General features: G+C 44.0%; 5 protein-coding genes and 2 long non-coding RNA genes across 13 annotated transcripts; 5 read left to right on the top strand and 2 right to left on the bottom strand.

The window, feature by feature from the left end:
- The first annotated feature begins 153,024 nt into the window (after positions 1-153,024).
- Positions 153,025-346,386, top strand: PRKAR2B (protein kinase cAMP-dependent type II regulatory subunit beta). Its single transcript, XM_069765068.1, has 11 exons — positions 153,025-153,903; positions 238,938-238,973; positions 300,633-300,685; positions 300,876-300,959; positions 302,792-302,898; positions 313,092-313,245; positions 341,226-341,327; positions 341,409-341,483; positions 341,808-341,873; positions 345,079-345,217; positions 345,440-346,386. Exons 1-11 carry the CDS (start codon positions 153,645-153,647, stop codon positions 345,571-345,573), a joined length of 1,209 nt encoding a protein of 402 aa, XP_069621169.1. The 5' UTR covers positions 153,025-153,644; the 3' UTR covers positions 345,574-346,386.
- Positions 346,387-405,380: 58,994 nt separating this feature from the next.
- HBP1 (HMG-box transcription factor 1) lies at positions 405,381-452,653 on the top strand. Its single transcript, XM_069765067.1, has 11 exons — positions 405,381-405,465; positions 433,835-434,018; positions 435,302-435,536; positions 438,788-438,920; positions 439,012-439,123; positions 440,339-440,451; positions 440,731-440,884; positions 444,022-444,166; positions 444,637-444,954; positions 448,234-448,375; positions 451,761-452,653. Exons 1-11 carry the CDS (start codon positions 405,451-405,453, stop codon positions 451,776-451,778), a joined length of 1,569 nt encoding a protein of 522 aa, XP_069621168.1. The 5' UTR covers positions 405,381-405,450; the 3' UTR covers positions 451,779-452,653.
- A 3,336-nt stretch (positions 452,654-455,989) lies between these two features.
- On the bottom strand, positions 455,990-933,031 carry COG5 (component of oligomeric golgi complex 5). The gene is made up of 22 exons (XM_069765057.1): positions 932,915-933,031; positions 919,746-919,885; positions 918,110-918,167; positions 898,104-898,158; positions 897,960-898,029; positions 878,935-879,055; positions 746,926-747,056; positions 644,486-644,651; positions 623,925-624,037; positions 623,775-623,852; positions 613,112-613,193; positions 609,947-610,151; positions 604,430-604,591; positions 590,709-590,808; positions 574,404-574,517; positions 567,181-567,243; positions 564,045-564,148; positions 547,075-547,312; positions 491,497-491,573; positions 477,019-477,145; positions 475,520-475,599; positions 455,990-456,859 (listed from the first exon to the last, which is right to left on the bottom strand). Exons 1-22 carry the CDS (start codon positions 932,979-932,981, stop codon positions 456,745-456,747), a joined length of 2,466 nt encoding a protein of 821 aa, XP_069621158.1. The 5' UTR covers positions 932,982-933,031; the 3' UTR covers positions 455,990-456,744.
- GPR22 (G protein-coupled receptor 22) lies at positions 823,748-842,446 on the top strand. 2 transcript variants are annotated; one of them, XM_069765056.1, is made up of 3 exons: positions 823,748-824,120; positions 832,247-833,605; positions 842,271-842,446. In XM_069765056.1, exon 2 carries the CDS (start codon positions 832,272-832,274, stop codon positions 833,571-833,573), a length of 1,302 nt encoding a protein of 433 aa, XP_069621157.1. In that variant the 5' UTR covers positions 823,748-824,120; positions 832,247-832,271; the 3' UTR covers positions 833,574-833,605; positions 842,271-842,446. The 2 variants fall into 2 exon arrangements, with proteins under 2 accessions (XP_069621157.1, XP_069621156.1); XM_069765055.1 differs by lacking the exon at positions 842,271-842,446 and having other exon boundaries at positions 832,247-833,912.
- A 9-nt stretch (positions 933,032-933,040) lies between the features above and the next one.
- Positions 933,041-977,102, top strand: DUS4L (dihydrouridine synthase 4 like). Of its 6 annotated transcripts, none has more exons than XM_069765063.1 (7): positions 933,041-933,102; positions 939,832-939,956; positions 946,023-946,144; positions 947,383-947,500; positions 962,347-962,469; positions 969,367-969,593; positions 975,383-977,102. In XM_069765063.1, the coding sequence occupies exons 2-7, from the start codon at positions 939,847-939,849 to the stop codon at positions 975,628-975,630; spliced, it is 948 nt and encodes a 315-aa protein (XP_069621164.1). In that variant the 5' UTR covers positions 933,041-933,102; positions 939,832-939,846; the 3' UTR covers positions 975,631-977,102. The 6 variants fall into 6 exon arrangements, with proteins under 6 accessions (XP_069621164.1, XP_069621165.1, XP_069621160.1 ...); XM_069765064.1 differs by having other exon boundaries at positions 933,065-933,419; XM_069765059.1 differs by lacking the exon at positions 933,041-933,102 and adding an exon at positions 933,129-933,394 and having other exon boundaries at positions 975,383-975,768.
- Positions 977,103-1,113,818: 136,716 nt separating this feature from the next.
- Positions 1,113,819-1,117,657, bottom strand: LOC138674123 (uncharacterized). The gene is made up of 4 exons (XR_011320496.1): positions 1,117,567-1,117,657; positions 1,115,160-1,115,207; positions 1,113,976-1,114,035; positions 1,113,819-1,113,864 (listed from the first exon to the last, which is right to left on the bottom strand). It is a non-coding gene; the product is annotated as an uncharacterized lncRNA (long non-coding RNA).
- Positions 1,117,658-1,117,803: 146 nt separating this feature from the next.
- On the top strand, positions 1,117,804-1,118,642 carry LOC138674122 (uncharacterized). The gene is made up of 3 exons (XR_011320495.1): positions 1,117,804-1,117,864; positions 1,118,171-1,118,230; positions 1,118,342-1,118,642. It is a non-coding gene; the product is annotated as an uncharacterized lncRNA (long non-coding RNA).
- Positions 1,118,643-1,148,537: the final 29,895 nt, after the last annotated feature.

Raw genomic sequence — 1,148,537 nt, 5'->3', positions numbered from 1 at the left:
AAAAATATTTAGCCCAGAATTTTTTATTTTCCCAAGGGTTACAGGAGAAATTGGACCCCAAAAGTTGTTGTCCAGTTTCTCCTGAGTACGTTGATACCCCATGAGTGGGGGTAAACCACTGTTTGGGCACACGTCGGGGCTCAGAAGGGAAGTAGTGACTTTTGAAATGCAGACTTTGATGGAATGGTCTGCGGGTGTCACGTTGCGTTTGCAGAGCCCCTGGTGTGCCTAAACAGTAGAAACCCCCACAAGTGACCCCATTTTAGAAACTAGACCCCCCAAGGAACTTATCTAGATATGTGGTGAGCACTTTGAACCCCCAAGTGCTTCACAGACGTTTACAACGCAGAGCCGTGAAAATAAAAAATCATTTTTCTTTCCTCAAAAATTATGTTTTAGCAAGCATTTTTTTAGATTCACAAGGGTAACAGGAGAAATTGGACCCCAGTAATTGTTGCGCAGTTTGTCCTGAGTATGCTGGTACCCCATATGTGGGGGTAAACCACTGTTTGGGCACACGTCAGGGCTCGGAAGTGAGGGAGCACCATTTGACTTTTTGAATACGAGATTGGCTGGAATCAATGGTGGCGCCATGTTGCGTTTGGAGACCCCTGATGTGCCTAAACAGTGGTAACCCCTCAATTCTAACTCCAACACTAACCCCCCCCACACCCCTAACCCTAATCCCAACTGTAGCCATAACCCTAATCACAACCCTAACCACAACCCTAATTCCAACCCTAACCCTAAGGCTATGTGCCCACGTTGCGGATTCGTGTGAGATATTTCCGCACCATTTTTGAAAAATCCGCGGGTAAAAGGCACTGCGTTTTACCTGCGGATTTTTCGCGGATTTCCAGTGTTTTTTGTGCGGATTTCACCTGCGGATTCCTATTGAGGAACAGGTGTAAAACGCTGCGGAATCCGCACAAAGAATTGACATGCTGCGGAAAATACAACGCAGCGTTTCCGTGCGGTATTTTCCGCACCATGGGCACAGCGGATTTGGTTTTTCATATGTTTACATGGTACTGTAAACCTGATGGAACACTGCTGCGGATCCGCAGCGGCCAATCCGCAGCCAAATCCGCACAGTGTGCACATGGCCTAATTCTAAAGGTATGTGCACACGCTGCGGAAAACGCTGCGGATCCGCAGCAGTTTCCCATGAGTTTACAGTTCAATGTAAACCTACGGGAAACAAAAATCGCTGTACACATGCTGCGGAAAAACTGCACGGAAACGCAGCGGTTTACATTCCGCAGCATGTCACTTCTTTGTGCGGATTCCGCAGCGGTTTTACAACTGCTCCAATAGAAAATCGCAGTTGTAAAACCGCAGTGAAATGCGCAGAAAAAAACGCGGTAAATCCGCCATAAATCCGCAGCGGTTTAGCACTGCGGATTTATCAAATCCGCAGCGGAAAAATCCGCAGAGGACCAGAATACGTGTGCACATACCGAAACCCTAACCCTAGCCCTAACCCTACCCCTAACCCTAACCCTAGCCCTAACCCTAACCCTACCCCTACCCCTAACCCTACCCCTACCCCTAACCCTATTCTAACATTAGTGGAAAAAAAAAATTTCTTTATTTTTTTATTGTCCCTACCTGTGGGGGTGACAAAGGGGGGGGGTCATTTATTATTTTTTTTTTTTTTTGATCACTGAGATATAATCTCTCAGTGATCAAAATGCACTTTGGAACGAATCTGCCGGCCGGCAGATTCGGCGGGCGCACTCCGCATGCGCCCGCCATTTTGGATGATGGCGGCGCCCAGGGAGAAGACGGACGGGACCCCGGCTGGATCGGTAAGTATGATGGGGTGATGGGGGACCACGGGGGGGGGGGATCGGAGCACGGGGGGGGGAATCGGAGCGCGGGAGGGGTGGAACGGAGCACGGGGGGCGTGGAACGGAGCACGGGGGGGCTGGAATGGAGCACGGGGGGTGAAACGGAGCACCGGGGGGGGTGGATCGGAGTGCAGGGGGGGTGATTGGAGCACGGGGGGGTGATTGGAGCACGGGGGGAGCGGACAAGAGCACGGGGGGGAGCGGAGCACTGGACGGAGGGGAGCCGGAGCAGTGTACCGGCCAGATCGGGGGGCTGGGGGGGAGATCGGTGGGGTGGGGTGGGGGCACATTAGTATTTCCAGCCATGGCCGATGATAGTTCAGCATCGGCCATGGCTGGATTGTAATATTTCACCAGTTATAATAGGTGAAATATTACAAATCGCTCTGATTGGCAGTTTCACTTTCAACAGCCAATCAGAGCGATCGTAGCCACGAGGGGGTGAAGCCACCCCCCCTGGGCTAAACTACCACTCCCCCTGTCCCTGCAGATCGGGTGAAATGGGAGTTAACCCTTTCACACCGATCTGCAGGGACGCGATCTTTCCATGACGCCACATAGGCGTCATGGGTCGGATTGGCACCGACTTTCATGACGCCTACGTGGCGTCATGGGTCGGGAAGGGGTTAATTTCCCACAGCCACAACCTCTTCCCCACACCGAAGGCCCTGCGATGCCATTTGTTGTGGTTGGGGATGAGGCATTCCAAATGTCTGCCAACCTATTGAAACCCTACTCCAGTCGGGGCTTGGACCATACAAAAAGGGTTTTCAATTACAGACTGTCCAGGGCCAGAAGGACTGTGGAATGCGCCTTTGGCATCCTTGTCTCCAAATGGCGGATATTAGGATCCGCCATTAATCTTAAAATTGAAACAGTGGATGAGGTGGTGAAGGCTTGTGTGGTTCTCCACAATTTCATTATGGCCAAAGAGAGACTGAATGTGGAACTCGATGAACCCATAGCCAACCCATTGCCCGATTACCATGATCATCCTCTGAGGACAAGTGTGGAAATTGCGCAGATGCGGGATCGTTTTGCGACCTATTTTGTGTCAGATGTTGGCCGTGTGTCATGGCAAGATCAAATGGTGTAGTAATGTTACTGTTGGACTGTATTCTGATTTTAACTACACCAATAAATACCTCTACTGTGACTGTGCTAAAAATATTATATGAAAATAAACTAATTCTCCAGTAAATGTGCAATAAATGTTCCGTTTAGGTTGGTTTGGTTATGTCAAATTTGGCATCTAACTATAGTTCACAAATTTAATGTGCCTTAGATAAAAAACTGGAACCCGTTGTTTTTAAAATGTTGTTGTTTAATAAAAAATTTTTCTAATTTTATACCAATTCAAATAACTTTTTTATACCATACCATGACATATTTATTTGTTTGTCTGATCGCCGTGTATCTTTGTGTTTGACAGCAAAAGCAACGATAACAGCGATGTTTTACAATGGTAACCAGGGTAAATATCGGAAGCGTGGCCCTGCGCTTAGCAACCTGATGTTTACCCTGGTAACCCGGGGACCTCTGCATCGTTGGTCGCTGGAGAGCGGTCTGTGTGACAGCTCTCCAGTGACCAAACAGCGACGCTGCAGTGATCTGCATCATTGTCTGTTTCGCTGCTGCATTGTTAAGTGTGAACACCTCATACACTTTAGTGTTTGTGAACACCTCATACAGCAATGAGAGACACCCAAAAAAAGGCAAAATAACAATTGTAAAAATAGTGTCTGACATTGCATATATGAGGTGTTTGAAGCACAAAATATGTGTAGACAGCACACGGCGTGACTTGCCGAGAAATATTCTGGAAAATAAGAACAAATATTGTTTTTTTAAACCAAACTTTTTTATTGGGGGGAAACAGAAAAAAAAAAGGGGGAAATAAACTTAGGGGGTTTCAACCTCTGCCACCATGGGGGAATGGTATGTGTCTTGTTTGGAATGGGGAGAGGAAGGGGAGGATGATGATGAACAGGAGGATGATGATGAAGAGGAGGATGATGTCCTATAGTCCAGGAGGCTCGATGGCAGGTCCAAACCCTCCGCAGGGTATACTGGGGAAGAAACCGCCACCTCTGTAGGGGAGGGAGGAGGCAACACAAGCCTTTGCGCTTTTCTTGGTTGGCCCTGGCTGCTCCTGCTGCGGCTAGAGCCCCGACGCGCACTTGGTGTCTGTACTGGAGCAGCCAGAGCCTCAGTGTGTGCCTGAGTGTGTGTCCTCTTTCTTTTTTTTCGTTTTTTCTCTCCCGCGGCAGCTCCCCCAGAATGACGCCTACGGGAGGATGAGGGCCTGGCAGGAGCAGGAGTCGGCGGCACTATGCTATGGTGCCTGTGGTGGCGTCGCTCGGCACGTGGACCACGGTGGGGTGGCTGGAGTGGCTCTCCAGCAGGAGTCGGAGTTATGCTTGCCAGTGACGGCACTACAGGCATTGTCGCTGACTGCATGACCCGAGCCTGCTGGAGAGCCCTCACGTAGGTAGTGTTGCAGGCCTGCATCACCGAAATCTGGAGTTCCGCCGTAAGGTGTTCCACCATGCCCTTAGCAATGGTACTAAAGAAATGTTTGGCCGGACTCGAGAGCTCGGATTCCATAGTTTCAAGGCGCCGGTCGATATTGGACAGACGAGTGTCCATTTTATCGCTCAACGCCTTGAAACAGTTCTGGAAAACCGTGCTCAAATGCAAAAATTCGGGCATGGCTGGCCTGTCCGAGGCCCGCTGGCGCTGTCGGGAATTCCCAAACGAAGGTGCGCCAGAGGCCTCGGGCAGGGGAACACCTGATGTACCGGCTGCCGGTTCTCCAGATGGCGGTGCAAGCCTGCTGTCGCTGTGGGAGGACTGTGATGGGTCAGATGGCGATTCATGAAGGTCCGCTCCTGCGGGGCGAGCTCTCTCGAGGGTGCTGCTGTGTGTCCTGTGAAAAGATAATGGAAAAATTAGTCTTCAATTAATAACCTATCCCATACGCCAACTCCTGGAATAAAAATAACATTACATTACACAACAATACAAATCCTCTGTCTCTCAGTCTGTGTGGCCTATAATAAATTGCTGATTGTTATCGCCAGCTGACCGTTATGGCTGACGATAACAATCATGGACATACCTACGGCAGAAAATAAATGTTCATTCCCGCTGCCAAAGCCTTTTGACCGCATACCACTGTAGGTAAAAAAAATTTTTGAATCTAAAACTCATTCTTGACGCTGCCTATGCCGCAAAAATAGTATTATAATTTAACGTCAAGATAAAAATTAAAAAAAAAAAAAAATACACAGTGACTTTGCTGATCTGATCGCAGGAACGGCCATGACGTTAGGATCATGTGATCGAGACTTCATCATTATTCCTGCGATCAGAACTACCCTGACTCAGAACTTAACCTGTCATGGACTACAAGGACTCACGCTTAACCAAAAAAATTACTAATGGCTTATATACCATTTCACTAGGGATAAATTTACGTGGATGGCCAATATGTTACGCTGACTACATGGATGGCCAATACACTATGTGCCTGGGAAATATACTATGTGAATACGTGGCTAGAACGTGTACTATGTGGCTGCGATATAGTGCCCTGGCAATATACTATGTGGATGCACAATGTACGTGGCTGGGCAATGTACTATGTGGCTGTGCAGTAGGCTATGTGGCTGGGCACTGTAATGTGGCTGTGCAATATGGTTTGTGGACAAAATACTTACTGTCGGCGGCCAAGGACCGGTCTTAAGAACTGTAAAGCCTTGCTGTATTTGTATGGCACAGACTTGGCCGCAGCAGCACCACTCTTCGATCGCTCCTCCTCTGCCCGGATCCCCTTATTGAAACGGTCCTTCATGGATCGCCATCTGATCCTCAACCTTTTAACTGTGAATGCAAAGAAAAAAAAAAGGTTACATATTTAGCATTTTAAAAACATAAAACAACCGTGTGCGACGCAAACTTTAGGCGTTGATCGCATCACACACGGTTGTGTTTATCCTGGAAAGATGGGTCATAGCAGCGTATCAGCACGGCGTATCAGCAATACTCACCAAAGTTGGCTTTGTCCTTGGCTGGAGCAATTTCAAAGCCATCCCACAACGACTTTGCCACCTCTACCCACAAACGCCTCAACACCACCTGGTCCATGTGCCGGGAGTCACGGCTGTCCCACAACGGGCCACGCTCCTGGATGCTGGAGATCAGGAGCTCCACGTCAATTACTGCATCTCCTTGGTCCCGTTGTGAAACCTAGAAAAATTACAAAACAAAAAGGTTACAAATATGCAAATATTAACAACCACCAGCACCTGTCATGATATGTACCTTGGCCCTATCCTTTGCCATTTGATATATGTATATTGATGGTTTCTACACCTGTATTTTGGAATGTTTTTGTTCTGAAAGTTTCAACTTTGTTACCTTCCCCCAATACTTGCTACCCTGAAAAGTTATAATGTAAGCTTACTAAACATCCCTAGTGAAAGCAGGATGCTACTCAAATGTAATGTTCCGCACAGCAGGATGCTACTCAAAAAAAAACAAAAATTGTTAAAAAAAATACTCACTCGCCGGCCTGATGCCACACCTTGGCCCCGACCTCGCTGCTCCCGCTGACTGCCTTCCCCCTCACTTGAAGAAGCCTGTAAAAATTGTATAAAGAAATTATTGTCAATGCTACAAATGACAGCGAATAGTAAGCAAATGGACATAATTACTCACCGCACTCCCCTGCGCCGATTGGCTATGTTCTGAATCACTCGCCATTCTTGCAAGTATGTTCTGCAATGAAAAAATGGAAAAAAAAAATCACATCCAAAGCTAACAATGCCACATACAATAAAATAGGCCCAAAAAATTTAAACAACCACAATTGACTGTTGACTGATAGGACAATGCAAAATCAAAAAGCGACACCACAACGCCATACATTGCAAGAGAAGACAATAGAAGAAACTATACAAGAATAGACCCAAACAAAATTAAGCAAAAATAGACACCTATGTCCAAATTTTTACATATAAAAACTTACAAAAAAAACATTACAGGCAAAAAAAAGCACAATGAAATAGCAAACTAATGAACGCCATACTTTACAATTACAACAAGACATGATCCAAAACACCATCTCGTGACATCTAACCACAGAAAGACATCAGAAAAAGGCAATTTTATTATTATTATTATACATTTTTATAGCGCCATTTATTCCATGGCGCTTTACATGTGAATACGGGGCAAATATAGACAAATACATTAAACATGAGCAGATAACAAGGCACACGAGTACATAAGGAGGGAGGACCCTGCCCGCGAGGGCTCACAGTCTGCAATAAATATCATTCTAGATAATAAGCAATAAACATTACGGGACAACCGCTGTAAAAATATACAGAAACCCAAAGATAAACCATAGTCAAATAGAAAAGAAAACACATGAAATTAAAAAAAAGGGCCCCAACAAAAAAAAAAAAACTCCATTATACTACACACTTGGCAATGCAAACAGTCAATGAAGGAAGATATATGCCATACGGAAAACGACGTAAAACCATCAGAGATTTTTTTTTTTAAATAAAGGGAAAGTACAATTGAAACTAGAATGGCATAGCAGCACGGAACTATACAATACAAATGAGACATCATAAATGTAGCCCCCCCACCAGCAAGAAAAGACACTCAAGGAAAGAAAAAATAAAGCCAACAGCATAATAAAAACACAGCAAGACATGAGCCAAGAAAATGCCACACAGTTACCACCAACAATAGAAACCAGAAAAACATGCACCAGAAATTTTACACGAAAAAATGAGCCAAAATCAAGACATTGAACAACCACATGACACCAGAACAACACAAAACCAATCCCAAACCAAGGTAAAAAACAAGCAAGGCCAAAGACAATAAACGCCATCATATAACGCCAGAAGAACATCAGAACCAGAAAAACAATTTTTCAATAACAACCCATAACCGTAAAATAGCACAGACCAAACATTGCACAAATAAATAAAAATCAAGAAATAAAACACAGAATACAAAATATGCAAAGAGAAATATATACTTACAAGTTTGGAAAGCAGATTCTCCTCTCAGTCTTGTCTTGTGTGATGACTTGTGAAAGACAATGGCAAACCCCTTTTTCTTTTATATATATAGGTTTTTTTTTTTGTGTCTAGACAAAGTCTAGACAATGTTTTGCATTTTTTATTGGAAAACGCATGCGTCGTACAACGCACCACGACGCAGGTACTTGCGTCGTCTACGTTGTCAATACAAGTCAATGGGGAAAAAGGCGCATCGACGACACAAACACGACGCAAACACGACGCATGCGTTTTTTAAAAGGTCGGCGCCGCCCGAAAAATGCAACATGTTGCGTTTGCCGCGCCCAGACAGGTGCGCCCTAACGCCGCATGCGGCGTAAAACGCAACAAAACGCAACACAACGCATACACATGCGGCCCCATGCGGCGCCAATATTAAAGATAGGGCCGCACGACGCATGCGTTTTGTTGCGGTGGAGACGCTGCGGCGCAAACCGCAAATGTGAACGTAGCCTAACCCTTTCTAAAAGATAGACTTTTAATAATTTAACAGACTTTACATTAACAAATCATTGTCAGAAAATGTCAGTCGTTATTAAATTGAATCTGTCAGCAGGTTTTTGCTACCTCATCTGAAAGCATGATGTAGGAAAAGAGACCCTGAATCTAATGATGTATCACTTAATGTATCACTTTGTGTCACAACTGCTGCACCCAGTGAACTATCAGAGTTTTATATTTAACAGGGCTCAAAAATCTTCCCCCACCCACCTCACAGCTTTATCTGTACATTGTCTATTGACAGTGAACTGCTTAGCACAAGAGGGGGCGTGGTCATGGGTGTCCAAGCAGTGATAATCTCCTGGTGATAAAGCATTCATTGTATTGAAACAACAGCACACAACCTAATAATTGACACATCTCTGAAATCTCTGTCTCAGCCGAAAACTCATACTGTCCTCAGATCACAGCAAACAGTTGTACAAACATGGTCCATGTGCAATTCCACAATGACAAAATTAATCCTACGTCAAACTTTGGCAAGTTATGCTAGTGCGGAGATGTTGGAGGAGACAAAGACACAAAGGCTAGAGCATTTAGAAAAGGAAGCAAAAAAGAGAGCGGGCTCCACAGGGAAAGTTCTCCGAGCTCTGAGTTTGCAGGTCCACAAGCATTAGTGAATACATTTTTAAGATACAGTATGATTTTCCCCAATGCTGTGTATGATTAATAGCTCTGTCATTCTTTCTGGTAGCTTCTGTTTATAAGTCACAGTACTGTTACAGATATGTAGCACAATGGAAATGAGCGGCACCCTACTGAGCCTATTGGTCTCAAATGTGGGCTCTGCAGATTCTGCCAAGGTGTCTGTGGTTTTCATGGGGTAAAAGGCAATCCTAGTTTTCCTATTAAGAACAGAATTAATTGCAAATGTGTGTTTTTTTATAATATTGTCCATTATTAATACTTTATGCAAGCCCCTAGATCTTTTGATACTAGGATGCAACAATGTAATCAGCTTATTTCAAGCCACCTAATTGTTCTATCAGTTAGATTGCATTGTTTAAGCACAATAGTGCTTTGATCGTTAACCCCTATTTTAGCAACCTTCATATTCCATTGAATAGAATTGCTTTACCCGGCTTTACCCGGTCATTTTATTGTTTTTTACCTTCCCTTGTTCCAGGAGCCATCATTTTCTTTCTATTTTTCCTTTGACATAGCAACATGAGGGCAAGTTTTATTTGCAAGCCAATATTTATTGTGAATGATGCAATTAATAACATCATATAATGGACTGAAAACTGAGAAGAAAAAAAATTCCAAGTGCTATAAATAGCAAAAAAATGCAATTCCTCCATTGTTTTTATTTTTTTTTATTTTACGGCATTCATGATGCAGTAAAAATAACCTGACAATATGATTCTTCAGGTCAGTACCTATACAGTAATACAAAACTTATACGGATTTTTTTTAGATATTAGTGGTTAAAAATTATTTCAGAAGTGGCGGCCGACATGTTGAAGACTTGGCAGCAGGATTTGAGAGATTTAAATGATGCAATTGGAGTTTGCTACTGTCTTGTACGCTGCATGTAAGTAAAAGGGTTAACCTGCACAACATATTCTCGAAGATCCCGTCACATCCATATTAGGTGTGATACTGGACAAAATAATGCTGTTGATTTCACCTTCATAAAAGTTCTGAAGCATATGTAGGCAATGTTCCAGTGTGATTTTGAGTTTCATTGTTGTTTTCATATGTGAGTTACAAATAGTGTCAAGGCAGTTTATTGTATAGTAGACAATGATTCTGTGCAACAGTACGGTAAGTGGTTTATAGCTTCTCCTTTAGATTCCTGCCAAGGTCTTTTAATTTTCGAAGCTGTTCTTAAATTGCGGTGCTAGGAATACAAATACATTGTCCTAAGTATCCACAACAGGGCGGACAACTTTTTTATTTTCTCATACTACTGTATTGTACAATAAGTCTATTAATCTTGAATAGCAGAGATATATAATAAAACAATCCAACAGGGACATGTTTGGACCTTATTCACTGTGTGTTTTACAGTAAGTCCAGGATCCCACAAGCATGTAAAAACACCGGTCCCATTCTCATGCAGGAGAGTGGGATGATTTTTCTTACTTATCATCTGTGTGCTGTCGTTTTTTTTTTTTACTCAGCAGCTATGAATCTTTAACCCCTTAGTGACAGAGCCAATTTGGTACTTAATGACCGAGCCAATTTTTGCAATTCTGACCACTGTCACTTTATGAGGTTATAACTCTGGAACGCTTCAACGGATCCCGCTGATTCTGAGATTGTTTTTTCATGACATATTGTACTTCATGTTAGTGGTAACATTTCTTCGATATTACTTGCGATTATTTATGAAAAAAACGGAAATATGGCGAAAATTTTTAAAATTTTGCAATTTTCAAACTTTGTATTTTTATGCCCTTAAATCAGAGAGATATGTCACGAAAAATAGTTAATAAATAACATTTCCCACATGTCTACTTTACATCAGCACAATTTTGGAAACAAAATTTTTTTTTGTTAGGGAGTTATAAGGGTTAAAAGTTGACCAGCAATTTCTCATTTTTACAACACCATTTTTTATTAGGGACCACATCACATTTGAAGTCATTTTGAGGGGTCTATATGATAGAAAATAATGAAGTGTGACACCATTCTAAAAACTACACCCCTCAAGGTTCTCAAAACCACATTCAAGAAGTTTATTAACCCTTTACGTGCTTCACAGGAACTGAAACAATGTGGAAGGAAAAAATGAACATTTAACTTTTTTTTGCAAACATCTTAATTCAGAACCATTTTTTTTATTTTCACAAGTGTAAAAACAGAAATGTAACCATAAATTTTGTTATGCAATTTCTCCTGAATACTCCAATACCCCATATGTGGGGGTAAACCACTGTTAGGGCGCACCGCAGAACTTAGAAGTGAAGGAGCGCCGTTTTACTTTTTCAATGTTGAATTGGCTGGAATTGAGATTGGATGCCATGTCGCGTTTGGAGAGCCCCTGATGTGCCTAAACAGTGGAAACCCCCCACAAGTGACACCATTTTGGAAACTAGACCCCTTAAGGAACTTATCTAGATGTGTGGTGAGCACTTTGAACCCCCAAGTGCTTCACAGAAGTTTATAACGTAGAGCCGTGAAAATAAAAAAATCGCTTTTGTTTACACAAAAATGATCTTTTTGCCCACAAATTCTTATTTTCACAAGGGTAACAGGAGAAATTAGACCACAAAAGTTGTTGTGCGATTTCTCCTGAATACGTCGATACCCCATATGTGAGGGTAAACCACTGTTTGGGCGCACCGCAGAGCTTGGAAGTGAAGGAGCGCCGTTTTACTTTTTCAATGTAGAATTGGCTGGAATTGAGATTGGACGCCATGTCGCGTTTGGAGAGCCCCTGATGTGCCTAAACAGTGGAAACCCCCCACAAGTGACACCATTTTGGAAACTAGACCCCTTAAGGAACTTATCTAGATGTGTGGCGAGCACTTTGAACCCCCATGTGCTTCACAGAAGTTTATAACGTAGAGCCGTGAAAAAAAAAAATCGCATTTTTTCTACAAAAATGATCTTTTTGCCCACAAATTTTTATTTTCACAAGGGTAACAGGAGAAATTAGACCACAAAAGTTGTTGTGCAATTTCTCCTGAGTACGCTGATACCCAATATGTGGGGGTAAACCACTGTTAGGGCGCACCGCAGAGCTTGGAAGAGAAGGAGTGCCGTTTTACTTTTTCAATGTAGAATTGGCTGGAATTGAGATCGGACGCCATGTCACGTTTGGAGAGCCCCTGATGTGCCTAAACAGTAGAAATCCCCCACAAGTGACCCCATTTTGGAAACTAGACCCCCCATGGAACTTATCTAGATGTGTGGTGAGAACCTTGAATGCCCAAGTGCTTCACAGAAGTTTATAATGCAGAGCCGTGAAAATAAAAAATATTTTTTTTTTCCACAAAAAAGATATTGTAGCCCCCAAGTTTTTATTTTTACAAGGGTAACAAGAGAAATTGGAACCCAAAAGTTGTTGTCCAATTTGTCTTGAGTATGCTGGTACCCCATATGTGGGGGTAAACCACTGTTTGGGCGCACGGCAGAGCTCGGAAGGAAGGAGCGCCGTTTTGGAATGCAGACTTTGATAGAATGGTCTGCGGGTATTATGTTGCATTTGCAGAGCCCCTGATGTGCCTAAACAGTAGAAACCCTCCACAAGTGACCCCATTTTGGAAACTAGACCCCCCAAGGAACTTATCTAGATGTGTGGTGAGAACTTTGAATGCCCAAGTGCTTCACAGAAGTTTAGAATGCAGAGTCGTGAAAATAAAAAATATTTTTTTTTTCACAAAAAAGATTTTGTAGCCCCCAAGTTTTTATTTTCACAAGGGTAACAGGAGAAATTGGACTGCAATAGTTGTTGTCCAATTTATCCCGAGTACGCTGATGTGCCATATGTGGGGGTAAACCACTGTTTAGGCGCACGGCAGAGCTCGGAAGGGAAGGAGCGCCTTTTTGGAATGCAGACTTTGATAGAATGGTCTGTGGGCATTATGTTGCGATTGCAGAGCCCCTGATATACCTAAACTGTAGTAACCCCCCACGAGTGACCCCATTTTGGAAACTAGACCCCCCAAGGAACTTATCTAGATGTGTGGTGAGAACTTTGAATGCCCAAGTGCTTCACAGAAGTTTAGAATGCAGAGTCGTGAAAATAAAAAATATTTTTTTTTTCACAAAAAAGATTTTGTAGCCCCCAAGTTTTTATTTTCACAAGGGTAACAAGAGAAATTGGACCCCAGAAGTTGTTGTCCAATTTATCCCGAGTACGCTGATGCCCCATATGTGGGGGTAACCCACTGTTTGGGCGCACGGCAGAGCTCAGAAGGGAGGGAGCACCATTTGACTTTTTGAGCGCAAAATTGGCTGTCGTGTTTGGAGACCCCCTGATGTACCTAAACAGTGGAAACCCCCCAATTCTAGCTCCAACCCCTAACCCTAATCCCAACCTGATCCATAATCCTAATCACTAACCCTAACCATAATCACAACCCTTACCCCAAAACAACCCTAATGTCAACCCTAACCATAACCCTAATCAAAACCCTAAATCCAACACACCCCTAATCCTAATCTCAACCCTAACCTCAAACCTAACCCTAATCCCAATACACCCCTAATCACAACCCTAACCTTAACCCTAATCCCAAACCTAACCCTAATCCCAAGCGTAACCCTAATGCCAACCCTAACCCTAATACCAACCCTAATCCAAACCCTAAACCTAATCCCAGCTCTAACCCTAACTTTAGCCCCAACCCTAGCCCTAACTTTAGCCCAAACCCTAACCCTAGCCCTAAGGCTACTTTCACACTTGCGTTGTTTGGCATTCCGTCGCAATCCGTCGTTTTGGACAAGAAACGGATCCTGCAAATGTGCCCGCAAGATGCGTTTTTTGCCCATAGTATTGCCGACGGATCGTGACGGATGGCCACACGTCGCGTCCGTCGTGCACTGGATCAGTTGTGTTTTGGCGGAGCGTCGGCACAAAAAAACGTTCAATGAAACGTTTTTTTGTACGTCGCATCCGCCATTTCTGACCGCGCATGCGTGGCCGTAACTCCGCCCCCTCCTCCCCAGGACATAGATTGGGCAGCGGATGCGTTGAAAAACTACAGCTGCTGCCCACGTTGTGCACAATTTTCACAACGTGCGTCGGTATGTCGGGCCGACGCATTGCGACGGCCCCGTACCGACGTAAGTGTGAAAGAAGCCTAACCCTAAATTTAGCCCCAACCCTAACCCTAAATTTAGCCCCAACCCTAACCCTAAATTTAGCCCCAACCCTAGCCCTAACCCTAGCCCTACCCCTAACCCTAGCCCTACCCCTAACCCTAACCTAACCCTACCCCTAACCTAACCCTACCCCTAACCCTAACCCTAACCTAACCCTAGCCGTAACCCTACCCCTAACCCTAACCTAACCCTACCCCTAACCTAACCCTAGCCGTAACCCTACCCCTAACCTAACCCTAGCCCTAACCCTACCCCTACCCTAACCCTAACCCTACCCCTAACCCTACCCCTACCCCTAACCCTACCCCTAACCCTAACCCTACCCCTAACCCTACCCCTAACCCTAACCCTACCCCTACCCTACCCCTACCCCTAACCCTACCCCTAACCCTAACCCTACCCCTACCCCTAACCCTACCCCTAACCCTAACCCTAATTTTAGCCCTAACCGCTGTTCTCCTGCCGGCCAGCAGATGGAGACAGATGGCGGGCGCACTGGGCATGCATCCGCCATGTTCTTCTGCCGGCGGCCAGGAGGAGCAGCAAGAGGATCCAGGGACCTAGGTGAGTATGCTAGGGTCCCCGAATCCCCCTATTTCTCTGTCCTCTGATGTGCGATCACATCAGAGGACAGAGAATTACACTTTACTTTTTTTTTTTTTTTTTGCGGTCGCCGGTAAACAGTTAATTACCGGCGATCGCAAAACAGGGGTCGCTAAAACCGACCCCCGATCATGCTCTTTGGGGTCTCGGCTACCCCAGGCAGCCGAGACCCCAAAGATTCTCCCGGTGCCGGCCGGCGGGCGCACTGCGCATGCGCCCGCCATTTTGAAGATGGCGGCGCCCACCGGGAGACACGAGGAGCATCGGGGGAGCTAGGTGAGTATTGGGGGGCCACCTGGGACCCCTTTTCTCTGTCCTCCGATGTGCGATCACATCGGAGGACAGAGAAATTAAAAAGAGATCGCTTTTTTTTTTTTTTTTTTTTTTTTTGCGATCGCCGGTAAACGGTTAATTACCAGCGATCGCAAATGCGGGGAGGGTTAAAAACCCCCCGAATCATGTTCTCTGGGGTCTCGGCTACCCTCGGCAGCCGAGACCCCGGAGAAAATCGGCCTGTGGGGGGCGCTATACACTTTTTCCACAGCGCCGTTAATTAACGGCGCTGTGGTTTAAGTACCCTTAGCGGCCGCCGTTAAAAGGCGTATCGGCGGTCGCTAAGGGGTTAAATGACCATTTATAGTTTCCTAAGGTGCAGAATTGTAATGTGTCTGTAAAAATCCGATGCCATAATGATGGTCTGTATGGCATGCAATTTTTTTTTTCTCGCACTCAGCCGAATACGGCACGCCAAAGCCTGTTTTCACCTTATTGACCAGGCCAATTTTTACAATACTGATCACTGTCAATTTATGAGGTAATAACTCTGGAACACTTCAAAATGCTTCAATGAATCCCACTGATTCTGAAACTATTTCCTCGTGACATGTTGTACTTTATGATCGTGGTCAAATTTATTTGATATGACGCGTTTATTTGTGAAAAAATGGAAATTTGGCGAAAATGTTAAAAATTTTGCAATTTTCAAACTTTTAATTTTTATGCCCTTAAATCAGAGACTCATATCACACAAAATAGTTAATAAATAACATTTCCCACATGTCTACTTTACATCTGCACAATTTTTGAAAAAATCATTTTTTTTAGGGGCCACCTCACATTTAAAGTGAATTTGGGGAGTCAAAATAACCGAAAATACCCAAAAGTGACGCCATTCTAAAAACTGGACTCATCAAGATACTCAAAACCACATTCAAGAAGTTTATTAACCCTTCTGGTGCTTCACAGGAATTTTTGGAACGTGGAAGAAAAGAATAAACATTTACTTTTCATTCATAAAAATTTTCCTTTAGACCAAATTTTTTTGCTTTCGCAAAGGTAAGGCCGGCGTCACACTGGCGTATTGCATCATCGGATGCGATATGCTAATGACACTCGGCTCCTGCTCGCAGCAGAGCAGGAGCCGAGTGTCATGCCTCTGTGCTCCAATTCTCTCGCACAGGGAGGATCGGAGCACAGCCGCGGAGGAGGCAGAGAAATGAATTTCTCCATCTCCTCCATTGCTGGGGTCTGCTTATAACGCACATCACTCGGATGATATCCGAGTGATGTGCGCTGTCTCACTCGCACCCATAGGCTTATATGGGTGCGAGTGAGCCGAGAGTTTTCCTGCGCATGCTGCGATTGTCTTGGACCGAGGAAAACGGGCGACAAAAAGTCGGCTGGTGGGAGCTGCCCCAAAGCTTAACATTGGTCCGAGTGCAATGCAATTTTTTTATCGCATTGCACTCGGCCGTTTAAAACGCAAGTGTGACGCCAGCCTAACAGGAGAAAATGGACCATACAAATTGTTGTGAAATTTCTCCTGAACATGCTAGTTCCCAAAATGTGGGGGAAATCTACTATGTGGGCACACAGCAGGACTTGGAAGGAGATCCAATTCACTTTTTGAATGCAAAATTTGCTGGCCTAATTAGCAGATGACATGTCATGTTTGGAGAGCCCCTAATGTGCCTAAACAGTGGAAACAAGTGACACCATTTTGAAAACTAGACCCCTTATGGAACTTATCTAGATGTGTATTGAGCACCTTGAACCCAACATGTGCTTTAAAGAAGTTTATAGCATAGAGCTGCGAAATAAAAAAAATCTCATTTTCCCAAATAAATATTTTTTATCTCCTTATTTTGCATTTTCATAAGAGTAACAGGAGAAATTTGCGCAATTTCTCCTGAGTACGCCGATACCCCATATGGGGGGGAATTTTACTGTTTGGGCGCACGGTAGGGCTTGGAAGGGAAGAAGCTCTTTTGACTTTATGAATGCAAAATTTGATGGAATAATTGGTGGACGCCGTGTTGTGTTTGGAGAGCCCCGATGTGCCTAAACAGTGGAAACTTCTCCACAAATGACACCATTTTGCAAAGTAGACCTTTTTGGGACCTTATCTAGATGTGTATGTGTTGAGCGCCTTGAAACCCTAGGTGCATCACAGAAGTTTATAATGTTAAGCCGTGAAAATAAAAAAAACACATTTTTCCCACAAGAATCTTTTTTAGCTACAAATTTTATATTTTCACAGGGGCAAAAGGAGAAAATGGACCGCTAAGTTTTGTTGTCCAATTTCTCCTGAGTTCACCGATACCCCATATGTGGTAGAAAACTACTTTTGAGGCGCAGTGCAAAGCTCAGAAGGGAACTAGCACAATATTACAGTGCTTATTTGACTGCACTTGTTTGAGGGTGCCATGTTACACTGGCAGAGTCCCTGAGGTGCCAGAAGAGACCTCATTTTACCAATTAAACTTATCAATGAATTCATCTAGGTGTGAAGTGATTATATTGACATCAATGGTGTGTGACAGACTGTTATACCACTGGGCAGTGAAGGAAAAATAATTTACATTTTTACCACCAAGATTGTGTGTTAGCCCCAAGTTTTACATTTTCACACTGGGAAATGGGTAAAAATGGCACCAAAATTTGTCCCACAATTTCTGCTGCATGCAGAAATACCCAATATGTGGATGTACATTACTACTTTGCCATATGGAGAGACTCAGGAGGAACGGAGCACTATTTGCCTCCTGGAGCACAGATTTTCCGAAACTAGTTTGCGGACGCCATATAAAGAGCCCCTAAGTGCTAGAAAAGTAGAACCCCCCTCAAGTGACAACATTTTGGAAATTATAACCCTTTGGGAATTTATCTGCAGATGCAGTGACGATTTTTACTCCATGGGTGTTTTCCAGAAACAGGCAGCAATGGATGTTGCTGAGTGAAAATTGCAAAATGCTTTTGTAGTGACCAGTACGCTGTAGGGACCAGTACGTTGCAGTCACCAGTACATTATGCTCATGCTTCTGGAGACACGCACCTGTAAATTAGGCGGGCTCTCATCACTACAGAAATGCCAAACATGTGGGCCCTAGATGTGGTTTAGGGCTTGTTTCCATTTGCGAGAAACACGTCCGTGTCTCGCATGTGGAAACGAAGCTCTGGTGCCGGCACTCCGGAGTTAAGCGTGCAGCTGCATGTGTTGCTATGCGGCCGCACGCTCCGCTCCGGAGTGCCGGCAACAGAGCTTCATTTCCACATGTGAGACACGGACGTGTTTCTCGCAAATGGAAACAAGCCCTTAGGCACACTGGAGCTCAGAAGGGAGGGTGGGGGCATTTGGATTTGGGAGCGGAGAATTAGCTGAATTTCTTTTGGGGAGTGAGGAGCGATTAAGTTTTTCCAGAGCCCTAGTGCTACCAGTAACATGGAATATTTCTGTTAACAGATGACAGATCTGACTGAGGGCTTGGTTCTTTTGTGGATTGAGTTGAAGCTTTTATTGGGAACATTTTACATACCATTTGGGATCACAGTTATCCGGCGCTCTACAATGACCACTTACTTTGGGGTTTCCATCTAAATCTCTGACTGATGTGATTCAGATGAAATTCCTGAGGGAGCCATTCAATATAACGAGGCAGCAGATTTACTCTGGATTCCGTCTGGCCTCTGTTAAGCGGTGTCCTTTTCAGAAGTTCACAAAACTGTGGCCGATGGCACTTGTATGCAATCCTAAAAAAACAGACCCTGCCGGATCACATGTCCACAGTGCCTCCATCTGCCTCATTATAGGGAATCTTCTGCTGAGGGTTCTGTATGAATCATGTATTTCAGAGATTTACACAGAAACCTCGGTGTAAGTGCTCAGCGCAGAGTACAGGATAAATGTGTGCTGAGCCTTACTGCGATCTTTGGGAGGCAGGATGAAAAAATTAGCAGCATGTGAAGAACTGGTTTTATTTATTTTTTACACCGTTCCTCATGCGGTATAAGTGAGTAAGCGACTTTATTTTTCGGGTCGGCGCGATTACAGCGATGCCAGATTTATATTGGGTTTTTATGTTTGGCTGCTGTCACACACTAAAAGACGTTTTTTATTGTGAAAACTAGTTTTTGCATCCCATATTTTGAGAGCTATAATTTTTTCATGTGAGAGCTTGTTTTTTGCGGGACGAGCTGACGTTTTTATTGGTACCATTTTCAGGCACATGACAGTTTTGATCGCTTTCTATTTTGATTTTTGGGAGACAGAATGAACAAAAAACAGCAATTCGGGAATTGCTTTTTGTTTTCTTTATACTGTTCTGCATGTGGTAAAATTGGTAAGACAGCTTTATTCTTTAGGCTTTTGCATCATTTTATTCTGAGAGCTATAGCTTTTTTTTATTTTCTGCTGATGGAGCTGTGGGTGGCTTGTTTTCTGCAGTTCAAGATGATGTTTTAAGCGGTACCATTTTTATTTATGTCCATCCTTTTGATCATGTTTTATTTCACTTTTTGTTCAGCGGTATGATGATAAGGCTGTGTGCACACGTTGCTGTTTTTTCGCGGTTTTTTTGCGGTTTTTCCCGATAAAAACGCTATAAAACCGCAAAAAAAACACATACAATAAGCATCCCATCATTTAGAATGAATTCTGCATGTTTTGTGCACATGATGTGTTTTTTTCCGCGAAAAAAATGCATCGCAGTAAAAAATGCAGCATGTTCATTAATTTTGCATTTTTTTTTGCGGATTTCCCACTACAAAATGCATTGGGAAATGTCCGGAAAAAAACGCATCAAAAACGCACAAAAAACGTGGCAAAAATGCATGCAGATTTCTTGCGGATTTCTTGCAGAAAATTTCAGGGTTTTCTCAGGAATTTTCTGTGAGAAATCCTGAACATGTGCACATAGCCTAAAGCATTGTTTTTGCTTTGTTTTTATTTTATAGAGCGGGTCGTTACGGACACGGTGATACCGACTATGTGTACTTTTATTGTTTGTTTTTTTGCTTACATAAATAAATGTATTTATTGGGGGAAAAAAACAATTTTTCTTTAGGGACTTAAAAAAATATATTTTTACACTTTTTAACATTTTTTTTTTACTTTCTTACATTGTTCCAGGATGGGACATCTCTGTATAGTGTCAGATCGCTGAGCTGATACTCTGCACTGCAGAGTATCACAACAGGATCTGATAGGAAGGGAAGGAGGCATGTCAGCATCTGCTCCCAGCAGGCGCTCACAAGCCACCTTCCCTGCAGGACCCGGAAGTACCCTGCGGCCATCTTGGGGCTGGGGGTCTCCATGGAAACCATCAGGACAACGCGATCGCATTGCGTTGTACTGATGGAAGCGTGCAGGGAACTGATTGCCTGCGCGATGCTCCTCTATGCCGCAGTCAGTAGTGACAGCGGCATTGCTGCGGGCTATCAGATCTCCCACAGAGTATATGTACAGCACATGTCGGGAACCGAATCACCAAACCACCACAAGACAGGAAATCACCAGAGATTACCACAACATTAGGATCAATAATATGCCTTTATTAAATATATTGGCAATACATATATCAAAGAATAATTTTAAAAAAACATATTTCTCTCAACTATATATAAAAAATTAATAACAAAACCGCAGGAATAATAATATATGGTACCCAGGGATCCCCAAATATACAGGTAGCAGCCTCCTAAGGAAAATAATGCCTTTACTCGCTGTGTTTCACAAAAAAATTTTTTTATCAGAACAAAAGATATACCCAAGATTATATATCCTGGGATTATATATGTTAAAAAAAGGTGAAACCAAGCACAGCACAAACTATATATATGTGATTTTTAAAATAGTGTCAAAACCATATAAAAATATATCAAATCCTTCGTAGACAACCGTGGTGCTAATTAATACAAAAATATATAAAAATATATATATAAAAGTTGTGAAAACATATATATAACAACAAAGTGATAGCAGCGTACTTTATACAAAGTGTCTGAGTGCATAAAGTGATAATAGCACAGCGAGGTAGATGGCACAGCGAGGTAGATGGAGTTTATATGAGCTAACTACATATAAAGTGTCCTGAGTGCGTAAAGTAATGACATCATAGCCACATTTTTTTAAAATTATTCTTTGATATATGTATTGCCAATATATTTAATAAAGGCATATTATTGATCCTAATGTTGTGGTAATCTCTGGTGATTTCCTGTCTTGTGGTGGTTTGGTGATTCGGTTCTCCTTTATCAGTGGTTTCCACTGAAGCTCTCACAGTGCACCTTGACTTTACAAGAAATATTACGTCATATTTTCTCCTATTCAGGTTTTGATTTATGGTGTTTTTAGGTGCTTACTGTGTTTTTTAATTAGCACATGTCGGGAAAGGGTTAAGCAACTGATGTTGGTCTGAGAATTAATTATCCTAAAACATCACTAAAAAATCTCCCAAAAGTATAGTTACTGTTTAAGGTTAATTTACACTATGACCAATAATTGGAAACTGATTTCAGTCTATCTAAACTGACTGTCAATCACCTGATGCATGACCAAAATGTTTGTTTGTTGGGTGAAATTATTGCCAGTTAAACTGCATACAAATTTACATATGGAATATTACCAGGTGTATGCAGTTAACCTAGCTTAATATTTCCTGAGAAATCTTATAATATGCAAATAAGGGTGGTTCAATGCAGCCTTAGCGTGAGCTATGCCTTGGTGCACCTAATAGGCCATAATATTTGCATATTAAAACCAGTCCCTGGTCTTGATTGACAGTGATCATTTGGTAAGAGGGAGCAATGTCTAAAATAAGTTTGCGTTCTGAACTTGCAATGTGAATTGATACTAGAGTGCTCCATATGTCAGTACGGGTGCACACAATTTGCCACTTGCCTGTGGCCATCACTTGATGCCTCTGTATGTGTTGCAAGCAAATGTCTTCGATGAGGAGGAGAGAGCCGTGAAACGTGCACATGCTGTCTGCTCACTTCAACACCTCTCATCTTCACTGAAGCTGCTGAAGTGGCAGCCAAAGACAGACAAAAACTAGGCAACCATCACCAACTCATTTGCAGCACACCAAGAGTAAAATCGGAGCAACATAACGCACCTGTCACCACACAGTGTGTGTGCCGACACTGACTGAAGTGTACAAGCACAGGCGTGCAAACTGATTTCATACAATGCTCACTCTTACCAATAGAGTGCTGTCAATCAAGACAAGGAACGGGCTTTAATATGCAAATAGGAGGGTGTAATGGTTCACCAAAATATTGGAGTGTACAGAAGCACCCTCATCTGCATATTAAATAAAAGTATTTTTTTCTGCAACTATTAAAGCGGAAATTATTTTCCATTAAACCTGTGTAAATTTTAGTGTAGTGTAGTGTCAGTGTGTTAATATACTCCTCTACTGCAGTGTTCTGAGCTCTATGTGTGAGCTGGAAGTGGCTTTTACAATGTAAGCCTGTAGAGAGTCTGAACAAGACTCCATAGATTTACACTGTAAAAGAGACTTACAGATTACACATAAAGTGTGATCCCAAGAGTCTCAGTCGCCATCAGGTGACTCAGAAGAGGAGCGGAGCGGCACTGGATACAGGAGGAGACAGCAGTAAGGGAGCATATTAAAACTAGTCGGTGCTTCATGGCGTGGCCAATCATTTAAATACACATTCCCACCTGCTTGGTTTACATCTATTTCCTCCTCCCCCCCATTTCCTTTAATAGTTCTGGTTTTATAGAGCCATAGAAAGGAGGAGATAGATAGAAACTTACTGCAAAGTCATAAGTTCACATATATTGCATCAGTATTTCGTACCATTGCCCTTAAACTGAATGACTTGGGTGACACATTTGGGATATCCTTCCACAAGCTTCTCACAATAATTGGTTGGAATTTGGGCCCTTTCCTCCTGACAAAACTGGTGTATCTGATCCAGATTTGTAGGTCGCATTGCTCGCACCTGCCTTTTCAGCTTTGCTCATAAATTTTCAATAGGATTGAGATCAGGGCTTTGTGATGGCCACTGCAAAACATTGACTTTGTTATCCTTAAATCACTTTGCTACCATTTTGACAGTATGCTTCTAGTCATTGTCAATTTGGAAGACCCATTTCCGCCCAAGCTTTAACTTCCTGACTGATGTCTTGAGAAGTTGCTTCAGTATTGCAACGTAATGTTCTTTTCTCATGATGCCATCTATTTTGTGGAGTGCATCAGTCCCACCTGCAGCAAAACAACCCCACAACATGATGCTGCCACCCCTGTGTGACACAGTTTCAATGGTGTTCTTAGGCTTCCAAGCTTCCAAGCTTCTCCCTTTTTCCTCCAAACATAATGATGGTCATTATGCCAAAAAAGTAAAATTTTAGTTTCATCAGACCACAGGACATGTCTCCAAAAATTAAGGTCTTTGTTCCTGTGTGCATTTGCAAACATTAATCTGGGTTTTTTATGTTTCTTTTGGAGTAATGGCTCCTTCCTGGCAGAGTGGCCTATCAGCCCATCTTGATACAGTACTCATTTCCCTGTGGGTATTGACACAGTCTTACCAGTTTCCGCCATCATCTTCACAAGATCTTTGCAAGATCTTTTGCTTTTGTCGTTGGGTTGATAAGCACATGTCAGATCAAAGCACGTTCATCTCTGGGACACAGAACTGGTCTCCTTCCTGAGTTCTATGATGGCTGGACATTCCCTGTTATGACCTGGTGGTAAGGACAATAATGGACCTGGTGGTTAAGAGCACACGGAATGACCTGATAGTTACAAATAATATAGGACGAGCTCTGAGACGTGGTAACTCTGCTGACCGCAATCCCTAATCCTATCACACACACTAGAAATAGCCGTGGATTGCTCCTAATGCTCCATATGCAACTCGGCACAGCCTAAGGAACTAGCTAGCCCTGAAGATAGAAAAATAAAGCCTACCTTGCCTCAGAGAAATTCCCCAAAGGAAAAGGCAGCCCCCCACATATAATGACTGTGAGTAAAGATGAAAATACAAACACAGAGTTGAAATAGATTTAGCAAAGTGAGGCCCGACTTACTGAACAGACTGAGGATAGGAAAGGTAACTTTGCGGTCAGCACAAAAAACTACAAAAAGACCACGCAGAGGGCGCAAAGACCCTCCGCACCGACTCACGGTGCGGAGGCGCTCCCTCTGCGTCCCAGAGCTTCCAGCAAGCAAGACAAAAATAAAAATAGCAAGCTGGACAGAAAAATAGCAAACAAAGAAAAACAAGCAGGAACTTAGCTGCTGCTGGGAAGACAGGTCACAAGAACGATCCAGGAGAGAACTAGACCAATACTGGAACATTGACAGGTGGCATGGAGCAATGATCTAAGTGGAGTTAAATAGAGCAGCCAGCTAACGAATTAACCTCGTCACCTACCATTCATGACCACAGGAGGGAGCTTGACAACAGAATTCACAACAGTACCCCCCCTTGAGGAGGGGTCACCGAACCCTCACCAGAGCCCCCAGGCCGACCAGGACAAGCCAAATGAAAGGCATGAACCACACAGCACCGGCGGTTAGCGAAACGTTGAGCCTTCTCCTGGGACAATGTTAAATTGTCCACCACATGAGTCCAAATCTGCTGCAACCTATCCACCACAGTATCCACACCAGGACAGTCCGAAGACTCAACCTGCCCTGAAGAGAAACGAGGATGGAAACCAGAATTGCAGAAAAATGGCGAAACCAAAGTAGCCGAGCTGGCCCGATTATTAAGGGCGAACTCAGCCAAAGGCAAAAAGGACACCCAATCATCCTGATCAGCAGAAACAAAGCATCTCAGATATGTTTCCAAAGTCTGATTAGTTCGTTCGGTTTGGCCATTTGTCTGAGGATGGAAAGCCGAGGAAAAAGACAAATCAATGCCCATCCTAGCACAAAAGGCACGCCAAAACCTCGAAACAAACTGGGAACTTCTGTCCGAAACGATGTTCTCCGGAATGCCATGTAAACGAACCACATGCTGGAAAAACAATGGCACCAAATGGAGGAAGGCAATTTAGACAAGGGTACCAAATGGACTATCTTAGAGAAGCGATCACAAACCACCCAAATGACCGACATCTTTTGAGAGACAGGGAGATCCGAAATAAAATCCATAGAGATATGCGTCCAGGGCCTCTTCGAGACCGGCAAGGGCAAAAGCAACCCACTGGCACGAGAACAGCAGGGCTTAGCCCGAGCACAAGTCCCACAGGACTGCACAAAAGAACGCACATCCCGCGACAAAGACGGCCACCAAAAGGATCTAGCCACCAAATCTCTGGTACCAAAGATTCCAGGATGACCAGCCAACACCAAACAATGAACCTCAGAGATAACTCTACTAGTCCATTTATCAGGGACAAACAGTTTCTCCGCTGGGCAACGGTCAGGTCTATCAGCCTGAAATTTTTGCAGCACCCGCCGCAAATCAGGGGAGATGGCAGACAAAATTACCCCCTCTTTGAGAATACCCGCCGGCTCAGGAACACCCGGAGAGTCGGACACAAAACTCCTTGACAGGGCATCAGCCTTCACATTCTTAGAGCCTGGAAGGTACGAAACCACAAAATCAAAGCGGGAGAAAAATAGCGACCAACGAGCCAGTCTAGGATTCAACCGTTTGGCAGACTCGAGATAAGTCAAATTCTTGTGATCCGTCAAGACCACCACGCGATGCTTGGCTCCTTCAAGCCAATGACGCCACTCCTCGAATGCCCACTTCATGGCCAACAACTCTCGATTGCCAACATCATAATTGTGCTCAGCAGGCGAAAACTTTCTAGAAAAGAAGGCACATGGTTTCATCACCGAGCCATCAGAACTTCTTTGCGACAAAACAGCCCCTGCTCCAATCTCAGAAGCATCAACCTCGACCTGAAACAGGAGTGAAACATCTGGCTGGCACAACACAGGGGCAGAAGAAAAACGACGCTTCAACTCCTGAAAAGCTTCCACAGCCGCAGAAGACCAATTGACCACATCAGCACCTTTCTTGGTCAAATCAGTCAACGGTTTAGCAACACTAGAAAAATTACTGATGAAGCGACGATAAAAATTAGCAAAGCCCAGGAACTTTTGCAGACTCTTCACAGATGTCGGCTGAGTCCAATCATAAATGGCCTGGACTTTAACAGGGTCCATCTCGATAGTAGAAGGGGAAAAAATGAAACCCAAAAATGAAACCTTCTGAACTCCAAAGAGACACTTTGATCCCTTCACAAACAAAGAATTCGCACGAAGGACCTGGAACACCATTCTGACCTGCTTCACGTGAGACTCCCAATCATCGGAAAAGACCAAAATATCATCCAAATATACAATCAGGAATTTATCCAGGTACTCTCGGAAGATGGCATGCATAAAGGACTGAAATACTGATGGAGCATTGGAAAGCCCGAATGGCATAACCAGGTACTCAAAATGGCCCTCGGGTGTATGAAATGCTGTTTTCCATTCATCGCCCTGTTTAATACGCACAAGATTATACGCACCACGAAGATCTATCTTGGTGAACCAACAAGCCCCCTTAATCCGAGCAAATAAATCAGACAGCAGCGGCAAAGGATACTGAAATTTGACTGTGATCTTATTAAGAAGGCGGTAATCAATACAAGGTCTCAAAGAACCATCCTTCTTGGCCACAAAAAAGAACCCTGCTCCCAATGGTGACGATGACGGGCGAATATGACCCTTCTCCAAGGATTCCTTTACTAACTCCGCATAGCGGCGTGCTCTGGCACAGATAAATTGAACAGTCGGCCCTTAGGAAACTTACTACCAGGAATCAAATTGATAGCACAATCGCAATCCCTATGAGGAGGTAGAGCACTTGATTTGGGCTCATCAAATACATCCCTGTAATCCGACAAAAACTCTGGGACTTCAGAAGGGGTGGATGACGAAATAGACAAAAATGGAACATCACCATGTACCCCCTGACAACCCCAGCTGGACACAGACATTGATTTCCAATCCAATACTGGATTATGGACCTGTAGCCATGGCAACCCCAAAACGACCATATCATGCAGATTATGCAACACCAAAAAGCGAATATCCTCCTGATGTGCAGGAGCCATGCACATGGTCAATTGGGTCCAGTACTGAGGCTTATTCTTGGCCAAAGGCGTAGCATCAATTCCTCTCAATGGAATAGGATACTGCAAGGGCTCCAAGAAAAAACCACAGCGCCTGGCAAACTCCAAGTCCATCAAATTCAGGGCAGCGCCTGAATTCACAAATGCCATAACAGAATAGGATGACAAAGAGCAAATCAGAGTAACGGACAAAAGAAATTTCGACTGTACCGTACCAATGGTGGCAGACCTAGCGAAACGCTTAGTGCGCTTAGGACAATCGGAGATAGCATGAGTGGAATCACCACAGTAAAAACACAGCCCATTCCGACGTCTGTGTTCTTGCCGTTCAGCTCTGGTCAAAGTCCTATCACATTGCATAGGCTCAGGTCTATGCTCAGATAATACCGCCAAATGGTGCACAGCTTTACGCTCACGCAAGCGTCGATCGATCTGAATGGCCAAAGACATAAACTCATTCAGACCAGCAGGCATGGGAAATCCCACCATGACATCCTTAACCCTCCGTCACATACAATATCGGTTCTAACGAGTTCACATACAATGTGACTGTCAGGCGCATGCTAGAAAAATACCTATAATATCTAATGTTTGCAATTTCAGTGCTCTAAAAGTGATCAGTGACCTTCATAGGGATGTAATAAAAGAGACTACACATAATCAGGTGCAAAAAAAAACCATTTACTCAATATAAACGTAATAACTTTGATATACACAAATTTCAAAACTCCTGAGAAGCACACTTTCATTTGTAAGAAAATCTGCCTTATTTATATGAAATATCCACAAACCTTTCTCTATCCATTCATAAAACAAGCTAAAGAAACAATAGTAATGACTAAAAACATTACATACCAACCTTATAAAGTGTGATGTGTTCGGGACCAATGAGCCTGAGAAGCCAGCACAGCTATATCTTCCTTCCTGAAGCTCTGCAGACCAACTGTGGTATCAGGTTTCACACAGCAGCTAGAGCCAGGAGACTATCTAGAGGGAGGGGGTTTCCTGAAAATCTGGTGAGAAGGGAGAAATGAAAGTAAAAGAGCTGCGCCTGTCAGGCCTATTGTATGTGACGGAGGGTTAAGGGCTTCAGAGAGACCCTTTCTGAAGATTGCTGCCAGGGCACATTGATTCCACTGAGTGAGCACAGACCACTTTCTAAACTTCTGACAATATATCTCCGCTTCATCCTGACCCTGACACAGAGCCAGCAAGATTTTCTCTGCCTGATCCACTGAATTTGGTTCTTCATAAAGCAATCCGAGCGCCAGAAAAAACGCATCAACAACACGCAATGCCGGATCTCCTGGCGCAAGGGAAAATGCCCAGTCTTGAGGGTCGCCCCGTAACAAAGAAATAATGATTTTCACTTGTTGAACAGGGTCACCTGAGGAGCGAGGTTTCAAAGCAAGAAACAATTTACAATTATTTTTGAAATTCAGAACCTTAGATCTATCCCCAAAAAACAAATCAGGAATTGGAATCCTAGGCTCTAACATTGGATTCTGAACCACAAAATCTTGAATGTTTTGTACCCTTGCAGTGAGATTATTCACACAAAAGGACAGACCTTGAATGTCCATATCTACACCTGTATCCTGAACCACCCAGAGGTAAAGGGGAAAAGAGAGACAAAACACACTGCAAAGAAAAAAAAATGGTCTCAGAACTTCTCTTATCCCTCTATTCAGATGCATTAATACTTTGGGCCACCTGTACTGTTATGACCTGGTGGTAAGGACAATAATGGACCTGGTGGTTAAGAGCACACGGAATGACCTGATAGTTACAAATAATATAGGATGAGCTCTGAGACGTGGGAATTCTGCTGACCGCATTCCCTAATCCTATCACACACACTAGAAATAGCCGTGGATTGCTCCTAACGCTCCCTATGCAACTCGGCACAGCCTAAGGAACTAGCTAGCCCTGAAGATAGAAAAATAAAGCCTACCTTGTCTCAGAGAAATTCCCCAAAGGAAAAGGCAGCCCCTGTTGTGAATTCTGTGGCAGAGCTCCCTCCTGTGGTCACAAGTGGTACTTCGGCTGGTTCTCTCTGTGAGCTTCCGTTGGTGGAAGAAAGTGGTACTGCGGCTTCTGAGTTTCCTTCCTCAGGTGATGTGGTGAAGTCGTTAGGTGCTGCTCTATTTAACTCCACCTAGTGCTTTGATCCTGGCCTCCAGTCAATGTTCTAGTATTGGACCTGTTTCCTCCTGGATCGTTCCTGTGGCCTGCTGCTCTGCATAGCTAAGTTACTCTTTGCTATTTGTTTGCTGTTTTTTTCTGTCCAGCTTGTCAATTTGTGTTTTTCTGTTTGCTGGAAGCTCTGGGATGCAGAGGGTGTACCTCCGTGCCGTTAGTTCGGTACGGAGGGTCTTTTTGCCCCTTTGCGTGGTTTTTGTAGGGTTTTGTGTTGACCACAAAGTTACCTTTCCTATCCTCGCTCTGTTAAGGAAGTTGGGCCTCACTTTGCTAAATCTATTTCATCTCTACGTTTGTCTTTTCATCTTACTCACAGTCATTATATGTGGGGGCTGCCTTTTCCTTTGGGGTGTTTCTCTGAGGCAAGGTAGGCTTATTTTCTATCTTCAGGCTAGCTAGTTTCTCAGGCCGTGCCGAGTTGCATAGGGAGCGTTAGGCGCAATCCACGGCTGCCTTTAGTGTGGTTGGAGAGGATTAGGGATTGCGGTCAACAGAGTTCCCACGTCTCAGAGCTCGTTCTTGTTTGTTGGGTTATTGCCAGGTCACTGTATGTGCGCTAACCTCTATGTCCATTGTGGTACTGAATTACCTTTCATAACATGCCCCCCACATATAATGACTGTGAGTAAAGATGAAAATACAAACACAGAGATGAAATAGATTTAGCAAAGTGAGGCCCGACTTACTGAACAGACTGAGGATAGGAAAGGTAACTTTGCGGTCAGCACAAAAAACTACAAAAAGACCACGCAGAGGGCGCAAAGACCCTCCGCACCGACTCACGGTGCGGAGGCGCTCCCTCTGCGTCCCAGAGCTTCCAGCAAGCAAGACAAAAATCAAAATAGGAAGCTGGACAGAAAAATAGCAAACAAAGAAAAACAAGCAGGAACTTAGCTTCTGCTGGGAAGACAGGTCACAAGAACGATCCAGGAGAGAACTAGACCAATATTGGAACAATGACAGGTGGCATGGAGCAATGATCTAAGTGGAGTTAAATAGAGCAGCCAGCTAACGAATTAACCTCGTCACCTGTGGAAGGAAACTCAGAAGCCGCAGCCGAAGTACCATTCATGACCACAGGAGCGAGCTTGACAACAGAATTCACAACAATTCCCATCTTGTTTGCACTTGCGTGTAATTGTTTGTACAGATGAACAAGGCACCTTCAGGTTTCCTGAAATTGTACCCAAGGATGAGTCAGACTTGTGCAAGTCCATACTTTTATTCCTGATATCATGGTTGATTTATTGAGACTTTCCCATGATGCTACACAAAGAAGCAGTGTGTTTCAGGTATGCATTAACCCCTCTCTGACCTTAGACGTACTATCCCGTCGAGGTGCCCTGGGCCTATCTGACCTGATGGGATAGTACATCATAGCGATCGGCCACGCTCACGGGGGAAGCGCGGCCGATCGCGGCCGGGTGTCAGCTGCCTATCGCAGCTGACATCCGGCACAATGTGCCAGTAGCGGTCACGGACCGCCCCTGGCACATTAACCCCCGGCACACCGCGATCAAACATGATCACGGTGTGCCGGCGGTATAGGGAAGCATCACGTAGGGAGGGGGCTCCCTGCGGGCTTCCCTGAGCCCCCCGCAGCAACACGATGTGATCGCGTTGCTGCGAGGGTCTCCTTACCTCCCTCCCTGTCTCCCTGCTCCAGGCCCGGATCCAAGATGGCCGCGGCATCCGGGTCCTGCAGGGAGGGAGGTGGCTTACCAAGAGCCTGCTCAGAGCAGGAGTGCTGTGCAAACTGAAAGATCACCGATCTGTGATGTCCCCCCCTGGGACAAAGTAAAAAAGAGAAAAAAAAAATTTCCAAATGTGTAAAAAAAAAAAATAAAATTCTTAAATATTGAAAGAAAAAATATATATTATTCCCATAAATACATTTCTTTATCTAAATAAAAAAAACAAAACAATAAAAGTACACACATTTAGTATCGCCGCGTCCGTAACGACCCCACCTATAAAATTATATCACTAGTTAACCCCTTCAGTGAACACCGTAAAAAAAAAAAAAAAAAAACCGAGGCAAAAAACAACGCTTTATTATCATACCGCCGAACAAAAAGTGGAATAACACGCGATCAAAAAGACGGATATAAATAACCATGATACTGCTGAAAATGTCATCTTGTCCCGCAAAAAATGAGCCACCACACAGCATCATCAATGAAAAATTTTAAAAGTTATAGTCCTCAGAATAAAGCGATGCAAAAATAATTATTTTTTCTGTAAAATAGTTTTTATCGTATAAAAGCGCCAAAACAGAAAAAAATGATATAAATGAGGTATCGCTGTAATTGTATTGACCCGAAGAATAAAACTGCTTTATCCATTTTACCAAACGCAGAACAGTATAAACGCCTCCCCCAAAAGAAGTTCATGAATAGCTGGTTTTCGGTCATTCTGCCTCACAAAAATCGGAATAAAAAGCGATCAAAAAATGTCATGTGCCCGAAAATGTTACCAATAAAAACGTCAACTCGTCCCGCAAAAAACAAGACCTCACATGACTCTGTGGACTCAAATATGGAAAAATTATAGCTCTCAAAATGTGGTAATGCAAAAAATATTTTTTTGCAATAAAATGCGTCTTTCAGTGTGTGACGGTTGCCAATCATAAAAATCCGCTAGAAAAAACACTATAAAAGTAAATCAAACACCCCTTCATCACCCCCTTAGTTAGGGAAAAATAAAAAAATAAAAAAAATGTATTTATTTCCATTTTCCCATTAGGGTTAGGGTTAGGGCTAGGGTTAGGGTTAAGGCTAGGGTTAGGGTTAGGGATAGGGCTAGGGTTAGGGCTAGGGTTAGGGCTAGGGTTAAGGCTACAGTTAGAGTTGGGGCTAAAGTTAGGGTTAGGGTTGGGGCTAAAGTTAGGGTTAGGGTTTGGATTACATTTACGGTTGGGAATAGGGTTGGGGTTAGGGGTGTGTCTGGGTTAGGGGTGTGGTTAGGGTTACCGTTGGGATTAGGGTTAGGGGTGTGTTTGGATTAGGGTTTCAGTTATAATTGGGGGGTTTCCACTGTTTAGGCACATCAGGGGCTCTCCAAACGCGACATGGCGTCGGATCTCAATTCCAGCCAATTCTGCGTTGAAAAAGTAAAACAGTGCTCCTTCCCTTCCGAGCTCTCCCGTGTGCCCAAACATGGGTTTACCCCAACATATGGGGTATCAGCGTACTCAGGACAAATTGGACAACTTTTGGGGTCCAATTTCTCCTGTTACCCTTAGGAAAATACAAAACTGCGGGCTAAAAAATAATTTTTGTGGGAAAAAAAAAGATTTTTTATTTTCTCGGCTCTGCGTTATAAACTGTAGTCAAACACTTGGGGGATAAAAGTTCTCACAACACATCTAGATAAGTTCCTTGGGGGTCTAGTTTCCAATATGGGGTCACTTGTGGGGGGTTTCTACTGTTTAGGTACATTAGGGGCTCTGCAAACGCAATGTGACGCCTGCAGACCAATCCATCTAAGTCTGCATTCCAAATGATGCTCCTTCTCTTCCGAGCTCTGCCATGCGCTCAAACGGTGGTGTCGTAGCTGTTTTTTGTTCTGACCCAAATGTCAGCTGACAGATCACCAGTGAGACCAAATTGTGGAGTTACGCCCGTCATTTTACAAGCGCGCTTGGAGACAAAAAGACATCTCACACATATCCTGTGAGCAAGTCACTTTTATCTGAAGTAATAGAGCAAGAAGCAATATTTTATACCATTTACACATAATGCATTTCAATGTAACTCATGTAGCCCCCACCATCACCCAGGGTCATACTTTATTTACCATAACCCAGAATATGTTGTACTGACTCTTGAGAACATACATGATAAGAAGTACAGTCTCCTTGAAGAGGAGACCGTCAGACTACTGAGTCAACAGATTCTAGTAATTCTAACACTTTAAGGCAAAAGGCACTTAAAGGCAAGGTAGTTAAAGGCAAACTATTAACCCTTCTATATCAATTTCCCCCTTTTGTAAATGGTATAACCTCTGCTACGGGGTCAGCTGATGTCCACAAAGGAGCTACTGTCTCATGGGTCTAGTACCCACAAGGGGACTTCCTACCTGCTTCTCCCATCCACCCTCAGTGTGGACACTCAACTTCCCCATCAGCAGTGGCCATACGGGGCCTATGATACACTACAGAAGGTTTAGCCTTAGATTTTTCTCTACACCTACATTATTCCATAGCTTAGGTAATATATACCTAAGCTATGGCCCCTCTGTCCATATCGGCCCCTCTGTCCTTGCCTCTCCTATGTATAGCACTCATGCTCTATTCACATTGCTTAACAGCACAGATCCATTCAGTCCCACCATCCAACACAAGAGACGCTCTCACAAATCACTTAACCATCTGCTCACTCTTTCGATCCTCCTTCTCCTAGTCGCTGGAGACATATCTCCAAACCCCGGCCCCCCATGTTATAGCCAGTCAAACCTCCCAATTGCTACACCCAGAAACCCCTCTAACCTTATTAATATTCCCTGCATGCCTGCTGTCTCTTTCAATTGTGCCCTTTGGAATTCTCGCTCTGTGTGTAATAAACTCTCCTTCATTCATGACTTCTTCCTTTCTAATTCTCTTAATCTCCTGGCTCTTACTGAAACCTGGATCCAGCAGTCAGACACCACTGCTGCTGCTGCTCTTTCATATGGTGGACTACACTTTTCTCATACCCCAAGATCAGACAACAGAGCAGGTGGAGGCGTTGGCCTGCTCCTTTCACCCAAATGTACTTTCCAAGTTATCCCCCAAGTACCCTCACTTGTCTTCCCTTCCTTTGAGGTCCATGTGGTCAGACTCTACGTCCCCTTCTCCATGCGAGTGGCGGTGGTGTATCGTCCTCCCGGCCCCTCTCATCAGTTCCTGGATCACTTTGCCACCTGGCTTCCACACTTTCTCTCCTGTGACACCCCCACCCTTGTCATGGGTGATTTCAACATCCCCATTGCCTCTCCCCTCTCCCCAGCTGCTTCTCACCTTTTATCTCTATCCTCCTCTTTTGGCCTCTCGCAGCATACTAACTCTCCAACACATGAAGATGGAAACTCCCTTGACTTGGTCTTCTCCCGACTTTGCTCAGTGGATGATTTCACAAACTCCCCTCTCCCGCTCTCTGACCACAACCTTCTTTCATTCTCTATTAAGAACTGCCATCCTGCTCAGGTCACCCCCACTTTCCACACTTATAGAAACATACAGGCCATTAACACCCAGAAACTTATGAAGAACTTGCAGTCCTCATTGGCCCTTATCTCCTCCATCTCATGTCCTGATTCTGCATTGAAGCATTACAATGAAACCCTGCAAAGTGCTCTGGATGAAGCTGCTCCTCCTATACATAAAACAACTCGGCACAGACGGCAACAACCGTGGCACACGCTGCAAACACGTTTCCTGCAGCGGTGCTCCAGGTGCGCAGAACGTCTGTGGAGAAAATCTAATCTACCTGAAGATTTCATCCATTATAAGTTCATGCTAAAGACATACAATTCTGCCCTTCACCTCTCCAAACAAACCTACTTCAACACCCTCATCACCTCTCTGTCCAATAACCCTAAACGTCTCTTTGACACGTTCCAGTCCCTACTCAACCCAAGAGAGCAGGCCCCAACCACGGATCTCCGTGCTGACGATCTGGCCAATTACTTCAAAGAAAAAATTGACCACATTCGACAGGAAATCATCTCCCAATCTCTTCATACCATGCACTGTCCTCCCTCCCCCACTGCATCTAGTTCACTCTCTGACTTTGAAGCAGTTACAGAAGAAGAAGTAAGCAGGCTCCTTGCATCTTCTCGCCCGACCACTTGCACCAGTGACCCCATTCCATCACATCTCCTCCAGTCCCTTTCCCCGGCTGTCACCTCTCACCTAACAAAAATATTCAACCTTTCCCTCACTTCCGGTATTGTTCCCTCCTCATTTAAGCATGCCATCATACATCCATTACTTAAAAAACCATCCCTCGATCAAAACTGTGCCGCTAATTATAGACCTGTCTCTAATCTTCCCTTCATCTCTAAACTCCTCGAACGCCTGGTCCACTCCCGTCTTACCCGCTATCTCTCAGATAACTCTCTTCTCGACCCTCTTCAATCTGGCTTCCGCTCTTTACACTCTACTGAAACTGCCCTCACTAAAGTCTCTAATGACCTACTAACAGCTAAATCTAATGGTCACTACTCCATGCTAATTCTCTTGGATCTCTCCGCAGCTTTCGATACGGTGGATCATCAGCTCCTCCTCACTATGCTCCGCTCCATCGGCCTCAAGGACACCGTTCTCTCCTGGTTCTCCTCCTATCTCTCTGACCGATCCTTCACTGTATGTTTTGCTGGTTCCTCCTCCTCTCACCTTCCCCTTACTGTTGGGGTTCCTCAAGGATCAGTCCTAGGCCCCCTCCTCTTCTCGTTGTATACTGCCCCTATTGGACAAACAATCAGTAGATTTGGTTTCCAGTACCATCTCTATGCTGACGACACCCAATTATACACTTCTTCTCCTGATATCACACCGACCTTTTTAGAAAACACCAGTGATTGTCTTACCGCTGTCTCTAACATCATGTCCTCCCTCTATCTGAAACTAAACCTGTCAAAAACTGAACTCCTCGTGTTCTCTCCCTCTACTAACCTACCTTTGCCTGACATTGCCATCTCCGTGTGCGGTTCCACCATTACTCCAAAGCAACATGCCCGCTGCCTTGGGGTCATCCTTGATTCTGACCTTTCATTCACCCCCTACATCCGATCACTGGCTCGCTCTTCTTATCTGCATCTCAAAAACATTTCTAGAATTCGCCCTTTTCTTACTTTCGACTCTGCAAAAACTCTGACTGTTTCACTTATTCATTCTCGTCTGGACTATTGTAACTCTCTACTAATCGGCCTCCCTCTTGCAAAACTCTCCCCGCTCCAATCTGTCCTGAATGCTGCAGCCAGGATCATATTCCTCACCAACCGTTACACCGATGCCTCTACCCTGTGCCAGTCATTACACTGGTTACCCATCCACTCCAGAATCCAGTACAAAACTACTACCCTCATCCACAAAGCACTCCATGGCTCAGCACCACCCTACATCTCCTCCCTGGTATCAGTCTACCACCCTACCCGTGCCCTCCGCTCCGCTAATGACCTCAGGTTAGCATCCTCAATAATCAGAACCTCCCACTCCCGTCTCCAAGACTTTACACGTGCTGCGCCGATTCTTTGGAATGCACTACCTAGGTTAATACGATTAATCCCCAATTCCCACAGTTTTAAGCGTGCCCTAAAAACTCATTTGTTCAGACTGGCCTACCGCCTCAATGCATTAACCTAACGATCCCTGTGTGGCCTATTTATAATAAAAAAAAAAAAGGTTCCTCGCATCATGTTCTCATACACTTTATGCAGTATTAGCCCTCTGTGTCTGTACTGCTACATACTTAGGCAGTTAACTGGTTCATGCAGCTTTACATGAACACCTGAGCCTTACACTATAGCTGGTCCGAATAACTAAAGCAATTGTTACCATCCACCTTTCGTGTCTCCCCTTTTCCCCATAGTTTGTAAGCTTGCGAGCAGGGCCCTCACTCCTCCTGGTATCTGTTTTGAACTGTATTTCTGTTATGCTGTAATGTCTATTGTCTGTACAAGTCCCCTCTATAATTTGTAAAGCGCTGCGGAATATGTTGGCGCTATATAAATAAAAATTATTATTATTATTATTATTATTATATATATATATATATATTAGCGCTTTTACGGCTACATAAAAGAATAAGTAAAGCAACAAAATTTGCATACAAGTCTGTAAAACACCAAAAATAATCCATCCCGCTAGGCCGCTAAGCCAATTGGCTGGAAAAAAAAGGAGTCTCTATATTGTATTAGTCTCATTAAGAGCCTTAAGGAACCACGAAAATCTGAGTCCAAGTCTCACTTGTGCATGCAGCGTGGTGTTAATACCTTCCTTGGGTCCTGGGGTAAGGCTAAGTACAGCATAGTCCTTGCAGATACTGGGCTGTGTGCACAGATCCAACAGTCCAGCAGTTTTTGTCCTTCCGCGTCTTTTATAAGAATAGCAAGATGTTGAATAAGTTTGTTTATCCAGTGTCTCTGTAAGGTGCAAACATCCTACCACAGCCAGCAAGGTGATTAGGACAACAGTCATTCTGCTGGTGAAAAGATCTTTTTGCAGTGACTGGCAAGGATCCAGGTGGGCTTTCCCTCAAGTTTCCCTGAGGTGAATGTGGTCAGCTGGACTTTAAAACGGGCCATCAAACCGTGGATCTAGGCTCCTTCTCACGTGTCTGTGTATGACCACCAATCACCTGGATTCAGCTGATGTACGTCTGTGTATGACCACCAATCACCTGGATTCAGCTGATGTACATCTGTGTATGACCACCAATCACCTGGATTCAGCTGATATACGTCTGCACTGGCATTAGGATCTGGAATGGATGAAAACACATGTTCATGCACCACATTAAGTATTTTCTGTAAGGCCTGGACATGGGCTGTCATAGCACCGTGTTGCTTTTGTAGCACCTGTGGGAAGTACAGACCAGCCTCTGGCAAACTACTAAACAGGACTTCAAAAGGACACAAGCCTGTCTTTCTATTTGGAGTGTGTGTGACTGAAAAGAGTGCAAGAGACAAACACTCTACCCCGCTCTTTCCTTTGTCTGCCATGGCCTTTGATTTTCCAGTTTAAGTGTCCCGTTTAGTCTCATCACTTTCCCACTACTTTGTGGTCTATATGGTGCATGATATGCTTGCTGTACTCCCAGGACCTGCATGACTTCCCTCATTATTTCTCCCGTGAAGTGTGTGTCCCTATCGCTGTCTATGGTTTCTAGGACACCCTACCTGCAGTTTTTTTATCAGTTTGTCTGCAGTCGCTTTAGTATTTGCACATTTTACCAGATAGGCTTCCAGCCAACCAGAGAAGAGATCTACACATACTAGGATATTTTTCACACACTCCTACCTTGGGTAGCTGTATGTAGCCAGTCTGCAGTCTCTGAAACGGGTAGAGAGGCCTGGGTGTCGCTTTCTTAGGGATTTTTACTGTTTTACCTGAGTTGTGCTGTGCACAGATGAGGCATGACTGTACGAGCTTTGCGGCTGCGTAACTGAAACCAGGAGCGATCCAGAAGCCATCTTGTGTTGCTTGCGCCATGATTGGGAGCAGGGATCTTGGTATATACGATTTATCCTGATTCTCCCATACTCTTTCTGAGTTCAGCTCAGCTCCCATTCTCTCAGTGTTCCTTCTCTGTTTGGGCAGCTGGAGGGATTTCAGGACATCTAGGCTCAGTGTGGCTGGAATACGCTGACTCCCCGCCACCGTCCACTGCTCCCTAGGCCGCATTGCTGCTACTTTAGCAGCCTCGTCTGTCCTCCTGTTGCCCTTTTCCTCCACAGAGTCACCGTCCGTGTGTGCTTTTACCTTGACGATGCCAACCTGGACTGATAACGTCAATGCCTCCACTAATTGTTTCACCAGCTCTACGTTTTTAATGGGCTTACCGGCTGATGTAAGAAACGCTCTGCTTCTCCAGATAGGGCAATAATCATGGGATATTCCCCATGCACAATTCGAATCTGTGTAACTGTTAGCGACTTTACCTGCAGCAACTCTACACGCCTCAGTGAGTGCCTTCAACTCTGCCTCCTGCACCGACATGTGAGGAGCGAGTGGTTCAGCTCGGATTACCTCATGTGAGGATACTACTGCATATCCAATGTAGAGTCGCTCATTCTGGTGGTATCTGGAGCCATCTACAAAAATAAAAAACCTCAAAATATGCATTAGGAACAGGTTTTTTTTTCTTCCCACGAACATATGTAAAACCCACTGTCTCCTGACTCATCAGTTCCTATGCAGTCATGTTCGTGCGTCATGTCAACGTCATGTCATGTTCTCTTTCCCACCTGCCAATGCTGTCACCAATTCCCCCTTTTCTGAATCCACAGGCAGATGAGTGGCTGGATTCAGAACATTATGTCTTTTGAGGGTGACATATTCAGGAATTAGTATTAGAGCACATTCAAGTCTGATCTGTCTATCCATAGACAGGTGTTTTGGTTGAACTTGTACGAGTATGGCATTAATGTCACGTTAGGAACAAATTGTCAAAAAGAAAAAGTCAGTGTGATTTCACATGCCTTTCAGTAATACAGCAGCTCTTACAGCACGTACACATGTACAAGACCCTCTAATTACGGGGTCTAATTGTGCTAAGTAGTAAGCTATCGATCTCTGTTTCTTTCCATGTTGTAGTGTCAGTACTGCGGTAGCATGTCCACCCTGCTCTGTGAAAAATAAGAAAAATGGCTGATCATAGTTTGGAATGTCTGACACAATGAGCAGCTTGAGAGAGTGGAAGGAGTCAATTGCTTCTTGAGTGAGATTGTAGGGTTCTGATGGCAAACAGTCATAGAGTGGGTGCATCATTTGTGAAGCAGACCTTATCCGAGGCCTACAGTAGGTCACCAAACCTAGAAAAGTGCGTAGATGCTGGTGTGACCTGGGTAAAGGGAGATTTGTATTGCCTGTTTTCTGTCTTCAGTCAGGTGTCTTGTACCTTCAGCAATACAATGTCCTAAAAATGTCACCTTTTGTTTGCAATACTGTAATTTGTCACGTGAGACTCTGCAACCCTTTTCTGCCAAAAAAAAACACAGCAAGGAAACTGTAGCTTCCGGACATCTGGTCCGGGCAGCAGAGCAAGAGGTCATCCACGTACGGTAATAGTGCAATCTGTGGATGAGGTGGTTGCCACTGCTCAAGAATCCCTGCCAATGCTGTTGAATAGATGGTTGGGGAGTTCTTTCCCCCTTTGTGGGAGGACCGTCCAACAGTATTGTTTACCTTCGTGAGTGAAAGAAAAAAAGATACTGACAGTCAGAGTGCAGTGGTACAGAGAAGAATGCATTTGCCAAATCAATAACGGTGAAACATTTTGACGTCGCGGGGATCTGTGACCGTACGGTGTGTGTATTAGGGACAGTTGAGATCACACTCACTGTAACATCATTAATAGCTCGTTAATCATGAACTATTCTGTAAGTGTCAGGGGAACCCTTGGGTCCTTTTTTTTTCTTAATGGGATTCAAAGGGGTGTTGCAGGGGGAATATCTTTGCACTAGAACCCCTGCCTTAACATACTCTTTAATATTCCTGCTCAGGGCCATTGATTTGACTAGACTTAAGGGGTATTGCCTTAACCAAAGAGGAGTGATTACTTCTCTTGATTTATCATGACAGGGGGAATGGGCAGCCGACCCATATCAGATTTTCCCCTTGCCCACACGGTGTCTGGTACCTGACTCTTTTCCCTGTCCTCAGACATTCTGGTGTCAGGTGTTACTTTCACTACTCTTGCCATATACACCATTTCTGCAATATTACACAAGTGTTTATATAAGTCACACATTAATGTCCAAATATTTATACCCGTATTTGATTGGGTAGAGTACCCCTTAAAAAAACTAAATTTAATTCACAAAATGTTACCAAAAGAAAATGATATATATATAATTACGAAAGATACTGAGTCATAAAACGGGGGAGCACAATGCCATAGGCCACAGCAAAGCACAAGCTTATTCTAAGAAAGTAACAGCCCTATATAAATCCATAACTAACAGTTCCAAATACAAAAAGAAGGGATTTGAAAAATGTCAAATATCAATGCCAGTTGCTTGCGATAAGGTATAAGAACTGGAAAAGACAAATAAACAGTGACTATGGTTTGAGCCAATATAATGAATGGCTAAAAAACTATATATCATATGAAGATAACCTAGAAATACACAGTAACTATACCATCTTTGTGTAAGGAAACTACTAAAACTGGCAAATGAATGGAATTAAGTGTAACTATAATAGGGCATGATTTACCTGTGGTACAATGTGCACGTGGAAGACCCTGGCATCCCTCTGCCCCAAGTGTTTATATGAAAAGTGGACTTGTGACTGTAATACCCTCAGGAGAGTACTCTATAGTGCCTAACAGCCCTCAACTCTGCTCCCAGCAAATTCATAGGAGTATTGTCACTAACAATAAGTTTGTAAGCACCTCTTGGCTGTCTCGTGACTCTAGTCTTTTCTTGTTTAGTCATAGGGGCTCCAGTCGCTTGTCCCCCTACCCTCACGTATTCCACAGTCTCGTCAGTAATCATGTCTGGCAGTATCAAGTCTTTGTGTACTAGTCCCAGCTGCCCCAGTGTCGGTCAAGAATTCTGTCTATTTCCCTCCCAGCATTGGTATGGTGGTCATCAAGGCAGGACCAGGTCCGGAGGGGACAAGAACAGGGCACACATTTGTCACTGGGTTGTCAATTTCCTAGTCTGAAGGTGAAGGAGGTGGAAGATTGGTCTGAGTGTCCATTTTCTCCACAATTCCAGCACTTCACTGTTTCTAAGTCCTTAGGTCCCTTACTACGTCTCTACTGTTTTCCTTGTGCTCCAGCATACATGACACGTCGTCTTATTGTCCTAGTTTCTTCAACTCCTGAGCAACCTACAGGAGGTCTTTGGATCTACATTTCTCCATTTAGGTCTGGCTGTCTGTACTGCGTCTCGTAAGCCTTTTGTCATACCGTCAATGAATGTATTTACCAATATTTTAACATCAAGTGGGTTTACTGGACTGTATCCCATGTCTGCCCATTTCAGCTGTAACCGTCCAGAGTACATCTCTACTCTCTCTCCTTTAGTCACATCTGTAAAAGTCTTAATTTGCATCCTAGTAGGTCACCTGCTTTTGTGCTCACCAACTCTCTAGGTCTGATCAGGTGCACTTATACGTCCATCATATTGTCTTTGTCTGTAAAATGGGAAAGGTTTGTTCTCAGGGTCAGCCAATTATTTTAGCGTAGCTAGCTAGTCAGAGGGCTTCCAGGGATAATACTCCTGTATCTGTCTTACACTACCTGATATGGTTGGTTCTCTGGTGGTGGGGGTGACTAGATGACCGGTTGGCGGTGACATGACATGCTGGTCTACAGCTCCTTCCCAAAAGGATTACTGTCAGCTTACTCCCTAAAGTTAATGTCCCCACTAACCACAATCCTGTGTCAGCTTCTTATGTCACTACATGTGATCTTGTCTAGAGAGGATTCAGTGTAATTCATTTAGGTTGGGTTACATCACAGATCATACAAGTATTTCTCCAGTCTGGGTTTGTCTGACCGCAATGTTTACAAGTCCATCTGTCTTGTCTTGTTCTCTGGTTATACAAAGGTATGACCGTAGCAGTAATGTGTCGGTCATAGTTGGATTTTTAAGCATCAAAACATTCATAATACACCTTACTTCCGTCCTGCTGCACTCTCTCAGATGCCATTTATTCACATGCTATTTTCCACATTTGTCTGTGCCTTTTTGAACATCCAAACATCCATCCACTCACTGGCATTTTTGCCTGTTTCAATATTGGTTTCACATCTTTCACTGCTTCCTTTTTCCAATCTGTACAGCGGTTTTTGGATCCAATTGGGGGCCCTGACTGCACACAGAATAAGTTGCCCATGGCTTCAACTTATCCGCTCAACAACACCGAGCAGGTTCCCTACCTACCACTCGGTGACACCGAGCAGGTGCACTACCTACCACTCGGTGGACTTAAAGGATTTTACCAAGCAGGTTCACTACCTACCACTCGGTAAATCAGCTGGCTAGCACAGCTCCATGGACGGCAAGGTTACACCACCTAATGCCGTAGACTGACTGTAGCAGGTTACTCCGTACACTACATCAGCCGTGCAGTTGGCTACCTCCTCTGTTGATCCTCAATTTGCTATATATCAATCACTCAACTTGAAGCAGGTGAATCTTTTACCAATCTTTTCAATCACTTACAAATTTTCCTCTATACTAGGCACAATTCTACCTTTTTCACTTTCAATTTCCAACTTCAATTGTACAACATTTCCTTTTTCTTCAATACCTACAGTACTTATTGCTTTAACCACAAATCTCTCAGCGTGTACTAAACCAAAGACAGAGAAACTTTAGAATGTGGCTATGTGGCCCCCCTTCCTCCGGCCCACAGCACAAAAGGGAGAAATGTCAAGCAAGTCGCGCAGGGGCTCAGCTTACCCCTCCCATCAGCTATTTCGCGCTGATAAGGGCTTGGTGAGTCTTACACACACAGAAACAGAATGCATCAGTTTTCAGACTTAATCTCTACAAAACATTCATTCTCTCGGAATTAAAAAGAGTTTCTCTATACAGGCAGATCACTGCATAACTTGAATAAGCTGATTCTGACCGTGTCCAGCCAAAACACATATAGAAACCTATCCAATGTCAAACCACACATAACACGGGTTTCACTGAATCTCAGATGTAAATTAAATGTACATTAAAAATATCCACAACTCATTCATCCTGGACAATTAACAACAGTTAGATAAGTAATTATACTTATGTGATCACTCATGCATACATGCTCATTCAGGGATGGTTGTTTCTTTTCCTTTCACTTTCAGTTGATTTTTACAAGAAGAAAATCCATTATCTCAATCACTCCACCTAATTCAGCTCAAACTGCGCTGAATAATGTCTTCTGTCACATACAGAGGACCACACCTAACGGAACCCCTAATCAATCAGGGATTTATGTTTATTCCTTATACTCATTTACTCACCTGTCATCTCATTCAGAGTTCTCATAGACATACATACATACAAGGTTCACACAGCCACAGCCTGCCTATTTTGCACTTTGGAATTAACACAACTCTATATAACAAAAACTGCAGCAGTGTCCACTGACACTCTGAAAGCACTTTAAGGCCAAACAACAAAAACCATGGCCTTATACAAAATACAGCTTCATATAATGTACTGCCAATCCAAAATGACCAAAATAACAACACTGCACAGAGTCTATCCGAGCTCTGTATTACACACTACGCAAATACACAACCAATTAGGATACTGACAAATGATACAGATAACAATTATCATCTTATAACTCTATTATTCAACTCTCATACGGACATAAATAGACAAAACACAAAACTCACTGGTGATGTGGATTCTTTGAACCATGCTCACAGCCTTTTACCCAGAGGTATGGAGAGATCCAGATGAGAGATTGCAGGTGCAAAACAGATTGTAAGAATAACATTTCTCACCTTGCTGCAGCTGGTGTTTTGCATGCCAATCTCCCAGAAGCTCCCCCATACGGATTCCGAATAGGCTGGATACACGGCCCCACGTTGGGCGCCAAAACTGTCGTAGCTGTTTTTCGTTCTGACCCAAATGTCAGCTGACAGATCACCAGTGAGACCAAATTGTGGAGTTATGCCCGTTATTTTACAAGCGCGCTTGGAGACAAAAAGACACCTCACACATATCCTGTGAGCAAGTCACTTTTATCTGAAGTAATAGAGCAAGAAGCAATATTTTATACCATTTACACATAATGCATTTCAATGTAACTCATGTAGCCCCCACCATCACCCAGGGTCATACTTTATTTACCATAACCCAGAATATGTTGTACTGACTCTTGAGAACATACATGATAAGAAGTACAGTCTCCTTGAAGAGGAGACCGTCAGACTACTGAGTCAACAGATTCTAGTAATTCTAACACTTTAAGGCAAAAGGCACTTAAAGGCAAGGTAGTTAAAGGCAAACTATTAACCCTTCTATATCTGGTTCCCCCCCACATATGGGGTATCAGCGTACTCAGAACAAATTGGACAACAACTTTTGGGGTCCAATTTCACCTGTTACCCTTGGGAAAATACAAAACTTGGGGCTAAAAATAATTTTTGTGGGAAAAAATTTTTGTTTTATTTTTACGGCTCTGCATTATAAACTTCTGTGAAGCCCTTGGTGGGTCAAAGTGCTCACCACACATCCAGATAAGTTCCTTAGGGGGTCTACTTTCCAAAATGGTGTCACTTGTGGGGGGTTTCTACTGTTTAGGTACATTATGGGCTCTGCAAATGCAATGTGACGCCTGCAGACCATTCCATCTAAGTCTGCATTCCAAATGGCGCTCCTTCCCTTCCGAGCCCTCCCATGCGCCCAAACGGTGGTTCCCCCCACATATGGGGTATCAGCGTACTCAGGACATATTGGACAACAACTTTTGGTGTCCAATTTCTCCTGTTACCCTTGGGAAAATACAAAACTGGGGGCTAAAAAATAATTTTTGTGGGAAAAAAAGATTTTTTATTTTCTTGGCTCTGCGTTATAAACTGTAGTGAAACACTTGGGGGTTCAAAGTTCTCACAACACATCTAGATAAGTTCCTTGGGGGGTCTAGTTTCCAATATGGGGTCACTTGTGGGGGTTTCTACTGTTTAGGTACATTAGGGGCTCTGCAAACGCAACGTGACGCCTGCAGACCAATCCATCTAAGTCTGCATTCCAAATGATGCTCCTTCTCTTCCGAGCTCTGCCATGCGCTCAAACCGTGGTTCCCCCCCACATATGGGGTATCAGCGTACTCAAAACAAATTGGACAACAACTTTTGGGGTCCAATTTCACCTGTTACCCTCGGGAAAATACAAAACTGGGGGCTAAAAAATAATTTTTGTGGGAAAAAATTTTTGTTTTATTTTTACGGCTCTGCATTACAAACTTCTGTGAAGCCCTTAGTGGGTCAAAGTGCTCACCACACATCCAGATAAATTCCTTAGGGGGTCTACTTTCCAAAATGGTGTCACTTGTGGGGGGTTTCAATGTTTAGGCACATCAGTGGCTCTCCAAATGCAACATGGCGTCCCATCTCAACTCCTGTCAATTTTGCATTGAAAAGTCAAACGGCGCTCCTTCCCTTCCGAGCTCTCCCATGCACCCAAACAGTGGTTTACCCCCACATATGGGGTATCAGTGTACTCAGGACAAATTGTACAACAACTTTTGGGGTCCAATTTCTTCACTTACCCTTGGGAAAATAAAAAAATTGGGGGCAAAAAAATGATTTTTGTGAAAAAATATGATTTTTTTTTTACGGTTCTGCCTTATAAACTTCTGTGAAGCACTTGGTGGGTCAAAGTGCTCACCACACCTCTAGATGAGTTCCTTAGGGGGTTTACTTTTATAAAATGGTGTCACTTGTGGGGGGTTTCAATGTTTAGGCACATCAGTGGCTCTCCAAACGCAACATCTCAATTCCTGTCAATTTTGCATTGAAAAGTCAAATTTCCCTCCTTCGCTTCCGAGCTCTGTCATGCGCCCAAACAGTGGTTTACCCCCACATATGGGGTATCGGCGTACTCAGGAGAAATTGTACAACAACTTTTGGGGTCCATTTTCTCCTCTTACCCTTGGTAAAGTAAAACAAATTGGAGCTGAAGTCAATTTTTCTGTGAAAAAAAGTTAAATGTTCATTTTTATTTAAACATTCCAAAAATTCCTGTGAAACACCTGAAGGGTTAATAAACTTCTTGAATGTGGTTTCGAGCACCTTGAGGGGTGCAGTTTTTAGAATGGTGTCATATTTGGGTATTTTCTATCATATAGACCCCTCAAAATGACTTCAAATGAGATGTGGTCCCTAAAAAAAAATGGTGTTGTAAAAATGAGAAATTGCTGGTCAAATTTTAACCCTTATAACTCCCTAACAAAGAAAAATGTTGGTTCCAAAATTGTGCTTATGTAAAGTAGACATGTGGGATATGTTACTTATTAAGTATTTTGTGTGACATATCTCTGTGATTTAATTGCATAAAAATTCAAAGTTGGAAAATTGCGAAATTTTCCACATTTTCGCCAAATTTCTGTTTTTTTCACAAATAAACGCAGGTAATATCAAAGAATTTTTACCACTATCATGAAGTACAATATGTCACGAGAAAACAATGTCAGAATCACCAGGATCTGTTGAAGCGTTCCAGAGTTATAACCTCATAAAGGGACAGTGGTCAGAATTGTAAAATTTGGCCTGGTCATTGACGTGCAAACCACCCTTGGGGGTAAAGGGGTTAAAATACATCCAGGAAAGGTTTATTCTGACTTCATGTCAGTAGTTGATAAAAACATGCATATCTGCCTTTTTATATAGTGTATGTAAACTTCTGATTTCAACTGTATTTATATATGTATATAATGCCCGTCTAATGTCCCCCAACATATATATATATATATATATATATATATTTACCCATATAATGTGACTGATATTCCCCCACCTGTATATAGTAATGCCACCACTGGTAAGATATGCTCATGACAAGAATGTGCAGTATGGGCATATCAAAGAAGATGAATAATTGTCATTGGCCATCTGCTGTCATGGTTAATTACCATGTCAGCAGATAATCATTGGCTACTAGTAAAAAAGATCAAAAGTGATCCTTTGTCCTTCCAGCAGCCCTGCCACTGGGATGTGCACTGGTGTGAGGGGGGATTCTCCTACAGAGCGGTGATATCATATCTCCGCACCAGCACTCATGCCCTAAAAGCACATGTGCAGGTGGGGGCTGGTCAACTCTTAACCCTTCTAACTTTCTAACAAAATTGTGTTTCCAAAATTGTGCTGATGTAAAGTAGACATGTGGGAAATGTTATTTATTAACTACCGTACTTTGTGTGATATGACTTTCAGGTTTAAGGGCATTAAAATTAAAAGTTTGTAAAAAGCTACCTTTTCAATTTTTTTTGCCAAATTTCAGTTTTTTTCATAAGTAAATGAAAGTCATGTTGCAGAAATGTTACTACTATCATGAAGTACAATATGTCACGATAAAACAATCTCAGAATCAGTGGGATTCGTTGAAGCATTCTAGAGTTGTAACCACAAAAAGTGACAGTGGTCAGACTTGTAAAATTTGCATTGGTCACAATCAATTCATTCTGAGACTTCTCTGATTTTGCCTAAACTGCAATTACTTTGTCTTTAACTGCAGGGTCTGCCACCAGCTGAGGGGGATGGCCATGGGCAGTCCCTGCACCCCGGCCTACGCCAACCTCTTCCTCGGCTGGTGGGAGGAGACTGTGGTTTGCAGTAATGATTTGGAAGAAAATGATCTCTCTATGTATCGTGTCTCGGAGATCTGGACACGATACATAGATGATATTTTGATCATTTGGAGGGGAACGAAGGATGAATTTAGCAAATTTGTGAATTTGTTGAGCCACAATGATATTGGCCCTTTCTTTACATCTGTGAGTGATTCCTCTACCTTACCTTTCCTGGACATCCTTATTGCTAAGGGCGATAATGGTTAATTGATTATATAAAAAACCAACAGCAACAAATGCTCTGCTCCATTGGAGTAGCCACCACCACCCGGAACATCTCAAAAGAGGTATCCCCAAGGGTCAGTACCTTAGGGAATTGTTCTAATAATGCTGTTTTTGAGACCCAAGCAAAAGAACTAAGGGATCAGTTTCAGGCTAGAGGTTATCCAAAGAATATTCTAAAAAAGGCATATCATGAGGCAAAAAGCAGGGACAGAACCGAACTGTTAAATCCTATACCAAAAAGACAAGATAGTAACTTTGTACATTTCATTACCACCTTTGACAATGGTGCCACACGCATAAGGGACATTTTAAAGAAATGTTGGCCTATTTTGCAGATGGATTCAGATATCTCCAACAATTTAAGTGAGACACCCATGAATACGTATAAGAAGGCTTGCTCATTAAATGAAAAACTTGTCCATAGTCATTTTACAGGTCCCCCAGCGGAAACGTGGTTGAGGAGTGACCTTACAAGCTGTTATAGATGTGGAAACTGCACAGCCTGTCAACATGTAGACACGGGTAACAACTTCATGAGTAATGTCACAGGCAAAAGTTATACCATCAAACAATTTATTAATTGTAGAACTAAAGGTGTCATATACAAAGCTTCTTGCACCTGTGGCATGGAATATGTAGGAAAAACTATCAGAGAATTTAAAAGGAGGGTTGGTGAGCATGTTGGAGACATTGAGCACAAGAGAGATACTTCTATCTCTCGACATATTAATATTCAGTAGTGATGAGCGAATATACTCGTTACTCGAGATTTCTCGAGCATGCTCGGGGGTCCTCCAAGTATTTTTTATTCCACACAGTTTTAGTTTTTATTGCTGCAACTCAATGATTTACATCTGTTAGCCAGCATAAGTACATGTGGGGAGTCCCTAGCAACCAGGCAACCCCCACATATACTTATGCTGGCTAACAGATGTAAATCATTCAGCTGCGGCAAGAAAAACTAAAACTCCGAGCACTAAAAAATACTCTGAGGACCCCCGAGCATGCTCGAGAAATCTCGAGTAACGAGTATATTCGCTCATCACTAATAATCAGCATAATGACCAAATTAAAAATTTGAGGTTCCTGGCAATAGAGAGGGTTTCTAAACCCACGCGGGGAGGTAACTTGGATCAGTTATTCTTACAGAAGGAGGCCAAGTGCATTTTTTAATTTTCTATTTAAATACGGTCTCACCTCATGGTCTTAATTACCAAATTAATTATGGATGCTTTATTTGATTCCCTTCTTTCTGAATTTGCCTTTTATATATTAGTTAGTTGTCAGTGTTACACAGATATTTTTCTGATTCCTAAATCCTTTCATTTGGTGTCATCCCTTTTTAGGATTTGCATATTTATATATTGTTATCTATATATTTTCCATATATCAAAAAAATATATATGGTATTGGGCGTTTCGCTTTGGATTATTCACTGGCAGTATTAACATTTGTTCATTGGTGTAATACAGTGTTGCATAGTCTGGTATTTCCTGGTAGTCAGCGCTACGTATTCATGACGCTTTAGTGCATGCCCCTTCGTTGTTGTACAGGGGCTCAGCTAGCGTTCCAGTAACCTAGTAACGATTACTTCCGGTCTGCGCTCCAAGCACCGGAAGTTCATTGCTCTTCGGTCAGGTGTGCACGCGGCTGGCCTCTCAGGGTTACCGCTCTCTGTCCTCAAGTGGTCGGGTGAGGCAATTTCCCCTGACTGTCAGCTGACAATGCATGTCAAACATTCGGAAATAAATTTAAAAAAACTGACCGTCACATCCAAACATAGACTAAGTGTGAACAGGTGCTGAACCTAGAGTCACCAACTCATATACAGTCAAATAAATAAGGCAGCACACTGCGGCGCTAAAACATGCAAACATGAAACATGAAAATTGAACTGCATTACTGCACTAGAAATATGAAAAAATGAGAGCGTTTAGCGCATAAATTGGCCAATTCATGTGTACCTAGTAGCCACATTAGGGCATCATTGGGTACGCAGGCCATGCGGATGCATGCGGATGCCTCCGCATGCATAGTTTTCACCCTGCGCCGAATGCAACATGTTGCATTTTGTTGCGGTCGGCGCAGCGTGAAAATGACACATGCGGAGGCATCTGCATACATCCGCATGGCCTGCATACCCAATGTTAAAGAATGTTAAAGATAGGGTACGCAGGACGCATGCAGCCATAGGCGGAGTTGAATGAAGAGGCGTGGCAGTGGGCTGTGCTTTATGGAGGAAGTCCACAGCCCTGCTGAACGCTAGTGTGAAACTAGCCTAAGGGGTTAAAAGTCATCAAGACATCTGGGCATCCTTTTGAGCATTTTGGCAGAGTTTTTGTTTAACCCCTTTGTTAGGAGTCGAGTTTCCTCTGCTGCACAGGGGGAATCTTGATCCGTGTCTGCTGCGGTCTCCCATTCTGCTTCGGCCACAGTGGGCTCTGCTCAGCAGAGGCGTCGCTCCCAGCGTCTTGCTGGGACTGATTCTGTGCAAAGGGTTACTGCTGCCTTTTCTGGCTCTCCTGTTGTACCCTGCACTGATCTGCGGCGAGCGGGCCTCTCTGGGACTAAGTCCTTATTTGCACACACTGAGCATGCCCAGGGCAAGATCTCCCGTTGGAGATAGAGGGTCACATGCTCAGGTACTGCAGCACATCCCATTGGTCCTTTTGGCAGGTCCTGAAAGGGCAAAACTTCTGTAGCTGTTTCCTGTGCTGCAGCTATATAAACTGCGCATGACCGCACGGCCATGCGCTAGTATTGTCTTGATATTATGTGTGTGTGTAGATGGATGTATGTCGATGGATGAAAGCTCCTAAGTATCCCTCCCTAGAGTTGTTGACTGCTCGCGGATGATGGTAGCTATCTAGCGCCCGACTAGCCATCTGCATGTAACACACATCACAGCGTCCTGTTGCTGCGCCCGCCAGTACGGCGCCGTGCGCTTCTTCTGTGCTTTCCTTACCCAAGCCTGGGTGGTTAGTGGCGTCCGTCAGTGCGGCACCGCACGCACTCTCGTGCCTATAGATTCTATTTTATAAGTTTCCTTACACACCCAGTTGCGGTGTTGTGCCAGCAAGTGTCTAATCGAACTGCAATCCTGTGTAGGGGTTGAGTTCGCTGACTTCTTGCTCGCGCTCTATGTGCGGTACTGCGGTCCTGTGACGCAACAGGATCGCTTCCTTCACGCAGGGTGAAGTTAACCCATGTGTGTATACTTAGTACCGCCATATTGTCCGTCTTACTAACAGCAGGGTCTTTTACCTGCACGGTGGACCTCGGACCGCGAACGCACCTAGTTTCATATTATCTATACTTGGTGCGTTCCGCCGGTCCTTAACATAATACTAGCGCCAAGGTCTGGCTTGTAATGACGGACGAACAGAGTTTACAGCGGTACATCCAGCAGCTGGAGGGAAGGTTGGCGGCTCTTGAGCGTTCAACCTCAGCTGTGGATGTTACTGCTGTCGCTGTTCAGGCTGCAAGTGTGGCTGCAGCTACCTTGTCCACTGCCGCCCCTGTACCGACGCTATCTCGCCTCCCGCTACCAGAGAAATTTTCTGGTGACAGTAAGTCCTGTAGGGGTTTTGTGAGTCAGTGCTCAATACATCTCGAGCTTCTGGCCTCTCGTTTCCCTACAGAGCGGGCTAAGGTGGGCTTTATCGTATCTTTACTGTCGGACAGGGCGTTGCAGTGGGCTACGCCGCTGTGGGAGCGTGGCGATCATGTGGTGCAGAGTGCTCCGTTATTCCTGAGCACTCTGAAACAGGTCTTTTTAGGACCTCGTGTCACCCATGATACGGCGCTCCAACTGTTGGCATTGACTCAGGGCTCGTCCTTGGTCAGCCATTTTGCCGTCCGCTTCCGCACTCTAGCATCTGAGCTGGAGTGGTCGGATAAACCTCTTATTCCTATATTTTGGAGGGGGCTGGCTGACCACGTTAAGGACGCCCTGGCCACTAGGGAGATTCCCGCCACACTGGAAGAATTAATAACAGTGTCTACTCGTATTGACCTCCGTTTTCACGAGCGGAGGTTAGAGCGAGCCCAATGTAGGCAGAGGTTTCAGCTGGCTCCCACCTTCGCCAAACCTTTGGAATCTCCAGTCCAGGCTCCTGATTCCCATGAACCTAAGGTAGTGTCTCGAGCGGGATCTAAGTCCCGTACCGCTCGTGCACTCCAGGTTTGCCATGTTTGCCAACAGTCAGGACATCTTGCCACCAGATGTCACCAGCGGTCGAGGAAACGTCAGCGTCTAGTGGTAGTAGGTGGAGGTGCACTAGACACGGCGACGTTTGCCTCCAAATTGTCCTTTAAGGGGACAATAACTTTTGGCTCATTCTCCCACTCGGTAGAGCTCTGCGTGGATTCTGGGGCGGAAGGCAATTTCATGTCTTCTGCCTTCGCCCAGCGTCACGCAATACCCCTGGTTATGCTATCTCAACCAGTAACGGTATGAGTGGTGAATGGGTCGACACTCCCCGCACAGATAACACATCAGACCATCCCTTTTACTCTGTCCATGTCACCATCCCATCAGGAGATTATATCTCTGCTCATCATTCCCGAGGGGATTGATGAGGTCCTGTTGGGGATACCTTGGTTACGGTTCCACTCTCCTCACATCGAGTGGTCCTCAGGCAGAATTCTGGGATGGGGTGAATCATGTGGGGGTAGGTGTTACCGAGAGTGTGTTCAGGTTGCTACTACTGAGGTACCCGCAGATCTTTCCTCTCTCCCCAAGCAATACTGGTCTTATGCAGACGTGTTCTCCAAAAAGGCGGCGGAGACCCTTCCGCCCCATCGCCCTTATGACTGTCCTATCGATCTCTTGCCTGGTGCAGAGCCTCCCCGGGGTCGAGTTTATCCATTATCTCTCCCGGAGACGGAGGCCATGTCTCAGTACATTCAAGAGAATCTGGCAAGAGGGTTCATCAGGAAGTCAGTGTCACCTGCTGGGGCAGGGTTCTTCTTCGTGCAGAAGAAGAATGGGGAACTACGTCCATGCATAGACTACAGGGGTCTTAACGCTATCACCGTTAAGAACAAGTATCCTTTGCCCTTGATATCCGAGCTCTTTGATAGGCTTCGGGGAGCTAGAGTGTTTACTAAATTAGATCTGCGGGGTGCTTACAACCTGATTCGCATCCGTGAGGGGGACGAATGGAAAACGGCGTTTAACACTAGAGATGGGCATTATGAGTATCTGGTGATGCCCTTCGTGCTCTGTAATGCCCCAGCCGTTTTCCAAGACTTTGTCAACGACATCTTCCGGGATATGCTTTCCACCTCGGTTGTAGTCTATCTGGATGATATTCTCATCTTTTCTCCAGATATTGACTCCCACCGGAGAGATGTTGGCAGAGTCTTCGACCTCTTACGGGCAAACTCTCTCTATGCAAAGTTGGAGAAGTGTATGTTTGAGCAGGAGTCTTTACCGTTCCTGGGCTATATCATCTCCGCCCAGGGATTGGCTATGGATCCTGCCAAACTACAGGCTGTGATGGACTGGCAAGAGCCCCATTCTCTTAAGGCGGTGCAGCGCTTTATGGGGTTCATTAATTATTACCGCCAGTTCATTCCCCACTTCTCAACTCTGGTAGCTCCCTTGGTGGCCCTCACCAAGAAGGGAGCGAATCCCAAATTGTGGTCGGAAGAGGTCTCCAAGGCCTTCACTTCTGTTAAGTCTCATTTTGCTAGCGCTCCCATCTTACATCGCCCTGATGTGGATAAGCCATTCCTAATGGAGGTGGATGCCTCATCCGTTGGTGCTGGAGCAGTCCTCTATCAAAAGGACGCTCAAGGTCGGAAGCATCCATGCTTCTTCTTCTCTAAGACCTTCACATCAGCGGAGAGAAATTACTCCATCGGGGATAGGGAGTTGCTAGCAATGAAGTTGGCCTTTTCAGAGTGGAGACATCTTCTGGAAGGTGCACGGTTTCCCTTCCAGGTTTTCACGGACCACAAAAATTTGGTGTATTTACACACAGCCCAGCGGCTGAATTCTCGTCAGGCCAGATGGTCCTTATTTTTCTCCCGGTTCCATTTTACTCTGCATTATCTCGCCGGGGAGAAGAATATTCGTGCCGACGCTCTCTCTCGCTCCCTTATGTCAACTGAGGAGGAGGAAGAGGAGCCTCGGCTTATTGTCCCTTCTGAGAGCCTGAGAACCGTCGCGCCGGTTTCGCTAGAGTCTGTGCCTCCGGGCAAGACTTTTGTGCCCATTAATTTGCGACTGGAGGTTCTCTCTTGGGCTCATTCGTCCAGGGTGAGTGGACACTTTGGGACAAAAAGGACATCTGAGCTACTGGCGAGGACATACTGGTGGCCGCATATGGTCCGGGATGTCAGGGATTATATTCTGGCGTGTGTCTCCTGCGTCAAAAATAAATCTCCGCGTCAAAGGCCAGCTGGGTTGCTCTATCCCTTGCCGGTGGCAGATAGACCCTGGGAGATGGTCGGGATGGACTTTGTCGTGGGTTTACCCAAGTCTCGCGGCTGTACCATCATTTGGGTCATCACCGATCATTTCTCAAAAATGGTGCATTTGGTGCCGCTACCACGGTTACCTTCTGCACGGGCCTTGGCAGCGTTGTTCATTAAACACATCTTCCGCCTACATGGTATGCCTGACAAAATTGTCAGTGACCGGGGTCCCCAGTTTGCGTCTCGGTTCTGGAGAGAGCTTTGTCGTCTTCTCAGTATCGAGTTGAATCTCTCTTCCGCTTATCATCCCGAGACGAATGGGTTGGTAGAGAGGGCCAACCAGACCTTGGTCACATACCTGCGACATTTTGTTTCAGCCAGGCAGGATGACTGGGCATCTTTGCTATCATGGGCAGAGTTTGCGCTGAACAACGCTGTAGCCGACTCCACTGGACAAACCCCATTCCTTCTCAACTATGGTCAGCATCCACGGGTACCTGTGCCTATGCCCGTGTCTTCCGCAGACTCCAGGGTGGCAGACTGGGCTGTGGAGGCATGGGATATTTGGGACCGCACTCAGGATGCCATTCGGGCCTCTAAGGAGAGAATGAGGTCCCCGCTCCGACCTTTGCTCCTGGCGACTTGGTGTGGCTCTCCGCCCGTAACATCAGGCTGCGAGTTGAGTCCACTAAGTTTGCTCCTCGCTGCTTGGGCCCCTTCAAGGTCCTCGAACAGGTTAATCCTGTGGTCTACCGTCTGGCCCTTCCTCCACGCCTTGGTATCACCGACACCTTTCATGTGTCCCTCCTTAAGCCCGTATACATGTCCCGGTTTTCTGAGTCATCTGCCGAGACATCGGGTTCGTCTACGGACGATTTCGAGGTGAACGCTATCTTGGGGTGCAAGGTGGTACGTGGTCCACAGTTTTTGTGGACTGGAAGGGTTACGGTCCTGAGGATAGGTCCTGGGAGCCTGCTGAGCACATTCGGGCTCCGCAGCTTATTGCTGCATTCGAACGTAGCGAGGCCCAAGGGGGGGGGCCTAGGAGGGGGGGTAATGTTAGGAGTCGAGTTTCCTCTGCTGCACAGGGGGAATCTCGATCCGTGTCTGCTGCGGTCTCCCATTCTGCTTCGGCCGCAGTGGGCTCTGCTCAGCGGAGGCGTCGCTCCCAGCGTCTTGCTGGGACTGATTCGGTGCAAAGGGTTACTGCTGCCTTTTCTGGCTCTCCTGTTGTACCCTGCACTGATCTGCGGCGAGCGGGCTTCTCTGGGACTAAGTCCTTATTTGCACACACTGAGCATGCCCAGGGCAAGATCTCCCGTTGGAGATCGAGGGTCACATGCTCAGGTACTGCAGCACATCCCATTGGTCCTTTTGGCAGGTCCTGAAAGGGCAAAACTTCTGCAGCTGTTTCCTGTGCTGCAGCTATATAAACTGCGCATGACCGCACGGCCATGCGCTAGTATTGTCTTGATATTATGTGTGTGTGTAGATGGATGTATGTCGATGGATGAAAGCTCCTAAGTATCCCTCCCTAGAGTTGTTGACTGCTCGCGGATGATGGTAGCTATCTAGCGCCCGACTAGCCATCTGCATGTAACACACATCACAGCGTCCTGTTACTGTGCCCACCAGTACGGCGCCGTGCGCTTCCTCTGCGCTTTCCTTACCCAAGCCTGGGTGGTTAGTGGCGTCCGTCAGTGCGGCACCGCACACACTCTCGTGCCTATAGATTCTATTTTATAAGTTTCCTTACACACCCAGTTGCGGTGTTGTGCCAGCAAGTGTCTAATCGGACTTCAATCCTGTGTAGGGGTTGAGTTCGCTGACTTTTTGCTCGCGCTCTATGTGCAGTACTGCGGTCCTGTGACGCAACAGGATCGCTTCCTTCACGCAGGGTGAAGTTAACCCATGTGTGCATACTTAGTACTGCCATATAGTCCGTCTTACTAGCAGCAGGGTCTTTTACCTGCACGGTGGACCTCGGACCGCGAACGCACCTAGTTTCATATTATCTATACTTGGTGCTTTCCGCCGGTCCTTAACACCCTTTCTGGCATCGGGAGTAAATTTACGCAGATATTGGATTCCCTCCCTTTGATGTGGCCTGCGGCAGTGAGCCCACATATTTCCTGGCACGTCAGCTGTTTTGAACAGCTGACATGTGCCCGGAACAGCCGCGAGTGGAATCGTGATCCACGCGTGGCAATTAACCCATTAAATGCCGCTGTCAAATGCTGACAGCGGCATTTAACTTGCACTTCCAGCCATAGGGCCAGAAATCCAGCCTCCGATGACCCCCATCAGGTGATCGCGGGTCACCGGTTTGTTGGCATGACAACCAGAGGTCTCCTGGAGACCTCTATGATTGTCACTGCCGGCTTGCTGTGAGCACCGCCTGGTGGACGGCGCTCATAGCAAGTGAGTAATTCTAATACATAAAGGCAATCTGATCATCGCCTATATGTAGCATAGCCAATCGGCTTGTGGCAGCTTCTAGTCTCCCATGGAGGCTTATTGAAGCATGGCAAAAGTAAAAAAAGAGAAGTTTCTAAAAATATTAAAAATATTAAAAAGACAAATCACCCCCTTTTCGCCCCATTCAAAATAAAAACAATAAAACAAATCAAACCTACACATATCTGGTATCGCTGCTTTCAGAATTGCCCAATCTATAAATAAAACAAAGGATTAACCTGATCACTAAATGGCGTAACGAGAAAAAAAGTCAAAACGCCAGAATTACGCTTTTTTGATCGCCACAACATTGCATTAAAATGGGATAACGGGTGATCAAAAGATCGTATCTGCACCAAAATGGTATCACTAAAAATGTCAGCTTGGCACGCAAAAAATAAGCCTTCACCTAACCCGAGATCATGAAAAATGGAGACGCTACAGGTCTCAGAATATGGCACAGTTTTTTTTTTCTAACAATGTTTGGAATTTTTTTTCACCACTTTGATAAAAAAGAAACTAGACATCTTTGGTGTCTGTAAACTCAAAATGACGTGGAGAATCATAATGGCAGGTCAATATTAGCATTAACGTGTGGGATTGCACTTATTTGCAATTCCACCGCACTTGGATTTTTTTTCCCGTTTTCTAGAAAACAACATGATAAAACCAATGTCTTTCTAACGTACAACTTGTCCCGCAAAAAAAAGCTCTCACATGGCCATATTGACTGAAAAATAAAAAGTTATGCCTCTGGGAAGAAGGGGAGCAAAAAATGAAAATGCAAAACCAAATATACCTCTGGTTGTTGAGGGGTTAAAGAAGTTTCCATTCAGTTTCTTAATTTTTGAATGCAGTTTAAAAAATGATCAGAACACGACAGTAAAAGAAAATGCCACAAAATGCTCTAAAATGTTGAAAAAGCACTTGGGAAGTGGTAAATATATGTTATAAAAAAAATGGTTCAGGATTAGTAATGAGCGAGTGTACTCGTTGCTCGGGTTTTCCGAGCACGCTCAGGTGATCTCCGAGTATTTGTTAGTGTTCGGAGATTAAGTTTTCATCACGGCAGCTGAATGATTTACAGCTACTAGCCAGGCTGACTACATGTGGGGGTTGCCTGGTTGCTAGGTAATCACCACATATAATCAAGCTGGCTAATAGCTGTAACTAATGCTGCTGAGGCGATGAAAACGTAATCTCCGAGCAGTCATAAATACTCGGAGACCACCCGAGCGTGCTCGGGAAAACCTGAGCAACGAGTATACTCACTCATCACTATTTAGGATTAAAAAATACTGGCATTTCTTGAAGCATCTTCATTTTGAAAAACTCTGTTTTTTCCCGCATGAAAAATATATCATGTGCAGATCCAAATAGTCTAGTCCTGGGATTGTCAAAGGATTTCTTTTATATATTCTGTCTGCAATTTGACTCCTATTTGCAATTGAAGCAGGAATGTACACAAGGGGAAGGTTACGGAGTCAAAAACCTCTACTCCTGCTCTGTAAATAGTGCTGCCTGTCATCTGCTGATAAAAGGTGATCATTGCATGGAAGATATTCATCTCATCTTCCACCAGCAGATGGCAAAAGATGTCAAACAGTATTCCTTAAAGACAACAGTGGAGTCAAATAGAGAAGGAAGGTGGAGGCGAGAGATTTTTCACTGCTACAGGGTCTGTCTTTTGTGAGAAGATATATGTGACACAGTCTGCATATACAGTTGGGTCTACTACATCTTAGTGTCCGCCTCCAGTAGTCATACACTCCCGAAAATGATGCACATCAGAGACCACACATTTCCTCTGGCGACACCTTTACAGTCTATGGCCCCGTCAGCGCGTATGCCTGAATCCTGTTTTGTGGGGGGTTCTGACGTATGCCCCGGCGGGGCGACTAAGTGTGTCCCTAATCACAATGTGAAAGCACCCTAAGGCCGGCGTCACACTAGCGAGTTTTACGGACGTATGAGCACATTAAATACGTCCGTAAAACACGCATTCCACACGGCCCAATTATTCTCTATGCCCCAGCTCCTATCTGCCGTATTTTACTGATCCATATTATACGGCTTTCTACAGCCGTAGAAAATCGCAGCTTGCTGCGTTTGTCACCGTATTGCGCAAAAAAAATCGCCAATGCAAGTCTATGGGGGCTCAAAAAATACGGATTACACACGGACCAGCAGTGTGACTTGCGAGAAATACGCAGCGGTGTTAGCGAGAAAAGCCGGCAATTCAGTGCGGTGTACAGTAAAATCACACTGACAGCTTACAATAGAATAGGTGGAATAAATGTGTACACATAGAATAGGTATATATATATATATGTCAGTGAGACACATATATGTATACAGTGGGGCAAAAAAGTATTTAGTCAGTCAGCAATAGTGCAAGTTCCACCACTTAAAAAGATGAGAGGCGTCTGTAATTTACATCATAGGTAGACCTCAACTATGGGAGACAAACTGAGAAAAAAAAATCCAGAAAATCACATTGTCTGTTTTTTAACATTTTATTTGCATATTATGGTGGAAAATAAGTATTTGGTCAGAAACAAACAATCAAGATTTCTGGCTCTCACAGACCTGTAACTTCTTCTTTAAGAGTCTCCTCTTTCCTCCACTCATTACCTGTAGTAATGGCACCTGTTTAAACTTGTTATCAGTATAAAAAAACACCTGTGCACACCCTCAAACAGTCTGACTCCAAACTCCACTATGGTGAAGACCAAAGAGCTGTCAAAGGACACCAGAAACAAAATTGTAGCCCTGTACCAGGCTGGGAAGACTGAATCTGCAATAGCCAACCAGCTTGGAGTAAAGAAATCAACAGTGGGAGCAATAATTAGAAAATGGAAGACATACAAGACCACTGATAATCTCCCTCCATCTGGGGCTCCACGCAAAATCCCACCCCGTGGGGTCAGAATGATCACAAGAACGGTGAGCAAAAATCCCAGAACCACGCGGGGGGACCTAGTGAATGAACTGCAGAGAGCTGGGACCAATGTAACAAGGCCTACCATAAGTAACACACCACGCCACCATGGACTCAGATCCTGCAGTGCCAGACGTGTCCCACTGCTTAAGCCAGTACATGTCCGGGCCCATCTGAAGCTTGCTAGAGAGCATTTGGATGATCCAGAGGAGTTTTGTCTTATGGTCTGATGAAACGAAACTGGAACTGTTTGGTAGAAACACAACTTGTCGTGTTTGGAGGAAAAAGAATACTGAGTTGCATCCATCAAACACCATACCTACTGTCAAGCATGGTGGTGGAAACATCATGCTTTGGGGCTGTTTCTCTGCAAAGGGGCCAGGACGACTGATCCGGGTACATGAAAAGAATGAATGGGGCCATGTATCGTGAGATTTTGAGTGCAAACCTCCTTCCATCAGCAAGGGCATTGAAGATGAAACGTGGCTGGGTCTTTCAACATGACAATGATCCAAAGCACACCGCCAGGGCAACGAAGGAGTGGCTTCGTAAGAAGCATTTCAAGGTCCTGGAGTGGCCTAGCCAGTCTCCAGATCTCAACCCTATAGAAAACCTTTGGAGGGAGTTGAAAGTCCGTGTTGCCAAGCGAAAAGCCAAAAACATCACTGCTCTAGAGGAGATCTGCATGGAGGAATGGGCCAACATACCAACAACAGTGTGTGGCAATCTTGTGAAGACTTACAGAAAACGTTTGACCTCTGTCATTGCCAACAAAGGATATATTACAAAGTATTGAGATGAAATTTTGTTTCTGACCAAATACTTATTTTCCACCATAATATGCAAATAAAATGTTAAAAAAACAGACAATGTGATTTTCTGGATTTTTTTTTTCTCAGTTTGTCTCCCATAGTTGAGGTCTACCTATGATGTAAATTACAGACGCCTATCATCTTTTTAAGTGGTGGAACTTGCACTATTGCTGACTGACTAAATACTTTTTTGCCCCACTGTATATTAATATTTCATCCAGCGCTAGATAGCTTAAAAGCCGGTAATTCAATTGCCGGCTTTTGCTATCTCCTTCCTAAACCCGACATGACATGAGACATGGTTTACATACAGTAAACCATGTCATATTCCCATTTTTTTTGCATATTCCACACTACTAATGTTAGTAGTGTGTATATGCAAAATTTGGCCGTTCTAGCTATTAAATTAAAGGGTTAAATGGCGGAAAAAATTGGCGTGGGCTCCCGCGCAATTTTCTCCGCCAGAGCAATAAAGCCAGTGACTGAGGGCAGATATTATTAGCCTGGAGAGGGTCCACGGTTATTGCCCCCCCCCCCCGGCTAAAAACATCTGCCCCCAGCCACCCCAGAAGATGCGCCTAATCTGGCACTTGGCCACTCTCTTCCCATTCCCGTGTAGCGGTGGGATATGGGGTAATGAATGCCACCTTGCTATTGTAAGGTGACATTAAGCCAGATTAATAATGGAGAGGCGTCAATTCTGACACCTATCCATTATTAATCCAATTGTATGAAAGAGTTAAAAAAAAACACACACACATTATTAAAAAGTCTTTTAATGAAATAAACACACCGTTTGTTGTAATATTTTATTGTACGCTCAATCCACTGGCTGAAGACCCTCGCTCTGTGACAAAGAAAAAATAATAAACCAACAATATATATACCTTCCGCAGATCTGTAACGTCCCACGTTGTAAATCCATCTGAAGGGGTTAATTTTTTTTACAGCCAGGAGCTCTGCTAATGCAGCGCTGCTCGTGGCTGTAAAACCCCAGCGAATGAATGGAAACTAGGTCAATGACCTGTAGTTACCTTCATTCGCGGTGAGGCGCCCTCTGCTGGTTGTCCTCATTTGAACTCGAGCCTGGGAACTTTTCTGATTTTTTCCCACGCTCGAAGGACATCCAGCAGAGGGCGCCTCACCGCGAATGAAGGCAACTACAGTTCATTGACCTAGTTTCCATTCATTCGCTGGAGTTTACAGCCACGAGCAGCGCTGCATTAGCAGAGCTCTCCTGGCTGTAAAAAAAATTAACCCTTTCAGATGGATTTACAACGTGGGACGTTACAGATCTACGGAAGGTATGTATATTGTTGGTTTATTATTTTTTCTTTGTCACAGAGCGAGGGTCTTCAGCCAGTGGATTGAGCGTACAATAAAATATTACAACAAACGGTGTGTTTATTTCATTAAAAGACTTTTTAATAATGTGTGTGGTTTTTTTTTAACTCGTTCATACAATTGGATTAATAATGGATAGGTGTCAGAATTGACACCTCTCCATTATTAATTTGGCTTAATGTCACCTTACAATAGCAAGGTGGCATTAACCCTTCATTACCCCATATCCCACCGTTACACGGGAATGGGAAGAGAGTGGCCAAGTGCCAGAATAGGCGCATCTTCCAGATGTGCCTTTTCTGGGGTGGCTGGGGGCAGATGTTTTTAGCCGGGGGGGGGGGGGGCAATAACTGTGGACCCTCTCCAGGCTATTAATATCTGCCCTCAGTCACTGGCTTTACTACTCTGGCTTCTCCGCCAGGAGCCCACGCCAATTTTTTCCGCCATTTAACCCTTTATTTAATAGCTAGGACGGCCAAATTTTGCATATACACACTACTAACATTAGTAGTGTGGAATATGCAAAAAAAGGGGGATATGACATGGTTTACTGTATGTAAACCATGTCTCATATCATGTCGGGTTTAGGAAGGAGATAGCAAAAGCCGGCAATTGAATTACCGGCTTTTAAGCTAACTCGCGCTGGATGATATATATATATATATATCTATATATATATATATTAGTGAGACATATATATATATATATATATATATATATATGTGTCTCACTAATATATATATATATAGATATATATATATATATATAGACAGTATATATGTTTTTATTATATTTTGAGCACATGGATCCCTTGTATATCCGTACGTTGGTTTTGCAAGCCTGCGAGAAAATCTCGCAGTACGGATGCCATACGGATTACATACGGAGGATGCCATGCGCAAAATACACTGACACACCCTTCCTACGGAGGAGATACGGACCACTATTTTGGGGACTTTTCAGCATATTACGGCCATAAATTACGGACCGTATTTTTATACGCCGAGTGTGACGCCGGCCTAAGTGTGATTATAAATGCTTCCACATCTCCTCTCAAGACAGTAACGGTGTGGGAAGAGGAGCAGAGCTAGTAGCACTGTGAGAGGAGAGTAGGAATTGCAGACCTGTTTGTAATGATACTAAACTCTGCTGTATTCTCCATCCCCCCACACTAACAGCCATAAGAGGGGATCTAGAAGTGTTTGTAATGACTGTCAGCTCTGCTTTATCCTGCACAGTAACTGGTGTGTTCTGTTTTCCCCTGCATGACGCTGGCTGCTTATGATTGGTCAACATCAATCATTGGCTATATACCTGAGAAAATGTACAGGACGTCCACGAAACATGGAGTTTTATAGCCCTGAATAAAGTATGCAACTTTTCTGAACTCTGTGGTTCCCTTGCCTGATTTTGGAGGAGCGTAGATTTGTAGGCATCTTGAATATCCTATCCAGAAATAATTATTGTTATAGGCAGCATATAACCCGGGGTAAACAGGACATGTGCTACTGTGACGCCCAGGAGACCGGGATACCCAGCACCGGACCAATGGGGTCTGTCTCTTGAGGGGGATGTCACAGGTGGCTTGACCCGGTGCTGTGGCCTCAGGCAATGCACAGTGTAAGGGGTATCGTGAGGGGACAGGCACTTACTTGATCAGCAGCAGGTTCTCCCAGCGGCGATGATCCCGATCCTGGATAGATGGCTATTGTCCAAATGAAAGACTGAGGCACTGAAACGTTTAACCAGTTTACTTTAACAAAAAAAAGGATTTACAACCAGTCCTGTCACCGGAGTCTGTATGGGAACTCTGAGTTACTTTGACCCTGCCGGGGTCTTCGCCTCTTATTGTGCGCAATTTCTGTGTGGTCCTGCTGCTGTATGTGAACTGGCTGCCGGCCCAATCTGTCCCCTCCGGGTCCTGGTTCGACGGGCAACCCGAGTCCTTTTATCGGCTTACCCCCTCCGGGAGTACCGCTGAACTCTGTGTCTGTTGCTGCGTCCGACCCTAGTGAAGCTGATATCACCTCACGTTTTTCCGGTTGCTGTATTATATGTAATGAATACAGCCACGGATCCGGTATCCGTCTTTGCGCCTGTTCTGGGTAGTGATTAATGCTACCCGGTTCTCACAATGTCCTTTTTCTCTATCCCTCTTCTCCTCAGGCCGGTGATTTGGGCCTGGAAACCGTCATAGGGCTGTTAGAAATTCAGCTGTATAACCTCTCACTTTCAGCTCCTTAGCCCAACTGCCATTTCTTCTCTCAGACCAGAATGGATCAAGGGGAGTCTCTGGAGCTCCCCCTTCTGGCCGGAGGTGGTAGTGCAGTCTTGCTATTTTAGTATTTGTACTTACTGTCAGTAACTATTTTTGTGGCAAATACCCCTAGGGGTGCCACATTCCCCCTTAGTTAAGAACAGTACTCCGGGACTGTGGGACAATAACATTTTGAAATAACAATTAATATGTACAGAGTCTTAAAAATGAAAAGTTACAAAAACCACTCAAGGAAACAAAAATAGAGTTCTGTAAAAAAGTCACTTCAAATAGCGTCCAATAATACAGTTCTATCCTTGAAGGTATTAGGAAAGGCACTGTACTTAGTGTCCAGGAATTTAGTTCCATTTTTCCAACGGAGTTATCAATATAAAGTCTAAAGAAAGTTCAAAAAGAGCAAAAAGCAAAGTTCAAAAAGCAGTCTTTCCGGAGCTTTGATTTAGTGCCTCCGGGCTGATAAAAAGTTCAAGAATATGCAATAAGTTCATACAGACAAGTCTCTGTAGGCACTGGGCTTAAACGTTGCAGACTGATAACAATGACTATACTACATTTTCTGTTTAACTATATACGGCATAACATATATACAATTCACATTATGAGCTTTATAGTTGGTAATCTGCATACCTGGCCGGTAATTGACCCTGGGTACTACGCTGTGATCTACGTAATAGCGGTGTCTCTTCATGTGGTGTACTACTGTCTACTGCGGATGTAGTATCTGCCCGCTCTGCTAAAGATAATTCCACGACTATGGAGTTGGCAAGTCCACCGTGAATGGGATTACTCTGACCAGGAATCTGTTCTTCCTGGCCTGGAACCTCCTGTAGTACGGGGTCAGCCTCTTCCTGTCTTGGGACTTCTGGTATTGGGTTCGGTGTTGGGTAAAAGGCCACCATGGGAACCACTACTGCACCATGGTATGTTAGTAGGGTTTTGGGAAAGTCTCCTATACAGGTGTGATACACTTCCTCTTCTTTTTCCTTTACTGGTTGAACCTGTATGGGTTGAATAACTTCTGGTTCTGGCTGGACAACGTCTGGCTCTTTCAATGCTTCCGGACACAATTTAAGATTGTCTCTTGACACTAGTACAGATGTTAAGCCTCCGTTTTTGCTAATGAGACACATTTTAGGATTATCCACTCTTGTTGGTAAAACTGTGTAGGGTACGGCTTCCCACTGATTGTCCAGTTTATTGGTTCGACGATTTCTCTTGAGCACTTGGTCACCCGGTCTTAATGGGGTCGCTAGAGCATTCTGGTTGAAAGTTCGCTCTTGTCTTTCTCTAGTTTGCTGAAGGCTTCTTTCCACACTCTCTTGCACTTGGCGATACTGCTTTTGCCGTATGATATCCCAATTGGAGTCTTGAACTTCTGCGTCTGGTTTCAGAATTCCCATTTCTAGATCGATTGGTAATTGGCCGGGTCTTGCACGCATAAGGTAAGCTGGGGTGCAGTTGGTGGAGCTCACCGGGACATGATTATACAGATCCACCAAGTCAGGCAATTTCTCTGGCCATTGATTCCTTTCTGTCTCAGGTAAAGTCTTTAGTAGGTCTATTACAATATGGTTCATCTTCTCGCATAAGCCATTTGTTTGTGGATGATAGGCCGTCGTCCGGATCTTTTTGCAACCATACATATTACAGAATTCTCTGAAGATCTCTGATTCAAAGGCTGTACCTTGGTCGGTGAGAACCTGTTCCGGATATCCATGGGGTCTACAAAAGTACGTTTGGAACGCTTTGGCTGCTGTTTTTGCTGTCAGATCTTTTACGGGTACTACTACCAAGAAACGTGAATAATGGTCCACGATGGTCAAGGCATAGACATAGCCGGACCGGCTTGGTGTCAACTTCACGTGGTCCATGGCTACAAGTTCAAGTGGTTGTTTGGTGATTATGGGCTGCAGTGGTGCTCTTTGGTTCTTTTGATCGTTTCTTCTGAGGTTGCACGGGCCACAATTTCTGCACCACTGTTCGATTGATTTTCTCATCCCGACCCAATAAAATCTTTCTCTTAGAAGTACTTCTAACTTTTTCCAACCGAAGTGACCAGCACCATTATGGTAAGCTTCGAGGACCATCTTCACATCTTGTTTAGGCACAATAATCTGCCAAACCAATTCATGTGTTTTCGGATTGGTGTATCTTCTACAGAGCTTCCCTTGATACAGGAACATTTTGCCTCTCTCTTTCCAGAGTTGATGCGTCTCTTCTGGGGCATCCTCATCGGGATATGCACTTTGCTCAGTCAACAGTTCCTTCACCAACTTCACAGCCGGATTGCTGTCTTCGGTGTCAGCCCATCTATGGTGTGCTAACGGATTAAAATTCACCTCTTGTTGTTTCTGATAGGTACTTGACTGATGATGTTTTGCCTTGGGACGATGGAAGGCTGGTAGTTCAATTTCTTCAAGCTCCCCCGTTTCCTCTTCTACATCTCTCAAGTGTGGCATCCGGGATAGGGCATCGGCATTTCCATTCTTGCGACCTGCTCGATACTTGATTATGAAGTTGTAATTAGATAACCGGGCTATCCATCGCTGTTCTAACGCACCTAATTTGGCTGTGTCCAGGTGGGTCAACGGATTGTTGTCAGTATAGACAATAAATTCTGCAGCGGCCAGATAGTGTTTGAAACGCTCCGTCACAGCCCAAACTACTGCCAGTAGTTCCAATTTGAAGGAGCTGTAATTTTCTGAATTTCTTTCAGTAGGCCGGAGCTTTCTACTTGCAAAGGCGATGACTTTCTCCCGACCTTCTTGCTTTTGTGACAGCACCGCTCCTAGTCCCACATTACTGGCATCGGTGTAGAGGATGAAAGGTTGATGGTAATCTGGGTATGCCAGAACCTCTTCTCCAGTTAGTGCCTTCTTTAGTTGTTCAAAGGAGTCTTCCCTTTCGTCGTTCCACTGAAAAGGAGGGTTTCGGTTTGAAGGTTTCTTCGTCTGCCCTACCAAGGTGTCTTGCAAGGGTGCTGCCAACTTGGTAAATCCTTTTATAAATCTGCGATAGTAACCCACCAATCCCAGGAATTGTCTCACTTCTTTTGCGCTGGTAGGTCTTGGCCAATCCCTTATGGCGCTTATTTTCTCGGGATCTGGTGCTACTCCCTCCGAACTCACGATGTGTCCCAGGTACTGTACCTTTGGCTTGAGAAGGTGACATTTGGATGGCTTGACTTTCATGCCATACCTGGATAAGGCTTCGAACACTTCTGCCAGGTCTATTAAGTGTTGTTCGTAAGTCTTTGAGTAGACGATCACATCATCTAGGTACAGGAGGACGGTCTCGAAGTTCTTGTGTCCGAGGCAGCATTCCATCAGCCGCTGGAAGGTACCGGATGCGTTGCAGAGTCCGAACGGCATGCGATTAAATTCACTTAGACCCATTGGTGTGGTGAATGCCGTCTTTTCCTTATCTCTCTCAGCCACAGGGACTTGCCAATACCCGCTTGTTAAGTCTAAGGTGGAAAAATAATTAGCAGATTTCAAAGCAGTTAAGGACTCTTCTATCCTAGGCAAGGGGTAGGCGTCTTTATGGGTGATGTTATTAATCTTCCGGTAGTCTACGCACATTCTCATGGTTCCGTCCTTTTTTTTGACAATCACTAGAGGGGCCGCCCAGGGGCTACAGCTGTCTCTTATTACCCCGGCCTGTTTCATTTCCCTCAGCATATCTTTTGCACATTGATAGTGAGCGGGCGGTATGGGTCTATATCTTTCTTTTATTGGGGGATGGTCACCTGTGGGGATTGTGTGTTCTACCCCTTCTATCCGTCCGAAGTCCAATGGGTGTTTACTGAAGACTTGTTCATATTCCGTCACTAGCCTATACACCCCTTGTTTTTGATGGGTAGGTGTTGAATTTATGCCCACGTGTAGCTGTTGGCACCAATCCTCCATTTCTCCATCTGAGCCATTGCCTTCCACCTGACAGGTTGGTTCTAAGGGCTCAATGGTTGTGATGGCATTGTTGTCAACAGTATATAGCTTTGCCATTGTAGCATACCTTGGCAAAGTGACCTCTTCCTCTCCACAGTTCAAAAGTCGTACCGGCACTCGTCCCCGGTGTACCTCGACTATCCCTCGTGCTGTGAGTATAGTGGGCCTGCTGTCGGTGTACACTGGTTCTATTAAGGCTTGATAATCTCGTCCCTTAGTACCAATGGCTGCTCTACACCATACCAGCATTTCTGTTTTTGGTGGGATTACAATAGACGTTGGATCACTTACCCTCACACTGCCGATTTCTCCACCTGCAACTTCTACCTGTTGCCTTAACATCAATACTTTTATTTCCCTCCGGAGAACTCTCTGCTGGCAGGATTGGGCAGTTTCAGCAATTTGCTGTAAGACAGAAATGACTTCGGAAAAGCAGTTCTCTAACACATTCATTCCTATCAATACAGTTGGTTCACAGTTCCGCCGGTCAACATCAACAACAATTATACCCTGTTTCTTCAGTTCTACTTTACCAATCTTTATGGTCATCTCCCTGAATCCTAGTTTCGGTACCAACTTACCATTACTGGCCCATATATCTAGTTCAACATCAGAGGGCCCTTTATCAATATCTGCATCAGCCCAGTACCTCTTATAAAGGATATACGGTATAGATGAAATTTGGGAACCTGTGTCCAGCAAAGCGTTGAGGGGAATTCCGTCCAGCACGATAGGGATAATGGGTCGTCCTCCGATGTACCTGTCGTGCCAGGGTGTTGGGCCTTGAAAGTTCATTCCTGCGAAGTGGCCCGCATTCCCAGGGGATTCCCGTTTAAATCACAATCTCGTGCAAAGTGGCCCGGCTGCTGGCAACGGCGGCAAATGGGCTGTCCATCCGGTTGGTAGCGGTCGCGGGGTCGTCCTCTCCATGTCGGGTATCTCCGGGGTCTCATCCATGGAACATCCTCTCTACAGTTTGCCAACTCCATCTTGTGTCCTCTCATCTCCTGCATGGTTTTAGCCATTGAAGCAACAACATCAGCTAAAGAGTCAAGCTTTTGTTGAAGAGCCTCATTAGTACTGGGCCCCAGGGGCTTAGCAATGGCCCCAGACATAGCTGATGTCACTGGCACTCCCTGTTGTTGAGGTGCCTCTGCCATGGGTTGCGCAGGATCCTGATCCCGAGGTGCCTCTGCCAGCTGGAGACGTATAGCGCTCTCCTTTAATTGGGCAAATGTCAATTCAGGGTTCTTAAAAACAAGCATGCTCACATGCCCCCGGTGAGAAGGGTTGTAGAGTCCCTCAATAAATTGATCTCTTAGCAGTTTATCCGCTCCGGTGTTAAAAATGGGTTCAGCCAGTGTAAGTGATTTAAGGGCTTCCTGCAGGTTTAAGGCAAAGTCTCTCACGCCCTCATTAGCTTTTTGTTTGCAATTAAAGAATCGTATTTTAGCTTTGCTGCTGGCCGTGGTTTCAAATGTAGCTTTTAATCCAGCAAATATGCGTTCAACAGTGCCTTTTAGATCAGCTGCCCATGCTGTGACTTCTCGCTTAGCATGGCCACTTAACTGCATCATCAGGAGACTAACACGCTGAACTTCACCCACAGGGAACATGTCAAAATGGGCCAGCATCTTTTCTCTGAAATCGTCAAGGGTATTAGGCTCACCTTCATACATTGGAAGCCATGGGCCACCCGGGGTATATGGCATCAGCACCGGCATGATGGGCGCCACTCCTTGCACCGCTGCGCTGCCGGACTCTCTATTGACACTCTGTCTTTTAGCTGCATTAGCGTTGCCGGGTGCTGCGGCGTCTCCGTGCTGCGACATACTGTGCCCCCTTAGTTAATCCGGACCCTTCCGGTCCTCCGCTTCCGTCGGGATAGTGTAGATTTGTTCCGCTGTGCAGCAGGATCGATTTTCCCCTTGCTCTGATGTCAGAGCGCTCAGCTTGGTGCCGCCCACAATGACACGCCCCCTGCTGCTCCCACCCACCGCGCTCTGTAATGGCGGATTCTGAAGTTTTTCAGTTAGACTGGGGCTCAGGTGATGGCGTAGCTCAATTAACAGTCTCGTGCCTAACGGTTATGAAGTGATTACCTCAGGGGATGGCGGCCATCTTTACTCCATTATAACCAATGGGGAAAAGTCACTTTCAATTGTTTTCAATGGGGAATGGATTTTTCTTTAATAAAGTCAATTTTCAAGATTTTTCATCCCAGTTTTCACAGTTTTGGGCTCCAATCACGGCACACAATACCCGGTATACGGGCTGGCTAGATCCTGTTCGTGACGCCAATTGTGACGCCCAGGAGACCGGGATACCCAGCACCGGACCAATGGGGTCTGTCTCTTGAGGGGGATGTCACAGGTGGCTTGACCCGGTGCTGTGGCCTCAGGCAATGCACAGTGTAAGGGGTATCGTGAGGGGACAGGCACTTACTTGATCAGCAGCAGGTTCTCCCAGCGGCGATGATCCCGATCCTGGATAGATGGCTATTGTCCAAATGAAAGACTGAGGCACTGAAACGTTTAACCAGTTTACTTTAACAAAAAAAAGGATTTACAACCAGTCCTGTCACCGGAGTCTGTATGGGAACTCTGAGTTACTTTGACCCTGCCGGGGTCTTCGCCTCTTATTGTGCGCAATTTCTGTGTGGTCCTGCTGCTGTATGTGAACTGGCTGCCGGCCCAATCTGTCCCCTCCGGGTCCTGGTTCGACGGGCAACCCGAGTCCTTTTATCGGCTTACCCCCTCCGGGAGTACCGCTGAACTCTGTGTCTGTTGCTGCGTCCGACCCTAGTGAAGCTGATATCACCTCACGTTTTTCCGGTTGCTGTATTATATGTAATGAATACAGCCACGGATCCGGTATCCGTCTTTGCGCCTGTTCTGGGTAGTGATTAATGCTACCCGGTTCTCACAATGTCTTTTTTCTCTATCCCTCTTCTCCTCAGGCCGGTGATTTGGGCCTGGAAACCGTCATAGGGCTGTTAAAAATTCAGCTGTATGACCTCTCACTTTCAGCTCCTTAGCCCAACTGCCATTTCTTCTCTCAGACCAGAATGGATCAAGGGGAGTCTCTGGAGCTCCCCCTTCTGGCCGGAGGTGGTAGTGCACTCTTGCTATTTTAGTATTTGTACTTACTGTCAGTAACTATTTTTGTGGCAAATACCCCTAGGGGTGCCACACTACCAACAATATGATACTGTATCGGGACAAAACTATAGAGTTAGTGATCATCCTCCCACCATTTTTCATCAGCTTGTGTAAATGCATTCTGTTTCAGTGAGATGGTGCACACAAAAATCAGACTCTTGGGGTGACACTTTGTCTGAAACCAACCAGTTTTCCGTGTCTATGGGTCCGTTAACTTGGATAAACTGGCGACACAATTTGACCTCTGATCGGTAAATCGTTTAATAGCCTGGTTACACAGGCTGCTGTGGTTCTCAGTAGTTTGAGTTCAATTTACACAGGTTGATTCACCGCCGAGATGCACAAAAGATCATTTCACCTGATGAGCAAGCATTTTTCTCATTCATCCGGTGATCAGACGCCAATTTATTCTGCAAGATAATCGTGAAATGAGCATTTTTAAAAACGCTCACTCATGATTCTTTATTGCAAATGCAGCTTCTAATGTCTATGTCTTCTCTTGCAGGAATCAACAGTTCCTGAGCAAGCATGGTGTAAATCCAGCTTCATTGAGCTGTTTTTGTGCTGTTTACATGGTATTTAGTATTTAATAATGGTAACATTTAAATAAATGCAAATGCTAAGCTATAATGGTACATTACAACCATTACGCTTGTTTGGGCCAGTTGCTAGTATTGTGCACTAATCTGTAATATCAGTGACCAGGATCAGTTGATGGAGGTCAGCTAAGGATAAGCTGCACAGGCTTTTTTATGTAATGAGTACTATCAAAGAACGGGGTACTACAGTAATAAATAGTCTCACCACGTAGACTAGATCAAGCAAAGTAAATGAGAGCATTTGTAATCCAATCAGGCATACATATATTGGTGTTTTTTTCTTTACTTTCCTTCTAGGTTGAATCCTATTATTATAAACTTCTGCACTGAAAAAAAACATAAAATGTAAGGGATTATGCCAAATAATGCTCTTCACCTTAAATAGTTCTACTTAGCAGGTGTCCCAACATATTATGATCTAACCAGTCACAGTATTAGCCATCAATCCCTTAGATAACTGTATGATTGTTGAGCTCATATATAGGATGCATCCTCAGGTAGTCCCAACTCAGCTACAATAACTTGTAATAAGAGTCCAGGAGAAAGAAAATTGATTTTCTCTGAAATCTTGTATTTAAGCACAATGCAGCAGGTGGAAAGAGTAAGGCCGACGTCACACTGGCGTTTTAAATGGCCGAGTGCAATGCGATAAAAAATCGCATTGCACTCGGATCAATGTTACCATATGGGGCTGCTCCCACCAGCCGACTTTTTGTCGGCCGTTCTCCTCGGTCCGAGACAATCGTAGCATGCTGCGATTGTCTCGGACCGAGGAAAACTCTCGGCTCACTCGCACCCATATAAGCCTATGGGTGCGAGTGAGACTGCGCACACCAGACGGATATCATCTGAGTGATGTGCGTTATAAGCGGACCCCAGCAATGGAGGAGATGGAGAAATTAGTTTCTCCGCCTCCTCCGCAGCTGTGCTCCGATCCTCCCTGTGCGAGAGAATTGGAGCACAAACGCATGACACTCTGCTCCCGCTCTGCTGCGAGCAGGAGCCGAGTGTCATTAGCATATCGCATCCAATTATCTCGCATCAGATGCAATACGCCACTGTGACGCCGGCCTAATCCAAATAGGAGTACACATGTACATCCAAAATGGCTACAGCAAACTGATAATGAGAAAGAAGGGAGGAGCAAAGGCTAAACATCATCAACTACAGAAGAGAAGAAGGGACAAACTTCAAAGGGCAGGGCTTCTCCCTAGCACCAGCAGAATGCAATGCATAACATAGAGAATACATAACAAGTTGTTCCCATTCATGGGACACAACACACAGGCTGGGTATGTTGTCTATTTTGCATAGATATTTACTGACAACTGAATTCAAGTATAAATGCCATATATGAATTAACCCTAAATATCATACCTACTTAACCCTTTTACCCCAAAGATAGTTTCCATGTTAATGACTAGGCCAATTTTTACAATTTTGACCACTGTCACTTTATGAGGTAATAACTCTGGAACGCTTCAATGGATCACGGTGATTCTCATATTTTTTTTTTCTGACATATTTTACTTTTTAACCCCTTCATGACCCAGCCTATTTTGACCTTAAAGACCTTGCAGTTTTTTGCAATTCTGACCAGTGTCCCTTTATGAGGTAATAACTCAGGAACGCTTCAATGGATACTAGCGGTTCTGAGATTGTTTTTTCGTGACATATTGGGCTTCATGTTAGTGGTAAATTTAGGTCAATAAATTCTGCGTTTATTTGTGATAAAAGCGGAAATTTGGTGAAAATTTTGAAAATTTCGCAATTTTCACATTTTGAATTTTTATTCTGTTAAACCAAAGAGTTATGTGACACAAAATAGTTAATAAATAACATTTCCCACACATCTACTTTACATCAGCACAATTTTGGAAACAAAATTTTTTTTTGCTAGGAAGTTATAAGGGTTAAAATTTGACCAGCGATTTCTCATTTTTACAACGAAATTTACAAAAGCATTTTTTTTAGGGACCACCTCACATTTGAAGTCAGTTTGAGGGGTCTATATGGCTGAAAATACCCAAAAGTGACACCATTCTAAAAACTGCACCCCTCAAGGTGCACAAAACCACATTCCACAAGTTTATTAACCCTTCAGGTGCTTCACAGCAGCAGAAGCAACATGGAAGGAAAAAATGAACATTTAACTTTTAGTCACAAAAATGATCTTTCAGCAACAATTTTTTTATTTTCCCAATGGTAAAAGGAGAAATTGAACCACGAAAGTTGTTGTCCAATTTGTCCTGAGTACGCTGATACCTCATATGTGGGGGTAAACCACTGTTTGGGCGCACGGCAGGGCTTGGAAGGGAAGGAGCGCCATTTGACTTTTTGAATGAAAAATTGGCTGCACTCTTTAGCGGACACCATGTCACATTTGGAGAGCCCCCGTGTGCCTAAAAATTGGAGCTCCCCCACAAGTGACCCCATTTTGGAAACTAGACGCCCCAAGGAACTTATCTAGATGCATAGTGAGCACTTTAAACCCCCAGGTGCTTCACAAATTGACCCGTAAAAATGAAAAAGTACTTTTTTTTCACAAAAAAATTCTTTTAGCCTCAATTTTTTCATTTTCACATGGGCAACAGGATAAAATGGATCCTAAAATTTGTTGGGCAATTTCTCCTGAGTACACCGATACCTCACATATGGGGGTAAACCACTGTTTGGGCACATGGTAAGGCTCGGAAGGAAAGGAGCGCCATTTGACTTTTTGAATGAAAAATTATCTCCATCGTTAGCGGACACCATGTCGCATTTGGAGAGACCCTGTGTGCCTAAACATTGGAGCTCCCCCACAAGTGACCCCATTTTGGAAACTAGACCCCCCAAGGAACTTATCTAGATGCCTAGTGAGCACTTTAAACCCTCAGGTGCTTCACAAATTGATCCATAAAAATGAAAAAGTACTTTTTTTCACAAAAAATTTCTTTTCGCCTCAATTTTTTCATTTTCACATGGGCAATAGGATAAAATGGATCCTAAAATTTGTTGGGCAATTTCCCCCGAGTATGCCGATACCTCATATGTGGGGGTAAACCACTGTTTGGGCACACGGCAGGGCTCGGAAGGGAAGGTGCGCCTTTTGACTTTTTGAATGGAAAATTAGCTCCAATTGTTAGCGGACACCATGTCGCGTTTGGAGAGCCCCTGTGTGCCAATGGTACTAGGAGAAATTGGACCACAAATGTTGTCCAGTTTGTCCTGAGTACGCAGATACCCCATATGTGGGGGTAAACCACTGTTTGGGCGCACGGCAGGGCTCAGAAGGGAAGGCACGCCATTTGGCTTTTTAAATTTAAAATTAGCTCCAATCATTAGCGGACACCATGTCGCGTTTGGAGAGCCCCTGTGTGCCTAAACATTGGAGATCCCCCACAAATGACCCCATTTTGGAAACTAGACCCCCAAAGGAACTAATCTAGATGTGTGGTGAGCACTTTGAACCCTCAAGTGCTTCACAGAAGTTTATGACGCAGAGCCATGAAAAAAAAAAAAAAAATTCTTTTCTCAAAAATGATTTTTTAGCCCGCAATTTTTTATTTTCCCAAGGGTAACAGGAGAAATTTGACCCCAAAAGTTGTTGTCCAATTTCTCCTGAGTACCCTGATACCCCATATGTGGGGGTAAACCACTGTTTGGGCACATGCTGGGGATCGGAAGTGAAGTAGTGACGTTTTGAAATGCAGACTTTGATGGAATGCTCTGCGGGCGTCACGTTGCGTTTGCAGAGCCCCTGATGTGGCTAAACAGTAGAAACCCCCCACAAGTGACCCCATTTTGGAAACTAGACCCCGAAAGGAACTTATCTAGATGTGAGGTGAGCACTTTGAACCCCCAAGTGCTTCACAGAAGTTTATAACACAGAGCAGTGAAAATAATAAATACGTTTTCTTTCCTCAAAAATAATTTTTTAGCCCAGAATTTTTTAATTTTCCCAAGGGTAACAGGAGAAATTTCACCCCAATATTTGTTGTCCAGTTTCTCCTGAGTACGTTGATACCCCATAAGTGGGGGTAAACTACTGTTTGGACCCATGCCGGGGCTCGGAAGTGAAGTAGTGACATTTTGAAATGCAGACTTTGATGGAATGCTCTACGGGCGTCACGTTGCGTTTGCAGAGCCCCTGATGTGGCTAAACAGTAGAAACCCCCCACAAGTGACCCCATTTTGGAAACTAGACTCCGAAATGAACTTATCTAGATATGTGGTGAGCACTTTCAACCCCCAAGTGCTTCACAGAAGTTTATAACGCAGAGCTGTGAAAATAATAAATACGTTTTCTTTCCTCAAAAATAATTTTTTAGCCCAGAATTTTTTATTTTCCCAAGGGTTACAGGAGAAATTGGACACCAAAAGTTGTTGTCCAGTTTCTCCTGAGTACGCTGATACCCCATGTGTGGGGGTAAACCACTGTTTGGGCACACGTCGGGGCTCGGAAGTGAGGGAGCACCATTTGACTTTTTGAATACAAGATTGGCTGGAATCAATGGTGGTGCCATGTTGCGTTTGGAGACCCCCTGATGTGCCTAAACAGTGGAAACCCCTCAATTCTAACTCCAAAACCCCTAACCCTTATCCCAACTGTAGCCGTAACCCTAATCACAACCCTAACCCCAACACACCCCTAACCACAACCCTAACCCCAACACACCCCTAACCCTAACCACAACCCTAATTCCAACCCAACCCTAAGGCTATGTGCCCACGTTGCGGATTCGTGTGAGATTTTTCAGCACCATTTTTGAAAAATCCACGGGTAAAAGGCACTGCGTTTTACCTGCGGATTTACCGCGGATTGCCAGTGTTTTTTGTGCGGATTTCACCTGCGGATTCCTATTGAGGAACAGGTGTAAAACGCTGCAGAATCCGCACAAAGAATTGACATGCTGCGAAAAATACAACGCAGCGTTTCCGCGTGGTATTTTCCGCACCATGGGCACAGCGGATTTGGTTTTCCATATGTATATGTTACATGGTACTGTAAACCTGATGGAACACTGCTGCGGATCCGCAGCCAAATCCGCACCGTGTGCACATAGCCTAATTCTAAAGGTATGTGCAAACGCTGCGGATAACGCTGCGGATCCGCAGCAGTTTCCCATGAGTTTACAGTTCAATGTAAACCTATGGGAAACAAAAATCGCTGTACACATGCTGCAGAAAAACTGCACGGAAACGCAGCGGTTTACATTCCGCAGCATGTCACTTCTTTCTGCGGATTCCGCAGCGGTTTTACAACTGCTCCAATAGAAAATCGCAGTTGTAAAACCGCAGTGAAATGTGCAGAAAAACCGCGGTAAATCTGCGATAAATCCACAGCGGTTTAGCACTGCGGATTTATCAAATCCGCTGCGGAAAAATCCGCAGAGGACCAGAATACGTGTGCACATCCCTAACCCTAACCCTAATTCTAACTCCAACCTTAGTGAAAAAAAAAAAAATTCTATATTTTATTATTGTCCCTACCTATGGGGGTGACAAAGGGCCCCCCCCCCCCCTTTGTCACCCCCATAGGTAGGGACAATAATAAAATAAAGAATTTTTTTTTTCAGTCATTTACTGTTTTTACTGTTTTTTTATTTTGATCACTGTGATAGGTTTTATCACAGTGATCAAAATTCACTCTGGAACGAATCTGCCAGACGGCAGATTCGGCGGGCGCACTGCGCATGCGCCTGCCATTTTGGAAGATGGCGGCGCCCAGGAAAGAAGACGGACGGTCCCCGGGAGGCTCGGTAAATATAAGGGGGGGGGGAGATCAGGGCACGGGTGGGGGGGCATCTGAGCACGGGGGGGTGGATCGGAGCATGGGGGGGTGTATCGTAACACGGGAAGGTGGATAGGAGCACGGGGGGTGGATTGGAGCACGGGGGGGTGGATCGGAGTGCGGGGGGGTGGATCGGAGTGCGGGGGTGGATCGAAGTGCAGGGGGGGTGGATTGGAGCACGGGGGGTGGGATTGGAGCACGGGGGAGCGGACAGGAGGACGGGGGAGCGGAGCACAGGACGGAGAGGAGCGGAGCACAGATCGGGGGGCTGGGGGGGTGATCGGTGGGGTTGGGTGGGTGCACATAAGTGTTTCCAGCCATGGCCGATGATATTGCAGCATCGGCCATGGCTGGATTGTAATATTTCACCAGTTTTTTAGGTGAAATATTACAAATCGCTCTGATTGGCAGTTTCACTTTCAACAGCCAATCAGAGCGATCGTAGCCACGGGGGGGGGGTGAAGCCACCCCCCCTGGGCTAAAGTACAACTCCTCCTGTCCCTGCAGGCCGGGTGAAATTGGAGTTACCCCTTTCACCCGGCCTGCAGGAGCCCAATCCGGCCATGAAGCTTATGCTGCGTCACAGGTCGGATTGGCACGGGTTTTCATGACGCATACGGTGCGTCAAAGGTCGGGAAGGGGTTAATTGTGTTAAAATTATGATTTGTTTATTTGTGAAATAAAACAGAAATTTGGCAAAAATGTAGCAATTTTCAAATTTGATTTTTCATGCCCTTAATCACAGAGATATGTCACACAAGATAGTTAAAGGGAACCTGTCACCCCGTTTTTTCAGATTGAGATAAAAATACTGTTAAATAGGGCCTGCGCTGTGCGTTACAATAGTGCATGTAGTGTACCCTGATTCCCCACCTATGCTGTGAAATACATTACCAAAGTCGCCGTTTTCGCCTGTCAATCATGCTGGTCAAAGATATAGTAATGGCGTGCACTCAGTCAAAATTACGAGGTGCTGGTGTAGTGGATCAGATGATCCTAGATACTAGTAGATATATTTACAACGCACACTCTAATGACAACGTGTGGTTTTTACTTGAATATTTATTAATCAAAATAGATTTAGATAAGGGAGCGAAACAGAAATATAATGCTAGAAGCGATATATAAAGCAAACGTTTCGGCTCACCCAGAGCCTTATTCATTGAATCGCTGAAAGAACAAAAAAATAAATAATGTATCACCAAAAGACAAAGTAACAGACTAATAAATAATAAATAAAATAATAATAGAGTACTGTAGAAAAGTTCCGTGAACCTGGAGATAAAGAACAATATAACCTGAACAAACAATATATAAAGTATATACAATGATAGGCTGACAGATAGTCTAGTTCCAATGAATGTAAATATACATATAAGAAACATATGATTACCTTATCCACAATAAGGGGTGATGTGAAGCGGAAAGGATAGAGATCCCTCAGTGCCAAGAAGCGGCTGTAAAGAATGGCATTATAATTAGAGAGTAGATCTAACTTGTTAGACAAAGAAAATAGGGCAGAATGGGATACCTATGGCTGAGATAATGATCCTAAGTCCTTGAGGGTGCTAACCCAGGAATAATATGGTAACCTATGGGGGAAGGAGAGGAGAAGCCCAAATGTAGCAAAATGTATGGAACCAAGTGGATGTAAGTTTATAGCGCTAGTAAGTCTTAGGTAGTGTGGAGGCGCACGTTACCTGCAGAGTGGTTGATGTGAGCGGCGCTCCCGCGCCTTGCTAAAGTCAGCAGCGTGCCTGTAGCCCCCCTGTCACAGCGTTATATGCGGCGAGGAGCGCCGAAACCGGAAGTACCGGACCGGAAGTGACGTAGCGCTGTCTGTGAGGGACGCACTGCGCAGGTGTGAGAGCCTCTGTGTAGCCTGGAGTCATGGTAACTGTGAGAGGAGTGTTAGCGCTGAAGGTGCGCTATGCAGTGACTCCAAAGAGCTGCAATATGTGAAAGAAACTACCTATATGGACTATAGAATAGAAATGAGAGCTAATAAAAGGGCTAGGTAACATTTACGATGAAAATTATAAAAGGACAAATATTAGGAGGAGGAGCTATAGGTACTAGAATCCCTGGTGGATATATATGGTGGCAAAAGTAATGGGGATATGAAATGATGGATATTGAGTACGGGAATATGTTTAACAGGAACAGGGAAGACAGAGAGACAGAAACCAGAGGGTGGAGGGGGAAGGGGGAAGGGAGGGGGGGGGGGGGGAAGGGAAAGGAGGGTACAATGATACATATGGGAAACTCACCTACACAGACAGTGGTCTAGCGGGTCAGGAATTACAAACCAGGGATTATGAAAAAGAAAGACGCAAGCTGATCTCCTACGATCTGCATTGTACAACTCTGGCCGAATATCACAGGCAGAGTAAAATTCCCAGAGGGCTGAGGAGTAACCTTCGCCCCACCCTTTTCTCTGACAACCCTGACTACTGTGAGAAATACAAAAGAATACTCAATAAGTGCTCTCTAGACATAATACTACTCACTATAGAGTACCTACAAAAATCTATTGTGGAGACCAAACAGAGTATACAGGCTATCGAAGCACAACTATCGACTGCTCTATCCTCTACGGAGTGGACCTTTCTCAAGAGCAAGACAGAGAAAATACTCACGGAACATCAGAAATCCCTACAGGAACGTAAGAGACAAAAATTCCAACGTGACACGGAGGACTACTCGTTGAATAAAGTCTACAAATGGAACGATACTTCCGCCAACACAGGACCTTGGCGCCGACCCCGAAACCAACGGAGATATGGATCCTTCAGCTCAGGGAGCGACTCCTCCACGACTTCCGGCAGACAGCATTTTTTATCGAAAGGCCGCAAGGGAGGACAACCAACTACAGACCCACCAGGAGATCAAGGGGAAAGAATGGCCACCCGCTCACAGGTGAGACACCGGACCTAGTTATCAACATCTCAGACTATCTCCTCTCCCCGGCTGAATTGACGGTCCTGCAGAAGGGTTTATCCTTCTGCCCCACCCCGGCGTGGGATTCCTTCCAACTGGAGAAAGACCTCGAACGTTTTTTTCGGACTATAAGACTTAAAACACATTTTGGGTTATCAGATAACAGGAGGGGGAAAATGGCACTTGGTCCTGCTAATACTGTGACTTCTAAACTTTCTATCACGTCTCTTGGCCTCCGTACTCCTAGTAAGTATAATCCTCCTCACATCTACCATGCAACAGAAACCTTTATTTCACTGGTGGACCGTGAGGTCAAACAATTTTCTCATGAACAACAACTAGGCCTCTATCCTGTCCACTCTAATCTTTCCTTGGTGGAGAAACAAGCTCTTTCATCTCTTCAAAACAATAAAAGTATTACAATTAAGCCAGCAGATAAAGGCGGTGCCATAGTGGTGATGAATCACTCAGACTACAATAAGGAAGTTATCAGACAACTGTCGGACTCCAACACCTATGGTGTTATTCAAAGGGACCCAGTTAGAGACATCACCACCAAAATCAAGAGCCTCCTAAATGGTTATCTTGATCGCCACACAATAGACCAGAAAACTGCTTCCTTTCTCATTAACCCCCACCCCATCACACCGGTGTTTTATGTTTTACCCAAAATCCATAAGTCCCTCCGTAATCCACCAGGAAGACCGATAGTCGCTTCCACCGACTCATTTTTGTCCCCACTCTCAGTCTTCCTTGAAAAAATACTGACACCTCTTGTGAAAAAAACCAAATCTTACCTCCTAGACACAGGACATTTTTTAAGGACCATACAACATCTAGGTACAGTACCCACAGAGAGTATCTTAGTGACCCTAGACGTCAACAGTCTGTATACCTCGATTACACACGATAAAGGGATTGAAGCTACAAAATTTCTCCTAGAATCATCGGATATGTCTATTGATTCTATACAATTCTGCCTAGACCTACTTGACATAGTGTTACGGGAAAATTATTTTCTATTTGAAGACACATTCTATGTCCAGAGATGCGGCACTGCGATGGGCGCGAACGTAGCGCCAGCCTACGCCAATGCTTATATGAATTTCTTTGAAATTAACCATGTTTTTCCCAATGTCCTCTTCTCACAATTTGCCTTGGGCTACCATCGATATATCGATGATATCTTCTTTATTTGGACAGGTACATCTAACTCCATGCTTGAATTTGTTTCACAACTGAACTCCATCCACCCGGAATTACAATTCACACTACATCACAGTACGGAATCTGTCCCCTTCCTGGATACACTAGTTATGAAGGACATTGAAGGCAACCTCTCTACAGATCTTTACTGTAAGCCCACCGACAGCAATAGTCTTTTACACTACTCAAGCTGCCACCCAAGGACCACAAAAAACAGCCTGCCACGCTCACAATTTGACAGAGTGTCACGTATCGTCTCCAATCCAGAAATTCGCCAAGAAAGACTGGATTCCACGGCCCATAAATTTGAACTAAGGCATTACCCACCCAAATTACTGGATTTTGAAAAGACCCGGGCTCTAACTCCGCTTTCTCCTCAACCACCTATGTACCCTAGGGAACGTATTCCCTTTGTACATACATTTCATTCGACAATGCCCAGGGTATACTCTATCATTAAGAAACACTGGCCGCTACTATCTAAAGCATACCCTGAAATAGACTCATTTAAGGCACCTACCCTGATCTGTACCAAACGACCCTCCAATATCCGCGACAAGTTAGTTAGAGCTGATGTGGGAAGTTCTAGGCCTACCTCAATACAAACGACTCTGACAACCCGCCGACAGGGGACATTCCCCTGTCTCAATTGTGCAGCTTGCTCAAATATCATTAAATCTGACAGCATAACCCATCCCAGGACAGGCAAATCTTTCCCAATCAAAGGTTTCCATACGTGCAATTCTAATTTTGTGGTATATCTGATAAAATGTCCTTGTGGTCTCCTCTATGTGGGGGAGACCACCCAACATGTGAGGGATCGGATTGCGAGCCATAAATCGACTATCCGTTGTAATAAGAATTGGCTCCCCATACCTGAACATTTCTTTTAATCCGGACATTCTGTGGCTCAGTTGCGCTTTCAGGTTATAGAACATGTCCCCCGCCCCCGTAGGGGTGGTAATCATATAAGACTACTCAAGTTGAGAGAGACATACTGGATCCATAAATTAGATACGTTAGCCCCTAAAGGGCTTAATAGAGACATAGATTGGCTCCTATAATTAATCTTTTTCCCATTGCTTTTACAGACCCGCTAGACCACTGTCTGTGTAGGTGAGTTTCCCATATGTATCATTGTACCCTCCTTTCCCTTTCTCCCCCCCCCTCCCCCTCCCTTCCCCCTTCCCCCTCCACCCTCTGGTTTCTGTCTCTCTGTCTTCCCTGTTCCTGTTAAACATATTCCCGTACTCAATATCCATCATTTCATATCCCAATTACTTTTGCCACCATATATATCCACCAGGGATTCTAGTACCTATAGCTCCTCCTCCTAATATTTGTCCTTTTATAATTTTCATCGTAAATGTTACCTAGCCCTTTTATTAGCTCTCATTTCTATTCTATAGTCCATATAGGTAGTTTCTTTCACATATTGCAGCTCTTTGGAGTCACTGCATAGCGCACCTTCAGCGCTAACACTCCTCTCACAGTTACCATGACTCCAGGCTACACAGAGGCTCTCACACCTGCGCAGTGCGTCCCTCACAGACAGCGCTACGTCACTTCCGGTCCGGTACTTCCGGTTTCGGCGCTCCTCGCCGCATATAACGCTGTGACAGGGGGGCTACAGGCACGCTGCTGACTTTAGCAAGGCGCGGGAGCGCCGCTCACATCAACCACTCTGCAGGTAACGTGCGCCTCCACACTACCTAAGACTTACTAGCGCTATAAACTTACATCCACTTGGTTCCATACATTTTGCTACATTTGGGCTTCTCCTCTCCTTCCCCCATAGGTTACCATATTATTCCTGGGTTAGCACCCTCAAGGACTTAGGATCATTATCTCAGCCATAGGTATCCCATTCTGCCCTATTTTCTTTGTCTAACAAGTTAGATCTACTCTCTAATTATAATGCCATTCTTTACAGCCGCTTCTTGGCACTGAGGGATCTCTATCCTTTCCGCTTCACATCACCCCTTATTGTGGATAAGGTAATCATATGTTTCTTATATGTATATTTACATTCATTGGAACTAGACTATCTGTCAGCCTATCATTGTATATACTGTATATATTGTTTGTTCAGGTTATATTGTTCTTTATCTCCAGGTTCACGGAACTTTTCTACAGTACTCTATTATTATTTTATTTATTATTTATTAGTCTGTTACTTTGTCTTTTGGTGATACATTTTTTATTTTTTTGTTCTTTCAGCGATTCAATGAATAAGGCTCTGGGTGAGCCGAAACGTTTGCTTTATATATCGCTTCTAGCATTATATTTCTGTTTCGCTCCCTTATCTAAATCTATTTTGATTAATAAATATTCAAGTAAAAACCACACGTTGTCATTAGAGTGTGCCGTGTAAATATATCTACTAGTATCTAGGATCATCTGATCCACTACACCAGCACCTCGTAATTTTGACTGAGTGCACGCCATTACTATATCTGTGACTTACCATTTTGGCGTTTTGCACCGGTCTTTCCGTTATTCCCCTAGTCCTCTCTACAGTATACATGTCTACTGACACGTTTGCCTACGATTTGGCAACCACCTCAAATATTCTATCCCAGGTAACTGGTTCTAATGAATTTTTGAGAACCCCCGCTCAGGAATTACGAACCAGGGATTATGAAAAAGAAAGACGCAAGCTGATCTCCTACGATCTGCATTGTACAACTCTGGCCGAATATCACAGGCAGAGTAAAATTCCCAGAGGGCTGAGGAGTAACCTTCGCCCCACCCTTTTCTCTGACAACCCTGACTACTGTGAGAAATACAAAAGAATACTCAATAAGTGCTCTCTAGACATAATACTACTCACTATAGAGTACCTACAAAAATCTATTGTGGAGACCAAACAGAGTATACAGGCTATCGAAGCACAACTGTCGACTGCTCTATCCTCTACGGAGTGGACCTCTCTCAAGAGCAAGACAGAGAAAATACTCACGGAACATCAGAAATCCCTACAGGAACGTAAGAGACAAAAATTCCAACGTGACACGGAGGACTACTCGTTGAATAAAGTCTACAAATGGAACGATACTTCCGCCAACACAGGACCTTGGCGCCGACCCCGAAACCAACGGAGATATGGATCCTTCAGCTCAGGGAGCGACTCCTCCACGACTTCCGGCAGACAGCATTTTTTATCGAAAGGCCGCAAGGGAGGACAACCAACTACAGACCCACCAGGAGATCAAGGGGAAAGAATGGCCACCCGCTCACAGGTGAGACACCGGACCTAGTTATCAACATCTTGGACTATCTCCTCTCCCCGGCTGAATTGACGGTCCTGCAGAAGGGTTTATCCTTCTGCCCCACCCCGGCGTGGGATTCCTTCCAATTGGAGAAAGACCTCAAACGTTTTTTTCGGACTATAAGACTTAAAACACATTTTGGGTTATCAGATAACAGGAGGGGGGAAATGGCACTTGGTCCTGCTAATACTGTGACTTCTAAACTTTCTATCACGTCTCTTGGCCTCCGTACTCCTAGTAAGTATAATCCTCCTCACATCTACCATGCAACAGAAACCTTTATTTCACTGGTGGACCGTGAGGTCAAACAATTTTCTCATGAACAACAACTAGGCCTCTATCCTGTCCACTCTAATCTTTCCTTGGTGGAGAAACAAGCTCTTTCATCTCTTCAAAACAATAAAAGTATTACAATTAAGCCAGCAGATAAAGGCGGTGCCATAGTGGTGATGAATCACTCAGACTACAATAAGGAAGTTATCAGACAACTGTCGGACTCCAACACCTATGGTGTTATTCAAAGGGACCCAGTTAGAGACATCACCACCAAAATCAAGAGCCTCCTAAATGGTTATCTTGATCGCCACACAATAGACCAGAAAACTGCTTCCTTTCTCATTAACCCCCACCCCATCACACCGGTGTTTTATGTTTTACCCAAAATCCATAAGTCCCTCCGTAATCCACCAGGAAGACCGATAGTCGCTTCCACCGACTCAGTTTTATCCCCACTCTCAGTCTTCCTTGAAAAAATACTGACACCTCTTGTGAAAAAAACCAAATCTTACCTCCTAGACACAGGACATTTTTTAAGGACCATACAACATCTAGGTACAGTACCCACAGAGAGTATCTTAGTGACCCTAGACGTCTACAGTCTGTATACCTCGATTACACACGATAAAGGGATTGAAGCTACAAAATTTCTCCTAGAATCATCGGATATGTCTATTGATTCTATACAATTCTGCCTAGACCTACTTGACATAGTGTTACGGGAAAATTATTTTCTATTTGAAGACACATTCTATGTCCAGAGATGCGGCACTGCGATGGGTGCGAACGTAGCGCCAGCCTACGCCAATGCTTATATGAATTTCTTTGAAATTAACCATGTTTTTCCCAATGTCCTCTTCTCACAATTTGCCTTGGGCTACCATCGATATATCGATGATATCTTCTTTATTTGGACAGGTACATCTAACTCCATGCTTGAATTTGTTTCACAACTGAACTCCATCGACCCGGAATTACAATTCACACTACATCACAGTACGGAATCTGTCCCCTTCCTGGATACACTAGTTATGAAGGACATTGAAGGCAACCTCTCTACAGATCTTTACTGTAAGCCCACCGACAGCAAGTCTTTTACACTACTCAAGCTGCCACCCAAGGACCACAAAAAACAGCCTGCCACGCTCACAATTTGACAGTGTCACGTATCGTCTCCAATCCAGAAATTCGCCAAGAAAGACTGGATTCCACGGCCCATAAATTTGAACTAAGGCATTACCCACCCAAATTACTGGATTTTGAAAAGACCCGGGCTCTAACTCCGCCTTCTCCTCAACCACCTATGTACCCTAGGGAACGTATTCCCTTTGTACATACATTTCATCCGACAATGCCCAGGGTATACTCTATCATTAAGAAACACTGGCCGCTACTATCTAAAGCATACCCTGAAATAGACTCATTTAAGGCACCTACCCTGATCTGTACCAAACGACCCTCCAATATCCGCGACAAGTTAGTTAGAGCTGATGTGGGAAGTTCTAGGCCTACCTCAATACAAACGACTCTGACAACCCGCCGACAGGGGACATTCCCCTGTCTCAATTGTGCAGCTTGCTCAAATATCATTAAATCTGACAGCATAACCCATCCCAGGACAGGCAAATCTTTCCCAATCAAAGGTTTCCATACGTGCAATTCTAATTTTGTGGTATATCTGATAAAATGTCCTTGTGGTCTCCTCTATGTGGGGGAGACCACCCAACATGTGAGGGATCGGATTGCGAGCCATAAATCGACTATCCGTTGTAATAAGAATTGGCTCCCCATACCTGAACATTTCTCTAAATCCGGACATTCTGTGGCTCAATTGCGCTTTCAGGTTATAGAACATGTCCCCCGCCCCCGTAGGGGTGGTAATCATATAAGACTACTCAAGTTGAGAGAGACATACTGGATCCATAAATTAGATACGTTAGCCCCTAAAGGGCTTAATAGAGACATAGATTGGCTCCTATAATTAATCTTTTTCCCATTGCTTTTACAGACCCGCTAGACCACTGTCTGTGTAGGTGAGTTTCCCATATGTATCATTGTACCCTCCTTTCCCTTTCCCCCCCCCCCTCCCCCTCCCTTCCCCCTTCCCCCTCCACCCTCTGGTTTCTGTCTCTCTGTCTTCCCTGTTCCTGTTAAACATATTCCCGTACTCAATATCCATCATTTCATATCCCCATTACTTTTGCCACCATATATATCCACCAGGGATTCTAGTACCTATAGCTCCTCCTCCTAATATTTGTCCTTTTATAATTTTCATCGTAAATGTTACCTAGCCCTTTTATTAGCTCTCATTTCTATTCTATAGTCCATATAGGTAGTTTCTTTCACATATTGCAGCTCTTTGGAGTCACTGCATAGCGCACCTTCAGCGCTAACACTCCTCTCACAGTTACCATGACTCCAGGATACACAGAGGCTCTCACACCTGCGCAGTGCGTCCCTCACAGACAGCGCTACGTCACTTCCGGTCTGGTACTTCCGGTTTCGGCGCTCCTCGCCGCATATAACGCTGTGACAGGGGGGCTACATGCACGCTGCTGACTTTAGCAAGGCGCGGGAGCGCCGCTCACATCAACCACTCTGCAGGTAACGTGCGCCTCCACACTACCTAAGACTTACTAGCGCTATAAACTTACATCCACTTGGTTCCATACATTTTGCTACATTTGGGCTTCTCCTCTCCTTCCCCCATAGGTTACCATATTATTCCTGGGTTAGCACCCTCAAGGACTTAGGATCATTATCTCAGCCATAGGTATCCCATTCTGCCCTATTTTCTTTGTCTAACAAGTTAGATCTACTCTCTAATTATAATGCCATTCTTTACAGCCGCTTCTTGGCACTGAGGGATCTCTATCCTTTCCGCTTCACATCACCCCTTATTGTGGATAAGGTAATCATATGTTTCTTATATGTATATTTACATTCATTGGAACTAGACTATCTGTCAGCCTATCATTGTATATACTGTATATATTGTTTGTTCAGGTTATATTGTTCTTTATCTCCAGGTTCACGGAACTTTTCTACAGTACTCTATTATTATTTTATTTATTATTTATTAGTCTGTTACTTTGTCTTTTGGTGATACATTTTTTATTTTTTTGTTCTTTCAGCGATTCAATGAATAAGGCTCTGGGTGAGCCGAAACGTTTGCTTTATATATCGCTTCTAGCATTATATTTCTGTTTCGCTCCCTTATCTAAATCTATTTTGATTAATAAATATTCAAGTAAAAACCACACGTTGTCATTAGAGTGTGCGGTGTAAATCATGCTGGTCAAGTCAGGTGGGCGTGGTGACATCGCTCTTTTCTTCCCCAGCTTTCCGTTGGTGGCGTAGTGGTGTGCGCATGTCCAAGTGCCGAATCCACTGCGCGCAGGTTAAGAAAAAGCGCGCAATCTGCGCTATTACCCTTGTCATCGGTGGGGGCGGCCATCTTCCTGAGGCCGCGCGTGCGCAGATGGAGTGCTCTGCTGCACGGGGCTTCAGGAAAATGGCCGCAGGATGCTGCGCGTGCGCAGATGGAGATCGCGGCGGCCATTTTCCCAAAGCCGAGTTAGCGATGGACATTAAAGGTCTGTCTTCATGTGTGGATCAGCTCACGGTAAGAGTACAAAATATTCAAGACTTTGTGGTTCAGAATTCTATGTTAGAACCAAGAATTCCTATTCCTGATTTGTTTTTTGGAGATAGAACTAAATTTCTGAGTTTCAAAAATAATTGTAAACTATTTCTGGCTTTGAAACCTCGCTCCTCTGGTGACCCAGTTCAACAAGTTAGTATCGTTATTTCTTTTTTACGTGGCGACCCTCAGGACTGGGCATTTTCTCTTGCGCCAGGAGATCCTGCATTAAGTAATATTGATGCGTTTTTCCTGGCACTCGGATTGCTGTACGATGAACCTAATTCAGTGGACCAGGCAGAGAAAAATTTGCTGGCTCTGTGTCAGGGTCAGGATGAGATAGAGGTATATTGTCAGAAATTTAGAAAGTGGTCCGTACTCACTCAATGGAATGAAGGTGCGCTCGCAGCTATTTTCAGAAAGGGTCTCTCTGAAACCCTTAAGGATGTCATGGTGGGATTTCCTATGCCTGCTGGTCTGAATGAGTCTATGTCTTTGGCCATTCAGATCGGCCGACGCTTGCGTGAGCGTACATCTGTGCACCATTTGGCGGTATTATCTGAGCATAAACCTGAGCCTATGCAGTGCAATAGGACTTTGACCAGAGTTGAACGGCAAGAACACAGACGTCAGAATGGGCTGTGTTTCTACTGTGGTGATTCCACTCATGCTATCTCTGATTGTCCTAAGCGCACTAAGCGGTTCGCTAGGTCTGCCACCATTGGTACGGTACAGTCAAAATTTCTTTTGTCCGTAACCTTGATCTGCTCTTTGTCATCTTATTCTGTCATGGCATTTGTGGATTCAGGCGCTGCCCTGAATTTGATGGACTTGGAGTATGCTAGGCGTTGTGGGTTTTTCTTGGAGCCCTTGCAGTGTCCTATTCCATTGAGAGGAATTGATGCTACGCCTTTGGCCAAGAATAAGCCTCAGTACTGGACCCAGCTGACCATGTGCATGGCTCCTGCACATCAGGAGGTTATTCGCTTTCTGGTGTTGCATAATCTGCATGATGTGGTCGTGTTGGGGTTGCCATGGCTACAAGTCCATAATCCAGTATTAGATTGGAAATCCATGTCTGTGTCCAGCTGGGGTTGTCAGGGGTTACATGGTGATGTCCCATTTCTGTCTATTTCGTCATCCACCCCTTCTGAGGTCCCAGAGTTCTTGTCTGATTACCGGGATGTATTTGATGAGCCCAAGTCCAATACCCTACCTCCGCATAGGGATTGTGATTGTGCTATCGATTTGATTCCTGGTAGTAAATTCCCAAAAGGTCGACTGTTTAATTTATCTGTGCCTGAGCACGCCGCTATGCGGAGTTACGTGAAGGAGTCCTTGGAGAAGGGGCATATTCGCCCGTCATCGTCGCCATTAGGAGCGGGGTTCTTTTTTGTGGCCAAGAAGGATGGTTCGCTGAGACCTTGTATAGATTACCGCCTTTTAAATAAGATCACGGTTAAATTTCAGTACCCCTTGCCGCTGTTATCTGATTTGTTTGCTCGAATTAAGGGGTCTAGTTGGTTCACCAAGATAGATCTTCGTGGTGCGTATAATCTAGTGCGTATTAAGCGAGGCGATGAATGGAAATCTGCATTTAATACGCCCGAGGGCCACTTTGAGTACCTAGTAATGCCATTCGGACTTGCCAATGCTCCATCAGTGTTTCAGTCCTTTATGCATGACATCTTCCGAGAGTACCTGGATAAATTCCTGATTGTATACTTGGATGATATTTTGGTCTTCTCGGATGATTGGGAGTCGCATGTGAAGCACGTCAGAACGGTGTTTCAGGTCCTGCGTGCTAATTCTTTGTTTGTGAAGGGATCAAAGTGTCTCTTTGGTGTTCAGAAGGTTTCATTTTTGGGGTTCATTTTTTCCCCTTCTACGATCGAGATGGACCCTGTTAAGGTCCAAGCCATCCATGATTGGACTCAGCCGACATCTCTGAAAAGTCTGCAAAAGTTCCTGGGCTTTGCTAATTTTTATCGTCGCTTCATCTGCAATTTTTCTAGTATTGCTAAACCATTGACCGATTTGACCAAGAAGGGTGCTGATGTGGTCAATTGGTCTTCTGCTGCTGTGGAAGCTTTTCAAGAGTTGAAGCGTCATTTTACTTCTGCCCCTGTGTTGTGTCAACCAGATGTTTCGCTTCCATTCCAGGTCGAGGTTGATGCTTCTGAGATTGGAGCAGGGGCTGTTTTGTCGCAGAGAAGTTCTGGTTGCTCGGTGATGAAACCATGCGCCTTCTTTTCCAGGAAGTTTTCGCCTGCTGAGCGAAATTATGATGTTGGCAATCGAGAGTTGTTGGCCATGAAGTGGGCATTCGAGGAGTGGCGTCATTGGCTTGAAGGAGCTAAGCATTGCGTGGTGGTCTTGACTGATCATAAGAACTTGACTTATCTCGAGTCTGCCAAGCGGTTGAATCCTAGACAGGCTCTTTGGTCGCTGTTTTTTGCCCGTTTTGACTTTGTGGTTTCGTACCTTCCGGGCTCTAAAAATGTGAAGGCGGATGCCCTGTCCATGAGTTTTGTGCCCGACTCTCTGGGTTTATCTGAGCCGGCGGGTATTCTCAAAGAGGGAGTAATTGTGTCTGCCATCTCCCCTGATTTGCGGCGGGTGCTGCAAAAATTTCAGGCTAATAAACCTGATCGTTGCCCAGCGGAGAAACTGTTTGTCCCTGATAGGTGGACGAATAAAGTTATCTCTGAGGTTCATTGTTCGGTGTTGGCTGGTCATCCTGGAATCTTTGGTACCAGAGAGTTAGTGGCTAGATCCTTTTGGTGGCTATCTCTGTCGCGGGATGTGCGTTCTTTTGTGCAGTCCTGTGGGATTTGTGCTCGGGCTAAGCCCTGCTGTTCTCGTGCCAGTGGGTTGCTTTTGCCCTTGCCGGTCCCGAAGAGGCCTTGGACACATATCTCTATGGATTTTATTTCTGATCTTCCCGTCTCTCAAAAGATGTCGGTCATTTGGGTGGTTTGTGATCGCTTCTCTAAGATGGTCCATTTGGTACCCTTGTCTAAATTACCTTCCTCCTCTGATTTGGTGCCATTGTTCTTCCAGCATGTGGTTCGTTTACATGGCATTCCAGAGAATATCGTTTCTGACAGAGGTTCTCAGTTTGTTTCGAGGTTTTGGCGAGCTTTTTGTGCAAGGATGGGCATTGACTTGTCTTTTTCCTCGGCTTTCCATCCTCAGACTAATGGCCAGACCGAACGAACTAATCAGACCTTGGAAACATATCTGAGATGCTTTGTTTCTGCTGATCAGGATGACTGGGTGTCCTTTTTGCCTTTGGCTGAGTTCGCTCTTAATAATCGGGCCAGCTCGGCTACCTTGGTTTTGCCGTTTTTCTGCAACTCTGGGTTCCATCCTCGTTTCTCTTCAGGGCAGGTTGAGTCTTCGGACTGTCCTGGTGTGGATACTGTGGTGGACAGGTTGCAGCAGATTTGGACTCATGTGGTGGACAATTTGACCTTGTCCCAGGAGAAGGCTCAACGTTTCGCTAATCGCAGACGCTGTGTGGGTCCCCGACTTCGTGTTGGGGATTTGGTTTGGTTGTCTTCTCGTTATATTCCTATGAAGGTTTCCTCTCCTAAGTTTAAACCTCGTTTCATTGGTCCGTATAGGATTTCTGAGGTTCTTAATCCTGTGTCTTTTCGTTTGACCCTTCCGGACTCTTTTTCCATCCATAACGTATTCCATAGGTCATTGTTGCGGAGATACGTGGCACCTATGGTTCCATCTGTTGATCCTCCTGCCCCGGTTTTGGTGGAGGGGGAGTTGGAGTATATTGTGGAGAAGATTTTGGATTCTCGTGTTTCAAGACGGAAACTCCAGTATCTGGTTAAGTGGAAGGGTTATGCTCAGGAAGATAATTCCTGGGTCTTTGCCTCTGATGTCCATGCTCCCGATCTTGTTCGTGCCTTTCATATGGCTCATCCTGGTCGTCCTGGGGGCTCTGGTGAGGGTTCGGTGACCCCTCCTCAAGGGGGGGTACTGTTGTGAATTCTGTGGCAGAGCTCCCTCCTGTGGTCACAAGTGGTACTTCGGCTGATTCTATGAGCTTCCGTTGGTGGAGGAGAGTGGTACTGCGACTTCTGAGTTTCCTTCCTCAGGTGATGTGGTGAAGTCGTTAGGTGCTGCTCTATTTAACTCCACCTAGTGCTTTGATCCTGGCCTCCAGTCAATGTTCTAGTATAGGACTTGCTTCCTCCTGGATCGTTCCTGTGGCCTGCTGCTCTGCATAGCTAAGTTCCGCTTTTGTTATTTTTGTTTGCTGTTTTTTCTGTCCAGCTTGCTTGTTTGTTTTTTTCTTGCTTGCTGGTAGCTCTGGGACGCAGAGGGTGTACCTCCGTGCCGTTAGTCAGTACGGAGGGTCTTTTTGCCCCCTTTGCGTGGTTATTTGTAGGGTTTTGTGTTGACCGCAAAGTTACCTTTCCTATCCTCGCTCTGTTCAGAAAGTCGGGCCTCACTTTGCTTAATCTATTTCATCTCTACGTTTGTCTTTTCATCTTATCTCACAGTCATTATATGTGGGGGCTGCCTTTTCCTTTGGGGTATTTCTCTGAGGCAAGGTAGGCTTATTTTCTATCTTCAGGCTAGCTAGTTTCTCAGGCTGTGCCGAGTTGCATAGGGAGCGTTAGGCGCAATCCACGGCTGCTTCTAGTGTGGTTGGAGAGGATTAGGGATTGCGGTCAGCAGAGTTCCCACGTCTCAGAGCTCGTTCTATGTTTTTGGGTTACTGTCAGGTCACTGTATGTGCTCTGACTTCTATGTCCATTGTGGTACTGAATTACCTTATCATAACAGTCATGTCACATTGGCAGAGCCCCTGATATTCCAGAACAACAGAAACCCTCTATATGTGAACTCATTTTACAAACTACACTCCCCAATGAATTCACCTAGGGGTGCAGTGATCATATTGACACCACATGTGCCTCACAGAATTTTTTACCATTGAGCAATGAAGAAAGAATAGATTACATTTTTGCCACTAAAATGTTGTTTTAGCCCCAAGTTTTAATTTTTCTAAGGGCCAATAGGAATTTTTTTTACAACAAACTGAGGTACATTTTTTCCAGAATGCGCCAATGCCCTACATGTAATTGGGAAACATTTTTCAGGCACAGTGTAAAGCTCAGAAAGCAAAGAGCGCCAGATTTTGCTGTTTTGGTTTGCAGGTGCCATGACCTACTGGGAAAGCCAATGAGGTGCCAGAACAGCAGAATGCCGCATAAGTGACCCCATTTTACAAACTACTCCTTAACTTGGCCATGGCCAAAGGTTTTAAGACTGACACACATTTCGTTTTCACAAAAGCTTACTGCTTCCAGACTGAACTGTGCTTCTGTACTTCCTGCAAAGTTATTCTCTCTGATGAAGCCCCGTCATACTGTTTAGGATATCTGGAAAAATGGTTGAGTGCTACCATGCTAATGGAAAAGGTGAGTGCTACCATGAGAACTGCAACATGCTAACAGTAAAGCATTTCAAGACAATGTATGTGTGTGGTTGCTGTCATGGGTTTACAGCGACAGAGATGAGCCAGAAGACTGCAGATTCTGAATTCTCATACTCCTGCAATGATTAGATCCACTTCACCTTCATATTAAAGTTTAATAATTAAACGGTGTAAACTTATTTTAGCAGTGCAGGGGTTAATCTGCTCAGTTGAGAGATCATGGAAGCTTTCCTGTGTTAAGGCTTAGGCTACGTTCAGACTAGCGTTGTGCTAGTGTGCGTCGGGCGACGCAGCGGCGACGCACGCGTCATGCTCCCCTATGTTTAACATGGGGGACGCATGCATTTTTGTTTGTTGCGTTTTGCGACGCATGCGTCTTTTTTGCCGCAAGCGTCGGACCAAGAAAACGCAACAAGTTGCATTTTTCTTGCGTCCCATTTTCGGCAAAAAACGACGCACGCATCGCAAAACGCAGCGTTTTTGCGTGCGTTGCGTCGCCGACGCAGCGGCGCACAACGCTAGTCTGAACGTAGCCATAGCTGTGCACTGTTAGCCACTCCCATCTCATATATAAACTGGGTCCTGGCTAGCACGCATTGTCAGAGAGAGGTTATGCTGCATGGCTGGAGGTTGTTGGTGGTTGTTGTTGGAGAAGGCGTTTGGTGGATTTAACTGTGACTGTTGCTAGGTTTTGAATATGTGATACTTCTATTTCTTCTCCTACTTTGGCTTAACCCCATCCTCCAATCCCTGGTGTTTACCTCTGCTATTTATGTGTGTGTATTTGTATGATTGGTATTTTCCTTTATCCCTGTTCATATTACATGGTTGGTCTAGTTGGTGTATTATGGTACACTACTACTCCCCTCTTCCCTGGGTGGGGGAAGGGTACAGACTGAGGGCAGATTCAGGAGTTAAGGCAAGGTATATGGCTCCCACATCTTCAGCATCAGAAGTAATTGAGGGAACAGGGTGAGCTAGGGCGTCCCCCCTAGCATTAGAGACAGGCAAGGAGCACCCGGTCCTGGTACACCTGACAACAGAGTTGTGACATTTCATTTTCATCCAGGGGAGTGGAATGGCTAACTCACAATTTTGCCTAAGAACACTGCCATGGGATCTAAACAACCTCCAAGAGCAACTTCTGCCAATGATTCATAAGAAATTAGACAACGTACAATGCTTTTTCCATCATGTTTCACTAGAAAAAAAGTAATAACTAAGTTGCTCAGTAAACAAAACATTAAAATTTTGGACCCATGGTACATAAAGGAAACTCCCAAGATCTCAATCCCATTGAGAGCATGTGGTCAAACCTCAAAAAGTGTATGAACAAGTAACAACACAGGCATTGATTAAACAAGAGTGAGTTGTCATTAGTCAGTATTTGTCAATAAAAGTTTAAAAACTTATTCAATGCTTATGATTATAAACATCTGATTAATAGATATAAAAAATACCGCAGCAGTTTTTGAAATCAAAATTTGTGTCAGTTTCAAAAACTGTTATATCCCCCACACTGTGCCAGTACGTCTGGGTGTCACAGTATACATATGATCCTCCTAGGCACCATGACACTCAGAAAGTCTCACCCCAACATGGGGTACACAAAGATTTCATGGTGAATGCCAGGGGATCTGAAGATGCAGCAAGTTCTGGAGAGGTGGCAGTGAGTAGCAGAGGGGTCAGAGAGGTTAGCGGTGAGGTGGGTATAATTATTTTTTTATGCTTATTTATGGGACTGGACAGACCCCATTGCATAATAAATTAAATTTGAGTAGAATTACTTCTCCACAAATCAAATTTCCAGGAAAAAACCCACAAACAGTCAAAATTAATTTTTTTCTCTGATCCACTCATCTCTAATTGCAATATTACTTCGTACCCATTTACATTTTGCTCCATGAAGGGCATTTAAATGCACTTGGTACATTTTTTAGTTCACCCTGAAGACTATTTAGTTTTGGTTTTAAAAATTAATATTTTAATCTTCATGCTTTAAACTGGAAGACAGTAATAAGCAAAAGTGGACAATGAAAAGAAAAGCCATTAAAATAATGACTGAATTGGTATTAAACTCTTATCAGGTAAGATTAAAGGATTGTAATAACATGCATAATCCCTGATACTGATCGCTTCATGTGTCATCATTCAAAGAATGACAGATACAGTATGTTAACCACATAACTCTTTTAGTCATTCATAAATATAATTTATGTGCTTACTGGTTATAAAACAAATATGCTTGACCTTTTTCACCTAAGTAATTTATGTGACAAAAATATATCTTCTTTATTACAGAGCATATAGTTAAAATTTTGAGAACACTTTAGAACTTTCCATAATTCTGCATCAATTTGACCTAAAACTACCGGTAAATCAGATTTTCATTCAAGTCCTAACATTAGATAAAAATAATCAAATCAAACAAATGACTAAAAATGTTACACTTTATTTTTCTGTTTTGAGGAAAATAATCCCAAATCATATGATTGTAAAGGGCAAATGTATGTGAACTTTTTAGATCAGCAGATAATTTGAAGATGGAATTAGAGTCTGGTGTTTTCAGTCAATGGGATGACAATTACATGTGAGTGGGTGACCTGCTTTAATTAAAGAACAGGGATCTATCAAAGTCTGATTTTCATAACACATGTTTGTGAATGTTTATCATAGCACAAACAAAGTAGATTTCTGAAGACTTCAGAAGAAGAGTTGTTGATGCTCATCATGTTGGAAAAGATTGCAAAAGCGTCTCCCATTAGTTTGGACTCCACTGATTCACACCGATTCACTGATTGTGCATATAATGACACTGCGTTTATTCTTAATTATGCCAGATGTATTGTTGAGTAGTGTTAAATATGCTTATTTTGCACATTTATTTAATCAGGACTATTCACCAGCTGCGTTACTCTTAAAGAAAAAATGTCATCATATTTTCATAAAAAATGTAGTGGTTTATTGAATTGTCCACAGAAAAAACACATTGCAGCAAAAAGTAAAAATAGATGAAATAGTTATGAACAGATTGTCCATTTGTTCCTATCAGCGCTTGTTCCTCTTCGTTTCTGAGAGAGAGTAGAAGTCCTATTTCTTTCATGAAGTAGAATCATGGCTACCAGCTGTTCATTCCTTGTGTGTGTTGTCTGACGTCCATGGAGAATGATGGTGAAGGCAGGAGGTGACCCCCACGTGACAGCCCCCCTAAGAGAAATAATATATATATATATACATATATATATATGTCCCACAGACCACGTGTTCTCTCTATATGGTGTTACTCTGAGCTATATATACATAAATAGCTTTTGTAATGTCAGCGAGAGGCAATGTGTTCAGTACTGAATTGAGAATATGAATAATTCAATTAATAATTAATATTTAACAAGTAGGTCAAGGCATGTTGAGCCATTGTTCATATAAGCCTGTAGGTTGACTCTTGTTGTATGTTAACTTGTTGTATGTTGATTTGTTGAAGGCCTGCTGATTACCTATTGTATCAGCCCTTACAGTTTATTATTCTACTAACCTTAAGGTACCTTCACACTCAGTGACGCTGCAGCGATACCGACAACAATGTTGATCGCTGCAGCGTTGCTGTTTGGTCGCTGGAGAGCTGTCACACAGACAGCTCTCCAGCGACCAACGATCCCGAAGTCCCCGGGTAACCAGGGTAAACATCGGGTTACTAAGCGCAGGGCCGCGCTTAGTAACCCGATGTTTACCCTGGTTACCAGCGTAAAAGTAAAAAAAACAAACACTACATACTTACCTACAGCTGTCTGTCCCCGGCGCTCTGCTTCTCTGCAGTCCTCTGCACTGACTGTGAGCACAGCGGCCGGAAAGCAGAGCGGTGACGTCACCGCTCTGCTTTCCAGCTGACCGACGCTCACAGCCAGTGCAGGAGGAGTGCAGAGAAGCAGAGCGCCGGAGACAGACAGCGGTAGGTAAGTATGTAGTGTTTGTTTTTTTTACTTTTACGCTGATAACCAGGGTAAACATCGGGTTACTAAGCGCGGCCCTGCGCTTAGTAACCCGATGTTTACCCTGGTTACCAGTGAAGACATCGCTGGATCGGTGTCACACACGCCGATCCAGCGATGTCTGCAGGGAGTCCAGCGACGAAATAAAGTTCTGGACTTTCCTCAGCGACCAAGGATCTCCCAGCAGGGGCCTGATCGTTGGTCGCTGTCACACATAACGATTTCCTTAACAATATCGTTGCTACGTCACAAAAAGCAACGATATCGTTAACGATATCGTTATGTGTGAAGGTACCTTTAGAGGACAAAGACGCATGTTAATTGAACTATCGCTGTTTGTTAAGTTGTTGTATGCCTGTTGCTTACCTATGATTTCAGTCCCTGCAGTTTATTATTCTACAGACCCTGGAGGACAAAATATGTAGGTTTATTGAGCACTTAAACAATTAGGGATTACTTCCTCCCACCTGCCCCCCAATCATGTGGAAAAATGCACTTAATAAGAGCTGTGGAATATAAAAGGGTGTTCTGTCTCTGTTTCCAGTGAAACCCTCCAGGACAGCAACCAAGGAACCATGGCATCAACTGGTGGAAAAGAGATCTGCATCATTGCCCATCACTGAACCCACAAAGATGTTTGGAGAACCCATGTTGGGACAATCAGGTCACCTGACTGACCACATACAGTGGGTAAGGAAAGTATTCAGACCCAGTGTTGGACTGGAGTAGTTTGGGCCCACCAGAGAAAATCATTCTAAGGGCCCACCATGCTTAAGGGGTACTAGCTGCAGAGTCTTCCCTTAGTTTCCATCTAGTTAAGCACCCTTATCGGCAGCAGATAATTTTGTGTAAAAAAAGACAAGTGCTGCCGAGAACAATGATATTCTATAAGCACAGAAAGACTTTCTTATTTAGACATGTGCCACATACACATAATAGACACGACACATACACACCAGTCACATGCTAGACACAGGATACATACACGTGACACACATACCTGTCACATGCTAGCCACATGACACATGCCATACAAACACCAGTCACACACTAGACACAGGATTAGAGATGAGCGGACCCCTAGATGTTCGGGTCCGGCTGAACAGTTAAAAATGAGTCCAGGTTCGGGTACCAGAACAGTACCTGTAGCCCATTCATTTGAATGGGGGGCCCATACATCCAGTGTTTACTGTTGTGAATTCTGTTGTCGAACTCCCTCCTGTGGTCGTGAATGGTACTTCGGCGAGTTCTGTCCATGGACTCCCTCTGGTGGCTATGAGTGAAGCTGCTGCTTCTGGGGTTCCTGACACAGGTGACGTGGTTTATCCTTTGGTTGGCTGCTCTATTTAACTCCACTCAGATCGTTACTCCATGCCAGCTGTCAATGTTCCTGCATTGGTTCAGTTCGCTCTTGGATCTTTCTGGTGACCTGTCTTCTCCAGCAGAAGCTAAGTTCCTGATAGTTATTATTTGTTCATTGTTTCCTTGTCCAGCTGGTTATCATGATTTTGTCTTGCTAGCTGGAAGCTCTGGGATGCAGAGTGGCATCTCCGCACCGTTAGTCGGTGCGGAGGTCTTTTTTGCACACTCTGCGTGGTCTTTTGTAGTTTTTTGTGCTGACCGCAAAGATACCTTTCCTATCCTCTGTCTGTTTAGTAAGTCTGGCCTCCCTTTGCTGAAACCTGTTTCATTTCTGCGTTTGTGACTTTCCTCTTTACTCACAGTCAATATATGTGGGGGGCTGCCTTTTCCTTTGGGGAATTTCTCTGAGGCAGGGTAGGCTTTATTTTCTATCTCTAGGGCTGGCTAGCTCTTAGGCTGTGAGGGGGCGTCTAGGGAGAGTCAGGAACGCTCCACGGCTATTTCTAGTTGATGTGATAGGATTAGGGCCTGCGGTCAGCAGAGCTCCCATATCCCAGAGCTTGTCCTGTATGAGTTTAACTATCAGGTCATACCGGGTGCTCCTAACCACCAGGTCATAACAGTTTACCACTCTGTCAGATGCAAGACAGAGCGGCAAACACTGCTTCTGATCGGCGGTAAAATCATTACCGGCGGTAAAATCATTACCGCTAGTCAGACAGCTGATGTTCACACGCTGTCAAATGATGTGAGCCCGCAGCTGTGATTGGAGGTATAAAGTTTACCTCCGGTCACTGACATCGGCTAACCTCATCGAGGTTACGGCAAGTCACTGAGGCTGTGTTCCCAGCCAGGACCCTGAACTGCGGTGACCTGGGTGAGATCCCCACTAGCACAGTGAGAAAGTCCCACGGAGCAGAGGCGGTGAACTCACCAATGGGCTTTTTCTCACTCCCGCCACTTCTCCACACAGCCCCTGACCACCCTCTTTTTCCACAAAGCTCATCATCCCCCCTTTTCCACACAGCCCATCATCATCCCTCCTTCTCCACATAGCCCCCTCATCATCCCTCCTTCTCCACACAGCCCCCTCATCATCCCTCCTTCTCCACAGCCCCTTCAGCATCCCTCCTTCTCCGCACAGCCCCTCATCATCCCTCCTCCACACAGCCCCCTCATTATCCCTCCTTCTCCACAGCCCCTTCAGCATCCCTCCTTCTCCGCACAGCCCCTCATCATCCCTCCTTCTCCACACAGCTCCTCATCATCTTTCCTTCTCCACACAGCCCCCTCATCATCCCTCCTTCATCACACAGCCCCTCATCATCTCTCCTCCACAAAGCCCCCTCATCATCTCTCCTTCTCCACACAGCCCCCTCATCATCCCTCCTTCATCACACAGCCCCTCATCATCTCTCCTTCTCCACACAGCCCCCTCATCATCTCTCCTCCACACAGCCCCCTCATCATCCCTCCTTCATCACACAGCCCCTCATCTCTCCTTCTCCACACAGCCCCCTCATCATCCCTCCTTCTCCACACAGCCCCCTCATAAACCCTACTTCATCACACAACCCCCTCATCATCCCTTCTTCTCCACACAGCCCCCTCATCATCCCTCCTTCTCCACACAGCCCCCTCATCATCCCTCCTTCTCCACAGCCCCTCATCATCCCTCCTTCTCTATACAGCCCCCTCATCATCCCTCCTTCTCCACACAGCCCCCTCATCATCTCTCCTTCTCCACACAGCCCCCTCATCATATCTCTCCTTCTCCACACTGCCCCTTATCATCCCTTCTTCTCCACCCAGCCCCTTTTAAGTTACATCAAATAAATACATCCTCTGACCACTCACACTGAATCCTGGGTCTTCATTCCTATCTGTGCAAGGGTCCATTGGGCAGACCCTCATTCCTCTCCTCACACAGTTCCATAGTGCAGCCCCCTCGGTGCTCTCCTCACAGGGCTCCAGCAGCCTCAGTCAGCACAGCACTGCTTCCTGCTATCAGGTCACTGGTCTGATGGAGGCCCTGCCCCTTCTGGTGACATCATGCCCTCAAAAAATCAACTCCGTTCTAGACGCTGGGTGCAGTGTCTCTCACCTCACATCACTTGTTACTGAGCAGTGCAGGCAGCCAGCACCGGGTATGGAATAACCCACTCACTGCTGGGTGCCTGCAATCATAATACACTAAAATACAGGACAGAGCAGGAGTCTGGTGAGGGGGACGGCCCTCTGGGAGGCGGGCCCACCGGAGGATTCTTTGATCTCCCGGTGGGCCAGTCCGACCTTGTTCAGAACCCTTTAAATTTTTCATTCTTGGTTTCATTGCAGCCATTTGGCAAATTCAAAAAAATTCATTTTTTTTCACATTAGTGTACTCTGCACCCCATCTTGACTGAAAAAAAAACCAGAAATGTAGAAATGTTGGCACATTTAATTAAGAAAAGAAAAACTGAAATATCACATGATCATAAGTATTCATACCCTTTGCACAGACACTCATACTTAAGTCACGTGCTGTCTATTTCCTTTTGATCCTCCTTGAGATGGTTCTACTCCTTGATTGGGGACCAGCTGTGTTTAATTAAATTGATAGGACTTGATTTGGAAAGGCACACACTGTGTGCAGTGTCGGTCTGCTGCCCGCTTTTACAGACTCTGTTTGATAAAACACATTGTACCTATACCAGTAGATGGCATGCCTCCCCAAACCATCACTGATTGTGGAAACTTCACACTAGACCTCAAGCAGCTTAAATTGTTTGTCTATCCACTCTTCTTCCAGACTCTGAGACCTTGATTTCCAAGGTCTAGTGTGAAGTACCCACAATCAATGATGGTTTCTGGGGCCATGTCATCTGCTGGTGTAGGTCCACTGTGTTTAATAAAAACCAAAGTCAGCGCAGCCGTCTACCTGGAAATTTTAGAGCACTTCATGATTCCTCTGCCGACAAGCTTTTTGGAGATAGAAATTTCATTCTCTAGCAGGACTTGGCACCTGTCCACATTGCCAAAAGTACCAATACCTGGTTTAACCCCTTTCTGACATATGACGTACTATCCCATCGAGGTGGGGTGGGCCCGTATGACCACCGATGGGATACCCCAACATATGGAGTATCAGCGTACTCAGGACAAATTGGACAACAACTTTTGGGGTCCAATTTCTCCTGTTACCCTTGGGAAAATACAAAACTGGGGGCTAAAAAATAACTTTTGTGGGAATTTTTTTTTTATTTTCACGGCTCTGCGTTATAAACTGTAGTGAAACACTTGGGGGTTCAAAGTTCTCACAACACATCTAGATAAGTTCCTTGGGGGGTCTAGTTTCCAATATGGGGTTACTTGTGGGGGGTTTCTATTGTTTAGATACATAAAGGGCTCTGCAAACGCAATGTGACGCCTGCATACCAATCCATTTAGGTCTGCATTCAAAATGCTGCTCCTTCCCTTCCGAGCTCTGCCATGTGCTCAAACGGTGTTTCCCCCCCCCACATATCGGGTATCAGCATACTCAGGACAAATTGGACAACAACTTTTAGGGTCCAATGTCAACTGATACCCTTGGAAAAATACAAAACTGGGGGCTAAAAAATAATTTTTGTGGAAAAATATATATTTTTCATTTGCACGGCTCTGCGTTATAAACTGTAGTGAAACACTTGGGGGTTCAAAGCTCTCACAACACATCTAGATGAGTTCCTTAGGGGTCTACTTTCCAAAATGGTGTTACTTGTGGGGTGTTTCTACTGTTTAGGTACATTAGGGGCTCTGCAAACGCAATGTGATGCCTGCAGACCATTCCATCTAAGGCTGCATTCCAAATGGCGCTCCTTCCCTTCCGAGCCCTCCCATGCACCCAAACGGTGGTTCCCCCCTACATATGGGGCATCAGCGTACTCAGGACAAATTGGACAACAACTTTTGGGGTCCAATTTCTCCTGTTACCCTTGGGAAAATACAAAACTGGGGGCTAAAAAATAATTTTTGTGGGAAAATGTTTATTTTTATGGCTCTGCATTATAAACTTCTGTGAAGCCCTAGGTGGGTCAAAGTGCTCACCACACATCTAGATAAGTTCCTTAGGGGGTCTACTTTCCAAAATGGTGTCACTTGTGGGGGGGTTTCAATGTTTAGGCACATCAGTGGCTCTCTAAACGCAACATGGCGTCCCATCTCAATTCCAGTAAATTTTACATTGAAAAGTCAAATGGCGCTCCTTCCCTTCCGAGCTCTGCCATGCGCCCAAACAGTGGTTTACCCCCACACATGGGGTATCAGCGTACTCAGGACAAATTGTACAACAACTTTTGGGGTCCAATTTCTTCTCTTACCCTTGGGAAAATGAAAAATTCGGGGCGAAAAAATCATTTTTGGGAAAAAATATGATTTTTTATTTTTATGGCTCTGCATTATAAACTTCTGTAAAGCACTTGGTGGGTCAAAGTGCTCACCACACATCTAGATAAATTCCTTAGGGGGTCTACTTTCCAATATGGTGTCACTTATGGGGGGTTTCAATGTTAGGCACATCAGTGGCTCTCCAAACACAACATGGCGTCCCATTTCAATTCCTGTCAAATTTGCATTGAAAAGTCAGACGGCGCTCCTTCGCTTCTGAGCTCTGCCATGCGCCCAAACAGTGGTTTACCCCCACATATTGGGTATCTGTGTACTCAGGACAAATTGTACAACAACTTTTGGGGTCCATTTTCTCCTGTTACCCTTGGTAAAATAAAGCAAATTGGAGCTGAAGTAAATTTTTTGTGAAAAAAAGTTAAATGTTCATTTTTATTTAAACATTCAAAAAATTCCTGTGAAACACCTGAAGGGTTAATAAACTTCTTGAATGTGGTTTTGATCAGTTTTTAGAATGGTGTCACACTTGGTTATTTTCTATCATGTAGATCCCTCAAAATGACTTCAAATGAGATGTGGTCCCTAAAAAAAAATGGTGTTGTAACAATGAGAAATTGCTGGTGAACTTTTAACCCTTATAACTCCCTAACAAAAAAAAATGTGGTTCCAAAATTGTGCTGATGTAAAGTAGACATGTGGGAAATGTTACTTATTAAGTATTTTGTGTGACATATGTCTGTGATTTAATTGCATAAAAATTCAAAGTTGGAAAATTGCAAAATTTTCAAAATTTTCGCCAAATTTCCATTTTTTCACAAATAAACGCAGGTAATATCAAAGAAGTTTTACCACTATCATGAATGCAATATGTCACGAGAAAACAATGTTAGAATTGCCAAGATCCGTTGAAGCGTTCCAGAGTTATAACCTCATAAAGGGACAGTGGTCAGAATTGTAAGAAATGGCCTGGTCATTAACGTGCAAACCACCCTTGGGGGTAAAGGGGTTAAAAACAACAGTATCACTGTGCTTGATTGGCCAGCAAACTCGTCTGACCTTAACCCAATAGAGAATCTATGGGGCATTGTCAAGAGGAAGATGAGAGACATCAGACCCAACAATGCAGATGAGCAGAAGGCTGCTATCAAAGCAACCTGGGCTTCCATAACACCTCATCTCCGTGCGCTCACCCAGCCGCCGCGTCTAACCCGTGCCTTCCTTTTCTTTTTTCATTTTTTTCACATCTCAGTGCGCTCACCCAGCTGCCGCGTCTAACCCGTGCCTTCCTTTTCTTTTTTTTTTTCACATCTCCGTGCGCTTACCCAGCTGCCGCGTCTAACCCGTGCCTTACTTTTCGGTTTTTTTCACATCTCCGTGCGCTCACCCAGCCGCCGCGTCTAACCCGTACCTTCCTTTTCTTTTTTTTCGCATCTCCGTGCGCGCACCCAGCCGCTGTGTCTAACCCGTGCCTTCCTTTTCTTTTTTTCACATCTCCGTGCGCTCACCCAGCCGCCGCGTCTAGCCCGTGCCTTACTTTTCTTTTTTTTTCACATCTCCGTGCTCTCACCCTGCCGCCGCGTCTAACCCGTGCCTTCCTTTTCTTTTTCTTTTTTCACATCTCCATGCGCTCATCCAATCGCCGTGTCTAACCTGTGCCTTCCTTTTCTTTTTTTTTTCTCACATCCCTAATGCACGCACCCAGCAGCCGCTGACCTTTGAAAAGTGACACGGTTCACTTATCAGAGCTCTCGTGCCTGCCATTTTTTTTTCACATCCCCGTTCGCACACCAAGTAGCCATCGAACTTTGATAAGTGACGTGGTTCACTTATCAGAGCTCTCGTGCCTGCCGGGTTTTTTTCACATCCCCGTTCGCACACTCAGCATCCGCCGAACTTTGATAAGTGACGCAGTTCACTTATCAGAGCTCTCGTGCCTGTCGTTTTTTTTTCACATCCCCATTCGCACACCCAGCAGCCGCCAAACTTTGATAAGTGACGCAGTTCACTTATCAGAACTAGGGCCTGCTGTTTTAGACTTTTCCTTTCACAGGTATTTTTTTTTCCCTATTTGCTTTTTTTCCTTTAGCTTTTTCTTTTCAGAGTAGTTTGCACCAAGCACTACCCCCCACACTTACACATAGTTACCAATAAAGTACACCCAAGCACCATACTCACAAAAAAAATGTCCCGCTCGTCCCGTTCTTCCCAACAGCGCTATTCAGCGGAGGAGGCATATTCTTTCCTTGCCTCCGACACTGATAGCGAAGGAGAGGATCCTACTTTTCTTTATTTTTCCGATTCTTCCTAATCCTCTTACCACTCCTCACCTTCTTCCTCCAGCCTCGCAGAACCGCCACGCAGACGCCGCAGAACAGAAGATGAGGCAGCGCCAATCATTGATAAAGAAGCGCCCATCATTGCCGAACACGAACCAGTGCACCCCACTGCGGACCCCATATGGACCTCGCCACCCGAAAATTACGAGCCACTGATTCCTGATTTTGTGGCAGAATCAGGAATCAAGTTTGACACCACCGGCCTCACAGAACTAGACTTTTTCAAAGTATTTTTCTCTGAGGCTTTCGTTATCCTCATGGTGGAGCAAACTAATTTGTATGCTCAGCAATTTTTGGACCAAAACTCGGGTTCATCATATTCTAACTGGTCTCCTGTAGACGCAGTTGAAATGATGCAGTTTTGGGGCCTGGTCCTCCACACGGGGATCCTGAAGAAGCCTGAACTTCGGCAATATTGGAGTGTTGATATTTTATATAATACTCCAGTGTTCTGAATGGTCATGACCCGGATGCGTTTTGAGGCCATCCATAAGTTCCTGCATTACAACGATAATGCACGGTGTCCCGCACGAGATGACCCCAACTTTGACCATCTGTTCAAAGTCATCGAACACTTCAACAAAAAGTTTGCTGAAGTGTACATGCCTCAAAGGGACATCTGCGTGGATGGGTCCTTAATTCATTTTAAGGGGCAGATTCCGTCAATACCTGCCCAGCAAGAGGGCCAGGTACGGAATCAAACTCTACAAGCTGTGTGAGAGTACCTCAGGGTACACCTACAGCTTTAGAGTGTACAAAGGGAAAGACAGAAGGATTGAACCGCCTGAGTGTCCTTTCATCCTGGGAGTGAGTGGGAAAATTGTGTGGGATTTGGTGCACGGACTGCTGGATAAAGGTTATCACCTATATACCGATAACTTTTACACCAGCATCCAACTCTACAAATCTCTCTCTGCACGAGGTACCACAGCCTGCGGTACTGTCCTCAAAAATCAGAGAGGCCTCCCGAAGACACTACTTGGGCAGACTCTCAGAAAAGGTGAGAGCAAAGCCCAATGTAGCGACCACCTGCTGGTGGACAAGTACAAGGACAAAAGGGATGTCCTTTTATTTACCACCATACACGGTGATGGCAGCGCCCTCAGCACTTGTACGGGGTACCTCTACAGAGGGTCAGCAAACCGACCTGTGTACTGGGGTACAACAAAAACATGGGGGGCGCTGATCTCTCTGATCAACTCCTTCAACCGTACAGTGCTTTGAGAAAGGCCAGGGTGTGGTACAAAAAGCTGTTCTTGCACATTGTACAAATGGCAATGCTCAACGCTTTCGTGCTGTCATGATGTGCATACAACACCGATACTTCGTACCTTCATTTCCAGGAGGTAGTGGTTAAGGCCCTGATGTTTGGCACGAGGGAAGGAGCGGGCCCCAGTACTTCTGGAACTGAAGGTGCACGTATCGTACCAGGTCAGCATTTTCCTGGGGTGGTCTCGCCAACTGGAAAAAAGGTAAGCCGCAAAAAGGTGCCGCGTGTGCTACAAAAGAGGAATACGCAAGGACACCATCTATCAATGCGACACCTGCCCCGAAAAACCTGGCCTGTGTATGAAGGATTGCTTTAAATTGTACCACACCTCCATGCACTACTAATTTACTTTACAGGAAACAGATTAATTCCAAAGGAGGCACATCTACGTAAGTTCTTTGGGGGTATACTTTCCAAAATGTTGTCACTTGTGGGTTTTTTCCTGTTTAGGCACATCAGGGGCTCTGCAAACGGAACGTGACGTGCACAGACGATTCCATCAAAGTCTGCATTCCAAAACGTCAGTACATCCCTTTCGAGCCCCAACGTGTGCCCAAACAGTAGTTTTCTGCCACATATGGGGTACCAGCGTACTCAGGACAAATTGGCCAACAACATTTGAGTTCCAATTTCTCCTGTTACCCTTGGGAAAATAAAAAATTGGGGACTAAAAGATCATTTTTGTGGGCAAAAATAGGATTTTTTATTTTCACACCCGGGCGTTATAAACTCTAGTGAAACACTTGGGGGTTCAAAGTTCTCACCACACAGCTAGACAATTCCTTAGGGGGTCTAGTTTCCAAATTGGGGTCACTTGTGGAGGGTTTCCACTGTTTAGGCACATCAGGGGCTCGTCAAACGGAACATGATGGTCACAGAACATTCCATCAAAGCCTGCATTCCAAAACGTAACTAATTCCCTTCCGAGCCCTGACGTGTGCCCAAACAGTAGTTTTCTGCCACATATGGGGTACCAACGTACTCAGGACAAATTGGAGAACAGCATTTAAGGTCCAATTTCTCCTGTTACCCTTGGGAAAATAAAAAAATGGGGACTAAAAGATCATTTTTGTGGGCAAAAAAATATGATTTTTTATTCTGACGCCCGGGCATTATAAACTTCTATGAAGCCCCTGGGGGTTCAAAGTGCTCATCACACATCTAGATAAGTTCCTCAGGGGGTCTAGTTTCCAAAATGGGGTCACTGTTTAGGCACATCAGGGGCTTGTCAATCACAACATGGCATCCGATCGCAATTCCAGCCAATTTTAGGTTGAAAAAAATCAAACGGCGCTCCTTCCCTTCCGAGCCCTGTCGTGCACCCAAACAGTGGTTCCCCCCATATATGGGGTATCATCGTACTCAGGACAAATTGGACAACAACTTTCGCGGTCCAATTTCTCCTGTTACTTTTGGGAAAATAAAAAATTGGGGATTAAACGATCATGTTTGTGGAAAAAATATTTTTTATTTTCACGCCCGGGCGTTATAAACTTCTGTGAAGCCCCTGGGGGTTCAAAGTGCTCATCACACATCTAGATAGGTTCCTTAGGGGGTCTAGTTTCTAAAATGGGGTCACTTGTGGGAGGTTTCCACTGTTTAGGCAAATCAGGGGCTCGTCAAATGCAACATGGTGTCCGATCGCAATTCCAGCCAATTTTAGGTTGAAAAAAATCAAACGGTGTTCCTCCCCTTCCGAGCCCTGCCGTGCGCCCAAACAGTGGTTCCCCCCCACATATGGGGTATCAGCGTACTCAGGACAAATTGGACAACGACTTTCACAGTTGTTACCCTTGGGAAAATAAAAAAATTGTTGCTAAAGATCATTTTTGTGACTAAAAAATTACATTTTAATTTTTTCCTTCCACATTGCCTCTGCTCCTGTGAAGCACCTGAAGGGTTAATAGACTTCTTGAATGTGGTTTTGATCAGTTTTTAGAATGGTGTCACTTTTGAGTATTGTTTGCTATATAGACCCCTAAATGTGACTTCAAATGTGAGGTGGTCCCTAAATAAAATGGTTTTGTAAATTTTGTTTTAAAAATGAGAAATCGCTGGTCAACTTTTAACTCTTATAACTCCCTAACAAAAAAAAAATTATTTCCAAAATTGTTCTGATGTAAATAGACTTGTGGGAAATGATATTTATTAACTATATTGTGTGACATACTTCTCTGTTTTAAGGGCACAAAAATTCAAAGTTAGAAAATTGCAAAATTTTCGCCAAATTTCCGTTTTTTACACAAATAAACGCAAGTTATATCAAAGAAATTTTACCACTATCATGAAGTAAAATATGTCACGAGAAAACAGTCTCAGAATCGCCAAGATCCGTTGAAGCTTTCCAGAGTTATAACCTCATAAAAGGACAGTGGTCAGAATTGTAAAAATTGGCCCCGTCATTACAAACCACCCTTGGGGCGTTAGTGGGTTAACTTTTCTATTTAAGAACTGAAATAAATTAACTTTTTGATGTTATTCTTATTTTGTGAGATGCGCCTGTATGTGTGACTAGACCTATAAAACTCTATGAGTTTGTGGGCCATCCGATAAAACAACCTGTAAGCACACGGACATTTCACACAAATGTGAGAATGTAGAATAAGTGATTTTACAAAGAAACATTATTAACACTCCACGTCACACAGTGCAGATATAGAATAATATCTACATCCAGGTACTTACCGCTGACGTCTCGTCTGATTAGAGCCGCTTTCTCCTGTTTCTTCTCCATCTGGTCAGACATTCATATCGACATCTCCCAGCCACAACTCGTCTTGTCACGATCATCTTTGCAGCCCTGAAAATAACAAGGTCATATACATTGTATACATACATGTGTCTCCCCAGAATACAGATATGTACCCAGGGGCGAATTTTAATGAGGTCAATCTGGGCGGTAGCCCAGGGCCCAGTGGTGTGGGGGGGCCCTGGGCAACCGCTCAGATTGACTGCTGCCATCAGGGCATTACTGCCCTGACTGGTGTATGGGCCCGGTGGGCAAAGGGGGCCCGCATCCACCCCTGTATGTACCCCACCATTAATATAACATTAGCCCTGCACCAATAAAAATATAAAGTGATAATCAGCTCTGTGTCCCCCATTAACTATAATCTTTGCCACCCAATAATATAAATTATACAGTCTGTGACTCCCCCCCAATTAACTGTAAGGCTATGTGCACATGGAAAATATGCAAGGTTTTACAGTACAGAAAAAGAGAATGAGATCCCTGAAGTCTCATGCAGCAGAATTTTCTCCTGCAAATCCTGAATGTATGCACATAGCCTTAGTCCATGTCTTGTGTCCAGGGGTGGATTAAAGGTAGCCAGGGTCCCGGGCTGTTCAGACACTGTGGGTCCCCCACTCATGCGACGGGGTCATCATATACCTGAACCAGATTATTCCAGAAAAATAGTTGCTGTGTGAAACTATAACCTGTCAAACATCCATTGATCTAGTCAATTTACCCTTCATTTAGGAAGAAAAAAAAAAAACAAGAAAAAAAACACAATACTATCACCATAAGTGCCAGTATGCACAGGAGATCTGTACTTAGTATGCAGTGTCTGTGTAGAGGTAATACAGTGATCACCGGTGACATTATACACAGGAGCTCTGTATATAGTATACAGTGTATAGTGTCAGTGTATAGGTAGCACACTTACTCACCAGTGACGTCTTTAGGTGAAGTCCTTCATCTTTCATCCAGCACAGACCGCCATCACTTCATCCTGCCAGGACTCGTCTCTGCAGGAAATAACACAGTTATCTCAAGCTCCGCTTGCAGAACACATTACTTAATTTTTCCCAACTTCTACATCACACCACACGAAGAAAAAGAGGCAACATAGTGTCACTCTACACAGTAACACGACCGCCCCCCCTCCCATTTAAAACAGTGTCCTCAAAAAATAAAATACATACATCACTGCAGTAATAATATCCCTTAATTAGCCCCTATGGTAATAATAATATCCCCCATCCTGGCCCTGTGTATCTCATTCATGGCGTCAGCCATATGTTCTCCCATCCTGCCCTCATGAGTATCCATCCTGCCCCATATGATCTCCCCATCCTGCCCCATCAGTCTCCATCGTATGCATCCTGCCCCATGATCCTGCACGATCTGTCTCCATGTCTTTCATTCTGCCCCGTGTCTCCAATCATGCCCCGTATCTACATTCTGCCCATGTCTCCAATCCTGCCCAATCTGTCTCCAGTCCTGCCCCCAGTGTGTCCAGCATTTCAGCCCCCAGTGTCCAGCATCTCTGCCCCCATTGTCCAGCATCCCCGCCCCCAGTGTCCAGCATCTCTGCCCCCAGTGTCCAGCATCTCTGCCCCCAGTGTCCAGCATCTCTGCCCCCAGTGTCCAGCATCCCTGCCCCAATGTGTCTAGCATCCTGCCCCCAGTGTGTCCAGCATTCTACCCCAGTGTGTCCAGCATATTGCCCCCAGTGTGTCCAGGAATCTGCCCCAGTTACTCCAGCATATTGCCCCTAGTGTGTCCAGCAATCTGCCCCAGTGTCTCCATTACATTGCCCCCAGTGTGTCCAGCATTCTGCCCCAGTGTCCAGCATATTGCCCCCAGTATGTCCAGCATTCTGACCCTAGTGTGTCCAGCATTCTGCCCCCAGTGTCTCCAGCATATTGCCCCCAGTGTCTCCAGCATATTGCCCCAGTGCCTCCAGCATATTGCCCCCAGTGTGTCCAGCATTCTGCCCCAGTGTGTCCAGCATTCTGCCCCAGTTTGTCCAGCATTCTGCCCCCAGTGTGTCCAGAATTCTGCCCCCAGTGTGTCCAGCATATTGCCCCCAGTGTGTCCAGCATATTGCCCCATTTGTCCAACATTCTGCCCCCAATGTGTCCAGCATATTGTCCCCAGTGTGTCCAGCAATCTGCCCCAGTGTCTCCAGCATATTACCCCCAGTGTGTCCAGCATTCTTCCCCAGTGTCTCCAGCATATTGCCCCCAGTGTGTCCAGCATTCTGCCTCAGTGTGTCCAGCATATTGCCACCAGTGTGCCCAGCAATCTGCCCCAGTGTCTCCAGCATATTGCCCCCAGTGTGTCCAGCAATCTGCCCTAGTGTCTCCAGCATATTGCCCCCAGTGTGTCCAGCATTCTGCCCCAGTGTGTCCAGCATATTGCCCACAGTGTGTCCAGCAATCTGCCCCAGTGTCTACAGCATATTGCCCCCAGTGTGTCCAGCAATCTTCCCCAGTGTCTCCAGCATATTGCCCCCAGTTTGTCCAGCAATCTGCCCAAGTGTCTCCAGCATTTTTCCCCCAGTGTGTCCAGCATATTGCCCCCAGTGTGTCCAGCATATTACCGCCAGTGTGTCCAGCATATTTCCCCCAGTTTGTCCAGCATGTTGCCCCCAGAGTGTCCAACAATCTGCCCCAGTGTCTCCAGCATATTGCCCCCAGTGTGTCCAACAATCTGCCTGTGTCTCCAGCATATTGCCTCCAGTGTGTCCACCAATCTGCCCCCAGTGTCTCCAGTATATTGCCCCCAGTGTCTCCAGCATATTGCCCCAGTGTCTCCAGCATATTGCCCCAGTGTCTCCAGCATATTGCCCCCAGTGTGTCCAGCAATCTGCCCCCAGTGTGTCCAGCATATTGCCCCCAGTGTCTCCAGCATAATGCTCCCAGTGTGTCCAGCAATCTGCCCCCAGTGTGTCCAGCATATTGCCCCCAGTGTGTCCAGCATATTGCCCCCAGTTTGTCCAGCATTCTGCCCCAGGTGTGTTCAGCATATTGCCCCCAGTGTGTCCAGCAATCTGCCCCAGTGTCTCCAGCATATTGCCCCCAGTGTGTCCAGCAATCTGCCCAAGTGTCTCCAGCATATTGCCCCCAGTGTGTCCAGCAATCTGCCCAAGTGTCTCCAGCATATTTCCCTCAGTTTGTCCAGCAATCTGCCCCAGTGTCTCCAGCTTATTGCCCCCAGTGTGTCCAGCAATCTGCCCCACTGTCTCCAGCTTATTGCCCCCAGTGTGTCCAGCAATCTGCCCCAGTGTCTCCAGCATATTGCCCCCAGTGTGTCCAGCAATCTGCCCAAGTGTCTCCAGCATATTGCCCCCAGTGTGTCCAGCAATCTGCCCAAGTGTCTCCAGCATATTTCCCCCAGTGTGTCCAGCAATCTGCCCCAGTGTGTCCAGCATATTGCCCCCAGTGTCTCCAGCATATTGCCCCCAGTGTGTCCAACAATCTGGCCCAGTGTCTCCAGCATATTGCCCCCAGTGTGTCCAGCAATCTGCCCCAGTGTCTCCAGCATATTGCCCCCAGTGTGTCCAGCAATCTGCCCCCAGTGTCTCCAGCATATTGCCCCCAGTGTGTCCAACATTCCGCCCCCAGTTTGTCCAGCATTCTGCCCCCAGTGTGTCCAGCAATCTGCCCCAGTGTGTCCAGCATATTGCCCCCAGTGTCTCCAGCATATTGCCCCCAGTGTGTCCAGCAATCTGCCCCCAGTTTGTCCAGCATATTGCCCCCAGTGTGTCCAGCATATTGCCCCCAGTTTGTCCAGCATTCTGCCCCAGGTGTTTTTAACATACTGCCCCCAGTGTGTCCAGCAATCTGCCCCAGTGTCTCCAGCATATTGCCCCCAGTGTGTCCAGCAATCTGCCCCAGTGTCTCCAGCATATTGCCCCAGTATGTCCAGCATATTGCCCCCAGTGTGTCCAGCATATTACTGCCAGTGGGTCCAGCATATTTCCCCCAGTTTGTCCAGCATTCTGCCCCCAGTGTGTCCAGCATATTGCCCCCAGTGAGTCAAACAATCTGCCCCAGTGTCTCCAGCATATTGCCCCCAGTGTGTCCAGCAATCTGCCCTCAGTGTCTCCAGTATATTGCCTCCAGTGTATCCAGCATATTGCCCCAGTGTCTCCAGCATATTGCCCCCAGTGTGTCCAGCATTCTGCCCCCAGTTTGTCCAGCTTTCTGCCCCCAGTGTGTCCAGCAATCTGCCCCCAGTGTGTCCAGCATATTGCCCCCAGTGTGTCCAGCATCTCTGCCCCCAGTGTCCAACATTCTGGCCCGGACCCCCCAGATTGCCATTCACAATAAAAAAAAAAACGAGTTCTCCTCACCTGTCCGCGCTCCTTCAGCGAAGCTCTCTCCTCGCAGCTGAAGCGCGCACTTGCCGGCGACTGACAATGACATCAGACGTCGGCAACGTGCATGCTGCGGCTGACGTCAGCTGCCAGCCTCCGATTGGCTGGCAGCTGTTAACCATTGACGTGTGCACGTCAATAGCGTTAAACTGCCGCAGCACCGGTAGGGCCCGGTGAGCAGATTAGACGGGGCCCGATACTGGCCCCCTCTGCCCACCGGGCCCATATGCCAGTCAGGGCAGTAATGCCCTGATGGCGGTGGTCAATCTGAGCGGTTGCCCAGGGCCCCCCCAAACCACTGGGCCATGGGCTCCCGCCCAGAGTGACCTCATTATAATCCACCCCTGCTTGTGTCCCCATCATTCACTATAAGTCCTTGATAGGATCAAACTGAATTTGGGGGTGGCAGAAGACGCTATCAGGTACTGAGCCTCCTCCTCCACCTCCCAATTCATTACAAGTCCCTAACAGCATCTTCTCCCACCTTTCAGTTCATTATAAAGTTTCCTATGCACCTTACCGCCTCCTCTCACACTCCCAAATTAATTTTAAGTCCCCGATAGCATCAGATTGAATTGTGAGATGGGAGAGGACGCTATCAGGGGCTCAGCATCCTCCTACAACACCCAATTTATTTTGTCCTCTTCCCTCCACATCCCATCATTGTCATCTCCCCCTCCTACATCATTATCCTCTCCATCACCTCCATCATTGCCTTCTACACCACCCACATCATTGCCCTCTTCACCACCCCAATCATTGCTCTCTCCATCACCCCAATCATTGCCCTCCCCATCACCTCCATCATTGCCCTCTCCCCACCTCTATCATTACCTTCTCCACCACCTCCATCATTGCCTTCTCCACCACCCCATCATTGCCCTTTCCACCACCTTCATCATTGCCTTCTTCCCCACCACCCTCATCATTGCCTTCTCCCCACTACCCCATCATTGCCTTTTCCACCACATCCACCATTGCCTTCTCCCCCACCACCCCATCATAGCCCTATCCACCACGTCCATCATTGCTTTCTCCCCCTCCACCCCATCATTCCCCTTTCCATCACCTCCATCATTGCCTTCTCCCCACCACCCTATCGTTGCCCTTTTCACCACCTCCATCATTGCCTTCTCCCCCACCAGTCCCATCATTGCCCTTTACATCATCTCCATCATTGTATCCTCACCCACTACCCCATCATTGCCCTTTCCACCACCACCATCATTGCTTTCTCAACTACCATCCCCATCATTGCCCTCTCTATCACCCCCATCATTGGCCTTTCCACGACCTCTATCGCTGCTTTATCCCTTGTCACACCATCATTGCCCATTCCACCACCTCCATCATTGCTTCCTTACCCACCACCCCCATCATTGCCCTTTCTACCACCACCATCATTGATTTCTCCACACCACCCCATCATTGCCCTCTCCATCTCCCCATTATTGCCCTCTCCACCTACACACACAAACAGCACCACTCAGCTCTTTGCATGTCCCCCGCAGCCACACACACACACACATCACATACATACACACACACACTCTCACCACCACTCACCTCCCCGCACGTTCCTCCCAGCTGCAGCATCTTTGTCGCTGCACCTTTCTGTCTGACAGAGATGCGCACTGAATGTTGACATCATCCAGCCGCACTGCTGTGTCATACAGCGGCTCTGCTCCGCTGCCATTTTCTCCTGTACGCTGCGGAGCTGCAGGGATCACTCCCTGCCCACCTCACATTAGGGCAATCTGGCCAGGGACCCCTGGAGCCTTGGGGCCAGATAAACAGGTCAGATTGCCCTCAGTGTTAGCTGAACTGCAAGGGCCTTCCTCCACTTCCAGGCCCCGATGCAGCCGCATCGGCTGCACATGTGATATGTTCGCCCCTGCCTTGTGGCTTTTTCAGGGCCCCTGATGTGCCTAAACAGTGGAAATTCCCTTCACAAGAGGTTCACATAATTTTATAATGTTGAGCGTAGAAATTAAAATATATTTTTTTCCCACAAAATTTTTTCTTTTTACAAGGGTAATTGGATAAATTGGACCCCAAAATATATTGTGCGATTTCTTTTGAGTACACCGCTACCCTACATGTGATGGATGTTCTGGAAATCCCAATGGCCCAATTCCTGTATCAAAACCGACTGAATGTCAGTTGCCCAGTATTCGGTCCATTGAAGCTGGTACAACTCCTGTAGTCGCGGTTTCTTGTTGCGGCTGCTTTTCTCCTTTGTCCTCTTCCTCAGGCCGAGCTGGGCGGATTGGACATGATGGTGTCTGAAACCTGCGGTGTATGCCTCACCTAAGCTCTGCTGGATCTTTCTATCTGCCTTCCTGGTTGTGGAGCCCCTTGGATGGTATCTACGAACACCAGTCCCTTGCAGTTTCTCATTATCTGTCGGGCTGATTAGTATCCTACCACTGCCACCAAGTGTGAAGACACCAGGGTCAGGGGTGCTATCATCCGCTGGCCTGGCTGTCATTAGAAACACTGCATGGACCAAGGCTCATCCCCCTGAATGCCGGTACTACTTCCCTGTGGGCATAATACTACTAGAACAAAAGCTTAGGGTAACACAGTGTGACAATACTTTATTGAATCACCCATAGACAATAACATATAGTACAGTCCCAGTAAGTACGCAAGATGGGGCAAATGACAGAGTCTCACCCTACTGTTGGCTGGCTGAGAATTAGAACATCTGTGACTTCTCAATTTCAGGGGCCAACTACCCCAACCAGTAGAACCCTGCTTTTGGCAGGCACCCACAGAAAGGAGGGAGCGACAAGCATAGGAAGCTGACACAGTCCATTGAGCTATGTGGCCAGATGAACTTACTGCCCCAACTTGGTTTCTCCAAATGTCTTTGAAGGTTCAGTAATGGTCAATGGAGCAGATCTGTATTCCTCCAGCTCAGGCCGTGGTCCTTTACGTTGACGTTCTGCAGATTGTCAAATCTGTATTCTTCCAGTTGGAGCCATGGTGCCTTGGCTACTGCCATGTAGAGTCTCACGAAACAGAGGCAGATCCTCCTTTTATAGTTTAGAGCTCTTATTCAGGCATTTTTTCACAGAATTTGGGTAATGTGGGAGGAGGTCATCTCTCATTGTTCCAGTGTTCAAATAACCTGCTTAGTTTGTCCTTCAATATTTGCAAAATAAAGGTACCTTCACACTGAGCAACTTTAGAACGAGAACAACAGAGATCCGTGACATTGCAGCGTCCTGGATAGCAATCTCGTTGTGTTTGACACGCAGCAGCGATCAGGATCCCGCTGTGACATCGCTGGTCGTAGCTAGAAGTCCGGAACTTTATTTGGTCGTGAGGTCGGCGTGATTCGTCATGTTTGACAGCAAAAGCAACGATGCCTGCAATGTTTTTTCATGGAGCTAACAACCAGCGAGAATGATAAGTACGTCACTGGATCGCTCCTGCATCGTTCTGCTGTTGCCGTGTTTGATGTCTCCTAGCGACCTAAACAGCGACGCTGCAGCGATCGGCTCGTTGTTTATATCGCTGCAGCGTCGCTTAGTGTAACGGTACCTTAACAAGCTGCACAGACTAATACAATGGGTTATCAACATATTAACAAACATTAATTGTTCAATTATCCTGTGGCTTTTTTTCACAATAATAGCAGAACAATAGGCTGCAAGGACTGATACAATAGGTAAACAGCAGCCATTCAATAAACATCAATTCAATCTGCAATAAGAGTGTCATGTCGGACGCTATTCACACTAGGGCATCCGACAGACAGCGGTAATTCCATTTACGACCACTATACGCTCACTGGCGCCGGCTAGACTTTAGCCAGGTTTGTGGTTGTTAATTTAGTTGGTAATCAGGTTGGAGGTTGGGTTACGCCCATGGCCTTTAAATAGTCTTGCTGGACTTTGGGCGTCGCCAATTATAGCTTGTGCCTCGTGCCTAGTGATTCCGGTCTGGAGTGGTGGTCTTGCAGAAGTAATATCGTATCTGGTGGTGTATTTCTCCTTCTTATATTTGTATTTGTTTTTCCCTGTGCACATTATCATATTTTCCTGTATGCTTGCGGCATGGTGCGTTTTTAGTTTTCCCTGTCTGTGCTTTCTGTGGGGGATTGGTGTGTGGTCTCTTCACTGGGTGGCGGGTGGTGGTTTCAGCATAGGGCTGAAACAGGAGTAAGGCCAGGCCTGGCGGCCCAGACAAGCACACCATCAGTGTAAATTCTGGGAGAGGGACAGACAGGGTTTCCCCTAGTCTGAGGGATAACACAGGGGCCCGGGTAACCAGCCTTAGTCTCTCTTGGCAGCCCCGTGACATTATAATCGGCCTAAATAAATTTTGGATGCCATGGATCCCATGACTTCCATAACCCGCCAGTTGGAGGCGCTGTCCTTACAGGTCACTGAGTTGAAGGGTGCAGTTCAGCAACATGGTCTTGTAGTATCTAATGTGCAAGCTAAAACTGCAGGTAGAGTCGCAGAGCCAAAGATCCCTTTACCTGAGAGGTTTGCTGGGGAAAGCAGTAAATTTGTTGTTTTTCGTGAAGCTTGCAAATTGTATTTTCGTATGCGCCCGGTTTCCTCAGGTAATGAGGCTCAGCGTGTGGGTCTGATATTGTCATTACTGAACGGAGACCCCCAAGCATGGGCGTTTTCACTACCATCTGATTCAGCTGCATTTAACTCAGTGGAGATTTTTTTTCTGCTCTTGGACTCATTTATGATGATCCTGACAGACTGGCTCTAGCAGAGTCTAAAATACGCGCTCTCCGCCAGGGGGAGCGAATGGTGAAGGATTACTGTTCTGAATTTCGCCGCTGGGCGGTGGACACACAATGGAATGACCCTGCGCTGCGGAGTAAATTTGTACATGGGGTTTCGAGAAGGGTTAAACAAGCCCTCCTTATGTATGAGACTCCTGCTTCTCTAGAGTCTGCCATGAATCTTGTTGTCCGCATTGATCGCCGTTTGCCTCAGGGGGCGTAGGTGTACGTGAGGTTGCTGCAGGTGAGCCCACGGAGCCTATGCAAATTGCAGAGGTGTCACATCATCTTGCCCCCTCACTCAGGAAGCAGGCAGCCTGTTTTTGCTGTGGTAAAAAAGGGTATTATGTAAATGCTTGTCCTCTGTTTTCTAAGAAAAGCGCAACGGCGGAAAACTTTTAAGCTCAGAGGGTGTGGAGGAGGCCAATCTGAGCTTATGCATATCCTCCATGGGGGTCTCTCAATGTATGCTCCCTGCCAGAGTTATGGTCGCTGGCAGAGAGCTGCCAATCACTGTTTTTGTGGATAGTGGGTCGGCCACTAATCTCATTGATGCGGAGTTTGCGCGCACGGCCGGCTTCATGGTCGATAAACTGCCTCATCCTATCCGGGTGGTCACCATCAATGCTACTCCACTCCCACAGGGGGAGATTACTGAGTTTGTGGCTGAGGTTAAACTCCACATTGGGGTCCTATATTCTGAGCAAGTTACATGTAGGGTGCTCAGTAATCTTCCTGCACAAATTGTTCTGGGTTTTCCATGGTTGTCTATGCACAACCCGGTGATTGACTGGAAAACTCAGGATATTATTCAGTGGAGCGGATTCTGCCAGAAGAATTGCCTGGCCACATGTGTGTCCGCTGTGTCTCCTAGCATTCCTGAGTCACTGCTGGATTTCGCAGATGTGTTCTCTGAGAAGGGTTGCTCTGAATTGCCACCACATCGACCCTTCGACTGTACTATTAGGTTTAAACCAGGGGCCAAATTGCCGAAAGCTAGGATGTTTAACATCTCTGGTCCTGAGAGACAAGCCCTAAAGGACTACATTGCTGAGAGTCTGAGTAAAGGGCACATCAGGCCTTCATCCTCGCCGGTGGCAGCGGGGTTCTTCTTTGTTAAGAAGAAAGATGGCGGACTACGCCCGTGTCTGGATTTCAGGGAGTTAAACCAGATAACGGTTCGTGATCCATACCCTATACCACTGATACCTGATTTGTTCAACCAGGTGGCTGGTGCTAAGTGGTTTTCCAAGCTTGACCTCAGGGGGGCGTACAACCTCATAAGAGTCCGTCAATTTGATGAGTGGAAGACGGCTTTTAATACTCCTGAGGGTCATTTTGAACATTTGGTGATGCCATTTGGGTTGACAAACGCGCCTGCTGTATTCCAACATTTCATAAATGATTTGTTCTCGCATGTACTGGGGAAATTCGTTATTGTGTACCTAGATGACATTCTCATTTATTCATGCGACCGTGATACTCATTTAGAGCATGTGAGGCAGGTGTTACAGCTACTCAGAGAAAATAAGCTCTATGCAAAACTTGAGAAATGTGTTTTTTTCGGTTCAGGAGTTGCCTTTCTTGGGTTATGTTGTGTCTGCTTCAGGGTTTAAAATGGACGCCGCTAAGGTGCAAGCGGTGCTGCATTGGGAACGGCCTGATAACCTAAAAGCAATGATCTTTTGTGGCTTACCCTCCTTGTGGAGTGTGTCAGTGACTGCATTCTGGACATCTGTCAAGTCAGCAGTCTTCCCCATGATTGTGGAGCCTTCTGAAACAGACTAAGGGAACTTTTTAAATGCTTAGGAAGCCTTTGCAGGTGTTTTTTGTTAATTATACTAATTTACTGAGATAATGACTTTTGGGTTTTCATTGGTTGTAAGCCATAATCATCAACATTAATAGAAATAAGCACTTGAAATAGATCACTCTGTTTGTAATGACTCTATATAATATATGAGTTTCACCTTTTGTATTGAAGAACTGAAATAAATTAAGTTTTTGATGATATACTAATTTTGTGAGAAGCACCTGTATTCTGAGAGCTATGAGTTTTTTATTTCTCCGCTGACAGAGCTGTATGGCAGCTTGATTTTGAATGACAAGATGCCGTTTTCAGCTATACTATTCTTATTTCCATTCCACACTTTTTGATTGCGTCTTATTCTACTTTTTGTTCGGCAGTATGATGAGAAAGCATACTTTTTTTGCCACATTTTTTTATTTAGGTTTTTACAGTGTTCACTGAAGGGGTTAACTAGTGGGACAGTTTTATAGGTCGGGTTGTTCCAGATGCGATGATACCAAATATATGTACTTTTGTAGCTTTTTTTTTTTTTACATAAAAATGTGAATTTATTGGTATAGTATTTTTGTTCCTTTTTTGTTGTTCTTTATTTTGTGATCTAAAAAAAATATATATTGCACATTTAGGCCGGAGTAACACTGGCGTATTGCATCCGATGCAAGAGCATCGGATGCAATATGCTAATGACACTCGGCTCCTGCTCGCAGCAGAGCAGGAGCCGAGTGTCATGCGTCTGTGCTCCGATTCTCTTGCACAGGGAGGATCGGAGCACAGCTGCGGAGGAGGCGGAGAAATGAATTTCTCCATCTCCTCCATTGCTGGGGTCCGCTTATAGCGCACATAGTAACATAGTAACATAGTTAGTAAGGCCGAAAAAAGACATTTGTCCATCCAGTTCAGCCTATATTCCATCATAATAAATACCCAGATCTACGTCCTTCTACAGAACCTAATAATTGTATGATACAATATTGTTCTGCTCCAGGAAGACATCCAGGCCTCTCTTGAACCCCTCAACTGAGTTCGCCATCACCACCTCCTCAGGCAAGCAATTCCAGATTCTCACTGCCCTAACAGTAAAGAATCCTCTTCTATGTTGGTGGAAAAACCTTCTCTCCTCCAGACGCAAAGAATGCCCCCTTGTGCCCGTCACCTTCCTTGGTATAAACAGATCCTCAGCGAGATATTTGTATTGTCCCCTTATATACTTATACATGGTTATTAGATCGCCCCTCAGTCGTCTTTTTTCTAGACTAAATAATCCTAATTTCGCTAATCTATCTGGGTATTGTAGTTCTCCCATCCCCTTTATTAATTTTGTTGCCCTCCTTTGTACTCTCTCTAGTTCCATTATATCCTTCCTGAGCACCGGTGCCCAAAACTGGACACAGTACTCCATGTGCGGTCTAACTAGGGATTTGTACAGAGGCAGTATAATGCTCTCATCATGTGTATCCAGACCTCTTTTAATGCACCCCATGATCCTGTTTGCCTTGGCAGCTGCTGCCTGGCACTGGCTGCTCCAGGTAAGTTTATCATTAACTAGGATCCCCAAGTCCTTCTCCCTGTCAGATTTACCCAGTGGTTTCCCGTTCAGTGTGTAATGGTGATATTGATTCCCTCTTCCCATGTGTATAACCTTACATTTATCATTGTTAAACCTCATCTGCCACCTTTCAGCCCAAGTTTCCAACTTATCCAGATCCATCTGTAGCAGAATACTATCTTCTCTTGTATTAACTGCTTTACATAGTTTTGTATCATCTGCAAATATCGATATTTTACTGTGTAAACCTTCTACCAGATCATTAATGAATATGTTGAAGAGAACAGGTCCCAATACTGACCCCTGCGGTACCCCACTGGTCACAGCGACCCAGTTAGAGACTATACCATTTATAACCACCCTCTGCTTTCTATCACTAAGCCAGTTACTAACCCATTTACACACATTTTCCCCCAGACCAAGCATTTTCATTTTGTGTACCAACCTCTTGTGCGGCACGGTATCAAACGCTTTGGAAAAATCGAGATATACCACGTCCAATGACTCACCGTGGTCCAGTCTATAGCTTACCTCTTCATAAAAACTGATTAGATTGGTTTGACAGGAGCGATTTCTCATAAACCCATGCTGATATGGAGTTAAACAGTTATTCTCATTGAGATAATCCAGAATAACATCCCTCAGAAACCCTTCAAATATTTTACCAACAATAGAGGTTAGACTTACTGGCCTATAATTTCCAGGTTCACTTTTAGAGCCCTTTTTGAATATTGGCACCACATTTGCTATGCGCCAGTCCTGCAGAACAGACCCTGTCACTATAGAGTCACTAAAAATAAGAAATAATGGTTTATCTATTACATTACTTAGTTCTCTTAGTACTCGTGGGTGTATGCCATCCGGACCCGGAGATTTATCTATTTTAATCTTATTTAGCCGGTTTCGCACCTCTTCTTGGGTTAGATTGGTGACCCTTAATATAGGGTTTTCATTGTTTCTTGGGATTTCACCTAGCATTTCATTTTCCACCGTGAATACCGTGGAGAAGAAGGTGTTTAATATGTTAGCTTTTTCCTCGTCATCTACAACCATTCTTTCCTCACTATTTTTTAAGGGGCCTACATTTTCAGTTTTTATTCTTTTACTATTGATATAGTTGAAGAACAGTTTGGGATTAGTTTTACTCTCCTTAGCAATGTGCTTCTCTGTTTCCTTTTTGGCAGCTTTAATTAGTTTTTTAGATAAAGTATTTTTCTCCCTATAGTTTTTTAGAGCTTCAATGGTGCCATCCTGCTTTAGTAGTGCAAATGCTTTCTTTTTACTGTTAATTGCCTGTCTTACTTCTTTGTTTAGCCACATTGGGTTTTTCCTATTTCTAGTCCTTTTATTCCCACAAGGTATAAACCGCTTACACTGCCTATTTAGGATGTTCTTAAAGATTTCCCATTTATTATCTGTATTCTCATTTCTGAGGATATTGTCCCAGTCTACCAGATTAAGGGCATCTCTAAGCTGTTCAAACTTTGCCTTCCTAAAGTTCAATGTTTTTGTGACTCCCTGACAAGTCCCCCTAGTGAAAGACAGGTTAAACTGCACAATATTGTGGTCGCTATTTCCTAAATGCCCAACCACCTGCAGATTTGTTATTCTGTCAGGTCTATTAGATAGTATTAGGTCTAAAAGTGCTGCTCCTCTGGTTGGATTCTGCACCAATTGTGAAAGATAATTTTTCTTGGTTATTAGCAGAAACCTGTTGCCTTTATACCAGCAAGCAAAAAAGAAAAGGGCACACAGCAACAAGTGACAGCAAAAAGTACAGCTAAGAAGCAACGAAGAGTGGTGGTGGTGGGAGACTCACTACTGAGAGGCACAGAAGCAGCCATCTGCAGACCGGACATAACTGCAAGAGAAGTATGCTGCCTTCCAGGTGCGATGATCAAGGATGTGACCGATAGGATACCAAAGCTCTTCAGCTCCAAGGACGTCCACCCATTTCTTCTGATACATGTTGGCACCAATGACACGGCAAGGAAGGACCTACCGACAATCTGCAAGGACTTTGAAGAGTTGGGGAAGAAAGTAAAGGAACTGGATGCACAGGTAGTTTTTTCTTCTATCCTTCCAGTAGACGGGCATGGCACCAGGAGATGGAACAGGATCCTTGATGCAAACAACTGGCTAAGACGATGGTGCAGACAACAAGGATTCGGATTCCTGGACCACGGTGTGAATTACTGGTATGATGGACTCCTCGCCAGAGACGGACTACACCTCAACAAACCTGGGAAACACACATTCGCCAGAAGACTCGCTACACTCATCAGGAGGGCGTTAAACTAGAAGAAGAGGGGACGGGAAGAAAAACATTAGACTCGAACAAAGACGACCCAGGAAAACATACTCTGAAGGGAGGTAAGAACATTTCTAAAACAATCCACAGTGAGGAGATTGGAACAAAACAAAATCCTCTAAACTGCATGCTCGCAAACGCCAGAAGCCTGACAAACAAGATGGAAGAACTAGAAGCAGAAATATCTACAGGTAACTTTGACATAGTGGGAATAACCGAGACATGGTTAGATGAAAGCTATGACTGGGCAGTCAACTTACAGGGTTACAGTCTGTTTAGAAAGGATCGTAAAAATCGGAGAGGAGGAGGGGTTTGTCTCTATGTAAAGTCTTGTCTAAAGTCCACTTTAAGGGAGGATATTAGCGAAGGGAATGAGGATGTCGAGTCCATATGGGTTGAAATTCATGGAGGGAAAAATGGTAACAAAATTCTCATTGGGGTCTGTTACAAACCCCCAAATATAACAGAAAGCATGGAAAGTCTACTTCTAAAGCAGATAGATGAAGCTGCAACCCATAATGAGGTCCTGGTTATGGGGGACTTTAACTACCCAGATATTAACTGGGAAACAGAAACCTGTGAAACCCATAAAGGCAACAGGTTTCTGCTAATAACCAAGAAAAATTATCTTTCACAATTGGTGCAGAATCCAACCAGAGGAGCAGCACTTTTAGACCTAATACTATCTAATAGACCTGACAGAATAACAAATCTGCAGGTGGTCGGGCATTTAGGAAATAGCGACCACAATATTGTGCAGTTTCACCTGTCTTTCACTAGGGGGACTTGTCAGGGAGTCACAAAAACATTGAACTTTAGGAAGGCAAAGTTTGAACAGCTTAGAGATGCCCTTAATCTGGTAGACTGGGACAATATCCTCAGAAATAAGAATACAGATAATAAATGGGAAATGTTTAAGAACATCCTAAATAGGCAGTGTAAGCGGTTTATACCTTGTGGGAATAAAAGGACTAGAAATAGGAAAAACCCAATGTGGCTAAACAAAGAAGTAAGACAGGCAATTAACAGTAAAAAGAAAGCATTTGCACTACTAAAGCAGGATGGCACCATTGAAGCTCTAAAAAACTATAGGGAGAAAAATACTTTATCTAAAAAACTAATTAAAGCTGCCAAAAAGGAAACAGAGAAGCACATTGCTAAGGAGAGTAAAACTAATCCCAAACTGTTCTTCAACTATATCAATAGTAAAAGAATAAAAACTGAAAATGTAGGCCCCTTAAAAAATAGTGAGGAAAGAATGGTTGTAGATGACGAGGAAAAAGCTAACATATTAAACACCTTCTTCTCCACGGTATTCACGGTGGAAAATGAAATGCTAGGTGAAATCCCAAGAAACAATGAAAACCCTATATTAAGGGTCACCAATCTAACCCAAGAAGAGGTGTGAAACCGGCTAAATAAGATTAAAATAGATAAATCTCTGGGTCCGGATGGCATACACCCACGAGTACTAAGAGAACTAAGTAATGTAATAGATAAACCATTATTTCTTATTTTTAGTGACTCTATAGCGACAGGGTCTGTTCCGCAGGACTGGCGCATAGCAAATGTGGTGCCAATATTCAAAAAGGGCTCTAAAAGTGAACCTGGAAATTATAGGCCAGTAAGTCTAACCTCTATTGTTGGTAAAATATTTGAAGGGTTTCTGAGGGATGTTATTCTGGATTATCTCAATGAGAATAACTGTTTAACTCCATATCAGCATGGGTTTATGAGAAATCGCTCCTGTCAAACCAATCTAATCAGTTTTTATGAAGAGGTAAGCTATAGGCTGGACCACGGTGAGTCATTGGACGTGGTATATCTCGATTTTTCCAAAGCGTTTGATACCGTGCCGCACAAGAGGTTGGTACACAAAATGAGAATGCTTGGTCTGGGGGAAAATGTGTGTAAATGGGTTAGTAACTGGCTTAGTGATAGAAAGCAGAGGGTGGTTATAAATGGTATAGTCTCTAACTGGGTCGCTGTGACCAGTGGGGTACCACAGGGGTCAGTATTGGGACCTGTTCTCTTCAACATATTCATTAATGATCTGGTAGAAGGTTTACACAGTAAAATATCGATATTTGCAGATGATACAAAACTATGTAAAGCAGTTAATACAAGAGAAGATAGTATTCTGCTACAGATGGATCTGGATAAGTTGGAAACTTGGGCTGAAAGGTGGCAGATGAGGTTTAACAATGATAAATGTAAGGTTATACACATGGGAAGAGGGAATCAATATCACCATTACACACTGAACGGGAAACCACTGGGTAAATCTGACAGGGAGAAGGACTTGGGGATCCTAGTTAATGATAAACTTACCTGGAGCAGCCAGTGCCAGGCAGCAGCTGCCAAGGCAAACAGGATCATGGGGTGCATTAAAAGAGGTCTGGATACACATGATGAGAGCATTATACTGCCTCTGTACAAATCCCTAGTTAGACCGCACATGGAGTACTGTGTCCAGTTTTGGGCACCGGTGCTCAGGAAGGATATAATGGAACTAGAGAGAGTACAAAGGAGGGCAACAAAATTAATAAAGGGGATGGGAGAACTACAATACCCAGATAGATTAGCGAAATTAGGATTATTTAGTCTAGAAAAAAGACGACTGAGGGGCGATCTAATAACCATGTATAAGTATATAAGGGGACAATACAAATATCTCGCTGAGGATCTGTTTATACCAAGGAAGGTGACGGGCACAAGGGGGCATTCTTTGCGTCTGGAGGAGAGAAGGTTTTTCCACCAACATAGAAGAGGATTCTTTACTGTTAGGGCAGTGAGAATCTGGAATTGCTTGCCTGAGGAGGTGGTGATGGCGAACTCAGTCGAGGGGTTCAAGAGAGGCCTGGATGTCTTCCTGGAGCAGAACAATATTGTATCATACAATTATTAGGTTCTGTAGAAGGACGTAGATCTGGGTATTTATTATGATGGAATATAGGCTGAACTGGATGGACAAATGTCTTTTTTCGGCCTTACTAACTATGTTACTATGTTACTATGTTTATGGGTTTCACAGGTTTCTGTTTCCCAGTTAATATCCGGGTAGTTAAAGTCCCCCATAACCAGGACCTCATTATGGGTTGCAGCTTCATCTATCTGCTTTAGAAGTAGACTTTCCATGCTTTCTGTTATATTTGGGGGTTTGTAACAGACCCCAATGAGAATTTTGTTACCATTTTTCCCTCCATGAATTTCAACCCATATGGACTCGACATCCTCATTCCCTTCGCTAATATCCTCCCTTAAAGTGGACTTTAGACAAGACTTTACATAGAGACAAACCCCTCCTCCTCTCCGATTTTTACGATCCTTTCTAAACAGACTGTAACCCTGTAAGTTAACTGCCCAGTCATAGCTTTCATCTAACCATGTCTCGGTTATTCCCACTATGTCAAAGTTACCTGTAGATATTTCTGCTTCTAGTTCTTCCATCTTGTTTGTCAGGCTTCTGGCGTTTGCGAGCATGCAGTTTAGAGGATTTTGTTTTGTTCCAATCTCCTCACTGTGGATTGTTTTAGAAATGTTCTTACCTCCCTTCTGAGTATGTTTTCCTGGGTCGTCTTTGTTCGAGTCTAATGTTTTTCTTCCCGTCCCCTCTTCTTCTAGTTTAACGCCCTCCTGATGAGTGTAGCGAGTCTTCTGGCGAATGTGTGTTTCCCAGGTTTGTTGAGGTGTAGTCCGTCTCTGGCGAGGAGTCCATCATACCAGTAATTCACACCGTGGTCCAGGAATCCAAATCCTTGTTGTCTGCACCATCGTCTTAGCCAGTTGTTTGCATCAAGGATCCTGTTCCATCTCCTGGTGCCATGCCCGTCTACTGGAAGGATAGAAGAAAAAACTACCTGTGCATCCAGTTCCTTTACTTTCTTCCCCAACTCTTCAAAGTCCTTGCAGATTGTCGGTAGGTCCTTCCTTGCCGTGTCATTGGTGCCAACATGTATCAGAAGAAATGGGTGGACGTCCTTGGAGCTGAAGAGCTTTGGTATCCTATCGGTCACATCCTTGATCATCGCACCTGGAAGGCAGCATACTTCTCTTGCAGTTATGTCCGGTCTGCAGATGGCTGCTTCGGTGCCTCTCAGTAGTGAGTCTCCCACCACCACCACTCTTCGTTGCTTCTTGGCTGTACTTTTTGCTGTCACTTGTTGCTGTGTTCCCTTTTCTTTTTTGCTTGCTGGTATTGCTTCATTCTTAGGTGTGCCATCTTCATCCTCTACAAAGATTTGATATCGGTTCTTCAGTTGTGTGGTTGGTGATTTCTCCATGGTCTTCTTGCTTCTTTTGGTCACATGCTTCCATTCATCTGCTTTTGGAGGTTCTCTGACACTTTTTGCACCTTCTGTGACCAGTAGAGATGCTTCTGTTCTGTCTAGAAAGTCTTCATTCTCTTTGATGAGTTTCAAAGTTGATATCCGAGTGGTGTGCGCTGTCTCACTCCGAGTGGTGTGCGCTGTCTCACTCGCACCCATAGGCTTATATGGGTGCAAGTGAGCCGAGAGTTTTTTTCGGTCCGAGACAATCGCAGCATGCTGCGAGTGTCTCGGACCGAGGAAAATGGCCGACAAAAAGTCGGCTGCTGGGAGCGGCCCCATATCTTAACATTGGTCCGAGTGCAATGCAATTTTTTATCGCATTGCACTCGGCCATATTACGGTCTAATGTGACCCCGGCCTTAATCACAGTGTGCTGACACATTGTATGTGTTTATATATTGGCCACATTGCGTATTTCTTGCACCTGTACATTAATCTAACACTTAAAGGGACTCTGTCACCTTGTGCAGGCATGTACTACGGAGGACAGAGAATGAACTTCAATCCAATATTGCAGCGAGCATGCAGCCAGCGGGTAAGGAAAGGGTGAATCAAACACCCCGCCCCTATGGCTGAAGATTGTTCCCTCCAAATTCAGGTGACAGAGTCCCTTTAAGGTGTGCCGCTCTTTTTTTGTACTTTGTATTGAGGTGTGTGACCCCCTTCCAGGACGAGCACCCTTATCTACCAATTCAAAAAAGGTTTCATTACAAGATAAACCTGGTTCCCATCTGTTTCCCACTTAATTTGAGGCCTGTCTGGTCACATGGAGAAGTGAGTCATAAATGATAGAAACCATCCAAAATGAGGACACCTTGTTGTAACTGGATGGCTTTTTCATCAAAAAATATTAACTAAGTGCCTCACGTTTTGAGGGCTCTTTCACAAGTTCTCATATTTCCGGTACAGCAAAACCCAGTACCAGAGCTATCTGTGCCCGTGTGTGAAATATGTGTGGCATCCATGTGCCGTATCAGTGTAACTTGTACCGGCGCCTGGGAAAAGCGATACAGTTTGTGCTGTTCCCAGGCACCGGGTGCTGGAGACAACTCTGATCATTGTTGATTGGTCTCTCTGAGATCAGCGCCACCAGGCGACAATGATGGGAGTTGTATTCAGTACCCGCTGTGTACATAGCGTATAAAATAAATAATCAATGTGAACGTGTCAACAGGATTTCAGTAAACTACAGAAAGGGTTAGCTCGCTGCCGTTATACTGATTAAAATGATACCTAGGTTGATGAAATTCGTCTTGTGGTTGTTGTTTATCCCCTTAGTGACAGAGCCAATTTGGTACTTAATGACCGAGCCAATTTTTACAATTCTGACCACTGTCACTTTATGAGGTTATAACTCTGGAACGCTTTAACGGATCCCGCTGATTCTGAGAATGTTTTTTCCTGACATATTGTACTTCATGTTAGCGGTAACATTTCTTCGATATTACTTGCGATTATTTATGAAAAAAACGGAAATATGGCAAAATTTTTTAACATTTTTCAATTTTCAAACTTTGTATTTTTATGCCCTTAAATCAGAGAGATATGTCACGAAAAATAGTTAATAAATAACAATTCCCACATGTCTACTTTACATCAGCACAATTTTGGAAACAAATTTTTTTTTTGTTAGGGAGATATAAGGGTTAAAATTTGACCAGCAATTTCTCATTTTTACAACACCATTTTTTTTAATGGACCACACCACATTTGAAGTCACTTTGAGGGGTCTATATGATAGAAAATAACCAAGTGTGACACCATTCTAAAAACTGCACCCCTCAAGGTGCTCAAAACCACATTCAAGAAGTTTATTAACCCTTTACGTGCTTCACAGAAACTGAAACAATGTGGAAGGAAAAAATGAACATTTAACTTTTTTTTGCAAACATTTTATTTCAGAACCATTTTTTTTATTTTCACAAGTGTAAAAACAGAAATTTAACCATAAATTTTGTTGTGCAATTTCTCTTGGATACGCCAATACCCCATATGTGGGGGTAAACCACTGTTTGGGTGCACCGCAGAGCTTGGAATTGAATGAGCACCGTTTGACTTTTTAAATGCAGAATTAGCTGGAATTGAGATTGGATGCCATGTCACGTTTAGAGAGCCCCTGATGTGCCTAAACAGTGGAAACTCCCCACAAGTGACACCATTTTGGAAACTAGACCCTTTAAGGAACTTATCTAGATGTGTGGTGAGCACTTTGAACCCCCAAGTGCTTCACAGAAGTTTATAACGTAGAGCCGTGAAAATAAAAAATTGCATTTGTTTGCACAAAAATGATCTTTTCACCCACAAATTCTTATTTTTCACAAGGGTAACAGGAGAAATTAGATGACAAAAGTTGTTATGCAATTTCTACTGAGTACGTCGATATCCCATATGTGGGGGTACACCACTGTTTGGGCGCACCGCTGAGCTTGGAAGAGAAGGAGTGCCGTTTTACTTTTTCAATGTAGAATTGGCTGGAATTGAGATCGGACGCCATGTCGCATTTGGAGAGCCCCTGATGTGCTTAAACAGTAGAAACCCCCCACAAGTGACCCCATTTTGGAAACTAAACCCCCCATGGAACTTATCTAGATGTGTGGTGAGAACTTTGAATGCCCAAGTGCTTCACAGAAGTTTATAATGCAGTCGTGAAAATAAAAAATATTTTTTTCCACAAAAAATATTTTTTAGCCCCCAAGTTTTTATTTTCACAAGGGTAACAAGAGAAATTGGACCCAAAATGTTGTTGTCCAATTTGTCCTGAGTATGCTGGTACCCCATATGTGGGGGTAAACCACTGTTTGGGTGCACAGCAGAGCTCGGAAGGGAAGGAGCGCCGTTTTGGAATGCAGACTTTGATAGAATGGTCTGCGGGCGTTATGTTGCGTTTGCAGAGCCCCTGATGTACCTAAACAGTAGAAACCCCCAAGAAGTGACCCCTTTTTGGAGACTAGACCCCCCCAAGGAACTTATCTACATGTGTGGTGAGAACTTTGAATGCCCAAGTGCTTCACAGAAGTTTATAATGCAGAGTCGTCTACACCTGGTCCAAAAATGGTTACAACCTGAATTTTCCTCCCCAGCACAGATGGTAGAGAGGGTCGTCATGGACAGGTTCATACATTCCCTTCCGAGGCCGGTGCAATCCTGGGTTGCCCAGGGAGTTCCCAGGAATGCCGATGAACTAGAGGGCCTGGTCGAAAGGTACCAGGCGGTCGAGAGTTCCTTGGGGAAGCAAGAGGACTTAGCATCTCCATATTGGGGTTCCCACAGAGGGGCAGACACCCAAAAGACGGGAAAGAGGGCCACGTCTTGGGGGCGTCCAAGAGCCCAGGAGGTGTCTGAGTTATTGTCAAAGGTCACATAGCCGCCCTATGCCCCATGCCCTATGACCACCGAGACAAAGGACTGCAGCATAGGAACATACTGAGAAAGACCTATACAAAAAATGGTGTGCACAACTGATATAATGCAATCAAAATTCATATAACTTTATTGATAACATGATCATAAATTTGTTAAAAACATCTAAAACCATGGAACCATAGTATAATACCCTTCAAACATTCCTGAAAATTGCATCAAGTAAATGGGTGTAACAGACATACTATAGGGAGCACTCAAGAGGTAAACTTACTGTTAATAGCACCTTCAACTAATATATGGAAAACCCAGATAGAAAATAATAACATTGCATGGTGTAAGGGTCACAGTAAAGCGTATACGCTGCAATTGGAGATGAGCTCCAGACAAAAGGACAAGTGATCAGCAAGTAAACAATTGTGCTTAAATAACGCCAGCAAGTAAAGGAATATGCGAAGGATATAAAAAATATATGCAGAATGTTTACCACATATGGTACTACCTCACGTGCATGGGAAATGCTCATAGAACACCACAAGATGCCATGATAAGCATAAGAAACAAAAGAGCCAGGGATGTGGAACCTAGCATAGGAAGGCGCTGCTCGTATTTTGCATATCCTGCCTGCAGCGCTGTCCCTCAACCAGGCGATGGGCCGCAGGCGTATCCCATATCAGTGAACGGAGTGCAAATAACTGGCCTTTTGAACTCATGTAGTTTGGGAACCCTAGTGAGGGCCACAACACCTCATTGGCTGATTCCTGGGAAGATGGTGGGCGTCTGCTGTATCCATGGGGATGCTATTAACTACCCTGTGGCCCGAGTAGTCATAAACACAAATTGTCGCACCGAGTCAAATGAGGTGGGCGTAGTCAAGGACATATTGCACCCTGTAATAATTGGGCGGGACTTTGCATTATTTTGGGATTTGACGGGAAAGGGAGTAGGCCTGGTTGCATGGACAACAGCCAGGTTGCTCCTAAAGAAACCTTGTTGTAGGCCGCAGCTGATAGGTTTCCATTTTGTGTGCTTGTTGGCAATGAAAATGAGGCAGCATCCCCAAAGGCCAACATCCCGAAGCTGGAGGTGTCCTGAGGAAACACTGGAACCTCCCAGCTCAGGGATTTATCTCTAAAAGGGTTTGATAATGTGATGGTACTTAATGGGGTTGCTCAAGAGTCGGGGGCTGACTCCCGATACCCTTACTTTGCTGCAAATGGGGAGTTACTATATCAGGTCACCAAGTGGAAAGGGGAGGTAATTGAGCAGTTACTGGTGCCAGGGCTATACAGACGCAAATTGTTAAACATGACCCATACACATGTGTTAGGTGGTCATCTGGACTTAGAAATCACCCAGGAACGGACCCCCCAGAGGTTCTATTGGCCCGGTTGTCACCGAGAAATCTTAAATTATTGTAGGTCATGTTCCACCTGCCAGCTGCCCTCCCCAGTGGCCCTCTTCTGTAGCCCCTTAGTGCCGTTGCCTATTATTGAATTGCCATTTGATCGCATAGCCATGGATCTAGTAGGACCCCTGGGCAAGTTCGCCAGAGAGCATCAGTATATCTTGGTGGTACTGGACTATGCTACACAGTACCTGGAGGCCATACCACTACGAAAATCCTCTGCCAGGTGTATAGCTCAGGAGTTGATCCACATATTTTCAAGAACAGGGTTGCCTACGGAGAGCTTAATGGAACAAGCGACCCCGTTCATGTCAAAGATGATGAGGGAATTGTGCTGAACCCTGCAAATCACCCAACTCCGGACTTCAGCCTATCATCCACAGACCGATGGCTTGGTAGAAAGGTTCAATAAAACCTTGAAGGCCATGTTGAGGAAGGTTGTGGAGGACGGCCGGGATTGGGACTGTCTACTTCTGTACCTTCTATTCTCCATCAGAGAAGTCCCACAGGTCTCTAGGAGGTTCTCCCCTTTTGAACTTTTCTATGGCTGACAACGCCAGAGGCTCCTTGACGTAGCAAAGGAGACATGGGAGGCGGAGTCGACACCCTACCGGAGTGTAACTGAGCATGTGACCCAGATGCAAGAGAGGATTGACAAGGTTCACAAGGTGATGCCCATCGAGAGACAACACCTCCTCAAAGCACAAGAGGCACAATTGAGACTGTATACAATAGGTTGGCGAGGGTGAGATACCTCATCCCTGGGGATCGAGTACTGGTGTTGGTACCTACGGTGGAGAGCAAATTCCTGGACAAGTGGCAGAGCCCCTATGAAAAAGGTTGGAAATGTCAACTATAAAGTTCACCAACACGGTGAAGCCATCTGAGCAAAGTCCAGTCAATACTCAATGCTCTATGGAAAGTGGGATTTTCCATGAACCCAAAGAAATGTGTCTTGGGAATGGAGATAGCTAAATACTTGGGCTATGTCATAGACATGGGAAAAATAAAGCCCCAAATAAATAAAGTTGAAGTGATCCAGAGTTGGCCACAACCCCTCTTAAAGAAGCAGGTCAGAGCGTTCCTGGGCATTGTGGGCTATTACTGCCGGTTTATCTCGAACTTTGCCATGATAGCTGCCTCTCTGATGGACCTCCATAAATGGACAAAGTCGGCTATGGCTAAGTGGTCTCCAGAAGCTGAGAAGGCCTTACAGGAACTGAAGCTAGCCCTGTGTAAACAGCCGATGCTTGTGGCACCGAATTTCTCCAAGGAGTTTGTGGTCCAGATGGACGAGTCAGATGTCGGGCTGGGCATTGTCTTATCACAAGAGATGAATGGGGAAGAGCACCCTATAATGTATCTAAGTCAGAAGTTGCCATTCTGTGAGAAGAATTACTCCATGGTGAAGGAATGTTTGGTCACCAAATGGGCGTTGGACAATCTAAAGGTACTACCTCTTAGGCAGAAAGTTCAGACTAGTGTCAGACCATTCCCCACTGAAGTGGATGAGGAAGAAGAAGAGTAACAATGCCCCAGTGACCAGGTGGTTCCTAGCACTTCAGGATTTTAACTTCCATGTGGAGCATAGGTCAGGGAAACTGCATGGCAATGCTGATGCTCTGTCGAGAGTCCACTGTTTGATGGCTGGTGCCAAGCCCCCCGGCATTGGGCAGAGGGGGGGTATGTAAGATGTCTGCCGGACGGGTCCTTGAAGGGATATATGTGTCATAGCAGTTGGTAGCTTCGGTGATGTGAGCTCGGAAAGCATGCTCCAGCACATATAGTGCTGAGAGCATTATTAGGCCATTTCAGGACCGAATTTTACAAGCCAAAAGAGATGGGTGGGAATGACTGCTCTCATATTCCCACCCCAGGGGCATGGTTTGGCAGATAAAATGGAGACTGAGTGTCTCATTCAGGGTCTGGAGTTATGATCTGGTGGTTTAGGAGCAACATGGAACGAGCTCTAAAGGAAATTGTATCTGTACTGACCGCAGTCCCTAAGCTCAACACAACACTAGAAGTAGCCGTGGGATGCTCCTAACTCTCCCTAGGCACCTCGTCACAGCCTAAGAGCTAACTACCCCAAAAGATAGAAACAGGAAAGTTATCTTGCCTCAGAGAAAATCCCCAAAGGATAGATTAGCCCCCCACAAATAATGACTGTGAGAGGAGAGGGAAAAAGACATACACAGAATGAAACCAGGATGAGCACAGGAGGCCAGTCTAGCTAGATAGAGAGGACAGGATGGAATACTGTGCGGTCAGTATAAAACACTACAAAAATCCACGCAGAGATTACAAAAATCTCCACACCTGACTAAAGGTGTGGAGGGTCACTCTGCTTCCCAGAGCTTCCAGCAACAGAATTAAATCATACTGACAAGCTGGACAAACATAGCAAGCACAGAACGGATAAGTCCACAACCTGTGGACAGAAAAGAGCAAGCAAGGACTTAGCTTTGCTGAACTGATCAGGATAACAGGGAAATCAAAAGAGATGTGAATCCAACCAGGAACCATTTACAAGTGGCACTGGCTGAAGAAAGAGCCAGGCATAAATAGCCGAGCAGAAAAGACAATCAATGGAAGCAGCTGAAGACAGCTAAATCCAAGGAGCAGCCATACCACTTGAAACCACAAGAGGGAGCCCAAGAACGGAATTCACAACAGTACCCCCCCTTGATGAGGGGTCACCGAACCCTCACCAGAGCCCCCAGGCCGATCAGGACGAGCCAAGTGAAAAGCACGAACCAAATCGGTGGCATGGACATTGGAGGCAACAACCCAAGAATTATCCTCCTGGCCATAACCCTTCCACTGGACAAGATACTGAAGCCTCCGCCTCGAAAAACGAGAATCCAAAATCTTCTCAACCTCATATTCCAACTCTCCCTCAACCAACACCGGGGCAGGAGGGTCAACCGAGGGAACAACGGGCACCACATATCTCCGCAACAAAGATTTATGGAAAACATTATGAATGGCAAAAGAGGCTGGAAGAGCCAAACGAAAAGACACCGGATTAATAATTTCAGAAATGTTATAAGGACCAATAAACCGAGGCTTAAACTTAGGGGAAGAAACCTTAATAGGAAGATGACGAGAAGACAACCAAACCAAATTCCCCACACGAAGCCGGGGACCAACACACCGACGGCGGTTAGCAAAACGTTGAGCCCTTTCCTGAGACAACGTCAAATTGTCCACCACATGAGTCCAAATCTGCTGCAGCCTGTCCACCACAGAATCAACACCAGGACAATCAGAAGGCTCAACCTGCCCAGAAGAAAAACGAGGATGAAAACCAAAATTACAAAAGAAAGGTGAAACCAAAGTAGCCGAACTAGCCCGATTATTAAGGGCAAACTCGGCCAACGGCAAGAAAGACACCCAATCATCCTGATCAGCAGACACAAAGCATCTCAAATAGGTCTCCAAGGTCTGATTAGTACGCTCAGTTTGGCCATTAGTCTGAGGATGAAACGCCGAAGAAAAAGACAAATCAATGCCCATCCTAGCACAAAAGGCCCGCCAAAACCTAGAGACAAACTGAGAACCTCTGTCAGACACAATATTCTTCGGAATGCCATGCAAACGAACCACATGCTGAAAAAACAACGGAACCAGATCTGAGGAGGAAGGCAACTTAGGCAAAGGTACCAGATGGACCATTTTAGAGAACCGGTCACAAACAACCCAGATAACAGACATCTTCTGGGAAACAGGAAGATCCGAAATAAAATCCATGGAAATATGCGTCCAGGGCCTCTCAGGGACCGGCAAAGGCAAAAGCAACCCACTGGCGCGGGAACAGCAAGGCTTGGCTCGGGCGCAAGTCCCACAGGACTGCACAAATGCACGGACATCGCGCGACAAGGAAGGCCACCAAAAGGACCTAGCAACCAAATCTCTGGTACCAAAAATCCCAGGATGACCAGCCAACACTGAACAATGAACCTCAGAAATCACCTTACTTGTCCATCCATCAGGAACAAACAGCTTCCCCACAGGACAGCGGTCAGGCCTATCAGCCTGAAATTCCTGAAGCACCTGTCGCAAATCAGGGGAGATGGCAGAAAGAATCACCCCTTCCTTAAGAATGCCAGCCGGCTCAAGGACTCCAGGAGAATCAGGCGAAAAACTCCTAGAGAGGGCATCAGCCTTAACATTCTTAGATCCCGGAAGATACGAGACCACAAAATCAAAACGGGAGAAAAACAGGGACCATCGAGCCTGTCTAGGATTCAGCCACTTGGCCGACTCGAGGTAAATCAGATTCTTATGATCAGTCAGGACCACAACGCGGTGCTTAGCTCCCTCAAGCCAATGTCGCCACTCCTCAAACGCCCACTTCATAGCCAACAACTCCCGATTGCCGACATCATAATTGCATCCCGCAGGCGAAAACTTTCTGGAAAAAAAAGCGCACGGTTTCATCAAAGAACCATCAGATTCCCTCTGAGACAAAACGGCCCCTGCCCCAATCTCAGAAGGGTCGACCTCAACCTGAAAAGGAAGAGAAACATCCGGCTGACGCAACACAGGGGCAGAAGTAAATCGGCGTTTAAGCTCCTGAAAGGCCTCAACAGCCGCAGAGGACCAATTCGTCACATCAGCGCCTTTCTTCGTCAAATCAGTAAGGGGCTTAACCATACTGGAAAAGTTGGCAATGAAACGGCGATAGAAATTAGCAAAGCCCAAAAATTTTTGAACGCCCTTCACAGATGTGGGTTGAATCCAATCATGAATAGCTTGGACCTTAACAGGATCCATTTCCATAGACGAGGGAGAAAAAATAAAACCCAAAAAAGAGACCTTCTTAACTCCGAATAGGCACTTAGACCCCTTCACAAACAAAGCATTATCACAAAGGATCTGGAACACCATCCTGACCTGCCTCACATGAGACTCCCAATCATCGGAAAAAATCAAAATATCATCCAAATATACAACCATGAATTTATCAAGATAATTGCGGAAAATATCATGCATAAAGGATTGGAACACAGATGGAGCATTAGAGAGCCCGAATGGCATCACAAGGTATTCAAAATGGCCTTTGGGCGTATTAAATGCAGTTTTCCATTCGTCACCCTGTTTAATACGAACAAGATTATATGCCCCTCGGAGGTCAATCTTAGTAAACCAACTAGCCCCCTTAATCTGAGCAAACAAATCAGAAAGCAAAGGCAAGGGGTATTGGAATTTGACCGTGATCTTATTAAGAAGACGATAATCTATACAGGGTCTCAAGGAGCCATCCTTCTTAGCAACAAAAAAGAAACCCGCTCCCAATGGTGACGAAGACGGCCGAATATGCCCTTTCTCCAAAGATTCCTTAACATAGCTCCGTATGGCGGCATGCTCTGGCACAGACAGATTGAAAAGTCGGCCCTTAGGGAACTTACAACCTGGAATCAAGTTAATAGCACAATCACAGTCCCTATGTGGAGGAAGGGAACTGGACTTGGGCTCATCAAATACATCCTGGAAATCCGACAAAAACTCAGGGACCTCAGAAGAGGGGGAAGAGGAAATTGACATCAAAGGAACATCACTATGTACCCCTTGACAACCCCAACTAGTCACAGACATAGTTTTCCAATCCAGCACCGGATTATGTTCCTGTAACCATGGAAAACCCAGTACAACAACATCATGCAGGTTATGCAACACCAGAAAACGGCAATTTTCCTGATGTGCAGGAGCCATGTACATGGTCATCTGCGTCCAGTACTGAGGTTTATCCTTGGCTAATGGAGTAGCATCAATGCCCCTCAAAGGAATAGGGCTCTGTAAAGGCTGCAAGGAAAAACCACAGTGCCTGGCGAATTCTAAGTCCATTAGGTTCAGGGCAGCACCTGAATCCACAAATGCCATGACAGAAAAGGACGACAATAAGCAAATCAGGGTCACAGATAAAAGAAATTTAGGCTGTACAGTACTAATGGTAACAGACCTAGCGACCCTCCTAGTATGTTTAGGGCAATCAGAAATAACATGAGCAGAATCACCACAGTAAAAACACAGCCCATTCTGACGTCTGAATTCCTGCCGTCCTGTTTTAGTCAAAATCCTATCACATTGCATAGGTTCAGGACTCTGCTCAGAGGACACTGCCATATGGTGCACAGCTTTGCGCTCGCGCAAACGCCGATCAATCTGAATGGCTAGAGACATAGATTCGCTCAAACCAGTAGGCGTAGGGAAGCCCACCATAACATCTTTAAGGGCTTCAGAAAGACCCTTTCTGAAAATAGCAGCCAGAGCATCCTCATTCCATTTAGTGAGCACAGACTATTTCCTAAATTTCTGGCAGTATAATTCTGCCGCTTCCTGACCCTGACACAAGGCCAACAGGGTTTTTTCTGCATGATCCACAGAGTTAGGTTCATCATACAATAATCCGAGCGCTTGAAAAAATGCGTCTACATTCAGCAATGCCGGATCCCCTGATTCAAGGGAGAATGCCCAGTCCTGAGGGTCACCACGCAGCAAGGATATGATGATTTTAACTTGCTGAATGGGATCACCAGAAGAACGGGGTTTCAAAGCAAAAAACAATTTGCAGTTATTTTTAAAGTTCAAAAACTTGGATCTGTCTCCAAAAAACAAATCAGGAGTAGGAATTTTAGGCTCCAAAGCCGGAGTCTGGACAACATAATCTTGGATACTCTGTACTCTTGCAGCAAGTTGATCCACACGAGAAAACAAACCCTGAACATCCATGCCAGAGCATAAATCCTGCACCACCCAAATGTCAAGAGGAAAAAAAAGACAAAAGAGTGCACAGAAAAAAAAATGGCTCAGAATTTTTTCCTTCTTTTGAGATGCATTTAATTCATTTTTGGCCACTTGTACAGTTATGATCTGGTGGTTTAGGAGCAACATGGAACGAGCTCTAAAGGAAGTGGTATCTGTACTGACCGCAGTCTCTAAGCTCAACACAACACTAGAAGTAGCCGTGGGATGCTCCTAACTCTCCCTAGGCACCTCGTCACAGCCTAAGAGCTAACTACCCCTAAAGATAGAAACAGGAAAGCTATCTTGCCTCAGAGAAAATCCCCAAAGGATAGATTAGCCCCCCACAAATAATGACTGTGAGAGGAGAGGGAAAAAGACATACACAGAATGAAACCAGGATGAGCACAGGAGGCCAGTCTAGCTAGATAGAGAGGGCAGGATGGAATACTGTGCAGTCAGTATAAAACACTACAAAAATCCACGCAGAGATTACAAAATCTCCACACCTGACTAAAGGTGTGGAGGGTAAATCTGCTTCCAAGAGCTTCCAGCAACAGAATTAAATCATACTGACAAGCTGGACAAACATAGCAAGCACAGAACGGATAAGTCCACAACCTGTGGACAGAAAAGAGCAAGCAAGGACTTAGCTTTGCTGAACTGGTCAGGATAACAGGGAAATCAAAAGAGATGTGAATCCAACCAGGAACCATTTACAAGTGGCACTGGCTGAAGAAAGAGCCAGGCATAAATAGCCGAGCAGAAAAGACAATCAGTGGAAGCAGCTGAAGACAGCTAAATCCAAGGAGCAGCCATACCACTTGAAACCACAAGAGGGAGCCCAAGAACGGAATTCACAACAGTCTGGGTCTGGAGATGTGAGGATCTCCTGTGTGTTGGTCTGTGCTAAGGCCTAAAGAACCAAACACTATCCTGAACTGGCGGACCCGCTGTAATATATGGACTTTTTACTTTGTGTTTTCACTATGCCGGAGAAGGCTGTTTTTTGTTTACTTCTCTGAGCGGTTTACAAAGTGTTAATAGACCTGTCAGGACGTTTCAGCAATACCGCTTCCTGTGCCTACCTCAACCACCACTTAGTGAGTAGAAACCTCTACAATGTGTATAGCAATAGTGGAGTTCATATACTCATTAATCACAGTGTGCTTACACATAGGCATCCCATATACATTATATTGCTGACGGCAAATGACGCTTCAATCACTCGGCCGATAGCTAGCTCAGCCGACTCTCCCATACACACAAGCTCATTCAGCTGAGTGCTCCTATGTTCTCTAGGAGAAAGCTGCCCACTGACATGGAGCGCCCCCAGACACAAGGCCACGCGTTCTCGGTACCGGGCCTCTCTGGTTCGGTTGTGAGGCTGTCACGGTGGCTAGACCCGGTCCGCGACCCTGCTAAGGGGCATCCAATAAAGGTGGTACAGTCTATCAGGGATTCGTGACGCCACCTGTGGTGTTCGGTCAGGGTGACCACGCTGCTGTGGGGTCCGCTGGGGTGATGGAATGGCAGCTGGATGGTATACCTTCCCACAGGAGAAGTATGTCCCCAGGGCTTCCCAGTAAGGTGGATGGTGATGGTGTGAGGTGCAGTCAATAACGAGGACACAAGGTTGCAGTCTATTTACCTTTTTATTGAAGACTTCCGGATCCTCAATCCAGAGCACGCTTAACAGGGCTATCTGAGACCGGCCGGTCCGATGGGCACATTCAGAATTCCCTTTGCAGGTGGAAATCATTGCCTACCAATAGCGCCTGTGTGTTGTAGTGCTACCCTGCTGAGCATTCGGAATAGTCCTCACAACTTCTGTTCTCGTTCATTCTTTCTAATGTGTTCCAGATGTTTCTAGTTCAACGTCCCCCAGGTATGTTATGGCTAGGACGCACCCGTATGACGCGAAGGCCTGGAGGTCTTCCGGGACCCTAGAGACGCCCCTCTCCCACTGTTGCCCCCTATGTCTTTGTAGGTGTCTAGGTGAGACAGCCAACCTATAATTAACTGTCCTGCGGAGTTTGAAGTAAGGCGTAGAGTCAGTTACTCCCTCGGTGTTCTGGCCACCGGCTACGCGCCTCAGTAGGATGTTGCCTCGGTCTCACGGCACGACTCCTGTTGTGAGTTCTGTTTTTGGGCTCCCTCTGGTGGTTACTGATGGTACTGGGTGACTTGTCTTTCCTGGGTTTCTGGGTTCCACCTGTTCCATCAGCATATGGGAGTTTCCTATTTAACCTGGCTTTGCTGGCATTTCCTCGCCGGTTATCAATGTATCCAGTGTGTCTTGTTACCTCTGCTCCCTGCTCCTAGAACCTTCTGGACAAGCTAAGTTTGGATTTTCCTGTTTTGTGTTTTGCTTAATTTGGTTTTTAGTCCAGCCTGCAGATATGTGATTCTCTGCTGCTGGTTGCTCTAGTGGGCTGAAATTGCTTTTCATGTACCATGAGTTGGCACATGAGTTCAAGTAATTTCAGGATGGTTTTTTGAAGGGTTTTTCGCTGACCGCGCAGTTCACTTTTGTATCCTCTGCTATCTAGCTTTAGCGGGCCTCATTTTGCTGAAACTGTTTTCATACTACGTATGTGCTTTCCTCTCATTTCACCGTCATTATATGTGGGGGGCTGCTATTTGCTGTGGGGTATTTCTCTGGAGGCAAGAGAGGTCTGTGTTTCTTCTGATAGGGGAAGTTAGATCTTCGGCTGGAGCGAGACGTCTAGGATCATCGTAGGCACGTTCCCCGGCTACTTTTATTTGTGTGTTAGGTTTAGGGTCGCGGTCAGCTCAGGTTCCATCGCCCTAGAGCTTGTTTGTATCTGTGCTTGTCATTTTTGTGATCCCCTGCCATTGGGATCATGACAGTATAACCGGCCCACAAAGTGTTAATTGTATTGGCTGAAGTAGGAGGATAAGTAGTCTGAGGAAGTTTTTTTTTTTTTTTTTTTTTTTCCCCTTTCCCTCAGAGTTTGCTGCCTAGCCTTATTGCAGCCTGGCTACTTCCTCCTCCTCTTAATCTTTGAATGGCTCTGATCTCAGCTGTTTATCATGGACGTCCAGAGTTTGGCTTTCAGCCTGAATAATCTTGCCGCTAAGGTTCAAGATATACAGGATTTAGTTGTACATGCTCCTATGTCTGAACCTAGAATTCCTGTCCCAGAGTTTTTTTCTGGAGATAGATCTCGTTTTCTGAATTTTAGGAACAATTGCAAGTTGTTTCTTTCTTTGAAATCTCGCTCCTCTGGAGACCCTGCTCAGCAGGTCAAGATAATTATATCTTTCCTGCGGGGTGACCCTCAGGATTGGGCATTTGCATTGGCACCAGGGGACCCTGCGTTGCTTAATGCGGATGCGTTTTTTCTGGCATTGGGTTTGCTCTATGAGGAACCTAACCAAGAGATTCAGGCTGAAAAAGCTTTGTTGGCCCTCTCTCAGGGGCAAGATGAAGCAGAAATTTATTGTCAAAAATTTCGGAAGTGGTCGGTACTTACTCAGTGGAATGAGTGCGCTCTGGCTGCAAAGTTTAGAGATGGCCTTTCTGAGGCCATTAAAGATGTTATGGTGGGGTTCCCTGCGCCTGCTGGTCTGAATGAGTCTATGACTATGGCTGTTCAGATTGATCGGCGTTTACGGGAGCGCAAACCTGTGCATCATTTGGCGGTGTCGTCTGAACCGTCACCTGAGATAATGCAATGTGATAGAATTCAGTCCAGAAGTGAACGGCAAAAGTATAGGCGGAAAAAAGGGTTGTGCTTTTATTGTGGTGATTCAGCTCATGTTATATCAGCATGCTCTAAACGCACAAAAAAGGTTGATAAGTCTGTTGCCATTAGTACTTTACAGTCTAAGTTCATTCTGTCTGTGACTCTGATTTGTTCATTATCATCCATTTCCGTCGATGCCTATGTGGATTCAGGCGCTGCCCTGAGTCTTATGGATTGGTCATTTGCCAATCGCTGTGGGTTTAGTCTGGAGCCTCTGGAAGTCCCTATTCCTTTGAAGGGAATTGACTCTACACCTTTGGCTATGAATAAACCTCAGTACTGGACACAAGTGACCATGCGTATGACTCCCGTTCATCAGGAGGTGATTCGCTTCCTGGTACTGTATAATTTGCATGATGTTCTAGTACTTGGTCTGCCATGGTTACAAACTCATAATCCAGTCCTTGACTGGAAACCAATGTCTGTGTTAAGCTGGGGTTGTCAGGGGGTTCATGATGATGCACCTCCGATTTCTATCGCTTCATCTACTCCTTCTGAGATTCCTGTGTTTTTGTCTGACTATCGGGATGTTTTTGAGGAGCCTAAGCTCAGTTCGCTTCCTCCTCACAGGGATTGCGATTGTGCTATAAATTTAATTCCAGGCAGTAAATTTCCTAAAGGTCGTTTGTTCAATCTGTCAGTGCCAGAGCATACTGCTATGCGGGATTATGTTAAGGAGTCCTTGGAAAAGGGACATATCCGTCCATCTTTGTCCCCTTTGGGAGCAGGTTTTTTTTTCGTGGCCAAAAAAGATGGTTCCTTGAGGCCTTGTATAGATTATCGTCTTTTGAATAAGATTACCGTAAAATATCAGTATCCTTTGCCATTGTTGACTGATTTGTTTGCTCGCATTAAGGGGGCTAAATGGTTCACTAAGATTGATCTTCGGGGTGCGTATAATCTTATACGAATAAAGCAAGGTGATGAGTGGAAAACCGCATTTAATACGCCTGAGGGCCATTTTGAGTATTTGGTAATGCCTTTTGGACTTTCTAATGCTCCTTCAGTCTTCCAGTCCTTTATGCACGATATTTTCCGTGAATATCTGGATAAATTTATGATTGTGTATTTGGATGATATTTTGGTTTTTTCTGATGACTGGGAGTCTCATGTTCAGCAGGTCAGGAAGGTGTTTCAGGTCCTGCGGGCCAATTCCTTGTTTGTAAAAGGCTCAAAGTGTCTCTTTGGAGTCCAGAAGATTTCTTTCTTGGGGTATATTTTTTCCCCTTCTACTATTGAGATGGATCCCGTCAAGGTTCAGGCTATTTGTGACTGGACGCAGCCTACATCTCTTAAGAGTCTACAGAAGTTCTTGGGTTTTGCTAATTTCTATCGTCGTTTTATAACTAATTTTTCTAGTGTTGTTAAGCCTTTGACGGATTTGACTAAGAAGGGTGCTGATGTTGCTAATTGGTCTCCTGCGGCTGTGGAGGCCTTTCAGGAACTTAAGCGCCGGTTTTCTTCTGCTCCTGTGTTGCGTCAGCCAGATGTTTCGCTCCCTTTTCAGGTTGAGGTTGATGCTTCCGAGATTGGAGCGGGGGCGGTTTTGTCACAGAGAAGCTCCGATGGCTCAGTGATGAAGCCATGCGCGTTTTTTTCTAGAAAGTTTTCGCCGGCTGAGCGGAATTATGATGTTGGTAATCGGGAACTTTTGGCCATGAAGTGGGCATTTGAGGAGTGGCGTCATTGGCTAGAGGGTGCTAGACATCGTGTGGTGGTCTTGACTGATCACAAAAATTTGATTTACCTTGAGTCTGCCAGGCGTCTGAATCCTAGACAGGCTCGTTGGTCACTGTTTTTCTCTCGTTTCAATTTTGTGGTTTCATACCTGCCAGGTTCAAAGAATGTGAAGGCGGATGCTCTTTCTAGGAGTTTTGTGCCTGACTCCCTTGGAAATTCTGAGCCCTCTGGTATCCTTAGGGATGGGGTGATTTTGTCTGCTGTCTCCCCAGACTTGCGACGTGCTTTGCAGGAGTTTCAGGCGGGTAAACCTGATCGTTGTCCGCCTGAGAGACTGTTTGTTCCGGATAATTGGACCAGTAGAGTCATCTCCGAGGTCCATTCTTCTGCGTTGGCAGGTCATCCTGGAATATTTGGTACTAGAGACTTGGTGGCCAGGTCTTTTTGGTGGCCTTCCTTGTCGAGGGATGTGCGTTCTTTTGTGCAGTCTTGTGAGGTTTGCGCTCGGGCTAAGCCTTGCTGTTCTCGGGCCAGTGGATTGTTGTCACCTTTGCCTATCCCGAAGAGGCCTTGGACGCACATTTCCATGGACTTTATTTCGGATCTCCCTGTCTCTCAAAAAATGTCCGTCATCTGGGTTGTGTGTGATCGCTTTTCTAAAATGGTTCATCTGGTACCCTTGCCCAAGTTGCCTTCCTCCTCTGAGTTGGTCCCTCTGTTTTTTCAGAATGTGGTTCGTTTGCATGGGATTCCTGAGAACATCGTTTCTGACAGGGGATCCCAGTTTGTGTCTAGATTTTGGCGGACGTTCTGTGCTAAGATGGGCATTGATTTGTCCTTTTCGTCTGCATTCCATCCTCAGACGAATGGCCAGACTGAACGAACTAATCAGACCTTGGATACTTATTTAAGGTGTTTTGTTTCTGCTGATCAGGATGACTGGGTTACCTTTTTGCCGCTGGCCGAGTTTGCCCTTAATAATCGGGCTAGTTCTGCTACCTTGGTTTCTCCTTTCTTTTGTAATTCGGGGTTTCATCCTCGTTTTTCCTCTGGTCAGGTGGAACCTTCTGATTGTCCTGGAGTGGACATGGTGGTGGATAGGTTGCATCGGATTTGGAGTCATGTGGTGGACAATTTGAAGTTGTCCCAGGAGAAGGCTCAGCAGTTTGCTAATCGCCGTCGCCGCGTGGGTCCTCGACTTCTTGTTGGTGACTTGGTGTGGTTGTCTTCTCGTTTTGTTCCTATGAAGGTCTCTTCTCCTAAGTTCAAGCCTCGGTTCATCGGTCCCTATAGGATCTTGGAAATTCTTAACCCTGTGTCGTTTCGTTTGGATCTCCCGGCATCGTTTGCTATTCATAATGTGTTCCATCGGTCGTTGTTGCGGAAGTATGAGGTACCTGTTGTTCCTTCGCTTGAGCCTCCTGCTCCAGTGCTGGTGGAGGGAGAATTGGAGTATGTTGTGGAGAAGATCTTGGATTCTCGTGTTTCCAGACGGAAACTCCAGTATTTGGTCAAGTGGAAGGGTTATGGTCAGGAGGATAATTCTTGGGTGGTTGCCTCGGATGTTCATGCTGATGATTTGGTTCGCGCTTTTCATAGGGCTCATCCTGGTCGCCCTGGTGGTTCTCGTGAGGGTTCGGTGACCCCTCCTCAAGGGGGGGGTACTGTTGTGAGTTCTGTTTTTGGACTCCCTCTGGTGGTTACTGATGGTACTGGGTGACTTGTCTTTCCTGGGTTTCTGGGTTCCATCTGTTCCATCAGCATATGGGAGTTTCCTATTTAACCTGGCTTTGCTGGCATTTCCTCGCCGGTTATCAATGTATCCAGTGTGTCTTGTTACCTCTGCTCCCTGCTCCTAGAACCTTCTGGACAAGCTAAGTTTGGATTTTTCTGTTTTGTGTTTTGCTTAATTTGGTTTTTAGTCCAGCCTGCAGATATGTGATTCTCTGCTGCTGGTTGCTCTAGTGGGCTGAAATTGCTTTTCATGTACCATGAGTTGGCACATGAGTTCAAGTAATTTCAGGATGGTTTTTTGAAGGGTTTTTCGCTGACCGCGCAGTTCACTTTTGTATCCTCTGCTATCTAGCTTTAGCGGGCCTCATTTTGCTGAAACTGTTTTCATACTACGTATGTGCTTTCCTCTCATTTCACCGTCATTATATGTGGGGGGCTGCTATTTGCTGTGGGGTATTTCTCTGGAGGCAAGAGAGGTCTGTGTTTCTTCTGATAGGGGAAGTTAGATCTTCGGCTGGAGCGAGACGTCTAGGATCATCGTAGGCACGTTCCCCGGCTACTTTTATTTGTGTGTTAGGTTTAGGGTCGCGGTCAGCTCAGGTTCCATCGCCCTAGAGCTTGTTTGTATCTGTGCTTGTCATTTTTGTGATCCCCTGCCATTGGGATCATGACAGACTCCTACTGGCTCTCCTTTGTGCTTGATCTCGTTTCTCACTGTCTCACAATATCCTTCGTTTCATGTCTCTTTCTTAGGATACCGCCGCGGGGTGTGCAGGCGCGGTTCCGTAACGTTCTATTCTGGTCGCTAGGTGCCTGACAGGGACCCCCCTGTGTCTTCTCCCTGCAACAACCCCTGCCACGGGATGTTGCCTGAATCCAACCCAGTCAGCTTCTGACTAATTTTCTATCCAACCCCTAGTTTTACCAGTGTGAGGCGTGGCCAAATAAATAAAGCCTTTGGCTCCCCCTAGTGGCCGGAGTGTGAAGTGTAATGTGTGCTGGTGATACCTGGTCAGTAGAATTCCTTCAGTGCCATCAGACGTACCATCACTCCCCTTAGTGGCAGAGTGTCATACTGCAACGACCAGATTTCTGGGGCGCTGCAGACACATCGGGCCCAGGCTTATCTCAGGGAAAACATGCCTGATCAACATCTACCCTGACCAGTTGGCCGGCACCTCATACATTAGACTGTTGGCCGAACCCAACGATATGGGCAGGTTCAACTAACATGCCTAATCTGTATGGGGGCCTATATTGTATGTATATGGTAGTGAAGTATGTGAACCACCTCCTGTCATGATATACCGGTAATAGAATATGTGACCCTCCTCCTGTCATGATATAATAAAGTATGACTATCCGCCTGTCATATGAAATAAAGTATGTGACTATCCTACTCTCCCTTCACTGGCTCCCAATTTCCCAGCGTATCCAGTTTAAACTACTAACACTGTCCTACAAAGCCATCCATAACCTTTCTCCTCTGTATATTTCCGATCTAACCTCTCAATATCTTCCCTCATGTAATCTCCGGACCTCCTCCTCTCCTCCACGCTTATTCGCTCCTCACCCAATCGCCTCCAAGACTTCTCCCGAATATCCCCCATCATATGGAATTCTGTCCCCTAACATGTCCGGTTATCCACCACATTTGGATCCTTCAAACGGAACCTGAAAACCCATCTCTTCAAAAAAGCTTACAGCCTGTAATGACCACATGACCACCTCAACACCATCGAAGCTACTGCAACCCTCGACCTACTGTCTCCTTCCCCATAATCCTGTAGAATGTAAGCCCGCAAGGGCAGGGTCCCCTTCCCTCTGTACCAGTCTGTCATTGCTAGTTTGCTTACTGTAAGTGATATTTGTATTTGTATGTAACCCCTTCTCATGTACAGCACCATGGAATTAATGGTGCTATATAAATAATAATATCATGATATCGTAATAAAGTATATGACCATCCGGGCAGCACGGTGGCTCAGTGGATAGCACAGCAGCCTTGCAGCGCTGGAGTCCTGGGTTCAAGCCCCACTAAGGACAACATCTGCAAAGAGTTTGTATGTTCTCTCCGTGTTTGCGTGGGTTTCCTCCTGGTACTCCGGTTTCCTCCCACATTCCAAAGACATACTGATAGGGAATTTAGATTGTGAGCCCCAACGGGGACAGCAACAATAATGTGTGCAACCTGTAAAGCGCTGCGGAATATGTTAGCGCTATATAAAAATAAAGATTATTAATAAAGATTATTATCCTCCTGACATGACATGGTAATAAAGTATGGGACAATCTCCTGACATATGCTAAAGTATGTGACCATCCTCCTGTCCTGATATGATAAAGTATGTGACCACCCTCCTGTCATGATATGCTAAAGTATGTGACCACCCTCCTGTCCTGATATGATAAACTATGCGACCACCCTCCTGTCATGATGTGATAAAGTATGTGACCACCCTCCTGTCATGATATGATAAAGTATGTGACCACCCTCCTGTCATGATATGATAAAGTATGTGACCACCCTCCTGTCATGATATGATAAACTATGTGACCACCCTCCTGTCATGATATGATAAACTATGCGACCACCTTCCTGTCATGCTATGATAAATTATGTGACCACCCTCCTGTCCTGATATGATAAACTATGTGACCACCCTCCTGTCATGATATGATAAACTATGCGACCACCCTCCTGTCAAGATATGATAAAGTATGTGACCACCCTCCTGTCATGATATGATAAAGTATGTGACCACCCTCCTGTCCTGATATGATAAACTATGTGACCACCCTCCTGTCATGATATGACAAAAGTATGTGACCACCCTCCTGTCATGATATAAGTATGTGACCACCCTCCTGTCATGATATAAGTATGTGACCACCCTCCTGTCATGATATAAGTATGTGACCACCCTCCTGTCATTATATGATAAAGTATGTGACCACCCTCCTGTCATGATATGATAAAGTATGTGACCACCCTCCTGTCATGATATGATAAAGTATGTGACCACCCTCCTGTCCTGATATGATAAACTATGTGACCACCCTCCTGTCATGATATGACAAAAGTATGTGACCACCCTCCTGTCATGATATAAGTATGTGACCACCCTCCTGTCATGATATGATAAAGTATGTGACCACCCTCCTGTCATTATATGATAAAGTATGTGACCACCCTCCTGTCATGATATGATAAAGTATGTGACCACCCTCCTGTCATGATATGATAAAGTATGTGACCACCCTCCTGTCATGATATGATAAAGTATGTGACCACCCTCCTGTCATTATATGATAAAGTATGTGACCACCCTCCTGTCCTGATATGATAAAGTATGTGACCACCCTCCTGTCCTGATATGATAAATTATGTGACCACCCTCCTGTCATGATATGCTAAAGTATGTGACCACCCTCCTGTCATGATATGCTAAAGTATGTGACCACCCTCCTGTCATGATATGCTAAAGTATGCGACCACCCTACTGTCATGATATGATAAAGTATGCGACCACCCTCCTGTCATGATATGATAAAGTATGCGACCACCCTCCTGTCATGATATGCTAAAGTATGCGACCACCCTCCTGTCATGATATGATAAAGTATGTGACCACCCTCCTGTCATTATATGATAAAGTATGTGACCACCCTCCTGTCATGATATGATAAAGTATGCGACCACCCTCCTGTCATGATATGATAAAGTATGCGACCACCCTCCTGTCATGGCATGGTAATGAACCAGTCACACAGCTATAAGGTGCTGCCACGTCCTCGCCCTTCTACCACCAGACCCCCGCGCTATGGCTTCTGGATAGTAGAAGCGACCACTTAGAGATGGTGGTTGTCATGGTTTCTGGGGGTCACATGTAGCTGCGGGCTCCTCTTTGGCTGACACAATACGGTGGCTGCGGTAGGCGGAGGACGCTCTTTTTCCCAGGGCTGTGCGGTGACTGCGGCCGGGCGGCCGGGCGGGCGGGCTGGTGTGCAGAGACCTCGTTATCGCCCCGCAGTACGATGCTGAGCTCTGAATACAGTTTGTGGTCTCCTCCCGCGGATTTTCTTTGACAGCGTCTCCTTGGGAAGTATGTGATCGGCGGCGTGCACTGATCATTAGCTGCTGCCCTCCTCGGTGCCGCTTGTGCCCGTTACTGCCCTCAGCTGCTGTATGGATAGAGCCGCTTCGGGCCTGCTTCTTCCACAACCTGGGGAACTTCAGCGCATCCATTGTATGTAGTGCTCCTGCCCGATGCCGTGCCGCAGGACATCACTCATCAGCTGATCTGTATACATTTGCTTATAGCTTGCCTGTAACAAAGGTGCATGTCCAGCAGGTAAAGCCAGCAGAGGCTCCATTGCAGTGGTGCCACACTCATCACCTGGACGCGCTGCCATTGTGCAGCAGCCTGGATTGCCTCTCTGTATAGCTCCATCCTTCCATTCCTCTGCTGGGGCCAGGCACACCTCTCTTCTCCCGGTGCCCCTGCAGTCCTCCTGTGAGCGGCCCCCAGGGATGAGTATAGAAATCCCAGAGGGGCTGACGGAGCTGCTGCAGCGCTTCACGGTGGAGGTGCTGAGGACACAGCCGGAGGACCTCCTGGAGTTCGCCCTGCAGTACTTTACCCAGCTGAAGGAGTCCCAGAGCCAGGGGGCTGCCCTCAGCCATGGCGCGGACTTCAGGCATCTTAAAGGGGTTAACTTTGCTGAGGAACCCATGCAAACCGACTCTGAGAACGGGGACGAGGAGGACGACGACGAAGAGGAATTTGTTGGTGAGTGTCACTGGTGATGGGCATGTTATGTGTGGGTGTATGTGCATATGTGTCATGTATATGTGTGATGTGTGTATACATGTGTGTATGTGGCCATAATATGTATCTATCTCATATATGTGTTCATTATGTGTGCACGGCTATAATATGTATGTGTCTATATGATATATGTGTGTATAATGTGTGTACAGCTATAATATGTATGTGTATATATCATATATATGTATGTCCGACTATAGGTACAGTATGTGTGTGATGTGTATATATGATATATGTGGGTATGGCTATAATATGTATGTGTCTATATGATATATCTGTGTATAATGTGTGTATGGCTATAATATGTATGTGTATATATCATATATATGTATGTCCGACTATAGGTACAGTATGTGTGTGATGTGTCTATATGATATATGTGGGTATGGCTATAATATGTATGTGTCTATATGATATATGTGTGTATAATGTGTGTACAGCTATAATATGTATGTGTATATATCATATATATGTATGTCCGACTATAGGTACAGTATGTGTGTGATGTGTCTATATGATATATGTGGGTATGGCTATAATATGTATGTGTCTATATGATATATCTGTGTATAATGTGTGTATGGCTATAATATGTATGTGTATATATCATATATATGTATGTCCGACTATAGGTACAGTATGTGTGTGATGTGTCTATATGATATATGTGGGTATGGCTATAATATGTTTGTGTGTCTATATGATATATGTGTGTATAGTGTGTGTATGGCTATAATATGTATGTGTATATATCATATATATGTATGTCCGACTATAGGTACAGTATGTGTGTGATGTGTCTATATGATATATGTGGGTATGGCTATAATATGTATGTGTCTATATGATATATGTGTGTATAATGTGTGTACGGCTATAATATGTATGTGTCTATATGATATATGTGTGTATAATGTGTGTACAGCTATAATATGTATGTGTATATATCATATATATGTATGTCCGACTATAGGTACAGTATGTGTGTGATGTGTATATATGATATATGTGGGTATGGCTATAATATGTATGTGTCTATATGATATATGTGTGTATAATGTGTGTATGGCTATAATATGTATGTGTATATATCATATGTATGTACGTCTATAGGTACAGTATGTGTGTGATGTGCATATATGATATATGTGGGTACGGCTATAATATGTATGTGTCTATATGATATATGTGTGTATAATGTGTGTACTACAGCTATAATATGTATGTGTATATATCATATATATATACGTCAATAGGTATGTGTTAATATGTCTATATGTGCATATTGTGTGTACAGCTATAAAATGTATCTGTGTATATAATATATGTATATATGACATAAAGATATATGTGTAATGTGTATATATGTGTAAAAGGAACCCATGCAAAATATATTATCGGAAGGATTTTTGTGACTTTGACAAGGGCCAAGTTTGGATTTCTAGTTGACAGGATTCGAATATTTCCCAAACCGCAGATCTTGTGGGGTGCTCCCATAATGCAATCTATAGTGCCTGCCAAGAAAGGACAATTGGTGAACTGGCAGCAGAGACATGCTTGCCAAAGTCCATTGATAAGTGTGAGGAGCTGTGGCTAGCCTGTCTGCTCAAACTGGTGAAAAAAATTCCAGAAAGATAGAAAGGTGTGAGAACAATTTGCACCTCTCAGTTGCCATTTTTGGGCTGTGGATCTGTAGACCAGGATGATGATCTCAGCCTTCAGTCAAAAACACCTACAATGGGCATGTACGCATCAGAAGTGGGACAACGGTGGCCTGTTCTGATGAATCAAGTTTTCATTCATAATTAGAGGATGTCTAGGTTCATTTTTGAAAGAAGATAATTCAAGAGAGGCCGAGTGAAGAACATGATAAGATGTTGACCTGGCCTCCATATTCCTCAGATTCAATCCGATTGAGCATCTTTGGAGAGTGGAATAGCGAGTCCAGTCATGTCTCATGACTTGCAGGACTTTACTAGACACCTCAGAAGAACTGTGGAGTCCAAAGTTCAGAGCTGTTTTGGTTGCATGTAGGTAGACCTACACAGTAAGGGCAGTCTCACACGTCCAGATAATTCCGGTACCGGAAAAATCGGTACTGGAATTATCCGTGTCCGTGTGCCCGTGCGTTTCTGTGGCACATCAGTGTGGCACACGGGCGGCACACGTGTGCCGCCCGTGTGCCCACTTGGTACCACACGCACCGGGCAGGAGACAGCGCTAAAGTTTAGCGCTGTCCCCTGCATCTGGTGCTGAAGCCGCGATTCATATCTTCCCTGCAGCAGCGTTTGCTGTAGAGAAGATATGAATAATCGTGTTTAAAATAAAGATCCATTACCCCACCCCCCTCCCACCCCCTGTGCGCCCCCCCGCTGTTATTAAAATACTCACCCGGCTCTCTCGCTGGTTGGCGCTGCTTCCTGTCCTGGCTGCACCTTCTACGGTATGAGCGGTCACGTGGGGCCGCTCATTTACAGTAATGAATATGCGGCTCCACCCCTATGGGATGTTGCCGCATATTCATGATTGTAATGGGCGGCCCCACGTGACCGCTCATACAGTAGAAGATGCGGCCAGGACAGGAAGCAGCGCCAGCCAGCGAAGGAGCGCTGTCTCCTGCACGGCACACAGACTTTAATGGGTCCGTGTAATCCGTGCGCTCCCACGAACACTGACATGTCTCCGTGTTTGGCACACGGAGACACGGTCCGCATAAAATCAATGACATCTGCACAGATGCATTGATTTCCCTGTGTCTACGTGTGTCAGTGGCTCCGGTACGTGAGGAAACTGTCACCTCACGTACCGGAGCCACTGACGTGTGAAACCGGCCTTAGACACTGTTCACTGGCTTGACTATTTTTAAGCTGATGTAAAAAAAAAGAGCAACATAAAACTCTCCCTCAATGATGCCCCACATGTCCAATTCCAATGCTTATACAGTCTCCATCATTTTCTATTTCCTGGTCCCGTCAATGGCTAAGCAGTATTTTTAGTATTTTCTGCCATCACCAGCGTGTCGAGATGGGACCAGAAAGTAGAGACCAGTAGGGACTGGGATAGTGTTGGGGCATGGGATGTGTGAGGGTGAATATTAGTTCATGATTTTTCTTTATCTAGTATATGCGTATGAAAGAGACTTGTATGATGTATGTATGTGATATGCATGTGCGTGTATGTACGTTTGTTTTTATGTACGTATCTCTGTATAGTGTGTGTATGATATATACGGTATGTGTATGTGTGTCTAATATGTGTGTATTTTCTATTGCCTTCAAAATGTCTACAGTAAACTGGGCAGCTAGTGTGATGTTTTATATATACAAGGAAAAGATAAGTGAGCAGCTTGTCATTCATCATCACCAGAGTCATCTACATTCACATCAGCCACAAGACGCCGAGTAGGATATTGGACAAAGATGGAGAACTGTCTTCTTGTTGAACAGTTACCGTAATTTTGTTAAATTCAGATTTCTAAAAATGTGAATACTATGAATGTCTAAAGTACAATGCATTGCAATGTATGTTATATGGATGGGATCATGACAGTGTGTTTTATTACATGGTGCCGTGCCCGTTACATTACAGTATGGCATATGGACTATCCTGTAATCCATGTATTAAAAATAAACAGGATGATGTGGTTCAGTGTGACCATGACAATATCTATCTATCTATGTATCTATCTGTCTGTACAATAATGTATTATTGCAGTGCTTTCAGTATAACAGTATGTGACACTGTGCTTCAGACTGTAGGCACAATGCTTTGAAATTTACCACTCCCAACTTTCCAAGAGATTCCCAGGGTCAAGAACAGTGTGTGGGCAGATATTGTCATTCACAGGAGCTCACTCTTGGAAAGCAATTTCCGCCACTTGCAATAAACAACCTCTCTGCATTTCCTTATAGGCATCTATTGTGAATACTACATACACATAAATGAATACACACATATTTGAGTTCCGCCTTATTGATAACTGGGCAGCGAATCATGCTCTTAATATGATGATCTCAGGCTTCTTGCTTGCCTATGCCATGAAGTATAAGAAAGAGTATAAGAAGGTGTTTCAGCCTGGCCTCCAGTATAGCTGGCATCTTCCTACAGAGCTATGCAGGAGGCAGACAAAAGATCCAAGAAGCGCGCACCAGCACATTATCCAGCACGCACCAGCACATTATCTGCACATACTACACATGCACTGTATTACATGTAACGCACGTCCGGGTCAGAATTCTTCTTCTACAGGTCGTTTTCTGCTGCAGATTATTTTCTGCACTGTGTGCATTAGAGTTGGAGTATGTGATGCAATAGTCTGCTACAGTCACCATTTTCGGATGATGTTTCTTTGTTATTAAAGTTTGATTTAATGCTACTTAAAGGGAGTCTGTCACCCCCAAAATCGTATGTGAGCTGCGGCCACTGGCATCAGGGGCTTATCTCCAGCATTCTGTAATGCTGTTGATAAGTCCCCGATGTATCCTGAAAGATGAGAAATAAAGGTTATATTATACTCACCCAGGGGCGTTCCCGCTGTGGTCCAGTCCGATGGTTGTCGCGGTGCCGTCCGGCGCCTCCTATCTTCATCAGACAATGTCCTCTTCTTGTCTTCTTGCCACGGCTCCGGCGCAGGCGTACTTTGTCTGCCCTGTTGAGGGCAGAGCAAAGTACTGCAGTGCGCAGGCGCCGGGCCTTTCTGACCTTTCCCGGCACCTGCGCACTGCAGTACTTTGCTCTGCCCTTAACAGGGCAGACAAAGTGCGCCTGCGCTGGAGCCGTGGTAAGAAAACAAGACAAGGACGTTGTCTGATGAAGATAGGAGGCGCCGGACCCGGACCAACACCCCTGGGTGAGTATAATCTAACCTCTTTGTCTCATCTTTTAGGATACATCGGGGGCTTATCTACAGCATTACAGAATGCTGTAGATAAGCCCCTGATGCTGGTGGGGTTACTTCACCCTCCATTTTGGGGGTGACAGGTTCCCTTTAATCACCTCACATTGATCATAGATCTAATAGGTGAATCTATATATCTAACGCACAAAATGTGTGATTGGCTCTCAGTCAGACTGTTCCAGTTGTTCAGAGCAACCAGTCAGAGCTCAGCTTTCGCTTTACCTCAGCAGCTTCAATGTTGAAAGCTGCTCTCTGGTTGCTCTAGGGCCAGGGGTCCCCAACTCCAGTCCTCAAGGCCCACCAACATGTCATGTTTTCAGGATTTCCTTAGTCTTGCCCAGGTAATAATTGCATCACCTGTGCAATGCAAAGGAAATCCTGAAAACATGACCTGTTGGTGGGCCTTGAGGACTGGAGTTGGGGACCCCTGCTCTAGGCAACCAGCACGATCTTACTGTGAGGCAATTTTCATAAATGAGGCCCCAGTTACAGAAGCCCTGCTATGTGTAACACAAGAGATCAGAAAAAAAAAGGTTTTAAAAAATAAATAAAAAAATAAACATTCAAATCACCCCCATTCAAAATAAAACAATAAAAAAGGAAAAATATTGCTGAGTTCAGAAATGCCCGATTTATCGAAATATAAAAATAATTAATCCGATCAGTAAGCAGCATAACAAGAAAAAAAAAATCAAAATACCAGAATTACAGCTTCTTGCTCGCCGCAACATTGCAATAAACTGGAATAACAGGTGATCAAAACATATCTACCCCAATATGGCATCAATAAAAACGTTAGCTTTGCACACAAAAAAATAGCCCTCAGTCAGCCCCAGATCCCGAAAAATGGAGACGCTATGGGTCTCGGAAAATGGCATTTCTTTTTTTTTTTTTTACTAACTTTGACATTTTTTTTCACCATTTAAATAAAAAAGCACCTATAAAGATTTTAATTGTAAATGTTTCACCCTTTGATGTTCTCGGTGCTCTTTTTTTCATTTATCTCACATATGATATGTATCATTGTCCTCTTTTTATATATACTCCATAATTGTAATATGTTACATCTACTAAGGCTACTTTCACACTAGCGTTGTTTGCTGTACGTCGCAAGGCGTCATTTTGGAGAAAAAACGCATCCTGCAAATGTGCCCGCAGGATGCGTTTTTTCTCCATAGACTTGCATTAGCGACGCATTGCGACGTATTGCCACACGTCGCATCCGTCGTGCGACGGATGCGTCGTGTTTTTGGCGGCCGCAACGCACAAACAACGTTCCATGTAACTTTTTTGTGTGTTGAGTCCGCCATTTTCGACCGTGCATGCGCAGCCGGAACTCCGCCTCCTCCTCCCCGGACCTTACAATGGGGCAGCGGATGCGTTGTAAAACTGCATCCGCTGCCCCCGTTGTTCTTTTTGTTCGCAGTTGGCGTCGGGCCGACGCATGGCGACGGCCCCGTACCGACGCTAGTGTGAAAGTAGCCTAAGTTTCCTTAAATGACACAACAGAACTATGTGTGTCTGAAAATGTTGTAATATTATCAATTTCTTCTTATATCCTAATGTTCAATTTACACATGATCTATGTTTTTCTCATAACTTCCACACTTAACCCAAAAGCATCGCTTAAAGCCAGCCAGGGAGCTTTCTAGGTAATTTCCCACGATCTATGAACAGCCAGCAGAGGGCGCCTCACCGCAAATGAAGCTAAATATAGATCATTGATCTATTTTTAGCCTCATTCCCTGGGGTTTTGCAGCGAGGAGCAGCCTGCATTAGCACAGCTCCTTGCTGCAAAATGTTTTAACCCCTTCAGAAGGATTTACATCGTTGGACGTTACAGATCTGCGGAGGGTAAGTATATTGTTGGTTTATTATGTTTTTTTACTCACAGAACGAGGGTCTTCAGTGACTGGATTGGGCGTTGAATAAAATACTGCAACAACCATTGTTTTTATTTCATTAAAATAATTTTAAAAAATGTGTTTGTGTTTTATTTAACCCTTTACTAGTATTGGATTAATAATGGATAGGTGTCATAATTGACGCCTCTCCATTATTAATTAGGCTTAATGTCACCTTACAATAGCAAGGTGGCATTAACCCTTCATTACCCCATATCCCACCGCTACACGGGAATGGGAAGAGAGTGGCCAAGTGCCAGAATAGGCGCATCTTCCAGATGTGCCTTTTCTGGGGTGGCTGGGGGCAGATATTTTTAGCCGGGGGGGGGCCAATAACCGTGGACCCTCTCCAGGCTATTAATATCTGCCCTCAGTCACTGGCTTTACTACTCTGGCGGAGAAAATTGCTCGGGAGCCCACGCCAATTTTTTCCGCCATTTAACCCTTTATTTTAAGAGCTAGAACGGCCAAATTTTGCAGATACACACTACTGACATTAGTAGTGTGGAATCTGCAAAAAAAATGGAGAGAAGACATGGTTTACTGTATCTAAACCATGTCTCAAATCATGTCGGGTTTTAGGAAGAAGGAAAAAGCCGGTAATTGAATTACCGGCTTTCAAGCTGTCTAGCGCTGGAATAAATATTAATATATATACATATATGTGTCTCACTGACATATATATATATATATACCTATTCTATGTGTACACATTTATTCTACCTATTCTACTGTAAGCTGTCAGTGTGATTTTACTGTACACCGCACTGAATTACCGGCTTTTCTCTCTAATATATGTGTCTACTGACATATATATATATATATATATATATATATATATATATACATATATATATATATAGACAGTATATATATATTTTCTTTTCTTTTTGGGACACATGGATCACTTCTATAGCGGTATGTTGGTTTTGCTAGCCTGCGAGAAAACCACGCAGTACGGATGCCATACGGATTACATACGGAGGATGCCATGCGCAAAAAACGCTGACACACCCTGCCTACGGAGGAGCTACGGACCACTTTTTTCGGGACTTTTCAGCGTATTACGGCCGTAATATACGGACCGTATTGTTTTACGCTGTGTGTGACGCCGGCCTTACCAGTAGTGAGAATGCAGCCCATGCAGCCTTTTCCTTGCCTGCAGCAAATGGAGAAATTCCCTTTCTTGAAGAAGCTTACGAATCCGAGGTCCAATAAAAGACTCCTTCCTTTTTCTTTGCTTCACTCAACCTTGGAAATGTATCAATGAGATGCTTGAATGCTTTATATTTTTATCCATTGCCTTTACCTAGTTCTTCATTAGGCCCAACTTGACATGCAATGGTGGTAACAAAATGTTATATTGGCCAACAAGTGCTGGATGCCACACTTTTTTCCTCCCTGGCTGAAGTGAATGACGGAGAGGGCAGTCTGTTTTATTGTAGTGATATTCTCTTACATGACTATCCCACTCACACAGAAAGCAGCAATATATTGTGTATCCCCCTGGAGACCAAGTAAGAGGGCAACCGCCTTTAGATCACCACAGAGTGGCCACAAATGTTGGTCATAGTTCAGGCACCTCAGCAGCTGTTTCATGTTGTCATAGGTTTTACCATATTCCTGTAAAAAAAAAAAAAAAGAATTAAAAGGTCCTTCGCGCAATGCATTCCTGGGAACGGAAGCCGCTGCGTGCACCGCTGAGAGCCGGGACGACTCCCTGGGCCATCAGATGGTAAGTATATCCCTATTTTTTATTTTAATTATTTTTTTTACAGGAATACGGTACCCAGGGCCTGGAGGAGAGTCTCCTCTCCTCCAGACCCTGTTTACCATCCGAGACTGCTCCCCGCACTATATGCGGCGACCGCAGAGCTCCGCACACGTCGTATAAGACGACACCCAGTGTATAAGACGACCCCCGACTTTTTAGAAGATTTTCAGGGGTTAAAAAGTTGTCTTATACACCTGAAATACGGTAAGTGCATTGCTGTTATGCAGCAAGACCTCTTTTAGAATTATTTTGGACAAATCGATGAAGAGCCTCCATTCCTCTGGATTATGACTTATCTTCAGGTCTTCCATTACACTGTTTATGTTGTTGCATGACACAAGATCGCCCTCCATGATGAAGCATTGGATAAGATCTTTATCACGGTTGTGGGTTATCTTTCTCAGCTCTGGTGCATGCCACATCTGAAAACTCTTATTGTATCACAACTGCTGCACCCAGTGAACTAAGGCCGGGTTCACATTAGCGTATCTGTGCGCAGCGTATGATCCGCATAGATCCGTATGCGTCATGCGTACATATCTTAAACATGGTGTATGCAGGGACATGCGTTTGCATGCGGATGCATACGCATTCGTTGTTTTGCGGTGTCCAGCCAACGCAACATGTTGCATTTTTTACTCGTCAAATATTGAGCACTCATGCGCATGCGGATGAGTGCGTAAAAAGACGCATTACTGTCTATTGGAGCGCATTGGTAAGCAAGGACATGCGTACACATGCGTTCGATACGCATGCGTACTTCAGACTGTTCATGTCCAGGAAACGTCACCACCTTCACCATGCGCATAAACAACACAAAAGCATTCCAAAATGCATTTAAACGCATACACATGCAGCAGGGTTTTTTTTTGCATCATGCGTAAGGTGATGCAGAGGTGTAAGCATGCGTTTTGGTATGCGTTTGCGCATGCAGATAATATGCTTTGCACAGAAACGCTAATGTGAACCTAGCCTTAGTGATACATCGTTGGATTCAAGGTCTCTTTTCTTACATTATGCTGCTCTCAGATGAGCTAGTAAAAACCTGGTGACAGGTTCCTTTAAAACTCCAGAGGTAACATATTAATATAGTAACATAGTTATCAAGGGCGAGAAAAGACATTTGTCCATCCAGTTCAGCCTATATTCAGTTAGAATAAATCCCCAGATCTACGTCCTTCTACAGAACCTAATAACTGTAAGATACAATATTGTTATGCTCCAAAAATATTTAGAATTGAGAGTCCTCAGTGGTTGATACCTCTTAATGGCTAACTGAAAAGATGGTAATAAATTGCAAGCTTTCGAGACTACACAGGTCTCTTCATCAGGCAAAGACTAAAACAAATTCTGAAGAATCACATATTTATGCACTACATAAATATACTACTATACTACACTACACAAAGCTTGCAATTTATTACCATCTTTTCAGTTAGCCATTAAAAGGTATCAACCACTGAGGACTCTCAATTGTAAATATTTTTCTATCTACTGGCTAACACGGTACCAAGATATATTTCTTTCCTGTTATGCTCCAGGAAGACATCCAGGCCTCTCTTGAGCCCCTCGACTGAGTTCGCCATCACCACCTCCTCAGGCAAAGGAATTCCAGATTCTCACTGCCCTAACAGTAAAGAATCCTCTTCTATGTTGGTGGAAAAACCTTCTCTCCCCCAGATGCAGAGAATGCCCCCTTGTGACGATCACCTTCATTGGTATAAACAGATCCTCGGAGAGATATTTGTATTGTGCCATTATATACTTATACATGGTTATTAGATTGCCCCTCAGTCGTATTTTTTCTAGACTAAATAATCCTAATTTTGCTAGTCTCTCTGGGTATTGCAGTTCCCCCATCCCCTTTATTAATTTTGTTTCCCTCCTTTATACTCACTCTAGTTCCATTATATCCTTCCTGAGCACCGGTGCCCAAAACTATACACAGTACTCTATGTGCGGTCTAACTAGGGATTTGTACAGAGGCAGTATAATGCTCTCATCATGTGTATCCAGACCTCTTTTAATGCACCCCATGATCCTGTTTGCCTTGGCAGCCGCTGCCTGGCACTGGCTGCTCCAGGTAAGTTTATCATTAACTAGGATCCCCAAGTCCTTCTCCATGTCAGATTTACCCAGTGGTTTCCCGTTCAGTGTGTAATGGTGATATTGATTCCTTCTTCCCATGTGTATAACCTTACATTTATCATTATTAGACCACATCTGCCACCTTTCAGCCCAAGTTTCCAACTTATCCAGATCCATGTGTAACAGAATACTATCTTCTCTTGTATTGACTGCTTTACATAGTTTTGTATCATCTGTAAATATTGATATTTTACTGTGTAAACCTTCTACCAGATCGTTACTAAATATGTTGAAGAGAACAGGTCCCAATACCGACCCCTGCGGTACCCCACTGGTCACAGCGACCCAGTTAGAGACTATACCATTTATAACCACCCTCTGCTTTCTATCACTAAGCCAGTTACTAACCCATTTACACACATTTTCCCCCAGACCAAGCATTCTCATTTTGTGTACCAACCTCTTGTGCGGCACGGTATCAAACGCTTTGAAAAAATCGAGATATACCACGTCCAATGACTCACCGTGGTCCAGTCTATAGCTTACCTCTTCATAAAAACTGATTAGATTGGTTTGACAGGAGCGATTTCTCATAAACCCATGCTGATATGGAGTTAAACAGTTATTCTCATTGAGATAATCCAGAATAACATCCCTCAGAAACCCTTCAAATATTTTACCAACAATAGAGGTTAGACTTACTGGCCTATAATTTCCAGGTTCACTTTTAGAGCCCTTTTTGAATATTGGTACCACATTTGCTATGCGCCAGTCCTGTGGAACAAACCCCGTCGCTATAGAGTCCCTAAAAATAAGAAATAATGGTTTATCTATTACATTACTTAGTACTTGTGGGTGTATGCCATCCAGACTCGGAGGTATTTGTCAGATCGGTAAACAGCGTAACAATAGAAAAAAGTCAAAGAGACAGAATTACCTTTTCTTTCCGGCCGTCGCAACATTGCAGTAAGAGGTGATCAGAGCATTGCATGTATTCCAAATGGTATCAATAAAAATGTCAGCTCGGTGTGCAAAAAAATCATCCCCAGCCCAAGATCACAAAAAATGGAGACATTGGCTACCTGTCTTGGAAAATGGCAAAATAAGCAATTTTTTTTTCCTTACAAATTTTGGATTTTTTCACCACTTAAATAAAAAAAAGAACCTAGACATATTTGGTGTCTACAAACTTGTAATGACCTGGAGAATCATATTGAAAGGTCAGTTTTAGCATTTGGTGAACATTGTAAAAAAACACAAAAAACAATTGTGGAATTGCAATTTTTTTTTTGCAATTTCACCGCACTTGGAATTTTTTTTACCATTTCCTAGTAAATTATATGGTAAAATCAATGGTGTCGTTCAAAAGTACTACTTGTTTCTCAAAACACAAACCCTCACATGGCCATATTGATGGAAAAACCAAAAAGTTATGGCTCTGGGAAGAAGAAGGATAAAAAACAAAAGCTTGGTAGGGTTTATGGGATTGCGCCCAATGCCTTTCTGAGTACTGACTATGCCTGTAGCCTGTTTATCAAATGTTATAGTCTGGTGTTATATGTACTATATCAGACTGTTTGTTGCATATTTTCATGTGATGTCTTTGCAGCATGGAATTAAAGGGAATCTGTGAGCAGGGTTTGCTATTTAATCTGACAGCAGCATAATATAGGGCAAGAGAGCCTGATTCCAGGGATGTATCACTTTTATGCTGTGTGCTGTTATTTCAATACAAACAGTATTTATCAACTGAAGTTATCACTGCCAGGCTAAAACTCATGTGCAGGTCAGTCTAGCTAATCTGTGTAACCCAGCCCTAACCACTGATTGGCACACAGAAAGCTTCCAATCCGTGACATTCTGACCATTTCTACATCTACAATAGAGAAAACAGGGATTCTATCAAAATGGCACCAAGAAGCCCAGTAAGTGATACATCCCTGGAATCAGGTTCACTGTCCTTATATGATAAATAAATGTGTTTCTCTGCCTTTTATTACATTAAATACATTACATCTTCATAACTCAATGGATATGGATGCCGACTGATTTATAGAACTGGAAACAGAGGGCTAGCACTCAGCTAAGGGAGTTGGACGGTGCTTGTAAAAGGGACTGATTGTCCCAATAGTCAATTAAAAATACTGCACTCGTCAAAATGAAGTTTTATGCTTAATAGTGTAATTTTATTTGCAACAAGTGATTTGTAGTGACATGCTCAGACACGGCAGTGTCAGCACCTGCAGCTGTACCACCACCGCTTGGCGGCTGCCTTGTACCTCACAGACTGGCAATACTTCTTATGCATCACTAGGGGACACAATAGCATAGGTTCCCCTGCACAGTGCGACTATGTGACCAAGGCTACTAAATTGGCTGAAACTTTTTTGCTTGTCGCTACAAATGACTTGTTGCAAATAAAAATTACTCTATTAAGCATAAAACTTCATTTTGACGAGTGCAGTATTTTTCGGAATCATTGATTTATAGAACTGTCTTTTTTCTAGGATACTGAACACTTAGGCAGGCGTCACACACAGCGTATGAAAATACGGTCCGTATATTATGGCCGTAATACGCTGAAAAGTCCCGAAAATAGTGGTCCGTAGCTCCTCCGCAGGCAGGGTGTGTCACCGTTTTTTGCGCATGGCATCCTCCGTATGTAATCCGTATGGCAGCCGTAATGCGTGTTTTTATCGCAGGCTTGCAAAACCGACATACGGCTATACAAGGGATCCATGTGTTAAAAAAAACAACATATATACTGTCTCTCTCTCTCTCTCTCTCTCTATATATATATATATGTCAGGGAGACACATATATGTATATATATTATTACTTCATACAGCGCTAGATAGCAGAAAGCCGGTAATTCAATTACCGGCTTTTGCTTTCTCCTTCCTAAACCCGACATGATATGAGACCTGGTTTACATACAGTAAACCATCTCATATCACCATTTTTTTGCATATTCCACACTACTAATGTTAGTAGTGTGTATGTGCAAAATTTGGCCGTTCTAGCTATTAAATTAAAGGGTTAAATGGCGGAAAAAATTGGCGTGGGCTCCCGCACAATTTTCTCCGCCAGAGTAGTAAAGCCAGTGACTGAGGGCAGATATTAATAGCCTGGAGAGGGTCCACGGTTATTGCCCCCCCCGGCTAAAAACACCTGCCCCCAGCCACCCCAGAAAAGGCACATCTGGAAGATGCGCCTATTCTGGCACTTGGCCACTCTCTTCCCATTCCCGTGTAGCAGTGGGATATGGGGTAATGAAGGGTTAATGCCACCTTGCTATTGTAAGGTGACATTAAGCCAAATTAATAATGGAGAGGTGTCAATTATGACACCTATCCATTATTAATCCAATAGTAGTAAAGGGTTAAACCCCCCTCCCCCCCCCCCTCCCCGCTGTTATTAAAATACTCACCCGGCTCCCTCGCTGGCTAGCGCAGCTTCCTGTCCTGGCCACATCTACTGTATGAACGGTCACGTGAGGCCGCCCATTACAATCATGAATATGCGGCTCCACCTCCCATAGGGGTGGAGCCGCATATTCATTACTGTAAATGAGCGGCCCCACGTGACCGCTCATACAGTAGAAGGTGCGGCCAGGACAGGAAGCAGCGCCAGCCAGCGAGGGAGACGGGTGAGTATTTTAATAACAGTGGGGGGGCGCACAGGGGGTGGGAGGGGGCTGGGCACATGGAGCTTTATTTTAAACACGATTATTCATATCTTCTCTACAGCAAACGCTGCTGCAGGGAAGATATGAATCGCGGCTTCAGCACCAGATGCACGGGACAGCGCTAAACTTTAGTGCTGTCTCCCGCATGGTGCGTGTGGTACCCAGTGGGCACACGGGCGGCACACGTGTGCCACACTGATGTGCCACAGAAACGCATCGGCACACGGACACGGATAATTCCGGTACCGATTTTTCCGGTACCGGAATTATCTGGACGTGTGAGACTGCCCTTAGGCCTGTCCCACAAGTCCAGATAATTCCGGTACCGGAAAAATCAGTACCGGAATTATCCGTGTCCGTGTGCTTACGTAGCACATGAGTGTGGCACACGAGCGGGGTCACAGCTTAGGCTACGTTCACATTAGCGTTGCGCGCCGGTGCGTCGGCGACACAACGGCGACGCAACGCACGACGCACCAAAAACGCGCGCAAAAACGCTGCGTTTTGCGACGCGTGCGTCGTTTTTTGACGAAAATCGGACGCACGAAAAATGCAACTTGTTGCATTTTCTTGCGTCCGATGCTAGCGTCGGAAACGACGCACGTGTCGAAAAACGCTAACAAAAAAACGCACGCGTCCCCTATGTTAAACATAGGGGCGCGTCACCGCTGCGTCGCCGACGCACCAGCGACGCACATTAGCGTAACGCTAATGTGAACGTAGCCTTAGCCATACTTGTGTAGCTGTTGGCCAGTCCTTTCAACCAGCAAATTAACATAATCAGTTGTTTTAGAGACAAATGACTTGAAAGCTAGACAAACCAGAGCTCTAACTAGTGATTTGTACCATTTTCATTTCCTTCTAGTCAGATCTAACAATTATGTGATCAAGTAATGTGTGTAAACTCTAGGCAGACTCGGGATTTGCTGGAGAAATTTCTGCATCATATCTACATCTTTTGGCAGAATTTTTTTTTGCCCACTCAATCTGCAGCAAAACCATGAAAAGAATCGATCAGACTCACCGTATTTTTCAGATTGTAAGACGCATTTTTTCCCCAAAAAATTTTGTGGGGAAATGGGGATGCGTCTTATAATCTGAATTGTAGCTGCGGTAGAGCTTACTGGCTGCGGTGGAGCGGGGTCCCAGGGTCGCTGCTGCAGGAAGCTTCTGGTGGTGGCAGGAGTGGGGTGATGCTGTGTGTCCCATGCTGGTAGGACGGGGTGTTCGGTGGTGCTGGGTTACGTGGACATTTTGTGAAAGTCCAGAGCCCCGCACTTTCCATTCTCTTCAATACAGTGGACTTTGCGAAAATGGCTGCTGGAGGCGACACATGCACAGGTTAAGATCTCGGCACCGAGAACTTGACTCTTGAGATCGTGACTCGTGAGATCTCAACTGCGCATGCACCGCCTCCAGCGGCCATTTTCCCCGGGGTCCACCACATTCAGAAGTATGTAAGGTGTGGGGCTCCGGACTTCCAAAAAATGTCGGCAGAGTACCCGCACCGCTGAACATCCTGTCCTACCAGCCTGGGGCCCGCAGCATCTCCGCCATCTTCCTGCAGCCGCGACCCTGCCATCTGAGACCTCGCTCCACCGCTGCTGTCCTCCCAGGTAATCTACTGTAAAAGCGGATTATGACACACACCACCATTTTATTATAAAAAATGTTTTCCCTGTTTTTTAATAATCCTGTGCGTTTTGTAATCCACAATATATGGTAAATCTGCAAGGAAATATTTATCAACATGTGCATGAGACTTCATGAATCTCATTCACTTTGCTGGTAATAGAAAACCTTCAGATTTTGTAATAAAACTGGTCAGAAAAAAAACGCCATAGAAACGCAACGTGTGCATAGATCCTAAAGATCTGTGTTCACTGTAGGAGTGCAGTAGCGGAAGTGCTCCCATTAGCGCTCGCTTTATCATGAACAAGCAGACTAAACAGGGTGTGTGCGACAGAGTGTACACACTATGGCCGTCCCTGTTCTCCCTCCTTCCTTTTTTTAATGCCGTTCGTTACTGTAATTAGATCCGGAAGTGCAGTGAGCAGGGTCAGAAGAATGGAGACAGAGAGGAGAATGTGTGCAGCCGCACACACGTCAGCAGCATTTAGACACCAATCGCTATGGGAAGCAAGTACTGTCGATCACAAGTGGAGGAAGGGCCCCAATATAAGGAGGAGTAACGGGGCGCAAAACTCTTGGCCACACCAAGGGTGCATGGAGGCTACCTCATTTTCATATGGATTAAAAGTTATTTTCTCAGACACTGTACCGTAAGGCCCCTTTCCCACGTCCGTTTTTCATGTCCATATGTGGTCATTTTTTTTTAGCACTGCAACTACGGGCACACGCAAACCCATTGTATTTAATGGCGGTACACACTTGTCAGGTTTTTCACACGGACCGTGTGTCTATGTGAAAAACCCACACATGTCCGTTTTCTATCAGCAGAACGGGTTGCAAAACGTCATGCACACTGATGACACACGAATAACACCCGTGCGTCATCAGTGTGATACCTACCGGCACCTGGGAAAAAGCCGTACAGTTTGCGCAGTTTCCAGGTGCTGCAGACAGCTGTGGTCATTGTCGCCTGTTCTCCCTGAGATCAACGCCACCAAGTGACAATGATGGGAGTTGTATTCAGCACCCACTGTGTACATCGTCTGTAACATTAAGAATTAAATTTAAAAAATTGATGTGGACTCCTTTGTAATTTTGATAACCAGCAGTGGGAAAGCCCATGGCTGAGGGCTGAGGTTACTAATCTGAGAAAGCGGACAATATCCCAAAAGGTTCCCAGGCTATAAATAACAGCTCACAGCTGTTTTCTTAGCCTTTACTGGTTAGTTTACAGGGAACCACAAAAAAAATGACATAGGGTGTAAATTCTAATCAGCAAACGCTAAGCAGACAGCTGTGGGCTGATATTAATAGCCAGGGAAGAGGCCTTGGATATTGGCCCCCCTCCCAGGCCACCAGCATCAGCCCTAGGGTTGGGGTTGATGAAAAGCTTTGTATTGACAGCTGACATCTAGCTCAGAGGTTAGTAATGGAGACATGTCTATAAGGCCGGCTTCACACTTGCGAGTTTTACGGACGTAAGAGCGCAGAAACTACGTCCGTAAAACTCGCAAAAAATACGGCACAATTATTCTCTATGCCCCTGCTCCTATCTGCCGTATTTTACTGATCAGTATTATACGGCTTTCTACGGCCGTACAAAATCGCAGCATGCTGCGTTTGTCACCGTACTGCGCAAGAAATACGCCAATGAAAGTCTATGGAAGCGTGAAAAATACGGATTACACACGGACAAGCAGTGTGACTTGCGAGAAATACGCAGCGCTGTTAGAGAGAAAAGCCGGTAATTCAGTGCGGTATACAGTAAAATCACACTGACAGCTTACAGTAGAATAGGTAGAATAAATGTGTACACATAGAATAGGTATATATATACAGTGGGGCAAAAAAGTATTTAGTCAGTCAGCAATAGTGCAAGTTCCACCACTTAAAAAGATGAGAGGCGTCTGTAATTTACATCATAGGTAGACCTCAACTATGGGGGACAAACTGAGAAAAAAAAATCCAGAAAATCACATTGTCTGTTTTTTTATCATTTTTTTTGCATATTATGGTGGAAAATAAGTATTTGGTCAGAAACAAAATTTCATCTCAATACTTTGTAATATATCCTTTGTTGGCAATGACAGAGGTCAAACGTTTTCTGTAAGTCTTCACAAGGTTGCCACACACTGTTGTTGGTATGTTGACCCATTCCTCCATGCAGATCTCCTCTAGAGCAGTGATGTTTTTGGCTTTTCGCTTGGCAACACGGACTTTCAACTCCCTCCAAAGGTTTTCTATAGGGTTGAGATCTGGAGACTGGCTAGGCCACTCCAGGACCTTGAAATGCTTCTTACGAAGCCACTCCTTCGTTGCCCTGGCGGTGTGCTTTGGATCATTGTCATGTTGAAAGACCCAGCCACGTTTCATCTTCAATGCCCTTGCTGATGGAAGGAGGTTTGCACTCAAAATCTCACGATACATGGCTCCATTCATTCTTTCATGTACCCGGATCAGTCGTCCTGGCCCCTTTGCAGAGAAACAGCCCCAAAGCATAATGTTTCCACCACCATGCTGTACAGTTGTAATAGTGTTTGATGGATGCAACTCAGTATTCTTTTTCCTCCAAACACGACAAGTTGTGTTTCTACCAAACAGTTCCAGTTTGGTTTCATCAGACCATAGGACAGTCTCCCAAAACTCCTCTGGATCATCCAAATGCTCTCTAGCAAACTTCAGACGGGCCCGGACATGTACTGGCTTAAGCAGTGGGACACGTCTGGTACTGCAGGATCTGAGTCCATGGTGGCGTAGTGTGTTACTTATGGTAGGCCTTGTTACATTGGTCCCAGCTCTCTGCAGTTCATTCACTAGGTCCCCCCGCATGGTTCTGGGATTTTTGCTCACCGTTCTTGTGATCATTCTGACCCCATGGGGTGGGATTTTGCGTGGAGCCCCAGATCGAGGGAGATTATCAGTGGTCTTGTATGTCTTCCATTTTCTAATTATTGCTCCCACTGTTGATTTCTTCACTCCAAGCTGGTTGGCTATTGCAGATTCAGTCTTCCCAGCCTGGTGCAGGGCTACAATTTTGTTTCTGGTGTCCTTTGACAGCTCTTTGGTCTTCACCATAGTGGAGTTTGGAATCAGACTGTTTGAGGGTGTGCACAGGTGTCTTTGTATACTGATAACAAGTTTAAACAGGTGCCATTACTACAGGTAATGAGTGGAGGAAAGAGGAGACTCTTAAAGAAGAAGTTACAGGTCTGTGAGAGCCAGAAATCTTGATTGTTTGTTTCTGACCAAATACTTATTTTCCACCATAATATGCAAAAAAAAATGATAAAAAAACAGACAATGTGATTTTCTGGATTTTTTTTTCTCAGTTTGTCTCCCATAGTTGAGGTCTACCTATGATGTAAATTACAGACGCCTCTCATCTTTTTAAGTGGTGGAACTTGCACTATTGCTGACTGACTAAATACTTTTTTGCCCCACTGTATATATATGTCAGTGAGACACATATATGTATATATATTAATATTTTTTCCAGAGCTATACCGCTTGAAAGCCGGTAATTCAATTACCGGCTTTTTCTTTCTCCTTCCTAAAACCCGACATGATTTGAGACATGGTTTACATACAGTAAACCATGTCTTCTCTCCATTTTTTTTGCAGATTCCACACTACTAATGTCAGTAGAGTGTATCTGCAAAATTTGGCCGTTCTAGCTCTTAAAATAAAGGGTTAAATGGCGGAAAAAATTGGCGTGGGCTCCCGAGCAATTTTCTCCGCCAGAGTAGTAAAGCCAGTGACTGAGGGCAGATATTAATAGCCTGGAGAGGGTCCATGGTTATTGGCCCCCCCCCTGGCTAAAAATATCTGCCCCCAGCCACCCCAGAAAAGGCACATCTGGAAGATGCGCCTATTCTGGCACTTGGCCACTCTCTTCCCATTCCCGTGTAGCGGTGGGATATGGGGTAATGAAGGGTTAATGCCACCTTGCTATTGTAAGGTGACATTAAGCCTAATTAATAATGGAGAGGCGTCAATTATGACACCTATCCATTATTAATCCAATTGTAGTAAAGGGTTAAATAAAACACAAACACATTATTTAAAATTATTTTAATGAAATAAAAACAATGGTTGTTGGAGTATTTTATTCTACGCCCAATCCAGTCACTGAAGACCCTCGTTCTGTGAAAGAAAAAACATAATAAACCAACAATATACTTACCCTCCGCAGATCTGTAACGTCCAACGATGTAAATCCTTCTGAAGGGGTTAAAACATTTTGCAGCAAGGAGCTTTGCTAATGCAATGCTGCTCCTCGCTGCAAAACCCCGGGGACAGTATATATATATTTTTTTTTCTTTTTGGGACACATGGATCATTTCTATAGCGGTATGTTGGTTTTGCAAGCCTGCGAGAAAACCACGCAGTACGGATGCCATACGGATTACATACGGAGGATGCCATGCGCAAAAAACGCTGACACACCCTGCCTACGGAGGAGCTACGGACCACTATTTTCGGGACATTTCAGCGTATTACGGCCGTAATATACGGACCGTATTTTCATACGCTGAGTGTGAAGCCGGCCTAAGACACCCCCATTACTGACCCCATAGTCATATTTTAAAAAAGACACAGCAAGAATAAAGTTCTTTAATTGAAATAAACAAGCTCTCCCGCATGGAAGATTTTTTGGCTCTTCTCTAAAATAATGCTCTTCAAATATCTCCTTTAAAAGACTTTATCCCGGATGAAACAGCAATGACTAAGATTCTGCTGTCTGTATCTTATTAAGTAAGGAAGATTTCATGGAAAGTGACACTTTGTCTACAGCTCTCCAACAAGTTACTGTTCTACATATGGGATTTCACCCACCCATGTTCACTTGAAGTTATTTATGGTAGTTTTTAATTTCAGAGGCCAGATGTACAGTGTTGGGGAAATGATGTCATGAATTTCCAGTAACAGTTTGTAATATTAAAAAATATATCTTTATATGCATAAATGGGCAAATTTACTAATCCAGTGAATGTAATAGTGTAAAATTAGACTAGACAATCTTAAAATGCACCAAAATAATCAGAGTGACTAAAGCTGGGTGATAAAAGTGGTTAAACTTTGTGACTATCTAGTCCAACTTTACTTCATCTCATAGTTGGCCTTTTTTCAGACCACTTTTTAAAGGGACCCTAATAGCATCCCCTGCTGACCAAGTCAACTGTATATTCTTATTGTTCATATGAGGTAGAAGGTGCCAAAACCAATTTTGTAGCTGTTGTGGTGATATGCTAATTAGTGGGTGACTTTTTGCGCTGGCGTTGTGTTTCACAGACTTAAGGTACCTTCACACTGAGCGACACTGCAGCGATACCGACAACGATGTCGATCGCTGCAGCATCGCTGTTTGGTCGCTGGAGAGCTGTCACACAGACAGCTCTCCAGCGACCAATGATGCCGGTACCAGGGTAAACATCGGGTTACTAAGCGCAGGGCTGCGCTTAGTAACCCGATGTTTACCCTGGTTACCATCGTAAAAGAAAAAAAACCAAACACTACATACTTACATTCCGCTGTCTGTCCCCCGCTGTGCTTCTCTGCACTGGCTGTGAACACAGCGGCCGGAAAGCAGAGCGGTGACGTCACCACTCTGCTTTCCGGCTGGCTGGCGCTCACAGCCAGTGCAGAGAAGCACAGCGGGGGACAGACAGCGGTAGGTAAGTATGTAGTGTTTGTTTTTTTTAACTTTTATGCTGGTAACCAGGGTAAACATCGGGTTACTAAGCGCGGCCCTGCGCTTAGTAACCCGATGTTTACCCTGGTTACCAGTGGAGACATCGCTGAATCGGCGTCACACACGCCGATTCAGCGATGTCTGCAGGGAGTCCAGCGACGAAATAAAGTGCTGGACTTTCTGCAGCGACCAACGACATCACAGCAGGATTCTGATCGCTGCTGCGTGTCAAACTGAACGATATCGCTAGCCAGGACGCTGCAACGTCACGGATCGCTAGCGATATCGTTCAGTGTGAAGGTACCTTTATTGTCCCACTAATCATGTTATAATGCCTTTGTGTGCATAGCATGATTTGCAAGATTGGCATCACTGCTGGCTCTTTGCAAATTTCTGCAAATCTCTCCTTGACTATGTGAAGTAAGCATATTGCCCCCACCCTACCCCCTATCTCATCGATACACTGCGCATGTCTAGGAGGGCTGCGGTGACACAGGGCTCAGACAGCCGTTAACCTCCAGCTCCGCAAATCTAGCAGCTGACTGTGTCCTACGTCAATGCTGCCTCCCTGCGATGAAGCCGGGGTGCGTACACTTGGCTTACTGCACACGGTCAGGGAGATGGTGGTGTCGTTGTTCTAGCAAATTATGTTACCCACTCCCATAGGGGCGTGATAACGTGATTAGTGGGATGATTAGCCTGGGGATAAGTAAGCCTCCACAAGGAGGTACCCACTATCTAGCATAATGCCACCGCGGTTGTAAAATAGTTTTTTTTGCATACGCAGTAATCAATAAATACATGGTGGTGGTTTGGGGTTGCTGGGGAAGCGGTCATGCTCCCTTTAAATGGAATCGGTCACCTTTTTGAGATTTTGAGTTATTACTATGGGCATGGGACTTCTAATGGCTTGCTTTCAACAATGGGTTTCTTCTTGCCACTCTTCCGCAAAGGCCAGAATTGTGGAGCATAGCAGTCCTGAGCTGTGATCTCTGCATCTCCTTCAGAGTGACCATGGGCCTTTTGACTGCCTGCTCTCCTTCCTTGTGATGTCAGTTAGATGGACAGCTATGTCCTGGTAGATTTTCAGCTGTGCCATACTCCTTCCATTTTTGGGTGATGGATTGAACAGTGCTCTGTGAGATGTTCAGAGCTTGGGCAATTTTTTTTAACCTATTCCTTGTTTACTCTTCTCCACAACTTTATCCCTGACCTGTCTGGTGTGTTTCTTGGTTTTCTTGATGCTGTTTGATCCCTAATATTCTCAAACAAATTTCTGAGGCCTTCACAGAACAGATGTAGTAAAACTGAGAACACATTTCACACAGGTAGACTAAATTTACCAATTATTTGACTTCTGGAGGTAATTTGTCACTCAGGATTTTATATAGTTATATCAGACTACAGGGAGCTGAGTACAAATGCACGGCATCATTTTCAGATGTATATTTATAAAACAATTAGAAAAACATGTATCATTTCCTTTACACTTCACAAATACTTGCTACTTTGTGTTGATATATCACATAAAATCCCAATAAAATACATTTACCGTAAATTTGTTGGTGAAAAAAAGGTGGAAAAGGTATGAAAATGTTTTCAAGGCACTGGAAATGTGTTTCAGCTGGTCACTTATATATAACAAGAACATCCTCTTTTCATATGGGAACGGCTTAAAATTGAAATGTAATTACGGTATATAAATATCTGCATCTGCCTTTAGAGAAGTTCACGTTGTGCATTTTTCTGCATACTGCTTACCCCCTGAGCGAAATGCATTGAAGGGGGTGCTGACAAAGAGAGCCCCTGTGTCCCCTGGTACAGCCTTGACCTCGAGCAGTGGTGCTTCAGCAGTGCCTTCCCGTGGCCTCTCCGAAGACATGTATGAATAGTGACTAAGCCCACGTCTCTTACTTTTGCCCAGGTTTTGCTCTGTGGTATCTTTTGAATAATGCATATAAAACATATGTTGGTACAATTTGCTCTTACAGCTTTTAGCCATAGTTTAAAGTAGTTGATAGGATTATTTATGCTTGGCTTTTATGGCTGTTACTGTAATTATACATTTATTTCCCAAACTTGCATCATATTGTCACATAGAAATAACTCATATTTTTATTGGCAGTAAAATAATAAGTTATAGTGGAAGAAGGGGCGGGATAAGGTTCTGTTCACCCCCAGTTTGGAGGTATAGATTGGCAAGATCTTCTATTGTCTGGGCTTACAATGGCATGTGGGCAGCATGGTGGCTCAGTGGTTAGGACTGCAGCCTTGCAGCGCTGGGTTCAAACCCCACCAAGTACAACATCTGCAAGGAGTTTGTATGTTCTGCTTGGTTTTCTCTGGGAACTATGGTTTACTCCAAAGACATATTAGTAAGGAATGTAGATTGTGAGCCCCAATGGTTATAGCGATGATAATGTCTGTAAAGCGCTGTGGAATATGATGGCGCTATATAAGCAAAACATAACAATATGTTTCTGATCTCCCATTATAAAAACTATACTTTTTATGGAAGTTCCTCTTTATCAACAGCAACATATATTCCGTTATTACATATACTGTGCAGATACATTTTTGGCCTCCACATGTTTAGCGTGCTGTGATAAATAACCATCATTTTATAGACTTTAGATCTGTAGCTTTATGTGATATTTGGCGCAGGTGGAATATTGTAGCAATTTTACAACCTCCATTTAGATCATATGATAATCCCTGTGAGAGGATACAAAATGTCCAGGCTTCACAAGATGTATCATCCTATTGTTATTGATGTGTAACCTGAGTTCTCCTTGGCTAAAAATACATTTAGTGCAGGAAATATTGAACAAGCCCCACTTGACAGTTTATGCTTCCCAGTGAGACAGATTCTTCGGGCTGCGATTTGCTCCTGTATTGTCATTGTGTTAGGTATCTAATTAATGAACATCCCTGTCCTTGGATTGGCCGGCAGATACGTGCCTGGTGGTTCTAGACACAGTTAGGTTTGACTACGTCACTCTACATGCAGTTGCAAACCTGATCCAGGCATTGATGTGAAATGAGTAATGATCATGCTGGCGACATCAATGCTATTGTACCATTCTACTATGAAAAATGACTTCAAAATCTGGAATTAACAGCATGAAAAAGGACACCCCATCAAATGGTGAGTGCAGAGTGAAACTCCAGACTGGCAGACTAAGGTTCTCTGGGGAATGTCGTTATTCTACATGCAGCATCTCAGTCAGTCTGACTCATTATCAATTTACACAATTCGACATTTTTAGTCTTGCATAAATATATGTGTGTCGGGAAGAAAGAATAGGAAACATTTTTGTTGTCTTTTTATGGTAAATGCCTCTGTTGTTATTATAATATTATTGATTTAATTAATCCGTAGCTTTACTTAAACTCCTTTGGTAATTTCTGGACATTATTATTATATATTATTATATATTATTATTATTAGGTTATTACCGTATTTTCCGGCATATAAGACGACTGGGCGTATAAGACGACCCCCAACTTTTCTAGTTAAAATATAGAGTTTGGGATATACTCACCGTATAAGACTACCCTTCTTCCAATGCACATAAGGAAAAAAATAAAAAAAACATCAGATTTGATTTCGATATGGTAATTTTAATTCGAATGCTTATGACATGCAGGTACTCAGGTACTTCGCAGGAAAACTGTCACTTATAAACAAGGCTGTTTATCATCAAACATGTACGGTATATTAAAGCAGTGCAAGTGGATTAAACTTTTCCTAATTCACTCTGGAAGGAAGGATAAAACAATAAACCCATGGGAGCTGCCATGCTGTTTGTTTTCTAAGCTGTCAACCAAACTGGAACTGATAATAAGAGGAAGATAACAAACAATAGAGAGAGAGCAAGTGTCGGGCAAGTCTCTATTAGCAATGCCCATCATAACTGCAAGCTACGGTATTTTTTCCCTTTAAAAGCCTTCAAAATCCTCCTGTTCGTCATCTGATTTCATAAATACATCAATGACATCTTGTGATACATTTGTAAGGCAGTCATCGTATGGATCGAATTCCGTATCAGATGGTGTGGGCTCAGCTTCAGCTTCCTCTTCATCTTGCCACAAGTAGTCGTCCTCCATACCATCTAATGAATTTGATATGCCACACTTCTTGAAAGACTTGATTACTGTTTCTGCATCAATATCATTCCAGGCTTTTATGACAAACTGGCACAGAACATCCAACTGTGGAGCACGCATGTTTCCTCCTTTTGTGAATGACTTTTCGCCGCTAACCATCCATTCATTCCACTGTTCTCGAATGCGATCTTTGAACGGCTTGTTTAGGCACACATCCAGTGGCTGTACCAACGATGTCAATCCTGCAGGAATGACAGCCGCATGAGTGTTTAGTCTTGCAAGTCTTTGCTTGGTGCTGGGAGTTAAACGAGCCCTGAACATATCCCACACCAGTAGACTACATTTTTGAAGAAGTCCACCTGGTCGCTTGCACCATACATTATCAAGCCATAGCTTTACACCTTCCTCATCCATCCAGCCTTTTTCATTCACATGTACAAAACAACCAACAGGGAACTTGAGTTTCGGCATTGTTTTTCTTTTAAAAATAATCATTGGTCTCAGTTTGCCGCCATCAGCCGTGCATCCTAACACCACTGTAAAACTGGACTTCTCATGCCCCGCTGTTTTAATTAAAATTGTTTTTTCACCTTTTTGATGGACAGTTTTTTATTTCCAACCATATCAAAATTCACTGGAGTTTCATCCATATTTCCAATACTACTTAACGGATAGCCATGTTTAGTGCGCTGTTGTATTACGTATCGATGGAAACTATTCACTTTGCTCTCAAGATCTGCAGGTAATTTTGGGGCAATTTTCGTCTTTTGCCTCAGTACCATATTATGCCTTGCCATGAATCTAGTACACCAGGATACAGTGGCCTCTGATCTGGGTTAGATTTGGCCCACTGAAGTGCAAACAAACGTATTTGATTTCGTGTCACTACATAACCGCTTTGGCGGTGCTCATTCACCATGTCTGCTACATGGTTTTCAAGTTCTGGCCAATGTGGGGTGCCTCTTCTTAATGCACGCTTACCCCTCGGCATACTCTTTAATGCGTTTTCATTTGCTTTCCAGTCCCAAACCATCTTTTCTGTTACAGCAAATTGTCTTGCAGCAGCGCAGTTATTATGTTCCATAACAAAGTTTACAACTTTAAGTTTAAAACTGGCTTCATATTTCTTTCTTCTTGCTGGTGGAGCCATGAGGTTTTGACGGCTGGCGATTTGTAATGTACTGTATGTACTGGTAAACAGGTACAGATACTGGTGATGTACTGGTATCCAGTATAACAACAACCATCCATTGTACCTTGCGATTGGCTGGTTGTTGTATACAAGCCCAGCTTGGATTGGTCCCTGTCTGCCCTGCCCTCCCTGTCAGAGTGCATCCCTCTGGCCCGCCTTTGTACCTATTACTGGTACCTCCAGAGAGCGCTGTGCCTGGGAAAACGTCCCGGGGTATGGAAAACAGTGAGTTGTGGTGCAAGTTGCGGTTATACGGCAAGCTGCAGGCGTCCCGGAGATCAGCGGGAGAGCGGCGTGACAGGTGAGGGTCATAAAGAACAGAACATACTCTAGAAAACTGTAACCCCAACACACGTGCAGCAGTATCTGAAGAAAAGGTGTACCAACTGTGGTAGAACTACAAGTCCAAGCAGGACATGCTGCAAACTGCAGTTCCACAGCTACTTGTTTGCAGCAGGAAGGTCACCTGTTCCACAGAGGAGCGCAGGTTAGAACAATGCACAGCGGTGGCAGGACCCACACCCTCACACATCCCGAGATCAGCGGGGGAGCTGTGCCCAGAAGACCCGCCTCTTTCACCTGTCTGGCCCGCCTTTGTATCTCTGCCGGAGCACAGCAGTGACGAGGCAGGTGCGCATGTGCGGGATCCTCCGGAGCGAGAGAGGCGAGATGCAGAGAGGCAAGAGCGGGCCAGACAGGTGAAAGAGGCGGGTCTTCTGGGCACAGCTCCCCCACTGATCTCGGGACGCCTGCAGCTTGCTTTACCATCCGGTAAGGTATTAGGATGCTTTCCCCCGCCATATGCGCCGCCGTATAACCATGCTTCACAACTCGCTGTTACCGCTGCCTCGTCACTGCAGTGAGAGGCGGGTCTCATGGGCAGGGGGCCGCTCTCCCGCTGATCTCGGGACGCCTGCAGCTTGCTTCACCTTCCAGTAAGGTGCCCCTCTTCATCAAGCTTTCCCCCGCCATATAAGACGGCTGTCGACCGCAGCATGCTCCACAGCCGCCGTATAAGGCGGTAGCGGCGTATAAGACGACCCCCAACTTTTCTGAAGTTTTTCAGGGGTTAAAAAGTCATCTTATACGCCGGAAAATACGGTATTATATACTGTATTATATATACATTATTATATTATATTATTATAATATATAAACACAATATTTCCTTTTATTATTTATTCTTGTCTTAATGAGAAAAGTCACCACAACATAACTAGAATATATGTTAAGTTTTACTAAAATGAAAAGAGCCAACCCTCTACCCTCTTACTACTAGCATTAGCTAAGTAAATATTATCTTTAATTCTTACTTTGGTGGAACACATAAAGTACCGTCTGGAGTCGCGATATGACTTTTTCAGAATGATCGCTGCCAGCTGCATTGTCTCTACAACATCAGTGGTATATACATTTACATCATACAGAAATAGATACTTATCCTAAACATATTTTTGTCAATTATCAGCAGAAATGAATGACTTTAGAGGCATGAATCCGGAATCCTATTTTTATAAACATCTATGCTATTTCACCTTATGGCAAATATTTGATTTGTCACAGCTGCTTCCACATGTGAAGTTGTGATCTGCGCGCACTGCAAATGCAGCTTTCAAAATACCAGTTGTACTTGTTTGGACTTGGACAAGAAGCTATAAAGCTAAGTCACTGTTCATTCATATCTGTTTTGGAGGCTACATCGCAGATTCCGTCATATTTCCAGATAAAATAGGCTAGAACGGAGCTTTTTTTCACGTTAAATGATGGACGCCTTTAAAGAACCTATTAACCACTTTTTTTTCAAACAGAATTCAAACGGAATGTTTCAACAGTGATACTGAGATTGTTGTTTTGTGACACATTGCACTTTATGTTATGAGTAAACTTATGTAGACACTTTCTGCGTTTATGTATAAAAAATCAGAAATTTATGAAAATGTAAAAATAAACAGCAATATTCAAACTGTAAACATTTATACCCTAAATTCACAACGTCTGTGCACACATTGTGGATTTGGCTGCAGATCCTCAGCAGATTTGACACTGCGGATTCGCAGCAGTTTTCCATGCGGATTACAGTACCATGTAAACCTATGGAAAACAAAATTGCAGTGCCCATGCTGCGGAAAATTCCACGCGGAAACGCTGTGGTTTATTTTCTGCAGCATGTCTATTCTTTGTGCGGATTCTGCAGCGTTTTACACCTGTTCCATAATTGGAATCCGCAGGTGCAAAAACGCAGGTGAAATCCGCACAAAAACCGCAGTAAATCCGCAGGTAAAACACAGGGCGTTTTACCTTCGGATTTTTCGGAATCTGCACAGAAAAATCCGCACACGAATCCGCAACGTGTGCACATACCCTAAGGCTGTGGGCACACATTGCAGATTTTTTGCGTTTTTTTCGCTATAAGGGTATGTTCACACGTCAGGATTTCTTGCAGAAATTTTCGCGTTTTTTGACGCATTTTTAAAACGTTTTTGTGCCTTTTTTCTCAAATGCATAGAATTGCGGGAAAAACGCAGAAAATCCGTAAAAATAATGAACATGCTCATTTTTTTACCGCGATGTGTTTTTTTCGCGGAAAAAAACGCATCCATGTGCACAAAACATGCAGAATGCATTCTAAATTATAGAATGCATAATGTACACGTTTTCAATTAGTTTTTACAGCGTTTTTAGCGTGAAAAAACGTGAAAAAACCTGAACGTGTGCACATAGCCTAAAAACGCTATATAACCGCAAAAAAAACAGCATACATTAAGCATCCCATAATTTAGAATGAATTCCGCAATTTTTGTGCACATGATGCATTTTTTTCCGGAAAAAAAATGCATTGCGGTAAAAAATGCAGCATGTTCATTAATTTTGCGGATTTTTTGCGGATTTCCCACTATATAATGCATTGGGAAATGTCCGGAAAAATCCGCAAGAAAAACGCACAAAAAAAGCATAATAAACGCATGCAGATTTCTTGCAGAAAATTTCAGGTTTTTCTCAGGAAATTTCTGCAAGAAATTCTGAACGTGTGCACATAGCCTAAAGCAGATTGCAGCACTGCACGAAAAATGTAATACCGTATATACTTTTGTATAAGCCGACCCGAGTATAAGCCGGGGCACCTAATTTTGCCTTGAAAAACTGGGAAAACGTATTGACTCTAGTATAAGCTGGATATGTATTGTCCCCTAATCCCTATTCTTGTATGCATCGTTCGTCATGCCCTCCTTGTCTGCATGGTTCCTCATCCCCATCCTTGTACGCATGGCTCCTTATTCCCATCCTTGTCTGCATGGCTCCTTATTCCCATCCTTGTATGCATGGTTCCTCATCCCCCTCCTTGTATGCATGACTCCTTATTCCCATCCTTGTCTGCATGGCTCCTTATTCCCATCCTTGTCTGCATGGCTCCTTATTCCCATCCTTGTCTGCATGGCTCCTTATTCCCATCCTTGTATGCATGACTCCTTATCCCCATCGTATGCATGGCTCCTTATTCCCATCCTTGTCTGCATGGCTCCTTATTCCCATCCTCGTATGCATGGCTCCTTATCCCCATCGTATGCATGGCTCCTTATTCCCATCCTTGTATGCATGGCTCCTTATTCCCATCCTTGTATGCATGGCTCCTTATTCCCATCCTTGTCTGCATGGCTCCTTATTCCCATCCTTGTATGCATGGCTCCCTATCCCTATCCTTGTATGCATGGCTCCTTATCCCTATCCTTGTATGCATGGCTCCTTATTCCCATCCTTGTCTGCATGGCTCCTTATTCCCACCCTTGTCTGCATGGCTCCTTATTCCCATCCTTGTCTGCATGGCTCCTTATTCCCATCCTTGTATGCATGGCTCCTTATCCCTATCCTTGTATGCATGGCTCCTTATCCCTATCTTTGTATGCATGGCTCCTTATTACCATCCTTGTCTGCATGGCTCCTTATTCCCATCCTTGTATGCATGGTTCCTCATCCCCCTCCTTGTATGCATGACTCCTTATTCCCATCCTTGTCTGCATGGCTCCTTATTCCCATCCTTGTCTGCATGGCTCCTTATTCCCATCCTTGTCTGCATGGCTCCTTATTCCCATCCTTGTATGCATGACTCCTTATCCCCATCGTATGCATGGCTCCTTATTCCCATCCTTGTCTGCATGGCTCCTTATTCCCATCCTCGTATGCATGGCTCCTTATCCCCATCGTATGCATGGCTCCTTATTCCCATCCTTGTATGCATGGCTCCTTATTCCCATCCTTGTATGCATGGCTCCTTATTCCAATCCTTGTCTGCATGGCTCCTTATTCCCATCCTTGTATGCATGGCTCCCTATCCCTATCCTTGTATGCATGGCTCCTTATCCCTATCCTTGTATGCATGGCTCCTTATTCCCATCCTTGTCTGCATGGCTCCTTATTCCCACCCTTGTCTGCATGGCTCCTTATTCCCATCCTTGTCTGCATGGCTCCTTATTCCCATCCTTGTATGCATGGCTCCTTATCCCTATCCTTGTATGCATGGTTCCTTATCCCTATCTTTGTATGCATGGCTCCTTATTACCATCCTTGTCTGCATGGCTCCTTATTCCCATCCTTGTCTGCATGGCTCCTTATTCCCATCCTTGTCTGCATGGCTCCTTATTCCCATCCTTGTATGCATGACTCCTTATTCCCATCCTTGTCTGCATGGCTCCTTATTCCCATCCTTGTCTGCATGGCTTCTTATTCCCATCCTTGTCTGCATGGTTCCTTATACCCATCCTTGTATGCATGGCTCTTTATTCCCATCCTTGTATGTATGGCTCCTTATTCCCATCCTTGTATGCATGGCTCCTTATTCCCATCCTTGTCTGCATGGTTCCTCATCCCCATCCTTGTCTGCATGGCTCCTTATTCCCATCCTTGTCTGCATGGTTCCTTATCCCCCTCCTTGTCTGCATGGCTCCTTATCCCCATCCTTGTATGCATGGCTCCTTATCCCCATCCTTGTATGCATGGCTCCTTATTCCCATCCTTGTATGCATGGCTCATTATTCCCATCCTTGTCTGCATGGCTCCTTATTCCCATCCTTGTATGCATGGCTCCTTATTCCCATCCTTGTCTGCATGGCTCCTTATCCCCATCCTTGTCTGCATGGCTCCTTATTCCCATGCTTGTATGCATGGCTCATTATTCCCATCCTTGTCTGCATGGCTCCTTATTCCCATGCTTGTATGCATGGCTCCTTATTCCCATCCTTGTCTGCATGGCTCCTTATTCCCATCCTTGTATGCATGACTCCTTATCCCCATCGTATGCATGGCTCCTTATTCCCATCCTTGTCTGCATGGCTCCTTATTCCCATCCTCGTATGCATGGCTCCTTATCCCCATCGTATGCATGGCTCCTTATTCCCATCCTTGTATGCATGGCTCCTTATTCCCATCCTTGTATGCATGGCTCCTTATTCCCATCCTTGTCTGCATGGCTCCTTATTCCCATCCTTGTATGCATGGCTCCCTATCCCTATCCTTGTATGCATGGCTCCTTATCCCTATCCTTGTATGCATGGCTCCTTATTCCCATCCTTGTCTGCATGGCTCCTTATTCCCACCCTTGTCTGCATGGCTCCTTATTCCCATCCTTGTCTGCATGGCTCCTTATTCCCATCCTTGTATGCATGGCTCCTTATCCCTATCCTTGTATGCATGGCTCCTTATCCCTATCTTTGTATGCATGGCTCCTTATTACCATCCTTGTCTGCATGGCTCCTTATTCCCATCCTTGTCTGCATGGCTCCTTATTCCCATCCTTGTCTGCATGGCTCCTTATTCCCATCCTTGTATGCATGACTCCTTATTCCCATCCTTGTCTGCATGGCTCCTTATTCCCATCCTTGTCTGCATGGCTTCTTATTCCCATCCTTGTCTGCATGGTTCCTTATACCCATCCTTGTATGCATGGCTCTTTATTCCCATCCTTGTATGTATGGCTCCTTATTCCCATCCTTGTATGCATGGCTCCTTATTCCCATCCTTGTCTGCATGGTTCCTCATCCCCATCCTTGTCTGCATGGCTCCTTATTCCCATCCTTGTCTGCATGGTTCCTTATCCCCCTCCTTGTCTGCATGGCTCCTTATCCCCATCCTTGTATGCATGGCTCCTTATCCCCATCCTTGTATGCATGGCTCCTTATTCCCATCCTTGTATGCATGGCTCATTATTCCCATCCTTGTCTGCATGGCTCCTTATTCCCATCCTTGTATGCATGGCTCCTTATTCCCATCCTTGTCTGCATGGCTCCTTATCCCCATCCTTGTCTGCATGGCTCCTTATTCCCATGCTTGTATGCATGGCTCATTATTCCCATCCTTGTCTGCATGGCTCATTATTCCCATCATTGTCTGCATGGCTCCTTATTCCCATCCTTGTATGCATGGCTCCTTATTCCCATCCTTGTCTGCATGGCTCCTTATTCCCATCCTTGTCTGCATGGCTCCTGATTCTCATCCTTGTATGCATGGCTCCTGATTCCCATCCTTGTATGCATGGCTCCTTATTCCCAGCCTTGTCTGCATGGTTCCTCACCCCTATCCTTGTATGTATGGACCTCATGACAAAAGCATTAAAAAAAAACAACAGCCTACTTCCCTTCCCTGTGCGCCCTCGCAGCATCTCGTTCCGGTGCCAGTAGCTCCTGGGGCAGGGCGATCACATGTCCCCGCTCATTAATGTAATGAATATTCACCTCTCTCCACACCTATGGGAGTGGAGAGAGGTGAATATTCATTATCTAAATAAGCGGGCACCCGTAATAGCCCAGCAGCTGCTGAAAGCATGAGGCTGTAACTGTGCACACTATAAGAGAAATGAGTATTCATTGCCAGTGCAGTGAATATTGATTTCTCTTTAGCAGCGAGCACAATCTTTACCACCGGCTCCTGCCTCCTGTGACCCTCTGCTCCACCGCTCCCCTGGCCGTCTTCTGGGACAATAAAATGTGCTGAAAAACTCGGCTTATTCACAATAATATACAGTATATATAATTTATGAACTGTCTACTTTACATCATAATCATGTCAAATGTCATTATATTTTGTTGGGATGTTAGAAGAGTTAAAAGTTTAGCAACATTTTTTTTTTGTTCAAGGAAATATATAAAACTTATTTTTTTTAATAGCTTAACTTTCAAAGTGGATTTGAGGGGTCTATATGTCCTAAAACAACTAGAAGTAATACTGTTTTAAAAAGGCACCCCCCCAAAGTATTCAAAATTGCTGTCACTTAATTGCTATTAGTTTGTTAACCTTTTAAGTGCTTCAGAAAATAAATACAAAGTGGCATGAATGGAATTAAAATTTAATTTTTTTCTACTAAAATGTTGCCAGTGGGGTTAATGATGGATTCCCCTCTTTCTGTTAACCATCTAAATCTTGGTGTCGCTATTGACAGCAGAATTTAGGGAGTTAAACAGCCACAATTGATACAAACACTGAACTTGGAGAAAAGCTGAAAGATGTCAGCTATAGTATACAGCTCACTCCTGCTGCATATTTTCCCAGTGGGGGGCAATTAAAAAGACATATTGGTGGTCGTTAAGGAGTTAAAAGTCAGTGGGGACTGCCACTACTGGTGTTCATCATTGTTCAAATTTTATTTGGGGGAGTTAGGGTGGGGCTAATGGTTTATGGAAGCAAAAAATATCATTCCTAATAGACATGTGATCTTAAAGGGGTTTTCCCACAAACAAAAGTTGATTATAATCAATAGATTTTGGAATAATAATAATTACCACAATTGGATATGATTAAATAAAATGTTCCTGTGCTGAGATAATCCTATAAATGTGCCCCTGCTGTGTGCTGTGTAATGGCTGTGTCTGACCATACAGGGACATGGTCTGATCATACCACAGCTTCTGGGCAGGGGGGAAGAGAGCAGGGCCGGCATCATCACCTGGCGCACCCTGGTAAGTGCTGGGTCCCTAGACAGATGGGGGGCCCACTCGCTGTCGGGGACATCAGTGTGCTTTGGGGCCCGTGAGTCGGGGGGTCTGGTGCCAGTGCTGGCACTAGGCCCCACACCGCACCTTAAACGATTTCAAATACTCATCTCTCCCTATTCCCCCTGCTCTGGTCTCCTCAGCGTCTTCTGACTTTCTGTGACGTCTCAGTGCAGAGAGCGCAATAACGTCACTGCCCTCTGTGCAGAGAGTCTAAAGATGCTGAGACAAGTGGAGCAGGAGAGGTGAGTATTTGATTATATTTTATGAATCGAGTATTATATGGGGCCCATTATACTGTATGGAGCACTATGTGGGGCCTTTATATTGTATGGAGCACTATATGGGGGACATTATACTGTATGGAGCAACATATGAGGCCATTATACTGTATGGAGAAATATATGAGGCCATTATACTGTATGGAGCACTATGTGGCCATTATACTGTATGGAGCAATATATGGGGTCCATTATATTGTATGGAGCAATATATGGGGCCTGTTATACTGCATGTAGCACTATGTGAGGCCATTATACTGTATGGAGCAATATACAGTTGTGCTCAAAAGTTTACATACCCCAGCAGGATTTTTACTTTCTTGGCCTTTTTTTCAGAGAATATGAATGATAACACCAAAACTTTTTCTCCACTCATGGTTAGTGATTGGGAGAAGCCATTTATTGTCAAACTACTGTGTTTTCTCTTTCTAAATCATAATGACAACCCAAAACATCCAAATGACCCTGATCAAAAGTTCACATACCCCATTTCTTAATACCGTGTATTGCCCCCACTAGCATTCAAGAAGCTTGAAGTCTTTTGTAGTAAAGCTGCCCACTCTTCTTGGCAAAAATAAGAATAAGAAAAAATATCTAAGGAGAGCAATAATGGTATTGTTCTCCTTAGATATTTTTTCTTATTTTTAAACATTATGGACAGGCATTGCCCTATGTCCCATTTTTATCATTTTTGCCAATATTGCAATTTATGTTATGGTAGTTTTAATAAAGTGTATAAATGTTTTAATATGTGTTACATATGCCAAATATTCACATAGATCCGGATTAACTGTTTGAACTCTACTCAGTCATGTGCTCAGTTTGGCTTTTTTTTTTAATGACCGCTTATAAAAGAGTGAACATTTCCAACAGCCTCCATAGGTTTTTGCCCTGATGAAAAGGTGCAGAACCTTGAAACGCGTTGACTTGTAAAACCTGTACTATTAAATTACTTTAATTTTATCTCAGCAATTGAGCTTTTATCAGCAGCGCAACTCAATGACACCCTTTTGCACAGCTGTTACATACCCTTTTCTCATGTTGCTAGTCTGCAAACCTAGGCTACTTTCACACCTGCATCGTGCACTGCACGTCCCAATGCGACGTTGTGGCGCACTGACGCATACTGTGGAAGCGCCGCACAATGGGGGCAGAGGATGCTGTTTTTCAACAGCATCCACTGCCCCATTGTGAGGTGCGGGGAGGAGGGGCGGAGTTCCGGCCGCGCATGCGTGGTCGGAAAAGACGGTAACGACGCACCAAAAAAGTTACATGCAACGTTTTTTGGTGGCGACGGTCCACCACAACACAACGCAACCGTCGCACGATGGTTGCGACGTGTGGCAAAGCGTTGCAATGCGTCGCTAATGTTAGTCAATGGAGAAAAACGCATCCTGCAAGCAATTTTGCAAATTTGCGTTTTTTCTCCAAAACGACACATTGCGATGTGCAGTGCACGACGCTAGTGTGAAAGTAGCCTTATCAGGTGAGTGGCCTCACATTTCTATTTTCTCCATACCATCGGATAAGACCCTATTCCACTTTTTGTCTCCTAGCCTTCTCTCCATTATTATACTGTGGAGTAATATATTGGTCCCATTTTACCAGGGCTGTGGAGTCGGTAAGCCACAGTTGCGACTCCGACTCCTGGATTTTATCAGGTTCCGAGAGTCGGCTCTGACTCCTTCATAAATGGCCAATTCGTAACAATAAATTTACAGTTGTCAAATATTAACATCGTGCTTATTCAGTTTCTCACCATCATATAAGTAATCAGACCACTTAGAGCAAAAATTATGTTTATTAGAATACAATTAGAATATAGCAAATAACTTTTCTAAACTTTTCTAAACTCTTGTAAGTAAATATGCAATAAACACGGTTATGCAGTTAATAAGAAGAAATCTATAAATTTGTCCTCAGAAAAAGTATTGCCTCTGTCAGATCCTCCTTCATGGATGCCTTCAAATCTGATCTAATTATTTTGAGAGCAGAGAACAACCTCAGGTTTTTAATTCTGCATTCACAATCCAAATGACAATTGTTTTTCCTAAAAACAATTGTACAAAATTATTGTCAGTTCGTACAACTGATATAGTGGTCAGTAATACTGTTATTCCTCATGTACTCACAGTTAACTGATGCAAAGTTTGTTGAAAGTATAATACTACTTACAGTCTTCCTCTTCTGAGTAGCAGCTGTGAGATGCTTGGAAGACGCACACCAAAGATCTAGTCTAGAGGAGGAGCTTTACTACTAAGAATTTGCAACACATTTTCACTTTCAGTTTCATATATTGTAAGTAGGGGGGGTTGGGGCAGCATGAGGTTAACCAAGTATAAGATTAGATAAGGGCACTGGAGAACAGTGACACACAAGAAGTAAAGGTACCGTCACACATAACGATATCGTTAACAAAATCGTTATGTGTGACAGCGACCAACGATCAGGCCCCTGCTGGGAGATCGTTGGTCGCTGGGGAAAGTCCAGCACTTTATTTTGTCGCTGGATCTCCCGCTGACATCGCTGAATCGGCGTGTGTGATGTCGATTCAGCGATGTCTTCACTGGTAACCAGGGTAAATATCGGGTTACTAAGCGCAGGGCCGCGCTTAGTAACCTGATGTTTACCCTGGTTACCAGTGTAAATGTAAAAAAATCCAAACACTACATACTTACATTCCGGTGTCTGGTCAGGTCCCTCGCCGTCAGCTTCCTGCACTGACTGGTGAGTGCCGGCCAGCCGTAAAGTACAGCACAGCGGTGACGTCACCGCTGTACTTTACAGCCGGCGCTCAGTCAGTGCGGGAAGCTGAAGGCGAGGGACATGACCAGACACCGGGAATGTAAGTATGTAGTGTTTGTTTTTTTTACATTTACAACGGTAACCAGGGTAAACATCGGGTTACTAAGCGCGGCCCTGCGCTTAGTAACCCGATGTTTACCCTGGTTACCCGGGGACTTCGGAATCGTTGGTCGCTGGAGAGCTGTCTGTGTGACAGCTCTCCAGAGACCAAACAGCGACGCTGCAGCGATCGACATCGTTGTCGGTATCGCTGCAGCATCGCTTAGTGTGACGGTACCTTAAGAAATGTCTCTATCTCCAGCAGAACTGCTTATCATTGTAGGTGAGAATATAATGATTTTTTATTTTTTTAAATTATTTTTAACATTATAAAGTTTTTACTATTGATGCTGCATAGGCGGCATCAATTGTAAAAAGTTGGTTACACAGGGTTAATAGCAGCATTAACGGACTGCGTTACACCGCGTTATGCCGCGGTGTAACGCAGTCCGTTTAATGGACTGCTAAAACGCTATGTTGGCGCTGACTGGAGGGGAGTATGGAGGTGGCACTGAGTGGAAGGGAGTAGGGAGGGGCCAATTCATGGCCGGACTGTGCGTGCCGGCCGCGACCAATCAGCGACCCCGGATTTCCGCGACAGACAGACGGAAGTACCTCTTAGACAATTATATAGTAGATGGAGCATTATATAGGGCCATTATACCGTATGGCAGACTATGTGGGGCCTGTAATAGTTTATGGAAGACCATGTGGCGCCCATAGTACTGTATGGAGCTTTATGTCGTGCCCATAATATTATATGAGGGACTATGTGGAGTGCTGTGAAGATTCACTGGTTTCATGTAATGTAAGAACTAAGTGAAATATTTGGCATTGTACTATACCTATATTTCTCTGCCTATTTCTTGATGAATCATGGTGTGTGTTAAAGAGCCCACTGAGACTCTTTCACCCTGGTCTCATGAAAACCTGGAACCAGCCCTGTAAAAGTATATACACACATTACAGGCACAGGTTTGCAGCTGATTCTTTTTGTGAGGTAAAGCATGTCCCTGTCTGTTTTTAAGCAGTGTTTTACCTTAAAGAAAGAATAATCTGTGATCCCCCTGCTGTCCTGTCTGTATACTCCCCTGCCCAGGAGCTGTGGTATGATCAGACCATGTCCCTGTACAATCAGACACGGCCATTACACAGTACACAGCAGGGGCACATTTATAAGATTATCTAGGCACAGGAACATTTTATTTAATCACATCCAATTATGGAAATGATTATTATTCCAAGATTTATTGATTAAAATTAACGTTGTTCTTGGGAAAACCCCTTTAAGTCTAACAATGTTGTTACTTCAGTTTGCATTCGCTAAACTGCCATTTTTTTAAACTTTTTCTATGCTTTTGAATGTAGAATTTTATAAAACATGACTCTAGCCAAAAAATTAAACTCTGACACTGCTGAAAAAAATCAAAATATGTATCAAGTATTAACCATTTATTGAATATATTGTGCTGTGCCTGTTGGGTGCCCCTATCCTCTATTTTTTTTTTGGTATTCTAGCACCTGTATAAACTTTGTAACATTTATTTTTCATTTCTTACACCTTATTGCATAGAGCCCTTCTGCATTGTTTTCAGCATTCACACTTTTTATTGTAAACCTTGGAACATTCTGTAACATGTTTAATTAAACTCTCAGTTAATTAAAAGATGAATTGCATTACCCATGCCACATATGCATATAAATAATATGATTTGCACAAGGCCATAAGTAGGTCTGCTTCAAAGCTGGATTATCACACCGTGGGTCTCACCCATGCTTGCTGTGACAATCTGTAAATGTCACTGGCCATATTTGCTCTTTAGCGCTTCTCTGCTATTATGTTCTGCGGCTTCCTGTGCTCCCTGCACAGAGGAAAGAGCTTTAAAGTAAAGGCTATTTTCTCTCTCTGTAAATAACCTGGTTTTGCTTCTGAACTAGGCCACATAATGTTCTAGCCTCTATGCAATTCTACCGGTGTGGAGAAGTGCCGGTTTTTCTTATATTTAATATCAGTAATTAAAGGGACATTTTTAGCAGGTTTTGCTATGTAATCGGAGAGCACCATGATGTAGGAAAAGAGACTCTGATTCCAGTGATGTGTCACTTACTGGGCTGTCTTGCTGTTAAAGTACAATCAGTGTTTTACCAGCAGGAGATTACCTGTACTCGGGCCTTGTAGTCCAAACACTCCCACAGAAATCTGCCAATCAGTGGTGGGGGCGGGGCTTCACAGGGCTCAGCAGTCCGAGCTCTGCTACATCTGCAGTAGAGAAAACGGCGATTCTATCAAAACTACTGCAACCAGTAAACGAAGTGATACATTGCTGGAATCAGGGTTTCCGTCCCTACATCATGCTGCTGTCATATTTCCTTTAAAATTAATTATGCAATTTAAGGCTTAAATATAATAGCTAGTCTGTGGCCTTTTTATGATGGAAGAATGAAAAGATGTGTTAAATCTTGAAAATTATCTTTCTTCTTGTTATTTCTTCCTAAAACTGTGCAAATTGATGATTGTTTAGGCTCTGATGCTGTTTGTTATGCTATTTTGTAATGTTTTAATATCACAGCATTTTTAAATAATATGTATCTGTAAAAAGACGTCTGCCAGCAGTTGTGACAGTGTAAGCTAGATAAGCGACCTGGAAAGCGCTGGAGCACACCTTTGTGATATTCTTGTTCTCATTCATGCTGATGAATGGAACCTTTAATCCCCCTTATGTCACGATGGCATGTCCCTCGATGTTTGGCCCTTAGTGTGAGGTGCCATGGGCTCTCCTTACATTGATCACTTTTCGGCTCTGCTGTGAGTGACGTCTCTAGCTGTCTCCCAGTTTGGTGCTAGAGATGACACTCGAGAGCAGAAATGAGGAGTTTGCAGGATGAGTTATAGTTTTGAATGGAATAGCACTATTCATTAAAAAAATAAAAAACAGTTATACTTCCCAATAACATTGCACAATACCAATGCAATGCAAGATGCAGCAGGCCCCCATAATAAAAGGCAGAGACAGCACAGGTGCTAAGTACTGATAAAACAATCACCCACACAACTACAAATCATGGGTGGGTTGATTGCCTAGTATCATAAATTCATACAGAAGCTTGTATAAGATGTCATCCACACATACTGTATGTGTGTAGTACACCATGCTGGCTTACAGTCTATTGGTAACTATTAGCCCTAGCATTCTATAAGTGCACCCAACAGGGGCAGACATCCAAATTCCCTCACCAACACTAGAGCACCGTGCTGCATTTTCCAAAAAAATACATGGCATATTAGTTGCTATTTTGGCCAGAATTCCCAAGATCGCAATGCTTATTAAGGTTCTTCATAAGGTTTTGTATGTATACAGCAAAGTGTGTATATATATATATATATATTGTGATGCAGTGACCCCTGTGACAGCTAGGGGGCGCTGCGGGTGCTCTTTGGGATGTGCACGGAGGCATATCTATTGTGATAATCGTGGTGAAACAGTGACTGGCTGTGTTGTGAATGGCCGATATGTGTCGCAGAGGGAGTCTGCGTAGTAAGTCTGATGCAACGTTGTTGTTCTGGGACCTGTAGTCCCTCAAGTGTGTATATGTATGGTGTAGCTGTTAGGGAGACTTACTAGGCTAGTTGTGTGAGATGGGTGGGACAAACTAGCCACACATCCACACTCCCATCCAGGGGGGTGGTTAAGGGTATATAATGTGACCAGGGTGTGGGTCACATGGTTCCTGTGTATGGTCGCTGTGAGTGACCTGTGTGGTTCCAGTGGAAGGTCCTGGAGAGCCTGTGTGTTGGGAGGTTCTGGGAGTAGGACCGAATCCCTGAATAGCACACTGAACCATCTGTGTTGGATTTCCTGGGAGTAGGAGTCCTGATCAGCACATGGTGGGGCTTTGGACCTGGTGGCCTGGGGTGTTGGACAGTGGTCCTGAATAGCACCTGGACAGGTCACATGCTGGAAGTATGTGTTGGATTTCCTGGGAGTAGGAGTCCTGAATAGCACACGCTTGTGTGTTGGGAGGTTCTGGGAGTAGGACCGGATCCCTGAAAAGCACACAGTGGAACTGTTGGGGAAGCTACCGTCCTTTGGTGGCTCTGGACTGACTGATGTGTGCCGGCCAGGCAAGTTGGTGAACCCCGTAAGGCAGCTTTCCCGGAGGAGTGGACTGACGAGGAGTCAGCAGGTGGAGCAGGAGCTCCCGTCAGGTACCTATACAGACTGTTGGTGCTTGTGATGTTCCATGAACTGTGTGGTCTCCCACGATGACTGAATGGAGTGAGGTTCGGCGTGTTTAGAGACTGCGTGTTGTGAATTCTGTTGTCAAGCTCCCTCCTGTGGTCATGAATGGTACTTCGGCTGGTTCTGTCCATGGGCTTCCTCTGGTAGTTGTGAGTGGGGCTGCGGCTTCTGAGGTTCCTTCCACAGGTGACGAGGTTAATTCGTTAGCTGGCTGCTCTATTTAACTCCACTTAGATCTTTGCTCCATGCCACCTGTCAATGTTCCAGTATTGGTCTTGTTCACTCCTGGATCGTTCTTGTGACCTGTCTTCCCAGCAGAAGCTAAGTTACTGCTTGTTTTTCTCTGGTTTGCTATTTTCCTGTCCAGCTTGCTATTTTGATTGTTGTCTTGCTTGCTGGAAGCTCTGGGACGCAGAGGGAGCGCCTCCGCACCGTGAGTCGGTGCAGAGGGTCTTTTTGTGCCCTCTGCGTGGTCTTTTTGTAGTTTTTTGTGCTGACCGCAAAGCTGCCTTTCCTATCCTCTGTCTGTTCAGTAAGTCGGGCCTCACTTTGCTAAATCTATTTCATCTCTGTGTTTGTAATTTTCATCTTTACTCACAGTCATTATATGTGGGGGGCTGCCTGTTCCTTTGAGGAATTTCTCTGAGGCAAGGTAGGCTTTATTTTTCTATCTTTAGGGCTAGCTAGTTCCTTAGGCTGTGACGAGGCGCCTAGGGAGCGTCAGGAGCGCTCCACGGCTATTTCTAGTATGTGTGATAGGATTAGGGATTGCGGTCAGCAGAGTTCCCACGTCTCAGAGCTCGTCCTATATTATTAGTAACTATCAGGTCATTCCGTGTGCTCTTAACCACCAGGTCCATTATTGTCCTGACCACCTGGTCATAACAACTGCGACCCAGTGTCATATGCTCTGTATGTGACTTGGGACATTGGTGAAGTGTACGGCGTACAGACACCCATGGTAACTGGGCGGAGTGAGAGGTCCAGCATGTTTAGTGTCTGTGAGACAAAGCCGTAAACGTGAGTTAAAGCCGTAAATGAAGTAAGACAAAGCTGCAAGTTAATATCACCAGTTGGTGCCCATTGTGTTCTATGGAATGTATATTATGAACTGCATAACCCGGTTTATGACACTTTAATAAACCGTATGGACTGTTTTGTGCTCAAAAATCGTGCCTGACTACGTTGATCCCGTGCCAAGCGAGTGTCCCCCAATACACTTAGTGAGAGCAATCTTACTATATATATATATATATATATATATATATATATATACAGTATATATATATATATATATATAAACAAAGCAGGAGGTGAAGTCTTGGATGGCAGGTATGTGGTACCAAGATGATTTAGCTTCGCTTCCATTTTATTTCCGATACTTAGGAGTAACCAAAAGAGCCAGAATGGGAAAGGTTGCTCTCATACTCCAGTCCATGTATTGGCCTAATAAAATGCACCTGGTCTAGCTCAGGTGGGAGTAGTGTGCTGGTGTTGGAGAAAGACTGAGCTTGTGGAAGGCCTGTACTGCCGCCTGAAAGATTCCTGTAATACCAACTTGGTGAGATTGTTTGATGGACTTTGCCTTAGGCCGGGATCACACTGGCGAGTGTGATGCGAGAAACTCACATCAATACCCGGCACTGCCGCCGACAATTGGGACCGGAGCGTGCGACTGCGTGTATTTCTATGTAGCCGCACGCGCCGATCCGGAGTGCCAGCGGCAGTGCCGGGTATTGATGCGAGAGACTCCTGCGAGTTTCTCGCATCACACTCGCAAGTGTGACCCCGGTCTAAGGGCATGTGCACACGATGTGGATTTTGCCGCGGATCCGCAGCGAATTTGACCGCTGCGGATCCGCAGCAGTTTTCCATGCGTTGTACAGTACAATGTAGCCCTATGGAAAACAAAATCCGCAGTGCACACGATGCATAAAAATCCGCGCGGATTCTCTGCGGAAAAAAAGAAGGAGCATGTCACTTCTTTCTGCGGATTCCGCACCGGATTTCAACTTGAACCAATAGGAAAGTGCAGTTGAAAACCCGCAGAGGAATCTGCAGAAGAAACCGCAGTAAAATCCGCACTGAAAACCGCAGCGGTTTTGCACTGCGGATTTTCCAAATCCGCGGCGGAAAAATCCGCGGCAAAATCCGCATCGTGTGCACATACCCTAACCCAGAGAAAAGGAAGGTTTTGTTATTCTTTTGTGCTGAAGAAAGGCTGTTTTCATTTTGGAGCTGTAAAGTTTATTCTGTTTTGATATAAAAACCCTGTGCATGTGAGTATGTATCTACACAGCTATCAGAGAGCTGAAACCATCACTATATACACGATTTGTCAGTGTGGAGGAGCAGGTGGAAATCTTTATTGCCAGGGATGATTTTTTTGATACTTTGTCTTACTTCTATGGGGCCATAATCAACCTCTGGTTAGCATTATATGGGGCATATTTTTGTATGAAGCATCTTATGGGGCCAATCATAAACTTTATGGAGCATTATATGGGGCATATTTATTATGGAGCATCTTATGGGGCCCATCATGAACTTTATGTAGCATTATATGGGGCGTATTTTGTATAGAGCATCTTATGGGGCCCATCATGAACTTTATGGAGCATTATATGGGGCTCCTGATTCAATATGGATATTCAAAAACACTTAACCTACTGATGTCTCAATTAATTTTACTTTTATTGGTATCTATTTTTATTTTTGACATTTACCGGTAGCTGCTGCATTTTCCACCCTAGGCTTATACTTGAGTCATTAAGTTTTCCAAGTTTTTTTGTGGCAAAATTAGGGGCCTTGGCTTATACTCGGGTTGGCTTATACTTGAGTATATGCGGTAGATAAAAACCAGGCATCCTAGGCAGTTTCACACTTAGACAGTTTTGGATCTTATCAGAGATTATACCGTCAACTACATAATCAGAAATAAAACTATTACCGTAATTCCTTTTTTTAAACTGTAAATTGGTATCTGAGGGCAATCTTCTGAAGATATTTTTATTGGACAATTATGTTTAGCTTCAGATGGTGTGTCAGTATATACATACACTGTACCTTTTTTGAAAGGCCACAGAGGCTGCAATACCATTGAACAAGAGACACCAATAGCCAAACACCATGAAGACCAAGTAGGTCTCCAAACAAGTCAGGGACAAAGTTGGTGAGAAGTACAAGTCAGGGTTGTTTTTTTTTATTTTACAGATCCCAATCCTCTGGCTTTCCGGTGGGCCAATCTGACCCTGCCTGTAGTTAGAAAAAGGCCACAAAACTAATAAGGCGCTTAGAACATCTTAGCTATGAGGAAAGATTGAAAGAGTTACATTTATTTAGTCTTGAAAAGAGACCCCTAATGTGGGAAATGATTATCATATACAAGTACATAAATGACAGTCAAAAGCTGTTTCATGTAGAACCCCATCAATAGAGAAGGGCGTCTGGGGAAGAAAAGTTCAATCTCCAGAGGAGGCAAGGCTTCATTACCATGAGTTCTATTAATCTGTGGACCATCATGCCTCAAGAGCTGGTCACAGCTCAAAGGATATGATCCCCGATTCATCAAGACCAGAGGGGACTGGAGTAAGATTCCTGGAATGCCGCTGCTTATCATAAATTTGATAAGTGATGCTTGACACACCTCAGCTTCCCCACTTTGTCTTAGCTGGGCAAAAATGGTGTGAGATTGCCATAAGTTGCAAAATTTTAGCGCAGAATCGCATTGCAGCAAAATTTTGATTTTGAAAACTTTCTCCGCCTTAAAGCTTTGAATTGGGCCTTAATACGGAAAAAAAATCTTGTTCTGAATTTTTCTTCCCGCTCTTCGACACTTGGGATGGGAAGGGAAAATTTGCGCCTGATTCTATCATGTACTGCAGCTGTACTTCCTTCCCGTTACCCTCTCCCAGCCCTATTTTGAACTTGTTGGAAACAAGTCTTTTTTCAAGCATACTATGTAGCTATGTGACTATGCTTGTAATAATACCACAATACTGTGACAAATAAGGCCATATGGTGACCAAATTATACTACTTTCTAGTGATTAAATATAGTGCCAACCTAAACGCATTAATAATGCCGAAGCAGTGTATGAAAAATATCTCAACACAATGAAAAATACTGTTATACTTTTCAGCACATATACATACAAATGATTTAGTTGTCATAGTAACCCTTTAGACTTAATGTCGGTTGTAATATTTTTCCAAGTACTAAAAATAGTTGACATAAATTATGCTACTTTGTCAGTGAGCTTTCCTCTGTAATAATTCTAATGGCATTGAGCTTGCCATGAAGCTCAGCTGTACTTTCAGTGAGATGGCCAACAGGGTTCCCAACCAATCTCTGCGAACACATGCAGGCATGACCTAGAAGGCACATTGGGGTGTGAGTCGGTTTTGACATATCTGGTGATATTTTAATCTAATGTATTTAAGGGCTTATTCACACGTCAGTACGTGGTCAGTATTTTGCATCACTTTATTAGCTAAAACCAGGAGTGGTACTTACAGAAAAACTATAACTCAAAGATTGACACCTGGTTTGTGTTTTGGAGATACTCCTGGTTGTGACATAGAAATTCTGATGTGTGGATAAAGCCTTAAAGGGCCACTGTCACCCCCTCCAGCCGTTATAAACTAAAAGAGCCACCTTGTGCAGCAGTAATGCTGCATTCTAACAAGGTGGCTCTTTTAGTTTTTGGTGCATTTATTCCAAAAATAAAGCGTTTTATAACTTGGCCAAAATACCTGTCTTTAGACAGGGAGGCAGACTGCGCCTGTGCGGCCAGTGCGGCCACCCACCTTGGGAATCCCAGCCCCGCAGTGTGTTATGCATTATGCACAGAGCGGGGCTGGGATTCATAGGCAGGGCGGCCGCACAGGCGCAGTCTGTAAGACTGCATGTGAGGTCAGACGGCCAGAGCTCACTTCGCCTGCCCCAGCCAGTACTAAACAGCGCAGGTGCCGGACTTCATGGGAAAACAGCGCGGAGGGGGCGGCGCCCGGCGCCCCTGAAGATTTTAGTGACGGCAGTGTGGCGTTTCCAGCAGGGTGGTTAAGACCTGCCTCCCTGTCTAAATTTTGGGAATAAATGCACCAAAAACTAAAAGAGCCACCTTGTTAGAATGCAGCATTACTGCTGCACAAGGTGGCTCTTTTAGTTTATAACGGCTGGAGGGGGTGACAGTGGCCCTTTAAGAGTATGTACTCAGTTGGGAGTCCTCAGTGGTTGATACCTTTTAATGGCTAACTGAAAAGATGGTAACAAATTGCAAGCTTTCGAGAATACTCAGGTCCCTTCATCAGGCTAGATAAGCTGAGTAGTCTCGAAAGTTTGCAATTTGTTACCATCTTTTCAGTTAGCCATTAAAAGGTATCAACCACTGAGGACTCTCAATTCTAAATATTTTTTTATCTACTGGCTAACACGGTAACAAAGATATATATCTTTCCTGTACTCGGTTGGAAAGTTACCCCCTATCCATAGTTGTTATGCTATCTTTGCTTACTATTTGCATTATCTGTCTCTTCAATTTTTCATCAGTTTTCCCTATGAGGCTACATACATGGCGGTTAACTACAGTCCTATGGACCTTGAAATTATGAATAACATCTGCAACAGCTTGATAGCTGTTTGGGGATGATCTTTTAGCCTTTACCTGGTTTCGCTGTGAGGGTGCGCTGGCTTCTGAGCCGGGACCGGAGGGTATATATTAAACATATTCCCAGCTGCTGGGCTTGGCCTTGCTCATACTCTTATATGGAGTGAAGAATACAAGTGTATGAAGAGAGTGACTTGAGATTTATCAATTTGGACCGAAGAACCCCTTTAACATGTTTATCTATACATTTTCTTACTAATCTCCTGATAGTGTTGTATCTTTAGCTTTCTTTGGTCCATGCTCATTGTAGTACACACCATGATACCAAACAGCACAGTGACTACTTTTCACCTTTGACATAGGGAGACTGACTGATTACAAGTTTGTAGACACCTGTAATGCTTATTATATGTGCCTATGGTCAAACTATTTTTTTTTATGAAATATTTGTTATTATTAAAATTATCTTTTGTAACACAACAGTACAATACAATTACTCAACCATGAAAGGGACCGAGTCCCTCTTCTATCCCCCATAACATGTCACCCTTTTAAGTATAAGATAAATATTTCACAGTTCTGTCCACATCAGATTAGAAGTCTTGCAATATAAATAACCACAATCATAACCATATTAATGGGGAATCTAGATCTTGGTTTGGCACAGTTATATAGGTGAGTAAAGCTGCCCAATGTGGAATATAGCATCTATCTTGCATTTACAATGATTCTATACAGAAATCAAAACAGACCTAGTCGAAATCGTTGCAGTTCTCTGGATGCTAGGCCAGAGCTGTCAATCCATGGAGCCCATATTTTTCGAATTTGTAGATGTCATTCCTTTTCAAATATATGCTTTGTTCCAGATTTAATAGCCAATTAATTTTATTTATAAGCTCTGTTACTGTGGGCACCTGCTCTGATAACCAATGCTGGGCTATCAATTTCCTGGCCATGTATAACATGCGTCCTACTACTATTTTGCCATGTTCATCAGTGCTCAGATCTGCTATATATCTCAGTATACATACTGATGGTGAGGGATCTGTATCGAGTGAGTATGTTCTATTAACGATCGTTAGTACATCCCTCCAGAAATGTTCCAAAGCGGAGCATGTCCACATTTTATGAAGCATGTTAGCCGGTTTTACATCTATCACATAGGGCGTCTGTTGGAAGCCCTATATCGTGGAGAAATTCGGGTGTTCTATATGACTGGTGTAATACATGTGGGAAAATCTATGGAATTCACTCAGACAACTGTGGAACTCTTTCCAGTATTTCAGACCATAGCCCCTCTTCAATAGGGCCTATCATGCCCTCCCATTTTTCTTTTGACCATATGGTGTTTTTTATTAATATAAGGTCTAACAGATACCTGCAAAGTAAAGAAATTAGTCCCCTAGAGTTATGTGAGCTGGCTACTCTCTGTATTACATCATTTTTGGTCACTCCGTTATTTAGGTAAGGACCCTCTGCTTGATATGTATGTCATAGCTGAAGATACTTATAAAATTCCGTGTTGGGTAGTCCATATTCATTTTTTATTTGTGAGAACTCCTGGAGTGTTATTTCCCTCTAAACCAGGTGTAAATCGTTCTACTCCTTTTAGACTCCAGTTTTTAAACCCTTCCAAATTATATAGAGTAGGGAGCCATGGCATTTCCCACAGTGATTTAAATTGTGAAATTCCTTGTATACCTTGTAGTTTCTTCACTGTCCCCCAAAGTTTGTGTATTAGCAGTGTATTGGAGGTTGTACGAGAGGGTATCTTAAATTTGTGAGCCTCCGATGCTTCATAGAGTCTGAGTGATTTAAAATATGATCGGAGTAGTAAACGTTGAACTCCCCCTCCAGGGTCGTCCCACCCACGAATGTGCTGGAGCTGAGCTGCCATATAATAAACCTACTGATTTGGGACTGCAAGGCCACCCATTGTTTTGTCTCTTTGCTGATTTTCCAGTTTAATTTTTGGACTTTGTCTTCCTCAGATTAAGTCTTTGAACATAACGTTAATTTTAAAGAAATATTTGGGGAAACCAAATGGGAGCATTATGCAACACATATAGCAATTGTGGCATCCAGGTCATCTTGACCAAGTTGGTGCGACCCACAACTGACAGTGGTAGTTTAGACCACGTGTCCAACTTGCATTTGAATCTCGCCAGTATTGGGTTAAGGTTAAGTTTCTCATAGTCAGTAATTTTAGATGTTAATAATAATAATGATAATAATAATAATAATAATAATTATTATTATTGATTATTATGGCGCCATTTATTCCATGGAGCTTTACATGTGAGGAGGGGTATACATAATATCTAAATATTTAAATTCAGTGGCCAATTGCAACCCCGAATCAGTATAGTTAAATGCTTTAATGCTCCCGTTATCCAGTGGAAGCAATACCAATTTAGTCCAATTAATCACCAAACCCGAATGTTTCCAAACTTCTCAATTGTCTCCAAAGCTACAGGTAATGTTTTGGAGGTTTCGGCCAAAAATAATAAAGCATCATCACCATAAATTGCAATTTTCTCCTCCATATTCCCCCTGCGAAATCCCACAACTCCAGGGTGTTTCCTAATAATCACTGCTAGTGGTTCAATGGCTAATGCGAACAGTAGGGGGACAGATGACAACCCTGCCGTGTACCCCTCCCCAGTTCAAAGACTGAAGTAAGATGCCCATTTACCCTTTATCGTGCCAATGGCCTCTCATGTAGTAATTTGATCCATGAAATAAATTCAGCACCCATACCAAATTTCTCCAAAACTACCCATAAATATTCCCATTCAATAGAGTCAAATACTTTAGCAGTGTCAAGCAAGCATATGACCCTATCTCCTGCATAATCCACTGGTAACTGGAGATTAAGAAATAATCTACGGATGTTAATGGCTGTAGACCTAGCAGGCATAGCCTGATTGATCACTATGTATGACATTAGATATTATGTTGTTTAACCTGGATGCCAGAACTTTTGCCATAATTTTAACATCTGTAGGTAGCAAAGATACAGGCCTATAGGAATCGGGAAGCAATGGATGCCTGGCTTGGGTATAACGACAATAACTGCTTTTCTCGTTGATAGGGGCAGATTGCGTTCCTTGGCTGCCTTCTGGAAGGTGCACAACAATTTAAGTAGTAATATATCCCTGAATTTCTTGTATATTTCCACAGGGAATTCATCCAACCCCATTGATTGATTATTGACAATTGATGCTGTGGCCATTTGCAACTCCTCTGCCTCAGAGATAGCTGGAAGATCAATCCCATCCAGATAAGTCAGGATTTGTTTGCTGCTAAACTGTATTTTGGTTTCGTATAAGTCCTGGTAAAATTCCCTGAAAATATTTGAGATTTGATCAGGCTGAATAACCATTGCACCTTCCTTTTCTTTTAAAGCTCCTATAAAGGATAACTCCGACAGGAGCTCGCCAAACTTGGTTAAGAGGGTGACCTATGTAGCTGGGTCTGATCTGAATCTATCCCAGTATGGGTGTATATTAAATACTAGATGGTGGTCCGATTCTAACGCATCGGGTATTCATGTCCACGTAGTATATTGCCCAGCCACGTAGTATATTGGCCAGCTACGTAGTATATTGGCCACTGACGTAGTATATTGCCCAGCCACGTAGTATATTGCCCAGCCACGTATATTGCCTAGTCACGTATATTGCCCAGCCACGTAGTATATTGCCTAGCTACGTAGTATACAGCATAGACACGTAGTAAATTGCCCAGTCACGTAGTATATTGCCCAGTTACGTAGTATATTGCCCAGTGACGTAGTATATTGCCCAGTGACGTAGTATATTGCCCAGTGACGTAGCATATTGCCCAGTCACGTAGCATATTGCCCAGTCACGTAGTATATTGCCCAGCCACGTAGTATATTGCCCAGCCACATAGTATATTGCCCAGCCACGACGTATACAGCACAGAGCCACGTAGTAAACAGCACAAAGCCACGTAGTATACAGCAGAGAGCCACGTAGTATACAGCACAGACACGTAGTATATTGGCCAGTCACGTAGTATATTGCCCAGCTACATAGTATATTGCCCAGCCACGTATGTAACAGGTTAAAAAATAAACATACTTACCTTCCGAGGGCCCCTTTGTAGTCCTGTCACCTGTGTGCGGTGCACGCGTCAGCTTCCGGTCCCAGGGTTGGTATGAGCGCAGGGCCTGTGATGACGTCGTGGTCACATGACCGGGACGTCATGGCAGGTCCTTGTCGCATAGCATCCTTAGCACCGGAACCTGCCGCTTGCACTGTCGAGGACAGCGCCACGTCGGAGGGTGAGAATAACATTTTTTTTTAAAGGGAACCCGTCACCCCCGTTTTTTCAGTAGGAGATAAAAATACCGTTAAATAGGGCCTGAGCTGTGCTTTAAAATAGGGTATTTTTTGTCCCCTGATTCCCTACCTATGCTGCCGAAAAACCTTACAAAAGTGGCCTTTTTCGCCTGTCAATCAGGCTGGTCAGGTCGGATGGGCGTGGTCACAGCGCTGTTTCTCCCCCACATCTTGCTTATGTTCCCGTTCGAATCTCGGCTTCAGGAAAATCGCCGCCGTGATGTCCATCTGCGCACGCGCGGCATCCCGCGGCCATTTTCCTGAAGCCCCGGGAAGCAGGAGACTCCATCTGCGCACGCGCGGCCTCAGGAAGATGGCCGCGCCCACCGAGAAACCGCTGAATAGCGGCGAGCGCGCTCTTTTTCTACAGCTGCGCAGTGCATTCGGCACTTGCGCATGCGAGAAGCACTACGCCACCAACGGGAACATAAGCAAGATGTGGGGGAGGAACAGCGCTGTGACCACGCCCATCCGACCTGACCAGCCTGATTGACAGGCGAAAAAGGCCACTTTTGTAAGGTTTTTCGGCAGCATAGGTAGGGAATCAGGGGACAAAAAATACCCTATTTTAAAGCACAGCTCAGGCCCTATTTAACGGTATTTTTATCTCCTACTGAAAAAACGGGGTGACAGGTTCCCTTTAATTATTATTTGTAACAGTAGATATTTTTACTATTGATGCTGCATATGCATCATCAATAGTAAAAAGTTGGTCACACAGGGTTAATAGCTGCGTAAACGGAGTGCGTTACACCGCGCTCCGGTAACGCTGGCATTAACCCTGTGTGAGCGCTGACTGGAGGGGAGTACGGAGCGGGCACTGACTGCGGGGAAGAAGGAGCGGCCATGTTGCCACTGGACTGCGTCCGTCGCTGATTGGTCGTGGCAATGGTCGTGGGCGTTTTGCCACGACCAATCAGTGAGTTGGATTTCCATGACAGACAGAGGCTTGTTATGCTGAGATAATTCAGTACCACAATGGACATAAAAGTCAGAGCACATACAGTGATCTGACAATAACCCAAAAAACATAGAACGAGCTCTGAGACGTGGGAACTCTGCTGACCGCAATCCCTAATCCTCTCAAACCACAATAGAGGCAGCCGTGGATTGCGCCTAACGCTCCCTATGCAACTCGGCACAGCCTGAGAAACTAGCTAGCCTGAAGATAGAAAATAAGCCTACCTTGCCTCAGAGAAATACCCCAAAGGAAAAGGCAGCCCCCACATATAATGACTGTGAGTTAGATGAAAAGACAAACGTAGAGATGAAATAGATTTAGCAAAGTGAGGCCCGACTTACTAAACAGAGCGAGGATAGGAAAGGTAACTTTGCGGTCAACACAAAACCCTACAAACAACCACGCAAAGGGGGCAAAAAGACCCTCTGTACCGAACTAACGGCACGGAGGTACACCCTCTGCGTCCCAGAGCTTCCAGCTAGCAAGGAAAAACAAAAAGACAAGCTGGACAGAAAAAAACAGCAAACAAAATAGCAAAGCAGAACTTAGCTATGCAGAGCAGCAGGCCACAGGAACGATCCAGGATGAAACAGGTCCAATACTAGAACATTGACTGGAGGCCAGGATCAAAGCACCAGGTGGAGTTAAATAGAGCAGCACCTAACGACTTCACCACATCACCTGAGGAAGGAAACTCAGAAGCCGCAGTACCACTCTCCTCCACTAACGGAAGCTCACAGAGAGAATCAGCCGAAGTACCACTTGTGACCACAGGAGGGAGCTCTGCCACAGAATTCACAACAGTACCCCCCCCTTGAGGAGGGGTCACCGAACCCTCACCAGAGCCCCCGGGACGACCAGGATGAGCCATATGAAAGGCACGAACAAGATCGGGAGCATGGACATCAGAGGCAAAGACCCAGGAACTATCTTCCTGAGCATAACCCTTCCACTTAACCAGATACTGGAGTTTCCATCTTGAAAGACGAGAATCCAAAATCTTCTCCACAATATACTCCAACTCCCCCTCCACCAAAACCGGGGCAGGAGGATCAACAGATGGAACCATAGGTGCCACGTATCTCCGCAACAATGACCTATGGAATACGTTATGTATGGAAAAAGAATCTGGAAGGGTCAGACGAAAAGACACAGGATTAAGAACCTCAGAAATCCTATACGGACCAATGAAATGAGGTTTAAACTTAGGAGAGGAAACCTTCATAGGAATATGACGAGAAGATAACCAAACCAAATCCCCAACACGAAGTCGGGGACCCACACAGCGTCTGCGATTAGCGAAACGTTGAGCCTTCTCCTGGGACAAGGTCAAATTGTCCACTACATGAGTCCAAATCTGCTGCAACCTGTCCACCACAGTATCCACACCAGGACAGTCCGAAGACTCAACCTGCCCTGAAGAGAAACGAGGATGGAACCCAGAGTTGCAGAAAAACGGCGAAACCAAGGTAGCCGAGCTGGCCCGATTATTAAGGGCGAACTCAGCCAAAGGCAAAAAGGACACCCAGTCATCCTGATCAGCAGAAACAAAGCATCTCAGATATGTTTCCAAGGTCTGATTGGTTCGTTCGGTCTGGCCATTAGTCTGAGGATGGAAAGCCGAGGAAAAAGACAAGTCAATGCCCATCCTACCACAAAAGGCTCGCCAAAACCTCGAAACAAACTGGGAACCTCTGTCAGAAACGATATTCTCTGGAATGCCATGTAAACGAACCACATGCTGGAAGAACAATGGCACCAAATCAGAGGAGGAAGGTAATTTAGACAAGGGTACCAAATGGACCATCTTAGAGAAGCGATCACAGACCACCCAAATGACTGACATCTTTTGAGAGACGGGAAGATCTGAAATAAAATCCATAGAGATATGTGTCCAAGGCCTCTTCGGGACCGGCAAGGGCAAAAGCAACCCACTGGCACGAGAACAGCAGGGCTTAGCCCGAGCACAAGTCCCACAGGACTGCACAAAAGAACGCACATCCCACGATAGAGATGGCCACCAAAAGGATCTAGCCACCAACTCTCTGGTACCAAAGATTCCAGGATGACCAGCCAACACCGAACAATGAACCTCAGAGATAACTTTATTCGTCCACCTATCAGGGACAAACAGTTTCTCCGCTGGGCAACGATCAGGTTTATTAGCCTGAAATTTTTGCAGCACCCGCCGCAAATCAGGGGAGATGGCAGACACAATTACTCCCTCTTTGAGGATACCCGCCGGCTCAGATAAACCCGGAGAGTCGGGCACAAAACTCCTAGACAGAGCATCCGCCTTCACATTTTTAGAGCCCGGAAGGTACGAAACCACAAAGTCAAAACGGGCAAAAAACAGCGACCAACGAGCCTGTCTAGGATTCAACCGCTTGGCAGACTCGAGATAAGTCAAGTTCTTATGATCAGTCAAGAACACCACGCGATGCTTAGCTCCTTCAAGCCAATGATGCCACTCCTCAAATGCCCACTTCATGGCCAGCAACTCTCGATTGCCCACATCATAATTTCGCTCAGCAGGCGAAAACTTCCTAGAAAAGAAGGCGCATGGTTTCATCACCGAGCAATCAGAACTTCTCTGCGACAAAACAGCCCCTGCTCCAATCTCAGAAGCATCAACCTCGACCTGGAATGGAAGCGAAACATCTGGTTGACAACACAGGGGCAGAAGAAAAACGACGCTTCAACTCTTGAAAAGCCTCCACAGCAGCAGAAGACCAATTGACCACATCAGCACCCTTCTTGGTCAAATCGGTCAATGGTTTAGCAATACTAGAAAAATTGCAGATGAAGCGACGATAAAAATTAGCAAAGCCCAGGAACTTTTGCAGACTTTTCAGGGATGTCGGCTGAGTCCAATCATGGATGGCTTGGACCTTAACAGGGTCCATCTCGATGGTAGAAGGGGAAAAGATGAACCCCAAAAATGAAACCTTCTGAACACCAAAGAGACACTTTGATCCCTTCACAAACAAAGAATTAGCACGCAGGACCTGAAACACCGTTCTGACCTGCTTCACATGAGATTCCCAATCATCCGAGAAGATCAAAATGTCATCCAAGTACACAGTCAGGAATTTATCCAGGTACTCTCGGAAGATGTCATGCATAAAGGACTGAAACACTGATGGAGCATTGGCAAGTCCGAATGGCATTACTAGATACTCAAAATGGCCCTCGGGCGTATTAAATGCAGTTTTCCATTCATCGCCTCGCTTAATACGCACAAGATTATACGCACCACGAAGATGTACAGGTCCTTCTGAAAAAATTAGCATATAGTGTTAAATTTCATTATTTACCATAATGTAATGATTACAATTAAACTTTCATATATTATAGATTCATTATCCACCAACTGAAATTTGTCAGGTCTTTTATTGTTTTAATACTGATGATTTTGGCATACAACTCCTGATAACCCAAAAAACCTGTCTCAATAAATTAGCATATCAAGAAAAGGTTCTCTAAACGACCTATTACCCTAATCTTCTGAATCAACTAATTAACTCTAAACACATGCAAAAGATACCTGAGGCTTTTATAAACTCCCTGCCTGGTTCATTACTCAAAACCCCCATCATGGGTAAAGGCCCCTTCACATTAAGCGACGCTGCAGCGATACCGACAACGATCCGGATCGCTGCAGCGTCGCTGTTTGGTCGCTGGAGAGCTGTCACACAGACCGCTCTCCAGCGACCAACGATGCCGGTAACCAGGGTAAACATCGGGTAACTAAGCGCAGGGCCGCGCTTAGTAACCCGATGTTTACCCTGGTTACCATGCTAAAAGTAAAAAAAAACAAACAGTACATACTTACCTACAGCCGTCCGTCCTCCAGCGCTGCGCTCTGCTTCTCTGCTCTCCTCCTGTACTGTCTGGGAGCCGGAAAGCAGAGCGGTGACGTCACCGCTCTGCTTTCCGGCTCACAGCCAGTACAGGAGGAGTGCAGAGCGCAGCGCTGGAGGACGGACGGCTGTAGGTAAGTATGTACTGTTTGTTTTTTTTTACTTTTAGCATGGTAACCAGGGTAAACATCGGGTTACTAAGCGCGGCCCTGCGCTTAGTTACCCGATGTTTACCCTGGTTACCAGTGAAGACATCGCTGGATCGGTGTCACACACGCCGATCCAGCGATGTCTCCAGGGAGTCCAGCGACCAAATAAAGTTCTGGACTTTATTCAGCGACCAACGATCTCCCAGCAGGGGCCTGATCGTTGGTCGCTGTCACACATAACGATTTCATTAACGATATCGTTGCTACGTCACAAATAGCAACGATATCGTTAACAATATCGTTATGTGTGAAGGTACCTTAAGACTAGCGACCTGACAGATCTCAAGAAGGCCATCATTGACACCCTCAAGCAAGAGGGTAAGACCCAGAAAGAAATTTCTCAACAAATAGGCTGTTCCCAGAGTGCTGTATCAAGGCACCTCAATGGTAAGTCTGTTGGAAGGAAACAATGTGGCAGAAAACGCTGTACAACGAGAAGAGGAGACTGGACCCTGAGGAAGATTGTGGAGAAGGACCGATTCCAGACCTTGGGGAACCTGAGGAAGCAGTGGACTGAGTCTGGTGTGGAAACATCCAGAGCCACCGTGCACAGGCGTGTGCAGGAAATGGGCTACAGGTGCCGCATTCCCCAGGTAAAGCCACTTTTGAACCATAAACAGCGGCAGAGGCGCCTGACCTGGGCTACAGAGAAGCAGCACTGGACTGTTGCTAAGTGGTCCCAAGTACTTTTTTCTGATGAAAGCAAATTTTGCATGTCATTCGGAAATCAAGGTGCCAGAGTCTGGAGGAAGACTGGGGAGAAGGAAATGCCAAAATGCCTGAAGTCCAGTGTCAAGTACCCACAGTCAGTGATGGTGTGGGGTGCCATGTCAGCTGCTGGTGTTGGTCCACTGTGTTTCATCAAGGGCAGGGTCAATGCAGCTAGCTATCAGGAGATTTTGGAGCACTTCATGCTTCCATCGGCTGAAATGCTTTATGGAGATGAAGATTTCATTTTTCAGCACGACCTGGCTCCTGCTCACAGTGCCAAAACCACTGGTAAATGGTTTACTGACCATGGTATTACTGTGCTCAATTGGCCTGCCAACTCTCCTGACCTGAACCCCATAGAGAATCTGTGGGATATTGTGAAGAGAAAGTTGAGAGACGCAAGACCCAACACTCTGGATGAGCTTAAGGCCGCTATTGAAGCATCCTGGGCCTCCATAACATCTCAGCAGTGTCACAGGCTGATTGCCTCCATGCCACGCCGCATTGAAGCAGTCATTTCTGCCAAAGGATTCCCGACCAAGTATTGAGTGCATAACTGAACATTATTATTTGATGGTTTTTTTGTTTGTTATTAAAAAACACTTTTATTTGATTGGATGGGTGAAATATGCTAATTTATTGAGACAGGTTTTTTGGGTTATCAGGAGTTGTATGCCGAAATCATCAGTATTAAAACAATAAAAGACCTGACAAATTTCAGTTGGTGGATAATGAATCTATAATATATGAAAGTTTAATTGTAATCATTACATTATGGTAAATAATGAAATTTAACACTATATGCTAATTTTTTGAGAAGGACCTGTATCTTGGTGAACCAACTGGCCCCCTTAATCCGAGCAAACAAATCAGATAACAACGGCAAGGGGTACTGAAATTTTACCGTGATCTTATTTAGAAGGCGGTAATCTATACAAGGTGTCAGCGAACCATCCTTCTTGGCTACAAAAAAGAACCCTGCTCCTAATGGCGACGATGATGGGCGAATATGCCCCTTCTCCAAGGACTCCTTCACATAACTCCGCATAGCGGCGTGCTCAGGCACAGACAAATTAAACAGTCGACCTTTTGGGAATTTACTACCAGGAATCAAATCGATAGCACAATCACAATCCCTATGCGGAGGTAGGGTATCGGACTTGGCTCATCAAATACATCCCGGTAATCAGACAAGAACTCTGGAACCTCAGAAGGGGTGGATGACGAAATAGTCAGAAATGGAACATCACCATGTACCCCCTGACAACCCCAGCTGGACACAGACATGGATTTCCAATCTAATACTGGATTATGGACTTGTAGCCATGGCAACCCCAACACGACCACATCATGCAGATTATGCAACACCAGAAAGCGAATAACCTCCTGATGTGCAGGAGCCATGCACATGGTCAGTTGGGTCCAGTACTGAGGCTTATTCTTGGCCAAAGGCGTAGCATCAATTCCTCTCAATGGAATAGGACACTGCAAGGGCTCCAAGAAAAACCCACAACGCCTAGCATACTCCAAGTCCATCAAATTCAGGGCAGCGCCTGAATCCACAAATGCCATGACAGAATACGATGACAAAGAGCAGATCAAGGTAACGGACAAAAGAAATTTAGACTGTACCGTACCAATGGTGGCAGACCTAGCGAACCGCTTAGTGCGCTTAGGACAATCAGAGATAGCATGAGTGGAATCACCACAGTAGAAACACAGCCCATTCAGACGTCTGTGTTCTTGCTGTTCAACTCTGGTCAAAGTCCTATCGCACTGCATAGGCTCAGGTTTAAGCTCAGGTAATACCGCCAAATGGTGCACAGGTTTACGCTCACGCAAGCGTCGACCGATCTGAATAGCCAAAGACATAGACTCATTTAAACCAGCAGGCACAGGAAATCGCACCATGACATCCTTAAGGGCTTCAGAGAGACCCTTTCTGAAAATAGCTGCGAGCGCACCTTCATTCCATTGAGTGAGTACGGACCACTTTCTAAATTTCTGACAATATACCTCTATATCATCCTGAGCCTGACACAGAGCCAGCAAATTCTTCTCTGCCTGATCCACTGAATTAGGTTCATCGTACAGCAATCCGAGCACCAGGAAAAACGCATCGATATTACTTAATGCAGGATCTCCTGGCGCAAGAGAAAATGCCCAGTCCTGAGGGTCGCCACGTAAAAAAGAAATAATGATCAAAACTTGTTGAACTGGGTCACCAGAGGAGCGAGGTTTCAAGGCCAGAAATAGTTTACAATTATTTTTGAAACTCAGAAATTTAGTTCTATCTCCAAAAAACAAATCAGGAATAGGAATTCTTGGTTCTAACATAGATTTCTGATCAATAGTGTCTTGAATCTTTTGTACTCTTGCTGAGAGCTGATCCACACATGAAGACAGACCTTTAATATCCATCGCTACACCTGTGTACTGAACCACCCAAATGTCTAGGGGAAAAAAAAGGCAAAACACAGTGCAGAGAAAAAAAAATGGTCTCAGAACTTCTTTTTTCCCTCTATTGAGAATCATTAGTACTTTTGGCCTCCAGTACTGTTATGCTGAGATAATTCAGTACCACAATCGACATAAAAGTCAGAGCACATACAGTGATCTGACAATAACCCAAAAAACATAGAACGAGCTCTGAGACGTGGGAACTCTGCTGACCGCAATCCCTAATCCTCTCAAACCACAATAGAGGCAGCCGTGGATTGCGCCTAACGCTCCCTATGCAACTCGGCACAGCCTGAGAAACTAGCTAGCCTGAAGATAGAAAATAAGCCTACCTTGCCTCAGAGAAATACCCCAAAGGAAAAGGCAGCCCCCACATATAATGACTGTGAGTTAGATGAAAAGACAAACGTAGAGATGAAATAGATTTAGCAAAGTGAGGCCCGAATTACTAAACAGAGCGAGGATAGGAAAGGTAACTTTGCAGTCAACACAAAACCCTACAAACAACCACGCAAAGGGGGCAAAAAGATCCTCTGTACTAACGGCACGGAGGTACACCCTCTGCGTCCCAGAGCTTCCAGCTAGCAAGGAAAAACAAAAAGACAAGCTGGACAGAAAAAAACAGCAAACAAAATAGCAAAGCAGAACTTAGCTATGCAGAGCAGCAGGCCACAGGAACGATCCAGGAGGAAACAGGTCCAATACTAGAACATTGACTGGAGGCCAGGATCAAAGCACCAGGTGGAGTTAAATAGAGCAGCACCTAACGACTTCACCACATCACCTGAGGAAGGAAACTCAGAAGCCGCAGTACCACTCTCCTCCACTAACGGAAGCTCACAGAGAGAATCAGCCGAAGTACCACTTGTGACCACAGGAGGGAGCTCTGCCACAGAATTCACAACAGAGGCTGCAACCAATGAATATCTGTGACAGAAAGACAGACAGAAAGACAGACGGAAGTGACCCTTAGACAATTGTATAGTAGATAGTTAAACTCTCCCATGCATAGCACAGGGAACCCGGGTACTTTATCTGTAAGCGACGTAATCTCCTTCATAATGGTATTATTAAGGGAGGTGGGATGTAAACTGCCACAAGTAGGATTTTATTTGCAAATATTCTGCAATGATGGTCAAACTATTTTAATTTATAGGAGTACCGTTATTTTTGTCCAGGCCATTTATTTTGTTTATTTCTTCTGTTGAACCACAATTTAAAAGCAATGTCTGATTTTCATTTGTTGATATTCAGAACATTTTAATTGAAAATCACTTTTGTCAGTTTCAGTTTATTTCATTGACCATTATAATTTTTTCTTCCTATAACAGAAGGATACCAACAGTTTTGGCCATGTGTGTGTAAATATAAATCTATTTTGCGAGGCTAGTATCAGTGACATACAACATTTAAATAATTTTTTCTTTACCTGATTTCACCTGTAACTGGGGCTGGTATATTGGCCCTGGTTATAGAGGAAATTCAGTAATTCTCCTAGGACCCTGCAGCTCCTACACTCTCCCTGCACCCAGTGATCACATAACCCCTGGGTCTAGAGGAGAAAGTACCATTGGTGCTTCCTATTACTGCATCCACGGGCTCTCAGCTGACTCTTCTACATGCCATGTCCGGCTGTGTCTGACAACTGGCTTCCCTCTTCCACAGCTGCACATACAGCTGCTTTACTAGGCAATGACCGTTTTAGAACGTTATTTTAGAGTAGAACATTGACTGCCCAGACATTTAGTGTCTATGGGCGGTCCGGAAGTAGTTAACATATGGATTGGCAGTGTACCAGGGCCCCTTCAAACATTTATTCATGGGGGAGTACCTGGAGTCAGACACCTGATATTATTACCCACTTTTAAGTAGTCATATTTAATTCCAAGCACTCATAATACTAATGGAACAAATTATGTCACTTTGTCAGTGAGCTTTCCTGTGCAAATAAGTATGTAATTACTGTAATGACTCCTTATTTATTTATATTACGTACTGCATCAGACTATTAGACTACTTGGAAGCTGTTATCATCAAGTTTAAAGACATTTATAGTTTATATGGCACCCATTTACAATGATAGTTCGCTGTTTGTTTTTGCTCTGCTTAAGGTCTCTTTCATATGTCCTGATATTACCGATACTCAGAGGCGTAGCTAGGGTTTTGGTTCAGGGGGGCGAAGTTTCTGAGTGGGCCCCTAACCAGGTAACCTTGATTACAACTGGGTGATGCCCCCTAATACTGGAGGAGAACCTCAGCAGATGACCGTGCTGTTACTGAAGATAATCTCTATATAAAGACCAACATGGATATTACCGCCATATGGTCAGTGGTAGATACCAGCTCTACAGAACATATAAGAGATCACAGCACAGTTACCGATAATGACTTATCGCTGACGTTCTTTATGATGGAGTTGTTCACTTTTCCGGTCTTTTCCATCTGGCCCAGACCGACATGACAACTTCTTTCAGCCAGGACTCGTCTGCAGAGAATACAAAGACACGTTTCACTTCCCACATTCCAGCCATCACCATCTATTCCCAACCTGCACAAACTCCTCATCCTACTGGTACCCTAATGCTGCTGCCGTATTTGTCCCTATTACTGCACCTGCTGTGAGGTTCTCTGTGCCCTCTAAATTCTAAAGCAGCCCTCTAGAATATAGTAATGCTGGGTGCAAGTGCCCCAGAATACAGTGCCCACATTTTGTCCCGAGTCTCACCCCTGTACAGCTCCCCTATAGACAGCATGATGCTCTCTTATACTTAAGTAGTGTGAGAGAACAAATAGACCGCACCACCGCCTACTAATCTTAGTGGAAACTGCTCACCTGCACTGGAAGTCAGATCTGCAGATCTCGGGTGCTGTGCCAGACATCCACGTAGACTTGTACATTTGCAAAGAAGAAAAAGGCAGCACTCACCGATCATCCGAGACAGGTAAATTTATTCACACATGGTTAAAATCTTCACGGCCGGGGGTGCTGTACAATGAGAGCGGCAAGCTCAGGCATACTGAACCAGCATGGCTACCACAGCATCTTGCAGTGGCATGCTATTCCATCCGGTTTGTGTTTAGTTGGACCATCATTTATTTTTCAACAGAACAATGACCCCAAACACACCTCCAGGCTGTGTAAGGGCTATTTGACCAAGAAGGAGAGTGATGGGGTGCTACGCCAGATGACCTGGCCTCCACAGTCACCAGACCTGAACCCAATCGAGATGGTTTGGGGTGAGCTGGACCGCAGAGTGCTAAGCATCTCTGGGAACTCCTTCAAGATTGTTGGAAGACCATTCCCGGTGACTACCTATTGAAGCTCATCAAGAGAATGCCAAGAGTGTGCAAAGCAGTCATCAAAGCAAAAGGTGGCTACTTTGAAGAACCTAGAATATAAGACATAATGTCAGTTGTTTCACGCTTTTTTTGTTAAGTATATAATTCCACATGTTAACGTTAATTCATAGTTTTAGTGCCTTCAGTGTGAATGTACAATTTTCATAGTCATGAAAATACAGAAAAATCTTTAAATGAGAAGGTGTGTCCAAACTTTTGGTCTGTACTGTATGTCACATAAAATTGAGGCGTTCCAGAGTTACTATCTTATAAAGTGACAGTGGTCAGAAATGTAAAAATTTGCTTTGGTCATTAAGGGGATAAATGTTAGTTTTTTTTCAATTTCAGCCTCTTTTCTGTGAGCCTTAGTTTAAAAAAACGGTGTGGACACATCTTAGGTGTAAGTGAATAGGGAATTAAAAGCCGCACTACAAACACTATTATTTTTATATTCTTTTTTTTTTTTACTTTTAGTGCTTTTTTTTTTTAAATCAAAATGTTGTTGGTATGGCATCTTATTATCATGTTTTCACATAGGCTTCTCAATAAGTCTGTGAAAAAATGCATGAAAATAAGTTTGCTAAAATTGTATGAATATAAGAAAACACCATAAATAAAAACACTTGGAAAAAACACATGGGGAAGATTAATCAATCAGAGTACAAGCCAAAAGTGGGGTTACACCACCCAAGCAGTGGCGTTATACGACTTCTGCTCGGTACATATTTGCCAATCGGTGGTTGGTTAATACACTGCTCAAAAAAAATAAAGGGAACACTGAAACAACAGAATATAACTCCAAGTATATCAGACTTCTGTGAAATCAAACTGTCCACTTTGGACGCAACACTGTTTGACCATCAATTTCAAATGCTGATGTGCAAATGGAATAGACAACAGATGGAAATTATTGGCAATTATCAAGACACACTCAATAAAGGAGTGGTTCTTGTTGTGAATTCTGTTGTTAAGCTCCCTCCTGTGGTCATGAATGGTACTTCGGCTGGTTCTGTCCATGGGCTTCCTCTGGTGGTTGTGAGTGGGGCTGCGGCTTCTGAGGTTCCCTCCACAGGTGACGAGGTTAATTCGTTAGCTGGCTGCTCTATTTAACTCCACCTAATGTTCCAGTATTGGTCTAGTTCGCTCCTGGATCGTTCTTGTGACCTGTCTGCCCAGCAGAAGCTAAGTTCCTGCTTGTTTTTCTCTGTTTGCTATTTTTTCTGTCCAGCTTGCTATTTTGATTTTTGTCTTGCTTGCTGGAAGCTCTTGGACGCAGAGGGAGCGCCTCCGCACCGTGAGTCGGTGCGGAGGGTCTTTTTGCGCCCTCTGCGTGGTCTTTTTGTAGTTTTTTGTACTGACCGCAAAGTTATCTTTCCTATCCTCTGTCTGTTCAGTAAGTCGGGCCTCACTTTGCTAAATCTATTTCATCTCTGTGTTTGTAATTTTCATCTTTACTCACAGTCATTATTTGTGGGGGGCTGCCTGTTCCTTTGGGGAATTTCTCTGAGGCAAGGTAGGCTTTATTTTTCTATCTTTAGGGCTAGCTAGTTCCTTAGGCTGTGACGAGGCGCCTAGGGAGCGTCAGGAGCGCTCCACGGCTATTTCTAGTGTGTGTGATAGGATTAGGGATTGCGGTCAGCAGAGTTCCCACGTCTCAGAGCTTGTCCTGTATTATTAGTAACTATCAGGTCATTCCGTGTGCTCTTAACCACCAGGTCCATTATTGTCCTCACCACCAGGTCATAACAGGTTCTGCAGATGGAGACCACAGACCACTTCTCAGTCCCAATCCTTTTTGGCTGATGTTTTGGTCAGTTTTGAATGTTGGTTGTGCTTTCACACTCGTGGTAGTATGAGACGGACTCTACAACCCACACAAGTGGCTCAGGTAGTGCAGCTCCTCCAGGATGGCACATCAATGCAAGCTGTGACAAGAAGGTTTGCGGTGTCTGTCTGCGTAGTGTCCAGAGTCTGGAGGCGCTGCCAGGAGACAGGCCAGTACACCAGGAGACATGAAGCGGGCAATAGGAGGGCAACAACCCAACAGCAGGACCGCTACCTCAGCCTTTGTGCAAGGAGGAACAGGAGGAGCACTGCCAGAGCCCTGCAAAATGACCTCCAGCAGGCCACACATGTGCATGTGTCTGCACAAACGGTTACAAAACGACTCCATGAGGATGGTTTGAGTGCCCGATGTCCACAGATGGGGTTGTGCTCACAGCCCAACACCGTGCAGGACGCTTGGCATTTGCCACAGAACACCAGGATTTGCAAATTCGCCACTGGCACCCTGTGCTCTTCACAGATGAAAGCAGGTTCACACTGAGCACATGTGACAGACGTGACAGAGTCTGGAGATGCAATAGAGAGTGATCTGCCTGCAACATCCTTCAGCATGACAGGTTTGGCAGTGGGTCACTAATGGTGTGAGGTGGCATTTCTTTGGCGGGCCGCACAGCCCTCCATGTGCTCGCCAGAGGTAGCCTGACTGCCATTAAGTACCATGATGAGATCCACAGACCCCTTCTGAGACCATATGCTGGTGTGGTTGGCCCTGAGTTCCTCCTAATGCAGGACAATGCCAGACCTCATGTGTCAGCCCTTCCTGCAAGATGAAGGCATTGAAGCTATGGACTGGCCCGCCCGTTCCCCAGACCTGACTCCAATTGAACACATCTGGGACATCATGTCTCGCACCATCCACCAGCGTCACGTTGCACCACAGACTGTCCAGGAGTTGGTGGATGCTTTAGTCCAGGTCTGGGAGGAGATCCCTCAGGAGACCATCTGCCACCTAGGGAGGTCATACAGGGACGTGGAGGCCACACACACTACTGAGCATCATTTTCTTGTCTTGAGGCATTTCCACTGAAGTTCAATCAGCCTGTAACTTCATTTTCCACTTTGATTTTGAGCATCATTCCAACTCCAGACCTCCGTGGGATATTAGTTGTGATTTTACGTTGATAATTTTTTTTGTTTTTTTTTGTTCTCAACACATTCCACTATGTAATGAATAAAGAATTACAACTGGAATATTTCATTCAGTGATATCTAGGATGTGGAATTTTAGTGTTCCCTTTATTTTTTTGAGTAGTGTATAGTTAGTATGTGCACATAGCAATTCAGAATAGATTGTTCTGTGCACGCAGGCTGCCATTGTTCTTGGCCACACAGGTCCTGTATACACAGGAGGAAGGAATCCGCCTAAAAAAGACGTGTGCACATAGCGCAAAACTGCTTAAAAAAGAAACACCTCCAAGATGGAAGAATTCCTGAAGCGTTTTTTCACTTGAAAACTTGTGGCTTTTGACTACCTTAAAAGATCTCCAGAGTGCTGTTACCCTTGGAATAGAAGTGGAAGAATTCATCCTTTGCTCTTTTTAGATATTTACTTCTGGATACTAAATGTTTGCAGAGCAGCTGTCATTGCCCCTTGGGCATCAGCTATGTTCTGCGCAGCAACAGGACGCTCTTTGACACTTCTTTCAGATAGTACTGGTCTTGACAAGATTTCTCTCACGTATCACCCCTACTCTGGAACCCTCTACCACAACACATCAGACTCTCGCCTACCATCGAAACCTTCAAAAAGAACCTGAAGACCTACCTCTTCAGACAAGCCTACAACCTGCAGTAACCACCGATCGACCAAACCGCTGCACGACCATCTCTACCCTCACCTACTGTATTCTCACCCATCCCTTGTAGATTGTGAGCCTTCGCAGGCAGGGTCCTCATTCCTCCTGTACCAGTTATGACTTGTATTGTTTAAGATTATTGTACTTGTTTTTATTATGTATACCCCTCCTCACATGTAAAGCGCCATGGAATAAATGGCGCTATAACAATAAATAATAATAATAATAATAATTAACACATTAGCACAGGCAGCTTTGTCTATCCAAGATGGTATTGGGTAATTACTGGACTACGCAATAACTCCAAATTTTCAGATATTTTATGTACATGATCGTAGCGATGCCAACACTTTATTGTTATGTCCTTTATAAGTTTGCATGGGTGGTATAGAGTATGAGAGGAAAGATTCATTACAGGATATGTTCCATTGCCTGCAATTTACAAGTCTTGTTGCAGTAAATAGGACATTTTAAGGGTAATTTATTATAAGAACAATTTTTGCTTCCTTTTCTACATAATTTGTCTAGATAAGGGGTGGGGAACTTTTTTTATGCCAGGGGCAATTTGGATATTTATACCATCTTTTGGGGGCCGTATAAATTTATCAACTTGAAAATTACCCTGCTATATTTGGTCAAACATTTGATTAACTGACCCCTAATGTGACGGCTGAAACAGCTTCCATTTGGTGATATGAATGATGTTACTGCTTTTTCATGTTTGCATAAGTCTGGAGTGCCGGCTACTCCATGTGATGATATATCTTATACAGAATGCATTCATTCAAAAGCCAAGTGGGGGACGTTCAGACATAATATCAGAGTGAACAAGTTGATAAATCACAAGGTCTATCAGTTCTGGCGCAACAAACACGGCAGTGAAATCAGACATCCATGTAAACACCATGCAACACATATTACATAAGTCTGGTTTGGTGGCCCGAAAAAATGTAAAGAAGCCTCGACTTCAATATTGTCATAAGAAGCGTCTGCTCAAGTTTGCATAAAATACGAAAAGTGAACAGCTGAAAATTCTAAACTGGTGATTTGGAGCAATGAGACAAAAGTCAATAGCCTAGGCTCTGATTGGTGCAAATGGGTCTGGAAAAAACAAGGGTAAAATGGGCTAACGGATTGGGAAATTGAAGGAACTGTCAAGTTCAGTGGAGGATGACATAGTGTCCCAGCAGGGCAACTACCCAAAGCATACTTTGTGAGTTTGGCAAAGAAATGATTCAATGACAATGAAGTAGAGGTGCTGGATTGGCCTCCACAATCACCAGACCTCAACCCAATCGAACACTTTTGGGTAGAGTTGGAAGAAAAGCTGTATATATACCCAAGTAAGTCGACCAATGTGTACCAACTTTGGGAACGTGCCGAAAAGACCTGGGATCAGATTTCGGTCAAGACCTGCTTGAATCTGATTGAGAACATGCCCAGAAGGATTCAAGCAATGTTGAAGCCAAAGGTGGGTTAACAAAATAGTAAAAAATTAAAATTTGGATTTTTAGGAGCAAAACAATAACAATGCAGTGATATAACAAGAATCTTCATACCTAATTATATACAAAATAGTTGCAAGCCAAATTTATGTATGAGATGTCCAAGATGATTGTCTATAAAATGATAATAGTCTCATGTTCGAAGCAGTAGTGGATGATGACATATGGAGCCTAAAAGTCAAAAGTTCAAAACATTGTTACTCTTTTGCTCGTCAGTGTATACATCACATAGGATACACTGGATCTGGAGTATATACATCACAGGAGGAGACATGGGGCTACAACCTGGAGCTGCGATGATACATCATAAAAGGAGACATGGGGCTGGCGGTGCGGTCTTCTGTGGATTGAAAGCACATCGCACACTAACTCCACAAACTACATCCTGACGCTGGTTAGCCGCTGATGTTTGTATTATGAGAGTCTGCAGCAGCATTAGTGCCTATAATGATGATCTGCAGCAGCTGTGGTGCCCAGAATGAGGATCAGAAGCAGCTGTGGTGCCTATAATGAGGATCTACGGTAGCTGTGATGCCTATAATGAGGATCTACGGTAGCTGTGGTGCCTATAATGAGGATCTGCGGCAGCTGAGGTGCCCATAATGAGGATCTAAGCAGCTGAGGTGCCTATAATGAGGATCTGCAGCAGCTGTGGTGCCTATATTGAGGATCTGCGGCAGCTGTGGTGCCTATAATGAGGATATGCAGTAGCTGTGGTGCCTATAATGAGGAACTGCGGTAGCTGTGGTGCCTATAATGAGGATCTGCGGCAGCTGAGATGCCTATAATGAGGATCTAAGCAGCTGAGGTGCCTATAATGAGGATCTACAGCAGCTGAGGTGCCTATAATGAAGATCTGTAGCAGCTGTGGTGCCTATTATTAGGTTCTGCGGCATATGAGGTGTTTGTCATGCTGTGACTGTGTTCTGTAATGGGGCCTCACACTGTCCCTGGAGCTGGGACCCTAACTATTCCTATCCTGGGGGTACTCCTAAGGGTAGAGAGGACCGGGTCTTGCTATTCTTTTAACCCTCTCAGCACTGAAGAAAAGGCAATCTATTTTAAAATAGGACATGAATCACACAATCTCTAAAGAAGAGTGCAAATCATTACTTGACGTGACCGTCTAACTCCAGGTTTTCCAGTGGACGTGACTCCCTCATGACAGTATTATGTACAACATATAGTATATTTTGCTGCTGATTTCAAAATCACTGATTTTTTTTTCTTATTTTCACTCAAGAAAATCAACAACAGCAAATCTACCCCAATATCCAGAGAAATAAGATTTTTCTTCAAATTGTTGGTTGGAATTGTTGAAAAATTATCTAAACTTGTGTGAAGCCACACTGATTAATGAGGAAGTTATTCAGGAATAACCAGTCTGTTTTCTCCCAGAAACAGCACAACACTTGTCTACAAGTTGTATATGTTGTGTACTGCACTTTTAACTTCTACAATATTTGATGCTTGGGTGAAGGTGGCTTTTAGTGGTTTGCTTTAGGCCGGCTTCACACTAATACGTATGAAAATACGGTCCGTATATTACGGCCGTAATACGCTGAAAATTCCCGAAAATAGTGGTCCGTAGCTCCTCCGTAGGCAGGGTGTTTCAGCGTTTTTTGCGCATGGCATCCTCCGTATGTAATCCGTATGTCATCCGTACTGCGTGTTTTTATCGCAGGCTTGCAAAACCGACATACGGCTATACAAGGGATCCATGTGTAAAAAAAAAAAAAACATATATACTGTCTATATATATATATATATATATATATATACAGTGGGGCAAAAAAGTATTTAGTCAGTCAGCGATAGTGCAAGTTACACCACTTAAAAAGATGAGAGGCGTCTGTAATTTACATCATAGGTAGACCTCAACTATGGGAGACAAACTGAGAAAAAAAAATCCAGAAAATCACATTGTCTGTTTTTTTAACATTTTATTTGCATATTATGGTGGAAAATAAGTATTTGGTCAGAAACAAAATTTCATCTCAATACTTTGTAATATATCCTTTGTTGGCAATGACAGAGGTCAAACGTTTTCTGTAAGTCTTCACAAGATTGCCACACACTGTTATTGGTATGTTGGCCCATTCCTCCATGCAGATCTCCTCTAGAGCAATGATGTTTTTGGCTTTTCGCTTGGCAACACGGACTTTCAACTCCCTCCAAAGGTTTTCTATAGGGTTGAGATCTGGAGACTGGCTAGGCCACTCCAGGACCTTGAAATGCTTCTTACGAAGCCACTCCTTCGTTGCCCTGGCGGTGTGCTTTGGATCATTGTCATGTTGAAAGACCCAGCCACGTTTCATCTTCAATGCCCTTGCTGATGGAAGGAGGTTTGCACTCAAAATCTCACGATACATGGCCCCATTTATTCTTTCATGTACCCGGATCAGTCGTCCTGGCCCCTTTGCAGAGAAACAGCCCCAAGCATGATGTTTCCACCACCATGCTTTACAGTAGGTATGGTGTTTGATGGATGCAACTCAGTATTCTTTTTCCTCCAAACATGACAAGTTGTGTTTCTACCAAACAGTTCCAGTTTGGTTTCATCAGACCATAGGACATTCTCCCAAAACTCCTCTGGATCATCCAAATGCTCTCTAGCAAACTTCAGACGGGCCCGGACATGTACTGGCTTAAGCAGTGGGACACGTCTGGCACTGCAGGATCTGAGTCCATGGTGGCGTAGTGTGTTACTTATGGTAGGCCTTGTTACATTGGTCCCAGCTCTCTGCAGTTCATTCACTAGGTCCCCCCGCGTGGTTCTGGGATTTTTGCTCACCGTTCATGTGATCATTCTGACCCCACGGGGTGGGATTTTGCGTGGAGCCCCAGATCGAGGGAGATTATCAGTGGTCTTGTATGTCTTCCATTTTCTAATTATTGCTCCCACTGTTGATTTCTTCACTCCAAGCTGGTTGGCTATTGCAGATTCAGTCTTCCCAGCCTGGTGCAGGGCTACAATTTTGTTTCTGGTGTCCTTTGACAGCTCTTTGGTCTTCACCATAGTGGAGTTTGGAGTCAGACTGTTTGAGGGTGTGCACAGGTGTCTTTTTATACTGATAACAAGTTTAAACAGGTGCCATTACTACAGGTAATGAGTGGAGGAAAGAGGAGACTCTTAAAGAAGAAGTTACAGGTCTGTGAGAGCCTGAAATCTTGATTGTTTGTTTCTGACCAAATACTTATTTTCCACCATAATATGCAAATAAAATGTTAAAAAAACAGACAATGTGATTTTCTGGATTTTTTTTCTCAGTTTGTCTCCCATAGTTGAGGTCTACCTATGATGTAAATTACAGACGCCTCTCATCTTTTTAAGTGGTGGAACTTGCACTATTGCTGACTGACTAAATACTTTTTTGCCCCACTGTATATATATATATATATATATATATATGTCAGTAGACACATTTATGTATATATATTAACATTTCATCCAGCGCGATGTAGCAGAAAGCCGGTAATTCAATTACCGGCTTTTGCTTTCTCCTTCCTAAACCCGACATGATATGAGACCTGGTTTACATACAGTAAACCATCTCATATCACCATTTTTTTTGCATATTCCACACTACTAATGTTAGTAGTGTGTCTATGCAAAATTTGGCCGTTCTAGCTAGTAAATAAAGGGGTTAAATGGCGGAAAAAATTGGCGTGGGCTCCCGCACAATTTTCTCCGCCAGAGTAGTAAAGCCAGTGACTGAGGGCAGATATTAATAACCTGGAGAGGGTCCATGGTTATTGGCCCCCCCTGGCTAAAAACACCTGCCCCCAGCCACCCCAGAAAAGGCACATCTGGAAGATGCGCCTATTCTGGCACTTGGCCACTCTCTTCCCATTCCCGTGTAGCGGTGGAATATGGGGTAATGAAGGGTTAATGCCACCTTGCTATTGTAAGGTGACATTAAGCCAAATTAATAATGGAGAGGCGTCAATTATGACACCTATCCATTATTAATCCAATACTAGTAAAGGGTTAAAAAAATACACAAACACATTTTTCAAAATTATTTTAATGAAATAAAAACAAAGGTTGTTTTAATATTTTATTGAACGCCCAATCCAATCACTGAAGACCCTCGTTCTGTAACAAAAAAAACATAATAAACCAACAATATCCTTACCGTCCGCAGATCTGTAAAGTCCAACGATGTAAATCCATCTGAAGGGGTTAAAATATTTTGCAGCCACGAGCTTTGCTAATGCAAGGTTGCTCATGTCTGCAAAACCCCGGAGAATGTAGGTAAAGTAGGTCAATGACCTATATTTACCTGAATTTGCGGTGAGGCGCCCTCTGCTGGCTGTTCCTAGATCGTGGGAACTTTCCTAGAAAGCTCCCTGGCTCGAGTTCATATGAGGACAACCAGCAGAGGGCGCCCCAGCCCTAGCTAGAACGGCCAAATTTTGCATATACACACTACTAACATTAGTTAGCCTTGAAAGGCTTGAAAAAGGCTCAGTGAGCCGAAACGTCGCGCAGTGATGTGGGTCGATTAAAACTACATCTTTTTTCACCTGAAACTTTTGGAGTGCTGCCTTCATTTTTACTATTTGGTATATATATATATATAATATATATATATATATATATACATACCTATTCTATGTGTACACATTTATTTTACCTATTTTATTCTAAGCTGTCAGTGTGATTTTACTGTACACCGCACTGAATTACCGGCTTTTCTCTCTAACAGCGCTGCGTATTCCTCGCAAGTCACACTGCTGGTCTGTGTGTGATCCGTATTTTTGAGGCTTCCATAGACTTTCATTGACGTTTTATTTGCGCAATACGGTGACAAACGCAGCATGCTGCGATTTTCTACGGCCGTAGAAAGCCGTATAATACTGATCAGTTTAATACGGCAGATAGGAGCAGGGGCATAGAGAATAATTGTGCCGTATGTTTTGCGAGTTTTACGGACGTAGTTTCTGCGCTCTTACGTCCGTAAAACTCGCAAGTGCGAAGCCGGCCTTAGTCTTGAGTAAATTCAGAGCAGGTCTACAAGAATAATATAAAAAATTGGAGTCTGGCTCAACAGGACTGGATTTTCTTTTTCTTTTTCTTTTTCAAAAGAAAATATGGTGCATACAAAAAAAAATGTACATGGTCGTAGTCCACAAGCCTACATGTATCAGGGGTATTCTCATCTTGCACATTTACGTCATATAGAGATGTGAATTCCACTAATCAGATCTGCGTGTATCTTTAGTACCAGGCCCTGATGTCCGCCGCTTATAGCCAAGAAATGGTATAATACCCAATAATTTCTGTAGAATTCCCTTAAAGGGAACCCAAACTCCATTAACCAGCAGACATAGGGTTAATCTGTCAGGTAATTGCGTTCTAGTGTTGTCCGACCACCTGACTGAAAGTGTGGCTAATGGGTGAAAAGGAACTTTATTTCTCCCAGCAGCCTCCGGCTATCAGTCATGGAGACACACATGGGGCAGCCACAGTCACCCTTTGCATACTGTGAGTGGCTGCTGTAAGAATGCCACAACATTGGAAAACACCACTCCAGTGTGTGTTTTTTTATTTCACCAGTGCTATCACTGTTCCCTGCCCCTAGTAATATTCTTAGGGCAGCACGGTGGCTTAGGCTACGTTCACATTAGCGTTCCGCTAATGTGCGTCGCTGTTGCGTCGGCGACGCAGCGGCGACGCGCCCCTATGTTTAACATGGGGGACGCGTGTGTTTTTTTTGTTGCATTTTCCGACACGTGCGTCGTTTCCGACGCTAGCGTCGGACGCAAGAAAATGCAACAAGTTGCATTTTTCGTGCGTCCGATTTTCATCAAAAAACGCAGCGTTTTTGCGTGCGTTTGCGCGCGTTGCGTCGCCGACGCAGCGGCGCGCAACGCTAATGTGAACGTAGCCTTAGTGGTTAGCACTGGAGTCCTGGGTTCAAATCCCACCAAGGACAACATCTGCAAGGAGTTTGTATGTTCTATCCGTGTTTGCATGTTTCCTCCCACATACCAAAGACATACTGATAGGGAATTTAGATTGTGAGTCCCATCGGGGACAGCGATGGTAATATGTGCAAACTGTAAAGCGCTGCAGAATATGTTAGCGCTATATAAAAATAAAGATTATTATTATTTACTTGCCAGCCTCTGTCTTTTTCTGTTATCGGCACGGCTCTAGACCTTATGACCTGCCGGATCGCTCCAGTGTTTGCTGTGAGCCAGAAAAAGGCCCCCATAGCCTTGTTTTGAGAGCTTGTGACCGTTACCTCTGGTTTCCCGTCAGTCAGAAGTTACAGTCACAAAATGGTGGATTGGGTCGGGAAGAGCAGAATACGGCGGCTGGTAAGTATATTACTAGAGGCAAGGAACTTAGATTAGTGCCATCATGCCAGTGCTAAGATGAAAAAAAATGCTGGAGCGGTACCACAACTGACAGCTCGCTTTGCAGTGCATCTGAGCATCTGAGAACCATTCTTGATATGCCGGTCCTATTGGTGCGATCCGCACCTACTACATATTTATGGCATATTATGTTGATATGTCATGACTATACGAGATAGAAATACTCCTTTGAGGGTGATTTTTTACTGATGGCAGATCTAGGTTCCACAGCAGTGTATAGTACAATATATGTGGGTGAGGTCAGTTCATGGCAGGAAAAGCAGCAGTTTGTGAAGGAAGCCTAAATCAATTTTCCTAGGAAATAAAAGGTAACTTTCTGCCAATACATGTGTCATAGGCGAACTGAGGAAAAAAATAATGAAATGGGGTCACTAAAGGGCAATTTTACACAGGACACCATTCATGGTAAGGCCGGCCCTGGCTAGGGAATGCAATAATCATTCCACAGATTGCGTCCATTGTGCGGACCACTGCATTCATGCCACAATGTTATACATTTGGTTAGAACTTGCCGTTTGATAACAATTTGGAAGATCGTCCCTAATCTTTGTCCACGTGCTCTTTCATATATAGATGATGAAAAGTGAAAATTGTTCTTATGGAAAGCGTCAGGCATCTGATCTGTCATTTTCTGAAAGGCATCTGTGTAGGGTTTCTTTTTAAAGAACCTGACGTCAGACCTTATGTTACTAGTTTACAACTTTGCATGTTTGACTTTGCTGCTATACAAATAATACTGTAGGAATTTATTGGACCAGATTTCTTCCACTAAAGCTAGGTTCACATTGCGTTAGGGCAATCTGTTAAGCGCATAGCGCTAGCGGATTGCGCTAACGCAATGTTTCTTTTTGGTCCGCGTTCGCCGACCCCGCTAGCGCAGATCCCCAATCTGCGCTAGTGAGGACCAGACCTCGGACGCGCCTCAGACGCTGCAAGCAGCGTCCGAGGTCCGTCACAAAAGAACGGCACATCGCTAGCGCGTGTCGAAAATGGCACGCGCTAGCGATGCACTACAGGCAGAAATAACATTGCTGTCAATGGGTGCGCTAACGAACCCGTTGCACAGCGTTAATTGCGACATTTTCGCTGTGCAACGCTGTCCGTTAGCGTTAACTCATTAACGCAATGTCAACCTAGCCTAATCCTGTTTACATTTTGTTTTGTTTTAAAAGAAAGTGTCATCCTTACTTACTCTACAATGTATGAAATGGTATTGGTTGCTATTGCTCCATTGCTCTACTTGTGGACTCATGTGTCCACTAGAAGACATTAGCTAGTCATCAGTGCCAAACAGCTTTTATAGTTTTCCAAATTGGTATATTTAAAGGGAATCTGTTACTAGGTTTTTGCTGTATAATTTGAGAGCAGTATAATGTAGAGGCCGAGAGCCTGATTCCAGCGATGTGTGATAATCTGCTCATAAAACAATGATTTTATTAAGACTATCACTTGAAGACTAGGTGTCTCCTGCCTACTAGTAAACTGCTCTTTATAATCCCGCCCTGTTTTTTTTAGATTGCTTTATAATTAAAATCTTTTTATTAACTGATTTTTTTTTGTGGTCCATTCATTCTGGTAAACTTTAGAAAACTGTGATTTTTTTTAATGTGAATTGGAACATGAGTCTACATAGATGCTTAGCAGGACAGTCATCAGAACAATATAGGAATGACCATGGCCAATTTGTTACATGTAAATGGCCAACACCTAACTTTCACCTGTCCTCCACCATTGCATGAGACATAATTTCACTTATGTTATTTAACAAGTGCAAATTATTAGTTAATTACATGGGACCCATCTATGTTGTCAATTTCTGCCACCCTTCTACTGTTGATCGGTTGACATGACTTACCAAATGTCCGTATTACAATTACGGCACAAAACCGGGGACTAGTCTTCGACTTTTTCAAGTGCAATGACCCGCCCCATTGTACCTCCAGCTTAATTTGCATATGGTTTCCATGGCATACAGTGCCTTGCGAAAGTATTTGGCTCCCTGGAACTTTTCAACCTCTTCCCACAATTTTTGCTGAAGAATCAACAACAAGTGGAACACAATTGTGAAGCTGAACGAAATGTATTGGTTATTTTAAATTTTTGTGGCAATTCAAAAACTGAAAAGTGGGGCGTGCAATATTATTCGGCCCCTTTACTTTCAGTGCAGCAAACTCACTCCAGAAGTTCATTGTGGATCTCTGAATGATCCAATGTTGTCCTAAATGCCTAATGATGATAAATATAATCCACCTGTGTGTAATCAAGTCTCCGTATAAATGCACCTGCTCTGTGATAGTCTCAGGGTTCTGTTTGAAGCACAGAGAGCATCATGAAGACCAAGGAACACAACAGGCAGGTCTGTGATACTGTTGTGGAGAAGTTTAAAGCCGGATTTGGATACAAAATGATTTCCAAAACTTTAAACATCCCAAGGAGCACTGTGCAAGTGATCATATTGAAATGGAAGGAGTATCATACCACTGCAAATCTACCAAGACCCGGCTGTCCCTCTAAACTTTCATTTCAAACAAGGAGAAGACTGATCAGAGATGCATCCAAGAGGCCCATGATCACTCTGGATGAATCGCAGAGATCTACAGCTGAGGTGGGACAGTCTGTCTATAGGACAACAATCAGTCATACACTGCACAAATCTGGCCTTTATGGAAGAGTGGCAAGAAGAAAGCCATTTCTCAAAGATATCCATAAAAAGTGTAATTTAAAGTTTGCAACAAGCCACCTGGGAGACACACCAAACATGTGGAAGAAGGTGCTTTGGTCAGATGAAACCAAAATCAAACTTTTTGGCAACAATGCCAAACGATATGTTTGGCATAAAGGCAACACAGTTCATCACCCTGAAAACACCATCCCCACTGTCAAATGTGGTGGCAGCATCATGGTTTGGGACTTCTTTTCTTCAGCAGGGACAGGGAAGATGGTTAAAATTGATGGGAAGATGGATGGAGCCAAATACAGGACCATTCTTGAAGAAAACCTGTTGGAGTCTGCAAAAGACCTGAGACTGGGATGGAGATTTGTCTTCCAACAAGATCCCAAACATAAAGCAAAATCTACAATGGAATGGTTTATAGATAAACGTATCCAGGTGTTAGAATGGCCAAGTCAAAGTCCAGACCTCAATCCAATCGAGAATCTGTGGAAAGAGCTGAAAACTGCTGTTCACAAACGATCTCCATCAAACCTCACTGAGCTCGAGCTGTTTGCCAAGGAAGAATGGGCAAGAATTTCAGTCTCTCAATGTACAAAACTGATAGAGACAAACCCCAAGCGACTTGCAGCTGTAATCGCTGGCGCAATAAAGTATTAAGTTAAAGGGGCCGAATAATATTGCACGCCCCACTTTTCAGTTTTTTAATTTCCACAAAAATGTAAAATAACCATTAAATTTTGTTCAACTTCACAATTGTGTTCCACTTGTTGTTGATTCTTCACAAAAAAATTACATTTGGTATCTTTATGTTTTAAGCATGATATGTGGGAAAAGGCTGAAAAGTTCCATGGGGCCAAATACTTTCTCAAGGCACTGTATCTCTCATGACTCACACATCATATCTCCACAAAAATATTTTTACTTGGGGACACACACCTAAACATGTACAATTACTTCCAAAAATGGAAAATTTGCTGACAGGTTCGCTTTAGAAAAAAAGACAAAACACACAAAAGAATAAAAACAAAAAACAGTGTTCATATGCAATTGGTAAACACCACAGAAAAAAACAGGCAAAGTGCTTACCTGTCCAGGCCTCAAATCCAATGCACTATCATGGTGCAGTGGGCCCAAGTAAAGATGGCGACTACACAGGTGCGGTAATACCAATCTGACAGCCAGCCTACAATCAGGGATACGCCGTTTGACACACCAGTGCAAATAAATAATCTGCAGCAGTGTTCACACAGAGTATGCACAGCATCTGGATCATAGCCTATTAATAACGCCCTGTGGCGGGCTGCCCAGTGCTAACTGTAATGCGTCCGTGTGAACAGAGGCCACAGTCCACAAAGCCATCAGGGCCCAACTGCACCCCGAAAAGTAAAAATAAATAAAGTGCACAACAAAAACATATCAAAATATGTAAGGTATTAGTTAATATTATGTAAGCTGGCAACCCACGTCACGGGTCCTTACGCTCGCCAGTCCTACTCTGCAATTGGTAGACAACATGCACCTTGGAATGCTGTGAAGCAGAATATTGTCATCTTTATTTTTTCTGTGTATTACCATTGGTCAAGGACATTATGTTATTTCCTTCTTTGAGGACTAGCAAATAATACTTGCTGGAGTATATGGTTTAATATCATATTTTTTATTAGGGAAAAAAAAGAAAGTTGTGCTCCTCATCAATCAGAATAATGAGACAAGATATTTAAAAATTTACTCTAACCTGTAAAATGTTTTACAAGCAGCTTAAAATGATCTAAAATAACAAAGCAATAATACGCACCTTTCTAATCCTTCCTGCCGTTCCTTATCTTCCTCTGGCCTCCTCCGTTACCTGGTTCTTACCCTGATATTCCCTTTCAGGACTACTTTGATTGTGCCTATCAGATCTCTTTAAATGGTTGTCTTTTTAATTATTTTGTGTGGTTTGATTTATTTTTTGGGTATGGTTTTATTAGAATAGTTAATAAATTACATCATTAGTTTACCGACCCAATGGTAAATCCAGTTTCGGGGCAGGAAAGGTGTTCATCTACTTTTCTTCCCCAGCTTGTGTACTATCTAAATTGCTGCTTTATAGCCACCCTTGAGCTTCCATCACATGCTGAGACTGAGCTCTGTGAAGTTATTGCTGATTACTATGACTAAAGGCCCCTTCACATTAAGCGACGCTGCAGCGATACCGACAACGATCCGGATCGCTGCAGCGTCGCTGTTTGGTCGCTGGAGAGCTGTCACACAGACCGCTCTCCAGCGACCAACGATGCCGGTAACCAGGGTAAACATCGGGTAACTAAGCGCAGGGCCGCGCTTAGTAACCCGATGTTTACCCTGGTTACCTTCCTAAAAGTAAAAAAAACAAACACTACATACTTACCTACCGCTGTCTGTCCCCGGCGCTGTGCTCTGCACTCCTCCTGTACTGTCTGTGTGAGCACAGCGGCCGGAAAGCAGAGCGGTGACGTCACCGCTCTGCTTTCCGGCTGACCGACGCTCACAGCCAGTACAGGAGGAGTGCAGAGCACAGCGCTGGAGGACAGACAGCATTAGGTAAGTATGTACTGTTTGTTTTTTTTACTTTTAGGAAGGTAACCAGGGTAAACATCGGGTTACTAAGCGCGGCCCTGCGCTTAGTTACCCGATGTTTACCCTGGTTACCAGTGAAGACATCGCTGGATCGGTGTCACACACGCCGATCCAGCGATGTCCACGGCAGATCCAGCGACGAAATAAAGTTCTGGACTTTCTTCAGCGACCAACGATCTCCCAGCAGGGGCCTGATCGTTGGTCGCTGTCACACATAACGATTTTATTAACGATATCGTTGCTACGTCACAAAAAGCAACGTTATCGTTAACAATATCGTTATGTGTGAAGGTACCTTAAGCTACACAGAGATCCTACATTTTGTCCTAGCAGCTGGAGTTGTTGATAGCATAGTAGTGCTTCTTAATGAAGAGCTGCTGTACTATAAGGAAGTGGTTTGTGGATGCGCTCATGTCCTAACCTTACCAGATACCCAGTTTTTAACATTGTGTAAATTAAATGGGAACTGTACTTTTAATAAACTTTGTATCAATCCATAGAACTGGGGAATATAGAAAACTTTGTAATACTTCTTAGCAGAGAAATCTCCTTTTTCGCCACTTATGAGCCTCTTCTTCCCCCATCTACTAAACTCATCACCCTCCCTGAATCTACTTGTATCCACTTTGCTTAGGTCAAGACAGACTGCCAACATAGTGAGGTGTCAGGTTACACCTTCTATTATACGCTATGAAGAGTGGAGGAGGAGTAAGCAGTACAGTGAGAAAACAAGCAGAGGGATACACAGAAAGACCATGTTGAGCTTTCTAACAATACTTTTACCTCCACCCAAAGCTGGATTTACATCTACACATAGTACTACATTGACATTTTCTCCATGCTGAAGCAAATTAAAAGACATAGTCTGCATGAGGAGAGACTTATGAGAATGCAAGGTACAATACATATAATAGCTAGAAATAGTGTTATTCCTCATGTACACACTTATGACAATAGGATAGCCTATTCTGAAAGGTTATATGAAAGTATTGTTCCCCTTTAAGTAACATATAATAGACCTATTGGGATATTTTCAGTATCACTTATACGGTGGAGTTTACTGATCATCAGCCAATATTCACAGTAAGGATGATATTCCAAAAGTGACACTGATATTAATGAGTTTGCCTCTTGAAGACCGCTCAAGCCCATATGAGCTATTGGGGCGTATAGATGTCATAGAGCCAGATCAGCAGAACTGATAGTCACTTTGTAAGACTGGCTTCCATTCTTGAGGACTTGAGATGTACTTGTAGTACATAGTTGCCCTTTCATCTAAAAGTCGGCCATGTGATAAAACATTCTTTTGCCATGGCTGTTCCCAGGAACCTCCGTTTACTGGCAGTGGGACGCAGGTTGATTAGGTGATTGCCCAGCTTGTTACATTTGGAATTGTATCTAATGAGATGAGACAACTGCTTTTGTACAAATATGACATTTTCTACAGAGCTGACAAACTAGTGCTCTCCCCTACTACCTGATGTAAGGATTTCTTTTCATGGCCTTGAATGACAGAAAAGACAATCAGCGCACAGATTGATATGGCCCAAATGAGAGACAAAAGTGCCAAACTGCAGATTTCCATGATTCAAAGCAAAAGCGTGCAATGTCTCTTTGTTTTTACCGTGCATTCACAGATAAGAAGGACAAGGTTAGAAGAATATATAATACCACCAGATACTTTATATTTAGAGAGGTTTTTACAGAAATACTGGCAAGAGTGACGCTCCAGCATTAGGAGACCATGTAATTACTAAGCTACCTAGAATCATACATCAAAAACACAAGAAAAATCTGATCTTATAACTGCTAAACCAGGGTCGTACCTAAAATCATAGGGCCCTATAGTAACAGGTCTGATTAGGCCTTCCCCCTAAGTTATTACCATATTTAGCGGGTCTTGGATCTGTTTATCTAGGCGGTCTTGTGCCTGTAGCTATGAAGTCAGCTCCAGGACATAGTATACCTGGCAGACGCCTTCCAACATGTGACTGCTCATCCCACCAGCTTTGCCAGTGCTTCTATTCACTACTTACTGCTCATTGAGTGCCAAGTAGATGGCAAAAGAGAAGACAAAGATGAACCGCTTCTCCTTAGGGTTCCCGTTGTATCAAACCAGACCTGTTCCTCTCCGCAAGAGCATTACAGATGTCACTCCAGACTCAGGACCCAAACTGCCAGGTGGCGGTCTCGGGAATGGGCCTGAGACGGTCGGACCAGTAAGATCTTAATGGGTCTCTTATCGGATCTGCATTTATCGGGGAACCCGGTCTGCATTGTGTGATAATTGTGGGATCTGCTGTTGTTTAGGGTCTATATTTATTCGGTGGTAAGTAGTAATTTAGGGTTTCTGATCTGAGTTCTGTTTTGATTTTGGGTTGTACTTGTGACTCAATGCCTTACGTTTGGGGGATGCCCTATAACGATGGGCAGAACTGAAAGAGGTATTCCCACCTCCAAGATCCTATCCCAATATGTATTTCTTCAGATTTGCTATGTTGCTTACCCCATATAGGGCATTTCAGTAGCTTAGGTATCCATGGTTATGACCACTAAGAGCTGTCTAAGGCCGGGGTCACACACAACGTATAAAAAAACGGTCCGTTTTTGACGGACGAGAATCGCACAAATGTTACCAAAACAGTGATCCGTGTGCAGTGCGAGGATGCGATTTTCTCGCATCCAATGATCCGTGTGACATCCGTGTGACATCCGTATGGCGTCCGTATGGTGAGATTTTCTCACACACTTGCAAAATGAGCAAATAATGGCTGAGCCTTTCCTGTCACCTGCCCAATGCCTGAGAATTTCTCGCAAGTCACACTGATGGTCCGTGTGCTGTTCTATTTTTTCTCACCCCCATAGACTTTCATTGGCGATTCTCGGCCGAGAAACGCTGACAATCGCAGCATGGTGCGATTTCACTCGGATCCTGAATACGGCCGAGAAAATATCGGATGATGGGAGCTGCCCCATAGATTAACATTGGGACGAGTGCTATGTGATTTTTTATCGCATTGCACTCGTCCGTATTACGGTCTAGTGTGACCCCGGCCTAACTGTCACTATATGAGTGGTCATAACCATGGATACCCAAGGTCCTGCAATGCCTGCACATGAGGAAAGAGACATAGCGAATCAGAAGAACTATACTACATTTTTAATTGGAAGCATTTGCTAATATTTTAATTATTATTATACCTACTACATATTGGGATAGGATCTTGGAGATGGGAATACCCCCTTTAAGGTCAAAATTGTTTGTGCTAAATGCGTTGATTTTCAGAATTGACATGAAATCCCAAATTCTCACTCCCATTTTGATAGAAGGATTACGTCACATTTAGCTAGAAAACTTTGTAGCATTCACTTGATGCAAGTAAACATATAATGGTATCCGTTTGCATACAGTTGACACAAGTTTAATAAATCCTTTTTTTTAAAAAAAAAAATTAATATATATTCTAAGGGGCACTAAATATTGCACTCATATTCTTCAATCATTCCTTATAACATCTTTTTTGAGATATTTTGATCGGCTCCACTTCTAAAGAATGCTTGAAAAAGCGATCACAAAGCATTAAAACGTATCTTCTTATTTATTTCTATGTGAAAAAAACAACTTGCTGTTCATAAGTTCAGGATTTTGGGTTTCTTTTTAAACACTTCAGGCTTTCAAAAACTTCTAGTGGGAGAAAGAAATTGGGCGTCAATTCTTTGAAGTGGTGTTTGATGGAAAACACTAAATACTAGGCCCTAAGTAAAAAGCTGCAGAAAAAATGCTTCAAGAAAAAAACTTCTCTCTTCTAAAAGACTTCAGGAAACGAAAACTCAGTCAAAAACTTGTCCAAAAAAGGAGTTTTCCTAAAGCGTTTTCAACTAGAAAACTCAGTTTTTGACCACCAGAGAAAACGTCAGTGTGAACGTGCCCAACTGTATGGAAAAACATAGCAACATCTACAACATGTCAATTTATGCGAAGATGCGAAGCAGATTTCACATTTTGCAATGTAAAGTAGAATTTCCTCAACAAAATCTCAGTGGTTTTTGTCACTGCAGATTTCATTACTGATTTTCCGTACTCCATTGGATGCATCCTTTAGAAAAATACCCAATGAGGGCTCACTGATACATTTTCAAATACCCATATTGTTACAGTGGTATAATGTATTTCTGAGATTTGGAAATAGACTGTTTATGCCATGTATTCTGTAAGTGCAGTACTGATATGTGTCACAAATTTTCCACACAAAAAATTTCCACTAGTACAAGTCATGCCTAATAAAGTATAGCTAAGCTTTTAGTTACATACAATTTTTAATATATATGTATATATTTTTTTTACAGCTCCAGTCATAAGCCGGTTTTCAAGGCGCGCATCTGGTAAGGACTAAGTACAATTTACATATGAAAAAATATATTTATGTGTGGAATATTTATTTTCTCGGTAGTTGATCTATTTTAATGGCTAACTGAAAACATGATTATAGCAAACTTACAAATGTATCATCTTCCCCATTACCCATTAATGGGAACCTATCTGCCCAAATCGTGGGTATGAAGAATGGCAGCCTCACACGATTTCAGCCAGGGATATTATTCTCTGAAACGATCCGGCAATGCAGAGAAGTATATTTTGAAGACCATAGGCAGATAGGACTTGCCCGGCTCTTACTCCAGCCGGCTCTTCTCAGCGGACCTGCAATTGATTGACAGGTTTCCCCCTCATGTGGACATAGGGAGGGACTTGACCTGTCAGTCACATCTAACAGTGCTGGGAAAAGCCAACCAGGGGTTGGATCTTCAAAGTATATTTTTTCTGACACTTATTTTCATGTTGTGTGTAGTTATATCACTATTTTGATATATGTGAATATGTATGTAGTGCTCGCCATAAAGTAAAAGTCAAAACTGTGTCTAAATAAGATTTCTAGATATCAGTTAGTGATTATATTCTCTGCCTTCAATAAAAATGTTATGCTGGTGGAAATGTTTCTCATATTGGATCCAGAATTAAATTAATACTGTCTCTCTTTTGTGCTTTAAGACATTTCAGTGACTATAATTGGACGCCTTGTGTTGCAGATTCTACTCACTATGTGTGATCCCCATTACTAAACAGAACCTCATTTAGGTGAGGCCTGTATTGAAACTTTATAACTAGTGTTGATCTAGCACTGAAATGCTCTAGTTCTCAGTACTTGAATCAAGCACATCGGAAGCTCAGACATGCTCGACTCAAGTAGTGAGCATAATAGAAGTGAATGATGGAGCATTTTTCCGGAGGACTCTTTCTGCTCTACGGCACCCAGCCCAGATAATTCAAATGAGACCCGAGCACTATGCGATACTCGACATTGCTTGGTACTCTAAGTGATACTCTGTGTTGCTTCATACTCTATGAGATACTCAATGTTTCTTGATACTCTACGTGATACTCTACCCGATACTCAGTGTTGCTTGATACTATACGTTTTACTCTGTGTTGCTTGATTCTCTGTGCGATACTCAATGTTGCTTTATACTCTACGTGATACTCTGTGTTGCTTGATACTCTACGCGATACTCAACGTTGCTTGATACTCTGTGTTGCTTGATACTCTGCGCGATAATCAACGTTGCTTGATACTCTACGTGATACTGTGTGTTGCTTGATACTAAACGTGATACTCTGTGTTGCTTGATACTCTGCGCGATAATTAACGTTGCTTGTTACTCTACGTGATACTCTGTGTTGCTTGATACTCTACATGATACTCTGTGTTGCTTGATACTCTACGTGATACTCTGTGTTGCTTGATACTCTACGCAATACTCAATGTTGCTTGATACTCTACGTGATACTCGGTGTTGCTTGATACTCTACGCGATACTCAGTGTTGCTCGATACTCTACATGATACTCGGTGTTGCTTGATACTTTACGTGATACTCAGTGTTGCTTCATACTCTACGTGATACTCGGTGTTGCTTGATACTCTACGCGATACTCAGTGTTGCTTGATACTCTATGTGATACTCGGTGTTGCTTGATACTCTACGCGATACTCAGTGTTGCTTGATACTCTATGTGATACTCGGTGTTGCTTGATACTCTACGCGATACTCAGTGTTGCTTGATACTCTACGTGATACTCTGTATTGCTTGATACTCTACATGATACTCAGTGTTGCTTGATACTCTACGTGATACTCGGTGTTGCTTGATACTCTACGCGATACTCAGTGTTGCTTGATACTCTATGTGATACTTAGTGTTGCTTGATACTCTACGCGATACTCAGTGTTGCTTGATACTCTATGTGATACTCGGTGTTGCTTGATACTCTATGTGATACTCAACATTGCTTGATACTCTACGTGATACTCGGTGTTGCTTGATACTCTACACGATACTCAGTGTTGCTTGATACTCTGTGTGATACTCGGTGATTCTTGATACTCTTTGCTCTATCGAGCATTGCAGAGCACACTCACCCATCACTATTTAAAGCTGAATTTGTAAAGAATTCACAATGATTGAAAAAAATATTTAAGAAGAAAGATAATATTTGTAAACGTTTTCATTTTTTTCACTAATTCCACTTTTTTTGGTGTCTTTGGATCTAACAAAAAAGAACATTTTTTTTAAGGCTGATTCCACTACAAAGAGTGAACATAATGCAGTAGTGTCAGAATGAGTTGCTGTGAATATGTTCCATTTTTGTCACTTCTTTTACCCACTTCATGGATTGAAATCCAGGAAGTGGTTGAAAAAATTAGCTTGTTCATTCTTTGGGTGTTACGGAAGTTGCTCATTGTTTATAGGTCAAAATAAACAAAAAGACATAGGGGGTGAAGGTGGTAAATAAAACAATGAAAATATGATGCAGAAGACCCTTCATGAAGAAGACCGCTCGCGTTTTCCTGAAGCTTCTTTGCATTGAAAACTTCAGCGGCTCCGACATTTTAAAGACATTGTGTGAACATACCCTGATTGTGAAAAATGTAGTCTTGTTTATCTATTGGTTTTTGTGATTGACAGGATGCTTTATGTAGTGTGTAAGAATAGATATAAGAATGGTAAAAAGGACATTTTTTAAAATTTTTACACTTCAGGTGTTTATGGTTTTTTTAAGCACTATTTATTAATATAGGCCATGTTTAAATTATATGAATTTTTATTCAACTTTTATGGTGAAGAAAAGGCAGAAAAAGATATCGATTGCCTATCATTTAGGCCTTCCTTACATACAGTTTTTTTCAGGGTTTCTAACCGCTGGGTCACAGGGTTTCTACAATTGTTACAACTTCGAGAGGTCTATGGGTGAACATCAGAGAAAAACACCATAACCAAAGTTTGCCGATTTTTTTTTAAGTGTTACAAACCCTACAAATGGCACAAAACGGCTAAATCAAAAACTTTCTATATAGTCCCCAATTCATTATTGCGTTAGTGCCCTTTTTTGGTATTTTAAGCCTATTTTTGAGTTGCACCAAATACCTCTTTTAATTTGTGTTTTATTTTTTAAGTCTATTTTATGTGGTACAGTTGCCTATTTTTATGTTAACCATTACGGACATGATTTTTCATTCCAGATGTTTGTAGCTGATTTATCAATTGGAACTTTATAAAATATCAGTAATATGTAGCCCAGTCACCCTCCCTTGGAGTAATTTTTTTGCTCGAAACATGGATGTGTGTGAGACATTTTAATGGAACAAGTCACTTTTTGCTTAAAAAAAAAGGCACAAAAAGAGTTTAAAGACAAAAATAAACAGCATCTAAGACATCTAACTGCAGTGATTTGACAGCGCAAAGGAGCATGCAATTTAAAGGAAAAATTAGATTTCTTTGCAGTTTGCCACAGATCTAACAGTGCACCAGTTTCTACCCTAATGCAGCATATACTTTATTAATCAATGGGATACATGTATCTCTAGAGAAATAAGTTGCATATTCTATAGCCTTGGTTACATTTTCAGACAACATTTAGTCTTGAGTAAAAAAAGAATGCTACAAGAAAAGGATTGTGATCTGTATCCATGATTCTGCCATTATAACCCATTCTGTGTGATTTTATGAACTTTTATTCATTTTGGTTAGAATAGTATATAGTGACTGCCAAAAAATGTAGGTACAAAACCCAGCCAAAGTGTGAACAGTAATTTAAAAGGCCAAATTTGTCAAAACACACATATAAGGCACAATTGCATCTTTATTTTTAAAGTCACTTTTCTTTTTTTGTCTTGTGGGTATTTGTTGACTTTTTTTGTGCCAAAATCTTTAAAATGGTGCATGTGGTTTATGAATTTTGTGTCTTTTTGGAGAAAAAAAAGTTGTATGTTGATCTAAAATGTCGCAAAATTTACCCAGAAATTTCAGACGTACAGTCATGGCCAAAAGTATTGACACCCCTGCAATTCTGTCAGATAATACTCATTTTCTTCCTGAAAATGATTGCAAACACAAATTATTTGGTATTATTATCTTCATTTCATTTGTCTTAAATGAAAAAACACAAAAAGAATTGTCCTAAAGCCAAATTGGATATAATTCCACACCACACATAAAAAAGGGGTGGACAAAAGTATTGGCACTGTTCGAAAAATCATGTGATGCTTCTCTAATTTGTGTAATTAACAGCACCTGTAACTTACCTGTGGCGCCTAACAGGTGTTGGCAATAACTAAATCACACTTACAGCCGGTTGACATGGAATAAAGTTGACTCAACCTCTGTCCTGTGTCCTTGTGTGTACCACATTGAGCATGGAGAAAAGAAAGAAGACCAAAGAACTGTCTGAGGACTTGAGAAACCAAATTGTGAGAAAGCATGAGCAATCTTAAGGTCTACAAGTCCATCTCCAAAGACCTGAATGTTCCTGTGTCTACCGTGCGCAGTGTCATCAAGAAGTTTAAAGCCCATGGCACTGTGGCTAACCTCCCTAGATGTGGACGGAAAAGAAAAATTGACAAGAGATTTCAATGCAAGATTGTGCGGATGTTGGATAAAGAACCTCGACTAACATCCAAACAAGTTCAAGCTGCCCTGCAGTCCGAGGGTACAACAGTGTCAACCCATACTATCCGTCGGCGTCTGAATTAAAAGGGACTGTATGGTAGGAGATCCAGGAAGACCCCACTTCTTACCCCGAGACATAAAAAAGCCAGGCTGGAGTTTGCCAAAACTTACCCGAAAAAACCTAAAACGTTTTGGAAGAATGTTCTCTGGTCAGATGAGACAAAAGTAGAGCTTTTTGGGCAAAGGCATCAACATAGAGTTTACAGGAGAAAAAATAGAGGTATTCAAAGAAAAGAATAAGATCCCTACAGTCAAACATGGCGGAGGTTCCCTGATGTTTTGGGGTTGCTTTGCTGCCTCTGGCACTGGACTGCTTGACCGTGTGCACGGCTTATGAAGTCTGAAGACTACCAACAAATTTTGCAGCCCAGTGTGAGAAAGCTGGGTCTCCCTCAGAGGTCATTGGTCTTCCAGCAGGACAATGACCCAAAACACACTTCAAAAAGCACTAGAAAATGGTTTGAGAGAAAGCACTGGAGACTTCTAAGGTGGCCAGCAATGAGTCCAGACCTGAATCCCATAGAACACCTGTGGAGAGATCTAAAAATGGCAGTTTGGAGAAGGCACCCTTCAAATATCAGGGACCTGGAGCAGTTTGCCAAAGAAGAATGGTCTAAAATTCCAGCAGAGCATTGTAAGAAACTCATTGATGGTTACCGGAAGTGGTTGGTCGCAGTTATTTTGGCTAAAGGTTGTGCAACCAAGTATTAGGCTGAGGGTGCCAATACTTTTGTCTGGCCCATTTTTGGAGTTTTGTGTGAAATGATCAATGTTTTGCTTTTTGCTTCATTCTCTTTTGTGTTTTTTCATTTAAGACAAATACTGTACATCAAACTACTGTACTTAAATGAAAGCTCAGAATATGTGCAAGCTTTTCAAAAGTCGCAATTGATGAATCAGTCACAGACATCTGGAAACCATGCCAACAATAACAAATGCTAAAAAAGAAAACAAAACAGGCGAACACATATAAAATTAACAGAAAAATAAGGTGCAAATGAAAAAGCACCAAAAACGAGACAAAAAAAGCACACACGCAATAATTAATTAGGGCCTACATATAGAGATTTTCTTGTTGTTTTGTGCCACCTGTAGGGTTGGCACAAATGCAATAATGAATTGAACCCTTAGGGCAACTCGTAACGTACCAGGCATTCCAAAGTGTTCATTCAGATGTCCATTTTTCTTATGTATGAGAAAAGCACACCTATTATTTTGATCAGAGTGTACAGTCATGGCCAAAAGTTTTGAGAAAGAGACAAATATTAATTTTTCCAAAGTTTACTGCTTCATTTTTTCTAATGGCAATTTGCATATACTCCTGAATGTCAGAGTGATCAGCTTAACAGCAATTACTGTACTTGCAAAGTCAATATTTGTCCAGAAAATGAACTTTAACCCCCAAAACACATTTCAACATCATTGCAATCCTGCCTTAAAAGGAGCAGCTAACATCGTTTTAGTGATTGATCCATTAACACAGGTGTGGGTGTTGATGAGGACAGGGCTGGCGATCAATCAGTCATGATTAAGTAAGAATGACATCACTGGAGACTTTAAAAGGAGGCTGGTGCTTAGTATCATTGTTTCCCTTCAGTTAACCATGGTTATCTCTAAAGAAACACGTGCAGCCATCATTGCACTGCACAAAAATGGCCTAACAGGGAAGAGTATCGCAGCTACAAAGATTGCACCTCAGTCAACAATCTATCGCATCATCAAGAACTTCAAGGAGAGAGCTTCCATTGTTGTCAAAAAGGCTCCAGGGCGCCCAAGAAAGACCAGCAAGCGCCAGGACCGTATCTTAAAACTGTTTTAGCTGCAGGATCGGACTACCAGCAGTGCCGAGCTTGCTCAGGAATGGCAGCAGGCTGGTGTGAGTGCTTCTGCACGCACTGTGAGGCGGAGACTCTTTGAGCAAGGCCTGGTTTCAAGGAGGGCAGCAAAGAAGCCACTTCTCTCCAGAAAAAACATCAGGGACCGACTGATATTCTGCAAAAGGTACAGGGAGTGGACTGCTGAGGACTGGGGCAAAGTCATTTTCTCTGATAAATCCCCTTTTCGATTGTTTGGGACATCTGTAAAACAGCTTATTCGGAGAAGAAGAGGTGAGCGCTACCACCAGTCTTGTCTCATGCCAACTGTAAAGCATCCTGAAACCATTCATGTGTGGGGTTGCTTCTCAGCCAAGGGAATCGGCTCACTCACAGTCTTGCCTAAAAACACAGCCATGAATAAAGAATGGTACCAGAATGTCCTCCAAAAGCAACTTCTCCCAACCGTCCAAGAGCAGTTTGGCGCCCAACAATGCCTTTTCCAGCATGATGGAGCACCTTGCCATAAAGCAAAGGTGATAACTAAATGGCTCATGGAACAAAACATAGAGATTTTGGGTCCATGGCCAGGAAACTCCCCAGATCTTAATCCCATTGAGAACTTGTGGTTAATCATCAAGAGACGGGTGGACAAGCAAAAACCAACAAATTCTGGCAAAATGCAAGCATTGATTATGCAAGAATGGACTGCTATCAGTCAGGATTTGGTCCAGAAGTTGATTGAGAGCATGCCAGGGAGAATTGCAGAGGTCTTGAAGAAGAAGGGTCAACACTGCAAATATTGACTTGCTGCATTAACTCATTCTAACTGTCAATATAACCTATTGGTACTCATAATATGATTGCAATTATATTTCTGTATGTGATATAAACATCAGACAAACACTAATAAAAACCAGAGGGCAGCAGATCATGTGAAAATATAATTTTGGTGTCATTCTCAAAACTTCTGGCCATGACTGTAGTTCAAGTCTCCGTTTTTCTCATACATGGAGTAAAAATAAAAAACTGTTATTTCACCTTCTATGTGACATTTCGCCCATTTGAGTACAGTCCAATTTTTTTTTTCATGAACCCATAAACTTGCAGTGGTGATTTTGATCTGACCCTTGCATCAAACTTGAACATGTTCCGTGATTTTCCGTGGACTACTTGGTTAGTCTATGGTGCTATTCAATTGTCTGATTTTTCACTATCACAGGTACAAGTGGTCTACATGAAAAGCACAGTTAGCGCTGATGCCTGAAAATCGGATGTCTGAATATGACCTTAGGCACCAAAAATGACCTGTCAATGACAAAGAGTAGGCTTGAGCGAAACGGATCGGACAAATTCAAAAGTCGCCGACTTTTGGCAAAGTCGGGTTTCATGAAACCCGACCCGATCCTAGTATGGGATCGGCCATGCGGTCGGCGATCTTCGCGCCAAAGTCGCGTTTCGTATGACGCGTTTGGCACCATTTTTTCAGCCAATGAAGGAGCGTGGGCAGAGTGATGACATAGGTCTTAGGGGCGTGGACGCCTATCGCCATCTTGTCGCTTGTGCGCTGTAGCGATTTGCAATGTGTAACACCAGCTTTTCTGTTCAGGGAAGGAGGAGAGAGAGAGAAAGAGAGAGAGAGAGAGAGAGAAAAAAAAAAAGAGTTAGATTTCCCATTGACTTTGCATTGGGTTTCGTGTTTCGGTCGATCCCCGACTTTTCACCATAATCGGCCGATTTCACTCGACTCGACTTTTGAGATAGTCGGGTTTCGCGAAACCCGACTCGACCCTAAAAAAGTAAAAGTCGCTCAACCCTAATAAAGAGACTTTTGCAAGTTTTTTTTTCTGTACTCTTTTAATGCATTTTCTCTGTTGTATATGTCACAAAGAAAAATTAGAAATTGCTCATGTCACTTCTCAATCTGCAGTTATCATTTGATGAATGTAAAATTAGTGTGCGCGCTATTCATGATCTGGTGTTCCAGAATGGCATGTTAGTAAACAGAGTTTTCCTCTTGACCTCTTAGAACGAAAAATACAAATATTTTGAATTCTTATTGCGGTTTTCCATTTGAAAACAAGTTAATTCTCTTCCAATAGAACATGTTTTGCTAATCAAGCCATCTGCACATTGCTTGTCTTCCAAGAGAGGCGCGCTAAGAAATTTCCTGAACTCCTCATTTAGCCTACTGTTCCATCATTCAAATGACTAAAAAGCGGACCTGTCACCAGGCTGCTTTCTAAAAATCTCATTTTATTGCATAAGTGCTGCATTGATATTATCACATCTTTTGGTCACAAAGAGAACAATAAGGTTATCTTCTGTAAACTTTTAAAACCTTCAAATGAAAGTGTTAAATTGGTAGCACATGAAAGTGTTAAAGTGGTGGCGGGACCAAAGTCTGAATTGCGATGCACACATATTATCAATAATTTAAGACTTCAATTATTTATAGACATCTAAGAAATAGTTGTTGACGTTTCCTTTCCAGTTATCTGTTTAATGTCGCAACATGATGGTACTGGCTAATAAATGTGAAATTGATGCTAATGATTGTTTCACTATATAGTAGCTAACATTTTTTTAATTCTTAAAGTCTACCTGTAATAAGCTGCCTTATGTGTATACTTGAGCAATAATACTATTTCTGGCTACTATATTACTTGTGCCTTGCCAGAAAGGAGATCCAGGGAATGGCACTGTCTTTGCCACCACGTCAGATCAACATGCAGGAACTTCAGATGGCTTGGAAGTAAAATTTATTCACACTGATATAAAACAATTAAAACAATATACACAATGCATCTCAGCTGTGAAGCCTTCTTTCTCTTTATAACACACAGAAGCAACAGCAGCATATAGGACATTAATTAGCAGGACTAAGTAGTGTACCTGTGAATCCAGCATTGGGAGAAGCTTAAATGGAACCTGTCACCCCGAAAATCGCGGGTGAGGTAATCCCACCGGCATCAGGGGCTTATCTGCAGCATTCTGTAATGCTGTAGATAAGCCCCCGATGTTACCTGAAAAAGGAGAAAAAGACGTTAGATTATACTCACCCAGGGGCGGTCCCGCTGCTGGTCAGGTCGGATGGGCGTCTCCGGTCCGCTGCGGCGCCTCCTATCTTCTTTCCATGACGTCCTCTTCTGATCTTCAGCCACGGCTCCGGCGCAGGCGTACTTTGCTCTGCCCTCTTGAGGGCCTCTGACCTTTCCGGCGCCTGCGCACTGCAGTACTATCCTCTGCCCTCAAGAGGGCAGAGCAAAGTACGCCTGCGCCGGAGCCGTGGCTGAAGATCAGAAGAGGACGTCATGGAAAGAAGATAGGAGGCGCCGCAGCGGACCGGAGACGCCCATCCGACCTGACCAGCAGCGGGACCGCCCCTGGGTGAGTATAATCTAACGTCTTTTTCTCCTTTTTCAGGTAACATCGGGGGCTTATCTACAGCATTACAGAATGCTGCAGATAAGCCCCTGATGCCGGTGGGATTACCTCACCCGCGATTTTCGGGGTGACAGGTTCCCTTTAATCATTTGCTGGGCAACTGCTCCACTAACTGTGTGTACATCCCTGCCTGTGTAGCAATATGCTTCTCATTTCTCCCCACTGCCAATCTGGGGTGAGTGTTTTCATGACACACTAGAGAGTACACTTTAGAGAAATGGCTTGCATGTGTGCCGTCCATGAAAAAAGCCTCTCCTACAGCCCATGCTCAAAAAAAGCAATCCTACAATTTGCCAGGGGCCCAGGCTGAAAAATATGAACACTACTAGGACTCTATACTCTGGAGTGATAAGACCAAGATAAATAGACTGGGACAATATCCTCAGAAATGAGAATACAGATAATAAATGGGAAATGTTTAAGAACATCCTAAATAGGCAGTGTAAGCGGTTTATACCTTGTGGGAATAAAAGGACTAGAAATAGGAAAAACCCAATGTGGCTAAACAAAGAAGTAAGACAGGCAATTAACAGTAAAAAGAAAGCATTTGCACTACTAAAGCAGGATGGCACCATTGAAGCTCTAAAAAACTATAGGGAGAAAAATACTTTATCTAAAAAACTAATTAAAGCTGCCAAAAAGGAAACAGAGAAGCACATTGCTAAGGAGAGTAAAACTAATCCCAAACTGTTCTTCAACTATATCAATAGTAAAAGAATAAAAACTGAAAATGTAGGCCCCTTAAAAAATAGTGAGGAAAGAATGGTTGTAGATGACGAGGAAAAAGCTAACATATTAAACACCTTCTTCTCCACGGTATTCACGGTGGAAAATGAAATGCTAGGTGAAATCCCAAGAAACAATGAAAACCCTATATTAAGGGTCACCAATCTAACCCAAGAAGAGGTGCGAAACCGGCTAAATAAGATTAAAATAGATAAATCTCCGGGTCCGGATGGCATACACCCACGAGTACTAAGAGAACTAAGTAATGTAATAGATAAACCATTATTTCTTATTTTTAGGGACTCTATAGCGACGGGGTCTGTTCCGCAGGACTGGCGCATAGCAAATGTGGTGCCAATATTCAAAAAGGGCTCTAAAAGTGAACCTGGAAATTATAGGCCAGTAAGTCTAACCTCTATTGTTGGTAAAATATTTGAAGGGTTTCTGAGGGATGTTATTCTGGATTATCTCAATGAGAATAACTGTTTAACTCCATATCAGCATGGGTTTATGAGAAATTGCTCCTGTCAAACCAATCTAATCAGTTTTTATGAAGAGGTAAGCTATAGACTGGACCACGGTGAGTCATTGGACGTGGTATATCTCGATTTTTCCAAAGCGTTTGATACCGTGCCGCACAAGAGGTTGGTACACAAAATGAGAATGCTTGGTCTGGGGGAAAATGTGTGTAAATGGGTTAGTAACTGGCTTAGTGATAGAAAGCAGAGGGTGGTTATAAATGGTATAGTCTCTAACTGGGTCGCTGTGGCCAGTGGGGTACCGCAGGGGTCGGTATTGGGACCTGTTCTCTTCAACATATTCATTAATGATCTGGTAGAAGGTTTACACAGTAAAATATCGATATTTGCAGATGATACAAAACTATGTAAAGCAGTTAATACAAGAGAAGATAGTATTCTGCTACAGATGGATCTGGATAAGTTGGAAACTTGGGCTGAAAGGTGGCAGATGAGGTTTAACAATGATAAATGTAAGGTTATACACATGGGAAGAGGGAATCAATATCACCATTACACACTGAACGGGAAACCACTGGGTAAATCTGACAGGGAGAAGGACTTGGGGATCCTAGTTAATGATAAACTTACCTGGAGCAGCCAGTGCCAGGCAGCAGCTGCCAAGGCAAACAGGATCATGGGGTGCATTAAAAGAGGTCTGGATACACATGATGAGAGCATTATACTGCCTCTGTACAAATCCCTAGTTAGACCGCACATGGAGTACTGTGTCCAGTTTTGGGCACCGGTGCTCAGGAAGGATATAATGGAACTAGAGAGAGTACAAAGGAGGGCAACAAAATTAATAAAGGGGATGGGAGAACTACAATACCCAGATAGATTAGCGAAATTAGGATTATTTAGTCTAGAAAAAAGACGACTGAGGGGCGATCTAATAACCATGTATAAGTATATAAGGGGACAATACAAATATCTCGCTGAGGATCTGTTTATACCAAGGAAGGTGACGGGCACAAGGGGGCATTCTTTGCGTCTGGAGGAGAGAAGGTTTTTCCACCAACATAGAAGAGGATTCTTTACTGTTAGGGCAGTGAGAATCTGGAATTGCTTGCCTGAGGAGGTGGTGATGGCGAACTCAGTCGAGGGGTTCAAGAGAGGCCTGGATGTCTTCCTGGAGCAGAACAATATTGTATCATACAATTATTAGGTTCTGTAGAAGGACGTAGATCTGGGGATTTATTATGATGGAATATAGGCTGAACTGGATGGACAAATGTCTTTTTTCGGCCTTACTAACTATGTTACTATGTTACTATGTAAATGTTTTTGGAACTGATGACTTCAAAACGTTATGTCCTTGCAAAGGTGAGAAGTACAAAAAAAAATGCACGATCCCTACAGTGAAACATAAAGATGGCAGTGTCCATATGTGGAGCTGCATGAGAGCTGCTAGTGTTGGTGAGCTACATTTAATTGATGGTTTCATGAATTCACAGATGTACTGCGCTATATTGAAAGAGAAGTTGCTACCATCTCTCTGTGGCCTCGGTAGACGTGCCCTTTTCCAACATGACAATGAAGCAAATCACACATCTAAGTCCCATGTTGCATTTCTGAAGAAGAACAGGGTGAAATGATTCATTGGCCAAGTCTGTCTCCTGATCTGAACCTAATCGAACACCTGTAGGGAATTCTGAAGAGACAAGTTGAGCATCACTCTCCATCCAGTACCCAGGCTCTGAAAGATATTGGTCTTGAAGAATGGAAAAAGAAAGATGTTGCCATATGTCACCAACTTGTTCATTCCATGCCAAGAAGACTTAGTGCTGTTCTTAAATCATGGAGGTCAAACAAAATACTAGATGTAATTAGAGAATAAAGAAGATTGAGAGCTTAATACCCTGAAATGAGATATATATAAATGTGACATCAAGTAGATTCTAAGTCTTCTTTTAACAAAAAGTCCAATATGTTATTTAAGGTCACACAAACATGACAAATTACAGTGTAAATATAACAATATAGAAAATAACAATCATAAAAACATGCGGGCAATAATAATATATACTAGATTGTGGCCCGATTCTAACGCATCGGGTATTCTAGAATATGCATGTCCCCGTAGTATATGGACAATGATGATTCCAGAATTCGCGGCAGACTGTGCCCGTCGCTGATTGGTCGAGGCACCCTTTATGACATCATCGTCGCCATGGCAACCATTATGACACCATCGTCGCTGTGCCCGTTGCTGATTGGTCGAGGCCTGGCGACCTCGACCAATCAGAGAAGCGGGATTTCTACGTCCTTTATGACATCATCGTCGCTGTGCCCATCGCTGATTGGTCGAGGCCTGGCGGCCTCGACCAATCAGAGACGTGGGATTTCCAGGACAGACAGACAGACAGAAAGACAGACAGACAGAAAGACAGACAGACGGAAAAACCCTTAGACAATTATATATATAGATATCTATATTATAACCCTGGGAGCGTCACTCTGTCCGAAGCCTTTATAGACTGCGCAAGCGCCAGCGCAGTCTGGACGCTCCCAGGAGATCGCGGTATGCGTAAACACTGAACGCACACCGCGATCTCCACTGGAGAGTCAGGGACCGCCAGGAGGGTAAGTATATTCACCTGTCCACCGTTCCAGCGCTGCGTGCGGCTCCGTCTCCCGGGTTCTCTGCTGTGACGTTCCCAGTTCAGAGGGCGCGATGACGCGCTTAATGCGCGCCGGCGCCGCCCTCTGACTGAACAGTCACAGCCAGAGGAGCCGGAAGATGGCGGCGCGCAGCGCTGGAATGGGACAGACAGGTGAGAATAGCAAGTGCTGGGGGCCTGAGCTAGCGGTGACTCCGGCACCTGACCCCCACAGCGCACCGGTGTCCCCGCCTGCTCAGGCCCCCAGCACTTGGCGCCCAGCGACGATAGGTGAGTATGGTTTTTTTTTTTATATATATGGCAGCAGCATACGGGGCATATATAATGGAGCATCTTATTTGGGGCATATAATACAATGGTGGCGCAGGATGGCAGCAGCACATGACAGAACGGGCGCAGGATGGCAGCAGCACATGACAGAACGGGCGCAGGATGGCAGCAGCACATGACAGAACGGGCGCAGGATGGCAGCAGCACATGACAGAACGGGCGCAGGATGGTAGCAGCACATGACAGAACGGGGGCGCAGGATGGCAGCAGCACATGACAGAACGGGGGCGCGGGATGGGAGCAGCACATGACAGAACAGGGGCGCAGGATGGGAGCAGCACATGACAGAACAGGGGCGCAGGATGGCAGCAGAACATGACAGAACGGGCGCAGGAAGGCAGCAGCACATGACAGAACGGGCGCAGGATGGCAGCAGCACATGACAGAACGGGCGCAGGATGGTAGCAGCACATGACAGAACGGGCGCAGGATGGTAGCAGCACATGACAGAACGGGGGCGCAGGATGGCAGCAGCACATGACAGAACGGGGGCGCAGGATGGGAGCAGCACATGACAGAACAGGAGCGCAGGATGGGAGCAGCACATGACAGAACAGGGGCGCAGGATGGCAGCAGCACATGACAGAACGGGCGCAGGATGGCAGCAGCACATGACAGAACGGGCGCAGGATGGCAGCAGCACATGACAGAACGGGCGCAGGATGGCAGCAGCACATGACAGAACGGGCGCAGGATAGCAGCAGCACATGACAGAACGGGCGCAGGATGGCAGCAGCACATGACAGAACGGGCGCAGGATGGGAGCAGCACATGACAGAACGGGCGCAGGATGGCAGCAGCACATGACAGAACGGGCGCAGGATGGTAGCAGCACATGACAGAACGGGCGCAGGATGGTAGCAGCACATGACAGAACGGGGGCGCAGGATGGGAGCAGCACATGACAGAACGGGGGCGCAGGATGGGAGCAGCACATGACAGAACAGGGGCGCAGGATGGGAGCAGCACATGACAGAACAGGGGCGCAGGATGGCAGCAGCACATGACAGAACGGGGGAGCAGCACATGACAGAACGGGGGCGCAGGATGGCAGCAGCACATGACAGAACGGGCGCAGGATGAGAGCAGCGCATGACAGAACAGGGGCGCAGGATGGGAGCAGCACATGACAGAACAGGGGCGCAGGATGGGAGCAGCACATGACAGAATGGGGGCGCAAGATGGGAGCATCACATGACAGAACGGGGGCAGGATGGCAGCAGCACATGACAGAACGGGCGCAGGATGGGAGCAGCACATGACAGAACGGGGGCGCAGGATGGCAGCAGCACACGACAGAACGAGCGCAGGATGGGAGCAGCACGTGACAGAACAGGGGCGCAGGATGGGAGCAGCACATGACAGAACGGGGGCGCAGGATGGCAGCAGCACATGACAGAACGGGGGCGCAGGAAGGGAGCAGCACATGACAGAACGGGCGCAGGATGGGAGCAGCACATGACAGAACAGGGGCGCAGGATGGGAGCAGCACATGAAAGAACGAGGGCACAGGATGGGAGCAGCACATGACAGAACGGGGGCGCAGGATGGGAACAGCACATGACAGAACGGGCGCACGATGGGAGCAGCACATGAAAGAACGAGGGCACAGGATGGGAGCAGCACATGACAGAACGGGGGCGCAGGATGGCAGCAGCACATGACAGAACGGGCGCAGGATGGGAGCAGCACATGACAGAACGGGGGCGCAGGATGGGAGCAGCACATGACAGAACGGGGGCGCAGGATGGCAGCAGCACATGACAGAACGGGCGCAGGATGGGAGCAGCACATGACAGAATAGGGGCGCAGGATGGGAGCAGCACATGAAAGAACGGGGGCACAGGATGGGAGCAGCACATGACAGAACGGGGGCACAGGACGGGAACAGCACATGACAGGATGGGAGCAGCAAATGACAGAATGGAGGCTCAGGATGGGTGTAGCACATGTCACAATGGGGGCGCAGGATGGGAGCAGCACATGACAGAATGGGGGCGCAGGATGGGTGCAACACATGACAGAATGGGGGCGCAAGATGGGTGCAGAACATGTCAGAATGGAGGCGCAGGATGGGTGCAGAACATGTCAGAATGAGGGCGCAGGATGGGAGCAGCACATGTCACAATGGGGGCGCAGGATAGAAGCAGCATATGACAGAATGGGGGCGCAGGATGGGTGCAACACATGACAGAATGGGGGTGCAAGATGGGTGCAACACATGGCAGGATGGGGGCGCAGGATGGGTGCAGCACATGACAGGATGGGGACGCAGGATGGAGCAGCACATGTCAGAATGGGGGTGCAGGATGGGAGCAGCACATGTCAGAATGGGGTGCAGGATGGGTGGAGCACATGTCAGGATGGGGACGCAGGATGGAGCAGCTCATGACAGGATGGGGACGCAGGATGGAGCAGCACATACCAGGATGGAGACCATATACCAATATAGATGCTAGCCACCCGGGCGTAGAACGGGTACAATAGCTAGAATATACAGTGGGGCAAAAAAGTATTTAGTCAGTCAGCAATAGTGCAAGTTCCACCACTTAAAAAGATGAGAGGCGTCTGTAATTTACATCATAGGTAGACCTCAACTATGGGAGACAAACTGAGAAAAAAAAATCCAGAAAATCACATTGTCTGTTTTTTTAACATTTTATTTGCATATTATGGTGGAAAATAAGTATTTGGTCAGAAACAAACAATCAAGATTTCTGGCTCTCACAGACCTGTAACTTCTTCTTTAAGAGTCTCCTCTTTCCTCCACTCATTACCTGTAGTAATGGCACCTGTTTAAACTTGTTATCAGTATAAAAAGACACCTGTGCACACACTCAAACATTCTGACTCCAAACTCCACTATGGTGAAGACCAAAGAGCTGTCAAAGGACACCAGAAACAAAATTGTAGCCCTGCACCAGGCTGGGAAGACTGAATCTGCAATAGCCAACCAGCTTGGAGTGAAGAAATCAACAGTGGGAGCAATAATTAGAAAATGGAAGACATACAAGACCACTGATAATCTCCCTCGATCTGGGGCTCCACGCAAAATCCCACCCCGTGGGGTCAGAATGATCACAAGAACGGTGAGAAAAAATCCCAGAACCACGCGGGGGACCTAGTGAATGAACTGCAGAGAGCTGGGACCAATGTAACAAGGCCTACCATAAGTAACACACTACGCCACCATGGACTCAGATCCTGCAGTGCCAGACGTGTCCCACTGCTTAAGCCAGTACATGTCCGGGCCCGTCTGAAGTTTGCTAGAGAGCATTTGGATGATCCAGAGGAGTTTTGGGAGAATGTCCTATGGTCTGATGAAACCAAATTGGAACTGTTTGGTAGAAACACAACTTGTGGTGTTTGGAGGAAAAAGAATACTGAGTTGCATCCATCAAACACCATACCTACTGTAAAGCATGGTGGTGGAAACATCATGCTTTGGGGCTGTTTCTCTGCAAAGGGGCCAGGACGACTGATCCGGGTACATGAAAGAATGAATGGGGCCATGTATCGTGAGATTTTGAGTGCAAACCTCCTTCCATCAGAAAGGGCATTGAAGATGAAACGTGGCTGGGTCTTTCAACATGACAATGATCCAAAGCACACCGCCAGGGCAATGAAGGAGTGGCTTCGTAAGAAGCATTTCAAGGTCCTGGAGTGGCCTAGCCAGTCTCCAGATCTCAACCCTATAGAAAACCTTTGGAGGGAGTTGAAAGTCCGTGTTGCCCAGCGAAAAGCCAAAAACATCACTGCTCTAGAGGAGATCTGCATGGAGGAATGGGCCAACATACCAACAACAGTGTGTGGCAACCTTGAGAAGACTTACAGAAAACGTTTGACCTCTGTCATTGCCAACAAAGGATATATTACAAAGTATTGAGATGAAATTTTGTTTCTGACCAAATACTTATTTTCCACCATAATATGCAAAAAAAATGATAAAAAAACAGACAATGTGATTTTCTGGATTTTTTTTTTCTCAGTTTGTCTCCCATAGTTGAGGTCTACCTATGATGTAAATTACAGACGCCTCTCATCTTTTTAAGTGGTGGAACTTGCACTATTGCTGACTGACTAAATACTTTTTTTCCCCACTGTATATACTAGATGTCGTAGTTTTTGATGTGGGGTGTATTCATTTTTGCATCAGCTAATTTTAGTAAAACTGAAGATTTTGTAATGAAAGTTATATGATTAACCTTACTTTCATGTTATGATTTAAAAAAATGTTTTATGAAACCAGTGTTATCAATATTTTGAAAATTGTTCTTGTGTTCAGTGAGAAATTGATTAAATCTTACTTTTCAAAGGGGGATGTGCACTGTACAAGGCAAACCCCAGAATGGACGGTTTATTGCTTATTTTCTATTTTTATAGAGGTAAAACTTGCACAGTCAGGGGTTAATTGTTGAATTGCCTGCTGACAGAAGAAAAGATCATGTATTATTCAGAAATCTGACTTACGCCTCATGCTGTGTCTATACTACTGTGTCTTTTAAGGGATTGTTATCATGAAGATGGAAATCCAATATTTAATGCTGCCACAATGTCTACTGTGTTACTCTATACGCACCATAGCTTGTGTTTGCACCATCGTAATTCAGGTACATTAATAAGGTACTAGATGTAGAAGAGTATATAAGGTTTACTGACACATTAAAATTATCATTGTATTAATCAGTAAAAAAAAAATCAGCAAGAGTAGACAAAAACATGAATAATTTGTGCATATAGAGTGGGGCAAAAAAGTATTTAGTCAGTCAGCAATAGTGCAAGTTCCACCACTTAAAAAGATGAGAGGCGTCTGTAATTTACATCATAGGTAGACCTCAACTATGGGAGACAAACTGAGAAAAAAAAATCCAGAAAATCACATTGTCTGTTTTTTTAACAATTTATTTGCATATTATGGTGGAAAATAAGTATTTGGTCAGAAACAAACAATCAAGATTTCTGGCTCTCACAGACCTGTAACTTCTTCTTTAAGAGTCTCCTCTTTCCTCCACTCATTACCTGTAGTAATAGCACCTGTTTAAACTTGTTATCAGTATAAAAAGACACCTGTGCACACCCTCAAACAGTCTGACTCCAAACTCCACTATGGTGAAGACCAAAGAGCTGTCAAAGGACACCAGAAACAAAATTGTATCCCTGCACCAGGCTGGGAAGACTGAATCTGCAATAGCCAACCAGCTTGGAGTGAAGAAATCAACAGTGGGAGCAATAATTAGAAAATGGAAGACATACAAGACCACTGATAATCTCCCTCGATCTGGGGCTCCACGCAAAATCCCACCCCGTGGGGTCAGAATGATCACAAGAACGGTGAGCAAAAATCCCAGAACCACGTGGAGGGACCTAGTGAATGAACTGCAGAGAGCTGGGACCAATGTAACAAGGCCTACCATAAGTAACACACTACGCCACCATGGACTCAGATCCTGCAGTGCCAGACGTGTCCCACTGCTTAAGCCAGTACATGTCCGGGCCCGTCTGAAGTTTGCTAGAGAGCATTTGGATGATCCAGAGGAGTTTTGGGAGAATGTCCTATGGTCTGATGAAACCAAATTGGAACTGTTTGGTAGAAACACAACTTGTGGTGTTTGGAGGAAAAAGAATACTGAGTTGCATCCATCAAACACCATACCTACTGTAAAGCATGGTGGTGGAAACATCATGCTTTGGGGCTGTTTCTCTGCAAAGGGGCCAGGACGACTGATCCGGGTACATGAAAGAATGAATGGGGCCATGTATCGTGAGATTTTGAGTGCAAACCTCCTTCCATCAGAAAGGGCATTGAAGATGAAACGTGGCTGGGTCTTTCAACATGACAATGATCCAAAGCACACCGCCAGGGCAATGAAGGAGTGGCTTCGTAAGAAGCATTTCAAGGTCCTGGAGTGGCCTAGCCAGTCTCCAGATCTCAACCCTATAGAAAACCTTTGGAGGGAGTTGAAAGTCCGTGTTGCCCAGCGAAAAGCCAAAAACATCACTGCTCTAGAGGAGATCTGCATGGAGGAATGGGCCAACATACCAACAACAGTGTGTGGCAACCTTGAGAAGACTTACAGAAAACGTTTGACCTCTGTCATTGCCAACAAAGGATATATTACAAAGTATTGAGATGAAATTTTGTTTCTGACCAAATACTTATTTTCCACCATAATATGCAAAAAAAATGATAAAAAAACAGACAATGTGATTTTCTGGATTTTTTTTTTCTCAGTTTGTCTCCCATAGTTGAGGTCTACCTATGATGTAAATTACAGACGCCTCTCATCTTTTTAAGTGGTGGAACTTGCACTATTGCTGACTGACTAAATACTTTTTTTCCCCACTGTATATACTAGATGTCGTAGTTTTTGATGTGGGGTGTATTCATTTTTGCATCAGCTAATTTTAGTAAAACTGAAGATTTTGTAATGAAAGTTATATGATTAACCTTACTTTCATGTTATGATTTAAAAAAATGTTTTATGAAACCAGTGTTATCAATATTTTGAAAATTGTTCTTGTGTTCAGTGAGAAATTGATTAAATCTTACTTTTCAAAGGGGGATGTGCACTGTACAAGGCAAACCCCAGAATGGACGGTTTATTGCTTATTTTCTATTTTTATAGAGGTAAAACTTGCACAGTCAGGGGTTAATTGTTGAATTGCCTGCTGACAGAAGAAAAGATCATGTATTATTCAGAAATCTGACTTACGCCTCATGCTGTGTCTATACTACTGTGTCTTTTAAGGGATTGTTATCATGAAGATGGAAATCCAATATTTAATGCTGCCACAATGTCTACTGTGTTACTCTATACGCACCATAGCTTGTGTTTGCACCATCGTAATTCAGGTACATTAATAAGGTACTAGATGTAGAAGAGTATATAAGGTTTACTGACACATTAAAATTATCATTGTATTAATCAGTAAAAAAAAAATCAGCAAGAGTAGACAAAAACATGAATAATTTGTGCATATAGAGTGGGGCAAAAAAGTATTTAGTCAGTCAGCAATAGTGCAAGTTCCACCACTTAAAAAGATGAGAGGCGTCTGTAATTTACATCATAGGTAGACCTCAACTATGGGAGACAAACTGAGAAAAAAAAATCCAGAAAATCACATTGTCTGTTTTTTTAACAATTTATTTGCATATTATGGTGGAAAATAAGTATTTGGTCAGAAACAAACAATCAAGATTTCTGGCTCTCACAGACCTGTAACTTCTTCTTTAAGAGTCTCCTCTTTCCTCCACTCATTACCTGTAGTAATAGCACCTGTTTAAACTTGTTATCAGTATAAAAAGACACCTGTGCACACCCTCAAACAGTCTGACTCCAAACTCCACTATGGTGAAGACCAAAGAGCTGTCAAAGGACACCAGAAACAAAATTGTAGCCCTGCACCAGGCTGGGAAGACTGAATCTGCAATAGCCAACCAGCTTGGAGTGAAGAAATCAACAGTGGGAGCAATAATTAGAAAATGGAAGACATACAAGACCACTGATAATCTTCCTCGATCTGGGGCTCCACGCAAAATCCCACCCCGTGGGGTCAGAATGATCACAAGAACGGTGAGCAAAAATCCCAGAACCACGTGGAGGGACCTAGTGAATGAACTGCAGAGAGCTGGGACCAATGTAACAAGGCCTACCATAAGTAACACACTACGCCACCATGGACTCAGATCCTGCAGTGCCAGACGTGTCCCACTGCTTAAGCCAGTACATGTCCGGGCCCGTCTGAAGTTTGCTAGAGAGCATTTGGATGATCCAGAGGAGTTTTGGGAGAATGTCCTATGGTCTGATGAAACCAAACTGGAACTGTTTGGTAGAAACACAACTTGTCGTGTTTGGAGGAAAAAGAATACTGAGTTGCATCCATCAAACACCATACCTACTGTAAAGCATGGTGGTGGAAACATCATGCTTTGGGGCTGTTTCTCTGCAAAGGGGCCAGGACGACTGATCCGGGTACATGAAAGAATGAATGGGGCCATGTATCGTGAGATTTTGAGTGCAAACCTCCTTCCATCAGCAAGGGCATTGAAGATGAAACGTGGCTGGGTCTTTCAACATGACAATGATCCAAAGCACACCGCCAGGGCAACGAAAGAGTGGCTTCGTAAGAAGCATTTCAAGGTCCTGGAGTGGCCTAGCCAGTCTCCAGATCTCAACCCTATAGAAAACCTTTGGAGGGAGTTGAAAGTCCGTGTTGCCAAGCGAAAAGCCAAAAACATCACTGCTCTAGAGGAGATGTGCATGGAGGAATGGGCCAACATACCAACAACAGTGTGTGGCAACCTTGTGAAGACTTACAGAAAACGTTTGACCTCTGTCATTGCCAACAAAGGATATATTACAAAGTATTGAGATGAAATTTTGTTTCTGACCAAATACTTATTTTCCACCATAATATGCAAATAAAATGTTAAAAAAACAGACAATGTGATTTTCTGGATTTTTTTTTTCTCAGTTTGTCTCCCATAGTTGAGGTCTACCTATGATGTAAATTACAGACGCCTCTCATCTTTTTAAGTGGTGGAACTTGCACTATTGCTGACTGACTAAATTCTTTTTTGCCCCACTGTATATATACACCTGTCCCCCTGCTATTCCCCGGCCTCTCCCCTCGGTCAATCCCTTCACTGGCTCCCCATTACCCAATGACTCCAGTACAAAAGCCTAACCATGACATACAAAGCCATCCACAACCTGTCTCCTCCATACATCTGGGACCTTGTCTCCCGGAACTTTCCTGCACGCAACCTCCGATCCTCACAAGATCTCCTTCTCTATTCCCCTCTAATCTCCTCTTCCCACAATCACATACAAGATTTCTCTCGCACATCACCCCTACTCTGGAACTCTCTACCACAACATATCAGACTCTCACCTACCATCGAAACCTTCAAAAAGAACCTGAAGACCCACCTCTTCCGACAAGCCTACAAGCTGCAGTAACCACCGATCGACCAAACCGCTACACGACCTGCTCTACCCTCGCCTACTGTATTCTCACCCATCCCTTGTAGATTGTGAGCCATCGTGGGCAGGGTCCTCTCTCCTCCTGTACCAGTTGTGACTTGTATTGTTCAAGATTATTGTACTTGTTTTTATTATGTATACCCCTCCTCACATGTAAAGCTCCATGGAATAAATGGCACTATAATAATTATATATATACAGTACAGACCAAAAGTTTGGACACACCTTCTCATTTAAAGATTTTTCCGTATTTTCATGACTATGAAAATTGTAAATTCACACTGAAGGCATCAAAACTATGAATTAACACATGTGGAATTATATACATAACAAAAAAGTGTGAAACAACTGAAAATATGTCTTATTTTCTAGGTACTTCAAAGTAGCCACTTTTTGCTTTGATGACTGCTTTGCACACTCTTGGCATTCTCTTGATGAGCTTCAAGAGGTAGTCACCGGAAATGGTTTTCACTTCACAGGTCTGCCCTGTCAGGTTTAATAAGTGGGATTTCCTGCCTTATAAATGGGGTTAGGACCACCAGTTGTGTTGTGCAGAAGTCTGGTGGATACACAGCTGATAGTCCTTCTGAATAGACTGTTTGAATTTGTATTATGGCAAGAAAAAAGCAGCTAAGGCTACGTTCACATTTGCGTTGTGCGATGTTGCGTCGGCGACGCAACGCAAAACGCAAACAAAAACGCACGCTAAAACGCATAGTTTTGCGACGCATGCGTCCTTTTTTGCTGAATTTTGGATGCAAAAAAAATGCATCTTGCTGCGTCCTCTGCGCCCTAACGCTTGCGGCAAAAAAACGCATGCATCGCAAAACGCATGCAAACGCATGTCCATGTGCCCCCATGTTAAATATAGGGGCGCATGGCACATGCGTCGCCGCGGCTGCGCCCGACGCTGCTCGGCAGAGCGGAAATGTGAACGTAGCCTTAGTAAAGAAAAACCAGTGGCCATCATTACTTTAAGAAATTAAGGTCAGTCAGTCCAAAAAATTGGGAAAACTTTGAAAGTGTCCCCAAGTGCAGTTGCAAAAACCATCAAGCGCTACAAAGAACCTTGCTCATATGAGGACAGCAGCAGGAAAGGAAGATCAAGAGTCACCTCTGCTTCGGAGGATAAGTTTATCCGAGTCACCAGACTCAGAAATCGCAGGTTAACAGCAGCTCAGATTAGAGACCAGGTCAATGCCACACAGAGTTCTAGCAGCAGACACATCTCTACAACAACTGTTAAGAGGAGACTTTGTGTAGCAGGCCTTAATGGTAAAATAGCTGCTAGGAAACCACTGTTACGGACAGGCAACAAGCAGAAGAGACTTGTTTGGGCTAAAGAACACAAGGAATGGACAATAGACCCGTGGAAATCTGTTCTTTGGTCTGATGAGTCCAAATTTGAGATCTTTGGTTCCAACCACCGTGTCTTTGTGTGATGCAGAGAAGGTGGACGGATGGACTCTACATGCCTGGTTCCCACCGTGAAGCATGGAGGAGGAGGTGTGATGGTGTGGGGGTGCTTTGCCGGTGACACTGTTGAGGATTTATTCAAAATTGAAGGCATACTGAACCAGCATGGCTACCACAGCATCTTGCAGCGGCATGCTATTCCATCCGGTTTGCGTTTAGTTGGACCATCATTTATTTTTCAACAGGACAATGACCCCAAACACACCTCCAGGCTGTGAAAGGGCTATTTGACCAAGAAGGAGAGTGATGGGGTGCTATGCCAGATGACCTGATGGTTTGGGGTGAGCTGGACCGCAGAGTGAAGGCAAAAGAGCCAACAAGTGGTAAGCATCTCTGGGAACTCCTTCAAGATTGTTGGAAGACCATTTCCGGTGACTACCTCTTGAAGCTCATCAAGAAAATGCCAAGAGTGTGCAATGCAGTAATCAAAGCAAAAGGTGGCTACTTTGAAGAACCTAGAATATAAGACATATTTTCAGTTGTTTCACACTGTTTTGTTAAGTATATAATTCTACATGTGTTAATTCACAGTTTTGATGCCTTCGGTGTGAATTTACAATTTTCATAGTCATGAAAATGCAGAAAAATCTTTAAATGAGAAGGTGTGTCCAAACTTTTTGTCTGTACTGTATATATATATATATATATATATATATATATATATATAGTTGAAACTAGAAGTTTACATACACTATATAAAGATACACATCTGCATGTTTTTCAAAAAATCTGAAATTAAACCAGAATAAACCTTTCCCATTTTAGGTCAATTAGGATTACCATAATTATTAATATTTGCCAAGTGCCAGAATAATGAAAGAGAGAGAGAGAATGTTTTAAGGCATTTTTATTGCAAAGTCAAAAGTGTACATACACTGAGATTACTATGCGTTTAAACAATTCTGGACTGCCCATCTGATGACATCATGTGTTTGGAAGGTTTTTTTTTGCCAACATCTGAGTTAATTAGAGACACACCTATGGATTTATTTTAATATATACCTGAAACACACTGTTTCTTTGTGTAGCATCATGGGAAAGTCTCAAGAAGTCAGCCAAGATATCAGGAAGAGAATTGTGGACTTGCACAAGTTTGGCTCGCAATTTCGAGATACCTGTAGGTGCCTCGTCCATCTGTACAAACAATTATAGGCAAGTGCAAACAAGATGTGAATGTCCAGCCATCATACCGCTCAGGAAGGAGATTGGCTCTGTGTCCCAGAGATGAATGTGCTTTGGTCTGACATGTATCAACCCAAGGAAAAAAGCAAAAGACCTTGTGAAGATGATGGCGGAAGCTGGTAAGATTTTGTCAATATCCACAGTGAAGTACTGTATCAACATGGGCTAAAAGGACACTGTGCCAGGGAGAAGCCATTACTCCAAATGAAATATAAAAAGTCAGATTAACCCCTTTCTACCATTGGACGTACTATTCCATCCATGTGGGGTGGGCCCTACTTCCCATGGACGGAATAGTACGTCCAGCGTGATCAGCCACGCTCACGGTAGGAGCGCGGCCGATCGCGACCGGGTGTCAGCTGACTATCGCAGCTGACATCCAGCACTATGTACCTGGAGCGGTCACAGTGCTCTGCAAAGTGTCAAATCAGCTGATCTGTCACTTTACTGTGATGTCCCCTCCTGGGGCAATGTAAAAAAGTTAAAAAAAAAACACTTACATGTGTAAAAAAAAAAATCCTAAATAAAGAAAAAATTCTTCCAATAAATACATTTCTTTATCTAATTTAAAAAAAAAGCAATAAAAGTACACATATTCAGTATCACCGTGTCTGTAACGACCCGACCTATAAAACTGTCCCACTATTTAACCCCTTCACTGAACACCGTAAAGGTACCGTCACACTTAGCGACGCTGCAGCGATACCGACAACGATCCGGATCTCTGCAGCGTCGCTGTTTGGTCGCTGGAGAGCTGTCACACAGACAGCTCTCCAGCGACCAACGATGCTGGTAACCAGGGTAAACATCGGGTAACTAAGCGCAGGGCCACGCTTAGTAACCCGATGTTTACCCTGGTTACCATCCTAAAAGTAAAAAAAAACAAACAGTACATACTTACCTACAGCCGTCTGTCCTCCAGCGCTGTGCTCTGCACTCCTCCTGTACTGGCTGTGAGCACAGCGGCCGGAAAGCAGAGCGGTGACGTCACCGCTCTGCTTTCCGGCTGACCGACGCTCACAGCCAGTACAGGAGGAGTGCAGAGCACAGCGCTGGAGGACAGACGGCTGTAGGTAAGTATGTACTGTTTGTTTTTTTTTACTTTTAGGATGGTAACCAGGGTAAACATCGGGTTACTAAGCGCGGCCCTGCGCTTAGTTACCCGATGTTTACCCTGGTTACCAGTGAAGACATCGCTGAATCGGTGTCACACACGCCGATTCAGCGATGTCTACGGGGAGTCCAGCGACCAAATAAAGTTCTGGACTTTCTTCCCCGACCAGCGACAGCACAGCAGGGGCCTGATCGCTGCTGCCTGTCACACTGGACGATATCGCTAGCGAGGACGCTGCAACGTCATGGATCGCTAGCGATATCGTCTAGTGTGACGGTACCTTAAGGCACGAGGCAAAAAACAACGTTTTATTATCATACCGCCAAGCAAAAAGTGGAATAACAGGCGATCAAAAAGACGGATATAAATAACCATGGTACCGCTGAAAACGTCATCTTGTCCCGCAAAAAACGAGCTGCCATACAGCGTCAATGAGAAAATAAAAAAAGTTATAGTCCTCAGAATAAAGCAATGCAAAAATAATTATTTTTTATATAAAATAGTCTTTATCGTATAAAAGCAGCAAAACATAAAAAATGATATAAATGAGGTATCGCTGTAATCGTTCTGACCCGAAGAATAAAACTGCTTTATCAATTTTACCAAATGCGGAATGGTAAAGCGCCCGCCCCCCCAAGAGAAATTCATGAATAGCTGGTTTTTGTTCATTCTACTTCTCAAAAATCGGAATAAAAAGCGATCAAAAAATGGTATGTGCCCGAAGATGGTACCAATAAAAACGTCAACTCGTCCCGCAAAAAACAAGACCTCACATGACTCTGTGGACCAAAATATGGAAAAATTATCTGAAAATGTGGAGACGCAAAAACTATTTTTTGCAATAAAAAGCGTCTTTCGTGTGTGACGGCTGCCAATCATAAAAATCCGCTAAAAGACCCCGCTATAAAAGTAAATCAAACTGCCCATCATCACCCCCTTAGTTAGGGAAAAATAATAAAATTTAAAAAAATGTATTTCCATTTTCCCATTAGGGTTAGGGTTGGGGCTAAAGTTAGAGTTTGGATTACATTTACAGTTGGGATTAGGGTTGGGATTAGGGTTAGGGTTGTGGTTAGGGTTGGGATTAGGGTTAGGGGTGTGTTTGGGTTAGGGTTTCAGTTAGAATTGGGGGGTTTCCACTGTTTAGGCACATCAGGGGCTCTCCAAACGCGACATGGTGTCCGATCTCAATTCCAGCCAATTCTGCATTGTAAAAGTAAAACAGTGCTCCTTCCCTTCCGAGCTCTCCCGTGCACCCAAACAGGGGTTTACCCCAACATATGGGGTATCAGCGTACTCAGGAAAAATTGGACAACAACATTTGGGGTCCAATTTCTCCTGTTACCCTTGGGAAAATACAAAACCGGGGGCTAAAATATAATTTGTGTGGAAAAAAAAGATTTTTTATTTTCACAGCTCTTTGTTATAAACTGTAGTGAAACACTTGGGGGTTCAAAGTTCTCACAACACATCTAGATAAGTTCCTTGGGGGGGTCTAGTTTCCAATATGGGGTCACTTGTGGGGGTTTCTACTGTTTAGGTACATCATGGGCTCTGCAAACGCAATATGATGCCTGCAGACCATTCCGTCTAAGTCTGCATTCCAAACGGAGCTCCTTCCCTTCCGAGCTCTGCCATGCGCCCAAACAGTGGTTCCCCCCCATACATGGGGTATCAGCGTACTTGGGGCAAATTGGACAACAACTTTTGGGTTCTAATTTTTTCTGTTACCCTTGGGAAAATACCAAACTGGGGACTAAAAAAATAATTTGTGTGAAAAAAAAATATTTTTTATTTTCACGGCTCTACATTATAAACTTCTGTGAAGCACTTGGTGGGTCATAGTGCTCACCACACATCTAGATAAGTTCTTTGGGTGGTCTACTTTCCAAAATGGTTTAACTTGTGGGGGGTTTCAATGTTCAGGCACATCAGGGGCTCTCCAAACGCGACATGGCGTCCCATCAATTCCAGTCAATTTTGCATTGGAAAGTCAAATGGCGCTCCTTCCCTTCCGAGCTCTGCCATGCGCCCAAACAGTGGTATACCCCCACATATGGGGTATCAACGTACTCAGGACAAATTGCACAACAAATTTTGGAGTCCAATTTCTTCTGTTACCCTTGGGAAAATAAAAAATTGGGGGCAAAAAGATTATTTTTGTGAAAAAATATTATTTTTTTTTTACGTCCCTACATTATAAACTTCTGTGAAGCACTTGGTGGGTCAAAGTGCTCACCACACATCTAGATAAGTTCCTTAGGTGGTCTACTTTCCAAAATGGTTTCTTTTGTGGGGGGGTTTCAATGTTTAGGCACATCAGGGCTCTCCAAACGCGACATGGCGTCCCATCTCAATTCCAGTCAATTTTGCATTGGAAAGTCAAATGGCGCTCCTTCCCTTCCGAGCTCTGCCATACGCCCAAACGCTGGTTTACCCCCACATATGGGGTATCAGCATACTCAGGACAAATTGCACAACAAATTTTGGGGTCCAATTTCTCCTGTTACTCTTGGTAAAATAAACAAATTGGAGCTAAAATAAATTTTTTGTGAAAAAAAGTTGTGTCCATTTTTTTTTAAACATTCCAAAAATTCCTGTGAAACACCTGAAGGGTCAATAAACCTCTTGAATGTGGTTTTGAGCACCTTGGGGGGTCCAGTTTTTAGAATGGTGTCACACTTGGGTATTTTCTATCATATAGACCCCTCAAAGTGACTTCAAATGTGTAGTCCCCCCCAAATAATGGTGGTGTAAAAATGAGAAATTGCTGGTCAACTTTTAGCCCTCATAACTCCTTAACAAAAAAAATTTGGTTCCAAAATTGTGCTGATGTAAAGTAGACAAGTGGGAAACGTTACTTATTAAGTATTTTGTGTGACATAACTCTGTGATTGTAGGGCATAAAACTTCAAAGTTGGAAAATTGCGAAATTTTCTAAATTTTCGCCAAATTTCCATTTTTTTCACAAATAAACGTAGGTAATATCAAAGCAATTTTACCACTAACATGAAGTACAATATGTCATGAGAATACAGTATGAAAATCACTGGGATCCGTTGAAGCGTTCCAGAGTTATAACCTCATAAACGGACAGTGGTCAGAATTGTAAAAATTGGCCCGGTCATTAACGTGCAAACCACCCTTGTGGGTAAAGGGGTTAATGCTTGCAAATGCAAACAGGAACAAAGACCTTAATTTTTGGAGACATGTTCTGTGGTCTGATGAAACTAAAATTGAACTTTTGTGGCATAATGAGCCTTGTAACGTTTGGAGGAAAAAGAGAGAAGCTTGGAAGCCTAAGAACACCATCCCAACTGTGCAACACGGGGGTGGCCACATCATGATGTGAGGTTGTTTTGCTGAAGGAGGGACTGTTGCACTTCACAAAACAGCTAGCATCATGAGAAAAGAAGATTATGTGGCAATACTGAAGCAACATCTCAAGACATCAGCCAGGAAGTTAAAGCTTGGGTGGAAATTGGTCTTCCAAATGACCAATGACCCGAAGCATACTGTACTGCCAAAATGGTAACAAATTGGTTTAAGGATAACAAAGTCAATGTTTTGGAGTGGCCATCACAAAGCCCTGATCTCAATCCAATTAAAAATTTATGGACAAAGCTGAAAAGGCAGGTACGAGAAAGACTGCCTACAAATCTGGATCAGTAACAGCAGTTTTGGCAGGAGGAATGGGCCCAAATTCCGACCAACTATTGTGAGAAGTTTGCGGAAGGTTTATTCTGATTTCATGTCAGATACTGAAAAAACATGCATATGTGTCTTTTTTTATAGTGCATATAAACTTCTAGTTTCAACTATATACAGTTGTGCTCAAAAGTTTACATACCCTTGCATAATTTTTGCTTTCTTGGCATTTTTATGAGAATATGGATGATAACACCAAAACTTTTTCTCCACTCAAGGTTAGAGGTTGGGTGAAGTCATTTATTGTCAAAGTACTGTGTTTTCTCTTTTTAAATCGTAATGACAACCCAAAACAACCAAATGACCCTGATCAAAACTTCACATACGCTGGTGATTTTGGCCTGATAACATGCACAGAAGTTGACACAAATGGGTTTGCATGGCTACTAAAGGTAACATCCTCACTTGTGACCTATTTCTAGTATCCAGACAAACTCTTGCATCTTTCATCCAGCCACTGACGTTTCTGGATTGTGAATCATGGGGAAAGCAAAAGAATTGTCAACGGATCTACGGGAAAAGGTAGTTGAATTGTATACAGCAGGAAAGGGATACAAAAAGATATCCAAGGAATTGATAATGCCAGTCAGCAGACTTCAGACTGTGATTAACAAATCAGGGGCTCTGTAAAAACAAAACTACAGTCAGGTAGACCATCAAAAATGTCGTCTCAGCTACCAGAAAAATTGTTCGGGATGCACAGAAAAACCCACAAATAGCATTAGCTCAAATACAGGACTCTATGATAACTAGCGGTGTGGCTGTTTCAAGATGCAGAATAAGGAGGCACTTGAGGAAAAATGGGCTGCATGGTCGAGTCGCCATAAGAAATCCATTACTGCGCAAATGCCACAAAGTATCTTGCTTGTTTTTCCAGGATAACCTTGTATGCGGCTTGATTCATACGTCCTTTGCAATGAACAACCTGCCCAATACAGCCTTGCTGAAGCATCCCCAGATCATCACCGATCCTCCACCAAATTTCACAGTCGGTGCAAGACACTGTGGCTTGTACACCTCTCCAGGTCTCTGTCTAACCATTAGATGACCGGGTTTTGTCATGCGGTGGATTCCGTGTCCGGTGGCACCTGTACACGACCTATCTTCTATCAGTCTCCATGTACCATTAAGTGCGAGCTCCCGCTAAAGTACCCAGCACATACAGACTCTTAACTAGGAACTACGTAATCTATATGCTCAGCACAAAACGTTACTGACGAAGGTTCTGTTTGGACCGAAACGTTTTTTCGTGTGCTACAATAAATTTGTCTTCACGCATTTAAGCTGAGTGCTAGGTTTATTTTTATTATACTGACAGTTTGGGAACCTAACCTTAGCACCACCCCATAGTTGTGCTCACGGTGTTTTCTGTAAACAGTACAGACCAAAAGTTTGGACACACCTCCTCATTTAAAGATTTTTCTGTATTTTCATGACTATGAAAATTGTAAATTCACACTGAAGGCATCAAAACTATGAATTAACACATGTGGAATTATATATCGAACAAAAAAGTGTGAAACAAATGATAATATGTCTTATATTTTAGGTTCTTCAAAGTAGCCACCTTTTGCTTTGATGACTGCTTTGCACACTTTTGGCATTCTCTTGTTGAGCTTCAAGAGGTAGTCACTGGAAATGGTTTTCACTTCACAGGTGTGCCCTGTTAGGTTTAATAAGTGGGATTTCTTGCCTTATAAATGGGGTTGGGACCATCAGTTGTGTTGAGCAGAAGTCTGGTGGATACACATTCTAACTAAAGAAAAACGAGTGGCCATCATTACTTTAAAAAATGAAAGTCAGTCAGTCCGAAAAATTGGGAAAACTTTGAAAGTGTTGCCAAGTGCAGTGGCAAAAATCATCAAGTGCTACAAAGAAACTGGCTCACATGAGGACCGCCCCAGGAATGGAAGACAAGGAGTCACCTCTGCTTCTGAGGATAAGTTTATCCGAGTTACCAGCCTCAGAAATCACAGGTTAAAAGCAGCTCAGATTAGAGACCAGGTCAATGCCACACAGAGTTCTAGCAGCAGACACATCTCTACAACAACTGTTAAAAGGAGACTTTGTGCAGCAAGCCTTCATGGTAAAATAGCTGCTAGGAAACCACTGCTAAGGACAGGCAACAAGCAGAAGAGACTTGTTTGAGGTAAAGAACACAAGGAATGACATAAGACCAGTGGAAATCTGTGCTTTGATCTGATGAGTCCAAATTTTAGGTCTTTGGTTCAAAGGGCCTTTTTGACCAAGGAGAGTGATGAGGTACTATGCCAGATGACCTGGCCTCCACAGTCACCAGACGTGAACCCAATTGAGATGGTTTGGGGTGAGCTGGACCACAGAGTGAAGGCAAAAGGGCCAACAAGTGCTAAGCATCTCTGGGAACTCCTTCAAGATTGTTGGAAGACCATTCCCGGTGACTACCTCTTGAAGCTCATCAACAGAATGCCAAGAGTGTGCAAAGCAGTCATCAAAGCAAAAGGTGGTTACTTTGAAGAACCTAGAATATAAGACATATTTTCAGTTGTTTCACACTTTTTTGTTCAGTATATAGTTCCACATGTGTTAGTTCATAGTTTTGATGCCTACAGAGTGAATGTACAATTTTCATAGTCATGAAAATATAGAAAAATCTTTAAATGAGAAGGTGTGTCCAAACTTTTGGTCTGTACTGTATGTATCTTGGCTAGTGGACATGCAACGATGGGGAACCACATGAATGTAATATCCAACTCAAAGTAAAGATAGGCCACACGTTTATATGCAGAAGGTGCAAACAAACTGGAAAAAAAGCCTAAATGATTAATTGGAAAAGAGTTGATACAGCTTGTAAGCCATGTTCTCACTGGCTACTACACAGAAAAAAACAAGATACAAATATAATAAGCAAATACCCTGCAGTATATAAATAAACAACAATAGTGCATGAAAATAATATAGAGTGCTTAGTTAACATAATTTTGAGCAAACAATAGTAAAAAGCCATCCCATAACTTCACGGTGACCCTATTCGGGACAGTCGTAACCTAACATTAGACAAGAATGGAATTCAACTGAGACAAACCAAGTGCATAGTTTCACTATGACATAAATTAGAAGTGGCAGAAAAACGACTGGCACATCCAAACTAGTGTGACTAGGTGCATACCAGGAGCAGCTACTTCCATATACAATAAAAGGTTGCACTTTATCGTGGCAAAGCATGTCGAATATGAAATACATGAAATATGAATAGCAAAATGGCTTTTTGAACATTAGGAAAAATATTTATGAGACGCTTTGCACAGAATTTGGCCAAATAGTGTGAGCCCATCAACCATCGTCAAGGTGGTCTCATTAATCTGATGGGTCCCTGAAATCCCTGTCCAAATGTGAACACTTGTCTGTATGCATGGGTGAATGTGGTTTTTAATTACATCTATTCACACTTGGTTCCGGCCAACCCATATGTAGGCTTTACTGAGAGAGGTGTCCACATTCACCCAGGCATACAGACATTGGCCTTCGGTAAGTGTTCACATTTGGACAGGGATTTCAGGGAGCCATCAGATTAATGAGGCCACCTTGACGATGGTTGATGGGCTCACACTATTTGGCCAAATTCTGTGCAAAGTGTCTCATAAATATTTTTCCTATTGTTCAAAAAGCCATTTTACTATTCATATTTCATGTATTTCATATTCGACATGCTTTGGCACGATAGAGTGCAACCTTTTTTTGTATATGTGTATAGTGTATAAATTAGAAGTGGAACATAGCTGTCTTATAAAAACTTTTATTTTTATTGGTATAATATCTTAAAAAACAATTAAAATCAGAAAAAGGTGTTAGATTGAATGAAGGGCTTAGGCTCAAATAGAATATTTAGCGAACAGGCAAAACTAATTTTGCATCTCAGTGCAGTCCGATTTCCACAGACAGAATAGAGAAGATGGAAAACATTTTTCCCCCATCTTCTCATGGGAGAGAATCCGATCACAGAATCACAGAGAGAATACACGGTCGTCTGCACCTAGCTTAACAGTGTGCATATTTATGCAACCACATTATTTTAGTTCTTTAGTTTTCTTTTTCTATCCAAACTATTTGTTTTTTTTTTATTGACTTATTCAGATAGGTGACATTTAAAGGTGGAACATTTTCAGAAATTATTATTTTTGGTAGTATTTTTTTATATGACAAAAACCTGGCATTTTAATAGGGGTGTGTAGACTTGTGCTCTTTTTTTTAAAGGAAAACTGAACATTTCTTTGTCTCTTTTCCTGTATTGTATCTTAAAAAGGATGGTCAATCTCTTAACTGAATTAATGGCTTCTGCTTGAGGAGGCTAAGAAGCTCAGAGCTTTAAAACTAATAACGTAGAGAATGTAACAATTATGTTTCTATCTGAAAGGCTTCATTTTACGTCACTTATTTTAGATAAAAAAGATAGAAATTATGTATAAGTACTTTGTGCAGGAATAGATGGATAAAAGAGCTGCAGACATATTCACACTGCCCAATAACAAATATGGATTTGTAATGGCTAGAATTCTTCTAGGGAGGAATATCTGTAAGCATGTGGAGCATGGCAGGTTTTATTTTGTAATCTAAGGCCAGGGTCACACTAGACCGTAATACGGCCGAGTGCAATGCGATAAAAAAAATCGCATTGCACTCGGGCCAATGTTACCATATGGGGCCGCTCCCACCAGCCGACTTTTTGTCGGCCGTTTTCCTCGCCAATGGGTGCGAGTGAGACAGCGCACACCACTCGGATATCATCCGAGTGATGTGAGCTATAAGCGGACCCCAGCAATGGAGGAGATGGAGAAATTCATTTCTCCGCCTCCTCCGCAGCTGTGCTCCGATCCTCCCTGTGCGAGAGAATCGGAGCACAGACGCATGACACTCGGCTCCTGCTCTGCTGCGAGCAGGAGCCGAGTGTCATTAGCATATTGCATCCGATGCTCTCGCATCAGATGCAATACGCTAGTGTGACCCCGGCCTAACTGGAAGTGTTCTGTATGCTGTATTCTTTTGCTGTTGGAGGTATGCAAGTAAGACTTCTTCCCCTTCAGGAATCTCTGCTCTGTGGCTACCAAACTTTGAGCGAGGAAAACACTTAGCCCAGAAGATTTGCAGTAGTCCTTTTAAAATTGGAGTCTGACCTCATTTCTGTAGTGCTGGAAAAAGCCCTGTCCCTCAAGGGAGTGGGAGCTATTAAATGGTTACTGGTTATGGTTATTTGTATTTTGAGCTACTAAAGGGGTTGACCGATACATAAAATGCCTTTTCTAAATACCGTATATACTCGAGTATAAGCCGACCCGAGTATAAGCCGCCCCCCCTAATTTTGCCACAAAAAACTGGGAAAACTTATTGACTCGAGTATAAGCCTAGGGTGGAAAATGCGGCAGCTACCGGTGAATTTCAAAAATAAAAATAGATGCTCCATACCGTTCATTATGGCCCCATAGCTGTGCCATATAGTGCTCTGCACCGTTCATTATTTCCCCATAGATGTACCATAGAAAGCTGTGCCATATAGTGCTCCGCACCGTTCATTATTGCCCCATAGCTGTGCCATATAGTGCTCTGCACCGTTCATTATTGCCCCATAGCTGTGCCATATAGTGCTCTGCGCCATTCATTATTGCCCCATAGCTGCCATATAGTGCTCTGCACCATTCATTATTGCCCCATAGCTTTGCCATATAGTGCTCTGCACCATTCATTATTGCCCCATAGCTGCCATATAGTGCTCTGCACCATTCATTATTGCCCCATAGCTGTGCCATATAGTGCTCTGCACCATTCATTATTGCCCCATAGCTGCCATATAGTGCTCTGCACCATTCATTATTGCCCCATAGCTGTGCCATATAGTGCTCTGCACCGTTCATTATTGCCCCATAGCTGCCATATAGTGCTCTGCGCAGTTCATTATTGCCCCATAGCTGTGCCATATAGTACTCTGCGCCGTTCATTATTGCCCCATAGCTGCCATATAGTGCTCTGCGCCGTTCATTATTGCCCCATAGCTGCCATATAGTGCTCTGCGCCGTTCATTATTGCCCCATAGCTGCCATATAGTGCTCTGCGCCGTTCATTATTGCCCCATAGCTGTGCCATATAAAGCTGTGCCATTGCTGCTGCAATAAAAAAAAAATGCCATACTCACCTCGCTGCTTGCAGCTCCTGGCGTCCCGTCCCGGCGTCTCTCCGCACTGACCGATCAGGCAGAGGGCGCCGCGCACACTATATGCGTCATCGCACCCTCTGACCTGAACAGTCAGAGCAAGAGGACGCGAAGACAGAGCGGCGCCCGGCGTGTGGAACGCGGACAGGTGAATATAACATACTTACCTGCTCCCGGCGTCCTGCTCCCGGCGTCCCGCTCCCTCTGCCTATCACACGGTCTTCGGTGCCGCAGCCTCTTCCTCTATCAGCGATCACCAGCACCGCTGATTAGAGAAATGAATATGCGGCTCCACCCCTATGGGAGGTGGAGCCGCATATTCATTTCTCTAATCAGCGATCACACGTGACCGCTAAACAGGGGAAGAGCTGCAGCACCGAAGACCCTGGGACGGTAGGGGGAGCGCCAGGATCGCCGGGACTAGGTGAGTATGCCTCAGCGACCTCTCCCCCTGACCCTGCCGCCCACCGTGATTCGAGTATAAGCCGAGAGGGGCACTTTCAGACCAAAATTTTGGGCTGAAAATCTCGGCTTATACTCGAGTATATATCTATTTTATTTTTAACTTCCACGCATATATGTATTTTGCTGTATTTTAAGATATCCTACTCTTTCTTTCTATGCAGTGAATGCATATATGTGCTTTTTTAACTTTACTTCCTGTGAAGTTTCATTTGAGGGGAGTCTTGATAGGTCATAAGAGGGATGGTTCTTTAGTCACCTCTCCCTTCTTTCACAGGACATCATCAGGGGGCGGCACTGCAATCACCACAGTTTTTTTTTTTTCATTCCTGCACTATGATACAATCCAGAATCAATCTTGTTAATAGAAGCTGTGGGAGAGGTAACTGCAGTGCCGAAATATTTCTTCTGGCACCCGCAGCTTGCCGATGTTTCTTTGAATGGAATCATAATGAGTGTGTGGTGATAGAAGCAATGTGTCACTCACAGTGCTTCTGTCACCGCCCCTTATTAATGTCCTGTCAGAGAAAACAGTTGTGTGCAGCTTCTATCAATGCTATTGATCTTTGATATCATCAGGGTTGGCAATGAAAGAAGCTGTGGTGAATGACCCAGTGACAACCTCTGATGATGTCCTGTTTCAAGAGGGATGATAGATCATGTAGAGAAGTGAGTGCAGGGCCATCCTCCCGATGATGTACCATTTAAGGCACCTCTCAAACAAAACATCACAGGAAGTAAAACATCATTTCCACATCTGCATTCAGAAGCAACAACTTACACATCACTACAAAAATGAAGAAAAAAACGTGGCAACACTCACCGATCCTGTCAAGCAGATTGTGTCTTTTATTGAAGCAAAAGTGAGACCGAATTCACGGCTCGGGGAAGAAAAACAAACATGAGGTGAGCGGGGAGAGGACAACAGCCGTTTCGCGCCTGCACCGGCGCTTCTACGGGTCCACGCTGGAATGAGACAACGCCAGGTGAGATAAGTGCAACAGCACCGCCCCCTATGACGCACATCCCATCCAGCGCAGGCAGAAATCAGGTGCACATCAGGAGGGTAAGTGAAATTACATGTACTTTAAAATCAAAATAGACCGACATAAGTATTACGATGTTATACATACACCTAGAGTAACAAAATTACCATAAAAAATGAATATAAACTCTATACAATATACAGTCATATTGCAAACAGGACGAGATCATAAGACTATGCGTTTTTTGTACCATTCTATAAATGAACAATTTAGGAAAGCTGGTATCATATTTCAATCGCATCTCCTTACTATTATCATTATTATCGAGTCAAAGTCAATTTTAGAGAAAAGAAAATAAATAATCGAAGCTAGATATTGCAATGCCCAATCATGCTGGTCTGATTATATATCCGACCCCAGGTTTATAAAAACACCGACATGTCAATTTTTTCGTTAAGTCCGGCCGGACCTGTCGCTTTAGTTCTCATTATCCATTTAGCCTCGCGCTGCAACAAAAGCTTTTGCAGGTCGCCTCCTTGTTGTGGTGGAAACACTTTCTCGATCCCTGCAAAAGTCAATACATTAGAATCTCCTGCATGACAATCTTTAATATGTTGGATAAGACGGGGAACCCCTTTCCCTGAATGAATGGATCTTTGGTGCTCCCTAAAACGTGTGAATAATTTGCTGATTGTCTTGCCTATATAAAATCTCCTGCAGGGACAGAAAATAACGTACACTACGTAATCTGTCCTACAGGTGATTAATTGTTGGACCCGATGTGTACAGGGACCAATGTGTAGCACAGGAGCCTGGATATGGAAGCGACAATATCGGCACTGTCCGCATCTATAATTTCCTTGTGGTGTCATTTGTTCTAACCACGTACTTTTACGTTCTGTTATGCGATTACGAACTAGAACATCTCTAATTCTTTTTCCCCGTCTGTTGGCAATAAGAGGACCTTCCACAGCAATATCAATCAATTCTTTATCTCTCTCCAATATGTGCCAGTGTTTCCTGATTATAGACTTAATGTCCCTATCCATGGAACTAAATTGAAAACAAAAATTGAAACGTCTGGGAGTTATATTTATGGGGTCTCTCATTTGTGTACAATTATTTACCCGTCTCATGGCATCTCCTATAATGTCTTCCGGGTACCCTCTATCTCTAAATCTTTGGCAAAGGTCCCTAGATTGATCTTCGAACCCTCTCACTGTATTATTTACTCTTTTTGTTCTTAATAATTGGCTATATGGCAGTGACCTTTTAACATGATGGGGATGAAAACTATCATGATGTAGTAGTGAATTGATAGCGGTTGGTTTACGATACACCGATGTACATAATTTCCCTTCCTGGATGCAAACATTAACATCCAAGAACTCCAATTTATCGCCGCCAAAATTAGAGGTGAAAGACATCCCCATTGTATTGCTGGTATTTAAAAGATTGACAAATTGATTGAATTCAGCCTCAGTTCCATCCCAAATAAGGAATACATCATCTATATATCTTAAATATGTCTTAATATGTTTCAAAAAGACATTTAAATTTGAGTATATGTAATCTTCCTCAAAGACAGCCATATATAGATTAGCGAATGTACATGCAGCCGGGGTCCCCATGGCAGTCCCGTTGATCTGCCTATACCACATATCAAGAAAGGTGAAAATGTTATGAGTAAGAATAAAATGGAGACTTTCACATACAAAATTAACGTAATTGGTACTCTTATCAGTAGTTTCTAGAATTCTCCTAATTGAGCTAATGCCCAACTCTTGTGGTATATTCGTATAAAGGCTGATCACGTCAAGGGAAGCCAATGAGAACCCCGGCTGCCATTCTACTGTCTGTACTTGTTTCAAGAAAGAATCTGTATCCTTAATATAAGATGGAACATCTGCAAGTAACGGGCGTAGGAGCCAATCCACATATTGTGACAGGGGTTCTGTCAAAGACCCCACCCCTGACACAATTGGTCTCCCAGGGGGGGATGTCACAGATTTGTGGATTTTAGGTAGGTAATACCAGTGAGGCTTTGTGGGACACATTGGTAGAAGTTTCTCCGCCTTACTCTCTGGAATGATTTTATTTTCTACTGCTCTCCTGAGCAGGGAGCGGAGATCGTCTTTGAATTTTGGTGTGTAATCTTTCTTCAAAGAGAGATAAATAGTGGTGTCTGACAATTGCCGCAAAGCCTCAGTGATATAAACCTCTCTGGGAATTAATACCACTTTGCCTCCTTTGTCTGCTGGACGTATTATAACATCTGTCCAGCTGGCCATGTCCTTCAACGCCTCCTTCTCTATGTCAGGCAAATTAATTGGTACTTTCTTATACAGTATCGCCTCCATATCCCTCAACACCAATGTCTCAAATAGGTCCACCATATTTCCAGGAGAAGAGGGAGGGATAAATGTGGAAGGGATCCCACCAAGAAAGGGACCTTGATCTGTTAAAATATTCGTGTTCGGTTCAGACGGACTATCAGTAATATCCAAAAGGAGAACAGCGTCCTCTCGTATGTCAGCCAGAGTTTCGCTTTCCCCACCCGCCATGAAACCCAAAACCCCCACTTGACAAGGCTGTTCACCTTCTTGTCTGGTGGGCACAAAGGTCTTAGAGGAAAAGAATTTGTGTAGATGCATTTTTCTTGTAGCTTTAAACAAGTCAATCTGGAACGTCGGGAAATCAAAATCCTCAGGAATGCAGAAGTTTAAACCTTTTGATAATAACGATAAATGCGCCGGGCTTAATTTGGCTGAAGTCAAATTTACCACATAATCATCTGGGATAAGCGTAGATGTTGCTTCTACCTCCAGGAGACGGATTTCCTTTTGTTCCGCCACCTTGGAGCGAGATTTACGTTTGCTTCTCCGTGTTTTTCTTCTTCTAAAGGGACAGAAGGATTAGAGGCGGTCTCTGCTTGAACATCTTCAGAGGAATCGAGTATATTAGTGCCGCTCTCACTGAGGCTTGAGTCTGACTCAGTGGTCAGATAATCTCTCCTCGTACCTTGGCTACGCTTTTGAAATTTCCGTTTGCGTTTTATTTGCCCGAATCCTCCATCCTGACTTTTTATTTCTCTATTCTCTCTACTTATATTCTGATTTTTGTTCCAGGTGAAGATCCTTCCTTGCTCATAATCGTTCTTATCCCGTAGGAATTTGTCATGTTTTTTAGCTTTAATGTCAACCTGCATCAGAGTTAATTTAGTGTCCAGTTTTTTATTAAACACTGACCATTGACTCTCAGATAATCTACTCTTGAGCTCCGAATGCGTCTTCATAATCTCAGTATTGACAGTCTCATAATTTTGTATGTTCGATTTTAGAACCAGTTTTAATAATTCTTGGGAGCATTTGATCATGATATTCTCCCATTCCAGTTTCAATGTAGTGTCATTATTGAAATGCGACATTTCCTTCCAAACGCGCAGTCCCCTAGGGACTCGACCACTGTCTACGTATGACTGTAAAGAATTATTCGTCCAGAATAATCTAATCTCTCTCTCGGAGAGACTGGTGAGTTTAAATTCCAGAGATTTTGTACTCAACATCTGCACCTCATCCACCCGCTCACACTCATTAAAATAATTACTGGCATCCTCCCGGCCGGCTTGCAGACTTGTCCGCACAGGAATAGGCTCAGGTTCCATAGATAAGTGTAATCAAACACTCCAACAATCCTGTATATGTGAATGTACCACTACTCTCAATTCAGGCGTGCGTGCTAAAAAAGGGGCAAACAGTCCGAAAATATCAGAAAATAGAAAAAGCAGCACAGCCTAAAAGCAAGAGACAATCGTGGAATCACTAGAGGAACTACTGAGCTCAGAAAATCCAGGGAGGTGCTCACGTTAGAAAACTCAGTCAAAGTGTATCGATACAAAAATGAAGAAAAAAACGTGGCAACACTCACCGATCCTGTCAAGCAGATTGTGTCTTTTATTGAAGCAAAAGTGAGACCGAATTCACGGCTCGGGGGAGAAAAACAAACATGAGGTGAGCGGGGAAAGGACAACAGCCGTTTCGCGCCTGCACCAGCGCTTCTACGGGTCCACGCTGGAATGAGACAACGCCAGGTGAGATAAGTGCAACAGCACCGCCCCCTATGACGCACATCCCATCCAGCGCAGGCAGAAATCAGGTGCACATCAGGAGGGTAAGTGAAATTACATGTACTTTAAAATCAAAATAGACCGACATAAGTATTACGATGTTATACATACACCTAGAGTAACAAAATTACCATAAAAAATGAATATAAACTCTATACAATATACAGTCATCTTGCAAACAGGACGAGATCATAAGACTATGCGTTTTTTGTACCATTCTATAAATGAACAAAAGGTCACTGCCATATAGCCAATTATTAAGAACAAAAAGAGTAAATAATACAGTGAGAGGGTTCGAAGATCAATCTAGGGACCTTTGCCAAAGATTTAGAGATAGAGGGTACCCGGAAGACATTATAGGAGATGCCATGAGACGGGTAAATAATTGTACACAAATGAGAGACCCCATAAATATAACTCCCAGACGTTTCAATTTTTGTTTTCAATTTAGTTCCATGGATAGGGACATTAGGTCTATAATCAGGAAACACTGGCACATATTGGAGAGAGATAAAGAATTGATTGATATTGGTGTGGAAGGTCCTCTTATTGCCAACAGACGGGGAAAAAGAATTAGAAATGTTCTAGTTCGTAATCGCATAACAGAACTTAAAAGTACGTGGTTAGAACAAATGACACCACAAGGAAATTATAGATGCGGACAGTGCCGATATTGTCGCTTCCATATCCAGGCTCCTGTGCTACACATTGGTCCCTGTACACATCGGGTCCAACAATTAATCACCTGTAGGACGGATTACGTAGTGTACGTTATTTTCTGTCCCTGCAGGAGATTTTATATAGGCAAGACAATCCGCAAATTATTCACACGTTTTAGGGAGCACCAAAGATCCATTCATTCAGGGAAAGGGGTTCCCCGTCTTATCCAACATATTAAAGATTGTCATGCAGGAGATTCTAATGTATTGACTTTTGCAGGGATCGAGAAAGTGTTTCCACCACAACAAGGAGGCGACCTGCAAAAGCTTTTGTTGCAGCGCGAGGCTAAATGGATAATGAGAACTAAAGCGACAGGTCCGGCCGGACTTAACGAAAAAATTGACATGTCGGTGTTTTTATAAAGCTGGGGTCAGATATATAATCAGACCAGCATGATTGGGCATTGCAATATCTAGCTTCGATTTTTTCTTTTCTTTTCTCTAAAATTGACTTTGACTCGATAATAATGATAATAGTAAGGAGATGCGATTGAAATATGATACCAGCTTTCCTAAATTGTTCATTTATAGAATGGTACAAAAAACGCATAGTCTTATGATCTCGTCCTGTTTGCAATATGACTGTATATTGTATAGAGTTTATATTCATTTTTTATGGTAATTTTGTTACTCTAGGTCAGTGTTCCCCAACTCCGGTCCTCGAGAGCCACCAACAGGTCATGGTTTCTGGATCTCCTTTGTATTGCACAGGTGATAATTGCATCACCTGGCCAGGCAAGCATTCAATCACCAGTGCAATACTAAGGAAATCCTGAAAACATGACCTGTTGGTGGCTCTCGAGGACCGGAGTTGGGGAACACTGCTCTAGGTGTATGTATAACATCGTAATACTTATGTCGGTCTATTTTGATTTTAAAGTACATGTAATTTCACTTACCCTCCTGATGTGCACCTGATTTCTGCCTGCGCTGGATGGGATGTGCGTCATAGGGGGCGGTGCTGTTGCACTTATCACACCTGGCGTTGTCTCATTCCAGCGTGTACCCGTAGAAGCGCCGATGCAGGCGCGAAACGGCTGTTGTCCTCTCCCCGCTCACCTCATGTTTGTTTTTCTCCCCCGAGCCGTGAATTCGGTCTCACTTTTGCTTCAATAAAAGACACAATCTGCTTGACAGGATCGGTGAGTGTTGCCACGTTTTTTTCTTCATTTTTGTATCGATACACTTTGACTGTGTTTTCTAACGTGAGCACCTCCCTGGATTTTCTGAGCTCAGTAGTTCCTCTAGTGATTCCACGATTGTCTCTTGGTTTTAGGCTGTGCTGCTTTTTCTATTTTCTGATATTTTCGGACTGTTTGCCCCTTTTTTAGCACGCACGCCTGAATTGAGAGTAGTGGTACATTCACATATACAGGATTGTTGGAGTGTTTGATTACACTTATCTATGGAACCTGAGCCTATTCCTGTGCGGACAAGTCTGCAAGCCGGCCGGGAGGATGCCAGTAATCATTTTAATGAGTGTGAGCGGGTGGATGAGGTGCAGATGTTGAGTACAAAATCTCTGGAATTTAAACTCACCAGTCTCTCCGAGAGAGAGATTAGATTATTCTGGACGAATAATTCTTTACAGTCATACGTAGACAGTGGTCGAGTCCCTAGGGGACTGCGCGTTTGGAAGGAAATGTCGCATTTCAATAATGACGCTACATTGAAACTGGAATGGGAGAATATCATGATCAAATGCTCCCAAGAATTATTAAAATTGGTTCTAAAATCGAACATACAAAATTATGAGACTGTCAATACTGAGATTATGAAGACGCATTCAGAGCTCAAGAGTAGATTATCTGAGAGTCAATGGCCAGTGTTTAATAAAAAACTGGACACTAAATTAACTCTGATGCAGGTTGACATTAAAGCTAAAAAACGTGACAAATTCCTACGGGATAAGAACGATTATGAGCAAGGAAGGATCTTCACCTGGAACAAAAATCAGAATATAAGTAGAGAGAATAGAGAAATAAAAAGTCAGGATGGAGGATTCGGGCAAATAAAACGCAAACGGAAATTTCAAAAGCGTAGCCAAGGTACGAGGAGAGATTATCTGACCACTGAGTCAGACTCAAGCCTCAGTGAGAGCGGCACTAATATACTCGATTCCTCTGAAGATGTTCAAGCAGAGACCGCCTCTAATCCTTCTGTCCCTTTAGAAGAAGAAAAACACGGAGAAGCAAACGTAAATCTCGCTCCAAGGTGGCGGAACAAAAGGAAATCCGTCTCCTGGAGGTAGAAGCAACATCTACGCTTATCCCAGATGATTATGTGGTAAATTTGACTTCAGCCAAATTAAGCCCGGCGCATTTATCGTTATTATCAAAAGGTTTAAACTTCTGCATTCCTGAGGATTTTGATTTCCCGACGTTCCAGATTGACTTGTTTAAAGCTACAAGAAAAATGCATCTACACAAATTCTTTTCCTCTAAGACCTTTGTGCCCACCAGACAAGAAGGTGAACAGCCTTGTCAAGTGGGGGTTTTGGGTTTCATGGCGGGTGGGGAAAGCGAAACTCTGGCTGACATACGAGAGGACGCTGTTCTCCTTTTGGATATTACTGATAGTCCGTCTGAACCGAACACGAATATTTTAACAGATCAAGGTCCCTTTCTTGGTGGGATCCCTTCCACATTTATCCCTCCCTCTTCTCCTGGAAATATGGTGGACCTATTTGAGACATTGGTGTTGAGGGATATGGAGGCGATACTGTATAAGAAAGTACCAATTAATTTGCCTGACATAGAGAAGGAGGCGTTGAAGGACATGGCCAGCTGGACAGATGTTATAATACGTCCAGCAGACAAAGGAGGCAAAGTGGTATTAATTCCCAGAGAGGTTTATATCACTGAGGCTTTGCGGCAATTGTCAGACACCACTATTTATCTCTCTTTGAAGAAAGATTACACACCAAAATTCAAAGACGATCTCCGCTCCCTGCTCAGGAGAGCAGTAGAAAATTAAATCATTCCAGAGAGTAAGGCGGAGAAACTTCTACCAATGTGTCCCACAAAGCCTCACTGGTATTACCTACCTAAAATCCACAAATCTGTGACATCCCCCCCTGGGAGACCAATTGTGTCAGGGGTGGGGTCTTTGACAGAACCCCTGTCACAATATGTGGATTGGCTCCTACGCCCGTTACTTGCAGATGTTCCATCTTATATTAAGGATACAGATTCTTTCTTGAAACAAGTACAGACAGTAGAATGGCAGCCGGGGTTCTCATTGGCTTCCCTTGACGTGATCAGCCTTTATACGAATATACCACAAGAGTTGGGCATTAGCTCAATTAGGAGAATTCTAGAAACTACTGATAAGAGTACCAATTACGTTAATTTTGTATGTGAAAGTCTCCATTTTATTCTTACTCATAACATTTTCACCTTTCTTGATATGTGGTATAGGCAGATCAACGGGACTGCCATGGGGACCCCGGCTGCATGTACATTCGCTAATCTATATATGGCTGTCTTTGAGGAAGATTACATATACTCAAATTTAAATGTCTTTTTGAAACATATTAAGACATATTTAAGATATATAGATGATGTATTCCTTATTTGGGATGGAACTGAGGCTGAATTCAATCAATTTGTCAATCTTTTAAATACCAGCAATACAATGGGGATGTCTTTCACCTCTAATTTTGGCGGCGATAAATTGGAGTTCTTGGATGTTAATGTTTGCATCCAGGAAGGGAAATTATGTACATCGGTGTATCGTAAACCAACCGCTATCAATTCACTACTACATCATGATAGTTTTCATCCCCATCATGTTAAAAGGTCACTGCCATATAGCCAATTATTAAGAACAAAAAGAGTAAATAATACAGTGAGAGGGTTCGAAGATCAATCTAGGGACCTTTGCCAAAGATTTAGAGATAGAGGGTACCCGGAAGACATTATAGGAGATGCCATGAGACGGGTAAATAATTGTACACAAATGAGAGACCCCATAAATATAACTCCCAGACGTTTCAATTTTTGTTTCCAATTTAGTTCCATGGATAGGGACATTAGGTCTATAATCAGGAAACACTGGCACATATTGGAGAGAGATAAAGAATTGATTGATATTGCTGTGGAAGGTCCTCTTATTGCCAACAGACGGGGAAAAAGAATTAGAGATGTTCTAGTTCGTAATCGCATAACAGAACGTAAAAGTACGTGGTTAGAACAAATGACACCACAAGGAAATTATAGATGCGGACAGTGCCGATATTGTCGCTTCCATATCCAGGCTCCTGTGCTACACATTGGTCCCTGTACACATCGGGTCCAACAATTAATCACCTGTAGGACGGATTACGTAGTGTACGTTATTTTCTGTCCCTGCAGGAGATTTTACATAGGCAAGACAATCCGCAAATTATTCACACGTTTTAGGGAGCACCAAAGATCCATTCATTCAGGGAAAGGGGTTCCCCGTCTTATCCAACATATTAAAGATTGTCATGCAGGAGATTCTAATGTATTGACTTTTGCAGGGATCGAGAAAGTGTTTCCACCACAACAAGGAGGCGACCTGCAAAAGCTTTTGTTGCAGCGCGAGGCTAAATGGATAATGAGAACTAAAGCGACAGGTCCGGCCGGACTTAACGAAAAAATTGACATGTCGGTGTTTTTATAAAGCTGGGGTCGGATATATAATCAGACCAGCATGATTGGGCATTGCAATATCTAGCTTCGATTATTTATTTTCTTTTCTCTAAAATTGACTTTGACTCGATAATAATGATAATAGTAAGGAGATGCGATTGAAATATGATACCAGCTTTCCTAAATTGTTCATTTATAGAATGGTACAAAAAACGCATAGTCTTATGATCTCGTCCTGTTTGCAATATGACTGTATATTGTATAGAGTTTATATTCATTTTTTATGGTAATTTTGTTACTCTAGGTGTATGTATAACATCGTAATACTTATGTCGGTCTATTTTGATTTTAAAGTACATGTAATTTCACTTACCCTCCTGATGTGCACCTGATTTCTGCCTGCGCTGGATGGGATGTGCGTCATAGGGGGCGGTGCTGTTGCACTTATCTCACCTGGCGTTGTCTCATTCCAGCGTGGACCCGTAGAAGCGCCGGTGCAGGCGCGAAACGGCTGTTGTCCTCTCCCCGCTCACCTCATGTTTGTTTTTCTCCCCCGAGCCGTGAATTCGGTCTCACTTTTGCTTCAATAAAAGACACAATCTGCTTGACAGGATCGGTGAGTGTTGCCACGTTTTTTTCTTCATTTTTGTATCGATACACTTTGACTGTGTTTTCTAATGTGAGCACCTCCCTGGATTTTCTGAGCTCAGTAGTTCCTCTAGTGATTCCACGATTGTCTCTTGCTTTTAGGCTGTGCTGCTTTTTCTATTTTCTGAACTTACACATCACTGCCACATCTGCCTAATGTATGCCTATAATATTCTTGGTACATGGTCTTCTATATATATGGACATAATAAGTGGGGCAAGTTCTGAGGTTCGTATGCAAATCTGGCACATTGCACTACCAGCCATACAGTACATACCACTGGCCATAATAGTGTCTCGTATAATATCAGTCCTATCAGAGTACAATCTATAGTGCTGATATCATATGTCCAGCCTGCCTAGTATTATTATATTACCATATCACAGTGCACATGTGAAAGTTTAATCCACATTGCTTCCGGTTGTACCTTCATTATATCGCCTCTATTATAACTATATGTTGAATGCAGCTCATGAATATCTCTATGCTCTGAATGCTGAATCACTTGATCTCTGAATCTATAGACACATTTAAATCACATTACGGTGATTTAAAAAAAAAAACACAGCAGAAAAATTCACGTCAGATTATTATATACTTTTTCAGCCAAAAAACAGAAAAAAGGTGAATTTGAAGAAAGTCTACAGCCTCATTTAGATTGCCCTAATGTGAAAACATAAAACCTTTGATTCCAGCAGGACTTTCAGCCATTAGGCCGGTGTCACACCTCAGTGCCTCTGGTACGTGTAGTGACAGTTTTCTCACATATCGGAGACCCTGACACACGTAGACCCATTCAAATGAATGGGTCTATGCACATCAGCGTGTTTTGACGGACCGTGTGTCCGTGTGCAAAACACGCAGACATGTCCGTTTTTACCAAGACACACGACCCACCAAACGTCCCGCACATGTGTATACGGAGAACAGAGTACACTGTCCTCCGTGCGCACGGATGGCCGCGGGGAAGCAGCGCTACTGTAAGCCGCTGTTCCCCTGCGTATGATGCTGAAGCCGGCTTTCATCCATTGTCCCCTGCTCTGGCGGCAGTAGCGCGAGCAGGGAGCAATGAATGAAAGAAAAAAACAACGTGGGGTCCCCCCTATATTTTACAACAACCCTGCAAAACTCACAGGTGCGGGCTGCTATTCTCTGGCTGGTAAGGGTCCATGGATGTGGGCCCCCCAGCCTAAAAAAAGCAGCCCGCAGCTGCCCAGAAAAGGGGCATCTATTCGATGCGCCAATTCTTGACTTTGCTCGGTTCTTCCCACTGCCCTGTAGTGGTGGCATATGGGGTAATGAGGGGTTAATGTCACCTTCCTATTGTAAGGTGACATTAACCCGGTTTAGTAATTTAGAGCTGTCAATAAGACACCTCTCCATTACTAATCCTACAGTTGTTAAAGGGTTTAAAAAAACTACACAGTAAGAAAAAGTATTTTCATGAAATAAAACAATATACACAGTTTTTCCATCATTATTCTTCTGCCATTCCAAGCAAAACCATCGATCTCCTGTAATAAATCATAAAAATAAAAAAACAACAATATACCCACTAGTCACCGAAACTCCGCTCCCATCATTTCATTCATTCCCCAGTTGTTTACAGCCAGGGGCAGTCACATTAGCAGCGCTCCCAGTACTGATGCGGCACATGGACACAGATATCTCCGATACCGTGTTTACCGGTACCGAAAATATCAGGATGTGTGAAACCGGCCTTACAGGCATTTGAACGAGACCTAAGACTGGGTTCCATCGTTGAGTATTTAGTGAGTTTTTAATCTGCATCGGAGGGTATGTTTCCACGGTCAGTAAAGACTGCGGGTTTGATGCAGCATCCAACTTGCAGCGGCCAGATGTTACAGCATAATGGAGGGGATTTCATGAAATCCCATTTCCACTATGCGTGCAGGGACGCCCGCGGCTTCCCTGAGTAGACGCACATGTGACGCGTCTTTCTAGACTGCAGCATGTCTATTTATTTTGCGGAGACGCTCTGTCTCCGCAAGATAAATATCACAGTCCAATGTATAGGATGCAATGATTCTGCATGGTTCAATTAACACATGCGGAATCACTGGCAGCGCTTTGTATGGAGCGGACATGTGCTGCGTCCAAAGCGCTGTCGGTTTCTGCCCATGGAAACATACCCTTACAGTCCTAACAAGGGATTTACCAAAATCTCTTCACCATTGTTCTTCTGTTTACAATGTGTAAACAGACTCTCAGTGTGTATTTTTAAATTTGGCAACACATCAATTTCTCTTGTTGTAAATATGCAGGAAATACCACAGATTAAACACACATGTAATCCGCACATTGCTTTAGCAATAAAGTTTTATCAAAGCTAAGTAACAGGAGCTATCCAAAACACAGCAATTTTATTTAAAATGTGACATACCAAAAAGAGATAAAAAACTGCCCCACCTAAAAAAAAATGCACGGAAAAAATAACTAAAAAACACGCAAGTAACCTAATTTAAGTAATTGGTGCAGAAATGCATTAAAAACGCACCAATACTGGGATCTTCACCTAAGGTGATGTACACGTTACAGGAGTTTTTCCCATGAACAAAAGTTGATTTTAGTCAATAAATCTTGGCATAATAATGACTTCCACAATTGGCTGTGTTTAAAATAAAATGTTCCTATGCTGAGATAATCTTATAAATGTGTCCCTGCTGTGTACTGTGTAATGGCCGTGTCTGACCATGCAGGGACATCAGCTAATCATACCACATCTTTTGGGCAAGGAAAGAAGGAAAAGACTATACACAGACATTAAAATAGGGGATGTGAATCGCGTTGTGCTGATGGTCTCCATAGTGACCCCCGGTCGCAAGATGCCCGCGGGGTCCTTCAGCGTCCTGCAGGGAAGGTGTCTGGTGTACAAAACACAATGGAGCAAACACCATCTCGCCGGGTTGAGAGATTCCTGGAATAAGGGGGCCGTGCATGAAGACTTCAGGCTGGTTTCCTGAGTGAGCAAACCATGAAAAGTGAAAAAAATTTGGAAAATCCAGCAACCGCAAAAGTAATAAAACATCACATTTATTGGTAGATTAAAACATGCTCATCATTAAGAGCTAGTGTAGCTCGAAACGCGTCGACCGTTATGTTATCATGGTTTTTTAATTTTTCTCTTTCATGTTTTAGTCTACTAATAAATGTGATGTTTTATTACTTTTGCAGTTGCTGAATTTTCCAATTTTTTTCCATGGTGTCTTGTGAACGCCTGCTAAGAGCAGGAGCTGACATGCCACCTCCCCAGCCTGTCAGAAGAATTGCAGAGTATCAGACCAGCGATCTGTCAGAATAAGGATGAAGTCTCATAGTGGGACAATGTAAAAAAGTTTTTTAAAAAGTTATTAAAAAATGTAAAAATATATATTAAAAAAATCCACAAATAAAGAACAAAAAAAAGAATAAATATTAATCCCAATAAATACATTTATTTATGTAAAAAAAAAAAAAAGTGCACATATTTGATATCACCGCATCCGGAACAACCTGCTCTAAAAAGCTGTTCCACTAAATAACCCCTTCAGTAAACACTGTAAAAAAATATTTTTTCTATAAAATAGTTTTTATTGTGTAAAAGCGCCAAAACATAAAAAAGATATAAATGGGGTATCGCTGTAATCGTACTGACCCGAAGGATAAAGCCACCTTGTCAATTTTATCACACAGTATAAAAAAAAAATTCCTGAATTGCTGTTTTAATTCATTATACCTCCCAAAAATCAGAATAGAAAGTGATAAAAAAAAGTCATTTTTTTTTTGTACTATTTTCGGGCACATCAACTCGACTTGCAAAAAAGAAGCTGTCGCATGACAAGCTGGTTAAATATGGGGATGCAAAAACTAGTTTATGCAATAAAAAGCATCTTTTAGTGTGTGACAGTAGCCAAACATAAAAACCCAATATAAATCTGGGATCGCTGAGTCACACTGACCTGAAGAATAAATTTGTCTAATCACTTATACCACATGAGGAACGGTGTAGAAAAAATAAAACCAAGTCTTCACCTGCTGTTGATTTGTCCATTCTACCTCCCAAAGATCGCAGTAAGGCTCGACACACATTTATCCTGCACTCTGCGCTGAGCACTTCCATCGGGATTTCTGTGTAAATCTCTGATATACTGTACGTGGTTTAGACGGAAGCCCTTGTGGAAGATTCTCTACAATGAGGCAGATGGAGGCGCTGTGGACACCATAGGATCTGTGATCTTGCGGTGTCAGTGTTTTTAGGCATGCATAAAAAGTGCGGTCGACCGTAGTTTTTGTGCACTTCTGAAAAGAAGTACAACGATGAACAGAGGCCAGACGGAGTCCAGAGTAACTCTGCTGCCTCATTATAGTGAATGGATCTCTTGGGGTTTCATCTGTCGCGCATCACTCAGAGATTTAGATGGAAACCCCAAAGTAAGTGCTCATAGTAGATGTCATGTAAAATTTTCCAAATAGAAGCTTCAACTCAATCCACAAAAAAAGCAAGTCTCCAATTAGGTCTGTCATCTGTTAACGGAAATATAGGGGGCTTCCACATCTGTCAAAGGAAAATTCTGCACTCCCAAATCCAAATGTCCTCCCTCCCTTCTGAGCCTTCCTGTGTCTATATCACATTTAGCACCCACATGTTTGGCACTTCTGTAGTGATGAGAGCCTGCCTAATTTACAGGTGCTGGTCTCCAGAAGCATGAGCTGGGTATAATGTACTGGTCACTACAAAGAGTACTGGTCACTACAATGGCAGTTTGCAATTTTCATTCAACAACATCCATTACTGGTTGTTTATAGAAAACACCCATGAAGTCAAAATTGTCACTACACCTGTAGAAAAAAACCCAAAGGGGTATAATTTCCAAAATGGGGTCACTTGAGGGGTGATTTTCTAGATCTGTATATGCAGTCTGCAACCTATTCTAGGAAAATCTGTGCTCCAGGAGGCAAACAGCGCTGTGTTCCTCCCGAGTCTTGCCGTGTGGGTAAGCAGAACTGTACAGCCATATATATAAGGTATTTCTACATTCAGCAGAAATTGTGGGACAAATTTGGGTGCCATTTTTACCCATTTACCAGTATGAAAATGTGAAATTTGGGGCTAACACATAATCTTGGTGGTAAAAATATAAATGATTTTTTCTTCACTGCCCAATGGAATTCTATGACACACCTGTGGTGTCATGATCGCTGCGCCCTTAGATGAATTCATTGAGAGGTGTAGGGATTCTGCTGTTGGGGCACCTCAGGAGCTCTGCCAATGTGACATGGTACCCTCAAACCAGTCCAGCAAATTATGGCATTCTTTGCCTTCTGATCTTTGCACTGTGCCTGTCACAATAGGACTGGCGAGTAAACTGGGACCAGGGGCATCTTTCCTGGCCCCAACACTAGAGGGTGCCCTAACTCGCCCTGTTCCCTGGGATATCTCAGATGGTGAGGATGCCGGGGCCTCCTCCCTTGCCCTGACTCCTAGCTGCAGCCCTGCGATAATCCCTTTCCCCCACCCAGGGAAGAGAGGCGCTACTGGATCGCCCCGTCAGGGCAGCGGGTTACTCGGTACCGGGTCTTGCGGTTCACAGGGGGATGTCATGGTGGCTGACCCGATCCATGGCCCTGGGACGTCCGTGTAAAAGGGAAAGGTCTTTAAAGCGATAAAGTTTGTGTTTGTGACGCCACCTGTGGTATTCGGTCAGGGTGACCGACGCTGCGTTAAGGGGTCCGCTGAGGTGATGTTATGGCAGCTAGATGTATACCTTCCCACAGGTGAAGTATGTCCCCAGGGCTTCCCAGTATGTAGATGGTGGATGGTGAGAGGCGCAGTGAAGAACGAGGACACAAGGTTGCAGTCTCTTTACCTTTACTGAAGGCTTCAGCATCCACAGTCCAGACCACCAGACCACAGGGCAGACATAGTCCGACCGGTTTGGAGGCAAGTCCAGGGTCCCCTTGTCCAGGTGGAAATCAGTAGCCTTCCTCTAGCGCTGCAGTGTTGTAGTCCCTTACTGCTAAGCTTCTCATAAGGTCCTCACAGATGTTGTAGATGTTATGTCTCTCTCTCTCTGTCCCCCGGATAGGATAGGACAAACCCGTATGACCGGTGGCTTGAGGTGGTTTATAGGGACTCTATCCTGCCCCAGCCTCTAAGGGGTGCCACCTTGCCTCCTGGGTGTAGGGCGGACAGGTAACATGAAATTAGCTGTCCTGCCGGTCTCTGGAGCAAGGCATAAAGGATTGTTGCTCCCTCGGTGTTCTGGCTACCGGGATCCTACGCCTCAGAAGGAGGCAGCCTGTGTAGGGCTGATCCCCTTCTGGTATTCACTCCTTTGCTACGACTTCTTTCACCCTCTCTGCAATGCAGTTCTCCTTCAGTGTCTCTTTCTGGAAGCTGCAGCTCTCAGGGCATGCACAGCTCCGTGTCCTTCTGTCTCAATCTCTGACAGGATCCCACCCCTGCCAGGGACCAACTACCTGAGCGAAGCTCAGCCAGCAACTAACTAACTTTCCCTACAGGTCAGCAAGAGCTCCCCCTGGTGGCCTGGAGTGTGAAATGTGTTGCATGTTTGTGATACCTGGATGCAGTTATCCTTCTTTGCCTCCAAGCGTAGCATCACTCTCCCCAAGAGGAAAGCAATGCCACTGCTATGACCAGGACCCTGGGGCGCCGCACTACCGTGTACCGCAGTACACCAACCCGACAAACGGGAACCAAGAGAAGGGTAAAAGAATACTCCACTCACACAAAATATACTCTCATAAATAACAGAGGTATTCACTAGGTGGTGTAGGAAGGGGGGAAGAAAATAAGGCAGGTAAGGATGAGGAATTTCCAAGCGAACGAACCAAGCAACAGTCGCAAAATAAACTCCCCCAGCTCTCCAAATACCAGCTTCTCTCAAGATCTTTGTAGCAAGTGCTAACTCAGACATGCACCTGCCTAGCAGGCCTAGCTTTTATAGGAGAGAGGAGTGGTTAACCGAACACAGCTGAATGCAGGGATTTCCACATGGCCGATTAACCCCTGTCCCGCTGAAAAAACACATTTAATATACCAGAGAAGTGCTTCTCAGCTGCGAAGCAGGAGCCAGCAGACGCCATAGCCTTCTGGCTCTGCTCTGTCGTGGTATCCCTGTGACAGTGCCTCAAAAGTAATTTTCGACCACATATCAGGTATCGGTGAAGTGAACAGAAATTGCACAACTTTTGGGGTTCTTTTTCTCCTGTTACCCTTGAAAATACAAAATTTGGGGACTAAAAAACCTTTTTTGTGGGAAAAATTAGATTTTTATTTTATTTTCATGGCTCGTTATAAACTTCTGTGAAGCACCTGGAGTTTCAAAGTGCTCCGCACAGATCTAGATAAGTTCCCCGAGGGGTCTAGTTTCCAAAATAGTGTCACTTGTGGGGGGTTTCCACTGTTTAAGGACATCAGCGGCTCTCCAAACGTGACATGGCGTCCACTAATTAGTCCAGCAAATTTTGCATTCAACAAGTCCTGCTGTGCACACAAAAAGTAATTTTCCTCTACAAATTGTATATCGGCATATTCAGAAGAAATTGTACAACAAATTGTATTTTTTCACAAATAAACGTAAGTCATATCAAAGAAATGTTACCACTATCATGAAGTACAATATGTCACGAAAAAACAGTCTCTGAATCAGTGGGATCCATTGAAGTTTTCCAGAGTTATGAACTCATAAAGTGACAGTGGTCAGAATTGAAAAAATTGGCCTGGTCAGGAAGGTGAATACAAGCTGCAGGGTGAAGGGGTTAAACCAGATTTGTGTCTCTTCTTGAACTGCGCAGATCAAGATCCCACTAAAACTGGTTCACACGTAAAATTTAAAAAAAACATTGACATCAAGCACTTCTAGTATAACATTTATTTTACTCACAAAGATCCAATAAAAAAAGCATCACTGACATAGTAAAAGAGAAGAGCATAAGCTTACATTTTTCGAGCACATTAGGACTTAAATAGCATACTAAGCAACTCCCACACAACTCTATGAAAGGGAAGCTGCCAGGAGATGATACATGCTGCCCACGGGCATCCTTATTCCAGCAGCTAGGTTTTTATTGCAACATTTGAGAGAAAACCTAGGCCCTAATTCATTATTTCATTGTGTTTAATATCTAGTTTCTGGTGTTTTTCATCTGTTTTTCATTTGTACTTTTAATTTGCGCCATTTTTAAAGTCTATTTTATGTGTTAATAATTTATATATTTGCCATCATCAATTGCAAAATTTATCACAAATGTACTCCAGTTCCCCCTCCCCGGATTGGTTTAACAAAATAAGTGATTTTTTTTTTTGCTCTAAAAAGTCGCAAGACAAATCAAAAGCAAAAATAAAGACTGAAAAATTCATGCACCGCATGCATCATTTTGAAGAATTTAGTCCAAGGACCAGCAACAAAAACCACAAGACAGAAAAGAAAAGTGACTATTAAAGTGCAATTGATGAATCGGGGCCATAGTTTGAAGGAGAGCAAGGAATGGAGAGAAGTGTCAACTGGGAAGCTTTTCTCCACCTTCTGCCTGCAAAGCTCCACTTCATTGACAGGTCTCTCTCTATACGCAAACAGCAAAACACATGTCAATAAAACCAGGACAGGGAGAAGCAGGCGGGAAGCCTTGTGACTCTGTGACTCTTCAAATTGTGTTTACTGTGAAACACTGCAGCTTTTCATTGTGAAAAACAATTCTTTATAAAGAGGGAGTCTGTCGAGATTTTATGATGCCTGTGGTTAGTGTAGCATAAATCTGCTGACAGGTTCTCTTAAAAATCTCATTAGTATAAAGGAATCAATGAAATGATTATGTAAATGACCAAAGCGATACAAAAAGTGTTACGCATGTGGTTGTGGAACCACTGTGCCACGGTACGGGGAGAGCCTGGAGGAGCATAACTAATACCTTGTTCTTCACTAGAGCCCTTGATAGTGTGGTTAGTCTTGAACCCAAGTGGATGCCAGGTGCTACTCCAGGACAGACCCTGAAACCGTGGCAGATGACCCCCAAAGGGACAGGGAATCAAGACTGGCCAGGAACTGGTTACCAGGAGGTGTGCGGCTGCTAAACAGATGCAGGATCAGGCACAAGGAACATAGGAACAGGAACATGGGATGGCCACAGGTATGAGATCACAGGTGCAGGTTCAAACAGATCAGGATCAGGAGTAAGCACGAGCAGAGCTGGATCGGGTATAGGTACAGCAGGACGGACAGGAATGGGAGCAGACTTGGTGGCCTGGGTCAGGTAAATGGGACGGACAGAATCAGATTCAGAGAGTATAGCTACAGGGACCTTACAACTAGGCATAACTGTTACTAATGTTGGTAAGGCACCTCCCATTTGGGGAAGGTGCCTTAAATACCTAATGTCTCCCAGCCATTGGAGAAACGGAGCGTGCGCACGCCCTAAGCATTCTCCCAGGGGACCTGCACACAGTTAGCAGGCCGTGGGAGGAGACAGACGGCGGGGACTGGAGCAGTGTGGCAAGGTGAGTGAACATGCCTGCATCCCTGCTGAGAGGTGGAAAGTGACACATGCAGGGATTCCAGCGCTGTTCTAACTCAAAGAAAATAAAATAAGTAATTTCTAATAACAGTTTGGCATGTGGGAATTTCCAAATAAATCAATATTGATACATCAGATCTGTTTTATAGGTCAGACTGTACAGATAATTTATATCTAATTAATTCTCTAAAATGTCTCCCTCTTCACAAGTTCAGTATCTTCATTCAGTGTGTGTACATTGTTTCTCATGATATACTTTCTATGTATAAACATGGTCCTCTTTGAATTGTTTACTATTGGATTGGACCTGATCTACATTTTCGAAACATGTCCTGGAAGAATTGTTTTATACACTTTGCATCAAAGATGCCCCAGACTCTTCTGGCTACGCATTCTAAGAACCCTATAGACCATTAGATAGAATTTGTCTTAACCCCCTGATTTTAGTGGGATCGGCTGACTTTTTAGTGGGTATTGGGATCTTCAGACTCTACTCCAACTGATGATGTTGGGGGAGAAAAATATCCAACTTAATGAATTTCAATGGCCAATCCTTTCATTCAGTGCTGAGATAAACCACTTCTATAGTAGTCTAGCAGTGTTTTTCTCATGGAGAACACAGGAAAGCTTGGCTAAGCTATCCGTTTCTATGTGTAGAGGAGTATGGAGAGATAGCTATCCTAAATGATTGTTTGGCTATTTATGTGTTTGGGGGCTTTTACTCCAGTTAATTTTCTGTGTACATATATTTAATGCCATGTCCCCTTTGTGGCATGTTAACTCTTAGTTGCAAAGAATCTGAATTTGAGAGAGGTCTCCCCTTATGTATACATTGAAAATGCTTAGCCACACATTTTCATTTGTGTTATCTCATGTAGAGCATTGCTTTAGGAGAAAATAGGGATTTTAATGCCACAATTTCTGCAGGAACTCAGTTTAATTGTCAGCCAAGCCTTTAGCAGCAGCCACGGTGCCAGCACTGTCCTTGGCTGTTTAATCCTCTAGAGTCTAGATGCTGCAGTCAATCATGACCGCAGCATCTAGAGGGTTGTGATTAGAGTTCAGTGAATTTTTCAAAATTCGATTTTGATTATGATCGGCGGCGAGTATTGTTTTTGCAATATTCACCAAACGTCATTGGAGTCAATGTGTGTAGAAATGAACGAATTTGTTCCGAAACAATCATCAAACATAAATTTTGCACGAATAGGGTACCAATATGACATGAATATAGCAAATTCAGATTCGGCGACCGATTCCAAACATATTCACTCAGCTCTAGTTGTGATAGGTTGGATGCTCCCTCTGTCATCTGGGTTTCCATCTAAATCTCGAAAAACAGGATTCAGATAAAACCATTCACTATATTCAAACAGATAGTGAGTTTTTACATAGTGTCTACTCTTTTGTACACCTCTAAAAAGACCGCCGCCGCCATACAAAGTACAATATGACTAACTGCCTCATTACAGTGAATGGTTTATCAGAGATTCAGACTGAAACCCCGATATACAGTAAGTGCTCAGCGTTAGCACAGGATAAATGTGAAACAACCCTTTAAAGTAAAATATCATATACGGTAAGTGTTACTCCAATTTAATATGAAATCAGATGTGTATACAGTACAGACCAAAAGTTTGGACACACCTTCCCATTTAAAGATTTTTCTGTATTTTCATGACTATGAAAATTGTAAATTCACACTGAAGGCATCAAAACTATGAATTAACACATGTGGAATTATATACTTAACAAAAAAGTGTGAAACTGAAAATATGTCTTATATTCTAGGTTCTTCAAAGTAGCCACCTTTTGCTTTGATGACTGCTTTGCACACTCTTGGCATTCTCTTGATGAGCTTCAAGAGGTAGTCACCGGAAATGGTTTTCACTTCACAGGTGTGCCCTGTCAGGTTTAATAAGTGGGATTTCTTGCCTTATAAAAGGGGTTAGGACCATCTGTTGTGTTGTGCAGAAGTCTGGTGGATACACAGCTGATAGTCCTACTGAACGCCTATCCTGCGTTACTTTTCAGCATTTTTTCTCTGCCATCCACATCCAGGGAGATTAGCTATAGTTGTAAACTTCTTGATTATGTTGTGCATCGTGGGCACAGAAACATCAAGATCTTTGGAGATGGGCTTGTAACCTTCAGTTTGTTGATATTTTTCAACAAATTTGGTTCTAAAGTCCTAAGACAGTTCTCTTTTTCTCCTTCTGTTCTCAATGCTTAGTGTGGTACACAAAGACACACAATGCAAAGACTGAGTCTACTTCTCCTTTTTATCTGGTTTCAGATATGATTTTCATATTGCCCACACCTGTTACTTGCCACATGTGAGTTTGAATGAGCATCACATGCTTGAAACAGAGTTGTTTATCCACAATTTTGAAAAGGTGTCAACAATTTTGTCCTGCCCATTAGGGTTTTTTGTGTGAAATTGTGTCCAATTTGCTTTTCTTTTTTTCTATTTTCTTCTGTTGTTTCAGTACCGACAAGGGAAATAAACATGTGTATAATAAAACATGCGGAATTGCAATAATTTCTGAGATAAATATTTCATTTTTTAGAACAAATTCAAGGGTGCCAACACTTCCATCCATGAGTGTAGTTGAACAGTTATAGGAGAAGTGAAAGCTCTGTTCCCAAGCTTACAATCTAATAGAAATGTGTCACCACATCTGCCTCAACCTCAGACCCTGACAATGTTTCAACCTTACTTCATCTGGGGGTTCACAATGAGCTCCTCCTAATCCTCCTGAAAAACATTTCCTGATTCTACTGAGTTTCTGCTACAACAACACAGCAAAAAGACTCATTGTTCACATACTCTAACAATCAAAGGAGAGGTGCACAAAGAGGCAGTCTCATTGATAACCATTTTGTGTGTTGGGGAATGGAAGGGACCTAATACTCTGGCATGTGTTGGTGCTTAGAAAGAGGTTTATGTATATGACCTATTATAGGCTGATGTGATGTCAGAGAGTGATTGTACAAGGAGATAGTACAGAACACTGATCACATGCATGTCGGCCACCAGTGACATGGGGTGGTGGTGCTGGTAGCAATCAATAGATGACTCTGGACACAAGAAGTTTCTGGCCAAACACTGGAAGTGTCAGACAATGTACAGTACTTAGTGCTTGGTGCTGTTTTATGCACAGTGCATTTCTGAAGCCAGTATTCTTCTTTTCTTCTGGACTGCCCTGTGTTTTCATTGGCAACTCATTAAAACTTTGTTTTCTATGTTATTCTAGCAGAATCCTCAGCTACATATTGCTACATTACAATGTTAGCAGATGGATGTGGTCAAAAGTGCTGACAGATTTCCTTTAAAAGCAGATTCATGACAGAGTGACTCTTACAGGAGTAACTGGGGAATCTCAAACTATATCCATTATAATTTATGTATTGTATAAACTATAGTATAGACAGCACATCACCGTCACAAACAATGAGGAGTTAGTACATACTATCATATATTTGCAAAAAAGTCATTGTCCATTCTATATATTATTTCTCACTTCAAAATCATATATACGGTAGTGTTGTTATGGACGGAAGAATTTCTCCTATTTACAAATCCTCATACTGTTCGTAGTATTTTGTAAAAACGAAAGAATTATGTATGGAAAACAGTAAAAAAAAATATGAAAAATATTCAAATGACTAAAAACCTGTTACATTTCTGTACCGCCTTTTAATGTAGCCAGATGCTACAGAACATCGGGGAATATGGAACTTTACGGTAATTTCTTCGGGTCCTTTTTTTGTATTACAGTGTGTGCAGAAGCCTATAATCCAGATGAAGAAGACGATGAAACAGAAAAAAGGGTAAAGTCCCCAGCATTATTTGCGTTTATTAGAAATAATTTACTTGCATATATTTAACGCTTGCTCAGTTGGGAGTATGAGAAAATGCCATTGCAGTTGTAGATGAAGTTCTTGGGCTAAAGTCGGTACTGCTGATATGTCTATTGGTCAAATAGCAATTGATTGTTATATATATTTACTGTTTATTTAGATTATCAACCCAAAAACAGATGATCAGCGACACAGATTGCAGGAAGCCTGCATAGACATCCTCTTGTTTAAGAGCTTGGATCAAGTAAGTATATTTATTCTCAAATAAATTGGACATAAAGCGGCTTTATCATGCAACCTAATTTTAAATGTCTCTTCATGTATGGAGAAACGCAAAGGTAATGCTATTGTCCTGGTGATTGGGGTGTAAAAAATGTGTTCCAATACTCACTGCTGTGGTCAAATGGTGAGAGTGCGAGAGGTCTTCTTACTACAGATACAAAAGAAGTGATACTTCCATTGAAGTCTTTTACAAAACCACATTATAGCTCCGTGTTGTACAAAACTACTACGGTATATGGCTCTTATACAGGTGCCTATGAATCTTTACCTGCATTTCCATATGCCATTTTCATACAATATTGTTTTGTCTGATTTTGTAAAATACCAACAGAAGAAAATCACGGTACTCTTATTTAGATGCCTTACATATGGAGATTTTCCACCCATCGTTGCGTCTACGGAATAACTCCATACATACAGCATTGAGAAGCATGGCTTGATGACAAATAGAGCCTTAAGGCTGGTTCAAGGCTGCATACTATTGTTAACCAGGTACTCCTTTGTAAATTTAGTCATGCAAAATGTACCTTTAAAGAATAAATTAAGGAAATTAAGGTCTCAATCTAACTTAATTTGGTAATGCAGAGTCATGGTTTTACAATTGGTGGAGAGTCATCCTATTACAGTGTTAAACCAAACAGTTTTTCTGTTTATCAGTCAAAAGAAGGCTAGTTTAGCAACAAACTGTTTCCTACCTGCCCCATATATTGTGGGCTTTTTAGTCCAGGAGAAGTGTCTGATCAGGACAGGGACCCATCTATAAGGTACGTGCATTGACGTTGCAGTTGGGCTCATATACCATATTTTTCGGTCAAGAAAACGCAACAGACCATAAGACGCACCCCAAATTTTCAGAAGGAAAATAGGGAAAAATAATGTGTCAACTGGGGTCCGGCTTACAGTCCGAATTCAGCTTACCAGGGAAGGGATCGGCACAGGTGGAGGAGTGGTCACAGGGGTCGTTCGGTGGTCCAGGCTGTGGCAGTGGCCGCCGGGAAATCCCATCCCAGGCTGGTGCGGTGGCGGTTCTCTGTGAGGTGGCGGTGCTCTGTGTTGCGGCAGTGCTCTGTGTTACGGTGGTGCTCTGTGTGGTGGTAGTGGTCTGTGCGGGGCAGTGCTTTGTGGGGTGGTGGTGCTCTGTGTTGCGGTGGTGCTCTGTGGGCGGCTGTGCTCTGTGGGGTGGCTGTGCTCTGTGGGCAGCTGTGCTCTGGGGGCAAGCAGCGCTCTGTGCTGGGGCGGCAGCGGGGCTCTGTGCTGCGTGGGGGGCTCCACCAGCATTTCGTCAAAGCCCGGAGGCCCCCATAGCTCCGTTGCTGCGATGCGGTGGCCTCTGAGAAAATGGCCGCCTGGGATTTCTTTTTTCTCCTGGTGGTGTCCTATGCACCTTGTACTCCCTGGTATCGTGTTCCACAAAGCTAAAGGAAGAAACAGAGAATGTTAATGTGGAAGAATCAAACCAACGGAACTTTTAAAATACCTTTATATAGTAAGTGCCATTAAATAATATTTGAAACCACTTTTAGTTCTGTTGGACAACCCCTTTATTGTATCGATTAGGGAGGTCTGGCATTGCCGTGCCCCACTTACCACTGACTATAGGATGCAGGGACTTTTTACCAAGATTTTTATTTTTGCTATAAACTATGTAGTCTAAAAAATATAGTCCCAAACTGAAATATAGGTAAAAATGATGTTCTAAATTTGAGTAAGATTGCATGGTGTGTACCATATGAATATTTCCTTGTTGTTGCACTGTATAGGTTTTTGATTTGTTTTTTTTTATTTATTTTTTAGGAACAGATGTCTCAAGTTTTAGATGCAATGTTCGAGAAGTTGGTCAAATGCGGAGACCACATAATTGATCAAGGTGATGACGGGGACAACTTTTATGTTATTGACAGGTACAACGTTCTTAACACTTCAGGAAAGGATCTGAGTATTAATACTGATGCCGTCACTCCAAACATACATGTATATGCATAGAGAGAAGCTACAGTTGCACATGCTTCTTAGTAGCAGGGTATTATTTATATATACACTACAGTACTGTGGAAAAGTTTTAGGCAAGTGTGGAAAAATGCCGCAATGTAAGAATACCCTCAAAAATAGAAATGTTGATAGTTAATTTTTATAAATTAACAAAATATAAAGTGAATGAATAAAAGAGAAATCTAAATCAAAGCAATAATTGATGTGACCTCCCTTTGGCTTCATATCAGCATCAATTCTTCTAGATACAGTTGCACACAGTTTTTGAAGTAACTCAGTAGGGAGGTTGTGCCAAACATATTGGAGAAGTAAACACAGGTATTCTCTATAACACCTGGCAAAAATTATGGAATCACCGGCTTTGGAAGATATTCATTCAGTTGTTTAATTTTGTAGAAAAAAAGCAGATCACAGACATGGCACAAAACTAAAGTCATTTCAAACGGCAACTTTCTGGCTTTAACCCCTTCCCGACCTTTGACGCCACGTAGGCGTCATGAAAGTCGGTGCCATTCCGACCCATGACGCCTATGCGGCGTCATGGAAAGATCGCGTCCCTGCAGATCGGGTGAAAGGGTTAACTCCCATTTCACCCGATCTGCAGGGACAGGGGGAGTGGTAGTTTAGCCCAGGGGGGGTGGCTTCACCCCCTCGTGGCTACGATCGCTCTGATTGGCTGTTGAAAGTGAAACTGCCAATCAGAGCGATTTGTAATATTTCACCCATTATAACGGGTGAAATATTACAATCCAGCCATGGCCGATGCTGAAATATCATCGGCCATGGCTGGAAATACTAGTGTGCCCCCACCCCACCCCTCCGATCGCCCCCCCAGCCCTCCGATCTGGCCGGTACACTGCTCCGGCTCCCCTCCGTCCAGTGCTCCGCTCCCCCCCGTGCTCTTGTCCGCTCCCCCCGTGCTCCAATCACCCCCCCGTGCTCCAATCACCCCCCCTGCACTCCGATCCACCCCCCCCGGTGCTCCGTTCCACCCCCCCGTGCTCCATTCCAGCCCCCCCGTGCTCCGTTCCACGCCCCCGTGCTCCGTTCCACCCCTCCCGCACTCCGATTCCCCCCCCGTGCTCCGATCCCCCCCCCCGTGGTCCCCCCCACCCCATCATACTTACCGATCCAGCCGGGGTCCCGTCCGTCTTCTCCCTGGGCGCCGCCATCTTCCAAAATGGCGGGCGCATGCGCAGTGCGCCCGCCGAATCTGCCGGCCGGCAGATTCGTTCCAAAGTGCATTTTGATCACTGAGATATAATCTATCTCAGTGATCAAAATAAAAAAAATAATAAATGACCCCCCCCTTTGTCACCCCCATAGGTAGGGACAATAAAAAAATAAAGAAATTTTTTTTTTTCCACTAATGTTAGAATAGGGTTAGGGTTAGGGTTAGGGGTAGGGTTAGGGTTAGGGGTAGGGTTAGGGCTAGGGTTAGGGTTAGGGCTAGGGGTAGGGTTAGGGCTAGGGGTAGGGGTAGGGTTAGGGCTAGGGGTAGGGTTAGGGCTAGGGTTAGGGTTTCGGTATGTGCACACGTATTCTGGTCCTCTGCGGATTTTTCCGCTGCGGATTTGATAAATCCGCAGTGCTAAACCGCTGCGGATTTATGGCGGATTTACCGCGGTTTTTCTGCGCATTTCACTGCGGTTTTACAACTGCGATTTTCTATTTGAGCAGTTGTAAAACCGCTGCGGAATCCGCACAAAGAAGTGACATGCTGCGGAATGTAAACCGCTGCGTTTCCGTGCAGTTTTTCCGCAGCATGGGCACAGCGATTTTTGTTTCCCGTAGGTTTACATTGAACTGTAAACTCATGGGAAACTGCTGCGGATCCGCAGCGTTTTCCGCAGCGTGTGCACATACCTTTAGAATTAGGCTATGTGCACACGGTGCGGATTTGGCTGCGGATTCGCAGCAGTGTTCCATCAGGTTTACAGTACCATGTAAACATATGGAAACCAAATCCGCTGTGCCCATGGTGCAGAAAATACCACGCGGAAACGCTGCGTTGTATTTTCCGCAGCATGTCAATTCTTTGTGCGGATTCCGCAGAGTTTTACACCTGTTCCTCAATAGGAATCCGCAGGTGAAATCCGCACAAAAAACACTGGAAATCCGCGGAAAATCCGCAGGTAAAACGCAGTGCCTTTTACCCGCGGATTTTTCAAAAATGGTGCGAAAATATCTCACACGAATCCGCAACGTGGGCACATAGCCTTAGGGTTAGGGTTGGAATTAGGGTTGTGGTTATGGTTAGGGGTGTGTTGGGGTTAGGGTTGTGGTTAGGGGTGTGTTGCGGTTAGGGTTGTGTTTAGGGTTATGGCTACAGTTGGGATTAGGGTTAGGGGTGTGTTGGGGTTAGTGTTGGAGGTAGAATTGAGGGGTTACCACTGTTTAGGCACATCAGGGGTCTCCAAACGCAACATGGCGCCACCATTGATTCCAGCCAATCTCGTATTCAAAAAGTCAAATGGTGCTCCCTCACTTCCGAGCCCTGACGTGTGCCCAAACAGTGGTTTACCCCCACATATGGGGTACCAGCATACTCAGGACAAACTGCGCAACAATTACTGGGGTCCAATTTCTCCTGTTACCCTTGTGAATCAAAAAAAATGCTTGCTAAAACATAATTTTTGAGGAAAGAAAAATGATTTTTTATTTTCACGGCTCTGCGTTGTAAACGTCTGTGAAGCACTTGGGGGTTCAAAGTGCTCACCACATATCTAGATAAGTTCCTTGGGGGGTCTAATTTCTAAAATGGGGTCACTTGTGGGGGTTTCTACTGTTTAGGCACACCAGGGGCTCTGCAAACGCAACGTGACACCCGCAGACCATTCCATCAAAGTCTGCATTTCAAAAGTCACTACTTCCCTTCTGAGCCCCGACGTGTGCCCAAACAGTGGTTTACCCCCACTCATGGGGTATCAGCGTACTCAGGAGAAACTGGACAACAACTTTTGGGGTCCAATTTCTCCTGTAACCCTTGGGAAAATAAAAAATTCTGGGCTAAATAATTATTTTTGAGGAAAGAAAACGTATTTATTATTTTCACGGCTCTGCATTATAAACTTCTATGAAGCACTTGGGGGTTCAAAGTGCTCACCACACATCTAGATAAGTTCCTTTCGGGGTCTAGTTTCCAAAATGGGGTCACTTGTGGGGGGTTTCTACTGTTTAGGCACATCAGGGGCTCTGCAAACGCAACGTGACACCCGCAGAGCATTCCATCAAAGTCTGCATTTCAAAACGTCACTACTTCAATTCCAAGCCCCGGCATGTGCCCAAACAGTAGTTTACCCCCACATATGGGGTATCACCATACTCAGGAGAAACTGGACAACAAATATTGGGGTCAAATTTCTCCTGTTACCCTTGGGAAAATTAAAAAATTCTGGGCTAAATAATTATTTTTGAGGAAAGAAAACGTATTTATTATTTTCACGGCTCTGCATTATAAACTTCTATGAAGCGCTTGGGGGTTCAAAGTGCTCACCACACATCTAGATAAGTTCCTTTCGGGGTCTAGTTTCCAAAATGCGGTCACTTGTGGGGGGTTTCTACTGGTAAGCCACATCAGGGGCTCTGCAAACGCAACGTGACGCCCACAGAGCATTCCATCAAAGTCTGCATTTCAAAACGTCACTACTTCACTTCCGAGCCTCGGCATGTGCCCAAACAGTGGTTTACCCCCACATATGGGGTATCAGCGTACTCAGGAGAAACTGGACAACAACTTTTGGGGTCCAGTTTCTTCTGTAACCCTTGGGAAAATAAAAAATTCTGGGCTAAATAATTATTTTTGAGGAAAGAAAACGTATTTATTATTTTCACGGCTCTGCATTATAAATTTCTATGAAGCACTTGGGGGTTCAAAGTGCTCACCACACATCTAGATAAGTTCCTTTGGGGGTCTAGTTTCCAAAATGGGGTCACTTGTGGGGGGTTTCTACTGTTAAGCCACATCAGGGGCTCTGCAAACGCAACGTGACGCCCACAGAGCATTCCATCAAAGTCTGCATTTCAAAACGTCACTACTTCACTTCCGAGCCCCGGCATGTGCCCAAACAGTGATTTACCCCCACATATGGGGTATCAGCGTACTCAGGAGAAACTGGACAACAACTTTTGGGGTCAAATTTCTCCTGTTACCCTTGGGAAAATAAAAAATTGCAGGCTAAAAGATCATTTTTGAGAAAATAATTTTTTTTTTTTTTCATGGCTCTGCGTTATAAACTTCTGTGAAGCACTTGGGGGTTCAAAGTCCTCACCACACATCTAGATAAGTTCCTTTGGGGGTCTAGTTTCCAAAATGGTGTCATTTCTGGGGGATCTCCAATGTTTAGGCACACAGGGGCTCTCCAAACGTGACATGGTGTCCGCTAATGATTGGAGCTAATTTTCCATTTAAAAAGCCAAATGGCGTGCCATCCCTTCCGAGCCCTGCCGTGCGCCCAAACAGTGGTTTACCCCCACATATTGGGTATCTGCGTACTCAGGACAAACAGGACAACAATATTTGGGGTCCAATTTCTCCTATTATCCTTGGCAAAATAGGAAATTCCAGGCTAAAAAATCATTTTTGAGGAAAGAAAAATTATTTTTTATTTTCATGGCTCTGCGTTATAAACTTCTGTGAAGCACCTGGGGGTTTAAAGTGCTCAATATGCATCTAGATAAGTTCCTTGGGGGGTCTAGTTTCCAAAATGGGGTCACTTGTGGGGGAGCTCCAATGTTTAGGCACACAGGGGCTCTCCAAACGCGACATGGTGTCCGCTAACAATTGGAGCTAATTTTCCATTCAAAAAGTCAAATGGCGCGCCTTCCCTTCCGAGCCCTGCCGAGTGCCCAAACAGTGGTTTACCCCCACATATGAGGTATCGACGTACTCGGGAGAAATTGCCCAACAAATTTTATGATCCATTTTACCCTACTGCCCATGTGAAAATGAAAAAATTGAGGCGAAAAGAATTTTTTTGTGAAAAAAAAGTACTTTTTCATTTTTACAGATCAATTTGTGAAGCACCTGAGGGTTTAAAGTGCTCACTAGGCATCTAAATAAGTTCCTTGGGGGGTCTAGTTTCCAAAATGGGGTCACTTGTGGGGGAGCGCCAATGTTTAGGCACACAGGAGCTCTCCAAACGCGACATGGTGTCCGCTAACGATGGAAATAATTTTTCATTCAAAAAGTCAAATGGCGCTCCTTCCCTTCCGAGCCTTACCATGTGCCCAAACAGTGGTTTACCCCCACATGTGAGGTATTGGTGTACTCAGGAGAAATTGCCCAACACATTTTAGGATCCATTTTATCCTGTTGCCCATGTGAAAATGAAAAAATTGAGGCTAAAAGAATTTTTTTGTGAAAAAAAAGTACTTTTTCATTTTTACGGATTAATTTGTGAAGCACCTGGGGGTTCAAAGTGCTCACTATGCATCTAGATAAGTTCCTTGGGGCGTCTAGTTTCCAAAATGGGGTCCCTTGTGGGGGAGCTCCAATTTTTAGGCACACGGGGGCTCTCCAAACGTGACATGGTGTCCGCTAAAGAGTGGAGCCAATTTTTGATTCAAAAAGTCAAATGGCGCTCCTTCCCTTCCAAGCCCTGCCGTGCGCCCAAACAGTGGTTTACCCCCACATATGAGGTATCAGCGTACTCAGGACAAATTGGACAACAACTTTCGTGGTTCAGTTTCTCCTTTTACCATTGGGAAAATAAAAAAATTGTTGCTAAAAGATAATTTTTGTGACTAAAAAGTTAAATGTTCATTTTTTCCTTCCATGTTGCTTCTGCTGCTGTGAAGCACCTGAAGGGTTAATAAACTTCTTGAATGTGGTTTTGAGTACCTTGAGGGGTGCAGTTTTTAGAATGGTGTCACTTTTGGGTATTTTCAGCCATATAGACCCCTCAAACTGACTTCAAATGTGAGGTGGTCCCTAAAAAAAATGGTTTTGTAAATTTCGTTGTAAAAATGACAAATCGCTGGTCAAATTTTAACCCTTATAACTTCCTAACAAAAAAAAATTTTGTTTCCAAAATTGTGCTGATGTAAAGTAAACATGTGGGAAATGTTATTTATTAACTATTTTGTGTCACATATCTCTCTGGTTTAACAGAATAAAAATTCAAAATGTGAAAATTGCGAAATTTTCAAAATTTTCGCCAAATTTCCGTTTTTATCACAAATAAACGCAAAATTTATTGACCTAAATTTACCACTAACATGAAGCCCAATATGTCACGAAAAAACAATCTCAGAACCGCTAGGATCCGTTGAAGCGTTCCTGAGTTATTACCTCATAAAGGGACACTGGTCAGAATTGCAAAAAACGGCAAGGTCTTTAAGGTCAAAATAGGCTGGGTCATGAAGGGGTTAAGAAACACTAAAAGAAATCAAGAACAAAAAATGTGGCAGTCAGTATTGGTTACTTTTTTTAACCAAGCATAGGGAAAAAATTATGGAATCATCAATTCTGAGGGAAAAAATTATGGAATCATGAAAACAAACAAAAAAACACTCCAACACATCACTAGTATTTTGTTGCACCACCTCTGGCTTTTATAACAGCTTGCAGTCTCTGGGGCATGGACTTAATGAGTGTCAAACAGTACTCTTCATCAATCTGGCTCCAACTTTCTCTGATTGCTGTTGCCAGATCAGCTTTGCAGGTTGGAGCCTTGTCATGGACCATTTTCTTCAACTTGCACCAAAGATTTTCAATTGGATTGAGATCTGGACTATTTGCAGGCCATGACATTGTCTTTATGTGTCTTTTTTTAAGGAATGTTTTCACAGTTTTTGCTCTATGGCAGGATGCATTATCTTGAAAAATGATTTCATCATCCCCAAACATCCTTTCAATTGATGGGATAAGAAAAGTTGCCAAAATATTAACATAAACTTGTGCATTTATTGAAGATGTAATGACAGCCATCTCCCCAGTGCCTTTACCTGACATGCAGTCCCTTATCATCAATGACTGTGGAAATTTGCATGTTCTATTCAGGCAGTCATCTGTATAAATCTCATTGGAACGGCACCAAACAAAAGTTCCAGCATCATCACCTTGCCCAATGCAGATTCGCGATTCATTATTGAATATGACTTTCATCCAGTCATCCACAGTCCACGATTGCTTTTCCTTAGCACATTGTAACCTTGTTTTTTTCTGTTTAGGTGTTAATGATGGCTTTTGTTTAGCTTTTCTGTATGTAAATCCCATTTCCTTTAGGCGGTTTCTTACAGTTCGGTCACAGACGTTGACTCCAGTTTCCACCCATTCGTTCCTCATTTGTTTTGATGTGTATTTCCTGTTTTGGAGACATATTGCTTTAAGTTTCCGATCTTGACTCTTTGATGTCTTCCTTGGTCTACCAGTATGTTTGCCTTTAACAACCTTCCCATGTTGTTTGTATTTGGTCCAGATTTTAGACACAGCTGACTGTGAACAACCAACATCTTTTGCAATATTGCGTGATGATTTACCCTCTTTTAAGAGTTTGACAATCCTCTCCTTTGTTTCAATTGACATCTCTCGTGTTGGAGCCATGATTCATGTCAGTCCACTTGGTTCAACAGCTCTCCAAGGTGTGATCACTCCTTTTTAGATGCAGACTAAGGAGCAGATCTAATTTGATGCAGGTGTTAGTTTTGGGAATGAAAATTTACAGGGTGATTCCACAGTTTTTTTCCCTCATAATTGAGTGACTCCATAATTTTTACCCTATGCTTGAATAAAAAAAGTAACCATTACTGACTACCACATTTTTTGTTCTTGATTTATTTTACTGTTTCTTAAAGCCAGAAAGTTGCTATATGAAATGACTTTAATTTTGTAGAAAAAAAGCAGATCACAGACATGGCACAAAACTAAACAACTGAATGAACATCCTTCAAGGCCAGTAATTTTTGCCAGGGATTGTAGATGTAGGCTTGCACAAATCCATCTGCTTCTTCATGTAATCCCAGAAAGACTTGATGATGTTGAGATAAGGGCCATATCACTTCCAGAACTCCTTGTTCTTCTTTATGTCTAATGACATGTTTGAAGATGTTGTCCTTGCAGAATACAATTTGCGACAATCATGTGCCTCCCTGATGGTATTGCATGAGGGATAAGCAACTACCTGTATTTCTCAGCTTTGAGGACATCATTAATCCTGACCAAATCCCCAAATCTCTTTGCTAAAACGTGACTCTGAACTTGAAGGAAACTCCAACATGCTTTGCTGGTCCTTGCAGACACTGTTGTACTGCTCTTGGGCCGTTGTTGAACAAACTTGCTTCTGTTCCCACCAATAAAGGTGGGCGAACCTGAACCGTAAAGTTCGGCTTCCGTACCAAACACCTACTGTTCGGGCATGAATACCGAACACGGACTTCACCAGGAAGTCCATGTTACTGTTCGAGTTCGGCCTCCTGAACACTTGGGGTTTGTCACGCTGTCATGTGCACACTGCTTCTGATCGACAGTAAAATCATTACCGCCGATCAGACAGCCGTGGTTCCCACACTATCAAATGACAGTGTGGGAGCGCAGCTGTGATCAGAGGTATAAAGTTTTTTTATGACATCTTATTCGAAATCCACAGGCCTTTTATATAGAGTTGGTCCTCCATTTTCAGTTAAAACAGCCTCCACTCATCTGGGAATGCTTTCTATCTACAAGATATTGGAATGTGTCTGTTTGCATTTGCAGCCACTCATCCAGAAGAGCATTTTGCCCATTCATCCAGAAGAACATTGATCTTGGGTGAGAGGGCCTTGACGACAATTCAATGAACTCTTTAGAAAGACCCATTCTTTCACAAAGATTAGTAAAATCAAACTGCACGGGTAGACGCTGGATTTTAAACACTAGTGGCAATGTTTCTAAATGAAAAAACTGAATTCAATGATTAAGAGGAGCATTCCAATACTTTTGTTCATAAAAGTGATATACCATTTTGAGTATATTGTTTGACAAAAACTAACCTACATTATGTAGTGTGACATTTTTCAAAAACGTTTTAATGTAAATGCACTTTTTCATAATAAAGTATTTTAAATGACTTCAAAATAAATTAAATAGTAAGTCAAAAATGAGTTAGCAAAATCTTAAAGGGGTTGTCTGGCCTTAGGCTAGGGTCACATTGCGTTAGGGCAGTCCGTTTAGCGCATAGCGTTACGGACTGCGCTAACGCAATGTTCCAAAAGGGATCGCGTTAGCCGATCCCGGTAGCGCAGATCCCCGATCTGCGCTAGCGAGGAATGGACCGCGAACGCTGCTCACTCAAATGACGGCACATCGCTAGCGCACGCCCAATGTGGGCATGCGCTAGCGATGCGTTTGCCATTACAATCAATGGCGGCGTTAACGGACTACATTACACCGCGTTATGCCGCAGTGTAACGTAGTCCGTTTAACGGGGTCACATAACGCAATGTGACCCTAGCCTTAGGCTACAAGTCTGCAGTTACTCTGTGTAAATAGACTTGTGAATGTCACAGTGTGCTCTTCATGCTGTCAGGATTCTCCAAAGCCTGCGGCTGGCACGTGACCGCAAGTATGCAATTTGCATACATGCAGTCATGTGCCGACTAGACATGCACGACCTCGTTCAATGCAAGTGTATTGACCAAGGCCAGACACGTCTAGTCAGAATGTGGCTGTATGTATGCAAATTGCTCCCGGCTCTGGAAAATAGTCACAGATCAGTGTGTGTGCTGTGAGTATTCACAAGTCTACAGTTACATTGAGTCACTGCAGACTTGTACTACAAGGCCGGACAACCCTTTTAAAGTACAATGACCTTGGGCTTAGGGCATTGAAGTCACCCATTTATACACTGATGGTTCTAAAGTAGCAGATAATGTCATTGTGTTTTACTGCCTTTATCAACTGTGGTAATGGGTCTGTCATGGCGATTATTGTACTTATAGGAACATATATTACATCCCTCTGCCACCTGCACTGTCAGTAAGATGGCGTGTATTTGACATTAGCACAGTCTGTCAGAAACTTTGAGAAATTATTGTTAAAATGATTTGGTTTTGCAAAACCACCACAATGCAGGAGTGTACTGTAAGATGTTATTAGTGTGACTAACAGTGAGTTGTATTTTTACAGGGGGACGTATGATATTTATGTAAAGGTAGATGGTGTGGGAAAATGCGTTGGTTGCTATGACAACCGAGGAAGTTTTGGGGAGCTGGCATTGATGTACAACACACCCAGAGCTGCTACAATTGTTGCTACATCTGTTGGATCAATATGGTGTCTGGTGAGTACCGCTTCCAAAAGTACATAGAAGGCTATTTTCACTTCAGAAGAAGAAACTAAATCATCTAAAATTTACTTTTTGTCGATAAAAAGTACCGCATATACTCAAGTATAAGCCGACCGAGTATAAGCCGACCCTTCCTAATTTTGCCACAAAAACTGGGAAAACTTAATGACTCGAGTATAAGCCTAGGGTGGGAAATGCAGCAGCTACGGTAAATTTCAAAAGTAAAAATAGATACCAATAAAAGTAAAATTAATTGAGACATCAGTAGGTTAAGTGTTTTTGAATATCCATATTGAATCAGGAGCCCCATATAATGCTCCATACACTTCATGATGGGCCCCATTAGATGCTCCATACAAAATACACCCCATCTAATGTTCCATAAAGTTTATGATGTGCCCCATAAGATGCTCCATATTAACATATGCCCCATATAATGCTGCACAAATGTTGATTATGACCCCATAAGATGCTCCATAGAGACATTTGCCCCATGTAATGCTGCACAAATGCTGATTATGGCCCCATAAGATGCTCCATACAGACATTTGCCCCATACCCTGCTGAACAAATGCTGATTATTGCCCAATAAGATGCTCAATAGACACATTTGCCCCATATAATGCTGCACAAATGTTCATTATGGCCCCATAAGATGCTCCATAGATATATTTGCCCCCATATAATGCTGCACAAATGCTGATTATGGCCCCATAAGATGCTCCATAGAGATATTTGCCCTCATATAACGCTGCACATGGCCCCATAAGATGCTCCATAGAGATATTTGCCCCCATATAATGCTGCACATGGCCCCATAAGATGCTCCAGAGATATTTTCCCCCATATAATGCTGCACATGGCCCCATAAGATGCTCCGTATAAATATTTGCCCCATATAATGCTGCACATGGCCCCATAAGATGCTCCATAGAGATATTTGCCCCCATATAATGCTGCACAAATGCTGATTATGGCCCGATAAGATGGTCCATAGAGATATTTGCCCCCATATAATGCTGCACATGAGCCCATAAGATGCTCCATAGAGATATTTGCCCCCATATAGTGCTGCACATGGCCCCATAAGATGCTCCATAGAGATATTTGCCCCCATATAACGCTGCACATGGCCCCATAAGATGCTCCATAGAGATATTTGCCCCCATATAATGCTGCACATGGCCCCATAAGATGCTCCATAGAGATATTTGCCCCATATGCTGTTGCTGCAATAAAAAAAAATCACATACCTCTCGTCGCTCAGGCTCCCGGCACTTGCTATACTCACATTTCCCGTTCCACCGCCGAGCGCCGCTGTGTCTTCCGCGTACTCTGCACTGACTGTTCAGGCAGAGGGCGGTGCGCACTTATCGCGTCATCGCTGGTTTCACACATCCATGATCTGGAGTCTGAGCAAGGATTGGCCACAGGTCTCCTGACCCAAACTCAGCTGTCTCATAAGCATAGGTTTGGGTCAGGAGACCTGGTCAAGTCCATGCATCAGGCCCCGAAACACGAAAAGAGAAACTGGCAAGGAGGGTTTGATTACAATTCCAGTAACGAAAGGTCGTGCTACATATGTCAAAGGGAAGGGTGTAAAAATGGTGGACAAAACCAAAGGGAATGGTTATTTTTGGAAAGGATGAAGTAGAGTATATGAGGCTGCGGCAGTGGTGATTGACGGGGGAGCGGTGGCCTGGACAGAGTTGAACACAGAGTATAATGTTGGGGCAAAGGGAGAGTTTCTATCTGACAGAAAAACAACTGACTAGGAAGGGGGAATAGAAGGCAGACCCCTCCCAGGTGTCCAGGGGGAAATTAAATATTAAATAAAAAGGGGAATTCTAGGAACATTTTTGCTATTCAGTTTAAACTTGGATTTGATGTGGAGTCAATTGTGACTTACCGGATGAGGCCATATGGAGAATGGAGAGGAGTTCCAAAGGCCCAAGGAGAGATGTCAATGTGTGTAGTAGGAATAAGAAATGTTAGGCTAACCAATCGATTTCTGTGTTCAGGCCTTCGGGAACTAGAGTTAGAAGTGCATGGATTGAGAAAGTTTCTCAGTTTTTCTATAACTGGATGTGATTACCTCACAGTCTAGGTCTTGGTACCTGTTCCAAGACCTGGAATTGCAGTTGTGAGAGTAGTTGATGATAAGAAATGTTTTGCCTGTCCTTGGGTTAGTGGCTTTACTGGCTTTGATTACATTAGAGCAGGATGCACAGTTGAGGCCAGGAAATGTATCTGTCCTTCTAGAATGAAGGAACAGTTGGGTCAGTAATGTCTGTGGGCTGCAAATGTCAGCTCTTACCAGCTGGCCATAGATGTTATGGGATCTTTTAGTGCACATGAGGGCTGAAAATGTGAAGGCTTCAATGTGGGGGTAAGGCCTTGCCAATGCTTACGGATAACTGTATTGATATTTGATGTCATAGGGTGTTAGGTGTGAACAAAAAGTATGCGTTCGGTTTGGTCATTTCGATTGGTGAAGGTTATGTTGATAGGGCTCTTCCTTCCTTCTGTTTAAGGAGTCCCATAGGGTAATCTCTTGTGCTGAATTTCTGGGACATAGCTCTGAGTCGGGTTGGAAGGGCGTTTTTATCAGGCACTATGCGAGCCATTCTATGATATTGTGATTTGTATAGGCTGTTCTTGGTTGATTTGGGGTGGCAGCTTGTGTAGTGTAGTAAGCTGTTGAAGTCTGTTGGTTTCAAGTAGAGGTCTATGGAGAGGCGGCCTTTTGGGTTTTTATGTACCATTGTTTCAAGAAAAAGCAATTTGTGTTGTGCTATGGTATGTATTTTGATATTGAAGATGCTAAGCACAGCCTAAATAGGGGATGTGCACAGTCATAGGTGCCCAAACCTGAACGTATACAATATAAAGTGACTAGCACACTCCAGGGTGTTGTGATGCAAAAAAGTGGGGATTTATTACATACAGTAAATCACAAACGTTTCGGTCGATACTGGACCTTCATCATTGTGCTAGGTATAATTGTATACTTGTATGGCCCCAACAACAATAGAATACTCTGATTTGCATCAACTGACGGTGAGTCAGAATAATAGGTGGCGCTGAGGCTTAAAAGAGCTGTCAGTACGCCGGGACACTAGGGATAAATGCGGTATCCACCGCTAATGGAGTGTGTCACAACACCCTGGAGTGTGCTAGTCACTTTATATGGTATGTATTTTGGCCCTAATAGAGAGGTGAAACTGGTTTCAAGAGAAGCTTGAGTGCCATTCCATATACAGAAAATGTCATCTATATATCTATGCCAACTGATGGCATGGTTAAGAAACTGGCCCTATGTAACATTTCTCTCCCTCCTCTTCTATATGCTATACTGTGTGTACTTAGATAGAAGCTGCAGTGGTTTTGTAGATGCAGTGTGTTGTAAAAAGTAATTTACATGGCTTTCCAGTGCATGTGAGCTTGTGGTGGGCAGCAGAGTACATTCTTACACACCTGCCCCTGTGTAACACTTTAATAACCAACCAAGAGCAGAAGTAACTCTGATCTAGACTATTCCTGCTCCTAGGTGCTATGGTCGATAGCAATCATGGCACCAGAAAGTTTGACGAATTCCAGGAGTTACTGCCTTGCAATTGCATGTGTTGAACCTTATGGCCATGTTCACACGTTGCGGTTTTTACCGCGGATCCGCATCGTTTTTGACGCAGTGGATCTGCAGCAGTTTTCCATGCGGTCTACAGTACCATGTAAACCTATGTAAAACCAAATCCGCAGTGCACATGCTGCGGAAAAAACGCGCGGAAACACAGCCTTGTTTTTTCCGCTGCATGTCAATTCTTTGTGCGGAACTGCAGCGTTTCTGCACCCATTGACTTGCATTGAGTCGGGCACTTCCGCAGCAAAACCGCAGATGTAAAAAAGATCTGCGGCTTAGCTGAGGAGGAAACGCTGCAGTTCGGGAGGGGGGAAGAGTGTGGGCAAAGTGTGGGCGTGTATGTGTGCGTGCGTGCGGGGTCTGTGAGCTCTCCGTGCCGGGTCTGTGGGCTGTCTGGGTGGTCTGCGGGCTGTCCGGGGGTCTGCTGTCTCTCCGTGCCGAGTCTGCAGGCTGTCCGGGTGGTCTGCGGGCTGTCCGGGGGTCTGCCGTCTCTCCGTGCCAGGTCTGCGGGCTCTCCGGGTGGTCTGCGGGCTGTCCGGGTGGTCTGCGTGCTGTCCGGGGGGGTCTGCGGCCTGTCCGGGGGGTCTGCGGCTTTTCCGGGGGGTCTGCTGGCTGTCCTGGTGTGTGTGGCACTGTGTGTGTGTGTTTTTGGTGTGTGCACGTGTGTGTGTGTGCAGGCATCGTCCAATGGGACTACATGTCCCATCGGGCTATGCCTGCTACAGTGACAGTGATTGACACATTAGCCAATGATGGGACAGTAGTAGTCCCATCATCCGGCTAATGTGTTGAATGTATAAAAAAAACCACAATCATACTACTTACATACATAAAACATACTACATACATACAACATACTACATACATGCAACATACTACATACATGCAGCATGCTACATACATGTAACATGCTACATACATGCAGCATGCTACATACATGCAACATACATACTACATGCATACAACATATTACATACATTCAACATGCAACATACATGCAACATACATCCAACATGCAACACACTACATACATCCAACATACTACATGCATACTACATGCATGCAGCATCCAACATAATACATACATCCAACATACTACATACATCCAACATACTACATACTGTACATACAACATACTACATACATACAACATTTTACATACAACATACATACAGCATATAGACATACAGTACATACAACATAGAGTACATACTCACCATCACTTGTCACTTTGATCCCCGAAGCGAGTGTCACCTGTAAAAAAATTTTAAAATAATAAACAAATACTATACACCCTGATCCGCAGAAATCCAATTAAAACGAGTGTCCCACGACGATCTCCTGTGGAGAGCAGCAGCATTAGCTGATGAGACCGCTCTCCAGGAGCTCCAGGAATACAATGACGGAAGGTATCCTTCCGCACTATATTCCTCCACCACTGTAAAAAATAGTCCCTAGTCTCACTTGTGGCACTGCTGTGTGAGAAAATTCCCACACAGCAATGGCATAAAGTGAGACCAGTGAACTAAGGTAAACTCTCAGTGATACACTGCAGGAGCCATTGTCTCCTGTCAGTGTGTAACTGAAGGTCTATAGAGCAGTGACATCACCCGATGTCACTGTTCTATAGGGGAGATCATCGTGGGACACTCGTTATTAATTGGACTGCGTCGGACAGGGAGTATACGGCGATTGAGTATGGTAAGTATGGTTAAATTAACCCCTTTCTGACCTCGGACGGGATAGTACGTCCGAGGTCAGATCCCCTGCTTTGATGCAGGGCTCCGCGGTGAGCCCGCATCAAAGCCGGGACATGTCAGCTGTTTTGAACAGCTGACATGTGCCCGCAATAGGTGCGGGCAGAATCGTGATCTGCCCGCACCTATTAACTAGTTAAATGCCGCTGTCAATCGCAGACAGCGGCATTTAACTACCGCATCCGGCCGGGCGGCCGGAAATGACGTCATCGCCGACCCCCGTCACATGATCGGGGGTCGGCGATGCGTCTCCATTGTAACCATAGAGGTCCTTGAGACCTCTATGGTTACTGATGAGCGGTGGCTGTGAGCGCTATGTAGCAGAGCCGATCGCGTTGTGCCTGCTTCTAGCCTCCCATGGAGGCTATTGAAGCATGGCAAAAGTTTAAAAAAAAAGTTAAAAAAAATGTGAAAAAAATAAAAAAAATATAAAAGTTTAAATCACCCCCCTTTCGCCCCAATCAAAATAAATCAATAAAAAAAAAATCAAATCTACACATATTTGGTATCGCCGCACTCACAATCGCCCGATCTATCAACTAAAAAAAGCATTAACCTGATCGCTAAACGGCGTAGCGAGAAAAAAATTCTAAACGCCAGAATTACGTTTTTTTGGTCGCCGCGACATTGCATTAAAATGCAATAACGGGCGATCAAAAGAACGTATCTGCACCAAAATGCTATCACTAAAAACGTCATCTCGGCACGCAAAAAATAAGCCCTCAACGGACCCCAGATCACGAAAAATGGAGACGCTACGAGTATCGGAAAATGGCGCAATTTTTTTTTTTTTTTTTTTAGCAAAGTTTGGAATTTTTTTTCACCACTTAGATAAAAAATAACCTAGTCATGTTAGGTGTCTATGAACTCGTACTGACCTGGAGAATCATAATGTCAAGTCAGTTTTAGCATTTAGTGAACCTAGCAAAAAAACCAAACAAAAAACTAGTGTGGGATTGCACTTTTTTTTGCAATTTCACCGCACTTGGAATTTTTTTCCCGTTTTCTAGTACACGACATGCTAAAACCAATGATGTCGTTCAAAAGTACAACTCGTCCTGCAAAAAATAAGCCCTCACATAGCCAAATTGACGGAAAAATAAAAAAGTTATGGCTCTGGGAAGGAGGGGAGTGAAAAACGAACACGGAAAAATGAAAAATCCCATGGTCATGAAGGGGTTAAGAATATTAAAATACTTTTTTCTGGCTGTGTCTACTCTAGGATTAATAATGGATAGGCGTCTTATTGACGCCTCTCCTGTTGTGAATTCTGCTCTTGGGTTCCCTCCAGTGGTGGTAGGTGGGAATGCAGTTGTCTCTGAGTCACAGTCCTGGCCAGGTGTATCTGCTAATTGCTGTTCTGACTGGGATATTTAAGTGTGCAGGATTCATTAGCCCTTTCCAGTTGTCAGTGTTTCTTTGGAAGTATTGGATCTCTGCCTGGCCTCACCTGCTTAGCTGCCAATTTCAGCAAAGATAAGTGTTTTGTTTTTTGTATCTGTGGCACACTGTTGTGTGCTTGTTTCAGTTTACTCCTGCTCTGTTTGTAGGATTCACTGGAGTTGCAGATATACGCTCCTACATCTTTACTTGGATGTAGGAAGTTTTTTGTATATTCTGCTGTGGATTTTTTGAAGGGTTTTAATACTGACCGCACAGAACTCTGTCCTATCCTGTCCTATCTAGCTAGAGTGGCCTCCTGTGCTAAATCCTGTTTTTTCTGCCTTTGTGTGTTTTTTCCTCTCCGACTCACCGCCAATATTTGTGGGGGGCTGTCTGTCCTTTGGGGGTTTTCTCTGAGGCAAGATAGTATTCCGATTTCCATCTTTAGGGGAATTTAGTCCTCCGGCTGTGACGAGGTGTCTAGGTGTGTTAGGTACACTCCACGGCTACTTCTAGTTGCGGTGTTAAGTTCAGGGTTGCGGTCAGTATAGTGGCCACTTTCTCCAGTGAAAGTTCTCATGCAGCTCCAAGGTCACCGGATCATAGCACTCTCCATTATTAACCCGGCTTAATGTCACCTTACAATAGAAAGGTGACATTAACCCCTTATTACCCCATATCCCACCGCTACTCGGGAGTGGGAAGAGGGGCTAAGTGCCGGAATTGGCGCATCTCACAGATGCGCCATTTCTGGGGCGGCTGTGGGCTGGTATTTGTAGCCAGGAGGGGGGGGGGCAATATCTATGGCCCCTCTCTAGGCTATGAATATCAGCCCGCAGCTGTCTGCGTAGCCTTTCTAGCTATAAAATATAGGGGGGACCCCACGTCATTTTTTTTGGGTGGGGGGTCCCCTATTTTATTTTTTTTAAATTTTATACAGTAAAGGCTACGCAGACAGCTGCAGGCTGATATTCATAGCCTGGGAGGGGCCATGAGTATTACCCCCTTCCCAGGCTACAAATATTGGCCCCCGGCCTTCGGCTTTCCCCCTCTGGTGCAGAAAATTGCGCGGAAGCCCACGCTATTTTTTTCCGTTTTTTTTTTTTTTTTTTTTAAATTAAACGTTCAGTAAGAAACATAGGCCTCGTTATTTTATATCTATGGATAATCTATAGATATATTCATAGATAAATCTATCTATACATGGATAACTATGGCTATATAGATATAGATAGATATATTTATAGATAGATAGATATATCTATGTATCTGCAGATATATCTATCTGGCTACTTTCACACATCAGGTTTTTGCCGTCAGGCACAATCCGGCGAGTTTTGAAAAAACTGATCCGTGTTTTTTTTCCGCCGGATCCGTTTTTTTCTCATAGAGTTGTATTTGCGCCGGATTATGCCTGATGGCCACACGTTTCATCCGTTTTTTGCCGGATCCGTCAGAACATCTTCCAGCGGACGGAGAAAACGTACAGAAAAACGTTTTTTTCTGTCCAGTGAAAAAACGCCCAGCGATGGATCCGGCGAAAAGCGTATGAAACTGAGATGTGAAATGATGAATCCGGACTTTGAATCCAGTTTTTCATGCATTTTTCTATTGAAATCATGTACATTTTCCGTTCTCTCTCTCTCAAAAAAAGGATCAGTTTTTCACTATTTGCAACGGATCCGTTTTTTCAAAAATTTTACTGATCCTGCCTGATGGATAGATGTAGATATATGGATAGTTAGGCTACTTTCACACATCAGTTTGTTTCGTCAGGCAGGATCGAGTGAATTTTTGAAAAAACGGATCCATTGCAAATAGTGAAAAACTGATGCAACTGATCCGTTTGTTTTTTTAGAGAGCGAGCGAGAGAGAGAACGGAAAATGTACATGATTTCAATGGAAAAATGCATGAAAAAACAGATTCGGAGGCCGGATTCATCATTTCACATCTCAGTTTCATACGTTTTTCGCCGGATCCTTCGCTGTGCGTTTTTTCGCCGGACAGAAAAAACTTTCCTCTGTACGTTTTCTCCGTCCGCCGGAAACAGTTTCTTTTGACGGATCCGGCAAAAAACGGATGAAACGTGAGGACATCAGGCGCAATCCGGCGCTAATACAACTCTATGAGGAAAAAAAACGGATCCGGCAGAAAAAATACGGATCTGTTTTTTACAAAACTCGCCAAATTATGCCTGACGGCAAAAACCTGATGTGTGAAAGTAGCCTAACTATCCATATACAGTTAGGGCCAGAAATATTTGGACAGTGACACAAGTTTTGTTATTTTAGCTGTTTACAAAAACATGTTCAGAAATACAATTATATATATAATATGGGCTGAAAGTGCACACTCCCAGCTGCAATATGATAGTTTCCACATCCAAATCGGAGAAAGGGTTTAGGAATCATAGCTCTGTAATGCATAGTGTCCTCTTTTTCAAGGGACCAAAAGTAATTGGACAATGGACTCTAAGGGCTGCAATTAACTCTGAAGGCGTCTCCCTCGTTAACCTGTAATCAATGAAGTAGTTAAAAGGTCAGGGGTGGATTCCAGGTGTGTGGTTTTGCATTTGGAAGCTGTTGCTGTGAGCAGACAACATGCGGTCAAAGGAACTCTCAATTGAGGTGAAGCAGAACATCCTGAGGCTGAAAAAAAAGAAAAAATCCATCAGAGAGATAGCAGACATGCTTGGAGTAGCAAAATCAACAGTTGGGTACATTCTGAGAAAAAAGGAATTGACTGGTGAGCTTGGGAACTCAAAAAGGCCTGGGCGTCCACGGATGACAACAGTGGTGGATGATCGCCACATACTTAATTTGGTGAAGAAGAACCCGTTCACAACAACAACTGAAGTCCAGAACACTCTCAGTGAAGTAGGTGTATCTGTCTCTAAGTCAACAGTAAAGAGAAGACTCCATGACAGTAAATACAAAGGGTTCACATCTAGATGCAAACCATTCATCAATACCAAAAATAGACAAATAAATAACTTGGCACTCAACTTGGTGAATAGTGGTAATCAAGAAAATCAAAATTTATTACTTAGAATAGCAGTCCAGTGAAATAGACGTTTCGGTCAAACATAAAGACCTTCTTCAGTAAACTGCATGAATATATAACAGTGCATTGCAATTACAATGTTGTAAAACAAGACATGAAAAAATAAAAGATAAATCTCAACATAAAATAAGTGATGGGAGGGAAGGAAGGAAGGAGAGGAAGGGAAGAAATAATTTTTACATACCCGACTGCTGTAAGGTGGAATGTATACAGCACTTGTATGTGTATATAGGACTGAGGGGTCCTAGGAAAGAATCCAGTAGGACCTAAATGATGACGGCAGAATAGCCTAGAACATTGGAGCTGTGTATTAGGAGAAGTGCCATATCAATAACAGGAATAGGAGAGAGAGATATATATGTACTAACCAAACTAAAGGTCATCAGTATAGATCCACATAGAATATGAAGTAGTATGATTTGGAAAACGGAGCTGTAAGAGTAGAATAATAGGTAATTAGTCACTAGTAGTGAGACTAAGTTATAGGGATAAATCAAGGAGTAGAGGTCTCACCTATTTAAGATGTCTGGGGAGATATGTGGCTAGGAGGGTAATGTCACATATATGGCAGAACGATGTGCCCAGCGGTTAACTGAGGGTGAGAGAGAGAGACACACTAAAGTCGAGCTAATGTGGCAGAGGAGAACTATAGAAATAATGTAGCTCACCTATGGGCAGAAAAGGTCCTAAAAGGAATACTGGGAGCAAAAAGAGCCTAAAACGGATAGGAAAATAAACAGGTATAACGCTCTGAAGAGAGGCCTCTGGAAAATGGAGGGACAAAGACTGCTCACCTCTTAGAAAACGTATACAGGAAACTATCGTGGGACGATAATCGAAAAAACAGCTCCTAAAATATACAGAACAGTAACTAGCAGGACACGGGAACCGACAAGTACGGGGCTGGAGTGGCAGGTATAGGGCTAGGATAGCGCAGGTAACTTACCGATATGCTGCGGACCGAAGGAGTACATCAACGCGGTGTCCACCGCTGGTTGAATACTCTCAATGGAACGGAGCCGGGATTACATAGCGGTGGGGCGGGACTACAGACCGGAAGTACGTCGGTCCGGAAGCAAGCGCATGGCACTGTGGGACATGTAGTCCCAAAAGGCGGCAATAGCCGGAACTACAAATGGAGGGGAGAACGCCGTGGACTACGCGGCTAGAGATAGGAGGCGTGTCATCAAATGAATGGTGACAATAGGGCTAGAGTAAGGCCGGATGCAGGCGCTAAGCATAATGGGAACTGTAGTCACAGGGAATGGCCGTAGCTAAACGCTGTAAATTTGTAGTAAGGAAGAATGAGCATATCGTCAAAGAGATGATATGCGTAGGATAGGGCAAAAGCGCTATCCATGTAACGACATATAATACCAAGGACCGCATGTGCTAGTCTAAAATATAAGATGTAAAATGTGTAAAGTAATAGAGCAGTAAATAAAAAGTGGATAAGAGTACAGACCAAGGAGAAGACAAGTAAATATGTATAATATAATGACAATAAATGCAGTCGGGTAGGGAATAGAGGAAGGGAAAATCCAGGGAGGGGGAGGGAGCAGGCAGTGATTTGCATGATGAGTGTCAATAGAGGCGACTCTGTAAAGAAGAACAGGCTAATTAGTACATAGCAAACTGTATAGATTATATATAACATATTACATATATACACAATGAGTGTCAATAAATGCGTCACTGTAAAGAAAGCATATGACATACTGTACAGATTGCATATACATCCTAATACATGGCATAAAGGAGAAATACCATTTGGCCATGGTCTAGCATTTAAATAAATGCCAGGGGGTCGTATTCTCTGTTGAGACCTTTAGGAGACAAAGTTTGTAGTTCATGGATCCAATATGCCTCCTTCTTTTTGAGGAGGTGGATCCTGTTCCCACCACGTCTCTGTGTCGGGATGTGTTCCAATACTTGAAATCTTAGTTGTGATATGTTATGGCCCTTGGATATAAAATGGGACGGAAGTGGCAATAGTAAATTCTGACAACGGATTGTGGACTTGTGCTTAGAAATACGAGATCTGATAGGTTGAGTAGTCTCGCCAATATACAGGAGGCCACATGGACATTTAATCACATAAATGACAAATGACGAGTCACAGGTAAAATACCCTTTGATATTGTATCTCTTACCGGAATGGGGATGATGGAACACGTCACCCTTGATAACACTGTTGCATTGGTTGCAATGTAAGCATGGAAAGGTGCCATACTTAGGTTGGGTAAGGAAGCGTTGAGTGCTGTCCTTATTGGTACCCAAGTCAGCTCTGACCAGTGTATCACGTATAATCATAGGGCGTTTGTAACAAGGCAAGAAATGGTCTTGGAATTCTGGGATTTGTGGATGAGCTGTGCGTAGTAGGTTCCAATGACGTCTAATCTTATGATGCAGGATGTGTACATACGGGTGATATACATGTACAAAGGGTACTCTTTTATTGTTAAGTGGACGTGCTGTAGCATGGGGATTGATCGCCTCTGTTAGGAGGTCCGAAGGATAGCCCCTTTCTCTAAATTTGAGAAACATCTCATCCGTTCTAGTCTTCAGTAAGACAGGATCGGTGACTATCCTCTGTACACGTTTGAATTGTGATCGAGGAATCGATTTTTTTGTGGCAGCTGGATGTAGGCTGCTGTAGTGTAACAAACTGTTTCTGTCAGTTGGCTTAGTGTACAGATCTGTCCTAAGGGTACCTAGCTCATCTCTGAAAATTAGTGTGTCTAAGAAACTTACTTTTTCTGTGCTGCTTGTCATGGTAAATGTTAGTCCTGGCCAGGCCATATTCAGTGTATGAAAGAATAGATCCAAAGTCTGTGGTGTGTCAGTCCATAGACAGAAGACATCGTCTATGTAGCGTCTCCAAAAGGGGCAGTAGGCTTGGAACAGGGGGTCTGGGTAAACAATCTCCTCCTCAAAGTGGGCCATGTAGCTGTTAGCGTATGGCGGAGCTACGTTCGACCCCATAGCGGTGCCTTTTGTTTGTAAGAAGAATTGATCCTCAAACATAAAAAAGTTCCTGGTGAGAAGTATTGTCAGTAGGTCTAAACAGAGATTTATTACATCCGGGTGAAGTGAGGAGTTAGTAAGAAGATGTCTTACGCTAAGAATCCCTTGTGCATGAGGAATGGATGTATAGAGATCTTTGACATCTAGAGAGACTAGTAGGAGATCAGTAGGAAGGGAATCTAAATTACGTAGTTGGCGTAAGAAATCCCCTGTGTCTAGGAGAAATGATGGAGATGCACGTATGAGAGGTGTCAAGATCTTTTCTAGGAAGATGGCTAGAGGAGAGAGTACGGACTCAGTAGAGGCTACTATTGGGCGGCCTGGTGGATGCTCAAGATTTTTGTGTATCTTGGGTAGTATGTAAAACACTGGAGTGATTGGGAAGTCCTTAGTTAGATACTCTTGCGTTTTGCCATCAATGACACCCTTTTCCACGTAGGGGTCAAGAGTCTCCTTGATGAGGTTCCTAGTCATGATGGCGGGGTCACCTGGTAGCGGACGATAAACAGTATCGTCCCTAAGCTGTCGGTGAATCTCTTTAGTATAATCGGATTTGTTCATGATCACTATAGCCCCGCCTTTATCGGCTGGCTTAATGATGATCTCCTTGTCGTTTCTCAGAGTCTGTAACGCTTGGAAATCAGGGGCACTGAGATTGGTAGACGTGTATAGCTTATGTGTCTCAACATCCTGGCGAAGCTTAGAGAAAGACTGCTCAATAATGCCTATGAAGGCTTCAACCGCATGGGAGGACCTAGGTGGTCTATATGTGCTCCTGTTACGTAGGCCTAGACTATGTGATGAAATCAGGGATCTAGGGGAATCTAAGGTAGTTACAGGAGATATCTCAGAGGAGTCGAAATGTGCCAGTAATCGCAAGCGACGGTAAAAACGATGTAAGTCCATGTCCATTGTAAATGTGTCGAACTTGTATGAGGGGCAGAACGAAAGGCCCTTCTGCAGGACACTATGTTCCAAGCCTACTGCCCCTTTTGGAGACGCTACATAGACGATGTCTTCTGTCTATGGACTGGCACACCACAGACTTTGGATCTATTCTTTCATACACTGAATATGGCCTGGCCAGGACTAACATTTACCATGACAAGCAGCACAGAAAAAGTAAGTTTCTTAGACACACTAATTTTCAGAGATGAGCTAGGTACCCTTAGGACAGATCTGTACACTAAGCCAACTGACAGAAACAGTTTGTTACACTACAGCAGCCTACATCCAGCTGCCACAAAAAAATCGATTCCTCGATCACAATTCAAACGTGTACAGAGGATAGTCACCGATCCTGTCTTACTGAAGACTAGAACGGATGAGATGTTTCTCAAATTTAGAGAAAGGGGCTATCCTTCGGACCTCCTAACAGAGGCGATCAATCCCCATGCTACAGCACGTCCACTTAACAATAAAAGAGTACCCTTTGTACATGTATATCACCCGTATGTACACATCCTGCATCATAAGATTAGACGTCATTGGAACCTACTACGCACAGCTCATCCACAAATCCCAGAATTCCAAGACCATTTCTTGCCTTGTTACAAACGCCCTACGAATATACGTGATACACTGGTCAGAGCTGACTTGGGTACCAATAAGGACAGCACTCAACGCTTCCTTACCCAACCTAAGTATGGCACCTTTCCATGCTTACATTGCAACCAATGCAACAGTGTTATCAAGGGTGACGTGTTCCATCATCCCTATTCCGGTAAGAGATACAATATCAAAGGGTATTTTACCTGTGACTCGTCATTTGTCATTTATGCGATTAAATGTCCATGTGGCCTCCTGTATATTGGCGAGACTACTCAACCTATCAGATCTCGTATTTCTAAGCACAAGTCCACAATCCGTTGTCAGAATTTACTATTGCCACTTCCGTCCCATTTTATATCCAAGGGCCATAACATATCACAACTAAGATTTCAAGTATTGGAGCACATCCCGACACAGAGACGTGGTGGGAACAGGATCCACCTCCTCAAAAAGAAGGAGGCATATTGGATCCATGAACTACAAACTTTGTCTCCTAAAGGTCTCAACAGAGAATACGACCCCCTGGCATTTATTTAAATGCTAGACCATGGCCAAATGGTATTTCTCCTTTATGCCATGTATTAGGATGTATATGCAATCTGTACAGTATGTCATATGCTTTCTTTACAGTGACGCATTTATTGACACTCATTGTGTATATATGTAATATGTTATATATAATCTATACAGTTTGCTATGTACTAATTAGCCTGTTCTTCTTTACAGAGTCGCCTCTATTGACACTCATCATGCAAATCACTGCCTGCTCCCTCCCCCTCCCTGGATTTTCCCTTCCTCTATTCCCTACCCGACTGCATTTATTGTCATTATATTATACATATTTACTTGTCTTCTCCTTGGTCTGTATTCTTATCCACTTTTTATTTACTGCTCTATTACTTTACACATTTTACATCTTATATTTTAGACTAGCACATGCGGTCCTTGGTATTATATGTCGTTACATGGATAGCGCTTTTGCCCTATCCTACGCATATCATCTCTTTGACGATATGCTCATTCTTCCTTACTACAAATTTACAGCGTTTAGCTACGGCCATTCCCTGTGACTACAGTTCCCATTATGCTTAGCGCCTGCATCCGGCCTTACTCTAGCCCTATTGTCACCATTCATTTGATGACACGCCTCCTATCTCTAGCCGCGTAGTCCACGGCGTTCTCCCCTCCATTTGTAGTTCCGGCTATTGCCGCCTTTTGGGACTACATGTCCCACAGTGCCATGCGCTTGCTTCCGGACCGACGTACTTCCGGTCTGTAGTCCCGCCCCACCGCTATGTAATCCCGGCTCCGTTCCATTGAGAGTATTCAACCAGCGGTGGACACCGCGTTGATGTACTCCTTCGGTCCGCAGCATATCGGTAAGTTACCTGCGCTATCCTAGCCCTATACCTGCCACTCCAGCCCCGTACTTGTCGGTTCCCGTGTCCTGCTAGTTACTGTTCTGTATATTTTAGGAGCTGTTTTTTCGATTATCGTCCCACGATAGTTTCCTGTATACGTTTTCTAAGAGGTGAGCAGTCTTTGTCCCTCCATTTTCCAGAGGCCTCTCTTCAGAGCGTTATACCTGTTTATTTTCCTATCCGTTTTAGGCTCTTTTTGCTCCCAGTATTCCTTTTAGGACCTTTTCTGCCCATAGGTGAGCTACATTATTTCTATAGTTCTCCTCTGCCACATTAGCTCGACTTTAGTGTGTCTCTCTCTCTCACCCTCAGTTAACCGCTGGGCACATCGTTCTGCCATATATGTGACATTACCCTCCTAGCCACATATCTCCCCAGACATCTTAAATAGGTGAGACCTCTACTCCTTGATTTATCCCTATAACTTAGTCTCACTACTAGTGACTAATTACCTATTATTCTACTCTTACAGCTCCGTTTTCCAAATCATACTACTTCATATTCTATGTGGATCTATACTGATGACCTTTAGTTTGGTTAGTACATATATATCTCTCTCTCCTATTCCTGTTATTGATATGGCACTTCTCCTAATACACAGCTCCAATGTTCTAGGCTATTCTGCCGTCATCATTTAGGTCCTACTGGATTCTTTCCTAGGACCCCTCAGTCCTATATACACATACAAGTGCTGTATACATTCCACCTTACAGCAGTCGGGTATGTAAAAATTATTTCTTCCCTTCCTCTCCTTCCTTCCTTCCCTCCCATCACTTATTTTATGTTGAGATTTATCTTTTATTTTTTCATGTCTTGTTTTACAACATTGTAATTGCAATGCACTGTTATATATTCATGCAGTTTACTGAAGAAGGTCTTTATGTTTGACCGAAACGTCTATTTCACTGGACTGCTATTCTAAGTAATAAATTTTGATTTTCTTGATTACCACTATTCACCAAGTTGAGTGCCAAGTTATTTATTTATCATATCTACTGGTGTGGGAAACCTCTCTTGAGCACCGACACAGCTGTGCCGCGCTATACTTCACTACCAAAAATAGACAGGCCAGAGTTAAATTTGCAGAAAAACACCTCAAGAAGCCAGCTCAGTTCTGGAAAAGTATTCTATGGACAGATGAGACAAAGATCAACCTGTACCAGAATGATGGGAAGAAAAAAGTTTGGAGAAGAAAGGGAACGGCACATGATCCAAGGCACACCACATCCTCTGTAAAACATGGTGGAGGCAACGTGATGGCATGGGCATGCATGGCTTTCAATGGCACTGGGTCACTTGTGTTTATTGATGACATAAGAGCAGACAAGAGTAGCCGGATGAATTCTGAAGTGTACCGGGATATACTTTCAGCCCAGATTCAGCCAAATGCTGCAAAGTTGATTGGACGGCGCTTCATAGTACAGATGGACAATGACCCCAAGCATACAGCCAAAGCTACCCAGGAGTTCATGAGTGCCAAAAAGTGGAACATTCTGCAATGGCCAAGTCAATCTCCAGATCTAAACCCAATTGAGCATGCATTTCACTTGCTCAAATCCAGACTTAAGACGGAAAGACCCACAAACAAGCAAGACCTGAAGGCTGCGGCTGTAAAGGCCTGGCAAAGCATTAAGAAGGAGGAAACCCAGCGTTTGGTGATGTCCATGGGTTCCAGACTTAAGGCAGTGATTGCCTCCAAAGGATTTGCAACAAAATATTGAAAATAAAAATATTTTGTTTGGGTTATGTTTATTTGTCCAATTACTTTTGACCTCCTAAAATGTGGAGTGTTTGTAAAGAAATGTGTACAATTCCTACATTTTCTATCAGATATTTTTGTTCAACCCTTCAAATTAAACGTTACAATCTGCACTTGAATTCTGTTGTAGAGGTTTCATTTCAAATCCAATGTGGTGGCATGCAGAGCCCAACTCGCGAAAATTGTGTCACTGTCCAAATATTTCTGGCCCTAACTGTATCTATCTACCGGTACATCTATCCATCTCATTCCATCTATCTGTCTGTCTGTCTCCCTATGTGTGTAATGGAGTGTGGGTTGGACAAAAGTAAAAGAGGAGGTTGGACAAGACATGACATCACAAATCTTTTTTTTTTGTTCAATAATACATCTTTATTTAGCTTTCATAAAACGCATACAAAACTGCATAAGAAAACCCATCAAAACAGCGCATAAAACGCATTAAAAACGCGTCTGTGTTTTCTGCCAAGAGCTGCGGATTTAGTGCAGAAAAATCCGCAGGCAAATCTGCAACGTGTGCACATAGTCTATAAACTTAGGTAGTTGCCATGGCTATTGACCACAGCATCTAAAGGGTTATAAGACTATGAAATAGCAATGACAGCAGAAGGCTGGAGCTCACTCACCACCAATTTTTCACACTTATCGCATGAAACTCTGTGATTACCATGATGGCTGCAGATAGCTCCAAGAACCTTTGGAGGCTGTCACTGCTGCCAGTTGTTGGCCAGCCAAGTATTAGGGAAGGTTCCTGTAATCCTGCCCATGTCGTAGTGTGTGCTTCATCCATGATACCCCAGCAGGTGAAAAGGAGCGATTTGTCAGTACACATGACGTGATAAGAGTATCTACTATCCCGTAAAGGTCGGCTGTGTAATGCTGTGAGTATTCTGAACAACCTAGAATTTTAAAACCAACTTTATAAAATGATATTTTTGCTGGACGTATAATATGTTTTGACCTTTGATCATTCACCTACAGATTGCCTATTCACAATGTCAACAGCTGGATTTGTTGTGGAATCTATTTTGCTTTGTATCAAAAAATCCAATAGAAAATCTATCGGGGTTACTTTGTAATGGTTTATTACATCGGCTGCAATTATGTAGGAAATTTCTGAACCAATTAGATGAATAATGAATTATTAATTTGCCATCAACTAGAATATAATATGCAGCATTTGGCAGCATGGGTATAAAGCATCTCAAAATGAGGGGTTTTATTAGTGTAATTACTGTGTGTGTGTGTGTGTGTGTGTGTGTGTGTGTGTGTGTGTGTGTGTGTGTGTGTGTGTGTGTGTGTGTGTGTGTGTGTGATATATATATGTGTGTGTGTGTGTGTGTGTGTGTGTAATATATATATATATTTATATATATATAATCATTGTGGTATACATACTGTCAATATACAGTACCTCTTCTGATAACTTTTTACAACCATTGTCTTTTCCTACATTTACATTGAATTGTGAGGTGATAATGAATACATTGTTAGGATTAGTGTTGCATGTAAATGACATATTCCAATACACACAGAATGTTGTTTGAGAATAGTATTAGGACGATTATTGAATGCCCCCTGGTGGTGGTTGTGTGTAACATTACATTGTCACCTGAGGTTAAAAAAATAAATGCACATAGCAAAGCATGGATGCAGCACTCCACAATATTTCTATCTCACAGATGTCTTGTAAAATAAACTCTGCTTACCTATGTAAAAAAATCAATTTTCATAACCATATCGCCCAAAGGGGCAAAAGAAACTTATCAAAGCCTGGATAAAACTTAGCTTTTATTGTATTCTATTTATATAATTAGTTCTAGCCTTCTACACCTGGCTCTACATAACACACAGAAATTCATCTGACATCTTTTCTTACCTAACTACATCCCGTTTTAACCCCTTCATGACCGGGGGGATTTTTCGTTTTTCCGTGTTCATTTTTCGCTCCCCTCCTTCCCAGAGCCATAACTTTTTTATTTTTCTGTCAATTTGGCCATGTGAGGGCTTATTTTTTGCGGGACGAGTTGTACTTTTGAACGACATCATTGGTTTTAGCATATCGTGTACTAGAAAACGGGAAAAAAATTCCAAGTGCGGTGAAATTGCAAAAAAAGTGCAATCCCACACTTGTTTTTTGTTTGGCTTTTTTGCTAGGTTCACTAAATGCTAAAATTGACCTGCCATTATGATTCTCCAGGTCAGTACGAGTTCATAGACACCAAACATGACTAGGTTATTTTTTATCTAAGTGGTGAAAAAAAATTCCAAACTTTGCTAAAAAAAAAAAAAAAAAAAAAAATTGCGCCATTTTCCGATACTCGTAGCGTCTCCATTTTTCATGATCTGGGGTCGGTTGAGGGCTTATTTTTTGCGTGCCGAGATGACGTTTTTAATGATAGTATTTCGGTGCAGATACGTTCTTTTGATCGCCCGTTATTGCATTTTAATGCAATGTCGCGGCGACCAAAAAAACGTAATTCTGGCGTTTCGAATTTTTTTCCCGCTACGCTGTTTAGCGATCAGGTTAATACTTTTTTTTAATTGATAGATCGGGCGATTCTGAGCGCGGCGATACCAAATATGCGTAGATTTGATTTTTTTTATTGATTTATTTTGATTGGGGCGAAAGGGGGGTGATTTAAACTTTTACGTTTTTTTTATTTTTTTCACATTTTTTTTAACTTTTTTTTTTAACTTTTGCCATGCTTCAATAGCCTCCATGGGAGGCTAGAAGCAGGCACAGCACGATCGCCTCTGCTACATAGCAGCGATCTGCTGATCGCTGCTATGTAGCAGAATTGCACGTGTGCTGTGAGCGCCGACCACAGGGTGGCGCTCACAGCGACGGGCGATCAGTAACAATAGAGGTCTCTAGGACCTCTATGGTTACCATCCAGACGCATTGCCGACCCCCGATCATGTGACGGGGGTCGGCGATGACGTCATTTCCGGCCGCCCGGCCGGAAGCGGTAGTTAAATGCCGCTGTCTGCGTTTGACAGCGGCATTTAACTAGTTAATAGGTGCGGGCAGATCGCGATTCTGCCCGCACCTATTACGGGCACATGTCAGCTGTTCAAAACAGCTGACATGTCCCGGCTTTGGTGCGGGCTCACCGCGGAGCCCTGCATCAAAGCAGGGGAGCCGGCATCGGACGGTATAGTACGTCCGATGCCGGTAAGGGGTTAAGATAACAGCACCTTCCCTGTGTATGAGGATAACAGCACCTCCCCTGTGTATGAGGATAACGGCACCTCCCCTGTGTATGAGGATAATGGCACCTTCCCTGTGTATGAGGATAACAGCACCTCCCCTGTGTATGAGGATAACGGCACCTCCCCTGTGTATGAGGATAACGGCACCTCCCCTGTGTATCATAACGGCATCTTCCCTGTGTATGAGGATAACGGCACCTCCCCTGTGTATGATAACGGCACCTCCCCTGTGTATGAGGATAACGGCATCTCCCCTGTGTATGAGGATAACGGCATCTTCCCTGTGTATGAGGATAACGGCACCTCCCCTGTGTATGATAACGGCACCTCCCCTGTGTATGAGGATAACGGCACCTCCCCTGTGTATGATAACGGCACCTTCCCTGTGTATGAGGATAACGGCACCTCCCCTGTGTATGAGGATAACGGCACCTCCCCTGTGTATGATAACGGCACCTTCCCTGTGTATGAGGATAACAGCACCTTCCCTGTGTATGAGGTTAACGGCACCTCCCCTGTGTATCATAACTGCATCTTCCCTGTGTATGAGGATAACGGCACCTCCCCTGTGTATGATAACGGCACCTTCCCTGTGTATGAGGATAACGGCACCTCCCCTGTGTATGAGGACGGCACCTCCCCTGTGTATGAGGAAAACAGCACCTCACCTGTGTATGAGGATAACGGCACCTCCCCTGTGTATGAGGATAACGGCACCTCCCCTGTGTATGAGGATAACAGCACCTCCCCTGTGTATGAGGATAACAGCACCTCCCCTGTGTATGAGGATAAGGGCACCTCCCCTGTGTATGAGGATAACGGCACCTCCCCTGTGTATGAGGATAACGGCACCTCCCCTGTGTATGGTAACGGCACCTTCCCTGTGTATGAGGATAACAGCACCTCCCCTGTGTATGAGGAAAACGGCACCTCCCCTGTGTATGAGGATAACGGCACCTCCCCTGTGTATGAGGATAACGGCACCTCCCCTGTGTATGATAACGGCACCTCCCCTGTGTATGAGGATAACAGCACCTCCCCTGTGTATGAGGAAAACGGCACCTCCCCTGTGTATGAGGATAACGGCACCTCCCCTGTGTATGATAACGGCACCTCCCCTGTGTATGAGGATAACAGCACCACCCCTGTGTATGAGGATAACGGCACCTCCCCTGTGTATGAGGATAACGGCACCTCCCCTGTGTATGATAACGGCACCTTCCCTGTATATGAGGATAACCGCACCTCCCCTGTGTATGAGGATAACGGCACCTCCCCTGTGTATGATAACGGCACCTTCCCTGTGTATGAGGATAACGGCACCTCCCCTGTGTATGAGGACGGCACCTCCCCTGTGTATGAGGATAACGGCATCTCCCCTGTGTATGAGGATGACGGCACCTCCCCTGTGTATGATGATAACGGCACCTCCCCTGTGTATGAGGATAAAGGCACCTCCCCTGTGTATGATAACGGCACCTCCCGTGTGTATGAGGATAACGGCATCTCCCCTGTGTATGAGGATAACAGCACCTCCTCTGTGTATGAGGATAACGGCACCTCCCCTGTGTATGATAACGGCACCTCCCGTGTGTATGAGGATAACGGCACCTCCCCTGTGTATGAGGATAACGGCACCTCCCCTGTGTATGAGGATAACGGCACCTCCTCTGTGTATGAGGATGACAGCACCTCCCCTGTGTATGAGGATAACGGCACCTCCCCTGTGTATGAGGATAACAGCACGTCCCCTGTGTATGAGGATAACGGCACCTCCCCTGTGTATGAGGATAACGGCACCTCCCCTGTGTATGAGGATAACGGCACCTCCCCTGTGTATGAGGATAACGGCACCTCCCCTGTGTATGAGGATAACGGCACCTCCCCTGTGTATGAGGATAACAGCACCTTCCCTGTGTATGAGGATAACAGCACCTCCCCTGTGTATGAGGATAATGGCACCTTCCCTGTGTATGAGGATAACGGCACCTCCCCTGTGTATGAGGACGGCACCTCCTCTGTGTATGAGGATAACGGCACCTCCCCTGTGTATGATAACGGCACCTCCCGTGTGTATGAGGATAACGGCACCTCCCCTGTGTATGAGGATAACGGCACCTCCCCTGTGTATGATAACGGCACCTTCCCTGTGTATGAGGATAACAGCACCTCCCCTGTGTATGAGGAAAACGGCACCTCCCCTGTGTATGAGGATAACGGCACCTCCCCTGTGTATGAGGATAACGGCACCTCCCCTGTGTATGATAACGGCACCTCCCCTGTGTATGAGGATAACAGCACCTCCCCTGTGTATGAGGAAAACGGCACCTCCCCTGTGTATGAGGATAACGGCACCTCCCCTGTGTATGATAACGGCACCTCCCCTGTGTATGAGGATAACAGCACCACCCCTGTGTATGAGGATAACGGCACCTCCCCTGTGTATGAGGATAACGGCACCTCCCCTGTGTATGATAACGGCACCTTCCCTGTATATGAGGATAACCGCACCTCCCCTGTGTATGAGGATAACGGCACCTCCCCTGTGTATGATAACGGCACCTTCCCTGTGTATGAGGATAACGGCACCTCCCCTGTGTATGAGGACGGCACCTCCCCTGTGTATGAGGATAACGGCATCTCCCCTGTGTATGAGGATGACGGCACCTCCCCTGTGTATGATGATAACGGCACCTCCCCTGTGTATGAGGATAAAGGCACCTCCCCTGTGTATGATAACGGCACCTCCCGTGTGTATGAGGATAACGGCACCTCCCCTGTGTATGAGGATAACAGCACCTCCTCTGTGTATGAGGATAACGGCACCTCCCCTGTGTATGATAACGGCACCTCCCGTGTGTATGAGGATAACGGCACCTCCCCTGTGTATGAGGATAACGGCACCTCCCCTGTGTATGAGGATAACGGCACCTCCTCTGTGTATGAGGATGACAGCACCTCCCCTGTGTATGAGGATAACGGCACCTCCCCTGTGTATGAGGATAACAGCACGTCCCCTGTGTATGAGGATAACGGCACCTCCCCTGTGTATGAGGATAACGGCACCTCCCCTGTGTATGAGGATAACGGCACCTCCCCTGTGTATGAGGATAACGGCACCTCCCCTGTGTATGAGGATAACGGCACCTCCCCTGTGTATGAGGATAACAGCACCTCCCCTGTGTATGAGGATAACAGCACCTCCCCTGTGTATGAGGATAATGGCACCTTCCCTGTGTATGAGGATAACGGCACCTCCCCTGTGTATGAGGATAACGGCACCTCCCCTGTGTATGAGGATAACAGCACCTCCCCTGTGTATGAGGATAGCAGCACGTCCCCTGTGTATGAGGATAACAGCACCTCCCCTGTGTATGAGGATAACGGCACCTCCCCTGTGTATGATAACGGCACCTCCCCTGTGTATGAGGACGGCACCTCCCCTGTGTATGAGGATAACGGCATCTCCCCTGTGTATGAGGATGACGGCACCTCCCCTGTGTATGAGGATAACGGCACCTCCCCTTTGTATGAGGATGACGGCACCTCCCCTGTGTATGATGATAACGGCACCTCCCCTGTGTATGAGGATAAAGGCACCTCCCCTGTGTATGATAACGGCACCTCCCGTGTGTATGAGGATAACGGCACCTCCCCTGTGTATGAGGATAACGGCACCTTCCCTGTGTATGAGGAAAACGGCACCTCCCCTGTGTATGAGGATAACAGCACCTCCCCTGTGTATGAGGATAACAGCACCTCCCCTGTGTATGAGGATAACGGCACCTTCCCTGTGTATGAGGATAACGGCACCTCCCCTGTGTATGAGGATAACAGCACCTCCCCTGTGTATGAGGAAAACGGCACCTCCCCTGTGTATGAGGATAACGGCACCTCCCCTGTGTATGAGGATAACGGCACCTCCCCTGTGTATGAGGATAACAGCACCTCCCCTGTGTATGAGGATAGCAGCACGTCCCCTGTGTATGAGGATAACAGCACCTCCCCTGTGTATGAGGATAACGGCACCTCCCCTGTGTATGATAACGGCACCTCCCCTGTGTATGAGGACGGCACCTCCCCTGTGTATGAGGATAACGGCATCTCCCCTGTGTATGAGGATGACGGCACCTCCCCTGTGTATGATGATAACGGCACCTCCCCTGTGTATGAGGATAAAGGCACCTCCCCTGTGTATGATAACGGCACCTCCCGTGTGTATGAGGATAACGGCACCTCCCCTGTGTATGAGGATAACGGCACCTCCCCTTTGTATGAGGATGACGGCACCTCCCCTGTGTATGATGATAACGGCACCTCCCCTGTGTATGAGGATAAAGGCACCTCCCCTGTGTATGATAACGGCACCTCCCGTGTGTATGAGGATAACGGCACCTCCCCTGTGTATGAGGATAACGGCACCTTCCCTGTGTATGAGGATAACGGCACCTCCCCTGTGTATGAGGATAACGGCACCTCCCCTGTGTATGAGGAAAACGGCACCTCCCCTGTGTATGAGGATAACGGCACCTCCCCTGTGTATGAGGATAACGGCACCTCCCCTGTGTATGAGGATAACAGCACCTCCCCTGTGTATGAGGATAACAGCACCTCCCCTGTGTATGAGGATAACGGCACCTCCCCTGTGTATGAGGATAACGGCACCTCCCCTGTGTATGAGGATAACGGCACCTCCCCTGTGTATGAGGATAACGGCACCTCCCCTGTGTATGAGGATAAGAGCACCTCCTCTGTGTATGAGGATAACAGCACCTCCCCTGTGTATGAGGAAAACGGCACCTCCCGTGTGTATGAGGATAACGGCACCTCCCCTGTGTATGAGGATAACGGCACCTCCCCTGTGTATGAGGATAACGGCACCTTCCCTGTGTATGAGGATAACAGCACCTCCCCTGTGTATGAGGAAAACGGCACCTCCCCTGTGTATGAGGAAAACGGCACCTCCCCTGTGTATGAGGATAACGGCACCTCCCCTGTGTATGAGGATAACGGCACCTCCCCTGTGTATGAGGAAAATGGCACCTCCCCTGTGTATGAGGATAACGGCACCTTCCCTGTGTATGAGGATAACGGCACCTCCCCTGTGTATGAGGATAACAGCACCTCCCCTGTGTATGAGGATAACGGCACCTCCCCTGTGTATGAGGAAAACGGCACCTCCCCTGTGTATGAGGATAACGGCACCTCCTCTGTGTATGAGGATAACGGCACCTCCCCTATGTATGAGGATAACGGCACCTCCTCTGTGTATGAGGATAAGAGCACCTCCTCTGTGTATGAGGATAACGGCACCTCCCCTGTGTATGAGGATAACGGCACCTCCCCTGTGTATGAGGATAACGGCACCTCCCCTGTGTATGAGGATAACGGCACCTCCCCTGTGTATGAGGATAACGGCACCTCCTCTGTGTATGAGGATAAGAGCACCTCTGTGTATGAGGATAACAGCACCTCCTCTGTGTATGAGGATAACGGCACCTCCTCTGTGTATGAGGATAACGGATAGAAGTAAAATTTCTTCGATATGACTTGCGTTTATTTGTGTAAAAAAATTGAAATTTAGCAAAAATTTAGAAAATTTTGCAATTTTTAAAGTTTGAATTTTTATGCCCTTAAATGAGAGAGATATGTCACACTAAATACTTGAATAACATTTCCCACATGTCTACTTTACATCAGCACAATTTCTGAAGCAATTTTTTTTCGTTAGGAAGTTATAAGGGTTAAAAGTTTGCCAGCAATTTCTCATTTTCAAAAAATTTACTTTGGAACCAAATTTTTTTACTTCCACAAGGATATCAGGAGAAAATGGATCACAAAATTTGTTGTGCAATTTCTCCTGATTACGCCGATATGGGGAAAAGCTACTGTTTGGGCGAATGGCAGGGCTCAAAAGGGAGGGAGCACCGTTTGACTTTTTAAGCCCAAAATTGGCTGGAATGAATGGCGGGCACCTTTTTGCGTTTGGATGTACTTAAACAGTGGAAACCCCCAATTCTATCTCCCACCTTAACACAGCCCTAACCCAAACACTAACCCCAACACACTCCTAACCTTAATCCCAACCCTAACCACAACCCTAACCCCAACACACCCTATCCCCAACACCACCCTATCCCCAACACCACAACCATAACCCCAACACCACAACCATAACCCCTAACCCTAGCTCTAACCCCAACCCTAACCCTAGCTCCAACCCTAACCCTAGCCCCAAACCTAACCCGAATGAAAAATGGAAATAAATATTTTTTTTATTTTATTATTTTTACCTAACTAAGGGGGTGATAAAGGGAGGTTTGATTTACTATTTAGTTTTTATTTTAATCACCGTGATAGGGTCTATCACAGTGATCAAAATGAACCAATAGGAAAAATCTCCTATAGTTGCCGGGTGCTTGACTGGCCAGCAGATCTCAGCAGGCGCACTTAGCATGCGCATGCCATTTTCTTCCCAGAAGAAGACACTGGGGGACAGAGCCGGAGGGTCCAGGGACACTGGAGGTACCGGGGGGGGGGGGGGAGCTCGGAAGACCACATTTCTCTCTCCTCTGGTATGCTAGATGATATCAGAGTAGAGAGAAATGAATGGGAAATCAGACTTTTTTTTGCGGTCGCCATTATTCGGTGAATAACGGCAATCGCAACACAGGGAACGGTAAAAACCGACCTGAATCCTGTTCTCCGGAGTCTCGGCTACCCCTGGTAGCCGAGACTCCGAAGATTTTCTGACCCTGGGGGACGCTATACCCTTGTTTCTCAGATCTGTTAAAAAGCAGCGCTGAGGAATAAGTACCCTTAACTGCCACCATTAAAAGGCATATTGGCGGTCGTTATTGGGTTAAAAACAAGTTTCACACAGCTGTCAAACAGTGAGACAGCGGAGAGCTCCACATCAGTTTCTCTTTTATTGTCACTATATTTGCAAAAAATGTTTTAGTTTTCATAATTATATATAGTATATTGGAGAAAACTTTTATATTTTAGTCTCCTTTTAGATAATGATTTTTTTCCCGGTGATAGGTCTCCTTTAATTTAGCTTATTTCTTAGTAAGCCAGCTTTCCCTATATTGTCATACAGATGTAATATTTAAGACTAAATCAATCGTCTTTATTTTCCTTTTTTGAATTGAAGGACAGAGTAACTTTCCGAAGAATTATTGTGAAAAACAATGCTAAGAAGAGAAGAACGTATGAAAACTTCATTGAATCCCTACCATTCTTGAAGTCTTTAGAAGTAAGTTTTTGGGGCAGGAAAAGAAAATCTGTCTGTAGAGTGACCTTACAACAATTATATATATATTTTTTTTATTTTCAGTTGTCAGAACGTTTAAAGGTGGTAGATGTCATAGACACCAAAGCCTACAGTGACGGAGAACAAATTATTGCTCAGGTATTTAACATTTTATTATCAGAATCAGATCTTATTACATAAGTGTCCGTTTCAAAGCAAAACAAGCTTTGCTGTAACACAGTGGTAGAATGTCTAACTATGAATGTTTGGGGATTTTATCATTGAGGCTAGCCCGTCATCAGTCACTGTGATGGGGGTGAGAAGAGGGGTACAGCTTCCTCTTGAATACACTGGACTCAGAAATATGTGGCATGTGTATTTTTTCAGTTCTTCTAGTGGTCAAAACGGCGCAACGTTTTTTGTTAATGATTGGTGGTGTTTCCGCCAGATGTTTGATCCACAGTGCATTATATTTTTCCACAGGGTGATGGAGCAGACAGTTTTTTTATTGTCGAGACTGGTGAAGTGAAAATAACAATGAAAAGCAAGGTATTGTTGATATAGCTTTGATGTATTTCTGTTAAAAACAAATCCAGTGAGTTACAAGTTTCCTATTATTATCTGTGAATTTTACAGTAAAATGTGATATTTTAAATGAACATCCATACATATTGTATATAGAACTACTAGCGCAAACATATTATCGCATCTGGCAGTTTCCATATCGCCCATGGTGTTCTATCGAGAGTGGGCGATCATGCATGGCAGACTTATGGCGAGGACAGGGCTCTTCAGGGTCAATGACTGGCCCCACTGAGTGCTTCGAAGATTAATGACATAGCTACTCAAATTGCCATATATTTTATAGTATATAGTAGAAAACTCCTATAGAGAATTTTAATGTTTGGAGCCATGTTTTACTAAATATTAATTACTAAAATAGCCATTTTTAATATGATCTCATTCCAATCACTTTGCTTAAGTGCAGTGGTCACCTAAATGAAGATAAAGTCTAATAAGGGATTTGAAACTAAAATCCATGTGTTTCTTTAGGATCTGTCAGAAGATTACAGATTGCAGTTTCTGCAGTTTGTGAATAGCATTCGGCTATGGTTGCTGAACCGGAGGGAGACATAATAGGGCAGGACACAGTGGTCACATAGCTGTAATATGTGGTTTGAAGTGTAAAGACAATAAGATGGAAAGGTTGGATGAGTTCACATTTGCAGTGTTAAAAGAATTATACACTAAGCCAGAGGCAAGGCGTGTCAACATTTCTGAGTTTTAGTTATCTTTTTTCAATAGAGACAATGGGGCAGAATTATTCATACTATTCTTAAGTTACACAATTAAAAGGAGAATAGATGCATTCATGTTGGATGATACATTTTGTGCATCAAGTAAAATAAATCACCTTTTCCATGAAATCACACTCCTTTGTAAAAACGAGAATCAAAAAGTGTCTACATAAAACTTGACAACCGTTGTGTATGACATATACTGAAGAATTCTGGCTCAATATAAATAGTAAATCTTTCCATTGTTCTCCAGTGATCTATTGTGGTTAAAGAGGTTGTCTCCTACTAGGACAACCACTTCTGAATTACTGTTTCGGCGGGAAAATAATAACACCTATACTCACCTCTGGTGCCAGCGCTGTTCCAGCAGTGTCTGCACTGGCTCTCCCAGGGCTCGCATGACATTATGTCACATGATCCCTACAACCAGTCGGCGTCCGCTTCACTCTCCCCTCCTTTGGACGTAATTTAGATCCAGAAGAAGTGAGAGCAGCCACAGTTCTGACTTCTTCTAGATCTCAATTAAGTCTGAATGAGAGGTTCAGTGAAACGGCCACTGATTGGCCACAGGGATTGCTTGACATAACGATGTGACACGAGCCATGAGAGAGCCAGTGCTGACACCGCTGGAACACCACCAGTGCCGGAGGTGAGAGTAGGTGTTATTATTTTACTGGGGAAACATAGTGATTGAGAATTGGTTGTCCAAGTAGTGGACAACCCCTTTAAGCAACATTTTTTTAAGCTGATCTTGAGGTTCTTAGTATATACTTTTTATTAAATCGTATAAGATTTCTTTAAGGACCAACTTACAGTGTAGGACAGTAATGTCACCTCCGCACCCACAAGAGGGGTAACCCAGCAGTTCAGCTGTAGCCATGAGGTCTGTCCGGTAAAATTATTCCTGCTCTATGACAATGTATTTCATACTATGCAAAATAGGGCTGTGATTAGTAAAATGGAAAGGACCTTACACAGCTCTAAAGCCGTGAAATCCACCATATACTATAAGGAAAATTAGTTATAGTACTTCCTTCCATTCAGCTCTGATAATATGGGGGTCCCAGGCATTGTCATCTAAAGCTCAAAATGTGCACACAGCTCATACTGCCTCATATTGCTACTGTGAGTCACTCATTACAATGTCTTGTATTTTCTGTGGGAGCTAGAGTTTAAAAATACATTCTAAAGTTTGCACCTCCCATATGCCTCTGTGTCACCTCGCGCTCATGGTAAAGGGCTGTTGTTCAAAGTGCACAGAAGGAAGTTGCATCAGAATGAAACATGAATGTTTGTTTTCCTCATATATTTTTGTGTATGTTGATAGACCATCTTCAATTTTGTTATATTTTAATCTTATAAAATGCATTCTGATACCTTCAACGATATATTAGACCATTGGGCTCAAATATTCTGGAACAAACAACCATAGGAACCTTCGTTCCCAAATTTCAATTAATTGGCAAACTCTTGGAGAATGAAAAAAATGCTTGTTCTTCTTTATTAGCCAGCTGCAAAATCATTCTTTCGCAGCAGCAATTTGGCCTGTGTAAACAGGACATATACTGCCAAGAACATTGGTATTCTATATTCTCAGAACAATTGTATTAGCAATCGTTCTGTGCGCACAGAAGTTGTCGACCGGATTAAAAAGTAAATTAATGGAATGCTGGTTATCTTTTATGATGGTCATTTGTAGTTAGCGAGATGAGTGTGCTCGTTACTTGAGATTTCCGAGCATGCTCGGGTGTTCGAGTATCTTGGGCGTGCTCGTAGATTGTGTCACCGCAGCTGCATGATTTGCTGCTGTTGGACAACCTGAACACATGCAGGGATTGCCTGTTTGTTAGGGAATCCCCACATGTGTTCAGGCTGTCTAGCAGCCGCAGATCATGCAGCTGTGGGGACACAAACAATCTACGAGCACGCCCAAGATACTCGGAGAACATCCACGCATGCTCGGAAATCTTGAGTAACGAGTACACTCGCTCATCACTAATGATAATCCTTCTTTGGTCATCTTAGATGATCTTTTTGTAAAATAATGACTAATACCGACTGTTTCTTGTGTTTGCCGTCCTAGTCCTACTGAAGAAATGTACCGTAAGTGGAATACTCACCCAGAAGGGGCAGAGAATTTACTTACGAGCTTGTCTGCTCCTTTTTCTAGCTGATTCTAGACACGAAAAAGAAAATGAGGCAGTACTCCAACAAACTGCAAAAAATTGTACCTTTAATTAGCCACACGGACTAATAAGAGGTCTATTTTTGCACAGTTTGTTGGAGTGCTGTATCCTTTTCTTTTTCCATATCGTGTTGGATGATTTAGGTTTATATCAAAGAGACCTTGCACCCATAACTAAATATGTTGCTGCATTGTATTTTCTACATGGATATAGATATTACATATATATATTTTTATATCTTTGGAATCTTTAATACTTTTTCTTTTTTAGAGTAAAGCAGATGTAGAACAGAACGAAGCGGTAGAAATTGCTCGGTATTCCAGGGGGCAGTATTTTGGAGAACTTGCCTTGGTGACCAACAAACCCCGAGCTGCCTCTGCGTACGCTGTTGGAAGTGTAAAATGCCTAGGTAACTTATATTATTATCTTCTCCCCGTGTTTGTGTGGGTTTCCTCAGGATTCTCCGATTCCTCCCATACTGATGAGGAATGTAGATTGTGAGCCCCAATGGGGACAGTTATGATGATGTCTGTAAAGCGCTGTGGAATATGATAGTACTATATAAGCAAAGCATAATAATGTCTAGACCGGACGAGAAAAATGAGCCACCGTGTCTTTTCCTCTCTCGCAGCCATGGACGTGCAAGCTTTTGAAAGGCTCTTGGGACCCTGTATGGAGATAATGAAAAGGAACATTGCAAATTATGAAGAACAGCTGGTTGCACTGTTCGGAACAAACATGGACATAACTGACCCAAGCTCCTGAGTAACAAAAACGACATTGGAGAAGATGGCAAGAGAAGAATAATAGCACAGTTGTGGTCAGTCCACAGAGAATGGGTCTGTTTTTTGTGTAGATGCCAAGCATATTCTGTGATTTACTTTCTTCTTTTTTTTTTAAACGTAAGCCCCTTAGTGGCAGAAGAGCTTGCAATCCATGACTGCTTTGCAGTAGCTTGCTGATCACACTTAACGTTGTGATATTTTAATTATTTTTTTAAGTTATTAAGCAGGTTTCTCTGTGAGGAGAGTTGTGATTTTATAGAAAATAGACTTCATTTGCAATTCTTCCTAAGTAAACAGTTATTCTTCAAAAACTCAGTATATTGATATAGATGGATCAGTGCTGTAGATGCTAAGCGTAAGGATCAAACACATCTGCTACTCGTAGGGTAATCATACGTAATGGCTTCCCTCCCACAAGGACCTCCGCAGTTCTAGAAATCGGGTAGGCTTAGCATGGTTTTCTGCACTGCCTAAATTAGAATGGAAGTAAATGAAACCATAAGCATGCCACCCCACCGACTACACAACATTTTCGAGAGTTTTTATACAGCGTGACTGTACTCTGCTTGATTTTTACATTGTTTATTTCCAGGACAGGATTAGTTTTTATAAGGGACTAATATGGCATCAACACCACAAAGAATAAACACTAAACTGATATTAGCATCCAAGACATGAACACAACTACACATACAAAGAGCAAAAAGGGAGTTGTATCTACAGTGATATGTATCAATGACACAGACAGGCATAAAGGGAATATCAGCTCCCCCAATAAAAGTGTTGCAATTAAGGGTCCTGTGCACCATTATGTCCAAGGTATAAAGTCCTAAAAAGAATAGTAGCTTAGACTTGATTTTATCTCTTCAGTATTAAATCCATAATTACATCATAAGACTGAAAACAGAGTATGCATGTCTTTCATACAGTGTCCATGCTATGATTAAGGGCTCTGTCCTACGTGGAAGCAGGCTCCTTTATGATGTCATTGGGTTTAGCTCGGATGCCATGTAAAAACTTAATTGACCTCCTACAATTGAGGATTTAGGGGACCACTCATTGTTATTATTTATTATTATAGCGCCATTTATTCCATGGCACTTTACATGTGAAAAATGGGTATACATAATAAAAAACATGTACAATAATGTTGAAAAAACGAGTCACGACTGGTACAGGAGGAGAGAGGACCCTGACCACGAGGGCTCACAGTCTACAAGGCATGGGTGAGGATACAGTAGGGAAGAGTAGAGCTGGTCTTATAGCGGTATGGGGGGGAACAAGGGCTACTGTAGGGTCACTAGTGATGAGCGAATATACTCGTTACTCAAGCTTTCTCGAGCATGCTCGGGTGTCCTCCGAGTATTTTTTAGTGCGCGGAGATTTAGTTTTTCTTGCCGCAGCTGAATGATTTACATCTGTTAGCCAGCATAAGTACATGTGGGGATTCCCTAGCAACCAGGCAACCCCCACATGTACTTATGCTGGCTAACAGATGTAAATCATTCAGCTGCTGTAAGAATAACTAAAACTCCGAGCACTAAAAAATGCTCAGAGGACCCCCGAGCGTGCTCGAGAAATCTCGAGTAACAAGTATATTCGCTCATCACTAAGGGTCACCCATCAAATTATTTTAACCAGAGTTCTGGGATAAAGCTGTTTCAAAAGTTGCAAACATTTTGCAATTTTTTCCATTTTTGTGCCAGTACTGGCCACCTCAGGTGACTTTTTGAGAAGTGGATGGCGCGTATAACGAGAAAGGGTGTGATCTAGCAGGAACAACACGTTAATCATAAAGTATGCAGAATAAATGACAGAAACGTTTCTTGTAGTTTTGCATGGCAGCTGAAAGATGTGCCAAATTTCTTAAGATATTCTTGCCTCTTAACAAACTTGGTGCATCTTACTCCAGCATACTCGTCATCAAGGCAGACATAAAAAACGCCAATCATGATGAATCGGAGCCAAAGTCAATAAAACTCACATGTGGAAGAAATTGCCACCTACTGTATCTGTAATACAAGGATGTGCTATCAGTCCCAGTGGGTTTTGATCTTTAAGTAGCTTAGTATTTTTGCGCCTATGTCTTAAAGTAATCATGGTATTTATGGCAAGTTACATTTACCTACTACTATGACCTTGTAATATAATTTTTTTTGCTAATTTATTAAGAGACCTATGGAAAAGTTTCAAGTTGCACATGGAAAAGTGACAAATTAATTTATTATTGAAAAACGGTCACAATCCATTTGTTTTTACAAAGTCGCCAGTGCTGCCCATAAAAGTATTTTGACAGTTCGCACATGACCTCTGTGATGAAACTCCCATTACGATGGAGGGCATCTGGCAAACTGTTCTTCCATTACTTATTTTGGTGGTAGAGGAAGAAAGTTTGTCGGACCAGAAAGCTGGTGTCAGCAGGAGTCTGGTAGGCCTCATATACACTATACTACCACCTTCCTTGTATACAGAACATGAGGATGTCTAATTTATCAACATTTCCATCTTTTTTCCTTTGATTGTTCAGGCAGGATATATCATCAGTAAGGTTTAAGAGGTTACTTGTGAATCAGTCTACGAGAAATGGGCTCCATTGGCAAGTGAATAGCTCCAAAGTGGGGTTGTCTTCTACTGTATCTTTGGAGTTCTCCTGTATCAGCGGTCCTTCGTTTGGTCAAAGTTGGACATTAAATACAAGTTGAATTTAAAATATTGCATAATCCAATAGTTTAGCTACTCAAAGCTGCACCCAAAAATACATAACCAGTCATGTAGGCAAGTATTGAATAAATCCCAATGTTTTAGCTCATAAAATGGCCATTAAGTTGCTTTCTCCGAACAAAACAAATGTGCTGAATACATAATTGCTATGAAGAAATGCAATAGAACTACATTAAAGAGAATCCGTCAGCAGGTTTTTGCTATGTGATCTGACCTCAGCATGATGCAGGGACAGAGACCCTAATTACAGCACTGTATCGCTTAAGTTTACTGGGTGCAACAGTTATGGAGTCACAGTTTTCTCTGCCAGAGGTCTAGCACAGCTCAAATGTTGAGCTGTGTATAACCGCGCACTTTAATACTGCCATGTTAAAGCCTGAAAGTTAAATTATTACAATGGGAGCAAGGTTACATCAGCTACTCTTAGGTGCCGTCCATGGAACATCCGGGAACCGCACTGTATGGAGCGAGCGACCATTGTCAAGAGGTTAAAAGTGGCATTTGGTGTTGAATTTGGAGAAGCCACTTGTAATATTAATTGTGTCCAGCTATTTAAATTATTCCTGTTTGACTGGTTAATTGCAAACAGCAAAAAGTTTGTAAATTTTGCTAGTAAATCTAATTTGCAATGGGGGTGGAATACTTTTGATTGCTGTTCTAGTTATATGGCATATGCATGGATTAGCAAGTGTTGCACAGAATAGAAGCAAAGCGCAGCACAGTGCAGAAGTGCAGGGAACACAACAGAGCTTCTATTCCTTCTCTGTCCGAAATAAATGAGTTCATTAGCATCATTTGAGAGACGTGGCAGCAGAACATCAGTAACAAGCTGCCGGCATCTTCCAGTGACCACATAGGAAAGTAACACCTTTTCTTTGTCTTAGTGTAATTAGTTTGCCAGTGGATGAATAGTCACGTTGCACAAGACTTATATTGTATTGAGCATGTGCCAGTTTTCTTTCCTATTTTTTTCCATCTCATTTGAGAAATGACCTAGTTCTGGCTTCACAACGTTCCCATATTATCACATCTGCGTTGTGTCCTAGTGAGCTCTATTCCAGATATATCCCATATATGCTTATTTTCAGGACTCTACCAAGCCACATAAAACCAGAACAGCTGGTCATCATGGCCCTTCACACATCACGCCAACCACATGAGCAGAATCCACCTGTTTCATGGCTTAGAGGGCCATATGGTGGTCATCCAAGACTTCTGCCCTTGGACCTCATGTGAAGATGTTCTGCAGGCCTTCTCTGGCGACATGTCTGATAACTAACTACAAGTAGGGCACTATAAATATTACAAGACATATTGAATAAATGGCATGTTGATTCTATACTTTTGTTTGGATTTAAACAAAACATTGATTCATAAAAGAGTGATGGAAAAAAAACCTTCACAAATTATGGAACACATCTTCACACAACCTTATAAATGACAAAGACCATTGTAAGTGATGAAAATCTCTGCACAGTGCTATCAAATTGGTCAGTGTTAAATAACCAAGAATTGATCGTTTAAATGGTAGTCCCCAACTACAGATGTGGGACCCATTCATGGGACTCCAGTACATTGCCAGGTCAGTAGGCTCTGGCCCCTGGACGGACGTCTCACAAATCTTTTACCTTCTGGGATCTCTGGCATGCTTTTTGATTAGTTGGGCTGGTGTGATTTGATCTGTGTGTCATGCCTCAATGATGACGTCACCCTAACCTAATCAAGAGCCTCACTGGAGATCACAGAAGTTAAGATTTGCGAGCTTCCAATCCAGCTGCCAAAGACAACTGACCTGGGAGGTAGACCAAAGCTTTGCGAATCGATCCTCCAATCTCTACCCCAACAAATGGCTTGTACTGATATGTTGCCATCCACAGATTCGGCTTATATACTCCAACAATGGCTTGTACTGATCTATTGTCATCTACAGATATTGTTATGCATCATTGACCAGCAGAGGCTTTGGAAACGCTCACATATGTGGAGGCTGAAGCCCACATACACATTAGACTCTTGTCGGCCAAGTCCACCGATATTATTGGGTGCAGACAACAGTCTAATGTATATAGGACTGCCAATCATATTGTTTCCTGGAGATAAACCATCATCAGACATGTCATAGAGGACACAGGTGCACTCAGAAGAATGAACGCTGCTGTATATTGGATAGCTGGCCGAGACGACTTGTGGTCGAACGATTATCTAGACCAGGGGTGGGGAATCTTTTTTCTGCCAAGGGCCATGTGGATATTTATACCATCCTTCGGGGGCCGCACAAACTCCGCCCACAAAGTACATCCTGACTCTGGCACTGGTGTCAGGACGTAATCTTTCATTGCCTGCCCTTCAGTGTTCAGTAGTGAACACTGTGTGTGTGCGCTAACAGAGCAAGAAAAAAATTAATGAGCTGGTGTCAATCAAACTACAGCTCCCTGCCCAAGAATGCGGTCCCTGAGAATCTGCCCGGGGGGCTGATAAAAGGTCATCGAGGGCCGTAAATGGCCCTGAGGTTCCCGACCCTTAAGCTAGACCATCGTTTGGCTCACAACCATCTTATGTGTTTGGGGGCCTCTACTGTCAGATTAACTATCTGCAGATGGCAGCATATGATACAAAGTACGTCACAAGTTTTTTTTTGTGCTTCTTATCTCTAATTGTGTGCAGATTTATAAGATGGGTTCATGGGAGAGAAGTCATTGGGACATTCTTACTACAGTAAACTATGGGCCAGAAATCACTGACCGGACATTGTACAATACATCATAGATTTCTATCTTCAGATCAAATACCAATTAAAGATGTGAGTGATTTTTAGTTTTGAGGTTCTACTCAATGCCACCTTTTTGATGCATTTTAGATCCTAAAATGGAAAAGTATTACAAGGTATGTAAGTCAACATATCAAATAAAAAGAGAAGTTATATATTACATTAATACTTGAAGGAAAGGTGAAGAGAAAAAAAAATGTATGTTTAACTGTCAAGGATGGGGTAATACGTAATGAATACATATACTCCTCAACATTTCAATTGCAACACCCAAGAAAAAAAAGTTGTTGGAATTATGGAAATCACAGGATGATAGACATGTTAAAAGGAATCTGTCAAATGGTTTTTGTTATGTAATCTGAGAACAGCATGAGAGGTAGGGGTTACAACATTGAACTCAACAATGTGTCACATGCGTGGTGTTATTTAATTGGACATTAAGGATTATTCCCATTTCAACGATCCTATCCCAATATGCAGTAGGTGTAATAATAAAATATTAGCAAATACCCTCAATTAGAAATGTAGTAGAGTTTTTCTGATTCATTATGTCTCTTTCCTCATGTGCATGCATTGCATAGTTACAACCATCAGCAACTAGCTAACTAACTGACTTCTGTGATAAGCAGCTCACTGTCAATAGACTATGTACACTGAGAGCCTGGTGTGGGTGGGGTTAGATGTTGTGTGGGCGGGGTTAGCTTTCTCAGCTCTGCTTCATTGCGAAGTCTAAAAGCTCTGATTGTGTCAGAATAGCTGCACTCAGTAATCTAAGTGATACATCATTGGATTCAAGGTCTCTTTGCCTACATCATGCTGTTTTCAGATGAGGTAGCAAAAACATGGTTACAGATTTTCTTTAATGATTTGCAAATGATGAAAATATGGAAACAACATTTTCTAAATATCTCGATTTATTCAGTATGAGCACTACACCCTGAAATACACCCACTTACATGCCTGGGCATGCTATTGATGAGGTTATTAATGGTTGTTCAAGGAGTGTTTTGCCATGATGACTGCACTTGGGCACATAAAATATCAAGATTGCTGCTGGCAGCTCTCTTTTACAATTTTCGACCAATAAAGTACCAGATGGGAGATAAATCTGGAGACATAGCAGACCATGGTAGCACGTTTCTGCCACGCATAATGCTCACAGTAGAATGAGCAAAATGCAGCCTGTGATTGTTTTAAAAAATGGTTCATGAGACACTTTGGAGAAATGGCTGCACCCCTGGTTACATGACCAAATCAATGTAAAAAAAAAAAGGGACTCCACTGAAGAGGATAGTCCCCCATCGCTCCATTCCAGACTTCAGCGTCCATTTGGAGACCACATGGGCAATGCCGTCAAGAGGCCTTCATGAGGCAATGTCACACCAGTGCTACTCTTGGGATTATGATGTGAAGTGGCATAATGTTCAGTAGCCGTCCCCATCTACTTTTTATTGCAGGTATACTAACACCTCGGCATTACATGGATTTGGTGGTAAAACCAGTGGTACGGCCATTTCTCCAAAGTGTCCGAGGAGTGGTATCAAGAGTGTGTATATATATATATATATATATATATATAATATAAGACATAATTTCAGTTGTTTCACACTTTTTTGTTAAGTATATAATTCCACGTGTTAATTTATAGCTTTGATGCCCTCGGTGAGAATGTACAATTTTCACAGTCATGATAATACAGAAAAATATTTAAATAAGGTGTGTCCAAACTTTTGGTCTGTACTGTATATATATATATACTATATATATATATATACATATATATATATATATATATATATATATATATATATATATATATATATATATATATATATATATATTGCAAAAAATGTGTGGATTTTTGGTTCAACCAATAGAGACTTCCATGTGCAATTTGGTATATAAAACTGATAGCTGGATTGGATGACATGTTATAAGTTTTGTGATTGTGCCACAGTAATCACTTATAAGTTAATATTGCACTAAAGTTTTCACACAAATAGTTATGGGTATAAGTATAATGTAGAGGAGGAATATCGTGATAAAGTTGATAATTCATTTAGACTGCTATTAGTAGGTGCATGGCGCTGCCACATATCGAGGGTGGAGCTGGTCTATGTGGCGGGACACAATCACGGTCATGATGTATAATGTAATAATCTCCCTTCAATGATTTAGTAAATCGTAGTTTTGCCCCATTTACCTATGATTTTTATTTCCAAACACTTATTTATCCTAAATATGATTTCTTGGCAAGTATATAATAAAACGAAATAAATACCAAAATCAAACGTTTACCTACTGGGCCTCATGGCAGTAGTTATTCAGCGTGAAGGTAACAAGGAATTATGGAAGTTGGTTTGCGATCATAAATGTAAGTTTTTTGACAAGTATATAAAGCCATTAGAAAACTTCTAAAATATGTGACTTGGCATCAGCCTCATGGAACTTTAACGGCAGCTACGTAATGTCAGGGTATCACTTAAGGTGGTAATTCAGTACTTTGAAACGGCTTCTATTTTAGCACACAAAGCATCAAATTGGTGTAAAGTACAGTACATTCCATTTTAATTCAATTTTTAAAATATCAGCAGCTATGTAAGTCTATGTGTCACATCCGTCCAGAGGTCCATATTGTATGGATGTGGGTGTCCATTGTGTTCTCATCCCAGGACGAGTGTAATCAAAGACTACAAATTGGGAACATTAACCACTTTCAGATGCTAAAAACAGTGCACTTTGAATTCATATCATGAAATATGATTTTTTTTTTCCATTGGTAAATTGCTTTTAGATCCACTTTTGAGGGAAGGAGTACATAATTCATTTGTAGACTTGAGATTTACTTGTCTACACAAGTACAAAGTGAAAGAAAGACCTTTGCCGGGTACCTAAAAGTATATGGTATAAAGCCACGTTCACACATTCAGTATTTGGTCAGTATTTTACCTCAGTATGTGAAAGCCAAAACCAGGAGTGGAACAATCAGAGGAAAAGTATAACAGAAACATATGCACCACTTCTGTATTTATCACCCACTCCTGGTTTTGGCTTACACATACTGAGGTAAAAACGTCACCAAATACTGAATGTATGTACGTGGCCTTAAAGTACAAGTCTATAGTATTCTCCATAAGGATTTTTGTTATATTCTGACTATGCTATAAAAAATAGTTTGCCTTAATCATTAGTACTAATAGTGAAGTTACCAACAGAAACAAATCAGATTGCTGAACTTTTTTCGTTTTGCAATCATTCACTGTGCACCTATGTTCTTTACATGTTGTATCTGTCCTGGAAAAAATGATAATAGTGTGCAGAATATTAGACCACACGAAACCAAGCAAGTGACAGAATAAGCATTGTTACAATTGTTAGCTTCTGTACACTAAGAGACTAGAAACATAATAACTGATCCATTGATTCATATGCCTATTAGAAATATTGTATATTATAGCACTCAGTTTCTGTTTATTATAGTTCATCTGTGCATTAAAGAAATTTGTGTACCGGATTACAGGAGTATTATGCCTCTCACCATAAAGAAGAATTTTCACTATCATCCAGAAATATCTATAAATAAACTGCACTTTTATTACAGAACCTTTTCTATTGTGTTTTCATCCATAAAAATGTCCTTTTTCTTTTCCCTGTTCACAAGGCAGATATTTCTTGTGTGGCTTCAGTCACCACTCCAGTCCAGTGGCGGACATACCATTGGGGAACCTGTGCAGCCGCACAGGGGCCCAAGAGGTGAGGGGGCCACTTCTACCTCAGAAGCAGGTGGAATTGTGCATTATGATGAGCTATTAGGCTGCCGTCACACTAGCAGTATTTGGTCAGTATTTTACATCAGTATTTGTAAGCCAAAACCAGGAGTGGAACAAATAGAGGAAAAGTATAATAGAAACATATGCACCACTTCTGCATTTATCACCCACTCCTGGTTTTGGCTACAAATACTGAGGTAAAATACTGACCAAATACTGATAGTGTGACGCCTTAGACTGCACACAACCTGTAGTATTTTTCTTGCACAGGGGCCTCTTTTGTTTGTGTCCACTTTTGCACAACTCAGTACATAGTAGGCCAGTCTCACACATCCAGATAATTCCGGTACCGGAAAAATCGGTACCGGAATTATCCGTGTCGGTGTGCTCACGTGGCACATCAGTGTGGCACATCAGTGTGGCACACGTGCGGCATCCGTGTGCCGACTGGGTACCACACGCACCGTGCAGGAGACAGCGCTACAGTTAAGCGCTGTCCCCTGCATCTGGTGCTGAAGCCGCCATTCATTTCTTCTCTCCAGCAGCGTTCGCTGGAGAGAAGATATGAAAAATCTTTTTTTTTTTGGTGTTTAAAAAAAAGATCCCTGTCCCCAACCCCCCCCCCACCCCCTGTGCTGTTAATAAAATACTTACCCGGCTCCCTCACTGGCGCTGCTTCCTCTCCTCGCCGCAGCTTCTCCTGTATGAGCGGTCACGTGGTGCCGCCCATTACAGTGATGAATATGCGGCTCCACCCCTATGCGGCTCCACCGCATATTCATCACTGTGATGGGCGGCACCACGTGACCGCTCATACAGGAGAAGCTGCGGTGAGGAGAGGAAGCAGCGAGGGAGCTGGGTAAGTATTTTATTAACAGCGGGGGGGGGGGGGGGGGGCGCACAGGGGGTGGGAGGGGGTTGGGGACAGGAATCTTTTCTTTAAACACCCAAAAAAAAAAAAAAAGATTTTTCATATCTTCTCTCCAGCAAACGCTGCTGGAGAGAGGAAATGAATGGCGGCTTCAGCACCACGCTGGGGGGACAGCGCTTACTGTAGCGCTGTCTCCTGCACGGCACATGGACTGCACACGGACAACATCCATGTGCGGTACTTGTTTTACACGGAACCATTGACTTTAATGGGTCCGTGTAATTCGTGCGCTCCCACGAACACTGACATGTCTCCGTGTTTTTCAAACGGACACACGGTCCGTGAAAACACGCTGACATGTGCAGAGACACATTGATTTTAATGTGTCTACGTGAGTCAGTGTCTCCGGTACGTGAGGAAACTGTCACCTCACGTACCGGAGCCACTGACGTGTCAAACCGGCCGTACATGGTACATGGATTTATTCACTGAAAGTATGTATTAATCAGTATGGCAGCACCATTATGGCAATGCCTGTAGTTTAATATGTATAACATTAATGGCAGGTTCTCTTTAATGCAGTGGACATTATACATTTTGGGGACTAATGCGGGGGCTATTATAAAGTTTGGGGGCTAGTGTGAAGGCATTCATACAGTTTGGTGCTTACTGTGGGGGACATTATACAGTTTGAAGGCTAGTGTGGTGACTACGGTGGGGCCCATTATACAGTGTGAGGGAATCTGTGGGGGTCATTATATTGTGTTGTGGGGGAGATAGTGAGGACTTCATACTGTGTATAATGGAGCTGTGGACCCATCATATTGTATATAGGGGAGCTGTGGGGGGGGACTCGGTGGATATTATTAAATGTTGAGTGAGCATTAAGAGGCAATATTGTTATAGGGGCACGCACAGTATTGTGGCCATCAAAGGGGCAAATTGTGAACACTTTTCTAGGGCATTTGCACATGGCATTAATATTTTATAGGGGGAAATTTTACCATCCAGAGGACACAATGGAGGCCTTATTACTATGTAAGGGGCACAGTGTTGGGCATGATTATATGGGACTGTAAGAAGAGCCGTTAGGGTATGTGCACACGTAGGTAGGATGTCTGCGTATTTTTCAACACCTGTTTTTGTAAATCCGCAGGTAAACCTCACTGCGGTTTTTGTGCGGATTTCACCTGCGGATTCCTATTATCGTGCAGGTGTAAACCGCAGCGGAATCCGCACAAAAAATTGACATGCTGCGGAATAAACAACGCAGCGTTTCCGCGCGTTTTTTTCTGCAGCATGTGCACTGTGGATTTTGTTTTCCATAGGTTTACATGGTACTGTAAACTCATGGAAAACAGCTTCAGATCCGCAGCGTCAAAACCGCTGCGGATCCGCAGCAAAATCCGCAACGTGTGCACATAGCCTTATGGTGCTAAACAGCAGGGCAGTAATAGAGACACACATGGCAACAGTGGTTCAGTATTAGAATATCAGCAGGAAGAGGAGGTTGTGCAGGTTGTGAATAGATGAAGACGGGGCTGGAAATGTGAGAAGTCAAATGTGAATTTGTTGTAATCTCTGCAACTGAGTCCAGGCTGGAAGAAGTCGTCATGTCAGTCTGGGCCAGATGGAAAACATGGGAAAAGTGAACGACTGTCAGAAAGAACATCCTCTGTAAGTTATTATCTGTAACTGTACTGTGATGTGTTCTGCAGCACTGGTATCTACCACTATATGGTCAGTATATGGCGGTAATATCAGTGTGCCACCATAGTTGTAGTCAAGGTTACTGAGTAGTCGCCCCCCTGAACACCTAGCTGTGTCCCTGCTCACCATCCATCTGTGGTGGAAGCCACAGTAATAACTGATATCTATAGAATGTTTGTTTCCCTAGATGCTCTTACTCCGTATTGTAAGGAAAGCTCCCAATGCGTGTCTGGTCAAGCACAGGTGAGACAACGAGGTCACGTGCAATATTACTAACGGTATATGTGCAACTATGTGCAACACAGATCTGAATCCTGGCGTGTGTTCCTGTGGAATAAAAGAATAGTAACATTGTAGTGTTTCATCATCAAATATGCAATCTAATTTTTTTAGTATTAAACATTTTGAACAAACAGGAAAATAAAATGTAAAAGAAGTCATGCTTAACCCCTTAGTGACCGAGCCAATTTTAGCCTCCATGACCGGGCCCCATTTTACAATTCTGACCACTGTCTCTTTATGAGGTAATAACTATATCACAGTTATTCTGAGAAAGCTTTTTCGTGACACATTGTTCTTTATGTTAGCAGTAAATTTAGGTTGATATGATTTTATTTTTTTTGTGAAAATATCTGAAATTTGATGAAAATGTGCGATTTTTAAGCTTTGAGTGCTTATATCCTTAAACCAGATCGTCGGACTACACAAAATAGTTAATAATAACATTTCTCATATGTCTACTTTATGTCATCATAATTTTTAAATGTGATTTTATTTTGTTGCAATGTTACACTATGTTCACATATTGCGTTTTTGCTGGGGGGTTTCCGCAGGAACCTGCTGGACGGGTGGCCTCGAGTCTCTTACCTTCCAGCGTCCCCGGCGTGGCTTTTTATTAGCCATGGCAGTGCAATGTTATCTGTGGGTCCTGCTCATCTCTAGTTGGGACCTGTGTGTTATTTTTTTGTTCCTTCATTCGCAGTCGGAACTTTCTCATCTTGATTTAGCTTCACTATATCACATCTGCTTTTCGTGTCTGTAAGGCCGCGTTCACACGTTGCAGAAATACTGTGTTTTTTGTTTTCTGTAGATGTTCACACCAAACTACACAATAACACTCCCTAATTTGATGCGGTTTTGGTGCAGACGTAAAGCCACGTTTTTAATGTGATTTTTAGAGTACAGAAAAGCTTTGATTCTGCAGTTAAAAGTAACTGCAGTTTGTTACATGCCCTTTTTTAGGCTCCACATAGAAGATAAGAGATAAAAAACACCAATACTGCACAGTTCAGTAGTGTCTTTGGGCGCACTGCAGATGCCTTTTTTGGTAAAGTAGTTTTTATTAAGGATTTTTTACATAAATGGGGTAAAGTAAAAGGGGAGAGACATATTATAAATACACAGGAATATAGATGCAAACAAGAACAAAATAAAAGGAATGGGAAAGAAAAGGGAAAAGGAAGAACACCTGTAAAACAGGAAGAGAGACAAGCATATAAATACTAACTATTACATAATGCAAAAAATAGCAGAAAATACGCCGTAATTTAGCTGTATGTGAACACAGTCTAAATTTCAAAGCAAAATGGATGCGATTCCATGAAATCTCTGTCCCCTGTGGTCTGAAGATGCAGCTGAACTCTGCCATTTTGGTGCATTTTTTCCTCTATAAGCTTCTTTGGGAAAAAAACACTATTGCATTTTTAAAAGCTGAATCAAAGCTTTTTTGTACCATTAAGGCCGGTTTCACACGTCAGTGGCTCCGGTACGTGAGGTGACAGTTTCCTCACGTCCTGGAGACACTGACTCACGTAGGCACATTGAAATCAATGTGTCTCTGCACATGTCAGCGTGTTTTCACGGACCGTGTGTACGTGTGCAAAACACGGAGACATGTCAGTGTTAGTGGGAGCACACGGATTACACGTACCCATTAAAGTCAATGGGTCCGTGTAAAACACGTACCACACACGGACGCTGTCAGTGTGCAGCCCGTGTGCCGTGCAGGAGACAGCGCTACAGTAAGCGCTGTCCCCCCCACGTGGTGCTGAAGTTGCCATTCATATCTTCTCTCCAGCAGCGTTCGCTGGATAGAAGATATGAAAAATCCTTTTTTTTTTTTTCGTGTTTAAAATAAAGATCCCTGTCCCCACCCCCCTCCTACCCCCTGTGCGCCCCCCCGCTGTTAATAAAATACTCACCCGGCTCCCTCACAGCGTCCTGTCCTCGCCGCAGCTTCTCCTGTATGAGCGGTCATGTGCTGCCGCCGATTACAGTCATGAATATGCGGCTCCACCTCCCATAGGGGTGGAGCCGCATATTCATCACTGTAATAAGGGACAGGGATCTTTATTTTAAACACGAAAAATAAAAGGGGGGGTTTTCATATCTTCTATCCAGCGAACGCTGCTGGAGAGAAGATATGAATGGCGGCTTCAGCACCACGTGGGGGGGACAGCGCTTATCTCTAGCGTTGTCTCCTGCACACTCCGTGTGGTACCCAGTCGGCACACGGGCGGCACACGTGTGCTGCACGTGTGCCACACGGATGGCCTACGTGAGCTCACGGACACGGATAATTCCGGTACCGATTTTTCCGGTACCAGAATTATCTGGACGTGTGGGACAGGCCTTAAAAAAGTGTTAGGCTGTCGTCACACTAGCAGTATTTGGTCAGTATTTTACATCAGTATTTGTAAGCCAAAACCAGGAGTGGGTGATAAATGCAGAAGTGGTGCATATGTTTCTATTATACTTTTCCTCTATTTGTTCCACTCCTGGTTTTAGCTTACAGATACTGATGTAAAATACTGACCAAATACTGCTAGCGTGACGGCAGCCTTACACATACTGATGTAAAACACTGACCAAATACTGCTAGTGTGACGGCAGCCTTAAAAAGGTGGCTTCATATCTGCCCAAAAATCGCATCAAATAAGGGGGAAAACGCATAAAAAACAGCAAAAATGCAATAATCAAAGAAGATTGTTACAATGTCATCTGGTGCGGACACCTGCCGAAATAAAGCAGCAGAAAGTACGTAGCATTTACGCGACGTGTGAGTGCAGCCTCAGCATGACAGAAGGGGTTGTCACTACTTGGACAACCCCTTCTTAAACTAAATGTTGCTGGTGCCGTTCCTGCGGTGTAGACATTTGCTCTCTGGGGCTGTTATGCAGTGTTGTGACGTCAGCATCACTGTCTCCACCAGTCAGGAATCAGCTCCAACTCATCCATGACTTGCCTCTTCATGTTCAGTGTGTCTGAAGGTGAGGACAGTGACCCCAGCACTGATTGGGCACTGGTGTCACATGTCAACACTGACTTAGAGCCCCAGGAAGAGCGAGTGCCAACACCACAGCAACGGCGGTGAGTATAAGCTTTATTATTTTATTTGGGCGAACATTTAGTTTAAAAGGGGGTTGTCCTAGTAGTGGACAATCCCTTTAAAACACCTCTCTGCAATTTTAATGTCATGGGTTCAAGACCTGGGAGACTCACAGAAAAAAAAATGATAAGCAATTACAATTAATACTTTTATAGGAACAAAAAATATATGTTTCTACACCTCAGTACACAGGCACCATAAATATACATTGTGATATACACATGTATTTCTATGGATATGTATACTCTGCTTCTGGGTTCATTGCCTGCAATATATAGGTCATGATAACCGAATTCTCCTCTCTCCAGCTCACTGATAAAGCAACAGCCTTTGGACACTGAGTTGTGAGTTCAATTCCAGTGGAAATGAATATAGAATTCAATTTATGCACTCAGTAGAGAGAAGCAGCCCCGCCCCCGAGGAGGAGGAGCTACAGGAGCAATTAAAACGTTGCAGAGGTGATTATAGAAATCGGGAGAACAGCTGAGATTGGACGGTTAGGAGCTATGCCTATGGGTGAAAAATGTTGAAAGAAGAAATGACATGCTGCAGTTTTCAAACACAGCAGCAGTTTTCCAAATAATCTTTGAAAAAAACTGTGCATGAGATTTCTGAAATCTCATAGGCTTTGTTGATACTGTATGCAGCTTAAAATTTGCATTAAAAAAAGCATCGTGTGAACATAGCCTTAGAAGGATTAAAATTTAGTAGCAATTTTTCAAAGACATTTTTCAAATCCAATTTTTAATGGACGTTTTCAGTTTTGAAAGGACTTTAAGGGGTCTATACATCAGGGAAAAAAATGCAGAAGTGATACCTTTTAAAAACGGAACCTCTCACTCTATTTTAACCCCTTCACGACCTTGCCCTTTTCCGTTTTTGCGTTCTCGTTTTTCGCTCCCCTCCTTCACAGAGCCATAATTTTTTTTATTTTTCCTTCAATATGGCCATGTGGGGGCTTGTTTTTTGCGGGACAAGTTTTCCTATGAGGGCCAACCACAGGGTGGCGCTCACAGCAGGCCGGCATCAGTAACCATAGAGGTCTCAAGGACCTCTATGGTTACCATCCTGACGCATCGCCGACCCCCGATCGTGTGACAGGATCAGCGATGCGATCTTTTCCGCAGGTTAAATGCTGCTGTGAGCGCTTGACAGCGGCATTTAACTGGTTAATAGCGGCAGGTGAATCGCGATTTCACCCGCCGCTATTGCGGGCACATGTCAGCTGTTCAAAACATCAAAGCAGGGGACCCGACCTCCGCAGTAATAGTACGGCGGAGGTCGGGAAGGGGTTAAACCACTGTTAGGAAATTTGTAAACTTTTCAGGTGCTACACAGGTATTAGTGAAAAGTGAATTAAATGAAAAATTACATTTTTTATACTAAAATATTGCTTTAGTTGCACATTTTTAATTTTCACAAGGAGTAATAAATATATATATATATATATATATATATATATATATATATATATAATGCAATTTCTCCCGAATGTGGCAATATCCCATGTATGGTCAAAAACTGCTGTTTAGTTGCAGGGCTCGGAAGGGAAGAAGCAGCTTTTGTTATATTTGGAGCGTAAATTTACCTGCAATACTGTAGATTGCAGACACCATGTTTCATTTGCAGAGTCGCAGAGGTATCAAAACAGCAGAAAGTCCCACAAGTGACCCCATTCTGTAAACGAAACCCCTCAAACTCATCTACGGCTGTGTTGAGCATTTTGAGCCTATAGATGCTTTACAGAACTTTATTTTTATCCCCAAATTTGTAATTTTTACAAGGCATATTGAAAGAAAATGGCCCCCATAACTTGTGATGCAATTTTTCCCAAGCGTGGTAATATCCCATGTTTGGTCAAACACTACTGTTTGGGCGCAGAGTCACGCTCGAAAGGGAAGACGGGCCATTTGGTATTTGGGGCATAAATTTGGTTGGAATAGATTGAATTTTGGAAACTAGACCCCCCCAAGGAAGTGATCTAGGGGTGCACTGAGCATTTTTACCCAACAAGTGATTCACTGAATTTTACAAGATTTACATGTGAAAACAAAAAAAATAATAAATTTCCACTAAAATACTGTTTTAGCATAATTTGTTATACAATTTCTCTTGAATATCGTGATACCCCATATATGGTCAAAAATTAATGTTTTGGCACATGGCAAACTTGGAAAGCAAGTAGCACTATTACATTTTTGGAATACAAATTTGGACAACATGTTGCATTTGCATAGTCACTGAGGCGCCAAAAAAGCAGAAGCACCCACAAGTGGTAAACTAAACCCCATAAGGAATTCATCTAGGGGTGTGGTGAGCATTTTTAACCTACAAACTATATCACAGAATTTTATAAGATTCGGCTGTGAAAGTGAAAAACTGAGGTATTTGTCTGCCAAAATGTTATTTTAGCCTGAAAGTGTTAATTCACACAAGGGGTAATAGGAGAAAATAGACAGGGCAATTTGCAATGCAATTTATACCGAACGTAGCAGTACACCATAAGTGGCTTCACACAACTGTTTGGGCTCACAGCAAGGATCAGATGGGAAGAAGCACTACTTGGCTTGTAGAACACAGATTCTGTTGAAATAGATTGTGGGCTCCATTCGCCGTGCCTCTGAGGCAGGGCCAGACTGGCCATCTGGCAAATGCCAGAAGGGCCTGTCTGATTGTGGGCCACCTTGTCTGCTACATGAACAGAATCGGTGTTCTCAAAACACCCATACTGTTAAGTGTTGTAACGGAGGTATCATTAGAAATACTGGTAAATCTTGCTTTCCTCCATGCGGATAAATATTAGTAATATATCCTATCTGGTGCTTGGGGACAGCATAGCATGGGCCTGTGTGATTTCAAATACCAGGCCCAGTCCGTACCTGCTCTGTGGTGCCAGAACAGCAGAAACCCCCACAATTTCTCCTGAACATGGTGCTGCCCCATATGTTGTCAGAAATTACTGTTAAAGGGACACTGTCACCTGGATTTGGAGGGAACAATCTTCAGCCATTGAGGCGGGGTTTTCAGGTTTTTGATTCACCCTTTCCTTACCCGCTGGCTGCATGCTGGCTGCAATATTGGATTGAAGTTCATTCTCTGTCCTCCATAGTACATGCCTGCACAAGGTAATCTTGCCTTGCGCAGGCGTGTACTATGGAGGACAGAGAATGAATTTCAGTCCAATATTGCAGCCAGCGGGTAAGGAAAGGGTGAATCAAACACTCGAAAACCCCGCCCCTATGGCTGAAAATTGTTCCCTCCAAATTCAGGTGACAGAGTCACTTTAAGCCACACGTCAGCACTGAGAAGAAGGGAGCACTATTTGGCTTTTGGAGCATAGAGTTGGCTGGGATAGTTTGCAGACGACATTTGCAGGTGCCAGAAAAGCAGAAAAAACCCCAAAGAGACCACATTTTAAAAGTTACACCTCTTAATGAATTAATTTATGCCTGCAGTGACTATTTTGGCCACAAAGATGCTTTGACTTTGTAACATCCATGCCATACTTTATTCTGGAGCATTGCAAATATGCCAGTTTAGTGACCATACATTGTGCCAAGCTTGTGCTTATAGAGACATGTACCCAGTAAATTGTTAAATGGTCTTCCCCCTGTGCAGTAATGCCATATACAGTGGGGCAAAAAAGTATTTAGTCAGTCAGCAATAGTGCAAGTTCCACCACTTAAAAAGATGAGAGGCGTCTGTAATTTACATCATAGGTAGACCTCAACTATGGGAGACAAACTGAGAACAAAAAATCCAGAAAATCACATTGTCTGTTTTTTTATCATTTTTTTTGCATATTATGGTGGAAAATAAGTATTTGGTCAGAAACAAACAATCAAGATTTCTGGCTCTCACAGACCTGTAACTTCTTCTTTAAGAGTCTCCTCTTTCCGCCACTCATTACCTGTAGTAATGGCACCTGTTTAAACTTGTTATCAGTATAAAAAGACACCTGTGCACACCCTCAAACAGTCTGACTCCAAACTCCACTATGGTGAAGACCAAAGAGCTGTCAAAGGACACCAGAAACAAAATTGTAGCCCTGCACCAGGCTGGGAAGACTGAATCTGCAATAGCCAACCAGCTTGGAGTGAAGAAATCAACAGTGGGAGCAATAATTAGAAAATGGAAGACATACAAGACCACTGATAATCTCCCTCGATCTGGAGCTCCACGCAAAATCCCACCCCGTGGGGTCAGAATGATCACAAGAACGGTGAGCAAAAATCCCAGAACCACGCGGGGGGACCTAGTGAATGAACTGCAGAGAGCTGGGACCAATGTAACAAGGCCTACCATAAGTAACACACTACGCCACCATGGACTCAGATCCTGCAGTGCCAGACGTGTCCCACTGCTTAAGCCAGTAGAGTCCGGGCCCGTCTGAAGTTTGCTAGAGAGCATTTGGATGATCCAGAGGAGTTTTGGGAGAATGTCCTATGGTCTGATGAAACCAAACTGGAACTGTTTGGTAGAAACACAACTTGTCGTGTTTGGAGGAAAAAGAATACTGAGTTGCATCCATCAAACACCATACCTACTGTAAAGCATGGTGGTGGAAACATCATGCTTTGGGGCTGTTTCTCTGCAAAGGGGCCAGGACGACTGATCCGGGTACATGAAAGAATGAATGGGGCCATGTATCGTGAGATTTTGAGTGCAAACCTCCTTCCATCAGCAAGGGCATTGAAGATGAAACATGGCTGGGTCTTTCAACATGACAATGATCCAAAGCACACCGCCAGGGCAACGAAGGAGTGGCTTCGTAAGAAGCATTTCAAGGTCCTGGAGTGGCCTAGCCAGTCTCCAGATCTCAACCCTATAGAAAACCTTTGGAGGGAGTTGAAAGTCCGTGTTGCCAAGCGAAAAGCCAAAAACATCACTGCTCTAGAGGAGATCTGCATGGAGGAATGGGCCAACATACCAACAACAGTGTGTGGCAACCTTGTGAAGACTTACAGAAAACGTTTGACCTCTGTCATTGCCAACAAAGGATATATTACAAAGTATTGAGATGAAATTTTGTTTCTGACCAAATACTTATTTTCCACCATAATATGCAAATAAAATGTTAAAAAAACAGACAATGTGATTTTCTGGATTTTTTTTTCTCAGTTTGTCTCCCATAGTTGAGGTCTACCTATGATGTAAATTACAGACGCCTCTCATCTTTTTAAGTGGTGGAACTTGCACTATTGCTGACTGACTAAATACTTTTTTGCCCCACTGTATGTGGTCGCTTACTGCTTAGAAGGATTGGGGGGATTTGGATTTGGCAGCACAGATTTCACTGGATTTTAAGTGAGGGGGTAGGAGCTGTCACTTTTTCAAAGTCTTTGTTGGAACCCACAATGACAGATGATGAACCTGATGAGCAGCTGGTTTTGTACGGGATCAGTTAAGGTTTTTATTGATATATATTTTTTTAATCGCTTTCAGTATAGAGCTGGGATTACATTCTTGTGTTCTACGCTGAGCTCTTATGTTGGAGTTTCAATGTAAAGCCCACAAAAATGCAATTCAGATGTGAATCCCAATGGAACCACCTGCTCTAATGAGGTGGAGGAGATGCTTTGGCCTGTGTTCTGGTGGTAGCCATCTTTTTTTAGGCCTATACAGAACTGTGGTCAACCACACTTGTGTGATCCCTTATGATTAGAGATGAGTGCATACCTTTGGATAAGTGCTTATCCGAATAGCTGCATGGGGAACCTGGATATCTGGAGGGCTCCCAATAATCGGCTGTTCAGCACCACAGCTGCATGTGTCACGGCTGTGTGACAGTCACAACATATGCATGGAGAGATCCCAACAAACATGCTCGCCATGTATGTGTTGTGACTGTCACACTGCCGCGACATATGCAGCTGCGGTGCTGAACAGCCGATTATCGGGAGCGCTCCGGGTATCTGGGTTACCAATGCAGCTATTCGGTAAGCGCTATAGCTATTCAGATAAGAAGTTATCCGAAGCTATTCGCTCATCCCTACTTATGATCCCTTATGATGAAGGCGCCGGTCCGGAGCCAAAATCCAGATGAAATTTTGAATCCTAAATAAAAGGTATTTAGTATTAATTACCGCATCCTCACTAACGTTATTGGCAGCGCACCAACATTACCTTTCTGTTTTTGCCTAAAATGACGGGATACAGCTGGAACAGAGACCAGACAGAGTCCAAAGTGACTATTGCCCTCATTATAGTAAGTGGTTTTGTCAAAAATCACAAATTTTGGGGTTTGCTACTATCACACAGTTTGTCACCATATTCTGAGAGGTGTAACTAAGGGTGGATTAAGGGTAGCCAGGGCCCCGGGCTGTTCAGACACTGTGGGCCCCCCGGTCATGTGACGGGGTCATCATATACCTGAACCAGATTATTCCAGAAAAATAGTTGCTGTGTGAAACTATAACCTGTCAAACATCCATTGATCTAGTTGATTTACCCTTCTGTTAGGAAGAAAAAAAACAAAAAACACAATACTATCACCATAAGTGCCAGTATTCACAGGAGATCTGTAGTATGCAGTGTCTGTAGAGGTAATACAGTGATCACCGGTGACACTGTACACAGGACCTCTGTATATAGTATACAGTGTATAGTGTCAGTGTATAGGTAACACTGACTCACCAGTGACGTCTCTAGGTGAAGTCCTTCATCTTTCATCCAGCACAGACCGCCATCACTTCTTCCAGCCAGGACTCATCTCTGCAGGAAATAATACAGTTATCTCGAGCTCAGCTTGCAGAACACTTTACTTAATTTTTCCCAACTTCTACATTACACCACATGAAGAAAAAGAGGTGACATAGTGTCACTCTACACAGTAACATCATCGCCCCCCCCCCATTTAAAACGGTGTCCTCAAAAAATAAAAAAAATACATCACTGCAGTAATAATATCCCTTAATTAGCCCCTATGGTAATAATAATATCCTCCATCCTGGCCCCCATGTGTCTCATTCCTGGCTCCAGCCATATGTTCTCCCATCCTGCCCTCTTGAGTATCCATTCTGCCCCATATGATCTCCCCATCCTGCCCCATCAGTCTCCATCGTATCCATCCTGCCCCATGATCCTGCACGATCTGTCTCCAATCCTGCCCCATGTCTTTCATTCTGCCCCGTGTCTCCAATCATGCCCTGTATCTACATTCTGCCCATGTCTCCAGTCCTGCCCCCAGTGTGTCCAGCATCTCTGCCCCCAGTGTCCAGCATCTCTGCCCCCCAGTGTCCAGCATCCCTGCCCCCCAGTGTCCAGCATCTCTGCCCCCAGTATCCAGCATCTCTGCCCCCAGTGTCCAGCATTTCTGCCCCCAGTGTCCAGCATCTCTGCCCCCGTGTCCAGCATCTCTGCCCCCAGTGTCCAGCATCTCTGCCCCCAGTGTCCAGCATCTCTGCCCCCAGTGTCCAGCATCTCTGCCCCCATGTGTGTCCAGCAATCTGCCCCAGTGTGTCCAGCATCTCTGCCCCCAGTGTCCAGCATCTCTGCCCCCAGAGTGTCCAGCAATCTGCCCCAGTGTGTCCAGCAATCTGCCCCAGTGTCTCCAGCATATTGCCCCCAGTGTGTCCAGCATATTGCCCCCAGTGTGTCCAGCATCTCTGCCCCCAGTGTCTCCAGCATATTGCCCCCAGTCTGTCCAGCAATCTGCTCCAGTGTGTCCAGCATATTGCCCACAGTGCGTCCAGCAATCTGCCCCAGTGTTTCCAGCATATTGCCCCCAGTGTGTCCAGCAATCTGCCCCAGTGTCTCCAGCATATTGCCCCCAGTGTGTCCAGCCATCTGCCCCAGTGTCTCCAGCATATTGCCCCCAGTGTGTCCAGCATATTGCCCCCAGTGTGTCCAGCATCTCTGCCCCCGTGTCCAGCATCTCTGCCCCCAGTGTCCAGCATCTCTGCCCCCCAGTGTCCAGCATCTCTGCCCCCCAGTGTCCAGCATCTCTGCCCCCCAGTGTCCAGCATCTCTGCCCCCAGTGTGTCCAGCAATCTGCCCCAGTGTGTCCAGCATCTCTGCCCCCAGTGTCCAGCATCTCTGCCCCCAGAGTGTCCAGCAATCTGCCCCCGTGTGTCCAGCAATCTGCCCCAGTGTCTCCAGCATATTGCCCCCAGTGTGTCCAGCATATTGCCCCCAGTGTGTCCAGCATCTCTGCCCCCAGTGTCTCCAGCATATTGCCCCCAGTGTGTCCAGCAATCTGCCCCAGTGTGTCCAGCATATTGCCTCCAGTGCGTCCAGCAATCTGCCCCAGTGTCTCCAGCATATTGCCCCCAGTGTGTCCAGCCATCTGCCCCAGTGTCTCCAGCATATTGCCCCCAGTGTGTCCAGCATATTGCCCCCAGTTGTGTCCAGCATCCTGCCCCCAGTGTGTCCAGCATCTCTGCCCCCAGTGTCTCCAGCATATTGCCCCCAGTGCGTCCAGCAATCTGCCCCAGTGTCTCCAGCATATTGCCCCCAGTGTGTCCAGGAATCTGCACCAGTGTCTCAGCATATTGCCCCCAGTGTGTCCAGCCATCTGCCCCGGTGTCTCCAGCATATTGCCCCTAGTGTGTCCAGCAATCTGCCCCAGTGTGTCCAGCATATTGCCCCCAGTGTGTCCAGCATATTGCCCCCAGTGTGTCCAGCATATTGCCCCCAGTGTGGCCAGCATATTGCCCCCAGTGTGGCCAGCATATTGCCCCGTTTGTCCAGCATTCTGCCCCAGTGTCTCCAGCATATTGTCCCCAGTGTCTCCAGCATATTGCCCCCAGTGTGTCCAGCATTCTGCCTCCAGTGCTCCAGCATATTGCCCCCAGTGTGTCCAGCATATTGCCCCCAGTGTGTCCAGCATATTGCCCCCAGTTTGTTCAGCATTCTGCCCCAGTGTCTCCAGCATATTGCCCCCAGTGTGTCCAGCATTCTGCCTCCAGTGCTCCAGCATATTGCCCCCAGTGTGTCCAGCATATTGCCCCCAGTGTGTCCAGCATATTGCCCCCAGTGTGTCCAGCATTCTGCCCCAGTGTCTCCAGCATATTGCCCCCAGTGTGTCCAGCAATCTGCCCCAGTGTGTCCAGCATATTGCTCCCAGTGTGTCCAGCATTCTGCCCCAGTGTCTCCAGCATATTGCCCCCAGTTTCTCCAGCATATTGCCCCCAGTGTGTCCAGCATATTGCCCCCAGTGAGTCCAGCAATCTGCCCCAGTATGTCCAGCAATCTGCCCCAGTGCGTCCAGCATCTCTGCCCCCAGTGTCCAGCATATTGCCCCCAGTGCATCCAGCATCTCTGCCCCCAGTGTCCAGCATACTGGCCCGGGCCCCCCGGATTGCCGTTCGCAATTTTAAAAAAAAGAGAGTTCTCCTCACCTGTCCGTGCTCCAGCGGCAAAGCAGCTCCCTCCAGCAGCGCGGACTCGCCGGCGACTGACAATGACATCAGACGCCGGCGACGTGCGCTCTGCGGCTGATGTCAGCCTCTGATTGGCTGGTGGCTGTTAACTATTGACGTGCGGGTGCGCGCCCGCACATCAATAGCGTTTAACTGCCGCAGCACCGGTAGGGGCCCAGTGAGCAGATGAGACGATGCCCACCGGGCCCATATGCCAGTCAGGGCAGTAATGCCCTGATGGCGGCGGTCAATCTGAGCGGTAGCCCAGGGCCCCCCCACACCACTGGGCCCTGGGCTACCGCCCAGATTGACCCTATTATAATTCCCCATGTTAGAGCTTGTTTTTCTGGGGGAGACCATTGGAGTTTCCATTTATTCCATGTTCTTTCTACATATGAATTTTGATCATTTGTATTCCATTTTTTGTGTCAGTTGGTTGACTAGCTCAGCTGCTCACAGAGATAGACACAGGAATGCTTCTTCCGCTGATTTATTTAAACCACGGCATAAACCAGCGTAGGGCTCAACAAAATAAACAAGACCCGGAAACAAAAAGATAACGTATAACACAGTCCTTATGCCTGCGGGAATCCGCCCGCTCAGGGTACAATCAACAGAGCCCAGCACAGTTAACCATAAGGCTATGTGCACACGTTGCAGATTTACCTGGGGAATTTTCTGTGCAGATTCTGTATCTCTTGGCAGAAAGCACTGGTAAAAATCCGTTTTTTATGTGTTTTTGATGTGGATTTTATGCATTTTTTTTCATGCGAATTTGTATGCGTTTTTGCAAGCTAAATAAAGATCTATTATTTAACCAAAAAAAAATAATTTTGATGTAATTTCTTGTCCAACCTCTTCATTTACATACTTCATTGAACAATAAAGTTTACAAAAACACAGAACGCAAACAGAAGAGCACCAAAAACGCAGTCAAAGACGTCCAATTAATGCAAATATGAAAAAACTTTATTATGTAATAAAACACAGGTATACAGCATGGCAGGCAAACAAATCCCCTACACAAGCCCGCACACACATCTCTCATAAAGGGACCGGACTAAAGTGCACTAATTTCTTTTATGGACCATAAAGGTAAAAGGTCGGTATATGATATCAATTTCTATGAAACATAGAGAATCATCTATCCGCAATACCTGTGACCCTATAGACGTGTGTCAGACATTCAATACATACCGCAGTGGTGAATCACAGTACCCGTGCACAGCAGTCCCGTCCTCCCCGACGCGCGTTTCGGCGATGAACCTTCCTCAGGGGGGGTCGTGAATGTCTGACACACGTCTATAGGGTCACAGGCATTGCGGATAGATGATTCTCTATGTTTCATAGAAATTGATATCATATACGGACCTTTTACCTTTATGGTCCATAAAAGAAATTAGTGCACTTTAGTCCGGTCCCTTTATGAGAGATGTGTGTGTGGGCTTGTGTAGGGGATTTGTTTGCCTGCCATGCTGTATACCTGTGTTTTATTACATAATAAAGTTTTTTCATATTTGCATTAATTGGACGTCTTTGACGGCGTTTTTGGTGCTCTTCTGTTTGATATATGTATATGCAGTTGTCCATTTATGGTCTGGATCTGCCTTGGTTAGTATGGCAGATATAATTAATGAATAATATGATAACCAAGACGGACCATGTATTCTACTGAATTGTGAAAAACACAGAAAGATAGATGATAGATATATCGATAGATAAATAGGGGATAGATAGATGATAGATTGATCTATCTATTGATCCATTTATCCCCTATCTATAGATCTATCATCTATCTATATACAGATGGACAGATATATCTATAGATAGAGAAATAATACCAAGCCCGATGTTTAGTAATAAACATAATAAAATGGTACATAAAGAGTTAAATAAAGACACAAACAAAAAATCTGCGTTAGGCTGGAGTCACACTTGTGAGACACTGGCACGAGTCTCACACCTCAATACCCGACACTGCCGCCGACACTCGGACTGGAGCATTCAGCTACATAGAAATACACCGTGTTCCATATTATTATGCAAATTGGATTTAAGTGTCATAAAGATTTAATTGTTTTGTTTTCCAAATAAACTCATGCATGGTATTGTGTCTCAGGGCTCAATGGATCACTGAAATCAATCTTAAACACATGTGATAATTAGTTTTCCAGGTGATTCTAATTAAAGGAAAACTACTGAAAAATGATTCCAACAAAGTGTTAATCTGCACAGTGGTGAAGCCCACTCAGTGCACAGGTAATTGCATGAACTGATACTGCCAGCATGTATACAGCAGTAAGTGCTCCGTGAGTCGGGGTGCCACTCCAAAGAAAATAGCCACAATGGATACAAAAATTGAAAGGAATGGAAGGCACTCGCAGGTTAAAAAACTTCTTTATTCCAATACTTTAAAACATCGGCGTCGGAAGGATGGGAACAGGAGTGGAATGGACGACAGCTGTTTCACGCTGCAGTGGCGCTTCTACTGGTCACAGTAGAAGCGCCACTGCAGCGCGAAACGGCTGTCGTCCATTCCACTCCTGCTCCCATCCTCCCGACGCCGATGTTTTAAAGTATTAGAATTAAGAAGTTTTTTAACTGGTGAGTGCCATCCGTTCCTTGCAATTTTTCTATCTACTTAAAAATGATGTTCCACATTATTAAGCAGGCCACAGTTTTCAAGTAACATGGGAAAGAAAAAGGATTTCTCTGCTGCCGAAAAGCATCAAATAGCGCAATGCCTTAGTCAAGGGATGAAAATATTAGATATTTCTCGAAAAGTTAAGCGTGATCATCGTACTGTTAAGAAATTTGTGGCTGAATCTGAGCACAGACGTGTTCGTGCTGATAAAGGCATAATGAATAAGGTTTCTGCCAGGCAACTTCGTAGGATTAAGAGAGCAGCTGCTAAAAAGCCATTTCAAGCCAGCAAACAGATATTTGAAGCTGCTGGTGCCTCTGGAGTCCCTCGAACCTCAAGGTGTAGGATCCTTCAAAGGCTTGCTGTGGCGCATAAACCTACTATTCGGCCACCCCTAATCAGTGTTCACAAGCAGAAACGGTTGCAGTGGGCCCAAACATACATGAAGACTAATTTTCAAACAGTCTTGTTTACTAATGAGTGTTGAGCAACCCTGGATGGCCCAGATGGATGGAGTAGTGGATGGTTGGTGGATGGCCACCATGTCCCAACAAGGCTGCGACGTCAGCAAGGAGGTGGAGGAGTCATGCTTTGGGCTGAAATCATGGCGAAACAGCTAGTAGGGCCCTTTAAGGTTCCTGAAGGTGTGAAAATGACCTCTGCAAAGTAGATAGAGTTTCTGACTGACAACTTTCTTCCATGGTATAAAAAGCAGAAACGTGCCTTTAGGAGCAAATCATCTTCATACATGAAAATGCACCATCTCATGCTGCAAAGAATACCTCTGAGTCATTTGCTGCTATTGGCATAAAAGGAGATAAACTCACACCATCTTCCCCTGACCTCAACCCTACAGAGAACCTTTGGAGTATCATCAAGCAATAGATCTATGAGGGTGGGAGGCAGTTCACATCAAAACAGCAGCTCTGGGAGGCTATTCTGACTTCATGCAAAGAAATACAAGCAGAAACTCTCCAAAAACTCACAAGTTCAATGGATGCAAGAATTGTGAAGGTGATCTCAAATAAGGGGTCCTATGTTAACATGTCACTTGGCCTATTAGGATGTTTTGTAGTTAAATAGCTTTTTTGTTCAGTGAATGTGACCTCCTAATGCTGCAAATTCAACAAATGAGCATTTTCAGTTCTTTAAAACCCCTTCATGACCCAGCCTATTTTGACTTTAAAGACCTTGCCGTTTTTTGCAATTCTGACCAGTGTCCCTTTATGAGGTAATAACTCAGGAACGCTTCAATGGATCCTAGCGGTTCTGAGACTGTTTTTTCGTGACATATTGGGCTTCGTGTTAGTGGCAAATTTAGGTCAATAAATTCTGTCTTTATTTGTGATAAAAACGGAAATTTGGCGAAAATTTTGAAAATTTCGCAATTTTCACATTTTGAATTTTTATTCTGTTAAACCAGAGAGTTATGTGACACAAAATAGTTAATAAATAACATTTCCCACATGTCTACTTTACATCAGCACAATTTTGGAAACAAAATTTTTTTTTGCTAGGAAGTTATAAGGGTTAAAATTTGACCAGCGATTTCTCATTTTTACAACAACCATTTTTTTGAGGGACCACCTCACATTTGAAGTCAGTTTGAGGGGTCTATATGGCTGAAAATACCCAAAAGTGACACCATTCTAAAAACTGCACCCCTCAAGGTGCACAAAACCACATTCAAGAAGTTTATTAACCCTTCAGGTGCTTCACAGCAGCAGAAGCAACATGGAAGGAAAAAATGAACATTTAACTTTTTAGTCACAAAAATGATTTTTCAGCAACAATTTTTTTATTTTCCCAATGGTAAAAGGAGAAATTGAACCACATAAGTTGTTGTCCAATTTGTCCTGAGTACGCTGATACCTCATATGTGGGGGTAAACCACTGTTTGGGCGCACGGCAGGGCTTGGAAGGGAAGGAGCGCCATTTGACTTTTTGAATGAAAAATTGGCTGCACTCTTTAGCGGACACCATGTCACGTTTGGAGAGACCCTGTGTGCCTAAACATTGGAGCTCCCCCACAAGTGACCCCATTTTGGAAACTAGACGCCCCAAGGAACTTATCTAGATGCATAGTGAGCCCTTTAAACCCCCAGGTGCTTCACAAATTGATCCGTAAAAATGAAAAAGTACTTTTTTTTCACAAAAAAATTCTTTTAGCCTCAATTTTTTCATTTTCACATGGACAACAGGATAAAATGGATCCTAAAATTTGTTGGGCAATTTCTCCTGAGTACACCGATACCTCACATGTGGGGGTAAACCACTGTTTGGGCACATGGTAAGGCTCGGAAGGGAAGGAGCGCAATTTGACTTTTTGAATGAAAAATTATCTCCATCGTTAGCGGACACCATGTCGCGTTTGGAGAGACCCTGTGTGCCTAAACATTGGAGCTCCCCCACAAGTGACCCCATTTTGGAAACTGGACCCCCCAAGGAACTTATCTAGATGCCTAGTGAGCCCTTTAAACCCCCAGGTGCTTCACAAATTGATCCGTAAAAATGAAAAAGTACTTTTTTTTCACAAAAAATTTCTTTTCGCCTCAATTTTTTCATTTTCACATGGGCAATAGGATAAAATGGATCCTAAAATTTGTTGAGCAATTTCTCCCGAGTACGCCGATACCTCACATGTGGGGGTAAACCACTGTTTGGGCACACGGCAGGGCTCGGAAGGGAAGGCGCGCCTTTTGACTTTTTGAATAGAAAATTAGCTCCAATTGTTAGCGGACACCATGTCGCGTTTGGAGAGCCCCTGTGTGCCTAAACATTGGAGCTCCCCCACAAGTGACCCCATTTTGGAAACTAGACCCCCCAAGGAACTTATCTAGATGCATATTGAGCACTTTAAACCCCCAGGTGCTTCACAGAAGTTTATAATGCAGAGCCATGAAAATCAAAAATAATTTTTCTTTTCTCAAAAATGATATTTTAGCCTGGAATTTCCTATTTTGCCAATGGTAATAGGAGAAATTGGACCACAAATGTTGTTGTCCAGTTTGTCCTGAGTACGCAGATACCCCATATGTGGGGGTAAACCACTGTTTGGGCGCACGGCAGGGCTCAGAAGGGAAGGCATGCCATTTGGCTTTTTAAATGGAAAATTAGCTCCAATCATTAGCGGACACCATGTCGCGTTTGGAGAGCCCCTGTGTGCCTAAACATTGGAGATCCCCCACAAATGACCCCATTTTGGAAACTAGACCCCCAAAGGAACTAATCTAGATGTGTGGTGAGCACTTTGAACCCTCAAGTGCTTCACAGAAGTTTATAACGCAGAGCCATGAAAATAAAAAAAAAATTCTTTTCTCAAAAATGATTTTTTAGCCCGCAATTTTTTATTTTCCCAAGGGTAACAGGAGAAATTTGACCCCAAAAGTTGTTGTCCAGTTTCTCCTGAGTACGCTGATACCCCATATGTGGGGGTAAACCACTGTTTAGGCACATGTTGGGGCTCGGAAGTGAAGTAGTGACGTTTTGAAATGCAGACTTTGATGGAATGCTCTGCGGGCGTCACGTTGCGTTTGCAGAGCCCCTGATGTGGCTAAACAGTAGAAACCCCCCACAAGTGACCCCATTTTGGAAACTAGACCCCCCAAGGAACTTATCTAGATATGTGGTGAGCACTTTCAACCCCCAAGTGCTTTACAGAAGTTTATAACGCAGAGCTGTGAAAATAATAAATACGTTTTCTTTCCTCAAAAATAATTTTTTAGCCCAGAATTTTTTATTTTCCCAAGGGTTACAGGAGAAATTGGACCCCAAAAGTTGTTGTCCAGTTTCTCCTGAGTACGCTGATACCCCATGTGTGGGGGTAAACCACTGTTTGGGCACACGTCGGGGCTCAGAAGGGAAGTAGTGACTTTTGAAATGCAGACTTTGATGGAATGGTCTGCGGGCGTCACATTGCGTTTGCAGAGCCCCTGGTGTGCCTAAACAGTAGAAACCCCCCACAAGTGACCCCATTTTGGAAACTAGACCCCCAAAGGAACTTATCTAGATATGTGGTGAGCACTTTCAACCCCCAAGTGCTTTACAGAAGTTTATAACGCAGAGCGGTGAAAATTATAAATACGTTTTCTTTCCTCAAAAATAATTTTTTAGCCCAGAATTTTTTATTTTCCCAAGGGTTACAGGAGAAATTGGACCCCAAAAGTTGTTGTCCAGTTTCTCCTGAGTACGCTGATACCCCATGTGTGGGGGTAAACCACTGTTTGGGCACACGTCCGGGCTCAGAAGGGAAGTAGTGACTTTTGAAATGCAGACTTTGATGGAATGGTCTGCGGACGTCACGTTGCGTTTGCAGAGCCCCTGGTGTGCCTAAACAGTAGAAACCCCCCACAATTTACGCCATTTTGGAAACTAGACCCCCCAAGGAACTTATCTAGATATGTGGTGAGCACTTTGAACCCCCAAGTGCTTCACAGACGTTTACAACGCAGAGCCGTGAAAATAAAAAATCATTTTTCTTTCCTCAAAAATGATGTTTTAGCAAGCAATTTTTTATTTTCTCAAGGGTAACAGGAGAAATTGGACCCCAATAATTGTTGCGCAGTTTGTCCTGAGTATGCTGGTACCCCACATGTGGGGGTAAACCACTGTTTGGGTGCACGTCGGGGCTCGGAAGTGAGGGAGCACCATTTGACCTTTTGAATACAAGATTGGCTGGAATCAATGGTGGCGCCATGTTGCGTTTGGAGACCCCCTGATGTGCCTAAACAGTGGAAACCCCTCAATTCTACCTCCAACACTAACCCCAACACACCCCTAACCCTAATCCCAACTGTAGCCGTAACCCTAATCACAACCCTAACCCCAACACACCCCTAACCACAACCCTAACCCCAACACACCCCTAACCCTAACCACAACCCTAATTCCAACCCTAACCCTAAGGCTATGTGCCAACGTTGCGGATTCGTATGAGATTTTTCAGCACCATTTTTGAAAAATCCGCGGGTAAAAGGCACTGCGTTTTACCTGCGGATTTACCGCGGATTGCCAGTGTTTTTTGTGCAGATTTCACCTGCGGATTCGTATTGAGGAACAGGTGTAAAACGCTGCGGAATCCGCACAAAGAATTGACATGCTGCGGAAAATACAACGCAGCGTTTCCGCGCGGTATTTTCCGCACCATGGGCACAGCGGATTTGGTTTTCCATATGTTTACATGGTACTGTAAACCTGATGGAACACTGCTGCGGATCCGCAGCCAAATCCGCACCGTGTGCACATAGCCTAATTCTAAAGGTATGTGCACACGCTGCGGAAAACGCTGCGGATCCGCAGCAGTTTCCCATAAGTTTGCAGTTCAATGTAAACCTATGGGAAACAAAAATCGCTGTACACATGCTGCAGAAAAACTGCACGGAAACGCAGCGGTTTACATTCCGCAGCATGTCACTTCTTTCTGCGGATTCCGCAGCGGTTTTACAACTGCTCCAATAGAAAATCGCAGTTGTAAAACCGCAGTGAAATGCGCAGAAAAACCGCGGTAAATCCGCGATAAATCCACAGCGGTTTAGCACTGCGGATTTATCAAATCCTCTGCGGAAAAATCCGCAGGGGACCAGAATACGTGTGCACATACCGAAACCCTAACCCTAACCCTAACCCTACCCCTAACCCTACCCCTAACCCTAACCCTAGTTCTTACCCCAACATTAGTGGAACAAAAAAAAAAAAAATTCTTTATTTTTTTTTATTGTCCCTACCTATGGGGGTGACAAAGGGGGGGGGTCATTTACTATTTTTTTTATTTTGATCACTGAGATAGGTTATATCTCAGTGATCAAAACTCACTTTGGAACGAATCTGCCGGCCGGCAGATTCGGCATGCGCACTGCACATGCGCCCGCCATTTTGGAAGATGGCGGCGCCCAGGAAAGAAGACAGACGGACCCCGGGAGGCTAGGTAAGTATAAGGGGGGAGATCAGGGCACGGGGGGGGGGGGGCGTCGGAGCACGGGGGGGTGGATCGGAACACGGGGGGTGGATTGGAGCACGGGGGGTGGATCGGAACACGGGGTGGGGGATTGGAGCACGGGGTGGGGGATCGCTGTGCGGGGGGGGAGATTGGAGCACGGGGGTGGGATCGCAGTGCGGGGGGGTGGATCAGAGTGCGGTGGGGTTTGATTGGAGCACGGGGGGTGTGATTGGAGCACAGGACGGAGGGGAGCGGACCACAGATCGGGGGGCTGGGGGGGCGATCGGTGGGGTGGGGTGGGTGCACATAAGTGTTTCCAGCCATGGCCGATGATATTGCAGCATCGGCCATGGCTGGATTGTAATATTTCACCAGTTTTTTAGGTGAAATATTACAAATCGCTCTGATTGGCAGTTTCACTTTCAACAGCCAATCAGAGCGATTGTAGCCACGGGGGGGGGGGGGGTGAAGCCACCCCCCCTGGGCTAAACTACCACTCCCCCTGTCCCTGCAGATCGGGTGAAATGGGAGTTAACCCTTTCACCCGATCTGCAGGGACGCGATCATTCTATGACACAGCATATGCGTCACAGGTCGGATTGGCACCGACTTTCATGACGCATACGCTGTGTCACAGGTCGGGAAGGGGTTAAAACATCAAATGTTTAGAAATTCTACTGTGCCTAATAATTTGGAACAGTGCATTTTGAGGTTTTATTCATTTTGGAGATTATACTGTTATCATTGGGAGATTTCTTCAATAAAATTCGATGTATACTCTAACGGGTGATGGCTTTTATTAGACTGATTGTCATTTGCACCGACCATTTAGAAAATCTGAGAAAAATATCATTTGCATAATAATTTGGAACATGGTGTATATGCAGCCACACACTCCGGTCCCGAGTGCCGGCATCAGTGCCGGGTATTGAGGTGCGAGACTCGTGTGAGTTTCTCGCAAGTGTGACCATGGCCTTAAACGCAATATCTGTTTAATAAAAAAAAAAAAATTGAAAGAAAAAAGGCTTGGGCTCCCGTGCAATTTTCTGTGCCAGAGAGGGAAAGCCAGTGACTGAGGGGCCAATGTTTATAGCCTGGGAAGGGGATAATACCTATGGCTCTTCCCAGGCTATGAATCTCAGCCTGCAGCTGAATATTTAGCCTTTACTGGCTATAAAAATAGGGGGATCCCCCCAAAATGACGTGGGGTCCTCCTATAATTATTAGCCAGAAAAGGCTATGCAGACAGCTGCAGGCTGATATTCATAGCCTAGGAAGGGGCCATGGATGTTGGCCCCCAATGACTACAAACACCAACACACAGCCGCCGCAATTCTGCAACGTGTGCACATAGCCTTAGAGTGATTGATATATACCTCCCACTTATTAAACCTGACAGGGCACACCTGTGAATTGAAAACCATTCCCAGTGACTACCTCTTGAAGCTCACCAAGAGAATGCCAAGAGTGTGCAAAGCAGTCATCAAAGCAAAAGGTGGCTACTTTGAAGAACCTAGAATAAGACAAAATTTCAGTTGTTTCACACTTTTTTGTTAAGTATATAATTCCACATGTGTTAATTCATAGTTTTGATGCCTTCAGTGTGAATGTACAATTTCCATAGTCATGAAAATACAGAAAAATCTTTAAATGAGAAGGTGTGTCCAAACCTTTGGTCTGTACTGTGTATATATATATATATATATATATATATATATATATATATATATATACACAGTGTGTATATATATATATATATATATATATATATATATACAGTGTATATATATATCTACTATATAATTGTCTAAGGGTCACTTCCGTCTTTCTGTCTTTCCTTCTTTCTGTTGCGGATATTCATTGGTCGCGGCCTCTGTCTGTCATGGAAATCCAAGTCGCTGATTGGTCTCGGCAAAACAGCCACGACCAATCAGCGAGAGGCACAGTCTGGAAGAAAATGGCCGCTCCTTACTCCCCGCAGTCAGTGCCCGGCGCCCGCATACTCCCCTCCAGTCACCGCTCACACAAGGGTTAATGCCGGCGGTAACAGACTGCGTTATGCCGCGGGAAACGCACTCCGTAACCGCTGCTATTAACCCTGTGTGTCTCTAACTTTTTACTATTGATGCTGCCTAAGCGGCATCAACAGTAAAAAAATCTAATGTTAAAAAGAATTAAAAAAAAAAAACCCTGCTATTCTCACCCTTCGTCGTCCGACGATGCGCTCGCGCCTGCCGCCATCTTCCGTTCCCGGCGATGCATTGCGAAATTACCCAGAAGACTTAGCGGTCTCCTCCGGAGGGGCTGTATGTATGTATATATATATATATATATATATATATAGTGTACAGACCAAAAGTTTGGACACACCCTCTCATTTAAAATTTTTCCTGTATTTTCACGACTATGAAAATTGTACATTCAAACTGAAGGCATCAAAATTATGAATTAACACATGTGGAATTATATACTTAACAAGAAAATGTGAAACAACTGAAACTATGTCTTATATTCCAGGTTCTTCAAAGTAGCCACCTTTTGCGTTGATGACTGCTTTGCACTCTCTTGGCATTTTCTTGATGAGCTTCAAGAGGTAGTCACCGGGAATGGTTTTCACTTCACAGGTGTGCCCTGTCAGGTTTAATAAGTGGGATTTCTTGCCTAATACATGGGGTTGGGACCATCAGTTGTGTTGTGCAGAAGTCTGGTGGATACACAGCTGATAGTCCTACTGAATGGACTGTTAGAATTTGTATTATGGCAAGAAAAAAGCAGCTAAGTAAAGGAAAACAAGTGGCCATCATTTACTTTAAGAAATGAAGGTCAGTCAGTCTGAAAAATTGGGAAAAAGTTTCATAATAAACTAATAAGCTTATCCGAGTCACCAGCCTCAGAAATCGCAGGTTAACAGCAGCTCAGATTAGAGACCAGGTCAATGCCACACAGAGTTCTAGCAGCAGACACATCTCTACAACAACTGTTAAGGGGAGACTTTGTGCAGCAGGCCTTCATGATAAAATAGCTGCTAGGAAACCACTGCTAAGGACAGGCAACAAGCAGAAGAGACTTGTTTTGGCTAAATAACACAAGGAATGGACATTAGACCAGTGGAAATCTGTGCTTTAGTCTGATGAGTCCAAATTTGAGATCTTTGGTTCCAACCACCGTGTCTTTGTGTGACGCAGAAAAGGTGAACGGATGGACTCTATATGCCTGGTTCCCACCGTGAAGCTTGGAGGAGGAGGTGTGATGGTGTGGGGGTGCTTTGCTGGTGACACTGTTGGGGATTTATTCAAAATTGAAGGCATACTGAACCAGCATGGCTACCACAGCATCTTGCAGCGACATGCTATTCCATCCGGTTTGCGTTTAGTTGGACCATTTCTTTTTCAACAGGACAATGACCCCAAACACACCTCCAGGCTGTGTAAGGGCTATTTGACCAAGAAGGAGAGTGATGGGGTGCTACGCCAGATGACCTGGCCTCCACAGTCACCAGACCTGAACCCAATCGAGATGGTTTGGGGTGAGCTGGACCGCAGAGAGAAGGCAAAAGAGCCAACAAGTGCCAAGCATCTCTGGGAACTTCTTCAAGATTGTTGGAAGAACATTCTCGGTGACTACCTCTTGAAGCTCATCAAGAGAATGCCAAGAGTGTGCAAAGCAGTCATCAAAGCAAAAGGTGGCTACTTTGAAGAACCTAGAATATAAGACATAATTTCAGTTGTTTTACACTTTTTTGTTAAGTATATAATTCCACATGTGTTAATTCATAGTTTTGATGCCTTCAGTGTGAATGTACAATTTTCATAGTCATAAAAATATAGAAAAATCTTTAAATGAGTAGGTGTGTCCAAACTTTCGGTCTGTAATGTATATATATATATGTGTATATATATATATATATATATATAAGCTAGAAGTACAGAAAACGAAAATGAATCCTATGTATTTTGCATGCAGCAAAAATCCTACCATATTGTTAGTAAAATGAAAGAAGAAATACATTTCAGTTTGGAAATACCAGAATGATTTAGCAATCACCAGTGCCTGGAAAACATGTGGACGAAGTCCAGTGTAGCAGATGATTTATGAAGTATAGCGGAAACCGGCATGATCCGGATAGTAATAATATTCTTAGCAAGCAGATACAACTCCGCTGCACTGCCACATCCACACCTCAGTATTCGGCCAGATCCATCAGTATTTGTAGCAGCCAAAACCAGGAGTGGGTGATAAATACAGAAGTGGTGCGTATGTTTCTATTATACTTTTCCTCAAATTGTTCCACTCCTGATTTTGACTGAGGTAAAAGGTAATGAACTACTAAACTTCACAAGACCAGTCAGTGAGCCCGGGGAGAACAGCAGTGTAAAGCAAGTGGCACAAGAAATAACACAAAATAGTGCAGTGTTGAAGTCCAAAGCTAAATTCTCATTGAGACGTCTGTACACATCGATCCAGAATGGCAATGGCTTTCTCGACCAGAGCGTGCCAGTTTCACGCATTACTATGAGGCTGTCCCATTTGGTTTGGGAGAGACGCAGCCAGTCAGTGCATTGCAGTCCAATCTTGGACGAATTTGCACGGACGTCTGAATGAGCCTTTATAAAGTGACAGGTGAATTCAGTCTGACAATAGTATTTCTACACTGTGTACACAATTATCAGTGTATTTTGACCATATCGTCATCTTTATGCATATTTTCTTGTTGGAGGAAGTAGATCAGGTGGGCGAGCTGCTGCTCCAACTCGCTCTGACACTCTACAGACAACAGGTGTCCCCATTCCAGCGTGCTGCTGTGTGTGGGGTTTATCACACTTCTGGCCTGCATTGACTCCAGGTTTTCCTGTTCTGGAACCTTGGCAGCAATCAATCCAGGGGACACAGGAGTCGTAAAAACAGTCAAACGTTTACTTGACAACAGGCAGTCTTTACAAACAGACAAAGGATAGAGCACAATGGGTTGTCGTCTTTTTCACAGGTACTGGATACAACTTCAGCCCTGGTTCTCGGTAAGGGTAGAATATTCCTCTTGTTATCTTCCCTAGCACTAGTCTAGGAATTCTCCTTCACCACTAGCAGTGCACCCAGATTGCATCACCTCCTGCCTCTTAGAGTTTGAGTCTATCTTTCCCTGTAGTTTCACAGGCTGATTACGCCCAAGTGTCCCGACGTCCATCTCGAGGCTCCCAGGATGGCAGATGGAATCATACGGAAGCGTTCTTTGCTGATCCACTGCCCCAATAGTGCCACATTGTCCCTAGCAGCCTATTGCCTGAGACTGCTGCAGTCATTTCTCACTACTTCTCTCTACTGAACTCTACTTCCTGTTTCTCACACTAACCACCGATTCCCAACCCTCCTCCCCACAATAGACTGGCCTTAACTCTTGCACTGTCTCTGTGCCTGCTGTGTTGCTGGCAGACTTCTCTTTTCACCTACATTCTAGACAGTGACATCTTGTGACCGTGAGTTAGTGTTACGGACTGACCTGAGTTGGAGTAGTGGTAATGCAACCACTAAGGGCAGCATCATCAGGTAGCGTCATCAGGATTTAGCCAGAGGTCGGTATACGGAGCAGCAGTGTAGTTGGGATGATAAGCAGGTAAGGTAGTCCGGATATAGCCAGAGGTCGGTACTCAGAGTAGCAGTAGGATCTTGAGGATAAGCAGCAGGTGGGAAGCAGCTAGACTAAAGGCTGGAGCTCAATAATATCGCAATGAAGGAAATGCAGTGTCAAGGTAAAGTAGGGTGCTCAAGCAGGAGATCACAGGGTGAGCCAGTCAGGAACTGAGGTGGAGACATCAGGAACTCAGGTTGCCAACATCAGGAACAACACAGGTGCTAGTATCTGTTTTAGTAAGGAACTGTCCAGCGCGCTGAATAGCTCAGAGGGACGTGCTGCGGCCTGGTGCACAAGAGCTGCTGGGTTTGAATCCTCACAGTACTGCAGCCTCCAAGGCAATTAACAATTGTTATCACAAGGAAACATATCAGGAACAAAACATTATTTCCATTCTATACCACAGCAGCACTGATGTCTTCAGGGGTAACACAGCAGCTGTCCCATCTCCTTTACATAAAGAGGAATGGTGTGCCCTAGAGTTAGAAAAATTATCTGAGGCCTCACTCTCACTGCAGAATAATGCGGCTGAGTGCTGTGTGATGTTTTATAGGATAGCACTCGGCCCACCATTATACTATGGGACAGTGCAGGTCAGCGTTTTTTTTCTCATACCCATTTGGCTTGAGAAAACAATCGCACCATGCTGTGTGTGGCTCCAAAATTCATATCGCGCACACCCATACAAGTCTATGTGTGTGTGTGAAACATCAGACTGCACTCAGATATCATCCAAGTGCAGTCTGACAGCCGTAGATTCAGAGGCTGGAGAAATTAAATTCTCTGTCTTCTCTGCTATTATCCCACGGGATATTAGTTGTGATTTACATTAATCATTTTTAGGTTTTATTGTTCTCAACACATTCCCCTATGTAATGAATAAAGATTTACAACTGGAATATTTCATTCAGTGATATCTAGGATGTGGGATTTTAGGGTTCCCTTTATTTTTTGAGCAGTGTATATTCCCCTATGCAGCTACTAAACACGTTGACTAAAGTCTCCACAGACATTCCAGCTGCTAGCTTTTCTGACATGTAATTTTGCTGAAAGCTATTTTGCCAGATCAGCTAGTTAAAACTAGGCCATGCTCTTGTGGAAATAGTTAAAGTATGTAACATGTAGGAAGAATGTCAGCAATGTTTCAGGTCTGCATTAGGATTTTTACTGTCCTGTTCATTCTGGACATTTTTAGTTGTATCTAAAACACACAAGAAAGAAATATTACTCCATGACAATTATCATTCCTCTTTTAACCCCTTTACGACATCGGGCGTAATAGTACGCCGATATCGGACACCCTCCCTTTGATGTGGACTCCGGCAGTGAGCCCACATCTTTCACAGCACATGTCAGCTGTTTTGAACAGCTGATATGTGCCTGAAACAGCCTCGGGTGGAATTGCGATACACCCGCGGCTATTCAAACGCTGACAGCAGCATTTAACATGCACATCCAGCAATCGTGCCGGAAATCCACCCATCGGTGACCCCCGTCATGTGATCTTGGGTCACCAATGGGATGGCATGACAAACAGAGGTCTCCTGGAGACATCTATGGTTGTCACTGCCGGATTGCTATGAGTGCTGCCCGGTGGTCGGTGCTCATAGCAAGTGAGTTATTCTGCTACATACAAGTGATCTGATCATCGCCTGTATGTAGCAGAGGCGATCAGGCTATGCCAGCTTCTAGCCTCCCATGGAGGCTATTGAAGCATGGCAAAAGTGAAAAAAAAGGTTTTAAAAATGTAAAAATAAAATAAAAAAAATATAAAAAGTTAAAATCACCTTCCTTTTGCCCCATTCAAAATTTAAAAAAATCAAACATACACATATTTGGTATCGCCGCATTCAGAATTGCCCCATTTATCAAAAAAAAGGATTAACCTGATCGCTAAACAGCGTAGTGAGAAAAAAAGTAAAAATGCTAGATTTACGTTTTTTTTGGTCGCCGTGACATTGCATTAAAATGCAATAACGGGCGATCAAAAGAACGTATCTGCACCAAAATGGTATAATTAAAAACAAATCACCAAATGTCCAAAAATCACAGAGGGCACTTCAACAATACTATAACATGCGATCCCACAATGATCTCAGTGGAACCAAGAAGAGATCCCACAAATAAAATATAAAATCATAATTTTATTAATAGATAAATATAAAAAAACAATGACTAAATTCAAAATAGCACAAAATACCGTACTAAGGGACGCCACAGAACATAGTACATACAGGTAAAAGATGTGCAGCAACCATCTGCATATAACACATGCTAGAGGGTGACCAAATGTGCCTAGGCCAATAACATGCTGACACCTATGCCCATGTAACAGAGCAGCTAAGCGGCATATTAACCTCCAAGACTCTAAAGTCTCAAAACACCATATTTAACCTCCCCACATCCTATGTACTTGCCACAATGGGCCAATATAAAGGGCACAAAGCCTCACTAGATAGGGGGAGATAAAAGTAATAAATAGCGGGTATATATTACCTGCCGCACAGCTTCTCCTGGACGTCCCTTCACCCTGACGCGCGTTTCGCCGCCAGCTTCTTCCGTCCGTTAGTACGATATTTTGTGCTATTTTGAATTTAGTCATTGTTTTTTTATATTTATCTATTAATAAAATTATGATTTTATATTTTATTTGTGGGATCTCTTCTTGGTTCCACTGAGATCATTGTGGGATTGCGTGTTATAATTAAAAACATCAGCTCGAAGCGCAAAAAATAAGCCCTCAGCCGACCCGAGATCACGAAAAATGGAGACGCTGCGGGTAGCTGAAAACGGCCCAATTTTTTTTTCTTTAACAAAGTTTGGAATTTTTTACACCACTTAGATAAAAAATAACCTAGACATGTTTGAACTTGTAATGACCTGGAGAATCATAATGGCAGGTCAGTTTTATCATTTAGTGAACCTAGTAAAAAAAACAAAATAAAAAAACAAGTGTGGGATTGCACTTTTTTTGCAATTTCACCGCACTTGAAATTTTTTTCCCGTTTTACAGTACATGATATGTTAAAACCAATGGCGTCGTTCAAAAGTACAACTCATCCTGCAAAAAACAAGCCCTTACATGGCCATATTGACTGAAAAATAAAAAGAGTTTTGACTCTGGGAAGAAGGGGGAGCAATAAACGAAAACGCAATAACCGAAAATACCTCCGGCCATGAAGGGGTTAGTGGGAATGGTATGATCTGAAAATTGTATATTATTTAAATCAAGTTTTAGCTATTATCAGAAATGGAGTGATTTATAGGGATTGTCCAGTCAGGACCTATGAAGACGCATGAACATCAGAGTAGGGTCCCCTCTATGAGCTATAGCAGAAACTGCTGATAGACAAGCAGCAACGTCTGCTCAGATCCCAAGCATTGGTGGACCTGCATATACATGCCCACCATGTAATACTAAATATCCTCTGCAGCTGATCTGGGATATACAATAGCCAATGAAAAAATATTTATTAAATGGACTTCTCCAACACTTCAATGTTTTTTGTTCTAGGCATGAGTGGTTTTAAATCAAACGATGGAGGCATACTCACCCTTCAGCACCCAAATGTAGCCAGCAGAGAGGAACCGGAGGTCTGTGCTGGCTCTAAAAGTGATGTCCGCTATGTTTGGAAGTTACCAGGACTGCTGCAGCCTGTGACTGGCTGCAGTGGTCAGGAGACTAGAAGAGAATATCATTAGCGAAACATCCAATGACGCACTCCTCTAGCCACCTGTGACTGGCTGCAGTGGTCAGGAGACTAGAAGAGAATATCATTAGCGAAACATCCAATGACGCACTCCTCTAGCCACCTGTGACTGGCTGCAGTGGTCAGGAGACTAGAAGAGAATATCATTAGCGAAACATCCAATGACGCACTCCTCTAGCCACCTGTGACTGGCTGCAGTGGTCAGGAGACTAGAAGAGAATATCATTAGCGAAACATCCAATGACGCACTCCTCTAGCCACCTGTGACTGGCTGCAGTGGTCAGGAGACTAGAAGAGAATATCATTAGCGAAACATCCAATGACGCACTCCTCTAGCCACCTGTGACTGGCTGCAGTGGTCAGGAGACTAGAAGAGAATATCATTAGCGAAACATCCAATGACGCACTCCTCTAGCCACCTGTGACTGGCTGCAGTGGTCAGGAGACTAGAAGAGAATATCATTAGCGAAACATCCAATGACGCACTCCTCTAGCCACCTGTGACTGGCTGCAGTGTTCCTGGTAATATCAGACGGAGCAGATATTGCTTTCACAGCTGGTACAGATCTCCACAGCTGCCAGCAGAGTACATTTTGATTATTTTAAAACCATTCATGCCTAGAAAAACATATGTTCACGTGTCAAACAACCCCTTTAAATAGGCTATACTGTACTTCAGCAAGGTTATTTAAAATAAAATGGCACAATAATTCTTAATGTGCACAGAATAACTGGTCGGAATTTTAAGACTCTCTTTTGGTGGTGAGTGAAACTGGAGACGTAACAGATAGGCATGAGAGTTCATGGAGACAGCCATAGATTCTCCCATCGAAGACGATCGGGCTGATTATACTGTGATCATAGTGTGATCTGATTCTCTCGGATAAAGACAACGAGATGGAGACAAAAAACTCTTCATCTTCTCAATTCTGTCAGTCCATGGTAATCAGACTGCACTCAGATGTCATCCGAGTGCAGTTCGATGACTTCCATACACTCATAGATTTGCATGGCTGAGTGCGATCTGAACATGGATCAAACTCAGACATGTTGTGATTATTTTTTTCTTGGACCCCCAAAAAATCGGACATGTGCATGGCCCAATAGAATAATATAAATTCGAAACGCGTTGATCGCTCGTTTTCTGCTAGTGTGTTGCAGTGATAGACACCATATGTTGGTTCATTTTACTCACATGGAATACAAGTTATTTTTTAGCAACCTTCACTATTCACTGGATTTTTTTCTAATAGAATAACATTGGTCTGAGTGTGATCTGATGTTTTGTCGGATCACACTCGGATGGAAAATATGGCCGTCTGCACATGGCCTAACACAGTGTATTTGTCCAGATTGTTACACTTTAAAATTCGAAATAGGAATAAATTACTGATTCTTTTTATGCCATTGTAGCGTTACTATTTTTTATACACACAGGTGCTTCTCACAAAATTAGAATATCATCAAAAAGTTAATTTATTTCAGTTCTTCAATACAAAAAGTGAAACTCATATTATCACTGGCTTTTTCCCACGGTCCTGAGGTCACTGCAGTTCAGCCCGGCCTCGATGATGTCACCGCTGGTGAATGATGCTGCGCTCTCAGCAACTCATTCACCAGTGGTCTTCAGCCGGGACGGTCACATCTTGGCACCGTCCAGGTTGAAAACTGTATATCCCCCAGACATGGATTACAGCATGGGACACAACGACGGACATGTATGGTATATTGTTGCTTTTTTATTCTATTTTTATTACAGTAGATCGAGGGCTTCGCTTGCATTAGGCGTGCTTGTAAGTATGGTTTAATTGAGATTAATAAAGGAGTGTGTCTTTTTTTCAAATAAAGGATTTTATTCTGGCTTTATTCTGTATTTATTTACAAACAATACAACTATAGGATTAGTAATGGATAGGGTCTTATTGACACCTCTCCATTACTAAGCTGTGGGCTTGATGACACCTGAAAGGTGACATCAACCCCACAAATATTACCCCACTTGCCACCGCTACAGGGCAAGTGGGAAGAGCCGGGTAAAGTGCCAGAAAAGGTGCATCTAACAGATGCGCCTTTTCTGGGCAGCTGTGGCTGCTGTTTTTAGGCTGGGGGCCTATATCAATGGCCCCTTATTAGCCTGAGAATAGCAGCCCCCAGCTGTGAGCTTTAGTAAGGCTGGTTGTCAAAAATGGGGGGACCCCACGCCGTTTTTTTAAATTATTTAAATAATTTAAAAAAACAGTGTGAGGACCCCTCTATTCTTAAAAACAACTTTGCAGAAGCTGACAGTTGCAGCCCCCAGCTGTGAGTTTTGTCTGGTTGGTTCAAGAAAATGGGGAACCCACGTCAGGTTTTTCATTCATTTATTTCATTAGATCGCAGGCGGCTATGGAATACCCCGATCACCCGCATCTACTGTCACTTGTTATTAGCAGCAGCCGGACCTGGATGATGGGGATAAGAGTCTCAAAAGCCCCCACCTGCTGTCGTTCGGACTTTATTATAATGCTTATCATTCTCCTCTGCTCGCCGTCAGAGCAGGGGAGAATGATGAGCGCCGGCTTCAGCACCTCCCGCCGGGGAACAGCACTTACTGTAACGCCTCTTCCCCAGCGGCCGCCTGTGTGATACTGATGCGGCACACGGACAGCATCAGTGTGCGGTACATGTTTACACGAACCCATTCTCTTGAATGAGTCTGTGTGATCCGTGCAGCTGCACAAAAACGGACATGTCTACGCTTGTGTCACTCGGACACACGGTCTGTGAAAAAACACAGATATGTGCACAGAACCATTCATTTGAATGAGTCTACATGTGTCAGTGTCTCCGGTATGTGTGAAAACTGTCACCAAACAAACTGGAGACACTGATGTGTGAAAGAGGCCTAAGCCCACGTTCATATGTTCAGTATTTGGTCAGTATTTTACATCAGTATTTGTTATCTAATCAACCAAATGATCCAACAATAATAATGTGCTACCAACAACATACAATTCCGTCCGTTTAACCATACATGCCCGTAGGAGGTAAACAGAAAAGCACAATATCTCCACTTCATAATAAAATCATTTTTATTAGAAAATTAAAGATATTAACATGACTACAATACAAACTAATTAACCAATACCTCAAATGTGAGGGACTATACGGCTACTGATCTCATTAAACACATTGGATGCCGGCAATCGATTAACAAATGGTAGCTGGTTCCCTTTTGTAATAATTAGTATCCCTAGCACCCCTAGATATTAATATTATCAAATAAAAGCCATAATACAAATTTATGCAGCATATGGACAACTCATAGTCCTCTTATTATAGACTCATAATGATCAAGTATACATATCTATAAGGTATCCATACATCTAACTCCTATTACCGGGAAGCAGAGAAACCCAGTATAGCCATTAAGGTAAATAAATGAACAAATCAATGCTTACAATGTGTGAGATGTGTGCCAAGTCCCTCGACCCCGACGCGCGTTTCTGGCTTTAAGAAACACTAAAAGAAATCAAGAAGAAAAAATGTGGTAGTCAGTAATGGTTACTTTTTCTAACCAAGCATAGGGAAAAAATTATGGAATCACTCAATTCTGAGGAAAAAAATTACGGAATCATGAAAAACAAACAAACAAAAAAACATTACAAAACATCACTAGTATTTTGTTGCACCACCTCTGGCTTTTATAACAGCTTGCAGTCTCTGAGGCATGGACTTAATAAGTGTCAAACATTACTCTTCATCAATCTGGCTCCAACTTTCTCTGATTGCTGTTGCCAGATCAGCTTTGCAGGTTGGAGCCTTGTCATGGACCATTTCTTTCAACTTCCACCAAAGATTTTCAATTGGATTGAGATCCAGACTATTTGCAGGCCATGACATTGTCTTTATGTGTCTTTTTTCAAGGAATGTTTTCACAGTTTTTGCTCTATGGCAGGATGCATTATCAGCTTGAAAAATGATTTCATCATCCCCAAACATCCTTTCAATTGATGGGATAAGAAAAATGTCCAAAATATCAACATAAACTTGTGCATTTATTGAAGATGTAATGACAGCCATCTCCCCAGTGCCTTTACCCGACATGCAATCCCATATCATCAATGACTGTGGGAATTTGCATGTTCTTTTCAGGCAGTCATTTTTATAAGGCTATGTGCACACATTGCGGATTAGCCTTAGGAATTTCTGGTGCGGATTTTGCCTCTCCTGGCAGAAAACGCAGCTGCGGATTTGTCGCGTTTTTTTGTGTGGATCCGCAATTTTGTGGATTTACTGCGTTTTTTACCCCTGCGGTTTTCTATAATGGAATGGGTACAAAAACGCTGCAGGTCCGCAAAAAAGAAGTGACATGCTACTTCTTTTAATCCGCAGTGTTTCCGCATCAGATTTTCTGCAACGTGTGCACAGCTTTTTTTTTCTCTCATTGATTTACATTGTACTGTAAATCAATTGCGGATCTGCAGCGTTTCTGCACTGCAAAAAATCAGCAACGTGTGCACATAGCCTAAATCTCATTTTAATGGCACAAAACAATCTCATTGGAACAGCACGATTGCTTTTCCTTAGCCGATTATAACCTTGTTTTTTTCTGTTTAGGTGTTAATGATGGGTTTCATTTAGCTTTTCTCTATGTAAATCCCATTTCCTTTAGGCGTTTTCTTACAGTTCGATCACAGATGTTGACACTAGTTTCCACTAATTCGCTCTTCATTTGTTTTGTTGTGTATTTCTTGTTTTGGAGACATATTGCTTTAAGTTTCCAGTCTTGACACTTTGTTGTCTTCCTTGGTCTACCAGTATGTTTGCCTTTAACCCCTTTACCCCCAATGGTGGTTTGCACGTTATGGATCGGGCCAATTTTTACAATTCTGACCATTGTCCCTTTATGAGGTTATAACTCTGGAACGCTTCAACGGATCCCGGTGATTCTGACAATGTTTTCTCGAGACATATTGTACTTCATGAGAGTGGTAAAATTTCTTTGATATTACCTGCGTTTATTTGTGAAAAAAATGGAAATTTGAATTTTGAAAATTTCGCAATTTTCCAACTTTGAATTTATATGCAATTAAATCACAGAGATATGTCACACAAAATACTTAATACGTAACATTTCCCACATGTCTACTTTACATCAGCACAATTTTGGAACCAAAATTTTTTTTTTGTTAGGGAGTTATAAGGGTTAAAAGTTGACCAGCAATTTCTCATTTTTACAACACCATTTTTTTTTAGGGACCACATCTCATTTGAAGTCATTTTGAGGGGTCTATATGATAGAAAATACCCAAGTGTGACACCATTCTAAAAACTGCACCCCTCAAGGTGCTCAAAACCACATTCAAGAAGTTTATTAACCCTTCAGGTGTTTCACAGGAATTTTTGGAATGTTTAAATAAAAATGAACATTTAACTTTTTTTCACAAAAAATTTACTTCAGCTCCAATTTGTTTTATTTTACCAAGGGTAGCAGGAGAAAATGGACCCAAAACATTGTTGTACAATTTGTCCTGAGTACGCCGATACCCCACATGTGGGGGTAAACCACTGTTTGGGTGCAAGACAGAGCTCGGAAGCGAAGGAGCACCATTTGACTTTTCAATGCAAAATTGACTGGAATTGAGATGGGACGCCATGTTGCGTTTGGAGAGCCACTGATGTGCCTAAACATTGAAACCCCCCACAAGTGACACCATTTTGGAAAGTAGACCCCCCCAAGGAACTTATCTAGAGGTGTGGTGAGCACTCTGACCCACCAAGTGCTTCACAGAAGTTTATAATGCAGAACCGTAAAAATAAAAAATAGTTTTTTTCACAAAAATTATCTTTTCGCCCCCAATTTTTTATTTTCCCAAGGGTAAGAGAAGAAAGTGGACCCCAAAAGTTGTTGCACAATTTGTCCTGGGTACGCTGATATCCCATATGTGGGAGTAAACCACTGTTTGGGCGCATGGGAGAGCTCGGAAGAGAAGGAGCGCCTTTTGACTTTTCAATGCATAATTGACAGGAATTGAGATGGGACACCATGTTGCATTTGGAGAGCCACTGATGTGCCTAAACACTGAAACCCCCCACAAGTGACACCATTTTGGAAAGTAGACCCCCTAAGGAACTTATCTAGAGGTGTGGTGAGCACTTTGACCCACCAAGTGCTTCACAGAAGTTTATAATGCAGAGCCGTAAAAATAAAACAAACATTTTTTCCCACAAAAATTATTTTTTAACCCCCAGTTTTGTATTTTCCCGAGGGTAACAGGAGAAAGTGGACCCCAAAAGTTGTTTTCCAATTTGCCCTGAGTGCGCTGATACCCCATATGTGGGGGGGAACCACAGTTTGGGCACATGGGAGGGTTCGGAAGGGAAGGAGCGCCATTTGGAATGCAGACTTAGATGGAATGGTCTGCAGGCGTCACATTGCGTTTGCAGAGCCCCTAATGTACCTAAACAGTAGAAACCCCCCACAAGTGACACCATTTTGGAATGTAGACCCCCTAAGGAACTCATCTAGATGTGATGTGAGAGCTTTGAACCCCCAAGTGTTTCACTACAGTTTATAACGCAGAGCCGCGCAAATAAAAAATATTTTTTTTTCCACAAAAATTAATTTTTTAGCCCCCAGTTTTGTATTTTTCCAAGGGTAACAGGACAAATTGGACCCTAAATATTGTTGTCCAATTTGTCCTGAGTACGCTGATACCCGATATGTGGGGGGGAACCACCGTTTGAGCGCATGGCAGAGCTTGGAAGGGAAGGAGCATCATTTGGAATGCAGACTTAGATGGATTGGTCTGCAGGCGTCACATTGCGTTTGCAGAGCCCCATATGTACCTAAACAGTAGAAACCCCCCACAAGTGACCCCATATTGGAAACTAGACCCCCCAAGGAACTTATCTAGATGTGTTGTGAGAACTTTGAACCCCCAAGTGTTTCACTACAGTTTATAACGCAGAGCCATGAAAATATAAATAAAAAATGTCCCCAAATAATTATTATTTAGCCCCTAGTTTTGTATTTTCCCGAGGGTAACAGGAGAAATTGGACCCCGAACGTTGTTGTCCAATTTGTCCTGAGTACACTGATACCACATATGTGGGGGGAACCACTGTTTGGGCGCATGGGAGGGCTCGGAAGGAAAGGAGCGCCATTTGGAATGCAGACTTAGATGGAATGGTCTGCAGGCCTCACATTGCGTTTGCAGAGCCCCTAATGTACCTAAACAGTAGAAACCCCCCACAAGTGACCCCATATTGGAAACTAGACCCCACAAGGAACTTATCTAGATATGTTGTGAGAACCTTGAACCCTCAAGTGTTTCACTACAGTTTATAACGCAGAGCTGTGATAATAAAAAATCCTTTTTTTTCCCACAAAAATTATTTTTTAGCCCCCAGTTTTGTATTTTCCCAAGGGTAACAGGAGAAATTGGACCCCAAATGTTGTTGTCCAATTTGTCCTGAGTACGCTGATACCCCATATGTTGGGGTAAACCCCTGTTTGGGCACACGGGAGAGCTCGGAAGGGAAGGAGCACTGTTTTACTTTTTCAACGCAGAATTGGCTGGAATTGCGATCGGACGCCATGTCGCATTTGGAGAGCCCCTGATGTGCCTAAACAGTGGAAACCCGCCAATTATAACTGAAACCCTAATCCAAACACACCCCTAACCCTAATCCCAACGGTAACCCTAACCACACCTCTAACCCAGACACACCCCTAATCCTAATCCCAACCCTATTCCCAACCGTAAATGTAATCCAAACCCTAACCCTAACTTTAGCCCCAACCCTAAACCTAACTTTAGCCCCAACCCTAACTGTAGCCTTAACCCTAGCCCCAACCCTAGCCCTAACCCTAGCCTTAACCCTAGCCCCAACCCTAACCCTAACCCTAGTCCTAACCCTAACCCTAGCCCTAACCCTAGCCCTAACCCTAGCCCTAGCCCTAGCCCTAACCCTAGCCCTAACCCTAACCCTAGCCTTAACCCTAGCCCTAACCCTAATGGGAGAATGGAAATAAATACATTTGTTAAATATTTTATTTTTTCCCTAACTAAGGGGGTGATGAAGGGGGGTTTGATTTACTTTTATAGCGGGTTTTATAGCGGATTTTTATGATTGGCAGCCGTCACACACTGAAACACGCTTTTTATTGCAAAAAATATTTTTTGCGTTACCACATTTTGAGAGCTATAATTTTTCCATATTTTGGTCCACAGAGTCATGTGAGGTCTTTTTTTTTTGCGGGATGAGTTGACGTTTTTATTGGTAACATTTTTGGGCACGTGACATTTTTTGATCGCTTTTTATTCCGATTTTTGTGAGGCAGAATGACCAAAAACCAGCTATTCATGAATTTCTTTTGGGGGAGGCGTTTCTACCGTTCCGCGTTTGGTAAAATTGATAAAGCAGTTTTATTCTTCGGGTCAGTACGATTACAGCGATACCTCATTTATATCATTTTTTAATGTTTTGGCGCTTTTATACGATAAAAACTATTTTATAGAAAAAATAATTATTTTTGCATCGCTTTATTCTGAGGACTATAACTTTTTCATTTTTTTGCTGATGATGCTGTATGGCGGCTATTTTTTTGCGGGACAAGATGACGCTTTCAGCGGTACCATGGTTATTTATATCTGTCTTTTTGATCGCGTGTTATTCCACTTTTTGTTCGGCAGTATGATAATAAAACGTTTTTTGCCTCGTTTTTTTTTTTCTTACGGTGTTTGCTGAAGGGGTTAACTAGTGATATAGTTTTATAGGTGGGGTCGTTACGGACGCGGCGATACTAAATATGTGTACTTTTATTGTTTGTTTTTTTGTTATTTAGATAAAGAAATGAATTTATGGGAATAATATATATTTTTTTTCATTATTTAGGAATTTTTTTTTTTATTTTTTTTTTACACGTGTGGATATTTTTTTTTTTACTATTTTACTTTGTCCCAGGGGGGGACATCACAGATCGGTGATCTGACAGTTTGCAAAGCATTCTGTCAGATCACCGATCTGCCTGAGAGCACTGCAGGCTTCACAGTGCCTGCTCTGAGCAGGCTCTATGAAGCCACCTCCCTCCCTGCAGGACCCAGATGCAGCGGCCATCTTGGATCCGGGTCTGGAGCAGGGAGGGAGGTAGGAAGACCCTCGCAGCAACGCGATCACATCGCGTTGCTGCGGGAGGCTCAGGGAAGCCCGCAGGGAGCCCCCTCCCTGCGCGATGCTTCCCTGTACCGCCAGCACACCGCGATCATGTTTGATCGCGGTGTGCCGGGGATTAATGTGCCGGGAGCGGTCCGTGACCGCTCCTAGCACATAGTGAGCGTGGCCGATCGCGCTGGATGTACTATTCCGTCCTTGGGAAGTAGGGCCCACCCCACATGGACGGAATAGTACGTCCATTGGCAGAAAGGGGTTAACCCCTTCATGACCCAGCCTATTTTGACCTTAATGACCTGGCTGTTTTTTGCAATTCTGACCAGTGTCCCTTTATGAGGTAATAACTCAGGAACGCTTCAACGAATCTTAGCGTTTCTGAGATTATTTTTTCATGACATATTGGGCTTCATGTTACTGGTAAATTTAGGTTGATAATTTTTGCGTTTATTTGTAAAAAAAATGGAAATTTGGCTAAAATTTTGAAAATTTTGCAATTTTCAAATTTTGATTTGACTTTAGTTTTGAGCCATGTCTGTGATCTGCTTTTTTTCTACAAAATTAAACAACTGAATGAACATCCTCCAAGGCCGGTGATTCCATAATTTTTACCAGGGGTTGTATAATGATCCCATAGTATTTACATACATTTTTCTTCTTTTAGTTAATTTGCTTTTAAGTACCGTTTTTTTTGTATTATAAGATGCACTCCCCCACCCAAATTTGGCAAGAAAATGGGGGTGCGTATTATAATCCAAATGTAGCTTACTGCGGTGGAGCTGGATCAGTGCTGCAGGAAGCTGGAGGTGGCGGCAGGAGTGGGGCAATGCTGCAGCCCCTTGGCTGGGAGGAGGGGGTGCAAGGGTGCGGCAAACTCTGGGCTTTCACAAAAATGGTGCCATACTATAAGATCAGATGAGCTGCCCAGCGCCTTGTAAGTGCACCCACAAGGACAGATACCCCGATAACCCCCGACTCATGCTACAGAGCTTGGCTGCACCCTGCAGGAGGTATTGGACTCAAATTCAAAAATATTTCCCGGATCCGCGAATTCCTTGACCGCGACACCACAAAAACACTAGTGTGTTTTTATCATCTCCCGCCTCGACTACTGCAACCTCCCATTCTCAGGCCTCCCCTCTAGCACTGTGGCACCACTCCAATCCATCCTACACTCTGCTGCCCGACTAATCTACCTGTCTCCCCGCTATTTCCAGCCTCTCCCCTATGCCAGGCCCTTCACTGGTTTCCTATCGTCCAGAGACTCCAGTTCAAAACCCTTACTATGACATACAAAGCCATCCACAACCTGTCCCCTCCATACATCTGTGACATGGTCTCCCGGTACTTTCCTGCACGCAACCTTCGATCCTCTCAAGATCTCCTCCTCTACTCCCCTCTTATCTCTTCTTCTCACAACCGCATCCAAGACTTCTTCTGTGCTTCGCTACTGGGGGGGGAGGCAGGGGGGGCCCACCTGGAACTAAACTATGTAACTGTGCACGCCGATACAGTTACATTCTGCGGCAGAGCAGGGAGACACATCTCCCTTCTCTGCCGCTCAGCGCTATGGGGCCCCTGAGGAGGCAGTGGGGGGCCCTGTGCCAACGGACGCTGCGTCTCTCTCCAGGCACGTGTGCACATCCAGGTCCCCTGGCTTGTTTACCATTGGGGTTTTTCCTCTTTAGACGCCCCATACTCTTGTAAAAGTGACCATACCGAGACGTGCCTCACTAAGATCCACAGGATTCCCACGAATCCCTGACACTCCTGTATAGTTTGTAATTGATAAAGGCCAGATGCGGCTGAAACGTTTTGCCTTGACTACATTAAAAGTAAAAAAAATTAATCCTTAAGTTGAGTGCCTAGTTTATTTTGTATTATTTCATGGTGTGGGATCCTACTACGGCACCTTCCTTAGTAGTGCACACAGTTCTCTATTAGTACCATTATACTATAGAGGCCTATGGGGAGAGCATTATACTATACAGGCCTATAGGGAGTGCATTATACTATACAGGCCTATAGGGAGTGCATTATACTATACAGGCCTGTGGGGAGTGTATTATACTATAGAGGCCTACGGGGAGAACATTATACTATGCAGGGCTATGGGGAGTGCATTATACTATACAGGCGTATAGGGAGTGCATTATACTATACAGGCCTATGGGGAGTGCATTATATTATACAGGCCTATAGGGAGTGCATTATACTATACAGGCCTGTGTGGAGTGCATTATACTATACAGGCCTATGGGGAATGTATTATACTTTATTGAGGACTATCTGGCACATTATACTATATGGAGGCTATCTAAGGAGCCATCATACAGTGTGGGGATTACAGTGAAGAGGCCATCATACAGTGTTGGGTCCATCAAGCAGTTTGGGGGCTACTAAGGGATTAGTATACTGTGTATACAGTGTATACATTACAGTGAGGAGGCATCATCTACTATATAATTGTCTAAGGGTCACTTCCGTCTTTCTGTCTGTCCTTCTGTCTGTTCTTCTTTCTGTCACGGATATTCATTAGTCGCGGCCTCTGTCTGTCATGGGATCCAAGTCGCTGATTGGTCTTGCCAGCTGCCTGTCATGGCTGCCACGACCAATCAGCGACGGCCACAGTCCGATTAGTCCCTCCCTACTCCCCTGCAGTCAGTGCCCGGCGTCCGCTCCATACTCCCCGCAGTCACCGCTCACACAGGGTTAATGCCAGCGGTTACGGACCGCGTTATGCTGCGGGTAACTCACTCCATTACCGCCGCTATTAACCCTGTGTGACCAAGTTTTTACTATTGATGCTGCCTATGCAGCGTCAATAGTAAAAGGATCTAATGTTAAAAATAATAAAAAAATAATTATATACTCACCTTCCGCTGCCTTTCCCGCTCCTCGCGACGCTCTGGTAACCGCTCCATGCAAGCGGCAGGTTCCGGTGGCAAGGATGGTATGCGACAAAGACCTGCCATGACATCACGGTCATGTGACCGCGACCTTATCACAGGTCCTGCGTGCCTGCGCGAGAAGGACCTGCCTTGACGTCACGGTCATGTGACTGCGACGTCATCACGGGTCCTGGACTACCAACCCTGGGACCGGAAGCTGCTGAGTGCACCGCACACACAGGCGACATGACTGCAAGGGCTCCCTCGGAAGGTGAGTATATGTTTATTTTTTATTTTTTAACCTGTGACATACGTGGCTGGGCAATATACTACGTAGCTCTGTGCTGTATACTACGTTGCTGTGCAATATACTACGTGGCTCTGTGCTGTATACTATGTCACTGGGCAATATACTACGTAACTGGGCAATATACTACGTGACTGGGCAATATACTACGTGGCTGGGCAATATACTACGTGACTGGGCAATATACTACGTGGCTGGGCAATATACTACGTGACTGGGCAATATACTACGTGACTGGGTAAAATACTACAGGACTGGGCAATGTACTACGTCACTGGGCAATATACTACGTGGCTGGGCAATATACTACGTGACTGGGCAATATACTACGTGGCTGGGCAATATACTACGTGACTGAGCAATATACTACGTGGCTGGGCAATATACTACGTGACTGGGCAATATACTACGTGACTGGGCAAAATACTACAGGACTGGGCAATATACTACGTCACTGGGCAATATATTAGAAAGCCGGCATTACTATATTATAGAGGGTTGCTTTAGAATTTAGAGGGCACAGAGAACCACACAGTGGGGGCAGTAATAGAGTCACATACGGCAGCAGCGGCTCAGTATTGGGCTATCAGCAGGATGAGCAGTTTGTGCAGGTTGGGAATAGATGGTGATGGGGCTGGAATATGAGAAGTGAAATGTGTCTTTGTTGTATTCTCTGCAGACAAGTCCTGGCTGGAAGAAGTTTTCATGTCGGTCTGGGCCAGATGGAAAAGACGGTAAAAGTGAACGATTCCATTATAAAGAACGTCAGCGGTAAGTCATTATCGGTAACTGTGCTGTGATCTCTTAGGCCGGCGTCACACTTGCGAGTTTTACGGACGTATGAGCGCAGAAATTACGTCTGTAAAACTCGCAAAACAAACGGCACAATAATTCTCAATGCCCCTGCTCCCATCTGCCGTATTTTACTGTTCCGTATAATACGGCTTTCTACGACCGTACAAAATCGCAGCATGCTGCGTTGGTCACCGTACTGTGCAAGAAATACGCCAATGAAAGTCTATGGAAGCGTGAAAAATACGGATTACACACGGACCAGCAGTGTGACTTGCGAGAAATACGCAGCGGTGTTAGAGAGAAAAGCCGGTAATTCAGTGCGGTGTACAGTAAAATCACACTGACAGCTTACAGTCCAATAGGTAGAATAAATGTGTACACATAGAATAGGTATATATATATATATATGTCAGTGAGACACACATATATGTATATATATTAATATTTATTCCAGCGCTAGATAGCTTTAAAGCCGGTAATTCAATTACCGGCTTTTGCTTTCTCCTTCACAAACCCGACATGATATGAGACCTGGTTTACATACAGTAAACCATCTCATATCCCCATTTTTTTTGCATATTCCACACTACTAATGTTAGTAGTGTGTATCTGCAAAATTTGGCTGTTCTATCTACTAAATTAAAGGGTTAAATGGCAGAAAAAATTGGCGAGGGCTCACGCGCAATTTTCTCCGCCAGAGTAGTAAAGCCAGTGACTGAGGGCAGATATTAATAGCCTGGAGAGGGTCCACGGTTATTGGCCCCCCCTGGCTAAAAACATCTGCCCCCAGCCACCCCAGAAAAGGCACATCTGGAAGATGCGCCTATTCTGGCACTTGGCCACTCTCTTCCCATTCCTGTGTAGCGGTGGGATATGGGGTAATGAAGGGTTAATGCCACCTTGCTATTGTAAGGTGACATTAAGCCAAATTAATAATGGAGAGGCGTCAATTATGACACCTATCCATTATTAATCCAATTGTAGTAAAGGGTTAAAAAATACACAAACACATTATTAAAAATGATTTTAATGAAATAAAAACAAAGGTTATTGTAATAATTTATTCTACGCCCAATCCAATCACTGAAGACCCTCGTTCTGTAATAAAAACAAAATAATAAACCAACAATATCCTTACCTACCGCAGATCTGTAAAGTCCAACGATGTAAATCCTTCTGAAGGGGTTAAAATATTTTGCAGCCACGAGCTTTGCTAAAGCAACCTTGCTGGTGGCTGCAAAACCCCGGGGAATGAAGGTACAGTAGGTCAATGACCTATATTTACCTTCATTTGCAGTGAGGCGCCCTCTGCTGGTTGTTCCTAGATCGTGGGAACTTTCCTAGAAAGCTCCCAGGCTCGAGTTCATAAGAGGCGCCCTCTGCTGGTTGTCCTCATATGAACTCGAGCCTGGGAGCTTTCTAGGAAAGTTCCCACGATCTAGGGACAACCAGCAGAGGGCGCCACACCGCAAATGAAGGTAAATATAGGTCATTGACCTACTTTACCTTCATTCCCCGGGGTTTTGCAGCCACGAGCAACGTTGCTTTAGCAGAGCTCGTGGCTGCAAAATATTTTAACCCTTTCAGAAGGATTTACATCGTTGGACTTTACAGATCTGCGGTAGGTAAGGATATTGTTGGTTTATTATTTTGTTTTTATTACAGAAAGAGGGTCTTCAGTGACTGGATTGGGCGTAGAATAAATTATTACAATAACCTTTGTTTTTATTTCATTAAAATAATTTTTAATAATGTGTTTGTGTATTTTTTAACCCTTTACTACAATTGGATTAATAATGGATAGGTGTCATAATTGACGCCTCTCCATTATTAATTTGCCTTAATGTCACCTTACAATAGCAAGGTGGCATTAACCCTTCATTACCCCATATCCCACCGCTACACGGGAATGGGAAGAGAGTGGTCAAGTGCCAGATTAGGCGCATCTTCCAGATGTGCCTTTTCTGGGGTGGCTGGGGGCAGATGTTTTTAGCAAGGGGGGGCCAATAACCGTGGACCTTCTCCAGGCTATTAATATCTGCCCTCAGTCACTGGCTTTACTACTTTGGCAGAGAAAATTGCGCGGGAGCCCACGCTAATTTTTTCCGCCATTTAACCCTTTAATTTAGTAGATAGAACGGCCAAATTTTGCAGATACACACTAACATTAGTAGTGTGGAATCTGCAAAAAAATGGGGAGAAGACATGGTTTACTGTATGTAAACCAGGTCTCATATCATGTCGGGTTTAGGAAGGAGAGAGCAAAAGCCGGAAATTGAATTACCGGCTTTAAAGCTATCTCGCGCTGGAAGAAATATTAATATATATATATACTAGATTGTGTCCCGATTCTAACGCATCGGGTATTCTAGAATATGCATGTCCCCGTAGTATATGGACAATGATGATTCCAGAATTCGCGGCAGACTGTGCCCATCGCTGATTGGTCGAGGCAACCTTTATGACATCATCATCGCCATGGCAACCATTATGACATCTACGTCGATACTGTGCCCGTCGCTGAATCAGAAACGTGGGATTTCTACGTCCTTTATGACATCATCGTCGCTGTGCTCGGCGGGATTTCCAGGACAGACAGACAGAAAGACAGACGGAAAAACCCTTAGACAATTATATATATAGATTTGTCTACTGATATATATATATATATATATATATATATATATACACAGTATAGATTTATATTTTTTTTTGGACACATGGATCACTTCTATAGCGGTATGTCGGTTTTGCAAGCCTGCGAGAAAAACACGCAGTACGGCTGCCATACGGATTACATACGGAGGATGCCATGCGCAAAAAACGCTGACACACCCTGCCTACGGAAGAGCTACGGACCACTATTTTCTGGACTTTTCAGCGTATTACGGCCGTAATATACGGAACGTATTGTTTTACGCTGGGTGTGACGCTGGCCTTATATGCTCTGTAGGGCTGGTATCTACCACTGACCATATGGCGGTAATATCCATGTTGGTCTTTATATAGAGATTATCTTCAGTAACAGCGCGGTCATCTGCTGAGGTTCTCCTCCACTATTAGGGTGCGTCACCCATTTGTAATCAAGGTTACCTGGTTAGGGGCCCACTCAGAAGCTTTGCCCCCCGAACCAAAACCCTAGTTACGCCTGTGCTTCCCCCCATACTCTGGAACTCTCTGCCCCAACACATCAGACTCACCTACCACGGAAACTTTCAAAAAGAACCTGAAGACTCACCTCTTCTGACAAGCCTACAACCTACAGTGATCCTCAGTCTGCTGAACCGCCGCACGACCAGCTCTACCCTCTCCTAGTGTATCCTCACCCACCCCCTGTAGACTGTGAGCCCTCGCGGGTTGTGTGTGCCTTGTTTTTTGCTCATGTTTATTGTACTTGTCTATAGTTGCCCCCTTTCACATGTAAAGCTCCATGGAATAAATGGCGCTATATAAACGTATAATAATAATTTTGGCCCAAACACGCAAGTTCCATAACCGCCACTTCTGTAGGTCCTCCGCCCTCGCTGGCAATGAGCCATAAGGGATTATACATTTCTCTGCAAGCCTTAACTCCATGAGACCACTGGTCACAGACAGGGATGGACACAGACCCTCAGCCTGACGTGGCGGATGAGGATGAATCACTGTGCACGTTCTCAGACTCTGGCTGTGTCCATGGACTACAGCTTTAAGTGGCTGCAGCACAGTGACAGCTGTTATTCCCTCGCTCAGTGACAGTGGAAACTATGAAGCACTGCACGCGCAGCGCCCCCTTCCAGCTCATTCTCAGAATCATAACAAGCACAATCTGATACACGTGTCCCAGTGACTCTTGTTTACAATCAGTAACCTCGGCCGCAATGCACCGTGGGACATGTAGGTCTCTCGCTTCATGAACATATACATGTGGAGCCCTTAACAGACTACAATTCCCATGAGCTCTGAGGCCCGAAAATTCTGATCAACATGACAAAACATTCCTAAGCGAACCAATCCCATGACGAGAATCCAGGTGACTGTCACGCAGCTCGGCCAATGAATGGACGTCTTCTCCTTCACACTGGTAGCCAATAGCTGACAGGCATAACTTTTCACCAATAAGAAGTGTCGTCTTCTTGAGTGATTTGCTGAGCAGCCAATGGGAGTTCGAGTTCTCGTGTAGCTCCTGCCCCCCAAGGCATTTTATGGGGGTAGCGATTAGGTAATGGCGACGGGTTTGGTAAGTAGATAAAGAAAGTTTGTGTGACAGTGGAGTAGGTGACATGTCACCAGGCGGGGGCCGGGCTGTGTACACCGCAGTGTGGCGCTGGGGGGACGGGGCAGGCGGCCGGCGGGGAGCGCTGGAGGCGCAGCCTGTGACGTTCATTGTTTTTGTCGGTGTTGTTGTCTCTGGCTGGGCAAGTTCATTCATTTCCGGCAGTGTCGGGCCGGCCCGGTGTACGGCAGTGTACGGCAGCGGCGACCCCTCCACACACGACGTGTTCTCCTCACAGCTGGCGGCTCATTCATCCCGTCCCGGCTGTCACCGCCTGTGTGCGCAGCCTCCAGGGCTGGCCGGGACCGCGGCTGCCGTCACCGTATACACTGGCTTTGGCCATTTTCTGCCTTTCGATGGCCTGGGCGCTGTAGTGCGCACACCTGCCATAGGGGGCGCTCAGTTCAGGCTTTCGCTTATGTAACGGTTATTAGTGAGTTATACAGTGGTGAGGACGCGGCCGGCGCAGGAATGACCCCATTGTGCTGGCGGCGGCGTTATACTGGCGCTGCCTCTCACTGACAGCGCTGTTTTCCAGTGAATGAATGAAGGCAGCGTGTGCGCATGCGCGGCCTGGTTCTAAACAGGGCGCTCACGTGACCAGGGGAGCTGGTTAGGGGGTTTCCTCCTCTCGGTGAAGGGTCTTGTTTCCTGACAGTCCACCTTCCAGCACTGCTGTGGTGCCCTGCACTGGCCGGAGCCGTGCGCTGGGGGGCACTAGTACGTGTCCCATATATTGTATGGGGGAGGGGTGCACAATTTTTTTTAATTTTTTTTTATGGAAAACAATTGTCAAAGTTATTTCTAGTCCCAATTACACGCACTTAAGTGAAAAAAAAAAAACAACCCCAAGTCACTTATCCGAATTCCTGATCAGGCATAGTTTGGGCTTTTCATGTATTTCTGTACATGTGGTTTAAAGCACTGTTAAAAAAACAAACCTTATTTGTATATCTTGCATTTATTTGGGGATACTTGGTGGGGGGCATCACAAATACTTCTAGTAGCTCCCCTCATTCAGATGCACTTTGTTAGAAGGAGCAACTACACATAGCATTACCAAAGCAAATGTAGCGCTGCCAACTCTGCTGTACCACCCCTCCCCCACACTGCTGGCGCAGACCGCTAATAATCACACTGGTGGCACAGGTAGTGAGCAGGGTCTCTCACACAATATGTTCTAAGCTACAGTTAGGGGCTTGTTCTGCTTCTCCTTGTATATGGATGCCCGCTTATGATTGGCAGAGCTGGCAACACAGAGAGGGGAGCTACTAGAAGTTTGTAACGAGACTCAACTTTGCAGCACAAGACCTCCCCATACGCTGACTTACAGAAAAATGCTCTACCAGGGCTGGAGTTAGGGCAGGCAACTAGGTATTTGCATAAGGGCCCCACTCCCCCAGGGGCCCCCAGCCAGTGGCATGCCGCTATGGGGCCCATGAGTCAGGAAGGGGCCGATGCCACCTTATGCTCTGGCCTTTTCATGGCGTATTCAACTGTATCAGCATCATAGATGCAGATAGTTGAAAGCAATGATGGGGGGAGCGTCCCTCTCCCATCTTTTCCCCCCTGACACAGCATGCACGATCACTTCATCGCTCGCTACCCTGCTGAGAAGTGCTGCAGAGACCAGAACAGTGGGGGAATGGGGAGATATAGGTGGTGGCATAATACTGGGAGAATATGGGGGCTACATCATACTATATGTACACTATGGGGAAAGCGTTATACTTTATTGGGTGGCATTATACTATATCAAGGACTGTAGGCCATGTATTATACTATGAGGGCGGCATTGTACTGTATGGAGGATGGTGGGGAGTGCATTATACTGTATGGAGGATGGTGGGGAGCGCATTGTACTGTATGGAGGATGGTGGGGAGCGCATTGTACTGTATGGAGGACGGTGGGGAGCGCATTGTACTGTATGGGATGGTGTGGAGCGCATTGGACTGTATGGGATGGTGAGGAGCGCATTGGACTGTATGAAGGACTGGGGAGCGCATTGGACTGTATGGAGGATGGTGGGGAGCGCATTGAACTGTATGGAGGATGGTGGGGAGCGCATTGTACTGTATGGAGGACGGTGGGGAGCGCATTGTACTGTATGGGATGGTGTGGAGCGCATTGGACTGTATGGGATGGTGAGGAGCGCATTGGACTGTATGAAGGACTGGGGAGCACATTGGACTGTATGAAGGACTGGAGAGCGCATTGGACTGTATGAAGGACTGGGGAGCGCATTGGACTGTATGGAGGACTGGGGAGCGCATTGGACTGTATGAAGGACTGGGGAGCGCATTGGACTGTATGAAGGACTGGGGAGCGCATTGGACTGTATGAAGGACTGGGGAGCGCATTGGACTGTATGAAGGACTGGGGAGCGCATTGGACTGTATGAAGGACTGGAGAGCGCATTGGACTGTATGAAGGACTGGGGAGCGCATTGGACTGTATGAAGGACTGGGGAGCGCATTGGACTGTATGAAGGACTGGGGAGCGCATTGGACTGTATGAAGGACTGGGGAGCGCATTGGACTGTATGAAGGACTGGGGAGCGCATTGGACTGTATGAAGGACTGGGGAGCGCATTGGACTGTATGAAGGACTGGGGAGCGCATTGGACTGTATGAAGGACTGGGGAGCGCATTGGACTGTATGAAGGACTGGGGAGCGCATTGGACTGTATGAAGGACTGGGGAGCGCATTGGACTGTATGAAGGACTGGGGAGCGCATTGGACTGTATGAAGGACTGGGGAGCGCATTGGACTGTATGAAGGACTGGGGAGCGCATTGGACTGTATGAAGGACTGGGGAGCGCATTGGACTGTATGAAGGACTGGGGAGCGCATTGGACTGTATGAAGGACTGGGGAGCGCATTGGACTGTATGAAGGACTGGGGAGCGCATTGGACTGTATGAAGGACTGGGGAGCGCATTGGACTGTATGAAGGACTGGGGAGCGCATTGGACTGTATGAAGGACTGGGGAGCGCATTGGACTGTATGAAGGACTGGGGAGCGCATTGGACTGTATGAAGGACTGGGGAGCGCATTGGACTGTATGAAGGACTGGGGAGCGCATTGGACTGTATGAAGGACTGGGGAGCGCATTGGACTGTATGAAGGACTGGGGAGCGCATTGGACTGTATGAAGGACTGGGGAGCGCATTGGACTGTATGAAGGACTGGGGAGCGCATTGGACTGTATGAAGGACTGGGGAGCGCATTGGACTGTATGAAGGACTGGGGAGCGCATTGGACTGTATGAAGGACTGGGGAGCGCATTGGACTGTATGAAGGACTGGGGAGCGCATTGGACTGTATGAAGGACTGGGGAGCGCATTGGACTGTATGAAGGACTGGGGAGCGCATTGGACTGTATGAAGGACTGGGGAGCGCATTGGACTGTATGAAGGACTGGGGAGCGCATTGGACTGTATGAAGGACTGGGGAGCGCATTGGACTGTATGAAGGACTGGAGAGCGCATTGGACTGTATGGAGGATGGTGGGGATCGTATTGGACTGTATGAAGGACTGGGGAGCGCATTGGACTGTATGAAGGACTGGAGAGCGCATTGGACTGTATGGAGGATGGTGGGGATCGCGTTGGACTGTATGAAGGACTGGGGAGCGCATTGGACTGTATGGAGGATGGTGGGGAGCGCATTGGACTGTATGAAGGACTGGGGAGCGCATTGGACTGTATGAAGGACTGGGGAGCGCATTGGACTGTATGAAGGACTGGGGAGCGCATTGGACTGTATGAAGGACTGGGGAGCGCATTGGACTGTATGGAGGACTGGGGAGCGCATTGGACTGTATGAAGGACTGGGGAGCGCATTGGACTGTATGAAGGACTGGGGAGCGCATTGGACTGTATGAAGGACTGGAGAGCGCATTGGACTGTATGGAGGATGGTGGGGATCGCGTTGGACTGTATGAAGGACTGGGGAGCGCATTGGACAGTATGGAGGATGGTGGGGAGCGCATTGGACTGTATGAAGGACTGGGGAGCGCATTGGACTGTATGAAGGACTGGGGAGCGCATTGGACTGTATGAAGGACTGGGGAGCGCATTGGACTGTATGAAGGACTGGAGAGCGCATTGGACTGTATGAAGGACTGGAGAGCGCATTGGACTGTATGGAGGATGGTGGGGATCGTATTGGACTGTATGAAGGACTGGGGAGCGCATTGGACTGTATGAAGGACTGAAGAGCGCGTTGGACTGTATGGAGGATGGTGGGGATCGCGTTGGACTGTATGAAGGACTGGGGAGCGCATTGGACTGTATGGAGGATGGTGGGGAGCGCATTGGACTGTATGAAGGACTGGGGAGCGCATTGGACTGTATGAAGGACTGGGGAGCGCATTGGACTGTATGAAGGACTGGGGAGCGCATTGGACTGTGTGAAGGACTGGGGAGCGCATTGGACTGTGTGAAGGACTGGGGAGCGCATTGGACTGTATGAAGGACTGGGGAGCGCATTGGACTGTATGAAGGACTGGGGAGCGCATTGGACTGTATGAAGGACTGGAGAGCGCATTGGACTGTATGGAGGATGGTGGGGATCGCGTTGGACTGTATGAAGGACTGGGGAGCGCATTGGACTGTATGAAGGACTGGGGAGCGCATTGGACAGTATGGAGGATGGTGGGGAGCGCATTGGACTGTATGAAGGACTGGGGAGCGCATTGGACTGTATGAAGGACTGGGGAGCGCATTGGACTGTATGAAGGACTGGGGAGCGCATTGGACTGTATGAAGGACTGGGGAGCGCATTGGACTGTATGAAGGACTGGGGAGCGCATTGGACTGTATGAAGGACTGGGGAGCGCATTGGACTGTATGAAGGACTGGAGAGCGCATTGGACTGTATGAAGGACTGGAGAGCGCATTGGACTGTATGGAGGATGGTGGGGAGCGCATTGGACTGTATGAAGGACTGGGGAGCGCATTGGACTGTATGAAGGACTGGGGAGCGCATTGGACTGTATGAAGGACTGGGGAGCGCATTGGACTGTATGAAGGACTGGGGAGCGCATTGGACTGTATGAAGTACTGGGGAGCGCATTGGACTGTATGAAGGACTGGAGAGCGCATTGGACTGTATGAAGGACTGGAGAGCGCATTGGACTGTATGGAGGATGGTGGGGATCGTATTGGACTGTATGAAGGACTGGGGAGCGCATTGGACTGTATGAAGGACTGGGGAGCGCATTGGACTGTATGGAGGATGGTGGGGAGCGCATTGGACTGTATGAAGGACTGGGGAGCGCATTGGACTGTATGAAGGACTAGGGAGCGCATTGGACTGTATGAAGGACTGGGGAGCGCATTGGACTGTATGAAGGACTGGAGAGCGCATTGGACTGTATGGAGGATGGTGGGGAGCGCATTGGACTGTATGGAGGATGGTGGGGAGCGCATTGGACTGTATGGAGGATGGTGGGGAGCGCATTGGACTGTATGGAGGACTGGGGAGCGCATTGGACTGTATGGAGGATGGTGGTGAGCGCATTGGACTGTATGAAGGACTGGGGAGCGCATTGGACTGTATGGAGGATGGTGGGGAGCGCATTGGACTGTATGGAGGATGGTGGGGAGCGCATTGGACTGTATGGAGGATGGTGGGGAGCGCATTGGACTGTATGGAGGATGGTGGGGAGCGCATTGGACTGTATGGAGGATGGTGGGGAGCGCATTGGACTGTATGGAGGACTGGGGAGCGCATTGGACTGTATGGAGGATGGTGGGGAGCGCATTGGACTGTATGAAGGACTGGGGAGCGCATTGGACTGTATGGAGGATGGTGGGGAGCGCATTGGACTGTATGGAGGATGGTGGGGAGCGCATTGGACTGTATGGAGGATGGTGGGGAGCGCATTGGACTGTATGGAGGATGGTGGGGAGCGCATTGGACTGTATGGAGGATGGTGGGGAGCGCATTGGACTGTATGGAGGATGGTGGGGAGCGCATTGGACTGTATGGAGGATGGTGGGGAGCGCATTGGACTGTATGGAGGATGGTGGGGAGCGCATTGGACTGTATGGAGGATGGTGGGGAGCGCATTGGACTGTATGGAGGATGGTGGGGAGCGCATTGGACTGTATGAAGGACTGGGGAGCGCATTGGACTGTATGGAGGATGGTGGGGAGCGCATTGGACTGTATGGAGGATGGTGGGGAGCGCATTGGACTGTATGGAGGATGGTGGGGAGCGCATTGGACTGTATGGAGGATGGTGGGGAGCGCATTGGACTGTATGGAGAACTACGGTAAACTGTTTAGGTGTCAAGTACTCTGATCGCTAACATCTCTGCAACTGGGAGGGGTGATAAAAAAAATACCGTAGTTATATTTTGCTCTGCAATGCCTGTTACATCTTGTAATTCAGTTCAACAGGAAACGTTAAGTGAAACGTTCTCGAACTGAACACTATGGAGTATTTGGGCTGCAGTTTTTCAGATTGCAATTTATTAAATCTGTTCCATAATGTATAAAATCCCTCTTACAATGGTTGTCCACCTCTGAATTGTTTTCTAAAACCCTTCCATCATGCAGTAATATAATAAATCGCATTACCGTACGGACTCCCCTCCTGTCCTAAACCTGCTGGAGCTGAATGTCTTTGAGTCCTCTCCTTGTCAGGCTGGCATGTGATTTCTGCAGCGGTGGCAACCCTGGTAATGGCGGCTGTTTCTTGTTGTTTTTGGATATAAATAAGGGATGGCTGAGTACTAGAGTAAAATGGTTATCAGGACCCTGGTCCAGTAGTCACATCGCTGCTCAGTGACTTCAGCCCACCTGCTGGCATTCGTGGCGCCTCTTGTTTGTATGTGGGCGCTATGTCAGTCTAATGTTCTGCAATGATGACACCAGGCCTACGTATCATAAGAAGTGTTGGGGCTGACTGCATGTAGGAGGAGGGACACGTGGCTTTGATCTGATACCACTGGACTAGGGTCCTGCAGATTTTTTTGCTTAACTTTGAGTACAGGGATGTCAGACATACTATTTCTAATAGTAATGTCATTGTTTATCTATCATAAACCCTGAAAATAAGTAGTGCCTTGCTGGATCCCCTCACATTGTACATGGGGAACATGATCGGGCTTCCTCTTACTCCTGATACTGGAATCCAGTTACTGACAGCGACGATTGAGCCCAAGTTCCTGTAGACCCCAGGGCTGTTTAGCAGTATTGCCTGTAGGGGTATGTCCTGAGAATTGCCCATGTTACTAATTTGCCCCAACTAAACACTTCTGCTTTCTTTAAGCATATAAGCACATATAACAAAGAGAGGTTGTTCTTAAATGTTTTGACCACTTTCTCTTATTAGTGCATCGTTTTCCATAAACTGATACAATGGCTGTGGGTGACCAAGAGTAAAACACATCACAGGGAAAAGTTGTGACAGGACTGGTCTGGTTACATGCTCCTCCACCAGCAGCCATTGTATGGACAGAAGTGCTGGTCAGTATGTGAAGAAAGCTGCATTAAAGGGAATCTGTCACCTAATTTTGCCCTTTCCCGGTGCCTGCGCACTGCAGTACTTTGCTCTGCCCTCAACAGGACAGATTAGTACACCTGTGCCGGAGCTGTAACAGGAAGCAAAGAGGAGGACGACATTTTATGAAGATAGGAGGCGCTGGACCCGGACCTGCGACACCCATCAGACCGGACCGCCCCTGGGGGAGTATAATATGACCTGTTTTTCTTATCTTTCAGGTTACATCGGGGGCTTATCTACAGCATTCCAGAACGCTGTAGATAAGCCCCTGATGGCGGTGGCCTTATCTCATTTACGATTTATAATATAAGAAAGTGGTCAATCCTTTAATGGATGGCATAAAAAAGGTAGACTCTAGCAATATCCCATGCGGTGTGTGACTGAGGTAACCGCTGCTCCTTTCATTTTAAATAAGCTCTGGAGGCAGATTCTCAGGGAGATCTATGTCCTGCCCATAGATCTTAACAGCTCATTTACATATTAAAATTTAATTTCACAGGAACCATTCTTCGGATTACAGATATCAAGGTATCATTTTATTCCGCTTCCTATGACCTACTTTCCCATAAAGATGGCTTTGAAGGATTGATGCTACAGACAGATTCCCTTTAAGGGGTTAATAAAATTCCCCTTCCTGTCTAGCTGCAGGCAATGCCATTGGCATCTGATCCGCAGGGTGTTTGGCTCATTGTGCTGCTGTGGTTCTGGGGGATGAAGCCCATCTTCTAGCTGTCACTCAGGTGAGGAGGTTAGCATGTGGATGCTCCCAATATGTAGGCAGTGGATGAGAATGGGGCCCATAGACACCGAGCAGAGACGTTCCTCTTCATCTCACACAACCAGTTTTAGTGCTCAGTCTTTGGTCACTGTATTGTTAGATTTTTGGCTCCTAAGGTTCTCCAGCTGGATCTTGCATGTCCAGACCTGTCATTACACAAACGCCAAATGGCACAAAAGCAATAATATACAAATCTTCTAATTATTAAGGGGGGTTGTCCAAGATATATTTATATAAAAAACTTGTCTCCTGCTGCTATATAAAAAAAAAAAATAACTTGTGACTGCTGGAGCCATTCAGTGTCCCTACAGCGGTGCCTGAATATTGTAGGAAAACCCGCAGCTAACACATCACACCAACTGCAGATTGTGGCTGTGCGCTTAGTTGAGAGTATATGCTGGAAAAACTACCAACACAAACTTCAGCATTGCCCCCCGTCACCAGACAGAGGCCAAGAGATTGTTTGGGTGGGAAATGTAGCAGTCTGGATTGGCTGAATGCCTAGGCGTCTATCCAGACTATGCCCACTGTTTATATCTCTTACCATCGGCTCAGGGGCTGTGGACACGTAGTAGAAATGACCTTTATTTCCATCTGACAGGTCTATACAGAGAGGTGGAGAATCTGTTTAAAGGGACTCTTGTCAGCATGGGATGAGTGTAGGAACCAAGTGCAAAAATATTTAGAATTGACAGTCCTCAGTGGTTGATACCTTTCAATGGCTAACTGAAAAGATGGTAACAAATTGTGACCGGAGCCACAAGACCTGATCTGGGCGGTGAAGAGCTGTAGTGCCAGATATTCTCTGTATGGCTTGTAGAAAAATATAGATTATTGTAGTCATAAGTGACCTGTGTAGCATTTAGTGATGATAAAGGTTAAGTTATATAAATGAATGTGTAAGGGAAAGAACTGCATGAGCACTGTAATGTGAATACACCTTTAATCACACTTTTCAAGCTTGCAGTATAAATGAGGTTCATTATAGAGTTACATGAAGATCAGCTATGTGCATTAATCCAAACTTGGTGGGGATTAAAAAAAATGCAGCATGTAATAATAAAAATGAACCACTAGAGGTAGCTATTGGCAAGGAAGTATTAGAATTGCAGAGGTTGTGTATTTTTACTGTATTTTTAAGCCCAGCCTATATATAGTGTAGTGGCCTGTAGGGTGAGGATTATTCCCATAACCTTGTATTGGCTCTTACAGCCAATACAATCAATAAATCTTCTCCCTGGGCTTAGTAAAGGTAAGCGAGTGCAAAGAAGCAACTCGTATTTGAGCAGCCTGTCACAAGGTGAATGTAGTGTCTTTTAGAGGCGATATTACTTTTTTTTCTGTCTACATTTTCTTTCGGAAGGATTTCAGGGTTTTTGTTGCAGTTCTTGGGGCCAAACCCAATAGTGGATTCTAGTGTAAGAAATCTCAGTCATTTATTTACAGATGTCTTCCTTCCATTTATGATCTATTTCTGGCTTTGGCTTCAAAACTGCCTCAGAGAGCCTGAATGTGGAGCCCAGAATTAGGCCAAATTCAGACATCCATGTGTCGCGGTCCAGGTACAGATCAGCAGAGGGGCTCTTTAACCGAATTGAACTCTACAGCCTCTTGGTGACCAGAAAATTGCCCACATGGAAAATTGCCCATTGCAGCATCACAAAGTTTCAGATTTATGGTATTTGAGGTGCAAGGTGAAAAATGGCCACAGAAAATTGCCCACAGACTGATTATACTATCCCCCTGCTCTGCAGGACAGGGGGATACTATATAGCATATGCATGTATACATAAGATGCTCTGCAGGGCAGAAGAATAAAATATAATTATAGGTGAGATGCTCTGCAGGACAGGGGGATAGTATGCAGGTTTACATGAGATGCTCTGCAGGGCAGAAGAATAATATATAGTTATAGGTGAGTGCTCTGCAGGACAGAGAATAGTATAGAATTATAGGTGAGATGCTCTGCAGGACAGAAAATAGCAAAGATCTATAGGTTAAATGCTCTGCAGAACAGGGGGGATAGTATGCAGGTATACGTGCGATGCTCTGCAGAACAGTCCTGATGAAGGAATTTAGTTCCGAAACGCACGTCGGGTGTGTGCGTGTACTCAGGATGGCGCGGTGCCCTAAGGTAATATCCACTAATATCCACTATTTTTCCCTGAAATCTGTTATAGTTCAGCACTTAGCACTTTGTCTCTATCAGCACTGTGCAGGGTCTGGAAATAACCCCGATGGTTAAAACAATTGTGTTCTTTGAATTTATTTGCACTTCAGCACTTTTTTGCATATATTGCACATCAATTTTGGAGTTTTTATTATTTTTTATTATTGTTTCCACATTGTGTCACTCAATTTTTCAGGGAACTAATATACCCTGATTGTGGGTAATACTTAACTTGCACGGATATATACGGTAAATAATAATTATTATTGTGCGGTTGGGTATCCGTATATTCATTTTTATATGCCGTCCCATGCTGCACACTTTTTTGTATGATTGTTTTGTATTTTTATCGTATATTTTTTAACGGTAGTTTTTATATATTGTATCGCTGCTTGATAATTAAATAATAAAAGAATATATCTTGATCCAGTCTGGTCTTCTTGGTGCATCCTTTGGTTTGGTGATTGGTTTTGGTTCTTAAGTGGTCTCCACTTTCTTTTTACTCAAAAGACACCTGGGTGAGCTAATATCACTATATTTATGATTGTGATACTGATTTATATATAGCCTTTATTTTATTTGGGTTGTTCTTTTGTAATTTTTCTAATACCTACAACCATACCTACAACCATACATACATACTACATACATACTATTTTTCATTCTTTCAACCTACAAGAGCCATAGAGTACAAAAGTCCCAATATAAAAAGTATCAAAATTTATTACAACAAATTAGGATAACAATAATAAACATTAAGTTACAAAAGGCATAAGACAGGTGGCGTACAGGGTCAAAAAGAAACCATTGTGCGGTTCCACACATATATAAATAGCAGGCACGGGATCAATTAAAGAGTCTTGCCAACAATGGTATCAGTATAGCATTAACAAATGGGCCTCCTTATATAAAGGTTCACTAGTCAGAATGTATATATATAATATGAAAGGAGTTGTGACGCCCATTCGCTTAGTCATACAGGTGAGCAAGACATAGTTGTTCAAACATTATCTCACAAAACTGTTATGCAACAAAAGTCAAACGCATAAACGCATTTAAAGGGAACCTGTCACCCCGTTTTTTCAGTACGAGATAAGAATACTGTTAAATAGGGCCTGAGCTGTGCGTTACTATAGTGTATTTTGTGTACCCTGATTCCCCACCTATGCTGCCGAAATACCTTACCAAAGTCGCAGTTTTCGCCTGTCAATCAGGCTGGCCAGGTCAGATGGGCGTGGCGACATCGCTGTTTCTTCCCCCAGATCTTGCATATCTTTCCGTTGGTGGCGTAGTGGTTTGTGCATGCCCAACAGGCGAATCCACTGGGCAGGAGAAGAAAAAAGGCGCGATCGGCGCTATTTCCCTGGTGATCTGTGGGGGCGGCCATCTTCCTGAGGCCGCACGTGCGCATATGGAGTCCTCTGCTGCCCGGGGCTTCAGGAAAATGGCTGCGGGATGCCGCGCGTGCGCAGATGGAGATCGCGGCGGCCATTTTCCTGAAGCCCCGGGCAGCAGAGGACTCCATATGCGCACGCGCGGCCTCAGGAAGATGGCCGCCCCCACAGATCACCAGGGAAATAGCGCCGATCGCGCCTTTTTTCTTCTCCTGCCCAGTGGATTCGCCTGTTGGGCATGCACAAACCACTACGCCACCAACGGAAAGATATGCAAGATCTGGGGGAAGAAACAGCGATGTCGCCACGCCCATATGACCTGACCAGCCTGATTGACAGGCGAAAACGGCGACTTTGGTAATGTATTTCTCAGCATAGGTGGGGAATCAGGGTACACAAAATACACTATAGTAACGCACAGCTTAGGCCCTATTTAACAGTATTCTTATCTCGTACTGAAAAAACGGGGTGACAGGTTCCCTTTAACAGGAGATAATTTCACCCATAGTAGCCTGTGTGTGGTCACGCCTAACAATGGACGACAGCCCCAATGCGCGTCTCGCAGTAACATGCATGCTACATACATACTACATGCCTACAACATACCTACAACATGCCTACGACATGCTACATACGACATGCTGTACATTCATACATTACATATGAGTACAACTTACATGCAACATACATACTACATACATACAACATATTACATACAACATGCAACATACATGCAACATACTACATACATGCAACATACTACATACATGCAACATATTACATACATGCAACATACATGCAACATACATCATGCATGCAACATACATACAACATATTACATACATACAACATATTACATACAACATACATACAACATATAGACATACAGTGCATACAACATAGAGTACATACTCACCATCACTTGTCACTTTGATCCCCGAAGCCAGTGTCACCTGTAAAACATTAAAATAATAAACAATCAATATACTCCCTGATCTGCAGAAATCCAATTAAAACGAGTGTCCCATGACGATCTACCGTGGAGAGCAGCAGCATCAGCTGATGCGACCGCTCTCTAGGGGCTCAGAAGTACAATGACGGAAGATATCCTTCCGCACTGTATTCCTCCGCCACTGTAAAAAATAGTCCCTAGTCTCACTTTTGGCATTGCTGTGTGAGAAAGTTCCTACACAGCAAATGCCATAAAGTGAGACCAGTGCACTGCAAGAGCCATTGTCCCCTGTCACTGAGGGTCCTATAGAGCAGTGACATCACCCGATGTCACTGTTCTATAGGGGAGTGTTGTGAATTCTGTGGCTGAGTTCACTTCTGTGGTCACAAGTGGTATTGCAGTCTCTGGGCTTCCTCCCTCAGGTGTTTTGGTGAGCTCCTTGGCTGCCTTGCTATTTAGCTCCACCTGAGTCTGTCTTCCTTGCTCCTTGTTAATGTTCCAGTGTTGGATCTGAGCTACTGCATCTTTCCTTGGGCCTGCTGCTCTGCTAGATAAGTTCTTCTAGTTTGTTTTCTGTTTTTTCTGTCCAGCTTGTTATTATCTTTTGCTGGAAGCTCTGAGAAGCAAAGGGGTGCACCGCCGTGCTGTTAGTTCGGCACGGTGGGTCTTTTTGCCCCTTTGCGTGGTTTTCGTTTTAGGGTTTTTGTAGACTGCATAGTTCTCTTTGCTATCCTCGCTCTGTCTAGAATATCGGGCCTCACTTTGCTGAATCTATTTCATTCCTACGTTTGTCTTTTCATCTTGCTAACAGTCATTATATGTGGGGGCTGCCTATTCCTTTGGGGTATTTCTCTGAGGTAAGTCAGGCTTGTATTTCTATCTTCAGGCTAGTCAGCTCCTCAGGCAGTGCCGAGTTGCATAGGTAGTGGATAGGCGCAATCCACTGCTGCTTCCAGTTGTGTGAGGATAGATCAGGTACTGCAGTCTACAGAGATTCCACGTCTCAGAGCTTGTCCTATTGTTTTGGGTTATTGCCAGATCTCTGTATGTGCGCTGATTACTGCACGCTGTGTTGCCTGATTGCTAGCCATAACAGTACAAGGAGCCATTCAATGATTTCCAATAGAGGGAAAAAAGAAATCCTGACATCATTTTTTTTTCTTAGCTCTGTCTTCAGTCTTTTTTTTCCCCTAGACATTAGAGTGCTTCAGGACACAGCTGTGGACATGGATATTCAGGCTCTGTGCTCCTCAATGGATAATCTCGTTGTAAATGTACAAAAGATTCAAGATACTATTGATCAGAAATCGATGCTAGAACCAAGAATTCCGATTCCTGATTTGTTTTTTGGTGACAGAACTAAGTTCCTGAGCTTCAGAAATAATTGTAAGCTATTTTTGGCCTTGAAACCTCATTCTTCTGGTAATCCTATTCAACAGGTTTTGATTATTATTTCTTTTTTGCGCGGCGACCCACAGGACTGGGCGTTTTCTCTTGCACCAGGAGATTCTGCATTGAGTAATGTTGATGCATTTTTCCAGGCGCTGGGATTGCTTTACGATGAGCCTAATTCAGTGGATCAAGCTGAGAAAAATCTGCTGGCTTTATGCCAGGGTCAGGATGATGTAGAAGTATATTGTCAGAAATTTAGAAAATGGTCAGTACTCACTCTGTGGAATGAATCTGCACTAGCGGCTTTGTTCAGAAAGGGTCTCTCTGAAGCTCTTAAGGATGTAATGGTGGGATTTCCTATGCCTGCTGGTTTGAATGAGTCTATGTCCTTGGCCATTCAGATCGGTCGTCGCTTGCGCGAGCGTAAATCTGTGCACCATCTGGCGGTATTGTCTGAGAGTAAACCTGAGCCTATGCAGTGCGACAGGACTATGACTAAAGTAGAACGGCACGAACACAGACGTCTGAACAGACTGTGTTTCTATTGTGGTGATTCTACTCATGCTATTTCTAATTGTCCTAAACGCACTAGGCGGTTCGATAGCTCTGCCGTTATTGGTACTGTACAGTCCAAATTCCTTTTGTCCATTACCTTAATGTGCTCTTTGTCATCATATTCTGTCATGGCGTTTGTGGATTCAGGCGCTGCCCTGAATCTGATGGATTTGGATTATGCTAAACGTTGTGGATTTTTCTTGGAGCCTTTGCGGTGTCCTATTCCGTTGAGAGGAATTGATGCTACACCTCTGGCCAAGAATAAGCCTCAGTACTGGGCCCAGCTGACCATGTGCATGGCTCCTGCACATCAGGAAGTTATTCGCTTTTTGGTACTGCATAATTTGCATGATGTGGTCGTGTTGGGGTTGCCATGGCTACAAACCCATAATCCAGTATTGGATTGGAACTCTATGTCGGTAACCAGCTGGGGTTGTCAGGGAGTACATGGTGATGTTCCATTTTTGTCTATTTCGTCATCCATTCCTTCTGACATCCCAGAGTTCTTGTCGGACTTTCAGGATGTATTTGAAGAGTCCAAGTCTGATGCTCTACCTCCGCATAGGAATTGTGATTGTGCTATCGATTTGATTCCTGGTAGTAAATTCCCTAAGGGTCGTTTATTTAATTTGTCCGTACCTGAACACACCGCTATGCGCAGTTATGTGAAGGAGTCCCTGGAGAAGGGACATATTCGCCCATCGTCGTCACCATTGGGAGCAGGGTTCTTTTTTGTAGCCAAGAAGGATGGTTCGCTAAGACCGTGTATTGATTACCGCCTTCTTAATAAGATCACTGTTAAGTTTCAGTATCCCTTGCCATTGATTTCTGACTTGTTTGCTCGGATTAAGGGGGCTAGTTGGTTTACTAAGATTGATCTTCGTGGTGCGTATAATCTGGTGAGAATCAGGCAGGGAGATGAATGGAAAACGGCATTTAATACGCCCGAGGGTCATTTTGAGTATCTGGTGATGCCGTTCGGACTTGCCAATGCTCCATCTGTTTTTCAGTCTTTTATGCATGACATTTTCCGTGAGTATCTGGATAAATTCTTGATTGTTTACTTGGATGACATTTTGATCTTCTCAGATGATTGGGAGTCTCATGTGAAGCAAGTCAGAATGGTTTTCCAGGTACTGCGTGCTAATTCCTTGTTCGTGAAGGGATCAAAGTGTCTCTTCGGTGTGCAGAAAGTTTCATTTTTGGGGTTCATCTTTTCCCCTTCTACTATCGAGATGGATCCGGTTAAGGTTCAGGCCATCCAGGATTGGACTCAGCCGACATCTCTAAAAAGTTTGCAGAAATTCCTGGGCTTTGCTAATTTTTATCGTCGCTTCATCTGTAATTTTTCTAGCATTGCCAGACCATTGACCGATTTGACCAAGAAGGGTGCTGATTTGGTTAATTGGTCTTCTGCTGCCGTGGAAGCTTTTCAGGAGTTGAAGCGTCGTTTTTGCTGTGCCCCTGTGTTGTCAACCTGATGTTTCTCTTCCGTTCCAGGTCGAGGTTGATGCTTCTGAGATTGGTGCAGGGGCGGTTTTGTCACAGAGAGGTTCTGGTTGCTCAGTGTTCAAACCATGTGCTTTCTTTTCCAGGAAATTTTCTGCTGCTGAGCGTAATTATGATGTGGGCAACCGAGAGTTGCTGGCCATGAAGTGGGCATTCGAGGAGTGGCGTCATTGGCTTGAGGGTGCTAAGCATCGCGTGGTGGTTTTGACTGATCATAAGAACCTTACTTATCTTGAGTCTGCCAAGCGCTTGAATCCTAGACAGGCCCGTTGGTCGTTGTTTTTTGCTCGTTTTGATTTTGTGATTTCATACCTTCCGGGCTCTAAAAATGTGAAGGCGGATGCTCTGTCTAGGAGTTTTGTGCCCGACTCTCCGGGGTTATCTGAGCCGGCGAGTATCCTCAAGGAAGGAGTCATTGTGTCTGCCATCTCCCCTGATTTGCGGAGAGTGTTGCAGAAATTTCAGGCTAATAAACCTGATCGTTGTCCGGCCGAGAAACTGTTCGTCCCTGATAGGTGGACTAGTAAAGTTATCTCTGAACTTCATTGTTCGGTGCTGGCCGGTCATCCAGGAATCTTTGGTACCAGGGAGTTGGTTGCTAGATCCTTCTGGTGGCCATCTCTGTCACGGGATGTGCGTGCTTTTGTGCAGTCCTGTGGAATTTGTGCTAGGGCTAAGCCCTGCTGTTCACGTGCCAGTGGGTTGCTTTTGCCCTTGCCGGTCCCGAAGAGGCCTTGGACACATATTTCGATGGATTTCATTTCTGACCTTCCCGTTTCTCAAAAGATGTCTGTCATTTGGGTGGTCTGTGATCGCTTTTCTAAAATGGTCCATCTGGTGCCCTTGGTTAAATTGCCTTCCTCCTCTGATTTGGTGCCTTTGTTCTTCCAGCATGTGGTTCGTTTACATGGCATTCCTGAGAATATTGTTTCTGACAGAGGTTCCCAGTTTGTCTCGAGGTTCTGGCGAGCCTTTTGTGGTAGGATGGGCATTGACCTATCTTTTTCCTCGGCCTTCCATCCTCAGACTAATGGCCAGACCGAACGAACCAATCAGACCTTGGAAACATATCTGAGATGTTTTGTTTCCGCTGACCAGGATGATTGGGTGTCATTTTTGCCGTTGGCTGAGTTCGCCCTTAATAATCGGGCCAGCTCGGCTACCTTGGTCTCTCCATTTTTCTGCAATTCTGGGTTCCATCCTCGTTTCTCTTCAGGACAGGTTGAGTCTTCGGACTGTCCTGGTGTGGATAATGTGGTGGACAGGTTGCAGCAGATCTGGACTCAGGTAGTGGACAATTTGACCTTGTCCCAGGAGAAGGCTCAGCTTTTCGCTAATCGCAGACGCCGTGTGGGACCCCGACTTCGTGTTGGGGATCTGGTTTGGTTATCTTCTCGTCATATACCTATGAAGGTTTCCTCTCCTAAATTTAAACCTCGTTTTATTGGTCCGTATAGGATTTCTGAGATTCTCAATCCGGTGTCTTTTCGTCTGACCCTCCCAGACTCCTTTTCCATACATAATGTATTCCATAGGTCGTTGTTGAGGAGATACGTGGCACCTATGGTTCCATCTGTGGAGCCTCCTGCCCCTGTTTTGGTGGAGGGGGAATTGGAGTATATTGTGGAGAAGATTTTGGATTCTCGTGTCTCTAGACGGAAACTCCAGTATCTGGTCAAATGGAAGGGTTATGCTCAGGAAGATAATTCCTGGGTTTTTGCCTCTGATGTCCATGCACCAGATCTTGTTCGTGCCTTTCATGTGGCTCATCCTGGTCGGCCTGGGGGTTCTGGTGAGGGTTCGGTGACCCCTCCTCAAGGGGGGGGTACTGTTGTGAATTCTGTGGCTGAGTTCACTTCTGTGGTCACAAGTGGTATTGCAGTCTCTGGGCTTCCTCCCTCAGGTGTTTTGGTGAGCTCGTTGGCTGCCTTGCTATTTAGCTCCACCTGAGTCTGTCTTCCTTGCTCCTTGTCAATGTTCCAGTGTTGGATCTGAGCTACTACATCTTTCCTTGGGCCTGCTGCTCTGCTAGATAAGTTCTTCTAGTTTGTTTTCTGTTTTTTCTGTCCAGCTTGTTATTATCTTTTGCTGGAAGCTCTGAGAAGCAAAGGGGTGCACCGCCGTGCTGTTAGTTCGGCACGGTGGGTCTTTTTGCCCCTTTGCGTGGTTTTCGTTTTAGGGTTTTTGTAGACTGCATAGTTCTCTTTGCTATCCTCGCTCTGTCTAGAATATCGGGCCTCACTTTGCTGAATCTATTTCATTCCTACGTTTGTCTTTTCATCTTGCTAACAGTCATTATATGTGGGGGCTGCCTATTCCTTTGGGGTATTTCTCTGAGGTAAGTCAGGCTTGTATTTCTATCTTCAGGCTAGTCAGCTCCTCAGGCAGTGCCGAGTTGCATAGGTAGTGGATAGGCGCAATCCACTGCTGCTTCCAGTTGTGTGAGGATAGATCAGGTACTGCAGTCTACAGAGATTCCACGTCTCAGAGCTTGTCCTATTGTTTTGGGTTATTGCCAGATCTCTGTATGTGCGCTGATTACTGCACGCTGTGTTGCCTGATTGCTAGCCATAACAGGGGAGATCGTCGTGAGATACTCGTTATTAATTGGACTGTGTCGGACAGGTAGTATACGGTTTATTATTTTACGTTTTTTGCAGGCGCTGAAGTATGGTAAGTATGGTTCAATTAAGAATATTAACCCCTTAACGACCGCCGATACGCCTTTTAACGTCGGCCGCTAAGGGTACTTAAACCACAGCGCTGTGGAAAAAGTAAATAGCGCCCCCCAGAGTCGGATTTTCTCCGGGGTCTCGGCTGCCGGGGGTAGCCGAGATTCCAGAGAACATGATTCGGGGGGTTTTTTACCGACCCCGCATTTGCGATCGCCGGTAATTAACAGTTTACCGGCGATCGCAAAAAAAAAAAGTGATTTCTTTTTAATTTCTCTGTCCTCCGATGTGATCACACATCAGAGGACAGAGAAATAGGGGGATTCGGGGACCCTATTATACTTACTGGTGTCCCTGGGTCCTCCTGCTGCTCCTCCTGGCCACCGGCGTCTTCTTGGCAAAAGAAAATGGCGGGCGCATGCGCAGTGCGCCCGCCATCTGTCGCCATCTGCCGGCCGGCAGGAGTAGAGCAGTTGGGGCTAAAATTAGGGTTCGGGCTAAATTCAGGGTTAGGGTTGGGGCTAAATTCAGGGTTAGGGTTGGGGCTAAATTCAGGGTTAGGGTTGGGGCTAAATTTAGGGTTAGGCTTCTTTCACACTTACGTCGGTACGGGGCCGTCGCAATGCGTCGGCCCGACATACCGACGCACGTTGTGAAAATTGTGCACAACGTGGGCAGCGGATGTAGTTTTTCAATGCATCCACTGTCTGATCTATGTCCTGGGGAGGAGGGGACGGAGTTACGGCCACGCATGCGCGGTCAGAAATGGCGGACGCGACGTACAAAAAAACGTTACATTGAACGTTTTTTGTGCCGATGGTCCGCCAAAACACAACTGATCCAGTGCACTACGGACGCGACGTGTGGCCATCCGTCACGATCCGTCGGCAATACAAGTCTATGGGCAAAAAACACATCCTGCGGGCACATTTGCAGGATCCGTTTTTTGTCCAAAACGACGGATTGCGACGGATGCCAAACGACGCAAGTATGAAAGTAGCCTTAGGGCTAGGGTTGCGGTTGGGGCTAAAGTTAGGGTTAGCGTTGGGATTAGGGTTGGCATTAGGGTTACGCTTGGGATTAGGGTTAGGTTTGGGATTAGGGTTAAGGTTAGGGTTGTGATTAGGGGTGTATTGGGATTAGGGTTAGGTTTGAGGTTAGGGTTGAGATTAGGATTAGGGGTGTGTTGGATTTAGGGTTTTGATTAGGGTTATGGTTAGGGTTGACATTAGGGCTGTTTTGGGGTAAGGGTTGTGATTATCGTTAGGGTTAGTGATTAGGATTATGGATTGGGTTGGGATTAGGGTTAGGGGTGTGTTGGGGTTAGGGTTGGAGCTAGAATTGGGGGGTCTAGTTTCCAAAACGGGGTCACTTGTGGGGGTTACTACTGTTTAGGTACATCAGGGGCTCTGCAAACGCAACATAACGCCCACAGACCATTCTATCTAAGTCTGCATTCCAAAACGGCGCTCCTTCCCTTCCGAGCTCTGCTGTGCGCCCAAACAGTGGTTTACCCCCACATATGGCACATCAGCGTACTCGGGATAAATTGGACAACAACTATTGCGGTCCAATTTCTCCTGTTACCCTTGTGAAAATAAAAACTTGGGGGCTACAATATCTTTTTTGTGGAAAAAAAAATATTTTTTTATTTTCACGACTCTGCATTCTAAACTTCTGTGAAGCACTTGGGCATTCAAAGTTCTCACCACACATCTAGATAAGTTCCTTGGGGGGTCTATTTTCCAAAACGGGGTCACTTGTGGGGGGTTACTACTGTTTAGGTACATCAGGGGCTCTGCAAACGCAACATAACGCCCACAGACCATTCTATCTAAGTCTGCATTCCAAAACGGCGCTCCTTCCCTTCCGAGCTCTGCCGTGCGCCCAAACAGTGGTTTACCCCCACATATTGGGTATCGACGTACTCAGGAGTAATTGCACTACAACTCTTGTGGTCTAATTTCTCCTGTTACCCTTGTGAAAATAAAATTTGGGGGCAAAAAGATAATTTTTGTCGAAAAAATGCGATTTTTTTTTTTTTTTTTTTTTTTTTTTTTTTTTTTAAATTTTTATTTTCACGGCTCAACGTTATAAACTTCTGTGAAGCACATGGGGGTTCAAAGTGCTCACCACACATCTAGATAAGTTCCTTGAGGGGTCTAGTTTTCAAAATCGTGTCACTTGTGGGGGGTTTCCACTGTTTAGGCACATCAGGGGCTCTCTAAACGTGACATGGTGTCCGATCTCAATTCCAGCCAATTCTGCATTGAAAAAGTCAAACGGCGCTCCTTCACTTCCAAGTTCTGCGGTGCGCCCAAACAGTGGTTTACCCCCACATATGGGGTATTGGCGTATTCAGGAGAAATTGCATAACAAAATTTATGGTTACATTTCTGTTTTTACACTTGTGAAAATAAAAAAAATGGTTCTGAATTAAAATGTTTTCAAAAAAAAGTTAGGCTACTTTCACACTAGCGTCGGAATCTCCCCGTCGCAATGCGTCGGGCAGAGATTCCGACGCTAGCGTTTAACGCACTGCACTATGGAGGCAGCGGATGCATTTCTCCGGCGCATCCGGTGCCCCATTGTGAGGTGCGGGGAGGTGGGGGCGGAGTTCCGGCCGCGCATGCGCGGTCGGAAAAAGCGGTCCGTCAGGAGCAAAAAACGTTACATGTAGCGTTTTTTGCTCCCGACTGTCTGCCAAAGCACGACGCATCCGTCGCACGACGGATGCGACGTGTGGCAATCCGTCGCAATGCGTCGTCAATACAAGTCTATGGGGAAAAAACGCATCCTGCAAGCACTTTTGCAGGATGCGGTTTTTCTGCAAAACGATGCATTGTGACGGATTGCAGTTAACGCTAGTGTGAAAGTAGCCTTAAATGTTCATTTTTTCCTTCCATATTGTTTCAGTTCCTGTGAAGCATGTAAAGGGTTAATAAACTTCTTGAATGTGGTTTTGAGAACCTTGAGGGGTGTAGTTTTTAGAATGGTGTCGCACTTCATTATTTTCTATCATATAGACCCCTCAAAATGACTTCAAATGTGATGTGGTCCCTAAAAAAAAAAAAAAGGTGTTGTAAAAATGAGAAATTGCTGGTCAACTTTTAACCCTTATAACTCCCTAACAAAAAAAATTTGGCTTCCAAAATTGTGCTGATGTAAAGTAGACTTGTGGGAAATGTTATTTATTAACTATTTTTCATGACATATCTCACTGATTTAAGGGCATAAAAATACAAAGTTTGAAAATTGCAAAATTTTAAATTTTTTTGCCATATTTCCGTTTTTTTCATAAATAATCGCAAGTAATATCGAAGAAATGTTACCACTAACATGAAGTACAATATGTCACGAAAAACCATCTCAGAATCAGCGGGATCCGTTGAAGCGTTCCAGAGTTATAACCTCATAAAGTGACAGTGGTCAGAATTGCAAAAATTGGCTCGGTCATTAAAGGGAACCTGTCACCCTGTTTTTTCAGTATGAGATAAAAATACTGTTAAATAGGGCCTGAGCTGTGTGTTACTATAGTGTATTTTGTGTACCCTGATTCCACCCCTAAGCTGCCGAAATAACTTACCAAAGTCGCCGTTTTCGCCTGTCAATCAGGCTGGTCAGGTCAGATGGGCGTGGCGACATCGCTGGTTCTTCCCCCAGATCTTGCATATATTTCAATATGCATATTGCGCATATGGAGTCCTCTGCTGCCCGGGGCTTCAGGAAAATGGCCGCGGGATGCCGCGCGTGCGCAGATGGAGATCGCGGCGGCCATTTTCCTGAAGTTGAAATGCGAACCCGGCTTAAGGAAAATGGCCGCCGCAATCTCCATCTGCGCACGCGCGGCATCCCGCGGCCATTTTCCTGAAGCCCCGGGCAGCAGAGGACTCCATATGCGCACGCGCGGCCTCAGGAAGATGGCCGCCCCCACAGATCACCAGGGAAATAGCGCCGATCGCGCGTTTTTTCTTCTCCTGCGCAGTGGATTCAGAAGATGGGCATGCGCAAACCACTACGCCACCAACGGAAATATATGCAAGATCTGGGGGAAGAACCAGCGATGTCGCCACGCCCATCTGACCTGACCAGCCTGATTGACAGGCGAAAACGGCGACTTTGGTAAGTTATTTCGGCAGCTTAGGGGTGGAATCAGGGTACACAAAATACACTATAGTAACGCACAGCTCAGGCCCTATTTAACAGTATTTTTATCTCGTACTGAAAAACCGGGCTGACAGGTTCCCTTTAAGTACCAAATTGGCTCTGTCACTAAGGGGTTAAAATACTTTTTTCTGGCTGTCTTTATTTTTGTTTACTCTTTCACTACTCTAGGATTAATAATGGATAGGTGTCTTATTGACGCCTCTCCATTATTAACCCGGTTAATGTCACCTTACAATAGCAAGGAGACATTAACCTCTTATTGCACCATATCCCACCGCTACTCGGGAGTGGGAAGAGAGGGGCTAAGTGCCAGAATTGGCACATCTTACAGATGTGCCATTTCTGGGGGGGCTGGGGGCTGGTATTTGTAGATGGGGGGCAATATCCATGGCCCCTCTGTAGGCTACGAATACCAGCCCGCTGCTGTCTGCATAGCTTTTCTGGCTATAAAATATAGGGGGACCCCACGTCATTTTTTTTGGGGGGGTGAGGTCCCCCCTATTTTAATAGCCAGTAATGGCTACGCAGACAGCTGCGGGCTGATATTCATAGCCTGGGAGGGGCCATGGGTATTACCCCCTTCCCAGGCTACACATATTGGCCCCCGGCTGTCGGCTTTCCCCCTCTGGCGCAGAGAATTGCACGGGAGCCCACGCCATTTTTTTCCATTTTTTTTTTTTATTAAATGCTCATTAAGAAACATCGGCCTTTCTATTGTATATCTATGGATATATCGTTCGATAGATATATTTATAGATATATCTATAGATACATAGATATATCTATCCATATATCTGGCTGCTTTCACACATCAGGTTTTTGCCGTCAGGCACAATCTGGTGAGTTTTGAAAAAAACAAATCCGTTTTTTCCCGCCGGATCCTTTTTTTCCTCATAGAGTTGTATTAGCGCCTGATGGCCACACGTTTCATCCGTTTTTTGCCGGATCCGTCAGAAAAGCTGTTTCTGGCAGATGGAGAAAACGTACAGAAGAACGGTTTTTCCGGCCTCCGAATCCGGTTTTTCATGCATTTTTTCCATTGAAATAATGCACATCTTCCGTTCTCTCTGTCTAAAAAACGGATCAGTTGCATCAGCTTTTCACTATTTGCAACGGATCAGTTTTTTAAAAATTTGCCGGATCCTGCCTGATGGATAGCTGTAGATAGATATATGGATAGTTGGGCTACTTTCACATATCTGTTTGTTTCAGTCAAGCAGGATCGAGTGAATTTGTGGAAAAATGGATCCATTGCAAATAGTGAAAAACTGATGCAACTGATCCATTTTTTAGAGAGAGAGAACGGAAAATTTACACGATTTCAATGGAAAAAATTCATGAAAAACCGGATTCGGAGGCCGGATTCATCATTTCACATCTGTTTCATACATTTTTTGCCGGATCCGTCGCTGCGTGTTTTGTCACCGGACAGAAAAAAACTTTCCTCTGTATGTTATCTCCGTCCGGCGGAAACAGTTTTTTTTTTTTTTTTTTTTACGGATCCGGCAAAAAACGGATGAAACATGTGGCCATCTGTCGCAATCCGATCGCTAAGGCTTCTTTCACAGTTGCGTCGGTACGGGTCCGTCGCTAAGTGTCGGCGCGACGTACCAACGCATGTTGTGAAAATTTGGCACAACGTGGGCGGCGGATGCAGTTTTTCAATTCATTCTGAAGTCCGGGGAGGAGGGGGCGGAGTTCCGGCGGCACATGCGCAGTAGGAAATGGCGGACGCGACGTACGTTCCCTTGAACGTTCTTTCGTGCCGAAGGTCCGCCAAAACACGACGCATCCAGTGCACGATGGACGCGATGTGTGGCGATACGTCGCGATCCATCGGCAATACAAGTCTACGGGAAAAAAACGCATCCTGTGGGCACATTTGCAGGATCCGTTTTTTCCCCAAAACGATGCATTGCGACGGGCGTCACATGACGCAAGTGTGAAAGAAGCCTAATATGACTCTGAGAAAAAAATGGATCCGGCGGAAAAAAAACACGGATCCGTTTTTTTCAAAACTCACCGGATTATGCCTGACGGAAAAAACCTGATGTGCGAAAGTAGTCTATCTATCTATCTAATGGAGTGTGGGTTGGACAAATGTAAAAGAGGAGGTTGGACAAGACATGACATCACAAATCTTTTTTTTTTGTTCAATAATACATCTTTATTTAGCTTTCAAAAATGCATACAAAGCTGCATAAAAAACGCATCAATAACCGCGCAAAAAACGCCTCATAAACGCACCTGCGTTTTCTGCCAAGACCTGCAGATTTAGTGCAGAAAAATCCGCAGGCAAATCTGCAACGTGTGCACATAGCCTTATTCAAATCCACTCTGCATTTCCTTCCATCCTGTGCCTGCCTGCACCTGCAGTATATGTGTATGATACATAACTAGGAGGATCTGTTCACTCGTACTCTTGGTAGTCATAAGTGGACAAGGAAGGAAGTGCAGGCCCCAGATTCACTGCCACTGAAGTCAATGGGAGAGCGGAGCTTCTATGGCACTTCTGCTCCTCTGACAGAATCTCACCTTTCTGCGGTGCTTTCTGGGCTTCCAGGACCATCTATCTCAGCCAGCAGCACCCTGCTTTTGGTGGGCACCCACTGAGATGATAATTAGATCTGGCCTGCAGTCCCATGTAACTCCACAGATAATACAGTGATTCTTTTGTGAGTACTGATAGCAGTGATGGCTCCTCTGGATCATACTGCTGCTGTTTCTGCATGTACTGCTGTTCTGGGCTGGTGGGAGGAGTAAAGCAGAATCAGTGAGAGATGAGAGCAGACTAGTGATGAGCGAATATACTCGTTACTCGAGATTTCCCGAGCACACTCGGGGGTCCACTGAGTATTTTTTTTAGTGCTCAGAGATTTAGTTTTTCTTGCTGCAGCTGAATGATTTACATCTGTTTGCCAGCATAAGTACATGTGGGGGTTGCCTGGTTGCTAGGGAATCCCCACATGTAATCAAGCTGGCTAACAGATGTAAATCATTCAGCTGAGGAAAACTAAATCTCCGAGCACTGAAAAATACTCGGAGGACCCCCAAGCATGCTCGAGAAATCTCTTGCTGATAATGGCAGACTGCTACAGACCACAGATCTTCAGCATTTTTGCAGTTTTGCACTAGGTCAACTGTAAATCACAAGTTGATCACATATCATGGGAACATCCTCACCTTGCACCTCAAATATCATAGATCTGAAACTTTGTGATGCTGCAATTGGCAATTTTCCATGTGGGCAATTTTGCTGTGGGCAATTTTCCTGTGGGCATTTTTCATGTGGGCAATTTTCAGGGAACCCAGCCTCGTATGTGCTGATGAGGCTGTTATAGGGGTTTCCCACCTTCAGGGGGAAAATATTAAAAATATTTTATTAACATAAAGAGTTTGTGAAAGCCATATGTAGCAAAATGATTAATGAAACCCAACTTCAAAAATTATTAATAGGGCTCTACTTCCATCAATGACTTAGAAGCGGAAAACCTACTTTGTTGCTCTGTAACCTTGTAGTAAGAAATTCAACAACACCCCCACACTGACAACAATAATGGGCAAACTGGCAGCAATGATGGCTTCTAAACAGTGAAAGTGCTATGTGTATATATAGAAAAATATTTAGAATTGAGAGTCCTCAGTGGTTGATACCTTTTAATGGCCAACTGAAAAGATTGTAACAAATTGCAAGCTTTCGAGACTACACAGGTCTCTTCATCAGGCAAAGACTAAAAGAAATTCTGAAGAATCACATATTTATGCACAACAGAAAAATAAAAAAGGAAAAACCATGGATAAGACAGGTGACATGAAGCAGAATTACCATGAGTGATAAACAGTTATGTCCATAAATATTGGGCCAGTTCTTAGATAAGGATTGTTTTATTGTCCTCTGATTATGACCCCTCATAGTCCGAGGGGCAAGTTCCTTAGTTGATGTAAAAAGACATAAATCCATGCAACACATTCATTCCTGCAGTGAGACTGTCAAAGGTCGTCATCAGTTTATATTCCCAGACTCTTCTGTCTCTCTTAGATTTGAAGCTACCTTTTAACACAAGTAATTTCATGTCTATAATGTTATGATTTGGGAGACAAAAATGTATTGCCACAGGTAGATCCATTCTTTTTTCTCTTATTGTGTGGCGGTGAGAATTTATTCTTGTTCTCAGTTTCTGCCCTGTCTCCCCCACATGCAGACCCCCCAGTTGGACATTTAGTACAAATAATTAGGTACACCACATTAGAAGTGTCACAGCTGAAAGTACCTGGGATCTTGTAGTCCTGATGTGAATTGGAGACCCTAATCAGAGGACCATAAAACAATCCTTCTCTAAGAACTGGTCCAATATTTATGGACATAACTGTTTATCACTCATGGTAATTCTGCTTCATGTCACCTGTCTTATCCATGGTTGTTTTTTTTTTCTCTGTGCTATGTTGTGTATAAATATGTGATTCTTTAGAATTTGTTTTAGTCTTTGCCTGATGAAGAGACCTGTGTAGTCTCGAAAGCTTGCAATTTGTTACCATCTTTTCAGTTAGCCATTAAAAGGTATCAACCACTGAGGACTCTCAATTCTAAATATTTTTCTATCTACTGGCTAACACGGTACCAAGATATATATCTTTCCAGTGTATGTATGTGTATATATATATATATATATATATATATATATATATATATATATATATATATATATATATATATATATATATACATATATATACATCTCTTTCAGTTGTTTTCTGACATCTCGGCATGCAGCCGTTCAGGAGTAACCTAGGTTGTTCACGGCTAGTAAATAACATACCCGGTTGTGATGGACACACAGGAGCTGTGGTGCCAGTGCTGTCTTCTCTGTGCCGGAAGGCTGGTAATATGAGTCTCGGTAGTGGTGTTATGGAGGAAGAGGCATCACAATGTCTGAATACATTGTGTAAAAATATCCTCATTGTGGATGCGACCAGTAATAGCCTGTAATGCTGCATGTCCCTAACATGACAGCCACCCTTAGCTGTCAGACTATGTGTACATGATCTGTGAGCATGTCTGTCCTTCCGAGTGTGTGATGGTTGTGTGGCACACTGTTGGGGGTTCTTCTTTGTAGGGACAAACCAGGCAAGATGCAATCTAGAATATGAAAGCACTGTACAGTCTGTGCCACGTAATGAATCAATCCGGTTAACGCTTGTGTTTGCTTGACTATGCTCTTTTCTAGATTAAGCGCTATAATATGGTGTGGGAAGTAAAGACTAAGGACATGCCCAATACTGTACAGAAAGTCCAGCTGGTAATGGACAATAGGCCTACGGCCATGAATGAATCCCTGGAAGTGCTCAAGTGTGATGAACGACTCCCGTCTTCTCCAGGATACGAGTCTTCTGATGACCACATGGAACTTGGTATGGGGTTTCGTACGTATGAATATGGCCTTTATTAAAAATACTTGTGACATGAGTCATTGAAGTTTCCATATTGCTTATAGAACATATGTTGTCATGATTTCCTAGGATATATTACTCTTCTCCTGACATAACTTGCTCATCAGAGTTTCCGCTTGCATCAGTGAACGGCTGAGCAATGGGATATACATTGTAATGTTTTCTTTGCCCTGCAAGAAACAAGCATTGAATGTAGGCTTCTCAGTTGCTAACAGTAGGTTGTGGGGGTCCTAGCATTGGAGCCCCCTAATCAGCTTGTCATTGGGGATCTGTGTTCCAAATGATCGACCGTCTTTTACATATTTCAACTCAGAAGTGAACCTGTCACTAAATACATGCCCAAACCATGGGCAACGTGAATCGGAGCCTCGTTACTTGACTTCAGCCAGGTATGTTTTTCTTGGAAATACTTCTGCACTTCAGAGAAAATATAATTTGAACATGAGGGACTATAAGGAAAGAGCAGATTAGTCCCGAGGCTTCTCCCTGCACAACTCCAGGTGATCGACAGGTGTTTCCTGTGTGTGCTCATAGCAAAGAGATGTCATTGAACTATAAGGATCTGTGCACACGTTGCAGATTGGCCGATGCGGATCCGCAGCAGTTTTCCATGAGTTTAGAGAACCATGTAAACCTATGGAAAACCAAATCCGCAGTGCACATGCTGCAGATAATACCGCGTGAAAACGCAGCATTGTTTATTCCGCAGCATGTCAATTCTTTATGCGGATTCCGCAGTGGTTTACGCCTGCTCCACAATAGGAATCCACAGGTGTAAAACCGCAGGTGAAATCCACACAAAAACCACAGGAAATCCGTGATAAATCCGTAGGTAAAACGCACTGCGTTTTACCTGCGGATTTTGCAAAAATGGTGCTGAAAAATCCGCACACGAATCCGCAACGTGGGCACATACCCTAACTGGGCAGGAAGAAGCCATTGGGGGCTGAGGGACAAAACTGGTCATGGCTATTCCTAGAATCGCTTGATGGATCTTCTCTGAGTGTTTCAGAGAAAAAACATGCCTGGCTGCATTTGACAGATTCCCTTTTGGCAGCTGGGTTAAACCAAGATGCTAATATTCAGCACTTCAGGTTAGCTAAACTTTTTATTAAACTTTTTTTATGATACACACCTAGTGATGAGTTACTCAAAAGTTTTCATTTGTGGGGCGTTGATCGTTTTCTATAATGATTGTCTAAGTTTGTGCTTGTGCATTAAGCTAAATGTTCACTCCTTTCTAGATGACCTTCCAGAACTACAGGCGGTTCACACTGACTCCACATCTTCACCTGACATTTTCCATCTTGAGGCAAATGTATCACATCAGGAATATTCAGTGCCTTCATGGAGTCAAAATACCTCAAATATGTCAGAAAGTGCCTACTCATGTGGAAGCGGGATGAACTGGTTAACTGAGCTGGCCAATATCGCCACAAGTCCGCAAAGCCCTTTAATGCAATGTTCATTCTACAATAGGTAAGGCCTTTATTCAGTCTTGTCCATTCTACCCATCATCTAAAATTCCCCGACATCAATATACAACCCTAGATAATTGGGATATTTAACCACTTTCTGCCCTTGGACGGAATAGTACGTCCGAGGGCAGAACCCCCACTTTGATGGGGGCTCAGACGGTGAGCCCACATCAAAGCTGGGACATGTCAGCTGTTTTGAACAGCTGACATAATGCCCGCAATAGGCACAGGTGGAATCGCGATCCACCTGCTGCTATTAACGAGTTAAATGCCGCAGTCAAACTTTTGCCAGCGACATTTACCAAATGCATGCTGCCGGAAATGCGCGCATCGGTGACCCCGTCACGTGATCGGGGGTCATCGGCGCATCGGCATAGCAACCAGAGGTCTCCTTGAGACCTCTATGGTTGTTGATGCCTAATTGCTTTGAGCACCACCTTGTGGTCGGCGCTCATAGCAGTGGTGTAATTCTTCTACATAGGAGCGATCTGAGCGTCGCCTCTATATAGCTGAGCTGTGGGAAAGTTGTGGCAGCTTCTAGCCTCCCATGAAGACTATTGAAGCATGGCAAAAGTTAAAAAAAAAAAACAACTAAATTTAAAAATATGAAAAAAAAATAAAATAAAAGTTTACATCACTCCCCTTTCGCCCCATTCAAAAAAAAAAAATCAAACCTACACGTATTTGGTATCGCCGTGTTCAGAATCGCCCGATCTATCAATAAAAAAAAAGGATTAACCTGATTGCTAAACGGCGTAGCGATAAAAAAGGTCAAAACTCCAGAATTATGTTTTTCTGGTCACTGCGACATTTCATTAAAATGCAAAAACGAGCGATCAAAAGAACATATCTGCACCAAAATGGTATCATTAAAAACTTCAGCTTGGCACGCAGAAAATAAGCCCTCACCCGACCCAAGGTCTCAAAAAGTGGAGACGCTGCGGCACAATTTTTTTTTTAAAGCAAACTTTGGAATTTTTTTTCACCACTTAGATAAAAAAGAACCTAGACATGTTAGGTGTCTATGAACTCGTAATGGCAGGTCAGTTTTAGCATTTAGTGAACCTAGCAAAAAAGCCAATCAAAAAACAAGTGTGGGATTGCACTTTTTTTTGCAATTTCACTGCACTTGGTATTTTTTTTCCGTTTTCAAGTACACGACATGGTAAATCCAATGACGTTGTTCAAAAGTACAACTCATCCTGCAAAACATAAGCCCTCACATGGCCATATTGACGGAAAAATAAAAAAAGTTATGGCTCTGGGAAGAAGGGGAGCAAAAAACCCGAAAAAAGTTGGGGTCATGAAGGGGTTAATGGTTGGGATTATATCTCATTTTCCTGTTTGTGAGTGGTTAACACAAGTGAAAGTTTAACTTAACTTTTTAGTAGTCCTTTACTTAATTTCTCCAGTAAATGGTTTACTGCCTAAATGTATATGTACACAATCTTATTAATATCAGAATAACGATGAAAGAAAATCCTGGTTCAAGTTGAAAGACCTGTAAAGATAGGTTTACATGGGTGGATTTCTGTATATAATGAGCGACAACATTATTTGGAGATGGGGACATATGATGGTTACATATTTCAGCAGTACATCCCATTTACACATTGATTTTAGGTCTTCTTCATTATCAATACAATCTACTGCCAAAAGATGTTTTTGCTTATTAGTAGTGATGAGCGAGCATACTCGGATAATGTGCTATCTGAGCACGCTCGGGTGTTATCAGAGTATCTTTGACATGCTGGAATAATATGATCGAGTCCCTGCGGCTGCATGATTCCCGGCTGTTAGACAACCACAACCATGAGAGGACTGCCTGAGGCCGGTTTCACACATCAGTGGCTCCGGTACGTGAGGTGACAGTTTCCTCATGTACCGGAGTCACTGACACACGTAGACACATTGAAATCAATGCATCTGTGCAGATGTCATTGATTTTTTGCGGACCGTGTCTCCGTGTGCCAAACACGGAGACATGTCAGTGTTCGTGGGAGCGCACGGATTACACTGACCCATTAAAGTCAATGGGCCCATGTGCAGTCCGTGTGCCGTGCAGGAGACAGCGCTACAGTAAGCGCTGTCACCCCCACTGGTGCTGAAGCCTCCATTCATATCTTCTCTACAGCAGCGTTTGCTGTAGAGAAGATATGAATATTCCTTTTTTTTTTTTTTTTTTTTGTTTCTCGTGTTTACAATAAATATCCATGTCCCCATCCCCCTCCCACCCCCTGTGCTTAAAATACTCACCCGGCTCCCTCGCTGGCTGGCGCTGCTTCCTGTCCTGTCCGCAGCTTCTACTGTATGAGCAGTCACCTGGGGCCGCCGATTACAGTCATGAATATGCGGCTCCACCCCTATGGGAGATTCATTACTGTAAATGAGCGGCCCCACGTGACCCCTCATACAGTAGAAGGTGCGGCCAGGACAGGAAGCAGCGCCAGCGAGGGAGCCGGGTGAGTATTTTAATAACAGGGGGTGGGGACATGGATATTTATTGTAAACACGAGAAACAAAAAAAAAAAAAAGGAATATTCAGATCTTCTCTACAGCAAACGCTGCTGCAGGGAAGATATGAATGGGGCTTCAGCACCAGTGGGGGGGACAGCGCTAAACTTTAGCGCTGTCTCCTGCACGGTGCGTGTGGTACCCAGTGGGCACTTGGGCGGCACACGTGTGCCGCACGTGTGCCACACTGATGTGCCACAGAAACGCACGGGCACACGGACACGGATAATTCCGGTACCGATTTTTCCGGTACCGGAATTATCTGGACGTTTGGGACTGCCCTAACAAACAGGCAATCCCCGGATGTGTTGAGGCTGTCCAACAGCGGAGAATCATGCAGCTGCGGGGACTTGAACATAATATCCGGGTACGCCCAGGATACTCAGATAATACCCGAGCATGCTCAGATAGCACGTTCACTCATCACTACTTATTAGTTAACTGATTGCTACCATGTTTTAACTTTCCATTGATCGAGAATGAAAACGTGTAAGTCCATGTGAAAGGGCCTTCATAGTGGATCACTCCTAGTGTACTAAAACCAAAGCAAACTACTGGCCCCTTTACACGATGTGGGATTTCCAGTAATACACTTCACTAAAAGGAAATTCGTTTTTAGGCAATTGTCTTTGCCTACATTGATTTAATATTAGAAATGCAGACTTTGCTCATTTCTATTTTCTAGATATTGTAATGTCCCTGCGTGACTTGTGTTATGTGGTTGCTTCCTTCTTGTAGATCATCACCTGTTCACATAATAGCCACCAGTAAAAGTTTACATTCCTATGCCCGCCCTCCACCGGTATCCACAGAAGATGAGCCCAGTGTATCCAAAAGCCATTGGAAAGAAGCACCAGTAAGACACGAGCGAGTGAGTTGTAATACCAGTTGTCATGAAAGGGTCACCTCTTCATATTTCGCATACGTGCTTTTTTACAGTATGAAATTATTAATTATTTCAGGCCAACAGTGAGTCAGAATCTGGCATTTTCTGCATGTCCTCCTTTTCGGATGATGATGATTTAGGCTGGTGTCATTCATGGCCTCATACGATTTGGCACTGTTTTTTAAAAGGTGAGTAATGTAACAAAGCCAGAAAGGTTGTGGGTTGTGATGAGGGAACACGTGTTACTTGTTCAGGCCTTGCATGGCCATTACAGGCAGCGTTTACAGCTGGTGTTTGATGTCGGATCACATCCTGCCCAACAAAACAACTAGAGTTCTGTGTTCTATTCATGGCACTTTAGGCACAGAGCGTCTACTCAAAGGGATACTGTCACCTCACACTCTATACCTGCAGATCTAGGGCTAAGTGAATAGCGTTGCAATGTTGCCAACCACTTAACTGAATATATGGCTGCCGGTGGGAACAAAATTCACTTATTTCCTTCAGGTTGCTGCCGACTTTCAGTCATGGAGGCATGTACAGAGCAATTGCAGTCATTGCTCTTAGCACGGCTCATTATATTGTGAGTGTACACTTTGATTGACAGCTTGTTGTGCACATACATTCTGCAGAGTGAGCTGTGAAAGTGCAAGGGTGTACTGCCACCGCTCCATGCATGTCTCCATGACTGAAAGCTGGCGGCTCCAGGAAAGAAATAAGTGAGCTGCACTTTCAGTATGGCGGCCGGGTAGCATTGTAGCGCTATTGTTGTGCAGTCCAATCCCATATCTGCAGGTATATAGCATTTTCTGAAGAGGCAGGTTCCTTTTAAGTAGCATTTACATTAGTTTCTCTTTTTGGTGGTTTTGGAACACGTCGTTTGCTTATATGCCTTTTTTATAGTTTTTGCACTATAATAAGGATAATTGACTAGAATATGATTCTAAGGGATAAACTAAATGCGTTGGCTTCATAGCAGTTCACCATTGACCATTGATAAAGACAAGAAGCCACCATGACATGTGTGATTCTGCAGTGGCCGGTAGGTGACTTGTTCTACCATCAGCCAGTCCTCACCGCAGAGCACTTGGGCTATAGCATATGTGAAATGCAGCCCTTAGCTGCCAATTAGACTAATCAGCCCATTATGTGCACATTTGCCAAGTGCAATTATTTGGAGAGATGCACTAGACAATCAAGTAATCACTATCAAGTACAACTCCCGCTTGATTGAACCAGCGCTGCCTCCATTTTGCTGTACTTGGTCAAATGAGAACATCACCAGCATGGGGTCATGATGAATGTGAAATCGCAGCACCAGAATGTCTCTGCAGGTGGCCCTGGATATGTTATTCTTCATTCTGCAGGAGCCTGACATTTTCCTTCTCTTGAATCTTATTCAGGAACACGTCTGTGTTTTCATAAAGGACGCAAGAAAGTATGGCAGGATGTGGAAGACTTCTCCAAAAGTGTGCGCTGCAGATCTGAGCGTGATGCCAGCATTGGCTCCCACAAGGTAGATTTATATACAACGCACCTGTTTGCTCAGATCCACTTTTACGGTTTTCTAAATTGAGTGTAAAATGTTACTATGATACGTGGCTGTCCTGTGTCCAGGCTGTGGACATAATGGTGCTATATAAGTGAGTAAATCCGTTCTCCAGCACTGAGGATTACCCGTCATTGACCACACTGAGTGCAGGGGGGCCGGATGTCATCCAATTACACTAGTTCATTGAATTAATAATGTGCTGGTGCAGTTCTTACATGACGTGTCGTTTTGTTGCATTTCTAGGGCTATGGATCAGATGGTCTGAAATTGATTTCTCACGAGGAGAGCGTGTCTTGTGGCGACTCTGTGCTCCAGCTGACATTTGACCCAGGCACACAAGAAGGCCTGCTGACAGTGGAGTGCAAATTGGATCACCCATTCTATGTAAAAAATAAAGGTAAAGCCACTACGAAGCGCTCCTTATTATTGGCACGTCACATACGGCCACCACTCCAAACCCTGCTGTGTCCTGCAGGCCTGCTTCTATGTGTTCACTGCATTTTAGTCCCTGTACAAGGTGATAAAGTGATTATTTAGGCCTGGTTCACACTAAAACATGGGCTAGTCATTTCTGCAAATTTTGGCTATGACTAGCCCTGTGTTCTCCTGAACATGTCGGATGACTACAGGAGCTGTCTGGTGTGGTCCGTAATTCAGACAAAGTAGTGCATGCTGCCATTCGTTTTTTTTTGTGCAGACTGTCTTTGTGGAAAATTGACCATGAGCACTGGCACATTGGCTGTAATAGGTGTGGGCTCTGCATGGCACACATCCATCAGCGAAGACTGATTTATCTTGTGGCACATTGTATTGTGAAGATTTTAATTGGTATTAATTTGTGTGCAATAGGCGGGTTGTTTTTTGTTTGTTTTTTTTTGCGTGGCTTTTTTTTTTTTTACATGATTTTCAATATAATTTTTTTTTTCCAGCACATTTTCTTTCTCTTTTCTAAAAAAGTTTTAATGGAGCATGGAATTGTCAAAAAATATTTTAACATCAGGCAATTTAATGACCCTCACCTGACAGATACCCCACAGATGCCAAGCTCCTTGGCAGTCTGTTAACTTCCTTCAGCAATGGCTGTACATCCGTGTGACCACTGCAGCCAGTCATCCGCTCAAAGGGAGGCTATTGTCACAAGAAGACTTATTGTTTAAATCAAGTTTTTGTGCAAAAACTTTTAATATTGGCAATTTTTTTTCATGTTATGTTATAAAAGATTCAAAAATAAAGAAATAAATAATTACACAATTAATGTTATTCGAGGCATTTTTAGACCTGTATGTCCTTTCAGATAAAGCTTACAGCAAGGTTCCATATCATCACAGGCAGAATGACAGTTGACAATGACAGAGATAAAGCTCCCAAAGGCAAACACCAAACTTTGTAAATAGAAGTCCAAAAACAGGATTAGCACTCCATGAACCTGCTTGAAAAAGTTTCATTTGTCCGAACCGAAATGTCGCTGTCATGAGCTAAATTAAAGGACTTCTATATGTGTGTGTATATCTATCATATATCTGTATATGATATTGAATTAAAACGTGGAATTATATACTTAACAAAAAAATGTGAAACAACAGACATTATGTCTTATATTCTAGGTTCTTCAAAGTAGCCACCTTTTGCTTTGATGACTGCTTTGCACACTCTTGGCATTCTCTTGATGAGCTTCAAGAGGTAGTCACCGGGAATGGTTTTCACTTCACAGGTGTGCCCTGTCAGGTTTAATAAGTGGGATTTCTTGCCTTATAAATGGGGTTGGGACCATCAGTTGTGCTGTGCAGAAGTCTGGTGGATACACAGCTGATAGTCCTACTGAATAGACTGCTAGAATTTGTATTATGGCAAGAAAAAAAGCAGCTAAGTAAAGAAAAACGAGTGGCCATCATTACTTTAAGAAATGAAGGTCAGCCCGAAAAATTGGGCAAACTTTGAAAGTGCCCCCAAGTGCAGTGGCAAAAACCATCAAGGGCTACAAAGAAACTGGCTCACATGAGGACACATCTCTACAACAACTGTTAAGAGGAGACTGTGCAGCAGGCCTTCATGGTAAAATAGCTGCTAGGAAACCACTGCTAAGGACAGGCAACAAGCAGTAGAGACTTGTTTGGGCTAAAGAACACAAGGAATGGACATTAGACCAGTGGAAATCTGTGCTTTAGTCTGATGAGTCCAAATTTGAGATCTTTGGTTCCAACCACTGTGTCTTTGTGCGATGCAGAAAAGGTGAATGGATGGACTCTACATACCTGGTTCCCACCGTGAAGCATGGAGGAGGAGGTGTGATGGTGTGGGGGTGCTTTGCTGGTGTCACTGTTGGGGATTAATTCAAAATTGAAGGCATACTGAACCAGCATGGCTACCACAGCATCTTGCAGCGGCATGCTATTCCATCCGGTTTGCGTTTAGTTGGACCATCATTTATTTTTCAACAGGACAATGACCCCAAACACACCTCCAGGCTGTGTAAGGGCTATTTGACCAAGAAGGAGAGTGATGGGGTGCTACTCCAGATGACCTGGCCTCCACAGTCACCAGACCTGAACCCAATCGAGATGGTTTGTGGTGATCTGGACCGCAGAGTGAAGGCAAAAGAGCCAACAAGCGCTAAACATCTCTGGGAACGCCTTCAAGATTATTGGAAGACCATTCCCGGTGACTACCTCTTGAAGCTCATCAAGAGAATGCCAAGAGTGTGCAAAGCAGTCATCAAAGCAAAAGGTGGCTACTTTGAAGAACCTAGAATATAAGACATAATTTCAGTTGTTTCACACTTTTTTGTTAAGTATATAATTCCACATGTGTTAATTCATAGTTTTGATGCCTTCAGTGTGAATGTACAATTTTCATAGTCATAAAAATATAGAAAAATCTTTAAATGAGGTGTGTCCAAACTTTTGGTCTGTACTGTATCTCAGCACCGTATCCACCAATCACTCACAATAGGTGGTGTCCTAGCTGACCTCGCCCCCTCCCTCCACAATGACCTTTGCGCATGCTCATCAGACACTTCAATACAAAGATAGAGTTGGAGTCCGACCATCATGCGTATGTGCATGTGGTGTTTCATGAAACTGCAGGAAGTCAGTGTGTAGAAAAAGAAAAAGTGGCCAGTTTCAATGTTACAAAATTGTATTTTTTTTTATACAGACTTGTATGTAAAAAATAAACTGCTTTTTTAATACATGTAACATCAAAACCTGATTTAACAATAAATCTTTCTGACAATGGCTTCCCTATAAGCAGTCTCATGTTGTACATGCTAGCATCATGGCAGAGGTCACATGGTTGTAAGACACATCCGTGTGTAAAATAAGCAGACACTGGCGGGGGCCACTGGGACATCAGCGCTGGAACAGAAGGGGATTTAACAGGTGGGAATTGGTTATGTTTGTCTACAATCCCTGTTAAGATCCCACACCGTCCCTTTAAGGTAATTGGTAATGAAACCACCCTATGCTGGTAATGTTGGTGAAGAAGCAGGTAATAGGAGTTTTGTAAGATTTCAACATGACTTTGTTCTATTTCCAGGCTGGGCGTCATTTTACCCAAGTCTAACAGTGGTTCAGCATGGCATTCCCTGCTATGAGATGCACATTGGTGATTTATGTCTACCTCCGGGACATCCTGATGCCATCAATTTTGATGATTCTGGTGTATTTGATACATTTAAAAGGTAAACTTCAATCATTGACTTCTTTATGTGTATGTCTATTAAAGGGAATTTGTCAGCAGGATTTTGCTATGTAATATGACATCAGCATGAGGTAGAGACCCTGATTCCAGTAATGTCACTTACCAGAATATATGCTGTTGTTACAATAAAATCAGTGTTTTATGAGCAGAAGATTATCACTACTGGACAAGGGGTCTTGTGCCTCCCAGTCCACTGATCTGTGTGACCCAGCCCCCCCACTGTTCACAGAACGCTGCCAATCGGTGGTGTGGGCGGGGTTATACAGGGCTCTGCATTCTGAGCTCTGCTAGATTTGTATCAGAATGATAGCATGCATACCCACAAGTGACATCACTGGAAGCAGCCCTTCCATCAGGCTGCTCGCTCATGGTGACAAATTCCCTTTAGTGGAATAGTCTAAGCCTATACTGTGCTATATACAACCTACTGTTTGCCTTGTTTCATTGCAGTTATGACTTCACGCCAATGGATTCCTCTGCTGTGTATGTGTTGAGCAGTATGGCACGTCAGCGCCGGGCTTCTTTATCCAATGGTGGCGCAAGCAGCCCAGACTCTGAGAGATCCGATTACAGCAAGGACTGTGCATCTCCGCAGACTTCTTACACGTCACTATACAATAAAACTGGCAGTAGTCACAGCTCAGGGACTGCAAACTCTGTGATGGCCACATCTCCCAATAAGTGCAAAAGACCAATGAACGCCTTCATGCTTTTTGCCAAAAAATATAGAGTTGAATACACACAGATGTACCCAGGAAAAGACAACCGGTAACTTGATAACTGATCTTTGTACCTACAGAATAGAGTTGTGTGTGTTTAATGCCGAAGGTTGTGATCAGAAAGTTTTAAAGCTGTTTGGGCATATTGGCCATACAACAGCGAGCTGTATCTATACCGTAGTAAGGAAGCCATATTAATAGGAGCTTACCGCTGCTTTTATTGTTTTAAGGTCTAGGACGTTGTCTATAGGGCTACCTTTCCTGGAATTCAATTAGGAAAACTGAGCCAAACGCAAACCAGCACTGACATTGCTTGTATTTTCCTACTTCTTGTGCATTGCGGCTTTACCTTTGTGCAGACATCTTAGCGGATTTCCCACTCTTGCACAATATGCAGACAATGAGGCCACAATCAGATGAGCCCTTCAAGATGTCCCAAACAGTCTGAAGGGGCTTGATCAGAGAAAATAACTTTGCAGGAACTATAGGGATTGTACCGTAGAGGACTCGGGGGGGGGGGGGGGGGGAAGTTATTTTCTCTAAAGCCCCCGTCAGACTCTTTAGGACATCTTGAAGAATGACTGTCCAGAGAAGAAAAGGTGAGTGCTACATGAGTCCTGTGTCATGCCAGCACTAACGCATCCTGAGACCATTCATGTCTGGAGTCGCTTATTAACACTGCAATGAATAAGGAATGGGAGCGAAACATCCTCCAAAAGCCACTTCTCCCAAAGGTCCAGGAGCAGTTTGGGGATGAACAATGTTTTTCCAGGCAAATGTGGTAACTAAGTGGCTCAGTGAATAAAACTGTGACAATTTGGGTTCATTGCCAGGAAACTTCCCGAGATCTCAAATCCATTGAGAACCTGTGGTCAACCCTTAAAAAAAAGAAGAGAATCAAAAACACAGAAATTGTGATAAACTCCAGCAGTAATTAGGCAAGCATGGGTTGTCCTCGGCCAGAATTTTGCCCAAAAGCTGTCAGACATCATGAAAAATGATGAACAGCACTGTAAATATTGAGTCTTTGCGTAACTTTTAGTGTTTGTCAATCAAAGTTGAAAAACATGTTATGCTTACATTTCTAACTTAAATATCTAAAAACTCTGAAGCAGCAAACTTTTTGAGAAAACCAAAATGTGTTCGTCTCAAAACTTTAGTCCACAACACACATTGTCGTTATTAGTCGCTATATCCATATCCTTTAGTAAGCTCCCTCTAGCAGTGACTTTGTGATGGGCAGTGGAGGATTTGACTCTAATTAGTAATAGTTACTAAGGTTGAAGGAAGACTTTTAAGTCCATCTAGTTCAACCCATAGCCTAGCCGAACACGCATTGTAGACTTTACTTATTGGGGTCATTCTGCTGGCACTCTTATAATGTGGTTAAAGGGAACTTGTCACCAGTTTTTTGGCTTATAAACCTTGCCCATCACCTTTGAGATCATAAGAATGGGGTTCCCCATTAAATCCTCAGCAAAGTGTTTCATACTGGTCCTGTGCTGTATGTAAATTAGGTGGTCCAGTGCCATGAGAGTCTCCACCCATCTCTTGTAAGTGGATATCGGTCATCCACATAGTGCCCGAAGTGTTGCGCCCGCACAGTGGGATCGGAGAGCTGCATGCTTCACTGTGCCCTACTAAACAGCCAGTGATTCCACTACGCAGGTGTCAGACTTCAGGCACTACGAGGATGGCGGAAAGATGTGCACTTAGAAGGGACCGAGGCAGGGCTGATCACAATCTGCAAACACCCATTGGACCGGACAGCACAATTTCCATGCAGCAAGGGACAAGTATAAAACACTGAGGTATACCGGGCACGTCTAAGGACACAAAGGGTTTGCAGGAACCCCTTAGGATCTTTAAAGGTGATGGGCAAGGATTATTTGCCAAAAAACTGCTGACAGGTTCCCTTTAAGGCCATGTGCAGAAGTTCAGTATTTTTCATCAGTATTTGTAAACCAAAATCCAGAAGTGGTGGCATGCCTCTATTCTACTTTTCCTCTGATTGTTCCACTCCTTACACATACTGATGTAAGATACTGACCACATACTGAAGGTGTGAATAAGCCCCACTGAAGACACTCGTATATGTATGCAGAAAGCTAGCTGGATCTTACCGCATACCATTTGTTTTAATTTTATAACTCATTAGTACACATGAAACCAAGAATCGTTGCAGTATATCTTGTATGTAATCAGATTAATCGGCTTCTTTCTCTGCCAGGACTGACTTTTCATTTTCAAAAATCTCTATCCAGAGGTAAAATCTGTATTCAGTGAAGACAGACTGTTGTATCACTGAGATAATTGCAGTGTTTGCGTCAAACGATACAGCCCACACCTGATCCATGCTGCCCGGCATGTAGACACGGTCAGGTTCCCCTTAAGAATAGATGTGCCCCACGCCCGTACATAGTGTATTGTCCTCCATATCATTTCACCTTATTACAGAGGAAGGAGGCAGAGCAGACCTTTTATTTATTTTTCTTTCCACATTTTTTTTTTTAAATTTAAGACAAATCATGAATTCACTTGGCCTACAATTTAAGGTTGAAGGACACGTTGACATCTTTTTAAATTGGAAAGGATGTGACAAATGTATGTTTCTGCCATAATTACCCAATGTAGCAAACGGTATCTGAAGGCTGGTTCCAAGTGATGCCTAATATGGAAGCTGCCCGGTGTGTGGTTATTAATGGCTACACTGCCGTCATGGCAGGCACAACAGAGCACTGTGCAGAGTACCATGCCTGGATCTGCCGCCACACAGCTGACAATCTAACGCTCCGTGAGGACTGGACATCGTCACAATATGGCAGCCAGTGGAGCAAATTACAGTCTTGAGTCCTGATAAACATCTTTCTTCTTAAATTGTGGGTTGCAGCACAGTTGTTCGTAACTAACATACAGTCCTTATATACAAGGGGTTTAATCCTGACTGTCCAGCATACGATGGGTTCATTGATGTGACCTTAAAGCAAGGTCATTATTAGCCAGCATCCTGGGGGGATTATAGAAATGGCCAATTGCATCAGGTCAGATAAATGTACTCGCCCGAGCTGAAGAAGTTACATAATGGAGTCTATTTAATTACTAGTTCTCTGAAAGTCTGCTCCGTGTCACCATGTGCGCGTCACTCCAACAAACAAGCTGGAGGCTGCAAATATGGCGATTTGAGTGAACTGTGATGTAAGATTTGCCCCATAGAGGATTTACAGTATCCAGTTTTCATAGATGGTTCTATCTCCGAAGCATCGTCCATCCATGCTCTGAGCACAGCCCTGGTCGCATCTAAAGTGTTCGGACATGCTTTCTCTTCCAGGGCCATAAGTGTGATCCTTGGCGACAGATGGAAAAAGATGAAGAACGAGGAAAGAAGAATATACACAATAGAAGCTAAAGCTCTGGCTGAAGAACAAAAACGTTTAAATCCTGACTGTTGGAAGAGGAAAAGAACAAATTCAGTACGTAGTCTGGTTTTATATCCTCTTCCCCCTGCATACGGGTCTGATTTCTGAATGGCCATTCTTTATGTATTGTAAGATAATGGTTCTATCTGCGAGGAGGTGGCTGTGCCGGCAGCAGTGTGAATATAATCTGTGACCTGGAGTACCGTACTCTTCATATCTCTGCCTATATATGTCACATGCCTCCAAATTATATACATAATAAACATTACTATGCAAACCCTGCCAGAATTGCAGCACATTTATTATGTGTTGAGGCTGCGCTCACATGGTCCTACTGTATGAAGCTGCTTTATACTCGAGCTGCAATGAAATGTATGAATGCTTGGCCGAGGCATATGTACGGGGAGCTGGGAGTCACACAAGCATTTGGCTGACAGCTAGTTAAGATAAGAGTACCTTTTAAAAGGGTTTTCCCACGAACAAACAATTTTCAAGTTGATTTTAATCAATAGATCTTGGAATAATAATAGTTTCCACAATTGGATGTGATTAAATAAAATGTTCCTGTGCTGAGATAATCTTATAAATGTGCCCCTGCTGTGTACAGTGTAATGGCCGTGTCTGACCGTACAGGGACATGGTCTGATCATACCACAGCTCCTGGGCAGGGGAGGAAGTAAAGGTACCATCACATTAAACGACGCTGCAGCGATATAGACAATGAGCCGATCGCTGCAGCGTCGCTGTTTAGGTCACTAGGAGACGTCAAACACAGCAACTCCAGAACGATGCAGGAGCGATCCAGTGACGTACTTCTCGTTCTTGCTGGTTGTTCGCTCCATGGAAAAACATTTCAGGCATCGTTGCTTTTGCTGTCAAACATGACGAATCACGCCGACCTGACAACCAAATAAAGTTCTGGCCTTCTAGCTCCGACCAGCGATGTCACAGCAGGATCCTGATCGCTGCTGCGTGTCAAACACAACAAGATCGCTATCCAGGACGCTGCAACGTCACGGATCGCTGTCGTTCTCGTTGGTAAGTTGCTCAGTGTGAAGGTACCTAAAGAGTCTACAGATAGGACACCAGGGAGTCACAAATGATTCTTTTTGTGAAGTAAAACATTTCCCTGACTGTTTTTTTTTTAAATGTTTTACTTCAAAGAAAGAATAATCTGTGATCTCATCTGTCTGTATACTCTTTTCCTTCCTCCCCTGCCCAGGAGCTGTGGTATGATCAGACCATGTCTCTGTACGGTCAGACACGACTATTACACAGTACACAGCAGGGGCACATTTATAAGATTATCTCAGCACAGGAACATTTTAATAAAAAAAAATCTAATTGTGGAAATATTATTATTCCAAGATCTATGGATTAATATGAACAATGTTCATGGGACAACTCCTTTAAGGGTATGTGCACACGTGGATTTTGCTGTGCATCCGCAGCAGTTTTCCCTGAGTTTACAGTACCATATAAATCTATGGAAAACAAAGTCTGCAGTGCACATGCTGCAGAAAATACCGCACGGAAACGCAGCGGTTTGTATTCCGCAGCATGTCCATTCTTTGTGCGGATTCTGCAGCGGTTTACACCTGCTCCACAATAGGAATCCGCAGGTGAAATCCGCACAAAAACTGCGGTAATTTTGCAGTGCGGTTTACCTGCGGATTTCCCAAAATCAGTGCTGAAAAATCCGCACACCATTCTGCAGCGTGTGCACATAGCCTAAAGGGAACCTGTCCTGTTGTACATGCAGTCTGATCTGTGGATAGCATAGCAGCATAGTATAGCGACTGAGAAGCTGAGTAGAGGATACATAGATTTGCCGGAAAAGATTCAGTATAACTTGCATGTGTAAAATGCCAGGGATTTCAATGAATAAGAGTCCAGTGGGCGGCCCTACTCAGTGATTGACAGTTATGTCTCTATATACGAGTACGTACATGCAAAGAGCAGCACAGCCAAGGAATTAAATCTAGTTGTGCTGCTGTTTTTCTCTAGTTTTTTGAAGTGGCCGGTCTGCTGGAGCACTGGCCAAGAAACACTGTATGGACTATGGATGTTGGGAGCCTTCATATCAAATCCTCTGCTATTTTGTTCATACATCAGTTTTTTTTTATCTGAGTGCGTAAGTGTTTGGTCAGAGTTTATGATCATAGTTTCATCAGTGATTTTCACAGTTGTTGGATCAATAAATTATGAAGCGTCTCCTATCCTTTGCAGTGTTATTCATAGATGGCACACTGATGCTGTTCGTCATTTTCATGTACCCATCGACTCATATTGGTAGTTTCCATCCAGGAGCATGGTAAAAAACGGATATGTATCTCCATGTTCTTAGTACAGACACATGGTCCACAAAAAGACAGACATTTGAACAGCCCCATAGACTGTAATGGGTACGTGTTCTAGTAATCTGATCAGCTCCTCCTCTACAGCTTCTTGACTGCAGATCAGATACCATTTTCAAAATTATAGGTTCCCTTAATCACTCAAATACTGTATTTTGCGGATTATAAGATACACCTAGGTTTTAGAGGAGGAAAATTGGGGGAAAAAAGTTGAAGCAAAAACATGTGGTCCTGATACACTTATGGGTGGGTGGGGGATCTGCTGCTGACACTGCTAAGGGGGTATTAATGTCCCCCATCCTGCCACACATATACAAGAATAAACTATTCTACTCACCTTTCCCTCGCAGCGCGGCGTCCACTTCTGAAGCCAGCAACTGACTTCAGCATGTAAGCAGCACAGAGCATGATGTCGCTGTCATGTGCCCCCACATGCCAACCTAAGCTGCTGGAATATTCACTGCTCCCCACGCCCGGGATTGTGGGCGTAGGGAGCAGTGCTTTATTCATCTTCTTTAATAGTGGACACACGTGATTGCCTGGCAGCTGTAGCTAACATGTGTGCCCACTATTAAAGAAAATGATTATGCACTGCTATAGTCCTTCCCTTCTCTTTGACGCTTCAGTTTAGAGAGGTGGGTGGAATTATGGGCTTGGTGAGCAGTGAATATTCATTTCCCTTAATAGTGGACAATCCTGCCTCCTGTGACATGCTTCGCTGCCGTCTCCTCTTCAGCCACAGTCAGGTACATGTGGACTGTGAGACGTACCAACCCCCTCCTCCCCCCCCCACTTTCGCCCAAACATTTTTGGAAAAAAAAGGTGTATTTTAAAGTCGGTAAATAAATACAGTACTTGGCATTTATTCAACATTTTATGGCTGGTATATTAAAATAAATATTATTAGTATGGTTAGGTTGTGTAACTAGAGGAATGATAAAAGACTTCAGTATTTTCACAAAACTTCCAAAAATATAGTTTGGAGATATTTCAGCAATAAACTTTTTTTGTGTTCTTATTATAGCACAGTCTGACAAGAGATACTAATTATGGGTGATTAATTCTGAAATTCTGATTTCCAGGGCTCACAGCAACATTAAATATGAATGTAGTGGGATATTGTGTCGGAACATGCTGTTCGACTGGATGGAAGAAGAAAGTCTGACATCACAATGTTGTGAATGTGCGATCAGACCGTACTAGCGGCAATGTCACAGAAATATCTGACATGACTAAAGGTTTTCTTGTTTTACGTATAGCATTACATATGCAAAAATATCAATATTTTAAACCAAATCGCCTTATTTTTGAAAAATTATATATCAGGTAATATAGGCTTGAAAAATCGATATCCTGTGGTGCTACATGAGGTGTGTATCAGCAACAACCAGGTTAATAAAAAAAAATTTGGGAATTTATAGAACATATAACTGCTGTTTATCGACCCTACTGCTTATTAATATGTATTGCACAAATGTAATTATCTCTACGTTAGACTGTGTATGTTTCTGACGTGATATTTTAATGCAAGGTGCATGAGCACTAATTGCCTACTCATTGCCACTGAGCTCCATTTATATTCTGGCAGGTGGATCATTCGCTTCCGTACAGACTGAGGGGCCAGCAATTTCCTACATCCCCCTCCAAATGCCAAGTTGTTGAAGCATAAGACTTAGTTTGCTACAGAATCTACAGATAGATTTTATTTTGCTATGAAAAATGTCATTTATGATGGGGGGAGGGGTGACTTTGCACTTAACTCTGGTGCAACACTTGCACTTTACTTTTTCTTGTGTCTGTCGGAATATTCAGATGCATATATTGTTGTTTTGTATTGCAGCTATATGACTGTGATGTGTGGAAATCATGGCTCCTGAATCACAGCTGTAATATACAGTTTGTCAGCATCATATTGCCCCAGTAATTTTTGCACACTATATTCTTGTATATTTCAAATAAATGTTGTTGAAATGGTCGTGTTTACAGTCCTTGAAGCACCAAATGACACACAACCCAAGTACAAAGGAAAACATTGTTTTATTAAATTCTTCTCATTGAACTATACATACATGCTAGCCACCTTAGGGAGAGACCCAAGTTGGGCTAAATGTAGCGGGACGAAAGAGACCGAAAAGCCCTCTACTTAAAGGAAATACATAGTGGATGCTTTCCTGAAACGGAAAGTACTTGCAAGCAGCATAATACAAAGAATAGCAGGTTTACCCAGAATCCTTTGCAGTAGGCGGAGCTATGCAAATCATCTCTTTCCACCCCTGTCTAATCCACAGCGCTTGGAACCGCCAAGCGTGCAATGCTGCGGATTAGTTTCTAAATTTACACAGCCAACCAATTCCTACCTGTGGACACGTGTTTCGGGCTTTAGGCCCTCATCAGCACAGGGCTGGAATTGGTTGGCTGTATGGAGTGGGGCTCGGTGAGCAAGCGATACATACATGCTAGCCACCTTAGGGAGAGACCCAAGTTGGGCTAAATGTAGCGGGACGAAAGAGACCGAAAAGCCCTCTACTTAAAGGAAATACATAGTGGATGCTTTCCTGAAACGGAAAGTACTTGCAAGCAGCATAATACAAAGAATAGCAGGTTTACCCAGAATCCTTTGCAGTAGGCGGAGCTATGCAAATCATCTCTTTCCACCCCTGTCTAATCCACAGCGCTTGGAACCGCCAAGCGTGCAATGCTGCGGATTAGTTTCTAAATTTACACAGCCAACCAATTCCTACCTGTGGACACGTGTTTCGGGCTTTAGGCCCTCATCAGCACAGGGCTGGAATTGGTTGGCTGTATGGAGTGGGGCTCGGTGAGCAAGCGATACATACATGCTAGCCACCTTAGGGAGAGACCCAAGTTGGGCTAAATGTAGCGGGACGAAAGAGACCGAAAAGCCCTCTACTTAAAGGAAATACATAGTGGATGCTTTCCTGAAACGGAAAGTACTTGCAAGCAGCATAATACAAAGAATAGCAGGTTTACCCAGAATCCTTTGCAGTAGGCGGAGCTATGCAAATCATCTCTTTCCACCCCTGTCTAATCCACAGCGCTTGGAACCGCCAAGCGTGCAATGCTGCGGATTAGTTTCTAAATTTACACAGCCAACCAATTCCTACCTGTGGACACGTGTTTCGGGCTTTAGGCCCTCATCAGCACAGGGCTGGAATTGGTTGGCTGTATGGAGTGGGGCTCGGTGAGCAAGCGATACATACATGCTAGCCACCTTAGGGAGAGACCCAAGTTGGGCTAAATGTAGCGGGACGAAAGAGACCGAAAAGCCCTCTACTTAAAGGAAATACATAGTGGATGCTTTCCTGAAACGGAAAGTACTTGCAAGCAGCATAATACAAAGAATAGCAGGTTTACCCAGAATCCTTTGCAGTAGGCGTAAGGTGGCTAGCATGTATGTATCGCTTGCTCACCGAGCCCCACTCCATACAGCCAACCAATTCCAGCCCTGTGCTGATGAGGGCCTAAAGCCCGAAACACGTGTCCACAGGTAGGAATTGGTTGGCTGTGTAAATTTAGAAACTAATCCGCAGCATTGCACGCTTGGCGGTTCCAAGCGCTGTGGATTAGACAGGGGTGGAAAGAGATGATTTGCATAGCTCCGCCTACTGCAAAGGATTCTGGGTAAACCTGCTATTCTTTGTATTATGCTGCTTGCAAGTACTTTCCGTTTCAGGAAAGCATCCACTATGTATTTCCTTTAAGTAGAGGGCTTTTCGGTCTCTTTCGTCCCGCTACATTTAGCCCAACTTGGGTCTCTCCCTAAGGTGGCTAGCATGTATGTATCGCTTGCTCACCGAGCCCCACTCCATACAGCCAACCAATTCCAGCCCTGTGCTGATGAGGGCCTAAAGCCCGAAACACGTGTCCACAGGTAGGAATTGGTTGGCTGTGTAAATTTAGAAACTAATCCGCAGCATTGCACGCTTGGCGGTTCCAAGCGCTGTGGATTAGACAGGGGTGGAAAGAGATGATTTGCATAGCTCCGCCTACTGCAAAGGATTCTGGGTAAACCTGCTATTCTTTGTATTATGCTGCTTGCAAGTACTTTCCGTTTCAGGAAAGCATCCACTATGTATTTCCTTTAAGTAGAGGGCTTTTCGGTCTCTTTCGTCCCGCTACATTTAGCCCAACTTGGGTCTCTCCCTAAGGTGGCTAGCATGTATGTATCGCTTGCTCACCGAGCCCCACTCCATACAGCCAACCAATTCCAGCCCTGTGCTGATGAGGGCCTAAAGCCCGAAACACGTGTCCACAGGTAGGAATTGGTTGGCTGTGTAAATTTAGAAACTAATCCGCAGCATTGCACGCTTGGCGGTTCCAAGCGCTGTGGATTAGACAGGGGTGGAAAGAGATGATTTGCATAGCTCCGCCTACTGCAAAGGATTCTGGGTAAACCTGCTATTCTTTGTATTATGCTGCTTGCAAGTACTTTCCGTTTCAGGAAAGCATCCACTCTCATTGAACTACAATTTTATTCAGCAGTAATTACAAATCTGCTAAGAGGATACTAGAACACCAGGGGGCGCCATAACATGTATGTAACAACAATAGCTAGACCATTGAAAAATGATGGTTTGATCTGTGAGATGATATTTGAAGGTGGCGTCCATTATTTTGATATTGATAACCTATTATTTATTACATAAAATTTAGAATGATTACTAAAATAATTAGAGCTGTTGAGTCATCATGAGTTATCTGGTTTACAACCAGCCAAGCAGAGCAGATGGTGAGATCACTGAGCAGCATGCATACACTCCATGGATTATACATTGGTGCATATTATTACAGTATGTGTGAGCCCCACCTAAGAAAGCATCAGGATAGCCCTTAGGGTATGTGCACAAGTAGAATGGTCCACTGCGGTTTTTCCTGCGGATTTATCGCGTTTTCTATTGCGGATTCCTCTGCGGATTTACATCTGCAGTTTTCTATTGGAGCAGATGTAATAACGCTGCGGATTCCGCAAACAGAATTGACATGCTGCGGAAAATAAACCGCTGCGTTTCCGCAGCATGGGCACAGCGTTTTTTTGTTTCCCATAGGTTTACATTGTACTGTAAACTCATGGGAAACTGCTGCGGATCCGCAGCCAAATCTGCAATGTGTGCACATAGCCTGACACTGCAGAGCTGAGCGCACAATACAGCTTTTAGAACAAGGAGTGGGTTTCTAGAACGTCCCCAGACCTCATTTCAAATGACACCATAGCAACCCGAGTCTGTGTTCACACAGGGTTTCTTTTCTTCTTTGGAGCAGAAACTCTACAAATCCTCTGCAAAAAACTCTTGTAAAAAAACACTTTCAATTTATTTCATTGGCAAATCTGTGCTGCTGTTTATATAAGGAGTTTGAGGTTTGTTTGTTTTTTCCTTTTCCCCTCCTGAAGAAGTTTAGAAAAACCGATGAGGGGGGGAAAAGAAAAGTGAATGTCACTTCTTTTAAGGATTTTAAGTAAACACTTCCAAAAAAAACTCTTCAAAACCACGTCAGTAAAAGAAAAGAGTTTTGTAAAGCGGTTTCTAATAAAAAACAAAAACACTCATGGTTTTCCAGCTCCTCAAAAAAACAGTGTGAATGTACCCTTAAAGGGTTCTTGCCATCTTCATAAATGGGTATTGTTGGATAGTGCTTATAATACAAGCCATCTTGGCAATTTACTGCTTATGAAACTTTTAGCCAGTCTCAAAACACTTTTCTTTTCAGCTTGTTGCCTTGGAGACAGACCACTACTTGTAGACAGCAGGATATGCGCAGTGCCTACAAACTATTTTCTTTTGAGCTTGTAAGCCCTGTTTTGCAGCTAGCCCTACTCCTAGAGCATGCTGTTACCTGCTAATCCCAGCGCTTATAAGCTAGACCATAATTGTGGCCTTATCTTCCGGGCAAGGAGCTGAAAACAAAAGGGTCATCAAGAAAGGCTGGAAATGTCAAAAGTGGTTGTTTTTATAAGCAACATCTACCTATGAAAATGGGAATAACTCTTTAATTGACTGGCTTGTAAACGAATCATTAGATTAATTGGGCAAAGTGTTCTTGTAGGAGCTATTGTAGAGATGACATTGCCTTCTGAAGAAGCTGGACCATTACTGGATACACAGGTGCAAATTCCTTCCCCTCTCTAGCATTCACTGACTGTACATAGGCTTCCAATGCACCCCTGTAAAAAGAAGAAAATAAAGTAGTGAAGAACAAGCAAAATGATCAGCACCATGTAGATCAGTAATCAAGGACAAGTGTCAAATATTTGTTTTATGTATGTGTATATATAACCCGAAGTTGGAGGGGATATTTTAATGCAACATTGTAAATGTGAGCTAGACTTACCAAGGCAAGTGCATTATTTATACCAAGGCAAGCCCACAACTTTTGCAATTTACACAAAATCACACCTCAACTCTGCAATTTTGCATAATCACTGTAGCAGTAGTTAGGAAAAAAAAAAGTGAAATGTTTAGCACCCCTGAATATTATTATACACGCTATGTAAAATATCTTCTGAAATAGCTGTTTGGAGATATATATATTTAGATGAAAGAAAAGAATGCAGCAGCAGTCTGTATGTGCTAAGGTGTACTGTATGCAAACATTGAATATATGAAATTTAAACTAATTTTTCTATAGAGAATATACTTAGATCAGGGGTGGGGAACCTCAGGTCCCAGGGCCATTTACAGCCCTTGATGACCTTTTATCAGGCCCCCGAGCAGATTTTCAGGGACCGCATACTTGGGAAGAGAGCTGTATTTCGATTGCCACAAGCTCATTAATTTCTTTTTGCTCTGTTATAACACACATGCAGTGTTCTCTACTAGTGATGAGCGAATATACTCGGTACTCGAGATTTCTCAAGCACGCTCGGGGGTCCTCCAAGTATTTTTTAGTGCTCGGATATTTAGTTTTCTTCGCTGCAGCTGAACGATTTACATCTCTTAGCCAGCTTAAGTACATGTGGGGATTCCCTAGCAACCAGGCAACCCCCACATGTACTTATGCTGGCTAATAGATGTAAGTTATTCAGCTGCGGCGAAGAAAAACAATCTCCGAGCACTAAAAAATACTCGGAAGACCCCCGAGCATGCTCGAGAAATCTTGAGTAACGAGTATATTTGCTCATCACTATTCACTACTGAACACTGAAGGGCAGGCAATGAAAGATTATGTCCTGACACCAGTGCCAGAGTCAGGATGTACTTTGTGGGTGGAGTTTGCACGGCCCCCGAAGGATGGTATAAATATCCAAATGGCCCTTGGCAGAAAAAAAGATTCCCCACCCCTGACTTAGGCTCACATGAATTGACCAATTTGTGCTCTATCAACTACGACAAGGTGCCCCATCTTTGATTGATAAATATTAGGTTTAGGGTCCAAACATGCTCTACAAAGCCAAAAGCTGGCAATTTAAATAGCAGTTAAACCAAAATAGTAGTCCAAAGTAGATGAAGCCACTTTGTCCAAGATACAACAACCAAAAACCCCACACATATGGTTACTGTGGAAGGCCAAAAGAAGCGATCCAACCAAGTAAAATTTAAAGATAAATTGTATTGAAAAATATTAAAACACTAGATGGTGGCCCGATGCTATCGCATCAGGAGAGCGGTAATGTCATGATGGGGGCAGGCATGCGGCGCTGTTGTTGCCTAATGGCATGCTGTGATAATCTAATGACTTTTTCATCAGGGGACTCATGTGCTTTACGCCTCCGCTTATATGCATTGTTTTTGTCCCAGCGATGCTGTTGCTCTTCAAGAGTCTCATTTGCCCTTTGTTGTCTTCGACGTTGTGCCTTTGCTGCTTTCCTCTCGTTGTCATTGGCGCACTTTTTAGGAGGAGCCATGTTGGCGTTGATATTTGGTTTTTAAAGGGGTTTTCCCACAAACAAAAGTTCATTTTAAAAATTGTCTGTGTCTGACCGTGTACCGAACATACCACAGCTCCTGGGCAGGGGAGGAAGCAAAAGACAATACTGACATAACAGCAGGAGATCGCAGAGGATACATTTTGTGAGGTAAAATATTTGTAAAAAAACCAGTCAGTTAAATATCTTACCACACAAAATGAATCCACTGTGATCCCCTGCTTTAATGTCAGTATTGTCTTTTGCTTGCTCCCCTGCCCAGGAGATGTGGTATGCTCCGTACAGTCAATTTAAAAAAATGAACTTTCGTTCATGGGAAAACCCCTTTAATGTGACCAGCTTCCTCTGCCTGTCAGAGACACGTCGCACATCTGCCGCCGGGATCAGCCGAATGATTCACTGCACCTGTGCATAATTCATGCAGGCGCAGTAAATCAGACAGCCACCATCTTTATGCAGACAGATAGCGGCGGTCACATTAAAACTGCGCGCACGCACTCCTCCTGTACAAAGATGGCAGCAGTCAGTGAATCATCATGGGCGGTACGGTGGCGCAGTGGATAGCACAGCAGCCTTGCAGCGCTGGAGTCCTGGGTTCAAACCCCACCAAGGACAACATCTGCAAAGAGTTTGTATGTTCTCCCCGTGTTTCTGTGGGTTTCCTCCGGGTACTCTGGTTTCCTCCCACATTCCAAAGACATACTGATAGGGAATTAGATTGTGAGCCCCACCAGGGATAGCGATGATAATGTCTGCAACTTGTAAAGTGCTGCGGAATATGTTAGCGCTATATAAAAATAAAATTATTATTATTAATCATTCGGCTGATCCCGGCGTTGGCGGCGTCTTCGTGACGGTGTTCCACTGGTGGTACCGTGCAAGAGGCTGCGTGAGAGTGTATGTGTGTGGTGCGACGGTGTTCCGCTGGTGGTACCGCGCAATAGGTTTATACCACCAGCAGTTTCCATATTGAGACACCCATCACTTGAGTGTCCCAATATGGCGGTTGGTGAACTTCCCCCGCTTGGAATTCTGGGATACGGTTACATCTGGACAGAACAGGAAATAAAATCATTACAAGGCAATTATATAAATAGAACATATAAAAATAGAACAATAAAAGCATGCTGTAAAAAAGGGATGCAGAGCAAATGTGGAGGAAGTAACTACCGTAATATACCAGGTAGAGTATAATAACAGTTCAGTAACTCCCCCTAGCTAGATGACCAGGTAACCAAACCATGTAGATAATACAGTGCATAGATAGAAATGTACAAAAAGGACCCTCACTAAATGGCGGTGGTCACATACAGGTAGACAATATTCAGGTGGATGAAAGGGGTATCAGGATCCACTACATATCCCCTAGTGCTATTAACAATGAATAGATAAGCCCTGAGGTTAAAATACTGCAAGGTCCAGAGTAATAAACTGCTGCCAAAAATAGGCTTAACATTCAGAGTGGAGGAAGGTAAACCTGTAGGATGCAACTGCCTCGAGGGATATGCTCGGCGTCCCCTCACCCCGTCGAGCGTTTTGCCGCCACCTTTCCCCCCCAGCACAGTTGAAAATGTTACATTTGCTACTTATCGAACATTCAAAAACATTACAGAACATGGTGGAAATAGGAAAAATAATAGAACCATACAAAAGTTGATTTGAAAAATGGCAAAGCAGCCAAATGCATCATCAAAACATCATCAAACGATCTCTAGAAGGTGCTGGAGACATCTAGACTACTGGGTTTAACAGGTACCATTAACCATGCACTGAACAAAACCGTGCTCCCTGGGCAAAATCCAAGGAGTAACAATGACAAACCTCAATCCTCTTGGTAAAGTAGTTGTATGGACAGAAGAAGCCAAACCTGGAGCTCTTTTGCAATGTGTACCAGAATTATAGTTATGGACATTGAAATTAAGCCTATGAAGAGTGCAGCCTACCAACAGTGAAATATGAAGGATTCATAATGTGAGGCTATATTGCTACCTCCAGGACTGGTAACCTTAAGACCTGTTTAAGCACTTTTGTTTTATTCATGATGCAGTCATTTATCCATTTTATCATAAACCTCATTAATCTATTCTCCACTAAAATCACACACAGATAAACACAATGTCACAGCTGTCATAACAAGTAGCATATACCAAGGCTAATCCCAGTTTAATACTGAAATTTAATAAAACAAAATCTAAGAAAGGCAGAGAAAATATAATTCTTAAATTCATAACCTTAAAAAGATATAGCAGAAATGAGAGGATCGTTTGCCGTAAGGACGTAGTCTGATCTCATTACATGTAAAAGCTGCTCTGAAAAAAAAGTACATTATTCTCCATTACTAAACCAAGTATATGCTGTAATGGTATATTTAAGATGGACACATTTCTGCCGCATACAGAAAATGACCTGTAAGATCACTAAACATAAAGTGCCGTTAAAGAGAAAATATCAACCACAACATGTACATTAGCCTTCCTTCATTACTTGCTGTTCTCTCCTTGAAGCAATGCGCAGTAATATGGAGAACATCACAGCTTTCCTAGGAGTTCTGTATGAATCAGAATCAACCTGAATGGACCGTGGATGAGCAAGGCTCCCCTGGCTCTCAGCTGTACTTCTTTTTTCATAAATTCTTTATTTTTGGTATATTGTAGGAAAATTACAAACATGTCGAAGTTGCAATCACAGCTTATAGCAGATTATGGTTGATTGACATGTTGGACAAAATGTGGGAAGGGAGGGGGGTAATTGGGTAAAGAGGGGCAGGAAAGAATAATAAGGTAAATAAGGGGAGGAAGGTTGGGTAATAACAAGATAAACATAAACAGGTACACATAGAAGTGCAAAAATCTCTGCTTACAGGATATCAAAGGACAATGTGAAAGGGTGAAATACATTTATATAGGCATTCTAAGAGAAGATTATTCAAAAGTGAAGATCTTCCATTTACCATATCACCTAATATGGATAGGTCTCTTGAACTACGGCATATAATTGTTTCCTACTTGCAGTTGTTTCCAGGGGGCCCAAATTTTAATATAAATCTCATGGTTATGGGTTTCCCAACTTGAGAGTTCTTCAAGGCGGGAAATCTGATTTACTTTAGAGGTCCATTCTCGTAAAGTGGGAGGAGACCCATCTTTCCAGTGCATAGCTATTAAATGTTTTGCCGCACTAATCAATAGTGGGAGAAGCCCATGTCTTAATGGTTTGAATCTCTTAGATAAACATGAAAGAAGGTCTTCAGCAGCCTGTAAGTCAGTATTACTTAGTTTTAATTTTTTAGGATTAAAACTTATGCCATCCCAAAATTCTTTAAGTATTGGGCATTCCCAAAAGATACAGTTGTGGCCAAAAGTATTGACACCCCTGCAATTCTGTCAGATAATACTCAGTTTCTTCCTGAAAATGATTGCAAACACAAATTCTTTTTTATTATTATCTTCATTTAATTTGTCTTAAATGAAAAAACACAAAAAGAATTGTCCTAAAGCCAAATTGGATATAATTCCACACCAAACATAAAAAAGGGGCTGGACAAAAGTATTGGCACTGTTCGAAAAATCATGTGATGCTTCTCTAATTTGTGTAATTAACAGCACCTGTAACTTACCTGTGGCACCTAAAGGTACCGTCACACTAGACGATATCGCTAGCGATCCGTGACGTTGCAGCGTCCTGGCTAGCGATATCGTCCAGTGTGACAGGCAGCAGTGATCAGGCCCCTGCTGTGATATCGCTGGTCGGGGAAGAAAGTCCAGAACTTTGTTTCGTCGCTGGATCTCCCGCTGACATCGCTGAATCGGCGTGTGTGACGCCGATTCAGCGATGCCTTCGCTGGTAACCAGGGTAAACATCGGGTTACTAAGCGCAGGGCCGCGCTTAGTAACCCGATGTTTACCCTGGATACCATTGTTAAAGTAAAAAAAACAACCACTACATACTTACCTACCGCTGTCTGTCCCCGACGCTGTGCTTCCTGCACTCCTCCTGCACTGGCTGTGAGCACAGCGGCCGGAAAGCAGAGCGGTGACGTCACCGCTCTGCTTTCCGGCTGCCCGGCGCTCACAGCCAGTGCAGAGAAGCACAGCGCCGGGGACAGACAGCGGTAGGTAAGTATGTAGTGGTTGTTTTTTTTACTTTAACGATGGTAACCAGGGTAAACATCGGGTTACTAAGCGCGGCCCTGCGCTTAGTAACCCGATGTTTACCCTGGTTACCGGCATCGTTGGTCGCTGGAGAGCTGTCTGTGTGACAGCTCCCCAGCGACCAAACAGCGACGCTGCAGCGATCCGGATCGTTGTCGGTATCGCTGCAGCGTCGCTTAGTGTGACGGTACCTTAACAGTTGTTGGCAATAACTAAATCACACTTGCAGCCAGTTGACATGGATTAAAGTTGACTCAACCTCTGTCTTGTGTCCTTGTGTGTACCACATTGAGCATGGAGAAAAGAAAGAAGACCAAAGAAATGTCTGAAGACTTGAGAAACCAAATTGTGAGGAAGCATGAGCAATCTAAAGGCTACAAGTCCATCTCCAAAGACCTGAATGTTCCTGTGTCTACCGTTCGCAGTGTCATCAAGAAGTTTAAAGCCCATGGCACTGTGGCTAACCTCCCTAGATGTGGACGGAAAAGAAAAATTGACAAGAGATTTCAACGCAAGATTGTGCGGATGTTGGATAAAGAACCTCGACTAACATCCAAACAAGTTCAAGCTGCCCTGCAGTCCAAGGGTACAACAGTGTCAACCCGTACTATCCGTCGGCGTCTGAATGAAAAGGGACTGCATGGCAGGAGACCCAGGAAGACCCCACTTCTTACCCCGAGACATAAAAAAGCCAGGCTGGAGTTTGCCAAAACTTACCTGAAAAAGCCTAAAACGTTTTGGAAGAATGTTCTCTGGTTAGATGAGACAAAAGTAGAGCTTTTTGGGCAAAGGCATCAACATAGAGTTTACAGGAGAAAAAAAAGAGGCATTCAAAGAAAAGAACAGGGTCCCTACAGTCAAGCATGGCGGAGGTTCCCTGATGTTTTGGGGTTGCTTTGCTGCCTCTGGCACTGGACTGCTTGACCGTTTGCATGGCATTATGAAGTCTGAAGACTACCAACAAATTTTGCAGCATAATGTAGGGCCCAGTGTGAGAAAGCTGGGTCTCCCTCAGAGATCATGGGTCTTCCAGCAGGACAATGACCCAAAACATACTTCAAAAAACACTAGAAAATGGTTTGAGAGAAAGCACTGGAGACTTCTAAGGTGGCCAGCAACGAGTCCAGACCTGAATCCCATAGAACACCTGTGGAGAGATCTAAAAATGGCAGTTTGGAGAAGGCACCCTTCAAATATCAGGGACCCGGAGCAGTTTGCCAAAGAAGAATGGTCTAAAATTCCAGCAGAGCATTGTAAGAAACTCATTGATGGTTACCGGAAGCGGTTGGTCGCAGTTATTTTGGCTAAAGGTTGTGCAACCAAGTATTAGGCTGAGGGTGCCAATACCTTTGTCTGGCCCATTTTTGGAGTTTTGTATGAAATGATCAATGTTTTGCTTTTTGTTTCATTCTCTTTTTTGTTCTTTCATTTAAGACATATTAAATGAATCTAATAATACCAAAGAATTTGTGATTGCAATCATTTTCAGGAAGAAACTGAGTATTATCTGACAGAATTGCAGGGGTGTCAATACTTTTGGCCCCAACTGTATGAGTATGTCCCGTCTGACCAAGGCATCTCCAGCAAGCAACGGTATCAGACAAGCCCAAATGATGGAGTTTGGCTGGGGTCATATGCCATCTGGCTGGTATTTTATAAGAATTCTCTTGAAGTAGGATGCATCTAGAAAAACCACGTGCATTAAGTAGAATTTTGGCAATCTGTTTTTCCGAGAAACTAACATTAAGTTCTGATTCCCAGGAGTATATGAATGAAGGTTTAAACTTTGGGGGAGGGATACTAAGGCAACAATACTGTATATGCGGGAGATAAGTTTTAATCTCCGGGGTGGCAATTTAGTCAGGCTGTCTAGCCAAGTTAGATTTAAATGGATATTGTTGTCTAAATTTACTAAGAGTTTGTCTAATATGTTGTACCTGAAGAAAATTCTTTGGTTGAGCCAGAGCATTATCAGGCCAAACGTCATTTTTCAAAACCTTATTATCATAGAAATTATTTAACCCCTTTACCCCCAAGGGTGGTTTGCACATTATGGACCGGGCCAATTTTTACAATTCTGACCACTGTCCCTTTATGAGGTTATAACTCTGGAACGCTTCAACGGATCCCGGTGATTCTGACATTGTTTTCTCGTGACATATTGTACTTCATGATAGTGGTAACATTTCTTTGATATTACCTGCGTTTATTTGTGAAAAAAACGGAAATATGGCGAAAATTTTGAAAATTTCGCAATTTTCCAACTTTGAATTTTTATGCAATTAAATCACAGAGATATGTCACACAAAATACTTAATAAGTAACATATCCCACATGTCTACTTTACATCAGCATAATTTTGGAACCAAAATTTTTTTTTGTTAGGGAGTTATAAGGGTTAAAAGTTGACCAGCAATTTTTCATTTTTACAACACCATTTTATTTTAGGGACCACATCTCATTTGAAGTCATTTTGAGGGGTCTATATGATAGAAAATACCCAAGTGTGACACCATTCTAAAAACTGCACCCCTCAAGGTTCTCAAAACCACATTCAAGAAGTTTATTAACCCTTCAGGTGTTTCACAGGAATTTTTGGAATGTTTAAATAAAAATTAACATTTAACTTTTTTTTCACAAAAAATTTACTTCAGCTCCAATTTGTTTTATTTTACCAAGGGTTACAGGAGAAAATGGACCCCAAACCTTGTTGTACAATTTGTCCTGAGTACGCCAATACCCCATAAGTGGAGGTAAACCACTGTTTGGGCGCATGACAGAGCTTGGAAGCGAAGGAGCGCCATTTGACTTTTTAATGCAAAATTGACTGGAATTGAGATGGGACGCCATGTTGCGTTTGGAGAGCCACTGATATGCCTAAACATTTAAACCCCCACAAATGACACCATTTTGGAAAGTAGACCCCCTAAGGAACTTATCTAGAGGTGTGGTGAGCACTTTGACCCACCAAGTGCTTCACAGAAGTTTATAATGCAGAACCGTAAAAATAAAAAATCATTTTTTTTCACAAATATTATCTTTTCGCCCCCAATTTTTTATTTTCCCAATGGTAAGAGAAGAAATTGGAACCAAAAAGTTGTTGCGCAATTTGTCCTGAGTACTCTGATACCCCATATGTGGGGGTAAACCACTGTTTGGGCGCATGGTAGAGCTCGGAAGGGAAGGAGCGCCGTTTGACCTTTCAATGCAAAATTGACAGGAATTGAGATGGGGCGCCATGTTGCGTTTGAAGAGCCACTGATGTGCCTAAACATTGAAACCCCCCACAAGTGACACCATTTTGGAAAGTAGACCCCCTAAGGAACTTATCTAGAGGTGTGGTGAGCACTTTGACCCACCAAGTGCTTCACAGAAGTTTATAATGCAGAACCGTAAAAATAAAAAATCATTTTTTTTTCACAAAAATTATCTTTTCGCCCCCAATTTTGTATTTTCTTAATGGTAAGAGAAGAAATTGGAACCAAAAAGTTGTTGTACAATTTGTCCTGAGTACGCTGATACCCCATATGTGGGGGTAAACCACTGCTTGGGTGCATGGGAGAGCTCGGAAGGGAAGGAGCGCCGTTTGACTTTTCAATGCAAAATTCACAGGAATTGAGATGAGACGCCATGTTGCGTTTGGAGAGCCACTGATGTGCCTAAACATTGAAACCCCCCACAAGTGACACCATTTTGGAAAGTAGACCCCCTAAGGAACTTATCTAGATGTGTGGTGAGCACTTTGACCCACCAAGAGCTTCACAGAAGTTTATAATGCAGAGCCGTAAAATAAAACAAAAATTTTTTCCCACAAAAATTATTTTTTAGCCCCCAGTTTTGTATTTTCCCGAGGGTAACAGGAGAAATTGGACCCCAAAAGTTGTTGTCCAATTTGTCCTGAGTATGCTGATACCCCATATGTTGGGGGGAACCACCGTTTGGGCGCATGGGAGGGCTCAGAAGGGAAGGAGCGCCATTTGGAATACAGACTTAGATGGAATGGTCTGCAGGCGTCACATTGCGTTTGCAGAGTCCCTAATGTACCTAAACAGTAGAAACCCCCAAGTGACCCCATATTGGAAACTAGACCCCCCCACAAACTTATGTAGATGTGTTGTGAGAACTTTGAGCCCCCAAGTGTTTCACTACAGTTTATAACGCAGAGCCGTGAAAATAAAAAATCTTTTTTTTCCCACAAAAATTATTTTGTAGCCCCCAGTTTTGTATTTTCCCAAGGGTAACAGGAGAAATTGGACCCCAGAAGTTGTTGTCCAATTTGTCCTGAGTACGCTGATACCCCATATGTTGGGGTAAACTCCTGTTTGGGCGCATGGGAGAGCTCGGAAGGGAAGGAGCGCTGTTTGACTTTTCAATGCAAAATTCACAGGAATTGAGATGAGACGCCATGTTGCGTTTGGAGAGCCACTGATGTGCCTAAACATTGAAACCCCCCACAAGTGACACCATTTTGGAAAGTAGACCCCCTAAGGAACTTATCTAGATGTGTGGTGAGCACTTTGACCCACCAAGAGCTTCACAGAAGTTTATAACGCAGAGCCGTGAAAATAAAAAATCTTTTTTTTTCCCACAAAAATTATTTTTAGCCCCCAGTTTTGTATTTTCCCAAGGGTAACAGGAGAAATTGGACCCCAAAAGTTGTTGTCCAATTTGTCCTGAGTACGCTGATACCCCATATGTTGGGGTAAACTCCTGTTTGGGCACACGGGAGAGCTCGGAAGGGAAGGAGCACTGTTTTACTTTTTCAACGCAGAATTGGCTGGAATTGAGATCGGACGCCATGTCGCGTTTGGAGAGCCCCTGATGTGTCTAAACAGTGGAAACCCCCCAATTATAACTGAAACGCTAATCCAAACACACCCCTAACCCTAATTCCAACGGTAACCCTAACCACACCCCTAACCTAATCCCAACCCTATTCCCAACCACAAATGTAATCCTAACCCTAACTTTAGCCCCAACCCTAACTGTAGCCTTAACCCTAACTGTAGCCTTAACCCTAGCCCTAAACCTAACCATAACTCTAGCCCTAACCCTAGCCCTAACCATAACTCTAGCCCTAACCCTAGCCCTAACGGGAAAATGGAAATAAATACATTTTTTTAATTTTTTTATTTTTCCCTAACTAAGGGGGTGATGAAGGGGGGTTTTATTTACTATTTATAGCTTTTTTTTAGCAGATTTTTATGATTGGCAGCCGTCAAACACTGAAAGACGCTTTTTATTGCAAAAAATATTTTTTGCGTTACCACATTTTGAGAGCTATAATTTTTCCATATTTGAGTCCACAGAGTCATGTGAGGTCTTGTTTTTTGCGGGACGAGTTGCCGTTTTTATTGTAACATTTTCGGGCACGTGACATTTTTTGATCGCTTTTTATTCCGATTTTTGTGAGGCAGAATTACCAAAAACCAGCTATTCATGAATTTCTTTTGGGGCAGGCGTTTATACCGTTCCGCATTTGGTAAAATTGATGAAGCAGTTTTATTCTTCGGGTCAGTACGATTACAGCGACACCTCATTTATTTTTTTTATGTTTTGGCGCTTTTATACGATAAAAACTTTTATAGAAAAAATAATTATTTTTGCATCGCTTTATTCTGAGGACTATAACTTTTTTATTTTTTTGCTGATGTTGCTGTATGGCAGCTCGTTTTTTGCGGGACAAGATGACGCTTTCAGCGGTACCATGGTTATTTATATCCGTCTTTTTGATCGCGTGTTATTCCACTTTTTGTACGGCGGTATAATAAAGCGTTGTTTTTTGTCTCGTTTTTTTTTTTTTTTCTTACAGTGTTTACTGAAGGGGTTAACTAGTGGGACAGTTTTATAGGTCGGGTCGTTACGGAAGCGGCGATACTAAATATGTGTACTTTTATTGTTTTGTTTTTTTTAATTTAGATTAAGAAATGTATTTATGGGAATAATATATATATATTTTTTTTCATTATTTAGGATTTTTTTTTTTTTTTTACACACTTGTAAAAAAATGTTTGAACTTTTTTACTTTGTCCCAGGGGGGGACAATACAGATCGGTGATCTGCCAGTTTGCACAGCACTCTGACAGATCACCGATCTGTCTCAGAGTGCTGCAGCGTTACCCAGTGCCTGCTCTGAGCAGGCACTTGGTAGGCCACCTCCCTCCCTGCAGGACCCGGATCCGCGGCCATCTTGGATCCAGGACTTGCTGCAGGGGGGAAGGTAGGAGACCCCCGGAGCAATGCGATCACATGCCCCCTCCCTGCGCGATGCTTCCCTGCACCACCGGCACATCGCGATCATGTTTGATCGCGGTGTGCCGGGGGTTAATGTGCCAGGGGCGGTCCGTGACCGCTCCTGGCACATAGTGCCGGATGTCAGCTGCGATAAGCAGCTGACACCCGGCCGCGATCGGCCGCGCTACCCCCGTGGGCGCGGCCGATCGCCTATGACGTACTATTCCATCCTTGGGAAGTAAAGCCCACCCCACATGGACGGAATAGTACGTCTAATGGCAGAAAGGGGTTAAAGTTTCTTTGGTTAGCGTAGACCAAAGATTGTAGGGGTCATTAAAGTCAGGATCATCGAGGAATGGTATGGTACCAATAGGCGTCATTGTAGACGGAAAGGAGTCTGGTGGGAGATCATTAATCGCTAAACGCTTGACTCGGAGACTAGCCGAGATGACCTTGTCTAATCTAAATGTGTCAGGGGGTTTTGCTTGGGACCAGAGGTCTGGTACTCCCCTTGACCCTAGTAAGGCTAAATCGACATCATCTCAATCTCCCCTCTCATGGCTGGAAACCATCTTCAGCCATCTACTCAGGTGTATAGCTTTATAGTAGATGTAGGGATCAGGGACTCCCAGACCTTCTGAAGAATTTGGGTATGAAAGGAATTTATAAGGTAACCTTGCTTTTTTCTGCTTCCATAGGAATCTAGATAGTAAAAGTTTTAAATTTTTGAAAAAGGTTTGGGGTACGTGTACAGGGATTATATTCATAGAATATAAAATTACTGGCATTATATATGCTTTGGCTACATTAACACGCCCCATCCAGGAGAGTGTAGGCAGATTGTAAGACTTCATTAGTGTTCCTACTTTCTTCAGTAAAGGAGTATAATTGGTTTGGAATAGGTCTACAGGATCTTAGGTGATGAATATCCCCAAATATTGTAAAGATTTTCTTCAATAGTGAAGTCATAAATTTACTGCCTTTATTGCCACAGAGATACAATTTCTGACAACTTCTCATATAGATCTTGGCCGACTGGACATTGAAAAGATCTTTTAAAGTTTGTCTAAGCACAGCCAACTTTTCCGGTACTTCCTTCGGCAGGGATCTTTTGTGTAATTTTTCAAAAGAATTAATCTGGTGGAGGATGGAAATAATTTCCAATGCCACAAATTCCCCTCTCATGACGGCCTTATGTGCCTCCCATATCATGGGTAGCGATGGGCCTGAATGAGAATTCTCCTGGAAAAAGAGAGAGAGTTGCATAGCTTAGAGATATGGGAACTAGAATCTATCAGTGTCTCATTTAACGTCCAAGAACGAAAAGATGAAGGCAGAGAGGAAATACTGATTTCAAGCAAAATCGGAGCATGATCTGAAAGGGAGATAACATATATTGTTGTAGAATTTACAAGTTGGAGGTGTGATGTTTGCGTCAAAAGATAATCCAATCTATGATCGCTATTATGGGGGGAAGAAAAGAAAGTGTAATCTTTAGTCGAGGGGTGTAAAGTTCTTCATGAGTCTATTAGATTGAATGATTGTGGATTAAGATGTAGTTTTCTTAGGGCTTTTTGTGAAATAGAGGATTTGACAGTTGAGGTGTCTATTAATGGGCTAAATGATACATTAAAATCTCCCCCCACTATTAGAAGTCCCTCAGTAAATAGGCGGAGGGTATGTAAGACTTTGACAAGCCAGTTAATTTGGTTATCATAAGGGGCGTATAGATTGCACATTGTAATTTTTGTATTAGCTAGTAGACCTTTTATCATAATATATCTCCCGCCCGGATCAGATATAGTGTATCAGCGTGAAGGGTAAATTCTTTTTAAAAGTTATGCTCACTCCCCTAGAAGCTGTAGTGCCTGTACTATGATACCAGGTCGGAAAGCGCGTCCTAGACACATTCGGCACCCGACCTCTCTTAAAATGTGTCTCTTGTAAGAACGCAATACTAGTGTTTTTTGAGTGTAGAAAATTCATTATTTGACAGGGCTTGCTCGGGGAGCACAAGCCCTTTACATTATATGAAGCCACTACAATAGTGGCTGACATAGTGTTATTAATCATATCCCAAAGATAGAATGATGCAAAGTGTCGCTGCATGTGTACCAAACAGTTGAGATATCTAAAACAGTGGGGATAACGAAATAACAAACATTTACAAAAAGTATCCTATCCGCGGCAGAGGCGGGGACCGTAACATCCTCCTATAGCAGATAAGACAGTCAATCATGAATGCACAAGTCGTAATCTAAGATTATCGAGATATAAGCAATTCCTAAACAAACATCTTAAAAGAGAAACAGGTAGCTTCCGCCAAAGAGTCATGGGATGTATAGCCTATGCAACAGAACTAATGATCTAGACAACATAATTTTCAAAAAATGCGGTCTACATGTGAGCTATTCACTATTAGGTCAAGAGCATGTAACTTGGGCAATTTGAGAGAACTAAATTCTCAAGGAGGCTGCTTCTTCTTTGCTCCGAGTTTTCCTTGTTTGGGAGATGAATGTCTCTTCGCCTGCGACCACTCTCCTTGGACTTCCAGTGGGGGAAGTAGCGAAGGGGGAGTTTGGAAATCCAGGTCAAGGGGTAACCAAGAGGGGACCTCCACCAGAGGAATGGTAAAAGTCTCCCATACTTTGGAGAGGTCTTCCGGATTTCGAACAATGGCCTGCTTTCCTCCGCCATATATTGCCAATCCAAATGGGAACAGCCACTTGTATAAAAGCTTATTAGAGCGAAGTACATCCAGAAGAGGCTTCAGGATCCGGCGTTTTGCATGGGTCGATGGAACTAGATCCTGACACAGTTGGATAGATGCTTCCTCATAAGTGATAGTTTTGCAGTCGCGAGAAGCAGACAATATGGCAGAAGTATCTAGGTAATTCAGTAAGCCAATTAACATCTCTAGGGGGGTCTGAGGCCCTTGGCTTAGGTCTGAGTGAACGATGAACTCTTTCTATAATAATTTGCTCACATCTCTCCTGCGGTAATAGCGCAAATATCTCTTTGGTTACTATTTCAAGTATATCTGATGACACACTTTCAGGTGTGCCCTTGATTATGATATTTTTCCTGCGGCTCCGGTTTTCTTGATCTTCAATAGCAAGAGATGTGTTATTTAGCTGGGTTCTGTGAAAGTCTAAGTGATCTTTTATATTATTTGAGTGATTTATTAGTGAAGCCTGTGCTGACTCCAAGGACTCCACCCTGTTGCCAATTTGTTGTATGTCAGCTCTCATACCAGTTATTTCAGTGACCAAAGGCTTCATTGCTTGCGCCAAAGACACACTCTTTTTGAGATTTGACCATTATATCTATATAAAGCGCGCACACTATGGATCACCACTTGTGCATAAGAGAATATTGGATTTACATGTTTATATCACATGTCCGCATCTTTTTTTCCAGCAGTGTAGTTTTTTTTTTTTTTTTTTAAATGATCAGTCACAGAGTTCCTATAACAGTCCTGCTGGTGAGGCAAAGCTAAAAAAAAACTGGCAAATATCACTGGGAAAATTAATATGGCAGTCTTTTATGTGAAAAGACCGAAGAAGGCTAATTTGCCTGAATACAAAACATCAGTTTGTGTGTAATTCCAGTTATTGAGGCAAGCAAGAGCTAGCTAAATGGTGGGGAAGGAGAGGGAAGGCTCCAGGACTCCAACAGTTAAAGCTGCTTATTCTCTCTGCAGTGCTCTTGGTTTCCAATATGGCGCCTGTCTTTTATAACAATGAGCCAAGGAGAGGGGGCAGGGCCAGAGTGAGCTCCGTTATCTCCCGTATTCCTCTGTCCCGGTAGTCCGCAGACAGATCACTCTGTGCTCACACTGGCACCACAACAGACGGACAGACCTGCTCCCCAGCCAGTTCTCCAGACCCTCCAACAGAGGCAGCCGCCCTCCTTGACCACAGCTCAGTACCCCCCAGAGCGGATACACACCGGAAAGACGTGCGCTAAGAGCCCGTAGTGTTGAGTGGACTTGTTGCCTTGGTGTGTGGGTGCCGCTGAGGTGACAGTCTGAGCAGCACGTACCGCAGCCAAAGGTTTCAGCATGCGTAGTGTGGGCAGCAATATAGCGCGCAGGTCCGGGTCTGTTATCTCCTTCACCACTCACCCGGCCACCGGCAAGCCTCAGCTTCCGCTCCGATGGGATTGCACGCTTACCCTGATGTCCAGAGGTTCTACATCGGAAAGTTCATCAGTGAATGTGAAATAGGCGATTATATTAGCCTGGAAGCAGGAGCTGTAGGTTCCTACGTCCTCCCTGTCTGGGATCCAGGCCATGCACCCCTCAGCTGTACTTTTTGGGAGAATGAGTGCTACACTTTAAAACTAAAACCAAGTGTATTATCACATAGAAGAGACTTTACTATCCGACTGATAGAAATTAGCATATTCCGCACAAGAGAACTATTATAGTGGATTGCTTTCGTTTAGGATGAAATCATAAAAAAGTTCAGAAACCTAGAAAAATAAGAATAAGAGACAATAATCTCCCTCTGATGAGGAGGCTGCAGATCTACAGGCAACACTTTTTAGGAGACATCAAACCGCCAATAAAGCAAAGCTTATCATGTATATCAAGCTTGTTTTTTAAGCCAAATCAAACAAAGGAGACTATATGTCACATCACTGAAAATAATTCACAAACAAAAATCTTATTACCAACATCAAGAGAAACCTAGAACTTAAAGAATCAGAATCAGAACCCGAATAAAAGCAAAGCAAAAGCCCATAGTAATTGAGAAGACCAACTTCTTATCCAAACCTAGAAAACCAAGAGTAGAAATGTAACTGGTTGCTATAGTAACACCTATACTTTACAAAGGACTCCACATTTGGAATGGCTGGCAGTAGAATTACATGAGGCTAGTGTTGCCAATCATAAGAAGAGCCACGGATGCCAGGAGGCTGTTCTCAGGGCTCCCATCTAGTGGCCACAGTTATGCAGCCGATGGATCGGGACTTTACAAAGACGTACAAAAGATATGTTCACAATGCGATTTTGCCACTTCACCGGGATTTCTATCTGAAAAAAAAAAACAGGATTCGGATGGCACATCTGACATGCCCATTGACTTTAATGAGGCAGACGGAGTGACTTTGTACTCTGTCTGGAATACATTTTGGTAGTGTCCACCTTCTAGAGGTGGGCACAAAAACGTGGTCAACTTGTGCTGTTGTGCTTACTTTAAGAAGATGAACACTGCCGAAGTGCAAGCCTGATGGCACAAGGTGACTCAGTAAGCCTCATTAAAGTCAATTGGTCTTTTTGGGTTTCCTCCTGAAACCATGTTTTTCAGGGCTTCAGGTTGAGGCCCCAATGGAGTTACTGACCTGAGGCCCAAATGCAATATGAACCATGGCTAAGTATAACTGTCATGAGGGGGAACCAACGCATATGGTAATGTCATAATTGGCACGGTCAGTGACTTTGCCTGGTGTGTACTCTTTATGGTCCCAGAATGGGTGATGATCTTAATAACAATATGGGTGTGGGAGTGGTGGGCAGCGACATCTATTGCCATACAATTGTGGCAGCTGTATCTGGAAACAGGGAAAGCCTACCCCATTGACATATTGCATCCCCTTTAAGACTCAATACTCAGTTTGATATGGGGCCCAACGTCATTACCAGTAATGTTATCAAGTGTGTATGGAGCACATGTATTTGTCAAAGAACACACTCTTGTTTTTACTCTATGAACACTGTAGGTTTCTGAATTTTTAGATATGTATACATTTGGAATAGTGTGAAAATTTTTCTGTTTAAAGGGATTCTGTCACCCCAAAAATCGTACATGAGCTGCGGCCACCGGCATCAGGGGCTTATCTACAGGATTCTGTAATGCTGTAGATAAGCCCCCGATGTATCCTGAAATGTAAGAAAAACAGGTTATATTATACTCACCCAGGGGCGGTCCGGTCTGATGGGCGTCGCGGTCCGGCTCCTCCTATCTTCATACAATGACATCCTCTTCTTGTCTTCTTGCCGCGGCTCCGGTGCAGGCGTACTTATCTGTCCTGTTGAGGGCAGAGCGAAGTACTGCAGTGCGCAGGTGCTGGGCCTCTCTGACCTTTCCCAACACCTGCGCACTGCAGTACTTTGCTCTGCCCTCAGCAAGACAAAGTACGCTTGCGCCGGAGCCGCGGCAGGAAGGCAGGAGCAGGACATCATCGTAAGAAGATGGGAGGCACTGGACCCGGACCGCGACACCCATCGGATTGGACCACCCCTGGGTGAGTATAATCTAACTCGTTTTTCTTATCTTGCAGGATACATCAGGGGCTTATCTACAGCATTCCAGAATGCTGTTGATAAGCCCCTATGCCGGTGGCCTTAGCTCATATACGTTTTTTGGGGTGACAGGTTCCCTTTAATGTCAAATTCTAGTTTAAAAATGTAATTGGCCTCTTTAGGGGAAGGTGCTGGTCTGTATGCTAGGCCATGTAATCTAGCTCTAATAACCATGTCCATAAAAAAATGCAAATTGTTGATTAATACAAGTGTCCATGTTAGACCAAGTTGGTTGTGATGAGCCAACTGCGCTATAGCATTTTTTACCTTATTAGAACCAGCCGGTCTTTTTCGGATGGGTGATCATCCAGCCACTGGGAATAGCGAGCAATCGACCATTCAGCCCTCTGGAGAACAGAACACACAAATGCAGCTCTATTAGAAGGACTTTGACCTCTGTGCCAAGCAAAACTTGTCATAAGTACCAATCTGGTCCTCAATTTTTTTTTACAACTCAAAAGGTAGATTAAACGGATTTCTTTTACAAAAAATCCCTTACCGTCACATGCCATACCTATTGGCATCACGGCGGAGGCCATTAAATGTTATCCACGGCATGCGCCAATGTTATGACATTATCATTCGCAGACCAACAGGTGACCACTGAAGCCTGGCTTTGGCTCAGTAGGAGATTTAATAGATTAGTGATGTTTTTGCTTTTTTTATTATTTGAGTGGCCACAAACACCGATACAGGTCATTTCCCTTTTATATCTCAGCTAGTAGTGGGGATAAGGGATATTAGACAGTAGGAACATCGGATTGTGATCCCAGGGTACAGATTCACTGCCTATTAGAAAGTGGATCATCCAAGACGGCAGTAATGTGACGGCTCGTGCTTAAAGCCTAAAATAAGATGCAGCTTAAAAAAATAACAATAAAAATATAACAGTAAGGAAAACTAAGGGTCCGTTCCAACAGATCGACCAGTGGCACAATATGATTGCTGATCAGTAAAATTTTACCGATCGGTGGTCATTTAAATGCCTGTTTACACAGACGGACCAAAGTAAATGATGCGCACGGAGCTATCTGTACCAGATCGCTGTAGATTTGTCATTGCATCTGAGGAACAAAGCAGCATTCCTTAGCTGAGGTGATGTGTGTAATGTGGGCCTTCCTTGTTATCTACTCAGCCATAAAGTTTACACCTGTACTGGTGGATCCGAAGTACAATGGTTACAGAAGACGCACAACTGGAATCCTTATCGATAAGGTGGCATACATATAAAATGACAGCAGCATTTGAGGAGTGTACAGTTTTGAGAATATGATATATCTCTTGTATGTCAGGAGACTATTGATGAACGAGCGTGCTCGGATAAGGTGTTATCTGGGCATGCTCGAGTGCTAATAGAGTATCTTCAGAGTGCTCAAATACTATGTCCGAGTCCCCGCGGCTGCATGTCTCGCTGCTGTACGACAGTCACAGCACCTGCAGGGATTTCCTGTTTGTTTGGCAATCCTTGCATGTGTTGTGGCTGCGAGACCTGCAGCCGCGGGGACCGGAACGTAGTATTCGAGCACGCCGAAGATCTCTATTGCCACACGAGCATGCTGGGATATCATCTGATCGAAGCTCGCTCATCACTGCAGGAGACCTATTTTGCTTAAAAATCTTATTTGCTAGAGCTCCTATGATTTCACCATGTATAAATTAGAGATGGATAGTAGGCACAGCATGAAAAAAATGGTAAACCTTTATCACCAGGCAGTTTGTCCTGCGAGGACAGTGGTCCACAGTGCCATATGGAACATTCATCTTACCTGATAGGGGGACTTCAATTCTTGGGGAGCCCTGGTGAAGAGAAACTGGAGGATGACACTGTAAGGAATGAGGTCTCCTACAGAAGCACTGCTGGCAATATGCTCGCTGGTCTGAAATAGTAAAGGCCTACAAGAAAATAAAAACACAAATAAATACAGATATAAATATATACACACATACAGAATATATCCATAGTCTTTATATAAAACCAGACTGCAGAATACTTGTATTTATGAGCGAGCTGTTGTACATCATATCACACCATTATTCATTATTTACTCTACATGTGGAATATAGCAGCAAAAATGATTTATGTATCCGGCTATTGGAAAAGCTTACAAAGACTATTCCATATGTATGTATTATTATTGTAGAAGGGATTTCATCACGCCATATGCAAATACCTATCATACAACCCCGACTATGCCTAGATCACATCTTTATTATAATGCGATGCTTGTGATCCCATCCACCCAAGAGTGAGCCGATGTGCCTCATGAACTACTGATTTCACGGAAGGGACCACAATAGAGGAGCTTTGCTGCAGCCGCTACCTAGCTGATGGTAGATGCCATTTTTGGACAAGTTAACTCTGTCATTTCTTCATAAATGAAAGCTGATCCTTGAAATAAATAATGTCTTGTCAAAGCAGCGTTGGCAAGAAGATTGCGACTAACAAAACAGACTAATTGTGCTATAATTGTACATTGCCTCCATTTTTAGCTTTTCTTCTAATACATCTAAGATTTCCATGCATCTAACTGAATATAATGAGTCAAAATGAATAAAAAATGTCTCAGAGACAGTCAGAACAGAAAAATCAAAAATGCTTAAAATAAGGTATTCAGTACTATCCCATGCCTAGTGTCCCAAATACTGAGCAGACTGTAGGCTTTACCGTGCAGCATTTGGAATATTATGGTAACAAGTTGGCTGCGAAATTTAGATTCACATAGAAGTAGTCACTATAACAGCCATCCTGGACCATGTAAGGCTGGTTTCACATTTGCGTCTGGTGCACAGCATTACCGTACATTCGCATGCGTCATGCGTACATATATTTAACATGGTGTATGCATGGACATGCTTTTGCATACGCATGCGTCATTTCACATGTGGCTGGGCACGGCGAATGCAACATGTTGCATTTTTGCAGGCGTCAAAAATCCGTTAAATATGCGCAGGCATACACATGTGGATGAGTGTGTTAAAAATGCATTACTGTCTATGGGAACACATGCGTACGTATGTCCTTGCGTACGCATGCGTTCGATGTGCTTGTGTACTTCGGACTGCGCATGTCCAGGAACTGTTTGAAGAGCTTAACCCACCTGATACCAGAACTGGACCAAGAAGCTCTGATAGCCTTACTCCTCGGAAGAGACAAATTCCAAGTTCATAAGACTAGAGGACAGATCAATGGCCTCAAAAACGCTTCATATGCACAAAGACTTGACCTAGGAGGGGATATTATAGGAGACGACTGGGAGGAGCACACAAGCCGACTTCAGTCAACAGTATGCTCACTGGTACACTTGAAAATGGACGTCAATCTTGAGTCATTACTTTAAGAGTCACCACACACAGACATATCCAGGACATGGGTTACAAGTGTCACATTCCATGTATCAAGCCACTCATGACCAATAGACAACACCAGAAGCGTCTTTTCTGGGCCAAGGAGAAAAATAACTGGACTGTTGCTCAGTGGTCAAAGGTGTTGTTTTCAGATGAAAGTAAATTTCGCATTTCATTTGGAAATCAAGGTCTCAGAGTCTGGAGGAAGAGTGGAGAGGCACAGAATCCAAGCTGCTTGAGGTCTAGTGTGAAGTTTCCACAATCAGTGATGGTTTGGGGAACCATGTCATCTGCTGGTGAAGGTCCACTGTGTTTTATCAAGACCAAAGTCACCGCAGCCGTCTATCAGGAAATTTTAGAGCACTTCATGCTTCCCTCTGCCGACAAGCCTTTTGGAGATGGAAATTTTATTCTACAGCGGGACTTGGCACCTGTCCACACTGCCAAAAGTACCAATATCTGGTTTAAAAACAGCATCACTGTGCTTGATTGACCAGCAAACTCGCCTGACCTTAATCCCATAGAGAATCTATGGGGTATTGTCAAGAGGAACATGAGAGACACCAGACCCAACAATGCAGATGAGCTGAAGGCTGCTATCAAAGCAACCTGGGCTTCCATAACACCTCAGTAATGCCACAGGCTGATCGCCTTAATGCCACGCCGCATTGATGTAGTAATTGAAGGAGCCCTGACCAAGTATTAAGTGCATTTACTGAACATACATTTCAGTAGGCCAACATTTTGGATTTTAAACTCATTTTTCAAGCTGGTGTTATAAAGTATTCTAACTTAATGAGACAATGATTTTTCAGTTTTCATTGGCTGTAAGCCATAATCATCAACATTAACAGAAATAAACACTTGAAATAGAGCACTCAGTTTGTAATGAATGTATATAATATATGAGTTTCACTTTTGTATTGAAGAACTGAAATAAATTAACTTTTTGATGATAGCTCAGTAGGTCAGTCTTGCAAGTTGACATGACCTGCCAGTCAGAAACCCTGGAAAAGTTGGCATTACTGCAAACGTACGATTACCGTTCCCAACCTAAAGAGAGAGAGCCAAGAACGTGATAATTCGTACCATATGTCACTGAATAGTGAAAGAAATAGAGAACCTCAACAAACCCAATTTATAGAGACGGTGCGTTGAAGAGGCTTGATCCAATCATTGACCAAGATGGGCTGTTAAAGAACTGGAGGTCGTCAGACTTTGAACAGATCCTCCGTTCACCAATGTCAGTTTGGATGTATCCGATCCATGGTCGGTGGTTACATAGTGCACTAGAGAAATCCATGCCAATGCGAAATACTGGGCGGTCATGTTTACCTGTATGTCAGTCAAGGCCGTACATACAGTTATATGAAAAAGTTTGGGCACCCCTACTAATCTTAAGCTTAATGTTTTATAAAAATAGGTTTTTTTTTTGCAACAGCTATTCCAGTTTCATATATCTAATAACTGATGGACACAGTAATGTTTCTGCCTTGAAATGAGGTTTATTGTACTAACAGAAAATGTGCAATCTGCATTCAAACAAAATTTGACAGGTGCATAAGTATGGGCACCCCACCAGAAAAGTGACATTAATATTTAGTGGATCCTCTTTTTGCAAAAATAACAGCCTCTAGTCGCTTCCTGTACATTTTAATGAGTTCCTGGATCCTGGATGAAGGTATTTTTGACCATTCCTCTTTACAAAACAATTCCAGTTCAGTTAAGTTTGATGGTCGCCGAGCATGGACAGCCCTCTTCAAATGATCCCACAGATGTTCAATGATATTCAGGTCTGGGGACTGGGATGGCTATTCCAGAAGTGTAATTGTTCCTCTGCATGAATGCCTGAGTAGATTTGGAGTGGTGTTTTGGATCATTGTCTTGCTGAAAGATCCATCCCCTGCGTAACTTCAACTTTGTCACTGATTCATGAACATTATTGTCAAGAATCTGCTGATACTGAGAGGAATCCATGCGTCCCTCAACTTTAACAAGATTCCTGGTGCCGGCATTGGCCACACAGCCCCAAAGCATGATGGAACCTCCACCAAATTTTACTGTGAGTAGTGTTATGATAAGGTAATTCAGTACCACAATGGACATAGAGGTCAGAGCACATACAGTGACCTGACAATAACCCAAAAACATAGAACGAGCTCTGAGACGTGGGAACTTTGCTGACCGCAATCCCTAATCCTCTCCAACCACAATAGAGGCAGCCGTGGATTGCGCCTAACGCTCCCTATGCAACTCGGCACAGCCTGAGAAACTAGCTAGCCTGAAGATAGAAAATAAGCCTACCTTGCCTCAGAGAAATACCCCAAAGGAAAAGGCAGCCCCCACATATAATGACTGTGAGTTAAGATGAAACGACAAACGTAGAGATGAAATAGATTTAGCAAAGTGAAGCCCGACTTTCTGAACAGAGCGAGGATAGGAAAGGTAACTTTGCGGTCAACACAAAACCCTACAAAAACCACGCAAAGGGGGCAAAAAGACCCTCCGTACCGAACTAACGGCACGGAGGTACACCCTCTGCGTCCCAGAGCTGCCAGCAAGCAAGAAAAAACAAATAGACAAGCTGGACAGAAAAAAACAGCAAACAAAATAGCAAAGCAGAACTTAGCTATGCAGAGCAGCAGGCCACAGGAACGATCCAGGAGGAAACAGGTCCAATACTAGAACATTGACTGGAAGCCAGGATCAAAGCACTAGGTGGAGTTAAATAGAGCAGCACCTAACGACTTCACCACATCACCTGAGGAAGGAAACTCAGAAGCCGCAGTACCACTCTCCTCCACCAACGGAAGCTCACAGAGAGAATCAGCCGAAGTACCACTTGTGACCACAGGAGGGAGCTCTGCCACAGAATTCACAACAGGGTAGCAAGTGTTTTTCTTGGAATGCTGTGTTTTTTGGCCGCCATGCATAATGCCTTTTTGTATGACCAAACAACTCAATCTTGGTTTCATCAGTCCACAGGACCTTCTTCCAAAAGGAAATTGGCTTCTCCAAATGTGCTTCTGCATACCTCAGCCGACTCTGTTTGTGGCGTGCTTGCAGAAACGGCTTCTTTCGCATCACTCTCCCATACAGCAGGGGTTTAAAAACTGCATTCCTCGAGGGCTGCGAACAGGTCATGTTTTCAGTATTTCCTTGTACTGCACAGGTGATAATTTAATCACCAACTCATTATTTGTGTAGGTGATTAAATTTTCACCTGTGCAGTACAAGGAAATCCTGAAAACATGACCTGTTTGCAGTCCTCGAGGAATGCAGTTTGACACCCCTGCCATACAGCTTCTTCTTGTGCAAAGTGCGTTGTATAGTTGACCGATGCACAGTGACACCATCTCCAGCAAGTTGATGCTGCAGCTCTCTGGAGGTGGTCTGAGGATTGTCCTTGACTGACCTCACCATTCTTCTTCTCTGCCTTTCTGATGTTTTTCTTGGCCTGCCACTTCTGGCTTTAACAAGAACTGTACCTGTGTTCTTCCATTTCCTTACTATGTTCCTCACAGTGGAAATTGACAGGTTAAATCTCTGAGAAAGATTTTTGTATCCTTCCCCTGAACAACTATGTTGAATAATCTTTGTTTTCAGATCATTAGACAGTTGTTTTGAGGAGCCCATGATGCCACTCTTCAGAGGCGATTCAAACAGGAGAACAACTTGCAAGTGGCCACTTTAAGTAGCTTTTCTCATGATTGCATACACCTGGCTATGAAGTTCAAAGCTCAATGAGGTTAGAAAACCAAAAAAAGTTCTTTAGTAAGTCAGTAAAAAGTAGGTAGGAGTATTTAAAACAAGAAAATGATAAGGGTGCCCATACTTATGCACCTGTCAAATTTTGTTTAAATGCAGATTGCACATTTTCTGTTAGTACAATAAACCTCATTTCAAGGCAGAAACATTACTGTGTCCAACAGTTATTAGATATATGAAACTGAAATAGCTGTTGCAAAAAAAAAAACAATTTTTATAAAACATTAAGCTTAAGATTAACCCCTTTCTGCCATTGGACGTAATATTCCGTCCATGTGGGGTGGGCCTTAATTCCCAAGGACGGAATATTACGTCCAGCGCGATCGGCCGCGCTCACGGGGGGAGCGCCGCCGATCGCGGCCGGGTGTCAGCTGCTTATCGCAGCTGACATCCGGCACTATGTGCCAGGAGCGGTCACGGACCGCCCCCGGCACATTAACCCCCGGCACACCGCGATCAAAGATGATCGCGATGTGCCGGCGGTGCAGGGAAGCATCGCGCAGGGAGGGGGCTCCCTGCGGGCTTCCCTGAGACCCCCGCAGCAACGCGATGTGATCGCGTTGCTCCGGGGGTCTCCTACCTCCCTCCCTGCAGTAAGTCCCGGATCCAAAATGGCCGCGGATCCGGGTCCTGCAGGGAGGGAGGTGGCTTACCAAGTGCCTGCTCAGAACAGGCACTTGGTAACGCTGCACTGCTCTCAGACAGATCGGTGATCTGTCAGAGTGCTGTGCAAACTGTCAGATCACCGATCTGTATTGTCCCCCCCTGGGGCAAAGTAAAAAAGTAAAAAAAAAAATTTCCAAGTGTGTAAAAAAAAATAAATAAATCCTAAATAATGAAAAAAAAATATATATATTATTCCCATAAATACATTTCTTTATCTAAATAAAAAAAACAAAACAATAAAAGTACACATATTTAGTATCTCCGCGTCCGTAACGACCCGACCTATAAAACTGGCCCACTAGTTAACCCCTTCAGTAAACACCGTAAGAAAAAAAAAAAAAAAATGAGGCAAAAAACAACGCTTTATTATCATACCGCCAAACATAAAGTGGAATAACACGCGATCAAAAAGACGGATATAAATAACCATGGTACCGCTGAAAGCGTCATATTGTCCCGCAAAAAAAGAGCCGCCATACAGCATCATCAGCAAAAAAATAAAAAAGTTATAGTCCTGAGAATAAAGCGATGCAAAAATAATTATTTTTTTCTATAAAATAGTTTTTATCGTATAAAAGCGCCAAACCATAAAAAAATGATATAAATGAGGTATCGCTGTAATCGTACTGACCTGAAGAATAAAACTGCTTTATCAATTTTACCAAACGCGGAACGGTATAAACGCCTCCCCCAAAAGAAATTCATGAATAGCTGGTTTTTGGTCATTCTGCCTCACAAAAATCGGAATAAAAAGCGATCAAAAAATGTCACGTGCCCGAAAATGTTACCAATAAAAACGTCAACTCGTCCCGCAAAAAACAAGACCTCACATGACTCTGTGGACTCAAATATGGAAAAATTATAGCTCTCAAAATGTGGTAACGCAAAAAATATTTTTTGCAATAAAAAGCGTCTTTCAGTGTGTGACGGCTGCCAATCATAAAAATCCGCTAAAAAACCCACTATAAAAGTAAATGAAAAAAATGTATTTATTTCCATTTTCCCATTAGGGTTAGGGCTAGGGTTAGGGTTAGGGCTAGGGTTAGGGTTAGGGTTAGGGCTAGGGCTAGGGTTAGGGCTAGGGTTAGGGCTAGGGTTAGGGCTAGGGTTAGGGTTAGGGCTAGGGTTAGGGCTAGGGCTAGGGTTAGGGCTAGGATTAGGGCTAGGGTTAGGGCTAGGGTTAGGGCTAGGGTTAGGGTTAGGGCTAGGGCTAGGGTTAGGGCTAGGGTTAGGGCTAGGGTTAGGGCTAGGGTTAGGGTTGGGATTAGGGTTAGGGTTAGGGCTAGGGCTAGGGTTAGGGTTAGGGTTGGGGCTAGGGTTAGGGCTAGGGTAAGGGCTAGGGTTAGGGTTAAGGCTACAGTTAGGGTTGGGGCTAAAGTTAGGGTTAGGGTTTGGATTACATTTGCGATTGGGATTAGGATTAGGGGTGTGTCTGGGTTAGAGGTGTGGTTAGGGTTACCGTTGGGATTAGGGTTAGGGGTGTGTTTGGATTAGGGTTTCAGTTATAATTGGGGGGTTTCCACTATTTAGGCACATCAGGGGGATCTCCAAACGCGACATGGCGACCGATCTCAATTCCATCCAATTCTGCATTGAAAAAGTAAAACAGTGCTCCTTCCCTTCCGAGCTCTCCCGTGTGCCCAAACAGGAGTTTACCCCAACATATGGGGTATCAGCGTACTCAGGACAAATTGGACAAAAACTTTTGGGGTCCAATTTCTCCTGTTACCCTTGGGAAAATACAAAACTGGGGGCTAAAAAATAATTTTTGTGGGAAAAAAAGAGATTTTTTATTTTCACGGCTCTGCGTTATAAACTGTAGTGAAACACTTGGGGGCTCAAAGTTCTCACAACACATCTAGATAAGTTCGTGGGGGGGTCTAGTTTCCAACATGGGGTCACTTGTGGGGGTTTCTACTGTTTAGGTATATTAGGGGCTCTGCAAACGCAATGTGACGCCTGCAGACCATTCCATTTAAGTCTGCATTCCAAATGGCGCTCCTTCCCTTCCGAGCCCTCCCATGCGCCCAAACGCTGGTTCACCCCACATATGGGGTATCAACGCACTCAGGACAAATTGGACAACAACTTTTGGGGTCCAATTTCTCCTTTTACCCTCGAGAAAATACAAAACTGGGGGCTAAAAAATAATTTTGAGGGGAAATTTTTTATTTTATTTTCACGGCTCTGCGTTATAAACTGTAGTGAAATACTTGGGGACTCAAAGTTCTCACAACACATCTAAATAAGTTCCTTGGGGGGTCTAGTTTCCAATATGGGGTCACTTGTGGGGGGTTTCTACTGTTTAGGTACATTAGGGGCTCTGCAAACACAATGTGACGCCTGCAGACCATTCCATCTAAGTCTGTATTCCAAATGGCTCTCCTTCCCTTCCGAGCCCTCCCATGCGCCCAAACGCTGGTTCTCCCCCACATATAGGGTATCAGCGCACTCAGGACAAATTGCACAACAACTTTTGGGGTCCAATTTCTCCTGTTACCCTCAGGAAAATACAAAACTGGGGGCTAAAAAATTATTTTTGTGGGAAAAAAAATTTGTTTTATTTTTACGGCTCTGCATTATAAACTTCTGTGAAGCTCTTATTGGGTCAAAGTGCTCACCACACATCTAGATAAGTTCCTTAGGGGGGTCTACTTTTCAAAATGGTGTCACTTGTGGGGGGTTTCAATGTTTAGGTACATCAGTGGCTCTCCAAACGCAACATGGCGTCCAATCTCAATTCCTGTCAATTTTGCATTGAAAGGTCAAACGGCGCTCCTTCCCTTCCGAGCTCTCCCATGCGCCCAAACAATGGTTTACCCCCACATATGGGGTATCAGAGTACTCAGGACAAATTGTGCCACAACTTTTGTGGTCCAATTTCTTCTCTTACCATTGGGAAAATAAAAAATTGGGGGCGAAAAGATAATTTTTGTGAAAAAAAAATGATTTCTTATTTTTACGGTTCTGCATTATAAACTTCTGTGAAGCACTTGGTGGGTCAAAGTGCTCACCACACCTCTAGATAAGTTCCTTAGGGGGTCTACTTTCCAAAATGGTGTCACTTGTGGGGGGTTTCAATGTTTAGGCACATCAGTGGCTCTCCAAACGCAACATGGCGTCTCATCTCAATTCCTGTCAATTTTGCATTGAAAGGTCAAACGGCGCTCCTTCCCTTCCGAGCTCTCCCATGCGCCCAAACAATGGTTTACCCCCACATATGGGGTATCAGAGTACTCAGGACAAATTGTGCCACAACTTTTGTGGTCCAATTTCTTCTCTTACCATTGGGAAAATAAAAAATTTGGGGCGAAAAGATAATGTTTGTGAAAAAAAATGATTTTTTATTTTTACGGTTCTGCATTATTAACTTCTGTGAAGCACTTGGTGGGTCAAAGTGCTCACCACACCTCTAGATAAGTTCCTTAGGGGGTCTACTTTCCAAAATGGTGTCACTTGTGGGGGGTTTCAATGTTTAGGCACATCAGTGGCTCTCCAAACGCAACATGGCGTCCCATCTCAATTCCAGTCAACTTTGCATTGAAAAGTCAAATGGCGCTCCTTCCCTTCCGAGCTCTGCCATGCGCACAAACTGTGGTTTACCCCCACATATGGGGTATCAGCGTACTCAGGACAAATTGTACAACAACTTTTGGGGTCCATTTTCTCCTGTTACCCTTGGCAAAATAAAACAAATTGGAGCTGAAGTAAATTTTTTGTGAAAAAAAGTTAAATGTTAATTTTTATTTAAACATTCCAAAAATTCCTGTGAAGCACCTGAAGGGTTAATAAACTTCTTGAATGTGGTTTTGAGAACCTTGAGGGGTGCAGTTTTTAGAATGGTGTCACACTTGGGTATTTTCTATCATATAGACCCCTCAAAATGACTTCAAATGAGATGTGGTCCCTAAAATAAAATGGTGTTGTAAAAATGAGAAATTGCTGGTCAACTTTTAACCCTTATAACTCCCTAACAAAAAAAAATTTTTGGTTCCAAAATTGTGCTGATGTAAAGTAGACATGTGGGAAATGTTACTTATTAAGTATTTTGTGTGACATATCTCTGTGATTTAATTGCATAAAAATTCAAAGTTGGAAAATTGCGAAATTTTCAAAATTTTCGCCAAATTTCCGTTTTTTTCACAAATAAACGCAGGTAATATCAAAGAAATTTTACCACTATCATGAAGTACAATATGTCACGAGAAAACAATGTCAGAATCACCGGGATCCGTTGAAGCGTTCCAGAGTTATAACCTCATAAAGGGACAGTGGTCAGAATTGTAAAAATTGACCCGGTCCATAACGTGCAAACCACCCTTGGGGGTAAAGGGGTTAATAGGGGTGCCCAAACTTTTTCATATAACTGTATATAAGTAATTGAATCCATTGACACTTCAAGTTTCATAAACGCACTTCGACATTTCATTGCCATCAGAGGCCCAGTGAAGCACATTCGCTCTTATAGAGGCACAAATTTTGTTGGCGCAGTACAGGAAACTTCAAATTCCTTCCAACTTAGACACTACCAACGTAGAAAGATACTTAAAGGGAACCTATCAGCAGGATTGTGCACAGTAACCTACACACAGTGTCAGGTCGGCGCCGTTATACTGAATAAAATGATACCTTGGTTGATGTAATCCGTCTTGTGGTTGTTCAATCTTTATCTTCAGTTTGTAGTTAATGATATGCCCGTGGTCTGGGGCGGCCTGTGGGGGGGTCTTCATGTGGTGCTCTGATTAGGTATTGATAATGCAGACTGCTGACAGGTCACTGATCCCTCACTGACCTGCCCCCTAGTTTGCATAATGAATACCAGCATATACTGAATTAAAAAAAAACCCTTCTGCAGGCAGGTGCCAGCCGTATCACCTGCGCTGCTGCATAATCGCATGTTTAGTGTCCAGTTAACCCCTTTAGCCTTGGAGCATTTTTTGGTTTTCGTTTTCCGCTCCCCTCCTTCCCAGAGGAATAACTTATTTTTCCATCAATATGGCCATGTGTGTGCTTGTTTTTTGCGCAACGAGTTATATTTTTGAATGACACCATTGGTTTTACCGTGTCATGTACTAGAAAACGGGAAAAAAAATCCAAGTGCAGTGAAATTGCAAAAAAAGTGCAATCCCACACTTGTTTTTGGTTTGGCTTTTTTGCTAGGTTCACTAAATGCTAAAACTGATCTGCCATTATGATTCTCAAGGTCATTACGAGTTTATAGACACCTAACATCACTAGGTTATTTTTTATCTTAGTGGCAAAAAAAAAAAATCCAAACTTTGCTTAAAAAAAAAAAAAAAAATTGCTCAATTTTCCGAGACCCGTAGCGTCTCCATTTGTCGGGATCTCGGGTCAAGTGAGGGCTTATTTTTTGCGTCCCGAGCTGATGTTTTTAATTTTACCATCTCGGTGCAGATACGTTTTTTTGATTGCCTGTTATTGCATTTTAATGCAATGTCACGACGACCAAAAACCGTAATTCTGGCGTTTTGATTTTTTTCTCGCTACGCCGTTTTTTGATTCAATAGCCTCCATGGGAGGCTAGAAGCTGGCATAGCCTGATTGGCTCTGCTACATAGAGGCGATGCTCAGATTCGCTCTTATGTAGCAGAATTACTGCATTGCCATGAGAGCCGACCATAGGGTGGCGCTCACAGCAATTTGGCATCAACAACCATAGAAGTCTTCATAGAAGACCTCTGGTTGTTATGCCAACACACCGATGACCCCCAATCACGTGACGGGAGTCAGCGGTGCGTGCATTTCCGGACGGATGGCCGGAAGCGCTTGTTAAATCCCGCTGTCAGCGTTTGACAGTGGCATTTACCTAGTTAATAGGCGTGGGCGGATCGCGATTCCACCAGCTGCGTCTATTGCGGGCACATGTCAGCTGTTCAAAACAGCTGATATGTCCCGGCTTTGATGCGGGCTCACCTCTGGAGCCTGCATTAAAGCAGGGGATCTGCCATCGGACGTACTATTCCGTACGATGGCAGAAAGGGGTTAATAACTGTTCTTGAGCAAGTAAAAAAATAAATAAAACTTCAATTTGAAAATGGTGACCGCGCAGTAGCAGCTATCGGTGTGTATAGAGATCCGATAGCTGCTATTGCACGTGTCGGCGGCGCCATCTTGCTGGAGAAGAAAAAATAACTCCTCCAAGATGGCGCTGCCTGCAACTGCACAGTAGCAGCTCTCAGCTGGCACCTGCCTGCAGAATGGTTTTTTTTCTTCAGTATGTACAGGTATTCATTATGGGGTGGGTCAGTGATGGATCAGTGACCTGTCAGAAGTTTGCATTATGAATACCTAATCAGAGCCCCACATGCAGACCCCCCACAGGCCCATCCTGGGGCACGAACATATCATTAACATAAAACTGAAAATAAAAATTAAGAAACAACCATAAGACGGATTTCATCACCCAGGTATCATTTTGATCAGTATAACGGCGCCAACCTGCCACTGTATGTAGGTTACTGTGCACAATCCTGCTGACAGGTTCCCTATAAAGCAAGCAAGGATGCACGTGGACATTTACCACATTCTTCTCACATAGGAGGTGCTTGGGAGAGAATGATAAGAATAGCATGCAGAATCCTGGACTCGATCTTCTTGCAAGCAGAAAGTGCAAAACTCACACATTAAAGTCCGATTACATTTTTGGCAGAAGTTCCAGCTATCATGAATGCCAGACCGGTGACTGCACTATCTTGTGACTCTGGAGATCGGACTATTCTCACTCCTACCATGTTACTCACTCCAAAAACCAGCCCTCCAAGTGCTCGGCTTGGATTCAGTCACAAAGACCTCTACAGACGGCAATGGAGGCAGGTGCAGAGTGTCTCTAATGTGTTCTGGGAGAGATGGAGACAGTAGTATCTCTCTACCTTACAACCAAGGAAGAGGAGGCTGACCGGCAAACTGAACATCAAACGCTGCTGATGTTGTACTCAAGAAAGACAGCCAGTCACACCGGAATGCGTGGCCACTAGGCCTCGTCACCAAAACCTTCCCAAGTAAGGATGGGAATGTACGCAAAGTCAAAGTGTGGAAGTCTGGTGAGGGCAAACTATTCCTCAGTCCGATGCCAAGCGGGGAGTGTTCTGCCCAATAGGGCAAAAGATTATTTTAAAATTCACTGTTCATTGTATTTATAGACCGCAATATGCTTACATATAGTTTAAAACGGCACGGCAGTGCACGTTTGACTTCTACTCCATTCATTCTTTATGGGGTTGCCAAGCATTGCACTTGGCTTTTTTGGTAACCCCATAAAACATGAATGAACCAGCAGTCTGCTGCTCACTGTAGGTCTTAGCAGTCAGACATCCACCAATCAACAAGTAACAACTATCCTGTGGATATACAATAATTTATTTTAACTGGGAATCTTTCTGATCAGAGAGAGCAGCAAGATGTAGGGCCAAAAACCCTGATTCCAATGATGTGTCATTTACTGGGCTGCTTGCTGTAGTTTTGATAAAAATCACGTTTTAATTTTTTTTTTTTAATCAGCAGGCGATTATTAATCAAAACTACAGCAAGCAGACCAGTAAGTGATTAGTGGAATCATTGTCTCTGCCCTTACATCATGCCACTCTTAAATGGAGTAGTACAAATCTGGTCACAGATACCCTTAAACTTTTTATATAGTATACTACAGCAAGATAAAATGTGTTCCATATAAAGTTCTGATTATTGTATTCTCACAAACAAAAGCTGAAACAGATAAAAGCTTTGACATAAATGTTTCTGCCTGGCAGCTTCTACCTATCTGTCATTGTCAAACAGGTGTGAAAAACAAAAATTATGGAAACAAAACAAAAAAATAAATAAGAGGCACCAAAATATTTCAATGATCTTAATATACCAAGCAGTAGTTATGTCCGCTGTTGTTTCTAATAGCAGTTCACCCTACATTATTCCATTTTTCAATGACTAATTTCAAGGAGACTGGTTTTTGGATTTGTAACGAAAAAATCTTAGAGTAATGCTATTAAAGGTAGCACATATACCGAACAGAAAAAAACTACAAAAATATAAATATCTAGGTAAAAAAGTAGCAGATCAACTGAGACTCCAAAAGATCCCAAAAATAGGAGTTTACACAGCTTCCTATTCAGAAGTGTGAGACAAACAAGATCATATTTACATTATTGGACTTTACTGGACTTTATTTTACATTATTGGACTTCATTAAATCATAATTTTTATTTAATAAATCAATATTAAGCAGGAAAACAAGAAACTTTGTAATGAAACCTATTAGAGAAATCGGCTTCTCTCTCTTCTTGGACTAAACTTTGTTTCTCAGGTCTAATTTGTCTTCAGTGAATACAGGCTTTCTCCTTACCGAGATAGGAGATGGCAGTTGCTGCTTATAAAAGTCTATGAATAGGGGAGGAGGAGCTGAGGCAGACACACACATTCTGCTGCAAGTTCTCTTCAAAGCAGATACTTACCTGAATGATCTCAAAAGCCTGTATGACCTTCCCAGGTCAGCAACTCTTCTGCAGAGTGGAGCCACAGCCAATTCCATCTATGAAAAGACAAACAGACATAGGTGTGTGCTATAACTCGATCTAACAATTACCGGTATTTTAAGAAATGGGATCTAGGCAGCAGTGGGGACCGCAGGGATCTGTGCTAGGACCGATTCATTTTAACCTCTTTATTAATGACCTTGTGGATGGGATTGAGAGTAAAGGTTTAGTCTTTGCTGACGACACCAAACTATGTAGGATATTATAATCTGACCTTGACATTACAATATTGCAAAACAATCGGAATAAGATGTCTGAATGGGCAAACACTTGGCAACCGAGGTTTAATATAAATAAATGTAGAGTAATGCACCTAGGACGGAGTAATCCTACTGCTGCACATACATTAAATGGGAGTATACTCTGGACTACACAACAGGAGAAGGACTTGGGCATTCTGGTTACCAGTATCCTACCTGTATGCTTCACAGCTGCGGTCTGGTTACTGAGAAATAGACTTTTAATTTGCCATGTGTGCGGTGTTAATTTGCGTGTCACCCCCTACCCATGCACGTCACAGTGCCCTGTGTCATGTATTAGTGGCCCCGGAGTCCCGAGCCATGTGACGTGCAGTTGTGGCGCTGGAATCCCACACTCATGCAATTATCTTTTCCCCCTGCTATAGGCATTGGCTTCATTGTTCTTTTGAGCAAGCGAGTCACTGCTACTGAAGTAGCTGTCAGTCAAAGGCGTCTGCGCAGAAGAACGGTGAAAACACTTTCCAAAAATGGGTGGAAAAGGTAAGTATTATCAGGGCGCAAGCACGGGATTCTGGCATGTCACAGTTAACACCAGAGGCAGAGTCTTCTCCAGGCACCGCACGCACCGGAGCCTGGAAGAAATCATTAAAAGACCGCAGATATGAAGCATTCGGGTAAGATTATTTGAACCATTCTATCACCCGTATGCCCATAGTAATAGCTTAAAAGCATCCAGGAGGTCACAGATTCCCTTTAGTGTGCATGTCTGGTGATTAGGGATGATCCAATAGCTTTGGATAACTCTTTAGCTCCCGATAATCAGCTGTGCATGGAGAGCCTGTTTGTTGGGCTGTCTCTATACATGTGTTGTGACTGTCACACAGCCGGGACACACGCAGCTGTTGCACTGAACAGCTGATTATCGGGAGCGCTCCGGGTATCCGGGTTACCGATGCAGCTATTCGAGAAGCGCTATAGCTATAAGCACTTATCCCAAGCTATTCGCTCATCCCTACTGGTGATTCTTGCCATGGGTGGACATGTGTTTTTTTATTCCAACACATACATGACATACAAGTAATTTATGAAGAAAATCACATAGCAATTTAGAAAACTTTAGAAAATGCTGAAGCCAGAGAATAAAGAATTAAAGGGAACCTGACAGGTGATACTTGCTGCCCAAACTGTGGGCAGAATGTACCAGTCACTGTCTATATGATCTCAGCCAGGTATGTTTGACTCTGAAACGCTGCAGCATCCAGAGAAAAACATAATTTTAATAGTGGCCTGGGACCGAGATGCATGGGTGACTAATCGCTCAGGCAGGTCCCTGTTGACTTCTCCCCACCAGCTAACAGTGACTGACAAGCCTCTGTTTATATGCATATATAGTCGTCAGAGGCATGCCAGTGAGCAGGGAGAAGCCAGGGATCTGCCTGTATGACTAGTCAATAGTGCTGCCCAGTCCACGGCTGTTATTGAAAGCTTTCATAGAATATAACTTAGCCCCCGTGGTGTATAACTTAGCTCCCAGAGAATATAAAGCAGCCCCCATAGAGTATAACGCAGCCCCCATAGAGTATACGCCACCTCCAGAGTATAACGCAACGCCCATAGAGTATAACACAACTCTCAGAATATAACACAGCCCCATAGAGTATAATGCAGCCCCCATAGAGTATAATGCAGCCCCCGTAAAGTATTATGCAGCCCCCATAGACTATAATGCAGCCCCCATAGAGTATATTGCAACCTCAAATAGTATAATGCACACCCCATATTACTGCAGTAATATGGCCACCACATACTCACTGATTTAAAAATAATACTCTTCTCTCCTCTCTCCCCGCTCTGGTCTATGCATTCTATGCAGCGTGGCTACTCATCACTGCTCAGCACAGCGTAGCGCACGATGATGTAATGTCATCGTGCCTGCTGCCTCAGAAGCAGAGGGGGAATGATGGGAGATGGAGCATCACCTGACGCGCTCTCCTCCATCTATGATGCTGATACCGTTGAGTGTGCGATGCAGGGACGGTGGGTCCGAGACGGTGCTGGGCCCCCCCTGACTAGTAGGCCCCATAGCGGCCATGTACTGTGAGGGGGTCCTAGCAAAATGCCTAGTTTGCATGCCTCCAATGCCAGCCCTGGGTTTAGGTAGCATGTATAACCTCACAGGTTCTCTTTAAATTTATTTGTTGGACATGAAGCCGCATCAGTTGTATCTAGAATATCCGTGATATCGCTAATTAATGTAATGTACAAACACCTTTACAAAATATTCAACTTTGACTGGAACACAGATCAATACCCAATTCACAAGGCATTCACAAGCGTACACATTTATAGGGAACTTGTCAGTAGATTTATGCTGCCAGATCCATAGGCAGCATGAATAGAAGCCTAAAAACACGATCATATTTACACATTTTATTCTGGGACACTACCGTATTTCAGAGAAAACATAGTTTTAAAAATTGGCGACTATAAAAAAGTTGTGACAGTTCCCCAGCGTTTGTCCTCCCCTGGCTCAGGAACAGGTCTCTCCCATGAGTGTACTATACATAGGGAGAAACCTGTTGTGGAGACACAGGATTGTATCTTAATTGACCAGATGTCTAGCAAATGTTTTAGCAAGCCAAGTGGATGGTTTCCACTGTTTAGGCACATCAGGGGTTCTCCAAAATGACATGGCGTTCATTAATTATGCCAGCAAATTTTACATTCAAAAAGGAATCCTTCCCTTCCGAGCCCTGCCATGCACCCAAACAGTAGATTTCCCCCACATATGGGGTATTAGGAGAAATTGCACAACAAATTGTACAGTCCATTTTCTCGTGTTACCCTTGCGAAAGTAAAAAAAAAAAAAAAATTATGCCTAAAGGAAATTTTTTGTGAAAAAAGTAAATGTATATTTATTCCTTCCATATTCCAAAAATTCCTGTGAAGCACCTGAAGGGTTAATAAACTTCTTGAATGTGGTTTTGAGTACCATGAGGGGTGCAGTTATTAGAATGGTGTCACTTTGGGGTATTTTCTATCATACAGACCCCTCAAACTCACTTCAAATGTGAGGTGATCCCTAAAAAAAATGGTTTTGCTAATTTTGTTGTAAAAACTAGAAATTGCTGGTCAACTTTTAACCCTTATAACTTCCAAGAAAAAAAAAAGTTTCAAAAATTGTGCTGGACAAGTAGACATGTGGGAAATGTTATTTATTAACTATTTTGTGTAATATGACTGTCTGATTTAAGGGCATAAAAAATAAAATTTTGAAAATTGTGAAATTTTCAAAATTTTTGCCAAATTTCTGTTTGTTTTTCAAATTTTTCCTACTATTATGAAGTACAATATATCATGAGGAAACATTCTCAGAATTAGTGGGATCCGTTGAAGCGTTCCAGAGTTATAACCTGATAAAGTGACAGTGGTCAGAATTGTAAAAATTGGCCTGGTCAGGAACGTGAAAACAGGTTTTGGGGTGAAGGGGTTAATAACTTCTACTTTTATACATGCTATTTTTTTTTAGATATTCTGGTAGCACAGTTCTGAAATTCTGGAACCTTATTAAAATGGTTCAAGTGATTTTTAAGGACATACTGACATTTCCTAACATTATTGCTGTCTGTCCATTAAGTGTCAGTCTGGGCAGCACAAGTGTAATTTCCGTAATTAGCCGCTATGGCACATCAGATCTGGCAATGATATCAATATTTAGATCTGGCAAACAGCAATAAGTGTGAGGCCATTATATGGTGTATCGGAGAAGCAATAAGTCAGTTGTGTTTATTTTTACCTAGATGTGAAATGCCAGCTCGCTGCTAATGAGAATGCTTTTGAAATATATTTCTAATTGGAAACACTGTTTAATCCAGTTACTCACTAATGCACTTCTTAAATGCTAATTACAGATGCCACCTCTCCAAATGGCATGATGCCACATTCTTTGTGCCCCTGATACAAAAGAATATTTCTATTAGCATAACATTATCAGTATTATCAGCATACTCAATTGGATTCCCTCAGATGTGAATTGAACAGACATTACCAAGTATCAGCACAAAGGAAGTCATGAAAGTATTGACTCGAAGGGCAGCTCTTATGCCATGAGCATGGCTAACCCTATGATTTTTGGAAGGTTGTATAATTGTCTATTAAGTCACCAATACTGGCACTGACAGATGGCTCCATAATGAACAGAAAAAAAAACATGTGCTTCATTTAGTGTCTATTAAAATGCCAGATAAATGTCACAGAATCTTTGATGGCCCCATAGAAGGCAGGTCAGACTGACTGCACAAAGTAAAAAGGTTACAGCTGAAAGCATACAGACCAGACAGACCGGGGTGTAAAGTATAGCAGAAAACACGGAGAAGAGCCTGGGGGTGAAGGCTAAACGTTGGTGATAATTACTCATAATACAGTATATTCAGGGTTTTTCCCACTTTTTAGTACTAGGTTTCCCATAAACACTCCCTGCACTGTAGTATCCTGTGAAATCATGTATTACATAGTAATTCCAGAACTGTAGGCTAATGAGATAAGGCGGAAAACGAAAGTCTATGCAGAATCCTTGTAGTCATCTGGTTCCCTTGTCAGTCCCTAGTCCTATAGGAGTTAATGTTCCTCTAAACGTCAGGTATACACACACTATAGTTACACTCTTCCTTGTGACTGACACGACATCGCAAAGGAGGAGATTCACACTGATTCACAAATCAGCCATATCATGTTTATTAACCCCAGAGCGCCCGTGGGCCAATCGACTAAATATTCTTGGGATACAAGCAGAGGCTAACAATTTCTTCTCATCCACCTAATTCACAGCATCCAATCTCCCAATATTCCCAGCAGACTCCATGCTACTTACATCCTTATTAAGAGCCATTTGTGATCCTAAAAAACACATGTATGATGTAGGGGAGATTACATACAGTTATATGAAAAAGTTTGGGCACCCCTATTAATCTTAAGCTTAATGTTTTATAAAAATTGTTTTTTTTGCAACAGCTATTTCAGTTTTATATATCTAATAACTGTTGGACACAGTAATGTTTCTGCCTTGAAATGAGGTTTATTGTCCTCAGGGCCGGCTCCAGGTTTACGAGGGCCCCCGGCGAAAGAGTCTCAGTGGGCCCCCCCCTTTAACACATAACCCGATTTATGATGCACAGAAAAGGCAGAGAAATGTATAGTACAATGCCAGATTTCACTTCTTACATGAGTGACAGCTATTGTAAATTCTGCAGTGAATACAAGGACAGGAGGAGTCGTACTGTGCAGTGTATATATACAGGAGGAAAGGTGCTGTGCAGTGTATATATACAGGAGAGGTGCTGTGCAGTGTATATATACAGGGGGAGAGATGCTGTGCAGTGTATATATACAGGAGGAAAGGTGCTGTGCAGTGTACATATACAGGAGGAGCGGTGCTGTGCAGTGTACATATACAGGAGGAGCGGTACTGTGCAGTGTATATATATAGGGGGAGAGGTGCTGTGCAGTGTATATATATATATAGGAGAGGTGCTGTGCAGTGTCGTGAGCAGGGCGTTGTATCAGAAAATCTTTTCTGTTTTGAGTTTTTCTATGAAACAAATACTTTTCTACATAAACAACGTTGTTTGGTTTGCGGCCCCAACAGATCTGTGCTACAAAGTAACAGGCGGCTCGGGCATTAATGAGGGACCTGATGCTGAATCCTTTCCACAAACCCTAATGACGCAATTAGTGCCCCGTCATTAGAAGCTCATTAAACGCCTCCCTGTCCCGAGCAGTCATGTACAGTATGGGGGGATCCTGTAGCCCACCCCCTGACTGCTCCATACCATACACTGCCCTCTGTCGCGCTCACTATTATCCTGTGCATTTCTCCGTCATCGTTACCCCATTTAACCCTTGTCACCCACCACTACAGAGTAGCAGGGCAGCCAATGTCACAGGTCACCCCCTCCCGGTCCCTAATGGCAGCAGGAAATGTCTGCTCCTCTATTGGGTTGGAACCTGATTTAATCAAGGAATAATGTGGATTTGTTGCCGGTGGCTGCAGGGGAAGGGTTAAGTGATGCCATGTCCGTGGTGGGAGCGGTGGCAGTTGCTGGGACCTGGACAGACACAACCAATGTTGCTGTGACTGCACAGTGTGATGTGGAGGAGAGAAGCTGAGACTCCGGAGCAGAAATCACCCACATGCCAGCACTGGGCAGAGTCCCTCCAGTCACCAGCCAGGGGCCACGGGGCCCCAACCTACAGCCCACAGCTCAGTTTTATCCATGGCAGCAGCTCCCCTTCCTCCTGGCATCTGGTTAACCCCATTTATGCGGGTCGGATTGTTATCTTTAAGGTTCAGCAATAACCTTCATACAGATGGGAAGGGGTTAAGCTTCTTCCTACCCCACTGGTGCAGGTTCGGGTGGGGCATGCATGTATTCTGGGGTTCTGGGTGAGCTGGGGGCTGCAGGTTGCAGGCTGCACCCCACCAGCTTCTCCTCCAGACATCACCCACATTTTTAGGCAGCGGAGACAGACAGCAGCAGACTGAGCCACAAGTCCAACTGCAACCACTGCTGGATACCTTTGCACTCACTCAGGCACTGGTAGGAGCTCCTCTGGAATCTGCCTCATAAGTTCAGCTCAGCACTGCAGCCAGCCAGGGGCGGAGAGCAGAGAATGTGCTCTCTCCGCCCACAAACAGTCACACTGGCTGCCTTCTCTTAACCCCTATGTGCCTGCCTGGCTGCACTGACTGAGTGAGAAGATGCTTGTGTCAGAGCTGGCACATAGGAGTTAAGAGAACGCAGCCAGCAGTGACTTTGTTGGCGGAGAGAGCATGTTTTCCTGCTCTGCTCTCCCAGCTGTATCTATGACAGCGTGAGTGGGCCCCCCTCTCTCCCCAGGGCCCCGGCATTTGCCCGGGTGCGCCGGGTGCTGACGCCGGCCCTGATTGTACTAACAGAAAATGTGCAATCTGCATTCAAATAAAATTTGACAGGTGCATAAGTATGGGCACCCACCCTTATCATTTTCTTGTTTTAAATACTCCTACCTACTTTTTACTGACTTACTAAAACACTTTTTTTTGTTTTTTAACCTCATTGAGCTTTGAACTTCATAGCCAGGTGTATGCAATCATGAGAAAAGCTACTTAAAGTGGCCACTTGGAAGTTGTTCTCCTGTTTGAATCTCCTCTGAAGAGTGGCATCATGGGCTCCTCAAAACAACTGTCTAATGATCTGAAAACAAAGATTATTCAACATAGTTGTTCAGGGGAAGGATACAAAAAGCTGTCTCAGAGATTTAACCTGTCAATTTCCACTGTGAGGAACATAGTAAGGAAATGGAAGAACACAGGTACAGTTCTTGTTAAGGCCAGAAGTGGCAGGCCAAGAAAAACATCAGAAAGGCAGAGAAGAAGAATGGTGAGATCAGTCAAGGACAATCCTCAGACCACCTCCAGAGAGCTGCAGCATCAACTTGGTGGAGATGGTGTCACTGTGCATCGGTCAACTATACAACGCACTTTGCACTAGGAGAAGTTGTATGGGAGAGTGATGCAAAAGAAGCCGTTTCTGCAAGCACGCCACAAACAGAGTCGGCTGAGGTATGCAAATGCACATTTGGAGAAGCTAATTTCTTTTTGGAACAAGGTCCTGTGGACTGATGAAACCAAGATTGAGTTGTTTGGTCATACAAAAAGGCGTTATGCATGGCGGCCAAAAAACACAGCATTCCAAGAAAAACACTTGCTACCCACAGTAAAATTTGGTGGAGGTTCCACCATGCTTTGGGGCTGTGTGGCCAATGCCGGCACTGGGAATCTTGCTAAAGTTGAGGGACGCATGGATTCCTCTCAGTATTAGCAGATTCTTGACAATAATGTTCATGAATCAGTGACAAAGTTAAAGTTACGCAGGGGATGGATCTTTCAGCAAGACAATGATCCAAAACACCGCTCCAAATCTACTCAGGCATTCATGCAGAGGAACAATTACACTGTTCTGGATGGTCATCCCAGTCCCCAGACCTGAATATCATTGATCATCTGTGGGATCATTTGAAGAGGGCTGTCCATGCTCGGCAACCATCAAACTTAACTGAACTGAAATTGTTTTGTAAAGAGGAATGGTCAAAAATACCTTCATCCAGGATCTCATTAAAAGCTACAGGAAGCGACTAGAGGCTGTTATTTTTGCAAAAGGAGGATCTACTAAATATTAATGTCACTTTTCTGGTGGGGTGCCCATAATTATGCACCTGTCAAATTTTGTTTGAATGCAGATTGCACATTTTCTGTTAGTACAATAAACCTTATTTCAAGACAGAAACATTACTGTGTCCAACAGTTATTCAAATACGTCCAACTATCTACCTCTAATGGTACTTCCTCAGTACATGCAAACAACCACAAGATGGCAGTAAGATAACTGTCACCTTAAAGAAGCCAACCATAAATAAAAAATAGAATAAATTTTACTTAAAGAAACAAAATGATAACGATACACAAATGTATTAAAAAGCTACTTTAAATTTTCCAGGTGCCTAGGGGTATGACCTGGAAAATTTAAAGTAGCTTTTTAATACATTTGTGTATCGTTATCATTTTGTTTCTTTAAATAAAATTTATTCTATTTTTTATTTATGGTTGGCTTCTTTAAGGTGACAGTTATCTTACTGCCATCTTGTGGTTGTTTGTGTCCAACAGTTATTAGATATATGAAACAAATAGCTGTTGCAAAAAAAACAATTTTTATAAAACATTAAGCTTAAGATTAACAGGGGGTGCCCAAACTTTTTCATATAACTGTATGCATAAATATACATTATGAGGTGGTAATGTGTTTTGTCCATTGACCCTTTTATTCAGAATTCACTGAATTCTATTACTTTTGACCCAATCATACACCAAAAGCATTTTTCATCAAAATTTACAAGTTTCAGTTTCCACTTGTGAACTCAACAAAGTGTCATGCCTGATGGGAACTACAGTCATGAGAAAAGCTGAATAGGCCCTCTTTGAATTTCATGTTTTTTGCCAGATTAGGTTAGAGATGGCAATAACCAATTTGCAGGACCTGTGTTATGTTAAGGTAATTCAGTACCACAATGGACATAGAGGTCAGAGCACATACAGTGATCTGACAATAACCCAAAAACATTGAACGAGCTCTGAGACGTGGGAACTCTGCTGACCGCAATCCCTAATCCTCTCCAACCACACTAGAGGCAGCCGTGGATTGCGCCTAACGCTCCCTATGCAACTCGGCACAGCCTGAGAAACTAGCTAGCCTGAAGATAGAAAATAAGCCTACCTTGCCTCAGAGAAATACCCCAAAGGAAAAGGCAGCCCCCACATATAATGACTGTGAGTTAAGATGAAAAGACAAACGTAGAGATGAAATAGATTTAGCAAAGTGAGGCCCGACTTTCTGAACAGAGCGAGGATAGGAAAGGTAACTTTGCGGTCAACACAAAACCCTACAAAAACCACGCAAAGGGGGCAAAAAGACCCTCCGTACCGAACTAACGGCACGGAGGTACACCCTCTGCGTCCCAGAGCTGCCAGCAAGCAGAAAAAAAACAAATATACAAGCTGGACAGAAAAAACAGCAAGCAAAATAGCAAAGTGGAACTTAGCTATGCAGAGCAGCAGGCCACAGGAACAATCCAGGAGGAAACAGGTCCAATACTAGAACATTGACTGGAGGCCAGGATGAAAGCACTAGGTGGAGTTAAATAGAGCAGCACCTAACGACTTCACCACATCACCTGAGGAAGGAAACTCGGAAGCCGCAGTACCACTTTCCTCCACCAACGGAAGCTCACAGAGAGAATCAGCCGAAGTACCACTTGTGACCACAGGAGGGAGCTCTGCCACAAAATTCACAACAGTACCCCCCCCTTGAGGAGGGGTCACCGAACCCTCACCAGAGCCCCCAGGACGACCAGGATGAGCCATATGAAAGGCACGAACAAGATTGGGAGCATGGACATCAGAGGCAAAGACCCAGGAATTATCTTCCTGAGCATAACCCTTCCACTTAACCAGATACTGGAGTTTCCGTCTTGAAACACGAGAATCCAAAATCTTCTCCACAATATACTCCAACTCCCCCTCCACGAAAACCGGGGCAGGAGGATCAACAGATGGAACCATAGGTGCCACGTATCTCCGCAACAATGACCTATGGAATACGTTATGTATGGAAAAAGAATCTGGAAGGGTCAGACGAAAAGACACAGGATTAAGAACCTCAGAAATCCTATACGGACCAATGAAATGAGGTTTAAACTTAGGAGAGGAAACCTTCATAGGAATATGACGAGAAGATAACCAAACCAAATCCCCAACACGAAGTCGGGGACCCACACAGCGTCTGCGATTAGCGAAACGTTGAGCCTTCTCCTGGGACAAGGTCAAATTGTCCACTACATGAGTCCAAATCTGCTGCAACCTGTCCACCACAGTATCCACACCAGGACAGTCCGAAGACTCAACCTGCCCTGAAGAGAAACGAGGATGGAACCCAGAGTTGCAGAAAAACGGCGAAACCAAGGTAGCCGAGCTGGCCCGATTATTAAGGGCGAACTCAGCCAAAGGCAAAAAGGACACCCAGTCATCCTGATCAGCAGAAACAAAGCATCTCAGATATGTTTCCAAGGTCTGATTGGTTCGTTCGGTCTGGCCATTAGTCTGAGGATGGAAAGCCGAGGAAAAAGACAAGTCAATGCCCATCCTACCACAAAAGGCTCGCCAAAACCTCTAAACAAACTGGGAACCTCTGTCAGAAACGATATTCTCTGGAATGCCATGCAAACGAACCACATGCTGGAAGAACAATGGCACCAAATCAGAGGAGGAAGGTAATTTAGACAAGGGTACCAAATGGACCATCTTAGAGAAGCGATCACAGACCACCCAAATAACTGACATCTTTTGAGAGACGGGAAGATCAGAAATAAAATCCATAGAGATATGTGTCCAAGGCCTCTTCGGGACCGGCAAGGGCAAAAGCAACCCACTGGCACGAGAACAGCAGGGCTTAGCCCGAGCACAAATCCCACAGGACTCCACAAAAGAACGCACATCCCGCGACAGAGATGGCCACCAAAAGGATCTAGCCACTAACTCTCTGGTACCAAAGATTCCAGGATGACCAGCCAACACCGAACAATGAACCTCAGAGATAATTTTATTCATCCACCTATCAGGGTCAAACAGTTTCTCCGCTGGGCAACGATCAGGTTTATTAGCCTGAAATTTTTGCAGCACCCGCCGCAAATCAGGGGAGATGGCAGACACAATTACTCCCTCTTTGAGGATACCCGCCGGCTCAGATAAACCCGGAGAGTCGGGCACAAAACTCCTAGACAGAGCATCCGCCTTCACATTTTTAGAGCCCGGAAGGTATGAAATCACAAAGTCAAAACGGGCAAAAAACAGCGACCAACGAGCCTGTCTAGGATTCAACCGCTTGGCAGACTCGAGATAAGTCAAGTTCTTATGATCAGTCAAGACCACCACGCGATGCTTAGCTCCTTCAAGCCAATGACGCCACTCCTCGAATGCCCACTTCATGGCCAGCAACTCTTGATTGCCCACATCATAATTTCGCTCAGCAGGCGAAAACTTCCTGGAAAAGAAGGCGCACGGTTTCATCACCGAGCAATCAGAACTTCTCTGCGACAAAACAGCCCCTGCTCCAATCTCAGAAGCATCAACCTCGACCTGGAATGGAAGCGAAACATCTGGTTGACAACACAGGGGCAGAAGAAAAACGACGCTTCAACTCTTGAAAAGCTTCCACAGCAGCAGAAGACCAATTGACCACATCAGCACCCTTCTTGGTCAAATCGGTCAATGGTTTAGCAATACTAGAAAAATTGCAGATGAAGCGACGATAAAAATTAGCAAAGCCCAGGAACTTTTGCAGACTTTTCAGAGATGTCGGCTGAGTCCAATCATGGATGGCTTGGACCTTAACTGGGTCCATCTCGATAGTAGAAGGGGAAAAGATGAACCCCAAAAATGAAACCTTCTGAACACCAAAGAGACACTTTGATCCCTTCACAAACAAAGAATTAGCACGCAGGACCTGAAACACCGTTCTGACCTGCTTCACATGAGACTCCTAATCATCCGAGAAGATCAAAATGTCATCCAAGTACACAATCAGGAATTTATCCAGGTACTCTCGGAAGATATCATGCATAAAGGACTGAAACACTGATGGAGCATTGGCAAGTCTGAATGGCATTACTAGATACTCAAAATGGCCCTCGGGCGTATTAAATGCAGTTTTCCATTCATCGCCTCGCTTAATACGCACAAGATTATACGCACCACGAAGATCTATCTTGGTGAACCAACTAGCCCCCTTAATCCGAGCAAACAAATCAGATAACAACGGCAAGGGGTACTGAAATTTAACCGTGATCTTATTTAGAAGGCGGTAATCTATACAAGGTCTCAGCGAACCATCCTTCTTGGCTACAAAAAAGAACCCTGCTCCTAATGGCGACGATGATGGGCGAATATGCCCCTTCTCCAAGGACTCCTTCACATAACTCCGCATAGCGGCGTGCTCAGGCACAGATAAATTAAACAGTCGACCTTTTGGGAATTTACTACCAGGAATCAAATCGATAGCACAATCACAATCCCTATGCAGAGGTAGGGTATCGGACTTGGGCTCATCAAATACATCCCGGTAATCAGACAAGAACTCTAGAACCTCAGAAGGGGTGGATGACGAAATAGTCAGAAATGGGACATCACCATGTACCCCCTGACAACCCCAGCTGGACACAGACATGGATTTCCAATCTAATACTGGATTATGGACTTGTAGCCATGGCAACCCCAACACGACCACATCATGCAGATTATGCAAAACCAGAAAGCGAATAACCTCCTGATGTGCAGGAGCCATGCACATGGTCAGCTGGGTCCAGTACTGAGGCTTATTCTTGGCCAAAGGCGTAGCATCAATTCCTCTCAATGGAATAGGACACTGCAAGGGCTCCAAGAAAAACCCACAACACCTAGCATACTCCAAGTCCATCAAATTCAGGGCAGCGCCTGAATCCACAAATGCCATGACAGAATACGATGACAAAGAGCAGATCAAGGTAACGGACAGAAGAAATTTTGACTGTACCGTACCAATGGTGGCAGACCTAGCGAACCGCTTAGCGCGCTTAGGACAATCAGAGATAGCATGAGTGGAATCACCACAGTAGAAACACAGCCCATTCAGACGTCTGTGTTCTTGCCGTTCAACTCTGGTCAAAGTCCTATCGCACTGCACAGGCTCAGGTTTAAGCTCAGGTAATACCGCCAAATGGTGCACAGATTTACGCTCACGCAAGCGTCGACCGATCTGAATGGCCAAAGACATAGACTCATTCAGACCAGCAGGCATAGGAAATCCCACCATGACATCCTTAAGGGCTTCAGAGAGACCCTTTCTGAAAATAGCTGCGAGCGCAACTTCATTCCATTGAGTGAGTACGGACCACTTTCTAAATTTCTGACAATATACCTCTATCTCATCCTGACCCTGACACAGAGCCAGCAAATTTTTATCTGCCTGATCCACTGAATTAGGTTCATCGTACAGCAATCCGAGCGCCAGGAAAAACGCATCGATATTACTTAATGCAGGATCTCCTGACGCAAGAGAAAATGCCCAGTCCTGAGGATCGCCACGTAAAAAAGAAATAATGATCCTAACTTGTTGAACTGGGTCACCAGAGGAGCGAGGTTTCAAAGCCAGAAATAGTTTACAATTATTTTTGAAACTCAGAAATTTAGTTCTATCTCCAAAAAACAAATCAGGAATAGGAATTCTCGGTTCTAACATAGAATTCTGAACCACAAAGTCTTGAATATTTTGTACTCTTGCCGTGAGCTGATCCACACATGAAGACAGACCTTTAATGTCCATCGCTACACCTGTGTCCTGAACCACCCAAATGTCTAGGGGAAAAAAAAGGCAAAACACAGTGCAGAGAAAAAAAAATGGTCTCAGAACTTCTTTTTTCCCTCTATTGAGAATCATTAGTACTTTTGGCCTCCAGTACTGTTATGTTAAGGTAATTCAGTACAACAATGGACATAGAGGTCAGAGCACATACAGTGATCTGACAATAACCCAAAAACATTGAACGAGCTCTGAGACGTGGGAACTCTGCTTACCGCAATCCCTAATCCTCTCCAACCACACTAGAGGCAGCCGTGGATTGCGCCTAACGCTCCCTATGCAACTCGGCACAGCCTGAGAAACTAGCTAGCCTGAAGATAGAAAATAAGCCTACCTTGCCTCAGAGAAATACCCCAAAGGAAAAGGCAGCCCCCCACATATAATGACTGTGAGTAAGATGAAAAGACAAACGTAGGGATGAAATAGATTCAGCAAAGTGAGGCCCGACTTTCTGAACAGAGCGAGGATAGGAAAGGTAACTTTGCGGTCAACACAAAACCCTACAAAAACCACGCAAAGGGGGCAAAAAGACCCTCCGTACCGAACTAACGGCACGGAGGTACACCCTCTGCATCCCAGAGCTTCCAGCAAGCAGAAAAAAAAACAAATATACAAGCTGGACAGAAAAAACAGCAAACAAAATAGCAAAGTGGAACTTAGCTATGCAGAGCAGCAGGCCACAGGAACGATCCAGGAGGAAACAGGTCCAATACTAGAACATTGATTGGAGGCCAGGATGAAAGCACTAGGTGGAGTTAAATAGAGCAGCACCTAACGACTTCACCACATCACCTGAGGAAGGAAACTCAGAAGCCGCAGTACCACTTTCTTCCACCAACGGAAGCTCACAGAGAGAATCAGCCGAAGTACCACTTGTGACCACAGGAGGGAGCTCTGCCACAGAATTCACAACAGACCTGGTCCACTGTTCACACAGGAAATGTTTGGCCACTAGACAGGAGCCCTGTGCACTGCCTCTACCGGAAAGCATTCCAGGCTAGTCTTTTGGTTAGCCGGCCCGATCCAATGGCATAGTTGTGGTGTGACGTACATGTGACAGTTTGATGGAATGGCTAAACAAATAAAGAACAGTGGATGCTGGCAGGCAGAAGGCAGTCCTCAGGTTACTGATGTGGCCACTGGATCGGATGCAACAAATCAATTTGCACCTGTTGGCTACAGGCTCTACGGTAGGGAAGGGCTGCACCTCAATGGGGAGGGTGCAGCTGTGCTTGGGGAAAAAAATGGTAAAACGGATGGAGGAGCTTTTAAACTAGGATCTGGGGGGAGGGGAGGGGAGTTGTGCTAATAAGGGGATAGATAGAGTAGACAGAGAGGGAGGCAGTATGGGTAAATGAGGATTTAGGGGGGCTGGGATATGCAGGGAAAGCAGGGAGCTGAGTAGGAGTAACAGATGTACTAATATTAAATGTCTATAGAACCAAAAACATATGGGCTACTTGCACAGTGAACAAGTCTGTAGAAACCTGTTCACACCACCAAGAAACTTGAAGACACAAAAGAGCACAGCGAGGTCAAAAATACTCTGTTGTAAAAAAAAAGTCACAGTAAATAAGCAAGTGCTAGTCACAAAATGAAAAAAATAGAGGGTATTTAGTTAATACTTTTTTTGCAAAAAAAAAATTTGTGTCTACAAGTTTATTGATCAGGTTTTTAAATACATCAAATAGGGATTATATACATTAGATTGGACTGCTCTATATGGGTATACCTTGACGATTGGTGGAGCAGCTTAATATACCTTTTTTTGCAAAAAAAATATAACTAAATACGCTGTATTTTTTTTTTCATTTTTTGACTAGCACTTGCTCATTTACTGTGACTTCTTTACAACAGAGTAGTTTTGACCTCGCTGTGTGCTTTTGTGTCTTTAATATTAAATGACTGCTGGCAAATGCAAGAAGTCTATGAAACAAAATGAATGAACTGGAGACTGTTATGATGGTCATAGATTACGATGTGCTGGGCATTACGGAAACCTGGCTTTACAACAGCCATGATTGGGTAACAGAGCATTACACTGCATTTAGAAAGAACAGGAAATATAAAAAAGATAGAGGGGTGTTTATCTTCATAAAATCCACAGTAAAACCTGTGCTCAATGAAGACATTGGGGGGAGTTACAGCAATGTAGAGGCAGTATGGGTAACTGTACATGGGATGGCAATAACGGAAAGCTGCTAATTGGAGTTTGCCACCAGCCTCCTAATATAGCTGAAAAGGTAGACGATTAAATGCTGCAGCAAATGAAAAAGGCAGCAATTAACAATAGGGTTGTAATTATGGGGGATTTTATGTATCCAGACATAACATGGGACATCGAATGTTCAGGTATTGCTAAAAGCTATAATTTCTTGTCCACAGTTCAGGACAACTATCTCTGTCAGGTGGTAGATGAACCGACAAGGGGAGGTGATCTGCTGGATCTGGTTCTGTCAAATAGACCAGTTTCAGATCCACAGGTCAGGGGGCATTTGGGAAGCAGTGACCATAACATGGTGAGTTTCAATGTAATTTTCAATCAAACATTCAAAAGGGGAAATGGAAAAGCCTGGAACTTTAAGAAAGCTGATTTTAACAAATTAAGGGAAGAGCTTAATTGTGTAGCCTAGGACCACGTCATGGCAACTGAGGATGCCGAACATAAATGGGGCGTTTTTTAATTAAATACTACTAGAATCCTGTAGAAAACCTATACCCTTTGGTAATAAAATGTCAAGGAATAAAAATAAACCATTATGGACAAAGTTTAATAAGACAAAAACAAGGGGCATTCAAAATCTTGAAAGCCAAGAATACTGAAATAGCATTCCAGAGTATAAAAATCTAAGTAAGAAATGTAAAAAAAAAAAAAGAAATCAAGCTAGCAAAGTTATCTACAGAGAAACAAATTGCCAATGACATTAACCCTTTCTCGCCAGAGCCCGTTTTCGCCTTTGTGACCAGGCCAATTTTTATAATTCTGACCACTGTCACTTTATGTGATAATAAATCGGGAATGCTTTAACGGATCCCACTGATTCTGAGACTGTTTTTTTGTGACATACTGTACTTAATGATATTGGTAAAATTTGTTTGATATGACTTATGTTTATTTTTTTAAATATTGGAAATTTAGCAAAACTTTTGAAAATTTTCACAATTTCTACACCTTTAATCTTTATGCCCTTAAACCAGAGAGTTATGTCACACAAAATAAAATTTCCCACATGTCTACTTTACATCAGCACAATTTTTGAAACAATGTTTTTTGTTACGAAGTTAGAAGGGTTAAAAGTTGTCCAGCAATTTCTCATTTTTCCATAAAATTTACAAAACTATTTTTTAGGGAATACATTACATTTGAAGTGACTTTGAGGAGCCCATATGACAGAAAATATCCAAAACTGACACCATTCTAAAAATTGCACTCTCAAGGTGCTCAAAATCACATTCAAGAAGTTTATTAACCCTTCAGGTGCTTCACAAGAATTAATGGAATGTGGAAGGAAAAAGTGAACATTTTACTTTTTCCTACAAAAGTGTTATTTTAGCCTCATTTTTTTTTTCTTTTACAAGGGTAGCAAGAAAAAATTGTTACACCCGGTTCTGGTCTTGTACCTTTGCGGGGTCCCTATCAGGACTGCTGCTCTTTGCTGGCTCCAAGCCGTTCTGCTGCAGCCTCAGCTTCCTCTCTTTCCCCTGCTTCCTGGCATGCGGCCAGCAGGTTCCCGGGGAGAGTGCTTAGGTCGCGCGCGCGAACGCTCCCGGTCTCCTAAAGAGACAGCACGCATTTTTCAAAAAGTACTTCTGAGCAATGGCGTCTTAGTGATTACTATTTCTAGCCCCTCCGCCATAGGGAGGGTGCCGGAGCAACAAGTATCCTCTATTGCTAGCTTCTGGTTACAGCTAGTGTGTGCTTTAGCTTCTGAAGTGTTTTGCCAGTGCTTCGCTTACACTGTTTGTCTCCGCAGACTGTCATCCGCCTCTCCACTCGGCTATCCTGGATGTCGTCCATTCTGTCAATGCCAGTTCCGCCACGTCCCGCCATTTAGCCATCCGTACCTCTGGACAACGCCTGTACCACCGGCAGGGCTGCCACTAGAAATTTCGGGGCCCCATACTGGCAAAATTTTCGGGGCCCCCTTGAGACTCCGCCCAGGCTCCACCCCAGCCCCGCCTCCAGGCTCCACCCCTCGAACTGTCCACAGTCCCACCGCTCTCTCTTGGAAAAACTCCACTTCTCACCAATCACACATTAACAGTTCCCATCACCAGATCACACATATAGCAGGCAGCTTTTGTTTTGGCCAAAAGATTTTTTAAGCCGCCACCATAACACGGTAGACACTTTTGGCCGGGCCCTACTCTGCTGTAACCTATTAAATATTTGTTAAAATATGCAATACAATTTAGGTATATTTTTATTTATTTTTCAATTTTTAAAATGCCCAATAATATCACATAGAAGGAACAAATACCACAACACCATGACCAGACCACATATTACCACCACAGTGATCGAATAATATCACATACAAGGAACAAATACCACAACACCATGACCAGACCACATATTACCACCACAGTGATCGAATAATATCACATACAAGGAACAAATACCACAACACCATGTCCAGACCACATATTACCACCACATAGTGACTGAATACTACAATTCTGATCAGTAATTTTTAAAAAAGCACCATACTATCACCATAAGTGCCATTATACACAGGAGATCTGTACTTAGTATGCAGTGTCTGTGTACAGATAATATAGTGATCACTAGTGAAATTATACACAGGAGCTCTGTATACAGTGTATAGTGTCAGTGTATAGGTAACACACTGACTCACCAGTGACGTCTCTAGGTGAAGTCCTTCATCTTTCATCCAGCACAGACCGCCATCATTTCATCCAGCCAGGACTTCTCTCTGCAGGAAATAACACAGTTATCTCGAGCTCCGCTTGCAGAACACATTACTTAATTTTTCACAACTTCTACATTACACCACATGAAGAAGGCGACATAGTATCACTCTATACAGTAACAGGACCGCCCCCCATTTAAAACAGTATACTCAAAAAATAAAATAAATACATCACTGCAGTAATAATATCCCTAAATTAGCCCCTATGGTATTAATAATATCACCCAGCCTGGCCCCGTGTGTCTCATTCCTGGCGTCAGCCAGATATTCTCCCATCCTGCCCTCATGAGTATCCATTCTGCCCCATATGATCTCCTTATCCTGCCCCATATGATCGCCCCATGTGATCTCTCCATCCTGCCCCATCTGTCTCCATCATATCCATCCTGCCCCATGATCCTGCATGATCTGTCTCCAATTCTGCCCCCAGTGTCTCCAATCATGCCCCATGTCTCCATTCTGCCCCCTATGTCTCCAACCATGCCCCCATGTCTGCAATCCTGACACTTGTCTCCAATCATGCCCCCTGTGTCTCCATTCTGCCCCATCTGTCTCCAATCCTGCCCCATCTGTCTCCAGTCATGCCCCCATGTCTTTCATCCTGCCCCGTGTCTCCAATCATGCCCCGTATCTCCATTCTGCCCCGTGTCTCGCATTCTGCCCCTGGGTCTCACAGTCTGCCCCTGTGTCCAGCATTCTGCACCTGTCACTGTGTCCAGCATTCTGCCCCTGTCACTGTGTCCAGCATTCTGCCCCAATGTCCAGCATTCTGCCCCTGTCACTGTGTCCAGCATTTCTGCCCCTGTCTCCAGCATTCTGCCCCACTGTGTGTCCAGCATTCTGCCCCACTGTGTGTCCAGCATTCTGCCCCACTGTGTGTCCAGCATTCTGCCCCACTGTGTGTCCAGCTTCTGCCCCACTGTGTGTCCAGCATTCTGCCCCACTGTGTGTCCAGCATTCTGCCCCACTGTGTCCAGCATTTCTGCCCCTGTGTCCAGCATTTCTGCCCCTGTGTCCAGCATTTCTGCCCCACTGTGTCCAGCATTCTGCCCCACTGTGTGTCCAGCATTTCTGCCCGTGTGTCCACCATTCTGTCCCACTGTGTCCAGCATTTCTGCCCCTGTGTCCAGCATTTTTGCCCCACTGTGTCCAGCATTTCTGCCCCACTGTGTCCAGCATTTCTGCCCCTGTGTGTCCAGCATTCTGCCCCACTGTGTCCAGCATTCTGCCCCACTGTGTGTCCAGCATTTCTGCCCGTCTCCAGCATTCTGCCCCACTGTGTCCAGCATTCTGCCCCACTGTGTCCAGCATTTCTGCCCGTGTCCAGCATTTCTGCCCCTGTGTCCAGCATTTCTGCCCATGTGTCCAGCATTCTGCCCCACTGTGTCCAGCATTCTGCCCCACTGTGTGTCCAGCATTTCTGCCCCTGTGTGTGTCCACCATTCTGTCCCACTGTGTCCAGCATTTCTGCCCCTGTGTCCAGCATATTTGCCCCACTGTGTCCAGCATTTCTGCCCCACTGTGTCCAGCATTTCTGCCCGTGTGTCCAGCATTTCTGCCCCACTGTGTCCAGCATTTCTGCCCCACTGTGTGCCCAGCATTTCTGCCCCTGTGTGTGTCCACCATTCTGTCCCACTGTGTCCAGCATTTCTGCCCCTGTGTCCAGCATTTCTGCCCCACTGTGTCCAGCATCCTGCCCCCATTGTGTCCAGCATCCTGCCCCACTGTGTCCAGCATTTCTGCCCCACTGTGTCCAGCATTTCTGCCCCACTGTGTCCAGCATTTCTGCCCCACTGTGTCCAGCATTTCTGCCCCACTGTGTCCAGCATTTCTGCCCCTGTGTGTCCACATTTCTGCCCCACTGTGTCCACCATTCTGCCCCACTGTGTCCACCATTCTGCCCCACTGTGTCCGGCATTTCTGCCCCTGTGTCACTGTGTCCAGCATTCTGCCCCACTGTGTCCACCATTCTGCCCCTGTGTGTCCACCATTCTGTCCCACTGTGTCCAGCATTTCTGCCCCACTGTGTCCAGCATTTCCGCCCCACTGTGTCCAGCATTCTGCCCCACTGTGTCCACCATTCTGCCCCACTGTGTCCGGCATTTCTGCCCCTGTGTCACTGTGTCCAGCATTCTGCCCCACTGTGTCCACCATTCTGCCCCTGTGTGTCCACCATTCTGTCCCACTGTGTCCAGCATTTCTGCCCCACTGTGTCCAGCATTTCCGCCCCACTGTGTCCAGCATTCTGCCCCACTGTGTCCACCATTCTGCCCCACTGTGTCCGGCATTTCTGCCCCTGTGTGTCCAGCATTCTGCCCCACTGTGTCCACCATTCTGCCCCTGTGTGTCCACCATTCTGCCCCTGTGTGTCCAGCATTTCTGCCCCACTGTGTCCAGCATTTCTGCCCCTGTGTGTCCAGCATTCTGCCCCACTGTGTCCACCATTCTGCCCCTGTGTGTCCACCATTCTGCCCCTGTGTGTCCACCATTCTGCCCCTGTGTGTCCACCATTCTGCCCCTGTGTGTCCACCATTCTGCCCCTGTGTGTCCACCATTCTGCCCCACTGTGTCCAGCATTTCTGCCCCTGTGTGTCCAGCATTTCTGCCCCTGTGTGTCCATCATCCTGCCCCCCGGGCCCCCCTGGATCGCAGCAGCTCTCAAAGAAAAAAAAAAACACAACTTCTTACCTGGCCAAGCTCCAGCGCCGGGTGAAGCTCCCTCTCCAGGCTCCACACAGACGCACTCGCCGCCGGGCCCGGCGGCTGACAATGACGTCAGACGCCGGCGGCGGCGAGTGCGCACTGCGGCCCTATTCAGCCGCCAGCCTCAGACTGGCTGGCGGCTGTTAACTATTGACGTGCGGGCGCGGGCCCGCACGTCAATAGTGTGCCGCTGCCGCAGCGCCTGCAGGGGGGGCCCGGTGACCAGATGAGACGGGGCCCGATGCGGGCCCCCTCTGCTCACCGGGCCCCATACGCCAGTCACGGCTGTCATGCCCTGATGGCGGCCCTGACCACCGGTGTCAGCTCCTACCTGTATACCCAGAACCCACCGGTCAGCTCCACGACATCTGCTAACCCCGCTTGTCCGTTTGTCCCGCTGGAACAGCTGCCACATGTCAGGGGTCTAACTGGAGGTAGCACCAGTGTCCTCCAGGCATTCCATTCTGACACGTTTGGAGAGCCTAAACAGTGGAAACCCCCACACAAATGACCCTACTGTGGAAACTAGATCCCTCAAAGACTTTATCTAGATGTATGATGAGCACTTTGAACTCTAAGGGTACCGTCACACAGTGGCATTTTGATTGCTACGACCGCACGATCCGTGACGCTCCAGCATCGTAACAATATCGCTCCAGCGTCGTAGACTGCAGTCACACTTTGCAATGTACGACGCTGGAGCGATAATTTCATGACGTATGTTCGATGTAGAAGCCGTTGGTTACTATGCGCACATCGTATACAATATCGTGCACACCTTTGTTACACCATGCGATCATGCCGCCACAGCGGGACACTAGACGACGAAAGAAAGTTTCAAACGATCTGCTACGACGTACGATTCTCAGCAGGGTCCCTGATCGCAATTTTAACAATGTTAACAGGAGAAAAGGGCTGCCTCAATCAATTTGTTATGCAATTTTTCCAAAGTTCGCAGGTACCCCATATTTGTTGAAAATCAAGTACTTGGGAGAATGGTAGGGCTGGAAAGGGAGTGAGCATTACTTTAGCTGCAATAAGTTGAGGATACCGTGTAATTTTTTCACTAAGAGAGAAGCTGGGCCTCTCTGACCTTTTCCGGCGCCTGCACACTGCAGTACTTTGCTCTGACATCAACAGGGCAAACAAAGTACGCCTGCGCAGGAGCCGCGACAGGAAGCAAATAAGAGGACGTCATCATATGAAGATGTGAGGCGCCTGACCCGGACCGCACTGGGACCGCCCCTGGGTGAGCATAATTTAACTTGTTGTTCTCATCTTTCAGGTTACATCCGGGGCTTATCTACAGCATTACAGAATGCTGAAGATAAGCCCCTGATGGCAGTGGCCAGAGCTTATAGGCCAAAAATGGGGTGACAGATTCCCTTTAAATTATCAATAAACTTTTTTGTTTTTGTAATTTTGGAAACAGTAGTGGACTTGCACTCCCTATCTATTGTAGGAACTATTAATTTAGGAGTGTCCATTTGGATGATTTGTTCTGGTCATTTTTGGGGGCTTCTGGCCATGTGATATACACTGCTAAAAAATTAAAGAGACCACTTAAACAACAGAATATAACTCCAAATAAATCAAACTTCTGTGAAATCAAACTGTCCACTTAGGAAGCAACACTGTTTGACAAATCAATACCACATGCTGTTGTGCAAATGGAATAGACAACAGATGGAAATAATTGGCAATTATCAAGACACCCTCAATAAAAAAGTGGTTCTGCAGGTGGGGACCAAACACCACATCTCAGTACCAATGCTTTTTGGCTGATGTTTTGGTCACTTTTGAATGTTGGTTGTGCTTTCACACTTGTAGTAGCATGAGACGAACTCTACAACCCACACAAGTGGCTCAGGTAGTGCAGCAGGAGATGTGTAGGAGTCCGTAGGAGGCAACAACCTAGCAGCAGGACCGCTACCTCAGCCTTTGTGCAAGGAGGAACAGGAGGAGCACCGCCAGAGCCCTGCAAAATGACCTCCAACAGGCCACAAATGTGCATGTGTCTGCACAAATGGTTAGAAACCGACTCCATCAGGATGGCCTGAATGCCTGACATCCACAGATGGGGGTTGTGCTCACAGGCCAACACCATGCAGGATGCTTGGCATTTGCCACAGAACACCAGGATTGGCAAATTCATCACTGGTGCCCTGTGCTCTTCACAGATAAAAGAAGGTTCACACTGAGCACATGTGACAGACGTGACAGAGTCTGGAGACGCCGTGGAGAGCGATCTGCTGCCTGCAACATCCTTCAGCATGACCAGTTTGGCAGTGGGTCAGTAATGGTGTGGGGTGGCATTTCTTTGGAGGGCCGCATAGCCCTCCATGTGCTCGCCAGAGGTAGCCTGACTGCCACTAGGTACCGAGATGGGATCCTCAGACCGCTTGTGAGACCATATGTTGGTGCGGTTGGCCCTGGGTACCTCCTAATGCAGGACAATGCCAGACCTCATGTGCAGTTCCTGCAAGATTAAGGCATTGAAGCTATGGACTGGCCCACCCGTTCCCCAGACCTGATTCCGATTGAACACATCTGGGACATCAAGTCTCGCACCATCCACCAACGTCACGTTGCACCACAGACTGTCCAGGAGTTGACGGATGCTTTAGAGTCTAGGTCTGGGAGGAGATCCCACAGGAGACCATCCGCCGCCTCATCAGGAGCATGCCCAGGTGTGTTAGGGAGGTCATACAGGCAAGAGGAGTCTGCACACACTACTGAGCATCATTTCCTTATCTTGAGGCATTTCCACTGAAGTTGGATCAGCCTGTAACTTCATTTTCCAATTTGATTTTGAGCATCATTACAACTCCAGACCTCCGTGGGATATTAGTTGTGATTTACGTTGATCATTCTTAGGTTTTATTGTTCTCAACACATTCCACTATGTAATGAATAAAGATTCACAAATGGAATATTTCATTCAGTGATCTCTAGCATGTGGGATTTTAGTGTTCCCTATATTTTTTTGAGTAGTGTATACGATATATATATATATATATGATAATTTGAATGATTTTGAGTAGGGCTAGAGGCCAGCGGGTGACAAGCATGAGTAGAGCACCTACCTGAGTAGAGCATGATCTGACACCAATTAAAATTTTCGCCCTAACAGTTTTGCAATGTGCTCACCCCCTACTTTATGGCCAAGCATTCGTTTTTTACTAAAGTTTTTCTTACATGCTGAGAGTTTCCTACTCAGGTAGAGAACAGGTTGAGCCTCTCCGTGTATCTCCTGAGAAGGAACTGCTCCTAATCTGACTTCTGAGGCGTCCGTCTAGAGTACAAATTCTTTCTTAAAGTCGGGGGCTACCAGGATCAGCTGCTTACACAAAACTACTTTCAGTTCTTGAAAGGCTGATTCAGCCTTTGACCTTTAAGGAGGTCAGTCAGGGGTGTGCCCATCATGGCAAAGTTTGAGAGGAATCTCCTGTAGTACTCTACGATATTCAGAAATGCCCTTAATTTGCTTCTTTGAGAAGGGTCTTGGCCAGTTCTGGATTGTGTCGACTTTACTGATCTGAGGTTTGATCTCACTTCTTCTTACTACATATCCAAGGAATTTGGCCTCTTTTTTCCCCAAGACACATTTTTGGGGGATTTATAGGGAATCCCGCCTTCCTGAGAGCATCAAACACCACCTTTTCCAGATGACTTCTCCAATCTGGGCTGAAGATTAAAATAGCGTCCAGGTAGGCCATGGCGTAACTCTTATGGGGTGCGAGGATCGGGTCCATGGCCCTCTGGAAGGTGACTGGAGCACTCTGCAGTTCGAACGGCATTTGGACATATTGGAAGCAACCGTCAGATGTAGTCACATTGTCTTCTTGTGACATGGGGATATACCAATATCTCTTTGCTAGATCTGAGGTGAAAATACCTTGCAGGCCCAAGTCTCTCAATCAATTTATCGACATGCGGCATTGGTTATGCATCGAACTTGTAGACTTTGTTCAGCTTACAATAATCATTACAAAATCTCCATTTGCTAAAGGGTTTTGGAACAAGGACAATCGGGTTAGACCACCCACTCTTAGATTCCTCAATGACTCGAGATTCAGCATACACTTCACTTTATTGGAGAACAGTTCTTGTTGGGCCTCGGGAATTCGGTAGGGCTTCAAGTTCACTTGCCATGGGGTTCCATCAGAACCTCGAGTTCTATGACATTCTTTTTAACATATTTATTAATGACCTTGTAGGGGGCAGACAGAGTAGAATTTCAATATTTGTAGATGACACTAAACTCTGCAGGGTAATCAATACAGAAGAGGCCAATTTTATATTACAGGAGGATTTATGTAAACTAGAAGCTTGGGCTGATAAATGGCAAATGAGCTTTAATGGGGATAAATGTAAGGTCATGCACTTGGGTAGAGCAAATAAGATGTATAATTATGTGCTTAATTGTAAAATACTGGGCAAAATGGTCAATGAAAAAGACCTGCGTGTATGGGTGGAAAACAAACTTACATTTAGTGGCCAGTGTCAGGCAGCTGCTGCAAAGGCAAATAAAATAATGGGATGCATTAAAAGAGGTATCGATGCTCATGAGGAGAACATAATTTTACCTCTATACAAGTCACTTGCGCGACCACACTTAGAATACTGTGTACAGTACTGGTCTCCGGTGTTCAAGAAAGACATAGCTGAACTAGAGCGGGTGCAGATAAGAGCGACCAAGGTTATTAGAGGACTGGGGGGTCTGCAATACCAATACAGGTTATTACACTTGGGGTTATTTAGCTTGGAAAAACAAAGGCTAAGGGGTGATCTTATTTTAATGTATAAATATATGAAGGGACAGTACAAAGACCTTTCTAATGATCTTTTTACTCTTAGCCCTGAGACGGGGACAAGGGGGCAACCTCTACGTCTGGAGTAAAGAAGGTTTAATCATAATCACAGACGCGATCCTTTACTGTAAAGGTATCTTCACACATAACGATATCGTTAACGATATCGTTGCTTTTTGTGACGTAGCAACGATATCATTAAGGAAATCGTTATGTGTGACAGCGACCAACGATCAGGCCCCTGCTGGGAGATCGTTGGTCGCTGAGGAAAGTCCAGAACTTTATTTTGTCACTGGACTCCCTGCAGACATCGCTGGATCGGCGTGTGTGACACCGATCCAACGATGTCTTCACTGGTAACCAGGGTAAACATCGGGTTACTAAACGCAGGGCCGCGCTTAGTAACCCGATGTTTACCCTGGTGACCAGCGTAAAAGTAAAAAAAAACAAACACTACATACTTACCTACCGCTGTCTGTCACCGCTCTGCTTTCCGGCCGCTGTGCTCACAGTCAGTGCAGAGGAGTGCAGAGAAGCACAGCGCCGGGGGACAGACAGCGGTAGGTAAGTATGTAGTGTTTGTTTTTTTTACTTTTAGGATGGTAACCAGGGTAAACATCGGGTTACTAAGCGCGGCCCTGCGCTTAGTAACCCGATGTTTACCCTGGTTACCGGCATCGTTGGTCGCTGGAGAGTGTTATGATAGGCAATTCAGGAACACAATGTACATAGCGATCAGAGCACACACAGTGATCTGACAACAACCCAAAATAACAGAACGAGCTCTGAGACGTGGGAACTCTGTAGACCGCAATTCCTAATCCTCTCCAAACACAACTAGAGGCAGCTGTGGATTGCGCCTAACGCTCCCTATGCAACTCGGCACAGCCTGAGAAACTAACTAGCCTGAAGATAGAAAATATGCCTACCTTGCCTCAGAGAAATACCCCAAAGGAAAAGGCAGCCCCCCACATATAATGACTGTGAGTAAGATGAAAAGACAAACGTAGGGATGAAATAGATTCAGCAAAGTGAGGCCCGATATTCTAGACAGAACGAGGATAGGAAAGATAACTTTGCGGTCTACACAAAACCCTAAAGAAAACCACGCAAAGGGGGCAAAAAGACCCTCCGTACCGAACTAACGGCACGGAGGTACACCCCTTGCGTCCCAGAGCTTCCAGCAAAACAAATAGACAAGCTGGACAGAAAAAATAGCAACAAATAGCAAAGAAGCACTTAGCTATGCAGAGCAGCAGGCCACAGGAATGATCCAGAGAAACACAAGTCCAACACTGGAACATTGACAGGAAGCATGAATCAAAGCATCAGGTGGAGTTAAGTAGAGAAGCAGCCAACGACCTCACCAGATCACCTGAGGGAGGAAACTCAGAAGCTGCAGTACCACTTTCCTCCACAAACGGAAGCTCCCAGAGAGAATCAGCCGAAGTACCACTTGTGACCACAGGAGTGAACTCTGCCACAGAATTCACAACAGTACCCCCCCCTTGAGGAGGGGTCACCGAACCCTCACCAGAGCCCCCAGGCCGACCAGGATGAGCCACATGAAAGGCACGAACAAGATCGGGAGCATGGACATCAGAGGCAAAAACCCAGGAATTATCTTCCTGAGCATAACCCTTCCATTTAACCAGATACTGGAGTTTCCGTCTTGAAACACGAGAATCCAAAATCTTCTCCACAATATACTCCAATTCCCCCTCCACCAAAACCGGGGCAGGAGGGTCAACAGATGGAACCATAGGTGCCACGTATCTCCGCAACAATGACCTATGGAATACGTTATGTATGGAAAAAGAATCTGGGAGGGTCAGACGAAAAGACACAGGATTAAGAACCTCAGAAATCCTATACGGACCAATAAAACGAGGTTTAAACTTAGGAGAGGAAACCTTCATAGGAATATGACGAGAAGATAACCAAACCAGATCCCCAACACGAAGTCGGGGACCCACACGGCGTCTGCGATTAGCGAAAAGTTGAGCCTTCTCCTGGGACAAGGTCAAATTGTCCACTACCTGAGTCCAAATCTGCTGCAACCTGTCCACCACAGTATCCACACCAGGACAGTCCGAAGACTCAACCTGTCCTGAAGAGAAACGAGGATGGAACCCAGAATTGCAGAAAAACGGTGAAACCAGGGTAGCCGAGCTGGCCCGATTATTAAGGGCGAACTCAGCCAAAGGCAAAAAGGACACCCAGTCATCCTGATCAGCAGAAACAAAGCATCTCAGATATGTTTCCAAGGTCTGATTGGTTCGTTCGGTCTGGCCATTAGTCTGAGGATGGAAAGCCGAGGAAAAAGACAAGTCAATGCCCATCCTACCACAAAAGGCTCGCCAAAACCTCGAAACAAACTGGGAACCTCTGTCAGAAACGATATTCTCTGGAATGCCATGTAAACGAACCACATGCTGGAAGAACAAAGGCACCAAATCAGAGGAGGAAGGCAATTTAGACAAGGGTACCAGATGGACCATCTTAGAAAAGCGATCACAGACCACCCAAATGACTGACATCTTTTGAGAAACGGGAAGGTCAGAAATAAAATCCATAGAGACATGTGTCCAAGGCCTCCTCGGGACCGGCAAGGGCAAAAGCAACCCACTGGCACGAGAACAGCAGGGCTTAGCCCGAGCACAAATCCCACAGGACTGCACAAAAGCACGCACATCCCGCGACAGAGACGGCCACCAAAAGGATCTAGCCACTAACTCTCTGGTACCAAAGATTCCAGGATGACCAGCCAACACCGAACAATGAAGTTCAGAGATAACTCTATTCGTCCACCTATCAGGGACAAACAGTTTCTCCGCTGGGCAACGATCAGGTTTATTAGCCTGAAATTTTTGCAGCACCCGCCGCAAATCAGGGGAGATGGCAGACACAATTACTCCTTCCTTGAGGATACCCGCCGGCTCAGATAAACCCGGAGAGTCGGGCACAAAACTCCTAGACAGAGCATCCGCCTTCACATTTTTAGAGCCCGGAAGGTACAAAATCACAAAGTCAAAACGGGCAAAAAACAACGACCAACGAGCTTGTCTAGGATTCAAGCGCTTGGCAGACTCGAGATAAGTCATGTTCTTATGATCAGTCAATACCACCACGCGATGCTTAGCTCCTTCAAGCTAATGACGCCACTCCTCGAATGCCCACTTCATGGCCAGCAACTCTCGGTTGCCCACATCATAATTTCGCTCAGCAGGCGAAAACTTCCTGGAAAAGAAAGCGCATGGTTTCATCACTGAGCAATCAGTACCTCTCTGCGACAAAACAGCCCCTGCTCCAATCTCAGAAGCATCAACCTCGACCTGGAACGGAAGAGAAACATCTGGTTGACACAACACAGGGGCAGAAGAAAAACGACGCTTCAACTCTTGAAAAGATTCCACAGCAGCAGAAGACCAATTGACCAAATCAGCACCCTTCTTGGTCAAATCGGTCAATGGTTTAGCAATACTAGAGAAATTGCAGATGAAGCGACGATAAAAATTAGCAAAGCCCAGGAACTTTTGCAGACTTTTCATAGATGTCGGCTGAGTCCAATCATGGATGGCCTGGACCTTAACAGGATCCATCTCGATAGTAGAAGGGGAAAAGATGAACCCCAAAAATGAAACCTTCTGCACACCAAAGAGACACTTTGATCCCTTCACAAACAAAGAATTAGCACGCAGGACCTGAAAAACCGTTCTGACCTGCTTCACATGAGACTCCCAATTATCCGAGAAGATCAAAATGTCATCCAAGTACACAATCAGGAATTTATCCAGGTACTCTCGGAAGATGTCATGCATAAAGGACTGAAACACTGATGGAGCATTGGCAAGTCCGAACGGCATCACTAGATACTCAAAATGACCCTCGGGCGTATTAAATGTAGTTTTCCATTCATCGCCTTGCTTAATTCGCACCAGATTATACGCACCACGAAGATCTATCTTTGTGAACCAACTAGCCCCCTTAATCCGAGCAAACAGGTCAGATAATGGCAAGGGGTACTGAAATTTAACCGTGATCTTATTAAGAAGGCAGTAATCTATACAAGGTCTCAGCGAACCATCCTTCTTGGCTACAAAAAAGAACCCTGCTCCTAATGGCGACGATGACGGGCGAATATGCCCCTTCTCCAGGGATTCCTTCACATAACTGCGCATAGCGGTGTGCTCAGGTACGGATAAATTAAACAATCGACCTTTTGGGAATTTACTACCAGGAATCAAATTGATAGCACAATCACAATCCCTATGCGGAGGTAGGGTATCGGACTTGGGCTCATCAAATACATCCCGGTAATCAGACAAGAACTCTGGGACCTCAGAAGGGGTGGATGACGAAATTGACAGAAATGGAACATCACCATGTACCCCCTGACAACCCCAGCTGGACACCGACATGGATTTCCAATCTAATACTGGATTATGGACTTGTAGCCATGGCAACCCCAACACGACCACATCATGCAGATTATGCAACACCAGAAAGCGAATATCCTCCTGATGTGCAGGAGCCATGCACATGGTCAGCTGGGTCCAGTACCGAGGCTTATTCTTGGCCAAAGGTGTAGCATCAATTCCTCTTAATGGAATAGGACACTGCAAGGGCTCCAAGAAAAACCCACAACGCTTAGCATAATCCAAGTCCATCAAATTCAGGGCAGCGCCCGAATCCACAAACGCCATGACAGAATATGATGACAAAGAGCATATCAAGGTAACGGACAGAAGAAATTTTGACTGTACTATACCAATGGTGGCAAACCTAGCGAACCGCTTAGAGCGCTTAGGACAATCAGAAATGGCATGAGTGGAATCACCACAATAGAAACACAGACCATTCAGACGTCTGTGTTCATGCCGTTCAACTCTGGACAAAGTCCTATCGCACTGCATAGGCTTAGGTTTAATCTCAGGTAATACCGCCAAATGGTGCACAGCTTTACGCTCACGCAAGCGTCGACCGATCTGAATGGCCAAAGACATAGATTCATTCAGACCATCAGGCATAGGAAATCCCACCATGACATCTTTAAGGGCTTCAGAGAGACCCTTTCTGAAAATCGCTGCGAGCGCAACTTCATTCCATTGAGTGAGTACAGACCACTTTCTAAATTTCTGACAGTATACCTCTATCTCATCCTGACCCTGACACAAAGCCAACAAATTTTTCTCTGCCTGATCCACTGAATTAGGCTCATCGTACAGCAATCCGAGGAAAAACGCATCAATATTACCCAATGCAGGATCTCCCGGCGCAAGGGAAAATGCCCAGTCTTGAGGGTCCCCACGCAAAAAAGAAATAATAATTCTCACTTGTTGAGCTGGGTCACCAGAGGAGTGAGGTTTCAAGGCCAAAAACAGCTTGCAATTATTTTTGAAATTCATAAACTTGACTCTATTACCAAAAAACAAATCAGGAATAGGAATTTTTGGTTCTAACATAGGCTTCTGAACCACCAAGTCTTGAATCTTTTGTACATTTATAACGAGATTATCCATTGAAGAGCACAGACCCTGAATATCCATGTTCACACCTGTGTCCTGAACCACCCAAATGTCTAGGGGAAAAAAAAGACAAAACACAGTACAAAGGAAAAAAAATGGTCTCAGAACTTCTTTTTTCCCTCTATTGAGAAACATTAGTACTTTTGGCTTCCTGTACTGTTATGATAGGCAATTCAGGAACACAATGTACATAGCGATCAGAGCACACACAGTGATCTGACAACAACCCAAAATAACAGAACGAGCTCTGAGACGTGGGAACTCTGTAGACCGCAATTCCTAATCCTCTCCAAACACAACTAGAGGCAGCTGTGGATTGCGCCTAACGCTCCCTATGCAACTCGGCACAGCCTGAGAAACTAACTAGCCTGAAGATAGAAAAATAAGCCTACCTTGCCTCAGAGAAATACCCCAAAGGAAAAGGCAGCCCCCCACATATAATGACTGTGAGTAAGATGAAAAGACAAACGTAGGGATGAAATAGATTCAGCAAAGTGAGGCCCGATATTCTAGACAGAACGAGGATAGGAAAGATAACTTTGCGGTCTACACAAAACCCTAAAGAAAACCACGCAAAGGGGGCAAAAAGACCCTCCGTACCGAACTAACGGCACGGAGGTACACCCCTTGCGTCCCAGAGCTTCCAGCAAAACAAATAGACAAGCTGGACAGAAAAAATAGCAACAAATAGCAAAGAAGCACTTAGCTATGCAGAGCAGCAGGCCACAGGAATGATCCAGAGAAACACAAGTCCAACACTGGAACATTGACAGGAAGCATGAATCAAAGCATCAGGTGGAGTTAAGTAGAGAAGCAGCCAACGACCTCACCAGATCACCTGAGGGAGGAAACTCAGAAGCTGCAGTACCACTTTCCTCCACAAACGGAAGCTCCCAGAGAGAATCAGCCGAAGTACCACTTGTGACCACAGGAGTGAACTCTGCCACAGAATTCACAACAGGAGAGCTGTCTGTGTGACAGCTCTCCAGCGACCAAACAGCGACGCTGCAGCGATCGACATCGTTGTCGGTATCACTGCAGCGTCGCTGAGTGTGAAGGTACCTTAAGAGCAGTGAGACTATGGAACTCTCTGCCATATGATGTTGTAATGAGTGATTCATTACTAAAATTTAAGAGGGGACTGGATGCCTTTCTTGAAAAGTATAATGTTACAGGGTATATACACTAGATTCCTTGATAGGGCGTTGATCCAGGGAACCAGTCTAATTCCCGTATGTGGAGTCGGGAAGGAATTTTTTTCCCCAATGTGGAGCTTACTGTTTGCCACATGGTTTTTTTTTGCATTCCTCTAGATTAACATGCATGTTAGGTTAAGATATGGGTTAAGCAAGATGGAATTAAAGTCTTCCTTCAACCTTCATAAAGGTACCTTCACACTGAACATCTTTCCAACGAGAACGACAACGATCCGTGATGTTGCAGTGTCCTGGATAGCAATCTCGTTGTGTTTGACATGCAGCAGCGATCAGGATCCTGCTGTGACATCGCTGGTCGTCGCTGAAAGTCCAGAACTTTATTTGGTCGTTAGGTCGGCGTGATTCCTCCTGTTTGACAGCAAAAGCAACGATGCCTGCAATGTTTTTTCATGGAGCAACGACCAGCGAGAACGATAAGTACGTCACTGGATCGCTCCTGCATCGTTCTGCTGTTGCAGTGTTTGACGTCTCCTAGCGACCTAAACAGCGACGCTGCAGCGATCTATATCGCTGTCTATATCGCTGCAGTGTCGCTAAATGTGACGGTACCTTTACTGTGTTACATCCTGGCAAACCTGAGAACAGGTCCTGGCTCTGCTGCAGCAATTCCCAACACTGCTGTTTTGGGGTCCTCAACAGCGTCTCGGCTACTGTGGCAGCTTCAATGTCCCCTTCTGGCTTAACCAGCAAACATGGTGTTTCAACGGGGTCCATATCTTGCCATGTCTAGATAAAATTGACGTGGTAGTGCACTACATCCATCTTTTCTACCATCCCATAGGGGTCTTGCCACTTGGCCAAAACTTACTCTTGTGAGAATGAGTATGAGAACTCAGTCCCTGAGGCGGAACTGCCTAACCCCAGCTGACCGGTTGTAGACCCGGGATTGGGATTCTTGTGTCTGGAGTAGATGTTCCTTTACGATAGGCAATGCCTTCAGAACTCTCTCCTGCATCTGGGTGACACGCTCTAAGACGGTTTGGTGGGGCGTGACTTTGGCTTCCCAGGTTTCCTTTGCTATATCATGTCAGCTATACAAGAGTTCATAAGGAGAAAATCCAGTAGAGGCTTGTTGAATCTCCCAGATAGAAAATAACTCTCGCTCTACCATCTGCGCTTGGGTATAGGACTATGGCTGCAACCATTTTTGGATGACGTGCAGTAGACCAAACATTTGTGATCGAGGGGGTTTGTTCCAGTAATATGCCTAGTAGTGGACCCATTGTGCCCTGACAGTCATTGTTAACCCCAAAAGTGCCAAAATTTCCGTTTTCAGTTTTCCATATTCTTTGGCATCCTGTAAGGCTAAATTATAGTAGGCCTTTTGTGGCTCCCCCGTTATAGTACCTCAGGGTATGAAAGCTGCTAGAACTACCATATTTATGACACATAGCTTTGCTGTACTCTACACAGTAGATGCAGCAGTCCTGGAGGAGAGAGGGCCTTTGTGACATTACATGTCTCACACAGAAAAAGCCTGTTCTAAGTTTTTCTGGGGATGTGCCCTTCTTCCCCCATGCATGACGTTTCCTGCTTATGATTAGTCACAGTCAAGCAGGTAAGAAATATACGCTCCCAGAGATAAATCTTTGCTCTTAGCAGAAATTAGAATTTCAATTTGGCAAGCTCATATCTCAGATTAGAAATTAAAAAAAATAAGTTTTACTCACCTCTGTAGCCACTATTCCTTGATGTAGCCAGTTTAACGTGGCAAAATTGGTGAAAAGTTCGCTTTAACCTCTTAATCCCTATGGAAGTAGTAAGGGTTTACTTAATTTTTCATAAATGGCCTTTGCATTTTGGCCTATTTTTCTTTAAATAAATAATTACAAGGTGTAATGTTTTATGTGTTATAATTAGACAATTCAATTGCACAAAATATTAACCTTTCGGAAGGACCGAAACATTAATATTTTGTGCAACTGGATTGTCTAATTAAAATATTTTCACTATTCTACTACTCAACCTCTGAGTGAGTGCTGAGTTTCTCCTCTATTCTGCTACAGTCTGGATCCCTACTGAGGCACCGCAACTCACATGGAGTGACAAATAGTAAGATATAGGAAAGACATGACTGTAATGGTGCCGTAATACTGATTAAATTGATATGTTTGGTAATGAAATGCACTTTGTGGTTCCTCTTTAATCACGCTTTGAACTTTTCAGCTAATTACATTTTGGGGCATGTGGGCTGGACTGTGCACGGGGGTCTCCTCCTCCCTGTCTGTGATTGCAGTCCCCTAAGCTTGCCTCTCGTCCTTGAATGACCTGCCTCCTCTGTCTGAAATCTGTCCCTCACAGACAAAAGGCAGGCGGAGGGGCCTGGGAATCATATACAGGTAGCAGAAGACAGTCCCACCACTGTGCACCAAAACTAATTAGCCGAAAACTTCAAATAGTGATTAAAGTCTTAGTTACTCACCGGTTAACGGTGTTTTTCGGAGTCCATGACAGCACCACGGAGAGAGGGGATCTGCCCTTCAGGAACAGGAAACCTACAGATACATAAGGGCGGCGCCTCTCCCACGCATCAGTTGGTTTACAGAGCCCAAGAGGACCACCAAGGTTAACAGGATAATATATATACAACGATACTACTGCTAACTATTCACCACGAGTGGATTATATAAAAAAGGGAAGAGGTGTACACTCAGAACTTAAGAAGACGGGAGGGTATGTACGGGTGCTGTCATGGACTCCGAAAAACACCGTTAACCGGTGAGTAACTAAAACTTTATCGGTCGTCCATAACAGCACCACAGAGAGAATTACAGAGAGTAACTGTTTAGGGAGGGACTACTGCTTGTGCAGCGCCCCAGAGACCTGGTCATTGCAGTATGACACTCTGCCACTAAGGGGAGTGATGGTACGTCTGATGGCACTAAGGAGTTCTCCTGACCAGGTATCACCAGAACACATTACACTTCACACTCCGGCCACTAGGGGGAGAAAAAGGCTTTATTTATTGGGCCACTCCTCACACTGGTAAAACTAGGGGTCGGGGAGGAAGTTGGTCAGAAGCTGACTGGGTTGGATTCAGGCAACATCCCGTGGCAGGGAGTGTTGCAGGGAGAAGACACAGGGGGGTCCCTGTCAGGTGTGGAACCTGGCAGGTGCCTAGCAAAAAGAGCAGAACGTAATGGAATAGCGCCTGCACACCCTGCGGCGGTATCCAAGAGAGAGACACGAAGGGAAGGATATTGTGGAACAGTGTAAACGACATCAAGCACAAAGTAGTACCAGTAGGAGACGTGCCGTGAGACCGAGGCAACATCCTACTGAGGCGCGTAGCCGGTGGCCAGAACACCGCGGGAGTAACTGACTCTAGGCCTTACTTCGAACTCCGCAGGACAGTTAATCATAGGTTGGCTGTCTACCTTACTACACCTACGAAGACATAGGGGGCAACAGTGGGAGACGGGCGTCTCTAGGGTCCCGGAAGACCTCCAGGCCTTCCCGTCAAACGGGTGCATCCTAGGCATAACATACCTGGGGGACGTTGAAACTAGAAACATCTGGAACCAAAACGAGAGAGAGAGCTGTAGAGAACGAATGAACGAGAACAGCAGTTGTGAGGACTATTCCGAATGCTCAGCAGGGCAGGACTACAACACACAGGCGCTAGTGGTAGTCAACGATTTCCATCTGCGAAGGAAACTCTGGATGTGCCCATCGGACCAGCCGGTCTCAGATAGCCCTGTTAAGCGTGCTCTGGATTGAGGATCCTGAAGTCTTCAGTAAAGAGGTAAAGAGACTGCAACCCTGTGTCCTCGTTATTGACTGCACCCTACACCATCACCATCTACCTTACTGGGAAGCCCTGGGGACATACTTCACCTGTGGGAAGGTATACCATCCAGCTGCCATTCCATCACCCCAGCGGACCCCACAGCAGTGTCGGTCAACCTGACCGAACACCACAGGTGTATTGGACGTCCCTTAGTAGGGTCGCGGACCGGGTCTAGCCACCGTGACAGCCTCAGAACCGAACCAGAGAGGCCCGGTACCGAGAACTCGTGGCCCTGTGTCTGGGGGCGCTCCACTTTCAGCACCCTTACACCAAAAGAGAGGTCCGAGGAAGCACCCAGGTTTAATCTATAATGGTTATAGAATGTGTTAGGAGAAGACCAAGTAACAGCCTTACATATTTGGTCGATCGACACCTCTAACCTCTCCGCCCACGAGGCACCCATAGCGCTAGTGGAATACGCTCTTAGACCTTCAGGCGCCGGCTTGCCCTTTGAGACGTATGCCAGCGAAGTAGCCTCCCTTAACCACCTAGCTAACGTATATTTTGAAGCTCTATGACCTTTCCTACTAACCTGATAGGGCATGAATAGGGCGTTATCTATCTTCCAAGGGTCAGTCACTGCTTGATAATCTAGGATACATCTTCTTACGTCTAAAGTGTGTAGTTTCCTTTCCTTATCATTAGTAGGATTAGGGAGGAAAGATGGAATAACTATCTCCTGTGTTCTATGGAACCTAGACACTACTTTAGGAAGATATGCTGGATCAGGGGAAAGTATCACTCTATCATCCCTAAGTTGCATGTAAGGGGGAAGCCTGGATAACGCCTGGATGTCGCCTATCCTAATAGCTGACGTTAGGGCCACCAGGAAGGCTACTTTAAGAGACAGATTTTTAATAGAGGCTGAAGAAATTGGCTCAAATGGGGCTTCTGTCATGGCCGAGAGGACTAAGTTTAAGTCCCACGGCATGACTCTATTCTTCACCATTGGTCTAGACCGCTTTGTCGCCTTGATGAATCTGCTGACCCAGTAATTTTCAGAAATGTTGCAGCCAAGGAGGGCCCCTAAGGCTGACACCTGTACTTTAAGAGTGTTTGGGGATAACCCCAAACAATACACTGTACTCCTCCTTCTAGACCTGTCCTCTGCTTTCGAAACAGTTGACCACTGCCTCCTACTACAGATCCTCTCCTCCTTTGGCATCAAAGACCTCGCTCTATCCTGGATCTCATCGTACCTTTCCAACCGCACATTCAGCGTCTCCCACTCCCACACTACCTCCTCATCCCACGCTCTCTCTTCGAGTCCCCCAATACTCTGTTCTAGGACCCCTACTCTTCTCAATCTATACACTTGGCTTGGGACAACTCATAAAGTCCCATGGATACCAGCACCACCTCTGTGCTGATGACACTCAGATTTACCTCTCTGGCCCAGACGTCACCGCTCTGCTGTCCAGAATCCCAGAGTGCCTATCAGCCATATCCTCCTTCTCCTCTCGCTTCCTCAAACTCAATGTGGACAAATCTGAACTCATCATCTTTCCTCCATCCCATAGATCTTCCTTACCTGACCTATCTATCGCAATCAATAACATCATGCTTTCCCCCGTACCAGAAGTCCGCTGCCTCGGAGTAACCTTTGACACTGCCCTGTCCTTCAAACCGCACATCCAGCGTATCCAGTTCAAATGACTAATACTGACTTACAAAGCCATCCATAACCTGTCTCCTCCATATATCTCTGAACTAATCTCCTGATATCTTCCCTCACGTAATCCCCGGTCCTCCCAAGACCTCCTTCTCTCCTCCACACTTATTCGCTCCTCATCCAATCGCCTCCAAGACTTCTCCCGAATATTCCCCATCCTCTGGAATTCTTTGTCCCAACACGTCCGACTATCAATCACATTCGGATCCTTCAGACGGAACCTGAAAACCCATCTCTTCATGAAAGCCTACAGCCTGCACTGACCCTGCTGCCGCCTCATCACTACCGAAGCTACCGCCTCACCAACACCGGAGCTCCTGCAACCTTCAACCTACTGTCTCCTTCCCCATAATCCTGAAGAATGTAAGCCCGCAAGGGCAGGGTCCTTGCCCCTCTGTATCAGTCTGTCATTGTTAGTTTGTTTACTGTAAGTGATATCTGTAACTTGTATGTAACCCCTTCTCATGTACAGCACCATGGAATCAATGGTGCTATATAAATAAATAATAATAATAAATAATAACCCCATATCCAACCCGTTTTGCAAGAACTCCAAAATCTGGTCTAGTGGTGTTGATTGACCAGCTACTACCCCTGAGTTTTGAAGAATTCTTTTCCAGATCCTGACATAAATTTTTGTGATTATTTTTCTGCTTTTTAGCAGAGTGTTAATCAGGCCCGGAGAGAAACCTCTGTCTCTTAACAGTGACCGCTCAAAATCCACGCAGTCAGATGAAGGCCAACCGCCCGAGGATGGTAGACTGGGCCCTGGGAGAGGAGATCTGGAATGTCTGGTAAGACCCATGGGTCGGATATTGACATGGTCCTGAGGCATCCTCACCACCAGAGGAAGTAGAGACAGGGGAGGAAAGGCGTAAGCTAGCCTGAAGTTCCAGTCTATGAGGAGGCCGTCTACTGACAGGATTTTCTGTGGGGTTCAGAGAGAATTGTGTCACCTTCCTGCTTTCCTTTGTGGCGAAAAGATCTACCTCTGGTTGACCCCACCTTTCCACAATGAGGTTGAAGATGGCGTTGTTTAGTGACCATTCTCCCTGCCTCAAGGTGTTGTGGCTTAAGAAATCCGCTGTAGTATTTTCTACTCCTCTTATATGAAGAGCTGTCAACAAGGGAAAGTGTTGCTCTGCCAGTTGGAATAGACGATCTGCCACATTCATCAGGGATTTGCAACGGGTTCCGCCTTGATAATTGATATATGCCACGGTGACCCGATTGTCGAAGAATATCCGAACGTGGTGGCCCTGTAGATAGGCAAGGAGTTTTTTAACTGCCTGCTCCACCGCCGTTAACTCCTTCAGGTTAGAGGACATTTCTGTCTGAAGCTGGTCCCAAAGTCCCTGAATTATAACTCCACCCATGTGAGCCCCCCAACCAGAAGGGCTAGCGTCTGTAGTGATTATACGAGTTACTGTACGTTATATTCCCAGGAGACCCCCGTGGACAGGTTATTTCGGTCTAGCCACCATTCGAGGGATACAATAGTGTTTTGGGACAAGGTCAGCTGGCTTTCTAGGTGACCCCCCCCCCCAATTTTTTTGTTGTAATAATACTTCACCCTGAAGTACCCTTTTATGATAATTGGCCCATCAGACAGCTGGAATGCAGGACGAGAGAAAGCCTAACAAAGACATCGCTTTCCTACGTGACATGGTGGGGTTTTTGGATGCGTTTAGCACCTGAAGATGCAGACGATCTATTTTTTCGTGAGGTAAATGGCATTCCTGATCCTGGGAATCCAAGGTCAGGCCTAAAAATCGCTTTTCTTTCATGGGCTGTAACCAGGACTTTTTGACATTTAGTAACTATCCCAGACGCTCCAGGGCAGACATTACTTTTTGTAATTGTTCTAAACAGTGATCCGCTGTTTTACCCATGATAAGGAGATTGTCAAGGTAGGGGATTACCAGAATGTCAGACTCATGTAGGTGGGCCATGACCTCAGCCATGACCTTAGTAAATACCCGGGGGGACGACCGATATACCAAAAGGGAGGGCCCTATACTGAAAATGTATCTGACCACCCCATCTAACCGGACCGCTACCCTCAGGAATCGTTGGTGTCTTGCATAAATGGGGATATGGTAATAGGCGTCCTTTAAATCCAACACCACCATAAAGCAGTTTTTAAACAGTAGTTTTATTGCGGTATTAATAGTCTCCATTTTAAACGGTTGTATGGTCAGAAAATTATAAAGAGCCCTAAGGCTGATAATAGTTCTGAAGTAGCCATCTGGTTTACATATTAGGAATAGAAGAGAGTAGAATCCTCAACCCCATTCTCCTTCTGGAACCTCCGATAGGACCTTCTTACTGAGCAGGTCGTGAATTTCCATTTCCAGGGCCATCTGTTCTGCTGGAGGACCTGAGCTGGGTAACCCTGAAGACATTATGAGGGACAGAAGTAAACTCTAGCTGTAGACCCGTAGCTGTTATTCCCAGAATCCATTTGCTACTGGAAATTTTGGACCAGGCTGGGTAGAAGGCAGCTAGTCGACCTCCCACCGGGGCGAATAGTCATTGGGGTGGCTTTTTGATCTCACGGGATGGCTCCTGACGTCCCCCACCTCCAAACATGAATCCAGTACCTTTTTTCTTATCATCCAATCTGCCCTGGTCCCTGGCCGGTGTTCTGTGAAAGAACCTTTTCCCTGTGAAGGGACACCTATAAGAAGTGGTCGGTAGACTGGGAAATGTCTTTTTCTCGTCTCCGGCCTTCTCCAGCAGTTCGTCTAGAACCGGACCGAACAGGTATTCTCCTTGCATGGAATAGAGCAAAGACGGGATCTGGCCTGAATGTCGCTGAGCCAACACTTCAGCCCTAGGGCCCTGTGTGCCGCATTTGATAACCCTGCAGCCCTAGCTGCCATCCTTGCAGAATCTGTTGACGCGTCAGCGAGAAAAGAAGCGGCATTCTGGTTTGTCAGCAAGGATTTTAACATGGATTCCCTAGAGGCTCCATCTTCTAACTTAGACTCTAGCTGGTCTAGCCAGACCATCATCGACCTGCCGCGCAAGTCGCAGCTACTGCAGGTCTTAGAGCACCAGCCGACATCTCCCAAGTCCCTTTAAGAAACGAATCTGCCTTCTTATCAAGAGGATCTTTTAAAGAAGCCATGTCATCGAAGGGAATGGAGGATTTTTTAGAAGCCTTAGCCACTGCTGCGTCTAATTTTAGCGCCTTATTCCACGTGCTCACCAAGGGGTCGTCAAAGGGATATCTCCGTTTAAAGGCCAGTGGTAGAGAGCCTTTTTTTCTGGCTTTTTCCATTCTCTTTTGATAAGGTTCTGAACTTTATCATTAAGTGGAAACGATTTACGTTTTTTCGGGTCTAGACCACCGAACATTAGGTCTTGCGCCGAAAGTTCTGGTTTTTCAGCAGCCACCCCTATGGTGGATCTGACTGATTTAATCAGCCTGTCCATCTGGTCTAGCGGGAAGCAAAATTGATTAGCATCCTCCTCTGAAGAGGATGCAGAGGAGATGGAGGCTTCCGAACCATATTCTTTCTTAGGGGCAGTAGACGAGTCTGAATCTGAAATGCTATGTTCCCTTCTCCTCTTGGAAGGCTCCCCTTGGGACAAGGATTTTAGGGAATCGTTTATTTCTCTCCTGATGATCTCTCTAAGGTTTGAAGTAAAATCAGGAGACTCTTCCGCCATCTATGGGAGCGGAAAAAACCCTATGTAATTTAGGCAATACTACCGCTATAAAATGTATAAATATTTTTCCTTTTCTCCCTACCGTCTGTCGCACACACGACTGACATAATCTTTTAGGGTAGGCGTCTTGGCAAAGGGCAAACACATAGTGCACACTCCTTATTCTTTACTTTACCAACGCATTTTTCCCCTAAGGAGAAAACATAGGAAAAGACTGCATCAGGGTACGTTCACGAAGGTCTCTTACCAAGGCAGCAGCAGCAGTAGGTACCGGATTACTGGGGGAGAGAACCGGATCCTTCAACCTAGATGAAGTCCTGCGACGGGGGCTGATCACTGCGTCCGTGGGTCTTCTTCTGGGGTGCATGGGACCTCTCCGAGGCCGAGTTCTGCTCCTGCTCCAGCAGACCGACAGGAGCTTCTGGCTCATCCATTGCTGCAAAATGGGTTCACAAGCAGCCCTGCAGCCTTCAATGTGGCCTTAAATAGGCCTTCCCCCGGATCCGGAATGTTGGCAGGGGTGTGGCCAGGGTTCTGCCCCCCCGTGCAGGTCACCGCCAGTATCCCCACCGCTTTCCCCACGCCGCCACTGCTACCCATGGCCGCAGCATAGCGGCGCCTGCAGCAGAAGCCGGCCGGCGTCCGACTTCCGGTCCCTGCCGTGTAATTTCTTGCACCGGAAGGAGCGCACAGGGACGCGCCAGGAGGCCTTGGCACGATGCCACCGCCCGACCCCACCACGTGCCCGAACAGGATGACCGATGGGACGCAGGGTGACCGAGGAAACTGGACAGACCCGGGGAGGGGAAATACTCACCGTCGCTGGCACCTGGAGATGGACATCCTCCGGACTCCACTCCACCTGCTCCGCTCACTGTTGTGGAGCCCTACCCGGACCCACCGTGGCGCTTTCAGGGACCCGCACTGACCGAGGTAGGAGACCCCCTCACTACCTGAGTCGGACAGCCGGCCTGGGTATTCTTAGATGAAATACGTATATCTGTAGGGCATCCTGTCCTCCAGGACCAGGAAGCCAATTGATGCGTGGGAGAGGTGCCGCCCTTATGTATCTGTAGGTTCCCTGTCCCTGAAGGGCGGATCCCCTCTCTCCGTGGTGCTGTCATGGACGGTCAATAAAGAAGAAACGCAAAGCGGATTTTTTCCCCAAAAGGTATCAAGTTAACCAGTATTTCAGCGCCATTACAACAATGTCTTTACTTTACATTACAAAATACTGATGACCGGTTCTCTTGAAATAATCCAAAATGGCATGTAACGGTTTTACTGGAAAACTGATCTAAATATCATTAAATATGGTATTTGAACCACAATGTGCCTCTGGAAATATACTACTTCTCTGCGTTTATTGTGCTACATATGATCCCAACCCCATGCCGAACAAATGTCCAGAATTCAGGAAGACATTGCTGGAGTCTTGTCTCTATCACTACTGCTAAACAAATTATTTGTGCTTGAAGGACTCTCTCCATTTGAATTTCTGGTAGCAGAGATTGGCACAGGAACAACAGCCACCTCTCAGTGTCTGCTGATTTGGCGTTCTGCATGTAGTATGTCTGTTCTTCATGTTTAGGTCAATTTCCTTCCACAACCTGCAGACTTATCATTCATCGTACAGCAATTTTCTAGTATAAAAAAAATGGCAAGCCACCTTTGTACAAAAATTGTGCAATAGTTTTCTATTTTGAGCATGTCTAACCATTTTTCTCAAAAGTGAATGTGAGTTAGCTATCGGACAGATCCAGACCCCGACAGAGCACCATAACTTATTAGAAGAAATATGGCTTAAATTATAGCAGACCTTTGTCTGCTCTGAGATTGGCAAAGACAGCGCTGCCCCAGGTAAACGCAAAGTGCAAAAACGCACTACATTTATTAAGAGTGTGGTGGAACGTAACGGTTCATTAGTATAGCCATTATCTTTTTACGGTTTTCTGTGCTTGATTCTATTAAGAACCATTGATATGTTATAAATTAAGCATAATAACATCAGTAAATATGTTATCGTAAAATGAAATCCAATGTGGATTACAGCCAAATTAAGTGGGGGAAAAAATCCTCACAAAATAACCACAAGACACTGCAGGCCGGCCAACCTAATAGGCACTTCGCTAGCCAAGCCATCCGCTTTACAATAAAAGCAATAATGCTAATTCAATTAGTAGGTGAGTTTCCTTTACCGCTAACCACCACAGGACATGCTGCCTGCAATAATCAATGTGGAAACGGAGTTTTCAAGGTGACATTCTCTGGTAATTGTGTCTGGATTAAGGGAATAGAACTAGATCAGGCCCAAACTATACCTCAGAGAATGTACTGGAGAGATGTATTGAAAGACCCTGCAGAAGATGGATGAGCGGGCGAATGTATTCATGCAGGTTTTTTACAGATGACTGCAAGATTCCAAATGTCACATAGACAGGATACAAATAAAACTGTCAGGCAAGGACAGATGGACTCACAAAAGTTTCGGATTAGGAGAACACAAGACAAAAACAAAAACTGAAATGATGGAAGTTATGGAAATGCTTTAGAGCCAGGAAAAACTACATACAATCAGGGCCGGGACAAGGCAAAAGTAGGCACTCATCTAATGTAATTGTGCAGTGTGTGCCTGGAGTGTATGCAAACGTACAATGTTTGGACATAAGTGTGCAGTGTGTATGCAGATGTGTACTGTGTCTGGAAAGCTTGTAGATGCAGAATGTATACCGGTGTGCCCGGAGTGAATGCAGGTGTGCAGTGTGTCTGAAAAGTATGCAGAATGTATACCGGTGTGCCCGGAGTGAATGAAGATGTGCAGTGTGTTTGGAATGTATACAGATGTAGTGTGTATAGAAGTCCACAGTGTGTACACAGGTATGCATTGTGTGCCTGTAGTGTATGCAATTGAATAGTGTGTCTCTACCGTAATTGCAGTGTGTGCCTAGAATGTATGATGATGTACAGTGTGTATACAGGTATGCAGTGTGTGCCTAGATTATATGCTGATGAAGTGTGTATATAAATGTACAGTGTGTATACAGGTTTGCAGTGTGTGCCTGGAGTGGATGCAAATGTACAGGGTGTGTATATATGCGTGCAGTGTGTATACAGGTTTGCAGTGTGTGCCTAGATTATATGCTAATGTACAGTGTGTATATAAGTGTGCATTTTATGTTGTTGTGAAGTGTATAGTGTGTAAGCCTGGAGTGTATGCAGATATAAGGCATGTGCATATACGTGTGCAGTGTATGCAGATATAAAGTATGTGTATATAAGTGTGCAGTGTGTGCAGATATAAAGCATGTGTATATAAGTGTGCAGTGTGTGCCTACAGTCAATGCAGATATAAGGCATCTACTATATAATTGTCTAAAGGTCACTTCCGTCTGTCTGTCTTTCTGTCTGTCACGGAAATCCCAAGTCGCTGATTGGTCGCGATCAAACGGCCACAACCAATCAGCGATGGGCACAGTGCAGCCGCGAAAAGGCCGCTCCCTACTCCCCTGCCGTCAGTGCCCACTCCATACTCCCTTCCAGTCAGCGCTCACACAGGGTTAATGGCAGCATTAACGGACCGCGTTATGCCGCGGTGTAACGCACTCAGTTAACGCTGCTATTAACCCTGTGTGACCAACTTTTTACTATTGATGCTGCCTATGCAGCTGTGTTAGATACTGTGTGGGCTGTGTTATATACTACATCTCTGTGCTATATACTATGTGGGCTGTGCTATATACTACGTGGCTGTGGTACATATTACGTGGCTGGGCAATATACTACATTGCTGTGCTCTACTCTACGTGGCCTGGGTTATATACTGCATGGGCAGTGTTATATACTACGTCTGTGCTATATACTACGTGGTTGTGCAATATTTTACGTGGCTGTGCAATATACTACGTGGCTGTACAATATATTACGTGGCTGGGCAATATACTACGTGTCTGTGCTATATACCACGTGGCTGGGCAATATACTACGTGACTGGGCAATATACTACGTGTCTGTGCTATATACTACGTGTCTGTGCTATATAATACGTGGCTGGGCAATATACTACGTTGCTGGGCAACATACTACGTGGCTGGGCAATATACTACGTGTCTGTGCTATATACTATGTGTCTGTGCTATATACTACGTGGCTGGGCAATATACTACGTGGCTGGGCAATATGCTACGTGGCTGGGCAATATACTATGTGTCTGTGTTATATAGTACGAGACTCTTTCGCCCGGGGCCCTCAAAAACCTGGAGCCGGCCCTGGCTTCACTGATTGGTCACACCCGGCCGCGAAAATCAGCGACAGTCGCAGGCCGCCCACGAATTGGCGTGGAATTTGAACCACGCTTCGCTAATTGGTCGCGGCCGGCCGAATCCTTTGTATAAATTGCATTATTCTGAAAACTTCATAAATAAACTACATACATATTCTAGAATACCAGATGCGTTAGAATCGGGCCACCATCTAGTGTGTATATATAGTACAGGCCAAAAGTTTGGACACACTCATTTAAAGATTTTTCTGTATTTTTAGGACTATGAAAATTGCAAATTCACACTCTAGGCATCAAAACTATGAATTAACACATGTGGAGTTGTATACTTATCAAAAAAGTGTGAAACAACTGATATTATGTCTTATATTCTAGGTTCTTCAAAGTAGCCACCTTTTTGCTTTGATGACTGCTTTGCACACTCTTGGCATTCTCTTGATGAGCTTCAAGGGGTAGTCACCGGGAATGGTCTTCCAACAATCTTGAAGGAGTTCCCAGAGATGCTTAGCACTTGTTGGCCCTTTTGCCTTCACTCTGCGGTCCAGATCACCACAAACCATCTCGACTGGGTTCAGGTCTGGTGACTGTGGAGGCTAGGTCATCTGGCGTAGCACCCCATCACTCTCCTTCTTGGTCAAATAGCCCTTACATAGCCTGGAGGTGTGTTTGGGGTCATTGTCCTGTTGAAAAATAAATGATGGTCCAACTAAACGCAAACCGGATGGAATAGCATGCCGCTGCAAGATGCTCTGGTAGCCTTGCTGGTTCAGTATGCCTTCAATTTTGAATAAATCCCCAACAGTGTCACCAGCAAAGCACCATCACTAGTGTTGAGCGATACCGTCCGATACTTGAAAGTATCGGTATCGGATAGTATCGGCCGATACCCGAAAAATATCGGATATCGCCGATACCGATATCCGATACCAATACAAGTCAATGGGACATCAAGTATCGGAATGTATCCTCATGGATCCCAGGGTCTGAAGGAGAGGAAACTCTCCTTCAGGCCCTGGGATCCATATTAAAGTGTAAAATAAAGAATTAAAATAAAAAATATTGTTATATTCACCTCTCCGGCGGCCCCTGGACATCAGCGGGAGGATCCGGCGTCCGGCACGGCTTCTTTCTTCAAAATGCGCGCCTTCAGGACCTGTGGAATGACGTCCCGGCTTCTGATTGGTCGCGTTCCGCCCATGTGACCGCCACGCGACCAATCAGAAGCCGCGACGTCATTCCTCAGGTCCTAAAAGGCGCTCATTCTAGGACTTTAGCTGAGGAATGACGTCGCGGCTTCTGATTGGTCGCGTGGCGGTCACATGGGCGGCACGCGACCAATCAGAAGCCGGGACGTCATACCACAGGTCCTAAAGGCGCGCATTTTGAAGAAAGAAGCCGTGCCGGACGCCGGATCCTCCCGCTGATGTCCAGGGGCCGCCGGAGAGGTGAATATAACAATATTTTTTATTTTAATTCTTTATTTTACACTTCCGATACCGATACCCGATATCACAAAAATATCGGATCTCGGTATCGGAATTCCGATACCGCAAGTATCGGCCGATACCCGATACTTGCGGTATCGGAATGCTCAACACTAACCATCACACCTCCTCCTCCATGCTTCTCGGTGGGAACCAGGCATGTAGAGTCCATCCATTCACCTTTTCTGCATCGCACAAACACACGGTGGTTGGAACCAAAGATCTCAAATTTGGACTCATCAGACCAAAGCAGATTTCCACTGGTCTAATATCCATTCCTTGTGTTCTTTAGCCCAAACAAGTCTCTTCTGCTTGTTGCCTGTCCTTAGTAGTGGTTTCCTAGCAGCTATTTTACCATGAAGGCCTGCTGCACAAAATCTCCTCTTAACAGTTGTTGTAGAGATGTGTCTGCTGCTGCTAGAACTCAGTGTGTCATTGGCCTGGTCTCTAATCTGAGCTGCTGCTTACCTGCGATTTCTGAGGCTGGTGACTCGGATAAACTTATCCTCAGAAGCAGAGGCGACTCTTGGTCTTCCTTTCCTGGGGCGGTCCTCATGTGAGACAGTTTCTTTGTAGCGCTTGATGGTTTCAAAACTTTCAAAGTTTTCTCAATTTTTCAGACTGACTGACCTTCATTTCTTAAAGTAATGATGGCCACTCGTTTTTCTTTACTTAGAATTTGTATTACGGCAAGAAAAAAGCAGCTAACAGTCTATTCAGTAGGACTATCAGCTGTGTATCCACCAGACTTCAGCACAACACAACTGATGGTCCTAACCCCATTTATATGCAATATCTTCATAGGTGTATAGAGGCCCATTTCCAACAACCATCACTCCAGTGTTCTTATGGTACTTTGTGATTGCTAACTGTGTAAGGCGGCTAATGGATGGTTAGAATACCCTTGAAAACCCTTGTGCAAGTATGTTAGCACAGCTGAACACAGTTTGGCTGATTAGAGAAGCTATAAACCTGACCTTCCTTTGAGCTAGTTGGGAATCGGGAGCATTACATTTGTTGGCTCCACTAAACTCACAAAATGGCCAGAAAAAAAGAACTTTCAGGTCAAATTTGAGGATGATCCTAATATACACTAACGTTTTCAGGTGAACTTAATGCGAACATCTCTAAACTTTTGAATGCACATGTCCAACTATTCAATGTTTCAGTACTTTTTGCACAACTTACTGTTCTCTAAAAAGAAGGTTAATTCCCAACAGGTGTTTGATCCATGAATTGGCCAATAAATTTCAGGCTGTAATTAGAATTGGTATTAAACAGCCCTCCTCATCATGCTGGTCACATTTTGACATCATGAGACCAAGACGACACCTAACAATTGATTAACAGTACCTCGCCATTGAGAGGCTTCAAGCAGGATGTTCTCAGGCAGAAGTGGCCACAGGACTTAGAATGTCACAGAGAGTTATCAGCAGGTTGCAACAGGGATACTGGAAGAGTCACAGAAAGACAGAGAATTGGACGTCCTTTGGCCACATGCCACACTAATGACTGTTCATTGTCAACAATGCCCTTCACAATCAGATGATGAATACTGCACAACTCCAGGCACATTTAAGGGATTTGAGAAGCACCCAAGTGTCACGTCAGACCATTCAAAACCATTTACATCAGCGTTGTTTACGCACTTGAGGACCTGCAAGGGTATCTGACCACACCACCAGACATAGACGTCATTGTCTCGTATAGGCCAGGGAGCGAGGGACCAGTGGGCCTCAGTGCTGTTCACTGATGAAAGTCAATTCACACTGAGCAGAAATTATAGCCTCAAATGATGTTGGAAACTTTTTTATTTTTCTGTAAATCCATAGAAGAACAAATGAAAGTGGCACTCACCCGGATATTGCTGAATAGTGATGTCCTTTATTCAAGAGAGCAGATGGACATACATGAAACGGAGCAGCGGCTGGTAGCAGTTAGGGTGCGGGAAGGAGGTGCTATATTACAGCTTGTTTTTCCCCTGACAAGTTGATGTTCCTATTTGTACTATTTTGGAGTATATACAAAATTTTGATCACTTTTTATTGCAATTTTCAGCTAAGCGAATTGACCGAAAAAATTGCACCTTTGGGGTTTTGTTTGTGTTCTTTTGCCTTCATGGGTTTTACTGTACAGGTTACCGTAAATCATTTTACATTTTGATAGATAGGACTTTCGTTTTTTATGACTTTGCTTTTAACTTTTTCTATGTTCCATGGTAGATAAAATAATGATCTCCTATGAAGCCCATTTGAAACATGTACAAAACTTGCAGTAACCTATCGGTATCCCGCGTAGACATCATGCTGGGTCCCATGGGCATCCAATTTGTCATGCTACCCTGATTGCACCACTTAATTGACAACTGCATTTAAATGGATAAACTCTAGTAATTGGAGCTAGCTCAGGTAGCTGCTGTTGCCTGTAATTGATGGCTGTATAAGCTGCCATTTACTGTTTGTGAAGCACCTGAATTGTCAGAACTAGCAGATGTTGGGAAGGACTGACCACTACCTAAAGCGTTAACTTGCATTGTCCATCTGCCTAGTAAATATATTAATTTACTACAGTAACTTTTTATCTTATTTCCTTTGAAGGATTTTGCACAGAATGATCAGCAGTATACATTTTACAAGTGAGGATAAACAGATAATGGAGCAGGAAAGGGAATCAATCACTAAACACAGACAGTCAGCATTCTGCTGAAAGATTCGCATGCATCATTGGGGAATCAGTCCTGCAATCCTATTTTTGGATCATGGCTTCTTGTAAAAAGAGTAATTCGGGTAATATATATGTATGGCTTACTCAATGATTAAGCAATTACTTAATATAGAAAAGTATTCTGAGATGGTAACGAGCTCTTCTCTTCTCTTATATTCATTCATTTGTGAATGCTGGCTTACTTGAGAAATATATCTTTGTACGGTGTTAGCCAGTAGATAGGAACATATTACCATTTGAGAGTCGTCAGTGGTCGATACATGAATGTCCAACTGAAAAGATAGAATAGAATGCCTATGCCTGATGAAGAGACCTGAGTAGTCTGGAAAGTTTGCAATTTGTTACCATCTATTCAGTTAGCCATTAAAAGATATCAACCACTGAGGACTCTTAAATTTTAATATTTTTAACGGTAGATATAACTCTTATTTTTTTGTGTATAGGCTTCTGTCCATTGCCAAAGAGTCATTTAGTCTGCAGCTAAAGCAACTATGGGCCAAATGCCCATGGGCTGTAATGCCAGATTCTAATCTACTATACAATTGTCTAAGCGTCTGTCCTTCTGTCTTGTCTGTCACGGTTATTCATTTGCTGATTGGTCTCGCAAGCTGCCTGTCATGGCTGCCGCGACCAATCAGCGACGGGCACAGTCCGGAAGAAAATGGCCTCTTCTTACTCCCCGCAGTCAGTGCCTGTCGCCCGCATACTCCACTCCAGTCACCGCTAATACAGGGTTAATGCCGGCGGTAATGGACCATGTTATGCCGCAGGTAACGCACTCCGTTACCGCCGCTATTAACCCTGTGTGTCCCCAACTTTTTACTATTGACGCTGCCTATGCGGCATCAATAGTAAAAAATGTAAAGTTAAAAATAATAATAACAAAAAAACTTGCTATACTCGCCCTCCGTAGTCGCTCGCGCCGGCCGCCATCTTCCGTTGCAGGTTCCGGTGGCAGAAGGACCTGCCATAACGTCACAGTCATGTGACCGCGACGTCATCACAGGCCCTGCGCGCCTGCGCTACAAAGACCTGCCATGACGTCACGGTCATGTGACCGCGACATCATCACAGGTCCTGTGCTAATACCAACCCTGGGACCGGAACCTGCCGTGGACTACAAGGGCTCCCTCGGAAAGGTGAGTATATGTTTATTTTTTATTTTTTCACCTGTGATAAACCTGGCTGGGCAATATACTACGTAGCTGGGCAATATACTACGTGACTGGCCAATATACTATGTGGCTCTGTGTTGTATACTACTTCGCTGTGCAATATACTGCGTGGCTGGGCAATAAACTACGTCACTGGGCAATATACTACGTGGCTCTGTGCTGTATACTACGTCACTGGGCAATATACTACGTCACTGGGCAATATACTAGGGCAATATACTACATGGCTGCGCAATATACTATGTAACTGGGCAATATACTACGTGGCTGGGCAACATACTACGTGGCTGGGCAATATACTACGTGGCTGGCCAATATATTACATCACTGGGCAATATACTACATGGGCTGTGAAATATACTACGTGGCTGGGCAATATACTACGTGGCTGGGCAATATACTACGTTGCTGGGCAATATACTACGTGGCTGGGCAATATACTATGTAGCTCGGCAATATACTACGTAACTGGGCAATATACTATGTGGCTGGCTGGGCAATATACTACGTGGCTGCGCAATATACTACGTCACTAGGCAATATACTACGTAACTGGGCAATATACTACGTGGCTGGGCAATATACTACGTGGCTGGGCAATATACTACGTGGCTGGCCAATATATTACGTCACTGGGCAATATACTACGTCGCTGGGCAATATACTACGTGGCTGCACAATATACTACATCACTGGGCAATATACTATGTGGCTCTGTGCTGTATACTACGTCACTGAGCAATATACCACATCACTAGGCAATATACTACGTGGCTGGGCAATATACTACGTCACTGGGCAATATACTACGTGTCTGGGCAATATACTACGTGGCTGGACAATATACTACGTGGCTGGACAATATACTACGTGGCAGGGCAATATACTACGTGGCAGGGCAATATACTACGTGGCTGGGCAATATACTACGTAGCTCGGCAATATACTACGTAACTGGGCAGTATACTATGTGGCTGGCTGGGCAATATACTACGTGGCTGCGCAATATACTACGTCATTAGGCAATATACTACGTAACTGGGCAATATAATACATGGCTGGCCAATATATTACGTCACTGGGCAAGATACTATGTCGCTGGGCAATATACTACGTGGCTGGGCAATATACTACGTGGCTGGGCAATATACTACGTGGGCTGTGCAATATACTACGTGGGCTGTGCAATATACTACGTGGCTGGGCAATATACTACGTGGCTGGGCAATATACTACGTGGGCTGTGCAATATACTACGCGGGCTGTGCAATATACTACGTTGCAGGGCAATATACTACGTGGGCTGTGCAATATACTACATGGACATGTATATTCTAGAATACCTAATGCGTTAGAATCGTGCCACCATCTAGTCTTATATATAATTGTCTAAGTGTCACTTCCGTCTGTCTGTCCTTCTGTCACGGTTATTCATTCGCTGATTGGTCTCGCCAGCTGCCTGTCATGGCTGCCGCGACCAATCAAAGACGGGCACAGTCCAGATGAAAATGGCCGCTCCTTACTCCCCGCAGTCAGTGCCTGTCGCCCGCATACTTCCCTCCGGTCACCGCTAACACAGGGTTAATGCCGGCGGTAACGGACCATGTTATGCCGTGGGTAACGCACTCCGTTACCACCGCTATTAACCCTGTGTGTCCACAACTTTTTCACTATTGACGCTGCCTATGCGGCATCAATAGTAAAAAATGTAATGTTAAAAATAATAAAAATAAAACAAAAACCTGCTATACTCACCCTCCGTAGTCGCTCGCGCCGGCCGCCATCTTCCGTTGCAGGTTCCGGTGGCAAAGATGGTATGGGAGAAGGACCTGCCATGACGTCACAGTCATGTGACCGCGACGTCATCACAGGCCCTGCGCGCCTGCGTGAGAAGGACCTGCCATGACGTGACGGTCATGTGACCGCGACGTCATCACAGGCCCTGTGCGCCTGCGCTAGAAAGATCTGCCATGACGTCACGGTCATGTGATCGTGACGTCATCATGTGTCCTGTGCTCATACCAACCCTGGGACCGGAAGCTGCCGTGGACTACAAGGGGCCCTCGGAAAGGTGAGTATATGTTTATTTTTTAACCTGTGACAAACCTGGCTGGGCAATATACTACGTGGCTCTGTGCTGTATACTACTTCGCTGTGCAATATACTACGTGGCTCTGTGCTGTATACTACGTCACTGGGCAATATACTACGTCACTGGGCAATATATTACGTAACTGGGCAATATACTACGTGGCTCTGTGCTGTATACTACGTCACTGGGCAATATACTACGTGGCTGCGCAATATACTACGTCACTGGGCAATATACTATGTGGCTCTGTGCTGTATACTACGTCACTGGGCAATATACCACGTCACTAGGCAATATACTACGCAACTGGGCAATATACTACTTTGCTGGGCAATATACTATGTCACTGGGCAATATACTACGTGGTTGGACAATATACTACGTCACTGGGCAATATACTATGTGGCTCTGTGCTGTATACTACGTCACTGGGCAATATACCACGTCACTAGGCAATATACTACGCAACTGGGCAATATACTACTTGGCTGGGCAATATACTACGTCACTGGGCAATATACTACGTGGTTGGACAATATACTACGTGGTTGGGCAATATACTACGTGGTTGGGCAATATACTACGTCACTGGGCAATATACTACGTAGCTGGGCAATATACTACGTGTCTGGGCAATATACTACGTGGCTGGACAATACACTATGTGGGCTGTGCAATATACTACGTGGACATGCATATTCTATAATACCCGATGCGTTAGAATCGGGCCACCATCTAGTATCTCATATTAGGCCTTTTACACTTTAAATCCTCCAAAAGACTTTTCAATTCCACATCAGCAATTTGGGTGTACAAAAACCTAGGCAATAATTTACTTGAAATATTATTACATATTTACATAAAGTAATAAAATCATATTTTAATTGGGGTTTCCAGTTTTAGAAACCTCCTGACCAGTTGGTTAAAAAAAAAAAGTACTTTACTCATCTTCATCAGGGCCTGTGCTGAGACTCCGCCACTGCTCCTGATGCAGCCAATCAGTGAGCTCAGCGCTTCTGCTAGAGTAGGCGCCATGAGATGCTGAGTTAGAGCCTTCGTGCTGACTGACGTGAGGTCAATGCTGAAGACTGGTAGCAGAGGAGGAGACTCAGCGCAGGACCTAGGGAGGCTGATGAGTAAAGCTCGTTTTGTTAGTTCCCTGTGCCAGGGAATAGGGCTTCTGCTAGCCAAAAAACCTCCAACGATCTAATGTTTATACTCTTACCTGAGCAAAGTCGGCTGCCAGTCTCATCTTGCCTCCTTCACCAAGCGGCCTCAATAGGCTTGCATTTCGTATGAACAGTTCTATCGCTCTTTGGGCAATGGCTTCAGTATTATCATACACAAAATCAGTGCAGTCAAAGTGGCGAAAATAGTCGTTCATGACTCTTGCAATAAAGCCCTGTAACTCTTTCATGTACAAGGAGCATGGCACGTCCGGCTTTCCTGAATTCATTGGGCTTCTGAAAAATAAGTATATATGGAAATTACTGGTGTATTCTTACAATGTGATATAGCTATCAGAAGTCATTTATAAGCTTAATTTAGGGAAATGCTTTTTAAAATCGAGTTTCACTTTAAACCTGATGCTTGACTACCAAAATAGATGGTAGGACCATATAGATATTACATAAAGAACAAGGAATATGCATATATGTATTATAATAACAGAGTCCATAGGGGGAAGTCAGCGTATATGAGAGTATTAGTCCCTCAGTCCTCCAGAGGGAAGTGACTGACACACAGTTCTGAGACAAATCAGCCCTAAATGTTGCACAAGAACAGTGTGATTAGTGTTCCATCATTGCCATAGCTATGACGATCTGAAAGGCCGGTTTGCAATGACTGTGTGTGAGAATCCATGATTCAGATTACCGGTCAGCTTTGTGTAATTGAGTGATGACACTACAGCAGAGCACTGTCAATCATGTTGTCAATCATTGGGAAATGACTGTTCATGCATGATGGCTCCATGAAGATATATGGTCTGGAAATCGATTAACCAGGTGTCATTCAATACTTTAGGAAACTAAATACAGACTCCCTTGTTATGTATATCATGCTGCCCGCAGCCTCTTCTAGAAAATCTAATGACAGGTCCACGTCAAGTGATACAAATCTACCAAGGGTGAAATTAATTAATTTTTACATGTAATGAATTGTAAATGTGTTTATTGATCTACAAGAGGGCGCAACCAAGCCCCAAATGGCCCATCAGCCAACGTGATTCCGGAGGAGTAAAGATTCTTCTTTCTGCCAAATATGAAAGACTACTTGTTGAGGAAAAAAACAAGCAAAAAACCCCAATCCAATACAGTATCATTTACAGCCACAAACACATATTGTGTCACATCAAGAACATCTGGCCACATATCTCTAGTTATGTATTATAGCTTTCTATCTGCTTCCATCAGATCTACAGATGTGATCTCCTAAGTAGAGATGAGCTGGTAAATCTGCAGAGGATGGAGTTCAAGTTGAATTTTCATAGATTTGTGGTTTCAAGTGAAGTCAAATATTTTCAGCGCACATGAAAAAAAAAAAATACTTGCCCGACAATTTCTCATAATGCTGACACATCAGAGAGTGAGTTAACATTGTTTTGCACTGCCGTGTAGATTTCCCTATAATGCCCTACAGGTCTGATATCTAGAGGATTATCATACCTTGTACAGTGGTGATCAGTACCTGGGCCATCAGAGAGCAGTGGTTCCCAGTAGAGCATAGTTTGTAAGGCACAGTCATGTTCCATCCCCATAGTCACTGGTAAGTCGCCCTCATCGCTAGTGTACACTATCATCATCACCAGGGTCCTCGCTCTCTGCTGTAGTGTGTAAACTCTTATGGACAGCGGGGTCATCTCTATCCCTCTCTTTTAATGTAAGTTCTTATCAGCAGGATCTTCTCTCCTGTAGAGTATAAGCTCTTATCGTCATTGGGGTCCTCTTTCTCCCTTTTCTGTAGAGGGTAAGCTCTTATGGTTGGCGGGGTCCTCTCTATAGCCTGGAGAATGTAAACTCTTATCAACGGGGTCCTCTCTTTCTTTCCTGTAGAGTATAAGCTCTCATAGTCAGTGGGGTCCTCTCTCTCCCTCTTTTGTGGAGGGTAAGCTCTTATGGTCAGCAGGGTCCTCTCTATAGCCTGAAGAATGCAAACTTTTATTATCAATGGAGTCCTCTCTCCTGTAGAGTAAAAGATCTGATCTCCAGCATGGTCCTCTCTCTCTCCTGTAGTGTGTAAAGGTACCTTCACACTGAGCAACTTTAGAACGAGAACGACAACGATCCGTGACGTTGCAGCGTCCTGGATAGCGATCTCGTTGAGTTTGACACGCAGCAGCGATCAGGATCCCGCTTGTGACATCGCTGGTCGGAGCTAGAAGGCCAGAACTTTATTTGGTCGGCGTGATTCGTCATGTTTGACAGCAAAAGCAATGATGCCTGAAATGTTTTTTTCATGGAGCTAACAACCAGCGAGAACGATAAGTACGTCACTGGATCGCTCCTGCATCGTTCTGCTGTTGCCGTGTTTGACGTCTCCTAGCGACCTAAACAGCGACGCTGCAGCGATCGGCTCGTTGTCTATATCGCTGCAGCGTCGCTTAGTGTAACGGTACCTTAAGCTTTTATGGTCAGCGGTCTTCTCTCTCATGTAGATTGTATGCTCTTATGATCAGAGGGGTCCCCTCTCTCTCCTATAGATTGTAAGGTCTTAAGTCAGTGAGATCCTCTCCTCTAACCCAAATGTTTATTTCTGGAAAATACAAGGTTTTCACTATGGAGAATCACAGAAATCTGCCATGAATAGAATATACTGAAAAATGAGAAATTATGGTATGTAATAGTAAAAAAAAGACTTTCTGCTATCATTTTTTGGGGGCTTTATTTTTTTTATAGAGTTCATTGTGCTGTAAAAATGACATGAAAAAATGACTGTCTAAGTCAGTACTACAACAGCAATACCAAACTTGAATCCATTGTTTTCTATTTAAGTGTTGTGAGGGATCGGCTCAGCTGTAGATGCGGATTCTCACACCGGTAGCAGTTCGTTGGTTAAAAACAAACAGGCGGTTTATTAAAAGAAGTTCATAAACTGTCAGGGTTACAAAAGTATAAAAGGTATAAAAGAGCAAAACAGAAAATAACAAGTCCATATACCACACTGGCTCAGTCATTTAAACTTGAGTCCTTCCCTCTCAGATTCCAGCAGCGTTTGAACAGCACATGCAAGGTTTCCTCACCTTGAAGAACACACAGACAAAAGTGACACAGCCCCATCTGCCTTAAATCAGACCATCCAAGATCTGGACTGGAGGTAGGTGAGCAGCCGATCCCACCCAGCTCTTTCAGCTGCTCATAAAACCTGTACCCATAATCTGGGCTCCTTAAAACACCTCTCAACACTAAGTGTGTGCTGGAGCTTGCTTCTCCGGGTCCTACATCATCACCAAGGCTTGGTACCTTGGGGACACATACCTCCCATCTAGCTGCCACCTTACATACTCCCCCCTCTGCCCAAAGACGGGGGGGCTTGGCACCTTCTGCGAACATACAGTAGACCCTTGAATCTGCATTCTATGCTGTTCCCCAGGCCAGTGCTCCACCTGCAAATTAAAATCTTGTAGGGCTAGGGACCACTTTGTTACTCGGGCATTGTTTCCCTTCTCCTCTCGCAACCACCTTAATGGAGCATAGTCTGACATTACCCTGAACCTTCTACTTAACCCCTTCAAGACCCAGCCTATTTTGACCTTAAAGACCTTGCCGTTTTTTGCAATTCTGACCAGTGTCCCTTTATGAGGTAATAACTCAGGAACGCTTCAACGGATCCTAGCGGTTCTGAGATTGTTTTTTCGTGACATATTGGGCTTCATGTTAGTGGTAAATTTAGGTCAATAAATTCTGCATTTATTTGTGATAAACACGGAAATTTGGCGAAAATTTTGAAAATTTCGCAATTTTCACATTTTGAATTTTTATTCTGTTAAACCAGAGAGATATGTGACACAAAATAGTTAATAAATAACATTTCCCACATGTTTACTTTACATCAGCACAATTTTGGAAACAAAATTTTTTTTTGTTAGGAAGTTATAAGGGTTAAAATTCGACCAGCGATTTGTCATTTTTACAACGAAATTTACAAAACCATTTTTTTTAGGGACCACCTCACATTTGAAGTCAGTTTGAGGGGTCTATTTGGCTGAAAATACCCAAAAGTGACACCATTCTAAAAACTGCACCCCTCAAGGTACTCAAAACCACATTCAAGAAGTTTATTAACCCTTCAGGTGCTTCACAGCAGCAGAAGCAACATGGAAGGAAAAAATGAACATTTAACTTTTTAGTCACAAAAATTATCTTTTAGCAACAATTTTTTTATTTTCCCAATGGTAAAAGGAGAAACTGAACCACGAAAGTTGTTGTCCAATTTGTCCTGAGTACGCTGATACCTCATATGTGGGGGTAAACCACTGTTTTGGCGCACGGCAGGGCTTGGAAGGGAAGGAGCGCCATTTGACTTTTTGAATCAAAAATTGGCTCCACTCTTTAGCGGACACCATGTCACGTTTGGAGAGCCCCCGTGTGCCTAAAAATTGGAGCTCCCCCACAAGTGACCCCATTTTGGAAACTAGACGCCCCAAGGAACTTATCTAGATGCATAGTGAGCACTTTGAACCCCCAGGTGCTTCACAAATTGATCCGTAAAAATGAAAAAGTACTTTTTTTTCACAAAAAAATTCTTTTAGCCTCAATTTTTTCATTTTCACATGGGCAACAGGATAAAATGGATCCTAAAATGTGTTGGGCAATTTCTCCTGAGTACGCCGATACCTCATATGTGGAGGTAAACCACTGTTTGGGCACATGGTAAGGCTCGGAAGGGAAGGAGCGCCATTTGACTTTTTGAATGAAAAATTATTTCCATCGTTAGCGGACACCATGTCGCGTTTGGATAGCTCCTGTGTGCCTAAACATTGGCGCTCCCCCACAAGTGACCCCATTTTGGAAACTAGACCCCCCAAGGAACTAATTTAGATGCCTAGTGAGCACTTTAAACCCTCAGGTGCTTCACAAATTGATCTGTAAAAATGAAAAAGTAATTTTTTTTCACAAAAAAATTATTTTCACCTCAATTTTTTCATTTTCACATGGGCAGTAGGATAAAATGGATCATAAAATTTGTTGGGCAATTTCTCCCAAGTACGCCGATACCTCATATGTGGGGGTAAACCACTGTTTGGGCACTCGGCAGGGCTCGGAAGAGAAGGCGCGCCATTTGACTTTTTGAATGGAAAATTAGCTCCAATTGTTAGCGGACACCATGTCGCGTTTGGAGAGCCCCTGTGTGCCTAAACATTGGAGCTCCCGCACAAGTGACCCCATTTTGGAAACTAGACCCCCCAGGGAACTTATCTAGATGCATATTGAGCACTTTAAACCCCCAGGTGCTTCACAGAAGTTTATAACGCAGAGCCATGAAAATAAAAAATAATTTTTCTTTCCTCAAAAATGATTTTTTAGCCTGGAATTTCCTATTTTGCCAAGGATAATAGGAGAAATTGGACCCCAAATATTGTTGTCCAGTTTGTCCTGAGTACGTTGATATCCCATATGTGGGGGTAAACCACTGTTTGGGCGCACGGCAGGGCTCGGAAGGGATGGCACGCCATTTGGCTTTTTAAATGGAAAATTAGCTCCAATCATTAGCGGACACCATGTCACGTTTGGAGAGCCCCTGTGTGCCTAAACATTGGAGATCCCCCAGAAATGACACCATTTTAGAAACTAGACCCCCAAAGGAACTAATCTAGATGTGTGGTGAGGACTTTGAACCCCCAAGTGCTTCACAGAAGTTTATAACGCAGAGCCATGAAAATAAAAAAAAAATTATTTTCTCAAAAATGATCTTTTAGCCTGCAATTTTTTATTTTCCCAAGGGTAACAGGAGAAATTTGACCCCAAAAGTTGTTGTCCAGTTTCTCCTGAGTACGCTGATACCCCATATGTGGGGGTAAATCACTGTTTGGGCACATGCCGGGGCTCGGAAGTGAAGTAGTGACGTTTTGAAATGCAGACTTTGATGGAATGCTCTGTGGGCGTCACGTTGCGTTTGCAGAGCCCCTGATGTGGCTTAACAGTAGAAACCCCCCACAAGTGACCCCATTTTGGAAACTAGACCCCCAAAGGAACTTATCTAGATGTGTGGTGAGCACTTTGAACCCCCAAGTGCTTCATAGAAGTTTATAATGCAGAGCCGTGAAAATAATAAATACGTTTTCTTTCCTCAAAAATAATTATTTAGTCCAGAATTTTTTAATTTTCCCAAGGGTAACAGGAGAAATTTGACCCCAATATTTGTTGTCCAGTTTCTCCTGAGTACGGTGATACCCCATATGTGGGGGTAAACTACTGTTTGGGCACATGCCGGGGCTTGGAATTGAAGTAGTGACGTTTTGAAATGCAGACTTTGATGGAATGCTCTGCGGGCGTCACGTTGCGTTTGCAGAGCCCCTGATGTGCCTAAACAGTAGAAACCCCCCACAAGTGACCCCATTTTGGAAACTAGACCCTGAAAGGAACTTATCTAGATGTGTGGTGAGCACTTTGAACCCCCAAGTGCTTCATAGAAGTTTATAATGCAGAGCCGTGAAAATAATAAATACGTTTTCTTTCCTCAAAAATAATTATTTAGCCCAGAATTTTTTATTTTCCCAAGGGTTACAGGAGAAATTGGACCCCAAAAGTTGTTGTCCAGTTTCTCCTGAGTACGCTGATACCCCATATGTGGGGGTAAACCACTGTTTGGGCACACGTCGGGGTTCAGAAGGGAAGTAGTGACTTTTGAAATGCAGACTTTGATGGAATGGTCTGCGGGTGTCACGTTGCGTTTGCAGAGCCCCTGGTGTGCCTAAACAGTAGAAACCCCCCACAAGTGACCCCATTTTAGAAACTAGACCCCGAAAGGAACTTATCTAGATGTGTGGTGAGCACTTTGAACCCCCAAGTGCTTCACAGACGTTTACAACGCAGAGCCGTGAAAATAAAAAATCATTTTTCTTTCCTCAAAAATTATGTTTTAGCAAGCATTTTTTTAGATTCACAAGGGTAACAGGAGAAATTGGACCCCAGTAATTGTTGCGCAGTTTGTCCTGAGTATGCTGGTACCCCATATGTGGGGGTAAACCACTGTTTGGGCACACGTCAGGGCTCGGAAGTGAGGGAGCACCATTTGACTTTTTGAATACGACATTGGCTGGAATCAATGGTGGCGCCATGTTGCGTTTGGAGACCCCTGATGTGCCTAAACAGTGGTAACCCCTCAATTCTACCTCCAACACTAACCCCAACACACCCCTAACCCTAATCCCAACTGTAGCCATAATCCTAATCACAACCCTAACCCCAACACACCCCTAACCACAACACTAACCCCAACACACCCCTAACCCTAACCACAACCCTAATTCCAACCCTAACCCTAACCCTAAGGCTATGTGCCCACGTTGCGGATTCGTGTGAGATATTTCCGCACCATTTTTGAAAAATCTGCGGGTAAAAGGCACTGTGTTTTACCTGCGGATTTTCCGCGGATTTCCAGTGTTTTTTGTGCGGATTTCACCTGCGGATTCCTATTGAGGAACAGGTGTAAAACGCCGCGGAATCCGCACAAAGAATTGACATGCTGCGGAAAATACAACGCAGCGTTCCCGCGCGGTATTTTCCGCACCATGGGCACAGCGGATTTGGTTTTTCATATGTTTACATGGTACTGTAAACCTGATGGAACACTGCTGCGAATCCGCAGCCAAATCAGCACCGTGTGCACATAGCCTAATTCTAAAGGTATGTGCACACGCTGCGGAAAACGCTGCGGATCCGCAGCAGTTTCCCATGAGTGTACAGTTCAATGTAAACCTATGGGAAACAAAAATCGCTGTACACATGCTGCGGAAAAACTGCACGGAAACGCAGCGGTTTACATTCCGCAGCATGTCACTTCTTTGTGCGGATTCCGCAGCGGTTTTACAACTGCTCCAATAGAAAATCGCAATTGTAAAACCGCAGTGAAATGCGCAGAAAAAAACGCGGTAAATCCGCCATAAATCCGCAGCGGTTTAGCACTGCGGATTTATCAAATCCGCAGCGGAAAAATCCGCAGAGGACCAGAATACGTGTGCACATTCCTAACCCTAACCCTAACCCTAGCCCTAACCCTACCCCTACCCCTACCCCTAACCCTACCCCTAACCCTAGCCCTACCCCTAACCCTACCCCTAACCCTACCCCTAACCCTAGCCCTACCCCTAACCCTAACCCTACCCCTAACCCTAACCCTATTCTAACATTAGTGGAAAAAAAAAATTTCTTTATTTTTTTATTGTCCCTACCTATGGGGGTGACAAAGGGGGGGGTCATTTATTATTTTTTTTATTTTGATCACTGAGATAGATTATATCTCAGTGATCAAAATGCACTTTGGAACGAATCTGCCGGCCGGCAGATTCGGCGGGCGCACTGCGCATGCGCCCGCCATTTTGGAAGATGGCGGCGCCCGGGAGAAGACGGACGGGACCACGGCTGGATCGGTAAGTATGATAGGGTGGGGGGGGACCACGGGGGGGGGGGGATCGGAGCACGGGGGGGGAATCGGAGCGCGGGAGGGGTGGAACGGAGCGCGGGGGGCGTGGAACGGAGCACGGGGGGGCTGGAATGGAGCACGGGGGGGGGTTGATCGGAGTGCAGGGGGGGGTGATTGGAGCACGGGGGGGTGATTGGAGCACGGGGGTGAGCGGACACGAGCACGGGGGGGAGCGGAGCACTGGACGGAGGGGAGCCGGAGCAGTGTACCGGCCAGATCGGGGGGTGGGGGGGCGATCGGAGGGGTGGTGTGGGGGCACACTAGTATTTCCAGCCATGGCCGATGATATTGCAGCATCGGCCATGGCTGGATTGTAATATTTCACCCGTTATAATGGGTGAAATATTACAAATCGCTCTGATTGGCAGTTTCACTTTCAACAGCCAATCAGAGCGATCGTAGCCACGAGGGGGTGAAGCCACCCCCCCTGGGCTAAACTACCACTCCCCCTGTCCCTGCAGATCGGGTGAAATGGGAGTTAACCCTTTCACCCGGTCTGCAGGGACGCGATCTTTCCATGACGCCGCATAGGCGTCATGGGTCGGATTGGCACCGACTTTCATGACGCCTACGTGGCGTCAAAGGTCGGGAAGGGGTTAATAGGTAATACCTCAGAGTGTCCAACACCCACTTGATGGCTAAACATTCTTTTTCTTTTTCCACTATGGAGTAGTTCTCACATGTGGACAGCTTCCAACTGAGGTACATTACAGGGTGTTCCTCCCCGTTAATCTCCTATGACAAAACTGCTCCCAGCCCGACATCCGATGCATCCGTCTGGATCATAAACTCTTTGGAGAAGTTGGGAGCCACCAAAACTGGCTGTTTAAAAAGGACCAGTTTCAGTTCCTGGAAGGCCGCCTCAGCTTCTGGGGACCACTTAGCCACTGCCTGCTTCGTCCCTTTCAGATTTCAGAAGATCCGTCAGCGGCGCTATCAGAGCAAAGTTAGGGACAAATCTTCTATAGTAGCCCACAATATCTAGAAATGCCTTGACATGCTTCTTTGAGAGGGGTTTCTTGCCAGCTCTGGATTGCTTCCACCTTATTGATTTGAGGTTTAATTTCACCTCTACCTACCACGTAGCCTAGATATTTGGCTTCCTCCATCCCCATATCACATTTTTTGGGGTTCATAGTTAAAGTCTGCCTTCCTTAGGGTGTCAAGTATGACCTGAACTTTGCCAAGATGACTTCCCCAGTCCTGGCTGAATATGACAATGTCATCTAGGTAGGCAGCTGCATACTTTTCGTGGAGTGCTAAAATCCGGTCCATGGCGCTCTGGAAAGTGGCCGGAGCTCCATGCAACCTAAACGGCATCCTGACGTACTGATAAAATCTGTCTAGTGTCGAGAAGACCGTCTTCTCCTTGGCCTCTTTGGACAGGGGAGTTTGCCAGCATCCTTTAGTGAGGTCCAGGGTGGTTATGTACCAAGCTGATCTTAGTCTTTCAGTAAGCTCATCTACCCTAGGCATTGGGTAGGTGCAGGGAGCTCGCAGACACATCCCTGGCTCTTTACGGGTAATGATATCAGCTATGTGGCTGTACTTTTGATATATAGTATATGAGCTAGGTTATTTATGGTCTAGGTTATGTGGGAATTGTGCAATATTTGTGATTACACTTTATAAGACTATATACGAGCCTTTTGCCTATGCTGCTAATATCGATTATGTCTTGTGAACATCCTATTTTTGGCATGTGTTAGTGGGCGTAACCCCCTTTTTTTCCTTTTGCCATCTGTACCTGGTCACTTAATAAAATTTATTTTTGTCTACTTAAATTATATTTGGGAATTTTTTGTCGCTGTTTTTCTTCGTTGCTATTGACTATTGCAACTGTCTTCCATTAATGTCCATACAATTATAATATTACAGTTTTTTCATATTAGATCTAATGATATTATTACTGTGATGTTTGTTGTTCTCATGAGGTGTTTTAATGTCATCTAGGTACACAGCTGCATACTTTTTGTGGAGTGCTAAAATCCGGTCTTTGGCTCTCTGGAAAGTGGCCGGAGCTCCATGCAACCTAAACGGCATCATGACGTACTGATAAAATCTGTCTAGTGTTGAGAAGGCCGTCTTCTCCTTGGCCTCTTTGGACAGGTGAGTTTGCCAGTATCCTTTAGTGAGGTCCAGGGTGGTTATGTACCAAGTTGATCTTAGTCTTTCAATAAGCTCATCTACCCTAGGCATTGGGTAGGTGTCAAACTTCAAGACCTCATTGAGCTTCATGTAGTCATTACAGAACCACCACTCCCCAACACTATGTGGCTGGACCAGCCAATCTTGGATTCTTCAATGATCCCTAGACTCAGCATCTGCTTCTCCTTTTTCAAGATCACCTCTCTGCAGGCCTCTGGAATCCGATACGGCTTCTGAGTGACGCAAACATGAGGCTCTCTGAGTACCTCATGCTCTATAACCTGAGTGAGGCCTGGCAACTCAGAAAACAGGTCTTTATTCCCCTGCAATAGTTCCCGACATTGCTGTTTCTGTGATAAGGCTGGATAAGGTGTCCACCTCTTTAAAATCTTCCACCCTGAAATCGGACTTGGCCACCAGACAAAAAGCTTCCACAGGTTCTCTGTCCTGCCACGGTTTAATCATACTAATACACACAACTCTTTCATGACCTTTGACATGAAGGGTATCCCTTGATCAGTTAGTATCTCCTTTGGCAGACCGGTTTGAGAGACGATATGGAGCAGCTCCTGAGATATACACTTTGCTGAGGAGTTTCTTAAAAGTACTGCCTCTGGGTACTGGGTAGCATAATGTAGAACCACCAATATATATTGATGTCCTCTTGAGAACTTCACCAGGGGCCCAACTAAATCCATCGCTATACATTTGACTAGAACCTTAATGATGAGCAATGGTACTAGAGAACTGCTGAAGTTGGCCAGAGGGGAGTTAGCTGGCACGTGGGGCAGGAACGACAATTCACCTCACTTCTTGGCTTGGTTACTCTATAAAGCAGATCCTCATTCATAGCAAAATGAAAAAAACAACTGTTGGCCCCTGGTTCCTGAGGTACCCCATTTAAAACTGTTACATTTTCAAATGTTCTTTTAAAAGTTTGGTCCCTGAATTAGGCAGTTACAAAGTTTCCCTCGGACACCTCCAGCTCAGGGATGTTGGCCTTAGGGGATGCTACCTCACCCTCATCACTGATAAGCACACACATGGTCAAATCGTCCACTAAGGCCTGTGGCGAGGTTTCTTTAGGGGTGATCTGGCTGTCCGAACAACCAGGCATCCCCATGGATACACCAGACTCTCACCACCTTTGCAGAGATCAGCCGAAATAGACGTGTGGCCCATATCAGAGTCACCAAACTTCCCGAATCCAACAGTCCAGTCATTCGCACCGCGTTTACAGACACTGAGCATGCCTGAAGGCCCTCGCCAAGTTGAGGAACCGCGCTGCAAGTGAGTTAGGCAAACTAGGAGCAAAAACGGCCTATGCTGCAATCTATTGGCTCAGAGTTCATTGGACACCGGACGGCTATATAGCCAGGGGCATGACACCTCCAACAGAGAACGGATAGGGACTGATTACTGTGATTCAGATCTCTCTTGGCACTTTGGGACGCCGGCCCCCCCCCCCAACCAAGTTCAGATTTAGTCCCCTTCTGTTGGAAGCCATTCCCTCTTTGCGAACGCCAGAAAGGCTTGACTATCAAGGGAACCATTGAATGCCTGGTACCTCTCCACTAGGCCTACCAGCTCATCTATATTTTGGATTTTGGGGATCTCCCAGTGCAACCCAGGACTGAATTGGCTTTGGCAGAGAGTTGATAGCTCCCTTAGAGGTCTTGAACCTTCAATCAGTATATCGCTTGTACTGTAATACTACAGGCCCCTGGAGTATCAAGATGGCTGTCATAATAACTCATCCATCCCTCTAATTTGGGTATGAGTTAAGAACAGGTTAATTATTCATTTTTGTTCTTTTGTTTTTCTTGCCAAATTCCAAGTGTCATACATTTTTATTTTTCTATCAACATAGCCAGATGAGGGCTTCTTTTATTAAAGGCATTGTAGTTGTGACACCATTCATTTGATCATACAATGTACTGAAAAACAGGAAAAAAACTTCCAGGTGGATGAAATGAAGAAAATGTATTTCCACCCCAGTGTTTTTTTTTCTTTTAATTCTTTATTTATAAATTTTAAACATACAATGAAAGTAAACTCACAGCTTGATAGATCACAGAGAACAATGTCTCCTGTATAAACATAGTTATACAAGTGAGCTTGTACAAACACCAAGGGGAATGTAAAACAAACAATAACAAACAGAATAAATGGAACAAGACACATACCAGGTGTATCCATAAACTTACAGTCTGCGTAGATTCATCGAGTAAACAATTATTTGTGATTAATATGTTAATATAATCAGGGCAGCACGGTGGCGCAGTGGTTAGCACAGCAGCCTTGCAGCGCTGGAGTCCTGGGTTCAAACCCCACCAAGGAAAGAGTTTGTATGTTCTCTCCGTGTTTGCGTGGGTTTCCTCCGGGTTCTCCGGTTTCCTCCCACATTCCAAAGACCTACTGATAGGGAATTTAGATTGTGAGCCCCATCGGGGATAGCGATGATAATGTGTGCAAACTGTAAAGCGCTGCGGAATATGTTAGCGCTATATAAAAATAAAGATTATTATTAAACTTGTAATCCTAGAAGAGATATTGTGGCTAAAATCAAGAGTCGAGTAAACTATAGAGGGAACCACCGGGTCACCCGAAGGGGCCCTTCCCTCAAGGGAGCTCATCCACCGCTGCATCCAGGAGGAAACTAGTGACCCCAATCCTTTCCAGACCATACCAGTCCAGGGAGCCCCGATCTTAAGAAAACGGTAGTGAGAGAAGGTCTCCCAACTTGAGGGTTCCTCCAGTCTGTAGATATCCTTAATTTTCTCTAACCATTCCCCTATAGTTGGTGGGGTTTGTTTTTTCCATTTTAAGGCTATTAGGTGTTTTGCGGCTCCTACCGTCAAAGGGAGAAGGTCATGTTTTGGGGGTTTGAAATTGGGTATGGGGAGGGACAGAAGTACTTCTGGGGCAGTTCCGATTTTATCACCCCTAGGGCTTTCAATGTATCATTATTGGTATTTTACAGACATTATTATTATCATTATTGGTATTTTACAGCGGTGACGTCACCGCTCTGCTTTCCGGCTCCCAGACAGTACAGGAGGAGAGCAGAGAAGCAGAGCACAGCGCTGGAGGACAGACAGCGGTAGGTAAGTATGTAGTGTTTGTTTTTTTTTTACTTTTAGCATGGTAACCAGGGTAAACATCGGGTTACTAAGCGCGGCCCTGCGCTTAGTTACCCGATGTTTACCCTGGTTACCGGCATAGTTGGTCGCTGGAGAGCGGTCTGTGTGACAGCTCTCCAGCGACCAAACAGCGACGCTGCAGCGATCCGGATCGTTGTCGGTATCGCTGCAGCGTCGCTTAATGTGAAGGGGCCTTTAAGATGACAGCCATACTGGCCGTCAACAGGTCTTAGCTGCTATGGCAACCTCTTGGTAATCCATGATGGTGTCCTAAAGGGTATGAGTGACCATCTATATATAAATGACCCTGTCATGAGTTGAAATGTCCATGTAAATGATTAGCAACAGCAACTGGTGCTTATCTTCAGCCGCTGTGGTTGGGGACAGATCCTGGATATGTAACACAGCCAGCATCTAATATGTGTGGAGTGGGCTCAGTATAGTATTAGAAATTTGAGTGTTTTGTAGCGGAGCTAGTGCAGGTGCATAAGATCAGCTGCAAGTATAATCCCAAACCACATCGGGAGAGTAAGGCTACAAGAAGATATATATAATAAAATATAATACCCGCGCTTTGAAATATGCACTAGTAGGATACCAATAAATGCAAAGATTATTGCAAATAATTACCTTTTAGGTAGTATACAGTGGGCTGTCTGACGCTGTATGTTGAGAGAGGCAATTTCAGGGGAATGTGTGTGAGTTCAACTAAAGTAAAAAAACAAACAAACAAACAAGGTATTTGGTATGCACACCTATTTAGCAGAAAATGTGCGGCAATTAAAGGTACTAGAATGGGTGTATCTAGACCTGATGCAGGACCTGATGAAGGAATCCGTTGTAATTCCGAAACGCGTTGGTTATTGGCTCCTCTCACACACCGTACTGCATAGAGGGGCACCACGTGATCGAGCTAGTCACGTGACCCGAACACCACACAGGTCCTGCATACTGCTGCTTAGTACAGCGAAGCACCACGAGCGCCTGTCACCGGCCGGGACAGTGCGCTCAGCAACTCTCCTACAAGCCGGACTCATAGGACTAAGGAGATAAGTACCACTCCATTATTTTATACAATAAGGACATTTCCTTTCGGAAACAACGTACCTTAGTTCACAAGTACTTTTTGTTTTCTTTTATTCACTAAAAGTCCTGCCGTTCTTATAATGCCAATCTAAGACTTCATTTTATTGTGCTCTATTTTTTATGTGTATCTGCAAGCAGCGGAGCATTATCTAGATACACCCACTCTAGTACCTTTAATTGCCGCACATTTTCTGCTAAATAGGTGTGCATACCAAATACCTTGTTTTTTTTTTTCTTTAGTTGAACTCACACACATTCCCCTGAAATTGCCTCTCTCAACATACAGCGTCAGACAGCCCACTGTATACTACCTAAAAGGTAATTATTCGCAATAATCTTTGCATTTATTGGTATCCTACTAGTGCATATTTCAAAGCGCGGGTATTATATTTTATTATATATCTTCTTGTAGTATTACAACTTGTATTTGAAGCATATTTTATGTTTATTTTGTTGTAAAATTATCTTCTAAATCCTCAGAAACATGGTGGATATGCCCTAATGAGTAAGAGATAATGCACTTGACTCTCTACAATAGACCATGGGTTTTTGTGTTTACTCCCTAATGCATCACAACTCCCATAAAACTACAGTGGAGGGAGCCACAGGTACAGGTCACCTGTTTAATTTCCACACTCAAAAAAAGGTCAAGAGACCCCACTGTCCTAATGTAATGTGGCATCCAGAGATGTATACAACGTGCATTTAGTACTTGCCAGTCCCTGCTCCTCAGCTGCATGACACTACTCTTCTGTGTGTGTCTCGTCACATGTGGTTGACCTGTCAGACTAGCATTTTTGAGTCCGTATGACTGGGGCTGCACAGAACGACATCATGGGCCAAAAGTTGTGCCCCCTGGTCTATATCAAACCTTTTTTCCCTGAATTAACCAAAAAACCTTGCTAATTGCTAATCTATATGTCTATCAATATTAGTTAAAGGGTTTTTTTTTTTTCAGGATTAGAATGAAAGTCTGCAGTCACTCTATGTGACTGCAGACAATTGAATCCTCACAGTATGTGCACTCTACGCAGTCAGAATTCTGCGGTGCAGGCGGCATGCGATTTTCATACTTCTGGTCACATTCTGACTAGACATGAATGATCTTACTCAATGCAAGTGAATTGAGCGAGGCCGAGCACATCTAGTCGGCACATTATCACATGTATGCAAATCACATACTTTTGGCAAAGTAACGGCCTACTCTCACAACTGGCCCCTGAGAATCCTAACAGCGTGCAGTGTATATACTGTGAGGATTCAATAGTTTACAGTCACAAAGAGTTAAACTGCAATTGTGACAAAATGTGTTAATGCAGCCTAAGGAATAGAAGAGTGTTGAAGTCAGCTCAATAATGGTTTAAGTTGCCTTTCTATATCAAGAAATCGTACACACTGTGCGAAGAACATATATACATATATATTATCTGAATAACTCTCTTTTTTTGTGATTCAAAAAATAAGACCGATGGATAGTGACGTAGTCAAATTTCTGAATGATGCCTGTGAATTTTTCTGCCGAACTTTGCTATTGATGGCGGCCATGGTGGAAGAACTTCTCTGTTCATGAACTGCCATTTCCTTATTTTCAGGAATATGTACGGATAGCTACATACATTGTATCCGCTGACAAACAAAAAGTCTGATTCCACCAAAGTCGGACATGAATAACTCCTTTGCTCATCTTGGTCTCACTGGCAGCTTGGTGTGCACATTGCTTTTTATTATATCCTCAATTTCCAAGGAACACACCGTTATATTTCCGTTTATATAACATGTGCAGCTTATATTTAGGCATTTTGTCCTGTGTCACCTCTATTTTAATTATTTCATCGTATTTAGTTTCCACCCTCTACCCCCACGAATGTGTTATCGGAGTGTGAAAAACTCTTAGATATGACTAGCTTATGACTTACCTTATGCTTCCTTTAACATTTAAATATTCAACTGTTGTCCTGGTGCAAAATTAGCAATCTTTAAAATAGAAAACTATGCTCATGTTTTACGGAAATATGATTGTGTATCGATTTGCTGTCTAAGGTGTTAACACGCTTTCCAAACTAGTACCATCACACCTCAATACAAATTCTACAAACACATAACAATACATAAAGTGCTAAAAAAAGAAATCCATAAATAAATAAAAAATCATAAAAAATAAACAGAAAAATCTTACCCTGAAAAGTCTTCTTGGTGCATAGTTATGATAATGGCTTCAACAGAATCACTCACGGAATTAATTAAAGGCTGAACAGCATTTCCCATAAGATTATCGATAGTCTGAGAAAGAAGCGAGAGCAGTATGGAAATTAGGACTGCCGATCAGAACACTGATGGACAGGTCAATTTTATTATAAATTTGAATGCCAGAGATAATCCTATGTAAAGGTACATTAGTCTTAGGACAGGTCTTTAATAAAACAAAACAAGGAGATGTTCCCAAAAAGTTCTTGGTATTATATGCAATTCGCTTTGAAAAGCAAAGAAGTACCGTAAGCAAGTTTATATAGAGCTAAGTAGAACGCGTGTGCAAGTCCTTCAAGTCCAATAAAAACAATTATTAAATACTAGATGGCAGCCCGATTCTAAAGAATCGGGAGTCTAGAATCCATATATACTTTATTTATTCAAATGTAAGAATAATACAATTAATAAATAATAGTAAGAAAGAACAAAAATAATAGGCAGTATATGGAGAAAACACCAAACAAAAGTTCAAAATTGGTGTGAAAATGTCACTGAACCACTTCACAACTAAATATATATAGTTTTGGTAAATGGTATTATCATTTTTTTGACGAAATTCGGCAGGAGCTTGAAGAGCAACGTCACTGGGCCCGCCTCCACGCAGTAGAAACTTGCTGTGAGGTAAAAATTCAAAAATCACACCAAAATGGCGGGCGGAGTGTGTCACAGTACGGCACGTTTCTGATTGGTCGCTCGCAGCAGGCGGCAACCAATCAGACACTGGACACTGTTGACGTCACTTATCTCCGGACATTAGCTCCGGACATTAGCTCCGGACATTATCTCCGCACATTAGCTCCGGACATTAGCTCCGGACATTAGCTCCGGACAAAGCCACGGAAGTTGGCACAAATTGCAGGAAGTAGTATTCTAGGCAATTAATCTCCGGACATTAGCTCCGGACATTAGCTCCGGACAAAGCCACGGAAGTTGGCACAAATTGCAGGAAGTAGTATTCTAGGCAATTATATATTAGATACTGTGATTTTATAGAGAGCGTCAAAAATGTTACTCTGTTATAACTAATAAGGAGCGCTCTAAAATCTCGAAAACATATAACAGAAAAACACAGATGCTGTATTCAAGAGTCATCTTCTGCTTGCAAATACTCATGAGTGTGCCAGCGTCTTAAAGGCATAAGACCATAATCTTAGGGTACCGTAATTAGTTTTATATAAAGGACTCTACTCCGTTGAGAAAAAGGAATGTAGACATAGGCTTAAGAGTTGTATTGTGATGTTTAAACTCAAACGTAGAAGATAAATCAGAGGTCTTAAGGTACCGTCTCACAGTGGCACTTTGCTCGCTACGACGGCACGATCCGTGACGCTCCAGCGTCGCTCCATTATCGCTCCAGCATCGTAGACTGCGGTCACACTTCGCAATGCACGGCGCTGGAGCGATAATTTCATGACGTATTTGCGATGTAGAATCAGCAGAGGAGGTGGAGAATATCGTGCACACCTTTGTTACACGATGCGATCATGCCGCCACAGCGGGACACTTGACGACGAAAGAAAGTTTCAAACGATCTGCTACGACGTACGATTCTCAGCGGGGTCCCTGATCGCAGTAGCGTGTCAGACACAGCGAGATCATAAGTATATCACTGGAACTTCACGGATCGTGCCGTCGTAGCGACCAAAGTGCCACTGTGAGACGGTACCCTTAGCGGCCTAAAGACCCCCATACACATTAGCATGCTGCCGGACACAAGACTGTTTGTCTCATCGCTAGCTAATGTCTCCTGTCTGACTGCCTAATACACAGGAACACTTGGTTTGTCAGGCTGTGTTGCCCATTTTGCCCATGAGAGAGCTGCCGTTGGAATCCTCTGGCAGTGGCTTATATCTTGGAGAACAAAATTATCAACCACTGAAATTCGGATAATAATACAGATTATAATCTTTATTTTTATATAGCGCTAACATATTCCGCAGCGCTTTACAGTTTGCACACATTATCATCACTGTCTCCTGTGGGGCTCACAATCCAAATTCCCTATCAGTATGTCTTTGGAATGTGGGAGGAAACCGGAGTGCCCGGAGGAAACCCACGCAAACACGGGGAGAACATACAAACTCTTTGCAGATGTTGTCCTGAGTGGGATTAGAACCCAGGACTCCAGCGCTGCAAGGCTGCTGTGCTAACCACTGCGCCACCGTGCTGCCCTTATGTCAAGGGATAATCAGAAGACCCCTATACACAGTCACTTGGCCAGTCTCAAGCACATAATAGTGAAGGGGTTGTCCGTTCTTAGCTACGAGTCTGCAGTCACCTTATGTTTATTCTCACATTGAGCACACTGAGCGCTGTGAGGAGTCGGCTCCAGGAGCAGGCGGTTATGTGACCGTAAGCGTGTGATTTGTATACGTCCGCTTAAATAGTATCCGGCCTCACTCAATACATTAACATTGAGCGAGGCCACGTCCATTGAGTCGGCACGTGACCACATGTATTTAAATAACATTCACGGTGACATGTCCGCCGCTCCCAGAACTGAAAAATCCTCACATGTCATGATTCACAAGTCTGCAGAAACAGAGTGACTGTAGACCTGTAGCTCAACACTGGACAACCCCTTTAACATGTCTATGGGGGCCTTAAGATCACACTTCTGATTGCATCTCAATCTAATCTGAAACATTTGTCTTATCTCTGTGTGCCTATTATACACAATTGCTCTCCGTGTCTAATAATATATGCCAAACATGCACATGTATCAATTAGTACAACGGTATAACTGTATGTGCGAATAAATGTTGCTTTTGACTTTTAAATGCAGTTCATAATCATTGGTAAATTGCTTGCTGATACAGCAAATGTCAGCTCTTGTCTGGATTAGTGAGGCATGGTTTTTATGTGCAGAAAAATCCGAGATTCTTTCAGAAATAAAATACCATGTAGCACCATTCATATGTCACATTCAGTCCCAGTATTTGCTCTCCGCCGCTCTTCTATGAGAGCCGAAGAGCAAAACAAACATTACCGTACTCTGTTTTGTTTTTTTTTATAATTTTTATTGAACTCATTCGTGATGACAAACACTCGAGAGACCATATTACCTTCATGGCAGCAGTTATATTCTGTTCTGCAGCTGCTGGAAGTGAACTCTGCCCTGATACAACCTTCAAATAGAAGAAAATGCAGAATCATTAGACATATCTATTGCTGTATCACAGGATGAAAATTGAGATACAAGATCCAAAAATAGCAACTTCCTAGAAAAAAAATAATGCTAGTAAATATTAATGAGTGCACAAGTACAAACAGGTTTCTACTCAAGGTCACACGATTTTAAGGTTTTTCACATGTATTCAGTGGTTAGACGGACTTATCTTGAGCCACTAATTTGATATTTGGAGAAAATAAAAAAAACTCATTCCCCTAAAAGTAATATAATGAACACAGTCAGCAAAGGGTGTTCTTTGGGCAGCAACTAAATTTCTCATTTCACCCTAAGTGACTACAAAAGTCCAAATCCTGACAGTGTGCATTGTGCACACTGTCAGGATTCCCCTCTATTTCCAGCTGTAGCAAATGGACACATTGCCCATAGTATGGGATTTGGATACTTGCGGTCATGGACTGACTAGCTTCTCATCAGCTTCGCTAAATAAAAGTTGGGAGATTACTAAGCATACAAACTTATAAATTGAAATCCACAGACTTATGTCTACCTTTAATCTTAAAACCATGAAACTGCATGGCTTGTAAAATAATTTACAAAAAGACAATAATGGCATTCACAGATTTGAGGATCCCTTTTAACTTGGCTTAATGTAACTCAAATACAGAAATTCGAACATCAGAACATGTATAAATTGGCCCCATCTGCACTGCAAATACTGGGCTTAATCACATTCGAAATAATTGGTTGAAAAAGATTAAACCAATTCGCACAATACAGAAAAAAAAAAAGAGTTGACATTGCAACTGAAAATAAAATTAAACAGCCTCTCTATAGGTATATTTCTCATTTCCACACCGTGGACTATAATTAACCCTTCATATGACCCACATTATCTACCAAACACTAATCTGTGCAAATGTAGCACGAAGTTCTTTGGTTAATTAAACTTGAGCCAAACAAGACAGTATCGGGATTGGTGACAATGGCAAGTTATGGCATTTTTAATTCCCCCAAAACGGAGAATGCATTGTACAGGAAAGCACAAATCTGTTGTTACAAGAATCTTAGTGCACTCCAATTTAATATTATTTTACCTTTGACATTTAGCAAAAATTAAATCTCAGAATCAGACTACATATGTTGGAATGACACCACTAAACCCTTTACAATTACTAAAAAAATCTTTCTGAATAGAAAAAAAACAAAATGTATTACACTAATGTTCACATAAGTTCTGCAGGATTTGGCCAGTGATATAGATGGACGTGGACCACACAAGATCTTTGTGGCAACAGTGAACACAAGGCAGGAATAAATCCATCTAGAGGCCGCAGGTCTGGGGGAATAGAATACCCTGTAGATCTGGAAATGTGTAATATTGGATAGTATCATTTTAGTTACTTTTCAAGAATGTTTTGCCAATTAATCTGGGATAGAATTAAAGAAAAATAAATCAGCTGTCTATGGAAATTAATCACTGAAATAATAGTATATGCCTTGTGCCTAACAGTTCAATATATATATATATATATATATATATATATATATATATATATATATATATATATATATATATATAATAATTCCTGCGTTTTCTTTTACTTTACATGATAAGCAATGGTGCAACTTGTTCTAAACGCCTTGATGCTTAAATGGCACCTTCCACCACTTCACAGCTTGGCGAGTGAAAATCCTAATGTGAAAACACTTCGACTCAAGAGTCTTTCCTGTAGGGCTTAGTCATGTATAAAAGAAACCCTGGAGATTCTAGTACAAGCTCATCCAGTGTACTAATGGACTATGAAGGATCAATGCAAACCTAAGACGTGGCAGGTGAACTGAACCATGGGATAAAAAAATTACTAGTACATTTTCTTTAGAAAGTAAATCAGGTTTTTTTTAATTATTACAATGAATTAACACAGATATGGGGAGCACTGGTTCTCAATGAGGAGCTCTAACTGAAGTATACAGTCATAGGCACCATCACACGTCTGTTTTGTTGAGTCCATGTTCGGGCTGTTTTTTTTTTTTTAAGTACCGCAAATAAGGACAAACGCACACCTATTGTATTCAATTGTGGTGCGCACGTCAGTTTTTTTTTATTTTTTACAAAGACTGTGTGTCCATGTGAAAAACTCATAGACATGAAAGTTTTTATCAACAGCACGGGCAAAATGCGTGCCACATACATGGACACTGATGACACATGGCTGACATCTGTGTGTTATCAGCGTGACATGTACCGGTATCGGGGAAGAAGTGGTAGAGTTCACGCTGTTCCCAGGAGCCGGCTGCTGAAGGCAGCTCTCATCATTGTAGCCTGGTCTCCCTGTGATCGGCGCAACCAGGTGACATTGATGGGAGTTCTATTCAGCACCTGTTTTGTACATAGTGTACAAAATTAAGAATAGATTTAAAAAGTGGCGTGGGCTCCCGTGTAATTTTCACTTTAAACCGTCTCAATTTTGTGACTTTTTGCAAAATCATTGCAACTATCTCCTGTCTCAGACTGATATACTATACTGGAGGCTTTATAAATGGGGGACTTCATTTTATATTTAGAAACCTAATGTTTTATATAGAAACCAGTCAGAAATAAGCAATTCTGCTGCTGCAGTTGACAAAGATTACGAGAAGCCCTACGGCATAATCCATACGTTATCAATGAGAGGTTATGGACAGGTACACATGGCACACCAGTAATGCTGTGCAGAAGCTACACAGGTATGCAAGGCATTAAAAGCCATGATGTGAGAATGTGAACACTGTACTGGTGAAACATCATTTCAGGAACAAAATGATCTTTGTTAATAGCGATAATAAACCGTGCCTAGTAACCGTGCATATAAGTGTTGCAAATGTTCATCTTTTGATTACATTTATTTATACTGATAATAAAGCATGGAGAAGAACCTCACTTATCAGAAGGCTCATATGGCTTGAATTTACAGACTTCATTTCAATGAGATCAGCGGTATAATTACATTTTCTCCAGCAGTAACTACTAAAAGCTGCATAATTAGATTTAGATTTGGAGCAGCCGAAGGTCAAGCCCTTCTTCTACCGTGTCAGCTACCAAGTATACAGGAACAACATTTCAACCAAAAAGCTTTGGACACCCGCAGCATCTTAAAATGAATGGGCTTGTCCTGTTGGTCTTAAATCTGTGTATGCTTCTCTTTTCTAGCTTGTTCTCACTGGATAAAAGGCTTTTAAAGCCAGAAAAGACATTTACAGGCAGAAGGCCAAATAGATCCTGACAGGTGATCATGATATGCACTCATCTGATGTCAACCGGTCTTATCAACAAGCACGGGCACCATTTGCAGTATTATGCCTTGTGATGGAGCACACAAAATTACCAAGTGAGGGAAAATATAGCAATATATTATAAATATAGGGGGACAGTTAACTATGATGTGTTGGCATCTCTGGCAGTACCCTTTTGGTCCGCTAATTATTGCCTACAAGTGTGGCACAGGAAGTTCTCTAGGTATTAATATTATAAGGTTTTTTCACTTATTTTTTTCAGGATTTTTTCAAATGCAGTGTCATCCCTATGTTTATTTTTCATGCTTAGGCTACTTCCACACTAGCGTCAGTACCGACGCAAACAGCGAAAACAAATGAACAACGGGGGCAGCGGATGCAGTTTTACAACGCATCCGCTGCCCCATTGTAAGGTCCGGGGAGGAGGGGGCGGAGTTTCGGCAGCGCATGCGCGGTCGGAAATGGCGGACACGACGCACAAAAAAAATGTTACATGCAACTTTTTTTGTGCCGACAGTCCGCCAAAACACGACGCATCCGTCGCATGACGGATGCGACGTGTGGCCATACGTCTAAATGCGTCGCTAATGCAAGTCTATGGAGAAAAAAAACGCATCCTGCGGGCACATTTGCAGAATGCATTTTTTCTCCAAAATGACGCATTGTGACGTACAGCAAACAACGCTCGTGTGAAAGTAGCCTTAGTTTGCTTTATTCTATTTGTTTAGATGTATTGCATTTTGTAGTGTTTTAATCTTAGTTCCATATTAACATACATGTTATACCTATTTGGTGTTTGGTTGCTGTGCACATTTGTGTGTTCACACACAGGGCAATCTGTAGATAATATAGCACCTTTTTAAAGAAACATTCTATGGACCTACATGCTCCAATCTTCCCTTCACATATGTGGCAATTTACCAGCCAGAGGCTCCACCTGAAAAATGGTAGCTACACCCTTTAGTTAAAGAGAATAGATTTTATTTATGTTATCCATGAATAAGGATTGAGTTACAGTCTGAAATGCGTAGTAAAGTCACAAATTATATGTTGAATGTACCCAGGGTTGGACTGGCCCAGCAGAGAACCGAAGCATCCTCCGGTGGGCCCTGGCTTCTCCTTCAGGAAAGTTCATAAGGCAAACCTTGCAGGTGCTAAGGGGCTCTTCAGTGGGGGAGAAAGGTGGGCCTTCAGAATCAAATCCTCTGGTGGTGGGCCCAATGTTCTTCAGTCTGACACTGAATGTACCTGAGGATATCATTCCTAACCTTGTTGGAATAAATTCTTCATTTTAATGGAAACCACGGCTGGAGGATTTTTTCTTACTTTTCACCCTTTTTGTGCTGGTAACAAGTTTTATCAATATACTAGTGGACTGGCTTTCTCTACATATACAAGAGACCTCTAAAAAAATCACCTAAAATGATGGAAGTCTGATAACTGTGATCCTAGGATCTCATGGGTGAAGCCTGTGACTAGAATATGTTTTCAGAGCAGATTCCATTCTACCCTACTGGAATCCCTAAACCACGGCACGGAGAAGTCATTTACTGGAAATCTTTGGTGAAAATTCTAAGTAAAGCACTAATCATTTGCGTGATCTTTTGTTTAGAATTTTGTGTCCGAGTTTTCTTGTGATGGAAATCGCAAAGTAGAGCGGACTCACAGACTCATCTAGTGTGATCTTCTAACACCTAGGAAGAAAATCAGGAAATGGACTGCTCAAGTATGAAGGTGCCATAGCTCACAGAGAAGCTGCTTTTTCGTTTCTGGTACCACAATGGCTGCTTCCATGAATTTATTATTCTGCCAAAAGATGTACATATTCCACAAATCAGCTGTGTTTTTATACTAATTTTAAAGGGACTGGCTTTAATATGCAAATAAAAGCGCATAATGGTGCTCCTAGGCACAGGCCATGCCAAGGATGCACCGAATCCCCCTCACTTGCTTATTAAAAGTAGATTTTTCAGCAAATATTAAACTGGAGATCCCTGGTATTTTTTTTTATAGAGGCTATGTCCCATATATAAATGTCTATGCAGTTTAATTGGCATTTTGCGGGTGACAGACTCCTTTTAGTTTAGTTCTGACATAGTTTGGAAGTATCGTAGTTTAAAATTGTTTCCAAATTCAACAATGCACTGTTTATTCTTACAGAAGAGACAATTGATTTCAATAGTTGCAAAAAATAAATTAGATTTTTTTGCAGAACAGAACAGTCTACTCGTGGGTGTGCAAGTAGCTATCCAACAATGTACCGTAATATTGATTTACATGCTACAGCTAACATATACAGCAGTAATTTCTTTACAAGTTTCGGACAATTTTCTGTCTTTTGTGGGACTATATTGTGTTCATATAATTTTTGTGTTAATTGGGTATTCTCATATTATTAAATTGCTATAGTTAGATACAATGGAAATAAGCAAGCTTGCAACTGACTTGATTTTTCTGTCTGCTTTCATTCTAATGCCATAAGAGCTTTTATCTTATATATTGTACAGCTGGTTTCCAAGGCGCTTGGCCACCAGAAACTGGACCAAGTATGCGCAGTAATTATAATCCAGGAAAAGAGTCATCTCCTAACATACCAGCCGCCTCTCACCAGCCCATTGATTTCTATGGAGCCGTTACTTGCTCAGAGTCCTGAATAATCACAGTCCCCCGCCACCCAGCATCAGCAGTTTCCAGAGCAGTTCTCATAAGGACTCTTACTTTCCTAAGTCGTGTACCTGTTTAAAGACCTTATTATCTCCACATGTAGATATATAGTTATAACAATGCACCCTTCAGAACAAACACTGACACGCCGTTAATGTGTTAATGTGTAGTAGCAAAATGAAGCTAACCACCAGAACTGTCGCGCAGAGAGGAGCATGTGCCCCCCAAGCAACCAGTTAATAAGTAGGGGGACTGCAGAGCTATGACATGTTCAATAGACAACTTGAGAATACCCCTTTAAGTTAGATTTACAATGGTAGTGTTCTGTTTCCAAGATGTCCTTTTTGCAGGGCAGAACAACTTACAATTTGGATCTGCATGTGGTGTTAGGCACACGATCTGCAGAGTTACCCATTCGGTGATATATAAGCTCTATGAGCCGATTTACATACAGTTTCGCAGTACATGGATTTTGCATTTTGTAAAGAAGTTTGGTGGCCAAAAAATTTTTGCAATTCTGTAGTTTTGATTTTTATTTTTTCTTTGCAGCATTTACCTTATGGGTAAGTTAATTTTATAATTTCATACATGAAACTTTTTCAAAAGTGGCCATACCAAATATAACTATTTTTTATTTCTTTAATCCTAACAAGAGAAACAGAGAATTATTCAAAATTGTTAAGACTTTTTATTAATTTATCTTTATAAAAACTTTTTTTCCACTTTATATTTAGTCAACTTGGGATAATTGAACCTGCAGTCATTTTATTGCCTGTTCTATATAGTATTGCAGTGACAAGCCAAATGACAGGACTAAGATGACACCTATGGGAGCCTTTAGCAAGTCCCCAGATGCTATGAAAACTCATTGATAACATGAAATCACCATCCTAAATACTAGATCATCAATTAAATCATAGAAAACATACCTTTTATTTCAATAAGTTATATGAAAAATATCCAAATATCAAATACATGTCAGGTTCCAATATTGCACTTCATGCCAGTGAATCAAAGGTTGTGCATACTCTCTAGTCACACACAAGACACTGCACACTAGCATCCAAGTATGGATATTCTCCACGTTTCCCTTCCAATCGGTTCATCAGGAGAACACACTGGCCTGATCTAGTTGTTATTTTAGAGCGTTTGCTGCCCACTTTCCCACTTTAACTACTCTAATCTACTGACTTATACTCACCCTTGCCGATATCTTACCATCTTATGAATGGAATGATGAAGTCTGTAAAGTGAATTGACCACAGCCACATTTCTTCGCTGACCTTCTGTGAGAGGTCCAATCACCTGACTTGCGTCTCCTTGAGTAGACAGCTAAAATAACAAAAAGAGATCAATCTTAAAACGTAGGACACCATTGTCAGGGTGAATTACATGTTGAATAGTTTGATTGGAGTAACTTTGGTTTTCGCAACGCAATTTATAAGACTGTATCACTACAAGAGTAAAACAGAAGAAGCACTTTAAACATTAAAATAAGAAAGAAGACAACAAATGTGTATTTCTGAAGGCACGTAGGATGTTCATGCTCTACACATGACTAATATAAGAAATTCAAATTATAGTGGCATTAGTCAGCAATACAAGAAGGCTTAATCCGTGCGGGATATGGATTTCAAACATGTTTATGAATTTTACAGCAGCAGAAAATCATTTTCGTGTAGAAATATGGAAAACAGCTGATTCCAAAATAAACCTGTACATACGGTATTTATAGACTATTTATCCTGCAGGAATTACATAAAGAGCATAATTTCTAAAAAGGTAAACCGAGTCAGCCAACACCAAGTAAAGACAAGTCTAAAGTCTAACACTTAAAGGGAACCTGTCAGCAGGATTGTGCATAATAACTACAGACAGGGTCAGGTCAGCGCCGTTATACTGATTACAATGATACCTTGGTTGATGAAATCCGTCTTGTGGTTGTGGTTTAATCTTTATTTTCAGCTTTGAGTTAATGATATGCTCGTGGTCCGGGGCGGCCTGTGGGTGGTCTTCATGTGGTGCTCTACCTAGGTATTCATACATAATGCAGACTGCTGACAGGTCACTGATCCCTCACTGACCTGCCCCCTAGTTTACATACTGAATATAATATGTGTTGGAAAAAAAAAATCACATTCTGCAGCATGATTTCATCTAGAATATGCATTAAATTGTTTTATTTAGCGATATACATTTATTCTGGAAAAAAAAATCTGTATTAAAATGGTGCCGGCAGCACCTGCGCATTAGTATCTATCGGCAATCCGATGATCCCATAGATGCTACTGCGCAGGCACAGCCATTTTACTAGAGGAAAAAAATGGTCTCTTCCAAGATGGCGCCAGTGCAGTAGCATCTGTCAGCGACTGATAGATGCTACTGTGCAGGCGCCTCTGGTGCCATTTTACTAGAGGAAAACAAAATTTGTCTACACCAAAACGCCTGCGCAGTAGCATCTATCCTATTGCTGATAGATGCTACTGCCCAGGCATGGCTGGTGCCATTTTGGGAAAGGTTTTTTTTCAGAATAAATGTATATGACTACATAAAACAATTTAGTGCATATTATGGATGCGATCATGCTGCAGCGCTGGCGCCTGCTGCTGAATTTGATTTTTATTTTAACCCATTCATGACCTTGGGATTTTCCATTTTTCCGTGTTCGTTTTTCTCTCCACTCCTTCCCAGAGCAATAACTTTTTTATTTTTCCGTCAATATGGCCATGTGAGGGCTTATTTTTTGCGGGACGAGTTGTACTTTTGAACAACATCATTGGTTTTACCATGTCATGTACTAGAAAACGGGAAAAAAATTCCAAATGAGGTGAAATTGCAAAAAAAAGTGCAATCCCACACTGGTTTTTTGTTTGGCTTTTTTGCTAGGTTCAATAAATGCTAAAACTGACCTGCCATTATGATTCTCCAGGTCAGTACGAGTTCATAGACACCAAACATGACTAGGTTAGTTTTTATCTAAGTGGTGAAAAAAAATTCCAAACTTTGCTAAAAAAAAAAAAAAAAAAAAAGAAATTGCGCCATTTTCCGATACTCGTAGCGTCTCCATTTTTCGTTATCTGGGGTCGGGTGAGGGCTAATGTTTTGCGATCCGAGCTGGCATTTTTAATTATACCATTTTGGTGCAGATACGTTCCTTTGATCGCCCGTTATTGCATTTTAATGCAATGTCGCAGCGACCAAAAAAACGTAATTCTGGCGTTTAAAATTTTTTTCTCGCTACGCCGTTTAGCGATCAGGTTAATTTTTTTTTATTGATAGATCGGGCGATTCTGAACGCGGCGATACCAAATATGTGTAAGTTTGATTTTTTTTTTTATTGATTTATTTTGACTGGGGTGAAAGGGGGGTGATTTAAACTTTTATATTTTTTTATTTTTTTCACAGTTTTTTTTAACTTTTTTTTTTAAACTTTTGCCATGCTTCAATAGCCTTCATGGGAGGCTAGAAGCTGGCACAACACGATCGCCTCTGCTACATAGCAGCGATCTGATGTTCGCTGCTATGTAGCAGAATTGCAGGTGTGCTGTGAGCGCCGACCACAGGGTGGCGCTCACAGCTACCGGCGATCAGTAACCATAGAGGTCTCAAGGACCTCTATGGTTACAATGGAGACACATCGCTGACCTCCGATCATGTGACGGGGGTCGGCGATGACGTCATTTCCGGCCGCCCGGCTGGAAGCGGTAGTTAAATGCCGCTGTCTGTGTTTGACAGCGGCATTTAACTAGTTAATAGGCGCGGGCACATCGCGATTCTGCCCGCGCCTATTATGGGCACATGTCGGCTGTTCAAAACAGCTGACATGTCCCGGATTTGATGCGGGCTCACCGCCGGAGCCCGCATCAAAGCAGGGCTTCTGACCTCAGACGTACTATCCCGTCCGAGGTCAGAAAGGGGTTAATATTCAGTAAAGGCCCCTTCACATTTAGCGACGCTGCAGCGATACCGACAACGATCCGAATCGCTGCAGCGTCGCTGTTTGGTCGCTGGAGAGCTGTCACACAGACCGCTCTCCAGCGACCAACGATGCCGGTAACCAGGGTAAACATCGGGTAACTAAGCGCAGGGCCGCGCTTAGTAACCCGATGTTTACACTGGTTACCATGCTAAAAGTAAAAAAAAACAAACAGTACATACTTACCTAACGCTGTCTGTCCTCCAGCGCTGCGCTCTGCTTCTCTGCTCTCCTCCTGTACTGTCTGGGAGCCGGAAAGCAGAGCGGTGACGTCACCGCTCTGCTTTCCGGCTCACAGCCAGTACAGGAGGAGTGCAGAGCGCAGCGCTGGAGGACAGACAGCTGTAGGTAAGTATGTACTGTTTGTTTTTTTTTACTTTTAGCATGGTAACCAGGGTAAACATCGGGTTACTAAGCGCGGCCCTGCGCTTAGTTACCCGATGTTTACCCTGGTTACCAGTGAAGACATCGCTGGATCGGTGTCACACACGCCGATCCAGCGATGTCTCCAGGGAGTCCAGCGACGAAATAAAGTTCTGGACTTTATTCAGCGACCAACGATCTCCCAGCAGGGGCCTGATCGTTGGTCGCTGTCACACATAACGATTTCATTAACGATATCGTTGCTACATCACAAATAGCAACGATATCGTTAACAATATCGTTATGTGTGAAGGTACCTTAAGTAAAATAGGGGGTAGATCACTGAGGGATCAGTGACCTGTCATAAGCTATCAGCATGAACCATCATTACCCAATCAGACCACATGAAGACCCCCCACAGGCCGCCCCGGACCATGGGCATATCATTAACTGAAAACTGAAAATAAAGATTAAATAGCAACCACAAGACGGATTTCATCAACCAAGGTATCATTGTAATCAGTATAACGCGCCGACCTGACACTGTGTGTAGGTTACTGTGCACAATCCTGCTGACAGGTTCCCTTTACAAGTGTTTGGCCACTAGTTTTTTTACTAATAGCCTATTCTTAAGACAGTCCATCAATATCTGATAGGTGGGGGTGCGAGACCCTGTACAAGCTGTTACCAGCGCCAGCAGGAAGGTTTCTAATGCTGCCATGAGTGCCGCAGCTACGACAAACCTATAGCGGCTGTGGCTCTGAACATTTGAATAGAGGTGGATCTGTAGCACCAGGCCGCAACCACTATAGAAATGACGAAGATGCTATGTTCCGGCAGCATCTGAGAACTTCTGGCTGGCAACAACTGATGAGCGGGGCTGATGGGTGTCCCACTCCAACTGATCAGATATTGATGGCCTATGCCATCAATAAATAAGTAGTGGCCAAACCCTTTAATAAGGCATAATTCACATAACCAGATTGAAAATTTGTGGTGTCCTGTCCAGTAGAATAGGAAGTGAAGTGGGGAGTTCTGTACTGCACCCTTGTGTCCTTCAGTCGAATTAAACCATCCATCTCACAGTCCATAGAATGGAGTCTGATGGTGCATACTGCAAATTTTTCGGCAGGAACAATATATGCGAAAAATGGCTCATGTGAATGGGGTCACTGATGACTGAGTGCATGTCCAGGCACATCTGTCAAGATTTGTTGCAAAATTTTGTTCAGTAGCTGAATTATGAATAGGGATTATATGGATGTTCTCAACATCACAATTTATCACCTATCCATACGACAGGGAACAGGTGTCCAATTGCTAGGACCATGGGGTGTAATGATTGAGGTCGTAGGGGGTGTGACCATGCCTGTTAAGTGGGGATAGTTTTAACCGAAGGTGTGCCTCAGGATCAGAATTGGGGGTATTTATTGTAATATGAGACCACATAGAGGGACATAATTAATTTATGGGGCCAGAATTGGGGGACATTACTACTATATAGAGGCCACATGGGGGGATTATTGATATATGTGGGCCACTTAGGGGGATATTTTTAATGTATGGGGGCCACTTAGGGGGATGTTGTTAATGTATGGGGCCACATGGGGGAATATCACTACTATATAGAGGTCATAAAAAGGGATGTTAGTATGTTGATATCGAGGTATAATAGGTGGAAAATAGTACCATATGGGTGCTACAAAGGAGGCAATTCTACAGTTTTACTGTAGTGTTTAAACAATTACATAGAAAATTATATTGTTTCCGTGTTTTTTTACAGCGGCATTTAACTCGCACTTCCGGCAAGATCGCCAGAAATCCCACCCATCGGTTACCCGGTCACGTGATCGCGAGTCACCGATGGGTTGGCATGACAACCAGAGGTCTCCAGCAGCAAGTGGGATATTCTGCTACATACAGGTGATCTGAACATCACCTGTATGTAGCAGAGCTGATCAAAGTACTACAGCTTCCAGTCTCCCATAAAGACTATTGAAGCATACAAAAAAATTTTAAAAAAAGTTTTTAAAAATATAAAAAAAATCTAAAAATCTAAAAGTTCAAATCCACCCCCTTTGCCCCATTCAAAATAAAACAATAAAAAAAATCAAATATACACATAATTGGTATCGCCGCGTTCAGAAACGCCCGATCTATCAATATAAAAAAAAAAATTAACGCGATCGTTAAAAAGCGTAACGAGAAAAAAAAAGTAAAAACGTCAAAATTATGTTTTTCTGTTCATCGCAACACTGCATTAAAATGCAATAATGGCCGATCAAACTGTCGCATCTGCACCAAAATGGTATAATTAAAAACCTCAACTCGGCGTGCAGAAAATAAGCCCTCATCTAACCCAAGATCACAAAAAATGGAGACTCTACGGGTATTGGAAAATGGCGCCTTTTGTTAAAATAAAATTTAGAAATTATTTTCATCACTTAAATAAAAGTAGAGGAAGCATTTGGGAAACGGCGCTGTCGGGGTGAGAACACTCTGTCCATTTGGGACCTCCACGCTGACTCACATCTAGGTATGACTCCTTTTGTTTCAGCGATCTTATTCACTGTTCGGATCTATGTTCATAGTAACATTTAGCACTTATGCTCTAGCTACTAATATTAGTGTTTGCGGGCCCCTGTATCATTTCTTGCTGACTTTTCCATACATATGCTGCTTATATTTTTGAACAATGCACTAGGCACTTTTTCACATGAAGTATTTGTCAGCCTTTTATTTAGTACAAGGCATTTAATTGCCTGTCATTTGTATCGTATATGACACTTTATACAGAGGGTACATTTTTCTTATTTCATTGAATTCAGACTCTTCTGGTCAGGCTGAAACATATTAATTGGTTACATGCATTTCAACTTTATGTAACATCTGAAAGTTTATTTGTGTCATACCTGTGGTGCAACATTTCATTGGCACTGACCACGTGTCCCTTTGCCATTGTGTTCTTCTTTTTTGTGTGGTTCCAGCAGCTTGATTCTGCATTCTATTTACTTTTTTTTAGAATATTCAGTAAAACCTATTATGTTTTAAATTTACATTTGCATTCATCGTCTTCTTCCACTCTATTTTAGTGGGAGTGTGTAGTGAAGTTGTTGTATAGACTTTTTTTGCAAAAATATTTTTTTGAGACCGTGTTAACAATTAAATAAAAAAGAACCTAAACATGTTTGGTGTCTATGAACTCATAACGTTACGTGGAAAAACGCGTGCACTATTAAGTGGTGGTGCAAAAAGGTAGGTTCCCACACCTTAACGTAAGTCAAATGATAAACCTTTGCACTCAACTTATAATGCTCAGGTGAAGTTTTATTGTAGTACTAGAAACGTTTCGGTCCCCAACATATAGGACCTTCATCAGTAACGTACTAGTGGAATAGTATAGGAGCAAGCAATATGTTAAGTAAGTACCAGGGCACAACGCAGGCAATGCCTGAAACAATCATCAGAAAAGCGCGCCAGATAGGCGGGGGATACTGCGTCTGACCCGTGTGCACTCCACTCCTATCCCGCAGCCTATCTGGCGCGCTTTTCTGATGATTGTTTCAGGCATTGCCTGCGTTGTGCCCTGGTACTTACTTAACATATTGCTTGCTCCTATACTATTCCACTAGTACGTTACTGATGAAGGTCCTATATGTTGCGGACCGAAACGTTTCTAGTACTACAATAAAACTTCACCTGAGCATTATAAGTTGAGTGCAAAGGTTTATCATTTGACCTATGAACTCATAACGACCTGGAGAAAGATAATGGCAGGTCAGCTTAAGCATTTAGTGAACAAGGTTAAAGAAACAAAAAAAACAAACAAAAACAAAACAAAAAAACAACTGTGGGATTATAGTTTTGTGCAATTTCAAAGCACTTGGAATTTTTTTCCATTTTTCCGGTACACAATATGTTAAAAACAAGCCCTCGCATGGCCATTTGACCAAAAAATAAAAAGGTTATGGCTCTGGGAAGAAGGGGAGCAAAAAAATGAAAATGCAAAAACATAAATACCTTTGGTCACTGTGGTTGTTAAGGGGTTAAAGAGGGTTTGACACAAAGCCTTACTATTTTGGAATCAACTAAATTTAAAAAAAAAATCAGAGCTACATCTAGCGGTTCATTTTTTCTTGGCATAGATGCTTTAAAACGCGGGCAAGAAGATAGAAGATAATATTTTGCTCTCACTGTAATTACTGTATATTTTACAATTTAAAAAGATCAAGAAGGGTTCATGGACCATGTATTATAAGTTTAGATATCTGCAAAGAGTTAAGCACTACAAATGCAGAAAAATCTGAAAAAAAAAATCGCTCATTTTGCAGCAAACACATTGCTGAAAAAAGTTAACATACTTTATGCTTAGAATTCTACATGTTTTAGTTAAAGTAAATATTAAAATGTTTTAAGAAATGTAAACAAACATATATATTCTAATTATGCGTTTCTGCACAGCAATACTCCTCTATGCAGCCAATTAGGCAGCTTTAGATTAAACTTCATTGCCTGTTTAATCCCCCTTAGCAAAGTCTAAGATGTATAATCCTAGCCAAGGAAGCAATGCTATTAAATGCAATTCTTTGCAATACAATTAGAGCTAGCATACAGTACAGTGCATAACAAAAACGGTTTTACCTAGGCAACCTTATCATTCATGGATAATACGTCAGTAGAACAACATGTCAAGCATTACGCCTGGTGACAATACTGCAGCTCCCTGCTCCCCAAAACAGCTCCCTGTAGATGGGTATCGGGCATGGTTAATACCCCTAGTCATATTACATGGCCTGTTAAAGAGTCAGATATCGGAATAGGATGTATGATATAGGGGGAAGGTAAAAATGAACACAGTTTATGAAAATGAGGAGGCAAATATATAAATATCAACATACAATATTTTAACCATCAAGCCTCCTATAACACGTTTCCTGAAAAGTCAATCAGCTGCAATCAGGGCCGACGTCAGCACCCGGCACACCTGGGCAAGTGCCAGGGCCCTGGGCAGGTGGCCCACTCACCATCAGGGACACCGGCGCGCTGTGGTGGCCCAGTGCCTGTGCCAGTGCCGACGCCGGCGAGTGGGTCCCTCAGCTTGCTCAGTGCCCTGGCACTTGCGATTCTCACCTCTCCCCGTTTCACCGTTGCGGCGTCTTCTACGTCTCCTGACTGTGACGTTCAGGACAGAGTGTGTGATGACGTCACGTGTGTACGCCCTCTGCCTGAACAGTCACAGTGCAGAGAGTCGGAAGACGGCAAGCAGAGCAGCGGCCAGTGAGGAGAGGTGAGTATTTCTTTTTTTTTTATGTTTGGAGCATTATATATGGGGACTATCATATATTGGAGCATTATATGGGGCCATCATATATGGAGTATTATATAGGGACTATTCTGTATGGAGCATTATACGGGGCCTACTCTGTATGGTGCAATATATGGGGCCCATTATACTGTATGGGGCAATATATGGGGCTCATTATACTCTATGGGGCCCATCCTATACTGTATGCAGCATTATATGGGGCCCATTATAAACACAAATTAAATCCCAAATTAGGTCTAAACACATTAGAAAGTAGAGTTAACACAAAAGATCAATACCACAATGTACCTCACTTAGTGCAAAAGAGCAAAACGAGGTCAAGAGTATTTTTAAACAAATATATCAATTTATTAAATAAATCACGAAAGATTATTATATCAGTTTAGAGTATCGCAAACCAAGTAGGAATATAGAGGAATTCTACCAGGATATAACAAAATAACAAAGATCTATAGATTATGCACTAAAAAATATCTTAGCAGAACAGCACCATAAAAATAGTAGATAATTATAAGGACCAGTTTAGATGGACCTATTGCTTATGCTCCGATTATTCCAAAGAGAACATCATATCCCCGTGAAAAGGAGCCTCAGTGCAATGGAACACTATACAAAGTGCTAGCGTGCATGTAGAGGTGCTATACAAAATGCTAGAGGATTCCTGATGAAGACACCTCGAAACGCACGTAGGGGCGGCAGGCTGGGGTCCAGGTCTTCATTACTATGTAAATTATAGCAAAGCACATGCACTTTACCTTTTATCTATTACCTATTTGCACTTTGTTATTTTGCGATATTCTGAATTGATATAATAATCTTTTGTGATTTATTTAACAAATTGATATATTTGCTTAAAAATACACTTGACCTTGTTTTGCTCTTTTGCACTAAAAGAGGTATGTTGTGGTAATGGCCCATTATATATGTAGCAATATATGGGGCTCATCGTATACTGGAGAATTATATGTAGCCCATCATATACTGCATGTATGGAGCAATATATGGGTCTCATTATTCATGGAGCATTATATGGAGCCCATCATACAGTATGAAGCAATATATGGGGCTCATTATACTGTATAGAGCAATATATGGGGCCTTTTATATACCGTATGGAGCAGTATATAGGGTCCATTATTCCGTATGGCACATTTTATGGGGCCCATTATTCCGTATGGAGCAATATATGGTGCCCATAGTACAGTATGGAGCAATATATGGGGCCTATTATATACTGTATGGGGCTCATTATTCTGAATGGAGCAATGTACAGTTATATGAAAAAGTTTGGGCACCCCTATTAATCTTAAGCTTAATGTTTTATAAAAATTGTTTTTTTTGCAACAGCTATTTCAGTTTCATATATCTAAAAACTGTTGGACACAGTAATGTTTCTGCCTTGAAATGAGGTTTACTGTACTTACAGAAAATGTGCAATCTGCATTCAAACAAAATTTGACAGGTGCATAAGTATGGGCACCCTTATCATTTTCTTGTTTTAAATACTCCAACCTACTTTTTACTGACTTACTAAAGCACTTTTTTTGGTTTTCTAATCTCCTTGAGCTTTGAACTTCATAGCCAGGTGTAAGCAATCATGAGAAAAGCTACGTGGCCACTTGCAAGTTGTTCTCCTGTTTGAATCTCCTCTGAAGAGTGGCATCATGGGCTCCTCAAAACAACTGTCTAATGATCTGAAAACAAAGATTATTCAACATAGTTGTTCAGGGGAAGGATACAAAAAGCTGTCTCAGAGATCTAACCTGTCAATTTCCACTGTGAGTAACATAGTAAGGAAATGGAAGAACACAGGTACAGTTCTTGTTAAGGCCAGAAGTGTCAGGCCAAGAAAAACATCAGAAAGGCAGAGAAGAAGAATGGTGAGATCAGTCAAGGACAATCCTCAGACCACCTCCAGAGAGCTGCAGCATCAACTTGCTGCAGATGGTGTGACTGTGCATCGGTCAACTATACAATGCACTTTGCACAAGGAGAAGCTGTATGGGAGAGTGATGCGAAAGAAGCCATTTCTGCAAGCACGCCACAAAGAGCCGGCTGCGGTATGCAAAAGCACATTTGGAGAAGTCAATTTCTTTTTGGAAGAAGGTCCTGTGGACTGATGAAGCCAAGATTGAGTTGTTTGGTCATACAAAAAGGCGTTATTCATGGCGGCCAAAAAACACAGCATTCCAAGAAAAACACTTGCTACCTACAGTAAAATTTGGTGGAGGTTCCATCATGCTTTGGGGCTGAGTGGCCAATGCCGGCACCGGGAATCTTGTTAAAGTTGAGGGACGCATGGATACCTCTAAGTATCAGCAGATTCTTGACAATAATGTTTATGAATCAGTGACAAAGTTGAAGTTACGCAGGGGATGGATCTTTCAGCAAGACAATGATCTAAAACACCGCTCCAAATCTACTCAGGCATTCATCCAGAGGAACAATTATATTGTCCTGGAATGGCCATCCCAGTCCCCAGACCTGAATATCATTGAACATCTGTGGGATCATTTGAAGAGGGCTGTCCATGCTCAGCGACCATCAAACTTAACTGAACTGGAATTGTTTTGTAAAGAGGAATGGTCAAAAATACCTTCATCCAGGAACTCATTAAAAGCTACAGGAAGCGACTAGAGGCTGTTATTTTTGCAAAAGGAGGATCTACTAAATATTAATGTCACTTTTCTGGTGGGGTGCCCATACTTATGCACCTGTCAAATTTAGTTTGAATGCAGATTGCACATTTTCTGATAGTACAATATACCTCATTTTAAGGCAGAAACATTACTGTGTCCAACAGTTATTAGATATATGAAACTGAAATAGCTGTTGCAAAAAAAACCAACAATTTTTATAAAACATTAAGTTTAAGATTAATAGGGGTGCCCAAACTTTTTCATATAACTGTATGTGGCTCATTATACTGTATGGAGCAATATATAAGGTCCATTATTCTGTATGGAGCAATATATGGAGCACATTATTTTGCATTGAGCATCATACGGGGCCCATTATTCTGTATGGAGCAATATATGGTGCTGATAATACTGTATGGAGCAATATATGTGGCTCATTATACTGTATGAAGCATTATATGGGCTCATTATAGTGTATGGAGCATTATATGTGGCTCATTATACTGTAAGAAACAACCCTAACAACCAATCAACCGAACAAAAGTGTTATGTGCAAAAAGAGGGATAAAAAGTACTCAATATCTACATGACGAAGGATAACAACCGAAACGCGCGTCGGGGTGCGCAAATACGGGATGTGGCGACTCCTTAATGTAGATATTGAGTACTTTTTATCCCTCTTTTTGCACATAACACTTTTGTTCTATTAATACACCTTGCTGTGAGATTAGGTCTTGATATGTGAATTGCTGCTTTGCACATTGCACTTTGGATAGTATATTATACTACATCTGGATTTGATATATTTTAACTATGAATATACAGTTATATATTTGCACCAGATTTTGATGTGAATTGCTGCTTTGCACATTGCACTTTTTTTAATATTTGTATTTGATACACTTTTTTATCCTTGTATTATTTGAGTACACAGGTGTATTATCGCACATTACTTTTCACCTTTCACTCTTGAAGGATTTATTTATATACAAATTGGGTCGGTCATTACTACCTAAGTTGTGAAGCAACTATATGCGTTGTTTCCTAGTCCTGCTATGCGCACAGATGTTTGTTTCTTTTACCTTGCCATTAATATTTACTAAAGGCATTTTATAATCTACTCCTGTGTGGTGCTTCCCTGGTAATCCATAGATTGGTTGTTTGGGTTGTTTCTCCTGGTTTGGTGGTATCCACTTCTTTCACAGAGCATCGGATTATTGAATCTGTATTTTTACACATACTCTATATTATTTTGATATATTTTTTTGAGCAATTTTCGGTGTTTCTGTGGTTTTAACTCATTATACTGTAAGTAGCATTGTATGGAGTCCATTATTCTGTATGGAGCAATATATGGGGCTTACTATCCTGTATGGAGCATTATATGGGGTCCATTATTCTGTATGGAGCAATATATGGGGCTTACTATCCTGTATGGAGCATTATATGGGGTCCATTATTCTGTATGGAGCAATATATGGGGCTTACTATCCTGTATGGAGCATTATATGGGGTCCATTATTCGGTATGAAGCAATATATGGGTCTCATTATTCTGTATGGAGCACTATGTGGTGCCCATAATACTGTATGGAGCAATATATGGGGCTCATTATTCTGTATGGAGCATTATGTGGTACCCATAATACTGTATGGAGCAATATATGGGGCTTATTATTCTGTATGGACCACTATTTGATGCCCATAATACTATATGGAGCAATATATGGGGCTCATTATTCTGTATGGAGTGCTATGTAATGCCCATAATACTGTATGGAGCAATATATAGGTGCCCAGAATACTGTATGAAGCGCTACGTAGTGCCTATAATTCTGTATGGAAGACTATGTGGTGTCCATAATACTGTAAGGAGGACTATACTGTCTGATTTATGAACTATTGTAGAATGTACAATAGTTATCACTCATGTAATCTAAGAAGCAAAATCTTTGGCATTGTACTATCCCTATATTTCTCTGCAGTATCTGTGCATCATGAATTGTGGTATGTGTTAAAGGGGCTCACTGAGACTCTTTTGCCCGGGGCCCACGAAAACCTGGAGAGGGCCCTGACTCATTTGCTTTCTCGTAATTATAATTATACCCATAAGATCCATAACATTTTCCTCTTTCTAAAAGCCCATTTTTGTTATTTAACAATCTTGTTAATATCATAATTTTTTTGGCATCAGCATAAAAATAAAGTTAAAAATAGTACATGAAACAGACTGATGGAAAAAAATCATGGCATACAGTGCCTTGCGAAAGTATTCGGCCTCCTGGAACTTTTCAACCTTTTCCCACATATCATGCTTCAAACATAAAGATACCAAATGTAAATTTTTGGTGACGAATCAACAACAAGTGGAACACAATTGTGAAGTTGAACTAAATTTATTGGTTATTTTAAATTTTTGTGGAAATTCAAAAACTGAAAAGTGGGGCGTGCAATATTATTCGGCCCCTTTACTTTCAGTGCAGCAAACTCACTCCAGAAGTTCATTGTGGATCTCTGAATAATCCAATGTTGTCCTAAATGCCTAATGATGATAAATATTATCCACCTGTATGTAATCAAGTCTCCGTATAAAAGCACCTGCTCTGTGATAGTCTCAGGGTTCTGTTTGAAGCACAGAGAGCATAATGAAGACCAAGGAACACAACAGGCAGGTCCGTGATACTGTTGTGGAGAAGTTTAAAGCCGGATTTGGATACAAAATGATTTCCAAAACTTTAAACATCCCAAGGAGCACTGTGCAAGTGATCATATTGAAATGGAAGGAGTATCATACCACTGCAAATCTACCAAGACCCGGCCGTCCCTCTAAACTTTCATCTCAAACAAGGAGAAGACTGATCAGCGATGCAGCCAAGAGGCCCATGATCACTCTGGATGAACTGCAGAGATCTACAGCTGAGGTGGGACAGTCTGTCCATAGGACAACAATCAGTCATACACTGCACAAATCTGGCTTTTATGGAAGAGTGGCAAGAAGATAGCCATTTCTCAAAGATATCCATAAAAAGTGTTGTTTAAAGTTTGCAACAAGCCACCTGGGAGACAAACCAAACATGTGGAAGAAGGTGATCTGGTCAGGTGAAACCAAAATCGAACTTTTTGGCAACAATGCCAAACGATATGTTTGGCGTAAAGGCAACACAGCTCATCACCCTGAACACACCATCCCTACTGTCAAACATGGTGGTGGCAGCATAATGGTTTGAGCCTGATTTTCTTCAGCAGGGACAGGGAAGATGGTTAAAACTGATGGGAAGATGGATGGAGCCAAATACAGAGCTATTCTTGAAGAAAACCTGTTGGGAGTCTGCAAAAGACCTGAGAATGGGACAGAGATTTGTCTTCTAACAAGACAATGATCCCAAGCATAAAGCAAAATCTACAATGGAATGGTTCACAAATAAACGTATTCAAGTGTTAGAATGGCCAAGTCAAAGTCCAGACCTCAATCCAATCGAGAATCTGTGGAAAGAGCTGAAAACTGCTGTTCACAAACAATCTCCAACAAACCTCACTGAAGAATGGGCAAGAATTTCAGCCTCTCGATGTACAAAACTGATAGACATACCCCAAGCGACGTGCAGCTGTAATTTCAGCAAAAGGCGCAACAAAGTATTAAGTTAAAGAGGCCGAATAATATTGCACGCCCCACTTTTCAGTTTTTGAATTTCCACAAAAATTTTAAATAACCAATATATTTCATTCAACTTCACAATTGTGTTCCACTTGTTGTTGATTCTTCACCAAAAATTTATATTTGGTATCTTTATGCTTTAAGCATGATATGTGGGAAAAGGTTGAATATTTCCAGGAGGCCGAATACTTTCACAAGGCACTGTATATCCTGGATCTCAAGGAAAATGGAAAAATGAAGACTTGCAAGTAATATTATAAATGGACCGTCCAAACCCATAGGTTTAAAAATCTGCCAATTGTCTGCCCATGATGAAGATTTCCTGGTCTAACACCAAGCTGGGTCAGTATGATATATGGGTGCTGCAGCTAGCCAATGGCTGTAGAAGTCATTTTTTGCACCACTGAGGTCAATGCTGTGGCAAGTAATTGGCTGCAGCGGTTGGCATAGACGGAGTTCGATGAAGAGACCAGAGGTGGTGTCAGGGAAGCATTGGCAAGTAACTAGTAGGTGATCCGTTTAGTTAGCATTGCTCCTTTTGTTATTTTGCACCTTTGACAGCTCTTTGTGATAAATTGTATCAATTTGAACTTCTCCATTAAATGTTATCTTTGGGGACATTTTATTTTCACTGAAATACATGTATTTTTGGCTAAAAATCATTTTCTCAATTATGGTTCATGACAGATTTTGCATCGTTTGACTTACAGACTCTTTGTTCCTGAACATTTAACTTTAATTACCATTCCTGGGGCGGCTGAGAGCTGATATTCTTATTCTGGCAAATATCCATGGCCCCTTCCTATGCTATCAATATCAGCCCACAGCTGTCTGCCTAGCCTGGTTTTTAAAAATATGGGGGACTCAACGCCATTTTTTTTTGTTTTACTCTATCTATATATCTATCCTATTCTGACTGTTCTTGCTGTGAATTTACTGTACTTGGCTGCTGAAATGTCAGTTTTCCTATGAGATGGGTGCCTAAATAAGGGATGCCACACAAATAGTCAGTGTGCCGTGCAATTTTTTCTCGCGTTCATTGACTTTCATTGGTGGGTCTCTGCCGCTTTAGGCAGCCATACGCAGCATGCTGCATATGTATGGAGCGAGGCAACACCCTCAAGTAGCTCATGTCCACTACCTAGGAGTATGTGTAAATGCATACATACGCTCTAGTCTCCGGATCTGAAACCGGCGAATCCCTGCAGCACACACAGTGTACACAGTGCATGTTCTGGGGGATTCAGAAGTCTGTATTCACACACAGAGACTGCAGACTTATCGGTTTAGACCGGACAACTACTTTAAGAGAAGGTAAGTTGGAGCTAGCCAGCATAGCGGACACCTCCTGCTCTTGAAAGAACTGTAAGAAGTGTTATCAGAGAATCAGGCAGCTTGGGGAGGCATAAGAACAATGAGGTGGCACAAAAAAGGGAAGAATAGAACGGACAACATTTTATATATAGGATTATGCATTTCTGCACATTTACCAACCAAATTACAGGAAAATGTGAAGTGTTCATTAGCCACTCCATAACTCAGAATTATAAAGTAAAATGACTTACAAGCTGTTCAGACTTGACACCAAAAAGCTGTATGGTCTTTGCAACATTTTTGGAGACAGCACTGCACAGGTTTGGGTCCACTGCAGCCACATTCATTTCACTGTAAAGTTACCAAGAGATGAAAAAAAAACCCTTTTAGTTTTTTAGAAAATTATCTTTCAAAAGTTTCAATCTAACTTTCACAATACTGAACAGAAGCTGGTCTTAGTGGATAACTTCACCATCTTCAACAGTTTTTGTTGCCAACAATTCCAATGTTAAAATGCATAGATAGATTACATGCAACCATGCAATAGGGTGTATTCAAAAAACAGCTCAACAAAACCCATTATGGTGGAGGCGGAATTCGAAACATACAACAGGCTTGTACATGTGTACCTGCACACGCTCAGAGCAATACTCTTAGGTGGGTCTATCTCCACAATATCGCAACTAATGTAATATTTTCTTCTGTAAGATTTCATATAAATGTGAAAAAAACCTTAATTGAAAATCAGATCAATGGGTGGCACCTTGGAGCTGTAACTTGCTCTATACTCTGGAGTGATGAGACCAGGATGACCCCCATCTGTGGATGTCGCTCTCCACGGTGTCTCCAGACTCTGTCGCATCTGTCACATGTGCTCAGTGTGAACCTGCTTTCATCTGTGAAGAGCACAGGGCGCCTGTGGCGACTTTGCCAATCCTGGTGTTCTGTGGCAAATGCCAAGCATCCTGAACGGTGTTGGGCTGTGAGCACAACCCCCATCTATGGACGTTGGGCATTCAGACTATCCTCATGGAGTCGGTTTCAAACCATGTGTGCAGACACATGCACTTTTGTGTCCTGCTGGAGGTCATTTTGCAGGGCTCTGGCAGTGCTCCTCCTGTTTTTCCTTGCACAAAGGCTAAGGTAGCGGTCCTGCTGCTGGGTTGTTGCCCTCCTACAGCCCCTTCCACGTCTCCTGGTGTACTGGCTTGTCTCCTGGTAGTGCCTCCAGCCTCTGGGCATTACGCTGACAGACACAGCAAACCTTCTTGCCACAGCTCGCTTTCATGTGCCATCCTGGATGAGCTGCACTACCTGAGCCACTTGCGCTGTAGACTCTGTCTCATGCTACCACGAGTGTGAAAGCACAACCAACATTCAAAAGTGACCAAAACATCAGCCAGAAAGCATTGGTACTGAGATGTGGTCTGTGGTCCCCACCTGCAGAACCACTCCTTTATGGAGTGTGTCTTGATAATTGCCAATAATTTCCATCTGTTGTCTATTCCATCTGCACAACAGCATGTGAAATTGATTGTCAAACAGTGTTGCTTCCTAAGTGGACAGTTTGATTTCACAGAAGTTTGATTTACTTGAAGTTATATTCTGTTGTTTAAGTGTTCCGTTTATTTTTTTGAGCAGTGTATATTTACAGTAAGGAAAGTATTCAGACCCCTTTAAATTTTTCACTCTGTTTCATTGCAGCCATTTGGTAAATTCAAAAAAATTTCATTTTTTTCTCATTAACCCCTCTGTGACCTTAGACGTACTATCCCGTCGAGGTGCCCTGGGCTTATCTGACCCTGGACGGGATAGTACGTCATAGCCGATCGGCCGCGCTCACGGGGGGAGCGCGGCCGATCGCGGCCGGGTGTCAGCTGCTTATCGCAGCTGACATCCGGCACTATGTGCCAGGAGCGGTCACGGACCGCCCCCGGCACATTAACCCCTGGCACACCGCGATCAAAGATGATCGCGATGTGCCGGCGGTGCAGGGAAGCACCGCGCAGGGAGGGGGCTCCCTGCGGGCTTCCCTGAGCCCCCCGCAGCAACGCGATGTGATCGCGTTGCTGCGAGGGTCTCCTCACCTCCCTCCCTGCTCGAGCCCCGGATCCAAGATGGCCGCGGATCCGGGTCCTGCAGGGAGGGAGGTGGCTTCACAGAGCCTGCTTAGAGCAGGCACTGTGAAGGCTGCAGCGCTGCATGTCAGATCAGTGATCTGACAGAGTGCTGTGCAAACTGTAAGATCACTGATCTGTGATGTCCCCCCCTGGGACAAAGTAAAAAAGTAAAAAAAAATTTTTCCAAATGTGTAAAAAAAATTAAAAAAAAAATTCCAAAATAATGAAAAAAAAAAAATATATATTATTCCCATAAATACATTTCTTCATCTAAATAAAAAAAAAACCAATAAAAGTACACATATTTAGTATCGCCGCGTCCGTAATGACCCGACCTATAAAACTGTCCCACTAGTTAACCCCTTCAGTAAACACCGTAAGAAAAAAAAAAAAAAAACGAGGCAAAAAACAACGCTTTATTATCATACCGCCGAACAAAAAGTGGAATAACACGCGATCAAAAGGACAGATATAAATAACCATGGTACCGCTGAAAGCGTCATATTGTCCCGCAAAAAAAGAGCCGCCATACAGCATCATCAGCAAAAAAATAAAAAAGTTATAGTCCTGAGAATAAAGCGATGCAAAAATAATTATTTTTTCTGTAAAATAGTTTTTATCGTATAAAAGCACCAAACCATAAAAAAATGATATAAATGAGGTATCGCTGTAATCGTACTGACCCGAAGAATAAAACTGATTTATCAATTTTACCAAACGCGGAACGGTATAAACGCCTCCCCCAATAGAAATTCATGAATAGCTGGCTTTTGGTCATTCTTCCTCACAAAAATCGGAATAAAAAGCGATAAAAAAATGTCACGTGCCCAAAAATGTTTTCAATAAAAACGTCAACTCGTCCCGCAAAAAACAAGACCTCACATGACTCTGTGGACCAAAATATGGAAAAATTATAGCTCTCAAAATGTGGTATTGCAAAAAATATTTTTTGCAATAAAAAGGGTCTTTCAGTGTGTGACGGCTGCCAATCATAAAAATCCGCTAAAAAACTCGCTATAAAAGTAAATCAAACCCCCCTTCATCACCCCCTTAGTTAGGGAAAAATAAAAAAAAATGTATTTATTTCCATTTTCCCATTAGGGCTAGGGCTAGGGTTAGGGCTAGGATTAGGGTTAGGGTTAGGGCTAGGGTTAGGGCTAGGGCTAGGGTTAGGGTTAGGGCTAGGGTTAGGGCTAGGGTTAAGGTTAGGGTTAGGGCTAGGGTTAGGGCTAGGGTTAGGGCTAGGGTTAGGGCTAGGGTTAGGGTTAGGGTTAGGGCTAGGGTTAGGGCTAGGGTTAGGGCTAGGGTTAGGGCTAGGGTTAGGGTTAGGGTTGGGGCTACAGTTAGGGTTGGGGCTAAAGTTAGGGTTAGGGTTTAGATTACATTTACAGTTGGGAATAGGGTTGGGATTAGGGTTAGGGGTGTGTCAGGGTTAGAGGTGTGGTTAGGGTTACCGTTGGAATTAGGGTTAGGGGTGTGTTTAGATTAGGGTTTCAGTTATAATTGGGGGGTTTCCACTGTTTCGGCACATCAGGGGCTCTCCAAACACGACATGGCGTCCGATCTCAATTCCAGCCAATTCTGCGTTGAAAAAGTAAAACAGTGCTCCTTCCCTTCCGAGCTCTCCTGTGTGCCCAAACAGGGGTTTACCCCAACATATGGGGTATCAGCGTACTCAGGACAAATTGGACAACAACTTTTGTGGACCAATTTCTCCTGTTACCCTTGGGAAAATACAAAACTGGGGGCTAAAAAATAATTTTTGTGGGAAAACAAAAAGATTTTTTATTTTCACGGCTCTGCGTTATAAACTGTAGTGAAACACTTGGGGGTTCAAAGTTCTCACAACACATCTAGATAAGTTCATTGAGGGGTCTAGTTTCCAATATGGGGTCACTTGTGGGGGGTTTCTACTGTTTAGGTACATTAGGGGCTCTGCAAACGCAATGTGACGCCTGCAGACCAATCCATCTAAGTCTGCATTCCAAATGATGCTCCTTCCCTTCCGAGCCCTCCCATGCGCCCAAACGGTGGTTCCCCCCCACATATCGGGTATCAGCGTACTCAGGACAAATTGGACAACAACATTTAGGGTCCAATTTCTCCTGCTAACCTTGGAAAAATACAAAACTGGGGGCTAAAATATAATTTTTGTGGAAAAAAAAATATTTTTTATTTGCATGGCTCTGCGTTATAAACTGTAGTGAAATACTTGGGGGTTCAAAGCTCTCACAACACATCAAGATGAGTTCCTTAGGGGGTCTACTTTCCAAAATGGTGTCACTTGTGGGGGGTTTCTACTGTTTAAGTACATTAGGGGCTCTGCAAACGCAATGTGACGCCTGCAGACCATTCCATCTAAGTCTGCATTCCAAATGGCGCTCCTTCCCTTCTGAACCCTCCCATGCGCCCAAACGGTGGTTCCCCCCCACATATGGGGTATCAGCGTACTCAGGACAAATTGGACAACAACTTTTGGGGTCCAATTTCTCCTGTTACCCTAGGGAAAATACAAAACTGGGGGCTAAAAAATAATTTTTGTGGGAAAAAAAATTTTGTTTTATTTTTATGGCTCTGCATTATAAACTTCTGTGAAGCCCTTGGTGGGTCAAAGTGCTCACCACACATCCAGATAAGTTCCTTAGGGGGTCTACTTTCCAAAATGGTGTCACTTGTGGGGGGTTTCAATGTTTAGGCACATCAGTGGCTCTCCAAACGCAACATGGCGTCCCATCTCAATTCCTGTCAATTTTGCATTGAAAAGTCAAATAGCGCTCCTTCCCTTCCGAGCTCTCCCATGCGCCCAAACAGTGGTTTACTGCCACATATGGGGTATCAGCGTACTCAGGACAAATTGGACAACAACTTTTTGGGTCCAATTTCTCCTGTTACCCTTGGTAAAATAAAACAAATTGGAGCTGAAGTAAATTTTTTGTGTAAAAAAGTTAAATGTTCATTTTTATTTAAACATTCCAAAAATTCCTATTAAACACCTGAAGGGTTAATAAACTTCTTGAATGTGGTTTTGAGCACCTTGAGGGGTGCAGTTTTTAGAATGGTGTCACACTTGGGCATTTTCTATCATATAGACCCCTCAAAATGACTTCAAATGAGACGTGGTCCCTAAAAAAAAATGGTGTTGTAAAAATGAGAAATTGCTGGTCAACTTTTAACCCTTATAACTCCCTAACAAAAAAAAAAATTGGTTCCAAAATTATGCTGATGTAAAGGAGACATGTGGGAAATGTTACTTATTAAGTATTTTGTGTGACATATCTCTGTGATTTAATTGCATAAAAATTCAAAGTTTGAAAATTGCGAAATTTTCAAACTTTTCGCCAAATTTCCGTTTTTTTCACAAATAAACGCAGGTACAATCAAAGAAATTTTACCACTATCATGAAGTACAATATGTCACGAGAAAACAATGTCAGAATCACCAGGATCCGTTGAAGCGTTTCGGAGTTATAACCTCATAAAGGGACAGTGGTCAGAATTGTAAAAATTGGCCTGGTCATTAACGTGCAAACCACCCTTGGGGGTAAAGGGGTTAATGCACACTCTGCACCCTATCTTGACTGGAAAAAAACAGAAATGTACAAATTTTTGCAAATTTATTAAAAAAGAAAAATTTAAATATCAAGGGTTTCATTTTTTGCTCAGTATTTTACATAAGTATTTGAAAGCCAAACTAGGAGTGGAACAAACCCCTGGTTTAGGCTTACAAATACTGATGTTAAATACTGACCAAATACTGATAGTGTGAATGTGGCCTAATGCTCAGCACTGATAGTGTCTTTCAAAAAGTGTAAGATGCCCAGGACATAGGCACTTATGTAACTCTATATCATCAGAGATGAAGGCTTTTCAACTGTGCTTATAACAAGTCTGACTCCGCAACACATGGTGTTTGTGGTTTCCATAAAGGATTTCAAGCTTTGATTCATCTGACCACAGAATAGTTTTCTATTTTACCTCAGTTCATTTTAAATGGGCATTGGCGAAGAGAAGATGACAGCGTTTTTGGATTGTGATGATATATGGCTTCTTTGCAAAATAGCTTTAACTTTCATTTGTAAATTGTACAGCAAACTGTGTTCACATGCAATTGCTTCTGAAAGTATTCCTGAGACCATACAGTGATCAAATTATGTGTGTAATAAATGCAGTGCTGCCTGAGGGCCCTTAGATTACGAGCATTTAATATTGACTGCAGGCCTTGTCCCTTTGGCCCTTTCTGCACGTTTTCTCCAGAATCTTTGAATCTTTTGATCATATTACTTATTGTGGATGCAGGGATATTCAATGTCTTTGCAATTTTATATTGAGGAATATTTTTCTGACATTGTTCAACAATTTTTAGACACAGTTCTTCTCAGATTGGTGAACCTCTGACCACCTTTGCTTCTGAGAGACTCTGCCTCTCTAACATGCTATTTTTATACACAGGCATGTTACTTAGTTGAAAAACAGTAGGAAGGTCAATTTTCATTAGTATCACTTACTTTACCAGCCTTTTGTTAACACTATCACAATTTCTTTCAGATCCGTTCCTGCCATAGTTTTTTTTAAATTAGATAATTTCTTCAAATTAAATGTAAAAGTGTCTCTCAACTACTTTTACGTGTTCTATGTTCAAGAAGTTTATATGTTCTCCCCGTGTTTGTATGGGTTTCCTAAACATCATCGAATTTGTGTGGTATTACATGAAGGCAAAATGATTTGTGCAAACCTACAACCAGAGAAGATCTGTGGTTAGTTCTCAAAGATATTTGCAACTTTGGCTGTGACCAGTTCATTCAAAAACGTTGTACATGCATACCTAGGGGGATTGAAGCGTTGACGCTGTTTTAAAGGCAAACAGTAGTCACACCAAATATTGATTGGATTTAGGTTTCACTTTTCATTTTGTTAACTGATAAAATAAACTATTAACAGTTCAATTTTTATACTATTTTTACAGGGCACCACGGTGGATCAGTGGTTAACACTGCAGCCTTGCAGCGCTGGGGACCTGTGTTCAAATCCCACCAAGGACAACATCTGCAAGTAGTATGTATGGTCTTGCGGTGTTTGCGCCGTTTCCTCCAAAGACATACAAAGAATCTAGATTGCGAGCCCCAATGGGGACAAGGATTTTAACCCCTATCTGACCTCGGACGGGATAGTACGTCCGAGGTCAGATCCCCTGCTTTGATGCAGGGCTCTGCGGTGAGCCTGCACCAAAGCCGGGACATGTCAGCTGTTTTGAAGAGCTGACATGTGCCCGTAATAGGCGCGGGCAGAATCGTGATCTGCCCGCATCTATTAACTAGTTAAATGCCGCTGTCAAACGCAGACAGCGGCATTTAACTACCGCATCCGGCCGGGCGGCTGGAAATGACGTCATCGCCGACCCCCGTCACCGCGCTGTGCCTGCTTCTAGCCTCCCATGGAGGCTATTGAAGCATGGAAAAAGTTAAAAAAAAAAAAGTTGAAAAAAATGTGAAAAAAATAAAATAAATATAAAAGTTTAAATCACCCCCCTTTCGCCCCAATCAAAATAAATCAATACAAAAAATATAAAATCTACGCATATTTGGTATCGCCGCGCTCAGAATCGTCCGATCTATCAACTAAAAAAAAGCAGTAACCTGATCGCTAAACAGCGTAGCGGGAAAAAAATTCAAAACGCCAGAATTACGTTTTTTTTGGTCGCCGCGACATTGCATTAAAATGCAATAATGGGCGATGAAAAGAACGTATCTGCCCCGAAATTCTATCATTAAAAACGTCATCTCGGCACGCAAAAAATAAGCCCTCAACCGACCCCAGATCACGAAAAATGGAGACGCTACGGGTATCGGAAAATGGCGCAATTTTTTTTTTTTTTTTAGCAAAGTTTGGAATTTTTTTTCACCACTTAGATAAAAAATAACCTAGTCATGTTAGGTGTCTACGAACTCGTACTGACCTGGAGAATCATAATGTCAAGTCAGTTTTAGCATTTAGTGAACCTAGCGAAAAAGCCAAACAAAAAACAAGTGTGGGATTGCACTTTTTTTGCAATTTCATCGCACTTGGAATTTTTTTCCTGTTTTCTAGTACACGACATGCTAAAACCAATGATGTCGTTCAAAAGTACAACTTGTCCCGCAAAAAATAAGCCCTCACATGGCCAATTTGACGGAAAAATAAAAAAGTTATCGCTCTGGGAAGGAGGGGAGTGAAAAATGAACACGGAAAAATGAAAAATCCCAAGGTCATGAAGGGGTTAATGACTGTAAAGTGCCACAGAATATGAAAGCACTATATAAGTGAGCAAAATAAATAAAAAATACTTTGCAGCATTTTTCCACATGTACCTAAATTATTTTTTACAATACTGTGTATACACATTCAGTATACCATACGCAGACATACACATAATGCTCTAGTATTATTTATATAGTTTTCAAAGAAAAATCCCAGAATGAATCAGTAATGGAAGAAGCAACCTTAAAAATACAGAATTATATGGTGGGTTTCTCTATGTCTACCCGACGATGGTAGTTTGCACTTAATAAAGAATGCAGAAAAAAAATCAGAATAAACCATTCTCTGCCTTGTAATGTCATGTACTGAGTCTCAGTTTTCTATTAGTGAATTCAAGAGTGCAAATAACAGATTTTTTTGTGGTTTACGGATTTTAGCTCAAATTTGTCTGCAAGATATTTCCTATAATCCATCGTTCTCTCTATTTTGGATTTAGCACATAAGTAGTAGTTTTCAGCCAGGGATTACCCAAAACGCTTCCAAGCTAAACAACATGGACAGTTCGCTTGGCATAAAATCATATGTGTGTGTGTGCCAGTAAGCGGTGCACCTGCATTATAATGCATAGGGCATACATGTAGACCTAGCTGTACAAGGCTTATATCCTATACATGGCCTTAAAGGGAATCTTTTGCAATACAAACTACTCTAGTTGGCTCATAAGACACATGTATAGCTCAGGATTATACAGTCATTATCACATGGGTGTTCAAAGCAAGTACACCAGCCTCATCAAGTCGAATTGTTCTTTGTAGTAAAGCATGTAGCTTGTAGTGTGAAATCTGATAATAAATTTGATTTAATGAAAATCAAAACCAGAATTTTTAGACTAAATTCACATATCCAAGTTTGTAATGGACAGCACACAGATGCAACACGGATTTTATCTGTATGTGGTCCTTTCACATTACCATTCATTGAAATGTATGATTTGCATACATGAATGGATGAATTGGACCAAACTTTTAAATGTCACCGCTTTTTAAAAATTTTTTTGCACATTAATGTTCCGCAAAAAATAGGGTGTTTAAAGCCTGCTATAGATGGAGGGTGCAGCTTGTCACAGGCACTAGTGTTCGAATTCTAGGTCTCCTCACATCATGGATTCATATGCTAAACCACTGGTCTTACTAGCAACATACAGTATGAGGTTGGATTTATTGCAATGGGTTTGTGGTGTATGCTCCATTATTACCATATACTTGTCTGCTGTACAGTTTAGAGATCATTACAGGACGCTAGGGATCCAGGTATTAACTAGATCTTTAGTGTAAGCACATAAATACACTATATTCTATCTGTAAAACAAAAAACCCTAGATAGCAAAACAAGACAAATCTGGCCTGGTGAATGAGGTCTTTAAATGGGTGGTCCGAAGTCCAAATTAATATTCATCCTAAATCCCTATCTGTTTAGTGCCATAATCTAAACTATTGTCAAATATACTTGAATTAAAAATTCACTATCCTTCCCTAACTACACTCTCTGCTTTCGTGCTGTGTACTGTGTAATGGCCGTGTCTGACCATACAGGGACATGGTCTGATCACACCACAGCTCCTGGGCAAAGGAGTATACAGACAGGACAGCAGGGGATCACATCTGATGCTTTATTTGGGATAAGTCATTTGCTGCTCGTTTTTAACCTGTTTTTTCATCTCACAGAAAAAAAATCAGCTGTGATCCCCTGCCGTCCTGTCTGTATACTTTCAGTCAGACACAGTACACAGCAGGGGCACATTTATAAGATTATCTCAGCACAGGATCTTTTTTTCCATCACATACAATTGTGGAAATGATTCCTATTCCAAGATCTATTAATTAAGATGCACTTTCTGGGAAAACCCCCTTGGGGTTACAGCACCTGTATTTTTTTTATTTTTGTACAACCCCTTTAATATCACAGCTATTTCTCATTTTTTGCACCTTCCCTCTTCTTCTAAGAGCTAAATCATTTTTTAGTTTTCCCATCAATTTTTTTTTTTTTTTAATCATTTTTCTTGTAGGAGGAATTGTTTCAAATAACACCATTCCCTTTACCATATAATGTGCAGGAAAGCAGTGAAAAAAACATTCAAGTGGGGTGTAATGGTGAGAAAAATGCAATTCTGTTTTGATTTTATTCTTGTAACAGCTTTTATTTTATTAGTTAATAACTTTTATGCTTTGAAAGACCAGACTATTGTAGAGGCAACGATATGAAATATGTTTTATGTTTCTGTTTTCATTACTTTTAAGAGGAGGAAAATGCGATGATTTGAATATACAGTGGGGCAAAAAAGTATTTAGTCAGTCAGCAATAGTGCAAGTTCCACCACTTAAAAAGATGAGAGGTGTCTGTAATTTACATCATAGGTATACCTCAACTATGGGAGACAAACTGAGAAAAAAAAATCCAGAAAATCACATTGTCTGTTTTTTTAACAATTTATTTGCATATTATGGTGGAAAATAAGTATTTGGTCAGAAACAAAATTTCATCTCAATACTTTGTAATATATCCTTTGTTGGCAATGACAGAGGTCAAACATTTTCTGTAAGTCTTCACAAGGTTGCCACACACTGTTGTTGGTATGTTGGCCCATTCCTCCATGCAGATCTCCTCTAGAGCAGTGATGTTTTTGGCTTTTCGCTTGGCAACACGGACTTTCAACTCCCTCCAAAGGTTTTCTATAGGGTTGAGATCTGGAGACTGGCTAGGCCACTCCAGGACCTTGAAATGCTTCTTACGAAGCCACTCCTTCGTTGCCCTGGCGGTGTGCTTTGGATCATTGTCATGTTGAAAGACCCAGCCACGTTTCATCTTCAATGCCCTTGCTGATGGAAGGAGGTTTGCACTCAAAATCTCACGATACATGGCCCCATTCATTCTTTCATGTACCCGGATCAGTCGTCCTGGCCCCTTTGCAGAGAAACAGCCCCAAAGCATGATGTTTCCACCACCATGCTTTACAGTAGGTATGGTGTTTGATGGATGCAACTCAGTATTCTTTTTCCTCCAAACACGACAAGTTGTGTTTCTACCAAACAGTTCCAGTTTGGTTTCATCAGACCATAGGACATTCTCCCAAAACTCCTCTGGATCATCCAAATGCTCTCTAGCAAACTTCAGATGGGCCCGGACATGTACTGGCTTAAGCAGTGGGACACGTCTGGCACTGCAGGATCTGAGTCCATGGTGGCGTAGTGTGTTACTTATGGTAGGCCTTGTTACATTGGTCCCAGCTCTCTGCAGTTCATTCACTAGGTCCCCCCGCGTGGTTCTGGGATTTTTGCTCACCGTTCTTGTGATCATTCTGACCCCACGGGGTGGGATTTTGCGTGGAGCCCCAGATCGAGGGAGATTATCAGTGGTCTTGTATGTCTTCCATTTTCTTATTATTGCTCCCACTGTTGATTTCTTCACTCCAAGCTGGTTGGCTATTGCAGATTCAGTCTTCCCAGCCTGGTGCAGGGCTACAATTTTGTTTCTGGTGTCCTTTGACAGCTCTTTGGTCTTCACCATAGTGGAGTTTGGAGTCAGACTGTTTGAGGGTGTGCACAGGTGTCTTTTTATACTGATAATAAGTTTAAACAGGTGCCATTACTACAGGTAATGAGTGGAGGAAAGAGGAGACTCTTAAAGAAGAAGTTACAGGTCTGTGAGAGCCAGAAATCTTGATTGTTTGTTTCTGACCAAATACTTATTTTCCACCATAATATGCAAATAAATTGTTAAAAAAACAGACAATGTGATTTTCTGGATTTTTTTTTCTCAGTTTGTCTCCCATAGTTGAGGTCTACCTATGATGTAAATTACAGACGCCTCTCATCTTTTTAAGTGGTGGAACTTGCACTATTGCTGACTGACTAAATACTTTTTTGCCCCACTGTATATATATATATATATCTTTCTATGGAATCGTCTAAGGGATACTTCCGTCTGTTTGTCTGTCTGTAACGGAAATCCCGCGTTGCTGATTGGTCGCGGCCGGCCACGACCAATCAACGACAGGCTTAGTCCGGCCGCGAATTGGCCCCTCCCTACTCTCCTCAAGTCACTGCCCCCTCCCTACTCCCTACTAATGTTTTAAAATGATAAAAACAAAATAAATGGTGCTATTCTCACCTTCCGCCGTCCACCAATGCGGGCGATGCTGCAGCCAGATTCCGTTCCCAGTGATGCATTGCAAAATTACTCAGATGACTTAGCGGTCTCGCGTGTTATATACTACGTTGCTGTGTTAGATACTGCGTGGGCTGTGTTATATACTACGTGGGCCGTGTTATATACTGCATGGGCTGTGCTATATACTGCGTGGCCTGTGTTATATACTACGTGGGCTGTGTTATATACTACGTGGGCTGTGCTATATATTATGTGGGCTGTGTTATATACTGCCTGGCTGCTATATACTATGTGGGCAGTGTTATATACTGCGTGGGCTATGTTATATACTGCGTGGGTTGTGCTATATATTATGTGGACTGTGCTATATATTACGTGGGCTGTGTTATATACTATGTGGCTGCTATATACTACGTGGCTGTGCTATATGCTACGCGGCTGTCTGTGTTACGTGGGCTGTGCTGTATACTATGTGGATGCTATATACTATGTGGCTGTGCTATATACTACGTGGCTGTGTTATATACTACGTGGCTGTGCTATATACTACGTGGCTGTGCTATATACTACGTGGCTGTGCTATATACTACGTGGCTGTGCTAAGCGCGACGTACATACATACATACATACATATTCTAGAATACCCGATGCGTTAGAATCAGGCCACCATCTAGTGTATATATATATATATATATATATATATATAATTATTATTTATATTTCTAAACATTTTTGTTATTATTTTACTTTAGTTTTTAGTACATTTCGGCATAAAAATACTGTGGTACTGCTTATAGTAAATTGCAATACTACAGTACTGCAGTATATAGTGAAAATCCTGGTATCCTATGAAGCTCAGCCTGTAGTTGTCCTTGTCAGGAATACAAAGATGGCAGCAATGGGGGACTTCATCAGGCTTGCAGAGGCCACCATTGGTGTCCAGCAATATTATTCTTATAATTTTTAAGTCCTGTTTTCAGCTTAGTAGAACTTGATATAGGCAAATATTGCTGCCTCCTTGTGCAAGCATTTATAATGTAGCAGGTGGCAAGCAACGGAACCAGAAAATAAATCTTAGAATCAGGTCTTCACTAAACTCATAGGTGCCACTTTGGATAGGAATATATCATCTAGTTGCGTGGAATTGTCACATTGTAACCGGAGGTCTACAATTACGGTACCTTTAGCTAATGTTAGGTCATAAGAATGGAGTTTATGTAGTACCACATATACATAACAAAATAGCTGTAACATATATCACTTTCAGTTAACACTATGGAAGATGTCTGCCATGAAATGTTTTCCCAAAAAGGGGAGCAAAGAGCAGTGCACAAGAAAATGTGGGTTTGGAAAAAAAAAAATAAAATAAAATGTGCTAAAAATTAAGAAATGTACACATATTGTCACAGTTTTGATCAAACATGGGCATAGCCTTCTGATATTCCACATACCTTGCTATAGTTTTGAGTATACTCTCCAGTTCATCAGCTGAAGGAGGATTCCGACCTCCTGGTGGGAAGACCAGATTGATAGGGTCAAAGAGCCTAGATAAGGATTTAGACAGGTAGGCACCTTCATATGGTTGCAGGGAGTCTTTCAGAGTTTTCTCTGGACTAAAGAAGAAATATATATCATTAGTCATGAACTGTAATAAATATGCCCCTATAAGGCTATATGCACACGTCAGGATTTCTTGCAGAAATATTCCTGACAAAAAACGGACATTTCTGCCAGAAATCCGCATGCGTTTTTTTTGCGTTTTTTCATGCGTTTTGACGCGTTTTTGGTGCGTTTTTTTCCAAATGCATAGAATAGCGGGAAAAACGCAGAAAATCCGCAAAATTAATGAACATGCTACTTTTTTTTACTGCGATGTGCAAAAAACATGCAAAATGCATTCTAAATGATAGGATGCATAATGTATGTGTTTTTATAGCGTTTTTATTGTGAAAAAACCGCGAAAAAACCTGAACGTGTGCACATACCCTAACACCTTACAGCAAGTTTCTCAGCCAGTGAGATGTAATGATATAAGTTCTGATCTCCTGGTCTAACCTCCTTTATGAGTGAGTGTGGAAGGAGGGACTCCACTGCGGAGTTTAGCTGTGTCACCTTACAAAGCCTCCTAGCACTCTCAGTTCTGCTGTACTGGCCCTCTCCCCCACATTTTCTGTCCAGAGATGTGCCAGTGTCACACTTTCATCTGTTGTGCATAACTTGTAATCATTCTGTAGTGAGGTCAGAGCTTGCTGCCATTATATGTCACACATAATGACAGCTCTGATCTCACTATAGAGTGAGTACAAGTTGCCTCAGCACAACAGAAATAAGTGTGATCATGAACACACTCAGTAATCAGGAGTTCTGATAGAAACGTTTGTAAAGTGACACATCTAAATTCTGCTGCACAGCCCCTCCCTCCACACTGACTCATGCAGGAGGTTAAAACAGATCAGGGATGTATCATTACATCACACAGACACTGATAAACTTGTGCCAAAATATGGTGAAGTGTCCTTTTTTTCTATGAGTGTTGCGGCCTGTTGAACCCCTTCCTGACATATGACGTATTTATACGGCGCTGTGAGGGCTGCGTTCCTGCAAACCACCGTACATATATTTATTCTCGATCGTGCGGGCTCACGGCGAGCACCGCCACGATCGAGTGTGGGTGTGGCGAGTGCTAGTACTGATCGTGAACGTTTAACCACTCTGATGTAGCTGTCAATAGTGACAGTGACATCGTGGAGCATTGCACAGGGAGTGAACTCACTGTCTGCTTCCATCAGCGCAATGTGATGTGATCGTATTGTGCTGATGGTCTCCATGGTGACCCCAGGCCGCAAGATGGCAGCGGGGTTCTTCAGGGAAGGTGGCCTGTGAGTGCCTGCTAACAGCAGGTACGGACATGTCTTCTCCCTGCTTGTCAGATGCTGCTCTGATGCCCTGCAGGGTAGAAAAAAAAATACATATATTTGGTATTACCGAGTCCAAAATGACTCAACCTATAAAACTGTCCCACTAGTTAACCTCTTCAGTTAATACCGTAAAACAAAATAAATAAAAAATGAGGCAAACTATGCTTTATCATTATACCAGCAAGCAAAAAGTAAAACGCGATCAAAAACACCAATGTAATCAAAAATAGAACTGCTGAGAACGTCATCTTGTCCCGCAAAATACAAGCCACGATACAGCTCTGTCAGCAGAAAAATAAAAAGGTTATAGCTCTCAGAATGAAGCAATGCAAAAATAATTACTTTTTCTGAAAAATAGTTTTTATGTATAAAAGCACCAAAACATAAAAAATTACATATATGGGGTATCACTGTAATCGTACTGACTCAAAGAATAAAGCTGCCTTATCAATTTTACCACACGTGGAACTGCATAAAAAAACAACAACAAAAAGACAAACAATTTTTGAGTTGCTGGTTTTTGTTCATTATGCCTCCCAAAAATCGGAATATAAAGAGATCAAAAAATGTCACGTGTCCTAAAATGAGCGTTTGCATCAGGTTTTCCATGTAAATCTCTGAAATACACAATTCAGATTTAACCCCCAGCAGAATATCCCTTAAATGAGGCAAAAGGAGCCACTGTGGACACCATAGGACCTGTGATCCGGTGTTGTCAGTCTTTTTAGTCGCGCATAAAAGCGCGGTCGACAACAGTTTTGTGCACTTCTGAAAAGAAGGGCACCGCTGATCAGAGGACAGACAGAGTCCAGAGTAACTCTGCTGCCTCACTATAGTGAATGGATCCATTGGGGTTTTCATTTGTCACGTCACTCGGAGATTTAGATGGAAGCCCCAAATTAAGTGCTCAGCGTAGAGGGCCAGATAAATGTGCTGCTAAATATTAAGCTTCAACTCAATCCACGAAAAAAAAAGTCTCCACCCAGGCCCGTCATCTCTTAACGCAAATATAAAGGGCTTCAATTTTACTGGTAGTACAAAGGCTTAGGAAAAGCGAAATGGCTCCTCACCCCCAAAAGAAATTCAGCAAATTCTGCGCTTCCAAATCCAAATGCCCCCCCTTTCCTTCTGAGCTCCAGTGCGTCTAAACCACATTTAGCGTCCATATGTTTCGCATCTCTGTAGCGATGAGAGCCCACCTAATTTACAGGTGCGTGCCTTCAGAAGCATGAGCTGGCCACTACAACGTACCAGGTACTACAACGTACTGGGACTACAGAGTACTGGTCAATACAACGGCAGTTTGCAATTTTTACTCAGCAACATCCACTACTGCTTGTTTCTGGAAAAACACCCATGGAGTCAAAATTGTCAATACAGCGTAAATAAATTCCCAATGGGGAACAATTTCCAAAATAGGGTCACTTGAGGGGGGAATTCTGCTTTTCTAGCAATTAGGACCTCTGTATATGGAGTCAGCAAACTATTCTAGGAAAATCTGCGCTCCAGGAGGCAAATAATCTCTCTGTTCAACCAGTCCAGCTACATCTGGACATCAATATGGCTTCCAAGCTTTACACTGTGCCTCAAAAGCAGTTTTCAACCACATATGGGGTATTTCTTTACGGAGGAGAAATTGCACAACAAATTTGGGGGTCCATTTTCTCCTGTTAAACTTATGAAAATGCAAAATTTGGAGCTGAAAACAGTTTTTTGTGGGGGGAAAAAATTCTCTTTGATTTCTTTTATATTACGGCTCGACGTTATAAACTTCTGTGAAGCACCTGGGGATTAAAGGTGCTCACCAACTCACTTTAGCCCAACTCGCTTTAGCCAATTCTAACTCTAATGGAAAAATGGAAATATATATTTTTTATTTCATTATTTTTACCTAACTAAGAGGGTGATAAAAGGGGGTTTTATTTACTTTTTTTTTAAATTTTGATCACTGTGATAGGGTCTATCACAGTGATCAAAATGAACCAATAAGAAAAATTTCCTATTGTTGCCGGGTGCCGACCAGCAGATCTCAGCGGGCACACTGCGCGTGCGCAGGCCATTTTCTCCTGGAAGAAGACGCCGGCAGCCCGGGTTCATCACAGGGCACGGACAACAGAGGTACCGGGGGGTGGGGTGGATCAGAGGCCCTATTTCTCTCTCCTCTGATGTGCGATCACATCGGAGGAGAGAGAAGTTAAATGGAAATTTTTTTTTTTGCGGTCACCATTATCTACTATATAATTGTCTAAGGGTCACTTCCGCCTTTCTGTCTGTCTTTCTGTCTGTCTGTAACGGAAATCCCAAGTCACTGATTGGTCGCTGGAAAACAGCCACGACCAATCAGCGATGGGCACAGTCCGGCGGCAAAATGGCAGCTCCTTACTCCCCGCAGTCAGTGCCCGCTCCGTACTCCCCTCCATTCAGCGCTCACACAGGGTTAATGGCAGCGCTAATGGACCGCGTTATGCCGCGGTGTAACGCACTCCATTAACGCTGCTATTAACCCTGTGTGACCAACTTTTTTACTATTGATGCTGCCTATGCATCATCAATAGTAAAAAGATCTAATGTTAAAAATAATTAAAAAAAATAAAAAATCGTTATATACCCACCGTCCGTCGGCCCCTCGGATCCAGAACAGGCCTTTCCCGCTCCTCGCGACGCTGCGGTGACCGCTCCATGCATTGCGATCTCGCGAGAGGATGACGTAGCGGTCTCGCGAGACCGCTACGTCATCCTCTCGCGAGACCACAATGCACTCTTCAGACTGGAGCGCGCGAGGAGCGTTGGTAACCGCTTCGATCCGGGGGCCAACGGAAGGTGAGTATATAACTATTTTTTATTTTAATTCTTTTTTTTTTAACAGGGATATGATGCCCACATTGCTATATACTACGTGTGCTGTGCAATATACTACATGGGCTGTGCAATATAAAACGTAGCTGTGCAATATACTACGTGGGCTGTGCAATATACTACGTGGGCTGGGCAATATACTACGTGGGCCGGGCAATATACTACGTGGGCCGGGCAATATACTACGTGGGCTGGGCAATATACTACGTGGGCTGGGCAATATACTACGTGGGCTGTGCAATATACTACGTGGGCTGTGCAATATACTACGTGGCTGTGCTATACACTACGTGGCCTGTGTTATACACTATGTGGCCTGTGTTATACACTACGTGGCCTGTGTTATATACTGCGTGCATGGGCTGTTATATACTATGTGGCTGTGTTATACACTTCGTGGGCTGTGCTGTATACTACGTGGCTGTGCTGTATACTACGTGGCTGTGCTATATACTACGTGGGCTGTTATATACTACGTGGCTGTGCTATATACTCCGTGGGCTGTGCTATATACTCCGTGGGCTGTGCTATATACTATGTGGCCGGCCGCGAACAATCAGCGACAGGCGCAGTCTGGCCGCGAATTGGCGCGGGATTTGAACCACGCTTCGCTAATTGGTCGCGGTCGGTCGAATCCTGTGTATTCAATGTATTGTAAAATCTTCATAAATAAACTACATACATATTCTAGAATACCCGATGTGTTAGAATCGGGCTACCATCTAGTTCTGTTAATAATCCTGTAGAATGTAAGTCCGCAAGGACAGGGTCCTCTCCCCTCTGTACCAGTCTGTCACTGTAAATTTGTTTACTGTTCACTTAATGTATAACCTGTATGTAACCCCTTTTCTCATGTACAGCACAATGGAATTAATGGTGCTATATATATAAATAATAACGGTGATCGCAACACTGGGGTCGGTAAAAACTGACCCGAATCATGTTTTCTGGTAGCCGAGACCCTGGATAAATTCTGACTCTGGGGAGCACAATAAACTTATTCCTCAACGCCACTGTGGTTTAAGTACCCGTTAAAAGGCGTATTGTTAAGGGGTTAAACATGTTGCTGACCCATCAGAAAACAAGCAGGATCATATGATAAAAATGTATCATATATCAAATAAATTCATTTAAATCCAATTTAACATAATTCGCAAAAAGCTATTTATTACTAATTATAACATGTTTACTTACTCGTGATCAGGCTTTTTCACTGTGAAAACATCTTGTGTGTCATCTTCAATTTGCTGCATCTCCGAGACAAACTCAGAGCTGCCACTACTTGTATAGGAACCCTGTAAGGTCTGACTGTACTGCTGGAGACGTTTCCACAAGTCATTGTAAAGTCTTAACAGTTTAGGATACTCTCCTTCAAAGGCCTGTTTCAGGAAGGTGGACGCTAGGAGAGAAGACGGAAATGTGGGCAATGTCAAAATGGGAAAGTGGTCTCTGAGGAACATGTACAATAAGTTAGAGCACAAAAGATTGTCTTCTATTCAATCACATCTTTATATCCATATTTTCATATGTTGAATATGATAAGATAAGGATAGGTTAATTTTCCAAGATGGGGTTTGTAGTGTTTCACAAAATCTGCATTTTATCAACCCCTTCACCCCCGGGCGATTTTCCTTTTTTGCATTTTTGTTTTTTCCTCCCCTTCTTCCAAGAACCATAACTTTTTAATTTTTTTCAGATAATACAGCCGTATTAAACCTTTTTTTTTCAGTATGGGTTGTACTTCTGAAAATCACCCTGTGCTGAAATTGTAAAAAAAAGTGTATATCCAGACTAGTTGTTTTGTTTTTTTTTTAAGTTCACCTTGTTAACTATATGGTAATACTTACGTGGCAATATGATTCACCAGGTCAGTATGAGTATGCAGATAACAAACGTATAGTTTTTTTTGGTTTTTTTTAACTTAAGTGGTGACAAAAAATTTGGAAATTTGTAAGAAATTTTTTTTTCTCTTATGTTCACATTTACCGACACCTGTAGCGTTTTCGTTTTTCGGTGTAAGGGGCAGTGTGAGGGCTTATTTTTTTGCACCCTAGGCTGACATTTTTACTGATACCATTTTGGGGTATACGATGCTTTGATCGGCTCTTATTACAATGTAGTGGCAGCCAAAAAAATCGTAGCTAGCATTTTGATCTCTTTTTCTTTACACCATTTACTGACTGGATTAATTTATTTTATCTTTTGATAAATTGGACTTTTGTAAACTTAACACTACCAAATATGTGCATTTTTAAATTTTTTTTTATTTTTAATTGGATAAAGGGGGATGATTTGAACTTGTGTCTTTTTTAATGGTCCTCTTGAAGCTGCTATCGTCTGAATGCCTGTGCTATTCACAGCAATGGATCAGAACTTCTATGTATAGTTAAAATCACAATCTTCTATGAAAGCCAGCTACGAACTGTCATGGCAAAACATCATCTCAATGAGATCACGACAGAGGCACGCCGATGCAAGCCATATCAAAGGCAAAGACACAACTTTTGATTCTAAACGAGACAATAGTCTTGTCGAGAAGATGAAGGCCACAAGTGACAATAGTTATTTTAACCACTGATTCAGGACGTAAATATTTTAAAGACAACTTTTTGTTATCTAGTACCTCTTTTTTTGTTAGGGGTAATGCTATATTTATGGGTTTTTTTTAATACTTCTGTTATGATTTGTTGGAGGTATAGTAATAGATTATAAGGGGCTATAGCTATACATTTTTTTTTAACTTATGTCCCCCCAGAGGTAATTTTGCTGTTTTCCACTGAAACTAGGGCATCAATAGGACCGCCAGTTACAGATGAAAGCAGCACCTTATTGTGAAGCCAGTCATTGGCAGAGTTGATTGGGTTTTAAAGACCCAGCAGCATGGCCAACATGGGGCCATCCAGTGATCACATGATATGATGGCTAAGCATAATAGGATATAGACTCTTGCATATCTTTCATTTGATAAGAACAAAAAAGATACAAAACACAATCTAAAACAACTCCCAGAGCCCTTTCTCCTAACTGCCCAGACCTCCTCCTCCAAAACCAACCTATCCACCATTACAGAAGATCGACTCTCCAATCTACTCTCAAGATCGCATCTCACCACCTGTGCACTTGACCCGATCCCTTCCCACTTCATCCCAAACCTCACCACAGTCTTCATCCCAACCCTAACCCATCTCTTCAACCTATCACTAACAACTGGTGTCTTCCCCTAAGGTTTGAAACATGCCTCAATCACACCTATCCTCAAAAAGCCCTCTCTTGACCCATCCTCTGTATCCCCTATATCACTTCTCCCCTATGCCTAAAAACTACTGGAACAACATGTCCATCTTGAACTGTCCTCCCACCTCTCTTCTTGCTCACTCTTCGACCGCTTACAATCTGGCTTCCGGTCACACCACTCCACGGAAACTGCCCTAACTAAGGTCACCAATGACCTATTAACGGCCAAGGCCAAGCGACACTACTCTGTCCTCCTCCTCCTGGACCTGTCCTCTGCCTTTGACACCGTGGACCATTCCCTATTATTACAGACCCTCTCATCCCTTGGCATCACAGACTTGGCCCTATCGTAGATATTGTCATACCTAACAGATCGGACATTCAGCATCTCCCATTCACACACCACCTCATCCCCTATCTGTCGGAATCCCGCAAGGTTCAGCCCTAGGGCCCCTGCTCTTCTCCATTCACACCTTCGGGAGAGCTCATAGAATCTCATGGCTTTCAGTATCATCTTTATACCGACGACACACAAATCTACCTCTCTGGACCAGATATCACTACCCCATTACCCTAAAACTCCAGTTCAAAACCCTAACCATGACATACAAAGCCATCCACAACCTGTCTCCTCCATACATCTGTGACCTTGTCTCCCGGTACTTACCTGCACGCAACCTCCGATCCTCACAAGCTCTTCTGTATTCCTCTCTTATCTCCTCTTCCCACAATCGCATACACGATTTCTCCCGCACATCCCCCATACTCTGGAACTCCCTACCCCAACATATCAGACTTACCTCTTCCGACAAGCCTACAATCTGCAGTAACCAACGATAGACCAAACCGCTTCACAACCAGCTCTACCCTCGCCTACTGTATTCTCACCCATCCCTTGTAGATTGTGAGCACTCACGGGCAGGGTCCTCTCTCCTCATGTACCAGTCGTGACTTGTATTGATTAAGATTATTCAACTTGTTTTTTATTATGTAAACCCCTTCTCACATTTAAAGTGCCATGGAATAAATGGCGCTATAATAATAATAATCATAATAAATAATAATAATTAAAAAAAATATTTGATCAAAATATGATAGATTGACAAAGCTGAAAATTAAACTTACAGGTTGTTGCCGTTTCAAAGTGAGATGAAAGTATCCGTGTAACCGAATTCCAGAATGTGTACAGAATATCTGTCTGACCATCCTAAAAGTATGAAAAAGCAATGGAAACATTGAAAGACAGACAAAATTGTTCAAAACTGAGACTTTTTTAATCCACAGAGAACTGCCACTTAAACTGTATGCGCACTTTTGCACTATTTTAATGCTCCAATGTAGACCACAAAGGACTTGTTTGTAGTCTGTTACCGTGGAGTCACATAGGTCTGCAGTGGAGCTGTAAAATATATATTTTAACTTGATCGTTTGAAAAATACCTTCATTTGTTTTACATTTTGGGGTGATATAAATTTTATGTAAAAGTGGACATATCCTTTAATTATTAATAAAAAACAAATAATGATGTACAATATGCATGTGCCTATCCAATGAGAGGTCGAGAAGGGAAGGGGTCCTTGCCTCCGAGGACTTACAATTTATGCAACAAAGGGGAAAATGAGTGAATGAACAAGAGAAAAGGGGCAGTAGAGGAGTGAGAATAGCAGTGCACTGGCTGAGTAGCCGGGCTGAGGATTTTTTGGAGGTGTGTAGAAGAGCTAAATGAAGGCTATATAGTAGGATGCTGCAATAGTAAGAACAGTTATGATGCTTTTGACATTACTCCCAACTACTCTGCTTTTAATTAAAGAAGAATAACTAAAAGTAAAAGATTAGTTATCATCAACTTGACAGATGATAAACATATTAAAAAAAAGGTATGTCGAGTCTAAACAGGAATAAAAAAAAACAACATCTAATGCAGATCTGTACTTTATCTACTATATAATTGTCTAAGGGTCACTTCCGTCTGTCTGTCACGGACATTCATTGGTTGCGGCCTCTGTCTGTCATAGAAATCCAAGTCGCTGATTGGTCGTGGCAAAACGCCCAAGACCATTGCCACGACTAATCAGCGACGGCCATAGTCTGGCAGCGAAATGGCTGCTGCTTTACTGCCCTGCAGTCAGCGCTGAGCGCTCACACAGGGTTAATGCCAGCGTTAACGGACCGCGGTGTAACGCACTCCGTTAACGCTTCTATTAACCCTGTGTGACCAACTTTTTACTATTGATGCTGCTTATGCAGCATCAATAGTAAAAAGATCTAATGTTACAAATAATAATAAAAAAAGGTTATTCTCATCTTCCGACGTCACGCTGTCCTCGGCAGTGCAAGCGGCAGGTTCTGGTGCCAAGGATGCTATGCGAGAAGGACCTGCCATGACGTCACGGTCATGTGACCGCGACGTCATCAAAGGTCCTGCGCTCATACCAACCCTGGGACCGGAAGCTGCCGCGTGCACCGCACACAGGTGCCAGGACTTCAAGGGTGATTAGGAAGGTGAGTATATGTTTATTTTTTATTTTAAGTCTTTTTTAACCACGCATATAGTGCCCACATTACTATATACTACGTGGGCTGTGTTACATACTACATCTGTGTGCTATATACTATGTAGCTGGGCAATATACAACGTAACTGTGCAATATACAACGTGACTGTCCAATATACTATGTGGCTGTGCAATATACTACGTGCTCTGTGTTATATACTATGTAGCTGTGCAATATACTATGTGGCTGTGTCGGTTCTGTTATATACTACGTCGACTGTGCAATATACTGTGTGGCTCTGTTATATACTACGTGGCTGTGCAATATACTACATAGCTATGCAATATACTATGTGCCTCTACAATATACTACGTGGCTATGTTATATACTATGTGGCTCTGCTATATACTACATAGCTGTGCAATACACTACGTGAATGTGTTATATTCTACGTGGCTGTGCAATATATTACGTGGCTCTACAATATACTACGTGGCTATGTTATATACTACGTGGCTCTGCTATATACTACGTGGCTGACCAATATACTACATACCTGTGCAATACATTACGTGGCTGTGTTATATACTACGTACGCTGTGTTATATACTATGTAGCTATGTTATATACTACGTCATTGTGCAATATAGTACGCAGCCTGTGCTATATACTACCTACATATTCTAGAATACCCGATACGTTAGAATCGGGCCACCATCTAGTTTACAATAAAGCTCTGGTCATTCAACTTGACCTCTGACGTATATTTAGGTCAAAGGTCATGTCCCTGCCTTTGATGTTGGCTTGTACGCCGAGCCCAAAACTTTGCCCGCACATGATTCATTTAATAAACCATCATGTGCTTTCAACAGCTGAATGTGGAGCAATGCTCTACCCACAGCAGTTAACCGGTTAAATCCCGCTGTCAAACATGTGTCAGCTGGAAGTACGTCATTCATCCTACTCATCAGTGCCTGTCATAAGTTTGCGGGATGTCAATGGACCGTCATGACAGCCAGGAGTCTGCTGATTACCCCCGTCCCTGTCATTATGATTCTTCTATGAACGCCAACACGGCATTCATAGGAGATTGCAGTTCTAATACACTGCTATGCATAGAAAAGGTGATTGGACAATCGCAACTTCAAGTCTCTTAAGGAGAGTATTAAATACAGTAAAAAGGGTTTTTATAAATCTGAAAAAAAAATGAAGTTCAAATCATCCCCCTTTAGCCCAATGAAAAAAATGATTAAATAGAAATACACATACAGTGGGGCAAAAAAGTATTTAGTCAGTCAGCAATAGTGCAATTCCACCACTTAAAAAGATGAGAGGCGTCTGTAATTTACATCATAGGTAGACCTCAACTATGGGAGACAAACTGAGAAAAAAAAATCCAGAAAATCACATTGTCTGTTTTTTTAACAATTTATTTGCATATTATGGTGGAAAATAAGTATTTGGTCAGAAACAAACAATCAAGATTTCTGGCTCTCACAGACCTGTAACTTCTTCTTTAAGAGTCTCCTCTTTCCTCCACTCATTACCTGTAGTAATGGCACCTGTTTAAACTTGTTATCAGTATAAAAAGACACCTGTGCACACCCTCAAACAGTCTGACTCCAAACTCCACTATGGTGAAGACCAAAGAGCTGTCAAAGGACACCAGAAACAAAATTGTAGCCCTGCACCAGGCTGGGAAGACTGAATCTGCAATAGCCAACCAGCTTGGAGTGAAGAAATCAACAGTGGGAGCAATAATTAGAAAATGGAAGACATACAAGACCACTGATCATCTCCCTCGATCTGGGGCTCCATGCAAAATCCCACCCCGTGGGGGTCAGAATGATCACAAGAACGGTGAGCAAAAATCTCAGAACCACGCGGGGGGACCTAGTGAATGAACTGCAGAGAGCTGGGACCAATGTAACAAGGCCTACCATAAGTAACACACTACGCCACCATGGACTCAGATCCTGCAGTGCCAGACGTGTCCCACTGCTTAAGCCAGTACATGTCCGGGCCCGTCTGAAGTTTGCTAGAGAGCATTTGGATGATCCAGAGGAGTTTTGGGAGAATGTCCTATGGTCTGATGAAACCAAACTGGAACGGTTTGGTAGAAACACAACTTGTCGTGTTTGGAGGAAAAAGAATACTGAGTTGCATCCATCAAACACAATACCTACTGTAAAGCATGGTGGTGGAAACATCATGCTTTGGGGCTGTTTCTCTGCAAAGGGGCCAGGACGACTGATCCGGGTACATGAAAGAATGAATGGGGCCATGTATCGTGAGATTTTGAGTGCAAACCTCCTTCCATCAGCAAGGGCATTGAAGATGAAACGTGGCTGGGTCTTTCAATATAGCAATGATCCAAAGCACACCGCCAGGGCAATGAAGGAGTGGCTTCGTAAGAAGCATTTCAAGGTCCTGGAGTGGCCTAGCCAGTCTCCAGATCTCAACCCTATAGAAAACCTTTGGAGGGAGTTGAAAGTCCGTGTTGCCAAAAAACATCACTGCTCTAGAGGAGATCTGCATGGAGGAATGGGCCAACATACCAACAACAGTGTGTGGCAACCTTGTGAAGACTTACAGAAAATGTACTGTACACCTGGCACCATGTATTTTTGTATCCGTAAATAAGACTTTTTTTAGGACTTCCAGCAAGTACTAAAAATCTACAATGCCAAAAAATCTTAATGGCATAGGCACCCACTTACATATTGGGGCGCAAAGCTACAAGTATGACAGACATTTACCCTACAAGGCAAGAAATAGGATTTAATCCTTACTGTGAAGCAATACTACTGCATCTGATTATGTTTTGATCCTCATCCTCCATGCTTACAGAGTGCCAAGCTCATTAATGGTGAATGGATTAAAAGTTGCAGTAATTGGTTTGGTTGTCTTAAGCAGACTTATACACTGGTTGCTGTACTTGTTAAAGGGATTTTGAAATTTAAATTATTTGATACTTATTTCATCATAAAATCCATATAGGTAAGAACATCCCCCTCCCCCCCCCCAAAAAAAAAAGCTTTTATTATGATGGTATCTATATTTTGCAGTAGCGGTCAATGAAGGTACCAAGGTTCATGTACGGTATATAAGCTATGTAGGGACACCAAGCCAAAAACGTCAACTCACTCTTATTTATAATATGAAGGAGGGCAATGGTTATCAATTCCAAAAAGAGGAAAGACTACAAAGCATTTAAGGAAACCAGGATGAATGAACACAGAACTTAAACACATGCTACAAAGGAAGAAAGAAATGTTTATCAAATGGAAAGAGGGAGGCATATCTAAGGAAGAATATAATGCTGTCTGCAGAACCTGCAGGGCACGAATTAGATTATCTAAAGCTGACAATGAATTAAGGCTTGCAAGAGATGTCAAAAGCAATAAAAAAGGATTTTTGGGATATGTCAAAAGTAAAAGAAAAGTCAAAGATGCTATAGGATTTTTACAGGATGAAAATGATGAAATGGTAAGAAAGAATGTTGAGAAGGCCGAACTTTTAAATTCCTATTTTGCATCTGTTTTTTCTCAGAAAGGAAATGTAACATCAACTGATCTTCACTGTCCTATTAAAGGAATAGAAGAATCCAGGATATCTATATCTATAAACAGAAAGATGGTGAGGAAACACTTAGCTAACATAAATAATTCAAGTCTCCAGGTCCAGATGAAATAAACCCCAGAGTACTGAAAGAGATAACAGAAGACATTTTTGAACCACTCTCCATAATCTTTGAAAATTCTTGGAGAACAGGAGAAGTCCCAGAAGACTGGAGAAGAGCAAATGTTGTTCCTATCTTCAAAAAGGGGAAGAAGGTGGACCCAGGGAACTATAGGCCGGTGAATCTGACTTCCATACGAGGAAAGAGCTTTGAACAAATTATTAAACAACATGTATGTAAGTACCTGGATAAGAATGAAGTGATTAACCAGAGTCAGCATGGGTTTGTAACTAACAAGTCATGTCAGACTAACTTAATTTCCTTCTATGACAAAATCACTGACTGGGTGGATCAGGGAAATGAGGTAGATATAGTATATCTTGATTTTAGCAAAGCATTTGACAAAGTATCTCACACCATCCTTATTGAAAAAATGACTAGGTATGAAATGGTCAAGGTAACTGTTAGGTGGATTCATATCTGGCTTAGTGATCGGACCCAAAGAGTGGGCGTAAATGGCTGCACATCCAGTTGGAAGAATGTCTCAAGTGGGGTACCATAGGGTTCTGTTTTGGGCCCTGTATTATTCAACATTTTTTCAATTATTTAGATGAAGGAATTGAGGGCACACTGATTAAATTTGCTGATGACACAAAGCTAGGAGGGATAGCTAAAACTAGAGACGAGGGAGAGGATTCAAAAAGATATAAATAAACTGGAGCAGAGGGCAGCAACTAACAGAATGGTTTTTAACAAGGGAAAATGCAAAGTACTACATCTGGGCAATAAAAATGAAAAAAGCATATACAGAATGGGAGGAATAGAGCTAAGCAACAGCACATGAGAAAAAGACTTGGGTATACTAATAGATCATAAACTGAACATGAGTCAACAGTGTGATGCAACAGAAAAAAAGCAAATGCAATTCTGGGATGTATTAACAGAAGCATACAGTCTACATCATGCGAAGTCATTATTGCCCTCTACTTCACTTTGGTCAGACCTCATCTGGAATACTGTTTTCAGTTTTGGGCACCACATTTTAAAAAAGACATAAAAAAACTGGAGCAAGTTCATAGAAGAGCGACCAGAATGGTGACCGGTCTGCAAACCATGTCCTATGAGGAATGGTTACAGGATTTGGGAATGTTTAGCTTGCAAAAAAGAAGACTGAGAGGAGACTTAATAGCTGGCTACAAATATCTCAAGGGCTGTCACATTGTAGAAGGATCATCTTTACACCATTTACACCTTTGGCCTGGGACAGCTCATAGAATCTCACGGCTTTCAGTATCACCTCTATGCTGATGACATGCTGAGATCTACATCTCTGGACCAGATATCACCACCCTACTAACCAGAATCCCTCAATGTCTGTCCGCTATTTCATCCATCTTCTCCGCTAGATTTCTAAAACTTAACATGGACAAAACAGAATTCATCATCTTTCCTCCATCTCACGCGACCCGCCCCCCCACACCCCACACAACGAACCTATCCATTACAGTAAACGGCTGCCCACTCTCCCTAGTCCCACAAGCTCACTGCCTCGGGGTAATCCTTGACACTGATCTCTCCTTCAAGCCCTTTCCACTTCCTGTCGCCTTCAACTCAAAAATATTTCACAGATCTGTAAGTTCCTAAACCAAGAATCTGCAAAAACCCTAGTCCACACACTCATCATCAGGGCTGTGGAGTCGGAGTCGTGGAGTCGGAGGTAGTTTTGGTTGGAGTCGGTAGAAATGTACCGACTCCAGCTTTAAAAAAAAATGTATTAATATTTCATAATTGAACTTTCATATGAATTTTATAAATGTTACTCAAATATACATGTTCTATCAAACTATGAACAACAGTGATAAGCAGTTCTGCTGGAGATAGAGACATTTCTTACTTCTTGTGTATCACTGTTCTCCACTGCCCTTATCTAATCTTATACTTGGTTAACCTCATGCTGCCCCAACCCCCCTACTTACAATGTATGAAACAAAGTGAAAATGGGTTGTAAATTCTTAGTAGTAAAGCTCCTCCTCTAGACTAGATGTTTGGTGTGCGTCTTCCAAGCATCTCACAGCTGCTACTCAGAAGAGGAAGACTGTAAGAAGTATTATATCATTTCAACAAACTCTGCATCAGTTAACCTTGAGTACATGAGGAATAACAGAATTTAATTTCGAAAAATATTTGGATCACAAGGACCGTGCAAAGCGTTCCCGCATAGAAGAGTTATCCCCATCAAAGAACACAGCCAGTACATTTCAGCAGAATTTTTCATGTGCACTAAAAGAAATTGAGAAATTTGACCGTTCATCAAAAATAACAGTGCAACAAGCGATTCCTCTGTATCCTGACATTGTCAGAGATGTTGCCCGAGTGGTTACTGCTTTGCCACCAACCCTAGTGTAGAGAGGTTGTTCTCTGCTCTCAAAATAATTAGATCAGATTTGAGGGCATCCATGAAGGAGGATCTGACAGAGGCAATACTTTTTCTGAGGACAAATGTATAGATTTCTTCTTATTAACTGCATAACCGTGTTTATTGCATATTTACTTACAAGAGTTTATAAAAGTTTATAAAAAAGTTATTTGTTATATTCTAATTGTATTCTAATAAATATAGTTTTTGCTCTAAGTGGTCTGATTACTTATATGATGGTGAGAAACTGAATAAGCACGATGTTAATATTTGACAACAGTAAATTTATTGTTACGAATTGGCCATTTATGAAGGAGTCGGAGTTGGAGCCGGAGTCTGAGTCGGAGCCGGAACCTGATAAAATCCAGGAGTCGGAGTCGCAGCTGTGGCTTACCGACTCCACAGCCCTGCTCATCATCACCCGCCTTGACTACTGCAACCTCCTGCTCTGTGGCCTCCTCTCTAACACTCTTGCATCCCTCCAATCCCTCCCCATTGCCCAGAGACTCCAGTACAAAACCCTAACCATGACATACAAAGGAATCCACAACCTGTCTCCTCTATACATCTGAGACCTCGACTCCCGGTACTTACCTGCACGCAACCTCCGATCCTCACAAGACTTCCTTATCTATTCCCCTCTTATCTCCTCTTCCCACAATCGCATACAAGATTTCTCTCGTGCATCACCCCTACTCTGGAACTCTCTACTACAACATATCAGATTCTCACCTACCATCGAAACCTTCAAAAAGAATCTGAAGACTTACCTCTTTCGACAAGCCTACAACCTGCAATAACCACCGATCGACCAAACCGCTGCATGACCATCTCTACCTTCACCTATTGTATCCTCAACCATCCGTTGTGGATTGTGAGCCCTCACGGGCAGGGTTCTCTCTCCTACTGTACCAGTCATGACTTGTATTGTTTAAGATTATTGTACTTGTTTTTATTATGTATACCCCTCCTCACATGTAAAGCGCCATGGAATAAATGGCGCTATAATAATAAATAATAATAAGCTTTATTCTCATTTGCACAAGGAAAGAGTAGAAGCAATGGAATGAAACTGAATGGGAGGAGACACAGATTAGATATTAGAATTTTTTTTTGACAGGGTGATCAATGAGTGGAACAGGCTGCCACGAGAGGTGGCGAGTTCTCCTTCCATGGAAGTTTTCAAACAGAGGCTGGACAGACATCTGTCCGGGATGACTTAGTGAATCCTGTTTTGAGCAGGAGGTTGGACCGCCGTGAAAAAATATCGAGCTTGCTCGATATATTTCACGGCTTATGGACACGGGCCCCTGTGCCTTCCGATTTTGCGGAACGCCGTTTTATTCCCAATACTTTTGCTATAGTATTGGGAACCCGAAACACGGCGATCCGCAAGTTTTATTGTTGTCCATTATTGCGGCAGAACATGAAAATTGTGGCAATATGGCCCGCAATAACGGGCCGCAAAAAAAACAGTAAGTGTAAAAGAAGTCTAGGAAGGTCAAAAATGGGAACTAAACTACATAAAACTCAGATTGAACCATGGGATACTATAGACAGAGGGCCTGATTCATCAAGAAGGAAATGTTCATGAGGTCTTGAGGAGGGGACGTGTGTAAGTCAGACACTCCTGATTCATGAAGAGGTGCACACTTCTTCATTAATCTGGAGCGTCTGATGAGTGGCATGAGCCTCTGTTCACTACACCAGAAATTACAGTTTAGTCAGGTACTGGAATAAGATATCTTGAGTAGGGAACGCCACAGCTAGTCATGAATAAGAAGAGCTGTGGAGTTACTCCCCACCACGCCACGGTCCCAGCTCAGACAAAATGTCATGAAGACACCGAAAATCGCTAAATTTATTTGCAACCAGAGTTCCTAAATTTTCTGACTTTTCAAAGCTTTCACACCATAATTCTGGAGTGAAAGCTATGATGAATCAGATCCAGAATGTTCACTGTTAGACTTAAAGATGCACCAAATTCATCAAACGTTGTGCAATTTGGCACAACTGAAAGCAACACCGCGTTCAGCTAAACTTACTGAAAAGGTTCACTCATGATAAATTCTCCCCCACAATTTGTGTAAATGAAGACACAAGTCTGCAGTGGAGCTGAGTAAGCAAGAGTGTAGGATTTATTTTTTACTTAATCAAAAATATTTGAAAAATCGCTTATCTTTTATTTTGGGTGCCTTCCAGAAAATAAATTTGGCTGTAAAACTGAAGATGTCTTTTTAACTACATAATCCAGCTGAACAAAAAATTTGAAGTGGACATACCACATACATTCTTATTTCAGCTGCAAAGTTTTTTACTGTCATAATGGTGGTAAGTGGTAAGAACAAGTCTAATTTTTATAAAAAAAAAAAAACAGACGATTTTACATCTGTATTGTATTGTCAAAATCAAATACAGATTCCTAAGTTAAAGAATTGCAAAGTATCTGTAAAAATTGGATGCTATATGATTGATCTGTATGGGATCCAATTTTTTCTGTTAAGACAGCCTCAAACATGCGGGGATTGCCTGTGCATGTCGGGCAGCAGGTTTTTTCTACATCATCTGAGATCAGCATGACATAGGTAAAGAGTAGCTGAATCCAACAATGTATCACTTAGATTACTGAGTGCAGCTATTCTCACACAATCAGAGCTTTTAGATTTAGCAATGAAGCAGAGCTGAGAAAGCTAGCCCCACCCACACAACATCTAACCCCACCTACACCAGGCTCTCTGTGTACAATGTCCACAGACTGTGAGCTACTTAGTTGTTAGCTATGTTAATCTCTTAGTAATCAATCCTTCACAGTTAGTAAATTACAACACACTTTGACAAATGACACATCCCTGAATTATGTGTTTCAGCCTCAATCTTCTGCTGTATTCAGAATACATAGCAAAAACCTGCTGACAGATTCACTTTAATACAAATTTAGGCTCAAATTTTAAAATCGAATTTTGTCACAAGGTCACATAAAATTGCAGTCCCTACATTGTCAGATTATTTGTGTGCAACATGAAATCCCAAACGGAAGAGACGTTTAATTCAAAGCCTTCGGTTAACTTCAGATTTGGCAGAAGTTGTGATTTGTTTTTATTTCACACCATAATAATTGCAGCATTCAGATTTGATATAAAGCGTTTTTTTTCTGTACACAGTTCTACTTAACTGAAGACTGAAGTTCATACTCACCTTTGCAATTTCATCAATAAAACAAACATGGGACACAGGGTCTCTTTTCTTTGTCAAAACCTTTTGGAGATGCTGCACCTGTAATGCAAGTAGTATGTTAGGACATGTTCTGTATCATGTCTGTCAGTAACATTGTAGTCGTTGTGTTACCTGGACACAGGCTGCGTAAATCTGATCCATTAGTTTCTCCATATTAGTCCACAGGGCTGCTCGAAATGCTGCTGTGTTCCCCGGCTGAGGCATAGCTGCACGACCTGGTGCTCCTAACCAGAAAAAAAAAAAAAGTTATTTACAGGGCATGTATCATGTGTTACTCATGCTGTCCTCATTCTGGGCATCATAAGCCTCTTGTAGAGAGTCCATAGTTCACTACATGACGATAACACCAAATTTCCATTTTTTTCTCATACTATTGATATGAAAGCCAAAGCATGGTTAAGTATTGTATGGATCATAGATTGCGATGGGTTCCTATATTATGGATGTGTACAATACATATTGTGACAGGGTCACTGGCATAATGTATGAGGGGAGATATGTGTCACTGCACATAATGGCGTCAGTGATGTGAAACCAGGATAAGTTTCCCCCAGCACACTACGTGTTGAGAGGGATAAACTAGAGTTGCTTACATGGGCTGGTTTTAGGTGGGCACCCATAGAGTGAGTGGGCGGGTGCTCACCATATCTCCTCCTGCAGAGCAGACAACAGCTTGTGTACTGACAGGCCCTGAGAAGATGTCACGGTCATGTGATCATCACATGGTTAGGTTAAATAGCTGGAAATGAGAGTCAGCGGGGGTTGTGTTTTGGGAGAGGAGGAACTCCAACGTGGCTCCAGGAGGAGCTGAAGCCATTGAGTGCAACCTGCGGGTGAATCCTGCAGGGAAAGGACTCTTTTGGACTGTATCTTTGTTTTGCTTTACCGTTACGCCAGAAAGGCTCTGTTTATTTTGCTGAACCTTGCTAAGGTTCTATGCTGTCCATAATAAAACCAGCAGGTGATCTACTACCAAAACCGTTCCTGTGTCTACCTTGTGAAGCAGTTGAGTTTGTCAACCCCTCAAACGTGGTGTGCTGAGTAAACATATCCTAGTTTCACATCACTGACACCATTATACGCAGTGACACATATCTCCCCTCATACACTGTGCCAGTGACCCTGTCACAATATCCATAATATGGTTATGTGCAAAAATCCTGATGTTTTGCATAGTGCATGATGTTTGAATTTTGCCTTAAAGGGAAGGTGCCACCAGTTTTCTTGTATTTTGTTTTTTTGTTAAATTAAGCTTAAAATAGTAATTAAAATGTATTAATGCTATGTTTGCACTGTTTGCAAACATTTCTATATGAAAAATATTATATATTTTTCTACAAATATACATATTTACCACTAGGGGGAGCATTTTCTGTTTTAGACCTCAAGCAGCTATAGTAAGATTTAGCAGCTTTACTGTTAGCAGCAAAATTGGGGCAGTAACTGCTGACATCACCATTTCCCTCCCCTTTTGGGTGGTCTAATACCCCTGGGGCAGAATGAAGAGCAGCATCACAGGGCAGCACCATTTTGTGTGTGACTGCCCTGTGACCTGCTATCACGGGCAGTTACTGCATCAGAGGCACAGCTTGTTTACAGAGGAGCAGAACACAGTAGACTCAGCAGAATTTTTTGTGAATAACATTCTTGCCATTTCCCTTCCCCCACCTTAATCCCTGTCCTGTCAGCTGCCCTGCTCTCTCTCCAGGTGTCACCTCCCTCTCTGCAGGCTGTGAGTGCAGCTTACCAGAGATCACAGGGACTGTGTGTGAGGGGGAGACACAGCAGGAGAAGCTTGTGAGGAGCAGAGGATGTCTGCCCAGGATGTGCCTGCCTGGAGTACAGAGAAGCAGGGAGGTAAATCACCTGCACTCCCCACTCTCCATCCTCCGGCTCCAGTGAGCGCTTCTTCTGTCCTGCGATAGAGAGTAAGTGGAGCTCGGCACATAGCACAGGGCTATAATAAAATGGCAGCTAGTCACACCTACAGCAGTGAGTTGTGCAGCCCACAGAGGCGTGCCCAGCTCACTGCTAATGCTGCTACAATGTTAGAGATAGGGTCAGCACCAGTCTATTGTCTCCTATGTCCATGGGGTGCCGTAATCTGACACTGATAGTGCCCTGCTACTGCTGCAAAACCAAGATGTCAGCCCCCAGTGCATTCTTTAAACTCGTATAACACATGAAATCTGTTTCACATGCATTTCAAACTTGCTTATAGCAGCATGTTATGCTACATTACAGTGATTTATTAATTACCTACAAACGCGGTACCTTCCCTTTAAGCAAAAGATTTCTCCAACATTTTTGGGGGGATTCGAAATTGAGTTTGGTTGAAAAAAATGTCTGCTACATATCTGCACTATGTGAACAAGACACGACTACCTTTGGAGTACTGTGAACAAGGCAGTGGCTGAATTGAAAATGGGAGAATATCAGCATTTTTCTGAACCAAATTATTATTTTATGTCAAATTACTAAAAATCAGCGTTATCAAAGACTTAAAAACATGTTGGAAATACGAATATCAAAAACTTTACAATAGCACCGGAAATCTGCTAAACAAAATTAAAAATAAAGAAAGCGTCATTTCAATGCACGAACATTTCAAGAGCACAGCATAGAGGTAGGTGGATAAGTAAACAGAAAACTCCTGCAAAATGTGTAGGCAGATAAAGATAAATGGGTTTACCCTGAAGATTTAATGAGGATGGCACTGTTAGATTTCTCATTTTCCTTTATTTTTCTATTACACAGAAAATATATGCCAAGTATTACCTGTTTTAGCTCAAGAAATTAGGACTGCAGGAGAGGAAGATGTATTTTTCTAAAGCATTATATGTGTCTGGCAAAATAAATAATTCAAGAATACTATTCCTGCTCCATTCCAGACTTTAATCTCAAATATAATAATGTTCATTGGCTGCTGCCCACACTAGTTTGATTTGGGCGCAATGAAGGAAAAGCATCTTGCAGATGTCCTTAGAATGTTTTTTTTATCTTTTCAGTAAACAGTGGAGAAGATGATTGTTGCTGGCTTACTTTTAGGAAAGGGCTCCTAGAGTCGATTGACTAGACAAGATTTGTTCAGGCCTGCAGTAATATACACCTCAACATTGAAATTGCAACACAAAGAAAGAAAAGTCGTGCAATTATGGAAATTACATAATTAATTAATGATTGCCTGAGGAATAAGGAGACAAGGCTGGAGATGCTACAGGCCACTATAGCATGATGAAGCTGTGCAGGCTACTCACCGCAGCTTGAGAAACATTCGGCCTGACATTGTCATGTTGAAAAAAGGCTCTTAGGACACTTTGGAGAAATGGCCATACTACTGGTTCCAAGACCAGAGGAGACCGGCTGCAGAACATTTTACCATCTTACACCATAATCCGTGGAGTAGGACAGGTGCAACGTTCCCTTGTGAAGGCCTTTTTATGGTGTTGCCCATGTGGTCTCCAGGTCAATCTATGGTGGTCATTGCATCAAGACAAAAGCAGGACTTCCATCATTAAAGAGAATAGACCTCCATTCTAGCCTTCATTGGTGTCTTGTTCTGCACCATGATAATCTTTTAGTTAACGGAACACCTGTAGCTGCATATCATCTGGCTTATAGCCCAATGTTGTGCAAATGCCTGCTGATGGTTGGTGTAGACATTATTTGAGGTCTTTGGCTTGGTATAAGACATCCAATTTCAATCGCTGCACAGAATTCATCAATAGTGGAATCAGTGGTACAGACATTTCTCCAAAGTGTGACAGGAGTTGTTTTTCAACACGACAATGCCAGAATGCCTGTTGCTTGTGCACTCTGAGCAGCCTGCGTTGCCTAAATGTATTACCATAGCCAGCAGTGTATCCGGACTTGTCTCCAACTGAGCATAATGGTAAAGTCATTGGTCGCCGATTGCAAAGGAAACTGTTAACAGTGGACCTTCAGGATTTGTATACCAAAGTGCATTCAGTGTGGCAGAACATTTCTTACAAAAGCATTAACCATCTTTACGTATATGAATGTAACTGCACACCCATGCTGGTGAGACTGCACGTTGAGGGGCTCAGGTGCTCAGCTCACTCCACAAGAAGCTAATGCCGGCTATATTAAATGGCCAGCATTTGCCTCTACAAGTTGATTATGGCTGTGGCTATTACCCATTTTGATGCTGCTATCAGTTGCTGATAGCTGCATTTACGTAACATTTCAGCCAATGTGAGTGAACACATCATGGTGGGGGGTAAAGTGCAACTATGATAGCTGGGGGGCCTGTTGAAGGCCCCCGTCGCAGCCAACTTGGTCTTAAGGTACCGTCACACTCAGCGACGCTGCAGCGATATAGACAACGAGCCGATCGCTGGAGCGTCGCTGTTTAGGTCGCTGTAGAGACGTCAAACACAGTAACTCCAGAACGATGCAGGAGCGATCCAGTGACGTAACGGCAACTCACTTATCGTTCTCGCTCCATGTAAAACATTTCTGGCATCGTTGCTTTTTATGTCAAACATGACGAATCACGCCGACCTGACGACCAAATAAAGTTCTGGACTTCTAGCTCCGACCAGTGATGGCACAGCGGGATCCTAATCGCTGCTGCGTGTCAAACACAACGAGATCGCTATCCAGGACGCTGCAACGTCACGGATCGTTGTCGTTCTCGTTGTAAAGTTGCTGAGTGTGACGGTACCTTTACTCTGAAGCCCAACTATATGCTGAGCTTCAAAAGAGATGGGATTTACATTACATATAATAAAACTATGGTTCTGCAGTATATAATATGACCAAAGATTCAAGAACCTTATGAGAAAATATAGTGAAAAATATTTTAAAAAGTTTACAAAAACATACAAGAAAAAACTAAAATTACATTTTGGCTTCCTTCAATAAAAATAAAACATATTTGGTACTTTCACTAGTGACGAGCAAACGTGATCCCATAAGGTGTTATCCCAGCATGCTCGGGTGCTAACCGAGTGTCTTCAGCATGCTCAAAAAATATTTTCGAGTTCCCACAGCTGCATGTCTCGCGACCGTTCAACAGCCGCGACACATGCAGGGATTTCCTGTTTGTTAAACAATCTGTCTGTATTCATTTGATGTCACTAGAGACTGCGCACTAAGAGGATTCTCCGATGCTGGGAGTGGCGAACGTGTGACCGCAAGTGTGTGATTTGCATACATGTCGACTAGATGGGCACGGCCTCTCTCAATGCAAGTGTATTGAGCGAGGACGAAAACTGTCTAGTTGGAATGTGGCTGGAAATATGCAAATCACATAGTTGAAGTCATGTAACCACAACACACACACTGGAGAATCCTCACAGTAGTGACTGCGATGTGATGATTCACAAGTCTGCAGTCACATACTATGATTGCAGACTTGCAGCTTAGAACCGGACAACCCCTTTAGGAGTGTATATAATACCATAAACAATAAATACATTCAAGGCTTAGCTAAAATGAGTACACCCCCTGTGAAAAGTAAGATTTCAATCAATATCTCACTGAACACAAGAACATTTTTTTCAAAATTTTGCCAAGACTTGAGTTTCATCATAGAACATTTTTATAACCTATAACATGAAAGTAAGGTCAAAAACATAAATTTCATTACAACATCTTCAATTTTACTCAAATTAGTTGATGCAAAAATGAATACAATCAACAAATAATTACAACATCTAGTTCTTTGTATGAATTCTAAGTTTTCTAGGAATGAACAAGGTGGGGACATATTCCAACAACTATCTTTTTTTTATTCTTCAAGAATGACGTCTTTTAGAGCCTTGATGCTAGATGGAGAGTGATGCTTAACTTGCCTCTTCAGAATTTTCCGTAGATGTTCAATTGGATTCAGATCAGGAGACATACTTGGCCAAATAATCACTTTCACACTGTACTGCAAAAGTGCAACACTGGCCTTAGGTGTGTGTTTTGGATCATTGTTATGTTGAAAAAGAGAAAATCTAACAAAGGCATGGAGTGATGATAGTTCCTTCTCTTTCAATATGGAACAGTAAATCTATGAATATATGAAATCATCAATGAAATGTAGCTCTATGACACCAGCAGCATTCATGCAGCACCACATAAGGACACTGCCACCACCATGTTTCATTGTAGGCACCATGCATTTTTGTCTGAACTCCTTACTTTTGTGATGCCATACAGTTTTGAAGCCATCAGTTCAAAAAACATTTATCTTGGTCTCATCACACCAGAGTAAAAAGTCCCCAGCAGTCTTCATATTTTTCAGTGTTGGCCCTGGAAAATTACAGGAATGCTTTTTCGTGTATAAGCTTTAGGAAAGGCTTCTTTTGTGGATGACACCAATTGATGCCATTCTTCTGTAGTGTACACCATACAGTGCCACAGTTAAAACTCACCCTGTTTTGACTTTCTATCTCTTTAGTGAACTGCAGTGAATTTGCATGTCAATTTTCTTCAATCCTTCTCAACATAAAAGGCTTTTGTTTAGGTGTTAACTTCCAAGGTTGGCCTGGACGTCTCAGTGAGATGGTTGCAATTCCATCTTTGTTAAATATTTGTATATTTTTTGCTATAGCACTTTTATTGATACATAAAGCTTTACTGATCTTTTTGTAGCCTTGACATTTCTTCTGTAAAGTAGGAATTAGTCCTACCGGTAATTGTATTTCCAGGAGTCCATCATGACAGCACACCAGGAGGTAGTCTTTCTCATCCTCTAGGGACAGGAAACACATGAGGGAATGTAAAGGTGATGCATGATGGACTTCTGGAAATACAATTACCAGTAGGACTAATTCCTACTTTCGAGGACGTCCCTCATGACATAACATCAGGATAAATACCAAATGGATGCATTTTAGGGAGGGACTACTGCCCGAAGGACTTTCCTTCCACAGGCCATCAGTTGCCCAGACAACACATCCAGCTTGTAATGTCTACAAAAGGTATTCAGGCCGAACCAGGTTACGACCCTACAAATCCTGCCCGTTCAGCCCACGAAGAGATCGCCCTCATTGAATGCACACTAACACCTCCGGTGGTGCTTTCCCTTCTGAGGTGTATAGCAGGAAAATTATGATCTATCTGGCCAGTGTTGCCTTTAATAATAATCTTTATTTATATAGCGCCAACATATTCCGGAGCGCTTTACAGTTTAACAGTTTCAAACACAAAAGTCATAAGTAACAACGTTAACAATACAATAATTAAAGCAAAATAAGACGACCCTGCTCGTGAGAGCTTACAATCTACAATGAGGTGGGGGAGATGCAAAGTACAGGTGTGTATTTACAATGATGTATTTACAATCATGGTCCAGCCATCTTCAGGGGTTGGGGAATAGATGGGGATAGTGAATGGGCTACACACACACAAACATAACATAACTTTGATTAGTGAACGTGATGGGTCGATCTGAACAAATGTGTTTTGAGCGAGCGCCTAAAACTATGCAAATTATGGATGGTCCTAATATCTTGGGGTAGAGCATTCCAGAGGATTGGCGCAGCACGGGAGAAGTCTTGGAGTCGGGAGTGGGAGGTACGGATTAGTGCAGAGGTTAATCGAAAGTCATTTGCAGAGCGCAGTGGTCTGTTAGGCTGACCTTTATTTTTCCCCGTAAATTGCAAGACGAGGTTTGAGTCCTGCCTCCAACCTTTGGTATCCTCCACATACTGTAGAACTATCTATCTTACATCCAGTGAATGAAACATTAGTTCCTTCTGGGTTTTTCGACAATGGCAAAAGGAGGGTAGGATAATCTACTGATTCAAGGTGGCACTAGACATCACTTTCTGAAGAAATGTTGGGTCTAATCTAAGTACGATACAATCTTCCAGTAGGTATAGATAAGGATCTCTAACATACAGGGCCTGAATTTCCCCTACTCTTTTTGCCAAAGTGAGGGCAGAAGAAGAAACTTGTCTTCAGGGAAAGCATTTTGATACTAATGTCCTTCTGGGGTTCATAAGGAAGCTTAAATAGTGCATTTAGTACTATGTTTAAATACCACGGTGGAATTTATCTCCTAATTGTTGGTCTCAATCTGCTAATTGCTTAAGAAAATCTAGCGACCAAGGGATGGTTCGCCAATGGATAGTCAAAATAGATCCTCAATGCTGAAATCTGGACTCTTAGCGTACTTGACCTCAGACCTTTCTTGAAACATAGTTGTAAGAAATCCAGGATACTTGGGATGTCCGGGCAGGAGATATCTCCCCATATAGTGAGCAGAATGTTTTCAAGATTTTCGTATTACAAGCTGAAGTCACTGGTTTCCTGCTCGCCTGCATCGCCATGATCACCAGATCTGACAGACCTTGAGACATTAGGATCTGCCTCACAGGATCGAAGCTGTTAGATGTAATAATTCTATATTGTGACGAAGGAGAGAACCTCCAGAGAGAAGGTTGTTTCTCATTGGAAGGGAAATCGGATCTTCCAGAGCCATCTGACTTAAAACAGGGATCCAACTCCTTTTTGGCCACAAGGGGGCAGTCAGTATTACCATAACCCTATCTTCCTGAATCTTTGTCAAGACCCTTGGGATCAACGGAAAAGACGGGAAGGTATATAACAGATCCTTTTTCCAATTATGAGATAAGGCGTCCACCCCATCTGGATTGTCTTCTGGTGTAACAGGCCAGATTAAACCCCCTGTGCAGAATATACCCGGGGTTAAAGTGGCCTAGGTCAGATTATATCCCGGAAATATTCTGGCCTAGGCCAAACTATTCCCCGGGGTATAAATTGGCCTAGGCCAGTTTATACCCCTCTGGGCCAGAATATACCCCAACTGCTGTAGGTCATATTTTTCACGCTTTTGAGAACCATTGAGAGATATACTTAATAACGGGGCCCCGTCAGCGCACAGGGAGGCAGAAACAGCGCATGGGGCCCGAGACAGCGCAAGGGGCCCAAGACATGGCACAGGGGCTCCCAAGCAGTGAACAGGGGGTCCAGGACAGCACAAAGTGAGGCAGAGACAGAGCACAGGGGGCAGAGACAGTGCACATGGGCCCTGCAAGCTGTCTCTTTCCCCCCTTGCGTGCTGTCTCTGCCTGCTGTGCGCTGCCTGGGGCCCCTGTGCGCTGCCAGGGGCCCCTGTACGCTGCCTTGGGCCCTCTGCGCTGCCTGGGGGCCCTGTGCGCTTCCTGAGGCCCCGTGCTGCCTGGGGCCCATTCACTGTCTCTGCCCCATGTGTGCTACCTGGGGCCCCCATTTGCTGCCTGGGGCCCTGTGTCCTGCCTGGGGCCCCATGTGCTGCCTGGGGCCCCATGTGCTGCCTGGGGCCCCATTCGCTGTCTATGCCAACTCGTGTGCTGCCTGGGGCCCCGTGTGCTGCCTGGGACCCAGTTTGCTGTCTCTGCCCCATGTGCTGCCTGGGGCCCCTGTGTGCTGCCTGGGGCTCCCGTGTGCTGCTTGGGGCCCCTGTGTGCTGCCTGGGGCCCTTGTGTGCTGCCTGGGGCCCTCATGTGCTGCATGGGGCCCTGTTCGCTGTCTCTCCCAACCCGTGTGCTGCCTGGCGCCTCTCTGCACTGCCTGGGTCCCTTGTGGGCTGCCTGGGGCCCCGTTATTGAGTATATCACTCAATGACTCTCAAAAGCCTGAAAAATCTGATCTACAGCAGCTAGGGTATATTCGGACCCAGAGGGGTATAATCTGGCCTAGGCCAATTTGTACCCTGGGGCATAGTTTGGCCTAGGCCAGAATATACCTGGGGGAAAAATCTGGCCTAGGCCATTGTAACCCGGGTATATTCTGGGCGGGGGGGTTAATCCGGCCTGTTACACCGGGTTCAGGGAAAAGAAGCTCGTCATCTTTGCATTTTTCCGGAACGCAAACGTGTCTATTCGTGGAACACCCCAAAGCCATGTTAGCTTTTGAAGCACGGCTGTATTTAGATTTCATTCTGAGGACCATACTGTTTCTCTGCTGAGAAAGTCTGCCACTCTATTCTGTGAGCCTTTCAGATGAATGCCGATATGGAACCCTCTGCCCAACAGAAAATTTGTAAAGCTAAAACTTGCAGAAGATGACATCTCAGGTGTGAAGCATGGCACCGGAGAGATCACGCTGAATCCCACAGGTGCCATCACATGTAATGAACCCGCACCTCGCCACCTGGCCTGATGTCACTAATAAATCAGACGAATTACGTAATGCGGTCTTCCCACTTTCACCAATGTGAGGTTACGCACACCCGTGGGGACACCAAGGTCAGCTTGGTACAGTTTTACACATACTTCCCGTTTCCACAAGCCCAGGGAAGCACGGTGAGTGAGAGGATGTGGCCCATGTAGTCACTGATGTGGCACCACACTCGCTCACAATCTCAGCAGGCTGAGAAGCCCCTTTCACTACCACTAGTGAAACAGCGCCTGGTCAGCCCAGTAGGACTGTCACCAATTCATCGTTAGATATAAGCCCGGTCCATTAACGTGATTATATAGGGCCAGATACCGGCCCTGGTAGCATGGAAAATTAAACCGAGAAACTGATGCGTGGATTTGTGGATCGAGATAAAAGAGAAGCCCAAAGCGAAATTATATATTTAGGCACATTAAGGGCACACTAGACAATGCACTATGGTTATACATATATAATGGTCAGATATGCAAATACAATAGTGATAGGACAAAAGATATAAGTAAAAGAATCATGTCAATTACAAGGTTGATGTTCGATCATGTGTGCGAAGGGCCGCAGGGGGCAAGGGCTGCCAACTGGCCCCTAGGTTCTTCACAGCATGTTACTCAACGTATCACCCACTTCCAAAGTGAACCACAAGCATAACAGAGAGAGACCCACATGGCCTTAAAATAGCCTTTACCTCCTTTGGGTCACTCCCCTCCTGCCTGCTGTGCTGAACCTAAATCCCCTCCCATTACCTTTAGCAGCTAAAAACTCCAGATCCTAAGATGGGTCATAACTCCTTAATGAACAGTCCTAGGGAGGTGGATTTGGCACCATCGGATCTGGCCAGGCACCTGCTACGCATTGAGAATAAACACATCTTTACTATTTGACTCTTACTAGCCAATCTACTTACCTCCCCTCCCTGGCATGATAGAATGGATCGAAACCCTTGAAGGCGTTCAGTCGGTTCCAAAGAGATCAAAAATGTAACCGCTGTGTTGCCAGGACATACAATAAGTCCATATTCTCTTTATGAAATCTTAGCTGTCTGAATAAAGCAGTTAGACAGCATAGTATGGGCCCGCAGGGGGTCTTTCTGTCCTAGCTAGTTGGTGGGCGTGTGAATTCCTTCTCTGAAGCTGAAAAAGTAGGTCCCCCTGCAGAGCCACATGTCTTGTTACAGCTGAACTTTCTCAGTAAGATTGTAAGCTGTCAATAAATCCCCCCATTCTTCATCTCGGGTCTCTCTGATGACGAAGAAAGGAGACAGCTGTGACGTTATCTGATAAGATTTTGACATGTCGGCCCCTCTGATGGTCCTGGCACCTCTGGAGCGTTTTCCGTCCTGCCCACAGTTCTCTGTAGCTTGAGGACATGGCACGGACTTGTAGACACCACGCCTCCTGCAGGTTTTTTTTTTTTTCCAGAAACAAGCAGGACTGGATGTTGCTAAGTGAAAATTGCAATCTGCCATTGCAGTTTCCAGTACGTTGTAGGCACCAGTAGTCAGCAGTACATTGTTGTGCCCAGTACGTTGTAGTGCCCAGCTCATGGTTCTGGAGGCACGCACCCATAAATTAGGTGGTTTTCATCGCTACAGAAAAGCAAAACATGTGGACGCTAAATGTGGTTTAAACACACTGGGTCTCAGAAGGGAGGAGGACATTTGGATTTGGGAACAAAGAATTTGTTGAACTTCTTTTCGGGTGCAAGGAGCTATTGCGCTTTTACAGAGCCTTTCTACTATAAGCCGCTTATATTTCCATTGACAGATGACATATCTGAGCGGGTGCTTCCTTTCTTGTGGATTGAGTTGAAGCTTTTGTTGGAAACAATTAACATAACATTTGGGACCAAATTTATCTGGCGTGCTACGCTAAGCACTTACACAGGGGTTAACATCTACATTTCCAAGTGGCGTGATTCATATGAAACCCCTAAGAGATCCATTCACTATAATAAGGCAGCAGAGGTACTTTGGACTCCATCTGGCTTCTGTTCAGCATTGTACTTCTTTTCAGAAGGGCACAAAACTGTAGCGAACCACGCTTTTAGTCATGCCTAAAAAGACGGTCACCGCTGGATCACAGGTCAGACGGCGTCAACAGTGACTAGATCTGCCTCATTATAGGGAATCTTCTGCCGGCTATTCCATCTGAATAACATATTTCAGAGATTTACATGGAAACCCTGGTGTAAGTGCTCAGCTTAATGCGCAGTACAAATGTGAGTCAAGCCTTACTGCAATCTTTGGAAGACAGAATGAAAACAGGTGAAGAATCGGTTATATTTGTTACGCCGTTCCTCGTGCGGTATAAGTGAATAAAAGACTTTCTACTTTGGATCGGTGCGATTCCAGTGATACAAGATTTATAGCATTTTTTTCTGTTTGGCTGCTGTCACACACTAAAAAATGCTTTTTATTGCGAAAATTAGATTTTGGATCTCGATATTTAGATAGCCCAAATTTTTCCATATTTAGACTGACATAGTCAGTTCTTATTGGTACCATTTTCGAACACATGACATTTTTTCATCGCTTTCTATTCCAATTTTTGGGAAGCAGAATGAAGAAAAACCAGTAATTCAGGAATTGCTTTTTTTAATTTTTTTGCTGTTCCACATGTGGTAAAATTGATTAGGCAGGTTTATTCTTCAGGTCAGTACGATAACAACGATACCACATTTATGTACCGTAGTTTTATTTATGTTTTGGCGCATTTACACAATAAAAAACGAGAATTATTTTTGCATCGCTTTATTCTGAGAGCTATAACTATTTTTCTGCTGACGGAGCTATATGGCGGCTTGTTTGTTGAGGGACAAGATTATGTTATCAGAGATACCATTTGTATTTACATTCGTCTTTTCGATTGTGTTTTATTCAGCGGTATGGTGAAAAAGCATAGTTTTTTCCTCATTTTATTTTTCAATGGTGTTTCACTGAAGGGATTAACTACTGGGACAGTTTTATAGGGTGGGTCGTTACGAACGCAGCAATACCAAATTTGCATACTTTTTGTTTAATTTTACATAAAAGTATTTAGTGGAATATTTTTTTTCTTTATTTATTCTATATTTTGTGATTTTTTTAAACTTTTTTGTTTTACAATTTACATTAACTTTTTTTTTTTTTTTTTTTACATTGTTCCACATGGGACATCAACTGTATACTGGCAGATCGCTGATCTAATTCTCTGCCTAGAGCAATATTTAATAATTTTAGCACGTACAGGTTGAAGTACTGCAAGTGACAACATTCTCTTGTATTTTTCATATGCACGGCCTGTAAAGTGATGGGCAAAACAAAAGCTTTTACTTAGAATGAAAAAATTCCAAGTTGTGCTTTGCCAAAACCTTTATGAAGTCTTCCAAAAGCATTTGGTAAACTGTGTTATGGTCTGATGAGACTAGGGTTAAAATTTCTGACAATAGTTTCAAAAGGTATGTTTGGCGCAAAGCAAACACGGCACATCATCAAAAGAACACCATACCCTAAATGAAGCATGGTGGAGGCAGCATTATGCTTTGAGGCCGTTTTTGGGCAGTTGCAACAGTCAATGTGGAAGAAATTACAAGCAGTTCCACATAGCAGTCAATTTTACAACAAAACCGTCAGAGCTCTGCTAAAAAACCTGAAGAGGAATTTCACCTTTCAAAACAACGGCCCTAATCATAAACTCAAATGTGTGTCCGGTTGCCACTGAGCCCCTGATCAGTAACGCAGACCACTGTTCAGCGTCTGTGCTCGCTTTTGGCCAGGACTTTTTTTTTCCAGTCTATTTTTCTTTATTCCCCCTTTGGTCAACAAACGTGCGTCCAGCAGCCGTTGAACGCTGATCAGTTTCCCACATCACCACGCCAGTTGTTGTTTTTTTGTGTTTGAGTGTGCGTATGGAAAAAAATAATAATAATAATCTTTATTTTTATATAGCGCTAACATATTCCGCAGCGCTTTACAGTTTTGCACACATTATCAATATTATAATTTAGATTAGTTGATAGGGCTAAATTAGGTACAGTAGAAATATATTGTATTTATCTGTGTCTACTACAGTATTTTTTAACAGAATTTTTTTATTGAATTCAGTCAGGATTAGTGTTAGATTGTGATGTGAAAAAAAGGATTAAAAAAAATTTAGATTAGTTGACTGAGCTAGATATGGGACCGTGTAATCCACAGTAAAAATTTTCAAAAGTATTTAGTGCCTAGTACAGTATTTTCACTGAATATAGTCAGGATTAGTGTCAACGTGAAAAATGTAAAAAAAAAAATAAATTTTAGATTAGTTGATAAAACTAGATTAGGGACCGTGTAATCCACAGTAAAAATATACTCTAGTAAATCGCTTACACTACAGTATTTTGACGAAGGCTGTGCCGAAACGCGCGTCGGGGTGACGTGGAAGGCTCTGGTGTGTCCCCTCATAAAGATTTGGGCGTTTGCATTCCATCTATCTGGTAAGAATACAATGGCGATACCCTATAATATTTGAATACTGGGAATAATCTCCTTTGTGTTCTATACTATCCTGTATGGAGGAATATCAAATACAGTGGTTTTTGCTTTGCTCACTATATATATGAATGGGGACTATAATTTGTTAGTACTGAAATATAGCATATTGAGCTATTATATATGAACAATTTTGTAGGTACTCACACCAGACCTCCCATGTCCCGTTTATGCTGACTCTATTAACATACATGTCCTGTAGGGACACTCACTGTTTCACCTGTTTTATTGTATATAATTAAATAAAGATTTGTTATACCTTTTTCAATATACCTGGCCTATTGTTCGTTGTTTTCTCGTGTGTTTTTGCTTCAGTCTGTATAACGAATGGCCTATCTCTATATAGTCCGCCATACGTAGCATACATGATGTATACCCTTATTGAGGTTTGGAATAGTGGATGTATAAATATTTGAATATGCTACTAATGTGTACTTTGAGACTTGTACTTAGTATTTTTTACTAAAATATAATCACTATCCGAGTCAGATAGCTGAGGGCGCTTAGTAATTTCTTTTTAAGGACGTCCATCTACTAATTGTAGTTTGAGAATTTTAGTGTAAAATTCTTGTAGTACTTATACTACATATTTTTTTCTAATAATATATAAGCTAAATTAGTGTCAGATAGCTACGGGAGCGCAGTGATTTGGTTTTACTGATGTCCATCTAGTAATTGTAGCTTCAGATTTTCAGTGGAATAACCTTGTAGAAATAATACTACAGTTTTTTCTGCTGCATAGAATAACGATTAGTGTAATTTAGTTGCGGGTGCACAGTAATTACTTTTACACTCATCCGTTCAGTAAGTTTTTTAACTTTACACAATTTTTATATTATCCTTTTTATTATATCTTTTTCTAGATTTTTTTCATCTAGTAGTTCTATTTTTTTTCCTTTCTTCTATTCAAAATTTAATTTAAAAAAAAAGTTTACACCAAATGCTTGAACCAAATAAAATAAAATTTGGCACGCACACACCACACAGGTTGTGAGAATACGTCCCACTAGTCCCAAACACGGTATTCAGCCGTGGAGACATACGCCTTCCTTGCCTCCGACATGTATAATCAGGGAGAGGATACAACCTTCATTTTTTTTCCTCCTCAAGTGACACTGAACCGTCACGTAGATACCCCTTGACAGAAAATGAGCCATCACCCACAGTTAGTGACCCCCTATGGACCTCACCTCCTGAAAACTATGAGCATCAGATTCCTGATTTTGTGGCACAATCAGGAATCCAATTTTACACTACATGCCTCACAGAAATTGATTTTTTCTAAGTCTTTTTCTCTGACAATTTTGTAGATCTCAAGATACCCCAGACAAATTTGTACGCCCAACAATTTCTATCCCAAAATCCCACTTCATCATTTTCCAACTGGACCCCTGTAGACTCCGTAGAAATGATGACGTTTTAGGGCATTGTTCTTCACATGGGGATAGTGTAGAAGACAGAAATTCTGCAATATTCGAGTGTCGACGTTTAATTTAACACTCCGCTGTTCTGCATGGCTATGCTCAGGTGACTATTTGAGGCCATCCACAAATTTCTGCATTACATCGATAATGCACAATGTAATCCCTGAGATTAAAGTGCTCAGAAGTTTGCTGAGGTGTACATTCTCCAAAGGGACATCTGCATAGATGAATCCCTAATACATTTCAAAGGAAGACAAACTCCGGCAATACCTGCTCAGTAAGAGGGCCAGGTACGGAATTAAACTCTACAAGCTGTTCGAGAGTACCTCAAGATACACCCACAGGTTTAGGGTTTTTGAAGGGAAGGACACTCGGATTCAACACCAAATTCTGGATCAAGATTATCACCTCTATGTAGATAACTTTTATAACAGCATCCCACTCTTCAAGTCCCTCTCTGCCAGAGCTACCGCAGCTTGTGGTCCTGTGCACAAAAATCAGAGAGTACTCCCTAGGACACTAATTGGGCAGCAGCTCAGAAAGTGTGAGAGCAGAGCCCAATGCAGCGTCAACATGCTGGTGGTCAAGTACAAAGACAAGAGGGATGTCCTTTTCTTGAGCACTATACATGGAGATGCAGCACCCCCACAGCTTACGAGGTTTCTCTACACAGGTCACCAAACCAGACTGTGTCCTGGGGCACAATAAGAAGATGGCGGAGATGATATCTCTGTCCAAGTACTCCAGCACTAGAGTGTCATAAGAAAATCTAAGGTGTGGTACAAGAAGCCAGCGGTGCACAGCATACAGATGGCATTGTATAACGCTTTTGTGCAATGTGCAGGCCAGACCAGGACCTTTCCTCAGTTCCAGGAGGTAGTGATCAAGGCCTTAATATATGGAAGTTCTGAAGTACTTGTGCCCACTCCTTCCTATCTGAAGGTTCCCTTGTTGTACCAAAGCGACATTTACCCGGTGAGATCCCTCAACCTGCAAAGAGAGGAAAGTTGCAAAAAAGGTGCAAAATGTGTTACAGAAGGGGAATATGAAAGGACACCATTTATCAGTGTGACACCTGCCCGACACACCTGGTCAGTATGTGAAAGAGTATCAGAGTTTACTACTCATTCATGGACTACTACATTTATTCTGAATTACATAACACTGACTGATGCACTGTACACAACTCACATAAGCCAACCTGATGCAGTCTAAACAACTTATGCATGTAAACCTAATGCACTCTGCACAACTTGCGTATATCAACCTGATACACTCTACACAACTTATGCATGTCAACGTGATGCTATCCACACAACTCATGTATGCCAATCTGATGCACTCTACACAATTTATGTATAATGCCACCACATTATAAAATTCAAATACTAGGAAAATACGAGATCAATTCCAATATAGGGTTACTTGTGTGTGTGGGGGGGGCATTGTTTAGGCACATCAGGGGCTCTTCAAACGCGACATGACACCAGCAGACCATTCCATCAAAGTTTATGTTCCAAACGTCACTGCTTCCTTTCAAAGGACGGCCATGTGCCCAAACAGTACTTTTCACCCAGATCAGCATAGACAAGAGAAATTGCATAACAAATTTTTTTTAGTCCATTTTCTTCTGTTACCATTGTGAAAATAAAAAATTTGAAGCTAAACCAACATTTTTGTGGAAAACATTTGATTTTTTTATCTTCACGGCCTAACATTATAAACTTCGGTGACATACCTGACGGTTCAAGGTGCTCACCACACATCTAGATAAATTCTATGAGGACACTTGTGAGGGGTTTCCACCTTTTAGGCACAGGAGGGGGCTCTCCAAAGACAACACGGTGTCAGCTCTTGAATACAGACAATTTTGCATTCAAAAAGGCAAATGGTGCTCCTTCCCTTCCGAGCCCTGTCATGTGCCCAAACAGCAATTTCCCCCCACATATGTGGTATTGACGTTCTCAGTAGAAATTGCACAAAAAAATTGGGTGTCCATTTTCTCGTGAAAACAAAACAAAATTGGGGCTAAAAAAACATTTTTATGGAAAAAAGTAAAATGTCAATATTTTCCATTCACATTGCTTCAATTCCATTGACATTGAAGCTCATGAAGGGTTGATAAACTGCTTGAATATGGTTTTGAGCACTTTGAGGGGTGCATTTTTTAGAATGGTGTCAGTTTTGGGTATTTTTTGTCGCATAGGTCCATCAAAGTCACTTCAAATGTGACGGTAGGTCCGTCAATGTCACTTCAAATGTGACATGCTCCGTAAATAAAAAGGTTTTGTAAATTTTGTTGGAAAAATTAGAAATTGTTGAACAACTTTGAACCCCTCTAACTTCCTAATCAAAAAAGTGATGTTTCAAAAAATGTGCTAATGTAAAGTAGACATGTGGGAATTGTTATTTATTAATTATTTTGTGTGACATAGCTCTTCGTTTAAAAGGCATAAAAATGAAAAGTTGAAACTTGTGAAATGTTCAAAATTTTTGTCATATTTCAGATATTTGACCAAATAAATGCAAATAACATTGAAAAAAGTTTAACACTATTAGGAAGTACAACATGTCAAGAAAAAACAGTCTCAGAATCATATTAATCCGTTGAAGCATTCAAGAGTTATTACAACATAAATTGACACTGGTCAGAATTGTAAAATTTGGCCTGGTCATGAAGGTGAAACAGGCTTGGGGGTAAAGGGGTTAATAACCAAAAGTATACCAGTATTATCATACTGTGGCCCAATCTTCCATATCCACATGGTATGTTCTGGAATTTATTTCATCAGGAAAAGAGACATTAGCAGATAACTAAGAAGAATGGCAGTGCAATAACAATGACCATGTCTGTTGGAAAATTGTCTTATTTTTCTATTTCATTGCCATAATTATTTTTTTAATTTAAGTTTATTTAAAAAACTGTAATATTACATACAAAAATAAAAGAACTGTAATATTACATACATTGTCATACTTTCTCTACCTTTTTTAATGTTCATACATATACAGTGGTGTTTGAAAGTTTTTGAACGCTTCAATATTTTCCATATTTCTGTATAAAATTTTAACTAAAACTACGTCAGATTTTCATACAACTGCTAAATGTAGATAAAGAGAACAAAACCTAAAGGTTCACATATGTTTACTACTTGTTTAACGTGGGTCTCTAGCTACTTGTGTGAAAAATGTGATGTAGATTTAGGTTATATTTATACAGAAATATGTAAAATTGAAAAGGTTTACAAACTTTCAAGCACTATAAACCAGTAAACACATTAAATTTCAGTCAAACAAATTATTATGCTTGAATCATGTTTCTCCTAAAGTTGACAGAAATTTAGAGTGGTCGGAGTTCTAATTTTCTAACACAGTGCTCCAATTTTCCTGTATATACCAGTTAAGAGATAAAAGTTAAATCACTTGTATTGAGTGAGGCTGCACCCCGACTAGTGATGCGACCGTCAATTGGGTGTGACCGACTAGAAGGTGCCGTCTTGCTCCATACAAGTGTTTTTCTATTGCATCAAATACTTATCTCATGCAGTAAAATGCAAATTAATTATATAAAAATCATACAATATGATTTTCTGGATTTTTTCTTTAAGATTCCGTCTCACAGTTGAAGTATGTCTACAATAAAAATTACCTCTTCATTCTTTATAGGTGGGAAAACTTGCAAAATCGGCAGTGTATAAAATACTTATTTTCCCCACTGTAATATTTGATCTGGTGTTTTTACGGGTTGTTTTATCTTATTAAATTGGTAAAATTTCAACGTTTTTGTAAAAGAAAACAAGCAAATTTGCAATTTACCCAATATTAAAATTCCTCTCCGTTCTCAAGTATGGAGACATTTTTAACTCTATAATTTACAAGATTACTTGGCACTTCAAAAGGCTGTTTTTTAGCCAAGAAGCACATACTTGCTAAATGTTTGCACATGATTCATGACTCAGCCAGCAAAGTGATGCTGCGAAGGCAAGCTCTCCTGCATCAGAGCGTGTGCGAAGAGAAAGCGTCTCAGCCATGCCGCTGGCCCAAACTGTCAATCTTCAAGATGGCACTGTTCTCGAGAAATCAGGAGGCCAGGCAGGGGAGCAGTGTGCTCCTGATGACTGAAAGTGAGGCAACCCCTTTTAAAGATGGAAATTAATTTTCAACGAAAGACTTCAAGGAACATGTCTTATTTTTTACTTTGAAAGAAGTACAGTAGTTAAATGCTAAAAAAAAAAGTATAGAACATACTAGTTAAATATAAAAGGCTAATTATATATAACTGCAGGAAGAAACACTACTGAAAACACCGTAAATTGTCTGGCAGATAGGTAACGTTTACTCTCTTGTGGCAGCTTTTCGATAACAAGATGATCACAAAAATAGAAATACATTTTTGAAAAGAGAATTGTGTGTGAAGATCTCAACCTGAAGCAAACGCAACTGTTTCAAATTTCATGCTGAGCGTACAAAATAGAAATCTAAAAAAATACAGTGCAAAAAATAGAAAGGCATACATTTGCAAGATAAACACTCATTCTTCACAGTTTGCTACAATGCTGTAATGAAATGTTTGCCTGTAAAAGTGGTAAAAATTGCTTTCATACCTCTCTGGACGGCTTGTGATGTTTGTGTTAGAATCTTTATATCAAGAGCATTGTTGATATTCTCATCAAGTGCTGTGCAATAACCATCCACCACACTGATAATGGTGTCTTTTAGAGCTCCCAGGTTGTAGAAAACTTGTAATGCTGTCCCAACCTGTGTTGGATTCTAAGGAAGAAAAATAGAAAAGGTTAGAACAGAAAATCGTTTAAGTGTTTCTATTTTGAGTAGATGCCAACTGTACTAAATTTTCAGTGCACTTGCAAGTATTAAAGATTTACTTCTGTAACCATTTACTCCTAAACATGACTCTATTTTTAGTATAGGAAACTGTTCGGAACTTATCCTGTATATTTAGCAGAGTAAAGAACATAAAATAAGGTGGAAAAAAATATTGCAATCTTTATAAAGAAGTTGTGACGACACAGTGTTTATTCTTAATTATGCCAGACATATTATTCAGCAGTTCAAGAGATATAAGCCATTGCTCATATGAGACTGCATGTTGACTCTTGTTGTATATTAACTTGTTGTTGATTTGTTGAAGGCCTTATCTATTGTATCAGCCCATACAATTTATTCTTCTAAATAACCTTGGAGGACAAAGACGCAGGTAAATTGAACAAAAGCTGATTATTCTACAAAACCTAGAAGGACATAGTATGCAGGTTAATCGTACACTCGAACAATGAGGGATTATCTCCCACCTTCCCCCAATCCTGTTGCCTGAATAAGAGCCATAAGCTATAAGGCTATGTGCACACGTTCAGGTTTTTTCGCATTTTTTTAGCACTAAAAACACTATAAAAACTCATTAAAAACGCATACATTATGCATTCTATCATTTAGAATGCATTCTGCATGTATTCTGCACATGGATGCATTTTTTTCTGCGAAAAAAAACGCATTGCGGTAAAAAAATGAGCATATTCGTTATTTTTGCAGATTTTCTGCGTTTTTCCCACAATTCTATGCATTTCAAAAAAAAAACGCACAAAAATTGCATCAAAACGCGTGAAAAACGCGGTAAAAACGCATTTCTGCCAGAAATCCGCATGCTTTTTTTTGCATTTTTGACGCGTTTTTAATGCGTTTTTTGTGCGTTTTTTCCTAAATGAATAGAATAGCGGGAAAAACGCAGAAAATCCGCAAAATTAATGAACATACTGCTTTTTTTACCGCAATGCGTCTTTTTGTGGAAAAAACGCATCATGTGCACAAAAATTGCAGAATGCATTCTAAATGATAGAATGCATATGTCTGCGGTTTCTAATGCGGTTTTATCGCGTTTTTATCGTGAAAAAACGTGAAAAAACCTGGATGTGTGCACATACCCTAACAGTGGGATCGTACATTGTTTTCAGAGACTCTAGAGTACAGCAGCAAAGGCACCGACTGGAGGAATACAGATTTGATCCACTGCCCATCACTGAACCCATGGAAACATTTGGAGAACCCAAGCTGGGACAATCAAGTCACCTGGTCACCTACTCTCTGTGGGTGACCGCCAAAAGCGGGGTGCTACTGGTTGGGGTAGTTGGCTTTAGAAGCCCCGAAGTTGCAGATGTTATAATTCCCAATAAAGCCAGCGGGTGAGACTCTGTCATTTGCACCAGTCAAAGTAAATGAGATCAGCATCCAACCCAGGTGTTGAATTTCAAAGGAGCTTTATTCCGCCACGTAGAGCATACTTTTCGGCCTGCAATAGGTCTTTATCAAGTATTTTTCCCTGTCTGGGCTGTGCCTGTTGTAGCAACATGTTGAAAGGAGATTATTTCTACCATCCACATACAGGTGAAAAATTTACACAGAGAGAGGTACAGAACAGACCAAAAGTTTGGACACCTTCTCATTTAAAGATTTTTCTGTATTTTCATGACAATGAAAATTGTACATTCACACTGAAGGCATCAAAACTATCAATTAACACATGTGGAATTATATGGTGTGAAACAACTGAAATTATGTCTTATATTCTAGGTTCTTCAAAGTAGCCACCTTTTGCTTTGATGACTGCTTTGCACACTCTTGGCATTCTCTTGATGAGCTTCAAGAGGTAGTCACCGGAAATGGTTTTCACTTCACAGGTGTGCCCTGTCAGGTTTAATAAGTGGGATGTCTTGCCTTATAAATGGTGTTGGGACCATCAGTTGTGTTGTGCAGAAATTTGGTGGACACACAGCTGATAGTCCTACTGAATAGAGTGTTAGAATTTGTATTATGGCAAGAAAAAAGCAGCTAAGTAAAGAAAAACGAGTGGCAATCATTACTTTAAGAAACGAAGGTCAGTCAATCCGAAAAATTGGGAAAACTTTGAAAGTGTCCCCAAGTGCAGTGGCAAAAACCATCAAGCGCTACAAAGAAACTGGCTCACATGAGGACCACCCCAGGAAAGGAAGACCAAGAGTCACTTCTGCTTCTGAGGATAAGTTTATCCTAGTCACCTGCCTCAGAAATCGCAGGTTAACAGCAGCTCAGATTAGAGACCAGGTCAATGCCACACAGAGTTCTAGCAGCAGACACAGCTCTACAACAACTGTTAAGAGGAGACTTTGTGCAGCAGGCCCTCATGGTTAAATAGCTGCTAGGAAACCACTGCTAAGGACAGGCAACAAGCAGAAGAGACTTGTTTGGGCTAAAGAACACAAGGAATGGACATTAGACCAGTAAAAATCTGTGCTTTGGTCTGATGAGTCCAAATGTGAGATCTTTGGTTCCAACCACCGTGTCTTTGTGAAGGGATGGACTCTACATGCCTGGTTCCCACCATGAAGCATGGAGGAGGAGGTGTGATGGTGTGGGGGTGCTTTGCTGGTGACACTGTTGGGGAATTATACAAAATTGAAGGCATACTGAACCAGTATGGCTACCACAGCATCTTGCAGCGGCATGCTATTCCATCCGGTTTGCGTTTAGTTGGACCATCATTTATTTTTCAACAGGACAATGAGCCCAAACACACCTCCAGGCTGTGTAAGGGCTATTTGACCAAGAAGGACAGTGATGGGGTGCTAAGCCAGATGACCTGGCCTCCACAGTCACCAGACCTGAACCCAATCGAGATGGTTTGGGGTGAGCTGGACCGCAGAGTGAAGGCAAAAGGGCCAACAAGTGCTAAGCATCTCTGGGAACTCCTTCAAGATTGTTGGAAGACCATTCCCGGTGATTACCTCTTGAAGCTCATCAAGAGAATGCCAAGAGTGTACAGAGCAGTCATCAAAGCAAAAGGTGACTACTTTGAAGAACCTAGAATATAAGACATAATTTCAGTTGTTTCACACTTTTTTGTTAAGTATATCATTCCACATGTGTTAATTCATATTTTTGATGCCTTCAGTGTGGATGTACAATTTCCATAATCATGAAAATACGGAAAAATCTTTAAATGAGAAGGTGTGTCCAAACTTTTGGTCTGTACTGTATAGTCACATCCTGGTAAATGGTTGCATAAGAGAATCTTTTCAGGATTTTTCCCTTAATGTCCACCTGTATTAGACCCCATTGTGGGATGAGATGCATCTTCATGTGGATTAGTTATTATATAAATGTTGTAGCTAGATGAATACATCTGAAAATGGGTGACCCAGAAAAATGATCATCTTAGTTTAGTGCTTAACAGATTACAGGGACAGCAGTTGGACAAAGTTTTGAACATGACATGCTAAGCACAAAGGGTCTGGAGTAAAACGTGAAATGTATTTAGAAGGAACCTGACAATTGTTTCATGCTGCCCGAAGCACAGGCAGAATGAATGAGGAATCAGAGGCTGCATTATTTACAAACATCTATGCAGCTATCTAAAATCCTGCTGCTTTCAGAGAAACACATAGCCCAGCAGGTAACAAGGTGACTAGTCCAAGAGGTGTTTCCTCCCTTCCCCCAGCTTCACCAGTTTGACAGGTGTTATCACATGTAGTGAGAGACTTGTAATTGTAGGTGGGTGAGGTTGGGGGCATGAATCAGATGACAAGTTCCATTGAGATCTACACTCAATGAAAATACAGAAAAATCTTTAAATGAGAAGGTGTGTCCAAACTTTTGGTCTGTACTGTACACAACATTTATGATTTGGACAACATACTATTCATATCTATTTATATAATTGCCTTGCAATGTTTTCATTTCCTGTTCTGTCCAGACGTCACCGTATCCCAGAATTCCAAGCAGAAGAAGTTCAACGACCGCAGTACTGGGACACCTGTTGTGAATTCTGTTATCGAACTCCCTCCTGTGGTCATGAATGGTACTTCGGCGAGTTCTGTCAATGGACTCCCTCTGGTGGCTGTGAGTGGAGCTGCTGGTTCTGAGGTTCCTTCCACAGGTGACCTAGTTTAGTCTTAGGCTGGCTGCTCTATTTAACTCCACTCTGATCGTTACTCCATGCCAGCTGTCAATGTTCTTGTACTGGTTCAGTTCGCTCTTGGATCTTTCTGGTGACATGTCTACTCCAGCAGAAGCTAAGTCCCTGCTAGTTAATTATTTGTTCATTGTTTCCTTGTCCAGCTTGCTATCATAATTTTGCCTTGCTAGCTGGAAGCTCTGGGATGCAGAGTGGCACCTCCGCACCGTGAGTCAGTGCGGAGGTCTTTTTGCACACTCTGCGTGGTCTTTTTGTAGTTTTTTGTGCTGACCGCAAAGATACCTTTCCTATCCTCAGTCTGTTTAGTAAGTCTGGCCTCCCTTTGCTGAAACCTGTTTTATTTCTGTGTTTGTGACTTTCATCTTTACTCACAGTCAATATATGTGGGGGCTGCCTTTTCCTTTGGGGTATTTCTCTGAGGCAAGGTAGGCTTTATTTTCTATCTCTAGGGCTAGTTAGCTCTTAGGCTGTGAAGAGGCGTCTAGGTAGAGTTAGGTACGCTCCACGGCTATTTCTAGTTGTGTGATAGGATTAGGGGTTGCGGTCAGCAGAGCTCCCACTTCCCAGAGCTTGTCCTGTGTGAGTTTAACCATCAGGTCGTTCCGGGTGCTCCTAACCACCAGGTCATAACAGTACAGCTGGCCCAAAGTATTAATGCATCTCAATAGAGGGATAAGAGAAGTAATGAGACCATTTTTTTTTCTCTGCAGTGTGTTTTGTCTTTCTTTTCCCTTTAACCTCTGGGTGGTTCAGGACACAGGTGTAGATATGGACATTCAAGGTCTGTCCTCTTGTGTGGATCATCTCACTGCAAGGGTACAAAACATTCAAGATTTTGTGGTTCAGAATCCGATGTTAGAGCCTAGAATTCCAATCCCTGATATGTTTTCTGGGGATAGATCTAAGTTCCTGAATTTCAAAAATAATTGTAAACTGTTTCTAGTTTTGAAACCCCGCTCCTCTGGTGACCCCGTTCAATAAGTAAAAATCATTATTTCTTTGTTGCGTGGTGACCCTCAAGACTGGGCATTTTCCCTGGCGCCAGGAGATCCTCCATTGCATGATGTAGATGCGTTTTTTCTGGCGCTTGGATTGCTTTATGATGAACCGAATTCAGTGGATCAGGCAGAGAAAATCTTGCTGGCTTTGTGTCAGGGTCAGGATGAAGCGGAAGTGTATTGTCAGAAGTTTAGAAAGTGGTCTGTGTTTACTCAGTGGAATGAGTGTGCCCTGGCGGCAATTTTCAGAAAGGGTCTTTCTGAAGCCCTTAAGGATGTCATGGTGGGATTTCCTATGCCTGCTGGTCTGAATGAGTCTATGTCCTTGGCCATTCAGATCGATCGGCGCTTGCGTGAGCGCAAAGCTGTGCACCATATGGCCGTATTCTCTGAGCATAGGCCTGTGCCTATGCAATGTGATAGGACTTTGACCAGAGCTGAACGGCAAGAACACAGACGTCGGAATGGGCCATGTTTTTACTGTGGTGATTCCACTCATGCTATCTCCGATTGTCCTAAGCGAACTAAGCGGTTCGCTAGGTCTGCCACCATTGGTACGGTACAGTCTAAATTTCTTTTGTCCGTTACTCTGATTTGCTCTTTGTCATCCTATTCTGTTATGGCATTTGTGGATTCAGGCGCTCCCCTGAATTTGATGGACTTGGAGTTTGCCAGGCGCTGTGGTTTTTTCTTGGAGCCCTTGCAGTATCCTATTCTATTGAGAGGAATTGATGCTACGCCTTTGGCCAAGAATAAGCCTCAGTACTGGACTCAATTGACCATGTGCATGGCTCCTGCACATCAGGAGGATATTCGCTTTTTGGTGTTGCATAATCTGCATGATGTGATCGTTTTGGGGTTGCCATGGCTACAGGTCCATAATCCAGTATTGGATTGGAAATCTATGTCTGTGTCTGGCTGGGGTTGTCAGGGGGTACATGGTGATGTTCCATTGCTGTCAATTTCACCTTCCACTCCTTCTGAAGTCCCTGAGTTTTTGTCAGATTACCAGGATGTATTTGATGAGCCCAAATCCAGTGCCCTACCTCCTCATAGGGACTGCGATTGTGCTATTAATTTGATTCCTGGTAGTAAGTTTCCTAAGGGCCGACTGTTTAATTTATCTGTGCCAGAGCACGCCGTTATGCGGAGTTATATAAAGGAATCCTTGGAGAAAGGTCATATTCGCCCGTCGTCATCACCGTTGGGAGCAGGGTTCTTTTTTGTGGCCAAGAAGGATGGTTCTTTGAGACCTTGCATTGATTACCGCCTTCTTAATAAGATCACAGTCAAATTTCAGTACCCTTTGCCGCTGCTGTCTGATTTGTTTGCTCAGATTAAGGGGGCTAGTTGGTTCACCAAGATAGATCTTCGAGGGGCGTATAATCTTGTGCTTATTAAACAGGGCGATGAATGGAAAACAGCATTTAATACGCCCGAGGGCCATTTTGAGTACCTGGTTATGCCATTCGGGCTTTCTAATGCTCCATCTGTGTTTCAGTCCTTTATGCATGACATCTTCCGAAAGTATCTGGATAGATTCATGATTGTATATTTGGATGATATTTTGGTCTTTTCGGATGATTGGGAGTCTCTTGTGAAGCAGGTCAGAATTGTGTTCCAGGTCCTTTGTGCGAATTCCTTGTTTGTGAAGGGGTCAAAATGTCTCTTTGGAGTTCAGAAGGTTTCATTTTTGGGTTTCATTTTTTCCCCTTCTACTATCGAGATGGACCCTGTTAAAGTTCAGGAAATATATATGATTGGACTCAGCCGACATCTGTGAAGAGCCTGCATAAGTTCCTGGGCTCTGCTAATTTTTACCGTCGCTTCATCGCTAATTTTTCTAGTGTTGCTAAACCGTTGACTGATTTGACCAAGAAAGGTGCTGATGTGGTCAATTGGTCCTCTGAGGCTGTAGAGGCTTTTCAGGAGTTGAAGCTTCGTTTTTCTTCTGCCCCTGTGTTGTGCCAGCCAGATGTTTCGCTCCCATTTCAGGTCGAGGTTGATGCTTCTGAGATTGGAGCAGGGGCTGTTTTGTCACAAAGAAGTTCTGATGGCTCGGTGATGAAACCATGTGCCTTCTTTTCTAGAAAATTCTCGCCTGCTGAGCGTAATTATGATGTTGGCAATCGAGAGTTGTTGGCCATGAAGTGGGCATTCGAGGAGTGGCGACATTGGCTTGAAGGAGCCAAGCATCGCGTGGTGGTCTTGACGGATCACAAGAATCTGACTTATCTCGAGTCTGCCAAACGGTTGAATCCTAGACTCGATGGTCGCTGTTTTTCTCCTGTTTTGATTTTGTGGTTTCGTACCTTCCGGGCTCTAAGAATGTGAAGGCTGATGCCCTGTCAAGGAGTTTTGTGCCTGACTCTCCGGGTGTTCCTGAGCCGGCGGGTATTCTCAAAGAGGGGGTAATTTTAACTGCCATCTCCCCTGATTTGCGGCGGGTGCTGCAGAAGTTTCAGGCTGATAGACCTGACCGTTGTCCAGCGGAGAAACTGTTTGTCCCTGATAGATGGACTAGTAGAGTTATCTCTGAGGTTCATTGTTCGGTGTTGGCTGGTCATCCTGGAATCTTTGGTACCAGAGATTTGGTGGCTAGATCCTTTTGGTGGCCTTCTTTGTCACGGGATGTGCGTTCTTTTGTGCTGTCCTGTGGGACTTGTGCTCGGGCTAAGCCCTGCTGTTCTCGTGCCAGTGGGTTGCTTTTGCCCTTGCCGGTCCCGAAGAGGCCCTGGACACATATTTCCATGGATATTATTTCAGATCTCCCTGTCTCTCAAAGGATGTCGGTCATTTGGGTGGTTTGTGATCGCTTCTCTAAGATGGTCCATTTGGTACCCTTGTCTAAATTGCCTTCCTCCTCTGATTTGGTGCCATTGTTTTTCCAGCATGTGGTTCGTTTGCATGGCATTCCGGAGAACATAGTCTCGGACAGAGGTTCCCAGTTTGTTTCGAGGTTTTGGCGGTCCTTTTGTGCTAGGATGGGCATTGATTTGTCTTTTTCCTCGGCCTTCCATCCTCAGACAAATGGCCAAACCGAACGAACTAATCAGACTTTGGAAACATATCTGAGATGCTTTGTTTCTGCTGATCAGGATGATTGGGCGTCCTTCTTGCCTTTGGCTGAGTTTGCCCTTAATAATCGGGCCAGCTTGGCTACTTTGGTTTCGCCTTTCTTCTGTAATTCTGGTTTCCATCCTCGTTTCTCTTCAGGGCAGGTTGAGCCTTCGGACTGTCCTGGTGTGGATACTGTGGTGGACAGGTTGCAGCAGATTTGGACTCATGTAGTGGACAATTTGACATTGTCCCAGGAGAAGGCTCAACATTTCGCTAACCGCTGGCGCTGTGTTGGTCCCCGAATTCGTGTTGGGGATTTGGTTTGGTTGTCGTCTCGTTATGTTCCTATGAAGGTTTCCTCTCCTAAGTTTAAGCCTCGTTTCATTGGTCCGTATAAGATTTCTAAAGTTCTCAATCCTGTGTCATTTCGTTTGGCCCTTCCAGCTTCTTTTGCCATCCATAATGTGTTCCATAGGTCGTTATTGCGGAGATACGTGGTGCCTATGGTTCCCTCCGTTGACCCTCCTGCCCCGGTGTTGGTCGAGGGGGAGTTGGAGTATGTGGTGGAGAAGATTTTAGATTCTCGTATTTCGAGACGGAAAATCCAGTACCTGGTCAAGTGGAAGGGTTATGGTCAGGAAGATAATTCCCGGGTTGTTGCCTCTGATGTTCATGCTGCCGATCTGGTTCGTGCCTTTCATTTGGCTCGTCCTGATCGGCCTGGGGGTTCTGGTGAGGGTTCGGTGACCCCTCCTCAAGGGGTGGGTACTGTTGTGAATTCTGTTATCGAACTCCCTCCTGTGGTCATGAATGGTACTTCGGCGAGTTCTGTCCATGGACTCCCTCTGGTGGCTGTGAGTGGAGCTGCTGGTTCTGAGGTTCCTTCCACAGGTGACCTAGTTTAGTCTTAGGCTGGCTGCTCTATTTAACTCCACTCTGATCGTTACTCCATGCCAGCTGTCAATGTTCTTGTACTGGTTCAGTTCGCTCTTGGATCTTTCTGGTGACATGTCTACTCCAGCAGAAGCTAAGTCCCTGCTAGTTATTTATTTGTTCATTGTTTCCTTGTCCAGCTTGCTATCATGATTTTGCCTTGCTAGCTGGAAGCTCTGGGATGCAGAGTGGCACCTCCGCACCGTGAGTCGGTGCGGAGGTCTTTTTGCACACTTTGCGTGGTCTTTTTGTAGTTTTTTGTGCTGACCGCAAAGATACCTTTCCTATCCTCAGTCTGTTTAGTAAGTCTGGCCTCCCTTTGCTGAAACCTGTTTCATTTCTGTGTTTGTGACTTTCATCTTTACTCACAGTCAATATATGTGGGGGCTGCCTTTTCCTTTGGGGAATTTCTCTGAGGCAAGGTAGGCTTTATTTTCTATCTCTAGGGCTAGTTAGCTCTTAGGCTGTGAAGAGGCGTCTAGGTAGAGTTAGGTACGCTCCACGGCTATTTCTAGTTGTGTGATAGGATTAGGGGTTGCGGTCAGCAGAGCTCCCACTTCCCAGAGCTTGTCCTGTGTGAGTTTAACCATCAGGTCGTTCCGGGTGCTCCTAACCACCAGGTCCATAACAGACACCCAAGTGATGGGTGTCTCAATATGGAAACTGCTGCTGGTACCAACCTATTGCGTGGTACCACCAGCGGAACACCATCACGAGCACGCCACCGCCGAGATCAGCCGAATGATTCACTGACTGCCGCCATATTTGTACAGGAGGAGTGCATGCGCAGTTTTAATGTGACAGCCGCTATCTGTCTGCACAAAGATGGCGGCAGTCTGATTTACTGTGCCTGCGCAAATTACACGCAGGTGCAGTGAATCATTCGTCTGATCCTGGCAGCAGATGCGGGAAGTGTCTACAGGCAGAGGAAGCCGGTCACATTAAGGGGGCTTTCCCACGAAGGAAAGTTCATTTTAAAAATTGACTGTGTCTGACTGTGTACCGAACATACCACACCTCCTGGGCAGGGGAGGAAGCAAAAGACAATACTGACATTACAGCAGGGGATCACAGTGGATTCATTATGTGAGGTAAAATATTTCACTGACTGTTTTTAAAAAATATTTTACCTCACAAAATGTATCCTCTGCGATCTCCTGCTGTAATGTCAGTATTGTGTTTTGCTTCCTCCCCTGGCCAGGAGCTATGGTATCTTCGGTACACGGTCAGACACAGAATTTTTAAAATGAACTTTTGTTCATGGGAAAACCCCTTTAACCCCTTAGCGACCGCCGATACGCCTTTTAACGGTGGCCGCTAAGGGTACTTAAACCACAGCGCCGTTAATTAACGGCGCTGTGGAAAAAGTAAATAGCGCCCCCCAGAGTCGGATTTTCTCCGGGGTCTCGGCTGCCGGGGGTAGCCAAGACCCCAGAGAACATGATTCGGGGGGTTTTTAACCCACCCCGCATTTGCGATCGCCGGTAATTAACCGTTTACCGGCGATCGCAAAAAAAAAAACGCAATCTCTTTAATTTCTCTGTCCTCCGATGTGATAGCCCCCCAATACTTACCTATCTCCCCCGATGCTCCTCGTGGCTCCCGGTGGGCGCCGCCATCTTCAAAATGGCGGGCGCATGCGCAGTGCACCCGCCGGCCGGCCCCGCGAGGATCTTTGGGGTCTCGGCTGCCGGGGGTAGCCGAGACCCCAAAGAGCATGATCGGGGTCGGTTTTACCGACCCCTGTTTTGCGATCGCCGGTAATTAACTGTTTATCGGCGACCGCAAAAAAAAAGTCAAAGTGTAATTCTCTGTCCTCTGATGTGATCGCACATCAGAGGACAGAGAAATAGGGGGATTCGGGGACCCTGCCATACTCACCTGTGTCCTCCTGCTGCTCCTCCTGGCCGCCGGCAAAAGAAAATGGCGGGCGCATGCCCAGTGCGCCCGCCATCTGTCTCCATCTGCCGGCCGGCAGGAGAAGATCAGTTGGGGCTAAAATTAGGGTTAGGGGTAGGGGTAGGGTTAGGGCTAGGGGTAGGGTTAGGGGTAGGGTTAGGGCTAGGGTTAGGGGTAGGGTTAGGGCTAGGGTTAGGGGTAGGGTTAAGGCTAGGATTAGGGTTAGGGCTAAATTTAGGGTTAGGGTTGGGGCTAAATTTAGGGTTAGGGTTGGGGCTAAATTTAGAGTTAGGGTTGGGGCTAAATTTAGGTTTAGGCTTCTTTCACACTTACGTCAGTACGGGGCCGTCGCAATGCATCGGCCCGACATACCGACACAGGTTGTGAAAATTGTGCACAACGTGGGAAGCGGATGTTGTTTTTCAACGCATCCACTGCCTAATCTATGTCCTGGGGAGGAGGGGGCGGAGTTACGGCCACGCATGTGCGGTCAGAAATGGCGGATGCGACGTACAAAAAACGTTACATTGAACGTTTTTTTGTGCTGACGGTCCGCCAAAACACTGATCCAGTGCACGACAGACGCGACGTGTGGCCATCTGTCACGATCCGTCGGCAATACAAGTCTATGGGCAAAAAACGCATCCTGCGGGCACATTTGCAGGATCCGTTTCTTGTCCAAAACGACGGATTGCGACGGATGCCAAACAACGCAAGTGTGAAAGTAGCCTTAGGGCTAGGGTTAGGGTTGGGGCTAAAGTTAGGGCTAGGGTTGGGGCTAAAGTTAGGGTTAGAGTTTGGATTAGGGTTAGGGTTTGGATTAGGGTTGGTGTTAGGGTTGGCATTAGGGTTACGCTTGGGATTAGGGTTAGGTTTGGGATTAGGGTTAAGGTTAGGGTTGTGATTAGGGATGTATTGGGATTAGGGTTAGGTTTGAGGTTAGGGTTGAGATTAGGATTAGGGGTGTGTTGGATTTAGGGTTTTGATTAGGGTTATGGTTAGGGTTGACATTAGGGTTGCTTTGGGGTAAGGGTTGTGATTATGGTTAGGGTTAGTGATTAGGATTATGGATCAGGTTGGGATTAGGGTTAGGGGTGTGTTGGGGTTAGGGTTGGAGCTAGAATTGGGGGGTTTCCACTGTTTAGGTACATCAGGGGGTCTCCAAACACGATAGCCAATTTTGCGCTCAAAAAGTCAAATGGTGCTCCCTCCCTTCTGAGCTCTGCCGTGCGCCTAAACAGTGGGCTACCCCCACATATGGGGCATCAGCATACTCGGGATAAATTGGACAACAACTTCTGGGGTCCAATTTCTCTTGTTACCCTTGTGAAAATAAAAACTTGGGGGCTACAAAATCCTTTTTGTGGAAAAATATATATATATTTTTTTATTACTCTGCATTCTAAACTTCTGTGAAGCACTTGGGCATTCAAAGTTCTCACCACACATCTAGATAAGTTCCTTGGGGGGTCTAGTTTCCAAAATGGGGTCACTTGTGGGGGGTTACTACAGTTTAGGTACATCAGGGGCTCTGTAATCGCAACATAATGCCCACAGACCATTCTATCAAAGTCTGCATTCCAAAAAGGCGCTCCTTCCCTTCCGAGCTCTGCCGTGCGCCCAAACAGTGGTTTACCCCCACATATGGCGCATCAGCGTACTCGGGATAAATTGGACAACAACTATTGCAGTCCAATTTCTCCTGTTACCTTTGTGAAAATAAAAACTTGGGGGCTAAAAAATCTTTTTTGTGGAAAAAAAAAATATTTTTTATTTTCACGACTCTGCATTATAAACTTCTGTGAAGCACTTGGGCATTCAAAGTTCTCACCACACATCTAGATAAGTTCCATGGGGGGTCTAGTTTCCAAAATGGGGTCACTTGTGGGGGATTTCTACTGTTTAGGCACATCAGGGGCTCTCCAAACGCGACATGGCGTCCGATCTCAATTCCAGCCAATTCTACATTGAAAAAAGTAAAACGGCACTCTTTCTCTTCCAAGCTCTGCCGTGCGCCCAAACAGTGGTTTACCCCCACATATGGGGTACCAGCATACTCAGGACAAATTGGACAACAACTATGGGGGTCCAATTTCTCTTGTTACCCTTGTGAAAATAAACATTTGTGGGCAAAAATATCATTTTTGTAGAAAAAATGTGATTTTTTTTTTTCACGGCTCTACGTTATAAACTTCTGTGAAGCACATGGGGGTTTAAAGTGCTCACCACACATCTAGATAAGTTCCTTAAGGGGTCTAGTTTCCAAAATGGTGTCACTTGTGGGGGGTTTCCACTGTTAAGGCACATCAGGGGCTCTCCAAACGCGACATGGCGTCCAATCTCAATTCCAGCCAATTCTACATTGAAAAAGTAAAACGGCACTCCTTCTCTTCCAAGCTCTGCGGTGCGCCCTAACAGTGGTTTACCCCCATATTTGGGGTATTGGCGTATTCAGGAGAAATTGCATAACAAAATTTATGGTTACATTTCTGTTTTTACACTTGTGAAAATAAAAAAAAAGGTTCTGAATTAAGATGTTTGCAAAAAAAAGTTAAATGTACATTTTTTCCTTCCACATTGTTTCAGTTCCTGTGAAGCACGTAAAGGGTTAATAAACTTCTTGAATGTGGTTTTGAGAACCTTGAGGGGTGTAGTTTTTAGAATGGTGTCACACTTCATTATTTTCTATCATATAGACCCCTCAAAATGACTTCAAATGTGATGTGGTCCCTAAAAAAAATGGTGTTGTAAAAATGAGAAATTGCTGGTCAACTTTTAACCCTTATAACTACCTAACAAAAAAAAATGTTGTTTCCAAAATTGTGCTGATAAAGTAGACATGTGGGAAATGTTATTTATTAACTATTTTTCATGACATATCTCTCTGATTTAAGGGCATAAAAATACAAAGTTTGAAAATTGCAAAATTTTAAAAATTTTCGCCATATTTCCGTTTTTTTCATAAATAATCGCAAGTAATATCGAAGAAATGTTACCACTAACACGAAGTACAATATGTCACGAAAAAACAATCTCAGAATCAGCGGGATCCGTTGAAGCGTTCCAGAGTTATAACCTCATAAAGTGACAGTGGTCAGAATTGCAAAAATTGTCTTGGTCATTAAGTACCAAATTGGCTCTGTCACTAAGGGGTTAAAGAGCAAATATCAATGTCAACATGGCTCCTCCTAAAAAGTACGCCAATGACAACAAAAGGAAAGCAGAAACGTCAAAGACAACAAAGGGCAAATGAGACTCTTGAAGAGCAACAGCATCGCTGGGACAAAAACAATGCATATCAGGGTAGGCGTCAAGTACGAGTCCCTTGATGCAAAAATCATCAGATTATCACAGGCATTAGCAGCAACAACAGCGCTGCACGCCTGCCCCAATCGTGACATTACCGCCCTCCCAATGCGATAGCATCGGGCCTCCATCTAATGTTTAAATAAACGCATTAATCAAGTAATAATTTGCTGGCTGCTTTCTTTGCATTTTCATAATGTGGTCCCACAATGTGTTGGATGCATTTAGCAGGTACCCTAGTTGTCCTATTTACCAGTAGGGGTTCCAGAGGTGGCATCCTTGACTATTAAAATTGTATGTATATCTTGGCCAACTAAAGGAAAAAATGCTATTCAATTAACAACCTCTTTCTAAGAAATCTTAAAAGGTTTATAGAAAGCTTTATGTTATCTCTTATCAATAGGGTAGGGTGGATAACTTATTGATCACTATGGACCTTAATCTATCCTGGGAATGGGGTTTTCAGCAGCAGCATATGATTGGAGTCGAGGCTGAGCATGCAGAACCACACTCATTCATTGTCTATAGAGCTGTCACATATGGAGTACAGCTTCCAGCCTATCTCCAGCATTTATATCTCAGGATCACTGGGGCTCTCATTGGTCAGACTCCCAGATATCAATAAGCTATCAACTACCGCGTCAATAGGAGAGAACATATTACCTTGGTACAAACCTGATGGCCAGCACAAAACTGAAGACAGGATGCTATTAGTATTCCAGAAGTTCCCATCTGTCCATGATTTTACTTTTAAAAATCTATAATTTAATAAATCATCTTTCCCATTATATAAACAATGGAACAAACTATGCACGTTGCTAAATGCAAGCAGTCTCAATTGGAATGAATAGAAACACAAGATGCTTGCAAAAGGTAGTAATTCATAGTTCAAAGATGGATATCTATCTATGTGTCAGATTTCTACCAAATTAAACAATTACACAAAAGGAAAGCCAATATAAATACAGAACAGGTCAATCGTGTTCTTCAGGAAGGATCATGCTTTCTAGGAAACTGTTGGAGCCTTTTCCCGTCTTGGAACACATTCCTAAAATTCCATTGGGATAACACATGTGTTGCTATAAGAAAATGACAAACACCAGCTGTTCCCATCCTTCTGTTGGAGACAATGTTGGGCCATTACCAACTCTATTTCGCTTCTACTGTAGGTTGGTCTCAGGATGTTGATATAATATATCTCCTTTGTTGAATATGATACATGTTTGCTTCCTCTACTAGGTTAGAAAAGATTAGTAAAGGTGCCATAAGCTACTCTAGAACCGGACATTTATAAAAGGTCACACAGCTCTCTAAAAATATCTGACCAATCATTAAATATCAGGAAGAGCTATTTTTCTATGACAACCTGACTATTATGATTTTGAATAGACATTCTTCCAAGGGAATCCATCAGCTTAATCTACTCCTATAAAACCTAGCACCTATATATACACACAATATCAGTTTCGGAGGAGTAGAATGAGCTGATAGATTCCCTTTGTAGAATGTCTGTTCAAAATCATAATAGTCAAATTGTAATTGAAAAATGCATACTATATATTATAAGAACACAAGTAATATTATTATTATTATTATTAATTTATATAGCACCATTAATTCCATGGTGCTGTACATGAGAAAGGGGTTACATACAGCGTTATAGATATCATTTACAGTAAACAGGTTTACAGTGACAGACTGGTACAGAGGGGAGAGGACCCTGTCCTTGCGGACTTACATTCTATGGGATAGTGGGGAAGAGACAGAAGGTAGGGGTGAGGTGGCGGCTCTGGCGGCGGTGAGGCGGCTTGTAAGGACTCTGGATTCTTTGTTTATCTGTGGTTTATCGCCATTTTCCAAGATGGCGTCTGCTGCCTCAAATTTGCTCATGTGATCTGACTTCCGTGTCTTTATAAGCCTGGCTTGCTTCATTCTCTTTGCTTGTGTATTCTGCCTGAATCCCTGGCTTGTGCTGTAAGAGACTTCCCCTCTCCAGTTTCTCCGGCTCCGCCTATTCAGCTAAACCTTCTCAGCTCTCAGAGGTTCTCCTGCATTACTCTGCATCCCTCTCCTACCTGCTGGACATGTAAGCTCATCCTGCTACAGCTAGTTTGTTTGATTTTCACTGCTGGTTTATGTGACTGTTTGGACTTGAAGCTCTGCTCTGCTTCTGGACTCGTTGCTAAAACTGCCAGCCCTGGTTTGAACTGTGTCTTATCATCTGCATTTCCCCAGAAGGTGCTACATTCATAAGACTTTGCCTGTAGCAAAGCTGCAAATAAACCACTCCTAAGAAGGACCCAGTTTGCCGTCCACTTGAACTGTTGTGCACATGCTGCACCCACATTTGTGCGTTTGAATACTGACTTTGCCTGCAGCCGAGCTGCAAGGAACTTATCCTGATTTCACCTTGTTTGCTGTGTTATGAACTTGCTCACGCTTTGCACCAGTGTTTGTTTGAATAATACAGACTTATCACTATATTTGGGTCTGCTGCTTTTTGTCTCTAGCCAAAAGATTCCTGTGTATTCCACTATATTTGTTACACGGCTGCTTGGTTATTGTAGGCTGTAGGCTTTCCTGAAGAGATGGGTTTTCAGGTTCCGTCTGAAGGATCCGAGGGTGGTGGATAATTGGACGTGTTGAGGCATGGAATTCCAGAGGATAGGGGATATTCGGGAGAAATCTTGGAGGCGGTTGTGTGAGGAACGAATAAGTGTGGAGGAGAGTAAAAGGTCTTGGGAGGATCGAAGATTACGTGAGGGAAGATAGAGGGAGATTAGTTCAGAGATATAGGGAGGGGACAGGTTGTGGATGGCTTTGTAGATCAGTGTTAGTAGTTTGAACTGGATTCATTGGGGAATTGGGAGCCAGTGGAGGGATTTGCAGAGGGTTGAAGCAGCGGAGTAGCGAGGAGAGAGGTGGACTAGCCGGGCAGCAGAGTTGAGGACAGACTGGAGTGGTGCAAGAGAGTTAGCTGGGAGGCCACAGAGGAGGGTGTTGCAGTAATCGAGGCGGGAGATGATGAGAGCATGCACAAGAGTTTTGGTAGATAGTGGGCTGAGGAAGGAATGGATTCTAGCAATATTTTTTAGTTGGAGGTGACAGGAGGTGGCAAGAGCTTGGACGTGAGGTTTGAAGAACAGGGCAGAGTCGAGAGTTACCCCAAGGCAGCGGATTTCAGGTGCGGGTGAGAGCGTGATGCCATTTACCATAATAGATAGATCAGGTAGGGGGGATACGTGAGGTGGGGGAAAGATGATGAATTCGGTTTTGTCTACATTGAGTTTAAGGAGGCGAGAGGCGAAGAAGGAGGATATGGCTGACAGACACTTCGAGATTCTGGACTGCAGAGAGGTGACATCTGGGCCAGAGAGGTAGATTTGAGTGTCGTCCGCATACAGGTGGTACTGGAAGCCATGGGACTTTATGAGTTGTCCTCGGCCAAGGGTATAGATGGAAAAAAGTAGGGGCCCTAGGACAGAACCTTGAGGGACTCCAACAGAGAGAGGGCAGGAAGAGGAGGTAGTGTGGGAGTGGGAAATGCTAAATGTGCGGTTGGATAGGTATGAGGCAATCCAGGATAGGGCAAGGACTTTGATGCCAAGGGAAGAGAGAATCTGTAGCAGTAGGCAGTGATCGACTGTGTCGAAAGCAGAGGACAGGTCAAGAAGGAGGAGGATGGAGAACTGTCTGTTAGCTTTGGCTGTGACTAAGTCATTAGTAATTTTTGTCAGGGCAGTTTCGGTGGAGTGGTGGGGGCGGAAGCCAGACTGGAGGTTGTCAAGAAGAGAGTTAGATGAGAGGTGGGAGGAAAGTTGAGCATGGACAAGCTGCTCAAGGAGTTTTGAAGCAAACGGTAGCAGTGATATGGGGCGATAGTTGGGCATAGCAGTTGGGTCAATGTTAGTTTTTTTGAGGATGGGTGTGATGGCAGGTTTGAAGGCAGAGGGGAAGGTACTGGAAGAGAGCGATAGGTTGAAGAGATGGGTTAGAGCTGGAATGAGCATGTTAGTGAGGTTGGGGAGCAGGTGGGAAGGGATGGGGTCAAGTGCACAGTTGGTGAGGTGTGATTTGGAAAAGAGGAGAGTAAGCTCTCCTTCAGTGATGTTGGAGAGGGAGGTTATTAGAGAAGGGCAGAGGTCTGGTATATGGAGTGGTTGGGGTGGTGGACAAGGTTTGCCTTGTTTGGTCGATCTTGTTTTTGAAGTAGGTGGCAAAGTCCTCGGAAGAGATGAAGGGAGTTGGAGGTGGCAGTGGTGGGCAGAGGAGAGAGTTAAATGTGCTGAACAGTTGTTTTGGGTTGTAGGATAGTGAAGATACAAGGTTGGTGAAATAGATCTCTTTAGCAGAGGTGAGGGCTGATTTGAAGTCAAGTGTAGGTTGTTTGAAAGCAGTTAAGTCGTCTGGCAGGCGTGTTTTCTTCCAACGCCGCTCCGCGACCCTGGATGCTTGTCGACTTTTTTTGTGAGATTGTTATGCCAGGGTTGCCTATTGGTTCATCGCACTCTGCCATGCATGAGAGGGGCGACAGTCTATGGCTGATGTGAGGGTGGAGTTATAGAAAGCGGTGGCGCTGTCCGTGTCATGGAGTGAAGATATGGAGGACAGGGGAAGGAGAGAGCCTGAGAGTCTGTGAATGTCTAGGTTTGCGAGGTTTCTGCGAGGATGTGGTAATGGCTGGACATGGGGGGGCAGGTGAGGAGGACAAGGATGAGAAGGTGAGTAGAAGGTTGTCAGATAGGGGGAAGGGAGAGGTTGTGAGATTAGATAAGGAACAGAGGCGGGTGAAGATGAGGTCTAGCGTATGTCCGTCTGTGTGGGTGGCTGTGGAGGACCACTGGGTGAGTCCAAAGGATGAATTAAGGGACAGTAGTTTGGAGGCTGCTGGCTGGTGGGTGTCAGTAGGGATATTAAAGTCGCCCATGATGATGGTGGGGATGTCAGCAGAGACAAAGTGAAGGAGCCAGGTGGAGAATTGGTCGATGAAGGCAGTGGCTGAGCCAGGTGGTCAGTATATGACAGCCATTTGGAGATTGGAGGGGGCATAAATACGGACAGATTGAACCTCGAAAGAAGGGAGGATAAGGGAGGGTGGGGGTTGGATAGGGTTGAAGAAGCAGTTTTTAGAAAGAAGGATACCCACAAGTAAACCCAATGCCCTTAAATCAGAGAGTTATGCCACACAAAATAGTTAATAAATAACACTTCCCACATGCCTACTTTACATCGGTATAAGTTTGGAAACAAATGGTAATTTTTTTTTTGTTAGGAAGTTAGAAGGGTTAAAAGTTGACCAGTGATTTCTAATTTTTCCAACAAAGTTTTCAAAACCATTTTTTTCGGGACCACATCACATTTGAAGTGACTTTGAGGAGCCTATATGACAGGAAATACCCAAAAGTGACACCTTTCTAAAAACTACACCCCTCAAGGTGCTCAAAAATACATTCAAGAAAGTTACTAAACCTAAATTAATAATATTTGTAAAAACTTTATTGAAATATAAGTACTAAAACAATGACATGTCAATGATTCCAGCAGTACAGACAAATGCAAAAAAACTCAGACAAAGGCTAAAATTGACTTTGAATATGGTTGTCTCTGCCTCTATAAACGCCCTCTGCATATATACAGTACACATCTCCACTCTGCCAGCTGGTTGCCTTCTGGCACGGCGATCAACTGGACACTGGGTCACGAGACTTTGATTGGGTTTGTCTCTGTTACCCTGCCATGTGATCACTGTGTCACTGACAGGGTGTGCCTATTGCTAGGCTCATTCCTACACGTACTGCTACTATTGAACCCTCGCCAGAACTCTAATTGGGCATGCATCAGCATCCATGTTCCATTCCTATTTTGAGTAAGTGCTTGCCATCACCTGTTGCCAATATTTTGCACATTTTACGTTGGTCATTCTTTCTTTAACCCCTTTCTGACATCGGACGTACTATCCCGTCGAGGTGGGGTGGGCCCCTATGACCACCGACGGGATAGTACGTCCAGCGCGATCGGCGGCGCTCACGGGGGGAGCGCGGCCGATCGCGGCCGGGTGTCAGCTGCCTATTGCAGCTGACATCCGGCACTATGTGCCAGGAGCGGTCACAGACCGCCCCCGGCACATTAACCCCCTGCACACCGCTGCTCACCGATGTGATCGCGTGGCTGCGAGGTTCTTACCTCCCTCCCTGCCTGCTCCAGACCCGGATCCAAGATGGCCGCGGATCCGGGTCCTGCAGGGAGGGAGGTGACTTCACAGAGCCTGCTCAGAGCAGGCACTGTGAAGCCTGCAGAACTGTAAGTCAGATCAATGATCTGACAGAGTGCTATGCAAACTGTCAGATCATTGATCTGTGATGTCCCCCCTGGGACAAAGTAAAAAAAGTAAAAAAAATTTTTTTCCAAATGTGTAAAAAAAAAAATAAAAAAAAATATTCCTAAATAATGAAAAAAAATATATATATTATTCCCATAAATACATTTCTTTATCTAAATAAAAAAAACAATAAAAGTACATATATTTAGTATTGCCGCGTCCGTAACAGCCCGACCTATAAAACTGGCCCACTAGTTAACCCCTTCAGTAAACACCGTAAGAAAAAAAAAAAACGAGGCAAAAAACAACGCTTTATTATCATACCGCCGAACAAAAAGTGGAATATTACGCGATCAAAAAGACGATATAAATAACCATGGTACCGCTGAAAACGTCATCTTGTCCCGCAAAAAACGAGCCGCCACACAGCATCATCAGCAAAAAAATAAAAAAGTTATAGTCCTGAGAATAAAGCGATGCAAAAATTATTATTTTTTCTATAAAATAGTTTTTATCGTATAAAAGCGCCAAAACATAAAAAATGATATAACTGAGGTGTCGCTGTAATCGTACTGACCCGAAGAATAAAACTGCTTTATCAATTTTACCAAACGCGGAACGGTATAAACGCCTCCCCCAAAAGAAATTCATGAATAGCTGGTTTTTGGTCATTCTGCCTCACAAAAATCGGAATAAAAAGCGATCAAAACATGTCACGTGCCCGAAAATGTTAGCAATAAAAACGTCAACTCGTCCCGCAAAAAACAAGACCTCACATGACTCTGTGGACCAAAATATGGAAAAATTATAGCTCTCAAAATGTGGTAACGCAAAAAATATTTTTTGCAATAAAAAGTGTCTTTCAGTGTGTGACGGCTGCCAATCATAAAAATCCGCTAAAAAACCCACTATAAAAGTAAATCAAACCCCCCTTCATCACCCCCTTAGTTAGGGAAAAATTAAAAAAATGTATTTATTTCCATTTTCCCATTAGGGCTAGGGTTAGGGCTAGGGTTAGGGCTAGGGTTAGGGCTAGGGCTACATTGGGTTGGGGCTTAAGTTAGGGTTAGGGTTGGGGCTAAAGTTACAGTTCGGGTTTAGATTACATTTACAGTTGGGAATAGGGTTGGGATTAGGGTTAGGGGTGTGTCAGGGTTAGAGGTGTGGTTAGGGTTACTGTTGGGGTTAGGGTTAGGGGTGTGTTTGGATTAGGGTTTCAGTTATAATTGGGGGGTTTCCACTGTTTAGGCACATCAGGGGCTCTCCAAACGCGACATAGCGTCCGATCTCATTTCCAGCCAATTCTGCGTTGAAAAAGTAAAACAGTGCTTCTTCCCTTCCGAGCTCTCCCGTGTGCCCAAACAGGGGTTTACCCCAACATATGGGGTATCAGCGTACTCAGGACATATAGGACAACAACTTTTGGGGTCCAATTTCTCCTGTTACCCTTGGGAAAATACAAAACTGGGGGCTAAAAAATAATTTTTGGGGAAAAAAAAAAGATTTTTTTATTTTCACGGCTCTGCGTTATAAACTGTAGTGAAACATTTGGGGGTTCAAAGTTCTCACAACACATCTAGATAAGTTCCCTGGGGGGGTCTAGTTTCCAATATGGGGTCACTTGTGGGGGGTTTCTACTGTTTAGGTACATTAGGGGTTCTGCAAACGCAATGTGACGCCTGCAGACCATTCCATCTAAGTCTGCATTCCAAATGGCACTCCTTCCCTTCCGAGCCCTCCCATGCGCCCAAACGGTGGTTCCCCCCAACATATGGGGTATCAGCGTACTCAGGACAAATTGGACAACAACTTTTGGGGTCCAATTTCTTCTCTTACCCTTGGGAAAATAAAAAATTGGGGGCAAAAAACAGTAATTAGACCTACTGGTAATTGTATTTCCAGGAATACATCCTGACAGCACACTGGAGGACGGCCTTCTTATACTTGATGGGACAGGAACACGAGAGGTTAAAAGGACCGTCGCCCTACCACCCTTCAGTGCTTTTCCAAAGTAACACATCTGGATGGATGCAAAAACACAGGTTTATTCCAACAAAATAATCAATCATACAAATGTTACATCACATGAGTATAAAGATCATACATTAGGGAGGGAACTAATAGTGCTGTCAGGATGGATTCCTGGAAATACAATTACCAGTAGGTCTAATTACTGTTTTCCAGTTCACCACCTGACAGCACACTGGAGAAATACCAAAGGAGAATGGTATTTAGGGAGGGACTACCGCTTGCAGTACCTTTCTACCGAAAGCCAACTGTGGTGACACTACATCTAACTTATAGTGTTTAGAGAAGGTACTAAGGCTAGACCATGACGCAGCTCTGCAGATCTGATGTGCCGTCGCCCCCCCTTTCTCCGCCCATGACGTGGCCATGGCCCTAGATGAATGGGCTTTAATGTTAACCGGGGAATCTTGTCCTCTAGCTTTATAAGCTAAACTGATTGTGTATTTTATCCACCGTGCGATAGTCGCTTTAGACGCCTTTCTACCTTTATTTGGACCCCTGAACTGGACGAACAAATTGTTGTCCCGTCTCCAGGGTCTGGATAAATCGAGGTACCTGAGAACCGAGTCTCTTACGTCTAGGTTGTGGTAAAAACTCTCCTTCTGATTTTTAGGGAACTGGCAAAATGATGATAAAACGATCTCTTGATTCATATTGGAATCTGACAACTTTAGGGAGAAACGCCGGATCGAGTCTGAGTACTAATTTGTCCTCGAATATCTGCAGATATGGATTCTGCACCGACAGAGCCTGTAGTTCCCCCAATCTTTTTGCCGACGTGATCGCAACTAAAAATGCAGTTTTAAGGGAGAGTTTATCAATTCCTATATCCCCTGTTACATCCCACGCCTGTTCACATAGGAAATTTAGAACCAAGTTCAGATCCCACGGCGGGACTGACTTTCTAATTAATGGTTATAATTTCTCGGCATGGCTCTAGAGAATCTACTAATCCAGGGATGGGCAGACAGGGAAGAATCAAAGAATACATTCAGGGCCGCTATCTGGACCCTTAATGTACTTGGTCTAAGACCTTTTTGAAACCCTGACTGCAGAAAGTCAAGAATTTTGGGGATGTTTGGATGGTCAGTGTCAACTGTCGTCTCTCCGCAAAACCCACAGAATCGCTTCCATATTTTGGTATAGATAGCTGATGTCACCGGCTTCAGGCTGGCTTGAAGGGTAGAAATGACCTCCTCTGAAAGCCCTTTTGCTCTTAAGACCTTCCGTTCAGCTGAAGTGCTCCCGGATTCTGGTGTAGAACTTGATCTTGCAGAAAAAGATCCTCTCTTTCTGGTAACAGGAGGGGTTCGCCCACTGCCAGTTTCCTTAGCAATGGAAACCAACTCCGTTTCGGCCAGTGAGGAGCTATGAGTATGACTTTGGCCCCGTCCTCACAGATCTTTCTGAGTGCCCTCGGGATCATCACTAGAGGAGGGAATGCATACAGAAACCCCTGGTTCCAGGGTTGCGAGAAGGCATCAATCGCGGCTGGATTCTCCCAAGGGTTTAAGGAATAGAAGATCTTGAGCTTCGCGTTTTCTTTTGTGGCAAATAGGTCCACCGTCGGTCTCCCCCAACGATGACACAGATCCTTGAACACCTCGTTGTTTAGTTCCCACTCCGTGGGGGATACGTTTTTTCTGCTGAGGAAATCTGCCAACTGGTTCTTGGAGCCCTCCAGGTGGATCGCCGAGATGGACAGAACCGACCTTTCTGCCCACTGGAATATGCGTTCTGCCAGGTTTTGTAACGCCAGATGTCTTGGACCGCCTTGATGCCGCAGGAAGGCTACCATTGTCGTGTTGTCTGAGAAGACCTTCACGTGTTTGTTCTGCAGCAGATGCTGCGCCGCCGTCAAGACCTCCCAAACCGCCTGTAGCTCTCTGTGGTTTGATGACTGGTTGCTGTCTTCCTTTCCCCAGCGACCTTGAAAATATCTTCCCAGTATATGACCTCCCCAACCGAGCTGACTGGCATCTGTTGTAACTGATATGCTTGGTGTCTGAAGCCATGGCACCCCCAGTTGAAGATTTCTGGAAAGAGTCCACCACACCAGAGATCTTTTGACTTGCGGAGTAAGGCTCAGGGTCCGGTTCAGTGAGTTCTGTCTTCTGTTCCAGGCTCCTCAGAACTCCTCTCTGAAGCTGTCGGGAATGAAACTGGCTCCATCTCATGCAGGTAATACAGGCCGTCATCAGACCTAGTATTTTCATCCCGTCTCTGATCGTATGTCGACCCCGAGAAAAGTGACGGATCTTCTGTATTATGCCCTTTAGCCTTTCTTCTGGAAGAAATGACATTCTTGCTTGTGAATCGAGCATGACTCCCAAGAATTTTATTCTGGGTTTTGGGATTAGATCTGACTTCTCCCAATTTATAATCCATCCCAGATTCTGCAATGTTGAGATGAGAGACTGACAATTGACCCTGGGCTGGACTTCTGAGTCTGCTGCTATTAAGAAGTCGTCTAAGTAGGGAACCACCATTATATCCTGATTCCTCAGGAAGGCGACCACTTCCACCATAAGTTTTGTAAAAACCCTGGGAGCGGAAGCCAGGCCAAAGGGGAGACAGCGGAATTGGAAATGGAAGACCTTTCCTTCCAAGATTACCGCGAACCGCAGGAACCTCTGATGATTTAGATGGATGGGTACATGGTAATATGCACTCTAAGTCTAGAGTGCATATTACCATGTCTTTTCCCAACAGGGGGATGGTGGACCGAATCGACTCCATCTTGAACCTTTTGTAAAGGACCCAATTGTTCAGATGTTTTAAATTTATAATGGTTCTCGATTCCCCCGATGGTTTTGTTACCGAGAAGAGATTGGAATAGTGACCCCTGCCCTCTTCCTGAGGGGGTACTGGGACAATGGCCGCCATTTTTAGAAGGTCCTGAATGTCTGACCACATGGGGGATGACAGTTTTAGATGGGAGCTGGATACCAGGAATCTTTCGGGAGGAAGGGATGTGAATTCTATTTTGTATCCCTGGGATACTATTTGTAAGACCCATGGACTTGATGTGATCTTCCTCCAACCTCCCAGAAATCCTGTCAGACGACCCCCCCACTCTGATGGCGTCATTTTCTGCGGTAACTGGACCCCGGTCCAGAGTAGCTTGTTTCTTTATTTTTAGGCCTGTTATCCCCCCCTTTTTGATAGCTCCATCGACCCTGCTTTCCTTTACCCCTATAATCGGGGTTTTGATTATAGCGGGGCCTCCGAAAGGGCTGGAATTTTTTAGGCTTCCCTTCCGGAAAACCTTTCTTGACATCTGCCGCTTTCTCTAAGATATCGTCGAGGACCGGTCCGAAGACCTTGCCCCCGGAAAAAGGTATAGAACACAACTTATTCTTAGAATGCATGTCCCCTGACCAGCTTTTAAGCCAGATGGCTCTACGGGCTGCATTCGATAGAGACTGACCCCTAGCTGCGAACCTAACAGATTCTGCAGATGCGTCTGCCAAGAAGGTAGTTGCTAGTTTTAGCAAGGGTAGGGATTTTAGAATGGTATCTCTGGGAGTTTTAGCTATCAATTGATCTTTAAGATCATCTAGCCAAAGGTCCATGGAGCGGGCTACTGATGTCGCTGCAATATTAGCTCCAATTTTTGCCGAGGAGCTTTCCCAGGCCCTTTTTAGAAGGCCATCTGCTTTTCTGTCCATGGGTTCTTTCAAATTTGACGAATCTTCGAATGGGATCGCCGTCCTTTTGGAGACGTTAGCCAAGGGTATGTCAATTTTTGGTACATCGACCCACTCCTTAACTTCCTCTGGGTTGAACGGCAAGCGAAGTCTCAAGTCCTTAGGGATAGTCAGTCTCTTCTCGGCTTCCTCCCATTCCTCCAGAATCATAGATCTGATATGGGAGATACCAGGGAAGACTTTAGATGTCTGTGAGCGCAAGCCCCCAAACATTTCGTCCTGAACGGAGCAAGATGGCTGTAGCTCCTCAATCTGCATGGTGTGCCGTACTGCTTCCAACAGTTCTCCAGTGTCCGCAGCAGAGAACAGATATCTTCTCCCTTTCTCCGGGGGATCTCTACTCTCATCTTCCTCCTCTACCTCCGACCCACAGGATGATGAGTCTATGGAAGAGTACTCGACCCTCGGTCTTTTCCTCGGCCTCTCCGAAGGTGAAGGTGAGAATTGAGGGAGTACCAGACTTGAGACTGAAGCCTGAACTTCCTCCCTTATCATGGCTCTCATATTAGACATAAGAGACGCCTGTTCCTCTCCTATGACTTTGCAGGTGCACGCTTCACATAGGGGTTTCTGCCAGGAATCCTTTAGCTTAACCGCACAGATAGGACACTTCTTATTCCTACTGGGTTTCTTTACCGATTTCTCAGATAGGGAGGCTGCCTATGGAGAAATATATATATATATATATATATATATATATATATATATATATATGTATGTATAGCAAACACTAGCATTCTCTTTTTTTTTTTTTTTTACCCAGGGCCTCTACTTACTAGCGCTGCTGGCTCCTGACACTCCGCTCTAGCTGCGTCCTCCATGATGCTCTAGAGATCACTACTGCCCCTGCACATACCTTTTATTCTGTTCCTCATTTCAAAATGACGCTCCAGCGTTCTCCACCGCTCTTTCCTCTGCACTTCCTGTAGCAGAGACGCCGTCCATCCCCCTCAGCCGCAAACCGGAAGTGACGTGCGGCCGGAAAGAGAGGAAGGTGCGGCGTTGAACTGGTTCCCCCAGCGGCCGCATGGAGACGCCGACGTCAGCAGAGGCCGCCGCTGAGCCGCACACACCAGGGGACAGACGGAGAGATCGAGAGCCCCCGCCAGGAGGAAGCGATCCCCAACCCAGGAGCAGCGCTACACTGGTAGGCTGAGGGACCCTCGGGCGGGTGTCAGCCAACGGGTGTCTCAGGAGGGAAGGGTGAGGCTGAGCCCCCCCGATCCACATCCCCCCCGCACAGAACGGCAGATCCTCTCGTCCGTTCCTATCCCTGATGGGACAGGAAAAACACTGAAGGGTGGTAGGGGGAGGGTCCTTTTAACCTCTCGTGTTCCTGTCCCATCAAGGATAAGAAGGACGTCCTCCAGTGTGCTGTCAGGTGGTGAACTGGAAAGATAATTTTTGCGAAAAAATATGATTTTTTATTTTTACGGTTCTACATTATAAACTTCTGTGAAGCACTTGGTGGGTCAAAGTGCTCACCACACCTCTAGATAAGTTTCTTAGGGGGTCTACTTTCCAAAATGGTGTCACTTGTGGGGGGTTTCAATGTTTAGGCACATCAGGGGCTCTCCAAACGAAACATGGCGTCCCATCTCAATTCCAGTAAATTTTGCATTGAAAAGTCAAATGGCGCTCCTTCGCTTCCGAGCTCTGCCATGCGCCCAAACAGTGGTTTACCCCCATATGTGGGGTATTGGCGTACTCAGGACAAATTGTACAACAATGTTTGGGGTCCATTTTCTCCTGTTACCCTTGGTAAAATAAAACAAATTGGAGCTGAATTAAATTTTTTGTGAAAAAAAGTTAAATGTTCATTTTTATTTAAACATTCAAAAGATTCCTGTGAAGCACCAGAAGGGTTAATAAACTTCTTGAATATGGTTTTGAGCACCTTGAGGGGTGTAGTTTTTAGAATGGTGTCACACTTGGGTATTTTCTATTATATAGACCCCTCAAAATGACTTCAAATGAGATGTGGTCCCTAAAAAAAAAATAGTGTTGTAGAAATGAGAAATTGCTGGTCAACTTTTCACCCTTATAACTCCCTAAGAAAAAAAAATTTTGGTTCCAAAATTGTGCTGATGTAAAGTAGACATGTGGGAAATGTTACTTATTAAGTATTTTGTGTGACATATCTCTGTGATTTAATTGCATAAAAATTCAAAGTTGGAAAATTGCGAAATTTTCATAATTTTCGCAAAATTTCCGTTTTTTTCACAAATAAACGCAGGTACTATCAAATAATTTTTACCATTGTCATGAAGTACAATATGTCACGAGAAAACAATGTCAGAATCACTGGGATCCATTGAAGCGTTCCAGAGTTATAACCTCATAAAGGGACAGTGGTCAGAATTGTAAAAATTGGCCCGGTCATTAACGTGCAAACCACCCTTGGGGCTAAAGGGGTTAAATATCCAGCTCATCTCCTCAGCAACCATCCATGACAAAGCAACAGACAAATGCTGGTCGGGTCTTTGGTGGGTGAGCCTCCCCTTTCTCTCTCTTTTTAATTTTGATTACTATTTTTGACGCTTGATGTGCACTGACTATTTACTGATGTACTTTTGTATAGACACTTTAGCATGTATTTATATACTATTGATTAATTATATATTTGTATAGCTCTACTTTATATCAAACATAGTACCTTGTGATCTATATTAACTATTTTGAGGTCCCACTGTGTCTCCCCTCCCAATTTTAGCCTTTGTACTGCAGGAATCAATGACGTCATTGTTTTTAGCATTTACAGTACATTTCAATGAATTCAAGTGGTTTATTCAGTTTTTCAGTAACGTAATTTTTTTCAGTTATATTTCTTGTATTGGTGCTTTATGGAAACATTTACAATTATTACTCCCTAGGATTACAATTTTTTGTTTTCTCAAAAAAAAAGAACAAACAAACAAAAAACAATGGCAAAATTATTTTTTTTCCTCACAATTTTACCACATTTGGATTTTTTTCTCATTTTAAAGTACCTTGAAGGCTAACCCCTTCATTCCCCAAGCCAGGTCATATTTTACAATTATTACCCTTCATGACCATGTCAAATTTTACAATTCTGACCAGTGTTACTTAATATGGTAATTACTCTGGGACACTTCAACAGATCCCAGTGTGCCGTAGACTGTTTTCTCGTGACATATTGTACTTGTACTTTGTTCGATATGACCTGCATTTACTTGTGAAAATATTGGAAATTTGGTGAAAATGTCACAATTTTCAAAAATTTAATTCTTATGCTCTTAAACCAAAGATATATCAAACAAAATAATTAATAAATGACATATACCACATGTCTACTTTAAATCTGCATAATTTTTTAAATATTTTTTTTTGTTAGGAAGTTAGAAGAGTTAAAGTTGATCAGCAATTTCTAATTTTTCCAACAAAACCATTTTTTTCAGGGACCACATCACAGCAGAAGTGACTTTGGGGGGATTTATGACAGGAAATACCCAATTCTAAAACTACTGTTTGGGCACATGGCAGGGCTCGGAAGGCAAGAAAGACAGTTTAACGTTTTGAAAGAAAAATTGGCTGCAATCCAGAGCAGACGCCATGTTGCGTTTGGAGAGCCCTTAATGTCCCTTAACAATGGAAACCACTCCACAAGTGACCGCATTTTGAAAACTGGACGTCTGTTTTACCAGCACCTCTGTGTCCTTGACTAGAGTGCACACCATTATCCTTGTACACGGGCGATTAGTCAGGGAAATATTACTACTACTGTCTGCCAATCATAAGGCTCACACACTTTAAGGCTATGGATTCTTTAGAACAGTGTTCCCCAACTTCAATCCTCAAGAGCCACCAACAGATCATGTTTTCAGGATTTCCCTAGTATTGCACAGGTGATGGAATTATGTCCTGTACAGGTGATGCAATTATCCCCTGTGAAATACTAAGGAAATTCTGAAAACATGACTGGCTCTTGAGGACCGAAACATGGTGGCTCTTGAGGACCGGAGTTGGGGAACACTGCTTTAGAACATGCAAGGTTCAACTTGTTAAAAGTTTTATGCTTTAATATAAAAGGTACAGTGCTTACAATAAAAGGGGTATAAAAATATGTTAATAAAAAGATGACATACAAATATGCAAAACGGTTACAAAAATAAACAGGAGAAAACTTACAGGCTATAGCCTGTTCAGAAATGACCGTACAGATAAGCGAGGGGGAGGGGTGTGTCTGTATGTAAAATCGTCCTTAAAACCCATCCTGCGCGATAATATAGGTGAATTTAATGAAAATGTAGAATCCCTGTGGGTGGAGATAAGGGGAGGGGGAAAAAATAATAAATTACTGATAGGGGTTTGTTATAAATCTCCAAAAATAATGGAAGCAATGGAGAATATCCTCGTAAAGCAAATAGATGAAGCTGCGACTCAAGGAGAAGTCATTTTTATGGGGGACTTCAACTACCCTGAAATAGATTGGGGAACAGAAACCTGCAGTTCCAGCAAAGGTAATCGGTTTTTGACAACTATGAGAGACAATTATCTTTCACAACTGGTTCAGGACCCAACAAGAAGGGGGGCACTGCTAGACCTAATATTAACCAACAGGCCAGACCGCATATCAAATATAAGGGTTGGGGGTCACTTGGGAAATAGCGATCACAAAATAATAAGTTTTCATGTATCCTTTAAAAAGATGTGTAGTAGAGGGGTTACAAGGACACTAAACTTCAGGAGGGCAAATTTCCAACGGATGAGAGAGGATCTTGGTGCAATTAACTGGGACGATATCCTGAGACACAAAAATACACAAAGAAAATGGGAGACGTTTATTAGCATCCTGGATAGGACCTGTGCACAGTATATACCGTATGGGAATAAACATACTAGAAATAGGAGGAAACCAATATGGCTAAATAGAGCTGTAAGGGGTGCAATAAGTGACAAAAAGAAAGCATTTAGAGAATTAACCCCTTAGTGACAGAGCCAATTTGGTACTTAATGACCAGGCCAATTTTTGCAATTCTGACCACTGTCACTTTATGAGGTTATAACTCTGGAACGCTTCAACGGATCCCGCTGATTCTGAGACTGTTTTTTCGTGACATATTGTACTTCATGTTAGTGGTAACATTTCTTCGATATTACTTGCGATTATTTATGAAAAAAAACGGAAATATGGCGAAAATTTTTAAAATTTTGCAATTTTCAAACTTTGTATTTTTATGCCCTTAAATCAGAGAGATATGTCATGAAAAATAGTTAATAAATAACATTTCCCACATGTCTACTTTACATCTGCACAATTTTGGAAACAAAATTTTTTTTTTGTTAGGGAGTTATAAGGGTTAAAAGTTGACCAGCAATTTCTCATTTTTACAACACCATTTTTTTTTAGGGACCACATCACATTTGAAGTCATTTTGAGGGGTCTATATGATAGAAAATAATGAAGTGTGACACCATTCTAAAAACTACACCCCTCAAGGTTCTCAAAACCACATTCAAGAAGTTTATTAACCCTTTACGTGCTTCACAGGAACTGAAACAATGTGGAAGGAAAAAATGAACATTTAACTTTTTTTTGCAAACATCTTAATTCAGAACCATTTTTTTTATTTTCACGAGTGTAAAAACAGAAATGTAACCATAAATTTTGTTATGCAATTTCTCCTGAATACGCCAATACCCCATATGTGGGGGTAAACCACTGTTAGGGCGCACCGCAGAACTTAGAAGTGAAGGAGCGCCGTTTGACTTTTTCAATGCAGAATTGGCTGGAATTGAGATCGGACACCATGTCACATTTAGAGAGCCCCTGATGTACCTAAACAGTGGAAACTCCCCACAAGTGACACCATTTTGGAAACTAGACCCCTTAAAGAACTTATCTAGATGTGTGGTGAGCACTTTGAACCCCCAAGTGCTTCACAGAAGTTTATAACGTAGAGCCGTGAAAATAAAAAATCGCTTTTGTTTACACAAAAATGATCTTTTCGCCCACAAATTCTTATTTTCACAAGGGTAACAGGAGAAATTAGACCACAAAAGTTGTTGAGCAATTTCTCCTGAGTACGCTGATACCCAATATGTGGGGGTAAACAACTGTTAGGGCGCACCGCAGAGCTTGGAAGAGAAGGAGTGCCGTTTTACTTTTTCAATGTAGAATTGGCTGGAATTGAGATTGGACCCCATGTCGCGTTTGGAGAGCCCCTGATGTGCCTAAACAGTGGAAACCCCCCACAAGTGACACCATTTTGGAAACTAGACCCCTTAAGGAACTTATCTAGATGTGTGGCGAGCACTTTGAACCCCCATGTGCTTCACAGAAGTTTATAACGTAGAGCCGTGAAAAAAAAAAATTGCATTTTTTCTACAAAAATGATCTTTTTGCCCACAAATTTTTATTTTCACAAGGGTAACAGGAGAAATTAGACCACTAAAGTTGTTGTGCAATTTCTCCTGAGTACGTCGATACCCAATATGTGGGGGTAAACCACTGTTTGGGCGCACCGCAGAGCTTGGAAGAGAAAGAGTGCCGTTTTACTTTTTCAATGTAGAATTGGCTGGAATTGAGATCGGACGCCATGTCGCGTTTGGAGAGCCCCTGATGTGCCTAAACAGTAGAAATCCCCCACAAGTGACCCCATTTTGGAAACTAGACCCCCCATGGAACTTATCTAGATGTGTGGTGAGAACCTTGAATGCCCAAGTGCTTCACAGAAGTTTATAATGCAGAGCCGTGAAAATAAAAAATATTTTTTTTCCACAAAAAAGATATTGTAGCCCCCAAGTTTTAATTTTCACAAGGGTAACAGGAGAAATTGGACTGCAATAGTTGTTGTCCAATTTATCCCGAGTACGCTGATGCGCCATATGTGGGGGTAAACCACTGTTTGGGCGCACGGCAGAGCTCGGAAGGGAAGGAGCGCCTTTTTGGAATGCAGATTTTGATAGAATGGTCTGTGGGCATTATGTTGCGATTGCAGAGCCCCTGATGTACCTAAACTGTAGTAACCCCCCACAAGTGACCCCATTTTGGAAACTAGACCCCCCAAGGAACTTATCTAGATGTGTGGTGAGAACTTTGAATGCCCAAGTGCTTCACAGAAGTTTAGAATGCAGAGTCGTGAAAATAAAAAATATTTTTTTTTTCACAAAAAAGATTTTGTAGCCCCCAAGTTTTTATTTTCACAAGGGTAACAAGAGAAATTGGACCCCAGAAGTTGTTGTCCAATTTATCCCGAGTACGCTGATGTCCCATATGTGGGGGTAACCCACTGTTTGGGCGCACGGCAGAGCTCAGAAGGGAGGGAGCACCATTTGACTTTTTGAGCGCAAAATTGGCTGTCGTATTTGGAGACCCCCTGATGTACCTAAACAGTGGAAACCCCCCAATTCTAGCTCCAACCCTAACCCCAACACACCCCTAACCCTAATCCCAACCTCATCCATAATCCTAATCACTAACCCTAACCATAATCACAACCCTTACCCCAAAACAACCCTAATGTCAACCCTAACCATAACCCTAATCAAAACCCTAAATCCAACACACCCCTAATCCTAATCTCAACCCTAACCTCAAACCTAACCCTAATCCCAATACACCCCTAATCACAACCCTAACCTTAACCCTAATCCCAAACCTAACCCTAATCCCAAGCGTAACCCTAATGCCAACCCTAACCCTAATACCAACCCTAATCCAAACCCTAACCCTAATCCCATCTCTAACCCTAACTTTAGCCCCAACCCTAGCCCTAACTTTAGCCCCGACCCTAACCCTAGCCCTAGGGCTACTTTCACACTTGCGTCGTTTGGCATTCCGTCGCAATCCGTCGTTTTGGACAAGAAACGGATCCTGCAAATGTGCCCGCAGGATGCGTTTTTTGCCCATAGACTTGTATTGCCGACGGATCGTGACGGATGGCCACACGTCGCGTCCGTTGTGCACTGGATCAGTTGTGTTTTGGCGGAGCGTCGGCACAAAAAAAGTTCAATGAAACGTTTTTTTGTACGTCGCATCCGCCATTTCTGACCGCGCATGCGTGGCCGTAACTCCGCCCCGTCCTTCCCAGGACATAGATTGGGCAGCGGATGTGTTGAAAAACTACAGCTGCTGCCCACGTTGTGCACAATTTTCACAACGTGCGTCGGTATGTCGGGCCGACGCATTGCGACGGCCCCATACCGACGTAAGTGTGAAAGAAGCCTAACCCTAAGTTTAGCCCCAACCCTAACCCTAAATTTAGCCCCAACCCTAACCCTAAATTTAGCCCCAACCCTAGCCCTAACCCTAGCCCTACCCCTAACCTAACCCTACCCCTACCCCTAACCCTAACCCTAACCTAACCCTACCCCTACCCCTAACCCTACCCCTAACCCTACCCCTAACCCTACCCCTAACCCTAACCTAACCCTACCCCTAACCCTACCCCTAACCCTAACCCTACCCCTAACCCTAACCCTACCCCTAACCCTAACCCTACCCCTAACCTAACCCTACCCCTAACCCTAATTTTAGCCCCAACTGCTGTTCTCCTGCCGGCCGGCAGATGGAGACAGATGGCGGGCGCACTGGGCATGCGTCCGCCATGTTCTGCTGCCGGCGGCCAGGAGGAGCAGCAAGAGGATCCAGGGACCTAGGGGAGTATGCTAGGGTCCCCAAATCCCCCTATTTCTCTGTCCTCTGATGTGCGATCACATCAGAGGACAGAGAATTACACTTTACTTTTTTTTTTTTTTTGCGGTCGCCGGTAAACAGTTAATTACCGGCGATCGCAAAACAGGGGTCGGTAATACCGACCCCGATCATGCTCTTTGGGGTCTCGGCTACCCCCGGCAGCCGAGACCCCAAAGATTCTCCCGGTGCCGGCCGGCGGGCGCACTGCGCATGCGCCCGCCATTTTGAAGATGGCGGCGCCCACCGGGAGACACGAGGAGACACGGGGGAGCTAGGTGAGTATTGGGGGGCCACCTGGGACCCCTTTTCTCTGTCCTCCGATGTGCGATCACATCGGAGGACAGAGAAATTAAAAAGAGATCGCTTTTTTTTTTTTTTTTGCGATCGCCGGTAAACGGTTAATTACCGGCGATCGCAAATGCGGGGTGGGTTAAAAACCCCCCGAATCATGTTCTCTGGGGTCTCGGCTACCCTCGGCAGCCGAGACCCCGGAGAAAATCGGCCTCTGGGGGGCGCTATGGACTTTTTCCACAGCGCCGTTAATTAACGGCGCTGTGGTTTAAGTACCCTTAGCGGCCGCCGTTAAAAGGCGTATCGGCGGTCGCTAAGGGGTTAAAGGAAGTAGGTAGTGAGGAGGCATTAAATAAATACAGAAAATTAAATAAATTCTGTAAAAATCAAATCAAGGCAGCAAAGATTGAGACAGAGAGACTCATTGCCAGAGAGAGTAAAAATAATCCTAAAATATTCTTTTAACTACATAAATAGTAAGAAACTAAAAAATGATAATGTTGGCCCCCTTAAAAATAGTCTGGGTGAGATGGTGGATGAGGATGAGGAAAAAGCCAATATGCTAAATGACTTTTTTTCATCAGTATTTACACAAGAAAATCCCATGGCAGACAAAATGTCTAGTGATAAAAATTCCCTATTAAATGTCACCTGCTTAACCCAGCAGGAAGTGCGGCGGCGTCTAAAAATCACTAAAATTGACAAATCTCCGGGCCCGGATGGGATACACCCTGGAGTACTGCAGGAATTAAGTACAGTCATTGATAGTAACATAGTAACATAGTAACATAGTTAGTAAGGCCGAAAAAAGACATTTGTCCATCCAGTTCAGCCTATATTCCATCATAATAAATCCCCAGATCTACGTCCTTCTACAGAACCTAATAATTGTATGATACAATATTGTTCTGCTCCAGGAAGACATCCAGGCCTCTCTTGAACCCCTCGACTGAGTTCGCCATCACCACCTCCTCAGGCAAGCAATTCCAGATTCTCACTGCCCTAACAGTAAAGAATCCTCTTCTATGTTGGTGGAAAAACCTTCTCTCCTCCAGACGCAAAGAATGCCCCCTTGTGCCCGTCACCTTCCTTGGTATAAACAGATCCTCAGCGAGATATTTGTATTGTCCCCTTATATACTTATACATGGTTATTAGATCGTCCCTCAGTCGTCTTTTTTCTAGACTAAATAATCCTAATTTCGCTAATCTATCTGGGTATTGTAGTTCTCCCATCCCCTTTATTAATTTTGTTGCCCTCCTTTGTACTCTCTCTAGTTCCATTATATCCTTCCTGAGCACCGGTGCCCAAAACTGGACACAGTACTCCATGTGCGGTCTAACTAGGGATTTGTACAGAGGCAGTATAATGCTCTCATCATGTGTATCCAGACCTCTTTTAATGCACCCCATGATCCTGTTTGCCTTGGCAGCTGCTGCCTGGCACTGGCTGCTCCAGGTAAGTTTATCATTAACTAGGATCCCCAAGTCCTTCTCCCTGTCAGATTTACCCAGTGGTTTCCCGTTCAGTGTGTAATGGTGATATTGATTCCCTCTTCCCATGTGTATAACCTTACATTTATCATTGTTAAACCTCATCTGCCACCTTTCAGCCCAAGTTTCCAACTTATCCAGATCCATCTGTAGCAGAATACTATCTTCTCTTGTATTAACTGCTTTACATAGTTTTGTATCATCTGCAAATATCGATATTTTACTGTGTAAACCTTCTACCAGATCATTAATGAATATGTTGAAGAGAACAGGTCCCAATACTGACCCCTGCGGTACCCCACTGGTCACAGCGACCCAGTTAGAGACTATACCATTTATAACCACCCTCTGCTTTCTATCACTAAGCCAGTTACTAACCCATTTACACACATTTTCCCCCAGACCAAGCATTCTCATTTTGTGTACCAACCTCTTGTGCGGCACGGTATCAAACGCTTTGGAAAAATCGAGATATACCACGTCCAATGACTCACCGTGGTCCAGTCTATAGCTTACCTCTTCATAAAAACTGATTAGATTGGTTTGACAGGAGCGATTTCTCATAAACCCATGCTGATATGGAGTTAAACAGTTATTCTCATTGAGATAATCCAGAATAACATCCCTCAGAAACCCTTCAAATATTTTACCAACAATAGAGGTTAGACTTACTGGCCTATAATTTCCAGGTTCACTTTTAGAGCCCTTTTTGAATATTGGCACCACATTTGCTATGCGCCAGTCCTGCGGAACAGACCCTGTCGCTATAGAGTCACTAAAAATAAGAAATAATGGTTTATCTATTACATTACTTAGTTCTCTTAGTACTCGTGGGTGTATGCCATCCGGACCCGGAGATTTATCTATTTTAATCTTATTTAGCCGGTTTCGCACCTCTTCTTGGGTTAGATTGGTGACTCTTAATATAGGGTTTTCATTGTTTCTTGGGATTTCACCTAGCATTTCATTTTCCACCGTGAATACCGTGGAGAAGAAGGTGTTTAATATGTTAGCTTTTTCCTCGTCATCTACAACCATTCTTTCCTCACTATTTTTTAAGGGGCCTACATTTTCAGTTTTTATTCTTTTACTATTGATATAGTTGAAGAACAGTTTGGGATTAGTTTTACTCTCCTTAGCAATGTGCTTCTCTGTTTCCTTTTTGGCAGCTTTAATTAGTTTTTTAGATAAAGTATTTTTCTCCCTATAGTTTTTTAGAGCTTCAATGGTGCCATCCTGCTTTAGTAGTGCAAATGCTTTCTTTTTACTGTTAATTGCCTGTCTTACTTTTTTGTTTAGCCACATTGGGTTTTTCCTATTTCTAGTCCTTTTATTCCCACAAGGTATAAACCGCTTACACTGCCTATTTAGGATGTTCTTAAACATTTCCCATTTATTATCTGTATTCTCATTTCTGAGGATATTGTCCCAGTCTACCAGATTAAGGGCATCTCTAAGCTGTTCAAACTTTGCCTTCCTAAAGTTCAATGTTTTTGTGACTCCCTGACAAGTCCCCCTAGTGAAAGACAGGTGAAACTGCACAATATTGTGGTCGCTATTTCCTAAATGCCCAACCACCTGCAGATTTGTTATTCTGTCAGGTCTATTAGATAGTATTAGGTCTAAAAGTGCTGCTCCTCTGGTTGGATTCTGCACCAATTGTGAAAGATAATTTTTCTTGGTTATTAGCAGAAACCTGTTGCCTTTATGGGTTTCACAGGTTTCTGTTTCCCAGTTAATATCCGGGTAGTTAAAGTCCCCCATAACCAGGACCTCATTATGGGTTGCAGCTTCATCTATCTGCTTTAGAAGTAGACTTTCCATGCTTTCTGTTATATTTGGGGGTTTGTAACAGACCCCAATGAGAATTTTGTTACCATTTTTCCCTCCATGAATTTCAACCCATATGGACTCGACATCCTCATTCCCTTCGCTAATATCCTCCCTTAAAGTGGACTTTAGACAAGACTTTACATAGAGACAAACCCCTCCTCCTCTCCGATTTTTACGATCCTTTCTAAACAGACTGTAACCCTGTAAGTTAACTGCCCAGTCATAGCTTTCATCTAACCATGTCTCAGTTATTCCCACTATGTCAAAGTTACCTGTAGATATTTCTGCTTCTAGTTCTTCCATCTTGTTTGTCAGGCTTCTGGCGTTTGCGAGCATGCAGTTTAGAGGATTTTGTTTTGTTCCAATCTCCTCACTGTGGATTGTTTTAGAAATGTTCTTACCTCCCTTCTGAATATGTTTTCCTGGGTCGTCTTTGTTCGAGTCTAATGTTTTTCTTCCCGTCCCCTCTTCTTCTAGTTTAACGCCCTCCTGATGAGTGTAGCGAGTCTTCTGGCGAATGTGTGTTTCCCAGGTTTGTTGAGGTGTAGTCCGTCTCTGGCGAGGAGTCCATCATACCAGTAATTCACACCGTGGTCCAGGAATCCAAATCCTTGTTGTCTGCACCATCGTCTTAGCCAGTTGTTTGCATCAAGGATCCTGTTCCATCTCCTGGTGCCATGCCCATCTACTGGAAGGATAGAAGAAAAAACTACCTGTGCATCCAGTTCCTTTACTTTCTTCCCCAACTCTTCAAAGTCCTTGCAGATTGTCGGTAGGTCCTTCCTTGCCGTGTCATTGGTGCCAACATGTATCAGAAGAAATGGGTGGACGTCCTTGGAGCTGAAGAGCTTTGGTATCCTATCTGTCACATCCTTGATCATCGCACCTGGAAGGCAGCATACTTCTCTTGCAGTTATGTCCGGTCTGCAGATGGCTGCTTCTGTGCCTCTCAGTAGTGAGTCTCCCACCACCACCACTCTTCGTTGCTTCTTGGCTGTACTTTTTGCTGTCACTTGTTGCTGTGTGCCCTTTTCTTTTTTGCTTGCTGGTATTGCTTCATTCTTAGGTGTGCCATCTTCATCCTCTACAAAGATTTGATATCGGTTCTTCAGTTGTGTGGTTGGTGATTTCTCCATGGTCTTCTTGCTTCTTTTGGTCACATGCTTCCACTCATCTGCTTTTGGAGGTTCTCTGACACTTTTTGCACCTTCTGTGACCAGTAGAGATGCTTCTGTTCTGTCTAGAAAGTCTTCATTCTCTTTGATGAGTTTCAAAGTTGCTATTCTTTCTTCCAAACCCCGCACCTTTTCTTCTAAAAGGGCCACTAGTCTACACTTCTGACAGGTGAAATTGGATTCTTCTTCTGGTCGATCTGTGAACATGTAGCACATGCTGCAGCTCACCATGTAGGTTGTCACATCTGCCATGTTGCTCCTAGATCCTGCTGACTTGCTGTGTGTTTTCCTTCTTGTGTAATCTACTCAGCCAAGCTCTCTTGCAATAATGTCCTACAGGCAAAAAGGTGCCAGAAGGCACCTGGAATATGCAAATTAGCCTCCTGAAGCTTGAATCCCTGGTTTGGTGATGCTTTCGAAGCAGCTGGTCCCGGCTGTACCCAACGATCTTCTAGCTTAGGGAGACTTCGCTTCTCCCAGAAGGCACCTGGAATATGCAAATTAGCCTCCTGAAGCTTGAATCCCTGGTTTGGTGATGCTTTCGAAGCAGCTGGTTCCGGCTGTACCCAACGATCTTCTAGCTTAGGGAGACTTCGCTTCTCCCAGAAGGCACCTGGAATATGCAAATTAGCCTCCTGAAGCTTGAATCCCTGGTTTGGTGATGCTTTCGAAGCAGCTGGTCCCGGCTGTACCCAACGATCTTCTAGCTTAGGGAGACTTCGCTTCTCCCAGAAGGCACCTGGAATATGCAAATTAGCCTCCTGAAGCTTGAATCCCTGGTTAGGGATAGACCATTGTTGATAGACCATTATTTTTAATCTTTAAAGACTCCATAATAACACGGTCTGTGCCACAGGACTGGCGTATAGCAAATGTGGTGCCAATATTCAAAAAGGGAACAAAAACTGAACTCGGAAATTATAGGCCAGTAAGCTTAACCTCTACTGTGGGTATCCTGGAGGGCATTCTAAGGGACGCTATACTGGAGTATCTGAAGAGGAATAACCTCATGACCCAGTATCAGCACGGGTTTACTAGGGACCGTTCATGTCAGACTAATTTGATCAGTTTCTATGAAGAGGTAAGTTCCGGATTGGACCAAGGGAACCCAGTGGATGTAGTGTATATGGACTTTTCAAAAGCTTTTGATATGGTGCCACACAAAAGGTTGATACATAAAATGAGAATAATGGGGATAGGGGAAAATATGTGCAAGTGGGTTGAGAGCTGGCTCAGGGATAGGAAACAAAGGGTGGTTATTAATGGAGCACACTCGGACTGGGTAGCGGTTAGCAGTGGGGTACCACAGGGGTCAGTATCGGGCCCTCTTCTTTTTAACATATTTATTAATGACCTTGTAGGGGGCATTCAGAGTAGAATTTCAATATTTGCAGATGACACTAAACTCTGCAGGGTAATCAATACAGAGGAGGACAATTTTATATTACAGGATGATTTAAGTAAACTAGAAGCTTGGGCTAATAAATGGCAAATGAGCTTTAATGGGGATAAATGCAAGGTCATGCACTTGGGTAGAAGTAATAAGATGTATAATTATGTGCTTAATTCTAAAACTCTGGGCAAAATCGTCAATGAAAAAGACCTGGGTGTATGGGTGGATGACAAACTCATATTCAGGGGCCAGTGTCAGGCAGCTGCTACAAAGGCAAATAAAATAATGGGATGCATTAAAAGAGGCATAGATGCTCATGAGGAGAATATAATTTTACCTCTATACAAGTCACTAGTTCGACCACACTTAGAATACTGTGCACAGTTCTGGTCTCCGGTGTATAAGAAAGACATAGCTGAACTGGAGCGGGTGCAGAGAAGAGCGACCAAGGTTATTAGAGGACTGGGGGGTCTGCAATACCAAGATAGGTTATTACACTTGGGGCTATTTAGTTTGGAAAAACGAAGACTAAGGGGTGATCTTATTTTAATGTATAAATATATGAGGGGACAGTACAAAGACCTTTCTGATGATCTTTTTAATCATAGACCTGAAACAGGGACAAGGGGGCATCCTCTGCGTTTGGAGGAAAAAAGGTTTAAGCATAATAACAGACGCAGATTCTTTACTGTAAGAGCAGTGAGACTATGGAACTCTCTGCCGTATGATGTTGTAATGAGTGATTCATTACTTAAATTTAAGAGGGGACTGAATACCTTTCTGGAAAAGTATAATGTTACAGGGTATATACACTAGATTCCTTGATAGGGCGTTGATCCAGGGAACTAGTCTGATTGCTGTATGTGGAGTCGGGAAGGAATTTTTTTCCCCAATGTGGAGCTTACTCTTTGCCACATGGGTTTTTTTTTGCCTTCCTCTGGATCAACATGTTAGGGCATGTTAGGTTAGGCTATGGGTTGAACTAGATGGACATATAGTTTTCCTTCAACCTTAATAACTATGTAATAACTATGTAACTATGTAATATCTAGCTTTGTAGTCTGCTTTCTGCTCCCTGAGAGGGGGAACGAATATGGACTGGAACACATCAGCTTGGCTGCCCCTCAATCTGTGAACCACAGTTCGATATGTACAGGCCTTAATTTATAGAGTCACTCTGGAGGTCATATTTCTAGACAAGCCTCTCAGGTTAATATTATAATTGCTTGTCTCTGATTGGACCATGGCCACTCCACCAATTAATATATTATTTTCTCTGAAATTCTTGGCGTGAATTCTCACAGATAGATAGTAAATAGAATTTGTCAGGCTGTACTAGGTCCCATTTGGCATCTGCCTTTGAGGCCTCATAGAGGTATTAAATGTTTCCAATTCTGTCTTTCCAGGAAGGCCCCCCTGTGGTCTGAGAACAGGACAACTGCCTTTCTCAGGATAAAAGTATCACCTTGGTGAGACCTGCAGCCTTCAGGACAATGTTGTATGGTAACTACATAAAAAATGTATTGCAAATTCATATTTATAGCACTCAGTCTCCTCCTCCAAACACAAATTAAATTAAGGAAACAACTATGTAGAGGAAATAGCCTATATAAAAAGAATATAATAATCATTTTTTTATTTATATAGCGCCAACATATTCCGCAGCACTTTACAATTAAGCGGGGACATGTACAAACAATTAATTCGGTACGAGTTAAAACAATTTAAACAGTGACATCAGGAGTGAGGTTCCTGCTCGCAAGCTTACAATCTACAAGGGGACAAAATAGGTGAAAAGTGCTTGTTATTTCAGGTCTGGCAATTATAATAAATAGGGATTTTCATATAAAGCTGCATGATCCGGTCATCAGCCCATGTGTTTAAGTGCAATAGTCAAGTATCAAGTGCAGTTATGATGTGTATGGAGGGTGTGGATGAATAGTAGGGTGCAGATTCACACGCAGATAATATTTGGAAGGAGGGAACAGGGCAAAGTTAGTTTACTGAGTAGTTGATGTGGTAGGCTTGTTTGAAGAGATGGGTTTTTAAAGCGCGCTTGAATAGGTCGGGGCTTGGTATCAGTCTGATCGTCTGGGGAAGTGCATTCCAGAGAGCTGGCGCAGCACGAGAGAAGTCTTGGAGACGGAGGTGCGAGGTTCGGATTACAGGGGATGTTAGTCTTCATGATGAGAGAGGAGATATAAGGTGGTGCAGAACCGTGGAGAGCTTTGTGGGTGAGAGCGTTGAGTTTATACTGGACCCTGTAGCGAATGGGTAGCCAGTGTAATGCCTGCCACAAGATGGAGGCATCGGTGAAGCGGCTGGACAGAAATATGACTCTGGATGCAGCATTCAAGATGGATTGGAGAGGAGAAAGTTTGGTAAGAGGGAGACCGATCAGAAGAGAGTTGCAGTAGTCCAGACGAGAATGAATAAGAGCGACAGTAAGAGTCTTAGCAGTTTCAACAGTGAGAAAAGGTCGGATTCTGGAGATGTTATTAAGATGCAGGTGACAGGAGCGAGTGAGTGATCGGATATAGGGAGTAAAGGAAAGTTCAGTGTCGAATGTGACCCCAAGACAGAGGGCATGCTGCTTGGAGTTATGGTTGAACCCTCATGTACTGTATTAATTTTTACATTTAATTTCCAGAAAACACTTTTTAATCATTATACAAATTAGGCTGCTCGGTGCTTTGTCTCCAGCATTAGTATCTACTTGGTTTAAGTAGTGAAAAAAACCAATGACCAAACAGAATATTAACCTGTATATGTTTCAAATGTGATGCATGTGCAGTTTCAGTTTCCTTCTGTTATTTCTGCATGTCGCCTAAAAAGTAAACATCACAGACCAGTAAGTCACCTTCAAATGTTTATAGAGGGATTTCTATAAAATTCTAGTCTATAAAATATGAAAGTGCTACAAAATCCCATTTAAGAGTGGTGCCACAAACTTTTACAGCAAGCAAAAAAGGTTTCTTAGTCACAGAGTTTATTTGTGATTGTAGAGCAGTGGAGGAAATGGTCTACAAACCAGAAAATTACTCTAGGAACTTTTAACACTTGGCCATTGCAAATAATGTCTTTAACGCCTCTCTGCCATCAGATCGATGTACTATTCCGTCCATGTGACCTGGGGCTTACTCCACATGGACGGAATAGTACGTCATCGTGATCGGCCGCGCACATGTGCGGGGGTGAGCGGCCGATCGCGACCGGGTGTCAGTTGATTCTCACAGCTGACACCCGACACTAGGTGCTAGGAGCAGTCACAGACCACTCTCGACACTTTAACCCCCAAAATACTGCGATCGAATGCGATCGCAGCATTTCGGAAGCCGGCGCAGGGGCTGACAGCCCCTCTGCCTTTGCATCAGAGATCTGCATCACTGCCATGGTAACCTGATGTCGTCATGACGACATCCGGGTTACCAGAGCCAAGAAACTTCCTGATCATGCGCAGTGCATGATCAGGAAGTCTCTCAGTGTCAGTGCACTGTGTGCAGTGCTGACAGCTTCTATACCATGCAGATGCTGCTTCACAGTGGGACAAAGTGTAAAAGTAAGAATAAAGTAAAAAAAAAGTTTTTTAAATAATTGTAAAAATATATGTACATTGTAAAAATATATGTATAAAAAATAATTTAAAAAAATCAATATTTATTCTATCACTAAATAAATATTTGTCTGACAAAAATGTAAACAATAAAAGTACACATATTTGGTATCGCCGCGTTGGTAATGAGCCGACCTATAGAAATGTCCCACTAGCTAACCCCTTTACTGAGCACCATAAAAAAAACAGAAAAAAAGAGGAAAAAAATGCTTTATCATCATACCGCCGAACAAAAAGTGAAATAACACGCGATCTAAAAGACAGATATAAATAAACATGGTACAGCTGAAAACAACATCTTGTCCCGCAAAAAACGAGCCCCCATACAGCTACATCAGCGGAAAAATTTAAAAGTTATAGTTCTTAGAATAAAGGGATGCAAATATAATCTACTATATAATTGTCTAAGGGTCACTTCCGTCTGTCTGTCTGTCCTTCTGTCTGTCACGGTTATTCATTTGCTGATTGGTCTCGCCAGCAGCCTGTCATGGCTGCCGCGACCAATCAGCGACGGGCACAGTCCGGAAGAAAATGGCCGCTCCTTACTCCCCGCAGTCAGTGCCTGTCGCCCGCATACTCCCCTCCGGTCACCGCTAACACAGGGTTAATGCCGGCGGTAACGGACCGCGTTATGACGCGGGTAACGCACTCCTTTACTGCCACTAATAACAATGTGTGTCCCCAACTTTTTACTATTGACGCTGCCTATGCGACTCCAATAGTAAAAAAATGTAATGTTAAAAATAATAATAAAAAAAAGAAACCTGCTATACTCACCCTCTGTAGTCACTCACACTGGCCGCCATCTTCGGTTGCAGGTTCCGGTGGCAACGATGGTATGGGAGAAGGACCTGCCATGACATCACGGTCATGTGACCGTGACGTCATCACAGGCCCTGCGCTCATACCAACCCTGGGACCGGAAGCTGCCGTGGACTACAAGGGGCCATCGGAAAGGTGAGTATATGTTTATTTTTTAAACTGTGACAAACCTGGCTGGGCAATAGACTACGTGACTGGCCAATATACTACGTGGCTCTGTGCTGTATACTACTTCACTGTGCTGTATACTACGTGGCTGGGCAATATACTACATCGCTATGCAATATACTACGTGGCTCTGTGCTGTATACTACGTCGCTGTGCAATATACTACGTCACTGGGCACTGGGCAATATACTACGTGGCTCTGTGCTGTATACTCCGTCGCTGGGCAATATACTACGTCACTGGGCAATATACTACGTCACTGGGCAATATACTACGTGGCTGGGCAATAAACTACGTCACTGGGCAATATACTACGTGGTTGGGCAATATACTACGTGGCTGGGCAATATACTACGTGGCTGGGCAATATATTACGTGGCTGGGCAATATACTACGTCAGTGGGCAATATACTACGTGGTTGGGCAATATACTACGTGGTTGGGCAATATACTACGTGGTTGGGCAATATACTACGTGGTTGGGCAATATACTACGTGGCTGGGCAATATACTACGTGGCTGGGCAATATACTACGTGGCTGGGCAATATACTACGTAGTAGAAAAAAAATTATAGCTCTCAAAATATGGCGATGCAAAAACTATTTTTTGCAATAAAAACCGTCTTTTAGTGTGTGGCAGGAGCCAAAAATAAAAACCCGCTAGGTCTCTTTCACACGTCCTGATATTTCCGATACATGAAATGAGATGTCAGTGTCTGTGTGTGTGTAATACTTGCGGCACACGTGTGGCATGCGTGTGTCGCATCAGTACCACAAGGACGGGTGCCAGGGAAGAAGTGCTACAGTAAGCGCTGTTCCCCAGTGCCGAGTGCTGAACACGGCTCTCATCATTCTCCTCTGCTCTGCCGGCGATCGGCACAAGCAGGGGAGAGCGATGAGAGCTACATTTAAGTAATAAAAGAGACAACAGGTGGTGGCTGATGGGACTATTACTCCCATTAGCCTACTCCTGCTGCTGCTAATAACAGTGGCAGCATGAGGGGCGGATGGGAGTACTCATCTGCAGCTCCTGGGCTGTAAATAAATACGGTAATTAAGAAAAAACTGCGTGGGTTCCCCCTATTATTGATAACTAGCCAGACAACCCCACAACTATTACCCCATTTGCCACCACTACAAGGCAAGTGGGAAGAGCCGAGCAAAGCTCCAGAATTGGTGCATCTAATGAATGTGCCTTTTCTGGGCAGCTGCGCACTATTTTTAGGCTGGGGAGGTCCATGGCCCCTTAAAGCTTGAAAATACCAGCCCCCAGCTGTGAGCTTTAGCAAAGCTGGTTGTCAAAAATGGGGGGGACCCCACGCTGTTTTTTTTTTTTTTTTACCATTATTTAAATAATTAAAATATATGGCGTGGGGACCCATCTATTCTTGATATCCAACCTTGCTGAAGCTGACGGTGGCAGCCCTCAGCTGTGAGTTTTGTCTGGCTGGTTATCAAAAATAGGGGAAAACCCATGCCGTTTTCTTTCTTTTTTTAATTACCAAATTTATTTAATTACAGAGCAGGAGCGGAAGATGAATACTCCCATCCGCTGCTCCTGCTATCACTGTTATTAGCAGCAGCAGCAGCAGGGGTAGGCCAATGGGAATAATAGTCTCATCAGCCTCCGCCTGTTGTCTCTTATTACTTAAATGTAACTCATCATTCTCCCCTGCTCGCGCCGATTGCTGGCAAAGCAGGGAAGAATGAGGAGAGACTTGTTTAGCACACAGCACAGGGGAACAACACTTACTGTAACGCTTCTTCCGCGGCGCTGATGTGTCACATGGATGACATCCATGTGTGTTATATGTATGCATGTGTACGGGATGTTTTATGGCCCGTGCGGACATTAAAAAATTGACTTGTCAGCCTGTTTTGCCCACGGACAAACGGTCAATGGAAACACACTGACATGTGCACAGGCCCATTCACTTGAATAGGCAAATATTGCTTCTTTCCTCACGAATCTCACCGCATGGCTAAGTAGCACTGTACAGCCATACATGGGCTATTGCCATGTACTGTAGAAATCGTGGAACAAATTTTGTTGCCATTTTTACCCACTTCTTGTGTGAAAATGTAAAATGGTGTAAAATTCTGCGACATACCCATGGTGTCAACATGATCACTGCACCCCTAGATGAATTTATTGAGAGGTGTAGTTCATAAAATGGGGTTACTTATGTTTTTTTTGCTGTTTTGGCACCTCATGGGCTCTCTCAGTGGGTCATGGCACCTGCAAACCATAACCGTAAAATCTGGAGCTCCTTCCCTTCTGAGCTCTGCCATGCGCCCAAACAGTGGTTTATCCCTACATATGGGGTATCAGGACAAATTGCACAATAAAGTTTGGTGTCTAAATTCTTCTGTTATCCTTGGGAAAATGAAAAATTGGGGAAAAACATCATTTTTGTTAAAAAGATTATTTATTTTTAAGGCTCTACGTTATAAACTTTTGTGAAGCACTTGGAGATTCAAAGTGCTCACCATCTAGATAAGTTCCTTAGCGGGTCTAGTTTCCAAAAGGGTGTCACTTGTGGGGGGTTTCAATGTTTAGGCACATCAGGAGCTCTCCAAATGCGACATGGCATCCGATCTCAATTCCAGACAATTTTGCATTCAAAAGTCAAAAGGCGCTCCATCTCTTTCAAGCTCTATTGTGCACCCAAGCAGTGGTTTACCCCCACATATGGGGTATCGGCAAACTCAGGACAAATTGCACAATAACTTTTGGGGTCTAATTTCTCCTGTTACCCGTGGTAAAAAAAAAAAAAAAATATTTGGTCTGAATTACATTTTTTGTGAAAAAAAGTTAAATGTTCATATCTTTTTAAACATTCAAAAAATTCCTGTGAAGCACCTGGAGGGTTAATAAACATATTGAATGCGGTTTTGAGCATCTTGAGGGATGCAGTTTTTTTTTATAATGGTGTCACTTTTGGGTATTTTTTATCATATAGACCCCACAAAGTAACTTCAAATGTGAGGTGGTCCCGAAAAAAAATGGTGTTGTAAAAATTAGAAATCGCTGTTTAACTTTTAACCCTTATAACTCCCTAACAAAAAAAAATTCTGGTTCCAAAATTGATGAAAAGTAGACATGTGGAAAATGTTATTAGCTACATTGTGTGCCATATTTATCTGTTTTAAGGGCATAAAAATTCACTGTTTGAAAATTGCTAAATTTTCGCCAAATTTCCATTTTTTACACAAATAAACGCAAGTTATATCGAAGAAATTTTACCACTAACGTGAAGTACAATATGTCACGAAAAAACAATCTCAGAATCGCCAAGATCCGTTGAAGCGTTCCAGAGTTATTACCTCATAAAAGGACAGTGGTCAGAATTGTAAAAATTGGCTTTGTCATTAACATGCAAACCACCCTCGGGGGTAAAGAGGTTAATGGTCAAAAGATCCATTGCAAAGATGGGAAAGTGTTTCTAGTTGGTAGTGTTGGCATGCACAGAGAAGAATGAATTTGTGCTGTTTAGTTTATTCTGATAGACTTTCAGTCATACATGGACATTTACAGTATGTAGTGCTAATATACCTAGTTCTATCATTTATTGTATTTGTTATACTTTGCTGCCATCTACTGGCCGTTGCTGTATTACATTGTAATATTTTGTTATGGTACTTTCCCACAATACCTTTCTGTCATAGCTCCTCCTATCTTTTTCCTTCTCTTCCTGTTTTGTACTCTGTGCCATCTTGGAATACACATGTGCTGCAGAGCTGGAGAAGGATTCTCTTGTTATCTCTAACCTGGAGCTTCTATTATCTCTGTCTGGTGATTCTATAACGGCTCTAACCTACAGTCTTCACTCTCACCTCATCTCACGAAGGTACTGTAAATAAACCTGTTGAATGTATCACCGCATCATCCTTCCGGATCACCACGCGCAGCTGATAAGGACTAGGAGCACAGTTTAGCGAGTAACGCTACCCGCCATTGTTTATATAGCGATTTGTGATCACATCCCTCAGACACATCTCATCCACGTATATCGGTGGCAGAATAGAATTCATCACTTTAACTAACATATTTCAGACTGAACAGTAAAAGCCCAGTTCATAAACGTAATCAGTCACCTACACAAAATAGCCCCTAAAGCAATGTTTACATATCGTACATGGTCTCTCCCTCCAAAGATTTTCTATTCGATTCAGGTGCTAGGCCACTCCAGGACCTAGAAATGCTTCTTGTGGAGCCACTCCTTAGTTGCCCTGGACGTGTGTTTCAGGTCGTTGTCAGGCAGGAAGACCCTGCAACGACCCATCATCAATGATCTTACTGAGGGAAGGAGGTTGTTGGCCAAAATCTTGTGAAACAGGACCCCATCCATCCTTCTTTCTATATGGGACAGTCATCCTGTCCTCTTTGCAGAAACGCACCCTCAAATTATGATGTTTTCCCCACCCCACAATGCATCAGTGTTCTTTGGGTTGTACTCATTCTCCTTCCTCCAAACACGGCGAGTGGAGCCAATACCAAAAAGTTATATTTTGTTCTCATCTGACCACCATTTTATTAATAATTTGCATTTATTTTTATTTAACTTTTCTGTCTGGTGCAATCCCCATTAGAAAATGTGCTCCACTCTTGTTAATGCCATCCAGTGCACATCTTGCCACATGCATGCAATCCTTGAGCAGCCGATCGAGGGTGCATACTGCTGTGCGAGATGTGAGCTCGTTGTGCGTTTGGAAACCCAGATTCTGAATCCAAATGTGCAGCTGGCAACACTGAGATCCACTGACAATATGGAAAGCATTCTTCTGCTCCCTGAGCAGATGCTCAATGGGATAGATGAAGGGGGGGATGGTAGGATGGAGCCGCAGGACAGTGAAGCAGCAAGCTGGGTGACAGTTAGAAGGCCGGGTAGAGGGAAGAGTGCCAGGGAGGCTAGTCCTGATCTGGCACACCCGAATAAGTTTGCTAAGTTGGCAGATGAGGGGGGTGCCAGTACAGGGGGAGCACTGCTGCAGGAAGGCATGTCCTCTGAAAGCCGGAGGAGTGACTGCTACAGTAAGGAGGTAAATAGGAGAGCAGGGCAGGCCAGACAGGTGCTGGTAGTGGGGGATTCAATTATTAGGGGAACAGATAGGGCAATATGTCACAAAACAGTGATCGTCGAACGGTGTGCTGCCTACACAAAGTTAGAGGTAGGTGGAAGGTCCTTAAAAACGATTTCAGGGAATTAGGCTGCAAGCTGAAAGCAAGGACCTCCAACGTGGTATTTTCCGAAATACTGCCTGTACCACGTGCCACGCCAGAGAGGCAACGGGAGAATAGGGCGGTTAATAAGTGGCTCAAGAATTGGTGTAGGAAGGAGGGGTTTGGGTTCCTGCAGAACTGGGCTGACTTCTCAGTTGGCTACAGGTTCTACGCTAGGGACGGGCTGCACCTCAATGGGGAAGGTGTAGCTGTGCTGGGGGAGAAAATGGCTAGAAGGTTGGAGGAGTGTTTAAACCAGGGATTTGGGGGGAGGGTATTCATTTTATAGGAGGGGAAGATAGTGTAGATAGACACCTGGGCACAAATAAGGAAGTTGGGGGTGGCGGTGGCATGGGGGGTGGGGTTAGAACAATTAATAATTTAAGAAAGAATAGAGGTACAGAGAGATACATAAAGTGCATGTATACTAATGCCAGAAGCCTTGCCAACAAAATGGACGAATTAGAATTAATGTTGTTGGAGCATAATTATGACATGGTGGGGATATCTGAAACATGGCTGGATGAGAGCCATGACTGGGCTGTTAACTTGCAGGGTTATAGTCTGTTCAGAAATGACCGAATGGATAAGCGAGGGGGAGGGGTGTGTCTGTATGTAAAATCGTCCTTAAAACCCATCCGGCGTGATAATATAGGTGAATCTAATGATAATGTAGAGTCCCTGTGGGTGGAGATAAGGAGAGGGGGAAAAAATAATAAATTACTGATAGGGGTTTGTTATAAGTCTCCAAAAATAATGGAAGCAATGGAGAATATCCTCGTAAAGCAAATAGATGAAGCTGCGACTCAAGGAGAAGTCATTATTATGGGGGACTTCAACTACCCTGAAATAGATTGGGGAACGGAAATCTGCAGTTCCAGCAAAGGTAATCGGTTTTTGACAACTGTGAGAGACAATTACCTTTCACAACTGGTTCAGGACCCAACAAGAAGTATATACTGTATGGCAATAAACATACTAGAAATAGGAGGAAACCAATATGGCTAATAGAGCTGTAAGGGGCGCAATAAGGGACAAAAAGAAAGCATTTAGAGAATTAAAGGAAGTAGGTAGTGAGGAGGCATTAAATAAATACAGAAAATTAAATAAATTCTGAAAAAAGCCAATCAAGGCAGCAAAGATTGAGACAGAGAGACTCATTGCCAGAGAGAGTAAAAATAATCCCAAAATATTCTTTAACTACGTAAATAGTAAGAAACTAAAAAATGATAGTGTTGGCCCCCTTAAAAATAGCCTGGGTGAAATGGTGGATGAGGATGAGAAAAAAGCCAATATGCTAAATGACTTTTTTTCATCAATATTTACACAAGAAAATTCCAGGCAGACAACATGATCAGTGATAAAAATTCCCCATTAAATGTCACCTGCTTAACCCAGCAGGAAGTTACGGTAGCATCTAAAAATCACTAAAATTGACAAATCTCCGGGCCCGGATGGGATACACCCCCGAGTACCGCAGGAATTAAGTGCAGTCATTGATAGACCATTATTTTTAATCTTTAAAGACTCCATAATAACAGGGTATGCACCACAGGACTGGCGTATAGCAAATGTGGTGCCAATATTCAAAAAGGGGACAAAAACTTAACTCGGTAATTATAGGCCAGTAAGCTTAACCTCTACTGTGGGTAAAATCCTGGAGGGCATTCTAAGGGATTCTATACTGGAGTATCTGAAGAGGAATAACCTCATGACCCAATACCAACATGGGTTTAGAGGTAAGTTCCCGACTGGACCAAGGGAACCCAGTGGACGTACTGTATATGGACTTTTCAAAAGCTTTTGATACGGTGCCACACAAAAGGTTGATACACAAATTGAGAATAATGGGGATAGGGGAAAATATGTGTAAGTGGGTTAAGAGCTGGCTCAGGGATAGGAAACAAAGGGTGGTTATTAATGGAGCACACTCGGACTGGGTCGCGGTTAGCAGTAAGGTACCACAGAGGTCAGTATTGGGCCCTCTTCTTTTTAACATATTTATTAATGACCTTGTAGGGGGCATACAGAGCAGAATTTCAATATTTGCAGATGACACTAAACTCTGCAGGGTAATTAATACAGAGGAGGACAATTTTGAGCTTTAATGGGGATAAATGTAAGGTTGTGCACTTGGGTAGAAGTAATAAGATGTATAACTATGTGCTTAATTCTAAAACTCTGGGCAAAACCATCAGTGAAAAAGAAATGGGAGTATGGGTGGATGACAAACTCACATTTAGTGGCCAGTGTCAGGCAGCTGCTACAAAGGGAAATAAAATAATGGGATGCATTAAAAGAGGCATAGATGCTCATGAGGAGAACATAATTTTACCTCTATACAAGTCACTAGCTCGACCACACTTAGAATACTGTGTACAGTTCTGGTCTATGGTGTATAAGAAAGACATAGCTGAACTGCAGCGGGTGCAGAGAAGAGCGACCAAGGTTATTAGAGGACTGGGGGGTCTGCAATACCAAGATAGGTTATTACACTTGGGGCTATTTAGCTTGGAAAAACAAAGGCTAAGGGGTGATCTTATTTTAATGTATAAATATATGAGGGGACAGTACAAAGACCTTTCTGATGATCTTTTTAATCATAGATCTGAGACAGGGACAAGGGGGCATCCTCTACGTCTGGCGGAAAGAAGGTTTAAGCATAATAACAGACGCGGATTCTTTAACGTAAGAGCAGTGAGACTATGGAACTCTCTGCCGTATGATGTTGTAATGAGTGATTCGTTACTAAAATTTAAGAGGGGACTGGATACCTTTCTTGAAAAGTATAATGTTACAGGTTATATATACTAGATTCCTTGATAGGGTGTTGATCTAGGGAACTAGTCTGATTGCCGTATGTGAAGTCGGGAAGGACTTTTTTTCCCCAATGTGAAGATTACTCTTTGCCACATGGTTTTTTTTTGCCTTCCTCTGGATCAACATGTTAGGGCATGTTAGGTTAGGCTATGGGTTGAACTAGATGGACTTAAAGTCTTCCTTCAACCTTAATAACTATGTTACTATGATCTTCTCCCATGCCTCCTCTGGATCATCCAGGTGGCCATTGGGAAACTTCAAATGGGCCTGGACATGTGCTGACGTGAGCCGAGGGACCTTGTGTGCCCTGCACGATATTAATCCATGATGGCTTAGTGTGTTACTAACTGTAATGTTTGAGACTGTGGTCCCAGCTCTCTTCAGGTAATTGACCAGGTCCTCCTGTGTAGTTCTGGGCTGACTCCTAACTTTTCCCAGAATCATCCTTACCCAACAAAGCCAGATCTTGCATGGAGCCCCAGACCGAGGAAGATGGACAGTCATCTTGTGTTTCTTCCATTTTCCAAAAATTGTGCCAAGTTGCTTGCCTATTGTCCTGTAGCCCATCACAGCCTTGTGCAAATTTACAATTTTGCTCCTCGTCTCCTTAGACAGGTTGTCAGGTGATCAAATAATTTTTCATGCAATAAAATGCAATTCAATTTTTTATCAATCACAATGTGATTTTCTATTTTTATTTTTAGATTCTGTCTCTCACAGTTGAAGTGTATTTTCGATAAAAATTACACAGACATATCCTTTCCTAGTAGGTGGGAAAATCGGCAACGTATCGAATACTTATTTTTTCCACTTTATATAGGTAAAAGTGTGTGGTGTTGTGTAATAAAGCTAATGACAAAAGTGGTTAGGGTTTAAAGATAGATACAGTAGTTAGAAAATACATTTTAGGTGCCGGACCACCCTTTAACAGAACCAAAGAGGTGCTTGCACTGTCCACCTGCTCGCACTTATGCAGAATAGTATTTGATCATGAACACATGATCCCGTTGAGAAACACCAAGAAGCACACAGATCCAGGCTTGGCTTAAAGGGGCTCTGTCAGCACAGAATGACCGTTCAAACCAAGTACAGGCATTTGGTGCTTCACGGCGTGGCCAATTACCGTATTTTCCGGCGTATAAGACGACTGGGCGTATAAGACGACTGGGCGTATAAGACAACCCCCAGCTTTTCCAGTTAAAATATAAAATCTTCTCAAAAGTCGGGGGTTGTCTTATATGCCGGGTGTCATCTTATAGGGTGGGTGCGGAGCAATCTGCAGTCGACGTATATAGTGGGGGGTAGTGGTCCCGATGACGAGGTGAGGGAGCGCCTCACCAGGAAGGTGTAAGTGAAGCAAACTGTCAGCGTCTGGGATGCCAGGGGTATGCAAAAAAGAGAGAGAGCGGTGCTGTGCCTAGAAAAACACTCCTCTTTCACTCATCTGGCTCGCCCTAGTATCCTATTATCTCCTTCTCTACCTCTGCTTCACTTACACCTTCCCGGTGAGGCGCCCCCTCACCTCGTCATTGGGACCGCTCCCCCCACAATATGCGGCGACCGCAGATTACTCCGCATCTGCCCTATAAGACGACACCTGGCGTATAAGACGACACCCGACTTTTGAGAGAATTTTCAGGGGTTAAAAAGTAGTCTTATACGCCAGAAAATGCAGTATTTAAATACACCTTCCCACTTGCTTGATTTCCATCTATCTCCACCAGGTATGGACTGAGACTGAAATTCAGCCCTGGCATGTGAAATCACACAGGTCCATGCTGTCTCAGTCCCCCAAGCACCAGATGGGATATATTACTAATATTACCCTGGATGGAGGAAAGCAAGATTTACTACAAAACCAATATTTCTAATGATACCCGTGGGCCTGCTGGGGTAAGTGATGCAGTCAGCCACTTTGTACTCCATCACAACTCTTAAAAGTATGGGTGTCTTGAGAACATCAATTCTATTAATAACATAGCAGACAAGACAGGCCCTTCTGGCATTTGCCAGAATTGCCAGATGGCCAGTCCAGCCCCGATCGCCACCTTTCACTGGCTCTATGAAGATTGAGATTGAGGGAAAACAAGCTGGTGTGAAGGTGTATTTAAATGATTGACCCCGTTGTGAAGCACTGAGCGGTGGTAGTTAGTATGAACAGTCATCCTGACAGAGTCCCTTTAAAGGGACTGTTCAAACCAAGTGCCCCTGCGCAGTGCAGGAATGTCGCTGGAGGTGGCTTATGATAACCTACTTTGCCAGAGGGCTCCAGTTTGGGAATTTCTAAGGGTATGTGTCCACGTTCAGGATTGCATCAGGATTTGGTCAGGATTTTATGTCAGTATTTGTAAGCCAAAACCAGGAGTGGGTGATAAATGCAGAAGTGGTGCATATGTTTCTATTATACTTTTCCTCTAATTGTTCCACTCCTGGTTTTGGCTTACAAATACTGACATAAAATCCTGACCAAATCCTGATGCAATCCTGAACGTGGACACATACCTTTACTACCATCCCAATACAGTTGTGACACTAATCACAACCACAGACAGGCCCTTCCCCCTATCTATAGGTCTTCGCTTGATATTAACCTAGGATCGTCGATGGGTCTATTCGCTAGGAATGTGTCGACCGCTCCATCGTAGGGTATCAGCCTAGTCATAGTGCAGGGTCAGTTTTCCCCTTCTACCCTAGTCCTGTGTTGCAGTACCTTAACAGCTTTATCTGCTAAAAGTAAGAAAACTATTGTTATGAACCTGTCATCATAGTGAAAGGGGTTGTCCGGTGTACAACAAGTCTGCAGTGTGCCTGCAGACTTGTGAATTCTCCCAGCGGACTTTGCACTGGGAGGATTCGCCACTGTGTGAGCCAGGAACGGCGGTCAAGTATGCGATATACATACTTCCGGCCAGAACCTAACTAGTGGGCGAGGCTCAATGCAAGTGTCGCCACACCCCATCGTGCCCCCTTCCCATCACATCTCTGCCCATTTTGGTGGAGCTGGCCAAAACTGGTCTGATAACACATTGCAAAAAAGTTTGTAACTTTTCCAACTGTATTAGATGGATTCCTTGATTTTGTTATCCAAGTAAAATGTAATACAGCACAAGAATTGAGATGGTCACAATTGGCGTCCTGATAACATGTGTGTGTAAGACAAAAACAGGCTATTAAATGAGATAGTGGTCTGTAGGTGAAGTGCACAGATTTCTTGTTTCATATTCATCAGCAAATAATTAAATCAAACCCTCCGAATGTGATTCTCTGATTACTGGAGTTTTTTTTTCCTGACTTAACAGCTACATACAGATGTCATCCTAATGCTTGATATATATCCTGCAGCTCTCTAAAGAGATTAGAGCAGAACCTGTTAACTATCAGCAGACAGCAATGAAACTGCAAATAGGATTATGTCCTGGTTTAACACCAAAGACACAATATCACAAAATAAGTACTTTGTGAATTTACCAAACATAAATGCCAAAAAATTGGAATATTTATATATGACTCAGTCCATACAATACAAACCCAACCACATCAGAAAACTAACTAATACCCAGAAAACAACAGGGAAAAAACCCTTAAAGTGGTTGGCTACTACCTGCCATAGAAAGCATCTCACTAATTACTTTACTTTGACAAATCCTGCTGTAACCTGGTCCCATGATCTCCAATTGAGAACCTCCTGCTTTCTCAGATTCTCCCCCCAGAAACTGACAGGTGGGTGGGAATGCATTCAGCAGAGTTCACTATGTTCCTGTGAATGCTGCTGCAAACCCAGCTCTCCCTTGTATGTGTATGTAGTATACAGATAGCAGGATATATATATACAGTATATATACACAAATAAATATATATATATATATATATATATATATATATATATAGTACAGACCAAAAGTTTGGACACAGCCTCTCTTAAAGATTTTTCTGTATTTTCATGACTATGAAAATTGTACATTCATTCAGCTGGGGCGATGAAAACTAAATCTCCGAGCACTAAAAAATACTCGGAGGACCCCGGAGCGTGCTCGGGAAATCTCGAGTAAAGAGTATATTCGCTCATCACTACTAACCATCTCTAACCAACATGGCACTCTGATCTTTTCTGTATTACAATAGTCTGTCCTTCTATCATATGCTTTAGTATTCTTCCAACCAATCCCATGATGGAAACCAGATTCGTCAAGCTTTTGCTACTGTGTCTGTCATTTTATTTTCTCGATTTTGTCCAGATCTGCGATGAAGGCAGAGTCTCCAACGTAGATGTGAACATAGTCTTAGATTGTACTTAACCCGTGATAAATTCACTATGAATGAGCCATGTTGACTGATGATAAGGCAGAAGTAGGAAAATACTAACAGATTTTTTTCATCGGGAAAACGTGATATCACTCTTGCTTCATACACACTGTAATGCGCTAGGGCACCATGGCAGTGACATAGGCAGACACGGTCCATATATAGAGTGGGGCTTTATTTTCAGCCAAAAGGTAACAAAATGAAGAAATAAATAAAAACAAAGACTTGCCAGGCTAGGCTCTAAGTGTACCGTCACAAAGTGGCATTTTGATCGCTACGACGGCACGATCCGTGACGCTCCAGCATCGTAACAATATCGCTCCAGCGTCGTAGACTGCAGTCACACTTTGCAATGTACGACGCTGGAGCGATAATTTCATGACGTATGTGCGATGTAGAAGCCGTTGGTTACTATGCGCACATCGTATACAATATCGTGCACACCTTTGTTACACCATGCGATCATGCCGCCACAGCGGGACACTAGACGACGAAAGAAAGTTTCAAACGATCTGCTACGACGTACGATTCTCAGGTGTGGACATGGACATTCAAGGTCTGTCCTCTTGGATGGATAATCTCACTACAAGGGTACAAAACATCCAAGATTTTGTGGTTCAGAATCCGATGTCAGAGCCTAAGATTCCAATTCCTGATTTATTTTTTGGTGATAGATCTAAGTTTTTGAATTTCAAAAATAATTGTAAATTGTTTCTAGCTTTGAAACCTCGCTCCTCAGGTGATCCTGCTCAACAAGTAAGGATCATTATTTCTTTGTTACGTAGTGACCCTCAAGACTGGGCATTTTCCCTTGCGCCAGGAGATCAGGCATTGCGTGATGTGGATGCGTTTTTCCTGGCGCTCGGATTGCTTTATGACGAACCTAATTCAGTGGATCAGGCAGAGAAAATCTTGCTGGCTCTGTGTCAGGGTCAGGATGAAGCAGAGATATATTGTCAGAAGTTTAGAAAGTGGTCTGTGCTCACTCAGTGGAATGAATGTGCCCTGGCAGCAATCTTCAGAAAGGGTCTCTCTGAAGCCCTTAAAGATGTCATGGTGGGATTTCCTATGCCTGCTAGTCTGAATGAGTCTATGTCTTTGGCTATTCAGATCGATCGGCGCTTGCGTGAGCGTAAAACTGTGCACCATTTGGCGGTACTATCTGAGCATGGGCCTGAGCCTGTGCAGTGTGATAGGACTTTGACCAGAGCTGAACGGCAGGAACACAGACGTCGGAATGGGCTGTGTTTTTACTGTGGTGATACCACTCATGCTATCTCCGATTGTCCTAAGCGCACTAAGCGGTTCGCTAGGTCTGCCACCATTGGTACGGTACAGTCAAAATTTCTATTGTCCATTACTCTGATTTGTTCTTTGTCATCCTATTCTGTTATGGCATTTGTGGATTCAGGCGCTGCCCTGAATTTGATGGACTTGGAGTATGCTAGGCGCTGTGGTTTTTTCTTGGTGCCCTTGCAGTATCCTATTCTATTGCGAGGAATTGATGCTACGCCTTTGGCCAAGAATAAGCCTCAGTACTGGACCCAATTGACCATGTGCATGGCTCCTGCACATCAGGAGGATATCCGTTTTTTTGGTGTTTCATAATCTGCATGATGTGGTCGTTTTAGGGTTACCATGGCTACAGGTCCATAATCCAGTATTGGACTGGAAATCTATGTCTGTGTCCAGCTGGGGTTGCCAGGGGGTACATGGTGATGTTCCATTTTTGTCAATTTCGTCTTCTACTCCTTCTGAGATTCCGGAGTTTTTCTCGGATTATCAGGATGTATTTGATGAGCCCAAAGCCAGTGTCCTACCTCCTCATAGGGATTGCGATTGTGCAATTAATTTGATTCCTGGTAGTAAGTTTCCTAAGGGCCGATTGTTCAATTTATCTGTGCCAGAGCACGCTGCTATGCGGAGTTATATAAAGGAATCCTTGGAGAAAGGCCATATTCGCCCATCGTCATCACCGTTGGGAGCAGGGTTCTTTTTTGTGGCCAAGAAGGATGGTTCTTTGAGACCTTGTATTGATTACCGCCTTCTTGATAAAATTACTGTCAAATTTCAGTATCCTTTGCCGTTGCTGTCTGACTTGTTTGCTCGTATTAAAGGGGCTACTTGGTTTACGAAGATAGACCTTCGAGGGGCGTATAATCTTGTGCGTATTAAACGGGGCGATGAATGGAAAACAGCATTTAATACGCCCGAGGGCCACTTTGAGTACCTGGTGATGCCATTCGGGCTTTCCAATGCTCCATCAGTATTTCAGTCCTTTATGCATGACATCTTCCGAGAGTACCTGGATAAATTCCTGATTGTGTATTTGGATGATATTTTGGTCTTTTCGGATGATTGGGAGTCTCATGTGAAGCAGGTCAGAATGGTGTTCCAGGTCCTTCGTGCTAATTCCTTGTTTGTGAAGGGGTCAAAGTGTCTCTTTGGAGTTCGGAAGGTTTCATTTTTGGGGTTCATTTTTTCCCCTTCTACTGTCGAGATGGACCCTGTTAAAGTCCAGGCCATTCATGATTGGACTCAGCCGACATCTGTGAAGAGCCTGCAAAAGTTCCTGGGCTTTGCTAATTTTTATCGTCGCTTCATCGCTAATTTTTCTAGTGTTGCTAAACCGTTGACTGATTTTACCAAGAAGGGTGCTGATGTGGTCAATTGGTCTTCTGCGGCCGTGGATGCTTTTCAGGAATTGAAGCGTCGTTTTTCTTCTGCCCCTGTGTTGTGCCAGCCAGATGTTTCGCTCCCGTTTCAGGTTGAGGTTGATGCCTCTGAGATTGGAGCAGGGGCTGTTTTGTCGCAAAGAAGTTCTGATGGCTCGGGAATGAAGCCATGTGCTTTCTTTTCTAGAAAGTTTTCGCCTGCTGAGCGCAATTATGATGTTGGTAATCGAGAATTGTTGGCCATGAAGTGGGCATTCGAGGAGTGGCATCATTGGCTGGAAGGAGCCAAGCATCGCGTGGTGGTCTTGACAGTTTACAAAAATTTGACTTATCTTGAGTCTGCCAAACGGTTGAATCCGAGACAGGCTCGATGGGCGTTATTTTTCTCCCGTTTTGATTTTGTGGTTTCGTACCTTCCGGGCTCTAAGAATGTGAAGGCTGATGCCCTGTCAAGGAGTTTTGTGCCTGACTCTCCGGGTGTTTCTGAGCCGGCAGGTATTCTCAAAGAGGGGATAATATTGTCTGCCATCTCCCCTGATTTGCAGCGGGTGCTGCAAAAATTTCAGGCTGATAGAACTGACCGTTGCCCAGCAGAGAAACTGTTTGTCCCTGATAAATGGACTAGCAGAGTTATCTCTGAGCTTCATTGTTCGGTGTTGGCTGGGCATCCTGGAATCTTTGGTACCAGAGATTTGGTGGCTAGATCCTTTTGGTGGCCTTCTTTGTCACGGGATGTGCGTTCTTTTGTGCAGTCCTGTGGGACTTGTGCTCGGGCTAAGCCCTGCTGTTCTCGTGCCAGTGGGTTGCATTTGCTCTTGCCGGTCCCGAAGAGGCCCTGGACGCATATTTCTATGGATTTCATTTCGGATCTCCCCGTCTCTCAAAAGATGTCGGTCATTTGGGTGGTTTGTGATCGCTTTTCTAAGATGGTCCATTTGGTACCCTTGTCTAAATTGCCTTCCTCCTCTGATTTGGTGCCATTGTTTTTCCAGCATGTGGTTCGTTTACATGGCATTCTGGAGAACATCGTTTCGGACAGAGGTTCTCAATTTGTTTCAAGGTTTTGGCGATCCTTTTGTGCTAGGATGGGCATTGATCTGTCTTTTTCCTCGGCTTTCCATCCTCAGACAAATGGCCAAACCGAACGACCTAATCAGACGTTGGAAACATATCTGAGATGCTTTGTTTCTGCTGATCAGGATGATTGGGTGTCCTTTTTGCCGTTGGCTGAGTTTGCCCTTAATAATCGGGCCAGCTCGGCTACTTTGGTTTCGCCGTTTTTCTGCAATTCTGGTTTCCATCCTCGTTTCTCTTCAGGGCAGGTTGAGTCTTCAGACTGTCCTGGTGTAGATACTGTGGTGAATAGGTTGCAGCAGATTTGGACTCATGTGGTGGACAATTTGACATTGTCCCAGGAGAAGGCTCAACGTTTCGCTAACCGCCGGCGCTGTGTGGGTCCCCGACTTCGTGTTGGGGATTTAGTTTGGTTGTCGTCTCGTTATGTTCCTATGAAGGTTTCCTCTCCTAAGTTTAAGCCTCGTTTCATTGGTCCGTATAAAATTTCTGAGGTTATCAATCCTGTGTCATTTCGTTTGGCCCTTCCAGATTCTTTTGCCATCCATAATGTGTTCCATAGGTCGTTGTTGCGGAGATATGTGGCGCCTGTGGTTCCATCCGTTGACCCTCCTCCTCCGGTGTTGGTTGAGGGGGAGTTGGAGTATGTGGTGGAGAAGATTTTGGATTCTCATATTTCGAGACGGAAACTCCAGTACTTGGTCAAGTGGAAGGGTTATGCTCAGGAGGATAATTCCTGGGTTTTTGCCTCTGATGTTCATGCGGCCGATCTGGTTCGTGCCTTTCATTTGGCTCATCCTGGTCAGCCTGGGGGCTCTCGTGAGGGTTCGGTGACCCCTCCTCAAGGGGGGGGTACTGTTGTGAATTCTGTTTTTGGGCTCCCTCCTGTGGTCATGAATGGTACTTTGGCTGGTTCTGTCCGTGGACTTTCTCTGATGCCTGTGGGTGTTTCTGAGTTTCCTTCTACAGGTGACGAGGCTAATTCGTTAGTGGGCTGCTCTATTTAACTCCACTTGCATCCTTGTCCGATGCCAGCTGTCAATGTTGTAGCATTGGTCTAGTTCGCTCCTGGATCTTCCTGGTTACCTGTTTCCTCCAGCAAAAGCTAAGTTTCGCTTTGCTTTTTTCTTGTTTGCTATTTTTTCTGTCCAGCATGCTTATGTGAATTTTGCCTTGCTTGCTGGAAGCTCTGGAACGCAGAGGGGCGCCTCCGCTCCGTTAGTCGGTGCGGAAGGTATTTTTTCCTGCACTCTCTGTGTGGCTTTTTGTAGGGTTTTTTGCTGACTGCAAAGTGACCTTTCCTATCTTCTGTCTGTTTAGTAAGTCGGGCCTCTCTTTGCTAAATCTATTTCATCTCTGTGTTTGTGATTTCATCTTACTCACAGTCAATATATGTGGGGGGCTGCCTTTTCCTTTGGGGAATTTTCTCTGAGGCAAGATAGGCTTATTTTTCCTATCTCTAGGGCTAGCTAGTTCTGAGGCTGTGACGAGGCGCCTAGGTCATGATAGGAGCGCTCCACGGCTATTTCTAGTGTGCGTGATAGGATTAGGGATTGCGGTCAGCAGAGGTTCCACTTCCCAGAGCTTGTCCTGTTCTAATGTGCTATCAGGTCTTTTCTGGTGCTCCAACTACCAGGTCCACTATTTGTCCTAACCACCGGATCATAACAAGACACTGCGAGATCGCTGGAACGTCACGGATACATTGCTGGAACGTCACGAATCGTGCCGTCGTAGCGATCAAAATGCCACTGTGTGACGGTACCCTAACATACCATGCCGCTGACTCACGCTACCAGGGATGTATGCGAGCTCGACTTTCCAGCAATTTGGCATTTAGCACATTTAACCACTGTGCATTTCCTCCTCAGGAACACATATCATCAGTCCGGAATCTGTGCCCCTATTAAGCGTTTCCTTCTGCCTTTTCTGTGTCTGTAATGAGCCGACCTCTTGCTAAGACCCCAGCAAAACCTGTAATGGAGCGGGAGAGGGAGTGATGAGTCCCACCACTAAATCCTCATCACTCCAATAAAACCCGGCTCGGAATGATCATAAAACAGCTTAGCACCTCAGCTGCTGCACCAACCAATACTACCCAGTTTATAATATCTCGCACAGCTTAAATTTCTGGGAGAGATATACACTCAGTCCAGTATCTTCCCTGTCGTTCGGCTTGCAAAAGTATTCACCCCCTCTTGGCTTTTTAGCTATTTTGTTACATTACAACCTGTATTCGCGTGTCGACCGGTGGATCTGTGGCAGCCGGCACTATATGCCTATGAATCTTTTACATCAGGTGAGCAGTTACATTACTGGCGAATCTTCTTTTAAATTGTGAGATAAGACACTATCTGCGCTTTTTCTTTCCCACAAGGTATATAATATATAACTTGTATTTAAAATATTTTTGTAGTCTGATCTGTGTCTGATGCGTCAGCACTAAATAGTCTAAAAACTAAAATTTGGCATGTGCATACAGTTGTGCTCAAAAGTTTACATATCCTGGCAGAAGTTTTGCCTTCTTGGCCTTTTTACAGAGACTATGAATGATAGCACAAAAACTTTATCTCCACTCATGGTTCACATACCCCATTTCTTAATACCATGTATTGCCCCCAGCTGGAAGTCTTTTGTGATAGTTGTGGATGAGATTCTTTATTTTCTTAGATGGTAAAGCTGCCCACACTTGACAAAAAGCCTCCAGTCCCTGCAAATTCGTGAGCACAAACATTTGAGCATAACTGTATTCACCCTTTTGCCATAAAGCCCTTAAAAATTTCTGGAGAAAGCAATTACCTTCATAAGTCACATGCCTAGAGAAAGGAAGTCCACCTGTGTCCAATCTAAGTGTCACATGTCTGTCAGTATATACACACCTTTTCTAAAAGGCCACAGAGGCTGCAACACCATTAAGCAAGAGGAACCACTAACGAAACACCACCATGAAGACCAAGGAGATCTTCAAACAAGTCAGGGACAAAGCTGTTGAGAAGAACAAGTTAGGGTTGGGTTATAAAAAATATCCTAATCGCTGATGACCCACGGAGCACCATCAAATCCATTATTATCAAATGGAAAGAACATGGTACCACAACAAACATGCTAAGAGAGGGCCGCCTACCAAAACGTCCCAGCTGGGGGAAGGAGGGCATTAATCAGAGAGGGAGCACAGAGACTACAGGTAACCCTGAAGGAGCTGCAGAGTTCCCAGGCAGAGACAGGAGTATCTGTCCATACGAAAACAATAAGCTGTAAACTCTATAGAGGTGGCCTTTATGGAAGAGTGGGCTAAAAAAGCCTTTACTTACACACAAAAATTGTAAGGCTCATTTTGAATTTGCCAAAAGAGATGTGTGAGACTCCGCAAATATATGGAGGAAGGGGCTGTGGTCAGATGGAATAAAAATGTATCTTTTTGGCCACCAAGGTAAATGCTATGTCTGGTGCCGAACCAACACAGCTCATCACCCCAAGAACACCATCCCACAGCGAAACATGACGAGTAAATGTTTTGGAGTGACCTAGCGCAGACCTTAATCCAATTGAGAATCTATGGTCAGACAAAGATTGCTGTTCACCAGAAGAAACCATCTAACGTAAAGAAGCTGGAGTAGTTTTGCCTTACGGAATGGGCAAAAATCCCAGTGGCAAGATGTTGAAAGCTCATAGCGACTTATCCAAGGCGACTTGCCGTTCTAATTGCCGCAACAAGTGGCTCTACAAATACTGATTTTAGGGGGGTGAATAGTTATACACACATAAGTATTCAGTTATTTTGTCCTATTTGTTGTTTGCTTCACAATAGAAAGAAAAACAAATGTTCATAGTTGTAGGCATGTTCTTTACATGAATTGATGCAAACTTTAAATATTAAAAAAAATAAACTGTGAAATTCCTACAACTGTGAACATTTGGTTTTCTTTTTATTGTGAAGCAAACAACAAATAGGACAAAAATAACTGAAAGCTTCAGTGTGCACAGCTATTCACCCCCCTAAAGTCGGTATATACAGTGGGGCAAAAAAGTATTTAGTCAGTCAGCAATAGTGCAAGTTCCACCACTTAAAAAGATGAGAGGCGTCTGTAATTTACATCATAGGTAGACCTCAACTATGGGAGACAAACTGAGAAAAAAAAATCCAGAAAATCACATTGTCTGTTTTTTTATCATTTTATTTGCATATTATGGTGGAAAATAAGTATTTGGTCAGAAACAAAATTTCATCTCAATACTTTGTAATATATCCTTTGTTGGCAATGACAGAGGTCAAACATTTTCTGTAAGTCTTCACAAGGTTGCCACACACTGTTGTTGGTATGTTGGCCCATTCCTCCATGCGGATCTCCTCTAGAGCAGTGATGTTTTTGGCTTTTCGCTTGGCAACACGGACTTTCAACTCCCTCCAAAGGTTTTCTATAGGGTTGAGATCTGGAGACTGGCTAGGCCACTCCAGGACCTTGAAATGTTTCTTACGAAGCCACTCCTTCGTTGCCCTGGCGGTGTGCTTTGGATCATTGTCATGTTGAAAGACCCAGCCACGTTTCATCTTCAATGCCCTTGCTGATGGAAGGAGGTTTGCACTCAAAATCTCACGATACATGGCCCCATTCATTCTTTCATGTGCCCGGATCAGTCGTCCTGGCCCCTTTGCAGAGAATCAGCCCCAAAGCATGATGTTTCCACCACCATGCTTTACAGTAGGTATGGTGTTTGATGGTTGCAACTCAGTATTCTTTTTCCTCCAAACACGACAAGTTGTGTTTCTACCAAACAGTTCCAGTTTGGTTTCATCAGACCATAGGACATTCTCCCAAAACTCCTCTGGATCATCCAAATGCTCTCTAGCAAACTTCAGACGGGCCCGGACATGTACTGGCTTAAGCAGTGGGACACGTCTGGCACTGCAGGATCTGAGTCCATGGTGCCGTAGTGTGTTACTTATGGTAGGCCTTGTTACATTGGTCCCAGCTCTCTGCAGTTCATTCACTAGGTCCCCCCGCGTGGTTCTTGGATTTTTGCTCACCGTTCTTGTGATCATTCTGACCCCACGGGGTGGGATTTTGCGTGGAGCCCCAGATCGAGGGAGATTATCAGTGGTCTTGTATGTCTTCCATTTTCTAATTATTGCTCCCACTGTTGATTTCTTCACTCCAAGCTGGTTGGCTATTGCAGATTCAGTCTTCCCAGCCTGGTGCAGGGCTACAATTTTGTTTCTGGTGTTCTTTGACAGCTCTTTGGTCTTCACCATAGTGGAGTTTGGAGTCAGACTGTTTGAGGGTGTGCACAGGTGTCTTTTTATACTGATAACAAGTTTAAACAGGTGCCATTACTACAGGTAATGAGTGGAGGAAAGAGGAGACTCTTAAAGAAGAAGTTACAGGTCTGTGAGAGCCAGAAATCTTGATTGTTTGTTTCTGACCAAATACTTATTTTCCACCATAATATGCAAAAAAAATGATAAAAAAACAGACAATGTGATTTTCTGGATTTTTTTTTCTCAGTTTGTCTCCCATAGTTGAGGTCTACCTATGATGTAAATTACAGACGCCTCTCATCTTTTTAAGTGGTGGAACTTGCACTATTGCTGACTGACTAAATACTTTTTTGCCCCACTGTATATCACATTTGCTCGATGACAAAAATAAAAAGAAACTCACTACTTAAATTGGGGCCAGCTAATTTATTTGAACAAATGTCCTGGGGATTTAATTTTGTGGCACTTTCTATGTAATTTATATAGGGACTCCTCTTTTATGAGGTGCCACCAACTTCTCAGTGCAGCTTTCCTCACAGACAACACAGCTGTCCTGTTCTTAAAATGGCCGCTGACAGAGGAGCATGTGACCAGTGCAGTCCATCAGCTTCCTCCAGCAGTTCCCTCATGTGCGCCCCTTTTTATGCTCTCCATCAGGAGCTACTTTGTGGAGAAAAGCTGTGCAGTATGTGAAGAAGGAGGAGAACATGTAATACCTAAATATTAGTCAGGGCCACAAAATCATGTCTGTAACACATCTCATAAAGTATAGATAAAGTCTAAGGCCAACCCATTGTAGAACAGAGTTAGGGAGTACAAAATAATAAAATAAATGGCCATAAAAGAGAAAACAAAAAAAAAAATAAAATAAATGACACCCAAGTGAGAATTGCATGTGAATTCTGCCAAGCACAGACCTCAGAGAATGGTGGCACAGTGACCTCTAAAGCCAGTGACTAGCCGTCACATTGTTATGATCAGAATTTTGATATTGTATGGCATTCATTATTATTATTTTTTTTTTTCACAAAATCTTGGTCAAACCCTGTAAGGAATCAAAATGTGTTACCATAAATGAAAAGTAGGTTAAACTATCCTATCGCCACTGGTTATTATATTGATAACTAGCATTATAACAAATCACAAAGTCAACTGACAGTTCCAGCCTTCATGGGCAAAGAAAAAGAGGACACAATTAGTGGCCGTACGATCCTTTACATTTACTAATGATTGGGGCATCGGCTGCTTACTACTCAAGTAAGAATAAGTGAAGCCAGGATTTAGCAGAACAAGTAAGACCCTAATGGAAATCCACAAACATAATATTGCTAAAATCCTTTAAAATCCTCTTATTGTGTCCACTGAATGTCAGAATAATATTTATATAATCCAAAGGCTTCTCGGCACGGTCGGTGAACACTGAGACACGGCAGTAATAGCCGGGCAGACCTCAGATTAAATGAGCTGGAGGAAGGGAAGAAGAAGAGCTGCATCATGAAGCACTCTCTAACCGGCGGGATCATAGCCCTCCAGAAAGGCGCCGGAGTGACTGGTTTTATTATTTCATTCATAAGTACAAATACATTTTAATCAATATTATACACAGCAATAATACTAAGGAGTTGTTGGAGATACACAACGAATGCTTATTATGTCCCGCTTTATATTACCGTACATCTGACTTAAAGGGGACAACTGTCAAACAATCCTTACCCGTATGTCCCATAACAATATATGGAGGTCATAGATGAACATCCAACACCGCTAAGTATTAGTAGCTCCCCCATTGGCAGATATATCCTATTCATGTAATGTTATATTTAGTCTCGGATTATCAGACTTTCTAGAATATTTACATTTTCATTGTATGAATACAAATCAGAATCTGTACATGTGTATGCCCCAGGACTTAAAATTTGATTTTTTTCCCTGGCAAGGGAAATAATACTATGTTATTAAAATAGCTGATATAATACAACCCCTAACAAACAGGAATACCAGGAGAAATATTTGGATTTTTCTTAAAAAGCAGGGAATTATAAAATGATTCTTGAGCTATTATTTCATTGCATGCACTGCTTATTGGATTACTCTAAAAAATGCTTCATGTCTATGAAGGGCTCTTGGAAACTTGATGGGTAAAGGCCAGTGATGAGCGAACGTTCTTGGATAAGTTGTTATCTGAGCGTGTTCGGGTGCTAACCAAGTTCACGTGCTTGTATAACATGTTCAAGTCCCCGCGCCTGCATGTTTCGCGGCTGTTCGACAGTCACAACACATGCAGGGATTGCCTAACAACAGGACACTAGATGAATGTAAGGCCTCCTCCATAATAAGATTGGAAGCCTCAACATCGTACATTACATCCTGCTATCTCCAGGTCACCATGTAATGACTCAATGTGGGAATAAAAGCCAATATATCAATTTAATGCAACACAGTTTTGTATGCATTTTTTGCAGCGCTTTTGTACCACAATAAAGGCTTTTTTGAGCTAAATAAAGATTATATACAGTGGGGCAAAAAAGTATTTAGTCAGTCAGCAATAGTGCAAGTTCCACCACTTAAAAAGATGAGAGGCGTCTGTAATTTACATCATAGGTAGACCTCAACTATGGGAGACAAACTGAGAAAAAAAAATCCAGAAAATTACATTGTCTGTTTTTTTAACAATTTATTTGCATATTATGGTGGAAAATAAGTATTTGGTCAGCAACAAACAATCAAGATTTCTGGCTCTCACAGACCTGTAACTTCTTCTTTAAGAGTCTCATCTTTCCTCCACTCATTACCTGTAGTAATGGCACCTGTTTAAACTTGTTATCAGTATAAAAAGACACCTGTGCACACCCTCAAACAGTCTGACTCCAAACTCCACTATGGTGAAGACCAAAGAGCTGTCAAAGGACACCAGAAACAAAATTGTAGCCCTGCACCAGGCTGGGAAGACTGAATCTGCAATAGCCAACCAGCTTGGAGTGAAGAAATCAACAGTGGGAGCAATAATTAGAAAATGGAAGACATACAAGACCACTGATAATCTCCCTCGATCTGGGGCTCCACGCAAAATCCCACCCCGTGGGGTCAGAATGATCACAAGAACGGTGAGCAAAAATCCCAGAACCACGCGGGGGGGCCTAGTGAATGAACTGCAGAGAGCTGGGACCAATGTAACAAGGCCTACCATAAGTAACACACTACGCCACCATGGACTCAGATCCTGCAGTGCCAGACGTGTCCCACTGCTTAAGCCAGTACATGTCCGGGCCCGTCTGAAGTTTGCTAGAGAGCATTTGGATGATCCAGAGGAGTTTTGGGAGAATGTCCTATGGTCTGATGAAACCAAACTGGAACTGTTTGGTAGAATCACAACTTGTCGTGTTTGGAGGAAAAAGAATACTGAGTTGCATCCATCAAACACCATACCTACTGTAAAGCATGGTGGTGGAAACATCATGCTTTGGGGCTGTTTCTCTGCAAAGGGGCCAGGACGACTGATCCGGGCACATGAAAGAATGAATGGGGCCATGTATCGTGAGATTTTGAGTGCAAACCTCCTTCCATCAGCAAGGGCATTGAAGATGAAACGTGGCTGGGTCTTTCAACATGACAATGATCCAAAGCACACCACCAGGGCAATGAAGGAGTGGCTTCGTAAGAAGCATTTCAAGGTCCTGGAGTGGCCTAGCCAGTCTCCAGATCTCAACCCTATAGAAAACCTTTGGAGGGAGTTGAAAGTCCGTGTTGCCAAGCGAAAAGCCAAAAACATCACTGCTCTAGAGGAGATCTGCATGGAGGAATGGGCCAACATACCAACAACAGTGTGTGGCAACCTTGTGAAGACTTACAGAAAACGTTTGACCTCTGTCATTGCCAACAAAGGATATATTACAAAATATTGAGATGAAATTTTGTTTCTGACCAAATACTTATTTTCCACCATAATATGCAAATAAATTGTTAAAAAAACAGACAATGTGATTTTCTGGATTTTTTTTTCTCAGTTTGTCTCCCATAGTTGAGGTCTACCTATGATGTAAATTACAGACGCCTCTCATCTTTTTAAGTGGTGGAACTTGCACTACTGCTGACTGACTAAATACTTTTTTGCCCCACTGTATATATATATATATATATATATATATATATATATATATATATATAAAGTTTTGCGATGTAATTTCTTGATTCATCACCCTTTTCATCCTGATGCAGTGTGACATCAGGGTAATGGGATTAGGGCTTGGTGTCAGCAGCTGTCATTGACACCTAGCTCTAGTTTTAAGGTACCGTCACACATAACGATATCGTTAACGATATCATTGCTTTTTGTGATGTAGCAACGATATCGTTAACGAAATCGTTATGCGTGACAGCGATCAACGATCAGGCCCCTGCTGGGAGATCGTTGGTCGCTGGGGAAAGTCCAGGACTTTATTTCGTCGCTGGATCTCCCGCAGACATCGCTAAATCGGCGTGTGTGACGCCGATTCAGCGATGTCTTCACTGGTAACCAGGGTAAATATCGGGTTACTAAGCGCAGGGCCGCGCTTAGTAACCCGATGTTTACCCTTGTTACCAGTGTAAATGTAAAAAAAACAAACACTACATACTTACATTCCGGTGTCTGGTCACGTCCCTCGCCTTCAGCTTCCCGCACTGACTGAGCGCCGGCCGGCCGTAAAGCAGAGCACAGCGGTGACGTCACCGCTGTGCTTTACGGTTGGCGCTCAGTCAGTGCGGGAAGCTGAAGGCGAGGGACATGACCAGACACCGGAATGTAAGTATGTAGTGTTTGTTTTTTTTTACATTTACACTGGTAACCAGGGTAAACATCGGGTTACTAAGCGCGGCCCTGCACTTAGTAAACCGATGTTTACCCTGGTTACCCGGGGACTTCGGGATCGTTGGTCGCTGGAGAGCTGTCTGTGTGACAGCTCTCCAGCGACCAAAGAGCGACGCTGCAGCGATCGGCATCGTTGTCTAGATCGCTGCAGCGTCGCTAAATGTGACGGTACCTTTAGTAATGAAAAGGTGTCAGCCCGACACCCTCACTACTAGGCTGACAAGTAAACACAAATACACACACACCAACAAACACACACACATTGTCACCAGCCCACCTAGGAGCATTAACAGAATGTGAACTCTCTCAGAGCAGCTCAGTGACCCACTGCGGGAGCGATTACCTCCTATCATTGTATCGCCGGCGGCCGGTTAGAGCAGTCACTTTTCCTGATGTGACTGTTCTACACGTGAGATCGCCATGGGACATTTGGGATTGCTTGGACTACGGTGGACAAGTGAGTATATGGCAGTTTATTAATTTTGATTTTTTTCTAGGAGACATGGGCATTAGGCATTATGGTGAATATTCAATTATTTTACATGCTGTGTCTTGTTTTTTTTTTCACTTTAATTGTTTGCACAGGTGGTGGCTGACGAGAGACTACTCCCATCAGTGGCTCCTACCATCACTGTTATCAGTGACAGCTGACATAGCCTGATGGGAGGAGTAATCGGTCATTAACCCACACCTGCTTACCTGTGGTTAGCGTTTTACCTTGGGGTCACGCTGACATCTGACAGCATGACCCCGCAGCGCTGACTTACTGGCAGTAACATTACCACAGATAAGAACCTCTGCACCAGTGTTTCCCACACTGTCACACAGATGACAGCATACGAAGAACCATAGGAAGCCCATAAAAATCAAAACAAAAACTCAGCAAATCCGCAAACATTTTTATACCTGCACTTTTGCTGCGGATTTGAATGATTAAATTGAAGTCAATAGGTGAAAAACGTAAAAAATCAGCACAAAGAATTGACATGCTGCAGAAAAAAAATACACTGCAAATACTCAAGGAAAATTACTGATCAAGTGCAAAACACTTCAGGATTCTCATTGAATTAGCTGGCATAAGGGTTCCATTGCGTGTTTGGCCCATTTCCACACAGAGAAAATGCACCAAGAACGCACCGTGTGCACATAGCCTAAGGCTCATCTGGATGTGATTAAATGTAACTTACATCATATATTTATGTGCTATGATTATGAGAGTCTGCTTTCCAAGGTATTGGCACGTTGGTATGAACAGAACGCCATTTTCTTTTTAATACAGCACTCATGTGTTTTGTGAATGCTCTTGTTGTTAAATTGTTTTAAGTTGTTTAAATGCTTTATTTTGGTGAATAGATGGTTGTCATGAGCCCATCTTCTCTGCACTTCATGGCTGTAACTTTTATTGCACTTCTAGTTTGAAAAAGGTCCTTTTGAGCCGAAACGTTGCTTCACTTGTTTACCTCAATTGTATTTCAACGTGTGATTTTTAAGGACGGAATAATGGTTATCTTTTATCCCCATTTTCTTTGGTGCCTCGGAATCTTGGATTTTTTTTATCGCTTTGGACCTTGTAGTTGGTCTAAGAGTCAGCACGGAGCCGCCAGCGGTGGACTCTGGGACTAAAATGGGAAATTATATTATATTATATTTTCAACAGAAAAGAAAAATGTGATTAAAGATCACACAAATTTATATAACTGAACTTTACTGCAGGCTCATTTTTAAACTATATATTAAATTCACATGATGTAGGGGAAAAAAAAGGAAAATTACTTATTTTTTTAATACTTCATGACACAGATTTGTTTGCTTCTGTGTATCAACAGATTTAACAGATGGCAAGCAGAGATTGAGAAAAAAGTGCAGAAAGTAAAAGGAATGTAATGTATTTATTGGATCATGTGACTAAAAAAAAAAAGGAAAAAAATATTTCTAACTTGACTATATAAACCCTTCAAAGAGAACAGAATAAAAGATCGAAAAAATATAAAAAAAAACAAAACCTTAGGCTGCTAAATGTAGTTACCATTTTCATCTTTAGATTAATTCTAAGAAGGTCACTTGTATCAACTTAGTATTTAGAAACTAGCCATTCCTGTCAAATATCTGTAAAACTATCATATATAACAACTGACTTTAACCTTCGTCAGGCTGCATAATTTTACAACGTTAACAGGCTGCAGAGGTACAATTGTACCTTCATATATATTGTATTGAAATTTGGCCAATATATTCTGGACCAAAACTGCAGAGATCTCATGAAATTTCAGCCCTCTACGGCTTTTCGAAAAAAAAGTTATAGTTACAATTGTACCTACTCAGCCGGACGAAGGTTAACATAATAATAATCTTTATATAGCGCTAACATATTCCGCAGCGCTTTACAGTTTGCACACATTTTCATCGCTGTCCCCGTTGGGGCTCACAATCTAAATTCCCTATCAGTATGTCTTTGGAATGTGGGAGGAAACCGGAGTACCCGGAGGAAACCCACGCAAACACGGAGAGAACATACAAACTCTTTGCAGATGTTGTCCTTAGTGGGGCTTGAACCCAGGACTCCAGCGCTGCAAGGCTGCTGTGCTAACCACTGCGCCACCGTGCTGCCCATGATGATTAACATCAAGTTGCATATTCAACGAAGAAAACTGGGCTATAAAAATGAAAAATTACAATTGCATAAAACACCCAAAAGGTTAAAATGCCCACTACACCCCTGAATTCATTCATTGAGGTATATAGTTTTCTCACATGCAGTCACTTCTTAGCTGTTGGCACTGTTCTGACAACCCTGAGTCTCTGACAATTCAATATGGTGCCTGAAATCTATTCCAGCTAATTCTGTTTTTCCCTGAAGAAGCCAGTATGTCTGGCGACACGCGTTCGGCAAACCTTGTGCCCTTGCCTCCTCCATTTCTCTTACTCACAGTATTATGTTTATTCCTGACAAGACTCTTCATGTCGGCTGTACTCTGTCTAGGTCCAGGTAGTATGTGGATTTAAAGACCCTTTTTGGGCCATTGCTATTTGCGTGCCAAGTCCTTTCTGGACCCTGGGGGAGTATATTGCTACACTGGGCTTCTTTGTAAGCCAACTTTATTCAGCATGAGCTCATCTTACTTTAGGTAGAACATCCGTTTTTTTTACCTCTTGGTGTGCATTACACTATTTTTTTGTTGTATCTTTGTTTCCACTTAATGTCTTTTATCACGCTTACCAGGACAGATGCTCAACATTATTGGCCACAATAGCATGATTGTCGTATGTTTATGGTGTAGCTTGTGAACCATTATTGTTTATTGGGGGTTTGGCAAGGGTAAGGCCCTTTGTGGGCTATTGTGCTATGAGCTGTTTAAAATGTTTTTATTAATGCAGTGTTGTCGTGTAGTCACTTTAATAAAGATTAATCCGTTATTTATTTGATGATCCCCGTGCTTTGCATGCTACTTTTTGTACATGTATATTTTTAGCGTGTAACGGGAGATCCCTTAGTGGTGCCCTCCAGATTTCTTCTTTGTTACATAAACTAATATCTTCAAGTTGCCTAAATGTAGATACGGTCCAAGGTAAGTTAAGTGGTAACTTATTCTTTTGCTTTTAAATAATTTTAAATAATAATTTTTGCCCAGCATGGAGATATATGAAACTTTTACATTTGTTACGTAAGGGAATTTTTCTTCATCCCCTTATTGTGAGTGGTTTCCAAACCTCTTCTTTTCCTGTTTGTCTGCTTTTAGCTGCATGAATATCAGAATGTACTCATTTGGAGTACAGGTGAGGGCAGTTGAAGGGTCAAAGCCTGTGTTTCACTGACTCTAGAGATTAGCTGCTGCAGGAGATTGCTTTGATAAGCAAACATTCTGAAAAGAAGACTGGTATTGACTCTTTTACTGTCAAATTCTAGAAAAAAAAACGCATTTCAATAGTCAAATAGCGCTCCTGTGCAGTGTCGCCAAACAGTACTCTAACGTAAATTTAAAACAGAATTCCGCTGACCTATATTTCCTAATCATGCAGGGTAGGCACATCCTGTGCATGAAACACTTGGAGCACAGCCAAATGAATGTATTGTAGATCAGTAAAACTACTCGGAATAAATAACACAAAAACGCGTATCAAATCCTTAATCATTGCAGTACTGGGAGAAATTGTGTATCAACTTCTGGAGCCATTTTCAGCTATTTTCCTTGTGAAAACGTAAAATCTGGGGGGAAAAAACAACACTTCATTAATAAAAATTAAAATTTTTATTCACTTCCCAATGCTATAAAATTCAGTAACACGCTTGGGGTGGTAATATGATCACTGCACCCTTAGATGACATCATTTAAAGAAGTAGTTTGCAAAATGGGGTCACTCATGGAGGGTGGTGTGGGGGTTCTGCTATTCTGTCCATCTCAGCGGCTCTGCCAATGTTACATGGCTCCTGGAAACCATTTCAGCAAAATCTGCAATCCAAAACATTGCTCTTTCCCTATGGCGCTTAACTTAGTGCTAGTAAAGTGAAGATGCTGCTAGTAGGACAGGCTCTGTGTTTTAGCCTGTCAGAAAATAAATAATACTAGACATCAATGTGTACTACCATGCTAAAGGTACCGTCACACTTAGCGACGCTGCAGCGATACCGACAACGATCCGGATCGCTGCAGCATCGCTGTTTGGTCGCTGGAGAGCTGTCACACTGACAGCTCTCCAGCGACCAACGATCCCGAGGTCCCCGGTAACCAGGGTAAACATCGGATAACTAAGCGCAGGGCCGCGCTTAGTAACCCGAAGTTTACCCTGGTTACCATCGTTAAAGTAAAAAAAACAAACGCTACATACTTATCTACCGCTGTCTGTCCTCGGCGCTCTGCTTCTCTGCTCTGGCTGTGAGCGTCGGGCAGCCGGAAAGCAGAGCTGTGACGTCACCGCTCTGCTTTCCGGCCGCTGTGCTCACAGCCAGAGCAGAGAAGCACAGCGCCGGGGACAGACAGCGGTAGGTAAGTATGTAGCGTTTGTTTTTTTTACTTTAACGATGGTAACCAGGGTAAACATCGGGTTACTAAGCGCGGCCATGCGCTTAGTAACCCGATGTTTACCCTGGTTACCAGCGAAGACATCGCTGAATCGGTGTCACACACACCGATTCAGCGATGTCTACGGGGAGTCCAGCGACGAAACAAAGTTCGGGACTTTCTTCCCCGACCAGCGACAGCACAGCAGGGGCCTGATCGCTGCTGCCTGTCACACTGGACGATATCGCTAGCGAGGACGCTGCAACGTCACGGATCGCTAGCGATATCGTCTAGTGTGACGGTACCTTAATACCTATAGTACAAATCATGCAGCCTAATAGTAGATAGGTGCCTTTCCCAATCATGCAAAGTGACAGCAAAGCCGTGGCACATGGACAATGTGACATCACAATGAGCAAGGCTATAGGACCTAGGTGCGGCCACAAACCGACGCATTTCGAAGGAGAGCAGGCCTTCTTCCTGAGGGTGTGGCCCACCCAGATACTTAGGATATAAGTAGCCTCATTAATTAGGGTAGCCATGTGTTACCAAGTGGGAGTGTGTGAAGAGGAGGGGAAGCTCCTGAGAGCTCATAGAAGAGGGTGCAAAGGTGGAACAAGCTCTGTCAGTTTTCAAAGTGGAAGAGTGCACACTGATGAAGAATAAATAAAATCTCAATTTAATTGCTGTAGTTAAAATGAAATTTACTCTCCTTTTTGTTAAAAATCTCTATAATTTTAAATGAGGTTGCGTACGCACTACTTGTTTGTTTTTATTTTAATTCAAATAAAGCTAAAAAAAAAGGAGGGCAATAAAAATGGGAAAAAAAATTATGTGCTCAGTGTCAACAAGTCCTACATAGAAAATATATATATAAATAGTAAAATGGCAAATTGGTCCTCAAGAATTTAGTAACTTAATTGGGGAATTACAGTGTGCTACCTTGGGAATAAGCATGAATTTTGCCCCACTGTATAACTATATCTACTATATAATTGTCTAAGGGTCACTTCCGTCTGTCATGGTTATTCATTCGCTGATTGGTCTCGCCAGCTGCCTGTCATGGCTGCCGCGACCAATCAGCGACGGGCACAGTCCGGAAGAAAATGGCCGCTCCTTACTCCCCGCAGTTAGCGCCTGTAGCCCGTATACTCCCCTCCGGTCACCGCTAACACAGGGTTAATGCCGGCGGTAACGGATCGCGTTATGCTGCGTGTAACGCACTCCATTACCGCCGCTATTAACCCTGTGTGTCCCCAACTTTTTACTATTGACGCTGCCTATGCGGCATCAATAGTAAAAAATGTAATGTTAAAAATAATTAAAAAAAACAAACAAAAAACCTGCTATACTCACCCTCCGTTGCAGCTCGCGCCGGCCGCCATCTTCCATTGCAGGTTCCAGTGGCAGAAGGACCTGCCATGACGTCACGGTCATGTGACCACGACGTCATCACAAGCCCTGCGCGCCTGCGCGACAAGGACCTGCCATGATGTCACGGTCATGTGACCGCGACGTCATCACAGGCCCTGCGCGCCAGCTCTACAAAGACCTGCCATGACGTCACGGTTATGTGACCACGCCGTCATCACAGGTCCTGCGCTAATACCAACCCTGGGACCGGAACCTGCTGTGGACTACAAGGGCTCCCTCGGAAAGGTGAGTATATGTTTATTTTTTATTTTTTCACCTGTGACAAACCTGGCTGGGCAATATAGTACGTAGCTGGGCAATATACTACGTGGCTCTGTGCTGTATACTACTTCGCTGTGCAATATACTACGTGGCTGGGCAATATACTACGTGGCTCTATGCTGTATACTACGTCACTGAGCAATATACTACGTCACTGGGCAATATACTACGTGGCTGTGCAATATACTATGTGGCTGGGCAATATACTACGTCACTAGGCAATATACTACGTGGCTGGCCAATATATTACGTCACTGGGCAATATACTACGTGGGCTGTGCAATATACTACATAGCTCGGCAATATACTACGTAACTGGGCAATATACTATGTGGCTGGGCAATATACTACGTGGCTGTGCAATATACTGCGTCACTAGGCAATATACTATGTAACTGGGCAATATACTACGTCGCTGGGCAATATACTACGTGGCTAGCCAATATATTATGTCACTGGGCAATATACTACATCACTGGGCAATATACTACGTGGCTGGGCAATATACATGGCTGGGCAATATACTACGTGGCTGGGCAATATACTACGTGGCTGGGCAATATACTACGTGGCTGGGCAATATACTACGTGGCTGGGCAATATACTACGTAGGCTGTGCAATATACTACGTGGGCTGTGCAATATACTACGTGGACATGCATATTCTAGAATACCCGATGCGTTAGAATCGGGCCACCATCTAGTATATATATAATTGTCTAAGGGGTACTTCCGTCTGTTTGTAACGGAAATTCCGCGTGATTGGTCACGGCCGCGATGGGCACAGTCCCGCCGCGAATTCGCCCGTCCCTACTCCCCTCCAGTCAGTGCCCCCTCCCTACTTCCCAGTCAGTGCCCCCATAGCGGTTTAGCAGTCCGTTAAACGCACTACGTTACACCACGGCATAACGCGGTGTAACGCAGTCTGTTAACACTGTTATTAACCCTGTGTGACCAACTTTTTACTATTGATGCTGCCCATGCAGCATCAACAGTAAAAAGATCTAATGTTAAAATAATTAAAAAATAAAAAAAATCATTATATTCTCACCTTAAGGCGCCTTTTCCACTCCTCGCAACGCTCCGGTCCCAAGAATGCATTGCGGCAATGACCGGAGATGACGTAGCGGTCTCGCAAGACAGCTACATCATCACGTGTTATTGCCGCAATGCATTCTTGGGACCGGAATGTCGTGAGGAGCATCGCTAAACACCTGGGCTGGATCCAGGGGCTGCAGGAAGGTGAGTATATAACTATTTTTTATTTTAGTTCTTTTCTTAACAGGGATTTGGTGCCCACATTGCTATATACTACTTGGGCTGTGTTATATACTGCATGGCCTGTGTTATATACTACGTCTCTGTGCTATATACTAGGTGGGCTGTGCTATATACTACGTGGGCTGTGCAATATACTACATGGCTGTTATATACTGCATGGGCTGTGTTATATACTATGTGGTTGTGCTATATACTACGTGGCTGTGCTATATACTACGTGGCTGTGTTCTATACTACGTGGCCTGTGTTATATACTACGTGGCCTGTGTTATATACTACGTGGCCTGTGTTATATACTACATGCGCTGTGCTATATACTACGTGGGCTGTGTTATATACTACGTGGCTGTGCTATATAGTACGTGGCTATGCAATATACTACATGGCTGTGCTATATACTACGTGGCTGTGCTATATACTATGTGGCTGTGCTATATACTACGTGGCTGTGTTAGATACTACGTGGCTGTGTTAGATACTACGTGGCTGTGTTAGATACTACGTGGCTGTGTTAGATACTATGTGGCTGGGCAATATAATACGTGGCTGTGTTATATACTACGTGGCTGTGCTATATACTACGTGGCTGTGCTATATACTACGTTGCTGGGCAATATACTACGTGGCTGTGCTATATACTACATGGGCTGTGCTATATACTACGTGGCTGTGTTAGATACTATGTGGCTGGGCAATATAATACGTGGCTGTGTTATATACTACGTGGCTGTGCTATATACTACGTGGCTGTGCTATATACTACGTTGCTGGGCAATATACTACGTGGCTGTGCTATATACTACATGGGCTGTGCTATATACTACGTGGCCTGTGTTATATACTACATGGGCAGCGTTATATACTACGTGGGCTGTGTTATATACTGCGTGGGCTGTGCTATATACTACTATACATATTCTAGAATACCCGATGTGTTAGAATCGGGCCACCATCTAGTGTACATAAAAAGGGGGATTATTGAAACTCAGCAAAATTGGCATGCGATTTTCAAAAACTGTAAATGTTAGCATGAAGTACAACATATTGAAATATGGAACCACTAAAATGTACATGTATTGTCTCATTCAGATCAGTGGAGCAATATTATGGTGTAAAGAAATATATAGAGACGAGTAAAAGATTAAAAAAAAATGTATAAAAAAACATGTATATAGTGATCAATGACTGGTAGCCTTGCAAGAGAACTGGGTCAGTATTATTTCCCAGTTATTGGTCTCTCTGAACCCATAGAGATTTAGAAGTTGTATAGTTCAGTCTCATGATTTAATCCTTTTGTGGCTAAACTATCTAGTGTTAAAATCCACTTAGATTTCTCTCTGGACATTTGTTTAAAAAAGTCACCCCCTCCTCATTTTTTTTTTTTACCTGTTTGCATGACACAAAAATGGAAGCCCGTACAGGACCCCAGACACTGTGGGTTTCGGTAAAATGGCGTGACAGTCGGTGGCCTATATACCCTTTTTTAATATTGTCCAAATGTTACTTCCCTCTCGATAATTATCCTTTTGTGAGTCCTACATAGATTTTATTGCATGGACATTGAATCATATAGATCCCCCTAGTCGTTTGACACGTAATAGCTTCTTTAATATAAAATTGATTTGACTCACAAGAGTTAGTAGGGTTTTAGTGGCCTGGAGGGTTTTCTGGATCTTGGTCAGAGTACATCAGGAACAATTCCCGTATGGGAGAAAACCTTTTTTTCGTGTTAAAATTTATTTTGAGGGTAAGACATCTCAAAGGGTCGTCCTACATTGGATTCTTAAATTGGGTTCTGACTTGACTGTAGGGGCTACAAGATGTCCTATGGTCAGGGCTTCTCTATATAAACCTTGCGTGATCTGGTAATAGCCCCCCAATAATTCTATCCTGTTTAGGGATTGACCAATGTTTTTCAATAATATTTCTGAATGAATTATGGTTAACATGGTATTGAGTAATTATGGGTAATTGGTTAATTTGATGAGCAATGCTTGATGTTCCATTTATTAGTTTTTCTTTGTTTTTCAAATTACCTCTTGGAATAGCGAGGACATCCTTTATGGATTTTTCCAGATTTTTTTCACTATAGCCTTTGCTCATAAACTGTTTAACGTGTTTAGTTTCTATGGCATAATCCTCCAGGTTGGTGCAATTCCTGCGAATACGTGTGAATTGGCCCTTCAGGATGTTAGTGAGCCGGACAGGTAGGTGACAGCTAGTGATGTGGACAAAACTGTTAGAGTCCACATCTTTCCGATAACAATTTGCGGCAAGGATGTAAAAAGTTAACGCTTGTTCTGCCGATACTCGGGGAGAATTCCAGGCCAAAGTAATTCATATTCAATTCTGTTAAAAATAGTTTAAGGTTATCCAGGGACCCTTCCCAGGCAAATAAGAGGTCGTCGATAAATCGTTGCCAAAGAGTTGGGAGTTTTTGATAAAGCTGATTTTCTGCACAATTTGTACAACCAAGTATGCAAAGTTTTTTTCATCACAATTTTGAGTGCAGTTTTTTTCACATGCATTTTTATCTCGTTTTTGAAGCTGCAGTTTTGTCTCTTGCTGGTATGTCATGTTTTAAAGCTGGTTTTGTTTTTGCACTTCCTGGTATTTGACTTTGGTAAAACTTAGACATGTGCAGATTATATGTGTTTTTAATGCGTTTACGATCTAAGCGGTAATGTTTCTCCTTGTGGAGAGTAACATGCCTGGCATGCCAGTGTAAAACGGCTTATACACCTTGCAAAGGCCCTCTGGGAAAATTAAATATTTCTTCTTTAAAGAGGAAGAAGGCTTGAACTCTTCCACCTATTGGAAGCAGTCAATATCGACCCTTTAACGAGCCTTTCCATATGACTTAGGATAAAAGTAAAACCAGAATCTCAATTTGCAGAAACAATGTGCAAATTGTCACGTACACACTTCTCAGCATGTGCCCGCACAGGTTAATTTATATCCTCTCACTCAATCTTGCACTCAACCTCTGTTATAAGCTGCAAAGTGAGCAGAAATCACACCCTGATACAGTCCACACACCCTGGCTACACAGCACACTCAACAAATACACAGGGCGATGCTATTGTGGTCAATGTCATCCCAGGACTACCTCCCCACTGCAAGCAAAGACACATGGGGTGAGCGAGCGGTGCGTCCGAGTTAACTGCACTAATAGAGACTGTAGCATGGATTTCTATGGAGAACGGAAGTCTAATAATGGTCGATAGGTCTGCCAAAATAAAATCCTTAGAGACACAAAACAATAGAGAGGGAAGAATCAAGATCCAATAGGCAAGTGAACAGTAAAAAAATGAACCTTTATAAAGTTGTGCTAGTACACAGGAATAACTCAGAGTTGCTGGAACACCTACACCTCACAGCCAAGAGTGTGCAGCTTTGGTGCTGCTATGGAATGAACAAACAAGAAAGCAAGTGATAAAAAAGAAGGAAAATTAATTGAAAAACACTAAAAAACGTGTTTTGGGGTAAGATTTGGACCTTCTTCAGGAATGAAACTGAGGACTGTGCAAATCTTGCACCAAACTGCATTGCTTTTTTTTTCTTCAATAATTACCCCTTCCTTTTATCACTTGATTTTTTTGTCCATTCCTTAGCAACACCGGACACAAGGCTGCACACCCTTAGTTATTCCTATTTGATGGTCCAAAGCCTATCAGATCCTTACTCTGGTAGAACCTAGTAGGCTGCCTGTCTATACAGTACGGAGTATTATCAATACGATCATTAGGTCGTATATTGAGGTCCCCTTGTAGGACAAATAAATGGAAATAAATAAAATAGTTTAATCCAGAAAATAAAACAGATTACGGTATTTGGTATTGCTGTGTCCATTAAAATCCGTTGAAATCTTATAATTATTTGGCATGTAGGGTGAAATAGAAGGAAAATGCCAGAACAATATGCAAGACCCGCCTCTTCTGTTCGCGAAGGCTCACCAAGAAAATGAAATAAAACGTAATCAAAATACCAAACATGCCCAAAAGATGGTACCAATGAAAACTGAATATAACATCCTATAGCTCAGTTGAAAAGTAATAAAATGTTAATAAAACAATATAAATTTTGGTATCACCGCAAAAAAAAAACCAAGCCCTCGTAGTAAGGCTAAAAAACAAACAAACAAAAAAAACTTATGGCTCTGGAACAAAACAAAAAAAGAGGTTAGGACATAAAAAACAAATTAGGTCTGGTCCTTAAAGGGTTAAAAGAAATGTATTTAATGTAAGCAATTGGTAACTACAACCTCTTCATATGTTCCAAGCAATATTTGCTCCCCTCAGCCGGTTCAGAAAAGCACAAGCAGAGTATGAAACACTGTTGATGTTGCTGTAGAGCCGTGCAATCGAAAAATCAATTGTCTGAGCGAGAGGCACCTCCATCTGCTGCCCGGGGACCAGGGAGGGAACCGAGCGCTGCCACATGCCGAACCACATTGCCTGCTAGTCGTTCCCATCCCCCGCACCTGTGCAATGCTCCTTTAGCGGCTCTCAGTGAAACCGCGCAGAATTTCTTCTTCTGAAAGATCATTTAGGAACTTGCACACTTTCCACAAAAGCATCTGAAAATGGAAATAGCTTCTTGATTTTTTTCTTTAGCGCAGTGACCCTTCATAACTCAGCTAAGTATAAAGCCAAACTATACACAGACTAAAACACTGCCCGTGGATGGATGAAAGAATCGATACGGAATGGCTTAAATCAATTTACACAAGTGTTCTTTACGGAATCTTGTTGTACCCTTGCTCTCCCCAACATTGACACAGAAAGACAAGTCCACTGGCTCAGCACAGACGTGCCAGGGGTCAGCCTACACAAAGCCGCTATTGAGGAGCCATTTTCGCTGTCATTTACAGCTGACAACTGCATCTTCACTGAAAGTAGGGGTGCTATTTTCAGGAAAGAAATATTTTAACCCCTTCACCACAATGGGATTGTCCTTTTTTTGCATTTTCGTTTTTTGCTCCCTTTCATCCCAGAGGCAGAACTTTTTTTATTTTTCTATCAATATGGCCACGTGAGGGCTTGTTTTTGAGACAAGTTGTACTTTTGAACAACACGATTGATTTTAAGGCAAAGTGTACTGGAAAATATGGGAAAAATCCAAGTGTGGTGAAATTGCAAAAAAAAGTGCAATCCCACATTTTTTTTTTTTACAATGTTCACTAAAATGTTAAAACTGACCTGCGATTAGGATTCTCCTGGTCACTATAAGTTTGCTACCAAACATGTCTTGGTTAATTTTTATTTAAGTGCTGAAAAAAATTCTAAAGTTTGGAAAAAAAAAGGCGACATTTTCAGAGATTCATAGCGTCTCCATTTTTCAGTATCTGGAGCAGGGTGAGGGCTTATTTTTCGTGTGCCGGGTTGATGTTTGTATCAATACAATTCTTGGGTACATACAATCTTTTGATCGCCTGTTATTGCATTTTATTGCAGTGTTGCCGCGACCATAAAACGTAATCCTGGGTTTTTCTTTCTGTACTTGTTACACCATTTATTAATCAGATTAATTCTTATATTTTGATAGCTCGGGCGTTTCTGAAAGTGGCAATACCAAACGTCTATTTTTTAATGTTTTATTTTGAATGAGGCAAAAGGTGGGATATTTGAACTTTTAGATTTTATTTTTTTGTATTTTTAAAAATACATATATTTTTTACTTTTCACTTACTTCAATAGTCTCCTTTGGAGACTTGAAGCTACCATCTTTAGATTGCTTGTGCTACACATAGCAGGGCCTCAGTCATCTGCTTGAACGCCGGCTACGGGGCGGCGCTCATAGCATATCTTCAATAACAACCACGGGGAGTCTCCTGCAGACCACTGGTTGTCATGCCAATGTGACAGGGGTGCCGATGGGTGGGGTTATATGACGCACTTCCGTTGTGCACATGTTAAATGCCGCTGTGAAAGATTGACAGTGACATTTAACACTTTAACAGCCGCAGGTGGATCCCAATTCCATCTGTGGCTGATAGGGGCACCTGACAGCTGACTGGATCAGCTATCATGTGCTTGAAAAGATGAGGACTCCGCACCGGAGCCCACATCAAAGAAAAGAGGCGACCTATGACGAACCTATGACGAACCTATATGTCTTAGGTCGTAAAGGGGTTAAAGGGAAGCTGTCAACACCTATGTCGTCTAAGCAGAGTCGAAGTAATGTTGATTAAGTCCATACTTTTGTTTTAGAAATCATTGTTTTAATTTTTGAGAAATTCATAGGCTAACTTTTATGTAAAAGAAACACAAATGCAGTCGGGAGGCTCTCCGGCCTCTCTCCCTATTTCGCTGCCTGCATCCTGCCTCCTCACTGTGACTTCAAAACTCAAGCTCGCTCTCAGGTGCCGTCATGCCCTGGGGCGACACATGCACAGTACGGATCTAATGGGTGTTGCGATAGCTGGACCATAGAGCTGTACATGTGCCACACCAAGAGGTGACAGCATGTGTGCGAGATATCAGGCAGAGGAGACAACAATGAGAAGCTAGAGCTAAAAGTACATTGCCAGCCCCTTTGCACTAACCGCTCATTTGCATAAAATGTTTTCTAATTGATTTCTCAAAAATGGAAACAATGATTTGTAAAACAAAAGTATGAACTTAATCAACATTACTGCGACTTTACATGGATGACATTAGTTTGGGGTATAGAACCTGCTAACAGGTTCCCTGTAAGGAAAAATGAATCATGTAATAGCAGGAAGTAAAAAGGCCAGTTTGGGTGACTGATATATAAGCCAGACGACATTCCGGTGTCATTTTGCTTTTTTTACAATGTAGTAGAAACAAAGATTGTCATGATTTATAGTGGGATAACACTTTATTTCCATGAAAGACTACTGACAAAGTTCTAAAATCTAAAACATGGTGTTTTTTATGGAAAGGGAATGAGAAATCTGCTGCGATATCTCAGAGTAATAAATATGTTAGGAGCAAAATAAATAGCTGAGAAATAGGGAGTGATAAAACGCAGATATAAAAATAGATATGAAAGCTGTGAATTAAATATACGACACACCAAATTTCACTGCTATAGACACATACCAGCAGCAAATGAGCATTCGAACAATAAATCTGAGAATGTTGCACATCGTAGTAGTGGCTAACAAACCCTGGTAGCCAGAAACATAAGACACAAGACTGAAGATGAGAGAACGAGACACTTGGTGACCGGTGCTGACCTCCGAACACCGAGTCTGTTTTACAGTTCGGGAGTGAGATAGCGACACTTTCCAGCTCCAAAGTTGGAGGAGGAGGTGGGGGTTCATATTCTTGTACCATTCTGACAAAGTAGCATAGGCCCCACTTTCGATATCTTGGGCCCACTAGCTATAAAACATTAAAACATGTCACTATGTAACACAACTTAATTGTACATTTGGTCTTTCGTGGTTCAAAATGCAAAACAAAACAGCTTACCATTAAGCCCACAATCCTAAAAGTCCATATACTGCCTGAATATTTAGCCTCTTAGTTCTGTTTTCTCTCAGAGTTTCATTTCTACTGGTGTACAGAATTTAGGATTTTTTTACCCAGTAGAATCCCTACAGCCAGCTTCCTCTGGAGCCAGTAAGCCACTTTTATACCGCCGAATCTTGGTCGATATTACTCATCAGTATTTGTTCACCAAAACAAAACCAGATCCAAAATACAGAAGACGGGCTAATATTTTAAATATGCTTTTTCACTATATTTTCTTCTGGTCCAGGCTGACAAATAATGATGCAATACACTGACCAAAAAATGTCATGTGAAAGTGGCCTTAGAATTAATTGGAAAAAAAAATGCATACAAGACTTGCTTGTCAAAAAAGTGAAATATTACGCTGAATGTGCCAAACAAATTATTTGAAAAATAAATGCCCGGTTGAATAGGAGTCCGTGAGCAATTTGCAAAATAAGAAAATAAGTAGTAATTTAACACTACGGCTATGAACATATGGTGTACGATCTTTTACCGATGAACGGATATGCTATTAATTACTATGCATCTGTTCAAAGGGTCAATTTGAAAGTAAACCAAGAATAACTCCATTAAAATTCATTTATTTTCAGGTGCCTGGAAATCATTCCTGTCCTTAAAGGGACACTGTCACCTGAATTTGGAGGGAACAATCTTCTCTGTCCTCCATAGTACACGCCTGTGCAAGGCAAGATTACCTTGCGCAGGCATGTACTACAGAGGACAGAGAATGAACTTCAATCCAATATTGCAGCCAGCATGCAGCCAGCGGGTAAGGAAAGGGTGAATCAAAAACCCCAAAACCCCGCCTCCATGGCTGAAGATTGTTCCCTCCAAATTCAGGTGACAGTGTCCCTTTAACCCCTATCTGACCTCGGACGGGATAGTACGTCCGAGGTCAGATCCCCTGCTTTGATGCAGGGCTCCGCGGTGAGCCCGCATCAAAGCCGGGACATGTCAGCTGTTTTGAACAGCGGCATTTAACTACCGCTTCCGGCCGGGCGGCCGGAAATGACGTCATCGCCGACCCCCGTCACATGATCGGGGGTCGGCGATGCGTCAAGATGGTAACCATAGAGGTCCTAGAGACCTCTATGGTTACTGATCACCGGTGGCTGTGAGCGCCACCCTGTGGTCGGCGCTCACAGCACACCTCCATTTCTGCTACATAGCAGCGATCAGCAGATCGCTGCTATGTAGCAGAGGCGATCGAGTTGTGCCTGCTTCTAGCCTCCCATGGAGGCTATTGAAGCATGGCAAAAGTAAAAAAAAAAAAAGCTAAAAAAAATGTGAAAAAAATAAAAAAAATATAAAAGTTTAAATCACCCCCCTTTCGCCCCAATCAAAATAAATCAATATAAAAAAAAATCAAATCTACACATATTTGGTATCGCCGCGCTCAGAATCGCCCGATCTATCAATTAAAAAAAAGCATTAACCTGATCGCTAAACGGCGTAGCGAGAAAAAAATTCGAAACGCCAGAATTACGTTTTTTAGGTCGCCGCGACATTGCATTAAAATGCAATAACGGGAGATCAAAAGAACGTATCTGCACCAAAATGCTATCATTAAAAACGTCAGCTCGGCATGCAAAAAATAAGCCCTCAACCGACCCCAGATCACGAAAAATGGAGACGCTACGAGTATCGGAAAATGGCACTTTTTTTTTTTTTTTTTTTTTTTAGCAAAGTTTGGAATTTTTTTTCATTACTTAGATAAAGAATAACCTAGCCATGTTAGGTGTCTATGAACTCGTACTGACCTGGAGAATCATAATGGCAGGTCAGTTTTAGCATTTAGTGAACCTAGCAAAAAAGCCAAACAAAAAACAAGTGTGGGATTGCACTTTTTTTGCAATTTCACCGCACTTGGAATTTTTTTCCCGTTTTCTAGTACATGACATGCTAAAACCAATGATATCGTTCAAAACTACAACTCGTCCCGCAAAAAATAAGCCCTCACATTGTCAAATTGACGGAAAAATAAAAAAGTTATGGCTCTGGGAAGGAGGGGAGTGAAAAACGAACACGGAAAAACGAAAAATCCCAAGGTCATGAAGGGGTTAATGTCACTTTTCTTATTCTGTACATCCCTGCAAGATCCAACAAGCAGAAAGTGCGACACAAATTCTAGACATCTACGTCAGACTCTCAATGACAGATCACATCCACAACTTCCTGGGCAATTGAACCTGCTCATTTTGGCGCAAGACTATCTGTATTTTGGTGGCATTGGCAATCACAGCATTCTATTTGGGTCTGGACCTAGATTCTGGTGCTTCTGGATTTGCTAGGTCTTTCATATAAAAAAAAAAAAAAATCAGACCCCATCTGATAAGTAGTATACACCCAAACTCTGTGCAGTACATGAAAAAGCAGATTAGGAAAGACACAATGATCAGTGAAGACTTTTTCATGGCATCTAACGATAAGAGTTTTCATAAGAAAGCTGAACTATGACAACATACTCATTAAAATATCACAATAAATTTTTATTATTAGTACAAAAAAAAACATAATTTAAAAACAACTGAAAGTACACAACATGCATATACCCAAAAGAGGGTGTAGATCAAGGGGCTCTAACACACTGCTCTCAATGTAATTTGTGCAGCCCACAGCTAGGGCTGGGCTAGGCTGGATAGCAAAGGCGCAGCTATTGGAGAGGCCATTACCATGTGTAATGGAAATATATAATCAATATGGGAAGGAATAACAGCAGTAGAGTTACATTTAGCTCACAAAAGGGTGACACTGGATATATCAGTATTGTAAGCACAATCCAGTAGGTGTCAAACATGGCACCTCAGCTTCTGGACAGAGTTTCAAAGAGAAACAAATGGTCTGGAACTAGGCAGAATATTTCCAATTTACTGCCAGGAAATATGAGCCCTGGGCCAGGCATATAAAACCTGGATTGCACAAAAGAAAGCTGATCACATGTGAGGGCCTGTCTACACCGGTGTGATCCATAATTCATTTCTCCTTTCCTCAAGGAAACAGAAGATAACTGGAGATGAAAATGTTTAGATATTTGATAATGTGTGTAAAGCGCTGCGGAATATGTTAGCGCTATATAAAAATAAAGATTATTATATTTGTTATTTCTCCCTTTTTATTTTATAACTGTTTTTCATATTTGTGTGTCATTTTATTTTTATCTTTTTATATATTTAATTGTAAGCACTGTATATTTTTATATTAAACCTTAAAATCTTTAATAAGTTTGATCCTTGTATGCTCTAAAGAATCCATAGCATTTCAGAGAATGTGTGCCCTATTTTGATTGTCTGACAGTAACATATTTCATGGACTCATCATCCCGTGTGTTCGATGAGTGTGTTTGGTGGCAGCGTGTTAAATAACCGGGGTGTGTGGACTTTGTTTTAGGCTGTAAAGTTAGCATAAATCACACCCTGACAGGGGATGAGTGCTTGATTGAGTGAGAGAAGATACATTAACACTTGCAGATACACCCCACGTCACGTGCTGAGAAGTATGTACGTTGCACTAGGTCTTTAAATGTGTTGGGTACTATCCCAGAAAAATAGAAACAGCCATGAAGTATAACATCATGCTATATTTAGGGGGCTTTGTGATCATCATAATGGATATAGGGGCTGATTTATAGTAACATCAGATAATAAAAATGTTGACGTAAGGTGGTCTAAAATGCCCCTGTTTAAATGTAAAGCTTCTCTCATGTAAAAAAAAAAAAAAAATCATGCCAAGAAGAATCATTTCAGAACTATGTCCACCCATATTCTGTATAAGTCAACTGAAAAACAAACTGAAATAATTTTGGAGGGGGAAAACAAAAAGAGCAAAGCTAAAAAATGGTTGTTGCATAAGTGTAAAGTTGGGGATTTGCCTGTAATCAGAATTAGCCAATCACATTTAAATTCATGATACACAGCTGCCATTTAACTGCTTCACCCAAGGGCCATTTTCAGTTTATTTTATTCTCCTTTTTCCAAAAGTCGTAACTTTTTTGTTTTTCCATCAATATGGCATTGTAAGGGCTTGTTTTTTGCAAGACGAATTGTATACTTCAATTACACTGTTATAGATGCAGGTGGCGCATGTGGTTTGTGGACCCACTGTGCCACAGACCAGACCTACTCTGGAGGGGCATGACTAAACAGCTAATTTGGAGCCTCTAATGGTGAGGTCAGGCTTGTGCGGCAAGTAGCTGCAAGGTACCACTCTAGGGCGGCGTCGGGCAGTAGCAACTGACCCCACGGGTCTAAGCCGTTCATCAAGACTCCTGGACAGGGCAGTAAATCCACTGGAACAAGTTCAGATTGTGTAGACAGGACAGCCACTTGGGACAGGCTCAGACTGAGCAGACAGGATGACCACTTAGGATAGGATCAGACTAGGTAGTCTCCAGATAGACGGGACGGCCACAGGGACAGGTTCAGACTGTACAGTCTCCGGACAGGAAACGGGACAGCCACAGGGACAGGTTCAAACTGTGCCGACAGGAGGGCCACATGGAAAGGTTCAAACTGTGCCGACAGGAGGGCCACATGGAAAGGTTCAAACTGTGCTGTCACCAGATAGACGGGCCGGCCACAGGGACAGGTTCAGACTGTGCAGTCTACGGCGAGGAGACGGGATGGCCACAAAGACAGGTTTAGACTGTGTAGACAGGACAGCCACAGGAACAGGTTCAGACTTTGCAGTCTCTGAAGAGCAAACGGGACAGCCTAGACACACTGGTTTCAGGAAACAGTTCAGGTACTGCCGATACAGTTTCAGGGTATGGACACCGCCGAAGTGAACACAGGAACAAGGACTAACTATACTAGACTAATGAGACACAGGATACGGGAAACATTAACATCCTAGAGACGGAGGACCTCGCAACATACAGTTGCCATCACTAAACCACTTAACAGTAACAATAGGGCCTGCTCATGCACCTCCCTATTGGGGAGGGTGTCTTTTATACAAGATGTCTCCCAGCTATTGACTGGGAGACATCTTGCAGGTGAACTACATTGTACTAAATTCCTGTCAGCAACAAGCTGAGAGCATGTAATATATGAATGACCTGCCCATAAAAGGGGAGCGAGTACTACTCACGCTGCAGGGAACTGTAGAGCACACACCAGGAGGAACACGTCGGGAGACCACGCTGCGGGGCTGGAGTGGTGAGTAAGCCAGCGTCCCTACATGGCAGGGGAAGGGGACACCATGCTAGCCACAGCGCTACAGACATTATTGATTTATTTTATTTTTTTAAAACTAACTTTTAGAGATTTTTAACATATATATGGAAATGTACATTCAAACACATTTTCTTAGCTTACAAATTCATAATTTCAGTTTTTTGATTACCACATTACAGATTGTAAAGGCCAAAATACAGAATAAACACCACACACACATAAACTCCCCACTACCCTCCCTCTTCCCAGATATGCAGGAAATAGTTGTATATTTCTTGTGTGCTCCTCTCCTTTCTTTTCATACATCTTCTTAACCCCTTAAGACACCACCGATTTTATTGTATAGTGTACTGAAAAATTCCAAGTGCGGTGAAACTGCAACAAAATTGCAATTCCATAATTATTTCTTGCTTTTTTTAATTTACCATGTTCCCTATATGGTAAAACAGAGCTGGCAATATAATTATTATTATTATTTATATAGCACCATTAATTCCATGGTGCTGTCCATGAGAAAGGGGTTATGTACAGAGTCATAGATATCGTTTACAGTTAACAAATTTACAATGACAGACTGGTACATAGGGGAGAGGACCCTGTCTTGACGGACTTACATTCTACGGGATTTCCCCAGGTCAATATAAAGCCTGTCCCACACGTCCAGATAATTCCGATACCGGAATTATCCGTGTCCGTGTGCTCACGTGGCACATCAGTGTGGCACACGTGCAGCATCCGTGTGCCGTCCGTGTGCCGACTGGGTACCACACGCACCGTGCAGGAGACAGCGCTACAGTTAAGCGCTGTCCCCTGCATCTGGTGCTGAAGCCGCCATTCATTTCTTTTCTCCAGCAGCGTTTGCTGGAGAGAAGATATGAAAAATCTTTTTTTTTGTTTTTTTGGTGTTTAAAAAAGATCCCTGTCCCCAACCCCCTCCCACCCCCTGTGCGCCCCCCCCCCCCCCCCGCTGTTAATAAAATACTTACCCGGCTACCTCGCTGCTTCCTCTCCTCGCCGCAGCTTCTCCTGTATGAGCGGTCACGTGGTGCCGCCCATTACAGTGATGAATATGCGGCTCCACTTCCCATAAGGCTGGAGCCGCATATTCATCACTCTAATGGGCGGCACCACGTGACCGCTCATACAGGAGAAGCTGCGGCGAGGAGGATGCAGCGAGGGAGCCGGGTAAGTGTTTTATTAACAGTGGGGGGGGGGGGCGCACAGGGGGTGGGAGGGGGTTGGGGACAGGGATCTTTTTTTAAACACCAAAAAAAAAAAAAGATTTTTCATATCTTCTCTCCAGCGAACGCTGCTGGAGAAAAGAAATGAATGGCGGCTTCAGCACCACGCTTACTGTAGCGCTGTCTCCTGCACGGCACACGGACTGCACACAGACAGCATCCGTGTGCGGTACGTGTTTTACACGGACCCATTGACTTTAATAGGTCCGTGTAATACGTGCGCTCCCACGAACACTGACATGTTTCCGTGTTTTTCAAACGGACACACGATCCGTGAAAACATGCTGACATGTGCAGAGATACATTGATTTTAATGTGTCTACGTGAGTCAGTGTCTCCGGTACGTGAGGAAACTGTCACCTTACGTACCGGAGCCACTGACGTGTGAAACCGGCCTAAGTACGCAGATATCAAACATGTATAGGTTTGTTGTTTTTTTTTAATTCAAGTGATGAAAAAACTATACATATATTGCTACGATATTTAACGATCAGATTAGTTTCATATTTTCAGAAATCAGATATTTATGAACACAGAGATACCAAATGTGTAATTTTTTTATTTTATTTTCAATGAGGCAAAATGGGTGTGATATGAACATTTGAGGATTTTTTATTTTTTTCATATTTTTTTACTTTTCACTTTATTTAATAGTCCCATTACGAGACTTAACGCTGCAATCATCCGATTGCTTGCACTATACATAGAAGTAATCACAATCTCCTATTAACGGGATGATCTTAAGGACTGGCATCAGCATACCCCCAGCTGTCAAGGCAACTCATAGGTGCCCTGTGAACACATGACAGAGGCGCTGATGGGCAAGTTGAATAACACACAGTGCATCAAAGTTTGCACACACTGCAGAAGGGATTTTCACCCACTCTTCTATACAGATCTTCTCCAGATCTTTCAGGTTTTGGGGCTGTTGATGGGTAACATTGCGTTTCAACTTCCTCCAAAGACTTTCTATTGGGTTTAGGTCTGGAGACTGGCTAGGCCACTGCAGGACTTTGAAATTGGAATGCTTCTTACAGAGCCACTCCTTAGCTACCCTGGCTGTGTGTTTCAGGTTATTGTCATGCTGCAAGACCCAGCCATGACCCATCTTCAATGTTCTTACTAAGGGAAGGAAGTTGATGGCCAAAATCTCACGTTACATGGCACCAACCATCCTCTCTTCAATATGGTGCAGTCATCATATCCCCTTGGCAGAAAAGCATCCCAAAGTGAGATGTTTCCCCACCATGGTTCACGATTGGGACGGTTTTCTTGGGGTTGTACTCATCCTTCTTCCTCCAAACATGGTGAGTGGAGTTGAGACCAAAAAGTTCTATTTTGGCTTGATCTGACCTTCTCCCATGCCTCCTCTGGATAATCCAGATGGTCATTGACAAACTTCAAACGGGCCTGGAAATGTGCTGTTGTGAGCAGGGGGACCTTGCGTGCCTTGCAAGATTTTAATCTATGAAGGCGTAGTGTGTTACTAACAGTAATGTTTGAGACTGTGGTCCCAGCTCTTTTCAGGTCATTGACGAGGTTCTTTCGTGTAGTTTTGGGCTGATTCCTGACCATTCTCAGAATCATCCTTACCCCATGAGGCGAGATCCTGTGTGGAGCCTCAGACTGAGAAATATTGACATTCATCTTGTGTTTCTTCCATCTTCTCACCAAGCTGCTTGCCTATTGTCCCAGTTTTGTGCAGGTCTACAATTTTGTCCCTGGTGTCCTTAAACAGTTCTTGGCCATGGTGGAGATGTTGGAGTGTGATTATGTGGACAGATGTCTTTTATACAGGTAAAGAGTTCAAACATTTGCAATTAATACAGGTAATGAGTGCAGAGTAGGAGCGCTTCGTAAACAAAAGCTAACAGGTCTGAGAGAGTCAGAATTCTTGCTGGTTGATAGTTGATCAAATACTTATTTCATGCAATAAAATGCAATTTAATTATTTAAAAATCATACAATGTTATTTTCTGATTTTTAATTTTATATTCTGTCTCTCATAGTTGAAGTGTACCTACGATAAAAATTACAGACCTCTCCATTCTTTGTAGGTGGGAAAACTTGCAAAATTGGCAGTGTATCAAATATTTATTTTGCCCACTGTACCTCCAAATCTACAAAAAAAATGGCTGTGCAAGAATCAGATCGAAGTTTTGGAATTTCCTAACCAAAGCTCAAACATGAATTCAATTGAAAATCTGTGAGTGACCTGAAGGTCAGATTTGGAGCGCTACTGCAAAGAAAAGTGGGCAAATATTGCCAATTCTAGATGTGCTAAGCTGACAGAATCGAACCCAAAAATACTGAATGCTGTCATAATTTGAAAGGTTTCAACATGTACTTTAAGGATGTGCAGATTTATACATCCAAAATTTGTAGCTTATTTTTTACCATTCAAAAAGATTTCAGATTATTTTACAATTGAATAATACCAATAATAGGTGACATTGAACGTTTAAAATTATTCTTACCGTAGTTTGATTTTTTTAAATGACAAAACCATGGAATCTGAACAGGGGTGTAGACTTTTTAAATCCACTGCAATATCTTCTGTGAAGAACTATAGAACATCTACAGTTATTATTGCTTCAAATGCAATTTTATATAGAGACCATATCAGCTATGTGAAATAAAAGCCAATAATGTATGGCACTTCATATAAGCGCAAATACATTTCTTAGTCTTTCTAAACTTCATTGAGCTACTGTGCACATTACTAAGAGAAAATGTTGAAATTCTGTTCAGATACAAAAGGTTAGGAATCTGACATAATAGCTGCACGGTTACAATCATTACCTGTTCTGCAGCATCAGATGCAGACATCTGAAATGGTGTTAATAAATGAGGTGCACGGTGGGGAACAAAAGGATGAAGCTCAAACAATCTAATATACAACTAGATGAACAGACAGACTGGAGAAGAGGGATGAATCAATATGTCAATCATTACTAGTCAGCTAGTCACAGACGGGCTAAATCCCACCAAAGCTTTTTTTGATATGTTGAGGACAAGGTTGGGCTGTCACTCAATACATGTCACATTATATCTGAATATTCTATTGCACCACCATCCTATATATTTGATAGCAAGACAATTCTGGAACCTTTGTAATAAAACGCATATTCTATATTAATATTGTATTGCTTATTATTGAGCAGATCAAACCCCTATAAGTTACTGCTTTTTATGATAAGAAATACATCATAATGCTCCTACAATTCAGCCCTTGCACTACGATCTACAGCTCCCTCAAAAACAGCATGATGTCCCCACAAGACCCAGGCACAGTATGACACACCCATTGTCCCAAACACAGCAAGATGGACAGTATGCTGGATTCCACCACCCCTCATATAGTATAATGCCCCCAGACACAAGATGATGCCCTAAAGCCCCCCAAAATTGAGACCCCCACACAGTATGATTCCCAAGAGCCCCCCAACACAGAGTGATGACCACCACACTATGATCCTCCACAGCCCCCGCAACACAATCTGATGGGTCCTCACACTGAGGAGGCAAATATCTGTTAAATCAGATAGGGGTGGGTAAGATTGCCGCAGCGTGCCGTCCTAAATTTGCCAAGATTTGTTCTAATCTATTTTCACCTTTATTTGCTTTACTAATTAAAGGTTTGTTACCGAAATCACAATGTGGCCTTATAATAATGTAAACATATATTTCATTTGTGCCGATATAACTCCATTTTAAATCTGCCAGTGTTTGCACATATCATCTCCCCAAAGGATGCCCCTCCAGGCTCTATTTACCATCCGATTGTCATTGGAACTGTCTTTTAGTAGTTCCAGTGCTCTTGGTCAATCTTGCGTAGTGCAGCCTCTCTTAGCTCGCTTTCTGCCAGCATAACTCTCCTCTGGGACGTGTCTAGAATGGGAGTTTCTCCTGTGACGGATGATGTTACTAGAAGAGGCAGAGCCTCCTTCATTACAATGCAGAGCGCATGCCATGAAGCAATAGTATGTGTCAGTAATGGTAACTAAGAAGAGAGATATAGCGGGTGAAATAAGTATTGAACACATCACCCAATTTTCTACGTAAATATATTTCTAAAGGTGCTACCGACATGAAATTCTCACCAGATGTTGGTAACAACCCATCCAATTGGGCAAAGAAATCAAACAATAGATGTCTATGAATTAAGTTATGTGTAATAATAAGAAATTACGCAGGAAAAATTATTGAACACACTCATTGAAATTTAAACAACACTTTGTATAAAAGCCTTTGTTGGTGATGACAACTTCAAGACTCCTCTACTACAGAGAAACTAGTCGCATGCATTGCTCATGTGTGACTCTGGCCTATTTTTCCACAAAAATACTCTTCAAATCTTGAAGGTTCTTTGGGCTCCCTATGAACTCTGAGCTTTAGTTCCTTCCATAAATTTTCTACTGGATTCAGGTCAGGTGATTGGCTGGGCCATTCTAACAGCTTTATATTCTTTCTGAGAAACCAATCGGGAGTCTCCTTGGCTGTGTGTTTGGGATCGTTTTCTTGCTGCATCATCCGTGCAGATTTCAGCAGATTTTTATCAAGAATGTCTCGGTACATTTGTCTAATCATCCTTCCTTCCTTCAAACGTATGAAGTTTGCCAGTGCCGTATGCTGAAAATCAGCCCCACACAATGATGTTCCCACCTGCAAACTTCACTATTGGCATAGCATTTTTGGGGCGATATCCTGTGCATGTTTTGGTTTCCAAACGTGTGCCATGGCACCCAAATAGTAAAATGTTTTCTCATCTGACCTGTATTTCACAGGCCTGTCTAAATGTTTTTGAGCAAACTTTTAAATGTGCTTGAACATGCTTTTTATTCAGAAATGGAGTTGTGTGAAGTGAGTATGCATAGAGGCCATGGAGGTTGAATGCAGTACTTATTAGTTTTCTTTGAAACAATTGTACCTGCTGATTCTAGATCTTTCTGCAGCTCTCTACAGGTGGTTCTTGGTCCTTGGACTACTCTTCTGATAATTTTTTTTGCTCCTCTGTCTGAAATCTTGTGAGGAGTACCTGGTTGTGACCGGTGTCTGCTGAAATGATGTTCTTTCCACTTCTGAATTATAGCCCCAACAATGCTCACTTGAACCTTCAATAGTTTAGAAATTCAGCATGTTTTGGAACAATAAGGTTGAAAACATCTTGAGATCGCTCATAGAGGGCTGAGAGGAGAGATGCATATATAGCAGGGGTGTCAAACTGCATTCCTCGAGGGCTGCAAACAGGTCATGTTTTCAGGATTTCCTTGTACTGCACAGGTGATAATTTAATCACCTACACACAATGATTGCAGCACCATGGGTTGCGGCCCTCGAGGAATGCAGTTTGACACCCCTGATATATAGAGATATACTACAGGATGAGGGTAACCATGAGTGGAGAAAAAGTTTTGGAGTTATCATTCATATTTTCTGAAAAAAGGTCAAGAAAGCAAAAATCCTGCTGGGTCATGAAAACTTTTGAGCACAACTGTATTGTGGGACTGTAAAGAGATATACTGCAAGATGGGACTGAGTATAGAGGGAGCTAAGAAAAGTATAATATTACAGGATAAGGATGTATGGAAAAAGCTGAAAAGAATGATATACTCCAGGATGGGGCTGAGATGAGTTGAGCTGTGTGTTTTCTGCTGCTGAGAGATCAATTAGGTGAAACATCAAATGCTGCTCTGTTGATGTATATGACAGAAGATTATCCTCTGCCATACGCATCAAAAGGGTGTCATTTTCAGTTTCATTTCACTGATTTTTCAACAACAAACAATTCTGCACTGCCTACTAATTACAAGATCTGTTGTGCAGTGGTGCAGCAGAGTTGAACTCTGCTGAAAATAAACTAACAATGATGTAGAACTATACAGGCAGCTACAATTATGTAGATGAAAAAAAAAATTCACTAAGGTCCCAAACATGTGATTAGGAAATGAGTAAAGGATCTGGCATATCAGATTTTAGACTGCCGATCCTTTTGTTATCCATGAAATAAGCCGACACAGACGTCTGGTAGTGGTTATCTTATAGCGTACTCCTATGAATGGGAAAGTTAGAGGAGATAGCTGCAGGCTGAACTATAGGTCCAACCATCATTAGGCTGACAGTAATCTGATGTGTATGTCAAGCTGAACAGAAAATAGTTTGTAAGCACTGCTAGACAGCACAGCAGCAGTAGTAGGTCGTCTAGGCAATGAGTTGTAAAGAAGAGAAAAGTGTTAATATCTTAAGGTACCTTCACACATAAAGATATCGTTAACGATATCGTTGCTATTTGTGACGTAGCAACGATATAGTTAAGGAAATCGTTATGTGTGACAGCGACCAACGATCAGGCCCCTGCTGGGAGATCGTTGGTCGCTGAGGAAAGTCCAGAACTTTATTTCGTCGCTGGACTCCCTGCAGACATCGCTGGATCGGCGTGTGTGACACCGATCCAGCGATGTCTTCACTGGTAACCAGGGTAAACTTCGGGTTACTAAGCGCAGGGCCGCGCTTAGTAACCCGATGTTTACCCTTGTTACCAGCGTAAAAGTAAAAAAAACAAACACTACATACTTACCTACCGCTGTCTGTCCCCGGCGCTCTGCTTCTCTGCACTCCTCCTGCACTGGCTGTGAGCACAGCGGCCGGAAAGCAGAGCGGTGACGTCACCGCTCTGCTTTCCGGCTGACCGACGCTCACAGCCAGTGCAGGAGGAGTGCAGAGAAGCAGAGCGCCGGGGACAGACAGCGGTAGGTAAGTATGTAGTGTTTGTTTTTTTTTTACTTTTACGCTGGTAACCAGGGTAAACATCGGGTTACTAAGCGCGGCCCTGCGCTTAGTAACCCGATGTTTACCCTGGTTACCCGGGGACCTCGGGATCATTGATCGCTGGAGAGCTGTCTGTGTGACAGCTCTCCAGCGACCAAACAGCGACGCTGCAGCGATCAACATCGTTGTCGGTATCGCTGCAGCGTCGCTGAGTGTGAAGGTACCTTTATAGAAAGGCTGCAGTTAACCAAAAAAATGAAAAAGTGCTTGTTTTTTTTACAAGCATTAGTTGACAACAGCTGTCTATGAATTTGGGAACAACCCTTTTAGAAACTTTTCATGTGGGGGACATTAACATTTTGAGCAACTACTACATAAAAACAACATATACTGGTAAGTATGAACTTTTTCAGTGATGTACTGGTACCCTATAGATAGAAGCCTTTTATTTCTGCATTTATAATACTAAGCATCACCCTCCTCGTGGTTGATAAGTGTGAGTGGTTGCTTATCGGTACCTTGTACCTGTGTCACCTCCATCGTATATCACAGGGTCCTGTATGCATTTTAACCATATATTAGTAAGTATGGTCTTTTCTCAGTGATGTGATGTCAACATCTACATAAAAGTGTAATGGTCACATCATCGGCAACATCAGTAATATGGAATAACTCTAGACATTAATCAAGTTGCTACCTTCGTGTTTGAAGGAGCTCTAAAAATACAAAAAGGAGTCTGGTTGCTATGGGCAACTGCACTACTTCTTAGCACGGTTTTAAAACAATTTTTCCAACAATCTATTTTGCTATAGGGCATTGCAATATAGCTGGCCATATCATAGTTCATACCAGTTTGGTTCCATATGGATAATTATTACTATCTTTTCTATGGTAGCTCCATTGGGTTTTGATGCATATCAATTTAAGTAACTTTTTCAGATCCTTTCCCAATATGTAGTAGGTATAATAATAATATTGACAAATAGCTCCAATTAGAAATGTAGTATAGCTCTTCTGATTCGCCATGTCACTTACCCCATGTGCAGGGCATTGCAGTAGCTTAGGTATCCATGGTTACTACCACTCATATAGTGAGTTAGTTGTTAAAGGTCGTAACCATGGATACCTAAGCTACTGCGATGCCTGCACATGGGGTAAGTGACATAGCGAATCAGAAGAACGCTACTACATTTCTAATTGGAGATATTTGTTAATTTTATTATTACACCTACTAAATACTAGGATTATTGGGATAGGATCTTGGAGACTGGAATACCCTTTTAAGCTAAAGGTATATGCACCTACAAGGAATAGTAAAAGAAATATGTAGGGCTACATTTATTTATAGAAAAACATATATATAGAGATGCGCACAATGTAGTACAGACAAAACAGAAGTGTTATCAACACGCATTGTTTCAATAAAGAATTGTCAAACATTTTGCAAGATAATATTTGTTGAGATTTAGTAGTCTAAGATAGAATATAATGGTTTAGAAATGGAAAAGTAACACAAATGAGAGCGAAAAGGGTTATTTACCTGGGTCTCAACTCCCTGCTCCAGCAGACGCTTTGCCTGGTTTTCAACTTCAAGGCGCGCTCTACCAATGAAAAGCAGATCGTTCTTAATAACCTCTATTCCTGAAAGGTCCACTCCTTGAGAAAGGTAGTCTAGAATACAGAAAATATGTTTTAAGTGGTAGCTTATGGAGAGCTTGCTAATACATGTGTATTCTACATGCAGATCTAGAATTTACGGTTTTTATACTATTAAAACGGTTAAATTGGTTAAATTGTAAGACATAAAGGTTCTCACCAGAATAAGACAGATGATTGTAAAGAGGTCCTGCCAACTGTGTGAATCCTTGCATTAAGGAGGGAGTTGGACAACAATGACCCTGGAGGTCCCATCCAACTCTAATATTCTAGGATTCTATGGACTCTACTGACCTGTCGGATTTTCTTAAAACATTTTTTTGGCAATTCAGAGGATCTTTTCTTTTCCTGCTAGAATTTTATGAATTGACTACTTGGTGTAACTAATTGGTGGTGTGTTCCTACATTAACCAATTACTCCTAACACTGATGGAATTTTTATACTGGAAATAGAAAAAAAATTAAAATGACATATTGATGGCTTTACTTAAAATCCATCGTACTGGTGTACAGAGGCGAAAATCTGAAACTTCTGTCACTGTCTTTAATATTTCTAGACCAAACTGTACATGTCTCAATTACATTTTCTTTTGCTCAGTGGTAGTTAGATTGTCTTTCATGATGACTGTCAAGCTCCCGCTATGGTGGATTAGCCTGTTCATGTATTTCTTGTATTAAAGGTTAGCACAGCTATAAGAAAGTGGGACAGAAATACCAAGAGGTACAAGTGCATCTCACTAAATTAGAGTATCATCAAAAAGTTAATTTCTTTCAGTTCTTCAATGCAAAAAGTGAAACTCATATATAGAGTCATTACAAACAGAGTGATCTATTTCATGTGTTTATTTCTGTTAATGTTGATGATTATGGCTTACAGCCAATGAAAACCCAAAAGTCATTATCTCAGTAAATTAGAATACTTTATAACACCAGCTTGAAAAAATGATTTTAAAAGCTGAAATGTTGGCCAACTGAAATGTATGTTCAGTAAATGCACTCAATACTTGGTCAGGGCTCCTTTTGCATCAAGTACTGTATCAATGCAGCGTGGCAATCAGCCTGTGGCACTGCTGAGGTGTTATGGAAGCCCACGTTGCTTTGATAGCAGCCCTCGGCTTGTCTGCATTGTTGGGTCTGGTGTTTCTTATCTTCCTCTTGAAAATACCCCATAGATTCTCTATGGGGCTAAGGTCAGATGAGTTTGCTGGCCAATCAAGCACAGTGATACTGTGTTAGGGTTGGTGGAACGCACCGAGTATATATATATATGTAATAATAGGTGCATTCGCAACCCGGGGTCCACCGTGCAGGAGAGTAACCTGCTGCTAGAATTGGCGGTATAAGTGAACTCTGTTACTCGCATAGATATGAAAACGCTGTGCCCTGTTAACGTCACAGAGGATCACAGCTACCTAACTGAGCAGAGAGCAACCAGTGGTCACGCAGTCAGCAAAGCACACACCTCCTCTCCGGTGGAGCCGGAATTCTAGTGGCAATACGCAAGCCCTGAATTCAAACACAAAACTCCTCACCGGAGGTGCTGTTATTCTAGGGGCTTATTTCAGCCAAACTCTGACCTCATGCAGACATGACCACTAAAGCAGCAAAGCTCATAACATAGGTTGATACTAGCGCATGGCCGTGCGGCCATGCAAACCATTTATAGCTGCAGCAGACAAGGACCTTCCTAGTGGTCCAATAGGAACCGCAACAGGACCTAAGCATGTGACCCTCAATCTCCAATGGGAGGTCGTCCCGTGGGTATGCTCAGTATGGGAAAAGCAGGACTTAGTCCCAGAAAGACCTGCTTGCTGCTGAACATTGCTGGCTACAAAGGTAGAGCCTGGAAGGGCAGTAGTAACCAGTTGTCCAGTATCAGCCTGAGCCAGACGCTGGGACCGACGTCTCCACTGAAGAGGCTCCACTGCGGCTGGAGGAGAATGGGTGACTGCAGCAGACATGGTTCGAGATTCCTCCTGTGCAGCGGCGGGAACTCGACACCTAACATACTGTTGTTTTTAAACTGTGTATTGGTACTTTTGGCAGTGTGGACAGGTGCCAAGTCCTGCTGGAGAATTAAATTTCCATCTCCAAAAGGCTTGTTGGCAGAGGGAAGCATGAAGTGCTCTAAAATTTCCTAGTAGAAGGCTGCAATGACTTTGGTCTTGATAAAACACAGTGGACCTACACCAGCAGATGACATGGCTCCCCAAACCAACACTGATTGTGGAACCTTCACACTAGACCTTGGAAATCAAGGTCCCTGAGTCTGGAGGAAGAGTGGAGAGACTAGACAATCCAAGCTGTGTGTGGTCTAGTGTGAAGTTTCCACAATCAGTGATGGCTTGGGAAGCCATGTCATTTGCTGGTTAACGTAGCCTAAAAATAACAACATAACACAGCACGTGAATCCTTTGTGCCTAGTTTTCAACTTTGTTATTTAGTGACAATCAGCAGGGTATAAAATGTCTCCATCAAGATCACGTCCGGAAATAATTCAATTTTGTTTACCAGGACATCTGTAAAACAATGTTTTGTTACATTTTATTTTTGGAAAAGTGAAATGCAAGCCCTTTATCCATCCTATTAAAAGATCCATTGGAGATGTGGAACACGCTTTAGGAAGCACGTATTATGCTGACACCATTTGTCAGGAAATCAATGAATCAGAACAAAACTACGCAAACAAATATTTGTAAAATGGAAATGCAGTTTCCATCTGTGAACATCAATGCCTGTTTCATACATTACATTCGTCTAAAGCTGGCAACTACAAAATTATACTTTAAAATAAGGACAAGCGAAAAATAATTACGGTATATACTAGTGCATAAGCAGAGTTTTACAGCACATTTTTTGTGCTGAAACCGCCCCTCTCGGCTTATACATGAGTCAATTGTCCCAGAGACAGAAGCTGGCTGTAACTAAACCAGCTGCTAAAGAGAAATGAATATTCATTTCTCTTACAGCACGCACAGTGACCCCATCAGCCTCCGGCTTCCAGAAGACATCCTACTCACCTCCCTGCGTGCCCTCGCTGCATCTCATTGGTTCCGGCGCCAGCAGAATTTCTGGCTGAGCGATCACGTGGCACCACTCATTAAGGTAATGAATGTGCACGCCTCTCCACTCCCATAGGCATGGAGTGAATATTTATTACCTTAATGAGCAGGGCCACTGATCGCTCTGCGGGGGAGGCTGACCGGAGAGCCATGCATATAAGGACATAGATCGGGGAGCCATTCATACAAGGACAGAGACCAGGGAGCCTTGCATACAAGGACAGAGACCGTGGAGCCATGCACACAAGGACAGAGACCAGGGAGCCATGCATACAAGGACAGCGATGGGGGAGTCATGCATACCAGGACAGCGATGGGGGAGCTATGCATACAAGGAAAGGGACGGGGGAGCCATGCATACCAGGACAGTGATGGGGGAGCAATGCATACAAGGAAAGGGATGGGGGAGCCATGCATACCAGGACAGCGATGGGGGAGCAATGCATAGAAGGAAAGGGATGGGGGAGCAATGCATACCAGGACAGCGATGGGGGAGCAATGCATACAAGGCCAGGGATGGGGAGCAGTGCATACCAGGACAGCGATGGGGGAGCAATGAATACAAGGCCAGGAATGGGGGAGTCATGCATACCAGGATAGGGATGAGGGGACAACGCATACCCGGCTTATACTCAAGTCAATAAGCCTACCCAGTTTTTCGTGGCATAATTAGAAGCCTCGGCTTACACTTGTGTCGGCTTATCCTTGAGTATATACGGTACCAATATTTGGCCCTAGGATAACATCACCTACCTGTTTTATAAAAGAAAGCATGCTTACACTGAAGGACATATTGACAGACTTAAATGAATGTTAAACTGCATGTTATGTTATAACAGTTATATATATTATATACACACAACTGGTGGTTGTATGAGAGCTCCTGGTGTTCACTGGTGGTATCATTAATTCACAGATGTACTGCTCTGTATTGAAAGAGGAAGTGCTATCATAACTTTGTGTACTTCATAGATTTGCAACTTTTTCAACATGACAATGATCCAAAACAAATCTGTTGCATTTCTGAAGAACAGGGTGAAAGGGATCCAGTAGCCAAATAGGTCTCCTGATCTGAACCTAATCGGAAACCTATGGGGAATTCTGAAGACACAAGTTTTCTTTTCAATAAATTGGTGAATGATGGATATTGTGGGGGAGTCTTTATTCAAATAAAGAGATTTTCTTCTGTGTTTATTTATTTATTTTAATTAAAGGATAGTAATGCAAGTGCCAGAAAAATACATCTCCATTAAAATCAGGGGTTGATGGGAGTTGTGATTTTGGACAAATCACAGCTGTCATCAACCCAAACTACCATTACCCTGATTGCCACGACACCAGGGCAATTGGGAAGAGCCAGGCCAAGAACCAGAGTTGGCACATCTCATATGATGCGCTAATTCTGGGGTGGATGAGGGCTGGTGTTTTTAGGCTGGAAAGGGCTCAATAACCTTCCCAGCCTGATAATATATACACATGGCTGTCTGCCTCACTTTGGCTGGTCATTAAAAATACGTGATTCCGACGTCATTTAACCTATTAAATAAATAACTAATCTAAAAAATAAGGCTAAACATCCTTAAATGCCAAATGAAATTACACATCTACATGATATCTATTCTATTTACCTATTCATTATCTATTATACATCTAATGTCTATCTATTGTGATGCAGTGACCCATGTTACAGCCAGGGGGCGCAGTATGTGCTCCTCAAGATACGCATGGAGGCGTATCTATAATGGTGATAATGAAACAGTGTCCGGCATGATTGTAAATGGCCGGTATGTGTCGCAGAGGGAGTCTGCGCTGTAAGCCTGTAGTATTGTTATTCTGGGACCTGTAGTCCCAAAAGTATTTGTATAGTTAAAAGGGAGGCTTGCAGGGAAGTCGGAGAGCTGGGCGGGACTGGCTAACCACACACACCCCACCTATGGGGGTGGTTACAGCTACATAATGTGCCCAGGGTTTGGTCACATGGTTCAGAATGTATGGACCGGAATGGTCAGTGTGTAAAGTCTTGGATGGTCTGTGTTGGAATGTCCTGGAGTGGACTGGACCTCCGGAATAGCACACAGAGAGGCCGTGTCTGCAGAGCCTGTGATGGCTACTGTGCTGGGGAAACTACAGTTCCGTCTGCGGGTCTGGACTATCTGAAGTGCCCTGGTCACAAGGATGGTGATCCCATTTCGGCAGCTTCCCTGGGAACCAGGACTGACAGGAGTCAGTGTGTGGAGCAGGAAAGTAACTCCAGATAAAGGGGGTTACTGGCAGAGAAGTTTCTGCCATTGGAACAGACTATTGGTGGTTAATGTGTTCCGTTGATGTATATAATGAACTGTTTGCGACAGGGTTTAGGAGTCTAAATATTCCGGAATAGACTGTTTTTGTGAGAAACCATGCCTGAGTGCTTTAATCCCATTGCCAAGCGAGTGTCCCCCAACGCACTCAGGGAGCGCTATCTCACACTATTTATCTATCCATTTCTAGTTGGCACAGCCTCGGCCCATACACTTGTATTGAGCGGCTATACAGTGGGTGCAAGTGTACAAGTGTATGGAGCGAGTCTGTGCCCACAACTCGGGTTCTGGCCAGGAGCACGCATAACGCCTACGTACCTGCTAGTTCCGGCTCAGAAACCGACAAATCCTTGCAGCACACAACACATGCGCTGAGGGAATTAATAAGTCTGCAGTCACACAGAGTGACTGCAGACTTATTTTAGATCGAACAACACTTTAATAGCGTTGGCTGTATCTTTGGGGTAATGTTGCACAAAACCCTAGAAGCCAGACACTTCTCTGATGGTATTGCATGATGGATAAGTATCTGCCTGTATTTTTCCATATTGAGGACACCATTAATTCTTATTAAATCCCCAACTCCATTTGCTGAAATGCAGCCACAAACTTGCAAGGAACCCATACCATGTTTCACTGTTGCCAGTAAACCTAGCCTGTTGTCAGCTCTCCTACCTTCTATTACCACAAATATTTCACATTTGTACTCATCAATCCAGGGCACATGCTGCCATTTTTCTGCTCTCTATTTCTAATGTTCAATGCATAGTTGCTTGGCCTTGTTTCCATGTTTAAGGTATGGTATTTGGCTATAGCTCTTCCACTTCTGAACAGATTTCTCTGAACTGCAGATAGGTGTAACTACGACCTACAGGTTGCTGACAGTTCTCAACTGATGGCACTGCTTGACATCTTCCAAATTTAAATCGAAGTATGATGTGACTTTCATCTGCTGCACAAAGTTTCCTTAGCTGTCCACTATGTCTACAGTCTGCAATGTTGCCCCTTTCTGATGTCCATAGACAGCTCTGGGAGTTGGAATGGTCCTCTTGGATACATTGCACCACAAGGGATTCTTGTGCTGTTTTTTGGCTTTGTGTTTAGTATTAAATTGACACCATCAATAATAATCGAATGATTTCAATAACAATTTTAAGGATTCTGGAAGGCTCTTCTTAATAATGTTGCTGTGACAATTCGGTTACATGATCATACAGACAGAGGATGAAGAGACCAAAGCTTGATAATAAGATTAATCATAACATCTCCTTAACTCATAGAATGGAAGGAATTTTAAAACTAGAGCCATTTTATACGGTAATTTACATTCCAAAAGGTAACGATAACAGCAGTGTCAAAATATCAAGTGACAAAACAACTTCAGGATGTCTTTTAGCTTCACATTTACAGATGAAAGGAGGCCTCTAAATCCCTTGTAATACAATAAATTCTGTCAAGAAGGTTTATATCTTTATCCATCTGTTATGTAATGGTATTTCTTATTCCCCGGGCAGACACCTTCACAACCAACAACCAGAAAATGCAGCGGAAACAGTTGGTGCATTTGGTTGCAACTAAATTAAAGTCTAAATGCCAATTAATGGGAAAGACTACTGAAGCATTCACAGATTCAGAAGCATGTTATTCATTCTTAGGAAGTCACTTTTAAAGGTTACGTTCCCACAGGATGGATATGCTGTATATTTTTTGCTTAGGAACTGTGTATAGAAAAGCTGCGCTCGTTTTATCACAGTACTAGTAAAGTTGAAAACTGTGTATACAATGTGGATACACTACTATGTAGCAAAATCTCAACCAAATTGTGTGTGTTTTTTAATTTTTTTTATTGCTGAACTGATGTGTACAGCCGATTTCGTTAAATCGAGGCCTAAATGTTGCATATGTTATGGAGTTACACAAAGGACTAGCAAAATATCCAGAATTTTATGAAAATGTAAAAAATGACTAAAATATTACTGGAAATTACTATGACTTTATGAAGATACCAATATGAAGAATTTGTCTAATGTGAACCATGTTCCCCAATATTGTCTTCACTACCACTTTTCCAAAGAGATCAGATGAAGTGCGAGTTATTTAGATGCTTCACACCCAACACAAACTAAAATTGACATCCGTGTCAGAAAAAGTGGCAACATAAATAACAGGATTCAGTATTTCGTAGTAATGTGCGTCATACTAACAATTCCTTTGTACAAATGCTTAAACACAAGCCTTGAAAAATTCGGTAGGGAATCGTATCTCGCTGGGTGAGAATAAGCAGAATAATTACGGTATGTAATGTCTACTTTTTGCCGATAATTTTTTAGAATTCTTATCGAATAGTATCAAACAGGGTTTTTACTCTTTTGGTGTAAGTCAGCCAAGAGGCCACATGAGAAGAAAGTTCTACAAATATAATAGTCATTCATAAGCGAGATTGCTTTGTATGAACACATATTGCAAGCGTTTCTTAAGATGACTAATGAGATGTATTAAGCCTAGCAATTTTGGAAGAATACCAAGACATGTTAACACGCCGACACTATAGATTCAATGGCTCTCTTAGCCTTAACACTCTGTAAAAATAGCAAGCAGTTAGGTATTAGTTGTTCTGTTTTCACAGAAAACATCATGAAGATGGCAGGCTGAATCACTAGAACAACATGAATCAACCAATTTTTGTAGAAATGTGTGAATCACTATAATAAATTGTACTGCTTGACTACCAAAAGCAATCGCACTGCCTACAACATCAGTTGCTGAGCAGTGTTTTAATCAAAAGTTGATAACCTGCCAAGTAATTAAAATGAGTTTTTTAGATTTGATAACTCACTAGTAAATGGAGAATTTTGACTTCCTTATTGAAAGCACTTAAGAAGCTTTGCATAAGATCACAATTTATCAGCAAAAGAAATTGACACACTACAGAAAGAAATAAATGCACCACAAGTCAACTTCTGCACAGAACATATCCCAAACGTGTGGATCTACTTTGCTGCTGTAAAACACATGCGATTTCCAAATCCTCAGCAATTCCATTAGATGATAAAAAGTTGTAAAATTCCAATAAAATAAAAAAAATTAAATAAAAATAGCATCAATATGTAAAAAAAATACTCCCAAACATTTTTATTTTCTAAAATGAAAAATCTAATTAGAATTAAATACACGAGAAATATTTTAAAAAAGTAAATAAACTTCTTATTTTAATATTTTATTAGTCGCCAGGCATTATAAAGAGTTATGAACGTTTGCCATATATTTCATTTATTTATTTTGCTTTCTTTTCTCCCAAACACAATACTGAATCGCTTTTTCAACGTCCAAATTCTGCTCCTTTAGAAGCTGCTTCCATTTACTGCTCCGCCAAGATCTTTACATTGTATTTAAACAATCAGTGTTTGGAACTTTTCCGGTCTGAGCCTTTATGCTCCCCAACCTCATACTCAGGGGACTTCCTGTACTCTGTTTGAATTTAGACCCCAATTCATGCCGTTCTTGATGAACGGAAGGTTGGAGTCAGAGACACCTGATTCATTAAGGCTACGTTCACATTTGCATTGTTGGGCGCAGCGTCGTCGACGCATACTGACGCATGCGTCATGCGCCCCTATCTTTAACATGGGGAGAGCATGGACATGCGCCGGTATGCGTTGTATTGCATTTTACGACGCATGCGTCAATTTGACTCACCAGACAGGGACAAAATTCAAGAACATTACTAGTTTATGGCAACACATGCGTCAAAAACCGCAGCATTGTGTTTTGCGTTGTTGGTTCCGTCGATGACACTGCGCCTAACAACGCAAATGTGAACGTAGCCTAAGAGGCACAAGCGCCTGAAATGTGGCGTGAGCCTCTAAGTGCCTCGCCACACCCCAATCCCATTTAGGTGGAACTAAGCAAAACTGTTGTGAAAATAGTTGAAACATTTTTTCGTAACGTTGTGATTCAATAAAATGAATTATACTGAATTTCCCAAAAAAATTGAGAAAAATCTGGGCAATAGTGTATGTATCTTTATGAGCAGCAATTGAATGGAGCTTCTAAAGGAACATAATCGGGACATTGAAACTGTATAGCAGTTTAAGTATGCTTCAACCTTTGTATATGTCCGGAGAATTTTTTTTTTTTCGGTTTTAAGATATTGACCTATTTAGTCAGAAATATTAGACTTTGTTTCCGGGGAAGCTATTAATCTATGATTATATTTAGTGAATTTTTAGAATGTATCGTCAGTTAAATTAACAGGCTCCTGATTGACTGTTGGGATCCATTGCAAAATAATGAATTGCTTTTGATCATGTCTCTCACAGCATGGATTTGCATTTGTTGAGCTCTCTGTGACAGAAATGTAACACCATCTTTAAGTGTAAGCACTTTATACAGTGACGCTGTTGACCAATTAGACTTCCATTTCCTTCAATCATGAAGAAGACACTGAGCTTTTCTTAAGAGTCATTCATTTATCTTACATCAAGTATGCTATACAGAACAAAACTCCACAGCCACCTGTGCTAATTAAACTCTTCCTCTTAACGTTGGCTTAAGCAAAAGTGGAGGCTGAAAAAAATCTGCTACTGTAATTAACGAGAAAAAAAATGAAATTTGCTTCCTGACTAAAGATGGCATCACAGCCGCTTCCACAAGAGCTTACTGGTATTTGACATTTAGGGAAAAGAATATACAGCCTGAGATAAAGTAGTCAAGAAGTGATAAGCAATTATCCCTTCCCTCAAATAAAAAAATCATCTTTTACCAAATGCAAGTAGATTTAGCAATCATACAAGAACCCGAGGCTGGGTGTATTCACTGTAATTTTGGGTAGGTCCATCCTGAAATTCACTTCATAAGTATATTTAGGCCATGTTCACACAGTGCGTTTTTTACTGCGGAACCGCAGCGGTTTTGCCGCTGCGGTTCCGCAGCTGTTTTCCATGCAGGGTACATAACAATGTAACCCTATGGAAAACAGTCACTGCTGTGCACATGATCCGGAATTTCGTTTAAAAAGCCGCGCAGAATAGCTGCGGCAAAAAAGAAGGAGCATGTCACTTCTTTTTCCTGAACCGCAGCGGTTCTGCACCCATAGACCTCGATTGTGACGTCAAAACCACAGTAAAACCCGCAGATCAAAAATATATCTGCGGGTTTTACTGCGATTTGATGTGCAGAACCGCTGCAGCAGGAAGTGCGGGGGAGCGGGCGGAAGTGCGTGGGCGGAGTGTGGCTGCCCCCCCGTGCTCCGATCCTGCCCCCCGTGCTCCGATGCCCCCCCCCCGTGCTCCGATCCCGCCCCCCGTGCTCCGATGCCCGCCCCCCGTGCTCCGATGCCCCCCCCCAGTGCTCCGATGCCCCCCCCGTGCCCTAATCTCCCCCCCTTATACTTACCCGGCGTCCCGGTGTCCGTCCGGCCGTCTTCTCCCTGGGCGCCGCCATCTTGCAAAATGGCGGGCGCATGCGCAGTGCGCCCGCCGAATCTGCCGGCCGGCAGATTCGCTCCAAAGTGCATTTTGATCACTGAGATATAACCTATCTCAGTGATCAAAATAAAAAAATAGTAAATGACACCCCCCCCACTTTGTCACCCCCATTGGTAGGGGCAATAAAAAAATTAAGAATTTTTTTTTTTTTTTCACTAAGGTTAGAATAGGGGTAGGGGTAGGGTTAGGGGTAGGGTTAGGGGTAGGGTTAGGGGTAGGGTTAGGGTTAGGGTTAGAAAACTGCATAAAAAAAAAAGGATCAAAAAACGCATCAAAAAAACGCATCAAAAAAGGACAAAAAAGGACCAAAAAAAGGACCTGCGTTTTCTGCCAAGAGCTGCAGTTTTTTAACCCCTCTGTGACCTTAGACGTACTATCCCCAGGTGCCCTGGGCTTATCTGACCCTGGACGGGATAGTACGTCATAGCCGATCGGCCGCGCTCACGGGGGGAGCGCGGCCGATCGCGGCCGGGTGTCAGCTGCTTATCGCAGCTGACATCCGGCACTATGTGCCAGGAGCGATCACGGACCGCCCCCGGCACATTAACCCCTGGCACACCGCGATCAAAGATGATCGCGATGTGCCGGCGGTGCAGGGAAGCACCGCGCAGGGAGGGGGCTCCCTGCGGGCTTCCCTGAGACCCCCGGAGCAACGCGATGTGATCGCGTTGCTGCGAGGGTCTCACCTCCCTCCCTGCTCCCTCCAGCCCCGGATCCAAGATGGCCGCGGATCCGGGTCCTGCAGGGAGGGAGGTGGCTTCACAGAGCCTGCTCAGAGCAGGCACTGTGAAGCATGCAGCACTGTAAGTCAGATCAGTGATCTGACAGAGTGCTGTGCAAACTGTCAGATCACTGATCTGTGATGTCCCCCCCTGGGACAAAGTAAAAAAGTAAAAAAAAAATTTTCCAAATGTGTAAAAAAAATAAAAAAAAATATTCCAAAATAATGAAAAAAAAAAAAAAATATTATTCCCATAAATACATTTCTTCATCTAAATAAAAAAAAAACAACAAAAGTACACATATTTAGTATCGCCGCGTCCGTAACGACCCGACCTATAAAACTGTCCCACTAGTTAACCCCTTCAGTAAACACCGTAAGAAAAAAAAAAAAAAAACGAGGCAAAAAACAACGCTTTATTATCATACCGCCGAACAAAAAGTGGAATAACACGCGATCAAAAGGACAGATATAAATAACCATGGTACCGCTGAAAGCATCATATTGTCCCGCAAAAAAAGAGCTGCCATACAGCATCATCAGCAAAAAAATAAAAAAGTTATAGTCCTGAGAATAAAGCGATGCAAAAATAATTATTTTTTCTGTAAAATAGTTTTTATCGTATAAAAGCGCCAAACCATTAAAAAATGATATAAATGAGGTGTCGCTGTAATTGTACTGACCCGAAGAATAAAACTGATTTATCAATTTTACCAAACGCGGAACGGTATAAACGCCTCCCCCAATAGAAATTCATGAATAGCTGGCTTTTGGTCATTCTTCCTCACAAAAATCGGAATAAAAAGCGATCAAAAAATGTCACGTGCCCAAAAATGTTTTCAATAAAAACGTCAACTCGTCCCGCAAAAAACAAGACCTCACATGACTCTGTGGACCAAAATATGGAAAAATTATAGCTCTCAAAATGTGGTATTGCAAAAAATATTTTTTGCAATAAAAAGGGTCTTTCAGTGTGTGACGGCTGCCAATCATAAAAATCCGCTAAAAAACTCGCTATAAAAGTAAATCAAACCCCCCTTCATCACCCCCTTAGTTAGGGAAAAATAAAAAAAAATGTATTTATTTCCATTTTCCCATTAGGGCTAGGGTTAGGGCTAGGGCTAGGGTTAGGGCTAGGGCTAGGGTTAGGGTTAGGGCTAGGGCTGGGGTTAGGGTTAGGGCTAGGGTTAGGGTTAGGGCTAGGGTTAGGGCTAGGGTTAGGGCTAGGGTTAGGGCTAGGGTTAGGGCTAGGGTTAGGGTTAGGGTTGGGGCTACAGTTAGGGTTGGGGCTAAAGTTAGGGTTAGGGTTTAGATTACATTTACAGTTGGGAATAGGGTTGGGATTAGGGTTAGGGGTGTGTCAGGGTTAGAGGTGTGGTTAGGGTTACCGTTGGAATTAGGGTTAGGGGTGTGTTTAGATTAGGGTTTCAGTTATAATTGGGGGGTTTCCACTGTTTCGGCACATCAGGGGCTCTCCAAACACGACATGGCGTCCGATCTCAATTCCAGCCAATTCTGCGTTGAAAAAGTAAAACAGTGCTCCTTCCCTTCCGAGCTCTCCTGTGTGCCCAAACAGGGGTTTACCCCAACATATGGGGTATCAGCGTACTCAGGACAAATTGGACAACAACTTTTGTGGACCAATTTCTCCTGTTACCCTTGGGAAAATACAAAACTGGGGGCTAAAAAATAATTTTTGTGGGAAAACAAAAAGATTTTTTATTTTCACGGCTCTGCGTTATAAACTGTAGTGAAACACTTGGGGGTTCAAAGTTCTCACAACACATCTAGATAAGTTCATTGAGGGGTCTAGTTTCCAATATGGGGTCACTTGTGGGGGGTTTCTACTGTTTAGGTACATTAGGGGCTCTGCAAACGCAATGTGACGCCTGCAGACCAATCCATCTAAGTCTGCATTCCAAATGATGCTCCTTCCCTTCCGAGCCCTCCAATGCGCCCAAACGGTGGTTCCCCCCCACATATCGGGTATCAGCGTACTCAGGACAAATTGGACAACAACATTTAGGGTCCAATTTCTCCTGCTAACCTTGGAAAAATACAAAACTGGGGGCTAAAATATAATTTTTGTGGAAAAAAAAATATTTTTTATTTGCATGGCTCTGCGTTATAAACTGTAGTGAAATACTTGGGGGTTCAAAGCTCTCACAACACATCAAGATGAGTTCCTTAGGGGGTCTACTTTCCAAAATGGTGTCACTTGTGGGGGGTTTCTACTGTTTAGGTACATTAGGGGCTCTGCAAACGCAATGTGACGCCTGCAAACCATTCCATCTAAGTCTGCATTCCAAATGGCGCTCCTTCCCTTCCGAGCCCTCCCATGCGCCCAAACGGTGGTTCCCCCCCACATATGGGGTATCAGCGTACTCAGGACAAATTGGACAACAACTTTTGGGGTCCAATTTCTCCTGTTACCCTAGGGAAAATAAAAAACTGGGGGCTAAAAAATAATTTTTGTGGGAAAAAAATTTTGTTTTATTTTTATGGCTCTGCATTATAAACTTCTGTGAAGCCCTTGGTGGGTCAAAGTGCTCACCACACATCCAGATAAGTTCCTTAGGGGGTCTACTTTCAAAAATGGTGTCACTTGTGGGGGGTTTCAATGTTTTGGCACATCAGTGGCTCTCCAAACGCAACATGGCGTCCCATCTCAATTCCTGTCAATTTTGCATTGAAAAGTCAAACGGCGCTCCTTCCCTTCCGAGCTCTCCCATGCGCCCAAACAGTGGTTTACTGCCACATATGGGGTATCAGCGTACTCAGGACAAATTGGACAACAACTTTTGAGGTCCAATTTCTTCTCTTACCCTTGAAAAAATAAAAAAGTGGGGGCAAAAATATAATTTTTGTGAAAAAATATGATTTTTTATTTTTACGGTTCTGCATTATAAACTTCTGTGAAGCACTTGGTGGGTCAAAGTGCTCACCACACCTCTAGATAAGTTCCTTAGGGGGTCTACTTTCCAAAATGGTGTCACTTGTGGGGGGTTTCAATGTTTAGGCACATCAGTGGCTCTCCAAACGCAACATGGCGTCCCATCTCAATTTCTGTCAATTTTGCATTGAAAAGTCAAACTGCGCTCCTTCCCTTCCGAGCTCTCCCATGCGCCCAAACAGTGGTTTACTGCCACATATGGGGTATCAGCGTACTCAGGACAAATTGGACAACAACTTTTGAGGTCCAATTTCTTCTCTTACCCTTGGAAAAATAAAAAATTGGGGGCAAAAATATAATTTTTGTGAAAAAATATGATTTTTTATTTTTACGGTTCTGCATTATTTACTTCTGTGAAGCACTTGGTGGGTCAAAGTGCTCACCACACATCCAGGTAAGTTCCTTAGGGGGTCTACTTTCCAAAATGGTGTCACTTGTGGGGGGTTTCAATGTTTAGGCACATCAGTGGCTCTCCAAACGCAACATGGCGTCCCATCTCAATTCCTGTGAATTTTGCATTGAAAAGTCAAACGGCGCTCCTTCCCTTCCGAGCTCTCCCATGCGCCCAAACAGTGGTTTACTGCCACATATGGGGTATCAGCGTACTCAGGACAAATTGGACAACAACTTTTTGGGTCCAATTTCTCCTGTTACCCTTGGTAAAATAAAACAAATTGGAGCTGAAGTAAATTTTTTGTGTAAAAAAGTTAAATGTTCATTTTTATTTAAACATTCCAAAAATTCCTATTAAACACCTGAAGGGTTAATAAACTTCTTGAATGTGGTTTTGAGCACCTTGAGGGGTGCAGTTTTTAGAATGGTGTCACACTTGGGCATTTTCTATCATATAGACCCCTCAAAATGACTTCAAATGAGACGTGGTCCCTAAAAAAAAATGGTGTTGTAAAAATGAGAAATTGCTGGTCAACTTTTAACCCTTATAACTCCCTAACAAAAAAAAAATTGGTTCCAAAATTATGCTGATGTAAAGGAGACATGTGGGAAATGTTACTTATTAAGTATTTTGTGTGACATATCTCTGTGATTTAATTGCATAAAAATTCAAAGTTTGAAAATTGCGAAATTTTCAAAATTTTCGCCAAATTTCCGTTTTTTTCACAAATAAACGCAGGTACTATCAAAGAAATTTTACCACTATCATGAAGTACAATATGTCACGAGAAAACAATGTCAGAATCACCAGGATCCGTTGAAGCGTTTCGGAGTTATAACCTCATAAAGGGACAGTGGTCAGAATTGTAAAAATTGGCCTGGTCATTGACGTGCAAACCACCCTTGGGGGTAAAGGGGTTAAAAAAACAGTCCTGAAAAAAAAAGGATGGAAATCCTGAACGTGTGAACATACCCTTAAGGGGACCTTGACAGAAGATAAATGCTGTCCAAACTACGAGCATCATGAACCAGACACTGGCTGTTATTGTAGTCAGGTATATTTTACTGTGAAGCGCTGCAGATTTCAGAACATACGCTTAAACGTCGATGGATAGACATGAGTGAATCAACGAAAATGAAATTTGAATTCACCTGTTTGCGCAGACTTTACCAAGAAATTTGATTTAGAGAAAAGTTACTTTCAGCGATCTCCAGACCCCAAAGCATACAAATTTAAGATGTAAAAAAATATACCTTTACTCAACTCACCAGCCACTCATTGCCAACTTTCAGATCCTCCAACTCCTGCTGCCTCGTATTTCTGGCCCAGTGTTCACTGTGCCACAGCAGGCCCCTAAGATAATTATGAATGAAAACGGACCTTCTGGTCCTGTAGCCGAGAGTTGCATCCAGATGTTCACTCTGGATCATCACTTCTGGCCATAGTGGGTCCCCAGGAACAGTTTACTCTAGGGCCTGTTCACAGCCAAAAGCTCAAGGCTAAAATGAACACTGGGACAGAGAAGCGGTATGGAGGACAGGACAGAGTGAAGGGAGCAGCAAGAAGCAAGGGGGCCGGGGAGGTAAGAAGGGAGATTATGTCTTTTTATTTTCTCTAATTTTTTTGTTGAGTGTCTACTGATCAGCAAGATGGCAGAAACAGAATACAGATTTTTGTAGAATTCAATTAGACTTCAAAAACTTGCCCATCTGTAGTCTCAGATGACTATACCTTTGCAGCTTCTCCAGATCCCATTCTCTTAGACCCGGGGTGGGGAAAATTTTTGTCTGCCAAGGGCCATTTGGATATTTATTCCATCCTTTGGCGGCCGCACAAAATTATCAACTTGAAAAATCCCCTGCAATATTAACATTTAGTTAACTCATCTTTAACATGATGGAGACACACGGCTGTGCCAAATACATCATTGGAGACACTGGGCTGGCGCATATTCATCACAGGAGACGCTGCTGTGTTCTTCTACGGGACAGGAGCGCATTGAGCACTAACTCCGCCCAAAGAGTACATTATGACCGATGTAGTCTTCCATTGAATGAGTCACAGCACCTTGTAGTGAATGTTTTGAGCGTGTGCTCAGTGTAATAAGAAATGAAAGCACTGATAGGCAGATGGAGAAAACATAATTGGGGGCCGTAAACTTACCATAGGCTTAACAGTCACTATCTGTGCAAATAGGGAGAGGACTGTCATTATGGGGAGCGAGAAAGGAACAAGTTGCTATGTATCTGCCTCTAACTAGTCATTTAGGAAGCTTTTTACATGCCAGCTTTTCAAAGTTTTCTTTCTCTGAAATTCCAGTGTCTGATTTATGCTGTCCCTGGTCCAGGTATCATGAATCTCTGTCTTCCTCACAGAGAAACGCGCGTAGGGGCGGCAGGTCTGTGTCTATTTACTATACAATTATGTAAGTATCAGCCGATCATTTGCACTTATTCTTTTGTGTTTGCACAGAAAGCACTTTAGTGCCTATGATACATGCATCTAACCCACCTCACATGAGGAGAATAACCTTGGAATGGACTCTAAGGGCAAATGTTAGATTTCACCAAGACTTTGTGTTCACACCTTACTTCCCATTTGCTGCTCTGCCTTTGCACATTTTTTAACCCTGTACAAATTCACCTTTGTTTACAATAATTTCACTTCTGAAACCCTGGCACCCTTGCTGTTCATAAATGTATTTTAGATTATTGTACTCCTTGGCTATACTTTTCTTTACTATCACCAACATTTTTCCTGTTTTGGTAATTACACTCTGCTCATAACTTTTACTGTTTATTTGTGTCAATAAAATTGATTTTATGGTTGAATATACTCGTTGACCACTTGTTGCTTTAATTATGCTTATTGGGTTTTTTTTGTGTTCACAATATTGCATGTAGTAATAATGTGACCACTCTGAGTACAATTAGATTAGGCGATCAGTGAACAAGAATTCATAAGAATAATTATGTCTTAGAAATTATTGACATAATCACCCGAGAAATTAGCAAAACGTTCATTCATCCTGTGACAGAATAGTTTATACTGGCATAAAAATCATCATTAACGGCAGCACATCATCCGGTACAAACAGGGGATGTGCTGTCAACAGCATGATTGTGTATGGGGAGAGGACAATTATATTAACAATCGTTCTGTTTCCATCGGCTTTATTTGTCAACCTGTGTAAACAAGTTAATAAGTGAGTGATGATCCTTAAGTATATCATCGCTTGTTGCTGGGCCGAAAATAGATAATTTAAATGGACCCAATATTCCAGACAAAAAAATGTCAGAAGGTTGACATGAAATGACATGGTAAGAAACCCCAATATCAGAAAGAGTCTCGTCATGAATCGGCAACACTGTATACCAAGCATACACAAAGGTTTTAGGAATGTCCTCCAACTCTTCAACTACAATATAGGATAAGGATAAGAGAGTATCTACAAACATAAGGTCAGGTCATGAACACTGCTGAACAACCAGTCTATGGGATATCTAATACATTTGTATCTAAATTAGTCACTATTTTTGTATTTAAGGCATTACATTTAGACACCACATTGTTGCATATGAGCAAGAAACGAACACACATTTGCAGTTGAAGGGTTCTTTTCTCTACTCCCTCCTTAAATGACCCATGTTCTCCCTCTTCCTATACACAGGCTGGCACATCATTAGCAATCTACAATAATGCTTATGCTCTTTTGTCACTTTATTCTCCTAATTAAAGCAAAGCTCTTCATTAAGGACCAGCTCACAGAAAGCACCAAAATCCACTGTGGGTTAATTTAATATACTACAATGTGACAGCAGCCCTCTCATGGGGTATCCAGCTTCCACATCTGGCTGATTAGAGAAAAGATTAGAACCCCAGTAGAAGCGGAGTCAATGAAGTGAAGCAGATTTCTTGCAGATAAATACTCCTTCTAGAACTCTGCACACTTGCCTGTTAGAAAAGAAATCACACAGTTCATCTCTTCTGCAGTGACACATGTTCTCCAAAAAGTAAATGAGCAGAACTGGCATTCCTACAACTACCCCCAGGCTTAAGGATATTCACACAAGAGGATGGAGCAAGAAGAAACTGTGCCACACAAAGCTAGAAGAGGTTGCTCCTTAACCCCTTAGTGACAGAGCCAATTTGGTACTTAATGACCGAGCCAATTTTTGCAATTCTGACCACTGTCACTTTATGAGGTTATAACTCTGGAACGCTTCAACGGATCCCGCTGATTCGGAGATTGTTTTTTCGTGACATATTGTACTTCATGTTAGTGGTAACATTTCTTCGATATTACTTGCGATTATTTATGAAAAAAACGGAAATATGGCGAAAATTTTTAAAATTTTGCAATTTTCAAACTTTGTATTTTTATGCCCTTAAATCAGAGAGATATGTCACGAAAAATAGTTAATAAATAACATTTCCCACATGTCTACTTTACATCAGCACAATTTTGGAAACAAAATTTTTTTTTGTTAGGGAGTTATAAGGGTTAAAAGTTGACCAGCAATTTCTCATTTTTACAACACCATTTTTTTTTAGGGACCACATCACATTTGAAGTCATTTTGAGGGGTCTATATGATAGAAAATAATGAAGTGTGACAACATTCTAAAAACTACACCCCTCAAGGTTCTCAAAACCACATTCAAAAAGTTTATTAACCCTTTACGTGCTTCACAGGAACTGAAACAATGTGGAAGGAAAAAATGAACATTTAACTTTTTTTTGCAAACATCTTAATTCAGAACCATTTTTTTTATTTTCACAAGTGTAAAAACAGAAATGTAACCATAAATTTTGTTATGCAATTTCTCCTGAATACGCCAATACCCCATATGTGGGGGTAAACCACTGTTAGGGCGCACCGCAGAACTTAGAAGTGAAGGAGCGCCGTTTGACTTTTTCAATGCAGAATTGGCTGGAATTGAGATCGGACGCCATGTCACGTTTAGAGAGCCCCTGATGTGCCTAAACAGTGGAAACCCCCCACAAGTGACACCATTTTGGAAACTAGACCCCTTAAGGAACTTATCTAGATGTGTGGCGAGCACTTTGAACCCCCAAGTGCTTCACAGAAGTTTATAACGTAGAGCCGTGAAAATAAAAAAATCGCTTTTGTTTACACAAAAATGATCTTTTTGCCCACAAATTCTTATTTTCACAAGGGTAACAGGAGAAATTAGACCACAAAAGTTGTTGTGCGATTTCTCCTGAATACGTCGATACCCCATATGTGAGGGTAAACCACTGTTTGGGCGCACCGCAGAGCTTGGAAGTGAAGGAGCGCCGTTTTACTTTTTCAATGTAGAATTGGCTGGAATTGAGATTGGACGCCATGTCGCGTTTGGAGAGCCCCTGATGTGCCTAAACAGTGGAAACCCCCCACAAGTGACACCATTTTGGAAACTAGACCCCTTAAGGAACTTATCTAGATGTGTGGCGAGCACTTTGAACCCCCATGTGCTTCACAGAAGTTTATAACGTAGAGCCGTGAAAAAAAAAAAAAAATCGCATTTTTTCTACAAAAATGATCTTTTTGCCCACAAATTTTTATTTTCACAAGGGTAACAGGAGAAATTAGACCACAAAAGTTGTTGTGCAATTTCTCCTGAGTACGCTGATACCCAATATGTGGGGGTAAACCACTGTTAGGGCGCACCGCAGAGCTTGGAAGAGAAGGAGTGCCGTTTTACTTTTTCAATGTAGAATTGGCTGGAATTGAGATCGGACGCCATGTCGCGTTTGGAGAGCCCCTGATGTGCCTAAACAGTAGAAATCCCCCACAAGTGACCCCATTTTGGAAACTAGACCCCCCATGGAACTTATCTAGATGTGTGGTGAGAACCTTGAATGCCCAAGTGCTTCACAGAAGTTTATAATGCAGAGCCGTGAAAATAAAAAATATTTTTTTTTTCCACAAAAAAGATATTGTAGCCCCCAAGTTTTTAATTTTACAAGGGTAACAAGAGAAATTGGACCCCAAAAGTTGTTGTCCAATTTGTCTTGAGTATGCTGGTACCCCATATGTGGGGGTAAACCACTGTTTGGGCGCACGGCAGAGCTCGGAAGGGAGGAGCGCCGTTTTGGAATGCAGACTTTGATAGAATGGTCTGCGGGTATTATGTTGCATTTGCAGAGCCCCTGATGTACCTAACCAGTAGAAACCCTCCACAAGTGACCCCATTTTGGAAACTAGACCCCCCAAGGAACTTATCTAGATGTGTGGTGAGAACTTTGAATGCCCAAGTGCTTCACAGAAGTTTAGAATGCAGAGTCGTGAAAATAAAAAATATTTTTTTTTTCACAAAAAAGATTTTGTAGCCCCCAAGTTTTTATTTTCACAAGGGTAACAGGAGAAATTGGACTGCAATAGTTGTTGTCCAATTTATCCCGAGTACGCTGATGTGCCATATGTGGGGGTAAACCACTGTTTGGGCGCACGGCAGAGCTCGGAAGGGAAGGAGCGCCTTTTTGGAATGCAGACTTTGATAGAATGGTCTGTGGGCATTATGTTGCGATTGCAGAGCCCCTGATATACCTAAACTGTAGTAACCCCCCACAATTGACCCCATTTTGGAAACTAGACCCCCCAAGGAACTTATCTAGATGTGTGGTGAGAACTTTGAATGCCCAAGTGCTTCACAGAAGTTTAGAATGCAGAGTCGTGAAAATAAAAAATATTTTTTTTTTTCACAAAAAAGATTTTGTAGCCCCCAAGTTTTTATTTTCACAAGGGTAACAAGAGAAATTGGACCCCAGAAGTTGTTGTCCAATTTATCCCGAGTACGCTGATGCCCCATATGTGGGGGTAACCCACTGTTTGGGCGCACGGCAGAGCTCAGAAGGGAGGGAGCACCATTTGACTTTTTGAGCGCAAAATTGGCTGTCGTGTTTGGAGACCCCCTGATGTACCTAAACAGTGGAAACCCCCCAATTCTAGCTCCAACCCCTAACCCTAATCCCAACCTGATCCATAATCCTAATCACTAACCCTAACCATAATCACAACCCTTACCCCAAAACAACCCTAATGTCAACCCTAACCATAACCCTAATCAAAACCCTAAATCCAACACACCCCTAATCCTAATCTCAACCCTAACCTCAAACCTAACCCTAATCCCAATACACCCCTAATCACAACCCTAACCTTAACCCTAATCCCAAACCTAACCCTAATCCCAAGCGTAACCCTAATGCCAACCCTAACCCTAATACCAACCCTAATCCAAACCCTAAACCTAATCCCAGCTCTAACCCTAACTTTAGCCCCAACCCTAGCCCTAACTTTAGCCCCAACCCTAACCCTAGCCCTAAGGCTACTTTCACACTTGCGTTGTTTGGCATTCCGTCGCAATCCGTCGTTTTGGACAAGAAACGGATCCTGCAAATGTGCCCGCAGGATGCGTTTTTTGCCCATAGTATTGCCGACGGATCGTGACGGATGGCCACACGTCGCGTCCGTCGTGCACTGGATCAGTTGTGTTTTGGCGGAGCGTCGGCACAAAAAAACGTTCAATGAAACGTTTTTTTGTACGTCGCATCCGCCATTTCTGACCGCGCATGCGTGGCCGTAACTCCGCCCCCTCCTCCCCAGGACATAGATTGGGCAGCGGATGCGTTGAAAAACTACAGCTGCTGCCCACGTTGTGCACAATTTTCACAACGTGCGTCGGTATGTCGGGCCGACGCATTGCGACGGCCCCGTACCGACGTAAGTGTGAAAGAAGCCTAACCCTAAATTTAGCCCCAACCCTAACCCTAAATTTAGCCCCAACCCTAACCCTAAATTTAGCCCCAACCCTACCCCTAACCTAACCCTACCCCTAACCTAACCCTACCCCTAACCTAACCCTAGCCGTAACCCTACCCCTAACCCTAACCTAACCCTACCCCTAACCTAACCCTAGCCGTAACCCTACCCCTAACCTAACCCTAGCCCTAACCCTACCCCTACCCTACCCCTAACCCTACCCCTAACCCTACCCCTAACCCTACCCCTAACCTAACCCTAGCCCTAACCCTAACCCTACCCTACCCCTAACCCTACCCCTAACCCTACCCCTAACCCTAACCCTAATTTTAGCCCTAACCGCTGTTCTCCTGCCGGCCGGCAGATGGAGACAGATGGCGGGCGCACTGGGCATGCGTCCGCCATGTTCTTCTGCCGGCGGCCAGGAGGAGCAGCAAGAGGATCCAGGGACCTAGGTGAGTATGCTAGGGTCCCCGAATCCCCCTATTTCTCTGTCCTCTGATGTGCGATCACATCAGAGGACAGAGAATTACACTTTACTTTTTTTTTTTTTTTGCGGTCGCCGGTAAACAGTTAATTACCGGCGATCGCAAAACAGGGGTCGCTAAAACCGACCCCCGATCATGCTCTTTGGGGTCTCGGCTACCCCAGGCAGCCGAGACCCCAAAGATTCTCCCGGTGCCGGCCGGCGGGCGCACTGCGCATGCGCCCGCCATTTTGAAGATGGCGGCGCCCACCGGGAGACACGAGGAGCATCGGGGGAGCTAGGTGAGTATTGGGGGGCCACCTGGGACCCCTTTTCTCTGTCCTCCGATGTGCGATCACATCGGAGGACAGAGAAATTAAAAAGAGATCGCTTTTTTTTTTTGCGATCGCCGGTAAACGGTTAATTACCGGCGATCGCAAATGCGGGGAGGGTTAAAAAACCCCCGAATCATGTTCTCTGGGGTCTCGGCTACCCTCGGCAGCCGAGACCCCGGAGAAAATCGGCCTGTGGGGGGCGCTATACACTTTTTCCACAGCGCCGTTAATTAACGGCGCTGTGGTTTAAGTACCCTTAGCGGCCGCCGTTAAAAGGCGTATCGGCGGTCGCTAAGGGGTTAAAGAGAACCTGTCACATTGAATATGCTGTCTGATCTATGGGAAACATGTTATAGAGCAAGAATGATATATCGTTTTGTGGGAAAATGTTCAGTGTAACTTGTATTTTATTCAGTAAAGTCCCGCTCTTTTTTTCCTGATGAGTCAAGTGGGTGTTATTACATTGCTCAAAAAAAATAAAATAAAGGGAACACTAAAATCCCACATCCTAGATGTCACTGAGTGAAATATTCCAATTGCAAATCTTTATTCATTACAAAGTGGAATGCGATGCGAACAATAAAACATAAATATGATCAATGTAAATCAAAATTAATATCCCACGAAGGTCTGGATTTGGAATAATACTCAAAATCAAAGTGGAAAATCAAATTACAGGCTGATCCAACTTCAGTGGAAATGCCTCAAGACAAGGAAATTATTCTCAGTAGTGTGTGTTGTCTCCACATGCCTGTATGACCTCATCGGGCATGCTCCTGATTAGGCGGCGGATGTTTTCCTGAGGGATCTCCTCCCAGACCTGGATTAAAGAATCAGTCAACTTCTAGACAGTCTGTTGTGCAACGTGGCGTTGGTGGATGGAACAACACATGATGTCCTAGATGTGCTCGATTGAATTCAGGTCTGGGGAATGGGAGGGCCAGTCCATAGCATCAATGCCTTCATCATGCAGCAACTTCTGACACACTTCAGCCAATGAGGCCTAGGATTGTCATGCATCAGAAGGCGCCCAGTGCCCACTACACCTGCATATGCTCTCACAATGGGTCTGAAGATCTCATCCCGGTACATAATGAAGTCAGGGTAACTCTGGCTAGCACATGGAGGGCTGTGCGGCCCTCCAAAGAAATGCCTCTCCACACCATTACCCCCTCTCAAACCGGTCATGCTGGAAGATGTTGCAGGCAGCAGAACATTCTCCATGGTGTCTCCAGACTCTCATCTGTGAAGAGTCACAGGGTGCTAAAGTCAAATCTGCCAATCATGGTGTTCTCTGGCAATTTCCAATTGCCCTGCACGGTGTTGGGCTGTAAGCGCAACACCCACTTATGTATGGCGGGCCCTCATACCACCTCCTCATGGAGTCTGGTTCTGACAGACTGAGCAGACACATGGATGTTAGTGGCCTGCTGAAGGTAATTTTGCAGGGCTCTGGCATTGCTCCTCCTTGCACAAGGGAGAAGGTAGAGGTACTGCTGCTGGGTTATTGCCCTCCTCTGGCCCTCTCAACGTCTCCTGGTGTACTGGCTTGTCTCCTGGTATCTGACCATGCTCTGGACACTGTGCTGATAGACACAGCTACCCTTCTTGCCACAGCTCACATTGATGTGCCATCCTGGATGAGCTGCACTACCTAAGCAACTGATGTGGGCTGTATTGTAGATACCATCTTCTGCTACTGAACCTCTAGGGGTGAGAGCAATAACAAAATGCAAAAGTGACCAAAACAACAGCCAAAAAGGATGAAAACAGAAAAATGATCTGTGGTCACCACCTGCAGAACCACTCTTTTAAAGGGGTTGTCTGCTAATCGCCTATCATTTCTACTTGTTGTCTGCTCCATTTGCAAAACAGCAGGAGAAATTGATTCACAATCAGCATTGCTTCATAACTGGACATGTTGATTTCACAGAAGTGTGATTGACCTGGAGTTATTGTGCTGTTTAAGTGTTCCCATTTTTTTTTTGAGCAGTGTATTTAGTTAGAGGACAACCTTCCTGTATAACTAGTTATAAAGAGATAGGTGTCAATTACTGATTAGGACCGCCCAATAGACTCCTGGGCATAGAAAGGGTAGGCATTAGATCTGAGCATATCATTTCACGTAAAACACTGATTCACAGTTCAAGGTCAGGCCTCTCTGGCCAAGGACATTAGCTGCACAAAGTTTCTGACCATCCAAATTCTTTGGTGCTGGGTTTGATCACAAGCCTTTTGTGGCGTCCTCTTTGTGCCACGCAGCGCACAGGTAACATCACTCCAGCACAGCAAATCATAAGATGAGCCCAGGATTTCAGAAGCTCCTGCACATGACTAGAGAATACTAAACTCGTCCGGGATTGCGCAAAGCATTCTGCTCATCTCTAGTAGAGATGAGCGAACATTGTTGGCTCCATCCTTATTCTGCAAGCTATAGCGCTTACCGAAAAAGCTGCATTGGGAACCCGGATACATGAAGCGCTCCCGATAATCAGCTGCTCGGCGCCACAGCTGCATGCATCACGGCTGTGTGACAGTCACAACACACAGGCTATCCATGCATGTGTTCATCTCTTTTTGTCTGCATCTGTACAACTCTTACCCCGGATCATTCTTCATATTCAATTTGACAGGTTTCGTTTAAAATATTGGAAGAAAATGGATTCACACACTGCAAATATACCGACAGCCATATGCATAGACAATACAATATACCAACACTGGGCGCCAGTGTCTTCTACACTGGCATAAGCACAGAGTCCAGTGACTGGCTGCAGTCAGGTGTTGACATCACAGTGCAGTAAAAAAAAAAAAGACCATGGGAAGCAGTGGAGATGTCACAATTGAGTGACAAAGGCTTTATCCGTAAATTATGCTTCTTTTAATTTTTTTTTTAAATAAAACTAGACGACCTTTTAAAGCTGTTTTATTGGGCATGTGACCTAGCTAGCTAGTCATGCTATTTCTAAATGAAGCCAAAAAACTCCAATGAATGAATCGCTGCGGGACATTAACAAATGGTTTTCCATGCTTTCTGAAAATGTGACCAAAGAAGATGATGTAGAAACAAACGATATTTATGTCAGGCTCTGTTCACACTAACACAGTAATCTTTTACATGAAATGGTATAACGCACCATAATCCCAGTTTGGAGCTGCTATTGAGCTGCTTGAAAAAGCTCTCACAGGCTACAACGAAATGGCACAGCATGAAAAGTACCCCGCGAGTGACAGTGCTCAGAATAGGAGACATTATTGTACTGACACATTGGAGGTGAGCCTTAATGCTTCAGATGGTAAACCTCGGAAAAAGATCTCAGCACTTAAACATAGCTCCTGTGAATGCGAGGTTAGGGGAGACAGCTGACATTTTATACATTGCATTTTTCCTGTAAAGAAGTGATGTCACAAAACACCACCAATGTTAACATCGATGCAATGATCTTATGTCTTAATGATGAAATCCACATAGAAAAATGTCATTCCACAGTGTTAGGCAGGAACCATATAGAAACAGGAACACATGGGCTACTTGCACAGTGAACAAGTCTGTATGATCATGTTCACACACCACCAAGAAACCTGAAGACACAAAAGAGAATAGTAAAACCAAAAACACTCAGTTTGAAAAAATGTTGCAGTAATCCGCAAGTGCTAGTAAAAGATGTAAAAAACAGGGTATTTGGTTGATACGTTTTTTGCAAAAAATGTATACTAAGCTGCTCTACCAATCTTCACGGTATACCCTTATCAGAGCAGTCCTAACTAATGTATGCAATCCCTATCTGATGTATTTAAAAACCTGATCATCTGTATATAACCTGTGTGAACAGGGTTCAGAGAGGAAAAATCCATGTGTGCATACAGGGTAGAACAGCTTTTGTGCAGATAGCCCAAGAGGAGTGGTGGAACTCCCCATTCTTGTAGATACAAGAGAACAATTATGGAAACAGGAACACATGGGCTACTTGCACAGTGAACAAGTCTGTATGATCATGTTCACACACCACCAAGAAACCTGAAGACAAAAAAGAGAATACTAAAACCAAAAACACTCAGTTTGAAAAAATGTTGCAGTAATCCGCAAGTGCTAGTAAAAGATGTAAAAAACAGGGTATTTGGTTGATACGTTTTTTGCAAAAAATGTATACTAAGCTGCTCTACCAATCTTCACGGTATACCCTTATCAGAGCAGTCCTAACTAATGTATGCAATCCCTATCTGATGTATTTAAAAACCTGATCATCTGTATATAACCTGTGTGAACAGGGTTCAGAGAGGAAAAATCCATGTGTGCATACAGGGTAGAACAGCTTTTGTGCAGATAGCCCAAGAGGAGTGGTGGAAAAGCACAAAAGCTGTTCTACCCTGTATGCACACATGGATTTTTCCTCTCTGAACCCTGTTCACACAGGTTATATACAGATGATCAGGTTTTTAAATACATCAGATAGGGATTGCATACATTAGTTAGGACTGCTCTGATAAGGGTATACCGTGAAGATTGGTAGAGCAGCTTAGTATACATTTTTTGCAAAAAACGTATCAACCAAATACCCTGTTTTTTACATCTTTTACTAGCACTTGCGGATTACTGCAACATTTTTTCAAACTGAGTGTTTTTGGTTTTACTATTCTCTTTTGTGTCTTCAGGAACCATATAGAAATACATGGTTACCCGTACATCTAGTCATACATGGCACTATAGCGAGCAACAAAGCACACCGGAATCACTGGAATACATTCATACACATGCGCGTGTAAACATCGGGCAGATGCAGAAAATGTATGACTGATGAAATCTTCAATCCTGCATTTCCTTACTATGAATTTATCGAGGGAACTCTTACCAAATGTTTATAGCTTAAAATACACAATAGACATTTAAGGTTTAGTCTACAGACCGGAACTCACACATACATTCTATAAGGGTAGATCTCATCGTAATGTAGACAAGTGTTTAAAGGCCAAATTCTTCACTTGGAGCTGATGCTGCTGAATAATTCAGAAGGGTCTTTTTTGATCAATCATTCTTTAGTACTTAAATACTCACTAGTAAAAAGTTTATATAATGTATTGACCATAAGGCTACATGCCTACGACTAGGAATAGCAAATGCGCTGCGTCCAAAACACTGCGTTCTACAGTAGAAGCATGGTGACTTCTATTTACCGCTGCGTAAACTCACCGGCGGTGCGGGTTTACGAGCCGCACCATGTCAATCTCTGTAGCGGATACGCAACACTAAATATGCAGAGTTTTGGACGAAACTAAAATACAAGTCCAAAACGCTGCTATGCCTGATCGTGGGGACATAACCTAAAAAGGAAGCTACCCAATATTATACTGTATGATTTATCTACTCTGGGGGGCAAAGATACACTGTTCTAATGAATGCCTTCATGGCATTTCATTTCCTTCTTACCAAAGCTCCATCAAAACAATCAGGTCAGGAACAGGTTTAAAGAGAATCAGTCAGCATGATTTAGTAGTGTAAAGTAAAAATTGGCTGTAACGGAGCTATATTATTCATTACATTGACACCTTTATTCTTCTTTAATCACCATCTGAAGTTTTCTGCTACTTAGATTTCAGTGCACAGGGGCCGGACTGTACACGGGGGTCTTCTCCTCCTTGTCCGTGACTCCCAGCCCCTCTGCCGTCCTCCAGACTGTAAGAGACCTGCCTCCTCTGTTTGAAATCTCAGCAGCGACCTGTCCCTGTGCACCAAAATCTAATGATCAGAAAACTTCAAATGCTGATTAAAGGGAACTTGTCGGCAGGATTGTGCACAGTAACATACAGACACTGTAAGGTTGGTGCCGTTATACTGATTACAATGATACCTTGGTTGATGAGATCCGTCTTGTGGTTGTTCTTTAATCCGTATTTTCCGTTTTGAGTTAATGATATGCCCGTGGTCCGGGGCGGCCTGTGGGGGGTCTTCATGTGGTGCTCTGATTATGTATTGATAATGCAGACTGCTGACAGGTCACTGATCCCTCACTGACCTGCCCCCTAGTTTGCACAATGAATACCTGTACATACTGAAGAAAGAGACAAAAAACCTTCTGCGGGCAGGTGCCAGCCGTGTTACCTGCTCTGCAGCATAATCACATGTTCAATGTATTAGTTATTACACATGGTTGAGCTTTTCCTGAGGTGTATAACAAAAAATATTGTTAAAATGGCGCCCGCCGCACCAGCACAATAGCAGCTATCGGTGTACATTGCTGTGATCCCATAGCTGCGATTGTGCAGGCGACGGTGGCGCCATCTTGCTAGAGAAGAAAAAAAAAATTCCTCCACCAAGAAGGCGCTACCTGCACAGTGGCAGGTTTTGGAAATCGCCAATAGTTGCTATTGCGAAGGCGCGATCCACCTGCCGCTGTTAACCTGTTAAATGCTGCTGTCAAACGCTGACAGCAGCATTTAACATGCATTTCCGACAATTGTGCTGGAAATCCGCCCATCGGTGACCCCGTCACGTGATCGTTGGTCACCGATGCGTTGGCATGAGAACCAGAGTTCCTGGAGACCTCTAAGGTTGTTACTGACGGTGGTTGGCGCTCATGGCAAGTGAGGTATTCTGCTACACACAGGTGATCTGATCATCGCCTGTATGTAGCAAAGCCTATTGGGTTATGGCAGCTTCTAGTCTCCCACGGTGACTATTGAAGAATGCCAAAAGTTAAAAAAAAAGGTTTTAAAAAAATATAAAAAAAAAAAAATATAAAAACTTCAAATCCCCCCCTTTTGCCCCATTCAAAATAGAAAAAAAAAAGAAAATCAAACATACACATATTTGGTATCGCCTCGTTCAGAATCGCCCGTTCAATAGAAAAAAATGATTAACCTGATCACTAAATGGTGTAGCAAGAAAAAAAGTCAAAACGCCAGAATTACGTTTTTGGTTGCCATAATATTGCATTAAAATGCAATAACGTGCAATCAAAAGATAGTATCTGCACCAAAATGGTATGATTAAAAACATCAGCTCGGTGCAGAGGGTCTCTTTAATTTGTCTTTGACTGTCTAAAAAAAATGTTATAATTTTCATAAACCGAAAGCACCGCCAGCATAACATCATAACCTTGAACTTGCCATAACTTTGAGATGATTGAAAAAAAAAAATGCACTGGATCATCTATTAAGAAGATTACAAGTATTTTACATTTAGATGACATTTTCCAAAGTGTCTGTTAAGTGTAGGTTTTCTAGTGTCCTCTTCAGTTTAAGCCTCGCTCCTCACATTTGTTCTTGGCAGAGAGATGTACACAATACCCAGACTGTAAGAGAACTGTAAAGTAACCTGGCAGCATCTGTGCCCCAGCAGAATCTCAGCCATGATGTGTAATAGCTTGGACCAGTCTTTGTTTAGATCTAGCCAATAAATCATCAAATAAGCACAACACTGAAATGAAGTTACACTGTGGCATTGCCATGAACGGAAGAGAATCTTCACAATAGGAGCAATTCCACAATCATAGAACATTCATGTTCTGTGTGCTATACCCATGGTACAGTTTAATAAAGAGGAGTGAAAATAAGGAAAGCTACATTACTAATAAAGGAACTGGGAAATAAAAGAAGTACTACCTATCAGTATACTGTGTTTAACCCTTCCCACTCCTATGTCTATAAACCTCTATCCTTCAATGGTGTATATATTTCATTCACTTGCTGTGTTTGGTTCCCTGATGCTGTAAGCTCATCTCACTTACGTTTAAAGTTTATGATGATCCATGTTGGGCAGCAAATTTATTTGTTTGTCTCTGCATTTCATTGCCTCCTACTGTGTTAAAGGGCTTGTCCAGTCTTGGCCACTCCTATTGGCTATGAGTATGCATAACGCATACATACCCTTCATTCCAGTCTGAAACCTGCGAATCCCGTAGCGCACAGTGCATGCCTCAGGGGGATTCATGAGTTGGCAGTCACACAGTAGGACTGTAGACTTATCGGTTTTGACCGGCAACCCCTTTAAGTTTGTTGATTGTTAACGAGTTAAATTAGTGATAGATCTAAGATCAAACCTTCCTATATATTTAGACAAAGCTAAGGACATTTGTGTAGATTTTATCCAAGCGCCAGTTAAACAAGGCAGTTGGACAGTTCAGGAGACAGGCAAGACATTGAAAGAAACTTGTCTCCGTGTAATTTGCATTGCAAAATGTATTCACCATTTGTAGTTGTGTCATTAATATTCCAGCTGCTGCAATAACTCCTAACTACCACTCTTTCACACACTATACAGCTCTAACGCTCTTTTCACAATCTTAAACCGCACTGATCCATTTACTTCAACCACACAACACAAAGACGCTCTCACAAATCATGTAACTATCTGCTTACTCTATCTATTCTCCTTCTCTTAGTTGCAGGAGATCTCTCTCCTAATCCTGGCCCTTCTTGTAAAAGTAAGTTTAACTCCTCCCCTGATACACTCAGAAACCCTATGAAACTTGTTAATGTTTAAGCTCAATTTTGTGTTTGTTTGTTTTTTTGTTGCTCTCTCATATATATAGTGGCCTACATTTTTACATACTACCAGACCTGACAAAAGACCAGGTGAAGGTGTTGGTCTGCTCCTTTCAACAAAATATACTTTTCAGGTTATCTTTTCTTCTTTTGAGGTTCACACTGTAAGACTGACTACCAGCCCTTCTTCCTGCAAGTGGTAATTGTATCACCATCCAGGCCCCTCATGTCAGTTCCTGAATCACTTTGCCACGTGGCTTCCACACATTCCATTCTGTGACACTCATCTTGGGGGGACATTAACATCCCTATTGATGATCCTCTCTCCCCCATCTGCCACTCACCTTTTATGTCTAACTTCCTCTCTCAGGCTTTCACAGCTTACTAACTCTCCTAGGCATGAATATGGGAATATGCTGGACCTGATCTTCTCCTGACTCTGCTAACTGTATGATTTTACAAACTCCCCTATCCCACTCTCTGAACACAACCTTCTTTCATTCTCTGGCAAGAACTGTCATCCCGCTTAGGACACTCCCACTTACCACACTTAAAGAAATAAACGTGCCATTAATACCCAGAAATTTATGAAAAATTTGCAGTCATCATTGGCCCCAATCTCCTCCCTCTTATATTCTGACTCTGTAATGAAACATTATAATGAAACATTGCAAAGTGCCCTGGATGAAGCTGAACCTCCTCCTGAACAACTTGGCACAGATAGAGACAACCCTGGCACACACTGAAAACATGTTGTTTTCTCCAGCGGTGCTCCAGGTACTCCATACATCTGTGAAGAAAATCCAATCTGGCTAAACCCTGCCCTTCAACTCTAAAAACAAACCAACTGAACACCCTTATCACTGCACTATCCAACAATCCTAAATGACTCTTTTGCCTTGAGGAGAGAATGAAAAGTGTCAGAGTGCAGGCCCCGGCAACCAACCTCAGTACTGACAATCTGTTCAATTTCAAAGAAAAAATTAACCAGATCCTACACAAAATTTTCTCCCAATTCCATAATATCATGAATTGTCCTTTCCATTGATCTGCATCTAGCCCACTTTCTGTCTTTGAACCTGTCACAAAAGAAGTAAACCTACTCCTTGCATCTTCTCACTCTACTACCTGCACCAGTGACACTATGCCCGCACATCTCCTTCAGTCCCTTTCCCTGGCTGTCACCACTCACCTAACTAAAATATTTAATCTTTCTCATTCACCTGGTATCTTTCCCTCCTCATTTAAACACACTAACATACAGTCATGGCCAAAAGTATTGACACCCCTGCAATTCTTTCAGATAATACTCAGTTTCTTCCTGAAAATGATTGCAAACACAAATTATTTGGTATTATTATCTATATTTAATTTGTCTTAAAAGAAACAACACAAAAAGAATTGTCCTAAAGCCAAATTAGATATAATTCCACAACAAAAATAAAAAAAGGGGTTGACAAAAGTATTGGCACTGTTCGAAAAATCATGTGATGCTTTTCTAATTTGTGTAATTAACAGCACCTGTAACTTACCTGTGGCACCTAACAGGTGTTGGCAATAATTAAATCACACTTGCAGCCAGTTGACATGGATTAAAGGTGACTCAACCTCTGTCCTGTGTCCTTGTGTGTACCACATTGAGCATGGAGAAAAGAAAGAATAACAAAGAACTGTCTGAGGACTTGAGAAACCAAATTGTGAGGAAGCATGAGCAATCTCAAGGCTACAAGTCCATCTCCAAAGACCTGAATGTTCCTGTGTCTACCGTGCGCAGTGTCATCAAGAAGTTTAAAGCCCATGACACTGTGGCCAACCTCCCTAGATGTGGACGGAAAAGAAAAATTGACAAGAGATTTCAACGCAAGATTGTGCGGATGTTGGATAAAGAACCTCGACTAACATCCAAACAAGTTCAAGCTGCCCTGCAGTCCAAGGGTACAACAGCGTCAACCCGTACTATACGTCGGCGTCTGAAAGAAAAGGGACTGTATGGTAGGAGACCCAGGAAGACCCCACTTCTTACCCCGATACATAAAAAAGCCAGGCTGAAATTTGCCAAAACTTACCTGAAAAAGCCTAAAACATGTTGGAAGAATGTTCTCTGGTCAGATGAGACAAAAGTAGAGCTTTTTGGGCAAAGGCATCAACATAGAGTTTACAGGAGAAAAAAAGAGGCATTCAAAGAAAAGAACACAGTCCCTACAGTCAAACATGGCGGAGGTTCCCTGATGTTTTGGGGTTGCTTTGCTGCCTCTGGCACTGGACTGCTTGACAGTGTGCATGGCATTATGAAGTCTGAAGACTACCAACAAATTTTGCAGCATAATGTAGGGCCTAGTGTGAGAAAGCTGGGTCTCCCTCAGAGGTCATGGTCTTCCAGCAGGACAATGACCCAAAACACACTTCAAAAAGCACTACAAAATGGTTTGAGAGAAAGCACTGGAGACTTCTAAGGTGGCCAGCAACGAGTCCAGACCTGAATCCCATAGAACACCTGTGGAGGGATCTAAAAATGGCAGTTTGGAGAAGGCACCCTTCAAATATCAGGGACCTGGAGCAGTTTGCCAAAGAAGAATGGTCTAAAATTCCAGCAGAGCATTGTAAGAAACTCATTGATGGTTACCGGAAGCGGTTGGTCGCAGTTATTTGGGCTAAAGGTTGTGCAACCAAGTATTAGGCTGAGGGTGCCAATACTTTTGTCTGGCCCATTTTTGGAGTTTTGTGTGAAATGATCAATGTTTTGCTTTTTGCTTCATTCTCTTTTGTGTTTTTTCATTTAAGACAAATTAAATGAAGATAATAATACCAAATCATTTGTGTTTGCAATCATTTTTAGGAAGAAAATTAGTATCATCTGACAGAATTGCAGGGGTGTCAATACTTTTGGCCATGACTGTATGTTAGTGTGTTTAAATGAGGAGGGAAAGATACCAGGTGAATGAGAAAGATTAAATATTTTAGTTAGGCGAGTGGTGACAGCAAGGGAAAGGGACTGAAGGAGATGTGCGGGCATAGTGTCACTGGTGCAGGTATTATCTGACAGAATTGCAGGGGTGTCAATACTTTTGGCCATGACTGTACATTCATTACTTTAAAAAAATCATCCTTTGACCAGAAATGCACTGCTAACTACAAACCGGTCTCCAATCTTCCCTTCATCTTTAAACTCCTGGAATGCTTGGTTCACTCCCATCTAATCTGCTATCTCTCAGATCACTATCTTCTTGACCCTTTACAATCTGGTTTCCGCTCCTATTACACTGCACTGAAACTGCTCTTACTAAAATCTTTAATGATCTACTAACCGCTAAATCTAATCGTCACTACTCCCTTCTGATTCTCCTGGATCTCTCTGCAGATTTCAACACTGTGGATCACCAGCTCCTCCTCACTATGCTGCGCTCTAATGGCCTCGAGAATACTTCTCTCACCTCTCTGACAACTCCTTCACTGTGTCTTTTGTGGGTTCCTCTTCCAACTTCTTCCCCTTATGGAAACAGGAACACATGGGCTACTTGCACAGTGAACAAGTCTGTAGGAACATGTTCACACACCACCAAGAAACCTGAAGATACCTCCCCAGTCTTGTAGACACAAGAGAACAATTAGCCCATTTCTTGGGCTATCTGCACAAAAGCTGTTCTACTCTGTATGCACACATGGATTTTTCCTCTCTGAACCCTGTTCACACAGGTAATATGCAGATGATCAGGTTTTTAAATACATCAGATAGGGATTGCATACATTAGTTAGGACTGCTCTGATATGGGTATACAGTGAAGTTTGGTAGAGCAGCTTAGTATACATTTTTTGCAAAAAACGTATCAACCAAATACCCTGTTTTTTACATCTTTTACTAGCACTTGCGGATTACTGCGATTTTTTTCAAACTGAGTGTTTTTGGTTTTACTATTCTCTTTTGTGTCTTCAGGTTTCTTGGTGGTGTGTGAACATGTTCCTACAGACTTGTTCACTGTGCAAGTAGCCCATGTGTTCCTGTTTCCATAATTGTTCTCTTGTGTCTACAAGACTGGGGAGGTATCCACCACTCCTCTTGGGCTATCTGCACAAAAGCTGTTCTACTCTGTATGCACACATGGATTTTTCCTCTCTGAACCCTGTTCACACAGGTAATATACAGATGATCAGGTTTTTAAATACATCAGATAGGGATTGCATACATTAGTTAGGACTGCTCTGATATGGGTATACCGTGAAGTTTGGTAGAGCAGCTTAGTATACATTTTTTGCAAAAAACGTATCAACCAAATACCGTTTTTTACATCTTTTACTAGCACTTGCGGATTACTGCGATTTTTTTCAAACTGAGTGTTTTTGGTTTTACTATTCTCTTTTGTGTCTTCTTCTTCCCCTTACTGTTGGGGTTCCTCAAGGATCAGTCCTATCCCCCTTCCTCTTTTCCTTATATAGTGCCCCTATTGGACAAACCATCAGTAGATTCAGTTTTCAGCACAATCTCTACACTGATGACACCCAATTATACACATTGTCTCCTGACACCAGCCCTGAATTACTACAAAATACCAGATTGTCTGTCCGTTGTCTCTAACATTATGTCCTCCCTATATCTAAAACTGAATCTGTCAGAAATAAACTTGTGTTTTCTCAATCCACTAACCTACCTACCATAGGGAAAATAAGTATTTGATACATAGACAATTTTGCAAGTTTTCCCACCTACAAACAATGGAGAGATCTGTAATTTTTATCGTAGGTACATTTCAACTGTGAAAGAATCTAAAACACAGAAAATCACATAATTAAATTGAATATTATTGCATGAAATAATTATTGATCACCTACCAACCAGCAATAATTCTGGCTCTCACAGACCGGTTAGCTTTTCTTTAAGAAGACCTCCTACTCTGCACTCATTCCCTGCATAAAAGACACCTGTCGACAAATTCAAAGAATCACACATCAACCTTTCCACCATACCCAAGACTAAAGAGCTGTCTAAGGACATCAGAGATATAATTGTAGTCCTACACAAGGCTGGATGGGAAACAGGACAAAAGGCAAGCAGCTTGGTGAGAAGGCAACAACTGTTGGTGAAATTATTAAAAAATGGAAGAAACAAAAGAAGACTGTCAATCTTTCTCCGTTTGGGGAAGATGCAAGATCTTGCATCACTAGGTAATGATGATTCTGAAAAAGGTCAGGAATCAGCCCATAACTACACAGGAGGACCTGGTCAATGACCTGAAGAGAGCTGGGACCACAGTCTCAAACATTACCTTTAGTAACATACTAGACCGTTATGGATTTATATCCTACAGGGCACGTACGCTCTCCTTGCTCATAACAGCACATGTCCAGGCCCGTATGAAGTTTGCCAATGACATATGGATGATTCAGAAGAGGCATGGGAGAAGGTCATGTGGTCAGAGGAGACCAACATAGAACTTTTTCATATCAACTCCAGTAGGAAGAAGGATAAGTACAAGCCGAAGAGCACCGTCCCAATCGTGAAGCATGGTAGGGGAAACATCATACTTTGGGGGTGCTTTTCTGCAAAGGGCACAGGATGACTGCACCATATTGAAGGCAGGACGGATTGAGTAATATATCTCAAGATTTTGGCCAAAAACTTCGTTCACTCAGTAAGCACATTAAAGATAGGTCATTGCTGGATCTTCCAGCATGACAAAGACCAGAAAAACACAGCCAAACCAACTAAGGCTAGGGTCACATTGCATTAGCAGCAGCCCGTTCAGCACATACGCTAACGGGCTGCTGCTAGCGCAAGTGCCTGCGCTACATCACGCTAGCGCAGATGGAGCTTCTGCTAGCTCCATCTGCGCTAGCAGTGACGGACCCGGAAACACTGCAGCCAGTGTCTCGGGTCCGTAACTCAAATGACGGCACATCGCTAGCGCACGCCCAATGTGGGCGTGCACTAGCGATGCATTTGCCACTACTAGCAATGGCGGCGTTAATGGACTACGTTACACCGCGTTATGCAGAGGTGTAACGGAGTCCGTTAAATGGACACCCGAAACGCAATGTGACCCCAGCCTAGAAGTATTTCAACGTTGTGAAGTGGCCTAGCCTGTCTCCTGACGTGAACCCAATTGAAAATCTTAGAAGGAAGCTGAAACTCAATGTTGCCCAGCAACAGTCCCGAAACCTGAAAGATCTGGAGAAGATCTGTATGCAAGAGTGGGCCAAAATCCCTGCAAACAAAGGTTTCTGTACCAAACACTAAGTTCTGCTTTTCTATTGTATCAAATACTTATTTTGGGCAATAAAATGCAAATTCATTATTTAAAAATCATAGCATGTGATTTTCTGGATTTTTTTTGTAAAGATTTGGGGTCTCACAGTTGGAGTGTGCCTACAATAAAAATTACAGACCGCTCCATTCTTCTAAGTGGTAAAACTGGCAAAATTGTCAATGTGTAACAAATACTTATTTTTCCCCACTGTATGCCCGATATTGACATTTCCATGTGTGGGTCTGACATTACTCCCCAGTAACATGCCTGCTGTCTTGGTTTCTCATTTGAGAGTTTTTCATTCACCCTCTGCATCTGAGCACTCGCTGTTGTCACCTACACATCCAAAACATCTCTAGAATTTGACCTTTTCTTACCTTTGACTCTGCTAAACTCTTTCTGTTATTATTTATTCTCATCTGGACTATTGCAACCCTGTACTAATCGATGTCCCTCAAACTAAACTCTCCCCTCCAATTCGTCCTGAATGCAGCAGCCAGGATCATATTTTCAACCGCTACACCGATGCCTCTACCATGTGCCAGTTGTTGCATAGGTTGCCCATCCGCTTCAGAGTCCAATATAAGCTTACCACTCTCGCCCACAAAGCGCTGCATGGTTCAACGCTACCCTACATCTCCTCTCTCGTCTCCACCTACCACCTTACTAGCACCCTCTGTTCTGCTAATGATCTAAGACTAACATCCTCAATAATCCAAGTCTCTCACTCCTGTCTCCAAGACTTCTTGCATGCTGAACTAATTCTTTGAAATGCATTAGCCAGGACAATTTGATAAATTCCCAATAGTCACAGTTTTAAGCATGGCCTGAAAATACATTTCATTTATTGCGCCACCTCACTTATATAACCATTCCCGTTTTCCCCATACACATTTTTTGTCAAAATCAGGACCCTCATAGTTTACATCCCATCCATATACTTAATATCCATCTATGTCTGTACACATAGTGGCTGGTGACCAGTTCACACAGAGTTGTCTGAATACCCTATTATATTGATGGCTGGACCATACAATACAAGCACTTTTTACCTTTCGTTTCTTCCCTACTTCTTCATAGATTGGAAGCTTGTGAGCGGGGCCCTCACTCCCTTTGCTAGCTGTTGAGTTGTGTGTTATTTTATAATGTCTTTATTGTCTGTACAAGTCCCCTCTAATAAACGATCTGAGAAATATTTTTAAGTTACAAAGGGAAAATATTCTGAAGGGGTTGGTGTCTATGCAGGTATGATACAGGTAAATTAAAGGGTTTCAATATTAAGAGAAAATAGCCATTGATGTGAGGCTTGGAGACAGGCGCTACCGATTTTTATTTTTTGCTCAAACTTTAGACAAAGATTGTAAAACAATACGTCTCGGTGCAGAATTTGTTCCTTCCTTCATTGATGACGCTTCGTTTCAGGGAGGGGGCAGAGGCTGTCACAGTGACTGCAGCCTCCAATGACGCCGGGATAGTCAGACAAAGCGTTATCGCACAGGAAGTAGGGGAAAAAAATGCTATACATGTTAGATATTGTAGTCAGACAAGGGTAGAGAGTTTGAAATGCAAGCATACTCAAAATTAGTTTAGATTACGGCTCTAAATAGATAAGCATTTAAATTCAAATTAATTTAACCATCGGTCCACCCCTTTAGGATACGTACGTGCAACACCCTCGACAAGTTTTGAAATTAAATCTACTGTTATTGATATTCATAATACTAATAATGAAAACCCACTGTCTAATCATCTGTACAGTGTCAATATACCGGTAATAAACGGACTGCATGCTGTACGCACTGTAATATATGTGAGCAGACATTAATTCACAGCAGGACTACAAAGGAAGAACACATGAAAAGCCTGTACTGGTGGCATGGAAATTCAAACAAACAGAACATGCTGGCATCTGTTTGTACTAAATGAGTCATGATGCAAAAACTGTACAAGGCTTTATAGGGTTATTCCACACAAATAGAATTAATCTGATTAAATATTTCTAGGCAAGAAAATATGGAGATATAAAAGTTCATTTCAGCTAAAAGCAATGGCTAAATGCTACATGAATTTGTCAGTTTCATAAAATCTTACTGATTCACCTTCCATAAGCTGACCATAGGTTGACCTTGGGTATGAGTATGAATGTCATACAGTATTTACAAAACTGGTTATTACGGAGTCCAGATAAAAAGGTCACTTGATAAGTCAGCCTAATTCCAAACAATGCCTATTTTGTCCAAAACAAAATTCTTTATGCCCCAACACAGAATTACCTCTGGACAATCTAAAAAAAAAAAAAAAGTATATTGGCACACATCCTATGCAATATAACGTGTCTTACATTAGTATTCAATCACCAAAATATTCGGAACATTAGTCTGTATCACAAGTGAAATTTTTAAGCAGTGCATTAATGCAGAATGAGCTGTCAAAAAATCAGGGTGTGGTTAGAGATGCCACTCATAGTATAGTGAGCGATGGCTTAAAGCACGCTCGGGTGACCTCCGAGTATTTTTTAGTGCTCGGAGATTTAGTTTTCCTCACCTCAGCTGAATGATTTACAGCTATTAGCCAGCTTGATTACATGTGGGGATTCCCTAGCAACCAGGCAACCCCCACATGTACTTATGCTGGCTAACAGATGTAAATCATTCAGCTGCGGCGATGAAAACTAAATCTCCGAGCACTAAAAAATACTCTGACAACACCCGAGCGTGCTTGGGAAATCTCGAGTAACCAGTATACTCGCTCATCACTATTAATTTTCTAACCGATGTCACACTTTCAGTACAGCAAAAGGTCACTTACACAATGCTACAGACATGCAGATTAACCCATATCTGCAGGTCAATAGAATCATCCGACCTGACATGTTTCCTTAAATGTAGTCGACATTGCCTCAGTCTCTGACAGATAGGAGATAAACTCTTCCTCTTATGGTTCAGAAACAGGAAGAAGAGAACTGGCTCAGTGATACGGCCAATGAGGAGGTAGCATCCTGGCCCTCTGCTTAAACATCTGATAAGTCCTGATGGAGGGCAGCAAAACTGGAGGCAATGGATGAACAGAGTTGTACATAAGGTAGTTGAGGTAGAGCTTTGAGGCAAGTTATGAAACCAAGATGATCCCCATTGGGCTGGGCGATCTAGTTGGACAGCCAGTCAATGATCGAATAGTGTAGCTATGAAAGTCCCAAAAACACTAGTGTGATGACAAAAAAAATAATAATTTCTTCAATGTACAGTTGTCACGGGTGTGTCAGGTATGGCAGACAGCCATCTTGGATCAGGATGTAGAAGGTGTTTGCGTTTAGATCAAGCACCTTCTTTACTTTGGAATCTCCTTTGACCAATTTCTATGGATTCCAGTACAGCTACTCAGGGAGAAGATTCTGAAGATGCTTCAGATGTGGAATTCGGATATCTATTTTTTTCCCCTAGAGCTTACACACAGTGTAAGAATGAATAAGTGCAACACGAAGGGATGAGGGAAAAGGAGACCAACACTAAGGAAGGGGGGAGTGGAAACCCCAAGGCAGATCTAAATTCACCCTTGTCTTCCCTAAACGTCTCTATATAGGTTCTATATAGGTTCTACACCTATGACTGAGCAGAAACCTACCGTATTTTTCTAACTATAAGGCTGTGTTCACACGTTCCGGTTTTTTTGCGTTTTTTTCGTGGTTTTTCCCTATAAAAACGCTATAAAACCGCAAAAAAACCGCATACAAGAAGCATCCCATCATTTAGAATGAATTCCACATGTTTTGTGCACATGATGCGTTTTTTTCCGCATAAAAAACGCATCAGGCACAAAATCCGGACATGCTCCTTCTTTTTGCGGTTTTTATGCGGATTTCCCACTACAAAATGCATTGGGAAGTGTCCGGAAAAAAACGCGGAAAAAACGCGTCAAAAACGCGGCAAAACCGCGGCAAAAAACGCATGCGGATTTCTTCCGGATTTCATGCAGAAAATGTCCGGTTTTTCACAGGAATTTTCTGCATGAATTCCTGAACGTGTGCACTTAGCCTAAGACACACTTTTTCCCCCAAAATTTTAGTGAAAAAAACAAGGGTGTGTCTTATATTCGGAATGTACTTACAAATAGCGTGGTGGCAGCAGGAGTCGGGCGATTTTTCCAGTGGTCCAACGTTGCAGGGCGATGATCTTAGTCCCATCCCAGCCTGGTGTGGCAGGTTTGGCGGTGCGGGGGCTCTGGTGATATTTTGTGAAAAGCCAGAGAACCCGCACTTCCATTGCCTCGATGCTGTTGCCTCCGGGAAAATGGCCACCGGAGGCGGCGCATGCGCAGATTGAGATCTCAGCAACAACAGCAATGGATGTGCGGGGGCTCTGGACTTTCACAAAATGATGGCAGAGCCCCCACACCACAGAGCACCACCGATCCTGCCGCACAAGTCTGGGTCATATCATTGCTGGACCACAAAACAGCCCCTGTGACTTCACCAGCGCTGCCAATCCCCCAGAGTAAGCTGAATTCAGGACTGTAAGACTGACCCCCATTAGATGCATTAATTTTTTTCCCCATTTTCCTTCTGAAAATTTGGGGTGCGTCTTATAGTATAAAAAAAGTAATCCCTGCCTGACCCTGGCGATAAGCCCTGCTTAGGGAATGACGGGGAAGGCACTAGTAGACTACCACTAAAGAGAGCTGGGATAAACGAACAAGGGGAACACTTATCTAGTAGACTCAGATGTAACACTGACATCCTCCAGCAACACCAAAGAGGATGACAGCCGACTGCTATAGCTCAATGCCTCAATGGGGGAAATGGAAATATCACTGGCAACTCCCAGCAGCAGGCTGGGAGTCTATAAACACTCCTGTCCAGGTGTGTCAAATAGAGCTGGAGAAAGATTGCCACTGGGTCAAAGAGTTTGAAGAGTTAAGAAGGTGTCTGCAAAGCCAAATGATGAGACCTTCTGCAGTTTGATGCCGTGCAACTGTCTGCAGCTTTTGACATACCCAGGACAAAAGCATTCTTTAAAATGCAAGCCCACTTTGGTGGCAAGAGAAAACGCAGATAGCCAAAAGACTATAGTTGTTCTAGGCCAGATCAGCAGTCAAAAAACTCTGCCACAGAGTTAATCCCTTGTCTGAATAGCAGTATGAAATCAGTGGTGTAATGGAGATGACCTGGTTTGTCGAACATTCTACAGAAGGCAGACGGGAAGGATGGCAGAGAATACATCAAAGGATCTCCTCTCTTCAATAGAGGTGTAGCTCATGATAATGAAAAAATGTAAACCACTTTGTATCGATCAGAAAAAAATTGCTGGGGATATAACTCAAAGTATACTTTGCATTGATTAACAAAGACTCGACACCTTCAAATCGCCATAAAAATGTGCTGTAGGAGGCAAATGTGACAACATTTCCCAAGCAGAATACTCCAAAGACACATAGTGGGGGGGGGGGAGTATTTAGTCAGTGACCAATTGTGCAAGTTCTCCCACTTAAAAAGATGAGAGAGGCCTGTAATTGACATCATAGGTAGACCACAACTATGAGAGTCAAAATGAAAAGACAAATCCAGAAAATCACCTTGTCTGATCTGGCAAGATTTATTTTGCAAATTATGGTGGAAAATAAGTATTTGGCCACTTAAAAACTTTCAAGATTTCTGGCTCTCACCGACGTGTAACTTCTTCTTTAAGAGGCCCCTCTGTCCTCCACTCATTAACTGTAGTAATGGCACCTGTTTGAACCTATTATCAGTAAAAAAAAAACACCTATCCACAACCTCAAACAGTCACATTCCAAACTCCACTATGGTGAAGACCAAAGCGCTGTCGAAGAACACCAGAAATAAAATTGTAGCCCTGCACCAGGCTGGAAAGACTGAATCTGCAATAGGCAAGCAGCTTGGTGTGAACTGTGGGAGCAATAATAAGAAAATAGATGACATACAAGACCACTGATAATCGCTCTTGATCTGGGGCTCCACGCAAGATCTCACCCTGTGGGGACAAAATGATCACAAGAACGGCGAGCAAAAATCCCAGAACCACACAGGGGGACCTAGTGAATGACCTGCAGAGAGCTGGGACCACCGTAACAAAGGCTACCATCAGTAACACATTACGCCACCAGGGACTTAGATCCTGCAGTGCCAGACGTGCCCCCTGCTTAACCAGTACATGTCTGGACTGGTCTGAAGTTTGCTAGAGAGCATTTGGATTATCCAAATGAGTTTTGGGAGAATGTCATATGGTCTGATGAAACCAAAGTAGAACTGTTTGGTAGAAACAAAACTCGTTGCATTTAGAGGAGACAGCATGCTGAGTTGCATCCAAACAACATCATACCTACTGTGAAAATCTTGAAAAAAACTAATGCCGCTGGATCCGTTTTTTTTCTCACAGGCTGGTATTAGCGACAAATGGCCTCACGTTTCATCAGTCGTGCGCCGGATCCGTCGAAAACGGTTTGAACGGTGGCCGTCGACAATGGACAAAGTAACGTTTTTGTGTGCGTCAAAAAAACAGACAGTGACGTATCCGTTGCTTGCTCAAATGGAAGCCTATGGGCACCAGATCCGTCAAATGACGGAATCCGGAAAAGGATTTTGCTCTTTTTTTTTTTTTTTTAACTGAGCCTATGGGCGTGGAGACGTGTGCATATTCATTACCTTAATGAGCGGTACCATGTGACCGCTTAGCACAGGAAGTGCTGCAGCACCGAAACAACGGAGATGCAGGGACGTTCAGTGACAGCGCGAGGAGGGTGAGTATGATGTCACAGCCGCCAGGTCCTGCTGCTGCTCCCCTCTCCCGCCGGCTTTCTGGATCATGAATCGTGTATAAGCCAAGGGGGCGTTTTCAGCACACAAAAAAGTGCTTAAAATCTCGGCTTTTACACAAGTATATATGGTAAGGTAATATGTTTTACTAATACATACAATTAATACCAATGCTCCAACAAAATACTATTAAAAATAATACCTGTTTTTAGCAATGTCACATATTATAATAACTACGTAATTAGGGCAGGATAAAAAAAACATTATTTTACAGCTGAATTGCCATTTTTCTTTTTCAGTGGTTAGCCATGTAGTTTCCTACTGAATGCACATATATGTTAATAATATATTTTCCAAGCAATTATTTCTGTTTATAGCTCATTTGACACTAAAGTCATGACCATTTCCCCAGTCAATATAAAGAGGCTTTTAAAAGCAAAAAATAATTAACGCTTTCTTACAAAGATAAAGCGACTGTGGGAAAAAAAAAGGCATTCTATGGTTATAAAATTGTTCTTAAATGCCTGCTAAATTTAAATACACTCATGCCGTTTTCTATTCCTATTATTACTAAGGATAGCTGCTACCACATCATTTAAGTATATTTCAGCTGTATGATATACTAGATGGTGGCCCGATTCTAACGTATCGGGTATTCTAGAATATGTAGGTAGTATATAGCACAGTCTACGTACTAGATTGCACAGTGACGTAGTGTATAGCACAACCGACGTAGTATATAACAAAGCTACGTAGTAACACAGCGTACCTAGTATATAGCAGAGCTACGTAGTATATAACACAGCCACGTAGTATATAACATAGCCACGTAGTGTATTGCACAGCTACGTAGTGTATTGCACAGGCACGTAGTATATTGGTCAGCCACATAGTATATAGCAGAGCCACGTCGTATATCGTAGTATATTGCACTGCCACGTAGTATATAACAGAGCCACATAGTATATTGCACAGTCGACGTAGTATATAACAGAACCGACACAGCCACATAGTATATTGCACAGCTATGTAGTATATAGCACAGAGCACGTAGTATATTGCACAGCCACGTAGTATATTGGACAGTCATGTTGTATATTGCAGTCACGTTGTATATTGCCCAGCTACATCGTATATAGCACAGAGATGTAGTATATAACAGAGCCCATTCAGTATGTAACATAGCCCACGTAGTATATAGCAATGTGGGCACTATATGCGTGGTTAAAAAAGACTTCAAATAAAAAATATAAAACATATACTCACCATCCGAAGACCCCTTGAAGTCCTGGCGCCTGTGTGCGGTGCACGCGGCAGCTTCCGGTCCCAGGGTTGGTATGAGCGCAGGACCTGTGACGATGTCGCGGTCACATGACCGTGACGTCATGGCAGGTCCTTCTCGCATAGCATCCTTGGCACCGGAACCTGCCGCTTGCACTGCCGAGGACAGCAGGTGACGTCGGAGGGTGAGAATAACCTTTATTTTTATATTTGTAACATACGCAGCATCAATAGTAAAAAGTTGGTCACACAGGGTTAATAGCAGCGTTAACTGAGTGCATTACACCGCGGTCCGTTAACTCTGGCATTAACCCTGTGTGAGGGCTGACTGGAGGGGAGTATGGAGAGGGCACTGACTGCGGGGAGGAAGGAGCGGCCATTTTGCCGGCGGACTGTGCCCGTCGCTGATTGGTCGTGGGCGTTTTGCCACGACCAATCAGCGACTTGGATTTCCATGACAGACAGAGGCCGCGACCAATGAATATCCGCGACAGACAGAAAGACAGACAGACGGAAGTGACCCTTAGACAATTATATAGTAGTATTATTATATAGTAGATTGGCATATAGTGATTTATATGGAAAAAGAAACTAAATTAAATTCAAAGATACGAATGACCAAAAAGTGCTAAACTCAAAATTCAGGTCAAGATTACAAGACCAATGTTCATTAACTCTTTTCCTTCATGGAGAAATCCAGGAACCAGGGCACCAGCCATCCTCCTTTGGTAACTTTATTGGTACAGAAGAATCACAACATTTTGGCCACGCAGGGCCATTAATAAGCCATAAGAATGAGAAGTACGTGGAGGGTTACACGAAGTGTGAATGGAGAATAGAGTGGTGAATGGGACTCATCTATTGCAAGTATAAGCCCTATCCTTCATGGCTATTTTTCAGATTTTTTTGTATCTACATTGCTTCCTTTCCTTCTATCAAGAGCCATAACCTTTTTTATTTTTCAGTAGCCACATCTGCCATAGAAACATTGCAGATACGTGAATTCGATTGACTTTCTACTTTTTTCCTCATCAATCGTGGAAGTGCTGCCTCAATTGTGTTTCTAAACTAAAACATCTACTAACAATAAAACAACCGGAGAGAGGACCTATCATATTAGAAACAACAATGTTAAGATGCAATTAGCAATACTCTTATTTAGCAAGTAAAGGCACAGTAATTTGATAATTATATTGATATAGTACTCAGCATACTTCAGCAACATTCGTCTATGTCCACATGTAATTGGTGGAAATACAACAAAGTAGTCAATTTGATCTTAGTGGCTGAGCAATGAGAATGTTTGTAGACATCAACTGTAAATGATGAAGAGTGTCATCTGGAGCAAATATATAGATTGACTGGCTTACTTGACTTTTGGAATGTCTCCAGCTCCTATAATAATAAATGACATTTATCATTATTACTATTATTATATAGAAAGCATTTCTGGAGTGCTACAATAAACGGAGACTTCTAGTGTACACAGGCCTATTTTACAGTGAGTTGTTATCAACCTTCACTCTGTGCCAGTCATTGCACTAATTACCCATCTAATAGAGTACAATTATAAACTTACCACTATTGTCCACAAAGCTCTGCAGTCCCTGACCACAATACGTTTCCTCCCTCATCTCAGTCTAACACCCTACCCGTGTCCTCTGTTCCTCTAATCACCCAAAACTAACATCCTTTATAATACAAACCTCACACTCCTGTCTCCAAGACATCTCTCACTTCTCTCATGCTGCGCCATAAAAACACATTTCTGTATATTGGGCTATCGGGTGTGCCATAAAAACACATTTTACGTTTGTACATGTCCCTTCTGAATTGTAAAATGCTACAGAATATGTAGGCGTTCTAGAAATAAAAATAATTATTTTTAATAACACTGTCCCCAACAATTAAAGGCCCGATTCATGAAACTATTTTCGCCAGAATTCTGTCATAAAATTTAGCAAAAATTATGCGCAAAAGTCAAAGTTGTGCAAAAAATGGTGTTTCAAAATGGGCAGAGCTGGGGTGAGATGGGGTGTGACTAAGCCTACCTCGAAAATCCTTCAAAATTGATGCCATCTTGGTGGCATAAAATATGCCAAAAATGTATCCCAGTCCATTGTAAGATGAGCGTTACTCATTAAGAGGCATACATCTCTTAGTAACTTGGCGCATCATATTCCACTGTAGGCTTCAATAAGGCTGTGTTCATCAAGACCGATGTGCCAAGGCGCAAGTCTTAAAGAATCAGACCTTATAAGTTTATAATTCAACACTTCCATTTTTTTTTTATTTCAGGTCAAGCAAAGACAAATGACGCAACCTACACTATGACATACTGTAGAAAAACAAAAGGAACACAAGAACTAGATTAATGATAAAATTAAATAAAGTAGATGAATAAGGGCTATTAATTGTTTTTTTTTAAGGAATGGGCATCTGAGAACACTTTAAGATACCCCAAGAATATCAACCAACTTTCAACAACGGTATAACTGACCTCAAGCAGATCGTACAAGCCAAAGAACAAGACAAAAAATTAATTATGTCAGGCCATGAACCAATCAATGTTCTCCCAGCGATTTTATGGCCTCCGCATAGCTATCACAATGTCCCTCCTTCTTTCTACATTCACAAAAGTTAGGGGTCTTTTTACCGTTCCTGTGCAATACACAGACACTATGTGTATGCACTTTATTTAGTCTTTGATTCTTTCATTTAGTCCATTTCTGAGCTAGGGTATAGGGGTGCCTATATGGTACCAATGTGGTCTGTTGTGAATTTAATCCCCCATTAGTGTAAATTTGTTTGGGTTACAAATATATCTGTTCCTTGGACTAATTATAATAACTAGTATAGGTCACTTGTATATATGAATACTTACTCTATATTTAACGAATATATAGAGTTTATGCAATGCTCTGCTGTGTGTTTAATTTTCTATTTACAATAAAATTAGCTTTACATTGAGTTTAGTGTTTCATTTTTCTTTTTTGCTGAGATACTGTCAAAGGTGCCTATAAGAATTACTCAAGATGTGAGTCTATTGCACAGAATCCAAACCTAATGGAAGGCCAAGTCTCATTGATATGCGGTGGGAACAAAGGCTAGCCTGTCTGGTCCAGTCTTCTAGAAGAGCCATTGTAGCTGAAAAATTGTTGAAATGGCTGAAAAAGCGAATACTAGGTATGATAGAAAGGTGGCAGAACGCAATGTATTTCAGCTTGCGGTGCATGGGGATAGCGAGAAAAAAACTGCTTCAAGTGCATTGATTTGTATTGCCTGGCCGACCCAATAACAAAATTAACTCTAATGCCCTTGTGGGACTAAACTACAGAGCACAACTAACCACCAACACCGGCCAGAATAGCTAGAAATTCTAAGGCGGAATTAGAACACCAGGGGCGCCCAAATGAGTCTGTAACCATAATATATACAGTAATCCAACAAAAGTAAAATGTAAATAGTTTTATTTTTGCTAATAAATATAAGGCACCGAAACAACATAAAACATAGTCATATCATGCACAGAGTTTGAAAAAAAGACAAAGATTCGGGTACTGTTCCATGGCTATTGCATGTGGTGGTTGGGTTACCCAGGCCTGAGGCCACCCCTACTAATATGTATACTGTCCTAAAGATTTTGTATGACATAATATATGCAGTGAAGGAAATAATTATTTGATTCCTTGCTGATTTTGTAAATTGTAAATTTGACCAACTGACAAAGACATGAACAGTCCATAATTTTAAGGATAGGTTAATTTTAACTTTCAGAAATAGAATATAAAAAAAGAAAATCTACAAAATCACATTGTATAAATTATATAAATGTATTTGCATTCTGCAGGGAGAAATAGGTATTTGATCCCCTACTACCAATTAAGAGTTCTGGCTCCTATAGACCAGTAAGACGCTACTAATCAACTCGTTTCCTGCATTAAAAACAGCAGTCTTAAATAGTCACCGTTATAAAAGACAACTGCCCACAGACTCAATCAGTCAGACTCTAACCTCTACAACATGGGCAAGACCAAAGAGCTTTGTAAGGATGTCAAGGACAAGATTTATAGACCTGCACAAACCTGGAATGGGATAAAAAACCATAAGTAAGACGCTGGGTGAGAAGGAGACAACTGTTGGTACAATAGTAAGAAATACAAAATGACTGTCAATAGGCATCATTCTGGGGAACCATGCAAAATCTCACCTCAAGGGGTATCCTTAATCATGAGGAAGGTGAGAGATCAGCCTAAAACTACACTGTCACTGAGTTATCGCGACAGAGCAGTACCAGAAGACCGCAGTGTCTGATGGCTCCTGCTTCACCACTGAGAAGCACTTCTCCAGTATATTAAATGTGTTAGTTTTCTTTCAGCAGGACAGGGGTTAATCGGCCATGTGGTAATCCCTGCATTCAGCTGTGCTGGGTTAGCCACTCCTCTCTCCTATAAAAGCTAGGCCTTCAGGCCAGATCCTTGTCTGAGATAGCACTTGCTAGATAGACCTGAAGAGTGAAGAGCTGGTGTCTGGAGAGCTGGTGTTTGTTGTGCGACCTTACCTGCTTTATTTTCTTCCCCAATCCTTCACACCCTGGTGAATACTTCTGTTGTTTGTGAGAGTATATTTGTGTGAGTGGAATTTTCTTTTACCCTTGTCTTTTGTTCCCCTGTCTGTCAGGTTGGTACACGGTAGCGCCTCTATTCCCCGGGCGGGGAAGGGGACACACGCATGGCTGAAGTTAGGACACAGGGCAAGGGCGGAGGCCCAGGTATCCTTGCCATCTGAGGTATCCTGGGGAACAGGGCGAGTTAGGGCGCCCCCTAATGCTAGAGCCAGGAAAGGTGCCCCTGGTGCCAGTTTACTTGCCAGTCCTATCGTGACATACACGGGGGGAATTTCATAATGATCTCAAGGCAGCTGGGACCACAGTCACCAAGAAAACCATTGCCAACACATTAAGCCGTAAAGGTTTAAAATCCTGCAGTGCCCGCAAGGTACCCCTGCTCAAGAATGTACATGTGCATGCCCGTCTGAAGTTTGCCAACAAATACCTGGATGATTCTATGAGTAACTGGGAGAAGGTGCTGTGGTCAGATGAGACAAAATTTGAGCTCTTTGGGATTAACTCAACTTGCTGTGTTTGGAGGAAGAAAAATGCTGTCTATGACCCAAAGAACACTGTCCCCACTGTCAAGCATGGCAGTGAAAACATTATGTTTTGTTGGTGTTTCTCTGCTAAGGGCACAGGACTACTTCACTACATCAATGGGAGAATGGATGGAACCATATACCATAAAATTCTGAGTGACAACCTCCTTCCCTCCGCCAAGACATTAACCCCTTCCCGACCCATGACGCCACGTAGGCGTCATGAAAGTCGGTGCCAATCCGACCCATGACGCCTATGTGGCGTCATGGAAAGATCGCGTCCCTGCAGATCTGGTGAAAGGGTTAACTCCCATTTCACCCGATCTGCAGGGACAGGGGGAGTGGTAGTTTAGCCCAGGGGGGGTGGCTTCACCCCCCCCGTAGCTACGATCGCTCTGATTGGCTGTTGAAAGTGAAACTGCCAATCAGAGCGATTTGTAATATTTCACCTATTATAACTGGTGAAATATTACAATCCAGCCATGGCCGGTGCCCCACCCCACCGATCGCCCCCCCAAGCCACCGATCTGTCCGGTACACTGCTCCGGCTCCCCTCCGTCCTGTGCTCCGCTCCCCCCGTGCTCCAATCACCCTCCCCGTGCTCCAATCACCCCCCCTGCACTCCGATCCACCCCCCGTGCTCCGTTCAACCCCCCCCCCGTGCTCCGTTCCACCCCCCGTGCTCCGATCCACCCCCCCATGCTCCGATCCCCCCCCCCGTGGTCCCCCCCACCCCATCATACTTATCGATCCTGCCGGGGTCCGTCCGTCTTCTCCCTGGGCGCCGCCATCTTCCAAAATGGCGGGCGCATGCGCAGTGCGCCCGCCGAATCTGCCGGCCGGCAGATTCGTTCCAAAGTGCATTTTGATCACTGAGATATAATCTATCTCAGTGATCAAAATAAAAAAATAATAAATGACCCCCCCCCTTGTCACCCCCATAGGTAGGGACAATAAAAAAATAAAGAATTTTTTTTTTCCACTAATGTTAGAATAGGGTTAGGGCTAGGGTTAGGGCTAGGGTTAGGGGTAGGGTTAGGGGTAGGGCTAGGGTTAGGGTTAGGGGTAGGGTTAGGGCTAGGGGTAGGGGTAGGGTTAGGGCTAGGGTTAGGGCTAGGGTTAGGGCTAGGGTTAGGGCTAGGGCTAGGGCTAGGGCTAGGGTTTCGGTATGTGCACACGGATTCTGGTCCTCTGCGGATTTGATAAATCCGCAGTGCTAAACCGCTGCGGTTTTACCGCGTTTTTTCTGCGCATTTCACTGCGGTTTTACAACTGCGATTTTCTATTTGAGCAGTTGTAAAACCGCTGCGGAATCCGCACAAAGAAGTGACATGCTGCGGAATGTAAACCGCTGCGTTTCCGTGCAGTTTTTCCGCAGCATGTGTACAGCGATTTTTGTTTCCCATAGGTTTACATTGAACTGTAAACTCATGGGAAACTGCTGCGGATCCGCAGCGTTTTCCGCAGCGTTTTCCGCAGCGTGTGCACATACCTTTAGAACTAGGCTATGTGCACACGGTGCGGATTTGGCTGCGGATCCGCAGTGGATTGGCCACTGCGGATTCGCAGCAGTGTTCCATCAGGTTTACAGTACCATGTAAACCTATGGAAACCCAAATCCGCTGTGCCCATGATGCAGAAAATACCGCGCGGAAACGCTGCGTTGTATTTTCCGCAGCATGTCAATTCTTTGTGTGGATTCCACAGCGTTTTACACCTGTTCCTCAATAGGAATCCGCAGGTGAAATCCGCACAAAAAACACTGGAAATCCGCGGAAAATCCGCAGGTAAAACGCAGTGCCTTTTACCCGCGGATTTTTAAAAAATGATGCTGAAAAATCTCACACGAATCCGCAACGTGGGCACATAGCCTTAGGGTTAGGGTTGGAATTAGGGTTGTGGTTAGGGTTGTGATTAGGGTTATGGCTACAGTTGGGATTAGGGTTAGGGGTGTGTTGGGGTTAGTGTTGGAGGTAGAATTGAGGGGTTTCCACTGTTTAGGCACATCAGGGGTCTCCAAACGCAACATGGCGCCACCATTGATTCCAGCCAATCTTGTATTCAAAAAGTCAAATGGTGCTCCCTCAATTCCGAACCCCGACGTGTGCCCAAACAGTGGTTTACCCCCACATATGGGGTACCAGCATACTCAGGATAAACTGCGCAACAATTACTGGGGTCCAATTTCTCCTGTTACCCTTGTGAAAATAAAAAAATGCTTACTAAAACATCATTTTTGAGGAAAGAAAAATGATTTTTTATTTTCACAGCTCTGCGTTGTAAACGTCTGTGAAGCACTTGGGGGTTCAAAGTGCTCACCACATATCTAGATAAGTTCCTTGGGGGGGTCTAGTTTCTAAAATGGGGTCACTTGTGGGGGGTTTCTACTGTTTAGGCACACCAGGGGCTCTGCAAACGCAACGTGACGCCCACAGACCATTCCATCAAAGTCTGCATTTCAAAAGTCACTACTTCCCTTCTGAGCCCCGACGTGTGCCCAAACAGTGGTTTACCTCCACACATGGGGTATCAGCGTACTCAGGAGAAACTGGACAACAACTTTTCGGGTCCAATTTCTCCTGTTACCCTTGGGAAAATAAAAAATTCTGGGCTAAATAATTATTTTTGAGGAAAGAAAACGTATTTATTATTTTCACGGCTCTGCATTATAAACTTCTGTGAAGCACTTGGGGGTTCAAAGTGCTCACCACACATCTAGATAAGTTCCTTTCGGGGTCTAGTTTCCAAAATGGGGTCACTTGTGGGGGGTTTCTACTGTTAAGCCACATCAGGGGCTCTGCAAACGCAACGTGACGCCCACAGAGCATTCCATCAAAGTCTGCATTTCAAAATGTCACTAGTTCACTTCCGAGCCCCGGCATGTGCCCAAACAGTGGTTTACCCCCACAAATGGGGTATCAGCGTACTCAGGAGAAACTGGACAACAACTTTTGGGGTCAAATTTCTCCTGTTACCCTTGGGAAAATAAAAAATTGCAGGCTAAAAGATCATTTTTGAGAAAATAATTTTTTTTTTATTTTCATGGCTCTGCATTATAAACTTCTGTGAAGCACTTGGGGGTTCAAAGTCCTCACCACACATCTAGATTAGTTCCCTTGGAGGTCTAGTTTCCAAAATGGGGTCATTTCTGGGGCATCTCCAATGTTTAGGCACACAGGGGCTCTCCAAACGTGACATGGTGTCCGCTAATGATTGGAGCTAATTTTCCATTTAAAAAGTCAAATGGCGTGCCTTCCCTTCCGAGCCCTGCCGTGTGCCCAAACAGTGGTTTACCCCCACAAATGGGGTATCAGCGTACTCAGGACAAACTGGACAACAACATTTGGGGTCCAATTTCTCCTATTACCCTTGGCAAAATAGGAAGTTCCAGGCTAAAAAATCATTTTTGAGGAAAGAAAAATTATTTTTTATTTTCATGGCTCTGCGTTATAAACTTCTGTGAAGCACCTGGGGGTTTAAAGTGCTCAATATGCATCTAGATAAGTTCCTTGGGGGGTCTAGTTTCCAAAACGGGGTCACTTGTGGGGGAGCTCCAATGTTTAGGCACACAGGGGCTCTCCAAACGCGACATGGTGTCCGCTAACGATGGAGCCAATTTTTCATTCAAAAAGTCAAATGGCGCTCCTTCCCTTCCAAGCCCTGCCGTGCGTCCAAACAGTGGTTTACCCCCACATATGAGGTATCAGCGTACTCAGGACAAATTGGACAACAACTTTCGTGGTTCAGTTTCTCCTTTTACCATTGGGAAAATAAAAAAAATGTTGCTAAAAGATCATTTTTGTGACTAAAAAGTTAAATGTTCATTTTTTCCTTCCATGTTGCTTCTGCTGCTGTGAAGCACCTGAGGGGTTAATAAACTTCTTGAATGTGGTTTTGAGTACTTTGAGGGGTGCAGTTTTTAGAATGGTGTCACTTTTGGGTATTTTCAGCCATATAGACCCCTCAAACTGACTTCAAATGTGAGGTGGTCCCTAAAAAAAATGGTTTTGTAAATTTCGTTGTAAAAATGAGAAATCGCTGGTCAAATTTTAACCCTTATAACTTCCTAGCAAAAAAAATGTTGTTTCCAAAATTGTGCTGATGTAAAGTATACATGTGGGAAATGTGTCACATAACTCTCTGGTTTAACAGAATAAAAATTCAAAATGTGAAAATTGCGAAATTTTCAAAATTTTCGCCAAATTTCCGTTTTTATCACAAATAAACGCAGAATTTATTGACCTAAATTTACCACTAACAATATGTCACGAAAAAACAATGTCAGAACCGCTAGGATCCGTTGAAGCGTTCCTGAGTTATTACCTAATAAAGGGACACTGGTCAGAATTGCAAAAAACGGCAAGGTCTTTAAGGTCAAAATAGGCTGAGTCATGAAGGGGTTAAAAATGGGTGGTGGCTGGGTCTTCCAGCAAGACAATGACCCAAAACATACAGCCAAGGCAACAAAGAGTGGCTCAAAATGAAGCACATTAAGGTCATGGAGTGGCCTAGCCAGTCTCCAGACCGTAATCCCATAAAAAACTGGAGGGAGTTGAAGCTCCGAGTTGCCAAGCTACAGCCTCAAAATCTTAATGATTTAGAGATGATCTGCAAAGAGGAGTGGAACAAAATTCCTCCTGACATGTGCGCAAACCTTATCATCAATTACAAAAAACGTCTGACTGCTGTGCTCGCCAACAAGGGTTTTGCCACCAAGTATTAAGTCTTGTTTGCCAGAGGAATCAAATACTTATTTCTCCTTGCAAAATGCAAATAAATGTATATAATTTATACAATGTGATTTTCTGGATTTTATTTTTTATATTCTCTTAATGTTAAAATTAACGTACCCTTAAAATTATATAATGTTCATGTTCATGTCTTTATCAGTGGGCAAACTTACAAAATCAGCAAGGCATCAAATAATTATTCCTTTCACTGTAGACACAGGAGCATCTTTATGTAAATTATTCCAAAAGTCTGTGGAACAACCCCTTTCATTGGGAATCCTTGTTTTAATTATTCAGTAGCAATTCTAATTAACTTACAAATAAATGAGTGGTCAATACTAGTGCTAAATATAGCTAAATATAGTGTTTGGCGAGTGTGTGGATAATGTGTGCATGTCTGACAATGTCATCCTCTCAGTGTTCAGACAGGGTGCACCCCTGGGGATACGAGAGCGTCTGAACAGGATGAGGCCATTCATTTAATAGATGCCTGTCTATCACAGGTGCCCTGTCACCTTCTGTTAATTAAATTTGGCTTGTACTAATCAGCAAGCTCCAAAAACAATCTGGACAGTCACAATCTGAACCTTTACAGACAGGACTAGAAAAAACACCCATTGAATAGGATTCAATACCGAAAAGGCAGTAAGGTAACAAAGCAACATATGAACACAGCAGCAATGTGCTTCAATTCTGCCTGACTTGTCTGAAAGATCTTTCTATTGTGACAAAAGAAAAAAAAAAGCCAAAATACACAACAGTATAAATAAAAGGTCACTGAATTCCCAAATGTCAAGTTCAATGAAGACATGGCATAATAAACTGCTCACATTCAGAAACAGATAAACTTAAATGGCAATATGGCTATGTACAAATCAGCAATAAAGTGGTCTTCAGTGCACTTTTTTTTTTATCATGCTGCATGTCACATAGTGACTAGTGGGAAGGCAAAGAATGCCAGCACTCACGTAGTACTCACATTGAGTAGTACCTGTTTTATTGCAATCAAAGTAAATTTGGATTTGCTTTGATTGCAATAAAACAGCTACTACTCAATACGTGAGTGCCGGGATTCTATGCTTTCCAATTAATACTTCCTCCATGAGCACCACACCAGAACACAGAATGCCGACCACGCCTTGCTTTTTCCCCACTTATGGACTAGTGACTGTGGGCCCTACCTGATCCCTCGAACTAGGGGATGCCCTAGTCTATCAGTGTCCCCAGGGAGGTGGAAACACCAGGTACATGTACCTTACTATGCTCCAATCTTAAACCTGATCTGTTCACGCCCTCACCCAGGGAGATATGAGGCTGAAATGTATAGGATTACACTAACCAGACAGACAGGGGAAGACGGACAGGGATGAAAGAACACTACAAACACACAAATATACTCAAAAAATAACAGAGTGGAACACAGGGGAGGGATAGGTAGGAGAAACCAAATAGGAAAGGATAAACATGCAAACCAACTCCATGCAGAAATCTCCTGAACAGCTCTCCAACCGCCGACTCCAAACACTGAATTTCTCCTCCAACAGCTAACCAGGAAGTAAGAACTATCACTGGCAATTACCAAGTGGCAGTGGAGAGCATATATACCAGAGGGGAGTGGCCAAGACAGAACAGCTGAGGCAATTCAGGATTGAGAGCTCTAGGAGATCAACTGAATTGATTAACCATTGCAATGAAAGAGCAAGGAAAATAATGCACTGTTTAATAGGATGCTGAAGCTGCTCTAATCAGTGCAGAATTTCGTGTGACCAGATGATGTAATCTTCTGACCCCTCTCTGTTCCAGTATACTGCCGACACTGCATTTGCTGATCTGGAGGTCACAGCAATGTGCACTATGAATCCATTATTTATAAATTAATTCTAGATTACAGTACGTAAAATGATAGAAGTGGGCTAGCTATATCAATAACTGTACTCGTAACACATCTTAGATGGTCAGTACTCAGTATAGGTAGCCATGGCTCTTTTGTTTGCTTACTTTCCTTGCTTGCTTAGTGATCAAGAGCCACTTTTTATGTTAAAGCGAACTTGTCATAAGAATTTCGCTAAGCAAACTACAGGCATTGTCAGGATGGTGTTGTTACACTGATTAGATTGATTACTGGGTTGAATAAATCCATCTTGTGGTTGTGGTTTAACCTGTGTTTGCAGTTTTGAATTAATGAGACGCTCACGCTCTGGGGCGTGCCAGTGGGAAGGTCTTTTTTTCATGCTCTGGCCTCATGATCATCATTCTGGACTTGAATGACAGTTTACTGAACCTTAAGCTATCTTCAACAAAATGGAGCATGTGCTTCATGTATCGAGGACCAGTATGGGAAAGTGCACAAGAAGAGAAAGTAGTCGCCACTGAACAAAGCAACGCTCCTGCACTGGCCCCTGAAACACAGTGGGCAGTGCATGTGCAGATTGAGAGCATTGCTTTTTGATAAATGATACTGTGCATACGCCACTGGAGCAATTTTGTGGAAGAAAATGTAGCAGAATTTTATGTCACAGTGAAGAAAAAAATAATTACATTTTTACCACTAAAGTCTTGTTTTAGCCCCACATTTTACATTTTCACAAGGGGAATTGGGTATAAATGATCAAGTAATTTGGTACACAACTTCAAGTGAACAAGACAACACCCCACATGCGATGGTACAGTATTGTTTAACCACACAGTGAGACTCGGGAGGGACAGAGCGCTATTTAACTTTTGGGGGCAGAAAATTTCCTAGAATTTACAGACTCCCATTTGCAGAGAATTAAATGCCAGATGAGCAAAGGAAACCTCCCTCAACTGATCACAATTCGGAAATTACACCCTACTGGGAATTCATCTACAGGTGTAGTCATGATTTTGACTCCTTAGGTGTTTTCCAGAAAAAAAGAAGCAATGGATGTTGCCGAGTAAAAATGCAAATATGCCATTGCAGTGCCCGTACGTTGTGCCCAGTTTGTGATTCTGGAGACACACACCACACAAATTAAATGGGCTCTCATCACTGCAGTAATGCCAAACACATGGCTAGAAGGGTTTAGCTGCGGTTTAGGCACACTGGAGCTCAGGAGAAGGGGGCATTTGGATTTCGCTGGATTTCTTTTGATGGGAGCCATGGCACTTTTCCAGAGTATTTGGTCAACCAGTAATGCGGACATAGGAAGCAGCAGTTTGTGGACTTTATATGCCTGGACACAGCGGGTCCGTGCTCCTGAAGCTTGGTTTATGCATCACGGGTGAGCTGTCTTATATTTCTTCTTTCTAAGAGTAAAAAAGCACTCAACTTTTAAGAAATATATTTAAGAGAATTAACGTGCTGCCTAAAAAAAAAGAGGACAGATTCCCCAACCAAGGTATAATTGACCCTTTTTTAAATGAATGGAAGTCTATCTCTCTGACAAAAAAAGAACAAACAAATGACCAAGACCACCCTACAATAAGGAGGTCCAGGTCATGGTAATCCAAGGTGTTGTGTCGTGGATGAAGTGGATCAAGCGAGAAACCAAAAGGTCATTAGTAAAACCCATGTCTGAAGGTCCACCAGAATCCAGGAGACAATTATATCCTAATGCAGAATCATTTTAGGATAATTGCTTTCCAAACTACCAGAAATGACATGGTAATGCATTTTAGTTATCGGAAGTGAGGACAGAAGGAGGCGGGCAATATGTGTTCCTTGAGATCAGAAGTGACTCCGTCGTGCGTTCCAAAGACCAGAAGCGGTCAATTGGAACCCCAGAGTCACATACTGGCTGTACATCATGAGTAGGCATCTTTTTCACAACATCACAGCTCTGTATGGGCTGGACAAAAGAGGGTAAAGTCACTAAACATCCTTATTCAATTGAATTAATTGTCCATTGGTTATATACACACACAGAAGAAGCCTGGTGCGAAACGTGCGTTGGGGTGAGGTGGAACGCTGTGCTGTCTGCAGGTAGATATGACTCTATGAACTGTTTGTGTACACTGCTACTGTTGCTATACTCTGGGCATGCTTAGGCAGCGAAATGTGTACTCAGTCAATATGCTGTTATAAGAATACTACCGTGCAAATGATGTTTTAAATTGATATACTGCACAAAGCCTCCACCTTATGTTTAGGTGCTTAGGCATTTTTTTATGCATTTTACTAAAGTTCTTCAAAAAAAGCTTTAATTTATATCATTCTGGATCTCTTCATTATTACCATTTGGATGACCTATTGTTGTTCATAGTGTATTGGAAGTGCCAGCTTTGTTACTTTTTGGACATCGGTGATTATATATGTATGTATGAATATAGCAGCCACATAGTATATAGCACAGCCAACGTAACACAGACAGCGACGTAGTATATAGCACAGCCACGTAGCATATGAACCACGTAGTATATAGCATCCAGGTAGTACATAACACAGCCACGTAGTATATAGCACAGCTACGTAGTATATAACACAGACCACATAGTATATGGCACAGCCACGTAGTATATAGCACAGCCACGCAGAATATAGCATAGCCCACGTAGTATATAACACAGCCACGTAGTATATAACACAGCCACGTAGTATATAACACCGCCACGTAGTATATTACACAGCCATGTAGTGGTTGGAACCAAAGATCTCAAATTTGGACTCATCAGACCAAAGCACAGATTTCCACTGGTCTAAAGTCCATTCCTTGTGTTCTTTAGCCCAAACAAGTCTCTTCTGCTTGTTGCCTGTCCTTAGCAGTGGTTTCCTAGCAGCTATTTTACCATGAAGGCCTGCTGCACAAAGTCTCCTCTTAACAGTTGTTGTAGAGATGTGTCTGCTGCTAGAACTCTGTGTGGCATTGACCTGGTCTCTAATCTGAGCTGCTGTTAACCTGCGATTTCTGAGGCTGGTGACTCCGATAAACTTATCCTCAGAAGCAGAGGTGACTCTTGGGCTTCCTTTCCTGGGGCGGTCCTCATGTGAGCCAGTTTCTTTGTAGCGCTTGATGGTTTTTGCCACTGCACTTGGGGACACTTTCAAAGTTTTCCCAATTTTTCGGACTAACTGACCTTCATTTTTTAAAGTAATGATGGCCACTCGTTTTTCTTTACTTAGCTGCTTTGTTCTTTCCATAATACAAATTCTAACAGTCTATTCAGTAGGACTATAAGCTGTGTATCCACCAGACTTCTGCTCAACACAACTGATGGTCCCAACCCAATTTATAAGGCAAGAAATCACACTTATTAAACCTGACAGGGCACACCTGTGACGTGAAAACCATATCTGGTGACTACCTCTTGAAGCTCATCAAGAGAATGCCAAGAGTATGCCAAGCAGTCATCAAAACAAAAGGTGGCTACTTTGAAGAACCTAGAATATAAGACATATTTTCAGTTGTCTCACACTTTTTGTTAAAGGGAACCTGTCACCCCCAAAATCGATGGTGAGGTAAGCTCACCATCATCAGGGGCTTATCTACAGCATTCTGTAATGTTGTAGATAAGCCCCCGATGTTACCTGAAAGAGGAGAAAGAGACATTAGATTATACTCACCCATGGGGGCTCCCGCTCCGGGGCCTCCCATCTTCATTCCATGACGTCCTCTTCTGGTCTTTACGCCGCGGCTCAGGCGCGGGCGTACTTTGTCTGCCCTGTTGAGGGCAGAGCAAAGTACTGCAGTGCGCAGGCGCCGGAAAGGTCAGAGAGGCCTGACTCCTGTGCACTGCAGTACTTTGCTCTGCCCTCAACAGGGCAGGCAAAGTACGCCTGCGCTGGAGCCGCGTCGTGAAGACCAGAAGAGGACGTCATGGAATGAAGATAGGGGGCGCCGGAGCGGACCTGAGACGCCCATCGGACCGGACAACAGCGGGACCACCCCTGGGTGAGTATATTCTAACCTCTTTTTCTCCTCTTTCAGGATACATCGGGGGCTTATCTACAACATTACAGAATGCTGTCGATAAGCCCCTGATGAAGGTGGGCTTACCTCATCATTGATTTGGGGGTTTACAGGTTCCCTTTAAGTATATAATTCCACATGTGTTAATTCATAGTTTTGATGCCGTCAGTGTGAATTTACAATTTTCAGTCATGAAAATACAGAAAAATCTTTAAATGAGAAGGTGTGTCCAAACTTTTGATCTGTACTGTATATATATATATATATATATATATATATATATACACACATATACAAATATCTTATTACCTTACAACTAGCATAGGTTTTAGTTCTCTGAAATCACTGCAAGAGCTTTTGTGAAGTTCTCTGCTCCTTTCTTTTTGTATTGGAAATTTGCAGGACTAATGTGTGCTGATGCTGTAAGGCTTATGGTACATAGAAAACCATCAGTGATGTTCGAGGCACAGAAGCAGAAAACAATTTATCCTTACAGAAAGAGATTTAACATCCTTTTATGTAACTAGCCTACATTTACAAAGTTGGCTTTATATAGACAAATTTAATAATAAAATAGATGCAATGTATGTTTTGGTTGCTGCTAAAAGGTAGTATGATCATTGCATTATATAATGATTTATAAAGCATTTTCATTAAAAAAAAAACGTGCAGCCTTTTATTAACAAAATAACTCACTAGAGTGCACCAACCAACATGGTAGAACAGGTACAACGTGGTACATAAACCATAAAATAGAAATACTAGCCAGAGGAAAGAAATGCAAACTGAGACACTGCAACCCCAAATAGCGTATAGGCTGTTCAAATGAAATCTTCTAGGACCAAAATTAAAACGGCAAGAGCCAAGAACTAAACACTAAAGGGCCAATTCATTAAAACTAGCACATAAGTCTTAAAGCAACACTTCAGCAGGTTTTTTTATTGAAGTGCTGGAGTGGTGCTACTAAACTAAATTCCCTGCCCCAGATCTTGCATCTTCTGTGCCCAGTTCCTCTCTGGTCGGTCTTTGGCAAGTTGTGACCTGACAGATCTCTCCAGTGTTTGTTGGATGATCCAGAAGTATACAACTCAATGCGAGTGTATGATAGCTAGTACCAGGTTCTCATAGACTTAGTTTAATAGTTAGTGGCTGTTACCTCTGACATTTGGCGAGTCAGACGTTACAGTCAGAAGATGGCGGTGCTGGGAAGAGCTGAAGATGGCAGCTGGTAACCCATCAACGTCTCTCCAGCAAGGGATTCACATAAATGGAAATAAGTAAATTGTGTGGCAACTTTGAGAAGCTATTTAAAGACACTCTTCTTAAACTGCGGTAATGGAATAAGATAACACGAGAGCTGTGACAACTTTATGGAGAGGTTGGGATTACTCGACCACACAACATTTGGGAGGTCAAAAAGTTCCCTCAAATTAGACTCTCCTCACACTTGTTTTTCGGAGTTCTCGTTCACGAACAGAGCCTCAGAATTCATGTAGAAAATGGATCCATTGCAAAATGATTATACACCATAGCAGATTGACTATAATGGGGCGTGTTTACTTTCTTTTTGGTAGAAGCTCAGTCAGCAGTTTGGATTAAATCAAATGACATCATGTTTACATAAGAGCGGTATATTCGGGAGGACACTTACCCACTAGACAAAATCCTAAAAGTTTTCTCCAAGATAGGGATACCAAGTGAACAAGACAAAACATTTGCCTCCACTCTCCTTTGTCACGGTTAGGCCTCGTTATATACGTATACGTCTTATCCATGATAAAACGCGTACTTATTATAATCTATTGGGCGGTTCATATGTACATGTACACTATGGCCGGTCCGAATAACTAAAGCAATTGTTATCATCCACCTCTCGTGTCTCCCCTTTTCCTCATAGATTGTAAGCTTGCGAGCAGGGCCCTCATTCCTCCTGGTATCTGTTTTGAACTGTATTTCTGTTATGCTGTAATGTCTATTGTCTGTACAAGTCCCCTCTATAATTTGTAAAGCGCTGCGGAATATGTTGGCGCTATATAAATAAAAATTATTATTATTATTACATGTTTTTTGTGGACTATGTGTCTGGGAAAGATATATATATATATATATATATATATATATATATATATATATATATATATATATATATATATCGCAAAATAGAAGAAAGGAGCGCACTACCTGGACATCCGATGCAGTAAAGCTTTATTCCAAATGCATAAAAAACATCTTCACGACCGGGGGTGCTGTGAAAGGAATGCGCGCGCATTCCTTTCACAGCACACCCGGTCGTGAAGATGTTTTTTATGCATTTGGAATAAAGCTTTACTGCATCGGATGTCCAGGTAGTGCGCTCCTTTCTTCTATTTTGCGATATATTTGTGGCTGCTTTCTTGTGGAGTCGTTGCACCCTGGACTGAGCCTTTCCTCCAAGACACAGGTGAGCGGTTCACTCAGCGTCAGTTGTCGGAGGTGCCGTCCGGCTGTTTTCTTTTTTTTGGTATATATATATATATATATATATATATATATATATATATATATAGATATATAGATATATATAGATAGAGAGAGAGAGACGTTTCGGTTTATAGTCTGCATCACAAATCAAAAATACCAACACAAAATCTATGGGTCGGTAAAAATCGCATGGATGCAATCAGTGTGCGGTCTGTGTGCTGTCCATGATTAACCTTGTAATGGACAATAGAAGCTTTGTAATTTACTTATTTTTTCAGATATAAGAGTCACTAATGAAGCGCTGATAGTAAGAACTGACACACTGATGATACGTGGACAGTTGTTTTTGCGTACGTGAAAAATCACTGACGACATAATGAGGCCTAATATCCAGGTCAGTTGTACACTGGAGACACAGCTGTAGGCAAAACGAGTCTAAGGTACAATGACACCATCTAAGGGTAAAAATGAATTAATTTTGCATTATCCTTGTTAACATAGTAAATCACTGTGGAATTTGTTGCCACTGTCCCCATTGGGGCCTCGCCATCTAGATTCCCTATCAGTATGTCTTTGGAGTGTGGGAGGAAACCGGAGAACCCGAAGGAAACCCATGCAAACACGGAGAGAACATACAAACTCCTTGCAGATCTTGTCCTTGGTGGGATGGGAACTTGGGACCACCAACACAAACCAATGAGCCCCACGATACAAAAACACAAACCATATATCCTGTGTGTATATATATCTATCTATCTATCTATCTATATATATATATCCTTATTCACATTTTCATGATATCAAGATCTTCATTTTGAGACCGACATGTATATAAGATATCTTCGCATCTTTCTTCACATACCTAGTGGTGAGGAATAAGGAGCGACAGTATCGAGGACGTACAGCTCAGCACCGCCCTTGTGTCCATGGCAACAGTGTACTGTCGCTACTATGCAAAATTGCTTTTTTTTTTTTTTTTTTTTTTTTACAAAAAAAGGCAAATCGAGAGATCGAGAATCCTATATGTAACTACCTGTATGAAATTATGAGCCATCACATGTAAAGGTGTTGTGCCCCCAGACCAGATTTATTGCGTCAGTAAGCTTCATTTTATTAGAAAAGACACAACTCTAATAATTCACTGTAATGCTGACAAATCTGACTTCCTTTACGAATTCAGTAACAGAAATTGAAATTAATAGAAATATTTATTCTATTACTATTTTGGTATTTTTTCTATAATATGCAATAAATTACACTCAACAAAACTGGTTATTAAACCGTCCGGAGCGGTTTCTGTGCAACCAATCAATAACTTCCCATTTAATAACCGCCTTGCTATTTAAAACAAAAATATACAAAAGCATAATCCTGTTCTATCCATACTGGTATTAAATGGAGTTCTGAAAAATACAGGGCAGTCTACACAGAACTCTAAAGGTACCGTCACACTAAGCGACGCTGCAGCGATACCGACAACGATCCGGATCGCTGCAGCGTCGCTGTTTGGTCGCTGGAGAGCTGTCACACAGACAGCTCTCCAGCGACCAACGATCCCGAGGTCCCCGGTAACCAGGGTAAACATCGGGTTACTAAGCGCAGGGCCGCGCTTAGTAACCCGATGTTTACCCTGGTTACCATCCTAAAAGTAAAAAAACAAACGCTACATACTTACCTACCGCTGTCTGTCCTCGGCGCTCTGCTTCTCTGGTCTGGCTGTGAGCGCCGGGCAGCCGGAAAGCAGAGCGGTGACGTCACCGCTCTGCTTTCCGGCCGCTGTGCTCACAGCCAGACCAGAGAAGCAGAGCGCCGAGGACAGACAGCGATAGGTAAGTATGTAGCGGTTGTTTTTTTTACTTTAACGATGGTAACCAGGGTAAACATCGGGTTACTAAGCGCGGCCCTGCGCTTAGTAACCCGATGTTTACCCTGGTTACCAGCGAAGACATCGCTGAATCGGTGTCACACACGCCGATTCAGCGATGTCTACGGGGAGTCCAGCGACAAAACAAAGTTCTGGCCTTTCTTCCCCGACCAGCGACAGCACAGCAGGGGCCTGATCGCTGCTGCCTGTCACACTGGACGATATCACTAGCGAGGACGCTGCAACGTCACGGATCGCTAGCGATATCGTCTAGTGTGACGGTAACTTAAGGCTAAGTTCACACTAGGCATTCTTTCAGCGTCTTTTTTTAATGCAAATTTTCAGCTGCGTTTTACAGTATCACAAAAGTCCGAGATTTCAGAACTCTCATGCACACGCCTTGGTGTTTTTTGTCATCAGGATTTTGTGCCTTCCATTTTTTTTGCACAATAGAGCATGTCACTTCTTTCAGCGTTTTTCACCAATTGAAATGAATGAGTGGTGAAGAAACGCTGAAAAAACACACACCATAAACGCATGTTTTTGTGCCAAAACCTCATTGTATAGAACAGAATGTTTTCCCAGCACTAAACGTTATCAGCAAGCACGTGGGACAAAACTACCATTCCAAAAATACAGCAAAAAAAAAAGCAAGGAAAACATGATTTTCCACAGCTTCTTTCCTGCCAAGAGATCAAGTTTTGCTGCAAAAAAAAAAAAAAAAATAAATTTGGTTACTTTTTCTGTGCTTTTTTAACATGCATTTTTATTTTACCTTAAAAAAAAGTTGCTATGTTTTTGATACTTCCTGGTTTATTACTTTGACAAAACTTTATTGACATAATCAGGTGCAGACTATATTCGTTTTTTATGCATTTCCACTCTGGAAACGGACTAAAATCCATGTGCTTTTTTTTGCTGCGAATTTTCGCATCGAATGAAAACTTATGGGGAAAATCAGTATAGAAACCTCAGTGTTTCTGCAAAATGTTGCAGATTTGAAAAACAAACCTCAGGTCAGTTTCTGCTGCATTAAAAAGAAGCACAGTGTGCATAGAAACATTGAAAGTTAGAATTGGAAGGGACCTCAAAGGTCATCGTGTCCAACCCCCTCCTCAATGCAGGATTCACTAAACCATCTCAGACACGTCTGTCCAGCCTCTGTTTGAAGACTTCCATTGAGTGAGAACTCACCACCTCTCTTGGCAGCTTGTTCCACTCATTGATCATCATAACTGTCAAAAACTTATTTTCTAATACCTAATCTGTATGATCTAATCTGTATGATCTAATCTGCATGATCCAATCTGCATGATCCAATCTGCATGATCCAATCTGCATGATCCAATCTGCATGATCCAATCTGTATGATCCAATCTGTATGATCGAATCTCCTCTTAAGGTACTGTCACACTAGACGATATCGCTAGCGATCCGTGACGTTGCAGCGTCCTCGCTAGCGATATCGTCCAGTGTGACAGGCAGCAGCGATCAGGCCCCTGCTGGGAGATCGCTGGTCGGGGAAGAAAGTCCAGAACTTTATTTCGTCGCTGGACTCCCCGCAGACATCGCTGAATCGGTGTGTGTGACACCGATTCAGCGATGTCTTCACTGGTAACCAGGGTAAACATCGGGTAACTAAGCACAGGGCCGCGCTTAGTAACCCGATGTTTACCCTGGTTACCAGCGTAAAAAAACAAACAGTACATACTTACATTCAGCTGTCTGTCCCTTGCCGTCTGTTTGCTGCACTGACTGCTGGCCGCAAAGTGAAAGTGAAAGCACAGCACAGCGGTGAGTCACACAGCGGTGACTCACCGCTGTGGCTGTGCTCTGCTTTCACTTTACGGCCAGCAGTCAGTGCAGCAAACAGACGGCAAGGGACAGACAGCTGAATGTAAGTATGTACTGTTTGTTTTTTTACGATGGTAACCAGGGTAAACATCGGGTTACTAAGCGCGGCCCTGCGCTTAGTTACCCGATGTTTACCCTGGTTACCGGGGACCTCGGGATCGTTGGTCGCTGGAGAGCGGTCTGTGTGACAGCTCTCCAGCGACGCTGCAGCGATCCGGATCGTTGTCGGTATCGCTGCAGCGTCGCTTAGTGTGACGGTACCTTAAGTTTTTTTTTTTGCAAGCTAAACATTCCCAGATCCTTTAACCTTTCCCCTAGGACATACTTTGCAGACCAGTCACCATTCTCGTCGCTCTTCTCTGAATTAGCTCCAGTTTGTTGATGTCTTTTTTTAAAATGTGATGCCCAGAACTGGACACAGTATTCCAGATGAGGTCTGACCAAAGAGGAGTAGAGGGCAATAATGACTTTGCGTGATCTAGACTGTATGCTTCTGTTAATACATCCTAGAACTGTGTTTGCCTTTTTTACTGCTGCATCAAAAAGTTGACTTATGTGCAGCCTGTGATCTATTGGTATACCCAAGTCTTTTTCACACGTGTTGTTGCTTAGTTCTTTTCCTCCCATTCTGTTAATGTAATTTTTGTTATTCTTGCGCATATGTAGAATGTTGCATTTATCCCTGATAAATGTCATTCTATTAGTCTCTGTCCATTGTGCAAGCTTATCTAGATCTTTCTGAATCCTTTCACTGTTTTTTCTAGTGTTCGCTATCCCTCCTAGCTTTGCATCATCTGCAAATGTTATCATTTCACCTTCAGTTCTCTCATCTAGATCATTTATAAAAATCTTGAACAACACTGGGGTCAGGACATAGCCTTCTGGTACTCCACTTGAAAGAGTCTTCCAATTGGATGTGCAACCATCTATTACCACTCTGAGTACGATCACTGAGCCAGTTATGCAGCCATCTAAACGTAGCCTTGTCAATCCCAAACTTGGTCATTTTTTCAACAAGGATAGTATGAGATAGTTTATCAAAGCATTTGATAAAGTATCAAAGATCAACTATGTCTACTGCATTTTCCTGATACACCCAGTCAGTGATTTCATCATAGAAGGACATTAGACTAGTCTTGCATGACTTGCTTGTTACAATCCCATGCTGGCACTGGTTAATTACTGTATTCTTATCCACGTACTTACAGTACATACATGTTGTAGAATAATTTATTTAAAGTTTTTTCCTGGTGTAGAAGTAAGGCTCACTGGCCTCTAATTTCCTGGCTCCATCTACTTTCTTTTTCTGAAGAAAGGGACATTTGCTCTTCTCCAATCTTCTAGGACTTTTGTTCTCCAGGATTTTGAAAAGATTCTTGCTAGTGGTGTTGCAATTTCCTCTGCTAACTCTTTCAATACCTTAGGATGTAATTCATGTGGACCATGAGATTTCAAGAAAGCCCATCCACTTTGTTTGAACTGTATGATGCTGCGTTTTTGATACAGAAAAAAATATGCAGTGTCAAAATATACTAAAAGCTCATTCCAAAGACTATCCAGGGCCTACGTCCGGGAATAGGCAGAGCTGAGTGCGCCTTTTACCTTTTCCAATTGAAACCGGACAGGGGGTATGGGAGGAAGATGGTGGACCTAGGGGCACGAAAGCCGCAGAAGTAAAAGGAGCGTCTGCGACACAGAATGAGCAGGGAGAGCTCATGGAATGTAATTGGCTGTGAACTGTGGTACCCCTGCTGTTGTGAATTCTGTGGCCAAGCTCCCTCTTGTGGTCAAGAGTGGTACTTCGGCTGGTTCTGTCTATGAGCTTCCTTTGGTGGATGAGAGTGGTACTGCGGCTTCTGAGTTTCCTTCCTCAGGTGATGAGGTTAAGTCGTTAGGTGCTGCTTTATTTAACTCCACCTGGTGCTTTGATCCTGGCCTCCAGTCAATGTTCTAGTATTGGTCTTGCTTCCTCCTGGATCGTTCCTGTGGCCTGTCTATCCTGCATAAGCTAAGTTTTGCTTGTGTTATTTTTGCTTGCTATTTTTTCTGTCCAGCTTGCTTTATTGGTTTTTCTTGCTTGCTGGAAGCTCTGAGACGCAGAGGGAGCACCTCCGTACCGTTAGTCGGTGCGGAGGGTCTTTTTGCCCCTCTGCGTCGTTGTTTGTAGGTTTTTGTGTTGACCGCAAAGCTATCTTTCCTATCCTCGGTCTATTCAGTAAGTTGGGCCTCACTTTGCTAAATCTATTTCATCTCTGTGTTTGTATTTTCATCTTACTCACAGTCATTATATGTGGGGGGCTGCCTTTTCCTTTCGGGAATTTCTCTGAGGCAAGGTAGGCTTATTTTTCTATCTTCAGGGCTAGTTAGTTTCTCAGGCTGTGCCGAGTTGCATAGGGAGCGTTAGGCGCAATCCACGGCTACCTCTAGTGTGGTGTGTTAGGATTAGGGATTGAGGTCAGCAGAGTTCCCACGTCTCAGAGCTTGTCCTTTGTATTTGGTAATTGTCAGGTCACTTTGTGTGCTCTGAACTTCAATGTCCATTGTGGTTCTGAATTACCTGTTCATAACACCCTGCACCAGAAACCCTGTTTTTTTCCAGTAAAGTTGAACTGTTGCGTAAGAATACAGAGTCTGGAATTGTTTGTGCAAACCCTGAATCTGGAACCAAGAATATGGAGCCAGAGTGAATACCGGTGTCTAATGTAAGTGTCCTGCTGTGCACATTTCACATGCAACAGATGGGACATTATGTTTCCTTTGTGGGGTACCAGGGTGAGGGACTACAACAGCCCCTCGCCATGACTACCACCCTGGCCACATCACAGCTCTTTGAAAGGTAACTGCATCCATAACTTTACTGATGCCATCAGTTGTATGATGAAATAAACACTGTTTAATTCATATTCAAATGAGGCCTAAGTGCTCTGGACATGATCAGAGCAGTTCCACAGCCTCTACTTTCCCTGCTTTATTCCCAGAGCGGTCCTACCTTCCTTTAGTGAAGATGGGCGGGGAAAAGAGCCAGGGAGACACATCTGGGAAGTGCTCTGTTCATGGCCAGAGCACTTAAGGCACATTTCCATAGGAGTTAAAATATCAGAAAGGGCATGGATGACATTTTCTTTCAAAGAGAAACATGACGATATAAATACCGTAGTTTAGGTTGGGAGATTTGGATTGTGCAGACAGATTCTTTTATGTGCAACAGTACAAAACATTTTATGCACACATCACACCACTGACCAACATTCATCTACTTTTCCCCATTTTGCAACTGGACTTCAAAATTCTCCTTTTCCACAGGATCTACATTTTCATTTCTGTAGTGCACAATGGACAGGCCCTTTCAGGCATCCCAAATACAATAGACCACAGTGAATTCTCAGCAAGCCTTTGGCGCCAGAAGACTGTAATAAAGAGTAATTTTATTGTGGATTACAAACACAAAAATGTGCAAACTGTCAGTCAGTCAGCGATACTGAAACATTGACTATTTCTAAATATTGTCTCCAGCATGTTCTATCGTTCTGCTTCTTTAAACGTTATAGTACTAACAATTTACTTGTTCTTATGTAGCTTTTGCCAGATAACCTGAATATTATTTAGAAGTACGGTATGTGGGGAATTCTTAACCCACGGTGTCTACTCTACAAACGGAACATGTACAGTAACGAACACATCACATCTTAGGAAGCTTCGTTTTTAAGCAGCAAAATCTCCCCTTATGTAGAAAACGCAACTACATGGTTATATAGGAAAAACATCCTTACACAATCCATTCATATCTTTATCAATGGGGTTATCTCCTTTCAGAAAACTTTTTTCCCTTTATGCACAGTGCCTTGTGATAAAAAAAGCAACAAACTTTGCTTTATGTACGGTACCCTCCCCAGGTCCTGCGCAGAGTTTCCAATGTTTGGCTGCTGTGGTGACATCATATCATCATTGCTGCAGCCAATCACTTAGCTCAGTGGCTCTGCCCACGTAGACAGCGCAAGCTCAGTGATTGGTTGCAGCTATGTCAATATAATGTCCCCGCTGCAGCCAAACAAGAACCTCCGCACTGGATCCAGAGAGGGTAAGTAAATAATAGTTTGGGATTTTTTTATTAATTTTTTTTACAATGAACTACATATAGGGAAAAGTTTTCTGAAAGGGGTCAAGCTCTTTAACATATTGTTATGGAGCAGAAATGTATGAATATCCTGTTGCATGACACTTTCCCAGTGTTGTGGAGAAGATATGCGGAGTAACTTACCAGGAGCTGTGGATCTGAGTTCTGCAGCATCTCACGGGTATGTTGTGGATGTTCCCAGGGATTCACCCATTGCTGTGCCAAAGGCATCACTTTCACAGCACTATCTACAGTGGCATGTCAGCTGTGTGAGGATGAAGGAATTGATTTGGGAAAATAAAACCCAACCCGAGAATATTCGTACGTAGCTTTTGTTCGCTCAGTTTTTGAAGATAAACGTAATGTTACCTATACAATGTATGTGGCTTTTAGCACAAGTAAGGTTTCTGTTTTTCTATACAATTGTAGCTAAACCTAATGAGCTTTCTTAAAGGGGTGGTCTGAAGTCCAAAGAAACTTTCATCCTGAATCCCTATTTGTTTAGTGCCCTAATCTATACTATTTTCTAATATACATGAATTAAAAGTTCCCTGCTACACCAACTGCTATTCTATATATTCCCCCACTTCCTCTTTGATGACGCTTCGTTTGAGAATCCCAGAACAAGCTGTGATACTCAAACAAAGTGTGATCTCAGGAGGGAGAGGCTGAAGTCACTGCTGCAGCCCTTGACCCTTCCCTAAAGCTAAGCGTCAGTCATGCTTGTTTCAGGGGCTGGGCTAGTCCCTGCATGATGTGCACAATGACAGCGCGCTCTCGCTGGCTCAGATCAGCAGTAAAGAGCTGGCACCAGAGAACGTTGGGAGAATACCCTATTATTTGCAGAGACCAGCGCCGCCCTTGCAAGTGATGTCACTGGTCACTGCATGCTGTGTATTCTAACAACACACTCAGTTGCTGGATCGTTACTGCTGATCTGAGCTGGCAAGAGAGCGCACTGTCATTATCTCACAGTGCACATCGCTCTGGGACTAGCCCAGCACCTTAAACCAGTGCTAATAATCACGCTTAAATTCAGAGAAGGGCAGAGACTGCTACTGCATAGACGGCAGCTTCTGCCCCCTGATGATGCTTTGTTTGGGTATCCCAGCATGAACTATGATTCAAAAAAAAAAAAAAGGGTCATCAAAAGAGAACTGAACAAAAAAACACTTAGTGCAGTTAGGGAAGGATAGAGAAATTTTACTTCAAGTATATTAGAAAATAGTTTAGATTATGGCACTAAATAGATTTAGAGGGATTTAGGATGAAAACTACTTTGAACTTCAGGCCACCCCTTTAAATCAATGTTAACAAGTCCAAGATATCACATGTATGTATTTTAAAAATCATAGTTCTAGTAGTAGTACCGTATTTTCCGGCGTATAAGACGACCCCCCCAACTTTTCCAGTTAAAATATAAAATCTTCTTAAAAGTCGGGGGTCTTCTTATATGCCATGTGTCGGGGGGGGGGAGTGGTCCCAATGACAAAGAGGGGGCGCCTCTCAGGAAAGTGTGAGTGGAGTATCCCCCTATTTCCTCATTGTAGCAGCGTGGGGTCTCTGTGCTGGGGAGCGAAGGCGGCGAGATCTCGGGAGACAAGGTCTGAATCTGAGCATGTGCCGCCCCCAGCGGCCATTTTCCCGGAGGCCACCGCATCGCAGCAATGGAGCTGCCGGTGCCTCCGGGCTTTGAAGAATTGGGAAATGCCGGAGGAGCCCCGACTCTGCACAAAGATACGCCGCCCCACAGCACAGAGCCCTGATGCTGCACGAAGAGGAGCCGCCGCCCCACAGCACAGCACCCACGCGGCACAAAGAGGAGCAGTCGCCGCCGCTCCCCAGCACAGAGACCCCACGCTGCTACAATGAGGAAATAGGGGGTTACTCCACTCACACTTTCCTGTGAGATGCCCCCTCTTCGTCATCGGGACCACTCCCCCCACCCACCATATACACATTGGTCTGCACCAGGCGTACAAGACGGCACCCGGCGTATAAGACGACCCCCGACTTTAAGAAGATTTTCAGGGGTTAAAAAGTCGTCTTATACGCCGGAAAATACGGTAGTATTAACAGCTTAGAAGCAGATCCTAGTTATAGAAGAGGTATTGTTCTATTCCATATATCTGCATATGCAGTCGCTTTATATTGAAATTGATAGTTTATGGGTATGAACTATTCTGTTTGTAGTGATCAGTCTATACATGTCACTTGATATCTTTTTCTCTAAAACACTCCAGGGCTTCAGAATAAGTATAGAACCATAGATAGAGAAGCGATATTACAGGTGATTGATGGGTCTCTCCGAATGTAAACATATGAAAGAGACATGTCAATTAACTAGAGTGGCTATGGGAAAAGCCATCCGGGGGCAGTACTAGTCTAGTCAGATATTCAAACTACCATATATATGCCGACCGGAGTATAAGCCGAGAACTGGGTAAACTTATTGACTCGAGTATAAGCCTAGGGTGGGAAATGCAGCGGCTACTGGTAAATTTCAACAACAAATATAGATACCAATAAAAGTAAAACTCATTGAGACATCAGTTGGTTAAATGTTTCTGAATATCTATATTGAATCAGTAGCCCTATATAATGCTCCATACAGTTCATGATGGGCCCCATACAAAATACATCCCGTATAATGCTCCATAAAGTTCATGATGGGCCCCATAAGATGTTCCATACAAAAATATGCCCCATATAATCCTGCACAAAGGTTAATGACGGTCCCATAGGATGCTCCATACAAAAATATGCCCCATATAATGCTCCACAAAGGTTAATGATGGCCCTATAAGATGCTCCATATTAAAATATGCCCCATATAATGCTGCACAAAAGGTTAATGATGGCACCATAAGATGCTCCATAGAAGAACATGCCCCATATGCTGCTCCATAAAGGTTGATGGCCCCATAAGATGCTCCACAGCATAATATGCCCCATATGCTGCTCCATAAAGATTGATGGCCCCATAAGATGCTCCATAGAATAATATGCCCCAAATGCTGCTGCGATTAAAAAAAAATGTAAAAAAATGACACACTCACCTCTCGTCGTTGGGTGCCAGTGTCCTGAGCAGGCGGAGACCCCGGCGCGCTATGGGGCCAGGTGCCAGAGTCCCCGCTGGCTCAGGCCCCCGACACTTGCAATATTCACCTGTCCTCGTTCCACCACCGCGCGCCGCTGTGTCTTCCAGGTCTCTGCAGTGACTGTTCAGGCAGAGGGCGTGCACTAAACACGCCATCACGCCCTCTGACCTGAACGTCACAGATAGAGGACACGGAAGATAGAGCCCGGTGGTGGAACAGGGACAGGTCAATATCGCATGGCTCACCCTCCCCCATCATACTCACCCCCTCCTGGTGCGGTCTCTGCTTCTCAGATGGTCTATGGTGCCTGCAGCTCTTCCTGTGTTCAGCGGTCATATGGACTGCGAGTGGAGTCGCGTCCATATTCATTACTTTAATGAGCGGTACTACGTGACCGCTGAACACAGGAAGAGCTGCAGGAGCCAGAGACCATCTGAGAAGCAGGGAAGTGCAGAGACCGCGCCAGGAGGGGGTATTATGTGACAGCCGCCACTCCTGCTGCTCCCCCTCCCCCGCCGAGAGGGGCATGTTCAGCCTAAAAAAATGGGCTGAAAATCTCAGCTTATACTCGAGTATATACGTAACATGCTCTCTGAAATGCCAGAAAATATATACATACCCAGAAGTAATGACAAGTCAAGCTCTGATTCATGCCTCAGATGCCATGATGCCCTTTAAACTGTGAACACTGCAGTCAATCAGAGGCCACTGATTGGCTGCAGCACTCACATGATGTCCACACAGAATATTGATCCTGGCAGCAGACTGATGAAGGTGATATTGGTTTGGGAGGCGAGTATTTATTGCATGTATTTCTTTCTACACCTTAGGCCCAAAAGATGTTGAAGATATGAGCATACATGAAGGGGCAAGGAAAATGAACAAAGTTTACACAGACATATACAATGCAAATATATATTTGGCTAAAACAAAGAAGAGAAGATCCCATTAATTGTTCTACCGCTGCTATAGACACAATCAAATTACGGTAAAGGTCACGCGTACCGGAGATGCATATATGGTCTACTTACCGACTACTGATATTTCCATATGACCTAATAAGAAATGGCTTCAAGGAAAATTCGGATGCTAGATTGACTTACACAATAACATATTATAATGAGAAAACTAGGTCTACATCAACTCAAGAACATTACACATCTCAATGCCTCAGACTGGAGGCTACGGAACAGGTTCTTAAGGAGAATTTTAAAAATGCAGTGTTATCCCAAAGCTGACCAAATCTGGCCAATGAAAATTAGTGAATGCACTGCATCTCTCTGCAGTGACGGGAAGCACAGAAGCAAGCTGTCATTCTGCAAAAGCAGCCCTAGCAAGCCACACTGCTGCTCCTCTCCAAACGACAGGAGCTCCCTGGCATCTCCCGAGAGCTGCAGCCTTCAGCATGTTAAATGACTTTCATCATGTATTTTCAGATGCTTATTGATTTCACAGTGGGAAGACAGGGTAAGCGACTGACCGCAGCAGCCGGGGAGCAGCAGTATATGCTCTGCATGTTCGCACTATGCTGAAACAATGGATCAGCCCAAGAACAGATTTTCATTAGGGTCATTTTCTGGAGATATATGTGGCACCTGGCTTCAAGTATTCTCTACCGACAAGTGAACAAGATGTGGCAACTGCAACTGAAGGAGGCTCACAAGGGATCCGTAATCTTTGGCACAGGTAAGAGCTGCTAGCCACTTTTCACATGGCACAGAGTTTGTGCATTAGCTCTGTACAACATAACCCTTCTCGTCTAACTATAAGATTTGGGGGCGGTCTGGACACCTGATATCAATACGGCTTTGTGCATTAGAGGATAGGTCGAAATTTGGGTTCGAAATCTGCTAAATATGAAAAAGTCACTGCACAGTCATCAGATAACAGACACAAAGCGGTGGTACTTGCATCCTAACACTCTGATGGATGGCTCAGCTTTGTTTTTGCAGCTAGTAATATCATTTGCATTATCCTGCAATTATTCAACCTATTTACACAGCAGTGACAAGAGCCGAACAGACATGAAAGAACTTATTTGCATTGCATCCACGGTGATATTCAAAAGGGGGGGGGAAACAAAAAAGGAATATACAAATGCCTCTATTTAAAGGGCTACGTTGAAGATGGAATTAATATCAGACAGGATTGTGCCATTATTCCAGGGATGCGCACGTCTCTATTTGTCCATATCTGCTGTACACCACTTGTTAGATGCCTGTGAGCATACAGTATCAGATGATCGCCAGTGTATGGGGGCCAGGAAGAGTCAGGTAATGTGTCATGAGATCACTGCATCCTCTAACCGGTAGCTCGGAATCCTCTACATTCATGTCTGTCTGGGCGAATGTACACACATTCCAACACATACCATTACAATCACAGAGAGACACAAGTCATTACTTACACACCACATGGTTAGAATTAAAGGGTCAGTAATACAGAATGCTTTTCTTTTTGTTATGAAGGCCAAAGCAATAGTAGAACAGTCTCACAACTCAAACAATCCGTCATTTTTGGGCTGCGCAAGTGCAATATGGCCTTTACTTATAAACCATAATTCCAAAAGACACAAAGGGATTAGCAGAGACTATGGAGGGAACTTTCATGCACTTATTACAAGGAGAGTAATACTCTGGGAAGACCCTCACCAGCCAGACTCGGACTCAATGCAGTGTCTGCGTGATATCAAAATGGGGGGCAACTCACATACTGAAAATTATTGTTACGACTGGGTATTAGGTACCAGAGCCAGAAAAGTGTTAAGCAGCTATAAATTTGGGATATTGCACTCATCAATATCTTGGCGTTCATTAAACAACACAAGACTCTAAATTTGGACCTGTCTTGGCACCTCAATGTCGTAGATCTCAATGTGTAGATTTTGTATCCCATCATATTCTAAAGTGTAGATTTTGTATCCCAATGTATCCCATCGTATCCCAATGTAGATTTTATATCCCAATGTATCCCATCGTATCCCAATGTAGTAGATTTTACATCCCAACATATCCCATTGTATCCCAATGTAGTAGATTTGGTATCCCATCATATCCCAATGTAGCAGATTTTGTATCTCATCGTATCCCAATGTAGTAGATTTTGTATCCCAATGTATCCCATCATATCCCAATGTAGTAGATTTTGTATCCCCTTATGTCCCAATGTAGTAGATTTTGTATCCCAATGTATCAGATTTTGGCTTTACATCAAAAACGATAAATATGAATTAACTGAAACACCATTTATGTTACATATTACAATTAAAAAATCCCAGCCGCTTATTAGCCTTTAGAGAAAGTTTCAGAGTTGCGTCTCTGATCGCAGGGTGAAAAACATGAGCAGCAGCCTGGATAACTAAACATCAGTCAGTTGCTATCCATTTGGCGAGCTCCAGTACATCTCTAAATAGATTCCACCCCTGCTGAAAAACAGAGCTGCCGAACATCTTTACAGCCAACCGAGAGAATGACAATGACATCATGTTTCAATCTCTAAAAAGATGCTTCAGAGAAGTAAAGGTCCCTTATGGCAGAAGGAAGCAGGTAGGTGTTTAACAGCATGATGCCAAGCTCTGCCACACATCTTCCCTGCCTAGAAACACATTTGCCCGGTAGACCGCTCCGAGCAGCCCACCTCCCAACTGCAAGGTGGATTCACAGATACAAAAGATGAATGTATTTAATGAACTCTCCTTCTCTCAACATGTCCTCTAAAGTAACAGGAAATGTTATGCCTGTGACACAGGACTGATGCTTTATCTTTGGCCAGCGTGAGATCTGGCTGCATTCACATTTTCCATTTTCTGCACACAGTCTGTTAGATACACATAAAAGAAGTAAAAATGTAGGGTTTCCCCCCCCTCCCCCCCCCCCGACAGAACAAGAACCCAATCTAACACTCAGGTTTCATTTATTTTACACCTACCTCTGCTAATGAGCATTTGTTATATGGGTCACTTATTTTGGATTTCTATGTAACTCATTTACTTCAATTCCCAAGATAAACAAAAAATTAAAAATATTCTATCAAAAGAAACGTCTGAGAGCAAGTGCCGTTTATATCCCCCCACCGGTGTTACCCCAGATAAATCTGTTCTGATCCCCCTAGGATCTGCAGAATTTCAGTAGAAAGCGGTTGTTGGAATGGACATGACATTATAGAGGCACAAAACTGGAGGTACAGCCGGCACACGTACAACACAACGCATAATAAAGCACAATATATACAAAGACACGCGTTCATGGAAGGGAAGCTTAGTGGGCTTCATTACTAACACAAAACCATAAGTTCCTACATACTCAACAGTACCAAAAAAGGATAAAAGACTGCAATAATATGATGACATTGCAGGCTTGTTTCTACACATCGAAAAAGGTCTAACACACCCAATAAATACTAAAAAAACAAATACTGAGTGCACAGAGCAGTGGGAGTGAGCGAGAACGGCCGATATGTATTAGACATGTAGCATGGTAGGAAGGTTTTACTGGAAAGCAACCATCACATAAGAAAAATGCAACAATATTGCAGAAAAATATTTAGTAACATTAAACTTGGAAGAACTTTCAGCTAGTTGCTATAGCAACTACAGCACAGACTACAGCACATTTGCATAAATTAAAGGACTTGCAGAGGCTGCAAACCAGTGGGAGCTAAATTGATATATACAGTTATATGAAAATGTTTGGGCACCCCTATTAATCTTAAGCTTAATGTTTTATAAAAATTGTTTTTTTTTTGCAACAGCTATTTCAGTTTCATATATCTAATAACTGTTGGACACAGTAATGTTTCTGCCTTGAAATGAGGTTTATTGTACTAACAGAAAATGTGCAATCTGCATTCAAACTAAATTTGACAGGTGCATAAGTATGGGCACCCTTATCATTTTCTTGTTTTAAATACTCCTACCTACTTTTTACTGACTTACTAAAGCACTTTTTTTTGTTTTCTAACCTCATTGAGCTTTGAACTTCATAGCCAGGTGTATGCAATCATGAGAAAAGCTACTTAAAGTGGCCACTTGCAAGTTGTTCTCCTGTTTGAATCTCCTCTGAAGAGTGGCATCATGGGCTCCTCAAAACAACTGTCTAATGATCTGAAAACAAAGATTATTCAACATAGTTGTTCAGGGGAAGGATACAAAAAGCTGTCTCAGAGATTTAACCTGTCAATTTCCACTATGAGGAACATAGTAAGGAAATGGAAGAACACAGGTACAGTTCTTGTTAAGGCCAGAAGTGGCAGGCCAAGAAAAACATCAGAAAGGCAGAGAAGAAGAATGATGAGATCAGTCAAGGACAACCCTCAGACCACCTCCAGAGAGCTTCAGCATCAACTTGCTGGAGATGGTGTCACTGTGCATCGGTCAAATATACAACGCACTTTGCACAAGTAGAAGCTGTATGGGAGAGTGATGCGAAAGAAGCCATTTCTGCAAGCACGCCACAAACAGAGTCGGCTGAGGTATGCAAAAGCACATTTGGAGAAGCCAATTTCTTTTTGGAAGAAGGTCCTGTGGATTGATGAAACCAAGATTGAGTTGTTTGGTCATACAAAAAGGCGTTATGCATGGTGGCCAAAAAACACAGCATTCCAAGAAAAACACTTGCTACCCATAGTAAAATTTGGTGGAGGTTCCATCATGCTTTGGGGCTGTGTGGCCAATGCCGGCACCAGGAATCTTGTTAAAGTTGAGGGACGCATGGATTCCTCTCAGTATCAGCAGATTCTTGACAATAATGTTCATGAATCAGTGACAAAGTTGAAGTTACGCAGGGGATGGATCTTTCAGTAAGACAATGATCCAAAACAACGCTCCAAATCTACTCAGGCATTCATGCAGAGGAACAATTACACTGTTCTGGAATGGCCATCCCAGTCCCCAGACCTGACTATCATTGAACATCTGTGTGATCATTTGAAGAGGGCTGTCCATGCTCGGCGACCATCAAACTTAACTGAACCGGAATTGTTTTGTAAAGAGGAATGGTCAAAAATACCTTCATCCAGGATCTCATTAAAAGCTACAGGAAGCAACTAGAGGCTGTTATTTTTGCAAAAGGAGGATCTACTAAATATTAATGTCACTTTTCTGGTGGGGTGCCCATACTTATGCACCTGTCAAATTTTGTTTGAATGCAGATTGCACATTTTCTTTTAGTACAATAACCCTCATTTCAAGGCAGAAACATTACTGTGTCCAACAGTTACTAGATATATGAAACTGAAATAGCTGTTGCAAAAAAAAACAATTTTTATAAACTATTAAGCTTAAGATTAATAGGGGTGCCCAAACTTTTTCATATAACTATATATATATATAACAGTCATCTGCCAACAGTATTTTTTTCTTTCACTATGCGTGTGTGTGTATATATATGTATGTATATATATATAAATATATATATATATATATATGTATATATGTGTGTGTGTGTGTGTGTGATATATATACCGTAATATACTTACATATATATATATATATAAAATATACGGTATATATCACACACATATATCTATAATATAACGCTGGGAGTGTCACTCTGTCCGAAGCCTTTATAGACTGCGCAGGCGCAAGTGCCGGCGCAGTCTGGGCCTCACAGAGTGACGCTCCCGGGAGATCGCGGTATGCGTTCACACTGAACGCACACCGCGATCTCCAACAGAGAAGCAGGGACCGCCAGGAGGGTGAGTATCGGCTATATTCACCTGTCCTGCATTCCACCGCTGAGCGCCGCCATCTTCCCGGTCTTCGGCCTGTGACCTTCAGTTCAGAGGGCGCGATGACGCGCTTAATGCGCGCCGGCGCCGCCCTCTGACTGAACAGTCACAGCCAGGAGACCGGGAAGATGGCGGTGCCCAGCGGTGGAACGGGACAGACAGGTGAGTATAGTAAGTGCTGGGGGGCCTGAGCTGGTGGCGATACCGGCACCTGACCCCCACAGCGCGCCGGTGTCCCCGCCTGCTCAGGCCCCCGGATGAGTGCAGCACATGACAGGATGGGGACGCAGGATGGTTGCAGCACATGACAGGATGGGGACGCAGGATGGGTGCAGCACATACCAGGATGGGGACGCAGGATGGTTGCAGCACATACCAGGATGGGGACGCAGGATGGTTGCAGCACATACCAGGATGGGGACGCAGGATGGGTGCAGCACATACCAGGATGGGGACGCAGGTTGGGGACGCAGGATGGTTGCAGCACATACCAGGATGGGGACGCAGGATGGTTGCAGCACATACCAGGATGGGGACGCAGGATGGGGACGCAGGATGGGTGCAGCACATACCAGGATGGGGACGCAGGATGGGTGCAGCACATACCAGGATGGGGACGCAGGATGGGTGCAGCACATGACAGGATGGGGACGCAGGATGGGTGCAGCACATACCAGGATGGGGACGCAGGATGGGTGCAGCACATGACAGGATGGGGACGCAGGATGGGTGCAGCACATGACAGGATGGGGACGCAGGATGGGTGCAGCACATACCAGGATGGGGACGCAGGATGGGTGCAGCACATGACAGGATGGGGACGCAGGATGGGTGCAGCACATGACAGGATGGGGATGCAGGATGGGGACGCAGGATGGGTGCAGCACATACCAGGATGGGGACGCAGGATGGGTGCAGCACATGACAGGATGGGGACGCAGGATGGGGACGCAGGATGGGTGCAGCACATGACAGGATGGGGACGCAGGATGGGTGCAGCACATGACAGGATAGGGACGCAGGATGGGTGCAGCACATGACAGGATGGGGGCGCAGGATGGGTGCAGCACATGACAGGATGGGGACGCAGGATGGGTGCAGCACATGACAGGATGGGGACGCAGGATGGGTGCAGCACATGGCAGGATGGGGGCGCAGGATGGGTGCAGCACATGACAGGATGGGGACGCAGGATGGGTGCAGCACATGACAGGATGGGTGCAGCACATGACAGGATGGGGACGCAGGATGGGGACGCAGGATGGGTGCAGCACATGACAGGATGGGGACGCAGGATGGGTGCAGCACATGACAGGATGGGGACGCAGGATGGGTGCAGCACATGACAGGATGGGGACGCAGGATGGGTGCAGCACATGACAGGATGGGGACGCAGGATGGGTGCAGCACATGACAGGATGGGGACGCAGGATGGGTGCAGCACATGGCAGGATGGGGGCGCAGGATGGGTGCAGCACATGACAGGATGGGGACGCAGGATGGGTGCAGCACATGACAGGATGGGAGCAGCACATGACAGGATGGGAACGCAGGATGGAGCAGCACATGACAGGATGGGGACGCAGGATGGGTGCAGCACATGACAGGATGGGGATGCAGGATGGGTGCAGCACATGACAGGATGGGGACGCAGGATGGAGCAGCACATACCAGGATGGAGACCATATACCAATATAAATGCTCGCCACCCGGGCGTAGAACGGGTTCAATAGCTAGTATATATATATATATACACACACACGCATAGTGAAGGAAAAAAATACTGTTGGCAGATAGACAATATTTTGAAGATTACTGTAAGTACAACTAAAGTGTTGATGACTTTTTCTTTTGAGAGAATTGACTTCAAGGTTTAACTTGGGTTGAGGTGGAGCTAAAAGTGGCTATTCGAAGAGCTTAATACGTATGGGCAATACATGTTATTCCAAATAATATGGACCACTGGAAGAACATGGCTGGACCACTTTTCTGCAGGCATTATTGTCCCAGCTTGCCCTTTTGGTGTGTCACCGATAGGAGGGGTTCTCTATCCATGTCGTTTGGCATCTTTCACTAACACAGTGAAATGATCCCATACTTAAAGGGAACCTGTCACCCTGTTTTTTCAGTACGAGATAAAAATATTGTTAAATAGGGCCTGAGCTGTGCGTTACTATAGTGTATTTTGTGTACCCTGATTCCCCACCTATGCTGCCGAAATAACTTACCAAAGTCGCCGTTTTCGCCTGTCAATCAGGCTGGTCAGGTCATATGGGCGTGGCAACATCGCTGTTTCTTCCCCCAGATCTTGCATATCTTTCCGTTGGTGTCGTAGTGGTTTGCGCATGCCCATCTTCTGAATCCACTGGGCAGGAGAAGAAAAAACGCGCTATCTGCGCTATTTCCCTGGTGATCTGTGGGGGCGGCCATCTTCCTGAGGCCGCGCGTGTGCATATGGAGTCCTCTGCTGCCCGGGGTTTCAGGAAAATGGCCGCGGGATGCCGCGCGTGGGCAGATGGAGATCGCGGCGGCCATTTTCCTGAAGTCGAGATGCGAACTCGGCGAAATAGCGCAGATCACACGTTTTTTCTTCTCCTGCCCAGTGGATTCAGAAGATGGCCATACGCAAACCACTACGACACCAACGGAAAGATATGCAAGATCTGGGGGAAGAAACAGCTATGTCGCCACGCCCATATGACCTGACCAGCCTGATTGACAGGCGAAAACGGCGACTTTGGTAAGTTATTTCGGCAGCATAGGTGGGGAATCAGGGTACACAAAATACACTATAGTAACGCACAGCTCAGGCCCTATTTAACAGTATTTTTATCTCGTACTGAAAAAAACGGGGTGACAGGTTCCCTTCAGTTCTGCCACCCAAGCAGAACAGTTTAAGAAAGACACAACAACAGAGCACAAGCCACAAACTTGGCTCATACTTAGCGTAACAAATTATCTGTGATTGGTTAAAGACACAGAATTTCTTGTTGTTTTAGTGATGATTTTCTTAGGATTAAGAAGTGAATATGTATAGGAGAAGAAATATAAAACAAACTAAATGTGATATTTTTGGATTTTTACAGGACTCATGCCACCTAATTCAAAACAATGTTTTTCAACTTCATGCTGGAAACCAACATGCAGTCTGAAGCCAATCTAACAGTCCGCGATGAGATTACTGACGTCAGCAGCAACATGTACAAACCGCTGTCATACCCGCTTAGCTTCCAAATCTCCCTCACTTGTTTCCTCATGCTGGAAATTGTTCTGGGTCTTGGAAGTAACCTAACCGTACTGGTTCTTTACTGCATGAAGTCCAACCTTATCAACTCTGTCAGCAACATTATTACTATGAACCTCCATGTCCTTGACGTAATCATATGTGTAGGATGTATCCCTCTAACTATTGTAATCCTCCTCCTGCCACTGGAGAGCAATGGTGCGCTGATCTGCTGCTTCCATGAAGCGTGCGTTTCATTCGCCAGTGTGTCCACCGCTGTTAACGTCTTTGCCATCACTCTGGATCGATATGACATTTCTGTCAAGCCTGCCAATCGTATCCTGACCATGGGTCGTGCAGTTATATTGATGACATCCACATGGATAGTATCTTTCTTGGCTTTTCTGATTCCTTTTATTGAAGTCAGCTTTTTTAGGTTCCAAAGTGAGAACCAGTGGGAGAATAAAACACTTTTGTGTGTTAGCTCAAACGAATATCATACAGAGCTCGGGATGTATTATCACCTTCTGGTTCAGATTCCCATCTTCTTTTTCACAATAGTTGTCATGTTGATCACATACAGCAAAATTCTTCAAGCCCTCAACATCCGTATAGGCACAAGGTTTTCAACGGGGCAAAAAAAGAAAATCCGAAAGAAAAAAACGATTTCTCTGGCTACACAGCACGAGACAACGGATATATCGCAAAGCAGCGGAGGTAGAAACGTGGTTCTTGGTGTGAGGACTTCTGTATCTGTGATTATTGCCTTACGCCGAGCAGTTAAGAGGCACCGAGAGAGACGGGAAAGGCAAAAGAGAGTCTTCAAGATGTCACTTCTGATTATTTCGACCTTTCTGTTTTGTTGGACGCCTATTTCTTTATTGAATACAACTATTTTATGTCTTGGCCCAAGTGACCTTTTGGTTAAACTCAGACTTTGCTTTTTAGTCATGGCTTACGGAACCACCATTTTTCATCCTCTGTTGTACGCATTCACAAGACAAAAATTCCAAAAAGTTTTAAAGAGCAAAATGAAAAAAAGAGTGGTTTCAATTGTGGAAGCTGACCCCATGCCTAACAATGCAGTGATCCACAACTCATGGATAGAACCCAAACGGAGTAAGCAGCTCACAAATGATGACAGTGAAGCTAGACAGAAATGTTTAGCACCTCAGGTTGTCACCAACTAGGTTAAACATTTTGTTTTTCTATTCAAAAACAGGTAGGAATATGAAAAGTACGCATACGGCCTACGTTTTTTAATTTATTTTTACATGGATTATTCCACTGTATATTTTAACTACATTGTATTTAGGCTAGATGTCCAGTTTCTTCACTACCTATAGTTCATTGGGCATGGAAGTCTGTTAAATTATCGTATATACTTTGTCAGTATTTTGTTCACAGATAGACATTTATGTATATCAGATTTCTTTTTATTAAAAGAGAAAATTATACAATAAATGTATCTTTTAAGTAGTTTGGAGAGAAAAATTAAAAAAAAAAATCTTTGGGCTTCGTTACGAAAATGTTTCTTAACAGTAATGTTTTGGTACCTAACTGCAATCTGTTTGCTGGGATTTGCCCAGTTATGCATCTAGCATTTTTTTAAATGCAAAATGACGAGTTAAAAGAATATAAATGTATAATTAAACTTACAATATAGACTACAATTCCAACCTTTGATGAATAGGAGAGAACATAGAATGGCAAAAGTGAAAATTGGCAATGAAAAATACATTTTCCAAATAAGCTGAGCTTCTTAACAGGCTGACACTTCCTGTTCTGCAAAAATCACAATTGTCAACTCATTATTATTACAGGCAAGATAACAATAATGAGTAACACTTCTATACAGGTTTAATGCAGAATTCACCGCTCTCAATATATGATGCCACAACTCTCCCTTTCTGCACAATGACCTCTACTGTAGAAGTCAATTAGTCAAATCCTATTTAAAGGGAACCTGTCAGCAGGATTGTGCAAAGTAATCTACAGACAGTGTCAGCTCGGTGCTGTTATACTGATTAAAATGATACCTGGGTAATGAAATCTGTCTTGTGGTTGTTGTGAAATCTTAACTTGCAGTTTTGAGTTAAGGTACCGTTACACTAAACGACTTACCAACGATCACGACCAGCGATACGACCTGGCCGTGATCGTTGGTAAGTCGTTGTGTGGTCGCTGGGGAGCTGCCACACAGACAGCTCTCTCCAGCGACCAACGATCAGGGGAACGATTTTGGCATCGTTGAAACTGTCTTCAACGATGCCGAAGTCCCCGGGTAACCTGGGTAAACATCGGGTTACTAAGTGCAGGGCTGCGCTTAGTAACCCGATATTTACCCTGGTTACCATTGTAAAAGTTAAAAAAAAAAAAAAAAAACACTACATACTCACATTCCGATGTCTGTCACGTCCCCCGCCGTCAGCACAAGCATATCATTAACTCCAAAACTGAAAATAAACATTAAAAATCAACCACAAGACGGATTTCATCAGCCCAGGTATCATTGTAATCAGTATAACGGCAACGACCTGAATCTATGTGTAGGTTACTGTGCACAATCCTGCTGACAGGTTCGCTTTAATGTCTATAGTCCATGAAGGGCAGAAACCCTGGCAAGACAAGAGGCCCATAATCATAAACAACAGATAATAAACAGAACCTAGGTATAAAAATAATTAAAAAAATAGCTTTGTTATCTGGTTTTAAATATTAAAACATAATGTGGATAATGAATTTAATCTGTGAAACTTCCAGATACAGAAACATTTTAGCATAATACATTACATTTTATACATGCTTATTTTGCATGCATTATTGATACATAGAGATTGTGACTAGCTATTTAAAAATAACTGATTGGCAAACCCAACTAATATACATTTTTTCTAAAGTACTTACATTTTTTTTATATACAACTAGCTCTGGGATGTTTGAGTTCCCCCAAATCCCTGAAAACGCCTAAAGTTGGGATGAAGGCAGAAATAGGCAAACGCCGTGGACACTACCTCATACCACCCATACCGCTAACAACGGATTGGGTTTCTACAAGATAACAAGTGGTTGGGGCATAACAGAAGGGATTGTGGCTTAGCGGGACAAGGGTGAGGCCAAACAAGTGACAACATGCACCATAATTGCATATCATAGTTATGTAAACTAGGCTAAACGATAAGTGGTATAAAAGTTAGACAAATATGTCTAAAAATGCACCAAAATTACCATCTGGCATGAACAACTGTGATATATATGGTACATTTTAAGACTGTCAAGTTTAATTTTATACTCCGTAATCAGCAGAATTAGTAAATCTGCCCCAATGCTGCTTTCAGACAATCCAAAGGTTTAAGTAAAAATATGTAAGCACATAAACTTTTTAATATATTGAAAAAAGCTCACAGGAAAAATCTTATAGGATAGGTTATCAATATCAGTTCAGGGGAGGCCTGGGTCACCCACCGATCAATTATGATCAGCTCAGACAGCAGAGAATGTTAAGATTGAATGAAGGTGAACAGCGCCGCTCCATTTACAGTGTAGTGGCCGTTGCTGAGGACTGAAGATCAGTTCCTGTTCCTCCGCCACACTGCCAGGTGACATCCGTCAGAGCTGATAACAGCCGATCAGTGGGTGGGTGATATTTGTGATCTATCTAAAATGAAAGCCATAAATATCAAAAGCCCGGTTATAGGAATTGAATTAGAATTTTACATGCATTACAGATCATGGAATTTCTTTACATGATATAGTTGAACAGAAAACTATTGCTTCTCTGCAACAAGCTGGCATGGAAAAAGGTAAATCAGGCATTCAGAGTGAAGACCCTGTAGACGAGTGTCTCTTACCGTCTCAAACCTCAGGCTGTAACTTATTGTGGGACTAAGATTCTCCAGTTAGAGTTTCTATAGATCTTGCCATTTACCGTATTTTTCGGACTATAAGACGCACCGGACCATAAGACGCACCCACAAATTTGGTGAAGAAAAAGAGAAAAAAATTTTTTTTTATGTTAAATGGGGGTCTGTCTTATAATACCAGTGTCCGTCTTACAAATCACATGTCCCTCATCCTGGTATCTATATAACCTCCATCCTTGTGCTGGCACATGCCCCCCTGTGCTGCTGTCAGGCACATGCCTCCCCCCTCCCCGGGTCACTATATACCCCCTTGAGCTGCTGGCAGGCACATGCCCCCCGGGTCACTATATGCTCCCCTGTGCTGGCAGGCACATGCCCCCCTGGTCACAATGTGTCCCCTTGTGCTGCTGGCAGGGACATGCCCCCCGGTCACTATATGCCCCCCTGTGCTGCTGGCAGACACATGCCCCCCCCACGGTGATGCTGGCAGACACAAGCCCCCCTGTGCTGCTGGCAGACACATGCCCCTCCTGTGCTGCTGGAAGACACATGCCCCCCTGTGCTGCTGGCAGACACATGCCCCCTTGTGCTGCTGGAAGACACATGCCCCCCTGTGCTGCTGGCAGACACATGCCCCCCTGTGCTGCTGGAAGACACACGCCCCCCTGTGCTGCTGGAAGACACATGCCCCCCCTGTGCTGCTGGCAGACACATGCCCCCCCTGTGCTGCTGGCAGACACATGCCCCCCCTGTGCTGCTGGCAGACACATGCCCCCCCCTTGCTGCTGGAAGACACATGCCCCCCCTGTGCTGCTGGAAGACACAGGCCCTCCTGTGCTGCTGGAAGACACATGCCCCCCCTGTGCTGCTGGCAGACACATGCCCCCCCTGTGCTGCTGGCAGACACATGCCCCCCCTGTGCTGCTGGAAGACACATGCCCCCCTGTGCTGCTGGAAGACACATACCCCCCTGTGCTGCTGGAAGACACATACCCCCCTGTGCTGCTGGAAGACACATGCCCCCCTGTGCTGCTGGAAGACACATGCCCCTCCTGTGCTGCTGGAAGACACATGCCCCCCTGTGCTGCAGGAAGACACATGACCCCCTGTGCTGCTGGAAGACACATGCCCCCCTGTGCTGCTGGAAGACACATGATAAAATATCAAACACTTAACTCACCTTCAGATGAGTGTTTGTTATTTTATCATGTGCCTGCCAGCAGCACAGGGGGGGGGGGGATGGGGGGAGTATAAGAGTGACAGGGTCATATCCATGATGGGACGGGGGGAGATGCAGGCACATGTAATATTTACTGCTCCCCTGTGAATCAACTGGGGCAGCTTCAGCACTGAGGTGATGGACAGCAGGTGCAGTGAATATTACATGAGGCTAATGAGCGGGAGCATAGGATCTCCTGCTGTGTCTGCAGCCTGCAGCCAACCCACTCCAGCCCCCTGACACCTCTCCAGAGCTGTTCCCCCTCCTCTACAGCACAGCACACAGATTCAGATTATAAGATGCACCCCCAACTTTCCCCCAAAATTTGAGGGAACAAAAATGTGTCTTATAGTCAGAAAAATATGGTATATGTACTGTACAAGTAATATACAAAGACAGATAAAATATTCAAGCAGTGTCTAAGGCTACTTTCACACTAGCGTAGGAATCTCCCCGTCGCAATGTGTCAAGCAGAGATTCCGACGCTAGCGTTTGACGCACTGCACAACGGGTGCAGCGGATGCATTTCTCCAGCGCATCCGCTGCCCCATTGTGAGGTGCGGGGAGGTGGGGGCGGAGTTCGGCCGCGCATGCGCGGTCGGAAAAAGTGGTCCGTCAGGAGCAAAAAACGTTACGTCGGTTGCGACGTGTGGCAAAGCGTCGCAATGCGTCGCTAATGTTAATCTATGGGGCAAAAACGCATCCTGCAAACAACTTTGCAAGATGCGTTTTTTGCCATAAACGACGCATTGCGACGTCTGGCAAAAAATGCCAGTGTGAAAGTAGCCTAACAGGGTGGTTGGAGACCTTCACAAATGGTTAAGATACTATTTCAGACCCAACAGTGTTGAAACTGCAGCAAAATACCAATCAATAGAAATAAGGTTGTGCCGCAATTTCAGACACAGCTCTAGGTCAGACATGGTGCTGTTTTGGAAAAATGGTGAGTGCCAAGTGGCTCCATCATTTCAGGCATTTAAAGAATTATCTGGGGTCAATCCCAGTATGGATTAGACAGGTTAGCTATCTAAATCCTACAGTAGGCTCATCAGCTTTGATTAGCTGCACTTACATATATACAGTTGTGTGAAAAAGTGTTTGCCCCCTTCCTGATTTCCTATTCTTTTGCATGTTTGTTTTCAGCTCACAAAACTAATTTAAATATTAGACAAAGGTAACACAAGGTCTTTATTATTAAGGGAAAAATAAATCCAAATCTACAGGGCCCTGTGTGAAAAAGTGATTGCCCCCTAAACCAAATAACTGGCTGAGCCACCCTTATCGCAAACGCTTGATTTCAGTTGTTTCTGCTAGTGGACAATGAGTCTTTTACAACACTCTAGAGCAATTTTGGTCCACTAATCTTTGCAGCCACACTGGAGGGTTTCAGAACATGAACCGCCTTTTAAGGTACCATCACACTAAGCGACTCTGCAGCGATACCGACAATGATGTCGATCGCTGCAGCGTCGCTGTTTGGTCGCTGGAGAGCTGTCACACAGACAGCTCTCCAGCGACCAACGATCCCGAGTTCCCCGGTAACCAGGGTAAACATCGGGTTACTAAGCGCAGGGCCGCGCTTAGTAACCCGATGTTTACCCTGGTTACCAGCTTAAACGTTAAAAAACAAACACTACATACTTACATTCCGTGTCTGTCCTCCGGCGCTCTGCTTTCCTCTGCACTGTCAGCGCTGGTCAGCCGGAAAGCAGAGCGGTGACGTCACCGCTGTGCTTTCCGGCTGGCTGGCGCTGACACAGGATGCAGGAGGAGTGCAGAGAAGCACAGCGCCGGGGACAGACAGCTGAATTAAGCATGTAGTGTTTGTTTTTTTAACGTTTACGCTGGTAACCAGGGTAAACATCGGGTTACTAAGCGCGGCCCTGCGCTTAGTAACCCGATGTTTACCCTGGTTACCGGGGGCCTCGGGATCGTTGGTCGCTGGAGAGCTGTCTGTGTGACAGCTCTCCAGCGACCAAACAGCGACGCTGCAGCGATGTTTACCCTGGTTACCAGTGAAGACATCGCTGGATCGGTGTTACACACGCCGATCCAGCGATGTCAGCGGGAAGTCCAGCGACGAAATAAAGTTCTGGACTTTCCTCAGCGACCAACGATCTCCCAGCAGGGGCCTGATCGTTGGTCGCTGTCACACAACGATTTCCTTAACGATATCGTTGCTACATCACAAAAAGCAACGATATAGTTAACGATATCGTTATGTGTGACGATACCTTTAAAGTCATACCAAAGCATCTCAATTGGATTAAGGTCAGGATTTTGACTAGGTCACTCCAAAGTCTTAAATTTGTTTTTCTTAAGCTATTTAGAGGTGGACTTGCTGGTGTGTTTTGGATCATTGTCCTGCTGTATAACCCAAGTGCGCTTCGGCTTGAGGCCACAAACAGATGGCCGGACATGCTCTGTCAGGATTTTTTGGTAGACAGCAGAATTCAAGGTTACATTTACCACAGCAAGTCTCCTAGGTCTTAAAGCAGAAAAACAGGCCCAGACCATCACACTAACACCACCATATATTAGTGTTGGTAGTAAGTTTATTTTCCGAAATGCTGTGCTACTTCTAAGTCAGATGTAATGGGACATAGAGAAAACCCTCCAAAAGTTTAGCTTTTGTCTCATCAGTCCACAGAGAATTCTCCCAAAAGTCTTGGGGATCATCAAGATGTTTTCTGACAAAACTGAAACAAGACTTTATGTTCTTATTTCTCAGCAGTAGTTTTTGTTTTGGAACTATGCCATACAGGCCATTTTTGGCAAGTCTTTTTTTTATGGTGGAGTCATGAACACTAACCTGAACTGAGGCAAGTGAGGCCTGCAGTTCTTTGGATGTTGTTGTGGGGTCTTTTGTGACCTTTTGGATGAGTTGTCGCAGCACTCTCGGGGTAATTTTGGTCATCTGGCTACTCCTAGGAAGGTTTACTACTGCTCTATGTTGTCCCCATTTGAGGATAATGAATCTCACTGTGGTTAACTGGAGTCCCAAATATTGAGAAATCTACTATATAATTGTCTAAGGGTCACTTCCGTCTGTCTGTCTTTCTGTCACGATTATTCATTCGCTGATTGGTCTCGGCAGCTGCCCGTCATGGCTGCCGCGACCAATCAGCGACGGCCACAGTCCGATTAGTCCCTCATCTACTCCCCTGCACTCACTGCCCGGCGCCTGCTCCATAATCCCCTCCACTCACTGCTCACACAGGGTTAATGGCAGCGGTAACGGCCCGCGGTGTAACGCACTCCGTTACCGCTGCTATTAACCCTGTGTGTTCCCAACTATTTACTATTGATGTAGCCTATGCAGCATCAATAGTAAAAATATGTCATGTTAAAAATAATTAAAAAAAACAAAAAACCTGCTATACTCCCCCTCCGCCGCCTTTCCCGCTCCTCGCGATGCTCCCGTGACATCTCCATTGCAAGCGGCAGCTTCCGGTCCCAGGGCTGGTGTGCGACAAGGACCTGCCGTGACGTCACGGTCATGTGACCGCGATGTCATCACAGGTCCTGCTCATACCAGCCCTGGGACCGGAAGCTGCAGCTTGCAATGGAGCGGTCCCGGGAGCGTCGCGAGGAGCGGAAAAGGCAGCGGATTGTAAGTATAGCAGGACTACAACGGGCCTTCAGAAGGTGAGTATATGTTTATTTTTTTTTTTTTTAAGTCTCTATACTACGTGGCTCTGTGCTGTATACTCCGTCGCTGTGTAATATACTACGTGCCTGGGCAATATACTACTTGGGCTGTGCAATATACTACGTGACTGGGCAATATACTACGCGGGCTGGGCAATATACTACGTGCCTGGGCAATATACTACGTGGCTGAGCAATATACTACGTGGCTGGGCAATATACTACGTGGCTGGGCAAAATACTACATGACTGGGCAATATACTACGTCGCTGGGCAATATACTACGTGACTGGGCAGTATACTACGTGGCTGGGCAGTATACTACGTGGCTCTGCTGTATACTATGTGGCTGGGCAATATACTACGTCACTGGGCAATATACTATGTGGCTGGGCAATATACTACGTGGCTGGGCAATATACTACGTGGCTGGGCAATATACGTGACTGGGCAATATACTATGTGGGCTAGGCAATATACTACATGGGCTGGACAATATACTACATGGGCTGGGCAATATACTACATGGCTGGGCAATATACTACGTAAATGGGCAATATACTACGTGGCTGGGCAATATACTACGTGACTGGGCAATATTCTACGTGACTGGGCAATATACTACGTGACTGGGCAATATGCTACGTGACTGGGCAATATGCTACGTGTCTGGCCAATATGCTACGTGTCTGGCCAATATGCTACGTGTCTGGCCAATATGCTACGTGTCTGGCCAATATACTACATGGCTGGGCAATATACGTGGCTGGGCAATATACTACGTGGCTGGGCAATATACTACGTGGCTGGGCAATATACTATGTGACTGGGCAATATGCTACGTGACTGGGCAATATGCTACGTGTCTGGCCAATATGCTACGTGTCTGGCCAATATGCTACGTGTCTGGCCAATATGCTACGTGTCTGGCCAATATACTACATGGCTGGGCAATATACGTGGCTGGGCAATATACTACGTGGCTGGGCAATATACTACGTGGCTGGGCAATATACTATGTGGCTGGGCAATATACTACGTGGACATGCATATTCTAGAATACCTGATGCGTTAGAATCGGGCCACCATCTAGTGGCTTTATAACCTTTTCCAGACTGATGGATCTCAATTACTTTGTTTTTCATTTTTTCCAGACTTTCTTTGGATCGTGGAATGTCGTCTAGCTTTTAAGGATCCTTTGGTCTTCTTCACTTTGTCAGGCAGGTCCTATTTAAGTGATTTCTTGAATGAGATCAGGTGTGGCAGTAATCCGGTCTGGGTGTGGCTAGTGAATTTGAACTTTGCTAACCAAAGATGTGATGAACCACAGTAAATTTATGCTTTAAGGATGGGGGGGGGCAATAACTTTTTCACACAGGGCCCTGTAGGTTTGGATTTCTTTTCTCCTTAATAATAAAAACCTTCACTTAAAGACTGAATTTTGTGTTTACTTGTGTTATCTTTGTCTAATATTTAAATTTGTTTGGTGATCTTAAGCATTTAAGTGTGACGAACATGAAATAGAAAAGGAAATCAGGAAGGTGGTAAGCACTTTCACACAACTGTATTTCAGTACTGAGAGAAAACCAATGAAAATTAAGAACTTTGGTGATACTGTTGTTCAACTATTTATATGCTTACTTTTTCTAGATTTAGCCTACAAGTTCATAAGGTGCATGAAAGTGATCTCTTGTTTAGATGTTTTCCACATATACTTTGTCCTTCAGCAATATCATTTATACTATTGAAGTACACAGGGTAAAATTGTGTTTGCTTTTATTCACTTAAAATAATTTTAATTTGGAGACATCACCATTGCTGAATTGATAAGTCAATGGTGGAAAATAAAAATATATCCTAATGGACCATAATAGATCAATCAAATAGATCAAGATGAGTCATGACAGGTCATAAGACCAACGTGATCTATGACTCTAGCGAACAAAATCTGAGCCCAATAATATGGACGACTCATCAGAACACAAGACAATGCACCTGCCTTACTACATCTCCCATCTGTGCCATCATAGTTTGTTTCCTTATATTTCAGAGCTGAGATTTTGGTACAAGGCGCAGATTACACAGTCATTGGTTGACAGGCACCATGTCTGCTTACTGTGATCATCAGTCCGTTAAATGTGGAGGACTCACTGGTTGAGAGAAATGTAGCATTTCCTTTGGTCTGAATTGTGAAGCAGAACATAACGTATCAGCAAGAGATTACCGTAACATTGCTTTTCCTGTTGAAAGACAAATCTTTAATAATCTACCAGACTTTTATACAAATCAGATATAAAAGCTACTTCTAATCCAGAAGCATCACGGAAACCTTTGATGAAAGCAAAATAACGTGTCAAATGATACAGTTTCAATTGTAGTATTTTCTGACCCAGAACTTAACAAAAAGGTATTATCAAATGCTTAAAAGACAATAATATTACAACTATCAGTGCATCTTAAGTTTATTGAAACACAATTATATCATAGCAAAAGTAATATAAAGCAAATCAACCCAAATCCTTCAGAAAAAAAATCTCTGAGAACTTATACAGAACTACAATGAAACTCTTCAGCTGGGTTTCCAGATATGTATTTAATCAAGCTCAGATTTCTTGTGCCTCAGCTGATGTTAAAATGGCATCAGTCTTCGTCAGGATTTTTCATAAGCTTCTAAAACAAAGCGGTCAGGATTGATTAAAAAAAAAAACGCAACATTATATGAATGTGAATTATCTCATAGCAAAATATGGGTTCAGCTCTTAAAACAATTTTCCTCTGATGCATCACTGGCACACAGGAGGGAATTAAAGCCAGATGGCCAAGCAGATTGAGATATGGCCTTTGGTGTGTTGTGGTCTGTGATTCACGGACCAGACAAGGGATTTCCCACCAGAACTCAACATCCTCATAGGCATACAGGCTGTCGGGTTCGGGCAGGGAGACCTGTATTCGGACTGAGATACATGCATGTGTGAATCCGGCACTACTGTAATATAGCAGTGGAAACCACTATGTATAGGCACTTACACATAATACACCTTACAACGGTCATATACATATTACGGTATATCTACCGACTCTTTAGACAAAGTATAGGAACCATATGTATATTTCCCAACATTACATGGGAAAGTTCTACGTCTCTTTGCACCACTGATGCAACATCTTAGCATCCTATTCTATACTGTACAACTGTACATGCATTTTGGGAGAATAAATTAAACCGTTATGCTCATCAACATAAATGGATGAAAATGCAAAGTGCTTGTAAAAACAAGCAAATGTGAAATGTATTTGTCTTTAGAAATCCTCTCCATTCTCCAGAACAGAGGAACTTTTAATTATATGGTTAACTGCTCATTACCCAAGTTAACGGCCACTTCTGTGATCTTTCAATGGTGCCAGGTCTAGTAGGCAAGGAGTTCATTGCTTATAAGCTCTCTACTCTTAAGCTGGCCAGGTTGACTTTTTCAGTTCTTCTGTGCTTCACTAAGGCTACTTTCACACTAGCGTCGGAATCTCCCCGTCGCAATGCGTCGGGCAGAGATTCCGACGCTAGCATTTGATGCACTGCACAACGGGTGCAGCGGATGCATTTCTCCGGCGCATCCGCTGCCCCATTGTGAGGTGCGGGGAGGTGGGGGCGGAGTTGCGGCCGCGCATGCGCGGTCGGAAAAAGCGGTCCGTCAGGAGCAAAAAACGTTACATGTAACGTTTTTTGCTCCCGGCGGTCCGCCACAACACGGCGCAACCGTCGCACGACGGTTGCGACGTGTGGCAAAGCGTTGCAATGCGTCGCTAATGTTAATCTATGGGGCAAAAACGCATCCTGCAAACAACTTTGAAGGATGCGTTTTTTGCCATAAACGACGCATTGCGACGTCTGGCAAAAAACGCCAGTGTGTAAGTAGCCTACGACTGCAAAGGCAAAAAGGTCTCTCCTTGCAGCATCGGAGAACGTAGAGCTTGGGCCAAAGGTACAGCAATGCCACTGGCTTAAACTATTAATCATGAGTGCACTGCCCCTTTCCCCGGCAAGGACAACCCCTATTGCCACCGTTAAAATATAAACCCTTCTACTCGCCTCCCATGTCGGCTCTGTTCCAGCGGTGTCTTCACTCGTTCTTCACTGGCGTCACGGTCTACTCCTTCGAATATGTAATCAATCAAGAGAAAATGAGCGCCAGTTTAAGTGCTCACTTATTGCGGATTACTTATACGTCCAAAGGAGGGGGCAGTGACGCCAGCGTTGATTGGGCGAAGGGCTCATTTGATGTAACAATTTTATGTAAGCCCCAGGAAATCAAGGCCTGGAACCACTGAAACGCGGACAGCACAGGAGGAGAGTATAAGTGTTTTTATTTTAACAGGGGCAAATATTCAGAGTGAGAAGGGGTTGCCCTAGTAGTGAACAACCGCATAAAACACTAAAGTTTTGTTGCAGGGTGAAATCCATCATGAAAATCTTCACCTGAAATTGGCATCCAAACTGCAGAAAAAAGTTCAAAACATGTGAAAGAAAACAAGTTAGTTCCTCTGGCTTTGTATCTTAACAACCTGGGCAGGACGGAGTGGTTTCTTGGCCCCTCCAGGGACTTAGCACCTGGTAATAACCTTTGCAAATACCCTTATCTATGCTCTTGACGGATGGTGCCCTATGAACCCTCAAATACAACACATCTGAGGATCCTCAGTGACCATAGCACGCCAACAAGAGCACCCAAAAGTTTTTACTTATTTTGAAATAGTAAGCCATACTTGGATTAGAATATCAGACTGCGGAATACCGTATATACCCGAGTATAAGCTGACCGACCCCCCTAATTTTGCAACAGCTATAAGCCTAGGGTGGAAAATGCAGCAGCTACCGGTAAATGTCAAAAATAAAAATACGGTAGATACCAATAAAAGTGAAATTAATTGAGACATCAGTAAGTTAAGTGTTTTTGAATATCCATATTGAATCAGGAGCCCCATATAATGCTCCATACAGTTCATTATGGCCCCATAAGATGCTCCATACAAAATAGGCCCCATATAATGCTCCATACAGTTCATTATGGCCCCATAAGATGCTGCATATACAAATATGCCCCATATAATGCTCCATTCAGTTCTTTATGGCGCCATAGATGCCCTATATAATGCTCCATGCAGTTCTTTATGGCCCCATAGATGCTCCATATAATGCTCCATGCAGTTCTTTATGGCCCCATAGATGCACCATATAATGCTCCATGCAGTTCTTTATGGCCCCATAGATGCCCCATATAATGCTCCATGCAGTTCTTTATGGCCCCATAGATGCCCCATATAATGCTCCATGCAGTTCTTTATGGCCCCAGCATTGTGCCACATGTAATGCTGCTGCTGCACTAAAATAAAAAAAAGAATGACATACCTCTCGTCGCTGGCCGCTGCTCCTCAGCGTCCCGTCTCTCCGCACTGACTGTTCAGGCAGAGGGCGGCACGCACACTATACGTCATCGCGCCCTCTGACCTGAACAGTCACTGCAGAGGACGCGGAAGACGAGGCGGTGGCGGAACGCGGAAAGGTGAATAGGACATACTCACCTGCTCCCGGCGCAGTCCCCGCATGTCCCACGTCTCCGGGAGCGTCAGCTTCTTCCTGCAGTGAGCGGTCACGTGGCACCGCTCATTACAGTAATGAATATGCGGCTCCACCCCTATGGGAGTGGAGTCCATATTCATAACTAATGAGCGGTACCAGTGACCACTGAACAAGGGAAGAAGCTGCCGCCCCCGAAGACCGTGGGACATGCGGGGACCGCACCAGGAGCGCTGGGAGCAGGTGAGTATTTGACAGGCGTCGCTCCCCCTCACCTGCCGACCCCACCGCCTTCCATGACTCGAGTATAAGCCAAGAGGAGCACTTTCAGCCCATTTTTTGGGGCTGAAAATCTCGGCTTATACTCGAGTATATACGGTAAATCTATTTAGTTTTTTACCTTTTTGGTTATTCTATAAACTATATGAATATGCAATGTTGCATTACCAGTACCTATCAGTGAGATAAAGATGTAGCTCTACTTTATTAAAGTTTTTATTCTTATTTGTCTCCAAATGTCATCAGTGTCAATCACAAGGCAAAACACATTCCCAAACCAAATTAATGCCCACAGAACTGCAGAGGAAGATGACAGCCGACATAAAGGGCACATATTAAAGTATCAATAATCCACATAATAAACGTTAATCTGTAACTGCTCATGTAACTATGATACATTTAGACATCTTATTGCTTCTCATCTCCATTACACAGAGCAAATTACACTCAATTTAAGCAGCAAATTAAACATAACTGGAATATATTGCATATCTAGGCCAAAGTAGACTATTTCCAATGAAATACGAAGGTAGAATCCCAATAATCCACAAGCGCACCTGTTCTCTATGATCAACAAGAGATTGCCTCAGTTTCTTTCATCTAACTTTAAAACCTTATTATCTTGAAGTGTAACCAGTGGAAATTTCCATTATGGCCTATGGGGTATGACACTTTATACAATACACAATCTTATTTTCTGCTATGTTTTGCTATTATGTTCAGAAATTAGCAATGAAGTTCTTTGTTGTCAATCTTGTTCTGCTTACCTACAGTATTCAGAATACCTTGTCTACTGCAAATTCCTAAAATTTTAACCATGGAGGGGAAGATTAGTTTTTTTATATCATATAGCTCTTGTCCATACAGTGGAAACAAGGCAACAACCAGGTTAAAAGTTCTCATTATTACTAGAAGTTTTTTCCCTAATGATAGGCCAAAAGATTTAGTACAAAAGGGTCTTAGTGGACAATTCAGTTGTACGAATGAGCACCTAGTTCATGCCATGTACCGTACTATATTAAAACGAGGGTGTCTTTTACATAAAGGGAAAACTTGTTTAAATGTACAAATCTTCTGAATATTTATATACCAATATTTATACAGTTCCACTCAAATTGGTTGTGACATACAAAATTGTGGTTAAGTAGGGAAAAAATAGTAAATTATGCAATTTACTAATATAATTTACAGTGGGGGGAAATAAGTATTTGATCCCTTGCTGCTTTTGTAAGTTTGCCGATTGACAAAGACATGAACAGTCTACAATTTTAAGGGTAGGTTAATTCTAACATTGCGAAAATATAAAAAAATAAAATCCAGAAAATCACATTTTATAAATTATATTAATTTATTTGCATTTTCCAGTGAGAAAAAGTATTTCATCCCTCTGGCAAACAAGACATAATACTTGGTGGCAAAACCCTTGTTGGCAAGCACAACAGTAAGACTTTTGTAGTTGATGATGGGGTTTGCGCACATGTCAGGAGGAATTTTCGTCCACTCCTCTGTGCTGATCATCTCGAAATCATTAAGATCTTGAGGCTGAACAATTTTTAACGTCCTGGCGGAGGGAAGGAGGTTGTCACTCAGGATTTTACGGTACATAGCTCCATCCATTCTCCCATTGATGCGGTAATGTAGTCCTGTGCCCTGAGCAGATAAACTCCCCTAAAACATAATGTTTCCACCTCCATGTTTGACAGTGGGGATGTTGCTCTTTGGGTCATAGGTAATGGGTCATTTATACAATGTGATTTTCTGGATTTTATTTTTGATATTCTATCGCTCAATGGTAAAATTAACCTACCCTTAAAATTATAGACTGTTCATGTATTTGTCAGTAGGCAACCTTACAAAATCAGCAAGGGATCAAATACTTATTTCCCCCACTGTACATATGAAAGGAGCCTCAATGTTCATTTTTAAGATCTAATCCCGGGCCCCTACCAGCTTGGTCTAACACCATACAGTGTTTCCTGAGTCCAAACAAGACCAGAGCAGTGGGATGACTGTTTATTTCAAAAGCTAAGCCAGCCGCCTTCCCCAAAGTACAGACACAGAAGGAGGCTGGTTTAGCTATTGAAGTTAGCCAGTCCCCTCCAGATCTAGCTTTGGTCCTGTGCCAACACAGGAAGCACTGTCGTGCTAGCACCTGTGTTTCAGGCTTGTAAGTAGAGATCAGAGCACCTTTCAGATGTAAAGTATCTAGCAATCTGCATAATTTATGTTAATTTAATTACACTATTTTTAACTGGAAAAGCCATTTCGCTTGTATGTTTACCTTAAAACTTAGTCAAAAATAGCAGTATTTCGAAGCTAGAAATATTATACCATAAAAAGGATGCCAAACCTTTGAATGCATTAGTGGTAAGAAACAAACACACAAGAGGACAGAAACCGGAATAACCAAATGTATTCTGTGCATGGGAAATGCCAACAAAGAAAAAAGAAAAATGAAAAATGAGAACTAAAGAGAGGTAAAGAACACAAAACAGAATCATGTCTATAATGACAGTGCAGCCACACAAGAGGTAGAAATACTGTGGATACACATGCAGACTTGGCTGCAAATTTTTCGATCTAGGGGGTATATACCCTAACAATCATCATACTTTCCTGATATTCTTTTGACGAAATTGTTAAAACATACTCAAGTGAACACACATACAAGTCATAAGCATCTTCGTGCCAGTTCCCCTTTATTTGCTTTATCACAAGGCTGGATTTCAATATTCAGCTTTTATTTTAAGCGGAGGTACTAGTAGATAACAGCTTGTTGTTCCATCTGTAGCAGCAATTACGCATTATGAAGCCATTAGTACTTATGTATGCAAAACCGCAATGACTTGGAATGTGGCATTCTTGCAGAGAGCTGTATTATTCCAAGATCATAAGACGGTAAAGCCGATTTTTAATCATTCACGGATGGACAGATTAAAATAAAATCAGCAAAATATGTATTTTTTTACAGAACTGTGCAAAAATTTTAGGCAGGTGTGGAAAAAATGCAGCAAAGTAAGAATTATTTCAAAAATCCATTATCTATTTTTATCAATTAACAAATTGCAAAGATAATGAACAAAAAATAATTCTAAATAAATAATAAAATACACTGGCGCTATACTTGAACATAAAATAGAGGTCCCACAAGTGCTGCCGGTAAATCAGACAGATACTGTGCCCAATCTGTCAGGAAAATAGAAAACAATTGAACAGTAAGAGATACTGCGCTACAAGTGCCCGAGACCTAACTTAAAATAAATAGGTGTGTACCGATAGGACCATAATAGACCTACCTAATGCAGTGTAGATAAGGTAAGACCGCTTAGCCTGGATATACAGTGCGGGATATACAGTACTACAGTCTGCCTGCGAAATACACCTGTTGATATGGTAACTACTCTGACATAAACTGATGCCACGGCAGTGAATAGTGCCTGCTAAGTAGCAGAGACACTTACCTGCCCAGCTTGTGGAGGTGCGTGAGAGTTGTCCGGCGGCTAGTCTCTCTGCAGAGAACCGTAAAGCTATGCTATCACGGACACTGGGGCACGCACGCTCACCTTCAGTTCCAGTGAGCATCGCTACATGGGGACATAGCTTTGCGGTTCTCTAGCGCGGTATCTCTTACTGTTCAATAATTCTAAATAAAATCAATATTTGCTGTGACTACACTTTGGCTTCAAAACAGCATCAAACCATCAATTCTTCTAGGTACACGTGTACACAGTTTTTGATGGAACTTAAAAAGAAGGTTGTTCCAAACATCTTGGAGAAGTAACCACAGATCTTCTGAGAAAGCAGGGTTGCAATAAATCCTTCAGTCTCTTCATTTAATCCCACACAGACTCAATGATGGGGAGATAAGGGATCTGTGGGGGCCATCTGATCACGTCTAGGACTACTTATTTACACTGAAGACAGTTCTTGATGTCTTTAGCTGTATGTTTGAGATCAATGTCCTGCTGCAGAACAAATTTGGAGTCAATCAGGTACATCATGATGATTAAGTAACAGTGGCTAACCAAGTAAACTATGTGTAGCAGATGAAAAACCCATCATTTTTAAAGGGAATCTGTCACCCCAAAAATGGCCTATAAACTAAGGCTACATCAGGTTCGATGTAACCTGAAAGATAAGAAAAACAGGTTATATACCCAGGGGCATTCCCGATGGGGTCCGGTCCGATGAGCGTCATGGTCCGGGGCCTCCCATCTTCATACGATGACATCCTTTTCTTATTTTCTTGCCGTGGCTCCTGCTCCGGCGTACTTATCTGTCCTGTTGAGGGCAGAGCAAAGTACTGCAGTGCGCAGGTGCCGGGAAAGGTCAGAAAGGCCCAGCGCCTGCGCACTGCAGTACTTTGCTCTGCCCTCAATAGGACAGATAAGTACGCCGGAGCAAGAAGACAAGAAGAGGACGTCATCATATAAAGATGGGAGGTGCCAAATCCGGACCGCGACGTCCATTGGACCGGACTGCACAGGGACCGCCCCTGGGTGAGTATAATATAACCTGTTTTTTCTTATCTTTCAGGATACATCGGGGGCTTATCTACAGTTTTACAGAATGCTGTAGATAAGCCCCTGATGCCGGTGGCCTTAGTTTATAGGCCATTTTTGACAGATTCCCTTTAAAGAGGTGGTCTAGCCTAACGTTACAAGTCTGCTGTCACTTTATGTGTCGGTGAGTGTGTGACTCCAAGTATGTGATTTACATACATGCCATCATCTATAGACTAGATGGGCACAGTCCAGTCTCGCTCAATTCAAGTGGCATCGGAGAAACCTCACAGTATGCAGTGCACGCTATATGATGCTTCACAAGTCTGAAGTCACATTGAGTGACTGCAGACTACAACCCCTGGCAAAAATTATGGAATCACCAACCTTGGAGGATGTTCATTCAGTTGTTTAATTTTGTAGAAAAAAAGCAGATCACAGACATGGCACAAAACTAAAGTAATTTCAAATGGCAACTTTCTGGTTTTAAGAAACACTAAAAGAAATCAAGAACAAAAAATTTGGTGGTCAATAATGGTTACTTTTTTTAACCAAGCATAGGGAAAAATTATGGAATCACTCAATTCTGAGGAAAAAATTATGGAATCACCCTGTAAATTTTCATACCCAAAACTAACACCTGCATCAAATTAGATCTGCTTTACTTTATTTCTCCCGAGAGCAGCTGGTTTTCAGTCTTTCTATCATGCCTGGAGCAATTATAGTCACTGCTCACAGTGCTGAGCGTCAGCTGTAAGCACACCATGGCACTGACTGGCAGTCAGCTCTCCACTAGTGCATGTAAAGCCAGCTGTCATTCACAATCATAACTGCATTAACCTGCAAACTGACCCTATATCTGCAGGTTAATAACTTTATTGGACATGAATTATCTTCAGTGTAAAGAAGAATAAGAAGCTTACATTCACAGATTTGTAGTTAGTCCTTCAAGATTTGTTGAACAACCTACCTGCAGAGTTCCTTCAAAAACTGTGTGCAAGTGCCATCTACAAGAACTGATGCTTTTGCGCCATTTTGAAGGTAAAAAATGGTCACATATTGATTTCACTTTTGTTCTTTCACTTTGCATTTTGTTAATTGATAAAAATAACTATTAACACTTCTATTGTTTTAACCCTTTATGACTGGAGGTATTTTCGTTTTTGCTTTTTAATTTTTTGCTCTCCATCTTCCCAGTCATCACTTTTTTATTTTTCAGTCAAAATGGCCATGTGAGGGCTTGTGTTTTTGTGGGACGAGTTGTACTTTTGAACGACACCATTGGTTTTACCATGTTGTGTACTAGAAAACGGGAAAAAATTCCAAGTGTGGTGAAATTGCAAAAAAAAAGTGCAATCCCACATTTGTTTTTTGTTTGGCTTTTTTTGCACGGTTCACTAAATGCTAAAACTGACCTGCCATTTTGATTCTCCAGGTCATTATGAGTTCACAGACACCAAACATGTCTAGGTTCTTTTTTATCCAAGTGGTACAAAAAATTCCAAACTTTGCTTAAAAAAAAAAAAAAAAAAAAAAAAAGGTGCCATTTTCTGAGACCTGTAGTGTCTCCATTTTTTGTGATCTCGGGTTGGGTGAGGGCTTATTTTTGTGCGCAAAGCTGACGTTTTTATTGATACCATTTTGGTGTACATATCGTCTTTTGATTGCAATGTTGCGGTGACCAAAAAAAAAAAAAAAGAAAAGTAATTCTGGCAATTCTTTTGGCAATTATTGATAGATAGGGCGATTCTGAAAGCAGTGATACAAAATATGTGTATATTTAACTTTTTTTTTGGTTTATTTTAAAATGGAGCGAAAGGGGGGTGATGTGAAGTTTTATTTTTGTATATTTAAATATTTTTAAAACTTTTTTTTTTTTTTTTTTACTTTTTGCATGTTTTAATAGTCTTCATGGAAGACTAGAAGCTGCAGCTGTCTGATCGCCTCTGCTACATACAGGCGATGATGAGATTCTCTGTGTGTAGCAGAAATGCTCACTTGCTATGTGCGCTGACCACCAGGCGGCGCTCATAGCAATCTGGCTATGACAACCATAGAGGTCTCCTGGAGACCTGTTTGTCATGCCAACCCATCAGTGACCTGCGATCACGTGACTGGGTGGGTGGGATTTCCGATGCGCTTCCGGTAAGCACGAGATAAATGTTGCTGTCAGATTTAACAGGTTAACAGCCACAGGTGGATCGCAATTCCACCCACGGCTGTTAGAGGCACATGTCAGCTGTTCAAAACAGATGACGTGTTGGGAAAGATGTGGGCTCAGCGCTGGAGCCCACATCAAAGGGAGGGATTCAGACGTGGGGGTATTATTACGCCCAACATTGGAAAGGAGTTAAAGGACATATGCGAAGACAATCTAAAATCTGGTGATGTGGATCCATCAAGCCAAAAGTCAGGGTGGACACAGCTGACTAGGAGGCAAATGTTGCAACAAACTTTGATAACTGGCTATGCTGGACAGGCCTGTTAGGCTGTGTGCACACGCTGCGGATTTTGCTGCGGATCCGCAGCGGATTTGGCCGCTGCGGATCCGCAGCAGTTTTCCCAAAGTTTACAGTACCATGTAATCCTAAGGGAAAAAAAAAAGCTGTGCACATGCTACGGAAAAAGCCGCGCGGAAACGCTACGGATTATTTTCCGCAGCATGTCAATTGTGCGAATTCCGCAGCGGGTTTCAACCAGCACCAATAGGAAAGTGCTGGTGAAAACCCGCAGAAGAAACCGCAAGAAAATCCGCAGTGAAAACCGCAGTGGTTTTGCACTGCAAATTTTCCAAATCCGCTGCGGAAAAATCCGCAGGAAAATCCGCAGCGTGGGCACATATCCTTAGTCTGCCATCCAGCATAGCCATTTATCAAAAGAACCACAAACAAGCAACAGCTGAAGTCAGCTGCAGTAAGGCCTGGTAAAGCATCACAAAGGAGGAAACCCAGCGTTTGGTGATGTCCATGGCTTCCAGACTTCAGGCAGTCATTGCCTGCAAAGAATTCTCTACAAAGTATAAAAATTAATATTTTATTATAAAGATAATTTGCGCAACTATTTTAGAGTCCCTGAACTTTCACAGGATATTTTTATTGAACCCCTTTAATTAAAACTGAAAGTCTACACTTCAATTGCATCTCGGTTGTTTCATTTTAAGTAAAAAATAAAGGCATACAGAACCCAAATCATGAAGATTCAGTCACTGTAAAAACTTGCCACAGTTAACTTTTATACTGATGATATATGAGCCTATTTGTATTAAAAGTGTATGTGTGTCTTTAAGAATATATTAAGGTTATCATTCTTCTCGGGGTGAACTGAACCTTATAATGTGACACCTAAAGAATGTATTTCTAGGACAAACAATCAGATTTGATTTCATAGCCACATGTCTCAGAGGACGCCAACTCATTTTGTTGTATTTGTGTACATTCGGGACGGTTCACACCTTTCACCCACATCTAATGCCACCAAGAATGTGCAACATCAATGTATTACCTACTCATTTCGATGGTAGGCATGTGTTAATTATTCATCTTCATGTAAATTAGAATTGAAAAGAGACAGATTTCTGAAGCACGGTAGAGCCAAGCAACTACACGGCCAAGAACAAACAAAATTGGAGTGCAAATGTAATGACTAAATCTCCATCTGGGGACAAGCGTGTGCTAAGTGATGTAACCAATGTCCCTGAACACTGTGCATCTCGTTACACATCAGAGCAAGGTGAACAGTCGTATAAATGTTGGGAGAATTCATTTTTCAGCTATGTTACGGAGTCTTGCAGTTGGAAAGCTGCTGCATGAAAATAATCTAAAGCAAGGATACCCAAAGCTTCAGCCCATGATGCCAATCTATGTGGACCTCAACCACGTGGACAGAAAAATGCCTATCTGACAAGTCAACTGTACGTTAGCAGCCAATCAGCTGAGGAGCAGGGATTGTGGATGCCTCATATATAGGGAGAACACATGTCCAATATATTGAATCAAGTAGATGACGAAAGGATAGCTTCACCCATCCAAGGCCCAACTAAGATGATGTAGAAAACCAATAATGAACTTAGAATAATTTCACATCCAGTTGCTCGTATTGATATAGGAAAATATCACTATTGGTGGTCACGAATCACAAATTAAAAACACAAAAGAACAAAAAAAAAACAAACACACAAATTGAAACAAGAACAGGGAAAAATTAGTACAAAAAAAGGAGCTAAACTCAGTTGTTCATTCAAGCCAGCTTGTACCATGGTACCCAGGATTGTAATCCATCTACATTCTCTTTATGGTAAGATATGTTTAATACCTCCTCCCCTAATGCCTAGAAGTAGCCTGTCAATACCCCAAATTTTCAGCTCATTGGGTTGCAGTTGTGGCATGCATTGGAATGCTTAGGGATCGTCTAAAGTGCTCACATCCTCCACATCTTGTGCAGCAAAAATATCTCTTACGTGTTCACAAATTCTTATGCGCAATTCCCGAAATGTAAGCCCAATGTAAATTACTTTACAAGTGCAGGTAGGATAATATACAACATGAGTAGTACTGCAAGAGAGATACAGGTCCTTCTCAAAAAATTAGCATATAGTGTTAAATTTCATTATTTACCATAATGTAATGATTACAATTAAACTTTCATATATTATAGATTCATTATCCACCAACTGAAATTTGTCAGGTCTTTTATTGTTTTAATACTGATGATTTTGGCATACAACTCCTGATAACCCAAAAAACCTGTCTCAATAAATTAGCATATTTCACCCATCCAATCAAATAAAAGTGTTTTTTAATAACAAACAAAAAAACCAACAAATAATAATGTTCAGTTATGCACTCAATACTTGGTCGGGAATCCTTTGGCAGAAATGACTGCTTCAATGCGGCGTGGCATGGAGGCAATCAGCCTGTGACACTGCTGAGATGTTATGGAGGCCCAGGATGCTTCAATAGCGGACTTAAGCTCATCCAGAGTGTTGGGTCTTGCGTCTCTCAACTTTCTCTTCACAATATCCCACAGATTCTCTATGGGGTTTAGGTCAGGAGAGTTGGCAGGCCAATTGAGCACAGTAATACCATGGTCAGTAAACCATTTACCAGTGGTTTTGGCACTGTGAGCAGGTGCCAGGTCGTGCTGAAAAATGAAATCTTCATCTCCATAAAGCATTTCAGCCGATGGAAGCATGAAGTGCTCCAAAATCTCCTGATAGCTAGCTGCATTGACCCTGCCCTTGATGAAACACAGTGGACCAACACCAGCAGCTGACATGGCACCCCACACCATCACTGACTGTGGGTACTTGACACTGATCTTCAGGCATTTTGGCATTTCCTTCTCCCCAGTCTTCCTCCAGACTCTGGCACCTTGATTTCCGAATGACATGCAAAATTTGCTTTCATCAGAAAAAAGTACTTGGGACCACTTAGCAACAGTCCAGTGCTGCTTCTCTGTAGCCCAGGTCAGGCGCCTCTGCCGCTGTTTATGGTTCAAAAGTGGCTTTACCTGGGGAATGCGGCACCTGTAGCCCATTTCCTGCACACGCCTGTGCACGGTGGCTCTGGATGTTTCCACACCAGACTCAGTCCACTGCTTCCTCAGGTTCCCCAAGGTCTGGAATCGGTCCTTCTCCACAATCTTCCTCAGGGTCCGGTCTCCTCTTCTCGTTGTACAGCGTTTTCGGCCACATTGTTTCCTTCCAACAGACTTACCATTGAGGTGCCTTGATACAGCACTCTGGGAAGAGCCTATTTGTTGAGAAATTTCTTTCTGGGTCTTACCCTCTTGCTTGAGGGTGTCAATGATGGCCTTCTTGACATCTGTCAGGTCGCTAGTCTTACCCATGATGGGGGTTTTGAGTAATGAACCAGGCAGGGAGTTTATAAAAGCCTCAGGTATCTTTTGCATGTGTTTAGAGTTAATTAGTTGATTCAGAAGATTAGGGTAATAGGTCGTTTAGAGAACCTTTTCTTGATATGCTAATTTATTGAGACAGGTTTTTTGGGTTATCAGGAGTTGTATGCCAAAATCATCAGTATTAAAACAATAAAAGACCTGACAAATTTCAGTTGGTGGATAATGAATCTATAATATATGAAAGTTTAATTGTAATCATTACATTATGGTAAATAATGAAATTTAACACTATATGCTAATTTTTTGAGAAGGACCTGTAATATCTCATTTCAAATTCCCCCAGGCCGTCCGCTGATGTGAAAGACGTGGCACGTACCAGATTCCTACACGCCAAACAATCTCCACATGGGTAGCACCCCATATTTATCTGTGCCCGTCCGATGTAGTGTCACCTTGATTGAAAGGGATGTGATTTGCCACAAAGCAGGGTTGACCTAATAGAACAATGTGCATGAAAAAGTGCCCCAGTTTTGCAAACTTCTGGCACAAGTTAAGCTGGTATAAGCTTAGTTTAAACATTTGTAAAAAAAAAATAAAAAAATGGCAGATTTATCAAACCGCATGATATTGTCGATTTATATGATAAGCAAAAAGTAAAAAAAAACAGCCAACATCAAGAGTATAATAATATTGGCAATGCTTTCAGGGGTTGTACAAGACTAGAACATCATAGCTGCTTTTTTCCCCCAATACAATCTGTTGTGTACGGCACGGCAGCTCAGCTCCTTTTATTGTAAGAACATATAAGCACGTTCAGGATTCTTCGCCCCTCCAAAAATCCCCAATCTCCTGAGGTTTTGTATGAATTACTGTCTTACTGTCTTTGAGTCTGGTCAGTTGTTCGAAGTGTCCAGCGCTCCCATGGCAAGTCGTTCCTGCCACGTAGGCACAGTCATGCATCTAGCCTGCGGCCCGCTACAGCTGGAAGAGCTCACACCCGGCTTTGGACATACAGCAAGTGCGATCTTTTGGGGAAGGACCATCGGCCACAACTTCTAAGCATCTAATATTTATATAATTTCCATAAGAAACCTCTCTATAGATAGTTATTAAAGGGTTGTCCGGTCCAAATGCAGTCACCCTTTAAGGCAGGGGTGGGGAACCTCAGGCCCCAGGGCAATTTACGTCACTCGATGACCTTTTATCAGGACCCCGGGCAGATTCTCAGGGACCGCATTCTCCATATTCGGAGAGTCCGAACGGCTCCAATTTTCTTGCTTTTTTCTGAATCCAGCAGTAGTTTTTATTGGGACATAAACAACTCTTACACAGTTTTTAGTTTTAATTTTTTGTGAGGCAAGATAAGCAAAAACAGCGATTCTAGCAGAGATTTATATAGATTTTTTATTAACAGTGTTCATCATGTGGGATATGTAATAGCAGTCTTATAGTACAAGTAGATGTGAATGCAGTAATATCACATACGTCTTGTTTTCCAGGGGATTTTTTTTTTTTTTTTTACAAATAATCCATATTTTATTAATAATGGGATTTGGAGATTTTGTGGTTGCAATTTTGATACACTTAAAAACACTGATTATTCGCTGCATTACTCACGTAGTGTAATGTATTACCTAGTCTGTCAGCGTTTGACAGACTAGGTAATAACTCCGGTGGGATCTGATAAACTGGGGTAGGTATTTGGCGGAAAAAAAGAGGTAATTGTAGGTCCTCCTTGTTGCCATAGCAACCATCACACACACTCGGAAGGAGAAAATGGGGTGACAAAGGCAGCGATCTCCCTGTCAAAGTGCTCACTTGCCGTTGTCACTATTAACAGCAACATCTGATGAATTTAAAGGGGTTTCCATGGGAACAAAAGTTGATTTTAATCAATAGATCCTTTAATAATAATAACTTCCACAATTGGATGTGTTTAAATGAGATAATCTTATAAATGTGCCCCTGCTGTGTACTGTGTAATAGTCGTGTCTGACCGTACAGTGACATGGTCTGATCATACCACAGCTCCTGGGCAGGAGGGAAGTAAGAGTATACAGACAGGACAGTAGGGGGATCACAAATTATTCTTTCTTTGAAGGGAACCTGTCACCCCCAAAATTCGAGTATGAGCTGCGGCTGCTGGCATCAGGGGCTTATCTACAGAATTCTGTAATGCTGTAGGATAAGCCCCCGATGTATCCTTAAAGGTAAGAAAAACAGGTCATATTATACTCACCCAGGGGCGGTCCAGCGCCTCCCATCTTCATACGATGACGTCCTCTTCTTGTCTTCTTGCCACGGCTCCGGCGCAGGCGTACTTTGTCTGCCCTGTTGAGGGCAGAGCAAAGTACTGCAGTGCGCAGGCGCCGGGAAAGGTCAGAAAGGCCCGGCACCTGCGCACTGCAGTACTTTGCTCTGCCATCAACAGGGCAGATTAGTACGCCTGTGCCGGAGCCGCGGCAGGAAGAAAAGAAGAGGACGTCATCGCATGAAGATAGGAGGCGCCAGACCCAGACCGCGACACCCTTCGGACCCGAACCGGGACCGCCCCTGGGTGAGTATAATCTAACTCGTTTGTCTCATCTTTCAGGGTACATCGGAGGCTTATCTACAGCATTACAGAAGGCTGTAGATAAGCTCTTGATGCCGCTGGCCGCAGCTCATTCTCGAATTTTGGGGTGACAGGTTCCCTTTAAGGTTAAACACTTTTTTAAAAACAGGCAGAGAAATGATTTACCTCATAAAAAGGATCAGCTGTGACCCCCTGCTGTGGTATCTGTGTACGCTCTTCTGCTTCCTCCCCTACCCAGGAGTTGTGGTATGATCAGACCATGTTCCTGTACCCCAATGGATAGAGATGAACACCTTGGTCGCCTCAGAAAGACCTTTTTGAATCAGGGCTACCATCCAAGAACAATTGAAAACCAGATTACAAGAGCCACCAGAATATCAAGGAAACACCTGCTGCATTACAAAGCTAAAGAAGAAAATAACCGGGTACCTCTAGTAGTTACCTACAATCCAAATCTGGAGGTGCTAAGGGGAGCTGCACGGAAATTACAATCTTTACTACAAAAAGATGCCCGCTTACAATCCATTTTTCCAGACCCCCCACTACTGTGTTTTAGGCAGACCCCAAATCTAAGAAGCATCATTGTCAGAAGCTCCCTGTCCTCTCCAACAGCTGCAGGCACCTTTCCTTGCAATCAGAAAAAATGTAAAACCTGTCCATTTATAATGACCACGGACAAGATAAAGATCCCCAATTCACATCAGGACTACAAGATACCAGGTACCTTCAGCTGTGACACTTCTAATGTGGTGTACCTAATTATTTGTACTAAATGTCCAACTGGGGGTCTGTATGTGGGGGAGACAGGGGAAAAGCTTAGAGCAAGAATGAATTCTCACCACCACACAATAAGAGAAAACAGAATGGATCTACCGGTGGGCATACATTTCTGTCTCCCAAATCATAACATTATGGACATGAAATTACTTGTGTTAAAAGGTAGCTTCAAATCTCGGAGAGACAGAAGAGTCTGGGAATATAAACTGATGACAGCCTTTCACAGTCCTACTGCAGGAATGAATGTGTCGCACGGATTTATGTCTTTTTACATCAACTAAGGAACTTGCCCCTCAGACCATGTGGGGTCATCACAACAGAACCAGACCCCAATCAGAACCTGAAGACCAACCTCTTCAGACAAGCCTACAACCTGCAGTAACCACCGATCGACCAAACCGCTGCATGACCATCTCTACCCTCACCTACTGTATCCTCACCCATCCTTTGTAGATTGTGAGCCTTCGCGGGCAGGGTCCTCATTCCTCCTGTACCAGTTATGACTTGTATTGTTTAAGATTATTGTACTTGTTTTTATTATGTATACCCCTCCTCACATGTAAAGCGCCATGGAATAAATGGCGCTATAACAATAAATAATAATAATAATAATCAGAGGACAATAAAACGATCTTTATCTAAGAACTGGCCCAATATTTATGGACATAACTGTTTATCACTCATGGTAATTCTGCTTCATGTCACCTGTCTTATCCATGGTTTTTCCTTTTTTTTGTGCTATGTTGTGCATAAATATGTGATTCTTCAGAATTTTTTTTAGTCTTTGCCTGACGAAGAGACCTGTGTAGTCTTGAAAGCTTGCAATTTGTTACCATCTTTTCAGTTAGCCATTAAAAGGTATCAACCAATGAGGACTCTCAATTCTAAATATTTTTCTATCTACTGGCTAACACGGTACCAAGATATATATCTTTCCTGTTCCTGTACAGTCAGACACGGCCATTACACAGCAGGGACACATTTATAAGATTATCTCAGGACAGGAACATTTTATTTAATCACATCCAATTGTGGAAATTATTATTACCGGTACTCCAAAATGTATTGATTAAAATCAACTTTAAAATTAACCTCGTTTGCGGGAAACCCCCTTTAAGTGCTGGATTAGAGCTAGCTTATATAAATGAAAATACCAAACATACAAATATGTACTCACAAACAACAGATAAGAACACTGGGGTAAAAAGGGAGGTAAACAAAATAGGAGAGGCTGAGAAGTCGCACACAGCAGAAACACCACGCAACAATTGCAGATCAACACTCCAAACAACTCCACTCCATGTGACTAACACTGGCAATCCAGATTGCCAGAGGCAAGTATATAAAGAAGAGGGGAGTGGCTAGTACTGAACAGCTGAGATCATCCAAGCAGGAAAGCTTCAGAGACTCTGAGCTAAACGGCTTAACCCCTGCACTGCTAACAGAAACCTGCACTGTTTAATATGAAGGGGAAGACTTTCTAATCAGTGTAGGACTATGTGAAATCAGACATTGCGGTCTTCTGGCCCCTCTCTGTCGCGATAAACCTGCGACACTAAACCTTCATATAATAAGTGTTTTATAGTGTCTCACTATATTACACTTTACACTATTAAATAAAATTAATATCCATTTCATTGAAAATCTACATGATTGTTATTTATGATGTGCAATTTACTGTTCATGGCTAATGTGATACTTTTTGCGGTAGGAGCTTCATTATCTCCAATATACAGTGGGGCAAAAAAGTATTTAGTCAGTCAGCAATAGTGCAAGTTCCACCACTTAAAAAGATGAGAGGCGTCTGTAATTTACATCATAGGTAGACCTCAACTATGGGAGACAAACTGAGAAAAAAAAATCCGGAAAATCACATTATCTGTTTTTTTTTATCATTTTTTTGCATATTATGGTGGAAAATAAGTATTTGGTCAGAAACAAACAATCAAGATTTCTGGCTCTCACAGACCTGTAACTTCTTCTTTAAGAGTCTCCTCTTTCCTCCACTCATTACCTGTAGTAATGGCACCTGTTTAAACTTGTTATCAGTATAAAAAGACACCTGTGCACACCCTCAAACAGTCTGACTCCAAACTCCACTATGGTGAAGACCAAAGAGCTGTCAAAGGACACCAGAAACAAAATTGTAGCCCTGCACCAGGCTGGGAAGACTGAATCTGCAATAGCCAACCAGCTTGGAGTGAAGAAATCAACAGTGGGAGCAATAATTAGAAAATGGAAGACATACAAGACCACTGATAATCTCCCTCGATCTGGGGCTCTACGCAAAATCCCACCCCGTGGGGTCAGAATGATCACAAGAACGGTGAGCAAAAATCCCAGAACCACGCGGGGGGACCTAGTGAATGAACTGCAGAGAGCTGGGACCAATGTAACAAGGCCTACCATAAGTAACACACTACGCCACCATGGACTCAGATCGTGCAGTGCCAGACGTGTCCCACTGCTTAAGCCAGTACATGTCCGGGCCCGTCTGAAGTTTGCTAGAGAGCATTTGGATGATCCAGAGGAGTTTTGGGAGAATGTCCTATGGTCTGATGAAACCAAACTGGAACTGTTTGGTAGAAACACAACTTGTCGTGTTTGGAGGAAAAAGAATACTGAGTTGCATCCATCAAACACCATACCTACTGTAAAGCATGGTGGTGGAAATATCATGCTTTGGGGCTGTTTCTCTGCAAAGGGGCCAGGACGACTGATCCGGGTACATGAAAGAATGAATGGGGCCATGTATCGTGAGATTTTGAGTGCAAACCTCCTTCCATCAGCAAGGGCATTGAAGATGAAACGTGGCTGGGTCTTTCAACATGACAATGATCCTAAGCACACCGCCAGGGCAACGAAGGAGTGGCTTCGTAAGAAGCATTTCAAGGTCCTGGAGTGGCCTAGCCAGTCTCCAGATCTCAACCCTATAGAAAACCTTTGGAGGGAGTTGAAAGTCCGTGTTGCCAAGCGAAAAGCCAAAAACATCACTGCTCTAGAGGAGATCTGCATGGAGGAATGGGCCAACATACCAACAACAGTGTGTGGCAACCTTGTGAAGACTTACAGAAAACGTTTGACCTCTGTCATTGCCAACAAAGGATATATTACAAAGTATTGAGATGAAATTTTGTTTCTGACCAAATACTTATTTTCCACCATAATATGCAAATAAAATGTTAAAAAAAACAGACTGTGATTTTCTGGATTTTTTTTTCTCAGTTTGTCTCCCATAGTTGAGGTATACCTATGATGTAAATTACAGACGCCTCTCATCTTTTTAAGTGGTGGAACTTGCACTATTGCTGACTGACTAAATACTTTTTTGCCCCACTGTATATTTATGAGTGGACACACTTTAAAAAGGAATGGTTCCAATCCCAGTGCATTTCTATTAGATGCCAAGACAGGTACATATTATGGAAAGATTTGCTGGAAGCCACACATTCCTTTACATCTGATAGGAGACACATTTATATCTAGGGATGCCTAGGTATTTACCAGGGTGGGATAACATTGCTGGAGAAAGTGGGTGATGCTGACCCCAAAGCATATACCTTACTTTTACTATATGCTTTGATGCATTCATTAAAATAGAAGTTTGTATATTGCGTTCATCAATATGTCACAAGGATGTAAAATAGAAACAATCCATTATTTTGTACGGTTGGACATCATTGAATCTATGTATAAAAAGATCTCTAATACCAATGTGTGTAACCATGGAACATTTTCTTTGTGGTATTAAAATAACAAAAAAAAAGAATGGAAATGATTAGTATTATAATTACCCCACCTCCACAGATCCATGGAGAACAGCGAGTGCAAATTAGGGGGGATATGGAGCCAGATCAGGCTCTGCTCACCAGCCACCTAATAGCAAGGTATGTAAAGTCACATACTATATACAGACATAGAGGAATACAGCAAGAAAAATCACACAGCCGGTCAACTCATTCATTCTCCATATTCGCACTTCACACCAATGGTTAAAGATTACAACTGCAATTAAAATGATCTTCTTGCATACTGTGCTGTCACAGTTTGTCACGGGCCTGTCACAGCTCATTACACAGAAATAAAAGCAATCACCCAGGTATTAAAAAAAGAAAAAGAACTAACAGAAATACATGCGAGGCCAATAAAGGCACATGGTCTATATACAATTTGTATTTAATAAACTATTTCTGTGTCGGGTCAATGTTTAGACTTAGGCTTCTTTCACACTAGCGTCGGGCCCGGCCCGTCGCAGTGCGTCGGGCCGAGGTTACCGACGCTAGCGTTGCCTCCGCCGCACAACGGGTGCAGCGGATGCTGCTTTTCAGCGCATCCGCTGCCCCATTGTGAGGTGCGGGGAGGTGGGGGAGGAGTTCCGGCCGCGCATGCGCGGTCGGAAAAGACGGTCCGTCGGCTGCAAAAAATGTTACATGGAACGTTTTTTGCGGCCGACGGTCGGCCGAAAAACGGCGCAACCGTCGCGCGACGGTTGCGACGTGTGGCAATCCGTCGCAATGCGTCGCGTAATGTTAGTCAATGGAGAAAAAACGCATCCTGCAAACACTTTTGCAGGATGCGTTTTTTCTGCAAAACGACGCATTGTGACGGATTGCAGTTAACGCTAGTGTGAAAGTAGCCTTAGTGGCTAAAAACCTGCAGGACCACCAATACTATCCCCATGATTGATCTCCCTCATTTTAGGAACATGGGGTGCAGGGCCGCCATCAGGGCATGACAGCCGTGACTGGCGTATGGGGCCCCGCATCGGGCCCCGTCTCATCTGGTCACCGGGCCCCCCCTGCAGGCGCTGCGGCAGCGGCACACAATAGTTAACAGCCGCCAGCCAGTCTGAGGCTGGTGGCTGAATAGGGCCGCAGTGCGCACTCGCCGGCGTCTGACGTCATTGTCAGCCGCCGGGCCCGGCGGCGAGTGCGTCTGTGTGGAGCCTGGAGAGGGAGCTTCACCCGGCGCTGGAGCTTGGCCAGGTAAGAAGTTGTGTTTTTTTTTTTTTCTTTGAGAGCTGCTGCGATCCAGGGGGGCCTGGGGGGCAGGATGATGGACACACAGGGGCAGAAATGCTGGACACACAGGGGCAGAAATGCTGGACACAGTGGGGCAGAAATGCTGGACACAGTGGGGCAGAATGGTGGACACAGTGGGGCAGAATGGTGGACACACAGGGGCAGAATGGTGGACACACAGGGGCAGAAATGCTGGACACAGTGGGGCAGAAATGCTGGACACAGTGGGGCAGAATGGTGGACACACAGTGGGGCAGAATGGTGGACACAGTGGGGCAGAATGGTGGACACACAGGGGCAGAAATGCCGGACACAGTGGGGCAGAATGGTGGACACAGTGGGGCAGAATGGTGGACACACAGGGGCAGAATGCTGGACACAGTGGGGCAGAAATGCTGGACACACAGTGGGGCAGAATGCTGGACACACAGTGGGGCAGAATGCTGGACACACAGTGGGGCAGAATGCTGGACACACAGTGGGGCAGAATGCTGGACACACAGTGGGGCAGAATGCTGGACACACAGTGGGGCAGAATGCTGGACACACAGTGGGGCAGAATGCTGGACACACAGTGGGGCAGAATGCTGGACACACAGTGGGGCAGAATGCTGGACACACAGTGGGGCAGAATGCTGGACACACAGTGGGGCAGAATGCTGGACACACAGTGGGGCAGAATGCTGGACACACAGTGGGGCAGAATGCTGGACACACAGTGGGGCAGAATGCTGGACACACAGTGGGGCAGAATGCTGGACACACAGTGGGGCAGAATGCTGGACACACAGTGGGGCAGAATGCTGGACACACAGTGGGGCAGAATGCTGGACACACAGTGGGGCAGAATGCTGGACACACAGTGGGGCAGAATGCTGGACACACAGTGGGGCAGAATGCTGGACACACAGTGGGGCAGAATGCTGGACACACAGTGGGGCAGAATGCTGGACACACAGTGGGGCAGAATGCTGGACACACAGTGGGGCAGAATGCTGGACACACAGTGGGGCAGAATGCTGGACACACAGTGGGGCAGAATGCTGGACACACAGTGGGGCAGAATGCTGGACACACAGTGGGGCAGAATGCTGGACACACAGTGGGGCAGAATGCTGGACACACAGTGGGGCAGAATGCTGGACACACAGTGGGGCAGAATGCTGGACACACAGTGGGGCAGAATGCTGGACACACAGTGGGGCAGAATGCTGGACACACAGTGGGGCAGAATGCTGGACACACAGTGGGGCAGAATGCTGGACACACAGTGGGGCAGAATGCTGGACACACAGTGGGGCAGAATGCTGGACACACAGTGGGGCAGAATGCTGGACACACAGTGGGGCAGAATGCTGGACACACAGTGGGGCAGAATGCTGGACACACAGTGGGGCAGAATGCTGGACACACAGTGGGGCAGAATGCTGGACACACAGTGGGGCAGAATGCTGGACACACAGTGGGGCAGAATGCTGGACACACAGTGGGGCAGAATGCTGGACACACAGTGGGGCAGAATGCTGGACACACAGTGGGGCAGAATGCTGGACACACAGTGGGGCAGAATGCTGGACACACAGTGGGGCAGAATGCTGGACACACAGTGGGGCAGAATGCTGGACACACAGTGGGGCAGAATGCTGGACACACAGTGGGGCAGAATGCTGGACACACAGTGGGGCAGAATGCTGGACACACAGTGGGGCAGAATGCTGGACACACAGTGGGGCAGAATGCTGGACACACAGTGGGGCAGAATGCTGGACACACAGTGGGGCAGAATGCTGGACACACAGTGGGGCAGAATGCTGGACACACAGTGGGGCAGAATGCTGGACACACAGTGGGGCAGAATGCTGGACACACAGTGGGGCAGAATGCTGGACACACAGTGGGGCAGAATGCTGGACACACAGTGGGGCAGAATGCTGGACACACAGTGGGGCAGAATGCTGGACACACAGTGGGGCAGAATGCTGGACACACAGTGGGGCAGAATGCTGGACACACAGTGGGGCAGAATGCTGGACACACAGTGGGGCAGAATGCTGGACACAGTGGGGCAGAATGCTGGACACAGTGACAGGGGCAGAATGCTGGACACAGTGACAGGGGCAGAATGCTGGACACAGTGACAGGGGCAGAATGCTGGACACAGTGACAGGGGCAGAATGCTGGACACAGTGACAGGGGCAGAATGCTGGACACAGTGACAGGGGCAGAATGCTGGACACAGTGACAGGGGCAGAATGCTGGACACAGTGACAGGGGCAGAATGCTGGACACAGTGACAGGGGCAGAATGCTGGACACAGGGGCAGACTGAGACCCAGGGGCAGAATGCGAGACACGGGGCAGAATGGAGATACGGGGCATGATTGGAGACACGGGGCAGGATGAAAGACATGGGGGCATGACTGGAGACAGATGGGGCAGGATTGGAGACAGATGGGGCAGAATGGAGACACAGGGGGCATGATTGGAGACAAGTGTCAGGATTGCAGACATGGGGGCATGGTTGGAGACATAGGGGGCAGAATGGAGACATGGGGCATGATTGGAGACACTGGGGGCAGAATTGGAGACAGATCGTGCAGGATCATGGGGCAGGATGGATATGATGGAGACAGATGGGGCAGGATGGGGCGATCATATGGGGCAGGATAAGGAGATCATATGGGGCAGAATGGATACTCATGAGGGCAGGATGGGAGAATATCTGGCTGACGCCAGGAATGAGACACACGGGGCCAGGCTGGGTGATATTATTAATACCATAGGGGCTAATTTAGGGATATTATTACTGCAGTGATGTATTTATTTTATTTTTTGAGTATACTGTTTTAAATGGGGGGCGGTCCTGTTACTGTATAGAGTGATACTATGTCGCCTTCTTCATGTGGTGTAATGTAGAAGTTGTGAAAAATTAAGTAATGTGTTCTGCAAGCGGAGCTCGAGATAACTGTGTTATTTCCTGCAGAGAGAAGTCCTGGCTGGATGAAATGATGGCGGTCTGTGCTGGATGAAAGATGAAGGACTTCACCTAGAGACGTCACTGGTGAGTCAGTGTGTTACCTATACACTGACACTATACACTGTATACAGAGCTCCTGTGTATAATTTCACTAGTGATCACTATATTATCTGTACACAGACACTGCATACTAAGTACAGATCTCCTGTGTATAATGGCACTTATGGTGATAGTATGGTGCTTTTTTAAAAGTTACTGATCAGAATTGTAGTATTCAGTCACTATGTGGTGGTAATATGTGGTCTGGACATGGTGTTGTGGTATTTGTTCCTTGTATGTGATATTATTCGATCACTGTGGTGGTAATATGTGGTCTGGTCATGGTGTTGTGGTATTTGTTCCTTGTATGTGATATTATTCGATCACTGTGGTGGTAATATGTCATCTGGTCATGGTGTTGTGGTATTTGTTCCTTCTATGTGATATTATTGGGCATTTTAAAAATTGAAAAATAAATAAAAATATACCTAAATTGTATTGCATATTTTAACAAATATTTAATAGGTTACAGCAGAGTAGGGCCCGGCCAAAAGTGTCTACCGTGTTATGGTGGCGGCTTAAAAAATCTTTTGGCCAAAACAAAAGCTGCCTGCTATATGTGTGATCTGGTGATGGGAACTGTTAATGTGTGATTGGTGAGAAGTGGAGTTTTTCCAAGAGAGAGCGGTGGGACTGTGGACAGTTCGAGGGGTGGAGCCTGGAGGCGGGGCTGGGGTGGAGCCTGGGCGGAGTCTCAAGGGGGCCCCGAAAATTTTGCCAGTATGGGGCCCCGAAATTTCTAGTGGCAGCCCAGATGGGGTGTATAGAAAATCTCCACCGACAAGAACAGATTATTTTCTGTTCAAGCCAATTACTATGTGAATTGTGAACACAGACATGCACAGCGATTGACAGAACTGGAAACCTTAAATGGAACCTGTCAGTTGCCCTAGACCCACAAAACCGCCACAATGTTATCATTGTAACCTAAATAGACTTTCTATCAGCTGCCCTACACCTCCTAAAACCACCACTTTAAGTAGACTTTATAAGAAGCCGGTTTTTGTGGATTAGTGACAAATGAATAACCATAAAAACATTCTTAAAATTACACTGGCAGTATGCAAATAAGTGACTTGTCGGGGGAAATAGGCATGGAGGGTGGGCCTTAATGAAGCCACGAAGTGTATGCATGGCTTCATTCTGCACTGCCATGGAGGTCACATGTAAGACTTGCAAAGAGCAGTTGGTTACATTGGACTGGTAAATCATTATAATTATTATTATTATTATTAATTTATATAGCATAATTGTTTCCATGGTGCTATACATGAGGAGGGGTTACATACAAATTACAGATATCACTTACAGTAAGCAAACTAACAATGACAGACTGGTACAGAGGGGCGAGGACCCTGCCCTTGTGGGCTTACATTCTACAGGTTGGTGGGGAAGGAGAAAATAGGTTGAGGGTTGCAGGAGCTCCGGTGTTGCTGAGGCAGTAGCTTCAGTAGTGGTGAGGAGGCAGCGGGGTCAGTGCAGGCCATAGGCTTTCCTGAAGAGGTGGGTTTTCAGGATCCGTCTGAAGGATCCGAATGTGGTTGATAGTCGGACGTGTTGGGGTAAAGAAGTCAAGAGGATGGGGGATATTCTGGAGAAGTCTTGGAGGCGGTTGGGTGAGGAGCGAATAAGTGTGGAGGACAGAATGAGGTCTTGGGAGGACCGGAGATTACGTGAGGGAAGATATTGAGAGATTAGTTCAGAGATATATCGAGGAGACAGGTTATGGATGGCTTTGTAGGTTAGTATTAGTAATCTGAACTGGATACGCTGAGGAAATGGGAGCCAGTGAAGAGATTTTCAGAGGGGGGAAGCGGAGGAGTAGCAAGGAGAGAGATGAATTAGTCGGGCAGCAGAGTTAAGGATGGACTGGAGAGGTGCAAGTGTTTTGGCAGGGAGGTCACAGAAAAGGATGTTGCAGTAGTCAAGGTGGGAGATGATGAGGGCATGCACAAGCATTTTAGTAGATTGACGGTTGAGGAAAGGACGCATTCTGGAGAGATTTTTGAGCTGGAGGCGACAGGAGGTGGAAAGAGCTTGGGTGTGTGGTTTGAAGGACAGGGCAGAGTCAAGGGTTACTCCGAGGCAGTGGACTTCCGGTACGGGGGAAAGCATGATGTCGTTAATTGCGACAGATAGGTCAGGTAAGGAAGATCTATGAGATGGAGGAAAGATGATGAGTTCAGATTTGTCTACATTGAGCTTGAGGAAGAGAGGGAGGATATGGCTGATAGACACTCTGGAATTTTGGACAGTAGAGAGGTGATGTCTGGGCCAGAAAGGTAGATCTGAGTGTCATCAGCATAAAGGTGGTACTGGAACCCATGGGACTTTATGAGTTGTCCCAGGCCAAGTGTATAGATTGAGAAGAGTAGGGGTCCTAGAACAGAGCCTTGGGGTACTCCAATAGAGAGAGGGTGGGATGAGGAGGTAGCGTTGGAGTGGGAGATGCTGAATGTGCAGTTGGAAAGGTATGAGGAGTTCCAGGATAGGGCGAGGTCTTTGATGCCAAAGGAGGAGAGGATCTGTAGTAGGAGGCAGTGGTCAACTGTGTCAAAAGTAGAGAACAAGTCTAGAAGAAGGAGTACAGAGTATTGTCCGTTAGCTTTGGCTGGAATTAGGTCATTAGTGATTTTGGTCAGGGCTGTCTCAGTTGAATGATGGGGCGGAAACCAGATTGTAGATTGTCAAAGAGCAAGTTAGATGAGAGGTGGGAGGAAAGTTCAGCGTGGACGTGCTGCTCCAGGAGTTTGGAAGCGAATGGGAGCAGCAATATTGGGTGATAGCTGGACATAGCTGTTGGATCGAGGGTTGGCTTTTTAAGGATAGGCGTGATTGTGGCATGTTTGGAAGCAGAAGGGAAGGTGCCAGAAGTTAGTGATAGGTTGAAGAGGTGAGTTAGGGATGGGATAAGAGTGGTCGTGAGGTTGGGGAGGTGGTGGGATGGGGTCGAGCGCACAGGTGGTGAGGTGCGCTTTGTAGAGGAGACAATTAAGCCCCCCTTCAGTGATGTTGGATAGGGAGGCTATGGGGTTTGGGCATTGGTCTAGTATACAGTGGGGCAAAAAAGTATTTAGTCAGTAAGCAATAGTGCAAGTTCCACCACTTAAAAAGATGAGAGGCGTCTGTAATTTACATCATAGGTAGACCTCAACTATGGGAGACAAACTGAGAAAAAAAAATCCAGAAAATCACATTGTCTGTTTTTTTAACATTTTATTTGCATATTATGGTGGAAAATAAGTATTTGGTCAGAAACAAAATTTCATCTCAATACTTTGTAATATATCCTTTGTTGGCAATGACAGAGGTCAAACGTTTTCTGTAAGTCTTCACAAGGTTGCCACACACTGTTGTTGGTATGTTGGCCCATTCCTCCATGCAGATCTCCTCTAGAGCAGTGATGTTTTTGGCTTTTCGCTTGGCAACACGGACTTTCAACTCCCTCCAAAGGTTTTCTATAGGGTTGAGATCTGGAGACTAGCTAGGCCACTCCAGGACCTTGAAATGCTTCTTACGAAGCCACTCCTTCGTTGCCCTGGCGGTGTGCTTAGGATCATTGTCATGTTGAAAGACCCAGCCACGTTTCATCTTCAATGCCCTTGCTGATGGAAGGAGGTTTGCACTCAAAATCTCACGATACATGGCCCCATTCATTCTTTCATGTACCCGGATCAGTCGTCCTGGCCCCTTTGCAGAGAAACAGCCCCAAAGCATGATGTTTTCACCACCATGCTTTACAGTAGGTATGGTGTTTGATGGATGCAACTCAGTATTCTTTTTCCTCCAAACACGACAAGTTGTGTTTCTACCAAACAGTTCCAGTTTGGTTTCATCAGACCATAGGACATTCTCCCAAAACTCCTCTGGATCATCCAAATGCTCTCTAGCAAACTTCAGACGGGCCCGGACATGTACTGGCTTAAGCAGTGGGACACGTCTGGCACTGCAGGATCTGAGTCCATGGTGGCGTAGTGTGTTACTTATGGTAGGCCTTGTTACATTGCTCCCAGCTCTCTGCAGTTCATTCACTAGGTCCCCCCGCATGGTTCTGGGATTTTTGCTCACCGTTCTTGTGATCATTCTGACCCCACGGGGTGGGATTTTGCGTGGAGCCCCAGATCGAGGGAGATTATCAGTGGTCTTGTATGTCTTCCATTTTCGAATTATTGCTCCCACTGTTGATTTCTTCACTCCAAGCTGGTTGGCTATTGCAGATTCAGTCTTCCCAGCCTGGTGCAGGGCTACAATTTTGTTTCTGTTTTGTTTCTTTTGACAGCTCTTTGGTCTTCACCATAGTGGAGTTTGGAGTCAGACTGTTTGAGGGTGTGCACAGGTGTCTTTTTATACTGATAACAAGTTTAAACAGGTGCCATTACTACAGGTAATGAGTGGAGGAAAGAGGAGACTCTTAAAGAAGAAGTTACAGGTCTGTGAGAGCCAGAAATCTTGATTGTTTGTTTCTGACCAAATACTTATTTTCCACCATAATATGCAAAAAAATGATAAAAAAAAACAGATAATGTGATTTTCCGGATTTTTTTTTCTCAGTTTGTCTCCCATAGTTGAGGTCTACCTATGATGTAAATTACAGACGCCTCTCATCTTTTTAAGTGGTGGAACTTGCACTATTGCTGACTGACTAAATACTTTTTTGCCCCACTGTACAAAGGGTTGTGGTGGTTGAACAATGAAAAATTGCCTTGTTTGGTCGATCTTATTTTTTTCAAAGACCTCAGCAGAGATGAGGGAGGTTGGAGGGGGCAGTGGGGGGCGGAGGAGAGAGTTAAAGGTTTTGAATAACTGTTTGGGGTTGTAGGATAGGGAAGATAAGAGGGTTGTGAAGTAGGCCTGTTTAGCAGAGGTGAGATCAGATTTAAAAGCAAATGTTACCTGTTTGAATGCAGTGAAGTCATCTTGCGAATGTGTTTTCTTCCAATGCCGCTCTGCAACCCTGGACACTTGCCAGAGCTTTTTAGTGGCGTTATTGTGCCAGGGTTATCTATTGATACATCGCACTCTGCCATGAACAAGAGGGGCGACCTTGTCAATAGCAGATGCAAGAGTGGCATTGTAGAAAGCCGTGGTACGGTCTGTGTCGTGGAGTGAGGATATGGATGCCAGTGGTAGGATAGAATCAGAGAGTGTGTGGGTGTCTAGGTGCGCAAGGTTTCTGCGAGGGTGCGCATGTTGCTGGAAATGGATGACTGGTGAGGGGGACAGGGATGAGAAGGTGAGCAGATGGTGGTCGGATAGACGGAGTGGTGGTGAAGTTAAATAGAGAGCAGAGACGGGTGAAGACCAGGTCTAGTATATGTCCGTCTGTGTGGGTGGCTGCAGAGGACCACTGAGTAAGTCCAAAAGATGAAGTAAGGGACAGAAGTTTGGAGGCTGTTGACTGAGGGGTATCAGTGGCAATGTTGAAGTTACCCATAATGATGGTGGTAATGTCAACAGAGAGAAAGTGGAGAAGCCAGGCGGAGAATTGGTCAATAAAGGCAGTGGCCTGGCCTGGAGGTCGGCATATGATGGCCACTTGGAGGTTGGAGGGAGAGTAGATGCGGACAGAGTGGATTTAAAAAGCGGGGAGGATAAGGGAGGGTAGAGGTGGGATTTGGTTAAAGGTGCAGTTTGAAGAAAGGAGGAGACCCATTCCTCCACCATGTCTGCTGCCGGGGAGAGGGGTGTGGGTGAAGTGGAGGCCGCCGTAACACAGCGCAGCAGGGGAGGCGGTGTCAGAGGGTGTTAGCCATGTTTCTGTGAGGCCGAGGAAGGCAAGCTTGTGAGAGGGAAATCATGAATCACATGAAGCTTATTGCAGATTGAGCGGGCATTCCAGAGTGCTCCATAGAGAGGGAGCAGGGGCACGGGTTTTATGTTGGAAAGAATGCGGTAGTTCATATTAGATAGGGAGAGGTAGGAGGGGGTAGTAATGGGAGGTATGAGCTGTGGGGGTCCAGGGTTGGGAGATATGTTGCCAGCAGTGAGGAGAAGCAGAGAAAGGGAGAGCAAGTGAGAGAAGGAGAGTGGCCAGCTAAATCGTGTCACTCATGTCCACAGGGTCAAGCTTGCATGATGAGAGGGAGGATTAACTAAGGGAAATCAATGCCCCCCATGGCTAGTCACCCACTAAATAGCATATAGGCACCAGTAATAACATTCATTTCAAGGTCTTCAACAATCACTAAGCCACGAAAATGGGCTTGTTAGAAAGTCTACATAATGTGTTGGTTTTGGGAGGTCTATGGCAGCTGATAGGTTCCCTTTAAAGGGACTCTGTCACCTGAATTTGGAGGGAACAATCTTCAGCCATGGGGGCGGGGTTTTCGGGTGTTTGATTCACCCTTTCCTTACCCGCTGGCTGCATGCTGGCTGCAATATTGGATTGAAGTTCATTCTCTGTCCTCCATAGTACACGCCTGCGCAAGGCAAGATTGTAGATTATGGAAAGACAAAAATAAATGACTTTTTCACAAACAGTATTTTGCACGACAGCAATAAAAATATGACGACATATATTTCATATTGCCACCATCAGGGTGACCCACAGAAAAAAGTTAACACTTTATTTGTGCAGCACCTAAGTAGTGTTAAGCATAAACTGTCAAAACGCAGAATTTTCTATTTCTCCCCATAAAAAGTTAATTAGAGTTTGGAAATAATGGATGTGTAGATAGGACTCCAATACGGGTTACCTCCAAGCACATTTTATTTTCTTCTCATCATGGCAATCCATCATTTATACAATGTGTCTATAAAGCTCAGAAGTAGATATTAATCCGGTATTTACACCTACCAAACTATTCACTTAAAATGAAAGGCATCTGTTGTTTTCATGTTTAAAGGACAAATAAAAAAAAATTAAAAATGTCATTAAATTCCACAGAACACCAAGGCAATTTACACACAATCCCGAAGAGTCAATATTATTGACTGCAGATAATGAGGACCTGTCACTTGCTCAAAAAAATGGAAGCTAAACACTGAAAAATCCCTGTGATCCCCTGATTCGGCTGCTGTTTTCTGTTTTGGGCTGTGACACTCAATTGCAGATATATTGACGTTTGTTTCTTCAGAATCGCAGTATGTGAAATCTCTCCTTTTCAGTCCAACTGGGAGATTCTTCACAATCTTCTCTGGGGGCATTTGCCTCCATCAGTCTCTCCTAGATGCAGCCAATCATACCATAGCACCTGATCTAGCATTCTATCAGAGAAGTACGCCCCCAAAGAATACTCACAAGAAACGCCCAGATGAACTACAAACAGAGATTTCACATACTGCTCTACCGAAGAAAAAATAATGTTATCGTCTCTGCAATGGAGTCATGCAGTGCAAAACGGAAATGAGCATCACAATCAGCAGAACCTAGGCATGTTCAAAAGGTATATAGTGGGTTTTTTTTTCAGCAAGTGAAAGGTTGCAATCCAATCCTCACAATGAAACAATATCCAAGAGGAGACAACAACTGCAGATTCTGTATAAACTTACCAATCTTGTGCATAAGTTAACTTTAGAGTAGACCTGATCGTTGCAAGGCTTCCCAAAGAGTAGCAACAACTGAAATGCATGTCAGATCATGTAAAATATCAAGACCTTCTAAATTTCAGAAGTAGTCAGCAACTCAAACAAGGGGATTTGATCATCTTTACCTCAATAACCTTTTCTTCCATTTGTGGCAAAAAAGCGCCACCATTTCATTTAATTTTAAATAATGGCATCAACTATTTATGGTATATTTTATTGCTTGCTATAGAGTAACCCAATCCACCACCAGTTGGGTTGCCCGTTTGTGGCAGGTCACACACATTATATATCCCTAACTGGTGAAGTGAACAACTTTACAATGACACCTGTCAAAGGTTGTGCTAAATTAAGCAATAAACGAGGTTGATGTTTTGGGAGCAGAACAATAATGAGGAAATCTAAGGAACTGAGCAGCTGATTAGACAGAGTATAAAAGTGAGGGCTGTATGACTAAATTAGAGCCTATGTGAGATGCTCAGTGACTGCCATAGTTAGTTCCTAACAAAAGTGGACAACTGGTGACCTGGGGGCAGGGTTAAGGACACCTAAGGATCTAAAATTCCACAGAAGAGTTACAGTAACACAAACTGATGAAACATGTAATATTTGATATAAAAGAGCAGTGTCAAAACATGCACTGCATCTCAATCGGTGAATTTGCATAACTGATTACATCAGCTCCAGATCAGAGGCCGACAGGGAAGGGAGGTTAGCGGTCTAACTGCTGTATAGAAATTAATGGGCTGGAGAGAGGCGACTGAAATCTCAGGAGTTAACTCCTGAGCGTGAACTGTAACTACAGCGTGTACTCAGCCATTTTCTCGTGGTCGGTCTCCTTTGCAATGAGCTGTAATCTTTGTTAGACAAAATCTCTCATAGTAGGACAACAACAATAGATAAAAACAAGTCAACTGCAAACTTGTGTATTTTCAAGCTGTCTACCTATACAAATTTGATTACATGAAAATATTCATAGAATCCCTTAAAGCAGTGTTTCCCATACACAGTCATCATGGCCTCCAACAGATCAAGTTTTCAAAGATTTTTTCTGTGGTCAGATATTGATGTTCAGACATACATTATGCGTCAGCTCATTGTAGCTGCTGAAAACATGAACTCCATTATCGCTATATACATAGAAAATGTAGGATACTTTGTTAACATTTTTGGATCACAAAGCGTATAAGCCATCCAACCAGTCAGATACTGATATTGTAAGAGAAGGTAGGGGGCGCAATGTTTGTTCTATTCTCGAAGTATTAAATGGGGTCTCAAGCAAATCTGTCAGCAGGATTGTGCATAGTAACCTACACACAGTGTCAGGTGGGCGCCGTTATACTGATTACAATGATACCTTGGTTGATGAAATCCGTCTTGTGGTTGTTTAATCTTTATTTCCAGTTTTGAGTTAATGAAATGCTCGTGCCCCGGGGCTGCCTGTGGGGGGGGGGTCTTCATGTGATTAGGTATTCCAGATAATCAGTATAGCTTCTGACAGGTCACTGATCCCTCATTTTCAAACAGATTTTTTTTTTGGAACTTCAGGATTCCATCAAACAAATGTGCATATAATTCATTACATATGCGATTATGCTGCACCGCCTGCCCAAGGTTTTTTTTTCCCTCAAAATATATTGAACATACAAACTACGGGGAGGCCGTTGAGGGATCAGTGACCTGTCAGAAGCCATACTGATGAATACCTAATCAGAGCACCACATGAAGAACCCCCACAGGCCGCCCCGAAGCACGTGCATATCATTACTGATACCGTGCACAATCCTGCTTACAGGGGAGCTTCAAGGCCCTCAAGTCTGTCTTAACATTAATTTGTGCACAGCCGTGCTGGAACACCAAAATAGTCATGAAGGCCAGATAGTCTATAGCTACTCATTAAGTGAGAATTAGACCAGGCCAGCGGTCAGTGCGCAATGTACGGACAGAGCAAACATTTGGCAATCACTCTGGCTCCACGCTTTGCTTTGCACACTTCATTCACACATGGTTGAATGGTGCTCAGAATCAGGGCGTAATTACAAGCTAGAAATATATACCACATTTGAGAAATCCTATGACGGCAGCAATGGTGGAAGCAACAGGGGACTGTAAAGTTCCAAAAATATTAAATGGTCCATCAAGGTTCCTTTTAATGCGACTTAAAAGCATCACCCCAGTGTTTTTTTTATTTTACCGCTGGAGTGGTGCTGCAAATCTAAGTACCCTGCCCCCTTTTTTATACTCACCTTTTGGAGTCCACCTTTTATCACCGCCGCTCTCATCGGTCTCCAGCAATTTGTGACCTGCCGGCTGCTCCAGTGTATCATAGAGCTGCGTGGAGGACACTCTTCAATACTAGTCTATGGGGGCCTCATTCTGCCTCTCATACACTAGCACTGATAGCATCCGGCCAGTCAGACGCTGCAGTCACAAGATGACGCAGGGGGACCGGAGTGGCACCAAAAAATGAACATGACGCCGGAGTGTGAGTATAAGAGTAGGGACAGGGACCTTAGGTTTAAAGCACCACTCCCGCACTGAAAAAAAAAACTAAAACATTGGAGTGGTGCTTTAACAGAACTGAAGAAGAAATATCTTTCTTGATGTCCTTTATACTGAAGCAAAAAGTAAACTTACCCAACTCATTTAGACTCTGAGCAGCTTTAGTAATTTCCCTGCTACCACCCTGCAGTTGACCTTGAAGTCTCTTGCTAAGATACAAGATTCGTATAATTCTCCGAAGCAAATCACAAGCGGACTGAAAAGTAAAACACAATGGATACATTATAGGAGACACTGGAAAGCTTGCATGAGCAATATAGAGGAAATGCAAAGTCACAATGAATCCCAATAACAGATAGTATGCAAGGAATACACCTAATGCTGGGCTCTCCTGCCCAAAATCTGAATAGTTAGTGATGAGCAGAGACCTGTCCTCTTCATCACATCACATAGCCAGATTAAGCCAAGTAGTCAGCAGCCTATAAACTAGGACGTTCTGTGCTCTGAAACTTGCTGATGTTTTACAGATAATAATCAATCACTCCGCAGTTATACTCACTTTCCATTAGGCTTCTGAGATGGCACACATGGACAATGTATCAAGGTACAATGTCGAGAGAGTGTGCACCGAAAACACCATAATATCTCATTGACACCCTCAATTTTTTTTTAAGGACCATTTCAGTTTTTCTTTAATTGTTTAATTTTACCTCTGGAGTGTTGTCATTATTCTAAGTTTCTTGCCCCCAGTCTTATACTTACCAGTCAACGTCTATCTGTTCCCAGCGCCGTTCTGGTCGTCTTCTGCAGGTTGCTACCTGCCAGATCGCTCCAGTGTTTGCTGTGTGATCCGGATGTGATAACTCAATGTAAGTCTATGACAGCCAGAACTTACCCTGAGGGCTTGTGACCGTTAACCTCTGATTTCCGTTCAGTCAGAAGTTGCGGTCACATGATGGTGGCGCGGGACGAGAACGCCCAGTTAGTGTATTACTCGGGGAACTTACTTTACTGACACCACTCCAGTGGTGAATTAGGAAAAAAAAAATGGAGTGGTGCTTTACTCATTTGGGCAGAGAGTATTCTGGAAGTTATACTTGCATAGTGAACCATACTTCGCCTGTATAGTCTCCTGTATAGTCACAACTCTAGCTAAAACACCTTATGCACGCACATATAGTTGCCATGGTAACTGTACCACCCAGCGTGCTTCCTACATCTTCCCGCACACAATGTAACATCAGCATGAGAGCTAAAATAAAGTGACACTGCTATAGATTTATAGAGGGTCTTATAGGTCAATCTTCCCCTGACACCAATAAGTCTATAAGAAAAACCATGACAAAAAGTAATGTAAAGGAAAAAAAAAGGAAGGGACTGCAAGAATGGGCAATGCGGGAAATGGTTAAAGGCAGAGTAACATCTATAGTGTACATTCTACACAGTGATAGACTGCCCCCTAGTGAACGCTGGAGCATAGTCTTCCTTCACTGGATAATCACACTCATGGAGAAACTATTTGTTTTTGTACAGTTTGTATAATAAGTTTACAAATCAAAATACTTTCAAGAAATCTGTTGACAGTCTGAGAATATACCACTGAAAAAATAATCTTTGATAGATCAGGTTATTTTATATGATAAGGCAGAAAACACACAGCTGCTCTATAAGGCTAGACGATCTCTGCAGGGTAACCGTCAACCCGCCAAACCTAGGGATGACACTCACAACTAATGCAGTTACTTACTAATATTCTGCAGGGAGGAACATAAAAATTCAATCTTAATTTTCAGATGTAAAAGTGACCAAGCAGTAACATTTCTCCTTGTGGAGAGTGACATGTTAAAGGGAAGGTGCCACCAGTTTTCTTGCATTTAGTTTTTTTGTGAAATTAAGCTTAAAATAGTAATTAAAATGTATTAATGCAATGTTTGCACTGTTTGCAAACATTTCTATATGAAAAATATTATATATTTTTCTACAAATATACATATTTACCACTAGGGGGAGCATTTTCCGTTTTAGACCTCAAGCAGCTATAGTAAGATTTAGCAGCTCTGCCCCAGGGATATTAGACCACCCAAAAGGGGAGGGAAATGGTGATGTCAGCAGTTACTGCCCCAACAGTAAGAATGAAGAGCAGCATCACAGGGCAGCACCATTTTGTGTGTGACTGACCTGTGACCTGCTGTCACCAGCAGTTACTGCATCAGAGGCACAGCTCGTATATGTGACAGCTCGTGTATATATATGCAGCATGTATGTAGCATGCATGTATGTAGCATGTATGTAGCATGTATGTAGCATGCATGTATGTAGCATGTATGTAGCATGTATGTAGCATGTATGTATGTAGCATGTACGTAGCATGTATGTAGCATGTGCGTAGCATGTACGTAGCATGTACGTAGCATGTACGTAGCATGTACGTAGCATGTATGTAGCATGTATGTAGCATGTATGTAGCATGTATGTAGCATGTATGTAGCATGTATGTATGTAGCATGTATGTATGTAGCATGTATGTAGCATGTATGTATGTATGTAGCATGCATGTATGTAGCACGTATGTATGGAGTATTTTTTTTTTTTTTTCATTCAACACATTAGCCGGATGATGGGACTATTACTGTTCCATAATTGGCTAATGTGTCAATCACTGTCATTGTAGCAGGCATCGTCCGATGGGACTTGTAGTCCCATCGGACGATGCTTGCACACACGCATAGAGCCCCCCCCCCCCCACGCCGCACAGAGCCCCCCCCCACGCCGCACAGAGACCCCCCCACAGAGCCCCCCCCCCCCACGCCGCACAGAGCCCCCCCCCACAGAGCCCCCCCCCCCCACGCCGCACAGAGCCCCCCCCCCACGCCGCACAGAGACCCCCCCAGGCCGCACAGAGCCCCCCCCCACGCCGCACAGAGACCCCCCCCCACGCCGCACAGAGACCCCCCCACGCCGCACAGAGAGGGAGAGCGACAGAGGGGGAGAGTGCAGTTTACCGGAGATCACTGGGACTGTGGGGAGGCGGAGACAGAGCAGAGGGAAGCACACAGGGCAGCATGTGAGAGCAGAGGATGTCTGCCCAGAACCTGCAGTGCCTGCAGTACAGAGGAGCAGTCAGTGCTTCTGTCCTGCGATAGAGAGTAAGTGGAGCTCAACAGATAGCACTGGACTATAATAAAATGGCAGCTAGTCACACCTACAGCAGTGAGTTGTGCAGCCCACAGAGGTGTGCCCAGCTCACTGCTAATGCTGCTGCAATGTTACAGATAGGAGATAATAGACCGGCGCTGACCGTATGTCCATGGGGTGCCGTAATCTGACACTGATAGTGCCCTGCTACTGCTGCAAAACCAAGATGTCAGCCCCCAGTGCATTCTTTCTACTCATATAACACACGGAATCTGTTTTACATGCATTCAAATCTGGGTCATAACAGCATGTTATGCTACATTACATTGATTAATTAATGATCTACAAACGCGGTACCTTCCCTTTAAGCATGCCGAGATGAGGAGACTTAAAGCCGCAATGCTCCTCTGGGAAATATGCAAATAGTCTCTTCTGAGAGGAAGAGGACTAGAACTCTAGTGCCACCTATTGGAAGTAGCAATCCTAAAAGTCAATGTTGACCCTTTAAAGGAAATCTGTCACCCCCAAAATCGAGGGGGTTGTAAGCCCACCGGCATCAGGGGCTTATCTACAGCATTCTGTAATGCTGTAGATAAGCCCCCGATGTATCCTGAAAGATGAGAAAAAGAGGTTAGATTATACTCATCTGGGGGGACGGTCCAATCCGAAGGGAGTCACGGACCGGTCCGGGGCCTCCCATCTTCTTACAATGACGTCCTCTTCTTGTCTTCACGCTGCGTCTCCGGCGCAGGCGTACTTTATCTGCCCTGTTGAGGGCAGAGCAAAGTACTGCAGTGCGCAGGCGCTGAGCCTCTCGGACCTTTCCCGCCGCCTGCGCACTGCAGTACTTTGCTCTGCCCTCAACAGGGAAGACAAAGTGCACCTGCGCCAGAGCCGCAGCGTGAAGACCAGAAGATGATGTCATCCTGTGAAGATGGGAGGCGCCGGAGCAGACCGCGACGCCCATCGGATCGGACCGCCCCTGGGTGAGTATAATCTAACCTCATTTTCTCATCTTTCAGGATACATCAGGGGCTAAGGCTAGGGTCACATTGCGTTAGGGCAGTCCGTTTAGCGCATAGCGCTACGGACTGCGCTAACGCAACGTCCCAAAAGGGATCGCGTTAGCCGATCCCGCTAGCGCAGATCCCCGATCTGCGCTAGCGAGGAACAGACCGTGAACGCTGCTTGCAGCATTCGCAGTCCGTCACTCAAATGACGGCACATCGTGGGCGTGCGCTAGCGATGCGTTCGCCATTACAATTAATGGCGGTGTTAACGGACTACGTTACACCGTGTTATGCCACGGTGTAACGTATTCCGTTAAACGGGGTCACATAACGCAATGTGACCCTAGCCTTATCTACAGCATTACAGAATGCTGTAGATAAGCCCCTGATGCCGGTGGGCTTAGCTCACCCTCGATTTTGGGGGTGACAGGTTCCCTTTAATGAGCCTTGTCACATGATTTAGGATAAAAGCCAAACCAGAATCTCACTTTAAGTCTCCTCATCTTGACATGTTTTTTTTTTTTTATCAGATAGATTTTTATTATCCGCAAAGAATAAACAATCAGAATATTTCTCATGGCAATGTTTCATTAAACATTTACAGATAACTTTTTCCCCCCCGACCCAGAGCCCCCCCACCCTGCCCAACCCGAGACCTCAGCCAGAGCCACCCCACTTCCCATCATCATACAAACATTTGAATAAACATCCGTTATATTTCCATTGAATACTAGGTTCCCTATATTCTCATTTATCATCCTAATTCAAGTCCATCCACGGTTGCCACAGCTTGTGGAAGATGTCCAGCTTATTCCTTTTGGTGTAGATACTTTTCTCCAAAGTAAGTATATGCTCCGCTTGCTTAAGAAAGTCTCTTCTTGTTGGAGGTTCCTCTCTAATCCAAAATTTGGCGATCAATTTCCTAGCAATGAATAACAATCGTGCAATAGCTATTTTAAACATGTTGTCCGTAACAATTTCCTCCACATATCCCAATATGCAAGTCAGTGGAACCCTAGGGACAGAACATCCATACACCAGTTCAATACGATTTAAAACAACTATCCAGAAGGAGGACAGTCTAGGGCACTGCCACATCATATGCAATATCCCCGCCTGGGATTGTGAGCACCGAGGGCAGTCCGAGTTCTGCCTAAGCCCAGCCTTGAACAACCTGTCAGGGGTTCTATAGGCCCTATGGATTACGAATAACTGTGATAGCCTGCCTGGTTCACTCATTGATATCTTGGGCACATATTCTAGGACCGACTCCCATCTATCATTGTCAATTATTCCCAATTCAGCTTCCCATTTCCCTTTGGCTCGGATGGGATATTTTTCCAGGAAAGAAAAAAGTAGAAACCCATATATTTCTGAAATCGCCCCCTTCGTGCAGCTATTCTTAAGGATATAGTCGATCATGAGATCAATCTGTACCACTATGGCTCCCCTTTTATTCTGTGCCTGATAAGCATGAGAGATACGATTATACTGGAACAATTCAGACCGTGGCAACTGAAATTCTTCCTGCAACTCCTCAAATGTTTTAAGTCTGCCCTGACTTATCAGCTGCCCCAGCCGTTTAATACCTGCTGCAGACCAAAAGTGAAAACCCTCCCTCTGCCTAAATTCCGGTAGATAAATGTTGTCCCAAATAGGCGAGAATCTGGTGAACCCACTCACTTCCCTAATGAGTTTGACTTTTTCCCATACTCTGTGAATTAATTTGATAGTGCACCCCTGTGAACCCATTTTTTTGAATTGTCCTCCCTCCAAACTGTCACTCAAAACGTCTGCCTGTAGTAAGAACCTCAAGCTATTAGGTATTTGCACACTCCCTGCCTCCTCCCCCCATCCTTTGAGATGTTGACACTGTGCTGCTAAGAAGTATAGCCATGGATTAGGAAGTGCAAGACCCCCCTCTGTTTTGGCCCTCTGAAGTATCTCCTGTTTAAACCTAGGACTCTTTCCTCCCCATATTAATTCCCCAAACAAAGACCTAATCTTACGGAATCTGCATTGTGTAATCCAAATGGGAGAGTTATGTAGCACGTACAACAACTGTGGCATTACAATCATCTTTAAGAGGTTCACCCTACCAACCACCGATAAATGTAATTTGTTCCATGCCGCAATCTTGGTACGAATTTTCTGCATTAATGGACTTAAATTCAGTTCCTCAAAGGTAGTTAGAGGAAGAGCAATCTGAATACCCAAATATTTGAATTTTTGAACAATCTTTAATTTTGTGGTTATCGCCCTCTCTCCACTGCCCATACTGTCCCCCTCAATCAACAACATACAAGACTTATCCCAGTTTATTGTGAGACCCGAAAACCGACCAAACTCCTCAATCAAAGCAACCGCATTGCACAGGGACCTTTCAGAATCCTCCAGGAACAACAAAATATCGTCAGCATATAATGCAATTTTGTCTTCCCTCCTACCATAGATGTAACCTCTAACCTCCTGAGCACCTCTTATTTTAGCCGCTAACGGCTCCACGGCCAGAGCGAAGAGCAACGGGGACAGCGGACACCCCTGTCTGGTACCCCTAAACAGCGGGAAACTCTCTGACAAATTATTATTAACTCTAATTTTTGCCATTGGGAACGAGTACAGCAACTTAACCCAGGAGATGAATTTTGGACCAAACCCCAGGCGATCCAGTACCGACCACAAGTAACTCCACTCCACACAATCAAAGGCCTTGTGGGCATCTAAAGACACCACAACTCTTTTTCCGGCATTGTCTGCAGGAATTTGCATATTTAAAAATAGCCTTCTCAAGTTAATTGCCGTGGATTTATTGGGCATAAAGCCAGACTGGTCTGGGTGAATCAATTTATCGATCACTTGGGTCAGCCTGTTCGCCAGGGCCTTCGCCAAAATCTTTATGTCAGCCGTTAGAAGTGAAATTGGTCTATACGACTCCGGCTGTTGAGGATCTTTATCAGCTTTAGGAATAACCACTACGATGGCCTCTCTCATTGATGGGGGCAGCACTCCCCTCTCCAACGACTCAGAGAACACTCGCTCCAATTTGGGCATTAACTCTGCATTAAGAATTTTATAAACCTCTACTGGGATACCGTCCGTCCCCGGAGCCTTGCCCCCCGCCATATTCGCCAAAGCCGCCTTCAATTCTTCCTCCCCAAGCGGTCTATCCATCCACTCCCTTTCCTCTCTACCTAGTCTGGGTAAGTCAACCTCTTTCAGATATCTATTCATTTCCTCAGGACTTTTATCCACCCTAGAGGAATATAATTTACTATAAAATCTCCGAAAAACGTCTAAAATTTCCCCCCCCTGAGTAACCGTTTTACCTTCCTCTGTTCTTATGGAGTATACATGTGAAGAATCCCGCTGCGCAGAAACCACCACCGAGAGCAAATGTCCTACCTTCTCTCCCTCAGAATAAAATGTTTCCTTTTGAAAGGCTCTCAACCTATCTGCCCTACGCATATGGAGTTCATCGACCGCTACCTGAGCCGCCCTCATACGAAGTTGTGCTTCTCTTGAATTCTGAGAGGCCAGTGTCTCTTCCGCCACCCTCAGTTCCTCCATCACTGCATTGTCTTGAATTTTAGACTTAGTTTTATGTCTCGAGATGTCCCGGAATAAAATTCCTCTCAGGTATGCCTTCATGGTGTCCCACACTACAAGATTCCCCGCACTCCCTTCATTTATCCTGAAAAACTCCCCGAGTTCAGTTCCCACCTGTTCCATATCCAAATACTGTAGCCAGGAGGGGTGAAATTTCCATCCCAACCCCGTCAGACCACTCTTCCCAGTCATTTGTACAGAGACCAGTACTGGGCTATGGTCCGATATTACTCTAGGCCTATACTCCACCTCATGTATTAGATTATTCACCCCCCCATTTCCCAAAGCCACATCAATGCGAGATAAAGATCCGTATGTTGCTGAATAACATGAGTAGGCATATGTCCTAGGATTACGCACCCGCCACAAATCTATCCATCCTATTTCTCTTAGATAATTTCCAAAAGGAGTAGAGTTCCCTTCACTTCTCAACTTCGCATGTCTACCCTTGTCCCAGTGATCATTAGATATATTGTTCACATCCCCCACTATAAGGAGGGGCACCCCATCCCACCTACCCGTAATTTCCAGAATCTCCTGTATCTTTTTCTTGGAATATGGTGGTGGAATATAAATTGACACAATACAAATTAACCTGTTAAATATCTTGCATACTAAAAACACAAATTGGCCGTCTTTATCGGTGGTTACCTCAATCTCTTCAAACGGAACACTAACGTGTATCAAAATTGACACACCTCTGGCATAATTTGAGAACGTTGAGTGATACGCCTTTCTCACCCATCTCTTCTGTAGAATAGCAACCTTTTCCTTCACTAGGTGAGTTTCCTGCAGACATATCACTGAAGGCCTCTGTTTCAGTACATATTGGAAAATAGCTGTTCTTTTAGTAGCATTTGCAAGGCCCCTAACATTCCAACTTAGGATTTTAACCTCCCCACCCATTATAGCTTATAGAAACAATGAATGAGTTCAAGCTCCCTAAGGTCTCAACCCCAACTCCCACCCCCTCCCTCCTCCCCCCCCCCATCCCCAATTCCCAACTGAAATAACTCTCTATCTCTCCCCTCTCTTTAAGCCCACCCAACTCCTCTCTACTCTTAGAATATCAAAATAAACTCTCCCTCTCAATTTGAGATCTGGGAACGCTGTTTCACAGCCTAACGATAAAAACTCTGCGTTCCTTCAGCTCCCCCGCCCACCATAGCCAAAATGCAAATTTCGTTGCGCCGCCGAACACAACCTGATGATATCAATATACCATAAAGTCACAGTATAAGTACCAGTTAACTATCAAACCAAACATAACAGTGAAGGGTTAACAATTGCCTCAGTAGCACTTAAATCAGTTTCAGCGGGTCTGCCCCGTTCTGACATGCTTAGTATTGAGATCCAGCCATTGTGACGCCTCCTCTGGATTTTGGAAAAAATGCACCCGATCCAGAGCCACCACCCTTAATTTTGCTGGGTAAATCATTGAATAACGGACATCTAAGTCTCGCAACCTCCTCTTGACCTCTCCAAACTTCATCCGAAGCTTTTGGACCGCCGCAGAGTAATCCGGATAAAGGGAGACCCGATTACCATCAATGGTCAGCTCATCACAATTCCTGGCTTTCCTCAACAAAATGTCTCGGTCCTGATAGTTCAGAATTTTAGCCAAGATAACTCTTGGGGCCGAGCCGGGGGGGAGGGGTCTGGTGGGCACACGGTGCGCTCTTTCAACGGCAAACATCTTAGTAAGGCCATCTCCACCCACAGCGTTTTTTAGCCATGCCTCAATATAAGCCGTGGGGTTGCTCCCTTCCGCCTTTTCTGGGACCCCCACAATCCTTAGGTTGTTCCTGCGGGATCGGTTTTCAAGGTCATCAGTCTTAAACTCCAGATCAGCAATACGTTGAATATACTTTTTTTCCCTGTTTAACAATTCACCAATCCGATCTTCTGCACTCCCAACCCTTTCTTCCACCTCTTCCACTCTCTTTTCAACTTTACGCATAGCAGAGTTTAAAGCGACCATCTCTCCCTTTAATTCATCCGCTCGTAGGTTTAGAGCCCCCAGGGCAGACTTACAGTACATCACCACTGAAAATATGTCCTTCAGAGTCGGCTCCTCCATTTCTGGCATGTCAGACTGTGCAGGCAGAACAGCTCCTGCGGCCCTTGTAGGAGATCCCTGGTCTGACCCACTGCACTGTAGCTGAGCCCCTCCTTCCTGCTGATCTCCGGGGGCACCAGCTGCTCCAGACTCCACACTTCCAGCCTCTGACTGTAGATTTACAGCCTCCTCTGACCTGGCAAATCGCTCCAACTTAGCAATCACATCCATCTTCCTCTGATAAGCAGCGCTTGCCCTCGCCGCCTCCTCTGCAGTCTCGACGCCATCTTGGGCCTGTGAGCTTCCCGCAGCTGTCAGCTCCTTCTGTCTCCTGCGTGTCATCCTCAGATAAGATTCCGTTCCTTCGGGTCACACCTCGCTCCCCGAGACTATGTGCACTCCTGAGAGTATGATTTGCGCTCGGCGGCGCCTCTAAGGGGTTAATACAGAGATAATGAAGCGGGAGAGCTCTGTTGCACGTCTGTTCACATCGCCTGCTAGGCCACGCCCCCATCTTGACATGTTTAACATGTCAGGCTATGTGCACACGTTGCAGATTTGCCTACGGATTTTTCTGCACTAAATACGCAGCTCTTGGCAGAAAACGCAGGTGCGTTTTTGAGGCATTTTTTGCACGGTTTTGATTTGTTTTTTTTATGCGTTTTTGAAAGCTAAATACAGATGTATTAACCTCTTCCCAACATGCGCAGTACTAGTACGGCGCATGTCGGGTCCCCTGCTTTGATGTGGGATCCGGCGGTGAGCCCACATCAAAGTCGCGACATGTCAGCTGTTTTGTACAGATGACATGTATGCGCAATAGCGGCGGGTAAAATCACGATTCACCCGCCGCTATTAACCTGTTAAATGCCACTGTCAAACGCTGACAGCAGCATTTAACCGGCGCTTCCGGCCACGCGGCCGGAAATAAGCGCATCGCCGACCCCCGTCACATGATCGGAGGTCGATGATGCATCAGGATGGTAACCATAGAGGTCCTTGAGACCTCTATGCCTCTATGGTTACTGATGCCGCCCTGCTGTGAGCGCCCCCCTGTGGTCGGCGCTCATAGCAAGCCTGCATTTCTGCTGCATAGCAGCGATCTCATGATCGCTGCTATGTAGCAGAGCCGATCAAGTGGTGCCAGCTTCTATCCTCCCATGGAGGCTATTGAAGCATGGCAAAAGTTAATAAAAAATGTTTTTAAAAATATGGAAAATAAATAAATTAATAAAAGTTTAAATCACGCCCTTTCGCCCCATCCAAAATAAAACAATAAAAAAAATTTTTTTTAAAAAAAAATCAAACCTACACATATTTGGTATCGCCGCGTTCAGACTCACCCGATCCATCAATAAAAAAAAGCATTAACCTGATCGCTAAACGGCGTAGCGAGAAAAAAATTTGAAACGCCAGAATTAAGTTTTTTTGGACACCGCGACAATGAATTAAAATGCAATAACGGGCGATCAAAAGAACGTATCTGCACAAACGTGGTATCATTAAAAACTTCAGCTCGGCACGCAAAAAGCCCTCACCCGACCCCAGATCACGAAAAATGGAAACGCTACGGGTATTGGAAAATGGCTTTTTTTTTTCTTTTTTTTTTTAAAGCAAAGTTTTGAATTTTTTTTTTCACCACTTAGATAAAAAAATAACCTAGACATGTGAGGGGTCTATGAACTCGTAATGAACTGGAGAATCATAATGGCAGGTCAGTTTTAGCATTTAGTGAACCTAGCAAAAAAGCCAAACAAAAAACAAGTGTGGGATTGCACCTTTTTTGCAATTTCACCGCACTTGGAATTTTTTTCCTGTTTTCTAGTACAAGACATGGTAAAACCAATGGTATCGTTCAAAAGTACAACTCGTCCCGCAAAAAATAAGCCCTCATATGACCATATTGACAGAAAAATAAACAAGTTATGGCTCTGTGAAGGAGGGGAGCGAAAAACGAAAACACAAAAACTAAAAAGGGCCAGGCGGGAAGGGGTTAAATGAACACACACACAAAAAAAAAAAAAGATTTGTGATGTCATGTTTTGTCCAGCCTCCTCTTTTACATTTGTCCAACCCACACTCCATTACACACATCTCAGTTTCATAAATTGTTTGCCGGATCAGTCGCTGTGCGTTTTTTCGCCGGACAGAAAATACGTACGCTACTCACCTGGTAGCAGTGTTTTTTCAGGAGCCATGACAGCACAACGAGAGAGGGGATCCGCCCTTCAGGGACAGGAAACCTACAGACATAAAAAGGGCGGCACCTCTCTCCCACGTCAGTTGTTTCCAGAGCATGAGAGGACCACCTTGGTTAGTAACACAGATGCAGTATACACATAAATATTTTTTATTATGCAAGTGAACATAAACTTTAACTCAAGATTAACAGGTTGTTGAATTATTCAAAACATAGGGTAGGGAATCTAAGGGTGCTGTCATGGCTCCTGAAAAAACACTGCTACCAGGTGAGTAGCGTACGTATTTATTCAGTCGCCATGACAGCACAACGAGAGACTTTCAGAGACGAAAGATTTTAGGGGGGGATAATAGCCTCTAGCACTCTTCTCCCAAACGTAAGGTCTGAGGAACTACCCAGATCTAATCTGTAATGTCTAAGAAAGGTAGAGGGGGAAGACCATGTGGCCGCCTTACATATGTCTTCGATTGACACTTCTGACCTCTCCGCCCAGGAAGATGCCATGGCTCGCGTGGAGTGTGCCTTTATACCATCTGGAACTTCGTTGCCACCTGCGGTATAAGCGAGAGAGATTGCCTCCCTAATCCATCTGGCTAGAGTGTTTTTAGATACTCTAAGACCTTTTCTTACCCCTTGATAGGCTACAAATAAAGAGTTATCTTTTTTCCAGGAATTTGAAACTGTAATATATCTAAGGAGGCATCTCCTCACATCTAAGCAATGGAATTTACGTTCTTTATCGTTAGTAGGATTGGAGCAAAAGGAGGGAAGGACTACCTCCTGAACCCTGTGAAATTTAGACGCAACTTTAGGCAGATATAGGGGATCGGGTTTCAATATGACCCTATCCTCCCTAACTTGCATGTATGGTGGATGTCTGGAGAGTGCCTGCAGATCACTAACCCTCCTAGCAGATGTGAGAGCAACTAGCAGGGCTGTTTTGATTGACAGGATCTTCTCAGGAATAGTATCAATGGGCTCGAATGGGGCTTGCGTCAGGGCTGAGAGTACCAAATTCAGGTCCCATGGGACTAACCTTTGCTTAATAATTGGTCTAGACCTGGTGACTGCTTTAAAGAATCTAGCAATCCAGTGATTACTGGCTAAATTAAGATTATATAACGCTCCCAGTGCTGACACCTGAACTCTAAGAGTACTTGTGGCCAAGCCCATTTCCAGGCCTTTTTGTAAAAATTCAAGAACCTGGTTAATACATGGTTCTTGGTCAATTTGAGCCCCTGAAAAAGATAAAAATTTTCTCCATACTCTCACATAAATGCCCGTTGTGGATGGTTTTCTACTTTTAAGGAGAGTATTAACCAGATTCTGAGAGAATCCTTTCTCCCTCAGTAAGGACCTCTCAAGTTCCATGCCGCTAGGTGTAAGTTGGCTACTTGAGGATGGAGGATTGGTCCCTGGGAGAGCAGATCTGGTAGCTCTGGAAGAACCCATGGTTGGCAGACAGACATTTTTCTCAGCCAAGGAAACCAAGCTCTCTTGGGCCAAAATGGAGCTACCAAGATTACCCGGGCCTTGTCCTCCCGAATCTTCCTCAGGACTAGGGGAATCAGATTTAGAGGGGGAAAAGCATACGCGAGCCTGAAGTGCCAAGATATCAGCAGAGCGTCCACAGCGTATGGGTTGTCTTTTGGATTTAGGGAGCAGAATAGATGTAATTTTTTGTTCCCTCTGTTGGCAAAAAGGTCTATCTCCGGACAACCCCATAACTGGATGATCTGACTGAAAATGGCTGGATTTAACGACCACTCCCCCTGTCTGAGCATGTTGCGGCTTAGATAGTCGGCTTTGGTGTTGATACTTCCTTTTATATGAAGTGCCGTCAGGGAGAGAAGATGTACTTCGGCCACCTGAAAGATATGATTTGCGACCTCCATCAATGTACTGGATCGCGTGCCACCTTGATGATTAATGTAGGCCACAGTTACCCGATTGTCTGACAAAAGCCTGACGTGTCGACCCTGTAGGGGTACAAGGAATCTATTTAAGGCATGTTTTACTGCCAATAGTTCTTTCATGTTGGAGGAAGAGTCCTGTTCAGACAGAGACCATAGTCCCTGAACCCAATCCTCCCCTAAGTGAGCCCCCCACCCTTTGGGGCTAGCGTCCGTAGTCAGCACCCTAGATATGTGATTTATCCAAGGGACCCCCCTGTGTAAATTCGAAGTGTGAGTCCACCAATCAAGTGAATGTACAGTCTCCGCAGAAAGTGTGAATTTACTGTCGAGGTGAGCATTTAGGCGACAGGAATTGTGTAACACGTCCCACTGTAAAGCCCTCGTGTGGAACTGTGCCCAGAGAACTGCCGGGATGCAGGACGTAAGAGAGCCCAAGATTGACATCGCACACCTGACTGATATTAAGGGATTATTTATTGCCCTGGTGACCAAATGCTTAATCTTAGCAACTTTTGTGTCCGGCAGGCGACATTCCTGCTGACTAGAGTCAATAATATATCCTAGGAATTCTTGTATTTTAAGGGGCTGAAGCCGTGATTTTTTGATATTGATCATCCAGCCCAATTTGTGTAACGCATCCATAACTTTCTGTAGTTGGTCTGAGCAATGCGACTCAGAATGACCCACAATTAGCAAATCATCCAGGTACGGGACTATTAATATATCCTGTTCATGCAAGTGTGCCATAACCTCCACCATGATTTTTGTGAACACCCTGGGTGCAACTGCGACTCCGAACGGAAGTGCCTGATATTGGAAGTGTTCTACTGTGCCAGCTAGTGAGACCGCCACCCTAAGAAATCTCTGATGATCAATGTGAATTGGTACATGATAATAGGCGTCTTTGAGATCTAAGACAACCATAAAACAGTGGTGAAAGAGTAGCTTTATTGCCGTCTTGACCGACTCCATTTTGAAGGAGGGTATGAACAGAAAATTATTCAGGCCTTTTAAATTAATAATGGTGCGATAAGAACCATCAGGTTTTTTGACCAGGAACAGAGGGGAATAAAACCCCCTACCTTCTTCGCCTGCAGGGACTCTGACCAGAACATTCTTCTGTTGGAGTTCCCGGACCTCAGACTCTAGTGCCAACTGCTCTGTAGAGGAGGAACGAACAGGTGTTAACATAAATTTGTCCCGAGGAGTATGGTGGAAGTCTAAGGTTAGGCCTTTCTCCACAATGCCTAGAATCCATGGGTTGTTTGTAATCTGTACCCAGGCTGGGTAGAAGGCCAAAAGCCTACCCCCCACCTGGTCCGCCAGTCATTGTGGTTTCTTAACTTCTCGTGAAGGGTTAAACATAAAACCTCTACCCCTTCTCCTGCTGTTGTCATATCTAGTAGATTCTCTGTTGGAGTCTCTATACGGCCTTCTGCGGTTGGACCATCCTCTATTATAGTCCCGTCTGTAGAAGGGTCTTCCAAGGAAGGGAAAGCGTTTTTTACTATCCCCTGCGTTTTCCAATAGCTCGTCTAGGACCGGTCCGAACAAGTGAGCCCCTTCACAAGGAATGCTACATAATTTTGTTCTAGCCTGTAAGTCCCCTGGCCAGCATTTTATCCATAGTGCTCTCCTGGCTGCATTGGATAATGCCGAGGACCTGGCGGCTAACCTGACCGAATCTGCTGAAGCATCTGAGAGGAAGGCTGCGGCATCCTGGATTGTGGACATAGAGGACAATATCTCCGACCTAGGGACTTTATCTCTGAGTTGATCTTCGAGGTGACCTAACCAAACCATCAAGGATCGAGCGGTACAAGTGGCTGCAATGGCTGGCCTCAGAGACCCCGCTGAAGTCTCCCAAGCCCCTTTAAGGAAAATGTCGGCTTTCCTATCTAATGGGTCTTTCAAATTTCCCAAGTCGTCGAAGGGGAGAGACGACTTTTTGCATGCCTTAGCGACTGCTGCATCCAACTTCGGGACTTTATCCCATGAGGACGAAGCCGTTTCTTCAAAGGGATACCGTCTTTTAAAGGCTGGCGGAAGCGACCCCTTCCTTTCCGGTTTCTTCCATTCTTTTGAGATTAGCGATTTGATCTTGTCAATCACTGGAAAGGCTCTCCGGGATTTCCGCTCAATACCCCTGAACATAACATCCTGAATGGAACATTCCGATTGGGTATCTTCTATCCCCATTGTGTTGTTTACTGCTTTGACCAGATGGTTAACCCTTTCTAGGGACAAACAGGCTCGAGCAGACTCCTGATCCTCAGAGGAGGAAGTGGACGGAAGAGACCCTGAGCTCAGCTCACCCGAATCCGAATCTACCTCAGATAAAGGGGATGACCTTTTAGCTTCTGTCCCCCGGGATCGGGATCTCTCTGCACCTTTAATTTCCTGTCTCACCATCTCTCTTATTGTAGAGGTTAGATCAGGCGCCTCCTCCTCCAGTAAACGTTGAATACACATTTTACATAACTTCCTCAAATGTCCATCTGGAAGTGGCTCTGCACATTCGGCACACTGCCTATGTTTGGCTTTGGACAAACTTTTCCTCCCCTGATAGAGGAAAAAGACAAGGGGAACACAACCATCACTAAGTGGACTTTCACGAAGCTCACTTACCCCGTCCAGTAATGAGTGGTACCGTAGATGGGGGATCCTTCGAAGCCGGCAAATCTTTACGGGCTGAGGATTTTGGAACAGAGATCCGTGCCTCCTTAGCTCCACCAGCGCGGCTACTGCCACTAGACAGACGCTGGGAGCTTCCACGAGGCTTATCTGGCTGCTGCTGCGGCTCCTGCTGCTGCTGCGGGCTGATAGTTCCTTCTGGCGACTCCATTATGGAATGGGTGAGGAACTCTGATCAACTCAGCTTGCCGCATTAAATACCCCCAAGGTACCGCCCCCGGATGGGGGCCAGCAGGGAATCCCAGGTGGTCAATAATCGTCCGCCGCTGTGCTGCGCTACCCTTCCCTAAAGCCCCGACCGTTCCCGCAGCTGGGCGCCGCCATTAGCCGGAGATGACGCTACTGCGCATGCCCAGCCGCGTCATCCGGCCGCGCCGCTCGCCGCGTCATCCGGACCCGCCCCCTTCAGGACGCGGCGGCGGCGCCAAGCCGACACGCGGACCAGGACGCCAGCAGACCCCTCTCCGGACCAATGCCGCGTCCCCGCTCGGACCAGCGTGACTCCCGGGACCCCAAGTAGCCAAGCACCTCTTCATAGGTACCTCTGCGCTGCGGACACCCGAGAAGCTAGCCTTAAGTCAGAGGCTGCTTCCTCCTGCTGACACCTACACCGCGCAGTGCCCCTGCCGTGTGGTGCTTCCTGCCTCCTGGACGGGCCGAGGTAGGGGACCCCCGCTACCTGTACCGGGCCGCCAGGAGTGGGGAATTTTCTTATTTCGACCCTCTTGTCAGGGCCTGTCTGCAAGAGGTTCCGCTGTCAGGGACAGGAAACCAAACTGACGTGGGAGAGAGGTGCCGCCCTTTTTATGTCTGTAGGTTTCCTGTCCCTGAAGGGCGGATCCCCTCTCTCGTTGTGCTGTCATGGCGACTGAATAAAAACGTTCTTTTGTACGTTTTCTCCATCCGCCAGAAACAGCTTTTCTGACGGATCCGGCAAAAAACGGATGAAATGTGAGGCCATCAGGCGCAATCCGGCGCTAATACAACTCAGAAAAAAACAGATCCAGCGGAAATTATTTTTTTTTCAAAACTCGGCGTGTGCTCCCGCGCAATTTTCTGCGTCAGAGGAGGAAAGCCGACGGCCAGGGGCCAATATTTATAGCCTGGGAAGGGGTTAATACCCATGGCCCCCTCCCAGGCTATGAATATCAGCCCGCAGCTGTCTGCGTAGCCTTTACTGGCTATTAAAATAGGGGGACCTCCCCAAAAAAATGACATGGGGTCCCCTTATATTTTATAGCCAGAAAGGCTATACAGACAGCTGCGGGTTGACCCCAGATCACGAAAAATGGAAACGCTAGTCAGCAAGCCTGGATGTGATGTCAGATGGCCAGAGCTCACTGCGCCTGCACCAGACAGTACTACACAGCGTAGGTGCCGGATTTCAGGCGAAAACAGCGCGGAGGGGCGGCGCCCGGCGCCCCTGGAGATTTGAGTGACAGCAGGGCGGCGTTTCAAGCAGGGGGGTGAGGACCTGCCTTCCCTGGCTAAAGACAGGTATTTTGGAGAAGTTATAAAATGCTTTATTTTGGGAATAAATGCACCAAAAACTAAAAGAGCAACCTTGTTAGAATGCAGCATTACTGCTGCACAAGGTGGCTCTTTTAGTTTATAACAGCTGGAGGGGGTGACAGTGGCCCTTTAACTGTGTGCAAGGTATCATGAAATCTGAATATTACCAAAGAATTTTGGGTCGCAATGTAGTGACCAGTGTCAGAAAGCTGGGTTTGCGAACTAGGTTACAGGTCTACCAGCAGGACAATGACCACAAACATACTTCAAGTAAGTATATATGTCAACATATTTTTTTATTGGAATCAGGATCCTAGATTTTTTTGGTCTATTAAGTTCTGATGAATAAGTGCACATAGACATCATTGGTATTTAAGAACTTTACATACTGCGATCTTTTATTTCATAGGACTATTGTATATTTCAGGCTCTGCTTGTATCAGACTTTTGGCCATAAACAATTTTTTTAAACGCTTTTTTGTTTTGGAAAACTTGATGCAAATTTACATTCATGTACACCTCAATGCAATGTGCTCAGTGTTATTTTGATAATGTGACAGGCACTTACATACAAACATGCGTTGGGTATAATATACGTATTATAAATACACATATATATGAACAACAATTACCGTATTTTCTTTTGCATTTGCATTAAGTGTGTAATTTGAACAAGCACCGAAGAGGTCAATAGCGTCGTTTCATTTTTTGCACATGACATTAACCCATATATAATGTAATATAATTTTTAGAAAGGTACGAGATAATTTAGGAACACTGAGTTTTTGGCTATAAATTTGAAATATAAAAATTCATGTGTATGCACCTGGATACTATATAACAAAATTAGGAGAGTCACTAACGGAGAAGAATCTGGGTACACTTAAAGATCATAAAGTAAATAACAGCATGTGAAGTCAATCAGCTGCTTCTAAGGCCAGCGGGACATTGTTGTGTATTAAAATCCACCCGGACTAGTGAGATAGGGACATACAATTACCGCTTTCCATGTAGAGTCATGTACTTACTTGAAGACGTGCCAGCTGTGCAGTGCGGGAGACTATTTTGTTATATGGATCAACAATCTTTGTCCTGATTCTGGAAAAGACAGAGTTTAATATATATCATATTTGGAGGTCAGCTCATTATTAATAAAAGACAATGATACTTACCTATCGATGGCACTTTGAAGAGCTCCAATACGCGTCTGCATCATCTGAAGAACGCCTAAACGATAAATCCAATATGAATATAAAATATAAATTCCATTTATGAGTTAAAGATAAATCCAATAAAAATATAATATATAAATTGTATTTATGAGTTAAGTTAATAAAAATGTAAAGCAAGCTATAAAACATCACACATTTTTTCCTAATCACTACTAAACAGCTTTAACCCTTTCCCGAATTGTAATGTACACATTTTGTCATGTCAGGTGCTGCTGTTAAAAAACTGGCTAACTGTGCATATGACAGAAAAACTCAATAGTGAAGGCGGCAATACGGTCAATAGCAATAGTTACCGTGGCAACTAAGTGGTCAATGGGGGGAGCAGATTGCGGGATGCTGATGTGTTGCCACAGCCAGAGCTGAATAGTAGATAGCTAAAAATGATAAAACGCTACTACAGAAGTGAACATGTGATCATAGGTTCAGTTTGTTAAGTAATTTCTTCTGAGTTCACCAATATCTCATATGTGGTCAAAAACTACTTCTGAGGCACAGTGCAAAGCTCGGAAGGGAAAAGGCGCCATATTGGAGTTCAGATTTTGCTGGAATGGTTTGCTGGTGCCATGTCACATTGGCAGAGCCCCCGAGGAGCAAAAAAAGAAGAACCCCCAATAATTAATAATAATCTTTATTTATATAGCGCCAACATATTCCGCAGCGCTTTACAGTTTAACAGTTTCAAACACAACAGTCATAAGTAACAACGTTAACAATACAATAATTAAAGCGACATAAGACGACCCTGCTCGTGAGAGCTTACAATCTACAGTGAGGTTCCCCCACCTCACTGTAGATTGTAAGTATACAAGTACAGGTGTGTATTTACAATGATGTATTTACAATGATGGTCCAGCCATCTTTAGGGGTTGGGGAATAGATGGGGATAGTGAATGGGCTACACACACACAAACATATAATAACTTTGATTAGTGAACGTGATAGGCCGCTCTGAACAAATGTGTTTTGAGCGAGCGCCTAAAACTATGCAAGTTGTGGATGGTCCTAATATCTTGGGGTAGAGCATTCCAGAGGATTGGCGCAGCACGGGAGAAGTCTTGGAGTCGGGAGTGGGAGGTACGGATTAGTGCAGAGGTTAGTCGAAAGTCATTTGCAGAGCGCAGTGGTATGTTAGGCTGATAGACAGAAATGAGGGAGGAGATGTATGGGGGTGCCGCACTGTGGAGAGCTTTGTGGGTGAGAACACGTACTTTGAATTGTATCCTGTAATGAATAGGCAGCCAGTGTAACGACTGGCGAAGAGCGGACGAGTCCGAGTAATGATTTGCAAGATGGACAACCCTGGCTGCCGCATTAAGGATAGACTGGAGAGGGGAAAGTCGAGTGACCCATCTTTACAAACTGCACCTCTCCATGGATTAATTTAAGGGTGCAGTGATCATGTTGACACCACAGAGGTTTCACAGAATTTCATACCATTGGGCAGTGAAGACAGAATAATTTCATTTTTACCACTAAAATGTTGATTTAGCCCCGAGTTTTTAAGTTTTCTATGCGCTAGTAGGAAAAAATGGTCCTCACAGTTTGTTGTGCAATTTCTCCTGAGTGCGCCAATACCCTACACATAATCGGGAACTACTTTTCAGGCACAGTGCAAAGCTCAGAAGGAAGTCATATTATTGTGCAGATTTTGTTGTTACGGTCTGCAGGTGCTATGACCCAATGGGAGAGCCCATGAGGTGCCAGCACAGCAGAATCCCCCATAAGTGACCCCAATTTACGACCTACACCTCTCAATGAATTTATATAAGGGTGCAGTGATCATATTGATACCACATATGTGTTACCGAATTGTATACCATTGGGCATTGAAGAAAAAATAAATTATATTTTTAAAACATAAATTGATTTATCTCCAAGTTTTACATTTACACACAGGAAAATGGGTAAAAATGGCACCAAAATTTGTCACAATTTCTGCTGAACGTGGCAATACCCCATATGTGGCAGTACAGTACTACTTAGCCACACGGCGAGACTCGGGAGGAACAGAGCGCTATTTGACGCTTGGAGAACAAATTTCATAAAATAGTTTGCAGACTCCATACACAAAGCCCTTTAATGCTAGAAGAGAAGAATCCACCTCCCAAGTGACCCCATTTTGGAAATTATACCCCTTTGGGAATTTATCTACATGTAGTGATGATTTTGATTCAATGGGTATTTTCCAAAAACAAGAAGCAGTGGATGTTGCCAAATAAAAATTGCAAATCGGTCTGTGTAGTGCCCATACATTGTTGTGCCCAGTACGTTGTACTCAGCTCGTGCCTCTGGAGACATACACCCATAAATTAAGTGGGCTCTCATCACTGCAGAAATGCCAAACTTGTGGATGCTAAATGTAGTTTAGGCACCCTGTGGAGCTCAGAAAAAAGGGGGCATTTGGATTTGTGAGAGCAGAATTCTCATGGGGGAGAGGAACCATAGCACTTTTCCAGAGCCTTTGTCCTACCAGTAATGTGGAAGCCCCCTATATTTCCATTGCAGATGACGGACCTGAGTGGAAAATTGCTTTTTTTTTTTTGTGGACATTTTACATAACATTTTGGATCACATTTATCCTGAGCTCTTTGTTGACCACTTACTTTGGGGTTTCCATCTAAATCTTCGAATGGCGTGATTCAGATGGAATCCTCAGGGATCCACTCACTATAATGAGGCAGCAGACTTACTGTGGACTCCGTCTGTGCTTTGTTCAGCCGAGTCCTTTTCAGAGGTGCACAAAAAATGTGCCGGACTGTGTTAATATGCAGGTTTAACCTCTTACAAAGCCTAATGCTGCTGGATCATAGGCCAGCCTGTGTCCACACTGTCTCCATCTGCCTCATTACAGGGAATCTTCCATCGGGGGTTCAGACTGAATCATGTACAATGCCTACAAGTAGTATTCAACCCCCTGCAGATTTAGCAGGTTTAATAAGAGGCAAATAAGTTAGAGCCTTCAAACAAGAGCAGGATTTATTAACAGATGCATAAATCTTACAAACCAAAAAGTTTTGTTGCTCAGTTAAATTTTTATAAATTTTAAACATAAAAGTGTGGGTCAATTATTATTCAACCCCTAGGTTTAATATTTTGTGGAATAACCTTTTTTTGCAATTACAGCTAATAATCGTCTTTTATAAGACCTGATCAGGCAGGCACAGGTCTCTGGAGTTATCTTGGCCTACTCCTCCATGCAGATCTTCTCCAAGTTATCTAGGTTCTTTGGGTGTCTCATGTGGACTTTAATCTTGAGCTCCTTCAACAAGTTTTCAATTGGGTTAAGGTCAGGAGACTGACTAGGCCACTGCAACACCTTGATTTTTTGCCTCTTGAACCAGGCCTTGGTTTTCTTGGCTGTGTGCTTTGGGTCGTTGTCTTGTTGGAAGATGAAATGACAACCCATCTTAAGATCCTTGATGGAGGAGCGGATGTTCTTGGCCAAAATCTCCAGGTAGGCCGTGCTATCCATCTTCCCATGGATGCGGACCATATGGCCAGGCCCCTTGGCTGAGAAACAGCCCCACAGCATGATGCTGCCACCACCATGCTTGACTGTAGGGATGGTATTCTTGGGGTCGTATGCAGTGCCTTCCAGTCTCTAAACGTCACGTGTGGTTGGCACCAAAGATCTCGATCTTGGTCTCATCAGACCAGAGAACCTTGAACCAGTCAGTCTCAGAGTCCTCCAAGTGATCATGAGCAAACTGTAGACGAGCCTTGACATGACGCTTTGAAAGTAAAGGTACCTTACGGGCTCGTCTGGAACAGAGACCATTGCGGTGGAGTACGTTACTTATGGTATTGACTGAAACCAATGTCCCCACTGCCATGAGATCTTCCCGGAGCTCCTTCCTTGTTATCCTTGGGTTAGCCTTGACTCTTTGGACAAGCCTGGCCTCGCCACGGGAGGAAACTTTCAAAGGCTGTCCAGGCCGTGGAAGGCTAACAGTAGTTCCATAAGCCTTCCACTTCCGGATGATGCTCCCAACAGTGCAGACAGGTAGGCCCAACTCCTTGGAAAGGGTTTTGTACCCCTTGCCAGCCTTGTGACCCTCCACGATCTTGTCTCTGATGGCCTTGGAATGCTCCTTTGTCTTTCCCATGTTGACCATGCATGAGTGCTGTTCACAAGTTTGGGGAGGGTCTTAAATAGTCAGAAAAGGCTGGCAAAAGAGATAATTAATCCAAAACATGTGAAGCTTATTGTTCTTTGTGCCTGAACTACTTCTTAATACTTTAGGGGAACCAAACAGAATTCTGGTGGGTTGAGGGGTTGAATAATAAATGACCCTCTGAAAAGACTTTTCACAATGTAAAAAAAAAAAAAAAACAAAGAAATAACATTCTTTTTTGCTGCAGTGCATTTCACACTTCCAGGCTGATCTACAGTCCAAATGTCACAATGCCAAGTTAATTCCAAATGTGTAAACCTGCTAAATCTGCAGGGGGTTGAATACTACTTGTAGGCACTGTATTTCAGAGATTTACAAGGAAATTCCAGTGTAAGCGCTCAGCCTAAACTGATGGATAAATGTGTGCCGAGCCTTACTGTGATCTTTGGGAGGCAGAATGATAAAAAAAAAAAAAAAATAAGCAGCAGGTCAAGAATTGGTTTTATTCATTTTTTTTTTTTTTTTTTTTTTTTTACACAGTTCTTTGTTCGGTATAATTGATTAGACAATGTTATTCTTCGGGTGAGTGAGATTACAGTCATACCCGACTTATTTTTCGGATTATGAAACGTACTTTTTTTTCACAAAAAATTGGGGAGAAAATTGGGGTGTATCTTATAATCCAAATGTAGCTTACCCGGGGGTGAGGCTGTGGTGGAGCGGGGTCCCAGGAGACAGGATCGCTGCTGCAGAAAGCTGGCAGCGGCGGTAAGAGTGGGTCGATGCTGCAGGCCCTGGTTGGGAAGGAGGGTGTTCGGCGGTGCAAGGCTGCATAAGGCGACGGGTTTTCAGAAAATGTCGGAAGTCCCAGCACTTCCCACCCTATTCACAGCAGTGGACTTAGGAAAACTGAGATCTCAATCTGATAATGGAAGTCCACCGCAGTGAAAAGGATGGAAAGTGCAGGGACTCCCAACATTTTCTGAAAGCTCAGACCCCACCGCAGCGTTGCACCACTGAACACTCCATCCTCCCGGCCTGGGGCCCCCAGCACTGCCCCACTCCTGCCACCGCCAGCTTCATGAAACAGAAACCCTGCCTCCTCATACTTTGAGAGCTAGAATTTTCATATTTTTTGCCGACAGAATCATGTGAGGGCTCATTTTTTGCGGGATGAGTTGAAGTGTTCTTTGGTACAATTTTCTGGCACATAACATTTTTTGATTGCTTTCTATTGCAATTTTAGGAAGGGAGAATGAACAAAAGACATTCAGATTTTTTTATGCTGCTCCACATATGGTAAAATTGATAAGGCAGCTTTATTCTTCGGGTCACTACGATTACAGCAATGCCACATTTATATAATTTATTTGTGGCTTGGCGCTTTTACCCAAAACCATTTTATAGAAAAAAAGAATTGTTTTTGCATCGCTATATTCTGAGTGCTATATCTATTTGATTTCTCTGCCGACAGTGCTGTATGGCAGCTGTTTTTTTGTGGGACAAGATGACATTTTCAGTGATACCATTATTACTTACATTCAACTTGTTGATCGCGTTTAGTGATGAGCGAATATACTCGCTACTTGAGATTTCTCGAGCACGCTCGGGGGTCCTCAGAGTATTTTTTAGTGCTCAGAGATTTAGTTTTTCTTGCCGCAGCTGAATGATTTACATCTGTTAGCCAGCATAAGTACATGTGGGGATTCCGTAGCAACCAGGCAACCCCCACATATACTTATGCTGGCTAACAGATGTAAATCATTCAGCTGCGGCAAGAAAAACTAAAACTCCGAACACTAAAAAATACTCGGAGGACCCCCCCGAGCGTGCTCGAGAAGTCTTGAGTAACGAGTATATTCGCTCATCACTAATCGCGTTTTATTACACTTTTTTTGGTAGTATGATGAAAAAGCAAAGTTTTTTTGGCACTTTTTTTTTACGGAACTGCAGGGGTTAAATAGTATGACAATTTTATAGGTTGGATCGTTCCAAACACAGAGATACCAAATGTTTATTTTGGAGGCCGGGATGACAACCTCGGATTGCCATAGCAACAATCGGGCCCTTGAGATGACGTTGTGGGGGTGCCGGTCGCATGGGACAGGGAGCCAATATCATTTGTGGCATTTAGGAAGTTCAATGGCCCAGGGCGGGTGTGTGTACCACTCCTGGCCCTGACAGCCAGAGCTTGGTTATAATTTACGCTGAGCTCCCAGTGGTGATAGTATTGGCTCAGCTCCTGTGTCCGCATGATTGCCATGACGTAAACTTATGTCATTTTGCGAGAACCCAACCATGACGTAAACTTACATCAAATGTTCTGAAGGGGTTAAAATTAGTAGCATCCAAAGCCCTAATCACAAAGATTCGGTCAGTGTCCAAATATTTTTCTAATTGGTCACATTTACTATGCCTGAGCACTCAAGAGTGTGGATGTGATGGCTTTCTTGAATGGTATGTGTAATTTATATCCATAACCCCTTTAAGAAAGAACTTAAAGCATTTTATAACATTAATAACTGAGAACCACTGAACTGGAGACAACCAGAACAAGGAAAATGTTATCCACAGAAAATATTAAGGGTCTTTTCCTCTAACCTTTACGTGAAAAAAGCAAAAACCCAGGGACAACACCACATGTCTTGTTTCTTCCATTGTTTACATACAAGTCCCATTGCTTCGTATTGTAATGTAGCAGTTACACACATTATATATATATATATATATTTTTTTTTTTTTTTTTTTTTTTAAGTTGAGAAATTAATTTTGCACCACAGAAAATCCAGGACCAAGTTTGGCCTTGAAGACATGCAATGTATTCTTTAGTTTCTTGATCTTAGAATCACATCTGCAGGCTATGGAGTCAAAAACATGAGTAGACTTAAATGTGTCTAAATACGGTAATTGTTTTTTATATTTTTCTTTCTTTTGGGATCCTTTCCTTGCTTTGCCTGAAAAAAAATGCACTTAAAGCTGGACTAAAAGTTGATGTCGTAAAATGACTGCATGTCCTCCACAATAATTACATTTTTTTAATTTGCTACTTCTTCATACCACTGAAACATACTGATTCACTAAGCAGATGACAAGCCGCACGATGAACCAAAGAGTGTTTTGTAAAAAGTTATAACTTTATTAACACCAAACAATACAAACAATAAAACAATGCCTCAAAACCATGTAAGTAAATAGTGTTACTAGGAGACAGGCGTGAGTAAAATTCTCATAGTTACGAGAAAGCACCAGGTAACAAATACATTCATAGGTTTATAAAATTACACACTAGAGCATGCTGAGAAAATGCCTTTAGTAGATTTTCATATAGGAATCTCAGTATTCAATATAAGTATAGTGTAACACCCTTGGGTGGGTAGGTGATGACCACTTTAATTAGTTAGAATACAAGAAATCATAATTCTAATTGCTGCCACAGCCACTATATCTATTTATTTTAAACATTAGTACTACACAGAATGAATATTCAAACAATTTCTGTTTAACCAATATAACCTGCAGGAATATTCTATGGAATTAATCCAATCATCTCAATACCGATCAGTCACTTTATGAAGCAGATACAAATCACTGCTGCCATAATTTGCTAGCACAATAAATGATATCTATGTCCGTACTTGGTACAAAAAGCAGTAAACACAACCTTTATCCGGACCCTATTTATATGGTACTACGATACCAGCAACACACAATGATTATACCTGCAAATGCATTCCAAATAGCTAATGCCTACACGTATACATGGGAATGGTATAAAGCCGAAAAGATTACACAAAGTGAATAGAAACCCATAAATATACATGTTACCTGAATCGTAAGGTGCTCCCGATACCAGCCACACATGGCACGCCACTGTCCGCCAAACCCCGACGCGCGTTTCGCGACAGCTTCCTCCTGGGGGCTGGTATCGGGAGCACCTTACGATTCAGGTAACATGTATATTTATGGGTTTCTATTCACTTTGTGTAATCTTTTCGGCTTTATACCATTCCCATGTATACGTGTAGGCATTAGCTATTTGGAATGCATTTGCAGGTATAATCATTGTGTGTTGCTGGTATCGTAGTACCATATATATAGGGTCCGGACAAAGGTTGTGTTTACTGCTTTTTGTACCAAGTACGGACATAGATATCATTTATTGTGCTAGCAAATTATGGCAGCAGTGATTTGTATCTGCTTCATAAAGTGACTGATCGGTATTGAGATGATTGGATTAATTCCATAGAATATTCCTGCAGGTTATATTGGTTAAACAGAAATTGTTTGAATATTCATTCTGTGTAGTACTAATGTTTAAAATAAATAGATATAGTGGCTGTGGCAGCAATTAGAATTATGATTTCTTGTATTCTAACTAATTAAAGTGGTCATCACCTACCCACCCAAGGGTGTTACACTATACTTATATTGAATACTGAGATTCCTATATGAAAATCTACTAAAGGCATTTTCTCAGCATGCTCTAGTGTGTAACTTTATAAACCTATGAATGTATTTGTTACCTGGTGCTTTCTCGTAACTATGAGAATTTTACTCACGCCTGTCTCCTAGTAACACTATTTACTTACATGGTTTTGAGGCATTGTTTTATTGTTTGTATTGTTTGGTGTTAATAAAGTTATAACTTTTTACAAAACACTCTTTGGTTCATCGTGCGGCTTGTCATCTGCTTAGTGAATCAGTATGTTTCAGTGATTTAGTCGAGTGTTTACCCATCCCTAGTTGGTGGTAATGGGTCTGGGTTATATGTTTATATATTCTTCATACCACGTCTGAGAAAATGACCTAAGGGTAAGTTCACACTATTGTACTGTTCCAATAATCCGGTTTGGTATTGAAAACAGAATCATGGCAGTGATGGATCTGTCACATAATGAACCCTTTTGACTTGAAAAGAACATCAGGTTTCTGCTATATTGTCTGTTATTTTAATGTAAAAAAAAAATAGGTTTGCAAAAAAAAAAATTTTCAGGAACAATTAGCGCAATCTGTGACGGAAACGTTTCACAGAGGCTCCAATGCAGACTCCAACTTAGGGTACCGTCACACAGTGCAATTTTCATCGCTACAACGGTACGATCCGTGACGCTCCAGCATCGTAACAATATCGCTCCAGCGTCGTAGACTGCTGTCACACTTTGCAATCTACGACGCTGGAGCGATAATTTCATGACGTATGTGCGATGTAGAAGCCGTTGGTTACTATGCGCACATCGTATACGATATATGTTACACCATGCGATCATGCCGCCACAGCGGGACACTAGACGACGAAAGAAAGTTTCAAACGATCTGCTACGACGTACGATTCTCAGCGGGGTCCCTGATCGCAGGAGCGTGTCAGACACTGCGATATCGTAACTATATCGCTCGAACGTCACGAATCGTGCCGTCGTAGCGATGAAAATTGCACTGTGTGACGGTACCCTTAGTCTAAGCTAAATCGCTCTCCTCTACTGTGCAATCTGCTATACAGAGAAAAAGGATCTGGAAGATATATTACCGCGAGAAAATAAAGTTACAGTAGGACAGCGCCACCTGCTGCTGAGACTAGAAGAATTTATTATATGACATATTCCATCTGTTACAAGGAAGATGGAAAATTGCCATGGAAGGAAGGAAAATATTTTAAGATTATATTTTAAACACAAACCACAACAATTTACAACAGAGCAGCTCCTATCACAGAGGGATGCACTAAGTTATCAATAGGATAGCGGATAACTTACAAATCGCTGGGACCCCTAGCGATCCAGAGAACAGGACTCTGCAAAGCCTTGAACGTAGTGGTGGTTAAATGTACATACAGTACAGGTCAAACGTTTGGACACATTTGTTCATGTAATGGTTTTCCTTGTTCGTATTGGAATATGCACATTGTAAATGCAGATGAAAGGCAGCAAAACCACGAAGGGACACATGGAAATAAGTAGCAGAGAAACACTTGTGAAACAAACCAGAATGTGGGTTAAACCTTAAATTCCTCAAAGTAGCCCTATTTTAATCCAATGACAGCTTTACGTGCTGATAGCAATCTCTCAAGCAGGCTCATCAGGGAGTCACATGGAATCACTATCTAAAAGTCTTGAAGGAGTTCCCAGACTTGCTGAGCAGTTATTGGCTGCTTGGTCTTCACTCTATGGTCCAACTCACCCCAAACCATCTCAACTGTATTGCCGTCAGGTGATTGCGGATGCCATGTCATCTGACGCAGCACTCCATCCCTCTCCTCCTTGGTCACATAGCCCTTACACAGCCTGGAGGTGTATTTTGGGTCATTGTACTGTAGTAACACAAATGATGCTCCCATTAAGTGCAAACCAGAAGGGACAGCATGTCATTGAATAATGCCGTGGAGGCCATCCTGGGTAAGATTGCCGTCTACTTGGAATCAAGGCCCAACAAAGTCACCAGCAAAATCTTGAATTTTATCTTATCAGAGCACAGTACAGATTTCCATTCATTTCACATCCAGTTCTTGTGTTTCTTGGAACAAAAAAAACGTCTCTTCTTGTTGTTTGTGGTCTTCAGTAGTGGTTTATTTCTATCAACTCAAATATAAAGTCTTGCTTCTCGCAGTCTACTCACGACAGCTGATGTTGAGATCTGTCCATCTGATGTGCTGTCAATTTGCAGTTTCTGACACAAGCAACTCTGAGGAACTTATCCTCTGCAGCAGAAATAATTCTTGGTCCTCTTTTCCTAGGACTGTCCTAATGAGAGATAGCTGCACATGAGGATACTTTCAAGATTCTTGCAATTTTGTGGACTCACTGGCATTCATGTCTTAATGAAATGATGGACAGACATTTCTATACACTTTATTAAGTGGTTCTTATTTAGAACTGTTGTGGAATAGGGTTCAGCTCTGTATGGAACCGTGTACCAACGTTGCCTCTGCAAAACACAACTGAGGGTCGCATATATTTCCTGTATTTGGGCGATTCCATAAATGAACTCTTGATGAGGTATTACCTGCTCATTGTAAACCATTCCAAGTGGCCACTTGAGGACTCTGCTTGAGAGAATGCTAAGGGTATGTAAAGCCGTCAGAGTAAAAGGGGGGCACTTTGAAGCATCTAAGAATTAATAAAACTTTAGTTTCACACGCATTTCTTTTTTTTATTGTTTCCTTATTTGTCTCCTCGTGGTATTGCAGTTTTCAGTTTGAATCTAGAATGTGCGCATTACAATAACATATCTAATATATAATTGCCTAGAATACTACTTCCTGCAATTTGTGCCAACTTCCGTGGCTTTGTCCGGAGCTAATGTCCGGAGCTAATGTCCGGAGATTAATTGCCTAGAATACTACTTCCTGCAATTTGTGCCAACTTCCGTGGCTTTGTCCGGAGCTAATGTCCGGAGCTAATGTCCGGAGCTAAGTGACGTCAACAGTGTCCAGTGTCTGATTGGTTGCCGCCTGCTGCGAGCGACCAATCAGAAACGTGCCGTACTGTGACACACTCCGCCCGCCATTTTGGTGTGATTTTTGAATTTTTACCTCACAGCAAGTTTCTACTGCGTGGAGGCGGGCCCAGTGACGTTGCTCTTCAAGCTCCTGCCGAATTTCGTCAAAAAAATGATAATACCATTTACCAAAACTATATATATTTAGTTGTGAAGTGGTTCAGTGACATTTTCACACCAATTTTGAACTTTTGTTTGGTGTTTTCTCCATATACTGCCTATTATTTTTGTTCTTTCTTACTATTATTTATTAATTGTATTATTCTTACATTTGAATAAATAAAGCATATATGGATTCTAGACTCCCGATTCTTTAGAATCGGGCTGCCATCTAGTAATATAATAATTATATTTATATAGCACCAACATATTCCGCAGCACTTTATATTATAGAGGGGACTTGTACAGACAATAGACATTACAGCATAACAAGTTAGTAACTGGCTTAGTGATAGAAAGCAGAGGGTGGTTATAAATGGTATAGTCTCTAACTGGGTCGCTGTGACCAGTGGGGTACCGCAGGGGTCAGTATTGGGACCTGTTCTCTTCAACATATTCATTAATGATCTGGTAGAAGGTTTACACAGTAAAATATCGATATTTGCAGATGATACAAAACTATGTAAAGCAGTTAATACAAGAGAAGATAGTATTCTGCTACAGATGGATCTGGATAGGTTGGAAACTTGGGCTGAAAGGTGGCAGATGAGGTTTAACAATGATAAATGTAAGGTTATACACATGGGAAGAAGGAATCAATATCACCATTACACACTGAACGGGAAACCACTGGGTAAATCTGACAGGGAGAAGGACTTGGGGATCCTAGTTAATGATAAACTTACCTGGAGCAGCCAGTGCCAGGCAGCAGCTGCCAAGGCAAACAGGATCATGGGGTGCATTAAAAGAGGTCTGGATACACATGATGAGAGCATTATACTGCCTCTGTACAAATCCCTAGTTAGACCGCACATGAAGTACTGTGTCCAGTTTTGGGCACCGGTGCTCAGGAAGGATATAATGGAACTAGAGAGAGTACAAAGGAGGGCAACAAAATTAATAAAGGGGATGGGAGAACTACAATACCTAGATAGATTAGCGAAATTAGGATTATTTAGTCTAGAAAAAAGACGACTGAGGGGCGATCTAATAACCATGTATAAGTATATAAGGGGACAATGCAAATATCTCGCTGAGGATTTGTTTATACCAAGGAAGGTGACGGGCACAAGGGGGCATTCTTTGCGTCTGGAGGAGAGAAGGTTTTTCCACCAACATAGAAATCTGGAATTGCTTGCCTGAGGAGGTGGTGATGGCGAACTCAGTCGAGGGGTTCAAGAGAGGCCTGGATGTCTTCCTGGAGCAGAACAATATTGTATCATACAATTATTAGGTTTTGTAGAAGGACGTAAATCTGGGTATTTATTATGATGGAATATAGGCTGAACTGGATGGACAAATGTCTTTTTTCGGCCTTACTAACTATGTTACTATGTTACTATGTAATAAACACATAGATCAAACAGGTACCAAGAGGAATGAGGGCCCTGCTCGCAAGCTTACAATCTATGAAGAAAAGGGGAGACACGAGAGGTGGATGGTAACAATAGCTTTCATTGTTTGGACCAGCCATAATGTAAGAAATCGGGTGTTCATGTAATCTGCATGAACCGGTTGTCAACCTAAGTATGTAGGAGTACACACACAGAGGGCTATTAACTGCATAAAGTGTATGAGAACATGATGCGAGGAACCTGGTTATGGTTTAAGGTTTGTTTGGTTTATTGTTTTTTTATTTTTTTTATTTACAGGAATAGATGGGTCTAAACTTTTAACAAACACTGTACAAATGTTCGACTACTGCTACATTTAAACAGAGCCCTATTTTCGGATCACTTGGGTACCAGCAATCTATAAGTTATCCTCTATCCAGACCTGGGCAAACTACTGCCCACATGCAACATCCGGCCCTTTGGCCGTGTTTATCCGGTCAATGTACCAGGACAGCAAACGGGCTGAAAGCAGTGGCTCGTGGGTCACATGCTGTGGCGGCCCTTCTCACCTCCGTCCAACATCTCAATTTCACCGTTATCTGCCTCCTCAGGATGCACGTACTGGTGAATATAATGATGGAAGAGGGAACAACTAGATCCCTCTTGCACCATACTGACTGTGCAAATGAGTGTGCCGGGGGGACGGGGGCAAAGTGAATAGTGTTTGTTTTTTTGGTATTCACTTGTAGCGGGAATATATGCAATCATCTTTATGCATTTAGGGACTGTGGGGGACATTATTGTCATGAGGACTTTGGGGATCTTCATTCTGTGTTGGGTGACTGTGGGTATCATACTGTGGGGGGTCATCATTCTGTGGGGCTATGTGAGGTGACCATCACAAGGTGTGGGTCATCATTGTGTGTTTGGGGAACTGGGGGGGCTGTGGTAGCTAATACTGTGGGGATCATTCCATGTTTGTGTTTTGTGGGGGTATCATACTATGCTGAGGGTGGTGGGGACCATCATTGTGTTGGGAGGGCTGTGGGGAATCATATTATATAGGAGGGCTATAGGGGCCATCATACTGATTGAGAGTTGTGATTGCCATCATAATGTATTTCAGGACTTTGGGGGAACATTCTGTATATACAGTGGGTACAGAAAGGATGCTGCTGCTGATGCTGATGTGACAGTGGCCAAACACAAAAACTCAATATAAATCTGGTTTCACTGTAATCGCACCAACCCGAAGAACAAAGTCACCTAATCACTTATACTGCACGAGGAACGGCGTAAAAAAAAAATAAAACCACTTCTTCACCTACTGTTCATTTTTTCATTCTGCCTCCCAAAGATTGCAGTAAGGCTTGGCGCACATTTATCCTTCACTCTGCGTTGAGCGCTTACACCAGGGTTTCCATATAAATCCCTGAAATAAATGATTCAGATGGAACCCCTGGCAGAAGATTCCCTATAATGAGGCAGATTGAGGCACTGTGGTCGCAGTCTGACATGTAATCAGATGGTGTCCGTCTTTTTAGGACTGCATAAAAGTGGTGTCGGCCACAGTTTTGTTTCCTTCTGAAAAGAAAGACAACGCTAAGCAGAGGTCAGATAGAGTCCAGAATAACTCTGCTGCCTCATTATAGTCAATGGATCCTTCAGGGGTTTCATCTGAATCACGTCACTCAGATGATGGAAACTCCAAAGTAAGTGCTCAGTGCAGAACACCAGAGAAATGTGATCCTAAACGTTACATAAAATGTTCCCAATAAAATCTTCAACTCAATCCACAAAAAAGTGTGCACTCAGGTATGTCATCTGTTAATGGAAATATATGGGGCTAGCATGTTACTGGTAGCACAAAGCTCTGGAAAAGAGAGATGGCTCCTCACCCCTCAAAAGAAATTCAGAAAATTCTATGCTCCCAAATGCCCCCTCCCTTCTGAGACCCTAAGTGTACCTAAACCACATATAGCGTCCACGTTTGGCATTTCTGAAGTGATGAGAGCCCGCCTAACTTATGTGTCAAGAAGCACGGGCTGGGCATACTGTACTGGTCACTACAAAGGCAGATTGCAATTTTCACTTGGCAACATCCACTGCTGCTTGTTTCTGGAAAACACCCATGGAGTCAAAATCGTCACTACACCTGTAGATTAATTCCCAAAGGGGAATCATTTCCAAAATGGGGTCCCTTGAGGGGGGATTCTGCTCTTCTAGCAATGAGGGGCTCTGTATATGGAGTCCTGTTAATGGAAAATCTGCGCTCCAGGAGGCAAATAGCGCTCTGTTCCTCCCGAATCTCTCCGTATGGCTAAGCAGTACTGTACAGCCACATATGGGGTATTTCTACATTCAGCAGAAATTGTGGAACAAATTTTCATGCCATTTTTACGCAATTCTTGTGTGAAAATGTAAAATCTGGGGCTAAAACTTAATTTTGATGGAAAAATTGTAGTTATTTTTTGACCCGTGGTGTCAATATGATCACTGCACCCCTAGATGAATTCATTGAGAGGTGTAGTTTGCTAAATGGAGTCACTTATGGGGGTTCTGCTGCTCTGGCACCTCATGGGCTCTTTCAGTAGGTCATGGCACCTGCTATATCAGTAACATCTGGCGCTCCTTGCCTTCTGAGCTTTACACTGTGCCTGAAAAGTATTTCCCGATTACATGTAGAGTATTGGCGCACTCAAGAAAAAATAAGCCTTAGTTTGTTGAAAAAAAAAAAATCCTATTTAACCCCTATCTGACCTCGGACGGGATAGTACGTCCGAGGTCAGATCCCCTGCTTTGATGCAGGGCTCCGCGGTGAGCCCGCACCAAAGCCGGGACATGTCAGCTGTTTTGATCAGCTGACATGTGCCCGTAATAGGCGCGGGCAGAATCGCGATCTGCCCGCACCTATTAACTAGTTAAATGCCGCTGTCAAACGCAGACAGCGACATTTAACTACCGCATCCGGCCGGGCGGCCGGAAATGACGTCATCGTTGACCCCCGTCACATGATCGGGGGTCGGCGATGCGTCTCCATTGTAACCATAGAGGTCCTTGAGACCTCTATGGTTACTGATCGCCAATGGCTGTGAGCGCCAACCTGTGGTCGGCGCTCACAGCACACCTCCATTTCTGCTACATAGCAGCGATCAGCAGATCGCTGCTATGTAGCAGAGGCGATCGCGTTGTGCCTGCTTCTAGCCTCCCATGGAGGCTATTGAAGCATGGCAAAAGTGAAAAAAAAAAGTTGAAAAAAAATGTTAAAAAAAAAAATATATATATATATAAAAGTTTAAATCACCCCCCTTTCGCCCCAAACAAAATAAATCCATAAAAAAAAATCAAATCTACACATATTTGGTATCGCCGCGCTCAGAATCGCCCAATCTATCAATTAAAAAAAAGCATTAACCTGATCGCTAAACAGCGCAGCAGGAAAAAAATTCGAAATGCCAGAATTAAGTTTTTTTTGGTCGCCGCAACATTGAATTAAAATGCAATAACAGGCGATCAAAAGAACGTATCTGCACCGAAATGCTATCATTAAAAACGTCATCTCGGCACGCAAAAAATAAGCCATCAACCGACCCCAGATCACGAAAAATGGAGACGCTACGAGTATCAGAAAATGGCGCAGTTTTTTTTTTTTTTTTTTTTTAAAGCAAAGTTTGGAATTTTTTTTCACCACTTAGGTAAAAAATAACCTAGTGATGTTAGGTGTCTATGAACTCGTAATGACCTGGAGAATCATAATGGCAGGTCAGTTTTAGCATTTAGTGAAGCTAGCTAAAAAAAAAGCCAAACAAAAAACAAGTGTGGGATTGCACTTCTTTTGCAATTTCACCGCACTTGGAATTTTTTTCCCGTTTTCTAGTACACGACATGCTAAAACCAATGATGTCGTTCAAAAGTACAACTCGTCCTGCAAAAAATAAGCCCTCACATGGCCAAATTGATGGAAAAATAAAAAAGTTATGGCTCTGGGAAGGAGGGGAGCGAAAAACGAACACGGAAAAACAAAAAATCCCAAGGTCATGAAGGGGTTAAAAAAATTAAAAAATTGGGGCTAAAGCAACATTTTTGTGAGGAAAATGTGATTTTATTATTTTCACGGTTCAACGTTATAACGTTTTGTGAAGCACCTGGAGGTGCAAGGTGCTTACAATGCATCTAAATACATTCCTTGAGGGGTCTATTTTTTAAAATGGGGTCACTTGTGGGGGGTTTCACTGTTTAGGCACATCAGGAGCTCTCCAAATGGGACATGACGTGCACTGTTGATTCCAGGAAATTTTACATTAAAAAATTCAAATGAAGCTCCTTCCTTTCCGAGCCCTGCCATGCGCCCAAACAGTTGTTTTCTCCCTCATATGTGGTATCTGCTTGCTCAAGAAAAATTACACAACAAATTTTGGGATCTATTATTTCCTGTTACCTTTCTCAAAACAAGAAAAATTGGAACTGAAGTCAATTTTTGGGTGAAAAAAAGTTAAATGTAAGTTTTTCAAAAAATTCCTGTGAAGCACATGAAGGGGTAATAAACTTCTTGAATGTGGTATTGAGCACCTTGAGGGGTGCAGTTTTTAGAATAGTGTCACTTTTGGGTATCTTCTATCATATAGACCCCTCAACGTGTCTTCAAATGTGATGCGTTACCTAAAAAAATGGTTTTGTAAATTTTGTTGGAAAAATGAGAAATCGCTGGACAACTTTTAACTAGTGATGAGCGAGTATACTCGTTGCTCGGGTTTTCCTGAGCATGCTCGGGTGGTCTCCGAGTATTTGTTAGTGCTCGGAGATTTAGTTTTCGTCACCACAGCTGCATGATTTATGGCTGCTAGACAGCTGGAATACATGTGGGGATTCCCTAGCAACCAGGCAACCCCCACATGTACTCAGGCTGGCTAGCATATGTAAATCATGCAGCTGCATCAACAAAAACTAAATCTCCGAGCAGTCACAAATACTCTGAGACCACCCGAGCATGCTGGGGAAAATCCGAGCAACGAGTATACTCGCTCATCACTACTTTTAACCCTTCCTAACAAAAAAAAAATAATTGGTTACAAAATTGTGCTGATGTAAAGTAGACATGTGGGTAAAGTTATTTATTAACTATTTTGTGACATATTTCTCTGTTTTAAGGGCATAAAAATTCAAAATTTTCGCCAAATTTCCATACCGAAGAAATTGTACCACTATCATGAAGTACAATATGTCACGAAAAAACAATCTTAGAAACACTGGGATCCGTTGAAGCGTTCCAGAGTTAATACCTCATAAAGGCTTCAATACAAACAGTGAAACTCATATATTATATAGAGTCATTACAGTGTGATGTATTTCAAGTGTTTATTTCTGTTAATGTTGATGATTATGGCTTACAGCCAATGAAAACCCAAAAGTCATTATCTCAGTAAATTAGAATACTTTATAAACACCAACTTGAAAAATTATTTAACATCCGAAATGTTGGCCTACTGAAATGTATGTTCAGTAAATGCACTCAATACTTGGTCGGGGTTCCTTTTGCATCAATTACTGTATCAATGCGATGTGGCATGGAGGCGATCAGCCGGTAGCACTGCTGAGGTGTTATGGAAGCCCAGGTTGCTTTGATAGCATCCTTTAGCTCGTCTGCGTTGTTGGGTCTGGTGTCTCTCATCTTCCTCTTGACAATACCATCACGAACCGGAGTCATCCTGCCCCTCAGCGCTGCACGCGGCCACTTCCGTTCCTGTAGATGGTGTGTGAAGGACCTGCGATGACGTCGCGGTCACGTGACCGCGACGTCATTGAAGGTCCTGCACACACACCATCTATAGGAACGGAAGCCGCTGAGGAGATCGGCTGTTTGAGGTAGGTGAGTATAACCATTTTTTATTTTTTTTTATTATTTTTAACATTCTATCTTTTACTATTGATGAGGCATAGGCTGCATCAATAGTAAAAAGTTGGTCACACTTGTCAAACACTGTTTGACAAGTGTGAGCAACCTGTCAATCAGTTTTCCAAGCGATGCTACAGATCGCTTGGAAAACGCTAGCATTCTGCAAGCCAATTATGCTTGCAAAACGCTAGTTTTCTGCGGGAATATGCATGCCAATTCCGCATGCGATATACCCGCGACAGGAGGCGCAGAATTGCCGCGGAAATCTCCGCGGCAATTCTGCAACGTGTGCACTTAGCCTCAGGGACATTTCTTAACGCATAGGAAGCCTTTGCAGGTATTTTTTGTTAATTATTCCAATTTACTGAGATAATGACTTTTGGGTTTTCATTGGCTGTAAGCCATATTCATCAACATTAACAGAAATGTGCCACAGGCTGATCGCCTCCATGACACGCCGCAATGATGCAGTAACTGATACAAAAGGAACCCGGACCAAGTATTGAGCGCATTTACTGAACATACATGTCAGTTGGCCAACATTTCGAATTTTAAAATCATTTTGCAAGCTGGTGTTATAAAGTATTCTAATTTACTGAGATAATGACTTTTGGGTTTTCATTGGCTGTAAGCCATAATCATCAACATTAGCAGAAATAAACACTTGAAATAGATCACTCTGTTTGTAATGACTCTATAATGTATGAGTTTCACTTTTTGCATTGAAGAACTCAGATAAATTAAGTTTTTGTTGACATAAAGTATACTGTCAATCTCAATCACTGGACTCCTCACCACAGAAAGAGCAGGGATACACATGTATAAAATATACAGTAAGTTATTCTGGATCCTTTCCCAAAACAGCTTCACTTTAAGAATTATTGTAAAACGCTACATCCAAATTAATGAATTCAATATACAGATAATCTAGTAGAAATATAACCAAGAACTTGCCTTCTAAGGACTCCATTCCTGTTGCCTGTGCCAAAAGGTCTTCATGTCTTGCAACCACCTAAAAAGATAAATGTACAGCGTTTCCAATTGACTATTTGCACCAAAAAGCTACTGAAAAAAAACACCAGTTAAGAACTATTAAAAAGTCCCCATAAGTCCCATGTATGCAAAACAACTCCTTCCAGAAGGAAGAATCCAGTATCTCCACCAACAGCTACATGCAATAAGTGGCCACCTTGTAGGACAACATCTGACCTAAACATCTACAGTGTCTGGCTCTGCTCACTTCTACATTGGAGATGACCAGGTGGAGATGTAAATTTGCTACGCTACACCACAAATCAGGGACTGGAGTAGGATTTGTGCTAAGGACCACAAAGAGGCATTAATTATAATAATAATAATAATAATTTTATTTATATAGCGCCAACATATTCCGCAGCGCTTTACAAATTATAGAGGGGACTTGTACAGACAATAGACATTATAGCATAACAGAAATCACAGTTCAAAACAGATACCAGGAGGAATGAGGGCCCTGCTCGCAAGCTTACAAACTATGAGGAAAAGGGGAGACACGAGAGGTGGATGGTAACAATTGCTTTAGTTATTCGGACCAGCCATAGTGTAAGGCTCGGGTGTTCATGTAAAGCTGCATGAACCAGTTAACTGCCTAAGTATGTAGCAGTACAGACACAGAGGGCTAATAACTGCATAAAGTGTATGAGAACATGATATGAGGAACCTGATTATGTTTTTTGTTGCTGTTTTATTTATGATAGGCCACACAGGGATCGTTAGGTTAATGCATTGAGACGGAAGGCCAATCTGAACAAATGAGTTTTTAGGGCACGCTTAAAACTGTGGGGATTGGGGATTAATCATATTAACCTAGGTAGTGCATTCCAAAGAACCGGCGCAGCACGTGTAAAGTCTTGGAGACGGGAGTGGGAGGTTCTGATTATTGAGGATGCTAACCTGAGGTCATCAGCGGAGCGGAGGGCACGGGTAGGGTGGTAGACTGAGACCAGAGAGGAAATGTAGGGTGGTGCTGAGCCATGGAGAGCTTTGTGGATGAGGGTAGTAGTTTTGTACTGGATTCTTGAGTGGAAGGGTAACCAGTGTAATGACTGGCACAAGGTAGAGGCATCGGTGTAACGGTTGGTGAGGAATATGATCCTGGCTGCAGTATTGAGGACAGATTGGAGCGGGAAGAGTTTGGTAAGAGGGAGGCCGATTAGTAGAGAGTTACAATAGTCCAGACGAGAATGAATGAGTGAAACAGTAAGAGTTTTTGCAGAGTCGAAAGTAAGAAAAGGTCGAATTCTAGAAATGTTTTTGAGGTGCAGATAAGAAGAGCGAGCCAGTGATCGGATGTGGGGGGTGAATGAACGGTCAGAATCAAGGATGACCCCAAGGCAGCGGGCATGTTGCTTTGGAGTAATGGTGGAACCGCACACGGAGATGGCAATGTCAGGCAAAGGTAGGTTAGTAGAGGGAGAGAACACGAGGAGTTCAGTTCAAGGCATTCTTAATAAATCAGGAGTGTCTGACTCAGCACATCAAGGCTACCCTGTATCGGGCCCAGCCTGTCCGTCTATGCACAGCAGACAACAAACTACACAGCCATGCCCACCTGTAAGTGCAGCTCCTTATCCAGCTGGCTGATGCCCTGCGCCAGCTTTGCCAGCTGCTCTGCGATCACAGCCTGGTGAATAGATTGGGAAGTATAGGTTTTGACATCAAAGTCATCACGTAGAAAATCAGTGTAGCAATCTGAAATACAGAAGGATTTCTCATGGAAAAATATCAACATTAAAATATACAACCCCCACCACCACCATGAGCTGCACAGACACAATGGTAAGTCTGCGGATCCGTATACAAACACTCTGGGCGGCATACAGACGCAAAGACTTAGTAGTGAGATGGTACACAGCTCTGTACGTGCAGCTCATGCAGGGGAGGAACACTTCGGAGCAGTGTTTCCACTAATCGTACAGGGACATCAGGACCCGGACCCTCAACAATCGGCAGCACACAGCAATCACTATGAAACAATCAAATGTTTAAAATTAAAAAGTTACCCTTTAGGGTAGTCTAAACAGGGCAGTCTGGCACCATTCAGTAATGCTGTGGAAACTTCGCAGTGCTGGGGATGGAGAGTGCTAGCACCACAGTGCTGGGAACAAGGAGGTAAGGTGCCACATAGCAGTGCTCAGGACGCCGGGAGCGAGAAGCGAGGCAGGGCTCGGGATGCAGGGTCAGGTGTGTGGCAGGGCTCGGGATGCAGGGTCAGGTGTGTGGCAGGGCTCGGGATGCAGGGTCAGGTGTGTGGCAGGGCTCGGGATGCAGGGTCAGGTGTGTGGCAGGGCTCGGGATGCAGGGTCAGGTGTGTGGCAGGGCTCGGGATGCAGGGTCAGGTGTGTGGCAGGGCTCGGGATGCAGGGTCAGGTGTGTGGCAGGGCTCGGGATGCAGGGTCAGGTGTGTGGCAGGGCTCGGGATGCAGGGTCAGGTGTGTGGCAGGGGTCAGGTGTGTGGCAGGGGTCAGGTGTGTGGCAGGGCTCGGGATGCAGGGTCAGGTGTGTGGCAGGGCTCGGGATGCTGGGGTCAGGTGTGTGGCAGGGCTCGGGATGCAGGGTCAGGTGTGTGGCAGGGCTCGGGATGCAGGGTCAGGTGTGTGGCAGGGCTCGGGATGCAGGGTCAGGTGTGTGGCAGGGCTCGGGATGCTGGGGTCAGGTGTGTGGCAGGGCTCGGGATGCAGGGTCAGGTGTGTGGCAGGGCTCGGGATGCTGGGGTCAGGTGTGTGGCAGGGCTCGAGATGCTGGGGTCAGGTGTGTGGCAGGGCTCGGGATGCAGGGTCAGGTGTGTGGCAGGGGTCAGGTGTGTGGCAGGGGTCAGGTGTGTGGCAGGGCTCGGGATGCAGGGTCAGGTGTGTGGCAGGGCTCGGGATGCTGGGGTCAGGTGTGTGGCAGGGCTCGGGATGCAGGGTCAGGTGTGTGGCAGGGCTCGGGATGCAGGGTCAGGTGTGTGGCAGGGCTCGGGATGCTGGGGTCAGGTGTGTGGCAGGGCTCGGGATGCTGGGGTCAGGTGTGTGGCAGGGCTCGGGATGCAGGGGTCAGGTGTGTGGCAGGGCTCGGGATGCAGGGTCAGGTGTGTGGCAGGGCTCGGGATGCAGGGTCAGGTGTGTGGCAGGGCTCGGGATGCTGGGGTCAGGTGTGTGGCAGGGCTCGGGATGCTGGGGTCAGGTGTGTGGCAGGGCTCGGGATGCAGGGTCAGGTGTGTGGCAGGGCTCGGGATGCAGGGTCAGGTGTGTGGCAGGGCTCGGGATGCAGGGTCAGGTGTGTGGCAGGGCTCGGGATGCAGGGTCAGGTGTGTGGCAGGGCTCGGGATGCAGGGTCAGGTGTGTGGCAGGGCTCGGGATGCAGGGTCAGGTGTGTGGCAGGGCTCGGGATGCAGGGTCAGGTGTGTGGCAGGGCTCGGGATGCAGGGTCAGGTGTGTGGCAGGGCTCGGGATGCTGGGGTCAGGTGTGTGGCAGGGCTCGGGATGCTGGGGTCAGGTGTGTGGCAGGGCTCGGGATGCAGGGTCAGGTGTGTGGCAGGGGTCAGGTGTGTGGCAGGGGTCAGGTGTGTGGCAGGGCTCGGGATGCAGGGTCAGGTGTGTGGCAGGGCTCGGGATGCAGGGTCAGGTGTGTGGCAGGGCTCGGGATGCTGGGGTCAGGTGTGTGGCAGGGCTCGGGATGCAGGGTCAGGTGTGTGGCAGGGCTCGGGATGCAGGGTCAGGTGTGTGGCAGGGCTCGGGATGCAGGGTCAGGTGTGTGGCAGGGCTCGGGATGCAGGGTCAGGTGTGTGGCAAGGGTCAGGTGTGTGGCAGGGGTCAGGTGTGTGGCAGGGCTCGGGATGCAGGGTCAGGTGTGTGGCAGGGCTCGGGATGCAGGGTCAGGTGTGTGGCAGGGCTCGGGATGCAGGGTCAGGTGTGTGGCAGGGCTCGGGATGCAGGGTCAGGTGTGTGGCAGGGCTCGGGATGCTGGGGTCAGGTGTGTGGCAGGGCTCGGGATGCAGGGTCAGGTGTGTGGCAGGGCTCGGGATGCAGGGTCAGGTGTGTGGCAGGGCTCGGGATGCAGGGTCAGGTGTGTGGCAGGGCTCGGGATGCTGGGGTCAGGTGTGTGGCAGGGCTCGGGATGCAGGGTCAGGTGTGTGGCAGGGCTCGGGATGCAGGGTCAGGTGTGTGGCAGGGCTCGGGATGCAGGGTCAGGTGTGTGGCAGGGCTCGGGATGCAGGGTCAGGTGTGTGGCAGGGCTCGGGATGCAGGGTCAGGTGTGTGGCAGGGCTCGGGATGCAGGGTCATGTGTGTGGCAGGGCTCGGGATGCTGGGGTCAGGTGTGTGGCAGGGCTCGGGATGCAGGGTCAGGTGTGTGGCAGGGCTCGGGATGCAGGGTCAGGTGTGTGGCAGGGCTCGGGATGCAGGGTCAGGTGTGTGGCAGGGCTCGGGATGCAGGGTCAGGTGTGTGGCAGGGCTCGGGATGCAGGGTCAGGTGTGTGGCAGGGGTCAGGTGTGTGGCAGGGGTCAGGTGTGTGGCAGGGCTCGGGATGCAGGGTCAGGTGTGTGGCAGGGCTCGGGATGCTGGGGTCAGGTGTGTGGCAGGGCTCGGGATGCAGGGTCAGGTGTGTGGCAGGGCTCGGGATGCAGGGTCAGGTGTGTGGCAGGGCTCGGGATGCAGGGTCAGGTGTGTGGCAGGGCTCGGGATGCTGGGGTCAGGTGTGTGGCAGGGCTCGGGATGCTGGGGTCAGGTGTGTGGCAGGGCTCGGGATGCAGGGTCAGGTGTGTGGCAGGGCTCGGGATGCAGGGTCAGGTGTGTGGCAGGGCTCGGGATGCAGGGTCAGGTGTGTGGCAGGGCTCGGGATGCTGGGGTCAGGTGTGTGGCAGGGCTCGGGATGCAGGGTCAGGTGTGTGGCAGGGCTCGGGATGCAGGGTCAGGTGTGTGGCAGGGCTCGGGATGCCGGGTCAGGTGTGTGGCAGGGCTCGGGATGCAGGGTCAGGTGTGTGGCAGGGCTCGGGATGCAGGGTCAGGTGTGTGGCAGGGCTCGGGATGCAGGGTCAGGTGTGTGGCAGGGCTCGGGATGCAGGGTCAGGTGTGTGGCAGGGCTCGGGATGCAGGGTCAGGTGTGTGGCAGGGCTCGGGATGCTGGGGTCAGGTGTGTGGCAGGGCTCGGGATGCTGGGGTCAGGTGTGTGGCAGGGCTCGGGATGCAGGGTCAGGTGTGTGGCAGGGCTCGGGATGCAGGGTCAGGTGTGTGGCAGGGCTCGGGATGCAGGGTCAGGTGTGTGGCAGGGCTCGGGATGCAGGGTCAGGTGTGTGGCAGGGCTCGGGATGCTGGGGTCAGGTGTGTGGCAGGGCTCGGGATGCAGGGTCAGGTGTGTGGCAGGGCTCGGGATGCAGGGTCAGGTGTGTGGCAGGGCTCGGGATGCAGGGTCAGGTGTGTGGCAGGGCTCGGGATGCAGGGTCAGGTGTGTGGCAGGGCTCGGGATGCAGGGTCAGGTGTGTGGCAGGGCTCGGGATGCAGGGTCAGGTGTGTGGCAGGGCTCGGGATGCTGGGGTCAGGTGTGTGGCAGGGCTCGGGATGCAGGGTCAGGTGTGTGGCAGGGCTCGGGATGCAGGGTCAGGTGTGTGGCAGGGCTCGGGATGCAGGGTCAGGTGTGTGGCAGGGCTCGGGATGCTGGGGTCAGGTGTGTGGCAGGGCTCGGGATGCTGGGGTCAGGTGTGTGGCAGGGCTCGGGATGCAGGGTCAGGTGTGTGGCAGGGCTCGGGATGCAGGGTCAGGTGTGTGGCAGGGCTCGGGATGCAGGGTCAGGTGTGTGGCAGGGCTCGGGATGCAGGGTCAGGTGTGTGGCAGGGCTCGGGATGCAGGGTCAGGTGTGTGGCAGGGCTCGGGATGCAGGGTCAGGTGTGTGGCAGGGCTCGGGATGCAGGGTCAGGTGTGTGGCAGGGCTCGGGATGCAGGGTCAGGTGTGTGGCAGGGCTCGGGATGCAGGGTCAGGTGTGTGGCAGGGCTCGGGATGCTGGGGTCAGGTGTGTGGCAGGGCTCGGGATGCAGGGTCAGGTGTGTGGCAGGGCTCGGGATGCAGGGTCAGGTGTGTGGCAGGGCTCGGGATGCAGGGTCAGGTGTGTGGCAGGGCTCGGGATGCAGGGTCAGGTGTGTGGCAGGGCTCGGGATGCTGGGGTCAGGTGTGTGGCAGGGCTCGGGATGCAGGGTCAGGTGTGTGGCAGGGCTCGGGATGCAGGGTCAGGTGTGTGGCAGGGCTCGGGATGCAGGGTCAGGTGTGTGGCAGGGCTCGGGATGCAGGGTCAGGTGAGTGGCAGGGCTCGGGATGCAGGGTCAGGTGTGTGGCAGGGCTCGGGATGCAGGGTCAGGTGTGTGGCAGGGCTCGGGATGCTGGGGTCAGGTGTGTGGCAGGGCTCGGGATGCAGGGTCAGGTGTGTGGCAGGGCTCGGGATGCAGGGTCAGGTGTGTGGCAGGGCTCGGGATGCAGGGGTCAGGTGTGTGGCAGGGCTCGGGATGCAGGGTCAGGTGTGTGGCAGGGCTCGGGATGCAGGGTCAGGTGTGTGGCAGGGGCTCGGGATGCTGGGGTCAGGTGTGTGGCAGGGCTCGGGATGCTGGGGTCAGGTGTGTGGCAGGGCTCGGGATGCAGGGTCAGGTGTGTGGCAGGGTCAGGTGTGTGGCAGGGGTCAGGTGTGTGGCAGGGCTCGGGATGCAGGGTCAGGTGTGTGGCAGGGCTCGGGATGCAGGGTCAGGTGTGTGGCAGGGCTCGGGATGCTGGGGTCAGGTGTGTGGCAGGGCTCGGGATGCAGGGTCAGGTGTGTGGCAGGGCTCGGGATGCAGGGTCAGGTGTGTGGCAGGGCTCGGGATGCAGGGTCAGGTGTGTGGCAGGGCTCGGGATGCTGGGGTCAGGTGTGTGGCAGGGCTCGGGATGCAGGGTCAGGTGTGTGGCAGGGCTCGGGATGCAGGGGTCAGGTGTGTGGCAGGGCTCGGGATGCAGGGTCAGGTGTGTGGCAGGGCTCGGGATGCAGGGTCAGGTGTGTGGCAGGGCTCGGGATGCAGGGTCAGGTGTGTGGCAGGGGTCAGGTGTGTGGCAGGGGTCAGGTGTGTGGCAGGGCTCGGGATGCAGGGTCAGGTGTGGCAGGGCTCGGGATGCTGGGGTCAGGTGTGTGGCAGGGCTCGGGATGCAGGGTCAGGTGTGTGGCAGGGCTCGGATGCAGGGTCAGGTGTGTGGCAGGGCTCGGGATGCTGGGGTCAGGTGTGTGGCAGGGCTCGGATGCTGGGGTCAGGTGTGTGGCAGGGCTCGGGATGCTGGGGTCAGGTGTGTGGCAGGGCTCGGGATGCAGGGTCAGGTGTGTGGCAGGGCTCGGGATGCAGGGTCAGGTGTGTGGCAGGGCTCGGGATGCTGGGTCAGGTGTGTGGCAGGGCTCGGGATGCAGGGTCAGGTGTGTGGCAGGCTCGGGATGCAGGGTCAGGTGTGTGGCAGGGCTCGGGATGCTGGGGTCAGGTGTGTGGCAGGGCTCGGGATGCAGGGTCAGGTGTGTGGCAGGGCTCGGGATGCAGGGTCAGGTGTGTGGCAGGGCTCGGGATGCAGGGTCAGGTGTGTGGCAGGGCTCGGGATGCAGGGTCAGGTGTGTGGCAGGGCTCGGGATGCAGGGTCAGGTGTGTGGCAGGGCTCGGATGCAGGGTCAGGTGTGTGGCAGGGCTCGGGATGCAGGGTCAGGTGTGTGGCAGGGCTCGGGATGCAGGGTCAGGTGTGTGGCAGGGCTCGGGATGCAGGGTCAGGTGTGTGGCAGGGCTCGGGATGCAGGGTCAGGTGTGTGGCAGGGCTTCGGGATGCTGGGGTCAGGTGTGTGGGCAGGGCTCGGGATGCAGGGTCAGGTGTGTGGCAGGGCTCGGGATGCAGGGTCAGGTGTGTGGCAGGGCTCGGGATGCAGGGTCAGGTGTGTGGCAGGGCTCGGGATGCAGGGTCAGGTGTGTGGCAGGGCTCGGGATGCAGGGTCAGGTGTGTGGCAGGCTCGGGATGCTGGGGTCAGGTGTGTGGCAGGGCTCGGGATGCTGGGGTCAGGTGTGTGGCAGGGCTCGGGATGCAGGGTCAGGTGTGTGGCAGGGCTCGGGATGCTGGGGTCAGGTGTGTGGCAGGGCTCGGGATGCAGGGTCAGGTGTGTGGCAGGGCTCGGGATGCAGGGTCAGGTGTGTGGCAGGGCTCGGGATGCAGGGTCAGGTGTGTGGCAGGGCTCGGGATGCAGGGGTCAGGTGTGTGGCAGGGCTCGGGATGCTGGGGTCAGGTGTGTGGCAGGGCTCGGGATGCAGGGTCAGGTGTGTGGCAGGGCTCGGGATGCAGGGTCAGGTGTGTGGCAGGGCTCGGGATGCAGGGTCAGGTGTGTGGCAGGGCTCGGGATGCAGGGTCAGGTGTGTGGCAGGGCTCGGGATGCTGGGGTCAGGTGTGTGGCAGGGCTCGGGATGCAGGGTCAGGTGTGTGGCAGGGCTCGGGATGCTGGGGTCAGGTGTGTGGCAGGGCTCGGGATGCTGGGGTCAGGTGTGTGGCAGGGCTCGGGATGCTGGGGTCAGGTGTGTGGCAGGGCTCGGGATGCAGGGTCAGGTGTGTGCAGGGCTCGGGATGCTGGGGTCAGGTGTGTGGCAGGGCTCGGGATGCTGGGGTCAGGTGTGTGGCAGGGCTCGGGATGCAGGGTCAGGTGTGTGGCAGGGCTCGGGATGCTGGGGTCAGGTGTGTGGCAGGGCTCGGGATGCAGGGTCAGGTGTGTGGCAGGGCTCGGGATGCTGGGGTCAGGTGTGTGGCAGGGCTCGGGATGCAGGGTCAGGTGTGTGGCAGGGCTCGGGATGCAGGGTCAGGTGTGTGGCAGGGCTCGGGATGCTGGGGTCAGGTGTGTGGCAGGGCTCGGGATGCAGGGTCAGGTGTGTGGCAGGGCTCGGGATGCAGGGTCAGGTGTGTGGCAGGGCTCGGGATGCAGGGTCAGGTGTGTGGCAGGGCTCGGGATGCAGGGTCAGGTGTGTGGCAGGGCTCGGGATGCTGGGTCAGGTGTGTGGCAGGGCTCGGGATGCAGGGTCAGGTGTGTGGCAGGGCTCGGGATGCAGGGTCAGGTGTGTGGCAGGGCTCGGGATGCTGGGGTCAGGTGTGTGGCAGGGCTCGGGATGCAGGGTCAGGTGTGTGGCAGGGCTCGGGATGCTGGGGTCAGGTGTGTGGCAGGGCTCGGGATGCTGGGGTCAGGTGTGTGGCAGGGCTCGGGATGCAGGGTCAGGTGTGTAGCAGGGCTCGGGATGCTGGGGTCAGGTGTGTGGCAGGGCTCGGGATGCAGGGTCAGGTGTGTGGCAGGGCTCGGGATGCTGGGGTCAGGTGTGTGGCAGGGCTCGGGATGCAGGGTCAGGTGTGTGGCAGGGCTCGGGATGCAGGGTCAGGTGTGTGGCAGGGCTCGGGATGCTGGGGTCAGGTGTGTGGCAGGGCTCGGGATGCAGGGTCAGGTGTGTGGCAGGGCTCGGGATGCAGGGTCAGGTGTGTGGCAGGGCTCGGGATGCAGGGTCAGGTGTGTGGCAGGGCTCGGGATGCTGGGGTCAGGTGTGTGGCAGGGCTCGGGATGCAGGGTCAGGTGTGTGGCAGGGCTCGGGATGCAGGGTCAGGTGTGTGGCAGGGCTCGGGATGCTGGGGTCAGGTGTGTGGCAGGGCTCGGGATGCAGGGTCAGGTGTGTGGCAGGGCTCGGGATGCAGGGTCAGGTGTGTGGCAGGGCTCGGGATGCTGGGGTCAGGTGTGTGGCAGGGCTCGGGATGCAGGGTCAGGTGTGTGGCAGGGCTCGGGATGCTGGGGTCAGGTGTGTGGCAGGGCTCGGGATGCTGGGTCAGGTGTGTGGCAGGGCTCGGGATGCAGGGTCAGGTGTGTGGCAGGGCTCGGGATGCAGGGTCAGGTGTGTGGCAGGGCTCGGGATGCTGGGTCAGGTGTGTGGCAGGGCTCGGGATGCAGGGTCAGGTGTGTGGCAGGGCTCGGGATGCTGGGGTCAGGTGTGTGGCAGGGCTCGGGATGCAGGGTCAGGTGTGTGGCAGGGCTCGGGATGCTGGGGTCAGGTGTGTGGCAGGGCTCGGGATGCAGGGTCAGGTGTGTGGCAGGGCTCGGGATGCAGGGTCAGGTGTGTGGCAGGGCTCGGGATGCTGGGGTCAGGTGTGTGGCAGGGCTCGGGATGCAGGGTCAGGTGTGTGGCAGGGCTCGGGATGCAGGGTCAGGTGTGTGGCAGGGCTCGGGATGCAGGGTCAGGTGTGTGGCAGGGCTCGGGATGCAGGGTCAGGTGTGTGGCAGGGCTCGGGATGCTGGGGTCAGGTGTGTGGCAGGGCTCGGGATGCAGGGTCAGGTGTGTGGCAGGGCTCGGGATGCAGGGTCAGGTGTGTGGCAGGGCTCGGGATGCTGGGGTCAGGTGTGTGGCAGGGCTCGGGATGCAGGGTCAGGTGTGTGGCAGGGCTCGGGATGCTGGGGTCAGGTGTGTGGCAGGGCTCGGGATGCTGGGGTCAGGTGTGTGGCAGGGCTCGGGATGCAGGGTCAGGTGTGTAGCAGGGCTCGGGATGCTGGGGTCAGGTGTGTGGCAGGGCTCGGGATGCAGGGTCAGGTGTGTGGCAGGGCTCGGGATGCTGGGGTCAGGTGTGTGGCAGGGCTCGGGATGCAGGGTCAGGTGTGTGGCAGGGCTCGGGATGCAGGGTCAGGTGTGTGGCAGGGCTCGGGATGCTGGGGTCAGGTGTGTGGCAGGGCTCGGGATGCAGGGTCAGGTGTGTGGCAGGGCTCGGGATGCAGGGTCAGGTGTGTGGCAGGGCTCGGGATGCAGGGTCAGGTGTGTGGCAGGGCTCGGGATGCTGGGGTCAGGTGTGTGGCAGGGCTCGGGATGCAGGGTCAGGTGTGTGGCAGGGCTCGGGATGCAGGGTCAGGTGTGTGGCAGGGCTCGGGATGCTGGGGTCAGGTGTGTGGCAGGGCTCGGGATGCAGGGTCAGGTGTGTGGCAGGGCTCGGGATGCAGGGTCAGGTGTGTGGCAGGGCTCGGGATGCTGGGGTCAGGTGTGTGGCAGGGCTCGGGATGCAGGGTCAGGTGTGTGGCAGGGCTCGGGATGCTGGGGTCAGGTGTGTGGCAGGGCTCGGGATGCTGGGGTCAGGTGTGTGGCAGGGCTCGGGATGCAGGGTCAGGTGTGTGGCAGGGCTCGGGATGCAGGGTCAGGTGTGTGGCAGGGCTCGGGATGCTGGGGTCAGGTGTGTGGCAGGGCTCGGGATGCAGGGTCAGGTGTGTGGCAGGGCTCGGGATGCTGGGGTCAGGTGTGTGGCAGGGCTCGGGATGCAGGGTCAGGTGTGTGGCAGGGCTCGGGATGCAGGGTCAGGTGTGTGGCAGGGCTCGGGATGCTGGGGTCAGGTGTGTGGCAGGGCTCGGGATGCAGGGTCAGGTGTGTGGCAGGGCTCGGGATGCAGGGTCAGGTGTGTGGCAGGGCTCGGGATGCAGGGTCAGGTGTGTGGCAGGGCTCGGGATGCTGGGGTCAGGTGTGTGGCAGGGCTCGGGATGCAGGGTCAGGTGTGTGGCAGGGCTCGGGATGCAGGGTCAGGTGTGTGGCAGGGCTCGGGATGCAGGGTCAGGTGTGTGGCAGGGCTCGGGATGCAGGGTCAGGTGTGTGGCAGGGCTCGGGATGCAGGGTCAGGTGTGTGGCAGGGCTCGGGATGCAGGGTCAGGTGTGTGGCAGGGCTCGGGATGCAGGGTCAGGTGTGTGGCAGGGCTCGGGATGCAGGGTCAGGTGTGTGGCAGGGCTCGGGATGCAGGGTCAGGTGTGTGGCAGGGCTCGGGATGCAGGGTCAGGTGTGTGGCAGGGCTCGGGATGCTGGGGTCAGGTGTGTGGCAGGGCTCGGGATGCTGGGGTCAGGTGTGTGGCAGGGCTCGGGATGCAGGGTCAGGTGTGTGGCAGGGCTCGGGATGCAGGGTCAGGTGTGTGGCAGGGCTCGGGATGCAGGGTCAGGTGTGTGGCAGGGCTCGGGATGCTGGGGTCAGGTGTGTGGCAGGGCTCGGGATGCAGGGTCAGGTGTGTGGCAGGGCTCGGGATGCAGGGTCAGGTGTGTGGCAGGGCTCGGGATGCAGGGTCAGGTGTGTGGCAGGGCTCGGGATGCAGGGTCAGGTGTGTGGCAGGGCTCGGGATGCAGGGTCAGGTGTGTGGCAGGGCTCGGGATGCAGGGTCAGGTGTGTGGCAGGGCTCGGGATGCAGGGTCAGGTGTGTGGCAGGGCTCGGGATGCAGGGTCAGGTGTGTGGCAGGGCTCGGGATGCAGGGTCAGGTGTGTGGCAGGGCTCGGGATGCAGGGTCAGGTGTGTGGCAGGGCTCGGGATGCAGGGTCAGGTGTGTGGCAGGGCTCGGGATGCAGGGTCAGGTGTGTGGCAGGGCTCGGGATGCAGGGTCAGGTGTGTGGCAGGGCTCGGGATGCAGGGTCAGGTGTGTGGCAGGGCTCGGGATGCTGGGGTCAGGTGTGTGGCAGGGCTCGGGATGCAGGGTCAGGTGTGTGGCAGGGCTCGGGATGCAGGGTCAGGTGTGTGGCAGGGCTCGGGATGCAGGGTCAGGTGTGTGGCAGGGCTCGGGATGCTGGGGTCAGGTGTGTGGCAGGGCTCGGGATGCAGGGTCAGGTGTGTGGCAGGGCTCGGGATGCAGGGTCAGGTGTGTGGCAGGGCTCGGGATGCAGGGTCAGGTGTGTGGCAGGGCTCGGGATGCTGGGGTCAGGTGTGTGGCAGGGCTCGGGATGCAGGGTCAGGTGTGTGGCAGGGCTCGGGATGCAGGGTCAGGTGTGTGGCAGGGCTCGGGATGCAGGGTCAGGTGTGTGGCAGGGCTCGGGATGCTGGGGTCAGGTGTGTGGCAGGGCTCGGGATGCAGGGTCAGGTGTGTGGCAGGGCTCGGGATGCAGGGTCAGGTGTGTGGCAGGGCTCGGGATGCAGGGTCAGGTGTGTGGCAGGGCTCGGGATGCAGGGTCAGGTGTGTGGCAGGGCTCGGGATGCTGGGGTCAGGTGTGTGGCAGGGCTCGGGATGCAGGGTCAGGTGTGTGGCAGGGCTCGGGATGCAGGGTCAGGTGTGTGGCAGGGCTCGGGATGCGGGGTCAGGTGTGTGGCAGGGCTCGGGATGCAGGGTCAGGTGTGTGGCAGGGCTCGGGATGCAGGGTCAGGTGTGTGGCAGGGCTCGGGATGCTGGGGTCAGGTGTGTGGCAGGGCTCGGGATGCAGGGTCAGGTGTGTGGCAGGGCTCGGGATGCTGGGGTCAGGTGTGTGGCAGGGCTCGGGATGCTGGGGTCAGGTGTGTGGCAGGGCTCGGGATGCAGGGTCAGGTGTGTGGCAGGGCTCGGGATGCAGGGTCAGGTGTGTGGCAGGGCTCGGGATGCTGGGGTCAGGTGTGTGGCAGGGCTCGGGATGCAGGGTCAGGTGTGTGGCAGGGCTCGGGATGCTGGGGTCAGGTGTGTGGCAGGGCTCGGGATGCAGGGTCAGGTGTGTGGCAGGGCTCGGGATGCAGGGTCAGGTGTGTGGCAGGGCTCGGGATGCTGGGGTCAGGTGTGTGGCAGGGCTCGGGATGCAGGGTCAGGTGTGTGGCAGGGCTCGGGATGCAGGGTCAGGTGTGTGGCAGGGCTCGGGATGCTGGGGTCAGGTGTGTGGCAGGGCTCGGGATGCAGGGTCAGGTGTGTGGCAGGGCTCGGGATGCAGGGTCAGGTGTGTGGCAGGGCTCGGGATGCAGGGTCAGGTGTGTGGCAGGGCTCGGGATGCAGGGTCAGGTGTGTGGCAGGGCTCGGGATGCAGGGTCAGGTGTGTGGCAGGGCTCGGGATGCAGGGTCAGGTGTGTGGCAGGGCTCGGGATGCAGGGTCAGGTGTGTGGCAGGGCTCGGGATGCAGGGTCAGGTGTGTGGCAGGGCTCGGGATGCAGGGTCAGGTGTGTGGCAGGGCTCGGGATGCAGGGTCAGGTGTGTGGCAGGGCTCGGGATGCTGGGGTCAGGTGTGTGGCAGGGCTCGGGATGCAGGGTCAGGTGTGTGGCAGGGCTCGGGATGCTGGGGTCAGGTGTGTGGCAGGGCTCGGGATGCTGGGGTCAGGTGTGTGGCAGGGCTCGGGATGCAGGGTCAGGTGTGTGGCAGGGCTCGGGATGCAGGGTCAGGTGTGTGGCAGGGCTCGGGATGCAGGGTCAGGTGTGTGGCAGGGCTCGGGATGCAGGGTCAGGTGTGTGGCAGGGCTCGGGATGCAGGGTCAGGTGTGTGGCAGGGCTCGGGATGCAGGGTCAGGTGTGTGGCAGGGCTCGGGATGCAGGGTCAGGTGTGTGGCAGGGCTCGGGATGCTGGGGTCAGGTGTGTGGCAGGGCTCGGGATGCAGGGTCAGGTGTGTGGCAGGGCTCGGGATGCAGGGTCAGGTGTGTGGCAGGGCTCGGGATGCAGGGTCAGGTGTGTGGCAGGGCTCGGGATGCAGGGTCAGGTGTGTGGCAGGGCTCGGGATGCAGGGTCAGGTGTGTGGCAGGGCTCGGGATGCAGGGTCAGGTGTGTGGCAGGGCTCGGGACAGAATGGTCAGGCATACAGGTGACATACCGGACAATAACCAGACGCTGACAGCACACGGTGACATGGCTGCTGTGGGAAAGTTGCCATTAAGATGAGTGCTGGCTGTACAGCAGACGTGTTGGGCGCCTGGGTACACAGCGCACAATGTAACCGGTGCCATCACATGGCTGACACACACAGGAGTACGGCCAGCACTACTCCCTCACATAAGCCGGCTGTGTCCACACTCACCGTCCCGCATCATCTCCCTGACGGACGCCGGTCCTCCTAGGTCTGCAGAACTCTTCCTGCCCTCCATGTTGGATACAGAAAGCTGTCACTGCCAACCAACCACGTTCCACGTCATCATCCTGCGCCCGTGACGTCACTGGTAACCAAAGTGTTGGGGAAGGAGCAGGTGGAGCCGGCTGAGCGTGCAGGTAGTGCGGGAAGGGGCACAGGTCTGCGGTACCACCGGGTGCGGGCAACCACCTGCTGACACCGGAGAGCAGCCGCCGCCGCCGCCATCTTTCCATAGAAATAACGTAGCGTCCAGCTCTGGCGTGTACACATGGAGCAGTGTGCAGAGAGCGGTCATCCTCAGCGGTCTCCTCTATGTGTGATGAGATGCAGTATACGGTGACTATAGCAGCGCCCGGAGCAGTGTCATGGCGGGCCAGCACAGGCGAGGGCCCGGGACACGGAGTGACTGCTGCAGCCGCCAGAGTCACAGTCAGTGGAACAGCTCGTCTGTACGGTGTGTCCCAGCAAATCCTATGGAATGTTAGAAATCTCCTGCACACACTTGTTTCTTCCCTGACTGAATTGGCAATCTGCAGCACGTCACTTTTTTCAGCCATAAAAAGTGATGAATATGGAAGAGTTCACACAGGGCGTTTTTTTTGCTGCTTTTTTTATGCTAATTTTCAGCTGCTTTTTACAGTCAGAAATCTCATGCACACATTGGGTTTTTGTGTGATCAGTATTTTGTGCTTTGCAGCGTTTTTTTTTACATAGATAGGGCATGTCACTTCTTTCAGCGTTTTGTCAGCGTTTTTCACCCATAGACTTGAATGGATGGTGAAAAAAATGCTGTAAATACGCAAGGTTGACTTTTCTTGCAGCGTATTTGCTGCAGAGCCGGATGTGCCATCTAGACGGCAGGCTGCGTGATGCGTCCATACAGCCGGTCATCCAGCAGAGCGGACCGGATCCACAGTCACTTGAATTGGGGGGTCTGACAATACAGTTTTTGACACGATGTCATATGCATGACAGCGCGGGCAACACACCGCTTCTGATTGGCCGGGAAATCCACTCAGCTGTGATCGGAGGTGTAAACTCACCTTCGATCACTGGTGTCAGCTGATGGGACTACTGCTCCCATCATCTGACACCTACAGCCGCTAACGACAGTGAGAGCAGGAGCGGTGGATGGGAGTTTTCATCTGCCCCTCCTGCGCTATAAATAAAAAAAAACAGATAACCAGCCAGACAAAACTCACAGCTGGGGACCGCAACCCCCAGCTGTCAGCTTCAGCAAGGCTAGTTATCAAGAATTAAGGGGTCCTCACGCTTTTTTTTTTTTAATTTAAATAAATAATTTAAAAAAAACAGCGTGGGGTCTCCCCCATTTTTGACAACCAGCCTTGCTAAAGCTCACAACTGGGGGCGGGTATTCTCAGGCTGGTATGGGGCCATGGATGTAGGCCCCCCAGCCTAAAAATAGCAGCCCTCAGCTGCCCAGAAAAGGCACATATATTAGATGCCCCAATTCTGGCCCTTTCCCCAGCTCTTCCCACTTGCCTTCTAGCAGTGGCAAGCCGGGTAATGAGAGGTTAATGTCACCTTGCTATTGTAAGGTGACATTAAGCCGGCTTAGTAATGGAGAGGTGTCAATAAGATACCTATCCATTACTAATCCTATAGCAGTTAAAGGGTTAAATAAACACACATGCCGGAAAAAAGTCTTTAAATGAAACACCACACAGTTTTGATCATCTTTTTAGTGTTCTGCCATTCTGTAATAAAAATAAAATAATAACCCAACAGTACACTCCCTGATCCGTCGCAGTCCAACATAACGTAACGAGTGTCCCCCGCAGTATCTGGGGAGATAAAGCTTACAACCAGGAGCGCTGCTAATGGGACCGCCGTAATGTGAGCGCTGCTAATGTGGCTGCTGCTGATGGGACCGCCGCTAATGGGTCCACCGCTAATGGGACCGCTGCTAATGTGAGCGCTGCTAATGTGGCTGCTGCTGATGGGACCGCCGCTAATGGGTCCACCGCTAATGGGACCGCTGCTAATGTGAGCGCTGCTAATGTGGCTGCTGCTGATGGGACCGCCGCTAATGGGTCCACCGCTAATGGGACCGCTGCTAATGTGAGCGCTGCTAATGTGGCTGCTGCTGATGGGACCGCTGCTAATGGGACCGCTGCTAATGGGACCGCCGCTAATGGGTCCACCGCTAATGGGACCGCCGTAATGTGAGCGCTGCTAATGTGGCTGCTGCTGATGGGACCGCTGCTGATGGGACCGCCGCTAATGGGACCGCCGCTAATGTGAGCGCCGCTAATGGGTCCGCCGCTAATGGGTCCGCCGCTAATGGGACCGCTGCTAATGTGGCTGCTGCTGATGGGACCGCCGCTAATGGGTCCACCGCTAATGGGACCGCTGCTAATGTGAGCGCTGCTAATGTGGCTGCTGCTGATGGGACCGCTGCTAATGGGACCGCTGCTAATGGGACCGCCGCTAATGGGTCCACCGCTAATGGGACCGCCGTAATGTGAGCGCTGCTAATGTGGCTGCTGCTGATGGGACCGCTGCTGATGGGACCGCCGCTAATGGGACCGCCGCTAATGTGAGCGCCGCTAATGGGTCCGCCGCTAATGGGTCCGCCGCTAATGGGACCGCTGCTAATGTGAGCGCTGCTAATGTGGCTGCTGCTGATGGGACCGCTGCTAATGGGACCGCTGCTAATGGGACCGCCGCTAATGGGTCCACCGCTAATGGGACCGCCGTAATGTGAGCGCTGCTAATGTGGCTGCTGCTGATGGGACCGCTGCTGATGGGACCGCTGCTGATGGGACCGCTGCTAATGTGACCGCTGCTAATGGGACCGCCGTAATGTGAGCGCTGCTAATGTGGCTGCTGCTGATGGGACCGCCGCTAATGGGTCCACCGCTAATGGGACCGCTGCTAATGTGAGCGCTGCTAATGTGGCTGCTGCTGATGGGACCGCCGCTAATGGGTCCACCGCTAATGGGACCGCTGCTAATGTGAGCGCTGCTAATGTGGCTGCTGCTGATGGGACCGCTGCTAATGGGACCGCCGCTAATGGGTCCACCGCTAATGGGACCGCCGTAATGTGAGCGCTGCTAATGTGGCTGCTGCTGATGGGACCGCTGCTGATGGGACCGCCGCTAATGGGACCGCCGCTAATGTGAGCGCCGCTAATGGGTCCGCCGCTAATGGGTCCGCCGCTAATGGGACCGCTGCTAATGTGAGCGCTGCTAATGTGGCTGCTGCTGATGGGACCGCTGCTAATGGGACCGCCGCTAATGGGTCCACCGCTAATGGGACCGCCGTAATGTGAGCGCTGCTAATGTGGCTGCTGCTGATGGGACCGCCGCTAATGGGACCGCCGCTAATGTGAGCGCTGCTAATGGGACCGCCGCTAATGGGTCCGCCGCTAATGGGACCGCTGCTAATGTGAGCGCTGCTAATGTGGCTGCTGCTGATGGGACCGCTGCTAATGGGACCGCTGCTAATGGGACCGCCGCTAATGGGACCGCCGCTAATGGGACCGCCGCTAATGGGACCGCCGCTAATGGGTCCGCCGCTAATGGGACCGCCGCTAATGGGACCGCCGCTAATGGGACCGCTGCTAATGTGGCCGCTGCTAATGGGACCGCCGCTAATGGGTCCGCCGCTAATGGGACCGCTGCTAATGTGAGCGCTGCTAATGTGGCTGCTGCTGATGGGACCGCTGCTGATGGGACCGCTGCTAATGGGACCGCTGCTAATGTGGCCGCTGCTAATGGGACCGCCGCTAATGGGACCGCCGCTAATGTGAGCTAATGGGACCGCCGCTAATGTGAGCGCTGCTAATGGGGCCGCTGCTAATGGGACCGCTGCTAATGGGACCGCCGCTAATGGGACCGCCGCTAATGGGACCGCTGCTAATGGGACCGCCGCTAATGTGAGCGCTGCTAATGTGGCTGCTGCTGATGGGACCGCCGCTGATGGGACCGCCGCTGATGGGACCGCCGCTAATGTGGCTGCTGCTGATGGGACCGCTGCTAATGTGACCGCTGCTAATGGGACCGCCGCTAATGGGACCGCTGCTAATGGGACCGCTGCTAATGTGGCTGCTGCTGATGGGACCGCTGCTGATGGGACCGCTGCTAATGGGGCCGCTGCTAATGGGACCGCTGCTAATGGGACCGCTGCTAATGGGACCGCCGCTAATGGGACCGCCGCTAATGTGAGCTAATGGGACCGCCGCTAATGTGAGCGCTGCTAATGGGGCCGCTGCTAATGGGACCGCTGCTAATGGGACCGCCGCTAATGGGACCGCCGCTAATGGGACCGCTGCTAATGGGACCGCCGCTAATGTGAGCGCTGCTAATGTGGCTGCTGCTGATGGGACCGCCGCTGATGGGACCGCCGCTAATGGGACCGCCGCTAATGTGAGCGCTGCTAATGTGGCTGCTGCTGATGGGACCGCTGCTGATGGGACCGCTGCTGATGGGACCGCTGCTAATGTGACCGCTGCTAATGGGACCGCCGCTAATGTGAGCGCTGCTAATGTGGCTGCTGCTGATGGGACCGCTGCTGATGGGACCGCTGCTGATGGGACCGCTGCTAATGGGGCCACTGCTAATGGGACCGCTGCTAATGTGACCGCTGCTAATGGGACCGCCGCTAATGTGAGCGCTGCTAATGTGGCTGCTGCTGATGGGACCGCCGCTGATGGGACCGCCGCTAATGGGACCGCCGCTAATGTGAGCGCTGCTAATGTGGCTGCTGCTGATGGGACCGCTGCTGATGGGACCGCTGCTAATGTGACCGCTGCTAATGGGACCGCCGCTAATGGGACCGCTGCTAATGTGGCTGCTGCTGATGGGACCGCTGCTGATGGGACCGCTGCTGATGGGACCGCTGCTAATGGGGCCGCTGCTAATGGGACCGCTGCTAATGTGACCGCTGCTAATGGGACCGCCGCTAATGGGACTGCCGCTAATGTGAGCTAATGGGACCGCCGCTAATGTGAGCGCTGCTAATGGGGCCGCTGCTAATGGGACCGCTGCTAATGGGACCGCCGCTAATGGGACCGCCGCTAATGGGACCGCTGCTAATGGGACCGCCGCTAATGTGAGCGCTGCTAATGTGGCTGCCGCTGATGGGACCGCCGCTGATGGGACCGCCGCTAATGGGACCGCCGCTAATGGGACCGCCGCTAATGTGAGCGCCGCTAATGTGGCTGCTGCTGATGGGACCGCTGCTGATGGGACCGCTGCTGATGGGACCGCTGCTGATGGGACCGCTGCTAATGTGACCGCTGCTAATGGGACCGCCGCTAATGTGAGCGCTGCTAATGTGGCTGCTGCTGATGGGACCGCTGCTGATGGGACCGCTGCTAATGGGGCCACTGCTAATGTGACCGCTGCTAATGTGACCGCTGCTAATGGGACCGCCGCTAATGGGACCGCTGCTAATGTGAGCTAATGGGACCGCCGCTAATGTGAGCGCTGCTAATGGGGCCGCTGCTAATGGGACCGCTGCTAATGGGACCGCCGCTAATGGGACCGCCGCTAATGGGACCGCCGCTAATGTGAGCGCTGCTAATGGGGCCGCCGCTAATGGGACCGCCGCTAATGGGACCGCCGCTAATGGGACCGCCGCTAATGGGACCGCCGCTAGTGTGAGCGCTGCTAATGTGGCTGCTGCTAATGGGACCGCTGCTAATGGGACCGCCGCTAATGTGGCCGCTGCTAACAGGACCGCTGCTAATGGGACCGCCGCTAATGGGACCGCCGCTAATGTGAGCGCTGCTAATGTGGCTGCTGCTAATGGGACCGCCGCTAATGTGGCCGCCGCTAATGTGAGCGCTGCTAATGGGACCGCTGCTAATGGGACCGCCGCTTATGTGGCCGCTGCTAACAGGACCGCTGCTAATGGGACCGCCGCTAATGGGACCGCCGCTAATGGGACCGCTGCTAATGTGGCAGCTGCTAATGTGGCAGCTGCTAATGAGAGCGCTGCTAATGGGACCGCTCCCGGCTGTAAGCTACTGGGGAATGAAGGAGACGGAGCGGGCACAGGCTCAGTAACTAGCGGTGACGTCACTGACCCTGCGCTCCCTCACAGCCTGACCTGAGGTAACCCTGGACCGTGGGAAAATGCCGGGGAAGAGGATCCCGCAGGTAATGTATCTATTCTATCAATCTATCTAATCATTCTATCAATCTATCCATTCTATCTATCTACAGGAAGTTGTTATTTTTTTCTCTGTGTGCACTCCACTTTATTGGCATGCACAAAGAGAGAAAAAAAACGCCAAAAATACCACAGCTAAACCTGCATTTTTGGCACAGCTTCTTTCCTGCCAAGATGATCAGGTTTTGCTGCAGAAAAAAATGCCCTGTGTGAACTTACCCTAAGAGCAAAAAAATGCAGATATCAGGTTTTGGAAAACTCCGGAGCAGTAGGTACTAAACTGTCAGCATGAAAAATGCAGCAAAAAATGTTTTGTGTGTTTTTTTTGTTTGTTTTTTTTTAAAGCGGCTTCTTTACCACCAAGAGCAGGGGTGTCAAACTGCATTCCTCGAGGGCCGCAAACCATGCGTGTTTTCAAGATTTCCTTAGCTTTGCACAAGGTGCTGGAATCATTATGTGTGTAGGTGATTAAATTATCACCTGTGCAGTACAAGGAAATCCTGAAAACATGACCTGTTTGCGGCCCTCGAGGAATGCAGTTTGACACCTCTGGCCAAGAGATCAGGTCATGCCTGCAGAAAAAAATGCAATGTGTGAACATAGCACTCTCATAGTAAACCCCTTCATGTGAATGTTCCCTCAGAAGCCTCCTCCCCCATCCCCCGCGCAGAAGCTCGCGTCTCTATGTCTGAGTGTTCCCTGACTGCTGTTCTGTTCTTCTCTAGGCCTCATCTGCTGCCATGCTTCCTCAGCAAGGTGATAATCCAATATGTCTGCCACAGGACCCTGCCGAGTTATTCAGCTCTAATAATCTAGTAAAGATCTGTGCACCCATGGTACGGTATTCTAAGTAAGTGCTGCTCAGGACTGTTAACCCCTTCATGACCTTGGGATTTTTCATTTTTCCGTGTTCGTTTTTTGCTCCCCTTTTTCCCAGAGCCATAACTTTTTTATTTTTCTGTCAATTTGGCCATGTGAGGGCTTATTTTTTGCGGGACGAGTTGCACTTTTGAACGGCATCATTGGTTTTAGCATGTCCTGTACTAGAAAACGGGGAACAAATTCCAAGTGCAGTGAAATTGAAAAAAAAAGTGCAATCCCACACTTGTTTTTTTGTTTGGCTTTTTTACTAGGTTCGCTAAATGCTAAAACTGACCTGACATTATGATTCTCCAGGTCAGTACGAGTTCATAGACCCCAAATATGTCTAGGTTCTCTTTTATCTAAGTAGTGAAAAAAAAATCTAAACTTTGCTAAAAAAAAAAAAAAAAGCGCCATTTTCCAATACCCGTAGCGTCTCCATTTTTCGTGATCTGGGGTCGGTTGAGGGCTTATTTTTTTGCGTGCTGAGCTGGTGTTTTTAACGATACCATTTTGGTGCAGATACGTTCTTTTGATCGCCCGTTATTGCATTTTGGTGCAATTTCGCTGCAACCAAAAAAGCATAATTCTGGCGTTTCTAATTTTTTTCTCGCTACGCCGTTTAGTGATCAGGTTAATGCTTTTTTTATTGATAGATCGGGCAATTCTGAACGCGGCAATACCAAATATGTGTAGGTTTAATTTTTTTATTTTTTTTTTATTTTGAATGGGGCAAAAGGGGGGTGATTTAAACTTTTATATATATTTTTTTTTTCACATTCTTTTAACTTTTTTTTTTTACTTTTGCCATGCTTCAATAGCCTCCATGGGAGGCTAGAAGCTGGCACCACTCGATCGCCTCTGCTACATAGCAGCGATCATTAGATCGCTGCTATGCAGCAGAAATACAGGTGTGCTATTAGCGCTGACCACAGGGGGGCGCTCACCGCAGGCCGGCATCAGTAACCATAGAGGTCTCAAGGACCTCTATGGTTACCATTCTGAGGCATCGCTGACCCCCGATCATGTGACGGGAGTCGGCGATGCGCTCTTTTCCGGCCGCCCGGCCAGAATCGCCAGTTAAATGCCGCTGTCAACGTTTGACAATGGCATTTAACTAGTTAATAGCGGCGGATATTGCGGGCACATGTCAGCTGTTCAAAACAGCTGACATGTCCCGACTTTGATGCGGGCTCACCGCCGGAGCCCTGCATCAAAGCGACCTCGGACGTACTATCCCATCCGAGGTCAGAAAGAGGTTAAAGGGAGTCTGGCAGCAGAATTTGCTATGTAATTTGAGAGCAGCATAATGTAGGGGCAGAGACCCTGATTCCAGCTATGTGTCACTTAGATCACTGGGTGCAGCAGTTGTGATACAATCAGTGTTTTTAGATGTAGCAGAACTCAGATAGCTGCCCACACCCCTGATTAGCAGCTTTCTGTGTACATTGTATTTTGACAGTAAGCTGCTAATCAGAGGTGGGGTTGGAGTTGGACCAAGTGAGCTGTAGTCCTCTGCTGATAAAACACTCATTGCATTGAAACTACAGTACAATGCCTAAGAAGTGACACATCACTGAAATCAGTGTCTCAGCCCCTACCTCATGCTGTCCTCAGATTGCAAAGCAAAAACCTGCTGACAGATTCTCTTTAAGTATTTTGGTTTAATTTTCCTTAATCTTATACATAATTTTCAATGTGAATATTAGTCATAGGGCAAATTACTGTAAAAAATACAGAAACTCTGACCGATCCCCTGACATCATTGTAAACTATGAGACAGATCCTTAGTAGCATTAGATCTGTCATAATGAGCAGAAGCCAGTATGCAATAATGCCAGGAAGGGGCAAGTTATTTGTCCAAGGGTCCACCTGAGACTGCTGTGGAGGGTTGAAATTAATTCTGCTCATTATTATTGTTTTAGATTCATTGCTATCACTTAAAGGGAATCTGTAACCAGCTTTTTGCTACCCCATCTGAGAGCAGCATTATGTAGGGACAGAGACACTGATTCCAGCGATGTGTCACTTTCCCATCTGCATGATATCATGTTGGTAAAATCAGTGTTTTATCTTCTGCGGATCCCTCAATGCTGAGCTCTGTATGACCCCGAGCACATCACTGATTGTCAGTTTCCTGTGTACACTGTGTATATGATTGTGGGGGAGGGGTTATACAGAAACCATAAATATGGAGGACTACAAGGCAGCAGGTTTACCAGTCCTCTAGTCATAATTAGAGATGAGCGAATATTTCAATGTTCAGTTCAGGTTACGATCGCCAATTATACAATATTCGCTGAACGCTATTGGAGTCAGTGGGAGTGCCGATGAGCGAATATGTTCGGAAACAATCAAACATAAATTCGGCACGAATATGGCTCATTCGGATTCGGCAGTCATTTACCGAACATATTCATCTCTACGGATAATCTGTTGATAAAATAGAGATTTTATTAAAACTACATTAAGCAGCCCAGTAAGTGACATATTGCTGGAATCAGAGTCTCTGTCTCTACATTATGCTGCTCTCAGATTAAGTGGCCAAAACTTGCTGACAGATTCCCTTTAACATTGAGCAGAATTAAGTCTGTTTACCGCTGCTACTGGGAATATTTTTTTTTTTTTTTTACTGTGGACCCAAGAACTAAGGCTGGTTTCACACTTGCGTTTCAAAGCGCATACGTTTAAAAAAAAACGCATGTAAACGCGTGCAAACGCTGCGTTTTTTTGAAGCATGCGTTTTTGCATGTGGTGAAAAAAAAGCGGCGTTTTGACGCGTTTACATGCGTTTTTTCATGCGTTTGTGTTTTTTAAACGCATGCAGATAAATGTGTGACCGCTGCCAATCATCAAAATAAAGTAAAAAAACCCACTATAAACAGAAAGAGCTAGGATCTAAAGGGATCCTAGAGGGACCCTAAAGGGATCCTAACCCTAACCCTAAAGGGATGCTAACCCTACCCCTAAAGGGATTAGGGGTAGGGTTAGGAGTAGGGTTAGGGGTAGGGTTAGGGTTAGGATCCCTTTATCAACTTTATGGTGTGGGGTGGTTTATCAGTGTGTTTTTATGTTTTTTTTTTTAAAAACGCATGCATTTTTAACGTATGCAAACGCATGCACAAAAAAACGCATGTGTTCCCATTGACTCCAATGTGTTTTTTGACCCCAAAAAAAACGCATGAAAACGCATGCGTTCTTTTGTGTCCAAAAAACGCCTCTCAAAAATACTACAAGTTGCATTTTTGAAAATGAACGCATGCAGTAAAAAAACACATGCGATTGAAAACGCGACCAAACGCGTACACAAAAAAAAGCATGCGTTTTCAATGTTAAATATAGGGGAAAAAATGCATGCGTTTTTTTGTGCAAGAAACGCTGCAGACAAAAACGCAAGTGTGAAACCACCCTTACAGGCAGGTTGTTGCTAAGTACCAGCCTGTTATAAATGAAGACTGCTCAGACTGGTCACGGTGTGACTGGTGGCGTCATGCTGATTGACAGCCAGCTACCCAGAGTTACACAGCAGTGAATCTGCTGTCAATCAGCATGACTTTGGAGGTTCCATCGACACAGGAGAAGAGAAGCCGCTGCTTTGTTGATGTGACGTCCGCGGAAACCGCAGAATTTCCATCTGGAGTGGTCTGTGACTGCTCTGAGCTGGCAGAGATCATCACTGGGCAGAAGAAGTAGGTCGTTGGCAACTAACTGCCTTTTAGGTTTTTAGGCTCATCGTAAATAAAAATTAAAAAAGCAAGCTTCCCAGATAACTTCGTTAAAACATGTTACGCTAGGGCTTGTCGTAACATATATTCTTACCTCCGGCAGCTAAACAGCACCTATAATTTACTGCTTTTAATAAAGTTTAGAAAGCACCTTGCTCCTGTTACTTAGCCATTGTATCTTGATCAACAGCTCCCAATGCAGTATGATGCTCTCACAGTTTCCACACACAGTATGATATCCCCACAGACTCACTCACAGTATATTATCCCCTTCACACAGCCTCCCTACACAGTATAATGTCTCCACAAATCCCCCTTACACAGTATATAATGGCACAACAAAACCCCCCTACACACAGTATGTCACCATAGAACACCCTGCACTGTATAGGGTCCCCACACAGCTCCCATACACAGTGTTATTTCCCCAAACAGGTCCTTACATAGTGTTATATCCCCACACAGCCTACCATGCAGATTGATGTCTTCACACAGACCCTTGCACAGAATTATGTCCCTACACAGCCCCCTTATACAGTAAGTTCTCACACAGACCTTTTGCACAGTATTCTGTTCCCACACAGCCCCCTTATAAGGTATTATGTTCCCACACAGCCCTTTTGCACAGTATTCTGTTCCCACACAGCCCCCTTATACAGTATTACGTCCCCACACAGCCCCCTTATACAGTATTACGTCCCCACACAGCCCCCTTATACAGTATTACGTCCCCACACAGCCCCCTTATACAGTATTACGTCCCCACACAGCCCCCTTATACAGTATTATGTCCCCACACAGCCCCCTTATACAGTACTATGTTCCCACACAGCCCCCTTATACAGTACTATGTTCCCACACAGCCCCCTTATACAGTATTATGTTCCCACACAGCCCCCTTATACAGTACTATGTTCCCACACAGCCCCCTTATACAGTACTATGTTCCCACACAGCCCCCTTATACAGTATTATGTTCCCACACAGCCCCCTTATACAGTATTATGTTCCCACACAGCCCCCTTATACAGTATTACGTCCCCACACAGCCCCCTTATACAGTATTACGTCCCCACACAGCCCCCTTATACAGTATTACGTCCCCACACAGCCCCCTTATCCCCTTATACAGTATTACGTCCCCACACAGCCCCCTTATACAGTATTATGTCCCCACACAGCCCCCTTATACAGTATTATGTCCCCACACAGCCCCCTTATACAGTACTATGTTCCCACACAGCCCCCTTATACAGTATTATGTTCCCACACAGCCCCCTTATACAGTACTATGTTCCCACACAGCCCCCTTATACAGTACTATGTTCCCACACAGCCCCCTTATACAGTATTATGTTCCCACACAGCCCCCTTATACAGTATTATGTTCCCACACAGCCCCCTTATACAGTATTACGTCCCCACACAGCCCCCTTATCCCCTTATACAGTATTACGTCCCCACACAGCCCCCTTATACAGTATTATGTTCCCACACAGCCCCCTTATACAGTATTATGTTCCCACACAGCCCCCTTATACAGTACTATGTTCCCACACAGCCCCCTTATACAGTATTATGTTCCCACACAGCCCCCTTATACAGTACTATGTTCCCACACAGCCCCCTTATACAGTACTATGTTCCCACACAGCCCCCTTATACAGTATTATGTTCCCACACAGCCCCCTTATACAGTATTATGTTCCCACACAGCCCCCTTATACAGTATTACGTCCCCACACAGCCCCCTTATACAGTATTACGTCCCCACACAGCCCCCTTATACAGTATTACGTCCCCACACAGCCCCCTTATCCCCTTATACAGTATTACGTCCCCACACAGCCCCCTTATACAGTATTATGTCCCCACACAGCCCCCTTATACAGTATTATGTCCCCACACAGCCCCCTTATACAGTACTATGTTCCCACACAGCCCTTTTGCACAGTATTATGTCCCCTTACAGCCACCCTGCACGGTACTGCGTTTCCACACTGTCCCCTTGAACAGTATTATGTCCCCACAGGTTTCCACAATGTACAAAGGCTTAATGCTGGCAGAGGGAGATGATGCCTCCATGCTATTAGTGTTTTCCCGAGGAGGCAGATCCCAATAGAAGTGAGATGCCGGGCGGGGGATGGCTATGTGGTGCAGAACTCCACTGTATCTAGCCCTGTTGCTGTCCCAGTCTGCGGGATGTACCAGAACAGCCTAAAGGTCGCATATTGGCCGCGGACCGCAGGGTGTCCAGGTCTGGAGTACAGCCTTATGTTTTATTTTTTTCCTTCTATATTGGTATTTATGGGTGTTGATTCCTTTCCCAGATTGGCGTTTAGGAACCTGGTGAGGAAGTATGGCTGTGACTTGTGCTACACACCAATGATAGTTGCGGCTGACTTCATCAAATCTGCTAAAGCCAGAGACAATGAATTCACCACAAACCAAGGTACCTGTCAAACAATGATTACAGGGTCGTATGAAAGCAGAAACTTCATTCTAGCAGTAATTATTGTTAATAGAGGGAGTGACCAGATGGAAGAAACTGTGAGGGTCCTGTGCAGACCTCGGCCATACCTTGCAGTCACCCGGACATTGAGCCCACAGATTGGCTGAGGTGACTGCACCCTGCAGCGATGATCAAATTGGGGTGCTGAAGTGACAGGGTGTCGGACTGCTAGGTGACACTTATTCATTATTTCATCCATGCATGTGTGACTCTGAAACGCTGCGGCATTCCAGAGAACAACATATCAACAGCCATCAGGGACTGAGCTGCGCATAAGACTTGTCGGACTGGCGAGTCCTCTCCGCCGGCTCCCCTGGAGTGACGGGTCGCCCCCTATACACGTACACAAGGAGGAACCTGTCACTCAGGGCAGCAGGCGTGTGAAGCCGCGGCCGGCCTGTCTGACTAGTCTCCCAGAGGCTATGAAAGTGCCAGCTCTGAACTAGGGTAGGAAATCCCGTTTATGGCCTCTCTTCCGCAATGATTATTTGTTGCAGCGTTTCTGGATCTATTACCCAAATTAAGTAATTTGCTTTTTTTTTTCATTTAGTTTTTCATGTCTGTATTTCATTTTTCAGGTGTGGTTTTTGTCTCTTTATGGTGTGTCACATTTTAAATCTTTTTTGTCTTGCATTCTTGCTTATTTTTATTGGTGTATTTTTTTATCTGCAGATTTTCCTCATCTCATTCAGGTCTATAGGGCAAATAAACAAGTAAAACACATATTTACAACGTGAGAAACTGACATCTCGTGGATCTCAGAAACGCACCGCAAGTTTACGCTGTGCTTAAAAACAAATAATTGAGCATGAGATTTCTATGATTCACTTTGGAAGTTTTATTTGCTTGGATTTTTGTGCAGCTAAAATATGCACCAAATACTCATAGTGGGACCTTTGCCTAAAATGTTTGGGGGCTTTAGGTAATATCTGGTGTGGTCAGAACTACGGTACTGTCTTCATATAGAAAATGTTTCTTAGTTTTGCAGATAAAACTACTGGGGCATATACCATGCGGGGAGCATAAAAATCATTGTGATTAGAAGATTGTTAGTGTTACCACGACCCCACTTTACATATGTTTACTGTATCACTTTATGTTCTCACTTTTATCTTAATTGTCAGGATTTAGCCACTTTAATCTTCTTGATAACATTCCTATTTGATGTGTAACTTTAGGAGACCAGCCACTGGTTGTACAGTTTGCTGCTAAAGATGCCCAGGTTTTAGCTGATGCAGCTCTTCTTGTCTGCCCTTTTGCTGGAGGGATTGATCTCAATTGTGGCTGTCCTCAGAGGTAAGACTAGACTGTATTCATCCTGCTTTATCAATATGACAGAAAACGTCCAAAAGTGACACCATTCTAAAAACTGCACCCCTCAAGGTGTTCAAAACCACATTCAAGTGTTTCACGGGAATTAATGGAATGTAGAAGGAAAAATTGAACATTTCACCTTTTTTTTTTCACAAAAATATTACTTAAAACCCAATTTTTTTATTTTTGCAAGGGTAACAAGAAAACACTGACCACAAAATTTGTTGTCTAATTTCTCCTGATACGCCGATACTTGCTGTCTGGGCACACGGCAGAGCTCGGAAGGGAAGGAGCGCCATTACACATTTTGAATGTAAAATTTCCTGGAATCATTAGCGGATATCATGTCGCATTTGTAGAGCCGCTGATGTGCCTAAACAGTGGAAACCGCTCACAAGTGACACCATTTTGGAAACTAGACCCATCAAGGAACTTATTTAGATGTGCGGTGAGCATCATGAACCCTCAGGTGCTTCACAAAAGTTTATAACGTTCAGCCGTGAAAATAAAAATAAAAAAAATCACATTTTTCTCACAAAAATGTTTTTAGCCCCAAATTTTGCATTTTCACAAGGGTAACAGGAGAAATTTTGCACCATACAATTTGTTTTGCAATTTCTCCTGAATACATTAAAGAAGTTGTCCACTACTATAAAGTTTTTTGTTTTTTTTCATAAATCTTGCTGTTATGTGCCACTGAAAACATCTACGATGTTTATTTTAGCAATATTACCTGTTATCATGCTGTAGCAGCACATCTTCAGTGCTGGATTCAGCTCTCATGAGGTTAAATGACAACTTCCTTATTGTGCCCTAATACTACAAGTTCCATGATGCTTTGCACTGCCACTAAGCCCGAACCAAGCACACCCACTCCAAAAACACACCCAAACCCCTCCCTCCTCTCCCTCCTCTCTCTTCAAAAAGATTTGTGAAGTCATTTCTGTCCAACTCCCCTTTTACATTTGTCCAACCCACACTCCATGAAAGATAGATAGATAGATAGATAATAGATAGATAGATAATAGATATATAGATAATAGATGGATAATAGATATATAGATAATAGATATATAGATAATAGATGGATAATAGATATATAGATAATAGATAGATAGATGATAGATAGATAGATATTAGATAGAATTAGATAGATATGGGATAGATAAATACATACAGATATATCTATATATCTATTTCCATATATATGTCCATATCCATGTTTCTAAACCCCTTCACCCCTGGACCTTTTTTCGTTTATCGCTCCCCTTCTTTCCAGAGCCATCATTTTCCCGTCAATATGGCCATCTGAGGACTTATCTTTTGCGGGACAAGTTCTACTTTTGAACGACACCATTGGTTTTACCATATCGTGTAGTAGAAAATGTGAAAAAAATTCAAAGTGCGATGAAATTGCAAAAAAAGTGCAATCCCACACTTGTTTTATGCTTGGCCTTTTTGCTAGGCTCACTAAATGCTAAGACTGTGTACACACGTTGCAGATTTGATTGCAGATCGCAGCATTTTTTGCAGTACGGAATTGCATTAAATCCACAGTGTTGTGCACAACCAATGTAAGTCTATGGGAGCCACAGACTTGTTGTGCACATGCTGCGGAAAAGGCCGCACCAAAACGCAGCTTTTTTTTTTTCTCCGCAGCATGTCACTTCTTTTGTGCCGAACTGCAGCGTTTCGCACCCTTACACCGGGATCACACACAGCGAGATACGGCCGAGTCTCGCAGGTTAAATACAAGCTCTGGCACCGGCACTCCGGAGCGGAGCGTGCGGCCGCACAGCAATACATGGAGCCGCACGCTCCGCTCCGGAGTGTCGGTGCCAGAGCTTGTTTTTAACCTGCAAGACTCGGCCGTATCTCGCTGTAGTGTGACGTGTGACTCCGGCCTTAGACTTTCATTGAGATGTAACAAATATCTGCAGTTTTGCTGCAGATGTGGGTCCGAGAAACGCTGCAGTTCAGGAGGAGGGAAGTGTGTGGGCAGTGACCAGGGCCGGACTGGCCATCGGGCACTTCTGGCAAATGTCAGAAGGGCCACTGCCAGTAGTGGGCCGCAGCACTCTTTCCCCCCTACTCCCGCCAGTGCCGCCGCCGCATTCAACTATACCGGCGTCTATGACGCCAGTATAGTTCAATGCAATGATGAAGGAGAGAGCGTCCGCTGACGCTCCCTCTCCCATCATTCCCCGCTCTGCCTCTGACACTGCGGGTGCGCAATGACGTCATATCATCGCGCACCTGCTGTGTCCCGGGCAGACTGCAGCCGCCGAGACAGGAGCAGCGCGGGCAAGAGGAAAGGTCAGGAGAGTGTGGAGCCATTATCGGGGGGATGAGATGTGGGTTGTGCTGTATATACCACTGTGTGGGCTGTGCTGTGTATGTACCACTGTGTGGGCTGTGCTGTGTATGTACCACTGTGTGGGCTGTGCTGTGTATGTACCACTGTGTGGGCTGTGCTGTGTATGTACCACTGTGTGGGCTGTGCTGTGTATATACCACTGTGTGGGCTGTGCTGTGTATACTAGCTGTGCTGTGTATACTACTCCGCGGGCTGTGCTGTATATACTACTACGCGTGTTGTGCTGTATATACTACGACCCGGGCTGTGCTGTATACTACTACACGGGCTGTGCTGTATACTACTACGCGGGCTGTGCTATATTATGTGGGCTGTGCTATATACTATGCAAGTTGTGCTATATTATATGCGGGCTTTGATATATACTATGGGAGGTATATTATATTCTATGGGGGAGGCCGTGTTATATACTCTTGCGGGGGTATATTCTATTCTATGGGGGAGGCTGTCTTATATACTATGGGGGGTATATTATATTCTATGGGGGCTACATTATACTCTGGGGTGGCTGCATTATACTCAGCAAATTCAGATGTAAGGCTACTTTCACACTTGCGTCGGTACGGGGCCGTTGCAAACCTTCGGCCAGACGTACCGACGGGCGTTATGCTAACTTTAGCACAACGTGGGCAGCGGATGCAGTTTTACAACGCATCCGCTGCCCATTGTGATGAGCGTGGAGGAGGGGGTGGAGTTCCAGCCACGCATGCGCGGTTGGAAATGGCAGACACGTCGCACACAAAGTTACATTGAACTTTTTTTTGTGCGTTGTGTCCGCCAAAACACGATGGATACGTTGCTAATACAAGTCTATGGGTACAAAACGCATCCTGCGAGCACATTTGCAGGATCCGTTTTTTTTCGCCGGATCTTTTTTTTTTCCGCCGTATCCGTTTTTTACCACCTGATCGTTTTTTTCCGCCAGATCAGTTTTTTTCTCATAGAGTTGTATTAGCGCCGGAGTGCGTCTGATGGCCACATGTTTCATCCGTTTTTTGCTAGATCCGTCGCTGTGCATTTTTTCAACGTACCGAAAAACCGTTCCTCTGTATGTGTTTTCTGTCCGGTGGAAACAGCTTTTTTGACGGATCCTGCAAAAACGGATTAAACGTGTGGCCACCAGGCGCAATCCGGCGCTAATACAACTCTATGAGAAAAAACAGATCTGGCGGAAAAAAAAAACATCCGGTGGAATAAAATGGATCCGGTTGAAAAAAAACGGATCTGGCGGAAAAAACGATCCGGTGCAATTAAACGGATCCTGCAAATGTGCTCGCAGGATGCATTTTACCCATAGACTTGTATTAGCGACGGATCGTGACGGATGGCCAGACATCGCCTCCGTCGTGTTACGGATCCGTCGTGTTTTGGCGGACCGTCGGCACAAAAAAACGTTCAATTGAAAAAAATTTTGGCCGGCTCGCCCGCCATTTTCTAACGCGCATTTGCGGCAGAAACTCCGCCCCCTTCTCCCCGCACTTCAGAATGGGCAGCGGATGCGTTGAAAAACTGCATCCGCTGCCCACGTCGTGCACAAATTTCACAACGTGCGTCGGTACGTCGGCCCGACACATAGCGATGGACCCGTACTGACACGAGTGAAAGAGGCCTTAATGAGCGATGAATTTAAAAAGAAAAGAAAAAAAAGCGGGAAAAAAACGGCGAGGGCTCCCGCGCAATTTTCAGCGCCAGAGGGGGAAAGCCGACGGCCGGGGCCAATATCTGTAGCCTGCTATGAATATCAGCCTTTACTGGCTATTAAAATAGGGAGACCCCCCCCAAAAAAAATGACGTGGGGTCCCCCTATATTTTATAGCCAGAAAGGCTACGCAGGCAGCTGCAGGCTGATATTCATAGCCTAGAGAGGGGCCATGGATATTGCCCCCCCCCCCCTGGCTACAAATACGAGTCCGCAGCCGCCCCAGAAATGGCGCATCTGTAAGATGCGCCAATTCCGGCACTTAGCCCCTCTCTTCCCACTCCCGAGTAGCGGTGGGATATGGGGTAATAAGGGGTTAATGTCACCTTGCTATTGTAAGGTGACATTAAGCCGGGTTAATAACGGAGAGGCGTCAATAAGACGCCTATCCATTACTAATCCAATAGTAAGAAAGGGTTAATAAAACACACACATTTGGAAAAAAGTATTTTAATATTCTTCATTTAACCATACTTACCATACTTCAGCGCCTGCAAAAAAAAGTAAAATAATAAACCGTATACTACCTTTCCGCCGTAGTCCAATTAATAACGAGTGTCCCACGACGATCTCCCCTATAGAACAGTGACATCGGGTGATGTCACTGCTCTATAGGACCCTCAGTGACACACTGACAGGAGACAATGGCTCCTGCAGTGCATCACTGAGGTTACTCTAGTTCACTGGTCTCACTTTATGGCAATTGCTGCGTGGGAAAATGTCTCACCCAGCAATGCCAATAGTGAGACTAGGGACTATTTTCTCACAGGGGCGTAGGAATACCTTGTGAGGAATACATGATGGAAGGATACCTTCCATCATTGTGTTCCTGGAGCCCCTGGAGAGTGGTCGCATCAACTGATGCTCCTGCTCTCCACGGGAGATCGTCGTGGGACACTCGTTTTAATTGGATTTCTGCGGACAGGGAGTATATTGTTTGTTTATTATTTTAATATTTTTTACAGGTGACAATGGCTTCGGGGAACAAAGTGACAAGTGATGGTGAGTATGTACTCTATGTTATATGTACTGTATGTCTGTAGTATGTATGTATGTACTGTATGTCACATGTCGTTGCATGGTGCATGTCGTTGCATGGTGCATGTCGTCGCATGGTGCATGTCGCATGCCGTCGCATGGTGCATGGTGCATGTCGCATGCCGTCGCATGGTGCATGTTGTCGCATGTCAGTGCATGTCGCATGGTGCATGCAGCATGTCGTCGCATGGTGCATGTCGTCGCATGGTGCATGTAGCATGTCGTCGCATGGTGCATGTAGCATGTCGCATGCCGTCGCATGGTGCATGTCGTCGCATGGTACATGTTGCATGCCGTCGCATGGTGCATGTCGCATGGTGCATGCCGTCGCATGGTGCATGTTGTCGCATGCCGTCGCATGTTGTCGCATGGTGCATGCAGCATGTCGTCGCATGGTGCATGTCGTCGCATGGTGCATGTTGCATGTCGTCGCATGGTGCATGTTGCATGTCGTCGCATGGTGCATGTTGTCGCATGTCAGTGCATGTCGCATGGTGCATGTCGCATGCCGTCGCATGGTGCATGTCGTCGCATGGTACATGTTGCATGCCGTCGCATGGTGCATGTCGCATGGTGCATGCCGTCGCATGGTGCATGTTGTCGCATGCCGTCGCATGTTGTCGCATGGTGCATGCAGCATGTCGTCGCATGGTGCATGTCGTCGCATGGTGCATGTTGCATGTCGTCGCATGGTGCATGTTGCATGTCGTCGCATGGTGCATGTCGTCACATGCAGCATGTCGTCGCATGGTGCATGTTGCATGTCGTCGCATGGTGCATGCAGCATGGTGCATGTCGTCGCATGGTGCATGTTGTCGCATGCCGTCGCATGTTGTCGCATGGTGCATGCAGCATGTCGTCGCATGGTGCATGTCGTCGCATGGTGCATGTTGCATGTCGTCGCATGGTGCATGTTGCATGTCGTCGCATGGTGCATGCAGCATGGTGCATGTCGTCGCATGGTGCATGTTGCATGTCGTCGCATGGTGCATGTTGCATGTCGTCGCATGGTGCATGCAGCATGTTGCATGTCGTCACATGGTGCATGTTGCATGTCGTCGCATGGTGCATGTTGCATGTCGTCGCATGGTGCATGTCGTCACATGCAGCATGTCGTCGCATGGTGCATGTTGCATGTCGTCGCATGGTGCATGCAGCATGGTGCATGTCGTCGCATGGTGCATGCAGCATGGTGCATGTCGTCACATGGTGCATGTCGTCGCATGGTGCATGTTTCATGTCGTCGCATGGTGCATGTCGTCGCATGCTGTGTGTTGTATGTATGTATGTACTGTGTATGTTTTTTTTTTTTTACATTCAACACATTAGCCGGATGATGGGACTACTACTGTCCCATCATTGGCTAATGTGTCACTTACTGTCAGTGTAGCAGGCAGAGCCCGGCGACCGCAGCACAGCCCCGTCCTCAGATCCCAGCAGTGAGCTGAGCACACACTGTCAGCCCCGCCCGCCCCCAGCACAGCCCTGCAGGCAGCCCCCAGCACCGTCCACAGCCCAGTCACTCTTGCTGAGTGACTGCCTACTGTGGGGGCTGGTCACGCCTGCTGCTGACGTCACGTCAATTTTCAGAGCCTGGAAATTGACGTGACGTCGGCGGAAATGAGCGGCGGCTGCAGTCTGGGGGTCATGTGACCCGGACACAGCAGCAGGAATAGCGCCGCTCACAGGCGAAAACGTCAACAGAAGGTAATGGCACAATTCATTAGGGGCCCCCGGGGAATACATTGGGGGGTTAATTGAAAGTAGTGGACAACCCCTTTAATACCCCACATGTGGGAGAAAACTGCTGTTTTGGTGCATGTCAGGCTCAGAAGGGAAGGAGCGCCATTAGTCCTTTTGAATGTGCAGTTGTGCTCTACCCCAGCAGAATTTTTGCTTTCTTGGCCTTTTTTTCAGAGATTATGGATGATAACACCAAAACTTTTTCTCCACTCATGGTTAGTGGTTGGGTGAAGCCATTTATTGTCAAACTACTGTGTTTTCTCTTTTTAAATGATAATGACAACCCAAAACATCCAAATTATCCTGATCAAAAGTTCACATACCCTGTTGATTTTGACCTAATATCATGCACAGAAGTTGACACAAATGGGTTTGAATGACTACTAACCTGTGACCTGTTTGCTTGTAATCAGTGTGTGTGCATAATAGCTAAGTGAGTTTCTGGGATCCAGACAGACTCTTGCATCTTTCATCCAGCCACTGACATTTCTGGATTGTGAGTCATGGTGAAAGCAAAACAATTTGTCAATGGATCTACGAGAAAATGTAGTTGAACTGTGTAAAACAGGAAAGGGATTCAAAATTATATCCAAGGAATTGATAATGCCAGTCAGCAGCGTTCAAACTGTGATTAACAAATGGAAAATCAGGGGCTCTGTAAAAACAAAGCCACGGTGGTTAGATAGAGCAACAAAAATGTTGTCCACAAAAATTGTTCGGGATGCAATGAAAAACCCACAAATAACATCAGCTGAAATACTGGACTCTCTGAAAACTAGCGGTGTGGCTGTTTCAAGATGCACAATAAGGAGGCACTTGAAGAAAAATGAGCTTCATGTCGAGTTGTCAGAAGAAAGCTATTACTGCGCAAATACCACAAAGTATCTCTCCTACAATACGCAAAACAGCACAGAGACAAGCCTCAAAACTTCTGGAACAAGGTAATTTGGAGTGATGAGACAAAAAAATTTAACTTTTTGTCCACAACCATGAGGCTATGTGCACACATCCAGAAATGCAGCGGAGATTGTAATATGTAATCCACTCCCCCGAAAATTGTCAGCCTGTTATTGCGGATTTCATGGCAGCTCAGTGATAATGTATATAGTGTCCTCCTCGAGACGATCTTAACTTTGATAGTCTATATAAAATTCAGCCAGTAGTTGGACACTTGAGCAGAAAAATTTGCTGAGGCGTACATACCCCAAAGGGACATCTGTATAGATGAATCTCTGGTTCAGAGGGAGGCTAAAATTCCAATAATACCTGCCCAGTAAACTATCGAAGCTGTGCGAGAGAACCTTAGGGTACACCCACAGATTTGGGGTCTACCCTGAATGCCCCCCTGTCCTGGGGTTGAGTAGGAAAACTGTGTGGGAATTGCTGCACCCACTGATGGATAATGGTTATCACCTCTACATTGATATCTTTTACACCAGCATCCCAATCTTCAAGACCCTCTCTGTCAGAGGTACAGTACAGTTGTATGCGGCACCGTGTGAAAAAATCAGCGGCCTATCTACGCCGCTAATTGGGCAACTGCTGAGAAAGGGCAAAAGCAGAGCCCAATGCAGTGACAACATGCTGGTAGTCAAGTATAAGGATATGAGGGATATTCTTATCTTAACCACCATGCACCGTGACAACAGCTCCCTTGTCACTGTCCGAGGTGCCACAACACAAGTCCCAAAGCCAGATTGTATCCTGGATTATAATAAGTACACCAGGGGTGTAGATCTCTCCAACCAGGTCCTCAATCCATACAGTGCCATGCAAAAAGCTAAAGTATGGTACAAAAGATTGGCCGTGCACATTGTACACATGGCACTGCTGTTTCGATTTGCAGGCAATACGGGGACATTCCTCCAGTTTCAGGAGGTAGTCGTGTTTGGCACTCAGGAAGGTGAGGGTCCCAGTACTTCTGACACTGATAGTGCCCATATTGACCCTGGTTAACATTTTCCAGGAGAGGTTATCCAAACAGCGTGGAAGGGAAGAGCACAAAAAGGTGCAAAGTATGCTCCAAGAGGGGAAAAAGAAAAAACACAATTTACTTTTTGAAAACCTGCCCTGTGAAACCTGCCCTTTGCATTACGAATTGATTCAAAGTGTACCACAAGTCCATAAATTTACTAAAATTTGTTTTTACCCTTTACACAATACTCTATTATAATCTGATGTACTCAGCATATACTTACACATACCACCACAAAAGGGATTGTAGCCCAGCAGAGAGGGAAACCGACCATGCAACAAAAGGTCACTGGATCAAATCCTGAAACTGAGCATTGACAGGTTAGTCTAGAAAAAAGACGACTGAGGGGCGATCTAATAACCATGTATAAGTATATAAGGGGACAATACAAATATCTCGCTGAGGATCTGTTTATACCAAGGAAGGTGACGGGCACAAGGGGGCATTCTTTGCGTCTGGAGGAGAGAAGGTTTTTCCACCAACATAGAAGAGGATTCTTTACTGTTAGGGCAGTGAGAATCTGGAATTGCTTGCCTGAGGAGGTGGTGATGGCGAACTCAGTCGAGGGGTTCAAGAGAGGCCTGGATGTCTTCCTGGAGCAGAACAATATTGTATCATACAATTATTACGTTCTGTAGAAGGACGTAGATCTGGGGATTTATTATGATGGAATATAGGCTGAACTGGATGGACAAATGTCTTTTTTCGGCCTTACTAACTATGTTACTATGTTACCACATTATAAATTTATATACCAGTAAAACCAAAAGCATTATTATCATTACTATAAAACTATGCCTCTAGATAAATTCCCTGAGGGGTGTAGTTTCCAAAATTGGGTCACTTGTGGGGTATTTCTACTTTTTAGGCGCTTCAGGCGTTCTCCAAACAAGACATGGCGCTCGCAGACTATTCTATCAAAGTCTGTGCTCCAAACTGTCACTGCTTCCCTTCCGAGCCCTGCCATGTGCCCAAACAGTAGTTTTCCCCTACATATAGAGTATCCGTGTACTCGGGGGAAATTGCACAACAATTTTTGGAGTCCATTCTCTCCTCTTAGCCTTGTGAAAAATTTGGGAGGAAAAATGTGATTTTTTTTTTTTTGTAACCTTTCAGGCTGATTGCATGCGGAATCCACCAGAAAAATACATTGTGTGCACATACACTTAGAAGCGGTATCAAGCAAAAACACCAACTTTGCCATTGTAGCTTACTGACGAGTAGCAGAGCTTCCTTAGGACCTGGCTACCAAAATGCCAGTGATCTGGTATCATACAGTGAAAAGAGTGGTAGAATAGCTGCTGGCATAATTTGCTACAGGGAATAAAAAAGTAGTATTTTGATGCGCTATTGTGAAAAAACGTATGTTTTAAAATTGTGAAAAAATGGATGTGTTCCTGTGGTTGGCTCTCATAGCAAGCCTGTAATTCTGCATAGAGGCGATCTGTGCATCAACTCTATGTAGCAGAGGCGATCGAGTTGTGCCAGCTTCTAGCCTCCCATGGAGGCTGTTGAAGCATGGCAAAGGTAAAAAAAAAAAAAGTTTAAAAAAAAATATAAAAAGTTTAAATCGCCCCCCTTTCGCCCCATTCAAAATAAAAGAATTTTAAAAAAATCAAATATACACATATTTGGTATCGCCGCTTTCACAGTCGCCCTATCTATCAATAAAAAAAATCAGCCTGATCGCTAAACTGCGTAGCGAGAAAAAAATTAGAAACCCCAGAATTACGTTTAAAATGCAATAACGGGCGATCAAAAGAACATATCTGCACCAAAATGGTATCATTAAAAATGTCAGCTCGGCACGCAAAAAATAAGCTCTCACCCGGGGTCGGTCACAATCATGAAAAATGGAGACGCTACGAGTATCAGAGAATGGCGCAATTTAATTATTTTTTTTAGCAAAGTTTGAAATTTTTTTTCACCACTTAGGTAAAAAATAACTTAGTCATGTTTGGTGTCTATGAACTCGTACTGACCTGGAGAATCACAATGGCAGGTCAGTTTTAGCATTTAATGAACCTAGCAAAAAAGCCAAACAAAAAAACAGTGTGGGACTGCACTTTTTTGCAATTTCACTGCACTTGGAATTTTTTTCCCATTTTCTAGTACATGACATGCTAAAACCAACGGTGTCGTTCAAAAGTACAACTCGTCCTGCAAAAAATAAGCCCTCACATAGCCATATTGATGTAAAAATAAAAAAGTTATGGCTCTGGGAAGGAGAGGAGCGAAAATCCCCAGGGTAATGAAGGGGTTAATCATCATAACACAACTTGCTCAGCATTTTCAACGTGAATGCATTTAACCAACCAAAAGAAAAAAGGTGATCATGTTCTCAAGTGTGGTTTTCTAAATAGTCTCACCCTAATTATATGTTAAAAACCAGATTAAAAGAACCAATATTTTTACCACCTATTTATATATGTAACAATTTTTTTTCTATTCTATCACTAAACATGTCATTTGTGAAGTGTTTAAGAAGAATAGTCCAGTAGTTAAATCCTCATTCTGTAAAATATGAACTAATCAAACAATAGTAGGTTTGTAAACTGGCTTTTTATCATCAATTTGTCCCTTCTAGTGGGTGAAATGTAATCTTGTGAATATTACTAGCAATGGCCGTTTCCTTTTGTGTCAGAGTATGTGCGGCCGGTCATGGTGCTCGGCTCCACCTGAGTTAATTGATTTTTGTTCACTTTTATAATGTCTGATTTTCTTGGATACACAAAGGACGGCGCTGGACCAGAAAGTGCAGAAAAGTCACTTCTACGTCTTCATTTTCACAATCTTTGGAGAGTCCAGTAGCCGCCACCAGCGCCGATCATATTCACAGGTCACATAACTAGTGATGTCATCCATTGCCGATCTTGTGCCGCCTTCTACCTCTTCATGGTCGTCACTGTCTTTATTTCCACTACATGGGATGACAGTCCGGTATTGCTGAGTCCCTGTGATGGGTTCTGCTTCCTGTAACCGAGGTTTTCACAAACTCTCCTCTTCGTAGTCCTGGTTTGTACAATACATGAACTGGATGATAAGAATATTTTTCTCCCTCCATTTGGGGAGTTGCCTGGGTGATAAGATTTGGTGTGAATTTGGCCTCTGGAGGACCGAGCTGCCGGCCGGTCATCTGATCTGCAGTCACCGTCTACCCCTGTTCATTCTCAGCCCCAACAAAGCTTCTCCTCTGTCCTCTCCTGATTCTAAGCTGTAACATAATAAAATAATACAGTAATATCTAACAATCATGGATTATTTGGTAAATACAGACCCCACACTGTTAGACCACAGGCTGAACAGATCTGAATTCAAGATTTTCGAATTGACACTAGGCTATGTTCACACCTTGCGTCGGGTCCCTGCGGGTTCTCCCGCAGCGGATTTGATAAATCTGCAGGGCAAAACAACTGCGGTTCTCCCTGCAGATTTATCGCGGTTTGTTCCGCGTTTTCCGCTGCGGGTTTCCGCCTATACTATTGATGCTGCATATGCAGCAATATGCAGCATCAATAGTAATGTTAAAAATAATAAAAATTGGTTATACTCACCCTCTGATGTCCGGATCTCCTGGGCGCTGCACCCGGCGGTCCGGTTCCAAAGATGCTGTGGGAGAAGGACCCTTCGTGACGTCACGGTCATGTGACCGCGACGTCACCGCAGGTCCTGGTCGCACAGCAACTCTGACCGGACGGCCGCGTGCAGCGCCCAGGAGCTCCGGACATCAGAGGGTGAGTATAACCAGATTTTTTATTTTTTAACCCCAAATATGGTTCCCAGGGCCTGGAGGAGAGTCTCCTCTCCTCCACCCCGGGTACCACCCGCACATTATCCGCTTACTTCCCGCAACGTGGGCACAGCCCCATGCGGGAAGTAAGCGGTTCAATGTATTCCTATGGGTGCAGAATCGCAGCGATTCTGCACAAAGAAGTGACATGCTGCGGGTTGTAAACCGCTGCGTTCCCGCGCGGTTTTTCCCGCAGCATGTGCACAGCGGTTTGCGGTTTCCATAGGGTTTACATGTTACTGTAAAGGCTATGGAAACTGCTGCGGACCCGCAGCATCAAAATCGCGGCGGTTCCGCGGTAAAAACCGCTAAGTGTGAATATAGCCTAGTTTTATTTTTTTTAAATATGATCCCATCACGATCCCAACTTGTATTTTGGCACAGATGTGGCTAGGAGCATAGCAGGCACATGTGCATTTTTTTGAAATTTTTAAATTAAACGTTTTTTTTATCAGTAATGCGTTATAAAATTTTGTTTGCGTTCGCATGGGTAAAATATTAACAAAGATACTCTTGTGACATATCTGGTGAAAGCCTGTACAGTTCTGAGTAGAATGGTGTTTATTTTGTTTCTCTATCTGTTTTCTAGCTTGAGTTATGGGGAGAAATGTAAAGGCAGGCAGCACTGAAGATTCACACTTTTTCCGAACTTTGAAAATCAATTAAAAAAAAAAATATCTAGAATTTTTTTTCTTCACATTTTGCATTCTCTGACACACTATTACCAAATAACAAAATCTCAAAAGAATTAAAAATATAGAGGTAAAAATTATTGGTTCACTTGACATGGAGTGACCCATGTACATGCTCAGTAGGGGAGATGAATCTGTGCTGCACTTTATGTACGTGCTCAGTAGGGGGGATGAATCTGTGCTGCACTTTATGTGCGTGCTCAGTAGGGGGGATGAATCTGTGCTGCACTTTATGTGCGTGCTCAGTAGGGGGGATGAATCTGTGCTGCACTTTATGTGCGTGCTCAGTAGGGGGGATGAATCTGTGCTGCACTTTATGTGCGTGCTCAGTAGGGGGGATGAATCTGTGTTGCACTTTATGTGCATGCTCAGTAGGGGGGATGAATCTGTGCTGCACTTTATGTACGTGCTCAGTAGGGGGGATGAATCTGTGCTGCAATTTATGTGCGTGCTCAGTAGGGGGGATGAATCTGTGCTGCACTTTATGTGCGTGCTCAGTAGGGGGGATGAATCTGTGCTGCACTTTATGTGCGTGCTCAGTAGGGGGATGAATCTGTGTTGCACTTTATGTGCATGCTCAGTAGGGGGGATGAATCTGTGCTGCACTTTATGTACGTGCTCAGTAGGGGGGATGAATCTGTGCTGCACTTTATGTGCGTGCTCAGTAGGGGGGATGAATCTGTGCTGCACTTTATGTGCGTGCTCAGTAGGGGGGATGAATCTGTGCTGCACTTTATGTACATGCTCTGTAGGGGGATGTTTGTACTGCACTTTCTGTACATGCTCAGGGGAGATGAATCTGCTGCACTTTCTGTACATGCTCTGTTGGGGGGATGAATCTGTGCTGCACTTTCTGTTCATGCTCAGTAGGGGGGATGAATCTGTGCTGCACTTTCTGTTCATGCTCAGTAGGGGGGATGAATCTGTGCTGCAATTTATGTGCGTGCTCAGTAGGGGGGATGAATCTGTGCTGCACTTTATGTACATGCTCAGTAGGGGGGATGAATCTGTGCTACACTTTATGTGCGTGCTCAGTAGGGGGGATGAATCTGTGCTGCACTTTATGTACATGATCAGTAGGGGGATGAATCTGTGCTGCACTTTACGTGCGTGCTCAGTAGGGGGGATGAATCTGCTGCACTTTATGTACATGCTCTGTAGGGGGATGTCTGTACTACACTTTCTGTACATGCTCAGTAGGGGAGATGAATCTGCTGCACTTTCTGTACATGCTCAGTAGGGGAGATGAGTCTGCTGCACTTTCTGTACATTCTCAGTAGGGGGGATGAATCTGTGCTGCACTTTCTGTACATGCTCTGTTGGGGGGATGAATCTGTGCTGCACTTTCTGTTCATGCTCAGTAGGGGGGATGAATCTGTGCTGCACTTAATGTACGTGCTCAGTAATGAGGCAGTGCTGTGGGGTCGGAGTGGGAGGTTAGGCTTACCGACTCCACAGCCCTGGAAGTGTGTAACCTCCCCTATAGCACTGACATATTTTTTGTCTTTTATCAGGTGGGCAATGGCTGAAGGTTACGGAGCATGCCTAATAAACCAGCCTCAGCTGGTCAGTGATATGGTGAAACAAGTGCGCAGCCAAGTTGAGAATAAAAGGTTTTCTATCTCGATTAAAATAAGGTTTGTTTCATACATGTATAATATACTAGTAGTATTACCCGGCTTCACACGGATCTATTTGGTTTACCTCTTTATTGTTTGTATGTGTGGCTAAAAATGATAAGAAGCCAATATACACAAGTGAGGGTAGAAAGTTGCTGGCATAATTTATTAAAGGTAGAAAGAAGTATTTTGCTACACTTACAGTAATTTCTCTGTCGCCTGTTCAAGAGGAGCCAGCTGATGGGACTGAGCATGTGTGACCATTTGCCCTGGACACATCAGATGGACAGGATGAGAGAATATGATGAAATGATTATTTTATGAAAAATTGTTATGTAATTGCAAGGAGATCTATTAGTATGGCATGGAATCTCTCTATCAGTATGTCTTTGGATGTGGGGGTAAACCCACGCAAACATGGGGAGAACATACAAACTCCTTGCAGGTGTTGTCCTTGGTGGGATTTAAACCCAGAGCTGCAGTACTAACCACTGAGCCACCAGGCTGCATTCATTCTGCATACATGTTGGAGGAGGTCTTAATAAATAGTCGGCCTTAAAAATTTCTGGCAGACAAAATTAAATCCCATTGTTTTGGAAAGTAGTGTTAACTTTGCACATGCCGAAACCTAAGACAGAAACAAAATGAACATATACCCTGCTGTAAGTAAGTCCTGCTCAGCCCTTATTTACACTGACGTCACTATGACGCATGGTAAGGTTTTAATACTAGAGGTTAGGACCATCCTGAGTTTGGGTACACCTTGGTGCTTGTGTCATGGCTTTTATGCTTTTTTTTTTTATCAAAAACGGTGTTTGCAAAGTACCCAATTTATTTATATGCACTATTGCTTTTAGTTATTTACTTACAGCAGGGTATACGTTCATTTTGTTTCGGTTTAAAGTTTTGTCTGTTTAATGGTAAGTCTGAACACGCTCCTATTTTGCATGCATACCAACTTACACGCCAGGTTATTTTTCTGGTTAAGAGCATGTGCTACATATTAGCAGAGAAGTTTGTAATTTTGAAACTGTGAGTAAGATAAGTTATCCATGTCATGCAGGGATTGGAATACCAGCAAAAAGTATCCAAAAGCGTCTTGTTTTTGCAGGATATCGCACCCACCCACAGGTCTTGTATTGCCCTACCAAAAATCACTCTAATCGGCTTTAAAGTTGTCGATCAACCGCCATATTTTTCAGGTTTGGCCCCATCTGGTTAGCTCTTTCCCAAACTCCAAAAAATATTCTAAAGCAGAGGTCCCCAACTCCAGTCCTCAAGGCCCACCAACAGGTCAGGTTTTCAGGATTTCCTTAGTCTTGCCCAGGTAATAATTGCATCACCTGTGCAATGCAAAGGAAATCCTGAAAACATGACCTGTTGGTGGGCCTTGAGGACTGGAGTTGGGGACCTCTGTTCTAAAGGACAAAAATTTCCAACAATGAGATGGTATTTGATGCTGTGGAGTAATGGTTTGCAGAAGAGGATAACAATTTTTTTTTTCTAAAGGATTACAATTATTTTTTGATTGATGCATTGCATGAATAGAGTTTAAAGGTCATGTAAATCAGTAGTACCGTATATACTCGAGTATAAGCCGAGATTTTCAGCCCAAATTTTTGGGCTGAAAGTGCCCCTCTCGGCTTACACTCGAGTCACGGTCGGCGGGGGAGAGGGCGCTGAGGCATACTCACCTAGTCCCGGCGATCCTGGCGCTGTCCCTGCAGTCCCACGGTCTTCGGGTGCCGCAGTTCTTGCCCTGTTCGGCGGTCACGTGGGACCGCTCATTAGAGAAATGAATCTGGACTCCACTCCCATAGGGGTGGAGCCGCATATTCATTTCTCTAATCAGCGGTGACCGCTGATAGAGGAAGAGGCTGCAGCACCGAAGACCAGCTGTCCGGGAGAAGGAGCGGGACGCCGGGAGCAGGTAAGTATTGCATATTCACCTATCCCCGTTCCACACGCCGGGGCACCGCTCCATCTTCCCGGTGTCTCTCCGCACTGACTGTTCAGGTCAGAGGACGCGATGACGCATATAGTGTGCGCGGCGCCCTCTGCCTGATCAGTCAGAGCGGGGAGACGCTGGGAGCTGCAAGAGGTGAGTATGGCATTTTTTTTTTTTTTTTTTTGCAGCAGCCGCAGGCAGCATTATATATACCGGTAGCACAGCTTTATAAGGAGCATCTATGGGGCAGAAATGAACGGTGCAGAGCACTATATGGTAGAGCTTAATAAGGAGCATCTATGGGGCACAAATGAACGGTGCAGAGCACTATATGGCAGAGCTTTATAAGGAGCATCTATGGGGCACAAATGAACGATGCAGAGCACTATATGGCAGAGCTTTATAAGGAGCATCTATGGGGCACAAATGAACGATGCAGAGCACTATATGGCAGAGCTTTATAAGGAGCATCTATGGGGCACAAATGAACGATGCAGAGCACTATATGACAGAGCTTTATAAGGAGCATCTATGGGGCACAAATGAACGATGCAGAGCACTATATGGCAGAGCTTTATAAGGAGCATCTATGGGGCACAAATGAACGATGCAGAGCTTTATAAGGAGCATCTATGGGGCACAAATGAACGGTGCAGAGCACTATATGGCAGAGCTTTATAAGGAGCATCTATGGGGCACAAATGAACGATGCAGAGCACTATATGGCAGAGCTTTATAAGGAGCATCTATGGGGCATAAATGAACGATGCAGAGCACTATATGGCAGAGCTTTATAAGGAGCATCTATGGGGCAATAATGAACGGTGCAGAGCACTATATGGCAGAGCTTTATAAGGAGCATCTATGGGGCAATAATGAACGATGCAGAGCACTATATGGCAGAGCTTTATAAGGAGCATCTATGGGGCACAAATGAACGATGCAGAGCACTATATGGCAGAGCTTTATAAGGAGCATCTATGGGGCACAAATGAACGATGCAGAGCACTATATGGCAGAGCTTTATAAGGAGCATCTATGGGGCATAAATGAACGATGCAGACCACTATATGGCACAGCTTTATAAGGAGCATCTATGGGGCAATAATGAACGGTGCAGAGCACTATATGGCACAGTTTTATATGGCACATCTATGGGGCAATGATGAACGGTGCAGAGCACTATATGGCACAGCTTTATATGGCACATCTATGGGGCAATAATGAACGGTGCAGAGCATATATGTGGCACAGCTTTATATGGCACATCTATGGGGCAATAATGAACGGTGCAGAGCATATATGTGGCACAGCTTTATATGGAGCTTCTATGGGGCAATAATGAACAATATGGAGCATTATATGTGGCACAGCTTTATACAGAGCATCTATGGGGCAACAATGAACGGTATGGAGCATCTATTTTTATTTTTGAAATTCACCGGTAGCTGCTGCATTTCCTACCCTAGGCTTATATTCGAGTCAATAAGTTTTCCCAGTTTTTTGTGGCAAAAGTAGGGGGGTCGGCTTATACTCGGGTTGGCTTATACTCGAGTATATACGGTACTTGGAAATCGTCATTTTTCTCCTAGGACGGGCCAACAATTTATATCAATACCCCCTAATCTGTAAATTTATATATGTATGTGACTTCATCTGGGGTTTCATCTTAATCGCAAAAAAGCAGAATTCAGACATGTCACAGTCCGCGGCCTTCACTATCAGGGGATATACTCAGTTATGCTATACTTGGACTAGATCTGGCTTCCATCCTGGCGGTGTTTGTCTTTTTTAGGCGGAAGCAATAGCATGGTAAACTACACTTTTGTGTCCATTTAAAAAGACGGACCCTACCGGAATGGAGGCCAAATAGAAGTATAAGGTGAACATGAACATCTGGCACAAACATGATGTGAACACAGTTAATTGCAAGTATAGTTTGACTTTCACAATCAGTCATTCTCACAGCAGGAGCCAAGGTGAGATGAGACCACGCAGCTATGTAGGAAATACGATTTGATCATCTACCATGTAAGCCAGTGAGCTCTAAAGTATGGCATGTGAACTTTGGACCTCACCAGGCAGAAAATGCTAATATCTGGGCCTCACCACTCAAGATTGAAGTCCATAGCAAAATTAAAAGTTTATTTCAGTTGATAATTTGTCTCCGATTGTTAGAACAGTCACATAACTATAGTATAACCCAAATCTAACACTAGACCATAGATTACTGCAGCCAGAAAAAGAAGAGTACCCTCCTTTGGGCCTCACAAACACTTTGTTCCATTATTGACAACAGCTATGAAATACAGTGAAGGAAATAATTATTTGATCCTTTGCTGATTTTTTTTTTGCCCACTGACAAAGACATGAATAGTCTATAATTTTAAGGGTAGGATAATTTTAACACTGAGAGATAGAATATCAAAAATAAAATCCAGAATATAACATTGTATAAATTACATAAATTTATTTGCATTTGCAGTGAGAAATAAGTATTTGATCCCTCTGGCATACAAAACTTAATACTTGGTGGCAAAACCCTTGTTGGCAAGCACAGCAGTCAGACGTTTTTTGTAGTTGATGATGAGGTTTGCGCACATGTCAGGAGGAATTTTGGTCAACTCCTCTTTGCAGATCATCTCTAAATCATTAAGACTTTGAGGCTGTCGCTTGACAACTCCGAGCTTCATCTCCCTTCATAAATTTTCTATGGGATTAAGGTCTGAAGACTGGTTATGCCACTCCATGACCTTAATGTGTTTCTTTTTGAGCCACTCCTTTCTTGCCTTGGCTGTATGTTTTGGGTCATTGTCTTGCTGGAAGACCCACCACCACCCATTTTTAATGTCCTGGCGGAGGGAAGGAGGTTGTCACTCACAATTTTACGTTAGATGTCTCCATCCATTCTCCCATTGATGCGGTGAAGTAGTCCTGTGCCCTTAGCAGAGAATCACCCACAAAACATAATGTTTCCACCTTCTTGCTTGACAGCGGGGATGGTGTTCTTTGGGTCATAGGCAGCATTTCTCATCCTCCCAAACACGGTGAGTTGAGTTAATGCAGAATAGTTCAATTTTTGTTTCATGTGACCACAGCCTTCTCCCAATCACTCACAGAATCATCCAGGTGTTCATTGGGAAACTTCAGACGAGCCTGCACATGTGCCTTCTTGAGCAGGGGGACCTTGCGGGCACTGCAGGATTTTAAAGGGAACCTGTCACCCCGTTTTTTGAGATTGAGCTATAAATACTGTTAAATAGGGCCTGCGCTGTGTGTTCCTATAGTGTATGTAGTGTACCCCGATTCCCTATGTATGCTGAGAAATAACTTACCAAAGTCGCCGTTTTCGCCTGTCAATCAGGCTGGTCAGGTCGGGAGGGCGTGGTGACATCGGTGGTTCTTCCTCAGCTTTACGTTGGTGGCGTAGTGGTGTAGTGGTGAAGACACAGCGCGCGATCTGCGCTGTAATCCCTTGCATCGGTGGGGGCGGCCATCTTCCTGGGGCCGCGCGTGCGCAGATCGAGTGCTCTGCTGCACGGGGCTTCAGGAAAATGGCCGCGGGATGCCGCGCGTGCGCATTAGAGATCGCGGCGGCCATTTTCCCAAAGCCGAGTTTGCATCTCGGCTTTGGGAAAATGGCCGCCGCGATCTCTAATGCGCACGCGCGGCATCCCGCGGCCATTTTCCTGAAGCCCCGTGCAGCAGAGCACTCGATCTGCGCACGCGCGGCCCCAGGAAGATGGCCGCCCCCACCGATGCAAGGGATTACAGCGCAGATCGCGCGCTGTGTCTTCACCACTACACCACTACGCCACCAACGTAAAGCTGAGGAAGAACCACCGATGTCACCACGCCCTCCCGACCTGACCAGCCTGATTGACAGGCGAAAACGGCGACTTTGGTAAGTTATTTCTCAGCATACATAGGGAATCGGGGTACACTACATACACTATAGGAACACACAGCGCAGGCCCTATTTAACAGTATTTATAGCTCAATCTCAAAAAACGGGGTGACAGGTTCCCTTAAAACCTTTACGGCGTAATGTGTTAGCAATGGTTTACTTGATAACGTGGTCCCAGCTGCCTTGAGATTATTAGCAAGTTCACCCTGTTTAGTTGTAGGCCAATCTCTCACCTTCCTCATGATCAAGGATACCCCACGAGGTGAGATTTTTGCATGATGCCCCAGATCGATGTCGATTTACAGTCATTTTGTATTTCTTCCATTTCATTACTATTGCACCAACAGTTGTCTTCTTCTCACCCAGCATCTTACTTATGGTTTTGTAGCCCATTCCAGCTTGGTGCAGGTCTATGATCTTGTCCCTGACATCCTTATAAAGCTCTTTGGTCTTGCCCATGTTGTAGAGGTTAGAGTCTGACTGACTGAGTCTGTGGACAGGAGTCTTTTATAAAGGTGACTATGTAAGACAGCTGTGTTTAATGCAGGTGACAAGTTGATTAGGAGCATCTATCTGGTCTGTAGGAGCCAGTGGTTGGTAGGGGATCACATGCCTATTTCTCACTGCAAAATGCAAATAAATTTATATCATTTGTAGAATGTGATTTTTTTTTTTTCTGGATTTTATTTTTGATATTTTATCTCTCAATGTTAAAATTAACTTACCCTTAAAATTATAGACTGTTCATGTCTTTGTCAGTGGGCAAACTTAAAAAATCAGCAAGGGATCAAATACTTATTTCCTTCACTGTATATCATTTACCAGAGGAATTTGCTTTTTTTTTTAACAGTTTGTGGAATGTGTGATCTGTATTGCTATCCATGTTTGACACGGTTCATGCGTTACAGAATAGAACGTGTCAAATCCAATTCTACTGTTCACTCCAGACAACTAGTGTAGTCCATTCACCAACTGATAGAAGAACGAAAAGGAAATTATTTGTGCAGAATAAAACATAATCTACTCCCAATGACACTCATTGTGATTGGTGTGATTTTAGAATCCATGCAGATATTGCAAGAACAGTTGACTTATGTCGGAAAGCAGAGGCTGCCGGTGTCTCCTGGATCACTGTACATGGGCGACTGTGCGAAGAAAGGCATCAGCCTGTGCATTATGATGCTATAAAGATCATTAAGGACAGCTTATCCATACCCGTTGTGGCCAATGGAGACATCAAGAGTTTAAAGGAAGCCGAGAGTATTCATCAAAAAACTGGAGCAGATGGTAAATTGCTGTGAATTTAACATTGTTTTATATGTAGCAGAGTAGCACTTAAATCAGCTAAATCATCACTTGCTTTAACACTTTCACCCATAAACTTTAAACGTCCAGACGGTCCGCATTCTGTTCTGCAGTGTAGCTCTCAACCGTCGGTGCATTAAAGCTGCACGTGATCATTCAGCTGCAGGAACGGGAAGATGGCTGTCAGACACAGCCGAGCTCCCCACTGCCATCTCAACCACTATACATAGCACTGAAGAAGCGCTGTCTATGCAGCAATAAAAAGCGCTAAATGCCCCTTCTCTTCCACATCAAGAGGACGTGATCACTGGGTGTAGGGAGTGAGCAGGGGCTGCTGGGTTTTAGGAGATCTAGTCAGCTCTGCTGTGCAACGAGAAGGTTGTATTTCCTCTGTAACTGGGGCTAATATACCAGCAGTTACAGGGAAAATCATATTTTAACCCCTTTACCCCCAAGGGTGGTTTGCACGTTAATGACCGGGCCAATTTTTACAATTCTGACCACTGTCCCTTTATGAGGTTATAACTCTGGAACGCTTCAATGGATCCTGGTGATTCTGACATTGTTTTCTCGTGACATATTGTACTTCATGACAATGGTAAAAATTCTTTGATAGTACCTGCGTTTATTTGTGAAAAAAACGGAAATTTGGCGAAAATTATGAAAATTTCGCAATTTTCCAACTTTGAATTTTTATGCAATTAAATCACAGAGATATGTCACACAAAATACTTAATAAGTAACATTTCCCACATGTCTACTTTACATCAGCACAATTTTGGAACCAAAATTTTTTTTTGTTAGGGAGTTATAAGGGTTAAAAGTTGACCAGCAATTTCTCATTTCTACAACACCATTTTATTTTAGGGACCACATCTCATTTGAAGTCATTTTGAGGGGTCTATATGATAGAAAATACCCAAGTGTGACACCATTCTAAAAACTACACCCCTCAAGGTGCTCAAAACCATATTCAAGAAGTTTATTAACCCTTCTGGTGCTTCACAGGAATTTTTTGAATGTTTAAATAAAAATGAACATTTAACTTTTTTTCACAAAAAATTTAATTCAGCTCCAATTTGTTTTATTTTACCAAGGGTAACAGGAGAAAATGGACCCCAAACATTGTTGTACAATTTGTCCTGAGTATGCCAATACCCCACATGTGGGGGTAAACCACTGTTTGGGCGCATGGCAGAGCTCGGAAGCGAAGGAGTGCCATTTGACTTTTCAATGCAAAATTGACTGGAATTGAGATGGGACGCAATGTTTCGTTTGGAGAGCCCCTGATGTGGCTAAACATTGAAACCCCCCACAAGTGACACCATTTTGGAAAGTAGACCCCCTAAGGAACTTATCTAGAGGTGTGGTGAGCACTTTGACCCACCAAGTGCTTCACAGAAGTTTATAATGTAGAACCGTAAAAATACAAAATCATATTTTTTCACAAAAATTATCTTTTCGCCCCCAATTTTTTATTTTCCCAAGGGTAAGAGAAGAAATTGGACCCCAAAAGTTGTTGTACAATTTGTCCTGAGTACGCTGATAGCCCATATGTGGGGGTAAACCACTGTTTGGGCGGATGGGAGAGCTCGGAAGGGAAGGAGCGCCGTTTGACTTTTCAATGCAAAATTGACAGGAATTGAGATGGGACGTCATGTTGCGTTTGAAGAGCCACTGATGTGCCTAAACATTGAAACCCCCCACAAGTGACACCATTTTGGAAAGTAGACCCCCTAAGGAACTTATCTAGAGGTGTGGTGAGCACTTTGACCCACCAAGTGCTTCACAGAAGTTTATAATGCAGAGCCGTAAAAATAAAACAAAATTTTTTTCCCACAAAAAATTATTTTTTTAGCCCCCAGTTTTGTATTTTCCTGAGGGTAACAGGAGAAATTGGACCCCAAAATTTGTTGCCCAATTTGTCCTGAGTGCGATGATACACCATATGTGGGGGGAACCACTGTTTGGGCACATGGGAGGGCTCAGAAGGGAAGGAGTGCCATTTGAATGCAGACTTAGATGGAATGGTCTGCAGGTGTCACATTGCGTTTGCAGAGCCCCTAATGTACCTAAACAGTAGAAACCCCCCACAAGTGACACCATTTTGGAAAGTAGACCCCCTTAGGAACTTATCTAGATGTGTGCTGAGCGCTTTGACCCACCAAGGGCTTCACAGAAGTTTATAATGGAGAGCCGTAAAAATAAAACAAAAAATTTTTCCCACAAAAATTATTTTTTAGCCCCCAGTTTTGTATTTTCCCGAGGGTAACAGGAGAAATTCGACCCCACAATTTGTTGTCCAATTTGTCCTGAGTGCGCTGATACCCCATATGTGGGGAGGAACCACTGTTTGGGCGCATGGGAGGGCTCGGAAGGGAAGGAGCTCCATTTGGAATGAGGACTTAGATGGAATGGTCTGCAGGTGTCACATTGCATTTGCAGAGCCCCTAATGTACCTAAACAGTAGAAACCTCCCACAAGTGACACCATTTTGGAAACTAGACCCCCTAAGGAACTCATCTAGATGTGTTGTGATAGCTTTGAACCCCCAAGTGTTTCACTACAGTTTGTAACGCAGAGCTGTGAAAATTAAAAAAAAAAATCTTTCCCCCCAAAATTATTTTTTAGCCCCCAGTTTTGTATTTTCCCGAGGGTAAGAGGAGAAATTCGACCCCAAAAGTTGTTGTCCAATTTGTCCTGAGTACGCTGATACCCCGTATGTTGGGGGAAACCACCGTTTGAGCGCATGGCAGAGCTCGGAAGGGAAGGAGCGCCATTTGGAATGCAGACTTAGATGGAATGGTCTGCAGACGTCACATTGCGTTTGCAGAACCCCTAATGTACCTAAACAGTAGAAACCCCCCACAAGTGACCCCATATTGGAAACTAGACCCCCCAGGGAACTAATCTAGATGGGGGTTCAAAGTTCTCACAACACAAGTGCTTCACTACAGTTTATAACGCAGAGCCGTGAAAATAAAAAATCTTTTTTTTTTTCCAACAAAAAATATGTTTTAGCCCCGAGTTTTGTATTTTCCCAAGGGTAACAGGAGAAATTGGACCCCAAAAGTTGTTGTCCTATTTGTCCTGAGTACGCTGATACCCCATATGTTGGGGTAAACCCCTGTTTGGGCACACGGGAGAGCTCGGAAGGGAAGAAGCACTGTTTTACTTTTTCAACGCAGAATTAGCTGGAATTGATCCCCTGATGTGCCTAAACAGTGGAAACCCCCCAATTATAACTGATACCCTAATCCAAACACATCCCTAACCCTAATCCCAACAGTAACCCTAACCACACCTCTAACCCTGACACACTCCTAACCCTAATCCCAACCCTATTCCCAACCGTAAATGTAATCTAAACCCTAACTGTAACTTTAGCCCTAGCCCTAACCCTAATCCTAACCCTAGCCCTAACCCTAGCCCTAGCCCTAACCCTAGCCCTAACCCTAGCCCTAACCCTAGCCCTAGCCCTAACCCTAGCCCTAACCCTAGCCCTAACTCTAACCCTAGCCCTAATGGGAAAATGGAAATAAATACATTTTTTTAATTTTTCCCTAACTAAGGGGGTGATGAAGGGGGGTTTGATTTACTTTTATAGTGGGTTTTTTAGCGGATTTTTATGATTGGCAGCCGTCACACACTGAAAGACGCTTTTTATTGCAAAAAATATTTTTTGCGTTACCACATTTTGAGAGCTATAATTTTTCTATATTTTGGTCCACAGAGTCATGTGAGGTCTTGTTTTTTGCGGGACGAGTTGACGTTTTTATTGGTAACATTTTCGGGCACGTGACATTTTTTGATCGCTTTTTATTCCGATTTTTGTGAGTCAGAATGACCAAAAACCAGCTATTCATGAATTTCTTTTGGGGGAGGCGTTTATACCGTTCCGCGTTTGGTAAAATTGATAAAGCAGTTTTATTCTTCGGGTCAGTACGATTACAGCGACACCTCATTGATATCATTTTTTTATGTTTTGGCGCTTTTATACGATAAAAACTATTTTATAGAAAAAATAATTATTTTGGCATCGCTTTATTCTCATGACTATAGCTTTTTTACTTTTTTGCTGATGATGCTGTATGGCGGCTCGTTTTTTGCGGGACAAGATGACGCTTTCAGCGGTACCATGGTTATTTATATCTGTCCTTTTGATCGCGTGTTATTCCACTTTTTGTTCGGCGGTATGATAATAAAGCGTTTTTTTGCCTCGTTTTTTTTTTTTTTTTCTTACGGTGTTTACTGAAGGGGTTAACTAGTGGGCCAGTTTTATAGGTCGGGCAGTTACGGATGCGGCGATACTAAATATGTGTACTTTTATTGTTTTGTTTTTTTTTATTTAGATAAAGAAATGTATTTATGGGAATAATATATATTTTTTTTTTCATTATTTTGGAATATTTTTTTTTTTTTTTTTTTACACATTTGAAATTTTTTTTTTTTTACTTTCTTACTTTGTCCCAGGGGGGGACATCACAGATCAGTGATCTGACAGTTTGCACAGCACTCTGTCAGATCACTGATCTGACATGCAGCGCTGCAGCCTTCACAGTGCCTGCTCTGAGCAGGCTCTGTGAAGACACCTCCCTCCCTGCAGGACCCGGATCCGCGGCCATCTTGGATCCGGGGCTGGAGGGAGCAGGGAGGGAGGTGAGACCCTCGCAGCAACGCGATCACATCGCGTTGCTGCGGGGGGGCTCAGGGAAGCCCGCAGGGAGCCCCCTCCCTGCGGGAAGCTTCCCTGTACCGCCGGCACATCGCGAGCATCTTTGATCGCGGTGTGCCGGGGGTTAATGTGCCGGGGGCGGTCCGTGACCGCTCCTGGCACATAGTGCCGGATGTCAGCTGCGAAGTGTTTGTGTTGAAATGACCCCCTTAAGTCTTTTATTACCTTAATGGGGGGAGGGTCAGAATATGCAAAATAAATGGAAAATGAATATATAACAAAGGAAAAATTAATTTATACAAAATAAATAAATGTTTTTGGCCACTGCCAATCCAAAGTGTTCTTAGCCCTCCCCCCGTTGAAAAAAAAAAATCAACTCTTTCAACAAATATAAATAATTGTTATAGAGAGGTGAATACATTTTAAAATAGTTTTTTGTGGTAATAACAAAAATGTGTAAAACAGAGACATTTCCTTTATTTTCCTACCAGTACTGGATTGAAATAACATAAAAATTAAGCCTCACGTATCACCCAAAAATTGTATTGCAAAATTTATTTAAATATGTGAACAAGGTTAACATCTGTGGCCGTAGGTCCGCTCCACCCACAGCTATTAGAGGCAGATGATGGCTGAATATTACAGCCATCATCTTCTATTAAAGATGCGGGCTTGGAATGCAAGCCCCCATCAAAATCAGGAATCTGGCACATGATGTAACTGTACGCCATGTCAAGGGATTAAATCGCATGTGCGGGGAAAAAAAAAAACTTTATTTGCTCATCAGAAAGAGGTGCAAATGGTCCTGTCCCAAATTGAAAAAAGTACTGTATCTGTTTACATATGGTGAGCCAAAAGTAATACGTTAGAAACTAGCACACTATAGATAGGACGTACACAAATGTACTGTTATAAATGATATGTGAAAGCGTTAGGCAGGTATAGCATAGTGAGGGGCTTGACCGACAGTATAAAACACAGATCCCACTCTGCAGGGTCATTTTCGCATAGGCTCTCGTCCATATGTAGAGCGACGTCTTATAGTTGTGCACCATATTACGTTACAATAAACCTCACACAGATTTTTTCTTTTCAGGTGTGATGGCTGCAAGGGGCCTCTTGGCAAACCCTGCCATGTTTGCAGGATATGAGGAAACGCCTATGGCCTGTATTCAAGACTGGATAGACATTGCCCTGGAACATGGAACGCCATTCACATGTTTTCATCATCACCTGATGTACATGATGGAGAAAATTACCTCAAAGCAAGAGAAGAGAGTCTTTAATGTCCTGTCGAGCACATCCGCAGTGCTAGATTATTTAAGAGACTCGTATGGAGTGTGATGTCCCATTAGGCTCTATTCTGTTCCATTGAGAGCCTTTGCCACCACGTCTAGCAGATATGATGGGAGCAGTGCGATTCCTGCTGTCGGAGCAGTGGACTCCATGACAGACCCATGGTAAGACGGTTAGATCTGTCGGGTACTTATTAGTGATGAGCGAATATACTCGGTACTCGAGATTTCCCGAGCACGCTCAGGGGTCCTCTGACGAGTATTTTTTAGTGCTCGGAGATTTAGTTTTCCTCACCTCAGCTGAATGATTTACATCTTAGCCAGCTTGATTGCATGTGGGGATTCCCTATAAACCAGGCAACCCCCACATGTACTTATGCTGTAAATCATTCAGCTGCGGCAATAAAAACTAAAACTCCGAGCACTAAAAAATACTCGGAGGACACCCGAGCATGCTCGAGAAATCTCAAGTAACACTCGCTCATCACTAGTACTTATACTTTCTGTAGTGTTACGGACCTGGCACGGCTTTGTGGCTTCCATTGTTAATGAGAATGCAGTAAGGAATTGGTTCTTAATAGAATTTACTACAATTGTTCGGGTTTTTATTTAAACTCCATTATGGTGGATTTTAGATACATTTATCATCTATAATGATAGGACCCTCACCATACATGAGAACGACAAGTCCCCTGTGTGAAATGAACAGTAGTCAGCATTCACATTTAGGGAACTGAAGCTGCACCTTTCTTTGTAAGTCCTAAACAAATGGATGGCGCAGTGGTCATGCGTCTTCACTCCCGCTCCGTTCACATAGGGGACTTCCTGGGCTCCATTCTTATGACTTGTGGGGGTCTTAAGTCATTCCCCCCCATTTGTACCCTATTTTTTTGCATTTCTGATACACGTAATTAGTGTAGAAGAAACGTTAGAAGTGGAGGTGTGTATAGTTTGGCTCCCATGGAGCTACCGCTGTGGTTACCTATTAATGGTCTCTAATTGGACTCTTGAGAATAAGAATATTAATCCAGCATGTTTTGGGGGTTTCTTTTCCTATTTTGCTTCCATACCTTTTAATATTAGATGTTTTTTTGTCTTGTCAAAGGAAAGATTCTTGTTCATTAGAAATTTTTCAGAACATCCTTTTACAAAAACTATGTATTATGTTTTATTTTACCATTTATTTTAATGTTCAAAGATGATAGTTTTCTCACAGCCAAAGGTTCTCATATCCCTATATCCCTTTATATAATGTATAACGTTTTACTATTTCTTATATAATACCAACTATTACATTTTTATTTAAAATGTTTTTTTAATCATTTTCTTTGCAATAAAAATGTTCAGATTTTATTCCTTCAATTGATTCCTAAACGAGTGTGGGATAGCTTATTCGTTTGCATCACCATCACTTTTCTTTGTACGCCACTAGGGGGCTAACATGACTCGCTTTCTCATTGTTTTTTATTGTTCATTTAAAAGTTTGCCTTTTTTTTTTTCAAAAATAAAACTAAGAAAATATTACATTGTCATGTTTATCTGAAATGATTAGAGATGAATACAGACTTGTGTAATGACCATGATTAACCATGAGTTGCGGTCTGTTTTAGCATAGCCATAAAGTAATGTGACATGTATGGAAACATGGTGTGTGTGTTGGCCGGCAATTTCTGATCTTGTATAAGATTGCAATCAGTTTAATATTTCTAAGCTTTTTATACAAACTATAGAAATGATTCCTATGTGTGAATTGTCTTATGATAGAGTGAATTATGCTAAACCCATTTTGTCAGAATCTTTTCTACAGAACACAAAAACCAGCATGCTGCAAATGTACATCCTCTAGGGGCAGATCTCTCTCGGTCTGCCACACTTCTGTCACTGGTTAATTTCATTGGGTTAAAAACTTATTTTGGTGATACTGAAAACAACAGGGTTTGGTGATATGATGTTTAACACTTTCCCTCCCCAAGAGATAATAGTATGGCTTAAGTAGGGGGCAGATGGGGGTTTGGAGCAGGATCAGGAGCTTGGCCCGCTCCATACTGGTCAGGTGTTGGCTGTGGGGATGTGCATACAACATTTTTAACCCACGAACCCACCAAGAACATCTTTTTCTTTTTGTGGAGGGTAATTTCCTTAGCAGGAACTAAATGTTAAGGAATTGGATGAAAGACAGGAAACAGAGTCGTCGCAAATGGTACATTCCCTAAATGGGATCTAGGCAGCAGTGGGAACCTCTTTATTACTGACCTTGTGGATGGGATTGAGAGTAAAGTGTCAGTCTTTGCTGACGATACCAAACTATGTAGGATACCGTATATACTCGAGTATAAGCTGAGATTTTCAGCCCAAATTTTTGGGCTGAAAGTGCCCCTCTCAGCTTATACTCGAGTCACGGTCGGCGGGTGAGGGGGACAGAGGTCTGAGGCATACTTAACTAGTCCCGGCGCACCCCTGCCGTCCCACGGTCTTCGGGTGCCGCAGTTCTTCCCCTGTTCAGCGGTGAAGTATGTCAGGGTGTTGATTGCCCACTTAATTGTCAAGCCCTCAACAGGGCAGAGAATTACTCCTGCCCAGGAGCCATGACAGCAGCAAGGAAGAGGACGACATCGTATGAAGATGGGAGGTGCCGGACCCGGACCTGCGACGCCCATCGAACCGCAGCGGACCGCACCCCAGGTGAGTATAATATAACTTGTTTTTCTTATCTTTCAGGTTACATCGGGGCTTATCTACAGCTTTACAGAATGCTGTAGATAAGCCTATGATGGCAGTGGCCGAAGCTTAAAGGGCCAAAATTAGGTGACAGATTCCTTTTAAAATGTCTAAGACAGCAGTCCACTACAACAAGGTCAAGCAGCAGACATTGGGGACAACGAAGCTTACAGACAGGCAGAGGGTGAAAACGACTCTCCACTGACCGGGATGATCGTCATCTTATTCGAATGTCACTCAGCAACTGCAGGATGACATCAAGTGACCTACAAAAGAAATGGCAGCTAGGGTGAAGTGCACGACAAGAACAGTTTGTAACAGGCTCCTAGATGCATGACTCAAGTCATGTAAAGCTAAAAAAAAGCCTTTCATCAATGAGAAGCAAAGGAGAGCCAGGCTGAAGGTTGCCAAAGACCATAAGGATTGGACCATAGAGGACTGGAGTAAGGTAATCTTCTCTGATGAGTCTAATTTTCAGCTTTGCCCAACACCTGGTAGTCTAATGGTTAGACGGAGACCTGGAGAGGTGTACAAGCCACAGTGTCTTGCACCCACTGTGAAATTTGGTGGAGGATCGGTGATGACCTGGAGATGCTACAGCAAGGCTGGAATTGGGCAGGTTAATCTTTGCGAAGGACGTATGAATCAAGTCGCATACAGTTTTATCCTGAAAAACAGTTGATTCCTTCTGCTCAGGCCATGTTCCCCAATCTGAGGACTGTTTTTTCCAGCAGGACAATGCGCCATGCTACACAGCTAGGTCAATCAAAGGCGTGGATGAAGGACCACCACATCAAATCCCTGTCATGGGCAGCCCAATCTCCAGACCTGAACACCATTGAAAACCTCTGGAATGTAATCAAGAGGAAGATGGATAGTCACAAGCCATCAAACAAAGAAGTGCTTAAATTTGTGTACCAGGAGAGTGGCATAAGGTCACCCAAAAGCAGTGTGAAAGACTGGTGGAAAGCATGCCAAGGCGCATGACAGCTATGATTAAAAATCATGGTTATTCCACAAAATACTGATTTCTGAACTAATCCTGAGTTAAAACATTAGTATTGTTTTTTCTAAATGATTGTGAACTTGTTTTTCTTTGCATTATTTGAGGTCTGCATGCAATGCATTTTTATGTTATTCTGACCATTTCTCATTTTCAGAAAATAAATACAAAATTTATTGCTTGGAACTTTGGTGACATGTTGTCAGTAGTTTATAGAATAAAAGAACAATTTACATTTTACTCAAAAATATACCGTATATACTCGAGTATAAGCCGACCCCCCTAATTTTACCACAAAAAATTGGGAAAACTTAATGACTCGAGTATAAGCCTAGGGTGGAAAATGCAGCAGCTACTTGTAAATTTCAAAAATAAAAATAGATACCAATAAAAGTAAAATTAATTGAGACATCAGTAGGTTAAGTGTTTTTGAATATCTATATTGAATCAGAAGCCCCATATAATGCTCCATACAGTTCATGATGGCCCCATAAGATGCTCCATACAAAATATGCCCCATATAATGCTCCATACAGTTTATGATGAGCTCCATAAGATGCTCCATATTAAAATATGCCCCATATAATGCTGCACAAATGTTGATTATGACACCATAAGATGCTCCATGCAGACATTTGCCCCATATACTCCACAAATGCTGATTATGGCCCCATAAGATGCTCCATAGACACATTTGCCCCGTATAATGCTCCACAAATGTGGATTATGGCCCCATAAGATGCTCCATAGAGATATTTGCCCCATATAATGCTGCACATGGCCCCATAAGATGCTCCATACAGATATTTGCCCCATATAATGCTGCACATGGCCCCATAAGATGCTCCATACAGATATTTGCCCAATATAATGCTGCACATGGCTCCATACAGATAATTGCCCTATGTAACGCTGCACATGGCCCCATAAGATGCTCCATACAGATATTTGCCTCATGTAATGCTGCACATGGCCCCATAAGATGCTCCATACAAATATTTGCCCCATATGCTGTTGCTGCGAATAAAAAAATCACATACTCACCTCTCAGGCCCCCGACACTTGCTATATTCACCTGCTCCGCGTTCCACTGCCGACCACCGCTGTGTCTTCCTGTCCTCTGCACAGATGTTCAGGCAGAGGGCGGCGCGCACTAATCGCGTCATCACGTCCTCTGACCTGAGCGTCACTGCAGAGCACGGGGAAGATGGAGCGGTGCCGACGGTGGAACGGGGAGCAGGTGAATATCGCCCACTGAATTATACTCACCTGCTCCTGGCGCGGTCCCTGCACGTCTGTTCCCCGGAGCCGGCAGCTTCTTCCTGTAGTGAGCGGTCACATGGTACCACACAAAAGGTTGATACATAAAATGAGAATAATGGGGATAGGGGAAAATATGTGCAAGTGGGTTGAGAGCTGGCTCAGGGATAGGAAACAAAGGGTGGTTATTAATGGAGCACACTCGGACTGGGTAGCGGTTAGCAGTGGGGTACCACAGGGGTCAGTATTGGGCCCTCTTCTTTTTAACATATTTATTAATGACCTTGTAGGGGGCATTCAGAGTAGAATTTCAATATTTGCAGATGACACTAAACTCTGCAGGGTAATCAATACAGAGGAGGACAATTTTATATTACAGGATGATTTATGTAAACTAGAAGCTTGGGCTGATAAATGGCAAATGAGCTTTAATGGGGATAAATGTAAGGTCATGCACTTGGGTAGAAGTAATAAGATGTATAATTATGTGCTTAATTCTAAAACTCTGGGCAAAACCGTCAATGAAAAAGACCTGGGTGTATGGGTGGATGACAAACTTAAATTCAGTGGCCAGTGTCAGGCAGCTGCTACAAAGGCAAATAAAATAATGGGATGCATTAAAAGAGGCATAGATGCTCATGAGGAGAATATAATTTTACCTCTATACAAGTCACTAGTTCGACCACACTTAGAATACTGTGCACAGTTCTGGTCTCCGGTGTACAAGAAAGGCATAGCTGAACTGGAGCGGGTGCAGAGAAGAGCGACCAAGGTTATTAGAGGACTGGGGGGTCTGCAATACCAAGATAGGTTATTACACTTGGGGCTATTTAGTTTGGAAAAACGAAGACTAAGGGGTGATCTCATTTTAATGTATAAATATATGAGGGGACAGTACAAAGACCTTTCTGATGATCTTTTTAATCATAGACCTGAAACAGGGACAAGGGGGCATCCTCTGCGGTTGGAGGAAAAAAGGTTTAAGCATAATAACAGACACGGATTCTTTACTGTAAGAGCAGTGAGACTATGGAACTCTCTGCCATGTGATGTTGTAATGAGTGATTCATTACTTAAATTTAAGAGGGGACTGGATACCTTTCTGGAAAAGTATAATGTTACAGGGTATATACACTAGATTCCTTGATAGGGCATTGATCCAGGGAACTAGTCTGATTGCCGTATGTGGAGTCGGGAAGGAATTTTTTTCCCCAATGTGGAGCTTACTCTTTGCACATGGGGTTTTTTTGCCTTCCTCTGGATCAACATGTTAGGGCATGTTAGGTTAGGCTATGGGTTGAACTAGATGGACATATAGTCTTCCTTCAACCTTAATAACTATGTAACTATGAATATGTGGCTCCACCCAGGGCCGTATTTGCCACTAGGCACTCGAGGGCACGTGCCTAGGGCGGCGACATTGCGGGGGGGCGGCACCTGGGCAAGGATTTTTTTTTTTTTTTTAGTCACAAACGCGACCGACGCAAAACCCCGCCCCCCCGCCTGCCTCCCCGCGCCCCCCCCCCCGCCTCCGCATCCCACCCACCCTCCATGAAGAGAGACGATACTCACCTCCTGCTCCAGCCTCCAGCGATGCCTGTTCTCACCGTCTGTAGCGCGTCCTGAGTGAGCGGTCACATGGTACCAGTCATTAAGGTCATGAATATGCGCATATTCATGACCTTATTGAGCAGTATCACATGACCGCTCACTCAGTCAGGAAGAAGGCGCTGCGGCGGGACAGAGCGCCAGAGGGATGTCGGCGGCTGCGGCGCGCGCAGTGTGTGGGACAGGCAGCTGAGCTGAGTGACAGGTGAGTATGAGGACGGACGGGGGGCGATGTTCTGCAGGGAGGGGGGGCGATGAAGCTCTGCAGGGAGGGAGGGGGGGCGATGAAGCTCTGCAGGGAGGGAGGGGGGGCGATGAAGCTCTGCAGGGAGGGAGGGGGGGCGATGAAGCTCTGCAGGGAGGGAGGGGGGGCGATGAAGCTCTGCAGGGAGGGAGGGGGGGCGATGAAGCTCTGCAGGGAGGGAGGGGGGGCGATGAAGCTCTGCAGGGAGGGAGGGGGGCGATGAAGCTCGGGAGGGAGGGGGGCGATGAAGCTCGGGAGGGAGGGGGGCGATGAAGCTCTGCAGGGAGGGAGGGGGGCGATGAAGCTCTGCAGGGAGGGAGGGAGGGGGGCGATGAAGCTCTGCAGGGAGGGAGGGAGGGGGGCGATGAAGCTCTGCAGGGAGGGAGGGGGGGCGATGAAGCTCTGCAGGGAGGGAGGGGGGGCGATGAAGCTCGGGAGGGAGGGGGGTTGATGAAGCTCGGCAGGGAGGGAGGGGGGGCGATGAAGCTCGGGAGGGGGGGGCGATGAAGCTCTGGAGGGAGGGGGGCGATGAAGCTCTGCAGGGAGGGAGGGAGGGGGGGCGATGAAGCTCTGGAGGGAGGGGGGGCGATGAAGCCCTGCAGGGAGGGAGGGGGGGCGATGAAGCTCTGCAGGGAGGGAGGGGGGGCGATGAAGCTCTGCAGGGAGGGAGGGGGGGCGATGAAGTTCTGCAGGGAGGGAGGGGGGGCGATGAAGTTCTGCAGGGAGGGAGGATGATGTTCTGCAGGGAGGGAGGATGATCTGCAGGGAGTGGGGGCGATGATGTTCTGCAGGGAGGGGGGCATGATGTTCTGCAGGGAGGGAGGGGGGGGGCGATGATGTTCTGCAGGGAGGGACTGGGGGGCGATGATGTTCTGGAGGGAGGGGGGGGCATGATGTTCTGCAGGGAGGGAGGGGGGGCGATGATGTTCTGCAGGGAGGGGCGATGTTCTGCAGCTGTCGCGGTCCTGTAGAGCTATCGGACATGTTTGTCTTCTCTGTTGGGCGCAGATGGAGCAGATAACGGCAGACGACCCCCATCCTCCGCAGAGTCCCGTCCACACTGGGAGATCCCGCGTCCGCAGTCGCTTGTGCCGGTGTCACCCGCGCGGATCAGCGCCGTCCTCCCGCGGAAATATCCGGTGATCAGACAGCGAGGCTTCTACTCTGATATTCTGACCTATAGCGCCGCTCCTCTGGTGAAAGTGAGTGCAGGCGTCACATGACCGGCAGCCGCGTGCTATACTGCATGTGTCCACGGCTACAGAGCGCTCTGTCCCCGCCGTTCTCCGGTGTCTCCTTGTGCTGCAGCTTCAGCCGCCATTTCCATTATATTGCAGGATGTCAGCGCCGGACCGAGCGTTCAACCAAATCTCCTGAGACAAGTGGACGAGGAGCGCAACACCCCGAAAGGTGAGCGGAGGATACTTGTAACAACCACAGGAAGGTAGACCCCGGCAACCAGATCCAACAGTCACAATAGGAGATGTCACAGCTCACCTCCTCCTTAACCCCTTTACCCCCAAGGGTGGTTTGCACGTTATGGACCGGGCCAATTTTTACAATTCTGACCACTGTCCCTTTATGAGGTTATAACTCTGGAACGCTTCAACAGATCCCGGTGATTCTGACATTGTTTTCTCGTGACATATTGTACTTCATGATAGTGGTAAAATTTCTTTGATATTACCTGCGTTTATTTGTGAAAAAAATGGAAATTTGGCGAAAATTTTGAAAATTTCGCAATTTTCCAACTTTGAATTTTTATGCAATTAAATCACAGAGATATGTCACACAAAATACTTAATAAGTAACATTTCCCACATGTCTACTTTACATCAGCACAATTTTGGAACCAAAATTTTTTTTTGTTAGGGAGTTATAAGGGTTAAAAGTTGACCAGCAATTTCTCATTTTTACAACACCATTTTATTTTAGGGACCACATCTCATTTGAAGCCATTTTGAGGGGTCTATATGATAGAAAATACCCAAGTGTGACACCATTCTAAAAACTGCACCCCTCAAGGTTCTCAAAACCACATTCAAGAAGTTTATTAACCCTTCAGGTGCTTCACAGGAATTTTTGGAATGTTTAAATAAAAATTAACATTTAACTTTTTTTCACAAAAAATTTACTTCAGCTCCAATTTGTTTTATTTTACCAAGGGTTGCAGGAGAAAATGGACCCCAAACGTTGTTGTACAATTTGTCCTGAGTACGCTGATACCCCATATGTGGGGGTTAACCACAGTTTGGGCGCATGGCAGAGCTCGGAAGGGAATGAGCGCCATTTGACTTTTCAATGCAAAATTGACTGGAATTGAGATGGGACGCCATGTTGCGTTTGGAGAGCCACTGATGTACCTAAACATTGAAACCCCCCACAAGTGACACCATTTTGAAAAGTAGACCCCCTAAGGAACTTATCTAGATGTGTGGTGAGCACTTTGACCCAATAAGAGCTTCACAGAAGTTTATAATGCAGAGCCGTAAAAATAAAACAAAAATTTTTTCCCACAAAAATAATTTTTCAGCCCCCAGTTTTGTATTTTCCTGAGGGTAACAGGAGAAATTGGACCCCAAAAGTTGTTGTGCAATTTGTCCTGAGTGCGCTGATACCCTATATGTGGGGGAGAACCAGCGTTTGGGCGCATGGGAGGGCTCGGAAGGGAAAGAGCGCCATTTGGAATACAGACTTAGATGGAATGGTCTGCAGGCGTCACATTGTGTTTGCAGAGCCCCTAATGTACCTAAACAGTAGAAACCCCCCACAAGTGACCCCATATTGGAAACTAGACCCCCCAAGGAACTTATCTAGATGTGTTGTGAGAACTTTGAGCCCCCAAGTATTTCACTACAGTTTATAACGCAGAGCCGTGAAAATAAAAACAAAAAATTTCCCCTCAAAATTATTTTTTAGCCCCCAGTTTTGTATTTTCTCGAGGGTAAAAGGAGAAATTGGACCCCAAAAGTTGTTGTCCAATTTGTCCTGAGTGCGTTGATACCCCATATGTGGGGGGGAACCAGCGTTTGGGCGCATGGGAGGGCTCGGAAGGGAAGGAGCGCCATTTGGAATGCAGACTTAGATGGAATGGTCTGCAGGCATCACATTGCGTTTGCAGAGCCCCTAATATACCTAAACAGTAGAAACCCCCACAAGTGACCCCATATTGGAAACTAGACCCCCCCACGAACTTATCTAGATGTGTTGTGAGAACTTTGAGCCCCCAAGTGTTTCACTACAGTTTATAACGCAGAGCTGTGAAAATAAAAAATCTCTTTTTTTCCCACAAAAATTATTTTTTAACCCCCAGTTTTGTATTTTCCCAAGGGTAACAGGAGAAATTGGACCCCAAAAGTTGTTGCCCAATTTGTCCTGAGTACGCTGATACCCCATATGTTGGGGTAAACTCCTGTTTGGGCACACGGGAGAGCTCGGAAGGGAAGGAGCACTGTTTTACTTTTTCAATGCAGAATTGGATGGAATTGAGATCGGTCGCCATGTCGCGTTTGGAGATCCCCCTGATGTGCCTAAACAGTGGAAACCCCCCAATTATAACTGAAACCCTAATCCAAACACACCCCTAACCCTAATCCCAATGGTAACCCTAACCACACCTCTAACCCAGACACACCCCTAACCCTAATCCCAACCCTATTCCCAACCGCAAATGTAATCCAAACCCTAACTTTAGCCCCAACCCTAACTGTAGCCCCAACCCCAACCCTAGCCCTAACCCTAGCCCTAACCCTAACCTTAGCCCTAACCCTAGCCCTAACCCTAGCCCTAACCCTAGCCCTAACCCTAGCCCTAACCCTAGCCCTAGCCCTAGCCCTAACCCTAGCCCTAACCCTAGCCCTAACCCTAATGGGAAAATGGAAATAAATACATTTTTTTCATTTACTTTTATAGCGGGTTTTTTAGCGGATTTTTATGATTGGCAGCCGTCACACACTGAAAGACGCTTTTTATTGCAAAAAATATTTTTTGCGTTACCACATTTTGAGAGCTATAATTTTTCCATATTTTGGTCCACAGAGTCATGTGAGGTCTTGTTTTTTGCGGGACGAGTTGACGATTTTATTGGTAACATTTTCAGGCACGTGACATTTTTTGATCGCTTTTTATTCCGATTTTTGTGAGGAAGAATGACCAAAAAACAGCTATTCATGAATTTCTTTTGGGGGAGGCGTTTATACCGTTCCGTGTTTGGTAAAATTGATAAAGCAGTTTTATTCTTCGGGTCAGTACGATTACAGCGACACCTCATTTATATCATTTTTTTATGTTTTGGCGCTTTTATACGATAAAAACTATTTTACGGAAAAAATAATTATTTTTGCATCGCTTTATTCTCAGGACTATAACTTTTTTTTTTTTTGCTGATGATGCTGTATGGCGGCTCGTTTTTTGCGGGACAAGATGACGCTTTCAGCGGTACCATGGTTATTTATATCCATCTTTTTGAGCGCGTGTTATTCCACTTTTTGTTCGGCGGTATGATAATAAAGCGTTGTTTTTTGCCTCGTTTTTTTTTTTTTTTTTTCTTACGGTGTTTACTGAAGGGGTTAACTAGTGGGCCAGTTTTATAGGTCGGGCCGTTACGGACGCGGCGATACTAAATATGTGTACTTTTATTGTTTTGTTTTTTTTTATTTAGATAAAGAAATGTATTTATGGGAATAATATTTTTTTTTTTTTTCATTATTTTGGAATATTTTTTTTAATTTTTTTTTACACATTTGAAAATTTTTTTTTTTACTTTTTTACTTTGTCCCAGGGGGGGACATCACAGATCGGTGATCTGACAGTTTGCACAGCACTCTGTCAGATCACCGATCTGATAGGAGTGCAGGCTGCTTCACAGTGCCTGCTCTGAGCAGGCTCTGTGAAGCCACCTCCCTCCCTGCAGGACCCGGATCCGCGGCCATCTTGGATCCGGGGCTCGAGCAGGGAGGGAGGGAGGTGAGACCCTCGCAGCAACGCGATCACATCGCGTTGCTGCGGGGGGCTCAGGGAAGCATGCAGGGAGCCCCCTCCCTGCGCGGTGCTTCCCTGCACCGCCGGCACATCGCGATCATCTTTGATCGCGGTGTGCCGGGGGTTAATGTGCCGGGGGCGGTTTTTGACCGCTCCTGGCACATAGTGCCGGATGTCAGCTGCGATAGGCAGCTGACACCCGGCCGCGATCGGCGGCGTTCCCCCCGTGAGCGCTGCCGATCGCATATGACGTACTATTGCGTCCTTGGGAAGTAAAGCCCACCCCACATGGACGCAATAGTACGTCTAATGGCAGAAAGGGGTTAAAGGGAACCTGTCACCCCCAAAATCGCGGGTGAGGTAGGCACATCGGCATCAGGGGCTTATCTACAGCATTCTAGAATGCTGTAGATAAGCCCCTGATGTATCCTAAAACATGAGAAAAAGACGTTATATTATACTCACCCAGGGGCGTTCCCGCTGTTGGTCCGGGTCTGGCGCCTCCCATCTTCATCAGATGACGTCCTCTTCTGGTCTTCACGCCGCAGCTCCGGCGCAGGCGTACTTTGCCTGCCCTGTTGAGGGCAGAGTAAAGTACTGCATTGCGCAGGTGCCGGGAAAGGTCAGAGAGGCCCGGCGCCTGCACAATGCTGTACTTTGCTCTGCCCTTAACAGGGCAGGCAAAGTACGCCTGCGCCGGAGCTGCGGTGTGAAGACCAGAAGAGGACGTCATCTGATGAAGATGGGAGGCGCCGGACCCGGACCAACAGCGGGAACGCCCCTGGGTGAGTATAATATAACGTCTTTTTCTCATCTTTTAGGTTACATCGGGGGCTTATCTACAGCATTCCAGAATGCTGTAGATAAGCCCCTGATGCCGGTGGGCTTACCTCACCCGCGATTTTGGGGGTGACAGGTTCCCTTTAACACCCTCCCATAGAAGTGAATGGTCCCCACAATACAGTCTGATGTTACTTACATATTACAGTGTCACCCGGGCTCAGTACATGGGGTGTCTCGCCCGTCACTCGGGCTCAGTACATGTGGTGTCTCGCCCGTCACTCGGGCTCAGTACATGTGGTGTCTCGCCCGTCACTCGGGCTCAGTACAGTCATGGTCAAAAGTATTGACACCCCTGCAATTCTGTCAGATAATACTCAGTTTCTTCCTGAAAATGATTGCAAACACAAATTCTTTGGTATTATTATCTTCATTTAATTTGTCTTAAATGAAGAAACACAAAAGAGAATGAAGCAAAAAGCAAAACATTGATCATTTCACATAAAACTCCAAAAATGGGCCAGACAAAAGTATTGGCACCCTCAGCCTAATACTTGGTTGCACAACCTTTAGCCAAAATAACTGCGACCAACCGCTTCCGGTAACCATCAATGAGTTGCTTCCAATGCTCTGCTGGAATTTTAGTCCATTCTTCTTTGGCAAACTGCTCCAGGTCCCTGATATTTGAAGGGTGCCTTCTCCAAACTGCCATTTTTAGATCTCTCCACAGGTGTTCTATGGAATTCAGGTCTGGACTCATTGCTGGCCACCTTAGAAGTCTCCAGTGCTTCCTCTCAAACCATTTTCTAGTGCTTTTTGAAGTGTGTTTTGGGTCATTGTCCTGCTGGAAGACCCATGACCTCTGAGGGAGACCCAGCTTCCTCACACTGGGCCCTACATTCTGCTGCAAAATTTGTTGGTAGTCTTCAGACTTCATAATGCCATGCACACGGTCAAGCAGTCCAGTGCCAGAGGCAGCAAAGCACCCCCAAAACATCAGGGAACTTCCGCCATGTTTGACTGTAGGGACCGTGTTCTTTTCTTTGAATGCCTCTTTTTTTTCTCCTGTAAACTCTATGTTGATGCCTTTGCCCAAAAAGCTCTACTTTTGTCTCATCTGACCAGAGAACATTCTTCCAAAACGTTTTAGGCTTTTTTAGGTAAGTTTTGGCAAACTCCAGCCTGGCTTTTTTATGTCTTGGGGTAAGAAGTGGGGTCTTCCTGGGTCTCCTACCATACAGTTCCTTTTCATTCAGACGCCGACGGATAGTACGGGTTGACACTGTTGTACCCTCGGACTGCAGGGCAGCTAGAACTTGTTTGGATGTTAGTCGAGGTTCTTTATCCAACATCCACACAATCTTGCGTTGAAATCTCTTGTCAATTTTTCTTTTCCATCCACATCTAGGGAGGTTAGCCACAGTGCCATGGGCTTTACACTTCTTGATGACACTGCACACGGTAGACACAGGAACATTCAGGTCTTTGGAGATGGACTTGTAGCCTTGAGATTGCTCATGCTTCCTCACAATTTGGTTTCTCAAGTCCTCAGACAGTTCTTTGGTCTTCTTTCTTTTCTCCATTCTCAATGTGGTACACACAAGGACACAGGACAGACGTGGCCATTATACAGTATGGAGCACTGTATGGCCATTATACAGTATGGAACATCATGTAGGGCCATTATACAGTATGTGGAGCACTGCATAGCCATTGTACAGTATGAAGCACTGCGTGGCCATATTTTTTTTTTGTTTTAATGTATATGAAACAGTGTGATCAGCAGTGCTAAATGGGTGTGGTTGGGACTTGGATATGGGTGTGATTAGTTGTGAAATGGGTGTGGTCAGAGGCGTGGCCTAAAATTTGCCGCGGCGCACTATGTGCGCCGCAACCTTTAGACCTTTTTCCCTTCAAAAGTTGGGAGGTATGGCACCGCATTTCCCAGATCACATCAAGTACCGCAAATCCCATAGGGAATGAATGAAACCAAACGCAGTGTTGCCGTAAGTGATCCGTTACATGGCAGATGCAGAAAAACTGCCTGATCTGCTGCAAACGGCAACTTTCACATCAGTGATTCTTCCCAAAGTCACTGCTGATAGTGTCATACTCACCAGAGGGGGAGGCAGCGCTAAAAGTGCCTATGGCAGCAGAAACTCTAAATACGGCCCTGGCTCCACCCCTATGGGAGTCGGGTCCATATTCATTACTGTAATGAGTGGTACCATGTGACCGCTCACTACAGGAAGAAGCTGCCAGCGCCGGGGAAAAGACGTGCAGGGACCGTGCCAGGAGCAGGTGAGTATTATTACACAGCTCCCCTTCTCCTCCCCTGCGGACCTCTGGGTATGACTCGAGTATAAGCTGAGATGGTTACTTTCAGCCCAAAAAAGTGGGCTGAAAATCTCGCCTTATACTTGAGTATATATGGTACCTATAAAGAGAAAAATTGGACAAACTGAAAATTTTGCAGTGGTCTCTTAATTTTTGCTAGAGCTGTGTATATATATAGAAGTTTGGTATCACTGTACTCATACTGACTTGAAGAATTATACCTCCAAGCAGAGGCATAGCTGAGGGGGGGGGGGGGGGGCGAAACATCTGAGTGTAACCCTAACCAGGTAACCTTGATTATAACTGGGTGACGCACCCTGATAGTGGATGTAGGAGAGCCTCAGCAGATGAGTTCGCTGTTGCTGAAAATAATCTCTATATAAAGACTAACATGAATGTCACCGCCATATAGTCAGTCGTAGATACCAGTCCTACGGAACATTTAAGAGATTACTGCACAGTTATAGATGATGACTTACAGTTGACGTTGTTTCTGATGGAATCGTTCACTTTTCCCGCCTTTTCCATCTGGCCCAGACCGACCTGACAACTTCTCCAGCCAGGACTCGGGTGCAGAGAATACAACAAAGACACATTTCATGTCTCTATTTCTCCATTTCTGTCTATCCCCAACTTGCACAAACTCTTCATCCTGTTGGTGCCCCAATGCTGCTGCCGTATGTGTCCCTATTACTGCACCTGCTGTGTGGTTCTCTGTGCCCTCTAAATTCTAAAGCAACTCTCTAGAATATAGTAATGCTGGGTGAAAGTGCCCCAGAAAACTGCCCACATTTTGTCCCCTAGAAAGTAATAGTGCCCTCTGTGTGCCCCTTTGACAGTCACAGTAACCTGAATTCCCCTATAACAAGTGCCCACTTTACATTCAACAATGTCCCGAGTCTCCCCATTCAGCTTCCCTATATACAGTATGATGCTCTCTTATACAGAGTATAATGCCCCCTCACTGTATATATACTGACCACTTAGTATCCCCCAAACTGATGGCTCCAACACTGCAGGGTGGCCCCATCACTGTAATCTCCACACTGTATGGTGGTCCCCTAGATAGCCTCCATATAGTATAATGCACTAGATAGTCCTCAATACAGTATAATGCACTCCCCTTAGGCATCAATATAGTATAATGTACTCCCCATAGGCAGACTGTTATATAATGCACCCCCAAATAGGCAGACTCTATAAGAAAATGCAGCCCCCCATAGGAAGACTAATAAAATGCAGCCCCCATAGGCAGACTCTAATAAAATGCACCCCCATAGGCAGACTATAATATTATATAATGCACCCCCAAATAGGCAAACTAATAAAATGCACCCCCCCGTAGGCAGACTGTTATATAATGCAGCCCCCCATAGGCAGACTGTATGTTATATAATGCAGCCCCCGATAGGCAGATTTTAATATAATGCACCTCCATAAAAAAAATCCAATACTCGCCTCTCTTCCTCCTGCTTCCTCTCCTGACAGCAGGTGCTGGGTAGTGACGTCATCGCGCCCTCTGTCAGTGTCTGTGTCAAATGCTGAAAGGGGGATGATTGGAGAGGGTGCGTAACACTCCTCTCATCAATTTAGTCAGCTGTATTGGCATCTACTGCTGGCACCGGGCCCCCCTGCCTGATCAGGTGCCCCATAGCGGCCAGCGGCAGAGCTGGGAGATCGATTCTCCCTGCTCTGTCGCAGAGTGTAGCTGTGTTGGTGGGTGCAGCATGCTGATATCGTTACAATAGCCTGGTTCTGGGTGGACTCCCTCAGAGCCCGGGGTGACCGCCCCCTCTGCCCTCCCCTCCCCCTACGCTACTGCCTCCAGGACATTTGTATCTTAATGGATGGGGTAAAACAGAACCTAAAAAGTGATGGTGGAATTGTGTTTTTATTCACCATTTTACCAATCTTGGTAAAGTGAATGATGTCATTCCAAACTACAACTCGTCCTGCAAAAAATAAGAGCTGTGTTAATGGATACATAAAAAAGTTATTAATCCTAGAAGAAAAGGGAGTTAAAAATAAAAGCTAAAAAATAGTACATTTCCCAGTCATGAATGGGTTATAGAAAGAGGGCTATAATTTACATTGTTAATAGACCTATACTAGGTACAGGGTTTTTTCAGTTTGTTTGCACCTTGTACATATAAAGGTGTGGCCTGCCTTTTCTTTGAGCTGGGCATTATATTCATGTAGTTCTCCATGGCTGCATGTCTACTAGCAAGGTTTGTCCTTTTCAACCATTATTCACATGAATAAAATAGAATGTCACTGGATAAATGGTAAGGTTTTAATATTAGAGGTTAGGACCGCCCCAAATACGGTCACTGTGATGTGGTGGGATGGCTTTTACTTTTTTTTTAATGAAAATGTAGTTTACTAGGTACCCTATATTATTTTCATGCACTATTGCTGTTTGTTTATATACTGCAAGGTATTTGCTTATTATGTTTTTCGTGTTGGGTTTTATATACTATGTACATGCATGCATATTCATATGGCTGACCATATGTCTGCAAACAACCACCCTTGTGACACTGGTCTCTTAGATTAGATATTGGAAAACACTTGTCTCTTAGATTAGATATTGGAAAACAGGTTTAATAAAAGTTGTACAATATATACAGCAGTACAAGTTCTCTGTTATGTAACTTCTCTTTACATGTAAAACCATAAAACTACATTGATATCTCCCGTTTTATTTTTAGTTACCAATGCATTTTTAGCTTTGGGCACTGAGTTTTGCCAGTTTATGTCACTACGTTAGGTCTTTATAACAAAAAAAAAGGTGTCCGGACATACATATATATACAATACCTAGAAGGTACCATTGTGCTTATATTCTTTTATTTTTTACCAGTTTAAGTCTGGATTATTGTATTATTGCACCCTTTTTGACATAGTTTTTTTTAAATAAATAAAAAAAAAAAAAAATATATATATATATATATATATACTGTGTGTGTGTGTGTATATATATATATATATATATATATGTGTATGTGTGTATATATATATATATATATATATATATATATATATATATATATATATATATATATATATATATACATTGTAAATTGTATATGTGACTAGTATACCGTGACAGAGGGGCCAGAAGACCGCAGCGTCTGATTTCACGTACTTCGGCTCTGATTAGAAGCACTTCTTCATATTACATGTTGCAGATTTCTGTCAGCAGTGCAGGGGTTAAATCGATCAGCTTAGCATCTCTGAAGCCTCCTCTGGCAATCTGGATTGCCAGTCTTAGGGTAACGTCTCACAGTGGCACTTCGGTCGCTACGACGGCACGATCCGTGACGCTCCAGCGTCGTAGACTGCAGTCACACTTCGCAATGCACGGCGCTGGAGCGATAATTTCATGACGTATTTGCGATGTTGAAGTCGTGCGCTCCTACGTATCAAGCTCCTCCACCCATTGCATCGTATACAATATCGTGCACACCTTTGTTACACGATGCGATCATGCCGCCACAGCGGGACACTTGACGACGAAAGAAAGTTTCAAACGATCTGCTACGACGTATGATTCTCAGCGGGGTCCCTGATCGCAGTAGCGTGTCAGACACAGCGAGATCGTAAGTATATCGTTGGAACGTCACGGATCGTGCCGTCGTAGCGACCAAAGTGCCACTGTGAGACGGTACCCTTAGTCTTGTACAGCCTGGTGTGACGTTAAGGTGTCTGATGTTGATCAGAGACGTTTGGAGTGTTGATCTGATCTGTGACTTTTGCTTGGTGTTTTGGCTGTGTGCAAATCCTCAACCTCTCCTATTTGGTGTTCCTTCCTTTTCTCCCCGGAGTTCCTCTGTGTTGTCTGTGAGTGCATATTTGTATGATTGGTATGTTCATTTATCCCTGTCCATCCTTCCTTGGTAGAATTGTTTGTGTATTTACATACAATATTACTTCTCGGGGTGGGGGAGCAGGACAGATATAGGGCTAATTCAGAAGTTCAGCAAGGTATGTGGCCCCGGCATCTTCACCATCAGTAGTATTCCGTGGAGCAATGATAGCTAGGGCATTAGGGACAGGGAAAGATCCCCTGGCCCCGGGTATTCCAACAAGAGTATTGTCATAATATACAGTGGGGCAAAAAAGTATTTAGTCAGTCAGCAATAGTGCGAGTTCCACCACTTAAAAAGATGAGAGGCGTCTGTAATTTACATCATAGGTAGACCTCAACTATGGGAGACAAACTGAGATACATTGATCTGCTTTTGAATAAAAATCACATTGCAGTAGGACATTTTTAGAAAATTTTTGTTTGTGCTTTTATACACTCCTGAGAAGTCTCATCTATACATAAGTATGAATGGTTCCATCAAGCAACTACTTCCTTTAATATAACCCCTTAAGTGCTGTGACTATGAGGGCACAGTCATAGTTCTCATGCGTTTTCCTGTAAGGACAACTTTGATTGACATCAGCTACGATGCAACACTGGCCGTTGTTACAGAAAGCTCAGATCTGACATGTGAACTTTGTGAACTGCTATCAAAAGCAGTTGTGTCATCACATGGAGGGGCTACCTTTTGGTCCTTTTGGTTGAATGAAATAGGAGACATACAGACCAGCAGTTGTACCCATAATAGTGGCAGCCACACAGTAACATTGAAGGCACAGATTAATAATGGAAGGTTACTGATGTAGAACAACAAAGAAACCCTTAATTGGAAGAACAGAGTGCAGTAGAGGCTTCATTCTGCTGAAGACAAGTCTGTCTTGTTCATAAATTCATTGCAGCCAAGCTATACATGCCTGAATGGGGTTAATCTGCATTACCAGGAACATGCAAATAAAAAAGCCTTTTATTCTAACCCTTGAGAACTCGTTTAAATAATACAGGAAGGATTGCTTTATCCCTATGTATTTTGGCGTAGGAATATCACAGCTTGGACCAGGGATCATGCTCTGCAAAAGTACATAAACATCGGGGACAAAAGTTTGTTTTCCTACTTTTTATGTTATTTAAGCACAGTTATATTTTAACTTATTCTGTTGGTTATTGAGAGGGATTGGACACATTTGGATGTTCATTTCTAAATGCAAAGGTGTCCAGAGAACTTTGCGTGATTGGACCTGTGAAATTTCCTGAGGTCAGTAGCCTATTATGTGAATACATATACATTTCAAATATACTGCACAGTATGTTACTGAAAAGAAGATTGATCTTAGGTAATCTTAGCAGCGTGACCGTTACGCTAAAGATAACTCACATCAGAATAATCTTTTCCCTATGTATATATATATATATATTATATACATACAGCAGGTGAATTAAGTATTGAACACGTCACCAGTTTTGTAAGTAAATATGAAAATGTGCTATTGACATGAAATTCTCACCAGATGTCGGTAACAAACCATCCAATTCACAAAGGCAAAGAAATCAAACCATTGATGTCCATAAATTAAGTTATGTGTAATATTAAGAATTGACACATGGAAAAATTATAGAACATGTTTACTGAATTTACTTATTCCCCAACCCCTGAAGATGGCTGGACCATGATTGTAAATACACACCTGTACTTTGTATCTCCCCCACCTCATTGTAGATTGTAAGCTCTCACGAGCAGGGTCGTCTTATTTTGCTTTAATTATTGTATTGTTAACGTTGTTACTTATGACTTTTGTGTTTGAAACTGTTAAACTGTAAAGCGCTGCGGAATATGTTGGCGCTATAGAAATAAAGATTATTATTACTATTATTATTACTGAATGTCATGGGGTTACTGCAACAGAGAGTAGCCAGAAGACTGCAGTGTCTGATTACTCCTACTCCTGCGCAGAGAGGAAGCACTTCTTCGTTTTAATGGTGTTTATTTATTTTGGCAGAACAGGGGTTAATCGGTCATGTTGGAAACTCTGAGCTCGGTTAGCCACTCCCATCCCCTTTATAATCTGGGTACTGAGTCAGATCCATGTCAGAGCTAGCATTGGCTGCATAGCTTAGGAGAAGAGTTGTTCATATGAGAATGAGTTCGGGAGAAGTTATCTGTGACTGTTGCGTGGTTTGTAAGTGTGGTAATTCCCTTCCCTCCTCTACTTTGGTTTCTTCCCCATCATCCACCCCCCTGTGCATTCCTCTGTTATATGTGAGTGAATCTTTTGTATGCCTGGTGTTTTCAGTTAACCCTTGTTTGTGTAGCCTTGTTTGATGGGTTGGTGTACTGTGATGTATAGTAGTGCCACTCCCCCTGGGTGGGGGAATAGTACTCACAGAGGGCTAACCCGGCATCTTCACCTTCAGAAGTATCCCGGGGAATAGAGCTAGTAAGGGCACCCTCTAGTATTAGGGACAGGGAAAGAGTCCCGGGTCACCCGACAGCTGAGTCATGACACTGAAATTTATTTAATACTTTGTATAAAAGTGTTGGTGAAGACAGCTTCACGGTGCCTCCTGTATGGAGAAACTAGTTGCATGCATTGCTCAGGTGTGATTTTGGCCCATTCTTCCACACAAATGATCTTCAAATCCTGAAGGTTCCATGGGCTCCTTCTATGAACTCTGAGCTTTAGGTCCTTCCATAAATTCTCTATTGGATTCGGGTCAGGCGATTGACTGGGTCATTCTACCAGTGTTATTTTCTTTGAAACCAATTGATGGTTTCTATGGATGTGTGTTTAGGATCATCCTTTTGCTGAAATGCCCACACATGCCTGTGTTTTTGTTGACCACATTTTTGTATGCACACTGTCTGAAAGGAGGTCATAAAAGAGAACAATGTGACTCTGCTTCATTAGTCAATGCCCTGTCAGGAGCTACCCCTGAATCCCTGGATGGAAGCCCTGACAGCACCATTAATGTATTGGCAAAAACGTGATGTAAACTTGGCCATACTTCCACACTATAAATCCTATAAAACATCACTTTCTACTGCTAAGGCCGCCGTCACACTTGCGAGTTTTATGAGGACAACCAGCAGAGGGCGCCTCTTATGAACTCGAGCCTGGGAGCTTTCTAGGAAAGTTCCCACGATCTAGGGACAACCAGCAGAGGGTGCCTCACCGCAAATGTAGGTAAATATAGGTCATTGACCTACTTTACCTTCATTCTCCGGGGTTTTGCAGCCACGAACAATGTTGCATTAGCAAAGCTCGTGGCTGCAAAATATTTTAACCCCTTCAGATGGATTTACATCGTTGGACGTTACAGATCTGCGGAAGGTAAGGATATTGTTGGTTTATTATGTTTTTTTTGTTACAGAACGAGGGTCTTCAGTGACTGGATTGGGCGTTGAATAAAATATTACAACAACCTTTGTTTTTATTTCATTAAAATATTTTTAAATAATGTGTTTGTGTTTTTTTAACCCTTTACAAGTATTGGATTAATAATGGATAGGTGTCATAATTGACGCCTCTCCATTATTAACCTGGCTTAATGTCACCTTACAATAGCAAGGTGGCATTAACCCTTCATTACCCCATATCCCACTGCTACACGGGAATGGGAAGAGAGTGGCCAAGTGCCAGAATAGGCGCATCTTCCAGATGTGCCTTTTCTGGGGTGGCTGGGGGCAGATGTTTTTAGCCAGGGGGGGGGTCAATAACCGTGGACCCTCTCCAGGCTATTAATATCTGCCCTCAGTCACTGGCTTTACTACTCTGGTGGAGAAAATTGCGCGGGAGCCCACGCCAATTTTTTCCGCAATTTAACCCTTTAATTTAGTAGATAGAACGGCCAAATTTTGCATATACACACTACTAACATTAGTAATGTGGAATATGCAAAAAAAAGGGGATATGACATGGTTTACTGTATGTAAACCAGGTCTCATATCATGTCGGGTTTAGGAAGGAGATAGCAAAAGCCGGTAATTGAATTACCGGCTTTAAAGCTATCTCGCGCTGGAAGAAATATTAATATATATATATGTGTCTACTGACATATATATATATATATAGACAGTATATATATATATATATTTTTTTTTATTTTTTTTTGACACATGGATCCCTTCTATAGCCGTATGTTGGTTTTGCAAGCCTGCGAGAAAAACACGCAGTACGGATGCCATACTGATTAAATACGGAGGATGCGATGCGCAGAAAACGCTGACACACCCTGCCTACGGAGGAGCTACGGACCACTATTTTCGGGACTTTTCAGCGTATTACGGCCGTAATATACGGACCGTATTGTCTTACGCTGTGTGTGACGCCGGCCTAATACAACCCACTAGTCACTGTTCAGCCTGTCCTTTATGGTTGGTTTGTTAGTTCTCCTGGACTACTGAACTTCTGCTCATGAGTTGACCAGCCAGAGGTTAAATAAAGTGCAGTAGAAGGCTGCGTTCCTGTAAACCAGACTTTTTGGAAATGGTGACCACTGATAATTTGGCTTCTGGTTTTACCTCTAGCCTACATTTTTATTTAACCTCTTAAAGAGCATTTGGCTACAAGAGTTCAAACTGTGTTAACTATAGAACAATGAAGTATCAGAAACAATGTGTGACATTTCTGATCTCCCACAGAACTTTAATAATGATTTATTAACCAACTTGGTTAAATATAAAACCGATACAATCTTTGGATAAGACAATGTTTGGCGCTATTAGGTGCTGCAAATTGAGCAGTAGCAGGCAGTAAATAAGTAAATGTTTTATCAGTTGATTCAGAGATCAGTGACCTAAAAGAGGCTTCTCTTTCCATAAATCTCAATTTGTTACAGACAGATAACTCAGTTATCTCAGAGAATGAAAAAAAAAGCAGGACTTGTACATTAAAAAGATTGAAAACTAAGGTGTTTTGCAAGAAGAGAAGCTCCTTATGTAATGTGGATTCTGCATGGCGTGGCAAGGTCACAGTCATAACATTAGCTTCAATCACAGTTTGTTTCTGTCATCCAGAGAGTGCGATCAGAGCCATATCCTGACTGTACAGAACTGTAATAGGAACCCCAAAAAGTGCATGCCTTTACTGTTCCCCTGTATATAGAAAAATGTCATGGCACAATTGTACACTCCACTGGGTGCCTCAGGTTATATGTCTTTACATGTGGCACCCAGCGGAACATTGTACAACCTATAAAAATACTTACTGCCAATAACTGCAAAAACTGTTGTAATTTGTGGTAAAATCAAAAATACCTTGCAGTTTGGGATGAATTACCTTGTTTTTACAAGTGAATCACATCCTATTAATGAACAAAGGTAATTTGACCCTTGTGCCCAGAGATAAATTTTGCCTAAGATTGCCTAAAATCACTTATACACATTTTAGAGGCATCAAGCTAGTGGTTTTAAATTCTGTTTTTCTCCTTGGTTTCACAAGCAGAACAGAATGTAAGTGATGAATTCAATAACCCATTGATTTCAACATGTGGATGAAAATGTTGTGTTTGTGTCAGTTCAGTTTTCGTACCTTCATTTTCCATTTTTCGTTTAAACCCTTAATGACCGCCACTACGCATTAAGGCCGGTTTCACATGTCAGTGGCTCCGGTACGTGAGGTGACAGTTTCCTCACGTACCGGAGCCACTGACACACGTAGACGCATTAAAATCAATGCATCTGTGCAGATGTCATTGATTTTTTGCGGACAGTGTCTCCGTGTGCCAAACACGGAGACATGTCAGTGTTCGTGGGAGCGCACGTATTACACGGACCCATTAAAGTCAATGGGTCCGTGTAAAACACGTACCGCACACTGACGTTGTCCGTGTGCAGTCCGTGTGCCGTGCAGGAGACGGCGCTCCAGTAAGCGCTGTCCCCCCCAAATGGTGCTGAAGCCGCAATTCATATCTTCTGTGCAGCAGCATTTGCCGCAGAGAAGATATGAATAATCCATTTTTTTTGTGGTTTTTCGTGTATAAAATAAAGGTCCATGTCCCCACCCCCTGTGCGCCCCTCCCTCGTTGGCTGTTGCTGCTTCCTCTCCTGGCCACACCTTCTGCTGTATGCGGTCACGTGGGGCCGCCGATTACAGTCATGAATGTGCGGCTCCACCTCCCATAGGGCTGGAGCCGCATATTCATTACTGTAAATGAGAGGCCCCACGTGACCGCATACAGTAGAAGTTGCGGCCAGGAGAGGAAGCAGCGACAGCCAACGAGGGAGCTGGGTGAGTATTTTCAGAACAGCGGCGGGGGGGGAGCACAGGGGGTGGGGACATGGACCTTTATTTTATACACGAAAAACCTGCACAGAAGATATGAATCGCGGTTTCAGCACGATGCAGTGGACAGTGCTAAACTTTAGCGCTGTCTCCTGCACGCTCTGTGTGGTACCCAGTGGGCACACGGGCGGCACACGTGTGCCGCACGTGTGCCAGACTGATGTGCCACAGAAACGCAGGGGCACACAGACACGGATAATTCCGGTACCGATTTTTTCCGGTACCGGAATTATCTGGACGTGTGGGACTGCCCTAAAATGGCAATTGTTAAGGTGCCCTATTCCCTCATCGCCGCAGCCATTCCTGCGTACATGACAGCTGACACCCTGCATTATAGCACCTGGCCGGTTTTGCTACTGATCGGTGCCAATTAACCCCTTAAATACCGCTGTCAATCGTGACAGCATTATTTAAGTTGTTGCAAGGGGGTCACAAGACCCCTTTAGTAAACATCAGACACTTGCAATAAGAATTGTGGGTCTCGATGGTTACCCTGAAGTCATGTGATGACCCCAGGGTACAAAGGCCTGTAAGATCCACAAGTACTGTAGTTTATCAGTCCAGTGATAAAAATGAAAATTATACATGTTCTACAGTGAAAAAGTGTAAAAGAAAAAAGTAAAATAAAATATACGAAAAAGTTAAAAAAAAAAAAAAAAAAAAAAAAGAAGCACACGCAAATCACAAAAGGTCGTTATGCCACGCAAAATGCAGCATTTGTGATAAAACAAAACAGTACACATAATTGGTATCACCGCGTCCAGAACAACCCGCTCTATAAAACTGGCAAGTTATTTGTTCTACTTGAGAAACTCTGTAAAAAAAAAATTAAAACATGCTAAAAATGTTTCTTTTTCATCATACTGACTCACAAAAAAAGTGAATAAATAGTGGAGAAAAAAAGTCATATGGTAAATGGTATACAAAACGCCAAACAGTCCTGCAAAAAGCACTAATATGGCTCATTTGACAAAAAAAATTAAAAAGCTACAGCTCTCAGAATATGGCAATGCAAAAACTAATTCATAATTCAAACAAATTCAAAGCATAAAAAAAACTAATCTGCTATCTCTGTGATCGTAAAGACCTTGACGAACAAATCAGTCTTATCACTTTTACCGTACGGTGAACAACGCAAAAAATAAAAACAATAACTGAATTGCTAATTTTTGTTCATTCAGTGTCTGGAAAATCTGAATAAAAAGCAATAAAAAATTCTAATGTACCCCGAAATAGTATAAAAAAATTCCAAAACTCATCCTGAATAAAACAATCCCTCATACAGCCTTGTTCGCCAAAAAATTAAAGAAATACAGCTCTCAGAATATGGTGACAAAAAACCCTACTTTTATAACAAACATTTTTAATGTGTGATAGCAGCAAAACCTAAAGAAAAATACATAAATCTGGTATCGCTGTAATCGCACCGACCCAAATAATAAATCCGCCTTATAATAATCTTTATTTTTATATAGCGCTAACATATTCCGCAGCGCTTTACAGTTTGCACACATTATCATCACTGTCCCCGATGGGGCTCACAATCTAAATTCCCTATCAGTATGTCTTTGGAATGTGGGAGGAAACCGGAGTACCCGGAGGAAACCCACGCAAACACGGAGAGAACATACAAACTCTTTGCAGATGTTGTCCTGAGTGGGATCAGAACCCAGGACTCCAGCGCTGCAAGGCTAGAGTGCTAACCACTGCGCCACCGTGCTGCCCTTATCACTTGTAGAAATAAATAAAAATAAGGACTATTCTTGTACTGCGGTCTATTTGTTTATTGTACCTCCCAAGAAGTGGAATAAGGCTCGGCTCACAGTTATCCCACTGAGCGCTTACGTTGGGTTGAGGTTTCCGTGTAAATTCCCCAAAACCACGATTCAAACAAAACCCCCATTGGAACCACTCATGTGGTTGATAGTCATTTTGGACTGCATTGTGTTCCGGCGGTGTCATTTTAGACATGTTTTTAGTGCAGTGTGTGCAACCACAGATCTATGCACGCCTAAAAACATATGGGGTACCATCATGTTTGGGAAAAATTGCATAACAAATTATGGGGTCTATTTTCACCTAATATTGATTGTGAAAATTAGAAATTTGAGTCTCACACAATATTTTTGTGAAAAAAATGAAAAGTTTCAATATGACAACCAAATGTTATTAAATTCTGTGTAGTGCCTGTTGGTTAAAAATGCTCACTATACCCCTGGATACAATCCATGAAGGTTGTAGTTTTGAAAATGGGGTCACTTTTCTGGGGTTTCCACTGTTTAGGCACATCAGGGGCTCTCCAAACACGACATGATGTTCGCCGACCATTCCATCAAAGTCTGCGTTCCAAAATGTAACTCCTTCCTTTTTGAGCCCTGCAATGCACCCAAACAGTAATTTTCCCCCACATATTTGGTATCGGCGTTGAGGCTGAGACCCCTGTTACAGCTAGGGGGTGCTGTTTGTGCTCCCCAGAATGCGCACAGAGCCGTATGAAGGCCATAGGTGTGCATGGCAGTCGCAGGTGTAGCTGTGATTGCAATGTGAGGCAGTGACTCATGTCAAAGGTAGGGTCCCTGTGTCTTCTCCCCAGGTTGTGCATGCACACGGATGAAGTCCATATGTGTGCATGGGAGTCATGGATTTCCGATCGGTGTTTTCCATGTGGCTGAAGGTCACAGGTTTATGTGTGTTAAAAGCCCTGCAGTAAGAGGTATGGGTGTGTCAGGTGTCTGGGGTGCATTTCAATGTCAGTCTAGTGTGTGTTGGTGTGCAGAGCAGAGGCCTGCAGAGCACTGGCTGAGTGCATGGAGGCACAGACCAGCGGAGCCAGTACCCAGGGGAGCTGAATAACCTGGCACCTGCAGCATATACAGTGATGCAAGTCATCCATTGTACTGGTCTTGGATGTGGACAGTCCTGTGCCCGGAGGTAGATGTCCTGTGCCCAAAAGAGACAGATGTGGACAGTTCTGTGCCCGGAGGTGGATGTCCTGTGCACAAAAGAGGACTAGCATGTGTAATAATTGCAAACAGGTGGATATGGTGCCCGGCTGCTATCCGGAGGATATCCTGGGCTGTGTACGGCTGCGTGAGTAAAGACATTAAAACACATTAAAGAGACTTTTTGTGTTGGAACTTTGTGGGTCACTCCCTCTTCACGGCGTACGATGCTACTGCAGCCTTACACGGTGTACTCAGGAGAAATTGCACAGCAAATTTTGGGATCAATTTTCTCCTGCTATCCTTCTGAAATGAAAAAAATTTGGGCTAAAAGAACATTTTTGGAGCAAAAATGTTTTTTTTTTTTATTTTCACGGCTCTACGTTATAAACTTCTGTGAAGCACCTGGGGATTCAAGGTGCTCCCTACACATCTAGATACATCCCTTGAGGGGTCAAGTTTCTAAAATGGCATCACTTTTTGAGGTTTCCACTTTTTAACCACATCAGTGGCTCTCCAAATGCGACTTGGCGTCCGCTCTCGATTCCAGTACTTTTTGAGTTCAAAAAGTCAACCGCTGCTCCTTCCCGTTCCGAGCTATGCTGTGCACACACAATAGTTTTACCCTACATATGGTGTATCGGTGCAGTCAGGAAAAATTGCACAACAAATGTTGGGGTCAATTTTCTCTTGTTACCCATAAAAAATGTGGGGCTAAAGTAAAATGTTTGTGAAAAAAGCTAAATATTATTTTTTTTCCTTCCACAGTGCTTTAATTCCTGTGAAGCACCTAAAGATTAATACACTTCTTGAATGTAGTTTTGAAAACCTTGAGGGGTGCAGTTTTTAGAACGGTGTCACTTTTGGGTACTTTCTGTCATATAGGCCCTCAAAGTTACGTCAAATATGGTGTAGTCCTTGAAAAAATGGTTTTGGAAATTTTGTTGGAAATTTTTGTTTAAATAAATAAAATTTAAATAATGATGATGATGTAAAGTAGATAGATGTTATTTATAAATTATTTTGTACAGCATGACTAACTGGTTTAAGATTATGAAAACAGAAAGTTTGAAAATTGCAAAATGCTACATTTTTGCCAAATTGCAATATTTTTACAAATAAATCCAAACAATTTTGACCCAAATTTACCACTACTATAAAGTACAGTATGTCACGAAAAAACAATCTCAGAATCACTGGGATTCGCTAAACAGTTCCAGAGTTATTACCACATAAAGTGACACTGGTCAGAATTATAAAGCTATGTGCACACGTCGGGATTCCTTGCAGAAATTTCCTGAACAAAACTGGACATTTTCTGCAAGAAATCCGCATGCGTTTTTTTTTTCGCGTATTTTTTCGCGGTTTTTTTCTTTTTTCGGAATTTTTGCTTTTTTTTCCCCGGAGGTTCCCAATGCAATATAGTGGGAAATCCGCAAAAAATCTGCAAAATTAATAAACATGCTGCGTTTTTTACCACGATGCGTTTTTTTTTGCGGAAAAAACGCAACATATGCACAAAAATTGTGGAATGCATTATAAATGATGGGATGCATATGTATGCATTTTTTAAGCGTTTTTAGCGTGTTTTTATAGCGAAAAAACACAAAAAAAGTGAAATCCTGAACGTGTGCACACAGCCTTAGGCCGGGATCACACACAGCGAGATACGGCTGAGTCTCGCAGGTTAAAAACAAGATCTGGCACCGGCACTCCGGAGCGGAGCGTGCAGCTCCATGTATTGCTATGCGGCCGCACGCTCCGCTCTGGAGTGCCGGTGCCAGAGCTTGGTTTTAACCTGCGAGACTCAGCCGTATCTCGCTGTGTGTGATCCCGGCCTTAAACTTGGCCTGAACAGGAAGGAAAAAACAGGGGCAAAGGGGTTTCAAATAATGCCGCAGGCTAAAAGATTCTAGCTTAAATAAAAACCATGTAATTTATTAATATATTTAATAGTACACATAAAATACACAAAAGGGTAGGAGAAAAGGGAAGTAGGGATCATTACTCATGATCTGTACATGTAACAAGCTTAGGGATAACACTGATGAAAAAAAGCTACTACTGAGCTAAGTGAGCAGATAGATGCAGTCAATAATGACACATATGAGGGCTAGGAACACTGCCTCTATCTTAATATAGTAAGGTGCTTAGTGCCTAGGTTATGAAGCAGTTTCCACCCGTATCTATACATCAAAATGTATCACAAACTGACCGTAAATGCTGGCAGCAGCATAGTAGGTATGTAACTAATAAATTAACTATAAAGTGTCTTGTGCATAGAATTGTTCAGGGACTACCATATCGGTAGTCAAAGTATTAGAAAAGTATGTCACCTGAAAGGATTGGCGCCAACGGATCATTTTCTATGCGAAACGGCATAGGGCTCAGGGAGGTGTGACTATCCATTTCTCTACTTGATGATCCGTTGACACCAATCATTTGAGGTGATATACCGGTACTTTTCTAATACTTTGACTACCGATATAGTAGTTTCTGAAGAATTTCTTTTATCCTGTGGCATTATTCTGAGCTGCTAGAGATTGTGTATGTATATAGTTCGTTGGAAGTGTCAACCACTGAACTATTTTTTTTGGGACATATGTGATAAATTACTAAAAGATGATTAGGCTACAGCTTTTTGTGAGTATCGATGTTGCAGATTTTCTGCAGCATTTCTACATCCATTAAAGGGGTATTCCCATCTCCAAGATCCTACCCAATAAGTAGTAGGTGTAATAATAATAATAATATTAGCAAATACCTCCAATTAGAAATGTAGTAGTTTTTGTGGTCTCTAGGTCTCTTTCCTCGTGTGCAGGCATTGCAGGAGCTTAGGTATCCATGGTTGCAACCATTAGCAATCTTGCAATGCCTGCACATGAGGAAAGAGATATAGCGAATCAGAAAAACTATACTACACTTCTAATTGGTGGTATTTGCTATTATTATTATTGTTATTATTATTATTATTATTACACCTAGTACGTATTGGGATAGGATCTAGGAGGTGTAAAACAAGGTTACATGCATTTTTTCAAAAATACGCATCATCAAAAAACAAAAAACCCACTGTGAGAACATAGCCTTACTGCTTAGTTTTGCAGTAATATTGCAGTACATTTCCATTGCTAATACATAGTTGGCAAGTAAAACATACAATTCCTGGCAGAAATCTGAAAACCTGCTTGCTCTTGTTTGGAATAATATTAAGCAGGCGATTGATAATCCTTGAAAAAGTACTGAGCTGCAGTCTGAAACCCACAGGAAAATCATATGCAACATTCGGATGTACTTGAGGATGTCTATCATTTAATTCTATTGGAATAAAACTTGCTTTTTTTAATTTGGATACAGCTGAAGGATTTCTTACTTTGATCTACGGTGTTGGACATCAGGCAGGAGTGGATTTTTCTGTGCCAAGGATTCCAACAGCCATACTGAGGGTGAGCTGGTCTATTGATGACATATGCATTTGATTATTAGTGTCCCTGTGTATATAAATAACCTTTCATTGGAAAAAATAGGCAAGACAAAGACCAGTAGATATAAGATACCCCGAAACACAGTGTCTGCAAATTGAGATTCTGGTTTGGCTATTATCCTAAGTCATGTGACAAGGCTCGTTAAAGAGTCAGCATTGACTGCTGGATTGCTACTTCCAATAGGTGGCACTAGAGTTCTAGTCCTCTTCCTCTCTAAAGAGACAATTTGCATATTTCCCAGAGGAGCATTGCGGCTTTAAGTCTCCTCACCTCGACATGCTTATCATGTCACTCTCCGCAAGGAGAAACGATACTTCTTGGATCCCGTGAAAAAAAGTTTCATTTTTTTTAAACATTCCAAAAATTCCTGTGATGCACTTGAAGGGTTAAAAAACTTTTTGAATGTGGTTTTGGGCACCTTGAGGGGTGCAGTTTTTAGAATGGTGTCACTTTTGGGCATTTTCTGTCATATAGACCCCTCAAAATCACTTCAAGTGTGAAGTGGTCCCTAAAAAAAATGGTTTTGCAAATTTTGTTGTAAAAATGAGAAATCGCTGGTCAAATTTTAACCCTTATAACTCCCTAACAAAAAAAATTATGTTTCCAAAATTGTGCCGACATGTGGGAAATGTTGTTTATTAACTATATTATGTGATATAACTCTCTAATTTAAGGGCATAAAAACAAAATTTTGAAAATTGCTAAATTTTCACAATTTTCGCCAAATTTTTGTTTTTTCCCCCAAATTAATGCAAGTCATATCGAAGAAGTTTTACCACTATCATAAATTACAATATGTCATGAGAAAACATTCTCAGAATCACCAGGATCCGTTGAAGCGTTTCAAAGTTATGACCTCATAAAGTGACAGTGGTCAGAATTGTAAAAATTGGGTCTGTCACTTAGGTGAAAACAGGCTTCGGGGTGAAGGGGTTAATTATTGTATTATCTATAATTATGTTATTATGAAAAAATACTGAAAAAGCACTAAAAGAAGTGTTATGCTCCATTCTGCAAAACCCCAGGTTTTGCACAAAATACTGAGGACAGAAAAACAAGCTGTTTGCATGAGATTTCTGAAATCTAATAGACTTTGCTGGTACTGTAAAACACAGCTAAAATTTACATAAAAATGCATAAATAAAGCATCAAAAACTCAACGTATGAATATAGCCAAATAAGGTTACTAATTCCTTTTCGCGCCGTCATGTTGTAGTATACGGTGCCCTTTTATTGAAGGCAGTTTCATCACCTATGTCCGCGCATGCACTATGAATATTAAAAGTAATCTGACGCCATATTACTAGAAGGTATAACTATTAAATTCTGCATTATCCTTACCACAATATATAAATAGAGCAAAAACTCCTTCAAGGGCTATCATATTTTGCACTATTCCTATTCCTTCTTTATTACTTTATTATTGAATAATCTTCAAACAAGCATTTAAAGGGACACTGTCACCTGACTTTGGAGGGAACAATCTTCAGCCATGGAGGTGGGGTTTTTGGGTTTTTGATTCACCCTTTCCTTACCCGCTGGCTGCAATATTGGATTGAAGTTCATTCTCTGTCCTCCATAGTACACGCCTGCGCAAGGCAATCTTGCCTTGTGCAGGCATGTACTACGGAGGACAGAGAATGAACTTCAATCCAATATTGCAGCCAGCATGCAGCCAGCGGGTAATGAAAGGGTGAATCAAAAACCCCAAAACCCCGCCTCCATGGCTGAAGATTGTTCCCTCCAAATTCAGGTGACAGTGTCCCTTTAAAGGGGAAGTACATATATTTTGTTTAATTCACCTATGTCATATATATAATGCAATAAAATTATGTCCAATTGAAAAGGGGCTGATATTTTATATCTTACAATTGACGTGAAAATATAACAAAAGGGGGATTTATGACCAAGGAAATTCATATTTTTAACAGAAATACATAATCAAGTGTAGGATGAACAATATAAATATGTATTATTTTATTTAATATATAGTTACAATGAGATCCATAGCATAGTGGAGTGAGTCATGATGTACTATATTTCTTCAGTGTGCAAAATATCTGTGAAGACATACAGTTAGGTCCATATATATTTGGACAGAGACAACATTTTTCTAATTTTGGTTATAGACATTACCACAATGAATTTTAAACAAAACAATTCAGATGCAGTTGAAGTACAGACTTTCAGCTTTCATTTGAGGGTATCCACATTAAAATTGGATGAAGGGTTTAGGAGTTTCAGCTCTTTAACACGTGCCACCCTGTTTTTAAAGGGACCAAAAGTAATTGGACAATTGACTCCAAGGCTATTTCATGGACAGGTGTGGGCAATCCCTTCGTTATGTCATTCTCAATTAAGCAGATAAAAGGCCTGGAGTTGATTTGAGGTGTGGTGCTTGCATTTGGAAGGTTTTGCTGTGAAGTAAACATGAGGTCAAAGGAGCTCTCCGTATAGGTGAAACAAGCCATCCTTAAGCTGCGAAAACAGAAAAAACCTATCCGAGAAATTGCTACAATATTAGGAGTGGAAAAATCTACAATTTGGTACATCCTGAGAAAGAAAGAAAGCACTGGAGAACTCATCAATGCAAAAAGACCTGGGCGCCCACGGAAGACAGCAGTGGTGGATGATCGCAGAATAATCTCCATGGTGAAGAGAAACCCCTTCACAACAGCCAACCAAGTGAACAACCCTCTCCAGGAGGTCGGCGTATCAATATCCAAATCTACCATAAAGAGAAGACTGCATGAAAGTAAATACAGAGGGTCCACTGCACGGTGCAAGCCACTCATAAGCATCAAGAATAAAAAGGCTAGGCTGGACTTTGCTGAAAAACATCTAAAAAAACCAGCACAGTTCTGGAAGAACATTCTTTGGACAGATGAAACCTAGATCAACCTCTACCAGAATGATGGAAAGAGAAAAGTATGGCGAAGGCGTGGTACAGCTCATGATCCAAAGCATACCACATCATCTGTAAAACACGGCGGAGGCAGTGTGATGGCTTGGGCATGCATGGCTGCCAGAGGCACTGGGTCACTAGTGTTTATTGATGATGTGACACAGGACCGAAGCAGCCGAATTAATTCTGAGATATTCAGAAACATACTGTGTGCTCAGATCCAGCCAAATGCAGCCAAACTGATTGGTCGTCGTTTCATACTACAGATGGACAATGACTCAAAACATAAAGCCAAGGCAACCAGGAGTTTATTAAAGCAAAGAAGTGGAGTATTCTTGAATGGCCAAGTCAGTCACCTGATCTCAACCCAATTGAGCATACATTTCATTTGTTAAAGATTAAACTTCAGACAGAAAGGCCCACAAACAAACAGCAACTGAAAACCACCACAGTGAAGGCCTGGCAGAGCATCAAAAAGGAGGAAACACAGCGTCTGGTGATGTCCATGAGTTCAAGACTTCGGGCAGTCATTGCCAACAAAGGGTTTTCAACCAAGTACTAAAAATTAACATTTTATTTAAAATTATTGAATCTGTCCAATTACTTTTGGTCCCTTTAAAAACAGGGGTGGTACATGTTAAGGAGCTGAAACTCCTAAACCCTTGATCCAATTTTAATGTGGATACCCTCAAATGAAAGCTGAAAGTCTGAACTTCAACTGCATCTGAATTGTTTTGTTTAAAATTCATTGTGGTAATGTCTATAACCAAAATTAGAAAAATGTTGTCTCTGTCCAAATATAGATGGACCTAACTGTACATAAAAAATTATTATACTAAAAAAAAAAAAATAAAGATGTATAAAAATATAATACCACAGAAAGGAAAAAATCCTATATAGAGGAGGTCCATCATACTAATGTATGCAATTTAATAATCATCATTAAGACCACTGGGTTTCAAAGATGCTAGCCTTTAAATCCACTCTAACTCTTTTTGAGTACAGTATTTTCGGACTATAAGATGCACCAGACCATAAGAAGCACCCAAAATTTTTTTTATAAAATGGGAGTCCGTCTTATAGTCTGAATTTAAGGTATCTTAACTGAGGGCCGGTGGCAGTGGAACAGGGTCACAGCCTCAGGAAAATGGATGCCTCCGGCAGTGCATGTGCAGACTGAGACCTTGGCTGGGCTGATATCCCAATCTGCATACGTGCCGTCTCCATTGGCCCATGGTTTCAGGAAAGTGGCCGCAGGGAAAGCATTGATGCACTCACTGGCAGACACAGACAGAAAAGGGCCCCTGTGCAAGAGCAATATATGGGTCCTCTGCAGTCCAATTGCTCCTAAAAATGAAAACATGCACCTACATTGGAGGTAGAAATGGCCCTTACCTCTTGGACCCCTGATATGTCCGCCCTAGGATGCAATACACTCTGCTCACCACCGACATTGGGCCCACAACATCACCACACTTGTGCCACCGCCAGCTTCATGTGGAAGCAACCCTGCTCCATCACAGCCGCAACGCCCCGGTAAGCCTGTATTCAGACTATAAGACACCCCCCCCCCCAATTTTCCTCTCAGATTTGGGGGGGGGGAAAGTGCATCTTATAATCCAAAAAATACAGTAATTTCTCCCTATCCTCCCTCTCCTAAGTGTAGTAACACGATCTATTATACAAAATTTAAGATCTTTATCTTTGTGTGCCAAATCTGCAAAATTATTTGGTACAGGTAAATCCAGCTTATTTCTCCTAATTGTATAGCCATGGTGGTTAATTCTAGTTTTAAAGTCCCAGGTCATATGTATAATAGTTTATATGGGCTCTGTAAAGCATAAATAACATAATCAGTATCACATGTCATATTGAATTTAAAGTTATATACCTTGCGAGAGGTAGGATGTTTAAAGTTCTCACCCTTTAACATGTATGCAGAATTTACACAACCTAAACATGGGAAACACCGGCCTGTACGTCACCTTCCTGTTATTGTATTCTGAACCTTTTTCTTGAACTATCCAACATCAGAATTAACTATCTTGCCCTCAAAATTCCTCAAGTCTGTATGAAAATAAAGGTGAGATATTAAATTCTTCAACTTCTGTTGCACATTTTCCTAACATCGACCAATGTTTTTTGATGATTTCTGCAATATTATTGGTTTCTTCACAGTAAGTTGAAACCGTTGGGATTCTTTTAGGAGCAAATATATTCTGCGTATATTTAGTCTTAATCTCCAACAATTTCTTAAAAACTGCTTTTAAGCCTCTTTCATGACAAACTTATAAATATAGTGACACCAAATCAAAGGAGGCATTGTTACCTTATCAATTTTACCTAGAAAACCCGCAGAATCTTGTATATATGACTCAGTGTATTTGGAAGAGCACCCAATATTTTAGACCAAAAAATTCCAATGTGGCTAAATACTGAGTCACTCCCCTAGACTATCGGTCGACCAGGGGGATCTATTAGTCACTTATGAATTTTGGGTAGTACATGTATTACAGGGGTGATATCATTTTCAAAATACAACAAGCTCAAACATATCATTCTCAATAACCTCATAAAACTTTGCCTCTTCTAATCTAATGTTACTCAAAATTTCAAATTTTGGGTCATCTGTAAGCAAACAGTACACATTAATATCCCTCAATTGTCTCTGAGTTTCAGAAATATATTTGTATGTGTCCATGACAACGACAGCACCACACTTAACCACTGATTTAATGGTTATGTCGTTGCCATGGACCAACACCAACAACACATCATATTATTCACTGGTCAAATTTGAATGCCTAAATTTTCTAGAGGAAATTTCTTTGCATTTTTTGTAACATCATAAACTGCTATTACAAATGCCTGTATAACAGGAACATTGATATTAGGTAAAACTTCACTACCCTTATAAACTGATAGATCTTTTAAGCAATATTCAGACGCAGTAGGTTTTTTTAATATTAGAGTCTGTTTTAGAAAACCAATATTTAAGTTTTATCAGTCTATAGAATTTATGTAATAATATTTCCAATTCAAACCAATTGACATAAGAGCTAAGGCTAAATGAGAAACCCTTACTCAATACTCTGAGATCAAGTTCAGATAAAAACTTTTTGGATAGGTTTACCATGATGTCTGATCCCTTCGACTTGTGTAGACTTGTTTCGTCTAGTATGTCTAGCGTGTTAGGTGTCAAGGAAGAGAGTGGACCCTCTGGACCGCGGAAAAGACCTACCCCTGGGCGAGCTGACCTAATGGAGACTGACCTCTATACAGGGACCGTCAAGGGCAAGCCCAGAGGAGCCAAAACCACAGTGGCCGTACCAAGAGGGGCGGCTCAAAAGAGAAGAAAACAAGGACTGAGGGGAAAAAGCTGAAGGAGGGTGGAGAACAGAAAGGATAACCAAGAAGGCAGGACCGATCCGCTGGACCAGGAAGACGGACGTCAGACCAGAATGGCAGGGAAGCCGAGACAGGAGAAAGCTGCAGGGAAAAAAGAAAGAATTATGGAAGGCTAAATAGGAACGGCAAAGTAGCTGAAAACACAAAATGAACGAAACAAACAACACAGGGAAGAAGCAGGCAAGACAAAGGCAAAGGGCTAGGACTACGCGGTACAGAAGTGAAAGACTGAGAGCACTGGTAGAGCGAACGGGCCAGGTGCACAAGCAGAAGCTATATGACAATCAGGCACCACAAAGCAGGAAGGATAGCCTCTTATAGGAGAAGTCTTATTCGGATTGGCTGTCACTGTAGAGTTCCGGGGAAGGAGGAATGGAAGAGGAACGCATGCGTCCTTTGAAGATCCCAGAGCGCCTGTGCAAACACTGGACGCCCCTGACAGAGCGAGATACCGGAAGTGAAGAGAAGAACTGAGGACGAGTGCGCTGTGGCACGGAAGAGGAGCGGCGGGGACTGCAGCAGCAGGAGGATGAGACACCACAATGGGAGAGAAGAAGCCAGCGTGCCGGGACCTGGACAAGAAGGAGCAGCGGGGGCACGCAGCGACAGGAGCGGTAACAGTATGTCTTGGCCTTCAGATGTCTGTCTTTTTTGTTGCTATGGTGTCGCTTCCCACGTCTTCACGTGCTTGTGCTGTTTGTTGGAATGTCCAAAAGTCCATCCAAACAAAGTTGTCATTAGATGAAGACATAAATTATTTCTCTCTTTGGTTGCATAGCTGCCATCTCTCAAAGCTAAAGCTAAATACAAATCCATTTTGGTGGCCATTGGCATCAAGATTCCATTTCCAATGTTGACTTCCTCTAATTCGCCACGCATCTTTTGCTACTGTGTGTTGAGAAAATCCTTATATTTTTCCCAACACTCAGATTTTAATAGCTCTTCTAATTTCAATTCCATATCAGTGATACCCTAATTGGGGGCTTGTATCTCTTGTTGCAAATAATCCATATTTAGCAACAATAAGTCCTTTGCATATTTAATCAATTTCAAAGTAAATTTGTCACAAAAGAGTTGATTACAGATTAAGTCTTATACAAGAACGCAGACCTCTAGGGATCCTTTCTTACTTATAACTGAACCAGCTCAGGCGTTGCCCCTATGACTGATACTGGAACACTGCCAGGGAGAAAAAAGTTCATTTTCTCCCCACTGCATTCTGCTAAGTTATTAACCTGCAGATTAACCCCATATCTGTAGGTTAATAGCATTGTTTCTGGTGTCAGATTCCCTTTAAATGTAATTTTCCATGCTGCTGTTATATTTCCATGCTGTGTTCTTTAAATCTCCATGTCATGCACCTGCCCGGTAGAACTGGGCAAATTGTGTTGAAACCTTAGCTCCAGTTCTGCAAGACAGCAGTGAATAAGTTCTGCAAGTTTTGCAGGTAACATATTACAATAAATCTTAGTTTTTTTGTTTTGTCCATGTCTCTCTTTTACTGTTACTATTATTTATGCTTACAATAGGTCCCATAAAAACATGAAAGGTTACATTAGAATGGACTGATGAATATCTCACACAATAAAACCAAGTTCAATAAACCATATGTAAAAATAGTTAGAATAAAGGAGCAAATAAAAGGTTAACATTTAGAGACACAGTAATACATTTACTAGTTAAATGTTACTAAAAGAAATGAACTGGGGTAAAAGTTGATAAAATACCTAAGATAGAAACATAATGAACATATATCCTGCTGTGAGTAAGTAAAAAGCAATAGTGAATATAAGCTGGGTGTTAGGTTTATATAGCTTCCCATGGCTGGGTGTCCACGATCGGGCCTTGGTCCTGCTCGGCCCTTATTCACATTAAGGTCATTTTTAACACACGGTAAGGTTTTAATACCAGAGGTTATTATCATGATTGGGTACACCTTGTTGCCGTTGGAATTGTGTTTACTCATTTTTTGATTAGAAAACAGTGTTTACTAAGTCCCCCAGGTTATTTACACACATTATTGCTTTTTTATATAGATAGCAGTATATATGTTCATTTATTTCTATCTCAGGTTTTGTCTAGTTAAATGTTACATGACATACTGTATGTGAAGCAGTGACCAGTGTTATATGCGAGGGTCACTATGTGTCCCCCAGGATGTGCACAGGAACATATTGAGGCCGCGGGAATGCATTGCAGACACAGGCATAGCTGTGATTGCAATGCAGAATGTGTCAGTGTGGAGTTTGTAAGGTTCAGAGCAGAAAGCTTTACAAAAGCTCATCCTGTGTGAGGGAACACAGAGCCAAGAGGAGTGAACTCCTGGCACCCCGCAGTGTGATATGGTGGTGCAGTCGCCCTCGGCAGCTAGACGCATTTATGGACTGCCTTGTTTCCCGGCTGCGATCCGGACGATACCGTTTGTTTGGTTTGCGAGTTTTGGACATTAAAACTAAGTTTACTTTGAACTTTGAACTTTCCTGGGTCACTGCCTCATCACTGCAGTGTGGACACCGCTGCACTACACATACAACACTTGACAGTTATACTGCAAAAAACAATAATATGGTAGATAAATTTGCATTTGATTATGTGCTTTTTTACTACTTTTTTTTACCTATCTGTCTACAGGATAGGAGATAAATTTATGATCACTGGGCTCCGATAGCCAGGACCTCCACCTATCACTAGAACAGGGATCATAATGACATTGTCTCCATTTACTCTGTATGGAATTAAGAGTCAAGAGTAGAGATGAGTGAACATCTTCGGCTCCCTCCTTAGTCGGCAAGTTATAGTGCTTACCGAATAGCTGCATCGGGAACCCAGATACGTACCTGGAGGGCTCCCGATAATCAGCTGTTCGGCTCCGCAGCTGCATGTGTCGCGGCTGTGTGACAGTCACAATACATATATGGAGAGCCCAAGGCTCTCCATGCATGTTTTGTGACTGTCACACAGCCGCGACACATGCAGCTGCGGAGCCGAACAGCTGATTGTCGGAAGCACACCAGGTATCCGTGCTCCTGATGCAGCTTCTTCGGTAAGCGCTATAGCTATTCGTATAAGGATGGAGCCGACGATGATCGCTCGTCTCTATTCAAGAGCTTTTCTGTAATCTGATGGTGCTGTAACTATAATACGCTATAAACCTGGAGAGCATCACATTATTGGAGCACATTTTCATCTTATAGGAGTCTAAAATTATCATTCAGTCAGTTTAGACCTTTAATACTGTAATTGTTAAACAAAATACATCAGAAGATTTTACACCTTTTGGGTATGTTCACACGTTCAGGATTTCCATCCTTTTTTTTTCAGGACAGTTTTTTTAAAAAACTGCAGCTCTTGGCAGAAAACGCAGGTCCTTTTTTTGGTCCTTTTTTTGTCCTTTTTTGATGCGTTTTTTGATGCGTTTTTTTATCCTTTTTTTATGCAGTTTTCTATGCAGAGACTGTGTGTTTCCTAGGAAGCTTTTTAGGGCTAAAATGGCTGAAAATACCCTAACCCTACCCCTAACCCTACCCCTAACCCTACCCCTACCCCTAACCCTAACCCTACCCCTACCCCTAACCCTACCCCTAACCCTAACCCTACCCCTAACCCTACCCCTAACCCTAACCCTATTCTAACCTTAGTGAAAAAAAAAAAAAAATTCTTAATTTTTTTATTGTCCCTACCAATGGGGGTGACAAAGTGTGGGGGGGTGTCATTTACTATTTTTTTATTTTGATCACTGAGATAGGTTATATCTCAGTGATCAAAATGCACTTTGGAGCGAATCTGCCGGCCGGCAGATTCGGCGGGCGCACTGCGCATGCGCCCGCCATTTTGCAAGATGGCGGCGCCCAGGGAGAAGACGGCCGGACGGACACCGGGACACCGGGTAAGTATAAGGGGGGGAGATTAGGGCACGGGGGGGACATCGGAGCACTGGGGGGGGCATCGGAGCACGGGGGGGGGCATCGGAGCACGGGGGGGGCGGGATCGGAGCACGGGGGGGCAGCCACACTCCGCCCACGCACTTCCGCCCGCTCCCCCGCACTTCCTGCTGCAGCGGTTCTGCACATCAAATCGCAGTAAAACCCGCAGATATATTTTTGATCTGCGGGTTTTACTGCGATTTTGACCTCACAATGGAGGTCTATGGGTGCAGAACCGCTGCGGTTCAGGAAAAAGAAGTGACATGCTCCTTCTTTTTTGCCGCAGCTATTCTGCGCGGCTTTTTAAACGAAATTACGGACCATGTGCACAGCAGTGACTGTTTTCCATAGGGTTACATTGTTATGTACCCTGCATGGAAAACTGCTGCGGAACCGCAGCGGCAATACCGCTGCGGTTCCGCAGTAAAAAACGCACTGTGTGAACATACAACAAATAACTTATTTCCTAAAAAATGTTTTAATAGATACAGTGGGGCAAAAAAGTATTTAGTCAGTCAGCAATAGTGCAAGTTCCACCACTTAAAAAGATGAGAGGCGTCTGTAATTTACATCATAGGTAGACCTCAACTATGGGAGACAAACTGAGAAAAAAAAATCCAGAAAATCACATTGTCTGTTTTTTTAACAATTTATTTGCATATTATGGTGGAAAATAAGTATTTGGTCAGAAACAAACAATCAAGATTTCTGGCTCTCACAGACCTGTAACTTCTTCTTTAAAAGTCTCCTCTTTCCTCCACTCATTACCTGTAGTAATGGCACCTGTTTAAACTTGTTATCAGTATAAAAAGACACCTGTGCACACCCTCAAACAGTCTGACTCCAAACTCCACTATGGTGAAGACCAAAGAGCTGTCAAAGGACACCAGAAACAAAATTGTAGCCCTGCACCAGGCTGGGAAGACTGAATCTGCAATAGCCAACCAGCTTGGAGTGAAGAAATCAACAGTGGGAGCAATAATTAGAAAATGGAAGACATACAAGACCACTGATAATCTCCCTCGATCTGGGGCTCCACGCAAAATCCCACACCGTGGGGTCAGAATGATCACAAGAACGGTGAGCAAAAATCCCAGAACCAAACGGGGGGACCTAGTGAATGAACTGCAGAGAGCTGGGACCAATGTAACAAGGCCTACCATAAGTAACACACTACGCCACCATGGACTCAGATCCTGCAGTGCCAGACGTGTCCCACTGCTTAAGCCAGTACATGTCCGGGCCCGTCTGAAGTTTGCTAGAGAGCATTTGGATGATCCAGAGGAGTTTTGGGAGAATGTCCTATGGTCTGATGAAACCAAACTGGAACTGTTTGGTGGAAACACAACTTGACGTGTTTGGAGGAAAAAGAATACTGAGTTGCATCCATCAAACACCATACCTACTGTAAAGCATGGTGGTGGAAACATCATGCTTTGGGGCTGTTTCTCTGCAAAGGGGCCAGGACGACTGATCCGGGTACATGAAAGAATGAATGGGGCCATGTATCGTGAGATTTTGAGTGCAAACCTCCTTCCATCAGCAAGGGCATTGAAGATGAAACATGGCTGGTTCTTTCAACATGACAATGATCCAAAGCACACCGCCAGGGCAACGAAGGAGTGGCTTCGTAAGAAGCATTTCAAGGTCCTGGAGTGGCCTAGCCAGTCTCCAGATCTCAACCCTATAGAAAACCTTTGGAGGGAGTTGAAAGTCCGTGTTGCCAAGTGAAAAGCCAAAAACATCACTGCTCTAGAGGAGATCTGCATGGAGGAATGGGCCAACATACAAACAACAGTGTGTGGCAACCTTGTGAAGACTTACAGAAAACGTTTGACCTCTGTCATTGCCAACAAAGGATATATTACAAAGTATTGAGATGAAATTTTGTTTCTGACCAAATACTTATTTTCCACCATAATATGCAAATAAATTGTTAAAAAAACAGACAATGTGATTTTCTGGATTTTTTTTTCTCAGTTTGTCTCCCATAGTTGAGGTCTACCTATGATGTAAATTACAGACGCCTCTCATCTTTTTAAGTGGTGGAACTTGCACTATTGCTGACTGACTAAATACTTATTTGCCCCACTGTATGAATATTTACAATAATTTCTCACCTAGTTTTCTTGATTTCTACAATTTACCACACAAGTTCATTCTTTTTTTTCTTCAGGAAGAACTGGCCACAAACCTTTAATACAAGTGCTTCTCGTTAAATTAGAATATCTCAAAAAGTTAATTTATTTCAGTTCTTCAATGCAAAAGTGAAACTCATATATTATATAGAGTCATTACAAACAGAGTGATCTATTTCAAGTGTTTATTTCTGTTAATGTTGATGATTATGGCTTACAGCCAATGAAAACCCAAAAGTCATTATCTCAGTAAATTAGAATACTTTATAACACCAGCTTGCAAAATGATTTTAAAATTCGAAATGTTGGCCTACTGACATGTATGTTCAGTAAATGCGCTCAATACTTGGTCCGGGTTCCTTTTGTATCAATTACTGCATCATTGCGGCGTGTCATGGAGGCGGTCAGCCTGTGGCACTGCTGAGGTGTTATGGATGCCCAGGTTGCTTTGATAGCAGCCTTCAGCTTGTCTGCATTGTTGAGTCCAGTGTCTCATATTCCTCTTGACAATATCCCATATATTCTATTTGCGGTTAAGGTCAGGTGAGTTTCATGGTGTTGTTTTTAAACCATGTATTGGTACTTTTGCAAATGTGAACAGGTGCCAAGTCCTGCTGGAGAATGAAATTTCCATCTCTAAAAAGCTTGTCGGCAGAGGGAAGCATGAGGTGCTCTAAAATGTCCTGGTAGATGGTTGCGCTGACTTTGGTCTTGATAAAACACAGTGTATCTACACCAGCAGATGACAAGGCTCCCCAAACCATCACTGATTGTGGAAACTTCACACTAGACCTCAAGCAGCTTGGATTGTTTGCCTCTCCACTCTTCCTCCAAACTATGGAACCTTGATTTCCAAATGAAATGCAAAATTTACTTTCATCTGAAAACAACACCTTGAACCACTGAGCAACAGTCCAGTTCTTTTTCTTCTTGGCTCAGGTTAGATGTTTCTGACGTTGACTATTGGTCTTGAGTGATTTGACACAAGGAATGTGATTCTTGTAGCCCATGTCCTGGATACATCTGTGAGGTGGCTCTTGAAGCAATGACTCCAGCAGCAGTCCACTCCTTGTCAATCTTCCCCCAATTTTTGAATGGCCTTTTCTTAACAATCCTTTCATGGCTATGGTTTTCACAGTTGCTTGTGCACCTTTTCTACCACACTTTTTTCTTACACTCAACTCTCCATTAATATGCTTGGATACAGCACTCTGTAAACAGCCAGCTTCTTTAGCAATAACCTTTTGTGACTTACCCTCCTTGTGGAATGTGTCAATGACTGCCTTCTGGACATCTGTCAAGTCAGCCGTCTTTCCTATGATTGTGGAGCCTACTGAAACAGATCAAGGGACCTTTTTAAATGCTTAGCAAGCATTTGCATGTTTTTTTGTTAATTATTCTAATTTACTGAGATAATGACTTTTGAGTTTTCACTGGCTGTAAGCCATAATCGCCAACATTAACAGAAATAACCACTTGAAATAGATCACACAGTTGGTAATGACTCTATATATTAGTTTCACTTTTTCTATTGAAGTACAGAAATAAATCAACTTTTTGATTATATTCTAATTTAGTGAGAAGCACTTGTATTAAAGGTTTATAGCCAGCTCTTCTTGAAGAGAGAAAAAAAAGCAACTTGTGTGGTAAATTGTAGAAATCAAGAGAACTAGATGAGAAATGATTATCAACATTTATAGCTATGTAGCTATAGCTGCTATAGCTATAACTGTTATGTCTTTGGTTAAAACATTTCAGTGATTGACATAATGTATAACAAATAAAAATTAAAAGAAAAAGATCAGACATGTTGCCTATCAACATGCCTAATATTTTGCTTTTTGTTAGATAAATGCCACCACTTATTCTCCTCTGATTAGATAAGCATTTATGCTAAAACTAGATGGTGGCCCGATTCTAACGCATCGGGTATTCTAGAATATGCATGTCCACATAGTATATTGCCCAGCCACGTAGTATATTGCCCAGCCACGTAGTATATTGCCCAGCCACGTAGTATATTGTCCAACCACGTAGTATATTGCCCAGCCACGTAGTATATTGCCAAGCAATGTAGTATATTGCCCAGCCACGTAGTATATTGCCCAGTCACGTAGTATACAGCACAGAGCCACGTAGTATACAGCACAGACACGTAGTATACTGCCCAGCCACATAGTATAATGCCCAGCTATATAGTATATTGCCCAGCCACATAGTATATTGCCCAGTCATGTAGTATATTGCCCAGTCACGTAGTATACAGCACAGAGCCACATAGTATACAGCACAGACACGTAGTATATTGCCCAGCCACATAGTATATTAACCAGCCACATAGTATATTGCCCAGCCACATAGTATATTGCCCAGTCACGTAGTATATTGGCCAGTCACGTAGTATGCATCATATCCCTGTTAAAAAAAAGAATTAAAATAAAAAATAGTTACATACTCACCTTGCGGAGCCTCCCGATCGAAGCGGCCGGTTACCGATGGTCCTCGCGCGCTCCGGTCCCAAGAGTGTATTGCGGTCTCGCGAGATGATGACGTAGCGGTCTCGCGAGACCGTACGTCATCATCTCGCGAGATCGCAGCATGGACCGGTTACCGGAGCATCGCGAGCGGGAAAGGCCTGTTGTGGATCCGAGGGGCCGACGGACGGTGAGTATATAACGATTTTTTGTTTTTTTAATTACTTTTAACATTAGTTCTTTTTACTATTCATGCTGCATAGGCCGCATGAATAGTAAAAAGTTGGTTACACAGGGTTAATAGCAGCGTTAACCGAGTGCGTTACACCACGGTCAACGCTGCCTTTAAACCTGTGTGAGCGCTGACTGGAGGGGGGTATGCGGATGCCGGACACTGACTGCGGGGAGGAAGAAGCGGCCATTTTCTTCCGGACTGTGCCCGTCGCTGATTGGTCGTGGCTGTTTTGCCGCGATCAATCAGCGACTTGGATTTCCATGACAGACAGAGAACGCGACCAATGAATATCTGTGAGAGACAGACAGACGGAAGTGACCCTTAGACAATTATATAGTAGATATTTGCACAAGATTTAAAGAAAAAGTTTGTGAGAGCAGGAAATGTGTTAAAAGAATAAAATTAAGAATACTCAGTTCATTCCCCAGCCGATCTAGTGCCGCTGCTCTGTTTGTTCCCACCAACTCTTGTCGGTGTTGTGGTGATAGCATAACTTACATTATTCTCATGACCCCTGCAGCAAACCACTAGCCTCAAGTGTCCTACATGTAAACATCTGCTGAAACAGGTGACTGATAAGAGCCGCTATGGAGGGGTAGGGAATTAAAAATTGGTGAGTATTACCAATTCTAATTCATTTTACACAATTCTAATTCTCAATTCATTTTTCAAAAGCCCTTAAAAACCCTGAAATGTATAACCATGTATCCATTCTTCGATATGTTAACTGATTGGTTATCAATATCATGATTCCATGGCTGGACTGAGACAAAAAAGCAGCCCTGCCACACAAACCCCACCAACCCACATAGTCAAACACTCTCCACACACGAAGTTTGCTATACTTTGTTGTGCCCCTCAACAATCCTTTTACAGGCGTTATTTGAAGAACCACATATGAATAGGGCTGAAGTGTGCATGATTAACCACAGGTCCATTTGCATGGTTCTCTTTAGAGGTCCAGTTCTCGGCATCATGGGAGTCCCAGCGGTTGTATCCCAGCGATTGGAAAGTTCTTCGGATAGGGGATTTCTTGGGATAATCCACTTAAATGGGGTTTCCAATATTTTTTTTTTATTTTCCCATATGAATACTAAAATAATAAACCAGTATTGACCTTCCCAAAGACTAATGTTGCCTCTCCGAGTACAGAACAGGACAGGAGGAGTGGTACTGTGCATTGTATATACGGGGCAGGAGGAGTCATACTGTGCAGTGTATATATACAGGACAGGAGAAGTGGTAGTGTGCACCCTATATATACAGGACAGGAGAAGTGGTACTGTTCAGTGTATATATACAGGATAGGAGGAGTGGTACTGTGCAATGTATATATACAGGACAGGAGGAGTGGTACTGTTCAGTGTATATATACAGGATAGGAGGAGTGGTAATGTGTAGTGTATACAGTATATGTAAGGGGGACGACCAGACCTTGGGTACTTGTGTGCTGGCTCCGGAACTGAAGAGGCTGCATCCCCCGTTCCCGGGGGGAAGTCTGAGTGTGCGGCACCTTCCTCCTGACAGAAGGGGGCTGGGAAATAAAAAGGCAGAGAGCGTGCACCAGGGCTTTTGGCGTGAACCTGGAGCAGCCCCAGTGAGCTGAGTGCTGCGACCCATCCCTCCAGAGAGTACCTGTGCTGCGACAGGCCCTACCGCCTGCAGAGGGGCCGCAGCAGAGAGAAGGGTTAGCAGACCAGATAGAGAGGGAAGCTGTGTGTCCAGCTGCAGCAGCCAGGCAGAGGAGTGCTCCGTCCTGAGAGTATCCGTAACGTGCAGGCCAGTGTCCGCTGTCTCCGGCCACCAGCAGCGGAGACCAGAGATTGAGAGTAACGTGCAGTGTGTGCCTGGTGACTGCAGAGAAAGGTGCAGTTTTCTGCTGACTACAGAGAGACGAAGACGTACAGTTTGAGCCCATGACTACCAGAGAACAAGGTGCCGTATGCTCTATGTCCGTAAGTACAGTACACGTGCCTCATAAGAGTGACCGGGACTGGGACAGACAATTGCACCCTGACTTTGCCAGTGAATATTTGCCCAGGCACTTGCGCACTGACTTCACCAGAATATATTTGCAGAGCCACATTGGGTTCGTACAGGAGCATAAGAGAAGCTCCAACAGGAGCCCCAAAATTTACTTCCAGATCCAGGTGTGAGGAGCGACTATAGAGGGGTTATGGCTCTCGAAGAGGACGGCGATCCAGAGCAATGCCTCCCCCAGATAGGTGCAGAAGTGAGTGCTGGACGTGTGGAAGAATGGGACACCTGTCCAGAAGTTGCCCTACAAGGGAAAGCCGACAGCGAAGATCTGCTCACCCCTCCGAAGGTTCTGCTAATTGGAGAGTACACTACCCCTGAGAGAAATGGTATGGCGAGAAGAGAGGAGCCACACCCAGAGCCAGACAGAGCCACAACGTCGGATGCAGAGGAGGGAGAAGGTGTCGACTGTATATGGTGAGATGACTGCGCTGCTCAGGAGCGTGGAGGCAAATCTGGTGAAACTCCAAATTGGATCTGAAGGTCCCATCTGCGAGGTTCAACCCCAAGGGGAAGAAGAGACGCCTACCCGAGTAGTTCACCGAAGTATCTCGCTACCTTGCCTGCCTGCCACAAGTTCCTGATGGAAGGGAGAAAGGGTTCCTGAAACACACGCTCCCATGGTTCCAGATTGTGATGAGGAAGAATCTCTTGCCTCGTTCTCTGAACTAGTTTACTGCCCGCCAGCCCAAGGGTTCCTGACCGAATAGAAGCAATGCAAAGTGGACCTAAGATGTCTCCTCCTGCAGCTGTGGAATATAAAGAGGACGAATTTCTTGACATGTTGACCCAGAAGAGGAACAGGCTCCTGAAATGACTGCTCCATCAGAATAGGGCTCGTGTCCATCCTCGCCCACCCAACCTGAAGTTCTGAGTTCTGATGAGCAAATTCAAGGTGCATAGGACAAGTTCTTCTAGCAAAATGTAGTGCAAAAGAGGCAAGAATAAATGCGAAAACTGTGGGCATCTGTCCCACTTCAAGAGGACATAAAGGAGCACGAGGAACACTCGCCCGTGGAATGGTGAGTTAAGGGAGAGGGGGAGTGTAAGGGGGACGACCAGACCACAGTTACCTACCTGTGTGCGGGGTCCAGAACTGAAGGGGCTGTATCCCATGTTCCCGGGGGGATGCCTGAGTGTGCGAGACCTTCCTCCTGACGGGGGGGGGAGGAAGTGCTGGCGCCAGAGCTGGGTTTCCACCTGCGAGACTCAGCCGTATCTTGCGTATGTGTGATCCCAGCCTTCAGCTTGGAACGGGACACCACAAATCTTTTTGCTCATCTCAGGTTATACATTTCAGAATAATACCACCAAGTATAAAGGAACCTCTGTGCTCTGAAAGATTGAAAATATGATTTGTTTGGTTAGCCAAAAAAGGTATCAATCTCTGACAGAGGGATGTAGCAAGGGCCAGCCAGAAGTGCATCACGTGATGGGTCGTCATAACAGCTATAGATCTGCAGAACACCACCATGTCTGTCATTACGATGCTCCTGTGAACCCCGGTTTGTGGCCTGTATTCATAGGAGTTTGTGATTTCTGCTATACATAGCAGTACTTAACTGATAGGCTGCCGTCACACTAGCAGTATTTGGTCAGTATTTTACATCAGTATTTGGAAGCCAAAACCAGGAGTGGGTGATAAATGCAGAAGTGGTGCATATGTTTCTATTATACTTTTCCTCTATTTGTTCCACTCCTGGTTTTGGCTTACGAATACTGATGTAAAATACTGACCAAACACTGCTAGTGTGACGGCAGCCATATGTTTAGCACAAGCAATCGGACAATCAAAGATCGTCATTAATCGCAGGGGACTATTAAATTCAGTTTAAAGCAAAAAAAAGGTTTTTTAAAAATATGAAAAAACCCCATAAGTTAAAATCACCCCCTATTGCCCCATTAAAAATAAAACAATAAAATAATACACATATTAGATCTCAATATCGCATAGCGAGAAAAAAAATCAAAACGCCAGTATTACAGTTTTTTGGCAGCCGCAACATTGCAATAAAATACAACAATAGGCGATCAAAACATTGTATCTATCTCAACATGGTAGCAGTAAATGCCAGCTAAGGGTGCAAAAAATATGCCCTCACCCAGTCCCATATCCTGAAAAATGGAGACGCTATGAGACTTGGAAAAAAGCAACATATATATATATATATATTTTTTTTACCACCTAAATATAAAACTATACGTGTTTGGTATCTGCATACTCATACCGAACTGGAAAATAATACTATATAGTTTTACCATATAGTGAGTATGGTAAGTAAAGAACCCAAAAAACAATTATGGAATTGAACTTTTTTTTTTGCAATTTCACGGAACTTGGAATTTTTTTCCTGTTTTTCAGTACACTAAAAATCGCCAGGTAGTGCAGGGGTTGAACAAAAAGTGAATGGTTCACTTGAAACATTATGACTCTTACCAGACAGTGTCCTCTCTAGCATGCTTATGAAATTATGACCAATTTCAGATTTATAATGTGTATTTAATCCTCAAAGTGAACTTAGACTGTTTGTATAACGAGTAATTCTTGTGTGGTGAAAGCACTTTTATTACTGGAACGCCTGTTTAACTTTCTTTTTCCATAAATGTTGACATTTTGGGGTTTCCAATGATACAGGGTAAAAAAAAACACAAGTGGCAACTCAACAAGTGGCAACTCACCAAAAGTCCTTCTAGCCCATCAAAACAGCTTAAAGGGAACCTGTCACCTGAATTTGGCGGGACCGGTTTTCGGTCATATAGATTGCCTTGCGCAGGCGTGTACTACGAAGGACATAGAATGAACTTCAATTCAATATTGCGGTCAGCATGCAGCCAGCAGGTAAGGAAAGGGTGAATCAAACACCCGAAAACTCCGCCCATATGACCGAAAACCGGTCCCGCCAAATTCATGTGACAGGTTCCCTTTAAATGAACAGCATAAAAGACCAGAGTTCTAGCAAGATGACAGTGATTTTGCAAATGGTCTGAGGCCAGAGGAAGCGTGACCGCACTTTAAAAAGCCATTACCTTGCTGCACTTCTCGTCTTTCAAGTTATTAATTTTAAGCTGTTTTCAGGGAATCAAAAATGTTTTTTTAGTAAGAAGGTGCCCTAAAGTGTTTTACTTTGACCAAGGGGGCATCGAGCATTTTGCTTTACTTTAGGGCGCAATCAGACGGCCATATAACACGGACGACTCTAACTCTATTGCCTGCCCCACTGCATGGTTCCCCTTCTGCCTCCATGCAGGGATGCAAGCATACTCACCGACCCAGCCATGTGGCATGGTCCCTGGCGTGCTCCCTTTCTCCAGCTATGCGTGTTCCGCACTTCCCGGCAGTGTGCCTGGTGTGTGCACACCCCTGCTCTTAAAGAGGCGGCATGTGCACATAGCTAAATGCCCCCAGCCAATTTAATGTTTGTGTGCACCTGCAAGATGGCTATTGGCTTGGAGGCATCTTATTTAAATGGTACCCTACCCAATAGGGAGTTACCATACAACACAGTGAATCATTAGTGGATGAGGTAGTCTCCTAGCTAGTTTCTAAGGTCCTCTGGTTCTGTTGCAGCTAGTCCTGAACCCAAAGTCCCTGGTCCTTGTGGGGCCAGTCTGAAACTTGAAGTCCCTAGTTTTGTGCAGCCAATCCTGAACCTCGAAGTCCCTGGTCCTTGTGTGGTAAGTCCTGAACCCAAAATCCCTGGTCTTGGTGCAACCCATTCTAAACCAGAAGTCCCTGGTCCTAGTGTGGTTAGTGCCTGAACTTCATTCCCCGGTCTGTGTGCAGTCTGTCCCTGAATCAGTATCTAAGACCTCTGTATCTGAACGTGTGCCTATACAGGTACCCCGTATATGCAGACTGTTACAGCCAGTCCCTGAATCAGCATTGTCTGAGACTCCATGTCAATAACCTTTCTACAGGGGGTCCTGAACCTAGTAGTCTGAACGGAGCCCGAGTCTGTGTCCATGTTAGTAACCATTCTTCAGAGGATCCAGAACTTAGTAGTCTTATCTGTGTCTGCGGACCTGGCCCCTGGGGTCAGCAGCTGTAGTACCAGGGACTGCCTAGAAGTGGTACCTGGTGGATACCTGCAGCCAAGTCTGACATTACCATCAGGAGCTCCAGTGAACACCTGGAAGCTGCTTTGCTGCGCACCTCCGGTGGGTCTACGAACCACGTGCCCCAACTACATCCATGACATCGACGATCGTACACAGACTGGCTTTCGACTCTCCTGACTTGAGCGTGACAGCATGTATTTCTTTGCAGCTATCATGCAACACATGCTCAGGTCAGGAGAGCCAATGGCAAGTCCAAGTGTTGCATTGCGATCATCGTCCAAGTTATATGGTCGTCTGCGTCCTAATAGTCATTTTGTGCACTCAGGCCCATGGTGAACTGCAGTCAACCTAGCTTGAGAGGAGATTCCTCCCACCTGCATGCGTTCGTCCTGCCTATACCTGTGTGTCCTCCTCCCTAGAAAGAACAGCGAGGGGGAAGGTTCAGTGTTATGTAGGCAATCCAGTGACACAGTGTGCCAGTAATCAGAGCACATACAGTGATATGACAATAACCCAAAAACAATAGAACGAGCTCTGAGACGTGGAATCTCTGTAGACCGCAATACCTGAACCTATCCTAAACACAACTAAAGGCAGCTGTGGATTGCGCCTGACACTACCTATGCAACTCGGCACAGCCTGAGGAGCTGACTAGCCTGAAGATAGAAAAACAAGCCTGACTTGCCTCAGAGAAATACCCCAAAGGAAAAGGCAGCCCCCCACATATAATGACTGTTAGCAAGATGAAAAGACAAACGTAGGGATGAAATAGATTCAGCAAAGTGAGGCCCGATATTCTAGATAGAGCGAGGATAGCAAAGAGAACTTTGCAGTCTACAAAAAACCCTAAAGCAAAAAACCACGCAAAGGGGGCAAAAAGACCCACCATGCCGAACTAACGGCACGGCGGTACACCCTTTGCTTCTCAGAGCTTCCAGCAAAACGAATTGACAAGCTGGACAGAAAAAGTAGCAACAAAAGCAAAGAAGCACTTATCTAAGCAGAGCAGCAGGCCACAGGAAAGATCCAGAAGCTCAGATCCAACACTGGAACATTGACAAGGAGCAAGGAAGACAGAATCAGGCGGAGTTAAATAACAAAGCAGCCAACGAGCTCACCAGAACACCTGAGGGAGGAAGCTCAGAAGCTGCAGTACCGCTTGTGACCACAAGAGTGAATTCAGCCACAGAATTCACAACAGTACCCCCCCCTTGAGGAGGGGTCACCGAACCCTCACCAGAGCCCCCAGGCCGACCAGGATGAGCCACATGAAAGGCACAAACAAAATCTGGAGCATGGACATCAGAGGCAAAAACCCAGGAATTATCTTCCTGAGCATAACCCTTCCATTTAACCAGATACTGGAGTTTCCGTCTAGAAACACGAGAATCCAAAATTTTCTCCACAATATACTCCAATTCCCCCTCCACCAAAACCGGGGCAGGAGGCTCAACAGATGGAACCATAGGTGCCACGTATCTCCGCAACAACGACCTATGGAATACATTATGTATGGAAAAGGAGTCTGGGAGGGTCAGACGAAAAGACACAGGATTGAGAATCCCAGAAATCCTATACGGACCAATAAAACGAGGTTTAAATTTAGGAGAGGAAACCTTCATAGGAATATGACGAGAAGATAACCAAACCAGATCCCCAACACGAAGTCGGGGACCCACACGGCGTCTGCGATTAGCGAAAAGTTGAGCCTTCTCCTGGGACAAGGTCAAATTGTCCACTACCTGAGTCCAGATCTGCTGCAACCTGTCCACCACAGAATCCACACCAGGACAGTCCGAAGACTCAACCTGTCCTGCAGAGAAACGAGGATGGAACCCAGAATTGCAGAAAAATGGAGAGACCAAGGTAGCCGAGCTGGCCCGATTATTAAGGGCGAACTCAGCCAACGGCAAAAAGGACACCCAATCATCCTGGTCTGCAGAAACAAAACATCTCAGATATGTTTCCAAGGTCTGATTGGTTCGTTCGGTCTGGCCATTAGTCTGAGGATGGAAAGCCGAGGAAAAAGACAGGTCAATGCCCATCCTACCACAAAAGGCTCGCCAAAACCTTGAAACAAACTGGGAACCTCTGTCAGAAACAATATTCTCAGGAATGCCATGCAAACGAACCACGTGCTGGAAGAACAAAGGCACCAAATCAGAGGAGGAAGGCAATTTAACCAAGGGCACCAGATGGACCATTTTAGAAAAGCGATCACAGACCACCCAAATGACTGACATCTTTTGAGACACGGGAAGGTCAGAAATGAAATCCATCGAAATATGTGTCCAAGGCCTCTTTGGGACCGGCAAGGGCAAAAGCAACCCACTGGCACGTGAACAGCAGGGCTTAGCCCTAGCACAAATCCCACAGGACTGCACAAAAGTACGTACATCCCGTGACAGAGATGGCCACCAGAAGGATCTAGCCACTAACTCTCTGGTACCAAAGATTCCAGGATGACCAGCCAACACCGAACAATGAAGTTCAGAGATAACTTTACTAGTCCACCTATCAGGGACGAACAGTTTCTCCGCCGGACAACGATCAGGTTTATTCGCCTGAAATTTTTGCAACACTCGCCGCATATCAGGGGAGATGGCAGACACAATGACTCCTTCCTTGAGGATACTCGCCGGCTCAGATGAACCCGGAGAGTCGGGCACAAAACTCCTAGACAGAGCATCCGCCTTCACATTTTTAGAGCCCGGAAGGTACGAAATCACAAAATCGAAGCGGGCAAAAAATAACGACCAACGGGCCTGTCTAGGATTCAAGCGCTTGGCAGACTCGAGATAAGTAAGGTTCTTATGATCAGTCAATACCACCATGCGATGCTTAGCTCCTTCAAGCCAATGACGCCATTCCTCGAATGCCCACTTCATGGCCAGCAACTCTCGGTTGCCCACATCATAATTACGCTCAGCAGCCGAAAACTTCCTGGAAAAGAAAGCACATGGTTTCAACACTGAGCAACCAGAACCTCTCTGTGACAAAACCGCCCCTGCTCCAATCTCAGAAGCATCAACCTCGACCTGGAACGGAAGAGAAACATCTGGTTGACACAACACAGGGGCAGAACAAAAACGATGCTTCAACTCCTGAAAAGCTTCCACAGCAGCAGAAGACCAATTAACCAAATCAGCACCCTTCTTGGTCAAATCTGTCAATGGTTTGGCAATGCTAGAAAAATTACAGATGAAGCGACGATAAAAATTAGCAAAGCCCAGGAATTTTTGCAGACTTTTCAGAGATGTCGGCTGAATCCAATCCTGGATGGCTTGGACCTTAACCGGATCCATCTCGATAGTAGAAGGGGAAAAGATGAACCCCAAAAATGAAACTTTCTGCACACCGAAGAGACACTTTGATCCCTTCACAAACAAAGAATTAGCACGCAGGACCTGGAAAACCATTCTGACCTGCTTCACATGAGAGTCCCAATCATCTGAGAAGATCAAAATGTCATCCAAGTAAACAATCAGGAATTTATCCAGATACTCACGGAAGATGTCATGCATAAAAGACTGAAACACAGATGGAGCATTGGCAAGTCTGAACGGCATCACTAGATACTCAAAATGACCCTCGGGCGTATTAAATGCAGTTTTCCATTCATCTCCTTGCCTGATTCTCACCAGATTATACGCACCACGAAGATCTATCTTAGTGAACCAACTAGCCCCCTTAATCCGAGCAAACAAGTCAGATAACAATGGCAAGGGATACTGAAATTTAACAGTGATCTTATTAAGAAGGCGGTAATCAATACACGGTCTCAGCGAACCATCCTTCTTGGCTACAAAAAAGAACCCTGCTCCCAGTGGTGATGACGATGGGCGAATATGTCCCTTCTCCAGGGATTCCTTCACATAACTGCGCATAGCGGCGTGTTCAGGCACGGATAATTTAAATAATCGACCTTTAGGGAATTTACTACCAGGAATCAAATTGATAGCACAATCACAATCCCTATGCGGAGGTAGGGCATCGGACTTGGGCTCTTCAAATACATCCTGATAGTCAGACAAGAACTCTGGGACCTCAGAAGGAGTGGATGACGAAATAGACAAAAATGGAACATCACCATGTACCCCCTGACAACCCCAGCTGGATACCGACATAGAGTTCCAATCCAATACTGGATTATGGGTTTGCAGCCATGGCAACCCCAACACGACCACATCATGCAGATTATGTAGCACCAGAAAGCGAATAACTTCCTGATGTGCAGGAGCCATGCACATGGTCAGCTGGGTCCAGTACTGAGGTTTATTCTTGGCCAAAGGTGCAGCATCAATTCCTCTCAACGGAATAGGACACCGCAAAGGCTCCAAGAAAAACCCACAACGTTTAGCATAATCCAAATCCATCAGATTCAGGGCAGCGCCTGAATCCACAAACGCCATGACAGAATACGATGACAAAGAGCATATCAAGGTAATGGACAGAAGGAATTTGGATTGTACAGTACCAATGACGGCAGACCTATCGAACCGCTTAGTGCGCTTAGGACAATCAGAAATAGCATGAGTGGAATCACCACAGTAGAAACACAGACCATTCAGACGTCTGTGTTCTTGCCGTTCAACTCTGGTCATAGTCCTATCGCACTGCATAGGCTCAGGTTTAATCTTAGACAATACCGCCAAATGGTGCACAGATTTACGCTCGCGCAAGCGTCGACCGATCTGAATGGCCAAAGACATAGACTCATTCAAACCAGCAGGCATAGGAAAACCCACCATGACATCCTTAAGAGCCTCAGAGAGACACTTTCTGAACAAAGCTGCCAGCGCAGATTCATTCCACAGAGTGAGTACTGACCACTTCCTAAATTTCTGACAATATACTTCTATATCATCCTGACCCTGGCACAAATCCAGCAAATTTTTCTCAGCCTGATCCACTGAATTAGGCTCATCGTAAAGTAATCCGAGCGCCAGGAAAAACGCATTGACATTACTCAATGCAGGGTCTCCTGGCGCAAGAGAAAATGCCCAGTCCTGAGGGTCGCCGCGCAAAAAAGAAATAATAATCAAAACCTGTTGAATAGGATTACCAGAGGAACGAGGTTTCAAGGCCAGAAATAGTTTACAATTATTTTTGAAATTAAGAAACTTAGTTCTATCACCAAAAAACAAATCAGGAATAGGAATTCTTGGTTCTAACATAGATTTCTGATCAATAGTATCTTGAATCCTTTGTACATTTGTAACGAGATTATCCATTGAAGAGCACAGACCCTGAATATCCATGTCCACACCTGTGTCCTGAAACACCCAAATGTCTAGGGGAAAAAAAAGACTGAACACAGAGCTGAGAAAAAAAAATGATGTCAGAACTTCTTTTTTCCCTCTATTGAGAATCATTAGGTTGGCTCCTTGTACTGTTATGTAGGCAATCCAGTGACACAGTGTGCCAGTAATCAGAGCACATACAGTGATATGACAATAACCCAAAAACAATAGAACGAGCTCTGAGACGTGGAATCTCTGTAGACCGCAATACCTGAACCTATCCTAAACACAACTAAAGGCAGCTGTGGATTGCGCCTGACACTACCTATGCAACTCGGCACAGCCTGAGGAGCTGACTAGCCTGAAGATAGAAAAACAAGCCTGACTTGCCTCAGAGAAATACCCCAAAGGAAAAGGCAGCCCCCCACATATAATGACTGTTAGTAAGATGAAAAGACAAACGTAGGGATGAAATAGATTCAGCAAAGTGAGGCCCGATATTCTAGATAGAGCGAGGATAGCAAAGAGAACTTTGCAGTCTACAAAAAACCCTAAAGCAAAAAACCACGCAAAGGGGGCAAAAAGACCCACCATGCCGAACTAACGGCACGGCGGTACACCCTTTGCGTCTCAGAGCTTCCAGCAAAACGAATTGACAAGCTGGACAGAAAAAGTAGCAACAAAAGCAAAGAAGCACTTATCTAAGCAGAGCAGCAGGCCACAGGAAAGATCCAGAAGCTCAGATCCAACACTGGAACATTGACAAGGAGCAAGGAAGACAGAATCAGGCGGAGTTAAATAACAAAGCAGCCAACGAGCTCACCAGAACACCTGAGGGAGGAAGCTCAGAAGCTGCAGTACCGCTTGTGACCACAGGAGTGAATTCAGCCACAGAATTCACAACAGTTCAGTGTATGTCTCTCCCTGAGGCATCTATCCACCCAGAGAGCAAGGGCCATGGCAGCCTCCAGCGATCCAGGAGTAGCATACTGCACCAGAATATCCTGGAACCTAGCTGACAAACCCTGACAAAAATGACTCCTAAGAGCAGGGTCAGCACGCCACCCTGCTTGATTTTACAATCAAGCCAGAGAGACGCCATCAAGATCCCCATACACCAATGCCAATGCTGCGAAAAACTCATCCACCGACCGCAAAGATGGTGAATCGGTCAGCAGGGAGTAGCCCAGGATTTGTGATCACCCTTAAGAAGGTAGACTACAATCCCCACACAATGTTCCTAACTCCCTGAGGAACGAGGATGAAGCCTGAAATATAATTTACAGGCTTCTCTGAAAACCATAACTTTATCTCTCCCTCCAGAGAACTTGTCAGGGAGAGATATTTTGGGCTTCGGCTGAGCCAAGGCATGAGTCGAAACCAAGAACCCAGACACCTGCTGAAGCTGATGCACCGCAACTCCATAATCTTAACCCCTTCAAGTCGCGGCCCTTTTTCGTTTTTCATTTTTCACTTCCCTCCTTCCCAGAGCCATAACTTTTTTATTTTTCTGTCAATATGGTCATGTGAGGGCTTATTTTTTGCGGGACGAGTTGTACTTTTGAACGACACCATTGGTTTTACCATGTCTTTTACTAGAAAACGGGAAAAAAATTCCAAGTGCGGTGAAATTCCAAAAAAAGTGCAATCCCACACTTGTTTTTTGTTTGGCTTTTTTGCTAGGTTCATTAAATGCTAAAACTAGCCTGCCATTGTGATTATCTCGATCATTACGAGTTCATAGACACCTAACATGTCTAGGTTATTTTTTATCCAAGTGGTGAAAAAAAATTCAAAATTTTGCTTTAAAAAAAAAAAAAAAAGTGCCATTTTCCAATACCCGAAGCGTCTCCATTTTTCGTGATCTGGGGTTGGGTGAGGGCTTATTTTTTGTGTGCTGAGCTGTCGTTTTTAATGATACCATTTCGGTGAAGATACGTTCTTTTGATCGCCCATTATTGCATTTTAATGCAATGTCACGGCGACCAAAAAACGTAATTCTGGTGTTTCGGATTTTTTTCTCACTACGCTGTTGAGCGATCAGGTTAATGCTTTTTTTTATTGATAGATCGGGTGATTCTGAACGCGGCGATACCAAATACGTGTAGGTTTTTTTTTTTAAATTGTTTTATTTAGGATGGGGCGAAAGGGGGGAGATTTAAACTTTTATATTTTTTATATTTTTTTCATATTTTTAAAAACATTTTTTTTTACTTGTGCCATGCTTCAATAGCCTCCATGGGAGGCTAGAAGCTGGCATAGCCTGATCGGCTCTGCTGCATAGCAGCGATCATCAGATCGCTGCTATGTAGCTGAAAAGCAGGTGTGCTGTGAGTGCCGACCACAGGGGGGTGCTCACAGCAGGCCGGCATCAGTAACCATAGAGGTCTCAAGGACCTCTATGGTTACCTTCCTGATGCATCGCCGACCCCCGATCATGTGACGGGGGTCGGCGATGACATAATTTCCGGCCACCCGGCCGGAAGCGCCGGTTAAATGCCGCTGTCAGCGTTTGACAGCGGCATTTAACAGGTTAATAGCGGCGGGTGAATAGCGATTTCACCCGCCGCTATTGCGCGCACATGTCAGCTGTACAAAACAGCTGACATGTCGCGACTTTGATGTGGGCTCATCGCCGGAGCCCACATCAAAGGGGGTGACACGGCATGCGCCGTAATAGTACGGCGCATGTCGTGAAAGGGTTAAACGTGAAGGACTAGATTAGGCAAGCAAAAGCCTCCACTTGAGCCATAGATTCTCTGGAAAATAATATGGGTCGGTAATACGAATACGGAGAAGTCTGGTGGACGGCACAACATAAACCAAACATCGAAAAGGAATAGGGAGAGGAAGGCACTAACAGTAGGGAGTGAGGGATGAGACACCTCCCGACTCTAACCTGTGCCTATCCCTAAGCTCCCCTAACACCGTAAGTGGGTACGTCCACCCACCTTCGTCACATACCTAGTCCCAAATTGTCACCTCAATTTTCCCTGGCTAGTGCACTGACTGGCAAGGACACTAGCCACACCACTGCAGATGGTAAACGGCACAGGGGAAGTGACAAACACGAGATAGACAAGGAAAAAAGCTGCATTTCAATTATAAAATCCTATATGTCCAGCCAACACCCGCAATTTGTACTACTAAAAGATAGAACAGTAGGTAGGGGTGCAAGGATGTACAAGGAAGGTTCAGTGGTGCCACAACAGTGAAAATCACATAAAGAAAAAAGCACCAATAAAAACCAATATAATGAAAGTACAAAACTTTATTAAATACCAATAAAATACAATTGTAATAACATGGAAAAAGTGACAGGGAATTGACAATGTAAAGCTAAAAAGAATGGTGGACACCATAGTTATATGCAGGCAAGGATACCCAAAGCAGAAAAATAATGAAAAATTTGCAGGTCAGCTCAAAAAGTGTAAAGTGCAATCAAAGATGAGCCAATTAGAGGTACATAGATGTAAGGTATATTGTAAACTGTAAGTACAATAGAGGCACAAAAAGGAGTAGGAAGCGTCAACTAGCCACAGTGGTAAGGAGAGCAATGACCATGGAACCAGATGTAAAATGTGCCAAGGGTTTTTACCTGAGAGACCGTGGTGCCACCCGCCCCAACGCGCATTTCGGATCAGTGCATTCGTCCGGGAGTATTTCAATTATAGCAGAAACCAAAGCTGCCACGAATCCAAAAATGAATTGTGACAGCTGCTTATGATGAGGACAATCTGGCCATGGGAACCATGAAGTCTCGGACTTCCAACAACAGGCCAGATTTCCCTCATTATCACCACTCTGCAAGTAGGGGCATACATAGAAATCACAGCGCCCCATAGCAATAGTTCTATTTGTGCCTCCTCATACCTCTAAAAAATATATATATTTATATACTGTATTTTTGCTGAGATGAAGATAGATAGATATATATACCGGTTAGCATGTGACAACTAGAGTCAGCTATATCAGTTAATAGAACATTGCAAGATATAGCTGACACATAGTGATGAGCGAGTGTGCTCGTTACTCGGGTTCCTCTGAACATGCTCGGGTGGTCTCCGAGTATTTCAGTGTGCTCGGAGATTTAGTTTATGTCGACGCAGCTGCATGATTTGCGGCTGGTAGACAGCTTGAATACATGTGTGTATTGCCTGTTTGTTAGGGAATCCATTCAGCTGTGTTGACAAACTTAAAGGGAACCTGTCACCTGAATTTGGCGGGACTGGTTTTGGGTCATATGGGTGGAGTTTTTGGGTGTTTGATTCACCCTTTCCTTACCCGCTGGCTGCATGCTGGCTGCAATATTGGATTGAAGTTCATTCTCTGTCCTCCATAGTACACGCCTGCACAAGGCAAGATTGCTTTGCGCAGGCGTGTACTATGGAGGTCAGAGAATGAACTTCAATCCAATGTTGCAGCCAGCATGCAGCCAGCGGGTAAGGAAAGGGTGAATCAAACACCCGAAAACTCCGCCCATATGACCCAAAACCAGTCCCGCCAAATTCAGGTGACAGAGTCCCTTTAAATCTCCAAGCACGCTGAAATGCTCGGAGACCACATGAGCATGCTTGGAGAAACTCGAGTAACAAGCATACTCGCTCATCACTACTGACATACTAGTGGCACATGACAGCAAGTGTGCAAAGCGCATACTCATGGCGACGTGATTCCTGCTGGAACTGGCAGAGCCCAACCATGTATACTACATCCATACTACAAATAAAAGTATGGAATGGTGTAGCATAGTGATGAGCGAGTGTGCTCGGTATTCGGGTTTTCCTGAGCATGCTCGGGTTGTCTCCGAGTATTTTGTCGACGTAGCTGCTTGATTTGCGGCTGCTGGACAGCTGAAATACATGTGGGGGTTGCCTGTTTGTTAGGGAATCCCCCACATGTATTCACGCTGTCTAGCAGCCACAAATCAAGCAGCTGCGTCGACGAAAACTAAATCTCCGAGCACGCCAAAATACTCGGAGACCACCTGAGCATGCTCACTCGTCACTAGTGCATAGCTCCCAACCGTCGTTCATACTGCGGGACTGTCGAGATTTTGAGGCTGTGCCCCGCAGTCCTGGGACTCTACATCTCCTGCACAGCCAGCAGGAGAAGCAGCCGACATGCCCCCTTGCATTAGGCAACGTCCCCTCCATATCTTCTTCTTCCCGTGCGCTGGTTCAGAGAGAGAGAGAGGACATTCTGGGGTACATGTGTGTGAATGTATTGCACACATACATGTAGCTGGCTCTGCTGTGCTTACTGTACAAGGCATTATAACCAGGAGTAGTGGTAGCAGTTTCAGTGCAGCCTATTAGTCATAGGCACAGTCAGTGGTGTATCCCGGGGGGGGGGGGGGGGGCAGCCGGGGCATGTGCCCCGGGTGCAGCCGACAGGGGGGCGTCAGCAGGCCACCTGATGCGGCGGTCCAAGGAGGAGGCTCCCCGTCGGCGGAATTCTGACGCCCCCACACTGAGATTCTTTCGTTCTCTAAGCCGGCTGTCAAATTGACAGGCTCAGAGAAAGTGCTGCGCGTCGGTTCCCAAGGATGTACTAGCGTCTTCAAACGCTAGTACCCTTGATCTATGCCCTGACCGCTGCCGGCACTTCCGCATCAGTGAAGCGCCATCAGCGTGATCAGGTCACATGATCATGCTGCTGACATCACTCGCCGGCTCTTCACAGGCAGCCTTGTGGTTTGTGGTAACTAAGTGCTCCAGCTCCAGACGGCTGGGTAATGGGGGCTGGAGCTGAAGACACTGAACTGCCAGAAGTAGAGATGCGGGCTGTGTGGTATACTACTGTGTGGGTGGTGCTGTATACTACTATGCGGGCTGTGCTATATACTACTATGTGGGTAGTGCTGTATACTACTGTGTGGGCTGTGCTATATACTACTATGTGGGCTGTGCTATATACTACTATGTGGGCGCTGCTGTATACTACTATGCAGGCTGTGCTATATACTACTATGTGGGCAGTGCTGTATACTACTATGTGGGCTGTGCTATATTCTACTGTGTGGGCACTGCTGTATACTACTGTGTGGGCTGTGCTATATACTACTATGTGGGCAGTTCTGCATGCTACTATGTGGGCTGTGCTATATACACTACTGTGTGGGCAGTGCTGTATACTTATGTGTGGGCTGTGCTATTTACTACTATGTGGGCAGTGCTGTATACTACTGTGTGGGTGGTGCTGTATACTGCTATGCAGGCTGTGCTATATACTACTATGTGGGCAGTGCTGTATACTACTATGTGGGCAGTGCTATATACTACTTGCGGGCTGTGCTATATACTACTATGTGGGCAGTGAGGTATACTACTATGTGGGCTGTGCTGTATACTACTATGTGGGCTGTGCTATATGCTACTATGTGGGCTGTGCTGTATACTACTATGTGCGCTCTGCTGTATAGTACTGTGTGGGCTGTGCTGTATACTACTATGTGGGCAGTGCTGTATACTACTATGTGGGCTGTGCTGTATACTACTATGTGGGCTGTGCTGTATACTACTGTGTGGGCTGTGCTGTATACTACTATGTGGGCAGTGCTGTATACTACTATGTGGGCTGTACTATATACTGCTATGTGGGCTGTGTTGTATACTGCTATATGGGCTGTGCTGTATACTACTACTTTATATAATATCCTTTATATACTACAGCAGTTATGGAGTGGAGCCAAAAGATAGTGGTGTTGTCTGAGTGCATGCAGAATTCGCAGAGCTGGGCTACATTGCAATGTGCAGGATCTGTGAGGCAGCAATGTGGGCAGCGACAGGTGGTGAAATCTTTGCCTGCATTGTAAGCTGCTGGGACACATCTACAGCCCCGACTGTACACTGGTATACTCATGTGGGACCATTATACTGTACGCAGCATCAAGTGGGGCTATTATACAGTATAGAGCATCATGTGGGGCCATTATACAGTATTGAGCATCATGTAGTGCCATTATACAGTATGGAGCACTGTGTGGCCATTATACGGTATTGAGCATCATGTGGGGCCATTATGCAGTATGAAGCATCATGTGTGGCCATTATACATTATTGAGCATCATGTGCCATTACAGTTAGGTCCATATATATTTGGACAGAGACAACATTTTTCTAATTTTGGTTATAGACATCACCACAAAGAATTTTAAACAAAACAATTCAGATGCAGTTGAAGTTCAGACTTTTAGCTTTCATTTGAGGGTAACCACATTAAAATTAGATGAAGGGCTTAGGAGTTTCAGCTCCTTAACATGTGCAACCCTGTTTTTAAAGGGACCAAAAGTAATTGGACAGATTCAATAATTTTAAATAAAATGTTCATTTTTAGTACTTGGTTGAAAACCCTTTGTTGGCAATGACTGCCTGAAGTCTTGAACTCATGGACATCACCAGACGCCGTTTCCTCCTTTTTGATGTTCTGCCAGGCCTTCACTGCGGTGGTTTTCAGTTGCTGTTTGTTTGTGGGCCTTTCTGTCTGAAGTTTAGTCTTTAACAAGTGAAATGCACGCTCAATTGGGTTGAGATCAGGTGACTGACTTGGCCATTCAAGAATATTCCACTTCTTTGCTTTAATAAACTCCTGGGTTGCTTTGGCTTTATGTTTTGGGTCATTGTCCATCTGTAGTATGAAACGACGACCAATCCATTTGGCTGCATTTGGCTGGATCTGAGCACACAGTATGGCTCTGAATACCTCAGAATTCATTCGGCTGCTCCTGTCCTGTGTCACATCATCAATAAACACTAGTGACCCAGTGCCACCGGCAGCCATGCATGCCCAAGCCATCACACTGCCTCCGCTGTGTTTTGCAGATGATGTGGTATGCTTTGGATCATGAGCTGTACCACGCCATCGCCATACTTTTCTCTTTCCATCATTCTGGTAGAGGTTGATCTTGGTTTCATCTGTCCAAAGAATGTTCTTCCAGAACTGTGCTGGCTTTTTTAGATGTTTTTAGCAAAGTCCAGTCTAGCCTTTTTATTCTTGATGCTTATGAGTGGCTGCACCGTGCAGTGAACCCTCTGTATTCACTTCCATGCAGTCTTCTCTTTATGGTAGATTTGGATATTAATACGCCGTTCTCCTGGAGAGTGTTGGTCACTTGGTTGGCTGTTGTAAAGGGGTTTCTCTTCACCATGGAGATTATTCTGCGATCATCCACCACTGTTGCCTTCCGTGGGCGCCCAGGTCTTTTTGCATTGATGAGTTCACCAGTGCTTTCTTTCTTTCTTTCTCAGGATGTACCAAACTGTAGATTTTGCCACTCCTAATATTGTAGCAATTTCTCGGATGGGTTTTTTCTGTTTTCGCAGCTTAAGGATGGCTTGTTTCACCTGCATGGAGAGCTCCTTTGACCTCATGTTTACTTCACAGTAAAACCTTCCAAATGCAAGCACCACACCTCAAATCAACTCCAAACCTTTTATCTGCTTAATTGAGAATGAAATAACGAAGGGATTGCCCACACGTGTCCATGAAATAGCCTTGGAATCAATTGTCCAATTACTTTTGGTCCCTTTAAAAACAGGATGGCACATGTTAAGGAGCTGAAACTCCTAAACCCTTCATCTAATTTTAATGTGGATACCCTCAAATGAAAGCTGATAGTCTGAACTTCAACTGCATGTGAATTGTTTTGTTTAAAATTCATTGTGGTAATGTCTATAACCAAAATTAGAAAAATGTTGTCTCTGTCCAAATATATATGGACCTAACTGTATACAGTATGGAGCATGGTGTGGCCATTATACAGTATTGAGCATCATGTGGGGCCATTATACAGTATTTAGCATCACTTGTGCCCATTATACAGTATGGAGCATCATGTGGGGCCATTATACAGTATGGAGCACTGTGTGGCCATTATACAGTATTGAGCATCATGTGGGGCCATTATGCAGTATGAAGCATCATGTGTGGCCATTATACAGTATTTAGCAGCACGTGTGGCCATTATACAGTATGGAGCACTGTGTGGCTATTATACAGTATTTAGCATCATGTGTGGCCATTATACAGTATGGAGCATCATGTGAGGCCATTAAACAGTATTGAACATCATGTGGGGCCATTATATGGAGCACTGTGTGGCCATATTTTTTCTGTTTATAATTATTGTTTATGAAACAGTGTGATCAGCAGGGCTAAATGGGTGTGATCAGGGGCGTGGCCTAAAATTTGGCCTTTTTTGCATTCTAAGAAAGTTGGGAAGTGTGCTAGTGTAGCACACTGTACTATTCCATACAATGGTATCCTGTAAAAGACGTACTTTAAAATATTTAGGTTTTTTTTTTACAGCGGATGTTGAAACCACTGTATGGCGTCCATAGGAGGCAACTGTTTAACATGTGCATCATGGTGAATGCACAGAACATAGAATTATTATAGAATTATTCCCCCAAAACTCAAGTTATCCCAAATTCCAATGAGTCCCCAGCAGTTCTGGGAACAGGACTATGCAGCTCAGCCATGAATAAATAGGAGGAACACATGCTTTACTTCTGCTCTAGTCATTGTCTATGGAACTGATGGAAATAGTCGAGCGCAGTACTCAGCAGCTCTTTAGATAATAGAGAGAGCAGAGGCAAAGCATTCACAACTCTGCTCCATTCAGGATAAGACTGCAAAACCCTGTTTTCAGAATCTCGGGGGAGCTCAACAGTCAGATCCTCAGTGATCAGCAAGTTCACACACACATTTATATACATACACACACACACGGTACATACATACACACACATTCATACATACACATTTATACACACACACACATATATACACACATACATTATATGCATACACACATGCATAGATACACACACATAATCACACACATGTATACATACACATACTGCATACACACACATAGAAACACATGTATTCATACATACATACACACATACACATAAACAAGCACACACATGCATACATACACACAGAGACACACACATACATACACATGCATAAACACATACATACATGCATACACACACATACATACAAACACAAACACACACAGATACACACACATAAATACATGCACATACACATACATGCATACATGCACACACACACAAACACATACATACAAACACACACACACACATATATATACCGTACACATAAAAACATATACAAACACATACATACTAATCTTCTATATCAGGTGTTCAGCTATATGAGAGGTCTGTCACATAGTTTATAGATCAGCTGGAGAGGCTGCAGCGAGCCCTCCTCCCCCGAACTCTAAACGTGATGCTGCTGGGAAGGGAACAGTGGAGAGAAAAGAAGATGCACTGTAAGTCCGGCTCTTCCTCCACTAATGTCCCCTGTGCTGTGCAGCCCAGCCCCCTAACGTTCACCATTGAGGTGCGCCATGCAGGAAGCTAGAGCCAGAAGCAAGTAAGAGCTCTCATTGGCCAGTATCTGTCTACCTGCATGGCACCCCCCTTTTTCGGTACCCTCTCCCTGGCTTCGCATACCAGAATGATTACGGGTGGGGGTGGGAGGGGCCTGGTGCCAGGGAGCACTGGGTTCTCTGACTGAGGGGCCCTATAGCGGATGCATATAATCTTGCCTGCAAGGGCCCCCCTCCACCTCCGGGCCCTGATGCAGCTGCACCAGTGGTAGATTTGCCCTTGACTGTACCATTAAGGCTGCACTCACATCTGTGTATAAGATCGGCAAATGCAATGTGACAAAAAATGCATTAGACTCCAACAATGTTATTCATTTAGGCGGTATTCATCTGCGACTTTTCCTCAGAGTTTTTCCTCACCTGGAATTGGCATGAGGAAAAATCTCAGCATGCTGCGTATGGCCTATTAAAAAGGCCAAGACACACTCAGGTTTAATCTTAGACAATACCGCCAAATGGTGCACAGATTTACGCTCGCGCAAGCGTCGACCGATCTGAATGGCCAAAGACATAGACTCATTCAAACCAGCAGGCATAGGAAAACCCACCATGACATCCTTAAGAGCCTCAGAGAGACCCTTTCTGAACAAAGCTGCCAGCGCAGATTCATTCCACAGAGTGAGTACTGACCACTTCCTAAATTTCTGACAATATACTTCTATATCATCCTGACCCTGGCACAAATCCAGCAAATTTTTCTCAGCCTGATCCACTGAATTAGGCTCATCGTAAAGTAATCCGAGCGCCAGGAAAAACGCATTGACATTACTCAATGCAGGGTCTCCTGGCGCAAGAGAAAATGCCCAGTCCTGAGGGTCGCCGCGCAAAAAAGAAATAATAATCAAAACCTGTTGAATAGGATTACCAGAGGAACGAGGTTTCAAGGCCAGAAATAGTTTACAATTATTTTTGAAATTAAGAAACTTAGTTCTATCACCAAAAAACAAATCAGGAATAGGAATTCTTGGTTCTAACATAGATTTCTGATCAATAGTATCTTGAATCCTTTGTACATTTGTAACGAGATTATCCATTGAAGAGCACAGACCCTGAATATCCATGTCCACACCTGTGTCCTGAAACACCCAAATGTCTAGGGGAAAAAAAAGACTGAACACAGAGCTGAGAAAAAAAAATGATGTCAGAACTTCTTTTTTCCCTCTATTGAGAATCATTAGGTTGGCTCCTTGTACTGTTATGTAGGCAATCCAGTGACACAGTGTGCCAGTAATCAGAGCACATACAGTGATATGACAATAACCCAAAAACAATAGAACGAGCTCTGAGACGTGGAATCTCTGTAGACCGCAATACCTGAACCTATCCTAAACACAACTAAAGGCAGCTGTGGATTGCGCCTGACACTACCTATGCAACTCGGCACAGCCTGAGGAGCTGACTAGCCTGAAGATAGAAAAACAAGCCTGACTTGCCTCAGAGAAATACCCCAAAGGAAAAGGCAGCCCCCCACATATAATGACTGTTAGCAAGATGAAAAGACAAACGTAGGGATGAAATAGATTCAGCAAAGTGAGGCCCGATATTCTAGATAGAGCGAGGATAGCAAAGAGAACTTTGCAGTCTACAAAAAACCCTAAAGCAAAAAAACACGCAAAGGGGGCAAAAAGACCCACCATGCCGAACTAACGGCACGGCGGTACACCCTTTGCGTTTCAGAGCTTCCAGCAAAACGAATTGACAAGCTGGACAGAAAAAGTAGCAACAAAAGCAAAGAAGCACTTATCTAAGCAGAGCAGCAGGCCACAGGAAAGATCCAGAAGCTCAGATCCAACACTGGAACATTGACAAGGAGCAAGGAAGACAGAATCAGGCGGAGTTAAATAACAAAGCAGCCAACGAGCTCACCAGAACACCTGAGGGAGGAAGCTCAGAAGCTGCAGTACCGCTTGTGACCACAGGAGTGAATTCAGCCACAGAATTCACAACAGTTCAGTGTATGTCTCTCCCTGAGGCATCTATCCACCCAGAGAGCAAGGGCCATGGCAGCCTCCAGCGATCCAGGAGTAGCATACTGCACCAGAATATCCTGGAACCTAGCTGACAAACCCTGACAAAAATGACTCCTAAGAGCAGGGTCAGCACGCCACCCTGCTTGATTTTACAATCAAGCCAGAGAGACGCCATCAAGATCCCCATACACCAATGCCAATGCTGCGAAAAACTCATCCACCGACCGCAAAGATGGTGAATCGGTCAGCAGGGAGTAGCCCAGGATTTGTGATCACCCTTAAGAAGGTAGACTACAATCCCCACACAATGTTCCTAACTCCCTGAGGAACGAGGATGAAGCCTGAAATATAATTTACAGGCTTCTCTGAAAACCATAACTTTATCTCTCCCTCCAGAGAACTTGTCAGGGAGAGATATTTTGGGCTTCGGCTGAGCCAAGGCATGAGTCGAAACCAAGAACCCAGACACCTGCTAAAGCTGATGCACCGCAACTCCATAATCTTAACCCCTTCAAGTCGCGGCCCTTTTTCGTTTTTCATTTTTCACTTCCCTCCTTCCCAGAGCCATAACTTTTTTATTTTTCTGTCAATATGGTCATGTGAGGGCTTATTTTTTGCGGGACGAGTTGTACTTTTGAACGACACCATTGGTTTTACCATGTCTTTTACTAGAAAACGGGAAAAAAATTCCAAGTGCGGTGAAATTGCAAAAAAAGTGCAATCCCACACTTGTTTTTTGTTTGGCTTTTTTGCTAGGTTCATTAAATGCTAAAACTAGCCTGCCATTGTGATTATCTCGATCATTACGAGTTCATAGACACCTAACATGTCTAGGTTATTTTTTATCCAAGTGGTGAAAAAAAATTCAAAATTTTGCTTTAAAAAAAAAAAAAAAAGTGCCATTTTCCAATACCCGAAGCGTCTCCATTTTTCGTGATCTGGGGTTGGGTGAGGGCTTATTTTTTGTGTGCTGAGCTGTCGTTTTTAATGATACCATTTCGGTGAAGATACGTTCTTTTGATCGCCCATTATTGCATTTTAATGCAATGTCACGGCGACCAAAAAACGTAATTCTGGTGTTTCGGATTTTTTTCTCACTACGCTGTTGAGCGATCAGGTTAATGCTTTTTTTTATTGATAGATCGGGTGATTCTGAACGCGGCGATACCAAATACGTGTAGGTTTTTTTTTTAAATTGTTTTATTTAGGATGGGGCGAAAGGGGGGAGATTTAAACTTTTATATTTTTTATATTTTTTTCATATTTTTAAAAACATTTTTTTTTACTTGTGCCATGCTTCAATAGCCTCCATGGGAGGCTAGAAGCTGGCATAGCCTGATCGGCTCTGCTGCATAGCAGCGATCATCAGATCGCTGCTATGTAGCTGAAAAGCAGGTGTGCTGTGAGTGCCGACCACAGGGGGGTGCTCACAGCAGGCCGGCATCAGTAACCATAGAGGTCTCAAGGACCTCTATGGTTACCTTCCTGATGCATCGCCGACCCCCGATCATCTGACGGGGGTCGGCGATGACATAATTTCCGGCCACCCGGCCGGAAGCGCCGGTTAAATGCCGCTGTCAGCGTTTGACAGCGGCATTTAACAGGTTAATAGCGGCGGGTGAATAGCGATTTCACCCGCCGCTATTGCGCGCACATGTCAGCTGTACAAAACAGCTGACATGTCGCGACTTTGATGTGGGCTCATCGCCGGAGCCCACATCAAAGGGGGTGACACGGCATGCGCCGTAATAGTACGGCGCATGTCGTGAAAGGGTTAAACGTGAAGGACTAGATTAGGCAAGCAAAAGCCTCCACTTGAGCCATAGATTCTCTGGAAAATAATATGGGTCGGTAATACGAATACGGAGAAGTCTGGTGGACGGCACAACATAAACCAAACATCGAAAAGGAATAGGGAGAGGAAGGCACTAACAGTAGGGAGTGAGGGATGAGACACCTCCCGACTCTAACCTGTGCCTATCCCTAAGCTCCCCTAACACCGTAAGTGGGTACGTCCACCCACCTTCGTCACATACCTAGTCCCAAATTGTCACCTCAATTTTCCCTGGCTAGTGCACTGACTGGCAAGGACACTAGCCACACCACTGCAGATGGTAAACGGCACAGGGGAAGTGACAAACACGAGATAGACAAGGAAAAAAGCTGCATTTCAATTATAAAATCCTATATGTCCAGCCAACACCCGCAATTTGTACTACTAAAAGATAGAACAGTAGGTAGGGGTGCAAGGATGTACAAGGAAGGTTCAGTGGTGCCACAACAGTGAAAATCACATAAAGAAAAAAGCACCAATAAAAACCAATATAATGAAAGTACAAAACTTTATTAAATACCAATAAAATACAATTGTAATAACATGGAAAAAGTGACAGGGAATTGACAATGTAAAGCTAAAAAGAATGGTGGACACCATAGTTATATGCAGGCAAGGATACCCAAAGCAGAAAAATAATGAAAAATTTGCAGGTCAGCTCAAAAAGTGTAAAGTGCAATCAAAGATGAGCCAATTAGAGGTACATAGATGTAAGGTATATTGTAAACTGTAAGTACAATAGAGGCACAAAAAGGAGTAGGAAGCGTCAACTAGCCACAGTGGTAAGGAGAGCAATGACCATGGAACCAGATGTAAAATGTGCCAAGGGTTTTTACCTGAGAGACCGTGGTGCCACCCGCCCCAACGCGCATTTCGGATCAGTGCATTCGTCCGGGAGTATTTCAATTATAGCAGAAACCAAAGCTGCCACGAATCCAAAAATGAATTGTGACAGCTGCTTATGATGAGGACAATCTGGCCATGGGAACCATGAAGTCTCGGACTTCCAACAACAGGCCAGATTTCCCTCATTATCACCACTCTGCAAGTAGGGGCATACATAGAAATCACAGCGCCCCATAGCAATAGTTCTATTTGTGCCTCCTCATACCTCTAAAAAATATATATATTTATATACTGTATTTTTGCTGAGATGAAGATAGATAGATATATATACCGGTTAGCATGTGACAACTAGAGTCAGCTATATCAGTTAATAGAACATTGCAAGATATAGCTGACACATAGTGATGAGCGAGTGTGCTCGTTACTCGGGTTCCTCTGAACATGCTCGGGTGGTCTCCGAGTATTTCAGTGTGCTCGGAGATTTAGTTTATGTCGACGCAGCTGCATGATTTGCGGCTGGTAGACAGCTTGAATACATGTGTGTATTGCCTGTTTGTTAGGGAATCCATTCAGCTGTGTTGACAAACTTAAAGGGAACCTGTCACCTGAATTTGGCGGGACTGGTTTTGGGTCATATGGGTGGAGTTTTTGGGTGTTTGATTCACCCTTTCCTTACCCGCTGGCTGCATGCTGGCTGCAATATTGGATTGAAGTTCATTCTCTGTCCTCCATAGTACACGCCTGCACAAGGCAAGATTGCTTTGCGCAGGCGTGTACTATGGAGGTCAGAGAATGAACTTCAATCCAATGTTGCAGCCAGCATGCAGCCAGCGGGTAAGGAAAGGGTGAATCAAACACCCGAAAACTCCGCCCATATGACCCAAAACCAGTCCCGCCAAATTCAGGTGACAGAGTCCCTTTAAATCTCCAAGCACGCTGAAATGCTCGGAGACCACATGAGCATGCTTGGAGAAACTCGAGTAACAAGCATACTCGCTCATCACTACTGACATACTAGTGGCACATGACAGCAAGTGTGCAAAGCGCATACTCATGGCGACGTGATTCCTGCTGGAACTGGCAGAGCCCAACCATGTATACTACATCCATACTACAAATAAAAGTATGGAATGGTGTAGCATAGTGATGAGCGAGTGTGCTCGGTATTCGGGTTTTCCTGAGCATGCTCGGGTTGTCTCCGAGTATTTTGTCGACGTAGCTGCTTGATTTGCGGCTGCTGGACAGCTGAAATACATGTGGGGGTTGCCTGTTTGTTAGGGAATCCCCCACATGTATTCACGCTGTCTAGCAGCCACAAATCAAGCAGCTGCGTCGACGAAAACTAAATCTCCGAGCACGCCAAAATACTCGGAGACCACCTGAGCATGCTCACTCGTCACTAGTGCATAGCTCCCAACCGTCGTTCATACTGCGGGACTGTCGAGATTTTGAGGCTGTGCCCCGCAGTCCTGGGACTCTACATCTCCTGCACAGCCAGCAGGAGAAGCAGCCGACATGCCCCCTTGCATTAGGCAACGTCCCCTCCATATCTTCTTCTTCCCGTGCGCTGGTTCAGAGAGAGAGAGAGGACATTCTGGGGTACATGTGTGTGAATGTATTGCACACATACATGTAGCTGGCTCTGCTGTGCTTACTGTACAAGGCATTATAACCAGGAGTAGTGGTAGCAGTTTCAGTGCAGCCTATTAGTCATAGGCACAGTCAGTGGTGTATCCCGGGGGGGGGGGGGGGCAGCCGGGGCATGTGCCCCGGGTGCAGCCGACAGGGGGGCGTCAGCAGGCCACCTGATGCGGCGGTCCAAGGAGGAGGCTCCCCGTCGGCGGAATTCTGACGCCCCCACACTGAGATTCTTTCGTTCTCTAAGCCGGCTGTCAAATTGACAGGCTCAGAGAAAGTGCTGCGCGTCGGTTCCCAAGGATGTACTAGCGTCTTCAAACGCTAGTACCCTTGATCTATGCCCTGACCGCTGCCGGCACTTCCGCATCAGTGAAGCGCCATCAGCGTGATCAGGTCACATGATCATGCTGCTGACATCACTCGCCGGCTCTTCACAGGCAGCCTTGTGGTTTGTGGTAACTAAGTGCTCCAGCTCCAGACGGCTGGGTAATGGGGGCTGGAGCTGAAGACACTGAACTGCCAGAAGTAGAGATGCGGGCTGTGTGGTATACTACTGTGTGGGTGGTGCTGTATACTACTATGCGGGCTGTGCTATATACTACTATGTGGGTAGTGCTGTATACTACTGTGTGGGCTGTGCTATATACTACTATGTGGGCTGTGCTATATACTACTATGTGGGCGCTGCTGTATACTACTATGCAGGCTGTGCTATATACTACTATGTGGGCAGTGCTGTATACTACTATGTGGGCTGTGCTATATTCTACTGTGTGGGCACTGCTGTATACTACTGTGTGGGCTGTGCTATATACTACTATGTGGGCAGTTCTGCATGCTACTATGTGGGCTGTGCTATATACACTACTGTGTGGGCAGTGCTGTATACTTATGTGTGGGCTGTGCTATTTACTACTATGTGGGCAGTGCTGTATACTACTGTGTGGGTGGTGCTGTATACTGCTATGCAGGCTGTGCTATATACTACTATGTGGGCAGTGCTGTATACTACTATGTGGGCAGTGCTATATACTACTTGCGGGCTGTGCTATATACTACTATGTGGGCAGTGAGGTATACTACTATGTGGGCTGTGCTGTATACTACTATGTGGGCTGTGCTATATGCTACTATGTGGGCTGTGCTGTATACTACTATGTGCGCTCTGCTGTATAGTACTGTGTGGGCTGTGCTGTATACTACTATGTGGGCAGTGCTGTATACTACTATGTGGGCTGTGCTGTATACTACTATGTGGGCTGTGCTGTATACTACTGTGTGGGCTGTGCTGTATACTACTATGTGGGCAGTGCTGTATACTACTATGTGGGCTGTACTATATACTGCTATGTGGGCTGTGTTGTATACTGCTATATGGGCTGTGCTGTATACTACTACTTTATATAATATCCTTTATATACTACAGCAGTTATGGAGTGGAGCCAAAAGATAGTGGTGTTGTCTGAGTGCATGCAGAATTCGCAGAGCTGGGCTACATTGCAATGTGCAGGATCTGTGAGGCAGCAATGTGGGCAGCGACAGGTGGTGAAATCTTTGCCTGCATTGTAAGCTGCTGGGACACATCTACAGCCCCGACTGTACACTGGTATACTCATGTGGGACCATTATACTGTACGCAGCATCAAGTGGGGCTATTATACAGTATAGAGCATCATGTGGGGCCATTATACAGTATTGAGCATCATGTAGTGCCATTATACAGTATGGAGCACTGTGTGGCCATTATACGGTATTGAGCATCATGTGGGGCCATTATGCAGTATGAAGCATCATGTGTGGCCATTATACATTATTGAGCATCATGTGCCATTACAGTTAGGTCCATATATATTTGGACAGAGACAACATTTTTCTAATTTTGGTTATAGACATCACCACAAAGAATTTTAAACAAAACAATTCAGATGCAGTTGAAGTTCAGACTTTTAGCTTTCATTTGAGGGTAACCACATTAAAATTAGATGAAGGGCTTAGGAGTTTCAGCTCCTTAACATGTGCAACCCTGTTTTTAAAGGGACCAAAAGTAATTGGACAGATTCAATAATTTTAAATAAAATGTTCATTTTTAGTACTTGGTTGAAAACCCTTTGTTGGCAATGACTGCCTGAAGTCTTGAACTCATGGACATCACCAGACGCCGTTTCCTCCTTTTTGATGTTCTGCCAGGCCTTCACTGCGGTGGTTTTCAGTTGCTGTTTGTTTGTGGGCCTTTCTGTCTGAAGTTTAGTCTTTAACAAGTGAAATGCACGCTCAATTGGGTTGAGATCAGGTGACTGACTTGGCCATTCAAGAATATTCCACTTCTTTGCTTTAATAAACTCCTGGGTTGCTTTGGCTTTATGTTTTGGGTCATTGTCCATCTGTAGTATGAAACGACGACCAATCCATTTGGCTGCATTTGGCTGGATCTGAGCACACAGTATGGCTCTGAATACCTCAGAATTCATTCGGCTGCTCCTGTCCTGTGTCACATCATCAATAAACACTAGTGACCCAGTGCCACCGGCAGCCATGCATGCCCAAGCCATCACACTGCCTCCGCTGTGTTTTGCAGATGATGTGGTATGCTTTGGATCATGAGCTGTACCACGCCATCGCCATACTTTTCTCTTTCCATCATTCTGGTAGAGGTTGATCTTGGTTTCATCTGTCCAAAGAATGTTCTTCCAGAACTGTGCTGGCTTTTTTAGATGTTTTTAGCAAAGTCCAGTCTAGCCTTTTTATTCTTGATGCTTATGAGTGGCTGCACCGTGCAGTGAACCCTCTGCATTTACTTTCATGCAGTCTTCTCTTTATGGTAGATTTGGATATTGATACGCCTACCTCATGGAGAGTGTTGTTCACTTGGTTGGCTGTTGTAAAGGGGTTTCTCTTCACCATGGAGATTATTCTGCGATCATCCACCACTGTTGCCTTCCGTGGGCGCCCAGGTCTTTTTGCATTGATGAGTTCACCAGTGCTTTCTTTCTTTCTTTCTCAGGATGTACCAAACTGTAGATTTTGCCACTCCTAATATTGTAGCAATTTCTCGGATGGGTTTTTTCTGTTTTCGCAGCTTAAGGATGGCTTGTTTCACCTGCATGGAGAGCTCCTTTGACCTCATGTTTACTTCACAGTAAAACCTTCCAAATGCAAGCACCACACCTCAAATCAACTCCAAACCTTTTATCTGCTTAATTGAGAATGAAATAACGAAGGGATTGCCCACACGTGTCCATGAAATAGCCTTGGAATCAATTGTCCAATTACTTTTGGTCCCTTTAAAAACAGGATGGCACATGTTAAGGAGCTGAAACTCCTAAACCCTTCATCTAATTTTAATGTGGATACCCTCAAATGAAAGCTGATAGTCTGAACTTCAACTGCATGTGAATTGTTTTGTTTAAAATTCATTGTGGTAATGTCTATAACCAAAATTAGAAAAATGTTGTCTCTGTCCAAATATATATGGACCTAACTGTATACAGTATGGAGCATGGTGTGGCCATTATACAGTATTGAGCATCATGTGGGGCCATTATACAGTATTTAGCATCACTTGTGCCCATTATACAGTATGGAGCATCATGTGGGGCCATTATACAGTATGGAGCACTGTGTGGCCATTATACAGTATTGAGCATCATGTGGGGCCATTATGCAGTATGAAGCATCATGTGTGGCCATTATACAGTATTTAGCAGCACGTGTCGCCATTATACAGTATGGAGCACTGTGTGGCTATTATACAGTATTTAGCATCATGTGTGGCCATTATACAGTATGGAGCATCATGTGAGGCCATTAAACAGTATTGAACATCATGTGGGGCCATTATATGGAGCACTGTGTGGCCATATTTTTTCTGTTTATAATTATTGTTTATGAAACAGTGTGATCAGCAGGGCTAAATGGGTGTGATCAGGGGCGTGGCCTAAAATTTGGCCTTTTTTGCATTCTAAGAAAGTTGGGAAGTGTGCTAGTGTAGCACACTGTACTATTCCATACAATGGTATCCTGTAAAAGACGTACTTTAAAATATTTAGGTTTTTTTTTTACAGCGGATGTTGAAACCACTGTATGGCGTCCATAGGAGGCAACTGTTTAACATGTGCATCATGGTGAATGCACAGAACATAGAATTATTATAGAATTATTCCCCCAAAACTCAAGTTATCCCAAATTCCAATGAGTCCCCAGCAGTTCTGGGAACAGGACTATGCAGCTCAGCCATGAATAAATAGGAGGAACACATGCTTTACTTCTGCTCTAGTCATTGTCTATGGAACTGATGGAAAGAGTCGAGCGCAGTACTCAGCAGCTCTTTAGATAATAGAGAGAGCAGAGGCAAAGCATTCACAACTCTGCTCCATTCAGGATAAGGCTGCAAAACCCTGTTTTCAGAATCTCGGGGGAGCTCAACAGTCAGATCCTCAGTGATCAGCAAGTTCACACACACATTTATATACATACACACACACACACACGGTACATACATACACACACATTCATACATACACATTTATACACACACACACATATATACACACATACATTATATGCATACACACATGCATAGATACACACACATAATCACACACATGTATACATACACATACTGCATACACACACATAGAAACACATGTATTCATACATACATACACACATACATACACATAAACAAGCACACACATGCACACATACACACAGAGACACACACATACATACACATGCATAAACACATACATACATGCATACACACACATACATACAAACACAAACACACACAGATACACACACATAAATACATGCACATACACATACATGCATACATGCACACACACACACAAACACATACATACAAACACACACACACATATATACCGTACACATAAAAACATATACAAACACATACATACTAATCTTCTATATCAGGTGTTCAGCTATATGAGAGGTCTGTCACATAGTTTATAGATCAGCTGGAGAGGCTGCAGCGAGCCCTCCTCCCCCGAACTCTAAACGTGATGCTGCTGGGAAGGGAACAGTGGAGAGAAAAGAAGATGCACTGTAAGTCCGGCTCTTCCTCCACTAATGTCCCCTGTGCTGTGCAGCCCAGCCCCCTAACGTTCACCATTGAGGTGCGCCATGCAGGAAGCTAGAGCCAGAAGCAAGTAAGAGCTCTCATTGGCCAGTATCTGTCTACCTGCATGGCACCCCCCTTTTTCGGTACCCTCTCCCTGGCTTCGCATACCAGAATGATTACGGGTGGGGGTGGGAGGGGCCTGGTGCCAGGGAGCACTGGGTTCTCTGACTGAGGGGCCCTATAGCGGATGCATATAATCTTGCCTGCAAGGGCCCCCCTCCACCTCCGGGCCCTGATGCAGCTGCACCAGTGGTAGATTTGCCCTTGACTGTACCATTAAGGCTGCACTCACATCTGTGTATAAGATCGGCAAATGCAATGTGACAAAAAATGCATTAGACTCCAACAATGTTATTCATTTAGGCGGTATTCATCTGCGACTTTTCCTCAGAGTTTTTCCTCACCTGGAATTGGCATGAGGAAAAATCTCAGCATGCTGCGTATGGCCTATTAAAAAGGCCAAGACACACCAATGCAAGTCAATGGGGGCAAGAAAAAATTGCACGGCACACAGACAATGCGTGTGCTGTCCAATTTTTATGCGCCTCTCTCAGAAAACCCAACATTTCATCAGTCGAGTACATTATTATTAATACCCAGTTGAGGTAAAGCCGACAGCTGGGTGGCTGGTGTTATATTCTGGAATGATGCGAATATTCATGAAGCTTCCCAGCCTATTAATATCAGCCTGCTGCTGTCTGCTCCTCTGGGAAATTAAATATGCAAATTCTCTCTTCAGAGAGAAAGAGGACTTCAGCTCTAGTGCCACCTATTGGAAGTTGCAATCCTACAAATCAACATTGACCCTTTAACGAGCCTTGCAATATGACTTAGGATAAAAGCCAAATCAGAATCTCAATTTGTAGACACGGTGTTTTGGGGTATTGCCGTTCATCAGTGTAAAGTATGAGATCTGATTTGGCTACGTGAGAAGCTAAGACTGGGATCTAAGGGGTAAGGTTTCTCCTTGTAGAGAGTGACATACCAGGTCTGGCATGCCAGTATAAGAAGAGTTAAATTTTCTCTTCATAGAGGAAGAGGACTTAAAGGGACACTGTCACCTGAATTTGGAGGGAACAATCTTCAGCCATGGAGGCGGGGTTTTAGGGTGTTTGATTCACCCTTTCCTTACCCGCTGGCTGCATGCTGGCTGCAATATTTGATTGAAGTTCATTCTCTGTCCTCCGTAGTACATGCCTGCACAAGGCAATCTTGCCTTGCGCAGGCGTGTTCTACGGGGGACAGAGAATGAACTTCAATCCAATATTGCAGCCAGCATGCAGCCAGCGGGTAAGGAAAGGGTGAATCAAACACCCCAAAACCCCGCCTCCATGGCTGAAGATTGTTCCCTCCAAATTCAGGTGACAGTGTCCCTTTAAACTCTAGTGCCATGTATTGGCAGTAGCAATCCTACGAGTCAATATTGACCCTTTAACAAGCCTTGCAATATGACTTAGGATAAAAGCCAAATCAAAATCTCAATTTACGGGCCAATTTCCACTTCAAATCAGCAAGCAACTTCTGTAACAGACACATACAGTAAAGGCATCCCATGTGCTGTTCTTGCACAGGGACCATGTTCAGTCTGATCCGCCACTGATCATAACGAATGGTCCTCTGCTATATCATCCATTAGAAGATCTGACATTTTTTAGAACTGACCATGTCCAGTCTAGAATGCTCTAGGTATTCAGAGACCCCTTTATAGTAAAACAGGTCTATTACAAACAGGACAAAAAAATAGATGCACATCTACTATATAAAGCTGAATGTGTGTATGTGTGTGTATATGTGTGTATGTATGTCCGGGATTGGCATCTGCACCGTCGCAGCTACAGCCACAAAATTTTGCACAGTCACACGTCTGGACCCCGAGAGCGTCATAGGCTATATTGTGAGGCGAAATTTTAACCCCGCGCGTTCCAATTCACCAAACAATTTTGCCCCTATCTACATAATGGGGAAAAAAGTGAAAGGAAAAGTGTTGGAAGCGTCGCAGCTACAGCAACAAAATTTTGCACAGTCACACGTCTGGGCCCTGAGAGCGTCATAGGCTACGTTGTGAGGTGAAATTTTAACCCCGCGCTTTCCAATTCACCAAACAATTTTGCCCCTATCTACATAATGGGGAAAAAGTGAAATGAAAAGTGTTGGAGGCGTCGCAGCTACAGCCACAAAATTTTGCACAGTCACACGTCTGGACCCTGAGAGCATCATAGGCTATGTTGTGAGGTGAAATTTTAACTCCGCGCTTTCCAATTCACCAAACTATTTTTCCCCTACCTACATAATGGGGAAAAGTGAAAGGAAAAGTGTTGGAGGCAAATTGACAGCTGCCAGATGTGAACAAGGGGGACTTAAAGAATGAGAGCGATGGCGCCAAAGAGTATATACCGATCAGTTGCTAAGGTGGGGCCCCGACATGAGATACTCCCCACACATGGGGATATGAACACACACACAAAATGCGCCACACACTACCACGTGCTTGAACACATATACCACCCTCAGCACACATTTCACCACACATACACCAACCTCGCCACATAAAAGTCGAAACACAAAAGTCGCCACTCAAAACTCACCACGCACAAAACTCGCCACATGCAAAAACTAGGCTCACGCAAAACTCGCCACAAGTGCAAAACTCACCTCATGGAAAACTCGCCACACGCAAAACTTGCACATGCGGAAAAATTGCCACATGCACAAAATTTGCAACACATGCAAAAGTTGCCTCACACAAAACTTGCACATACTCAAAAGGCACCAGACATAAAACTCACCACGCGCAAAACTCGCCATGCGCAAAACTTGCTGCACACAACTTGCTACACTAACCTGTCACATGCAACTCGACACACAAAAAGTTGCTACACGCATGTTGCCACACAAAACTCATCTCACAAAAGTCGCTACATGCATGTCGCCACACACAACTCAACACACACAACTTGACAAACGAAACTCGCCCTAAAACACACACAAGTCTGGTATTAGCCTTCAAAAATAAAAATCTGATTAATAAGCAGACAAACTACAAGAGCAACAAATGTACCATATAGGAAATACAGCAGCTGTCAGTCACATGACCTGTCTATTATGTGTATGTGTGAGCTAATATATACTGCCAGGGGGAGGGCTTCCTGTTGGCTGGAGATTTATCAGGCTGCCAATTTATCTTACAAATACTGAGGTAAAAATACTGAGCAAATAACGTGTTAACGAGGTCTAATACAGGAGATCACACAGGTATATACTATATACAGGGGAGATGACACACAGATATATACTATATACAGGAGAGATGACACACAGGTATATACTATATAGAGGAGGAGATGACATACAGGTACATACTATATACAGGAGGAGATGACATACAGGTATATACTATATACAGGAGGAGATGACACACAGGTATATACTATATACAGGAGCAGATGACCTACAGGTATATACTATATACAGGAGGAGATGACATACAGGTATATGCTATATATAGAAGATGACATACAGGTATATACTATATACAGGAGGAGATGACACACAGATATATATATATACAGGGGAGATGACACACAGGTATATACTATATACAGGAGGAGATGACATACAGGTATATACTATATATAGAAGGAGATGACATACAGGTATATACTATATATAGGAGGAGATGACATACAGGTATATACTATATATAGGAGGAGATGACATACAGGTATATACTATATATAGGAGGAGATGACATACAGGTATATACTATATACAGGGGAGATGACACACAGCAGGTATATAGTATATACAGGGGAGATGACATACAGGTATATACTATATACAGGAGATGACATACAGGTGTATACTATATATAAGGGAGATGACAAACATGTATATACTGAGGTGAAAATGAGAGGTGTGAGGTGAAAATGAAAAGGTGTGAGTGCAAAATGAGAGGAGTGAGGGAAAATAGTGTAGTGATCGGAAAATGACAGATGTGAGGTCGAAATGACAAGTGTTAGGCGGGAATGAGAGGAGTGAGGGAGAAAATGAGAGATGTGAGGGGGAAAATTAAAGATGTGATTGGGAAAATAAGAGAAGTGACGTGCTATAACTAACCACAGATATTTACTGTGCCCAGGCAACGCCGGGCTCTTCAGCTAGTTTTTTATAAATTCTGGATTTCTTACAAACGACTGACAACTGGAAATGTAAATGGAGATTTACAAAGTAAGGGAAGATGTGATCTGGCATATAAAAGCTTAACAAGGAGTGACTTGGCACATACTCAGCATTTACTGTTCTTCATTCAGGAGTGTGACACAATCTTGTGAGAAAACTGTTACCACTGCCATAATCCAGATAACAGTCCTGTGACTGTTGTGGTCCTGGTGCCTAGAAGCTGTGAGTGAGGTAGGTCAGTTTATTCATTCTAGATCATGGAAGTAAATATCAAAATTCTTAGGAATGCTGGTGTTAAAAAATGGTACTAAAAGAAATTGTGCTGACAGAATAGAAAGCAAATATACTGATGTAATTTCACAAAAACAGCTGGAGGAACAAAGTACATATTGTACAGACACACAACTTTATTATTGATGCTTTCTTATAGGGGTTTTCCAGCCTGAAAACAAACGTTTAACCCCTTAACCCCCAAGGGTGGTTTGCACATTAATGACCAGGCCAGTTTTTACAATTCTGACCACTGTCCTTTTATGAGGTTATAACTCTGGAACGCTTCAACGGATCCCGGTGATTCTGACATTGTTTTCTCATGACATATTGTAGTTCATGATAGTGGTAAAATTTCTTTGATATTACCTGTTTTTTTTTGTGAAAAAAATGAAATTTGGCAAAAATTTTGAAAATTTTGCAATTTTCCAACTTTGAATTTTTATTCCCTTAAATCACAGAGATATGTCACACAAAATACTTAATAAGTAACATTTCCCAAACGCCTACTTTACATCAGCACAATTTTGGAACCAAAAATTTTTTATGTTAGGGAGTTATAAGGGTTAAAAGCTGACCAGCAATTTCTCATTTTTACAACACCATTTTTTTTAGAGACCACATCCCATTTCAAGTCATTTTGAGGGATCTATATGATAGAAAATAACCAAGTGTGACACCATTCTAAAAACTGCACCCCTCAAGGTGCTCAAAACCACATTCAAGTTTATTAACCCTTCAGGTGTTTCACAGGAATTTTTGGAATGTTTAAAAAAAAAAAACCGAACATTTAACTTTTTTTAACAAAAAATTTACTTCAGCTTCAATTTGTTTTATTTTACTAAGGGTAACAGGAGAAAATGGACCCCAAAAGTTGTTTTACAATTTGTCCTGAGTGCGCCGATACCCCATACGTGGGTGTAAACCACTGTTTGGGCGCATGGCAGAGCTCGGAGGGGAAGGAGCGCCGAATGCAGACTTAGATGGATTGGTCTGCAGGTGTCACATTGCGTTTGCAGAGCCCCTAATGTACCTAAACAGTAGAAACCCCCACAAGTGACCCCATATTAGAAACTAGACCCCCCCAAGGAACTTATCTAGATATGTTGTGAGAACTTTGAACCCCCAAGTGTTTCACTACAGTTTATAACGCAGAACCATGAAAATAAAAAATATTTTTTTCCACAAAAGTGTTTATTTCCTCCCCAAATTTTTATTTTCCCAAGGGTAACAAGTTATTGTCCTATTTGTCCTGAGTATGCTGATACCCCACATGTGGGGGGAAACCTCCGTTTGGGTGCATGGCAGAGCTCGGAAGGGAAGGAGTCCCGTTTGGAATGCAGACTTAGATGGATTGGTCTGCAGGCGTCACATTGCATTTGCAGAGCCCCTGATGTACCTAAACAGTAGAAACCCCCCACAAGTGACCCCATATTGGAAACTAGTTCCCCAAAGGAACTTATCTAGATGTGTTGTGAGAATTTTGAACCCCAAAGTGTTTCACTACAGTTTATAATGCAGAGCCGTGAAAATAAAAATTATTTTTTTCCCACAAAATGTTTTTTTAGCCCCCCCAATTTTTTTTCCCAAGGGTAACAAGAGAAATTGGACCCCAAAAGTTTTTGTCCAATTTGTCCTGAGTACGCTGATACCCCATATGTTAGGGTAAACCCTTGTTTGGGCGCACGGGAAAGCTCGGAAGGGAAGGAGCACTGTTTTACATTTTCAACGCAGAATTGTCTGGAATTGAGATCAGACGCCATGTCGCGTTTGGAGAGCCCTTGATGTGCCTAAACAGTGGAAGCCCCCAATTCTAACTGAAACCCTAACCCAAACACACCCCTAATCCTAATCCCAACTCTACCCATAACCCTAACCACACCCTTAACCCGAATATGCCCCTAACCCCAACCACACCCCTAACCCCAACACACCTCTAATCCCAACCCTAACCACACCCCTAACTCCAACACACCCCTAACCCTAATCCCAACCATAACCCTAACCACACCCCTAACCCTGACACACCCCTAACCCTAATCCCAACCGTAAATGTAATCCAAACCCTAACCCTAGCTTTAGCCCCAACCCTAACCCCAATTTTAGCCCCAACCCTAACCCTACCTTTAGCCCCAACCCTAACCCTAACTTTAGCCCCAACTCTAACTGTAGCCCTAACCCCAACCCTAGCTCTAGCCCCAACCCTAACCCTAGCCCTAACTCTAACCCTAGCCCCAACCCAAGCGCTAGCCCCAACCCTAACCCTATCCCCAACCCTAGCCCTAACCCTAACCCCAACCCTAACCCTAGCCCCAACCCTAACCCCAACCCAAGCCCTAACCCCAACCCTAACCCTAGCCCCAACCCTAACCCCAACCCTAACCCTAATACTAGCCCTAACCCTAACGGGAAAATGGAAATAAATACATTTTTTTAATTTTATTATTTTTCCCTAACTAAAGAGGTGATAAAGTGGGTTTGATTTACTATTTATAGTGGGGGTTTTTAGTGGATTTTAGTAGATTGGCAGCTGTTACACACTAAAAGACGCTTTTTATTGCAAAAAAATAGTTTTTGCGTCTCCACATTTTGAGAGCTATAATTTTTCCATAGTCATGTGAGGTCTTGTTTTTTTGTGGGACGAGATGATGTTTTTATTGGTACAATTTTCTGGCATGTGACATTTTTTGATCGCTTTTTATTCCGATTTTTGTGAGGCAGAGTGACCAAAAACCAGCTATTCATGAATTTCTTTTGGGGGGGCGTTTATACCGTTCCACGTTTGGTAAAATTGATAAAGCAGTTTTATTCTTTGGGATAGTACGATTACAGTGATATCTCATTTATATCATTTTTTATGTTTTGGCGCTTTTATACGATAAAAATATTTTATAGAAAAAATAATTATTTTTGCATTGCTTTATTCTGAGGACTATAACTTTTTTATTTTTTCGCTGATGATGCTGTATGGTGGGTCGTTTCTTGTGGGACAAGATGACTTTTTCAGCGGTACCATGGTTATTTATATCCGCAATTTTGATCGCGTGTTATTCCACTTTTTGTTGGGTGGTATGATAATACAGCATTGCTTTTTGCCTGTTTTTTTTTTTTAACGGTGATCACTGAAGGGGTTAACTAGTGGGATAATTTTATAGGTCAGGTAGTTACGAATGTGGCGAAACTCAATATGTGTACTTTTATTGTTTTTTTTTTTTTTAGATAAAGAAATGTATTTATGGGAACAATATATTTTTTTTTCTTTATTTACTATTTTTTTTTTTTTTACATACGTGAATATATATATATATTTTTACTTTTTAACATTGCTGGGGGGGGGGGCATCATGTTATAGGGTCAGATCGCTGATCTGACACTTTGCAGAGCACTGTGTCAGATCAGCGACTCCGAGGGTCTCAGGGAAGCACGCTGCGAATGATGCTATCCTATGCCACCGGAACACTGCGATCATGTTTGATCGCAGTATGCCGAGGGTTAATGTGCCAGGAGCGGTCACGGACCGCTTCTGGCACATAGTGCCGGATGTCAGCTGTGATGGTCAGCTGACACCCGGCCGTGATAGGCCGCGCTCCCCCCGTGAGCGCGGCCGATCGCATATGACGTACTATCCCATCACTGGGGATTAAGTCCCAGGTCACCTCGATGGGATAGTACATTATATGGGATTAAGGGGTTAAAGTAATTCTTTGCAATTACCGAATCATGACAGTAAGAAATATGCACACTGTTATGATTCCACTGTATCCGCAGACTATTAGGAATAGCTCATAAGATTTTAGACAGCAGATGAGCGGAGGAAAGTGTGACGCCCAGGAGACCGGGGTACCCAGCACCGGACCAATGGGGTCTGTCTCTTGAGGGGGATGTCACGGGTGGCTTGACCCGGTGCTGTGGCCTCAGGCAATGCACAGTGTAAGGGGTATCATGAGGGAACAGGCACTTACTTGATCAGCAGGTTCTCCCAGCGGTGATGATCCTGATCCTGGATAGATAGCTATTGTCCAAATGAAAGTCTGAGGCACTGAAACGTTTAACCAGTTTACTTCAACATAAAAGGATTTACAACCAGTCCTGTCACCGGAGTCTGTATGGGAACTCTGAGTTACTTTGACCCTGCCGGGGTCTTCGCCTCTTATTGTACGCAATTTCTGTGTGGCCCTGCTGCTGTATGTGAACTGGCTGCCGGCCCAATCTGTCCCCTCCGGGTCCTGGTTCGACGGGCAACCCGAGTCCTTTTATCGGCTTACCCCCTCCAGGAGTACCGCTGAACTCTGTGTCTGTTGCTGCGTCCGGCCCTAGTGAAGCTGATATCACCTCACGTTTTTCCGGTTGCTGTATTATATATAATGAGTACAGCCACGGATCCGGTATCCGTCTTTGCGCCTGTTCTGGGTAGTGATTAATGCTACCCGGTTTTCACAATGTCCTTTTTCTCTGTCCCTTTCCTCCTCAGGCCAGTGATTTGGGCCTGGAAACCGTCATAGGGCTGTTAGAAATTCAGCTGTATGACCTCTCACTATCAGCTCCTTAGCCCAACTGCCAGTTCTTCTCTCAGACCAGAATGGATCAAGGGGAGTCTCTGGAGCTCCCCCTTCTGGCCGGAGGTGGTAGTGCAGTTTTGCTATCTTAATATTTGTGTTTAGTGTCAGTAACTATTTTTGTGGCAAATACCCCTAGGGGTGCCACATTCCCCCTTAGTTAAGAACAGTACTCCGGGACTGTGGGACGATAACATTTTGAAATAACAATTAATATGTACAGAGTCTTAAAAATGAAAAGTTACAAAAACCACTCAAGGAAACAAAAATAGAGTTCTGTAAAAAGTCACTTCAAATAGCGTCCATTAATACAGTTCTACCCTTGAAGGTACTCAATAGAAAGTCTAAAGAAAGTTCAAAAAGAGCAAAAAGCAAAGTTCAAAAAGCAGTCTTTCCGGAGCTTTGATTTAGTGCCTCTTGGCTGATAACAAGTTCAAGAATATGCAAGAAGTTCATACAGACAAGTCTCTGTAGGTACTGGGCTTAAACGTTGCAGACTGATAACAATGACTATACTACATTTTCTGTTTAACTATATATGGCATAACATATATACAATTCACATTATGAGCTTTATAGTTGGTAACCTGCATACCTGGCCGGTAATTGGCCCTGGGTACTACGCTGTGATCTACGTAATAGCGGTATCTCTTCATGTGGTGTACTACTGTCTACTGCGGATGTAGTATCTGCCCGCTCTGCTAAAGATAATTCCATGACTATGGAGTTGGCAAGTCCACCGTGAATGAGATTACTCTGATCAGGAATCTGTTCTTCCTGGCCTGGAACTTCCTGTAGTACGGGGTCAGCCTCTTCCTGTCTTGGGACTTCTGGTATTGGGTTTGGTGTTGGGTAAAAGGCCACCATGGGAACCACTACTGCACCATGGTATGTTAGTAGGGTTTTGGGAAAGTCTCCTATACAGGTGTGATACATTTCCTCTTCTTTTTCCTTTACTGGTTGGACCAGTATGGGTTGAATAACTTCTGGTTCTGGCTGGACAACTTCTGGCTCTTTCAATGCTTCCGGACACAATTTAAGATTGTCTCTTGACACTAGTACAGATGTTAAGCCCCCGTTTTTGCTAATGAGGCACATTTTAGGATTATCCATTCTTGTTGGTAAAACTGTGTAGGGTACGGCTTCCCACTGATTGTCTAGTTTATTGGTTCGACGATTTCTCTTGAGCACTTGGTCACCCGGTCTTAATGGGGTCGCTAGAGCATTCTGGTTGAAAGTTCGCTCTTGTCTTTCTCTAGTTTGCTGAAGGCTTCTTTCCACACTCTCTTGCACTTGGCGATACTGCTTTTGCCGTATGATATCCCAATTGGAGTCTTGAACTTCTGCGTCTGGTTTCAGAATTCCCATTTCTAGATCGATTGGTAATTGGCCGGGTCTTGCACGCATAAGGTAAGCTGGGGTGCAGTTGGTGGAGCTCACCGGGACATGATTATATAGATCTACCAAGTCAGGCAATTTCTCTGGCCATTGATTCCTTTCTGTCTCAGGTAAAGTCTTTAGTAGGTCTATTATAATATGGTTCATCTTCTCGCATAAGCCGTTTGTTTGTGGATGATAGGCCGTCGTCCGGATCTTTTTGCAACCATACATATTACAGAATTCTCTGAAGATCTCTGATTCAAAGGCTGTACCTTGGTCGGTGAGAACCTGTTCCGGATATCCATGGGGTCTACAAAAGTATGTTTGGAACGCTTTGGCTGCTGTTTTTGCTGTCAGATCTTTTACGGGTACTACTACCAAGAAGCGTGAATAATGGTCCACGATGGTCAAGGCATAGACATAGCCGGACCGGCTTGGTATTAACTTCACGTGGTCTATGGCTACAAGTTCAAGTGGTTGTTTGGTGATTATGGGCTGCAGTGGTGCTCTTTGGTTCTTTTGATCGTTTCTTCTGAGGTTGCACGGGCCACAATTTCTGCACCACTGTTCGATTGATTTTCTCATCCCGACCCAATAAAATCTTTCTCTTAGAAGTACTTCTAACTTTTTCCAACCGAAGTGACCAGCACCATTATGGTAAGCTTCGAGGACCATCTTCACATCTTGTTTAGGCACAATAATCTGCCAAACCAATTCATGTGTTTTCGGATTGGTGTATCTTCTACAGAGCTTCCCTTGATACAGGAACATTTTGCCTCTCTCTTTCCAGAGTTGATGCGTCTCTTCTGGGGCATCCTCATCGGGATATGCACTTTGCTCAGTCAACAGTTCCTTCACCAACTTCACAGCCGGATTGCTGTCTTGGGTGTCAGCCCATCTATGGTGTGCTAACGGATTAAAATTCACCTCTTGTTGTTTCTGATAGGTACTTGACTGATGATGTTTTGCCTTGGGACGATGGAAGGCTGGTAGTTCAATTTCTTCAAGCTCCCCCGTTTCTTCTTCTACATCTCTCAAGTGTGGCATCCGGGATAGGGCATCGGCATTTCCATTCTTGCGACCTGCTCGATACTTGATCTTGAAGTTGTAATTAGATAACCGGGCTATCCATCGCTGTTCTAACGCACCTAATTTGGCTGTGTCCAGGTGGGTCAACGGATTGTTGTCAGTATAGACAATAAATTCTGCAGCGGCCAGATAGTGTTTGAAACGTTCCGTCACAGCCCAAACTACTGCCAGTAGTTCCAATTTGAAGGAGCTATAATTTTCTGGATTTCTTTCAGTAGGCCGGAGCTTTCTACTTGCAAAGGCGATGACTTTCTCCCGACCTTCTTGCTTTTGTGACAGCACTGCTCCTAGTCCCACATTACTGGCATCGGTGTAGAGGATGAAAGGTTGATGGTAATCTGGGTATGCCAGAACCTCTTCTCCGGTTAGTGCCTTCTTTAGTTGTTCAAAGGAGTCTTCCCTTTCATCGTTCCACTGAAAAGGAGGGTTTCGGTTTGAAGGTTTCTTCGTCTGCCCTACCAAAGTGTCTTGCAAGGGTGCTGCCAACTTGGTAAATCCTTTTATAAATCTGCGATAGTAACCCACCAATCCCAGGAATTGTCTCACTTCTTTTGCGCTGGTAGGTCTTGGCCAATCCCTTATGGCGCTTATTTTCTCGGGATCTGGTGCTACTCCCTCCGAACTCACGATGTGTCCCAGGTACTGTACCTTTGGCTTGAGAAGGTGACATTTGGATGGCTTGACTTTCATGCCATACCTGGATAAGGCTTCGAACACTTCTGCCAGGTCTATTAAGTGTTGTTCGTAAGTCTTTGAGTAGACGATCACATCATCTAGGTACAGGAGGACGGTCTCGAAGTTCTTGTGTCCGAGGCAGCATTCCATCAGCCGCTGGAAGATACCGGATGCGTTGCAGAGTCCGAACGGCATGCGATTAAATTCACATAGACCCATTGGTGTGGTGAATGCCGTCTTTTCCTTATCTCTCTCAGCCACAGGGACTTGCCAATACCCGCTTGTTAAGTATAAGGTGGAAAAATAATTAGCAGATTTCAAAGCAGTCAAGGACTCTTCTATCCCAGGCAAGGGGTAGGCGTCTTTATGGGTGATGTTATTAATCTGCCGGTAGTCTAAGCACATTCTCATAGTTCCATCTTTTTTTTTGACAATCACTAGAGGGGCCGCCCAAGGGCTACAGCTGTCTCTTATTACCCCGGCCTGTTTCATTTCCCTCAGCATATCTTTTGCACATTGATAGTGAGCGGGCGGTATGGGTCTATATCTTTCTTTTATTGGGGGATGGTCACCTGTGGGGATTGTGTGTTCTACCCCTTCTATCCGTCCGAAGTCCAATGGGTGTTTACTGAAGACTTGTTCATATTCCGTCACTAGCCTATACACCCCTTGTTTTTGATGGGTAGGTGTTGAATTTATGCCCACGTGTAGCTGTTGGCACCAATCCTCCATTTCTCCATCTGAGCCATTGCCTTCCACCTGACAGGTTGGTTCTAAGGGCTCAATGGTTGTGATGGCATTGTTGTCAACAGTATATAGCTTTGCCATTGTAGCATACCTTGGCAAAGTGACCTCTTCCTCTCCACAGTTCAAAAGTCGTACTGGCACTCGTCCACGGTGTACCTCGACTATCCCTCGTGCTGTGAGTATAGTGGGCCTGCTGTCGGTGTACACTGGTTCTATTAAGGCTTGATAATCTCGTCCCTTAGTACCAATGGCTGCTCTACACCATACCAGCATTTCTGTTTTTGGTGGGATTACAATAGATGTCGGATCACTTACCCTCACACTGCCGATTTCTCCACCTGCAACTTCTACCTGTTGCCTTAACATCAATACTTTTATTTCCCTCCGGAGAACTCTCTGCTGGCAGGATTGGGCAGTTTCAGCAATTTGCTGTAAGACAGAAATGACTTCGGAAAAGCAGTTCTCTAACACATTCATTCCTATCAATACAGTTGGTTCACAGTTCCGCCGGTCAACATCAACAACAATTATACCCTGTTTCTTCAATTCTACTTTACCAATCTTTATGGTCATCTCCCTGAATCCTAGTTTCGGTACCAACTTACCATTACTGGCCCATATATCTAGTTAAACATCAGAGGGCCCTTTATCAACATCTGCATCAGCCCAGTACCTCTTATAAAGGATATACGGTATAGATGAAATCTGGAAACCTGTGTCCAGCAAAGCGTTGAGGGGCATTCCGTCCAGCACGATAGGGATAATGGGTCGTCCTCCGATGTACCTGTCGTGCCAGGGTGTTGGGCCTTGAAAGTTCATTCCTGCGAAGCGGCCCGCATTCCCAGGGGATTCCCGTTTAAATCACAATCTCGTGCAAAGTGGCCTGGCTGCTGGCAACGGCGGCAAATGGGCTGTCCATCCGGTTGGTAGCGGTCGCGGGGTCGTCCTCTCCATGTCGGGTATCTCCGGGGTCTCATCCATGGAACACCTTCTCTACGGTCTGACAACTCCATCATGGGTCCTCTCATCTCCTGCATGGTTTTAGCCATTGAAGCAACAACATCAGTTAAAGAGTCAAGCTTTTGTTGAAAAGCCTCATTAGTACTGGGCCCCAGGGGCTTAGCAATGGCCCCGGACATAGCTGATGTCACTGGTACTCCATGTTGTTGAGGAGCCTCTGCCATGAGTTGCGCAGGCTCCTGATCCCGAGGTGCCTCTGCCAGCTGGAGACGTATAACGCTCTCCTTTAATTGGGCAAATGTCAATTCAGGGTTCTTAAAAATAAGCATGCTCACATGCCCCCGGTGAGAAGGGGTGTAGAGTCCCTCAATAAATTGATCTCTTAGCAGTTTATCCGCTCCGGTATTAAAAATGGGTTCAGCCAGTGTAAGTGATTTAAGGGCTTCCTGCAGGTTTAAGGCAAAGTCTCTCACGCCCTCATTAACTTTTTGTTTGCAATTAAAGAATCGTACTTTAGCTTTGCTGCTGGCAGTGGTTTCAAATGTAGCTTTTAATCCAGCAAATATGCGTTCAACAGTGCCTTTTAGATCAGCTCCCCATGCTGTGACTTCTCGCTTAGCATGGCCACTTAACTGCATCATCAGGAGACTAACACGCTGAACTTCACCCACGGGGAACATGTCAAAATGGGCCAGCATCTTTTCTCTGAAATCGTCAAGGGTATTAGGCTCACCTTCCTACATTGGAAGCCATGGGCCACCCGGGGTATATGGCATCAGCACCGGCATGATGGGCGCCACTCCTTGCACCGCTGCGCTACCAGACTCTCTATCGACACTCTGTCTTTCAGCTGCATTAGCGTCGCCGGATGCTGCGGCGTCTCCGTGCTGCGACATACTGTGCCCCCTTAGTTAATCCGGACCCTTCCGGTCCTCCGCTTCCGTCGGGATAGTGTAGATTCGTTCCGCTGTGCAGCAGGATCGATTTTCCCCTTGCTCTGATGTCAGAGCGCTCAGCTTGGTGCCGCCCACAATGACACGCCCCCTGCTGCTCCTGCCGGCCGCGCGCTCTGTAATGGCGGATTCTGAAGTTTTTCAGTTAGACTGGGGCTCAGGTGATGACGTAGCTCAATTAACAGTCTCGTGCCTAACGGTTATGAGGTGATTACCTCAGGGGATGGCGGCCATCTTTACTCCATTATAACCAATGGGGAAAAGTCACTTTCAATAGTTTTCAATGGGGAATGGATTTTTCTTTAATAAAGTCAATTTTCAAGATTTTTCATCCAAGTTTTCACAGTTTTGGGCTCCAATCACGGCACACAATACCCGGTATACGGGCTGGCTAGATCCTGTTCGTGACGCCAATTGTGACGCCCAGGAGACCGGGGTACCCAGCACCGGACCAATGGGGTCTGTCTCTTGAGGGGGATGTCACGGGTGGCTTGACCCGGTGCTGTGGCCTCAGGCAATGCACAGTGTAAGGGGTATCATGAGGGAACAGGCACTTACTTGATCAGCAGCAGGTTCTCCCAGCGGTGATGATCCTGATCCTGGATAGATAGCTATTGTCCAAATGAAAGACTGAGGCACTGAAACGTTTAACCAGTTTACTTCAACATAAAAGGATTTACAACCAGTCCTGTCACCGGAGTCTGTATGGGAACTCTGAGTTACTTTGACCCTGCCGGGGTCTTCGCCTCTTATTGCACGCAATTTCTGTGTGGCCCTGCTGCTGTATGTGAACTGGCTGCCGGCCCAATCTGTCCCCTCCGGGTCCTGGTTCGACGGGCAACCCGAGTCCTTTTATCGGCTTACCCCCTCCAGGAGTACCGCTGAACTCTGTGTCTGTTGCTGCGTCCAGCCCTAGTGAAGCTGATATCACCTCACGTTTTTCCGGTTGCTGTATTATATATAATGAGTACAGCCACGGATCCGGTATCCGTCTTTGCGCCTGTTCTGGGTAGTGATTAATGCTACCCGGTTTTCACAATGTCCTTTTTCTCTGTCCCTTTTCTCCTCAGGCCGGTGATTTGGGCCTGGAAACCGTCATAGGGCTGTTAGAAATTCAGCTGTATGACCTCTCACTATCAGCTCCTTAGCCCAACTGCCAGTTCTTCTCTCAGACCAGAATGGATCAAGGGGAGTCTCTGGAGCTCCCCCTTCTGGCCGGAGGTGGTAGTGCAGTTTTGCTATCTTAATATTTGTGTTTAGTGTCAGTAACTATTTTTGTGGCAAATACCCCTAGGGGTGCCACAAAAGCAAATAACATACATGTGGTCAGCACGTGACCGCACACTCATGCTGCGAACACAGGGGAATCGTGACAGTGTGCGCATTGCATGCTGTCATTATTTGGCAGTCTATAGTCACATAGAGCAGGCTTTTTTCATCATGGAAATACCATTTAACTATTTTCTGAATGTTAAATGACCTATTATATCAGTCATATTATTTTTATCTCTATTTTCTGTTTACTCCTTGTGCCTTGTCAATAAAGCTTCCATATTTACTTTTTAATGCCACATACAGTGGTGTATGGAAGTTTGTGCACCCAGCAAAATTTTCCATATTTTTGCATAAATTTTAGCCAAAGCTATAGCACACACAACTTAAAGAAAATCAAATCAAACCGACAAGGTAAAAATATTAGAATAATATTATACCACTGAAATGACAATCAGGTATGAGTGGGCGAGCTGTTTTATTTAAAGAACGTGTTGTGAAGTCTAATCTTCACAATACATGTTTGTGGAGATGTTTCATGGAACAAATAAAGGAGATTTCTGAGGACCTCAGAAGAAGAGTTTTTGATGCTCATCAGGCTGGGAAATATTAAATCATTAAAATCATCACTTAAGTGTTTGGACTACACCAATCCACAGCCAGGCAGGTAATCTATAAATAGATGAAATTCAAGACCATTATTATCCTCCCTAGGAATGGTCAACAGAGATCACTTCAAGAGCAAAGTGTACACTAGCCCGCAAGGTCACAAAACAGCCCAAAGAAACCTCTTAAAAACTAAAGGTCTCCAAAAGTAACATTGATTCTAATGTGAAATTTCCTAATATTCACCTGGACCAGCCAGATGGCCATTGAAACAATATTTTGTGGACAGTTGAGACCAAAATAGAGCTTTGTTCTTTTGATGAGAAGTGTTCTGTTTGGATAAATAAAAACACAGCAATGTTACATAAAAACCTCATACCATCTGTGAAACATGGTGGTGTTAGTTTTGACCTGTTTTGCTGCATCTGAGCCAGGGCAGCAAATTCTAAAGTAAAATGTGAGGAAATCTGTCTATGAGCTGTATCCCAAGAGATTGTGAGTTATGCAGCAAGACTATGACCCAAAGCACCCAAGTCGTACAAAGAATGGTTACGGAAGAATAAAGTTAAAGTTTTCGAAGGGCCAAGCCAAAGCCCTGACCTTAATGTTATAGAAATGTTGTGGAAAGACCTGAAACAAGCAGTTCATAGGAGAAAACCTCCCAATAAACAGAGTTAAAGCTGTTTTGTAAGGAGGAATAGGCTAAAACTCCTCCAGGACTAATCAATAATTTTTAAAACGATTTGATGCAGTTATTTCTGCACAAGAGGGTCATACTAAATACTGAGTGCAAAGGTTCACATACTTTTGCTACTCATAGATATGTGATGCTGGATTATTTTCCTCGGTAAAAAAGTCTAATATTTTTTACTCATTTGTATTAATTGCTTCTCTTTGTTTACCTTTTGGAATTGTGTGAAAATATGATATAATTTTACATCAAAATTATGCAGAAATATGGGAAATTCTGAAGGGTTCTCAAATTTTCAAGCACCACTGTAGTATAATTAATCAATGTGAACTATCACAGAGGTGAGCAGATGGTATCAGTAGTAAGAATCTGTAGTCATTTTAGCACTTCAATCTTACATGTAATATATGCAGTGTTTTGCTTTACATTTTGGGTACCTGCAATTTCTTCATATATAGAGACAACTTTCACCATCTAGTATGTACTGTATGGTATTACCCAGCCTGCTACATCACCTTCTTTCATGCTTTTTTTACAAGCAGGTTTAACCTGAAAGTACAAAATAGCGTTCAAAGAATTCAGACCTTTCACTGCAAAAGTAGTATACAAAGAATTCAAGTCTGTCCCTGCAGGACATGGCTGATTGAGATCAATGAATGGGAACAAATTTTTATGTTTTAGCACAATGCAAGGTGTGGAGGGACCCCTAATCAGTGATTTGAATCTTCATTTGTTTTACAATTCCTGCCTGTTAAATGTATATGTCCTTTATTACCCTGCCTAGATTAGGGTTAATGTGTTCCTTGCAGGGGATATGTCATATGTATATGTCATTATTATTATGTATATTAGTAATATGCCCCAGGGTAAAAGCTTTGAAAAGTCGCATTCGAGGTGACGCCATTCTTGCCCCAAATCCAACAAAGGAATCAGAGCTAGGGCAGAATGGAGGTGGATTGTGATAATGGAAAATAGAAAAAATTGGAGTCCGGCACAACAGGACTGGATTTTCCTTTTCTTTTTCTTTTTCAAAAGAAAATATAGTGCATACAAAAGAAAAATGTACATGGTCAACATGACCCAGTCGACGTGCTTCGACTGCACTAGGCAGTCTTACTTATGATTCATAAGTCATGAATCAGGAGTTTCTGCTCCAAAATGCACCCTCATCAGGAATCGCACTGATGAATCGCCCACAATATCTTTAAATTTGCTGCAATTTTTGGGCATATATCTTGTGTTAAGGCTTGGTCGATTCTTTCACAATCTGGTCATGATTCCAACCACATGGTGCTGGGAAAGTTCAGCGCTGGGAGCCATAGTTGGCGTTCAATGGTATTTGATTGGTTCAGGATCACTTGAGGGTACAGTTGCACAGGAATAATGCATTGCTTGTGTGAACCAATGGTAGTCCAGATTTTTGGGACTGCATTTCCCACCATATGCAAGAGGGGTATGCTGTAACACTCTGACAGGGGAATTGTGCCTGAATCTGAGCATTCACTGACAAGTCATGCGGTGCATTGCTGATTATGAGATCAGGGGCTCTGAGATTTATTGCTGTGGCAGAAAGAAAGGATTTGAGGTAGCTATGACTATGGATGGGGGAGTCCAGTCTGATCACGCAATTGTCATGCCTGAGATAGTTGCGAGGGGGACCCTGATGTGCTAGTGCAAGGTATGAAGAGGTGCTGTTAATGTTATTAATAATAATAATCTTTATTTATATAGCGCCAACATATTCCGCAGCGCTTTACCATTTGGAAAATTCCATCGTTTTCCTGGTCATATCAGTCAGAGGTTTGGCCACTAACGAAAAGTTCTTGATGAACTTACAGTAATAATTGGCAAAATCTAAAAACCTTTGAAAAGCTTTTAAGTCTTCAAGATGTCCCCAATCCAGTGCTGCACGGATTTTCACCGGATCCATGTGAAAACCAGTGGACAATAAGAAATAATCCAGAAAAAGGATCTACTGAACCAAGAACATACATTTCTCTGGTTTGAAAAATAATGTATTGTCTCAGAGTATCTGTAAGACGTGTCTGACATGTACCTAATGTGACTTGAGGTCAGATCGTGTATCTTGAGCGTTTGGCATGTGTTTGATGAAGGGAGTGGGTTTACAGAGCTCAGAGGTGCGGCGTGCTTATAAACTGTATTTTTTCCCCCCTAACTTTACATGTGCACACTGCGGCTAGCCAATCAGGGCACAGGAAATATCCACACTGTCCTGATATAACAGCTTGTGTCATTGGCTGCTGAAATCACATGGCCCTCTCCATATAAGAGCGGAATCTTGCTTTAGCGCCATTTTGACACTGTAACAGTGCAGAGAGGCTGCTCCTGAATGCGGGCATTGTTAGAAGCTAGATTTTATCTAGTTACGGTAACAAGGTGGTTGTTTCTTACAAAGTTTATCTTTGTAGTGTCCTGTGTGGCTGTGAAATCGAGTTTCCAGTTTTTTTTTTGCCATTACTGAGGTCCAAAGGCAAAGACCACTGTGCACATGTCATACAAATGTGTTGTGCACTGCTTCTATTGTGCTCCATGCATGAGTATAGCATTCTAAATATTATTTTTTCACTAGCTATATGTGAAAAAGCATGCCATATCCCACTTTGTCATTTAATGCTGTGGTGACATAGTTCTGTCATTTGAGCTGTTGCACATAAAGAAATATTTTTTGGGGGGCAGATGCTGGCGTAATTCACCATGCCATATCACCTTGTTATTTAGTGGCAATGAAATTCCACAGTCTGCATAGCTCATTCACATTAAAAAACATATAAAATTTTCTGTTGCTAAATGTGATACAGCTCGCCGTATTCCACGTTGTAATTTTGTGATGGTGATATGAAACTGTCTGCAGACATAACGCACATTAAAATATTATAATTTTTCTGTCATTTTGGGTTGAATTTAAGCTATCTGCAGGCCTCAAACACATAACAAAAAAAAAGTTTCTGTTGCTAAACATGATACAGTCCGCCATATCCCACATTGTAATTTTATGCCAGTTAAATTGTTGTGTATGCAGAGCTGTTGCGAATCTAAAATAGTTTGGAGCATATTTTCTAGTTTATACAGGTGTCACGCACACTAAAATAAAAAAACAAAAAAATTCTTCTGTTACTAATGACGTACAGTAGGGGACATCTCACTTTGAAATAGTTTATAGCATCTACTCTGTTATAGAGGCCTAATCCACAGGCAGCAAAAAAATTCTTCTGTTACTAACGTAATACAATAGTGTACATCTCACTTTGAAATTGTTTATAGCGTCTTTTGTGTTATAGGGGCCTGATCCACATGCCCCCAAAAATTCTTCTGTTACTAACGTCATACAGTAGGGGAAATTTCATTTTCAAATTGTTTGTAGCATCTAGTGTTAGGAGTCGAGTTTCCTCTGCTGCACAAGGGGAATCTCGATCCGTCTCCGTTCTTCTCCAGCCGCAGTGGAGTCTGCTCAGCAGGGACGTCGATCCCAGCGTCTCGCTCAGTCTGACTCTGTGCGAAGAGTTACTGCTGCTTCTCCTGCTTCTGCCATTGAAGCCAGTGCTGGGCAGCGGCGAGTGGACGTTTCTGGATCTAAGTCCTGCTTTTCTCTGTCTGAGCATGCCCAGGGCAGGGTCTCCCATTGGAGGTCGAGGGCCACATGTTCGGTCACATGCTCAGGTGCTGCAGTACATTCCATTGGTCCTTCTAGAAGGTCCTGAAAGGGCAAAACATGCTCAGGTACTGCAGCACTTTCCATTGGTCCTTCTGGAAGGTCCTGAAAGGGCAAAAACTTCAGTAGCAGCTTCCTGTGCTGCAACTATATAAACTGCGCATGACCGCACGGCCATGCGCTAGTATTGTCTTGATATTATGTGTGTGTGTAGATGGATGTATGTCGATGGATGAAAGCTCCTAAGTATCCCTCCCTAGAGTTGTTGACTGCTCGCGGATGATGGTAGCTATCTAGCGCCCGACTAACCATCTGCACGTAACACACATCACAGCGTCCTGTTGCTGTGTCCGCCAGTACGGCGCCGTGCGCTTCCTCTGCGCTTTCCTTACCCAAGCCTGGGTGGTTAGTGGCGTCCGTCAGTGCGGCACCGCACGCACTCTCGTGCCTATTGATTCTATTTCATAAGTTTCCTTACACACCCAGTTGCGGTGTTGTGCCAGCAAGTGTCTAATCGGACTTCAATCCTGTGTAGGGGTTGAGTTCGCTGACTTCTTGCTCGCGCTCTATGTGCGGTACTGCGCTCCTGTGACGCAACAGGATCGCTTCCTTCACGCAGGGTGAAGTTAACCCATGTGTGTATACTTGTAGTACCGCCATATAGTCCATCTTACTAGCAGCAGGGTCTTTTACCTGCACGGTGGACCTCTGACTGCGAACGCACCTAGTGTCATATCATCTATACTTGGTGCGTTCCGCCGGTCCTTAACATAATACTAGCGCCAAGGTCTGGCTAGTAAATGGCGGACGGTCAGCGTCTACAGCGGTACATCCAGCAGTTGGAGGGTAGGTTGGCGGCTCTAGAGCGTGCAACCTCAGCTGTGGACGTTACTGCTGTCGCTGTTCAGGCTGCTAGTGCAGCTGCAGCCAGTTTGTCCACTGCCACCCCTGCTCCGACCTTATCCCGTCTCCCGCTTCCAGACAAGTTTGCTGGTGACAGTAAGCTATGTCGGGGATTCGTGAGCCAGTGCTCCATACATCTCGAGCTACTGGCTGCACGTTTTCCTACGGAACAGGCGAAAGTGGGATTCATTTTATCTCTTTTGTTGGGCAGGGCGTTGGAGTGGGCAACGCCGCTTTGGGAACGTGGTGATCGTGTGGTACAGAGTGCTCCTATCTTCCTGGACGCTCTGAGGCAGGTCTTTTTGGGACCCCGTGTCACCCACGATACCGCGCTCCAATTGTTGGCAATTACTCAGGCTTCGTCCATGGTCAGCCAGTTCGCCATCCTATTCCGGACTCTAGCTTCTGAGCTGGAATGGCCGGATAAAGTTCTTATTCCGGTGTTCTGGAAAGGACTGGCAGATCATGTAAAGGACGCCTTGGCCACCAGGGAGATTCCCGCCACACTGGAGGAGCTTATTACTATTGCTACCCGCATCGATCTCCGTTTTAACGAACGGAGGTTGGAGCGGACCCAGTGTAGGCAGAGGTTTCGGCTGGCTCCCACCTTTGCCAAACCTCTAGAATCTCCTGTAATGGCGTCCGACTCCCATGAGGCCATGGAGGTTTCTCGAGCGGGACCTAGGTCTCAGACCGCTCGAGTACCTGTGGTGTGTAAAAATTGCCAGCAACCGGAACATTACGCTAATAAATGTCAACGGCGGTCGGGAAAACGGTCGCGTCCAGTGTCCATTGGAGGAGGTTCACTGGACACAGCGGCATTTTCCTCCAAATTGTCCTTTAAAGGGACAATCCTGTTAGGCACATCCACTCTTACAGTAGAGCTTTGTGTGGATTCAGGAGCAGAGGGAAATTTTATGTCTTCTGCTTTTGCTCTGCGCCACGCAATACCTCTGGTTATGCTTGCCAAACCAGTAACCGTTAGAGTGGTGAATGGGTCGAAACTTCCATTACAGATCACACATCAGACTGTCCCTTTCACGTTAGCCATGTCCCCATCCCACCAGGAGATTATTTCCCTTCTTGTCCTTCCCGAGGGAATGGATGAGATTCTGCTGGGAATACCCTGGCTCCGTTTCCACTCCCCACATATTGAGTGGACCTCTGGGAGGATATTGGGTTGGAGTGAATCCTGTAAGGGCAGATGTGTGAAAGAGTGCGTTCAGGTTTCCACCACTGAGATACCCGCAGATCTCTCTACTCTCCCCAAATACTATTGGTCCTATGCAGACGTCTTTTCCAAAAAGGCCGCGGAGACCCTTCCGCCTCACCGTCCCTATGACTGTCCTATAGATCTCTTGCCTGGAGCAGAACCTCCTCGGGGACGTGTCTATCCCCTCTCTCTCCCGGAAACGGAGGCTATGTCCCAATACATCCAGGAGAATTTGGCAAGAGGGTTTATTAGGAAGTCAGTGTCACCAGCAGGGGCAGGGTTCTTCTTTGTACAGAAGAAGAATGGTGAATTGCGTCCTTGCATAGACTACAGGGGTCTTAACGCCATCACCGTTAAGAATAAGTACCCGCTGCCCCTGATTTCTGAGCTTTTTGATAGGCTACGGGTAGCTAAGGTATTTACCAAATTAGACCTGCGGGGAGCTTATAACCTGATTCGCATCCGTGAGGGGGACGAATGGAAGACGGCGTTTAACACCAGAGATGGGCACTATGAGTATCTGGTGATGCCCTTCGGGCTCTGTAATGCCCCAGCCGTTTTCCAAGACTTTGTCAACGACATCTTCCGGGATATGCTTTCCACCTCGGTTGTAGTCTATCTGGATGATATTCTCATCTTCTCTCCAGATATTGACTCCCACCGGAGAGATGTTGGCAGAGTCTTCGACCTCTTACGGGCAAACTCTCTTTACGCAAAGTTGGAGAAGTGTGTGTTTGAGCAGGAGTCTTTACCTTTCCTGGGCTATATCATCTCTGCCCAAGGATTGGCTATGGATCCTGCCAAACTACAGGCTGTGATGGACTGGCAAGAACCCCATTCACTTAAAGCGGTGCAGCGCTTTATGGGGTTCATTAATTATTACCGCCAGTTCATTCCCCATTTTTCAACTTTGGTAGCTCCCTTGGTAGCCCTCACCAAGAAGGGAGCAAATCCCAAAGTGTGGTCTGAAGAGGTCTCCAGGGCCTTTTCTTCTACTAAGTCTCATTTTGCTAGCGCTCCCATCCTACATCGTCCCGATGTCGATAAGCCGTTTATAATGGAGGTGGATGCCTCTTCCGTTGGTGCTGGAGCAGTCCTCTTCCAAAAGGATGCTCAAGGTCGGAAGCATCCGTGCTTCTTCTTCTCCAAGACCTTCACACCAGCGGAGAGGAATTATTCCATCGGGGACAGGGAGTTGCTAGCGATGAAATTGGCTTTCTCAGAGTGGAGACATCTCTTGGAGGGGGCTCGTTTTCCCTTTCAAGTTTTCACAGACCACAAAAATTTGCTATATTTGCAAACAGCCCAGCGGCTAAATTCTCGCCAGGCCAGATGGTCCTTATTCTTCTCCCGATTCCACTTCACCCTCCATTATCTCGCTGGGGAGAAGAACATTCGAGCTGATGCTCTTTCTCGCTCTGTTGTGTCATCTGAGGAGGAGGAAGGAGAGCCTCGGCTTATTGTTCCTTCTGAGAGCTTGAGAACCGTGGCTCCGGTGTCGCTTGAGTCTGTGCCTCCGGGCAAGACTTTTGTGCCCATAAATTTGCGACCGGAGGTTCTCTCTTGGGCTCATTCCTCCAGGGTGGGTGGACACTTTGGGACAAAAAGGACATCTGAGCTGCTGGCGAGGACGTACTGGTGGCCACATATACTCCGAGATGTCAGAGATTACGTTCTGGCGTGTGTCTCATGCGCCAAAAATAAGTCTCCTCGACAACGGCCGTCTGGGTTACTCTATCCCTTGCCGGTCGCAGACAGGCCCTGGGAGATGGTCGGGATGGACTTTGTGGTGGGTTTGCCCAAGTCTCGCGGCTGTACCGTCATTTGGGTCGTTACCAATCATTTCTCGAAAATGGTGCATTTGGTGCCGCTCCCACGGTTACCTTCTGCACGGGCCTTGGCAGCGTTGTTCATAAGACACGTCTTCCGCCTACACGGCATGCCAGACAAAATTGTCAGTGACCGGGGTCCCCAGTTTGCGTCTCGGTTTTGGAGAGAGCTTTGTCGTCTTCTCAGCATTGAGTTAAATCTCTCTTCCGCATATCATCCCAAGACGAATGGGTTGGTGGAGAGGGCCAATCAGACTCTAGTCACATATCTGCGACATTTTGTTTCTGCCAGGCAGGATGACTGGGCATCTTTATTACCATGGGCAGAGTTCGCCCTTAATAACGCTGTAGCTGACTCCACCGGTCAGACTCCTTTCCTCCTTAATTACGGCCAGCATCCGCGGGTTCCTGTGCCTATGCCCGTGTCCTCTGCTGACTCCAGGGTGGCAGACTGGGCAGTGGAGGCACGGGACATTTGGGACCGCACTCAGGATGCCATTCGGGCCTCGAAGGAGAGAATGAGGTCCTCCGCCGATGCACATCGGCGCCCTGCCCCGACCTTTGCTCCTGGCGATTTAGTGTGGCTCTCCGCCCGTAACATCAGGCTGCGTGTAGAGTCCACTAAGTTTGCACCTCGCTACTTGGGTCCCTTCAAGGTCCTCGAACAGGTTAATCCTGTGGTCTACCGTCTGGCCCTTCCGCCACGCCTGGGTATCACCGACACCTTTCATGTGTCCCTCTTGAAACCCGTGTATATGTCCCGGTTTTCCGAGTCATCTGCTGGGACATCGGGTTCGTCTACGGACGATTATGAGGTGAACGCTATTTTGGGGTTCAAGGTGGTACGTGGCAAAAAATTTTATTTGGTAGACTGGAAGGGTTATGGCCCCGAGGACAGGTCCTGGGAGCCTGTTGAGCACATTTGGGCCCCGCAGCTCATTGCTGCCTTCGAACGTAGTGAGGCCCAAGGAGGGGGGGGCCCTAGGAGGGGGGGTAATGTTAGGAGTCGAGTTTCCTCTGCTGCACAAGGGGAATCTCGATCCGTCTCCGCTGCGGTCTCCCATTCTTCTCCAGCCGCAGTGGAGTCTGCTCAGCAGGGACGTCGATCCCAGCGTCTCGCTCAGTCTGACTCTGTGCGAAGAGTTACTGCTGCTTCTCCTGCTTCTGCCATTGAAGCCAGTGCTGGGCAGCGGCGAGTGGACGTTTCTGGATCTAAGTCCTGCTTTTCTCTGTCTGAGCATGCCCAGGGCAGGGTCTCCCATTGGAGGTCGAGGGCCACATGTTCGGTCACATGCTCAGGTGCTGCAGTACATTCCATTGGTCCTTCTGGAAGGTCCTGAAAGGGCAAAACATGCTCAGGTACTGCAGCACTTTCCATTGGTCCTTCTGGAAGGTCCTGAAAGGGCAAAAACTTCAGTAGCAGCTTCCTGTGCTGCAACTATATAAACTGCGCATGACCGCACGGCCATGCGCTAGTATTGTCTTGATATTATGTGTGTGTGTAGATGGATGTATGTCGATGGATGAAAGCTCCTAAGTATCCCTCCCTAGAGTTGTTGACTGCTCGCGGATGATGGTAGCTATCTAGCGCCCGACTAACCATCTGCACGTAACACACATCACAGCGTCCTGTTGCTGTGTCCGCCAGTACGGCGCCGTGCGCTTCCTCTGCGCTTTCCTTACCCAAGCCTGGGTGGTTAGTGGCGTCCGTCAGTGCGGCACCGCACGCACTCTCGTGCCTATTGATTCTATTTCATAAGTTTCCTTACACACCCAGTTGCGGTGTTGTGCCAGCAAGTGTCTAATCGGACTTCAATCCTGTGTAGGGGTTGAGTTCGCTGACTTCTTGCTCGCGCTCTATGTGCGGTACTGCGCTCCTGTGACGCAACAGGATCGCTTCCTTCACGCAGGGTGAAGTTAACCCATGTGTGTATACTTGTAGTACCGCCATATAGTCCGTCTTACTAGCAGCAGGGTCTTTTACCTGCACGGTGGACCTCGGACTGCGAACGCACCTAGTGTCATATCATCTATACTTGGTGCGTTCCGCCGGTCCTTAACATCTAGTCTGTTATAGACATCTAATCCACAGGCAGCAAAAAAATTCTTCTGTTACTAACGTCGCACAGCAGGGGACATCTCACTGTCAAATTGTTTGTAGCATCTAGTGTGTTATAGAGGCCTGACGAAGCTGCATCCTGCAGCGATACGCGTGGGGCTCTCCCCACACTACTTTGGTCCCGGGACTATTCCCCCCCTTGACTTCTTGATGGCTGACGCCACGCAATGGACTGCCTGACATGGTGATCTTTTCGCTGTATGCAGCCTTTTGGCTTAGCTTCCCGGCTTAGGTTCTTCCCACACTTTCTTATCGTGATGGCATGTGAACCCTAATCGTCTTCATACTATTTATTAGGCTTATATCGCTACCACATTCGTAGTTTTGCCTTTTCATAACTCTAGGCATAAGTTGCCTCCCAGACTATCATTTGGGAGTTCTATGCTTACGGTACCTCCTGCTGCTATTTGTTAGGCTTATTGGGGCCATAATGCTAGCATTAGCTTCTTTATCTACATAGGGGTACTCTTATATCATATGGTTTTCTGGGGAGGCCCAGATTATATTTATTGTTCTGTTTTGCATATTTATACAAGGATAAGCCATTTTCTATGCATATGTGTGGTGCTATCTCTGGCACATTACTGTACCTTCATGTCGTCCCTGTATACTGATTCACTATAGGACCAGTGGTGTTGTTGTTTGTGTTTTAAGATGTTTTTATTGTGTGTTCTGACTTTTCAATAAATTTTGCATTTATGTAACTTTACTGTATTTTGGGAGTTCACTCTATATGCATGGTTCTTTTTCTTGCTTTTTTTTATATATTTTGTTGCTGTGCATCGAGTTGCACCCCTGATCATACTTACCTCATAGGTTGTGATTGGTCCCTGGCCCATTGGTAGTGCTCCCTGGCTCTTTTCCCTTGTGATTGTTATAGAGGCCTGATCCACAGGTCCCTATTAAATATTCTGTTACTAACGTCATACAGTAGGGGACATCTCACTTTCAAATTGTTTGTAGCTTCTAGTGTGTTATAGAGGCCTGATCTACAGGCACCCCAAAAATTCTTCTGTTACTAAAGTCATACAGTAGGAGACATCTGATTTTGAAATATTTATTTGTGATGAATATGGATCCAGGACCTTGATCTGACTAAGGGTACCGTCACACAGTGCAATTTTCATCGCTACGACGGTACGATCCGTGACGCTCCAGCGTCGTAACAATATCGCTCCAGCGTCGTAGACTGCTGTCACACTTTGCAATCTACGACGCTGGAGCGATAATTTCATGACGTATGTGCGATGTAGAAGCCGTTGGTTACTATGCGCACATCGTATACGATCTATGTTACACCATGCAATCATGCCGCCACAGCGGGACACTAGACGACGAAAGAAAGTTTCAAACGATCTGCTACGACGTACGATTCTCAGCGGGGTCCCTGATCGCAGGAGCGTGTCAGACATTGCGATATCGCTCGAACGTCACAGATATATCGCTCGAACGTCACGAATCGTGCCGTCGTAGCGATCAAAATTTCACTGTGTGACGGTACCCTAAGTTTGCAGTAATCTACTCAGTGGTGTAACCCCCATCTTTTTTCTTAACAAAGAAAAAACCCTGCTTCAGGGGTAGATGAGGAAGGTCTGATATGACTCTTTGCCAGACTTATAGTCCTTCATAGCATGCCTCCCTGGGCCATTAGTATTATATAATCTGCTCTGAGGCAGCTTGGCCCCAGCAATAAGTGTAATGGTGCAATCATAAGGACGATGAGGAGGAAGTCAAACAGATATTCAGGCAGTGACCGAGTACCCACTCTGGCTAACTGGGTGTCCATGCAGTTTCTATGTCAGTACTTGCTCCACATTTCCACCTTCCAAGTCTGCTAGTCCACTACAGGATTGTGCAGCATAAGCCAAAGTAGCCCAAGTACCACAGGAGAGGGCAAGACCTCTAGCATACAAGAATCAATGTTTTCTGACTGCATGGCCCTTACCTGCAAATGTATCACCTGTATGACCTGATTAATATACCCTGGCTCAAGGGTGCAGTGTCAATGGTGATTATGGGTATACGTTTGGACAGTTTATGTGGCTTATAACCCTGGTCCTGAATGAACCTGGGTTGCGGTTATGTATGGAAGGGTAAGACCGCAGAAAATGACCCTTCCCACCACCAAAAAGACACTATCCCCTTTACGCTGAACTACAGGTTGACCAATAAATTGAATAACCACCCACAAGTGCATGGATTCCTTGTTTGACTCAGCCCGAGGTTCCCTTGCCCCCAAACCACCCACCCCCACCCTCCGAAAATTGAAGTGTACATTTAAGTCTTTGGCGAAGATGGCGGTACGCATGGAAAGCCGGAGACATGGCCAGTGCCACCTCCAGGGAAACCGGGGTCTCATACAGACCAAACAGACCAAAGGCATCCTTTACCCTCACAGAGCAATACTCTGCTGGCCGGTCTCCATGCTGTAGCTGACGTAGTTTAGATGTAGTTTAGATACGGCCAGAGAAGCACGGTTAGGGTTGTCATATATATGACCCAGAGCCTAAAAGAATTCCTCAACCATCTGAAGCAACTGAGAGTAAGATGGGAGAGAAAATACCCAGTCTTGGAGTCAACCTGGTGGAGAGAAATTACAATCCCCACTCTTTGCTCCTCAGTACCTGAGGAGTGAGGACATCATTTAAAATAAAGTTTACATGCTTCTCTGAAGGCTAAGAACTTATCCTGACCCCCAGAGAGCCTACTCAGTAGAGCAATCTTGGGCTCCCCCAGGGGTTGCCCGAGAGCTGCGGGCCCTAAGCCAGAAATGTTTGGGTCCTGGAAAACAACTGTGTGCAAGTCTGCCACCTTCAGGCTGAGTTGCTGCAGTTGTCCTGCCAGAGCAGCTTTCTTCCCCACCAACCCCATCATTGCCCTTTCAATAACTTCCATAATTGCCTTCTCCTCCACCACCCCTATCATTGCTTTCTCTCCACCTTCCCCATCATTGCCCTTTCCACCACCGCTATCAATGCTTTCTCCCCCACCACCCCATCATTGCCCTCTTAATCACCTTCATCATTGCCTTCTCCCCCACCACCCCATCATTACCTTTTCCACCACCTCCATCATTGCCTACTCCACCAGCACACACATCATTGTCCTTTCCACCACCCCCATCTTTGCCCTTTCCACCACCTCCATCATTGCCCTTTCAAACACCTCCATTATTGCCTTCTCCCCCAACACCCTCATCATTTCCCTCTGCATCACCTCCATCATTGCCCTCTTCATCACCTCCATCACCTTCTCCCCCAGCACCCAATCATTGTCCTTTCCATCACCTCTATCTTTTTTTTCTCCCTCACCACCCCCATCATTGCCCTCTCCACCACCTACACACACACAAACATGCACACACCACCACTCACCTCTCCGCACATTCCCCGCAGACACGCACAGCACCACAGCCACAGCACCACTCACCTCTCTGCACGTTCCACGCAGACAGAAACACAGCACCACACACATAGCACCACTGACCTCTCCACACATTCCCCATAGACACACACACAGCACCACTTACCTCTCTGCAAGTTCCCCGCTATCGCAGCTTCTTTGTCGCCAGCAGCTTTCTCTCTGACACAAATGCGCACTAAATGCTGATGTCATCCAGCCGCGCTACTGTGTCAGACAGGAAGTACGGGCAGGAAACAGAGGATGCAGCTCTGCAGCTTCGCTCCGCACATGAGGGCAATATAGCCAGGGGCCACCAGAGCCTGGGGCAAGATAAACTGGCCAGATTGCCCTCAGTGTTAGCCTCCCTACAGGGGCCCCCCTCCACCTCTGGGCCCCAAGGCAGCTGCACCAGCTGCACATGCGGTTTGCCCCCTGACACAGTGACTTGGGACTGTGGGCGCTTACCAGGTACCTAGAACTAGGGGCTCCCTAGTCTATTCCTGTCTCCCAGATTACTCCTGAAGGTAGGGATGCTGGGTTCATGTGCTTTGCTATGATCCTATACCTACTCTATATAGAGAAGGAAGAGCAGCATCCATACCAGGTGATGTTAGTCCAAAAGTAGTCTTTATTCTGCCATAATAAAATACAACGTTTCGGCCTGGTTGGCCTTTGTCAAGTATCATACTTAACAAAGGCCAACCAGGCCGAAACGTTGTATTTTATTATGGCAGAATAAAGACTACTTTTGGACTAACATCACCTGGTATGGATGCTGCTCTTCCTTCTCTATATATGTTTTTGTCTGATTGGATCCTTGGACTTTGGAGCGTGCATCCCCCATCTGAGTGCTGATGGTTGACTTCTTTGTACAGTTCTATACCTACTCTAGTCTGTCACCTCCCCTACCCTGGGAGGTGGGAAGCTGAAGTGTATAGCATAACACTAACCAGAGAAACGAGGGAAGATGGACAATGATAAATGAAAATAACAGTCATACAAAATACACTCACCAAACATCAGAGTGGAATACAGGGGAGTAAAAGGAAGGAAAAACAAAAAGGGAGAGGATGAGGATGTGCACACAAACAAAATTCTAAGCAAAAATCTCCTGAATTTCCAAATGCCAACTCCAACTACGAATTTCAACTCCAACTGAATATCAGGCAGAAAGAACTAACACTGGCAACTCCTAAGTTCCAGAGGTGAGGATGATGATATATAGCAGAGGGGAGTGGCAAACAGTGAATAGCTTAGATCATCCAGGTAGGAAAGCTCCAGGAGATTCAACTGACCAGATTAACCCTTGCACTGCCAGCAAGGAAAAAGCCTGCAGAATTTAATAAGGTGGAGAATTACTTCTAACCAGTGCAGGAGTTCGTTAAACTGGACGCCACAATCTTCTGTCTCCACTCTGTCATTGTATGGCCGAGACAAGAATTCCATCTAGTGCATATTTGGATAATCTGCACAAGTGGCATATTTGCTTCAGGATTAGAATGCAAGGTTCATTCCCAAAAATAATCTTTAGAGACTTGTGATCAATGATGCAAACTCTTAGGTGTTAACTGTAGTACAGTATTAATTATATTATGTATTGATAAATTGGAATGACCGCTGACTAGATTAATGAAAGTCAAATACAGATTTTATAATATACTGTAATTCTGAAAAACAAAAAGAAATCTGATTATACTGTACACTGATCCTGTGTTGTGTATAAATGTGCTGCTATTAACAAGCAAAAGAGAATGGAGGCCACTATCAACCAGTATCAACCAGTATCAGTAGAAACAAGGAGGATCTACCTGAAGCATGTATAACATTAAACACCAAAGGAAACAAAAAGAAACATGCTATACGACAGGGACCACCACTAATATTTAACAAAGGTAAATTTTATTTATAGAAATCAGCCAAACACTACACCGCAAATATAAAAACATTTAAAACCAAACACATTTCATAGATCCCATGATGCGATCTGCCCCCTGGACATGGCAGCACCAAAAATACATCAATAAAGTGCACATAGTGCTAGATAATAAATAAATAGTTTGCAAATAATCTAAACAGTGGCATGAATTTCTTGATAAACATATAGCCCACTATGTTGGTGAATGTGACATAAGAGGTAGTATCTCAGCATGCTCAAGGTCTTAAGTAATCAGGAAAATGCATTCACATGCAAAGGAGCTCAATTAGTAGGGTTTAGCGAAGAATATACAAATAAATTCAGAAGTATAGCAATGCCTGAAAGAATGATGCAAATACCACCTATAATAAAGAGCTATTAAATGATTATAGAAAATACAAGATTAGCAAAAAAGCATATAGGCATATATACCAACTTCTAAGTATGCACATTACCATAGAACAAAACTGTTCTGCTATTAGAGATGAGCGAGTATACTCGTTGCTCAGTTTTTCCCAAGCATGCTTGGGTGTCCTCCAAGAATTTTGGTGTGCTCGGAGATTTAGTTTTTGTCTGCATGATTTGCGGCTGCTGGACAGCCTGAATAAATGTGGGGGTTGCCTGTTTGTTAGGGAATCCTCACATGTATTCAGTCTGTCTAGGAGCTGCAAATCGTGCAGCTGCGGTGACAAAAAATAAATCTCCAAGAACGCCAAAATACTCGGAGGACACTCGAGAATGCTCGGGAAAACCCGAGCAACGAGTATACTCGCTCATCACTAGCTGCTGTTCAAGTTTACACATAATCCAGCAAAACAAAACCTTTATTAAGAAAAGTATATCAATAAGCATAATCCTCTGGTATGATGGAATGTTCCCTAGAAGCATGAATGTTCATAAAGTTTAATCTTTAGCTGAAGTCATTTTATTATGTTATTGTTATAACGTTATGTGCTTTAATTACTGTATTTTATTGCTTTTTTTTTAGATGGCTAGTGTGAATTTACTTTTTAAGTAAATTGTTATGTAATCAACACTATCTTTCTTTTTAACAAAGAATGCAAAGTAATATAGTGGAATTTTACTGCACATAAAAGGTAGCCAATAAGTGAAGAACATAATTTACAAGTACATTGGGTCCAGAGATATTTATTGGGACATTGACCGAATCTTCATGATTTGGGCTCTATATGCCACTATGTTAGATTTAAAATGCAGTGTGTCTGTAAAGTCATGGTGCACTTTTGACCAGTCACAGGATTTTACATTTTGGTGCCCTTTCTCTGGCCCAATCATATCAGACCTGTTCTTGAGGAGAGATAACAAGAACCAATCAAACAGCACACACTCATTTAAGCTGTTGCAGAGCCCCCAGTCAGATTAACCCCATGATAAACTGAACTCTGATTAATACACTGCCAGGTCTGTGACATCATGCAACTACAACCTTATGCCAGCTGTGTGGTTTCCCATGCCAGTCGAGATGTGGATGGTACAGAGGAAAGTTCAGTGTGTTCTGTGGCTCGCTAAATCCGAAACCGTAGCTAAAGTGCTACGTGAATATCAGCGCGTTTATAATGAAGCGCCACCACATAGGAATAGGGATAGGCAGTTGAAGGAAACCAGCAGTTTGGTGGAGAAACCCCGTGATAGGCCCATTTTTTTTCGCGGAGTGGTCTGTGATGGCAAACACATATCTTGACATGTTGGAATTGTATGCAGTGCCACAATTTCCAGAAGGTGTCATCTGTCAACAGGACGGCACTCATCCACACTACGCCACCATTGTTCGTGAGTTTCTGGATAGAACATTCCCCCGGCGGTGGACAGGCTGGGGTTCTGTCAAGCCATGGCCACCACGATCCCCGGATCTGACGCCCTTATTCTTTTACTTTTGGGGTTATGTGAAGCAACATGTGTACATTGAATGTATCAATGACATTAATCACATAAAACAGAGAATCACAGACGTTATTCACTCTGTGACACCAGATGTCCTTACCCGTGTGTGGCAAGAACTTCACTATCATTTGGATGTGTGTAGAGCAACAAATGGAGCCCACATTGAACTACACTGAATACGTACAAAACTGGGAGAGTTTTTCTTTTATTTGGAGCAGATTTCACATTTCTATCACTTTTTGTTGCTTTCCAGTGACTGGTCAAAAGTGCACCAAGACTTTACAGACACAGTGTATAACAACTGAGATGCAGATGAAATGTAGGCTTTCAGGTTTAATTAACTCCTTACGGACCGAACCACTTTGTATGTTAATGACCAAGACTCAATTTTAAAATCTGACCAGTGTCACTTTATGAGGTAATAATTCTGTAACGCTTCAAGGAATCCCAGTGTTTTTGAGAGCTTTCTTGAGACTTATTGTGCTTCATGATAGTGGTAAAATTTGTTCGATATGACTTGTGTTTATTTGTGAAAATATCTCACATTTGAAGACAATTTCACAATTTTCAAACTTTTAATTCTTATATCTTTTAACCCCTTTCTGCCAGCTGATGGAATAGTATGTCAGCTGGCAGTATCCCCCGCTTTGAGGTGGGCTCCGGCGGTGAGGCCACCTCAAAGCCACAATGTGCCCGCAATGGGCGCGAGCGGAATTGCGATCCGCCTGCGCCCATTAACTTGTTAAATGCCGCTGTCAAACTCTGACAGCGGCATTTAACAAGCGCTGCTGGCCGCGTGGCCGGAAGTACGAGTTCTGCTGACCCCAGTCACGTGATCGGGGGTCATCGGTGCGTTGCCATCACAACAAGAGGTCTCAAGGAGACCTCTATGGTTGTTGATGGCAGATTGCTATGAGCACCACCCTTTGGTCGGCGCTCATATCAAGCCTGTAATTCTGCTGCATAGAGGTGATCTGTGCATCACCTCTCTGTAGCAGAGGCGATCGAGTAGTGGATGCTCCCACGGAGGCTATTGAAACATGCCAAAATTAAAATATATATATATAATTTTAAAAATATTAAAAAAATGAAAAAATTATAAAAGTTCAAATCACCCCCCTTTCACCCGATTCAAAATAAAACAATAAAAAAATCAAACCTACACATATTTGGTATCGCCATATTCAGAATTGTCCAATCTATCAATAAAAAAAACATTAACCTGATCGCTAAATGGCGTAGCAAGAAAAAAAATCAAAATGCCAAAATTACCTTTTTATGGTCTCCGCGACATTGTCTTAAAATGCAATAACGGGCGATCAAAAGAACGTGTCTGCACAAAAGTGGTATAATTAAAAATGTCAGCTCGGCACTCAAAAAATAAGCCCTCACCCGACCCCAGATCACAAAAAATAGAGATGCTACCGGTATTGGAAAATTGTGCAATTTATTATTTTTTTTAGCAAACTTTGGAATTTTTTTTCACCACTTAGGTAAAAGAGAAGCTAGACATATTTGGCGTCTATGAACTCGTAATGACCTGCAGAATCATAATGGTACATTAGTTTTAGCATTTATTGAACCTAGCAAAAAAGCAAAGCAAAAAACAAGTGTGGGATTGCACTTTTTTGCAATTTTATCGCACTTGGATTTTTTTCCCGTTTTCTGTTACATGACATGGTAAAACCAATGGTATCGTTCAAAAGTACACATGGCCATATTGATGGAAAAATACAAAAGTTATGGCTCTGGAAAGAAGGGGATAAGGGGTTAACCATAGAGTTATGTCACACACAATAGTTAATAAATAACATTTACCCCATATCTACTTTACACAAACATATTTTTGGAAACACAATTTTTTTGGTGTTAGTAAATTCAAAGGGCTAAAAGTTGATCAGCAATTTTTTTAGGCACCACATCACATTTGAATTGACTTTGGAGGGCCAATTTGACAGAAAATTCCCCAAAGTGACACCATTCTAAAAATTGCACCCCTCAAAGACCTCAAAACCACATTCATTTATTAACCCGTCAGATGCTTCACAGGAATTAATGCAATTGGAATCATTTTACTCTTTTTCCGTAAAAATTCTACTTTAGCCCCAATGTTTTTTTCTTCACAAGGGTAAAATGTATTTCAATTTTTTTTGGTGCAATTTATCCTGAGTATGCAGATATCACATATGTGTAGGAAAACTACTGTTTAGGCACATGACAGGGCTCAGAATAGAAGGAGCATCGTTAGACTTTTTGATCGCAAAAATGACTGGAATCGAGAAAGGTCACAATGCTGCATTTGGAGAGCCCCTGATGTGCCTTAAGGCTATGTGCACATGTAGGAAATGTGGTGCAGAATTTTCTGCACAAAATCCGCATCTCCTGGCAGAATCCGCAGCTGCGGATTTGCCGCGGTTTATATGCGGATTTTGTGTGGATTTACCACGGAGTTGATGCAGATTTTGTGCGGATTTGCTGCAGTTTTTGCCACTGTAGATTTCTATCATTGAGGGGTGCAGAAACGCTGCAGATCCGCACAATAGAAGTGACATGCACTTCTTTGAAATCTGCAGCAATTCCGCACTGATTTTTCCGCACAACTTTTTTTTTTTACCCATTGATTAACATTGTACAGTACATCACAGTACGGATCTGCAGCATTTCTGCACGGAAAAATCCGCTGTGGATCCGCAGCAAATCCGCATCGTGTGCACATATCCCTCACATACAGTGTGACCAGAAATATAAATTGATCCACACTATGGTACTCGATAAAAAATAGCAGTTTATTAAAGTCATATATAAAACATGTAAAATACATAACTACAAGTCAAGAAAGGTGCAGAAAATCCACGAAAAGAGGGACACAAATGCCATAGGCAAATACAAAACCCAAATATGCACTACCACCTACATTAATGATAACCATCTACAAAAGCCAGTCTAGGTAAGTAAAAAAATGCCCTATGGAAAGGGCTAAAAAGAGCCCCAATGTAAGGAGGAATATGTAAGTAATCCCAACGGAAAATAGCCTAAAGGTAGTAGTGCTCCTTAACACGAGTGGCTACGATGGAAGTAACAGCCTGTAGAGGTAGATATAAACTAATTACCTTGTGGTGTGTGCAGGGTGAATGCCCCGACGTCCCTCTGCCCCGACGCGCGTTTCGCGTTCGCTTCTTCTGGAGCCAATTATACACTTCTCCTGACATCATGCCTGCCTTTTTAGAAAACACTAGTAAGTGTCTTACCGCTGTCTCTAACATCATGTCCTCCCTCTATCTGAAACTGAACTTGTCAAAAACTGAACTTCTTTTTTTTCCTCCCTCTACTAATGTGCCTATGCCTGACATTGCCATCTCCGTGTGTGGTTCCACCATTACTCCCAAGCAACATGCCCGCTGCCTTGGGGTCATACTTGATTCCGAGCTTTCATTCACCCCCCACATCCGATCACTGGCTCACTCTTGTTATCTGCTCCTCAAAAACATTTCTAGAATTCGACCTTTTCTTACTTTCAACTCTGCAAAAACTCTTACTGTTTCACTCATTCATTCTCGTCTGGACTATTGTAACTCTCTCCTAAACGGCCTCCCTCTTACCAAACTTTCCCCTCCTGAATGCTGCTGCCAGGATTGTATTCCTCACCAACCGTTACACTGATGCCTCTACCCTGTGCCAGTCATTACACTGGTTACCCATCCACTCCAGGATCCAGTACAAAACTATTACCCTCATTCACAAAGCGCTCCATGGCTCAGCACCACCCTACATCTCCTTCCTGGTCTCAGCCTACCACCCTACCCGTGCTCTCCGCTCTGCTAATGACCTGAGGTTAGCATCCTTAATAGTCAGAACCTCCCACTCCCGTCTCCAAGACTTTTCACATGCTTCGCCAATTCTTTGGAATGCACTACCCAGGTTAATACGATTAATCCCCAATCCCCACAGCTTTAAGCGTGCCCTAAAAACACATTTGTTCAGACTGGCCTACCGCCTCAACGCATTAACCTAATTATCCCTGTGTGGCTCATTCATGTAAGTTAAACCAAAATCAGGTTCCTCGCATCATGTTCTCATACAATTTATGCAGTTAATAGCCCTCTGTGTCTGTTCTGCTACATACTTAGGCTTTTTTTTTTTTAAACATAACGATCCTCATGTGATTCACAACAATAAGATCAATAAGTGTTTCCAAACACAATTTTTTAAAACAAAACAATTTATTTATTCAAACATAGATAACCAAACAGTAAAAACAGATGGTGCCTCAGACCAAGCAAAAAAATGATGGCCAGGCGAGCAAAGTGGAACTCAGCAGACAGTATATACTGGGAAAAAAGTTTTTTCCTTTACAATTTAAGATCTTCTAACTATAGAGGTATATAAGTGTATATTTAGTGAATGATATGTTGCAATACTTTTCATTAAACATTAGTAGTATAGTACTTGCACCGGACAAACACCGGTTTCAAGAGACTCAAAGTCACTAGGAGTGAGGCTCCAGATGCAGAGGGATTCCAGGAACATAATCACAGCAGACACAGTTCAGACAGGTTCAGGTACAGGACAGGTACAGGATCAAGGATTCAAGCCTGGATATACCGCCTCCAGGACAGGCACCAGAACAGCACAAAACAGGAACCAAGGCAAGGACTTTGGTACCAAAACATAGACGGGAGAAGTGCAGGAACACAAACACACATAGCAAAGTTCAGGAGCTTTGTGAGTAGCTCACACCCTGCCCATAGAGCAGGGGAACTTTATATAAGAGCTGCCCCTCAGTAATTGGATGGGGACAGCATTTCAAGTACACACCCTAACCCTGATAAAAGCAGGGGAGGTGTGGCCGCACACGCCCTAAGCACACACAGAAACCATTACAGCACAAACAGTGCAGGAACTGAGGCTCAGAGCACCTGGCTGAGACTGCAAGCACTGACACACGTGGAAAGTCATGCACCAGCTGCAAATGACCTCGCAACCCGCGGACAGCTTCCACAGCAACAACCAGGGACCACACATGAGGAAGGTCATGCAATAGTAAAGACCTAACCACCCATGTACGGCTGCGCAGCAGAGCAGGGAACTGAGAAGGCTCCATCCAGGTAACAGCTAACAGTATCCCAGCTCAAATTAGGGGGAAAGAGTAAAGGGTTAAATCAAACATATGCATTGTCACGCCGAAAACCAGATACAGAGAAAACCAGATACAGACAGAACGGCGTGACAGGTAATATCAAATATGTGAACTTCTTTTGTTGATTTATTTAATTTTACATTAAAATGTGCATTTATTGGTATAATATTTTTTTATTTTTTTTAATTATTTTTAGGGGTTTAAATAGCCAGAGGCGGTGCTGGCACTGGTCCTGGCTGTTAGTCCAGGAGCTCGGCCATTAGCAATGCCGAGATGCTGCAGTGATCGGGTAGAGAGGTGCTGATATTTCCTGCACGATCATGCTGTGATCTGTCAGTCAGGTTGACTGACCGATCACAGAGCCTCTAGTGCGGGGACTGATGGCATGAGTCCCTGCACCTCTACCTGTGTCGTTCAGCTGTCAGTGACTGCTGGTGGTATGGAACTATCACTGCAGGACACAAAGAGCATAGCACGTCATGCTGTGGTAACTGATACACGCTCATGACATGCTATGTCCGTCATTGGTTGTAAAGAAATTAAAGGGATTGAACAAAATGTATCATGTGAAACATTGGACAAATTAACTTAACCATAAAAATGTTCTTTTAAAATACTTTTTAGAGAATCCGTTGCAGGCAATGACTGCCTGAAATCTGGAAGCCTTGGACGTCAACGAACACTGGGTTTCCTCCTTTGTGATTCTTTGCCAGGCCTTTACTGCTGACTTCAGTTGTTGCTTGTTTGTGGGTCTATCTAGCTTAAATTTTGCCTTAACCCCTTAGGGACAGAGCCAATTTGGTACTTAAAGGGAACCTGTCACCTGAATTTGGCGGGACCTTTTTTCAGTCCGATGGGCGGTGTGTTCGGGCAAAGCCGAAAAGCGTTAGTGCGCATACGCTGGTGCACTATGTCCCGGAAGTATTTTGCTGTGTTCCGGGACATAGTGCTCCGGCGCACTAATGAGGACTAATGCTTTTCGGCTTTGCCCACAGTTGGGCAAAGCATACTGCGCATGCGCAAGGCAAGATTGCCTTGCGCAGGCATGTTCTACGGAGGACAGCAAATCAACTTCAAGCCAATATTGCGGCCAGCGTGCAGCCAGCGGGAAAGGAAGGGGTGAATAAAACATCCAAAAACACCGCCCATCGGACCGAAAAAAGGTCCCGCCAAATTCAAGTGACGGGTTCCCTTTAATGACCAATCCAATTTTTACAATTCTGATCACTGTCACTTTATGAAGTTATAGCTCTGGAACGCTTCAAAGTATCCTACTGATTCTGCGACTGTTTTTTTCATGACATATTATACTTCATGTTAGTGGTAAAAATTTCTTCAATATAACTTGCATTTATTTATAAAAAAATGGAAATTTGACAAAAATTTGGTAAATTTTGCAATTTTCAATCTTTTAATTTTTGTACACTTAAATCAGAGAGTGGTGTCACACAAAATAGATAACCCCTTTCTGCCATCAGATGTACTATTCCGTCCATGTGACCTGGTCCTTAATTCCCATGGAATATTACATCACATGCGATCAGCCATGCTCATGGGGTAAGCGTGACTGATCGCGGCCGGGTGTCAGCTGATTATCGCAGCTGATACCTGGTACTAAGTGCCAGTAGCAGTCACGGACCGCTCCCGGCACTTTAACCCCCAGAACACTGAGATCAAACATGATCGCAGCGTTCAGGAGCCAGCAGAGGGGCTGACAGCCCCTCTGCCTTTGGATCGGAGACTCTGCAACATGACGCGGGGTCCCAATCGCTGCCATGGAGACCTGATGTCATCACGACCACATCCGAGTCTCCACTGCTCAGAGACTTCCGGTCATGTGCAGGAAGTCTCTCAGGTCAGTGTGCAACTCCGTGCAGCGGTGACAGTTTCTATAGCATGCAGATCTGCATGCTATAGAAGCGATCAACATTCAAAATATGATTGTCACATAGTGGGACATAGTGTAAAAAAATAGTGTTTTAAAGGAAACCTGTCACCCTCCCAGGCGTTAGAAACTAAAAGAGCCACCTTGTGCAGCAGTAATGCTGCATTCTGACAAGGTGGCTCTTTTAGTTATTGGTGCTGTAAATGCCGAAATAATGCGTTTTGTACTTTCTCCAAAATACCTGTCTTCAATCCTGGAGGCAGGTCTTTCCCCCCTTGCTGCACACGCCACACAGTCATCACTCAACTGTCTTCTCGGTGCCGGGCGCCTCCTCCTCAACGCTGTTTTCAAATCATCCGGCGCTTCCGCGCTCTTTTGTCCTGCCTGGGGCAGGCGCATTGAGCGCTGCCCGTCTGACCTTATATGCAGTCTCGCAGACTGCGCCTATGCGGCCGCCCTGCTTGTGAATCCCAGCCCCGCAGTGTCTTATGATTTATTCACATTGCAGGGCTGAGATTCATCAAAATAAAAAAGTTATAGCTCTCAAAATACAGCGATGCAAAAATAATTATTTTTTTATATGAAATAGTTTTTATTGTATAAGATCACCAAAACATAGAAAAAGGATATAAAGAATGTATCGCTGTAATCGTACTGACCTGAAGAATAAAGCTACCTTATCAATTTTACCACACACAGAATGATATAAATGTCCCCCCCCCAAAAGAAATTCATGAATTGCTGGTTTTTGTTCATTCTGCCTCACAAAAATCAGAATAAAAAGCGTTCAAAAAGTGTCATGTGCCCAAAAATGGTACCAATAAAAACATCAACTCGTCCCACAAAAAATAAGACCTTATATGACTCTGTGGGCCAAAATATGCAAAAATTATAGCTCTCAAAATATGGTGATGCAAAAATAATTTTTTGCAATGAAAAGCGTCCTTTAGTGTGTGACAGCTGCCAAACATAAAAACCCACTATGAATCAACCCCCCCTTTATCACTTCCTTAGTTAGGGAAAAATAATAAAATAAAGAAAGCATTTCCATTTTCCCACTAGGGTTAGGGTTGGGGCTAAAGTTACGCTTATGGTTACGGTTGGGATTAGGGTTAGGGTTGGGGTTAGGGTTGTGTTGGGTTTAGGGTTGGAGTTAGAATTGGGGAGTTTCCACTGTTTAGGCACATCAGGGGTTCTCCAAACGTGACATGACACCTCAGACCATTCCATCAAAGTCTGCATTCCAAAACGTCGCTACTTCCCTTCCTAGCCCCGATGTTTGCCCATACAGTAGTTTTCTCCCACATATGTGGTATCAGCATACTCAGGACAAATTGGACAACTTTTGGGGTCCAATATTTCCTGTTAACCTTGGGAAAATAAAAAATTGGCGACTAAAATAACATGTTTGTAGAAAAAATATGATTTTTTTATTTTCACTCCCAGGTGTTAAAAACTTTAGTGAAATGCCTGGGGGTTCAAAGTTCTCACTACACATCTAGATAAGTTCCTTAGGGGGTATAGTTTCCAAAATGGGGTCACTTTTAGGAGGTTTCCACTGTTTAGGCACGTCAGGGGCTCTCCAAATGCGACCTGGCGTCCCGATTTCAGTTCCAGCCAATTTTGCATTGAAAAAGTCAAACGGCGCTCCTACAGTGGGTGATCCCCACATATGGGGTATCAGTGCACTCAGGACAAATTGCACAATAACTTTTGGGGTCCTGTTACCCTTGGAATAATTGGGGGGGGGGGGAAGATAATTTTTGTGGAAAAAATATGATTTTTTAATTTTACGGCTCTTCGTTATAAACTTCTGTGAAGCCCTTGGGGTTTCAAAGTGCTTACCACACATCTAGATAAGTTTGTGGGGGGTCTAGTATCCAAAATGATGTCACTTGTTGGGGGTTTCCACTATTTAGGCACATCAGCGGCTCTCCAATCGCGACATGGAGTCAGATCTCAATTTCAGCCAATTTTGTGTTGAAAAAGTCAAATGGCGCTCCTTCCCTTCCAAGCTCTGCCATGCGCCCAAACAGTGGTATCCCCCCACATATGGGATATCAGCGTACTGAGGACAAATTGCACAATAATTTTTGGGGTCCAATTTCATCTGTTACATTTGGGAAAATTAAAAAAAATAACATTCAACTTTTTTTCACAAAAAAATTACTTCAGATCCAATTTTTTTAACATTCCAAAAATTCCTGTGAAGCACCAGAAGGGTTAATAAACTTCTTGAATGTGGTTTTGCGCACCTTGAGGGGTGCAGTTTTTAGAATGGTGTCACTTTTGGATATTTTCTATCATATAGACCCCTCAAAGTGACTTCCAATGTGATATGGTCCCTAAGAAAAAAATGGTGTTGTAAAAATGAGAAATAGCTGGTCAACTTTTAACCCTTATAACTCCCTAACAAAAAAAAATGTTGGTTCCAAAGTTATGCTGATGTAAAGTAGACATATGGGAAATGTAACTTTTTAAGTATTTTTTGTGACATATCTGTGTGATTTAAGGGCATGAAAATTCAAAGTTGGAAAATTGTAAAATATTCAAAATTATCGCCAAACTTCCGTTTTTTTCACAAATAAACGCAAGTCATATCAAATAAATTTTACTACTAACATGAAGTACAATATGTCATGAGAAAACAAGGTAAAAAACACCGGGATCCATTGAAGCGTTCCAGAGTTATAACCTCATAAAGGGACAGTGGTCAGAATTGTAAAAATTGGCCTGGTTATTAACATGCAAACCACCCTTGGAGGTAAACGGGTTAAATAACATTTCCCACATGTCTACTTTACATCAGCACAATTTTGGAAACATAATTTTTTTGGTAAGATGTTATAAGGATTAAATGTTGACCAGCGATTTCTAATTTTTCCAACAAAATTTACAAAACCGTTTTTTTAAGAGACCACCTCACATTTGAAGTGAGTTTGAAGGGTCATTATAACAGAAAATACCCCAAAGTGACACCATTCTAAAAACTGCACCCCTCAAGGTACTCAAAACCACATTCAAGAAGTTTATTAACCCTTCAGGTGCTTCACAAGAACTAAAGTAATGTGGAAGGAAAAAATGAACATTTTACTTTTTTCACCAAAAATTTACTTTGGAACCAATTTTTTTATTTTCACAAGGGTATCAGGAGAACATGGACCATAAAATTTGCTGTGCAATTTCTTCTGACTACACCGATACCCCACATGTGGGGAAAAGCCACTGTTTGGGTGCATGGTGAGACTCAGAAGGGAGGGAACACCGTTTGACTGCTTAAACGCAATATTGACTGGAATGAAAAGTGGAGCCATGTCGCGTTTGGAGACCCCCTGATGTATCCAAAACAGTGAAACCCCCCAATTCTAACTCTAACCCTAACCCCAACACACCCCTAACCATAACCCTATCCACAACCCTAACCCCAACACACCCCCTACCCTATATTACGCCGCTATTTCAGAATTACCTGTTCGGCCGGCGCACTCCCGATGCTCCTTCCTGCTCTCCTTCTTCTGGCTTCTCCGGTGCTCATCCCTTCTGCGGTCCGCGCATGCGCAGACTCGCTCCTCTCGTCACTGAGCCTTCTGGGAGGTTGTGACCCTGTGGCTCCGCCTCCAATATGGCGGCGCCCGTTGGGTACTTCTTCCCAGCATCTGCCCTGCTTAGACGCCTTTGCGTCTATTGCGTTCGCTGGCTTATTGCCAGCATCTCCTTAGGTTCTTTGGCTCCGGTCTCTGCATCCTTTGCTGTGACTCTTATTTGTCTCTGTTTGCCGTTCCTACCAGTTCTGTGCTCCTGCTGTACCTACCAGTCCTGTGTTCCTGCCAGTCCTGTGTTTCCTGCCATGCCTACCAGTCCTGTGTTCCTGCCGTTCCTGCCAGTCCTGAGTTTCCTGCAGTACCTACCAGTCCTGTGTTCCTGCTGTACTTGCCAGTCCTGTGTTCCTGCCGTTCCTGCCAGTCCTGAGTTTCCTGCCATACCTACCAGTCCTGTGTTCCTGCCGTACCTACCAGTCCTGTGTTCCAGTCATGCCCCGTCTAACGTGTGTTTTCATCTTACCGGTCAGTACTTTGTCTACACTGCCTCAGTCCGTCATGTGCCTCCGCCATTTTGGTCTCCTCTATAGCTCCAACCTCCCTCTGTCTTCTGTTCTCCCTTTGTCCTATCCTCAGTCATCCCTTTGGCTCTGGCAGTTGCGGTTTCATCCTCCTTGGGCCTGTCCCTAATGGTCCCTGTAGAGGGGATGGCACCATTGGGTCCGCTCGCCCTCGGGGGCTCTGAAGCCGTGACCCAGAGGGTCCACTTCTCTAGTCCTCATAGTACGCAAAGGTCATGGATCCCGCTGGAGCTGTGGCTGCTCAGAAAGAGCTTGTTTTCCTGCGGGAGAACCAGACTCGGATGATGTCCTTTATGAAATCTATGGACTCCCGTCTCTCTGCCCTCCAGTCTTCTGATCTGGGGAATGCCTCTCAGCTGGCCAGTTTACAACAAGAATTGGCACCACAGCGTGACGCTCAGTCCCATATCCTGGGATATATGGCTTCAGTTGATAGTCGTCTTCTTTCTCTCCAGTCTCCCGCGTTCGTTCCTTCACCAGCTCTAGCACCTCATCTCACTCCACATTTGGCCAAACCTCCTCACTTTAATGGATATTCCAAACTATGTCGGGGATTTCGCTATCAGTGCCATCTGCATTTTGAGCTCCTTCCTATGCAATATCCTACGGATCGGGCAAAGGTGGCTTTTATTGTTTCTCATTTGGAGGGGGATGCTCTAGCATGGGTTAATCCTCTTTGGGAGCGGGATGATCCAGTGGTTCTTCAGTTCACTCCATTTTTGGAGACGTTTCGTCGGGTATTCGATGAACGTAGATTGTGAGCCTTCGCGGGCAGGGTCCTCATTCCTCCTGTACCAGTTATGACTTGTATTGTTTAAGATTATTGTACTTGTTTTTTTTATGTATACCCCTCCTCACATGTAAAGCGCCATGGAATAAATGGCGCTATAACAATAAATAATAATAATAACCGGGTCACTTGGCCTCAACCACTGAGGCTTTGTTTAATTTACTGCAGGGGTCTTTGTTGTGAATTCCGCTCTTGGGCTCCCTCCGGTGGTTGTAAGTGGCACTTTTGTGAGTTCTGCTCTTGGGCTCTCTCCGGTGGTTTTAAGTGGTATGGCTGCTCCTTGGATTTAGCAGTCTGCAGCTGCTTCCACTGATTGTCTTTCTGCTCGGCTATTTATGCCTGGCTCTTCCCTTCAGCCAGTGCCCCTTGTCAATGGTTCCTGGTTGGATTCACATCTCTCTTGGATTTCCCTGATATCCTGACCAGTTCAGCAAAGTTAAGTCCTTGCTTTGCTCTTTTCTGTCCACATGTTGTGGACTTATTCGTTCTGTGTATTATATGTTTTGTCCAGCTTGTTAGTATGGATTAATTCTGTTAAGCTGGAAGCTCTGGGAAGCAGATTTACCCTCCACACCTTTAGTCAGGTGTGGAGATTTTTGTAAACTCTGTGTGGATTTTTGTAGTTTTTTAATACTGACCGCACAGTATTCTATCCTGTCTTATCTATCTAGCTAGACTGGCCTCCTGTGCTACATCCTGGTTTCATTCTGTGTATGTCTTTTCCCTCTCCACTCACAGTCATTATTTGTGGGGGGCTTGTTATGACCTGGTGGTTAAGAGCACACGAAATGACCTGATAGTTACTGATAATAAAGGACGAGCTCTGGGACGTGGGAACTCTGCTGACCGCAATCCCTAATTCTATCAAACACACTAGAAATAGCCGTGGATTGCTCCTAACGCTCCCTATGCAACTCGGCACAGTCTAAGGAACTAGCTAGCCCTGAAGATAGAAAAATAAAGCCTACCTTGCCTCAGAGAAATTCCCCAAAGGAAAAGGCAGCCCCCCACATATAATGACTGTGAGTAAAGATGAAAATACAAACACAGAGATGAAATAGATTTAGCAAAGTGAGGCCCGACTTACTGAACAGACCGAGGATAGGAAAGGTTGCTTTGCGGTCAGCACAAAAACCTACAAAAAGACCACGCAGAGGGCGCAAAAAGACCCTCCGCACCGTGAGTCCCAGAGCTTCCAGCAAGCAAGACAACAATAAAAATAGCAAGCTGGACAGAAAAATAGCAAACCAAAGAAATACAAGCAGGAACTTAGCTTCTGCTGGGAAGACAGGTCACAAGAACGATCCAGGAGTGAACTAGACCAATACTGGAACATTGACAGGTGGCATGGAGCAAAGATCTAAGTGGAGTTAAATAGAGCAGCCAGCTAACGAATTAACCTCATCACCTGTGGAAGGAAACTCAGAAACACCCACCAGAGGAAGTCCATGGACAGAACCAGCCGAAGTACCATTCATGACCACAGGAGGGAGCCCGACAACAGAATTCACAACAGTACCCCCCCTTGAGGAGGGGTCACCGAACCCTCACCAGAGCCCCCAGGCCGACCAGGATGAGCCAAATGAAAGGCACGCACCAGATAGGCAGCATGAACATCAGAGGCAAAAACCCAGGAATTATCTTCCTGACCATAACCCTTCCACTTGACCAGGTACTGGAGTTTCCGTCTCGAAACACGAGAATCCAAAATCTTCTCCACCACATACTCCAACTCCCCCTCAACCAACACCGGGGCAGGAGGATCAACGGATGGAACCACAGGCGCCACGTATCTCCGCAATAACGACCTATGGAACACATTATGGATGGCAAAAGAAGCAGGAAGGGCCAAACGAAATGACACAGGATTGATAACCTCAGAAATCTTATACGGACCAATGAAACGAGGCTTAAACTTAGGAGAGGAAACCTTCATAGGAACATAACGAGACGACAACCAAACCAAATCCCCAACACGAAGTCGGGGACCCACACAGCGCCGGCGGTTAGCGAAACATTGAGCCTTCTCCTGGGACAATGTCAAATTGTCCACCACGAGTCCAAATCTGCTGCAACCTATCCACCACAGTATCTACACCAGGACAGTCCGAAGACTCAACCTGCCCTGAAGAGAAATGGATGGATGGAAAACAGAATTGCAGAAAAACGGCAAAACCAAAGTAGCCGAGCTGGCCCGATTATTAAGGGCGAACTCAGCCAACGGCAAAAAGGACACACAATCATCCTGATCAGCAGAAACAAAGCATCTCAGATATGTTTCCAAAGTTTGATTAGTTCGTTCGGTTTGGCCATTTGTCTGAGGATGGAAAGCCGAGGAAAAAGACAAATCAATGCCCATCCTTGCACAATAGGATCGCCAAAACCTCGAAACAAACTGGGAACCTCTGTCAGAAACGATGTTCTCCGGGATACCATGTAAACGAACCACATGCTGGAAAAATAATGGCACCAAATCAGAGGAGGAAGGCAATTTAGACAAAGGTACCAAATGGACCATCTTAGAAAAGCGATCACAAACCACCCAAATGACCGACATCTTTTGAGAGACGGGGAGATCCGAAATAAAATCCATAGAAATATGCGTCCAGGGCCTCTTCGGGACCGGCAAGGGCAAAAGCAACCCACTGGCACGAGAACACCAGGGCTTAGCCCGAGCACAAGTCCCACAGGACTGCACAAAAGAACGCACATCCCGTGACAAAGACGGCCACCAAAAGGATCTAGCCACCAAATCTCTGGTACCAAAGATTCCAGGATGCCCAGCCAACACTGAACAATGAATCTCAGAGATAACTCTACTAGTCCATCTATCAGGGACAAACAGTTTCTCCGCTGGGCAACGGTCAGGTCTATCAGCCTGAAATTTTTGCAGCACCCGCCGCAAATCAGGGGAGATGGCAGACAAAATTACCCCCTCTTTGAGAATACCCACCGGCTCAGGAACACCCGGAGAGTCAGGCACAAAACTCCTTGACAGGGCATCAGCCTTCACATTCTTAGAGCCCGGAAGGTACGAAACCACAAAATCAAAGCGGGAGAAAAATAACGACCATCGAGCCTGTCTCGGATTCAACCGTTTGGCAGACTCAAGATAAGTCAAATTTTTGTGATCTGTCAAGACCACCACGCAATGCTTGGCTCCTTTAAGCCAATGACGCCACTCCTCGAATGCCCACTTCATGGCCAACAACTCACGATTTCCAACATCATAATTACGCTCAGCAGGCGAAAACTTTCTAGAAAAGAAAGCACATGGCTTCATCACCGAGCCATCAGAACTTCTTTGCGACAAAACAGCCCCTGCTCCAATCTCAGAAGCATCAACCTCAACCTGAAACGGGAGCGAAACATCTGGCTGGCACAACACAGGGGCAGAAGAAAAACGACGCTTCAACTCCTGAAAAGCCTCTACAGCTGCAGAAGATCAATTGACCACATCAGCACCCTTCTTGGTCAAATCAGTCAACGGTTTAGCAACAGCAGAAAAATTAGCGATGAAGCGCCGATAAAAATTAGCAAAGCCCAGGAACTTTTGCAGGCTCTTCACAGATGTCGGCTGAGTCCAATCGTAAATGGTCTGGACTTTAACAGGGTCCATCTCGATAGTAGAAGGGGAAAAAATGAACCCCAAAAATGAAACCTTCTGAACTCCAAAGAGACACTTTGACCCCTTCACAAACAAGGAATTTGCACGAAGGACCTGGAACACCATTCTGACCTGCTTCACATGAGACTCCCAATCATCCGAAAAGACCAAAATATCATCCAAATACACAATCAGGAATTTATCCAGGTACTCTCGGAAGATGTCATGCATAAAGGACTGAAATACTGATGGAGCATTGGAAAGCCCGAATGGCATAACCAGGTACTCAAAATGGCCCTCGGGCGTATTAAATGCTGTTTTCTATTCATCGCCTTGTTTAATACGCACAAGATTATACGCCCCTCGAAGATCTATCTTGGTGAACCAACTAGCCCCTTTAATACGAGCAAACAAATCAGACAGCAACGGCAAAGGATACTGAAATTTGACTGTAATTTTATTAAGAAGGCGGTAATCAATACAAGGTCTCAAAGAACCATCCTTCTTGGCCACAAAAAAGAACCCTTCTCCTAACGGTGATGACGACGGGCGAATATGGCCTTTCTCCAAGGATTCCTTTATATAACTCCGCATAGCGGCGTGTTCTGGCACAGATAAATTGAACAATCGGCCCTTAGGAAACTTACTACCAGGAATCAAATTAATTGCACAATCGCAATCCCTATGAGGAGGTAGGGCACTGGCTTTGGGCTCATCAAATACATCCCGATAATCCGACAAAAACTCTGGAACTTCAGAAGGAGTGGAAGACGAAATAGACAAAAATGGAACATCACCATGTACCCCCTGGCAACCCCAGCTGGACACAGACATAGATTTCCAGTCCAATACTGGATTATGAACCTGTAGCCATGGCAACCCCAAAACGACCACATCATGCAGATTATGCAACACCAGAAAGCGGATATCCTCCTGATGTGCAGGAACCATGCACATGGTCAATCGGGTCCAGTACTGAGGCTTATTCTTGGCCAAAGGCGTAGCATCAATTCCTCTCAATGGAATAGGATACTGCAAGGGCTCCAAGAAAAAACCACAGCGCCTAGCATACTCCAAGTCCATCAAATTCAGGGCAGCGCCTGAATCCACAAATGCCATAACAGAATAGGATGACAAAGAGCAAATCAGAGTAACGGACAATAGAAATTTAGACTGTACCGTACCAATGGTGGCAGACCTAGCGAACCACTTAGTGCGCTTAGGACAATCGGAGATAGCATGAGTGGAATCACCACAGTAAAAACATAGCCCATTCCGACGTCTGTGTTCTTGCCGTTCAGCTCTGGTCAAAGTCCTATCACGTTGCATAGGCTCAGGCCCATGCTCAGATAGTACCGCCAAATGGTGCACAGCTTTACGCTCACGCAAGCGTCGATCGATCTGAATGGCCAAAGATATAGACTCATTCAGACCAGCAGGCATGGGAAATCCCACCATGGCATCCTTAAGGGCTTCAGAGAGACCCTTTCTGAAGATTGCTGCCAGGGCACATTCATTCCACTGAGTGAGCACAGACCACTTTCTAAACTTCTGACAATATATCTCCGCTTCATCCTGACCCTGACACAGAGCCAGCAAGATTTTCTCTGCCTGATCCACTGAATTAGGTTCGTCATAAAGCAATCCAAGCACCAGGAAAAACGTATCAACATCACGCAATGCCGGATCTCCTGGCGCAAGGGAAAATGCCCAGTCTTGAGGGTCACCACGTAACAAAGAAATAATGATCTTTACTTGTTGAACAGGGTCACCTGAGGAGCGAGGTTTCAAGGCAAGAAACAATTTACAATTATTTTTGAAATTCAAGAACTTAGATCTATCACCTAAAAACAAATCAGGAATTGGAATCCTAGGCTCTGACATCGGATTCTGAACCACAAAATCTTGAATGTTTTGTACCCTTGTAATGAGATTATCCATCCAAAAGGACAGACCTTGAATGTCCATGTTTACACCAGTGTCCTGAACCACCCAGAGGTAAAGGGGAAAAGAGAGACAAAACACACTGAAAGAAAAAAAAATGGTCTCAGAACTTCTCTTATCCCTCTATTGAGATGCATTAGTACTTTGGGCCACCTGTACTGTTATGACCTGGTGGTCAGGACAATAATGGACCTGGTGGTTAAGAGCACACGGAATGACCTGATAGTTACTGATAATAAAGGACGAGCTCTGGGACGTGGGAACTCTGCTGACCGCAATCCCTAATCCTATCAAACACACTAGAAATAGCCGTGGATTGCTCCTAACGCTCCCTATGCAACTCGACACAGCCTAAGGAACTAGCTAGCCCTGAAGATAGAAAAATAAAGCCTACCTTGCCTCAGAGAAATTCCCCAAAGGAAAAGGCAGCCCCCCACATATAATGACTGTGAGTAAAGATGAAAATACAAACACAGAGATGAAGTAGATTTAGCAAAGTGAGGCCCAACTTACTGAACAGACCGAAGATAGGAAAGATTGCTTTGCGGTCAACACAAAACCCTACAAACAACCACGCAGGGGGCAAAAAGACCCTCCGCACCGACTAACGGTACGCAGGTGCTCCCTCTGCGTGCCAGAGCCAGACTTACTGAACAGACCGAGGATAGGAAAGGTTGCTTTGCGGTCAGCACAAAAACCTACAAAAAGACCACGCAGAGGGCGCAAAATGACCCTCCGCACCGACTCACGGTGCGGAGGCGCTCCCTCTGCGTCCCAGAGCTTCCAGCAAGCAAGACAACAATAAAAATAGCAAGCTGGACAGAAAAATAGCAAACCAAAGAAATACAAGCAGGAACTTAGCTTCTGCTGGGAAGACAGGTCACAAGAACGATCCAGGAGTGAACTAGACCAATACTGGAACATTGACAGGTGGCATGGAGCAAAGATCTAAGTGGAGTTAAATAGAGCAGCCAGCTAACGAATTAACCTCGTCACCTGTGGAAGGAAACTCAGAAACACCCACCAGAGGAAGTCCATGGACAGAACCAGCCGAAATACCATTCATGACCACAGGAGGGAGCCCGACAACAGAATTCACAACAGGGGCTATCTATCCTTTGGGGATTTTCTCTGAGGCAAGATAGTTTTCCTGTTTCTATCTTTAGGGGTAGTTAGTTCTCAGGCTGTGACGAGGTGCCTAGGGAGTGACAGGAGCATCCCACGGCTACTTCTAGTGTTGTGTTGAGCTTAGGGACTGCGGTCAGTACAGGTACCACCTCCTTCAGAGCTCGTTCCATGTTGCTCCTAAACCACCAGATCATAACAGGTCTTTAACTGTTGGGCAATACGCTATCCAGTTTCGGACCTTATCTTCTGACTTGGGTTGGAATAATGAGGCGTTACTGGGGGCTTTCTGGTGGGGGCTATCTGGCCGTATCAAAGATGAATTAGCAGGTCGAGATACTCCAACTAATTTGGAGGATTTAATTGCCTTGGCTACCCGCATAGACCTTCGCTTTCAGGAGCAAGCTCGGGAAAAAAATTTCCTCATTCTTCTATGCTTTCTCGTAGACCTCCCAGTCCATGGCCCAGAGTCTCTGCTTTAGTTCCTGCCCCAGAGCCGATGCAAGTGGATGGTATTAAACTCTCCGAACAATGTCGGAAGGAGAGACGCGCCCAGGGTCTCTGTTTTTACTGTGGAAGCTCCTCTTATCTTCTCCAAGCCTGCCCAGATCATCCGGAAAACTCCTCCACCTAGGTCAGGTAAGAGAGGCCTCCCTAGGTGCATGTAAAACCTCTCTATCCCTCACTCTACCTGTTTTGTTGCACATTCATGATAAGCGTTTTTCTCTTGAGGCTTATTTTGATTTCTGGTGCAGCGGGAAATTTTATTAGGTTGGAGGAGGTTATTAAGTTTTCTGTCCCTGTTAGGTCTTTAGAGAATCCTCTTTTTCTCACTTCCGTAGACGGGAGATCTCTGCAAGAGACTATCACTCAAGTTACTCAGTTAGTTGAGCTTCAGGTAGGGGGTCTTCATAGGGAGAAAATCTCGTTTTTTGTTTTAGCCAACATCTCTCATCCTATTCTTCTCAGTCTTCCGTGGTTACGGGTTCATGAACCCCTCTTAGATTGGCATAGGGGCAACATTCTTCGTTGGGGAGATTCCTGTCGGACTCGTTGTCTGCTGCCAGTGCGTCCTGTGGGTGTCCCTCGTTCCTCCCCCATTCCTCCTGGGTTGTCCTCTGTTTATTCTTCCTTTGCTGATGTTTTTGACAAGAAGGAGGCGGAGACTCTCCCGCCACATCGACCTTACGACTGTCCTATAGACCTCGTTGCTGGTTCCACTCCTCCTAGAGGAAGAATCTATCCTCTCTCTCCTACAGAGATGCAAGCCTTGTCAGACTATTTTCAGGAGAACCTCGCCAGAGGTTTCATTTGAAAATCTTCATCACCAGCTGGGGCAGGTTTCTTTTTTGTGAAGAAGGATGGTACTCTCCGTCCATGTATTGACTACAGAGGTTTAACACTAGGACTACTGGACTCATGAACCCTGACTAGAACTACTGCAAGTAAGTAGTCAAAATGACTATACCTGTAGTCCTAGTGTTAAAATGCATTACGGTAAAGAATAAATACCCATTGCCTCTTATTTCAGAACTCTTCGATCGCTTGAGGGGAGCACAAATTTTTACCAAACTTAACCTTCGAAAAGCCTACAACTTGGTTCGTATCCGTGTGGGGGACAAGTGGAAGACCGCATTCAACACTCTTGATGGTCACTATGAGTATCTGGTTATGCCATTCGGACTCTGTAATGCTCCCGCTGTATTCAAAGAGTTCGTCAATGATATTTTTCATGACTGCCTCTATACCAGTGTCGTGGTCTACTTGGATGACATCCTCGTCTTTTCTCCAGATTTATCCACTCATCAACGTGACGTCCGCCAGGTCTTACTACTGTAGGGGTTTCACTCACTCAGGTGCGATGGCTGATACTTAGGAGACAGATTCCAACAAAAGTTCAAAGGTTTATTGCTCCAAAAACCAGTTAGCATAAACAGAAAACAAATAGCCTTTAGCTCAGGCAAAGGAAAAAACAAGTGTCCATTCCTTCAGGCTCAGTCCTGGAGCCTTAACACACTCTGGAGGCTAGCACCTCCATACATATCCACTGTGTTAAGCATTAGGCTTTCTTTTATATGTCTAACCACACCCAGAACCCATCACATGACCAGACATGTGGTTGTGACATCACCACAGGTCCTGAAACACATATAGGTAGCTATGGTTACATCACAGCGGCAAGCCATCTATGTGACACATATCTCCCGTCGATTAGACACCCTTTAGCCACGCTACATACCTCCCCCCTCTGTCTAAAGCCATTGGGCTTGGCACTTTCCCCCACTAGACAAGGGATTCTTGACAGGGCATCAGCATTACCGTGCAGCTTTCCGGCCCTATGTTCCACATGGAAACAGAAGTCCTGCAGGGCTAAGAACCAATGGGTGACCCTAGCATTTCTACCCTTCGTTTCCCTCATCCACCTAAGTGGGGCATGGTCGGATATCAGTCTAAATTTACGTCCCAGCAGATAGTACCGTAACGTGTCCACCGCCCACTTTATGGCCAAGCACTCCTTCTCTACGACTGAGTAGTTCTTTTCAGATGAGGACAGCTTCCTACTCAGATAGAAAACAGAATGCTCCTCCCCATGTAGTTCTTGGGAAAGGACTGCTCCTACCCCAACATCTGAGGCATCTGTCTGAAGAATAAACTCTTTCTTGAAGTTTGGGGCCATCAGAACGGGTTGCTTACACAGAGCCTCTTTCATCTCTTGGAAGGCTAACTCTGTTTCCTCGGACCATTTAATCATTACTGATTTTGTCCCTTTTAGCAGATCAGTCAGAGGCGCAGCCATCGTGGCGAAGTTTGGGATGAACCTTCTGTAATATCCCACGATTCTTAGGAAGGCTTTAACTTGCTTTTTGGAAACTGGTTTTGGCCATGTTTGAATTGCCTCGACTTTACTGATTTGGGGTTTTCTTTCTCCATGACCCACTATATATCCAAGGTACTTAGCTTCTTCTTTACCCAAGGCACACTTCTTCGGGTTTATTGTAAACCCCGCCTCTCTTATAGCATCAAACACCGCTTGGACCTTTTCCAGATGACTCTCCCAGTCCGGGCTAAAGATGACGATATCATCCAGGTACGCAGCAGCGTATGCCTTGTGGGGTGCAAGGATTCTATCCATAGCCCTTTGGAAGGTGGCCGGAGCTCCCTGTAGGCCAAATGGCATCCGGACATACTGGAAGCATCCATCTGGTGTAGAAAACGCCGTCTTCTCCTTGGCTTCCTGTGCCATGGGGATCTGCCAATACCCCTTCGTCAAATCCAAGGTGGTTATGTACCTGGCGGGCCCAAGCCATTCGATGAGCTCATCAACGCGGGGCATGGGATATGCGTCGAACTTGGAGACCTCATTCAACTTCCTATAGTCATTCCAAAATCTCCACTCCCCATCAGGTTTTGGGACCAGGACAATTGGGCTCGACGAACCGCTCTTGGATTCCTCAATGACTCCAAGCTTCAACATACGCTCCACTTCCTTGGAGACTACTTCTCGACGGGCCTCAGGAATTCTATAGGGCTTCACGTTCACGCGCACATGTGGCTCTGTCAGGACCTCATGCTCTATGACCTTCGTGTACCCAGGCAACTCAGAAAACAGGTCCCTGTTTTTCTGGAGTAACTCCCGGCATTGCTGTTTCTGGGTCTTCGATAGCGTCTCCGCTATAGTAACCGCTCCAACCTCACCTTCTGGGTTGCTTAACAACGATGGAGTTACTGTTGGCTCTCTATCTTGCCACGCCTTGATGAGGTTGACATGGTTTACTTGGAATGGTTTCCGTCTTCCTGGTTGGTGAATTTTATAATTTACTTCACCAAGTTTCTCGACAACCTCATATGGCCCTTGCCATTTGGCCAAGAACTTGCTTTCCACCGTCGGAACTAACACAAGAACTCGGTCTCCCGGATTGAACTGCCTCACTCTTGCAGACCGGTTGTAGACTCTGGCCTGAGCTTCTTGTGCCTGGGGGAGGTGTTCTTTCACGATAGGCATCACCTTTGCAATCCTCTGCTGCATCAGGGCCACATGCTCAATGACGCTTCTGTGGGGCGTGACTTCGGCTTCCCGGGTTTCCTTGGCTATATCCAGGAGTCCTCGCGGATGTCGGCCATATAGAAGCTCAAACGGTGAGAACCCTGTGGAGGCCTGTGGAACTTCACGAATGGAAAACATCAGATATGGTAAGAGACAATCCCAGTCTCTACCGTCTTTCTCTATAGCTTTTGTCAGCATGCTCTTCAGTGTCTTGTTAAATCTCTCAACAAGGCCATCTGACTGGGGATGGTACACCGAGGTCCTCAACTGGGAGATTTTCAGGGCTTTGCATAATTCCCTCATCACCTTGCTCATGAAAGGTGTCCCCTGGTCAGTCAGGATCTCCTTCAGTAGACCTGTCCGGGAAAAGACATGGACCAACTCTTTGAGGAAGAATTTTTCAAGGGAATTGCCTCAGGATAGCGTGTGGCATAGTCCAGGATGACTAATATATACTGATGGCCCCGGGCTGATTTAACTAAGGGACCGACCAAGTCCATGGCAATTCTCTCGAATGGCACCTCAGTAATGGGCAGTGGCACAAGGGGGTTCCGGAAATGAGGAGTGGGAGAAGTTAGCTGACATGTAGGGCAGGACCTGCAATAGTTCACTATTTCCCGGTGACACCCAGGCCAATAGAACCTCTGCACAACCCGTTCCTGCGTTTTTTTCCACCCCTAGGTGTCCACCCAAGATGTGTGAATGGGCCATGTCCAACACCTTCCGTCTATATGGACCCGGCACTACCAACTGCTCTACCAACTCCTCCCTTATTTTCGTGACCCGGTACAACAACTCCCCACTCATTAGAAAATGGGGAAATCTTGTGTCCGCCCCCGGCTCCTGTACCACCCCATCAATAACTGTGACATTATTAAAGGCTTCCCTCAGAGTGGGGTCCCTATGTTGGGCAGTCCCAAAATTTTCACCGGTCACCTCTAACTCCAGAATGTCAGATGCAGGGGACACTTCCTCCTCATCCCCAACCAGAACACAAAAAGGAAACCTGTCTGACTCTGGGTGTGGCGACACCCTTGCAGGGTTCATTGGTTCCCTACTCTTGCTAGGGAGCTCAGAACCTTTTCCCCACAAATCCCAAAACAAAAAGAAATCCCGACCAATAATTATAGGGTGCAACAAGTCCTGCACGACGCCGACTATGTGGGATTTAGTGAAAGCAATAAATACTTGGCACTCAGACGAACTTTTTGCATGATCAGAAGTGAATAATTCATTTATTTAGTGCATCCAGCTTAATTGTTAAACGTTTTCGGTCTACAAAGACCTTCATCAGAAACAGTTATTGGATTACTGAAATACATATATCAAAATACAAAGAAATGTTGTTAGAATAGGTAACATGATGCACAGTCTCAATATAGGCATATTTATAATATACTTGAGAAAATCAAATACATCAATAGAGAAATGACAAACAACGACTGAGGCGGACTAGGTGGATCTGGCCTGGTGTTCCGTGAGTCGTGAGCCTTGTTCAGGAGATCTATGGACTGTGAACGTGTATAGGAGAAGGATATAAGCAGGTGATGACCTCCAGTCCCGGCTAAGGATTAACAAAGTGGGCCAAGAAATGACCACCCCCACTTAAAAATAAAGGATACTGCAAATAAGGTGAACTCCCAATACGCGGGACCAGGGGGCTAGAGTGCGAGATGAGGTGCCTATAACACAGAAGCAAAAACCATGAGTACATAAAAGGAGCATAAAAAACCACATCAAAAATGCCATAAGACGAGAATAGTGTAGGAGAACTAGTGGTGAAGCCTGAAAGGGCATGCTATATGATAAGACTAGTCCCAGTATGTGACCATCAGGAGCCTGTATAAAGGGAAATCAGATCTACGGATGCAATAGCACAGAGTAGTGTGGACCAGCGACCCTGGCCAGGATAGGCAAGAAATAAAACCAAGCTCAAGAAAATAAAGCTCAAGAAAATAGGAAGGCCCCCCTCTACTTATTAGAAGTACCTGAATGCCACGAAGAGTAAATGTGGGCCCACAGGGGTGCCAACAAACGGCAGAGTCCGGGAGAATATGGCGCCTGAGTAAAATATAGTACAAGGTGTAATAAAAAGAGTAAGTGGCTTAAGGCAGAAGGGTCCCCAATAGGGCTGCGGCGGTTACCTTAAAGAGCCTGGAGAAGCGGGAGCAGGGCGCTGTGGAAAGGCGAGAAGCTCGCAATGGCACAAGCGCTGTGGACAAGGAAAGCAATAAAGAGGTAACTAGGCAGCAGAAAATGACAGAAGGCAAAGGGATAAGGAGAGGGAGGGGAGGAGAGGACAGAGTGAATAGGACAGTGTAGCAAGGACAGAGCGCTACTGTACCTAAGACCTCCAATGGCACCGGCGCCGAACCGCTAGAGACGCGCACTCCCGGGACTGCTGACCGGCAGAGGCACTTCCGGGTTTAAGTGCCCGCTGCCTGAAGGTCAGCTGACGCGCCGCGTCACCAGGTCACATGACCGGCGGGGCCGCGCATGCGTGGAGCAGGGGGAGAGGCCGGGGAGGGGAGCCGGGGAGAGATAGCGCCTGCGCAAAGGAATGAAGTACAATCAAAGGAGACAAGAGGAAAAGAGGCCATATAAAGCCAGGGTCGCAGCGCAGAGGATATCAGGCAGGACACCGGATATAAGCAGGGTGCTGGGGTTGATAAGAAGGCAAAACGCATGGTGGACCAGAGAGTCAAAGAGAGAAAACAGGTCCATAAAGTGGTGGTCACATCGGAACACTATATAGAGAAAAAGATAATACTCTATATAGAGATGGCATTGTGAGGGAATACTATACCATGTGAGAAAAGGCCAGTGCTCAGTGCGTGGGGTGCAATTAACGGTTCTGAAAAGAAAAGAGCATGAAACAGTTAAAAGCAAGACAAAAACAGGTCAATATACAATGTAATTACAATAAAAACGTACACAGTATCTTTACAAAAAAGCTGATACATCATAGTCCCTATTTAATCCCTTTGGTTCAAGGGTCTGTAAGGTATAAATCCAATATGCTTCCCTTTTCTGGAGCATTTTGGTGCGGTTTTGGCCCCTTCTAGGGATGTCAACCTGTTCAAGGACCTGGAACCGAAGTTGAGCGATATTATGATTTTTGGCGGAGAAATAGAATGGAAGGGGGAGGTGTGTCTTATTACATCGGATCGTAGATTTGTGTTGGGCCACCCTATCTCTCACCGTTTGTGTGGTTTCCCCCACATAGGCCAAGCCGCAAGGGCATTTGATGAGATAGACTACAAATGTCGACTCGCAGGTATAGAAACCCTTAATGGGAATAGCCTTGCCAGTCTGTGGGTGAAAAACAGAGGGACCCTTTTGTACATTACTGCATTGTAGACAATTTAGGCAAGGGAATGTGCCTCTTCTCTGAGTTTGAAGAAAAACCTGTTTGGGAATCAGGGTACCTGGACCAACATCCGCCTTTACTAACCTATCCTTGAGATTCCTAGCTCGCTTGAAACATGACAGAAATGGCAATTTGAACTCCGCAATGTCAGGATAACTTTTGGTTAGGATATTCCAGTGCCTCCGAATGGTCGACTGTACTAGGCCAGAAAAAGGGTGAAAAGTCGAGACGAATGGGATTCTTTTGGGCTTGTCCTTGGGTTTACTAATTGACATGTAACATTTAGCCTCTGTCAGTATCCCCTGAGGGTACCCCCTATCAGCAAATTTGTGTTCCATCTCGATGAGTCTGGTTTTTTTTAAATTCTCATCAGAGACTATCCTGTCGACCCTATGGAACTGTGATTTTGGAATAGAGTTCTTAATGGAGGGTGGGTGGCAACTGGTGAAGAATAGGAGGCCATTGCGATCTGTCGGTTTAGTGTATAAATCGATCGCCAAGTGACCCCCCCTCTCCTTATAAATCAAAGTATCCAAAAAGCTAATCCTGTGTGTGTCATGTTGTAAAGAGAATTTTAATTCAGGCCAGATACCATTGATATGTTGATCAAAAGGCAGGAGTGATTCAATTGGACCGTCCCAGATGCAGAATATATCATCGATATATCTCCGCCAAACCTTGCAGTGACTCATAAATAGAGGATGATTGTACACAAAATCTTGTTCAAAAATCGCCATGTACGCTATGGCGTAAGGGGGCGCTACGTTCGCGCCCATCGCGGTGCCTTGCTGTTGGGCATAAAAGGTGTCCTGGAACAAGAAATAATTTTCTTTGAGTACCAGGCCCAATAGGTCGGCACAGAGATGACGGATTTTGATGTCTACTTTGTTATCATGTAGGAGTCTATCGGTAGCTGCTAAGCCTTTCTCGTGGACTATCGATGTATAGAGGCTGTTGACATCCCAGGTTATCAAGAGGGAAGAAGGGGATATGGGGCCCAAAGACTTAATGACCTGAATGAAATCATTAGTATCCAATAAGAAAGAGCGGGTAGTTTTAACTAGTGGTGTGAGAATTTTTTCCAATACCATGGATAAAGGTGACAGAACCGAGTCGGTTAGGGACACAATAGGCCGGCCAGGTGGTTTGACTAGTCTTTTGTGTATTTTAGGCAGGATATAAAATATAGGGGTAATAGGATCCTTTTTAATGAGAAAATCTCTCATTTTTTTGTCAATGGTGCCTGCTTGGAAGTGGAAGTCTACGACGGGTGCGATTTTTTTGATCAGTAGGTTCAGAGGGTTATGTGGTATTATTTTGTATACTGTGGTGTCCCCCAGTTGTCTAAACACCTCCTCAAGATAGTCAGACCTATCCATAATCACCGTTGCCCCGCCCTTATCTGCTGGTTTGATAATTAAGGATTTATCCGATGAAAGTTGATCCAATGAGAGTCTCTCGGCATGTGTGAGATTGGAATGGAACTGGAACCTCCCCCGGTCCATCTCCCTAGTCAATGTGTGGATGTCCCTCTCGACAAGGGAAACGAAAGTTTCCACTGGTGGGTTGGATCGTGGTGGCATGTAGGAGCTAGGAGTCCGTAACCCCAAATCCTGGAGTTCAAGTAGAGTCTTATCCTGCCTGGAGGAATTCAGTACGGCAGGTTGTTCCGAGAAGTGTACACGCAATCTGATGTTGCGATAGAACCTCTGCAGGTCCATGTTGAGTTCAAACGAATTGAACTTATACATAGGGCAAAAGGATAAACCCTTCTGGAGTACAGCCAGTTGATATGTGTCCAGGTTCTTGGAAGAGATGTTGACTACCAGCGTGAGGTCCTTACCTGTGAGCGTGTCGCCATCTGATTTCGGGGTTCCCCGGCGGCATTGGCCCCCCCGCCTCGTTTTCCCTTTGAACGGCCGCGGTTGTTCCCTAAAAAAGAATGGTAGGAAGAAGAATTTGAGGTTCCGGGCCTGCTGTCGATGGAACCAGAAGAGCTTAGCGAGCTGTGACGCCTGGTGGAATGCCGAGTATCTCGCCATTGGTAGACCCGGTTCTGTAAGTAGTCCTCGGTGTCTCTCCCGGACTCTGCCGTTTGTTGGCACCCCTGTGGGCCCACATTTACTCTTCGTGGCATTCAGGTACTTCTAATAAGTAGAGGGGGGCCTTCCTATTTTCTTGAGCTTTATTTTCTTGAGCTTGGTTTTATTTCTTGCCTATCCTGGCCAGGGTCGCTGGTCCACACTACTCTGTGCTATTGCATCCGTAGATCTGATTTCCCTTTATACAGGCTCCTGATGGTCACATACTGGGACTAGTCTTATCATATAGCATGCCCTTTCAGGCTTCACCACTAGTTCTCCTACACTATTCTCGTCTTATGGCATTTTTGATGTGGTTTTTTATGCTCCTTTTATGTACTCATGGTTTTTGCTTCTGTGTTATAGGCACCTCATCTCGCACTCTAGCCCCCTGGTCCCGCGTATTGGGAGTTCACCTTATTTGCAGTATCCTTTATTTTTAAGTGGGGGTGGTCATTTCTTGGCCCACTTTGTTAATCCTTAGCCGGGACTGGAGGTCATCACCTGCTTATATCCTTCTCCTATACACGTTCACAGTCCATAGATCTCCTGAACAAGGCTCACGACTCACGGAACACCAGGCCGGATCCACCTAGTCCGCCTCAGTCGTTGTTTGTCATTTCTCTATTGATGTATTTGATTTTCTCAAGTATATTATAAATATGCCTATATTGAGACTGTGCATCATGTTACCTATTCTAACAACATTTCTTTGTATTTTGATATATGTATTTCAGTAATCCAATAACTGTTTCTGATGAAGGTCTTTGTAGACCGAAAACGTTTAACAATTAAGCTGGATGCACTAAATAAATGAATTATTCACTTCTGATCATGCAAAAAGTTCATCTGAGTGCCAAGTATTTATTGCTTTGATTTGACGGGTTGGAAACCTAACTTGTGCACCCCCAAGAAGCCAAGAGTGCCGTGCTTTATATTGCTACATGCTCATTCCTTCCACGAGCACCTTGGATGATGTCGAGCGAGACCTTCTCCTTCAATGCAACAGAGGCGGCGGAAATCCTTTCCAAAGTTACCGCGCCCAGCGACTTTCTTCAGATTCCTGCTAAAGAACTCAAGAATCGCGACTTGGAACGCGAGTCTAGAAGAGCAGTTAACTTAGAATTGCACATTATTACAATAGCTGAATACCTCCGTGTCCAGAGAATCCCACGGGGATTGCGGGTCCCCTTACAAACGACCTTCTTCAGGGAGGATAAAGATTACTGCACGAAGTTTGAACACATTTTAAACAAATGTTCAGCAGACCTTATGACCTTAACCCTGTCCTACCTTCAAAAGAACCTGGAGACGGTGAATGCCCAAATCAACGCGATCGAGAGCCAGCTGACCAGTACCCTACCTCAAGAAGAATTCCAGGAACTCAAGTCAAAGAATCAGGAATTATTACGATTACACAGAGTAGAGTTGGAAAAGAGGAAAAGATCAAAATTTCTGAGAGACACCGAGGACTACTTACAGAACCGGGTCTACCAATGGCGAGATACTCGGCATTCCACCAGGCGTCACAGCTCGCTAAGCTCTTCTGGTTCCATCGACAGCAGGCCCGGCACCTCAAATTCTTCTTCCTCCCATTCTTTTTTAGGGAACAACCGCGGCCATTCAAAGGGAAAACGAGGCGGGGGGGCCAATGCCGCCGGGGAACCCCGAAATCAGATGGCGACACGCTCACAGGTAAGGACCTCCCGCTGGTAGTCAACATCTCTTCCAAGAACCTGGACACATATCAACTGGCTGTACTCCAGAAGGGTTTATCCTTTTGCCCTATGTATAAGTTCAATTCGTTTGAACTCAACATGGACCTGCAGAGGTTCTATCGCAACATCAGATTGCGTGTACACTTCTCGGAACAACCTGCCGTACTGAATTCCTCCAGGCAGGATAAGACTCTACTTGAACTCCAGGATTTGGGGTTACGGACTCCTAGCTCCTACATGCCACCACGATCCAACCCACCAGTGGAAACTTTCGTTTCCCTTGTCGAGAGGGACATCCACACATTGACTAGGGAGATGGACCGGGGGAGGTTCCAGTTCCATTCCAATCTCACACATGCCGAGAGACTCTCATTGGATCAACTTTCATCGGATAAATCCTTAATTATCAAACCAGCAGATAAGGGCGGGGCAACGGTGATTATGGATAGGTCTGACTATCTTGAGGAGGTGTTTAGACAACTGGGGGACACCACAGTATACAAAATAATACCACATAACCCTCTGAACCTACTGATCAAAAAAATCGCACCCGTCGTAGACTTCCACTTCCAAGCAGGCACCATTGACAAAAAAATGAGAGATTTTCTCATTAAAAAGGATCCTATTACCCCTATATTTTATATCCTGCCTAAAATACACAAAAGACTAGTCAAACCACCTGGCCGGCCTATTGTGTCCCTAACCGACTCGGTTCTGTCACCTTTATCCATGGTATTGGAAAAAATTCTCACACCACTAGTTAAAACTACCCGCTCTTTCTTATTGGATACTAATGATTTCATTCAGGTCATTAAGTCTTTGGGCCCCATATCCCCTTCTTCCCTCTTGATAACCTGGGATGTCAACAGCCTCTATACATCGATAGTCCACGAGAAAGGCTTAGCAGCTACCGATAGACTCCTACATGATAACAGAGTAGACATCAAAATCCGTCATCTCTGTGCCGACCTATTGGGCCTGGTACTCAAAGAAAATTATTTCTTGTTCCAGGACACCTTTTATGCCCAACAGCAAGGCACCGCGATGGGCGCGAACGTAGCGCCCCCTTACGCCATAGCGTACATGGCGATTTTTGAACAAGATTTTGTGTACAATCATCCTCTATTTATGAGTCACTGCAAGGTTTGGCGGAGATATATCGATGATATATTCTGCATCTGGGACGGTCCAATTGAATCACTCCTGCCTTTTGATCAACATATCAATGGTATCTGGCCTGAATTAAAATTCTCTTTACAACATGACACACACAGGATTAGCTTTTTGGATACTTTGATTTATAAGGAGAGGGGGGGTCACTTGGCGATCGATTTATACACTAAACCGACAGATCGCAATGGCCTCCTATTCTTCACCAGTTGCCACCCACCCTCCATTAAGAACTCTATTCCAAAATCACAGTTCCATAGGGTCGACAGGATAGTCTCTGATGAGAATTTAAAAAAAACCAGACTCATCGAGATGGAACACAAATTTGCTGATAGGGGGTACCCTCAGGGGATACTGACAGAGGCTAAACGTTACATGTCAATTAGTAAACCCAAGGACAAGCCCAAAAGAATCCCATTCGTCTCGACTTTTCACCCTTTTTCTGGCCTAGTACAGTCGACCATTCGGAGGCACTGGAATATCCTAACCAAAAGTTATCCTGACATTGCGGAGTTCAAATTGCCATTTCTGTCATGTTTCAAGCGAGCTAGGAATCTCAAGGATAGGTTAGTAAAGGCGGATGTTGGTCCAGGTACCCTGATTCCCAAACAGGTTTTTCTTCAAACTCAGAGAAGAGGCACATTCCCTTGCCTAAATTGTCTACAATGCAGTAATGTACAAAAGGGTCCCTCTGTTTTTCACCCACAGACTGGCAAGGCTATTCCCATTAAGGGTTTCTATACCTGCGAGTCGACATTTGTAGTCTATCTTATCAAATGCCCTTGCGGCTTGGCCTATGTGGGGGAAACCACACAAACGGTGAGAGATAGGGTGGCCCAACACAAATCTACGATCCGATGTAATAAGACACACCTCCCCCTTCCATTCCATTTCTCCGCCAAAAATCATAATATCGCTCAACTTCGGTTCCAGGTCCTTGAACAGGTTGACATCCCTAGAAGGGGCCAAAACCGCACCAAAATGCTCCAGAAAAGGGAAGCATATTGGATTTATACCTTACAGACCCTTGAACCAAAGGGATTAAATAGGGACTATGATGTATCAGCTTTTTTGTAAAGATACTGTGTACGTTTTTATTGTAATTACATTGTATATTGACCTGTTTTTGTCTTGCTTTTAACTGTTTCATGCTCTTTTCTTTTCAGAACCGTTAATTGCACCCCACGCACTGAGCACTGGCCTTTTCTCACATGGTATAGTATTCCCTCACAATGCCATCTCTATATAGAGTATTATCTTTTTCTCTATATAGTGTTCCGATGTGACCACCACTTTATGGACCTGTTTTCTCTCTTTGACTCTCTGGTCCACCATGCGTTTTGCCTTCTTATCAACCCCAGCACCCTGCTTATATCCGGTGTCCTGCCTGATATCCTCTGCGCTGCGACCCTGGCTTTATATGGCCTCTTTTCCTCTTGTCTCCATTGATTGTACTTCATTCCTTTGCGCAGGCGCTATCTCTCCCCGGCTCCCCTCCCCGGCCTCTCCCCCTGCTCCACGCATGCGCGGCCCCGCCGGTCATGTGACCTGGTGACGCAGCGCGTCAGCTGACCTTCAGGCAGCGAGCACTTAAACCCGGAAGTGCCTCTGCCGGTCAGCAGTCCCGGGAGTGCGCGTCTCTAGCGGTTCGGCGCCGGTGCCATTGGAGGTCTTAGGTACAGTAGCGCTCTGTCCTTGCTACACTGTCCTATTCACTCTGTCCTCTCCTCCCCTCCCTCTCCTTATCCCTTTGCCTTCTGTCATTTTCTGCTGCCTAGTTACCTCTTTATTGCTTTCCTTGTCCACAGCGCTTGTGCCATTGCGAGCTTCTCGCCTTTCCACAGCGCCCTGCTCCCGCTTCTCCAGGCTCTTTAAGGTAACCGCCGCAGCCCTATTGGGGACCCTTCTGCCTTAAGCCACTTACTCTTTTTATTACACCTTGTACTATATTTTACTCAGGCGCCATATTCTCCCGGACTCTGCCGTTTGTTGGCACCCCTGTGGGCCCACATTTACTCTTCGTGGCATTCAGGTACTTCTAATAAGTAGAGGGGGGCCTTCCTATTTTCTTGAGCTTTATTTTCTTGAGCTTGGTTTTATTTCTTGCCTATCCTGGCCAGGGTCGCTGGTCCACACTACTCTGTGCTATTGCATCCGTAGATCTGATTTCCCTTTATACAGGCTCCTGATGGTCACATACTGGGACTAGTCTTATCATATAGCATGCCCTTTCAGGCTTCACCACTAGTTCTCCTACACTATTCTCGTCTTATGGCATTTTTGATGTGGTTCTTTATGCTCCTTTTATGTACTCATGGTTTTTGCTTCTGTGTTATAGGCACCTCATCTCGCACTCTAGCCCCCTGGTCCCGCGTATTGGGAGTTCACCTTATTTGCAGTATCCTTTATTTTTAAGTGGGGGTGGTCATTTCTTGGCCCACTTTGTTAATCCTTAGCCGGGACTGGAGGTCATCACCTGCTTATATCCTTCTCCTATACACGTTCACAGTCCATAGATCTCCTGAACAAGGCTCACGACTCACGGAACACCAGGCCGGATCCACCTAGTCCGCCTCACTCGTTGTTTGTCATTTCTCTATTGATGTATTTGATTTTCTCAAGTATATTATAAATATGCCTATATTGAGAATGTGCATCATGTTACCTATTCTAACAACATTTCTTTGTATTTTGATATATGTATTTCAGTAATCCAATAACTGTTTCTGATGAAGGTCTTTGTAGACCGAAAACGTTTAACAATTAAGCTGGATGCACTAAATAAATGAATTATTCACTTCTGATCATGCAAAAAGTTCGTCTGAGTGCCAAGTATTTATTGCTTTGATTTGACGGGTTGGAAACCTAACTTGTGCACCCCCAAGAAGCCAAGAGTGCCGTGCTTTATATTGCTATGTGGGATTTAGTGCCACATGCCGTTTCAATGTCCACCCTGGCGATAGGGTAGTCCTTTGCATCACCATGTATGCACCACACTCTGACCTTCTTTCCCGGGAGCAGGTGAAGAGGAAAAGTGGCCCTCACCAGGGTCACTAGGCTCCCCGAGTCTAACAGTGCCGTTACTGCTCGACCGTTCACCTTTACGGGACACGCTTGAGGTCCCTCGTTGGGGCGGAGAGTTCACACCGCAGGCTGGATATGCATAGTATGAACAACGGCGTCCCATGCTGCAGTCCATCTGCTCAGTGGTCTGGGAACAATGGGCAGCTATATGTCCTGGCCTGTGGCACCTCCAACAAATAACATTACCCGTAGGGACCTTGGGCACCACCTCCCACACTCTTTGTGACCTTGGACACGCCACCCCTTTTTGGGACTCAGCTCCCTTCTGGGACCCCCAGTACGGCATGGGTTGCCTCCCGGAGGAGCCTTCCAACCCTTGGTATCTCTCAACCAGTCCGATCAGCTCATCGGCATTCTGGGGATCACCCTGGGCAACCCAAGTCTGTATGGACCTCGGGAGGGAATGCACAAACCGATCCATCATCACCCGTTCCACCATCTGTGCAGGTGTACATGACTCTGGCTGCAGCCATTTCTGGACCAGGTGCAACAGATCAAACATTTGTGAGCGAGGCGGTTTGTCCCAGTGATAGGCCCAGCAGTGAACTCGCTGTGCCCTGACAGTCAGTGTCACCCCCAAATGTGCGAGAATCTCGACTTTCAATTTGAGATACTCTTTGGCATCCTGCAAGGTCAAATCATAGTACGCCTTCTGGGGTTCTCCCGTCAGGTATGGCGCCAGTACCTCTGCCCACTGCTCTGGCGGGAGTTTTTCCCTCTCAGCGACCCTCTCAAACACCGTCAGGAAGGCCTCAACATCATGCCCGGGGGTCATTTTCTGCAATGCGCGTCTTCCGGACGTGGGTGTCATCAGCCAGACCTGGAGTTGGGGCGCTCATCTTGCCCTGGATGGCGGTTGCCAGAAGCTGCATCTGCTGCCGTTGCTCCTGCTGGTTCTGTTGCACCTGCTGCATCAACAGCTTGTTGGTCTCTTGCTGGTTCTGTTGCAACTGCTGCATAAACAGCCTGTTGGTCTCTTGCTGCTGTGACTGCGACTGGATCAAGTGTTTCAGTAGGTCCTCCATTTTCCCCGGCAATGCTTGCTGGCTTACAACAGACTTGACCCAGGACATTCAATAAAAGACTTATGTCTCCGCTGGGAACGCTGCCCGCACGTCTACCACCAATTGTAGGGGTTTCACTCACTCAGGTGCGATGGCTGACACTTAGGAGGCAGGTTCCAACAAAAGTTCAAAGGTTTATTGCTCTAAAAACCAGTTAGCATAAATAGAAAACAAATAGCCTTTAGCTCAGGCAAAGGAAAAAACAAGTGTCCATTCCTTCAGGCTCAGTCCTGGAGCCCTAACACACTCTGGAGGCTAGCACCTCCACACATATCCACTGTGTTAAGCATTAGGCTTTCTTTTATATGTCTAACCACACCCAGAACCCATCACATGACCAGACATGTGGTTGTGACATCACCACAGGTCCTGAAACACATATAGGTAGCTATGGTTACATCACAGCGGCAAGCCATCTATGTGACACATATCTCCCGTCGATTAGACACCCTTTAGCCACGCTACACTACGTTTAAGAAAGAATCATCTCTTCGCAAAGATTGAGAGATGTGTCTTTGAACAGTCTTCCGTACCCTTCCTGGGTTATATTGTCTCTGAGGATGGTCTGAAGATGGATCCTGAAAAAGTGTCTGCCGTTCTGAATTGGCCACGTCCTTCAGGAGTAAAGGCTATTTAGCGATTTCTTGGCTTCTGATCCGCAAGGGAGTAGACTCTAATCTCTGGCCTCCAGAGGCCGAAGCTGCCTTCCAAAATCTGAAGCAAGAGTTTGCTTCATCACCGGTGCTCCATCGACCAGATACCAACAAACCGTTTATCCTTGAAGTGGATGCATCCGCTATTGGAGCTGGAGCAGTACTACTACAGAGGTCTAACTCAGGTCGATTAGTCTCCTGTGGGTTTTTCTCTAAGGCTTTCTCTCTTCCGGAGCGAAACTATTCCATTAGTGACAAGGAATTACTGGCCATAAAATTGGCCCTGGAGGAGCGGCGGTACCTCCTAGAGGGGGCTGTACACCCTTTCACTATTTTTACAGATCACAAGAATCTGTCCTATGTCCTGTCCGCCCAAAGGCTAAACCCTCGACAAGCCAGATGGTCCTTGTTTTTTGGACGTTTCGACTTTGAGTTACATTTCTGACCTGGGAATAAGAACATTAAAGCTGACGCTCTGTCAAGATCTTTTCAACCTCTGGATGAAAAGGAGAGACCAGCGCATATTCTTGATCCTGCTAAGATTGTTTCAATGGCTCCCCTGAAGGTGATCTCTGTTGTGAATTCTGTGGTCGAGCTCCCTCCTGTGGTCACAAGTGGTACTTCGGTTGATTCTGTCTATGGGCTTCCGTTGGTGGATGTGAGTGGTACTGCGGCTTCTGAGTTTCCTTCCTCAGGTGATGAGGTTAAGTCGTTAGGTGCTGCTCTATTTAACTCCACCTAGTGCTTTGATCCTGGCCTCCAGTCAATGTTCTAGTATTGGTCTTGCTTCCTCCTGGATCGTTCCTGTGGCCTGTCTATCCTGCATAAGCTAAGTTTTGCTTGTGTTGTTTTTGTTTGCTATTTTTTCTGTCCAGCTTGCTATATTGGTTTTTCTTGCTTGCTGGAAGCTCTGGCACGCAGAGGGAGCACCTGCGTACCGTTAGTCGGTGCGGAGGGTCTTTTTGCCCCCTGCGTGGTTGTTTGTAGGGTTTTGTGTTGACCGCAAAGCAATCTTTCCTATCTTCGGTCTGTTCAGTAAGTTGGGCCTCACTTTGCTAAATCTATTTCATCTCTGCGTTTGTATTTTCATCTCAACTCACAGTCATTATATGTGGGGGGGCTGCCTTTTCCTTTGGGGTATTTCTCTGAGGCAAGGTAGGCTTATTTTTCTATCTTAGGGCTAGCTAGTTTCTCAGGCTGTGCTCGAGGCGCATAGGTCTGGTCAGGAGCGCTCCACGGCTGCCTCTAGTGTGGTTGGATAGGATTAGGGATTGCGGTCAGCAGAGTTCCCACGTCTCAGAGCTCGTCCTATGTTTTTGGGTTATTGTCAGGTCACTTTGTGTGCTCTGAACTTCAAGGTCCATTGTGGTTCTGAATTACCTATTCATAACAGTTCTCTACACCTCCGGGAAAAACCTTCATGTCTAATTGTGACAAGATGAAAGTTTTACGTTGGGGTCATTCCTCCCGGTTTGCTGGACACGTTGGGGGCAAGAAGACTCTCTCCCTGATTTCTCACCATTACTGATGGCCTTCGCTTCGCCAAGATGTCCTGGATTTTGTTGCCTCTTGTTCCTCGTGTGCTAGGAACAAAGTTCCTCGACAGCTTCCTTCGGGACCACTGCATCCACTTCTTGTGCCCTCGGTTCCCTGGAGTCATATTGCAATGGACTTCGTCACTGATTTACCGAAATCTTCTTATTGCACTGTAATTTTGGTGGTGGTAGATAGATTTTCCAAAATGGCCCACTTCATCTCTCTACCTGGTTTACCTTCTGCTCCTGATCTAGCAAAGATCTTTTTACATCAAGTATTTCGACTTCATGGATTCCGTCAGCATATCGTGTCCGACTGAGGAGTTCAGTTTACCTCTCGTTTTTGGAAAACTATTTGTAGACTTATGAAGGTATCGTTGAATTTTTCTTCTGCATACCATCCCCAGTCCAATGGTCAAGTGGAGCGTGTGAATCAAATTCTCACATCTTCACCATTTTACTAATGCTCATCATAATGACTGGGTGTCTCTTCTTCTTTGGGCAGAATTCGCTTATAATAATCATACTAGTGAATCTTCGTCTAAATCTCCTTTTTTTATTGTTTTTGGGCAACATCCCGGCATTCCTCTCCCTGTTTCCACTACCTCAGGTGTACCGGCGGTGGATTCCTTGTATGTGGAATTCTCCAAGATTTGGCAGGAGGCTAAAGAGGCGCTTGAGAGGGCTAGTAGCAGAATGAAAAGGTATGCTGACAAGAGGCGTTTAGATGTTCCTCCGTATTGTCCTTGCGACAAGGTCTGGTTATCCTCTCGCTACATTAGACTCAAGATTCCCTCTCAAAAACTAGGTCCACGTTACATCCGTCCATTTGAAATTTCTAGCCAAATTAATGATATAGCTTACAACTTGAAGTTGCCCACCTCGTTACGTATTCCTAACTCTTTCCATGTATCACTCCTCAAACCCGCAATTTTTTATCATTTTCATTCTGCCCGTCACATTCTCATTTACCTATTTCTTCCGATGCTTCTTTTGAGGTTAAGGATATTCTCGCTAGGAAATTTGTTAAGGGTAAAACTCTTTACTTAATTGATTGGAAAGGCTTTGGTCCCGAAAAAAGATCTTGCGAACCCCTGGAGAATATCAATGCTTGAAAAGATTCCTTTCCAGTTTTAAAGAGGGGGGTAGAGTGGGGGTACTGTTACGCCACTACTTCCTGCTCTCCTTCTTCTGGCTTCTCCGGCACTCGTCCCTTCTGCGGTCCGCGCATGTGCAGACGCGCTCCTCTCATCGCTGAGCCTTTTTGGAGATGTCGTGACCCGGTGGCTCCGCCTCCAATATGGCGGCACCCGTCGGGTACTTCTTCCCAGCGTCTGCCCTGCTTTGACGCCTTTTTTTGTGTCTATTGCGTTCGCTGGCTTATTGCCAGCATCTCCTTAGGTTCTTTGGCTCCAGTCTCTGCATCCTTTGCTGTGATACTTACTTGTCTCTGTTTGCCGTTCCTGCCAGTTCTGGTTCTGTGTTCCTGCTGTATCTACCAGTCCTGTGTTCCTGCCATTCCTGTATTTCCTGCCGTGCCTACCAGTCCTGTGTTCCTGACGTTCCTGCCAGTCCTGAGTTTCCTGCCATACCTACCAGTCCTGTGTTCCTGCTGTACTTACCAGTCCCGTTTTCCTGCCGTTCCTGCCAGTCCTGCATTTCCTGCCGTGCCTACCAGTCCTGTGTTCCTGCCAGTCCTGCATTTCCTGCCGTACCTACCAGTCCTGTGTTCCTGCCGTACCTACCAGTCCTGTGTTCCTGCCATACCTACCAGTCCTGTGTTCCAGTCGTGCCATGTCTAACGTGTGTTTTCATCTTACCGGTCAGTACTTTGTCTTCGCTGCCTCTGTCCTTCTTGTGCCTCTGCCATTTTGGTCTCCTCTATAGCTCCGACCTCCCTCCGTCTTCTGTTCTCCCTTTGTCCTATCCTCAGTCATCCATTTGGTTCCAGGAGTTGCGGCTTCACCCTCCTTGGGCCTGTACAGGGGGTGGCACCATCGGGTCCGCTTGCCCTCGGGGGCTCTGAAACCATGACCCAGAGGGTCCACTTCTCTAGTCCTCATACCCTAATCCCAACCCTAACCATAACCCTAACCACAAACCTAACCCTAACACACCGTTAACCCTAATTCAAACCCTAACCATAATCTCAATCATAACCACAACCTAAACCCTAGCGCAACCCCAACTTTAGCCCAACCCTAACCCTAGTCCCAACCCTACCCCTAACTTTAGCCCAACCCTAACCCTACCTTTAGCCCAACCCTAACTCTAACTTTAGCCTAACCCATTTTAACCCAACCTAACCCTAACTTTAGCCCAACCCTAACCCTAACTTTAGCCCTATCCTAACCCTAACTTTAGCCCAACCCACTTTAGCCCAACTCTTACCCTAATGGAAAAATGGAAATAAATACATTTTTTTATTTTACTATTTTTATCTAACTAAGGGGGTGATAAAGGGGAGGGGCGGTTATTTACAATTTTTTTATTTTGATCACTGTGATAGGGTCACATAAGAGTAGAGAAAAATTAAATGGAAAATCTTTTTTTTTGCGGTTGCTGTAATACCAATAATAACGGTGATCATCACACTGGGGTCGGTAAAAACCGACCCGTATCATGTTCTCTGGGGTCTCAGCTACAACCAGGAGCTGAGACCAGAAGAAATTTTGACTCTGGGGGGTGCTATACACTTATTTCTCAGTTCCGTGAAAAAGCGGCACTGAGACACAAGTACCCTTAACTGCCGCCGTTAAAAGGCGTATCGCTGGTCATTAAAGGGTTAATCATGTGAACTGCACACTCAATGGGGTTGAGATCTGATGATTGACTCAGCCAGAATATTCCACTTCTTTGCCTTAAAAAACTCCTGGGATGCTTTCACAGTATGTTTTGTTTCATAACCCATCTGCTCTGTGAAGCGTTGTTTAATCAACCTCTCTGCAAATTTTTGAATTTAACAAGAAATTTAGAATTCATCTGGCTGCCTTTGTCTTCAGTCACATCATCAATAAACACTAGTGACTCAGTGCCATATGAAGTCATGAATGCCCATGCCATGACACTGCCTCCACCATGTTTTACAGAGTATGTGATGTGCTTTGGATCATGAGCAGTTTCAAGCCATCTGCATACTTTCTTCTTCGTATATCTCTGGTACAGGTTCATCTAAGTTTTATCTGTTAACAGAATACTTTTCTAGGACTGGACTGGTTTCTCTAAATTTTTGCAAAGTCTAATCTGGCCTTTCTATTTTTAAGGCTGATTAATGATTTACACATTGTGTACCCTCTGTATTTGCTATCATTAAGTCTTCCCTTTATGGTAAACTTAGATACAGAAACACTTCCTGGATAGTGTTCTTCACTTGACTGGATGTTGTGAAGGGGTTTTTCTTCACCTTGGAAAGGATTCTATGATCATCCACCACTGTTCTCTTCAGTGGATGTCCAAACCTTTTTAACTTCCAAAACTCTTCTTTCTGCTATCTCTCTGATGGAGTTTCTTCTTTTTTTCCAGCTTAATGATGGTCTGTTTCTCTTCTATTGAGAGCCGCTCTGGCTGCATGTTGTGGGTTCACAGCAACAGCTTCCACATGCAAATGCCACACCTGGAATCAGCTCTGGACCTTTTACTTTTTGTTAAATTGATGATGGATTAACAAGGGAAAATCCTATGCAACACATTAAAGAGCTTTTGAGATAACTGTCTAATTACTTTTGATTCCTTGAAAAAGAGGAAGCTACTGTGCATATTAAAGGGCTGTAACTATTAAACCCTTACTCCAGTTATAATGGGAATACCTTCAAATTAAAGAGAATCCTCACTTTAAGCCCATATTGAATATATAACTGTATTTTGCATATGTTTTGGTAAACAGCTAAACTGCCAAAGCTTGTGTCATTGTCCAAATAACTCTATATTGGGCCAGATGATATTTGTGAAGAATATGAGGGGATTTATTGGCAGCTTACAATCCTCCTTCAGCATGCAAAGCTGCAACAGGATGCCTGGCTCAGCATTTGGTCCAATCACACCATGTAGTATCAAAGCTCAAACAGGATGACCCCATGTGAAACCCACGCTGTGTAACTGTTTTCCCCAGTCAGATAGGATTTCATAATGATATTTAAGGAGAATGTGGAGTTATCGTACATCCTAGCCACACACTGGCTTCTTTTCCAACATCTCGATCCATTCTAGCATCCCAGGGTGGGGAGTACGCATAACGGCCAGTAGAAGCCAGGTAGTGAAGTAGTGTTTGGTCCCCAAGCTTATCGGGCGCCCAGCCGGATCCGATTGTGCCAGAACCGCTGCCCTGTGATCTTCCATTGGGAAATTATGATCCTTCATAGGTTTTGGGAGTCTTAGCTACAAACACCCAGGGTAGATGGATAGGGACCTTCCTGGGGAAGGAAAAAGGAGTGACCGACCGAGGAGATAAAGGCTTATGTAAGGCCATGTGCTCTCTCTCTTGTCATGCTTACTGTTCAGTTTTAATTGGGTGCTAAGTCTAGTAATGTGCTGGAAGGACCTGGAATCAGCTTGTACCCCACACCCCTATGCAGCCCAGCACATGGTCGAACATCAAATCGGTAAAATACATGTTTCCTCTGCTTTTACTTTGATACTACTTTCTGTATTTGCACATCTGATCATTGTACAACCCCTGGCAAAAATTATGTAATCACCGACCTTGGAGGATGTTAATTCGATTGATTAATTATGTAGAAAAAAAGCAGATCACAGACATCGCACAAAACTAATGGCATCTTTCTGGCTTTAAGAAACAATAAAAGAAATCAAGAACAAAAAATTTGGTAGTCAGTAATGGTTACTTTTTTGTAACCAAGCAAAAGGGAAAAATTATGGTGTCACTCAATTCTGAGGAAAAAATTATGGAATCATGAAAAACAAACAAACAAAAAAACACTCCAACACATCACTACTAGTATTTTGTTGCACCACCTCTGGCTTTTATAACAGCTTGCAGTCTCTGAGGCATGGACTTAATGAGTCACAAACAGTACTCTTCATCATCTCTACTGTACAGTCCATCTACGGAGGCTGTAAACAGCAATTTAAAAAAATGAATGCACTAATAAAATGTTCCCCAACAGTCTCTGACAAAAGAGAAAGACACTGTTATCCCCAAACCATACAAATAACCAAAGAAATAAATGTTTAGTAGAGCTATAAAAATAGAGGATAAAAATACCGTATATAGAAAAATGCAAGAAGTGACATCTAAAAAGAAAAAGAAAAAAAATGTTTTTCTTATCTCTGAATGCTTAATTTACTGAACTATAAAATATAAAAATATGATGCAGAACTCACTGTGTTCGGTGAGTGAGATGAAGAGGGTTGGGTCTTTGCTGTTCAATTTGCTACTTCATTCAGAGGTGTGGGTAGGTGGGCTAGTCCGGGTCTACTGATGTGAGCTCCACTTATTTATTCCCATGTCTGAAACATTAAAGCCCCACCTGCCCGGTGTTGCAGTGAATCTGTCACTTTGCTCTTGTGCAATATGTACGGACTTGGAGATAAGAATAGGAGGAGCTTAAAATTAAGATATCTCAAATTAAAAAAGCCTGCAGTAGACCCCCTTAGTCTGTTCCAAAACACTGTTTTTTTGAGAATCTATGGGTGGACTGAGCATATTACATAGTTTTTTTTTCTACATATACTCTATGGGTTTTGATCCTCTTTTGATGGTCTCTAAATTTCCCACGAGATAAACTTGAAATCGGCAAAGAGGGCAGATACATATTTGAACACTACACACTATATTCACCTCTTGTTAGTCTTTTAGGAATATAAACTTCCCCACCTTTTACACCCGAGCTTGTACACAAATGTATTGCATTTATGTTATAGCATAATACTCTGTTGGTGATCTGGTTTGGGGACTTCTACAGTATTATGTCTGGTACAAGACTAGCGATTGGACTCGGATGTCATGCATCACCACGGTCGTGGATGCCCCCTCATCCCTGAAGGGTATGGTCAATTTGATTAGAGAAAAGGTGCAATGTAGCAGCTTGCAAAATGGCTATAAATTTTGCAAGCTGCTAGCTCACTTGGCAATTCACACCTCAGATACTTTGGTCATTATAGTGATTTAGGATGGAAAGGAGGGATAAAATAAAAAGCGGCTGTTAAGCAATGGACGCGGCTTTGCTTACTTAGCTCCTACGTCGCCAGGCCACGACAACGTGGGGCGTGTGTCCCAGGTGGTAATAGAATGTAAACCTACTGGAACACAGGGGGGACCCAGACCTACCCGGACTAGGGAAGGTCAGCGACCAGGGTCTGTGGCAGCTGAGCATGTGGATAAGGTGGTGACATTCAGGACTAGTTGACACCGCACAACTTCAGGTATGTAGAAACATAAAGTTTCAACATAATGTCATCATACAGATCACAAGAGATAACAATGCTAGGCTCCCGATTCCGCACATCTAGCAAGGGTGAACATCTCAGAACAGCAGACATCAGACGATGGCAAGAGGTCATCATGGGTTGATGCAGTCCAAAGTCATCTGGCACAGGCATATCAGGAGAACCTCTCTCTCAGGCCTCAGACGTACAGCTGGGGGAACATCAGACAACGCTTTCGGATAGACGTCATCATGAGATGGACCCCAGGGAACAAGCCGGACATCGGGACACAAGTAAAACATGGACAGTACAGATCCAGGAATACCGACATAGAAGCTCAAGACATCGGCTGGTCAGATCCAGGACACACAGGCCGAGCCGTCACCGAAGAACATGAGTAGACTGGAGATTCCCCAGAAACATGGAGGAGGGGCCATCCAGGAACACGAGTAGACTGGAGACTCCCCAGAAACATAGAGGAGGAGCCCGTCCAGGAACACAAGTGGAACCGACTCTGAAACACCAGCTTGACCATTAGGACCACGGACTGGATATCTGGACACAGGCTTGACATCTAGGACAAAGGCAGGACATCTGGACTCCAGACAATAGACACGGCTCCAGGCAGGGAATATCAGGACATCAGAGACACCGACTGAACATCAGGGAAGACTTCAGGCACCAGACGATGGTCATCAGGCTCCAGGCACCAGGCAGCATTCATCAGACTCCAGGCAATGGTCATCAGGCTCCGGAGAATGGACACAACCTAGAAAGGAACTCAAGCTGTATGGTGCAAGCACCGTAGCATCAGACCGGAGCTGGATGGAGCTAGAACCACATAATAGGCTGAGCACAGCATAGTAGACGCTCCACAGGAACACCGGACTCCATTTTCAAAAGGCAAACACAGGTTCATTGTCAAGACATGGGTTACAAGAAACTCACAGTCACTGGGTACTTGGTTCAAGGCACAGACGGACTTCAAGAATGTCACACAACAGGAATCCACATTCAAGGCAAGGACTTTGGTACCAACACAAAGACAGGACGGGTCCAGGTACAAAGACATCAGCTATCCTAGAACTGATAGCAGGCAGAACAGGAGCTGAAGACGGGGCAGACCAGAAGCAGCATGCTGGACCAAACACACACGGTTAGGTTATACAACCTAATGAGAAGCTCTGGCCACACCCAACAGTAAAGAGGAACTTTAAATAGGAGCTGCCCCTCAGCAATAGGCTGGGGACAGCAATTCAAGCGCACACACTGCCCCTAATAAAAGCAGGGAAGGTTTGGCTGTGCGCACCCTAAGCACAGACAGAAACCAGTACAGCATAGCCAGCACAGGAACTGAGGGCTAGGGCACCTGGCAGCGGTTGCAAGCCTGGACACACGTGGAAAGTCATGCATCAGCTACAGAGGACCTCGCAACCCGCGGATAGCTTCCACAGCAGCAGCCAGGGACCGCACACATGGATGGTCATGCAGCAGAGCAAAGACTCTACAACACATGTACCGTTCCCCCTGAGGAAGCGGTAACAATTGCACGCCAAACGCGCGTTGGGGTACGTGACTAGGATCCAAACGGGACTTTTTGGCACACATGGGTAATTAATTTTCTTATTTAATTTCACATGCTGCACTTTTTCACTAGCGATATATGGCGACCTTAATAGCACTATTAGTGTGATTATACCACTGAGTTGGATCACCATACAACAGCATTAGCAGCACTTATGTGTTGGCAGTACACCTTCTGCCTATCCAAATATATTTCTGACATTTATTGCATTTACTATTGTCCTGTTCTGTGAACTTGGATCATTGGTTGTATCACGGATGTAGTCACAATATTTTGTAATGATAACCATCTACTATGTATTACTTGGCAACATTATGTATGCTTTTATGTGAAAATTAGTGATAAGAATTTTCAATAAATTTTGTAGTTTTGCTTACTTTTTGGCCACTTTTGACTCTTGGTTCTCCGGTTTAATAATATTGCTATTTGAGTCGCCATTTATAGTTATATGCTATTAATTAACTGATGCTCATTTTTGCACATGTACGGCTATGCAGTAGAGCAGGGAACTGAGCAGCATCCATACAGGTAACAGACAACAGTATCCCAGCTGATTAGGGGGAAAGGAGCAAAGGGCCAGAGCACAGACATTCAGAGTAACGCCGGGGAAACAAGGCACAAACACAACGGCGTTACAGCGGCACAGGTGCCTATTCCTACCCTGAATCTGGAAGCAAGAGACTTGTTAGATCAATCACTTAATAAGAAACAGATTGAGTTATAGCAGATTTACCAAATAACAAGTCCCATGGGCTCACCAGGGAGTTTTACAAACAATACATGCAATGTTTATCTCCAGTTCTAAAGTAAAGTCTTTTTTTAAAGAAAGTCTTAAGAGGTGCTCGCAATTGGAATTGATGTGGGAGGCAATAATTGTTAACTTCCCCAAACCTGTGCTTCATATAGATTATTACAACCTGATGTCAAAATCCTAGCTAAAATTTTAGGTAATCGACTGCAGTCTTGTATTCTTCAGATTATTCATGGGAACCAAACTAGGTTTATGCCAGAAAAATCCATGCCCATTAACACTTGACCTCTGTTTACATCTCTCCAGTCCACTAGGAAAGAAAGGAGAGGTTTGTGGATGATTTCCGAGCTTACTGATCAATGATGAGACGTATATTCCAGATTGTCAAATGGATAGTGGTTTATTATATGCGTTTCAAAGTGCAAAAGACTTCTTCATCAGGAAAGAGCACAAGTATAGCAAAGGCTGGACTTGTCTACTATTTGTTGACCCTGAACAATATCAAAGGACTGTAAATTGATTATTCCTGACTGAGGTTCCACTTATAACCCATAAGTGTTTGGCTAGACACTGGATGCCGTAAAGAGTGACTACCATCTTGTATTGTATATTTGAAACAAACCTCTCCCTCGCCTCTAGAAAAATTATACTGTATATGCCAGATCTGCTCTTGAAAATTAAAAAAATTTGGGCTAGATGGACTGAATTCATAATGGCTGCTTAACTGGTGTTTGTAAATAAGGGCGATATTGTAACTGGCTGGTGGGAGGGAGACTTTAAGTTATGCCTTTTTCTATATGGCCTTGGGTGACCTGGAACCCACAGTGTATCAGCCTAACCCTGTTTGAATTAGACTAATTAATGAGGAGTTGTTTTTGCTTTTTGTTCAAATGTGTCATAGACTTGCATGGGTGTGTGCAATCCAAATTCAGCATGCAATTGCAGCATACTGCAATTGAGAGCAGAACAATAGGATTAAATTGGTATGAATTCAATATGATTTTTAATCGAATTGGATTCGTCTGATTTAATCGCAAGTGGGAGTGACCCCTAAGTTATATTAGTTTCTATGACTGTCATTAGGTCTGACATTTAGAATATAGGACGTCAGGGATGAATATCGCTATTTATCTCTAGCATTCTGTAAATGATCCACAAACAATGAATGATTTTATATCTAACTTTGAAAACATACTCCCAGTTGAGCCTTAAAGTACATCACTTTATTTTACTTTTTCTGGTATGCTCTTGTGAAAAAGGCTGGGTACTTTATTGGTCCTTCCACTTAGTTTCTGACCCATCTCTTTACCTGGGTGATGAGGGTTCATCAGGGTGGGGCACCATCAGCTTCATCTGCCTAGGGCACCAAAATACCTTGTCTCTGCCCTGGTACCCACTAATGTATATATTTGTGATTATTTTCAAACATTCTATATCTATTTCCTCCTTTCAATGATGTATGTGTAAATTGCATGTTGGAATTGTTATTTTGCATTTCATAGCTTGTTTTTCATCTCCTCAATATATTTTATTTGGAAACATTTTTTTAAATATTTATGTCCTATGATGAACTCCAAAACAGGAAAGAAAAAATTGACAGAATTTCACAGTTGTTTGGTCACACTACTTCCCCAAAAAGTAGAATAAATGAAATAAAAAGCCCAATGGACCCATCAGTGGTACCAATGAAAACTGGAGCTTGCCCAGGAAAAAGAAAACAAGACAAAAATCTCTATGGACCAGAAAATAAAAGAAAAATATCTACAGTGGGGACGGAAAGTATTTCAATTTTTCACTCTTTGATTCATTGCAGCCATTTGGTAAATTCAAAAAAGTTAATTTTTTCACATTAATGTACACTCTGAACCCCATCTTTAAAGGGAATCTGTCACCTATTTTTGGCCCTATAAACTGCGGCCACCGCCATCATGGGCTTATCTACAGTATTCTGTAATGCTGTAGATAAGCCCCCGATGTAACCTGAAAGATAAGAAAAACTTGTTAGATTATACTCACCCTGGGGTGGTCCGGTGCGGTCCGGGTCCGATGGGCGTCACAGGTTCGGGTCCGGCGCCTCCTATCTTCATACGATCTCGTCATCCTCCTTGCTTCTGTTGCGGCTCTTACACAGGCATACTGATTTGCCCTGTTGAGGGCAGCGTAAAGTACTGCAGTGCGCAGGCACTGGGCCTCTCTGAACTTTCCTGGCACCTGTGCAGCGCCTCAGAGTCCTGGTCGTTGCAGTAATGTCACTCTGCCACTAAAGGGAGTGATGTTATGTCTGATTGCACTAAAGGAGTTCACCTGACCAGGTATCACAGTCACACATTACACTTCACACTCCGGCCACCAGGGGGAGCAAAAGGCACTATGTATTAGGCCACTCCTCACACTCTGGTAAAACTGGGGGTTGGATAGGAAGTTAGGGAGAACGCAGCCTGGGAGAGCTCCAGGGAGGACCTGTCAGGGGTGGGTTCCTGGCAGGTACGAAACCTTGACCGACTTTCATCGCCCTTTCATTGGACGCCCCTTAGCAGGGTCACGGACCGGGTCCAGCCACTGTGACAACCCCAGAATCGAGACAGAGAGGACCGGTACCGAATAACCCGCGGCCCTGCATCTGGGGGTGCTCCATCTGCGCATTGCAGTACTTTGCTCTGCCCTCAACAGGGCAGAGAATTACGCCTGCGCAGGAGCTGCGACAGCAGCAAGGAAGAGGACAACATCGTATGAAGATGGGAGGTGCCGGACCCGGACCTGCGATGCCCATCGGACCCGGAACGCCCCTGGGTGAGTATGATATAACTTGTTTTTCTTATCTTTCAGGTTACATCAGGGGCTTATCTACAGCATTATAGGATACTGTAGATAAGCCCCTGATGGCGGTGGCCGCAGTTTATAGGGCCAAAATTAGGTGACAGATTCCCTTTAATAAAAAAGAAAAACTGAAATATCAATAGTCATAAGTATTCAGACCCTTTGCTCAGATACTCATATTTAAGTCACAAGCTGACCATTTCCTTGTGTTCCTCCTTCAAATGGTTCTACTCCTTCATTGGAGTCCAGCAGTGTTTAATTAAACTGATAGGACATGATTTGGAAAGGCGCACACCTGTCTATATAAACATAGAAAAGTTGTTAAATTGGTCAGTGAAAATTAAAAAAAAAAATTCTTATCTCTATTACGGAACATAACTGAACTCAGCCAGAATGACAGACATTGTAATCAAACCATCTGACAAGGGAGGTAATATCATCTTGAATAAATGAATGAGAAGGGAGCCTGTAGTAAACAACGGAATTCTAAATGTTACCCAAGACTGAGTTTTAATCCTTTATCATCCTACTAGCTGAAGAGCCCGGCGTTGCCTGGGCATAGTAAATATCTGTGGTTAGTTATAGCACCTCACTTCTCTTATTTTCCCATCACGCCTCTCATTTTCCCAATCACATCTTTCATTTTCCCCCTCACATCTCTCATTTTCTCCCTCACACCTCTCATTTTCTCCCTCACTCCTCTCATTCCCCCCTAACACTTGTCATTTCAACCTCACATCTGTAATTTTCTGATCACTCCACTATTTTTCCTCACTTCTCTCATTTTGCACTCACACCTTTTCATTTTCACCTCACACCTCTCATTTTCACCTCATCACCTCAATATATACATGTTTGTCATCTCCCTTATATATAGTATACATCTGTATGTCATCTCCTGTATATAGTATATACCTGTATATCATCTCCCCTGTATATAGTATATACCTGCTGTGTGTCATCTCCCCTATATATAGTATATACCTGAATGTCATCTCCTTCTATATATAGTATGTACCTGTATGTCATCTCCTCCTGTATATAGTATATACCTGTGTGTCATCTCCCCTGTATATAGTATATATCTGAGTGTCATCTCCTCCTGCATATAGTATATACCTGCATGTCATCTTCTATATATAGCATATACCTGTATGTAATCTCCTCCTGTATATAGTATATACCTGTGTGTCATCTCCCCTGTATACAGTATATATCTGAGTGTCATCTCCTCCTGCATATAGTATATACCTGCATGTCATCTTCTCCTGTATATATATGTACCTATATGTCATCTCCTCCTCTATATAGTATATACCTGTGTGTCATCTCTCCTGTATATAGTATATATCTGTGTGTCATCTCCCCTGTATATAGTATATACCTGTGTGTCATCTCCTCCTGTATTAGACCTCGTTCACACGTTATTTGCTCAGTATTTTTACCTCAGTATTTGTAAGCTAAATTGGCAGCCTGATAAATCCCCAGCCAACAGGAAGCCCTCCCCCTGGCAGTATATATTAGCTCACACATACACATAATAGACAGGTCATGTGACTGACAGCTGCCGTATTTCCTATATGGTGCAATTGTTGTAGTTTGTCTGCTTATTAATCAGATTTTTATTTTTGAAGGATAATACCAGACTTGTGTGTGTTTTAGGGCGAGTTTCGTTTGTCAAGTTGTGTGTGTTGAGTTGCGTGTGGCGACATGCATGTAGCGACTTTTGTGAGATGAGTTTTGTGTAGCAACATGCGTGTAGCAACTTTTTGTGTGTCGAGTTACATGTGACAGGTTAGTGTAGCAAGTTGTGTGCAGCAAGTTTTGCGCATGGCGAGTTTTGCGCGTTGCGAGAATTATGTGTGGTGCCTTTTGAGTATGTGCAAGTTTTGTGTGAGGCAACTTTTGCATGTGTTGCAACTTTTGTGCATGTGGCAATTTTTCCGCGTGTGCAAGTTTTGCATGTGGCGAGTTTTTCATGAGGAGAATTTTGCACTTGTGGCGAGTTTTGTGTAGCAACATGCGTGTAGCAACTTTTTGTGTGTCGAGTTACATGTGACAGGTTAGTGTAGCAAGTTGTGTGCAGCAAGTTTTGCGCATGGCGAGTTTTGCGCGTTGCGAGTATTATGTGTGGTGCCTTTTGAGTATGTGCAAGTTTTGTGTGAGGCAACTTTTGCATGTGTTGCAACTTTTGTGCATGTGGCAATTTTTCCGCGTGTGCAAGTTTTGCGTGTAGCGAGTTTTTCATGAGGAGAATTTTGCACTTGTGGCGAGTTTTGCAAGAGCCTAGTTTTTGCATGTGGTGAGTTCTGCGCGTGGCGAGTTTTGAGTGGCGACTTTTGTGTTTTGATTTTTATGTGGCGAGGTTGGTGTATTTGTGGTGAAATGTGTGCTGAGGGTAATATGTGTTCAAGCACGTGGTAGTGTGTGGCGCATTTTGTGTGTGTTCATATCCCCGTGTGTGGTGAGTATCCCATGTCGAGGCCCCACCTTAGCAACTGTACGGTATATAATCTTTGGCGCCATCGCTCTCATTCTTTAAGTCCCCCTTGTTCACATCTGGCAGCTGTCAATTTGCCTCCTACACTTTTCCTTTCATTTTTTCCCATTATGTAGATAGGGGCAAAATTGTTTGGTGAATTGGAAAGCGCGGGGTTAAAATTTCACCTCACAACATAGCCTATGACGCTCTCGGGGTCCAGACGTGTGACTGTGCAAAATTTTGTTGCTGTAGCTGCGACGCTTCCAACACTTTTCCTTTCACTTTTTCCCCATTATGTAGATAGTGGCAAAATTGTTTGGTGAATTGGAACGCGCGGGGTTAAAATTTCACCTCCCAACGAAGCCTATGACGCTCTCAGGGTCCCGACGTGTGAATGTGCAAAATTTTGTGGCTGTAGCTGCGACGCTTCCAACACTTTTCCTTTCACTTTTTTCCCCATTATGTAGATAGGGGCAAAATTGTTTGGTGAATTGTAACGCGCGGGGTTAAAATTTCGCCTCACAATATAGCCTATGATGCTCTCGGGGTCCAGACGTGTGACTGTGCAAAATTTTGTGGCTGTAGCTGCGACTTCTCCAACACTTTTCCTTTCACTTTTTCCCCATTATGTAGATAGGGGCAAAATTGTTTGAATTGGAACGCGCGGGGTTAAAATTTCACCTCACAACGTAGCCTATGACGCTCTCAGGGTCCAGACATGTGACTGTGCAAAATTTTGTTTCTGTAGCTGCGACGCCTCCAACACTTTTCCTTTCACTTTTTTCCCCATTATGTAGATAGGGGCAAAATTGTTTGGTGAATTGGAAAGCGCGGGGTTAATATTTCACCTCACAACGTAGCCTATGACGCTCTCAGGGTCCAGACGTGTGACTGTGCAAAATTTTGTTGCTGTAGCTGCGACGCTTCCAACACTTTTCCTTTCACTTTTTTCCCCATTATGTAGATAGGGGCAAAATTGTTTGGTGAATTGGAACGCGCGGGGTTAAAATTTCGCCTCACAATATAGCCTATGACGCTCTTGGGGTCCAGACGTGTGACTGTGCAAAATTTTGTGGCTGTAGCTGCGACGGTGCAGATGCCAATCCCGGACATACACACACACACACACACATACACACATTCAGCTTTATATAGTAGATCATCCACATCCTAAAATAATATTATTAAAAAAAAGAAATGTAATGTTTAATCATTGAATATTCAACTATTACTACATTCTACATGCTGCCAAAAATATGTACCTAAAAAACACATGTCCACCAGGCAATCCAATCATTTTGGGGAATACTGTAATAATATGTTTCGAACAAATTTTTAAGCTCACTCATCATATCCTTCTACCCTTAATTGAGACTTTACCATCAGTGTCGGACTGAAGAACTCATATCCTGATAATGTGAACACTTTTTTTAGTCTTTTGTCCTAAATGCTTACATGGAACTACATGTGATTGAACTGCTAATGGCTATTTTTTTTTTAAATATGTAAATGTTCTGAGCTAATTGCTATATTTTTATAACGCTTGTGATGGTGCAATATTATTTGGACTCTTGAATAGTACTGCTGGACACTAATACTTTTCTAACCATATTTATTCCCACACTGCCTATTATCTGTTATCCCTTTTAGATACCGTATATATAGCACCTATAATATTTAGGGAAAGGAGGGACAGCCACTTGAAGCTGGGGGCGTCAATTCTGTTTTATCCTACAGGGTGCCAGGAAGGGGATAGATGAGGGAAATCTGCCCCTTTTCTACTGGTTTTCACCATCTATGAATGTCAGTAATGCACCCAGTCTGACTGTGGGTAGTAATATCATATATATACGTAGTTTTATCTCCCACAGTCTCCATCTAACTATATAACAAAATATAAACTAAGTCAGTTTTTGGCCCCAATTGCATCTTCATACTTATCTATTCTCCTTTCTTCCCTTCTATTTTCTTCCCAATCCCTACAGGGGATAAAAGGTATAGCTGATGGTGAGCAGGGGCGCCAGTGCGAAGGTTTTTTCTGCTGGCAGGTAGGAACAGTCCAGCTATTGGATATGTACAGGCACCTTCTGGCTTCTATCCTTTTTTATGATGGAAGTGGTCTCTTTTAATATATCACTAATTTTTGCGTTAAGACGTTAAAAAAAGTTATATTTATAAGTACAGTATTTTCACACGGTGATTCAACAACATAGGATCTAGCCGGTTAATGAAATGATCAAAGGAGATGATGTAGGGTAGTGGTTTGGCAATAAAGTACGGTATTTTTGTTTTTTGTAACAATTAATTATAGCCTTAGTAATAGAGGTATCTGACAGACAACTTTAAATTATTTTTCCTGGGGCTTAGCGTCTGCCTGCATCAGTTTGTTGCCTCAAAAATTGACAAAACCTCAGTATTTTATTTTTTTAAATCTTTTTATTCAAAACTTTTAATCTAGCATTCATACAAAATAATGACTACAAAAACATATTTTGAAAGCAGAAGGGCACTATCGCCTGGGTACAATTTGTCAGATCAACTGAATTTTTTAACATGAATATACATTATAACCTGTTTTATCAGAAGGGGAATGGTGGAAGGAGATGAGAGGGAGTTGGAGCGCCCCCAGACACAGGGCCACGCGTTTCGGTACCGGGCCTCTCTGGTTCGGTTCTGAGGCAGTCACGGTGGCTAGACCCGGTCCGCGACCCTGCTAAAGGGCGTCCAATGAAAGGGGTAGTACAGTCTGTCAGGAGTTCGTGACGCCACCTGTGGTGTTCGGTCAGGGTGACCGACGCTGCTGTGGGGTCCGCTGGGGTGATGGAATAGCAGCCGGATGGTATACCTTCCCACAGGTGAAGTATGTCCCCAGGGCTTCCCAGTAAGGTAGATGGTGATGGTGTGAGGTGCAGGCAATAACGAGGACACAGGATTGCAGTCTCTTTACCTTTTACTGAAGGCTTCAGTACACTCAGTCCAGAGCACATTCAACCGGGCTATCAGAGACCGGGCGGTCCGATGGGCACATCCAGAGTTTCCCTCGCAGATGGAAATCGTTGCCTACCAATAGCGCCTGTGTGTTGTAGTCCTACCCTGCTGAGCATTCGGAATAGTCCTCACAACTGCTGTTCTCGTTCGTTCGTTCTCTACAGCTTTCTCTCTCTCTCGTTCTTTGGTTCCAGATGTTGCTAGTTTCTAACGTCCCCCAGATAAAGTATGGCTAGGACGCCACCCGTTTGACGGGAAGGCTTGGAGGTCTTCCGGGACCCTAGAGACGCCCCTCTCCCAATGCTGCCCCCTATGTCTTCGTAGGTGTAGAAGGTAGACAGCCAACCTATAATCAACTGTCCACCGGAATTTGAAGTAAGGCCTGAAGTCAGTTACTCCTACGGTGATCCGGCCACCGACTACGCGCCTCAGTAAGATGTTGCCTTCCTCTCTCGGCACGACTCTTACTGGCTCTCCTTTGTGCTGATCTCGTTTACACTGTTCCACAATATTCTTCCCCTCTTGTCTCTTCCTTAGGATACCGCCGCAAGGTGTGCAGGCGTGGTTCCGTAATGTTCTGTTCTGTCGCTAGGCACCTGCCAGGTTCCCACGCCTGACAGGGACCCCCTGTGTGTCTTCTCCCCGCAACACCCCCTGCCACAGGATGTTGCCTGGTTCCAACCCAGTCAGCTTCTAACTAACTTCCTCCCCAGCCCCTAGTTTTACCAGTGTGAGGAGTGGCCCAATAAATGAAGCCTTTTTCTCCCCCTAGTGGCCGGAGTGTGAAGTGTAATGTGTTCTGGTGATACCTGGTCAGGAGAACTCTTTAGCGCCATCGGACGTGCCGCTACTCGCCTTGTGGCCATACTGCAACGACCAGGTCTCTGGGGCGCTGCAGAGGGAAAAAAGGGGGGAAGAAGTGGAGGGGAAGAAGTAAAGAGGGGAGTACTTTGTTGTACATACATATGTGAATTCTACAGGCATATACAATCTATCAACCAAAACATGGTACTTTGTAAATCCCTAATTCCCCCTCCAAATCTTCTAGACAATACCATACTGTGCGTCAAAATGGCTTGACCCCGTTCATTATTTCGTCAGTTTCATAATAAAAAGCAATAACACTTTTCCAGAGAGGGATTTTTTTTTTTGTGCCACACATTATTTCTTTGACACCACTTGACTATTAATTCCCTGCCTAATGCACCAGGGGATCTGGGAAGGAATTGATTACCCCCAGAGGCAGGTTGCTAACTATCTACCTCTTCTGCCCAGCACCAGCTGAGAGAAATCACTGACCAATGGCACAAAATCAGCTGCTCCACATCAACAAAGCAACTGTTTTTCTTCCACTCTGCTCTGTTGACGGGTTGTGACTTCTAACATTCAGCTGAATGACAACCAGCTGACTGTAGTTATTCAGCGGGGAGTTAGCTATCAATCAGCATGACGTGACCAGTCACATCCTGTCAACATAACAGAATGGAAGAGAAGCAGCGGTTCTGTCAATGGGACGTCTGCGGAAACCACTGAATCGTCAGCAGGAACGGTCAGGGACCACTCTGCTGGCCGAGATGAGCACCAGCCACTACAGGCAGATAGTTAGCAACTACCTGCTGTAAAAATAGGAGAGGGAACAGTGCTTGGGTGACAAAAAACAACACCTGCTTATACCAAGTTCCAATAATGGTACTGGAAACTTGTCTGTCATATACTTTGCTAATGCTGTAATAAAATGACTTTATTTAACACAAAAACATTCCTGGCACCACTCCTCTGCGGCCATTTTATTAAAGACGTGCCTCCCATGCTGGTCCAATGTAGTCCATCAAATCCAATGTAGACCAAACTGGAAACCTGCAAAAAGTAAAAGCACTATAAAATCATGACAATGAATATTGCAGCATTAAAAAGGTTCAGAGCACAGCACAGTCATCACTGTAAATGTTGGAAGTGAACTCCACTCCTCAATACAGAATCACATATACCAAACAAGAAATATAGGGGATCATTAACAAATGCATTTACAGTGCCCCCAAGGGCTAGGGGTTACTCGGAGCCGGGCCCTTCGGTTCTCGTCAGGGATGTCACGGTGGCTGACCCGGTCCGTGGCCCTAGAGGAACGTCCACTGAAAATTGGGGGAAGGTCTTTAAAGGGATAATGTTCATGACGCCACCTGTGGTGTTCTGTCAGGGTGACCGACGCTGCTTAGGGGTCCGCTGGGGTGATGTTATGGCAGCTAGATGGTATACCTTCCCACAGGTGAAGTATGTCCCCAGGGCCTCCCAGAGTGTAGATGGTGGATGGTGGATGATGTAATGCGCAGTGAATAACGAGGACACAAGGTTGTAGTCTCTTTACCTTTACTGAAGGCTTCAGCTTCCACAGTCCAGGGTAGGGACCACAGGGTAGGCAGAGTCCGGCCAGTCCGAAGGCAAATCCAGAGTCCTCTTATCCAGGTGGAATTCAATAGCCTTCCTCTAGCACCTGGGTGTTGTAGTCCCTCCCTGCTGAGCAACTCGGTAAGGTCCTCATAACTATTGTAGATGTTAAGTCTCTTTCTCTCTGTCCCCCTGACGGATAGGACAAACCCGTATGACTGGTGGCCTGAGGCATTTTATAGGGACCCTAGAGATGCCCCGGCCCCCACAAGTTGCCACCCTGCCTCCTGGGTATATGGTCAGGCAGCCAACGTGGAATCAACTGTCCTGCCAGTCTCTGAAGTAATGGCATAGAGATCCTTACTCCCTCGGTGTTCTGGCTACCGGTACTGCGCTTCAGAAGGAGGCAGCCTGCTTCTAACTGGTCTCCCTCTGATGTTTCTCTCCTGTTGCTATGACTTCGTTTCTCACTCACAGCAACACAATTCCTTTCAATGTCTCTTTCTTGGGATGCTGCCGCATGGGATGCAGGCGCAGCTCCGTGTACCCTCGCCTTCCGCAGGCTGCAGTCTGGAGCTGGCTGGAACCCACTCCAACCAGCCTCTGCCAAACTCAGTCAGGACTCACTGACTATCTCATACTCCCTCCAGTCAGCTTCTGTCTAACGCTCTAACCAACCCACCATTTTACCTATATGTGAGGAGTGCCCTAGTAGATAGAAGCTTAGCTCCCCCTGGCGGACTGGAGTGTGAAGTGTGTTTTGTGGTTGTGATACCTGGACAGAAGATCTCCTTCATTGCCTTCAGACGTAACATCACTCCCCCTGGTGGAAGAATAGCATTACTGCAACGACCAGGACTCTGGGGCGCTGCACATTCTCCATATTATTTTTCCAAAATGTCTCAGAAACAAGACAACACACAAAATATAATAGAATGCTCCCACAATCTGTCACTAACCCAATAATGCAGCAGAGGGACCAGTATAATAATAAAATACTGGGTCACTAAGCAGAGAAGCCCAATGGTAATAAATAGCCTTGACATACAGTACAGACCAAAACTTTGGACACACCTTCTCATTTAAAGATTTTTCTCTATTGTCATGACTATGAAAATTGTACATTCACACTGAAGGCATCAAAACTATGACTTAACACATGTGGAATTATATACTTAACAAAAAAGTGTGAAACAACTGAAATTATGTCTTATATTCTAGGTTCTTCAAAGTAGCCACCTTTTGCTTTGCACACTCTTGGCATTCTCTTGATGAGCTTCAAGAGGTAGTCACAGGGAATGGTCTTCCAACAATCTTGAAGGAGTTCCCAGAGATGCTTAGCACTTGTTGGCCCTTTTGCCTTCACTCTGCGGTCCAGCTCACCCCAAACCATCTCAATTGGGTTCAGGTCTGGTGACTGTGGAGGCCAGGTCATCTGGCGTAGCACCCCATCACTCTCCTTCTTGGTCAAATAGCCCTTTCACAGCCTGGAGGTGTGTTTGGGCTCATTGTCCTGTTGAAAAATAAATGATGGTCCAACTAAACGCAAACCGGATAGGATAGCATGCCGCTGCAAGATGCTGTGGTAGCCATGCTGGTTCAGTATGCCTTCGATTTTGAATAAATCCCCAACAGTGTCACCAGCAAAGCACCCCCACACCATCACACGGCCTCATACAGTCAATTCAGTAGGACTATCAGCTGTGTATCCACCAGACTTCTGCACAACACAACTGATGGTCCCAACACCATTTATAAGGCAAGAAATCCCACTTATTAAACCAGACAGGGCACACCTGAGAAGTGAAAACCATTCCCGGTGACTACCTCTTGAAACTCATCAAGAGAATGCCAAGAGTGTGCAAAGCAGTAATCAAAGCAAAAGGTGACTACTTTGAAGAACCTAGAATATAAGACATATTTTCCGTTGTTTCACACTTTTTTGTTAAGTATATAATTCCACATGTGTTAATTCATAGTTTTAATGCCTTCAGTGTGAATGTACAATGTTCATAGTCATGAAAATACAGAAAAATCTTTAAATGAGAAGGTGTGTTCAAACTTTTGGTCTGTACTATATATTTGTAATTATTTTGCAGAGCATGGTCTGCAAAAAACAC

This window comes from Ranitomeya imitator, chromosome 4, assembly GCF_032444005.1.
Source record: "Ranitomeya imitator isolate aRanImi1 chromosome 4, aRanImi1.pri, whole genome shotgun sequence".
Classification (NCBI taxonomy): domain Eukaryota; kingdom Metazoa; phylum Chordata; class Amphibia; order Anura; family Dendrobatidae; genus Ranitomeya; species Ranitomeya imitator.
Note: the sequence above shows the minus strand (reverse complement) of the source record. Positions and strands in the feature narration are given on the sequence as shown.

Coding starts and splice junctions, on each gene's coding strand:
- GPR22 (XM_069765056.1), top strand. CDS start 832,272: ATGTTTTTCAACTTCATGCTGGAAACCAACATGCAGTCTGAAGCCAAT.
- DUS4L (XM_069765059.1), top strand. CDS start 933,278: ATGTGTGATGAGATGCAGTATACGGTGACTATAGCAGCGCCCGGAGCA. Junction 933,395..939,831: donor CTGCAGCCGCCAGAGTCACA/GTCAGTGGAACA, acceptor GTTCTTCTCTAG/GCCTCATCTGCTGCCATGCT. Junction 946,145..947,382: donor TGAATTCACCACAAACCAAG/GTACCTGTCAAA, acceptor GTGTAACTTTAG/GAGACCAGCCACTGGTTGTA.
- COG5 (XM_069765057.1), bottom strand. CDS start 932,981: ATGGAGGGCAGGAAGAGTTCTGCAGACCTAGGAGGACCGGCGTCCGTC. Junction 567,244..574,403: donor ATCATTCCATTCATAAGATG/GTAAGATATCGG, acceptor TTCTATTTGAAG/GTTGTATCAGGGCAGAGTTC. Junction 477,146..491,496: donor AGGCTTTTGAGATCATTCAG/GTAAGTATCTGC, acceptor ATTTTCTTGTAG/GCCTTTACTATTTCAGACCA.
- HBP1 (XM_069765067.1), top strand. Junction 439,124..440,338: donor TTGGCACTGTTTTTTAAAAG/GTGAGTAATGTA, acceptor AATCTTATTCAG/GAACACGTCTGTGTTTTCAT. Junction 440,452..440,730: donor CCAGCATTGGCTCCCACAAG/GTAGATTTATAT, acceptor TTGCATTTCTAG/GGCTATGGATCAGATGGTCT.
- PRKAR2B (XM_069765068.1), top strand. CDS start 153,645: ATGAGTATAGAAATCCCAGAGGGGCTGACGGAGCTGCTGCAGCGCTTC. Junction 341,328..341,408: donor CATTCTTGAAGTCTTTAGAA/GTAAGTTTTTGG, acceptor TTTTATTTTCAG/TTGTCAGAACGTTTAAAGGT. Junction 341,874..345,078: donor AAATAACAATGAAAAGCAAG/GTATTGTTGATA, acceptor TTTCTTTTTTAG/AGTAAAGCAGATGTAGAACA.